At 42.7% G+C, this 1,032,045-nt stretch overlaps 10 protein-coding genes, 5 non-coding genes and 12 pseudogenes across 42 annotated transcripts; 9 read left to right on the top strand and 18 right to left on the bottom strand.

Annotated features, from left to right (window-relative positions):
• Nucleotides 1-17,945: 17,945 nt before the first annotated feature.
• On the bottom strand, nucleotides 17,946-20,683 carry LOC117976448 (transportin-1-like). The gene is given in 2 exon segments (XM_063599519.1): nucleotides 17,946-19,009; nucleotides 19,012-20,683. Coding segments are annotated over 2 exon segments (1,896 nt in total). The 5' UTR covers nucleotides 20,663-20,683; the 3' UTR covers nucleotides 17,946-18,764.
• A 13,148-nt stretch (nucleotides 20,684-33,831) lies between these two features.
• LOC117977971 (ribosomal protein S6 kinase beta-1-like) lies at nucleotides 33,832-54,580 on the top strand (annotated as a pseudogene).
• An 18,754-nt stretch (nucleotides 54,581-73,334) lies between these two features.
• LOC129394387 (ribonuclease H1-like) lies at nucleotides 73,335-97,996 on the top strand (annotated as a pseudogene).
• LOC117978079 (signal recognition particle subunit SRP68-like) lies at nucleotides 74,635-126,611 on the bottom strand. The gene is made up of 4 exons (XM_034950981.3): nucleotides 125,676-126,611; nucleotides 76,763-76,838; nucleotides 76,277-76,332; nucleotides 74,635-75,791 (listed from the first exon to the last, which is right to left on the bottom strand). The coding sequence occupies exons 1-4, from the start codon at nucleotides 125,961-125,963 to the stop codon at nucleotides 75,564-75,566; spliced, it is 648 nt and encodes a 215-aa protein (XP_034806872.3). The 5' UTR covers nucleotides 125,964-126,611; the 3' UTR covers nucleotides 74,635-75,563.
• Nucleotides 99,403-99,510, top strand: LOC117978082 (U6 spliceosomal RNA). The gene has a single exon (XR_004669101.1). It is a non-coding gene; the product is annotated as a U6 spliceosomal RNA (small nuclear RNA).
• Nucleotides 126,612-149,723: 23,112 nt separating the features above from the next.
• LOC117978077 (alpha/beta hydrolase domain-containing protein 17A-like) lies at nucleotides 149,724-153,572 on the bottom strand (annotated as a pseudogene).
• Nucleotides 153,573-206,081: 52,509 nt separating this feature from the next.
• Nucleotides 206,082-211,283, bottom strand: LOC103784964 (stearoyl-CoA desaturase-like; annotated as a pseudogene).
• Nucleotides 211,284-217,381: 6,098 nt separating this feature from the next.
• LOC129394390 (obg-like ATPase 1) lies at nucleotides 217,382-218,015 on the bottom strand (annotated as a pseudogene).
• On the bottom strand, nucleotides 217,860-222,575 carry LOC134729514 (obg-like ATPase 1; annotated as a pseudogene).
• Nucleotides 222,576-258,368: 35,793 nt separating this feature from the next.
• On the bottom strand, nucleotides 258,369-279,349 carry LOC117978076 (ribosomal protein S6 kinase beta-1-like; annotated as a pseudogene).
• An 11,962-nt stretch (nucleotides 279,350-291,311) lies between these two features.
• On the top strand, nucleotides 291,312-296,392 carry LOC129394383 (transportin-1-like). The gene has a single exon (XM_055101235.2). It carries the CDS (start codon nucleotides 292,315-292,317, stop codon nucleotides 293,728-293,730), a length of 1,416 nt encoding a protein of 471 aa, XP_054957210.1. The 5' UTR covers nucleotides 291,312-292,314; the 3' UTR covers nucleotides 293,731-296,392.
• A 19,267-nt stretch (nucleotides 296,393-315,659) lies between these two features.
• LOC117976679 (galectin-9B) lies at nucleotides 315,660-330,382 on the top strand. Its single transcript, XM_034943314.3, has 9 exons — nucleotides 315,660-319,040; nucleotides 320,556-320,666; nucleotides 321,852-321,947; nucleotides 323,643-323,678; nucleotides 324,183-324,233; nucleotides 324,855-324,899; nucleotides 325,367-325,455; nucleotides 325,607-325,769; nucleotides 327,127-330,382. Exons 1-9 carry the CDS (start codon nucleotides 318,699-318,701, stop codon nucleotides 327,271-327,273), a joined length of 1,080 nt encoding a protein of 359 aa, XP_034799205.2. The 5' UTR covers nucleotides 315,660-318,698; the 3' UTR covers nucleotides 327,274-330,382.
• A 94-nt stretch (nucleotides 330,383-330,476) lies between these two features.
• LOC129394388 (nitric oxide synthase, inducible-like) lies at nucleotides 330,477-345,499 on the bottom strand (annotated as a pseudogene).
• On the bottom strand, nucleotides 344,287-366,448 carry LOC129394384 (ubiquitin carboxyl-terminal hydrolase 6-like; annotated as a pseudogene).
• Nucleotides 356,996-360,649, bottom strand: LOC129394381 (protein FAM106C). The gene has a single exon (XM_055101226.3). The coding sequence runs from the start codon at nucleotides 359,904-359,906 to the stop codon at nucleotides 359,397-359,399; it is 510 nt and encodes a 169-aa protein (XP_054957201.1). The 5' UTR covers nucleotides 359,907-360,649; the 3' UTR covers nucleotides 356,996-359,396.
• A 1,873-nt stretch (nucleotides 366,449-368,321) lies between the features above and the next one.
• LOC100983898 (coiled-coil domain-containing protein 144A) lies at nucleotides 368,322-465,592 on the bottom strand. Of its 5 annotated transcripts, XM_063599210.1 has the most exons (19): nucleotides 464,009-465,592; nucleotides 461,705-461,775; nucleotides 444,406-444,654; nucleotides 442,255-442,328; nucleotides 440,164-441,000; nucleotides 437,994-438,130; nucleotides 429,524-429,557; nucleotides 429,097-429,238; nucleotides 420,923-421,136; nucleotides 416,527-416,710; nucleotides 415,844-415,972; nucleotides 412,867-413,820; nucleotides 411,155-411,292; nucleotides 387,067-387,360; nucleotides 386,251-386,471; nucleotides 384,606-384,816; nucleotides 376,765-376,807; nucleotides 376,075-376,184; nucleotides 368,322-375,294 (listed from the first exon to the last, which is right to left on the bottom strand). In XM_063599210.1, the coding sequence occupies exons 1-19, from the start codon at nucleotides 464,350-464,352 to the stop codon at nucleotides 375,262-375,264; spliced, it is 4,419 nt and encodes a 1,472-aa protein (XP_063455280.1). In that variant the 5' UTR covers nucleotides 464,353-465,592; the 3' UTR covers nucleotides 368,322-375,261. The 5 variants fall into 5 exon arrangements, with proteins under 5 accessions (XP_063455280.1, XP_054957190.2, XP_063455281.1 ...); XM_055101215.2 differs by lacking the exon at nucleotides 376,075-376,184; XM_063599211.1 differs by lacking the exon at nucleotides 411,155-411,292.
• On the top strand, nucleotides 405,101-406,184 carry LOC117976524 (small ribosomal subunit protein eS28). Its single transcript, XM_034942244.3, has one exon. The coding sequence runs from the start codon at nucleotides 405,838-405,840 to the stop codon at nucleotides 406,045-406,047; it is 210 nt and encodes a 69-aa protein (XP_034798135.1). The 5' UTR covers nucleotides 405,101-405,837; the 3' UTR covers nucleotides 406,048-406,184.
• On the bottom strand, nucleotides 462,849-462,957 carry LOC117976723 (U6 spliceosomal RNA). Its single transcript, XR_004667460.1, has one exon. It is a non-coding gene; the product is annotated as a U6 spliceosomal RNA (small nuclear RNA).
• A 1,045-nt stretch (nucleotides 465,593-466,637) lies between the features above and the next one.
• Nucleotides 466,638-779,988, bottom strand: SPECC1 (sperm antigen with calponin homology and coiled-coil domains 1). 18 transcript variants are annotated; one of them, XM_063599212.1, is made up of 16 exons: nucleotides 779,865-779,953; nucleotides 771,142-771,257; nucleotides 731,625-731,763; nucleotides 692,658-692,825; nucleotides 678,913-679,048; nucleotides 580,674-582,253; nucleotides 557,688-557,895; nucleotides 553,464-553,537; nucleotides 552,890-553,095; nucleotides 539,247-539,392; nucleotides 538,005-538,105; nucleotides 531,732-531,813; nucleotides 527,746-527,902; nucleotides 525,059-525,161; nucleotides 488,574-488,690; nucleotides 478,556-479,640 (listed from the first exon to the last, which is right to left on the bottom strand). In XM_063599212.1, exons 3-16 carry the CDS (start codon nucleotides 731,625-731,627, stop codon nucleotides 479,485-479,487), a joined length of 3,237 nt encoding a protein of 1,078 aa, XP_063455282.1. In that variant the 5' UTR covers nucleotides 731,628-731,763; nucleotides 771,142-771,257; nucleotides 779,865-779,953; the 3' UTR covers nucleotides 478,556-479,484. The 18 variants fall into 18 exon arrangements, with proteins under 18 accessions (XP_008957625.4, XP_057156219.2, XP_054957193.2 ...); XM_063599213.1 differs by lacking the exon at nucleotides 779,865-779,953 and adding an exon at nucleotides 771,640-773,391; XM_008959377.4 differs by lacking the exons at nucleotides 731,625-731,763; nucleotides 771,142-771,257; nucleotides 779,865-779,953 and adding exons at nucleotides 466,638-471,690; nucleotides 715,728-715,836 and having other exon boundaries at nucleotides 479,581-479,640.
• Nucleotides 495,350-495,451, bottom strand: LOC112437624 (U6 spliceosomal RNA). The gene has a single exon (XR_003026187.1). It is a non-coding gene; the product is annotated as a U6 spliceosomal RNA (small nuclear RNA).
• LOC112437616 (U6 spliceosomal RNA) lies at nucleotides 662,965-663,069 on the top strand. The gene has a single exon (XR_003026183.1). It is a non-coding gene; the product is annotated as a U6 spliceosomal RNA (small nuclear RNA).
• LOC100973332 (BTB/POZ domain-containing protein KCTD9-like) lies at nucleotides 676,357-677,653 on the bottom strand (annotated as a pseudogene).
• LOC103784201 (small ribosomal subunit protein mS37-like) lies at nucleotides 732,710-733,158 on the bottom strand (annotated as a pseudogene).
• Nucleotides 779,989-813,939: 33,951 nt separating the features above from the next.
• AKAP10 (A-kinase anchoring protein 10) lies at nucleotides 813,940-899,859 on the top strand. 4 transcript variants are annotated; one of them, XM_003807285.5, is made up of 15 exons: nucleotides 813,946-816,566; nucleotides 825,702-825,749; nucleotides 831,127-831,309; nucleotides 835,572-836,129; nucleotides 846,545-846,643; nucleotides 853,166-853,250; nucleotides 854,066-854,189; nucleotides 855,224-855,360; nucleotides 858,636-858,780; nucleotides 863,082-863,255; nucleotides 870,542-870,651; nucleotides 874,925-875,007; nucleotides 886,144-886,196; nucleotides 886,847-886,942; nucleotides 889,900-899,859. In XM_003807285.5, exons 1-15 carry the CDS (start codon nucleotides 816,479-816,481, stop codon nucleotides 889,903-889,905), a joined length of 1,989 nt encoding a protein of 662 aa, XP_003807333.1. In that variant the 5' UTR covers nucleotides 813,946-816,478; the 3' UTR covers nucleotides 889,906-899,859. The 4 variants fall into 4 exon arrangements, 3 of the variants coding, with proteins under 3 accessions (XP_003807333.1, XP_008957624.1, XP_054957189.1); XM_008959376.4 differs by having other exon boundaries at nucleotides 816,478-816,566; nucleotides 831,158-831,309; XM_055101214.2 differs by lacking the exon at nucleotides 813,946-816,566 and adding an exon at nucleotides 823,498-823,637.
• Nucleotides 899,860-928,555: 28,696 nt separating this feature from the next.
• Nucleotides 928,556-1,027,922, top strand: ULK2 (unc-51 like autophagy activating kinase 2). Of its 4 annotated transcripts, none has more exons than XM_055101213.2 (28): nucleotides 928,556-929,155; nucleotides 930,663-930,755; nucleotides 931,646-931,687; nucleotides 946,695-946,727; nucleotides 947,069-947,105; nucleotides 952,804-952,977; nucleotides 954,339-954,412; nucleotides 956,486-956,587; nucleotides 958,147-958,205; nucleotides 961,130-961,212; nucleotides 973,706-973,753; nucleotides 974,704-974,792; nucleotides 981,876-982,047; nucleotides 988,321-988,381; nucleotides 993,932-994,069; nucleotides 996,849-996,994; nucleotides 999,229-999,309; nucleotides 1,001,122-1,001,408; nucleotides 1,002,518-1,002,705; nucleotides 1,003,075-1,003,178; nucleotides 1,012,780-1,012,848; nucleotides 1,014,879-1,015,087; nucleotides 1,016,711-1,016,889; nucleotides 1,017,665-1,017,783; nucleotides 1,018,138-1,018,295; nucleotides 1,021,010-1,021,145; nucleotides 1,022,336-1,022,434; nucleotides 1,027,681-1,027,922. In XM_055101213.2, exons 1-27 carry the CDS (start codon nucleotides 929,066-929,068, stop codon nucleotides 1,022,392-1,022,394), a joined length of 3,030 nt encoding a protein of 1,009 aa, XP_054957188.1. In that variant the 5' UTR covers nucleotides 928,556-929,065; the 3' UTR covers nucleotides 1,022,395-1,022,434; nucleotides 1,027,681-1,027,922. The 4 variants fall into 4 exon arrangements, with proteins under 4 accessions (XP_054957188.1, XP_034798145.1, XP_034798144.1 ...); XM_034942253.3 differs by having other exon boundaries at nucleotides 928,557-929,155; nucleotides 1,012,699-1,012,848; XM_034942254.3 differs by lacking the exon at nucleotides 1,027,681-1,027,922 and having other exon boundaries at nucleotides 1,022,336-1,024,596.
• Nucleotides 935,549-935,619, bottom strand: TRNAG-CCC (transfer RNA glycine (anticodon CCC)). Its single transcript has one exon. It is a non-coding gene; the product is annotated as a tRNA-Gly (tRNA).
• LOC100971859 (NADH dehydrogenase [ubiquinone] 1 beta subcomplex subunit 4-like) lies at nucleotides 958,234-959,697 on the bottom strand (annotated as a pseudogene).
• Nucleotides 1,027,923-1,032,045: the final 4,123 nt, after the last annotated feature.

Genomic DNA, 1,032,045 nt, shown 5'->3' with positions numbered 1-1,032,045 from the left:
GCTTAATTCATATTAAGCCAGAAATATATCACCATTAATGTCTTTCAGTACTAAATACTGGGGAAAAAAAGCAATTATTTCTGTAGAAGATTCATCCTGACAGTGTTATCTTACCAGCAGGCTGACACCACTTGCATCACATCTCAAGCAAAACTGAAAATCAGATAACATGGGTAGCGTACAATCTTGTACACTACCAAAGAATCATAGCTGGATGGGTGCGGTGGCTTCCACCTGTATTCCCAGCACTTTGGGAGGCTGAGGCGGGAGGCTTCCGTGACAATTAAACTCTGCCTGTTGAAAAAAATAAACCGGGGATGGTGGCAAAGTCACGCCTGGGAGGTTGAGGCTGCAGTAAGCCAAGATCGAGCCATAGCCTGGGTGACAAAGCGAGACCCTGTCTCAAATAAATAAATAAATAAATAAATAAATAAATAAATAAATAAATAAGTCACAGCTTACTTTGGATTATGTTTAATTAAGAAAAGCAAAGTGCATACAGAGATTTATAACTTTAAAGACAAAAAAAAGTCTTATTATGTGATCCAAAGAATAAATGCAAAAGTCCATGATAAATAGAAGTTCTAAACAATTGCTTACAAACAAATTTAGGTATAATTACAGTAAAAGTCAAGTTCATCTGAAATCACCAAAAAAAAAGTTTCTGGTTGGGCACCGTGGCTCACCACCTGTAATCCCAGCATTTAGGGATTTCTTACAATAAAAGGCATGCAGGTTGATTATTATCAAACTGTTCCTATTTTAAATGACATGATTGCCCCTATATAAAATGTTAAGGAATCTGAAAACAAAAAACAGCTTCCGAAACTAGTGAGTTTAGAAGCGCACAGCATGCAACATAAATATATGAAAACCGATTGTATTTCTATATAGTAATAAAAAACAAGTAGACACTAAAATTAAAACTGCTATGCTGTTTATAATCACTCGAAAAATTAAATACTTAGCTATAAATCTCACAAAACATGGACAGAACTCATAAGCTGAAACCTACACAGTGCTGAGGAGAACAAGTTCCTGGATCATCCTGCAGCCTGGAGGGGACAGCCTTGGCGGCCTGGCTGACTCTCACGGCCCTGGGGCTTTCAGGGTGGAGCGTGAACAGGCCTCTGGGAAACATCTTCCATCAGCCAAACCCTCCTGCTGCCTTATTGAAGAAGTCCCTCTTCCAGCTCTTCTGCTCACGTCTCTGAATCTCTCCTTGGCAAAGGCTCACGTGGGCTCCAGCACCGGTGTCATGCAGAGGACAATGAAAGGCAGCCTGCGTCTGGGGGTGACTCCCAGAGCCCGCCTGCACCCAGACCCACCCTTCCTGCACAGTGGCCCTGCCTGAGGCTGCTTTCCACCAGCGGGAATCAAAACTGATCTAGATGAGAACATGTATGTGGAGGGAGGAGGCTTGGCTAGAGAGGAGAAAGAGCAAGAACACTTTTATGAGGCAGAGAAGGGGCAGTGATGCGGATTAGGGTTGAGGGCTGCAGGCGGCCCCCCAGCTGGTCCCCAAGCCCAGGCCCCTCCCCACCCCTCCCTCTAGCCGAACTCTCATCAGCAGGACCAAGCAGCACAGGGCTTGGCCCAAAAAGAACAAATTGAAGTTATTCAGAGAGCTCAGGAAACCCCTCTTACAGGCATCAGCTGGTTTCCAGGAAAAGAGAGAGGTTAATAGCTGACCCCACCACTGCAGTGACTCTCTTTTGAGCCCTAAAGCAAATAGAAAAATGACTGGGGTAGGGAAGAAACATTTAGCATAGTGGTGCGCAGACTTTGGTAAGACAAGAATCTTCCAAGATTTGGGTGCTTGGGAGTAGGGCTAGAAATGTGCATTCTCTTTTTCTTTCTTTGAGACAGGGTCTCAGTCTGTTGCCCAGGCTGGAGTGCGGTGGCTCAATCATGGCTCACTGCAGCCTCGACCTCCCAGGCTCAAGTGATCCTCCCACCTCGGCCTCCCAAGTAGCTTGGACCAGTGACATGCACCACGCCCGGCTAATTTTTTACTTTTTTGTAGAGACAGAGTCTTGCTATATTGCTCAGGCTGGTCTTAAACTCCTGGGATCAAGTGATCCTCCTACCTTGGCCTCTCAAAGTGCTGGGATTATAAGCGTGAGCCACCATGCCCAGCTGAAATCTGCATTTTCGACAACTTCTCACACAGATGTTGGTTTTGTGGGCCCTAAAGATTACAAATATAGGGGGCATCTTCAAGAAAAATAATTTTTCTTTTTTGTGTTTTTGTTTTTGTTTTTGAAACAGAGTCTCGCTCTGTCACCCAGGCTGGAGAGCAGTGGCATGATCTCTGCTTACTGCAGCCTCCACCTCCAGGACTCCCACCTCAGCCTCCGGAATAGCTGGTACTACAGGTGCATACCACCACGCCCAACTAATTTTTATATTTTTCGTAGAGACAGGGTTTCCTCTTGTTGTCCAGGCTGGTCTCGAACTTCTGGGCTCAAACGATCCTCCCACTTTGGCCTGCCAAAGGCTTGGATTACAGGCGTGAGCCACCGTGCCTGGCCAAAAAATACTATCTTACTTTACAAAACTAGATGAGCATCTGTGCGCATTGCTAGAGGGGCCCCACACAAGGGAAGGACCCTGCGGCCCAAGCCTCGTAGCCCTTCCCATGAGTCCACTTCTGAGCCAAGAGGATTTTAATGCAAGAAGAAAGAGCTTCCTTGAAGAAACACACACCAGTGCTTTAGTCACAGCATTTACCGAGCACCTGCTGGGTGCCAGGCCCTGAGCTTGGCTGTGGGGACCACAGACCAAGAGGGCATTGACCTTTCCCACCGTACATCATTAGAGTTGGTGGTTATGAAAATTATTAAATGCACTAACACGCTATGAAGGAAATGTAGTCAGTGTTCTGAGGGGAGAAAAGGGGGATGGCAGCTGAGTGAAACCAGGCAAGTTACTTTAAATCTCCAAGCCTCAGTTTCCTCATCTGTAAAATGGAGCTAATCACAGAACCTATTTCATAAGGTTGTTGTGAGGATTAAAAGAGCTAATGCTTGTGAGGCACGTAAGTCTATGCCCGGCACAGAGTGAGCACTTTACAAGTTATATCTGTGTTTTTGCATATCGGACCTGTGATTGGTGAGGCCAGGGTGGACTTCAGAGAGGGGGTGGGCCTTTGGTTTAGGACAGATGGTGCATTCCAAGGACCGCAGGGAGAAGGAGCAGAAGAGCACGCTCCTCTGTGTGTGTGCAGTTGTGTGTGCATGTGTGTGTGGTGTGTGTGTGTGTTTGTGCATGTGTGTGTGGTGTGTGTGTGTGTTTGTGCACATGTGTCCTCAGGGAGAGATGAGCAGCTCCTTGTGACTGAAGAGCAGACATCAAGAAGGAGGCACTTAGACACCAGGTGCTGGAGAAGCAGCAGGGTCCCAGTCTGGAGGCCTCGTGTTCCAGGCCAAAGAGCTTAGACACCGGGTGCTGGAGAAGCAGCAGGGGCCTGGTCTGGAGAAGCGGGCAGGGGACTGATCTGGAGGCCCTCGTGTTCCAGCAAAGGAGCTCAGACTTTCCCCTGAGCAGCGCAAAGTGTCACTGAAGGGCTGTAAGCAGAGGAATAAGAAAGCAGGTTTTGTGTGTCATAAAAATACTCAGGTGGTAAAGAGGAGGAGGAATTGGAGGAGGTAAGCCAAACCACAGGAGGCCGTCTGGGAGGCAGTGCAGACACCCAGCTGAGACTCGCACTCAGCTCTGAGCCTGGGCAGTGGCAGTGGGACAGACAGGCCAAGTAACTGGCCATTTGTGTTATGAAAAGTGCTGTTTCACATCTTCCTATTACCCACAGTAAAGAACTGCAGCAGGGCTGGATAAGGCCGTGGTACAATATTAACTTCACAGAGATAGCAGGTCATCTAATGTGAAACCACTTGCTGGCAGACACCTGGCCTCTCTGGCAACCATGTGTGCACCGTAATCCCATTTCGTTTTTTTTAAGACAGAGTTTCACTCTTGTTGCCCAGGCTGGGGTGCAATGGCCCAGTCTCAGCTCACTGCAATCTCTGCCTCCCGGGTTCAAGTAATTCTCCTGCCTCAGCCTCCCAAGTAACTGGGATTGCAGGTGCCTGCCACCGCAGCCGGCTAATTTTTGTGTTGTTAGTAGAGGCAAGGTTTCACCATGTTGGTCAGGCTGGTCTTGAACTCCTGTCCTCAGGCAATCCACTCGCCTTGGGCTCCCAGAGTGCTGGGATTACAGGTGTGAGCCACCGCACCCGGCCCATGATCCCATATTCTGAGCACATACAATCAATTCTCATAGTGTGGTCCCATCTGCCCATTTCTCTGTGGGCAAGAGGTTCTGAAATACCCAATATAAAACACTGTGATGGGGCCAGGCACAGTGGCTCATGCCTGTAATCCCAGCATTTTGGGAAGCCGAGGTGGGCGGATCAGTTGAGCTCAGGAGTTTGAGGCCAGCCTGGGCAACATGGCAAAACCCCATCTCTACAAAAAATACAAAAATAAAAAATAAAACACTGTGATGGGAGTGGGAGTGAGTGTGGGACAGTCTAGTTGGCACCCATGTGGAGTTAATCAGACCCCATGGAGCTACTCAGATCAAAGTGATTTAAGCATTTTTTGTCTTCATGAACAAAGACAAATTCCAGAGGTACAGCCTAAACTTCAGACCCTCAAGTTTTGGCTGGAGTGAGTGAACCAGAACAGTGAGTCCCAATCTTTTGAGGGAAGCATAATTTATATAAAGTAAGGCCCGTGACAAGGTCAACATTAGAATGGGCTCATAGTGAAATAAGAGCGCTGTGAAACTTCCTGTGGAGTTACACAAATTACAAATCCACCAGGACTTTCCCCAGTGTCCAACTTCCAAAAATACTGTGTATAAAACAGTAACATAATTCAGAGAAAGTCATCCAAATTGCTCATGTCAACATGTTGCTTACTGAAATGACCATAAAAAAACAAATCCCACTGGGCGCTTTGACTCACACCTGCGATCCCAGCACTTTAGGAGGCAAGAGGATCATTTGAGCCCAGGAGTTCGAGACCAGCCTGGGCAACATGGTGAAACCCTGTCTCTATAAAAAATAAAAAATAAGCTGGGCATGGTAGTGCATGCCTACAGGCCCAGCGAATCGGGAGCCTGAGATGGGAGGATTGCTTGAACGTGGAAAGTCGAGACTGCAGTGAGCTGAGATTGTGTAGCTTGGGCAGCAAGCAAGACCCTGTTTCAAACAAACAAACAAACAAACAAAGAACAAATCCCATGCCTCTTTGAAAAATAAATGTTATTTTTTAAAATCAAGATTTGAAGACATATCTTTGCAGAAATGTTAGAACAGCAATCTAGGGTTAGTCAAAAGTATTAATAAAAAATTTGAAGTACAGATCAATTTAAAGAAGAATATTAAATAAATAGTTAGTGTTGATGGCACATGGACACAGGAATATCCAGAAATGTGGCATGTGGTTGGCTGAAATATTAGAAGCACCAGTTTAGTCATTCAGCCTCATTTCAGTTTTTAGATGGCGATTCTGAGGCACAGAGAGGGGAAGTGACTTTCTCAAGGGATCATTGTACAGTTGAGGATTACTTTTGGGAGCATTGAACAGAAAACCCCCAAATGTAGAGGCTTGAACAAGATAGAAGGGTTTGTTTTTCTCTCATATGAAAAAGGCTGGTGGTCAGCCATTCAGGCCTGGGGTGGCAGCCCCACTGTTCCTGGAGACTCAGCTCCTTGTATTTTCTCCTGAATCACCCTTAGTTTGTTACTTCATGAGCTAAAATGGCTGCTGGAGCATCAGCCATTGCATCCGTATTCCAGGCAACATGAAGGAGAACAAGGGGAAGGGGCAAAGGGCACTCCTCCTCTCAGACAAGTTAGCTGGCTCCCTCTAAGAAGGCTTCCTGGAGGTCCCACGCAATTCAACTTCACCCCATTTCCAGATCTTATTCACGTGGCTACTCATAACTGCAAGGGAAACTGAAAAGCAGTCTTATTAGGGATATTGTCACCCTAAACAAAATTGGGGTTCTGTTAGGGGCATATCCAGGTTTCATGGGTCCGGAAGCCTTTGCAATTTCTCCTTAAGAAAATGTACAAAATTGGCCCGGCATGGTGGCTCACACCTGTAATCCCAGCACTTTGGGAGGCTGAGGCCGGCAGATCATGAGGTCAGGAGGTCGAGACCATCCTGGCCAACACCGTGAAACCCCGTCTCTACTAAAAAAAAATACAAAAAATTAGCTGGGCATGGTGGCGGGCACCTGTAGTCCCAGCTACTTGGGAGGCTGAGGCAGGAGAATGGCGTGAACCTGGGAGGCGGAGCTTGTAGTGAGCCGAGATCGCGCCACTGCACTCCAGCCTGGGCGACAGAGCAAGACACTGTCTCAAAAAAAAAAAGAAAAAGAAAATGTACAAACTTGTGAATATAAAGCCAGGTACTGAAAAGTAAATATTTGTTTAGAAGAAACAAAGAAATCAAAACAGATTACAGATTTTTAAAAACTTGACAAATACCTCAAACATCTTAAAATCCAGAAAGGTGGCCAGGCGTGCTGGCTCATGCCTGTAATCTCAGCATTTTGGGAGGCCAAGGCGGGTGGGTCACCTGAGGTCAGGAGTTTGAGACCAGCCTGGCCAACATGGTGAACCCCGTCTCTACTAAAAATACAAAAATTAGCTGGGCGTGGTGGCAGGTGCCTGTAATCCCAGCTACTTGGGAGGCTGAGGCAGGAGAATCACTTGAACCTGGGAGGCGGAGGTTGCAGTGAGCCAAGATTGCATCATTGCACTCCAGCCTGGGCAACAAGAGCAAAACTCCATCTCAAAAAAAAAAATTGCCTGATATTTTAATACTGTCCTACTTCTTCAGCATACTCTTTGATTGTTCCTTCAAATGATGAAGATTTAACTTTTTTTTTTTTTTGACAGAGTCTCACTTTGTCACCCAGGCAGTGGGCATGCAGTGGCATGATCTCGGCTCACTGCAACATCCGCCTCCCAGATTCAAGCAATTCACCCGCCTCAGCCTCCCAAATAGCTGGGGTTACAGGCACACACCACCATGCCTGGCTAATTTTTTTATTTTAATTTTATTAATTAATTTATTTATTTTGAGATGGAGTCTTGCTCTGTCCTGTCACCCAGACCAGAGTGCAGTGGTATGATCTTGGCTCACTGCAACATCTGCCTCCTGGGTGCAAGCAATTCTTCTGCCTCAGCCTCCCAAGTAGCTGGGACTACATGTGCCCACCATCATGGCCCGCTAATTTTTGTATTTTTAGTAGAGACGGGGTTTCACCATGTTGACCAGGCTGGTCTCAATCTCCTGACCTCAGGTGATCTGCTCCCCTCAGCCTCCCAAAGTGCTGGGATTATAGGAGTGAGCCACCGCACCTGGCCCTAATTTTTGTATTTTTAATAGAGACAGGCTTTTACCATGTTGGCCAGGGTGGTATTGAACTCCTGGCCTCAAGTGATCTGTGTGCCTCGGCCTCCCAAAGTGCTGGGATTACAGGCATGAGCCACCGCACCTGGCCAGGGTTTAACATATTTTCTATAAAGAAAATAGAATGACCATTCTGTCTTTCCATTGATCTGTTTATTCTCCATTGCCCACGTACTTTGGGTGCCAGGCACCACGGGACACGTTCCTTCATGATGCTCCTTGGACCCTCCGGCCCTGCATCTTTGCATCTGGATCCAGGTGGGTTGGCGCAATTGGCAGAGGAGTGTTCTAGAAGCCATTCCTAACAGCTGGGAATAACTGAGTCATTCATGGAAGTGGCTGTGAACCACATAGACATGTCCTGCTAAACCTACAATAAATGTTGCCCAACTCAACTCCTTAGCAAGATCCCCAAAATATACATGGCCTCTCCACCACCACCTGACTCAAGAGGAAGTGCGCTGGAGGGGAAGTTGGAGTGGAAGAAGACGGTAGCATCAGTCCATTTAAAACATTTTAACTTTTGCAAATAATAAAGAACTCTGTGAGCGTGTGAACATATTGCCCATGCAGAGAAGGGCCCTGAAGCTCAAGCTGTATTAGCTCCTCGATGAACCTGCCTCTGGGTTCAGCTCCTAGACCAGCTGGGAAGGACAAATGATGAGCTGGCAGGTAGCGATGTTTGCCTCATGCAGGTCGCACCTGGTCTGGTTGCAGCCTCTGGCCCCAGCCCACGTTATTCTTGTCGCTGGCCCACCCTGGTGCTCTTCTTTCATCCTTCACACTGTGCGTTCAGAGAACAAAGCCCCCTTCATTCACTGTAAACCCTCCCCAGGAAAGAAACCAGTGTTTACCAGACACCAGATCGCTCTCTGCCTGGCACCTCTGATCAAGCTCCCAACAGCCCTTGCTGGGTTGTATAATGGACACATCTAAGAATCAGAGACACGCCCAGGGCCATGCATGTGTGGAGCAGTGGAACCAGGCTAAGGGCGATAATAGCAGCCTGGCTCCCAAATTTGTCGGCTCCCCCATACCCAGCAGCCCCCTCCCTCTGTTTTGGACTTACTCAAAGTGATGGCTGAGGCAGTTGCCAGAGCAACCAGCCACCACAGTTAATCTGCTGAGCTGACACTCCCAGGGCTGATTATCTAGTTGGCGTTCTGGTTATTTACTGCTGCATAAACATTATTCTACAACTTAGTAGCTTAAAACAATGACAGGGTTTATTTGGCTTACAAATCTGCCAGTTGGGCAGGGCTAGGTGAAGAGAGCTCATCTCTGCTCTACTTGGCATGAGGTCAGGTGGCCCGGAGGCTGGGGCTGGAATATCTGAAGGCTTCTTAACTCACAGGTCTACCACTTAATATTGGCTCTTGGCTAAGATCTTAGCTGAGGCCATTGACTAGAACACCTGCAAGTGGCTTTTCCACATGGCTTGGGCTTCCCCACAATATGGTGGCTGGAGTCCATGGGTGAGCATTCCCAGCGAGAGCCAGGTGGAACTTACATCCCTTTTATAACCTAGCCTCAGAAGCCATCCAGTGCCATTTCCACCACATTCTATTTGTTGAGGCAATCACATGAGCACCACCCAGGCTCAAGGGGAGGGGAAAGAGACCTCACCTCTAGACAGGAGGCAGCAAGAGGTTGAAAGAGCACCTGGGACCAGGAATATTTGGAAAATTCAATGCCTGCCACAGACAATAAGTAAGTGCTGGACTCCTCTGGGCACTGGGGTACAGAGAGAATTGGACATAGTCCCAGCCTTAAGCATCTCATATTCCAAAGGGTAAGATGGATATACAGCTGGGCTACATGGCTTCAAGGAGGAAGTGCACAGAGATTTTTTTTTTTTTTTTTTTTTGAGACAGAGTCTGTCTCTGTCGCCCAGGCTGGAGTGCAATGGCGCCATCTCAGCTCACTGCAAGATCCCCCTCCAGGGTTCAAGGATTCTCCTGCCTCAGCCTCCTGAGTAGCTGGGATTACAGGCACCCACCACCACACCTGGCTAGTTTTTTGTATTTTTAGTACAGACAAGCTTTCACCATATTGGCCAGGTTGATCTCGAACTTCTGACCTCAGGTGATCCACCCACCTCGGCCTCCCAAAATGCTGGGATTACAGGTGTGAGCCACCGTGCCCGGCCAAGATTTTTTGTTAAAGTTAGTATAGTTGGTTATGTGCTGGACATCATTCTAGGTGCCTTACAATTAACTTTATGTCAGTTTTATGAAGCAGGTACAAATAATAATCCCCATTCTACCTGGAAAGAAACAAAGGCACAGAGAGGTGAAGCAACTTGCCCACAGTCACACAGCGGCAAAGTGCCAGAGCCGGGACTCAGCCCGGGCAGTCCCGCAATGGAGTCTGTGCTGCTCGCCACGGCACCACCCCACCTCTCTTCTCAGATGCCCCCTCATGGGAGGGACCTACTTTCACGGACCTCAACGTCTTTGCAGGGAACATGGGCCTGAGTGACTGCACTCTGTCCCTAGGGAGTGAGGAGGGTTCTGCCAAGTGGTTTCATTTTGATCACTGTTTTCTGTGCCTGGGGGGTGGGAAGCCCAGAATGGCACAGCTCAGCTCCTAGTCCTATCAACTCGCTCTCATCCAGGGCTGATTCCAGAGGGATGGCAGGGAATGAGGGGTGGGGGTTGCTCTGCTGAACAGGAAGGAACACTGAGTCCATTCTCTTTTGTATCTGGGGATCCCCAGAGAAGAATGCAACATGGTATGAAAGAGTGGAACACCAGCTTCTAGGGGAGCCCCAGTGTCCAACAAGGGCACACACTTTGGGAGTCAGCCAGGCCTGGCCCCAATTCCAAGCTCCTTCACTTCCAGGCGGGATGATCCTGTGCAGGCTACTTCACTGCAGTAACCCCCAGTTTTCCCTTCTGTACATGGGGGTGATATTTTCTCACATGACTTCCCTGATGTGAAATGAGAGAATACATGTAAAGCACATAGCATGATCCTGCCACGTGGTAGGCAGTCAGTGACCATCTCCCCCTTTGGCCAGGCTTCCTGGCATGTGCCCAGACCTAGACCCTGTCCCCCAAGGAATCTGACCAACACACTGCAGTGTGGGCTTTCACCTCCCTTGTTTCTACACACTCTACCACTAGTGATGTCACCTAAGATTATTTTATTATTTTGGCAGCCATATCCCTCAGTGGTTCTCATCAACTAAAATCCTACAGTCCTTTCCACAGGTAGCAGCTGCTTCTCAGTGTCCTCCCAGCGGCCATCATAAATGACCTGGCTGCAGTGATAGTTGTGCTGTTACAGAAATATGGAAAATCCCAGGCCACTTCCTCCACACCTCAGGACCTGTTTCCTTCCACACTAAAGGCTTGCTCAATACCCCAACGAAGGAGAGATGGGTAAGATTCAGAACCCAGGCCTCCCGCACCCTCCCTCTGATGAGCCCTATTCCTGAGGTGTATTGTCCAGCCATTTGCTCAAGGGAGAAAGATAGTAGATGCTCAGTTCCTACTTGGTGATGAGAAGGTGACTGAGAAGGATGTGTCTACTTCTTCACTGCGGCTCTGCCTCCCAGCCTAGAAACTGACTGAAATAACAACCAACAATTTTAAAGGTGGGATGTGGGCAGGAAGTGGAAATCTACATTCACACTGGAAACTAGAGTGTTGTCACGGGCCGTCCACATGCTGCGAGCATTGAACGTGATGCGTTGCCAGAGCTCATGTGGGCTGGAAAGAAGGCATCACCGGGTCACTGCAATCAATGCACAGCTTCCCTTCTGGGAATGGACTTAGTGATCCTGGAAGGGAGGTGCAGATCCTGGCTGGATGAGGGCAGCCATCAGGCTTTGAACATTCACTTTATGTGCTAAGTGCTTCACACACTTCATTGATTTGGTCATCACCACAAGCCTGCCAAGTAGCAAGATCCCACTTCCCTTATCAACAAGAAGACGGAGGTTCCAGGAGGTGCAGGAACCCGTAGCAGGGCTGAGGGCTGACTTGGTGTCCCCCATGGACTCAGGGGACTGGGGAAAGGGGAGTTAGTGTTTAATGGGAGTTCCATTTGGAGATGAAAAGGTTCTGGAGATGGATGGTGGTGATGGTTGCATAACAGCGTGAATGTACTTAATGCTAGTAATTTGTACATTTCCAAATGGTTTATATGATAACTTTTATATTCTGTACACCTTACCACATAAAAAAGGTGGGGGGAGGAAGGCAATCACTGCTAGGTTGCTGTGGTAACTCTGCAGGTGTATATAAAGGTATCAGGAAGAAAAAGCTAAAATACTCACTTACAGTCTCCCATTGTTTTGCTCCAGAATCCACACACCTGCTCTGTCTCTGCAATGTACATAATTAAAAGAATGCAGGTGCTTGGCCTGATTTAATTGAGCCTGCTTCCCCCTCAACTGCTATTATATTCCAGATGGGATAATGTGGTCAACCCAAAGTTCTGAGTCTGAAGCCTGCCCTCTTTGTGTTAAAAGTGAGATCAGACCCAGGCGTGGTGGTGTGCACTTGTAGTCCCAGCTGCTTGGGAGGCTGGGGCAGGAGGATCGCTTGAGCTTAGGAGTTCCACACAGTAGCATGCTATGATTATGTCTGTGAATAGCCACTGCAGTCCAGTCTGGGTGACAGAAACAGACCCGCATCTCTTAAAAAAAAAAAATGTGGCCAGACATGGTGGTTCACACCTGTAATCCCAGCACTTTGGGAGGCTGAGGCGGGTGGATCATGAGGTCGGGAGTTCAAGACCAACCTGGCCAACATAGTGAAACCCCGTCTCTACTAAAAATACAAAAATTAGCCAGACATGGTGGCAGGCACCTGTAATCCCATCTACTTGGGAGGCTGAGGTAGGAGAATCACTTGAACCCAGGAGGTGGAGGTTGCAGTGAGCCATTGCACTCCAGCCAGGGCAACAATGCGAGACTCTGTCTCAAAAAAAAAAACAAAAAACAATGCAATCAACACCGGTGGAGAGGAGGTACTGGCACCAACCTGAGCCTTTCTCTTTTAAAAAAATTATTTATTTATTTATTTAATTTATTTTACAGACAGGCTCACACTATGTTGCGCAGGCTGGTCTCAAACTCCTGGGCTCAAGCGATCCTCCAACCTCAGTGTCCCAAAGTGCTGAGATTACAGGCTTGAGTCACCGCACCTGACCTAGCCTTTCTTCTTGAGGTCATCAGAAGGGTTGAAAGACACTTGAAAATAACATCCTCACTGTGTGTTGCCAGGGTATTTAATCCTGCATCTGTGAAGGTAAAGTGTTCTAGCAGACTAGCAGACAGGGTCCGGTTCTCACTGGGCAGCCCTGTTGAGGAGAGCAGGAACTGCAGGGGCTGGGGCTGTCCAATGACCAAGAGAAGAACAATTAGGCAGAGCGGACAGAGCTCAGAGCCCTGCATGTGAGCATGTTGTTCCCCACGTCCCCACCCCAACTCTTGTTGCTTTTCGCTGCACTGTTGGGGGAGACCCCCTTTCTACTGAAGCTCACTGACACCATGTCACACTCCCATCATGGACTCTGGGCCTTGGGGAGAGCCACCGTGGTCTGTGGCGGGTCAGAGCATGTAACTAGAGCACACAGCGAGTGGCAGCCGAAAGCTGGAGGGTGAACATACAGTTGACACTTCCTGATGCTGGGCGTAGCAGCTTGGAATCAGCTCCAGATGCCTCCCAGTGACAGTGGAGCTGTCAGAACCTGCAACTTGGTGGCCTGCAGCCAATTCCAGTCTGCAAACTTGTTTTGTTTGTCCTATAAACTGTTTTAAAAATGTAAGCCAACTTCTGAAAATTGGGAGATTTCACATAAAATTCCACACTTCTAGCATCTCTTAAAAAAAAAAAAAAAAAAAAAAAAAAAAGCTGATGCGGTGGCTCACGCCTGTAATCCCAGCACTTTGGGAGGCCCAGGTGGGCAGATCACTTGAGGTCAGGAGTTTGAAACCAGCCTGGCCAACATGGTGAAACCTGGACTCTACTAAAAATACACAAATTAGCTGGGCTTGGTGGTGTACTCCGGTAATCCCAGCTATTTGGGAGGCTGAGGGAGGAGAATTGCTTGAACCCAGGAGGTGGAAGTTGCAGTGAGCTGAGACGACGCCATTGCATTCCAGCCTTGGCAACAAGAACAAAACTCCGTCTCAAAACAAAACAAACAAACAAACAAAAAAACAAACCAAAGACAGAAGAAGTACAATAGAACTTTTTAAATTTAATTTAATTTTCACAAAGACAGAATTGAATAATGCAACTTATAAAGAATTTTTTTAGAGAACCTCCCTTTTATTAATTTATTTCTGAGATGGGGTTTCACTGTGTTGCCAAGGCTGGAGTGCAGTGGCGTGATCTCAGCTCACTGCAACCTATGCCTCCTGGATTCAAGTGATTCTCTTGCCTCAGCCTCCCAAGTAGCTGGGATTACAGCCACCCACCACCATGCCTGGCTAATTATTTTTGTATTTTTAGTAGAGACGGGTTTTCACCATGTTGGCCAGGCTGGTCTCGAACTCCTGATCTCAGGTGATCTGCCCGCCTGGACCTCCCAAAGGGCTGGGATTACAGGCGTGAGCCACCGCACCTGGCCTACTTTTTCTGTCTTTGAATGTCATAGACATTCAAAGGTTGCCAATGAGAGGCTGATGTGAAGTGACTCAACAGGACATCTCAAGCCACAGTTCCCGAAGGGATAGCAATGGTGCCGTGAGGGAGGGGTTGTGGTGTCTTCGTTTCTGTCGATGGGGGGGAATCTGCTCTCAGCCCCACACCAGTGGGGGAGCTTCCATCTCTACAAAAGGGAGTGGAATAAAAGAATATGCACATCCCAGAATGGCAGTCCCAGGAGAATTCCTGAGGAGAAGGCAGAAAAGGCCCAATGAGCAGGAAACAGGGAGAAACAGGAAGCTGCAGGGCAACCTCCCCAGAGAGAGGGTCCCACTCCTCTCCTGTCCCCTCCCCACCCATCTGGGCAGACCTCATCCCATCTCAGCATAAAGCTCCAACAGCTCTGACCACTCCTGCTCACCGTGACCCATTCTCCACACTGTAGCCACAGCGGTCTCTCCACCCACGAATGTCTAGTGCCTCCCTCTTCAACCTTCCAGACTCTGTCCTCCTTCATCATTGTGGATGGAAACCAGGCAGGGCCAGACAGGGCCAGCTGCATGGGCCTACGACCTGTGCAGTCACAGAGGGCCCCGGTGCTAAGGGCCCCACACTTGGTTTAATGCTCTGCTATAACTGCCTTGACATCCCTCATGACACATGACCAAGAGATCCACATTTCCATTTTCAGTGGGCTCTGCAAATTATGTAGCCACTTCTGGTACCCAGCCTCACCCACTGGGGATTCATCTTTAAGTCCAGGCTTCGAGGCTCAGGAATGTAAATGAAGTCACATTTCTGTTTACTAGCAAAATTACCAGACTTGAAACTCTCACCTCCTTAATCACAGTCTTCAGCCAGGCCCTATTCCTGAGGGTGTCTGGGCCTTCTGGGCCTCCCTCTTGGGAGCCAAGTCTGTTGCACAAATCTGCTGGCTTGGCAGTGTGCCTCAGCCATCCCAATGGTGCCAGGCTCTGGGCAGCAGACTCAGTGCAGTGCCCAGTCCTCCCCTTGAGCAGCTGGCATCCTACTGTGCCCAGGCCACCTGGCCGAGGTGGACTCCAAGTTTCTCTGTAGATTTTCTCTCCTGATAGCTAAGGCCATCAGGCAAGGTCTGACAATTCTTTAGAAGGTTTAGAGAGAAGATTCTCATGTTTAGCTAACATGCGCTGAGCAGCTCCTACATGCAAGGCGCTGCTCTAAGCACTTTTAGCGCACATTCCAGGAACCTCACCATCACACTATGAGGGAAGTACTGTTCATGACTGCTGCCTAGTTATTACAAGGAAACTGACGTTCAGGAAGATTAACTGCACCTCACTGGCCACTCCTTCTCATCTTCCTGCTGGGTTTACCTCATTATCTAACCTCTAAGTGCAGAGGCCCTGGGCAGGCCTCGATTCTCTCCTCCTTTCAGTCCACCCTCTCACCCCTGTTGGTCTTCTGCAACCTCACTCAGCCACCTAATCTATGAAATGACTCTGAACTCCAGATTCCACCTGCCTCTCAGCATCTCTGCGTGGATTTCTAACAGACAAGCTCAAACTCCGTGCATCCAGAACAGAGCTCCTGATCCCCCATCCCCAACTTCCTGCTTCTGTAGGCTTCCCCCATCTTAGACACTTGCTTGACCAAAACCACTGGAATCATTCTTAATTCTTCTCTACCCAAAATCTAATTCATTACCAAATACTGTCAGCTAGACTTTAAAAATATATGCACACACACAAAATTATATGCAGATGCTCCTTGACTTATGATGGGGTTACATCCCGTCGTAGGCTGAAAATATCAGGTTAAAAATGCATCTAATACACAACCTATGAAACATCATAGCTTAGCCTAGCCTACTTTACACGTGCTCAGAACACATACATTAGCCTACAGTTGAGCAACATCATCTAACACGAAGCTTATTTTATAATAAAGTGGTGAATATCTTACATAATTTATGGAATACTGTACTGAAAGTGAAAAACAGAATGGTTTTATGGGTATTTGGCATGATTTCTGCTGCATGTATATGGCTTTCATACCACAGTAAAGTCAAAAATTGTAGGTTGAACCATCGTAAATCAGGAAATGTCTGTATGTATAGCTCTATAGATAGATAGATCACAATAAAGTTGATAAATTAGACTTCTTCGAAATTCAAAACTTTTGCACTTCCAAAGACATCATTAAGAGAGTGAAAATAGGCTGGGTGTGGTGGCTCACACCTGTAATCCCAGCACTTTGGGAGCCTGAGGTGGGCAGATCTCTTGAGGCCAGGAATTTGAGACCAGCCATGGCCAGCATGGCAAAACCCCATCTCTACTAAAAATTCAAAAATTAGCCAGGCGTAGTGGCACACGCCTATAATCCCAGTTACTCCAGACGGTGAGGCATGAGAATTGCTTGAACCCAGGAGGCTGAGGTTGCAGTGAGATGAGATTGTGCTACTGCACTCCAGCCTGGACGACAGAGCAATACTTTGTCTCAAATAAATAAATTAATTAAAAAAAGAAGACTCCTAGGTGTCTGGCCTGGGCAGCAGGGTGGATGGTAGCACTGTTTACTGAGATGAAGATTAAAACAGGAGCAGATTGGTGGGTGGCTATAAGCCAGAGTTGAGTTTTTGATGTGAGATGCCTATCAGATGAAAGTGCCAAGGAGGCAGTTATATTCCCAAGTCTGTGCTTAGAGGGAGACCAAGCAGGAGAGAGGACGTGGGAGGGGCACATGAAGATGCTTTACACAGCCAAGAACATGGATGGTGTCACAGGAGACAGTGTAGACAGAGAAGAGATGAGGAAGCAGGACCACCCTCATCAGGACTGAGCCTGTGGGATTCCAGTTTCTCTTTATGAATATTTTCTTTCTCCTCTCCTCTCCTTTCTCTTTCTTTCTCTTTCTTTCTTTCCTTCCTTCCTTCCTTCTCTCTCTCTTTCTTTCTCTTTCTTTCTTTCTTTCTTTCTTTCTTTCTTTCCTTCCTTCCTTCCTTCTCTCTCTCTTTCTTTCTTTCTTTCTTCTTTCCTTCCTTCTTTTTTTTTGACAAGGTCTTGCTTGTTGCCCAAATTGGAGTGCAGTGGCAAGATCTCGGCTCACTGAAACCTTGACTTCCCAGGCTCAAGCGATCCTCCCACCTCAGCCTCCCAAGTAGCTGGGACCACGGGTGCGTGGCACCAGGCCTGACTAATTTCTTATTTTTTGTAGAGATGGGGTCTTGCTATGTTGCCCCGGCTGCTCTCCAACTCCTAGATCCAAGTGATCTTCCCACCTTGGCCTCCAAAGTGCTAGGATTACAGGCGTGAGCCACTGTGCTGGGGCTTGTAAATGTTTATTGAGTGAATGAGACATTCTTCAGCCCTAAGTAAAGTTGATGGCCTCCTAAGGGATTAGATTAGAAGCTCCCACAGTCAGATGTGGGCAGAAGACAAGGAGGCAGCCTCATAGACTGAGAGGAGCTGCCAGTGAGGACAAAGAAAGCCTGCTGCACTGGGATGAACCCCACACTCCTTGGCAGAGCGTAGGCTACCCTGGGCCATCTGCCTGCCGCCTTCCTCTCCACTCTCATCTCTTCCTGCCATCCTTTTTTCCTTTTTGGGCCAATTTTAGTATTTTCCCTAATGCATTCTATTGCTTCAGACCTTCACACATGCTGTCCCCTCTCTAGGATTACAAAAGTCACGTGAACTCATTATCAGTAAGTCTAACACAATGGAAACACATGACAGAGTGGAAGCTGGCCAGCACCCCTCCTCTCCATTAGTAAGCATTTGCGCTATGCGTTCGCAGATGTGTTTTCTGCGCATATTCTAATGCACTCTCTCTCACACACATGCGTGCCAGATTTTCCTCCCTGCCTCCAAAATGGGAAATACCTCCTTTAATGCACGCTTTCTCCTCTTAATGCATTACGGACTCTTTCCACATATGTATGTGGACAGCACATACTTGCTTATGCTTATATTTCAGTACAAATGTACATACAGTACATTTCAGTACACAGAGAGGTGCCTTGTTCTTTAAGATACATCTTTAGAGTTTGGTTGTATGGATTAATCACAATATATTTAAACAACTGCATTAATGAAGCATTCCCCCCATCCCTTTCTTTCTTTCTTTCTTTCTTTTTTTTTTTTAAACAGGAGTCTTGCTCTGTTGCCCAGGCTGGAGTGCCATGGCATGATATCAACTCACTGTAACCTTCACCTCCCAGGTTCAAGTGATCCTCCCACCTAAGCCTCCCAAGTAGCTGGGATTACAGGTGCCCTCCACCATGCCTAGATTTTGTGTGTGTGCGCGTGTATTTTTTTAATAGAGATGTATTTTTTTCACCATGTTGGTCAGGCTGGTCTCAAACTCCTGACCTGAACTGATCCACCTGCCTTAGCCTCCCAAAGTGCTAGGATTACAGGTATGAGCCACTGTGCCCGGCCACACTTTCTTTCTTTTTCTTCTTTTTTTTTCCCCCTCTTCACATCCACTGTGGAGTTGTAGCTGGAGACATATTTCCACCCACAAAGCCTCCAGATGTTAAAACGTTTCCCAACGTCAACTTAATACAGTGATGGCAACACTTCCCTCCCACCCCTCCCAGTAGGGTTGAGATTATACTGTATTCCCTACTGGTTTACCCTTCCCCCCATGAAGGGTAGCATTTTCCCTGGGTGCAGAGGCTCCCTCATAGTCTCCAAGACTGAAGGACCCCTAATTTTGGGACTGCAGCTTAAGTGTATTACATTAAACACCATAAAAAGCTACAAGATGCTCTTTTAAGGGAAGAGGAAACTGGTCATAGAAATGCCTCCCATTTTCATTGCCAATTTGATTTTTAAATCCATGAAGGATCTTACAGAACATGTCTCTGAGATAATCTTTTGGGTTAATCCATGATGCAACAGCATCACAAAAAAATATAAAATCTTGGATTATGCCATTGGGATTCACACTGATCATGATGCAGATTCCACGGAATGTTGAATCCGTTTCTCATTGTCTCTTATGTTTCTCAGAGAGGTGCACCAGGGTCTCGTAAACTGCTGTAGCATGGGGGCCACCTCTTGAGGACAAACATAACCAAGACAACCAATTGTTACTGCTGTATTCTTTAACAACGTCTTTGGTGTGTTGGGTCTGTTAATGATTTCTACAAGCTGGTGCAACACCATAGGGATATAAGGCTGCATCTCTATACCCATTTGAATGGGGATTTCTCCAATTGCTCATGTGTCATTGTTGCAGACTGAAATGAATTCTGCAGTTAGGTTGGTTCCCAATATTGGCATAAAATCAGCTACACAAGGCTTAATATGCTGAAAGCAAGCTTTTGTGAGGTCAATTAACAGGGCAAAAGAACTCTGTCGAACTTCCGGCATTTTATCCTGCATGCACTGATATGTTAGTGTTAGGATGTTACTTCGGGCTACCAGTTGTTCAATATTGCCTCCAAGTCCTTCAGCCAGGCCACTCAGTAAATCAAGAGCCACTATCATAAAATCTTTATCTGGAGCTTCATATTGATCTGGTTGAGCATTGCTTAGCATGGCTTGTGCAAGAGTCTTCTGTACTAGGTTTACCCAATGCTGACACATAGGTTCACAGTATGGAAGGAAGCCAGACTGCAGCACTGTGGCAACTGAAAATGGACACTCAGGTAAAGGGAAAAGATCTTTATCTTCATCCTTTAACATGTTCCGTTTCTGGATCAGTGGAGGCATTCGCATTTGAATATATTCTGGTTTGTTTAAATGATGTCCTACTGAATCTGCTAATGTCCCTCTGGCATTGTAAAGAATGAGCAGGTTCTTATGCTGGTATTTACTAAATGCAAAGACCAGGGTATCAAGTATATAAGCAAGGTAAGCAACAAGTTCTGTACAAGCCTCCTCTTCTAGGGTAGCAAAGGCACTGCAGGCAGCTTCTGGTACTCTCTTGTTGCTATCCAGGATGCGTTTTAGCAACTCTGTCATTAATGACTTCAGGTACGTGTCTGGTGGCTGGCTGACTACCCAGTGTGCATAGCGGCTAAGAGTCCAGCATGTTATGGAACGGACAAGAGCCTTCTTATCAGAGAGGCACTGAATAAGGTGAGGAATAAGCTCAGGCAAGCAAGGAATCATGCCCTGCATGCAACCTTCAGCAACTGTTCCTAAACCCAAGATGGCTAATTCTTTAACAACCCATTCATGATGAAAAAGTAATTCTTTCAAAAGGGGCAATATATATGGCAGCAGTTCATCATGATGCACGTTTGCAAGAACATCTAGGGCAGCAACAGAACATTTCCTTAGATTCCAGTCAGAAATTGTATCATCATCATCAATTTCATTATCATCATCATCATCATCTTCCTCTTCAATTCCATCTTCATCATGCTGCTGAGCCACTGTCCTTGATCGGTGAAAACGTGGCCATATATCCTGTTCACTATCAGGAATCATTTCGTCTTCTTCAACATCACCCTTAGGTAGGATAATATCTATATCTGAGTACTTCATGCCATTCACTAACACAGGAATCAACCTGGGAAGATGCCTTACGAATACATCTTTGCACACTTGCTGTTCAGCTAAAGTTAGCCAAAATTCACAGGCTTCTAAAGCCACATTTTCTTCTTGATCTTGAGTCCTCTGTAGCATCTACTCAACTATATTACGCACGTGAGGGAGCAGGCGATCCACTCAAACTTCGAACAACATCACAAGTGCTCGGCACACATTTTTCCATACCTCTGGCTCATCAGCCAATGCAAAGAGATTTCTCAATAAAAGAATCAATGTGCAACATCAGAGCTTGAGTCCTGATGATAAATTGATTGACACATACAACAGCGTGAGACCTTATTTTTGGACTACTGTGCTTGAAGAACTGTAAAAATTTGGGAATCCTGATGTTGAGAGGACAATCTAAAACATCACTATCTAAAATCTCAACGGAATCTTCACAAATCTTCTGAAGGGTGCCAAATGCTCCCTCACAGGTGGTGTAATCTTCAGAATCCAACAGGCTACAGAGTTTTGGTAAGAGGTCAGGCCAATTCTGCAATTCTCTCTTGGAGGCTATAGTTGTGATCAAAATACCAGCAGTGGCTCTAATCAGAAGAGAGGAGTCACCAATATTATTTAAACATTCACTTTTAATGAAGTTTGTTGCACCATTTGGGAAGTTCTGAAAGTGTGCTTTCACATTATTCTTCAAGATGAGACCACACAATGATCTTGTGGGTTCATCTTCAGATTTTAATTTTGTAAGAACAAAAATCAAGTAGTTGCTAAAGTCTGGATCTTGATTAAGTTGTTCCAGTTTCTAGAATTGTTGCACAGTTCTCTGGATGGTGGTGTCTGGGGACTGGGACTCCTTCAATAGCTGCAGGATTTGCTGAAGCCCTTGCTTATCAGGTTTCCATTCATACTCCACCTTGGTTTGCTGGAGTGCCCCAAAGGAAGTCTCGGACAGTGAAACCCAGTGGAACTGCTCCTGGCAGCCCAGCCGCCGACGTCTGCTGCTGCTGCCACCACGGCTACAGAGCGCAAGGAGCCAGCCAGACTGAGTCCGATTTGATGTGTATCCTTGTTTGATGCCCAGGTTGGAAGCATGTCACAATGAGTCAACTAAGCAATAACTAGAATATTATTGATTCCAGAAAGCTTTCTCTTATTTTAACTCTGTATTTCAGAACTTCAAGGTCTATGAATAGTTACCCACCTATAAAATGAATTAAATTTAACTAAATCCTAGTATTGTGAAGAATTAGTTTTTCGCCATTTCTGTTTACTCTTATACTAACTGAAAGACTGTCTCACCACAATGCTTGATGTAAATTGTCTGATTGGTTAGTGACAACCTCATTAATTATTGCAGCTTGCAAAGGGATTGATTTTTAAATTTTTACTTATTAATTATATACGTGCTTATTTGTTTTCTCATTTACTTGCTTTCTTATTTATTTGGTTATTATTTACTTACTTTCCTGTTGTTTTAAAAGAGGATTCTAATTAGATATTATCTAAGTGATTTTGCCAAGTTCTTACATTTTGTTGGTTTAAATTGCTTTAAGATATATGCTTGAAATCACGTTTATTCTTGAAATGTGTGTCATTTGCAGTGTGTGTGTGAAGGGAAATGAGTTATTTTTTAAAAAGAGAATTATTTAGATATGGTTTTAGTGATTCCTCAGCATGATAACTGGTGATGAAATGTAGCTTATTGTTTTCAGCTAGTTTACATTGGTCTTGAGACAAACAGAATTTTGTTTCTTAATTACAGGCTCTAGATGACTTTATAGAACACCTCAGGGCTGTTATCAAGTACTTACATACGAAGGATAACTCCATGTGATTATATATTTTATACCCCAAAGGAAAATAAGTTTAAATTTAATTTTAACCAGATGATGCCATCGGTACGGAGTCACTCTGTCGTTGTGTCCACACTGGCCAGGATGCGTTTTAATGAATGGTGTTTGTTTATTCAGTCTTAGCCAAATGAGCAAGGACCTGGAGACCGGGCAATTTGAGAAGACGTTTAGGAACCACTGGCTTTTCTCTGTTGATGCCACTATGTAAACTAAGGCTGACAGTGGGTAGGGAATGTGTGTGGAATTCCTGTGTGATTCACTGTAACTGTGGTGTGCTGAATGCGTGCTTAAGCTAGTGTCAGCATTGTCTTCCTGTAAGTTAAAGATCCCTTCTGTGAGCAGGACTCCTGAGGACTCAGGAATGCTGTATTTTGAAATCTGCTTTAGAGGATATTTTAAGACTTTTAATAAAAGAAAGACGACTAATGTATAAGGGGACTTAAGGGGAAGAAAAACCCTTTCCTCTATAGGGTAGCATCTTTGGGATTATAATTTTTGTTTTCTTTAGGTTGGTTTCATTTTCAAGTGAATCCAGAAAACACTGTTTTCGTTGACAATATTGCTATAAAATTACCATAATATGAGGATATGTTGTCAGTCTCAAATATATAAAATGACCAATTTCAGTGAGCATTTATCCTTTTAAGAAAACCTATTCTATTAAAATCCAATTTTGTGCAAAAAGTGGGAAATAAATGGAGACATAAGTGTTTGCTTTATGAGACTATTTGATTCATGTAAATAGAAAATAGTTTTATTACATGTAAAATATGATTTAAATTGGTCAAAATGTCATTTCCAGAAAGCATACCTTTTAAGCCAGCACTCATTACATAGAACAAGGATTCTATCTGTGTGCCACAAACCACTTCAAATAATTTTCTTTATAAGTAATGACATATAAAGAAATATATGTAATGACATGTTCCTTAGAGTCCATCTCAACTCCAATTCCTCAGGAACATTGTCTTTGAGTACAAATTATAATGAGTTTATTTTCTAACTAAAGTATAGTAGTTAGACTAGTTTATTAGCTAGTTTGGTTCTGACCTCTGTGGTTGAGAACAGACACAAGACAAATGCTATTATATCTTCAGATCTTATAGAAAGCAGATAGTGGAAATGATGAAGTGTACCTGGCTGGCTTTCTGACGATTTGTGTGAAATGCTTGGCTTTGTAATTTTACATTTCTTTCTAGTCTGATGCCTTGAGTTTATTTAGACAGAAATGTATTTAAATTTGGTTATCTGATTTTTAAAATGCTGCTTCACAGTTGTATACTACTTAAAGTATGTAGCTTTATATTTAATCTAAGTTGGAATTGGGTTTTTTTTATTGTCATTTGGTACATTGGTCAACACTTAATAAATGTTTAACTTTTTGTTTTGAGTTAATTATAGATTTGCATGCAGTTGTAAGAAATAATACAGAGAGGCCGGGTGTGGTGGCTTATGCCTGTGATTCCAGTTACCTGGGAGGCTGAGGCGGGAGGATCCCTTGAAGCCCAGGAGTTCAAAGATGTAGTGAGCTGTGATGGTGCCACGGCACTCCAGCCTGGGTGACAGTGAGACCCCATCTCTACAAAGAAAAACAAAAAGAAATAATACAAAGAAATCTCACGTACGGGCCTACCAAATTTTATTGTGTTTGCTTTATTGCACTTTGTAGATATTATTTTTTTACAAACTGAAGGTTGGTGGCAACCCTGTGTCAAGCAAGTCTTGCGGTGCTGTTTTTCTAACAGCATATGCTCACTTTGTGTCTCTGTGTTCCATTTCGGTAACAGTATTTTAGATGTTTTCATTATTATCATATCTGTTATAGCGATCAGCGATCTTTGATGTTGCTATTGTAATTGTTTACAACCTCAGTGATATAAGAGGGTGAACTTAATCAATGTTGTCTATGTGTCTTTTTTTTTTTTTTTTTTTTAAGACAGGGTCTGTCTCTGTCACCCAGGCTGGAGTGCAGTGGCATAGTCACAGCTCACTGCAACCTCCACCTTCCGGTGGAAGATGCCATTTAAGACTTTGCTCCTAGAAACGAGAAGTCAGTGCCTGGCTTCAAAGCTTCAAAGGACAGCTGACTGTCTTCTTAGGGGCTAACATAGCTGGTGACTTTAAATTGAAGCCGTTGTTTGTTTACCATCCCAGAAATGCTACAGCCCTTAAGAATTATGTTCAATCTACTCTGCCTGTGCTCTGTACACTTAACAGCAAAGCCTGGAAGACATCTGTTTACAGCATGATTTGCTGAATATTTGAAGCCCACTGTGGAGACCTACTGCTCAGAAAAAAAAGAATTCTTTCAAAATATTATTTCTTTTTGACAACACACCTGGTTACTCAAGAGCTCTGATGGAGATGTACAAGGAGAGGAATGTTGTTTTCACGCCTGCCAACACAGCATGCATTGTGAAGCCCGTGGTTCAAGGAGTGATTTTGACTTTCAAGTCTTATTAGTTAAGAAATACATTTTGTAAGGCTAAAGCTGTCATAGATAGTGATTCTTCTGATGGATCTGTGCAAAGTAAATGGAAAGCGTTGTGGAAAGGAGTTACCATTCTAGATACCATTAAGAACATTCATGAGGAGGTCAGAATATCAACATTAACAGGAGTTTGGAAGAAATTGATTCCAACCACCCTGGATGACTTTGAGGGGTTCAAGCCTTCAGTGGAGAAAGTAACGGCAGATGTGGCAGAACTCGCAAGAAAACTAGAATTAGAAGTGCAGCCTGAAGATGTGACCGAATTGCAATAAGCTCATGAGAAAACGCGAACAGGTGAGGAGTTGATTTTAACAGACGAGCAAAGAAAGTGGTTTCTTGAGATGGATTCTACTGGTGAGGATGCTGTAAACATTGTTGAACTGACAACAAAGGATTCAGAAGAGGGTATAAACTTAGTTGATAAAGCAGCAAAGGGGTTTGAGAGGACTGACCCCAATTTTGAAAGAAACTACTGGGGGCAAAATGCTACCATACAGCATCATACGGCACAGAGAAATCTCCTCTCTAGGCCCCAGTTGTTTCTAAGTGAAGAGAGTTTTAGAATCCATCTCATATATTTGTTGCGAGGATGAAGTTAAAACAAGTAGGATATTTAGGATAGGACATGGCTCATAACAAGCTCTCCATGAATATTAGCTATCATTATTCTTAACAAAATTACCAGATTAATAGATTGTCTGCTCTGCTCCTTTGCACTAAATTTAGTAGTTTATTTCATTTATTTTATCTTCATTAAGGCAGTTGGCACAAAATTAGTTTGTTAATCTGGGCAATAGAATTCTTTTTTTTTTCTTTTTGAGATGGAGTGTCTCTCTGTTGCCCATGCTGGAGTGCAGTGGCACCATCTCACCTTACTGCAACCTCCACCTCCTGGGTTCGAGAGATTCTCCTGCCTCAGCCTCCTGAGTAGCTGGGACTACAGGCCCCCACCACCATGCCCAGCTAATTTTTCTATTTTTAGTAGAGACGTGGTTTCACCGTGTTGGCCAGGATGGTCTTGATCACTTGAACTCAGGTGATCCACCTGCCTCGGCCTCCCAAAGTGCTGGGATTACAGGGCAAGAGCCACCACACCGGGCCAATGGGCATGTTTTTAACAGTGATTCTCCTAGCACTCATCATTTTATGTTTTCTCTCTTAGCATAAACAAGTTTCAGTCTTACTGATGTGTGTTAAACTGTTCCCCCATTTATACTTCAGTTGGTTTATGGTTTTTAATAATGTAGATACACATGTAAGGAATATTTATATGTACATCACTTTTCACTTTTAAAACGTTGTGATAGGCCAGGCGCAGTGGCTCATGCCTATAATCCTAGCACTTTGGGAGACTGAGGCGGGTGCATTGCCTGAGCTAAGGAGTTCAAGACCAGCCTGGGCAACACAGTGAAACCCCGTCTCTACTAAAATATAAAAAAAATTAGCCATGCGTGGCAGCGTGCACATGTAGTCCAGCTACTCAGGAGGCTGAGGCAAAAGAATTGCTTGAACCCAGGAGGCAGAGGTTGCAGTGAGCCAAGATCGCGCCACCGCACTTCAGCCGGGGAGACAGAGTGAGACTCCGTCTCTTTTTTTTTTTTTTTTTTGAGACGGAGTCTTGCTCTGTGGCCCCGGCTGGAGTGCAGTGGCGTGATCTCGGCTCACTGCAAGCTCCGCCTCTCTAGTTCACGCCATTCTCCTGCCTCAGCCTCCCGAGTAGCTGGGACTACAGGCGCCCGCCACCACACCCGGCTAATTTTTTGTATTTTTAGTAGAGACGGGGTTTCACTGTGTTAGCCAGGATGGTCTCGATCTCCTGACCTCGTGATCCACCCGCCTCGCCTCCCAAAGTGCTGGGATTACAGGCGTGAGCCACCGCGCCCGGCCAACTCCGTCTCTTAAAAAAAAAAAAAAAAAAACTGTGATAAGGTCAGGCGTGGTGGCTCACGCCTGTAATCCTAGCACTTTGGGAGGCTGAGGCGGCCGGATCACCTGAGTTCAGGAGTTTGAAACCAGCCTGGCCAACACGGTGAAACTGTCTCTACTAAGAAAAATACAAAAATCAGGGGCTAGGCACGGTGGCTTACGCCTGTAATCCCAGCACTTTGGGAGGCCAAGGTGGGCGGATCACGAGGTCAGGAGATCGAGACCATCCTGGCTAACACGGTGAAACCCCGTCTCTACTAAAAATACAAAAAGTTAGCCGGGGATGGTTGCGGGCGCCTGTAGTCCCAGCTACTCGGGAGGCTGAGGCAGGAGAATGGCATGAACCCGGGAGGCGGAGCTTGCAGTAGGCGGAGATTGTGCCACTGCACTCCAGCCTGGGCGACCAGCGAGAGTCTGTCTCAAAAAAAAAAAAAAATTAAGAAAGAAAAATACAAAAATTAGCCAGGCGTGATGGCAAGTGCCCGTAATACCAGCTACTCCGCAGGCTGAGGCACCAGAATAGCTTGAATCCGGGAGGCGGAGGTTGCAGTGAGCCGAGATCGCACCACTGCACTCCAGACTGAGGGACAAAGTGAGACTCAGTCTCAAAAAAAAAAAAAAGAAAAGAAAAGAAAAAAAAGGAAGCAAGCTGGGTATGTGCGTTTAGAGGTGCTGTACATTTTCAGCATTACAAATGAATAGAGATGAGTGGCAATAGTTACTTTGGTCCATAGATTTTTGGTATCTTAACTAGTTTTGGATCTCTTCCACTAAAGGAACTGCCTGTTGAACGTTGTTAGGAATGTAAGTACTGAAGGCAAACTGCCTGGGTTTGAATTTTGTTCTGTCCCTTGCACCCTGCCTGGCTTCAAATCCTAGCTCTGCTTATTAAGTTCTTTTATGGTGATGACCTTTGAGCAAATGTCTTAGCTTCTGCTTTCCCAAGTAAATGGACACAATAGTTGCCACCTTGTGAAAGATTCATGTAATTGACCAGTGTTTACCAAGTAGCATCAGTGTTCAGTTTCAGTCATTGGTGATTCTGCAGTTGGACTGTGATGGGGTGTTGGGGTGGGGGTGGTGTGTGTGTGCAGCACTTAATTGCATGCGGAAAGGAAAAGATACTTTTTATAACCGAGAGGCAGCTTTTCTCTGCTTTTGTGTCAAAAGGGAAGAAGGGAGTTTGGAGAGGGAAACCAATTCTCTTTAATACTAAGCTCTGTTCTTCAAAATCAGAAGTAGATAGAATGTGTAATAATTTACAGAATTTCTAGACTGAAACAATCTGATTTTTAAAAATGTATTTTTATTTTTTCAGGTTGAGACTGAGCTACAGTTAATCTGTGGCGACGTGCTGGATGCACTGGACAAACACCTCATTCCAGTAGCTGACACTGGCAAGTCCAAGGTTTTCTATTAGGAAATGTAGGTTCTATACTAGAAAGGAAAATGTAAGATTAAAAGTTGGCCTTTTTAGAATCATGACTTTCTTCTATGTAGGTTTCCAACTTTTATTGAAAAATAATTGTTTAATGTTAGAAGGATAGTCAATGTTGGAATAAAAAGATGGTCAGGCTATTACAAAAAATGCATTAGCTTTTGCTTTGCCTATTTATATTCTTTTGCTTTCATGGGACCTATCTCATTCCCCTCCCCTAAACGGCCACACATTTCACAGTGCTGGCTGAAAGTTTCATGTAGAAATTTTATTTTATGATTAATACACTTGTGCCATTTCTTGGAACCACTTGCTTGTTTAATTCTAGTCTATCAAGTGATAATTTTGTTGATATTTAGAGGCTCCTCAGTTAATTTCTGTGGGATTTTTCATTATATTTAATAAGGAAAATAATAGGAAATAGCTAAGAAAAAAAGAAACAAAGCCAATTATTCCTGAGCGTGTTTAAAATTATTGAAGTACACTTGTTGATTTTTAGTATAGAACCTACATTTCATAATAGAAAACCTTGGACTTGCCAGTGTTAGCTGCTGGAATAAGGTGTTTGTCCAGTACATTCAGAATGTCACCACAGATTAACTTTAGCTCAGTCTCAACCTGAAAAAATAAAAATGAATTTAAAAAAATTCAGATTGTTGAAGTCTAGCAATTCTGTAAGTTATTACACATTCTATGTACCTCTGATTTTGAGGAAGAGAGCTTAGTACTGAACAGAATTAGTTTCCCTCTCCAAACTCCCTTCCTCCCTTTTGACACAAAAGCAGAGAAAAGCTGCCTCCCGGTCATCAAAAGTATCTTTTCCTTTCTGCGTGCAATTAAGTGCTACACACACACACCACCCCCACCCCAACACCCCATCACAGTCCAACTGCAGAATCACCAATGACTGAAACTGAACACTGATGCTACTTGGTCAATTACATGAATCTTTCACAAAGTAGCAACTATTGTGTCCATTTACTTGGGAAAGCAGAAGCTAAGACATTTGCTCAAAGATCATCCCCTTAAAAGAACTTAATAAGCAGAGCTAGGATTTGAAGCCAGGCAGGGTGCAAGGGACAGAACAAAATTCAAACCCAGGCAGTTTGCCTTCAGTACTTACATTCCTAACAACGTTCAACAGGCAGTCCCTTTAGTGGAAGAGATCCAAAAAGTTAAGATACCAAAAAACTATGGACCAAAGTAACTATTGCCACTCATCTCTATTCATTTATAATGCTGAAAACGTACAACACCTCTAAAGGCAGATACCCAGTTTACTTCCTTTTTTTTTTAATTTTGAGAGGGGGTTTTGCTTTGTTGCCCAGGCTGGAGTGCAGTGGCGTGATCTCAGCTCCCTGCAATCTCCACCTCCCGGGTTCATGCCATTCTCCTGCCTCAGCCTCCCGAGGAGCTGGGACCACAGGCGCCCCCCACCATGCCCAGCTAATTTTTTGTATTTTTAGTAGAGAGGGGGTTTCACCGTGTTAGCCAGGATGGTGTCGATCTCCTGACGTTGTGATCCAACTGCCTCGGCCTCCCAAAGTGCTGAGATTACAGGCATGAGCCACCACGCCTGGGCTCTTTTTTGGTTTTTAGACAGTCTTGCCCTGTCACCCAGGCTGGAGTGCAGTGGCCCTGTCTCGGCTCACTGCAGCCTCTGCCTTCCAGGTTCAAGCAGTTCTCATGCCTCAGCTCCCTGAGTAGCTGGGATTACAGGGGCGTGCCACTATATCTGGTTAATTTTTGTATTTTTAGTAGAGATGGGGTTTCACCACGTTGGCTAGGCTGGTCTTGAGTTCCTGGCCTCAAGAGATCCACCTACCTCGGCTTCCCAAACTGCTGGATATAGGTGTGGGCCACATGCCGTGGCCCAACTCTACTATTTCAATGAAGCTCCTGTACCCTAGGTCATCACTGACTTCCCAGTTGCTGAATCCAGTTGTCTTTACTGAGTTCATCCTTAATTTAACTTTCTTTTGCATTGAAGCTACTGACCACAGCATTCTGAAACTCTATTCCTTTCATTACTGTGATTCTACTTTCCTTGTTTTTCATCTTATCTCTTAGTCTGTGGCTTCTCAGACTTCCTCACAATTGATTGCTTATTTTAAAAATTCAAAAATTTAAACCTCCTGAGCAGTTCAAAAATAATATACTTTTGCAATTTTAAAAAACTTTTCAAAGAGTTCCAAGGATAGGTCGGTGATCACCAGTTGATACCATTTTGCCATATTTTCTTTGTCTGTGTGTCCCTCCCTTTCTACCTGCACCCACATATATGTATATCTATGAATATTCACTTTTTTAACTTTAATAAATTTTCTTGCTGTACAATTTGAGAGTTAACTGCAGATTTCATAGCACTTCACCCCTAATTTCTTCTATATATCTCCTAAGGGCTTTTTTTTTTTTTTTAGGAGGAGTCTCACTCTGTCACCCGGGCTGAAGTGCACTGGCGCAATCTTGGCTCACTGCAACCTCCATCTGCTGGGTTCAAGCAATTCTCCTGCCTCAGGCCCACAAGTAGCTGGGATTACAGATGCCTGCCTAATTTTTGTAATTGTAGTAGAGACGGGGTTTTGCCATGTTGACCAGGCTGGTCTCAAACTCCTGACCTAAGGTGATCCGCCCTCCTCGGCCTCCTAAAGCGTTGGGATTACAGACATGAGCCTCCATTCCCAACCTCCTTTTCCTTTTGTAATTAACAAGTGATCTATGGAATGATAGAAACTGTGTGAATATTCTGTCCCATAATAATCTTTACTTAATGGTTTTATCTGGATTGCTTCTTGCCAAATCAAATATTACTATGATTATAAAATGGAGACTTTTCTATTTTTTCTATATTGTCGTTCTTCTCTAAAGATTTTTTTATGCTCCTTTTTTTTTTTTTTTTTTTGATTTGAAGTCTCGCTTTGTCACCAGGCTGGAGTGCAGTGGTGTGATCTCAGCTCACTGCAACTTCTGCCTCCCGGGTTCAAGCAATCCTCCTGTCTCAGCCTCCAGAGTAGCTGGGACTACAGGCATGCGCCACCGCGCCCAACTAATTTTTTGTATTTTTAGTAGAGATGGGGTCTCACCATGTTGGCCAGGAAGGTCTCGATCTCTTGACCCCGTGATCCAGCCACCTCGGCCTCCCAAAGTGCTGGGATTACAGGCATGAGCCATCGCGCCTGGCCCTATACTCCCTTTTTAAATTTTTTTTTTTTTTTTTGAGATAGAGGTTCACTCTGTTGCCCAGGCTGGAGTGCAATGATGTAGTCTTAGCTCACTGTAACCTCCGCCTCCCAGGTTCAAGCAATTCTCCTGCCTCAACTTCCTGAGTAGCTGGGATTACAGGCGCATGCCACCACACCTGGCTGATTTTTGTATTTTTAGTAGAGATGGGGTTTCACTGTGTTGGCCAGGCTGGTCTTGAACTCCTGAGCTCATGATCTGTCTGCCTCAGCATCCCAAAGTGCTGGGATTACAGGTGTGAGCCACTGCACCTGGCCCCCCCTCCTTTTTTTTTTTTTTTTTTTTTTGGAGACAGGGTCTTCCTCTGTTGCCCAGGCTTCAGTGCAGTGGCATGATCGTGGCTCACCACAGCCTTGGACCCCAGGCTGCCTCAGCTCACTGCAACCTCTGCTTCCCAGGTTCCATGATTCTCGTGCCTCAGCCTCTGAAGTAACTGGGAGTACAGGTGCACACCACCACACCTGGCTAATTTTTGTATTTTTAGTAGAGATGAGGTTTCACCATGTTGGGTAGGCTGGTCTCAAACTCCTGGCCAACATGGTGACCCACCTGCCTTGGCTTCCCAAAGTGCTTCATATTGTTAGCCCTAATTCTAGTCGAATTCCATAGCGTTCTACTTCTTTATTTTTATTTTTTTATTTTTGAGGCGGAGTCTCGATCTGTACCCCAGGCTGGAGCGCAGTGGTGTGATCTCGGATCACTGCAGCCTCCACCTCCTGGGTTCAAGCAAGTCTCTGCCTCCACCTCCTGAGTAGCTGGGATTACAGGTGCCTGCCCCCACGCCTGGCTAATTTTTGTATTTTTAGTAGACATGGAGTTTCATCATCTTGGCCAGGCTGGTCTTGAACTCCTGACCTTGTGATCTACCCGCCTCGGCCTCCCAAAGTGCTGGGATTACAGGCGTGAGCCACCGCGCCCGGCCACATTCTTCTTTCAGGTCATATTTGGATCTCCATTTTTTCTACAGTGAGAACTCTGGTAACAACATAAATAAATGCATTCATTTGTTCAGTTGTACAATATATGCATAATGAAAATTATAATACCAATAGTATTTCCAGCTACAAACCTACTAAGTTTGATTTAACATTTCTTTGCAATTTTTTTGTGTGCTTACATATAGGCTACTAACGTTGTGCAGTCTAAAATTACTTAAGTATCTTTTTCTCGCCAGGAACAGTGGCTCATGCCTGTAATCCCAGCACTTTGGGAGGCCAAGGCAGGGGGATCACGAGGTCAGGAGTTCGAAACCAACCTGGCCAACATGGTGAAACCCTGTCTCTACTAAATATATAAAAATTAGCTGGGCGTGGTGGCGGGCACCTGTAGTCCCAGCTGCTTCGGAGGCTGAGGCAGGAGAATCACTTGAACCTGGGAGGTGGAGGTTGCAGTGAGCCAAGACCACGCCACTGTACTCCAGCCTGGGTGATAGAGTCAGACTCTGTCTTAAAAAAGAAAAATCTTTTCCTTTTATATCTTTTTTCTCTTTCTCTTTCTGTGGTAAAATTATTGGTGTAATAGTCAATTAAATTTATGTATTCTTATTGTATTCAGTTCTACTTCCCACCCCTCATCCTTGTTGATTTTATTTTATTTTTAGAATATATTAAACATTAATATGGTTCAAAAAGAAAAATCTACATTTTATAATTGCAGTAATATTTGATTTAGGAAAGAAAAAAATGGATGATAAACCCATTGAGGTTTTACTCAGAGAGTATACTCAAAAGTCTGAGTTCTTGTCCTTCCCTTCCATTATCATTAGCTTTTAGTTTGTCTTAGTTGCCTTCATTTTTGCAGGTATAAGCAGATACATATTATATATATAATATATTATATTATATATTACATACATTTCATATATTATATATATTATATATAATATATTATATATAATATATTATATGTATTATATATAATATATTATATATAATATATTATATGTATTATATATAATATATTATATATAATATATTATATGTATTATATATAATATATTATATATAATATGTTATATGTATTATATATAATATATTATATATATTATATATAATATATTATATGTTATATATATTATATATTATATATATTATATGTTATATATTATATATTATATATATTATATGTTATATATTACATATTATATATTATATGTTATATATTATATATTATATGTTATATATTATATATTATATATATTATGTTATATATTATATATTATATATATTATATGTTATATATTACATATTATATATATTATATGTTATATATTATATATTATATATATGTTATATATATTATATATAAAACATATATATTCTCATTTCCCCTTTCTTGTATAAAAGATAGCATAGTATCCATGCTGCTGTACTTTTAAATACTCTTTTGTATCTTGTTTTTATAGAGATGTTTCTTATTTTTATAGCTTTGTTACATGTTGTGTAGATTCCATAGGTTTTTGGCCAATATCCTATGTCTGAGCATTTAGGCTGTTTCCAGTGTGTCAGTTTCACAGATAATGTTGCAACCAGTAACCTGTGTATTTGCTTTCCATATTACTTATGGAGATGTACCATTGGGTTAACTTCCTGGAACTGATACCTGGCATGTCTAAAACAGGGCATAGTTTTCCCAAAACTTTTTCACTTTCATTTGCCAGTATTGAATGGCACCATTATCTATCCTATTACTTATGCAGAAATAAAGATATCTTCATTTCCTCTCATGTCTAGTTTGTCAGCAAATGCAAATTATGTATTCTTAGCCTTTCATTTTTTTCTACCTTCATTTTCTTACAGATCTTCTTAGTTGGTTTATTATACTAGCCTCCTAACTAGTCTCATTTGTCTCCTAATACTCCCTACTGCTACTAGACGTGTCTTTCATAAAGCCAAAGGTTTGTTCATTTCACCCAGACCTTCCTTTGTCCAGACCTTCCATTTCCTGGCCTCTACCTACTTCTGTAGCCTAATCTCTAACCACTTCTAACCATACTGAACTACTTGTAGATTCCCCAGACATATCCTGTCCTATCAAGCCTCTTTTGCACTGGAATGCCTTTTTTTTTTTTACCTTCTACATTTCTTTCTTTCTTTCTTTTTTAACCATTTTTGTGGAGAATGGGGTCACGCTTGTTACCAGGCAGATCTCAAACTCCTGGGCTCAAGTGATCCTCCTGCCTCTGCCCACCTAAGTGCGGGGATTACAGACATGAGCCACTGCATCCAGGCCACATTTCATTTTAATAACCTTCAAGCAAGACTTTTTGCTAGGTCAGATGTAGTTCCCCTGTTTACCCTTACCATCCTGCGCTTACCTACATTGACTTGTCTTTTTTTCCCTGAGACTTTGGGCTCCTGTGGACTTTTGGACTCCTATGGACAGGGCATTCCTTCAATTCTGCTTTCTTGGCACAGCCTGGAGCATGGTAGACACTCAATAGTTTGTGAATATGTGAATAAATGTGATCTGATTACCGATATCTTTTTTAAAAAGTCTCTTTAGGTATTCATTTACATGTTCACTGCAAAAAATCCAAACTGCACAGAGGCATATATAAAGTGAACGTTTTCCATTACCCCATCTCAGTGTCTAGTGGGAACTATGGTTAATAGTTCAATATTGGCAAGAAAAACACAAAATAGATTTTCCAGTTACTATAGAATAAAAATGTTCACTATTTTGTTCTTATAGATCATCTCTTTTCCCTTTAGGCAATGATAGTAAGAAATGCTAAAGATACAGTTCATACAAAAGCAGAATGGAATATTCTGGAAGAAGTAAAGCATCCCTTCATCGTGGATTTAATTTATGCCTTTCAGACTGGTGGAAAACTCTACCTCATCCTTGAGTATCTCAGTGGTCAGTACACAGAGTTTGGTGTAATTATTTGCATTTGCTCCAGAAACTGGGTCAAAATGTTATTTTTCAATGGAAAAATACTTTTTCCCATTATGATCAAATAGTGCTTAAAATTGATGAGTACGCTGAAGTGCAAAATTCAGATATGACCAAATGTTTCTTTTGGCAGACAAATATGGAGGAAACTGAAGATTTTTTTCCCTCATCTGTAAAATTTTATCTTAATTACTTTATAATCAGTCACTTAACAGAAAAACAAATACCTAAGTGATGTAGAGCCATCAAATTGTACTGGGGTAAGATACTGTAATTTAAATAATTGGGAGGATTATTTAACATACTGACTATTTTTGGAATTGGGTCTTTAAACAAGAGTTTTTAGTTTATTGTAGCCTTAATGATGGGGTGTGTAGCTTATAATGGAAATCATCCACATTTGCTAGGGCCTACCACCTCATAGGAACTTGTTCCTTCCATATCATTTCTAGATCACTGGTATCTATTTCTTTTTTCTTTTGAGATGGAGTTTCGCTCTTGTCGCATAGGCTGGAGTGCAATGGTGTGATCTTGGGTCACTGCAACCTCTGCTTCCTGTAGTTCAAGCGATTTTCCTGCCTCAGCCTCCCGAGTAGCTGGGATTACAGGCATGTGCCACCATGCCCGGCTAATTTTTGTATTTTTAGTAAAGATGGGGTTTCACCATGTTGGTCAGGCTGGTCTCGAACTCCTGACTTCAAGTGATCCACCTGACTCGGCCTACCAAAGTGCTGGGATTACAGGTGTGAGCCACTGCACCCGGCCACAGGTATCTATTTCTAGCAAACACAGTTCAGTTCTCTGAGAAGGATTTTGCAGTAACATGTAACATGGAACAGAAAGGTGCAGAATGTAGCAACTTTTTTGTGACTATTGCCATTGGAAAACCTTTTTTTTGTGTGTGAAGATGGAGTTTCACTCTTCTCGCCCAGGCTGGAGTGCAGAGGCGTGATCTCGGCTCACCACAACCTCTGCCTCCCAGGTTCAAGTGATTCTCCTGCCTCAGCCTCCCATTTAGCTGGGATTACAGGCATGCACCACCACACCAGGCTATTTTTTTGTATTTTTAGTAGAGCTGGGCTTTCACCATGTTGGCCAGGCTGGTCTTCAACTCCTGACCTCAGGTGATCTGCCCGCCTTGGCCTTCCAAAGTGCTGGGATTACAGGTGCGAGCCACCGTGCCCACCCAGAAAAACTTTATTTTGACATAATTTCATATTTAAAAAGTTTTAAGAGTAGTATAACGAATTCCTATGCTAGGCTCAGTGGCTCATGCCTGTAATCCCAGCACTTTGGGAGGCCAAGGTGGGTGGATCATGAGGTCAGGAGTTTGAGACCACTCTGGTCAACATAGTGAAACTCTGTCTCTACTAAAAGTAGAAAAGTTAGCTGGGCATGGCGGTGTGCTCCTGTAATCCCAGCTCTTTGGGAGGCTGAGGCAGGAGAATCGCTTGAACCTGGGAGGCGGAGGTTGTGGTGAGCTGAGATCGCACCACTACACTCCAACCTGGACAACAGAGCGAGACTCAGTCACACACACACACAAAAAGAATTCCTATATATCTCTCACCTGGATACCTGGGTTCCCCAAATGTTACCATTTCACCACATTTATTTTGTTTTATCCTTCTATGTATATGTATATATGTGTATACATATATACATGCATGCATGCATAATTTTTTGAACTGTTTGAGAGTGTTACAGACATGATTTCCCTTTACCCCTAAAATTTCAGTGTATGTTTTCTTTCTTTTCTTTTCTTTTCTTTTTTTTTTTTTTTGAGATGGAGTATCACTCTGTCGCCCAGACTGGAGTGCAGTGGCGCAATCTCAGGCTCACTACAACCTCTGCCTGCCGAGTTGGGATTACAGGCACCCACCACCACGCCCGGCTAATTTTTGCATTTTTAGTAGAGATGGGGTTTCACCATGTTGCCCAGGCTGGTCTCGAACTCCTGACCTTAGGTGATCCACCCGCCTCAGCCTCCCAAAGTGCTGGGATTACAGGTGTGAGCCACTGCGCCCAGCCTATTCAGTGTATATTTTCTAAAATCAAGGACAGTATCTTACATAACTATACTAAAATGATCAGAAATAGGAAATTAACTTTGATGCAATTATAACTCTCCTTAGTTTCCTTTAATCTGGAACATTTCCTCAGTCTTTCTTTGACTTTCATGATGTTGACATTTTTGATTAGTACAGGCCAGTTAGTTTGTAGAAATGCTTTGGGTTTAGCTGATGTTTTGTTAGTATTAGATTCAGGTTATGCAATGTTGGCAGGACCATTGAACTGACATTGTGTACTCCTTAATGCATCAGATCAAGAGGTACATGATTATTTATATCTTTGTCCCATTACTTGTGATGTTAACTTCAGTCACATGTATAAGGTGGTGTCTGCCGGTTTTTTCCCTGGTGACATTTTTGCCTTTGTATTTAATAAGTATCTTTTGAGGAGATACTTTGAGATTATTTAAATACCTTCCATCAAACTTTCATGTTCAGTTTTGTTCTTGTTGCTGTTGTTGTTTTTTGAGACGGAGTCTCACTCTGTCGCCCAGGCTGGAGTGCAGTGGCAGGATCTCAGCTCACTGCAACCTTCACCTCCCAGGTTCAAGTGATTCTCCTGCCTCAGCCTCCCGGGTAGCTGGGATTACAGGCAGGCACCACCACACCCAGCTGATTTTTTTAGTTTTAGTAGAGATGGGGTTTTGCCATGTTGGCCGGGCTGGTCTTGAACCCCTGACCTCAGGTGATCTGTCTGCCTTGCCTTCCCAAAGTGCTGGGATTACAGGCGTGAGCCACTGCGCCCAGCCCACATTCAGTTTTGACATCCATTGATTCTTGCCTGCAACAATTAATTGTGATGTTTGCCAAGTAATTTTTCTTATTCCGTCATGCCTTCTTCATTTATTACTTGGTATTCTACCGTAATAAAGAACTTTCTCTTCTTCCCCATTTAAAAAATTTATGTATTCATTTATTTATGTCATTGTGGGCTTAGGGATTCTAATACCATTCAATGTGATATAACCCTTTATTATCATTATTTATTTTGATACTCAAATTGTGCCATGTTTTTTACTAGGCCACTGCCAGGTTCATACTGTTTATTTAAGGGTTCTGAAAATACGAAATATGAGCATTCACTAAAATTAGTGAGGGTGATTTAATTGTAGACTATCATTTTTCTACTTATGGGTAAAATGTTAAAGAGTTTTTAATCAAGATTTTTTTTTTAACCTCAGGTCTGGAATCTACAAATATTTCAAAGTTTCTAGATATAAAACCTGGAATTCCAAGGCAGTTCTAGTTTTTAAACATATGTGTGTCACAGAAGAATAAGAATGCTACTAAAAATAGAATCCTGAGGACTTAGTTTTAAAACCTATAATTTTTAGGATCTGTTTTTCATGTTTAAGGGGCTGATGTCTTTTAATTATGGTTAGAAGGAAAGCACAAACTCTCTCATTAGAAGTGGGTTGGGAATAAATACTGTTTTATTTCTTTTTTTTTTTTTTTCCTTTTTTTTTGAGACGGAGTCTCGCTCTGTCGCCCAGGCTGGAGTGCAGTGGCGCCATCTCGGCTCACTGCAAGCTCTGCCTCCCGGGTTCACGCCATTCTCCTGCCTCAGCCTCCCGAGTAGCTGGGACTACAGGCGCCCGCCACCACGCCCGGCTAATCTTTTTTTTTTTTTAGTAGAGACGGGAGTTTCACCGTGTTAGCCAGGATGGTCTTGATCTCCTGACCTGGTGATCCGCCCGCCTCGGCCTCCCAAAGTGTTGGGATTACAGGCGTGAGCCACCGCGCCTGGCCATATTGTTTTATTTCTAATGTTTTTTCTTTTTCTTTACAGGAGGAGAACTATTTATGCAGTTAGAAAGAGAGGGAATATTTATGGAAGACACTGCATGGTAAGTGAACTTTGTGTGGTTGCAAAGATTCAGGTAATTACAAGCAAAGCCCCATTCCCACTATGGGCAGCCACATGATTCAGTAAATTGATCTGGAGCCAGTCACTCAGGATTTCACGGGCGAGAAGCAGTTTTGGGACTGGGCGGCTATGGAGGTCACATCACTTCTTTGCCCTTAGGCTTGAGTGGAGCGCTCTTCACACCAGTTGTTCCTAACAGAACCATTCTCATTGCTGCTTTCTTTCCTTGAATTGGTGAGCTGCCTGCCTTGACTGTGGGTGAGTGTGGTTTTCCAGTGAACCTTTATGTGTGGAACAATGGAAATTATCAGAAATCATCTCCTTTTTTTTTTTAGGCTTTCTATTTCTCAAGGTGCAGTCTTAGGGAGCTGATAAGCCTGGCATATCATCTGTGGTCTGATTATATAGTCAGGATGGGATTTACCCTCCTATTTCTAAACATGTCATCTGCTTCAAATGAAAAATATGCACATCATTTTGTGAAGCAACAATATTGGATCACAATAAATCAGTTTATCCTACACATTAATTTAATAGAAAACAACACTTAAATGTTTTTTCTACCTTAATTACCAAAACTGCATTCCATTGTTTAATTTCAGGCCTTTTCTAACACGGAAGCTGCATTTAAGAGCCTTAGGAATGAAGTGCCCTTTTGTGGAGGAGGCTCACTGAGCGGTGTTGGAGGCTGTGTTTGTGGTCGTGCTGGCTGTGAAACTGCCTCAGTCCTTCCTCTAGGACACATCCTCTCCATCCTGGAATAATCTGCAGGATTGCAACATTGTTAAGCAGCCAGTATTGCGGTGCCTTGTGCTTTTCACATCCAGACAGGGTTGATTCAGCCCTTTATTCTTTTGAGGTAGATAAATTTGGGTGTCACACAGTTTATCGTTGTGGGCTGGCTGGCTGGAGGGAGGGCAGATACTGTGGGCCTTAGCTGTCTATAAATATGTAGCTGTATTAAGTAAGGGATGAGTGGGCTTCTAAGGGTCAGGTTATAAGATACCTTTTGAAATCAAGATTTGATCTGTAGAATAACAACGTTCCTATTTCCTATGGGATTTTAAAGTTGAGTGTGGATGGGAGAAATTTGTTTTGAAATGAATGACTATTAGCTTAATTCCTACAGACAGAACAAAACATGACCAATGGCAGTTTAGCATATTCTGGACATCTTTGCAATTTTAGCAGTATGTTCTAATGGCAAAATACAGCACTTTATAGTTTCACTAAAATGAGTGAAACATAAATGTCCCCATGCCTTTTGGCAGCATCCTGTGCCATCTCTTCTTCCCATACATCCCTGTACCCCACTAATTTGGTCTTTGGTGCATATCTGTTTCTTTCAAGGAATTTTGTTCCATACATAAACTGTTTTGGATAGATTACACTCTTTTTAATTTTATTAAATCACTTTTGTTTCCAGCTTTTACTTGGCAGAAATCTCCATGGCTTTGGGGCATTTACATCAAAAGGGGATCATCTACAGAGACTTGAAGCTGGAGAATATCATGCTTAATCACCAAGGTGGAGACATACCGTAAACAATTCTATAGTAAATAATCATCTTAAAATCCTCCCACACAGGTCATGGCCATTTTCAAAGCCCCATAGTCATCTCTCTATTTTGTATATTTCCTCCCTCAGAATTTATGGCATCATAGTACTTGCTGATGTTTTAAGTCTTTAGGTAATTACACTTGGTGAGAGTAAAAGAAGTTGAGGATAATAGTTGCTCAATTGCCTTTTTTAGTTTAATCCTTACTCTATAGTTTTTCATGTTTTTGGAATCCTTACATAAAATGTTGTATAATGTTTTAGACTATAAAAGCCAGTCTAAACATTAATTTTGGCTTGTTACTTAAATTGAAAAGTGAATCTTAATTATATAAGTTGAGTTTTAGTAATGAAAATATGTAATTATTGGCTGGGTGCCGTGGCTCACACCTGTAATCCCAGCACTTTGGGAGGCTGAGGCGGGCAGATCACCTGAGGTCAGGAGTTCAAGACACCTGGCCAACATGGTGAAACCCCATCTCTACAAAAAAAAAAAAAAAAAATTGCCGGGCATGATGGTGGATGCCCGTAATCCCAGCTACTCAGGAAGGCTGAGGTGGGAGAATCGCCTGAACCCAGTAGGCGAAAGTTGCAGTGAGTCAATATCGTGACATTGCACTCCAGCCTGGGCAACAGAGCGAGACTCCATCTCAAAAAAAAGAGAAAAGAAAAAGAAAATATGTAAATATTAGAAGCTATGCTTCTTACAGTAGGTTTTATTAATGCTGGAAAAAGGATTGAAATTGAACCAAAGTATTTGATAAAACTTTGGGAATATGACGTTTAATAGGCATCAGGTTACTCTTTTTTTTTTTTTTTTTTTGAGATGGGGATCTCACTCTGTCACCCAGGCTGGGATACAGTGGCATGATTACAGCTCACTGCAACCTCCGCCTCCCAGGCTCAAGTGATCCTCCCACCCCAGCCCCTCAAGTAGCTGGGACTACTGTGGCACACCACCACGCCTGGCTAATTTTTGGTATTTTTTGTAGAAATGGGGTTTCATCATGTTGCCCAGGGTGGTCTCAAACTCCTGAGCTCAATTGATCTGCCTGCCTCGGCTTCCCAAATTGCTGGGATTACAGGCATAACCCACCTCCCCCACTGCCAGAATCAGTTTATTCTTGCTGTTTGTTTGCAACAACAAACATAAACATCAGAGAGACCGATAATCTATACAACTATAGATATAACACCGTGAGCCTTGACTACAACTGCATGCTGCTACAGACAGCTCAATTTATGCTAATCTGGGCTGTGGGTAGACTTGGCAATTCACTCATACCCCAAAGGAGCAACCAGATGACCCAGGGTATCTAGAAGGTGGTAGCAGCTGCTAATCCTTAGATGTCTACAGAATAATCCATGAGGTAGTTAATTGTTTCAAACTCTTAGAGAATGATGTATGAACAACTGAGGCTCATATAAACATTCCAGATTATACTCCTCCACCCACCTGTTTTTTTTTTTTTTAAGGAGAAATGATATACTTAACTGAATAGATCATGGGAATCAGCGTCTCTTCCTTCCTCTCATCAACACCTCCTCACTCCCCAAAACCTGGTTCTGATCTGAATTCTAAGTCACAGGATAGAATAGGGGAGTGATAGAATAGTTGACTTCTCCTTTCATTTATAAGGTTGAGTGTATCAGATGGTTCTGTGAAAATAAAGGCCATACTTCTGTATCAGAGTGTAGTATATGTTTACATTTGAATCAATAGGTCATTGTGCCTTTTCTGTGAAATGAACCTCAAATACTAGAGCCCCTGAGGTTGTTGAACCACTTGTTATGACAGTCCAGTAAAGAAAGCTAAAGTTGAACTGAAATGATCTTTGTATAAGGTGGTAAGTTTTTTACTTTCTGGATCAGCGATGATTGATTCATACTATCTAGCAATTTTCTTTCTTTCCCCTAATTGGTAGCATTGGGCAGAATGAGCTACCTTGTTATAGTGACTTTCTGAGACCATTTTAAGAACTCTTCACAGTTCACTGTGATAAAAGCTATATATTTGAAGTACTATCTCACACCTTTGTTTAAAAGGTACAGAATATGTTTATTAGGGTCCGTGTACTTAAACTAGACTTCATAAAACAGTTTTTCCAGGATTTTTCTTTTTCAGGATGGTAGAGGATTCTGTGTATACTTAAAGCTAGAGCCTTAAACAGGTTATTTCACTTTTTTCTCTATCTTTATTTTCTCTTTACCAGATAGATTGTATCTTTGGCAAATGTGACTTTGCCCTAGCCTTAAACAGTTAGCATCCCATTTTATGGATGGTACCTTGTTCTTGACATATGCAAGAAAAGTTTGAGGCAAGAAAAGTTAAATGGAAGGATAGATTAAGGTGTTATATGACATGTTCAAACACTGCACATACTTAGAATTCTGAGAATAATCATGCTGTAATCTTTCATTGCAGGTCATGTGAAACTAACAGACTTTGGACTATGCAAAGAATCATTCATGACGGAACAGTCACACACACATTTTGTGGAGCAATAGAATACATGTGAGCTGCATGTTAAACATAATTGGTTTGGAGGTAATAGCTAATTTTACCTGTTTTAAGGAATAGTATCTGTTTTCTGTACCCTCATTGACTCTGTATATTGTTTTTAAAATTCTAATTCACATGATATGCCAATGGGGGCATTTTTAAGCATATTATTTTCCTCATTGTACGGCCCCTGAAATCTTGATGAGAAGTGGCCACAATTGTGCTGTGGATTGGTGGAGTTTGGGAGCATTAATGTATGACATGCCAACTGGAGCAGTAGGTGCACAGTTAAAAGCTGCATGTATTATGGTCTATGCTGAGTCACTGTAGCAAGAGACCTGTCCTGTGCTTTCTGAAAATGTTACCAATGGAGTTTTCAAAGCCCAAAGATTTGTTATTAGCAGTTTAACACTAATAATGCTGTATGATTATATGGGATCCCATACTTTGAGAAACATTTTCGTTGAAATGATCTGTGTCATGGCAGGCCTGTGAAATAGATGTTGAACAGATAATGCTCTTATTTTTATAAATGGAGAAATTGAAGCATAAAATCACATAGCTCACTTATTATCACACAGCAAGTTAATGGTGGAAACACAGGCTTCCTTCCAGGACACTGCTACTTCCTCTGTCCTGTTGCTTAAAAACTGCACGTCTGCCAGGCACAGTGGTGCATGCCTGTAGCCCAAGCTACTCAGGAGGCTGAGGTGGGAGGATCATTTGGGCTAAGGATTATTAATAGAATCTAGCCTTGACAAGAGACCCTGTCTCTAAAACAAAATAAAGGTCTTTAGCAGTTAGCCCATTTCACAGCATACATTTCTGATCTCCATGCATAACTAATTCAGGAAATGGATATGGTTATTTAAAATTTGTTTCTTATATACTAATACTTTTCACTCCCTGCTAATATTTTTCACTTGTCTTCTACTCTTAGCCTCCATTTACTGGGGAGAATAGAAAGAAAACAATTGACAACATCCTCAAATGTAAACTAATTTGCCTCCCTACCTCACACAAGAAGCCAGAGATCTGCTTAAAAAGGTAAGGTTCTTAAATGGTCACTGACAGTATAAGATTCAATGACTAGGATTTAACTAGATAGAATTTAATGTATATTTTGAATAATATATAGTGAACAAAAAAAGTCTTCAATTTTTGAAGGCGAAGTACAGATTTGTTTAACGACTTTCTTTTCATATTCTTTTTTTTTTAATTCTTTTTTTTTTTGAGACAGAGTCTCGCACTGTCGCCCAGGCTGGAGTGCAGTGGTGCGATCTTGGCTCACTGCAGCCTCAGTCCCCCAGGTTCAAGCGATTCTCCTGCTTCAGCCTCTCGAATAACTGGGATTACAGGCGCCCGCCACCATGCCCCGCTATTTTTTGTATTTTTAATAGAGACAGGGTTTCACCATGTTGGTCAGGCTGGTCTGGAACACCTGACCTCAGGTGATCCACCTGCCTTGGCCTCTTAAAGTGCTGGGATTACAGACCCTTAAACAATTATTCAGTAGTAATTAGTAAACTATATCTTTTTTTCTTTTCTCTTTTTTCTGAGATGGAGTCTTGCTTTGTCCTCCAGGCTGGAGTGCAATGGCATGATCTTGGCTCACTGCAACCTCTGCCTCCCAGGTTCAAGTGATTCTCCTGCCTCAGTCTCCCTAGTAGCTGGGATTACAGGCGTGCGCCACCACGCCAGGCTACTTTTTGTATTTTTAGTAGAGACGGGGTTTCACCATGTTGGCCAGGCTGGTCTCGAATTCCCAACCTCAGGTGAACCACCTGCCTCAGCCTCCCGAAGTGCTGGGATTACAGGCATGAGCCACCATGCCCGGCCAATAAACTATATTTTCTCAAGGCAAAGTAGACAAGCAGAGTCTAAAAAGGAAAAAAATCAGTTTGACTAAGGTTCTTTATCCAGGCTTTTTTATCCTCTTTAAAGCTACTGAAAAGAAATGCTGCTTCTCATCTGGGAGCTGGTCCTGGGGATGCTGGAGATGTTCAAGTAGGTATTGGCATCTTTGGTGTTTTGTGGGGGAGATAATGCTAGTTTTATGTATTTCTGAGGGTTATATGTAGTTGCTTATAAGTTAGCTTATTTTGTGACTTGTAACTTCAAAAAGGTGATTAATTTATCAATCCAGCAAAGTCTATTCCCCTCAACTTTTCTTTCTGCTTTTTTTTCCTAGGCTCATCCATTCTTTAGACACATTAACTGGGAAGAACTTCTGGCTCGAAAGGTGGAGCCCCCATTTAAACCTCTGTTGGTAAGTATACATGAAAGCTTATAATTGGGTGCAGTGGCTCACGCCTGTAATCCCAAAACTGTAAAGGGCTGAGGTGGGAGGATTGTTTGAAGCCAGGAGTTCAAGACCAGCGTGGGCAACATAACAAGACTCCATCTCTACAAAACATTTAAAAGTCAGCTGGGTATGGTGGCATGTGCCTGTAAGTCCCAGCTACTTGCGAGGCTGAGGCAGGAAGATCGCTTGAGATTTTTTTAGAGTAAGAAAAATCTCAGAGCAGACAGAAATGTTATTTTTATTAGCAGTTCAAAGATCTCTGGTTTATCCTCTCTTCAGCATCTTTGTTTTTATTATTTATTTATTTTATTTTGAGACGGGCTCTCACTCTGTCACCCAGGATGGAGTGCAGTAGCACGATCACAGTTCAATGCAGCCTTGACCTCCCCAGGCTCAGGTGATTCTCCCACCTCAGCTTCCTGAACAGCTGCGACTACAGACACATGTCACCATGCCTGGCTAATTTTTTTGTATTTTTTTGTAGAAACGGTTTCACCATGTCGCCCAGGCTGGTCTCGAACTCCTGGGCTCAAGTGATCCACCCACCTCAGCCTCTCAAAGTGCTGGGATTACAGGTGTGAGCTTCTGCACCCAGCCAAGCATCTTTTATTTTTGTACTATCTTTTAAAGAACTAAAGCCAGTGGCAATTGACTGTATTAGCTATTTTTAAGTCAGTTACCTAAGACAATTAAATATTTCGGGTAGTTGGGACCTTTCTTTTTTTGGTTTGTTTTATTTTGCTTAATTTAACCATTTTAAATATGATTCTTTGGGAATTTTTTCTTCAAAATATAGAATATACGTGCATTAGTTTGCTAGGCTTGCTGCAACAAAGTACCACAAACCGGGTGGCTTAGACAACAGAAATTTATTATCTCATAGATTTGGAGACTAGAAGTTCTAGATCACGTTGTTAAAAGTTGGTTTCTTTGACAACCGTGAGAAACTGTATGTTCCATGCCTCTCCCCTGGCTTCTGGTGGTTTGCTGGTAATCGTTGCCATTCTTTGGCTTGTAGGTGCATCACCCGGATCTCTGCCTTCACGTTCACATGGTGTTCTACCTGTGTGCGTATCTGTGGCCAAATTTCCCCTTTTTCTAAGGATACCAGGCATATTGGATTAGGGTTCCTCTCTACTCCAGTAGGACCTCATCTTCACTCATTACATCTGCAATAACCCTTTCCAAATAAGGTCACATTCTGAGGAACTAGAGGTTAGAGTTTCAACATATGAAATTTTTTGGGGGGTGGGTAAGGCACACGATTCAATCCATAACAATATGTTTATAAGTAAATGAGTTAGTGTGTTAGTTATTGTCTTTCTCCCACTTCAGAATCTGAGAAAACAGTTTCTTTTTCCATTCCTTGGGATGTAGGTGGGGGAGGAGGAGGAGGATGATAGTGATTATTTTTTGGTCATGGAGCATAATGTGACCCACTTTAAAAAACAACAAACAATTGTAAGGAGGATGACTGTCATACACCTACTGCACAGCTTAAAAATGATTAGGTCATCTTGTTTAAACATAACTGCCATCCCACCATCACACCTAAGAAGTTGAGTTTCCCCAGTTTTTTTTTTTTTTTGAGATAGGGTCTTTCTGTGTTGCCCAGGCTGGAGTGCAGTGGCATGATAGTGGCTCATGGCAGCCTCAACCTCCCAGGCTCAAGGGATCCTCCCATATAGCTGGGACCACAGGGGTGCATCACCACACCCAGCTAATTTTTTGAATTTTTCTAGAGATGAGGTCTCCCTGTGTTGCCCCACCTAGTTTTTTTGTTGTTGTTGTTCCATTCTTTTTTTTTTCTCCTGTTTGTAAGGATTTAATCAAGGTCTGTATATAGTTTGATTACTATGTCTCTTAAGTCTCTTTTCATTTATAGATTCCCCTAATGATTTATTGAAGAAACTGGGTCATTTGTCCTGTAGAATTCTCAAATTTTGATTTTGCTGATATTATCCCCATAGGTGTCATTGCCCATGTTCATCTGTTCCCTGAATTTCCAAAAACTGGTAGTTAAATTTAGGTGGTTGATTTGATTCAGATTAAACTCTCGGTATTGCATATGCTTTGATCAGGAGGCATAATGTGTAGTTGTGTGTGTGTGTGTGTGTGTGTGTGTTTAGTGATGTTAGTGGTCACTGATCATTGCCTGTGTCAGCATTTCACTACCAGGGTAATTTGGCAATGTCTGGAGACACACTGATTGTCACAGCTTGGGGGAGGGAGTGCTATAGGTACCTTCAGGGGTAAGAGTCAGCACAGCACAGCCCCCTACAGCAAAGTATTAATAGGCCTAAAATGTCAGTAGCCCTGAGGTTGAGAAACTCTGGCCTACTTTTATAATTTCATCAGGTGTTTGTGAAATGGTTTTATTCTGTTATTTCTTCTTTCTTTGTTAGCTGGAATTCTTTCATAAAGAGAAACTCTTTGAACAGTTAGTTAACACAAGTTATAGTTCATACAGGAAAGGCAGGATGTATGTTTGATTCTTTCCTAGTTTTCAAAATAATGAATTAGTTCCCTAGCATCTTCCAAAATTGACCAATGAACTTTGTGTGTGTGTTTTTTCTTTTTTAGTATATTATGAACTTACACGTTTTAACATATTTGTGTTTCATTTGATTGCAGTTATTTTTATTTTTATTTATTCATTTATTGTTTTGAGGCAGGGTCTTACTCTGTCACCCAAGCTGTAGTGCAGTGGTATAATCTCTGCCCACTGCAGCCTTGACTTCCCGGCCTCCAGCAATCCTCCCACCTCACCCTCTTGAGTAGCTGGGACCACAGGTACACCACCACGCCCAGCTAATTTTTGTGTTTCTGGTAGAGACAGGGTTTTGCCATGTTCACCAGGCTGGTCTTCAAATCCTGAGCTCAAAAGCAATCCACCTGCCTCTGCCTCCCAAAGTGTTGGGATTATAGGCGTGAGCCACCGCACCTGGCCGTTATTTTTATTGATGCTCATCTTTTCCCTTCGTTGAATGCTGGGTGCGTCTTCATATTGGGTTCTGAGTCCTTTTGACGAGCACGTTGTCTGGTGTTGGACGAGAGAGCAAAATAAGGAAACTGCTGTTCTCTGCTTATCTTTTACATTTTCCCCACACTTGGAATCAGCCATTCCTCCAGGGAGTGCAAGTTCACAGTCTGGGCTCTAAGAGAATTATCAAGTCAATGTGGTCATCTTTTAGTATTAAGTCAGATATTCTAAATTATTATTTACTTCCTAGATTTGGCCCAAGAGTCTAACCAGATATTTTGGGAAAGAGACAAGGAATTACATAAATCAATCTCATGGTTAGAACTGAAGTGATAACTATACTTTCACAAGAGAATATAACTTATAACCCATGCAGAATAGAAAATTATTTTTGCTCCTTTAGATTTCTAAAGGAATGAAATAAGCTGTGGGAAGAAACTTTAACTGGAGCATCTTACCAGTATTATTCATGTTTTAACTCTGCTTCAGTAGTTTTTCAGGTTTATTACAAACCTGCAGTAGCCAACTGAACTAATGATCTCTAAACAGGGATTTAGCCAGTGGACTAAGCACACTGAAGCTTTGTGAGAGAGGAAATTGATATTCACATTTTTTCCAACTCGTTTTGAGCTCAATATATTCACTTTTTTGTTTTGTTTTGTTTTTTTGTTTTTTTTTATTCAGACAGACTCTTGCGCTGTCACCTGGGCTGGTGTGCAGTGGCACAATCTGTGTTTGCGGCAACCTCTTCCTCCCGGGTTCAAGCAATTCTCCTGCTTTAGCCTCCCAAGTAGTTAGGATTACAGGCGCCCACCACCACTCCCGGCTAATATTTTGTATTTTTAGTAGAGACGGGGTTTCACTATATTGACCAGGCTGGTCTCGAACTCCTGACCTCATGATCTGCCCGCGTCAGCCTCCCAAAGTGCTGGGATTACAGGCATGAGCCACCATGCCCAGTTGATATAGTCACATTTTTAATAGGAATAACAGTATACTAAAATCTATTTTAATGCATGTTTAAGATTTGAAGATGTAATTTGACTCAGTACTTTCCACCTGCATTTTTTTCTTCATTCTGTGCCTGCTAAGACTATTCTAATACTTTATTATAGTTAACCCCTGCGAAAAGAGCTCCCAGAGCTTACAGTGCATTTGATTGATGTAATATGGACTATTCATTATTTTCTAAATTATTTTGTTTGTATAAAGCAATCTGAAGAGGATGTAAGTCAGTTTGATTCCAAGTTTACACGTCAGACACCTGTCGACAGCCCAGATGACTCAACTCTCAGTGAAAGTGCCCATCAGCTCTTTCTGGTAAGTGAAAGAATTTCCATATAGTTGTGGGAAATTTTAAGTATGAGGATGGGCTCTTCGAGAAGAAAATTCAGTTTGCTTGCTTTGCAGTTCATGTAGGTAACCTCGCCCGCTTTTTTTTTTTTAATAAGCCATGCTCTTATAACTTACTGATACGTACAAAATTGATTTTCATAATCCAACATTTTATTTTAGCAATTAGAGTGGGAATGTACAATTCTTTGGAGAGTATGATTCCCTTTTTCAGTTGGGCCACAGAGTTAAAATGATGTTTGGCTTAGCATCTCAACCAAAAATTAAGTCATAGCAGTGGGGGAGAAAAACCTCACTAACTACATGTATTTTATTCCTGAAACAGCTATAGATTTTTGGTACCTTTTTTTTTTTTTTCTGAGACAGGGTCTCACCTTGCCCAGGCTGGGTGTAGGGTGCAGTGGTGCGATCACAGTTCACTGCAGCTTTGACCTCCCAGGCTCAAGTGATCCACCCATTTCAGCCTCATGAGTACCTGGACTACAGGTGTGTGCCACATCCAGCTAATTTTTAATTTTTTTGTAGAGACAGAGTCTGTTTTACTCCTGGACTCAAGCTGTCTTCCCACCTTGGCTTCCCAAAGTGCCAAAATTATAGGCCTGAGCCATCATTCCTGGCCCTATTTTTGGTACTCTTAACATAAGTAGGGTTTTTTTTTTTTTTTGAGTCAGAGTCTCGCTCTGTCGTCAGGCTGGAGTGCAGTGGTGCGATCTCAGCTCACTGCAAACTCTGCCTCCTGGGTTCAAGTGATTGTCCTGCCTCAGCCTACTACAGGCACGCACCACCACTCCCAGTTAATTTTTGTATTTTTAGTAGAGACAGGGTTTCACCATGTTGGCCAGGATGGTCTCGATTTCTTGACCTCGTGATCCACCCGCCTTGGCCTCCCAAAGTGCTGGGATTACAGGCATGAGCCACCGCGCCTGGCCAAGTAGGGGATTTTTTAACATTAATTGTGAATATTTGACATCAAAATATATTGAATCATATGTAATAGTGAATTCTCATTGTAGAAATATCTGTATAGATTTATAGCTTGTCTCTTCAGAAAAGTAAAGGTTTTAGATGTTGGCCAACAGAAATGATGGATTTATATCAGATGACCATCAATGCATATTATTTTGCTTAAATATCATATATGCTTATTTTATTACTGTACTTATATGTCACATGAACATGTATCTCATTTTGTATCCTTTTTTTTCTTTTGTCATTCCTTTTTGGACTACCTCTAGGGAGAATAGAATATGGGGAAAGCAATTGTTTCAGAGTGTTTTTTTCCCTCTTTTTGAGTACACTGGATTTGTCACTAACTTAATTCTCAAGCTTTTCTTCCCCACACTGCTCACTATGTAACACAAGTAGTGTTGTATCTTATGGGATGGGAAATAAGCTCTAATAATAAGCTCATGGGGCATGGTGGCTCACACCTACAACCCTGAGGTCAGGAGTTCGAGAGCAGCCTGGCCAACATGGTGAAACCCCCTCTCTACAAAAATACAAAAATCAGCCGGGTGTGGTGGCATGTACCTGTGGTACCAACTACTTGGGAGGCTGAGGCAGGAGAATGACTTGAACCCAGGAGGCAGAGGTTGCAGGAGCCAAGATCGTGCCACTGCACTCCAGCCTGGGTGATAGAGTGAAAACTGCTGTACCAAAACTGCCTCCTAGCATCATTCAAAGGTGTCACAGGAACTTTTCCTTTTAGATGGCAAAAGCAGAATCTCCCTCTGAGACTTAATCTGAGATGTCCCTTATCCATGTCCTTTCCTGTCCCCTGGCTGAATTCCCATGGGAACAAAATACCTCTGCCGTCCTGGGAATCACATTTGGATACACACCCTCCAGAATGATTAAGACCTGGAGTCCCTGACCTACTGATCAGGAATCCTGGCCTTCAGGACAACTTGTCCAGATCACTCACATCGTCTCCCCTGACACCATCATAGTGACTGGGAGTGGACACTCAGATCGGTTGGATAATGTATGGCCTGTCCCTGGAGCTGCAGCTGGCATTAGTCATATGCTAACCACGTGGCTGGGTGTTTTGTGGTCCTGACAGGAGAGGAAAAACAACAGGTTTGCCTAAGTGGCCCAGTATGTGTATCACTGTGGCCCACACCTGCCCCCTTAGCTCATGATGAGTGTTGTCCTGTGGATGCTGGGACGTGGGAAGGGACACAGGCCAGGCTGTTTCTATCACAGAAAGTTACAGTTCTGGCTTCACAACCTTTCCAATATTCCTTCAACAGCAACCAGGTCAAGGCACAGCCACTCCCATGTACAAAACATCAATCTGAAATTCAGGCAGTCTTGGGAAACAAGGGAAAAAATACCCTTGTCATGGCCTTCTCATCCCAGAGGGGAAAGAAAGGAAAAGAAGTTGAAGGAGTTACAGGAGTGGCCACTGTCCACCATCATCTGGGTACCTGCCCTCCACTTGCCCCTCCCTCAGGTGAAGACCAGGTTCACAGGCCAGCACCTGCACCTCTTCCTGTGTCCACATGCTCCACATGGGGGCTCTTCCTCCTCCCATCCTAAGACCACTGCTCCCCCAGGTCACCTCTGTGTCATTGCTGAGAGTCCTGGTCACAGGGATCTGGGTCAGTGTCAGCCTGACTCTGATTCAGCTGGGTGACTGCCCCTTCAGGACACAAAACCAATTACTGGAGCCCTGAGTGAACTCCCCTGGATTTCCCACACCCTGAACTCCCATTCTCAGTGTTCTCCTAGAATGTTCTGCCTGTACCCAGTAATGTCATGCTACGTTCTCAGACCTGCAGCCATTTATGTTCCCAGTTTCTACACTGTCTCATGTTCTCATCCCATTTCATGGCTCATTTTCTAGTAATCATCCAATGACTCCAAACATTCATCTACAGCTCACTGTCACATGAGCTGGGCAACATGGCAAAACCCCATCTCTACCAAAAAAATTAGCTGGGCTCAGTGTTACACCTGTGGTCCCAACTACTTGGGAGGCTGAGGTGGGAGGATCACTCAAGCCTGGGAGGTGGAGGTTGCAGTGAGCTGAGATTATACCACTGCACACCACTGCACTCCAGCCTGGGTGACAAAGTGAGACCCCATCTCAAGAAACAGACCAGGCGCAGTGGCTCACGCCTGTAATCCCAGCACTCAGGGAGGCCAAGATGGGTGGATTACTTGAGGTCAGGAGTTCGACATCAGCCTGGCCAACATGGTGAAACCCCGTCTCTACTAAAAATACAAAAATTAGTTGGGCATGGTGGTGTGCACCTGTAATCCCAGCTACTCCGGAGATTGAGGCAGGAGAATTACTTGAACCTGGGAGGCAGAAGTTGCAGTGAGCCGAGATAGCGCCACTGCACTCCAGCCTGGGTGATGCAGAGAGACTTTGTCTCAAGAAAATAAAAGAAACTAGTTTGGAAGGATAACCCAGACTGTGGCCCGGTGTGGGTTTCACTTTGAGCACTTTTGGGAGTGTTGAGTCCACGTGGCAGAGCTTGCTGTTCTTGGGTAAGGAGTTTACACAATGCTGCAACCTCCCCAGGAAGGCTCCCCCTTGCAGCCAGGGGACATTTCTTCCTAAGATTCTCCAGGCTTCCTTGGTATTTCAGGAGCTTCGCCAGAATACCTCCTGGAGTTGTTGACATTGGGCCCTACTGGAACCTTCCTGAATGATCAGGTGAGCTGGGCATTATTACATCTGCTTCAGGGATGAGGAAACCAAGGCCCAGAAAGTTATGTAGTCTAAGATCACAGAGCTGGTCAGTAGAGGAGCCAGGAGGGGAACCAGCTTGTCTGAGCCCGGGTCTGTCCACACCCTTCTCCGCCTCCGTCCCAGCCACTGCTCCTGCGCTTGCCTCACCTACCTCAAGTGTGAGCACCAGGGCCGGGCCGCTTCTCATCGCAGCCGCCTCTTTCCGCCGCTCACCCACCTCGTGGCTGTGGATGTGGCCCTCCAGGTCCTCCAGGGGCATGGTGCGGCTCAGCTGGGCCCGCGCCCAGGCCAGCACCTGCCTCTCTATCTATCCCAGGTCTCCATCCAGCCGGGTCATCTGTGTCAGGAGCTTCTGGGCCTGTGGGTTGGCCAGGGCCAAGCCAGATGCAGCTGGGGGCAGAGGTGCTGGTGAGGGCCCAGGGCCCATCTCCAGACTGGCAGATGGGTACCCCCACCAGGTGCCCACAGAGGGTCCTGTCGGGGTAGGGTGGAGGGGATGGGCAGGGCCACCCCAGAGATGAAATCCCCAGAGTGATGGTCCCTAACCCAAGGCGACCCCTGCCCATCACAGACCAGTCGGAAGTCAGAATCTACTCCTTCCAGCCCCACAGCCACCCCTCCCCGGGCCACCCTGGGTACCCTGCTGGCTGGGCTGAACAGACTCCACAGTGCTGGCCTTCAGGCGGCTCTGGACTGTGGCCCATTTCTGCTTCAGGGCCTGCAGCTCCGAGGCCAGCCTAGAACGAAGAGGTGATCGGAGAAAGAGGTCCTTACTCTGCCTCTCACCCTCCCCAGCCGCAGTAGACGCAGCTTCAGGTGAAGGCCGGCCTTTCAGCAGGGGTCTGCCGGGCCATGGGCTTGGACAGCACAGGGCCGGCCTGCTCTGCCCACAGCCTGCCCCTGAGTATCCCAACACAGACCTACCGGGAGGCACTGGCCACGGCATCAGGGTATGGTGCTGGGATGTAGAAGCAGGCGGCGGAAGCACACTTGTTCTCCCCACCAGGGCCCTGCACGACCCAGGTGTGCGGGTCAGTGTTATCTATCAGCTTATACCGCTCACCCTGCAGCAGCTGCACCTGCGGGCACAGAAAGGGAGCGGCTGCTGCGGGCTCAGGGGCAGGGGTCCAAGGCCAGGGCAGAGTAGGGGCTGGGGACAGAGACAGATGGGGACAGCAGCTGGAACAGGGACAAGAGTAGAGTGGGAGGTGCTGGGGTAGAAAAGAGGCAGGACAGGACTTGGAGAAAGGAGGGTCTGCGTCAAGGGAAGGAGTAGGGCAAAAGCGGGCGCAGGAGACAGCTGGGGATGGAGCAGGGATGGGCTTGGGCAGGGGCAGGGAATGGGCTAGGTGGGGCTGGATGGTGGCAGGGGTGAGGTGGGGGAGTTCGCACTTCTCCTGGGTCCCAGTCACAGATGCTGTCCACGTGCAGGGGCTGCTAAGGCAGGTTTCTTCGCTGTGGCAGGGGTCCACATCCCGGCTTCGCCGCTGCAGGTCCCCAGTGGCCCTCTCAGTGACGGCCAGCTGTTTCTCCTCTGCCTGCCAGGGGCCCAGGCAGAGGGGACTCAGGCCAGCCTGCACTGGAGGCTGGCCACACCATACCCGTCCTTCAAAAGGACTAGAGGCTGGCCTTCAAGAAGGCAGGGGTCTCTAAATCAGCAAAGTAAAAGGAGCCCCTCTCTGGGGGCCTAGGATCCTGGGATCTGCTAGTTGCAGGGAGGGGGATGGCACAGCATCACCCAGGCCTCCGAGCAGAAGCTAGACGGGCCTCAGAGCTCTCCCAGGCTGCCCTTGTCCCACTGCAAATGAGAAAACTGATGTCCAGAGGTGGGAGGAGCTTGCTGGTACCTGGCCAGCCTCCTGCTAAAGCAGACCCCCCGCCAGCACCCAGGCCAGGGCTTGGGACAGGACTAGGTACCGAGGCAGAAGGGCTGAGGCCCAGAAAGATGGACAGGACCAATTCCCAGAGGTGGGGTGCAGATGGCCTGGTGGGGCTGTCTCACCTCCAGCTGTTGCAGCAGCTCTGTGGGGGTGCCAGGGGGGCCCCTAGGTGCAGGGCTGGACTTGGCATCCAAGTTGGAGTTGAGCTTCTCCAGGGTCTGGCTGACTGAGTCGGCCTCTTCCTGGAACTAAGTTCACTGGGTGGTCAAGGGCAGAGCCTGGGGCAACCTGCTGCCCACTAACTCTACAAACCAGCTGAACTTAAGCCAGCTAAACCTAAACCACCTAAACACACAGCAGCTAAACCTAAACCAGAAAAACCTAAACCAGGTAAACCTAAACCAGCTAAACACACAACAGCTAAACCTAAACCAGAAAAACCTAAACCAGCTAAACCTAAACCAGCTAAACACAAACCAGATAAACCTAAACAAGATAAACCTAAGCCAGCTAAACTTAAACCAGCTAAACCTAAACTGTCACTCTCCCCTACTCTGGTCGGTCTTTCTTTTCCCTACCCAGGCGGCAGGACCTTTTATCACTGGTGTGCTCTTGCAAATGGGGTCTTATTCGTGCACTGAACTTAATTTTTTTAAGTGGGTCATAAAACACTTGGTCTTCATCCTTCCTGCACAAGTGAAGGGCACCATCACCTGCCTCCCTCCAGCACCTGAAGTCTTTCTTGCTGGGACAGAGGGTATTGGAGCTGCACTTGTCCCAGCCCCGGAGAAGAAGCTATGCTTTAAAGAAGCATTCCAAGTGTTTTTACGGAATTTTTGTCAGTGTGTGATCATAGTTTGTGGTTCTATAGGAAAATGTATGAAACATTATCTGCCCCCAAATCCCAGTTGTATATTATATCAGGGTTTCTCAACCGTTTTTTTTCATTATTATTCTCCTAAAGAGCCTTTTAAGAAATCTTTTCTTTATTTTCCCCCACCTCATCCCCATAAAATTTTATTTACTTATTTATTTTGATAGAGATTTATCTGTTTGTATAGAGACAGGGTCTCACTATGTTGCCCAGGCTGGTCTGGAACTACTGGGGTCAAGCAATTCTCCTGGCTCAGCCTCCCAAAGTGCTGGAATGACAGGTGTGAGCCACCACACCTGGCCCCCACGAAAGTTTTATACCACAGATATGCTGTATACAGCTTAGGTGCTGTATGTGGATCTGTACTTCATGCATAAGAAGAGTTATTTTTCTGCCATTAAGAACCAATTTTCACCCCCCTGGGAACCGCTTCACCCTGTTGAGAATGTGCCCATGCCTTTCCTTCCCTCTGGGACCGAGTGGCAACCACACAGCTCTATTTTATTTTATTTTTGAGGTGGAGTCTCTCTTTGTCACCCAGGCTAGAATGCAGTGGACCAATCTCGGCCCACTGCAACCTCCACATCCTGGGTTCAAGCGATTCTCCTGCCTCAGCCTCCTGAGCAGCTGGGATTACAGGCGTGCGCCACCACGTCTGGCTAATTTTGGTATTTTTAGTAGAGACAGGGTTTCACCATGTTGGCCAGGCTGATCTCGAACTCCTGACCTCAAGTGATCCGCCAGCCTCGGCCTCCCAAAGTGCTGGGATTACAGGTGTGAGCCACTGCGCCCTGCCAGCTCTGTCTAGTTGAGAGGTGCAGTGCCTCTCCTGTGGGCAGGAGTGCTGTGGGACCTCCCGCCCCTGCCGCCCCTGCCGCCCCTGCCGCCTGCCCGAGGGCTCACCGGCTGTAGTCCTCCACGTGCTGCAGCTGGGTCTCCTGGCAGATACACAGGTTCAGGAAGTTCTGCCACTCCATCTTCAGGGCCTCCTGGTGGGCCTGGGTACCGCAACACGCAGCCCTCGGACCACGCCCCGCCCCCCAACCCACGTCCACCCCACCTCCCCGCCTTCCCCGCCCACCATGTCCCTTCTCACTCTCGCCCTGCCCCCAGCGCTCCTGGATGGGCCCCACCGCGGGGTGCCGCAGCTCCACCATGTGCTCGCCGTCGTCCTCCAGCTGGTTTACGCTCTGCTCCTGGCTCAGCAGCTAGTGCTGCTTGAAGTCTGGGGGCGAGTCGGGTGAGAAGCGGCGGTGAGGACCAGGATGGCCCTGGTCGCCCCCACCTGGCCCCAACCTCTGCCAGCCGACCTCGTACTCCCGCCGCACGCCCGCAGGGTCGGCCATGAGGTCGCTCCAGTCCTGCTGCAGGATGCGGCACTGCTGCTCTGCCAGGGCGCTCAGCTGCCGCGTGCAGCCCTGCAGGTGCGTGTACAGGCTGACCAGGCTCTGCCCGCGCCACGACGCCGCCTTCTGTGCTCAGGACCCGCCGCCGGCAGCAGGGTGGGGAGAGAGACAGTGGGGGGCAAAAGGCGCCATTGGGCCGCGCTCAGGAACACTGGCCCCGGGCAGGGTCCAGGCGGCCACCCAGGCCCACCCGCAGCCACCCTGCCCGACCCTCCCTCCTGCTCACCAGTAGGTCTCGGTATTGGCTCCGGATGGTGGCTGCATCCTGCCTCGACCAAGGGGAGAAACAAGCCCGTGAGAGGTGGGGCGCGGGGAGACGGCCCCCTAAGATCTGGACCAGCCATACCCCACCCACCCCTATTCCCAGGGCCCAGCCGATCTAGCTCCGGCTCTGACTGGAAAAACAGGGGCTGGGGCTGGCCCCGGATGTGACATCCTCCCGGCTCACCCACCGGCCCCACGAGGCTCCCCAGCTGCTCTCCTTGGTCGTCGATCTCGTTCTGCAGGATGTTGAGCTCCGCGATCTGTTCCTCCAGCTCCGCCATGCCCGGCCCGTACTGGCCTGCGCAGACCTGCTTCTGCAGGAGAGCCGGCGGCTCAGTCACCGCAGGACCGCGGTGGGGAGCCAGAGAACCCCACACGTCTCCCACCCAGAGAAGTGGACTTGGTCATTTGGGCAGAGCGTGGACGAGCCTGGGAGCAGCCCGGGTGCACGCCCTGCAGCTCACCCAGGGGCGAGGCCATTCTGCAGTGGCCCCTGAGTCCCACTGGTTCCCAGACGCTGGGCTCAGCCTCTGAGAAGTCTCCAGCTCCATCCTGCCTTGTCTGTGACCCAGCCTCAGTGCTTCCTGTCTGGACACCTCCAGCCAAGCTCTAGGGCCCTCAGAACGCCCTGCTCCACCCGGGCCCTTCCCCACTGTTCCTCTATTGTCATGATGACACCCCTTCTGTGTGGCATCAAAGCACAACTCCTCACCCAGGGATCAGAATGCCCCATGACCTGGCTCTGCCCACCTGCCCAGAAATCCCCAAGTCCCATCGAACCGTAGGCTTCCTCCTGGCAGGTGCCTTTGCTCCTTCTTTCTGGAATTGTCCTCTCCTCACTACTTCACCCTGATCCAACCGAGCCCTCTCACCCCTCTGAGGTCTCTTCATGTGCCTCCTCCTGCAGGAAGTCTTCCCTGACTGCACTGTCTCCTCTGCTGTCTCCCTGCCCAGACCCCTGAGCCACCCCTACACCCTGACTGTTCAAGCCTACAGTCAGGCCCTGGGTTAAATGCAGTTCCGTATCGCTCTCTGATCACACTGGGGTGTGACTTTGAGCTCCTGACCTGTTTCTGCTCCAGCACGTGTGCCCAGTTGACCCTGGATCCCACGTCTGGGCGGCAGCACCATCTTCTCGTACAGGGCACGGTACTCGGCACACTCCTGGGTCACCTGCTCGTGCAGCTGCTCGATGCTGTCAAGAAGCCGACCCAGGCCGGCAGGTCAGGGCTGGGCCTGGGTCTTCCCCAGGGACCCCCAGCCCTGCCGCAGCCCCACTCACTCCTTCTCTGTCTCCTCAGCCTGCAGGTGCTTGAGCCGCCGGGCCTTGTCCTCGTCCAGGAGGAGGTCCTTGAGCAGCACCTCGGCCTCCTTCAGGTGCCGCCCGTCTCCTGCTGGTGCTGCAGGGCCTGGCTCTGCTCACTGTTCAGCTGGTCCTGGGGGCAGGGGATGGGCAGACTCGCCAGGGCCCAGAGCCCCCACACCCCTGCTGCCCATCACTGTGCGCCTGAGCCCCACCTTTGGGACCCCAGCTATGCTGGCCAACCTCGAGGCCCACGCCAGGCACAGGGTCAGGCCCAGGGCGTCCGTGGGGCAGGTGACAAGGACACAGGGGAGCCCAGCAAAGAAGGAAGCTGAGCCCTCTCTCCCACCGTGTGTGAGGGGACAGGCGGTGCAGGACAAATGTCATCTGTCCCATCTTCACCATCACCAGGGGGCACTCAGGGAGTGCCAGGCCTGATGATGAGCCTCCCATGTCACCCAGCCTGCCCACGCCCTGCCAACTGCTGCCATGCCCGGGGCCTCACCTGCTGCAGCCTCTTCTGCGTCTCCAGGATGTCCCGCTCCACCTGGTCGGGGTTGGCTTGCATGCGGGAGATGAGCAGGGCCAGCTCCTGGGTGGCAGCCCTGGTGGGTGGAGGGGACAGTGGGCAGCTCGGTGGAAGAGGCCCCTCTGTGCCCCATCCAGGTGGCATCCCCTGCCCTCCCTCCACCCCATACTGCCCCCAGAGCCTAGCTCACTGCCCTGACTTTGAGGTCTCTCTCTGAAGGAGGCTCTGTGAGCTAGTCCTGGTTGGGGGTGTTAGCACTGCCCCGCCACATGAGGGGTCAAAAGGTGAGGGTCTCAGGTCTGTGTGGTGCTGGGGGGGCAGGCGGCCTGGGTGTCCCAGCCTCAGCCAGCTGTGCTGGCAGTGAGTTCCCGACCCCACCCAGCTGCCTGCCACTTCCCCTCCGCGAGCCGGTGAATCACCGGCTCAGCCACTAGTACCTGAGCCAGCCTGGCTGGGCCCTGGGAGGGGCAGTTGGGCTGGCTGGGGCAGGGAGGCAGCAGCATGCCCCCCACCCCCACCTCCTCCCACTCCAGCCCTGTGTTCCCCTATACCTCCTCCACCCCGGGGAGCTTTGCCAGAGTGCTGGCTTCAGTAGCCGTCTACAGGAGCCTCACACTGTCAGAGCCGGGGAGGGGAGGCAGGCACAAGAGACTGCTGGGCACCCTAACATTCTCCAGAGTTGAGGGTTCAAAGCCCAGATTGGGCCCTGACTTGCTCTGAGTCACATGGTCAGGGATGGAGGGGAAACCTTGCTTCCACCCCAGGGCTTTTTCTGTGCATTCGCCCTGCAGCCTCCATAGAGCACCTGCTGTGTGCATGCAGTCACTCTGTGGAGGTCACAAGGTCAAGCAGACCTAAAAGAGGGCAGATTGGTCCAAGCCTCATGAGCACAGTGTCTTATAGGGGATCATTATCCTGGGGCAGGGGAAGCCTTGAACTGGGTCAAAGGATGGGCCGCCCCCCACCCCCCAGGCAAAGGGACAGTGCTGGTGAAGGCACAGCAGTCTGGAAGAACTCTGTGGCCAAGACAGCCTGGTTTCATCTTTCTCCATCATTAATGCTGTGTGACCTTGGGCAAGTTACTCAACCTCTCTGTGCCTGAGGTGCCTCACTCGTAAAGCGGGATTTTAATTAAAATATCTATGCCTTAGGGCTATTGTGAGCATTAACTGAATTTATCCATCTGAAACATCCAGTGCAGGCCTGGTGCAGGGTCAGCACCCAGCACGTGTTAGTTTTTATCCCACTAGAGGGCTAGTGCCTTGAAGGCAGGGGCCTGTTGGTTCTGTCTACATCGACATCTCCAGTGCCTAGAACAGTCCTGGCATGCAGTAAGTGCTCAGTAAGTTCATGTCAAACGAGTGGATCGCACGTGAGGTGATCCAGAGCCAACAGGGCCCTGAGGACCGAGCTGCCCCAGGCCAGGAGTGCACTGCTGGGGAGCCTGCCTGGACAGTGGGAGCTGTAGGTGCTGGGCCCCGGGCGCTCCTGCTCAGGTCCCGCCTCCTGGGATGGCTGCTCCCACCAGGAGCTGCACACTCCATCCTGGGTGGGGCTCAGGTGCCCCAGGGAGGACAGGTCACTCAGCGAGAGTGTTAGCTGAGAGTCTTAACCACTGTCTTTCCCATCCGCCCAGACGCCCGGCCTCGGTGTCTGTTGGTGCCTTGATCCCTATCGGGGTAATGGGCACCCCCACTCCCACACCAGCCTTTCATCCCCGAGCTTATCTCGACACCCTGGACCCAGGCGGGCTGCCGCCTCCTCTGCAGACGAGCTGAAGCCAGTGAGTGGGAAGAGCGCCACCCAATCCATCCACAGAGAGCTGGAGCTGGGCCCCAGAGAACCGGGTGGTCCAAGGGAGGCCCAGTGCCCCCTGCACCACACCCACTGGAAAAGGAAGCCCCAGCTCTATTTTGTTCTGTTTTAACAGACAGGGTCTTGCTGTGTCACCCAGGCTAGAGTGCAGTGGAGTGATCACGGCTCATTGCAGCCTCGACTTCCCGGGCTCAAGTGATCCTCTCACCTCAGCCTCCCAAGTAGCTCTGACTACAGGCATGCGCCACTACATCGAGATAATTTTTGTATATTTTTTGTAGAGACGGGATTTCATCATGTTGCCCAGCCTGGTCTCCAACTCGTGGGCTCAAGTCATCCACCCGCCTTGGCCTCCCAAACTGGTAGGATTGCAGGCATGAGGTATTGCACCAGGATTTTTTTTTTTTTTTAAAGACAGAGTCTCAGTCTGTCACCCAGGCGGGAGCGCAGTGGTGTGATCATGGCTCACTGCAGCCTCAAACTCCTGGGCTCAAGCAATAGGCACGAGCCACCATGCCTGGCTAGTTTTTACTTTTATTTTTTTATAGAAACAAGATCTCCCTATGTTGCCCAGGCTGGTCTCAAACTCCTGGGCCCAAGGAATCCTCCCACATTGGCCTCCTGAAGTTCAGGGATTATAGGCATGAGCTACCGCGCCCAGCCATGAACCCCTAACTCTTCAATACAACAAGGCCCTGGGTGAGAACTCTGGGGAGGGCTCTGGCTTAGGCAGAAGGCAGCACAGCCCCTGCGTCCCTACCCCAGGGATCCCACCCCGCCCGCTCAGTCCTCATGCCCTGCACCCAGGCTCCAGGGGTCATTCCAGCCAAGGAGAGCCTTGGGGCAGAGCTGCCGTCACACAGCCAGGCTCTCCTGTGTCCCAGCCTCTGGCAGAGGAGGGCATCGGTGCAGGCTCCTGTCCAGCACTTCTCCCACTGAGCGGCCTCAATCCGTGGCCCGCAGGCCCCCTTAGAGGATGTAGGGAGCCCCAGGCCATCCCCTGCCTCCTGCCAGGGCTGAAGTTCGGCCTGGGCCTGCGGCTCCCAAGGCAAGGAGAGAGTCCACCCCGGGCCCTTTAGCCTCAGGACACCAAATGCCAGCACGGGGCTGGTCCTGGGCTCTGGGCCACCACCAGGTGGCTCAAGGACCTGGGCTTGGCACCACCCCCACCCCAGCTCCCCGGCTCCCCATCCCCCAGTCCCACTCACCGGCTGTGCTTGCTGGGGGAGCCTTTGGGGGACCCCTTGGCTGGGGAGCCCTTGGGGGACCCCTTCCCCTGGGAGCCTTTGCTCAGCCCCTTGAACTTGGTCGTTAAAGGCAGGTGCTGGCTCAGGTTGGGCTTGGCTGGTGATGGAGGGCAGGAGGGCAGGTGGGAGGCAGCGGGCATCCTTGCTGGCTGGTCACCTAAGTCTGGCAAGGTGGGGCGGCTGGGCACTGGGGAAGGGAGTTTCTGGGAGGCCCCTCCTTGCAGACGAGGCAGCAGGCGGCCAGGCCCCAGGCCTGCCGCGCATGCACCCACAACGACCACACTCATGCCTGCTCTTGCATAACCAATCTGGGCGGAAAGGGCACAGACTTGAGGGTGGGGCCGAGCCTGCCCGACTCCCACAGAAGGTTTGAACTTGTTACATCCACATGCCCAGGGGAGTGCGGCGGTGATCACACCCAGATAGGCAAGGAGCTGGGCCAGGACAGACAGGGCTGGAGACAGACGTGCACATGCAGGCGCAGGCTCAGCGGAGAGGCCCCAGCCCTGGAGCTCAGGATTAATAAACACCTCCAGCCAGCTCAGAGGCCCTGCTGCCGGGCAGACCCCCACCCACAGCTCTCAATCCCCCAGGAGAGGAGGGGGTGTCCTGCCAGCCCAGGGCCTGGCTCTCTGTTCTCCACTGACATGATGGGGCAGCCAGGGGACGTTCACTCCAGACAACTGGCACAAGGTCCATTTTTTTTTCTTTAAGAGACAAAGTCTCGCTCAGTCACTGGAGTACAATGGCATGATCTCAGCTCACTGCAACCTCTGCCTGCCGGGTTCAAGCGATTCTCCTGCCTCAGCCTTCCGAGTAGCTGGGATTACAGGTGCCCGTCACCACGCCCAGAAAATTTTTGTATTTTTAGCAGAGAAGGGGTTTCATCTTGTTGGCCAGGCTGGTCTCGAACTCCTGACCTCAAGTGATCCACCTGCCTTGGCCTCCCAAAATGCTGGGATCACAGGCATGAGCCACCGCGCCCGGCCCCATTTTATAAAGTGTGCACAGTGCAGCAGCACCAGGGCTGGCTTCAGGTGCCACTAAGCCTAGGCTCTGGCTGAGGCCCGGGAGCCCGATGCACTTGGCTTTTCCTACCTGCCTCTTCCCCCACCCAGAAATGGCCCCTGGTGGCTTTTATGAAGTCAGATTGAGCGGCAGACAGTGATGCCAGCTTATTGGTCTTTTCCTCACACTGGGGACCAGGGCGGCTGCCTTTTCCTTCTGTGGTGGCCCTGAGCGTCTTCAAGAAAGGGGCGATGGCACCCCCCTTTCCAGGCGCTCATTTCACTGGCCCAGCGTAACAGGCCCCTCCTGCAGAGGTGGCATCGCTTTCCAGGTCATTCCTGAAATCCCCGTGGTTTTAGTGGAAGGAGGGCTTGAGGGGGAGCCAGGGGATGGAACAGGCGGACTGGGTGACATCACTTGGTCATCCTGGCAGGCCTCACTGAGGACAAAACACAGCCTGGCAGGAGAGAAAGGTCCCAGCAGACGGGGGAGACCAGGGACCCATGCCTGATACTGGCCTCAGGCCCCCATGGGATAGAAAAGGCCTGTGCCCTTTTTGGCTGAATCTCATGGGAAGCCCCTGAGCTTGGCCTTGGAGAGGGGATGCAGGAAACCCCCATTCCTAGAGGTGGAGGAGCTGACAGGGGCAGTGTGGGTGGGGAGGGCAGCAGTGGCCCCTGACAGCAATGAGGAAACAAAGTGGTCTCCAGTGTCCTCAGCTCCCAGCCCATGTCTTGAGTGAGATGCCACCAGAGATGACTGGCCACTCAGCCTCTGCCCCAGCCTGCTCCCACTTTATTCCTGGTGACATTGTTTTCTAACCACTCATTGTACGCCTGCAATCAACTGTCTTCAGAAAGGAGCCGTTTGTGTGAATGACTACGGGGGCCAACGCCAGCCTCACCCCTGGCCTCCCTGACTCACCTTTTCTTTTCTTTTTTTTTTTTTTTTGAGATGGAGTCTCACTCTGTCTCCCAGGCTGGAGTGCAGTGGCACCATCTCAGCTCACTGCAACCCCTGCCTCCCAGGTTCAAGCGATTCTCCTGTCTCAGCCTCCTGAGTAGCTGGGACTACAGGTACACGCCACCACACCCAGTTAATTTTTGTATTTTTAGTATAGATGGGGTTTCACCATGTTGGCCAGGCTGGTCTCAAACTCCTGACCTCAGGTGATTCGCCCACCTCAACCCCCCAAAGTGCTGGGATTACAGGCGTCAGCCACTGAGCCCGGCTGCTTCACCTTTGAGCTTGGCCCCTCCCTGGAGGTGGCAGTCATTGGAAGTGGGGCCCTGGGGAGAGGTGTCCAGACTCCAGACAGAGAGCAGCCAGGCGAGGCCCCTGAGCTGTGCAGGGGGAGGTGCCCTGGGCGGAGGGCAGTGAGTCTGAGGTCTGGAACACTGGAGCTTCGACCTCTCTGCAGAAGCCCTCCAGGAAGGAAATGAGCACTGCAGGGGGCCCCCACACGCCTGGGAGATTAAGGGCTAACTATTTACTGCAAGAAAAACAAGAGCTGACTTCCTGGCGTGATCTTCTCATGCCAGATCAAATCAGGCCCAGCTCCTCCGACAAGGGCTGCCAGGCGGCAGGCAGGAACACCCTGAGCCCCGAGGCAGTCTGTCACGTGGGATGCTCCTGTCCGATGGCAGCAACCCTGGCCCCAGAAGAAAACAGGAAAGGACAGGGACACAGAGTGGGGCATGGCTGTCTTTGCGCTTCACCTCTGGCCTCACACTTTGGAGAGAAAGGAGCCCTTTATCTAAAAGGTCAAGATGGGGCTGACTGCCTGGATCAAGACCCTCAGCGTCTGTTTCGGCAACCACAAGTCCTGCTGTGTGTGGCTGTAGTGCATTTGAAGGTGCCCGGACTGAAGTGAGATGTGTTATACGTGCAAAATTCGCACCAGATTTCAAAGACGTACTATGGAAAAAGAATGTAAAATGGCTGGCTGCGGTGGCTCATGCCTGTAATCCCAGCACTTTGGGAGGCTGAGGTGGGTGGATCATGAGGTCAGGAGTTCAAGACCAGCCTGACCAACATGGTGAAACCTCGTCTCTACTAAAAATAAAAAAATTAGCTGGGCATGGTGGCACATGCCTGTAGTCCCAGCTACTCGGGAGGCTGAGGCAGAAGAATCACTTGAATCTGGGAGGCGGAGGTTGCAGTGAGCTGAGATTGTGTCACTGCACTCCAGTCTAGGAGACAGAGCGAAACTCGGTCTCAAAAAAAAAAAGAATGTAAAGCATCTCATTAATTTTTTCTATTGATTACATATTGAAATATTTTGGATATGTTGAATTAAATGAAATGTATTTTTAGTTTTATTTATTTTTTTTTTTGAGACAGAGTCTTGCTCTGTTGCCCAGGCTGGAGTGCAGTGGCACAATCTCGGCTCACTGCAACCTCCACCTCCCGGGTTCAAGCGATTCTCCTACCTCAGCCTCCCGAGTAGCTGGGACTACAGTCTGGCGCCACCACGCCCGGCTAATTTTTGTGTTTTTAGTGGAGACGAGGTTTCACCATGTTGGTCAGGCTGGTCTTGAACTCCTGACCTCATGATCCGGGACTACAGGCATATTTTAAATTTTGACCTGTTGCTTTTTACTCTTTAAAATGTGGCTACCAATAAATCTAAAGTGACAAATGAGGCTTGCATTTGGGGCTTATCAGGATTCCTTCAGATAGCTCTGGCCTGGAAGTTAGATAGGATGCCCCGACCTTCAACCCTCCTAAACCCTGGCTTCTGCCATGTCTTTTTGCTTGCAGTTAAAAAAAATTTTTTTTGGCCAGATAGGCTGGCTCACGCCTGTAATCCCAGCACTTTGGGAGGCCAAGGCGGGCAGATCACCTGAGGTCAGGAGTTTGAGACCAGCCTGACCAACATGGAGAAACCCCGTCTCTACTAAAAATACAAAATAACAAAACCAGGCATGGGCGTGGTGGCGCATGCCTGTAATCCCAGCTACTTGGGAGGCTGAGGCAGGAAAATCACTTGAACTCAGGAGGTGGAGGTTGTGGTGAGCCGAGATCACGCCATTGCACTCCAGCCTGGGCAACAAGAGCGAAACTCCATCTCAAAAAAATTAAAAAAATATATATATATATATTTTTGGCCAGGCACAGTGGCTCACGCTTGTAATCCCAGCACTTCGGGAGGCCAAGGAGGGCGGATCACTTGAAGTCAGGAGTTTGAGACCAGCCTGGCCAACATGGTGAAACCCCATTTCTACTAAAAATACAAAAATTAGCCAGGCGTTGTGGTGGGTGCCTGTAATCCCAGCTACCTGGGAGGCTGAGGCAGTAGAATCACTTGAACCCAGTAGGTGGAGGTTGCAGTGAGTCAAAATTCTGCCACTACGCTCCAGCCTGGGTGACGTGGGTGACAGAGTGAGACTTCGTCTCAAAAAAAAAAAAAAAAAAAAAAGCAAAACCCCGTCTCTACTAAAAATACAAAAACAACAAAATTAGCCAGGCGTTGTGGTGGGTGCCTGTAGTCCCAGCTACTCGGGAGGCTGAGGCAGGAGGATCGCTTGAACCCAGGAGGTAGAGGGAGGTTGCAGTGAGCCGAGATTGAGTCACTGCACTCCAGCCTGGATGACAGAAGAGACTCCATCTCAAAAAAAAAAAAATTTTTTTTTGACCAGGCATGGTGGCTCATGCTTATAATCCCAGCACTTTGGGAGGCCAAGGTGGGTGGATCATGAGGTCAAGAGTTCAAGACCAGCCTGACCAACATGGTGAAACCTCGTCTCTACTGAAAATACAAAAATTAGCTGGGCTTGGTGGCACGCACCTGTAATCCCAGCTACTCAGGAGGCTGAGGCAGGAGAATCGCTTCAACCCGGGAGGTGGAAGTTGCAGTGAACCAAGATCTCATCACTGGACTCCAGCCTGGGTGACAGAGCGAGACTCTGGCTCAAAAAAAAAAAAAAAATGTTTTTTAAAGGCATGCATACAAAGATAGCCTCTGCCCACTTTGAAGGGCCTGGTGAGTCCTTCCCCTCGCCTGGCCCTGGCTTGTGCCTTGGTGGATTGAGAGGTTAGAGATGAAATGATCCCTGGGGCTGCTCAACCCTCTGCCAGCCATGACTTTGCGTGGCAGCTTACTCACTCCTTGTGCCTGGAGCTCCACGCTGATGTGGGCAGCTGGCAGCTCACCTGGCCTAGGACCTAAGCAAGAGGCCTGATCAGACCAAACACAGTGAGACTTTCGGCTCCGAGACTGCCAGACGCAGCTGGACACATGTGCAGCCCAGCCACAGGGTGGCCGCTTGGCAAGTATGCCAGCAGTTAAGCCCTCTGGTGCCCACTCTCTCCTCCAGCTCCGGGGCTCCTGTGGGGAGGCATTCTTCTCCCTGCTGAGGCTGATGGTAGTAATTGCCTCCTTTGCCCCAGGAGCCGTAAGCTACCAGGCGCCCATGTGTTCCTGATGAGATGAGGCTTTGCTGTCTCAGGAAATTGCCCTGTTTGTACAAAAGCTCCGCTGCCAGACCCTTTGACCGAAGTTGAGTGATGACCTCTTCCCTTCACTCCCTTGGCCCACTGAGCAAAGCAGAGGCACCCTCCTCCAGCTGGGCCTAGAGGAGCACAGTCAGGTGGACTGGGGGTCCAAGGGACCAGCCTCCTTCCATTGTCTGCAGGTATAGGGTTGAGGGTTAGAGGCTGTGGCCCAGGAATCTGCAGGGCCACCAGGAGGAGGCTCTTTTGGCTGTTTGGCTGTGAGTCTGCCTAGCAAGTCCGATAAAAAGAACTGAAATGCCAAGGTCAGCCTAGAGAGAAGCAAAAGGTGGCACAGCTTGCTTAACCAGACAAGAGTGGGGAGGAACAGGTGCTAGTGATTCCTTTTGGGACTTTTACGGGGAAGGTTTAGAGGAAGCAACTACAAAAACTCCAAAAAACAGAAAACAACCAAATCTTGTGTGTGTTAAGAGAGCAGGCAGGATTCCTCATACTAAATGGCAAGAAAGAGAACATAGAGGGAACCCCTGGAATCCTCAAAACCAAGGCTGCCTTAGGCTAACTGTCCCTCCCTCTGAACCATCCCCTTTCCCTGGAAGAAAGGGGACCCACAGCACCAGCCCCAGTTCAGCTGTAGGACTGGTGCTGGTGCAGCCCACTCCCCAGCCCCTGCAGCCACCTGGTGCATGAGCCATCCCTGCATTCCAGAAGTCTGCAGCCCAGCCAGTCTTACTCAGGAACTGGTAGGCCCAAGAGCCCTGGGCCTCTCTGCCACCTTGAAGATAATAGCTGTCCTTACTAGCTAGGTCTGGGGACGTGCAGCCCTATTTTGGAGAGGTGCAGATGTGACAGAGGCAGCCAGCTAACTGTGCACGCCAAGATAACGACCCGTGTGGCCGCTTGAGAAAATGTTCCACCAGCTGCGCCACAGCAGCAGGGGTCTGGTGGCATCTGGCACTGTTCACTGGTCAGAGGGAGAAAAAGGTTTATAAAACAGACAAATATGAAAACGAAGGAACAAGCAGTTCTTATAGCTGCCTGATTTGTCTCTATTGTCAGGAAGCTGGAAAGGGGAGGTTAAACCACCCAGCACAAACAGCAGCTCGTCAGACCCAAACTATTGTCTGAATGGCATTGCATAGACTTAGGAGGACTTCCTGGGAAGAGGAAGACAAGGACGCAGGCTGGCTGAGTGGAAGGCTCTGTCAGCTATGTGTGCCCATTGACTCAGGGTACAGCAGCCCACACTGTCTTGGGGTCTGGGCTCAGAACATTTTGGGGGAACCTCCTCACTGTCTCCTCCCAGCAACTTTGAGATGCAGCCGCCCCTGTTGTACAGGAGCTGGAGCGTGCTCAGAGGCAATGGACTAGTAAGTGTGGGGCAGGGATCCACCAGCTCGGAGGACCCTGGGCACCTGCTGTCTCTCTGCCTCACACCTCTTCTTAGGCAGCATGAGAGGCACTGCCTGGCGAGGCCTTTGCACTGCCACACCCGTCTCCATTCCACAGATGAGCCACAGCTAACGTTACTCAGCTTTCACTGGCCCAGGTACCTGCCCATCATAGCTGGATTGCTAGGTCAGAAGATCCCTGGGGAAGAACTTTGGGAGGCCGAGGCTGCGGATCACCTGAGGTCAGGAGTTCGAGACCAGCCTATCCAATATGGTGAAACCTCATCTCTACTAAAAATACAAAAATTAGCTGGGCTTGGTGGCGCATGCCTGTAATCCCAGCTACTCAGGAGGCTAAGGCAGGAGAATCACTTGAACCCAGGAGGCAGAGGTTGTGGTGAGCCGAGATTGTGCCATTGCACTCCAGCCTGGGCAACAAGAGTGAAACCTCATCTCGGAATAATAATAATAATACCTCTAGTGGACGCTTGTAGAGCCCCTCACTCTGTGCCAGATGCTGCTTAGAGCAGAGGGTGGACCCAGAGGCCAAGGCCTATCTAATGTGTGCAACCTGCACAGCCTGCCACCACAGCTGGTCCTGGGCGGTGCCCCCAGCCACGGCCCCTCCCAGGTCCTGCTCCCAAGTGTCTCTAACAGAATAACAGGTTGGATTCTTCCAGTTGGTGGTGTCAGGATGCAGACAATTTCCAATTAATTCTCTTTGCTTTGGAACATCGATAAATTTTACAGCTAAATCTGCTTTCCATCTCCTCTGTAGCAACAAGTGTCTTCAAACAAAAAATTAGAACCAACACGTATTTTTGCTATCTTTGGATACTTCCCTAGACCTCTAAATGTCCCAAGCTTTTCAAGGCTGCAGACAGAATTGTGCTGTTTAGAATTCTGTGATCAGTTAGCTGTTTTGTGTGTGACTAACGACACCTCGTACGTGAAAAATTAGCGCTGCCACAGCGATGACAGTGAACAGAGCACAGTCCCACCCTCAAAGCCCCTGGTGTCGGCCTTCCTCTCCTAGGGGGGTGAAGCCTCTGCCTCGGCTTTTGGGAGGAAAGTCCTGGCTCTGGCCCAGGGCTGCTATGGGTTGAGGGTGCCCTGTCATCACAGGCTGTCACCTTGTGGTCGTGGTGGCAGGCTCAGGTTGCCACCAGGGGAAGGGGTTGGCACAAAGCCCGGCACCGTTTCATTCCAAAGAAGGAATCTGAGAGTTCTCACTGATTTAATGTAAAACCAGAGAGGAGACAGCACATCCAAACAACATTTGGGAAGAGAGGAACAGGCCAGGAGACCCAGCAGCGAAGGCCAGTGCCATCCTCAGCCACCTCGAGCTCCTGACCCTCACCCAGCAGGCCTGGTGGGGCTTGCCTGGAACAGATAATAGAAACCATGATCACATAGGCCAGGCATGGTGGCTGACACCTGTAACCCCAGCACTTTGGGAGGCCGAGGCGGGTGGATCATGAAGTCAGGCATTTGAGACCAACCTGGCCAACATAGTAAAACCCCATCTCTACTAAAAATACAAAAAATCAGCTAGGCGTGGTGGCGCATGCCTGTAATCCCAGCTACTCGGAAGGCTGAGGCAGGAGAATCGCTTGAATGGGAGGCAGAGGTTGCAGTCAGCAGAGATCACGCCACTGCGCTCCAGCCTGGGTGACAGTGTCAGACTCCAACTCAAAAAAAAAAACAAAAAAAAAAGGCCAGGTGTGGTGGCTCATACCTGTAATCCCAGCACTTTGGGAGGCTGAGGCAGGTAGATCATGAGGTCAGGAGTTTGAGACCAGCCTGGCCAAGATGGTGAAACCCCCATCTCTACTAAAAATACAAAAATTAGCTGAGCGTGGTGGTGGCCACCTGTAATCCCAGCTACTCAGGAGGCTGAGGCAGGAGAATTGCTTGAACCTGGAAGGTGGAGTGAGCCGAGATTGTGTCACTGCACTCCAACCTGGGTGACAGAGCGAGACTCCGCTGAAAAAAAAAAAAAAAAAGGAAAGAAACCACGATCACAGCCACAACAGACCAACAGACCTCGGGCAGGCTTTAAAAGTATGAGACTGGGCCAGGCGTGGTGACTCACGCCTGTAATCCCAGCACTTTGGGAGGTCGAGGCAGGTGGATCACTTGAGGCCAGGAGTTTGAGACCACCCTGCCCAACACGGTGAAACTCCGCCACTACTAAAAATACAAATATTAGCTGGGCATGATGGCACGCACCTGTAGTCCCAGCTACTTGGGAGATTGAGGCAGGAGAATCGCTTGAACCTGGGAGGCAGAGGCTGCAGTGAGCTGAGATCATGCCACTGCACTCCAGCCTGGGTGACAGAGTGAGACTCTGTCTCTAAATAAATAAATAAACAAATAAAAGTATAAGGGACTGAATGGAGCTCTCTTCGTCCTCTCTTGATGTTGGAGACAGAAGCCTCCTCCAGGCTCAGAGCTTGCTGACAACACCAGAGTCCATTCTGGAGGAGGGACTAGAGCCAGCACAGCACGGGAACACCCACTTGGAACGACCCATTCGCGGCCCCCGGGGCCTCATCTGCAGGTCCTGCTCCTTGGGAAGGCAGGACTGTGTGGCCTCCGAAGTGTCTTTCTGTGAAAACCCCCAGCGAACAGCCTGCAGGGCCCAGGGGCAGTGAGGTCCTGACTTGAAACCTGCTCCCATCTGAGGCAGAGCCACTTCCCAGGAGGACAGGAGGGGGTCCTGCTTCTGGTGCTCTGTCCCCCACAACACAGCCTGCTTAATGTCCAGGAGTCCCACGTGAAGGGATGTGAGAGCTCGCCAGAGACTTTGGCCCTGCCAGATCTGTCTTCTTATGTAAACACCTGCTTTTAATACTAAACAGCATCACTGGCCGTTAACAGCCAATGCTGCTCAGAGCGCCTGGCAGGAGCACCGGGAGGAATGGAATTTGTAGTGTGGCTGCGAGACAAAGCATTAGGCAACCTGAGAAGGAAAAGGTGCAGTTGGGATTCGCCTCCATCTGTAGTTTAGAGGTCCTGGGTCCCCACTGAGGCCAGCACTCTAGAGTGGGAGGGGCTGGGAGGGCTGTGGGAAGGACAAAGGGACATCTTCCAGGAGGATGAGCGGTTCCCCATGCCCGTCCCCCTCACGATGCTGCAGGCAACGGCCTGAGGCAGGCCTGAGACTGCAGCACAGCAGGGCCTGCAATTGGATTCTTGGAGCTGGAGGACAGCGTGGCTGTCAGCACAGAGGCGAGACAAGGGAGGTGCAGAATCTTGGCCCATGGCCCTGGGAGGAGGATGAGGACATGGATGAAGACCCCCTAACTCCCAAACCGTGGTTCCTCAGCCTGCAGGGACACTGACCTGATCAAAACCCAGGACCTCAACCTGAGACCAGTCATCTGTGCTATATATATTTTTCTTTTAAAAAAGTTTTTTTTGGTAGAGACAAGGTCTTGCCACGTTGCCCAGGCTGGTCTCGAACTTCTGGCCTCAAGTGATCTGCCTGCCTCGGCCTCCCAAAGTGCTGAGATTACAGGCATGAGCCAGTGTGTCCAGCCTATCTGTGCTATATTTCCAGAAGGAGGGGTGAGGATAGTTCTAAATTTGTATGGCATAGATGATGAAACTTTCAATTAAAAAAAAAAACCCCAGCTTCCTGAGGCTCTCCAACCCAAAACAAACCCCAGGGGATCAGGGCCCCTCTGCGAGCATCTCAAGGTTCTAAGCCACCACACCATTCTAACAAGAAGTCTGATTCGTGTCTCACCATCTTTTCTAGCTCTTAGGCTTCCCTCCCTGCAACTTACTGGGAAAATGAAAGGCACAGCCAAGCCCACAGTGGCATTCTAAAACCACCTTTACAAAAATTCTAACGGTGAGATTATTAGAGTGAAAAAGGTCTAGCCTAACCCACTCCATCTTGCTTCTAACCTCCACGCTGTCCTTGTTCATTCCTGGGAATAAGCCGAACTCACTTTGGGAGAAGCTTACAGTTTACTGTTTAACTTTGAAACAAAGATGGTAACAGCACTTTCTGGAAATAAACCGCCTTCTTGCCTGGGGACCAGACTGCCTTTGTAGGACTAACAAATTAGCCGCAAGAATCGAAATTATGGTTTAGGAGTCATGCAGCCAGAGGCCCAAGATTCTGAACCTTCCCAGTTGCTCCTAGGGATGACACCGCTGTTGTAAAACCTAAGAATGGTGCTCAAGATATTTTTCAGACCCTGCACTTTATGGATCGGCTGGCACCATCCATCCAAACTGGCTCATCTGGTCTTGTGGCCCCCACCCAGGAAACCGACTCAGCACAAGAGGCCAGCTTCAACTCCCTATGACTTCATCTCCAACTCCCTATGACTTCATCTCCAACCTGACCAATCAGCACTCCCCACTTCCTGACCCCCTACCCACCAAATTATCCTTAAAATTCCCAGTCTCTGAATTTTCAGGGAGACCAATTTGAGTAATAAACTCCAGTCTCCTGTTTAGCCGGCTCTGTGTGAATTAAACTTTCTCTCTATTGCAATTCCTCTGTTTCGATGAATCAGCTCCATCTGGGCAGCGGGCAAGAACCCTCGGGGGTTACAATGCCATCCTGAAACAATGCTTTTGGATTTTTAACCAGTTGGCCTTTTCTTCAAGCCACCGGGTTTGCTCAAAAACTGAAAACATCTAAGCCAACATTTCTCGTGGCAAATTTTCTTTTCTATGTGACAGGTGAGTTTTGATTTCCAAAGGGAGTCATAAGTGTCAGGTACATGTTTAAATCACTTTTATTCCTTGCTTTCTTACATTGTTTCTGTGACTTCTTTTATTGATGTTATAATAGAAGTGAAAAGGGAAGTCTAAGAAAAAACGGGGGGTAACGAAGGGGATTAAAATGTAATAGCATCTAAAAATTACACATTGGGAAGTCCTGAAAAATAGTGCCTCTAACATGTGTATTCGGCATCAGTCTCACCTAGTTGCCAGTAAGTCAGGTTACACTTGACCTCACCGGCTTCACACAACCAGGCTCCCAAGGAGAGAACAGGGACTGGACATGAGGGAGGGCACATAAGAAATGGGCACATTCTCTGTCATCTTTGCCTTTTAATATAAGATTTGGTTTCATCATTTCTGAGTGTAACATATTTCTTCTAAAAATAGAGCTCTCTGCTTGTCTGAAACTTCTTAGCGTTCACTGGGAGGTGAAGGGGAATAAGGCTGACCATAATTCTGGGGTGACGTTGCCAGTTTCATAGTCATAAATAAACTTTTCAAGGGATCCTGGATGCTCACAGCAAGGATGAGTTCATTTCAAATCATGACATGACATGACATGACTTGAAGCATGACAAAGCGTTTCAAGGCCCCATCTGTGCCTGGTGTGGACTCCTGAACACATTACTGACCAAAGGCAATCAATCACAGCTCACAGGGCACCAGAGAGCAGCGGCCCCTCTCCCAGGAGGTACAGGAGACAGGATTACCCCGCACACATTTACCAGAAGACAACAGGCTGCTCTCCTAACTCACTGCTTAAGAATGTGTACAGACACAGGCTGTAGGAATGCAGGGCTGAAGATGTTAAACTCTTGCCCCAGGCCAATGCAGACCTGGATTTAATATCATGGAACTTGCTGGGATTTTCTCACAATACAGATTGTCAGTCAGAATCTCCCCTGCCCCCGAGGAAGAGCCTGGTTAGCTCCTGAATCCAAAGATGCCCTTGATGTATCCAGTGAGGCCACTCTTGGTCTTCTGTTCCAACTTGTCCTCAAGGGGTGGGAAAGCCACATGGTTGAGGGCCAAGTCAAAGAACAAAGGCTTGCAGGGGATGGGCTGGAAGCCTGGTGGGAAGTGCACGAGGTTGGCTTGCTTGGTGACAAGGGAAGGGTCCAGGCAGAATGTCTCAAACCGTTCAACCAGAGGCTGGAAGTCAAATCAAAGAGACGTATGTAGCATCGGTCACAGAACACCCTTGGTGAACATTCCTGAGTGCCGACTGCTTGGTTCAGAGCTTTACAGGGGCCATCTCCCTCAATCACTCAATCCCGACAGCCTCCTATGAGGAGGGGCTACCACATCCCTGCCTTGTAGTCAGAGTCACTGAAACCCAGAGAGGCTAAGAGAGGGCCAGGGTAAGACTGGGGTGCAGGTCTATTGGCCATGTTATGAGTTAGAGCTCTTACCCACGGGTGCTACTCTGCACAGCAACAGGTTCCTCAACCCTCTTCCCAGGGATGATCTGACATCTAGGAAGCTTTGTGCAGGAAGCTTTGAGGTTGGGTAAGAGAAGGGAGGGAGGTGGGGGGTTTCTTTAGAAATTTAGGGTTCACTGCTCTACAATGAGCATGCATTCCTACTTTGTTGCTAATCCTGCTTCATATTCCTCGAAAACCGTGGCCCAGACTTACCTTATTGTCCTTGACTTGGGAGGAGGAGGTCTCTGTTTGGTGAGCATCATTTGCATCTGAAAGTTTCACAGGGAATCAGTAAGAACAAGGATTTACAATAGCACACTAGTCACAAATGAGGCCTATCACACAGGTGGCCCCTACATCCCAAAAGCAAAAGGAGCCAGCCTGTGGGGAAGCCAGTCCTGTCTCCTGCTGAAAAGTGGTGGAGATAAAACAGATCAATCCCAGATCCAACGCCGTCGGCCCAGTGAAGCCAGCACAGTTGCATGAGGACAGTAACAGGGAGAAGGGCCAATGTAACAGCACATCTCGAAATGCTTCTACACGATCTGATGCCCAGCTGGCACAAGTAAAGGCCAGGAACATCTTACAGATGAACCGAGACAACCCTTTCAACCTTAAAACAGCAGTGTGGGGTGTGAGAGAGAAGGGGAGTGGCAGGAAGGGAAGTCTGGGGATACAAAGGCCAGGCAGGGGGCTCACCGAGGATGGCTGCGGCCTGCAGGGAGCACTTCTCTGACCACACTTGAGTGATGAGCTCTTGCATGTCAGGCAGGTCCTGTAAGATTCAGAAAACGTGTACTCCCGAGCCAGGGCCAGGTCAGAGAAGCATACCAAGCTAACCTGAGTTAAGCGAACCCACTGGTATTTTCACTGGACTTTAGACTTTCTAAATGGTTCTCCGTATTAGAACAAAACAAAACAAAACAAAACAAAACAAAACACTAGCCTATTTCAAATGGGAAAAGCTACGCCACGGCTTAAGTAATAATGCCTGGAAATAAAGATGATGTTGATAATATTAATAAATTTATCATACACAAAACAGTGTGCCAGGCATTGTTCTAAGCAGGTTACATAATCACTAGCTTAACTTTCTCAATAATCCTGAAGCAGTTTGCACTCCCATTTTACAGATGAGAAAATGGCAGCATGGAGAGGTTAAGCAATGTGCGGGCCATGCCCCCAAGCGGCAGCGGGCTGGGGTAAAGGGCTGGGCCATCTGGCTCAAGGGCATAAGCCCCTTGGTCATTACATCTCACTGCTTCATCGAGGGTGATGAATTTTCCTGGCCTCGGTCTCTTGCTTGGCATACGGGGAATGACCCGAGAAGGTCTGGATGCCACAGAATCCGTCATGCCTCCATTCTCTGACACTTCCTCCACAAAACAATTCAGCACATGAAATCAGGTCCACACTGATTTGCACCGCCTCCCAAGATGATATTCCACGGTGGTGATGCTGCCACGCCTGTCACCCCCACCCGCCCACATCCCTCTGCTCTTTCCTAGCTCTGCCTTTGCTTGGGGTCTCTTTTACTTCTTCTGCATCCGTAGGTGGGCTCCTGCATGCCAGTCTGTGGCTACAACAAAACTACAAGCTCTCTGAAGGCAGAGAGCTTCTTCTCTACCCCTCTGAGCTTGCACAGGATCCAGCAGCTCCTACGCTGGTGTGACTCCATCAACAAGAGGAACCTTTGCTTGCTTTTCTTTTTTTTCTTTTTTTTTTGAGATAGAGCCTTGCTCTGTCACCCAGGCTGGAGTGCAGTGGCACAATCTTGGCTCACTGCAAGCTCCGCCTCCCGGGTTCACGCCATTCTCCTGCCCCAGCCTCCCGAGTAGCTGGGACTACAGGTGCCTGCCACCACGCCCGGCTAATTTTTTGTATTTTAGTAGAGACGGGGTTTCACCGTGTTAGCCAGGATGGTCTCCATGTCCTGACCTCGTGATCTGCCCTCCTCGGCCTCCCAAAGTGCTGGGATTACAGGCGTGAGCCACTGCGCCTGGCCAAGAGTCACATTTTTATCACGACGTCTGTAATGTCACTGACTCGGTTCATTGCTGGGCTCCAAGGGTCACTCATTGTATGAGCTTGGGCAAGTTGTAATCTCCCTGAGCCTCATCTTTAAAATGGGGGAAATATTAATATCTCATGAGATTCTTGTGAGTTTTAAATAAGCCAATACACTTAACATACTGAGAATGTGGCCAGCATGTAATAAAACTTCCATAACTATGATTATTTTGTTAATAAAGACTTTTGCCATCTCTCCTTCCACTCACAAATTGCCTGATTTTTATTCTTTTCAATGCTGTTTTTACATACTTTACAAAAATGTATATATTTAGCGGTTTTACATGTGATCTTGGTTCTCCACAGATTCTAGTTTTTAAAATTTATCCTAAGAATAAAAGCACTTTCAAGCTCAATTATAGGAATGTATATTATCTGTATCTCTCAGGTTAGGCTTGGAATGGATACATTTTTCATGTTAAATAATTATAACCAAATGCGTATCTTCAACTCTCTTTAGAGAATAAGCTGTGGTTCCCAAGGGATGGCATTGTAAAGCAGAATTGGACTGATAAATTTGTCAATGAAATGTCAACTATTACATTTTATTCAAGAAGTTTTAAAAAAGTACAAGATGATACATATTACTTCTACTTATTCAACAAGAATTTTTAAAATTTAGAGTGGGGTTGGGCCAGTGGCTCACGCCTGTAATCCCAGCACTTTGGGAAGCTGAGTCGGGTGGATCCCTTGAGGTCAGGAGTTCAAGACCAGTCTGGCCAACATGGGTGAGACCCCATGTTGTGGTAGCGCACACCTGTAGTCACAGGTACTTGGGAAGCCGAGGCACGAGAATTGCTTGAGCCCAGGAGCCGGAGGTTGCAGTGAGCAGAGACTGTGCCACTGCACTCCAGCCTAGGCGACACAGAGCGAGACTCCGTCTCAATAAATAAATAAATAAAAATAAAAATTTAGATTAGGGTACAGAGGGCCGCAGAGGCATATCGAGAGATTCAGCTGCAGGAGATATATGGATGACCTTCAGGAAATAACCAGAAAGAAGCAAAAATTTTAAAGATAATTTTAAAAATTCTACGTATACATATATGTGTATTTTCAAATGAAATCATGTTTATTGCAGCAACTTGGATGGAACTGGAGGCCGTTACCTTAAATGAAACAACTCAGACACAGAAAGACAAACACCCCACATTCTCATAAGTGGGAGCTAAATAATGTGTACACATGGACGTAGAGTGTGAAAACATGGAGACTTGGAAGGGTTGGGGGTGCAAGATGCAAAATTACTAATGGGTACAATGCATGTTATTCCAGTGATGGATATTCAAAAAGCCCGGGCTTCACCCCATGCAGCAAAATATCCATGTAACAAAATTACAATTGTGCCCCATAACTTTATACAAAATTTAGAAAAACCAAATGTGTATAATATATATTTTCCCAGACAAAACTAAAAGTGGAACTAGGCCGGTCGCAGTGGCTCATGCCTATAATCCCAGCACTTTGGGAGGTCGAGGCAGGCGGCTCACCTGAGGTCAGGAGTTCAAGACCAGCCTGGCTAATGTGGTGAAACCTCGTCTCTACTGAAATACAAAAATTAGCCGGGCATGGTGGCATGCGCCTGTAATCCCAGCTACTTGGGAGGATGAGGCAGGAGAATCCCTTGAACCCGGGAGGCAGAGGTTAGTGAGCTGAGTTCGTGCCAGTGCTCTCCAGCCTGGGTGACAGAAAGAGACTCCGTCTCCAAAAAAAAAAAAAAAAAAAAAAAAAAGTGGAACTATTGATTGTATGGAAACAAATGGTTTATTAGTTTTATAAATAACACTAGAAAAATTATCAGTATAAAGACATTTGTTGAAATCAGGTTAATGAAATAATGGTTTTATAACTCTTAACTTTATGTGGTACTCATTGTTATTAAAATATTTTTTCTTTTGCAGATTCTTTTTCTCCAGTACTTTCCCCCTAATTTAACATTTTGTGTTTTCCCGAATTCTCATTGCTGGCTTCCAAATGCTACCAGACTGGTGGGCCATGTTGCGGGTTGCCATTCTCTGCTTCACGGCCTGGAAACAGTTTCCAGGGAGTAAACTGGTAATATTTTCACACTTAGCTTTCTTATTTCCTTTATGTCATAGATCACAGTCCTGCACAGTCCTATTTTGCAATGTTTATGAAAACTGTTTTAATGTAATTTTCTAGTTTTCTAGATTATAAGGTGTGAAGTAAATCTGTTTACTATTATTCCAGTTTATTCTGAAGTGAAAGAATGTATGTAATTCACTTTTTGTGTCATAATAATTGTAGCTGGATATTAATTTTTCAAGTAATTTCAGAATTTTGTTTTTAGTAATTGGTTTGTATAGCCTGTTTACAATTATTATGGTTACTGAAATGTTATGTTGCTATTTTGTGACTTTTCTTTAGTTTTATTTACTATGATTTCTATTAAATTGCTTTTCCCCAATTCTGTTCTTTATTTCAATTAAATATTTTATTTGCTTATTTTTTGAATTCTATTTCTGTCATTTTTTATACTTACATATTTCCTTTCTACATTTTTAGAATGTTTGTAAATTTTTGGCGTGCATAAATACTTTAACAAAACCTAACGTTAATAAATATCTTTTCCCCAATACGTGGTAAAACCAAATATTTCTTTGAATCTGCCTTACTACTTTTGTTTAAAATTTTAGGTCCAATTTGTATTGAATTGTTTTAAGAGCCAATATTCTCTTAGATATATTAATACATTTACTAGTATTAACTAATTACTTCGTTTTGCATTCCAGATCTTTCCTGAGATGAATTTCCTTCCTACCATAATTTCTCCTTTGATGTTTCTGTTAGTAGTGTTTTATTATTGATAAATTCATCAGACATTTATTGGATCTTTTTATTCCTTTATTTTTATTTTTAGACAGGGTCTTGCTCTGCCACCCAGGCTGCCATGCAGTGGTGAGATCACAACTCACTGCAGCCTCAAACTTCTGGGTTCAAATGATCCTCCCACCTTAGCCTCCTGAGTAGCTGGAACCACAGGTGCCACCATGCTTGGCTAATTTTTTGGTAGAGATAGGGTCCAGCCTTGTTGCCTAGGTTTGTCTCCAACCCCGAGCTCAAGTGATCCACCTGCCTCAGCCTCCCAAAATGCTGGGATTATAGGAGTGAGCCACCATGCCTGGCCTGGATCTTTTTTTATCATTTATTTACTTTAATATAATTTCCTGTTTTCCATCTATTTCTCTGTGCTCATTATGAAGTAATTTGTGTATTTTTTCCATTTTAGGTATATCTTCAGATTTATATCATTTACTTTTCTATTACATCACCTATTACTCTTTCTCATAGTCCTAATAATTGACAACTTTTTTCTAGTCTATTTTTATATTATACTGCTCATTTACCATTATTTTTTATCTGTCCATTTGCTCTTTACTTGAAAGTGATTTTTTAAAATATCTTTTGGATTGTTCTACTGCTTTAACTAGAGTTGCTAATGTGAACAATAGGTCTCTGAAAAGGAATTTGGAGAAAAGAAATTTTATTTCAGTGAACAGTTTGCAAACCAGGGAGACTATGTTTTGATGTGGTTGGTGTTATATATCTGTGCTATTTTCTTTTTCTTTTTCTTTTTTTTTTTTTTTTGAGATGGAGTCTTGCTCTTTCGCCCAGGCTGGACTGCAGTGGCGCTATCTTGGCTCACTGCAAGCTCCGCCTCCCGGGTTCATGCCATTCTCCTGCCTCAACCTCCCGAGTAGCTGGGACTACAGGCGCCCGCTACCACGCCCGGCTAATTTTTTTTTTGTATTTTTAGTAGAGACAGGGTTTCACCGCACTAGCCAGGATGGTCTCGACCTCCTGACCTCGTGATCCACCCGCCTCGGCCTCCCAAAGTGCTGGGATTACAGGCGTGAGCCACCGCGCCCGGCCATCTGTGCTATTTTCATATGATTAGAGTAGAAAGGGGTCTCATTTTATATTATTCTGTCATCATCGTTACAGTGTATTGTTCTCTCTCTCTAGCCTCATGCTTTTCCTAGTACATTGTCTCTGATATCTTTAAAATTTATTTAATTTAAAACATATTTATTCTGAATACTGCACATTTTAAGAATATTTTTGAAAGTTTATTAAAAATAAATCAAATGTGGAAATATTAACAAAAAGGCAATATTTCTATGCCGTTGCTATATATTAGGTTGAAATGATCTACTGAAATAATGGTGGTTATCTGTTGACTAAAGTTTATCTGACATTCCCTAACCTATATGATAGTAGGTTAAAATTTCAACTAATATGATGTAAAGCAAACACAAATCAAAAATTTGAATGCAGGGGCTGTCATCCTTGATGAATTGGAATATATGGTAAAGTGTACTTTGGTAATTAAATAACCAAGAGTTGAAGAATAATACTTAAACATGGAGAAACTGTCCTCCTCATGTATGTAATTGTTTGGGTTAGGGTCATCGGGAGACAAAAGATAAAAGCATAAGGAAGAGATATGGCGTGCATTTATGCACACTAGTTTTTACTTTTTTGGCATTAGAAATTGCTGATATAGTTTTACAATTTTTACAGAAAAAAATACTAGTAGAAAACAAAATAACCAGAAAAACATAACAGTCACCAAAAAATGTTTATATTACTTTAATAATTTTAAATATATTTAAATCTCATATATTTAAATATTTTATGTTTCTTGTAGTACTGAAGTTTCATAGGCAAACCCGTCATCTATATGTTTTTTGTAATCTAGGGAAGATTATGCACTTCATGCCCTCTGAGAGTCAGATGTTATGAAAATTCTGTGAATTCCGAGAATGGATCTATTTCGGACTGGTAAAATTTCCTTTTCTGCTTTAGTTTCTCAGCTTGCCCCCACTTTTTAGTTAAGAACTAGTACTTGTTGGTTGCCTTTTAAAAAATAATGTATTTCCTCACAGGCCAACTTCCATCCATATTTAATGTACAGTCACCTGTATTGGATGAGTAATCTTTAAAAGATTAATAAAGTTAGCATATTGAGACTATGAATGAAAACGGAGAGCAAGGAGCTCAAGTAGCCTGTGAGATTTAAACACAGGACTGATTTTGACCCCGAAGGTAGAGGACAAGTGTACCTGCTGCACCCTGTATCTGCAAAAATGCAACCCAAACTCCTGCCACGTAGGAGGCATGAGGAAAACTGGTAACCCTTAAAATAATTGTGCAATTAATCACTGCAAGAACTAGTTGGGACATGCATATTAATACCGAGCGAGGTCATCATGATTAATATTGTGACAATAAATACCTGAGGAAATCAATAATGATCAGCGATTGTTTTAAAGGGCTGCAACATAATTAAAACATTTTACCCTGAAATGCGAGCGCTTTTAGGGGACATGCCACATAAAATTTTCCTGGCGAGCGACCGCGAGCAGCAGCAGGAGGGCCTGGCAGTGGCCTGGGCTCTAGCGCTGAGAGGGAGGCGCCTGCATTGAGGAGGCCTCTGCGCGGGGTCATCAATGATGTCACAGCGCGGGGGAGCGCAGCGCGCCTGCGCATGGCGGCCTTGCTCCCTGGGCTCTTCCCGCCACCCGGGCTAACCCCTGCGACACCCTGCGCTGCGCTGGGGCTCAGGGGCCAGTGCTTTCCAGATCCCCTGCTCGGCAGCCGCTGTCCGCGCCGCATTCTGTGAGAAGCTTCCTTTCCAGGTCGTTTCTCTGGGCTCAGGTCCTGCGCCGCCTCGTGGCTCCCTGGCCTGTTCAAGCGCACCCTCCGGCTCCAGCCACCGCGGGCTGGAGGCTCCTTTTATGTTTTTATTTTTAAAAACCAACATATTTTTTGTTACACAGATACAAAAAATACATAGTTATATGCCCTGATCAAGCCAGAGACAAGTCTGGAAAACAAGTAAAACAGGCATCCGTAATTTTTGTTTTTTTGAGACAAGGTCTTGCTTTGTTGCCCAAGCTGGAGTGCAGAGGCATGATCTCGGTTCACTGCAACCTCCGTCTCCTGGGTTCAAGCGATTCTCGTGTCTCAGCCTCCCGAGTAGGTGGGATTACAGGCATGCACCACCATGCCCAGCTAATTTTTGTATTTTTAGTGGAGACGGGGTTTCACCATGTTGGCCAGACTGGTCACTAACTCCTGACCTCGTGATCTGCCGGCCCCGGCCTCCCAAAGTGCTGGGATTACAGACGTGAGCCACCGCGCAGGCCCATCCCTAATTTTTCAGATCACACTGGAGATAAGCAGCCTTCTTTCCCGCACCGTGAGGGCTGGCGGCTCCCCTGCAAAGAGGGCGAGCCGCGTTCCCTAGGAACGGGCAACCCCAGCTCAGAGGCAGCGCTCTGCGCCCCAAGGCCGGCTTAAACAAATACTCTCCCAGCACTTTGGGAGGCCGAGGTGGGCGGACCACCTGAGATCAGGAGTTGGAGACCAGCCTGGCTAACATGGTGAAACCCCGTCTCGACTAAAAATACAAAAATTAGCCTGGCGTGGTGACAGGCTCCTGTAACCCCAGCTACTCGGGAGGCTGAGGCAGGAGAATTGCTTGACCCCGGGAGGCGGAGGTTGCAGTGAGCCGAGATTGCACCACTGCACTCCAGCCTGGGTAACAGAGCAAGACTGCGTCTCAAAACAAAAACAAAAACAAAACAAAACAAAACAAAAAGCCCATACGCGCCAGATATGCAAAATTAAAATGTTCACGTCAAATATGTGTGTTTCATATGAATTAATCTTAGCACATCGTAATTATCTATTTTGGAAATTTCAGTTGCTGCATGTGGGTAGCTCACATTGGCTGTCTTAATCTGTCAATTCAATATCACATCACAATGCAAGATACCCACCGTTGTCTTCTCTTTCTCCTTGGTTATGTGAGTGACTGATACATTCCCACAGGTTCTGTGTATCGTCCTAACATTACGGTACCATAACATTAACCCATATTTAATGAACACATCTAAACTCAAACCAATAATTTACCATTGTAGTAAAATATACAACAGAAATGATGAGATGGCTTTCCCAGGGAAAAGCGCCGCGTGCACAATCATTCTCTAGGCGACTTCATATTTCTCTAGTCCAATTCTCTGGGAACAATGAATGCTCTTTCTTCACTCTTCCTCTAGTACCTGCTTTTCACATGCAAAGGTATAGACCCTAGTGGGAAATAATGCCTAAGACCACCAACCCCTTGATGGTTTGCTCACAATACTATAAATGAAAATGTTTCCAAATAATATTAACATCCATCTTTGTCTATCACCATTGCATCAATGTTTGTGTTATCCTATAAAATTTAGAAGGCTTAGAAGGATGTTTTTGCTTTTTGCAATATAAAAATGGCCTAACACAAACATAGATGATATAGATATGGATAGGTAGGGGGTGTATTTTGAAATGTTTCTCTAAGGGACTTATTTCACTTCAAATTTGAAATTATTCTGGTTTTAAATGTAACAGATGATAAACCTTATAGAATGACAACACAATTGTATACGTTATAAAGGCACAGGGTATATCAAATGATGAACCAATCATTTCGTGTTGAGGTTAGTAATTTTTTTTTTTCCCTGAGACCTCAATTCTCGGTAAATGAGGACAGCTTTTACACAGAGGGGCCTTAACACCACCACACACTGGACTTGTTCTCAGGCTGTGAGGTTCTGCCCACACCAAGCCAGGATGAGAATTTTATTCTTCACACTATTCTCAGTACTTGTTTATATCCCCCCAAAAGTTCATTTTTTATGCTGTTTGTTCTCTCACATTTAATACACGTAACAAAAAGTTATCATGGTTTTTAAAATAAAAAAGTATCTTTTAATCCATGTCCCTATAGAATTATCTTGATCCATGTACTTTTGTTGTTACAGGCAGATCAGGCTAAACTTCCTCTCTCTGGAATAAATGCCATGACCACTGCTCTTTGAGCATTATTTTTCTTAAATTATTTTTTAAACAAAAATTAATCTAACTTACATTAACCAAATTTCTTTTCAAAGTAATCACATTTCTTTAAAGTGAAAAATGTTTACCTTCTGTTATAAAGAATTCTCTGAATACAAAATGTTTATTTTTTTAAACTTTAGAAGAAATTGAAAATATCTACATATTACTAATCTAAAAATACAGGCTCTGGGTTTATATGGTGTTAACATGTCTTCCAAATTTTAAGGAATAAGTATTTAAATGCCATGCGCTTTGTTTTCCAATTTAGAAAATGTTCCAACCTTTTGGCTGGGCATGGTGGCTCATGCCTATAATCCCAGCGCTTTGGGAGGCCGAGGTGGGAGGATCACTTAAGTCCAGGCATTCGAGACCAGCCTGGGCAACATGGTGAACCCCATCTCTACAAAAAATTACAAAAATTGGCCAGGCATGGTGGCACTACCTGTAGTCCCACTTACTTGTAAGAGGCTGAGATGGGAGGATTGCTGGAGACAGAAAAACTGAGGCTGCAGAAGGTAAAGTATTGAGGCTAACAGATGGTAAAGATTTAATTTTTCACTTAAAAGAAATATCGGTTACACTGAAATTTGGTTAATGTAAGATAGATAAATTTCTGTTAAAAAAAATTTAAGTGAGTCTTGTTAACACCACTGCACTCCAGCCTGGGCAACAGAGCAAAACCTGAAGAGAGAGAGAGAGAGAGAAAGAAAGAAAGAGAGAAAGAGAGTGAGAGAAAGAAAAAGGAAGGAAGGAACGAGGGAAGGAAGGAAGAAAGGGAGGGAGGGAGTGGGGGGAGGGAGAGACAGAGAGAGAAAGAAGGAAGAAAAAAGGAAGGAAATAAAACAAAAAAGAAAATGTTTCAAGCTTTACAGTAGCAAAGCCACTCTGTAATGAACAAACAACAGAACCAAAACAAAAAAGGATTCTACCCACCAATCTAACCAATACAATTATGAAGTTGATTCAAATATCAAAAATCAATTTTTATAATAACTATATGGTATGAAAACCCCACAAAGATCAAGTAGGATGTATTATACTTGAATGAATTTATTAGTTGAGAGTAGGAAATCTATAAATTTAATCAAACAAGTCTAAGAATTATGAGGAAATTGTACTGCTAATGTATTATTTGACAAGCTATTCAGTGGAACAAAGATATTCTTAATGAAGTTGCATATGTATTTTAAAATGTTATCGAGGTAGATTTTTTAAAATGAGATGAATAACTTGAAAAAGTATTCAGGGATAAAAAGAAAAATAAATTTAGATAGTTTACATATATAAAATATATTTTAAAAGCTAGGCTTATCTTTATTCCTTAAATAAAAGGAATGGATATTCAAATCCCATGCCTTTCATTTTAAAATTTAGGAAATGCTTACAGCTTCCCACACTGAAATCTATACTAACACAGCTAATCTAATCAAAGGATAACAAAATCAAAACAAATGGAAATCTCTTGACCCATCTATTTTCTTGATTTTTGAAAGTCTAAATGTATACTCAAAGAAAGAAAACTATTAATAATTGATTCTGTTATTTGAAAACATTTATTGATCATTTACCTTACACTAAGTGATCTCCAGCTCATGGAGACAGATCAGTGGAAAAGTATATAAAGTTACCCAGGTTTGTTAAGCTTAAATTCTAATGAGGGAGAAAAGAATAGCGCAGGTACTTTAAAACAGGAGCTTTGGCCGGGCACTGTGGCTCACGCCTGTAATCCCAGCACTTTTGGGAGGCTGAAGCAGGTGGATCACCTGAAGTTGGGAGTTCGAGACCAGTCTGGCCAACATGGAGAAACCCCGTCTCTACTAAAAATACAAAAAATTAGCCGGGTGTGGTGGCGCATGCCTATAATCCAGCCACTCGGGAGGCTGAGGCAGGAGAATTGCTTGAACCTGGGATGCGGAGGTTGCGGTGAGCCCAGATTGCGCCACTGCACTCCAGCCTGGGTAACAAGAACCAAACTCCGTCTCAAAAAAAAAAAAAAGTTATGATACGGCTTGGAATTCTAAAAAATTGCATACTGTGGTTGCTGTGTAGAGACTGGAATGAAAAAAAGGGCAATGATAAAAGCTTAAATTCATATAGAATATGGCTAGCCTATAATTTTGAGGGTGCCTGAAATAAGAATTATAATAGTTCTCATTATTTCCCCCAAGAAATCTCTGCAGTAGAGCCCTGACCGTGTGAGGGAAGTAGTGTAGTTACCAAGTGGTGAGGGTGGGAAGGTGAATTTGAAAACACCATTTGGAATTACTGCACTTTAAAGGCAAAGCTGGCAGGTTTTCCATACACAACAGATCTGAAAGTGTGTGTGTGTGTGTGATGGAGAGATAGAGAATGAGAACCAGACAGATACAGAGAGAACTAAAAGGGATATCAAGAATATTGAGCTGAGAAACTATAAAATGGGAGTTGCCATTAAACAGATAGGGGAAGAGCAAGTCTGGGGAGTATTGGAGGCTCCATGTGGAACTTCATTTTGAAATTCTTGGCTGACACCCAAGTGAAGAAGTCAGACGGTGCTGGGTGTAGTCTAGTGTTGAGGTATAATATGAAATATCAGGAAATTAATGACACAAAAATTAGTAAGAAAGTAAATAAAAGATAAGTCCAGGTCCTGAGCCTAGTGCTTCTCTAACATTCAGAAAGTAGTAAAGGTGAGAAAAAAACAGCAAAAAAGGACTAGGGGTAATTATAAAAAATGTCGGGGGGAAAGTGGGTTAAGTGTTCTGGAATTCTATCAAAGAAAGTTTTGCAAAAAGGACAGATCACCTGTGTCAAATGCTGCTGATACATAAATTAAGACAAAGGCTGAGGAATTATGCTTTAATTCATAATTTAACAATATGACTATCGTTTGTGCTTTGAGAAGAGCAATTTTGTTGGAGTGAGTAGGTGAGAAACCATATTGGAGTCCTTTACTAAAAGGAATGTCTGACCTCTGGATTCTCGTTTTTTTTTTGTTTTTGTTTTTTGAGAGAGTCTTGCTCTGTCACACAGGCTGGAGTGCAGTGGCTCGATCTCAGCTCACTGCAACCTCTGCCTCCTGAGTTCAAGCAATTCTCCAGCCTCCTGCTTCTACTCACAGAAGCAGAGAGTAGAATGGAGGTTACCAGGGGTGGGAGGCAGGGGTTTGGGGAGACGGTGAAATCATTCAAAAGTGTAGTCAGACAGGAGGAATAAGTTTAAGAGATACATTGCACAACATGGTGACTGCAGTTCATGTATTGTATTCTTGAAAATCAAGAAGGGTTCTCACCACAAAAAGTAAGTATGCATATGTTCCTGAGCGCAATGTCATCATTCCACCATCTATGTATTTCTAAACAGGTTTTACACAACATATATACAATTTTGTCATTTAAAAAACGAATGAATTGTAAAAAGAATTAAGTACTGGAAAACTTGTCACAGTTTAGGACAACTCTCTTTGTAAAATTAGCGGTTCTTGGGAGTCGAAATGCTTCCTGGTGCCGGGAGTGAGCGATGAGCCGGCTTCTGTTCCTGGCCGCAGAGTCGCCTTGGCCGCCGTGCCCTGCCGCCGCTCTCGCAGGTTCGGGATGTTCTATGCCGTGAGGAGGGGCGGCAAGTCCGCGGTCTTTCTGACCGGGAATGAGTGCAAAGCACAGGTGGACCGGTTTCCTGCTGCCAGATTTAAGAAGTTTGCCACAGAGGATGAGGCCTGGGACTTTGTCAGGAAATCTGCAAGCCCGGAAGTTTCAGAAGGGCAGGAAAATCAACATGGACAAGAATCGGAGACGAACGCCAGCAAGCGACTCCGTGAGCCACTGGATGGAGATGGAGATGAAAGCGCAGAGCCATCTGCAAGCACATGAAGCCAAGCGTGAAGCCGAGTGTGAAGCCGGCACCTCCAGTTAGCAGAGACACGTTTTCCTACATGGGAGACTTCGTCGTCCTCTACGCTGATGGCTGCTGCTCCAGTAATGGGTGTAGAAGGCTACGAGCAGGAATCCGCGTTTACTGGGGGCCGGGCTAAATGTAGGCATTAGACTTCCTGGGTGGCAGACAAACCAAAGAGCGGAAATTCATGCAGCCTGCAAGGCCATTGAACAAGCAAAGACTCAGAACATCAATAAACTGGTTCTGTATACAGACAGTATGTTTACGATAAATGGTATAACTAACTGGGTTCAAGGTTGGAAGAAAAATGGATGGAAGACAAGTGCAGGGAAACAGGTGATCAACAAAGAGGACTTCGTGGCACTGGAGAGGCTGACCCAGGGGATGGACATTCAGTGGGCGAGTATCTTAAATGTTCATGTCCCATGGCTATTATGACCAAATAAGCTAAGTTTACTAAAGATTAATGGTTTACGTAAGTGGTTTAATGACATAACAATTTCCATGAAGTTAATATAATGTATATTAAAACATATTTGAGGCTGGGCGCGGTGGCTCATGCCTGTAGTCCCAGCACTTTGGGAGGCTGAGGTGGGTGGATCACGGGGTCAGGAGTTTAAGACCAGCCTGGCCAGTATGGTGAAACCCCATCTCTATTAAAGAGTACAAAAATTGGCCAGGCATGGTGGTGTGCGCCTGTGGTCCCAGCTACTCGGGAGGCTGAGGCAGGAGAATCACTTGACCTGGGAGGCTGAAGTTGCAGTGAGCTGAGATCACGCCACTGCACTCCAGCCTGAGCAACGATATGAGACTCCAAGACTCCATCTCAAAAAAAAAAAAAAAAAAAAATTTGAGACTGGCTCAGTGGTTCACATCTGTAACCCAGCAATTTAGGAGGCCCAAATGAGCTGACTACTTTAGCCGAGAAGTTTGAGACCAGCCTGGATAACATGGTGAGACTCTGTTTCTAGAAAAAATAAAAAATTAGCCAGGTGTAGTGGTGCATGCCTGTAGTCTAGTTACTCAGGACGCTGAGATGGGAGGATGACTTGAGCTGGGGAGGCCGAGGTTGCAGTGAGCCAAGATTGTACCACTGCACTCTAGCCTGGCCAACAGAGCGAGACCCTGTCACAACAAAACAAAACAAACCCACCCATGTACATGCATTTGATTCTTTTCCTTATCATACAAGTAATACATTTTTTTGGTTTGGTTTGGTTTGGTTTTTGAGACAGGTCTTACTCTGTCACCCCAGGCTATGGCATGATCTCATTGCAACCTCTGCCTTCTGGGTTCAAGTGATTCTCGTGCCTCAGCCTCCCAAGTATCTGGGATTGCAGGCATATGCCACCACACCTGGCTGGTTTTTGTGTTTTTGGTAGCGATGGGGTTTTGTCATGTTACCCAGGCTGGTCTTGAACTCTTGACCTCAAACAATCCACCTGCCTTGGCCTCTCAAAGTGCTGGGATTACATTTGTTTTATGTCATTTATTTCTTTCCCATGCCTTTTTGCACTAGCTAGAACTTCCAACACTTTTTTTGTTGTTGTTTTTGGTTTTGTTTTTGAGATAGAGTCTTGCTCTGTCACCCAGACTCGAGTGCAATGGCGTGGTCTCGGCTCACTGCAACCTCCACCTCCTGGGTTCAAGTGATTCTCCTGCCTCAGCCTCCTGAGTAACTGGGATTACAGGTACCTGCTACCACACCTGGCTAATTTTTTTTGTATTTTTAGCAGAGACGGAGTTTCAACATGTTTGCCAGGCCGGTCTTGAACTCCTGACCTCAGGTGATCCACCTGCCTCGGCCTCCCAAAGTGCTGGGATTACAGTCCAGTACAGTTTTAAATAGGATAAATGAAAAAGGGAATCCTTGCCTTGTTCCTGATTTTATGGGGGGAGTGGGAGTGTTTTCTGTGATTGGTTCTGTTTTTTGTTTTTATTTTTACTTATTTTGAGACGGAGTTTCATTCTTATTGCCCAGGCGGGAGTGGAATGGTGCCGTCTCAGCTCACTGCAACCGGTCCGCCTCCTTTGTTTAAGCGATTCTGCTGCCTCAGCCCCCCAAGTAGCTGGAATTACAGGCGCCCACCACATCTGGCTATTTTTTTTGTGTTTTTAGTAGAGAGAGAAGGTTTCATCATGTTGCTCCTGCTGGTCTCGAACTCCTGACCTCAGCTAATCCACCTGCCTCGGCCTCCCAATGTGCTGGGATTATGGGCATGAGCCACCGAGCCCGGCTTTTTGTTTTTTGAGACAGAGTTTTGCTCTGCTGCCCAGGCTGGAGTGCCAGTGGCGCGATTTCAGCTCCCTCAGGGGTGAGCCACCACACCTGGCCTGTGATTGGCTCTGTTTTTAGTAATTATGTGCAAACCATCTAGAAGCAGCTCTGGGCAATGGTGTTGCAACTTCCCTCCCTCCATGCTGGGGCCATACCAGCCCCTCTCCAATGGGAGCCCAAGTTGCCAATGACTGTGGTCAAACTCTCCATTTTTGTCTGTATCCTGCTCTTTAGGTTAAAAAGAAGGAAATAAATATTAAATGCCATATGCAATTTATTTTTATAACTCAAGGAGTTTCCCCGACTACCATTTTTTTTTGCCAGTGGGTGTGCATATAGAAGAGGAATGCTATGTCCTGTCCCTAGAAGTACACATGGTGGTCAGGCATGGTGGCTTCTGCCTGTAATCCCAGCACTTTGGGAGGCTGAGATGGAGGATTGCTTGAGCCCAGGAGTTCGGGACCAGCCTGGGCAACATGGCAAGACCTCTGACTCCACAAAAAAAAATTTTTTTTTTTTTTTTGAGAGAGCGTCTCACTCCGTCGCCCAGGCTGGAGTGGTATAATCTTGGCTCACTGCAACCTCTGCCTCTGTCACATACACACACACACACACAAAGAAAAGAAATACAGGCGGTGTTTCGGGGAAGGGAAGGTTCTGCTGGGGTCCTGGAACTGTGACTGATGGCCTCAGGGATGCAGGAATAGGCCTTCTAGCACAGCAGCTAGTAGGCTCCCCCAAGCCATCCGCTGGCGTGTGGAGGTGCAGGACCTGGGGGAGGCAGTCCTCACCCCAGCTAGGCCAAGAGGTAGGGTTTTTAGGTCTGTTTTTAACAGAACTCAGAGCACCAGGTGAAGGTGGAAAGTTGGTAAACTGGGAAAACAAGGTCAGCATCTTACATTTTCTTTTTTTTTTTTTTTTTTTTTTAATTGATCATTCTTGGGTGTTTCTCGCAGAGGGGGATTTGGCAGGGTCACAGGACAATAGTGGAGGGAAGGTCAGCAGATAAACAAGTGAACAAAGGTCTCTGGTTTTCCTAGGCAGAGGACCCCGCGGCCTTCCGCAGTGTTTGTGTCCCTGGGTGCTTGAGATTAGGGAGTGGTGATGACTCTTAAGGAGCACTCTTAAGGAGCGTGCTGCCTTCAAGCATCTGTTTAACAAAGCACATCTTGCACCACCCTTAATCCATTCAACCCTGAGTGGATACAGCACGTTTCAGAGAGCACAGGGTTGGGGGTAAGGTCACAGATCAACAGGATCCCAAGGCAGAAGAATTTTTCTTAGTACAGAACAAAATGAAAAGTCTCCCATGTCTACCTCTTTCTACACAGACACGGCAACCATCCGATTTCTCAGTCTTTTCCCCGCCTTGCCCCCCTTTCTATTCCACAAAACCGCCATTGTCATCATGGCCGGTTCTCAATGAGCTGTTGGGTACACCTCGCAGACGGGGTGGTGGCCGGGCAGAGAGGCTCCTCACTTCCCAGTAGGGGCGGCCGGGCAGAGGCGCCCCTCACCTCCCGGACGGGGCGGCTGGCCGGGCAGGGGGCTGACCCCCCCACCTCCCTCCCGGATGGGGCGGCTGGCCAGTCGGGGGGCTGAACCCCCCACCTCCCTCCTGGACAGGGCGGCTGGCCGGGCCTGGGGCTGAACCCCCCACCTCCCTTCCCGGAGGAGGTGGCTGCCGGGCGGAGACTCTCCTCACTTCCCAGACGGGGTGGCTGCTGGGCGGAGGGCCTCCTCACTTCTCGGACGGGGCGGTTGCCAGGCAGAGGGTCTCCTCACTTCTCAGACGGGGCGGCTGGGCGGAGACGCTCCTCACATCCCGGACGGGGCGGCAGGGCAGAGGTGCTCCCCACATCTCAGACGATGAGCGGCCGGGCAGAGACGCTCCTCACTTCCCAGATGTGATGGCGGCCAGGAAGAGGCGCTCCTCACTTCCTAGATGGGATGGCGGCCGGGCAGAGACGCTCCTCACTTTCCAGACTGGGCAGCCAGGCAGAGGGGCTCCTCACATCCCAGATGATGGGCGGTCAGGCAGAGACGCTCCTCACTTCCCAGACGGGGTGGTGGCCAGGCAGAGGCTGCAATCTCGGCACTTTGGGAGGCCAAGGCAGGCTGCTGGGAGGTGGAGGTTGTAGCGAGCCGAGATCACGCCACTGCACTCCAGCCTGCGCACCATTGATCACTGAGTGAACGAGACTCCGTCTGCAATCCCGGAACCTCGGGAGCCCGAGGCTGGCGGATCACTCGCGGTTAGGAGCTGGAGACCAGCCAACACAGTGAAACCCCGTCTCCACCAAAAAAATACGAAAACCAGTCAGGCGTGGCGGCACGCGCCTGCAATCGCAGGCACTCGGCAGGCTGAGGCAGGAGAATCAGGCAGGGAGGTTGCAGTGAGCCAAGATGGCAGCAGTACCATCCAGCTTCGGCTCGGCATCAGAGGGAGACCGTGGAAAGAGAGGGAGAGGGAGACCGTGGGAAGAGGGAGAGAGGGAGAGAGAGAGAGAGAGAGAGGGAGAGGGCTCTTAAGGGTCCATCATGTTTTGGAGTCTAAAAGTCAGCATCTTACATTTTCTATACTCAGCAGAGTGTGCCATTCCCAGTTTCTGTCCTGAGGCTTTCGGAGGCCACAACAGCCACGTTTCTTTCCATCTTCCCTCAGTCAGTATGTAGTCATTTAAAATTCTTTGGTTGTTCTGAAGATCTTTTTTATTTATAATTTTTACATGAAAGACAGCTGCAAAATGCAAGCCTCAGTAGAGTGGGGGAGTTTTTCAAGGTGAGAAGTCGCTGTTCTCTGCACTGAACATGGGTTGAATTTTCCTTGTCTGATGGTAGCCCATCCCCCTCCCCCCCCCCGCCCCCCGCAGGGATAACATTCTCAGGAATTTGTCTTGTCCTAGCCCTTTTCATTTCAAAAACAATATTAGTCTTTTGTTTTCCTTTTTCATTCTTTTTTTACAGCTTTTGTAGAGACCAACCCAAGTAGATGCCAGTAGGTATTAAACAAAAACACACATACCCAGGGGACAAGCCATCCAGCGGTGACGAATCTCTGTCATGTTCTCTACCCTGCTGCCCAGAAACATTACGGAGACTCCCTTAGTCTCCCCCTCCTCTTCCCCACTGAGGGGCGGCTTGTGGACATGGAGGACTCGGGCCTCTAGATGCAGACTCACTGTCAAATCCAGCAATAGTTCTCATTCTTCCAAAGCTCGAGTGCCATTTTGAGATGTCCTAACAATGACATGCAGTAAAGGACATAACCCCACAGCCTTTTTAGAAGCATTTTGAATATCTACAGTTGCCTCAATTCACGGGGCATTTCACTCCTCTGATCCAGGTTAGAGTTTTGCTAAATCTGTAACATCCTGAGTAGCACACTAATTTTTTTTAGCACACTAACTTTAACTACATTAGTTGAGTGTAGTTGATACATCTGTGGCCTCGTGTCTATAAAGAGCACACTAGATTGTACCCAGCACTTTTAGATATGACATGCTAGTTAGATGTATTTAACTATTCATAGGAAAGTGTATGATAAATGACTAATATTTCTAATAAATGTTTTGTTTCTAATTTTTTCTCACTGACATTTATCAATATTTTTTCAAAGTGCCACCCTTAAACTGAGTCTGTTTTCAGACCAGCATCTTCATGCATATATCCTTGTCAGGTCACAGTCTCCACTGCAGCTGCTCTTGCCGGTGGTGCTGGAATTTTCCACAGAGGACCGGGCTCCTGCTTGTTCCTCCGCTGCCCGTGTGCAGCTTTCTTGCTCAGGCCACAGGCTTAAGTGAAGATCACCCTTCAAGGCCTACCCAGGACACTGCTGAGCTGTGCAGATGTGCACACGATATGTGCAAGGTCATACGTGTGACTAAATGCCAACTGAGACCCCAGAAACCACTCGCAGGAGGAATTATGCCAAGATTGAGGAGGCAGGGTAAAGATACTTTTTTTCTTTTTCTGGTTTTTTTTTTTTGTTTGTTTTTTTTTTGAGATGGAGTCTAGCCCTGTCGCCAGGCTGGAGTACAGTGGCACGATCTTGACTCACTGCAACCGCTGCCTCCCGGGTTCAAGCGATTCTTTTGTCTCAGCCTCCCGAGTAGCTGGGACTACAGGCACGTGCCACCACGCCCAACTAATTTTTGTATTTTTAGTAGAGAACAAGGGGTCACCATGTTAGCCAGGATGGTCTTGATCTCTTGACCTCATGATCTACCTGCCTTTGCCTCCCAAAGTGCTGGGATTACAGGTGGGAGCCACTGCGCCCGGCCACAGATATTTTGTAAATGATTGCTTCCTTACCCCTTCCTAGTTCATGTTTTCTTATACATAGTTACATTTCTTCTTTGCTATACTAAAAATCCCTAATTTTAGTTGGTCAGACGGATTTGAGACTGAGCTCCCATCTCCTTGGCTGCAGCATCTGATTAAAGCCTTCTTCCTTTGCAATACTCATCTCAGTGGTTGGCTTTCTGTGGGTGAGCAGCGCAGGATCTAGGCTGAAGCCCTGTGGCTTCAGTGACAAAATCTGTTTTTCATAATGCGATCTGTCTTAATTGTCCTGAAGAATTAGCATTTGAGTGCTCTCTAGATTCTCCTTTGTCACCCTTCCTTCCTTCCTTTCTTCTTTCCTTCTCTTTCCTTCGTTCTCTCCTTCCCTCTTTTCTTTCTTTTTTTGAGACGGAGTCTTGCTCTGTCGCCCAGGCTGGAGTTTGGTGGCACGATATCAGCTCACTGCAACGCCCACCTCCTGGGTTCAAGCAATTCTCCTGTCTCAGCCTCTGGAGTACCTGGGACTACAGGCGAGCGCCACCACGCCCAACTAATTTTTGTATTTTTAGTAGAGACAGGGTTTCACCATGTTGGCCAGGCTGGCCTCAAACTCCTGACCTCAAGTGATCTGCCCGACTCAACCTCCCAAAGTGCTGGGATTACAGGTGTGAGCCACCGTGCCTGGCTGTCACTTTTCTTCAATCTCACTGGTGCTTGCGGGCTGAAGAGTCAAGACGGACTAGAGGCGAGCAATCCTGGTGGCACCAGGCATTCCCCGACCCGCCCGGATCACCAGCTGCAGGGACCCTGGGCAGATGTGCGCAGTGGCTGCGGCACAGGGCGGGGAGCGGCTGCTCAGCCCCATCCTAAGGCAGCAGAATGCCCAGAACTGGTCCCTGGCTCCAGGCGCAGGCCGAGTAGGAGCTGGGCGGGCAGCGGCGTCGGGCAGGCCCTTCCAGCCGGGCTGACAGGCCGCTCTGACCCAGCCATCGGACTCCACTTGCGTCTTGGCAGCGCGGACCCTAGGGCAACTTTGCTGCAGTGGCCAAGCCGGGGGCGGAACTGGCCCGTACCCCTGAACCGAGCAAGCCTAGGAGCAGGTGCGCTGGCGGCGCTGTGAAGCGGCACTCATGACAGGCAGGCTGGGCGCCGCCACCCCGAAACCTCCGAGGGAGGACCAGCCAGCCCAGGTTGGCGCTGGAGCTGCAGCGCCACCTGCAGGCCAAGGAGTCTTTTTCTGGGAGGCTGGAGCTGCAGCGCCACCTGCAGGCCAAGGAGTCTTTTTCTGGGAGGCTGGAGCTGCAGATGCAGTGAAGGCACAGGTTCAGTGACGTCACAGGTGCGCAGGCGCACTGGTGTGTAACGGATTGGCTTGGCCTTACCCGCCAGGCTTTGTGGTGGCTGCTTGGCTTGGCGGTGGTCGCTTGGCGTGGCAGTGATCGCTTGGCTTGGCATTTCTGGCTTGGCGGTCCTCCTTTCGCAGATTGGAAACCGCGGGCTATCCTGCTGGGAGGTTGTGGCCGAGGTAGTAGCTCGCTACTGATGGCCTCCTGGGGTGGAGAAAAGCGGGGAGGGGCTGAGGGGTCTCCGAAGCCAGCAGTCTACGCCACGAGGAAGACCCGTAGCGTCGGGAGCCAGGAGGACCAGTGGTACTTGGGCTTCTCCTACAGCTGGTGGAAAAACAGCGTTGGCAGCGAGAGCAAGCACGGTGAGGGCGCCTTAGACCAGCCCCAGCACGACGTCCGCCTGGAAGATCTTGGCGAGCTCCACAGAGCTGCCCGGTCGGGCGACGTCCCTGGGGTGGAGCACGTCTTGGTTCCTGGAGACACTGGCGTGGACAAGAGGGATAGGAAGAAGAGGTAATGGCCAGGCGAAGGATGCGGGCGCGCCGTCCTGTCAGGGACACTGGCTTTCTGGTGCCCGCAGGCCCCACGGCACCCGGGATGGGGAAACGTCAGAGGGGTCAGGGGCCCAGGCCTCTTAGTGAGACGGGATCAAATATAAATGATTATTACTATTGCAAAAGTGTTGGTCTACTTTACAGGAGTTTTCTTTAAAAATATTGCACTTCCCAACTGTGTTTATCCATTTTCTCAATGTATTCATCAAACATAAGCTGAATACCTATTATACAGCAGACATATTCTACTGTCGCTCAGGTTTCTTCCATCCTTAAGAACTTCATGTTGGCCAGGCTCGGTGGCTCATGCCTGTAATCCCAGCACTTTGGGAGGCCGAGGAGGGCAGATCATGAGGTCAGAAGTTCGAGGCCAGCCTGACCAACATGGTGAAACCCTGCCTGTTATGCTTTTGTCTCAGCCTAGACTTAGCTAAGACCTTCATGATAAATTATCCTTTAGGCCCTCGGGGTTCAGTTCAAATAATGTTGCAGAAAGAGATGAGTTTCCTTTTTTCATTGCTACCAGATCTGTATGCTGAGGACCCTTTTCTTAGATCGTGGAATGTCCCATATTATCCTTTCCCAGATTTGTGGCAGGAAGCCATCACCAGAATTCTGAGTCTCAAGTATGTTAGTTGGATTTAACACAGCTAAGTCTCATCCATGACTCATGAATATCCATGTACAAAATGAGAGCTTTGGCAGGGCGCAGTGGCTCATGCCTGTAATCCCAGCAATTTGGGAGGCTAAGGTGGGCGGATCACGAGGTCAGGTGATTGAGAGCATCCTGGCTAACACGGTGAAACCCCGTCACTACTAAAAAATACAAAAAAAAAATAGCCGGGCGTGGTGGTGGGCGCCTGTAGTCCCAGCTACTCAGGAGGCTAAGGCAGGAGAATGGCATGAACCCGAGAGGCGGAGCTTGCCGTGAGCCGAGATCGCGCCACTGCACTCCAGCCTGGGTGACAGAGCGAGACTCAGTCTAAAACAAACAAACAAACAAACAAACAAACAAAACTTGCTTCAGCAGCAAACATATACTAAAATTGGAACAAAATGGAGAGAAATTAGCATGGCCCCTGCCTGCATAAGGATGATGCACAGATTTTTGAAGTGGTCCATATTTTGCGCAGTCACTAGAAGTTCATTTGACTATTTGCTGACTAGTTCCAAAGACAGTGTGAGTCAAAGCAAACTGGGTATCACCTAATATTAAAATTGTGATTTTTCACTACAAAAATATGCAGTAAGGTGATCAATGGAGCTGAGTAACACGTGGGATGTTGTGTGCAAATATATTGTCAGTATGTATCTCAGAAATGAGAGAATGTCAACTTGCATGTCTTTCATGGAACTGAAAAAAAAAAGTAGAATTTTGTTTTCCATGTCAGTTGGAGATGAACATGGGGATTGAGCATCCTTCTAACAAAGATCTGCTGATTCAGAGTTTGAGTCTGTATGGAACAGTAGTCCAAGCTAGGTCTTGACATCTATTAGCTTTCTCCCCTTGGCGTGATTGATGAGCTCAGCAATAGTGGACAGTGTTGTTATCTAGTTTGATGAAATAATATATATATAAGTAAATTTAGTTACAAACTATGAACTAGCTGTGATGCCCCAAATTATAAGCCACAAAGAATAGAACTAATAAAGCTAGAACTTAATAACAGTTTTGGAAAACTGCAACATTTGAATATTAGAACCTCTGGAAAAAATACACATTGGGTTTTATTTGTGATTCCAAAACCATTTCCGCAATAAAGCTCAAGAACAAATTATTTCATTGCTTCACTGTTTCTCTGAGCATTTACAAAACGTTTTCTTGTTAAATCTTTAACAACCTAGTGAAATAAGGCAGTAAAATCCTTGCTTTTTAGAAGAATACATTGAGCCTAAGAGAAGCAACTTGTCAGAGAATAAATAGCTGCTGGTAATAGAGCTAGGACGCTTTCCATTATGCCAAGCTAATGTGAGTTAATTTACTGAGCTATACTCCCTTCAATTCATGAGTACTTCATCTTTTTTTCTTCTTCAGAAGCTTAAAGAGAAGTTGGTAGAACTCACAAATTGAAGTATATGGGATAATTAAAGTTCTGATATTAACTCTGATATTGTTTGAAATACTCTAAAAATTTAATATACTTGGTATTTTTCATTTGTTTTAAAATAGTAATTTCATTTATTACATTTTTATCCATAGCATTCAGCAACTAGTTCCTGAATATAAGGAAAAACAGACACCTGAAAGTCTTCCTCAAAATAACAATCCAGGTAAGACTTCTGATAGTGAATTATTTTTGGTGGTCCTACCATAGGTAAAAAAGAAGTAAGAGTAAGGAAGTTTTGATCATGAAAGAGCGGTTTTAAAAAATCTTTCTTTCTTTCTTGATAGGTTAGATTTCTTGGTAGGTTAGATGTCACAATTATTTAAAAAGTTAACTGTAGGTCATTTATTTTTTCAAACAATCTGGTCTGAAAAAAAATTAATTATGGTCCCTAAAATCCTATGTGATATTTTTGTATAAATAAGAAAGATTTTTTTTTTTTTTGAGACGGAGTCTCGCTGTCGCCCAGGCTGGAGTTCACTGGCGCGATCTCAGCTCACTGCAGGCTCCACCCCCTGGGGTTCATGCCATTCTCTTGCCTCAGCCTGCGGAGTAGCTGGGACTACAGGCGCCCGCCACCCCGCCTGGCTAATTTTTTGTATTTTTAGTAGAGACGGGGTTTCACCGTGTTAGCCAGGATGGTCTCGATCTCCTGACCTCGTGATCCATCCGCCTCGGCCTCCCAAAGTGCTGGGATTACAGGCGTGAGCCACCGCGCCCGGCCAAGAAAAAGATATTTTTGAATTAGTAACTTGTATATTTTCTTTATAGTCACATTATAATGCATTAGACTTGTTATGAAATTGGAACTTCTATTTAATTTTTAAAATAAATGACTTATGTTTAGTAAATGAATATCAATCACAATTGACCCTTAACAATGTGGAATTTAGGGATGCTTGATTCCCTCTGCAGTCAAACATCTGTGTATAACTTTTGACTCCCCCAAGAACGTAACTACTAATAGCTAACAGTTGACCAGCAGCCTTATTGATAACATAAACAGTCAATTAAGATATGTTTGGTATGGTATATGTATTAATATGCTGTATTCGTACAATAAAGGAAGCTAGGGAAATAAACTGTTAAGAAAATCATAAGGCAGAAAAAATACGCTTACTGTTCATTAAATGCAAGTGGATCATTCTATAACTCTTCATCATAGTCTTCAAGTTGAGCAGGCTGAGGAGGAGGAGGAAGAGGAAGATTGGTCTCCGCTGTCTCAGGTGGTAGAGGTGGGAGAAAATCTGCTCATAAGTAGACCCCTGCAGTTCAAATCCGTGTTGTTCAAAGGCTAACTATATTACATAGTGATTTGTGTCACTAAAAAAAAGAAATTAGTTTCAAAACTGGAAACTCAGCAATACCTTTCTGGCACCATAAACAAATGGCAATAAGAACTGTGAAATGGCCAGGTGTGCTGCCCATACCTGTAGTCCCAGCAAGTTGGGAGGCCTAGGTGGGAGGATCGCTTGTGTCCAGAAGTTCCAGACCAGCCTGGGTGACATAGTGAGACCACATCTCTACAAAAACAAATACAAAATTAGCTGGGTGTTTTGGTGCACACCTGTAATCCCAGCTACTTGGGAGACTGAGATGGGAGGATCGCTTGAGCCTGGGAGTCAAGGCTGTAGTGAGCTGTGATCATGATCACAACCTGGATGAAAGAGTGAGACCCTGTCTCAGAAAAAAACAAAAACAAAAACACAAAACCCTGCCAAACATACCCAATGTGCACTAATACTAATGGGAAATTATTTTTTAAAGATACCTTCTGAGTCCAGAAGTCAGAAAAGCAATTCCTTGTTGAGAAGAACAGGTCATGTTACATACTTATAAACCAACAAAGTGTCACTATTATTGACTTTCCCCCAATTTGAAATCGAATGAGGTATATTTACTTCATTAGAACAAGATGTGTTTTTCTACCTGCTGGTTAATTGCTATGTTAACAGTAATTTTGTTAGAACAAGATATGCTGTTACCATTAGCCAAAAGATTATCATAATAAATATTCAAATAGCCCAACTCTAGGCTCAACAAATTACAATGAAAGTATAAAAATGTTTCACAATAACAAAAAATGCTTCTGTGCTTCCAAGCTGTGATGCCTAATGCATTGGACAATCTGAACTGTAAGAGGACACCTTTAATTTAGTACATATTAATCAAAGAACTTCTCTAAGTTAGGTTTTGCACGTTATGGGAGACAAACATGAAATAGACATAGTTTTGGTCTTTGAGGTGCTCATAATAGAATAGAGCTTTCTCTAATTTGTTTTTTTCAACAGAATTTTCAAGGAAATCATTTATTCATTTGTCCACTTAACAAGTAATTATCAAATGTCTTTTAGTACTAAGCATTTTTTTTCTAATGTTACAGAATACAGACATTTAAAAATACTGTTGGGGCCAGCACAGTGGTGCATGCCTGTAATCTTACCACTTTGGGAGGCTGAGATGGGAGGATCACTTGAGCCCAGAAGTTCGAGACCAGCCCGGGCAACATGACAAGACCTCATCTCTACTAAATTTTTTAAAAAACAATAAAACATTAGCTGGGCATGGTGCCAGGTGCCTGTACTTCCAGCTACTTGGGAGGCTGAGGTGGGAGGATTGCTTGAGCCTGGCTGTTTGAGGCTACAGTGAGCTATGATCATGCCACTGCACTCGTGTCTGGGTAACAGAGTGAGACCCTGTCTCAAAAAAGAAAAAAAACAAACCAACAAAACCCAGGAGTTTGTTATTATCATTGTCACTTTAATTATTTGATGAATTATTTATTCAGTGCCTACTACTGTGTTAGATGCCCTCTGGAACCGTATAGTGATCATTTATTATGTTAAATATGTGCCAGACACTTTATGTGGTGAGGAATGAAAGCTGTAAAAAAGTGGGTAAGATTTAAGGTAACCATGCAGAGTGAGTAGAACTTTTCCAGGTAAAGAGGCAGAAGGATGACGTGGGCAGAAGATTGTGTGTTTGGCAGAAGGAGCAACAAGTGTGAAAATAAGATGCTTGAGTGAAATTTGCAGGGTTTATGAGCAGTTCAGTTTTGCTAGTGCAAAACATATGAGATGCGAATGTTGGGAATGAAGTGAATACCTAAGACAAGCTTATGACAGACTTTGTTTTTTGAGACAAAGTCTCACTCTGTCACCCAAGCTGGAGTGCAGTGGCATTCTCTTGGCTCACTGCAACCTCCACCTCCTGGGTTCAAGTGATTCTCATGCCTCAGCCTCCCAAGTAGCTGGGATTATAAGCGTGAGCCACCATTCCCAGCTATTTTTTGTATTTTTAGTAGACAGAGGGTTTCAGCATGTTTGACAGGTTGGTCTCGAACTCCTGACCTGAAGTGATCCACACGCCTCAGCCTCCCAAGTGCTGGGATTACAGGTGTGAGCCACCAGTCCCTGCTCAAACTTTTTAATACTATAGAAATGAGTAGATCTCAGTCTAGGTGCGGTGGGTCATGCCTGTAATCCCAGCACTTTGGGAGGCCAAGGCGGGTGGCTCATGAAGTCAGATCAAGACCATCCTGGCCAACATGGTGAGACCCATCTCTACTAAAAATAAAAAAACTAAAAAAAAAAAAAATTAGCCGTGCGTGGTGGCATATGCCTGTAGTCCCAGCTACTCAAGAGGTTGAGGCAGGAGAATCGCTTGAACCTGGGAGGCGGAGGCTGCAGTGAGCCGAGATTGCACCACTGCACTCCAGCCTGGGTGACAGAGTCTTGCTCAAAAAAAAAAAAAAAAAAAAAAGAAACAAGTAGATCTTTTCCTGTAGGCCATGGGAAATTTACCAGGTGGAATGCTTTGCGCTGAAAATACTACATGACCTAATTAACAGTGGCTAAAACAGTAGGGACCAGAGTTGTTTTGACCGTTCAATGATATCACAGTGTTTTGTTCATGTCAGTTTTCATGGCTAATTAGCAACGGCTCCAAACATCATGGTCTCACCGACAATATCTGAAGACTGAAAGGGTGGCTTTTCTTTTTAGTTAGGGAGAAGACTCAGAAGGGTGCAGTTGACTTCCTGTAACATTTTATTGGCTGGGTCCTACCACATGCTCATTCCTAAACCAGGCACTGGGGAAGCAAATGTAATTACTATGATGAGCTTAGAATAATCATTTCTTCTTTTGGAGTTGGGAGGGCTATTGGCATGATAAATATCCAAATAGACATGTGTTCCTCCAGCAAGACAGAGCAGGGAATCACTATTGGGTAGGGAGACAGCAATGTTTACTGTAGGGATTCACTGGAGTGGGGAGTCACATGATTAGATTTGAGTATTAGGGCATTCTGGTTATGGTATAAAGCAGGGATTGGCAAGCTTTTTCTGTACAGGGCTTTTTCATGTGGTCTGTCATTCCTACTCAACCCTGCCATTGAAGTATGAAAACAGTCATAGATAAGAGGTAAGCAAATATGCATGACTGAGCTCCAGTAAAACTTTACTTACAAAACTATAAGGCTGATTGGATTTGCCCCACAGTCTATCGTTTGCTGACCCCTCATATGGAGGGTAGCTGGAAGATAACCACATAAAGAGACAGGGAAACAAAGGAAACATTTGCAGTTATCAGAGCTATAGTTTCCTTGTCCTGTCCTCAGACTAGTGTCAGTCTGTTGTGAGGTTTTCACCCATCCATGGTGAAATCAGTAAGGTTAAGGAGCTCAGTTATTCCTTTAAAAATGTTCGTCCTTTTCTTGGCATGATGCCTTTTTCATTTATTTTACTTAACCTTTTTTTTAAGAAATAACATTAATAGTTGTTTTTTCCCTATAAAAGCCACTACTTAAAAGCCCATGTTTAACTAGGGAATATAAACATAAAATAAACGTGTGGCAGTGGAAATATAAAGCAGATGCAGAAAAGAGGTACAGTTAATATGATTTAGTGACTGTTGAATGTAAAAACATAGGGGATAGGGAGAAATCTCAGATGATTCTCAGGTTTCTGGCTTGTGCCCTAGCATTTAACCTGGACACGAGGGAGTAGGCAGTTTTCAGGTGTATAGAGGAGAGCGTGGGTCAGCAGCCACGACTAACAGTTTTCTCTGCATTGCTGAGTTTACTGAAATGTCCATTTGGGTATTTTCAGTAGGTAATTGGATAAAATTTTTATGGCTGGAGATGGAACTCGGAGGTTGGAGTTGCAGACTTGGAATAACGGAGGCAAAGTTGTAGATCTGAGTGAGCTTGTCCATGATGGGGAAGGTATAGAATGAGCAGAGGGCCAGTGACAGAACCCTGGGAATATCAGCATTTCCCAGAGGAATTAGGAAAGAAGCCTGAGCCATGGCTAAAGTAAAAGGAGAGGAATCATAAAGTGATGCTGCAAAAATTTACAAAGGTGAGAATTTCAGGGAGGGAGTATCAATTCTAACCAGTAAGATTACTAAAAAGTAAAGTGAGTTAACCTTTTAAAAGCCTTCAGTGGCACTGTCTTCTAAAGAACAATCATAGAGTTGTGGGGTTCGCTGTTAATGTGATCAGTACTTCTGGTGTTCAAATGTGGAAGAATACACCTACCAAGATCCTGCCTAACTTTTGTAACTGCAGCAGCTCCCTATACAGGATCAGGGAAAATGGTCAAGACTGGTGAGTTAATGTACCACCATTTTCCTAGAATTGTCTAAACCTAAGGTCATTTGTGAGGAAACGTGTCTTTCTTACCTGCTTTTTTGTGGAAATGCTTGTTTTGTACTCAAGTCCTTGATAGGCTCTTCTGAATGCATTCCCAAACATCTGACAGCAACAACTGGAAGCTACTACCAGATGCACGTATATATCCTTCCTCTGACATGGAATCGTAATACAGCCATGTTGTGACACAATTTCAGGTTTTGATTAGAAATAGTTTACAGGCCAGCAGTTTAGACAAACCGACATTGTAAAAATATTTTACTGCAGGAAACTAATATAATGTCCTGGAGAAGAATATAAAGTGAAATGCTGAATATAGTAGTTCTCAGTACTTGGGGAATACTGGTCACATCAGTAGAAAAATCAGTGCCTGACTCTTTTTATTAGTGCAGTTCCCTTTTCATTTTACCCCCTTGTCATATTTCTGCTCTTACTGCTTCCTTTTGCATTTCATCCCTAAAGAAAATACTATTAGAACACATTTCAAATGCACTTCTTTATATATGCACCACAATGATACAATGATGATGGTCTGCCAAGATTTTAAGTGTCTTCTGGGTTGTCAAATACAAATTGTTTTATCTGACATACGTTTAAATATGAAGTGCTTTTCTGGTATATTTCTTCAGAAATTGGTAATCTGTGATTTAACTAGAATATATGGTCAATTGGATTACCACAATTTTAACCATCTATATGTAAGATAGACTCTTCTCCCTGCCAGATAAGTTAAAACTCCTATTGATCCTTACTGATCAGTTCCACTATTTGCAGGGGTTTTTTTTGGACTTTTTTTTGAACAGGTGTGATTATAGCACACTGCAGCTTTAGTTCCTAGCCTCAAGCAATCGTTCTGCCTCAGCCTCCTGAGTAGGTGGAACAACAGATGTGTGCTACTGCACCTGGCCTGCTGCACAATTATTATAAAAATGAATTAAACTCTACCGAGTGGGAGAAAACTGACTGTGATCTTTTAATTTTTTGTTCCAGAAACTTTTATACTGTAGAACATATTGTCAATCATCAAGATTTTCTATTTTTTAATTGGGTTAAAATAGGATTGTTGATTTTTAAAATTACTTTCTGATATCATTGTTTCATGCATTTTTAATGCTGTTAGTCCAGTGGATATAGAAGTACAGGAATCTCCAAGGCAAACATCAAAAACTAAATAATAAGCAGATTAGGGAAAGATATTCTGTGAAATAACCTTCTGATTGTAGTCACATATAACACATCAACTTAAACAATAAAAAAAATTGTATAATGCAATTGTATCAGGGGTTCCCAAGACCATCCTAGGTTTGGTAATTCACTGAGAATGACTCACAGGACTCAGCGGAGTCATACTCTGGGCTTTCATTTATTATATTTAATACAGTGAAAAGACACAAAGTAAAATTCGAGAAGGGAAAAGGTGCATGTGTCAAAGTCTGGAGGAAGCCAGGCACAAGCTACAGGAGTCATCTCCTGTGTAATTAGCAGGATGCGCTTAATTCCCCAGCCTCAAATTTTGACGACACATGTGCAATGTTGTCTACCTTACCAGAGTTTCATTAGAGACTTAGCACCCATGTTTTCAATGGAGGCTAGTCACATAGGCCACCTCTTCTCTCCCTCACATGTAACAAAATTCTAGACTTCCAGGAGGAGATTAACTGTTCACAGTAAACCACATTTGCACAAACAATTTAGGCACAGTGAGCCATTCCCTTCTTCTAAGTTAGGGAATGGTGGGAACCCTCTCAAATTCAAGGTCCCAAACACCAGCCAAGGACTAGCCTTGCAAGCAAGCCTTTCTAAGGATGGATGTCTTGTGCCTGCTATATGAAATCTTTGCTGCCCAGCAGCTATGGCCCTGACTAAATTTTTGATGTTATCTTAAAATTTTATGTAATATAATAGCAAATATTATGATAGACCATAACATGGTACTTGTTTCAGTTGCATCATTCACGTTAAGCAGCAAGGCTGCTTACAGTTTTGACATTTGGTGAATACTTAACAGGTATTTATGCATAAGTTACTATGGCAATATTAAGTAATTATAATCTGTCCTTCTTACCTGATTAACTTTTCAGTAAAATTGTGGGATAAAATAGGCATAATTTCTGATTTAAAATTAGAATAAAAATTGTCTTTCATTTTATTTACATGGATATACCATTTTTGATTCATATTGTATTAAATCCCTGTTTATAATTATGAAATAAGATTAGATATTCAATTATTTTTATCAATTTTTTTTGCCTAAATATGCAATTAAAATTAATTGCTTTATGTGTTTTTATATGCTTCAATTTGGGAGATAGTACTCACATTCTGTTACCTTGATCTTTAGTGATTTGCAGTTTTCAAGGTGACTCTGTCTTTTTATAGTTTAGGGTAACAGCAAGTTCAGTTGAGTAATTTTTTAAAATTAATAACATTATTTTCCAAGCAGTCTTAGATTCACAGCAAAATTGAGAAGGTACAGAGATTTTTCATATTCCCCATGACCCCTGACATATGAATAGCCTCCCCCTCATTATCAGTACCCCCCACCAGAGTTCATCAGGGTTACAGTTGAGGAATCTACCTTGACAGACACATCACTCCCAAGGTCCACAGTTTACGTTAGGGTTCACTCTTGGTGTTGTATATTCCATGATGTTGGACAAATGTGTAATGGCATGTATATACCCTTGTAGTATCATAGACAAAATAGTTTCACTGCCCTAAATATCCTCTGTCTTCTGCCATTTTGTTTCTTCCTCTCCACTGGCTTCTGGCAACCACTGTTCTTTTTGGTGTCTCCATAGTTTTGCTTTTTCCAGACTAGTCATATAGTTGGAATAAAACAGTGGATATCTTTTTGAATATTTAAACAACAAATTTCCATAGTAATTGGATTCTGTCATTTTAGATGTTCTTTGTCCTTGCCTTTGTTTTCCTCGTGTTTTGTTCATCAGAATAGGATCTGATGACACTTGACGTGCTGAGAAAGTGTGATTTCTGTAGACATTTGCCATATAACGGGGAGGGTGGGGAAAAATGGCACCATGCAGTACTCCTCAGCACTAACTGGACCATCGTGCTCTAGGAGATGGGTCCAGATAGACTCTAGCGATGGGACAGGATAATCTCAAGAGCTGGACTTTATAAAACTGGAATCACAAAGTCTTGCGTATTTACCTTGCACTTAAAAAGAAGATCAGGCAGTGAACACTACAGGTGAATAAATGTTCCTCACTGGTTCTCTTCTTTATAGGGATGAGCTTGAAAACAAGTCTATATTATTATAACATGGCTCATCTGTAACTAGATGCTCCGTCATAAGAAATACCAGTGTTTTGCTTTACAAGAAGTGAAAAATAATTTTGTTTTCTTTTTTTTTTTTTTTTTTTTTTTTTTTTTTTGAGACGGAGTCTCGCTCTGTCGCCCAGGCTGGAGTGCAGTGGCGCGATCTCGGCTCACTGCAAGCTCCGCCTCCCGGGTTCACGCCATTCTCCTGCCTCAGCCTCCCAAGTAGCTGGGACTACAGGCGCCCGCTACCACGCCCGGCTAATTTTTTGTATTTTTAGTAGAGACGGGGTTTCACCGTGTTAGCCAGGATGGTCTCGATCTCCTGACCTCGTGATCCGCCCGCCTCGGCCTCCCAAAGTGCTGGGATTACAGGCGTGAGCCACCGCGCCCGGCCAATAATTTTGTTTTCACCGGAGAGAGTTAACAACTGTTGGCACATTCTGGCAGCTTGATTGAGTTGATATTTCTGTTCATATATATTTTTCATATCAGGTAGTTTTTCATGTATATTTTTCATACTCCCTGGCAACCTGCCACCACCGTGGCAGTGTTTCTTCTTAAGCTTCTCTATGAATGAATGGTGTGGCTCAGAATGAATAAGCTCTTTATGGGAGTGATCTTTCCAGTGGTTCTTTCCATGGGAGGTAAAATGGGAGGTGAATTTGAGCCTTGTTTGTGCTAGGGAAAATAGCTAGAACTCAGTAAACATTGCCAGCATCTGCCCTAGAAGAAGATTAGTGAGAGTGAGTACATTGATCTCCCTTGAGCTCTTCTCCACTGGCAGCTCAAAAGTCTTTGCAAAGATCCTTGTCCCTGGTCTCTTCCCTATGTTTTGCCATATAACACAGCACAGCACCCATAGACCTACACAACAAAATGTACAGTTTTCCCCCCTTATCCATGGGGATGTATTCCAAGACCCCCAGTGAATGCCTGAACTGTGGATAGTACTGAACCCTAGATACGCAGTGTCAGGATAGAAGGAAGAGGATAAGAGTAAAAGGAGGAATAAAGAATGTGGAAGGCAGAGAGTATAGGGAGTAAATGAAGGGAAAAGAAGCAGGTGGATATGATGGAGGGTGGTAAAATGAGATAATACTTCAGAAAAAGGAAGAGTGGGTATTAGGAAGGTGGAAATAAGGTCAACATGGAGCACAAAACTTATAAGACAAACTTTACTTGCCAACATGTGAGTAGTGCTTTAAGTTTAATTATTTCATCATAGTGTGGCTATACTGATGATTTAAAGCCAGTCAGATATTCTGGTTAGCAGATCATGTGTGTGTGTATTGTGGGGGTATCTTTGATTATCAAAAATGAGGAAAGCAATTAATCACTCCTTAATAACTGTATGGTGGACACAGTCTTTTAAAACACTGATTCTGAAACTTTTTGGCCTGGGGCTCCTTTTATATGATTAAATATTATTGCCTAGAGGTAACCAACACCCTGAATTAAGCATTTATCATGTCCATTCCCTTATAAAACATTTTATTACATATGTGTATGGTCATAAATAATAAGTAGAATTTGTTTTCATGTCCTAAAAGTGTATATAAATTGTTGTACACTCTACATATTTTGCAACTTTCTTTTGTCTGGACACACTACATTTTTGAGGTCAGTCCTTATTGACACAGGAAGCTCTGGTTTTCTATCAAATGACTGGATCTCATTTAAACTGTCTTCATAATGATAAATAAATAAATAAAAATGACTGCAGATTCCAAAGAGCTTTTGTTTAAGTCAGTTGTATCTATTGATATTTACTATTTTTTTTTTTATTATACTTTAAGTTCTAGGATACATGTGCACAATGTGCAGGTTTGTTACATATGTATACATGTGCCATGTTGGTGTGCTGCACCCATTAACTCGTCATTTACATTAGGTATATCTCCCTATGCTATCCCTCCCCCCTCCCCTCACCCCATGACAGGCCCCTGTGTGTGATGTTTCCCTTTCCTGTGTTCAAGTGTTCTCATTGTTCAATTCCCACCTATGAGTGAGAACATGCGGTGTTTGATTTTTTGTCCCTGCCATAGTTTGCTGAGAATGCTGGTTTCCAGCTTCATCCATGTCTCTACAAAGGACATGAACTTATCCTATTTATGGCTGCATAGTATTCCATGGTGTATATGTGACACATTTTCTTAATCCAGTCTATCATTGATGGACATTTGGGTTGGTTCCAAGTCTTTGCTATTGTGAATAGTGCCGCAATAAACATACGTGTGCATGTGTCTTTATAGTAGCATGATTTATAATCCTTTGGGTATATACCCAGTAATGGGATCTCTGGGTCAAATGGTATTTCTAGTTCTACATCCTTGAGGAATCGCCACACTTTCTTCCACCATGGTTGACCCAGTTTACAGTCCCACCAACAGCGTTAAAGTGTTCCTATTTCTCCACATCCTCTCCAGCACCTGCTGTTTCCTGACTATTTAATGATCACCATTCTAACTGGTGTGAGATGGTATCTCACTGTGGTTTTGATTTGCATTTCTCTGATGGCCAGTGATGATTAGCATTTTTTCATGTGTCTGTTGGCTGCATAAATGTCTTCTTTTGAGAAGTGTCTGTTCATATCCTTCGCTCACTTTTTGATAGGGTTTTTTCTTGTAAATTTGTTTGAGTTCTTCGTAGGTTCTGGATATTAGCCCTTTGTCAGATGAGTAGATTGCAAAAATTTTCTCCCATTCTGTAGGCTGCCTGTTCACTTTGATGGTAGTTTCTTTTGCTGTGCAGAAGCTCTTTAGTTTAATTAGATCCCATTTGTCAATTTTGGCTTTTGTTGCCATTGCTTTTTGTGTTTTAGACATGAAGTCGTTGCCCATGCCTATGCCCTGAATGGTATTCTAGGTTTTCTTCTAGGGTTATGGCTTTAGGTCTAACATTTAAGTCTTTAATCCATCTTGAATTAATTTTTGTCTAAGGTGTAAGGAAGGGATCCAGTTTCAGCTTTCTACATGTGGCTAACCAGTTTTCCCAGCACCATTTATTAAATAGGGAATCCTTTCTCCATTTCTTGTTTTTGTCAGGTTTGTCAAAGATCAGATGGTTGTAGATACGTGGTATTATTTCTGAGGGCTCTGTTCTGTTCCATTGGTCTGTATCTCTGTTTTGGTACCAGTACCATGCTGTTTTGGTTACTGTAGCCTTGTAGTATAGTTTGGAGTCAGGTAGCATGATGCCTCCAGCTTTATTCTTTTGGCTTAGGATTGTCTTGGCAATGCAGGCTTTGTTAATTAATGTTAATAAGGAAATTAAGTTAGTAAGGAGATTTAATGAGTGATTAGTGGACAATTATCTTAGTTCTTTTCACAAAATTAGAAGACCTACTTTTTAAAACAAATTCAAAATCTTTTTTATATTTTAATATCTTATCCACAGCTTGGATATGAAAACTTATGTTTTATATTTATACACTCTAGTTTTGAGTTACCTTTGTACCATAATCTATTATGGACAAAAAATAAAAATACTTATAGAACACAAAATTTGAGAAAGAATGAAACATAATCCTTACCCCTTCACCCTTTCTGAAAAAGATTATAATATCAAGAATGATTATAAAAATGCGTATGTAGCAAAAGAACTATTTTCAAATCCTGATTCTATTGCTGATAATAAGGATATGGCATCTCTTTGAAAAGAAGATAACTGTGGCATTTTTAAAATATAGCTACGAATACTTTGAATGTCCTCACATCAAAGGGTAGACATCATGTTTCTTCCCCCTGAAGTCAGACAGGCTGTGATTGCTTAAACCAACTCAGCATTAAAGTAATTCCATGTGACTTCTGAGGCAAGATTATTAAAGGCAATACAATGACCCATTAACTGAAACACTCAGGCAAGCTACCTGTATGATTCCATGCTGCGAGGAAGCTCAAGTTACATGAAGAAGCAATATTCAGACACTCTGGTTAAGAGATTATTTTGAGCCCAGCCTTTAAGTCATACCAATGCAGGAGCCAAACATGTAAAGAAGCTTTCAGAAGATTTCATTGTCCAACGTTTAATTCATTCATAGACATCTAGGACTTCTCAGAGGCCCCAAATACTGTAGACCACAGAAATGTCACCCCACTTTGCATTTTCAACCCCCCGACTCCAGAATATATGAGGATGACAAAATGGTTATTGCATCATGCCACTGAATTTGAGTAGTTTGTTTTGCAGAAATAACTAGCAGAAGCAATCACAAATAGAAATGTTTTCCTTTCTCCACAGTTTGGCATACCATCACAAAAAGGAAAGAACAGAAAATGTGGCATAGCACAAACCTGAGTCTTCCATTTGATAGCTGTAAATTTTGGCAATCGGTATTTAAATCTTGGATGATATTCTCATATTCTGGGCATTTATGAAAGGTTAAATTAGATAGCATAATTAAAGTATCAGACAACTGTGATTTCAACAAAAAATGCGTAGTTATTTTATCCCTCCCCTTATTATTAAATAAATTTTAATACGTCTTTTTATAGGTGAAACATTATTGCCAGAAAAGAATTTCAAACTATATAAATGAGAAAAAAATAATGTTTGGCTTTTTTGAAATTAAGGAAAATTTAATAGTGCAAAAGGTATTGGTAATGCAGTCTATAGACATAAACATTTCATTCATTTTAATAAATACATGACTGTCTCACAGAAAGAATGTTACAAAGTTTGAGATGCACAGGTAAATAAAAGAGTTGAATTTCCAGTCCTCATGGAATTTACAGTCTAGCAGGTAAATAAATGGGAACCACAAACAGTTTTTAGCCTGATGAGTTTTTAATACAGAGAAGACCACAATACTATGGGAATATAGAGCAGCAAAATTTGCCCTTGTCTCCTCGAAAATAAACCATTAAACTAATTCAAAATAATAGTAGCTAGTAAATATTAGAGAAGTATGCCTTGAAGCAGCAGCAATAGACATAAAAGCTGTGAGAAGAAAGAATGCAGAACGTCTTAGCGAAATCGAGAGACAACTAGTGTTTGGGTCACAGACACCAGTAACGGCACGTGACTGGAGAGAGAAGTCAGGGCTATATGAAAAGGACCTTTAGTAGATTACCGAATTTCTCTTAAAGGCAATAATATATTATTCAAAGGGGTTAAGCAAATGATTTCAGGTATCTGTTTTAAAATGTCAGCTGAAGAATGCACAATCTATATGACTTTCCAGAGTAAAACTCTTAGGGATTTTCATACTTTCTTTTCCCTTTTGATGCTCATGACATACCCTCACATTCAAAAAAGGTTTGGGCATTATTCTATAATTATACAATGGACATAAAAATACTTGATTTATGATTTGTACTGTCATACCCTGATTTAGGAATCAGAAATATAAAGCCTTTTTATCACATACATGATTCAACTGGCAAAACTATTTAAATTTATCACTATGTTGTTTCATGATTTTTTAAAAAAAAATCCAATGAAATGAGTTTACACTCTAAACTGTATAGCAGGAAATTTCATAAAAATATATTAAAGAGGATTGGTTAAGTTGTGAAAAACTAGTATGTAGCTTTATATAATTACTAAACTGAAGAACAAAATATTAAATTATATTATGATAAACCTCTCATATTATTTTTTGTCATAGTATCAAATGTCTATATGTACTTGCTTCACATTTAACTATTGACACTTGTAGTTTCAAAGCCTCTTAGTCTTTCATGCTGTCTAATGGATGTTTGCTTAATAGGCCTTGATACTATCGTAGGCTTGAATTTATACAAATCTTACCTCCAGAACACACAATATAATCACTAGCTATCCTATACAGAGGGTCCAGATATTCTACCTATGTCTCTCTGGTATCAGTCATGTAACTTTTTTCTACTACTAGTACACTCTCCTCATGAGAAAACAAACAAACAAAAAAAGTCAATTTCCTCTTCACTCTCTTGCTTCTGCTCCCTGTCTCGTGAATTCAATTTGCTGGTTCTTTGCTCATGGAAATGTTGCTTGGATCCAGAATGTGACTTTGCTTTCTGTGGTGCTGGCTCTTCTACTAGCTTCTTTCCTTTTATCCTTTCATTGAAAATTATTCTAACGTATTTTATTTTCAGCATATTTTCTACCAACATTCATCAGAATTAGTAAGGAATCTCTGATTAAAGTTAAGCATTATGGCTATGTAAGTTAAATGAAAGCATATTCAACATGTAAAAATATTGGCATACAGCATAGGATCCAAGGACATAGTCTTACAAGATAATTAAAACACTTAACTTTGATATGTGAGAGCTTGTTTTGAAAATGAAACTCTACACCCACACAAAAACGTAACGTTTACCAGAAAATTTACAAAGGAATGTCACCTACTATGATCACAAAAGTTGGATGTCAGGAGTAATTAATTATCTCATACTTTTAGCCACAATGCTTAGACAGTAGGAATTAAAGTTTTAAATTGGGACATAAATCTGGAAAAAAAGTTAAATTGGCTCCGTGGGATCTTATGTATAACTAAGAATGCTTATATTTTTCATCAAACTATTCTCTTTTAAAGGTTTGCTTTATAGCCAATTAATTTTGCTGTATTCCGAGTCATGTATTTAATAATGAGAAAGAAACATGTTTTCTATGTTGTTTTAGAAGAGATGGAAAAGCACTTCATAATTTTGTCAGAAAAAATATGTATCAAAGTAATTTTTCACTTCGTTACAAATTCGAGTGTGTCAACATCTACTCTATATATTAAAGTCTATTCAACACATGCATAAATAATGGAATTAATAATATAAAATATAAATGTGCAAGTAAGTTGACAAATTGTTGAAAGTTATTTGCTAGAACATGAAAGTCAAATAATAACAGTTGGGGAATACCAAAATATCATGTGCTTTTTTATCTGTCTAGGGAGATTGATTACTTAAATCCACTTCTTTTTAAAGCTTCATGAGCACTCAAATATATTGTAACTTTCTGAATGAAAAGATAATATTCATACAATGAATGTGAGGGTTTCATGTTGATCTTCCTATTGTCTTTTAACAACAAAACAACCTTTCAAACATAACAATATAAAACAAAAATTATTTGAGTATCTAGCAGACTTCTCTTGGAGAAAGAAATATACTGAGACCCAATTTGCTGTAGAGAGTTAGATTCCAAAGCATATTTTAGAAGAAAGAAGGGAAATTAAAGAAAACCTTAATTTCCTTGCATAAGAAATAAATGTAGAAGTTCCACCTCTAGAATGGCAACGTGAAGAGCGCCATGGATCTTTTATAAAATTGTTTAAAATTATAAAACAACCATCACCTATGTCACTTGAAAAGTCATAATGGTACATAGAAAATGATGAACTATTTATTCAAGAAAATCTACTGAAACTCACTAAGAACAGTGAGAGTTTTTTGCATTTGATCCACAACCCATTCTTACCTCTTTTTCTCACAGCCTTTCTTGATATAAACTCTACTCAATGCAATGTAGCCAAGAACACAGAACTTTTACTAGACCCCACTGGGGAGCTATAGTATCTTTCTGGGAGTAACAGTACATCCGAACTTTTCATTTCAACCCCCACCTGCTGCCACTACCTGTTCTTGAGATTAAGCTTTTGTGGAATGTGGCCAAGAAGTAGGATGTCACTTCTTCCTACCGGCTCTAATTCATGGAATGGGGACTGTTTGGGTGCAACACACTGAGAACACTGAGCCCCGATTGCCTTCTTTCTGGTTTGTCTGTAAGGCAAAGTTCTCATCCGGGAGTGGCAAGCTGAGATTACCAACGGCTACTTCCCATCCCAGTGACCCAGTCTCAAAGTAGGGCTGTCACTCTGAGAGGAGAATGCTGCTCTCTTTGCTGCAATCACCAGAGCCAAAGCTCAGAAGTTTTGCCCAAAGGAAGGGGCAGAACATACAGCAGAGAGTGTAAAGCTTTTCCCAAAAGAAGAGTTTGGGGAAATTCAACCATAAGCGTACTTTGAAAAACAATGAAGTGATGGTAAAAAGCAAATAAGAGAGACTGGCACTTTATTAGAGACATATGCTTTGAAACAAAGGTCAGCTATAGTTTACCAGGAATAACCCAGGAAAAAGACAGCTAAGAAGAGCCCTTGTGGTGTCAGGAAGAAGTTTCAAATGCTGAACAAATGAAAAGACCTGAAATAATAAGACTGCTAATATAACAAAAGCCGTAAATACATAGTACGTTTCTTTTTATCTTTTTAAGACATAAAATTATGTCAAGTGTGTTAGTCTGTTCATGCTGATACATATATATACCAGAGACTGAGAAATTTGTAAAGAAGAAATTTATTTCTCATAGTTCTGCAGGCTGGAAGTTTAAGATCAATTTGCTGGCAGGTTTGGTGTCTGCTGAGGTGCCTTGAATACTACTGCATCCTCCAGAGAGGATGAATGCTGTATTTTCATACGGTGAAAAGGATGAAAAGGCAAAGGGTCCTAATTCCCTCCAGCCCTTCTATAAGACACTCATACCATCCATGAGGACAGACCCCAATAGCCTAATCATATCCTCAAGGTTCCAGCTCTTAATGCTGTCACATTGAAATTAAGTTTCAACATGAACTTTGGAGAGGACAAAACAACAAACCATATCATCAAGTCAAACCATATCATCAAGTAACAGTTATAACAAATTATTGGGTATATAGCATATATAGATGTAATGTGTACAGCAATAATAGCACAAAAAGGAGAGCCACAGTACACAACAGTGAACAAAAGTAAAATTTGTATATACATATACGCCACTAGAATTGTTATGCACCTAAAATTGATTGTGATAAGATGTCTGCAGTAAACCCTAAAGTAACAATTAAGGGAAACATTGAAAAGATATAGATATTATTAAATATAGATTAAATGTTTTATAAAAAATACCTAATACAAAAGAAAGGAGGAGGAATAGAGGAATGAAAAGACATAAGGTATACAGAAAACTTAAGTAAAATGGATGTAAATCTATACTAGTAACCTCAAGTGAAAATGAATTTAAATATTCAAATAAAAGATTGTCAGACTGGAGAAAAATAAATAAGATCCATCTACATGTTGTCTGCAGGAGACATACTTTAGATCCAAACATGAAAATTCATAGGAAAAAAAGGATGGAAAAGTTATATGATGCAGGCAGTAACCACAAGAAAGCAGGAATTGTTATATTAATATCAGAAAAAATAGACTTTAAAACAAAAGGGGTTACAGAGGTAAAGAGAGCTTTCATAAAAATAAAAGGGCCAATATCTCAAAAATAAATAACAATTATAGGCATATATATGGGTGTGATGAAAAGACTTCAAAATCTATTGACACAGAAACCTCCAAAAATGAAGATTAATTAGACAACTTAACATACTTCTTGCAGCCTTTAATACTCACTTTCACAAATGGATAAAATGACTAGGCAGAAGATCAACAAAGAAATAGAACACTTGAACAATACTACAAAATAACTAGACTGATTAGATATTTAAGGAACACTTTAACAACAGTAGATTCTCAAGTGCACATGCAATATTACCCAGGAATACCATACCCCAAGCCATAAAACAGACCTCAATGAATTTAAACATTGGAATAATACAAAGTATATTTTCAGACAATAACTGAGTAAAATAATAAATCAGCAATAGGAAAATTTGGGAAACTCAGAATTATGTGGAAATTAAACATGCTATTAAATAACCAATGGGTCCAAGAAGAAATAATAAGATAAATTAGAAAATACTTTAAAAAAAAGATAAAACACTTTAAGAATGCATAGTATCTCTTACGTGATGCAATAAAAGTAGTTCTCATACTCAAAAATAACATTCTCTAACCTGCCACCATAAGGCACTGAAAAAAGAAGAGCAAATTAAAACTACAGCAACCACAAGGAAGTATTAGGGATATACAAATTAGTGAAATACAAAATAGAAAAACAATTGAGAACCTCAACAAAGCCAAAAATTGTTTCTTTGAACACATCAACAGTGGCCACAATTTACATAAACTGACCAACAAAAAAGAGAAACTATTCAAGTATCAATGAAATTTTTAAAAGGACACTAAAAGATATAAAAAATTATTAGAAAAGTACCTATGAACAATTATATCTAAAATTTAGATTTTTTAAAGAACAGGACAAATTCTAAGAAAAATTCAAATTAGCAAAAATGAGTCAAGGAGAAATATAAAATCTTATCAAGTAAAGAGATTTAGTAATCAAAACTACCACCTCAGGAAACAATGACAACAGCAACAAATCTTCTAGCCAAGAATGCCTCTACCAAACTTTCAAAGTTGAATTAATACTATTTACAAACTCTTGCCAAAAAAAAAAAAAGAGAATACGCTTCCCAGTTTATTCTATGAAGCTAGTATTACCCTAATAACAAAATCATACAATAGCATAAAAAAAAGAAAACAAAAACACAGAACAATATCTTTAACAAAAATAGATGGAAAAAATCCTCAGCAAAATGCTAATGATCAAAATCCAGCAATACATAAAACATGTAATATACTATAACCAGGCAGGACTTATCTCAGGAATGCAAGAAAAATCTAAAATAAATGCATCATTACATTAACTAGAGTCAATTATATAATGAGTTTCATTTTCCCTATTGATTACCTACTAAGTTGCTTCCAGTTTTACAGTATTTCATACTGCCATTCCCAGACTCATATCTGCACTGTTTCACGGTATTGACTTTAGAGAATATAGAGGGATAATCTTGGAAATAAAGAAACAATATTGTTCATTGATTTTAAAATTATATATATGTACAAATAGTCAAAAAGTCATTTTAGCCAAAATGAATTCCATGTCAATGAAAATGAAATAACGAAATGATACCATCAATCAAAAAGATGAGAAAATGGAGAAAATGAATATTGGAAAATAGAGTCACTGACTTAATTGTTGGATTTCTAGTGAAGCAGGTAAACAAATTCTCTTCTGTAGAGTTATCCTATCTAGGGCCACATGTCTTTAACCTGGCACCAACAAAGTACTAAAACCATATAACAAAACATTCTTTTATACATTTGGGTCCTCATGTAACTTTAGAAAGAACGCTTTTGTTAATTTAAAAGGAATATTTCAGTTCCTACAGCATTTCTTTACATTAACTGGTTTAAACACCAATCTCCGTTAGTTAGTTAGTATACCCCTAACAAAAACTGGATTAATAATCAGGTATCTGGGCAGGAAATGCTGTGCATCAGGGTCTACTAGCAGTGAGTGAGTAAGGAAATGATTCTTTGTGTCTTTCTGCAGTAAGGCATTCATGCTTCTGTTTTACAAAGCATATTTATAGCTACCAATATTTTGGAGCCATAGATCATCAGTAAAAGGCTATATTTGTGTGCAGAACATTTGATATAAAAAGTTAAGGCTTCCAGTCTTATTTTTGTTGTAACTTTTCTAATTATATGGTATTGTATTTTCAGATATGAGTACACACAATGAAAACAAAATTACCATTCACAGTTTGCCTTCTTTCCATCAAATTGGTCTCATGTCATATAAACGTAGTTTAAAGAGATGCAGTGTTCCTTTGTATTCATAGCATCATCACTCAAGATGGTAATTATTATGGTGAACATCTGGGTCATTACACTGGCTTATCCTTTAACAGATTGCTATGAAATTGGATCTTATCCTTAAGCTCCAATGTCTGTATGGCCCTGATAATGTTGAAAATGCAGTCCTCATTGTACCTAACCTTAGGAAATGAATAAATGGCTATTTGGAGTCCTGGCTCCCTTTGTGCTTTTATATTCCTCAGGGCATGGTTTTATAATACTTCACAGAATAAGACTAATTGTGAAATATTTGGATGTAAGTTGATTTGGATATCCCTGACTACACAATATCTGCATGTAAGACAACACACTATTTTCAATTATGATTTTGTCAAGTTCTCAAAATACAGGATTGACTTTTAACAAACTCTTCCTGTGTGCTGGCATAATACCATTTGTGCTATTTTCTTATATTTATTCCGTATATTAAAAAGGGATATTAATTAAAAGGGTTTTTGTGCTTATTTTAGACAATAAAGAAATTATGAAAGTTTACTCATAAATATGCTGGACAGTCATTTCATAATAAAGTATGACATTCTTTTATGTATGTCTCCCCAAGGGTAAAGATCATTCAAGCAAAACTATCTCCTGTATCGGTATTTATTCACCTAAATAGACTGTTTTGGTTAAAATTTTAATGAAAAGTCATGCTTATATTACTGTATAATTTTGTATATGCATGGATATTTATCTGTTCAAAGTAGAGATGTAGTTGACATGAAGGGATGTCTGCCTAGTTCACAAAAGTATGACCATGAAAATATCATTTCTATGATACTCCCTCGTTAGGGAGCTATCCCTTTCTCACTCCAACCTTGAAACTGTAATGTCAGAGATCATAGTATCTACTTCCCTGTGCAGTACTTTTTGATCCAAGTAATAGATCCATGATCTGAGAATAGTCAAAGTGCATCTCAGATTTTTCAAGAGTTGGGGAGAGTGAAGGTTTCACTTCTGATGGTATATGTTGTAAGAATGAGTCTGTATCTGTCAGTGCCAAATTAAGAAAGATGGAATAAGAATAAAGCTGATGCTCAGAGAAGGGGGAATGAGATTTAGAGGTAGTACTGACTATTTAAAATGCGTCCTGAGGTCAGTCCCACAAATGCATTTTATTTCAATACTGACAAAACCTTCTTTTTATGGTTATAGTTAGTTCAAATTACTTTTTTTCAATTTCAATTGAAATAACAGGTGTAAAAAACCACAAAAGTACCCCATTTCCCCTTGCAAATGTATTGTTCTGAAGCTAGACTGATGTTGAAATACTCGAGGTCAACCTAAAATGATACTGTTTTACTGATGCCTTCATTTTTAGTATATTTTCCTTAGATTTTACAAGAAGTAAAAACATCTACTATACATGTGTTACACCTTTTGAGGTTGCTTGTAGTCTTCGTATCTGGTGTGTGTGTGGCTGGGACAGTGGAACACGATGGAAAGACTGAAAATGATACAATTCCAAAAAGCTGTTTTTACAGTGTGAAGCCTAGCCTCCGAGTAAAATCCCAATACTATCACGCAAAAAATTACTAGGTTTGCACCAAGTATGAATAGGTTGGAAAACTAAAAAGGCCTATGAGGCCCTATAAGAACCACCTTATTAGTGTTTAATAAAGGTAAAGGTAAAGTACAACAGAAATAAAATGCAGGAAATCATTGAATGTCTGTCTTTCAGGAACAGAGCCTTTCTCCCTAAAGATCCTTTCTCAGTCTCACGGACACAGTTTATCTGTATATTATGAACTTTCAAGATTTGAGCTTACTATAATAATTAAAGGGAAGCACAGAAAAGTCTTTACAGCAGGCTCCCTCATACATTGTTGGTCATATACTTCTTAAGCCAAGTTGTGTAAACCATCAAACTAAACATTCTCAACGATGTAGACCAGTTGGCACTAAACTTAAAGCAACATTATGAATCACTAGCACATGCCATTTTCATCTTGCTCACGGGTCAGTGTTATGCTTCCGATGCATCTCTAGATATAAATATCAAGCTGTTCCAGTCCAACTGTTAAGAGAGCCCTCTCTTATGTAGCCATACATTAACATATATGAGAATATAAGATGTGTAGAGGAAAAAGTATCAAAGGATTGAGAAATCTACGTAAATTTTGAAAAGAATTAAGACCAGGCTATATTTAATGTCACCAAAGATAATTCCAGTGCATTGGCATTATTTTTTCACGTGCCTTTTCTTTCTTTTCCCCTTGACTGATTCTCTAACTAGTTTTAATCAATTTTATAGAAAAATCTGTGTATAAGGCACACATTTTAGTCCAGTTGTTTTACAAATTTATAAAGCTAACCACCTACACAATCAAATATAGAATATTCCCTTCACCTACACATTTATTGCACGACCTTTGCCAATGAATTCCCCACTTCAACCCCAGAAAAGTTCAATGCATTCTGTCTTTAAATAATTTCAAATTTTATTTACATGGAAGCATACAATATTTATTATTTAGTATCTGCCTTCTTTCCTCTAGTATATGATAAAAATTCACGTTTAATTTTTTTTTTTGCACAAAGGAATGACAATCCTTCAATTGTAAAAACTAAACAACATGCCACCCAACTAATCACATGCCTTAGGGTATATTTCTGAAATATAAGATACATTTTTTAAAAGCAACTTTATTAAAACTCAGGGCTATTAAAGTATATATACAAATACAACACTAAAAAGTAAAGTTACGTTTCCAGGCCGGGCTCAGTGGCTCACGCCTGTAATCCCAGCACTTTTTGAGGCCGAGGCGGGCGGATCACGAGTTCACGAGATTGAGACCATCCTGGCTAACACGGTGAAACCCCGTCTCCACTAAAAATACAAAAAGTTAGCCGGGCTTGGTAGCCTGCGCCTGCAGTCCCAGCTACTCGGGAGGCTGAGGCAGGAGAATGGCGTGAACCCGGCAGTCGGAGCTTGCAGTGAGCTGAGACCATGCCACTGCATTCCAGCCTGGGCGACAAAGCGAGACTCCATCTCAAAAAGAAAAAAAAAAGCCTCAGCAAAGCAGAGGAAGCAATCAGCAGAATGAAAAAACAGGCAGGGAGCAGTGGCTCACCCCTGTACACCCAGCACTTTGGGAAGCTGAGGGGTGCCGATCATGAGGCCAGGAGATCAAGACCATACTGGCTAACAACATGGTGAAACTCCGTCTCTGCTAAAAATACAAAAAAAGTGTTCGGGTGTGGTGGCAGGCGCCTGTAGTCCCAGCTACTCGGGAAGCCGAGGCAGGAAAATGGCGTGAACCCAGGAGGCAGAGCTTGGCAGTGAGCGGAGATCGTGCCACTGCACTCCAACCTGGGCGACAGACCGAGACTCCGTCTAAAAAAAATTAAATTGAATTAAAATTTAATAAAAATGAAACAACCCAGATAATGAAAGCAAGTATTTGCAAACCATGCATCAGGCAAGGGGTTCATACACAAAATGCATAAAGAACTCAAACTACTGAAAAGCAAACATACAAATGATCTTATTTAAAAAATCTACCCCAAACCTTTGTCCCCACCATTATTTCCCTACCTTCTTTTCCAAACGGCCTTTGGCCCCCTCCCTCTCACCACCCTTTTTCTTTCACCATCTGCCTCCAAGCTTCATCATTTTTGCCCACCCTCATTTCACAAAGCCGCCTCTACTCTCCTGCTCAACACCCTTTTCCCCATCCATCTACCCAAACCCTTTCCCCAGTTTCTTCCCACCGTCTTTTCCCGTTATCCCTGGCCACCCTCTTTTTCCCCGTCCCGCTCTCATCACCCTCTTTTGCTCATTTATCTAAGCAAAAACACTTTCCCCCGGCTTTTCCCAAAACTCTCTCCACTCCTGCTGCTCACTACCCTCTTTCCCTGATTCAACCAACCAAAAACTGTTTTCTTCATCGTCTTTCCCCGTTCCTCCTTGCCATTCTCTTTCGCTTCTCCATCTACCCAAAAACATTTCCCTCCGTCTTTTCACAAAGCCTTCTCCCCATGCCTATTCACCTCCCTCTTTCCCCCTCCATCTTTTCAAAGTCTCTCCCCTTTACCACTAGTGCTCTTTTTTCCCCTATCCTGCGTGCCACCCTTTTCCCCCTCCCTCTACCCCAAACTATTTTTCCGTTGTTTTCCCAACCCCCATCCCTGCTACCTGTCGCCACCCTCTTTCCTCCTCATTATCCTCTTCCCCCCTCCATCTATCAAAACACTTTTCACCCACCGTCTTTTCTTTCTTCACCGTCCTTCTTTTCTGCCACTGTCTTTTCACAAAACCTTGTCTTCCTCCTGCTGGCTACCCTCTTTTTCCTTCTCCCACTTGCTACCCTCTTTTGCTCAACCCAAAAACTTTTCCCCCTCACTGTATTTTCTCCCCACTGTCTTTTCACAAAACCTTCTCTCCCTTCCCCCTCCCTTTTCCCCCATCACCTCCCTCTCTTTCCTCCGCCCACTTGCCACCCTCTTTTCCCCCTCCATCTACCCTTAAACTTTTTACCCACCGTCTTTCTGCAAAACACCTTCCTTCCCTCCCGCTCCCCACCCTGTTTTTACACCTCCATCTACCCAAAAACTTTTTTCCCCACCATCTTTTCGCTGCCATCTTTTTGCAACGCCTTCTCCGGCTAAGCTATCCTTTTTTCCCTTTGGCCCTAACTACCCTCTTTACTCCCCTCTATCTATCCCAAAACTGTTTTCCTTCTCCTACCTGCTCCAGCCGCGCTGCTCTCTCTCCGTCACTGCCAACAACCGCAGCGAGGCGAGCCGCGCTCCCGTGGCTCCAGCCTCCAGCATACGGCCACCGACTCCTGATTCCTAGTCCTCTACGTTGGGCAGCAAGCAACTCCACATAAAGATACAGGAACTTGAAAAAACGTGTTTCCGCTTCAGCATCATTTATATACTGCGGTAATGCCCACGGAGGTTCCTGGACTGCATGTCTTGATTGGATGAGAAAAAAACCTCCAGGCTTACTCTGATTGGACTTTATGATCATATTCTGATTGGATGAGAGCAAGTCTTAACACAACCAATCACAGCATGAAAATAAAGTCCAATCAGAGTAGGCCTAGAGGTTTTTTTCTCATCCAATCAGAACATGTAGTCCAGGAACTGCATTTGCATAACCTCATATATAAAGTATGCTGAGGTGGCGTCAGGTCATTTCAGGCTCTTCTGGGTCCAGTGAAGGAGCAACTCTGTGTCCAGCTTAGAGGACTGGAAGAAGCCGCAACCTTCCACCTGCTGGAGGGTGGAGGATGGATGGAGCCTGGAGCCTGGGTCACTACCTCGCTGCGGTTGGTAGTGGCGATAGAGCAGTAGGAGAGCGGTCAGCAGCAGGAGCTTCTCCTGCCAGGCTGGAGGACTAGAAGGAAGAGGCACTGCCACATGCTGGAGGCTGGAACCTGTGCCACCATGGCTTGCCTCGCTGTGGTTGGTGGTGACGTCGGAGACTGCAGCTCAGCCACAGTGGTAGAAACGTGATGGGGTAGGTGAGTTTTCCTGGCCTGCCCTGTGTGCCTCTGGGGGCAAGTGTTGGGTGTCCTATTGGGGTTCACTACCCTGCCTGTGGCAGTGGTCTGGTTGGGGGCACTCTCCGGGGTTGCATTGCTGGTGGTGGGGCAGGTTGCTTGGCTATCTGGGGCTATACTGCCCGTGGTGGCAGGGGTGGTGGGGGGAGGCAGATTGTGTACACTAGCTTGTATTGCTGGTGGCTGGGGAAGGATTAGGGGCGTTATCTTCTGCTGCACTGCCAGCAGCAGGGAGTGGGTTGGGTGGAGTTATCTGGGGCTACATTGCTGGCAGTGGGGGTGGTTTAGGGGCGTTGTTGGGTGCTGCACTGTCTGTGACTGGGGGGTGCACCATTAGGAGCTGAACTGCCCGTGGCTGGGTCAGAATGTGGGCACTATTGGGTGGTATGCTCCCTGAGGTGTGGGGGGAGTGCTTTTGCGGGGGGATATTGGGGTTACATTGCCTGAAACTGTAGGGTGTGTTGGATGTGCTATCCGGGGGCTACACTGCTAGTGGCAGGGGGCAGATTAGGGGTGCCATGGGGGCTACACTGCCAGCGGCATTGACGAGCTGAGGAGGTGGCAGCGGCAGTGACAGCAGTGGCCTCCTTCTTCTCATAGCTTCCAAGTAAGGGATGGTTTTCCTCTTCTCGGACTCCAGACTCTAAAAGGCGATTTTCTCCGCTCGAGCTGGATTGCATGGTAGGGCCTCCACACCCACTGTGGTTTCCCGGCCTGCCCTCATGCTTTGTGTTGCGAAGGCCACCTGGGACTACCAGGCAGGGAGTAGTATGCACCATGGGGGAAGTGGGAGACAGGGCACTGTGGGTGGAGGTGTCAGGAATGGGAACCAGCCCTTGGGTGGGGAGCGCTGGCTGGGTCTGAGTTTCTCCTACTCAGGCTCCCGGAGGAGGGCAGCCTTGGTGGGCCCAGCAATTCCTGGCCAGCTGGACTTGGCCAGGGGCCGGTTTCAGTGAAGGCACTCACTCCCACCCCAGGCCCCAGTTCCTGGCCAGCTTTTGCCAGGAGGGGTTGGACTTTGGAAGGTGGGTGTGAGTGCCTTCAATGAAACTGATCCCTGACACCCAGTCACCAGCATAACGAGGTGAGGCTCTAATGGTTCCAATCCCTGAGTCCTGTTTTCGGCTTTTCTGGCTTTGCCTGCCCAGCTGCTCCAAGCCAGGCTGAAGGAGGAGAAGGAGGAGTCGCCTGTGGTACGGTGGAGCAGATGACGTGGCTCTGCAGCTTGCCTCACGCAGTTGGTGGTGGAGATGGAGACCGCAGCTCGACTGGAGCGGTAGGAGGGCACCCACGGGGGCCTGGAGGTAGGAGTCTGGTAGGGTGGGCTGGTACGTTGAGGGTGACTGGTTGTATTGGCATTGGTGCTAGTGGTGGTAGCAGTAGGAAGTCTGGGGGCCGGGAAGGGGGAGTAGGAGCACTGCAGGGCCCATCCTGTCTGGGGTGGGGAGGAACCTGTGGGTGCTGTAACGAAGGCCTCGGTGGCAGTGGTGGTGGTACACCTAGGACAAAGAGGAGTCCTCCCCCTTCTCCTGCAATCTGTGGAGTGTGCCCTCCTCCTGCTGGTGCCTGAGCTAGGCGTGAGTGGCAGCATTATCTCATTCTTAACAAAATTTAGGGGGTGACTATTTATGTATCCTTTTGCTTGTTTTTTGTTGTGATACTCTTGGAGTTACTCAAATTTTATGAATCGAGCAGGGGATAAAAAGTGTCATATGATAGGCCTTCTAATTCCCACACCTGTTCTTTTTCCTTTCTTCCATTGTGTATTTTCTTCTCATTTTCTTGTTCCTCTTCATTTTCTTTTGCTACTGCTTCTATTTCATGTTTGTATTCTTGTTTCTCCTCCTGTTTTTGTATTTTTATGCCAAGCGATGGCCTTAACAAACCAAAACTGAGTTAAAAATAAAATACTTGTCACTGTTGTGTTTTTTAAATAACTGATCCCTTACTATGTTTTAGAGATGAGGGAAAAAAAATCAGTTGTATAATTAGTTACTTGAATAGCCATGTTTTCATAATTGTGTTAACCCACTTATGCCTAGTGTTCCATGCTAAGCATGTGGAAATTACTTATATCTTACTGTTAAATGTCATCGGCAAGGTCTGATTTTTCACTTACGCAAAAATTCAAAAAATTGCAACCTCTGGCATAAATGGACTAATGTGTTATTCAAGGAATCAAAAAATGAAGCATCACAAAATATTGGTAGCAAACAGCCATTTCATCTCTCTCACATATTTTTTTCTGGAGCTATGCAAGAGTCACAGGGGTAATAAGTTCTAATTTATGAGATGATTAAGTGAACCATATTCCCTTCATTTTTTTTTCTGCCACCATTTTCAAGAATATTGTCATCTGCATGAGCAAAGGGTTCATCACCACATCTTTGCAAGAGGAAAAAGAAGGGGGAAGAATCATGTGTCTAATGTTGTAAGGCAAACATTCACAACCAAAAACAAGGTTTTATTAACTTTTGCCTTTAAGAACCTGCAGTGTTTAGCCCTCTTTGATTCCTAGTATTATTACCTTTGGTATGAACTCTTTTATTAAACTGATCACTCTAGAGGTTTATGCATTTTGAATCATTTTTCAAGCCAACAGAAATGTGTAATGCCTATAATTCTGACACTTTAGTTATTTTTAAGGCTATGAGCATGTAAGATACTGTTGGAAGAATATGTATAAATACCACTAGGTAGCTTATTTTGAAGAGATAGTATCTAAATTTTTGTCCAGAGTAGATTGGTTGCAGTTTCTTAGGTGTGTTTCTTAATACGTTGCCTCAATGTTTTAAAGCATGTAGAAATTTGAATACAGTTTAACTTCATATAGTCCTTTGTTTATAGATTTAATATTTCTAAAGACTAAAGACATCACAGCTCCCTTTAAGATTCAGTAATATTAATAAAATTTTAGAAATATAGGGTTAGAATCCAACAAATTCAGAGGAAAATTGTTCAATTATATAGCTGTAGAGCAGGAATGAAACCCAGGTTCTAAGCTCTAAGGGGGCCATGAGGTACCATACAGGTGCATCAGTGACTGGGCATAGATTCAGCAAAATTACAGGATGGTTAAGAGAGTGAGCTATGGAGCCAAACTCTATGTAACATGAATTTTTAAACTGCCTGGTGCCTCAGTTTATCCATCTTTACAGTGGGGACTGTAGTAAGTTTTTCTTTTTCTGCTCAGTTGTCTGTCTTGTTGCCACTGTTTCCTAGTCTGTCTTGTTGCCACTCAGTGCCCACATGAGAGGATCTAAGGTAATTTCTGACAGCCTGGGACTCCTTAAAGAAAAACAGAAGGTGCTACAAAACCCATTTTAGGAGAAACCTCTGTTGTCCTCATGGAACCCCAAGAACTTCAGGCAGACAGGTCTCTCTCAAAATCTAAGGCTCTCCTCTGTTTTGTTTTGCGTTATCTGACCTTTTAGGTTTGGGTGGGCATCAGAAATCAGTCGGGGAGAGAGATCTAAAGAAAGTTGTGGATATGAAGATGTATTTATGGTAAGAAAAGTTATGAAGGAAAGAAATGTTATATGAGAGAGGATCTTGTATGGCAAATTCTTGTCCTAAAGTAGAATGACTAATTATGAAAGAGGGAAATACAGGAAAAGTCAGAAAGTTCATGTCATAGATGGTCTGTGGAAGTTGTGCTAGGGTTCATAAAATGAGAAAGAAAAACTTACAACTGCTAGATCTTTTCCTGTCTAGAAGTGTTGTGTATGTGATGGATATGTAAAGGAGCCCTAATTACTTGGCTTAGAAGAAAAGGAAGGCTCTTAAATATTTTGTCAGAAAAATATAGAATCTCCAATGCCTTTTATTTCACATGACTTCAGTAATCTTTGGGAAATAAAAACAATGTTAAAATCGTTGGTAAAAAAAATCATCAAAATTTATCCATTTTGTCTAATTTAAGTCAGAGGTTAAATTTTAGAAGTGCTTTAACATCATAAATTGATTGACTTTGGAAAATTGTTCTGTTTACCTGGTTTGGAGCTGTTCAACTTCTAGGTAAGGCCTGGGGGACAGGTGGAGTTAGCCATGTCTCCTAGCTATGCTGGAAAGAGTCAGACTTTACCTACAGTTCTGTCTTGTATCCTATACACTGCACCTGGTACGTTATTAAAACTTCCTGCTGCTTCTAATCTCTGAGTTCCACTTAAAATTTTTCCATCACTTGAATACTATCCTCTGTACTAAATTTTTCCGCAATTAAATACTTAGAATCATTTTTGCCCACTTGACCGAAGCATTAGTGATATATCTTTAAAATACTTATAATGTGTCACAATATATTTAGCAAATGTAGCAAATGGCATTTTTACTTTTGTCAGCATTTACATAGCATTTATGTAGCAATGCTATCTCAAGTATTTTTAGTCATTTGAATGTTACATAATATGCTTTTCCTTTGTTTCTATGTAAATAAATAGGAGATATTCAATAAATAGTATCAATTAATGTTTCACTTCTAGAATATACTTATTAGGATTATTTTTAAACACTACATCATATTTACTTGTTGGCTTTATAATTTAGAAATAATATTTTGGATTAACTGTGTGACTCATAAGAGGGAGTTTGTGCAATTACAATCTTTACAAATTTTTACTTGATTTTCAAGACTTACACTACAACTGTTAGAACAAGGTAATAAATAAGCATATCTATTAATATCAACTCTTGGCTCGACCCAATGATAGTGTAGGAATTAACATAATTTTTCCTACTAAAGGTATTGGATTTGTTTTGAGAGACCGCAGTTTAAAATCATTGACATAGAAAGTTTAAAAATTGTTAAATTTTTTAAATGCCTTTGAAATTGTATTATAGAAAAATAAATATCCTAGTTTAGATTGGTAGGTTTTTTTTTTAAATAAGGACTAGACCAAGAGAAAGGGAGAGTAGTGATAAATGTCCAGGTTTTTAAGTTGAAAAGTGAAAATCAGTGTATTACAATGGATGGATTTGATGTCAAATTACAGATGCTGAAAACATTGTATGTAATCTACTAGCCAGGGTAATTATACAAGGCAAAGAAATGAAAGGCATCCAAATAGGAAAGGAAGGGGTGAGATTGTCTCTGTTTTCTGAAAATGTAATCCTAATGTAAAGAAAATCTTAGACTCCACCAAAAAAACCTGTTAAAGCTGATAAACACATTCAATAAAGTTGAGAGTTACAAAATTAACATACAAATAGTATTCTTGTTTCTAAACACCCATGACAAACTATCCGAAAAATAAATTAATAAAGTAATTACATTTATAGTAGCATCAAAACAAATATATAAGTAAATAAAATACTAAGGAGTAATTTTAATGAAGGGTGTGAAAGATGTGTATACTGAAAATTATAGCACATTGATGAAAGAATTTGGAAGTGACAAATAGAAAAATATCCTATATTTATGAATTCAAAAAATAATATTGTCAAAATCTCAATGCTACCCCAAACAATCTACAGATCTGATATTTGATAAAGCAAACAAAACATAAAGTGGGGAAAGGACACTCTTCAATATATGGTGCTGAGATAATTGGCAGGCAACATGCAGAAAAATGAAACAGTTCTTCAAAAGGTTAAGTATAGAATTACCACGTGACTCAGTAATTCACTCCTATGTGTACACTAAAAAAATTAAAACAAACGTCTACACAAAAAGTAGCATACAAGTATTTATAGCAACAAAAAGTAGGAAACAACAGAAATGTTCATCAATTGAGGAGTAGAGTAATGAAATGTGGCCTGTCCATAAAATATAATATTACTTGGCAATGAAAAAGAAAAAGGTATTAATACATGCTCCAAAAAGGATAAACATTGAAAACATGGTAAGTGAAAGTAGTGAGTCGCACGTAACTATATATTATTATGATTCCGCTTACATGAAATGTCCAGGATGGGCAAATCCTTCCAGAATAGGCAAATCCTTAGGAAGTAGATGGATGGTTGCCTAAGGCTGGGAGAGGTTTTAAGAAAGAGTGGGGAAAATGAGGAAAGATTGCTAATGGGTGCAAGATTTCTTTTAAGGAGCATAAAAATGTTCTAAAATTATATTGTGGTGATTGCATATTCACCCAGTTAATGCACTAAAAAACTGAATTTTATACTTTATATGAGTGAATTAAATAATATATAAATTATATCTCAATGAACCTGTGAAAAATTAAAAAATATGTGGTATGCATACACAAAATTTCTTCATTTTATTTTATTTCCATAGGTTTTTAGGGAACAGGTGGTGTTTGATTATAAGAGTAAGTCCTTTAGAGGTGATTAGTGAGATTTTGATGCACCCAACACCTCTGCAGTATACACTATCCAATTTGTAGTCTTTTATTCCTCACGCCCCATACCCTTTCTCCCAAGTCCCCAAAGTCCATTATAGTAGTCTAATGCCTTTGCATCCTCATAGCTTAGTTCCCGCATACGAGCGAGGGCATACGATGTTTGGTTTTCCATTCTGACGTTACTTCACTTAGAATAATAGTCTTTGATTCCATCCAGGTTGCTGTGAATCCCATTATTTTTTTCGTTTTATGGCTGACTAGTATTCCCATATATTTATGTATTTATTTATTTATATCACAATTTCTTAATCTACTTATTGATGGGCATGTGGGCTCATTACATGTTTTTGCAATTGTGAATTGTGCTGATATAAAATAAGACATGGACAGGATGCTGAGGAGGGCATCAACAAATTTCTACATACAAGTATTTTATTTTATTTTAAAACTTTATTTTATTTTATTTTTTATTATTATCATACTTTAAGTTTTAGGGTACATGTGCACAATGTGCAGGTTAGTTACATATGTATACATGTGCCATGCTGGTGTGCTGCACCCATTAACTTGTCATTTAGCATTAGGTATATCTCCTAATGCTATCCCTCCCCACTCCCCCCACCCCACGACAGTCCCCAGAGTGTGATGTTCCCCTTCCTGTGTCCACGTGTTCTATTGTTCAATTCCCATCTATGAGTGAGAACATGCAGTGTTTGGTTTTTTGTCCTTGCGATAGTTTACCGAGAATGATGATTTCCAATTTCATCCATGTCCCTACAAAGGACATGAACTCATCATTTTGTATGGCTGCATAGTATTCCATGGTGTATATGTGACACATTTTCTTAATCCAGTCTATCATTGTTGGACATTTGAGTTGATTCCAAGTCTTTGCTATTGTGAATAGTGCCGCAATAAACATACGTGTGCATGTGTCTTTATAGCAGCATGATTTATAGTCCTTTGGGTAAATACCCAGTAATGGGATTGCTGGGTCAAACAGTATTTCTAGTTCTAGATCCCTGAGGAATCACCACACTGTCTTCCACAATGGTCGAACTAGTTTACAGTCCCACCAACAGTGTAAAAGTGTTCCTATTTCTCCACATCCTCTCCAGCACCTGTTGTTTCCTGACTTTTTAATGATTGCCATTCTAACTGGTGTGAGATGGTATCTCATTGTGGTTTTGATTTGCATTTCTCTGATGGCCAGTGATGATGAGCATTTTTTCATGTGTCTTTTGGTTGCATAAATGTCCTCTTTTGAGAAGTGTCTGTTCATATCCTTTGCCCACTTTTTGATGGGGTTGTTTGTTTTTTTCTCGTAAGTTTGTTTGAGTTCATTGTAGATTGTGGATATTAGCCCTTTGTCAGATGAGTAGGTTGGGAAAACTTTCTCCCATTTTGTAGGTTGCCTGTTCACTCTGATGGTAGTTTCTTTTGCTGTGCAGAAGCTCTTTAGTTTAATTAGATCCCATTTGTCAATTTTGGCTTTTGTTGCCATTGCTTTTGGTGTTTTAGACATGAAGTCGTTGCCCATGCCTATAGTATTTTATAGCATTGCTTTGAAATATTTGATTCTCATATTTATTTTAATGGATGCAAAATTGTTGAGCAGAGCAGTGTTCAAAAATAGCTACTATAAAAAATAATTTTTGTCTTACATTCCAAGTTTTTCCTTTCTCATGTAATGATAAACAAGACAGAGACCTTCATCAAATTTTGTACTTTTTATCTCTACCGACTTCTGATAATATGTATTTTATTTATTTACTTTATCATATTTTTTCTTCAAGGTAGGTTGAGCTGATGACACACACAAAGACATACACTCATACTCATATGCACACACATCCCAAACACTGAAAAGAGATCTAATTAACCTATTGCCCAAATATTTTCAAATCTAAAATAAGTGTATGATTTTGTTTTGTATAAAATATAGTCAGTTCATTCACGGTCTTTATTATTTTGGTGTGAGTTACAGCTTGGAAGCATGTTTGGCTTATATAATCATATATATAATCTTGACAAGGTAAAGCCAGAACTGGCATAATTCACTGAAATGAAAGTGCTAATGGTTTGTATGAACACATCACAACTGGGAATAAAAAGGTTATTCACTTTTCATGGCAAACCTTGTCTTTATGGTTCATGGTCTAAGGCTTTGTTTTTTAGACACTTTGATATTTCTTCAATACTATTTGGAAAAACCTTTATTATTGATAAAGTATTGAGAATCAGCCTGCTTGTTTCATATAATTGAGTAGATATATTCTAGAGAGTTAAATCATATATTTTAGATTTAGATTTAACTTTTATGTTTTAGATCTTAAACTCAACCATACATATTATTAATTTCCATATTTCAAGTAATATCACTGCTGATTCTCTGCCCCAGATGGATGGTTCTTTCTTCTATTTTTGGTATTATCCAGGCCCTTTCTCTATAATCTCTTTTCACAATAATTATAAAATTTGACCCTTTGTCCTTCATTGTCACTGAAAATAGAGAATTTTAAATTGAAATAGAGACTTACTATGATAGCTTTCTAAATATAATGCGTTGATTAGTGGTAGTGGTAAAGTCTGGAAAGGCCTCTGGATTTGGACTGAGCCATGCTAACAACTTTCTTAGTTCTCCAGCTTGCACATGGCCTATTATGAGACTTCTTAGCCTCTGAAATCAGATAAGCCAATTCTCCTAATAAATGTCTTCTCTTCACTTCTTCTCTCGCTCTCTGTCTATACACACACACACACACACACACACACACACACACACACACCTTCTATCAGTTCTGTTTCTCTGGAGAACCCTGCCTAAATCAGAGTTCTTAACAGTTTTATTTCCTCTGGAGAATAATATATGTACATCTTATATGTGTAATTTAAATGACTACACATGCTACTTTTAATGTTATATTTATCAAAAAGCATGTAAAGTCTAAGATTATATGGGCCAGCATTTAATGTTTTCCAAAAGGGAATTTTGAATAAAGTGAAATTGATTTTTTAAGAATAAGCTGAAAAATTAAGGACACTTACAAAACTCTAAAAACACAATTAAAATGCTACATTTTGATTAGCAATGATTTTCTAAAAATTTAAATGATATCTTATTTGTATCTTTTTCTGTATTGAATTCGTACACTGAGTAAAGTAGACTTCCCCAATGATGTGGGTGGGTCCCATCAATCAGTGGAAGTCTTGAATAGAATAAAAGGGCTGACTTTCCTAGGAGTAAGAAGGAACTTCCTCCTACCTGAAAGCATTGAGATGGGACATTGGTTTCTTCCCACCTTTGGACTCAAACTGAAACTTTGGCTTTCATTGAGTGTCAAACCTGCCTGCCAGCTTTCACACTGGAGCTATGCCACCGTCTCTCCTGAGTCTCCAGATTGCTGACTGCAGATCTTGGGTCGTCTTTTCCCCCATAATCATGCTAAACAATGCCTTATTTCATCTCCCTGTCTCTTTCTCCTATTGGTTCTGTTTCTCTGGAAAACACTGACTAATATGATCACCATAACTGAACTCCAGATTAAAATTATGAGAGAAGTATGTAAAATGTATTTACTTTTAGTAAAACAGTAACATTTCTACTTAAATTTTTTTTTTGGAAGAAAGTAGCTAAGTCTTGTTTTCCTGTAAAAGAATGTAAATAGACATTTTGACTCATTGCTGGTTTTTTCTTGTCTCAACCTTATTACTTAGAAAATATTGTATTTGTTTTACTTCTGAAAACATAAATGTCTTGTTTTACTTCTGAAAACAAATGGACAAATAATGTTCTACCTTCTCTTACTAGCAAATACAATTATTTTTATTTTTTTCCAAAAGAAACTTAAGTAAATTCAATCAAGGGATGTACTTCAGAGCATATTTTTGGTTAATGCTAATTTGTAATTTTATGTTTGCCTTTTTATATAGGGCTATTTAGATGCCTATATTATTCTGTTTTTACATATATTTATTGCACATTTTTAATTTAAAATTTTTCCTGACTACAACTGCATGTTATAAACTCCTTGGTACATAACATTTTTGCAAACAATATTACTTCTTAGAGAAAAGCTAAAAATGAAATTATTAGGTCAAAAATATTTTACTAATTTCATATGTGAAGGCTCCATTTTGATATATTGGGAAATAAAGTATATTGTTAAAGCTTTCTTTTTTGGTATATTCCTATATTAGACTTTTTAAATTACAGAGTTAATTACCATAGAATTATAATATGCTTTGATATTTAATATTTGGATTTGTTTCTATTACTTCTGGACAAATTACCAAAAATGTAGTATACTATTTTAGTACATTATACCAGTATATTAGTATTAGTAAATCATTACAATTAATATAGTATTATTTTCTGTTCCTTTATTGTCCTGCCTCAGTGCCTCATAAGAACTTTGAGCCCAGAATTATTATCTCAGGATTCTTTGGCAAACTACTGTAATCAGCAGATTAACGTAGTTTCTAATAGTCTCCATCTCCTGGGATTCCAACCCTTGTCTAATACCCTCCCCATGGGTGTCAGCTGGATCCATAGGCTTGCTGCTGTTGCATAGAATACAGCAAACATGATGAGAGGTTGATTCTGTGATTAGTTGACAAAAGATGTGACTTCTGTCTTGGACTCTTTTCAATGGCTTTTTTTTTGGCTTCGCACATTTTGATGAAGAAACCTTCCCATACTGAAGAGGCTCACATTATATGGAATTCTGGACAACAGCTATCAAAGTACTGAATACACCATCAAGCATGTGAGTGAGATTGATTATAACTTGTGAGAGTCTCTGAATAGAAGACCCAGTTAAGCCATGCCCAGATTCCTGCACCACAGAAACTTCGAGATAATAAAGGTTTTTTGTTTTTTTTTTGTGGTGAAGAATATGTTTCTCATCTTTTTTTAAAATTTTATTATTATACTTTATTTTGGGATAATTTGTTATGGAGGAATTGACAAATAATATAAATACTTTTGAAATGTAACTTTTTTATCTTAATAAACATTTAACAAATCATTTGAAGATGGATAATCACAGATATCAATTTTTACCAACATAACCAGGACTTTTCTTGTAACTTTGACTAATAGATGATCGTTTGAACATTACCACTTTGTAACTGCATTTCAGACTATGATTTAGTTGAATCACCCAAAGTGTGTAATGTCTTTTAATGTGCACTATCAATTCTGTTCTGCCATAATGACCTCATTTTGGCTTCTTAACTATATTCATCTGAGTCTTGTGGGGTGACTCTCTGAAGAAGAATGACTGTTAATACCAAGAACTTCTGTTGTTTCGATAGATAACAGCCAGATTACAGCCAGAACCTCAAGGTTGAGCACAGCTGCTGATGTTTGGAATCCCAGCCCTTTGGGATTAATAGGCCTAGACAGGAGGATCACTTGAGGACAGGAGTTTGAGACCAGATTGGGCTTTAATGCAAGATTTTGTCTCTGAAAAAAATAAAATAAAATAAGCTGGGCATGGCGTCACATGCCTTTAATCTTAGCTACTCAGAGGCTGAGCCTGGAGGATTGCTTGAGCCCAGCAGTTGAAGATTACAGTAAGCTATGATAACACCACCACATCCCAGTCTGGGTGACAGAATGAGACCCTGCCAAAAAAAAAAAAAACAAGCCAGACTTCAGGATTTCCATACATTTTGCAAAATTCCATACAAACTGCATGCAAATTTTGGGCATATACAATTTTAAAAAAAATAAAATTCATGGGTCCTATCAGACATTCTCAAATATTAAGGACCAGAGCTTAAGAAGACTAAGATCAGAGCAAGGGGCCAGGCACGGTGACTCACACCTGCAATCCCAGCACTTTGAGAGGCCAAGGCAGGCGGATTACGAGGCCAGGAGTTTGAGACCAGCCTGGCCAACATGGTGAAACCCCATCTCTACTAAAAATATAAAAATTAGCTGGTGTGGTGGCATGCGCCTGTAATCTCAGCTACTTGGGAGGCTGAGGCAGGAGAATGCTTGAACACAGGAGACGGAGGTTGCAGTGAGCCAAGATTGTGACACTGCACTCCAGCCTGGGCGACAGAGGGACTCTGTCTCAAAATAAATAAATAAATAAAAATAAATAAGAAAGCAGAGCAATGTATATTTCATAAAGTCAGTGAGACCTTTTTATAAGCTTTTTATAAGATAGAAACCAAAGGTCCATGTTTTAAAAGTTGTTGATTTATTTATAGATACACTCAATACATATATACTTGTTGACTAGTATGTATGCTATGCTAGCAAATCAAGATACAGCTGGTATTGTAACCCAAACCCTAACTCTACCGACTTTAGTCTTTTTATCCTAACTCTCCCCTAACAGTTCTTACTGTGTAACAGGTTAGCTATGTTAGTAAGTGTGGCAACACATCGCAGTGGAGGAAGTGCTATAAGAGGAAATCAACGCCCAATGGGAATATCTAGGAAGTGCAGCCAATGTAAATTTCCACAAGAAAACTAAACCTTAGATGATCCAAGAAAGATAAAAAGATGCTAAGCCATAAAATGGAAGAAAGAAGGCAAATTATATGAACAGAAAATTGCAACGGCAAAGATGATGGAGTGTGTTACAATAAAAGCACAGAAGGCAAAGATTTAGTATGATTTCAACATATTTTGTATGGAGGGAGAAATTAGAAGTGACATGGAATGAGTAGGCAGAGAATACATTATGAAGGGTCCGTCATGTTTTTGAATTTAAATTTATTTTGTTTTACATTTCTAATAGAATCAGGGGAAAAGCTGAAAATCTGTAGTTTCTAATTGAATGTTTTAAGAATCCTGTTATTTCTTTTAATTAAAAAACAGTCATTCAAATGAAAATATATACATTCTACCTTTTATGCATTTTGCTTTTAAGATATTTGAATGATTTATTATAATTTTACAGGCATTTCTCTTTTTATTGACACATAATTATAATATGCCTTGTATTTGTTGTAATAACAGTTTTAAAATTATGAGTTAATATTTTGTCCACTTTTATTTCATATAAAAAATAAACATAATTGTTCCTGAAAATATAATCTCAATACAATTTAAGTGTTGAATAAATGAAAAATGTTCTCAAACTGGAAAGTTATAATAATTCAAACTGAAGCCCTGAGAGATTCAAGGCTTGAAATGGCTCTTCGAGAATGGTAAGAGAGGCTTCAATCTTAAAAATATAACTTTATTTACAAATCATAAAACATTAATTGCTGTTTACTATATTTGTTTTTAAATTTCTTTCCCAACATAGAAAAATAAATTACCAGCTACCTCAGTTTTACCATGGACCAATCTAATTACCACGTAAGATTTACAGTCTCTCTTTGCTTTGTTAATTACATGCAAAACCTGTATTTTAATGTTTTTGAGAGTTTAATTTGCACTTAAATCACAACACTTCAATTTATCTTATTCATTTTGAGTTGCAGCTCTTTAAATACTGAATCTGTTATAATATTGCAGAATAGCTCACCACACTAAGAAAATTGCATTCCCAGTCTCTTCCCCATTCAAAGCATTTGTATCTGCACAAGTTGTCAAGAAGGGGCCAACTCCTTGTTTCACCATATGCTTTCCTCTGTTGCAACAAAACTGAGATATGTATGAGGACAGGGATACAGAAGATGTCAATACATATTTTCAAAGAGTACATGAATAAGTGAATAAATAAGTTAGGATCATTTGATGAGGATAGCCATCAAATATGTTGAACACTGATACTCAGAATTATAAAAATAACAGTCATCAAAGTAAAACCCTAAGCCCGTAGGTCGTAGATCTCATGTTAATTAGTTTACCACACAGCAGGATCTGACCTTCCTTTTGGAAGATACCAGTGCTGCTTTTGTCAAATTTTGAGTGGCTGAATCATGCTTAAAACACACATAAAATGCAGTCTTATAGTATGATAAATAAATAAAATATAGAGAATAGTAATTGGTTGAAATCAGTAAATTGTCTCCCTCTGATTACTCTATATGAGAAGTCAAATTATAATCAGAAACAGGTTGAAAGTATAAAGGGGGAAGGTCAAGCTACTAAAGACAAGGAGCCAGCGTTACCTGATGGAAACTAGAACCATTTAGAGGACAGGCAATGGTGTAGATGTCACCCATAGCAGAGGCAAAGGAGGAGGAACAACCTAGCTGTTACCCTTTGGGCACCGGCCGATTTCCTACACTCCAGTTTTCATTGACTGAACCTGATCTGAAGCCAGCTGGCAAACAAACTTGAAAAAATATAATTTGCAGTTACTAAAGGGCGTCAAAGTATGCAAATCGTCTTAGAATGCAGGGTAATGGTCGTTTGAAGACACTTGAATACTTTCATCCATTGTGACTCTGAGTTAGGAAGTAGACAGTGGGGCTTAAGGAAAGATTAAGTATTATCTTGATTGGAATTTCAAGAACGGGAAAGTCTAATCCCTTTCTTGTAAAAGACATCTTGATGGATTTCAACTAACTTTGAGAAACGAATCAGAATACTGACTCAAACTAGAGCTAAAGAGAAAAGTGTTTTTTTCTAAAAACCAGGTGTTGATTTCCTTGGTAAGCCAATATTGGGTGCGCGCGCACAGAGTGGCCAGACCTCTCCACGCAGCTCTGGCAAGTGCACTCACAGCAGAACTGCCACCAGTATAACGTCTTGACGATGGGCTCCAGGGTTTGACACTCAGCAGCGCCACCGGCTCTGTTTTCTCCCCAAGTAAGCCACTTTCTACCTCGCGAGCAGCAGATCGCCCTGTGCGCGCTATCCTTGGGGCGGGGAGACCTGGCGCTCACCCAGCGAGCTCTACTGGTGCTGACGTCCGTTCAGGCCTTTAAATGTCTCTGTCCCTGCGCAGGAGGGAACAGACTTTGTAGCAGTCACTTTGCCCGAAGGGAGACGCGTCTCTGCTTTTGCAGACGGCAGCACCCCTGGCTCTTCCCAGCGTTGCGTTTGCCTCTCTTTGTCTCGAGTTTCCTGCAGGCTTTCCAGCGGGAGTTGCTTTTGGTATTCGCACCCGGGGCGTGAACCAACAGGACTCCCCATGCCTTGTGCTTTTTCAGTGGGTTCGAAGATCAGAGATTGCGAGGTGCGCTCGGTGATCGCTCAAGGAGCAGAAAGCTTCCTCCCCCTGATTTTGGTAGGGGATGATTTTTTTTTTTTTTTTTTTTTTTTTGAGCTGGCGAAAGCGTCCTCCCCGCTCCTGAAGCTACAACTTGTTTTGGTTTCTTCTCAGTCCTGTGTGTGGTTACAACATCAGTTTTTCTCCCTTACCCTTCCAAAAATCTATCCTTTTAATCCACCCTCCTCCCCCTGCGCTGTCTCCGCCAGGCCTTCTCGGTGTGCGGTGAGTGGATAGCGGGCGCGCAGTGTGGCAGTGGCGGCGAAGATTGGTGCTATAAAAGGGAAGGATCTGCTGCTGGGGGCTCCCTGGGTGACCCTTTGCCAGGCGAAAAGAGCTGGGTAAGGGCGCAGAAGAGGAGCTGGAACCTTCTGGGACCCTGGTGCCTGACACTGGATTTTGATCACCATCCTTGTGTGTCTCTGATCCTTTTTTTCTCAATTGATAACTAGTCGAGAGAGAAGCGCTTGGCAGGAGCTGTCGGCGGGACCTAAGCTCCCTGGCTACTCGGGATCCCTATGTCTGCTGCTGCGGAAGGAGCAGAGGGGAGGACGCCAGAGGTTGCTTACTGGAGCCTGGCGGTAGGCAAGGGGGTGGGATCCTGATTCTCAGCCTAGATTCCAAAAGGGTGTCTGGTTTCATGCAAACATTCTTCTCACCCTCATTTGTTATCGCACACCCCACCCCCGCTTTTTGGATTCAGGTTCAGGAATAACCAAATCCTTGGCACCCACACAATGTGGAAGTACCTTTCACAGCTCATCGCCTGAATGTCTCGCTCCTTACATATATGTGTGTGTCTTGGGGGAATGTGAGCTTCTCAGGGAAGTTGATGCCTTGCAGATTATGAGAATGTCAAACTTGATTTTATTCAGTTTCTTAAAGGATGTGTTTCCTGTGGGCAAGAATTATAGGAAATAAATGTCAGTGTCATATACAACTGCAGTAGCAGCTCGGAAATCACCTTCATTTCCCCCCAAAAGTTTTCCCCATGCAAGTTTTCTTACTGTCCACATGTAGTGAATGGAGACTTGGCTTGTTCCATTATATGTAAACGAGGGGGGGGGGTCACATCCTTCTCTTTTAAATTGGGGGATATCAAAGACATTAGAGTTTCTCTCTTTTATCTCTGTCATCCTTATCTCTAGCTCTAGCTCTCTTTCTGTCTCCCACTTTCCTACCATCCTGACTTCTTTCCTTCTTTATCTTTTCTTCTCTTCCTTCTCTCCTTCCTTCCTTCTTTCCTTCCTTCCTTCTTTCCTTCCTTCCTTCTCTTTCTCTTTCTCTCATTTTCTTTCTTTCCATGTGCTGCTCATTAATAAATATAATGTGAATTTCGAGAGAATGGAACACTTTTGCAATATACAGGGATGATAAAAGACTTCTTTCCTACCTTGCCTGAAGTTTTTATTTAAGTATCTGATCCTTTTTAGTTGTGAGGTAATTTGAAGGATGACTGAACTAATATCTTGGGTGCAATTCAGCATGGTAAGATTTTGTATACAGTATGTTTAATTGTTCCCTACTCTTACACATTAGCTAATAACGGGAATTACATGAATTGTTAGAAAAGGCCCTTGATTTTTTGCAAACAATATTTTTGAACTGTGGGGAAATGTTAAAAATCAATATTACAATTTTCGTGGCAAGCATATGGATTCAGGTGAAAAGAGAGAGCCAAGTTAAGAGAGTGGTTTAATGAAAAATCAGTGCCTGGAATTTCATATCTGCATACAGTAATCAGTGAAATAAATGAACCCGTTAGTATTCAGATCTTGTTTAGTGCCTGAAGACGCTTAACAGATTTAGAACTCCTAACACACAAGATACTGGTTCAAGAGGGTCCAATTAATTGCATTCTAACAGGATGAGTGATTCCAGTTCTCCTAGTTCAAGAAGTATTCTATGAAATTTACAGGCTTAGTGTTAATGAAGATTTTTGTGAGGGAGGGTATCATACTTGCATGTTAATCTAAAAACTTTCCCTAGTATTTATCTTCTTGAAATTTTCTTGTTTTCTTCTATCAATGCCATTATTATTGTCATGGCTGTCTTATTAGAAGATGGGTATTCTTAAATACCAAAATTTTATTATTTGTATATTTGCAGCCTTGGATGGTGGCCCTTTGAGATTTAAACAAGGAAGCACTAATACTGAGGTGACGGAAATGCTTCAGCATTATTAAAATCTCAAGTTAAAAAAAAATCAGTGTACTGATGGATTTGGTTAGATGATAGCTTTAACTAAACATTATGATTATCACTTTCTCACTGGAGAGATAAAAACTTTTTATTTATTCTCACCTTTTAATTTCATATATTTATCTTTTTCCCTACTAATGCTGCAAAGCAGTTCAGGTCACTTTCATGAAATTATACAAAGAGAAAGTAAATTTAACAGTGCCTACAATCATGTTTTTCTAGTAAATTTCTTCATTTCCATTAATAAAACTCCACAAAGGTAACATAAAAGTGAAAGAGATGATTGGTCACATTCTGAACCCAATGGTGAGTTTGGTGATTTTATTGAGTCTATTTTTGAAAATAACATCTCCGTGAAATTCTTAATTTTTCCCACTCTTTCCAGCCTAAAGATGTTGGTCATTCATTACTGTGATCTTCAATCTGTGTGATGTTCATTGACACTGTGGTGTCAGAGTTCTAATTTCCCCCTTTTGTACTATTTTCATACACAGTGCTATTTTACAGAACATGTTTTTGTCATCATAAGCATTAGAGTTTTCTGTTAATTAAAAAGTTTGCCCAATAACAGTACAGCATCACATATCAATAGACAAAAAGAATATTGTGTTTGCTTATTTTCTTCAAATAACCACCTTAGTCAACTGACATTTCCCAGTTGTCTTATGCTATATCAAAGTGTTGGCTGGCTTCTAGTTTAAACTATCTACATGTCGAAATTTTAAAAAAATGCAGCTTGCATGCTTTAATGAAATGTCCTCTCTAATAATGCATGTAATGGAATAATGTGAATTATAAACTTATTCTTTAATTTTATTTATTTTATTGAAACTCTAATAATCTCTTTTGATGTTTGGTTGGTGTTACACTAAGAATTTGGAAACCGGGGGAAAAAAGTTAGGAAACTAGTTTAAATCTCGGAAAATGTACTTAACATAAGAGAAGTTTGTTTTTGCTTCATATTAACCCCAAATCACACGCGTTGTGATTGATATATTGAGATTGACACAGTGACAGAGCATCCAGAATTTCTGCCATAGTTCAAGGGCTTCTTTGTAAAATAATTACATCACTGATAGCAAACACAATCAATTTCTATGTAAAAAAAATAAAGAATTTTGTTTTGCTGCTCTAGAAATTCATTTTCCTTTCACATAGGGTGAAATTCATTCACCCTTTCCCCATAGGGTGAGAGAGAGAGTAGTCCACAGGATGGCAGTATTGTGATGCATAGTATTTTGAATAATTTTACCCTTGAGCCATCTTTAGCCACATTAATACTAATGGAAACATTGACTTTTCTCCAATGATAAATTTTCTGACACTTTTTTTCTGCAAGCCAGTGGATATCTATTAGAAGGTGTTAGTGCCCATTTATTGCCAAAAACTGCCTTTTTAAAAATAATCCCCCAAGAGGATCTAGTAGCCACCACTCATATCTTTTCTCTTCTTTCTTCATCCTCTGTGCTCTGATGAAAATCATATATCTATAGAATATATATGTAATCTCTTAAATTGATTTCACATAAATCAGAAATATATATTTTTCATTAACTATAGGTTATATATATTCTCATCCCTGTCCTATGTTCATAGAATGAGAATGGCTCTTCTTCCACATGCTACATTTGCATTTACATTGAATTCATCCATGCTACCTAAAAAAGTCCATTCGCACTAATAGTAATTTAATGGATTCCTTAACAGGATTGATTTGTGTTTTAAAAGAAGATCACTAGAAGACAAATCTTAACACACGTCTCCCCTGAAGGTTTTCAAGTCCTTAGACAAAATGAAAAAACAGAACAACAACAACAAAAAAACCACTACAACCTAGTCTCACAAACCACAGCCACTTGTATGTAAGTCCAGTCCTATGACCTACTTAAGGCCTGCATGTGTTTGATATCCCATGTCTGGGAGTGCCAGAGCCTATTCAAAGTCTTTGGGTACAAATAAGAAACAACTTGTGTAGAAACTCACATTTTAACAATGAAACTGGACATTAACATTACAAAATATATAGAACAGGAGGTGGAATCCAGGGACTAGTGATACTTTGGAAAGGTCAAACACATGTTCGAGAACATGTTTGAAAATACGGAGAACAGGAGGTGGAATCCAGGGACTTGAGATGCTTCAGAAAGGTCAAACACATGTTAGATCCTCTGTCTTGGTATGCCATTTCTTGGTATGCCATTTGCTCAGCTTTATGAGTGGGATTAGACTAGAAGACAGCTTTGTGGTACAGAGAGCAAATCCAAGAGGTAGGAGAGATCATGGTGCCTCGGTTCAGCCCGTATTTTCTTTAGGAGTGGGAGTGGGGAGAGGACATTTGCCTGCAGGTTTCTGGAGGTTTTTCTTTTGCCAGTGTGAGAAATTATTTTATGCTATGCCAACTAAAAGTTTGATTCTTGGTGAAAAGTGATTACTTTTTCTTTAATTCTTAAAACTATTTCATGATTGTTTTGTAAGAATTGTACTTCTTTGGTTACTTTACAGTGGAATTCTTATGGTTGATCAGCCATTCAATTTAAATAAAATATCTTACATTTTATGAAAAAATACTCTTACACTAAGATGTTTCTGGACTGCATCCTACAGCTGAGTAAAGTTGGGTAAAGTAGAAATATTGGCCTATGTTTTAAAGATGAACAAATCATTGGAAATGATTTATGTAACTATGTTTTTTCACTTTTCTAAAGTTCTTATTTGTGAATGACTCAGTTAAGTCTCCACCTCTTTTTCAGTGTTGAATTCCTTTCAAGAATGAAGGGAGGAAGAGAAAGGAAGTAGAATGATCAGTTTTGACTTAAGATATTTAACTATGGGCCAGGCACAGTGGCTTATGCCCGTAATCCCAGCACTTTGGGAGGCCAAGACTGGATCACTTGAGCTAGAGTTTAAGACCAGCCTGGGCAACATAGTGAGACCCTGTCTATATAAAATGTATATATATAATTATATATAAAATATGTATTATATATTATATATACATATATGAATATATAATTATATATTATATATACATATATGAATATATAATTATATATAATATATACATATATAAATGTGTTATATGAAATATATATAATATATGTACATAAATATATAATATATACTTATATACTATATATTATATAGTATATATATAAAATATATACTATATTATATATGTATATAATAAATATATATACTATATATTATATATTATATATACATATAGAGAGAGCGAGAGTATATTTAACTATGAATGATCCTTAAAAAGGTTTTAAATGTCATTTTCTCATTTTTTATACATTCTTCAAATCAGAAAATCATGTATATGTAAGTATATATGTCCACATATACATATGATGTTAGAGTTTTTTCCTATATTTATTGTACTTTTTTTTTTACAATTACCACATGTACCCTTTTTCACCTTAACACAGCATTCCCCAAACTTTTTGGCACCAGGGACCAGTTTTGTGGAAGAAAATTTTTCACAGACCAGGGATGGCTGGGTGAGTGCGTTGTGGGGATGGGGCGTATGTGAAACTCTTCCACTTTACATCATCAGGCATTAGTTATTAGATTCTCATAAGGAGTGTGCAACCTATATTCCTCACATGCGCAGTTAACAGTAGGGTTCCTGGTCATATGAGAATCTAATGCCGCTCTGAGTTCTGACAGGAGGCGGAGCTCAGGTGGTAATGCCACCCAGCGTTACCTGTCCCGCAGGTCACCTCCTGCTGTGAGGCCCAGTTCCTAACAGGCCATGAGCAGGTAACTGGTCTGCAGCTCCTGGGGTGGGGGACCCCTGCTCTATGGTGTTTTCCACATTGCCAACAAGGACAGACTTTTTTGAATAACTAATAAGTTATTAAATAATCTGTGGGCTTCACTCAAAATGCTTCTATAAAGAAATTTTTAAAAGGACAACTAACAAATAGGCATGTTAGAAACCCATAATATTCCAGTTTTTATTTCTTTGCTAAAACATATAAGTTAAATTCTATTCAAATTATTATCTCTACTGTATATTCTCATAGATTCCAATATGTTTAGGAGAGTAAAAATTGAGTTTAGCAATGTTGTGATTTAGTAATTTGATGAATCAATAGAATCTAATTGCTGTTTAAAAATAGTTTTCTAACATAAACATATGTATACAGAACAGTTTTTACTAATGCATTATGTATTAAATTAACATTTGTATGACATGTTATGTTCTTTAAAATGGGTTCATAAATGTATGACAAAATTTTAAATTATTTTTAATTTTAAAAGACTTTAGCTGCAAAGATGTATACATGAATTTGAGCTGATATCATTTGAGTTGATTTTATATAGTATTATTTAAAAATTTTAGGAGCATTGAATTCTTACAACTTAATATAATTGAAAAAATATATTAATTATTGTACCACTGATAGATTATATATTATTTATGGCTTTGCAATATACTTGAAAACCTAGTACTTCATGTTTTTAATTGTCTTATTTCTCTAAGAAACATTCTACTAAATTATTGATAACAGAATTGGAAATTTTTAGGGTGCAAATATTCAAATTTCACACTCAAAATTATTGTTTTCCTCCTAAAATTCTAAAAGTTATAATCAGTAAATGTAATAATGTAATAACTAAAATGTGACATTATAATCAATGGGTATTATGATTTGCTCTCTTTAAGGTTCTGAAACGTTAACTAAAAAAAGTAAATACTTTAAACTTCTGTAGATGTGTATTCTTGCTATTTTGTACAGATGTGAGGGAATGTAATTATTTTTATAACTAGAGCTATAAAACATATAACCTATGCAAATGCTTGTAACACACATGCAAAAAAAAATAATAGTTTTCCAAGAATGCCTACAATCCCCAGGCTTCTCACAGTTGTTCACTCTGTGAAGTATGTTGTGTGTTCTTAGCTTTAAGAATGTTTTTCAATTGGTATTTAGAATACATCTGGACCACGATATACTGATGGCATTTGGCATGTATTAAGAAATAACAAACCCATTTTTAAACACCCTATTTCCAGAAATAACAGGTTAAATTTGGTGAAACAGTACAGTGAATCTGTATTTTTAACTGGGGGCATATGCTTAGGCAAGGGCATATTGGTTATTATAGTGAAAATAGAGAAAGGGATGGGCAAGAAAGGAATAGTACTCCCACTCATCTCCAAATGGGAAAAGAAAGACTATAGATTTGGGAATTAAGTCTTAGAAAAGGAGATTAACTGTGCTAGGCAAAAATTTAATTAATAAATAAAAAGTTGGCCAGTGCAGACTTACTTTAATGAGCTCCAAAATAATTTAAAATGATATCATTCCAGTTTAATAAATATTATTTGTGACTTCTACATTAGATACTATATTTTCATCTGGAAAACTATATTTTTCTACATGATAAGTAATCAAAAACACATTTTAGAAATTTTAATTGTATATATTTATCTGTTCAAAATAACTATAAGCTAGAGAATTTAGATATTAAAAAATAATAATGAATTGTTATAATTATTTTGTGCCAGTTATTACTTTACATTACATTTATTAACTCATTTGATTCTTGTAACTTTACAAACTCCTAGTATTTTCTAAAGTTATTGCTAGCTAGGCATTTTATGTTCAGGAAAGTTTAAAACTTTGTCCAAAATTTCCCAGTTAGAAAGACACTGATTGTGGATTCAAATCAAGGGTCCAGATATTGTGTTCTTGATTTCTTTTTTTTTTTAATTTTAAATCTTTAATTTCCGTTTTCACGTATTTTCTTCTTGCTTCCAAAAAGAAAGGAGTGGGTAGCTCTGTTGCCTGTACATCGTCCAGAGCCCCTGGGTCGGGGCGGGGTCCCCTGGGCCGCCCGGGGGGTCCACATGCAGCCCCTGGGGGGCCGGCGCGGGGTGAGGTCCGGGGGCCGCCTTATTGCTGAGGTCCGGCCGGTTGGGGCCGCCGCTAGGCGCGCTGGCTGGGCAGCTCCTGGGAGATGAAGCGACGCAGGCGCTCCAGGTACTGGCTGTAGAGCTCGATGTCGTTGTGCCCGGCGCCCTCCACCCACAGCGGCTCCACCGCCTTGGGGCAGCGCTCGTAGAGCGCCAGCCCGTGCGAGAAGTCGATCACCTCGTCCTCCGTGCCGTGGATGATGAGCACGGGCGACGTGATCTTGGACACCTTCTCGATGCTGCGGGAGGGGCGTGGAGCGGGTGAGACTTCGCGCCCGGCCCGGGCCCCGCCCCGCCCCCGTCCCCGCCCGGGCCGCTCACTTAGGGAAGGCGTCGAAGCAGTAGGTCGTCTTGGTGTCAGGGAAGGCGACGCGCATGCCCGAGGTGAGCGGCGAGTGCAGCACCACCGCGGCACACTCGTAGCGCGAGGCCAGGTCCACGGTGGGCACCGTGCCGATGCTCTGCCCTTACAGGATGATGCTGTCCGGGCTGATGCCGTACCTGGCGGCACCGGAGCAGGGTCAGCCGCGGCCTCCGACGCGCGCGCACCCTTCCCACCAGCGGGCGTCCCCGGGCCCAGCTCCGGATGCGACCCTCCAGTCTCCCCACTCAGCCAAGTCAGTGGGTCAGGCCCAGGCTCCACACCAGTCCCGAGGGCCACCCCCAGCCCCCAACACCGCGGCGGTGGGCGAAGCCAGCGGTCCCGCCCCGTTCCCTGCGCTGCCGTTCACTGGCGTTTCCTAGCTAGGATCTGCAGGGATCCCGCCTACGGAGTGCCCCTGGGGCGGGGGTAGGGGAGGCCCTGGCGCCTCTCCTCCTCCTGGTCACCCCTAGGTGCACACTGGGAACTGTGTGGCCCCCACATCCTGAATGCTTCACGCCTTCCTGCCCGGGTTAGAAAGCCCTTCCTGGTGCACTGGCCAGGACAGCGGACACTCTTCCTCCCTGCAGCCCTTGCCCACCCCCTTGGCCATGAGGAATTCAGGCAGCTGTGTCCCCAAATGTCTCCACCCAATTTTGGACTCTCGGAGTCCCCACGCCCAATGAGATGCCAGTGCAACCCAGGTCAGCATCGAGGGTGGTGGCTGCGGAGGTGGCACCCCCTCCCACCAGCACCTTCCCTTGGGAGTGGACAAGTCCTCGGCCACCTCAGCACCACCAGCTCCCACCCAGGGCCACCCCCACCCCCAGGTCATTGGTGTGTGGCCCCTGATCCAGCACCAGTTACAAGGCCTCCTCGTGCCCAGTCCCAACCACGCGGGACCCACCTGCCACCCTGCCCATGCCGGGACCCCACACCTCTCCTCCCACAGGCTCTAGGCTCTGATCCCAGGCAGATGCCCTCTTGCAAGGCAGGAGCATGGGCAGGTGTGCGTCCCCTCTGCCTGGCATTCGGACTCCACCAGCAGGGCTGTCCCCGTCCCTGGCCTGGAATCCCAGTCTCCTGGCAGCACTCCACAGCTCACCACTCACCCATGCCCCAAAGGATGCTGCCTGGCTTGTGCCTGTGGCCCCAGCTCTGCCTCAGCCTCCCTGGCCTGCTCCCTGGTAGCCATGGTCAGTAGTGTGCTGAGCCAGCCCAGCCCTGTCACCTGCTACAGGCAGGAGCCCCCAGCTGCCACCTGGATGTCACCACTCAAGCGAACAGGACACATCCCCAGTGGAGGCCCTGGGCATGCTCTGGCCTCCCCCTCACAGCTCTGGGCCTAGGTTCCTGCAGGACAAAGTGGCAGCAGGACAGATGGCCGAGCAGACAGAGCTCAGAGGTGGCCATGGCGGGTGTGACTCTGCCAGTGGCCCAGGCAGTAGAGACAGGAGGGGCCAAGGAAGTCGCATGAAGTGGTGATTGGTGTCAGCGTCCCACACTGCTGGGAGGCCCCCAGAGCCAGGGTGGTGCCAGGGGACCAGCTCCCAGGCCCACAGCAGGGACTGCCTGCATATCACCAAGGCAATGATGACCCCACCTCCCTAGGGCCTCTGACTTCTCAGAGCTGTGCCTGGTCCCTGCGGGAGCAGGTCAGACCAGTGGGCTGGGCAGGGCCAGGACGAGACAGCCCCAGTGGATGGCGAGCAGGAAAAGCCACCAGAGGCCCACCTGGGTCTCCTCGTCCAAAGCAGCACTGGCCCGGGCGGTGCTCAAACACCGGTGAAGGGCCCAGGCAAGCGCAGGGCTGGGGACGTGGATGACTAGGAGGGCTGGATCTGGAATCGAGGCTGGCCCAGACCTCGGATGTGTGCTGCGAGTCTGCACCTTACCCTGTAGGCCCTGCCCCAGGATGGCCAAGCTCCGCAGCCACAGGGCCTCATGGCGAGGCCTCCGGACCTGGATGCAGCAGCCTCGCCTCACTTGGCCCCAAGTGCTGCCTCGGCCGATGGGCTCCCAGCCACACGTGCACAGACCCCCAGACCACCACCCACTCCCTCCCGCCGGGTGGCATCCACGCCCCTGTGACAAGCTCAGCCCCTTCCCATCCTCAGGCCAGGGGTTCCCAGGGAGCCTGGCTCCACAGGCCAGGGTGTGGGAGGACGGCCTGGCCACACCTCAGCCATGTGGAGGCGGCACCTGCACACCCAAGCTCGCCTGTCCGGCTCTCTGGCCCTGTGCATCCACTGTGGCTCCCCTCCTGCAGGGCCGCCCACCTTCCTCCCAGGGAAGCCCGCCCCCCGGCCCCCGGCCTGGTCCCCTCTTGGGTGTGCCCAGGCTGAGCTGCCCCCAGGGTCGCCCTCACCTGGTGCGCAGGGCCTGCCAGGCGGCGTCGATGTCGGCATAGAGGTTCCTCTCGGAAGGCCTGCCCGAGCTGGCATCGTAGCCGGAGTAGTCGTAGGAGAAGATGTTGCAGTGGAGGCGGGAGCCCAGGCCAATGTAGAAGCTGGCACCAGGCACGCAGAGAACATACATGCAGGAGACGCGGTTGCCGCGGGCGCTCTTGGTGGGGAAGACCTCGATGGTGTCCAGCTCGCGCTGGCTGTACTGGAAGTCGGCACGCTCCGTCAGGTGCAGCTTCCTGCGCCCGGGTGCGCCCGAGGAGGCCCGCAGGGTCCCCAAGGGGGCGGTCCCGGCCCCACCAGGCCCCGGCTCGGGCTCAGGCACCAGGGAGTAGGTGGCCTCCGGCGGCAGGAAGGCGAGCTTGGGAGCGATGCGGCCGGGGCAGGGCGGGCAGCAGAAGAGGCAGCAGAGCTCACTCAGCGACAGCCCGTTCATGGCGGGCGCCGCCTGGGCCGGGCCTCCACCGGGGTCCCCGCCAACAACGCCGCCCGGCCTGGCCCGGCAGGGGAGGGGTGGGGGTGCTCCGAGTCGCGGGCAGGGGGGAGAGCGCCCCCCCAGCTACCGCCCCAGACAGCAGCCCCGTTAGGAGGCCAGGGCCCAGCCCCATCGCGGTCCAAGCCGAGCCCCAGGGAGCCTCGCAACCACAGGTCTCCATGTCGTGCCGTGGGAAGCCCACCCCGGCCCGCGCCCCCGGGCCCCAGGGCTGCGCTCCATGGCTCCCGGCCGCCCGCCCGTGCGTCCGTCGGTCCCTCCGCACCCCTGCCCGGCCTCCTGCACCGCCACCGCCGCAGCTCCTGTGTTCTTGATTTCTAAGAGCTCTTGAGAGTATTTTAAATGAATGCCACCTGTCATAATTTTAAGACTTTTGCTTGACGTTACTAAAGTTACCTCCAGCGGAATGTGACTGGTTATTGCCAGAACAAATTACGCTGTAGATTTTTTGTAAATTCTGATGCAGTTTTCACATGTATTATGTTAAAAAAAAAAAAAGAGCCTTAATTGGTGTTTCTATATTTTACATTCTAAGACATTAATTTTGTTACTCCTTGATGCCTGTGTTTTTTCTTCATTACAGGAAGGAATTCCTGTTTTTGGTATATAAGCCAAAAGAAACACTGGGTTTAGTACATCAACATATGTGGTTGCATTTTTTTACAAGTTATACAAGGTTTAGCTAATCCTAAAAAGAAAGTTTCACCTTCATAGTACAGTGTTGACACAGTTTATTTACGATCACTCTTTTGTTATGTGCACATGAACATATTTAATTTTCAACTTGGTTCCAAAGTCCCTTGTGTTCCTTTCTGTTTTGTAAAGTGCATTCACAGTTCTTTCTTATTTTTTTGTCATCATGCTTAAGCATATTCTCTTTATGTGCCTTCATCCAGATTGGGATATTGTAGGACCAACAATTTTCTTTAAGTCATGGATCTTAATGGGTTGATATCTCATAGGCCTTTTTAGGTCAGTTCACAATACTGGGCAATGGTACAAGGTCAGTAACTGGGCTTCCATACTCTACTGTTTAGTTGCTCTAAAACTGGACATTTTACTTGAAGCTTCTGTGCTTCAGTTTCTTCACTGCTAATACCACATGAGTATCACAAGAGTTTAATGAGTTAATTCAGGTAACATGCTGATGTCAGTGCTTGACACAGTTCAGACCCTTTAAAAGTAAACTTTTTGAACAAGTGTTTGGGGGAAGAGTAGTAGAAAAGCACAAAATCAGATATGACTTCTTGGAAGCCTGATGTATATACAAAAACCTTCTTATATAATCAAAGTGTTTGTTATGATCCTGAAAGGTAAACTATATGAATATTTATTTAAGTAAAAATACAGCTGAAATTGTTAATTTTTCTTTCTTATTAGGACACTCCTAGGAATGTTAAGTTTCTTAGCATTAATAGATTCATAGACAAAAGACTACAACAAATAACACTTGCGTTAAATGCTATGAAAGGATAATCAAAAAAGTTTACCTGAGTAAATTTTTTCTGGTGAATGACTAGTTGAATTAAAAATGAAACAAGAAAACAAAACATATTAACAAAAGAAGGGCAGTTTTACTGGTGTTCAATTTTTCAAAGCCTTCAAGTAGCTATAATTTAATAAAAAGCAATGCAATCTAAAAAAAATCCTGGATTCTTCTGGAATTGTATTTATTCTACATCACTAACTTGCTGAAAATTATTTGAAATGAAAGTACAGTTATTAGAAATAATTGTATTTCATTTTATAAACACTATATTTTATCTTGATTTCATTAGAATTACATTTACAGGATTTACATTCCTTTCTTTCTTCATTTTTCAAAACAAAGCAGTGTCCTTCAGGCTCCTTTGCTGCTCAGTAACATCAATTAAAAGTTAGAGTCAAATTAACTGAAAAGTTTAGATGGAAAATGAAGCCTTAGAATGTTCTGAAAGCTGATGACTATGAAAGAGTGATTTGTCTGCAGCCAAAATGTCTTTACCCAATGCTACTCTGAACTGAAGGATGTAAGGTAATCAAAGTTTTCCCAATTTAAAAGATCATTTTCAGACAGATAATTAGGATAAAAAATAAAGAAAGACTACTGAAGAAGTTATTAGGTGATTTCACTCTAAGATAATGTAGAATCAATATAGATTATCTGGATATGCTTGCACTAATTGTTAGAAAGAGAATGTAAATGCAGTTTATTGCCCTGCCATGGAATTATCTGGTTATGTCAGATCTTACATTCAAGCTCAGTGGAATGTTTGATGGTATAATTCTGCTGATACTAATTGATCTACTGTTCTAGTCATTTGCTTTTGTGTAGTTTTTCAACGGCAAAAATATAAGCATGTTATTGACCTTTCACAAACACACTGCATATTTTTTTACAGTATTGTTTGCAGCAATTACAGTGAAGAGTATATCTTTTTATAAGACAAGTATTACTAATATGAGTATTCTGTAGTGTTAAGTCTTAACCTGGGATCTGGTTATGCTCTCTTGATCTAAAACTTGTAAGTTAAATCTCTCTGCTCTCCCACACACTGAGTGTGTAATGTGATACAGGAACAGGAAAACTATAGTAAACACTCCTATTTGGAAAGAAAAAGAAAGTTCTGTTTTTCTTTCATATAGGCATTTACAAAAAATACCTGAAGTTTTGTTTATGTTTGCAAAGCAAGCAAGGTTGAGAGGCTGCTTATGAGGTCTAACTGGCTTTGCTCAGGGATTCGTCAAGCTTAGTTACCATTTTAATGTATTAAGTAATACTATACTAAGTGCTGTATTAATGTAATAATGTCTTTAATATATTATAATGTGTTACATTATAATACATGTAACATAATGTATTTAATGTATATTCTACAATACTATATTAAATAATACTTTAATAGGTTTTACTAGCTATCTAGGCAACCCTTAGTCCATTCAAGTTGACATCTAAAATTAACCACCATACTCACTATTGTAGAGACCAAATATCAACCAGTGCTAATACTCAGTGTTCTTACCTATGTTTTATGACACTGGAAATCGTTAGGTACACAAATACTTCTGAAGTCAGCTCAGTGCACAGTGTTAGCAATATGTCACTGCCACATATCACAGGTTCCCATTCTCCCCGACTGTGATAAAAATTTTCTTGTTACCTTCAAACTGACTCATAGGTGGGTTTGTTAGGGACACACCTTACTTCTCATTACAAATTTCTGTATCAGTCAGATAGTTACTCTTTTTTTTTTTTTTTTTTTTTTGCTAATTTCAGCATAATACATCACAATAATGAAAACAAAAAATAAAGAAAAATATATCGTTAATTCTAAACTTGAAAGGTATAAACTATTAATTTGTAGTTGTCTGCCATTCATTTAGCTCCTTTTTATTTAAATAAAACAGACTACTTTTTCAATTTATGAATTTGCTATGAACATTTTTATGCCAGTATTTTTCTACCATACAATTGCTTTACCAATATTATGCAGTTTCATTATATCTATTGGTACAGCCTGGTATCAGGCTGAATTAGATTTACTGTTATAGTGTGTTGTTACTGTTTACAATTATTTAAAAGTGATTTTTCCGTCAATACTTGTAACTTGATTTTTGTCTTAGAAACTGGATTTTCTGCTTTTCTTTAAGAATGTGGAAAATTCAGAAGTAATAGAGCAACTTTGCTGCATGGTAATGGTAGGCTGCAGCGAGAAACTGTTGTCACACTTAGATACAGCATTTCTGACTCCAGATTTTAATTGTCATTGGTGACTCTATCTTAATCTTGGTACCCCTGTCTCAATGTGGCATTGATTTTGCAGTATTACAAATGCAGCTTTCAGAAATATATTTATATATTTTTGTGCGCATTCTGAATTATTTTCTTTTTTGTGTGTGACAGGGTCTTGCTCTGTCACCCAGGCTGCAGCGATGGAATGATCATAGCTCACTGCAGACTTGACCTCCTGTGCTCAAATGATACTCCTGCTCAAATCAGCCTAGGTCCATATGAGTCTCCCAAGCAGCAAGGATTCAGGTACCAGCCACTATGACTAGCATTTTTTTTTTTTTTTTTTGGTAGAGACAGAATCCCGCTATGTTGCCCAGGCTGATCTGGAACTCCTAGGCTCAACTGACATTATTGCCTCAGCCTACCAGAGTGCTGGTATTATAGGTGTAAGCCACCATTATTTTCTTATGATAAATTTCCAGTGGTAGAAAGCTATTGGGTTAAACTATACATTGAAGAGAGGGTGCTAGTACACAATATATATATTTGCATTTTATTGCAGTAATATAAATTATCCCATTTATTGCTGTTTTACACTGCTTCTTAAAGGTGAGGTGAGACTGAATTGAAAACTATGATTATTTTTCATTAATGTACCTTCATTTCTGAAATGATTTCATGACATTTTGCAGTGTTTCCAATGAGTGAGTGATTTTTATTGTTTACTACTGTTTTTCACAATTTGAGAGCTTCAAGTTTTGATGGCTTATTTTCGTATATGTAAGTTATATTCTTTAAATGTTGATGTCAAATCTATTAAACTTCTTTATTATAGTCACTGTTCTTAATTATTTGCATACAGTTGTTACACTGTACAATCATTTGAATATTCACGTTATGATTTGTGTTTCCTTTTTTTTTTTTTTTTTTGAGACGGAGTCTCGCTCTGTCCCCCCAGGCTGGAGTGCAGTGGCGCGATCTTGGTTCACTGCAAGTTCCGCCTCCCGGGTTCATGCCATTCTCTGGCCTCAGCCTCCCAAGTAGCTGGGACTACAGGCACCTGCTACTGCTCCCGGCTAAGTTTTTTTGTATTTTTAGTAGAGACGGGGATTCACCGTGGTCTCGATCTCCTGACCTCGTGATCCGCCTGCCTCAGCCTCCCAAAATGCTGGGATTACAGGCATAAGCCACCACGCCCGGCCATTATGATTTGTATTTTTAAGTCTTGTTTAACTATTTCCAGCTGAGTTAATTATTTTAAAAGACATTGTCAGAAGTTTGATTTTTTGCAATTTTCCAAATAACCCAATATCTAATGACCATTTATTGAATTATTACATTATAAAATTAAAATGTGACTCCAAATTAATGTTGAGAGCTTCCTATAAAAGGAAAATTATGTTCTTAGAAATAAACAATTTGTTGTTATTTGTGTAGAACATCTTGTGTATTTTAATCAGGTGGTATTAAAGGGTAAACTGTCACCCTCCTACCAAGTAGACCTTGGTTGGCCAGTTATGACTATATATGAATGACTGGTATACTAGTTATTAATCAAACTAGACAAAAAGCTATAGAAATAAACCAAAGACTTTGGTTCATTTAAACACCTATGGTTTGAAGTCGATCATACCCAAATAGTGACCAAACCACTTTAACAAACTGTATATTATCAAACTTTTAACATCAATAGAAAATTTTATTTAAATTTAGATCATAGTAATGTTACAATTTTATGTGGAAATAACCTTCAGAAGTAAGGGTATTTTGAATTATTTTACTGTAGGTCATTTCTGTTATAATAGAAAATACTATTAAAATGAAATGGTCTAATAAAAATATTTCTAAGTCTTGCTTTATCCCTCATGCGCTTAAAACAGTAGAACAAATTCCTTCTCATCAACTACTTAGATAGCTACTTGGTTTTCTTTCCAATAAGATAGAACTTTCTATGTTTCACTGTGAAACCAAAATAACTGCTATAAGGTTAATGAATAGGTTTGAATTCATTACAATCTCCGAAAAAAGAAGCACTTTCTCTGTCTACCTCTGTTTTAGAGATGAGTATGAGAAAACGAACATCTCTGTTTTAGGTAACGTCAGTTCAGAGACTGAGTTTACTACACGCTTCCTGACTGTTAAGTGATATATATCTCACTTTTCAAACCTAAAATAAAATTTAAATCATAAAAAGGAGTAAGAGAGTTTTGTTACTTTTTTTTTTTTTTTCTGAGATGGAGTTTCGCTCTGTTGCCCAGGCTAGAGTGCAGTGACGCGATCTCGGCTCACCGCAAGCTCGGCCTCTCAGGTTCAAGCCATTCTCCTGCCTCAGCCTCCTGAGTAGCTGGGACTACAGGCGCCTGCTGCCACGCCCGGCTAATTTTTTGTATTTTTTTAGTAGAGATGGGGTTTCACCGTGTTAGCCAGGATGGTCTTGATCTCCTGACCTTGTGTTCTGCCTACCTCAGCATCTCAAAGTGCTGGGATTACAGACGTTACTTTTCTTTTAGTTTTAAATGGCTAAAAATATATTTAGTAATTGAAAGTTGCCTCAACACTTGTCCTATGAATGATTTGGATCTTTTCTATTTTGCTTTGAGCTACGTGGCTAGGACTTTCTAGAGAGTTAAAAAATAATAATACTAGGGACTTAGATGAACTTTCACAGACTCATTTAATACACTTTGTAGGACATTTGCAAATTCATAAGAGCAGGAAAAGAAATAGCGTTCGTTGTCAGCATTATCACAAATAATTATCCTTATGTGTGAACTTTGCATTGCATCTTTCTGTTTTCTCGATGTCCCTTGAGTGAAAGGGAAGGAGGATGTTGGTGTTTAATACAGAGCATACCTGTTTGAAAGTTGAATGTCTAGAAGTGAATAATCAGTTCACACATTATAAGGTGGGGCATGTATTCGAAAGTCTAAAAGTGGTGTATATCCCAATTATGTTTTTTGTTGGTGCTGCCTCTATGGAGTGCAGGTAACCTGATGTGAATATTCACAGATAACTAGGAAGCCTGGATCACAAGGTGGCACATAAAGAAAGGCTATAGTGTCACCAGCTACCTTCAAAGGATTTGGAGAATTGAGCCAAGAATAGTAACTTTTATTTGGGGCTTAAATAGAAGGTAAAGAGAAGGTGGTTAGGGCACATGAGGCAAAACTAATAATGGATTACTGACTGGACATGGTCTGGAGATTCCACAGTTAAGATCTGGGGAGTGCTTGCAGTGAGCCAAGATGGTGCCACTGCACTCCAGCCTGGGCGACAGAGAGAGACTCCGTCTCAAAAAAAAAAAAAGAAAAGATCTGGGGAGTAAATATGTATCGGAGAGTCTCAGATTTTCTGACAGGAAGATAGTATCCTTATAGGGTAGATGGAGAATATCATCCCATAGCTTATTTAATAATAAAGTTTGTATATTGTTTCAATTATAAAGTGTGAATATTTGAAGTTTATAAAATGTTATGGGAACCATGCAGATACATTAAACGCAGTGTTCAGAACTTGTAGGAATTACACTAGGTTGCTAAGACATAGATTAGTAGAGCTGGGATGAGACCTCAATAATTTTTATGTCTTTTGAAAGATTTTTTTGCCATTGGCACCATTCTGCTATTCTGCATAGTACAGTCTAAAACATATACTTATGTTTTGCTACTTTGAGAGATTTTGCTTTAATAATCTCAATAAAAACTTTGCGTATATATGATTCACTTTTTTAAAAACTCTGTATTTTGAAGGTTTTAGGTTTGCCATAAAATTTCAGTATTACAGGAGTTATAAGAATTTTCTTAAAATATCTGATTTTCTTCTCCTAATAATATGTTACACAACTGACTAAAAATATGAGATTATATGCAGCAATCCCCCCATTCCTGTCTTCTTATGACATATTCTTTTGGACATGCCATATTCAATTTTAATTTTCAGAAAACACTTTGGCATAATAGAAAATGAAAAATCTAAATTCAGAGTCTTGGATTCTTGGCTCAGCTCCATCTTAACTTTTTATTTGATAATTAAGTATTGTGTGTATTTATGGCATACAATATGATGTTTAGATACATGTATACATTGTGAAACATTTCTATCAGGTGAATTAACATATATCTTTCAACTCACATATTTATCACTACTTTATGGTGAGAGTGTTTAAAATATACTCCACAATTTTGAAATATATAATACATTATTATTAACTATAATTACCCTATTGCTCAAATAGATCACTAGGACTTATTTCTCCTATCTAGCTGAACCTCGTACCATTTAACAAATTAATCTTCTTTTTTCTGTCTATCCTTCCTCCTCCAGCCTCTGGTAACCATCATTCTACTCTTTACTTCTATGAGTCTGACATTTTTTACTTTTCACATGTAAGTGAGATCATGATGTATTTGTCTTTCTGTACCTGACTTATTTCACTTTACATAATATCCTCTAGATTTTTCTTTGTTTTCACAAATGACAGAATTTTATCCTTTTTAAAGGCTGAATAGTATTCCATTGTGTGTATACACTATAAATATGTGTATATAATTTTCTTTATCCATTCATCCCTTGATATGCACTTAGATTGTTTCCATATCTTGGCTATTGTGAATAATGCCGCAATGAATATGGAAGTGTTGATATCTAGTCAACATACTGATTTTAACTCGTTTGAGTATACACCCAGAAGTAGAATTTCTGGGCCATATAGTAATTATATATTTTTATTTTTGAGAAACCTCCCTTCTGTTTTCCATAATGGCTGCACTAATTTACATTCCCACCAACATTTTACAAGTGTTCTCTTTTCTTCAAATCCTCACCAACACTTGTCTTTCATTTTTTTGTAATAGCCATTCTAAAATGAGTAAGGTGAAATCTCATTTTAATTTGCATTTTCCTAATCAATGGTGATATTGAACACCTTTTAATATCTCTTCTGGCCATTTGTATGTCTTCTTTGGAGAAATATCTGTCCAGGTCTTTTGCCCATTTTTTAACAGGGTTATTTGTTTTATTGTTACTGAGTTGAATTTGTTGTATATTTTGTGTATTAGCTCTTTATCAGACATATGATTTGCAAATATTTTTTCTCAGTCCGTGAGTTGTCACTCTTCACTCTGTTGTTTTCTTTGCTGTATAGAAGCTCTTTAGTTTGATGTAATCTCATTTGTTGTATGTGCGTTTTTGGTCATATCTAAGAAATCATTGCCCAAACCAATATCATGGATCGGCTTTATCTTTTTATTAGCTGTTTAATCTCAGCTTCAGTTTCAAATTTAAGAAATGAAAAGCCTAACTGAAATGATCTCAAATATTTCTTACAACACTGAGATTCTTTGATTCAACAAATGTACTTTTTTATTAAAGAATATCTTCTCTTTTGGTAACTTGCATGAAGTGCTTAGGTATAAGTTCACTCTTCTTAGCTGAAATGTCATATTGAGTTTAGGTGTCTTAGACAACCACCCAATTGTTCCGTTTAGATGTTGTAGGACAGATTTCTGGCAAACTGTTTAGTATGGGGTTTGTTATTACCCCGTGAACACTCAGATCGTTAGACATTTTGATGACAGGCAAGTTTGACTCTGGGGGTATAATTGAATTTTCAGTGAGCAATGTCAAAATAAATGTCTAACCACACCCTACAATAGATTAACTGTTAAATTTTCAACAGTATCTTTTAAGCTTTTAAGTAAATAAAACAGAAAAGTCTTAGCCCTTTATTTAAATAGCTTTAAGATTTCAAATAGCTTGCTTTATTTAATGAAAGCTTCAACAACTTGAAATGACTCGTAGTTATCCTTTACCATCTACCAAAATGTTATTTCTTCCAGCTTTAACACTCTCTGTAACCGAGATTGGAAGTTAAAATGAGATAAAAACCAGTGAGTCAGAGCGAAGCTAAGTCATTAGAATAGCTTTTTCTCCTTTCTGTCAGCTGAACATGTGAATAATCACATGGAACCTAAGGGTATATAACCCGTATCACAGTGAATAATGAATGGTTTAGTTCCAATTAAGAAGTTTCCTTTTAAAAAAGAACAAATTTAATGGCCCTCATGCATAAATTAAAGTTAGTTTGAAAACATAGTGTGTTAAACAAATTTAAACTGCTTTTCCTTCACTTCTGAGGAGTTCCTGATATTGACTGGCCTTCCAGCTTTTAGAGCTTGCAGCTTCCTCTTGATGTAGTCAGCCATGAAATCTGCAACTGATGGATTCAAGATAGGATTTTGTTGTTGTTGTTGTGCTTGGTCTTATAATTACCTAAGATATATCTCTGGAAGTTTTCAGTATAAAATCCACAAGGTTTGAAGAACTCATTCTATTTTGCCTATTATTTTAAAATACCCTGGGTACCAAACATGCTCAAGTGACTGAATGGTGTCCAGGACAAAACCCAGCAGGTGTCCAGGCAATGGCCTCCTACCAGAGATCTTGTCAGCATGCCGCTCTGAGCACTGTGTGCCTTAGTGTCTTTCTGTCCTGATTTCAATGAAGTCGCCTATTTCTGTAAGAGTGAATCCATCATGTTTTATTTTTTTATTTTTTTGAGACAGGGTCTTGCTCTGTCGCCCAGGATGGAGTGCAGTGGCACGATCTTGGCTCACCTGCCACCTCTGCCTCCTGGGATCAAGCGATCCTCTCAGCTCAGCCTCCCAAATAGCTGGGACTACAGACATGCATGACCATGCCCAGATAATTTTTTTGAGAGATGAGGCCTCACTATATTTCTGAGGCTGGTCTTGAACTCCTGGGCTCAAGCAATCCTCCTGCCTCAGCCTCCCAAAGTGCTGGGAGTGAGGCCAGGTGTGAGACACCACATCCGGCCAAATCTATTGTTTTTACCCTCAGGGCTCTGAGGCCTCAGGAGACATGAGTTATTCAGGCCAGACAGTGAGTGAGGCTAGAATTCATAGTGGATTTTCAATACTTCACTAAGAAGCTTGGATTTCATTCAAGAGGTTGTGAAGAACAGCTGAAGAGAACTGTATTAACATTAATCTGAAGGTCTGTGCAAAGAAGTCAGAAAAGGAAAAGCTCCCAGAAAGAGAGACCAATTAAAAGATTATTACCATAGACTGTGGGAGAAAGCATAAGGAGCCAAAATAGGACAGTAGCATCGAGAATGGAAACGAAGGGACAGATGTGAAGGAGACACTTGGTGACAGAACTATCCCAGGATATATAAAGCATCTGCTTGCCCAAATCTTCAGTGTGTTCCAGTCCAGATCCTAGAGCTTTAGAAACTATGCAAACTAGCACCTTACCATATGCAATCCAACAAGCTCGTAGACTTTTAGTTGTTGTTTGCATTTACTGTTTTAAACAATTACATGATTTTTCCCAACTAAAGTTCTAATTACTTTACTGAACACTACATTGAATAATGATTCTCTAGCACAAATATCTTAGTTGATTTTTTATTCCCAGATCGTTTTACATTTGTAGATTTTAAACTATTTTACCATCTGCTGACCCATTATAAATCAAATGTTTTTTTTTTTTGAGACAAAGTTTCACTCTTGTTGCCCAGGCTGGAGTGCAATGGAACAATCTGGGTTCACCGCAACCTCTGCCTCCTGGGTTCAAGCGATTCTCCCGCTTCAGCCTCCCGAGTAGCTAGGATTACAGGCATGCATCACCATGCCTGGCTAATTTTGTATTTTTGGTAGAGACAAGGTTTCACTATGTTGGCCAGGCTGGTTTCCAACTCCTGACCTCAGGCAGTCCACCCGCCTCAGCCTCCCAAAGTGCTGGGATTACAGTCGTGTGCCACTGCGCCCAGCCTCAAATAAATAACTAATAAAGTAAATAATAGATGGCAAATATGATACTTAACAAAATGTCATGCTTTCTGTACTGTTGCTAACAATGTCCATTTCTCACATCAGTGCTTTATTTTCCTTTCATATTGGTTTAAAATATTTATTCTCACCGGGTGCAGTGGCTCACACCCGTAATCTCAGCACTTTGAGAGGCTGAAGTGGGAGGACTGCCTGACCTCAGGATTTCAAGACCAGCCTGGGAAACATAGAGAGACTTTGTAGTAAAAATTTAAAAAAATTAGCCAAGCATGGTGGTGCTGTACCTGTAGTCTCTGCTACATGGGAGGCTGAGACAAGAGGATTGATTAAGTCTGGGAAGTTGAGGCTGCAGTGAGCCATGATCACGCCACTGGGCTCCAGCCTGGGCAACGGAGCAAGACCTTGTCTCAAAAAAGAAAAAAAAATAAAAAAGTATCCTCTATATGAAAAGAAGAAAAAGAAAAGAAAAAAAATCAGGAGAAAAAGAAATATGACAAATCTATTAACAAATTACAACCAGATCACTAGGATTTAAGACAAATATACTAACATTAATGACTTGTTAATGCCATTATTTGCCACTATGTTCCTGATTTAAGAATTTGGGGCCTGGCACAGTGACTCACGCCTGTAATCCCAGCACTTAGGGAGGCCGAGGCCGATGGATCACCTGAGGTCAGGAGTTCGACATCAGCCTGACCAACATGGAGAAACCCCATCTCTACTAAAAATACAAAATTAGCGGGACGTGGTGGTGCATGCCTGTAATCCCAGCTACTTAGGAGGCTGAGGCGGGAGAATCACTTCAACCCAGGAGGCGGAGGTTGCGGTGAGCCGAGATCACACTACTGCATTCCAGCCGGGGCAACAAGAGCGAAACTCCATCTCGAAAAAAAAAAAAAAAAGAATTTGGATAGTAAACTGAGAACTAAGAATTAGGAACACTTAAAAATGGAGGTAGAAATGTGCAAACCTGGGTGATTTGTTCAGTTTTCCGGGAATGAAATTATTTAATACTATTATGTGATATCATGCTTGCTTTTTCCTCATTAATTAACTGAGGCTAATGACACCTACCTCCCAATGTTATTGTGAAGATTAAACCAAATAACTTTCTTTTTTTCTTTTTGAGATGGAGTTTTGCTCTTGTTGCCCAGGCTGGAGTACAATGGCGTAGTCTCGGCTCACTGCAACCTCCGCCTCCCAGGTTCAAGTGATTCTCCTGCCTCAGCCTCCTGAGTAGCTGGGATTACACGTGCCTGCCACAAAGCCCGGCTAATTTTTTGTATTTTTAGTAGAGACAGGGTTTCACCATGTTGGCCAGGCTGGTCTCGAACTCCTGGCCTCAGGTGATCCACCCACCTCCGCCTCCCCAAGTGCTGGGATTACAGGCATGAGCCACTGTACCTGGCCAATTATCTCTTAGAGTCTTTCACATAACTGCAACATGATGGTAGTTGGAAAAAGAGTCATCCAAAGCTCAACTAGAACGCACGTCCGAGGTGGCTTCTTCATTCATGTTGTCTTGTGTCTTAGTAGATGGAATAGCTACAAACTAGCCAGGAAACAATCTCTATCACTCTCCACGCAGCCTCTCTACAGGACTCACTTGGGCTTCCTCACACTATGATGCCTTCATGACACTTGGACCTCTGACACAGGGGGCTGCATTCCCCCAGAACACCCATTTCAAGAGCAAGTATTCCAAGAGGTTGGAAACAGAAGCTGTCAGTCCTTCTAAAGTCTGGAACTACCACAAGGTTACTTTTGCTGCATTCTATTGGGTAAGCAGACACTGGGCCACACAGATTCAAAGGGAGGGGAAATAAACTCTACGGGGAGAATGATAAAGGTTTTTGCAGCCATTTTAAATTCATTACAATGACTATGAAACATTTCCTAGGTATATTAAGTGGAAAAAAAAAGGAGGTGAAAGAATGTATGTTTAGCTGAGCACGGTGGCTCATGCCTGTAATACTAGCACTTTAGGAGGCCAAGGCAGGTGGATCGCTTGAGGTCAGGAGTTCAAGACCAGCCTGGCCAATATGGTGAAGCCCCGTCTCTACTGAAGATACAAAAATTAGCCAGCAGTGGCTCACACCTCTAATCCCAGCACTTGGGGAGGCCGAAGTGGGTGGATCACCTGAGGTCAGAAGTTCGAGACCAGCCTGGCCAACATGGTGAAACCCTGTCTCAACTAAAAATACAAAAATTAGCCAGGCGTGGTGGTAGGCGTCTGTAATTCCAGCTACTCAGGAGGCTGAGGCAGGAGAATCACTTGAATCCGGGAGGCAGAGGTTGCAGTGATCTAAGATTGCACCACTGCACTCCAGCCTGGGCAACAAGACCAAAACTCCATCTCAAAAAAAAAAAAAATTAGCTGGGCGTGATGGTGCACACTTATGATTCCAGCTACTGGGGAGGCTAAGGTGGGGGTATCGCTTGAACCCAGGAGGAGGAGGTTGCAGTGAGCTGAGATTGTACCACTGCACTCCAGCCTGGGCAACAGAGTGATACTCCATCTGAAAAAAAAAAATTGTATTTAGTATGGTATATTTTCATTAAAAAAAAAGAGAGAGATTTTTTTTTTTTTTAAGATACAGAATCTCTCTTTGTTGCCCAGGCTGGAATGCAGTGGTGTGATCAGAGCTCACTGCAGCCTTGAACTCCTGGGCTCAAATAATCTTCCCACTTCAGTCCCTCCAGTATCTGGGACTGCAGGCACAAGCCACCACACCCGTCTAATTTTTTAAAAATTTCTTGTAGAGGCAGGATCTCACTAGTTGCCTAGGCTGGTCTTGAACTCCTCGCCTCAAGGTCTTGAACTCCTCGCCTCAAGTGATCCTCCCGCCTCAGCCTCCCAAAGTGCTAGGATTACAAGCCTGAACCACACACCAGGCCAAAGGAGACTATTTTATTTAATTAATTTATTTTATTATTATTATTTTTTTTTCTTGAGACGGAGTCTTGCTCTCTTGCCAGGTTGGAGTGCAGTGGCATGATCTTGGTTCACTGCAACCTCTGCCTCCCAGGTTCAAGCCATTCTTCTGCCTCAGCTTCCCGAGTAGCTGGGACTGCAGGTGCACGCCACCACGCCAAGCTAATTTTTTTGTGTTTTAGTAGAGACGGGGTTTTCATCATGTTGGCCAGGATGGTCTCTATCTCCTGACCTCGTGATCTGCCCGCCTCGGCCTCCCAAAGTGCTGGGATTACAGGCATGAGCCACCACGCCTGGCCGATACTATCTTAAAATGTGTTAGTATATGCTCAGATAATATCAGCAATGATACATGTGAAGCTGGTGTTTTTAGGAAGGGGAATTAGATGACCGGGTGACAAAGATGGGAGGTGGAAACTTTCTATTGTATACTCTTTTTTATATGTCTTTCACTTTATATCATGTGCATCTATTACCTATTCAAATTCGACATCAATTTTTATAGAGACATAACATTTGCCACAATTTATGTCACAAATGAAATAAAAATATTGCTTGTGGTGGATAATCTGACAATGCTTAACATGGTCAATTAAAGAAATATCAGTTTGTTACCAGCTTTGTAGCTTCTTGATCTTCAGTGTGAAAAGCCTGTATAAAAGATCACTCTGTTAAAATGGAGCCAGTGGTCAGAGCGGCTACAATTGCATAATAGAACATAAAACACCAACAAACACCAGCTCTTCAGGGAGGAACCACAGGGCTAATTTCCACATTCTTTACATTTCTTCGTTAGCATAATAGACAAATATTTAAACAATTCTTGCTCTAACAGGCACATGATTTTTCATTAGAAATCGCTGCAAAATGGCTAGGCGCGGTGGCTTATATCCCAGCACTTTGGGAGGCCGAGGCGGGCAGATCACAAACTCAGGAGTTGGAGACCAGCCTGGCCAATATGGTGAAACCCTGTCTCTATCAAAAATACAAAAATTAGCCGGACCTGGTGGCAGGCACCTGTAGTCCCAGCTACTCGGGAGGCTGAGGCAGGAGAATCACTTGAACCCAGGGGGCAGAGGTTGCAGTGAGCCAAGATCGCACCACTGCACTGCAGCCTGGGTGACAGAGCAAGACTCTGTCTCAAAAAAAAAGAAAGAAAGAAAGAAAAAGGAAATGGTTGCAAAACTTCGTGTTTAACTATTAACTCAGATTTGATTAAGAGGAAAGAAAGGAAGAGAGAGGGAAGAAGAAAGTTTTGTTTCTATCTGTGAAGTATTTTAATGAAAATACTAGAGCTACAAACTAGATGTTTTACTTGGTGTGACTGTGAATGGTTTCTTAATTTTGAGCAACAGTAAGGCTTATTTGCAAATTATTGGCATCTCAGCTAGTATTACTAATTTTGGACACATTTAAAAAACAAGTATTAAGAGTCATTTTCCAGAAATTGTCAGATAACTACAACAGGACAGTAATGAGACTGAACTGATTACAAAAAATGCTCATTTTCAACAACTGCACTTTGGGCCCATCTGATAGTCTTCCTGTTAATGATGAATAGTTTAATTTCTTTTTCAAATAAATTGAGAGATCGAATTCTTTGTGACCTTTTTTTTTCTGAAATGCAATAAAAATGTCATGTTAAAATACAGGATTGCCAAGATTGAGACTAGCTTTTGAAAGGATACCAGTAACATTTTAGTTGCTAAGATTTCTTTTTATATATAGAAAATACTCCTGCTATTCTTAAGAAGTATTTTAAAGATCCCAGGACAGAATTTTGATTGTAGCTTTTATACAATGTTGCCAGTATTTTCCATGATTCTATTGCCAAAAAGGAAGGTATAGCATATGAGTACTATAAGCAGCCTGTGAATATCTTTGCTTGCAACAGAATTTAGAAGAAATGATAAATGTGTGCCACTTAAAGGGTACTGTGAAAGAAAATTGCAATGTTTTAAGGCAAAATGGGTCCACTGAAATAAGAAAGCTTTAAGTTAAATGGGAAAATAAATAATGAAAGCCTCTCTTAATTTGCCATGATTCAGTATGGATAAGAAGTTAAATGTAGTAGACATATGTTGTGTTTTTCTGGCTGTCCAGCATTCTCCCCTTCCCCCTTCCTATCAGCAGCTCAATCTTCCCTTGGAAAGAATTTCCTGTTGTATGTTTTGTTAATGCATGGGCTATCCCTGGAACACAACTCCCAATGCTCATGCCCAATACAGAAGCAGAGGGCTAGGTCCTTCCTCCAGCTGACCTTTGGTGCCCCTGAGGAGGAGACACATGACCCAATTTGAGCAATAAACTGCTCCCTACCAGGATTTTGCATCTTGAGTGAGTGAACCAGACTGGGGCCACCTGGGAGTCAGATTGCTCCCAGCGGCAGGAGCGTGGTAGTGAGGCTGGGCAGTCTCTGCTGCCTCATCTCCATGGCGCCCCTGTATCCAACTGTATTCAAAGCTCTCCAGCCTTCTGTCATTTTGGTTAGTCTCTGATGCCTACCTGTGTTATTGAGATACAGGTTCTGTTGCATGTAACAGAAACCAAAAATAATGGATACTTAAGGCACAAGTTTATTTCTCTTTCACATAAAAGTTTGAACATAGGCATTTTAGGATGCTGTGGTCGATCTGGAACCCAGAATACTCTGTCTGCTTTGCCATCCCCAAGGTATGGACTTCCTCATGGTCCAAGATGGAGCTGCAGCCATCACATAAGTAATGGGAAAAAGGAAGAAGTATATACCTTCACCCTTCAAGGATAAGTTTAGGCTGGGTGCAGTGGCTGTCGCCTATAATCTCAGCACTTTGGGAAGCCGAGGTAGGTGGATTACTTGAGCTCAGGAATTCAAGAGCAATCTGGGCAACATGGTGAAACCCCATCTCTACTAAAAATACAAAAATCATCCAGGTGTGGTGGCACACAACTGTAACCCAGCTACTTGGAAGGCTAAGGCAGGAGAATCACTTGAACCTGGGAGGCAGAGGTTGCAGTGAGCCAAGATCACACCATGGCACTCCAGCCTGGGCGACAGAATGAGACTCTTATCTCAAAAAAAAAAAAAAAATAGCCAGGCATGGTGGCACGCACTTGTAGTCCCAGCTACTTAGGAGGCTGAGGTGTGAGGATCGCTTGAGCTACAGGGTGGGGCAGAGGTTGCAGTCAGCTGAGACTGTGCCTCTGCACTCCAGCCTGGATGATGGAGTGAGACCCTGTCTCAAAAACAAAAAAAGGATAAGTGTGGGAAGTTGCACACATTACTTCTGTTTATATCCCACTGGCCAGAACTTAGTCACATGGCTAGACCTAGCTGCAAGGGAGGCTGGGGAAAGTGGTCTTATGTGCCAAGGGTTCTTACTGGAACATTTCTACTCTTTCCTGGGTAAAAAGGACAGAATAGAAATTAAATAACAGCTAGCACTCTCTCACAGACCTTTCATAAATACTTCTTAAGACAGCCAGAGATGGCTTCTGTTACTTCCAACCAAGAATCATGTCTGATTCAGTGAAAACACCCTAAATAGAATGACTCTTAGAGAGGCAGTATAATGGAGCAGTCTCTGGGATCACAATGCGCCCCAGAAACTGGGGCTGGGTGTGGTGGTTCACACCTGTAATCCCAACATTATTGGAGGCCAACGCAGGGGGATTCCCTTGAGCCCAGGAGCTCAAGGCTGCAGTGAACTATGATCGCCCCACTGCACTCACTCCAGCCTGGATAACAGAGCAAGACCTGGTCTCAAACAAAAAAAGAAAAAAAGAAAAAAAAGAAAAGAAAGAAAGAAAAGCAAAGAAACTGGAACTCATCCTTATCTTTTTTTTTCCTCCCATGTTCAATCAACGACCCAATCCTCTTTTTTTTTTTTTTTTTTTTTTTTTTGAGACGGAGTCTCTCTCTGTCTCCCAGGTTGGAGTGCAGTGGTGCAATCTTGGCTCACTGCAAGCTCCGCCTCCCGAGTTCACGCCATTCTCCTGCCTCAGCCTCCCAGGTAGCTGAGACCACAGGCGCCCGCCACCATGCTCGGCCAATTTTTTGTATTTTTAGTAGAGACGGGGTTTCCCCGTGTTAGCCAGGATGGTCTCGATCTCCTGACCTCATGATCCGCCCTCCCCAGCCTCCCAAAGTGCTGGGAAATCCTCTTTATTCTATCCTTTGATAATTCACATTTCCACCCCTTTCACTTCATTGTCTTAAATTAAGCCTTTGCCATTCATTCCTCCCCACCCCACCCCTCCCATTCCGCTACTCGCCTGTAGAGAGCTAAAATCTAAATCCTCACAATGCTTTTTTAGTCTCCCTTCATAATGCTTCCATTAATTCTTAAGGATTCAATCCGAACTCTCTTGTGTGAAATTCAAGGCCCTTCACTACGTGGCCCTTTTAGTCTCATCTCTCGACATTCCCGTTGCCCATACTTGTGTGCCTATCACCTGGCATATTTCCCCATCTCTCTGACAGGCCTGCTTTGATAAGAACCCATCCTTGCTAACATGAAATATTCAGGTTTTCTGGCACTACCAGTGGTTCAGTGTGGTAGGGAAGGAGAATGCAGGGTAGAATGATGTCCAGACAGATAAGAGACGAGACTGCCTCACTTTTAAGGCGTATTTTATTTATTTAATTTTTTAAATTTCTGTATTTTTTGAGACAGAGTGTCACTATCACCCAGGCTGGAGTGCAGTGATGCAATCTCAGCTCACTGCAACCTCCACCTTCCAGGTTCAAGTGGTTCTCCTGCCTCAGCCTCCCAAGTAGCTGGGATTACAGGCACCCACCACCACGCCCAGCTAATTTTTGTATTTTTAGTAGAGACAGGGTCTGGCCATATTGGCCAGGCTGGTCTCGAACTCCTGGCCTCAAGTGATCTGCCCACCTCGGCCTCCCAAAGTGCTAGGATTACAGGCGTGAGCCATCGTGCCCGCCCTTTAAGGGGCATTTTATGAATGAGAGATGCACAGTGACCAGAGTATTATTCATGCTCATTTCTACACTGAGTACTAAATACTGTGCCAGATACCAACAACAATTAAACACCAGGAAAATGACAGGTCACTTGAAATCATGGAGACAACCGTGCATTATCATGTGCTCTGGTCTACATACATTTCAACATTCTTTTCTTTTTTCAACTTTTATTTTGAATACCAGGGGAACATGTGCAGGTTTAGTTACCTTGGTATATTGTGTGATGCTGAGGTTTGGGGTATGATTGATCCCATCACCCATATAATGAACATAGTATCCTATAGGTAGTTTTTCAGCTCCTGCCCTGCTCCCTCCCACCACCCAACAGTCTCCAGTGTCTATTGTTTCCATTTATTTATTTATTTATTTATTTATTTATTTATTTAATGTATTTATTTATTTATTTAATGTATTTATTTATTTGAGACAGAGTCTCTCTCTTCACCCAGGCTAGAGTGCAGTGGTGCGATCTTGGCTCACTGCAACCTCCACCTCCCTGGTTCAAGCAATTCTCGTGCCTCAGCCACCCGAGTAGCTGGGGCTACAGGCACACATCACCACCCCTGGCTAATTTTTGTATTTTTTGTAGAGACGGTGTTTCACCATGTTGGCCAGGCTGGTCTTGAACTCCTGACCTCAGGTGATCTGACCACCTTGGCCTCCCAAAGTGTTGGGATTACAGGTGAGAGCCACTGCCTGGCCTATTGTTCTCATCTTTATGTCCATGTGTATCCAATGCTCAGTTTCCACTTACAAGTGAGAGCATGTGGTATTTGGTTTTTTGTTCCTGCCTTGATTTGCTTAGGATGATGACCTCCAGCTGCATCCATGCTGCTGGAAAGGACATGATTTCATTCTTTTTTATGGCTGTGTAGTAGTGAATGGAGTATACGTACCACATGTTCTTTACCTAATCCGTCATAGGTGGGCACCTAGGTTGATTCCATGTCTTTGATATTGTGAATAGTGCTGCAGTGAACATAGGAGCACATGTGTCTTTTTGGTGGAATGATTTATTTTCCTTTAGGTGTGTATCTAGCAATGGTATTGCTGAGTCAAATGGTAGCTCTGTTTTAAGTTCTTTGAGAAATCTTCAAACTGCTTTCCACAGAGGTTGAATTAATTTACGTTCCCACCAACAGTGTATAAGCATTCCCTTTTCTCTACAGCCTTGCCAGCATCTTTTTTTTTTCTTTTTTTTTTTTTTTTTTTTTTTTGAGACTGAGTCTCACTCTGTCACCCAGGCTGAAGTGCAGTGGTGCAATCTCAGCTTACTGCAACCTCTGCCACCGTGGTTCAAGCAATTCTCCTGCCTCAGCCTCCCGAGTAGCTGGGACTACAGGTGCACGCCACCATGCCTGGCTAATGTTTGGTATTTTAGTAGAGATGGCATTTCACCATGTTGTCCAGGCTGGTCTCAAACTCCTGAACTCAGGCAATCTGCCTACCCCAGTCTCCCAAAGTGCTGGGATTACAGGTGTGAGCCACTGCGCCCTGCCTGCCAGCATTTATTATTTTTTGACTTTTTTCGTAATAGCCATTCTGGGATAAGCATGGTGGCTCATGCCTGTAATCCCAGCACTTTGGGAGGCCGAGGTGGGTGGATGGCTTGAGCTCAGGGGTTCAAGACCAGCCTGGGCAACATGTCAAGATCCCATCTCTAAAAAATACAAAAATTAGCTGGGCATGGTGTCACATGCCTGTAAGTCCCAGCTACAAGCAGCTGACATGGGAGGATCGCTGGAGCCCAGGAGGTTGAGGTTGCAGTGAGCCATGTTCACACCACCATACTCCAGCCTGGGTGACAAAGCCTGGGAGACCCTGTCTCAAAAAAAAATTAATAATAATAATAATAATAGCCATTCTGACTGGTATGAGATGGTATCTCATTGTGTCTTTGATTTGCTTCTTTAATGATTAGTGACGTTGAACATTTTTTCATATGTTGGCTGCTACATTTCAACATTCTTTAATAATTTATCTCAACATAAGTCATCTATATGAGCTGAAATTACTATACCATCATATAGTCAGAGGTTATAGATAAATGCATGAAGATCATTTTTGCCTTGTCAAAATACTGTACCATATACAGTTATCAATAAAGTGAGCAATGTAATAGTAAATCATTATACTCTCATAACATAAAAGAAAGAAAATACAGTTAATATGTACAAATAATATTAATGCTGACTATGTAATGAAGCCATGTTTTCTTATCAGGATGATCATGAATAAAATGAAATGACAGTGCAAAGACATTTATTACATAATTTTCTACAGTAGAATAAATTCCTATATGTAACAGAAGGTCAGATGAAATTAAATTAAACTGAAAGGAAAATACTTGAATTAGACCAAATAAAGAAGTTTCTGATGAAAAATTGTTATAGGAATGGTTTACTGAGCTTGTTATAGACTCACTGGAATGGACAATTACCTGTCTAGCATAACTTAATTATGGTTCTGCCTAGAGGCATGAGGCTGAGTTGACAACTTCTGCACTAGGATTTTATAGTTTTATTGAAAAAAATATAAAACCTGCACAGTTTTTAATTTAACCTTTGTTTTTTTCTTTTTTGAGATGGAGGTATGCTCTTGTTTCCCAGGCTGGAGTGCAATGTCACAATCTTGGCTCACTGCAACCTCTGCCTCCCAGACTGAAGCAATTCTCCTGCCTCAGCCTCCTGAGTAGCTGGTATTACAGGTGCCCACCACCACACTTGGCTAATTTTTGTATTTTTAGTAGAGACGGGGTTTCACCATGTTGACCAGGCTGGTCTTGAACTCCTGACCTCAGGTGATCCATCCACCTCGGCCTCCCAAAATTCTGGGATTACAGGCATGAGCTACCTCACCCAGCCGATCTCAGTCTTTTTTTATGGCTGCATGGTATTCCAAGGCATATATGTACCACATATTCTTTATCCAGTCTATTACTGATGGGCATTTAGGTTGATTCCATGTCTTTGCTATGGTGAATAGTGCTGCAATGAACATATGCATGCATGTGTCTTTATAATGGAATGATTTATATTTTGGGGGGGTATACACCTAATAATAGGATTGCTGAGTCAAATAGTATTTCTGTTTTTAGGTCTTTGAGGAATCATCACACTGTCTTCCAACAATGGTTGATCTAATTTACACTCCTACATTTATTATTATTATTTTTTAGACAGGTCTCACTCTGCCCAGGCTGAAGTACAGTGGCATGATCTTGGTTCACTGCAGCCAAAACCTCCTGGCTCAAGTGATCCTCCTGTCTCAGCCTCCCAAAGTGCTGGGATTACAGGTGTGAGCCACCATGCCTGGCACATATCTTTCTTTCTCTTTCTTTCTTTCTTTCTTTCTTTCTTTCTTTCTTTCTTTCTTTCTTTCTTTCTTTCCTTTCCTTTCTTTTTTCCTTTCTTTCTTTTTTTTCTTTCTCTCTCTCTCTCTCTTTTTTTGGAGATGGAGTCTCACTCTGTACCCTGTCTGGAGTGCAGTGGTGTGATCTCGGCTCACTGCAACCTCCACTTCCCAGACTCAAGCAACACTCCTGCCTCAGCCTCTTGAGTAGCTAGGATTACAGGCGTGTGCCACCATGCCCGGCTAATTTTTGTAATTTTAGTAGAGGTGGCATTTCACCATATTGGCCAGGCTGATCTCGAACTCCTGGTCTCAGGTGATCTGCCTGCCTCAACCTCCCAAAGTGCTGGGATTACAGGTGTGAGCCATGGTGCCCGGCTCCACATATTTGCTTTCTTGAGTGAGTGACAAAGGATTAGATCCAAAACACACTTTAGGATTATACCTATCCTAGGTACAAACTTACATAAAAATCATTCTTTATGTATATTGTAGCAGGAAAAAAAGAGTCGAAAACTACTTTTGCAGAGACAGGACATAGACCTGATAAATAAATAAGAGTGGGGATCATAAATATTGTCTGAAGCCTTTTGGGAACAACTAGATAAGCAAATGTAGCCAGTCAGAATAGTGGACATTTGTAATTTGCCTCTAAAGCATTTATTATTCCCTTTCTGAGTCACACCAAGGGTTACTGCATATAGCTGCACAGGTTGTGCACTGCACAACTCCAAGGGATGCCAATCACATTGCAGACTATGTGAATGGTGACCTTGGACTTGTGCAGTGCACAGTCTGTACTACATTCCCAGTGATCTGGTCACAGCCCTAATTTTCCTTTGGGATCCACTGCTCACACTCTCACAGTCAACACAATCTGATAGGATACTACCACTGGCCCTTTATAACACATGACTAGGCCTAATGCATCCCATTCCTCTGGCCTCTGGGTTAGTGATGGTCACATGAACTAAACCTAAACTAATCCACTCAATTGAATCACAGAACTCTTAATGTGATTGTACAGCCTTATGACATAATATTCCAAATAAAGACTGATTTTTTTTTTTACACTAACAGTACCTAATGAAGACAGCAACTGTATTAGTCCATTTTCATACTGCTATAAAGAAATATCCAAGACTGGGTAATCTATAAAGGAAAGAGATTTAATTGACCCACAGTTCTGCATGGCTGGGGATGCCTCAGGAAACTTACAATCATGGCAGAAGGGAAAGCAGGCACATCTTACGTTGCGGCAGGAGAGAGGAAGCGAAGAGCAAAGAGTCCCTTATAAAACCATCAGTTCTTGGGAGAACTCACTCACTATCACGAGAACAGCATGGGGGAAACCACCCCCCTGATCCAATCACCTCCCACCAGGCCCTTCCCTCAACACCTGGGGATTACAATTCAAGATGAGATTTGGGTTGGGACACAGAGCCAAACCATATCAGCAACTATCAATTAAGTGTGTCAACATGAAGAACTTATGTTTTTCTCCAAGCAATGATAGTGGCATCTTAACCAACTTAGCCACTCTCTTATCTGGTCTCTGGTGCTCAGTTGATGCCATTGAGATGGAGCTGCAATGGGTCTAGTAAATATAGTCTTCGAAAAAAGGTTTTCTCTGACCAAAACAGAAACTGAACTACAAGAATCACCATAATCTCTAAGTAACTAGCCAAGGCTAGAACAGAATAGGCCACGATGTATTGGGAGGTGGTGCATTCCCATCACTGCAGGTGATCAAACTCATGCTGGGCAATCACTCATAAAACACATAGTCAAGGAGATACAAATGTCCACTGGGGGCCTAAACTATTGTATTGCCAAGATGATGCCTGCCATGTGGGCTTTTAAAATAGTAAAGATATTCAAACATATGCATATAAACAGAAACATGATATTCTAGGAATTAAATTGACTGTGTTGTATAGATTTGCCTCCAACATTTTTGGAAGCACAAGAGTGTGACGATGCTTTCCCTTGCAGGGAAACTGAATTGTGATACCAGTATGTCAAGATTATCAACCAGATTCCAGGATGGTTTTCTTCACAATTTTGTTGAGATAGTCTATTTCTTCGTGCATTACGTTATTTTTATGTCACTAATTTAAAATTTTAAGAAGCCTCTTCCCATATATTTTCCCCTTATAGCCATCGGAAAAGCACATACACAACACAGTGACTAATTTTTGTTGTCATTTATGCCTTTCACTTCACCAATTTGTTTACAGATTTATGGTTCATTGACTTTCACAGTTGGAAAATTAATGCTAAATCAATACTTTGTATAAATTTATTATGATTTTACTGTAAGTTATTTTGCAATAGATTGCTTAACTGACATGGTGTAAAATGCTATTGTATATAAATGAAAACATTAAGCAAGTTGAAGGCATAAAATCAGCTAGCACCCTAATATAGTAGCTTTTGAGTGTTAAATTGTATTTTTTAATGTTACAGATATCATAAGTGTACAGCTTAATGAATTTTCACAAACTGAACATATTCTCAGCCAGATCAAGACACAGAATGTCACTAGCTCCCCAAAAGCCAGCCTCATATTTGCTCTTAGTCACTAGCCACGCCCCCTAAGTCCATATCCTGACTTCTAATTGATAGGTTAGTTTTGCCTGCAGTAAACTTTATGTAAATGGGATAGTACATTAGGACCTTTGTGAATGACTTCTCCTACTCAATTTAGGTTTGTGAAATGTAGCCATGCTTTTGCATGTAGCTTGTTCCTTCTCATTGTTGTAGACTATTCCATTGCTTGATGTACCACAATTTATTTATCCACACTACTGTTAATTGAACATTTAGTTAGTTGGTTAGATTTTGACTATTACAAAAAGTGCTGCTGGCCGGGCGTGGTGGCTCATGCCTGTAATCCCAACACTTTGGGAGGTCGAGGCAGGTGGATCACTTGAGGTCAAAAGTTCAAGACCAGCCTGCCCAACATGGAGAAACCCTGTCTCTACTAAAAATACAAAAATTTGCCAGGCATGGTGGCACACACCTATAATCCCAAATACTGCGGAGGCTAAGACAGGAGAATCATTTGAACCCAGGAGGCAGAGGTTGCAGCGAGCCAAGATCTTGCCACTGCACTCCAGCCTGGGTGACAGAGCAAGACTCTGTCTCCAAAAAAAAAAAAAAAATAGTGCTACCATGAACATTCTAGAACATACCTTTTACTGAATATAAGTATGCATTTATGTTGGGCATATACCAAAGTACTGTTTTAATCCTCCAGCGGTATGGTTAAAATGTCTACCTGTTATCTAATGTGTGCTCAGCCTCATGAACAATGACATATTTTTTCTAGTCATGATGTTAAGAAGGCAGCTTACAGTTTTTCTGGTACAAGAAAGATATGATATTTCAAAACATCCTAGTAAAACATTTGGAATGTATTTAGATCTTCATATACTTAAAGCCTTAACTCAGAAGTGTAAAAGACTAACTTTTATTTTTATATCACCACACTTAATTTCTATTTTGAGTCCCCATTCTGCCCAATGGCAGAAACTTAATCTGAGTGAATGCAGAATGCCTCCTCCTGCCTTTCCTCACTGCACCTAAGTTCCAGAGGCCAACGTGATGCTGGGGCTACTAGTTGCCATTTATCTGGGCCACCATGTGCTGAGACCCCACCTGGCTCCTGGGGAGCCTTCCTGCTGGCTCCTGGGGAGTCCTCCCGGTCCTGGCTGCAGGGCCTCTTCAGATCTGCTGGTCCCTTTGCTGGGGCAGGGTGGGCAGGCAGCCTCTGCGCCCTCTCTCAGGGGTGTGGCCTGCACGCTGCATGTCCACGCTCGTGTACTCTCTTCCTTTGCGCCCACGTCTTGCTGGGTCCAGAGACACCCCTCAGTCCAGATCGGAGTAGGTAGCCTGGATCTCCATCTGTTCCTCCAAATCACTGTTGATGGCATGAACTTTATACCATGAATCTTCTAGGCCTTGGGTATGTGAAACTCAGAAGCCCAGGTTGGTTCTTATAACACAGAAGATTTTCACCTCTATCATCCTTTCCTTGAAGCTGTGAATGCTGATGGCTACAGGGGAATGGAGGTGTAGACGGAAGAGAATATCGTTCCATCACTTAAATATACCTTTTTCTTTTTCTTTTTTTTTTCTTAGATGGAGTCTTGCTCTGTCTCCCAGGCTGGAGTGCAGCGGCTTGATCTTGGCTATTGGCAACGTCCACCTCCCGGGTTCAAGTGATTCTCCTGCCTCAGCCTCCTGCGTAGCTGGGATTACAGGTGCCAGCCACCACGCCCCACTAATTTTTTTTGTATTTTTAGTAGAGATGGGGTTTTGCAATTTTGGCCAGTCTGGTCTCAAACTCCTGACCTAAGGTGATCGGCCCACCTTAGCCTCCCAAAGTGCTGGGATTACAGGAGTGACCCACCACACCCAGCCCTTTCATTCTGTGACTTCTTTGAACTCCTTTCATAATTGCTTAATTAATTTTTTTTTTTTTGAGACAGGGTTTCACTCTGCCACTCAGGCTGAAGTACAGTAGTGTGATCTCGGTTCACTGCAACTTCTGCCTCCCAGGCTCAAGCCATCCTCCCACCTTAGCCTCCCAAGTAGCTGGGACTACAGGTGTGCACCCTCGCGCCCAGCTAATTTTTGTATTTTCTGTAGAGATGGGATTTCACCATGTTGCCCAGGCTGGTCTTGAACTCTTTAGCTCAAGTGATCTGCCCGCCTTGGCCCCCAAAGTCCTGGGATTACATCAGTGAACCACTGCGCCTGGCCATAACCCTTAACTTAAAAAATAAACAAACAAAAACCTTTTCACAATACTACTTCAAGTTTGCCATGATTGCAACTTGATTTACCTCAGATTGAATTCAGTGTAGTCTTTGGTAAAATTCACAGCCCTTTGTTATTTCTAAAATAGTTTCAAAATTCTAGAGAAAAGAAAATTCAAGAATAACAAACTATGATTAGTTTCCATGTATTAAGCACAGTTTATGCCAGGTGCATTGCTATCAACCCTATATATATATTCTTATTTAATGCTTACAGCAACCCAGTGAAGGAAGGCATTAGCTCCTCGGTTTTTTTGCTTGTTTGTTTGTTTTTGAGATGGAGTCTCATTTTGTCGCCCAGGCTAGAGTGCAGCGGCATGATCTCGGCTCACTGCAACCTCTGCCTCCTGAGTTCAAGTGATTCTCCTGCCTCAGCTTCCCAAGTAACTGGGATTACACGTGTCTGCCACCACACCCGGCTAATTTTTTGTACTTTTAGTAGAGACGGGGTTTCACCATGTTGACCCAGCTGGTCTTGAAATCCTGAACTCAGATGGTCCACCTGCCTCGGCCTCCCAAAGTGCTGGGATTACAGGCGTGAGCCATGGTGCCCGGCCTATCTCCTCATTTTATATATGAGAAAACTGAGGCACAAATAGGTGAACTGGCTTGCCTGAGGTCACAGAACTACGCTGTGAACCCATGCAGCCAACAACTTGCTGTGAACCAAGAGTCAATGTGAATAACCACCATGTTACAGGACCTCAGTGCAGAGAAAGAACAGGATCTGGCAACTTTGTTATTACTTTCTCCTTTAAAACATTAAAATCCAAGAAGAAGAGCCCTTTCAGACAAAAAAACTGATAGCTCCTTCCTACTGCTTTCTGAATCTTGGTTCCCACAAATTAAATAAACTAGGCTCTATTGTGTAAATAGCAGAGTGAACTCATTTAATTATCTGTTACAATTTCTAAGGTCAATTTGCAACATCTAACATTATATACAAGCAGGCAGTCATTGAAAATGTTTGCAGAAGGCTTATGAACTAAAGTTGATAAAAAGTATTAAACAATTTGTGGACACACACACACATATATCCACCCTACATAGCAGACAATCCCAAGTGCTACAGTGCTTGAGCAAATATCTTTAATGAAACTTAAGTTGAGTTAATGCCTTCCAAAATAAAAGCAGCTGCTTGTTTTAATATTATCAATGAGAAAGCTGTGATCTAAACTCATCGGGTGGAATTAAAAGTCATTTTTATTTCACTACTTTAATCCCTAGTCCTGAAATAAGGGAACAAGCCCCACAGTGTTACATTTCATTTCCTAGTAACTAAAGGAATGTATACTCATAACAAAACTTTCTAACCTTACGGAAAGACACAATAGAGAAAATGAAAGTTCCCCAGAAAATTTTCTCTCCAGAGATTATCATTATCGACAATTTTTACTTCTTCAGATTTTTTTCTATTCATATATGAGGTCAGTCTCTATCTGCAGATATAGATTTTATAAAACACAATAACAACTCCAAAAGCCTTAGAGAGCAATGGAGAACTTCATTGCAGCTTTGAGAAAATGAATAACTGAAAATTACATTGCATGTCACAATAAAACTTCCAAAATGTCCACGTTAGCCATTTTCCCTCTATCTCACAAAACTGCCCTTTCTCTCTTTCTTCCTCCAGACTCATAGCTACATTGTCTCAAACCTACTTCCTCTTGTTTCTTTTCCTTTTATGTTTTCCTATTCATAAGTAAAGCAGTCTATAGGCATTTTCAGTTTTCAGCCTAAGTGACCTCATGGTTGGACAATTCGTCAAGTAAATGAAGACTGCTTCCCCCTGAGAAAGGTCCCCCAAGGGAGGACAGAAACAGCAACAGAAAACACTCATAATTTAATGTTATTGTCCTTTTCACACATATGTAGCTATGTCTATTATATTTTATTTTACTTTATTTTATTTTAATTTTTTGAGACAGAGTTTTGCTCTGTCACCCAGGCTGGAATGCAGTGGTGCGGTCTCAGCTCAGTGTGACCTCTGCATCCCAGGTTCAAGCAATTCTTCTGCCTCAGCCTCCCGAGTATCTGGGATTATAGACGTGCACCACCATGCCTAGCTAATTTTTGTATTTTTAGTACAGATGAGGTTTCACCATGTTGGCCAGGCTGGTCTTGAACTCCTGACCTCAGGTGATCCACCTGCCTCAACCTCCCAAAGTGCTGGGATTACAGTACTTTTACAGCATGAGCTGCCATGCCCAGCGTATTTTATTTTATTTTGTTTTATTTTATTTAGAGACAGTCTTGCTCTATCCCCAAGGCTGGAGTGCAGTGGCGTGATCGTAGCTCACTTGGCTAATTTTTAAACTTTTTGTAGATATGGGGTCTGGGTATGTTGCCCAGCCTGATCTTGAACTCCTAGGCTTAAGTGATCCTCCTGCCCTGACCTCCCAAAGTGCTGGGATTACAGGCGTGAGCCATCCTGCCCAGCCTGTATCTATTATATAAGTTGGTTTTTTTGATTACTTTAATGCAAATGAGATTATACCAAACTCTCTTCTTTGTCACTTCCTATTTTCATGTAATTTATGTTAGACATCTGTCGATGTCAGTATAAATAGATCTAGATCATTTTTTATAGTTGTATAGCTTTCATTACATGGATGTTTCACAGTGTATTTAGCTAACTACCTATTGTTGGACATTTGGTTATTTCCAAATTTTTGCTATTTTATATAATGCTGCACTTATATAAAATATAGTTCTATATAATTATGTTTAATTATATACTACCACTATATCTGACAATTGACTTGTATCAAGAATATACAGAGAATTGTTACAAGTTGCCAGGCAGAGTGGCTCATGTCTGTAATCCCAGCGCTTTGGGAGGCCAAGGTGGGCAGATCTCTTGAGCCCAGGAGTTGGAGACCAGCCTGGGCAACATGGGGAGACCCCGTCTCTACAAAAATACAAAAATTAGCCAGGCATAGGGGCACACATCTGTAGTTCCAGCTACTTAAGAGGCTGAGGTGGGAAGACTGCTTGAGCCCAGGAAGTAGAGGCTGCAGTGAGCCAAGATCACACCACGGCACTCCAGCCAGCGTGTCAAAGGCCCTGTCTTAAAAAAAAAAGGAAGAAGGGGGGGCGGCAAATAAGTAGAGTATAAGCCACCTCATCCAACCTTATTGGAATCAGTAGTTGACTGGTTGATCAGTTCAAGCAAGGAATCATAAAAATTGATGCATGTGCTGGGCATGGTGGCTCACGCCTGCAATCCCCGCACTTTGCAAGACTGAGGCGGGCCGATCACCTGAGGTTAGGAGTTCGAGACCAGCCTCGCCAACATGGTGAAACCCTGTCTCTACTACAAATACAAAAGTTAGCCATGCATGGTGGCACATGTCTGTAATCCCAGCTATTCAGGAGGCTGAGGCAAAAAAAAAGAAGAAATGCTATGTGAAGCCTTTTTATAAGGGCATTAATTTCATTCACGAGGGCAGAGCACTCATGACCTAATCACCACCTTGAAGGCCTCACTTCTTAACATCATCGCATTAGGTCTTAGGTTATAACATGAATTTTGGAGGACTCAAGGAAAAAAAAGGTGAAAGACAACCCACAGAATGGGAGAAAATACTTGCAAATCATATACAAAGTAGACCCACTTTATTTGTGGAAAATGTGTAGCTGGACACCGTGGCTCATGCCTGTAACCCCAGAACTTTGGAAGGCTGAGGTGGGAGGATCACTTGAGCTCAGGAGCTCAAGACTAACCTGGGCAACATAGAGAGACCCTATCTCTAAAATAAATAAATAAAATTACCCAGATGTGGTGACATGTGCCTGTGGTCTCAGCTACTTGGGAGGTTGAGGTGGGAGAATCACGTGAGCCCAGGAGGCTGAGGCTGCAGTGACCCAAGATCGCATTAATGTACCCAACCTGGGCAATAGACCGAGACCCTATCTCAAAAAATATATAGATAGATATAGATAGAGATATTTATCTATATCTATATATAGATATAGATATCCATAGATATCTATATCTATAGATAAATATCTATATATATAGATAAATATATAGATATCTATATCTATATATATAGATAAATATATCTAGATATCTATATCTAGATATATAGATATCGATATCTATATATTTATATCTATATATAGATAAATACATATATCTATATATAGATAAATATATTTATATATAGATATATATACCTATATCTATATATAGATATCTATATATAGATAAATATAGATATATAAACATATTTATAGATATAGATACATATATAGCTATACATAAATACATATTTATAAATATATAGATATATATACATAACAAAATATGTTCCAAGACCTCCAGTGTATACCTGAAACTGCAGGTAGTACCAAACTCTATATATACTGTTTTTTCCTATACATACATACATACCTATGATAAAGTTTAATTTATAAATTAGGCACTGTAATAGAATAACAACAAAAACTAATAATAAAATAGAACAATTAGAATATATATATTTTTTTGAGATGGAGTCTTGCTCTGTTGCCCAGGCTGGAGTACTGTGGCGCCATCTCGGCTCACAGCAACCTCTGCCTCTGGGGTTCAAGCGATTCTCCTGCCTCAGCCTCCCAAGTAGCTGGGACTACAGGTGCCTGCCACCATGCCCGGCTAATTTTGGTATTTTTAATAGAGACGGGGTTTCACCATATTGGCCAGACTGGTCTCAAACTCCTGACCTTGTGATCCACCCACCTCAGCCTCCCAAAGTGCTGGGATTACAGGTGTGAGCCGCCGTGCCCGGCTAGAATATACTTTAATATAAGTTACATGAATAGTTTTTTCTCTCTCTCAAAATACTGTAATATTTGGGATTGCAGCTACCTGCAGGTAACAGAAACTGCAGAAAGCATAAGGGGGACTACTGTATCTGACAATGGACTTGGATCTAGAATACATAAAGAACTCTTACAACTTGATAATAAAAAGGATATAACCCGATTTTAAAATGGAAAAAAGATCTGAACAGATATTTCTCCAAAGAAGACATACAAATGGCCAATAAGGGCCAGGTGCTGTGGCTTATGCCTATAATCCCAACACTTTGGGAGGCCAAGGCAGGTGGATCACTTGAGGCCAGGAGTTCGAGACCAGCCTGGCCAACATGGCGAAAACCCATCTCTACTAAAAATATAAAAATTAGCCAGGCGTGTGGTGCATGCCTGTAGTCCCAGGTACTCAGGCAGATGAGGCACAAGAATCACTTGAATCCGAGAGGCAGAGTTTGCAATGAGCTAAGATTGTACCACTGCACTCCAGCCTGGGCAACAGAGCAAAACCCCACCTAAAAATAAATAAATAAATAAATAAAAATAAAACAAAGAAAATAAATCACCAATAAGCACAAGAAAATACACTCAATTTCTGTCTTAGTCTGTTTGTGCTGCTATAACAAAATACCTGAGACTGAGTAATTTAGAAGCAAAAAATTTATTCCTCACAGTTCCGGTGGCTGGGAAATCCAAAATCAAGGTAATAGCATATTTGGCATTTGGTGAGGGCCTATTCCATTGTTCCTGTTCTCACAGTGGCATCTTCACATAGCAGGAAAAGAAAGGAAAAAAATAGAAGAAGAAATGCTATGTGAAGCCTTTTTATAAGGGCATTAATTTCATTCACGAGGGCAGAGCACTCATGACTTAATCACCACCTTGAAGGCCTCACTTCTTAACACCATCACATTAGGTCTTAGGTTATAACTTGAATTTTGGAGGACACAAACATTCCAACCATAGAAACATCATTAGCCATCAGGGAAGTGCAAATCCAAACCACATTAAGAAACCACTTCACACTCACAGGAATGGCTATAATAAAAAGACAGATAATAACAAGTGTTGGAGAGAATGTGGAAAAATTGAAACACTCATATGTTGCTGGAGGGAATGTAAAATGCTTTGCAGTGAAGTTGGAACTGCTTTGGAAATAGTCTGGCAGTTCCTCCAAAGTTTAAACATAGAGTCATCATATGACCTGGCAATGCCAGGCTTCATCATATTCCCAAGGGAAATGAAAACGTGTCCACACAAAAACTTATACGTGAATGTTCATAGCAGCATTATTCATAATAGTCAAAAAGTGGAGACAGCTGGGCATGATGGCTCCCAACACTCTGGGAGGCCAAGGCAGGAGGATCGCTTGAGGTCAGGAGTTTGAGACCAGCCTGGCCAACATAGTGAAATCCGATCTCTACTAAAAATACAAAAATTACCGGGACATGGTATACGTGCCTGTAATCCCAGCTACTCGGGAGGCTGAGACAGGTGAATGGCTTCAATCCAGGAGGTGGAGGCTGCAGTGAGCCAAGATCACACCACCGTACTACAGCCTGAGTGAAAGACTGAGACTCCATCTCAAAGAAAAAAAAAAGTGATAAACAGATAAATGAAATGTGTTGTATTCCTACAACAGAATATTATTGAGCCATAAAAAAAAAGGAAATAAGTACTGACACATGCTATAACATGAATGAACCTTGAAAAGATTAGGTTACTTGAAAGAAGCCAGTCACAAAAGACCACAAATTGTATGGTTCCATTTATATGAAATGTCAAGATAGGCAAATCCTATCCTAAAAGAAAGTAAATTAGTGGTTGCCTAGGACTGAGGGATGGAGGAAATGGGGAGTGACTGCGCATGGGTATGGGATTTCTTTTTGGGAGAAATGAAAATATTCTAAAGTTGATTGTGGTGGCCGGGCACGGGGGCTCATGCCTGTAATCCCAGCACTTTGGGAGGCCGAGGCGGGTGGATCACCTGAGGTCGGGAGTTCAAGACTAGCCTGACCAACATGGAGAAACCCCATCTCTACTAAAAATACAAAATTAGCCAGGCATGCTGGTGCATACCTGTAATCCCAGCTACTCGGGAGGCTGAGGCAGGAAAATCGCTTGAACCAGGGAGGTGGAGGTTGTGGTGAGCTGAGATCATGACATTGCACTCCAGCCTGGGCAACGAGGGAAACTCGGTCTCAAAAAAAAAAAAAAAATTGACTGTGGTGATGACTGCAAAACTCTGTGAATATATTAAAACCCATTGAATTATACACTTTTAATTGGTGAACTGCCTGGTTTGTGACTTAAACCTCAATAAAGTTGTTACAGTTTTTAAAATCGCTATATGTAAGGCAATGTTCTAGGTGTTGCAAATACAGAAATTGTCATATGTCTTCTGTTTACCCTTCTAGACCCACTCTTCCCCCATCTCCACTCTGCTCTCAGAGGCTGACCTTATAATCCACATCAAAAGGGTTCCCATGCCTTGGTTGGGTTTGGCCAACTGGTAGTCCAGGCAGGAAATTAGAGTGGAAATGAAGGTAGGCTCAGGATATTTATTGTTTCATCTCCCTCACTGAGAGGGGACCTTGGGCTGGCTGTGTCTCTCCAGTGAAGGCCACTGCTCTTCCAGGGCAGCCGATTTTACATGCTGACTCTTTTAGGTTCAACTGACCACTATTCCCCTTGCCATTTTGGGTCTAAAGATGGTAACATTGCAGCTGCTACTGGCTCCGGGATACTACACTCATTTTTATGATTCCTCTACCCTTTTACATTTGTAAATAACCCTTTACTAAATAAAATAAATACTGTGTCAATAAACTTTACAGTTGAGCAACAAAAAGGAATGAAATACTGACACATGCTAGCACATGAATGAGCCTTGAAAATGTTATGCTGAGTCAAAAAAGCCAGTCACAAAAAAACATGTCACATAGTGTATGATTCCATTTATATAAAATGTCCGGTAATTATTCTGACTGTTCCATCGTTTTTCTGTTGAGACCCTTACTAAACCAGACAAAGCCTTTGCTATCTTAGAGCTTTTGTTCAATGGTCAAAGAAAAGGGGAATAAGAATGTTGGCCAGGCACGGTGGCTCATGCCTGTATTCCCAGCACTTTGGGAGGCTGAGGCGGGTGGATCACAAGGTCAAAAGATCAAGACCATCCTGGCCAACACGGTGAAACCCCATCTCTACTAAAAATACAAACATTAGCTGGGCATGGTGGTACGCTCCTGTAATCCCAGCTACTCGGGAGGCTGAGGCAGGAGAATCGCTTGAACCCAGGAGGTGGAGTTTGCAGTGAGCTGAGATCGTGCCACTGCACTCCAGTCTGGTGAGAGAGTGAGACTCCATCTCATAAAAAAAAAAAAAAAAAAAAAAGAATGTTTCAGGCAAAGGGAAGAGAAGTGCCATGGTGCCATTTCAGGCAGAAGCTTGTCAGGTTTGCTGTGGTGTGGCCAATGTGGAAGGACTCAGTGGGAAGGAAAATAGATGAGGGCAGAGTAGTGGGCAGGGCCAAGATAAAGCCATATGCATACTGCTACATTTTTTACTTGTCTAATATATTTCATTAAATATAGACAAAACTTATTATAAATAAAGATATAACTTTTGATGTTTGTAAGGTCATCTGTTATTTGCACTCCTTTTTTTTTCTTTTTCTTTTTTTTTTTTTTTTTTTTGAGACAGGGTCTCACTCTGTCACCCAGGCTGGAGTGCAGTGGTGCCACCACAGCTCACAGCAGCCTTGACCTACTGGGCTCAAGCACTCCTCCCACCTTAGCCTCCTGAGTATCTGGGACTACAGACACATGCCACCGTGCCCCACTAATTTTTTATTTTTTTGTAAAGACAGGGTTTCTCCATGTTACCCAGGCTGGTCTCAAACTCCCGAGCTCAAACAATCTGCCCACCTCGGCCTCCCAAAAAGCTAAGATTACAGGCATGAGCCACTGTGCCTGGCTTGTTATTTGCGTTTGTGATTTTAAAATTCCATGTTTTTTATCATAAGATTGTCAGGTGCTTTCTGGACAGGAAATGACTTAATTTATGATTCAAAATACAAACAAATGTAGGTGATCAAATGCATATCTATGTCTTCAATGGAAATATATATACATATAAGTCATTAATGAAGACAAATGAGAACATGAAATTCATGATATATTTTCTTTTCCATCATCTAGCCCCCTAAAGGAGAGATCTGTTTCATTCAGAGCCCTGGGTTTTGTTTTGTTTCATGATTTGCTTTTTTTTTTTAAATAAGAGTTTATTTATTTATTTATTTATTTGAGACAGAGTTTCACTCCCATCAGCCAGTCTGGAGTGCAATGGTGTGATCTCAGTTCACTGCAACTTCTGCCTCCTGGACTCAAGTGATGCTCTTGCCTCAGCCTCCCGAGTAGCTGGGAGTACAGGCACGTGCCACTGCATCCAGCTAATTTTTTGTAGAGACAGGGTTTCACCATGTTGGCCAGGCTGGTCTTGAACTCCTGAGTTCAAGCGATCCGTCTGCCTCTGCCTCCCAAAGTGCTAGGGTTATAGGAATGAGCCACCGCGTGGCCAAAAGAGTTTATTTTTTAAAGAAAATTGACTTCTTTGAAAAAGTAGAAATGAGGCCGGGCGCGGTGGCTCACACCTGTAATTCCAGCACTTTGTGAGACCGAGGCGGGTAGATCGCTTGAACTCAAGAGTTCGAGGCAAACTTGGCCAACGTGGTGAAACCCCGTCTCTACTAAAAATACAAACATTAGCCGGGTGTGGTGGCAGGTGCCTGTAATCCCAGCTACTCGGGAGACTGAGGCAGGAGAATCGCTTGAACCCGGGAGGCGGAGGTTGCAGTGAGCCAAGATCGTGCCATTGCACTCCAGCCTGGGCAACGAGAGCAAAACTCCATCTCAAAAAGAAAAGAAAAAGTAGAAATGAGGAAGTGGCCAGCCTGTGTGGGGATCTAATCAAACAAATCTTCCCTTGATGAGGGTAGTGCTTAAGTTGAAAAAAATTTGCCTATATAATAAATATTGCAATACTTTATTTTATTATTTTTTTTGAGATGAGGGTCTTGCTGTGTTGCCCAGGCTAGTCTTAAACTCTTGGGCTCAAGGGCTTCTCCTGCCTCAGCCTCCCCATTGGCTGGGCTAATAGGCACACACCACCGTGCCCAGCTCTACATACTGCTTTTTTTTTTTTTTTTTTTTTTGAGACGGAGTCTCGCTCTGTCGCCCAGGCTGGAGTGCAGTGGCGCGATCTCCGCTCACTGCAAGCTCTGCCTCCGGGGTTCACGCCATTCTCCTGCCTCAGCCTCCGGAGTAGCTGGGACTACAGGCGCCGGCCACCGCCTCCGGCTAATTTTTTGTATTTTTTAGTAGAGACGGGGTTTCACCGTGTTAGCCAGAATGGTCTCGATCTGCTGACCTCGTGATCCGCCCGCCTCGGCCTCCCAAAGTGCTGGGATTGCAGGCATCAGCCACCGCGGCCGGCCCATCCTGATTTTTTTTTTTTTTTTTTTTTTTTGAGACTGAGTCTCGCTCTGTCGCCCAGGCTGGAGTGCAGAGTGGCGCGATCTCGGCTCACTGCAAGCTGCGCCCCCCGGGTTCACGCCGTTCTCCTGCCTCAGCCTCCCGAGTAGCTGGGACAACAGATGCACGCCACCACGCCCGGCTAATTTTTTGTATTTTTAGTAGAAGACGGGGTTTCACTGTGTTACCCAGGATGGTCTCGATCTCCTGGCCTCGTGATCCGCCTGCCTCAGCCTCCCAAAGTGCTGGGATTACAGGCTTCAGCCACTGCGCCCGGCCCATACTGATTTTTAAATTAAAAAAACTACATTCTATATTCCCATCATAGCTTCTCCCTAATAAAATCTTTATGAGTGTTTATGGGACTCCTTCCCTGGAAAATCTGCAAGCAGCCTGGTAGCTTTATATACATAGGAAAGCCAAAGGACAAACTAGGAATTACGTCAGAGATGGGGAAAGACTAAGGATCTTACCCAAATCAGTTGAAAATCAGCTTTAAGTATAAATGGGCCAGGTATTGGTGGCTCACACCGGTAATCCTAGCACTTTGGGAGGCCAAGGCGGGCAGATCCCTTGAGGTCAGGAGTTCGAGACCACTCTGGCCAACATGGAGAAACCCCGTCTCTACTAAAAATACAAAAATTAGCCAGGCGTGGTGGCGTGTGCCTGTAGTCCCAGCTACTTGGGAGGCTGAGGCAGGAGAATCGCTTGAACCCCGGAGGCAGAGGTTGCAGTGAGCCGAGATCACGCCACTGCACTCCAGCCTGGGCGACAGAGCGAGACTCCATCTCAAAAAAAAAAAAAAAAAAAAAGTATAAATGAAGTACAATTAACATTTTATAATTTTATAGAGCAAAAGTTCATAAAAATAAATATTCTAATTAAGTCTTTCTCCTACATCCTATAAACACTATTGCCGAACCCATTTAAGATTGTAGATAAATTATATCATGCCATGGGTAAAGATTTTCAATAAGGAGTTGCTGGGGTAAGAGTCAAAATTATCCAGCATAAATTCACTGACAGGGATTTCTGTTCAATCTTTTAAAAATTCTAATACCCAATTTATTTCCTCTAGAGAATAACTCATGTAGAATCATAACCTCTTTGGTGGACCTTGATTTTTCCATCTGTAAAAGTATAGAACTAGCTTGGTTTTTTGTTTGTTTGTTTGTTTGTTTTTGAGGCGGAGTCTCGCTCTGTCGCCCAGGCTGGAGTGCGGCTGCGCGATCTCGGCTCACCGCAAGCTCCGCCTCTCAGGTTCGCACCATTTCCTGCCTCAGCCTCCCAAGCAGCTGGGACTGCAGGCGCCAGCCACCACGCCTGGCTTTTTTTTTTTTTTTTTTTTTGTATTTTTAGTAGAGACGGGGTTTCACAGTGTTATCCAGGATGGTTTAGGATCTCCTGACCTCGTGATCCGCCCGCCTGGGCCTCCCAAAGTGCTGGGCTTACAGGCCTGAGCCACCCCGCCCGGCTACAACTAGTTTTGAATTTAACAGTCAACAAATGCCTACCCTCTCCATATCTGTCTGATTAGAGCGCCCTCATGTGTGCATTTGTTGTAATGTTTTAGAAATCTGAAAAAATATTAATCTCAGCAGTAATACAATAAACAATGTCTTCATTTGCACATTTATGATAGCTTTAAGTATTACTCAGTAAATGCTAAAGCAAATGCTGTAGTATGTTAATCTTACTGTCGTTGGCTATCAAACCTTTCATATGCCAATTTTATTCTAAAACAGTCAAGTGATTGTTTCGGTTTAAATTTTAATTTAATGACAAAGGATTTTTTCCCTTAAAACTTCCAAGTATTTCACTATAATATTATTTCCTCATTAGGCTTAAAGGAAAATATGTGGTCAATTGAGTTGTTATTTATTATACATGATAGCTTGACGTCATCTTTTTAGGGATGGAAAACAGCTCCAGGGACCAATTCTAACTCAGTTTTTTTATGTAAGAATTTATTTGTCGGCCAGGCGCAATGGCTCACACCTGTAATCCCAGCACTTTGAGAGGCCGAGGCGGGTGGATCACGAGGTTAGGAGTTCAAGACCAGCCTGGCCAAGATGGTGAAACCCCATCTGTACTAAAACTATAAAAATTAGCCAGGTGTGATGGCAGGCACCTGTAATCCCAGCTACTCGGGAGGCTGAGGCAGGAGAATCACTTGAACCCTGGCGGCAGAGGTTGCAGTGAGCCAAGATCACGCCACTGCACTCCAGGCTGGGCAATAAGAGTGAAACTCCATCTCAAAAAAAAATTTACTAGTCTAAATCATAACAATGTAATTTCTTCCTACTCAGAGTACATTGGAGGAACCCAAAAGAGAAGGTTATTTATTTATATACTTTATTTATTTATTTATTTATTTATTTTTGAGATGGAGTCTTGCTCTGTCACCCAGGCTGGAGTGCAGTGGTGTGATCTCGGCTCACTGCAACATCCGCCTCCCGGGTTCAAGCGATTCTCCTGCTTCAGCCTCCCTAGTAGCTGGAATTACAGGTGTGTGCCGCCACCACTAGCTAATTTTTGTATTTTTAGTAGAGATGGGTTTTCACCATGTTAGCCAGGCTGGTCTCAAACTCCTGACCTCAGGTGATCCACCCGCCTCAGCCTCCCAAACTGCTGGGATTACAGGCATGAGCCACCAAGCCCAGCCTAGAGAAGCTTATTTTTTAAAAGAAAATACACACAAAAAAATCAAAATCTCCTAAGTCCAATTGTAATTTTTTTTGGCTTTTAAAAAATGTTAATGCCCTTAAATATTCTCCCATCCAATCATTGTATTTTAAATGGCATTCCTCCAACAAATATTTGTTGAGCCCCCACTACGTGCCAGGATTGAAATGTCAAATTGAAGGAGGCAATAGCTACTGAAGTAAAGCAAAAAAAAGTACTGGTTGTTTTTCCTTCTATAAAATGACCTAGAAATAACCGCTTTACCCAGGAGAGTTGCTGTAATGATCTAACAACATGACATATATAACCACAATTTTAAAAGAATGAGGTGTTATTAAAATGTTTGCAAGAGAAACCCTAGTAATTCCAAGCACATATTTTAGGAATGGTTTCTTGTGTAGAAAATCCTTGAATGTGAGGCTCTGCTGAGTTTTTTTAATACATATTCTCTGCTTGTGCATGCAGTTTTTTTTGTTTTCTTTTTTTTGAGACAGTCTTGCTCTGTCACCCAGGCTGGAGTGCATTGGCACTATCTTGGCTCACTGCAACTGCCACCTCCTGGTTTCAAGTGATTCTCCTGCCTTAGCCTCCTGAGTAGATGGAATTACAGGCGTGTGCCACTACACTTGGCTAATTTTTGTAATTTTAGTAGAGATGAGGTTTCACCATGTTGGCCAGGTGGGTCTGAAACTCCTGACCTCAGGTGATCCTCCTGCCTTGGCCTCCCAAATTGCTGGGATTACAGGCATGAGCCACCATGCCCAGTTGAATGTGTATACTTTAATTAAAATTTTTCTTCAAATTTTTCATGACAGGACAGAAAGTGGAAAGACAGAATTATGTCACCTAAGAAAAGAAGTCTGAACGGTTCTTTTCTTCATTGCCTCTTATGGTCTTTCTCTTAGCAAGGCATGGCACGAATTGGTTGGAGATGATACCAGTTGAGCCAAGAGGTCAGACCGGCTATACCGGACTAGACAGAAGGGAGCAATGGAAAAAATTCCCTGAACCCAGACACCAGCAGTCCTTGATATTCAAATGAAGGCAGCATATAGATTATCTTAGTGGCTCTGTGGTCCTAGGGCCCTGAGGAAAATGGAACAGACCATGTTGGTTTCCTCCCATCATGGGTTGGAACCCACTTCCTATTCTCTGCCTCTTCTTTCCTGTCTCCCACATATCCACAGTCTCCCTTCCTGCTGTCCTCAACCCATTCAGAATCCTCCACTGTATTCCAGAAAAGTTTCATGCCCCACAATTCTGTCTTCTCCATAACCCAGTTTAAATTGTCATGTTTTCATATGGCCTATTGTCAATTATCCCCAACTTTTTAAAGTGTGATGACCCCCTCCCTGCCCTTTAAAACTTATTATGGAAATCATTTAATATACCAAAAGTAGATAAAAATCTAACAAATCCCTAGGTACCCATTATCTTGCTTTAACTACTAGCAACATATGAGACCAGGCCGGGCGCCATGACTCACGCCTGTAATCCCAGCACTTTGGGAAGCCGAGGTGGGTGGATCACCCGAACTCAGGAGTTCAAGACCAAGCTGGCCAACATGGTGAAACCACCATCTCTACTAAAAATACAAAAACTAGCTGGGCACAGTGGCACATGCCTATAATCCCAGCTACCCGGGAGGCTGAGGCAGGAGAATTGCTGGAACAATGAGCCAAGACTGTGCCACTGCACTCCAGCCTGGGCGACAGAGCATGACTCCAATTCAAAAAAAAAAAATGTTAGCCAGATGTGGTGGCACACGCCTGTAATCCCAGCTACTTGGGAGGCTGAGGCAGGAGAATAACTTGAATCCAGGAGGTGGAGGGTGCGGTGAGCCGAGATCATGCTATTGCACTCCAGCCTGGGTGACAGTGAGACTCTCTCAAAGACAAAAAACAAAACATATGAGACCAGCAGTTTGACTAGGTTAAAATACAGCATGAAAGTAGGTAGTGATTAGGGAATCAAACAACTTTTGAAATGAAAATTATTATAATAAGGTTGGGTGCAGTGGCTCATGCCTGTAATCCCAGCACTTTGGGAGGCTGAGGCGAGTGGATGACTTGAGGCCAGGAGTTCAGGAGCAGCCTGGCCAACATAGTGAAACCCTGCCTCCACTAAAAATACAAAAATTAGCCGGGCGTCATGGCGCAGGCCTGTGGTCCCAGTTACTCCGGAGGTTGAGGCACAAGAATTGCTTGACCCCAGGATGGGGAGGTTGCAGTGAACTGAGATCGCACTACTGCGCTCCTCCAGCCTGGGCGACAGAGTGAGACTCTGTCTCAAAATAATAATAATAACAATAATTTTTAAAAATAACACCTGATTTTGGGAGAGGCAAAAAATTTAAAAAAAGAAAATTATAATATTTGAAAGTAGAAAATCAATGGAAAGATTAAACAGATGAATAGTATGAATGAATAATTTGTGACCTAGAAGATAGCCCCAAAGAAGTTACCCAGAATGCACAGAGACAAAGAAATGGAAAGCGTGAAAGATCATGGGTCATGGACGATAAAGTGCAAAGATCCAATGTATACCTGGATTTCCAGAAGGAGGAAATAGAGAAAATGGGGCAGAGGCCATATTTGAAAGGTTATGACTGAGAATTTTCAAGAATTAATGAGACCCAAATTCTTAAAGAAACTCAGTGAACTGCAATCCAGAAAAAAAAAAAAAGAAATCCACATCAAGACACATCATAGTGAAACTACAGAAAACTGAAGAGAACGATCCTAAAACAGCTAGAGAGAAATATATCTTACCTACAAAGAAACAAATGAAAATGACAGCAGATTTCTCAACAGAAACAGAAGAAGCCAGAAGATAGCAGAATAACACTTCTAATGTCTGAAAGGAAAATCATTGTCAAACTGGAATTATATCCCAGTGAAACTATTTTTCAAAAGAGATCTTGAAACAATGATATGTTTTTCGATTATTGGGTGATGGAAGACACCAGCAGCCAGGAGTTCACAAACCCTATAGGCAATTCTTGAGGTTTCTAATGAGAAATTCTGAGGAACTGGGGTTCGTAGAAGTGGCAAACACTCATAGGCTGAGAACATAAAAACACTCAGGAAACAATGACTCTAACCATAACCACCATCAACCCCACCTCAATTTTTAATCTCTGTAGCCCTTTGTTTACACTAGAGATATATGGTTCAACTTTGCAGATCTTGGGAGAGAACACTTCTGCTCCATTTCCCCAGGACTATCGCCCCAAAAAGACTTTCCTAGGCCCCTCAGCTCCTAGGAGGAGTGGTTGGTTAATATGATTGGTCAGAGTCCAAGGCATTCCTTGGGCCTTATTTATTTCTCTTATAGAGGCCTCCTCTGCAGTCTGTGTCATGTTAGTTTCAGGGAGAAGAGAGAAAATATGGAACATAACAGAGCTGCATAGCGGGAGGTACTGGATTTCCATTCCTTGTGTATACCTCTCTGTAGCTTCCTCGATCTAGAACGCCAAAGAGAAGAGGGCGCCCAGGGACCTAGGCATTGCTTGGTCCCTAGATCAATACCATAATAATAACCTCAGAACCTCATCCATGTCTTCTAATGTGAATGCTCATCCCAACTCTGAAGTAATGAAGACTACGAGCTGCTCTCCCTGGGGAAAGTACAAGAGCCCACATCCGAACGCATGAGAAATAACTTACCTTCTCTCTCTCTCTCTTTTATTTTTTAATCTATTTTTTATTTTTTGAGACGGAGTTTCGCTCTGTTGCCCAAGCTGGAGTGCAGTGGTGCGATCTCAGCTCACTGCAAGCTCCGCCTCCCAGGTTCAGGCGGTTCTCCTGCCTCAGCCTCCTGAGTAGCTGAGATTACAGGTGTGCACCACCACACCCGGCTAATTTTTGCATTATTAGTAGAGATGAGGTTTCACCATGTTGGCCAGGCTGGTCTCAAACTCCTGGCCTCAGGTGATCTGCACGCCTTGGCCTCCCAAAGTGCTGGGATTACAGGTGTGAGCCACTGTGACTGGCCAATTAACTTACCTTCTCTAGGTTCACTTTTCTTATCTCAAAATGGAAGAAAAATATGGAATTCACAGGGAATTGAACATTAAATATTTTGATGAAATCACTTAGCACTCCAAAGATGCTAAATGTTTATTGTATTCATATAGAAACAGAACAAATTGCAAAAATGAAAACTGGATCCAAATACACACTGAATTCATGATTTGATAAAACTAGAATTCCAGATCAGTGGGAGAAAGGTGGCTTATGCAGTAAATGTAATGAGACAACTGGTTAGACTTAAAAAAAAAACCCTAAATCATCACTTTATGCCAAAATAAACTACATATGCATCAAAAATTAAAGATAAAATATGAAACCAGAAAAGTACTAAGGGAAACATGGATGAATATTTTTCTAATCTTGGAGTGGAAAAGGCCTTTTAAAGCACGTGTTACCAAATTCAGAAGCTATAAGGAAAATTTTTTCTATAAATTTGGCTACATAAAAATTCAAGACTTAGACCTTTTCAAAAGACCTAAAAATCATACCTTTAAATGAAGGAAAAATATTCTATGATTTTGAATAGGAAGAATTAATATCATAAAGGTGCTAATTCTTTTATTAAAATATAAATGTAACATATAAATCCAAATTAGCATATAAGTGAAATTAGAATCAGAATACATCAATTTTTTAAAAAACGAGACAGTAATTTTAACATTCATATAGAAGAATAAATGAGATGGTCAAGAATATTAGGAAAGGAAGACCAGCAAAGGAGACCTGTCTTATCATATATTAAACTTAAAATGAAGCTATGATAAATAAAACAGTATGCTATCGGCACAGGAATAGACATCTAGATCATTAGAGAAAATAGCACAGTGGCTCATGCCTGTAATTCCAGAACTTCGGGAGCCCAAGGCGGGAGGGTGGCTTGAGGCCAGAATTATTTATTTATTTATTTATTTACTGAGATGGGGTCTTTCTCTGTCACCCAAGCTGGAGTGCAGCGGCATGATCTTGGCTTACTGCAACCTCCACCTCCCAGATTCAAGTGATTCTCCGCCTCAGCCTCCCTAATAACTGGGACTACAGGCACCTGCCATCACGCCCAGGTAATTTTTGTATTTTTAGTAGAGGCAGGGTTTCGCCATGTTGGCCAGGCTGGTCTCGAACTCCTGGCCTCTGGCCCACCTCATCCTCCCAGAGTGCTGGGATTACAGGCCACCATGCCTGGCCTGAGGCCAGGAATTCAAAACCAGCCTTGACAACAAAGTGAGACCCCATGTCTATAAATATTTTTTAAATTAGGCCGGGTGTGATGGCTCATGCCTGTAATTCCAGCATTTTGGGAGGCCAAGAGGGTAGATCACGGATCACTTGAGGCCCAGAAGTTTGAGACCACCCTGGGCAACGTGGCAAAACCCCATTTCTACGAAAAATAAAAATAAAAAAGGTAGCCGGGTGTGCTGGCATGTGCCTGTAGTCCCAGCTACCCAGGAGGCTGAGGTGGGAGGATTGCTTGAGCCCAGAAGTTTAAGGCTGCAGTGAGTTATGATCATGCTTGTATACTTCCAGCCTGGGCAACAGAACGAGACTCCATCTCTATTTTCTAAAACAAGAAAAATAGAACCCCAAAATTGATCAAACTACATGGCAATCTAATAAACGACTGATATGGTTTGGCTGTGTCCCCACCCAAATCTCATCTTGAATTGTAGTTCCCATAATCCCCACATGTCGTGGAGGGACCCAGTGGGAGGTAATTAAATCATGGGGGCAGTTACCCCCACGCTGTTCTAGTGATAGTGAGTGAGTTCTCACAAGATCTGATGGTTCTATAAGGGGCTTTTCCCCCTTCGCTGGGCGCTTCTCCTTCCTACCACCAGGTGAAGAAGGATGTGTTTGCCTCCCCTTCTGCTATGATTGTAAGTTTCTTGAGGCTTCCCCAGCCCTGTGCAACTGTGAGTTGATTAAACCTCTTTCCTTTATAAATCACCCGGTCCCGGGCAGTACTTTATAGCAGCATGAGAACAGACTAATACAAGGACCAAGATGACTTTTTATTTATTTATTTTATTTTATTATTTTATTTTTTATTTTATTTATTTTACGGTTCTGGCATAATTGAGTATACAACTAGAAGAAAATAAAGCTAGCTCCTATGGCAGACACCGCTAGTTCCCTACCCAATTTTCATTCAGAATCTTGATTTTGTTTAGGGCAGCAATGTGCCCAGACAAATCTATTTACCACCCTAGACTCTCTTGAAAATAAGAGTGGCCATGTCCCACTTGGTGAGACACAATTAGAAGTCTAATGGGTACAGTTTCCAGGAAAGCTATTGTTTTCTTGATAAAAAGAAAAGAAGGGTGTCCTTCACCCTATATTCTTCCTGCCCGTAACATGTAAATATGACCCTTTTAGTAAAGAAACTGGCTTGCCTGAAAAAGAAAATAATAGGCTGGGCGTGGTGGCTCATGCCTGTAATCTCAGCACTTTGGGAGGCCGAGGTGGGCAGATCACTTGAGGTCAGGAACTCGAGACCAGCCTGACCAACATGGCAAAACTCCTCTACTAAAAATACAAAAATTAGCCGGGCAAGGTACAGGTGCCTGTAATCCCAGCTACTCGGGAGGCTGAAGCAGGAGAATCACCTGAACCCGGGAGGCAGAGGTTGCAGCGAGCCAAGATCGCACCACTGCACTCCAGCCTGGGCGACAGAGCGAGGCTCCATCTTAAAAAAAAAAAAAAAAAAAGAAAAGAAAAGAAAAAAGAAAAGAATGATCCCTGAGTTGTGGAACCGAAAGGGAGAAGATGCCTGGATCTTTGATGGCATGGTGGAGCCACCACACCTGTCCTGATCTTTTACTTCTATTCTTCTTGTTATATGAAAAAACAAACCAAAAAAAAACCTTTTTTTTTTTTTTTTTTTTTTTTGGAGACAGAGTTTCACTCTTGTTGCCTAGGCTGGAGTACAATGGCGCGATCTTGGCTCACTGCAACCTCCGTCTGCTGGGTTCAAGCGATTCTCCTGCTTCAGCCTCCCAAGTAGCTGGGATTACAGGCATGCACCACCATGCCCAGCTAATTTTGTATTTTTAGTAGAGTTGGGATTTCTCCATGTTGGTCAGGCTGGTCTCGAACCCCCGACCTCAGGTAATCTGCCCACCTCGGCCTCCCAAAGTGCTGGGATTACAGGCGTGAGCCACCATGCCTGACCCCTATTTGATTAAGGCATTGTAGTAGAGATTCTATTTTATAGAGTTGATTGCAAATTTGGGTCAATCAGCCACTATGTTATATCATGTAAGATAATATAACTTGAAATGCATTAGATATCTAAGTATAAAATAATAAAAATAAAAGTGAGGAGGTGTGTATAAAGAGAACTTGATTAAGAGGAATCATAAAGGAAAGTTAAGTTTTTTCCATGGTGAGAGCGTAAACGAAATTAAGAAAAAAACAATAGATTGGGGAAAATATTTGTAACACATATGAATGAAAGTCTGTAACATATAAATAGTTTCTACAAAGTAATTAGAAAGAAACTAATGACAAATAGAAAAATGGACAAAGGCTGCAAATAGGCAAATTGCAGAAGAGGAAATTCAAATGGTCAATAAAAATATAAAAAGATACTGTTCAGCCTCACTATTCAGGAAAAAGCAAATTAAAACAAGAAAGAGATGCCACTTTTCAGTGACTGACAAAAATTATAAAGAGTAACCATATCTGCATCAGGCATGGTGGCTCATGCCTGTAATCTCAGCACTTTGGGAGGCCAAGGGAGGCAGATAACTTTGAGCTCAGGAGTTCGAGACCAGCCTGGACAACATGGTGAAACACCGTCTCTACAAGAAATACAAAACTGGGCTGGCCATGGTGGCTCATGCCTTTGGTCCCAGCTACTTGGGAAGCTGAGGCTGGAGGATCACTTGAGCCAGGATTAGAGGTTGCAGTGAGCTGAGATCATGCCACTGCATTCCAGCCTGGGTAACAGAGCGAAAGAAACCCTGTCTCAAACAAACAAATAAAAATAGTAATCATACCTCATACTGAAAGCATGAGTAAAGGACACTCATACATGCTGGTGGGAATATAAATTGCTAAAGCCAATTTGGAAAATAACATTTGAGCTAGCAGTCTGTTTGGGAAATCTATCCTACAGAAATAAAAGCATCAATATGTAACCAAGTAGCTCAGCTTCAAAATGCGTTTTGAAACTTTTTTCCTTTCTTACATTTAGCCTTGAAACATACTTTAAAATTATTTGTTGGCTGGGCCTGGTGGCTCATGCCTGTAATCTCAGCACTTTGGGAGACCGAGGTAGGTGGATCACTTGCGGCCAGGAGTTAGAGACCAGCCTGGCCAACATGGTGAAACCTTATCTCTACTAAAAATACAAAAATTAGCTAGGCGTGGTGGTGCAAGCCTGTAATCCCAGCTACTCGGGAGGCTGAGGTAGGAGAATAGCTTGAACCCAGGAGACAGAGGTTGCAGTGAGCAGAGATCATGCTACTGCACTCCAGCCTGGGCAACAGAGTGAGACTCTGTCTCGAAAATAAATGAATAAATAAAGCTCTTTGTTTCTCTCCCTTCCCACCAGATAGATACTCTTGTGCACAGTGCTCGCTTATTTAATTATGCACGTATTTAGAAACTCCAGGGGCTAATTTTGAAATACATCAGGCATGAAGACCCAACTGCTAAATACCAGAGATCACCTCAAGGCAGTTAATCTACAACCTGGCCATTGTTGAGATGATGAGATGACAGCAGCCCACGTCAGGGGACCGTGACTCAAGATAGCCCTGGAACAAGATCCACAGGCCTCGCACCCAGCACCACTCCCGCATGGTCTCCATTCCAAGTTCCCCTTTTTATCTATCTATCTATCTATCTATCTATCTATTTATCTATTTATTTTTTGAGACGGAGTCTTGCTCTGTCACCCAGGCTGGAGTGCAGTGGCATGATCTCGGTTCCCTGCAATCTCCACCTCCCAGGTTCAAGCGATTTTCCTGCCTTAGCCTCCCAAGTAGCGGGGATTACAGGCATCCACTACCACCACCAGGCACGGCTAATAGTTTTGCATTTTTAGTAGAGATGGGGTTTCACCAGGTTGGCCAGGCTGGTTTCGAACTCCTGACCTCAAGTAATCTGCCTGCCTTGGCCTCCCAAAGTGCTGAGATTACAGGCGTGAGCAACAGTGCCCGGCCAAGTTCCCCTAAATTCCTGAGTTTACAGGCTTGAGCCACTGTGCCAGGCCATATTATGTAATTTATTTATTTATTTATTTTTGAGACAGAGTCTGGCTCTGTTGCCCATGCTGGAGTGCAGTGGCGTGATCTCTGCTCACTGCAAGCTCCACCTCCCGGGTTTGTGCCATTCTCCTGCCTCAGCCTCCTGAGTAGCCAGGACTACAGGCACCCACCACCACGCCCGGCTAATTTTTCTATTTTTTAGTACAGATGGGGTTTCACCATGTTAGCCAGGATGGTCTCAGTCTCCTAACCTTGTGATCTGCCCACCTTGGCCTCCCAAAGTGCTGGGATTACAGGCGTGAGCCACCGCGCCCAGCCCGTATTACGTAATGTTTAAAGCCAGTGTTATGGTCCTCATCTGTTAGTTCAGAGCAGCGAGGTCCAGTGGAAATATAACGTGAGCCATATGTGTAGTTTAAAATTTTTAGCAGTCACATTAAAAACAGTAAAAGGAAACGGGCTCACATCCCAGATAAACACCCAGGTCTTTTTAAAAACTCAAGCGTGGCCGGGCACGGGGCTCATGCCTGTAATTCCAGCACTTTGGGAGGCCAAGGCAGGCAGATCACGAGGTCAGGAGTTCGAGACGAGCCAGCCTGTCCAACATGGTGAAACCTCATCTCTACTAAAAATACAAAAATTAGCCAGGTGTGGTGGCACGTGTCTGTAATCCCAGTTACTGGAGATGCTGAGGCAGGAGAATTACTTGAACCTAGGAGGCGGAAGTTGCAGTGAGCCGAGATCGCGCCATTGCACTCCAGCCTGGGTGACAGAGTGAGACTCCATCTCAAAAAAAAAAAAAAAAAAAAAAAAAATCAGGTGTGCTAACAAGGGCTTGTAGTTCCACCTATTTGGGAGTCTGACGAGGAGGATCATTTGAGCCTAGGAGTTCCAGCCCATAGCGTGCCATGATTGTGCGTGTGAATACCGTAAATAGCTAGTACACTCCAGCCTGGGCAACATAGTTTTTTGTTTGTTTGTTTGTTTGTTTGTTTGTTTAAAGAGACAGGGTCTTGCTCTGTTGCCCAGGCTGGAGTACAGTTAGTGGCATGATGATAGCTCACTGCACCTTGAACTCCTGGGCTCTAGCAATCCTTAACATTCAGTTTGTTTGTTTGTTTGTTTGTTTAGATGGAGTTTCACTGATGTTGCCCAGGCTGGAGTGCAATGGTGCGATCTCGGCTCACTGCAACCTCCGCCTCCTGGGTTCAAGCGATTCTCCTGCCTCAGCCTCCTGAGTAGCTGGGATTACAGGCACGCGCCACCATGCCTGGATAATTTTTGTATTTTTAGTAGAGACGGGGTTTCACTACGTTGGTCAGGCTGGTCTCGAACTCCTGACCTCAGGTGATCTACCCTCCTCGGCCTCCCAAAGTGCTGGGATTATAGGCATGAGCCACTGCACCTGGCCAACACTCACTTTAAAAAATACCTCAGCCTTCCCAGCAGCTGGGACTACAGTCATGTGCCACAATGCCCAGCTAAAATTAATTTAATAACATGCTTTATTTAACCCAATATACCCCTAAACATTACCATTGCAACATGTGATCAATTAAAAAAATTACTGGTGAGATACTTTACATTCTCTTTTGTGTTCTAAGTCTTAGAAATCTGATGTGTATTTAACATTTACAGCATAATTCAATCCAGATTAGCCACATTTCAAGGTTTTGTTTTATGGTTTGTTTGTTTTTTGGATTACTTCACTTTTATTATAAACACAATCTCAGATTAGTACAATTAGCTTCAGAGTTGATGTTAATAGAAATTATTCCAAAATTATTCTTGGCACAAGTAACTACTATGTCCCACATAAAAAGGGAAAAAATCCCACCCAATCACAGAAAAGGCATCCTCTGTATGTTTCTGTGGCAATGTGTTTTTTATGCATTCTCAAATTTTGTCTGGCTAGTTAATCCACTGCTTCTCCAATGGATTCATTCAATTTTTTGGAGAACCATATAGACTAATGACAGCATCTGGGACACACGGCCATATCAAGTTCATGGTGGACATTGCTATTATAAAAAATACTCAGGTCTTGAGAATTCCTGTGCTGAAGGATCCCAAAATGCTTTCTAAAAAGCATTAGTCACGCCTCAAAACTGCCCTTTGAGGTAGGTCAGTATTATTATCCCCATTTTAACAGAAGGAAAACTGAGGCACCTTATAGTTAAGTGACTTGCCCAGGGTCACATAGCAAGTCAGTGGCACAGTGGTAGGAGAGGCCCTGGCCTTAACCACCAGCGTAACATGGCCACCTCACTTTTTTAACCTTTCATGATGACCTATTTGAGCTACACTTAGAGAGAATACACCCAAGATACTAGCAAACTGAGGAGAAAATTTTCCATTTTAAATGCTACAACCATCTTTTAACCTTAAAATATATATATATATATAAATCAAATACATTCAAATTACTTCCATCCTCCATCAAATGTGGGCACTTAAGAAAAGCAGCCCTAACAAAAGTTTCCAGAATGAAGCCCAGAAGGGAATCCTGCAAATCGCGATACTGATAATCCTCCACTCAGGCCCCTTTTTCTACCAGCCACTTCAGTAGGCTCTCAGGTGCAAAGGGATTCCACAGAGGGAGTGAGGGCAGGCTCATATGCAACACTATGATTAGAAAAGATGTAAGGCACCCGAGTTAAGTTGCCAGCACACCCCCGAAGCAAGGACTGTTAGAAATCCAGACTCTTGATCAGATCTGAGTTTATCATTAATGTGTCACTTGAATTGAGCTTTAGAATCTTGAGAATAGTGTTCCTTACTCAGCAGACACACCCACACCCACACCCACAGCCACACATACATTGGGGCCCTCAGCCTGAGGGTGCCATCCAGCCTTATGTAGGGTCATGGTACAGATCAGATCCATGGCACACGATTACAATAGGAAGAAGTGAAAGTTGTTTTTATCGTTCATATATTATCAAGAAGGCATCTGATGACCTGTGGAATTAGAAATAACAGCAGACATTTCCAAGGGGTAGGTGCACAGGTCAACAGAGCTAAACTACAGTGATCTTCCCTTAGATTCTTTTCTACTGAGGTGAATAGCTCAAAACACGAGGATGCCTTTAGTCCAGGCTAACCCCTGTAGCCTCTATGCAATTAACACAGGAAGAAAGGCCTTCCTTCCTTCCAGCACTGGGGCTCAACAGTGGACTGAGTGTTTGGTAGTGTACATTTCCAATCTTAATAGAGCAAAGCCAGGCTTCTGCTTTGATGACTGAGCTACAGGGACAGGAGTAGTCCAAGGTTCTCAAAACACTGATGTTCTGTTTTTGTTTTTGCCAGACTTCTATACTATTCCCTAGGCTATAGGGAATGCTGGTTAGTTTGCTGAACAGACACTCTGTTCAGCAGGGTTTGTGGTATCTCAAATCCCACGTCTCAGCCAAAGGTTTGCAGTTCACCCTGACTCCAGGGAACAGGGCCTCCTTTTGAGGTGAGGCACTTGGGTTCTTGCCCTTGCTTCTTCCCAGTGAGAACTGTTTCCTCCTACTTCTACAAGCATTGCACTGCCAGCTGAGAGCACTGATTCAGGTGGGGCACCCTTACCGAGCAAGCAGGGGGCATTCAGCATGCTCTCTGGTTCTGACCCAGAGGGAGGGGACTGAAAATAAACCCTCGTTTGCTCTGTGGCAGGCCCACTGGCTCATGAGCACTTGGCTTGGCTGTGCCTCATGAGAGAGGGAGGGAGAGAGAGGCTTTCTGGGCCAGAGACGTTTCTGGGAGGGTTTGCCAGCCTTGTCTTGAGCCATCAGTGTGGCGGGGGAGCACAGAGGTGTAGGTGGAGACACTCCGGAGGCCATGCGAAAGTGGCAGCTAGCTCTACTTTCGGAAGAGAAGCAGTGGTTCAGTGACCCTGAGCATTCTGTCTGCAGGAGGGAGCTGCCTGGACAGCAAGTCATCACTGCCTCTGAATACACCCAAAGGAGGCTGCCTGTCCAGGGAAAGAAGAAAACGTTCAGGGAAGAGAAAGATCTGGTAAAAGAAAAGGGACAGACAGGGTAGAACCAGGAATCAAGAATCAGGGTAGTGAAGAGATTCCTAACCCTGCCCCCCAGGCAGTTCTATACTTAGGCTAGATGTTAACAGAGCCCCCCACCCCGCCAATAAAAAATGAGTGAAGGGGCACAACACTGTGGGGAGAAGCCTTCTAGTTTTCACTCATTTCAAGGAGAAACTGGAACTAATTAGTGAATGGACCTAATATCTAGTTTATTTTATTAAGACTCCCAATAACTCACTCAGTAACCTTCTCAAGCCCCTGGCAATGTGTTCTCAGATCCCTTCCTGTGTGAAGTTTGCTCTTAGAAGCTGCCTATAGATCCTGTCCCTCAACCTCCCCATCTCATGTACAGCAGTGGAGAGGAAATTGACATCCCAACTAATTCCTCCTCTCCTTCAGAGTTTTTTCAAACATCCCTCTTTGGGAGGGAAATACTCTAATAGTTTAATGTTCTAAGCAATGTATATATGTATATATATATTTCTTGTTTGACCCGACTCCACCTCCTAAAATCCTTCCCTTTTTTTGGATGGTTGGAAATGCCACAGCCATCTTATTACTATGAGGGGAACAACCAATATCCTGAAGATGGCAGAGCAGAAAGAGGAAAGAACTGTGATGAGCAGCTCATGGAATACTCAAAATTCTGTGAGCTGCTGTTTTTACCAATTATGGAAACACCCAACTTCAAGACTTCTTGATACATGAACTAAGAAATCTCCTTGTTATTAAAGAAAAAAAGAAAAGAAAACCCTTCCCCAGCAGAGACCACTTTTACTACAAACTTAAAGTGTCTCTTCTTTATCCTCGGCCTAAACTATATGTTGCGGCATTGAATTAGCATTGCCAAACACCACAGCCACTTCTTACCCCAAGCCAGGAGAGAAAGGAAGCATGCTATGTGGTGGGGCTTGAAGCCCTCACTAGGTAGGCAGCTGCATGTCTGATCATGGCAAGAGGTTCCTCTTGCTTCGCTTCCCTCATCCTTACATTCATACATGCTAACTCTCTCCCCCGACAATTTACCTGCTTTAGAAGCTTTGTGTCAAATGAAGTTGCTTTTCCATTCCATCTAGCCAAAGCCTGGGCTGGAGATAATTAACAGGGGACTACCCAGAAGATTCTGTTTTATCTCTAGCTCAAGCCACCTACTTCAAAGCTCACAACAGCTCAAGGAAAGAGAGTTATCTGAAACAGAGACCATTCGTTTTAGGCTACAGAAAGGTTGTCTAGGCTTTGGAAGCTGGACACTGAACAAAGACTGACCAGCTGCTTGCCTGGGAGGCAATAAGAGAAAGGAGGATGATAGCAACAACGTGAAAAGGAGGACAATGGGCCTAGAAGAGAGAGAGGATAAGAGAAGAAATAATGTCAGCTTAGCATCATAAAGGCAGAGTTGTTGGCTTTCAATACTTTCGAATTTTAAAAGAATACTGTACTGGAATGGGTTATCATCATCATCTTTAGCATCCTGGTAGCATTATTCAGTACTTAATAAACAGACATTAAAACCTCTGCCTGGCTGGCTTTTGAAGAAGGAACCTGAGGGACCCCAAACTCCGCCACTCTTGTAGTTTCCCTCTCCGGTTCTTTTAATCCTGGCCAAGATGGCGGCCTTGGAGACCTTCTTCTGGTCGTAGGCCAGACCGAGGGCGGCCATGCAATCAATGAAGAATGTGGTGAAGTTGATGTGCCAGCGGTACTCACTGGCAGAGCAGTCATAGGGAAAGGAGTGACTTTCACCCACAGCTCCAAGTGAAACCAGGATATTCTCCCGGAGGCTAATGTTCTTGTCATAAGGACGATATCCGAAGAGGTGGGCAGCACTGTTCACCAGCCAGGTGGCATTAAGCACCACAGCATATCGCAAGAAAGTGGCAACGAACACGCTGTTTTGAAAAGTTTCACCCCAGAAACACCAGGGCACAAGCGTGGGCAGGATGAAGCACATCAACAGCAAGCCGGGTTTGTAGTACCTCCTCTGGAACATCACCAGTTTCTCGGCTTCTAGGTCAGACAAGTCTAGCGCACTGCCCTTCTCTTTGACCGTTGGGTGTTTGCGTACAAGCAGCCAACCCACGTGAGAGAAGAAAAAGCCACGTCAGGAATTATGAGGATCAGCATGTGTTTCTGAAAACTTGTGGTGGGCACGGTGGTCGCGAGCCCATTCATAGACATCATTCTGGAATGCCATTGTGTTGGCAATGATCAGAAAGAGCCACAGGGGCAGCCGAGCTTTGTCAGATCAGTGGCTCCACAGACGATGAGCTCCTGCTGTTATGCCCAGGGCACTGATAAAATAGTAGAATACCCCCCAAAGCCAGGTGTATAAGTTGCAGGTAGGAATCAAAGTGATCCCATTCAGGGCGCCCAAGTGTAGCAGAGACATAAGGATGATGTTTCTCCACACATATTCAACCTTGGGGCTTGGACCTTCCTTATCCTTGTAGGTGGGGTTGTATATATCATCTTTTATATCAGGGCGAATGTCTTCTTCCAAGTAGAGGGGCGTCGTCTCCAACTTATCTCCTCCATTCTGCGGGACCCTGGAAGGAGGCGCTGTAATGGTGGTGGTGGTGGTATAGGAGCTAGAGATATGGTCCTGCAGCAAGTGGGCCGGCATCTTGGCTCTCGGATGCCAGGATCACTTTCCAGGGGCTGAGGCTCCGGGGCGGAGTTCGGGGTCGCCGGAGAACTGCGATTTCGAAGCCCGCCGGTGCGCGCTGAGCCGCGGCGCCTTGCACGCTAGCTGGGTGTCGGCGCTAGCCGCGGTGCGTGGAGGTCCCCGATCCGGGAATTTAAAGGCTAGAGCTGGCAACGGGTGACCGTGTCCGGTATTTCCTCAGCCCCCTTTTATCGGCTGCCAAGCAGGGGCAACGTGCGCGGAGTTGACTGGCGCGGGCGGTCCCGCGTGGAGGTGAGGGCTGGAAGGGGAGGAGACAGAGGCCGAGGCTCGCGGCGACCGAAGCGGGGCGCCGGGGATGCTGCCGACACCGACCCCACACCACCCGGCCCCTGTTTGTTTTTTAAGACAGGGTCTCACTCTGTCACCCAGGCTGGAGTGCTGTGGTGCCATCATGGCTCACTGCAGCCTCGATCTTCCAGGCTGAGATGATCCTGCCGCCTCACCGTTCCAAGTAGCTGGAACTACAGGTGCATGCCACCACACTTGACTAATTTTAAAATTTTTTGCAGAGATGGGGTCTGGCTGTGTTGCCCAACCTGATCTTGAACTCCTGGGTTTAAGTTATCCTCCTGCCTTAGCCTCCCAAAGTGCTGAGATAATAGGCATTAGCCACCATGCCCAGCTTCAAGTTTTCAATAGCTACCTGTGGCTAGTGGCTACTGCACTGGACGACACTAGTCTAGTCTAGGGCAGAGTCCATGATACATGGACATTACAGATGCAAACGTATGATTTCCCTCCACTTTTTTTTTTTTTTTTTTTTTTTTTTTTGAGACCGAGTCTTGCTCTGTCACCCAGGCTGGAGTGCAGTGGCACGATCTCAGCTCACTGTAACCTCTGCCTCCCACTTTCAAGCAATTCTCCTGCCTCAGCCTCACGAGTAGCTGGGATTACAGGCACACGCCACCACACCAGGCTAATTTTTGCATTTTTAGTAGAGACGAGGTTCCACCATGTTGGCCAGGCCGGTCTCTTAACTCCTGGCCTCAAGTGATCCGCCTGCCTCGGCCTCCCAGAGTGCTGGGATTATAGGCGTGAACCACCGCGCTCGACCTCATCAATCTCTTAAAGAGAATCCAGCTTTATTACTGCCAGTACCTGACCAAACTGCTTCTATATTTGCCCTGGGAAAAATGGACAAAGGGAAATACTGTTAATTCATGAATAAAAACTTTGCAGAAAATTAGCCGGGTTTAATTTTCAAAAACTTCCCTCTTTGTTTGGTAGATACCAGCTACTGATGACTACATATACTAGGGAAAGTTTAAAATTAGGAAATGCTGATTTCTCACATTATGAATTTCTAAATCCTGTGAAGAAAAGCTTAAAGAGCTTCTGAATATACAGAAGTTCCATTTAAGGACTAGGTCGTCCTTGTAGATGCATCAAAATATTACAAATTCCAAACTGAGACTTAATTCTTAAGTGTGTTTTACTTGTTCTAAAACAATCTGTCCACAAACATAAAACTATAAGTAATAAATTGTTATTTTCCCACTGTGGGAATCTTTAGTGTGAAAAAGTATTCTATGAAAAGAATTTTTTAAAAAATAAATTATACAATAAAAAATATGTTCAAAATGGGTTACAGAGGACAGATTTGTATACGCATAGATAAACATATGGAAGGTAACACACAAAACTGTTAACAGGGCCAGGCATGGTGGCTCACGCCTGTAATCCCAACACTTTGGAAGGCCGAGGTGGGTGGACTGCTTGAGGCCAGGAGTTCAAGACCAGCCTAGCCAACATGGCAAAAACCTGTCTCTACAAAAAAATACAAACAAACAAAAAATTAGCCGGACATGGTGGCACATGCCTGTAGTCCCAGCTACTTGGGAGGCTGAGGTACAAGAATCTCTTGAACCCAGAAGGTGGAGGTTGCAGTGAGCCAAGACCGTGCCACTGCATTCCAGCTTGGGTGACAGAGTGAGACCCTGTCCCCTCCCCCCTCCCAAAAAGTGTTCACAATAGTTACTACTGAAAAATGGGATTTAAGATGAACAACATAATTTTACATTTTAAAAAATTCCCTACTAACTTGAATATTTTTATAATAAATATATATAACAAGAATAAAAGTAAAAAAAAGAGGTATCATATTCAGATAGAGTCTGAGTTTTCATTAAACTATTTAATACATGAGTTCAATATTTGTCTAAAAAAGCAATCTCTAAAATTATGCATCATAAGGTTGGATGCAGTGGCTAATGACTGTAATCCCAGCTCTTTGGGAGGCCAAGGCAGGCAGATCACTTGAGATCAGGAGTTCAAGACCAGCCTGGCCAACATGGTAAAACCCCATCTCTACTAAAAATGAAAAATTAGCCGGGCTTGGTGGCCCACACCTGTAATCCCAGCTATTCAGAAGGGTGAGACAGGAGAATCGGTTGAACCCAGGAGGCGAAGGTTGCAGTGAGCCAAGATGGCACCGCTGCACTCCAGCCTGAACAACAGAGCAAGACTCTGTCTCAAAATAAATAAATAAATAAATAAATAAATAAATAAATAAATAAAATGATGTATCATAAAAGTAACTTTAGGTGTATCAATTAAAGACTTCAGGCTGGGCACAGTGGCTCAGACCTATAATCCCAGCACTTTGGGAGGCCGAGGCAGGAGGCTTGTGTGAGCTCTTGAGAGTTCAAGACTAGCCTGGGCAACATAGCGAGACCCTGTCACTACTAAAAAAAATAAGCCTGGCGTGGCACTGCCTGCCTGTAGGCCCAGCTACTCTGGAGGCTGAGGTGGGAGGATTGCTTGGGCCTGGTGCTCAAGGCTGCAGTGAGCCATGGTTGCAACACTGCTCCCCAACCTGGGTGACAGAGCAAGACCCTGTCTCAAAAAAAAAAAAAAAAAGATTTCATAAACTTTGCTGGTTAGACAGTATTAAAATTATTTTGTCAAGCTTTTAAATAACTACTCTCCATCAGTCTAGGAATTTAAAAAATCTTTGACTTTAACAGATTAAAACATAAAAAAGAAATATAAGCAATAAAAATATTAAAATAAAAAAATAAAAAACAAAAAAATCCAAGCGTGCTTCCAAGTTTAGCTTGCCTTCCACTCAGGTGGGAGAAAGTTCAAATATTGCTGATCTACACAAAATATCAATAATTAGTATGTTTTCATAATTTGCTCATTTTAATTCATAACTCAATAAGCAAGAATAGGAGTTCATTTCCATTAATTGACTATGATTATTTAGCAGTCTGCGGTGCTAGAGAAAGTATGAAAATCCAAAGCATATATACATACACAGTTTTTGAGACAGTGTCTTGCTCTGTCACCCAGCTGGAGTTCAGTGGTGTGATCACAGATTACTGCAGCCTCAACCTCCCAGGCCCAAGCAGCCCTACCACCTCAGCCTCCCAAAGTGCTATGATTACAGGTGTGAGCTGCCATGCCTGGCCAAAAGCTTATTTATTTAAAATACCACTGCTAGGCCAAGTACAGTAGCTCATGCCTATACTCCCAACACTTTGGGAGGCCGAGGAGGGAGGATTGCCTGAGCCCAGGAGTTCCAGACCAGCCTGGGCAACATGGGAAAATTCCATCTCTACAAAACAACAACAACAACAACAACAAAAAGCCATAAAAAAACAAAAATTAGCCAGGCTTAACATAGAGATGATTTAAAAGTATTACAGGAGGGCTGGCCATAGTGGCTTATGCCTGTAATCCAGCCACTGGGGAGGCTGAGTGCAAGGATTCCTTGAGCCCAGGAATTTAGGACCAGCCAGGGCAACATAGCGAGACAGCTCCCCCACCCCCCAGAAATAAAAAACCTTACCTGGACATGGTGGCACACACACCTGTAGTCCTAACTACTTGGGAAGCTGAGGCAGAAGGAACCCTTGCACCCAGGAGTTCAAGGATGGTCCATGCACGCACTTCATCTGGGCCTGCAGTGAAATAGGCTGCTCCCTTCCTGCCTGACCGGAAGGGTTGGGGAGAATCCCAGCAGGGAGAAAGCAATCCCTTCACCCCAGTTGCCAAACAGAACCCCCCACCCCCTGGACTTTCCTTCTCCCTCCATCCCTGACGGTTCTGGCTTTCCCAAACTGCTTTTGATCTTCTGATTCCCCTTGGGTTGAAGTAGACCAGCATTTTTTTTAACAACAGCCCCACTCCCCACTTGTTCCTCCCCCTCCCCATGCTGCCAACTTCTTCTTCTTCCTTTTTTTTTTTTTTTTCCAGTAGAGACGGGGTTTCACTGTGTTGACCAGGCTGGTCTTTAACTCCTGACCTCAAGTGATCCACCTGCCTCGGCCTCCCAAAGTGCTAGGATTACAGGCGTGAGCCACTGCAGCCAGCCTCGGTGTGATGTTTTGATACATGTACTACATGGACTTTTTTGTTTTGTTTTGTTTTTGAGACAGAGTCTCACTCCATTGCCCAGGCTGGAGTGCAGTGGCGTGACCTTGGCTCACTGCAACCTCCACCTCCCAGGGTCAAGTGATTCTCATGCCTCAGCCTCCTGAGTAGCTGAGATTACAGACATGAGCCACCACGTCCGGCTAATTTTTTGTAGTTTTAGTAGAGACAGGGTTTCACCATGCTGGCCAGGCTGGTCTCAAACTCCTGGGCTTGTGCCACTGAGCCCAGCCACCATGCCCGGCCAGAAATATGATTGGTTTTCATTTATTGATCTTGTACCCTACAACATTGGTGTACTTGTTTATTAGTTCTTATATAATTTTTTATTTTGACACATAATAATTGCACTTACTTATGGGGTACAGTGTGATTTTTTTTTTTTCTTGAGATGGAGTCTCGCTCTGTCTCCCAGGCTGGAGTGCAGTGGCGCCATCTAGGCCCACTGCAACCTCCGCCTCCTGGGTTCAAGCGATTCTAGTGCCTTAGCCGCCCCAGTAGCTGGGATTACAGGTGTGTGCCACATCATCCAGCTAATTTTTGCATTTTTAGTAATGACGGAGTTTCACCATGTTGCCCAGGCTGGTCTCGAACTTCTGACCTCAGGTGATCCGCCCACCTCGCCCTCCAAAAGTGCTAGGATTACAGGCATAAGCCACCATGCCCAGCCTCAAGGCAATCCTATCAAAACCCCAGTTTTCTTTCTTGCAGAAGTTGTCAAGCTGATTCTAAAATTCAGATTAAAATACAAGAGTTGGCCAGGCATGGTGGCTCATGTCTGTAATCCCAACACTTTGGGAAACTGAGGCGGGAGAATTGCTTGAGGCCAGGAATTTGGGACCAGACTGGGCAACACGGTGAGACTCTCCACCAAAAACGACTACAACAAAATTAGAGTGGTGTGGTGGCTTGTGCCTGTAATCCCACCTATCTGGGAGGCTGAGGTGGGAGGATTGCTTGAGCCCAGGAGGTAGAGGCTGCAGTGAACCATGTTCACACCTCTGCACTCCAGCCTGGGTATCACAGTGAGACCATGTCTCTAAAAAATACAAAAAAAATAAAAAAAATAAAGGGAACCTAGAGCAACCACTGAAAAAAGTTGTTAAAAAGTAAAAAAAAGAAGTACAATGAATATGCTAAGAAAAAAATAGAAAAAATTAAAAGGAGAGAAAAAATGAAGTCATATAAAATGGTCAGTTAAAACTACAAGAGGAAGAAAAATAGTGAAAGAAATACAAGGGACACAAAATAGCCAAAACAACCTTGAGAAAGAACAAAGTTGAAGGACGGGCACTTCCTGATTTCAAAACAGCACTGTATTAGTCCGGTTTCATACTGCTATAAATAACTTTCTGAGACTAGGTAATTTATAAAGGAAAGAGGTTTAGTTGACTCACAGTTCAGCATGGCTGGGGAGGCCTCAGGAAACTTACAATCAAGGTGAAGGGGAAGCAAGGCACCTTCTTCACAAGGCAGCAAGAAGAAGCGCCAAGAGAAAGGGGAAAGAGCCCCTTACAAAACAATCAGATCTTATGAGAACTCACTGTCAACAGCATGGGGAACTGCCTCCACGATTCAATTACCTCCACCTGGTCTCTCCCTTGACACATGGGGATTATAGTGATTATGGGGATTACACTTCAAGATAAGATTTGGGTGGGGACACCAAACCTAACCATATCAAGCACAAAGCTACGGCAATCAAGACAGTGTGGTACTGGTATAAGAACATTCAACATTCATACAGATCAATGCAATAGAATTAGAGCCCAGAAATAAACCCTTACATTCATGGTCAACTGATTTTTGACAAAGATGCCGAGAAAATTCAGTGAGAAAGAGCCTTTCAATATATGGTGCTGGGACAAGTGAATTGCAAAAAAATTAATTTGGACTCCTATGTCACACCATACATAAAAAATTAGCTCAAAATGTAAGAATTGAAACTGTACAACTTATAGAAAAAATATATAAGTAAATTAAAAATTTTTATATATTTATGTATTTTTGGAGACAGGGCCCCACTCTGTCACCCAGGCTGGAGTACAGAGGTGTGAACATGGTTCACTATAGCCTCCACCTCCTGGGCTCGAGCAATCCTCCCATTTCAGCCTCCTGAGTAGCTGGGACCACAGAAATATGCCACCATGTCTGGCTACTTTTTAGTGTTTTTTTTTTTGAGACAGGGTCTCACTATTTTTCCCAAGCTAATCTTCAACTCCTGGTCTCAAGTCTCAACCTCCCAAAAGTGCTGAGATTACAGGTGTGAACCACCATGACCCCCCAAAGTAAATTTTCTTGGGTTACAGAATGGTTTCTTAGACACAACATTAAAAGCACAAGCAACCAAAGATAAACAGATAAACTGGAATTCATGAAAACTGAAAATTTTAGTGCTTCAAAAAATACCATCAAGAAAGCTCAAGTACCCACAGAATGAGAGAAAATATTTGCAAATCATATATCTGTTATGAGACTTATATTCAGAATATATTCTAAAAAACTTAAGACCCCATATTAAGATAAAACCCATAATTGTTTTTTTAAAAAAATGCATCTGAAAAGACATTTTTCCAAAGAAGATATGCAAATGGACAATGAGCACATGAAAAGATGCTCAATGTCATTAGCCATTAGAGAAATGCAAATCAAAATCAAAATGAGATACCACATCATTCCAGCTAGAATGGCTATAATCAAAAAGATAGATAACAAAGGTTAGAACGTGGAGAAATCGGTACTCTCATGCACTGCAACTGGGAATGCTAAATGGTGCAGCCACTTTGGAAAATAGTCTAGCAGTTCCTCAAAAGGTTATCATATGACCCAGCAACTTCATTCTTTGTACATATACTCATGAAAAATAAAAACATATATCCACATAAAAACTTGTACATAAATGTTAATAACAGCATTGTTCATAATAATCAACACAAGAACAACCTAAATGTCCATCATCTGGTGAATGATTAAACAAACTGTGGTATATCCATACAATGGAATATTATTTGACCATAAAAAGGAATGAAGTACTGATACATTCTGCAACATGAATAAACCTTGAAAGCATTAAGCTAAGTGAAAAAAGCTGGCTGGGCATGGCGGCTCATGCTTGTAATCCCAGCACTTTGGGAGGCCGAGGCAGGAGGATTGCTTGAGCCCAGGAGTTTGTTGTTGTTGTTGTTGTTGTTGTTTTTCCAAATGTTTTGTTGAGTGTAGACATCTGGAGTACTGTAAAACATGCATTATCTTTCTTCTTCGGTTGTTGAGGTGTGTTAAATTTGAAGAAGATAATATCTCCATCTTCAACAATATAATTTCTGCCTTGTTGTCTGTACTTTCCAGCAGCCTTGACTGCATTTCAGAACCTTCCCATTTAAAATCTTCGTATTTCATTACTTCAGCCGTAATGAATCTCTTTTCAAAATTTGTGTGAATCTTTCCTGCAGCCTGAGGATCCTTAGTCCCTTTCCTGATGGTCCCTGCACACACTTCATCTGGGCCTGCAGTGAAAACGTATTCTAGTTGGAGTGCTGCAGACCCAGCCTTAATGATCTTTGGCAAAGCACTTTGAGTCGTGTTTGCTTCCAGTTACTTCGGTCTCTCCTCAGCACTCAATTCTTGCCAAGGCCCCACTAAAAGGAACGACAAAGGCACCTAGGTCATACTTGTCCACCCACTATTTAATTTATTTTTATTTTTATCAACCATTTGTTTTTCTTTCTTTCTTTTTTTTTTTTTTTTTTTTTTTTTGAGACGGAGTCTTGCCCAGGCTGGAGTGCAGTGGCACAATCTCAGCTCACTGCCACCTCCGCCTCCCAGGTTCAAGCAATTCTCCTGCCTCAGCCTCCCGAGTAGCTGGGATTACAGGCGTGCACCACCATGCCCAGCTAATTTTTGTATTTTTAGTACAAATGGGGTTTCACCATATTGGCCAGGCTGGTCTTGAACTCCTGACCTGGTGATCTGCCCACCTGGGCCTCCCGAAGAGGTTTTAGTTTTTTATCTCCTCCTCTCACAGCCACCTTTTCTAGTTTATCTGTAATGGACCCAATCATTTCCTCCTCTTTAAGCTGAAGCTCTTCATGTATTATTTCTATATCTCCAATAAGATCTACACTTCCTTCAACATGCGTCATATCACCATCTTCAAAAGTACGTGTTAGATGAAAGATGCCATCACAGGCATTAATATGAGATTAAAAAGAAAAAAAGCATTCCCCAGGCCCTGCCCATTGTGAGCTCCTTTCACAAGGCCAGCAGTATCCACTATATTTAGAAAGGCAGGAATTTTGCTTGCTGGTTTGTGGTACTGGCAAAGAAAGTCAAACCTTTCATCTGGCGCAGGTACCCTGCTCTCATTAGGATCAATGGTGCCAAATGGGAAGTTTTCTGCTGAAGCCTGACTACTGGTTAATACATCGAAGAAAGTAGATTTTCCAACATTTAGCAATCCACCAATACCAATTTTCAGTGAAGTTCCAAATCTTCCAATGATTGGGGGTGGTTTAATTCCATCACCTCCCTCTTTTCAGGGCATCGTGCTCGGCCTTGGCGATGACACGGGGTCCCAGCGGCTGCGAGAGAAAGGTCCTACTGGCAGCCAGAGGCGGGGAGGAAGGAGGAGAGAATGCAGGCCTGGCACTCCGCCGGGCCCACGCACCTCGGCAGCGGTGGCCGCGGCGGAACTGGAGGGCCGGGCCTTGAACGGCACCTCGAGCCCAGGAGTTTGAAACTAGCCTGGGCAACATAGTGAGACCCTGTAGCTAAAAGAAAAGAAAAAAAAAAAAAAAGAGAGAGAGAGAAGAAGAAGCAGCAAAAGAAGCCAGTCACAAAGGTCACATAATTGTGATTCCACTTATATGAAATGTCTGGAATAGGCAAGTCCACGGAGACAGAATGTAGATTAGTGATTGCCAGGTCCTGGGGGAATGAAGGAATGGGGAATGAATGCTAAAGGGTATGGAGTTTTTGGGGGGTTTTTTGTGTGTTTTTTTTTTTTTTTGGAGAGAAAAAAATGTTCTAAATGGACAATGGTAATGATTATGCAACTCTGTGAAAATACTAAAACCCAGCGAACTGTGTACTTTAAAAGGGTGAAATCTACGCTATGTGAATAATGAAGTGTGTTATTTAAAAAACACACTTGGGGTTTGTTGTCTGGTACACAGAGGTGACTTTCAGATTTGTGCTGGTGGCAAGAGGGGAAAACAACTGCAAGGACAGCAACTGCTGCTAAAGAAACACCAGCAGTTTCTAATTTTACACTGTCCTATATTTTGCTGTGAGTTTCGTAGCTTTCGATAATGCTATACTAGAGGCCAAAACAGAAATGCCTTTTATATTTTATTATAACAGATAAACTGGGAAATAAACTCGCCCATTGCTTTTTTAAAAAGGAAATGAGCTAAAAACAACATAGATGTAAGTGGAGCTTAAATAAACCTTTGCTTAGTAAGATGGATATTTCACAAGAGAGGGAGAGTTTGGTAGTAAAAATAGTTTAAAGTGTTACATTATTTTAAAAAGCATTTTGTTTCATTTACTGTAGATGGCCAAACATCATTTTAAAACATGTGGTAAATCTGTTGGGTAGTAAAAAGAAATGACATCTTTTTCCATTTTCTTATTCTTTCCAGTTTATCTCTTTATTGTAAATCATTTTCCATTGTGGGAGGATATTAAATTTCAATCAAACTGAGGGGGAAAAAGCAGTACTTGTGTTCATAAATTCATGTTTTTCTTAGTATTGCTGCCTCTTACAGCCATTTTATGAAGAATACCATGGACTGAGTAGTTAATATTATTTAAGATTTTTCAAATTGGTCTATTCCTGGATCTAAACAAATTGGAAAATTGGAAGTTTCTTTTCTTTTCTCTTTTTTTTTTTTAGACAAGAGTCTCCCTCTGTCGCCCAGGATGGAGTGCAGTGGCACAACCTTGGCTCACTGCAACCTCCACCTCTCAGGTTCAAGCGATTCTCCTGCCTCAGCCTCCCAAGTAGCTGGGATTACAGGCACGCACCACCATGCCTAGCTAATTTTGTATTTTTAGTAGAGACAGGGTTTAGCCATATTGGCCAAGCTAGTCTCAAACTCCTGACCTCAGGTGATCTGCCTACCTTGGCCTCCCAAAATGCTGAGATTACAGGCATGAGCCACTGTGTCTGGCCGGAAGTTTCTTCTCTTGAGCAAACAGCTCTTTTTATAGGTCAAGAAACCTATTTACAAAAAGAAACAAAAAATTTATGTAATTATGAAATAAACATTTAAAATAAATTGTAATACTCTTTCATGATAAAAGATCCATGAACCAGAACTTGTAAGTATTTAAGGAATGATATTAAGGTTGATTTGTTTGTTTGTTTGTTTTTGAAATGAAGCCTCGTTCTGTCACCCAGGATGGAGTGCAGTGGAGCGATCTCGGCTCATTGCAACCTCTGCTTCCCAGGCAGAGGTTGATTCTCCTGTCTCAGCCTCCCAAGTAGCTGGGATTATAGGCACCCGCCACCAGGCCCAGCTAATTTTTGTATTTTTATTAGAGACAGGTTTTCACCATGTTGGCCAGGCTGGTCTCAAACTCCTGGCCGCAAGTGATCCACCCACCTCAGCCTCCCAAAGTGCTGGGATTACAGGCGTGAGTTACTGTGCCAGGACAATATTGAGGTTGATTTGTAAAGATAAGTCATAATTAACATGTATAGTGCTTACCATGTCCTTAGACTATTCTAAGTGCTCTGCATGAGAGTGTATGTGTTACCGAAACACCAGGGGTTCAGTCTACGTCCTGCTGCTCTCTGCACAGAAAGCCAATCACTGAAACCACAATTACTGCCAAGGAAGAAGGCTTTAATTGGGTGCTGCAGTAGAGGAATTGGGAGCTTAGTCTCAAATCCAACTCCCTGACTGACTGTAACTAGGGGTTTATGTAGCAGAAAAGAAATGTAACAATGTATAAGAAAATGAGAGGCTGGGCACGGTGGCTCATGCCTGTAATCTCAGCACTTTGGGAAGCCAAGGCAGGCCCATCACCTGAGGTCAGGAGTTCAAGACTAGCCTGGCCAACATAGTGAAACCCTGTCTTTACTAAAAATACAAAAATTAGCTGGGTGTGGTAGTGCCTGTAATCCCAGCTACTTGGGAGGCTGAGGCAGGAGAACTGCTTGAACCCAGGAGGTGGAGGTTGCAGTGAGCTGAGATCGCACCATTGCACCCTAGCCTGAGCAACAAGAGTTTTTTTCAGACTCCATCTGAAAAAAAAAAAAAGAAAAAAAAAGGAAAAAAAAAGAGAACAAGAACTAGGGAGGAGCAAGGCAGCAATCATGATGAATGAGGGGTCCCCGAATCTCATTGTCTGGATGTGGTGACCTGGTTAGTTTCAGTTCTTTGATAATGTTTTTGAGAGACCTAAAGGTAGTTTTTTGAGGAAAGAACTCAGATAAAACAAATGTGGCCAGGCATGGTGGCTCACACCTATAAACCCAACACCTTGGGAGGCTGAGGCAGGTGGATCTCCTGAGGTCAGGAGTTCAAGACCAGCCTGGCCAACATAGTGAAACCCTGTCTCTACTTAAAAAAAAGTACAAAAAAAAATTAGCTGGACGTGGTGATGCACACCTGTAGTCCCAGCTATTTGGGAGGCTGAGGCAGGAGAATCACTTGAACCTGGGAGCCAGAGGTTGCAGTCAGCCAAGGTGACACCACTGTACTCCAGCCTGGGCGACAGATGAGACTCCATCTCAAAAAAGTTAAATAGATAAATAAAATAAAATAAAACAAATGTAAGTTTCAAATTTAAGACCAGGTCAGTTTCTTTTTCTGTTGTTGTTCCAATTTTAGTATATGTGCTGACTAAGCCAGCACAAGAAGAGTCAATTTCTCTATTTATCCCAAAAAACTTCTATGGGACTATGGGGTCAGTTTCGTATATACATACATAAATACATGTATGTGCACATGAATGTGTACATTCCTCACAGTTATATAAGTAAATAAAAGGTCTTCACCACAACCCCATTAAGATGAGGACACTGAGACAGTGCAAGGTTAAATAGTCTCTCCAAGCTAAACTGAAGGATGTTTGGCATTGGAGTCCATGTTTTTAATAATTATGCTACATGAATATCAAGAGCTCTAAAGAGAACATTAAGCCAATAAATTCTGTCTCCTTATCCGTGTTTTGATACTACACTGTGTAAAACACCAAGTGCTTCCTTTGGACATAAGGTACATCTAAAGCTTATTATAAACTTCTTCTGCAAGAAAAGGGGTGACTAATTTGTTTTGGTACCCTCTTTGATCTGTGACAAAACTCTCTAGATTTAATGACTGATTCTGAGATTCCAAACAATTTGTCAATCTAAAGTACATTACTGGTTGGGCGCAGTGGCTCACGCCTGTAATCCCAGCACTTTGGGAGGCTGAGGCAGGTGGATCACCTGAGGTCAGGAATTTGAGACCAGCCTGGCCAATATGGTGAAACACCATCTCTACTAAAAATACAAAAATTAGCTGGGCGTGGTGGCGCATGCCTGTAGTCCCAGCTACGCGGGAGGCTGAGGCAGGAGAATCGCTTGAACCCAGGAGGCGGAGGTTGCAGTGAGTTGAGATGGCGCCACTCCACTCCAGCCTGGATGACAGACTGAGACTCCATCTCAAAAAAATAAAAAATAGCTTTCTGCCCATGGACACTGCCGAGGAAGCATCATTAAAGTCTCTCTTCTCCCTGCCATCATGTATAAGTCAGAGTCTCCTAAAGAGCCTGAACAACTGAGGAAGCTCTTCATTGGACGGTTGAGCTTTGAAACAACTGATGAGAGCCTGAGGAGCCACTCTGAGCAATGGGAACGCTCATGGACTGTGTGGTCATGAGACATCCAAACACCTAGTGCTCCAGGGGCTGTGGGTTTGTCACTATGCCACTGTGGGGGAGGTGGATGCAGCCATGAATGCAAGGCCACACAGGGTGGATGGAAGAGTTGTGGAAACAAAGAGACCTGTCTCAAGAGAAGATTCTCGAAGACCAGGTGCCCACTTAACTGTGAAAAAGATATTTGTTGGTGGCACTAAAGAAGACACTGAAGAACATCACCTAAGAGATTTTTTGTTTTGTTTTCAGATGGAGTCTTGCTCTGTTGCTAGGCTGGAGTACAGTGCTGCGATCTCGGCTCACTGCAACCTCTCCCTCCTGGGTTCAAGCGATTCTTCTGCCTCAGCCTACCAAGTAGCTGGGACTACAGAGGCACACCACCATGCCCAGCCAATTTTTGTATTTTTAGTAGAGATGGTGTTTCACCATATTGGCCAGGCTGCTCTTGAACTCCTGACCTGGTGATCCGCCTGCTTCGGCCTCCCAAAGTGCTGGGATTACAGGTGTGAGCCACCGCACCCAGCCATAAATGTCTTTTTAAAAAACAATAATAATAATAATTTCAAAAAAGTAAAGTACGTTACTTTAGGATCAAATGTGGATACATTCAAAACAATGTACTGAAAATGGGTCTTTATTTTCCAGAAGGCTAACCACTGGGTCACATGATGTAAATTAATTTTTATATAAGAAATGCATCTACCTTAATAATTTGCTTGGATTTGGGGGGAAAAAAAGAAAAAAAAAAGAGGCTGGACTCCCCTAATCCCATAACTTTGAGAGGCTGAGGTGGGAAGATCACTTGAGCCCAGGAGTTCAAGACCAACCTGGGCTGTCACCAATCAGCCTAGGCTGACTCCATCTCTATAAAAAATTTTAAAGTTAGCCAGGCGTGGTGGTGTGTGCCTGTGGACCCAGCTGCTAGGAAGGCTGAGATGGGAGATTGCTTGGGCCCAAGAGGCAGAAGTTGCAGTGAACCATGATTATGCCACTACACTCCAGCCTGCAAATGCAGGAAGACCCTGTCTAAAAAAAAAAAACAAAGGAAACATACTTCGTGAGATTATAATCAACCCCATACAACAAATTATTTTAGAACAATTCCCAAAAGACATTTTTATTTTGGGAGAGAGACCACAATTGTCTCCCTATACTCACATGTACATGAATGAGCCCATACAATAATTTTTGATTGATCTTACTTAAGCACCACTTTCTTTTTATACTTTTTATTTATTTATTTTTTCTTGAGACAGGATCTCTGTCACTCAGGCTGGAGCTCAGTGGTACGATCTCAACTCACTGCAGCCTCAACCTCCTGGGCTCAGGTGATCCTCCCACCTCAGCCTCCTGAGTAGCTGGAATGCAGGCACATGCCACCATGCCTGGCTAACTGTAAAATTTCTTGTAGAGACAGGATTTTGCCATGTTGCCCAGGCTGGTCTTGAACTCCTGGGCTCAAGCGATTCTCCTGCCTCAGCCTCCAAAGTGCTGGGATTACAGGTGGGAGCCACCACACCTGAGTGACGTACTTCTTTAAAACACTCAGTTTTTAATAAAACATGTTCATCTTGTGCCAACTTTAATTGACTGAGAGTGGGTGCCTGGAATTCTGTGTTGAGAAGGAATATGAAGCTGAGTCCAGGCTCATTCAGAGTGACTCTGGTATCAATTGTATCCACCATAGCTATGGGTAAGCACAGTGGTAGCATAAGTGCTATATACCATGGCTGAATTAGAGGATACACTTTCTATTTAAAAAAAAAAAAGAGTAATTGTATTTTGGGCTGGGCAAGGTGGCTCACGCCTATTATCCCAGCACTTTAAGAGGCTGAGGTGGGCAAATCACTTGAGGTCAGGAGTTTGAGACCAACCTGGCCAACATGGTGAAACCCCATCTCTACAAAAAATACAAAAATTAGCCAAGTGTGATGGCAGGCACCTGTAATCCCAGCTACACGGGAGGCTGGCGCAGGGAGAATTGCTTGAACCCAGAAGGCCGAGGTTGCAGTGAGCCAGGATTGCCTCACTGCACTCCAGCCTGGGCGACAAAAGTGAAAACTCCGTCTAAAAAAACCAAAAATTAATTTTCTCCCCTCATGGAAGTTAAAATGAAACTGGGAATATAACACAAGTATGCCAAACCATTTAAACCAAATGAGAACTGGGGGAAAAAAAATACAAACTAATGAAGGCCGTTTTTAATAAAAATAATACCATTTTATCATCTCCTAAATGAAAAATTAACACTCCAGGCCGGGCGCGGTGGCTCACACCTGTAATCCCACCACTTTGGGAGGCCGAGACGGGTGGATCACGAGGTCAGGAGTTGAAGACCAGGCTGGCCAACATGATGCAACCCCGTCTCTACCAAAAATACAAAAATTAGCCAGGCATAGTGCCAGGCGCCTGTAATCCCAGCTACTTGAGAGGCTGAGGCAGGAGAATCGCTTCAATCCGGGAGGGAGAGGTTGCAGTGAGCAGAGATCATGCCACTGTACTCCAGCCTGGGCAACAGAGCGAGACTCCATCTCAAAAAAAAAAAAAGAAAGAAAAAGAAAAGAAAATTAACACTCCAAATTACTCCTTGAATGTTTCAAGAATGAATACCTGGGCCATCAGCTGTTTCATGTAAGGATGAAAGAGGAAGGAAACAGAAATTTGTGTTAAAAGGAAGCAAGCTGGGGCCAGATGTAAAGAAAGTAAGGGACATACCTGGGCAGGAAGAGAGGAAAAAACATTCTATGAGGAAAGAGGGAGACCGGTACAAAGAAAAAGATAAAGTAAAATTTTTCTATCTGGGTGAAGCATATTATGAAAACTGGCCAGGTGCTGTGGCTCCTGCCTGTAGTCCTAGAACTTTGGGAGGCCGAGGCAGGAGGATCACTTGAGCCCAGGAGTTTGAGACCAGCCTGGGCAACACAAGGAGACCCCGAGCTACAAAAAAATAAAAAAATTAGCCAGGCATGGTGGTGCACGCCTGTGGTCCCAGCTACTTGGGAGGCTGAGGTGGGAGGATCACTTGAGCCCTGGAGGTTGAGTCTGCAGTAAGCCATGATCATGCCACTGCACTCCAGCCTGGGCAACAGAGTGAGACCCTGTCTCAAAGCAATAATAATAATGATAATAATAATAAAAGTTAAAAATAATATTAAGAAAATAATATCCAAAATTTGGAAATGAGCAGAAGAGATCACTGAGTCTTTTCCATGGAATGCAGGATGCTGTTTAGACCCTCTGGGAATTATCTGATTATGTAGGCGTGTGCATCATAATTTGATTTTTTTTTTTTTGAGAGGGAGTCTTGCTCTGTTGCCCAGGCTGAAGTGCAGTGGTGCGATCTTAGCTCACTGCAACCTCCGCCTCCCCAGTTCAAGTGATCCTCCTGCTTCAGCTTCCCAAGTAGCTGAGATTACAGGCGTGTACCACCATGCCCAGCTAATTTTTGTATTTTTAGTAGAGACAGGAGTTTAACCGTGTTGGCCAGGGTGGTCTCAAACTCCTGGACTCTACAGATCCTCTGGCCTTGGGCTCCCAAAGTGCTGGGATTACAGACGTGAGTCATCGCACCTGGGCTGACTTATTTTCTGTTTATATTTACTTAAGAGACAAGTTTTTAACTTATGAAAATTTTATCTTAACAAGAATTTGTGTAGGAATATAATGATTAGCTAAGAAGCAGGTAAAAAGAGGACCCAGAAGACTTTGGATTCAATAGTAATAGGCAACAGGAGAACAACAAAGAGAGCCACCATGCAGTTAACAAATAGCCCATTGGGGGTTTGGTTTTTTTTTTTTTTTTTTTGAGACAGAGTCTTGCTCTGTTGCCCAGGCTGGAGTGCAGTGGCACGACCTCGGCTCACTGCAACCTCCGCCTCCCTGGTTCAAGTGATTCTCCTGCCTCAGCCTCCTGAGTAACTGGGATTACAGGCACCTGCCACCATACCTAGCTAATTTTGGTTGTTTTTTTTTTTTTTTTTTTTAGTAGAGATGGGGTTTCGACATGTTGGCCAGGCTGGTCTCAAACTCCTAGGCTCAAGTGGTTCGCCTGCCTTGGCCTCCCAAAGTGTTGGGATTACAGGTGTGAGCCCCCATGCTCAGCCTGTTGGTGTTTTGTTTTGTTTGAGACAGGGTCTCACTCTGTTGCCCAGGCTGGAGTGCAGTGATGCACTCTTGGCTCACTGCAACCTCCACCTCCTGGATTCATGTGATTCTCATGCCTCAGCCTCCTGATTAGCTGGGACCACAGATGCATGCCACAATGCCCCGCTAATTTTTGTATTTTTAGTAGAGACGGGCTTTTACCATGTTGCCCAGACTACTCTCAAACTTCTAAGCTCAACTGATCCTCCCACCGTGGCTTCCCAAAGTGTTGGGATTACAGGTGTGAGCCACCGCACCTGGCCACAAATAGCCCTTTGTATCCATGGGTTCCACATCTGTGGTTTCTGCATCTGTGGATTCAGCCAACCAAGGACTGAAAATATTTAGGGGCAGGCTGGGCATGGTGGCTCACTTTGGGAGGCCAAGGTGGGCAGATCACTTGAGATCAGGAGTTCGAGACCAGCCTGGCCAATATAGTGAAACCCTGTCTCTACTAAAAATACAAAAATTAGCCGGGCATGGTGGCACACACCTGTAATCACAGCTACTCGGGAGGCTGAGGCAGGAGAATCCCCTGAACCCAGGAGGCAGAGGTCACACTCTGTGTGACAGAGTGAAAATCCACCTCAAAAAAAAAAAAAAAAAAAAATTGGGAGGGAAAAAAGGATGGGTGTGTCTGAACCAAACATGTATAGAATTTTTTTCCTTATTATTCCCTAAGTAATAATATATAATTACTATTTATATAGCAATTGCATTTTATTAAGTATTTTAAGTAATCTGATTTAAAGCATATGGATGTGCATAGATTATATGCAAATACTACATCATTGTGTATTAGGGACCTGAGCATCCATGGATTTTGGTGTCCACATGGGGTCCTGGAACCAATTCCCAGAGATACTAAGGGATGACTGTATCCACTCTCTTCTCAGATGAGGAAATGGTGACTGAGCATTTATTATTCTCTAAGTCTGTACTTGTGCCGATGTGGGTGACTATGTAGGTGTCCCCATTTTCACAGCAATATCTGAAGCTGTAAGATTCATAAAGAAGTAGCAGCTTGCCTGTAAAGAAAGCCTACAGAAGTGGGGAAATCAATAGAATATGAAAGTTTAGGGAAGAAAGATTCCAGGAGGTGGGAACAACCTATAGTGTAGAATGCTGCAAAAATGTCAAGCAGGATGAGGTTTAAAAAGTGTTCATTCATTTGTTTATTCCATAAGTATTTATTGGCCACTTAGTATATGCCAAAAATTGTATTAGGCATTAGGTACAGTAATAAACAAAGCCAGGCCAAGCACAGTGGCTCATGTCTGTAATCTTAGCACTTTGGGAGACTGAGGTGGGCAGATCACCTGACGTTAGGAGTTGAGACCAGCCTGACCAACATAGCAAAAGCCCGTCTCTACTAAAAATAGAAAACTTAGCCAGGAGTGGTGGCACATGCCCGTAATCCCAGCTACTTGGGAAGCTGAGACAGAAGAATCGCTTGAACCCAGGAGGCAGAGTTTGCAGTGAGCCAAAATCACGCCACTGCACTCCAGCCTGGGTGACAAAGTGAGACTCCGTCTCAAAAACATAAAAATAAAAGTAAAGCTGGGCTCGGTGGCTCATGCCTGTAATCCCAGCACTTTGGGAGGCTGAGGCAGGAGGATCACCTGAGGTCAGGAGTTCAAGACCAGCCTAGCCAACATGGTGAAACCCCGTCTCTACAAAAATAAAATTTGCAGGGCATGATGGTAGGTGCCTGTAATCCCAGCCACTAGGGAGGGTGAGGTGGGAGAATTGCTTGAACCCGGGAGGTGGAGGTTGCAGTGAGCTGAGATCACACCATTGCACTCCAGCCTGGGTGACAGAGCAAGACTCTTGTCTCAAAAAGATAAATAAATAAATAAAATATGTTTAAAAAATAAAATAAAATATGTTTAAAAAATAAAATAAAATAGGCCGAGCACAATGGCTCATGCCTGTAATCCCAGCACTTTTGGGAGGCCGAGGCAGGTGGATCACTTGAGGCCAGGAGTTTGAGACCAGCCTGGCCAACGTAGAGAAACCTCGTCTCTACTAAAAATACAAAAATTAGCTTGGCATGGTGGCACACACCTGTAACCCCAGCTATTCGGGAGGCTGAGGCAGGAGAATCACTTGAACCAAGGAGGCAGAGATTGCAGTGAGCCGAGATCACGCCACTGCACTCCAGCCAAGGCGACAGAGTGAGACACCGTATGCAATGCAATGCAATGCAACAAAACAAAATAAAACAAACAAAATCAAAATTGTCCCTGCTGACATTCAGTATAGTGAAAGAGACACACATTTAATCACTCATTTAAGAAATAAGCTGGATGTGGTGGCTCACACCTGTAATCCTAACATGTTGGGAGGCCAAGATGAGGGGATAGCTTTAGGCCAGGAGTTCAAGAGCAGCCTGGGCAACAAAGCAAGACCCCATCTCTATAAAAAATAAATTAGTGGGCCAGGCACAGTGGCTCACGCCTGTAATCCCAGCACTTTGGGAGGCTGAGGCTGATGGATCACTTGAGGTCAGGAGTTCAAGACCAGCCTGGCCAGCATGGTGAAACCCTGTCTGTACTAAAAATACAAAAAATTAGCCAGGCATGGTGGCAGGGGCCTGTAATCCCAGCTACTTGGGAGGCTGAGGCAGGAGAACGGCTTGAACCCAGGAGGCAGAGGTTTCAGTGAGCCAAGATCACAGCATTGCACTCTAACCTGGGCAACAAGAGCAAAATTCCATCTCAAAAAAAAAAGAACTAAAAATAAAAATAAATTAGTGGATGCAGTAGTGTGCACCTGTAGTCTCAGCTACTCAGGAGGCTGAAGCTAGAGGATCACTTGAGCCTGGGAGATTGAGGCTGCAGTGACAGTGCCACTGCATTGCAGCCTGGGCAAAAGAGTAGGACCCTGTCTCAAAAAAAGAAAAAAAAAAGAGAAAGAATTATTAACATTTTAAGACTCCAGTGCCAGTCAAGATGGAGTAGTCCACTATAGGTTATTTCTATTGCTGGTTATAACTAAACACTCTGGAATAAATACAAAAAGCAACTCCCTGTGCACTCTGAAAAGTAAACAAATGCAGAGTCAAACTTGTAGAAAGGGGCCCACATGGGAGTGAGTTTCCGTGTGTGTGTGTGTGTGTGTGTGTGTGTGATCTGAGGATAGGCTACAGTGAGCTGTGGCAGTGCAGTGTGGACAGCTAAAACTCCCAGAGAAGCCCTGTCTGTGTAGATCAAGGAACTCAGAAAATGAGTCCCTGGGTTTCAGAGCTGTAAGGGAGAAATGTCCATTTTTTCCCTGTCTCTCTTGCTGTGGCAGTGGCATGGGCAACTAACCCTCCTTGAGAAGCCCCATCATTCTGGCTCTAGGACAGAGGCAGAAAGTTGAGAAGAATCCCAGAGAGGAGACCTAGAGAAGGGTTTTCCTACTTCTGTGCACGAATAAGCATCTGTCCAGGGCTCATTCCTGAGGTGCATATACACAGAATACCACAAAGCAGCACAGCAAAAGCCTCGAAAACCGAACAACAACATAAGGCACAAGTCCAAGTCTAACCCCCAAAGGGCACAGATACATGTAGGATGATCTAAAGCAGCACAGGACAGGCTTTGAAAACTGTCTTGACATTGGAATCCACAGGGAGAAAAACGGGCAAGACAGACCTTGCAGTCTCAATCCAACCAGGATGACTGAATGCTGAAAACAGCAACTAAAATCAGCATTCTCTGGAGACTTTAATAGGACCCAGAGAGTCACAAAGGAATATTCAAACTGTTCAGGATACAAACTGGTATTATACAACATACAAAGAGTCATGAAAAAGTGACCATTCTCAAGCGAAAAAGATAATCAACAGATACAAATGCCAAGATGATGGAATTATCAAAGACTTTAAGAAAGCTATTATCATCATGCTCTATAAGATAAAAGTGAACATGGTAAGATATAAGTTCTCAACAGAAGAAAAAAACTATGAAAAAGAACCAAACAGAAAGTTTACAACTGAGAAAATATATCCGAAATAAAAAATTTCACTAGATGGTATCAATAATAGGATAAAGATTACCAATAGAGGAAAGAGTTAGTGAAGGTGGATCAAGAGAAATTGTCCAGGCCAGGCATGGTGGCTCATACCTGTAATTTGGGAGGCCAAGGTGGGTGGATCACCTGAGGTCAGGAGTTTGAGACCAGCCTGGCCAACATAGTGAAACCCCATCTCTACTAAAAATACAAAAATTAGCCAGGCATGGTGGTGGGTGCCTGTAATCCCAGCTACTCAGAGGCTGAGGCAGGAGAATCACTTGAACGTGGGAGGCGGAGGTTGCAATGAGCCAAGATTGCACCGTTGCACTCCAGCCTGGGCGACAAGAGTGAAACTCCATCTCAAAAAACAAACAAACAACAAAAAAAGACATAGAGAAATTGTCCAATCTGAAGAACAGAGAAAAACAGATTTAAAAGAAAATGAACAGAGAGCCTCAGGAACATGTGGGGCAATATTAGATGGTCTAATATTCACAAAATTGGAGCCCTAGAAGGAGAGGTGTATTCGTTTCCTGTAAATGCTGCACTAAATGATCACAAACTTAGTAGCTGAAAACAACAGAAATTTATTCTTTCACAGTTCTATAGGCCAGAAATCTAAAATTAAAGTGTTGGCAGGGCTGCATTGCCTCTGGAGGCTGTAGGGCATAATCCATTCCTTGCCTTCTTCCAGCTTCTGGCAGCTATCAGCATTCCTTGGCTTAAGGCCATATATCTCTCTGCTCCATCTTCGCATGGCTTTCTCCTCTGTGTCTCTATTGCCTCTCTCTTATAAGGACACTTGGGATGGTATTCAGGACCCACCTGAAAAATCCAAGGTAACTGACTCCTCTCAAAATCCTTAATTACATCAGCAAAGACTCTTTTTCCAAATAAAATAATATTTATGAGTTTCAGGAATTAAAACTTGACATCTTTGGGTGGCTATTTATTCAGCCTACTACAACAGAGAGATACCTGCAGAAAAAAATACATTACATAGGCCGAGCGCGGTGGCTCACGCCTGTGTAATCCCAGCACTTTGGGAGGACAAGGCAGGCGGATCACAAGGTCAGGAGTTTGAGACCAGCCTGGCCAATATGGTGAAACTCCATCTCTATTAAAAATACGAAAATTAGCCAGGCATGGTGGCACATGCCTGTGGTCCCAGCTGCTCAGGAGGCTGAGGCAGAGGAGTCACTTGAACCCAGGAGGCAGAGGTTGCGGTGAGCTGGGATTGCGCCATTGCACTCCAACCTGGGGAACAGAGCAAGACTCCGTCTCGGGAAAAAAAAAAAAAAAAAAAAAAGGCGGGGCACCGTGGCTTACACCTGTAATCCCAGCACTTTGGGAGGCCGACGTGGGTGGATCACGAGGTGATGAGACCGAGACCATCCTGGCTAACATGGTGAAACCCCGTCTCTACTAAAAATACAAAATATTAGCCAGGCGTGGTGGTGGGTGACTGTAGTCCCAGCTACTCGGGAGGCTGAGGCAGAAGAATTGCGTGAACCCGGGAAGCAGAGCTTTCAGTGAGCCGAGATCACCGCCACTGCACTCAAGCCTGGGCAACAGAGCAAGACTCCGTCTCAAAAAGAAAAAGAAAAAGAAAGAAAAAAATACATTACCTATAGGGGAACAATGATTTGACTGTGGATTTCTTATTAGAAACCTTGAAGAGTAGAAACAGTGGAATATCTTTTTTTTTTTTAATTGAGATGGAGTCTCGTTCTGTCATCCAGGCTGAAGTGCAGTGGCGTGATCCCGGCTTACTGCATCCTGGGTTCAAGCAATTCTCCCACCTCTGCCTCCAGAGTAGCTGAGATTACAGGCGCATGCCACCATGCCCGGCTAATTTTCTTATTTTTAGTAGAGATGGAGTTTCACCATGTTGGCCAGGCTGGTCTAGAATTCCTGACCTCAAGTGATCCACCCACCTCGGCCTCCCAAATTGCTGGGGTTACAGGCATGAGCCACTGCGCCCAGCCAGGAATATCTTTAATTTGCTAAAACAAACTGTCTACTCAGAATTAGATACCAATGAAAATATCCTTCATTAATGAAGGGAAAACTAAAGATATTCTCAAATGAAGGAAAACTAAGACAATTCATTGGCAGCAAACCTGCACTAACAGAAAATACTGAAGGTGCCAGGCACTGTAGCTCACATCTGTAATCCCAGCAGTATGGCACTTTGGCACTTTGAGAGGCCGAGGTGGGAGGATCATATATAAAATTATATACTTGGCTGAGTGTGGTGACTCATGCCTGTAATCCCGGCACTTTGGGAGATCAAGGCAGGAGGATTGCTTGAGCCCAAGAGCTCAAGATCAGCCTGGGCAACATAGTGACATCCCATCCCTACAGAAAATTTTAGAACTTAGCTGGGTGTGGCAGTGTGCACATGTAGTCCCAGAAACTTGGGAGGCTGAAGAGGGAGGATCACTTGAGCTTGGGAGTTCAAGGCTGCAGTGAGCCCCAGACTGCACCACTGCACTCCAGTGTGGGTGACAGAGCAAGAGTCTGTCTCAAAATAAATTAATCAAATTAAATTAAAGTAATGATATGCTTATATTAGAAAATAAATAAAACCAAATAAATGAAATGAAATTGTATTGAAAATACCAATAAAATGGATAAACTTTTAGCTATACTGACCAAGAAAAAAACAAAGATGACACAGATTACCAATACCAGCAATAAAAGTGCTAATGTCAATACAGAGCCTACAGATGTTAAAAGGCTAATAAGAGAATATTATGAACAACTTTATGCCAATTCCTTCAAGCTGACTTAAGAAGTATATAACCTGAATAATTCTATAGTGAATACAGAAACTGAAATTTGTAGTTTAAAACCTTTCCATAAAAAAAAATTCCAGGCCAGATGGCCTCACTGGCAAATTCTACCAAAATTTAAGTAAGAAATGATACCAATTCAACACAATTTCTTCTGCAAACAGGAAACATTTTCCAATTCAGGCCAGCATTATCCTGACATCAAGAACAGTTAAAGATATTGTAAGAAAACCAGTATCTCCCACAAACAGGGATGCAAAAATCCTCCACAAAATATTAGTAAAATGAATGCAATATATAAAAAGGGTAATACACTACAACTCAGTGGGGTTTATCCTTGAAATGCAAGGCTGGCTTAACATTTAAAAATCAGTTGATAGACTGGGTGCAGTGGCTCACGCCTGTAATCCCAGCATTTTGGGAGGCCGAGGTGGGTGGATTACCTGAGGTCAGAAGTTCGAGACCAGCCTGGCCAACATGGTGAAACCCCATCTCTACTAAAAATACAAAAATTAGCCAGGCGTGGTGGCACACGCCTGTAATCCCAGCTACTTGGGAGGCTGAGGCATGAGAATCGCTTGAACCTGGGAGGCAGAGATTGCAGTGAGCCAAGATCGCACCACTGCACTCCAGCCTGGGCCAACAGAGGGAGACTCTGTCTCCAAAAAAAAGAGAAAAGAAAATTTCACCATATCAACAGGCTAAATAAGAAAAATTGTATGATTTTTTAATAAAGGCAGAAAAAGATTTGTCAAAATTCAATACCTACTTATGATAAAAATTCTTAGCAGACTAGGAGAAGAAGGGAATTTATTTACTTGACCTGATAGATGACACATGCAAAAAAAACTAGAGGCTGGGCACGGTGGCTCACACTTGTAATTCCAGCACTTTGGGAGGCCAAGGCAGGCGAATCACCTGAGGTCAGGAGTTCCAGACCAGCCTGGCCAACATGGTGAAACCCCATCTCTACTAAAAATACAAAATTAGCCAAGTGTGGTTGCGGACACCTGTAATCCCAGCTACTGGGGAGGCTGCGGCAGGAGAATCGCTTGAACCTGGGAGATGGAAATTGCAGTGAGCTGAGATCACACCAATGCACTCTAGTCTGGGCGACAAAGTGAGACTCCATCTCAAAAAAAAGAAACAAATGGCCCAGGTGCGGTGGCTCACGCCTGTAATCCTAGCACTTTGGGAGGCCAAGGAGGGTGGATCCACTCCGTCAGGAGTTTGAGACCAGCCTGGCCAACATGGAGAAACCCCGTCTCTACTAAAAATACAAAAACATTAGCAGGGCGTGGTGGCAGCCGCCTATAATCCCAGCTACTCAGGAGGCTGAGGCAGGAGAATCGCTAGAACCCTGCGAGCGAAGGTTGCAGTGAGCTGAGAAGGCGCCACTGCACTCCAGCCTGGACGACAGAGTGAGACTCTGTCTCACAAAAAAAAAAAGGAAACAAACAAATGAGCAAAACTTACAGCTGACATACTTAATGGTAAAAAGACTGAATGTATTCCCCTTAAAATCAGGAGCATGGCACGGATGTCTACTGTCACCATTCCTATTTAATTTATTAATAACATCACATTGGCAGTTACAGTTAATACAATAAAGCAAGAAATAAAAGGAATAGGCATCAGAAAGGAAGAAGCTGTTTCTATTTGTAGACAACACTGTCTACAAAGAATCTACAAAAAAAAAAGGCTCTGAAAGCGCATAAATGAGAAATGGGCAAAGTTTTCACAGCCACAGCTTTTACTTCAAATTTTCCATCTCCAGATCCTTATATCACATTGCCAACTGGGTATCTTCACCTGTATGTTTCCCAGGAACTCCTAAGACTCAGTATTTCCAAGCCAAAATTACTGATATCTCTCCAAACTTGGTCTTTCAAAAAAATTCCCTATTCATCTGGTAATGCCACCAATTTACTTATTCTAATATAGCTTCCCAATATTGATGTATCCATCTATCCATGCTAAAAAATGAAGATTTGTCTTAGACTATTCCTCTTACCTGCCCCATATACTTGGTCAGTTAGGCTATCAGTTAATCTTGTTATGAAACCAACTGCCTAGAGGCTGAAAAGAAAATAATCTATAGGCTGGGTGCAGTGGCTCATGCCTGTAATCCCAGCACTTTGGGAGGCCAAGGCAGGCATATCACGAGGTCAGGAGTTGGAGACCAGCCTGGCTAATATGGTGAAACCCCGTCTCTACTAAAAACACAAAAATTAGCCAGGCATGGTGGCAGGCACCTGTAGTCCCAGCTACTTGGGAGGCTGAGGTAGGAGAATAGCTTGAATCCAGAAGGCAGAGGTTGCAGTGAGCCAAGATCATGCCACTGCACTCCAGCCTGGGTGACAGAACGAGATTCCATCTAATAAAAAAAGAAAGAAAGAAAGAAAGAAAAGAATCTATATTTCCTATAATTCTATGTATAGACTGGCTCATTCTAGGATGGCCTCACACATATGTTTGGGGCTTCAACTGAGAATGCTGAGACAACCAGGAAGGCTGGGAGAGCTAGGGACACTCTCAAAGTGGTCTCATCTTCTAGGAGGCTAGCTTGATTTAATCAAATTGTGGCAAAGGGTTACCAGCAGTAAGAGTGTGAATCCCAATGTGGAAGAATTTTTCAAGTCTCTGCTAACATTACAATTGCTGTTGTCCCAAGGGCCAAAGCAAATCACTTAAATCAGTCTGTGAGGAGACTACCCAAGGGTATGGACATGGGTAGGTGTGAAAAATTGGTGTGGGTAGTGGAGGGGCCACAGAGCTTAACTGCAACAATCTAGGACACTTAACCCTATTGATTCTATTTCATAACCTCTCCAATCTCCTTCTTCTTGAATCCCACTTCACTGACAAGTTCAAGACCTCATCTTGTACCTGAACTACTTATAATAGTCTCCTAATGGAACTTGCACTGCTACTATTAGCATATGAATTCTGAAAAACAGAAATCCAGTCACACAATTCTGTTGCTTAAAACTCAGTAGCTTCCCTTTGGCCATTAGAATAAACTACTAAGTGAGGCCCACAAAGTCATTTTCTAGCTCCTACTTATGTGACTTCTCTCTTACTACTCTATGCACCCTACTCTTCCAAATATGAAAAACAGTCCTTAAAGGACCATGGTATTTCAATACCACCATTTTCCATATAATGTTTCTATCTGCAATGCCCTATTACTGCTTGTGTCCTGGTAAATATCAACTTATTCTTAAGATTTCATCCAGGATGCTGAGGCACTAGAATCACTTGAACTCAGGAGGCAGAGGTTGCAGTGAGCCAAGATTGTGCCACTGTACTCCAGCCTGGGCAACAGAGCAAAATTCCATCTCAAAAAAAAAAAAATTAAGATTTCATTTTAAATATCACAAATTTAATACAAGATTTATTGCCTGACAAAGTTAAATGCTTCTACCTTTTGCTTCCATTGCATCTCACAGAACCTTCAATATAGTGTTTTCTCCAAAATACTGTAATTATTTGTTTGCAGGTCTAACCATTTCAGTCACCATGAGACGGAAACATTTTTTTTTTTTGAGATGGAGTCTGCTCTGTCACCCAGGATGGAGTGCAGTGGCATGATATCGGCTCACTGCAACATTTGCCTCTGGGGTTCAAGCAATTCTCCTGCCTCAGCCTCCTGAGTAGCTGGTTTACAGGCGTGCGCCACCATGCCTGGCTAATTTTTGTATTTTTAGTAGAGACGAGGTTCCACCATGTTGGCCAGGCCGGTCTTGAACTCCTGACTTCAGGTGATCCACCTGCCTCACCCTCCCTAAGTGCTGGGATAACAGGCGTGAGCCACCGTGCTTGGCCCTAATTTTTATATTTTTAGCAGAAATGGAGTTTCACCATGTTGGCCAGGCTGGTCTTCAACTGCTGACCTCAAGTGATCTACCCACTTTGGCCTCCCAAAGTGCTGAGATTACAGGTGTGAGCCATGGTGCCTGGCCCAAGACTCTTTATTGTGTCTGTCTCTCCAACATCTAGTACTATTCTTAACATTCAGTAAGTACGTGGCAAACGCTTTTTGAGTTAACCAATTAAAATTAAAATGTCTATTTCCAACAGTCCAGATGCCAGTGGAAAGAAAATTTATCACATAACAGCCTGTCACCAGGTCAAATCTTCTTATCAATTCAGTACTTTCTTTCTTCAAATATGTCACATTTCAGTTAAGTTACTTGGGTGAAATGCAGCTCCAGGTGCACTAATAAACTTCCAGTATGGACTAATATGCCTTCAGTGTTGAGTATGCTAAAAGGAGAATTTTTTTTTTTTTTTTTTTTGAGAAAGGGTCTCATTCTGTCGCCCAGACTGGAGCAATAATGGCTCCTTGCAGCCTTGACCTCCCTGGCTCAAGGGATCCTCCCACCTCAGCCTCCTGAGTAACTGGGACTACAGACCCTTGCCACCATACCCGGCTAATTTTAACATTTTTTTTCTAGAGACAGGGTCTCTGTATGTTGCCCAGGGTGCTCTGGACCTCCTGGGCTCAAGCGATCTTTTCACCTCGGCCTCCCAAAGTGCTAGGATTACAGGAATGAACCACAGTGTCTGGCCAAGATGAGAATTTAAACATTACATTTGGTATTCTAAATTTACAAATGTACCAAAAGTACCAAACGTACCAAAATTATCAGTGTACTAATACATACCGTGCTCCATTGTGGCTGTGGCTGAATTATGTGATATTCTTTTTCTTTTTCCTGTTTCCTAAGTTTTCACACATTTTTAAGTTTAAAAATATCCACGACTGCCGGGCGCGGTGGCTCACGCCTGTAATCCCAGCACTTTGGGAGGCCGAGGCGGGCGGATCACGAGGTCAGGAGATCGAGACCATCCTGGATAACAAGGTGAAACTTCGTCTCTACTAAAAAAATACAAAAAAATTAGCCGGGCGTGGTGGCAGGTGCCTGTAGTCCCATCTACTCGGGAGGCTGAGGCAGGAGAAGGGGGTGAACCCGGGAGGTGGAGCTTGCAGTGAGCCGAGATCGCACCACTGCACTCCAGCCTGGGCGACAGAGCAAGACTCCGTCTCAAAAAAAAAAAAAAAAAGAAAAGAAAAAAAAGAAAGAAATCCACGACATAGTTGAAATGTTAGAATACTTACACAAATCTCCTCGGAAAATTCACTATAGTCTGGAGCCTGGCTCTCACCCTTACTGACCCAGAAATCTGTCAGATTTAAATTAGTAAGCATAGAGAGACTTAAGTACGCCTTCCACCACCGCCGCCCACCCCCACCCCCACCAAAAAAGAAAGCCAATGCGTTTTTTTTGAGACGGGGGATCCCCCTCTGTCGCCCAGGCTGGAGTGCATAGGCACGATTTCAGCTCACTGCAACCTCCGCCTCCCAGGTTCAAGAGATTCTCCTGCCTCAGCCTCCCGAGTAGCTGGGATTACAGGCACCCGCCACCAAGCCCGGCTGATTTTTGTATTTTTGTATTTTCAGTAGAGACAGGGTTTCGCCATGTTGGCCAGGCTGGTCTCAAACTCCTGGCCGCTTTTTTTTTTTTTTTTTTTTTGGTAGCAGATGTTCCCTAAAAGATCATTTGTGTAGGGCAGCAGAGCCTTGGCAGTAAGAGAGAAGGGAGGAGTCCAGTGATAAATAACCTGAAAATTCATCTGCTGTGATTATTTGCTACTCCTTTGGTGAATAAAGGATACCCAGTGAGGAATATCCTGCCGGTATTTAACTGCCTGTTTACTTAGAATATTTTCTGCTATTTGATTTTTTAGGAGACAGAGCCCTGAAGCAAAGACATCTGGGTCAGAGAAAAAATATTTAAGGGCCATGCAAGCCAATCGTAGCCAACTGCACAGTCCTCCAGAAACTGGAAGCAGTGAGGATGCCTCAGCCCCTCACTGTGTCCACACAAGATTGACAGGAGAAGGTTCTTGTCTTCATTCTGGAGATGTTCATATCCAGATAAACACCATACCTAAAGAATGTGCAGAAAATACAAGCTCCAGAAATATAAGGTCAGGTGTCCATAGCTGTGCCCATGGATGGGTACACAGTCACTTACGGGGTCACTCCCACAGTGAAGCAAGGCTGCCTGATGATACTGCCGCAGAATCTGGAGATCATGGTAGTAGCTCTTTCTCAGAATTCCGCTATCTCTTCAAGTGGTTGCAAAAAAGTCTTCCATATATTTTGATTCTGAGTGTCAAACTTGTTATGCAGCATATAACAGGTAGGGCATAATAAAACATTGACTTGTTTTCATTCTGAAAATCAGTTAATTTTCTTTCGTTATTGGTAGTCTATTTAATGCATTCAGTTACTTATTTTTTGTTAGCTTTTATTATTGTATATGTTTATTTTTAATTTGTGTCATTGTTAGCTTATATAATCCTCTTTGATTTTTTTTTCTTTCAATTAACTGGAACTTATTTTCTAACAGGAATTTCTCTTGGAATTGGGCTGCTAACAACATTTATGTATGCAAACAAAAGCACTGTAAATCAGGTTTTTCTAAGTAAGTATAACAAGCAACTAAAAAATTATTAACTGTTTCTCTCCATAGATTTTAGACAAATAATTTTGAGAGAAATAGGAAATAACTTTTGAAAGAAATAGGAAGTAATGGGATATATTGTAACTTCCATGATATATTAAATTTGTTATCTAAATCCTGGAATAAATTATTTCTCCTAATGCTGAATTCCTTCACCTTACCTTCTTTGTAAGAAAAAAAAATTGGTTACTGTTAAAGAAAAAGTAGTAAAAAGGATTAAAAGAGTTAGAACACGCTATTTGATCTGATTTGGCAAGTCTCTTCATGTTGTATGAGTTACTTTGATGATACTAAGTAATATCATCATCATTAACAACTTTTAGTGGCCGGGCATAGTGGCTCACACCTGTAATCCCAGCACTTTGAGAGGCCGAGGCAGGCGGATCACAAGGTCAGGAGATCGAGACCATCCTGGCTAACACGGTGAAACCCCGTCTCTACTAAAAATACAAAAAATTACCCAGGCGTGGTGGCAGGTGCCTATATTCCCAGCTACTCAGGAGGCTGAGGCAGGAGAATTGCTTGAACCCGGGAGGCGGAGGTTGCAGTGAGCTGAGATCGCACCACTGCACTCCAGCCTGGGATACAGACTGAGACTCCGTCTCAAAAAAAAAAAAAAAAGAAAAAAGAAAAGAAAAGAAAAAAGAAAGACCTGGGCCAAGCCCAGTGGCTCATGCCTGTAATCCCAACACTTTGGGAGACCCAGGCGGGTGGATCACCTGAGGTCAGAAGTTTGAGACCAGCCTGGCCAATGTGGTGAAACCGTCTCTACTAAAAACACAAAAATTAGCTGCGCGTGGTGGCGCTTGCCTGTAGTCCCAGCTACTTGGGAGGCTGAGGCAGAAGAATTGCTTGAACCCAGGAGGCAGAGGTTGCAGTGAGCCAAGATCGTGCCATTGCACTCCAGCCTGGTGACAGAGTGAGACCTCATCTCAAAAAAAAAAAAGAAAAGAAAATTAAACCCAAGGAATTTTTCCATAACATAAGTTACACAAGCCCTAGTCATATAAATCATTGGGAAAAATAGGATGAGTTTCTAAAATTTCACCTTAAGGCAACTTTAAATGGCTATGTCTGTGTAAAGTATCATGCATTCTGACCTGGAAATCTATAGTTCAGCCTATCAAACTAGAAAAATCTTAATGATTTAAAATTAGTAAAACTTTTCATTTAACTTGACTTTAAAAGTGAGATTATAGGCAAGGCACAGTGTCTCATGCCTGTAATGCAGCACTTTGGGAGGCTGAGATGGGCAGATTGCTTGAGCCTAGGAATTGAAAACCAGCCTGGGCAACATGGCAAAACCCCATCTCTACAAAAAATCAAAAAATTAGCTGGGCGTGGTGGCACGTGCCTGTAATCTCTGCTATCTAGGAGGCTGAGGTGGGAGGATTGCCTGAGCCCAGGTGGTCAGGGCTGCAGTGAGTTGTGATCATGCCACTGCACTCCAGTCTGGGTGAAAGAGTGAGACCCTGTCTCACACACACACACACACACACACACACACACACACAAAAGGGAGATTACAACTACTTGGGAAGCTGAGTTGGGAAGAAGGCTTGAGCCTAGGAGTTCTGGGCAATGTGTCAAGAAGCCATATTAAAAAAAAAGTAAGATTAAAACAGATTAATTTATTAAATTGTTATAATCTGAGAATTTTAAAAATATAAACCTTGACAAGTGAGTCAAGGTTAAAATGCATTTTGAAATTTTCTTTTGTGGGTGGGTCCATTTTTTTTCTGAGATGGAGTTTCGCTCTGTCTCCCAGGCTGGAGTGCAGTGGCGTGATCTTGGCTCACTACAACCTCTGCCTCCTGCGTTCAAGCGATTCTCATGCCTCAGCCTCCTGGGTAGCTGGTATCATATGCGCGTGCCATGGCACCTGGCTAACTTTTGTATTTTTTTTTAGTAGAGATGGGTTTCACCATGTTGGGCAGGCTGGTCACAAACTCCTGACCTCAAGCGATCCGCCGACCTCGGCCTCCCAAAGTGCTGGGATTACAGGTGTGAGCCACTGCGCCCGTCCTGGGTGAGTCCTTTATGTCAGCTTGTAGAGGACCTGGCTTCTTTTTTTTTTTTTTTTAAATTTAATTTTCTTGTGTTTTTTTTTTTTTTTTTTGAGAGAAGATTTGGCTTCTTTGAAACATAGGTAATGTTTTTCATACGGTGAAGAAACTTGTGTTTTAAACATTTGCTTAATGTAATAGTTCTGTTTGGTCACTAAAGTTGTATAAAACAAAGTAACTGATGATTATGTACAGTTTAACAGATATTCTATATTAAGATTAATTTAGAAAAATGTTCTAAGTTAATAGTCATTAAAGTAAAACAGTTTAATAATATTTAAAATTCTGGCAAAATCAAAGTAACATTATAAAATTGTTTATCTTTCAGGAAAGGTCCTCAAAGATTCAGTGTGCTTGGTTACTGGTATTCTTAGCAGGATCTTCTGTTCTTTTATATTACACCTTTCATTCTCAGTCACTTTATTACAGGTAATTAGAGGTCCAAATACACAATTACATTTTTAATGTAATCATATATTTCATAGCACTTTGTACCTTACTTCACATAGTACTTATTGTATTCAATCAGTTCAGTTTTTAACTGTCTCCTTTCATAAGCGAGAGCTTTTTTTTTTTTTTTTGACATGGAGTCTCACTCTGTCGCCCAGCATGGAGTGCAGTGTCTCGATCTTGGCTGTCTGCAACCTCTGCCTCTTGGGTTCAAGCAATTCTCCCATCTAAGCCTCCTGAGTAGCTGGGATTACAGGTGCACACCTGGCAAATTTTTGTATTTTTAGTAGAAATGGGGTTTCACCATGTTGGTCAGACTGGTCTTGAAGTCCTGACCTCATGATCCACCTGCCTTGACCTCCCAAAGTTCTGGGATTACAGGTGTGAGCCACTGCACCCGGCCTCATAAGCAAGAGCTTTACGTAACTTATTCAGATTTTGTATCCCCAGTGCTTTGGCACATAGCAGATGCTCAATAAATATTTAATTTTTGATACCTGAGTTTTTGTTTATATATTCCATATTTTTTAAGTACCATTAGGTTGTTATTGTTGGTCTTTTTTTCTGAAAGTAAAAACACTTATTAAATGACAGTAGCTGATAAGTTTCCATGTCAAATGGGAGTATTCTGAATTTTCAGCTTTTACCAGAATATTAGAAGATGAGATTTCACTGGAGTTGGAGAGATGGGGAAATCTGGGATATAGTTTGGAGGTGGAGCCAGTATCCCTCAGATGGACTGGATTGGGTAGGTGGGTGGAGAGAAGCAAGAATGACCTCTGGGTTTTTAGTCTAAGCAACTGGCTGGACAGTGGTGTCATTTCATTGGGCTGAGGAAGGAACTGATTTTGAGGAGAAAAATCAATAATTTTGTTTTGAACATGTTAAGTTTAAGAGGCTAAGTAGAATTGGTAAGAAAGTGGTTCCAAATATATGTCATGAACTCAGGGTAGAGGTTAGGGCTATAAATTTTGGTATCAGGAGCATATGGTTGATATTTAAAAACCACAGGACTGGGGCCAGGCGCGGTGGCTCAAGCCTGTAATCCCAGCACTTTGGGAGGCCGAGTTGGGTGGATCACGAGGTCAGGTTATCGAGACCATCCTGGCTAACACGGTGAAACCCCGTCTCTACTAAAAATACAAAAAAATTAGCTGGGCGTGGTGGTGGGCGCCTGTAGTCCCAGCTACTCGGGAGGCTGAGGCAGGAGAATGGCATGAACCCGGGAGGCAGAGCTTGCAGTGAGGCGATACCGTGCCACTGCACTCCAGCCTGGGTGACAGAGCAGGACTCTGTCTCAAAAAAAAAAAAAAAAACAAAACAAACAAAAAAAAACACACAAAAAAAACACAGGACTGGACAAAACTAACCCAGGAAAGAGAGAGTGTAGATAGAGAGCCCAGTACGGGACATGACCACAATTAGAAGAGAAACAGCAAAGGAGACTAAGAAGAAATCAGCAGTGAAATATGAGAAATAGAAGAGTGTTGTGTTAAAAGTCTAGAAAGAAAATTATTCAGGGAGGGAAGACGGAAAAAGAGAAGTGACCTTGAAATTTAGCCATACAGAGGGAGTTGATGATCTTGACAAGCAATTCACTGAAAGGAAGAGATGGAATCCTGATTGGAATTGGTGAAGAAAAACATGGCAGATGTCTGGTATTGATGAGTTTTTTTTTGTTTACAGGCTAGAAAGGTGTCAACTATGACAAACTGTGAAGACTTTTTCCTTATTCTATGAAGGGAAGATCTAAATTCCAAACATTTTAAAAATCTCTTTAAAATAAGCAAAATGATCCTCCATTCCATTAATGTGAACTCTGACATCCTGCCAAACTCATATTTTTTACATATCAAAATAAAATATTTGTAGCAAATTAAAACTCTTTCTTAATACTTTACCTTTGTATGTTGCTCTGGTAAATTTTGATGATTTTCTTTTGGTGGCTGAATTTTTTTATATCCTATTTTGGACCATTTGAGCTTCTGGAAAGTACTTTGGATTATTGGAATTACAGACTTCATTCTGAAATTCTTTTTCATGAGCTTAAAATGCCTTATCTTATCGGTGCCTTCTTTCATCATGCCTTTTAAATCTAAGGTAAGAAACTAACTTATGCTTTATTGCAGTGATGTTAACTAATCACATTAATGCTATTTAGTCTTTGTTTAAATGAATCCTCCTTTTGCAATTTTTCAGTTTGCTAACTAGCTTTAATTATCTGTATTATTTCAGCCTGGCAACCATTTGTTCAAGCACTTGAACCTGAATATTAACCTATTTGGATAAAATCAGAATTATATTTGCTTCAGAATAATTTTAAAATCAGTCCCCACATCATATATGGGAAACTATTTAGATTGGTACTTCTGTTGTCCAGGGCATTATCAATTGACAGTTGACTATATACAATTATTCAGTGGTTTCCCATATGCAATAAAAACTTTAAAATTTTTATAACCAGCAAAAACATACATAGGTTTTACTTGCAGTATACATAAAACATTTTTACTATATCTTTTTTTTTTTTTTTTTTTGAGACCAAGTCTCGCTCTGTCGCCCAGGCTGGAGTGCAGTGGTGTGATCTTGGCTCATTGCAACCTCCACCTCCTGGGTTCAAGCTATTCTCCTGCCTCAGCCTCCCAAGTAGCTGGGATTACAGGTGCCCACCACCAAACCCAGCTAATTTTTGTATTTTTAGTAGAGACGGGGTTTCACCATGTTGGCCAGGCTGGTCTCAAACTCCTGACCTCAGGTGATCCACCCACCTCAACCTCCTAAAGTGCTGGGAGCCACCGCATCCAGCCTAGAAATTCTTTCAAAGCAGACCACTCAGTGACTGTAATATGTGAGAACCAGCTTGAGGTTCAGTCATAATCATTATGAAGACTAATTTTATAGTTATTTATATTATTGTATCATATACTCAGTGTTCTCAGTCTAGTATTGTTTGTGCTATGTAGTTAGGTGTTTGGGTAGCTCTATTTGTTTTCTTTTTTCTTATTTTTTAGGGTTACTGGTATATGCTTTTAGAAGAATTGTATCAATACTACCGAACTTTTGTTCCCATGCTAGTTTGGTTTCACTACCTTATAAGCTATGTGGAGTTTGGTAATGTAACTAGATGGAGTCTTAGGATATTGCTGGCTTTACTTTACCTCGTACTAAAAGTAGGTAACGTTACAAATCTTGTCACTGCATGATTCATATTAATGATTACTGATACATACTACTATTTTCCTCTTTCACAGTTTTATAGTTTGTCTTTGTATCACTAGTTTGAAGTAATAGCAGATTCTATATTTATTTAGAAATGGAGAAACAGAAATAGACTATCTTAATCCAGCGGTCTCAGTTTTCATTGGAGGGAAGGGGAGTAGACCTTCACATAGCATGGATTATCTAAGTAGGGAAAACAACTGGAATAGAACATACCCATCCTCAATAGTAACACTGTCATATACATAATTCTTAAACTAGTAGAGTATCTTGTCCTGTTCTCTCCATGCCTGCGCCCCTCAATCTAATAATCACTTTATGAAACTTTAAAATGTAAATGTTAAAAACGTGTGAATCAGATAAAATTGCTTTGACTTTGACATAGTTACATTTGTATTTGTCTTGATCAAATTGTTACTCTAGGCGTTTAAATGTACTTCAGCTTGATTGAGATGGCTCAAATCTATAAATTGAATAAAATATTCAGCACAAAATGATTAGTTGTGACATATAGTGAGCATTAAGTTAACAGAAGGATTTGATGTTATGGGATTTCAGCTTTGGTTTTTGGGTTTAGCAGATAGGACTGTTTGAATTAATAAATGATCTCTTATTTCCCTTTTCAGCTTTTGGAATTTTTTGGGCATCTGAGAACTTTCAGACAGGTTTTACGAATATTTTTTACATGACCAGTTAAGTACTTTTTATCAGGTAAGAAAAACACCTTCACCTTTCTTCATTGCAAAAAGTTTTTTACTTCAGCAGTTTTACAAGAATGGATTTCATAAATAGATGATCCTTTTCTTTTACTTTGACTGTTTTCTAGTACTTTGGCACTTGGGGCTATAATAATTTAGGAGTTTTATCTCTATGATCAGATTCTTGAATCACACATTGACAGCCACCTGCTAATTGTTGCAGTGCTTATATATTTGAACTTGTTTCTTGCCCCTTCAATCCATTTGACATTTTTAAGGACTTATAAACCCTTAAAAATCTTACGAACTTTTGTTCCTCTTTTTTAATTCACAAATGGGGCTTTGTGTATTCCTATTAACTCCTTATTCACCTGTGAAAATCCTTCCACTGTAATTTATTTTGTATGTTTAGAAAGCTCATTACCAAAAATCATGTCTCTTGAAGTTTTCTTACTGGAGCAAATTTCCCCATTGCTCAATTTTATGTGCACAAGTCAGTTCATGGCATGAAATTTAACAATTAATTGAGACTGTGGTGTCATTTATAACATTATTATGTGATTCTATTGATGTTGCAAATTGCAGTGAAAGGATGTCATAGAGAACCCTAATTTACTACTTAGTAGCCTGAAAGGTTCCCAGTACCTACGTGTGGTCACCAGATTTCGGGGTTTGATTCTCAACTTTGCAGTCATTTCATCAGGGCTCAAGGAGACTGACTTAAAAGAATGCCAACCAAATAATATAAAGTAAAAATAAAAAAAGGATTATGTCTACAAAGTAAACCAGACTAACTGGCCAGGGCATCTTTTCCCTAAGATAAGAGTTAGCAATGTAGAAACAAACTTTGCTACATCCTATGCAAGCTTCTTTCACTAGACAAGACATAATAAAATTCTGAGAGTTCAGCTTTGTCCAAGTCAATTCAACTGATGATTATGTGAGCATCAACCATTTTACTATAATTGGTCTTGTAAGATTTGTGCCAAAATACTCTCAAGAAAATACCCTGATATTCTTTCTCTGAGACAAACTATAGAGAGGATATCAGTCATCAATACTTTGACTTGTTCAAGTCTCCTTTACCAGGGAAATGGCAGTTACTCTCTGGAGAGGGAGTCTCCAAGATGCCAGATGAGTAATGTCTTAAAAGCTTGTCAGCATAATTATCTGCAAATGTACTTTGCTAAATGACACCTTACTGAAGGGAAATTGACACCAAGATCATCTAACAGTATCCTGACTTGTTTCTGAAATCTTTATCACCAGTCTCAAAAAACCTTAATTTTTAATATCTTTATCCTTTGAGTTTTACTTTGATTTTGATGTTGTTAGCCTGAGACGTTTTAGTACAAGAAGTTTAGATAACTCTTTACCCTCATGACCGTGACTGAACTTGAGTGTTCTTACATCTCTTTAGTTGCCTCTTCTCCATCATTTCTACAGAAAGAAGGTTTCATTTGTAACATTTTAATTTCTCCAAATTTCACTGAGGGTTATTAACATCACATCTAGTTAATGACTAAGTTCTGAATCTGGTGAGGAAGTTAAAATCTTAGAGACCAGAAACTTGTTATTAGGACATTCGAAGACAAGAAAATTCAAATAATTGCATTTTTATTCAGTTCGTTTTGACAGTAGTTATTCTACTCAAGCGATATTTACAGTTGCAGTTTCTCTGTAACACTTTATCATTCATTTTTAGCACTAAATGCTTTTTATAATTTGGAATAATAATTTTTAGACCTAGTGGCAGAACACTCTTCAGTGGTCCCTAAGTCTTCTTCATATTGCACTCACTTGGAGACCTTTCAAATAATAGATTACTGGGTCACATCCCAGTATGTCTGGTCCTACAGAATCAATATTGTGTGGAACAGAGAAATCTATTTTTAAAGCAAGCTTTCCACATGAGTTACATTCAGCCAGCCAAGCTCTGGCTGGATCGACTTTATGAACCACTGCTGTAGGTAATAAGTTAGCTCAATTTGGCAGTCCTGGGTCAAATAATACATGGCTATAGATTTTATAATAGTTACATTTCAGACTGCTTAGTCTCTTAAGCCAGTTATGTTGAATTTGAAGCACTATCATCCTTTGTAAAGCTAGTAGATCTAACAATCTTCCAAAATCCTGTGATGTATTATTTAATGATTTCATCTTGGTGCACTCGAGAGGTGGTTCTGTATATGTGGTTCAGCTTTGAAATGTTTGTATCCTTTGGGAAGGTTTTTAAATGCCTGGTTCCAGGGAGATTGGAGAAGTACGGTATCACTTATGTAATTAGAGGAATAGGAAAGAAAGAAATTTGTAGATTAACAGAACTTACTATCTTCATAGAGTTATGGAGTGGCTGCCAGCAAGAGACAGTGTTCAGATGCGGATGATACTTGTTCAGTATGTCAAGCTGAATTTCAGAAGCCAATTCTTCTCATCTGTCAGGTAATTATATTTTTAAATTTAAAAACCTAAATACAACACTTCTCTGTGACTTGCAAAAGTCACATTTATGTTTGTTGTAAGGCAAAAAAAAAAAAAAAAAAAGTCTAGTGTTTAGTGTAAGGTAGCATTCAGGGTACATACTAGTAATTTGTTCATGATCAGGGGATTGGTGGATTGGCTAAGTTTTGTCCCTTATGTTCTGATGATTTTTATGCAGAGGAGTATATGAATGGGGAAAAAATTATTCAACTGGCAGATTGAATACCAAAGTGATTAAAAAACAGGCAATTTTTATAATTGGATACTAGCCATTTAGAACAATACTGACATTTGTTACTGGATTGTGGCCCTTTCCTATACTTTATGGCAGTTACTAGTAACTCAAAAGACTTTAAGCTGTTATCATACTTCATCTTAAAGGTGTCACCTAAGGATCGCTTTTATGGTTAAATGGATGGTACAGCCAGAACACTAGTGGCTCTACCAATCATACTGCTCTTTGTCTTCTTGAATGTCTCATACGTTCTCCATTTTCACAATTGTAAAATGAGGGGATTAGTGCTCTTCAAAATCCCTTTCAGGCCGGATGCAGTGGCTCACGCCTGTAATCCCAGCACTTTGGGAGGCTGAGGTGGGTGGATCACCTGAGGTCGGTAGTTCAAGACCAGCCTGACCAACACGGTGAAACCCTGTCTCTACTAAAAATACAAAAACTAGCTGGGCATGGTAGTGGCAGTCACCTGTAACCCCGGCAACTTGGGAGGCTTAGGCAGGAGAATCGCTTGAACCCCGGGGGGCGGAGGTTGCAGTGAATCGAGATGGCGCCATTGCACTCCGGCCTGGGTGACAGAGCAAGTCTTCAGTCTCCATCTCAAAAAAAAAAAAAAAAAAAAAAATCCCTTTCATTCCCTACAGTGTGATGGATTTAAAATGATTATCAAGTATAAAATTTAATTCTTAATTCCATTACAGCATATATATAGCATATATATAATTATATGTGTATATATATATGTATATATATATATATATTTTTTTTTTTTTTTTGAGACGGAGTCTTGCTCTGTCGCCCAGGCTGGAGTGCAGTGGCACAATCTCGGCTCACTGCAAGCTCTGCCTCCCGGGTTCATGCCATTCTCCTGCCTCAGCCTCCCGAGTAGCTGGGACCACAGGCGCCCGCCACCATGCCCAGCTAATGTTTCTTTGCATTTTTAGTAGAGATGGGGTTTCACTGTGTTAGCCAGGATGGTCTCGATCTCCTGACCTCGTGATCCACCTGCCTCGGCCTCTCAAAGTGCTGGGATTACAGGCGTGAGCTACCGCACCCGGCTTTTTTTTTTTTTTTTTTTTTTTTTTTTTTTGAGATGGGGTCTTGCTCTGTGCCCAGGCTGGAGTGCAGTGGCTGTGCCCAGGCTGGAGTGCAGTGGCGTGATCTCAGCTCACTGCAAGCTCCGCCTCCTGGGTTCACGCCATTCTCCTACCTCAGCCTCCCGAGTAGCTTGGACTACAGGCGCCCACCACCATGCCCAGCTAATTTTTTTGTAATTTTAGTAGAGACGGGGTTTCACCACGTTAGCCAGGATGGTCTCGATTTCCTGACCTCGTGATCCGCCCGCCTCGGCCTCCCAAAGTGCTGGGATTACAGGCGTGAGCCACCGCGCCCAGCCCATTACAGCATATATTTTGTGAAGAGTGCATTACCTTATGGTTTAACAGAGAGAAAACATGTCCACTCTGCAGAGCTGTGATTTCAGACCATATAAACAAATGGAAAGATGGAGCCACTTCATCACACCTTCAAAATTATTAAGTTGTATAAACTATTAAGGCCACAAAATACTAATGTTATTTGGTCATAATGACTACTGATAAGGCATCAGAATGGATTTTCAGGGCTACAAGAAAAATGTTTCCAGATGGTTTTAGAATGTAAGACTTAACGGTCCAATTCACCAAAAGATTAAATGAAACAACCCTGTGTTTTAAAATATATATAATGTTCAACCTAATGTATATGCAACATTCTATTCTAATTATTTGACAGGTAACTGCAGTGTTAAATTGTAAATGTGTTTTCTTAATATTACCAAAACAGCAATTTGAAACTAGAACTAGTGGTTTTACAGAACTCAGGTATTCTTTCCAGCATTGTTTTCAGAATAAAGAATATTTTTCATAATATTTTAAGATACATACTATCTAAAAGTAGAATTCTGTTCAGCATTGACTTTTTAATTCCCATACTAAAAATCCTTAATATTTTCATAAAATTTGTATTTTTAAATGAAAGTTCTAAATGTTATATTTTATCAGTAACAGATTTTCTAAGTGAAGATTAATTTACTGAGGATGATACATTTTAATATTGTATTATTCTCTGTAGTATGACTAGTAATCAGTGAAAATAAATGATTTAAATTCATTTTGTCTGTGGACCTCATAAATTCTTCCTGCCATCAGCTTTAATGTTCATGATCATGCTTTTTGTATAGGACCATGGAGTATCTTGAAGTAACTATTAAAATAATTCATGTGGATTATAAACAGCTGGCTTACTTGATGATTTGAGTAGTACAGAAAACAAGACAAATGGCCAGGCATGGTAGCGCACGCCTGTAATCCCAGAACTTTGGGAGGCAGAGGCAGGAGGACTGCTTGAGCCCAGGAGGACTGCTTGAGCCCAGGAGTTCAAGACCAGCCTGGGCAACATCCCATCTCTATATAAAAAAAAATTAAAAAGTTTCAAGACAGATGCCCTAAAATCTTAGAAAAGAATTGCCCTTATAGTCTTCTCCATAAAAGTTTTGGAATGTTATGCTTGAATCACCATCAATTGGAAGATTAAAGCTTGCACTGAGAGGTGGTCATGAGGTTTTGATAGTGTGGTTTTTCGCCTCTAGGTATTTGTGCAGGGTGCTAGAAAAGGGAATGAAGCACTTTTCTCCCCATGTTACCTCTAAGGAGGAATCTGAAATCTAAAACATGTCTGAAGGGCTGCTACTGGTTATATCTAAGTTTAGAGTACATCTATCAGTTTGTAGTCGAGGAAAAGGTGGTAGAAAGGAGAACTTAGGAAGCAGAGGTAGAAAACAGATTTGCTGTACTGATAAGACAAAAGCTAAACCAGCACATGGATTAATAAGGATACTGACCAACTGGCTATAGAAGGCACTTTCATGACTGTATGGCCATCCAAATTGACAAACGACCATTAGGAAGCCTGTACCTTTTTTTCTCCAGGTAAATACTACCAGGTTGTAAGTACAATTATATTCAATTGCAGTATATTTCACTCTATTATCTACTTTGAGACCCACTACAAATATTATTTAAATGGCTTTGTGGTGATGCTAATAGTTGTATTATTTAGGTATACAGCAGAGGATGGGTGAGAAAAGCAGTTTGGGATTACAATTCGGCTGTGAAGGATAGCCAAGATGACTTCCTGTTCAAACACAAGAATAGCATTTTACTTCAGCCCTATTACAATACCTATTTAATACATTTGCTTACCCTGTAACTATTCAGACAGCACTGTTTCTTAATGTGATTAAAGAACCAAGGAGGTGCATGGTGGGGTTTTTTTGGAATGCAGTTTACCTATAAATTGAAAAGGGAGAAAATCTAATGGAGCTATGCCATCCAATAACAGTGCTGATGAACTGGAAGCATTTCTTCCATCCCGCTATTCCTTCACCTCAAAAAAAGGTAATATAGATTTAGAAACCCATTTACTCTGTGAATTCAGATCATGACTTCTAAAAGATTGTTTTACCTGTATTGATACGCTACTATGTTGTATAGCAAGGTAAAGTCAGTTTGAGAGCTTCTGTAGAGAAATCCCCTTGCCAAGTGTGATATAATTACCTCACAGGTAAGAAGTGGTTCATGCAAAATACCCAGCTCACACTAGATATATTGAGACATTAGTTAAAACAGATTAGTTCACTACGTTATTTTGTGCATACATACCAAATTATCAAATGTAGCTGACCAAGTGTGCCTGAACAAATTGTTGATTGTTAGCACAAGGTCTTCCTAGAGTTTTTTATGAGGCTAGTTTTCACATAGGTTGTTACATGTATTTTTTAAGTAAATAATTCATGTCTACTATGTGACATAAGTTGAAAAACAAAGATGTGTAACATCTAACATAAAAATCAATACTAAAACTTGTTATATACTTAAATAGCTTCAATTTCTCAGCAGAACAGCTTTTAACCCATTCCTTACACACATAGTTTATTTATATGACAACTTGAACACATCTGACATGTTAATGAAAATAAATTATTTAAACCATTTATACACCTGATATGTATACTAATTTCTTCCTATCAGGATAATAAAAAAAATCACTTCTATTTTATGTTCATTCAAATTTGCATTTAATTTCTATTTACATTCATTCAATCCAAAATCAAATAATACAGTAAACTAAATACAAGATGAAAAGCAGAAAAGCACAGCACTCCTGATAAGGCAGCTGAATAGTTTTATTTACTGATAGATGCAAAGCCAACTTGGGATAGGAGAAACAATAGTTTAAAGCGCAAACACAAACATACACGAACCCATCTTTCAGATGTTATTCCAGATAATCCACTGAGATAATACTTGTGCTATAATGTTAAGAATCACACAAGAAAAAGTACTGTATTAATCAACAACAGACCACAGGTTATGTGTGACAAATACTTTTATGATAGTTTGTCCAGCTTGCTAGTGTCTACTCCTATGAAAAAAGGTAGATGTTTGGACATTGATGATTTTGAGAAATTAACCATTTTCAAAGCCTCAAAATCTATTCTTCATAAATTCAACATTTCTCATGGGAATAATCTTAGATCTAGCTCTTCTTGTAAACTAGGAACCATATGATTAACTGAATATTCAAAACAGGTCCTATATCAAATATATAATCCAAGGCTCAGTATATTAATGCTATCTAAAATGCATCTTGTTTATAATCACTTATTACCTATAGTAAAGAATGTTCAATTTTTGGAGTATCATACATGCATCCTCCACCCCTCCCCTCAAATTATCTTCTATCTCAAAAAATAGTATGGAAAAATCCTTCTTGAAGGATTCAAATTAGTTAAGACCATAAAAGGGGAAAAAGAACATAATTTTCCTAAAAATCTGGTTCAAAGTTCAATAATTAATACTTTACATTGTTAATCACAGCTGGTTTATAAGTCCCAGTTTAGTTATTCTGTAATGCTACAAACCTTATAAAATCAAATTAGTAAACTTCAATTCAGTGATTATATTTTACTTAAAAAACAGCATGTATAAAATAAAAAAATCCTGTAATAGCTGATTTTAAAGAAAGTAAGTGATGAAAAAGAAAGCACTTAATCTCTTTTATACACTTAGTATAATCATAAAGAACCCTCTTAGAAACTGAAGACTGGTAATATTGACTTCATATTTTAAACTATGCTTGGATTTTTACAAATAAATATAGATAAGCCATATTGCATGGGTGTGTGCTTTCTGTGACACTAATGTGACACTTGACACGTTTTCACAGTCATAGTAGGGATATCCATTTATGAAACAAGTTCTCAATAAACTTTCCACAGCATGGGAAATTAATTTCACTTAATAAAAGTGAAGTCAGAAAAACTATGTATTTGTGTGGATGGTAGCTGTGCAATTAATGCTTTTTATGTAGAAAAGTTGCAGCGTTTGCCACTATTGCTGGCACTACTAATTATCAAAATGGTTTAACTGGGGTGGTTATAGCCAGCCAATCACAGTGCTCACGTTACTAGCAAATAGGACCTAGGAGGAATATTTTGGTGTATAAGTTTCACTGGAATTTGGTCAGGCAGTCAACACTACAGTTAGTTAACATATTTGAAAACAAGTATCAAGAGTATCACAAGCCATTTACAGTCTGAAATAATGCCTGTACACGTCACCATAGCTTTTCAGGTTCTGTTTTTTCAGACATCACAAATTGTCAGAGAACAAGGATCTACACTTTAAGTATAATTTCTGCCCTTAATTATTATTGTAGCTTCTAAGTTACCAGCAACAGTCATAAAGTTCTCAGTAGGCTGCTGCAATAAGGGAGGAGGGGGAAGAGGGAGTGATTTTTTTTAAAAGGCTTTCTGTCCAAAGATGAACTTTTATCGATTCTTTCAATTATTGCCACAATTGAAAAGGTATATTTCCAATCATTTTTCATGGTTCTGTTTTTGCTTACTGTCATAGGATTTCATCCCATCTCATTTGAGTTGCAATTTCAAAAAGCAAAGCCTTGCTCTTTTCTGACTGAATTCATCATGCATAAAGAATTTTATGGCTTGGATCCTATGGCTCAAAAAGGATCTATTTGAAAAAATCCTAGGGTTGCAAAATATTACAGATTGACTTTGCACACTCAGACTGAAGACATTATAAAAGACAAACAAAAAGAGGTGGTAAAACTCAACTGCAACTGCATGATCATCTGTTATACCAGTATGCACTGAAATATATTTTTACAAAGCTCTGCAGATATTAAACCCTTTCACTAGCTAAAGTCATGGAAATGCTCTCTTTAAGGCAGGAAATAGTTAAGGAAGGTAAAGTTACCTTTACTTTTATTCTTTGTACCTGTAAATCATTTATGTAGATTTTGTTACAATTTCAAAAACATAGTGTCCTGTTAACATGTTTCCTAAATGAAGCCACTAAGTTTTCTTATCTACTGTGGAAGACATTCATCAAAAGGCCATCAAATATTTTTACAATCAAAAAATGTAGCCCCAGTATAGGAGAAAAAACAATAGACCTTTTTTTCTTTTTAAAACTGTTGAGGAAAAAAATATAAGGAAGGTAGATAGTAGAAACAGTAGAAAGAATTAAAACTGAAAATCTTACCAATTTGCTGTGAAGAGATTAGACAGAGAGTGGGCCACAGCAACACCCTCTTCCCCTGGATATCCCTATCTCTCTCACCTTGCCGACCGCAGTATGTATTTTTTATCCTGACTCTCTTCTGTTGTTCTTCAGCCATGGGCTGAACACATTTGGCGTCTTGAACCAAATACTGGTGTAAGAACAGGTGGCGATTTTTTTTCCAGTGCAATGCAGGCCCGGGACAATGATGACATGTGGGACATACAACTTATGCCCATTCCAAGGCTTCCAATTAATCTTAGCACATAGCAGTACTGCAAGTAGAAATGATTAAATAGATTCTTTTTTTTTTTCTCATATTACAGACGAGTATTGCAGCTGGGTTACTGAAAATAAACCCCAGGTCCACCCCAATCCCTCAAACCAGCCACAGATGTGGTTAACAATGTTTCATTTGCATTTTATTATTTCACCAAGAGAAGAAACGGAAGTTGTTTGGCTTTCTTCACACCAACTAATAATTTTGCATTTTAAAGTTTGGGATGTTTTTCATAATGAGCTGAATCAAAAATCTACTTGAAAAATATATTTATATAAAAAAAGATTCAGGTTATGTGCACGTAAAACATCAATTGGTAAGTTTCTTTTGTCTTTGATTCCATGTTGCTGGAAAAAGTTTGACCAAGCTTGCATGCTAATTTGTCCTTAGTTGCAAGTATTATAGGCAATTTTGTACTTTGCCTAATGAAAGGATAATCCTTCTTCGACACAGTCAGAACTCAACAGTGATTCAGAAGCAACATCCTACCCTTAATACTGTCAGTTTCGAGTCATCAACATGAAAATCCTTGATAAGGTTGAGATGTCGCGAGGAACCAATTAATTGATGTGCCTGAGTGTTCAGCAGTACTATTTTGCTTTAAGTTTTTTTTTGCACGATTGATTTTTTTAAAATCCATGTTTATTTTTCCTCTGTCCAAAGTGTTCTATGTAATGACACTGACTCTCTGAAACTGTCATTTTGAGTCTTGTTTCACCTTGTAGGATGCTCACACATCGGCCTCTCCACCTTTTTTGCCTTAAATTCATTAAAAGCATTGCTGTGGCATAGATTCATACGCAGGTGCTCTGGCCGTTTGGAGATCATGGGAAAAGCTTGTTTTTTGTATGGCCCAGAGTTCGGCTGTCGTATTGGAAGTGGCGTCAATGCTTCCTCACTCGTTGTCACATCCATCTGCTCTGTGCCACTTGTTTCCATTGGGTATTCCACAGGTGTCTGAGGACTTCCTGTGCTGGCCGAAGCACCTCTTCCCCAGAAATCCCCAGGAGAAAATTTTGGCTTTAAGACAAGGAAGAGCTGTCATTCATTTGTTTAAGGGTCATCTCAACAGACATATTTCCTTTACATTTAAAGGGAGTGGGATAATATGACATTTATTTTCATTTAATTTTATTTTCATGTGGATTAGCACAAAGGCAAAAGTTGAACCATCTCTCCCCCGCCTAGATTAACTTCTAGAATTTCCTAACTGGTCTCTTTACCTCTACACCTGACCCCCAAAACCCTCAATGAGATATATATATATTTAAATACATATTATATATATCATTTTACTCTCCTCTGCTCAAAACAGCTTTCTATTGCATTTAAAATAAAATACTTTTCCAAACCTCTGCCCTTCTCTTCACTCACCACACACTCCAGGAACATTGATTTCCCTTTCATTTCCAGGAAAAGGCAACTTTTCTCCTCCCTCAGGGCTTTTGCATTTGCTGTTCTTCTGCCTGCAACATTCTTATACCTCCTATTTTTGTAGGGCTGGCTCTTTCTGTTCACTGCTAGATGTTACTACACCAGGGAGGCCTTTCTCTGACCACTGTGAGTAGAAGCCCCCTTGTTTTTCCTCTGCTCTCTACCACTACATTCTTTCTTTCCCCTTTTAAATCATAGCACTTAGCACTACTTGTAATTGTATTTTTGTATATCCTTTTGTCTATTGTGACTCTCCCCCTAAATTGTAAGCTTCATCAGGACAGGGACAATTCCTGTATTATAGTACTATATATATACACACTCATATATATACACACATACATAACATGCAGCATGTAGTGCTGGTGCTCTTGGTACACAATAAATGCTGAGTGAATGGATAAAGAAGACATTTGCCAGTGTGGCTGCTTACTTTCAGGAGGGAAGGTAAACCATATAACATCATAGATTAGTCAGACTAGTCCTTTGCAATGTAAGATATAGATGCTGTGCTTATGTCAACCAAAGAGAATATGACAGTCTTTCATTTATGTAACTTGGCATAAATTTCTTGTAGGTTGTAAAAAAAAAAAGTGAAAATAAGAGTGTGACATACCTGACAGATATTCGTGGGCTGCCAATAAATCTTCGAGGTGATCGGATTTTTGGTTCAAAGGAAAACTTTTCTTTCACACTTCAAGTACAGATGGAGCCACATAAGTAAAACCCTGAAAGAACAGTAACAGTGGACTACAGAATGGCATTTTGTCATATATCTCAAGAAAATGGGGTTGTTCAGTCTGACATACCTACACAGCGATGCACACCTAAAACCACCAATGTGTACAGTCTCCCACGTCCTCAACCTCATTTTTAGACCTGTTAACTTCTTTCCAGCCATTTCGTGAGGCACACACTTCAAGAAAGCAGAATTCTATTGAGCTTGATATGCTAGCAAACAAAATTCCACCCTACTGACAGGAATCGAAAAAAAGGAAAATTCAGCCTCCATATGAAGATGTTAAATATGGCCAGGCACGGTGGCTCACGCCTGTCATCCCAGCACTTTGAGAGGCCAAGGCAGGCAGACCACCTGAGGTCAGGAGTTCAAGACCAGCCTGGCCAATGTGGTGAAACACCATCTCTACTAAGAATACAAAAATTAGCCGTGCATGGTGGTGCACGCCTGTAATCCCAGCTACTCGGGAGGCTGAGGCAGGGGAATCACTTGAACCTGGGAGGCAGAGGTTGCAGTGAGCAGAGATCGCATCACTGCATTCTAGCCTGCACAACAGAGCAAGACTTCACCTCAAAAATTAAAAAAAAAAAAAGATGTTAAATACTAGGAGAAATGTAAAGAAACTTCTAGTGTTTCTAGCCACAGGCATATAAGCAATTAAGTTTATCACCCCAAAACAGTTTCTCATAATTAGGTCAAAGTAAAAACAATTTTTTGATTTGGCATCAAAGTCAGATCTTGTGATCTTTCTGGTTTATGGCAATGATTGGACAGAATTTGTTTTTTGTTTTAAGAGACGGGGTATCCCTATATTGCCCAGGCTGGAGTGCAGTGGTGATATCATAGCTCACCACAGCCTCAAAGTCCTGGAGCCAAGCTATTCTCCCGCCTCAGCCCCTCAAGTAGCTGGGACTATATAGGCATGTGTGATCTCTGCCCAGCTAGAATTTGGTATTTTCTTGATGAATAAGTATCAACATTTCAAAAACCTTCGTTTGTAATAGGCAAAAATGCAGTTTTGTTCATTTTAGTTCTCTCTTGGGCCTTACTATTAGGCTACCAGCTGTCATTTCTCTTACTGTCAATATTCATTCTTTTAACCATCTTCACCTATCCTCTCTTCTATTTATCAAAATCTATGAGTAAGCATTATGTGTTACAATAAATAAGACTCAACAAAGCTCTGGGTGAAGGCCCAAAGAGTGCAATTCTAAAGTGCATATGATTTCTGACAGTTATATGTGAACTTCAGACAATAATTTTACAAACATTCTAGTGGACTAAAGCCGTAACTACCAAGAGGTACAGGCTGTGCCTTAATCATCTTTGAATTTCCTCTAATTCTGTGATGGGGTCTTACAACAGGAATTGAAATATTTGTTGAAATGAGGTTGCTAGAACCACATTATCCAGATAAGTGGGATGTCACTATATATACATATACACACATATATATACGTACATATATATATATACACACACATATATACACGTACGTATATATACACACACATATATACACGTACGTATATATACACACACATACACGTACGTATATATACACACATACACGTACGTAATATATACACACATATATACACATACGTATATATACACACATACATATACATATGTATATATATACACATATACATATATACACACATATATATACATATACACACACATATATACACACATATATACATATATACACACACATATATACACATATATATATGTGTGTGTGTGTATATATATATATATATATATATTTTTTTTTTAGATGGAGTCTCGCTCTGTCGCCCAGGATGGAGTGCAGTGAATGGCACAATCTCGGCTCACTGCAATCTCCACCTCCGAGGTTCAAGTGATTCTCCTGCCTCAGCCTCCCGAGTAGCTGGGACTACAGCCATCACGCCTGGCTAATTTTTGTATTTCTAGTAGAGATGGGGTTTCACCATATTGGCCAGGCTGTTCTGGAACTCTTGACCTTGTGATCCACCCACTTCTGCCTCCCAAAGTGCTGGGATTACAGGCGTGAGCCACTGCACCCGGCCTATTTTTTTACTAATGTTTAAAGAGACCCACTTTATGTACAGAATTCTGGCTACAACCTAACAAAAGAATTGCTCTGTTCATCAGTTACAGCCAATTTAAGTAATTATGAAAAGCTCAACAATACTTTAACTGGCAATGAAAGCTTCAATATCTCACTTTTACCACCACAACTTTGGATTTCTTGGTAGCTAAATAAAATGCTTCTATTTTGTGGGGGGAAAACTGTCACATAAGTTGAAATTTTGCAATGTTCAGTTGACGAAGAGGTCTCTATGTTAAATCAAAGGTATAAATTCCACATCAGTAGCACGAGAGGAAAAAAAGCCAAAATTAAAGTGATTCATGCTCATTTCCTTAACTGAACCTAAGATTTTACTAACAGAGATGTCGTAACTTTGATCATGCACACATCAAACTTGAATTTAAAAACATGCATGCACTCACTCATCTTTTATCTCTTATGTAATTAATACTGTAAGATTATATTTTGCCTACATGCTCTATATTACTAATTTATAGGATTATTACTATTTGGTGTTGTTTACTCAAAACCATACTGTACTACACACTTTTGCATTCCATGCTAACTTTATTTTTTTAATTAATTTTTTTATTTGATACAGAGTCTCACTCACTCTATCGCCCAGGCTGGAGTGCAGTGGCACGATCTTGGCTCCTGCAACCTCTGCCTCCTGGGTTCAAGTCATTCACCTGCCTCAGCCTCCCAAGTAGTTGGTACCACAGGTACATGCCACCACACCCGGCTGATTTTTGTATTTTTAGTAGAGAGGGGGTGTCACCATGTTGGCCAGGCTGGTCTCGAACTCCTGACCTCAGGGTTATAGGTGTGAGCCACCATGCCCCATGAGCTTATTATTAGAGCTTATTTCCCATCCCATAAGATACAACACTACTTGTGTTACATAGTGAGCAGTGTGGGGAAGAAAAGCTTGAGAATTAAGTTAGTGACAAATCCAGTGTACTCAAAAAGAGGGAAAAAAACACTCTGAAACAATTGCTTTCCCCATATTCTATTCTCCCTAGAGGTAGTCCAAAAAGGAATGACAAAAGAAAAAAAAGGATACAAAATGAGATACATGTTCATGTGACATATAAGTACAGTAATAAAATAAGCATATATGATATTTAAGCAAAATAATATGCATTGATGGTCATCTGATATAAATCCATCATTTCTGTTGGCCAACATCTAAAACCTTTACTTTTCTGAAGAGACAAGCTATAAATCTATACAGATATTTCTACAATGAGAATTCACTATTACATATGATCCAATATATTTTGATGTCAAATATTCACAATTAATGTTAAAAAATCCCCTACTTGGCCAGGCGCGGTGGCTCATGCCTGTAATCCCAGCACTTTGGGATGCCAAGGCGGGTGGATCACGAGGTCAAGAAATCGAGACCATCCTGGCCAACATGGTGAAACCCTGTCTCTACTAAAAATACAAAAATTAACTGGGAGTGGTGGTGCGTGCCTGTAGTAGGCTGAGGCAGGACAATCACTTGAACCCAGGAGGCAGAGTTTGCAGTGAGCTGAGATCGCACCACTGCACTCCAGCCTGACGACAGAGCGAGACTCTGACTCAAAAAAAAAAAAAACCCTACTTATGTTAAGAGTACCAAAAATAGGGCCAGGAATGATGGCTCAGGCCTATAATTTTGGCACTTTGGGAAGCCAAGGTGGGAAGACAGCTTGAGTCCAGGAGTAAAACAGACTCTGTCTCTACAAAAAAATTAAAAATTAGCTGGATGTGGCACACACCTGTAGTCCAGGTACTCATGAGGCTGAAATGGGTGGATCACTTGAGCCTGGGAGGTCAAAGCTGCAGTGAACTGTGATCGCACCACTGCACCCTACACCCAGCCTGGGCAAGGTGAGACCCTGTCTCAGAAAAAAAAAAAAAAAGGTACCAAAAATCTATAGCTGTTTCAGGAATAAAATACATGTAGTTAGTGAGGTTTTTCTCCCCCACTGCTATGACTTAATTTTTGGTTGAGATGCTAAGCCAAACATCATTTTAACTCTGTGGCCCAACCGAAAAAGGGAATCATACTCTCCAAAGAATTGTACATTCCCACTCTAATTGCTAAAATGTTGGATTATGAAAATCAATTTTGTACATATCAGTAAGTTATAAGAGCATGGCTTATTAAAAAAAAAAAAGCGGGCGAGGTTACCTACATGAACTGCAAAGCAAGCAAACTGAATTTTCTTCTCGAAGAGCCCATCCTCATACTTAAAATTTCCCACAACTATATGGAAATTCTTTCACTTACCAGAAAGAGCTGATGGGCACTTTCACTGAGAGTTGAGTCATCTGGGCTGTCGACAGGTGTCTGACGTGTAAACTTGGAATCAAACTGACTTACATCCTCTTCAGATTGCTTTATACAAACAAAATAATTTAGAAAATAATGAATAGTCCATATTACATCAATCAAATGCACTGTAAGCTCTGGGAGCTCTTTTCGCAGGGGTTAACTATAATAAAGTATTAGAATAGTCTTAGCAGGCACAGAATGAAGAAAAAAATGCAGGTGGAAAGTACTGAGTCAAATTACATCTTCAAATCTTAAACATGCATTAAAATAGATTTTAGTATACTGTTATTCCTATTAAAAATGTGACTATATCAACTGGGCATGGTGGCTCATGCCTGTAATCCCAGCACTTTGGGAGGCTGACGCGGGCAGATCATGAGGTCAGGAGTTCGAGACCAGCCTGGTCAATATAGTGAAACCCCGTCTCTACTAAAAATACAAAATATTAGCCGGGAGTGGTGGTGGCGCCTGTAATCCTAACTACTTGGGAGGCTAAAGCAGGAGAATTGCTTGAACCCGGGAGGAAGAGGTTGCCGCAAACACAGATTGTGCCACTGCACACCAGCCCAGGTGACAGCGCAAGAGTCTGTCTGAATAAAAAAAAACAAAAAAACAAAACAAAACAAAAAAGTGAATATATTGAGCTCAAAACGAGTTGGAAAAAATGTGAATATCAATTTCCTCTCTCACAAAGCTTCAGTGTGCTTAGTCCACTGGCTAAATCCCTGTTTAGAGATCATTAGTTCAGTTGGCTACTGCAGGTTTGTAATAAACCTGAAAAACTACTGAAGCAGAGTTAAAACATGAATAATACTGGTAAGATGCTCCAGTTAAAGTTTCTTCCCACAGCTTATTTCATTCCTTTAGAAATCTAAAGGAGCAAAAATAATTTTCTATTCTGCATGGGTTATAAGTTATATTCCCTTGTGAAAGTATAGTTATCACTTCAGTTCTAACCATGAGATTGATTTATGTAATTCCTTGTCTCTTTCCCAAAATATCTGGTTAGACTCTTGGGCCAAATCTAGGAAGTAAATAATAATTTAGAATATCTGACTTAATACTAAAAGATGACCACATTGACTTGATAATTCTCTTAGAGCCCAGACTGTGAACTTGCACTCCCTGGAGGAATGGCTGATTCCAAGTGTAGGGAAAATGTAAAAGATAAGCAGAGAACAGCAGTTTCCTTATTTTGCTCTCTCGTCCAACACCAGACAACGTGCTCGTCAAAAGGACTCAGAACCCAATATGAAGACGCACCCAGCATTCAACGAAGGGAAAAAATGAGCATCAATAAAAATAACGGCCAGGTGCGGTGGCTCACGCCTATAATCCCAACACTTTGGGAGGCAGAGGCAGGTGGATTGCTTTTGAGCTCAGGATTTGAAGACCAGCCTGGTGAACATGGCAAAACCCTGTCTCTACCAGAAACACAAAAATTAGCTGGGCGTGGTGGTGTACCTGTGGTCCCAGCTACTCAAGAGGGTGAGGTGGGAGGATTGCTGGAGGCCGGGAAGTCAAGGCTGCAGTGGGCAGAGATTATACCACTGCACTACAGCTTGGGTGACAGAGTAAGACCCTGCCTCAAAACAATAAATGAATAAATAAAAATAAAAATAACTGCAATCAAACGAAACACAAATATGTTAAAACGTGTAAGTTCATAATATACTAAAAAAGAAAAAACACACACACAAAGTTCATTGGTCAATTTTGGAAGATGCTAGGGAACTAATTCATTATTTTGAAAACTAGGAAAGAATCAAACATACATCCTGCCTTTCCTGTATGAACTATACCTTGTGTAACTAACTGTTCAAAGAGTTTCTCTTTATGAAAGAATTCCAGCTAACAAAGAAAGAAGAAATAACAGAATAAAACCATTTCACAAACACCTGATGAAATTATAAAAGTAGGCCAGAGTTTCTCAACCTCAGGGCTACTGACATTTTAGGCCTATTAATACTTTGCTGTAGGGGGCTGTGCTGTGCTGACTCTTACCCCTGAAGGTACCTATAGCATTCCCTCCCCCAAGTTGTGACAATCAGTGTGTCTCCAGACATTGCCAAATTACCCTGGTAGTGAAATGCTGACACAGGCAATGATCAGTGACCACTAACATCACTAAACACACACACACACACAACTACACATTATGCCTCCTGATCAAAGCATATGCAATACCGAGAGTTTAATCTGAATCAAATCAACCACCTAAATTTAACTACCAGTTTTTGGAAATTCAGGGAACAGATGAACATGGGCAATGACACCTATGGGGATAATATCAGCAAAATCAAAATTTGAGAATTCTACAGGACAAATGACCCAGTTTCTTCAATAAATCATTAGGGGAATCTATAAATGAAAAGAGACTTAAGAGACATAGTAATCAAACTATATACAGACCTTGATTAAATCCTTACAAACAGGAGAAAAAAAAAAGAATGGAACAACAACAACAAAAAAACTAGGTGGGGCAACACAGGGAGACCTCATCTCTAGAAAAATTCAAAAAATTAGCTGGGTGTGGTGATGCACCCCTGTGGTCCCAGCTATATGGGAGGATCCCTTGAGCCTGGGAGGTTGAGGCTGCCATGAGCCACTATCATGCCACTGCACTCCAGCCTGGGCAACACAGAAAGACCCTATCTCAAAAAAAAAAAAACTGGGGAAACTCAACTTCTTAGGTGTGATGGTGGGATGGCAGTTATGTTTAAACAAGATGACCTAATCATTTTTAAGCTGTGCAGTAGGTGTATGACAGTCATCCTCCTTACAATTGTTTGTTGTTTTTTAAAGTGGGTCACATTATGCTCCATGACCAAAAAATAATCACTATCATCCTCCTCCTCCTCCTCCACCTACATCCCAAGGAATGGAAAAAGAAACTGTTTTCTCAGATTCTGAAGTGGGAGAAAGACAATAACTAACACACTAACTCATTTACTTATAAACATATTGTTATGGATTGAATCGTGTGCCTTACCCACCCCCCAAAAAATTTCATATGTTGAAACTCTAACCTCTAGTTCCTCAGAATGTGACCTTATTTGGAAAGGGTTATTGCAGATGTAATGAGCGAAGATGAGGTCCTACTGGAGTAGAGAGGAACCCTAATCCAATATGCCTGGTATCCTTAGAAAAAGGGGAAATTTGGCCACAGATACGCACACAGGTAGAACACCATGTGAACGTGAAGGCAGAGATCCGGGTGATGCACCTACAAGCCAAAGAATGACAACGATTACCAGCAAACCACCAGAAGCCAGGGGAGAGGCATGGAACATACAGTTTCTCACGGTTGTCAAAGAAACCAACTTTTAACAACGTGATCTAGAACTTCTAGTCTCCAAATCTATGAGATAATAAATTTCTGTTGTCTAAGCCACCCGGTTTGTGGTACTTTGTCGCAGCAAGCCTAGCAAACTAATGCACGTATATTCTATATTTTGAAGAAAAAATTCCCAAAGAATCATATTTAAAATGGTTAAATTAAGCAAAATAAAACAAACCAAAAAAAGAAAGGTCCCAACTACCCGAAATATTTAATTGTCTTAGGTAACTGACTTAAAAATAGCTAATACAGTCAATTGCCACTGGCTTTAGTTCTTTAAAAGATAGTACAAAAATAAAAGATGCTTGGCTGGGTGCAGAAGCTCACACCTGTAATCCCAGCACTTTGAGAGGCTGAGGTGGGTGGATCACTTGAGCCCAGGAGTTCGAGACCAGCCTGGGCGACATGGTGAAACCGTTTCTACAAAAAAATACAAAAAAATTAGCCAGGCATGGTGACATGTGTCTGTAGTCGCAGCTGTTCAGGAAGCTGAGGTGGGAGAATCACCTGAGCCTGGGGAGGTCAAGGCTGCATTGAACTGTGATCGTGCTACTGCACTCCATCCTGGGTGACAGAGTGAGAGCCCGTCTCAAAATAAAATAAATAAATAATAAAAACAAAGATGCTGAAGAGAGGATAAACCAGAGATCTTTGAACTGCTAATAAAAATAACGTTTCTGTCTGCTCTGAGATTTTTCTTACTCTAAAAAAATCTCAAGCGATCTTCCTGCCTCAGCCTCGCAAGTAGCTGGGACTTACAGGCACATGCCACCATACCCAGCTGACTTTTAAATGTTTTGTAGAGATGGAGTCTTGTTATGTTGCCCACGCTGGTCTTGAACTCCTGGCTTCAAACAATCCTCCCACCTCAGCCCTTTACAGTTTTGGGATTACAGGCGTGAGCCACTGCACCCAATTATAAGCTTTCATGTATACTTACCAACAGAGGTTTAAATGGGGGCTCCACCTTTCGAGCCAGAAGTTCTTCCCAGTTAATGTGTCTAAAGAATGGATGAGCCTAGGAAAAAAAAGCAGAAAGAAAAGTTGAGGGGAATAGACTTTGCTGGATTGATAAATTAATCACCTTTTTGAAGTTACAAGTCACAAAATAAGCTAACTTATAAGCAACTACATATAACCCTCAGAAATACATAAAACTAGCATTATCTCCCCCACAAAACACCAAAGATGCCAATACCTACTTGAACATCTCCAGCATCCCCAGGACCAGCTCCCAGATGAGAAGCAGCATTTCTTTTCAGTAGCTTTAAAGAGGATAAAAAAGCCTGGATAAAGAACCTTAGTCAAACTGATTTTTTTCCTTTTTAGACTCTGCTTGTCTACTTTGCCTTGAGAAAATATAGTTTATTGGCCGGGCATGGTGGCTCATGCCTGTAATCCCAGCACTTCGGGAGGCTGAGGCAGGTGGTTCACCTGAGGTTGGGAATTCGAGACCAGCCTGGCCAACATGGTGAAACCCCGTCTCTACTAAAAATACAAAAAGTAGCCTGGCGTGGTGGCGCACGCCTGTAATCCCAGCTACTAGGGAGACTGAGGCAGGAGAATCACTTGAACCTGGGAGGCAGAGGTTGCAGTGAGCCAAGATCATGCCATTGCACTCCAGCCTGGAGGACAAAGCAAGACTCCATCTCAGAAAAAAGAGAAAAGAAAAAAAGATATAGTTTACTAATTACTACTGAATAATTGTTTAAGGGTCTGTAATCCCAGCACTTTAAGAGGCCAAGGCAGGTGGATCACCTGAGGTCAGGTGTTCCAGACCAGCCTGACCAACATGGTGAAACCCTGTCTCTATTAAAAATACAAAAAATAGCGGGGCATGGTGGCGGGCGCCTGTAATCCCAGTTATTCGAGAGGCTGAAGCAGGAGAATCGCTTGAACCTGGGGGACTGAGGCTGCAGTGAGCCAAGATCGCACCACTGCACTCCAGCCTGGGTGACAGTGCGAGACTCTGTCTCAAAAAAAAAAAGAATTTAAAAAAAAAGAATATGAAAAGAAAGTCGTTAAACAAATCTGTACTTCGCCTTCAAAAATTGAAGACTTTTTTTGTTCACTATATATTATTCAAAATATACATTAAATTCTATCTAGTTAAATCCTAGTCATTGAATCTTATACTGTCAGTGACCATTTAAGAACCTTACCTTTTTAAGCAGATCTCTGGCTTCTTGTGTGAGGTAGGGAGGCAAATTAGTTTACATTTGAGGATGTTGTCAATTGTTTTCTTTCTATTCTCCCCAGTAAATGGAGGCTAAGAGTAGAAGACAAGTGAAAAATATTAGCAGGGAGTGAAAAGTATTAGTATATAAGAAACAAATTTTAAATAACCATATCCATTTCCTGAATTAGTTATGCATGGAGATCAGAAATGTATGCTGTGAAATGGGCTAACTGCTAAAGACCTTTATTTTGTTTTAGAGACAGGGTCTCTTGTCAAGGCTAGATTCTATTAATAATCCTTAGCCCAAATGATCCTCCCACCTCAGCCTCCTGAGTAGCTTGGGCTACAGGCATGCACCACTGTGCCTGGCAGACGTGCAGTTTTTAAGCAACAGGACAGAGGAAGTAGCAGTGTCCTGGAAGGAAGCCTGTGTTTCCACCATTAACTTGCTGTGTGATAATAAGTGAGCTATGTGATTTTATGCTTCAATTTCTCCATTTATAAAAATAAGAGCATTATCTGTTCAACATCTATTTCACAGGCCTGCCATGACACAGATCATTTCAACGAAAATGTTTCTCAAAGTATGGGATCCCATATAATCATACAGCATTATTAGTGTTAAACTGCTAATAACAAATCTTTGGGCTTTGAAAACTCCATTGGTAACATTTTCAGAAAGCACAGGACAGGTCTCTTGCTACAGTGACTCAGCATAGACCATAATACATGCAGCTTTTAACTGTGCACCTACTGCTCCAGTTGGCATGTCATACATTAATGCTCCCAAACTCCACCAATCCACAGCACAATTGTGGCCACTTCTCATCAAGATTTCAGGGGCCGTACAATGAGGAAAATAATATGCTTAAAAATGCCCCCATTGGCATATCATGTGAATTAGAATTTTAAAAACAATATACAGAGTCAATGAGGGTACAGAAAACAGATACTATTCCTTAAAACAGGTAAAATTAGCTATTACCTCCAAACCAATTATGTTTAACATGCAGCTCACATGTATTCTATTGCTCCACAAAATGTGTGTGTGACTGTTCCGTCATGAATGATTCTTTGCATAGTCCAAAGTCTGTTAGTTTCACATGACCTGCAATGAAAGATTACAGCATGATTATTCTCAGAATTCTAAGTATGTGCAGTGTTTGAACATGTCATATAACACCTTAATCTATCCTTCCATTTAACTTTTCTTGCCTCAAACTTTTCTTGCAGATGTCAAGAACAAGGTACCATCCATAAAATGGGATGCTAACTGTTTAAGGCTAGGGCAAAGTCACATTTGCCAAAGATACAATCTATCTGGTAAAGAGAAAATAAAGATAGAGAAAAAAGTGAAATAACCTGTTTAAGGCTCTAGCTTTAAGTATACACAGAATCCTCTACCATCCTGAAAAAGAAAAATCCTGGAAAAACTGTTTTATGAAGTCTAGTTTAAGTACACGGACCCTAATAAACATATTCTGTACCTTTTAAACAAAGGTGTGAGATAGTACTTCAAATATATAGCTTTTATCACAGTGAACTGTGAAGAGTTCTTAAAATGGTCTCAGAAAGTCACTATAACAAGGTAGCTCATTCTGCCCAATGCTACCAATTAGGGGAAAGAAAGAAAATTGCTAGATAGTATGAATCAATCATCGCTGATCCAGAAAGTAAAAAACTTACCACCTTATACAAAGATCATTTCAGTTCAACTTTAGCTTTCTTTACTGGACTGTCATAACAAGTGGTTCAACAACCTCAGGGGCTCTAGTATTTGAGGTTCATTTCACAGAAAAGGCACAATGACCTATTGATTCAAATGTAAACATATACTACACTCTGATACAGAAGTATGGCCTTTATTTTCACAGAACCATCTGATACACTCAACCTTATAAATGAAAGGAGAAGTCAACTATTCTATCACTCCCCTATTCTATCCTGTGACTTAGAATTCAGATCAGAACCAGGTTTTGGGGAGTGAGGAGGTGTTGATGAGAGGAAGGAAGAGACGCTGATTCCCATGATCTATTCAGTTAAGTATATCATTTCTCCTTAAAAAAAAAAAAAACAGGTGGGTGGAGGAGTATAATCTGGAATGTTTATATGAGCCTCAGTTGTTCATACATCATTCTCTAAGAGTTTGAAACAATTAACTACCTCATGGATTATTCTGTAGACATCTAAGGATTAGCAGCTGCTACCACCTTCTAGATACCCTGGGTCATCTGGTTGCTCCTTTGGGGTATGAGTGAATTGCCAAGTCTACCCACAGCCCAGATTAGCATAAATTGAGCTGTCTGTAGCAGCATGCAGTTGTAGTCAAGGCTCACGGTGTTATATCTATAGTTGTATAGATTATCGGTCTCTCTGATGTTTATGTTTGTTGTTGCAAACAAACAGCAAGAATAAACTGATTCTGGCAGTGGGGGAGGTGGGTTATGCCTGTAATCCCAGCAATTTGGGAAGCCGAGGCAGGCAGATCAATTGAGCTCAGGAGTTTGAGACCACCCTGGGCAACATGATGAAACCCCATTTCTACAAAAAATACCAAAAATTAGCCAGGCGTGGTGGTGTGCCACAGTAGCCCCAGCTACTTGAGGGGCTGGGGTGGGAGGATCACTTGAGCCTGGGAGGCGGAGGTTGCAGTGAGCTGTAATCATGCCACTGTATCCCAGCCTGGGTGACAGAGTGAGATCCCCATCTCAAAAAAAAAAAAAAAAAAAAAGAGTAACCTGATGCCTATTAAACGTCATATTCCCAAAGTTTTATCAAATACTTTGGTTCAATTTCAATCCTTTTTCCAGCATTAATAAAACCTACTGTAAGAAGCATAGCTTCTAATATTTACATATTTTCTTTTTCTTTTCTCTTTTTTTTGAGATGGAGTCTCGCTCTGTTGCCCAGGCTGGAGTGCAATGTCACGATATTGACTCACTGCAACTTTCGCCTACTGGGTTCAGGCGATTCTCCCACCTCAGCCTTCCTGAGTAGCTGGGATTACAGGCATCCACCATCATGCCCGGCAATTTTTTTTTTTTTTTTTTGTAGAGATGGGGTTTCACCATGTTGGCCAGGTGTCTTGAACTCCTGACCTCAGGTGATCTGCCCGCCTCAGCCTCCCAAAGTGCTGGGATTACAGGTGTGAGCCACGGCACCCAGCCAATAATTACATATTTTCATTACTAAAACTCAACTTATATAATTAAGATTCACTTTTCAATTTAAGTAACAAGCCAAAATTAATGTTTAGACTGGCTTTTATAGTCTAAAACATTATACAACATTTTATGTAAGGATTCCAAAAACATGAAAAACTATAGAGTAAGGATTAAACTAAAAAAGGCAATTGAGCAACTATTATCCTCAACTTCTTTTACTCTCACCAAGTGTAATTACCTAAAGACTTAAAACATCAGCAAGTACTATGATGCCATAAATTCTGAGGGAGGAAATATACAAAATAGAGAGATGACTATGGGGCTTTGAAAATGGCCATGACCTGTGTGGGAGGATTTTAAGATGATTATTTACTATAGAATTGTTTACGGTATGTCTCCACCTTGGTGATTAAGCATGATATTCTCCAGCTTCAAGTCTCTGTAGATGATCCCCTTTTGATGTAAATGCCCCAAAGCCATGGAGATTTCTGCCAAGTAAAAGCTGGAAACAAAAGTGATTTAACAAAATTAAAAAGAGTGTAATCTATCCAAAACAGTTTATGTATGGAACAAAATTCCTTGAAAGAAACAGATATGCACCAAAGACCAAATTAGTGGGGTACAGGGATGTATGGGAAGAAGAGATGGCACAGGATGCTGCCAAAAGGCATGGGGACATTTATGTTTCACTCATTTTAGTGAAACTATAAAGTGCTTTATTTTGCCATTAGAACATACTGCTAAAATTGCAAAGATGTCCAGAATATGCTAAACTGCCATTGGTCATGTTTTGTTCTGTCTGTAGGAATTAAGCTAATAGTCATTCATTTCAAAACAAATTTCTCCCATCCACACTCAACTTTAAAATCCCATAGGAAATAGGAACGTTGTTATTCTACAGATCAAATCTTGATTTCAAAAGGTATCTTATAACCTGACCCTTAGAAGCCCACTCATCCCTTACTTAATACAGCTACATATTTATAGACAGCTAAGGCCCACAGTATCTGCCCTCCCTCCAGCCAGCCAGCCCACAACGATAAACTGTGTGACACCCAAATTTATCTACCTCAAAAGAATAAAGGGCTGAATCAACCCTGTCTGGATGTGAAAAGCACAAGGCACCGCAATACTGGCTGCTTAACAATGTTGCAATCCTGCAGATTATTCCAGGATGGAGAGGATGTGTCCTAGAGGAAGGACTGAGGCAGTTTCACAGCCAGCACGACCACAAACACAGCCTCCAACACCGCTCAGTGAGCCTCCTCCACAAAAGGGCACTTCATCCCTAAGGCTCTTAAATGCAGCTTCCGTGTTAGAAAAGGCCTGAAATTAAACAATGGAATGCAGTTTTGGTAATTAAGGTAGAAAAAACATTTAAGTGTTGTTTTCTATTAAATTAATGTGTAGGATAAACTGATTTATTGTGATCCAATATTGTTGCTTCACAAAATGATGTGCATATTTTTCATTTGAAGCAGATGACATGTTTAGAAATAGGAGGGTAAATCCCATCCTGACTATATAATCAGACCACAGATGATATGCCAGGCTTATCAGCTCCCTAAGACTGCACCTTGAGAAATAGAAAGCCTAAAAAAAAAAAGGAGATGATTTCTGATAATTTCCATTGTTCCACACATAAAGGTTCACTGGAAAACCACACTCACCCACAGTCAAGGCAGGCAGCTCACCAATTCAAGGAAAGAAAGCAGCAATGAGAATGGTTCTGTTAGGAACAACTGGTGTGAAGAGCGCTCCACTCAAGCCTAAGGGCAAAGAAGTGATGTGACCTCCATAGCCGCCCAGTCCCAAAACTGCTTCTCGCCCGTGAAATCCTGAGTGAGTGACTGGCTCCAGATCAATTTACTGAATCATGTGGCTGCCCATAGTGGGAATGGGGCTTTGCTTGTAATTACCTGAATCTTTGCAACCACACAAAGTTCACTTACCATGCAGTGTCTTCCATAAATATTCCCTCTCTTTCTAACTGCATAAATAGTTCTCCTCCTGTAAAGAAAAAGAAAAAACATTAAAAATAAAACAATATGGCCAGGCGCGGTGGCTCACGCCTGTAATCCCAACACTTTGGGAGGCCGAGGCGGGCGGATCACCAGGTCAGGAGATCAAGACCATCCTGGCTAACACGGTGAAACTCCCGTCTCTACTAAAAAAAAAAAAATTAGCCGGGCGTGGTGGCGGGCGCCTGTAGTCCCAGCTACTCGGGAGGCTGAGGCAGGAGAATGGCGTGAACCCGGGAGGCAGAGCTTGCAGTGAGCCGAGATGGCGCCACTGCACTCCAGCCTGGGCGACAGAGCGAGACTCCGTCTCAAAAAAAAAAGGAAAAAAAAAAAAAAAGAAATAAAACAGTATTTATTCCCAACCCACTTCTAATGAGAGAGTTTGTGCTTTCCTTCTAACCATAATTAAAAGACATCAGCCCCTTAAACATGAAAAACAGATGCTAAAAATTATAGGTTTTAAAACTAAGTCCTCAGGATTCTATTTTTAGTAGCATTCTTATTCTTCTGTGACACACATATGTTTAAAAACTAGAACTGCCTTGGAATTCCTGGTTTTATATCTAGAAACTTTGAAATATTTGTAGATTCCAGACCTGAGGTTAAAAAAAAAATCTTGATTAAAAACTCTTTAACATTTTACCCATAAGTAGAAAAATGATAGTCTACAATTAAATCACCCTCACTAATTTTAGTGAATGCTCATATTTCGTATTTTCAGAACCCTTAAATAAACAGTATGAACCTGGCAGTGGCCTAGTAAAAAACATGGCACAATTTGAGTATCAAAATAAATAATGATAATAAAGGGTTATATCACATTGAATGGTATTAGAATCCCTAAGCCCACAATGACATAAATAAATGAATACATAAATTTTTTAAATGGGGAAGAAGAGAAAGTTCTTTATTACGGTAGAATGCCAAGTAATAAATGAAGAAGGCATGACGGAATAAGAAAAATTACTTGGCAAACATCACAATTAATTGTTGCAGGCAAGAATCAATGGATGTCAAAACTGAATGTGGGCTGGGCGCAGTGGCTCACGCCTGTAATCCCAGCACTTTGGGAAGGCAAGGCAGACAGATCACCTGAGGTCAGGGGTTCAAGACCAGCCCGGCCAACATGGCAAAACCCCATCTCTACTAAAACTAAAAAAATCAGCTGGGTGTGGTGGTGCCTGCCTGTAATCCCAGCTACCCGGGAGGCTGAGGCAGGAGAATCACTTGAACCTGGGAGGTGAAGGTTGCAGTGAGCTGAGATCCTGCCACTGCACTCCAGCCTGGGCGACAGAGTGAGACTCCGTCTCAAAAAACAACAACAGCAACAAGAACAAAACTGAACATGAAAGTTTGATGGAAGGTATTTAAATAATCTCAAAGTATCTCCTCAAAAGATACTTATTAAATACAAAGGCAAAAATGTCACCAGGGAAAAAACCGGCAGACACCACCTTATACATGTGACTGAAGTTAACATCACAAGTAATGGGACAAAGATATAAATAATCATGTACCTCTTGATCTGATGCATTAAGGAGTACACAATGTCAGTTCAATGGTCCTGCCAACATTGCATAACCTGAATCTAATACTAACAAAACATCAGCTAAACCCAAAGCATTTCTACAAACTAACTGGCCTGTACTAATCAAAAATGTCAACATCATGAAAGTCAAAGAAAGACTGAGGAAATGTTCCAGATTAAAGGAAACTAAGGAGAGTTATAATTGCATCAAAGTTAATTTCCTATTTCTGATCATTTTAGTATAGTTATGTAAGATACTGTCCTTGATTTTAGAAAATATACACTGAATAGGCTGGGCGCAGTGGCTCACACCTGTAATCCCAGCACTTTGGGAGGCTGAGGCGGGTGGATCACCTAAGGTCAGGAGTTCGAGACCAGCCTGGGCAACATGGTGAAACCCCATCTCTACTAAAAATGCAAAAATTAGCCGGGCGTGGTGGTGGGTGCCTGTAATCCCAACTCGGCAGGCAGAGGTTGTAGTGAGCCTGAGATTGCGCCACTGCACTCCAGTCTGGGCGACAGAGTGATACTCCATCTCAAAAAAAAAAAAAAAAAAAAGAAAAGAAAAGAAAGAAAACATACACTGAAATTTTAGGGGTAAAGGGAAATCATGTCTGTAACACTCTCAAACAGTTCAAAAAATTATGCATGCATGCATGTATATATGTATACACATATATACATATACATAGAAGGATAAAACAAAATAAATGTGGTGAAATGGTAACATTTGGGGAACCCAGGTATCCAGGTGAGAGATATATAGGAATTCTTTTTTTGTGTGTGTGTGACTGAGTCTCGCTCTGTTGTCCAGGTTGGAGTGTAGTGGTGCGATCTCAGCTCACCACAACCTCCGCCTCCCAGGTTCAAGCGATTCTCCTGCCTCAGCCTCCCAAAGAGCTGGGATTACAGGAGCACACCGCCATGCCCAGCTAACTTTTCTACTTTTAGTAGAGACAGAGTTTCACTATGTTGACCAGAGTGGTCTCAAACTCCTGACCTCATGATCCACCCACCTTGGCCTCCCAAAGTGCTGGGATTACAGGCATGAGCCACTGAGCCTAGCATAGGAATTCGTTATACTACTCTTAAAACTTTTTAAATATGAAATTATGTCAAAATAAAGTTTTTCTGGGTGGGCACGGTGGCTCGCACCTGTAATCCCAGCACTTTGGAAGGCCAAGGCGGGCAGATCACCTGAGGTCAGGAGTTGAAGACCAGCCTGGCCAACATGGTGAAAGCCCAGCTCTACTAAAAATACAAAAAAATAGCCTGGTGTGGTGGTGCATGCCTGTAATCCCAGCTAAATGGGAGGCTGAGGCAGGAGAATCACTTGAACCTGGGAGGCAGAGGTTGTGGTGAGCCGAGATCACGCCTCTGCACTCCAGCCTGGGCGAGAAGAGTGAAACTCCATCTTCACACACAAAAAAAAGGTTTTCCAGTGGCAATAGTCACAAAAAAGTTGCTACATTCTGCACCTTTCTGTTCCATGTTACATGTTACTGCAAAATCTTTCTCAGAGAACTGAACTGTGTTTGCTAGAAATAGATACCTGTGGCCGGGTGCAGTGGCTCACACCTGTAATCCCAGCACTTTGGTAGGCCGAGTCAGGTGGATCACTTGAAGTCAGGAGTTCGAGACCAGCCTGACCAACATGGTGAAACCCCATCTTTACTAAAAATACAAAAATTAGCCGGGCATGGTGGCACATGCCTGTAATCCCAGCTACTCGGGAGGCTGAGGCAGGAAAATCGCTTGAACTACAGGAAGCAGAGGTTGCAGTGACCCAAGATCACACCATTGCACTCCAGCCTATGCGACAAGAGCGAAACTCCATCTCAAAAGAAAAAAGAAATAGATACCAGTGATCTAGAAATGATATGGAAGCAACAAGTTCCTATGAGGTGGTAGGCCCTAGCAAATGTGGATGATTTCCATTATAAGCTACACACCCCATCATTAAGGCTACAATAAACTAAAAACTCTTGTTTAAAGACCCAATTCCAAAAATAGTCAGTATGTTAAATAATCCTCCCAATTATTTAAATTACAGTATCTTACCCCAGTACAATTTGATGGCTCTACATCACTTAGGTATTTGTTTTTCTGTTAAGTGACTGATTATAAAGGAATTAAGATAAAATTTTACAGATGAGGGAAAAAAATCTTCAGTTTCCTCCATATTTGTCTGCCAAAAGAAACATTTGGTCATATCTGAATTTTGCACTTCAGCGTACTCATCAATTTTAAGCACTATTTGATCATAATGGGAAAAAGTATTTTTCCATTGAAAAATAACATTTTGACCCAGTTTCTGGAGCAAATGCAAATAATTACTCCAAACTCTGTGTACTGACCACTGAGATACTCAAGGATGAGGTAGAGTTTTCCACCAGTCTGAAAGGCATAAATTAAATCCACGATGAAGGAATGCTTTACTTCTTCCAGAATATTCCATTCTGCTTTTGTATGAGCTGTATCTTTAGCATTTCTTACTATCATTGCCTAAAGGGAAAAGAGATGATCTATAAGAACAAAATAGTGAACATTTTTATTCTATAGTAACTGGAAAATCTATTTTGTGTTTTTCTTGCCAATATTGAACTATTAACCATAGTTCCCACTAGACACTGAGATGGGGTAATGGAAAACGTTCACTTTATATATGCCTCTGTGCAGTTTGGATTTTTTGCAGTGAACATGTAAATGAATACCTAAAGAGACTTTTTAAAAAAGATATCGGTAATCAGATCACATTTATTCACATATTCACAAACTACTGAGTGTCTACCATGCTCCAGGCTGTGCCAAGAAAGCAGAATTGAAGGAATGCCCTGTCCATAGGAGTCCAAAAGTCCACAGGAGCCCAAAGTCTCAGGGAAAAAAAGACAAGTCAATGTAGGTAAGCGCAGGATGGTAAGGGTAAACAGGGGAACTACATCTGACCTAGCAAAAAGTCTTGCTTGAAGGTTATTAAAATGAAATGTGGCCTGGATGCGGTGGCTCATGTCTGTAATCCCCGCACTTAGGTGGGCAGAGGCAGGAGGATCACTTGAGCCCAGGAGTTTGAGATCTGCCTGGTAACAAGCGTGACCCCATTCTCCACAAAAATGGTTAAAAAAGAAAGAAAGAAAGAAATGTAGAAGGTAAAAAAAAAAAGGCATTCCAGTGCAAAAGAGGCTTGATAGGACAGGATATGTCTGGGGAATCTACAAGTAGTTCAGTATGGTTAGAAGTGGTTAGAGATTAGGCTACAGAAGTAGGTAGAGGCCAGGAAATGGAAGGTCTGGACAAAGGAAGGTCTGGGTGAAATGAACAAACCTTTGGCTTTATGAAAGACACGTCTAGTAGCAGTAGGGAGTATTAGGAGACAAATGAGACTAGTTAGGAGGCTAGTATAATAAACCAACTAAGAAGATCTGTAAGAAAATGAAGGTAGAAAAAAATGAAAGGCTAAGAATACATAATTTGCATTTGCTGACAAACTAGACATGAGAGGAAATGAAGATATCTTTATTTCTGCATAAGTAATAGGATAGATAATGGTGCCATTCAATACTGGCAAATGAAAGTGAAAAAGTTTTGGGAAAACTATGCCCTGTTTTAGACATGCCAGGTATCAGTTCCAGGAAGTTAACCCAATGGTACATCTCCATAAGTAATATGGAAAGCAAATACACAGGTTACTGGTTGCAACATTATCTGTGAAACTGACACACTGGAAACAGCCTAAATGCTCAGACATAGGATATTGGCCAAAAACCTATGGAATCTACACAACATGTAACAAAGCTATAAAAATAAGAAACATCTCTATAAAAACAAGATACAAAAGAGTATTTAAAAGTACAGCAGCATGGATACTATGCTATCTTTTATACAAGAAAGGGGAAATGAGAATATATATGTTTTATATATAATATATATAACATATATAATATATAATATATATAACATATAATATATAATATGTAATATATAACATATAATATATAATATATATAATATATATAACATATATATAATATATAATATATATAACATATAATATATAATATATATAACATAATATAATATGTAATATATAACATATAATATATATAACATATTATATATAATATATTATATATAATATATATAATATATGAAATATATGTAATATATATAAAATATATATAATATATAATATATATATAATATGTATCTGCTTATACCTGCAAAAATGAAGACAACTAAGACAAACTAAAAGCTAATGATAATGGAAGGGAAGGACAAGAACTCAGACTTTTGAGTATACTCTCTGAGTAAAACCTCAATGGGTTTATCATCCATTTTTTTCTTTCCTAAATCAAATATTACTGCAATTATAAAATGTAGATTTTTCTTTTTGAACCATATTAATGTTTAATATATTCTAAAAATAAAATAAAATCAACAAGGATGAGGGGTGGGAAGTAGAACTGAATACAATAAGAATACATAAATTTAATTGACTATTACACCAATAATTTTACCACAGAAAGAGAAAGAGAAAAAAGATATAAAAGGAAAAGATTTTTCTTTTTTAAGACAGAGTCTGACTCTATCACCCAGGCTGGAGTACAGTGGCATGGTCTTGGCTCACTGCAACCTCCACCTCCCAGGTTCAAGTGATTCTCCTGCCTCAGCCTCCGAAGCAGCTGGGACTACAGGTGCCTGCCACCACGCCCAGCTAATTTTTATATATTTAGTAGAGACGGGGTTTCACCATGTTGGCCAGGTTGGTTTCGAACTCCTGACCTCGTGATCCCCCTGCCTTGGCCTCCCAAAGTGCTGGGATTACAGGCGTGAGCCACTGTTCCTGGCGAGAAAAAGATACTTAAGTAATTTTAGACTGCACAACGTTAGTAGCCTATATGTAAGCACACAAAAAAATTGCAAAGAAATGTTAAATCAAACTTAGTAGGTTTGTAGCTGGAAATACTATTGGTATTATAATTTTCATTATGCATATATTGTACAACTGAACAAATGAATGCATTTATTTATGTTGTTACCAGAGTTCTCACTGTAGAAAAAATGGAGATCCAAATATGACCTGAAAGAAGATTGTGGCCGGGCGCGGTGGCTCACGCCTGTAATCCCAGCACTTTGGGAGGCCGAGGCGGGTAGATCACAAGGTCAGGAGTTCAAGACCAGCCTGGCCAAGATGATGAAACTCCGTGTCTACTAAAAATACAAAAATTAGCCAGGCGTTGGGGCAGGCACCTGTAATCCCAGCTACTCAGGAGGCGGAGGCAGAGACTTGCTTGAACCCAGGAGGTGGAGGCTGCAGTGATCCGAGATCACACCACTGCGCTCCAGCCTGGGGTACAGATCGAGACTCCGCCTCAAAAATAAAAAAATAAAAATAAAGAAGTAGAACGCTATGGAATTCGACTAGAATTAGGGCTAACAATATGAAGCACTTTGGGAAGCCAAGGCAGGTGGGTCACCATGTTGGCCAGGAGTTTGAGACCAGCCTACCCAACATGGTGAAACCTCATCTCTACTAAAAATACAGAAATTAGCCAGGTGTGGTGGTGTGCACCTGTACTCCCAGTTACTTCAGAGGCTGAGGCACGAGAATCATGGAACCTGGGAAGCAGAGGTTGCAGTGAGCTGAGGCAGCCTGGGGTCCAAGGCTGTGGTGAGCCACGATCATGCCACTGCACTGAAGCCTGGGCAACAGAGGAAGACCCTGTCTCCAAAAAAAAAAAAAAAAAAAAAAGGAGGGGGGGCCAGGTGCAGTGGCTCACACCTGTAATCCCAGCACTTTGGGATGCTGAGGCAGACAGATCATGAGCTCAGGAGTTCAAGACCAGCCTGGCCAACACAGTGAAACCCCATCTCTACTAAAAATACAAAAATCAGCCAGGTGTGGTGGCATGCGCCTGTAATCCCAGCTACTCAGGAAGTTGAGGCAGGAGAATTGCTTGAACCTGGGAGGCGGAGGTTACAGTGAGCTAAGACTACATCATTGCACTCCAGCCTGGGCAACAGAGTGAACCTCTATCTCAAAAAAAAAAAAAAAATTTAAAAAGGGAGTATAGGGCCAGGCGCGATGGCTCATGCCTGTAATCCCAGCACTTTGGGAGGCCGAGGTGGCTGGATCACGGGGTCAAGAGATCGAGACCTTCCTGGCCAACATGGTGAGACCCCATCTCTACTAAAAATACAAAAAATTAGTTGGGCGCGGTGGCGCATGCCTGTAGTCCCAGCTACTCTGGAGGCTGAGACAGGAGGATTGCTTGAACCCGGGAGGCAGAAGTTGCAGTGAGCTGAGATCACACCACTGCACTCCAGCCTGGTGACAAAGCGAGACTTCAAATCAAAAAAAAAAAAAAAAAAGGAGCATAAAAAAATCTTTAGAGAAGAACGACAATATAGAAAAAATAGAAAAGTCTCCATTTTATAATCATAGTAATATTTGATTTGGCAAGAAGCAATCCAGATAAAACCATTAAGTAAAGATTATTATGGGACAGAATATTCACACAGTTTCTATCATTCCATAGATCACTTGTTAATTACAAAAGGAAAAGGAGGTTGGGAATGGAGGCTCATGTCTGTAATCCCAACGCTTTAGGAGGCCAAGGAGGGCGGATCACCTTAGGTCAGGAGTTTGAGACCAGCCTGGTCAACATGGCAAAACCCCGTCTCTACTACAATTACAAAAATTAGGCAGGCATCTGTAATCCCAGCTACTTGTGGGCCTGAGGCAGGAGAATTGCTTGAACCCAGCAGATGGAGGTTGCAGTGAGCCAAGATTGCGCCAGTGCACTTCAGCCCGGGTGACAGAGTGAGACTCCTCCTAAAAAAAAAAAAAAAGCCCTTAGGAGATATATAGAAGAAATTAGGGGTGAAGTGCTATGAAATCTGCAGTTAACTCTCAAATTGTACAGCAAGAAAATTTATTAAAGTTAAAAAAGTGAATATTCATAGATATACATATATGTGGGTGCAGGTAGAAAGGGAGGGACACACAGACAAAGAAAATATGGCAAAATGGTATCAACTGGTGATCACCGACCTATCCTTGGAACTCTTTGAAAAGTTTTTTAAAATTGCAAAAGTATATTATTTTTGAACTGCTCAGGAGGTTTAAATTTTTGAATTTTTAAAATAAGCAATCAATTGTGAGGAAGTCTGAGAAGCCACAGACTAAGAGATAAGATGAAAAACAAGGAAAGTAGAATCACAGTAATGAAAGGAATAGAGTTTCAGAATGCTGTGGTCAGTAGCTTCAATGCAAAAGAAAGTTAAATTAAGGATGAACTCAGTAAAGACAACTGGATTCAGCAACTGGGAAGTCAGTGATGACCTAGGGTACAGGAGCTTCATTGAAATAGTAGAGTTGGGCCACGGCATGTGGCCCACACCTATATCCAGCAGTTTGGGAAGCCGAGGTAGGTGGATCTCTTGAGGCCAGGAACTCAAGACCAGCCTAGCCAACGTGGTGAAACCCCATCTCTACTAAAAATACAAAAATTAACCAGATATAGTGGCACGCCCCTGTAATCCCAGCTACTCAGGGAGCTGAGGCATGAGAACTGCTTGAACCTGGAAGGCAGAGGCTGCAGTGAGCCGAGACAGGGCCACTGCACTCCAGCCTGGGTGACAGGGCAAGACTGTCTAAAAACCAAAAAAGAGCCCAGGCGTGGTGGCTCATGCCTGTAATCTCAGCACTTTGGGAGGCCGAGGCAGTTGGATCACAACGTCAGGAGATCGACACCATCCTGGCTAACACGGTGAAACCCCGTCTCTACTAAAAATACAAAAAATTAGCTGGGCATGGTGGGGGGCGCCTGTGGTCCCAGCTCCTCGGGAGGCTGAGGCAGGAGAATGGCATGAACCCGGGAGGTGGAGATTGCAGGGAGCTGAGATCACGCCACTGCACTCCAGCCTGGGCAACAAAGCAAAACCCCCTCTCAAAATAAAAAAAAAAGGAAGTAAACTGGGTATCTGCCTTTAGAGGTGTTGTACGTTTTCAGCATTATAAATGAATAGAGATGAGTGGCAATAGTTACTTTGGTCCATAGGTTTTTGGTATCTTAACTTTTTGGATCTCTTCCACTAAAGGGACTGCCTGTTGAACGTTGTTAGGAATGTAAGTACTGAAGGCAAACTGCCTGGGTTTGAATTTTGTTCTGTCCCTTGCACCCTGCCTGGCTTCAAATCCTAGCTCTGCTTATTAAGTTCTTTTAAGGGGATGATCTTTGAGCAAATGTCTTAGCTTCTGCTTTCCCAAGTAAATGGACACAATAGTTGCTACTTTGTGAAAGATTCATGTAATTGACCAAGTAGCATCAGTGTTCAGTTTCAGTCATTGGTGATTCTGCAGTTGGACTGTGATGGGGTGTTGGGGTGGGGGTGGTGTGTGTGTGTAGCACTTAATTGCACGCAGAAAGGAAAAGATACTTTTGATGACCGGGAGGCAGCTTTTCTCTGCTTTTGTGTCAAAAGGGAGGAAGGGAGTTTGGAGAGGGAAACTAATTCTGTTCAGTACTAAGCTCTCTTCCTCAAAATCAGAGGTACATAGAATGTGTAATAACTTACAGAATTGCTAGACTTCAACAATCTGAATTTTTTTAAATTCATTTTTATTTTTTCAGGTTGAGACTGAGCTAAAGTTAATCTGTGGTGACATTCTGAATGTACTGGACAAACACCTTATTCCAGCAGCTAACACTGGCAAGTCCAAGGTTTTCTATTATGAAATGTAGGTTCTATACTAAAAATCAACAAGTGTACTTCAATAATTTTAAACACGCTCAGGAATAATTGGCTTTGTTTCTTTTTTTCTTAGCTATTTCCTATTATTTTCCTTATTAAATATAATGAAAAATCCCACAGAAATTAACTGAGGAGCCTCTAAATATCAACAAAATTATCACTTGATAGACTAGAATTAAACAAGCAAGTGGTTCCAAGAAATGGCACAAGTGTATTAATCATAAAATAAAATTTCTACATGAAACTTTCAGCCAGCACTGTGAAATGTGTGGCCGTTTAGGGGAGGGGAATGAGATAGGTCCCATGAAAGCAAAAGAATATAAATAGGCAAAGCAAAAGCTAATGCATTTTTTGTAATAGCCTGACCATCTTTTTATTCCAACATTGACTATCCTTCTAACATTAAACAATTATTTTTCAATAAAAGTTGGAAACCTACATAGAAGAAAGTCATGATTCTAAAAAGGCCAACTTTTAATCTTACATTTTCCTTTCTAGTATAGAACCTACATTTCCTAATAGAAAACCTTGGACTTGCCAGTGTCAGCTACTGGAATGAGGTGTTTGTCCAGTGCATCCAGCACGTCGCCACAGATTAACTGTAGCTCAGTCTCAACCTGAAAAAATAAAAATACATTTTTAAAAATCAGATTGTTTCAGTCTAGAAATTCTGTAAATTATTACACATTCTATCTACTTCTGATTTTGAAGAACAGAGCTTAGTATTAAAGAGAATTGGTTTCCCTCTCCAAACTCCCTTCTTCCCTTTTGACACAAAAGCAGAGAAAAGCTGCCTCTCGGTTATAAAAAGTATCTTTTCCTTTCCGCATGCAATTAAGTGCTGCACACACACACCACCCCCACCCCAACACCCCATCACAGTCCAACTGCAGAATCACCAATGACTGAAACTGAACACTGATGCTACTTGGTAAACACTGGTCAATTACATGAATCTTTCACAAGGTGGCAACTATTGTGTCCATTTACTTGGGAAAGCAGAAGCTAAGACATTTGCTCAAAGGTCATCACCATAAAAGAACTTAATAAGCAGAGCTAGGATTTGAAGCCAGGCAGGGTGCAAGGGACAGAACAAAATTCAAACCCAGGCAGTTTGCCTTCAGTACTTACATTCCTAACAACGTTCAACAGGCAGTTCCTTTAGTGGAAGAGATCCAAAACTAGTTAAGATACCAAAAATCTATGGACCAAAGTAACTATTGCCACTCATCTCTATTCATTTGTAATGCTGAAAATGTACAGCACCTCTAAACGCACATACCCAGCTTGCTTCCTTTTTTTTCTTTTCTTTTCTTTTTTTTTTTTTTGAGACTGAGTCTCACTTTGTCCCTCAGTCTGGAGTGCAGTGGTGCGATCTCGGCTCACTGCAACCTCCGCCTCCCGGATTCAAGCTATTCTGGTGCCTCAGCCTGCGGAGTAGCTGGTATTACGGGCACTTGCCATCACGCCTGGCTAATTTTTGTATTTTTCTTTCTTAATTTTTTTTTTTTTTTGAGACAGACTCTCGCTGGTCGCCCAGGCTGGAGTGCAGTGGCACAATCTCCGCCTACTGCAAGCTCCGCCTCCCGGGTTCATGCCATTCTCCTGCCTCAGCCTCCCGAGTAGCTGGGACTACAGGCGCCCGCAACCATCCCCGGCTAACTTTTTGTATTTTTAGTAGAGACGGGGTTTCACCGTGTTAGCCAGGATGGTCTCGATCTCCTGACCTCGTGATCCGCCCACCTTGGCCTCCCAAAGTGCTGGGATTACAGGCGTAAGCCACCGTGCCTAGCCCCTGATTTTTGTATTTTTCTTAGTAGAGACAGTTTCACCGTGTTGGCCAGGCTGGTTTCAAACTCCTGAACTCAGGTGATCCGGCCGCCTCAGCCTCCCAAAGTGCTAGGATTACAGGCGTGAGCCACCACGCCTGACCTTATCACAGTTTTTTTTTTTTTTTTTTTAAGAGACGGAGTTGGCCGGGCGCGGTGGCTCACGCCTGTAATCCCAGCACTTTGGGAGGCGAGGCGGGTGGATCACGAGGTCAGGAGATCGAGACCATCCTGGCTAACACAGTGAAACCCCGTCTCTACTAAAAATACAAAAAATTAGCCGGGTGTGGTGGCGGGCGCCTGTAGTCCCAGCTACTCGGGAGGCTGAGGCAGGAGAATGGCGTGAACTAGAGAGGCGGAGCTTGCAGTGAGCCGAGATCACGCCACTGCACTCCAGCCGGGGCCACAGAGCAAGACTCCGTCTCAAAAAAAAAAAAAAAAAAAGAGACGGAGTCTCACTCTGTCTCCCCGGCTGAAGTGCGGTGGCGTGATCTTGGCTCACTGCAACCTCTGCCTCCTGGGTTCAAGCAATTCTTTTGCCTCAGCCTCCTGAGTAGCTGGACTACATGTGCACGCTGCCACGCATGGCTAATTTTTTTTATATTTTAGTAGAGACGGGGTTTCACTGTGTTGCCCAGGCTGGTCTTGAACTCCTTAGCTCAGGCAATGCACCCGCCTCAGTCTCCCAAAGTGCTAGGATTATAGGCATGAGCCACTGCGCCTGGCCTATCACAACGTTTTAAAAGTGAAAAGTGATGTACATATAAATATTCCTTACATGTGTATCTACATTATTAAAAACCATAAACCAACTGAAGTATAAATGGGGGAACAGTTTAACACACATCAGTAAGACTGAAACTTGTTTATGCTAAGAGAGAAAACATAAAATGATGAGTGCTAGGAGAATCACTGTTAAAAACATGCCCATTGGCCCGGTGTGGTGGCTCTTGCCCTGTAATCCCAGCACTTTGGGAGGCCGAGGCAGGTGGATCACCTGAGTTCAAGTGATCAAGACCATCCTGGCCAACACGGTGAAACCACGTCTCTACTAAAAATAGAAAAATTAGCTGGGCATGGTGGTGGGGGCCTGTAGTCCCAGCTACTCAGGAGGCTGAGGCAGGAGAATCTCTCGAACCCAGGAGGTGGAGGTTGCAGTAAGGTGAGATGGTGCCACTGCACTCCAGCATGGGCAACAGAGAGACACTCCATCTCAAAAAGAAAAAAAAAAGAATTCTATTGCCCAGATTAACAAACTAATTTTGTGCCAACTGCCTTAATGAAGATAAAATAAATGAAATAAACTACTAAATTTAGTGCAAAGGAGCAGAGCAGACAATCTATTAATCTGGTAATTTTGTTAAGAATAATGATAGCTAATATTCATGGAGAGCTTGTTATGAGCCATGTCCTATCCTAAATATCCTACTTGTTTTAACTTCATCCTCGCAACAAATATATGAGATGGATTCTAAAACTCTCTTCACTTAGAAACAACTGGGGCCTAGAGAGGAGATTTCTCTGTGCCGTATGATGCTGTATGGTAGCATTTTGCCCCCAGTAGTTTCTTTCAAAATTGGGGTCAGTCCTCTCAAACCCCTTTGCTGCTTTATCAACTAAGTTTATACCCTCTTCTGAATCCTTTGTTGTCATTTCAACAATGTTTACAGCATCCTCACCAGTAGAATCCATCTCAAGAAACCACTTTCTTTGCTCGTCTGTTAAAATCAACTCCTCACCTGTTCGCGTTTTCTCATGAGCTTATTGCAATTCGGTCACATCTTCAGGCTGCACTTCTAATTCTAGTTTTCTTGCGAGTTCTGCCACATCTGCCGTTACTTTCTCCACTGAAGGCTTGAACCCCTCAAAGTCATCCAGGGTGGTTGGAATCAATTTCTTCCAAACTCCTGTTAATGTTGATATTCTGACCTCCTCATGAATGTTCTTAATGGTATCTAGAATGGTAACTCCTTTCCACAACGCTTTCCATTTACTTTGCACAGATCCATCAGAAGAATCACTATCTATGACAGCTTTAGCCTTACAAAATGTATTTCTTAACTAATAAGACTTGAAAGTCAAAATCACTCCTTGAACCACGGGCTTCACAATGCATGCTGTGTTGGCAGGCGTGAAAACAACATTCCTCTCCTTGTACATCTCCATCAGAGCTCTTGAGTAACCAGGTGTGTTGTCAAAAAGAAATAATATTTTGAAAGCATTCTTTTTTTTCTGAGCAGTAGGTCTCCACAGTGGGCTTCAAATATTCAGCAAATCATGCTGTAAACAGATGTCTTCCAGGCTTTGCTGTTAAGTGTACAGAGCACAGGCAGAGTAGATTGAACATAATTCTTAAGGGCTGTAGCATTTCTGGGATGGTAAACAAACAACGGCTTCAATTTAAAGTCACCAGCTATGTTAGCCCCTAAGAAGACAGTCAGCTGTCCTTTGAAGCTTTGAAGCCAGGCACTGACTTCTCGTTTCTAGGAGCAAAGTCTTAAATGGCATCTTCCACCGGAAGGTGGAGGTTGCAGTGAGCTGTGACTATGCCACTGCACTCCAGCCTGGGTGACAGAGACAGACCCTGTCTTAAAAAAAAAAAAAAAAAAAAAGACACATACACAACATTGATTAAGTTCACCCTCTTATATCACTGAGGTTGTAAACAATTACAATAGCAACATCAAAGATCGCTGATCGCTATAACAGATATGATAATAATGAAAACATCTAAAATACTGTTACCGAAATGGAACACAGAGACACAAAGTGAGCATATGCTGTTAGAAAAACAGCACCGCAAGACTTGCTTGACACAGGGTTGCCACCAACCTTCAGTTTGTAAAAAAATAATATCTACAAAGTGCAATAAAGCAAACACAATAAAATTTGGTAGGCCCGTACGTGAGATTTCTTTGTATTATTTCTTTTTGTTTTTCTTTGTAGAGATGGGGTCTCACTGTCACCCAGGCTGGAGTGCCGTGGCACCATCACAGCTCACTACATCTTTGAACTCCTGGGCTTCAAGGGATCCTCCCGCCTCAGCCTCCCAGGTAACTGGAATCACAGGCATAAGCCACCACACCCGGCCTCTCTGTATTATTTCTTACAACTGCATGCAAATCTATAATTAACTCAAAACAAAAAGTTAAACATTTATTAAGTGTTGACCAATGTACCAAATGACAATAAAAAAAACCCAATTCCAACTTAGATTAAATATAAAGCTACATACTTTAAGTAGTATACAACTGTGAAGCAGCATTTTAAAAATCAGATAACCAAATTTAAATACATTTCTGTCTAAATAAACTCAAGGCATCAGACTAGAAAGAAATGTAAAATTACAAAGCCAAGCATTTCACACAAATCGTCAGAAAGCCAGCCAGGTACACTTCATCATTTCCACTATCTGCTTTCTATAAGATCTGAAGATATAATAGCATTTGTCTTGTGTCTGTTCTCAACCACAGAGGTCAGAACCAAACTAGCTAATAAACTAGTCTAACTACTATACTTTAGTTAGAAAATAAACTCATTATAATTTGTACTCAAAGACAATGTTCCTGAGGAATTGGAGTTGAGATGGACTCTAAGGAACATGTCATTACATATATTTCTTTATATGTCATTACTTATAAAGAAAATTATTTGAAGTGGTTTGTGGCACACAGATAGAATCCTTGTTCTATGTAATGAGTGCTGGCTTAAAAGGTATGCTTTCTGGAAATGACATTTTGACCAATTTAAATCATATTTTACATGTAATAAAACTATTTTCTATTTACATGAATCAAATAGTCTCATAAAGCAAACACTTATGTCTCCATTTATTTCCCACTTTTTGCACAAAATTGGATTTTAATAGAATAGGTTTTCTTAAAAGGATAAATGCTCACTGAAATTGGTCATTTTATATATTTGAGACTGACAACATATCCTCATATTATGGTAATTTTATAGCAATATTGTCAACGAAAACAGTGTTTTCTGGATTCACTTGAAAATGAAACCAACCTAAAGAAAACAAAAATTATAATCCCAAAGATGCTACCCTATAGAGGAAAGGGTTTTTCTTCCCCTTAAGTCCCCTTATACATTAGTCGTCTTTCTTTTATTAAAAGTCTTAAAATATCCTCTAAAGCAGATTTCAAAATACAGCATTCCTGAGTCCTCAGGAGTCCTGCTCACAGAAGGGATCTTTAACTTACAGGAAGACAATGCTGACACTAGCTTAAGCACGCATTCAGCACACCACAGTTACAGTGAATCACACAGGAATTCCACACACATTCCCTACCCACTGTCAGCCTTAGTTTACATAGTGGCATCAACAGAGAAAAGCCAGTGGTTCCTAAACGTCTTCTCAAATTGCCCGGTCTCCAGGTCCTTGCTCATTTGGCTAAGACTGAATAAACAAACACCATTCATTAAAACGCATCCTGGCCAGTGTGGACACAACGACAGAGTGACTCCGTACCGATGGCATCATCTGGTTAAAATTAAATTTAAACTTATTTTCCTTTGGGGTATAAAATATATAATCACATGGAGTTATCCTTCGTATGTAAGTACTTGATAACAGCCCTGAGGTGTTCTATAAAGTCATCTAGAGCCTGTAATTAAGAAACAAAATTCTGTTTGTCTCAAGACCAATGTAAACTAGCTGAAAACAATAAGCTACATTTCATCACCAGTTATCATGCTGAGGAATCACTAAAACCATATCTAAATAATTCTCTTTTTAAAAAATAACTCATTTCCCTTCACACACACACTGCAAATGACACACATTTCAAGAATAAACGTGATTTCAAGCATATATCTTAAAGCAATTTAAACCAACAAAATGTAAGAACTTGGCAAAATCACTTAGATAATATCTAATTAGAATCCTCTTTTAAAACAACAGGAAAGTAAGTAAATAATAACCAAATAAATAAGAAAGCAAGTAAATGAGAAAACAAATAAGCACGTATATAATTAATAAGTAAAAATTTAAAAATCAATCCCTTTGCAAGCTGCAATAATTAATGAGGTTGTCACTAACCAATCAGACAATTTACATCAAGCATTGTGGTGAGACAGTCTTTCAGTTAGTATAAGAGTAAACAGAAATGGCGAAAAACTAATTCTTCACAATACTAGGATTTAGTTAAATTTAATTCATTTTATAGGTGGGTAACTATTCATAGACCTTGAAGTTCTGAAATACAGAGTTAAAATAAGAGAAAGCTTTCTGGAATCAATAATATTCTAGTTATTGCTTAGTTGACTCATTGTGACATGCTTCCAACCTGGGCATCAAACAAGGATACACATCAAATCGGACTCAGTCTGGCTGGCTCCTTGCGCTCTGTAGCCGTGGTGGCAGCAGCAGCAGACGTCGGCGGCTGGGCTGCCAGGAGCAGTTCCACTGGGTTTCACTGTCCGAGACTTCCTTTGGGGCACTCCAGCAAACCAAGGTGGAGTATGAATGGAAACCTGATAAGCAAGGGCTTCAGCAAATCCTGCAGCTATTGAAGGAGTCCCAGTCCCCAGACACCACCATCCAGAGAACTGTGCAACAATTCTAGAAACTGGAACAACTTAATCAAGATCCAGACTTTAGCAACTACTTGATTTTTGTTCTTACAAAATTAAAATCTGAAGATGAACCCACAAGATCATTGTGTGGTCTCATCTTGAAGAATAATGTGAAAGCACACTTTCAGAACTTCCCAAATGGTGCAACAAACTTCATTAAAAGTGAATGTTTAAATAATATTGGTGACTCCTCTCTTCTGATTAGAGCCACTGCTGGTATTTTGATCACAACTATAGCCTCCAAGAGAGAATTGCAGAATTGGCCTGACCTCTTACCAAAACTCTGTAGCCTGTTGGATTCTGAAGATTACACCACCTGTGAGGGAGCATTTGGCACCCTTCAGAAGATTTGTGAAGATTCCGTTGAGATTTTAGATAGTGATGTTTTAGATTGTCCTCTCAACATCAGGATTCCCAAATTTTTACAGTTCTTCAAGCACAGTAGTCCAAAAATAAGGTCTCACGCTGTTGTATGTGTCAATCAATTTATCATCAGGACTCAAGCTCTGATGTTGCACATTGATTCTTTTATTGAGAAATCTCTTTGCATTGGCTGATGAGCCAGAGGTATGGAAAAATGTGTGCCGAGCACTTGTGATGTTGTTCGAAGTTTGAGTGGATCGCCTGCTCCCTCACGTGCGTAATATAGTTGAGTAGATGCTACAGAGGACTCAAGATCAAGAAGAAAATGTGGCTTTAGAAGCCTGTGAATTTTGGCTAACTTTAGCTGAACAGCAAGTGTGCAAAGATGTATTCGTAAGGCATCTTCCCAGGTTGATTCCTGTGTTAGTGAATGGCATGAAGTACTCAGATATAGATATTATCCTACCTAAGGGTGATGTTGAAGAAGACGAAATGATTCCTGATAGTGAACAGGATATATGGCCACGTTTTCACCGATCAAGGACAGTGGCTCAGCAGCATGATGAAGATGGAATTGAAGAGGAAGATGATGATGATGATGATAATGAAATTGATGATGATGATACAATTTCTGACTGGAATCTAAGGAAATGTTCTGTTGCTGCCCTAGATGTTCTTGCAAACGTGCATCATGATGAACTGCTGCCATATATATTGCCCCTTTTGAAAGAATTACTTTTTCATCATGAATGGGTTGTTAAAGAATTAGCCATCTTGGGTTTAGGAACAGTTGCTGAAGGTTGCATGCAGGGCATGATTCCTTGCTTGCCTGAGCTTATTCCTCACCTTATTCAGTGCCTCTCTGATAAGAAGGCTCTTGTCCGTTCCATAACATGCTGGACTCTTAGCCGCTATGCACACTGGGTAGTCAGCCAGCCACCAGACACGTACCTGAAGTCATTAATGACAGAGTTGCTAAAACGCATCCTGGATAGCAACAAGAGAGTACCAGAAGCTGCCTGCAGTGCCTTTGCTACCCTAGAAGAGGAGGCTTGTACAGAACTTGTTGCTTACCTTGCTTATATACTTGATACCCTGGTCTTTGCATTTAGTAAATACCAGCATAAGAACCTGCTCATTCTTTACAATGCCAGAGGGACATTAGCAGATTCAGTAGGACATCATTTAAACAAACCAGAATATATTCAAATGCGAATGCCTCCACTGATCCAGAAACGGAACATGTTAAAGGATGAAGATAAAGATCTTTTCCCTTTACCTGAGTGTCCATTTTCAGTTGCCACAGTGCTGCAGTCTGGCTTCCTTCCATACTGTGAACCTATGTGTCAGCATTGGGTAAACCTAGTACAGAAGACTCTTGCACAAGCCATGCTAAGCAATGCTCAACCAGATCAATATGAAGCTCCAGATAAAGATTTTATGATAGTGGCTCTTGATTTACTGAGTGGCCTGGCTGAAGGACTTGGAGGCAATATTGAACAACTGGTAGCCCGAAGTAACATCCTAACACTAACATATCAGTGCATGCAGGATAAAATGCCGGAAGTTCGACAGAGTTCTTTTGCCCTGTTAATTGACCTCACAAAAGCTTGCTTTCAGCATATTAAGCCTTGTGTAGCTGATTTTATGCCAATATTGGGAACCAACCTAACTGCAGAATTCATTTCAGTCTGCAACAATGACACATGAGCAATTGGAGAAATCCCCATTCAAATGGGTATAGAGATGCAGCCTTATATCCCTATGGTGTTGCACCAGCTTGTAGAAATCATTAACAGACCCAACACACCAAAGACGTTGTTAAAGAATACAGCAGTAACAATTGGTTGTCTTGGTTATGTTTGTCCTCAAGAGGTGGCCCCCATGCTACAGCAGTTTACGAGACCCTGGTGCACCTCTCTGAGAAACATAAGAGACAATGAGAAACGGATTCAACATTCCGTGGAATCTGCATCATGATCAGTGTGAATCCCAATGGCATAATCCAAGATTTTATATTTTTTTGTGATGCTGTTGCATCATGAATTAACCCAAAAGATTATCTCAGAGACATGTTCTGTAAGATCCTTCATGGATTTAAAAATCAAATTGGCAATGAAAATGGGAGGCATTTCTATGACCAGTTTCCTCTTCCCTTAAAAGAGCATCTTGTAGCTTTTTATGGTGTTTAATGTAATACACTTAAGCTGCAGTCCCAAAATTAGGGGTCCTTCAGTCTTGGAGACTATGAGGGAGCCTCTGCACCCAGGGAAAATGCTACCCTTCATGGGGGGAAGGGTAAACCAGTAGGGAATACAGTATAATCTCAACCCTACTGGGAGGGGTGGGAGGGAAGTGTTGCCATCACTGTATTAAGTTGACGTTGGGAAACGTTTTAACATCTGGAGGCTTTGTGGGTGGAAATATGTCTCCAGTTACAACTCCACAGTGGATGTGAAGAGGGGGAAAAAAAAAGAAGAAAAAGAAAGAAAGTGTGGCCGGGCACAGTGGCTCATACCTGTAATCCTAGCACTTTGGGAGGCTAAGGCAGGTGGATCAGTTCAGGTCAGGAGTTTGAGACCAGCCTGACCAACATGGTGAAAAAAATACATCTCTATTAAAAAAATACACGCGCACACACACAAAATCTAGGCATGGTGGAGGGCACCTGTAATCCCAGCTACTTGGGAGGCTTAGGTGGGAGGATCACTTGAACCTGGGAGGTGAAGGTTACAGTGAGTTGATATCATGCCATGGCACTCCAGCCTGGGCAACAGAGCAAGACTCCTGTTTAAAAAAAAAAAGAAAGAAAGAAAGAAAGGGATGGGGGGAATGCTTCATTAATGCAGTTGTTTAAATATATTGTGATTAATCCATACAACCAAACTCTAAAGATGTATCTTAAAGAACAAGGCACCTCTCTGTGTACTGAAATGTACTGTATGTACATTTGTACTGAAATATAAGCATAAGCAAGTATGTGCTGTCCACATACATATGTGGAAAGAGTCCGTAATGCATTAAGAGGAGAAAGCGTGCATTAAAGGAGGTATTTCCCATTTTGGAGGCAGGGAGGAAAATCTGGCATGCATGTGTGTGAGAGAGAGTGCATTAGAATATGCGCAGAAAACACATCTGCGAACGCATAGCGCAAATGCTTACTAATGGAGAGGAGGGGTGCTGGCCAGCTTCCACTCTGTCATGTGTTTCCATTGTGTTAGACTTACTGATAATGAGTTCACGTGACTTTTGTAATCCTAGAGAGGGGACAGCATGTGTGAAGGTCTGAAGCAATAGAATGCATTAGGGAAAATACTAAAATTGGCCCAAAAAGGAAAAAAGGATGGCAGGAAGAGATGAGAGTGGAGAGGAAGGCGGCAGGCAGATGGCCCAGGGTAGCCTACGCTCTGCCAAGGAGTGTGGGGTTCATCCCAGTGCAGCAGGCTTTCTTTGTCCTCACTGGCAGCTCCTCTCAGTCTATGAGGCTGCCTCCTTGTCTTCTGCCCACATCTGACTGTGGGAGCTTCTAATCTAATCCCTTAGGAGGCCATCAACTTTACTTAGGGCTGAAGAATGTCTCATTCACTCAATAAACATTTACAAGCCCCAGCACAGTGGCTCACGCCTGTAATCCTAGCACTTTGGAGGCCAAGGTGGGAAGATCACTTGGATCTAGGAGTTGGAGAGCAGCCGGGGCAACATAGCAAGACCCCATCTCTACAAAAAATAAGAAATTAGTCAGGCCTGGTGCCACGCACCCGTGGTCCCAGCTACTTGGGAGGCTGAGGTGGGAGGATCGCTTGAGCCTGGGAAGTCAAGGTTTCAGTGAGCCGAGATCTTGCCACTGCACTCCAATTTGGGCAACAAGCAAGACCTTGTCAAAAAAAAAGAAGGAAGGAAAGAAGAAAGAAAGAAAGAGAGAGAGAAGGAAGGAAGGAAGGAAAGAAAGAAAGAAAGAAAGAGAAAGAAAGAAAGAGAGAGAGAAGGAAGGAAGGAAGGAAAGAAAGAAAGAGAAAGAAAGAGAAAGGAGAGGAGAGGAGAAAGAAAATATTCATAAAGAGAAACTGGAATCCCACAGGCTCAGTCCTGATGAGGGTGGTCCTGCTTCCTCATCTCTTCTCTGTCTACACTGTCTCCTGTGACACCATCCATGTTCTTGGCTGTGTAAAGCATCTTCATGTGCCCCTCCCACGTCCTCTCTCCTGCTTGGTCTCCCTCTAAGCACAGACTTGGGAATATAACTGCCTCCTTGGCACTTTCATCTGATAGGCATCTCACATCAAAAACTCAACTCTGGCTTATAGCCACCCACCAATCTGCTCCTGTTTTAATCTTCATCTCAGTAAACAGTGCTACCATCCACCCTGCTGCCCAGGCCAGACACCTAGGAGTCTTCTTTTTTTAATTAATTTATTTATTTGAGACAAAGTATTGCTCTGTCGTCCAGGCTGGAGTGCAGTAGCACAATCTCATCTCACTGCAACCTCAGCCTCCTGGGTTCAAGCAATTCTCATGCCTCACCGTGGTCTGGAGTAACTGGGATTATAGGCGTGTGCCACTACGCCTGGCTAATTTTTGAATTTTTAGTAGAGATGGGGTTTTGCCATGCTGGCCATGGCTGGTCTCAAATTCCTGGCCTCAAGAGATCTGCCCACCTCAGGCTCCCAAAGTGCTGGGATTACAGGTGTGAGCCACCACACCCAGCCTATTTTCACTCTCTTAATGATGTCTTTGGAAGTGCAAAAGTTTTGAATTTCGAAGAAGTCTAATTTATCAACTTTATTGTGATCTATCTATCTATAGAGCTATACATACAGACATTTCCTGATTTACGATGGTTCAACCTACAATTTTTGACTTTACTGTGGTATGAAAGCCATATACATGCAGCAGAAATCATGCCAAGTACCCATAAAACCATTCTGTTTTTCACTTTCAGTACAGTATTCCATAAATTATGTAAGATATTCACCACTTTATTATAAAATAAGCTTCGTGTTAGATGATGTTGCTCAACTGTAGGCTAATGTATGTGTTCTGAGCACGTGTAAAGTAGGCTAGGCTAAGCTATGATGTTTCATAGGTTGTGTATTAGATGCATTTTTAACCTGATATTTTCAGCCTACGACGGGATGTAACCCCATCATAAGTCAAGGAGCATCTGCATATAATTTTGTGTGTGTGCATATATTTTTAAAGTCTAGCTGACAGTATTTGGTAATGAATTAGATTTTGGGTAGAGAAGAATTAAGAATGATTCCAGTGGTTTTGGTCAAGCAAGTGTCTAAGATGGGGGAAGCCTACAGAAGCAGGAAGTTGGGGATGGGGGATCAGGAGCTCTGTTCTGGATGCACGGAGTTTGAGCTTGTCTGTTAGAAATCCACGCAGAGATGCTGAGAGGCAGGTGGAATCTGGAGTTCAGAGTCATTTCATAGATTAGGTGGCTGAGTGAGGTTGCAGAAGACCAACAGGGGTGAGAGGGTGGACTGAAAGGAGGAGAGAATCGAGGCCTGCCCAGGGCCTCTGCACTTAGAGGTTAGATAATGAGGTAAACCCAGCAGGAAGATGAGAAGGAGTGGCCAGTGAGGTGCAGTTAATCTTCCTGAACGTCAGTTTCCTTGTAATAACTAGGCAGCAGTCATGAACAGTACTTCCCTCATAGTGTGATGGTGAGGTTCCTGGAATGTGCGCTAAAAGTGCTTAGAGCAGCGCCTTGCATGTAGGAGCTGCTCAGCGCATGTTAGCTAAACATGAGAATCTTCTCTCTAAACCTTCTAAAGAATTGTCAGACCTTGCCTGATGGCCTTAGCTATCAGGAGAGAAAATCTACAGAGAAACTTGGAGTCCACCTCGGCCAGGTGGCCTGGGCACAGTAGGATGCCAGCTGCTCAAGGGGAGGACTGGGCACTGCACTGAGTCTGCTGCCCAGAGCCTGGCACCATTGGGATGGCTGAGGCACACTGCCAAGCCAGCAGATTTGTGCAACAGACTTGGCTCCCAAGAGGGAGGCCCAGAAGGCCCAGACACCCTCAGGAATAGGGCCTGGCTGAAGACTGTGATTAAGGAGGTGAGAGTTTCAAGTCTGGTAATTTTGCTAGTAAACAGAAATGTGACTTCATTTACATTCCTGAGCCTCGAAGCCTGGACTTAAAGATGAATCCCCAGTGGGTGAGGCTGGGTACCAGAAGTGGCTACATAATTTGCAGAGCCCACTGAAAATGGAAATGTGGATCTCTTGGTCATGTGTCATGAGGGATGTCAAGGCAGTTATAGCAGAGCATTAAACCAAGTGTGGGGCCCTTAGCACCGGGGCCCTCTGTGACTGCACAGGTCGTAGGCCCATGCAGCTGGCCCTGTCTGGCCCTGCCTGGTTTCCATCCACAATGATGAAGGAGGACAGAGTCTGGAAGGTTGAAGAGGGAGGCACTAGACATTCGTGGGTGGAGAGACCGCTGTGGCTACAGTGTGGAGAATGGGTCACGGTGAGCAGGAGTGGTCAGAGCTGTTGGAGCTTTATGCTGAGATGGGATGAGGTCTGCCCAGATGGGTGGGGAGGGGACAGGAGAGGAGTGGGACCCTCTCTCTGGGGAGGTTGCCCTGCAGCTTCCTGTTTCTCCCTGTTTCCTGCTCATTGGGCCTTTTCTGCCTTCTCCTCAGGAATTCTCCTGGGACTGCCATTCTGGGATGTGCATATTCTTTTATTCCACTCCCTTTTGTAGAGATGGAAGCTCCCCCACTGGTGTGGGGCTGAGAGCAGATTCCCCCCCATCGACAGAAACGAAGACACCACAACCCCTCCCTCACGGCACCATTGCTATCCCTTCGGGAACTGTGGCTTGAGATGTCCTGTTGAGTCACTTCACATCAGCCTCTCATTGGCAACCTTTGAATGTCTATGACATTCAAAGACAGAAAAAGTAGGCCAGGTGCGGTGGCTCACGCCTGTAATCCCAGCCCTTTGGGAGGTCCAGGCGGGCAGATCACCTGAGATCAGGAGTTCGAGACCAGCCTGGCCAACATGGTGAAAACCCGTCTCTACTAAAAATACAAAAATAATTAGCCAGGCATGGTGGTGGGTGGCTGTAATCCCAGCTACTTGGGAGGCTGAGGCAAGAGAATCACTTGAATCCAGGAGGCATAGGTTGCAGTGAGCTGAGATCACGCCACTGCACTCCAGCCTTGGCAACACAGTGAAACCCCATCTCAGAAATAAATTAATAAAAGGGAGGTTCTCTAAAAAAATTCTTTATAAGTTGCATTATTCAATTCTGTCTTTGTGAAAATTAAATTAAATTTAAAAAGTTCTATTGTACTTCTTCTGTCTTTGGTTTGTTTTTTTGTTTGTTTGTTTGTTTTGTTTTGAGACGGAGTTTTGTTCTTGTTGCCAAGGCTGGAATGCAATGGCGTCGTCTCAGCTCACTGCAACTTCCACCTCCTGGGTTCAAGCAATTCTCCTCCCTCAGCCTCCCAAATAGCTGGGATTACCGGAGTACACCACCAAGCCCAGCTAATTTGTGTATTTTTAGTAGAGTCCAGGTTTCACCATGTTGGCCAGGCTGGTTTCAAACTCCTGACCTCAAGTGATCTGCCCACCTGGGCCTCCCAAAGTGCTGGGATTACAGGCGTGAGCCACCGCATCAGCTTTTTTTTTTTTTTTTTTTTTTTTTAAGAGATGCTAGAAGTGTGGAATTTTATGTGAAATCTCCCAATTTTCAGAAGTTGGCTTACATTTTTAAAACAGTTTATAGGACAAACAAAACAAGTTTGCAGACTGGAATTGGCTGCAGGCCACCAAGTTGCAGGTTCTGACAGCTCCACTGTCACTGGGAGGCATCTGGAGCTGATTCCAAGCTGCTACGCCCAGCATCAGGAAGTGTCAACTGTATGTTCACCCTCCAGCTTTCGGCTGCCACTCGCTGTGTGCTCTAGTTACATGCTCTGACCCGCCACAGACCACGGTGGCTCTCCCCAAGGCCCAGAGTCCATGATGGGAGTGTGACATGGTGTCAGTGAGCTTCAGTAGAAAGGGGGTCTCCCCCAACAGTGCAGCGAAAAGCAACAAGAGTTGGGGTGGGGACGTGGGGAACAACATGCTCACATGCAGGGCTCTGAGCTCTGTCCGCTCTGCCTAATTGTTCTTCTCTTGGTCATTGGACAGCCCCAGCCCCTGCAGTTCCTGCTCTCCTCAACAGGGCTGCCCAGTGAGAACCGGACCCTGTCTGCTAGTCTGCTAGAACACTTTACCTTCACAGATGCAGGATTAAATACCCTGGCAACACACAGTGAGGATGTTATTTTCAAGTGTCTTTCAACCCTTCTGATGACCTCAAGAAGTAAGGCTAGGTCAGGTGCGGTGACTCAAGCCTGTAATCTCAGCACTTTGGGACACTGAGGTTGGAGGATCGCTTGAGCCCAGGAGTTTGAGACCAGCCTGCGCAACATAGTGTGACCCTGTCTGTAAAATAAATTAAATAAATAAATAAATAATTTTTTTAAAAGAGAAAGGCTCAGGTTGGTGCCAGTACCTCCTCTCCACCGGTGTTGATTGCATTGTTTTTTTTTTTTTTTTTGAGACAGAGTCTCGCATTGTTGCCCTGGCTGGAGTGCAATGGCTCACTGCAACCTCCACCTCCTGGGTTCAAGTGATTCTCCTACCTCAGCCTCCCAAGTAGATGGGATTACAGGTGCCTGCCACCATGTCTGGCTAATTTTTGTATTTTTAGTAGAGACGGGGTTTCACTATGTTGGCCAGGTTGGTCTTGAACTCCCGACCTCATGATCCACCCGCCTCAGCCTCCCAAAGTGCTGGGATTACAGGTGTGAACCACCATGTCTGGCCACATTTTTTTTTTTTAAGAGATGCGGGTCTGTTTCTGTCACCCAGACTGGACTGCAGTTGCTATTCACAGACATAATCATAGCATGCTACTGTGTGGAACTCCTAAGCTCAAGCGATCCTCCTGCCCCAGCCTCCCAAGCAGCTGGGACTACAAGTGCACACCACCACGCCTGGGTCTGATCTCACTTTTAACACAAAGAGGGCAGGCTTCAGACTCAGAACTTTGGGTTGACCACATTATCCCATCTGGAATATAATAGCAGTTGAGGGGGAAGCAGGCTCAATTAAATCAGGCCAAGCACCTGCATTCTTTTAATTATGTACATTGCAGAGACAGAGCAGGTGTGTGGATTCTGGAGCAAAACAATGGGAGACTGTAAGTGAGTATTTTAGCTTTTTCTTCCTGATACCTTTATATACACCTGCAGAGTTACCACAGCAACCTAGCAGTGATTGCCTTCCTCCCCCCACCTTTTTTATGTGGTAAAGTGTACAGAATATAAAAGTTATCATTTAAACCATTTGGAAATGTACAAATTACTAGCATTAAGTACATTCACGCTGTTATGCAACCATCACCACCATCCATCTCCAGAACCTTTTCATCTCCAAATGGAACTCCCATTAAACACTAACTCCCCTTTCCCCAGTCCCCTGAGTCCATGGGGGACACCAAGTCAGCCCTCAGCCCTGCTACGGGTTCCTGCACCTCCTGGAACCTCCGTCTTCTTGTTGATAAGGGAAGTGGGATCTTGCTACTTGGCAGGCTTGTGGTGATGACCAAATCAATGAAGTGTGTGAAGCACTTAGCACATAAAGTGAATGTTCAAAGCCTGATGGCTGCCCTCATCCAGCCAGGATCTGCACCTCCCTTCCAGGATCACTAAGTCCATTCCCAGAAGGGAAGCTGTGCATTGATTGCAGTGACCCGGTGATGCCTTCTTTCCAGCCCACATGAGCTCTGGCAACGCATCACGTTCAATGCTCGCAGCATGTGGACGGCCCGTGACAACACTCTAGTTTCCAGTGTGAATGTAGATTTCCACTTCCTGCCCACATCCCACCTTTAAAATTGTTGGTTGTTATTTCAGTCAGTTTCTAGGCTGGGAGGCAGAGCCGCACTGAAGAAGTAGACACATCCTTCTCAGTCACCTTCTCATCACCAAGTAGGAACTGAGCATCTACTATCTTTCTCCCTTGAGCAAATGGCTGGACAATACACCTCAGGAATAGGGCTCATCAGAGGGAGGGTGCGGGAGGCCTGGGTTCTGAATCTTACCCATCTCTCCTTCGTTGGGGTATTGAGCAAGCCTTTAGTGTGGAAGGAAACAGGTCCTGAGGTGTGGAGGAAGTGGCCTGGGATTTTCCATATTTCTGTAACAGCACAACTATCACTGCAGCCAGGTCATTTATGATGGCCGCTGGGAGGACACTGAGAAGCAGCTGCTACCTGTGGAAAGGACTGTAGGATTTTAGTTGATGAGAACCACTGAGGGATATGGCTGCCAAAATAATAAAATAACCTTAGGTGACATCACTAGTGGTAGAGTGTGTAGAAACAAGGGAGGTGAAAGCCCACACTGCAGTGTGTTGGTCAGATTCCTTGGGGGACAGGGTCTAGGTCTGGGCACATGCCAGGAAGCCTGGCCAAAGGGGGAGATGGTCACTGACTGCCTACCACGTGGCAGGATCATGCTATGTGCTTTACATGTATTCTCTCATTTCACATCAGGGAAGTCATGTGAGAAAATATCACCCCCATGTACAGAAGGGAAAACTGGGGGTTACTGCAGTGAAGTAGCCTGCACAGGATCATCCCGCCTGGAAGTGAAGGAGCTTGGAATTGGGGCCAGGCCTGGCTGACTCCCAAAGTGTGTGCCCTTGTTGGACACTGGGGCTCCCCTAGAAGCTGGTGTTCCACTCTTTCATACCATGTTGCATTCTTCTCTGGGGATCCCCAGATACAAAAGAGAATGGACTCAGTGTTCCTTCCTGTTCAGCAGAGCAACCCCCACCCCTCATTCCCTGCCATCCCTCTGGAATCAGCCCTGGATGAGAGCGAGTTGATAGGACTAGGAGCTGAGCTGTGCCATTCTGGGCTTCCCACCCCCCAGGCACAGAAAACAGTGATCAAAATGAAACCACTTGGCAGAACCCTCCTCACTCCCTAGGGACAGAGTGCAGTCACTCAGGCCCATGTTCCCTGCAAAGACGTTGAGGTCCGTGAAAGTAGGTCCCTCCCATGAGGGGGCATCTGAGAAGAGAGGTGGGGTGGTGCCGTGGCGAGCAGCACAGACTCCATTGCGGGACTGCCCGGGCTGAGTCCCGGCTCTGGCACTTTGCCGCTGTGTGACTGTGGGCAAGTTGCTTCACCTCTCTGTGCCTTTGTTTCTTTCCAGGTAGAATGGGGATTATTATTTGTACCTGCTTCATAAAACTGACATAAAGTTAATTGTAAGGCACCTAGAATGATGTCCAGCACATAACCAACTATACTAACTTTAACAAAAAATCTTGGCCGGGCACGGTGGCTCACACCTGTAATCCCAGCATTTTGGGAGGCCGAGGTGGGTGGATCACCTGAGGTCAGAAGTTTGAGATCAACCTGGCCAATATGGTGAAAGCTTGCCTGTACTAAAAATACAAAAAACTAGCCAGGTGTGGTGGTGGGTGCCTGTAATCCCAGCTACTCAGGAGGCTGAGGCAGGAGAATCCTTGAACCCTGGAGGGGGATCTTGCAGTGAGCTGAGATGGCGCCATTGCACTCCAGCCTGGGCGACAGAGACAGACTCTGTCTCAAAAAAAAAAAAAAAAAAAAATCTCTGTGCACTTCCTCCTTGAAGCCATGTAGCCCAGCTGTATATCCATCTTACCCTTTGGAATATGAGATGCTTAAGGCTGGGACTATGTCCAATTCTCTCTGTACCCCAGTGCCCAGAGGAGTCCAGCACTTACTTATTGTCTGTGGCAGGCATTGAATTTTCCAAATATTCCTGGTCCCAGGTGCTCTTTCAACCTCTTGCTGCCTCCTGTCTAGAGGTGAGGTCTCTTTCCCCTCCCCTTGAGCCTGGGTGGTGCTCATGTGATTGCCTCAACAAATAGAATGTGGTGGAAATGGCACTGGATGGCTTCTGAGGCTAGGTTATAAAAGGGATGTAAGTTCCACCTGGCTCTCGCTGGGAATGCTCACCCATGGACTCCAGCCACCATATTGTGGGGAAGCCCAAGCCATGTGGAAAAGCCACTTGCAGGTGTTCTAGTCAATGGCCTCAGCTAAGATCTTAGCCAAGAGCCAATATTAAGTGGTAGACCTGTGAGTTAAGAAGCCTTCAGATATTCCAGCCCCAGCCTCCGGGCCACCTGACCTCATGCCAAGTAGAGCAGAGATGAGCTCTCTTCACCTAGCCCTGCCCAACTGGCAGATTTGTAAGCCAAATAAACCCTGTCATTGTTTTAAGCTACTAAGTTGTAGAATAATGTTTATGCAGCAGTAAATAACCAGAACGCCAACTAGATAATCAGCCCTGGGAGTGTCAGCTCAGCAGATTAACTGTGGTGGCTGGTTGCTCTGGCAACTGCCTCAGCCATCACTTTGAGTAAGTCCAAAACAGAGGGAGGGGGCTGCTGGGTATGGGGGAGCCGACAAATTTGGGAGCCAGGCTGCTATTATCGCCCTTAGCCTGGTTCCACTGCTCCACACATGCATGGCCCTGGGCGTGTCTCTGATTCTTAGATGTGTCCATTATACAACCCAGCAAGGGCTGTTGGGAGCTTGATCAGAGGTGCCAGGCAGAGAGCGATCTGGTGTCTGGTAAACACTGGTTTCTTTCCTGGGGAGGGTTTACAGTGAATGAAGGGGGCTTTGTTCTCTGAACGCACAGTGTGAAGGATGAAAGAAGAGCACCAGGGTGGGCCAGCGACAAGAATAACGTGGGCTGGGGCCAGAGGCTGCAACCAGACCAGGTGCGACCTGCATGAGGCAAACATCGCTACCTGCCAGCTCATCATTTGTCCTTCCCAGCTGGTCTAGGAGCTGAACCCAGAGGCAGGTTCATCGAGGAGCTAATACAGCTTGAGCTTCAGGGCCCTTCTCTGCGTGGGCAATGTGTTCACACGCTCACAGAGTTCTTTATTATTTGCAAAAGTTAAAATGTTTTAAATGGACTGATGCTACCGTCTTCTTCCACTCCAACTTCCCCTCCAGCGCACTTCCTCTTGAGTCAGGTGGTGGTGGAGAGGCCATGTATATTTTGGGGATCTTGCTAAGGAGTTGAGTTGGGCAACATTTATTGTAGGTTTAGCAGGACATGTCTATGTGGTTCACAGCCACTTCCATGAATGACTCAGTTATTCCCAGCTGTTAGGAATGGCTTCTAGAACACTCCTCTGCCAATTGCGCCAACCCACCTGGATCCAGATGCAAAGATGCAGGGCCGGAGGGTCCAAGGAGCATCATGAAGGAACGTGTCCCGTGGTGCCTGGCACCCAAAGTACGTGGGCAATGGAGAATAAACAGATCAATGGAAAGACAGAATGGTCATTCTATTTTCTTTATAGAAAATATGTTAAACCCTGGCCAGGTGCGGTGGCTCATGCCTGTAATCCCAGCACTTTGGGAGGCCGAGGCACACAGATCACTTGAGGCCAGGAGTTCAATACCACCCTGGCCAACATGGTAAAAGCCTGTCTCTATTAAAAATACAAAAATTAGGGCCAGGTGCGGTGGCTCACTCCTATAATCCCAGCACTTTGGGAGGCTGAGGGGAGCAGATCACCTGAGGTCAGGAGATTGAGACCAGCCTGGTCAACATGGTGAAACCCCGTCTCTACTAAAAATACAAAAATTAGCGGGCCATGATGGTGGGCACATGTAGTCCCAGCTACTTGGGAGGCTGAGGCAGAAGAATTGCTTGCACCCAGGAGGCAGATGTTGCAGTGAGCCAAGATCATACCACTGCACTCTGGTCTGGGTGACAGGACAGAGCAAGACTCTATCTCAAAATAAATGAATTAATTGATAAAATTAAAATAAAAAAATTAGCCAGGCATGGTGGTGTGTGCCTGTAACCCCAGCTATTTGGGAGGCTGAGGCGGGTGAATTGCTTGAATCTGGGAGGCGGATGTTGCAGTGAGCCGAGATCATGCCACTGCATGCCCACTGCCTGGGTGACAAAGTGAGACTCTGTCAAAAAAAAAAAAAAGTTAAATCTTCATCATTTGAAGGAACAATCAAAGAGTATGCTGAAGAAGTAGGACAGTATTAAAATATCAGGCAATTTTTTTTTTTGAGATGGAGTTTTGCTCTTGTTGCCCAGGCTGGAGTGCAATGATGCAATCTTGGCTCACTGCAACCTCCGCCTCCCAGGTTCAAGTGATTCTCCTGCCTCAGCCTCCCAAGTAGCTGGGATTACAGGCACCTGCCACCACGCCCAGCTAATTTTTGTATTTTTAGTAGAGACGGGGTTCACCATGTTGGCCAGGCTGGTCTCAAACTCCTGACCTCAGGTGACCCACCCGCCTTGGCCTCCCAAAATGCTGAGATTACAGGCATGAGCCAGCACGCCTGGCCACCTTTCTGGATTTTAAGATGTTTGAGGTATTTGTCAAGTTTTTAAAAATCTGTAATCTGTTTTGATTTCTTTGTTTCTTCTAAACAAATATTTACTTTTCAGTACCTGGCTTTATATTCACAAGTTTGTACATTTTCTTTTTCTTTTTTTTTTTGAGACAGTGTCTTGCTCTGTCGCCCAGGCTGGAGTGCAGTGGCGCGATCTCGGCTCACTACAAGCTCCGCCTCCCAGGTTCACGCCATTCTCCTGCCTCAGCCTCCCAAGTAGCTGGGACTACAGGTGCCCGCCACCATGCCCAGCTAATTTTTTGTATTTTTTTTTTAGTAGAGACGGGGTTTCACGGTGTTGGCCAGGATGGTCTCGACCTCCTGACCTCATGATCTGCCGGCCTCAGCCTCCCAAAGTGCTGGGATTACAGGTGTGAGCCACCATGCCGGGCCAATTTTGTACATTTTCTTAAGGAGAAATTGCAAAGGCTTCCGGACCCATGAAACCTGGATATGCCCCTAACAGAACCCCAATTTTGTTTAGGGTGACAATATCCCTAATAAGACTGCTTTTCAGTTTCCCTTGCAGTTATGAGTAGCCACGTGAATAAGATCTGGAAATGGGGTGAAGTTGAATTGCGTGGGACCTCCAGGAAGCCTTCTTAGAGGGAGCCAGCTAACTTGTCTGAGAGGAGGAGTGCCCTTTGCCCCTTCCCCTTGTTCTCCTTCATGTTGCCTGGAATACGGATGCAATGGCTGATGCTCCAGCAGCCATTTTAGCTCATGAAGTAACAAACTAAGGGTGATTCAGGAGAAAATACAAGGAGCTGAGTCTCCAGGAACAGTGGGGCTGCCACCCCAGGCCTGAATGGCTGACCACCAGCCTTTTTCATATGAGAGAAAAACAAACCCTTCTATCTTGTTCAAGCCTCTACATTTGGGGGTTTTCTGTTCAATGCTCCCAAAAGTAATCCTCAACTGTACAATGATCCCTTGAGAAAGTCACTTCCCCTCTCTGTGCCTCAGAATCGCCATCTAAAAACTGAAATGAGGCTGAATGACTAAACTGGTGCTTCTAATATTTCAGCCAACCACATGCCACATTTCTGGATATTCCTGTGTCCATGTGCCATCAACACTAACTATTTATTTAATATTCTTCTTTAAATTGATCTGTACTTCAAATTTTTTATTAATACTTTTGACTAACCCTAGATTGCTGTTCTAACATTTCTGCAAAGATATGTCTTCAAATCTTGATTTTAAAAAATAACATTTATTTTTCAAAGAGGCATGGGATTTGTTCTTTGTTTGTTTGTTTGTTTGTTTGAAACAGGGTCTTGCTTGCTGCCCAAGCTACACAATCTCAGCTCACTGCAGTCTCGACTTTCCACGTTCAAGCAATCCTCCCATCTCAGGCTCCCGATTCGCTGGGCCTGTAGGCATGCACTACCACGCCCAGCTTATTTTTTATTTTTTATAGAGACAGGGTTTCACCATGTTGCCCAGGCTGGTCTCGAACTCCTGGGCTCAAATGATCCTCTTGCCTCCTAAAGTGCTGGGATCGCAGGTGTGAGTCAAAGCGCCCAGTGGGATTTGTTTTTTTATGGTCATTTCAGTAAGCAACATGTTGACATGAGCAATTTGGATGACTTTCTCTGAATTATGTTACTGTTTTATACACAGTATTTTTGGAAGTTGGACACTGGGGAAAGTCCTGGTGGATTTGTAATTTGTGTAACTCCACAGGAAGTTTCACAGCGCTCTTATTTCACTATGAGCCCATTCTAATGTTGACCTTGTCACGGGCCTTACTTTATATAAATTATGCTTCCCTCAAAAGATTGGGACTCACTGTTCTGGTTCACTCACTCCAGCCAAAACTTGAGGGTCTGAAGTTTAGGCTGTACCTCTGGAATTTGTCTTTGTTCATGAAGACAAAAAATGCTTAAATCACTTTGATCTGAGTAGCTCCATGGGGTCTGATTAACTCCACATGGGTGCCAACTAGACTGTCCCACACTCACTCCCACTCCCATCACAGTGTTTTATTTTTTATTTTTGTATTTTTTGTAGAGATGGGGTTTTGCCATGTTGCCCAGGCTGGCCTCAAACTCCTGAGCTCAACTGATCCGCCCACCTCGGCTTCCCAAAATGCTGGGATTACAGGCATGAGCCACTGTGCCTGGCCCCATCACAGTGTTTTATATTGGGTATTTCAGAACCTCTTGCCCACAGAGAAATGGGCAGATGGGACCACACTATGAGAATTGATTGTATGTGCTCAGAATATGGGATCATGGGCCGGGTGCGGTGGCTCACACCTGTAATCCCAGCACTCTGGGAGCCCAAGGCGAATGGATTGCCTGAGGACAGGAGTTCAAGACCAGCCTGACCAACATGGTGAAACCTTGCCTCTACTAACAACACAAAAATTAGCCGGCTGCGGTGGCAGGCACCTGCAATCCCAGTTACTTGGGAGGCTGAGGCAGGAGAATTACTTGAACCCGGGAGGCAGAGATTGCAGTGAGCTGAGACTGGGCCATTGCACCCCAGCCTGGGCAACAAGAGTGAAACTCTGTCTTAAAAAAAACGAAATGGGATTACGGTGCACACATGGTTGCCAGAGAGGCCAGGTGTCTGCCAGCAAGTGGTTTCACATTAGATGACCTGCTATCTCTGTGAAGTTAATATTGTACCACGGCCTTATCCAGCCCTGCTGCAGTTCTTTACTGTGGGTAATAGGAAGATGTGAAACAGCACTTTTCATAACACAAATGGCCAGTTACTTGGCCTGTCTGTCCCACTGCCACTGCCCAGGCTCAGAGCTGAGTGCGAGTCTCAGCTGGGTGTCTGCACTGCCTCCCAGACGGCCTCCTGTGGTTTGGCTTACCTCCTCCAATTCCTCCTCCTCTTTACCACCTGAGTATTTTTATGACACACAAAACCTGCTTTCTTATTCCTCTGCTTACAGCCCTTCAGTGACACTTTGCGCTGCTCAGGGGAAAGTCTGAGCTCCTTTGCTGGAACACGAGGGCCTCCAGATCAGTCCCCTGCCCGCTTCTCCAGACCAGGCCCCTGCTGCTTCTCCAGCACCCGGTGTCTAAGCTCTTTGGCCTGGAACACGAGGCCTCCAGACTGGGACCCTGCTGCTTCTCCAGCACCTGGTGTCTAAGTGCCTCCTTCTTGATGTCTGCTCTTCAGTCACAAGGAGCTGCTCATCTCTCCCTGAGGACACATGTGCACAAACACACACACACACCACACACACATGCACAAACACACACACACACCACACACACATGCACACACAACTGCACACACACAGAGGAGCGTGCTCTTCTGCTCCTTCTCCCTGCGGTCCTTGGAATGCACCATCTGTCCTAAACCAAAGGCCCACCCCCTCTCTGAAGTCCACCCTGGCCTCACCAATCACAGGTCCGATATGCAAAAACACAGATATAACTTGTAAAGTGCTCACTCTGTGCCGGGCATAGACTTACGTGCCTCACAAGCATTAGCTCTTTTAATCCTCACAACAACCTTATGAAATAGGTTCTGTGATTAGCTCCATTTTACAGATGAGGAAACTGAGGCTTGGAGATTTAAAGTAACTTGCCTGGTTTCACTCAGCTGCCATCCCCCTTTTCTCCCCTCAGAACACTGACTACATTTCCTTCATAGCGTGTTAGTGCATTTAATAATTTTCATAACCACCAACTCTAATGATGTACGGTGGGAAAGGTCAATGCCCTCTTGGTCTGTGGTCCCCACAGCCAAGCTCAGGGCCTGGCACCCAGCAGGTGCTCGGTAAATGCTGTGACTAAAGCACTGGTCTGTGTTTCTTCAAGGAAGCTCTTTCTTCTTGCATTAAAATCCTCTTGGCTCAGAAGTGGACTCATGGGAAGGGCTACGAGGCTTGGGCCGCAGGGTCCTTCCCTTGTGTGGGGCCCCTCTAGCAATGCGCACAGATGCTCATCTAGTTTTGTAAAGTAAGATAGTATTTTTTGGCCAGGCACGGTGGCTCACGCCTGTAATCCAAGCCTTTGGCAGGCCAAAGTGGGAGGATCGTTTGAGCCCAGAAGTTCGAGACCAGCCTGGACAACAAGAGGAAACCCTGTCTCTACGAAAAATATAAAAATTAGTTGGGCGTGGTGGTATGCACCTGTAGTACCAGCTATTCCGGAGGCTGAGGTGGGAGTCCTGGAGGTGGAGGCTGCAGTAAGCAGAGATCATGTCACTGCTCTCCAGCCTGGGTGACAGAGCGAGACTCTGTTTCAAAAACAAAAACAAAAACACAAAAAAGAAAAATTATTTTTCTTGAAGATGCCCCCTATATTTGTAATCTTTAGGGCCCACAAAACCAACATCTGTGTGAGAAGTTGTCGAAAATGCGGATTTCAGCTGGGCATGGTGGCTCACGCTTATAATCCCAGCACTTTGAGAGGCCAAGGTAGGAGGATCACTTGATCCCAGGAGTTTAAGACCAGCCTGAGCAATATAGCAAGACTCTGTCTCTACAAAAAAGTAAAAAATTAGCCGGGCGTGGTGCATGTCACTGGTCCAAGCTACTTGGGAGGCCGAGGTGGGAGGATCACTTGAGCCTGGGAGGTCGAGGCTGCAGTGAGCCATGATTGAGCCACCGCACTCCAGCCTGGGCAACAGACTGAGACCCTGTCTCAAAGAAAGAAAAAGAGAATGCACATTTCTAGCCCTACTCCCAAGCACCCAAATCTTGGAAGATTCTTGTCTTACCAAAGTCTGCGCACCACTATGCTAAATGTTTCTTCCCTACCCCAGTCATTTTTCTATTTGCTTTAGGGCTCAAAAGAGAGTCACTGCAGTGGTGGGGTCAGCTATTAACCTCTCTCTTTTCCTGGAAACCAGCTGATGCCTGTAAGAGGGGTTTCCTGAGCTCTCTGAATAACTTCAATTTGTTCTTTTTGGGCCAAGCCCTGTGCTGCTTGGTCCTGCTGATGAGAGTTCGGCTAGAGGGAGGGGTGGGGAGGGGCCTGGGCTTGGGGACCAGCTGGGGGGCCGCCTGCAGCCCTCAACCCTAATCCGCATCACTGCCCCTTCTCTGCCTCATAAAAGTGTTCTTGCTCTTTCTCCTCTCTAGCCAAGCCTCCTCCCTCCACATACGTGTTCTCATCTAGATCAGTTTTGATTCCCGCTGGTGGAAAGCAGCCTCAGGCAGGGCCACTGTGCAGGAAGGGTGGGTCTGGGTGCAGGCGGGCTCTGGGAGTCACCCCCAGACGCAGGCTGCCTTTCATTGTCCTCTGCATGACGCCGGTGCTGGAGCCCACGTGAGCCTTTGCCAAGGAGAGATTCAGAGACGTGAGCAGAAGAGCTGGAAGAGGGACTTCTTCAATAAGGCAGCAGGAGGGTTTGGCTGATGGAAGATGTTTCCCAGAGGCCTGTTCACGCTCCACCCTGAGAGCCCCAGGGCCGTGAGAGTCAGCCAGGCCGCCAAGGCTGTCCCCTCCAGGCTGCAGGATGATCCAGGAACTTGTTCTCCTCAGCACTGTGTAGGTTTCAGCTTATGAGTTCTGTCCATGTTTTGTGAGATTTATAGCTAAGTATTTAATTTTTCGAGTGATTATAAACAGCATAGCAGTTTTAATTTTAGTGTCTACTTGTTTTTTATTACTATATAGAAATACAATCGGTTTTCATATATTTATGTTGCATGCTGTGCACTTCTAAACTCACTAGTTTCGGAAGCTGTTTTTTGTTTTCAGATTCCTTAACATTTTATATAGGGGCAATCATGTCATTTAAAATAGGAACAGTTTGATAATAATCAACCTGCATGCCTTTTATTGTAAGAAATCCCTAAATGCTGGGATTACAGGTGGTGAGCCACCGTGCCCAACCAGAAACTTTTTTTTTGGTGATTTCAGATGAACTTGACTTTTACTGTAATTATACCTAAATTTGTTTGTAAGCAATTGTTTAGAACTTCTATTTATCATGGACTTTTGCATTTATTCTTTGGATCACATAATAAGACTTTTTTTTTGTCTTTAAAGTTATAAATCTCTGTATGCACTTTGCTTTTCTTAATTAAACATAATCCAAAGTAAGCTGTGACTTATTTATTTATTTATTTATTTATTTATTTGAGACAGGGTCTCGCTTTGTCACCCAGGCTATGGCTCGATCTTGGCTTACTGCAGCCTCAACCTCCCAGGCGTGACTTTGCCACCATCCCCGGTTTATTTTTTTCAACAGGCAGAGTTTAATTGTCACGGAAGCCTCCCGCCTCAGCCTCCCAAAGTGCTGGGAATACAGGTGGAAGCCACCGCACCCATCCAGCTATGATTCTTTGGTAGTGTACAAGATTGTACGCTACCCATGTTATCTGATTTTCAGTTTTGCTTGAGATGTGATGCAAGTGGTGTCAGCCTGCTGGTAAGATAACACTGTCAGGATGAATCTTCTACAGAAATAATTGCTTTTTTTCCCCAGTATTTAGTACTGAAAGATATTAATGGTGATATATTTCTGGCTTAATATGAATTAAGCATGTTTTCTAGTTGTGCATGAATGCTGGCTGGCAACTTAGTAAGTTTTGACAGTTGTTTAAATACGTAATGTTAAGCTTAGGTTTTAAAAAAGTAAAACTTAAAAAGGAAAATAAAAAGAATCTCAGGATCCCCAAACTCCTTATGCCAAAGAGAAAGTTAAGCCTGGAGCTTGTGCCACACAACACTGCCATGCTTTTGCCAAGTGCAAAGCTGCTACTTCACAACCTTGTGTGAAAGCATGAAGCATTAGCCAGACCTCCACAGGATGCAAAAGGCCTCAGGCAGCTCCAGATGTTTGCCCCACAAATCAGTCACACTTAAATATTTTGCTGCCTCAAAAACTTTCAAGATGTATATCCGCCCATAAAATGAGGGCATGTTGATTGTAACTTTAGGTCTGCAATCTAAATCTAGCTCCTAAAACCAATGCTGTTCCTTTCTACACAGATAATGTTGATTCCAAGCTTATCTTTCCAGGTGCAGAACAAAGCGAAGATGAGATTAATCATTCTTCCACCTACCCGGAGACACCTGCACAATTAATTCTTCCTTTACTCCCTTTTTTTCCTTCAGAAGTTCACCTCATCTTATGTAAAATGCAGATCTACTGGGCACTAACTAAAGTCTCACAAGAATATAACTATTCCCTGTCTCACTACCTACCTGCCCCTCATCCTACATGCCTTCCCCACCCCCCCCCTTTTTTTTTGAGATAGAGTTTCGCTCTTGTTGGCCAGGCTGGAGTGCCATGCCGTGATCTTGCCTTACCGCAACTTCCGCCTCCTGGGTTCAAGCGATTCTCCTGCCTCAGCCTCCCGAGTAGCTGGGATTATAGGTATGCACCACGACGCCCGTCTAATTTTGTATTTTTAGTGGAGACGGGGTTTCTTCATGTTGGTCAGGCTGGTCTCCAACCCCCGACCTCAGGTGATCTGCCTGCCTCGGCCTCCCAAAATGCTGGGATTACAGGCTTGAGCCACGATGCCTGGCCATGCCTTCCCCTTTTTAAGGATATGTATAAACACTAAATCTCTATAAAACCTCTTCAGAGAATCCATGCCACAGGCTCTTTCTGTGCCTTGTGTATTTCCTGGGCACTTCCTCAAGCTTGGACTCAATAAACTTTGGGCTGATGGAGACTTACCTCAATCTGTCATTTTTTTTGTTTAACAAACCGATAAACTGCTGTTTATTATTTACTTTTAAAAAAATAAAATAAATATGAATGTGTTTGGCACATTCAAAAAAATTTAAGGACTGCTTTTGAAAGACACTGTTGAAAAAATGAAAAGATAGTCACAGGCTGAGAGAAAATTTTTGAAAATCAGATTTCTGATAAAGTGCTTGCATCTGTCAGGTCTTGTTAAATACTAACAAAAAAAGAAAAAAAGAAAAGTACTCTCATCCAAAATATGTAAATTACTCTCAAAACTAAATAATGAGAAAACTATCTAAGTTTATAAATGGGCAACATGTTGAAACAGACAATGCAAAAAAAAGAAGAGACACAGGCATAAATAACCAACTGAATAGATGTTCAACATCATCACTCTTTAAGGAAATGCAAATTAAAACCATTCATGAGACACCACTACACAACTATTAGAATGTCTAAAATGAAAACATTTCACTCAGGCTTGAGAGGCTGATAATGAGGTTCTGCCTGAGTCCTGTCACCCAGAGTTATCTGATATACCTTAGGAATGCACCCTGAGGCTGGGTAATTTACAAAGAAAAGAGATTTACTTTGGTTCACAGTTCTAGAGGCTGGGAAGTCCAAGATTGGGCAGCTCATCTGGTCAGCTTCTGGTGAGGGCCTTTGACCTGTGTCCTAACATGGCAGAGAAGCAGAAGGGCAAGCAAGCGTGTGCCAGAGAGAGAGAACAAAATAGGCTGACCTGCTTTATAACAACCTACTCTCAGGAGAGCTAATCCATTCTCTCGATAACTCACCCAGAGGAAGTCATTCATCCATCCTGATAACCCAGTCACCTCTTAAAGACCCTGCCTCCAAACATCATCATGTTGGCAAGTAAATTTCAACATGAGTTTTGGTTGGCACAAACCACATTCAAATCATAGCACCTGTCAAGCAGAGAGACCAGCCTGTCCTGAACACCCTGAAGGAAGTGCCTAGGGTAAGGCCCTGTGGGGGGACAGGGAGCAGAATAAACCTGGCAGTGGTAGATTCTCAGTCTAGAGACCATCATACTTACATTTAAAAAAAAAATTTTTTTTTTTTGAGACAAAGTCTCACTCTTGTTGCCCAGGCTGGAGTGCAATGGTGTGATCTCAGCTCACTGCAACCTCTGCCTCCTGGGTTCAAACTATTCTCTTGCCTCAGCCTCCCAAGTAGCTGGGATTACAGGCACCTACTACCACGCCCGGCTAATTTTTGTTCTTTTAGTAGAGACTGGGTTTCACCATGTTGGCCAGGCTGGTCTCGAACTCCTGACCTCAGGTGATCCTCCCACCTTGGCCTCCCAAAGTGCTGGAATTACAGGCATGAGCCACCGTGCCCGGCCACATTTTTAAAAATTTTAATTGCAGGCAGGTGCAGTGGTTCATGCCTGTAAATCCCAGCATTTTGGGATGCCAAGGTGGGCAGATTCACTTGAGCTCAGGAGTTTGAGACGAACCTGGGCAAGAGGGCGAAACCCTGTCTCTACCAAAAGTACAAAAAATTAGCTGAACATGGTGGCATGAGCCTGTGGTCACAGCTACTCAGGAGGCTGAGGTGGAAGGATGGTTTGAGTCCAAGGGTGGTGAGAAGGGGTGGGGGTGGCACGGAGGTTGCAGTGAGATGAGATCACACCACTAGACTCCGGCCTGGGTGACAGAGTTAGACCCCATCTAAAAAAAAATTTAATTGTGGTAAAACACATAATATAAAATGTACCATATTAACTAGTTTTAGGTATACAGTTCAGTGGTATTAAGAACATTCATGCTGTTATGCAATTATCACTACCATCCATCCGCAAAACTCTTTTCATCTTGTAAAACCAGAACTCTATGCCTATTAAATGATAAGTCTTCATTCCCCCTCCTACCAGCCCCTAACCACCATTCTACTTTCTTTTGTTGATTCTGGCCACTCTAGGTATCTCAGACAAGAGAAATCATACAGTGCTTTTTCTTTTTCTTTTCTTTTTTTTTTTTTTTTGAGACAGAGTCTCATTTTGTTGCCCAGGCTGGAGTGCAGTGGTGCGACCTCAGCTCACTGCAACCTCTGCCTCCCAGGTTCAAGTGCTTCTCCTGCTTCAGCCTCCCGAGTAGCTGGGACTACAGGCACTCATCACCACGCCTGGCTACTTTTTGTATTTTTAATAGAGACGGGATTTCATGTTGGCCAGGCTGGTCTTGAACTCCTGACCTTAGGTGATTTTCCCACCTTGGCCTCCCAAAGTGCTGGGATTACAGGTGTGAGCCACCGCACCCGGCCTACAGTGCTTGTTCTTTTATGGCTGTTTTATTTCACTTAATGTTCTCAAGGACCATCCATGTTGTGGCATGTGCCAGAATTTCCTTCCTTTTTAGGGCTGAATTGTATGTCTGGCCCACATTTTGTTGACCACTCATCCGTTGATGGACACGTGTTGCTTTCACCTCTTGGCTTTTTGTGAATGATGCTGCTACAAACATGGGTGTTCACATGTCTCTTTGAGTTCCTGCTTTTGGTTATTTGGGGGATATACCCAGAAGTGGAATTGCTGGATCATATAGTAATTCTATGATGAGGTTTTTGAGGAACAGCCACGCTGTTTTCACAGGGTTCCAGTTTACTCACATTCTAGCCAACAGTTGTTATTTTCTGGATTTTTTTTTAAATCATAGGCATCCTAATGAGTGTGAGGTGGCAGACTCCCTCAGTCTATAGGGCAGAGAACAGAGAGCCTCCGAGAAGGGTCTGTGACTTTGAACACTAGAGCTCTGAGCAGGAACATTCCCGAGGGCTGCTTCTAGTCTCCTGAAGACCAGAGCTAACCACTGGGAATGGATTGTGGTGACTGAAGGGTGCCGAAGTTAGAACTCTCAGTGGCCTGGCACTGTGCCTCGAAGTGCCTCCCTACTGTGTTGATTAGTCTAAAAACATGTCAGCCTTTGGGTATGACCTTACTGAGGCCGCTCCAGACAGGGCATGGAGCAGAGGGCCCTCCTTTATGGGCTGGACTCACTAGTGAAGCTGCTTACCTGTGACTCACCTCCAAGGCTCAAGGTGATGCTAAGGTGCTAAACTGCTGGAACTCTTAGCTGTGCCTGTATCTCCTTGGGCTCTGGGAGATTTTTTCTTTTAGCAGTATTTTATGGTGATATTGTCTAGGTAGAATAAAATGTACAGATCCTGGTTTTCTGTTTGAGTTTTGTTTTGTTTTGTTTTGAGACAGGGTCTTGCTCTGTCACTCAACCTGCAGTGCAGTGGTGTGATCATAGCTCACTGTGGCCTCAGCCTCCCAGGCTCAAACAATCCTCCTGCCTCAGCCTCCCTGTAGCTGGGACTACAGGCATGCACCACCATGCCTCACTAATTTTTTTGATTTTTAGTACACAGAAGGTCTTGCTATGCTGCCCAGGCTGGTCTCAAACTCCTGGACTCAAGCAATCCTCTTGCCTCAGTCTCCCAAAGTGCTGAATTACAGGTGTCAGCTGCTGCACCCAGCCTCAGCCTGTTGTTAATGGATGTAAACACCTGTGGGACCACCACCCAGAACCAGATCCAGAACATTTCCAGCCTCTCGAAGACTCCTTCGTGCCCCTCCCAGTCAGTGACTCCCCAGGGTAACGCCACTCTGGCCTGTTGTTCAACTTGACTCGAATGGAATTCTCACAGCATGTGTCTGTTTGGATCTGGCTTCTTCCGCTCAGTTGCAAGGCTCATTGACGTTTCCTGTGGCCTAGCTCCTTTTTATTGCTGAGGGCCACTCTGTAGTGTGAAAACCACAATTCATTTCTCCCTTCTTCTGTTGGTGACTATTTGCATTGTTACCAGCCTGGGGCTACGACGAGTAAAGCTTTTAAAAACAGACAAATATGTTTTCCTTTCTCTTGGGTAATTTTTTAGAAGTAGAAAAGCCAGCAACATAGAAGTAGATATTTGACTATATTACAACTCACCAAGCAGTTTTTCTTTCTTTTTATTTTTTTTATTTTTTGAGACAGAGTCTTGCTCTATTACCTAGGCTGGAGTGCAGTGGCGTGATGAGGGTTCACTGCAGCCTCGACTTCCTGGGCTCAAGGGATCCTCCCATCTCATCCCCCAGAGCAGCTGGGACTATAGACATGCATCATGATGTCTAGCTAATTAAATATATATATATATATATCTTTTTTTTTTTTTTTAAGTAGAGATGAGATCTCGCTCTGTTGCTCAGGCTGGTCTTCAACTCCTGGGCTCAAGTGATCCACCCACCTTGGCGTCCCAAAGTGCTGTGATTACAGGCGTGAGGCACTGCGCCCGGCCCCGATTTCACATGCTCTTTACATTTGTTCTCTTCTTTCGCACTTAATCAGGCATGTGCTGGCCTCCAACAAGTGTCCACTGGCACAGAAGGCTCTCTCTTCTAGGTGTGCTTAACAACTTCCATCTTTGTTACCAACTGGTAATCACTTTCCAGGACCTATGCTTCTTGTTTGCTAATGCCAGCACTTTCCCTTAGCCATTTTCTACTTATGTTTAGAAAATTGTGCTGTAAAGGCAAAATGCAATAATTGCACAAAAACACATTGGATCCAAATTAGAGAAACAAAGAGGATGCCAACCAAGCAGTCTCTGCCACGCAGGTTGTATGCAAGATCCCAGACAAACACAGGGCAGAGGCACCGAGGCCCTCCTGTGCCTGTCACTGGCAATAATCCATGCCACAGAAGACTATTTGCTTTTCCTGGGCCTAGGTTTGCTGTGGACTTTCAGACGGGCTTCAGTGGAAACGACATTGCCTTCCACTTCAACCCTCGGTTTGAAGACGGAGGGTATGTGGTGTGCAACACGAGGCAGAAAGGAAGATGGGGGCCCGAGGAGAGGAAGATGCACATGCCCTTCCAGAAGGGGATGCCCTTTGACCTCTGCTTCCTGGTGCAGAGCTCAGATTTCAAGGTGAGCAGGAATCCCCTCCCCACCTCTCGCCCACAGGACTCCCAGCCCTATCAGGTGAATGTGAATGGCCTTTTAAGTAACCACTGTAATTGACATTCAGCCAGAGTGACACCACCATACAGATAACATGACCATTTCCTTGTAAGGGTGTTACCCATGGCTGTGTAGTCTCCTTACGCACCTTCACCTGAATCTACAGGTGCGCCTCCTGCTTCTTTTACTCTGAAAATAAGAACTAGAGGAGTCATCACGTTGCTGTTAGGTGTTGTGTGTCTTTGAATTCCAAGCTCATTCCATTCCTCTGCTATCACCATACCTCCTCTCCAGGTCCCTGGTAACATTTATTTTTCAGCGACATTGTTCCAGCCTTTATCCAGAGTCTATTACGGTTATAGTTCTGTAAGCACATTGCAAATTACCTTTGCAAGCACAGTAGGTCTCTGGGCTTGAGAAGCCGGTGGGTAAGTCAGTCTGAATATGCTTATCTGAGATAAGGATGTTCCCATCCATTCAGTATGCAACACGATGTCACCTCTCCTCTGCTCCCCGTGAGCATTTTATGCATATTTAAATAATACCCCTGCAGTCCTAAAAAGGAATGAGATCATGTCCTTTACAGGAACATGGATGGAGCTGGAAGCCGTTGCAGGAGCAGAAAACCAAACACCGCATATTCTCACTTATAAGTAGGAGCTGAACGATGAGAACACATGGACACAAGGGGGGAAACAACACACACTGGGGCCTGGTCAGGGACGGAGAGCATCAGGAAGATTAGCTAATGGATGCTGGGCTTGATACCAAGGTGAAGGGTTGATCTGTGCAGCAAAACACCGTGGCACACATTTACCTAGTTAACAAACCTGCAGATCCTATACTCATACCCTGGAACTTAAAATAAAAGTTGAAGGGGCTGGGCACGGCGGCTCACCCTTATAATCCAAGCACTTTGGGAGGGTGAGGAGGACAGATCGCTTGAGGTCAGGAGTTCAAGACCTGCCTGGCCAACATGGTGAAATCCCGTCTCTACTAAAAATACAAACATTAGCTTGGTGTGGTGGTGGATGCCTGTAATCCCAGCTACTCGGGAGGCTGAGGCAGGAGAATCGCTTGAACCACTGCACTGCAGCCTGGCTGACAGAGTGACACTCTATCTCAAAAAAAAAAAAAAAAAGTTGAAGGAAAAATAAATAATAAATAAACGAAACCCCAGGAAATTCAGTTCGCTTCCTGAGCATGGGCTCTTTCTGGAACAATATGGCCTCCTAACCAGGCTGGAAATCGAGGAGTGAGAAGAAAGGGGCAGGAAACAACCAGAAGAATGGAAAGCCCGACTGGAGCCCAGTAGATACTCCGGTTGATGCACTTCGGGCCACACACACGTCCCTGTAACTGGCCCCACACTGAAGACCAGACTCAGGTCTTCATTTTCTAGAAGGAGGGACCAGGAGCTCAGGGGTGGTCCCCATCCCGGCCTGGGGCGCCTCCCCCAGAACACGTGCTCTCCTCTGGCAGGTGATGGTGAACGGGAGCCTCTTCGTGCAGTACTTCCACCGCGTGCCCTTCCACCGTGTGGACACCATCTCCGTCAATGGCTCTGTGCAGCTGTCCTACATCAGCTTCCAGGTCAGACTGTCCACCTGGCACCGGTCCCAGGGGCTGGGATGCAGGGCCCCGTGTAGCTGTGCCTAGGCCCAGCTGGGTGGACCCGAGCCAGTCTCCTACCCAGGTCACTCTGGGGACAACCTCTGCTTCCCTGTCCCAGTACCTGCCCGCCCCTTCTCCTCTGTCACTCTGTCCCTCCTTTCTGTGTCACTGTCTCTGTCTGGAACACCTGCCTTGGTCTCCCAGACTCCTCAGCTGCCCCTTTCTCTTCATCCGTCAATTTCCATCCTGGTAAGGAGGGCATATTGTTCCAGAAAGAGCCCAGGCTCAAGAACCAAACTGAATCCAGTTCAAATTCCCAGCTCTGCCATTCGTCATCTGTGGGATCTTAGACAAGCAACTTTGCCTCTCTCAGCCTCAGTTTCGTCATCTGTAGAATGAGCATGGTCATTGCCTGCCCCCCATGGGTGGTTGTGTGATTCATTGAGGAGATAGATAATCAGAGGTCACACAATGGCACCCCTGGGCCCACACCAGGGTCTGTTTGACCTCTGTGTTTTAAAAACTTTGAATGCGTTGCCAACATCTAAAAGGTCAGGAGACCCAGGTATGGTGGTGGAGGTCTGCAATCCTGGTTACTCAAGAGGCTGAGGCAGGAGAATCGCTTGAGCCCAGGAATTAGAGTTCTACCTGAGCAACAAAGCAAGACCCCATCTCTAAAATCTTTTTGTTTGAATAATAAAATAAAATAAATAAAACTAAAGAAGGTCAGGAGATACCAATACCACGTGAAAAATGGGAAGATTAGGGTATGCTGGGCCCACATTCCCACAGGGCACCGGCAGCTGGATGGGAGCTGCTGTTACCCTTTTGGCATTCGAGGGAGCTCCCTGAGATGAGCGAAGTGCACAGTAGGCCCTCAGCAAATCTGGGCTCCTCACCCTTTGGTCCTCATCTCTCATTCCCTCCTTCCCTGACTCTCTCCCCTGCGGGTGGAAGGGGAGGGAAGAGCTGGAGGGAGACTGTCCCCCTGCGCTGCTCACCGAAGCCTGGCCCTTTCCGCTCCCGCCTCCGTGTGGCCCTAACCCCCTTGCTGCATCCCCCTGCCTGCCTGTTCTCTGCCTCCTGCCCCTGCATCTGCCTTTCGGCTTCTCCTTGGCTCTATTAATGCTTCTCCTCACCGGCCGGTGCCTTTTGTTTTAACAGAATCCCCGCGCAGTCCCCGTTCAGCCTGCCTTCTCCATGGTGCCGTTCTCCCAGCCTGTCTGTTTCCCACCCAGGCCCAGGGGGCGCAGACAAAAAGTGAGTTCAACACAGAGGCCCTGGGTGGCTGAGCAGACAGCAGGAAGGACCGAGGGTTTAAGAGGCTGGCCCCAGCCAGCCGGCCACCAGGGCCTGTAGGCCACATCTTGCCCACTCAAGAGTTCCCTGTCTCTGTCTGCTGGGCACCCAGATCCGGGGACCTGGGTGTTGCCCTGGATTCTTCACTCCCCCTTCTTTATGTCTCTCCAAGGCACCAACACATCTCCCTCCCAAAGCCACCGATGTGGCCCAGGCCTCTGGGATTCCTCACCATCACTACAGGGGTCCAGTTCCCCACCCCCCACACCCAACCGCTGCCACGGTGACCTTCTTATAAGCAAATCTGATCACACTCTCTCCCTGCTTAAAAATCTTAAAAGTCCCCAGCCCTTCAAACAAAGCCCAAATGCCCCAGCAGGGCATACGAATTCCTCCCCAGTCTGGCCCCAGTCCACCTCCTTGCCTCACCCCTAACCCACGAAGCTCATGCAACCTCCACGGCTCACTCAAGGCCCTCTCGGGCCACCATGCTTTTGCATATGCTGTCCCTGGTCCCGGAAGCACCCTCTGCCAGCCTGCCCCCAGCACACGGCTAATCGCCCTTCCATGCTCTGCCAAAGTGTCGCTCCTCTGGGAGTCCTCCCTGCCCAGAATATTGTTGGATGCTCCCCCCATGCCCCCACGGAGTCTGTACATATCTGTGCCATGCCAGTTCACAGCACCCCATTGTAACTGTTTGTGTGTCTGTCCCTGTCACTCCACCCCCATCTCCCTATGCCCATTAGGCCCCAGAGGGCTGGGACTGTGGGTTGTTCATTTGCACAGTGCCTGGCACTCACTAGGGACTCGAAGAAGGAATGAATGTGGAATGTGGTTTTCGCAGCCAGGGAGAATGGGATACCAGCCAGGACAAGAACAGTCTACTGGGTGGGGCAGGATCCACGACAAGGAGGTGAGCAGCCCTTCCTCTGGCCACTCAAGCAGTGGGGACTGGGAGGAGGGGCGCTTTGTCTATGTAGCCTTTTTATGGCCCATGATGGTACAGACAGTGCACCTGCCTCCTGCCACGCTGACTTCAGGACTGGTGGAGCCCCAGGGAACATTTGCAGGGCAGCCAAACTTTGGCCCTGGCCCTGGCGCTGGCCCTGGCCCTAGGGATGACAGAAAGTGTGCTGGATACAGTCAGACAGAACTGGCTGCCATTTTGGATTTGATCCCTTCCACCTGGGCAAGCTTGGGCAAGTTGCTTAATCTTTCTGAGCCTCATTGCCTCACCAGGGACACAGGAGCTGAGGCTGCTTCCCTCTTTGGAAAGCACTGAAGCCCAGGACTCGGCCCACAATAGGCCTTCAACAAATACCACTTCTCACCTTACGGGTGAAATATGGCACCGGAAGTAATGCTCTTGGCTGTGGGAGCTACAGAAGGCAATGAGGTCTCTATCAAACCCAGCCTCCTCTCTCTCGAGAGGAACCAGTGGGGATACCCTACCCCTCAGCCCCAAAGCCCTGTGCACCTGAGGGTAAAAATCTGGGTGCCACGGGCTCAGGAAGGCTTGCTTGGGAGCAAGAGGGAGGTGGATGTGTCTGGGGAGGCATTTCTGAGCACAAGAGCCTCCCTGGAGTTCTGCCATCGTCTCTCCCCATTCTGTGGTGCCCGCAATAACCACCGTTCTGACTCTCCTCACCCCTCCAGCCTCCCAGCGTGCGGCCTGCCAACCCTGCTCCCATTGTAAGTCTCTTGCTTTCTTTTTGGATCCTCTTGATTTTGGCTCTTCTTCTGGGCTAATGGAGGATGCAGGGCCAGGCATTGGGCCTCTCCCATCGGGAGTGGGGAGGGCAGAGGCCAGGCCCTTGACCATCTACCCGGCCTGGCGAGGTTGGTGGGTGAATGTGGTTGGCTGGCCGTGATGGAACAACCTGAGTTGCCGCTCCATGGGCAGCCACGGAAGACCATGCCCCACATTCACTTCTCTCACCTGCAAAGGGAGGCTAGGCTGAGAGACGTTTCCCCGAGAGGAAAGACGGGCCAGAGCCACCAGCGTCCCCATCTGTCTTCTCCAGGGTTCTAACCTTTGCCCCTCCCTCATCCCCTGGACCCACCCTCCGTGGGGTCTGTGGGGCCACTGGGCTGGTTATGCCCCTGGAGGGTGCCTGCCGTGTGGCACCCTCTGGTGGGAGCTGGGGTGGTCTTTACTCAGGAGAGCCTGGGTGAGACCTGGTTTCTTTCTTCCAGACCCAGACAGTCATCCACACGGTGCAGAGTGCCTCTGGACAGATGTTCTCTGTAAGTCTTCAAGTTCTGATCAGTTCACAGCTGCACAGTGCCCTCCTTCCCCAAGAACTAAACTCCCTAGAGCCCTAGAGTTGGGAAGAAAGCGGTTTAGCAAGGAGGGTGGGGACATCTGGGGCTGAGTCCTTGGCTCAGGTGACATGTGGTTAAAACTATCCTTGGGACAGCAGAGATTCTGGATTTATCCAGTGGTGGAAGAGGCAGGTTCCCTAGAGACTAGGAGGGAAACTGGTCCTTCTGTCACCAAGTGGGGAGTGCAGTGGCCCCAGCACCCGGATGTGAGGTTCCTGGCCCTGCCTTCTGGGTCCCCGGGATGTCACTACAGATCACAGGCTTAAGCTCTTCTCCTGCTGGTGCAAATCAGGCCGGGAACTTAGCATTAGTGGGGCTGCCTGCGGAGGGGCTGAGGGGCAGGTGACCGTGGTGGGGTCTGGGAACACGGCAGGAAGTTCCAGGAAGGCTAACATGAAAACGGAGGTTTACGGGAGAGTCCAAGGGCCAAAGGCTCATGAGGTCAGCCTCACAGTGGAGCCCCCTCTAGAATGCGTGGGTGCGCGTGGGTGAGTGCTCGCCCACACATGCGCTCTCCCATTGAATTTCCTGGTTTCTTTTCAGCAGACTCCCGCCATCCTACCTATGATGTACCCCCACCCTGCCTATGTAAGTGGTTTCTCAGGGAGGGCAGAGGTTCTGTTTGTGGTGGGCAGGCTAGGGATGAAGGGCCGCTGCGGAGGGATCCGCTGGCCTTGAAAAATTAAAAGCGAAGGGCTTTCAAAATGGTAAGCTGAAGGGCTTCAAAGCGTCCCAGTGAATTAGAAGACTGTGGAGAGGAGCTTTCAACCTTAAAACTGTCGTGTCAACGTGAGCACATTGCATGGCCCTCCCTTTTCACCCCACGAGTCTTTCTTTCTGTGTTTGGCCAAATTTCCTTTCATGACACTAATCTAAGCCCATTAATTTGAGGAGCACCGGAAAGTTTTCCTTTGGCTTTTATGGAACCAAGTAAAGATATCGTGGGCTTCTTCTCAGCTGACAGCCTAAATTCATGGGAACTGGTACAATCTTCCCCTTCCATGTGGCGGCTGCCCTGGCTGCCACTGGCTGACCTGTCCCCCTCCTTCTGACAGCCGATGCCTTTCATCACCACCATTCCGGGAGGGCTGTACCCATCCAAGTCCATCATCCTGTCAGGCACTGTCCTGCCCAGTGCTCAGAGGTAAGCCAAAGGCTCCAGTGACCTCTGGGAAGAGAGAGCCCTTCAAGGTCATTCCAGCCATTCCCCTGGCTTTTGGCAGGCTGGGGATGATGCGGAGGAAATGGGGCTCAGAACTCAGTGGACAAAGATCCAAGTAGGCTGCCCACCCCAGGTTCCACATCAACCTGTGCTCTGGGAGCCACATCGCCTTCCACATGAACCCCCGTTTTGATGAGAATGCTGTGGTCCGTAACACCCAGATCAACAACTCTTGGGGGTCTGAGGAGCGAAGTCTGCCCCGAAAAATGCCCTTCGTCCGAGGCCAGAGCTTCTCGGTAAGGCGCCGCAGCCTGGAGCTTGAAGAGGCTCCTATGGGTACACAGGGGGAGGGGGTAAAGGAGGTCTGGGGTACCTTGAACAGGATGGGAGCTGATGCCTCTGGGATGAGGGCCCAGAAGAAAAGGTGGCTAAAATTTATTGTCATTATTATTAATAATTATTACTGTCCTGCATGAAGGAAGTGTTGGGATCTGCTTTTTCAGATGAGGAAAGAAACTCACAAGTGCAGGTTACTTGCTTGCGGTCACACAGTCAGTAAGTGTCAAATCAGACCAAAGAAGGAGGTGTTATTCATTTCTTCACTGACTCATTCAACGATTTCACTGTCGCCCGCTTTGTGCAGGAAGCACTCCACATGCTGGGAGCGCAGTCATGAAGCAGACAGATAGGGTCCTTCCTCCAGAGAGTTTACAATTTAGCTGGGGGAAGGAACAAGGAAACTAAAGCATGAACAGATTGTTGCAGATAACAACAGTGCCACGCAGAACGCAAAACAGAGCGATGAGATAGAGCGAGCCTGGGAGGGGCAGCTAGGGCCAACATGCAGAGGTGCGGGTGCGGCCTCTCCAGGAACAGCAGCAGGCGTGCTCCGCCCTGACTACACATTCAAATCACCCAGAGAGCTTACAAAGAAAACATAGGTGCTGGGACCCCAGCCCAGGCCAATGAGGCGGTCAGCCTGGGCATTTGTATTTTTAAAATATGCCTGATTACACTCTGCAGTCAGAGTTGAAAATGACTGATGTAGGGCTTTGCAGCCATGGAGCCAGGGAGCAACATTCTTTGATTTGTGGACAGCTGTGTGACCTCGGGCAAGTGACTTAGCTACTCTGTGCTTCAGTTTCCTCATCTACAAAATGGAGCTAATAATCATATGAATCTCCTAGAGCTGTAAGAATGGAATGAGGCAGTATCTGTAGCACGCTTAGGACAGTGCCTTACACATGGCATGTGTGATAGGAGTGTCAGCTATTGCAAAGGGCAGGAGGTTTTAACATTTGTACTCTGCCTCATGGAGAAGGCATTGGGGTGGAAAAGACAAGTTAGGAGGCTGATGCTGCAGGAGCCCAGGCCCAGAGCACTCCTGTGTGCTGGGTCCGAGGGATACAGATGGCACAGGCCAGTGCTCCTGTCCCTGATGTGGTGGGAACAGTATTCTAGGCCAGGGAACAGTACAGGGGAAGGAGCACGCACAGCCTGTTTAGTGAAGAGCCGGTCGCTCAGTGGGGATAGAGTGCAGGTGAGGGGCTTATTAACAACTGAGGAGGGAGGGAGGGAGGGAGGGAGAGAGGAGGCTGCAGTGAGGGTGGAGGACTTCCCAAGTGTAGTGCAAACGGCATGATCTCTGCACAGGTGTGGATCTTGTGTGAAGCTCACTGCCTCAAGGTGGCCGTGGATGGTCAGCACGTGTTTGAATACTACCATCGCCTGAGGAACCTGCCCACCATCAACAAACTGGAAGTGGGTGGCGACATCCAGCTGACCCACGTGCAGACATAGGCGGCTCCCTGGCCCTGGGGCCGGGGGCTGGGGTGTGGGGCAGTCTGGGTCCTCTCATCATCCCCACTTCCCAGGCCCAGCCTTTCCAACCGTGCCTAGGATCTGGGCTTTAATGCAGAGGCCATGTCCTTATCTGGTCCTGCTTCTGGCTACAGCCACCCTGGAATCGAGAAGGCAGCTGACTGGGATTGCCTTCCTCAGCCGCAGCAGCACCTGGGGTGCCAGCTGCTGGAATCCTACAATCCCAGAAGGCGGGCACAGCCAGGGAGAGGGGAGGAGTGGGCAGTGAAGATGAAGCCCCATGCTCAGTCCCCTCCCATCCCCCACGCAGCTCCACCCCAGTCTCAAGCCACCAGCTGTCTGCTCCTGGTGGGAGATGGCCTCCTCAGCCCCTCCTCTCTGACCTTTAACCTCACTCTCACCTTGCACCCTGCACCAACCCTTCACCCCTCCTGGAAAGCAGGTCTGATGGCTTCCCACTGGCCTCCACCAACTGACCAGAGTGTTCTCTTCAGGGGACTGGCTCCTTTCCCAGTGTCCTTAAAATAAAGAAATGAAAATGCTTGTTGGCACATTCATGTGGGTTGACTGTGGCTTCTTTAATTCATTTGGAGACATTTTGGAATCTGTGGAATCAGGCGGAGGGGCTGCTGAGAGGAGTGGGATGGGAGAGCATGGACTCCCTTTGGGCAGGGGGTCCTGACCTCACACCTCCTAATTAAAAAAGGATTAATGGCCGGGTATGCTGGCTCACGCCTGTAATCCCAGCACTTTGGGAGGCTGAGGCAGGTGGATCACCTGAGGTTGGGAGCTCGTGACTCGCCTGTCCAACATGAAGAAACCCCATCTCTACTAAAAATACAAAATTAGCCAGGCGTGGTGGTGCACACCTGTAATTCCGTCTACCTGGGAGGCTGAGGCAGGAGAATGGCTTGAACCTGGGAGGTGGAGGTTGCAGTGAGCCACGACTGCACCATTGCACTCCAGCCTGGGCAACAAGAGTGAAACTCTATCTCAAAAACAAACAAACAAACAAACAAAAAAATGAAAAACGAGCTGGGCATGGTGGTGGTGGCGGTGGGTATCTGTAGTCCCAGTTACTTGGGAGGCTGAGACACAAGAATCACTTTAACCCGGGAGGCAGAGGTTGCAGTGAGCCGAGACTGCACCACTGCACTCCAGCCTGGGTGACAGAGCAAGGCTCTGTCAAAAAAACAAAAACAAAAAAGGAAGCCAATGCATGGGCTCCTCTGGTGGCCACAGGGTCTAGAATTATCAGGTCTCAGGGATGACTTCACCAGGGCAGTGTGGAAGGGAAATGTGGGGTTGAAGCCCCCACACAGAGCCCCCACTGGGCCAGTGTCTAGGGGAGCTATGAGAAGAGAGCCACCGTCCCATGAGGGTGTTGGAGAAAGCAGGCTGGGGCTCTGGTCTTTTGGGCAGGAGTCTCGGACACAGGAAAGGTGGTAATGGGGGACCCCAGGAAACAGCCCCATGCCTCCGAGATGGGAGACGGGCTGGGGCAGAGCCTGTGAGGGCCACAGCAGGGCCAGAGCTGGCTCCTCGGACCTGGCATCCCAGTGGGAGGAGGTGGCTTGGGGAAGGGGTGTCAGGAGAAGCCGACCCGAAGCACCATATGGGTGTGTGTTCCATTGTGGGTCTCCCTGGCAATAGGGTTAGGACTCGCATGAGAAAAGTGGCTCAGTGTCCATGTGTGGGGTTCTGCCAGCCACTGAGCCACTGCCAGACAGCCCAGCTCCGCGTCAACGTGATGCCAACACATCCTGCTTGGCCCAGCAAGAATCCAGTTCCTCAGGCCCCCGTGTAGTCCTCAGGGTGGCGGCAGCAGCAGCGACTGAGAGCTTGTTGGAAACGCAGCGTCCCGCACCCCACCCCACCTGCGAGATCAGAGTCTCTCTTTTCACGGGACACCAGATGAGGCCCGCACATGAAAGCGGGGAAGCCCTGGTCCGGAGCGGACTCCTGGCCGTGTTGCTGAGATGCATGGCTGTCACGCAGGGCAGGGCACGTCTGGAGCCTGAAGTTGGCACTGCACCTTCTCCTGCCACCTGAGACGCTGCTGCTGGAAGGAGGACGGGAGGGGGAGGGTCCTGGGCCTGGCCCAGGAGGCACAGGCCAAACCCCAGCTGGGAGCCACGTGTTGCCAGGACCCCAGAGGCCGCCACTGAGCTCCTTTCTTGGTTCTGACCAGGAGAAGGAAATGGGCCTAGTCTCTTAAAAAGCCTTCCCTGGCTGTCTCCAAACCCAGGAGGGTCTTCAGTCCCTTGGGCGAGGATGCTGTGGCCCACACTCGCTTTGACACCCTGCATTCCCAGAGGCCACATCTGTACTGGCCAAACTCACGTGAGACAGGTGGCCCCAGAGCAAAACCTTTCTAAGACAGTGTCCAAGAAGAAGCTCAAGACCTTCCCTGAAGCTCTGGCCTCATATGAGAATCCCACTCTTGCCAGACCCCGCGTCAGATCCTTTGTGTGGGAGGCAGGCCTGTGCCGTCCACCCTACCGCAGGTCTTTGGACCAGCACGAAGCTCCATCTGCTGCTGTCACATCTGGCAGCCATTTCAGAGGAGCCGTGGCCTGCCTGGGGTGTCCCTCTGTGGGGCATCTGTCCAGGCTACGACACCCACCAGCTCCCCACTCTATAACTGAGGGCCACATTCCCTACAAAACATCCCCCACCAGCCCCCCCAACAAACACACATAAAGTGTGATTAAAGTAAAATTCAATTCATGTCAATATCTCCATCAGGGAATCATACAGAGAAGACCCAAGGGGCCATTAGGAACAGACTAGGGTGTTCGTTTTTTAAACAGAGGCATGAATAATTTCACCCGTGGCAGTTAAATACACAGTGGTGTGACAGCACTTCCTGGTGGTCACTTGAAGTGGTGCACTCACCAGCGGGTTCCATCTTTCACCCACTTGCCAGGCCTGGCATTGAAGATTTCGTCTCCAAGGGACCAGGGAGGCCCCAGCTTGAGAGAGGAGGCTCCGATCAATCCAGGGTGCTACTTGGTAGGAGGTCAAGTAAAGGGCTTGATGGGGAACGAGGTGAGAAATAAGACGTGAGACTGGGGGATATCACTTTCCTCCATCTCCCCAGGCCCTGTGACCTCGGATAATGCAGAGCTGGCTCCATCGTTAAGTTCTGTGCTGGCAGCTTTAACCCCTCCTGTGGGCCCTCAGAGCGCTGACATCTCCAGGCTGCTGGGCTGCACTACCGCCCTGTCCTTCTTTGCCTCGTAGGGAAATACAGCACCAAAGATATCGTCATGGAAGTGCTTCTGGCTCTTTTAGGTAAAAACAGAGACCAATGTGTCAAGTCCAAGCTGGAATGAGCCCCTGGGGTTGCCCAGCTTCCCTATCACATGGACCTTCATGAGCCATCTGTCTTCCCAACTGTTATACTTTGATTGGGCTTGAATCTGGTTTAGACCCTAAACCCGCTCAGCACCTGCTCTGGAGCAGGCCCTCTAACCATTTCCAAAGCTTTACTTGGCATTCCCATTTCCTGCCCTGTGCTCATCCCCCACCCAAGATGCTCCAGGAAGTGTGAGCTTTCAGATTAACACATCTGGGAAATGCTACATCCTTTCTTTCCTCCCAGCCTTGAAGGGTCCCGATGCACAGCAGCACGTTGAAGGCCCCCAGAAGTCTTGTAGTAAAGCAACGTGCTTGCCTTGGCTTAACTAAGCATGTCCTAGGCTATTCGACCTTGTAACCTTTTGGATGCCAAACATCTACCGACTCATTTAACACATTTGGGGAAATGCCTGTTATCTCCTCACTGTTCTTCAAACACGCCAGCTTAACTCCCACCCCCGGGCCTTTGTATCTGCTGCCCTCTCCAGAACAGCCCAGAGTGTTTCCTTCAGTATCCACGGGGCTCCTCCTCACCATCTCAGGTTTATTCTCAGACACCGCCTTCCAGCTCCGCCTTCCCTGGCCACCCTATTTAAAATTACACTCCCCAGCGTCCCCTGGGCTATTTCCTGCTGTTTTTCTCCGAAGCACTACACCTCTTCCTTGTTTGGGTTTGTCAGCCCCAGTGGAATGTAAATAATTTTTGCCTGATTCATTTACTGCTCTATCCCTAGCACACAGTAGGTGCTCCATAAATATTCAGTTGAATGTATGAATGTGTCTTAGGGAGAGTATGCAAGTCACAGTCACAGGCTTTGGAATCAGAGAGACGCAGACTGAACTCTAGGCTCTCACTGCTGTAGACCCCATAGGCCCCCTTCCCTCTGTAAAACAGGGTGCTTCCCTCATAAAGTCCTCGGCAGGACGGAAAGAAATGTCACATGAGAATCCTTGGCAAGCACTTGGCCCAGTGTAAGCCCTTGATAAATATCACTATTATCTTCATCAATAAAATGCAAGCCCTTCCTGCTGGGAGGATGAGGGTGAGCAGACGCCAGCCTGTGTGTAAATAAGAAGTGTGAGGTTCACACGAGGCTGACGGGGGGCAGCCTTGCTCTCCCCTGAGTTCACAGCCTTGCTTTGGCCACACAGATACTTTCTGAAAGGGGGGTTTGGGGAGAGGGCAAGTAGACTCTCTTGCTCCCATTCCACAGATGGAAAAATGGAACACATTCACCTGACTTCTCAAAGCTGCCAACCAGTCCAGGATGTGCAGTGGGGCCTTCTGACAGCCCACCCAGCTCAGATCCCAGCCACTGCTAAGATTCCCTTGGGGTCCAGAACTTTTCTGGGCCTGACTCCCCTGGGTCTACCTGCCACCCCTGGTCCTGGCTCCAATAGCCTGTGCCCTTGGCCAGGACCCTCAGCCCATACACCCACTATTATACCTTGAGCTGAAAGAAATAGTCCTCGACCTGCTCCTCATTCAAGTTCAGCTTGGCAACCACCAGCTGCTAGGGTGCGGGCCACATCCCAGGCCATGCACACAGCCCTGCAAACATAGAGGTGGCCTGGCTCCTTGTGGAGCACACGGAGCACCTCGCTGGCCAGCTGCTGCTGCAGGATGTCCTGAACACAGACCTAAAACCAGAGGAAACGGTGGGTCCAGTTCCCGGCCACTGGAGACAAGGATTGCAGGCAGGACTGCTGGCCTCAGGGAGGTGGGGAGAGGGCACTAAGGGCTGTGGAGTGAGTCCCCTCCCAGCCAGGACCTTGCACAGGTCCAGGCTCAGGATGAGGAGGAGCACAGATGCTCTGGGGGCTGGGCTGGGAGTAGAGAGATAAATGCTGGACACAGGCCTGCCCTCAAGGGGCTGATTGTCCAGTGGGGCTCCCAGACTGTCTCTGAATTTGCCATGCTTCAAAGAGGCATCAATGAAGGCAGTCCCCCTGCCCAGGGCTCTGCCTACACCCCTGAAAAGTACCCTCTCAATGCAGACTGTCCATCGGGTCCCTGCAGGGTACGGATCCCGGGCTTCCCAGTTAGAAGGTCCAGGAGGCAGTCGGGGACTCTCTGCTCCTGCTCCACACAGGATGCCCAGTGGCCCCAGCACTGGGCACAGAGCACTGGGCCCGAGAGGTGCCCTGATGGCAACAAATGTGTGAGAGCCGAGAGTCTATTCTGACACCTCAGGCTCAGAGGGCAACGCGGCCCTGGGGGCAGCTGAGCCCGTCTGAGGGCCATGGTGGAAGCATCAGCCGCCCTCCAGCCTTGCTGGGTTTGAACGTAGCCAGCCTGGACCACCTCTCCCAGGGGAGTCGCCTGTCCCGGGGGCCTACTGACGACCTTCAGCAGGCTGGGCTCTGGGCTCAACCCGCCTGTGACCTAGGTTAGTCCTGAACCTCTCCGGTCCTGTCACTTCTCTTGGAAGAGAGGGCGTAACAGTCTTCACAGCCCCACTCTGATGGTTGTGAATTACCTGCATTTTAGAGCTCAGGAGCTGCAGGCTCAGGGAGGCGAGGGGCCTGTGGGGACCCCGGGCTCACACTGGAGCCTGCGTTGTGTACTGCTTCACCTGCTTTGAGGCTGCATTTACCTTGGGCTTGCCAGGCAGGCAGGAATAGGCTGTGGGCACCGCAGGCAGCACCCCCTTCCGGGCCATCTCCAGCATCTCCTCCTGGTAGACGTGGTCCTCATTTGGGCTGCGGCACTCGAACACCGGGGTCATGCGGCCTCCCTGCACTCCTGCAGGAGTCCCGGGCTGTTGTTACCATGTTGGCCAGCAGGGCGCTATGGCTCAAAGCCGAACTGGAATTCTCACTTCACTCCCACAAGTATCCTAGCTAGTTAATAGCATTATCCCCACTTACAGATGAAGAAACTGAGGCCCAGGGCATTCCAATCACTCATACATAGTCGCACAACTGAAAGTGCAGATGCAGGATTCCCTCAGCCCATCGGCGGTCAAAAGCAGGGACTTTCCCGTTACCTCCACTCCCGGGAGAGGGAGCCCCGGTTCCAATGCCGGAGACAGGAAGGCGGCCGTTCCCACCCACATAGGCCCCACACAGGGAGACAAACTTGGGAGGCCTTCCCTCCAGAGAGGTCCAGGAACCGTTTGTGGGGCTACGGTTCTGCTCTTAGGCAGGCGCTGGCCTCTGGTACCCTCCCACCTGGGAAGCCTCCAGCTACACCCTTTTGCTGGGAGTCATGGAGCCGCTGCTGCCAGAAACTGAGGAAGGGAGCGATGCCTGTGCCAGGCCCGATGAGGACACAAGGATGGGAGGGGTCCTCGGGGAGCCGGAAGCCGCTGGCACTGAAGAGGACAGGAGAAGAGGGGGCCAGTCCTCAGACACCCCGGGCCCACGCACACACAGGATGGCTGGGGAGCTGGGCCTGTGGGGAGCGGTCGTAGGGGGTGGAGAGCAGCTCCTATTTGATTTCCCACGTCCTGCAGGCGGCTTCACTTCTGTCCAGCCACCAGCACCTCCCCCAGGTCCTTCTGAAAAAGGGCCAAGGTCACTGGACTCTGGGCCCTTCCAGCTCTGCTGTCATCGCTGTCTCTGCTAGAGACAGCCACACCAGTGTGACCCCAGTGTCTTCTTTGTGGGCCAAGGGGCCCTGAGCGGCACCTAAACCCCAGATCCCTCCCTTTCCTCCCCGAACCTCCAGGGGTCGGCGGTCCCACAGGGGACAGAGTGGAAGGGGTGCTTACTTCCGCACAAAGCAGGACACTTGGTCTTGGGGCTTCGGTTGTTGAGCCATGTGCTGCAGACGCCGTGGTGCAGGGGACCCTGGCCATCTGCAACGATACCACAAAGTGACCAACGTCCCCCCACTGCCCATGCGCAAACCGTACCAGCTGCTCCACCCACACCACGGCCTCCTTGGACGCCCCCACTCAGGCACTCTCAGGACTCAATGAGCAGCTCTTTGTCCTCCTGGTTCTGAGATCTACCCGCTGTGAGCCCAGAGCTGAGGAAGGTTGAAAGGGACTTAGAGAGGTTGCAAGTTGCTCCATCTTCCAATGCAGAAAGTGAGTCCCGGAGAGGAAAAGTGACTTGGACAAGGTCACTTAGGTCATGGTGAAATCAGGACAGCTCAGCTTCCCTGACTCCTACTCCAGTGCTCCTTCCAAAGAGTTTCTCCAGGAACGCTCCCAGCTCACCACTGAGCTCCACTGACAGCAGCATGAAGTGGCCCCTCGGGGTGGCTACTGCTGTGGGTGCTCATGAGCGTGGCCCTTGCTGGTTGCAACCCTGGGTGGTGGATGAGCTCTGCGCATTTCAGCCTGCTCTGACACCTCGCTTTCCTCCTCAGTTGCCCCTCCTGGGCTTGTAGAAACCCAGGAGGTTTCTCTGGGTTGCATTTCTTTTACAATGGCCCAGCACTTGCAGGAGGCCTCCAACCAACTGCAGAGGTCCCCCTGGTTTTCCTCGGGATTAAATTTTGCTCTCACAGGACATGTCTGCCTCTCCTCTCCTGGTCTGGGTGGGTGTTCTCTAGCAGGACAAACAGAGTCTCTGGCCAGTTTTTAGAAACTGTGTTTTTGTTTCCTAGAGGACAGAGGGCTCAGAAGTGTAGGCAGCTCCCAGCTTTGCCAAACCAAGCAACACTCAGTTACAGAGGGCAGGGCAGGGGGCAGAGGCCAGTGGTGGAGCCAAGACCACCTGAAAGAGATGTTGGCCTACCACTCTATGGCAGCGTCACCCCCTCTTCACTGTCCTCAGTGACCCTGACCTTTCCTTCTTGGCTTCTGCACAATGAGAATCATCTAATTATTTCTACACTCATCTCTCCACTGCTGCCTCTAGATGCTCCCTGAGGGCAGGGCTGATGTCTGTTGTATTTCCACACCTGCCCCAGTGCTGAGCACGGAGAGATGTGAAATAGACCATCACTGAATGAGCTCAGTGAGTGAGTGAACAGCCAGTGCAGAATCTCCCCTGCGTTCAGGCTGCACAATCAGGAAGACTAAGGACCACTGGGCTCTCACCAAGGGTTGGGTGCTCTCCAAGTCTGATCTCATTAAATTGTCTCAAGAGTAGTGGGACAGTGGAGTGGTGGAAGACTTGGACTCAGCAGTTAGACCACCCAGGTCCAAATCTCAGCTCTCCACTTACTCACAGTGTGACTTTCTGGGCCACCTGAAAAATGCACACAGTACCTACCCTACATGGTAACTGATCATATACATACAGAAGGCTTGGTTTACTGCCTGGTTCATAGAGCTCTCTCCCACATGCCTCCTATTACCATTAACAACTCTGGGCTGTAGGTGTTCCCTCCCTCCTTGAACTGATGAGGGAACTGAAGGGGCGGAGCGTGACTGCTCCACAGCCTCTGCCCCAGGCTCACCTCGAGTGTGGTACATGAGCACGGCCACAGTCAGGTGGATCGCTGTGGGCGTGTGATCCTGGGAGGAGCTGATGGAGTAAAACCTGGGCTTCAGAATGGGGAGCAGGGAGAGCAGGAAGCCAGCAGACACCCGCAGGGATGGGAACTCCTCCAGCAACTCCAGGAACGTGGGGCTGTTGGTGAACTTCCACTTGCTGTACTCTGAGGACTGAAAGCCAAGGGTGATGTGAGCGACTCAGGGCGCCTGCCCCGCTTTGGGGAAAAGGCTGTCACAACCCAGTATTCATTCATTTCTTCACTCACTCAACAAACAAGTCCATGCGCCAGGCACTGTCCAGGGTGCTGAGACTACCAAGCTTGAGAAGAAATAGTTCCTGTCCTGGAGGAACTCAGTCCAGTACACTTATCTAACTTATGTGACCTCCACTGTCAGCAGCTCATGGGCTGGGGTCAAATCTTTGTTGAATGGCACTTTCCCCAGCTGTCGTATCCTAGGCAGTTTGGGTGGTAGGTGGGCAAATAATTAAAAACAAATCAAAATCTCTAGTGAGAAAATCTTTTTCATTGTCTTTCAATCTTCCCGAATCCTTTGAGGGGTCTGTTGCTAGGCTAGGCTTACTCTCAAACCCTTGTAAATCCGTCCCTCCTGCCTGAAAACACTCTCCCTCAGCCCCTGCTTTTATCAAACAGAGCAAAAGCAGCTCTCAAGCTCAGAAGGTTTACCACTGTAGAATTTAATGATATTGTTTTGTTTTATTGCATTTATTTTTGTGATTACTTTCCATTAATGGCAAGTGGCATTATTTTTCCATTTAGAGTGATTTAAAATTTTTCTTAAAACACAGGTAATCAAATTTTAAAAACTGAGTTGATTTCTATAAAAATATTAAGTAATGGTGTAGGTTCTACACAGATATGACACTATGGAACAGATGGTTCCTGGAATTTGGGAAATGTTGATGGGCGGCGTTCCCTAACCTGACACTGCTTAGAACGTTGATGGGCGGCATTCCCTAACCTGACACTGCTTAGAACGTTGATGGGCGGCATTCCCTAACCTGGCACTGCTTAGAACGTTGATGGGCGGCGTTCCCTAACCTGGCACTGCTTAGATAGGGGAGACACCTCTGAACACAATAGTGTTTGTAGTGCCATTTAGATCTACTGGGTTCTGATTACTCATGGGTCTTCTTTTTTCTTTTTAAATAAGTAATTACCTTTTCTTGATCACTATTGTATAAAACTTGGAAATACAGAAAAACATGTAGAATAAAAGAAAATATAGAAAAATATATAGAATAGAATGAAAAATCACTCATCATCTCGCCACTCAGAAATAACCACTCCTAATATATTGGTAAATGTTTTTCTCTCTGTGCACCAACATAGCTGTTATTATAGTACATATATTTTATTTTTGTAGCCTGTTTTATTTCCTTAACCTCATAGTATAAGCATGTTCCATATCATTCAAAATTCTTTATAAACATGGTTATAAATGGCTGTAAGATATTTAATGTAGAGAAGCCTCATAATGGATTTAATCATTCCCTAGCTGTTGGACATTTAACTATTCTCCAAATGTTGGGTTGTTTCTGGTTCTGCCTATTATCATGTTGTGATGAATATATTTTTGTTTGTTTGTTTGTTTGTTTGTTTGTTTAATAGACAAGTCTCACTCTGTTGCCCGGGCTGGAATGCAATCATGTGATCATAGCTCACTGTAGCCTCAAATTCCTGGGCTCAAGCAATCTTCTTCCCGCATCCTCCCAAAACACTGGAATTACAAGTGTGAGCCACGGCACCTGGCCTGAATATTTTTATGCACAGCTCTTTGTCTTTATTTTAGATGGTTTCCTTATAGTAATTTCAGAAGTGGCATTCCCAAATGGGAAGATTTTGTAAGGCTTTTAGGATACGTATTGCTGGACTTTTTTTTAGAAGGATGAAACCTGAAGGTATTCAGATCCCCTGGACCTACATGATGGGACATACCCTAATTTGTGTGTGGGGTGGTGTTGTCACTAGAAAGAGCTCAGACTCTGCTACATTGGGCAAGTTACCCAACTTCACCAACTCCTGTTGGTGCAGGTCTGAGTAGTCACTTCCCAGAAATCCAAGAGTGACTGTTCTTCACAGCTAGGCTCATGAGTGCTCATATTTTAGCTTTAAAAGTACAGATGTGGGCTGGGCATGGTGGCTCATGACTGTAATCCCCGCACTTTGGGAGGCCGAGGTGGGTGGATCACTTGAGGTAAGGAGTTCAAGACCAGCCTGGCCAACATGATAAAAACCCATCTCTACTAAGAAAACATAAAAGTTAACTGGGCATGGTGATGTGTGCCTGCAGCCTCAGCTACTTGGGAGGCTGAATCCAGAGAATCTCTTGAACCCGGGAGGCAGTGCTTTCAGTGAGCCGAGATCGTGCCACTGCACTCCAGCCTGGGCGACAGAGCGAGGCTCCAAAATACAGATGTCATTAACTTCAGTTTGTGTTATTTCCCTTTCACGAGAAGGGCTCAACAAAAATATTTGGGAAAACTACTTGTCTCAACAGCCTAAAATGCTTTTTTTGTAGCAGAAGCAGGAAAGGTTTGACCAAATATACCTGACATTAGGAAGAAATGCAACAGGGGCTCATGCTTCCTGGTGTCCACGATGCATGTGCCAGGAGCCGAGCAGAGGGCCTGGTGTTGAGCATTTCTAATCTTCCCAAGCAGCTTTCCCCACCACGGATTACACAAAACATTGGTTCTGCAGGATGCTAACAGGTATTTCTTGCAAAAAGGAATTTTGTTGTTCAGAAAAACTGAGTTAATGAAAGTGGAACCCATTCTTTTGTTATTTGAGAATTCCCAAGATGAGGATAGATATTGAGCATTTGCCAAACTCACTTGATAATAAAAACCTTTTCCATCTCACAGGATTGATGTTCCAAAGACCAAACTTTGAGAATCACTGCTGACAACAAGCTTACAATATAATATTTCTCTTTGTATCTCACAAATAGGAAAGCTGAGGTCAGGTAAATTGACCAAGATAGCAAAACCTAGTGATTCAAGGACTCAGGGTCAGAACCCAGAGCCACCTGACCTCAAACCCATGTTCTGTTCCACTCTCTCCCCGAAAGGGGCTCAGACTGTAGGGTGCCCCTGACCCAAGTGAGTGCCTGAAGCCAGAGGGCGAATATGAAATCAATATCAGAGCTTGAATAGAGAATCCCAAACTGACTGTGTTGATCCTGGAGACTGGGCCACACTAGAAACTGATGCAGGGTAAATAAGCCAAGGAAATGAGCAGACTGGAAGCTGAGCATGAGGAAGGCAGTTGGGATAAATTTTGGGGACTGCATGGACTGCTGTGTCATGGAATCAGCTGGCTTATGGGGGAACAGGATTCATCTCTTGTACCTGGGGTAAGGTGGAGAGAGGAGGAGGAATAATATTCTATTTGAGGGCTGCCCAAGAGTCTCCTCTTATTGCCTCGCAGCTCTTGACTACCTTAATTCTCCATGCCTCCCACTATGAAATCATCAAGTATTCTTCTGTCTCCTGTTGTCCCCAAAGTCTCAGCCTGGGCTGTTTTCTTCTAGGGCTCTGCTTTTCCACAGCTTTAAAACCTCTCCACGTGCATTATTCTGGCTTCAGAGGTGTGGAAGAAATGGATTCTGATAACGCAATAGCATAATATCTAAAGCACTGCTGGTCCATGCACTCGACAAAGATTCATGTCCCAGGCGCTGGTCTAGGCACCACAGATACATTAGTGAGCCATCCGGACACAAATTCCCGGCCTCATGGCATAGCCCTTCACTGAGGGAGAGACGATAAGCCAGATAAAGAAGTCAAATGTTAGACAGTGATCCGCAATAAAGAGAAAAGGGGGAGGGGCCTGACATTTCAGATTGGGTGTCCAGAGGGCCTTACTGAGAAGGGGCTTTTGAATTTCCATCACAGCCTTTTGAGCAGAGAAGGGATTTAACATTTGCTGCACTTCTGGCAGCTGACAGGCATTGCACACTTATATATCCCATATTTTCTTTTCCTCTGTAACTTAACAGATGAAGACAGTGAGGCTCCAAGAAGGCAAGTCATTTTTCCTCATTAGAAACTTGTTCTGACACCAGAAAGCCCACGCTCTCTCTGCAATCTCACACTCTCTTCTTGAAATAACCATGTCAGCCACTATGTTACCCCATTTTATAGGAAAGGAAACAGAGGCCAGAGAGCCTCGGGGGCCTGCAGAGCTGGGACTGGGGTTCATGTCACCTAACGCCCAGTCCAGTTTTCTTTCTGCTTTAGTAGACTGGGAGCAATGAGTATAGGATTGGTTTTTTGTTTTTTGGTTTTTTTTGGTTTTGGTTGTCTTTTGTTGTTGTTGTTGTTGAGATGGAGTCTCGCTCTGTCACCTAGACTGGAGTGCAGTGGCACGATCTCGGCTCACTGCACCTCCACCTCCTGGGTTCAAGCGATTCTCCCACCTCAGTCTCCCGAGTAGCTGGGATTACAGGTGTGTCCAGCTAATTTTTTGTCTTTTTAGTAGAGACGGGGTTTCACTGTGTTAGCCAGGATGGTCTCGATCTCCTGACCTCGTGGTCTGCCTGCCTCAGCCTCCCAAAGTGCTGGGATTACAGGCATGAGCCACCTGGCTTGTTCTTTCTTTTTTACTGGTGTACAGAAAGAAACAAAAGACTCAAGGGCTTGTCAAAACTTCTATGCATGTGAAATGATAGAAGTTGACTTAACAAGAAGCGGCAGTGACCAAACGACTCAGCACCCGATTGCACCGCACCGGTCTCTTGAACAGCTGCGAGGAGACTAAAGCCTTCTAAACGCTTCCGGTGGAAGGATGGGCCACAGGCCAGCAACATGGGCAGGACCTGGGAGCGTGTTAGATGTGCAGAATCTCAGGCCTCATCCCAGACCTACTGGATCAGAATCCACATGCTAACCAGGTGATCGTATGCATGTTAAAGTGTAAGAAGCCCTGCTCTGACTGCCCCATCCTGTGGTGCAATGAGGCTGGGTGTCCCCACAGAGCAGTCAGGAAGCCTAGGTATAGTTATAGGAAGACTCATGCCAGGTAGGACTGCAGAGCTGGGGTGACATGGGCAGAGGCCTCTGCAGAAGCTTAGCTCTGGTTCTCCCAGCAGCGGCAGCTCATTTTAGAGGGACTGAAGGGGAGGGTATGGGATGGTGGTGTTTCTGTTTCATTTACTGTCCCATTGAGACTAGGACTGGTGGAAGAGATGTTCTCTATGACCTGCTGAAACCTGAGAAGGAATCTGCAGGAATAAACAAAGCCTTTAGAGCTTACTAATTCTGATATTTGGAGGCCTTTGCAAGGTTTAATTCAATTTATTATTTACTGATGACCTACCGTGTACCAGACATTGCACTAGGTACTGGGGATACAAAGGGAATCAAATGTCCTAGTGTTGTATTGGGAAGGGAGGGTCACATTCTTGCATGTGTCTGTGTTTGGGGATGAGATGAGTGAGGGGCAGGCCTGCAGGGATAGAGCAATTGCATACTCGGTGTCACCTGGGTCCCGAGGGGCAGGACGAAGGACAGATTAAGGAAGGCTTCCTGGAGGAGGTGCCTCCTAAGCTGTCAAGTAGGCTAAGAAATGCTCTATGCATGGGCTACCCACTTCCATACACTCGCCACACACACTCACTCAGATGCACTCACACACAAACTCCCACCCACACTCACACATCCGCATCCACACACACACTCACAGCATGTATACCTATTCCATCCACACACACACTCACATGCATCCACACACAATCTCCCACCCACACTCACACATCCGCATCCACACACACACTCACAGCATGTATACCTATTCCATCCACACACACACTCACATGCATCCACACACAATCTCCCACCCACACTCACACATCCGCATCCACACACACATTCACAGGCATGTATACCTACTCCATCCACACACACACTCACATGCACTCACGATCTCCCACCCACACTCACAATGCACATCCACACACACACTCACAGCATGTATACCTACTACATCCACACACACATAGGCAAATTCACACACACCCACACATATGCACAGGCACCTACACACACACACACACCACATATTGTAGTATTTTTCTGGGGAAACAGAGAAACAGTCATTCTTTTGAAGAACCTCAGAAACTGCACAAGAAGAGCTCTTCATTTATCATCAAAATTCAGATAAAGTTGAAGGTCTAACTTCCAAGAAGATCTAGACTGTTTTCCAGATTGTTATAAATGCATCTTCGGACATGAAGGAGCACCTCACGGTTGCATTCAGATACCTCCTGGGATGTGATTTAGTCTTGATGATTATCATTACATGTCAGTGAATATAGTTTGATGGAAACTTTTAGGGAAACAAAAATTTTCAGAAACTGTGTCCAGATTTACTGTAGTAGTAGTCAACTCTGAGGATGCATTTTTTGACCAGGCAACTATTGTTGGGGGCCCTATACCTGACTTGGAGAGGTGTGTTTGTGCCTTTTAGGTAAGATGAGGAATAGAGGGCCCTCAGACTTAAGAGCTACATGTGATATTTGAGATAAATTGATCCTTAACATTTTTCCCAAGTCAGAGTTCTCATTACTTGTCTCCTTGATGCCAATAGAGTAAAATGCAAAATGGCTCACCACAAATGCAAAATGGCTCAAAGCCCCTCCCTTTCAACTGGCCACATCCTGGCTTTCCTGGGCTCTTTCTACTGAACCAAGCTCTGTGTTCCAAGAAATCATCCTGTCCTCAAATCTCTGTACCTCGTTCTCTGCTGAAGCCATGCCCAAGCAGTTCCCTTTGCCTGGTATGTTTCCCTCTCCCATTTTCCTGCAACACTGCCCCTCAACGTCTTCAATGCGAAGTTCCAGCCCCTCCTTCTAGAAGCTTCCAGAAGCCAGTATTGGGCTTTGGCATTAAACAGCCTGTGTTCAAACTCCACGTCTGTCATTGACAGGGTGACTCTGAGTATGTGGGTCCTTTTGAGCCTCTGTTTTCTAATCTTTAAAAAAAAGGGAGGGGAAAATATTTACTTCACACTTTTATTTAGTTTGTCAAAGATTAAATGAGACAATGTGAGTGAAACTGAGCAGCATACAGGAGATAGTCAAGAAATAGTTCAGTGGATAATGGCATTTCTCTCCTGATGAAGTTGGATTAACCCTCTCTTCTACAGTCCGGAACGATCTGTACCTTATACAGCTGCCTTGGATCTGAGGTTTCTGGGTTTGTGAGGTGGGCTCATCTTGGTCTCTTGCCTGGTGACTTTAGCATAATCCTTGCTCAAAAAATTAAATTAAATGAAATAGACTCTTTGGGTATCGCTTTCTTTTTTTCTGCCACATTCCTTCTAACAGCCACCGAGCCTGAAGACAGCAAAGCTGCCCAGACTCTTCTCCTGGGCTCCAGCCCCTCCTGTCTGACTGCTCAAAAGAATCTCAGCAAGCAGGTCTCACAGGCACCTCAAATCCAGCCTGTGTAAACCTGAGCTGCCTGTGTCCACACTCCTATATCCTAGAACCATGGTTCTCAAATGTGGGTGTTTTTGCCCCCCCAGGTTACATTTGGCAGGGTCTGGGGATGTTTTTCTTTGTCACGACTCAGACAGAGGGTCCTTCCTGGCGTCTTGTAGGCAGAGGTCAGGGGTGCTGCTGAACATCCCACACTGCATAGGACAGTCTCCGTAACAAGGAATGATCCTGCCCCAAGTGTCACTAGTGCCGGGTTGAGAAATCCTGATCGAGAGGGAGCCTTTACCTGGTAGGTCAGGCCATTGCACCGCTCTGCTCACCATCCCCCGGGACTGGTGTTGTGGAAGACAATTTTCCACGGACTGGGGGGATGGGGGGAATGGTTTCAGGATCAAACTGTTCCACCTCAAATCATCAGGCATTAGATTCTCATAAGGAGGGCACAACCTAGATTGCTAGCGTGCGCAGTTCACAATAGGGTTCATTCTCCTGCGAGAATGGCATGCCGCTGCTGATCTAACAGGAGGCAGAGCTCAGGCGGTAATGGGAGCAAGGGGGAGTGGCTATAAATACAGCTCACCGCTCACCTGCTGCTGTGCAGCCCGGTTCCTAACAGGCCATGGATGGTGCTGGTCTGTAGCCCAGGAATTGGGGAATCCTGCTCTACAGAGTTTCCAACCTCAGAGATGAAGCATCCCCTCTGTAAGTCAGAAAGAAATTATTCAAGTAGGAGAATTAAAACAGGATCACAGAGAGGGAGGCTGAAGAATTTGACTTTCTGTGTTTACTTGTATGAGGAAAAACAGTACATAGAGGCATCCACAGTATTTAATTTGTTTGGATAATAGTTACAGATAAATAGGTACGCCCCATATACAATTACCAATACTTTTTATACAGTTCATATTTCAGTACATCAACACTATTTTATTTACACTCTATTTATGCACATTAACATCTTTCTAAAGTCAGTGCATTGTCAACAAGTTTTATACAGTCATTTACAAGGTGAATGTGGTTAATAGTTAATTTAATAAATTTTCCGCTAGTTCATGAATTAAAAAAATTAATTACAACCAGTATAACAAACACAGATCAAACAACATTAGTAGTTTGTGCTACCTGCTTAAATAAAACATCTGTAAAGAAATTATTTAAAATCTTCCACTTTTTAATGGGACATGTCCAGGTAGGAAAGGACAGATTTTATATACTGAAAATCTTGAAACTATAAAGTATGCATTTTGTCTGACTTTATTACATTAGATAATTTAGGCCACTCCTACCTATTTGCAATTATATTTTTTCTGAAAAGGATTTCAATTTAGGTAGCCATTTAAGATAACCTTTCCAAATGCTCTGAGAACTAGATATTAATAGTTACTGGCCTCAGATATCAGAACACAAATGTTTAGTTACACTGGTAATTACTACCTATGAGGAAGAAAGTGTAGTGGAATCTGACAATTAATGAGAATCAACTTGCAGGGTCTAAATGAATCAACAAAGACCAAAAATAAGGTGAAACATTTCCTTCAAGTATATATTAAAAAACTACACGAAAAAAATTCTACCTGAAATAAATAATATTTATACTTTTGTCCCAGTCTTGAATAATTAGAGGAAAAAATGAAGTAAACAAAGAAACATAACTTTCAATGACTACTTTAAAATTTTTTTAAAAAGACTAATATCAAAATAAAAAAATTAGTGGACATGCAAACAAAGCAAAACTAAAGTTGACTTCCTAAAACCACCAATTTCATTAAATATACTTATGAACTCCTAATGTCTGGGATGTGTTTTGTTTGTAATTTATAGCCCTTAGAGCCATCAAATACACACAAGCAAGTTCATTTGCATGTGTTCTCTCTTTTTTAAAGTGCAAAATAAACACGGAAAAGAACAACCACTAATTGTGAAACGTGACCTAGCTCCGATGCCGCTTACCTTCCCAGAAGCTCTTGTTGCAACATGTGCATGTGACGATGGTGCAAATATTGGCAACTGCTCCCCTTCCCTCAGCATGGGCGGGGCCGGGGGTGCAGAATACATTTCTGAGGATACTTGAAGTATCCTAACTGTAAGATGCCTCCACTGGGAGGGCCATGGTAGCTGGATTTCCCAGGATGTTTTTCTTTCTACTGGGTCTCCCTCTGGGTGGAAGGCACATAGCTCTTAAGAGAGCCTCCCTTTCAGACTGACCACTCTATGCCCCTGCCACCAATGACTGGTTGTATCTCAAACATAAACACAACGGCAAAAACAAAAAGCAAGAAAGACAAAGAAAGGGTATGGAAACTTTAAAAAATAAATGGAAAAATCCTCGCCCATGCCGTAAGAATCATTTGCACACCTTCATGATCTTGCTTTCTCCATCTTGTCAACAGAATGGAATAAAACTTCAGGAAAAAGGAGGTAGCATATCATGTCATCCCTAGACAACATTACAATTTTTTGTTTTTTACTTTGACTCCAAGGAAATCTTTAATATTTGTTATGATTATTGATAAACTCTATACTCACTACATATTTGTTCATATCTGGACAAGCACAATTGAATTCTTATTTGGTCCCAGGTGGCTGGTGCCAAACCTTTTGTTTACAGGCTAATGGTGGGATCTGCCTGAAAGTTCTCTATCAGACAACTTGCATGAGACTTCAAAATAAAATTACTACTACTCTTAAAGTTAACTATTTTAATTAGAATTTGTATTCTAACAGGATAAAATAACTACATTTAGCTTGCCTCTCAGTGACACTTTTGCCAAGTATCAGCTACAAGGAGTCATCTCCCTCCCCACCAAGCTGTCTAGCAGCCAGAGTGGTAGCTTTGCTGTAACACACAGTACTTTTTGTAATCACACTCAAAGTCTTCATCCATACTGCTTGTGTCTGCCATCTTTTTGCCATCAATCTTTGGCAGAAATTGTGCATAGTCTATCCTCTGCTGCTCATAGAAAAGAATGTAGGCAGAGTCGGTGTCAATTTCATCAGGGTGACGTTCCTGAAAGGGCAAGAAAAACCTTTAACAAAAAGCCATCACTATTATGGCTCTAAATCCTTGCCAGGAAAGGGAAGACCAACCCTCTGTAATTACTAAACCTGATTGCTTCCAATAAGCTCACTAGTTTGGCTGTCTCACACCTGCCCCTTTAAAATGAGCCCCATTATTTCCAATGTTTGCTTTGGAGAAAATATTTTGACCATAGACAAGTCAAAACAGAATGACCTAAAACCCCATCAAATTCTATTTATTTATTTTGTATTTATTTATTTTTTTGAGATGGAGTCTTGCTCTGTCACCAGGCTGGTGTGCACTGGCACAATCTCAGCTCACTGCAACCTCTGCCTCCTGGGTTCAAGTGATTCTCCTGCCTCAGCCTCCTGAGTAGCTGGGACTACAGGCATGTGCCACCACGCCTGGCTAATTTTTTTGTATTTTTAGTAGAGACGGGCTTTCACCATATTAGCCAGGATGGTCTCGATCTCCTGACTTCATCATCTGCCCACCTTGGCCTCCCAAAGTGCTGGGATTACAGGCGTGAGCCACTGCACTTGGTCCAACCCCATCAAATTCTAACAGTCTAGAAGATAGGAGTTTTTTGCATTAACTAACTCCTTTTTTTTTTTTTTTTTTTTTTTTTGAGACAGAGTCTTGCTTTGTTGCCCAGGCTGGAGTGCAATGGTGCAGTCTTGGCTCACTGCAACCTCCACCTCCCAGGTTCAAGCCATTCTCCTGCCTCAGCCTCCTGAGTAGCTGGGATTACAGGCATGTGCCAACATGCCCAACTAATTTTTGTATTTTTAGCAGAGATGGGGTTTCACCATGTTGGCCAGTCTGGTCTTGAACTCCTGACATCAAGTGATCCACCTCCTAAGCCTGCGTCAGCCTCCCAAAGTGCTGGGATTACAGGCATGAGCCACTGCGCCCGGTCAACTAACTCTTTATTTTTCCTCACTACTCATGTTTTCATTCCCTACTCTGCATATCACTTTTGTTTCTTTAATACTGACAGCATCTATATATTGATTCTAACAGAAATATCTATTTCCTATTCAAGAGATAGTCCATTATTTCAACAAATGTTCCCCAGTTCTGTTGATATTCTGTTTCTAACTTTCATTCAAAGATTGAGAATGTTTACCTCACAGATGCTGCCATTGTAGCAGTACCACTTGCAGTTTGGGTTTTTGGCATAAGTGACGTAATGGCCCCCACTCAGAATTCCTGAATGGCACTGTAAGAGATAAGAGAGTGGATGTATGTTAGTAGTTAACTGTACTATGGCCAGGGTATAGCACTAGGATCTGAGCAGGAGAACAGTGATCATGTAAATGATCAGTAGGTGAGAAAATATTTTAGAACCCTCTAACTTTCTCTAAAACCAAAATAAGCAAAAAGCAAAATACAAAAGTCATAAGCTCCAAGTCTTGTGTGGATAAACAATCATTTTATAATGTAATTACTATTATTATTATTATTTTGAGACAGGGGCTTGCTCTATCACCCAGGCTGGGGTGCAGTCGAGTGATCACAACTCTCTAAAGACTTGGCCTCCTGGCCTCAGGTGATCCTTCTGCCTCAGCCTTCCAAGTAGCTGGGACCACAGGCAATGCCACCATACCTTGCTCCATTTTAAAATTATTTGTAGGGATGGGGCCCAGGCTGGTCTCAAACTCCTGGGCTCAAGCGATCCTTCTGCTTCAGCCTTCTAAAGTGCTGGGATTACAGGTGTGAGCCACCACACCTGGGCAGGCCCAGATTTCTATGCTAACTTTCTCTATCACTAAGCTCAATGCTAGGAAATAAGCAGGACCTGAAAAATACTTGCTGATGAATACATGAAGACAAGTGAACAAAACACAGACCACTCTCCGAAAACCATACAATAAACCACTTACTGAAATTGCATATAGATTATAAATAGGCTTAATATGAGTGTCTTCTCTTTGGTCATCAGTGCTGTCTTCTTCACTGTGGTTTCCAAGCTGACCACTGCTGTAGCCATTGCCATATGCTTCATGCTCATAAAGGAATCCATTGGCCAAAGCTACCTCGTGGTCCTGAGGAGTGACCAGCTCTGGTTGGCTGCCCCGCCCCCCGCATATGCCCTCGGCTCAAGGTGTCAGCCAGCTCACAGATCTGCCCAGCCCCATTCTCTTTGCTGGCATCCAAGTTCTTCTTACTACTTGACAGTTTATTTTTGCTGCCAATCTGGGGCAGCCGGAGCCTCCCTTTGCTCCTCCCCAAAGTCTGTGGGCTGCTATTAGGGCTGCTGTTTTTGCTGGAGGGACAGCTGGTTCCACTTTTTCTTGATGAAGAAGGAGAACCTGTGAACAGGACAGAAGAAAAGATTCACAAATCCAAATGCCACAAAGTAAGCCAGCCCCAAATGCTAACTCTGAGGTTAGCTTCACAAATGTACACACAAAGGTAAAGACAGGGGAGTCGTGACTGGCTACCCTTTAGTTCCTATTATGTAGCAGGTAAGTTACATTTTTGTCTTCTTCAATGCCGAGTCCCTATAAGCAACAATGTCCTAAAAATGTAAAGTAGGTTATAGGGACTCAGAAAATAGCAGAAAGATGATTTATGTCAGATTCAGTTGAAAAAAATCTAATTATTAAGAGTAAGGAGTTTTCCAAATACATATTCCTCTCCTTTGTAAAATTAGACAAAAAATGCGACCACCATTTACTGAGTACTTCCTATTGTTAGGCATGGTACTGGGAATTTCTTGCTGTCCATTGTTACCTCTATGTCTCACAAAAATCCTGTAAGGCTTTAAACTTTTTGGTTATAGCCTCTTACCCCTACCCCCTTTTATACCTTTAAAAATTATTGAGAACCTTTAGAACTTTTATGTGAATTTTATCTATCAATATTTCCTGTATTAGAAACTAAAACTGAGGCATGAAAAAGTACAATACATTAGCACAGATCTTCACTGTCAAAGTGACGATATTATTCCACGTCATGTTGTCTCTTACACCATTGTACATCTGTGAGAGAATAAAAGTGAAAAGGCACATATTGTCTTAGTATTTTTATGAAAATAGTTTTGGGCCAGGCACAGTGGCTCACACCTGTAATCCCAGCAGTTTAGGAGGCCGAAGCAGGAGGTTCACTTGGGTGCAGGAGTTCGAGCCCAGCCTGGGAAACACGGCGAAGCACCATCTCTACAAAAAATACAAAAATTAGCTAGGTGCAGTGGTGCGTGCCTGTAGTCCCAGCTACTCAGGAGGCTGAGGTGGGAGGATTGATTGACCCCAGGAGGTCGAGGCTGCAATGAGCTGTGATCTGTGTTGCACCACTGCACTCCAGCCTGGGTGACAGAGTGAGAACCTGTCTCAAAAAAATAAAAAATAAAATAAATAAATAAATAAAGAGTTTTGATCCTCTAGACCCCCTGAAAGATAGGGAACCTCAGAACTTTCACTATAAGGAGACAAGACAGCAGCTACCATTCCTGTTTACCATACATCAGGCACTGTGTGAAGTGCTTTACTCTCCATGTGTCAAACTCTCAACTCTGTAAACCTGGCATTATCTCCATTTTACAGATGAGAAAATAGATTCAGGGAGGCTGAATCTCTTGATAAAACTTACATAGCTCAAATACAGATAGGTCTGATTCCAGATAGGTTCCTTCCACCCAACCAACCTGATGTTCCAGAACAGAAGACAGAGAAACATATGTAGCCTACAGGAGTCCCAAGAAAGCAACTGCATAAGGCCCCCAGGCCTCACCTTTTGGGCTGCTGCTGATGTTAGCGCTGAGTGAGGATGGGCTTTTGCTCAGGAGCATGTCCTCTTCCCCAGCCAAACTCTGCACATCCACTTTCTTCACCTCTCTTGCCAGAATCCTGGGCTTGGAGAGCTCATCCCCGTGGGGTGTGAGTGGTTGATGCTGGCAGAGAGCCGGGTCTCGTGGTACCAAAAAAGCACTCGGATCAAAACTTTCCCAAGGAAATTTGATAACTTTCTGTGATTTTATCCACTGATCATTTACAAACTGAAATTGCTTAAGGTGAATAATCTGGAGAAGTAAAGGTAGAAAATATCGCATTAAAGTGTTCTGAAGATACAAAATTTACATGGAAAAAACAAGTCAAATACATGTGAATGTTTGGGAATATATAACAGAACATTTACTCTTCATTATTTTTTAAAGACTTCAAAAATATGGTTTCCTAAAGGCCTCTACACAGGCCCCAGTGCACTGGTGTGCTTGTGCACACACTCAACTCAGCAGCGTGGCACAGCCACGTGACTGCGCAGTGGGTACTGCCTCCAGGCTCAGTTGCTCTTCTAGAGTCCACAAAGGGCTAGCCTGAGCTTCCACTCTCCACAGAGCCAGAAGTTCACCCTCTCCTGAAGTTCAAATTCACCACGTTGTACCCCTTGTGGCAGTTCTCACATCACACTGAATTGCAGTTACTGGGCTACATGACCGCTCTGCTTGTTTTATTTGATGATTATATGAAAATATATACTTGTTAAAATTCATCAAACTGGATATTAAAAATTTATGCTTTTAATTGTATGTTAATTATACCTCAATTTTTTAAAAAATGTCTCCCCCTTGGCCAGGCATGGTGGCTCACACCTGTAATCCCCACACTTTGGGAGGCCGAGGTAGGTGGATCACGAGGTCAGGAGATCGACACCATCCTGGCTAACACAGTGAATCCTCGTCTCTACTAAAAAAAACAAATAAAAAACACACAAAAAATTAGTCAGGCATGGTGGTAGGCGCCTGTAGTCCCAGCTACTCGGGAGGCTAAGGCAGGAGAATGGTGTGAACCTGGGAGGTGGGGCTTGCAGTGAACTGAGATCTTGCCACTGTACTCTAGCCTGGGCGACAGAGCAAGATTCCATCTCAAAAAAAAAAAAAAAAGGTCTCCCCCTCCTCCCCCCCCACCTTGTCCCCAAGCCTGCCCCTTCCCTCTAGTTCTTATCTGTGGAGCTAGCTGACAACCAGTGTTATTAATTTCTTGTGCATCATTCCCTGGGAAGCTGTTCTGGTCTAAGAAAAACCTACATTCAGCTTCACAGAGTAGTGTGACAGAGACATGATTAGAATAAGAAAATACGGCTGGGCATGGTGGCTCATGCCTGTAATTCCAGCACTTTGGGAGGCCAAGGTGGGTGGATCACCTGAGGTCAGGAATTCGACACCAGCCTGGCCAACATGGTGAAACCCCATCTCTACTAAAAGTACAAAAATTAGCCAGGTGGTAGTGGTGCATGCCTGTAATCTCAGCTACTCAGGAGACTGAGGCAAGAGAATCACTTGAGCCCAAGAGGTGGATGTTGTGGTGAGCTGAGATTACAACACTGCACTACAGCCTGGGTGACACAGTGAGACCCTGTCTCCAAAAAAAAAAAAAAAAAAAGAAAAAAGAAAGAAAATACATATAAATATCTGATTAAAATAGGCCAGTACCTTACAGTTACACTGATCTTAATGAATAGGAAGATTTGTCACTTCAAACTCTCCTGACAAACAAAAGGACAGTCTCCTAATCCATGAAGGGAGAAGGCAGAAGTAAATTAAATCTAAAAGAACACACAGGCCCTAGTGCACTGGTGTGCTTGTGCACACACTCAACTCAGCAGCGTGCCACAGCCACATGACTATGTGCAGTGGGTGTTGGGGGCTCCGGGCTCAGTTGCTCTTCTAGAGTCCACAAAGGGCTAGCCTGAGCTTCCTCTCTCCACAGAGCCAGAAGTTCACCCTCTCCTGAAGTTCAAATTCACCACGTTGTACCCCTTGTGGCAGTTCTCACATCACACTGAATTGCAGTTACTGGTCTACATGATTGATCTCTTCTTCTAGGTTGTAAGCTCTTTAGGAAAAGGAACTACCAAATATTTGTAGAAAGATTCATCTCTGTATTCAACATAAAAACCTTGTACAGAAAGTGTTTTAAACACTGCTGCAGGAAAAGTCTTATTCTCAAAAATAACAAAACCTCCTGTTTGTTCATGTCTTCTTTCTTTTATGCTAGATTCCTGCTCTCTCAGAGGCAGGACTGTAACATACCAGGAAGGGTGGAAGCCTCCAGAGATCCAGCTTCTTTGTTGCTAAGCAGTGGGTCTTACACTTGGAACAGTAGTACATCTCATCTTCCCCTAGCTCTTCCTCACTGGGGAAAGCACGGAGACGGCTGTCCAGGATGATGGGCTCGACTTGCGCTCGCCGACTCTGCTCCACACTCTCATGCTCATCTACAACCTGTAGGTAGAGGGAACAGGAGGAAAGGGGTGTGTGGGAAGGCATTTAAACTGGTGATCTAGCTATGCATCAACCTCTCGGTCACTCACCCTTATTTTACTCTATATAAGGAAAAAGAAAATATAACTGGCTGGGTATGGTGGCTCAGGCCTGTAATCCCAGCACTTTAGGAGGCTGAGGTGGGGGGAATTGCTTGAGTCCAGGAGTTCGAAACCAGCCTGGCCAACAGAGTGAGACCCTGTCTATGTGAAAGAAAAACCTAAAAATTAGCTGGGCGTTGTGGCGCATGTCTCTAGTCCCAGCTACTCAGGAGGATTGCTTGAGCCTGGGAGTAGAGGTTGCAGTGAGCTGTGATTACGCCAGTGCACTGCAGCCCAGATGACAGAGAGAGACCTTGTCTCAAAAAAAAAAAAAAAAAAGGGAAAAGAAAACACAACCCAAACTAGAGTCTGAGCAAATACGGCACCTACACATTTATTCACAAATGTTACATTGTAACATTCTGGATAAAATTTCTATTTATATGATCATAGCTTTTCTTGAAAAATTTTTGAATGCTTCAAAATGACAAAAAGAACTGCATTTATTTAACAACTTTGGAATCCTATAAGGGATTACATGTGAGCTGGCCCTCAAGCCAGGGGTGGTGATAGTAAGCCATTTATCTTTAATCAGAAAGCCAGAGCATTATTAGTATGCTGCAGAGTTTACAGAGGCTAGGAGAAATAACATGAAACACAGAAACCAGAGCTGGATGAAATAAGGGCACAGAAAAGCTCACCATGAGAAGACAACACAGTAGAGCATGAAACACCACAGGGTACAACTCATTTACATCTGATCCCATGTAACACAGAGTTATCAGAATACCAAGTCTATACTTATCTGTCTCCTCCCTCATGGGGCCTTTTTATCTGAGATGGCAACAAAAGGAAGAACAAGCTCAAGAGTGTGCTGCTTTTGTTGAGAAAGCCCCTAATACCCACCCAAACCTTTGGGGTCCTGTTAATCAGCATGTTAGGCTGTGGAGCAAGAAGGAGTTAAGTGTAAGAAAGGAGAGAGAGCAAAGAATGGGCGGGGTGCAGGGATATGTGTTGGGGGTGGTGTAGAATGAAGAAGGAGGAGAGAAGGAAGGATCTAGAGTGCAGCAGAAAAGAAAGAATTTTTCCCTCTCCATGCCTGGCTGCTACCTGACAAACAATCAAGAACCATAGAGCTGGGATCCTTCTGTTTGTCCCTCTAATGTATGGGAAGGTGGGTGAAGCATCAGGGTTATGAATGCTACCATAAGACTTCACACAGTTTATATTTGTGTCCCAAAGCAGAGCCCGGACCACAAGGCCCATACTGACTGCCTCTCTGTGGCAAACGTCACATATGTCCATCACCCACCCTATTTATTGCTCCTCACCCTTCCAGAGGTGAACTTCCTCCATGAATTTCCCTTCCTGAAACTCACGATGGGAACCTTAGGCTGCCTGGAATACAAATTGGCACAGCTCAAGACATGCAGCTTAGCATGGGTTTTCAGGCGAGACTTTTTCCCTATGTGAGAGTCACGAGGCTGTCAAATGCTGTTATAAACAAGCAAGGTTGGGTTTGATCATGCAGTTAAGGTTCTAGCACTGCATAATTATCCAGGCTAAAGAGCTCATTTAAAAAGGGGAACTTAGAGGAAAATTCTTTTTTTAGAAAAGGAAATCTGGCTTGGACTTGGGTTATAGACTTCTTTTTTGAGTACAAATTCTGTAGTAACAAGATATTAACTGTCATCATCTTTTGAAATGGTCACTCAAGGAAAAAACTGATGTGCTTCAAAAGGAAACATGCTGTATCATAGTTGTTGGAATGAGTAGAAAAAGGGGTGTATCATATACGATAGTGTTTCCTTTCTCATAGCCAGTTAAATATTATCTCTACCAGGAATACTTTATGGCCAACCACAAATTAGAGTAAGCTAGTAAAGAATGTTGAATTTTATTGACTATATTTTCTGTGGAACACAGGCTACAGTGCTAGATGAAGACAGGGAGGAAAGAAGGCTGATAAAAAACATATTTGTGGACTGTACTGACAATAATTTCTATTTATCAGTAAAATTTCCCAAAGTGATAAAGATTCCCTTTACCTCTTGGGATCTATGCTTAGATCCTCTACTATTGTTTAAACAGTCTATGAATTACTTATAGGCACCCTCTTCTTTTTCAGAGTTGCTTTAAAGCTCATCTTAACACAAAACACAGGAAATGAAGTAATAGTCTTCATATAAGACTATTAAAAAAAAAAGAGAAAGGCCTAAGAATTTGTCTAGTTTAATTTTCTTTTTTTCTTTTTTTTTTTTTTTTTTGAGACAGGGTCTTGCTTTGTTACCCAGGCTGGAGTGCAGTGGCGAGATCACAGCTCACTGCAGCCTTGATCTCTTGGGCTCAAGCAATCCTCCAACCTCAGCCTCCCAAGCAGCTGGGACTATAGGTGCACAACACCACACCTGGCTAATTTGTGCATTTTTTGTAAAGACAGGGTGACATCATATTGCCCAGGCTGGCATCTAGTTTAATTTTCTACTGAGGAATCTGAGGTCCAAACAGGAGAGAAATGTAAAGGATAAGAGTGAGTGTCCCTGTATTTTTTTCTGATTACTAGGTATAATATTCATGTGGAAATTTTGGAAAGCAGAGAAAAATGTAAAAAGGCAGGGAATCCTTTTATATTCTTAATACAAAGGCAACCACTGTCAAAATTTTGGCAGATTTTCTTCTGTCCTTTTTCCTAAATAGTATTTTTTTCAATATTGAAGGTATTCTTTCCAGTATATGCAACTTTATGTCTTGTTTTTAAAAAAATGTTCACATATCATAAGCATGTTCCCATAAATGTTAGCAAAAACTCCTGGTAATCATTTTCAACAACTGCATTATAGTTTATCCAATGAATACCCCATGCTTTATTTAACCATTCCTCTAATGTGAGACAAATATAAGTTGTTAATAACTTTTTACTCTCCTAAAAAATGCTATGATGATATTTGCCTGCAAATTATGGAGTAATTACAGAGTATTCTCCCCTCAGATAAATTCCTAAAAGGGAAATCACTGGAATAAAAAATATAAAGCATATGGACAATAATCCAAATTTAAAAAGATGTATATAAATAGAGTGTAAATAAAATAGTGTTGATGTACTGAAATATGAACTGTATAAAAAGTATTGGTAATTGTATATGGGGTGTACCTGTTTATCTGTAACTGTTATCCAAACAAATTAAATACTGTGGATGCCTCTATGTGCTGTTTTTCCTCATACAAGTAAACAAAGAATGTCAGATTCTTCAGCCTCCCTCTCTGTGATCCTGTTTTAATTCTCCTACTTGAATAATTTCTTTCTGACTTACAGAGGGGATGCTTCATCTCTGAGGTTGGAAACTCTGTAGAGCAGGATTCCCCAACTCCTGGGCTACAGACCAGTACCGTCCATGGCCTGTTAGGAACCGGGCTGCACAGCAGCAGGTGAGCGGTGAGCTGTATTTATAGCCGCTCCCCCTTGCTCCCATTACCACCTGAGCTCTGCCTCCTGTTAGATCAGCAGCGGCATGCCATTCTCGCAGGAGAATGAACCCTGTTGTGAACTGCGCATGCTAGCAATCTAGGTTGTGCCCTCCTTATGAGAATCTAATGCCTGATGATCTGAGGTGGAACAGTTTGATCCTGAAACCATTCCCCCCAGCCCCCCAGTCCGTGGAAAATTGTCTTCCACAACACCAGTCCCTGGTGCCAAAAAGGTTGGCAACCACTGATGTAGAACAAGATCCCTACAGTGGGTACTACCCTACAGAGGTACTACTACAGGGGGGAGAACAAGATCCCTCCAGTGATCAGGTGACTTTAAACATGGCTCACATCCCTTTTAGAAAGTTATGGCAGGGAAGCAAGTAGAGAGCAGGTGGTAAACTGAGGATTGGTGCCTACATCGGTACCTACACTGGGTCCTACAGTCACTTTTGTGCAGATCAGGAGATGAGGTGAAGAGAAGGGAAGCTTCTCATTTGCATAATGCCTTGAAATGACCCGAGGTTTCTAGGGGGCACCGAGAAACCACAGATGTCCCTTGTTGTCTGTCTGGGAGATCCAAGGGGACAGGTGGCAGTGTTGAGAAGAGATGAAGGTGACAGCTGTAGGTCCTTCACCCTCAGCTTCTATTTGTCCACCTATAAAATTAAAATACCAAACACTCAGGCTTGTAAGAATTAAATGAAGGACACAAATGCCTGGCACAGTTGCTTGGTAAGTGCTCAATCCAATGATACTCAATCCTATTTTACAAAAAGGGTTTTTTTTGTTTGTTTTGTTGTTTGTTTTTTTACCTCCTTGCTATACTGATGCTAAAAGAGTTTAATAGTCCTCTGGTCACATTTTCCAAAAGCAAGAATACACATTAAAAATGTATAAAATGGGCCAGGCCCAGTGGCTTATTCCTGTAATCCCAGCACTTTGGAAGGCCAAGGCAGGCAGATCACCTAAGGTTGAGAGTTCCAGACCAGCCTGACCAACATGGAGAAACCCCGTCTCTACTAAAAATACAAAATAGCCAGGTGTGGTGGTGCATGCCTGTAAACCCAGCTACTTGGGAGGCTGAGGCAGGAGAATTGCTTGAACCCGGGAGGCAGAGGTTGCACTGAGCCGAGATCACACCATTGCACTGCAGCCTGGGCAACAAGAGCGAAACTCTGTCTCAAAAAAAAAAAAAAAAAAAAAAGTATAAAATGAAACATGTTGAATCAGCAGCAGTGGCAGCTTGTTTAAGGAAAGGAACAAACAAAATTAATACAGAAAGTCAAAAAATGAAGCACAACTCTTTTAAGTGCCAGTCTGTTTTTAGGTTTCTTTTTCTTTTTTTTTTTTTTTTAATAGAGACAGGGTCTCTGTTGCCCAGGCCGGAATGCAGTGAGGTAATCACAGCTCACTGCAGCCTCGACCTCCCAGGCTCAAGCAATCCTCCCACCTCAGCCTCCCCAGTAGCTGGGACCACAGATGTGCACCATCACACCCAGCTAATTTTTGTATTTTTTGTAGAGATGGGGTTTCACCATGTTGCCCAGGCTGGTCTTGAACTCCTCAGCTCAAGCTATCTGCCCACCTCAGCTTCCTAAAGTGCAGTGATTACAAGTGTGAGCTGCCATGGCTGGCTAAGGCTGTCTTTTAAAAAGCTAAAAATGTGTTGGTTCAAGACCAGTCTGAACAATATGGCGAGACCTCATTTCTACTAAAAAGAAAAAAAAAAAAAAAATCAGCTGGGTGTGGTGGCCCATGCTTGTAGTCACCCCAGCTACTCGAAAGGCTGAAGTGGGAGGATCGCTTGAAACCAGAAGGTTGAGGTTGCAGTGAGCCTTGATTGTGCCACTGCACTCCGGCCTGGGTGACAGTGAGATCTTGTCTCAAAAAGCCTCGGAAGGAGTGGCCTAGGGAGATGAGCAAGCATTTTGTTTGTAGTTTCTGAATGGCCCTGTGCATTGAGAGAGGTCTTCGGCCTCCCAGCCTCTCTGGCTGAAGGTGGCGATTCTGCATGGAGTCTCTCCACCACTTGGTGGCATTGCTCACAGTGACTTCTTACTTCTAAACACCATTGAATTGGAGCAAGTAGATGATTTGCCACATTTTTCCCAGCTAGTTTGGAGGCTGAATATAGAATTTTACTGGGGCACACCAGAATGTGTACGTTGGGGAGCAGCGATCCCCGTTTTCCTTGATAATGTGCCGACAGCTTCCTTAGTATTGAAATCACAAAGTCAGAAATGCACACACCTCTATGATGAGAGATCCATACAGGAGAGAGCAACAAAAAGAGGCCTTTTAAGTTTGCCAGACTTCCTGACCAGTGGGAAGCAAGAGAGTAGATAAGTGTGCAACAGGCACAAACCCAGGCCTATAAGAACCTAGTTGGGAACAGAATGTAAGAGAATGGGGAGCGATGGGGACTCTAGTGTGTTCTGGGCACGTGCCCATCTAAAGTCTCCATGTGACTGTTGCCCTGCAGGAATGTGGGCCCCAGTGTTCACCAAACCTTTTTGTTTGTTTGTTTTTTTCCCATGAAGAGAAGCCAGAAACCCAGATATTGATACAAAGTATCCAGTTTAGAAGTGTTGGTAGTTTTTTTAATTTTGAACATTGTGCTGCCCAAAGAAGGTATCTGCAAGCCAGGTACAAACCAGCAGTTCATGCCCTCTGGTGAGCAGAAATGTCGGAGGTCGAATTCTAGTTCTGCTGTTGCAACAGCTGTAAACGAAAGTCTTCAGATTTCCAATGCCCAATGGAAATGCCACTTTATCTCCAAAGGTTATTAAAAGGAATAGTTCATGTATGTAAGTAGGCACAGAGCTTGCCACCTATTAGGTACTCAAAAGCATTCTTCCTTCACTTAAGGAAACAATACAGGCATAATGCAACAATAATGTTACGATCAAGTTCATTATCAGGAGGCATACATCCAAACAATAGGGGAGTGAGCACCTACCACGTACAGAGCTCTCTGCTAGGTTCTCTGGGGGCAGCAGTTCCCAACCTGGCAATTCATCGGCATCGTCGGAATCAGCCAGCAGCTTGTTGGATATGCTGAGTCCAGAGTCCCGCCCATATTACACCTAACGTTCTGTGCCTATTACACCCAGATTTATGAGATCCTCCTCTCCCATGCAGTCAAAGAATCTGCATTCTAATAAGTTCCTCAGAGGAAGCTCTTTTGCAGCCAGTTTGCACTGGTCTGTGGGTTGGTCATTTATGGAAACCACTGCTCCAGGGAATGAATCATGATTTCCAGTCTCATTAGGGAAAGATGATATGCATATGCACACATGTAAAGAGGAGTGACAGTAATTAGCCAAAAGCTCTGTGGACATAATTGCCTCTGATGAAGTGCTGACTGATGACATCAGACAGTAGGCTACTGACAGTGTACCCCGGGGAAAGCTAAATGCAAAAGAGAAGCGAACTGCCTCATGAAGTGAGATCAGGATTACAGGGTCAGAAGTGTGGAGAGGGTGATTCAGATGGACAAAGGAGCAGAGGCAGGATTCAAGTGATGTGTTTTGGAGGCAGTGCAGCCTGTTTGTGCTGAGTGGAAGGTGCACGAGGAACATAGTAGACGGTAACATGAAGGCAGGAGCTGTGAAGGCCTTTGAAGGTCAGGCCAGTTGTAATAAAACTATTTCACATTGTCAGGTATCTTGCGATGGTTGCCAAACATTTTTGTATGGTTTGCATAAATACATATCTATTTTATTTATGTATTTATTTACGTATTTATTTTATGTATTTATTTATTTTTTGAGACGGAGGTTCGCTCTTGTTGCCCAGGCTGGAGTGCAATGGAGCAATCCCAGCTCACTACAACCTCCGCCTCTCAGGTTCAAGCAATTCTCCTGCCTCAGCCTCCTGAGTAGCTGGGATTACAGGCATGAGCCACCACGCCTAGCTAATTCTGTATTTTTAGTGGAGATGGGGTTTCTCCATGTTGGTCAGGCTGGTCTTGAACTCCCAGCCTCAGGTGATCCACCCATCTCGGCCTCCCAAAGTGCTGGGATTACAGGCGTGAGTCACTGCACCCAGCCTATTTTAGTTTTCTTTGACACGGAGTTTCACTCTTGTCGCCCAGGCTGCAGTGAAGTAGCACTATCTCGGCTCACTGAAACCTCCACCTCCTGGATTCAAGTGATTCTCCTGCCTCAGCCTGCCAAGTAGTTGGGATTACAGGGTCCCTTGAAGCCCAGGACAAATGGCCCTGCTGTGGCCTTGCCCCAACGCACCCCCCCACTTCCTCTGGGTCAGCCCCAACTCGTAGTCCAGTCCTCCCAGTTCCTCTGCTTCTCTGAGTATAACTTGAGCTGACGTGTGGTGCATTCCACCTACCTGACTTACATCAAGCTGTCAATGGCAATCAAGCGTAATGAGAGCATGGCCAAAGGTCTGCAGAGGGCTCTGCTGCAGCAGCAGCCAGAGGATGACAGCAAGTGCTTCCCCCGGCCCCAGGACCTGATCCGGCTTTATGACATCATCTTACAGCTGACCCTTGAGGACCAGGAAGGCAAGGGCCTGTCGTTTTCCTTTGCCTGTGTCAGACACAAAATGACTTAACTTTGTATCATGGAAGGGCTGTGACAAGCAGGACCTGTTAGTAGCCGGGAAAAGACAAAGGTCTTACACCAGTTCCACAGGCTGTGAGCCCCTACCTCTCAGACATGCTGATCTGCAGAGAATAGTGACCCCAGATCATCACTGAGCACTTCACCTGTGTAAGATGCTCCCAGGTGCCATAGAGCATCTGAGACCTGAATCCATGCCATCTCGGCCCCCAGGGAGTTTGTCAGTCAGTAGGACTGTGAGACACACACAGTCAAGGCATCTGAGTAGATGCTAAGCAAAATAAAAGCTCAGCGCTGGAACAGATCCCTTCCAGCTAAGATGGGCCAAGAAGTCTCTGAAGGCGGGTGAGCTATGAGTTGAGTTGTAAAGGGCAAATCTGTTTCCAAGATGAGAGGGGAATGGAGGTGACAGCAGGTGTGGCTGCTGCCAGGTCACTTCACAGGCTTTTCCCCATTGTATTGACCTCGGGCTTTTTTTTTCTCACCATTGTCTGCTCTTACAAGGTCTTCTGTGAAAAATTCAACCTAAGATCTACTCTTCATGAATTTTCTTGTTGCATCTGTTGTACAGAATCTGGTGGAATTGCTCCAGCTTCCTGGTTTAGAGGAAGACAAAGCCTTCCAGAAAGAGATGGGCCTCAAGATTCTGGTGTTCAAAGCTTACAGGTAACGTCCCATGGGATGGGCAGAGTTTTCCTCTGCCTCCCAGGTTCTGTAAGCATTGGGAGCATGACCCAGCCCACAGCAGATGGGATCATTGGCCTTGAGTGTATGGTTACCTTGCCTGTGATCAGAGGAAGGTCAGCCCAGCACGTTCAAGGGGAGTTTCTAAAGGCTGTGGTCAGTAGTGGCCAGTGATGATGACTGCCCTTTGGCCAGGTTGGAGGAGTGGAGCACACACGTTAAACTTGGCTTCCTCGCTGGGTGTGGTAGCTCACGCTTGTAATCCCAGCACTTTGGGAGGCAAAGGCAGGATTAAAAACTTAAATCTAAAATGAAAACATATTAAAACCTTGGACGATAACCTAGGAAATACCATTGCGGACATAGGACCTGGAAATGATCTTCATGACAAAGATGCCAAAAGTAGTTGCAAGAAAAACAAAAATTGGCAAATGGGACCTAATTAAACTAAAGAGCTTCTTTACGGCAAAAGAAACTATCAACAGAGTAAACAGCTCACAGAAAGGGAGAAAATATTTGCAACCTAGCCATCTGACAAAGGTCTAATATCCAGCATCTGCAAGGAACTTAAATTTACAAGAAAAAAAACAAACAACCCCATCAAAAGTGGGCAAAGGACATGAACAGATACTTTTCAAAAGAAGACATAACGTGGCCAACAAGGCTATGAAAAAAATGCTCAAACTCACTAATCATTAGAGAAATGCAAATCAAAACCACAGTGAGACGCCATCTCACACCAGTCAGAATGACTATTATTAAAAGGTCAAAAACTAACAGAAGCTGGCAAGGTTGTGGAGAAAAGGGGACGTTTATGCACTTCTGGTGGGAATTTAAACTTGTTTAGTCATTGCGGAAAGCAGTTTGGCGATTTCTCAAAGAACTTAGAATTGCCATTTGACCCAGCAGTCCCATTGCTTTCCCCATCGCTTTTCTTAAGTGGAGTTGTTGAAGGTTGGATGGTTGTGGGTGTGCTGCATTATTTCTTAGCTCTCTATTCTGTTCCATTGGTATATGTGTCTGCTGTTGTAACAGTACCATGCTATTTCTGTTACTGCAGGTTTGTAGTATAGTTTGAAGTCAGCTACCAAACTACCAATGACATTCTTCACAGAATTAGGATAAACTATTTTAAAATTTATATCGAACCCCAAAACAGCTGGAATAGCTAAGGCAATTCTAGCTTACTTTTATAAGAATATAGTGTATAATACATAGAATATACAGCATATATATTAATCAACTTTGTTATGGGTAAGGTTTCTGGTCAACAGTAGTTAATCAGGTCAGTCAGCAGTTACATTACAGGGAAGTCAAAATTTAGGCAAATTTTCGGCTGTGTGGGGTTCAGCCCCTCTAACTTCCACATTGTTCAAAGGTCAAGAGTACTGAAAGGGGAAAAAAAACTAAAATGAGCCATGTGTGATTCAACTGGAATTAGAATCACCAGGAAGAACTCATGGTTTTCAGTATATTCTAATGTAGAAATATCGATGAATATAAGCATGTATGTTTGTATATTTATCCATCTAGCTGTATTTTTCTGCTCTGTTCACTGAGGAAGCCTATGAGCAATGACAACTCCAATAGCCATACGTATCTACCACAATTACTGCCCAGATATTGGTTTCTAATTACCATCCCCTAAAGAAAGTCAGGGCTTCTGGAAAAAAATGAAAATGGCTGATTCAAGGGCTGGGGCAGAGAAAATACAAAGTATGGTTGAAACAGCTTATGCCTGAAAGTAAGGAAGTATTCAAAGAACAATAAGGACAGTTCAAAAAGACATGAACTCAGCTTGAAATGGCTACCACTGGTCAAAGCGGAGGGAACCTGAACAGCAAAACAATAAATTTTCCCTTCTCCCCTATTTGTTGGTTGGTTTTGTTTTGTTTTACTTATCCACGTAGAAGGAATGAAAGATGAAGACAATCATGATTTGGCAACCACCATAATAATAATTGACCCAACAAAAATAATCAATGAAATGCTAAATCTAGTGGGTGAGATGTTGAGAGTAACCAGATATTTACAGAGCCTCAAACTATGTTCACATAAGACATTGGTGAAAAACAAAGGGTAGATAGTCACTTTATCACGGACAGACCTGGCAGATTCTCAACCAAAGTCAACATTGGCCAGTAATGGAGCCAAGTAACAGCATATGCCTCCAGATATGCTGCATTGGGAAGAACTCAGCCTCACTTGTGTGACCTTCCTGCCTGAATGGTATAACCTGAACTGAATCATGAAGAAACATCCTATGAACCCAAACTGAGAGAAAATCCACAAAAAACTGACCCATACTCTTCAAACACATAAATGCCATGAAAATCAAGGAAAGACTCAGCAATCATCCTGGACTAAAAGAGACTAAAAAGACAGAATAATTTGACACAGATCGACCTCCTCCAAAGGTCAGCAACCTCAAACATCAAAGGTAGATAGGCCCACAGAGATGAGAAAGAATCAACGTAAAAATGCTGAAACCTCTCAACATCATGGATTATGAAAGTCAACATCATGGATTGTAAAATCACCCATCTTAAATTATTTGGCTATAAAAAATATTATTGAGACAACTGAAAAAAGTAAAATAAGGTTTATGGATGAGATATTAACAGTAAAACATTTTTAATTTCCTGATTTTGATAGTTATACTATAATTATGCAAGATAATGCCTTGTTTTTAGGAGACACACATAAAATTATTTAGAAGTAAAGAGGCATCATACCTGCAACTTATAAACCATTCAGAAAAAGTCTATATTATGCACCCACATTTATATTTACCTAGAAAGAGAAGAGGAAAAGGGGGAGAAAGGATAAAGCAAATACAGTAAAATGTTCACATTTGGGGAATAGTATCCAAGAATGTTTTGTAGTTTTCTTACTATTTTTCTATAAGTCTAAAATTGTCAAAATAAAACATTTCTAAAAAGAAAAAAATTGTTAAAAAATTGTCAAATTATAACCTATTAAATGAAATAAACCACAAGTAAATATCAAATCAAGTAAATGAATAAATTGAGTTTGATGAAGAACAGAGATATCTACATAGTCTCAAATTACCTCCCCACAAAATATTAATACTAATTAATTACAAGGTGAAAAAGTAACATTACAGAGGAGAAAGCTAGCAGACACCATTGTTTGTGATCAATGCCAACATCACCAGTAAAAGGGCAAATCAAAATTATAGGTCACTCATGTTCTATGGGGCTAACAGAGCTCTAATTTCTTCCCGGGATGGAGTGCCTGAGGGGTGGGGCAGGCTGCCACCTAGGCCTTTCAAGCTTCTCAGCCAGTTCAGCCTGTGGGCCTTTGGACAGCCCAAACTGAATGGGAACTGAAGGGATCCCCAACACAGCACAGCTGGTCTACCAAAAAGTAGCCAGAATCATTCTTTAAGCAGGTCCCTTATCCCATTTCTCCTGACTGGAGGAGACCTCCCAACTGGGGTCTCCAGCCACCTCCTACAGGCACTTTCGAGCCAGCAATAGGTCAGTACCCTGCTGGGCTGGAGCTTCCAGAGGAAGTGGCAGGCAGCCATCTTTGCTGTTTCACAGACTTCACTGATGATACCTCCAGCTATGGGAAAAACCGAGGCAACTAGGGTATAGTGCGAACCCCCAGCAAACTGCAGCAGCCCTGCAGAAGAGTGGCCAGACTGTTAAAAGAAAAACAAGCAGGAAACAACAACAATAACAATTTAAAAAGCCACAAAAACCCCATCCTCAAGGTCAAAGTTTAAGATAGACCCACAGAGATGAGAAATAACCCCAAAATCCTGAGGACTCAAAAAGCCAGAGTATCCCTGCAACACCTCTCCAGCAAGGGCTCAGAACTGGGTTGAGCCTGAGATGGCTGAAATGACAGAGTAGGCTTCAGAATGTGAATAACAGTGAACTTCAATGACCTAAAGGAGCATCTTGTAACCCAATGCAAAGAAACTAAGAATCATGACAAAACAATACAGGAGCGGACAGCCAAAATAGCCGGTCTAGAGAAAAACATAACTCACCTGTTAGAGCTGAAAAACACCCTACAAGAACTTCACAATGAAATCACAATTATTAACAGCAGAATAGGCCAAGAAAAGAATCTCAGAGCTTGAAGACAATCTTTCTGAAATAAGACAGGCAGACAAGAATAGAGATAAAAGAATGAAAAGGAACGAACGATACCATCAAAAAATATGGGATTACATAAAGAGAACGAATCTATGATGGATTGGGGTACCTGAAAAAGACAAGGAGAATGGAACCAAGTTGGAAAACATACTTCAGCATAGGATTCAAGAGAACTAACTTCCCCAAGTTAGTTCTAGCAAGACAGGCCAACACTCAAATTCAAGAAATCCAGAGAACTCCAGTGAGATACTCCACGAGGAGATCATCCCCGAGACACATGATCATCAGATTCTCCAAACTCTAAATGAAAGAAAAAATGTTAAGGGCAGTCAGACAGAAAGGCCAGGTCACCTCCAAAGGGAACCCCATCAGATGAACAGCCGACCTCTCACTGGAAACCCTACAAGTCAGAAGATACTGGGAACCAATATTCAACATTCTTAAAGAAAAGAATTTCCAACCCAGAATTTCACATCTGGCCAAACCAAGCTTCATAAGCAAAGGATAAATAAGATGCTTTTCAGACAAGCAAATGCTGAGGGAACTTGTTACTACCAGACCTGTCTTGCAAGAGCTCCTGAAGGAAGCAGTAAATATGAAAAGGAAAAACCATTACCAGGCACCAGAAAAACACACTAAAGTACAAAGAACAGTGACACTGTGAAGCAACCACATGAACAAGTTAGCAAAATAACCAGCTAGCATCATGATGATGAGATCAAATCCACATATAATACTACTAACCTTAAATCTCAATGTGTTCTCCAATGAAAGACACAGAATGGCAAGCTAGATAAAGAACCAAGACCCATCAGTATGCTGTATTCAAGAGACCCATCTCACACACAAAGAAACACATAGGCTAAAAATAAAGGGATGGAGGAAAATTTACCAAACAGAAAGCAGAAAAAAACAGAGCTTGCAATCCTAGTTTCTAACAAAACAGACTTTAAATTAACAAAGATCAAAAAAGACAAAGAAGAGCACTACCTGTTGGTAAAGGGTTCAATTCAACCAGAAGAGCTAACTATCCTAAATATATATGTACCCTATACAAGAGCACCCAGGTTCATAAAGCAAGTTATTGGAGACCTTCAAAGAGACTTAGACTCCCACACAATAATAGTGGGAGACTTTAACACCACAATGACAATATTAGACACATCATGGAGACAGAAAATTAACAAAGATATTCAGGACCTGAACTCAGCTGTGGATCAAGTAGACATGATAGATATCTACAGAACTCTCCAACAAAAAACAAGCGAATATACATTGTTCTCATAGCCACATGACACTTACCCTAAAACTAATCATAAATTAGGAAGAAAAACACTCCTCAGCAAATGAAAAATAACTGAAATCATAACAAAGAGTCTCTCAGACCACAGCATAATCAAATTAGATCTCAAGATTAAGAAATTCACTTAAAACCACACAACTATACGGAAATTGAACAATCTGCTCCTGAATGACTTTGGGGTAAATAATAAAATTATGGCAGAGATCAAGAAGTGTTTTAAAACTAATTAGAACAAAGAGACAACATAACAGAATCTCCAGGACTCAGCTAAAGCAGTGTTAAGAGGAAAATTTATAGCACTAAATGCCCACATCAAAAAGAGAGAAAGATCTCAAGTTAACAACCTAATATTACAACTAAAAGGACTAGAGAACCAAGAGGAAACAAACTCCCAAGCTAGCAGAAGACAAGAAATAACCAAGATCAGAGCTGAACTGAAATAGACACACAAAAAAACCTTCAAAAAAATCAATGAATCCAGGAGGTTTTTTTAAATTTACTTTTTATTTCAATAGGTTTTTAAGGAACAGGTGGTGTTTGGTTATATAAATAAGTTCTTTAGTGGTGATTTTTGAGATTTTGGTGCATCCCTCACCCAAGCAGTGTACACTGTACTCAATGTGTAGTCTTTTATTTCTCACTCCCTTCCCACCATTTCCCCTGAGTCCCCAAAGTCCACTGTATCATTCTTATGCCTTTACATTCTCATAGCTTAGTTCCCACATATGAGAACATATGATGTTTGGTTTTCCATTCTTGAGCTACTTCACTTAGAAGAATGGTCTCCAATTCCATCCAGGTTGCTGCAATTAGAAGAATGGTCTCCAATTCCATCCAGTTTGCTCCTTTTTATGGCTGAGTAGTATTCCATGGGGTGTGTGTGTACATATCACATTTTCTTTATCCACTCATTGATTGATGGGCATTTGGGCTGGTTCCATATTTTCACAATTATGAATTTTGCTGCTATAAACGTGTGTACAAGTATCTTTTTTGTATAATGACTTCTTTTCCTCTGGGTAGATACTGAGGAATGGGGTTGTTGGATCAAATGGTAGATCTACTTTTAGTTCTTTAAGCAATCTCCACACCGTTTTCCATAGTGGTTGTACTAGTTTACATTAGCATCAACACTATAAAAGTGTTCCCTTTCCACCACATCCATGCCGACATCTATTATTTTTTAATTTTTTTAATATTGCCATTCTTACAGGAATGAGGTGATATCACGTTGTGGTTTTGATTTGCATATCCCTGATCATTAGTGATGTTGAGCATTTTTCCATATGCTTGTTGGCCATTTGTATATTTTCTTTTGAGAATCGTCTATTCGTGTCCTTAGCCCACTTTTTTATGGGATTGGTTTCTTTCTTACTGATTTGAGTTCTTTGTAGATTCTGAATATTAGTCCTTTGTTGGATGTGTAGGTTGTGAAGATTTTCTCCCACTCTGTGTGTTGTCTGTTAACTCTGCTAATTATTTCTTTTGCTGTGCAAAAGCTTTTTAGTTTAGTTAAGTCCCATCTATTTATCTTTTGTTTTTGTTGCATTTGTTTTGAGCTTCTTGGTCATGAAGTCTTTGCCTAAGCCAATGTCTAGAAGGGTTTTTCCAATGTTATCTTCTAGAATTTTTAAGGCTTCAGGTCTTAAGTTCTTGATCCATCTTGAGTTGATTTTTGTATAAGGTGAGAGATAAGGATCCAGTTTCATTCTCCTAAATGTGGCTAGCCAATTATCCCAGCACTATTTGTTGAATAGGGTGTCCTTTCCTCACTTTGTTGAAGATCAGCTGGCTGTAAGTATTTGGCTTTAATTCTGGGTTCTCTATTCTGTTCCATTGGTCTATGTGCCTATTTTTATACCAGTATCATGCTGTTTTAGTGACTATGGTGTTACAGAATAGTTTGAAGTTAGGTAATGTGATGTCACCAGATTTATTCTTTTTGGTTAGTCTTCCTTTGGCTATGTAGGCTCTTTTTTGGTTCCATATGAATTTTGGGATTATTTTTCATCATTTTCTAAAGAATGATGGTGGTATTTTGATGGGAATTGGATTAACTTTGTAGATTGCTTTTGGCAGTATGGTCATTTTCACAATATTGATTCTACCCATCCATGAGCATGGGATGTGCTGCCATTTGTTTGTCTCATCTGTGATTTCTTTCAGTAGTGTTTTGTAGTTTTCCACGCAGAGATCTTTCACCTCCTTGGTTAGGAATATTCCTAAGTATTTTATTGTTATTATTATTATTTGTAGCTATTGTAAAAAGGGTTGAGTTATTGATTTGATTCTTGGCTTGGTCACTGAAGGTGTATAGCACAGCTACGGATTTGTGCACACTTGTGTGTAACTCTGTATCCTGAAACTTTGCTGAATGCATTTACCAGTTCTAGAAGCTTTTTGGATGAGTCTTTAGGGTTTTCTAGGTATACAATCATATCATTGGGAAACAGCAATAGGCAGACTTCTTCTTTACCACTTTGGATGCCCTTGATTTCTTTCTCTTGTCTGATTGCTCTGGCTAGAACTTCCAGTACCATGTTGAATAGAAGTGGAGAAAGTGGACAATCTTGTCTTCTTCCAGTTTTCAGGAGGAATGCTTTCAACTTTTCCCTGTTCAGTATAATGCTGGCTATGGGTTTGTCACACATGGCTTTTATTACCTTAATGTATGTCCCTTCTATGCTGATTTTGCTGAGGGTCTTAATAAAATCAGGATGCTGGATTTTCTCAAATGGTTTTTCTGCATCTATTGAGATGATCATGTGACTTTTGTTTTTTAATTCTGTTTATGTAGTGTATTGCATTTATTGACTTGTAGATGTTAAACCATCCCTGCATCCCTGGTATGAAACCCACTTGATCATGATGGATTATCTTTTTGATATGTTGTTAGATTCAGCTAGCTAGTATTTTTTTGAGGATTACTGCATCTCTGTTCATCAGGGATGTTGGTCTGTAGCTTTCTTTTCTCATTATGTCCTTCCTTGCTTTTGGTATTAGGGTGTCTATTAGTCTGTTTCAGTATTAGGGTGTGTTTTAGTCCATTTTCACAATGCTGATAAAGACATACCTGAGACTGGGCAATTTACAAAAGAAAGAGGTTTATTTGACTTACAGTTCCACATATTTGGGGAGGCCTCAAAGTCATGGTGGAGTCAAGGAAGAGCAAGTCACATCCTACGTGGATGGCAGCAGGCAAAAAGAAAGAGCTTGTGTAGAGAAAGTCCTGTTTTTAAAACCATCAGATCTTGTGACACTCACTCACTGTCATGAGAACAGCATGGAAAAGACCCGCCCTCATGATTCAATCATCTCCTACTGGGTCCTTCTCACAACATGTGGGAATTATGGGAGCTAAAAGATGAGATTTGGGTGGGGACACAGAGCCAAACCATATCATGGTGATTTTGGTTTCATCAAATGATTTAGGGAAGATTTCTCTTTCTCTATCCTGTGAAATAGTGTTAATAGGATGGGTACCAATTCTTTGAATGTCTGATAGAATTCAGGTGTGAATCCATCTGGTCCTGGACTTTTTTGTTGTTGGCAATTTTTAAATTACCATTTTCAATCTTGCTGCTTCTGATTGGTCTGTTCAGAGTTTCTATATCTTCCTAATTTAATCCAGGAGGGTTGTATATTTCCAGGAATTTATCAATCTCCTGTAGGTTTTCTAGTTTATGGATGTGAAGATGTTCATAGTAGTCTTGAATAATCTTTTGTATTTCTGTGGTATCAGTGGTAATATCTCCCATTTCATTTCTAATAGAGCTTATTTGGATCTTCTCTCTTCTTTTCTTGATTAATCTTGCTAATGCTTATCAATTTTATTTATCTTTTCAAAGAACCAGCTTTTTGTTTCATTTATCTGTTGTATTTTTTTGTTTCAATTTCATTTAGTTTTGTTCTGATTTTGTTATTTCTTTTCTTCTGCTGGGTTTGGATTTGGACTGTTCTAGTTTCTCCAATTCTGTGAGGTGTGACCTTAGATTGTTTATTTGTGCTCTTTCAGATTTTTTGATACAGGCATTTAATGCTATGAATTTTCTTCTTAGCTCCACTTTTGCTGTATCCCAGAGTTTTTGATAGGTTGTGTCACTATTCTTGTTCAGTTCAAAGAATTTTTAAATTTCCCTCTTGATATCATTGTTGACCCAACAATCATTCAGGAGTAGGTTATTTAATTACCATGTATTTGCATGCTTTTGAGTGTTCCTTTTGGAATTAATTTCCAATTTTATTCCACTGTGGTCTGAGAGAGTACTTGATATAATTCTGATTTTCTTAAATTTACTGAGACTTGTTTTGTGCCCTATCATATGGTCTATTTTGGAGAATGTCCCGTGTTCTGATGTATACAATGTATATTCTATGCTTGTTGGGTAGAATGTTCTGTAAGCATCTGTTAAATCCATTTGTTCTAGGGTATAGTTTAAGTCCATTGTTTCTTTGTTGACTTTCTGTCTTGGTGATCTGCCTAGTGCTGCCAGCGGAGTATTAACATCCCCCACTATTATTGTGTTGCCAACTACCTCATTTCTTATGTCTAGTAGTAATTGTTTTATAAATTTGGGATCTCCAGTATTAGGTGCATATATATTTAGGACTGTGATATTTTCCTGTTGAACTAGTCCTTTTATCATTATATAATGTCCCTCTTTGTCTTTTTAAAACTGCTGTTGTCTTAAAGTCCGTTTTGTCTGATATAAGAACAACTACTCCTGCTCGCTTTTGATGTGTCCATTTAGATGAAGTGTCTTTTTCCAACCCTTTGCCTTAAGTTTATGTGAGTCCGTATGTGTTAGGTGAGTCTCCTGAAGACAGCAGCAACTTGGTTGGTGAATTCTTACCCATTCTGCCATTCTATATCTTTTAAGTGGAGCATTTAGGCCATTTACGTTCAACATTAGCATTGAGATGTGAGGTACTATTCTATTCGTAACGCTATTTGTTGCCTGAGTACCTGAAAACCTGGAAGCGTTCCCTTGAAAACTGACACAAGACAAAGATGTCCTCTCTCACCACTCCTATTCAACACAGTATTAGAAATTCTCACCAAGGCAATCAGGCAAGAGAAAGAAAGAAAAGCTATTCAAATAGGAAGACAGGAAGTCAAACTATCTTTGTTTGCAGATGATATGATCCTATATCTAGAAAACTCCATCATCTCAGCTCAAAAACTTCTTAGCTCATAAGCAACTTCAACAAAGTCTCAGGATACAAAATCAATGTGCAAAAGTCACTAGCATTCCTATACACCAACAACAGGCAAGCCGAGAGAAAAATCATGAATTAACTCCCATTCACAATTGCCACAAGAAGAGTATAATACCTAGGAATACAGCTAACAAGAAAAGTGAAGGACCTTTTCAAGGATAACTATAAACCATTATTCAAAGAAATCAGAGATGACACAAACAAATGGAAAAACATATGCTCACAGACAGGAAGGATCAATATCGTGAAAATGACCACACTGCCCAAGGCAATCTGTAAATTAAATGCTAGGCCCATTAAACTACTATTGACATTCTTTACAGACCTAGAAAAAGCTATTTTAAAATTCATATGGAACCAAAAAAGAGCCCAAATAGCCAAGACAATCCTAAGCAAGAAGAGCAAAGCTAGAAGCATCATGCTACCCAGCTTCAAAATATACTACAAGACTACAGTAACCAAAACAGCATGGTGCTGGTACAAGAACTGACACATAGACGAATGGAACAGAATAGAGAACCCAGAAATAAGACCACACACCTACAACCATGTGATCTTTGACAAACCTGATAAAAGGAAGCAATGGGGAAAAGATTCCCTATTTAATAAATGGTGCTGGGAGAACTGGCTAGCCATATGCAGCAAATTGAAACTGGACCCCTTCCTTAACCCATATACAAAAGTTAACTCAAGATGGATTAAAGACTTAAATCTACAACCCAAAACTATAAAAATCCTGGAAGAAAACCTAGGCAATGCCATTCAGGACACAGGCAAGGGCAAAGATTTCATGACGAAGATGCCAAAAGCAATTGCAACAAAAGCCAAAATTGACAAATGGGATCTAATTAAACTAAAGAGCTTCTGCACAGCATTAAGAACCTATCAACAGAGTAAACCGACAACCTACAGAATGGGAGAAAATTTTTGCACTCTATCCATCTGACAAAGGTCTAATATCCAGCATCTACAAGGAACTTAAACAAATTTACAAGAAAAAAAAAACTCAACCCCATTAGAAAGTGGTCAAAGGACACAAACAGACACTTTTCAAAAGAAGGCATACATGCAGCCAACAAACAAAAAACCCTCAACATCACTGATCATCTGAGAAATGCAAATCAAAACCACAATGAGACACCATCTCACAACAGTCAGAATGGCTATAATTCAAAAAAATGAAAAGATGCTGGCAAGATTATGGAGAAACAGGAATGCTTTTACACCGTTGATAGGAGTGTAAATTAGTTCAACCAGTGTGGAAGACAGTGTGGTGATTCCTCAAAGATCTAGAACCTGAAATACCATTTAACCCAGCAATCCCATTACTTGGTATATACCCAAAGGAATATAACTAATTCTAGTATAAAGATACATGCACACGTATGTTCATTGCAGCACTATTCACAATAGCAAAGACAAAGAATCAACCTAAAAGCCCATCAATGATAAACTGGATAAAGAAAATGTGGTACATATACACCATGGAATACTATGCAGCCATGAAAAGGAATGAGACATGTCCTTTGCAGGGACATGGGTGGAGCTGCAGAACATTATCCTCAGCAAACCAACGCAGAAATAGAAAATGAAATACCGCATGCTCTCACTTACAAGTGGGAGCTGAATAATGAGAACACATGGACACATGGCGGGGAACAACACACACAGGGGCATGTGGGATGGTGGCGGGTGAGAGAAGGGAGAGCATCGTGAAGAACAGCTAATGGATGCTGGGCTATTATTAATACCTAGGTGATGGGATGATCTGTGCAGCAAACCACCATGGCACATATTTACCTATGTAACAAACCTGGACATCCTGCACATCCTGCACATGTACCCCTGAACTTAAAAGATGAAAATAAAAAATAATAATAATTGCAGGTCACCTGATAGAATGCAGTGAGAAGATCATGGGATAACTTCTGTGATACTCTTGCCAAAAAAAAAATTATCATCTAAATCTTATCATAAAAAAAATTCAGAGAAATCCAATGGAGGGACATTCTGTATTATTGGACTTTACTCTTCAAAAGATTTAAGGTCATAAAGGTCAAAGAAAAACTGAGGAACTGTTCCAGACTGAAAGAGTCATGACAACTAAATGAAATTCATGGACCTGAATGGGATCCTTCTGCTACAAAGAACATTATAGACAATTAAGAAAACTTGAAAAGAAACTGAGAATGAAATGATCAAATGTATTGATGTTAACTTTGTGATTATGAAGTAGTTATATAAAATGTCCTGACTTGTGGGAATACCCACATACCAGATGTGATGGCATAATGTCAGCAATTTACTCTCAAATGGCCCACAGGGGGAAAGTTGTTTTTCCTAAAATGTGGAAATTTTCTCCAATTTTAAGACTGTTTCCCAAAAGTTAATCTAATAAAGAAATGAAACAATAAATAAAAAAGCAAAAAGCCTTAGGCAAACCTTATTTTTCCACAAGGAAAGATCTAAATAAATCAGTGCTTAAAATTAAAATTATCTAAGTTTGATTGCACTATAACAATTGTAATACATCCAAACATTGACAATGACCACAGTACCAGTATACCAAAATGATGTCTATCTAAACTTAAATCTATCACTATGTATAAAGATAAAATTATAAAATACAAACAAGCCATCAATTGGCTCCACTAAATTATTAATGGCAACTTGATTATTTGGCTGTTTAAACAGCTAACATTTGGGCAGTTCGAGTATGTAAAACTCAGTAATACTGGTTTTCATTTGCAAAATCCACTTAAAAGTTAGCTGAAGAGGCCAAGAAACAGTATTTAAAATACTATATAAATTTTCATCAGACATGTACAATATAGAATATTTCCCTTTAGTAAAAATGTTCACATCATATATTTAATGGGAAACAAAATATCATGTGAATAGCCCAAATAAAATTGCCTTATCTTTCAGAGTATGTATTTTCTTCTTAAAATCTGTGCATATTCTTTTGTTACTTCCAAAACTGGATCTTGATTCAGATTTTCCTTGTGTGTAAATCCTAGAGGAGAAGCTATATAGGATCCAGGTTCATATTTAGTAGCAGCTGAAAACAAAAGCAAGAATTATATTATTATTATTATTATTATTTTAAGATAGGGGCTCACTCTTTCACCTATGCTGGAGTGCCGTGGTGTGATCACAGGTCACTGCAGTCTCGTCCTCCCAGGCTTAAGCAATTCTCCTGCCTCAGCCCCAAGTACTTGGAACTGCAGGCATGAGCCACTGTGCCTGGCAAGCTTTTGTATTTTTTATAGGGGCAGGGTTTCGTCATGTTGGCACAGGCTGCTCTCAAACTCCTGGGCTCCAGTGATCTGCCTGCCTCAGGCTCCCAAAGTGCTGGGACTACAAACGTGAGCCAACATGCCTGGCCAAAGAATTATATTCTATATATTTCATAGTTAACTAAGTGCAAATCAGTAAAAAAGAGTTGAGAGCTTTTTCAGTGTTAACAAGAATGAAAAGTATGTATGACTACAATGCTAACTTATTATTAGATAAGAATCTGCCCATAGTTGCACACTAAATGATCATTGTGGTTGTGTATCACAGCTTCTGGTTTTCTCATTCTTCATTCATTTATTCAACAACCACATGCTAAGGTACTAGACTATGCCCTGGAGTTACAAGATGAAGATGATACGGTCCACCCCTCAGCAATCATATGCTATAACCTGAAAAAGCAGACAAATAGGCAATTTCCATACCAAGTCATAGATACCCTGACAGGTATAAAACAGGGCACTATTGGAATGCAAGAGGGACACCTATCCCAGTTTTGTCTCGATATTGTAGGCTTTTCGGTGGAGGCATGGTTAGTGGATACCTGAAGGATGAGAAAAAAAGGTTGGCAGATAGAGCAAAGAAGCAAGTGCAAAGAGCTGGAGGAGAAGGATGAGCACTGTGGAATTCTGTGCAGTCCAGTTTGGCTGGATCCTAGAGCAAAGGGGCAGAGTAAAGTAAGTGGTGAGAGATAAGCCTGAGTAACTTGACAAGAACCAAATGAATGTGGGTGTTTATATTACATGTTAAGGAATTTGGAACTTTTTCTGAGGGCAAAAGTAAACCAATGACACTGTAAATGACTGGAGATTTAAAGTGTTACCTCTCAAGCGACTGCTTATAAACTGTAACTGCTTGAATAGGTTACTAGATGAGACTGGGATGTTTTGGCCTTAAAAATCACTACCATAACCCTGAGAAGTTGATGATGCTTCTGTTTTCTGAGAACCGTTTCTGTGTGCTGGCTGACAATTCCATAGGGATGGCAGAAGTGAAGAGTAGAGCCAGACTTCTTGAGCTATTTTTTTCAAGCTATGGAACGTGATGAATTCATGAGGCATACGTATGCTCTTCATTATACATGTTCAAGTTTTCACATCTTTCATTAGATGTATATGAAAGAATATTTAATGTAGTATCTACTAGCCCAAGAACGGAAAGGGATGTTGTTTGCAGTTTATTTCAGATATATATTACTTAATCTAAATTTAATTCATAAATTTTGGTAACATACCTGCTACTTCTGCAGTTAGATCATTTTGCAACTTCTGCTGCATCTGAAATAAGTCAAATATTATTTATAACGTTTAAGAAGAGACATTATCATGGTAAGGAGCATTAATTACAAAATGCGGCCTTTAAATAATACTTTTACAGACTAGACCTAACTTGAAGATTGCTTAAATTAAAAATATCATATAAATTCCTACGTATTTTAAGTTTAGATAATGGAGAACATATATGTGTTATGCTGTTTAGATTAATCTCACAAAAGTACAATTAATATTGGTCTGTTGGATCTATGTTGTTTCAAAAATGTGATGTTTTCCCTTATTAGTACAGAGGTTACACAATTCAAGTCATATTCTGCAATGAATGCATTACTTTCCCATTCTTATCAAAACTCTGCCCTTTATCAAGGTCTAACCAGTTTTTCACTTTAATGAATAGTTCCTTAAAATGAACTCCCCATTCTCCACTTTTAGAAAATAATAATTTCAAAGTATGTTCTTTGCTATTAATTCAGCACAGAATCTTTAATACATACTTGAAGAAAGCAGTATTGTTGTGATGCCATGTGAAAGTTCCACTGGCAAAAGATTAAAAATATTATGCTATTATGATTAACATTTCTTCATTCATACGGACACAAAGATTTCAGAAAATTGACATAAAAACAAGGATAAATACAGGTTAGAGCCAGTTTTCAATCTTAGTTTCTTTGATTCATGAGTGTCTAGAATTAAAAACTAGGAAAACAATTTAGAGTTATTTAACTGCAACTTTGATTTCTTTTCAGAAATTAGTACCCATTTTTTAGGCATCTGACAAGTTATAGTTATCTACTTAATTATGAAAGGTGTGGGAATATTTCAAACTTATTACCAGTGTCCCTATCTAGAGTGCTCTTATTTAGTTTTTTTTTAGAATAGGTATTCTCTCACTAAATGCTTAGAACAGGGTCTGAGATAGTTTGTGGTGATAAAGATAATGATATCTAATGCCTTTACAAATTTTAGGTGTCAAGTCAATTTTTTTGTTTTACTAACAGGTTTACCAATATTTTGAGACTCCTTTCCATAACATTTCTGTGACAAAAACATTATAGATAGGCTTTATAGAGTAGGTAGCATGACAACAGCATTACCATCCAGGCCTTATAAAAGTAATAATTCAAGAAATGATCCTTTTCAAGCTATGTCCCACAGAAATCTAAGGTTCCACAGAGGATGCTGAAGGATTAAGGGATAAGAAAGTCACAGCTTCAGAGCACTGATCCTTCCTTTAGTCAGGCAGCACTACTTCTGTTTTCTATAATGTGGTTTTATGCAATTTAAAAAAGTTCCATTCTTAAAAAAAAAAGAGATTTACTTAAACTATGAATGTCACTGATTTAGTCAAAGTCCTTAATTTTACATAAGAAACAAAACAGGCTCAGAGAGACTGCAGCTTGCCTGAGGTTACAAAACCAATTAGTTACAAGGTAGGAGTGGGCTTCAGATCTTTCACTGAGCCTGGAGTTATTCTATGCCAGCACCTTCCTTCATATTCAGAAAAGAAATACAGGTTTTTAGAAATAGGCTGGGCGCGGTGGCTCACACCTGTAATCCCAGCACTTTGGGAGGCCGAGGCGGGAGGATCACAAGGTCAGAAGATCAAGACCATCCTGGCTAACACAATGAAACCCCGTCTCTACTAAAAATACACAAAATTAGCCGGGCATGGTGGCGGGCGCCTGTAGTCCCAGCTCCCCAGGAGGCTGAGGCAGGAGAATGGCGTGAACCCAGGAGGCGGAGCTTGCAGTGAGCCGAGATGGTGCCACTGCACTCCAGCCTGGGTGACAGAGTCAGACTCCACATCAAAAAAAAATAATAATAATAAAAATAAAAAAATAACTCAGACAGTCCAGGTGTGGTGGCTCACGCCTGTCATCTCAGCACTTTGGGAGGCCGAATTGGGTGGATCACAAGGTTAGGAGTTCAAGACCAGCCTGGACAATATGGTGAAACCCCGTCTCTACTAAAAATATAAAAATTAGCCAGGCGTGGTGGTGTGCACCTGTAGTCCCAGCTACTCAGGAGGCTGAGGCAGGAGAATCGCTTGAACCTGGCAGGCAGAGGTTGCAGTGAGCAGAGATCACGCCACTGCACTCCAGCCTGGGAGACAGAGTGAGTCTCTGTCTCAAAAACAACAACAACAACAAAAAAGAGAAAATGCATCTATAAACTGTCATGATGCTCTGTAATGTTTAAGCATGAGACAAAAAATAGTAGCTCTCCAAATTTGTAAGTTATGAATCAAATTTAAAGAACAATTAATATCATAACTTCTGGCTAGTACCAGTCAAGACACTCAATTTATAAAGAACCCATTTTTCAAACCACAGAACAGAAAACTTGAAGGAGGAAATCTTTAGTTGAACCAAGCAAGCAGAAATTAAGAAAACTGTTCCTTAAAAGAACTATTCATTCTCCTCCAAATAAGACGTGGTTTAGGAAAATCAATCAAGTCAATTATCCATGTTGTGAGTTATTTATAGAAAAACTGAAAACACAAAACAGATTTCTCTTTACCGTCTACCATACGCCTGTCCAACTTCTCATCATTAATTTGTACATACAAAGACATGGGATTAATTTCAATTATCACTTAAATCCAGCCATAAATGATAGGAGAACCTTCATTTTCCTGGCCTCAGGTTTCAAATGAGGACTTGGACTCTCTCTACCTATAGCTTCCTCTTGAGAGGATATCAGATCTACCTAATGGGTGAATTTGGGCAAAGCACACAGTGTGCTTGCTTGGCTCAGGGTCTCTTTCAAAAGATGTGTCTGCCCACAGTGACATGAGTTCAGGTCTGCTGTCATCTCTGCAGTAAGCAGCACGCACCTGCGATGGGTGTCAAGCATTTGTTTTCTCCACTTAAAACTCTGTGGGTTAGTGCCTAATCTGGCATAAAATACTGTGGCTGCACATCTGAGCCACATCCTCCCATTAGTTATCATGAGTCTGCAATAGAGCTACTGTGTTGATGTCCATGTATCTGACTCCTGTGTTCTGAACTCAGAAGGGAAGGAGGAGCACCATTTGCTGCCTATCCACCACAGCCTGAACAAGAAAGATGACTGTATAACACTTACAGAAATAGTTTCTTCTTCCTTGACTTTTCTAATCTTACCATACATTCTTCACAACTACCTCCACTTTAAAGAGGGGAGGAGTTAGAAAATTTTTTAAAAGAAATATAGTGAAATCAGTACCAAAGGCAAAGTCCAATAAATACAAAGTTCACTCTTCAGCAATAACTTATTGACAGGCTACTGCTAAATTATACTTGAGATTACAGGCTGGAAAATAAGGAGCCAATAAAACTATAAAAAGTACTTCTGATATATAGGACAAAGGATCCCAGGGTTAATCTAGAATGTGAAACCTATAAGTAAAAATCAGTAAAACATAGGCATAGCAATCTATTATCACTACAATGGTGTTAAGTGGCAAGGCTATGTGGCAGGCCAGGTCTCACTAACGCAGGCCTCCATAACAACTGCTTTGGCACTGACTGAGTAGTTAAGTTAAACATTAAAAGCTGAAAGAGCCAGTGCCTTTATACAGGCTGGAATGTAACAAAAGCCCACCAAGAATCTTGCCTAGGCCTTCCCTGGGCCTTAAAGTATGACAAAGTAATGAAGGAATTCTTAATAGGACCTGTTTGGTATTAAACAAGTTTTATTGGGGATCTCAAGAAACTCCCCAGGCCTCCACAAATAAGTTTATTGGGGGTCTAATGGAACTCCCAAACCTCTATGATTTAGCAGGAGACAAGATAAGGGTAATCGCCCCAGCACCTGGACCCATTTAGATTAAATAAATTTACTGAAGCTCCAGAGGAAGGTCTGCAGGACTTAGATCTTAGTTATAGATTAAAAGAAGTTAATCACTTATGTCTATAGACGAATGCACACTTACATGTAGATATATAGCTTAGAAGGTATATAAGCTCTGGAAAACTTTGTAATTTTGAATTGGTGTGGTAATAATTTCCAGGCCTTCCTTGTAACCCTGTAACCGGCTGCAGAAAATAAAACCTCTCTTCCCAGTTCATCTGCATCTCATTACTGGACCATGATAAATAGCAGCCCGACTCTCAGTTTGGTCTGGGAACAGTCAGACTCTAGACTTCATATAATGGGGTGAGAGATGCAATAAATGCTAACTGTCATGAATGTAGAGAAAACTTGTTTCAACAACCAGTTATAATATATTATTTCTCTGGTGTGTGATTTCATACAAAATTATAACCATTTTTCTTGAGGTTAGAGAAAATGCTGAGTATGATAGCACTTCACAGTAGGAATAGTCCAAAGTGTTAAAATCTTGCAAATAAAGGAGATGTATAAACAGATCCAATATTAGTGCTATTTTTAACATTTTGCTTTTGAAAATCGTAGCTAAAAATTTCTAAATATCCCGTTTTGTAATGCCCCACCCAGAAACCCGCCCCACCCAGAAACCCACCCCACCCCCTACCTTTTTTTGTAAATCTCAGTTTAGATGGTATGTTACCTCCTCCTCCTTGTATTAGCTGATGTTTTCCTATAGGAAATACTGAAGTTCCTAGCAACTCTAGAAGGCACCTTCTTTCTGTAACTCTAAAAATTCTGTAGACAACAGCTGTATAAGAACTCTTCCAAGGTGTGATTATGGAGACATGCCTTTGTATCTTTTTTTTTTTTTGAGATGGTGTCTTGCTCTGTCACCTGGGCTGCAGTGCAGTGGCACAATCTCGGCTCACTACAACCTCTGCCTCCTGGGTTCAAGCGATTCTCCTGCCTCAGCCTCCCGAGTAGCTAGGATTATAGGCGCCCGCCACCACGCCAGGTTAATTTTTGTATTTTTAGCAGAGACAGGGTTTCACCATGTTGTCCAGGCTGGTCTCGAATTCCTGACCTCAAGTGACCCACTCGCCTCGGCCTCCCAAAGTGCTGGGATTACAGGTGTGAGCCTCTGCACCCAGCACTCATATCTTGATATAATCATGCTTTTAAATCTCTTTTAGTAAATCTAACATGATTGGGCAAAAAATGCCCCACAAGGAAACTAGGTATGCTTTGGAACTACTACATTAACATTAACTTTAAAACAAACAAATTTTCTACTTATCTAGAAATACTAAAAAATGAACACCCCCTTCCCCACAAAACAGAAATTAAAAAAAAAGTTCCTCAAAAATCTTCCCTTGCATCACATCTGCTTTTATTTATTTTATTTATTTTTTTTCCCCCACCCATGAGATGGAGTCTTGCTCTGTCGCCCAGGTTGGAGTGCAGCAGCGCAATCTCAGCTCACTGCAACCTTTGCCTCCCAGGTTCAAGCAATTCTCCTACCTCAGCCTCCCAAGTAACTGGGACTGCAGGCGCACACCATCATGCCCAGCTAATTTTTGTATTTTTATTAGGGACGGGGTTTCACCATGTTGGAGGTTGGTCTCGAACTCCTGACCTCAGGTGGTCCACCCACCTTGGCCTCCCAAAGTGCTGGGATTATAGGTTTGAGCTACAGTGCCCAGCCTACATCTGCTTTTTATACTCTCTCAGCACCATCTTGTAAAATGATACATTACCTTGTTTTTCTGGTAAGTATTGTGAAAGGAAAATATCTTGGGCCTCCAAAATCACTAAGCTAAAAGGAGAATTCAGGCTGGAAACTGCTTAGGGCAAACCTGCCTCCCATTCTATTCAAAGTTACCTCTCTGCTCACTAAGATAAATGCAGATCTGACTGTCTCCTTTGGAAAGGCTAATCAGAAACTCAAAAGAGTGCAACTGTTTGTCTCTCACCTATCTGTGACCTGGAAGCCCTCTCCCCGCTACCAGTCTTCCTCCCTTTGCTTCAAATTGTCCTGCCTTTCCAGAGTGAACCAATGTACTTCTTAAATATATTGATTGATGTCTCATGTCTCCCTAAAATGTATAAAACCAAGCTGTGCCCCAACCACCTTGGACACATGTCATCAGGACTTCCTGAGGCTGTGTCACGGATGTGTGTCCTCAACCTCGGCAAAATAAACTTTCTAAATTAATTGAGACTCGTCTCAAATTTTGGGGGTTCATAATACTAATGAGAACATTATATTTGCATCTTGCTTAACCATTGGCAGACGTATTTAACATTCATTTCCCATTAGTACCCAGTGGTACAATTTCGTGACTGAGGCATTTGGACGCTGATCATCTCATTTTTTTCAGAAAAATAAAACCTAAGCGAACAATATGATTAAAAATATCAGCTAGCTGGGCTCTTGTAATCTATGTATTAAAACAATCATTTAATGCAATCCCTTTTAAGCTATTTGGCCACAATGCTATCTAAGAAACCTTAGAGTTGCTCTTCTATGATTTGTTAGGACACGAAATAGCCAGGTAAACACAACAAGGTTGAGGTTCATTCCATGTGGGCCTGCGCTACTTTTCTGTGCGCTAAGGAGATCATAAAAACATCAAAACTATAAGCCAATGTGCATCGATTGAAAATTTTAAAAACAACAATATACACAAAGAAAACTATTTATTTATTGTTGTTCAAATAAATGTTTTATGGATTTTGTAATTTTTTTAAGAGACAGAATCTTGCTATGTTGCCCAGATTGGAATGCTGCAGTGCCGTAGCTACTCACAGGAATAATCATTGCGCACTGCAGATTTGAACTCCTGGGTTCAAGTGATCTTCCTGCCTCAGCCTCAGGAGCAGCTGGGACTACAGGTGTGTGCCACTGTGCCCAGTTTTTGTAATTTTCCCTCAGTTGAAAAATGGACGAATGTTAGACAAATACCTTAATCTGGGTCAAGCATAGTTGAACTACGTTTTGTTTTTTTTTTCCTTACCAACTCTATAGTTGATACAGCTCGTCATTTTTGGATCCATTTTGAAATCCCCAGAAATAGACTCTTACTCTGAGGGAAACCACACGGTTGAACTAAAAGGTTCCTGTTACATGTCCAGGGGAGATGCCCATGTGCAGCTTTACATGGAATTTGGGGTATTAAGAATAGAACTGATTCTGTTTGGTCACATTTGCTATTGAAGGACTCTAGATACCATTGCCATCTTAGTCATCAATTACTAATTATGGCCAGGCAGACAGACAAAACTTATGTGAGCTTTACTTTAAAAATTCAAATATTTATTTGATTTAACTATTTCAAAACCACTGTGCTATTGCATAGCAATAGACACATTTTACTAAAATTGGGATTAAAACACTATTAAGTGCAATAGCAATTACAGATGTACTCATGTAAGAAAATCACAAAACTTTTAACTTAAAGAACAGATTAATCAAGTGTTGCAGGTTTATATAACATATAAAAGTATTCACCTTGGGTCCTTTTAAATAATAAACATCCATGGGTGGTTAGTGTTTGGACACCAATCATTCACATATGATGACGGGTAGAAAACTGAGATGATGCAGAAAAACTTTAAAAGTGACCCCAGGCACACTAAACCCATTAAAAGTGAACCCCAGACAAACTAAAATCAATTAGTAAGACAAAGCACATCAAAGTAAACCTTTGGTTAAAATCTAACTTAAATGCAGTTTTTAAAAAAATTTAAAATGTGTCAGTTTGGTTACATTTATTAAATAAAGTTAACAAAGGAGTAATCTCTTATGAATGAGAGCTCCAGAGACTTAAAAACAACTGTAAAATTTCTGTCTCCTCTCTTTATTAACACAGGTAATTATTACTTTTACTTACCATACACAAGACAATTAAGTAACTGAGTATTTTACCAAATAACATACAAGAATTATATCAGAAATCTGAACGCCAAAGGAAAAAAGATAGCTAACCTTCAACAAGTAGCTCTCCATGTCCTTAAGAGCAGACTTCTTTTTTCTTGGAATATGTTTTCTGTTGAGACCTTCACTATCATTAAGATTTCCAACGCAAGGTGACTCTAGGACTGGCCTTGTAGCATAAGCAGTGAATAGAGATCTGGATCTGGTCTGCTCTTTCTCCACAGTAAGTTGCGTACTGACCTCTGCTATCATCTCATTAGTTCTATGAAGATTGCAAAAGACAAATGCTTAGTATTTCATTTTTTCCTAAATGATTTCTAAATGACTTCGATTGTTCTAAAAGTTGCCATTAAGAGTAAATGGAATATACCATAAGCTGTGTTTTAACTCTGAAAATGTGTTAGAGCATGCCTACTGTATCCAATTGTAGTTTTAACATTGTTCTAAAGAAGTACATCTATTTCTAGAGGGATTTCTAACAAACAAGTAGTTCAAAGAGAGGGAGGGGACAGAAAAGACTATCAATGATGTATGGCTTCATAGTTAACACTTGTTGCCCATCTGGAATGACTCTACTTAAACGATTCTTAAGGATGCCATTAGAATTACTTGTATTCCAAGGGTAACTATGTGAAATGATGAAGATATTAATTTGCTTGACAAAATAACCATTTCACTGCGTATAAATATATCAAAACATCAAGTTGTACTCCTTAAATATATACAAGAAAAAAACTAAAAGTAAAAATAAAAGCTAGAAATACTTGTATTCAGTAAACAATACATGTTGTTAGAGATTGTCTAAAAAACTCTCTCTCAAAGACATTTTCAAACAATTGTTTTCACCACCCTTGTATATTTCACCCATTATCTGGAAAAAATTGAGCATTTGGCACTGAGGAATCATTCAAGGCGACTTTTCCTTGGGGAGAATAAGACTGCTGAAATCAAAGAGAACTAAAGCAGCATCGAGGACAATCAGCTCCTAACACTGCGGCCCATGTATCAGAGGTGGGGCCTGCCCTTTCTGTCTTCCATATACCCCCTCAGGCTGACCAAGGTGTTATTTTTTATCACTTAGTAAGTTATACTTCCCTTCAACCCTAGTTGATCACTCTCTGCTTCACAAGTGTGCCTTTATGTGGACTGGAAAAACTATACAGGACACTTCTTCTCAAGGCACCCTCTAATGATCACAATCAAGCAAAGTGAATTTACTGAATGCCAGAATGTGTCCAGAGTAGTCGTACTTGACCCTTTCGGTTTTCAGCTGTCTTCCAGAAATTAATTAAATTCATTAATATTTTGAATTAAGGGAATACTGACAGGCAATTTTTATAATGGTATCACTGTCTAAATTATGAAGCTTCATAAATATTTAGCTGAAACCCTAATAGATCAGGTTAACTATATAAGAATATTAAGGGGTGGGGGGAAGCCACATAAAACCAAAAAACAGGAGAGACAGGAGCTGTCCTGGACTAAAGATTTTAAAGGTTACGTTCATTTACTATTTTCAATTTTACTTAAAGGTTAAGTTCATTTACTATTTATAATTTACAATTTTCCAAAATTGTATGATCTAGTTAGCTTTCACTTCCCACAAATCTCATGAACCTGTCTCACTAAAAGTCATGCTTTTGAAGGCAAATTAATGAGCTTAACTTATTTTCTATGATTCTGCATATTGACTTACCTACTGAGTTCATTTGACAAGGATTCTCTAACTTTTACTTCTTCTAGGTAGAGTTCCTTGTATCTTTCCAATTCGGTTTTATTAAAGTCGGCTTGCGAAGTTTTTATTCTGGAGATTTCAGATTCCAGATCTTTGATTGTGAGTTCCATCTGAGTTTTTATTGAAGTAGTATTATCCTCCCTTAACTGTGCTAACTGTTCATGAGATACTGCTGCTTGTTTCTAAAATAAATTAAAAGGGAACATTTTAAAAGTAATTATAACCTGAATAATTACTGCATATTTGTTTCCTTTTGTTTGGAGTCAGTGATTCAGAGAACAATTTTAAGTATGTGATTCAGAGAACAATTTTAAGAAATATGTGAAGAAAGAAAGAAGCTCAAGCTTAACATATTTATCACCAGTACCAACTGAATTAATAACTGAATCTGAATTGTTGAACAATTCTCCAAAGAATGACAGAACCAAGTTAAAATTTTAAAAGTGGAACAACGTAACTTAAAAGCAGTTCAAGAGTATGGTATAATTTCTAAATCACAATTTTTTTCTTTACTTTTTCTATTAGTCTTGTTTTATGCCAACTGGCTTTAGTAATTAAATGATTCTCTAGTGAGAATTATTCTTATGGAAGATCAATTTAGTTATAAGAATGATGGAAACAAAAATATTTAAATGGAGAAACAAATACCACCTTCCTTCTAGAAGTCTACCAAACAAATTGCTGTAAGGAAAGTAGAGAAAACATGTACAATGTATATATCCAAAATAAAATTTGCAGCGAAATGAATGAAAGCACATTACAGATAAATAAACCAACCTGCAAGGTGAGAATGGCTTCGTTTAATTTTTCTTGTATCTCCTTCCTTGCTCTTTCTTCAATCAACAGTTTATGCCATTCAGCTTCACCACGTTCTAACATATTTCTTTCCATATAACTTTTGAGGTTTACTACGTCTTGTTTCAGCTGCTTCTTATTCTTCTGTAGTGTTTCACATTGCTTTTGTATTGCTTTCATAGAGAATAATGTCTGTTGAAGTTGAAGAACTTCATTCTCTGCATCCAGATGTAGACATCGTGAAGGAACAGTTTCCTGTGCTTCTGTAAGGTCAATCTGCATGAGTAAAACAATATAGTTTGGTAATGAAGAAGGTAGACTGAGAATGGTCTAACAAAAAACTAATAATTTTTTCTTTTTTTTTTTTTTTTTTGAGATGGAGTCTCGCTCTGTCGCCCAGGCTGGAGTACAGTGACGGGATCTCGGCTCACTACAAGCTCTGCCTCCCGGGTTCAGGCCATTCTCCTGCGTAGCTGGAGTAGCTGGGACTACAGGCGCCCACCACCACCCCTGGCTAAATTTTTTTTAATTTATTTTTTATTTTTAGTAGATGGGGTTTCACCGTGTTAGCCAGGATGGTCTCGATCTCCTGACCTCATGATCCACTCGCCTCGGCCTCCCAAAGTGCTGAGATTACAGACGTGAGCCACTGCGCCCAGCCAAAACTAATAATTTTTGAAATAAATTCAGTTGCAATAAAATGTTACCTATACTGTTGTAGATTCATAAAATACAGACCCTTGGATTACTCAGAAAATTAAAAACAAAGTTAAAACCATCAGAATTCACAAAAATACATCCTTTACTTTCATCATCTTTGCCACACAACATTTGGACTTGATCTTAGACTTCTGTTTTCCTATGACTGTTTCATGGCTTTCCTCCTTAAAATGGCTCTAAGTTACCCCTTTAGCACAAAGTCTCTTATTCCTTTAACCCACTATCATTCTCCATAATTTGCAGAGAAGTTTTAGGGGCATCATATTGAATTATTTGGGCCTGAGTCAATAAATGGCTCCCATAATAAGACTCTGAAAATAAGACTCTAATTAATACATTTTGAAAAAAAAAAAAAGGATTCCAATACCATAAGCCTTTTGCTGAACTGCAAATGTCTTAACGCTAATTTGAGTTACATTTCAAAGAGTAATGATACTTGGAGTTAAGAAGCAATCACATCTCCCAGTATAAAAGTTCAGTGGCATGATCCATACCATTTTTCTGAAGAAAAATGCCTTAATTCAGTAGCACAATCTTGTAATTCATTGTTACTTTACACAAAATAAGGGAGCACATTAAAGAATGACAACAAAAAATTGCACTGAAATTTCAGTGGTGCTGAGTTGGAAATAACTGCTTTCCTTTAGAGGAAATAATTATGATTGTTTTTTATTTTATAAAGGTAAGTGAAGTGGTGGTTTTAAAACATCTACAAATTGCTTGCCACTTCTCCCATGACATTCCCTCTCCTGAATACAAGCTGGCATTGACAACCGGTTTCTCCGGAACACAATGTGGCAGAACTGCTGTGTGACTTCTAAAGTTGGTTACAAAAAGTCACACAGCTTCTACCTGACTCTCTCTCTCTAGGGACGCTTGTCCTTAAAATGCAGCCAACATGCCGTGAGAAAGCCCAAACCACACCGTGAATCCTCATGTAGGTAGGTGTTCGAGCTGACTTCCCTACCTAACGTCCCAGCCAAAAGCCAGCTTCGAATGCCGCACAGGTAAATAAACAAGCCTTTAGATGATTCTAGTCCCCAGCTTTAAGTCACCTCAGCTGATGCCAAGTAAAGAAAAAGTGAGTTGGCCCCACTGAGCCTTGCCTAAAACTGCAGATTGTGAACAAAATAGATGTTGTTTTGAGACACTGCATTTTCTTATATACCAAGAAATAACTGATACAGATATTGACACTACATATAGATTGCACAACAACAACACAACAAAAACTACTAAAACATGTAGGATTACCATTGGACCAGGAGCTAATCAGAAGCTGAAAGGACCTACAGAAGAATAAGCACAAAAACAAGAAGAGTTTTAAAGAGACTGTTAGTGGAAGCCTGATGGTCCTCGAAGAAGCTGGTAGGAAGGGCTTCAAGGATAGTGAAGAAAACGATACGGGAACCTGAAGGAAAGGGCACTGTTACTACACAGCCGCTGAAAGTAAAACCAATGCAAGAGATAAGCTAAAGAAAGACTACTACATATAAAAGAACCAGGACTTTCTAGGTTCAGTATCCTTTTTATAGCCTCTCCACATGTCAGATTCCCAAATATAGACAGTCCTTGACTTAGCATGGTTCGACTCACCATTTTCTGACTTTTTATAATACTGTGAAAATGATATGTGTTGAGTAATGAAATGATATGTGTAAGCCTTTTGGCTTACAGGGGTGGTTACATCAGGATAAAGTCACTGTAAATGGAAATTATCGTAAATGGAAAACCCACCCATAACTTCTGATATTTGCAATTTATGATGGCCTATAAATTGCAAATATCAGACATAACAAATGCAAATGCCATCCAGACATAAACCCATCCTAATCTGAGGAGCATCTGTATTGCTGAGATAAATGGCCTCTGAGATAAGATCAAATCCAGGGTGCTGCCAGGAGAAAGTCTGAAGGTGAAGCCAAGACTGTCAGTGTAAGGCCCTATTTTAAGACCTTAGAAAGATTTAAGGTGGTGCCTCAAACTCCCTTAAAGATCTTAAGGGTATAAGCATCTGAAGGCACTGTCCTACTACACAAGGTGAAGTGCTTATCTCAAAGAGATTGGGACAAGTGGTTTTTCCAATGACAAGAACTCAAGTAAAATTCACAAGAGACTCTAAGAGAATTATAGTAACAATAGCACTGCTTGCTAGCTTGGCTTAAAAGACAACAAGACAGTAAAAATGAAAAGAGGCCTTAGGACCTTAGAGGTTCTACAGGGAGGAAGCTGGCTGAAGAAACTACTTAGCTGAAAACACAGGTCATTGCTTATGAAAAGGATACAACAAAGAGCCAAGAAGGTACCACAAAAAGCCACAGAGGATGGTTCCCATGAAGTCCAAATCAAGTAAGTGGAAGCACACATCAGGCTGTATTTCAGAATTTCTATGGTCTAATATTCCCTTTGTGACTCCCATTTTCTCTCTGTTCAATAGGAGGGTCTCTGGCAGTTTAGGAGAATGCTGGGTGGGTGAGTGGTAGACAAGTTGTCCCTTTAGTTCTTACGTCTTTGTGTTGACAAGAAATGCACTCAAGGGGTTATACCGCAGAAACCACAACCCAGGGTGCATCCCTACCGGCTGTGATAAAGATGGTAGGATGTTGCACTTCAAGCCTGAGCTTGCTGCCATATTAAATGAAACTTGTGTGTGTGTGGTGGGAGGTTAGGATCTTGCACTTTAAGCCCGAGTCTGCTGCCATATTAAATAAAACCTGTGTGTGGGGTGAGAGGTAATAATTAGAAATTAGTGTGTTTTTCAAGTGGTAGAAATCTTTTAAATTATAGTTATAGGGTCAATTGTGCAGGCTTTAAAACATGTCTATACATTCCTTAATATGCACAGCATAGACAGAGACATCATCGAGATGGCTGACTGGGAATACCCAGCACTCACCTCTTTCAAAAAGAAAAACCAAAACAGCAAGTAGGTAACCACACCTTGAGGAAAACATCAAAGAGAGTATACTGGAATTCAGCAGGAGATTGATAGGGATCCTCTGATGACAGAAGGAAAGGGAACTGAGGTAGCCAGCCCAGCCAGGATCATCTCAAAACCAGGACCGATTCCCCCAAATCCCTAGCCCCACAGCACCATATACCTGTGGAAATAGGTGGTCACCTAATAGCCCACCAGGGAAACTACTCTAGGTCAAAGGGATCCTAAGTGTGTGCTGTCTAGAGCCTAGGAGCCACCTGACTGACACCACTGCCACCAGCAGCAGCCCTATCCCCTTCAGGGGCAGTGCTGTGCATACCTGTACATACCTTTAGGAGGCCGGAGGACTGGCCCACTCAAGTGTACCATGCAGGAGCCTGAGAACAAGCCTGTCAAACCCACCAGGGGTGGCGCCCATGTGAGCCATATGAGAGCCTGAAGACAAGGCCACTTTGCTTGCTGCTGCTATTGTTGCTATCAGTGCTCACATACACTGTCCAGGACCCTGAGGAGCAGCCCACCCCACCCAGGCCTCTGTGCCTTTACCCAGGCCCCGTCTACCACTAATACCAAGGAGAGTCCTACTGCCCCACCGGCACCTGCACGTGGCATCCAGGAGCATAAAGACAGGGCTGCCTCACCAGCCACTGGCAAAGGCTCCTGCACGTGTCTTCAGTTAACCTGTGGACAAGCCTGCTCCACACACTGCCTTAGGTACCCACCTAAATGTTCCTCATAGGGGGCCAGAGAAATGCCCACGCAGCCTGCTTTCACCACCACCAGTGCCCATGCATGCTACCAAGGGATCGAAGGTCCAGCCCCCAGCTGCTACTGTCATCTCCAGTGCCACAAGTGTCACCAAGGTCCTTTGGCCTGGCCTGCTATTGCCACCTCTGATCCCAGCACACACCACCTGGAGGCCCAAGGGCCAGCCTACTCAGGTAACCCACTGCCACCAAAAACTGGGAAGCATGGCCTGGTGCTGCCAATCACACATACATCCTTGTGTATGCCATCAATGTGCCTGAGGACTGGCCTGCTGTCCTCCCCATCACCATCAAGGCCTCACCACAGCATCCCCTGCTACTAACAACCACACCGTAAGCCACTGAGGAACTTACAGACGCTGATGTTGATTACAGCAGAAGAAAGCATAAGTATATGGAGACCACACCAATGCACCCACCCATCATCAATGCCAGAGCACCATATTCAACCAACAACATAGATACATCTACAGAAAAAAGTCAACCCCTAAAACTAGATGAAGTGACTGTTACACCAGCTGCACAGTTATCAACATTAAGGACACAAGAAGTATGAAAAATCAAAGAAACATGACACCTCCAAAGGAACAGAGTAATTCTCCAGTAACAGATCCCAAAGATAACAAAACCTATAAAATCAAAATAATGATCTTAAGGAAACATAGTGAGATACACAATAATACAAAGGAATCAGGAAAGATTCCTGATAGGAAAGATAGGTAATACAAATGAATCAGGAAAACAATTTATGATCTAAATAAGAAATTCAACAATGAAAAAGATAGCATTAAAAGGAACCAAACAGAAATCCTGGAACTGAGAATTCAATACATAAAATAAAAACAACTGAGAATGTTGGCAATAGACTGGATCAAGGAGAAGAATGAATTTCTGAACTTGAAGAGAGGTCTTTATATGAGGCCAGGCAAACAAAAAGCAAAAAGAAAAAAAAGAAAATAAAAAGAATGAAGACAGTGTATGTGATATATGGGCCATCATGAGCCAAAAGTTTTTCGGATATTGGGAGTTGCAGAAATAGAAGAGATGGGAAAAGGCACAGAAAACCTATCTAATGAAATAATAGCTGAAAAACTACCAAGTCTTGTGAGAGATGTAAATATCTGGATACAGATGTCTCAAAGATCCCCAAAGAAATACAATAAAAAATGTCTTCTCTGTGGCACATCAGAGTCAAATGTCAAAAGTCAAAGACAAAGAGCAAGAGAAAAACACCAAGTCACATACAAGGGAATCCATATCAAATAGCATATTTGTCAGCAGAAACCTTAGAGGATAGGAGAGAATGACATGATATATTTAATATGCGGGAAGAAAAAGACTGCCTGTCAAGAATATTATACCTAGCAAAGCTATCCTTTAAAACTGAAAAAGAGGGGCCAGGTGCAGTGGTTCATCCCTGTAATCCTAGCACTTTGGGAGGCCAAGGTGGGGGGATTGCTTGAGCTCAGGAGTTCAAGACCAGCCTGGGCAATTTGGCAAAACCCTGTCTCTACAAAAAATATACAAAACTAGCCAGGCATGGTGGCTCATGCCTGTAGTCCCAGCTACTCAGGAGGCTGAGGCACAAGAATTGCTTGAACCTGGGAGGCAGAGGTTGCAGTAAGCTGAGATCATGCCACTGAACTCCAGCCAGGGCAACAGAGTGAGACTCTGTCTCCAATAAATAAATAAATAAAACTGAAAAAGAAATAACGTCTCAGACAAGCAAAACCTGAAGGAATGCATCACCACTAGACTGATCCTACAAGAAATGCTTACAGGAGTCCTCAATCTGGAAGCAAAAACACAATGTCTACCACCATGAAAATCAAAAAACTGTAAGACTCACTGGTAGAGCAGGTACAGAACTGAAAAACAGACAGGAATCAAACATTATCACTACAGAAAACCAGCAAATTGTAGAGGTAAACAATAAAAGAGGAAGATAGGAACAAATGATAGACAAAACAATCACTAAACAATTAATAAAATGAAAGGAGTAAGTCCTCACCTATCATAAAAACTTTGAATATACATGATTTAAATTCCCCAATTAAAGATATAGATAGAATGAATGGATTACAAAAAAAGACCAAATAATATGCTGCCTACAAGAAACTCACTTTACTTGTAAAGACACATAGACTGCAAATGAAAGGATGGAAGGATATTCCATGCAAATGGAAACCAAAAGCACACAGGAGTAGCTATATTTATATCAGACAAAATAGATCTTAAGTAAAAAATAAATAAATAAAAGAGAAAAAGAAGGTCATTATATAATAATAACAGGATCAATTCAGCAAGAGGATACAACAGTCATAAAGGTACATATACTCAATACCTGAGCACACAGATATATAAGGCAAACATCACTGAAACTAAAGAGACAGATAGCCTCCAGTACAATAATAGATGGGGACTCCATAGTCTGACTTTCAGCATTGAAGGGATCATCTAAACGGAAAATCAACAAAGAAACATCGAAATGAACCTGCACTATAGACCACATGGACCTAGCAGACACTTACAGAACATTGTATTAAGAAGCTGCAGAATACACATTCTTCTCATTAGCACATAGAACATTCTCCAGAACAGACCATATATTGAGTTTAAAAGCTCATATCAAATATCTTCTCAAACCACAATGGAATAAAAATGGAAATCAGTAACGACAAAAACTTTGTAAACTGAACAAATGCATGGAAATTAAACAGCATGCTCCTGAATGAACAACTGGGCCAATCAATAAATTAAGAAAAAAAATTTTTAATATCTTGAAACAAATGAAAATGGGGAAAAAAATCAATCCCTATAGAAAGTGACAAAAGAAGCACTAAGAGGGCAATTTATAGCAATTAACAGCTACATCCAAAAAAGAGAAAGACTTCAAATAAACAACCTAACAATACACCTGAAGAAACCAAAAAAGCAAGAACAGACCCAAAACTCAAATGTAGTAGAAGGAAAGAAATGATAAAGGCAGGGCAGAACTGAATGAGGTAGACTAATAAAGCAAAACTGCAAACTATATTAAACAAGAAAAAAGAGAAAACTCAAGTAAATAAAGAGGGAAACATAAAAGGAGATAGCAAAGAAATACATGGAGTCACGAGAGACTATTATGAACAACTATATGCCAACAAACTGGAAATGTATGGAAAATGGATACATTCCTGGAAGTGCATAACCAGCAAGAATGAACCAAGAAGAAAAGGAAACCTGGACAGACCAATAACGGTAATGTAATTGAATCAGTAATAAAGTTTACCAACAAAGAAAGGTCTAAAACTGGGTAAGTTACTCTGAATTCTACTAAACTTTTAAGGAAAAACTAACACCAATTTTTCATAAATTATTCCAAAATCTTCCTAGTTTATTCTAAAGGTCAGTATTACTCTAAGGCCAAACCCAGACAAAGACACAACAACAAAAGAAAACTACATGCCAGTATCCCTGAAGGATGCAGATACAAAAATTGTCAGAGAAATAAAGGGGATCCAGATTGGAAAACAGAAAGTCAAATTGTCTCCCTGTGCACATGACCTGATCTCATATACAGAAAAACATAAACACGCCACCAAAAAAGCCTGTTAGAACTAAAGAATTCAGCAAAGGTGCAGGCCACAAAATCAGCATACAAAAATAATGCCAATAGCATGTGTAACATTTCTATACACTAATAATCAACTAGCATAGAAAGACATCAAGAAGGCCGTCCCACTATTCTAGCTACAAAATAATAAAATGGCTCAGAATAAAGTTAACCAGAGAGATTTTGTAAAGAGCTTTATAAAAAAAAAACAAACAAACTACAAAACACCGACAAAAGAAATTGTAGAGGACACAAACATGGAAAGATATTGCATGCTCATGGACTGGAAGAATATTGGTTAAATGACCTTATTACTGAAAGCAGTCTACAGATTGAACGCAAGCTCTATTAAATACCAATTTTGATGTTTTTAGGGGAAGACAAGATGGTCACCACATGCAGCCAGGAAATGCCTCTCTGCAAGAGAGAAACCAAACTATCAAGTAAATTATCACACTTGGAGTAGGTCTTTGGAGAGAAAACACTGAAATTTGATAGGTAATGCAGGCATCAAGGCTGAAGAGGAATAAATCTGGGAAGCCTGCACAGAGTCACCAAGCACTAGGATTACCTCCCAATCCAGAAACAAAGGAAGGGGTGGGTGAAGGAACTGTGCAGCACCACACTCCCACCAACGAACTCTGGGATACTAGCTCCCAGAGATCCCTGGACCCACACAGACATCTGAACTGGCAAGAGGAACTGGCTGGCGAATAGGCAGAGGCAGAGCTCAAACCCGCATACAGCTCAGAAGGTTTTGCACCTGGTACAGCTGCAGCAAAACATGACCATAGGCACCCATCCCCCAAGGCTGTCCATCTTGCTCTGAGTGACGCTAGCTCCTGCTTACTGCCAGGCCAGAAGACAGCAGGGCTGCATTTACCATGGGACTGCAGCATATCTGCTCTGTGTACCTTCTTGTCCACCAGCCCCTCCCAAGGCCCCTGCCTAGCTACTCACGCAAGGGTAAGCACACAGCACAGCCTCCACTGCCCCATCTGAGTGCTTTGCCGGAGGCCTGGGAGCAGTTCAGCCCCCCACCCTCAGCACAGCCAAAGCTCAACCCCATGAGACCAGAAGACAAAGTCATGAACCTGGTCTCAATACCCCCAGGATTCAAGCACACTGCTCAAGTATACTGAGCTGGTGTCTGTGGCCTGAGCTCAAGAAGAGGAGTAGCTTTCTCTCTCACAATGCCGAGAAGAGAGGGCCCAAGTTCATATGCCAGTGTGGGAGCCGGGTGTGCTCCCTCTGCAACAGCAGTCCCCAACCTTTTTGGCACCAGGTGCTGGCATTGTGGAAAACAATTTTTCCACAGACGGTGGGGTGGGGATGGTTTCGCGATGGAACTGTTCCACCTCAGATCGTCAGGCATTAGATTCTCATAAGGAGCACGCAACCTAGATCCCTCACGTGCACAGTTCACAATAGGGCTCGCGCTCCTATAAGAATCTAATGCTGCTGCTGATGTGACAAGAGGCGAAGCTCACGTGGTAATGCTCACTCACCAGCCCTCCCCTCACCTCCTGCTGTGCGGCCCAGTTCCTAACAGGCCACAGACCAGTACTGGTCTGCCACCTGGAGGTTGGGGACCCTGTTCTACAAGATCTGTCCAGGAAGGGTGTAACCTGTCTGTCCACAGCCTCTGCCTGAGGGAGCACCACTGCCTGAAACAGCTAACAGTCCAGTTGATCTGGGCACGGAAGGCTGGGGGACAAAACTACCTAGTTGGGCCTGCCCTGGGGGCAGACACTGGAGGGAGGCCTGGTTGGGTGAGTGCGAGCTAAGTGCTCCCCACAGCCATCTGCTGGGCAAAAAACCCTGGGCTGCAGGCACCACACCAGGTGCACACCCACAGAACCACAGCCCTGCCCGGGGATCCTCCCCCCTTGACCCACATTATATCAACAGACGACCCGCAGATCCGCAGACATACTCTACAACCTGCTCTGACTCTACCAAGCCCAGACAACCAGCACGTCCCCAGAGAGTTGTAGGTCTCTCGGCAACCTAACTTTTGGCTTGGGCCGCTGCCCTAAGGGTGGGAGGTGTGCAGCCCTCAAAATTCAGGTGTGGCACCAGTGATTGGAAGGGGCTCTCCCAAGTTCCAGGAACTGATTTGGTGAGGGGGTTATCTCTCGCCTTCCCAATCCTACTTCTCCCCCTTCCCCAGAGCACTGCTGCCAACACGCTGAAATAGAAAAGAGGCATGCCAGCCCGTACTCTAGAGCACCGTCTCCTGGATTGCAGGCTGAATTACACCACCAAACAAAAATCATTATATACCTTCAACACACATCTGTGAAACCCAATGCAGGAAAGTAGCCACAAGGAAGGAACCTGTGTAGAGTCCTGGCCATCTGAAACCACCCAGAAAAAAAGGCCAATCAACTATACACAATACACACCACAAATCCTCAAGAGAAAAAAAAGAACATAAAAACAAAAATCCCCATCCAAATGACAGGAATTTCAAAACGATAAAGAAACATCAGCATTTTCAGAGGAGGAATAATCAGCACAAGAACTCTAGCAATTCAACAAATCAGAGCATTTCATTACCTCCAAAAAATCACACTAGCTCCCCAGCTATAAATTCTCACCAGATTAAAGTGTAATGACATGCTTTATCACAGACATGTGATTCAGAATCTCAATGGCAACAAAGCTCAATGAGATTAAAAAGAAAGTTGAAATCCACTCCAAGGAAGCCAGTATAACCATCCAAAAGTTGAAACACGACAGAGCCATTTTTAAAAAGAATCAAACTGAACCTCTGGAGCTGCAAAATTCAACACAGGAGGGACCTTCAAAACCAGATGAGACCAAGCAGAGGGAAGGATTACAGAGCTCAAAGACCAGTCTTTTGAGTCAGCCCAGTCAGACAAAAATAAAGAAAAAACCATTTTAAAAATGAACAAAACATCTGAGGAATGTGGGATTTTGTAAAGACACTAATCTATGACTCATTGGCATGGCTGAAAGAGAAGGAGAGAGAGGAAGCAACATGGAAAACATATCTGAGGATATAGTCCATGAAATTTCCCCAATCTCATTACAGAGGTTGATGGAAAAATTCAAGAAATTCAGAGAACCTCTACAACCATCCCCAAGATACACAGCCCATCAGACTTTCCAAGGTCAACACGAAAGGAAAAATCTCACAGGCAGCTATAACAGCTGCATCAGGTGAAAAGCTGACCTCTTTCCGGCAAAAACCTTATAAGCCAGAAAGTGGGGCCTGTTGTCAGCATCCTTAAAGAAATTTCAGCCAAGAACTTCATACCACTCCAATCTAAGCCTCATCAGTGACAGAGAAATACAATCTTTTCCAGACAAACACTAAAGAAATTCATTACCGCTAGACCAGACTTACAAGAGATTCTTAAGGAGTTCTAAATATGGAAAAGAAAGAACAATACCCACTACCACAAAAACACACTTAAGTACATAGCCCACAGACCCTATTACACAACTACACAATCGAGAGTACAAAGCAAACAGCTAAAAACATCATGGCGGAATCAAAATCTCACATATAAATATTAATACTGAATTCAATGGTCTAAATGCCTCACTTAAAAGGCACAGAGTGGCAAGTTGAATTAAAATAAAACAAACCAATAAGAATCAACAGTCTGCTATATTCAAAAGACACATCTCACATGTAATGGCACCCACAGGTTCTGAGTAAAGAGATGGACAAAGATCTGTCATGCAAATAAAATGCAAAAAGCAAGGGGTTGCTATTCTTAGATAAAACAGACTTTAAACCAACAACAGCCAAAAAAGGATGAAGAAGGGCATTACACAATGATAAAGGACTCACTTCGCCAAGAAGACATCCCTAACCTAAATACATACCCACCCAACACTGGAGCACCCACATTCAAAAACAACCAAGTACTTCCAGACCTACCAAAAGACTCAGTCACACAATAACAGTGGGGATCTTCCATATCTCATTGATAGTGTTAAGGAAAATCATTGAGACAAAAAACTAACAAAGAAATTCTGGGCTTAAATTTAACACTTGACTAATTGGACCTAACAGACATCTACAGAATACTCCACCAAACAACTACAGAATACACTTTTTTCTCATCTGCACAAAGAACATACTCCAAGATCAACAACATGTTTGACCATAAAGCAAGTCATGATAAATTTTTAAAAAATGAAATCACACAACACCATTCTCTTGGACCACAGTGCAATAAAAATAGAAATGAACACCAAGAAGATCTCTGAAAACCACACAATTACATGGAAATCAAACAACTGGCTCCTAAATGACTTTGGGAAAAGAAAGAATTTAAGGCAGAAATCAAACAATGATTTGTAATAAGCAAAAAGAAACATCATACCAAAACTTCTGGGATACAGCAAAAGCAGCATAAGAGGAAAGCTTATAGTGCAAAACAAATATGTTGAAAAGTCAGACAGATCTGTAATTAACAATCTGACACTGCGCCGAGAGGAACTAAAAAACAAGGACAAAATAACCCCAAAGCTGGCAACAGAAAAGAAATAAATAAAATTAGAGCATAACTGAGAAAACTTGAGGCCCAAAAATCCATACAAAGATCAGTGAAACCAAAAGTTGGCTTTTTGAAGGGATAAAAATACTGACAGGCTACTAGCTAGAAAATAAATAAATAAATAAATAAATAAATAAATAAATAAGAACATCTAAATAAGCACAATCAGAAACAACAAAGATGACATTACAACCAATCCCACAGTAATACAAAAGATCCTCAGAGACTACAATGAACACCACTGTATACACACAAACTAGAATATCTAGGAGAAATGGATAAATCCTTGGAAACCAACAAAGATTGAACCACGAGGAAATTGAAACCATGAACAGACAAATAACAAGCTCTGAAATTGAATCAGTAATAAAAAACCTACTAGCCAAAAACAGATTCAGATCAGACTGACTCATAGCCAATTTCTACCAGACATACAAAGAAGAGCTGTTAACAAACCTAATGAAACTATTCCAAAATATTGAGGAGATACTTCTCCCTAACTCATTGTATGATGCCAGCATCATCTTGATACTAAAAGCCAGCAAAGACACAATGAATAAAGAAAACTACAGCCCAATATTCCCAATGAATGTAGACACCAAAGTCCTCAATAAAATATCAGCAAACAAAATCCAGCAACACATCAAAAACTTACTTCACCACAATCAAGTCAGCTTTATTTTTGTGATGCAATTGGTTCAAAGTACACAAATCAATAAATGTGTTTCACCACATAAACAGAATGAAAACGAAAAACCATATGATCAACTCAAAAGATGCAAAAAAGCTTTCAATAACGTCCATCATCCCTTCATGAAAAAAACACCCAACAAATTAGGCATCAAAGAAACAGACCTCAAAATAATAAAGGCCACTCTATGACAAACCCACAGCTGAAACCATACAGAATGGGCAAAAGCTGGAAGTGGGGGCTAAGTGCAGTGGCTCATGCTTGTAACCCCAGCATGTTGGGAGGCGAAGACAGGAGAATCACTTGAGGCCAGGAGTCTGAGACCAGGCTGGGCAACACAGTGAGACCTTGTCTCTATAAAATAGTAAAGAAAAAAATTAAAGAAAAAAGAACAAAAACAGTTGGAAGCATTCCCCTTGCCAACTGGAACAAGACAAAGATGCCCACTCTCACCGTATGTATTCAACATAGTACTGGAACTCCTAGCCAGAGCAATCAGGAAAAAGAAAGAAAGAAAAGGCATCCAAAAAGGAAAAGAAGCCAAACTATCTCTCTTTGCTGATGATATGATTCTGTACCTAAAAAACTCTAAAGAGTTTGCCAATTTATCCTGGAACTGATAAATGACTTCAGTCAGGACACAAAAATCAATGTAAAAATATCCATAGCATTTCTATATACCAATAAAGTTCAAGCTGAGAGACAAATCAAGAATGTAATCCAATTTATAATAGCCACACACAAAAAAGCAAAATACTTAGGAATGCATCTAACTACAGAGATGAAAGGTGGTTACAAGGAGAACTACAAAACACCGCTGAAAAAAAATCATGACACCAAATAGATGACACCAAAAAAAATGGCAAAACATTCCATGCTCATGAATTGGAAAAATCAATAGCATTAAAATGGCCATACTCCAGAGTTTGCCACATATGGGTGGTCCGTCTGTTCCTGTCCCCTGTGAGATCCAGCACTGAGGCACAAAGGACAGGAGAGGGTGGGGAGGGGTGGCAGCGTGAGTCTCACCGGGTGTGAGCTGGCCAGCCCCCTGGCTCAGTGCTCCCTCCTCCACCTCCTTTGAACGGGGGACATACCATGTGGCTAAGAAGGGCATCTCAGCATCTGCCGCTCAGGCTAGGTGGACAGTGAGGAAGGGGACAGGGGAGGTCTGAGGCTTCAAGGCTAGTGTCTCCACAGGCGCTGGCAGTGATTTCTTTTTTAAGCTGCTCTCCCTCCCTTCCCTCCGCCTGCCTCCATCCTAATTGAAGCCATCGCCTCTTCAGTTACACTGCTTCCTAAAATAGTGTTCTGATCACGCCCTGGGTACTCACTGAAAATGCTTCAGGGGCTCCCTGCCATCTACTGGAAAAAGGCAGAAATCCTTAGGCTGGCGTGCCAGGGTCCAATCAGAAAAGCGAAACCCACCTGGGATGTTTCCGCAGAGGGAACTTCGTGTAGGGCATTGTTATGGGCATGGGAAGACTGAAAGGGCAAAGAGAGACCGCTGGGACAGAGAGTGGCAGAAGCAGCTTCCACCCCTGCAGCCAGAGGGACAGAAGGAAGGCAGGTTTGGAGGAGGGCCCGGGACTCTGATGGGGAAGAAGGGCCGCTGCTGGTAAGTGGTGGGAGAAACAGCCTTGGGGATGGCAGGTAAACCTGTCTCCTGCCTCCCACCTTCCCTTCTCCATCTAGTGTCTCCTTGTGGGGAAATTTAACAGGGAACCCAGAGACGAAAGAGATGGGGTTTGCAGAATCCCTGCACCAGAGAGCAAAGTGGTTTGAAGCTGAGCGACATTTGCTTCCTAATGGGCACAGGTGGCACTCTAGGTTTCCGTGTCTGGCCCCAAACTCCTGGCTACACTCTGACCAGCCAGCATGTCGCCTCCTGCCAAGCTCAGTTGTTCTGGAGGTCCCTGTCGTCAGATCTTTGCCCTTCATCACCCGTCAAATTCAGGACCTCGTTGAAATGCTACTTCCCTGATACCTTCTCGTACTTCCATTCTTAAACCTTTGTTGCTGTTAAGTGTTGAGATGAAACATGTTTGCTTTGTATTCTAGAAGTTTCTGTGATTGACCATACCTGAGCACAGAGATTAACTGGGGTTTGTTCCAGAAACAGCATTAATCACAGTGCCCGGCACATAGAAGGGTCCAGAACTTGGAGCAAGTAACTGAACTCAGGCGGTTCCCACGCAGGCCACAGAGTTGGACAAAAACAGCTTGACCCTGGGGCTTGCACTCAAAATGAGCCTTACCCCTTTAAGAGAGGGCAGGTCTTTTCCCTCTCCGGCTCACCCCACCCCTCCTACACAGTAACTGAAACCTGATCTAATCCCTTTGCACGCGGGTAATTTATTGGTCTGTTGAGCTTTTCTTGGTGGCAAATTGCATTGTCTTTATTCCTGGGTTCAGGCTCTGCAGCGGCTCACTGCATTCCTAGCACTCCTTTCTCAGGGTCGATCCTTCACACCCCCTCGTGCACTGCAAAGTAAGTCTTACTGGGCTTCTTTGTTATGCAAACAGGGCGGTAATAATCAGGCTATTATTCTGAAAGATTGGGCTTGATGAACAGTTCAAAGGAGGTCTCTGAAAGCAGCTAGTGCCTCATTGGTGCATAAATATTTTCATCCTGCCAGCGTTGGTGCAGCTGGTGCTCCAAGCGCCCTCCCCTATCTTTCTGATTCTCAGAGGTGCTAGGTTGCTATTAAAAGGAAAAGAACTAAGTCAAAAAAAAAAAAAAAAAAAAAAAAAAAAAAAAAGGCCATACTGCCCAAAGCAATCTACAGATTCAATACCATTCCTATCAAACTACTAACGTCATTTTTCACAGCATTAGAAAAAACTATTCTAAAATTTCATATGGAACCAGAAAAGAGCCCAAACCCCCAGAGCCATCCTAAGCAAAGAGAACCAAGCCTGATGCATCACATTACCCAACTTCAAACTATACTACAGTAAACAAATGCTACACTAAACAAATCAGCACGGTACTGGCACAAAAACAGACACATAGACCAAAAGAACAGAACAGAGAGCCCAGAAATAAAGCCACATGCCTACAACCATTGGGTCTTTGACAAAGCCGACACAAATATGCAATGGGGAAAGGACTCCCTATTCAATAAATGGTGCTGGGATGACGGGTTATCCATACACAGAAGAATGAAACTTGACCCCTAGCTATCACCACATACAAAAATTAATGAAAGCTGAATTACATTCTTAAAAGTAAGACCTCTAACTATAAAAATCCTACAAGAAAACCTAAGAAATGCACTATTAGAAATCAGTCTCTGAAAGTAATTTATGAATAAGCCCTCAAAAGCAATTGCAACAAAAGTCAAAATGAAAAATTGGGACCTAGTTAAACAAAGGAGCTTCTGCATAGGAAAAGGAACCATTCAAGAGACTAAATAGGCAACCTAAACAATGAAAGAATGTATTTACAAGCTATGCATTGAACAAAGTTCTAATATCCAGAACCTATAAGGAACTTAAATCAACAAACAAGAATTTAAAAAAATATATAAAAGCGGGCAAAATACATTAACAGACACTTCTCAAAAAAAGACATAAAAGTGGAGAGCAAACATATGAAAAAATGCTCATCATCACTGATCATCAGAGAAAAGCAAATCAAAGCCACAATGACATACCATCTCACACCAGACATAATGGCTATTACTAGAAAGTCAAAAAATAAGCAACAACAACCCAGATTTTGGCAGAGTTGCTACAGCGAAAAGGGAATTCTAATACACTATTGGAGAAAATGGTAAATTCGTTCAGCCACTGTGGAAAGCAGTTTGGAGGTTTCTCTCACAGAACTAAAAGTAGAACTGCCATTCAACCCAGCAATCCCATTAGTTGGTTAAATATCCACTTCCCACCACTAAAAAATCATTCTACCAAAAAGACACATGCACCCAATGTTCACTGCAGCACTATTCACAATAGCAAAGATATGGAATAAAACCAGAAGCTCATCAATGATGCACTGGATTAAGAAAATGTAGCACATATACAATATGGAATACTATGCAACTATAAAAAGAACAAAATACTGCCCTTTGCAGCAACATCGATGCAGCTGGAGGCCATTATCCTAAGCAAACTGATGCAGAAACAGAAAACCAAATACTACATGTTCTCACTTATAAGTGGGAGCTAAACATTGGGTACACATGGACATAAAGATGGGAGCAATAGACAGTGGGGACTATAAGAAGGGGGACTGGGTTGGACAATGGTTGAAAAATGACATGCCAGGTACTATGCTCATTACCTGGGTGATAGGTTCAACTGCACCCTAAACCTAAGCATTATGCAATATACCTGTGTAACAAACCTGCACATGTACTCCCTGAATCTGAAAGTTAAGAAAGAGAAAGAATAAGATGAAAATAAAATGCCCTTTATAACTTGCAATAAAAAAACACCAATAACATTCTTCACAGAAATGGAAAACACAATCCTAAAATTCATATGGAACTGCAAAGAAGCTAGACTATACAAGCCAAGCCTGAGGGAAAAGAACAGAGCTGGAGGCATCACTCCACCTGACTTCAAAATATATTACAAGGTTACAGTAACCAAAAGAGCAAGGTCTTGGTATAAAAATAGAAAATTAAACCAATGGAACAGAATAGAGAATGCAGAAATAAATCCACATATTTACAGACACCTGATTTTCAACAAAAGTATCAAAAACATACATTGGGGAAAGAACCCTCTCTTCAACAAATGGGGCTGGGAAAAGTGGGTATCTGTAAAAAGAAGAATGAAACCAGGTCCCTATCTTTCACCATATACAAAAATCAACTCAAAATAGATTAAAGACTTAAACATGAGATCCAAAATTATAACACTACTACAAGAAAATATATGGAAAATGCTTCAGGACATTGGTCAAGGCAAAGATTTTATAGCTAAGTTATCACGGGCATATGCAAAAAAAAGCACAGGTATAAAAACAAAAATACATAAGTAAAGCTATATTAAAATTAGGTTTCTTCACAGCAAAGGAAACAATCAACAAAGTGAAGGAAACAACCAACAATTGTAGACTGGGAGAAAATATTTACAAATCTATTCATCTGAGAAAGGTCTAATATCTAGAATATGCCAGGAACTCAAACAACTCAACAGTAAAAATTGTTAATAATCCCCCCTGAAATGTGGACAAAGAATTTAAATAGACATTTCTAAAAAGAAGACATACGAATGTCCACAAATGTATGGAAAAGTACTCAACGTCACTAACAGGAAAATGAAAACAAAATCCCAAATAAGATATCGTCTCACCACAGAATGGCTACTATCAAAAAAATCAAAAAACAAAAAACAAAAAAACCAGAAGTAAAAAATCCTGGCGAGGTTGGAGAGAAAAAGAAAACTCTTATGCACTCGTGGAGGGAATGTAAACTAGTAAAACCATGGAAGTTTCTTAAAAAGCTAAAAACAGCTCTCCGCCAGACCGTCGCCGCGCCGCCATCATGGACACCAGCCGTGTGCAGCCTATCAAGCTGGCCAGGGTCACCAAGGTCCTGGGCAGGACCGGCTCTCAGGGACAGTGCACGCAGGTGCGCGTGGAATTCATGGACGACACGAGCCGATCCATCATCCGCAATGTAAAAGGCCCCGTGCGCGAGGGCGACGTGCTCACCCTTTTGGAGTCAGAGCGAGAAGCCCGGAGGTTGCGCTGAGCTTGGCTGCTCGCTGGGTCTTGGATGTCGGGTTCGACCACTTGGCCGATGGGAATGGTCTGTCACAGTCTGCTCCTTTTTTTTTGTCCGCCACACGGAATTGAGATGCTCCTTTAAATAAAGCGTTTGTGTTTCAAGTTAAAAAAAAAAAAAAAAAAGCTAAAAATAGAAGTGTCATATGATCCAACAATCCCACTACTAAGTATTTATCCAAAAGAAAGAAAATCAGCATATCAAAGGGATACCAGTATTCCCATGTTGATTGCAGCACTATTCACAACAACCAAGATACAGAATCAACCTAAATGTTCATCAACAGATCAATGTGGTTGATGAGTAAAGAAAATGTGGTATATGTCCATAGTGGAATACTATTCAGCCATAAAAAAGAATAAAATCATGTCATTTACAGCATGGATGAGGACATTAAGTGACACTAAGTGAAATAATTCAAGCACAGAAAAATAACTACTGTATGTTTTCACTCATGTGGGAGCTAAAATTTTAAAAAAAGTTCACGGAAGTAGAGAGTAGAACTGTGGGTATTAGAGGCTGAGAAAGGTAAAGGGGAGTAGAAGATGGGGAGAGGCTGGTTAATGGATACAAGATTACAGTTACATAGGAGGAATGAATTCTAGTGTTCTGTTGCATTGTAGGGTGAATATGGTTAACTAATATATATTTTTTTTGAGACGGAGTCTTGCTCTGTCACCCAGGCTTGGCGTGCAGTGGTGCAATCTCAGCTCACTGCAATCTCCGCCTCCGGGGTTCAAGCCATTCTCCTGCCTCAGCCTCCCAAACAGCTGGGATTACAGGTGTGTGCCACTACACCTGGCTTGGCTAGCTAATATTTAAAAAGCTAGAGGAGAGGATTTTGAAAGTTCACAACACAAAGAAATGGTAAATGTTTGAGGTGATGGAATATATTAATTAGCCTGATTTGACCATTATGCATTGTTTACACATATCAAAATATCACTGTGTATACTATAAATATGTACAATTATACAGGTCCACAAAAAATCAAAAGAAGCCAGGTGTGGTGTCACATTCCTGTGGTCTCAGCTACTTGGGAGGCAGAGGCAGGAAGAATTCTTGAGCCATGGAGGTCAAGGCTGGCCTGGGTAACATAATAAGACACCATGTCTAAAAAAAAAATACATCAATAAAAATAAAAGCAAAATCATTCATCCTATATACAGACTATGGGTGAAACTTAGTGACTTGCTTCTAATGAACAGAAAGTGTTAAAAGTGATAACCATGTGGCTTCCAACATTAAGTTAGAAGAGGCTCTCTACCGCAGACTGCTCACCCTTGGACCCCAGCCCCCATGCTGTGAGGAAGCTTAGGCCACAAAGAGAGCCTAGGAGTTCCAATGTAGGTATTTGGGCAACCTGCCCCAGCTAAAGTTCCAACCAACAGCCACCATCAGCAACAGACATCTTAGTGAACAAACCTTCAGATGATTCCAGTCCCTCAGCCTTTGATTTATCCCAAGTGAAGCTGAAGGGAGCAGAGGCAAGCTGTCCCGGCCAAGGTTTTCCCAAGCCACAGATTGGTGAACTAAACGAATGTTGTTCTTAGCCACTCAACTTTGGGTTATTTGTTAGGAAAAAATAACCAGAAAAATAAATTTAAACAAGGAGACAACAAGAAATAGAATAACATACCCAGTAGAAATTAGTCTCCTTTAAAGTAAGATCTAAAAAATGTTGAGGTTAATTTATTAATGACAAACAACTCTAATGGGAAGCAGCATACAACCAGGAGAAGGATGTAAGAACTACTGCAGAGGAAGTTTAGAAAAAGTTCCTTTCGATTACAAATTCTGATGACTAAGCCAGTGAGGCTTTTAGAATTTGTCCCCCGAGTTATGAAATAAGGAAGATGAAGAAGGAAGGAGATATATAATTTGAAGTATAAAGTTGAAAAAAACAGAAATATTTGATTAATAACCAAAAATCAGACATTGTACCTGATTTCAATGAACTGAAATTCTAAAAGTGATAAGCAGCTTTGGATATTTATTAATCAATCTAGGATTCAATCTTCATTTCCATTTCCTCAGTGAGAAAATTAACAAAATATTATGGAATCAGTTTTAACAATCTCAGAAGTAAAAATGTAGTGTCCTTTGAGTGTTAAGCTATTAAATGCAATTTCCCCTTTACCTTACTTCAAGCTTATTTGTATGGAGAAGGGAAGAGCATCTCATCTTTATGTTGTATCAAAATGCTTCTCCATATCATACAAATTGGCTCTGAAATTTTGAAATTTATACAACTAATTCAACCATTTGTTTCGATAAATGCCTGGACATGACCTGATTTCCAGTTGCTGCACTCCTGGAAGTTGTTCTTTGAATGGGTTGAAGTATTTATTCAATGAATTATGTATTGAACTATAAAAGCATAGCTATGCATCTCTATTTAAGCAAAAGGAGGTAAATGCAGGGAACTCTGGTTTCTGAGAATGTAGTATCTGTGCCAAGAAGAGGATTCAGCTCCGGGAGTGTACAAGAGAACCAGGTGCTGGGTCAAAAGAGTATCTAACTGTAAACTGCAACATGATGAATTAGCTCAATTTCCAATGAGGAAAGATGACAGCCTAGACTTAATCTTGCCCTTCATAGATAGTTAAAATCTACACATGACTCTATGACTTACAATGAGTTAATAAAAACATAATGCAGTAAATAGGAGACGGAGTCAGCATATCCTGTGACCAAGATTTGATGGAAATGGGAATGAAGAGAGAGGCACTGGGTGAGAGACAAAAGGTATGACTGGAGAAAAAAAATTAATGGGATCTGTCTTCGTAAGCCTGACTCTCATCATGTCATGGAGTCAGCAAGGCATAAGCTGGCCATACACTCCTTCAAGAAGCAAAAAGTGAAATTAAAGACATTCTACTACTTGAATTTCTATTCTTACATAAGACAACTGGTAATAAGCAACAGGACTGAAAATGAATTTTCCTAAAATGTGATTTGCTACTGGCATAAGGATAGACATAGCTCAATATATTAGAACTGAGAATCCAAAAACAAACACACACTTTTATGGTCAAGTGATTTTCAACAAGGGTGTAAAAAAAATTAAATGAGAAATGAATAGATGTTTCAACAAATGGTTCTGGGAAAACGGTATATCCACATGCAAAAGAATAAAGGTGGACTTCACCAAATGTCATACCTAAAAGTAACAAAATAGAACCGCTAAATGTAAGAACTAAAACTATAAAATTCCTAGAAGAAAACATAGCCATAAATCTTTGTGACTGCAAAACAAACAAACAAAAATTAACTGGACTTCATCAAAATGTGAAACTTCTGTGCTTGAACAGAGACCATCAAGAAAGTGAAAAGGAGGCTGGGCATGGTGGCTTATACCTATAATCCCAACACTTGGGAGGCCGAGGTGGGAGGATTGCTTGAGCTCAGGAGTTCAAAACCAGCCTGGACAACATAGTGAGACCTTCTCTCTACAATTTAAAATTATATAAATTTTAAAAACATAATAAATCATAAAAAAGAAAATAAAAAGGAAAGCCATTGAAAATATTTGGAAACATATCTGATAAGGGACTTACACCTAGGGTATATAAAGAACTCTTAAAATTCAGAAATTTAGGACAACCCAATTTTAATGTGGGCAAAAGATTTGAACAGATATTTCTCCAAAGAAGATATACAAGTGGCTCATAAGCACATAAAAAGAGGCTTAAAGTCATTCATCATTAGGGAAATGTGAATCAAAACCACAATGAGGTACCACTTCATACCTCTAGGTTGGAATCCTTTTTCAATCAAAAATATGAAAAATGTTGGCAAGGATGTGGAGAAATTAGAACCCTCATACAATGCTGATGGGAACATAAAATGGTGCAACCACTTTGGAAAGCAGACTGGCAGCTCCTCAAAAGGTTAAGTATAGTGTTACCATATGACCCAGAAATTCAACTCATATGTATATACCCAAGAGAAAGGAATACATATACAAACACAAAAACTTGTAAATAAAAGTTCACAGCAGCATGATTAATAATAGCCAAAACATGGAAACAACCCAAAGGTCCATCAACTGATGAATGGCTAAATAAATTAGTGGTATGTCCATACAGTGGAAAATTACTCAGCAATAAGATGAAATTAAATACTGATACATGTTACAACACAATGAACCTTAAAAATGTTATGCTAAGTAGAAGAAGCCAGTCACAAAAGACCACCACACATTGTGTGATCCAATTGATACGTGGTGCCCAGAATGGGCTAATCTATGGAAACAAAATAGATTGCTGATTCTTTTCAGGGTCATGAAAATGTCCTACAATTGATGATGTTGACGGTTATGCAACTCTGTGAATATATTAAGAGACCATGAATTGTACACGTTCAATGGGTAAACTGTATGGTATGAGAATTCTCTCTCAGTAAACTTGTTTTTAAAAATTCAGTGGTAGAATCTAGATATATCTCTTAATTCTCTACTTTGGATGTACATACTATACATGATTTGTTAAAAAGCACAATATATTTAAAATGAAAGGAAAATAAAGGAAGTACCTAACATTTCAAGTAGTTTGTAAATTAAAACATTTGCATTTGGGAGAACAGTACTATGGCCTTTCTGTACCAGTTATCCTGAAATTCATGAAATAAATATACACAGATTCTGTACCCATTCACAAAAGTAAAGATAAGAAATAAGACAATTTTCTGGAACATTCTATTAAACATTATCCTATAATTTAATCTGGCTTGCCTCACCATGGCAATAGAGAAATCACTAAAAAAATACTACTTCACAGGAAAAAAAAAAGCCTCTCAACTTCTGTGAGGAATACTGAATAATTCCCAATTTTCCTAAGGATCTTTGGAAATGATCCTTATTTTTAAAATGTATGTACTTATGAGGAGAAAAGGACAGAATGAAAGCCAGAGGTTAAGAAACAAGTGTATTATAAAGATAATTAAATTGTAATAAAATGAATTATAATAAAAATACAAAAGAAAGCTATCCACTGCAATCAGTATCCTAAAACATCTGACATTATTTCACCACCTATAGATTAACTGTTGACATGTTATGTTTCATACATACTTCACTTCTGATTTGACCCAATTTCTTCTTTGAATCCTGTGTCTCATCTAAATTAATGTGACAACGTGAGGTAGCCTCTGACGTAGGTTGTTGTTTTAGGAGATCGGTCCATTCTTGTTGGAATTCTCTCATAACTACCTGTGAAGGTATTTTTTGTTACTGATTTATAAATCACCTTATTATTAAATTATGGTAGTAAGATTTAACTCTAACTTATATACTTTGAAAAACATCAACACATACATGATTCGCCTTCTTTTCCTCATGTGCACACATTCTTGTTTATTACTGAATTTAGTTCCGGACAAAGAAGGTGTTATCTTCCTGCCAAATCGGTTTTCTGTTAACTTAGGCAATAGATTCAGCCCACTACTCACTCTTCCCTGAAACATCTGCAGTGCTTAACAACCTACTGAAGTCTCAAAAAGAATTTGATACGTGGGTGGGGCTGCTGGTGGTACATCCCACACTGGTAAAATGTTTTCCCTGTTTTTTATTAGAAGCTCAAATCAACCTCAGAGTTCCTTCCATATTCAATTGCCTGCTCAGATCTTCTAAAAGATTCCTATCTCACAATACAAGTAAAATTCCAATGGCCTTTGAGGCCCTAGGTAACCTGGCCTCTACCTCCCTCCTGATCTCAGCTCCTACAACTGTCTCACCGATTCAGTCCATTCCTGCTATATGTGAATCCTGCCACTTCTGATTAGTTTGAAAATGGGACTCAATGCCAAACAAATAAATCACAGATAGCCACAGTTACCTTTGTACTATCAAAGTTATATCCGAATGATAGGCAGTGAGCCTTGAAATGAAAATTATGAGCAAATTCTTTGTAAAAACATTCAAAGTAAATTATAAATACCAGTGGTAAGATTAAATGTAACATGGCTTTGCTGAAATTCACATCTGTCCCAAATTATGATTTAATAAAAAGTAAATGCTTTTAGGCCGGGCACAGTGGCTCACGCCTCTAATCCCAGCACTTTGGGAGGCCAAGGCGGGCGGATCACCTGAGGTCAGGAGTTCGAGACCAGCCTTGCCAACATGGCAAAACTCCGTCTCTACTAAAAATACAAAACTTACAGATCAAAATTCCATCTCAAAAAAAAAAAAAAAAGTAAATGCCTTTAAAGAATTGAGAGGTCATAACAAGTAATTTGAGACTGAAATCGTCTCAGATTTAAGTCAAATTGATATGAATAAAAATAAAATTATACCAACTTAAATACATTACAAAATTACTGAAGGAAAAGTATTATGAGATACAGCAGTATACTTCAGTTCACCTAGGAAATGTGGAATTAACGGTCAAAGCAACCCTCCCCACTGAATCTTAATTTCAAAATACTCATGTCAGGTATGAGCATTTCTGTTTATCTGCTTCATCATGGTATTAAAACATGGCCACATAAAGGCATTGCAATGATCATTTCAGCAGCATAAGACTACATCATGAGTATTAGTCTGTACCTATTAACACTGTAACTGAACTTGAAATTTCATAGGTGACACAATTTCTTTATGCAAAGTAAAGCATCTTTCAGGTTTAACTTCTTTTTCACTGGTACATTTCTAGGCTGATACAGCAAATACATTTATGATCTATACATTTTATATTCAACTAGATACAACATTTAGCCATAACCAAATATTACTTTACATTTTCTTTCAGGAAGGTTGAAAAATATTTTATCTTTCTTAATACTTACTTTTCTTCCTGCTTTCTCTTTCTCACATTGATCCATTCTTTCTTTTAAATGATTATATTCATCCATCAGCTCCTTGTTCTTCTCTTGTAGTGAAAGAATCTGCTTTTCACTCTCAGCTTGAAGATTTTTGGCAGCAGAATGAAACTGGTCTTGGATAGTACTGATTGTCTTTTCTTGACTGTTAGCTTTCTTGTGAGCATCATCCAGTTGCTGTCGAAGCAACATATTTTCACTTTGTAGTTGAGATAATCTCTCCTCTACAGATTCCTGCTTGGCAATGTATTTCTTCAGTTTGCTTTGTTCAATTTGGTACATTTGTTCAGTTTCTTTCTTCTGACACTGTGTTTGGCTGAGGTCTCTTTGCACACGTTCCAAAATCAAACTCTCTCTTCCAAGAGCATCTCTTGTGTTATGGAGCTGAATTTGTAGCCTGTTAATTTTACTTTCAGCATTAGAAAGTTTTTCAGAAAGAATCTCATTCTTAGCTTGTAGGCCAGACATATCAACCTTCATTTTGTCATGTAAACGAACCCACTCTTGTCTTGTTCTCTGGAAATCAAGTTTTAGGTCTCTTGCTGTCTGACTTTGATCACAGTCACGTACAGCAGCAGCCAGTCTACAACGGTATGATTCCATTTCTATTTCTAGTCTTTCTTGGTTCTGTTTCCCATTCTCCAGTTCAGAATTGAGTATTTTGTTCTCAGCTGTCAGATTGTTCAGCTGTCCACTGTACTGGAGTATTGTTTCTGTTAATGTTTCCTCATTTAGTTTTATAATTTTTTGAAGGTTATCATTCTTTTCTTTCACAGCCTCAATGTCCTCAAAATATTTCTTTTCCTTTTGCTTGTTCTGATTTTTTATTGTATCTATTTCCAGTCTCAGCAAGGCAATTTCTTCCTGCAACATGCAATTTTCATGAAAGAGATCCTTTTCTTTCTGATGCCTATGAGAAATCTAAGTAAGAAAGGAAACATTCAGTAGCACTCAATAAAATGACAGATTATGATTTTCTCTGAAATTAAATAACCTATACATGTATACAATGAAAAGATTGCCATAAGTGGATATCCAACTGGAAAAAAATATTCTATCGAAACTTCAAACCTCATAGAGCATAAATTCCCAAAACTTCATAAGTTTATTTGAAGACAATGAATCCATGAATGTAGAACATAAATAACTACAGAATTTTTAAGCATCTCAGAATTGGAAAAGACGGTCTCCAAATTACAGCAAACTCAAAGGCATTAAAGATTAATAAATTTGACTACATTAAAAAATTGGCTTTACACTCTGACATCTAACCTATACACCACCCTATAGTAAAAGCTGTAGCTTTGCATATATCTGGACAGAGGAAATGTTCCAACGTTCTTTAAGTTCTTTTTTTCCTGAGAATATTCTATAGCTATTAATTTTTCTAACATTTTTCTCATCAGTTATATAAGAATTACATTTATTCATAAATGCTAAATCTAAGCATTATATTAAGCTATTTTTTTTTTTCGAGATAGGGTCTCCACTCCATCACTCAGGTTAGAGGGCAGTGACGCAATCAAGACTCACTGTAGCCTTGGCCTCCCGGGCTCAGGTGATCCTCCCACTTCAGCCTCCTGGGTAGCTGAACTAGAGGCACACACCCCCACACGCAGCTAAATTTATTTGTACTTTTTGTAGAGATGGGGTTTCGCCATGCTGCCCAGGCTGGTCTGGAACTCCTGGGCTCAAGTGATCCACCCACCTCGGCCTCCCAAAGTGCTGGGATTACAGGCGTCAGCCGCTGCACCTGGCCTTGTACCAAGCACTTATACATGTATCACTGAACTCATTTATATCACAATTCTGAAAGGAGAGGTCAAAAAATATGCAAGTTGCAGGATTTTCCCTAGGTCCCCTTACTTTACTTCTAGTGCTCTTCCACCAAACCACAATTACTTCTGTGTTGTGTATATATAAATATAAAAGAGGCTTATTTCAAAACACGTGGTAAAAAAAGAAGTTACAGAGCTTTTCTTAGAAAATCATGAGATTATCTGTTATTACAATAACTTACGTTTCCTCTTTATAATGCCTGAAACAGAAATAAGCATGAAACAGGGTGAAATACACTGAACTATTTTTCTTTTCTTTCTTTTTTTTTTTTTTGAGACGGAGTCTCGCACTGTTACCCAGGCTGGAGGGCAGTGGCCCAATTTTGGCTGACTGCAAGCTCCACCACCCAGGGTTCACGCCATTCTCCTGCCTCAGCCTCCCGAGTAGCTGGGACTACAGGTTCCCGCCACCACGCCTGGCTAATTTTTTTTGTATTTTTAGTAGAGATGGGGTTTCACCGCGTTAGCCAGGATGGTCTTGATCTCCTGACCTCGTGATCCACCCGCCTCAGTCTCCCACACACTGAACTATTTTTCTAAGAAAAAACACTTACCAATAAATTATCACCAAGTTTATATTATGGCATATCATTGTTTTCAAAGCTCTTTGCACTGAAATGAGACGCTACTTGGAGCAAACTGTTACTCTCCTCAAAAGTAAGGGAAACGGCATCTGAAGTACGGCCTCTGAACTGGCTATACATTTCATCCTTATTGCAAGTGGAAATAATAATCTAACCTCTCCATTAATATATTAGGAAGATGAAATAATGTCTGAAAACTAGAACGTCTGTTGTTAGTAGCAAGGATTTTGAGATTGTGGAAAGATCATTAATTCTATGAAAAATAACAAATGTTTCTCCTTTGGATAAGGCCACTGAGAATGTCACTACTTGACTCTTGCAAACAAATGGAGTTGAATTAAGAACATGACTTTATTCAATGAGCCAAAAATGCCAGAACCACCATCACCACCCCCAAATGTGTGTGTGTGTGTGTGTGTGTGTGTAGTTCAAAAATCCATTGTACTTTCCAAGTTGCACAGAGTTGTTTTTTAAAAATATATTCACATACAAAAAATATTTGAAAATGACTAAAGAAAATACCTCAGAATTCATTTTCTTTCGAGCCATTTCTAGTTCCTTTTGTTTACTCGTCAGAATCTGATCTTGTAATATTCTGGCATCCTGTTCTTCAGAAAGTTGCTTCTGGGCATCGTTTCTCTCCTGCACAACCTAGAGATAACATGGAGGTTTTGGTCTAATAGCACTGAAAAAGAAAATCTAAAAGGTTAAGAGCAGAGCCTCTCTTATAAAACGGTTAAAAAGAAGTAGCCTGTTAAAACACAAGAACTTTTATCCCTCAAGAATCACTCAAATCTTAATTGCATACATGACAGCTAAATCTGTCAAAGAGGAAAAACAGTTCTTAACTACGGGAAGATACAGCATTATGAAATAAAATTTCTTTCAAAACATTTAACTAGTGTCCTTATAGTTTCAAAGGTATTTAGCCTGTATTTTAACATAAAAAATGTGTAAATGAACAGCTATATTAGTGATTAAACTCAACTTATCCTCCAGTCTAAAAACACAGACTGAGCATCTATTAGATGACAAGGTTTACAGTAAATAATTTTATCTATAAATGTCATAGTTCGTTCTTAAGAGGAAATAACAGTTTTGGTTTATTTTAAACCTAAATGATATACATGAAGCCAAAAAATTATAAGTAATACCGATGAAACATAAAGTTAGAAAAATGAAGTTTACACCAAAGATTAATTTACCAGATCCAAGTTATTTCTTACTGTCCTCAATTCCTTAACAAGTCTTCTCAGATTCCATTTAAGTTGTTGCTTTGTTTCAACCACTTTCCCACACTCCTCTTCTTTTATTCTTAACTGTTCACTATCTTTATTATACAACATATCGGCATTTCTTTTCTCCTCATTTTCTTGTTTTAAGGCAAGTCTGCAGTTAAACATGGATTACATTAAAATGTGTTTTGTTAAAAAATAAAAAAGTTTATTCTGTGATCTGGCTCTTCCCATGTGGGTTTATTATCCTCATAAAAACTCCTATGCTCTTGTTTCCTTTCTAGTTCTCATGTTTTTAATTTCTCACTTTGATCTCTTCCAAGGGACATATATATTTGAGAGGTAGTGAGGAAAGAAATATTGCATTAACTGGTAAGTTTCTGTTACTAGTAACCCTGGTAAATATTATGGAAAAGCATATTTGAAATTTTTCAGTAAAGTTACAAGTTGAAAATTACTTCTTTTTCACGTTATGCAAGTTGAAAATTAATTAGAACAGATCATTTAGAGTTAGCTAATTTAAAAGAAGTTACTGTTTACAAACAAGTTTAGAAATTCACTAGAAATGCATTTTCATCTTCATGAAATAGTGTATGTGTAGTCATAAAAATGATTTACAGTGTAAGATAACACCTTCAGATGTCATTCACACAACATGTATCTGCAGATTACTATAATCCAAGACTAGCCTAAGCTGTCTATAACTGTTACCCCATCCTTTTTATGTTTCTCTTTTGGGTAACACTTTCAACTTATCTTCTTGATTCTTAAGTATTTCATCACCAATTTTAAAATCCCTTTTTGGAACAAGACAGGATCTAATATTTAATTTAAAAGTAAAGGATAATATGTGTTTCAACAATGAATTTGGAATTAATTTTATCTGCATATGAGAGATATGGAATAAAATAATCATCAATTACTGTCCATTTTACTTATTTTGTGCATATTTAGAATAAAACTGGGAAGTCCTAGCCAGAGCAATCAGGTAAGAGAAATAAATAAAGGGCATCCAAATTGGAAAAGACAAAGTCAAACTATCTCTGTTTTAGCTTAGAAAACCCTAAAGACTCCTAGATTTAATCAATGAAATCAGTAAAAGTCTCATGTTACAAAATCAATGTACACAAATCAGAAGCACTAGTAAACATCAAGAATGACCAAGGTGAGAATCTAATCAAGAACCTAATCCCTTTTACAACAGCTGCAACAACAACAACAACAACAACAACAACAACAACCTAGGAATATACTTAACAAGGAGGTGAAAGATCTCTAAAAGGAGAATTAGAAAGCACTGCTGAAGGAAATCATAGATGACACAAACAAATGGAAATATGCCCTATGTTCATAGATTAGAAGAATCAATATAGTGAAAATGATCATATTAACCAAAGCAATCTACAGATTCCATGCAATTCCTATTAACATACCACTGTCATTCTTCACAGAATTAGAGAAAGTACCCCTAAAATTCACAGGGAATCAAAAACAAGCCTGAATAGCCAAAGCAATCCCAAGCAAAAAGAACGAAGCCAGAGACATCACATTACCAGATCTAAAACCATATGACAAGGCTAAAGTAACCAAAACAGCATGGTACTTGTATAAAAGTACATACGTAGACCAATGGAACAGAATAGAGAACCTAGAAATAAAGCCAAATATGTATAACCAACGGACCTTTCACAAAGCGTACAAAGACATAAACTGGGCAAAGAACACCCTATTCAATAAATGGTGTTGGGAAAATTGAATAGCCACATGTAGAAGAATGAAACTGGATCCCTATCTCTCACCATATATAAAAATTAACTCAAGAAGGATTAGGCCTAACATGTGGCTCACATCTGTAATCCCGGTACTTTGGGAGGCCAAGGCAGGAGAATGACTTGAGCGCAGAAGTTTGAGACCAGCCTGGGCAACATAATGAGACCTCATCTCTACCAAAAAAAAAAAAAATATATATATATATAAAATATGTATTATATATAATATGTATGTGTGTATGTATATGTGTGTGTGTGTGTGTATATATATATATATATATATATATGAGAAACTACCTACTGAGGTACAATGTGTACTACTCAGGTGATGGGCGCACTAAAATCCCAGATTTCACCACCATACAATTCATCCATTTAACCAAAAACCAAAATATATATATGTGTATGTGTGTGTGTATATATATATATATATACACACACACATACACATATATATATTTTTTTTGAGACAGAGTCTCGCTCTGTCACCCAGGCTGGAGTGCAGTGACACGGAGGCCAAGGTGGGAGAATCATCTGAGGTCGGGAGTTCAAGACCAGCCTGACCAACATGGAGAAACCTTGTCTTACTAAAAATACAAAATTAGCCAGGCGTGGTGGCAATGCCTTTAATCACAGCTACTCAGGAGGCTGAGGCAGGAGAATAGCTTGAACCCAGGAGGCAGAGGTAGCCATGAGCCGAGATCACGCCATTATACTCCAGCCTGGGCAACAAGAGTGAAACTCTGCCTCAAAAAAAAAGAAAAGAAAAGAAAAGAAAAGCCTTCTGCACAGCAAAAGAAATAATCATCAGAGTAAGAGAACCTACAGAATAGGAGAAAATATTTGCAAACTATGCATCTGACAAAGGACAAACAAATCAGCAAGAAAATGCAAATAATCCCATCAAAAAGTACACAAATGACATGAACAGACATTTTTCAAAAGAAGATGCACAAATGGCCAACAAACATATTTAAAAATGCTCAACAGCACTAATATTCATGGAAATACAAACTAAAACAACAAGGAGATATCACCTTACTCCAACCAGAATGCTCATTATTAAAAAGTCAAAAAACAATAGATGTTGGTGCAGCTGTGGTGAAAAGGAAATGCTTATACACTGCTGGTGGAAATGTAAATTAGTACAACCTCTATGAAAAACAGTAGACAGATTTCTCAAACAACTAAAATAGAGCTACCATTCAATCCAACAATCCCCTACTGGGTATCTACCCAAAGGAAAAGAAATCATTATATCAAAAAAAAAAAAACACCTGCAAACATATGTCTATTGCAGCACATTTCACAATTGCGAAGATACGGAATCAACCTAAGTGTCCATCAACCAATGAATGGAATAAATAATATGTGGTATATATATGTCATGGAGTAATTCTCAGCCATAAGAAAAATGAAATAATGTCTTTTGCAGCAACTTGGAAGGGACTGGAGGCCATTATTCTAAATGAACTAACTCAGGAATGGAAAGCCAAATAAAACCACATTCTCACTCATAATAGGGAGTTAAGCTATGGGTGCACAAATGCAGACAGAGTAGTATAATGGACATTGGAGAATCAGAAGTGGGAGAGTGTGGGAGGAGGATGAGGGATGAGAAACTACCTACTGAGGTACAATGTGTACTACTCGGGTGATAGGCACACTAAAATCCCAGACTTCACCACCATACAATTCATCCATTTAACCGAAAACCACTTGTATACCTAAAGCTATGAAATTAAAAAAAAGTTTTCAAAAAGAATAAAACTGTATAAATTTTTTGAAAATTACTTTGGGTTTAGAAAAGTGACCAGTTCATGCTCTGCTGCTTGAACTATAAATTAACACAAACATTCTTGTGAAAAATTAAGAAATATTGATCAAAGGTCTTTTTAAAAAGTTCCTATATTTCAACCAATAATTCTATATTGGAGAATTTATTCAAAGCAAACAGTTTAGGAATGTAGAAAAACATTTATATAAAAAATGTTCTGGGCTGGGCATGATGGCTCATGTCTGTCATACTAATGATTTGGGAGGCCAATTTTACAGAAGGAATGCTTGAGGTTGGGAATTGGAGATCATCCTGAGCAACACAGTGATACCCCGTCTCTACAAAACACTTAAAAAAGTTAGCCAAGCATGACAATGTGCACCTGGAGTCCCAACTACTTAGGACGCCGAGGCAGGAGGATGGAGTTCAAGGCTGCAGGGAGGTATGATCACACCAGTGAACTCCAGTCCCAGGCACAGAGACCCTGTGTCTACAAATAATAGTAACGATAAAAGATGTTGCTTACATCATTAATTATAAATACAAGATAATTTTAAAACCAAAATTACAATTTGTTAAATGAATAACAAGATTTTATATGGTGGACTTCTATATGGCCATTTAGATTGCAAAGAATATATATTTATTTATTAGAAGAGTTCACAGTTAATAATTTGTTTTATTATTTCCAAGAATTTCATATTCCACAAGACCAAAAAGGTTTCTCCCCCATTAATCTGCAGAAGGTAAGTCAGCAATTACAAAAATTCTGATATATTGTCTTTAGTATAAATATTTCTTTAGAACTAGAACATCATACCTCAAATCGCACAGCTCTTTCTCCCATTCAATTTTTTGAAGTTCTAACTGTAATTTTGTCTTTTTTGTTTCAGATAGCTCATTTTGTAGTACACTGACCATATTTTCCATTTGTTTAAGTTTTACTGTAAGTTGGTCACAGTGATTATTCTTAAGTTTCAGTAAGTGTTCACACAAACAAAATGTGTCTTGGATTCTTGATAGGCTAGCAGAATCTGTGTCAGGGAGAAAAGGTAGAAATAAAATATATGAGTACTTTTAGGTGTTAAAAAACTGTGCATTTTTAACATTGTCTCCTTCATACATTGAACAAATATGCACTGAGTGCCTACAAAGTGGGAGACATTCTACTAAGCTCTGCAGATAAAACAGATAAGACCTCTACTCTCATTTAGCCTTAAGTGAAGTGAGGAACAAACACAACAAAAATGACAATTATAAATTCAGATATATGGTGTAAGAAAACAGAGTTCTATGATCACACAGAAGAATTTGATCTATAATGGGCCCAGGGAAGATTTCCCTGAGGAAGAGATGGCTACACTGAGAAATGAAGGGTGAGAAGGAAGCAGTTAAGCAAAGGGGTAGAAAAGCATTCTTGCCAGTCGACAGCAGGTGCTGAAGCTCTGCTGGAATCTGCTTCTGGCCACAATGGACAGCAAGTACTGATTTACCTTCTTGCCTGAAACAACCAAAAAGAAAACAGACAAAATATATTATACAATGATTTACCAGGCAGTGGACTTCAGGTAATGAAGACAATGATCCCCGTAAGACAGGAAACAAAGGAAATTCATCCAACACTCCAGCTCCCTGCCTTCACGGAGTTTCCAGGCTACCGCATGGAGAGAAAAAACTGACATAGAGTCCACCAGATTCCCTGAGATGAGATGATGAAGCTGAGAGTCTGGTAAAGCCAAGGCAGACAGAGATCACGAAACAGAACACCGGAAAGGAGACAGAGTACAGGGAAAGAACACTGAAGATTTGCAAAAATACCTCCTGGGTATCTAGCAGAGTAACAAACAGCACATGTGTGCCAGAAAACCGCCCCAGATCAAGGGGAAAAAAACATCTAAAAAACACTGGAAAGAAACATGTCTGGTGTTCACGATGTGCCAAAAAGAGTGTCCATTCCCATGAGTGATGCTGGGAAAACTCAGACTTCGCATGGCAATGAATAGAATCATCACAAAGATCTTGCCCCAGGAGCAGGAAATTAGACCAAATCATAAAAGCAAGATCAGAAAGATCAAGCTGTTCATATGGAACTCAACTGTATATTAAAATTAAGCTCAAGCAGACAGGCAGAGGCATGGAAGATTTTTTTTTTTTTTTTTTTTTTTTTTTTTTTTTGAGACAGAGTCTCGCTCTGTCGCCCAGGCTGGACTGCAGTGGCTTGATCTTGGCTCACTGCAAGCTCCGCCTCCCGGGTTCACGCCATTCTCCTGCCTCAGGCTCCCGAATAGCTGGGACTACAGGCGCCTGCCACCGAGACCGGCTAATTTTTTTTGTATTTTTAGTAGAGATGGTGTTTCACCGTGTTAGCCAGGATGGTCTCGATCTCCTGACCTCGTGATCCGCCCACCTCGGCCTCCCAAAGTGCTGGGATTACAGGCTTGAGCCACCGCGCCCGGCCGGAAGATTTTTCTTTAAAGCAAACTGCACTTGTAGAGATTCAAATTACAATGTCAGGAATGAAAGCTAAAATGGATGGAAGTGAACACAGATTAGACATCACCAAAGAGAAGGTTCATAAATTTGAGACATCAGTGAACTATGAGAAAACTTCAAGCAGGAATAAGTCCCCAAAGAGGGAAAAAGAGAGACAGAAAAATAAAAAAAGAATGGCCAAAACTTTCTAAATGTAAAGAAAACTATAATCCTACAAATCCAGAAGTATCTGGCTGGGAGAGAGGAAATGAAAGTATACTATTCCAATTTTCTTTTTTAAAAAATTTCAATAGCTTTTGGGTTAACAGGTGGTCCTTGGTTACATGAATAAGTTCTTTAGTGGTGGTTTCTGAGATTTTGGTGCACCCATCACCCAAGCAGCATACACTGGATCCAATCCGTAGTCTTTTATCCCTCACCCGCCTCCCACTCTTTCCCCACAAGTCCCCAACCTCCATTGTATCATTTTTATGCCCCTGCATCCTCATAGCATAGCTCCCACTTACAAGTGAGAACATACAATGTTTGGGTTTTCATTCATAATTTTCTTATGCCATATATGATATGCCATAATATTTTTTGAAGATGGACTGTGATGTTAAAATCGTATACTATAAATTGTAGTGCAACTGCTAAGATAGAAAAAAATAGTTATCGCTAATAAGCCATAAAAGGGAGACAAAAATAAATCATAAAAATTCCTGGACTAATTGATAAGAAAGCAGAAAAAGAAGAGAACAAAGAACTGGGGGGACCAATGGAAATCAAACAGCTTGATGACAGACAAATTTCACTGTATCAATAAGCACATTATAAATGGAACTGGCCTAAAAATCTCAATTAAAAGGCAGATTGTCAGACTGGATAAAAAGGCAAGAACCTACTCCATGCTTCCTAATAAAAAAAGCACTTTAAATGTAAAAACATAAATTGTTCAAAAGAATGGAAAAAGATATACCAGGCTAAGAGTTGACAAAAGAAGCCTGAGAAGAAATGGCTATGTTAATACCAAAGTAGATTTCACACCAAAAAAAAAAAAAAAAAAAAAAAATTACCAGCTATAAACAGTCATTTCCTAATGACTTTTAAAAGTTCAGTTAATCGGCTGGGCGCGGTGGCTCATGCCTGTAATCCTAGCACTTTGGGAGGCCGAGGCAGGTGGATCACGAGGTCAGGAGATTGAGACCATCCTGGCTAACATGGTGAAACCCCGTCTCTACTAAAAATACCAAAAAAAAAAAAAAAAAAAAATTCAGTTAATCAAGAACGTGTAATCTCAAATGTTTGTGCACCTAATAACAGCTTCAAAATATATGAGGCAAAAATCAATAGACGAAATAGACAAATTCACAAGTACATCTGAGATTTGAATATCACTTACTCAATAAGTGATAAAACAAGGGAGCAGCAAATCAGCAAGAATGGAGCACACTTGAACAACACCATGCTTCTCAAGTACCCAGTGAGCACTTACCAAACAGACCACATTCTAGGTTCTGCAATCAATCTTTTTTTTTTTTTTTTTTTTTTGAGACGGAGTCTCGCTCTGTCACCCAGGCTGGAGTGCAGTGGCGGGATCTCGGCTCACTGCAAGCTCCGCCTCCTGGGTTCACGCCATTCTCCTGCCTCAGCCTGCCACCACACCCTGCTAATTTTTTGTATTTTTAGTAGAGACAGAGTTTCACCGTATTGGTCAGGATGGTCTCGATCTCCTGACCTCGTGATCCATCCGCCTCAGCCTCCCAAAGTGCTGGGATTACAGGCGTGAGCCACTGCACCCGGCCTGCAATCAATCTTAATGAAAGAATTAAGTCAGAAAGATTTAAGTCATACAAAGTATGTTCCCTGACCACATGGCAATCAAGTCACAAATTAGTAATAAAATATCTCATCAAAATATTCAAATATTTTAAAACAAAGTAATACACATCTAATAACCCTAAGTCAAAAACACGATGCAAAGAGAAATTAGAGAGTATTTTGAACTGAATGAAAATGAAAATACTACATATCAGGATTTGTGGAACACAGCTACAACAGTACTTAAAATTTTTTAGCACTTAATGTCTATATTAGAAGACTCTCAAGTCAATGGTCTTGACTTTTATCTTAAGAAACTAAAATAAGAGAAGAAACTGAAAAAGAAGAAGAACAAATTAAACTCAAAGCAAGCAGAGGAAATGATACAATAAGCATCTGGTATGGTCTGACATTTGCATCCTCCCAGAACTCATATGCTGAAACTTAATCACAGAGGTGATGTTATCAGAAGGTGGGGCTTTGTGGAGGTAATTAGCTCATGGGAGCCAAGCCCTCATTAGTGGGATTAGTGCCCTTATATATATAGACCCCAGAGGGCTCATTCACCTGTTCTGCCATGTGAGGACACAGGGGGAAATAAGAGATCTATGAACCAGGAATTGGTCCCTCACCAGACACCAAATCTGCCAGCACCTAGATCTTGGACTTCTGTGAGAAATCTATTTCTGTTGTTTATAAGCTACCCAGTCTATGGTATTTTGTTATAGCAGGCCGAACAGACCAAAACATCAAAGATGAAACCAATAAAATGGAAAAACAATAGGAAAAAAATCAATAAAACCACACACTTTGAGGAGGTCAATAAAAGTGATAAAACTCTAGACAGGTTGATCATAAAAAAGAAGATGCAAATTACTAATTTCAGAAACATAGTAATATGACATTTTTATAGATTCTACAGATACTGTTCAGAGACCGCTGAGACACTGGGGAAATGCGGTGGTAGAACCTACGCCGACCTAGCGGCTGTAAAGCTCAGGCTCTGCCTTGGAGCTGGAGTGCTTCTGGCGGATCTTACTGCTGGCACAGCTCCAAGGCTCGTCTTGACTCCCTTCTGGCCTGAGAGAGTCCTATTTCTGAATAGACTTTTGCTGGTAATTGATGCAAAAATGACTGGAGTTGCTGGACGTGGTGGCTCACGCTTGTAATCCCAGCACTTTGGGAGGCTGAGGCGGAGGATCGCTTGAGGCTAGGAGTTCGAGACCAGCCTGAGCGACATAGCGAGACCCTGTCCTTACAAAAAATGAAAATTTAAAAAAAAATCGCCCGAGATTTTCTACATTATTAGCAGATGTCAGCTGCGAATTTGGAGTTTGTTTGGAGGTTCTTGCCCACCTGAGTATTCACCTCTATCACATGTATGTTTATGACAAGTTAACTTTTTCTCCCTTAAGTACACTTTGAACTACACTTGAACGTTTTCTCTTAAAATGAGATAAAAAAGAGCTTCCTGTATATCTTAGTTCTGGTCCTTGGAATCACGGAATAAATCTAAATGCTCATCGTTCATGATTGAAGATAGCTCCCGAGTGCAATGTGTTCATGGTGAGGCCTGTGTGTTGGAAAACCCTGGAATGAAGTTTTCTGCTCTCCTGACCGTAGTCTGGCTACTTACTAGTGGTAGCAGGTTAATTTACTGTTGGGAAACCTTAGTCAACTATTTATAAGAGAAGTGGAACGTTCCGGCCGGGCGTCGTGGCTCACGGCTGTAATCCCAGCACTTTGGGAGGCCAAGGCGTGCGGATCACAAGGTCAAGAAATCGAGACCATCCTGGCCAACATGGTGAAACCCCGTCTCTCTACTAATACAAAAAAAAAAAAAAAGTTAGCTGGGCATGGTAGCGCCTGCGGGTAGTCCCAGCTACTCGGGGCACTAAGGCAGGAGAATCGCTTGAACCTGGGAGGCTGAGGTTGCAGTGAGCTGAGATCGCGCCACTGCACTCCAGCCTGGCAACAGAGCGACTGCGTCTAAAAAATAAATTTAAAAAAAAAAAAAAAAAAAAAAGATTCTACACATACTAAAAGAATAGAAATATAATAAGGTAAGCTTTATGTGACTAAACATGACACCTTTGATAAAATGGACACTTTCCTTGAAAAACAAAAATTACCAAGGTCCAATTTAAGAAGGAATAACATGAACTGTCCTATATCTCTAAAAGAAAGCATAAGTAAAGCCTTCCTAGAAAGAAAACTCCAGGACCAGATAGCTATGCTGGTGAATTCTACCAAATATTTAAGAAGCAATTTAACAATTTTACATGACCTCTCCCCCGCCCTCAAAAAAAAAAAATAGAGGAGAAATACAACTCATTCTGTCACTCTAGCATTACCCTGAACCAAAATCTGACAATGATATTACAAAAAGAGAAAACTCCCTCATGAACATGGACGTAAAAACGTAACCAGTTTCTCAAGAAACCAAGATATCCTCCTTTAGGTGAGTGAACGACTTCTGGTACAGCCATGCGATAATGAGCTATCATGCCATGAGAAGACATGAAGGAACCACAAAGGCATATTACCAAGTGAAAGATGCCAGTCTAAAGGCTACACGCTGTCTGATACCAACTAAATGACATTTTGGAAAAGGCAAAACTATAGACACAGTAAAAAAAGTCAGTGGTTGCCAAGAGTTGGGGAGGGAAGGTGGGAAAAGATGAACAGATGAAGCACAAAGGAGTTTTAAAGCTCTGAAATTACTTTGGATAATACTACAATGATAAATACACGTCCTTATACTTTTGTCCAAATTCACAGAATATAAGACACCGAGAATGAACCCTAATATAAACTATGGACTTTCGGTGATTAGGATTATCAATTCAGGAACATCAATGAGATCAAGTGTAGCACTCTGGTGAGGATATTGATAATTGTGGAGGCTATGCACGTGTGGGGGCAGGGAGTACAGGGATAATCTCTGTGCCTTACTTTCAATTTTGCTGTGAAGCTAAAACTACTCTAAAAAATAGTCTTTTAAAACGCTCTAAATAAAGCTTTGGCAAATCAAATCCAATGATACATTAGAAGGATAATACATCATAAACAAGTGGGGTTTATCCCTAAATACACGGTTTGTTTGACATTAAAATATAAATATTCACCACATTAAAAAACTAAAAGAGAAGAACCATATGATCATCTCAGTAGATAGAGGCATTTGATAAAATACAACATTCATTCCTGATTAAAAAAAAAAAAAATCCCTCTCAGTAACCAAATACAAGGGAACGCCATCAGCATGATAAAGAGCATCTCTGATAAACCTACAACTAACATGTGTCATGATGAAAAACTGAATGCTTTCCCTGTAAGATCAGGAACAATACAGGAATGTCTCCTTTCACTATTTTAGTCAGCATTGCACTGAAGCCAGTGCAGTTAGGAAAGAAAAGGAAATAAAAGCTACCTGAGTTGAAAAGAAGAAGTAAAACTGTCTTTATTCACAATCATGATCACATAATAGGGATGGGTAAAATCCAACCTGCGGGGCAGCTTCTTATTTTTGCAAATAAAGTTTTAATGGAATGCAGCTGTGTTTTTTAACATATGTATTGTCTATGGCTGGTCTCATACTACAATGGCAGAGTTGATTGTCTGTGACAGAGACCATTTTGTCACAAGTTTAAAATATTTACTATGTTTAGTAAGATAACAGTTTGAAAATGAAAAGGTTTGACTATCTTTGGTGTATGTAAAAAAGCTGATTGAATCGAATCTCAATTTTAAATGTTCATAAGCTACCCAGATTGGAAAAGACAGTTCACAGGTGGCAAATAAGCATATACAAGATGCTCAACATTATTAGTCCTTAGGGTAATGCACATTAAAACCATAATGATATGCATAATACACATCCATCAGAATGGCTAAAATTTCAAAATTTAAAAACAGCAATAATAAGAGCTTGTGATGATACAGAACAACAAGAAATGTCGTATACCTCTGGCTGGAATGCAAAATCAATACAAATACTTTGGAAAACAATTTAGCAGTTTCTTAATAAAGAAAGACAAAGGGACAAGAAGAGACTTTTATGGATGATGAACATGTTAACTCTCTTGATTATGGTGGTTTCAAATGTGCACACGATTGTATATTTTATATACGTGCAGTCTATCATATATCAGTTATACCTCACTGAAGCTATCAGTGCTGGAACAAACATATAAGACACAGAGTGGGACACAGGGAAAGAGAAGAGTAAAAACGATGCAGGATAAAGCTAGAGGATTCAGATCTCTAACCTTATAGCAATAAGAAGTAGTAGCTGAGTTATAAGCAAAGGAGTAACATGATCAGATCCAAATTTTTAAAAATTTATCATTATGATTGCAGAGTAGACCATGGTTTTAGGAGGTGGGGTATTTGGGAAAACAGTTTTAAGATTCCTAAGATTCTCGCAGCATTCCAGGTGGAGAAAAAAATGGTAACCTGACACTGGGGGAAGGAATAGGAGAGAAAGAGTCAACAAAAAGACTGGGAATGCCACTCACACTGAGAAAAGTACAGTGGAGTTATCATAGCTCTTTGGTGTAGAGGATAAGTTAGTTCTCTATTTTAACACTGAGCGTATTTCTGAGATGAGCTTCACTATCACACGTCAGTTCTCAGCAATGTATACACACATTACTGCAGGATACATCAAAAGGCCTTGCATTTATGCAGTCGTCCTACCTTTATACTCCATTCTAAGTTGTTCAATCAGCAACATAAAATTCTCATAAACAGAGTGAGACAATTCACAATCCTCTGAGGCTATTTCAGATGGCTCCATTGAGTCAGCAAAGTCAGCCTCAGGATATATTTGGTTTTTGACCTATAAGATAAATAATAATGTTTCAAAATGTCCTCGAAAGACTTATAGCATATACTAAAGGTACAGAAGCGGTATTTCTCCATTTTTTTTGTATGAGCAAAAATACAGGTACTTCTTAAAGCAACAGATTGTTCTTAAAAGGTACCATTATCAACGGTTACTGTTTCTTCATCACTTTTTCTAAGCAAACAGCCTTACAACAAAACATCTTGTTTTTTTCATTTTTACCTTTTAGAACTTGTTTTTTAAAAACAATATTTTAGATCATTTCCTTTTTTACAGTACCTCGTTCTTTTCATTAGATGTTTTATCTGCAGGCCTGAAAAAAAAAACAATTCCTTTTAGAAAAATAGCAAAGATGTAAAATACAAAGAATATCTAACACAACTGTTTTATCATATAAAATGTCTGCATTTGTGTTACTTCTATTCATCAAGTGTATAGGTAATTTTTTTACAGGTAATGTAAAATGCAGTAATTTTCTACAACGGACATTAAACTATAAACAGAAACAGCAACATTAAGGGATAAAGAAATTTACTACTACTAATATAATTACAAAGAATTAAATTTAGGTCAAGATTTCTCATAGTAAAACCAAAAGAAAAAAACATGTTACCTGCATTATGTGATAAAAATAAATATACCAGGGTCTTCTCATTGTTGTTCTTTTCAATAAAAACAAGCTTTTACGGGCACTAAAACCTATTTGGAAAATATTACTCACATTCTTATATAAGGGAAACCCTTTTTTAATGATGATATTAGTAAGCTTTTTCTGGACTTACTATGCAGGTACTGTGCATCATTCTGAGCACTGTCCACGTGTCAAACTCATATAATCCTCATAACAATTCTGTGAGGTCAGTAACATATTAAGAATTTTATAAAGAAAGAAAATAGGCACAGAAGGGCCAAGTGACTGTCCTCAGCCCATACAGCTGGTCAGTAGCAGACCCAGAACTCAAACCCAAGAATTCTGCCTCAAAAACATGTGCTTCATGATATGCTGTGAAGGTAACATTTATTTTCAAGTGTTTTAAAGAGAGATGATAGCAGATGAACCCACATTGTCATTCCATTTCTGACTACAACTATAAATAATGTCAGAATCTTGCAATTTTTTTCTAATAAAAAAACTTTATACAGAGGCAAGTTTAGAAACCTACTTTCAAAAAACTAAAAAGTATTTTTAATGAAATCCATCAACAGGTATTCATTCATGTATTCACCCATTCATTCACACGTTCAACAAATAAATACTCATTGAGCACACAATACATGCTGATGGCAATGTTGGTCCAGGGAAACATGGTTTTGATACTTCAGAACTTTATAATCCATTGTAGGTCAACTTGATTAAATATTTTTTAAAAAAACTTTATAGGCCAGGTGCAGTGGCTCACGCCTGTAATCTCAGCACTTTGGGAGGCCGAGGTGGATGGATCACGAGGTCAGGAGTTCAGGACCAGCTTTCCCAAGATGATGAAACCCCGTCTCTACTAAAAATACAAAAATTAGCTGGGCACGGTGGTGGGCGCCTGTAATCCCAGCTACTCAGGAGGCTGAGACAGGAGAATCGCTTGAACCTGGGAAGTGGAGGTTGCAGTGAGCTAAGATTGTGCCACTGCACTCTAGCCTGGGTGAAAGAGCAAGACTCTGTCTCAAAAAAAAAAAAAAAAAAAAAAAAAAACACTTTATAATCCAGAAGTAATAATCTGATAGATTGTCAACAGTTAGCTTTTCTAAAGTACTTAAACAAAACCCTCCCCTTCTCCCCAGAATCTAAACAACTATAAAGTTGATACTCCTGACATTTTAGAGTACCTCAGCAGATCATACCTATTCATCAGGGATGTTTAAATTCTATTCAGTATGGCCTAAGTGTTTGCATGTTTATTATTTCACAATTAAAAACAATCTGCATATGATAATTTAAATTTTAGGTCACCATTCACAGGTTCAGTTATGCTAATATGTTACATTTCTGAACCAATGCTGAAGGAACAAACTCTTACCATAAAACTCTACATGAATAAACACTTTAAGGACAATTAGTTTGCTAAAAACCTACAAAAGATAATGAATCGAGCTTTCAAACACTTAGACATACAAAATTAAATCTCATAAACATGTTATCCTTGTCCCTATCATTCCCAGCAGCATACAAACACACTCTAAAAGCTTCTATTTTGAAATAAAAAAGAAAGAAAATTCCCTTGAATCCCACATTCTTCTTCAGTTATCACTCATTTCTCTGTTGCCTTTCCCAATAACGGTTCCCTCAAGGGGTATCTATGCTTATCCACTACAGTCAGGATTCCACAGCAATTATTTATTGAAACTGCTCCTTGTCAAAGTTACCAGCCCTCATCATAATCAGTCTTTCAGCATTGATATAGTTGAGTATTCTCTAGCTTTGGCAGACTACACTATTTTCTATTTCCAGAAAAAGTAACCACTGGGAATATTCCTTCTCAGAGAAATAAAGAACTTATACATTTTAACTTCTTTCAACCTCATCTATTTCACTTAAACTGCTGTCATCATCTCCTTGTAGCAGACCACAAGTTACTAAATTAGCCTTCTCAAACACTGGCGTAATCAGAGATTATTTTGAGGTACATTTTTTATTTTCATTTTTCTTTACTTCCTTCACATGTAATGCAGAACCACAACTTTAAAAAATCTACAAAAAGCCAATGTTTTATAATAATTCTACTGATAACAAATAAAAAAATTTTGTAAAATTCCAACTCTTCCCCATCTCAATTCATTAATTCAAAAAACACAGTTATGAATTATCAACAACATATAAAGAAATATATATTTCCTGCCTCAAAAACCAGGTAATATGCAATTATGATACAATGTGTAGTTTCAGAGTTGATATATGGAAAGTTATATTTTAGCACAAGGAAGGTGTTACAGAAGAGGCAAAATATAAGAGGAGCTCACCAGGGAAAAAACAGAGAAAACTACTCCACTTGGAGAATGGAATGACAGCACAAAGATTAGTCCCATGGAGTCTGGGTGTTTCCTAGGAACTTGAAAGGAAAAGTGTAAAACACAAAGAAAGTAAGAATGGAAGATGAATGCCACACTAAAAAGCTGGAGTCAGCTGGGTGCGGTGGCTCACACCTGTAATCCCAGCACTTTGGGAGGCTGAGGCGGGCGGATCATGAGGTCAATAGATCGAGACCATCCTGGCCAACATGGTGAAACCCATCTCTACTAAAAATACAAAAATTAGCTGGGCATGGTGGCGCACCTGTAGTCCCAGCTATTCGGGAGGCTGAGGCAGAAGAATCGCTTGAACCCAGGAGCTGGAGGTTGCAGTGAGCTGAGATTGCCACTGCACTCCAGCCTGGTGACAGAGTGAGACTCTGTCACAAAGAAAAAAGAAAAGAAAAAAAAAAAACAGCTGGCCGGGCGCGGTGGCTCACGCCTGTAATCCCAGCACTTTGGGAGGCCGAGGCGGGCGGATCATGAGGTCAGGAGATCGAGACCACGGTGAAACCCCGTCTCTACTAAAAATACAAAAAATTAGCCGGGTGCGGTGGCGGGTGCCTGTAGTCCCAGCTACTCGGGAGGCTGGGGCAGGAGAATGACGGGAACCCAGGAGGCGGAGCTTGCAGTGAGCTGAGATGGCGCCACTGCACTCCAGCCTGGGCGACAGAGCGAGCCTGCGTCTCAAAAAAAAAAAAACAAAACAAAAAAAAACAGCTGGAGTCCACTGCACACAGGCAATGACTCTCACACATGAAACTCATATTTAGATCTGTGCTATGTTTTGGGTTTTGTTTTTAAATATAATAATGTTTAAACAGATTAAACCAAGTTTTAAAAATAACAGGCACATATTACATGAAAGAAATCAAGGAAATGTCTCGGGAAGAAAAAAATCTTAGTGTTAAAATTCCTAAATGTCATTATAGTCATTATATATTGTTCAAAAATAGCAATATTCTGATTAGTTATATGTTTGTTTGAAAATAAAATAATTTGGTAAATTTCCCACATATTTAGTCTAGTACTTAGTCTTAATATAAAAAGGTGGATTTGCCAGCAGAAAACTGTAATTACTTTTTTATGAAGTAAACACACATTATATCACTATCATTGCATGGAAGAGAAAGTGAACAAAAAAAGATTAAAGAATAAAAAAAAGAATATCACTATCATATAACTACATACATTAACAAAGAGACAAACATTTCCCACTGGAGATTAGGAGTTTAGCAGAAGTCTCTGAAAATACTAAAAACTGAAACAAAATTAATAATTGCTTTTTGTTTGTTTGTTTGTTTGCTTGTTTTTTAACTATGTAGCGGATTCTTCTGGTTAAGACTAAGCATCAAAAAAAGAGATCTTCCTGAGAGCAATTATTAAACAATTCCTCTTGACCCACACTTCCAAATTAAGTCTATAGTTCTGGAATATGAAATCATTTTCATTTTAAACATAGTTGATGGAAGGCAACTTTTAAACAGAAAACTGCAGTTTAAAGTTGTCTCAAACTTAGTAGCTACATTTGTAACAAGCAACCACCCACAGCCAGTTGTAAATACAGTCAATCATCAGTGACCATTGGCCTCTCTCACCAACCAATATCAATGTGGGCCACTTGCTTCGGAAAGACAGCCAATTAAACACAAACTCACTCCAATCCACAAGCCTGGGAGTGTTAACCAACCCACAGCAGCCTCACTCAGATAGCCATGTTTCTCCAGATGATGTTAACCCTCTTATGCCGCTGAGAGTCTGCCAATGCTTCAAGTCCGCTCCTCCCGCAACCCTATGTAAGATCAACAGCTGCTCTGTCAGAATACAGAGTGCCTGATGAGCATAGCTCTCTTATAGAAAGCAACACATGCCAACTTGGTCTTTTAACTTCAAATACTGAAGGTTCATAATCAATTGGAAACAATTTTAAGTCCATTAAATTTACCACCCTTAAATTTTAATTTTCTTTATAAATTACCAATGAACTATGTAATTCCTTTGATCCATTTTATCATAAGTAAAACTATCATGATTATTAGTAAAAGAATAAATAGTGAGTAACCACAATATTGAGCTTTTCTCTCTAAATGGAAAACTATTAATACAAAGAATGTCGCTTATTACAAAGAGCCAAAAAATCCAAAAACACATATAATTTCCAGGCAAAAGCATTAGAATGAACCCATGTGAAACCTTTCTTTTTCTTTCTTTTTTTTTTTTTTTTTACCTGAGAATCAATCTAATGTTTAAAACAATACACCGAAGGGTAAACTTCAGTTGCTCATTTAATAAATATTTATTGAGTAGCTACTTATTGCAAGCTAGGCCCTTTTCTAGGCACACAAACATCCTACTCACGGGAGTGAAATAAACACAATAACCATAGATAGATTAGGCAAAATATACAGTGTTAAAGGAGAAAAACTAAAGCAGGAAAATGAAATGTTTACAGGTTTGAGAGGAGGGATAGTGGGAATTCTAGGATGGCCAGAAAAGTCCTTATTGAGAAAGGGGCTTTTAAGTAAAGAACTGAAGGAATGGAAAAAGAAAGCCAGGAGGCTATCTGAGGAAAAGGCATCCCAGACACAGGGAACTGCCCAGTACAGAGGTGTGCCTGGGGTGTTTAAGCAACTGTGATAGATAACGAAGAGCAAGAAGTTTAGTGTAGCTGAAGCACAGCAAAGGGAATAAGAAACAGAAGTTTAAGTGAGACAGAGAACAGGGCATATTGTGTGTTGCCTTCTAGGTATGAGGAGGAACCCTGACACATACTCAGAGTGAAATGGGAGGCAATCAGATGGATCTGAGCAGAAGAATGACATCATCTGACTTATGTTTTAAGTATGGTCACTGAGTTAAGGATTAATGAAAAGAGGTTTCTTTAAAAAAACAGACCAATTAACAGTCTATTACATGCATCTAGAGAGCAGATGGTGGTGGCTTGGAAATGGAAAATATGACTGGCTTCTGGATATATTCTTCAGGTACTCCTGACAAGATCTGCTGACAGATTAGATGTGAGGTGTCAGAGAGAGAGGGGAGTCAATGACGACACCTTAGTTTCTAGCAGAGCAACTGCAAGAGTTGCCATTAATGCAAGTAGGAAAGACCATGTGAGGGGTAGGTATGAGAAAGAATATCGGTACCCCAATCTTGGACCTGGTAAGTTTGTGATACCCAACAGTTCGTGACCAATCAAACAGAGATGTCAAGTAGGCAGGTTGGTATAGAAGTCTGGAATTAAGGAGAGAGATCTAGGCTGGAGACACGCATTTGGAAATCATTAGCACACACAAGGTAGTAAAAGCCATGAGAAAGAAGATTGAGGACTGAGTCCTGGGACATATCAGTCCTGGGACATATCAATGTGTAAAAGGTGGGATATGAGAAGAAAGCAAAACAGACTATGACAGATGGACTGGAAAGGCAGGAAGAAAAGCCAGGTGAGTGAGTGAGATCCTGAAAGCCAAGTGAAGACACTGTTATGGAGGAGAGAGTTTTCCATTGGGTCCAATATTGCTGACAGGTTAAATAAAATGAGGTCTAAGAAACAATGTCTAGATTTACAAATCAATGGTAAACTTGAGAACAACAATCTTGGAAGAGTGGTGGGAGTGAAAATTACTGGTATCAGCTCAAGAGTGAATGGACAAGAAATCTGAATCCATGAGTATAAACCATTCTTTCAAGGCCAGCATACCTAGGGGCATGACTGTAGATGATCTAATTTTCTTCTTGTTTAGCTGTATTTTTCAATTCTTATATAACTATATGCTATATTTTTACCCTTTAAAAGTTTTTTTAAAATCATATCTATATGGCATTTTTGAAATGCCAGATGAAGGTATTAAATAAAAATTCATTAACTTATAAAACCAAAAGACCTCTTGAACATTTCTAGATTATATAAGCTGATTATCATTTTGCTCATGCTTATACATAAAGACCAAGGAAGACTAAAAGTTTCAGGAGAAGTATTTCTTGCTTGATAAAAATCATCTAACTCTAGAATATTTTATACTCATCAAATATACAAAGTAATAGTAAAAATATGGAATTCTATAACAAGAATAAAAGGGGACAAGTGCAGAAAATAATCTTATTTTGTAAATCAAATTTGTCTAAATTATATGAAGCTACTGTTGAAAAATATGGTGTGTTTCCTACTGAAATACATTATCTTTTAAAAGAAAGGATAATGGCATGCATGTAGGGTACCTTTAAAAAGAGGATTCACTGCATAACAGCACCTTGGTTTTAGCACAAGGATCAACAAATTGGTGCTTGTGGAGCAAATCCAGCCCACTGCCTGTTTTCATAAGGAAATTTCCTTGAAATGCAGCCACACTTATGCCCTTTATAATTCACAAGGCCTAAAATATTTACTAACTGGCTCTTTACAAAAAGAGCTGTCCAATTCTTGGTTCAGTAGAGCTAAGATCCTCTGTTGTATTTTAGTAAGTTTTACCCAGTATATTGAAAAGCTGACACGGAACATGAATCCCCATGTGCAATCCCTTGGCAATATTCAGATTAATTTGAGGATCTGGTATTTCAGCACTCACACATTGACAGCAAAAAACAAAAATTTAATAACTAGAATTCTGTTGCTAACAAGGTACAGTGTCAATGTAGCATGTAGCTTCCTTCCTTTTGTAACTCAGCAGATATTATGAGAATTCCAACAAAACTGGCTTAAGATGTGTCATCAAACTAAAGGCTTTAAATAGACTTTAATTGTGAAATAATCAGTACACTCCTGGTCTAACAACTTCTTTTATTAAAATGAGTGCATGCTACATTATTTTCTGGGTAGGACAATTGTACTATTTCCTTATTGCTAAGGATTTAGACTATCTCCAACTTCTTGATATTACAATGCTATAATAAATATCCTTATACATAAGTATATATGTAACATATATAAATATCCTTAACATAAATATATCATATATACTTAACATTATATATATTTAACCTATTAGCCTATTGTATGTTCCATACTACATGTAATAAATGTCCTTAACACATATGTGTATGTGTTTACACAAGTCATACTTTCCTGTAGGATCTTGTCCCAAAAGTGAAGTTGTTAGGTTAAAGAAGTGACATATTTGAAATTTTGATACATGCTACTAAATTACCCTGCAAAAAGGATTCATCAATTTCATTTAACAAGTGTATGAAAACGCCTTTTTCTTCACATTTGCCAATACTTCCTATTTTTTAAATAAAATATCAATATGATTGGAAAACATGGTGTCTCATTGTTAGTTTGCATTTTTCTGATAACCAAGGAAGGCTGAATATCCTAGTAAAAGTATAAAATCTGTTCATCATGAATATTAGCCCAAATTAGGATTCATTTCATAGCACATAATTGTCTCCTGTTTTTTGTTTTTGTTTCTGTTTTTGCTTTTTTTTTTTTTTTTTTGAAATGGAGTTTTACTCTTGTTGCCCGGGCTCAAGTGCAATGGCATGAAAATGGCTCACCACAACCCCCGCTTCCCAGGCTCAAACGATTCTCTTGCCTCAGCCTCCTGAGTAACTGGGATTACAGGCATGCACCACTACACCTGGCTAATTTTGTATTTTTAGTAGAGACGGGGTTTATCCATGTTGGTCAGGCTGGTCTTGAACTCCTGACCTCAGGTGATTCACCCACCTTGGCCTCCCAAATTGCTGGATTACAGGCGTGAGCCACCACGCTTGACCAATTGTCTCCTGTTAAACACTGCTATAGGCTTACCTGTCATGCTCTCCATTTTCCTTCCTAGGAATCTGCTGATTTAGTCCATCATCATCATTGCCAAAAGTAGTACCATCAGTTAGGGTTCCTGATAATTCTGTGCTATTACTTCTGTGCTTCTCCATTTCTTCTTCAACCTTGAGTGAGAGTTTGATGTTCACGATGATTATTATTGCTTTATTCAATACAAAGAACTTTTTTCTGTTTTCATTGATTTCATCATCACTTGACTCAGTTTAATTATAATTTTAGTCATTAAAATATTTGGTGCTTACTTTAATTTTATCACATCTGGAACTATCATCATATAATTATAATTATCATAATTTTATCATCAACATTTTTGTAAAGTCAGCTTCATTTCTGTTTCAATGAATGAGACAGAATTTTCCAAAATTTCAACCAGGGCCCTTCTTAATTTTGTGCTTTTATTCCCAACCACCCTTCACTATGTATTATGAATTTTTACCTCATTTGACTGGCACAAACATGAATAAGAAGATAAAGACACAAAGCATGTCTTCTTCTGTCTTTGTCACTTGACTTTCATATTAAACAGCCAGATTGAGAGGATACAACACTGTGGGGTTTCAGGAAAAGAAAGGAAGCTTTCCCTTTTCTGCACTAAGCTATTCTTTTCCCCCACTAACTTTTGTCTTTTTTTTTTTTTTTTCATTTGAATCCTGGGATATCAAAAAGGTGAAGGTGCTTACTGAAATACAAGTCTGCCACAACACAAAAAGCAGAGTGAAACTGCTGAGCTAGGGTGGAATTCTGGAAATGAGATGCTTCCCAAATTTCACATTCAATAGCCATAAAAGTTTATAGCTGGAGGATATACAGTATAAGAATCTACTTTAGCTCACTCTCTATTGATAACTGGGCTAAAGCCAAAAAAGATTAAAATGATTGATCCAAAGCCCCTAAAGTGCCATTACCTAGCATTTTGTGGCACCAAAAGAGACAGTACAATTCCATAATGCTGAATCAGACAAATTCAGCAAATTAATCAGATAGGTTAAAAGTGTGACTTGGGTAAAATAATTTAATGCCTTAGCAGAGGGTGGGAGGCCTGCCCTAATCAATGTAGAAGACTCAGCTTTCTACTTTGGCATCATATACTAAGTGTTTGGCTGAGCATTTATGCTACTTACATGGAAAAAATATATATGCCAAAACTTACTGTACTTTATTAAGCAACATAACATAAAGGTCTGATTCAACAGAAACAGTGGAGAGTAGTTATATTAACAAATATATTAAAGTGTATATACTTGTTGTTGAAAAATATTTAAAGTGGTCATGATGCAATTCTAAGTTCCAACAGTTTGAGTTAAACAGATAAACCTGAAAAGCACAATAAACAGATTCATTGGCCAGGAATATTTGCTGCAGCTCTCAGGGCTGGATACTTTTTTTTTTCTTTTCTTTTTTTTTTTTAGTAAGAGATGAGGTCTCACTATGTTGCCCAGGCTGGAATGCAGTAGCTATTCACAGGCACGATCCCACTACTGATCAGCACAGGAGTTACTTATGACCTGCTCCATTTCCGACCTGGGCTGGTTCACCCTTCCTTAGCAAATCTGGTGGTGCCCCGCTCCCAGGAGGTCACCATATTGATGCCGAACTTAGTGTGAACACCTGATCGGCATAGCACACTACGGCCCAGAATGCCTGGCCTCAAATGATCCTCCTGCCTTAGGCTCCCTAGTAGCTGAGACTACAGGTGTTTGCCACCACGCCTGCTAGATACATTTTTATATCTCTTCTTAGTCATTGCTTCCTTTCTACTGTATTCCCATCTTATTGTTAGACACAACTCATCTTTAAGTCGGTAAAAGGAAAAAGCCCTCAAGCTCATCACATTTCCTTTAGCGATTTTCTTGACGCCTCTCCTGGTTCTGAAGGTCACATGATATATGGCTACATGAGTTTCACAATCCATACGCCACTTGGAAGACTGACAGAGAGACTTAGGTCAATTAAGAAACAAAGATTATGAGAAAGTTTTCCTAAACTCCTATTACTTAGAAATCATCTGTTTCTACACACAATTACAGATTTAGACAACCAAACTGTATGCTTTTCATATGCTTTTCCTAAGTGGAAAATCAGAATGGACCAGATAATTGAGAGAAAAAACAAAGAGTGGCAACAAGTAAAACCCTACCTCTTTATGAAGTTGAACATTTTCTTTCTTCAAAGCCAGGAACTCTTCTAATGTGTTGACCTCATTCTTAAACTTTTGCATGTCTTGCTGTAATTCTTCATGTAGATATACTTCTGATGTTCTGTCAGAATCTGGTGGTAAAGAACTCAGATTTTCTAATTTAGGTTTCAGGCCTTTATAGTTATTTGTACTGCCACTGTCACTATTTTGGTTCATATTTTTTGTCATTTGCAAATCAAACTCTTGGTCTTCTTTCATTTCAACCATAACCACTTCTGGGTTCCTTGCTTTCTTAGTGCTTGCATCATTATGAAAGTTCTTATCTGTACTAAAAATATGTCCAATGCCTGGTTTGTTATCATTGTCGCAGTCTAATTTATTTTCATGTAAATGAAGCTTAGAAGATGACTGGCAAACATGTTCCTGGGACCCAGGGTATGGATGATAGTATGGATGGATGATATTTTTGAGACTGGGTTCTTTTTGTTCAGGAAATGTCTCGAATACCACTGAGACAGATATTTCAGATGCATCTTCTTCCTCACAACCAGGTATGTTATTTGTCAAATTAAAGGGAATATCCTTTACATCTGTTCCTCTTGTAGAGTTATCAAGTAGTGGCTCTTCCTCAGGACAAGCCGGAATTTTGTATTTTTCATAAATTTCACCAAACCTCTGCTTTAACTCATTTATGACGAGTTTTAATTGGTTTTTCCACTCTAATTTGTCTTGTTCAATCCGCATTTCCTCAGATTTTTGCACATGAGGAAGTACTGGATATATAGGTATATCCTCTCTATCACAATCCTTAGCCATTTCTGGTTCTTGAGACGTTTTCTGCAGATGCAAAAGTGGAAGATTAATTTGCTTGTTTTGTTTCTTGGGTGTCTTCTCTGTTGGGCTACATGTTTTAAAAATAGCTTTGTCCTTAAATAACAGGTATGAACAAAGAAAAATTCACAAACAATTAAAATGAAAATTTAACGGTTAAACTTCTTCATCTAGGTTTAGCTACTCCCAAATCACTGGCTTGTAACTAAGAAGTTAAAAAAAATTGTCTTAGCTGAAAGGAGGAGAAAAATATGAACCAGCAAACTTAACTTTGTCACTGTTTGTTTGGAATAAACTTAATTCATTATGTGTTAAATCTACCAAAAATGAATTAGCAGATGATTTCTAGTGTTACAAAGGCTTCCTCACTTGAAAAGTGAGCCCCTACAGTACATGTAAGTACTACATATTACTACATGTAAGTACTATATATTACTACATGTAAGTTCTATAGATTACTAACTGGAGGGTAGGCAATCTTCAAATTATTAGGAGCCTGAATCAACACCAATCAGAAACAAAAGCAAATTCTTAAGTTTTAATTCAAATTATATACTGTAACATCATAGGGTTATATATCTAGACTATCTTCTTCAGTTCAGTTCTAATATATACTATGGTCCCCTAATAACACTAACTAAAACTTTAAAGATAATTCTTACTAAGTTTCTGCATCTAAAAAGTTAGAAAGTTATTGTTTGTACCCTAACACCAAAGATCCCATTCTGCAAGGTATGAGTCCCTTAATAGGCAGTTGGGTTGATTTCATAACCCCACTCTCACTGAATGTAGACCGTGAAGTCAATGAAAGGCCACATCTTTAACCTAGGCATTAGTAACTGGCAATATAAAACTGCAAAATTTGAGCCACTGGCCATGATTACTCTTATACCATGAATCCAACTCAGTGGCCATCACTGTTAAATTGTTCATAATTTCTGTTGCTTAATAATATAAGTCAATAATTGACATTACCTTCTTTATCCCGTAAGGATATTGTAAGAATGGAAGAGCAAACAAAATTCTGGAATGTTTGCCTCTACTCCAAGGGTAAAGATTAACTATAAGTTATGATAGATTCTAACAATATTGTGTTTTATAACTAGTTTAAATGTATTTAAAATTAAATATTAAGTAAGGATCTACTGATTCTCAAAGGCTAGTCTGAGAGGTAATTTCATTTGGGCTAGCTTATATTATTAAAGCAAAGCAAAGAGTATTAAACCAGAAATTTAGATTTTAGTTTAAATGTTTCCACACCTGTGGCTGCTTATTTTCGCATCCTTTAAGTCTTTCTTGCTCTTCCTCTGATGTCAGCTCCAAGTCTTGTTCTGCTGCAAAATCCAAACGTTCAGTTAAACTACTTAGAACAGTTAGATAAAAGACATAGTCTTTATAAAAATAGATTTTAAATTACATTTCATTTTATTTCATAAATTGAGAGTTTAAATGAAGCTTGATCTTTAGTGGAATACTTACTTCTTTAAGAAATACTTCTAATTCTCCAAAACTTCAACAAACCACTTTCTGGGAGACACTAGATGCCACCAGGTTAAAGAAATATAATCATGTTGAAGATTCACTCACAGATTCATCCACCCAACATCAATGAACAAAGCCATCACAAACAAAACAAAATTTTGGAATGCAGTAGCAATATTATCAGGCAATGCTGCATACTGTTCTCCACTTCATAATAGTACCTTATTAATGATTTCCAAAATGACTGTGGACACCTTTATTGGTGTACAACCTCTTCCTAACATCTGAAATGGTTCCCTGTATTATTCTGACAAATGTATTAATATTTTCATCTTTTAAAACAGACTGCTAAAAATAAATAAATAAAATACATAAAATAAAAAACAGACTGCTAGGTGAAGTTGACCCTCATCCTCATCTTTCCCCAGGTAAATAGGTATCTAGGTATCTCCTTCCTTAGGGCTGCCCTAGAACTTTACTGATTTTTCTACTGCATCTCCACCACCCGAACTGTCAATTATTGCTTTACATGTCTATTCCCTTTGCTCCTTGACTGTAGGGAACAATCTTGAAAATCATCTTTGTACAAAGAGTCATTATCTATTTTACTCAGCAATTATGTATTGAGTCTTGCTATGTGCTAGGCACTAGGATTTAAAGAGTGAAAAGAAAGCATGTCAGAGATGACTTTTCTAGAGATCCTGCCCGAGCTGAGGCTTAAAGAGTGAGGCTAGCCTAATTAGAAGGGGTAGGGGACAGGAAAGAGTGAGAGCATGACAGGCAGCAACAAAAGGCAGAAAGAGGCCTGAAAGAGTATATGTGTTTGCCTGCAATCGAAGGATGGGTCAGCAGGACAGGACCAGCAGTTCAGTAAGGCCAGAGAAAGGGCACACGGGGGAAAGGGCTAAAGATGGAGAGCTGAGCAGAAGTCACATTATGAAAGCCTTACGTATAATTTTAAGATGCTTGGACATTAATGTTCTCAAGAGTGGTCCCTGGTCTTATTTGCATTGGTGATAGAACACTGTCAATGCCAAAACCAACATCCCTAGCGAACACATTTATTAACGCAAGGTGGTAGCTCATGTGGACACAGCCAAGGAGATACTATGCAGCAAATTCTCAATAAGTCTCATTAATTACTGACTTGGAAAGTCAATTCTATAATACACAAAGTCATAGAAACGATAGGAAGTCACTTAATATTTGCTTTTGGAAGGTGTTTTTTTGTTTTTGTTTTTGTTTTTTGAGACAGAGTCTTCCTCTATTGCCCAGGTTGGAGTGCAGTGGCGCAATCTCGGCTCACTGCAACCTCCACCTTCTGGGTTCCAGCGATTCTCCTGCTTCAGCCTCCTGAGTAGCTGGGACTACAGGCGTTCACCACCATGCCCGGCTAGTTTTTTTTGTATTTTTAGTAGAGATGGGGTTTCACCATATTGGCCAGGCTGGTCTCGAACTACTGACCTCGTGATCCACCCACCTCGGCCTCCTAAAGTGCTGAGATTACAGGTGTGGGAAGGTGTCTTTTAAATTATAGTGCATATAGTTATAACTAACAGCTGTGAATTCAGAGCTGTAAAAATAAAGCAAAGAAACCACATTGTGTTTGAGTCAGCAATCTTTAGGTCTCTACTAAGTTATCCTAAATATAATCCTATGTTAGTCCCTAAACATACTTAGTCCCTATATTCTAAATATAATCCTACTTCCTAAAGAAAATCATGCTTTCCCCTAATTCTCTGTTATCTAGATGTTGCTTTGGTTAAAGGAAGAACACAAATATCCTGCCAAAAGGTATTCTGTTCAGTGCAAAAGGTGAGTAAACACAAAGCACATTTTACCAGAAAAAGTTTTTTTAAGTCAGAACTATAGCTCTATGCAGCCAAGCAGAGGCACTCTAGGACTGAATTCTCTATGCTTCTTTGTTACCTTCTTTGCTCTCTTTGTTTTCTGGTAGCTGTGATTGGCACAGGTCATGGAGAGTATCATTCCCTGAGAGAAGTACAACTCCAGTGTCCATCTTTTCTCGTTCTGTTAAGTTCATCTGTCCCAGTTCTTTGGTTGCTGACTGATTTTCAGGCATTGATGGTGATACAGATGGACATTTATCATCAACTTTCAGATTCTTGGATCTCTGACAAGTCTCATCACTAAGGGTCAAATTAGTAGGATGCCAATCTGAAAAATCCGAAAATGAAGTTTTCATTTTTAGGATGTAAATAACACAATAATTTGACTAACTTGTATACATGCTTTCTTCACAGAAACAGTCCCACATCCTGCTCTCTCCCACAACACACTATGCATTCAGGCTTATTATATTTTACATGTCCTATGCTTACAATTCATTCAGGTAAGTTTAATTAACTATCATCTCTCACTTTTCTACATTTTTACTGTTTACTATTACTTACTTTTATTCACTCAGCAGTCTCTATTACATATTTTGCTTTCCATTAAGATTCTTCGTGGATATACATTTTTTTTTTTTTATTATACTTTAAGTTTTAGGGTACATGTGCACATTGTGCAGGTTAGTTACATATGTATACATGTGCCATGCTGGTGCGCTGCACCCACTAACTCGTCATCTAGCATTAGGTATATCTCCCAATGCTATCCCTCCCCCCTCCCCACCACAGTCCCCAGAGTATGATATTCCCCTTCCTGTGTCCATGTGATCTCATTGTTCAATTCCCACCTATGAGTGAGAATATGCGGTGTTTGGTTTTTTGTTCTTGCGATAGTTTACTGAGAATGATGGTTTCCAATTTCATCCATGTCCCTACAAAGGATATGAACTCATCATTTTTTATGGCTGCATAGTATTCCATGGTGTATATGTGCCACATTTTCTTAATCCAGTCTATCATTGTTGGACGTTTGGGTTGGTTCCAAGTCTTTGCTATTGTGAATAATGCCGCAATAAACATACGTGTGCATGTGTCTTTATAGCAGCATGATTTATAGTCATTTGGGTATATACCCAGTAATGGGATGGCTGGGTCAAATGGTATTTCTAGTTCTAGATCCCTGAGGAATCGCCACACTGACTTCCACAATGGTTGAACTAGTTTACAGTCCCACCAACAGTGTAAAAGTGTTCCTATTTCTCCACATCCTCTCCAGCACCTGTTGTTTCCTGACTTTTGAATGATTGCCATTCTAACTGGTGTGAGATGATATCTCATAGTGGTTTTGATTTGCATTTCTCTGATGGCCAGTGATGATGAGCATTTTTTCATGTGTTTTTTGGCTGCATAAATGTCTTCTTTTGGGAAGTGCCTGTTCATGTCCTTCGCCCACTTTTTGATGGGGTTGTTTGTTTTTTTCTTGTAAATTTGTTTGAGTTCACTGTAGATTCTGGATATTAGCCCTTTGTCAGATGAGTAGGTTGCGAAAATTTTCTCCCATGTTGTAGGTTGTCTATTCACTCTGATGGTAGTTTCTTTTGCTGTGCAGAAGCTCTTTAGTTTAATTAGATCCCATTTGTCAATTTTGGCTTTTGTTGCCATTGCTTTTGGTGTTTTGGACATGAAGTCCTTGCCCACGCCTATGTCCTGAATGGTAATGCCTAGGTTTTCTTCTAGGGTTTTTATGGTTTTAGGTCTAATGTTTAAATCTTTAATCCATCTTGAATTGATTTTTGTATAAGGTGTAAGGAAGGGATCCAGTTTCAGCTTTCTACATATGGCTAGCCAGTTTTCCCAGCACCATTTATTAAATAGGGAATCCTTTCCCCATTGCTTGTTTTTCTCAGGTTTGTCAAAGATCAGATAGTTGTAGGTAAGCGGCGTTATTTCTGAGGGCTCTGTTCTGTTCCATTGATCTATATTTCTGTTTTGGTACCAGTACCATGCTGTTTTGGTTACTGTAGCCTTGTAGTATAGTTTGAAGTCAGGTAGTGTGATGCCTCCAGCTTTGTTCTTTTGGCTTAGGATTGACTTGGCGATGCGGGCTCTCTTTTGGTTCCATATGAACTTTAAAGTAGTTTTTTCCAATTCTGTGAAGAAAGTCATTGGTATCTTGATGGGGATGGCATTGAATCTGTAAATTACCTTGGGCAGTATGGCCATTTTCACGATATTGATTCTTCCTACCCATGAGCAAGGAATGTTCTTCCATTTGTTTGTATCCTCTTTTAGTTCCTTGAGCAGTGGTTTGTAGTTCTCCTTGAAGAGGTGCTTCACATCCCTTGTAAGTTGGATTCCTAGGTATTTTATTCTCTTTGAAGCAATTGTGAATGGGAGTTCACTCATGATTTGGCTCTCTGTTTGTCTGTTGTTGGTGTATAAGAATGCTTGTGATTTTTGTACATTGATTTTGTATCCTGAGACTTTGCTGAAGTTGCTTATCAGCTTAAGGAGATTTTGGGCTGAGACGATGGGGTTTTCTAGATAAACAATCATGTCGTCTGCAAACAGGGACAATTTGACTTCCTCTTTTCCTAATTGAATACCCTTTATTTCCTTCTCCTGCCTGATTGCCCTGGCCAGAACTTCCAACACTATGTTGAATAGGAGCGGTGAGAGAGGGCATCCCTGTCTTGTGCCAGTTTTCAAAGGGAATGCTTCCAGTTTTTGCCCATTCAGTATGATATTGGCTGTGGGTTTGTCATAGATAGCTCTTATTATTTTGAAATATGTCCCATCAATACCTAATTTATTGAGAATTTTTAGCATGAAGGGTTGTTGAATTTTGTCAAAGGCTTTTTCTGCATCTATTGAGATAATCATGTGGTTTTTGTCTTTGGCTCTGTTTATATGCTGGATTACATTTATTGATTTGCGTATGTTGAACCAGCCTTGCATCCCAGGGATGAAGCCCACTTGATCATGGTGGATAAGCTTTTTGATGTGCTGCTGGATTCGGTTTGCCAGTATTTTATTGAGGATTTTTGCATCAATGTTCATCAAGGATATTGGTCTAAAATTCTCTTTTTTGGTTGTGTCTCTGCCAGGCTTTGGTATCAGAATGATGCTGGCCTCATAAAATGAGTTAGGGAGGATTCCCTCTTTTTCTATTGATTGGAATAGTTTCAGAAGGAATGGTACCAGTTCCTCCTTGTACCTCTGGTAGAATTCGGCTGTGAATCCATCTGGTCCTGGACTCTTTTTGGTTGGTAAACTATTGATTATTGCCACAATTTCAGCTCCTGTTATTGGTCTATTCAGAGATTCAACTTCTTCCTGGTTTAGTCTTGGGAGAGTATATGTGTCGAGGAATGTATCCATTTCTTCTAGATTTTCTAGTTTATTTGCGTAGAGGTGTTTGTAGTATTCTCTGATGGTAGTTTGTATTTCTGTGGGATCGGTGGTGATATCCCCTTTATCATTTTTTATTGCGTCTATTTGATTCTTCTCTCTTTTTTTCTTTATTAGTCTTGCTAGCGGTCTATCAATTTTGTTGATCCTTTCAAAAAACCAGCTCCTGGATTCATTAATTTTTTGAAGGGTTTTTTGTGTCTCTATTTCCTTCAGTTCTGCTCTGATTTTAGTTATTTCTTGCCTTCTGCTAGCTTTTGAATGTGTTTGCTCTTGCTTTTCTAGTTCTTTTAATTGTGATGTTAGGGTGTCAATTTTGGATCTTTCCTGCTTTCTCTTGTGGGCATTTAGTGCTATAAATTTCCCTCTGCACACTGCTTTGAATGCGTCCCAGAGATTCTGGTATGTTGTGTCTTTGTTCTCGTTGGTTTCAAAGAACATCTTTATTTCTGCCTTCATTTCGTTATGTACCCAGCAGTCATTCAGGAGCAGGTTGTTCAGTTTCCATGTAGTTGAGCGGCTTTGAGTGAGATTCTTAATCCTGAGTTCTAGTTTGATTGCACTGTGGTCTGAGAGATAGTTTGTTATAATTTCTGTTCTTTTACATTTGCTGAGGAGAGCTTTACTTCCAACTATGTGGTCAATTTTGGAATAGGTGTGGTGTGGTGCTGAAAAAAATGTATATTCTGTTGATTTGGGGTGGAGAGTTCTGTAGATGTCTATTAGGTCCGCTTGGTGCAGAGCTGAGTTCAATTCCTGGGTATCCTTGTTGACTTTCTGTCTCGTTGATCTGTCTAATGTTGACAGTGGGGTGTTAAAGTCTCCCATTATTAATGTGTGGGAGTCTAAGTCTCTTTGTAGGTCACTCAGGACTTGCTTTATGAATCTGGGTGCTCCTGTATTGGGTGCATAAATATTTAGGATAGTTAGCTCCTCTTGTTGAATTGATCCCTTTACCATTATGTAATGGCCTTGTCTCTTTTGATCTTTGTTGGTTTAAAGTCTGTTTTATCAGAGACTAGGATTGCAACCCCTGCCTTTTTTTGTTTTCCATTTGCTTGGTAGATCTTCCTCCATCCTTTTATTTTAAGCCTATGTGTGTCTCTGCACGTGAGATGGGTTTCCTGAATACAGCACACTGATGGGTCTTGACTCTTTATCCAACTTGCCAGACTGTGTCTTTTAATTGGAGAATTTAGTCCATTTACATTTAAAGTTAATATTGTTATGTGTGAATTTGATCCTGTCATTATGATGTTAGCTGGTGATTTTGCTCGTTAGTTGATGCAGTTTCTTCCTAGTCTTGATGGTCTTTACATTTTGGCATGATTTTGCAGCGGCTGGTACCGGTTGTTCCTTTCCATGTTTAGCGCTTCCTTCAGGAGCTCTTTTAGGGCAGGCCTGGTGGTGACAAAATCGGTCAGCATTTGCTTGTCTGTAAAGTATTTTATTTCTCCTTCACTTATGAAGCTTAGTTTGGCTGGATATGAAATTCTGGGTTGAAAATTATTTTCTTTAAGAATGTTGAATATTGGCCCCCACTCTCTTCTGGCTTGTAGGGTTTCTGCCGAGAGATCCGCTGTTAGTCTGATGGGCTTCCCTTTGAGGGTAACCCGACCTTTCTGTCTGGCTGCCCTTAACATTTTTTCCTTCATTTCAACTTTGGTGAATCTGACAATTATGTGTCTTGGAGTTGCTCTTCTCGAGGAGTATCTTTGTGGCGTTCTCTGTATTTCCTGAATCTGAATGTTGGCCTGCCTTGCTAGATTGGGGAAGTTCTCCTGGATAATATCCTGCAGAGTGTTTTCCAACTTGGTTTCATTCTCCCCATCACTTTCAGGTACACCAATCAGACGTAGATTTGGTCTTTTCACATAGTCCCATATTTCTTGGAGGCTTTGCTCATTTCTTTTTATTCTTTTTTCTCTAGACTTCCCTTCTCGCTTCGTTTCATTCATTTCATCTTCCATTGCTGATACCCTTTCTTCCAGTTGATTGCATCGGCTCCTGAGGCTTCTGCATTCTTCACGTAGTTCTCGAGCCTTGGTTTTCAGCTCCATCAGCTCCTTTAAGCACTTCTCTGTATTGGTTATTCTAGTTATACATTCTTCTAAATTTTTTTCAAAGTTTTCAACTTCTTTGCCTTTGGTTTGAATGTCCTCCCATAGCTCAGAGTAATTTGATCGTCTGAAGCCTTCTTCTCTCAGCTCGTCAAAATCATTCTCCATCCAGCTTTGTTCCGTTGCTGGTGAGGAACTGCGTTCCTTTGGAGGAGGAGAGGCGCTCTGCATTTTAGAGTTTCCTGTTTTTCTGTTCTGTTTTTTCCCCATCTTTGTGGTTTTATCTACTTTTGGTCTTTGATGATGGTGATGTACAGATGGGTTTTCGGTGTGGATGTCCTTTCTGTTTGTTAGTTTTCCTTCTAACAGACAGGACCCTCAGCTGCAGGTCTGTTGGAATACCCTGCCGTGTGAGGTGTCAGTGTGCCCCTGCTGGGGGGTGCCTCCCAGTTAGGCTGCTCGGGGGTCAGGGGTCAGGGACCCACTTGAGGAGGCAGTCTGCCCATTCTCAGATCTCCAGCTGCGTGCTGGGAGAACCACTGCTCTCTTCAAAGCTGTCAGACAGGGACATTTAAGTCTGCAGAGGTTACTGCTGTCTTTTTGTTTGCTTGGCTCCTCCACAACCGATATACATTTTTTAAAACAGAATTTATGTCTAACCATTTTAAGCTTAAATATACATGACAGCATTGTATGTATGTATTGTAGAGACACAGGATTTACAAAAACTCATAATAAATATACTTTTAAAACTATTTTAATTATAATGAGATGGTCTTTCCTCAATGCACCATCTTCAGAATTTCCTTTCAAATACTTGGATAAACTTCATACATTTATTTGCAAAATAAGAGCTGTTAAGGGCTCTAACTGTTCCCATGTGAGAACAGGATTAGTCTAGGACCACACCAGATCCAAATAGCACACAGTGCCACGAGACAGGAAAGGAATACATAACAAAAATATTTTCCTTTTTACTATATAAACAAAGTTGTTGGGATTTAAATTTTTTTTTTTTATTTTTTGAGATGGAGTCTTGCTTGGTCGCCCAGGCTGGAGTGCAGTGGCGCAATCTCGGCTCACTGCAAGCTCCGCCTCCCGGGTTCACGCCATTCTCCTGCCTCAGCCTCCTGAGTAGCTGGGGCTACAGGCGCCTGCCACTACACCCAGCTAATTTTTTTTTATTTTTAGTAGAGACGGGGTTTCACCGTGTTAGCCAGGATGGTCTCGATCTCCTGACCTCGTGATCCGCCCACCTCGGCCTCCCAAAGTGCTGGCATTACAGGCGTGAGCCACCACGCCCGGCCGCATGCTTGTTTTTAAAATATTTTAGTTTTTATTTCTAAAATAGTAAATATCAAAAGACACAACCGACTTAAATAAAAGCTCTTCGGAATTTGCAATAATTTTTCTTTATTTTAATTATTTATTTATCATTATGAAGAGAGTTTGAGATCCAGTCATTTGATAGAAAACCAGAGCTTCCTGTGTCAATAAGGACTGACCTCAAAAATGTAATGTGACCAGACAAAAGAAAGTTGCAAAATATGTAGAGTGTAAAACAATTTATATACAATTTTAGGACATGAAAACAAATTCTACATATTATTTATGACCATACACATATGTAATAAAATGTTTTAAAAGGGAATGGACATAATAAATTCTTAATTCAGGGTGTTGGTTACCTCTAGGCAATAATATTTAATCATATAAAACGAACCCCAGGCCAAAAAGTTTCAGAATCAATGTTTTAAAAGACTGTGTCCACCATATAGTTATTAAGGGTAATTAATTGCTTTCTTCATTTTTGATAATCAAAACACACACACACATGATTTGCTGACCAGAATATCTGACTGGCTTAAAATCATCAGTATAGCCACACTATGATGAAATAATTAAACTTAAAGCACAACATATTGGCAAGTAAAGTTTGTCTTATCTGATAAGTTTTGGTGCTGCACGTTCACCTTATATTCTTCCCACCTTTCTAATACCCCACTCTTCTTTTGAAGTATTATCTCATTTTACCACCCTCCATCATATCCACTTGCTTCTTTTCCCTTCATTTACTCTCTATACTCTCTGCCTTCAACATTCTTTATTCCCCCTTTTACTCTTATCCTCTTCCTTCTATCCTGACATTGCATATCTAGGGTTCAGTACTATCCACATTTCCAGGCATTCACTGGGGGTCTTGGAACATAACCCCCATGGATAAGGGGGGAAAACTGTACATTTTGTTGTGTAGGTCTATGGGTGCTGTGCTGTGTTATGTGGCAAAACATAGGGAAGAGACCAGGGACAAGGATCTTTGCAAAGACTTTTCAGCTGCCAGTGGAGAAGAGCTCAAGGGAGATCAATGTACTCACTCTCACTAATCCTCTTCTGGGGCAGATGCTGGCAATGTCTACTGAGTTCTAGCTATTTTCCCTAGCACAAACAAGGCTCAAATTCACCTCCCATTTTACCTCCTATGGACAGAACCACTGGAAAGATCACTCCCTTAAAGAGCTTATTCACTCTGAGCCACACCATTCATTCAGTGAGAAGCTTAAGAAGAAACACTGCCACAGTGGTGGCAGGTTGCCAGGGAGTACTACCTGGTATGAAAAATATATATGAACAGAACTATCAGCTCACTCAACCTGCCAGAATGTGCCAACAGTTGTTACTCTCTCTGGTGAAAACAACATTATTTTTCATTTATTGTAAAGGAAAACACTGGCATTTCCTATGACAGAGCATTTAGTTGTAGATGAGCCATATTCTAATAATATAGACTGTTTTCAAGCTCATCCCTAAAAGGAAGAGAACCAGAGAGGAACATATTTATTCACCTGTAGTGTTCACTGCCTGATCTTCTTTTTAAGTGCAAGGTAAGTATGCAAGACTTTGTGATTCTAGTTTTATAAAGTCCAGCTCTTGAGATTATCCTGTCCCATCGCTAGAGTCTATCTGGACCCATCTCCTAGAGCACCATGGTCCAGTTAGTGCTGTGGAATACTGCATGATGCCATTTTTCCCCACCCTCCCCATTACGTGGCAAACGTCTACAGAAATCACGCTTTCTCAGCACGTCAAATCATATGCCATCAGATCCTGTTCTGATGAACAAAACATGAGGAAAACAAACGCAAGGACAAAGAACATCTAAAATGACAGAATCAAATTACCATGGAACTTTATTGTTTAAATATTCAAAAAGATATCCACCACTGTTTTATTCCAACTATATGACTAGTCTGGAAAAAGCAAAACTACTGAGACACCAAAAAGACCAATGGTTGCCAGAAACCAGTGGAGAGGAAGAGACGAAACAGTGGAGGACAGAGGATATTTAGGGCAGTGAAACTATTTTGTCTGTGATACTACAAGGGTATATACATGCCATCACACATTTGTCCAACACCATAGAATGTACAACACCAAGAGTGAACCCTAACGTAGACTGTGGACCTTGGGGGTGATGTGTCTGTCAAGGTAGATTCCTCAACTGTAACTCTGATGAACTCTGATGGGGGTTACTGATAATGAGGGAGGCTATTCATATGTCAGGGGTCATGGGGAATATGGAAAATCTCTGTACCTTCTCAATTTTGCTGTGAATCTAAAACTGCTCAGAAAATATTATTATTAATTTTAAAGCACATACTCACTGAACTTGCTATTACCCTAAATTATAAAAAGACAGAGTCACCTTGAAAATTGCAAATCACTAAAGATCAAGGTAACAGAATATGAGTACTATCTCCCAAATTGAAGCATATAAAAACACATAAAGCAATTAATTTTAATTGTATACTTAGGCAAAAAAAATTCACAAAAATGATTGAATATCTGATCTTATTTCATAATTGTAAACAGGGATTTAGTACAATATGAATCAAAACTGGTCCATCCATGAAAATAAAATGAAAGACAATTTTTATTCTAATTTTAAATCAGAACTTATTATGCCTACTTTATCCCACAATTTTACTGAAAGGTTAATCAGATAAGAAGGACAGATTATAATTACTTAATATTGCCATAGTAACTTATGTACCAATACCTGTTAAGTATTCACCAAATGTCAAAACTGTAAGCAGCCTTGCTATTTAATATTAATGATGCAACTGAAACCAGTACCATGTTATGGTCTATCATATTATTTGCTATTGTATTATATAAAATGTTAAGATAACACCAAAAATTTACTCAGGGGCATAGCTGCTGGGCAGCAAAGATTTCATATAGCAGGCATGAGACACCCATCCTTAGAAAGGCTTGCTTGCAAGGCTAGTCCTTGGCTGGTGTTTGGGACCTTGAATTTGGGAGGGTTCCCAGCATTCCCTAACTTAGAAGAAGGGAGTGGCTCACTGTGCCTAAACTGTTTGTGCAAATGTGGTTTACTATGAACAATTAATTTCCTCCTGGGAGTCTAGAGTTTTGTTACATGTGAGGGAGAGGAGAGGTGGCCTATGTGACTAGCCTCCATCGAAAACATGGGTGCTGAGCCTCTAATGAAACTCTGGTAAGGTAGACAACATTGCACATGTGTCGTCAAAATTTGAGGCTGGGGGAATTAAGCATATCCTGCTAGCTACACAGGAGATGACTCCTGTAGCTTGTGCCTGGCTTCCTCCAGACTTTGACACATGCACCTTTTCCTTTCTCAAATGTTGCTTTGTGTCTTTTTGCTGTATTAAATGTAATAAATCAAAGCCCCAAGTATGACTATCTGCTGAGTCCTGTGAGTCCTTCTCAGTGAATTACCAAACCTCAGTGAAGGGGGTCTTGGGAACCCCTGATACAATTGCATTATACAATTTTTTATTGTTTAAGTTGATGTGTTTCATGTGACTACAATCAGAAGGTAATTTCACAGAATACCTTTCCCTAATCTGCTTATTTTTTTTTTTGACATTTGCCTTGGAGATTCCTGTACTTGTATATCCACTGGACTAAAGGCATTAAAAATGCATGAAACAATGATGTCAGAAAGTAATTTTAAAAAGCAACAATCCTATTTTAACTCAATTAAAAATAGAAAATCTTAATGACTGACAATATATTCTACAGTATAAAAGTTTCTGGAACAAAAAATTATAAGATCACAGTCAATTTTCTCCCACTAGGTAGGATTTAATTCATTTTTATAGTAATTGTGCAGCAGGCCAGGTGCAGTAGCACACATCTGTTGTTCCACCTACTCAGGAGGCTGAGGCAGAACGATTGTTTGAGGCTAGGAACTAAAGCTGCAGTGTGCTATAATCACACCCGTTCAAAAAAAAAGTCCAGGCCGGACGCGGCGGCTCACGCCTGTAATCCCAGCACTCTGGGCGGCCGAGGTGGCTGGATCACGAGGTCAGGAGATCGAGACCATCCTGGCTAACACGGTGAAACCCCGTCCCTACTAAAAATACAAAAATTTAGCCGGGCGCAGTGGCGGGCGCCTGTAATCCCAGCTACTCAGGAGGCTGAGGCAGGAGAATGGCGTGAACCCGGGAGGCGGAGCTTGCAGTGAGCCGAGATAGCGCCACTGCAGTCCCGCCTGGGTGGAAGAGCGAGACTCCGTCTCAACAACAACAACAACAAAAGTCCAAAAAAACCCTGCAAATAGTGGAACTGATCAGTAAGGATCAACAGGACTTTTAACTTATCTGGCCGGGAGAAGAGACATCTTATGTATAGATGGTTAAAAGTGTGGTAATCCAATTGACCACATATTCTAGTTAAATCACAGATTACCAATTTCTGAAGAAATGTAATACCAGAAAAGCACTTCACATTTAAACTATGTCAGATAAAACAATTTGTATTTGACAACCCAGAAGACACTTAAAATCTTGGCAGACCATCATCATTGTGTCATTGTGGTGCAGATATAAAGAAGTGCATTTGAAATGTGTTCTAATAGTATTTTCTTTAGGAATGGAATTCAAAAGGAAGCAGTAAGAGCAGAAATATCACAAGAGGGTAAATGAAAAGGGAACTGCACTAACCAAAGGAGTCAGGCACTGACTTTTCTCCTGATGTGACCAAAACCCCAAGTACTGAGAACTGCTATATTCAGCATTTCACTTTATATTTTTCTCCAGGACATTATATTAGTTTCCTGCAATAAAATATTTTTAAAATGTCAGTTTGTCTAAACTGCTGGCCTGTAAACTATTTCTAATCAAAACCCGAAATTGTGTCACAACATGGCTGTATTATGATTCCATGTCAGAGGAAGGATATATACGTGCATCTGGTGGTGGCTTCCAGTTGTTGCTGTCAGATGTTTGTTTGGGAATGCATTCAGAAGAGCCTATCAAGGACTTGAGTACCAAACAAGCATTTCCACAAAAAAGCAGGTAAGAAAGACTACACTTTTCCTCACATATGACCTTAGGTTTAGACAATTCTAGGAAAATGGTGGTACATTAACTCACCAGTCTTGACCATTTTCCCTGATCCTGTACAGGGAGCTGCTGCAGTTACAAAAGTTAGGTAGGATCTTGGTAGGTGTATTCTTCCACATTTGAACATCAGAAGTACTGATCACATAAGCAGCGAACCCCACAACTCTATGATTGTTCTTTAGAAGACAGTGCCACTGAAGGCTTTTAAAAGGTTAACTCACTTTACTTTTTAGTAATCTTACTGGTTAGAATTGATACTCCCTCCTTGAAATTCTCACCTTTGTAAATTTTTGCAACAACACTTTATGATTCCTCTCCTCTTTTTCTTTAGCCACAGCTCAGGCTTCTTTCCTAATTCCTCTGGGAAATGCTGATATTCCCAGGGTTCTGTCACTGGCCCTCTGCTCATTCTATACCTTTCCCATCATGGACAAGCTCACTCAGATCTACAACTTTGCCTCAATTATTCCAAGTCTGCAACTCCAACCTCAGAGTTACATCTCCAGCCATAAAAATTTATCCAATTACCTACTGAAAATACCCAAATGGACATTTCAGTAAACTCAGCAATGCAGAGAAAACTGTTAGTCGTGACTGCTGACCTGCTGCTCTCCTCTATACACCTGAAAACTGCCTACTCCCTCATGTCCAGGTTAAATGCTAGGGCACAAGCCAGAAACCTGAGAATCATCTGAGATTTCTCCCTATCCCCTATCTTTTTACATTCAACAATCACTAAATCATATTAACTGTACCTCTTTTCTGCACCTGCTTTATATTTCCACTGCCACACGTTTATTTTATGTTTATATTTCCTAGTTAAACATGGGCTCTTAAGTAGTGGCTTTTATAGGGAAAAAACAACTATTAATGTTATTTTTTAAATGAAAAAAAAGTTTAAGTAAAATAAATGAAAAAGGCATCATGCCAAGAAAAAGACCAACATTTTTAAATGAATAACTGAGCTCCTTAACCTTACTGATTTCACCATGGATGGGTGAAAACCTTACAACAGACTGACACTAGTCTGAGGACAGCACAAGGAAACTATAGCTCTGATAAATGCAAATGTTTCTTTTGTTTCCCTGTCTCTTTATGTGGTTATCTTCCAGCTGCTCTCCATATGAGGGGTCAGCAAACTACAGGCCATGGAGCAAATCCAGTCTGCCTTATAGTTTTGTAAATAAAGTTTTACCGGAGCTCAGTCATGTATATTTGCTTGCCTTTTTATGACTGTTTTCATACTTCAATGGTAGGGTTGAGTAGGAATGACAGACCACATGAAAAAGCCCTGTACAGAAAATGCTTGCCAATCCCTGCTTTATACCATAACCAGATTGCGCTAATACTCAAATCTAATCATGTGACTCCCCACTCCAATGTGTCCCTACAGTAAACATTGCTGTCTCCCTACCCAATAGCGATTCCCTGTTCTGTCTTGCTGGAGAAACATGCATCTATTTGGATATTTATCATGCCAATAGCCCTCCCCACTCCAAAAGAAGAAATGATTATTCTAAGCTCATCATAGTAATTACATTTGCTTCCCCAGTGCCTGGTTTAGGAATGAGCATGTGGTAGGACCCAGCCAATAAAATGTTACAGGAAGTCAACTGCACCCTTCTGAGTCTTCTCCCTAACTAAAAGAAACATGTAAAGAAAAGCCACCCTTTCAGTCTTCAGATATTGTCGGTGAGACCATGATGTTTGGAGCTGTTGCTAATTAGTCAGCCATGAAAACAGACATGAACAAAACACCGTGTTATCACTGAACCATCAAAACAACTCTGGTCCCTACTGTTTTAGCCACTGTTAGTTAGGTCATCTAGTATTTACAGCCCAAAGCATTCCACCTGGTAAATTTCCCATGGCCTGCAGGAAAAGTTCTACTCATTTCTTTCTTTTTTCTTTTCTTTTCTTTTTTTTTGAGACAGAGTCTTGCTCTGTCACCCAGGCTGCAGTGCAGTGGTGCGATCTTGGCTCACTGCAGCCTCTGCCTCCAAGGTTCAAGTGATTCTCCTGCCTCAGCCTCCTGAGTAGCTGGGACCATAGGCATGCTCCACCACGTCCGGCTAATTTTTCATGTGTATTTTTAGTAGAGACAGGTTTCACCATGTTGGCCAGGATGGTCTCGATCTCCTGACCTTGTGATCTGCCCTCCTTGGCCTCCCAAAATGCTGGGATTATAGGCATAAGCCACCATGCCCGGCCTGAGATCTACTCATTTCTATAGTATTAAAAAGTCTGGGCAGGGAGTGGTGGCTCACGTCTGTAATCCCAGCACTTGAGAGGCCGAGGTGGGTGGATCACTTGAGGTCAGGAGTTTGAGACCAGCCTGTCAAACATGCCGAAACCCTGTCTCTACTGAAAATACAAAAATCAGCTGGGCATGGTGGCTCGCGCCTGTAATCCCAGCTACCTGGGAGGCTGAGGCACGAGAATCACTTGAACTCGGGAGGCGGAGGTTGCAGTGAGCCAAGAGAACGCCACTGCACTCCAGCTTGGGTGACAGAGTGAGACTTTGTCTCAAAAAAAAGTCTGTCATGAGCTTGCCTTAGGTATTCACTTCATTCCCAACCATTCACATCTCATATGTTTTGCACTGGCAAAACTGAACTGCTCATAAACCCTGCAAAGTTCACTCAAGCATCTTACTTTTGCACTCGCTGCTCCTTCTGCCAAACACACAATCTTCTGCCCACATCATCCTTCTGCCTCTTTACCTAGAAAAGTTCTACTCACTCTTCATGCTTACCTTAAATCTTACTCACTTTGTTACAGCTTTCATTCCTCACCACATAAAGTGTCTGGCACATATTTAACACAATAAATGGTCACTATACGGTTCCAGAGGGCATCTAACACAGTAGTAGGCACTGAATAAATAATTCATCAAATAATTAAAGTGACAATGATAATAACAAGCTCCTGGGTTTTGTTGGTTTGTTTTTTTTCTTTTTTGAGATAGGGTCTCACTCTGTTACCCAGACATGAGTGCAGTGGCATGATCATAGCTCACTGTAGCCTCAAACACCCAGGCTCAAGCAATCCTCCCACCTCAGCCTCCCAAGTAGCTGGAAGTACAGGCACCTGGCACCATGCCCAGCTAATGTTTTATTGTTTTTTAAAAAATTTAGTAGAGATGAGGTCTTGTCATGTTGCCCGGGCTGGTCTCGAACTTCTGGCCTCAAGTGATCCTCCCATCTCAGCCCCCCAAAGTGGTGAGATTACAGGCATGCACCACTGTGCTGGCCCCAACAGTATTTTTAAATGTCTGTATTCTGTAACATTAGAAAAAAAATGCTTAGTACTAAAAGACATTTGATAATTATTTGTGAAGTGGACAAATGAATAAATGATTTCCTTGAAAATTCGGTTGAAAAAAACACAGAAATTAAATAGAGAAAGCTCTATTCTATCATGAGCACCTCAAAGACCAAAACTATGTCTATTTCATGTTTGTCTCCCATAACGTGCAAAACCTAACTTAGAGAAGTTCTTTGATTAATATGTACTAAATTAAAGGTGTCCTCTTACAGTTCAGATTGTCCAATGCATTAGGCATCACATCTTGGAAGCACAGAAGCATTTTTTGTTATTGTGAAACATTTTTATACTTTCATTATAATTTGTTGAGCCTAGAGTTGGGCTATTTGAATATTTATTATGATAATCTTTTGGCTAATGGTAACTGCATATCTTGTTCTAACAAAATTACTGTTAACATAGCAATTAACCAGCAGGTAGAAAAACACATCTTGTTCTAATGAAGTAAATATACCTCATTCGATTTCAAATTGGGGGAAAGTCAATAATAGTGACACCTTGTTGGTTTATAAGTATGTAACACGACCTGTTCTTCTCAACAAGGAATTGCTTTTCTGACTTCTGCACTCAGAAGGTATCTTTAAAAAATAATTTCCCATTAGTATTAGTGCACATTGGGTATGTTTGGCAGGGTTTTGTGTTTTTGTTTTTGTTTTTTTCTGAGACAGGGTCTCACTCTGTCATCCAGGTTGTGATCATGATCACAGCTCACTACAGCCTTGACTCCCAGGCTCAAGCGATCCTCCCATCTCAGTCTCCCAAGTAGCTGGGATTACAGGTGTGCACCAAAACACCCAGCTAATTTTGTATTTGTTTTTGTAGAGATGTGGTCTCACTATGTCACCCAGGCTGGTCTGGAACTTCTGGACACAAGCAATCCTCCCACCTAGGCCTCCCAACTTGCTGGGACTACAGGTATGGGCAGCACACCTGGCCATTTCACAGTTCTTATTGCCATTTGTTCATGGAGCCAGAAAGGTATTGCTGAGTTTCCAGTTTTGAAACTAATTTCTTTTTTTCAGTAACACAAATCACTATGTAATATAGTTAGCCTTTGAACAACACGGATTTGAACTGCAGGGGTCTACTTATGAGCAGATTTTCTCCCACCTCTGCCACCTGAGACAGTGGAGACCAATCTTCCTCTTCCTCCTTCTCCTTAGCCTGCTCAACTTGAAGACTATGATGAAGAGTTATAGAATGATCCACTTGCATTTAATGAAGAGTAAGCGTATTTTTTCTGCCTTATGATTTTCTTAACAGTTTATTTCCCTACCTTCCTTTATTGTACGAATACAGCATATTAATACATATACCATACCAAACATATCTTAATTGACTGTTTATGTTATCAATAAGGCTGCTGGTCAACAGTTAGCTATTAGTAGTTACGTTCTTGGGGGAGTCAAAAGTTATACACAGATGTTTGACTGCAGAGGGAATCAAGCATCCCTAAATTCCACATTGTTAAGGGTCAATTGTGATTGATATTCATTTACTAAACATAAGTCATTTATTTTAAAAATTAAATAGAAGTTCCAATTTCATAACAAGTCTAATGCATTATAATGTGACTATAAAGAAAACATACAACTTACTAACTCAAAAATATCTTTTTCTTGGCCGGGCGCGGTGGCTCACGCCTGTAATCCCAGCACTTTGGGAGGCCGAGGCGGATGGATCACGAGGTCAGGAGATCGAGACCATCCTGGCTAACACGGTGAAACCCTGTCTCTACTAAAAATACAAAAAATTAGCCAGGCAGGGTGGCGGGCGCCTGTAGTCCCAGCTACTCCGCAGGCTGAGGCAAGAGAATGGCATGAACCCCAGGGGGTGGAGCCTGCAGTGAGCCGAGATCGCGCCACTGCACTCCAGCCTGGGCGACAGCGAGACTCCGTCTCAAAAAAAAAAAAAAAACAAAAAACTTTTTCTTATTTATACAAAAATATCACATAGGATTTTAGGGACCATAATTAATTTTTTTTCAGACCAGATTGTTTGAAAAAATAAATGACCTACAATTAACTTTTTAAATAATTGTGACATCTAACCTACCAAGAAATCTAACCTATCAAGAAAGAAAGATTTTTTAAAACCGCTCTTTCATGATCAAAACTTCCTTACTTTTACTTCTTTTTTACCTATGGTAGGACCACCAAAAATAATTCACTATCAGAAGTCTTACCTGGATTGTTATTTTGAGGAAGACTTTCAGGTGTCTGTTTTTCCTTATATTCAGGAACTAGTTGCTGAATGCTATGGATAAAAATGTAATAAATGAAATTACTATTTTAAAACAAATGAAAAATACCAAATATATTAAATTTTTGGAGTATTTCAAACAATATCAGAGTTAATATCAGAGCTTTTAATTATCCCATATACTTCAATTTGTGAGTTCTACCAACTTCTCTTTAAGCTTCTGAAGAAGAAAAAAAGATGAAGTACTCATGAATTGAAGGGAGTATAGCTCAGTAAATTAACTCACATTAGCTTGGCATAATGGAAAGCGTCCTAGCTCTATTACCAGCAGCTATTTATCCTCTGACAAGTTGCTTCTCTTAGGCTCAATGTATTCTTCTAAAAAGCAAGGATTTTACTGCCTTATTTCACTAGGTTGTTAAAGATTTAACAAGAAAACGTTTTGTAAATGCTCAGAGAAACAGTGAAGCAATGAAATAATTTGTTCTTGAGCTTTATTGCGGAAATGGTTTTGGAATCACAAATAAAACCCAATGTGTATTTTTTCCAGAGGTTCTAATATTCAAATGTTGCAGTTTTCCAAAACTGTTATTAAGTTCTAGTTTTATTAGTTCTATTCTTTGTGGCTTATAATTTGGGGCATCACAGCTAGTTCATAGTTTGTAACTAAATTTACTTATAAATATATTATTTCATCAAACTAGATAGCAACACTGTCCACTATTACTGAGCTCATCAATCACGCCAAGGGGAGAAAGCTAATAGATGTCAAGACCTAGCTTGGACTACTGTTCCATACAGACTCAAACTCTGAATCGGCAGATCTTTGTTAGAAGGATGCTCAATCCCCATGTTCATCTCCAACTGACATGGAAAACAAAATTCTACTTTTTTTTTTCAGTTCCATGAAAGACATGCAAGTTGACATTCTCTCATTTCTGAGATACATACTGACAATATATTTGCACACAACATCCCACGTGCTACTCAGCTCCATTGATCACCTTACTGCATATTTTTGTAGTGAAAAATCACAATTTTAATATTAGGTGATACCCAGTTTGTCTTGACTCACACTGTCTTTGGAACTAGTCAGCAAATAGTCAAATGAACTTCTAGTGACTGCGCAAAATATGGACCACTTCAAAAAATCTGTGCATCATCCTTATGCAGGCAGGGGCCATGCTAATTTCTCTCCATTTTGTTCCAATTTTAGTATATGTTTGCTGCTGAAGCAAGTTTTGTTTGTTTGTTTGTTTGTTTTAGACTGAGTCTCGCTCTGTCACCCAGGCTGGAGTGCAGTGGCGCGATCTCGGCTCACGGCAAGCTCCGCCTCCCGGGTTCATGCCATTCTCCTGCCTTAGCCTCCTGAGTAGCTGGGACTACAGGCGCCCACCACCACGCCCGGCTATTTTTTTTGTATTTTTTAGTAGTGACGGGGTTTCACCGTGTTAGCCAGGATGCTCTCAATCACCTGACCTCGTGATCCGCCCACCTTAGCCTCCCAAATTGCTGGGATTACAGGCATGAGCCACTGCACCCTGCCAAAGCTCTCATTTTATACATGGATATTCATGAGTCATGGATGAGACTTAGCTCTGTTAAATCCAACTAACATACTTGAGACTCAGAATTCTGGTGATGGCTTCCTGCCACAAATCTGGGAAAGGATAATATGGGACATTCCACGATCTAAGAAAAGGGTCCTCAGCATACAGATCTGGTAGCAATGAAAAAAGGAAACTCATCTCTTTCTGCAACATTATTTGAACTGAACCCCGAGGGCCTAAAGGATAATTTATCATGAAGGTCTTAGCTAAGTCTAGGCTGAGACAAAAGCATAACAGGCGGGGTTTCACCATGTTGGTCAGGCTGGTCTCGAACTTCTGACCTCGTGATCTGCCCTCCTCGGCCTCCCAAAGTGCTGGGATTACAGGCATGAGCCACCGAGCCCGGCCAACATGAAGTTCTTAAGGATGGAAGGAACCTGAGCGACAGTAGAATATGTCTGCTGTATAATAGGTATTCAGCTTATGTTTGATGAATACATTGAGAAAATGGATAAACACATTTGGGAAGTGCAATATTTTTAAAGAAAACTCCTGTAAAGTAGACCAACACTTTTGCAATAGTAATAATCATTTATATTTGATCCCGTCTCACTAAGAGGCCTGGGCCCCTGACCCCTCTGACGTTTCCCCATCCCGGGTGCCGTGGGGCCTGCGGGCACCAGAAAGCCAGTGTCCCCGACAGGACGGCGCGCCCGCATCCTTCGCCTGGCCATTACCTCTTCTTCCTATCCCTCTTGTCCACGCCAGTGTCTCCAGGAACCAAGACGTGCTCCACCCCAGGGACGTCGCCCAACCGGGCAGCTCTGTGGAGCTCGCCAAGATCTTCCAGGTGGACGTCGTGCTGGGGCTGGTCTAAGGCGCCCTCACCGTGCTTGCTCTCGCTGCCGACGCTGTTTTTCCACCAGCTGTAGGAGAAGCCCGAGGACCACTGGTCCCCCGGGTAGCCCAAGTACCACTGGTCCTCCTGGCTTCTGACGCTACGGGTCTTCCTCGTGGCGTAGACTGCCGGCTTCGGAGACCCCTCAGCCCCTCCCCGCTTTTCTCCACCCCAGGAGGCCATCAGTAGCGAGCTACTGCCTCAGCCACAACCTCCCAGCAGGATAGCCCGCGGTTTCCAATCTGCGAAAGGAGGACCGCTAAGCCAGAAATGTCAAGCCAAGCGATCACTGCCACGCCAAGCCAAGCGACCACCGCAAAGCCTCGCGGGTAAGGCCAAGCCAATCCGTTACAGACCAGTGCGCCTGCCCACCTGTGACGTCACGGAACCTGTGACTTCACTGCAACTGCCGCTCCAGCCTCCCAGAAAAAGACTCCTTGGCCTGCAGGTGGCGCTGCAGCTCCAGCCTCCCAGAAAAAGACTCCTTGGCCTGCAGGTGGCGCTGCAGCTCCAGCCTCCCAGAAAAAGACTCCTTGGCCTGCAGGTGGCGCTGCAGCTCCAGCGCCAACCTGGGCTGGCTGGTCCTCCCTTGGAGGTTTCGGGGTGGCGGCGCCCAGCCTGCCTGAGTGCGGCTTCACAGCGCCGCCAGCGCACCTGCTCCTTGCTCGGTTCAGGGGTACGGGCCAGTTCCGCCCCCGGCTTGGCCACTGCAGCAAAGTTGCCCTAGGGTCCGCGCTGCCAGGACGCAAGCGGAGTCTGATGGCTGGGTCAGAGCGGCCTGTCAGCCCGGCTGGAAAGGGCCTGCCCGACGCCGCTGCCCGCCCAGCTCCTACTCGGCCTGCGCCCGGAGCCAGGGACCAGCTCTGGGCATTCTACTGCCTTAGGATGGGGCCGAGCAGCCGCTCCCCGCCCTGTGCTGCAGCCGCTGCGCGCATCTGCCCAGGGTCCGTGCAGCTGGCGACCCGGGCGGGTCGGGGAATGCCTGGTGCCACCGGGATTGCTCGCCTCTAGTCCGTCCTGACCCTTCAGCCCGCGAGCACCAGTGAGATTGAAGAAAAGTGACGGCTGGGCGAGGTGGCTCACACCTGTAATCCCAGCACTTTGGGAGGTTGAGGCGGGCAGATCACTTGAGGTCAGGAGTTTGAGGCCAGCCTCGCCAACATGGTGAAACCCTGTCTCTACTAAAAATACAAAAATTAGTTGGGCGTGGTGGCGCGCGCCTGTAGTCCCAGGTACTCCAGAGGCTGAGACAGGAGAATCGCTTGAACCCGGGAGGTGGATGTTGCAGTGAGCTGATATCGTGCCACCAAACTCCAGCCTGGGCGACAGAGCAAGACTCCGTCTCAAAAAAAGAAAGAAAAGAAGAAAGGAGAGAACGAAGGAAAGAGAAGGAAAGAAGGAAGAAAGGAAGGAAGGAAGGAAGGAAGGGTGACAAAGGAGAATCTAGAGAGCACTCAAATACTAATTCTTGAGGACAATTAAGACAGATCGCATTATGAAAAACAGATTTTGTCACTGAAGCCTCAGGGCTTCAGCCTAGATCCTGCGCTGCTCACCCACAGAAAGCCAACCACTGAGATGAGTATTGCAAAGGAAGAAGGCTTTAATCAGATGCTGCAGCCGAGGAGATGGGAGCTCAGTCTCAAATCCCTCTCTCTGACCAACTAAAGTTAGGGATTTTTAGTATAGCAAAGAAGAAATGTAACTATGTATAAGAAAACATGAACTAGGAAGGGGTAAGGAAGCAATCATTTACAAAATATCTGTGGCCGGGCGCAGTGGCTCCCACCTGTAATCCCAGCACTTTGGGAGGCAGAGGCGGGTAGATCATGAGGTCAAGAGATCAAGACCATCCTGGCTAACATGGTGACCCCTTGTTCTCTACTAAAAATACAAAAATTAGTTGGGTGTGGTGGCACATGCCTGTAGTCCCAGCTACTCGGGAGGCTGAGACAAAAGAATCGCTTGAACCCGGGAGGCGGAGGTTGCAGTGAGTCAAGATCGTGCCACTGTACTCCAGCCTGGCGACAGGGCTAGACTCCATCTCAAAAAAAAAAAAAAAAAAAAAAAAAAACCAGAAAAAGAAAAAAAGTATCTTCACCCTGCCTCCTCAATCTTGGCATAATTCCCCCTGCGAGTGGTTTCTGGGGTCTCAGTTGGCATTTAGTCACACGTATGACATTGCACATATCATGTGCACATCTGCACAGCTCAGCTGTGTCCTGGGTAGGCCTTGAAGGGTGATCTTCACGTAAGCCTGTGGCCTGAGCAAGAAAGCTGCATCAGGCAGCGGAGGAACCAGCAGGAGCCCAGTCCTCTGTGGAAAATTCCAGCACCACCCGCAAGAGCAGCTGCAGTGGAGACTGTGACCTGACAAGGATATATGCATGAAGATGCTGGTCTGAAAACAGACTCAGTTTAAGGGTGGCACTTTGAAAAAATATTGATAAATGTCAGTGAGAAAAAAATTAGAAACAAAATATATTTATTAGAAATATTACAGTCATTTATCATACACTTTCTTATGAATAGTTAAATACATCTAATTAGCATGTCATATCCAAAAGTGCTGGGTACAATCTAGTGTGCTCTTTATAGACACGAGGCCACAGATGTATCAACTACACTCAACTAATGTAGTTAAAGTTAGTGTGCTAAAAAAAAAAATTAGTGTGCTATTCAGGATGCTACAGATTTAGCAAAATTCTAACCTGGATCAGAGGAGTGAAATGCCCCGTGAATTGAGGCAACTGTAGATATTCGAAATGCTTCTAAAAAGGCTGTGAGGTTATGTCCTTTACTGCATGTCATTGGTAGGTCATCTCAAAATGGCACTCGAGCTTTGGAAGGGTGAGAACTATTGCTAGATTTGGTAGGGGGTCTACATCTATGGGCCCGAGTCCTCCATGTCCACAAGCCGCCCCTCAGTGGGGAAGAGGAGGGGGAGGCTAAGGGAGTCTCCGTAACGTTTGTGGACAGCAAGGAAGAGAACATGGCAGAGATTCCTCACCGCTGGATGGCTTGTCCCCTGGGGATGTGTGTTTTTATCTAACACCCACCTGCATCTACTTGGGTTGGTCTCTACAAAAGCTGTAAAACAAAAACTGAATGAAAAAGGAAAATAAAAGACTAATATTTTTGAAATGAGAAGGGGCTAGGACAAGAGAAGCTCCTGAGAATGTTATCCCCGCAGGACGGGGGCCATGGGTTACCATCAGACAAGGAAAATTCAATCCATGTTCAATGCAGAGAACAGCGACTTCTCACCTTGAAAAACTCTCCAACTCTACTGGGACTTGCATTTTGCAGCTGTCTTTCATGTAAAAATGATACATTAAAAAAAGGATCTTCAGAACAACTGAAGAATTTTAAATGACTACATACTGGCTGAGGGAAGATGGAAAGAAATGTGGCTGTTGTGGCCTTTGAAAGCCTCAGGACAGAAACTGGGAATGGCACACTCTGCTGAGTACAGAAAAAGTAAGATGCTGACCTTGTTTTCCTGCCAACTTTCCACCTTCACCTGGTGCTCTGAGCTCTGTTAAAAACAGACCTAAAAACCCTACCCCTTGGCCTAGCTGGGTTGGGGACTGCCTCCCCCAGGTCCTGCACCTCCACACGCCAGCGGATGGCTTGGGGGAGCCCTACTAGCTGCTGTGCTAGAAGGCCTATTCCTGGACTCCTGAGGCCATCAGTCACAGTTCCAGGACCCCAGCAGAACCTTCCCTTCCCCAAAACACCACCTGTATTTCTTTTGTGTGTGTGTGTGTGTGTGACAGGGTCTTGCTCTTTTGCCCAGGCCAGAGTGCAGTGGCACAAACACAGCTTACTGCAGCCTCAAACTCCTGGGCTCAAGTGATGCTCCCACCTCAGCCTCCCAAGCAGCTGAGATTACAGTTGCCTATCATTGTACCCAGCTAATTAAAAAACAAAATTTTGGGCCAGGCGCAGTGGCTCACCCCTGTAGTCTCAGCACTTTGGGAGGTTGAGGCAGGCTTATCACTTGAGGTCAGGAGTTCAAGACCAGCCTGGCCAACATGGTGAAACTGTTTCTACTAAAAATACAAAAATATGCCAGGCATGGTGGCATGTGCCTATAATCCCAGCTACTCAGGAGGCTAAGGCAGGAGAATCTCTTGAACCTGGGAGGCGGAAGTTGTAATGAGCCAAGATCACACTACTCTAGCCTGGGTGACAGAGAAGTGAGACGTTCTCTCAAAAAAAAAAAAAAAAAATTTTTTTTTTTTATAGAGTCAGAGGTCTTGCCATGTTGCCCAGGCTGGTCTCAAACTCCTGGGCTCAAGCAATCCTCCCACCTCAGCCTCCCAAAGTGCTGGGATTATAGGCATGAGCCACCATGCCTGACCACCATGTGTATTTCTATGAACAGGACATGGCATTCCTCTTCTACATGCACACCACTGGCAAAAAAAAAAAAAAAAAAAAAGGTAGTCGGGGAAACTCCTGGAGTTGTAAAAATAAATTGTACATGGCCTTTCATGTTTCTTTCCTTCTTTTTAACCTGAAGAGAGCAGGATACAGACAAAAATGGGGGAGTTTGGCCACAGTCATTGGCAACTTGGGCTCCCAGTGGAGAGGGGCTGGTATGGCCCCAGCGGGGAGGGAGGGACACCGCAACGCCATTGCTCAGAGCTGGTTCTAGATGGTTTACACGTAATCACTCAAAATAGAGCCAATCACAGGCCAGGTGTGGTGGCTCACCCGAGTGAGCTGAAATCGCGCCACTGGCACTCCAGCCTGGGCGACAGAGCAAGACTCTGTCTCAAAAAAAAAAAAAAAAAAAAAAAAACCCCACAAAAAAACAGCCGGGCTCAGTGGCTCATGCCTGTAATCCCAGCACTTTGGGAGGCTGAGGCAGGCAGATCACCTTGACATCAGGAGTTCGAGACCAGCTGGGCCAACATGGTGAAACCCCCTCTCTACTAAAAATACAAAAACATTAGCTGGGTGTGGTGATGGGCACCTGTAATCCCAGCCACATGGGAGGCTGAGGCAGGAGAATCGCTTAAACACGGGAGGCGGAGGTTGCAGTGAGCTGAGACGGTGCTATTGCCCTCCAGCCTGGGCAATAAGGATGAAACTCCATCTCAAAATAAATAAGTAAAAATAAAAAACAGAACCAATCACAGAAAACACCCACTCCCACTCCGGGTATCCCAAGACAGCAACTGCCTCCCCACATAAAACCCTGGACTGATTCCAGCTTAAATCTAACAACCAACAGCTCAACTCAACTACTTGGGATATTACTTTCCCCCACTTTAATGGTGGGCAAAGTAGAAGTACAGGGTTAAAAAAAAAAAAAGCTTCAAACAAGTGCCTGAATCAGCAGAAGTAATAACTTTCAGGTTGAATTGGTTCTATGTGTCGAGTTTCATTTAAATACAAAGGCATGGGTGATGTAATGACCATCGCCAAACAGCTGCTCAGGAGCTCCCGCAGGCTGCCTGCCTTGTGGCTGCCAGGGGAAGGTGTCCACCCCTCAGTGGTTCTCCAAGCAGCTGTGCTTCAGTCGCCTAAAGAACTTACAAAACATGTGAACTGCATCTCTGGTCCCATTCCAGACATTCTGAAGTTAACCAACTAGGGCAGCCAAGAGTGTTTTCAAAAGGGTCCACTGTAGGTTCTGATGCAGAGCCGCAGCTGGGATGCACTAACAGGGGGGCGGAGTTCTTGTCTCAAGGTGGCTTGAGAATCAGGGATCCGCTGACCCGTGCAGCCCAGTTGCCACCTCTGCAAAGGTCTGGCTTGGAGGAAGGGACTGAGCTCCTACCTCTCCAGGAATGGTAAGGGGCTGGACCTGCAGCCTCTAGAACCTGGCTCTGAACCAGTGGCTCAGATCAGCAATCAGAGATGTACTTTGAATAGTAATGGCAGTCACTGTCATTCTCGGTGACTCACTGGAAGGATGATCCTTTGTTGGAGGGGCGCTAACACGCTATTTGGCACTTAAAACAGCAAGGGATGGGCATTACCCATTTCCCTCAAACACCTGTGTGAGCCACGCCCTCACTCGCTGTGTAGTGCACACAGATCCGCCCAGAAGAACACGGCAGAGCCACCAGATGGGCACTCGGGCCGGACTGAGCACTTCTGAGGGACTGGGGCACCGCTGAGGAGGGCTCTGCTGCCACTTAAGGTGACCAGTAGGATGCTGGGGCAACTGCATTCTTCTTTGTTAATTATAAATGTGCCCTCACCGCCCACCCCTTAAGGGCTTTTCCCATGCCGATGAAAGAGGCCTGGGTAAGCACTAAAGGCCAAATCAGTCCAGAGCCGAAATACTGTTGGGATTTGCTGTCAGCCCAGCATCCCCAGAGGCACACACCCTCAGCCTGCTCAACCCTGTAAAGCAGACACAGGCCATTCACACATGTGACCTCCTGTCAAGTTCTGTGGGGTACAAGCCTGTGTGGATGTGAACGGGAGGGTAAACGAATGGGAGGACAAAGGCGCAGGTGACGAGGGCTGCGGTTTCCCTAGTGTGAAAGCCGCGAGCTGCTCAGGAGCACACAGACTTCGGTGGCAGAGGTGTGGGGCACCTCCCAGGGACTCCAGCAAAGCAGCCAGGGGCTCCCTTGCATTCTCACAGGCTTTCCTTTTGCTACAATAAATCAAATAAGGGATGGTGAGAGCTAAAAGTGAATCAAGTTCCAGGTGTTAACATTGTTACCTAGAACTCCCATTTTTCCCCAAAAGGCTGAGTGCGCATGCACGTTTCCAGGTTGCCCTGGAACAAATGTTTATTTTTTGTGTTTTGTTGTTTTTTTTTTTTGGGGGGGGGGGGAGGGGGGAAGGGAGGGTTCACAAGGGCAAAGTTTTGGGTTTTATCATTTTTTTGAGACAGGGTCTGGCTCTTTCACACAGGCTGGAGTGCAGTGGTATGCTCATAGCTCACTGCAGCCTCGAACTCCTGGGCTCAAACAATCCTACTGCCTTGGCTTCCTAAAGTGCTGGGATTACAGCCACGACCTACCACACCCAGCCAAGGGCAAAGGTTTCATAAAGGCAAAGCCAGGATATTTTTAACAACAGCAACCAAAAGACTGATTTGGAGATGTTCTTTGTCTGAATTTCTGCAGATAATGTGTTCAGCCACCCAATATAATCAGCAAAACAAGCCTGGGTGTGGGGTCTTGGTCTGGAAGGAGGGAGGCTGCCCTCTTTAGAAGCATCCCACAAGAGATCAAAGAGTCCCCAATTTACAGTCCAGCTGCGTTTGCATTTGAGACAGGTACATCGTGGGACCCACTCTGTTTCTTATTTGGGTGTTGGTCCACTTGGATTGAGCCTGTCTTTGAAGTCTAGGCAGCTGGGTGGTGGGCAGAGCAGGGTCAGTGGACAGTAATCGGGCGCTTCCAGGAAAAGCTGCAGTAGGTGGCAATGGTGGCTGCCCCAGGCCCTCCAGGGTTATGTCTCAAAGTACTTGTAGATTTGGGCCACGTACTGCATCACACTCTGCCAGTCGGGCCGGTCCGTGTACAGCATCTCGCTGAGTTCCTGCAGGGGAAGGGAATGGGGGACAGATCACAAGGCAGGACATCACAGACCCCTTCCCCTCAAGGACTTCAATCCAGGTTAGGGCTTACACTGCCTGGAAACCCTCCACTTACACAGACAGAACGTGAAGGCCAGCACAGGTGGTGCTGAAAGCGATGAGTTAAAGGCCTTTTCCTCCCACTTATTCAGGAGATACTGTCCCTTTCCAAAAATGGAAAACATGACCTCCCACTGCTTTTATCTTTTAACCATATGACAGCATTTAAACAAGTTTTAAAAAGTAAAAATCACCCATAATTTCACTATTAAAATGATTTCTAAGTTTCTAAATTACATTTGAATCCACCTCTAATTCCCCAGGCTCCCAGCACACTGCACGCACTATTACGTGGGCTGCGCCATTACGTGGGCTGAGCATTTCACACCCGGGTCCCCGTGCTGCTGTGCCACTGTGCGGGCTGCCATTCTAGTGAATGTGCACTGACCAGGGAAACTGCTGTCCACAAGGGACATGGCATCCAGTGTACGCTCACCTCGTGACCACCACAGACTCTGCAATCAGCATCTTTGTGCAGTATTGTTTCCTTCTGTCGAACTAGTCCCTCAAGATAAATTACTGAGTGGGATTATCACAAAAGCCTTGAACCAATTTCAAATGCAACCATTTATTTTACCAGCATTGTTACTACTTAACGTGTTTTTTTGTTTGTTTGTTATTTAATATAGTTTGGTGATTTTTTGGCTTATTTTTATTTTACTTTTGCTAATTTGCTGGTTTTTACTGACTGATTTATTTTTGTTCATTTTGCAAGTAAGCTTGTAATGAGCATGCATAACATCCAGGCCAGAAAGGGAGGGGCAAGACGGTGGGCATCCTGTCAGGCACTCAAACTTTTCTGAAATTTGTGCCACTGGACATATTTAATAATTAACTTTGAGGTTGAATTTGGATTCTGTGTGGTTACAAGAGAATAGTAGGAAAGGACCCTGATGTAAAGCCAGAAGCAGAGATGCCATGGAAAAGTAAGGCTGAACTTAGCACATCAGTTCCTGGGGGTTAACAGAGTTGGCTGAGGCTGTTAATGAGCCATTCATCCCCTGATTCAAAATCTGAACAGACTTCACTTATTCTGCTCCCTGGTGATGCTAAAAAATTATCAGCCTATCATTAGTCATGGGAAAGGAGTGGAGAGGAGTTGGTAGAACATTCCGTGCAGGTACACCTAGAACAATTTTAAAAGAAAAACAAACTTTCACAGAATACAAGGATAGAATGTCTCCTTCTACCTACACTGCTGTAGTCATGACTGCACACAGACTGAGGCCTGGCAAGCTAAAATCCGTACCAAGGAGTGTTGCTAACATGACTTACAGAAAGGAAGTGATGAAGAATTGGGCATGCAATTTGGACATAGATGAGCTCTGGGAAAAGAAGGGATACCTACAAACACAAGAGAGATGGCACACTGCACACTTTCCTCTGTATTATGGAAAGGGTGTGTCTTTAATCTCAGAGAGGACTCCGAAGTCCAATCAATATTCAGTTTTGAGCAGACAATCTTACATGCCTGAACTTCATAACTGAACTAAAAATATTTAGTACATTGTTAACATCATATTTGAGAATTTGTGAAAAGATGTTATACATTTCAGAAGACAGAGTATGCTGCATTAGTAACAATCTTATAGTGCATGACATTTGTTTGAATTAGTAGTTAAGACCCTCCAAAAGATACCAGACCCAGATGATTTCACTTGTGAATTCTATCAAATACTTAAGGAAGAAATAATACCAATTCTACACAATCTCTTCAAAAAATGGAAGAGGAGAGAATAATTCCCAACTCATTCTAGGATCCCAACATTATCCTGATACCAAAACTAGACATAAACATTACAGGAAATCTACATGCCAATTTCTCATGAGTACACAATCTATTAACCTATAAAAGTATAATACATCATGATCAAGTGAGGTTCATCCCAGGAACACAAGGCTGGTTCAACATTTGTAAACTGATGTAATTCATCACATTAACTAACTGAACAAGAAAAACCATATGATCAAATCAACAGATGAAGAAAAAGCATTACACAAAATTCCACAATCAAGATAATTTTTATAGGTGGTAACTCTCAACAAACTAGGAAGAGAAGGGAACCTCTTTTACCTAGCAAAGGATATGTATAAAAAACCAACAGCTGACATCATACTTAATGGTGAAAGACTTGAACATTCCCCCCATAAAATCATGAACAAGGCAAGGATGCCCTTTCTCATCTGTCCTATTTAAAACTGTACTGGACTGTAATCCCAGCACTTTGGGAGGCCGAGGCGGGCGGATCACCTGAGGTCAGGAGTTCAAGGCGGGCCTGGCAAACATGTTGAAACTCCGTCTCTACTAAAAATACAAAAAAATTAGCCAGGCATGGTGACAGGTGCCTATAATCCCAGTTACTCAGGAGGCTGAGACAGGAGAATCACTTGAACCCAGGAGGCAGAGGTTGCAGTGAGCCGAGATCATGCCATTGCACCCCAGGCCTGGGTGACAGAGCAAGACTCCATCTCAAAAACAAAAACAAAAACAAAAAAAAATGTACTGGAAGTTCTAGCTAGTGCTAAACGGCATGAAAAAGAAACAAATGGCACGCAGATTGGAAAGGGAGACATAAAACTGCCTTCATTTGCAGATGATATGATTGTTTAGAAAATCCCAAAGCATTTACATGCAGGTTTAGCTAAGTCTCAGGATACAAGGTCAGCATACAAAAGTCCATTGCTGTCCTATATACCAATTGAACAACTGGATTTTGTAATAAGAAAAACAATATCATTTACAATAGCACCAAAAAAAAAAAAAAAAAAAACCCCACTAAGGTCTAAATCTAACAAGGTATGTGCAGAAGGCAGACACAGCTGTCAGGGTGGTTGACGCCATGCGCTCTGGAGCTGCCTGCCTCGCCTTGCCTCTTGCCTTTCCCTCTCATAAGCCATGTGCCTCAGTTTCCTCTTGTAGAGTGCATCCACCTTGCAGGACCTCCGTGAGGGTCCAACAAGTCCTTGCATGAAAAATGCCCAAAATGGTAAATACATACAGTAAATATGAAAAAAAAAAATGCTTGTCACACAATCAAGCACAAATTAGCTATTTAAGCACAGCTCATTAAGTTTACACTTGCAGAGTAGGCCCAGCCATGCCTCAGGAATTGCTGCGTGGTGACCTCCCTCCACGGGGGCATGCCAGCACCCAGTCCTGCAGCGGCTGTCCTGGTGGGCATGCTGGCACTCAGTGAGCAACAGCCCTCATGGACTACATGGCCTGGTAAAGACACAGCAGCCCTGGGGACACATGTTTTGGCCGTTTTTATGACAGTGACATCACATATCGTCCCTCGCCTAATTCCTTTTCTGGGGAGTTGCTCGCATCTGTAATTGGGCTGGCTAAGATGCTCTCCTTACACAGTGGCTGAGAAAGAACACTTTCTAATATCTGGGGAACACTATAGAGCTTCATTTTTAAAGATCTCATCATCTCACACCAGTCAGAATGGCTATTGATAGAACGTCAAAAAGTAACAGATGCTGACAAGGCTGTGGAGAAAAGGGAATACACTCTTGGTGGAAATGTAAATTAGTTCAGTTACTGTGGAAGGCACTTTGGAGATTTCTCAAAGAACTTAAAACAGAACTACCATTTGACTCAGCAATACCATTACTGGGTATATATCCAGAAGAAAAGAAACCGTTCTATCAAAAACACATGCACACTTATGTTCATCACAGTGCTAGTCACAATAGCAAAGACATGAAATCAACCTAGGTGTCCATCAACAGTAGACTGGATAAAGGGCCGGGCACAGTGGCTCATGCCTGTAATCCCAGCCCTTTGGGAGGCTGAGGTGGGTGGATCACCTGAGATCAGGAGTTCGAGACCAGCCTGGCTAACATCATGAAACCCCATTTCTACTAAAAAAATACAAAAAATTAGCTGGGCATGGTGGTGCGTGCCTATAATCCCAGCTACTCAGGAGACTGAGGCAGGAAAATTGCTTGAACCCAGAAGTCGGAGGTTGCAGTGAGCCAAGATTGCACCATTGCACTCTATCTTGGGCAACAAGGTGAAATTCCATCTCAAAAAAAAAAAAAGAAAAGAAAAAAGAAAACCAGTAGACTGGATAAAGAAAATGTGGTACATATATACCATGGAATACCATGCAGCCATAAAAAGAACAAAATCATGTCCTTTGCAGCAGCGTGGATTCAGCTAGGGGCCATTATCCTCAGCAAACTAATGCACAAACAGAAAACCAAATAAGACATGTTCTCACTTATAAATGGGAGCTCAACATTGGGTAGTCATGGACATAAAGATGGGGACAGTAGACACTGGGGACTACGAGAGGGAGAAGGGAGGGAGGGAGGCAAGGGCTGAAAAACTATCGGCTACTATGTGCACTATCTGGGTGACAGGATCACTTATATCCCAAACCTCAGCATCATCCAGTGTACCCATGTAACAAACCTGTACATGTACTCCTTGAATCTAAAATAAAAGTTGAAATTATAAAAATAAAGATCTCATCCTAATATGTTATACCCCAGAAACTTATATTTACTTGAATATAAACATATAAGACAATTTTCCTGGCATAATCTAACAACAGAATTTGACTGAAGATTTGGGGATTACTGCTGTCACTTCTGACTGGGTGTAGTTTTAAAGTGTCATGTGTAATTCAACATACTGGATTTTCCAATCCACATCAAGGTACTGAAAGGCAAATTTAAGAATGTAGGAAATTTCTATTTTGTTGGTGGAATAAGACGGGAAAGTGCTCACAAACACTCCTAAGTGCCTTTGAGATTAATTATCATGTGTGTCAGCAGCTCCTCACAGACCATCCACACAAATGAAACCCCTGGCTCTGACAATTAGGACAACAAAATGACCTCATTCACTTCCCAGCTCACTAACTTCTATAGCACATTAGATGAAAATTGAGAAAAAGATATTATATTTAAACAGAAGTAAATATTAATTACAACACTACAAAGAAAAATGTATTCTGTATAAAATATAATCTTCCAACAAGGTCTCATTGTATCTTTATCCTTACCTGATCTCTCTGTTGGTACTCCTTAGTTTTGTTGTTTCTGAAGGGAGATCCCTGCTACTCCACCCTGGTCAGCTGTGTAAGTTTCCTCACACCTTTTTAAATTTCCCAGACTTGTAAATACACAATAGGGATATCTGCGTCTTAAAGATTTAGCAAAATCTGGGCTGATGGGGATATTTTTTCTTTGTGTGTGTGACTACATTTTAAAGCATAAATTCAACCTCTTCAATGGTTAAAGTTTTATGTCTTCTTAAGTTTCATAGGAATATTTACATTTAATATTTGAAGAAACATACTTGTATTTTTCTAGAAAACTGTCCATTCTGTTTCAAAATTACACTGGCATAGCACTGTTCATGGTGGTAAGATTTCACAATAGATGTACATTCACTTTTTCATTTCTCAGATTCCCCACATGCTTTGAGGGTTATGGAATTTTTTTTTTTTTTTTTTTTTTGAGATGGAGTTTCGCTCTTGTCACCCAGGCTGGAGTGCAATGGTGCAATCTTGGCTCACTGCAACCTCTGCCTCCTGGGTTCAAGCAATTCTCCTGCCTCAGCCTCCCGAGTAGCTGGGATTACAGGTGCCTGCCACCACACCTGGCCAATTTTGTGTATCTTTAGTAGGTACGGGCTTTCACAATGTTGGCCAGGCTGGTCTCAAACTCCTGACCTCAGGTGATCCACCCACCTCAGCCTCCCAAAGTGCTGGGATTGCAGGTGTGGGCCACTGCACCCAGCTGGAATTGTTATCTCATTTTTATTTCAACTTAGATTTTCCCAATCCCTAATGAGATTGAACATCTTTAAAAATCCTCATTGACCATTCATCATCATCTTCTGTGAATTTTCTCTTCTAGTCTTTGATAATTTCCTACTAGGTTGTATTTTTATTACTGGTGAGCAGAAATTTTTAATAGATTATCTGTCTTTGTTTTTTCTGTAGTTTCATTACAATATGTCTAGATGGATATTTTGTTTTATTCATCCTGCTTGAGATAAATAAAGAATCTGTGGACTCTTTCATTATCCTTTCATCATTCTGGAAAATTTTCAGGCATCATATCTTCAAATACTGTCTCCATTCCATTCTTTCTATCCTTTTCATCTGGAATTCCCTCTGGGCATGGGACATGGCCATTGTCTGATTTTTTTTGTCCATGTCTCTTAAACTCTGAGACAGACACTATTATTTAGATAGCCCAACAGTCATTCCCAAGCTCTCTCCCTCGCAGGCTTCCCACTAAAGAAACTGAAAACTGTTCATATGCTCACTTCCTCAAATGCCCTTGCAGCTGGGGACCATGTAACAGAGTACTGCCAATGAGCTGGAGAAACCCAGGGAGTCTTTTACTTTCATTCTTTAAAGGGAAAGATAGGAGGCACTTGCTCTCTCTCTTCCCCTTCTTCCTGCCCTGTAGGTGGAAGTGATGTCTGAAGTTTGGCAGCCACCTTCAACCACAAAGAACAAGCATGGGGACAAAAGGAACAGATTAAAGATGGTGAGAATGGAGAGGAGACACTCTGGGGCTTTGATTACAATACTGAGTGGTGAACCAGTTCTAAAACTACTATTGTTAAGAAAATTAACATTTTTATGGTTTAAGCAACTGCTGGTTGGGTTTTCCATTTCTTGAAGCTGAACACATACTAATTCAACCTTACCCATTATATTTTATATTTTTTAATGTCTCTTTTATATTTTGGGTGATTTCCCTGTATTTATTTTCCAATTTAGTATTTCTCTCTTCTGCTGTATCTAATGAGTTTGGCAACACATACTGTGGTCTTAATTCCAATTTTTCATTTCTAGAAGTGTTAGATTCTTTTTACAAATTTCTTTTTTAAATAGAATCATTCTTTCCTTGTGGTTTCTATTCCTCCTTTTATCTCTTTCATATGTTTAAATAGTCTTTTGGTAGTCTCTTATTTATCATCTCAAGTTCTGGTAGATAATCCTTTTGTTTGCTATATCTGCTGACTAGCTCAAGTAGATCATTTTCTCAAGTGTTCTGTTACTTTTTAGCAGCCATTGTAGTATCAGCCCAGGGGCTTCCTGCATCTAAGAGTATACTAAGGGCTTCATGCAGCACAGATATTATAAATTTGGACTCTAAACCTCATCTGGCCCTGTTTCCTTTCCTTGCAAGAGACTCTCTCTCTTTTCTCTCTCTCCTTTTCCTCTCTCTGCGCGCACGTGCGCACACAAGCCCAGGTGGAGACCAGCTTCCTTATCACCTCCCTGGGCTGGCTGGTGGAGTTTTAGAGATTTCTGCTTTCACTAAGAAGATCAGCATGTTGTGAGCCTTGGCTTTATGCAGGCTTGCTGCTTGCTTGGCCCACCATCCCCCACCCACCCCTGCCGAGTTTTGCAGGCTCAGTTGTGCCTGGTTTCTGCTTTGTTTTACATTTCTGGCATCTGGGTATTTCCCATTCTTTATTGAGAGCTTAGCTATGTGTTGATATTTTTTAACATAGCATTTTATTCAGATTTCTAGGTGTTCTGAACAAGAGGGCTCTAATAATAATTCAGTCCACTGTGTTTCCAGAACTGAAATTTGTCCATATGAAATCTTATGCGATTGAAAATCTCTAAATCATATGTTGATATGTGATTATATCAACTGGATAACTCTATATTAGGTATTGAGAGCAACAGACTTTCGGCAAGCAGATGTCAATGTTCTACAAGAAACTGTTTATCAGATGGCATAAAGTCATTTCTCATACAATTACAATAAAGTATCACAAGGATACAAAATAGGATACTTACCAGGCTGGGTTTGATGCCTACACTTTCAGCTGCTTCAAATGCCAACAAGAGATTCCTCTTCTAAGTTAAAAAGACAAAGAGACTGGAATCAGTAATTTAAAATATATAGCTTTTGCCAGGAAAGAATATCAACTGATATTCCCATATAGATTATTCACTATTATAAAACAAAGAATAGTAAGTCAAGTGTACAATATTTGGTCTCAGTTTAAGAAAAAAAAAAATCAACAGGTTGCAACTGCACCAAAACTAACATTACTGATTGACACCTATCAAAGATAAATTTTTGTTTACCTTTGTCAAGATTTAGGTAATTCATACTTTGCAAGATTTATGGCATAAACATTCTGTTGCATAACAAAGTTGCTTAATCATGATGCTATATCAAAAAAATTATCAAAGTAATAAATGCATATATTATAGTATATATAGATTGCATTTAAATCAAATGAAAACCTGTTCCTTCCTTCAATCCTGGTCCTTCAGAGAACTACCTTTCAATTTCTGTTTAGTTATGGATTATTTCCGTATCTCTGTAATATGCTAACACGACTACTACTTGATTTCTAAAATGAAGGCATTTTCTACTGACTTCCTCCAGGACAAATGAGGACTCAGGCACCATGCATCTGCCTCCTCCTTACACTATAGACACATAGCTAATTTTAGTGCCCGTATTAATATTAGCTATGTTTGTGACCTTAAATAATATCCTTGAACTTCTAGTTTTTGTCCCACTGGGTATGGACAACACTTCCTGACTCTACTTTGTATGTCAGAAGTAAATTACCCTTTCTTCCCTCCACCTGGTCAAGTTGTACATTGTCACAGCTGAGAACCTTTGCTTCCTTCCCTGGAAGCACATTTAAGTCCTCGGTGCTCTCTGACTAGAATGATTCTGGAAGCTGAAAACCACAAGCGGCATCACAGAAGCCAGCTGTGGGCACGTGTCCTCTACAGCTCCACCATCATGACCTGAGCCACTCAAAGCATCATTTAAAGGAGTTCCTCTGTTACTCTACCAGTCGTCCAAAATCACCCCACATTTTAGTGTGCCCCAGATTTGGACCCTGCCTTTCTTCAAAAGTTTGGTTTTTTCCTACAGTTTCTGCTTGTTTGGGGTTTTCCTTACTGGGAGGGGGGCTTTGTGCCTCCTTCTCATCTGGCCTCTTGCCCATTCTGACTGTTGCTTTTAAGTCCTAACATTCTCCTTGTGGCTGCCGCCATTCTATTCTGACACAGAGGGCCTGCCTCATAGTTGGACCCTGGCTTCCTCGCACAGTTTCTCATCTCCTTTATCACAGCCTCAAGCTCTTAATCATCTCATCATTCTATGAAACCCTACAGCCCCAAGCCCTCCAGAACCTCACTGATTTTTGGATTTTACCCCCATTCTATTGCCTAGGTTCCTTCTTAAGAAAGAATATGGGGAGATACATTTTCTGGATGTATGAAAATTTCTCCTTTCTACCATCACGTTCAGTTAACAGGCTGGCTGGACAGGGAATTTGAGGCTGAAAATAATTTCCCCTTAGAATGTTAATGGTAGTGCTCCACAATCATTCAGCCCTAGTGTGTGGCTTCTTTTGGGGACTCTTCCTGGCTATTCTCTGATGTTTGTTCATCTAGATGAACTTAAGAATCATTTGTTCATGCTTCTCCCATTCCAAAGTTCATTTCAAAATTATTAGGATTATATTAAAATTAAATTGTTATATTAAGTATAATTGAGAGATAAATGTTTCTCTACATATTCAGTTTTAAGTTCCTCAGTGAAATTTCCTTTTTTTGAGATGGAATCTCGCCCTGTCACCCAGGCTGGAGTGTAGTGGCTTGAGCTCAGCTCACTGCAACCTCTGCCTCCCAGGTTCAAGTGATTCTCGTTTCTCAGTTACCTCAGTAGCTGAGATTATAGACATGCACCACCACACCTGGCTTTTTTTTTTTTTTTTTTTTTGTATTTTTAGTAGAGAAGGGGTTTCGTCATGTTGACCAGGCTAGTCTCAAACTCCTGGGCTCAAGCGACCTGCCTACCTCAGCCTCCCAAAGTGCTGGGATTACAGGTGTGAGCTATGGCACCTGGCCATTATGTTCTTCAGTAGAATTTCTTAATTTTTTTTTTGAGATGGAGTCTCGCTGTGTCACCCAGGCTGGAGTGCAGTGGCACGATCTCGGCTCACTGCAACCTCTGCCTCTTGGGTTCAACCAGTTCCCTTGCCTCAGCCTCCCTAGTAGCTGGGACTACACGCGCCCACTACCACGCCTGGCTAATTTTTGTATTTTTAGTAGAGACAGGGTTTCACCACATTGGCCAGGCTGGTCTTGAACTCCTGACCTCAGGTGATCCGCCTGTCAAAGTCTTCCGAACTGCTGGGATTACAGACGTGAGCCACAGCACCTGTCCAAATTTCTTAATTTTATATGTTTAGATTTTATACATAATTATGTATTTTAGATTTCATACATCATTTTATACCCTTTTCCATTTCCCCCATGGCTCTCACTCTCTACCCTTGCTTGAACATCTAGAGCCTGAAGTGACGGGTTTTCCCTGACACTGAAGCAAACTCTAGGCACCAGGTCACCAAAAAACAGAAAGATGTAGCCACCACATTTTCTTCCAGTCTGTGGCCCATGCCTTGGAAAGCTGTTGATCTGTGGTGATCCTGCCCAAGCTGCCATGCCCCTTCCTTGAAATTAAAGGAAAGGAGCGGGCATGGGCTGGAAACTGCACACTTGTTTCCCTAACACTACTCTGTTCTGCTGAGAGGGGAGCTGTGAACTCCTGGCTTCCTTCCATTTAGCCCAAATTAATGGCAGCAATCTCCTATTTTGGTGCTATTGAGGTCTTTGTGTTTACTTCAGTCCTTTTGGTTTTTAGCCAGTTTTTAGGCCACCATTATTCCAGAAGTCAAATATTTTATGGCTTTTAATATGTAATGCCAAACATTGCTTTCTAGAGCGTTACCCCAATTTTTGGTTCCAGCAATAGTGTATAAGTGGCTATTTTCCTGTACTGTCTCTGCCAAATGTATCAGGCTAAAAATATTTTATTCTTTTAATTTGTATTGATTACTAGTAAGGTCTAACGAGAAAGCATTTTTAAACTCAACGTTTTATGCAAAAACCTTCTAGTTTGATTCTAATGAAACCACTTGTTTTCTTTCCTCTTTTTTTTTTTTTTTTTTTTTTTTATAGATGGGCTCACTACTGCAGCCTCAAAATCCTGGGCTCAAGGGATCCCCCGGCCTCAGGCTCTGGAGTAGCTGGGATTACAGGCATGTTGCCACAACGCCTGGCACCGCCTGTGTTTTCACAGTGTGCTGCATGCTGTTTCTTCTATGTTCAGTATCTGTTGTGAAAACACAAGCGGAGCAAGGCATGGTGGCAACATGCCTGTAATCCCAGCTACTCTGAAGCCTGAGGTGGGAGGACCCCTTGATGAAAAACTGTCTCAAAATACCCTGAAATAGTATACAGGGTGACACAGAATACAGAGAGGGGATGGTTTTTTATTCACAACAGTAACTTTTATTCATTTTTGCAGCAGCAGAACATCTGTGACCAAGTGTTACTATCCCAATGCTCTTTCATTTGATCACTGTCACCACCACTGTGCAGAGGCCACCTGGGAGGCAGAAGCCACAGACAAGCAGCAGCTCCGAAGGGCCTCACTTCCCCCACGGGCTGTAAGCTTCAGATGCAGCTCAGCCCACAGGGGCCGGGCAGGGTGACGCCATCACTGCTTCAGTCTGCCCTGGTCGGGGGATGATGGTGCAGGCCTGGGACCTTCCAGTTCCAGGACAGCCTAAGTGCCCAACCTGTGGCAAAACTCTTAGTCACCAGCAGGGATTGAGGGGTTAGGCTCGTTGGGCCTCACACTCAAAACCGACGGGAGAAAGATGCCAATCCTAGAGTTCCCCCTCTCAGGGTCACACTTCATTCATTTCAGACACTGACATAAGCAAGGTCCAGTCCACTACCTGAGTCCGTCTGGACTAAGCAGAGAGTTGCAAAGGCGGACAAGTGAATGCCCTATCTTTTTACTGAAAACAATAAAAACAAAAATGGCTGGGCACAGTGATTCACCACTGTAATCCCAGAACTATTGGGAGGCCCAAGCGGGTGGATCACCTAAAGTCAGGAGTTTGAGACCAGCCTGACCAACATGATGAAACCCCATCTCTACTAAAAATATAAAAACTAGCCAGGTGTAGTGCCGTGTGCCTGTAGTCACAGCTACTCAAGAGGTTGAGGCAGGAGAATCGCTTGAACTCGGGAGGCGGAGGTTGCAGTGAGCTGAGATGGTACCACTGCGCTCCAGCCTGGGTGACAGAGTGAGGCTCTGTCTCAAAACAGCAACAACAACAAAATGACAAAATCTTTCATGGACTGTAAATCGCACCCTGTGATCATATATCTCTTTACTATCATAGAAGACATGCTTGTTAGTTTTTATCAGAAATTCCCTACTTAATACCAATGTCAGACATAGTTTAATTGCTTCCATCCAGGTGGGGACACCTCATAATTTCTATACATTCTGGGCTATCAACAACTCTATCACATACTTTTTAGATTTTGATTTTAATAGTTTTACAAACATTAAAGGCTTCTCTTGGTGCCCTTTCTGATGTAAGTGTAAATTAAAAAAAAAAAATGCCCTGGCACTGAGCACATAGGGGAACACAGCTCCAGGCTGGGGCTGGACACATGTGCCTCTCATCCTGATGACCCAAGGTATGTGCTGTATTCACATCCACTTGCTCCCTGTGAATCCCAGCTTCTAACACACTTTTAGGAAATCTTCCCTGCTCTTTCCCCTCTCTGCTCTAGTAAGATTCCCTCCGTGTGCTCAGTTTTATACGGTACGAGTCTGCCTGTTGGGATACGTTACTTTGAAAACCCACACCCGTAACTGTGATAGATATGGCCTCTCTCACCAAAAAGAACGCCAGCATCCCCCAGGGCAAGCCACACACCAAGAAGTGGCGAAATGTCACTGCAGCCACTGTGGCTCCTCCAGAGTGTGGCCAGGATGGGGCATTTAGGAAACAGGAGGCTGGTTGTTCCTTCAGAGAGTGGCAAACGGGCTATAATTAGCAAATAAAATCCTAGGCTCTGGGACACAACCCAATTCAAGATTACTGTGAGGCCAAACAGATCCTAAAATGAAAAATTCCAGACATCCAGGGCTGACTCGGACTCTCATCACAGACCCACAGTCTTCCACACGCTGCCTTACACACTCCCTGGTGGTCGGGTGATTGGTCTGGGGAAGAAATTCAACCCTGCATGTAGGGAGCAGGGGCCTATACCATGGCCTCAGCCTGCCCCCACTGCATGCTGCCACGGCTGCAGGAGGCCTGGGCAGCTGGCGGAGCCTCTGCGCTCAGAATCGCAGAGACTAGTGCCAGACACAGGGGCTCTGGCCCAGGAGGCAAGGCTCACAATTTGGAGCCTGAGAACAAACACTTTTAGGTCCATAATTTTCCAATACAGCCATGCTGATTCAAGGACAAAGCAGCCAGTCTGTCTGGATGACTGCAGGGAGTGACGCACACACACTGTCAGGAGGACGTAGGTGTGTGCATGTGTGGGCTTCAGCCAGCACAGTGTTAGAAAGGCCTTCTGACTATTTTCAGTGCTTTTATGCCCACTATTTCCTCAGTTATCTCTCCAAAATCGTATCAGAAAAGCAGACACTAAGACATCAAGAGGGCAGGGAGGAAATAAATGCATAGATCACATCTGTGACCCGTGAGGCCGCTGAAGCCTGTGGCCCCAGCTCAGGCCACCTCTCTGGCTGCTCCTTCCTGGTCCCCTTTGCTGTGTCCTCCTCCTCTACCTCCACAACAAACACTGGGGTTCCCAGGTGTGTTCCTCGGTCCTCCCTCTGTATGCTTCCCTAAGACCAAGGGACTGGGTGCTCTCCTCCACTCTAATGGCTTTAAATTCCATTTGTGCCCATGCTGTCCAACATGGCAGCCACACATGATGTGGCTATTTAAATTAACATGAAAATTGAAATTGAAAATTCAGTCTTCAGTCACATCTGCCACATTTCAAGTGCTCAAAAGCAGGTGTGGTTGGTGGTTGCCCTGTGGGCAGTGCAGATACACAACATTCCCATCATCTCAGGAACCTGCATTAGACAGCATGGATCTCTTCATAGACGACCCCCAGATCTGTGTTTCAAGCTCTGCTCTCCCAACCAGCTCCGGATTTGCTGTGCAATCGCCTGCCTGCCATCACCACCTGCATATTTCACAGCCCCTCAGACTTCACATGATTTAAATACAATCTTTCCCCCAGAATGTTTAATAATCCTGTACAGCCTGCTTCACAAACAAAGCACCCCACAGAAAAGTAATTTAAAGATTTTAATATATTCTGTGACGGTTAATTGCATGTGTTAACTTGGATAGGCATGGCACCCAGATACTTGGCCAAATATTATTCTAGATGTTTCTGTGAAGGTTTTTTTTTTTCTTTTTTTTTTGAGACAGGGTCTCTGTCACCCAGGCTGGAGAGCAGTGGTACAATCATGGCTTGCTACAGCCTCAAACTCCTAGAGTCAAGTGATTCTCCCACCTCAGCCTCCTGAATAGCTGGGATCTCAGATGTGCGCCACCAAGCTCAGCTAATTGAAAAAAAATTTTTTTTGTAGAAATGGGGGTCTCCCTATGTTGCCTAGGCTGGTCTTAAACTCCTGGGCTCAAGTGATCCTCCTGTCTCAGCCGCCCAAAGTGCTGGGATTACAAGTATGAGCCCCCACACATGGCCCAAGTTTAACATTTAAAGCAGGAGACTTTGGGCAAAGCAAATGACCCCAGTTAGTGTGGGTGGGCCTCATCTAATCAGGTGAAGGCCTTAAAAGAAAAGGCTAACCTCACCAAAGAAGAGGGAATTCCACCAGCAAATGGCCTTCACATTGGGACTGTAGTATCAGCTCTTCCCTGAGTCTCCAGCCTGCTGGCTTACCCTGCAGATGCTGGACTTGCTAGCTTCTATAATCTCGAGCTAGTTCCTTAGAATAAATCTCTCTCCCCAGCCCCCACCTCTTTCTCTCTCTCTCTCTCTCTCCACACACACACACACACACACACACACACACACACTCTCTCTCTCTCTCTCTCTCTCTCTCGGTTCTGCTTTTTTGGAGAATTCTAACACCTTAAAAATTAAATTACTTTGCTCAGTTTTTGTCATTGCTATGATCCTTCTTTGTACTTTATTTAAATCCTGATGTGGGATAATCGAAACAGAGCTTTTAAACATATCTATGCCCTCCCCATCTCAGAAAATGGCCCTTTCAAACTAGACACCAGGGCGTCATCTTTGACTCCTTCCTCTCTTCCTCCCCTACAACCAATCTGTCACTAAATCCAGTTGATTCTGTCTGAGACATATTTCGAATCCTTCTATGTCTTTCCGTCTGCGTTGCTACCACCCTCACGGTTAGTGGGTGAGGCCAAACCAGAGCTGTGGGGAAGCTCTGTCGCCTCTCCCGCCCCAGACTCCCCAGATCAGCCCAGCTATGGGGGTCTGCCCCCTCCACTTCCCTGGATCAGCACAGCCTCTCTGGCCCCACTAACTGCATCCAGCCAACCAGCCTTCTTCCACGGCCTGGACAACACCAAGGTGTTCCCCAGCTGCTGCTGCTCCATAGCCCTGGCTCTGCACTGCTGCCTCCTCTACCTTCCAATGCCAGTTTGTTTTTCTTTTCTTTTTTTGAGAAGGAGTCTTGCTCTGTTGCCCAGGCTGAAGTGCAGTGGTGCGATCTGCCTCCCAGGTTCAAGCAATTCTCCTGCCTCAGCCTCCCAAGTAGCTGGGATTACAGGTGTGTACCACCATGCCCAGCTAATTTTTGTATTTTTAATAGAGATGAAGTTTCACCATGTTGGGCAGGCTGGTCTTGAACTCCTGAACTCAAGTGATCCACCCGCTTCGGCCTCCCAAAGTACTGGGATTACAGGCGGGAGCCACTATGCCCAGCCCCAACACCAGTTTTGACATCACCGCTGCAGTCTCCCTGGTCTAAATGTGATCCCCGTCACTCAGTCTCACAGCACTGAGTTTCTCTCTGGGCTCTTAGACCACTTATCCTTGCTAATTTATAATTTTACTTGTTATAAGTCTACTCGCTTGCTTATTATCTGTCTAGCTCATGAGGGCATAGAACGTCTCTATTGTTGACTGTTTTCTTATGATAGTGCCCAATGCTTGACAAGAAATTCTTGAGTGACCAACAGCGGGACCCAGCACAGTATTTTCCAAAGTATGCTCTGTGGGACATTTTGTAGGAGGTTCTAGGTCAGGGGGTTGGCAAACTGCTGTCCCAAATCTGGCTCATAGCCTGTTTTTGTAAATAAAGGTTTGTTGCGACACAGCCATGCACATTCATTTACAAAGTGATCAATGGCCTCTTTAGCCCGATGGTAGAGTTGAACAGTTGTGACTGGACCACCTGACCCACTGAGTCTATTACGTGGCCCTTAACAGGGAAAATTTGCCAACCCTTGTTGTGTGATTGTAGTAAAACAAACAAATATAAGTAAAGAGGTTAAGTGGATCTGATCTATGCTGTGTTAAACAGTCACATAGATTTCTTAATGTAGGACTTCTTGAAGTCTTTAATGTGTTAACAGGCACCATGCTCTCTGAAAATGTGATGCAATATACAGTGTCCAAGACTTATTTGAACAGGGAATTCTTTTTGTTGGTGCTTGCTGGTTCTTTGGAATAGGCTTTGAAAAATGCTGGCCAAGGTCTTGAAACCATGAAGGTGAGATTCCTGAGAAGGGAAACTCAGGAAGATTTGCTGAGGATGGGATTCCACGGTGCAGTCAAACATTCAGGAGTTATCTGTACCTGGTATCAATATCCCAACTTCTACTTCAGGCCTGTAAGCCCCCTCCCACAGTGGGGTTTATCAATTAGGACTCCTGCATTTCTTAGAGGATAACCAAGGTGACAGGGCCATGACTTACTTTCTCCTGACTATTCAGCTCCTGGTAGGGGATGTGGGCAGGTAGGTAGGTGTGGAGCAGAGCACAGAAGGCCAGGCCATCGCTCCAGCTGCTGCTGAAATTGGTGATGTCAATGTTCTGCAGGAGAGAAAAGTAGTAATAAACAAGTACTATTGCAAACTGTGCAGTATCACAGATGAGGAAGATTGTGATAAGATGGGAATCTACACAAAATCAATGTGCAAAAATCACAAGCATTCCTATACACCAATAACAGACAGAGAGCCGAAATCACGAGTGAACTCTCATTCACAAATGCTACAAAGAGAGTAAAATACCTAGGAATCCAACTTATAAGGGATGTGAAGGACCTCTTCAAGGAGAACTACAAACAACTGCTCAACGAAATAAAAGAGGGCACAAACAAATGGAAGAACATTCCATGCTCATGGATAGGAAGAATCAATATCATGAAAATGGCCATACTACCCAAGGTAATTTATAGATTCAATGCCATCCCCATCAAGCTACCAATGACTTTCTTCACAGAATTGGAAAAAACTACTTTAAAGTTCATATGGAACCAAAAATGAGCCTGCATTGCCAAGACAATCCTAAGCAAAAAGCACAAAGCTGGAGGCATCACGCTACCTGACTTCAAACTATACTCCAAGGCTACAGCAACTAAAACAGCATGGTACTGGTACCAAAACAGAGATGTAGACCAATGGAACAGAATAGAGCCCTCGGAAATAATACCACACATCTACAACCATCTGATCTTTGACAAACCTGACAAAAACAAGCAATGGGGAAAGGATTCCCTATTTAATAAATGGTGCTGGGAAAACTGGCTAGCCATATGTAGAAAGCTGAAACTGGATCCCTTCCTTATACCTTAGACAAAAATTAATTCAAGATGGATTAAAGACTTAAATGTTAGACCTAAAACCATAAAAACCCTAGAAGAAAACCTAGGCAATACCATTCAGGACATAGGCATGGGCAAGGACTTCATGTCTAAAACACCAAAAGCAATGACAACAAAAGCCAAAATAGACAAATGGGATCTAATTAAACTAAAGAGTTTCTCCACAGCAAAAGAAACTACCATCAGAGTGAACAGGCAACCTACAGAATGGGAGAAAATTTTTATAATCTACCCATCTGACAAAGGGCTAATATCCAGAATCTACAAAGAACTTAAACAAATTTACAAGAAAAAATCAAACAACCCCATCAAAAAGTGGGCAAAGGATATGAACAGAAACTGCTCAAAAGAAGACATTTATGCAGCCAACAGACACATGAAACAATGCTCGTCATCACTGGCCATCAGAGAAATGCAAATCAAAACCTCAATGAGATACCATCTCACACCAGTTAGAATGGTGATCATTAAAAAGTCAGGAAATAACAGGTGCTGGAGAAGCTGTTGAGAAATAGGAACACTTTTACACTGTTGGTGGGACTGTAAACTAGTTCAGCCATTGTGGAAGACAGTGTGGTGATTCCTCAAGCATCTAGAACTAGAAATACCATTTGACCCAGCCATCCCATTACTGGACATATATCCAAAAGATTATAAATCACGCTGCTATAAAGACACATGCACACATATGTTTATTGCGGCACTAATCACTATAGCAAAGACTTGGAACCAACCCAAATGTCCATCAATGATAGACTGGATTAAGAAAATGTGGCACATGTACACCATGGAATACTATACAGCCATAAAAAGGATGAGTTCATGTCCTTTGTAGGGACATGGATGAAGCTGGAAACCATCATACTGAGTAAACTATCACAAGGACAGAAAACCAAACACTGCATGTTCTCACTCATAGGTGGGAATTGAACAATGAGAACACTTGGACACAGGGTGGGGAACAACACACACCGGGGCCTGTCATGGGGTGGGGGGAGGGGGGAGGGATAGCATTAGGAGATATACCTAATGTAAATGATGAGTTAACGGGTGCAGGACACCAACATGGCACATGTATACATATGTAACAAACCTGCACATTGTGCACATGTACCCTAGAACTTAAAGTATAATAATAATAATAATAATAATAATAATAGATGGGAATCTACCTTTGGATTTTTCAGTAAGGCAACATAAGAATAAACTTCCCAAATTTGCTCAGAGTACATTTTGTTTTGGTACCAGGAATGGCCTGGTGTTGCCCAAATCCATTCACAGAATAGTATTGAGGAAAAGCCTTCAGTGCTCAAAACAGTAGAGGATTTCTGTCCATCCCTCAGGAGAGTCATTAAAGGCTCAAAGATATCTTATTCTCAAATTAACCCACCTGATTAGTTTTGTACATGCCAGCATTTCCCAGACTTATTTGGTCAAGGAGGAATCACTACCACCACCACCATCATCAGTACCTTCATAACCATGACCATCATCCCCACCACCATCATCATTACCTTCATAACCATGACCATCATCCCCACCACCGTCATCACTACCACCATCACCATCTCTGTATAACCCCAATTCGCAACAAGCAGACCAAGATGAGAAGGTCTTAAAGACCTACAAGACTGTCTCTGGATTGCTCTTCCTACCACACTCTTCTCCCCACAATGTAGGAGGCTTCTCAGGGGGAAAAGAAAACCCGTCCTGTTCAGCAGCCCCGTCAGCACACCAAACAAGCAGGGAGCATGAGGCTGCATGGGGAGAAAGAAGCTCCTCCATCGGGATGGGTGCAGCCCCCAGCAGCTGCTTGGTACACAGTGATAAGGAAACTAAAATCCAACTCTAGCTGGGCATGGTGGCTCACGCCTCTATTCCCAACACTTTGGAAGGCCGAGGCAAGTGGATCACCTGAGGTCAAGAGTTTGAGACCAGCTTAGCCAACATGGTTAAACCCCGTCTCTACTAAAAATACAAAAATAAGCCAGGTGTGGTGGCGGGCACCTGTAATCCCAGCTACTTGGGAGGCTGAGGCAGGCAAATGCCTTGAACCTGGAAGGTAGAGGTTGCAGTGAGCTGAGATTGCACCACTGCACTCCAGCCTAGGTGACATTCTGTCTCAAAAAAAAACAAAAACAAAAAAAATTCAATTCTAAGTCCCTGCCCATCGAGATGGTGGCTTCTGAAGACTCCTGTACCGGTTCCCTAGGCCAGCTAGGGACTCCAGTGCATCCCCACCTCTTAGATCCTCAGTCCTGTCGGCCACCTGCTCACCCCAACAAGGTTTTCTTCCCTGGATCCACAAAGTTTGTCCCAAATGAAGCATCAAGTTCCCAAGCCTGCTAAAGCTGGGAGCTCAGGTTGTTTAAGCAGGGGCCTTGCAAGAGATTGCAGAAGCGGGGCATAGCTTGGGCTTGGCTGAGTTTTAGGTCTGTGTTGGGTTTTGGGACAAGAAGAAATGGGCAAGTCTAGGGCTCCTTCCTGCACTCTCCCCACAGCCACTGAGGAGCTCTTCCTCTTCTTGCCCTGTCCTGGGAAATGTGAAGCCAGCAAAGTTGGAAAGCTGTGGTGGGTGCTGCCTCCCTCCCACAGGGTGGACACTGACCACTGTTTCCTCCCTCTGCCCAGATGGCCAAATGCAACCCTACAACAAGTTAACTCTCTGACTGCCCTGGGAAGGTCATTTAGGGTGTTTCTATCAGAATCAATTTGTAACTGAAAAGGAGAGGCAGGATGAAGAGAAATAATGCATGACATTAAGATGGAATAAGAGAAGGAGGTTTGATGGAACTCTCCTCAAAGTCTGTGTAAAGAGGTTCTGGAGAACATGCATAGGATGGAGATGTATACTAAAATATGGTACCATGTTTCCTGTGAAGTTTCCTTAGGGTTCTGGAAGCAAATAATCTTAGGCAAAAAAAAAAAAAAAAGCCTATAATCTCATTTAGGTTTTTATCTAGATTTCTTGAGGGTTATTTCAAGCTAGCCTGACCCTTAGCAATAAGGTTGGTCAAATATCTCATTTGAAACTGAGGTCAAAAGAGATGGTGTCACATGTCACATGTAGGGTTTACCTGAATGACATAGATACAAAGAATCTGTCCCTATCTTCCCAGGAAACCTCTTCTCAGTTCCAGTCAGCATCCAGGATGACCCTGGTGGGCCCCAGAATGTCCCCCAAAAGCAACGGCTTTCAGGAAGACAGTGTTCTGGAGTCTGCTTTGCAGTTACATTTCCCCAGCGAGGAGTATCTAGCTGAAAGCAACACACAACCATAATAACGTCTCTTCATCTTGGCTTTCACGACTCAAGCACAATCAACTTTCAGCAGTTGCTAAGCACATCAGCATTACGTAAAAGCCTGAGGATGCCTTTTGTTGGGAGGGCCCCATCTTGTAACTTCTGGGGCCACTGGGAAGCTGATCCTGTGGACTCTTGGCTTCAAAGTCTCTTTGGGTTCGACAGCTACCTGATGAAACCTGGACACTGCTTTAGAAATGGGGAATGCTTTCATTTTACACTTTCTGAAGAGGTTTGTAGGTTACAGAGGCTGAGGTGAATGGATCACCTGAGGTCAGGAGTTCGAGACCAGCCTGGCCAATGTAGTGAAACCTCAACTCTACTAAAAATACAAAATTAGCTGGGCGTGGTGGCTGGTACCTGTAATCCCCGCTACTCAGGAGGCTGAGGCAGGAGAATTGCTTGAACCTGGGAGGTGGAGGTTGCAGTCAGCTGAGATAGCACCACTGCACTCCAGCTGGAGTGACAGAGATTAACTCCGTCTCAAAAAAAAAAAAAAAAAAAAGATGAAAAAACAACAGGCGGTGGTGGGGCAGTGGGGTGCCCCATCCAGTTCACTGGAATCATTCAAACCAGATGTTATGGACATCAAACCCTGGGAAGGTGAAAACAAGGAGGGCCTCTAACAGAGGGTCTGGTTTCTGCTTTCCTCTTGGGAAGGGCAGAGAGCACTGTGGCCCCTGCCAGTACTCAGCTCCCCCTTCCTTCCTCTGCCACGCACAGGCTGGCTGCGACCCTATCTCCAAACCCATCTCTTGCAGTGCTGACCTGGAAGAAAGCAAGCCAGGCTTTAGATCCAGAAACCCGTTTTGACGTTTACATTATGCTGATCTCAAGGCATCTGTGTACACAAGGCAAGTGCTTGCCCTGCCTGGAAGTGTTCTTTCCCAAGAGCAATGATGACGGATACTAGATCGTTTCCAACAGAAAGGTCACATTTTAAATAGAAAACCAAATGCTCAATGAGCAAGACCAAAGTCCTTTAAGTATGAGTCCCTTGGCTGGGTGCGGTAGCTCACGCTGTAACCCCAGGACTTTGGGAGGCCAACGCAGGCAGATCACTTGAGCTCAGGAGTTTGAGACCGGACTGGCCAACATGGTGAAATCCCATCTCTACTAAAAATACAAAAATTAGCTGGGTGTGGTGGCACATGCCTGTAGTCCCAGCTACTTGGGAGGCTGAAGCAGGAAGATCGTTTGAGCCCAGGATGCGGAGCTTGCAGTGAGCCAAGATCATGCCACTGCACTCCCGCCTGCATGACAGAGCGAAACCGTCTTTTAAAAAAAAAATGGTGGGCTGGGAAGGGCAGTGGCATTTGCTGAGTGCCTGTGATGAGCCTGTCACTGTGCATTTTCTCATTTACAGCCATGCACGGTGACTAGTGTTATACCCATTTTACAGATAAGAAAGCCAGAACAAAAAGAAATATTTCTAGCGCCAGAGTCAGGGCCAGAACGCCAGCTCCATTTGCCTCTGAAGCACATGTCCCACTTGCAGTGGACACTGCCAGCAGAGAAGGGTGAGGAGAGGAGAGGACACCAGGCAGGGTGGCTGTGGCATGGATGTCAGCACTGTTGGCAGCACTGAAAGCAGACCCTGCTGAAAGAGGCCCTGCAGCTTGCTCAATTCATGTCTTCGACAAGAGTGAAAGGAAAGGCTGAGGGTGGGAGAGGGCAGATTCTAGAGGAGTGAGTGGTGAAACTTTGATTCCTTCTTGTCAGTTAAAGAAACTAGAACCCCATTTTCTGAGGCCAGGCCAGGCCCACCAGGAACAGACTCTGGGGTGGATGGCACTGCTCTCTGCACTGGTGAATGCTACCGCCCCAAGGAACTTGTGCATCCAAACGGGCCAGGTTCTCCTTCTCACCCTTCCTCGCTCCCTTCCCAAATTCACTTTAACACTTGCTAAATCCTTCTTTTCCAAAAACATGAGAACATTATATACACACTTACATCTTCTATCATTTCTGATACAAAACAGCATTTTTCTTCATCTGCAAAATCTTCAGAAGCATTTGAGAGGTCAGATGGATCCGGAAGCTCAACAATGCCACCATCTCCCACAACTAAGAAGGCACCCATATGCTAGTTCATTGAACACTGTCAAGAATAGTTTCTGGGCTCAGAGTGGTGGCCCAGAACTTTGGGAGGCCAAGGTGGGCAGATCACTTGAGGTTAGGAGTTCGAGACCAGCCTGGGCAACATGGTGAAACCTCACGTCTACCAAAAAAATTTAAAAATTAGCCAGGCATGGTGGTGTGTGCCTGTAATCCCAGCTATTCAGGAGGCTGAAGGGGGAGAATTGCTTGAACTCAGGAGGCAGAGGTTTCAGTGAGCAGAGATCATGCCACTACACTCCAGCCAGGGCAACAGAGTGAAACCCTGTCTCAAAAAAATAAATATAAAATACATAAAAATAAAAATCAGGCAAGTGTGGTGGTGCATGTCTGTAGTTGCAGCTACTTGGGAAGCTGAGGTGGGAGACTCACTGGAGCCCAGGAATTCAAGGTGGCAGTGAGCCATGATCACACCAGCCTGGGTAACAGAGTGAGACTCTGTTTAAAAAAAAAAAAAAAGTTATTTTTTTGTTTTCCTTGTGTAGGGTCCCTGCCAGTCTTCTCTGTATCATTTCCATGTTGGTATGTATGTTGCCAAAGTGACCACTAGTTCTTGATCTGTAACTATAAATGGGTCACAGGTTGAGACTAAAGTCTGGCAAGATCAAAGCCATGGTTGAAAAACCAAACAAAATGACTGAAACCCGCAGGAGAGCTCTGAGAGTCCAGTGCCTCAGGACAGACTGCACTGGTGGTGCTCTGGGGGCTCGGCCGTATTTGAATGCAGATCCTGGCACTGCAGCAGTGAGACCACACAGAAACAACACAGGAAAAAGGAGAATGTGTACCACCTTAAAAAAGAATTATTATAAAAGTCCAAATCTAGTCAGGTAGACAAGCCCAAGCCCATGATCAGGAAACACTCTTCTTCCCTCTAAAAAGTTTCCCTGCCTCAGACTTTTTATTGCTGACGTTGGCAGAGGTAGAGGCCACCCAACTATGGTTTGTGACATAACACTCGCTCCAAGAACATTATACTCCTAAATAAAGACGTTCCCTTTCATCTCAGAGTGGAACAACCCCAACCGAGTCCCCTAGTTGCCATCTGAAATTATCTCTAATTCTAGCTGAGCATCAGGAGTGCCAGCAACTCCCAGTCCAGTGCAGCTGGGGGACAATTCAAAGCCGTGTGCACTGTCATCCACAATGGCTGAACTAATTTACATTCCCATCAACAGTATAAAAGTGCTCCCTTTTTGGCCAGGCACAGTAGCTCACGCTTGTTAATCCCAGCACTTTTTGGGAGGCCTAGGCGGATGGATCACTTGAGGCCAGGAGTTTGAGACCAGCCTGGCCAACATGGTGAAACCCCATCTCTACTAAAAATACAAAAAATTAGCCAGGCATGGTGGTGTGCACCTATAGTACCAGCTACTTGGGAGGCTGAGGCAGGAGAATCACTTGAACCCAGGAGGCAGAGGTTGCACTGAGCCTAGATGGCGCCCCTGCACTCTAGCCTGGACATCAGAGCAAGACTCCATCTGATATGGTCTGGCTGTGTCCCCACCAAAATCTCAACTTGAATTGTATTTCCCAGAATTCTCAAGTGTTGTGGGAGGGACCCAGGGGGAGGTAACTGAATCATGGGGGCCAGTCTTTCCCATGCTATTCTCGTGATAGTGAATAAGTCTCACAACATCTCATGAGTTTATCAGGGGTTTCCACTTTTGCTTCTGTCCTCTTTTTCTCTTGCCACCACCACCATGTAAGAAGTGCCTTTCAGCCAGGCACGGCGGCTCATGCCTGTAATCCCAGCACTTTGGGAGGCTGAGATGGGTGGATCACGAGGTCAGGAGTTCAAGACTAGCCTGGCCAAGATGGTGAAATCCCATCTCTACTAAAAATACAAAAATTAGCCGGGCACGGTGGCAGGCACCTGTAATCCCAGCTACTCAGGAGGCTGAGGCAGGAGAATCACTTGAACCCGGGGGGGCAGAGGTTGCAGTTAGCTGAGATCGCACCACTGCACTCCAGCCTGGGCAACAGAGTGAGACTCCGTCTTGGGGGAAAAAAAAAAAAAAGGAAGTGCCCTTCACCTCCTGCCATGATTCTGAGGCCTCCCCAGCAATGTGAAACTGTAAGTCCAATTAATCCTCTTTTTCTTCCCAGTCTCAGGTATGTCTTTATCAACAGCATGAAAATGGACTAATATACTGTCTCAAAAAAGAAAAAAAAGTGTTCCATTTTTCTCTGCAACCTCGCCAGCATCTGTTGTTTCTTGACTTTTTAATAATTGCCATTCTGGCTGGTGTGACATGGTATCTCACTGTGATTTTGCTTTACATTTCTCTAATGATCAGTGATGTTGAGGTTTTTTTCATATATTTGTTGGCTACATAAATGTCTTCTTTTGAGAAGTGTCTGTTCATGTCCTTTGCCCACTTTTTAATGGGGATGTTGTTTTTTTTCTTCTAAATTTGTTTAAGTTCCTTGTAGTCCTCAAAGATCTAGAAGAAAAACCATTTGACCCAGCAATCCTATTAGTGGTTATATACCCAAATGAATATAAATCCTTCTATTATAAAGATACATGCACACGTTATGTCCACTGCAGCACCATTCACAATAGCACAGTCAAGGAATCAACCCAAATGCCCATCAGTGATAGACTGAATAAAGAAAATGTGGTACATATACACCATACTATGCAACCATAAAAAAACAAGATCATGTCCTTTGCAGGGACATGGATGGAGCTGGAAGCCCCTTTCCTCAGCAAACTAGTGCAGAAACAGAAAACCAAACAAAGTATGTTCTCATTTATAAGTGGAAGGTGAACAAATGAGAACACATGGACACATATACAGAAACAACATACACTGAGGCCTATTGGGGGTGGGGGAGGGAGAGCATCAGGAAGAATCACTAATGTATGTTGAGCTTAATACCTAGGTGATGGGTTGATCTATGCAGCAAACCACCATGGCACACCTATGTAACAAACCTGCACATCCTGCACATGTACCCTGAAACTTTAAAATAAAAGTTGATTTAAAAAAAGAACTAAAATAATTAAATTTCTCAGAAATAAAACAAACAAACAAAAAGCTATGTGTACTTAGGCCTTACTCAGAAATAAGGCCGAGCAGCAACCTGCAGAGCCCTGTGCACCTCAGAGGCTGCTCTGCTGCTGTTCTTACAACAAAAGTGGCTTCCTTTCCAGTAACTGGGGTGTGCTTTCATGAGCTCTAAGGTGTATTTTCAGGAACGAGGGGGTCAATATCAGTGTGGCACAACTGATATCATTCACACTTTCCACATGGATGGAAGATGACTTGCAGAAAAGAGATGAATTGAGTTACGCTTTATCAGAGCTCTCAGTTCATTCAAAGCCATGTCATTTAAATTACTGTTCCCTTGCAGACCACGTACAGAGGCTATGAGCTATGCAGTGTGTTGCACCCTCATCAGCAGAGCCCAGGGGAGGCAGGGGAGGCTGCGGACGGCAGCCGATGGCCTAAGGAGTGCAAGGGGATCAGTCCTCCAGGAGCCAGGACTTTCTTGGGGCTAGCACAGTTTCCAGGAGCTCCTGCAGCCTGGGCCCTGGGGGCCAGTTCGTGGGGGTTGGAGGGAAGAGGCAGGCAGCAGCGATGGGATCATGCCATCATTCACCAGTCTCTTGGGGGCTGGTTTCCTGGACTGGAAAAGCATCCAGCCCTGGGCAGCCAGGAGCTAGGCAAGGTCTGTGGGGTCCCAGGTAGGTGGGTTAAGATCCAGTCTCACTGCAGTGACCAGAGAGGTCAAGGAAACCATGGCAGCAAGGTACTCGTGTGGGCAGGGCCAATATACTGGGCACCAGGCAGAAAAACAGCAGTTTGTGGGACATGGGTGGCCGGGCAAGTCCTAGGCACCCCAGGAAGCAAGCTGAGAACTCACTCCAGGACCTACCCCTGGATGGAGGTGAAAAGTCTCATTTTTGGCGAGGAGATGACTAGAGCTGGCACAGGCCTTAAAGTAGAGAGAGGTGAAATCTGGCTGAGCTGCTGCGCGACAGTCCTCAATGCTCACAGAAGCAGCCAAAACTAAGAAGAAACACAGACCACCCCAGGGATGTTGGTATGGTAAGGTCTTTTCCCAAGGACCACTCATCTGAGACTCAGAGGTTCATCAAAAGAACAATGAGAAGAAAATGAAAAGCAGCCCAGCAGGCATTCTGTAGGCTGTATCTTCTGGTATTTTCCTTGATATTCATCCCTGAATAAAACGGACTAGGATCATTGTTATCCTTGAGTGGAAGCTGGTAACCAGGGGAACATGAAGAGGATTCTGAGGGGCTGAATGCTGTGCTTTCTAGACCTGGGTCACCTCGTGAGCATCCCCCATGCACATGTGCATGTTATACCTCAATTAAAAAGGAGGTCATGTGCGATGGCTCACAAATCCCAGCACTTTGGGAGGCCGAGGCAGGAGGTGCTTAAGCCCAAGAGCTCAAGACTAGCCTGGGCAACATGGCGGGACCCTGTCTCTACAAAAAATGTAAAAATTAGGCAGGCATGATAGTGCATGCCTATAATCCCAGCTACTGGGAAGGCTGAGGCAGGAGAATCACTTGAGCCTGGGGAGATTGGGGCTGCAGTGAGCCATGATCAAATCACTTCACTCCAACCTGGGTGGTAGAGCGAGACCCTATCAAAAAAAAAAAAAAGGAAGGAAGGAAGAAAGAAAGGGAGGGAGGGAAGGGGAGAGAGAAGGAGGGAGGACAGGGAGGGGGAGGGAGGAAGGAAACAAGGAGGGAAGGACCCTGATTGTCTTAAGGGGCTAGAGTGTGGTGTCCACTCTGAACACTAACATTTGGAATTTATGTACAAGATTTTTGGGGAGGAAAAAGTGGAGCAAAAACAGAAAGAAACTTGCTGATTATTTTTACCCAGGGAAATGCTAGTTACTAATTACAAATTAACTTTTCCCAGGATATAAATACTTTAGCAATATTTCTGAGTGGAATATGGAACTTTTTGAGGAAAGTCTTAGATGTTTAATAAAAGGGTAACAGTCCAACCATCTCCAAAACTGGTTATAGGTCTCTGGGAGGGTTTAGGAAAAAAAAAAAAAAGTAAGATACAGAATTTTGTCCACCTCAATGAAGCAAAAGTCATTTGAGAAAAATGAAGACATTGAATTACACACGGGAAGGTAAAATTCTAATTTTAGTGCATATCCAAGAATATCTTCCCAGAGTGTTGAGGTTGTACTAAAGTTCCAGACAGGGGAATGTAGAGACAGCACTCATGAATAACGCAGCAGGACAGGGCAAAGCAAATCCACACAGCCTGCGCATTTGCTTCTAGAAGATGCTTTCGCTTGCCTTGGTTGCCTGGTTACTTGCCTTGCCTTGGTTATTAACATTTGGTAAAAACATCAATCACTGGGGGGACAAGCTGCAGGGTACACACTGAATTGTGTACTGTGCTAAATTCAACCGAGGACACAGCTGGATTCCGTGGCTGCATTCCCAGTACTTCTTTACCTTCACCAAGGACCTCCAGGTGCCTCCATGAGGTGTCTGTGAATGAACTGACTCTGTGTACACTAACTGCAAAAGTCAAAAAGAAAAAAGCAAAGCTTCTTGGGAAAAAGGCAGGAGACTGATTAGAAAATGCTGTACGTTCATTCTTGCAGGAACCAGCTGTCTCAGGCTCATGGTGATCTAAACAGTCTCACTCCCTGAATCTCTCTGGGGTTTTCCCAATCGGTCTTTATTATCACAGCTGTGGAATCAGATTGAGTTTTTACTTTTTGGAAAGTTTAACAGTTTACAGATCACAGAGGATAAAAGCAGCTCATTCCTCACTGGAGCTCAGCATGTGCAATAAAAGCCCAGGGAGGATCACACTTACTTTGAAGGTCTGGTGAGAGAGGATACAAAGCAAATGCACACATAAGATTTCATGTGAAATCTCAGCAAATGCAGGCTGTGCTCCTTCCCTGCCGTGCATTCAGTGTTCGGTCCTTGCCTGGGACAAGTGTATACACACATCCAGTTTTAGTACCTCTGTTCTGATCTCAGACTATCTGGTAAACCTCGAGTGGCCTCGTCCTGCACACGGACAGCACAACCCTTGGCCATGACTTGTGGAGACCTGCACATAGACTCCTGGGCCCCCTATCTTCACAGCATCCTCCTTTCTGATGCCCCATTCCATAAAATGTGCAGCTTTGGCTGCCCCTCTCTGATCACCGCCTCCTCAGCCAGTGGGGCTGCTGTGCTCTGCTCAGAGGCCAGCTCCCTGCACTGGGAAGTGGATATTGTTCCCAGGCAGAGAGCTGGTGAGCTGGCCATCACTGCAGGAGTTTCCCTTCTCCCAGGGATTAGTCTCGCATCGCTTGTTTCCTAGAGATGAGTTCCAGATGGCTAAGCTTAAAAACCAAAATTATAACATTATAAAAAGAAAAATATAGAAGAATAGGCTTATAATCCTGGGGAAAGAAAGCCATCTAAGGCACAAAATGCAAAAAGTATAAAGGAAAGGATTGAGAAATCTGACTTAAAGAAAGTTTCTATATGACAAAATTAAAACCAATATATGTATAGCAAATGACTAATACTCAAAATATATTCCTGTAATCAATAAGAAAGAGGACAGACATGGTAGCTCATGCCTATAATCCTAGCACTTTGAGAGGCTGAGGCAAGTGGATCGCTCGAGGCCAGGAGTTTGAGAACAGTCTGGGAAACATGGCGAAACCTCATCTCTACCAAAAAAATACAAAAATTAGCCAAATGTGGTGGCATGCAGCTGTAGTCCCAGCTACTTGGGAGGCTGAGGTGGGAGGACTGCTTGAGCTCAGGAGGCAGAGGTTGAGGTGAGCCAAGATCGCGCCACTACACTCCAGCCAGGGTGACAGAGCAAGACTCTGTCTCAAAGAAAAAGACAAACAACTCAAGTAAAAATTGGCAGAGAAATGAACCTGTAATGTACTGAAGAGGAAATACAAATAGTCTGAAATGTATGAAAAGATGTTCAGTCTCACCAGAAAATAAAAACGGTAAAATATCATTTTCACTCATCAAACTGGCAAAAATTAAAGACACTTAATTCATAAGGTTAATGAAGATGTTATTGTAATCCACTGTTTCGGGGTGGTTTGCTCTACAGCTACAGACAATCAGAACACCTGAAGTGACTTCTTTTATATTTGCTGCAAAGGGCAAGTCACATCTCTGGCAGCGGAAAGCTACCTTTTGTCCCTCATGGAATAACTCTGGGATTCCTTGGAATGCCTTTCCATTTCTGCTCCTGTTCATATTATTGCTTTAATCTTTTTTGTTTGTTTGTTTTTCTAAGATAGGGTCTGGCTCTGCTGCCCAGGTTGGAGTGCAATAGTGTGATCAGGGCTCACTGTAGCCTCAATCTCCTGAGCTCAAGTGATCCTCCCACCTCAGCCTCCAGAGTAGCTGGGACTACAGGTGGAAGCCACCATGCCTGGCTAATTTTCTTTTTCATCTTTTCTTAGAGATGGGGTCTCACTATGTTGCCCAGGCTGGTCTTGAACTCCCGAGGTCAAGTCATCCTCCTGCCTCAGCCTCTGAAAGTGCTGGGATTACAGGCGTGAGCCACTGCACGCACCCAGCCAATTATTTATTTTTCTACTTTAGATTTTATATGGCTCATTATCTCCCAAATCAAATCTGACAACTTCTACTTATCTTTTAAGATTTAAAAAAATGCAGACCTCCTCAACCCGTTCAATTCAGTGTCATTACTATTCTGAACCATGAGCTGCAGGGGCCATGCTCATGGCTGTTTCCACTGTGTCTTTGCTTCTGCAATGCTACGGTGGGCAGAATGACGTGTCAAGGGGGTCTCCTCTGCCGTGGCTTCATTGCACCTTTCCAGTCAGGCAGGGCAACCCACTTTCATCAGCACTCTTTCTCTAAACTTTTTTGGCTCTTCTTAGTTGCTTATTCTTCCAGGTGAATTTTTAATTATTTTGTTAAGTTCAAGAATAAAGAAAGTCTGTTGGGATTTTAATCGGAATTGCATTAAATTTAGAGACTAATTTGGAATAATTCGCTTTTTAATGTTCCTCCCACTCTTTTATCCACACTGAAAGCACTGAGGGTTTGAGACTGCGAAAATGGAGACAGCGGCCACGGTGAGCTGGTGCAGGAAGCAGCGCCCTTCCCTTTACTCCTCTGTGGGCAAGAGCCTTCCTATGGCGAGAGGACGGCTGTGTCCCGGAGATGTTCAGGCAGATGCTGCACAGTCCCTCCCTGGAGACAGAATCACAGAAGATACACATCTCAGGAGCAGCTGGGGCCCTGTCTTTCTTGCTTCCTCCATTTTCACTTGACAAACACTCAGAAGTCCCCACCCACAGCGTTTCTTCCCGGAGGTTAACTGGCTTTGGCATTGTGACACAGGGTCTGGTTGCCTTGCAAGCATGGGCCTGCGGCCAACACCTCCTGCCCCCTGGCTGGGTCTACTTCCTCCAGCCCAACAGCAGTTCCACTGGCAGTGCTAGCCTCACACAGCACCCCAACGCAGGCGAAGCCCCGCGGCTCAGCAGGGGCCTCCCAGTTCTTCCTCGGCATCCTGAGAACAGGTCTTCTCTGTGCCCTCACCTCGGATCCCAGATGATTCCCTGCCATCTTCTGTCCCCTAGGACCATGCTCAGGCCTCTGGGGAAACACTTCCCTGGAATTTTCTTTCCTCTTCTGCCTTTCTGTTAAGTTGGCTACCTCATTTTCATTAATTCCACTCTTCCTCCTTGCTTGCTGCTTCTAAAAAAGGTCATGGTTATGCACAGCTCTGCTGGCTCCTCTCCTCCTGGAATCACCCAGGCTCAGTGGACTAGCAGCCCCCTGAAGCCCCATCCTGCTCCTTGCTGAGTGTTTACCTGTGTCCAGCAGCTCCCTCAAGGAAATGTTGGAGAAATCTCCTCATGAGCCATCTGCACAACTCACTAGCGGTTCAGCCCTCGAGGCTGGGAGTAGAGTCCACACAAACATTTCCAAAGCCCTCCATGTGTGAGGCGCTGAGGAGTACACTGCAGGGAAGCATGGTCCTACCATGGTTCACCCATGCTGTGGTGCAGGCAGGCAGGACAGCCTGAGCCTGGGGTGTGCAGGAGGCAGGATGAACTCTGGGGCTTCAGGAAAGGGCGAGCCACTGCAAGATTCCTCATGGAGTTCTGGGAGCCCAGGAGACAAAAGTCTGGTTCTTTCTTTCTTTTATAGTAAGTCCTCACTTAATGTTGGGAGGTTCTTGGACACTGTAACATTAAGTGAAATGGTGACACGCTGTGTAACAAAACCAGTTTCACCGTAGGCTAATTGACATGGGCCAGAGTTGAGTTCCCATGGCTTACAGCACATGGTTTCACCCAAAGCCGCCATTTCCAGGAACCGACCGGCCATGCTAAGAACTGAGCTGACATCAGATTGAATGAAGCCCCTGGCAAACTAGAATGTCTGATGCTCTAAAGAGGAACAAACCAAACCAAACTGTGACCCGCTCCTTCCTCCTCACACTAACGCAGCTGAATATGACTTTAGGAAAGTGACTCAACTTTTCTGCCTTAAGTTTCCTCATCTCTCAAATGAAGTGGCTAGATTAAATTAGTGGTTCTGAAATAAATAGTTATGAAACCCGTTCTTCCAATGATGCTTCTGCAGAAGGTTTTTTAAAAGTAGGGATTGCAAACCACAAAATCCGGTGATCTTTTCTTTAACATCCATCTGTCTATATTCTACCTTGCATTGCCCCATACGACAGCCACCAGCCACATGTGGCTGTTTAAATTAGTTAAAATTAAATAATATCAAAATTCCATTTCTCAGTCACATTAGGCATCTTTTAAGTGCTCAGCAGCCACCTGTGGCTACAGGATTGGCCAGCACAGATACAGAACATTCCCATCATCACAGAGGGTTCTACAGGACAGTGCTGTCTTGCACTTATGCAAACATGCATGTGTATTTCCCCCTTTTATGCAGATGGTGGCATGTTCTGCACCCTTACCAAGATATATAGAGCTAGGTCCTTCACGACATCTGGAGGAACAGTTTCAGTGTAGAGACCAAGGGACTGGATGCTGGGCCCAACAGCAGGAGTTCAGTCCCAGCTCTATCCCTTACTAGGGTGTGACTCTGAGCAGTCATGGAGCCTGTTGCTGCCTTAGTTTTGTATTTGTAAAATGGATACAAAATGCCTAACTCATGAGATTGTGGTCAAGATTAGATGCACTTAGACAATGTCGGTCACGTGGTAAATATTTTGTCACTGCTAGCTTTACTTCCATCACCATTTGCTACTTCATTCTCTGATGACACATGCAGGTCCATCACATGGATGGAGACAGCAGCCCGTTTAGGTTGTTTCCAGTTTTCTGTTATCACAAACAGTACTGCGATAATTGTCCTCCCATGCACCTCTCTGCACACAGGTGGAATCCATTTTGATGGATTCTGCCAAATTGCCCTCAAAGAGGTTCTTCCACCTTAAACTCCACCTTCCAACAACACACATGCGACTATGTTCCTCCACCACACAGCACGTGCCCTTTGGTGATGGGCTGATTTCACTCAGTGCAGCATCCTCAGACCCATCTGTGTTGCAGCGTGTGTCAGCCACTCTGCTTCTGCATCCATCTATCCACCTTCTCCTCTCCATATCCCAACCCCCATCCTAGTTCAGGAGTTGTGGTCTTCCTCACGTCTTCCAAAACCACAGCTCTGGCTGGGAGACCACCTGTTACCATGGTTTTTAAACCCTTTCTGACTCTGTAGTCAGCAGAATTAGAATTGTACTAAGAAAATAATATGCAATAACTGAAAAATTGATTATAAGGAATTTTGTTCCAAGATCAAGTTTAGTTTATACTAGAAAAGTAACCTTCAAGGCTGGGCGCAGTGGCTCATACCTGTAATCCCAACACTTTGGGAGGCCGAGGCAGGCGGATCACCTGAGGTCGGGAGTTCAAGATCAGACTGACCAACATGGAGAAACCCTTTCTCTACTAAAAATACAAAATTAGCCGGGCATGGTGGCGCATGCCTGCAATCCCAGCTACTTGGGAGGCTGAGGCAGGAGAATTGCTTGAACCCAGGGGGCAGAGGTTGCAGTGAGCTGAGATCGCACCATTGCACTCCAGCCTGGGCAACAAGGGAGAAACTCCATCTCAGAAAAAAAAAGAAAGAAAGAAAAGTAACCTTCAACTCCGTTAACCTCCTACCCTCAGAAAGACTGAATTCAGCCTGTGAAATCATAAGTGTCTTGCCATGAAATTACTTCTTTTTCCCAAATGAACATTTCACGAGTAAGAGAATGGAAAAAATGCTCAATGCAGATTCACCTGGGACTGTGATTATCTAAATAGACTCACATGCTGTCCTGGGGGGATGGAGAAGGAACAGCAGCAAAAATCAAGGCCTCCTTTTTCTGAATGGTGACAAGATGATGGCTTTGGTGTTGGGCAGTGTTATGCTGCAGCAGCAGCTGCTGGCATACTTGACCCATGGAGGCCCTCAGCTGGGGACAAACAGCCCATGGGAGGAAAGAAGACCAAGGGACTTAAATCACCCTCAGTCCCCAGGAGGATGACACATTCTTATAACATTTTATTTTGAAAATCCTGTTTTTCCTTCCTGAAGCTGGCAAAACATCTAACATTTATATAAAAATTTTTAAAGTGTAAATTGGCAGTTTTGATGCACATGCTTCCTTCAAATGACCCTGGAAAGTCAGGAGACGAGGCTAACTCATGGTAAGAACCTTTAAAAAAAAAAAAAGAGAGAGAGAGAGAGAGACAGGGTCTCACTCTGTCACCCAGGCTGGAATGCAGTGACACAATCATAGCTCACTGCAGCCTCAAACTTCTAGCCTCAAGTGATCTTCCTGCATCAACCTTCCAAAGTGTTGACATTACAGGTGTGAGCTACTGTGCCCAGCCAAGAACCTTTAACCAGATTAATAAGCTCACCTTATTAGTTCCCTCACTTTCTCCTGCATGTTGTAGGAATTTGGCAGGTCAGAAGAGGGAGGATGTGGGCCCTTAGCCTGCAGGGTGGCTGAGTTTCCAGTCTTCCCAGTTCCACCTCTCAGCCCCCGGCCACCACATCCAAGGGCGCTGGCCTCTGCTCTCCCTCAACCTAAGCCTCTGCTCTTATCCTCTGCCTCTGTTACCCTCTTGCTTCTAATTCTCCAACATGGACCTTGATGACTTACAGAAGCCTGGAGCCCAAATTGTTGGCAACCAAAACACTCTCTTCTTTTCCTTAAGGACATGGAGGATCTAATCTTCCCGTTTTTCAGGTAGGTGTGGTGAGGGTGGGGAGGGGAGCTATGTTCCATACCTCTGAGAAAAGGGAGGACAAATAATACAGCTAAATAGTCCCATTAAAAAAAGCCGGTCTTTCCACACAGGCCAGGAATATGGGTCCAACTCTGCTGGCTGCAGAGTCGTTAAGGGTTTTCAGGCCATGGTAGCAGGCGATCTCCCAGCTTTGGTTCTGGAAGACACAAGGAAAAATCACAACTCCTGACCCAGGATGGGGTGGGGACTATGGAGAGGAGAAGGTGGACAGATGGATGCAGAAGCAGCGTGGCTGACGCACGCCACAACATAAGTGGGCCTGAGGACGCTGTGCTGAGTGAAATCAGCCCCTCATCAAAGGGCACATTCTGTGTGAGTCCACGTCTACAAGGTGGCTAGAATGGGTAAATTCAGAGACGAAGCAGAACAGTGGTTAGGCGCTGAGGGCGGGGAATATGGAGTCCCCTACCCCGTGTTTAAAGCATACAGAGCTCAGTTTGGGATGATGAAAACATTTTGGAAATAGAAAGCAGTGATGGCGGCACAACCATGTGAACGTGCTTCATGCCCCTGAACTGTACACTTAAAATAGTTAAAATGATAAATTTCATGTTATGTGTATTTTACAATAAAAAAGAAAAAAAGAAAAACCAGATCAAGAACTATAAGGCTAAAGGGACAGACCACACCCCCTCTTCCCCAAAGCACCAATAAAAGGAGCTAAGTGAACTTCATTTGGCAAAAACAGATCCTCCCTGTGAAATTAAACATACTTTCATTTAGCAGCATCATTTAAAAAAAAAAGTTTAAAAAGTACTTTAAGCATATGCCCTACTTAGCAAATTGGTAAGCCATCTTACCCAATTAGGTTGGAGAGTTTCCAGTTATCCTTTTAAACGGCTGCTAAGGAGTTCTGCTTGGTCATGTGGTTGTTTCTGTCCAGGGGCACCCTGCTACCGTGAGGCTCAGTCGTGCAGAAGCATCAGCCCAAGTGTCCAGGCATGTCCCCATGCATGCTGGTGACTAGACATCAGATGCCATGAGACACTGGTCTGGATCCCTGAATGGGCCACATCTGTCCCTCTCTGTCCATCTTGCTTTCTCAGCACCCTCACCCTTGCAGGCTGCTATCCGAGCCCGACTCCTCCAGCTCACAGTGCTCCAGATCTGCTCCAGGTCTTTGGAGTCCTTCTTGCTCCCAGGTACGGCCCTGACTTCGGGCTGCTCCCCTGGTGACAGTGGCCAGTGGACTTGGCCCTTGCCCATGGCTCTTCCTCCATTCTACCCCAGAAAGCAGCCCTGGCAAGAGCAACTGGGCCCAGGCCCTGCCTCCAATTCTGACTTCTGACCCCAAAGGGGCCGACGGGGCTGTTTCTCACTAATGCAGCCGGCTCTGTAGCTCTGCATTTTTAAAAATGTGTTTGATTTATGATTCTGCTCCAGTTTAACAAAAACAGACTCTAGCTTTAAACTTTATGATTATTCCACTGTGATTACCCCTCAGAGTCTCAGGCCTGGGTTTTTCCACCTCTTCAACTCACACACCTTACCACGCTGCTAGGTGCCTGGGAATCAGTAAGAAGGAAGCCAGCAAGAGAAGTCTACTAAAAATAGAAAGTGAGACAGAGGAAGGAGATAAAACACATACAGCCACAAGAAAATGTGAACAGGCTAAGCTGCCCTGTTAGAGGAATTTTCAGATTACATGTAAAGCCAAACTATTTATAAGACATAACCCTGAAACAACCAACTAAGAAAGGCTGAAAATAAAGGAGCTGGGCAAAGTGGCTCCACACTTCTAATCCCAGCTAAGTGGGGAGACTAATGTGGGAGGATCTCTTCAGCCCAGGAGTTCAAAACCAGCCTGGGCAACATAGCAAGACCCTGTCTCTAAAAAAAATTTTTAAAGAATTAGCCAGGTGTGGTGTCATGTACCTGTAGACCCAGCTACTTAGGAGGCTAAGAAAAGAGGATTGCTTGAGCCCAGGAGGTGGAGACTGCAGTGAGCTATAATTGTGCCACTACACTCTAGCCTGGGCAACAGAGCAAGACTCCAACTCTGGGGGAAAAAAAGAGAAGAAAGGAAAGAAAGTACAAAGATATATCATGCAAATAACATAAATGCAAAACATAAAATGCACAGAAAACATAAATGGAAATAGCAATATTGGTATATAAAATGTAAGCTTCTAGATCAAAAGGATTAACTGAAGTAAAAGGTAAAAACCACCAAGAAGATAGAACAAGGAACCTTTACGTATGGTTCAAAATATCTGGAACATAATCTCTCAGCAATCAAAGCTTTTGACACAAACCACAGTCAGAGTAAGAGATTTCAACACACCTGACTCAGAATCCAGCAGATCAAGTGGCCACATGGGGACAGGGGACACTTGAGCTCCCACTGAGGTAACTGGGACCACTGATGGGCCTTCGGCTGCTCAGGCCTTGAGCCCTGAGAATAGGCAGGGGCCTAGCCTTACCTCTATGCAACTAACAAGTCCTTTCAGAGGACTTTCATCAAAACAAAAGAGCATCAGTTCCAGGAAAAATGTTAAGTCTTCACTTTTATACTTTTCACAAAAATTGTCTGAAGCTTAAATGAAAGGTTTCCCAACTTCTACCCAACAACATTTTTGGGGTTTTCAGGTTTTCATTTGTCAGACTGGACATAATTTTGCAACTAGAGTATAAAACATTCTCTTTGGCTAAGAATTAATTCTGTCATTAATCCTACTACAGAAGGTGGTAAAATAAATACCTATTGCACTTTTTACTATATACAGATGATACAGGGTTTTAGAGCTCACTAACATCATAACGAAAACAAAAACAGGCCTTACTGAGACAAAACTTCATTTATACCAAAGCAACCAACAAGAAGCCAAATGTCTCATCAATAACTGAGTATAAAAAATCGTATATTTCACATTAAAGAATAACCACAATCAAATAGAGTTTCCTTCAGGAATAATATACCATGACCAAGTTGGAATTTTGCCCCCAGATATGTACAAATGTTCCCCTACTAGTAAATGTATTTATGTTATTAATTACATAAATGGGTCAAAAGAGAAGAAACCATATGGATAGCTCATTAAAAGCTAAAAAGGAATTTGATATAATTCTTACCTATTTCTGGACTTAAAACATCCCCCAGTAAGCTCAAAACAGATGCAAGCTTCCTTTAGTTGATAGAGTATTTATCACAAAACAATACAAGAATCTCATTTAGGTGATTATTAAATTATTATTAAATTATTTAATAATATTATTAAATCTTATTTCTGTTATTACGAACAGAAAATAAAACAAGAATATCCACCATCAATAGCATTATTCAACAGTGACCTGGACTTTCATGAATGCAATAAACCAAAAAAAGTACAAGAGGTATAAATATTAGAAGAAACAAGGCTGGGCACAGTGGCTCATGTGTGTAATCCTAGCACTTTGGGAAGCCAAGGCAGGTGGATCACAAGGTCAGGAGATCAAGACCATCTTGGCTAATGTGGTGAAACCTTGCCTCTACTAAAAACACAAAAAATTAGCCACGTGTGGTGGCACGCGCTTGTAATCCCAGCTACTAGGGAGGCTGAGGCAGGAGAATCACTTGAACCCGGGAGGCGGAGATTGCAGTGAGCCGAGACTTTTTTGAGACTACCTCTCAAAAAAAAAAAAAAAAAAAGAAAAAAGAAAAAAAGGAAACAAAACTATTGTTATGTGTAATAGTTTACCTAGAAAACCAACAAGTATAATCAAATAATGAAAAATGCCAGGGCATTAAATTCATCAAAACAACGCATGCCACAGCACTGACTGACACTCACAGGACCCTGGCTGAGGCCCAGGGCGCTGTGCCGCACTCAGGTCCTGCTCTCATTTCTCTGCTCGGCAGCAACCTGTGGCAGAGGCCAGACCCACAGAGGCACAGAAGGGAGCAGCAAGTCCAGACACCACTCAGTTCCCATTCATACCTAGGCCTATCAGTTAGTTCAAGAGAGATGATGAAATAAGTGATGCTGAAATAAATAGCCATCCATCTGGGGGAAAAATAAAACTTGACCTAACAAACACAAATGCACTCCAGAAGGAACAAAAGGGTGTGTGTATTTGTATATAATATAGTATATATGTAAAGGGTACCTGGAACCTCTATGACAGATAATGGTTAATATCCTTAAGGAGAAAGGAATAAAGCTCTCTGAGGCCTCCAGGCTGATGGCAATGAAACGCATGCACTCACAATCTCACCCCCTCGTGAAGCCCCAGAAAACCACAGAAAGGAATTTTTCCTCCAAAGGCATTAACAGACAAGGAAAAAGGGAACATGAAAGAAAGCAAAAAGACAAAACATTGGCAGCTGAAAAGTCAATGGACAAGAGATAACTAACATAACAGACCTAAGCAAACTAAATCCCAGGCCAGCAGTGGCGAAGGGCAAAGACCCAACCTGATTTATGGTGCAAAATCCCTCAAAGACACAGGAAATTGGTGGCAAGAGGTGCTTCAGGTGGGGGAATGAAGGAGGTTAAAAACAGGAAGAATGGGTTGGAGATCTGTTTATAGAGCAGCCAAAGCTCCAAACGTTCTCTCTTCTGTGCACACCCAGAGGACAATGAGCAGTTGAGGCATGAGTGATGCAGTGAAAACAAGGGAATTAAGTGAATTTACATGGTGAGGGCTGAGGTAGTCACTCTCCACCCCCAGGCCTCTTCTTTTTTTTTTTTTGACAGAGTCTCGCTGTGTCACCCAGGCTGGAATGCAGTGGCACGATCTCGCCTCCGCCTCCCAGGTTCAAGAGATTCTCATGCCTCAGCCTCCCAAGCAGTTGGGACTACAGGCGTGCACCACCATGCCCCACTAATGTTTTTAGTAGAGATGAGGTTTCACCATGTTGGCCAGCCTGGTCTTGAACTCCTGGCCTCAAGCAATCCACCCACCTCGGCCTCCCAAAGTGCTGGGACTACAGGGGTGAGCCACTGTGCCTGGCCCACAGGCCTCTTTTCTGATTAGGTCCCACAATTCTGGTTGCCAGGTTGATGTCCTCCAGCAGGAGACTAGAAGGCCCTTCTCTGGAGAATGGATGTGCCCAAGAGGAAGGACCACCTAAAGACACTGACATCAGAAGTTCGTCATGGATATGCCACAGGAACAGTTCTCTACTATGAAGACCATAGTCGCAGGCCTCATACGCAGGCCAGGGAAGGGGTCAGCTTTGCAGAGCCTCCACCTAAACATGAGCAGTCAAACCTCCAGCATAAAGATAGAGACCTAAAGATACCAATGGAACAAAGGGACTGTAGGAAACAATCTGCATAGAGAGATTTGGTGATAAAATCAACCTACAATCCTCAGTGAAATTCATATGTAACATTGTATCTGTGAAACAAGAACAGGATGCTATAAAAAATTTCAGGGAATAAAAAAGAAATCCTAGAAGTTAAAAATATGATAGCAAATATAATCAACGGAATTTTATTCAGTCTTAAAAAGGAAGGAAATTTTGACACATGCTATAACATGGATGAACCTTGAGGACATCATGCTAAGTGAAATATGCCAGACACAAAAGGACAAATACTGTATGATTCCGTTTATATGGGGTACCTAAAGTGGTTAAATTCATAGTGATACAAAGTAGAATGGCTGCTGCCAGAGGCTGGGGGAAGAGGGGAATGTCAGATTAGTGTTTAATGGGTATAGAATTTAAGTTTTGCAAAATGAAAACATTCTAGAGATTGGTTACACAATAATGAGAACATACTCAACGATACTGAACTGTACATTTAAAAATAGTTAAGATGGTAAATTTTATCCTATGTACATTTCACAATTAAAAAACAATTGAAATGATGCAAAAGCAAAAAAAAAAAAAAAGCAAAATTAAGCATTTAATAGAATTTGGAAGATTAAAGTTAGGGAAGCCTCCCAGAAAACAAAACTGTAATGCAAAGAGATAGAAATAGGGGGAAAAAGAATATGATAATTAGAGGGCCAGGCCAGGGGGATTTCCAGAAAAAGAAAACAGAGTAGAAGAAATTACCAATGAAATAATTCCAGAAAATAAAGTCATGAATTACATATTGAAAGGGTGCAGTGAGTGCCTAGCATGATAGAAAACACAAAACTTAAGCTATAGAGCAAGGCACATCGCCCTGAAATTTTAGAATCCTGGAGACAACCAGAACCTCCTATGAGCTTTTGCAGAGGAAAAAAAAAATCACAAACGACTGTAATCATTCTGTTCTTGCTGCAACACTGGCAAATAGAAGACAATGGAGCAATGCCCACAAAATTATGAATGAAAATAGTTTCTGACCTAAAATCTTATACCTAAAGAAACCATCAAGCATCAGGGTAAAACAAAGATGCGAGGTCATAAAATTTTACCATCTATGAACTCATTCTCAGGGAGATACTGAAGGGAAAAAAAAACAAAGGGAAAAAAAAGAATAGGATGTAGGATACAGAAGATCAAAAAAGAGAGAGGCAAAGAACTAACAGGGGCTCTGTGCACCAGGCATAGAGGGCAGCCATGATGGAAGAGGTCAGAGGCTCCAGAGAGATCTCCTCAGGATAACACAGCTGCAACCCCTGACCCTTGTGATGTGTGGGGATATCTCACGAAGAGTTGCGGTTGAATGAGTGTCATTTACATATAAAACTAAGCAAACAGACAAAAACAAGACAATTTTAAGTGTAAGGCAAGCAACAGGTTGTGTAAAAGAAAAAGCTGCAGCAGTGTATACTACTACATGGCTAATCTATGAATGACACTCACAGCATCTTAATGTGAACTCCAGATATGTACAACCATGAGAGAATGCAAAGACAGGAAGCATGGGGGGGTGGGAGTGAAAAAGAAAGAAACCCTCATCTTTCACAGTAGGAGATCAAAATACAACATCTAAAATGAAAAACTAGAAATAGCAGTTGATAAATGTGCTAGTCAGCAACGTAGAGGTAAATGACAAAAAAAAAAAAAAAAATCAGCAAGGTGACTTGAAAATGCTTGACTCTGGGGAGCAGGAAGCAGAGCTCTCAGGCCGGGCTGACTGCTTTGCTCATCAGGATCTCTGCATACCTGATTGTGGGCATGCAGAGCTTTGATAAAAATAAAAACCAAAAGAAAACCAAAAAGAGCTATCACAAATTTTGAGGAAAAAAGATGAACATACAAATAGAAAAGCAAGCAAAGCAACTGTACTAGTAATTCACAGAAGAAAGATATAAATAACTAACAAGTTGATAAAAAGTGCTTCACCTTCATCTGCAATGAAAAATTAAAAGAAATGCCATTTTCTCCTCTTAGGCTGAAAAAGATCAAAAGAGTAGGTGTATCCAGTATTGGGAATGTATAATCTTGTACACTGTATAGAGAAGTGTAAACTAAATAACCTTAATGAAGGCAATTTGAGAATATATATTTAAATGGAAAGTGTAACACACCCTTTTGCAAAAACAAATTCACTTCTAGGAACTTACTTTACAAAAATTTGGCACTATTTCACAACTATTTAGCATAAGCATAAAAATGCATGGTAAGTGATATTCATCATCATGGCACACTTTTTTTTTTTTTCCCCAGAGACAGGGTCTCTCTCTGTTGCCCAGGCTGGAGTGCAGTGGTGTGATCATAGCTCACGGAGGCCTTGAACTTCTGGGCTCAAGTAAGTCTCTGTCTTCAGCCTCCTGAATAGCTGGAATCACAGGTGTACACCATCATAGCCGGCTAATTTTTTTTTTTTTTTTTGGGTAAAGACAGGGCCTTGCTATGTTGCCCAGGCTGGTGTTGAACTCCTGGTCTCAGCAGTCCTCCTGCCTTGGCCCCTCAAAGTGTTTGGATTACAGGCATGAGCTATCGTGTCTGTTCATAACACTGTTTTTTTTAAAAAAAATTAAGGTAAAATTAATGTATCACTTTCACCATTTTAAACCAGTTTAAAGTGTACAGTTCAGTGGCTTTTAGCACATTCCCAATGTTGTGCAAGAATCACCACTACCTAGTTCCAGAACATTTTCATCACCCAACAGAAAACCCTGTACCCACTAAGCAGCCACTCCAGTCCCTATTCCCCTCTCTCCTCAGCCTCTGGCAACCGCTCATCTGCTTTCTGTTTCTGTGAATTTGCCTATTCTGGATATTTCTCATAAATGGACTCATACAAGATGTAGATTTTGCACCCAGCTCTTTCACCTGGCAACACGTCTTCAGGGAACATTCATACTGCAGCCTGTGTCAGTGCCTTACTCCTTTTTAAGGCTCAATAAAAAGCCCGTGTTCAATGATCAGGGGAAGGACCCACAGGACACAGCATGGAGTCATGGCCACGGCTATTCACAGATTTATTACTGCGAAAGGACACAAAGCCAGATCAGCAAAGGGAAAAGGCACAGGGCAGGAAGTCCCGAGGAAACCAGGCACGTGCTTCCAAGAATTCTCTCCGGCAGTCACGGACACGTTTAATTCCCCTGGCAACAAGCCATGACAACACGTGTGAAATGCTGCCAACCGGCCAGGCGCAGGGGCTCACGCCTGTAATCCCAGCACTTTGGGAGGCCGAGGCAGGCAGATCACCTGAGGTCGGGAGTTTGAGACCAGCTGGGTGTGGTGGCACATGCCTGTAATCCCAGCTACTCGGGAGACTGAGGCAGGAGAATCTTGAACCCGGGAGCGGAGGTTGTGGTGAGCCGAGATGGTGCCATTGCACTCCAGCCTGGGCAACAAGACTGAAACCCCATCTCAAAAAAAAATGCTGCCAACCAGGGAAGCTCACTAGGGACTCAGCATCCAGCCCCTTCTGCCCAGCACATACTACATTCCAGACTCCCCAAAGGAAAGCTGCTGTTCAGCACATACCATGTGTTTGCACAAACAGTTTCAGCACCGTGAGCACCTCTCATCAGTTCTGGAAACAATGGGAACCCTCCTGTAATCCCAGTTCCCAGACGCCAGCCAAGGGCCAGCCTTGCAAGCAGCCTTGCTAAAGAGAGCCGTCCCAGGCCTACTGGGTTAAGTCTTTTTTGCACAGAGGCAAAAACATGGCTGCCAATAGCATCTGGGCTTTATATTTTAGAGTAATCTTTCTCAGTTTTATTTCCAAAATTCCCAAGGAATTGGGGATGTGCCCAGCTTAGACTTGTCAGGGCTGCTTCTTCGGTGTTTGTGCAGACTAAGGTGGGAGAATGTGTCCCTCCCCATCTGCTGTGCGAACAGTCTGACAGGTCTCTACACACTTTGATATTTTTGTTCAGAAAGCCACTTTTATTCCTTGAAGTTTCATACCTCTGGGCATGCACACACCACTGAGAGTGGGAGTGGGAGCGGGTGCCCCACAGCACACTGGCTCGTGAGAGAAAACCAACCAGAAACATGGCCACCGGGAGAGGACTGTGTCCCCCACAACATGGGAAAGCCTTGCATCTTTATTTTGCAAACAAACTCCACTGTTGTCACAGGTTGTAGGACAACACCTGTGCCACTGAAAATGTCTTCACAGACCACTGTGTCAGAAGCAGTACAGAAGCAGAGAAAGTGGGTAGAAAAGGCCACAATAGAGTGGAAGCCCACAGTGCCGCGCATCTGCTGTTGAGACGCTATCATCCAAGTCAGGGAAAGGACCACTCTGATGGCAGTAAATAAATCAAAGGCTTTATGTTCTTTGAATTGTGCGTGTAGCCTTCAAGAGATCTGTCTCAAAAAAGAAAATAAGAAACAGAGCCCCAAGTGACCTGATATTTTAGAGGCTGCTTGCTATTGGCTAAGCAGATTTTAGTGCTTGTTTGTGGGAACTCAGAGACAGAACAACAGAAGTTGCCTGCAACATGGGTGTTCTTTCCAGATTCAAAGCAAAATTCAGTGTGGACACACAAAGACTGATTTTTTTTCTCCAAAAGAGAAGAAGATATAGGTCTGAGCTAACAGGTTAAAACCTGGTTCAAAGACGTCATCTGTCCCTTAACGATAGTGTAGGTATCGCTTGCTATCTGAATTCTTGCCATACAATTTCAAAAGTGGAACAGATACAGATACATTTCCAAGTAAATCCCTATCTAAACTCTTCTTTCTTTTGATCTGAAATGCAAGAACCAAACAGGAATTCAAGTAACAGTAAATACCGGTATATATTTTCGTCTAAAAGATACTTGCAAGTATCTTCATGCCACCCATGGAGGTGAAGGGTAGCTGTGCCTCATCATGCCTCCTGGGAGGTAACAGAGGACTCAGGAGAGACTTAGAGCTGAATTCCACATGTTCATCAGAGTGACTTCCAGCCCAAGATCCCCCAGCTGAGGGAAAGCAGAAGGCAAAGCAAACTGAGCATCCCTGGCCTGGCTGAGGTCTGAGGGCATCAGGACAGAGGAGGAGACAAAGGACCCGGTGGCACCACACACAACTTGCAGTTGTCAACCTCAAAACTCCAGAGCACCCACATGGCAATTTCTGGGCACGGCCAGGACCTCAGCACTAATGCTTTAGTGCTAGAAAGTCCCTGTTTCCTGCTGGCTGTCAGCCAGGGGGCCCTTCTCGGCTCCTTCTCACGTGCCCCCTCCCTCTTCAAACCACCAAGAACAATCAGAGTCCTTCTCATGCTTTGAATTTCCCCAACTTCTGCCACAAGCCAGAGCCATCACTTGGCTTCTACAGGGCTTTGTGATCAGTGGGCATATCCAGACCATCTCCCTGTGTCATATAAAGAGGAGGACATTCTACCATGGAGAGTCATGGGGGTTATCTTTAGAATTCTTCCTGTCACACCTACCCTCCCGACTTTCTGTCCCTTCAGAATTCTTACTGGAAATTACAAATGGAAATCTCTCCATCGTAACAGAAAACTAGGAGCTTAAACTAGACTTTCAGATGAAAGAAAGGGAGGGGTAGGAGTTATCTGAGTCAGGCCTGCCCTTGGCTTGGAAAACAGCCAACACACATCAGGAGTATGAAATTTGAGGACTGAGAGTAATTTAGAGGGCCTTTCCAGGAGTGACTTATTCCAAAAAGACACCAGTGTGTATGAGTTGAGCAGAATGTGTGGAAGGGCCTCCCAGGAGCACCATTTTGAGCTTAGTGAACTGGGCCTCACTTCGTAGCGAGGGCAAACTCACATCCTTTCACTGGGTCTCAATCCTGGGCCACTCAAGATGTCAGGCAGTTGGCCCGGAGCTCGGCAGGTGGATCTGGCTGCGATGCTCACTTCCCAGTGCTGCTGACCTGGGTCGACCACCGTGTGTCACTTCAGCTTCTATTGGCACAGTAACGACAGTAATGACCTCCTTACTCTGACCCTCCACACCTAGGCCTTGGTGGGAAATAAAGCTTCATGCAGACACCAAAGCCCTTCAAAAGAGGGGAGCAAGTGCTCAAATGTCATCTCCCTGACCACTGTGTATAAATTGTACCATTCACCCAATATTCCCAACCCTCCTTCCCTGCTTTATTTCTCTCCACAGCAATACAACCTTCAAATACCGTACATATGTTACCTTTTATTTCAGTTAACTGCCAGACCCCATGAGGATGTAAGTTCCATGAGAGCAGGGACTGTTGCCTGTTTCATTCACTGTGGAATCCCCAGGACCTACAATATTTTTTTTTTTTTGAGACGGAGTCTTGCTCTGTCGCCCAGGCTGGAGTGCACTGGCATGATCTCAGCTCACTGCAAGCTCCGCCTCCCGGGTTCACGCCATTCCCCTACCTCAGCCTCCCGAGCAGCTGGGACCACAGGTGCGTGCCACCACGCCCGGCTAATTTTTTGTATTTTTTAGTAGAGACGGGGTTTCACCATGTTAGCCAGGATGGTGTTGATCTCCCGACCTCGTGATCCACCCGCCTCGGCCTCCCAAAGTGCTGGGATTACAGGCGTGAGTCACCGCACCCGGCCCCCAGCACCTACAATTTTACCCGGAGCTGAACAATATATGGAAGGAGGCTGAAAGAAACCAGCTATGACACAAATAAATGGAGAAACATTCCATGCTCATGGATTGGAAAAATCAGTATCATTCAAATGGCCATACTGCCCAAAGCACTTTACAGATTCAATGGTATTCCTATCAAACTACAAATGTCATTTTTCAAAGAATTAGAAAAAACTATTCTAAAATTCATGTGGAACCAAAACAGAGTCTGAATAGCCAAAGCAATCTTAAGTAAGAAGATCAAAGCTGGAGACTCGCATTGCCTGAGTTCATGTTATATTCTAAGGCTACAGTAACCAAAACAGCATGGTACTGGTATAAAAACAGACACATACACCAATGGAACAAGTTAGAGTATCCAGAAATAGAGCTGCAAACCTATAATCATCTGATCTTTGACAAAAACAAGCAATGGGAAGAGAATTCCCTATTCAGCAAATGCTGCTGGGATGACTGGCTGACCATACGCAGAAGATAGAAACTAGACCTCTACCTGTCACTACATATAAAAATTAACTTAAAATGGATTACAGATTTAAATATAAGACTTCGAACTATAAAAATCCTAGAAGAAAACCTAGGAAATAACTTTTTCAACATTGGCCTTAGCAAAGAATTTTTGGCTAAGTCCCCAAAAGCAAGTGCAGCAAAATAAAAAATTGACAAGTGGAATCTAACTAAACTAAAGAGTTCCTTCACAGCAAAAGAAACTATCAACAGAGTTAACAGACAACCTATAGAATGGGAAGAAATATTCACAAACTATGCATCTAATATCCAGAATCTATAAGAACTTAAATCCACAAGCAAAAACCAAATAACCCCATTAAAAAATAGGCAAAGGAAATGAACAGTCACCTCTCAAAAGAAGACATATACACATTCAATAAACATGAAAACACGCTCAACATCCCTAATCTTCAAAGAAATACGAATCAAAACCACAATGAGATACCATCTAACACTAGCCAGGAGGCTATTATTAAAAAGCCAAAAAATAGCAGATGCTAGCGAGGCCACGGAGAAAAAGAAATGCTTATACACTGCTGGTGGGAATAAAATTAGTTCAGCCCCTGTGGAAAGCAGTTTGGAGATTTCTCAAAGTACTAAAAATAGAACATTTGACCCAGCAATCCCATGACTAGGTATATACCCAAAGAAAAATAAATCGTTCTACCACTCATATGTTCATTGCAGCACTGTTCACAGTAGAAAAAACATAAAATCAACCTAAGTACCCACCAACAGTGGGTTGGATAAAGAAAATGTGGTAAATATACACCATGGAAATATACAGCCATAAAAAAGAACAAAAATCATGTCCATATAAAAGAACAAAAACATGGATGCAGCTGGAGGCCACTATTCTAAGCAAACTAACGCAGGAACAGAAAACCAAATACCACATCTCACTTATAAGTGGGAGCTAAACGTTGAGTACATATGGATATAAAGGGCCAGGTGCAGTGGCCCTTTTTATGTATATGTATCCAGTGGCCCTTTATGTATATTACAGGTGTGAACCTGTAATCCCAGCACTTTGGGAGGTCGAGGTGGGCAGATCACCTGAGGTCAGGAGTTCGAGACCAGCCTAGCCAACATGGCGAAACCCTGTCTCTACTAAAAATACAAAAATTAGCCAGGTGTGGTGGGGTGCGCCTGTAGTCCCAGCTACTTGGGAGGCTAAGGCAGGAGAATTGCTAGAACCCTGGAGGTGGAGGTTGCAGTGACCTGAGATTGTGCCACTGCACTCCAGACTGGGTGACAGAGTGAGACTCTGTCTCAAAAAAAAATAAAAAATAAAAAAAAATTCCGTCTCCAAAAAAAGCCACATGGATGGCAACAATAGATACTGGGGACTACTAGACAAGGGAGGAAGGGAAGAAGGCGTGAGTTGAAAACCTACCTACAGAGTACTATGCTTACTACCTGGGTGACAGGACCCATAACTCAAGCCTCAGCATCGAGCAATATACCCTTGTAACAAACCTGCCCACTCACCCCCTGAATCTATAACTAAAGCTGAAATAAAAATATATATATATGGAGGGATGTAACATAACCTTTCACACTGTATTTTGATGAAATAAAAGGAAAGTTATTTTAAGTCAAGTACACATGGTTCCCGGTTTTCAAAAAGTTTTCACCAGTTATTTTTGGCTTCCTAATTCTGAGAGAACAAGACTATGAGGTGTCTCAGACAAACAGGTCTAGACATATTTTGTGAAGGGTAAATAAAGCAGACACATGGTCGTATTTCTAATTTTACAGAGATTTCATGATGAATGAAAAGTACTACAGGCAAAATGAGTTTTGGGTTTCATCAAACGTAAAATGTTTTGAAAACGAATCCAAAATGTTCACACACACACACACAAAAATCACTCCAGCAGGAAATAGTGTTCTTGTGATCTTGACTGGAAACATCTTATTGTCTGTCTCTTCCCTGCATTACAACAAGGTTACATCACAGAAGGCCACTCCTTCTGAAAACGTGAATTGTCTTTTCATATGCACTCTGGCAGCTGCCTTGGTCCATTTCTGTCAGGTGGGGGACAGCACAGGCGGCATCAGTGGAGTCATTCTTGAATCACAGCTCTTTTTAAATGTTTTCTTCAATTTCCCATTACCATTCCTATTTTCTTTACGCTAAACCTCCTGCAGGCAGCCGCCTCCCTCTGACTTCTTATTCTTTTTTTTTCTTTCTGCTTCTTGATATTTATTTATTTTCTTTTAATATATTTTTATTATACTTTAAGTTCTATGGTACATGTGCACAATGTGCAGGTTTGTTACATATGTATATATGTGCCATGTTGGTGTGCTGCACCCATTAACTCATCATTTACATTAGGTATATCTCCTAACGCTATCCTTCCCCCCTCCCCCCACCCCACAACAGGCCCCCGTGTGTGATGTTCCCCTTCCTGTGTCCAAGTGTTCACATTGTTCAACTGCCATGAAGGAAGGCCCCTTGGTTACAGCCTCCCCAGCCCATCAGCCACGCTGCCAAGGACACAGGAAAGAAGAAGAAGCCATAGCTATTGGTTCTTATGGCTTCTTATTCTTTCCCGTGTCCTCGGCAGCGTGGCTGATGGGCTGGGGGAGGCTGTAACCAAGAGGCCTTCCTTCATGGCATGGTCCATCCTTGAAACAGGGCAGAGGCAGAGTGGACAGGGTAGCAGGAAGAACAAACAAGGGTCTGAGGCGAGTTTATACTTTGGGAGCCTCTATTATTGGTCAGTAGCATGACAGGTTTTTCTTTTCTTTTTTCTTTTTTCTGACCCACACTGCACTACAGTGGTGCTATCTCAGCTCACTGCAGCCTCAAACTCCTGGGCGCAAACAATCCTGCCCCCTCGGCCTCTCAAAGTGCTGCGATTCTTTTTCTTTTTTAACATAAAGTGAAAAGAAGGTAATGGCAAAGATACAGGATACACATACTCTGGGTAGATTCTGGTTTTAAGACATCTGACTGCTGACATGACAGAGACTCCCAGCCCTGCTAATTTACTATCTGGGATGGATCTTGGTTGAGGCTGGGTTTTTCTTGCTAGCTTCTTTCATTTTCCATCCCCACCTCCCTCAAAAGCTTCAGCCTGGGAAGGGAGTATTATGGTGCTGGAATCTTCCGAAATTTTAGCAAAATATTGTAAGAATGCAGTAGGAACTGCCAATTTTAAAGAGGGTATCTATTTGCATATGAAAAGGTGTTCAGCCTCCCCAGCCAACAGGAAAATGCAAACCAAAACCACAGTGAGACAGTACTACACATTACCCACATGACCTTGAGTAAAAAGACTGACAATACCAAGTGTTGATGAGAATGCAGAGAAATAAATCTCTCATAAATTGCTGGAGAGACATAAATTATACAATTACTTCAGTCATCTGTTTGGCACTATCCACTAGATTGTATGCATACCCTATGGCCCAGGAATTCCATTCTTAAGCATGTATCCAGCAGGAATGAGCACATATGTTTTTCAGGAAATACGCACAAGAACATAACAGCGCTATTCATAATAGCTCCAAACTAGAAATGACTCAACTCTCCATCAATAATCGAATGGATAAATAATGGTATAATCCTACAATGGGTTACTAAATGGTGAAGAAAATGAACAAATTACAGCTATATGCAACAATGAGGATAAATCTCACTGACTCAATACCGTGTAAAAAAAGCTAGCTGCAAATATTACATAGTTTTTTATTCCATTTGTAATAAAATTCAAATGCAAGCAATACTAACATAGTACTTAGGAATGCATACTTTTGTAAAAATCTGGAAGGAGAATTGAGGACAATGGTTATCTTAGGGAGTACTGAGGGCTATGATGGGAAAGTCATAGGAAGGGTCTGTGGGAGCTGGTGATGCTCCTCTTCTGGATGGGAGTGGTGACTGCATGACTTTTCACTTCCTCACAGTTCAAGAAATTATGATTTATATTTTGTGCATTTTATCTTTGTGTATTTCACAAGAAAAAAACTTAAACTTACATCAGGTATTACGTCCCTTTTCTGATTTTCACAGAAAACGATACTGTCCTAGAAAACAAAAACTCTTAAACTAAACGCAAACAATTCTCAAAGCAATAGAAACAAAATGTTTGGAGAAGTTTTGGAGGCCCAACTACATAGGACCTTTATGCGAATTAGGCAAAGCACTCTTCTTCAGGAGGGTAATTCAGCAAAAGCTGTCTTCTTGGGTGGAGGCATCACTGCTCGGGGAGCTTGTGTCTGCTTTTTTTTTTTTTTTTTTTTGAGACAGAGTCTTGCTCTGTCGCCCAGCCTGGAGTGCAGTGGCGCGATCTTGGCTCACTGCAAGCTTCGCCTCCCGGGTTCACGCCATTCTCCTGCCTCAGCCTCCCAAGTAGCTGTGACTACAGGCGCCCGCCACCACGCCCGGCTAATTTTTTGTATTTTTAGTAGAGATGGGGTTTCACTGTGTTAGCCAGGATGGTCTCGATCTCCTGACCTCGTGATCTGCCCACCTCGGCCTCCCAAAGTGCTAGGATTACAGGCGTGAGCCACTGGAGCTTGTGTCTTCTTCTGAGACAGCAGGGACAGGACTTGGCTTCAGCTCATCCCCACTATAGCATTCTTTCATGCATTCCCACTGATCACAAAACCCACACCACTACTTCACTGACATACCTGCTTAACAGTCATGCAAAGAAAATAGCCATACTGTTTTTCCGCACTCTCATAATGTTTAAAAGAATAAAAGAATGTTTAATTCTTTTACTTAAATAATTCCAGAAACTGGCCCTAGGAAATCCAACATATCCAACCAAAGTTGCGAATGTCCTCATCTCAGGGAGGAATGCTAAACAACTGATTTACAGCCTTGCTGCCACCAACCAGAACACTAGGTGGCCCATGACTCAAGACAACCGTCGCCAGCAGGTAAACTGACCCACATCCCCTACCCCTCATATGCTCTACCCAGCCCAGCCCACATTCTCTATGTTGATATCAATTCCTGCACTTTGCTTAATAAAAAAATCCCTACCAGCTCATTTCAAGGAGTCAGCCAGAGAATCCTCGCTCTCCCGTGCTTCCTCCCTCATGCCTGAGGGATAAGGGCATAAGCTCCAATAAAGCCTTGTTGAGAAAACTCTTTTGGCCTCACGACAATTTCTATCGCGTTGACAGCCCAAGAACCTGTGGCCAGTAACACTCTGACCAAAGAAAAAGGTCCCCTTCCCTCAGGAGGTGCAGCTCTGCGTGCAGCCATACATTTGGTGGGTGGAGTGCAGACTGTTTTTCAGTTGCATTTGCCTCTGTCACGGTGCCTTTGGGCAGTGCACAAATATCAAACACTCCCTGGCAGCCCTGCCTAGGAGAATAGAAAGATGATAATTACATGCATATTGGCCCACCAAGCACAGGCACACAAGGAACATGTATTGGCACAGGACTACTACTGCCCAGGGGCAGCTGGAAGTTGGCTGATGTTGTCCCTTACCGCATAACCTTGTGTCTTCTTCTGGCACCATTTCAGTAGAGCATTGCGCTTGGAACCACCATATTCCCGGGCCAAGGCCGCCAGAGGGTCTTTTCTTTCCACACTGGTTAGAAAGAAGAGCACATGGTAAGGAGAAGATGCTAATACTTAGAATTCTCAAATACACAAGAAATAAATACCTACTTTAGAAAAGCAAAAGTCTAGTTTATCCAGCAAGACTCTAAAGAAACAGCCGAATTAGTCACATTACTGTTTTGTGATATCTCACAGTATAAAATAAAAATTAAATTGTGCTTCCTGACTATCATAAATTTGGGGAGAGTTTTGTTACATTTTGTTTTCAAATCCATTTGTTGCTCATCCATCTAGTCTTTCATTTGTTTACTTAAGTACAGTATCATTTGAATTAAAGATATGTAAACAAAACACACCCTACATGTTTCAAGACTAAACCAGTACCTAAATAACATGTAAAAGGTAGATTGGCTGGGTGCAGTGGCCCACATCTATAATCCCAGAACTTTACGAGCCAAGGCAAGAAGATCTCTTGAGCCCAAGAGTTCAAGACCAGCCTGGGCAACATAGCGAGACCCCATCTTTAAAAAAATAAAAAATAAAAAAATTAGCTGGGCATGGTGGTGTGCATCTGTAATCCCAGCTACTCAGGAGGCTGAGAAGGGAGGATTGCTTGAGGCCAGGAGTTCAGGGTTGTAGTGCACTATGACTGTGCCACTTCACTACAGCCCGGGCAACAGAGCAAGACCCCATCTCCAAAAAATAAAATAAAATAAATTTTAAAGGTGCATTGGAAGGGCATATTAAAAACACCAAATATCTTGCCATTGTTTATCTCAATAACATAAGTGTAAAATTGAAATAAGAATTTTACTAATTTAACTTTTCATTAAAAAAGGTAAAATATCAATAGCATATTCATATACATATAGCCTTTTTGTATGCATTTCTGGCATAAAGAAAACGGCAACTTCAGAACAGCACTAATTCTGGTCCTTAAAACCTCTTTTGATTATTTAAATCTCTTGCACATAAACAGGACAATATGTAGTATCTGGGGCTTCACATTAAACTTCTGAAACACATGACTTCATCTATTTGGGTCCAAATATATGCTATACCCAAAGGTGTAACAAGACCTGAATTTATTCAGACTTTTATAAATCCTTCTATAATACCCATATTTGTGATTATAAGATTTATTAAAAAGCTATTACTCCTAAACTAGCCAATTTTGTATATTAATCCATCTACTCACTCGTAAGTTTTACTAAGTGAAATGCTATGTGTGTTGCACAATGCAAGGGGCTGGAAGAGATACCAAAATGTAAGTTGAACTTTTACTGTCAACTAAATTATAGCATAAATGGAGACAATGGCATGTACTGTGTAACAGTGTTCCACACTACAAAGCAGTACAAAAACTAAACACCCAAAAAAGTGTAAGACGCCAAAGTCAGAGAAGGGATATGTCAATGTGCCAGGTGTTAGGTACAACTTCATGAAAGGTTTGACCTTGAAGGAGAAGCAGTATTTGGAGTATGAAAGGAGAAAAGAAAATCGATTCAGGCTAGAACCTTATACATAAAGACTTGCAATCAGACATGGTCATGTTCTATTACAAAGGCAGAAACTAAAACAGGCTCAGGTGGAGGGAGGAACAGGGCCATTCTGGCAGGTGGGTGGGGTGGTGCTAAGTCGTGGGGTATCTAGAAGACCAGGATGAGTAGTGCAGATGACAGAGTCATGTGAGATTTCTGCAAGGTCTGCAGCAGGATGTGCTCAGTGCATCAGAAAATTAACCAACACAGAGAAGCAGGGAAGTCACAAGGGGAGAGGAAGCAGCTGAAAGAGGTTTGCTGTGGCCTGGGCGACCAGGGGCACTGGAAAGGGAGGAGGTGACAGAGGTGTGGGAACAAAGACAAGCTCTTAGTGACCACCCTGCTGGTCTTGCCATCCTCTCCCTCTGCCAACCCCTCCTTTACATCCCTGTGACAGTCCTTCTTAAACACTGATTTCAAAATGCCTCTCCAATCCTTATATACCACTGTTTTCTGATGAATCCTCCTTAAAATGCAGGTCCAATCTCACTGTACAACCTCAAAATCCGAAACAAAATCCCACAAACTTGGTGGTACTCCAGCGCTTTACCAAAATAATGCACAAACCTCTTCCTTAGCAATGAAGACTACTTACAATATGCCCTCCAGATGGAATGTCCTAGTCACTTATCCATCCACCCAACAAATACTGACAGAGAGCTTGTTATGCATATGTACAGCAGAGTCCCGGCTCTCAGGAAGCCCACAGACTAGTTCAGACACATGACACCACCCACATTCCCTGATCACTATTCCACAGCGTGCTTGTAATGGTACCTTTAGAGCCCTTGGCAGAAATACCACTTCTCTCTAGACTTCTTGATCCAACTAACAACCTCTCAAGACTTTGCTTATGCAGTATTGTTTTTTACAGCCCTTAATTCCATTTTGTGCACTACTACTATCCACTGTCCTCCTTTTAGACTCACCAAGGGCAGGCACAGTGTCTTAGTCATTTTCATGCAGGAAATATTTGTAGAAGTAAATTGGCCACGGGGACAAAACGGAAGGAAGAATAAAAGGTGATTAGCCCGATGTTTTTCTGATTTCTTATTGTTTGAAACACGATACCTGAGTTTGCTTTGTGGTTTCCATGCCCGGGTGGAAGCACTCAGCAGTCTTGTGTCCCCAAAGCCCAGAGACGGGGGTCTGCTCAGTGACTCTAGTGAGGGACTCTTGCGGAGGTGGGGGTCCGGCTTCAGGGTCTCAGTCCTTCCCTTTAGAATATCTGTGGGAACAACCACATAATCACTCATTCCCAAAGAAGCAGCTCTTGACTGCCATCATACTTCATTCTCAAATACAATACAGTTCTCATTTTATCCTCAAGTGCAAACATATATATAGTTTCTGAAGTAATAAAAATGCAATAGGGATGTGGATTCTACAGGCAGGACCACTACATCATTTATAGCATCTAGCACCAAATCAACCTCCTGTTCAAAAATCACTGTGAATTTCAAGATGATGTCATCAGAGCATTACACCAAGCATGTGTCCTTCTAAGGGCCTTGTGCAAGTGCCAACGAAGCCAGCCCTGTCCCCAGGTAGTATCTTTTGTTTTAACTGACAGACATCTGAGAGAGAGTGGCAGGAAAATGCCTCAAGTGATGATCAGATCACAGGCAGCAATAAACAAGAAGCTGGGAACCAAGAAGAACTACTTGACAAGAGAAAAGGCCATTCTAGCCATAGGGCCTGGCTTGCTAAACAAGAAGTAGAAATCACTCTTTCAAGGCTCCTTTCTGCTGTCATATTAGTCTGAGTCAAAAAACAGGTAATGAAATGAACTGAATCCTCCAGATGATACTTGTTTTTCTTTTTCTCTTCTAGAGACAGGGTCTTGCTGTGTTGCCCAGGCAGGATTTGGACTTGACCTCCTAATGATCCTCTGTCTCAGCCTCCCAAGTAGCTGGGACTACAGGAAAGTGCACCACCATGTCTAGCCAGACTATATTTCTCAAAGGACCATAAAAGTGAGGAACAGGAGACATCTTTCGAGATTGTCTAGTTTATATTTATAGAGGAAACTGGAGCTCAGAGAACTAAGTGCCTTGTTCAAAGCTACAGAGCAGACCAGGGACCAGGATGAGCCCACAGTTGCCGCCCATGACCTGTGAATAGTCACAGAAGAAAATAATCCTTCTACAGCTCACTGCTGTAGAGGCTAGTCAGCTCTAAATAGCAGAGAAAAATAGTATTTACATCCAAGGGAACAACAAGAACAGCACATTAATCTTTGGTTTCTGCAGCTTCCAATGACCTCAGTGTTGACAAGCAATTCCTGGGGATTGCTAGAAGCAAGTAATTGTCACTGTAATCCTTTGCTGTAATAACAGTAAATATAATCATCCAAGCAGACAGGTGCCTGGTGGGGGCTAAGTAGGGAGGGCTGTCAATGAGGTATTAACTGCAGAGCAATAAGCTATTGTGGTCTCAAGTTCAGTATGTACCGTGTCAACTAAAAGAATGGTTTTGGCCGGGTGCAGTGGCTCATGCCTGTAATCCCAGCACTTTGGGAGGCCGAGGTGGGTGGATTACGAGGTCAGGAGATCGAGACCATCCTGGCTAACACGGTGAAACTCCATCTCTACTAAAAATACAAAAAATTAGCCGGGCATGGTGGCAGGCGCCTGTAGTCCCAGCTACTCGGGAGGCTGAGGCAGGAGAATGGTGTGAACCTGGGAGGCAGAGATTGCAGTGAGCCGAGCTCACGCCACTGCACTCCAGCCTGGGTGACAGAGCGAGACTGCATCTCAAAAAAAAAAAAAAGGTTTCTTGGCCAGGCATGATGGCTCATAACTGTAATCCCAGCGCTTTGGGAGGCCACGGCAAGAGGATTGCTTGAGGCCAGGAGTTCAAGACCAGCCTGGGCAACTTAGTGAGACCCTGTCTCTATGCCCCCACAAAATTTTTTTAATTAGCCAGGCATGGTGACATGCACCTCTAGTCCCAGCCACTTGAAGGCTGAAGCAGGAGGATCATTTGAGGCCAGATGTTTGAGGCTGTAGTGAGCTATGATAATGCCACTGCACTCCTGCCTGTGTGACAGCAAGACTCTCTCAAAGAAAACCAGAAAGAATGGTGTCTCTACACAATAGAAAACTTTAAGGCTAGTGGAACAGAGAGAAGAACAAATATTATCTACCAAAGGCTTACCTAGTACACTTAAAAACGGTTGATATGGTAAATTTTATATTATATGTCTTTTACCACAATTTTTCAAAAACCCCACACCTAGCACTATGCGTGTCATCAAATTATTCCCTCTTTTGTGCTACACAGCAAGAACGGAGACGGTGAGCCAAGTGGGCTTCCTGCTGTGCTCTGGTCTCCTCCACTCCCCTCCTAGTATGGGACACTCAGGCCTGGTCTCCTGGAGCATGTACTCTCTCATTTCTCTACCTCCACTGAACTCTGTCTGTTTGTTCTTACACTCTTGACTTTACACTGGCCTTTGGTCTTCATTTCCTTCTGCTGGGAAGTCACTATCATGACTTGCAGTCCCACGTAAACTTTCACCACTTTAGAAAGCTATTACTCGAGCAATCACCAGCCTCAGCACCAAGAGGCACATGGTAGAAAGAATCAGGAGACTTCCTGGCCCCACAGCCATCCAAAATCGCTGTAGCCTTTATAAGTCACTCAATTTCTGTAGGGCTTGAATCTCTCCCATGTAAAATTCGAGGAATGGGCTCAGATCATCTTCAAATTCTCAATTGTCAGTGTTTACCCAACTCTAAAATCCTTATTTAATTCCATGAAAAAGCAAAGAAGATTCAGAGGGGAAAGTTCCCTCATAGAAACAACTATTTTAAGAACAAGCCTGATTGTGTTTGACCAAGATCTAAAGGAAGTACAGCTGTAGAAATTTTATTTTATGCTTAGAAACAAAAGGATTTCTGTCCATGTGACCCAGACTTTTGGCTTTCTATCCTTTCTACAGGGACCAGTAAACAGTCCATTCAGTGTTCTTTTTGCCTTTTTAATTTCCTAACAGTCACCACATAGACACATACATAGGTTCTAAGCCCCATATTCTGGACAACCTTAACTTCCCACTAGACTCGAGCACTGTTGTCCTTTTAGTTCTGGGCAGGCGAACTGGGTCAGCAGGGAACAGCAGGTGAGATGTGCACAGTAAACACTTCCACAGTGCTTGCCACACACCCAGCATGTTCAAGGCGCTTTAATGTGCTAACTCAATCCTTGATACAATCCTAGGAAGTGGACCGGATTATTTCCGTTTTAGAGATGAGGAGACTAAAGCACAGAGAAGTGGGGTGATGGGGCCAAAGCCAGGCTGAGCAGCAGTACTGAGACTCAAGCCCACGTGTCCCTTCTTGAGGGCTGCTTCACATCAGCCTGTGACACAGGAAATATGGCGCAACGCAAATGTGATGGATGGGGACTGCTGAATGCAACCTCCACTTTACAACCAGGACTGGAGTTAAAACAAAACAAAACAAATACATACACACACACACACACACACACACACACACACACGGTGTAACAACAGGAAGAGGACTGCACCAAAAGACAAACACCTTTAAAGGGGCAAATTTTAAGAATTGCAGAAGTAGCAGACAAATTCAAAATCAAGTAAGATTTTTTCCCTTAGTTACTTTTTAAAGATTAGAAAATATGCTCTTGAGATTCAGTTAAAAAACAATATGCCAGGCACAGTGGCTCACACCTATAATCCCAGTACTGTGGGAGGCCAAGGCAGGAGGATCACTTGAGACCAGGAGTTTGAGACCAGCCTGGGAAACAAAGCAAGACCATGTCTCTAAAAAAAGGAAAAGACAAAAAAAATTGGGCCTGTCTCCCCAGCACAAGGGCACTGAGAAGTGCAGCTGGCAGGAGACACTTTTTCCTTTTGTCAGCTGCACTGTTGCATCTAACATTCATGATATGTACATTATTCGGGGTTGAAATCACTTGCAAGAAATGCCACTGATTATTTTTCTAAGCTCAGTTTCATGCAGAGAAATGAAGAAAAGTTAACTGCACGGAAAGATAAGTCAAAAGTTCTTTATGTTGACATAATTTACCTGAGAGGGGAAGGTCAGGAAGGTCCAAGCGTTGAGTCACCCCTCTGCTGGCTGGCCGCACACTGCTGTAAGTCGAATGCCTCTGTAAAAACCAGGGGGACACCAGCACGGTGAGCTCATAACATCAAGAATAGCACAAACACAGATGTGTGTGTGCATGCGTGTGTGTGCAACAGTTCTTAAACACAGTGGAATAACCAGGGGAGTTTTTAATTAACTCATTTATTTGAATAGGTAATACATGCAATAGACACTATCCTCAAAAGCAATGAAAAGGGCAAATAATGAAGAGAAAGTCTCCTTTTCCTTCCCATCTCCCAGTTCTTCTCTCCAAGGGCAATCATTATTAATTGGCTTTGTGAATATCTTTCCTGGAATGTTCTATGTATATTCAAGGATGTGTGTATAAGTATTCTATTTTTAATGGTTAATAGGTATATGAAAAGATGCTCAACATCACTAATCATCAGGGAAATGCAAACCAAAACCACAGTGACACGCCACCTCACATTTATTAGGAAGACCATCATCAAAAAAAAAAAACTGAAAAAGAACAAGTATTGGTGAGGAGGTAGAGAAAATGAAACTCCTGTGTACTGTTAGTAGGAATGTACAATGGTGCAGCCATTACGGAGAACAGTATGGAGGTTCCTCAAAAAATTAGAAATAGTACTACCAAATGATCCAGCAACACCACTTCTAGGTATTTATCCAAGAAAATTGAAAACAGGATCTCAAAGAGATACTTGCACTCTCTTGCTCATTGCAGCATAATTCACAACAGCCAAGACGTGGAAGCAACCCCAGTGTCCACCATCAGATGAATGGACGAAGAAAATGTGGTATAGAATATACAATGGAATATTATTCAGCCTTAAAAAAGAAGGAAATCCTGTCCCATGCTACAACATAAATGAGTCTTGGAGACATTATGCTAAGTCAAATACACCAGTCACTGAAGGACAAGAGCGGCATAACTCTATGTACGTGAGGAATCTAAAGTAGTCAAAATCACAGAAGCAGACAGTGGAGTGGTGGCTCCCAGAGGCCTCAGGGAGGGGAAGTGGGGAATTGTTCCGTGGATACAGAGTTTCAGTCAGGCAAGATAAAAAAGTTCTAGAGGACAGAAAGATGGCAACAAGAGACACTGGGGAGTGCTAGAGGAGGGGGAAGCAAGCACTGAAAACCTGTTGGGTACTATGCTCACTACTTGGGTGATGGGATCAATCATACCCCAAACCTCGGCATCCCACAATATATCCATGTAACAAATCTGTACACGTACACCCTGAATGTGAAATAAAATTAAAAATTAAAAAAAAATTTTTCTAGAGACCTGCCATACAATATTGTGCTTCTAGTTAACAATACTTAAATAGAGTAGATTTCATGGTGTATTTTTTTTACTGCCATTTAAAAAAGCATTTCAGAATGCAAGTAAGCATGATATTATTCAAGGAAAAACCTTGAAAAACACCCTCTGTTTTTCTAAAAACACAACTGTTATCATAGCATTACATTGTTTTGTACACCATTTTGCTTCTTTCACTTACTGTATCTTAGAAGTCATTCTATACCCACCATCACCCACCATCTTGGCAGCTTCCTCTGAGAAGTGCCACAAGAGGCCAAGTAAGTGGCTCTGGGGACAGATGGCACCACCCACCTGTGAGACTCTGGGTTACTTAATTTTCTGTGCCTTATTTTCTTTATTTATAAAATGGCAACAATACTAAAGGTACTTACCTCAAAGGGTTATGGGAGGATTAAATGAGTTAAATCCAGTTAGAACAATCAAAACACAGCCCAGCAGATAGTAAGCATTCAGTAGATCTTAGCTATTTTCATTACCATAATTTATTTTACTGATTCTCTATTGATATTGATGTTGATATTGATATTAGGAACAATGCTGCAATGAACAACCTGGTACATCTGCCTGTGCAGGGCCATTCTGAGGCTTTCCAGAACATTATTTTCTCTTAGAGGCTCTACTTCATAGCATATTAAACACAATTCCATGTATCCACATCCCACAAAAATATAATGGTCGTGGTATACAGTTTTCAAAAGTAGTTTTAAATCTTGCTTTTGAAGTTGGCTGAACAAAAGTGACAATATGGGGCATTCCTATCCCATTCACAATCCTGTGGGAAAGCATCCGATATTTCACCATTAAGTATGATGTTTGCTGTAGATATATAATACAGACCCTTTATCAGATTAAAGACTTTCCCTTCTATTCCTAGTTTTCTAAGAATTTCCATCAAGAAAGATATTAATCTTTATCGACTACATTTTCCTGCCACCACCTACTAAGATGACCATATGCTTTTTTTTTTTTTTTTTTTTTTTTTTTTTTTTTTTTTTGAGATAGAGTCTTACTCTGTCGCCCAGGAGTGGAATGGCAATAATCTCAGTGACTGCAACCTCCGCCTCCTGGATTTAAGCCATTCTTGTGCCTCAGCCTCCCAAGTAGCTGGGGGTTACAGGCGTGCACCACCACGCCCAGCTGATTTTTGTATTTTTAGTAGAGATGGGGTTTCGCCATGGTGACCAGAGTGGTCTTGAACTCCTGGCCTCCAGTGATCCACCTACCTTGGCCTCCCAAAGTGCTGGGATTACAGGCATAAGCCATTGTACCCGGCCGACCATATTCTTTTTATACCTTTGTTAATGTGGTGAATTACTCTGGTTGGCTTCAATAGTTAAAACCACCTTCCATTCCTGGAATAAACCCAACATGACATGATCTTTTTCATGTGTCTCTGAATAAGGTTTTCCAAGATTTTGTTCAGGATTTTTGCAAAGAGGTTCGTGAGAAAGACCTTTTAATTTTCTTGTCTATTAATGTTCTTGCAACTATTAGGGATCAAAGCTATGCTGACCTCTTTCCTAGTCTCTGAATTTACGTAAGATTGACATTATTTCTTCCTTAAATGTTTGGGAGGTTTCATGGTGAAGCCATAAGGCCCTGGCATTTCTTTTAAGGAAAAGATATAAATTATAGGTGATTGAGATTTTCTACTACCCTCTCCTATGTAAGTTTAGCACGTTACATTTTTCTAAGATTTTGACCATTTCATCAATATTTTCTAATTTATAGCACAAAGTAGTAATATATAATATTCTCTTACTATTGCTTTAATAATTATGAAATCTTTAGTGATGTACCCATTTACAAATTCCTGATACAGGTAATTTTGCATTAGCTTTTCTTGTCAGATGTTTTGAATTTTAATAGTCTTTTAAAAGAACAAACTCCATGCAGAACTCCTTTAAATAGTCTTCACTGCAAGTATCCTAGGAAAAAACATCTGGTTTTGTTGGACTGAAAGCATCTTTCTTTTGTGTTCACCTTTGAAGGGTATTTTCACCAGGTACAGCACTTTGAAGCATATTTTCATGAGGTAAAAGAAAGCAGGTGTTTTCTTTCAGCATTTTGCAGATGCCATTGCATTGTCTTCAGGGCTTCCATCATTCTTCTTGAGAAGAAAGATGTCAGTTTTGCTCTTGCTCCTTGGACATTAAGGTGTCTTTTTTCTTTTGGGTGCTTTTAGGATGCTTTCTCTTTCATTTCCAGCAGTTTTAACCTCATGTGTCTGGGTGGTTTTCTTTGTACTTATCTCACTTGGGGTTCTTATTGTTTCTTGAATCTGGGCTTGACATCTTTTATCAGTTTTGGAAATTCTTGAACATTATCCCTTCCAATATCGCTTCTGCTCTTTTTCTCCCCTTTTGGGGACTCCAATTACACATGAGATTTTTTTATCCCATCCCATATGTTTCTTATGTCCTTTTCTCTATTTCCTATCCTTTTTCTCTGTGCTTCAGTTCAGATATTTATACTGACTTGTCTTCAGTTCTTTAAGCCTCTCTTAAACTGTTTAAGCTACAGCTAAACTTTATTGAGTCTTTAATTCAGGTATTTTATTTTTAAGTCATAAAATCTCTAACAGATTCTTTTTTATACATTGTGGTTTTCTGCTGAAATTCTCTACCTTGTCACTTATTTTGTTGACAGCATTAATCTCAGTTGTTTTAGGGTCTATGTCTAATAATATCAATATCTGAATCTTCTGTGTCTGTTTCTATTGTCTATTTTTTCTCTTGGCTTTTCATCATTTGGTATTATCTATTTGTATGCCTGGTTTTTTGTTTTATTTTATTTTATTTTAAGATGGAGTCTTGCTCTGTTGCCCAGGCTGGAATGCAGTGGCGCGATCTCAGCTTACCACAACCTCTGCCTCCTGGGTTCAAGTGATTCTCCTGCCTCAGCCTCCTGAGTGGCTGGGACAACAGGCACACACCACCATGCCCAGTTGATTTTTGTATTTTTAGTAGAGATGGGGTTTCACTATGTTGGCCACCCTGGTCTCGAACTCCTGACCTCGTGATCTGCCTGCTTCAGCCTCCCAAAATGCTAGGATTACAGGCATGAGCCACTGCACCTGGCCATGGCTGGTATTGTTTAAAGTTACTATATAACATTGTATTTTTTAAAATGTGGCTATAATTTAAGGATCTAGATGGTGTAATTGTCCTCCAGAGAGTATTTACTTCTGCTTCCAGAAGGCAGTTAAGATAGGGGAAGAATATCTAAATCCAAACCCATGTTTCTATGGGTTTTAAGACTGAACAAATAAAAGACTTCCTTAAGATATTTAGGGAAAATATTTTAATCATCTAATAGCTAGAAAAGACATTTTAAGGCAGAAAACAAAACAAAATCTTAAAACACAACACAAAAATGTAAAATTTCTCTTCAGTAAAAGATAACTATTAATATGACATTAAAAGATAAAAAAGGTAATACAATTACATATGAAAAATGTTAAAAAGCACAATATATCAATACTTCTTACAAAACATAAACAGACTAACACTTCAAAAGAAAAGCAGGCAAAGTATGTAAGTTTCCACACCGACACACAAAAGATAATGGCCTATAATCATACGAAGAAGTGCTCCACCTTACTGATAAAGTAAAACAAGATATTATTGTTCATCTACTTGATCTTCAAAAATTATAGACAGTGTCAAAATTCTTGGAAAATAGTACTGTAAGCGGGAGGGCAAACTGAAGGGCAATGTCTCTATCAAGTTTTTCGACATGCTGGAACAGGTCAAATACATTTCCTTTTCTAGGACTACATTTTCCTTTACTAGGAATCAATTTGTAGAAGATCTCAAGACGGGCTCACTCAACTCCATCCTCATCTCCTTGTAGGGTGACTTATTGAACTATAAGGGACTGGGAAGCTAAAGGGTGTATTTGGCAAACTCCTTTAAAGCTTGGCTCATCAAGTGGCCTAGCTTCTGTCAAACAGGCCCCCTCTCAGAGGATCTGGAAGGTGCAAGGGAGTGTAAGGCTTCCCTTCTGCAGCTTCTCCTGGTAAACATGGCTGGGAGGGCATTCGCTGTTCTGTGGCAGGGGAGCAGAGGTTCTGGGGTCTGTTCCATCGTTTTCTGGTCAGTATGGGGCAGGCACAGAGTGTGCTTTTCTGGCATGGACTGCACCTGTGGCAGTGTAGTCACGAGGCTGATCCTAGATCTTGGTAGCAGTGGCAGTCCTGGGTAAGCACCTAGAGAAAGACTTCCCGATTCTGGCAGAAACAGAAGTTCCTTTAATGGGCCAACTTTCAGATGCTCTGGGAACCTTTCCTGGAAGCTCAGTGCAGCCTAGACCTTTCTCCAGCCCTCAGTACCAAAATCCCTGTATTAAATTCCTTTCTGCTTAACTACAGTCATCTCTGATATTTACAAATGAATCTTGATATACCCTTATTTAAAAAGCAGCCCCTTAAGTGGTCAAAAATTTGTATCAGTATCTTCACTGTATTATTTTTTGTAATAAGTTAAATCCAAGAAAACCTAACTTCTATCAGTAGAACAGTGGCTAAATAAATCACCACATATTATGTAATCTTTTATAAAAAGAATCATTTCTGCAAATATTAAAATTTGAAAACATATTCCTTCATTCATTTAATATTTATTGAACTTCTACTATAATGTGACCATGTGCCAACCAGTGTTACAGACAAGAGATAAAACAGCAAGCAAAATGAACAAAAATATCTGACCTCATGAAGCTTACCTTCCGATGATAAAGTGAAATAAGTATTGGAATAATGCATAGTGTAATCCAATTTACAAAACACATACTCTACACACACACATACACACACGGACACTAATATGTGTAAAGAAAAACATCTAGAGGGATACACAGCAAACCATAAGCAGTGGTTATTTCTGGGGCTCATTTACCTGCATTGGAGAGACAGCAGCTGCTGGAGCAGTCCTCACTGGTATCCCACTTAGGGGACTTCTGGGGGTCTTATGGACAGAAATATTCTGTCCAGCTCCACCTGCCAAGAAAAAACATGGGAACATTTATATGTTGTTCCACTTCAAAATAGCATATAGTTGTTCCTGATTTCTTGTTACTTTTTTTGGTGGCTTAAGGAGTATCCGTGTTAGTGTAATATTTACTCTATTATCCTTTTCTTCTCCGGACTAGAGCTGCATTGGGGAAACAAGAAGGGAAGATTTAGCTGAGTGGAGGTCAGTCTTAGATGAAGGATAGCTGAGCAAAAAGAAACTGTATAAATAATGAGATGCCTAGAGAAGGAAGGAACAGAAAAGTTCTTGTACAAATTGTTAATTCATTTCCTGTCTTCACAGACATGAAAGGCTTTCATGTCTTTGAATATGTAGAGTCTTAATCTAATTTAGGTGCAAACAATTTTAGCAGAGACAACCAGGTACATCCTAGGATTAACTTTTACTACAGTCTCCCAATACAATGGCATGTTTGTTGCACTCTGGAGAAGAAAGATATTGTTACTGTAGACAGATGCACATTCTGTTTCTTCTATTTGCTATGTTTATGTGTACAGTATATGTATGAAGTATAGCTACGCATCTTTCTCATATAGGAAGATAAGCATGACTAAAGGGGAATTGTGAGACCATCGGACAACACCAGGAAAAGCTGGGAACACACCTAGATCAGGAGTGACAGATTAGCACAGGTGCTCACGTACAAGACCAGGTAGAAAAACGTCTAGCAGGTTGCAAGATGGGGATGGCCAGGGGTGCCTACAAGAGGGCCAGGTGCACAGATGTGATGTCTCGTTTCCTAGGAGATGAAGTCTCCAGCTGACCCTCATAATTCTCATGAGATGACAAAAAGGCAAATAGTAGTGACCTGAATTTAATGGCTATGAGAGGCAGAAAAGAAAGGTAGCAAGGCAGGAACTGGATGGAAGGAAGCGGTAGAGAGGAAGAGGCTGCATTTGTGTTATTCATGAGCCAGGCTCTCCATCAGTGCCTCCCTGGAGCCTCAGCCAGGCTCCTGCATGCAGTGGCTGCACGTGGTAGGACCTGGAAAGCGCCCTTGTGGTTGTAACAACATAGGGCCAGGGTGGAGTAGAGATAGTAGACATATCAAATGTCGGGCCAAAGTTTGAATTTGGAGCTTTGCTTATAGAAAAAATGATTAAATACCTGGGCGTCCCAAGTCAAATGACTTGATAAGTGACTTAACGGTGGTTGCCGACTCTGGGGGTGTTGGAGATGTTCTGCTAACACAGACACCAGGCCACCGACCAGCAGCATCGACCTCAGAGGACTCTGGCTCTTCATCCACAGGTCTGCATGGCAAAGAGCAAATCAGATTGAAAAGGTGGAGGACATCCCCATGGGAGAAAAAGACACAGAGGAAAACAGAACTGATGTGGAGAAAATAAATGAAGCTGGAAGGGAAATTCTGAATTTAACATCCTGTTTTCTCTACCAGTTTGCATCTTTAGGAAATAATGTAGGCATTGCTCTCAATTTTTAGAAGAGCTGTTTTCTTGGGAAATGGTCAGAAATAATTATTTTTATATGTAGAGTGACTTGATATTAGCTCTAAATAAAAAGTGTGTATGGCTACTCTGCAAATTGTGCATTTTTTGTGAAAAAATGCAAATGTTATTGACCATAAATATTTCACCTACTGTCAATGGTGAATGCAGTGGACCGGCTGCCGACATGTGCTCCAAGCCCCATGCAGTACACAGAGTTTGGAAAGATGAAATCTCACAGCTCTCCTACAGCTGGGATTTTGGGTGTGATTTAAGTTCCACCAATCAGAAAGACTTGGGCAAGACCTGGAGTGGGACCTGAATCAGAGGAAGAGAGGCAGGGCACCGGGCATTCACTATGTAGACAGAGACTGTAGCAGAGACAAGATGCTATGGTGCTGGCAACTGTGGTGGCAGCTTTCCAACTGGGTGGGCAGCTTTCTGAAGTTAAGGCTCCTGTCCTGGTGGAGGGAGCAGGTTCCCTGGTGGTCCAGTTGTGTGTGGAGACTTTGGGAGCTGCTCCTGGAAGCTCAGCCCTCCCAACAGTTCTGCAAACCATTTAACACCTTTCTGCCTAAGCCAACGAGAGTGCAATCCATTATACACAACAGAATCCTGATTCAGACACTCTGACTTCTAAGCATAAGAATGGTAACAGCACTCTAAAATCACACTGCAATTCTGCATGAGGTGAAGCTCCTGCTCTCACCCAAGTTTCCTGGTGTGTTCTTCATGAGGCTTCTAGACTCATAGAAAGCATTCTATGATAGATCATTGACCCAATCCTCAATCCTCTCAATGCATGGCTTCCTCATCTAGGGGACTTTGGCATGTCATGTGATCTACCTGTGAAGGAGCCAAGACAAGAACTCCCAACCTTCTCATTGCTAAATCACTGCTCTCTTCATTGTATCATATTGCCACAGCTGTTTTGCAAGATGACTAATTTATGATAATAGTTCAAACAGAATGTTTCTGGAAGTATATTTCAATAAGGTCAGTGGAAGTTTAAAATAAATCAGTAAATAAAAGTTATTTACTGATCATTTTCAAATTAATCTAGCTACTACTCATAAGCTTCTCCAGTTGAATTTATTTGTCTTTAATTCTCTAAGCTTTCTTCTGTTGCTCTGTAAATAACATGAATAGAATAAATTTAAGAGAAACAGAACTTAAAACAGTTAAACCACACTGCCTTACAATCTTCACTCCACAGTCCCTTCTTATGAGTGAAAGAAAAAATCAGTAAACTGAAAACTTCATTGGAAGAAACTATCAGGCACTTCAGAAATTGTAGGAGGTTGGGTTTTTAAAATAATTTTTAAATAATTTTATTGAGAGGAACTGGTTTTCATACTTTCCCATACAATAAAATCAGGTGGCAAAAATGCAGAAAGAAAAAGAAATCAAGTTAGGTTTGAGCAGAAAATAATTTCCTCTGTCTGTGCTAGCCATTCTCATGAAGGTCATCAACAAACAAAATGGGCCACCTTTTTTTTTTTCTGAGACAGAGTCTCGCTCTGTCGCCCAGGCTGGAGTGCAGTGGTGTAATCTTGGCTCACTGCAACCTCTACCTCCCAGGTTCAAGCGATTCTAATGCCTCAGCCTCCTGAGTAGCTAGCTGGGACTACAGGCAAGCACCAGCACACTTCGCTAATCTTTCGTATTTTTTTTTTTAGTAGAGATGGGGTTTCGCCATGTTGCCCAGGCTGGTCTCAACCTCCTGAGCTCAGACAATCTGCCTGCCTTGGCCTCCCAAAGTGCCAGGATTACAGGCATGAGCCACTGCGCCTGGCCACCTTCTTACCAGTCCATTTAAATGACTCAGTACCAAAGGCCTCCAAGGACAATCATTTTAAATAATTCATTTTACATTTCATTCTTTGATAATTTAATAAGAACAAAATGGAGACGCCTACATTCTGCTGAGGTTATTCCTTTCAGTTATCTAAATTTATCTGCAATTCAAAATATCAAATGATAAATTTAAAAAGCAAGGCCACAAGAATCAATTACCTCAGGCTTCAGGTATCCAAAGATGGTATTTCAAACACTAAGTCTACTTGGCCAGAACAATAAGAGTCAGTATGAGAAAACCCTGTATAATTTGAGAAGAGAAATACCCACTGTGTTATACAACAGTGGTATGTGTGTGTGTGTCTGTGTGTCTCTGTGTGTGTGTGTGAGGGATTCACAAAACATAGCCTGAATTGAATAACCAAAGAAAATGGTTATTAAGAATGCTATTGGCTTATTAGTATGTACTTAAATCATAAATGAGGTTGAAAATCCTTACACCAGCCTATTTTAGAATTGGCTGGGATCAATTAGTAACAGCCTCAGCCATAAATGAAGTCTTACATTTCCTCTGTTCCAAGGAAGAATAAAAACTCTGTATTCTATAATGAATATTAAGAAATATGTAAGTATACAGCCAGGTATGTCTTAGCATTAAATAAAAGAAAAACTGCAAGGTACCACTACTGGAGAAACACTTGTTCAAGGCTTGCTACTGCCTCTAAGGCTGATGTTAGGTTCTAAAGTCTACCTGCAAAGTAACAATCACACATGTAGTCAAATAAACCATAAGAATAACTTGAGTCACTCAAAAGTACATGCTTTTGTAAACATGACTGTTTACAAACACACCAACTCTCCAGAAGTCTCACATACTTGCATTCCCTCCAGCATTTCATGATTGGCTCTTTCTTCAGTTACATCACAGATTAAATAGCTGCTTAGTGTTTAGGGGCCATGCTTAAAACAACAAAAATGAAGCACGTATTCTACCTGCTCCCAGCATATAAAACTAGGATAATAATCGATAATTTCAGCAAAACAAATATGAATGTGTATAACTCTACTGTATATGCCAAGCACAGTACCATGTGTCTTAAAAGCATTATCTAATTTAATTTTCAACAAAACTAGATATCATTATCCCTTATTTTAGAGGAAAATTTGACCATGGTCACATGATTCATGAATGGTGAAACTGGGGTGCAAATCCAGCTCTGGCCACGCATTTCTCAAATTTTCTATAATGCATAAATGTTCTGTGAGAGATATACAAGGTTCTAGAAATAATACTGATGGTATTTCTTCCTAAATTTTAAGTACATTTAAAAAATACTACCAAGTTATTTCAGTGTTCCTATCTTTATACAATAATCTGCTCTTAAAAGGCGGCAACCCATACTAGAGAACAACAGTTGCAGGCCAGATACTAGAGAACAACAGTTGCAGGCCAGACCGCCTGATGCTGTGTCACACACAGCAGGTGATGCACACTCCATAAGCAGACAGTGTCTCCATGGAGCACAGCAAGGCGCATGGCCCTCCTCACTGAATGTCGGTCTGCCTTCCATGCCTCACCTTGTCATTTAAGCACATATACATATATGTCTCTAATTATTTCCCTTTAAAACTTTTATTTAACCTCTCTAATTTGCTGCTTTCCTTGTTATGTTAGAGAACAGAGTTTTCAAATGTCAGTCATGGTCTACAGCATTTACTTCCTAAAAACAGCACTTTATGTCATTGTTCATTCTGATCCAGGAACAGGTGAGCTCCTGTACATGATGATTTTTAAAGTATTCAAAGGTTAACTCCATTTGGGTAGTGTTGTATGGCACCACTGCTACCTTCACAATTGGCAGATTAATATTTGTGAAGAGGGCAGGTCGCATGTCAACCACATGCTCACGCCTGCCGGTCTCTTTACTGAACACCTGAACAAAGCCCAACCCCAGGTCTTTCAGTTAATCTCCCAAGACTCCCCTCTGCCCATCTAGTTTTGGACTATTCACCTGAAGTTTTTTACTTTTATGCCCTGCCTCTGTGCCTTTGCTCATTCTATGCCCTTGCCTGGAATGTAATTTTTTCTAAATACTTATTTTGCATAAAACAAATCTAACAGAAGTTTTTCACTCTATTTGAAGACAGAAATTACGAAGTACTTTGTCTCTTAAGTGTCAAACAATATCTTCTAAATTTCACTTTCAAATTTCAGTAAAAGCATATATAACAATAAAAACAAACAGGATAAGAAAGTAATTTGAACACCAGCATCATAATCTACAAATTCCAACAATAAGAATCAAATAGTAAAAGTCCTGTAGTCGAGTATCATTGACGTGGCTTAGATTTTGAAGAATTTCTGCAAATAGAGAGTACACGGTCGGGGGAATGAAAATACAATACCAAGGGCTTTCCCCCAATTCCCTTCCAAAGAAAATGGAGATACGGGAAAACCCCAACTAATGTCCCCCACCCTAGAGGGCCAAGGCTGGAGAGGAGCATGAGAAGCCCAGAGACATGCACGGCATTTTGGCAAAGGATCAGGAACAAGAAGAATTTACATCCGAGAAGGCCAAGGTTGGTTTACCCTAGGCATAAAGGGCAGTAGTGACAAGGGGCAGGACAGGAAGAGCCACAGTGTGCACCTAAAATGGATGAGGGGCACACAAAGAGATCCAGAGAGCTGGCTCTGCGTTCCAGGCTCACCAGGCAGAGAAGAAACTGGGTACAGGTGAATTTCCCAACTAGGCACTCACCCTTCTCTACTCTACCTGGGCTTCTGTACCTCCAAGTATGTAATATAAATGTACCTTCAAGAGCCTCCCAACACATTTAAGTCATGAGAAGAAGATCAGAAGCACTGTCAGGCAAAGGCAGTGGATCTGAGCAGAATCCAGACACGGACCTGGGGCAAACGTCAGGCCCTGCCACACCTGGATCTGCTTCAGCAAGAGAAGGTGACAGGCAAAATCATGCCCTGCTCGATGCAAACAGTTCATAATACAAAGTGAAGGGGAAACTGCACTCAAGAGAGGACTGGCGTTTGTAAATTCATGACTGGAAACAGAGTTCAACACTGATACTGTCTGCCTTAAAATTCAATAAAATAAAAATTTTAAATGAAAGGATGAGTTAAAAGTAATATAAGCAATCTAATAATCTATGAGTATTTTAAAGCAGAGCTAACTCAAAAGAGAAAGAAATGGGAGCACATCTAGGGCAGGTCTCTCTGAATGTGGATGACATAAACCATGTAAAGGTGGGATTTCAATTCAGTGGACAAAGGATGACTCTGGTAATAAACAGTGCTACCCAGTGGGAGAAAAAGAACCACACCTCACATCAGATTAAATAAAGAGAGGTGGATCAAATGGCCTGCATGTGTGTGCATCAAGTAGATGAAGACATTTAATAGCACATTTGTATAATACTGGGGAGAAGGAATCTTAAAAAAAAGAATAAAGGAAAACACTAACAGTTTACATAAAAATATAAAATTTTCTATGATAAAGATAAAGCCATATCACATGAAAAATATGATAAAGGCTCATAATATAGGGGATACAACCACATCCCTAATAAAATACTGACTTATAAGCTGATGAGAAAAAAACAATCAGCTCAGTGAAAAAGCAGGGAAAAGTTGCAAAACTAGTAATTCTTAGAAGAGAAAATGCAGTGGTTAGTAAACATACAAAGATGTACTTAGAAAGGGCTGGGCATGGTGGCTCATGGCTGTAATCCCTGCACTTTGGGAGGCTGAGTTGGGAGGATCACTTGAGCCCAGGAGTTCGATACCAGTCTCTCTGCGCAACACAGTGAGACCTCGTGTCTACAAAAAAAAAAAAAAAAAAAAAATTAGCTGGACATGGTGGTGTGCCCCTGTAGTCCCAGCTACTCAGGAGGCTGGGGTGGGAGGACTGCTCAAGTCCAGGAGGTTGAGGCTGCAGTGAGCCATGACTGTACCACTGCACTGCAGCCTAGGTGACAGAGTGAGGCCCTGTCTTTAAAAAAAAAAAAAAACAAAAAAAAACTCAGCGAAATGCAAATTAAAGTGCTAATAAGATAGTATTTTTTTATTATCCTATTGGCAAAAATATGATCAAGGCTCTCCACCACTGCTCAGGATGTATACAGATGGGCATGTTCAAGAGTGAAATGTCACAGCACTCAGGTGAGTAATTGGAGACATCTATTAAAATAAAAATGTGCATATACTTTAGAGCAGCAATAGTATTTTGAAAAACCCATTCTATAAAAATAAAACCACAACTACATAGGACTATATGAATAAGGACTGCTATTATAGCATTACTCATAAAAAAAAATTATAACTTTGTTGTGCATTAGTAAGACAATATTTTAATATTCCAGGACATATCCTTCCTATGGAAGGTCATGTTGCTCTTAAAATAAGATAGATTTCTATGTATTGACCTGGAAGGATGCCTATGATATGATAAAATAAAAAGTAAAGGTGCAGAGTACTGAAAATAATATAATCCAATTTTTATTAAAAATATAAAAATGAACCCTATACATATTCATGAGTAAAGAAAAATGTACACACTGTTAACACTGATTTCCTCACAGATGGTACTGAGGGAGAAGAAAGATTAATATTTTTCTTCACATGTCTCCATTTTGTTATTAGTATACCTAAATAATACTTCATAATTAAGAAAAAATCCAATACATTAAATCATCAATCTATTCATATTTAAATGTCAACAAAACACATCTAGACTTTAAGTCCATGCTATATTTTCTGAGACCCTAGAGTTTTAAAAATTTATGCAAAATTAGCATTTTTACTCCATGCCCTTTTGTTCTACTAATGAAATTGTTCATATTCCATGTCAACCTCCTATTTACAACTTACATCCAGCTTTTTTCTACCTCAAATTCTAGTTACTTGATGTGACTTTGAAGTTCTGAAACTGTTTTCAGAAAAAAATGTAGAACAAAACGACATAAAGGCCCTGCAGAAACGTAGCTAAAACTAAGCAGCAGACGCTTCTATATAATAACATGTTTATTTTGCACTTCATAAATGCTTACAGATAAAAATATTCAACAGTACCTAACGACAGGTCAAAATATAGGGTGCAAACACAGCAGCAGTGCCTTTTAAGTTGAAGTTGCAGTTTTCTTATTGTTTATATTTGAAAACATCCAGCAAATGAATTTTAAATAATCCTAAGAACTCTGAATCTGAGGTAAAGAGTGCCCAAAATATAAATTTCAGTCCTATTCACAAGTATCTAAGTTATTTTTACAGAGAAGACCCCAATGTCTCTTCTCACGCCAAGCTAATTTTTCTAATGATTCTGTGCTGTCCAGTTTGACACCCCAAAAGATCTTCCTGAGTTTAAAGAGCATTCCTGTTCCTAATTTTCCTTTTATTAGACAGTAACTTTTGTCTTGTCTCATCCTTTGGATAACGTCACTAATGGCTCCATGCTGTGTACACTGTGAACCAGTTCCTCATGTGAGGATTGCAGAAGGTTTCTGCCTGATGGAGGTTGCTGAACTGGATTTGGCTCTTCACAAACACACATATTTCCAGAAGTTTAAAATCACATTTTGAATTGTGTATCACTCTGATTTGAACACTAAGTTTCTGGGGTGAGTTTCATCCATGAAACTTTGGTGTAGTTGTCATTCAATCGTTTTCCATTAGATTTCTATTGCCATTGTCACCGTGCTTACCTATCCGGCTTAATAACATCCTTTATGATCAAACTTCTACTTATGTTTAACCCAACAAGATTCTGGAAATCAACCCAAAGCTTGGAGGCACCTTGTTTCAGACGAGGTAATGAAGTCAAGACTCCGAGTGAAGGGGCTCAATCAAGACCCCACAGAAGGGGCCGGACATGGGGTCTCAAGCCTGTAATCCCAGCACTTTGGGAGGCTGAGGCGGCCAGATCACTTGAGGTCAAGAGTTCAAGACCAGCCTGACCAACATGGTGAAATTGCATCTCTACTAAAAATACAAAATTAGCCAGGCGTGACGGCACGTGCCTGTAATCCCAGCTACTTGGGAGGCCAAGGCAGGAGAATAGCTTAAACCCAGGAAGCGGAGCTTGCAATGAGCCAAGATCGCACCACTGCACTCTAGCCTGGGCAACAAGAGTAAAGTTCCAACTCGCCGAACCTTCTGACTTCTTCGGAATGTGACATCACACAGATGGCTTCCTATTTTGCCTTGAATAATGTGAATTCCAAGATGATCAGACACCACGATCAAAAGGAAGCAGAGAAATGAACACCAAAAAGTAGAACTTGGGCCTTAGGTTCTGGGTGCGGTGGCTCATGTCTGTAATCCCAGCACTTTGGGAGGCTGAGGTGGGGATCACCTGAGGTCAGGAGTTCGAGACCAGCCTGGTCAACATGGTGAAACCCCATCTCTACTAACAATACAAAAATTAGCTGGGCGTGGTGGCAGGTGCCTGTAATTCCAGCTACTTGGAAGGCTGAGGCAAGAGAATCATTTGAACCCAGGAGGCAGAGGTTGCAGTGAGCCGAGATCACACCATTGCACTCCAGCCTGGGCAACAAGAGTGAAACTCTGTCTCAAAAAACAACAACAACAACAACAACAACAAAAAAAAAACAAAAAAAAAACAAAAGAACTCGGGCCTGCGCTGTACTCAGCTCTGCATCTGCTCTGCCATTGCGCCCTTTTCAGCACTCCAGCTGCAAATAACTTTTCATAAGACTTGTACTTTGTTTTTTTCAGAACTTCATTTTATTCTCCAAATAAAAGACAGCTCAATCTTCTGAGGAAAAGTAAAAAGAGGGAAACATCATCTTTGATCATGCAGTGAGCTGATCCCAAAATGTGGACAAAAAGCAGAGACTCGACGGCAATGACTCTGAGAAACAGAGAATGTCACAAGGAGACAACTAGGCTCTTTATAAAGAGGCAATTTCTCCTCTACACATTCCCCCTTTCATCTAGAGATGGCTGCGGCTCCCAATCATGGCAAGAGCTGGGCTGTCTTTCTTCCACCAAATGCTCTGCTAGCTGACAGAGCCCAGGGAGCTGTGAAAATAGAAACGGGAGGGAGAGGCTGTAAAGGAGTTACCTAAGGCAATACAGTCTTAGTTCACAAATGCAAGAATGTCCAGCTTACACTGTCCCACAGGGAAAAGCTAATGTCCAGGATAGGCCAACAGATTTTAAGTCCCACTGTTCCCATTTTTTGGAAGCCAAAGGTTTTCAGACATAAAAAAAAAAAAAAAGCCAGACTGCAAATGCCTGTGCTAGGCTCCTTCCACCAGAACTTCTCCAGCAAAGAACTGTGTGGTGAAGCAGAGATGTCCAGGATGAACACCATAGGCCCCTCCAGAATTTACAGAGGCTCATGCTTCTCTCTACTGTCAAGGCCAAAAACCTTCTTGCTTTTATAACTGCAACCTAAAAATCTTAAAGGCCTAAGGGAAGCTTATGTCCACATTGTTGAAATCTGTAAAATCAGGGGTCAGAGAACAGGGAGGCAGACACAGCTCTTTAGAATTACAGACTGTGTGTCTAATGTCATAAATGTACATTTAAACTATGAAAAAAAGAGTAGTAGGTGAGTGAACAGATAATGCTAGCTGGAATAAGAGCACATTGAGAGGACCAGGTTCTGCATCACGGGCCAAATTAAATGCTGGAGACCCCTGTCCATCATGCCGTCATGGGTGCTAAGGTGAGGTCTGTTCAGAAACTGCTTAAGAATCCTCAGGAGAACAGCCCCCCTCCACCTGGGAGAGGGGCTCAGTATCAGAGCATCTGTGGCAAGACAGCTGGAAAAGGGACCTTAAAGAATCTCTACCTCCAACTTCCGCCCCTCCCCTCTCCATGGTAGCTGGAGAACACATGCTGAGCGGCTGTGACCCATTAGAGCCATCAGAGCAACACAGAGGGCAGCACAGGCACACACAGTGACACTTAGGCTGACACGGATGTGCACACATGGAGTTAAGCCAATTCCAGTGGAGTCTGCACGTGCTGTGCTGCCACACTGCTCACCTCCAAGAGGGGACAATGCAAGAATTTGTGGTACAGGCAAAATGAAACACATTTGAATCACAGACATTCTATTTAGAAACCAACAGCATTAATTAGGCACAGATGTTAAGTGTGTTTAATTATCTCTTTTAAAGACGTTTTCCATGGATGTTTATTGGTGTTATATGACAAACACAGTAAGAATCAGATAAGTCACCCTAAAAGTAATGGCATTTGCTGTTTCAGAACAAGAGAAACAAATGCCACAAACACAGAGGTCTTTCCCTGATGCTGCTTGAGAAGCCTGTGCCATGCGCTGCTCACGAACCATGTCTTTCATTAGAAAGCTTGTATGCGGCACAATATATCATTACATTGAGCTGCCTGTGTTTTTTCTGTTTTTGCCAGGTCCCAGGACTCAACTTTTCAGCAAAAAGATGTGACGGGTTCATTTCAGTGAGAGTTTTCATTTCAAAGCCTTTTTCTCAATTGGTAGTTTTCAAAACAGGGAGGAGCCAGAGCTGAAAAAGTTATTATCTTTTCATCTATTACATTATATGTGTCCAATGAAACAGATCACTTTTAGGTCCCTAAAAACACACTGGCTTGTTCACATTTCTGGAAGAGAAAGAGCAGGCTCCCAAGCCACAACTAAGATATGGAGACGCCACTGTGTCAAAGAGGTTCAAGGTATTGCACCAGAATAACTCTAAAGCTGGCACTGGAGTTTCTTACTCTCCCACCAGGGAAAGGTCAGCTAACCAACCAGTCCAGAGAACAGCAGAGCTTAAAGAGACCTCAAAAACGATCCCCTCTTCCCACCTCTTTTAACAGAGGCAAGAGGCAGGGCTGAGAATGAGATGTTACTGGTTGGCTGCAAACATGACACTGGGAATGAGATATTGCTGGTTGACTGCAAAGATGAGGCTACCGCCTTCCTTCCCCACATACCTTAACATCAGTTATTCTGACTCTGAAATAAAAATATCTGTGAAAGTGTAACAGGACTGAAGATCATGGATGAGTTAGATAATATCCCACTGTTTAGTTACTGAGTTCCAGCAATGAATGCTGGTTTGCGTTTCTGCCCAGGTGCTTCATCTTGTGCTTATCAGCCTGGCTGCAACCAACCCTGTGAGTGCCCACGGACACAAACAGAGCTTAAGAACCAGGTAATCTCATGTCTGGATCCAGGTGCTTTTTGGGTGATCTTACCTTCTCTCAGTTGTCCTTGAGGACCTCGTCAGAGAATGCTCTGCAAGTTCTTTGGCTGTGGCTGAACCAAGAATGACTTTTGAGTTCTCACTAATGACTGTCAAAGTCAAATTGAGTTTCAATCAAGAACTCATTCAGTCAAGATGGAAACACTAGGTGGCTTCCAGAGCTTTGAGGGTGTGAGTTGGTTTCAAGTCTTGCTCATGGGGTAGGTGCTGGAAGTGGCTGAACCACCAGCGACTAACTGCCATATAGTCAACTCTTTAGAAGGGGCAGCTTGCCAGAGAAGTGCAAAATCAGACAAGAAACCAGCATCTCCAGCACTTGTCTGACTTCCTGCCAAATGCATTGACAGACAGAAACGTTCTGATGCCTGATTTCAGTACCATGACATGTTCTCATTGGTGTCCATTCTAAAATTTTGAAATGTTTTTTGATAAGGGATTAAACTGTTAGATTGGGAGGTAGGTTTGCAAATCACTGGAAAATCAAAAAAGAAACATTCTGTGCTTAAAAAAAAAAGGTGACGTTAAGATTGAAGATGCAGGATGCAGCATAGGGAGTCCTAAACTGGCAGGACGTATGCGGAGATTTCCTAGAATATCAGGGTTCACGCTGCACGGTCTGGCCTGTGTCTCAGAATATACATAAGAAACATGGCATCTCATAGAAGAACCTGGCCTGTGTCTCAGAGTATACGTAAGAAACACAGCATCTCATACAAGAACCTATTCAGGGCCACCATAGAAACTCAGGACTTGTCTTTTACCATTTATCATTAAAATAACGTACATGTGAAGCAACACAAGTTCTGACTCGGATTTTCTTCCAATGACAGACAATAGGGAAGCAAGACAGAGGCAAACAAAACAAAAGCAGACACAGAGGCCACCCAGAACGGCCTCACTACTGTTTCAGTAGGGAACACTGTGAAACCTAGTTTTCCTATTCTCCCTCTACCTCCACTTAAAATTCACATCCTTTGGTGTCCAGAGGGAGAGCTCTGTCTATAAAGTAATGACCTTGTCTGGCGCATGTGTAGTCCCAGTTAGTCAGAAGGCTGAGGCAGAAGAATCTCCTGGGCTCAGTAGTTCGAGTCCAGCCTGGGCAACATAGTGAGACCCCCATCTCTAAAAATAAATAACTAAATAAAATAATGATCTCGATATTGATTTTTCAACAGTGAATTGTGGAGCTAGCTACATCTGATCTTCATCCTTCCCCAAAGGCCATTTTATGTAAAAGTTATAAACAAAGAAATAAGGAATTACTTGGAGCAGAATTGACAGGAGAATCACAGCTGAATTCTGAAAAATCTCCTCTTTCCAATGTCATGAAATTCATGATAACCAAACATCAGATCAAAAGGCTCAGGAGCTAGCCACTGATCTTGGAAACATGTAAACACTAGGGCCACCTGATCAACATTCAAAACCCAGGAAATCTGATCTAAAAAGACTATGTTTGATATTTGAGAGACACCTAAAAATTCAAAATCATTTCCTAATATCCAAGAATCTCAAAGTTAAGGACACTGATTCCTCATTGGGTAAATATAATATTAGCTAAAGCAAAAAATGCTGTTTATAAATTTGTCTGTAAACCATCTAAATTTCAGATAATAATTAACATTGCATTCACTTTGGGAATACCTTCCTCTTAAATGTCACTGTTAGTAGAGCTCCCTGGGCTGATACACTGTGTGCTTCTCCCCATCAAGAGCAGAAGGGAATGTCACACATCAGCCAAATGCATGTTTTCTACTCTCACCCTTTTTTAATAAAGTAGGTTATGTCAAGGCCTTCTGACGTAGCTCATGGGTGTTCTCAATAAGCAGGCACATCCTTGGGCCCAGAGGAATGTGTCCTTCTCCGGCGGCTCCTCCCCTTGGGAGTGATTCCAGCTTCTCCCACTGCATGGGAGTGACCTGTACAAGGTGGTGGATTCGTATTTATTAGTGTGCACTCCCCTGCATTAATAAATACTAAGATTCAAGGAGCATTCTAGACAGGACTTCTATTCTTTAAGCCTAGCAGGATACTTGGCTAGAACTGGCCCTTCATATGTAAGTGAGGAGCTTAGCAGCCTCTTATGCTGCAGCATGGCAGGGACTGGGTACTGTACAGAATGTTCCTAGTGGTAAGGTGGTGCTAGTAATTCAGGGTGATCTCAGAAAGGAAATAGCAGAACCTGGCACAGACATGAAGAGTCCCATCCCCACCAGGGAGCCCCATACATAGTGATTGAGAAGCAAGCACGGCCCTGGTGCCCACCAGACTCACGGAGGGGCGGCTCTGCTGGTGACCACCCTGCCGTGGCCCTGCACATCCCCCAGCTCCTTCTGCAACCGGGCATTCTTCTCCTCCTCCTCCAGCAGTTTCCTCTTCACGGTGCGCAGCTCCTGCTGGGCCTCACACTTGATGTCATTGGCCACCACCACTGCGGTCTGCAGATCCGCCTGGAACCGCCTCCATTCCTCAGTCTCCTCCTGAAAATGTCAGAGCCCATCCCTATGTCAGACACCTGCCAGGGCCAGTGCCTGGGCAGGGACCCCAGAGTCCCCGTGTTGGTCACCAAGAAAAAAATGCCAGCAGTGCTTGGTGAGGCCCTGCTTACACGGTGGCTCACTGCTAGGAAAAGGCACTGGTGGAATTACACCTTCAGGTTATGAGAATTCTCCATCCTGACACCAAATGACTCCTTTGATTTTACTTCCTGCCAACAAGAATTTACAGTTCCAGGGCCCACCATGCCGTGGAAACGTTCCAAGAGAAAGCAGGATAGAGTGATCGATCCACACCTTGGAGGGGGTAATTTATAGGAAGATGGTGGTGAAGGCTCCCACCCACATCTCACCTTCATCTGCTTGGTCAGAGTCTTCAGCTGCCTCTCCAGGTCTGACTTCTGTTCCTCCAGCTTGATCACATTACCTAGAAATAAATAATTCAGACAGGGCTTAGAAAAGCTGTGAGACTCTTAAGAGAAGATACGCTAGGTAGCAAAGAAAGGGGCAGCTCCAGATGCCACAACAGGCATCCAAATCCATCCATTCTACTCTAAATGCAACTTTTAGCAATTTCAATTTACCCTGTAAACCAGGGAATGGACACAAGAGCCTCCTCTGAGATAGAGAACAGGATGATCTGGAAAATATGTGATGTGTATTGAGGTTACAGTCTCAGCAGACAGAATGCACAACCAAATAGCAGCACTACGGGAAGAGGCCTCCATGGCCATGCACACTTGCACACCGAGTCCGGCCTCCCTCGCACTCACACACAATCGTCCTAAGTGTCCTTTATTGCTGTGAGATAGAGGCTTTCACATAACAGAGCACATGAATGCTTATTCCTCCTGTGATTTGTAAAGCACTTTCTAGAGTCGTGGGTCTCAATCACAGTTAAGCCTCTAAATCACTGGTGAAGCTTTTCAAAAGCACCGATGTTCTAGTCCCACACTCCAGACACCTGGAGGCAGAATCTCCAAGGGCAGACAGAACCCGGGGATGTGTGCATTTAACATCTTCCCAGGTGGCTTGCCTGCCTCTCCCTACTTAAGGACACCTGCAGCCCCTTGTTCTCCTCGCCTCCAATTCTCTCCATATGGCTATCAGAGTCATTCGAGTTTAAATCTGATGGTGTCAGTCACCAAGCTGAAATTCCTCAATAGGTCCTCATGCTCTAACCTAGAGCATTAGCTTTCTATGAAGGATGCAAATCAGAATCACCAGAGTAGGCTAAAAAGATGCTGTGGGCAGGTCCTACCCCAGCAGTTCTAGTTCTAGTGGGACTGAGAGTTTGTGTCTGGAATCAATGCTGCACAGTAGAAAACACTCCCTAATTTCCTTTTATTTTCCAGTCCATTCCTTTCCCATCAGGATCTTATAGGAAGAAGTGATTGGTCTAGGCTGGATTTATGTGTCCCTAGGTCTCTGTGCAAAAACATATCTTAACAATACCTCAATATCCTTTTAAAAAGTTTAAAAGTTTTTCAGAAGATGGCTTGCATTGTTGTCAGTCTTGGATATATGATGATATAACCACAGGCATGTGTCTAAATTTTGCTGTGGACATTAATTATACACTGGTTTTCTTAGTGTGTCTGTGCTGACTTTTAAGGATTTAGGGACAATACAACCCTATTTTCAACAGCAAAATATCACAAAAACAAAAACAAAACAAAACAGAACTTGTCTTGACTTTTCTTCTCAATCATGGTGCTGGGTTTGGAAGGATACACTGATGATGATGGCGTCCAGGTTTTCAGTTGTATCCTGAGAACAGCCTGGATGGCACTGACACTGAACGCTGAGGTTCCACAGTTCTACTGCGTGTCATGTTCAAGGAGAAATGGGGCAGGTGCTGTCAACTGTCACTCTAACCAACTAGTCAATGTCTGAAATACATAGTCAATTCTAATAATCATGGTAGTTGCAGAGAGTTGCCATGCACACCAAATCAGCAAACACTGAACTATTGTCTCTAGGAAAAATACAGGTTAGGTTCCTGCAAGCCTCTGGTCACAACATTCTCATCAACTAAAATGCCATTTGCATTATATAGACGTATCTGCCAATGTCTCTATAAACAAGCCAGGCTCATCAACCATGGAAACCCACTCTTTCCTTTTTTCCTCTTCCTGAATAACACTTAGCAAGTATTTTTAAATTCTTCTTCAGCCTCCTGAGCTGAAGAACCTGCCCTGCCTGCAACGTTAACCTTTCTCACACTTTATGGCCTTTTGAAACTTGGGAGCCAACCAGCACTAGCCAAGAAGGGGTTAACATTTTCCTGACCCTGGGTGATGTGAACAAATATTGCTTTGGTTTTCAGCCACACAACAATATTGCCCACAGCTTTTTAAAACTGGCTGTCATCTCACAAATCCATGAATTTGGCTGCTTTAGCACATCGCTTTAGCATGTCTCAGGGCAGCCTTATATACATATTGTCAAACTTCTTCTCCCTTTCTCTGATGCACCGTATTGGGCTTTTTTGTTTGGTTTTTTTATTTTTTAGAGATGCAGTCTTGCTCTATTGCCCAGGCTGGAGTGCAGTGGCACAATCTTGGTTCACTGCAGTCTCAGCCTTTCAGGCTCAAGGGATCCTCCCGCCTCAGCCTCCAGAGAAGCTGGGACTAAAGGCATGCGCCACCACACGTGGCTAGTTTTTATTTTATTTTATTTTTTTGTCAAGACAGGGTCTCACTATGTTGCCCAGGCTGGTCTCGAACTCCTGGGCTCAATCGATCCTCCTGCCTCAGTCTCCCAAAGTGCTGAGATTACAGGGATGAGGTCACTGCACTTAGCCTGATGCGCTTTGTTGTTGATTCAATAACACCGAACTCACGCACAACGGGACAAGAGCTTGCGTCTGCATGAAGCTTCCCTAATACACGTGTTTTCTCTGTAGGTGCATCTCAACCTCACTGTGCTTGGGGACAGTGGACAGCACTGCAGCACTGCACTCAGGGCCATTTTAAACAGCAAAGTCACCAAAAACAAAAGCACAAAAATGTTAAAAGCATGGTATTAAGCAGACTGTAAAAAAGACACATGTACAGTATGAGAAGGCCAAGTGTCTCTGTCTGACCTGAGTTGGGAACATAAGCACTGGATGACACAACCTTTTCACTTCTCTGTGCATGTCTGAAAATGACTGTGGAAGTGCTCTGTGTATTGGTTTTGGGGTTAAAATACGTTTTATCAAGCAGATGAATTCACCAATGTGAAATCTGTGAATAAGGAGGATCGACTGCATGGGGTAAGGAACTTCTCAGGCAACTGACCAAGCTATTCTTAGTAATGGCTGGTGTGACTAAATGCTTTGTGCATTAAATCTTTTGTTACAAAAGAAAACACATTAGATGTGATAATTTGGTAAGGCTTATTTGGACAAAGAAGGTAATGTTTAATCTCTTTTAAAAATTTCTTTCCCAATTCAAAGCAAACTATGAGTTCATAAATAAGCCATATGCTGATGTCTCTTCAGCAACTAAGTGGCAAACATCTAGAAGTTACTTGATATCCTACCACCAATGGGACACATGCGGGAATTGTTTTCTCCCTTAGACCAAGAGCACACATTGTTCATCCACTCTGACACCTATCATCCATCTCTGTCAGATACAAGAGATAACACAGTGTCAGTACTTGATGACTGGCAAGCAATTTCTTCTGAATAACCTTCTCCTACCCTGCAGAATATCCTTAGGAAGGGTCCCTGTGAACTCTCACAGTCACAGCTAAAGTATCCTAACATGTGGCCTTCAAGCTGATCAGGCTGCCTGGAGACAGCAGCAGTAGCATGGCTCACACAAAACACATACAGCACAGCCAAAAAAACATTTGCAGCTGAATACGGTGGCTCACACCTGTAATCCCAGTGCTTTGAGAGGCCAGGAGGATCACCTGAGCCCAGGAGTTTGAGGCTGCAGTGAGCTACAACTGCACCACTGCACTCCAGCCAGGGTGATAGAGCAAGACCTCTAAAAAAAACAAAATGAAAAGCATTTCTATTTTTCGCAATCACCTACACACTGCTGACTCATGTTCAACAGTCTTTTCTTCTGTCATCCCAGTTTTCAACTGCTGTAATCATTGATCTCTTAATCTCTAGTTTTTAAACTAGAGACTAATGATTGTTTCTTAGGTGACGTTCTTCCTAGGAGATTACAGCACACTCAAATGAGAGACTTCATAAACCCCAGCCAACATACAGTCAAACCCACCCCCCCAGTCACCCACTGCTGCTGGTTTCTTTAGTGTCCTACTCAGCTTCATTTCACATTTCTCCTGGGCTTGACCTCATTTACTTTCTTTTGCAGTGGCGCAATCTCGGCTCACTGCAACCTCTGCCTCCTGCGTTCAAGTGATTCTCCTGCCTCAGCCTCCTGAGTAGCTGGGATTACCGGCGCCCACCACCATGCCCGGCTAATTTTGTATTTTTAGTAGAGACAGGGTTTCACCATGTTGGTCAGGCTGGGTCTCGAACTTCTGACCTCGGGTGATCCTCCTGCCTCAGCCTCCCAAAGTGCTGGGATTATAGGTGTGAGCCACCATGCCTGGCAGACCCCACTTACTTTCTAGCTCACTGATGAGTTGATTATTGTGTAACTTGACAGCCCGGTGCTGTTCCACCTGATCTTCCAATTCAAATATGGTTTCTTTCATGTCTTTGATCTCTGCATCACTCTCTGATGCTTTTTCTTGCAGCTTTAGGCTGGTTCTGCTCAGCTGTTCGGCTTGGTGATCACATATCTCCTTCAGGTATGAATAATCCTTTTCCACCTAAAATAAAAGGAGGGTTCCTTGGTCAGTTAACAACAAAAAAATTCCCACAGTGATCTGTACACTAGAAGGCCAAGCCCCACCATGATGCAATATAGCCATGTAACAAACCTGAACATGAACCTCTTCAATCTAAAATAAAACATTACGAAAAGCTCCCCACAAGCCAGCAGCAGGCTCACGGACATAGCAGCAAAGACGCCCTTGGCATGTGCTGTTTCTTGCATTCTTAGCCTCAGAAACAGCCAAGGCTGTGAATAGTCAGAGAAACACGATGTATGCTTCCAAATGGCTGGATTCTGTGCCCCCTCCTACAAGCAGGAGGGAATCTGCACGTACTTAAATATTCCTCTTACCCACAGCTGGGGAGAGCAGTGCTTCCCTGGGAGGCACTGGCCCTGCACCAAGAGAGCTGCCTGGTGTGGCCACCCCCACTGCACATCTGCTATGGAGCAGCGCCCTCTGCTGCTGAGCTGTGAACAACACCCCTGAAGCCAGGCTAATCTGCACACCCCCAGGTTCCCTTAGAGATAAGATACTTGGGGCTGCAATGCTTCTTTAGAGGAAACTCTAAAGATTCTCTATCACATTCATGCTCTATCACAGCAAAAATGTGATAGAGAATGTTGGCAGAAGGCACACAAAAACGTACATACACAGAAGCAGAAAAGTGGCAAGGCACAATCACTTCATCTGTTCAATTTTTTAATTGTTAAACATTTTAAATACACAGAAAAGCACCAAAAATAATAATCATGCACCAAACAGACTTAACAATGGTTAAATGTTGTCACATTTGCAAAATCTTTTTACTTTAATAAGAATTTTTTAAAGCCTCAATCTCCCCTCCTACCTCAGAGAGTAATAAGCATTATCCTAAAATTGGTATGTGGTCAATCCTTGAATGGTTTTTCACTTTTACTATATATGCATGTGTCCATGACAATACATAGTATTGTCCTTTTACACAGTGCTACACTATATTGTGCTTTTGCAGTGGATTATACTGTATCTGTATTATTCTGCATTTATAACATGGTAATATGCTTTGTCCTCTACAATACTATGCTTATATGCTCCTGCATTTTAACTGTGTTTTTGAAATGTATCCACACTGATACACATCATGCTAAGTCATTACTTTAATTGGTGCACAGTATTCCACTGTTTGACTATATTATTTTATTATTACAAAAATGCTGCAATAAACATCATTGTCCCTTTTCTACAGTCCTTTAATTAACATTACTAAATAGCTGTATATTTACCAGGTAATCTGGTGTTGGGGGTGGGGTTTCTTTGTATGAAATGAAATTTTTTCCAATTACATTTCATGTGCAAAACCTTCTGGCTATAAGCTCTATGGGAATAGGGACCTTGTCTGTTTAATTCACCACTGCACCCCTAGTATCTACACAGCATCACACACAGGAGGCATTTAATGAATATTTGATGAATGATTGAATGAACACTGGGAGGCAGCAATGCAGGATCATTCACTGGGAAATTGTGACAAAGGATAAGGAAAGGAGGAGAGACCTGGAGACAGAACAACATGGCCAAAAAGGATCCTCCAGCAATGGCTTCCCTGCAGGAACACCAAATGGAACTGCTATCCACGTAAGAAAGCATCTTCATAAGAACCAAAAATCAGATGAACGATCACAGTGCCTGGTTTTAACACATCATATCAAGGAAAGATGCACCGGAGAGGGGAGGAAAGACCGTCTTGACTCTCCAACATCCCCTCTCCCTCATCCCTTGGCAGCAACCACATGGTACAGAGACAGCATCTGTGCACCCAGGGGGAGGGAAAGCACAATGATTGTGAGATTGCATTGGAATTTGGTGCTGTCCCATCACAGCAGAAAGCAACACAGGACAGAATTCAGCCAGCACCCATAAAAGGAGCATTTAGACCAGCCCTAGCCAGAGGGGAATCTTCCATTCCAGTGAGAATCTGAGTTCTGGCAAGCCCTACCTCTGTGGGCTAAAGCACTTTGGAGTCCTAAGTAAATCTGAAAGATTCTAGGCCACAAGGGCTGCAATTTCTGGGCAAGTCCTGGTGCTGTGCTGGGCTCAGACAGTGGACTTGGAGTGCACATGACCCAGTGAGACACCACCTGGAGCAGCCAAGGGAGTGCTTGCACCACTCTTCCCCCAACCCCAGGCAGCACAGCTCACAGCTCTGGGCAGAGAGGGAAGAGTAAAGAGGACTTTGTCTTGCAACTTGGATACCAGCTCAGCCACAGTAAAATAAAGCACCAAGCAGATTCCTGAAGCCCCCATTCCGGGTCCTAGCTCCCAGATAACATTTCTAGACACAGCCTGGACCAGAAGGAAACCCACTGTCTTGAAAGGAAGGACCCAGTCCTGGCAGCATTCATCACCTGCTGACCAAAGAGTCCTTGGGCTTTGATTAAACATCAGTGGTACCCACACAGTACTCATCATGGGCCACACACTGTACTGGCTTCAGGTGTGACCCAGTGCATTCCCAGCTGTGGTGGCCACAGGGAGAGATCCCTTCTGCTTGAGGAAAGCAGAGGAAAGAGTAAAGGGGACTTCATCTTGCAACTTGGGCACAGCTCAGCCACAGTAAAATAAAGCACCAAGCAGGCTCCTAAAGTCCCCCATCTAGGCCTTAGTTCCTGGACAGCATTTCTAGACCCACCCTGGACCTGAAGGGAGCCCGCTGCCCTGAAGGGAGAGATCCAGACCTGCTGACTAAAGAGAACTTGGGCCCTGAATAAACATCAGTGGTGCTGCCACAGGCCTGGGGTGGCGGTGGCCACTGGCAGAGATCCCTTTGGCTTGAGAAAAGGAGAGGGAAGGGTAAAGGGCTTTGTCTTCCAACCTGGATACCAGCTCAGCCACAATAAAATAAAGCACCAAGCAGACTGCTAAAGCTGCCGACTCCAGGCCCCAGCTCCCAAGTAGCATTTCTAGACCCACTCTGGGCTAGAAGGGAACCCATCACCCTGAAGGGAAAGATACAAGCCTGGCTAGATTCCCCATCTGCTAATTAAACGGCCCTTGGGCCTTGAATAAACATCAGCAGTAGCCAGGCAATAGTCACCACAAGTTTTGACTGAGACCCAGTGCTGGGCTGGCTTCAGGTCTGACCCAGCACAGTCCCAGTAGTGGTAGCCACAGAAGTGCATCACCCCTGCTCCAACTCCAGGCAGCTCAGCATGAAGAGAGAGACTCTGTGTGTTTAGGGGAAAGTAAGGAAAAGGAACAAGAGACTCTGCCTCATAAACCGGGAAATTCTCCTAGATCTTATCTAGGATCACCAAGGTGATACCTCAATGAGTCTGCAAGAATCACAGCATTACTGGGCTTGTGGTGCCCCCTAATGCGGACACAGCTGCAGTGACCAAAGGCTTAGATCCTAACACTCAATTCCCTTTGAATATCTGGAAAGTCTTCTCAAGAAAGACAAGTACAAGCAAGCCCAGACTGTGAAGATTGAATAAATACCGGACTCTTCCATGCCCAGACATCTATGAACATCCACAAGCATCAAGACCATCCAGTAAAACATGACCTCATCAAATGAAGTAAATAAGACACCAGTGACCAATCCCAGAGTGACAGAGATGTGATCTTTCAGACAGAAAATTCAAAATAGCTGTTTTGAGGAAGCTCAATGAAATTCAAGATAACACAGAAAAAGAATTTAGAATCCTTTCGATATATTTAATAAAGAGATTGAAATAATTTTTTTTTTTTTTTTTTTGAGACAAAGTCTTGCTCTGTCGCCCAGGCTGGAGTGCAGTGGTACTTTCTTGGCTCACTGCAACCTCTGCCTCCCAGGTTCAAGCGATTCTCCTGCCTCAGCCTCCTGAGTAGCTGGGATTACAGGCAGGCACTACCACGCCCGGCTAATTTTTGTATTTTTAGTAGAGACGGGGTTTCACCATGTTGGTCAGGCTGGTCTCAAACTCCTGACCTCGTGATCTGCCCACTCCGGCCTCCCAAAGTGCTGGGATTACAGGCATGAGCCACCGCACCCGGCCGAGATTGAAATAATTTTTTAAAAATAAAGCAGAAATTATGGAGCTAAAAATTTATGACATACTGAAGAATGCATCAGAGTCTCAACAGCAGAACTGACCAAACAGAAGAAAAATTAGTGAGCTTGAAGACAGGCTAATTGAAAATATACAGAGGAGACAAAATTTAAAAAAAATAAAGCACACACACAAGATCTACAAAACAGTCTAAAAAAAGCGCAAATCTAATAAGTTATTGGCTTTAAAGAGGAGGTAGACAGAGAGATTGGGGTAGAAAGTTTATTCAAAGGGATAATAACAGAGAACTTCCCAAATCTAGAGAAAAATATTAATACTCAAGTACAATAGGTTATAGAACACCAAGCAGATTTTGCCGAAGTAAGACATTTTAATAAACAAATTCCCAAAAGGCAAAGATAATGAAAAGATCCTAGAAGCAGCAAGAAAAAAGAAACAAAGGAGCAGACTTCTCAGTGGAAACCTTACAGGCCAGGGAGAGAGAGGCATGCCATATTTAAAGTACTGAAGGAAAAAATGTCAAACATGACAGAGAAATAGAGACTTTCCCAGACAAACAAAACCTGAGAAATTTCATCAACAGCAGACAAGAAATGCAAATGGAAGTTCTTTGATCTGAAAGAAAAGGACATTAACAAACAAAAAGAAATCATCTGAACATACAAAACTCATTGGTAACAGCAAGTACACAGACAAATACAGAATATTTTAACACTAATTGTGATGTGTCAACTACTCGTATCTTAAACAGAAAGACTAAAAGATGAATCTATCAAGAGAAATAACTACAACTTTTCAAGACATGGTATAATAAGCTGTAAATAGAAACAACAGACAACAACAAAAAGTTAGTAAGACAGAAAATCAACAAAGAAATATCAGGCTTAATCTGCACTATAAAACAAAACAAATGGAACTAACAGACCTTTACAGAACATTTCATCTAATGGCTGCAGAATACACACTCTTTTCCTCAGCACATGATTCTTCTCAAGGAGAGACCACATGTTAGGCCACAAAATAATTCCTAAAACTTTTTTTTTTCGAGACACAATCTCGCTCTGTCTCCCAGGCTGGAGTGTGGTGGTGCGATCTCGCTTCACTTGCAACCTCCGCCTCCTGGGTTCAAGCAATTTTCCTGTCTCAGTCTCCCAAGTAGCTGGGACTACAGGTGCATGCCACCACACCCAGCTAATTTTGTATTTTTAGTAGAGACAGGGTTTCTCCATGTTGGCCAAGCTGGTCTCAAACTCCTGACCTCAGGTGATGTGCCCGCCTCGGCCTCCCAAAGTGCTGGGATTACAGGCTTGAACCACCACGCCTGGCCCTGTAACTCCTAAAACTTAAAAAAAAAAAAAAAAAAAAAAAAAACTGAAATCATATCAGGTATCTTCTCTGACCACCATGGAATAAAACTAGAAATCACAAAGAGGAACTTTGGAAATTATACAAATACATGGAAATTAAGTAATACACTCCTGAATGACCAGTGGGTCAATGAAGGAATTAAGAAGAAAAAATTAAAATGTCTTAAAACAAATGAAAATGGAAACACAACATACCAAAGCCTATGAGATACAGCAAAAGCAGTACTAAGAGGAAATCTTACAGCAATCAGCGCCTACATCAAAAACAGAGAAAAACTTCAAATAAACAAACAATGCATCTTAAATAACCAGAAAAGCAAGAGCAAATGAAACCCAAAATTAGAAGAAACAATAAAGATCAAAGCAGAAATAAATGAAATTTTAATGAAAAAATACAAAAGATCAACAAACAAAAAGTTGGTTTTTGAAAAGATAAACAAAATCGACAAAACTTTGGCCAGACTATGAAAAAGAGAAGACCCAATTAAATAAAATCAAAGATAAAAAAGGAGATATTGCAACCAATACTACCGAAATTCAAAGGATCATTAGAGACTACTATGAGCAACTATATGCCAATAAATTGGAAAACCTAGAAGAAATGGATAAATTCCTAGACACATACAACCTAACAAGATTGAATCATGAAGAAATCCAAAACCTGAACAGACCAGTAACAAGTAACGAGATAAAAGCCAGAATAAAAAGTCCCCCAGCAAAGAAATGCCCAGGACCCAATGGTTTCACTGCTGAAATTTACCAAACATTTAAAGAAAAATACCAATCCTATTCAAACTATTCCAAGAAATAGAAGAGAAGGGAATGTTTCCAAACCAATTCTGAAAGCAGTATTATCCTGATAACAAAACCAGACAAAGAAAGATACATGAAAAAAAGAAAACTATAGGCCAATATCCCTGGTGAACATTGATGCAAAAATCCTCAACAAAATCCTAGCAAACCAAATTCAACAAAATATTTAAAAGATTATTCATCATGACCAAGTGGGATTTATCCTAGGGATGCAAAGGTGGTTTGACATATGCAATGTGGTATCAACTAAATGAAAGGCAAAAACCATATGGTCATTTCAACTGATGCTGAAAAAACATTTGATAAAATTCAACATCCCTTCATGATAAAAACTGTCAATAAACTGGGTACAGAAGGAACATATCTCAACATAATAAAAGCCATATACAACATACCCACACCTAGTATCATATGAATGGAGAAAAACTGAAAGCTTTTCCTCTAAGATCTGGAACAGGATAAGGATGCCCACTGTCACCACTGTTATTCAACACAGTACTGGAAGTCCCAGCTAAAGCAATCAGACAAGGGAAAGAAATAAAGGGCATCCAAATTGGAAAGGAAGAAGTCAAATTATCCTGGTTTGCAGATGATATGACTTGATATCTGGAAAAAACTAGCCTCCACACACACACACACACAAAAAAAAAACTATTAAGAACTGATAAATTCAGTGAAGTTGCAGGATACAAAATCAACATGCAAAAATCAGTAGCATTTTTATATGCCAACAGTGAACAATCTGAAAAAGGAATCAAGAAAGTAATCCCATTTATAGTAGCTGTGAGTAGAATAAAGTAGGAATACACTTAATCAAAGAAGTGAAAGATCTCTACAATGAAAACTATAAAATATTGACACCAGAAATGGAAGAAAACACACACACAAAAATAAAGACACTCTATGTGTAGAGACTGGATAAGTCAATATGTTAAAATGTCCACACTACCCAAAGCAATCTAAACAGTCAATGCAATCCCTATCAAAATACCAATGACATTCTTTATAATTTTTTTTAAATCCTAAAAGTCATATGGAACCACAAAAGACCCAGAATAGCCAAAGCCATCCTGAGCAAAAAGAACAAAACTGAAAGAATCACATTATCTGACTTCAAATTATACTACAGAGCCATAGTAACCCAAACAGCATGGTACTGGCATAAAAACAGACACATAGAATAATGAAATAGAATAGAGAATCCAGGAATAAATCCATACATCTACATGAACTCATTTTCGACAAAGGTGCCAAGAACATATATTGAGGAAAAGACAGTCTTCAGTAAATGGTGCTAGGAAAACTGGATATCCATGAGCAGAAGAATGAAACTAGACACCCCCCCATATACAAAAATCATATCAAAAGGATTAAAGACTTACATCTAAGACCTCAAACTATGAAAACTACTAAAAAACCAACAACATTGGGGAAACTCTCCAGGACATTGATCTGGGCAATGATTTCTTGAGTAATAGCCCAAAAGCACAGAATACCAAAACAAAAATGAACCTATGAGATCACATCAAGTTAAAAAGCTTCTGCACAGCAAAGGAAACAATCAACAAAGTGAAGAGACAGCCCACAGAATGGGAGAAAATACTTGCAAACTACCCATCCGATAAGGAATTAATAACCAGAATATATAAGGAGCTTAAACAATTCAATGGGGGAAAAAAATCTAGTAGTCTGATTAAAAAATGGGCAAAAGATCTTACTAGACATTCCTTAAAGACATACAAATGGCAAACAGAAACATGAAAACATACTGAATGTCGCTGATCATCAGAGAAATGCAAATGCAAGTCAAAACTACAATGAGATACCATCTCACCCCAATTAAAATGGCTTTTATCCAAAAGTCATGACTTTTATTCAAAAGTCATGAATGACAAATGCTGGGGAAGATGTAGAGAAAAGCAGACCCTTGTACACTGTTGGCGGGAAAGTAAATTAGTACAGCCACTATGGAAAACAGTACAGAAGTCCCTCAAAAAAACTAAAAATAGAACTACCATATGATCCAGCAATCACACTGTTGGGTATACACCCAAAAGAAAGGAAATTAGTCTATCAAAGAGATATCTGCACTCACCAAGTTTATTGCAGCACTATTTACAACAGCCAAGACTTGGAATCAACCTAAGTATCCATCAACAGACAAATGGATAAAGAAAATATAGTCCACCCCGTCCGGGAGGGAGGTGGGGGGGTCAGCCCCCCGCCCGGCCAGCCGCCCCGTCCGGGAGGGAGGTGGGGGGGTCAGCCCCCCGCCCGGCCAGCCGCCCCGTCCGGGAGGGAGGTGGGGGGGTCAGCCCCCCGCCCGGCCAGCCGCCCCGTCCGGGAGGGAGGTGGGGGGGTCAGCCCCCCGCCTGGCCAGCTGCCCCGTCCGGGAGGGAGGTGGGGGGATCAGCCCCCCGCCCGGCCAGCCGCCCTGTCCGGGAGGTGAGGGGCGCCTCTGCCCGGCCGCCCCTACCGGGAAGTGAGGAGCCCCTCTGCCCGGCCAGCTGCCCCGTCCGGGAGGGAGGTGGGGGGGGTCAGCCCCCCGCCGGGCCAGCCGCCCCGTCGGGGAAGTGAGGGGCGCCTCTGCCCGGCCGCCCCTACTGGGAAGTGAGGAGCCCCTCTGCCCGGCCAGCCGCCCTGTCCGGGAGGGAGGTGGGGGGTCAGCCCCCCGCCCGGCCAGCCGCCCAGTCCGGGAGGGAGGTGGGGGGGGGTCAGCCCCCCGCCCGGCCAGCCGCCCCGTCCGGGAGGTGAGGGGCACTTCTGCCCGGCCGCCCCTACTGGGAAGTGAGGAGCTCCTCTGCCCGGCCACCACCCTATCTGGGAGGTGTACCCAACAGCTCATTGAGAACGGGCCATGAAGACAATGGCGGTTTTGTGGAATAGAAAGGGGGGAAAGGTGGGGAAAAGATTGAGAAATCGGATGGTTGCCGTGTCTGTGTAGAAAGAGGTAGACATGGGAGACTTTTCATTTTGTTCTGTACTAAGAAAAATTCTTCTGCCTTGGGATCCTGTTGATCTGTGACCTTACCCCCAACCCTGTGCTCTCTGAAACATGTGCAGTATCCACTCAGGGTTGAATGGATTAAGGGCGGTGCAAGATGTGCTTTGTTAAACAGATGCTTGAAGGCAGCATGTTCGTTAAGAGTCATCACCACTCCCTAATCTCAAGTACCCAGGGACACAAACACTGCGGAAGGCCGCAGGGTCCTCTGCCTAGGAAAACCAGAGAACTTTGTTCACTTGTTTATCTGCTGACCTTCCCTCCACTATTGTCCTGTGACCCTGCCAAATCCCCCTCTGCGAGAAACACCCAAGAATGATCAATAAAAAAGAAAAAAAAAAAAAAAAAGAAAATATAGTCCATATACACAACAGAGTATTCAGCCATAAAAAAGAATGAGATCCTGCCATTTGCAACAACATGGATGGAACTGGAAATCATTATGTTAAGTGAAATAAGCCAGACATAGAAAGATAAATTCATATATTCTCACTCATTTGTGGGAGTTAAAAATTAAAACAATTGAACTCATGAAGATAGAGAATAGAATGATTACCAGAGGCTGGGAAGGGTGGTGGGGCAGGGGTGGAAACAGGGATGGTTAATGGATACAATATAGTTAATAAAACCTATTATTTGACAGCACAACAGGGTGACTACAGCATTGCATACCTGTGTCAAAATATCTCAGGTACCCCATAAATATATATACCTACTATGTACCCATAACAATTAAAAATTAGAAAAAAAGAATAAGGGAGGGGGGAGGAAGGGACGGAGGGAAAGGACAGGAGAAGAGAGAGAGAAACAGCCTGGGAAAGAGCCAGAGAGCCCTGCCTGTGCTCAGGGGTCAGCACTGCTCTGCGAAGCTTATGTTTTAATTATAAAGGCGGGAGACTCTGGATTGTAACATAAAAGATCATTGCAGGTTGTGCTCCAAAGCTTGAAAGCTGCTTAAATGCATCAAGATGACTAAGAACATACATTCTGGAGCCAGACCGCCAGGGTTTAAACCCCAATTCTAGTGAATCAAGCCTTGTATTCCTTAATCCCTCTGCCTCTGTTTCATAATCTAACAGTGCAGGGTTGGGGGGTGGGCAGTTAAGTGAAATAATGACTTGGAGAGTTTATCATAGTGCCTGGAACATATAACAGTAAAAGTCAATAAAAGTCATTCTTTCTCTCACAATTGCCTTATATATTACATATACAATACTAGGTAGTAATATAATACAGGTCAGTTTGACCAAGAAAAATCACAATACATGAAAGACCAATATATACTTAGCAATAGCTACTTTATTAAACAGAAGCTGACTTTACTATTTTTTAGTTTTTTTGGAGTCAAGGGACAAGGTCTTGCTCTGTTGCCCAGGCTGGAGCACAGTGGCACGATCACGGGTCATTGCAGCCTCTATCTCCTGGCTCAACCATTCTCCCCACTTCGGCCTCCCTCAGAGCCAGGACTATAGGTGTGCATCACAATGCCCAGTTAATTTTTTTTTTATAGGTGGGGTCTTGCTATGTTGCCCAGGCTCCTGGGCTTAAGTGATCCTCCCATCTTGGCCTCCCAAGTGCTGGGATTACAGGCATGAGCTGCTGTGCCTGGCCAGAAGATGAATTTAAGGAGAAAAGAGGTAATGCATTTTAGTTCCTGGAAGGCTGATGTCTGAAATCATTTGAAAAGCAGCAATAGAAAGGTGGCTTTTGAGTCTTGCATCCTGGGGCAGACTGTGGCCTTCTGCGTAACTAGCTGGCTGCATGTTGTAGAGTCCTCAGGCTAAGGGCCTGTCACCTGGAGTCTAGAAACATGCATGTGGTTTGGCTGGAACAACTGTGGGCCAGGAATTAAACTGAGGATGTAACGAGGCAGCCTAGAGGTCGAGCACCCTGAGCAAGGCCTCTGCTTGCAGGTGAGGCTGCTGTCCCTCAAAGAAAGGCTCTGCGCCGAGTTACAAGCTAGGTAAAACTCGGCATGGGGGAGGGGACCTGCAAATCAGCAGTTGTTTCACATGCACACATCACTACATCCTTCTTGGATGTTGGAATAATTATCTCAAGTTTAACAATATATTCCAGAAAGCTATTTACAAAAAAAAAAAAAAAAAAAAACCACACACACACAATAAAAAAACTGAAACCCTTAAGTCATTTCACAACTTCTTCTCACAAGCGCTTGCTACATAATAACAGGCAGATATTTTTATATTCATTTTACAGATTAACATACGAAGAGAGGGAGAAATTAAATCACTTGAAAAGAGTAATCCAGCATGTATCAAGTGGCTGAGACCAAAGCCTACCCTTCCACGACTGCAGGGGATCCAGGCCCTATTCACATTGCTGGTCTCTCTGCTGGCCAGCTCCTTTGCATTTCCCTTGAGATTTTTTTTTCTTTTTTTTAAGACATGGGGTCTCGCTATGTTGCTTAGGCTGAACTCCGGGGCTCAAGTGATCCTCCTGCCTCAGCCCTCTGAAGCTGGAACTACAGGGAGACCACCCAACATGTCTGACTGGCCAGCTCCTTAGAGTTTAACTTCTCTAGGTCAAGAATCACACTCTTAGACACCCAGCAATGTGATTTTCAACGTTTCCCTTGAAAAAAGGAATCACTCTCATGCATCTCTCAATTTCAAAGATCAACTTTCTGTAGATATGGAGCCAGTGGAATTGCACTATAAATAGAGTCAAACAAACTTCCCAAGAAGGGTTCCTGCAGAGAGGACAGTGAAAGCCACTCCTTTCCATCAGGTGCCCAAGGCATATGGCAGCAGAGGTTCCTACGCAGGGCCCAGAGGATAGGCAGGCAGCTCTGAAGTCAGACCCCTCTAGAATCCTATCAAGGGTCACCTCCTCCACCCACCCCACCCCCACACCATGCTTGTCAGACACATGTAAAGGAAAATAAAGTCTCAGGACCCCCAAACTCCTTACTCGGAAGATAAAGTTAAGCCTGGAGGCTGAGTCATGCTACTTGCCATCCTCTCCCCAAAAGAATCACTGTCACTTCACAAGCTTGGATCAAAGCATTAGATTAGACATTAACCAGCACCCTAAGGAAAGGCGATGGGCCTCAGGCATCTCCAGATGAGTGCTCCTGCAAAGAGGAAGTGCTTGGGGGTGGGGGGGATGCTCTCCCCGACTGCAGATATTAAGAGCACTCCTATGCTGGTGGCAACACACACATCTAGATTCTCCTCTCTCGGAGGGGTAAACAACTGTTTGTGATGGTTTGACCAAGGGTAGGGTTTGGTCTCAGCCACTTGATACATGCTGGATTGTTCTTTTCAAGTGATTTAATTTCTCCCTCTCTTCATATGTTAATCTGTAAAGTGAATATAAAAATATCTGCCTGTTATTATGCAGCAAGCCCTTGTGAGAAGCTGCGAAGTTACTTAAGGGTTTCTGTTTTTTGATACCAGATAATTTGACAATACTGAAAAAAGATCTCTATCAGGGCATCTATATAGCTTTCTTTAGTGTGATGAACAAAAGCAGAAAGGAAATCAAGCTAGAGATATCTAAGAACCAAGCTCTTCTCCTACACAAAGCAGCCATAAGAATAGAGACTGTAGACTAACGAGAATAAGGAATTAGGTTTATAGATTACCCAACATTATCAATATATAAAGAACAAAGAAAACAGTACATTCAAGTAAAAGCATTCTGTGAGACAAAATGCGGCTCAAACATTTCAGTGTTAGTTATTTTTTGTAAACTTTTATAGTAAAGACAGTATCTTGAAGAATTATGCCCTGGCTATGAGAAATCATTTAATCTTTCATTCAAATAGTTACATGCCAAAAACATGGTACTACAGAGACATGGACAGAATGAGATTATAATAAGTTCTGAGTAAATTCCAGTAACATTAAAGTTGTACAGATAGTTTTATTAGAAAACAGAACAAGTGGAGAAGATAGATACCTGACTCGTAAACCCCCCATAACTGCCTCTTGTGTAAGTCTGTCATTTCACTTGGCTTTTGACTTAATCTATTATATAGTGATTATATAGTCCATTCAATCAAGTTTTCTCGAGTGCTTAAAAAGAGATCATCTACCAGGGCAGAGAATGGTCAAGAATTCAGAATCGCACCTGCTCATCTTCAGAGTCGCAACCTCCTCTGACACTGTGGAGGCTCCTCACAAACCTCAGCATATGTGAAATGCATTCATGGAACATCCTGTCTAGACATGTTTCTACAGCTTCTAAAGGTACTGGAGGGGCAAAGAGAGACCTCAGGCACGAGGCCCCAGCCTTGGAGGACTCTTGGCCTGGAAGGGCAGAGGCTCCCGGATCTCCTCTGTGGCTGCATCGGCAGTTGCTGACAGCAGCCTGGGCTTGCAGGCCTGGGTATCCTTGTTAGCTCCAGCAGATAACGCTCCCTTCTCAAGCCTGCCCCACATTCTGTGTTTCCTCTCCCAGGAAGCAGCACAACCGCACATTCAATCCTACAAGCTGGAGATCTATGAATAGGCTGAAATGCCTTCCTCCTGCCCGTCCCTGACATCAAATCAGTCACCTGACCCTACTGAGCCTCCCTTCTACACATCTAACATCTAAATGTCTTTCCAGGCCAGGTGCAGTGGCTCACGCCTGTAATCCCAGCACTTTGGGAGGTTGAGGTGGGTGGATCACTTAAGGTCAGGGGTTTGAGACCAGCCTGGCCAACATGGTGAAACCCCGCCTCTACTAAAAATAGGAAAGTTAGCTGGGCGTGGTGGCAGGTGCCTGTAATCCCAGCTACTCAGGAGGCTGAGGCAGGAGAATCGCTTGAACCCAGGAGGCGGAGGCTGCAGTGCGTGAAGAGATGCACCACTGCACTCAGCCTGGATAACAGAGCAAGACTCCGTCTCAAAAATAAATAAGTAAATAAAATGAATGTCTTTCCAGCCCTCATCTTCCCACCCAACTCACTCCCTGTTCTGTCCTTCATTCTTTCTCACCTAACTGTGGCCCAAGTCATCTTTCTCAACAGTAAATGTGATTCCATAACTCTCTTAAAATTCCTCCAACCAAAAGCACAAACCACCAAAGAAAAATAACTAAATTCGACTTCATAAAAATAAAAAGTAAACAATTTTGTGCCATAAAGGGCATTATCAAGACAATGAAAAGATAACCCACAGAATGAGAGGAAATATTTGCAAATCATTTATCTGGTAAAGGATTTGTATCCAAAGAATAGAAAGAACTCTTCAGCACCCTGGGAGGCTAAAGTGGGAGGGCTGCTTGAGGCCGCAGGGCGTGGGTTCCATGATAAAACATCCAGAAGACCCAAGTCCACAGAGCCAAAACATAGATTTGTGGTTGCCAGGGGCTGGGAGGGAGGCGGTCTTGGAGGGTGACTGCTGTGGGTTAAGATTGCTTTACGGGGTGATAAAAATGTTCTAAAATTGATTGTAGGGATGGTTGCACAATTGTGTGAATATACTAAAACCCACAGACTTACATGATTTAAATGGATATCTCAATAAAAGTTGCTATTTAAAAAAAAAAATTCTTCAGAGACTCCCACTGTCTTGAGGATAAAATCCTAACTGCTTGGCCGGTGTCTCCACCAGGCCACTTCCACTGACCACCCTGTTCACTCCAACAAGGACAAACTACCTGCATCACTTCCTTGGTGGCCAGGCTTTCTGGCCTTAGGACCTGCTGTTCTCTTCTGGCAGCATTCCCAGAGTCCCCACCCCATACACTCAGGGGTCAACTCACCCCCTCTCCCCTCAAGACTCAGGTAGAGGTCAAACAAAATAACATTTCTTGATGACTCAGGTTTTCACTGTGAATTTCTCCATTGTATTACAATCAGGTAAAAATCTCCTAGTTCAACAAGGCTTTCAAAGGTGGTTTTCTTCAAAGGGCTTTGGCCTTAAGATGACAGTGACAACTATTAGAGTCTTAGGTCTGCTTTAAGTGTTTTTCTGTCTCTTCTTTGCTTTCAGGTAACTGGGCAGCAGTCTAAATCAGTGATTATAATAAGAGCTCTAGGAACGTTGGCTCACCCCTGCAATCCCAGCACTTTGGGAGGCACTGAGGTGTGGGAGGATCATCATAAGTTTGAGATCAGCCTTGTCAACAGAGCAAGATCCTGTCTCTATGAAAATAAAAATAAAAAACTGGGCGTGGTGTTGCACACCTGTAATTCCAGCTACTTGGGAAGCTGAGGTGGGAGGATCACTTGAGCCCAGGAATTTGAGACTGCAGAGAGCTATGATCGCACCACTGTACTCCAGCCTGGGCAACAGAGCAAGACTATGTCTCAAAAAAAAAAAAAAAAAAGAAAAAGAAAAAAAGAAAAAAAAGAATAAGAGCTCTAAGGTCAGACCCAACTTTGAATCCTGGCTTCATTTCATCAATCCATTAGACTAATAACTTAAATCATTCTGTTTGCTCAAATGAAAAAATATTAGACAACAGAATCAACAGCATAAAATTAAGATAAATAAGATTAAACGATGGAAAAGCTCTGAGACTGCTTAGCACATACAAATAGCCCAAAATATTAGTTGCTGTTATTAAAATATAATAAACTTTACTTTTTAAACATATTAATATAATTATAGCAGCCCCTCAATTCTGCTGCAAGTTTCTCTGACATTCATTCATTCGTCTGAAAAGTATTTACTGAACACCTAATAGATGGAAGGAATTGCAATGCTAAAATTACATATAGTTTAAAAGGAAATAAACTTAGAATGACAGCTTGAGTAAATTTACCATGAGTGATACAGACTGGCTGCCTCCCCACCTAAATCTCATCTTGTATTCCCACATGTTGTGGGAGGGACCCCAGTGGGAGGTAATTGAATCAGGGAGGCAGGTCTTTCCTGTGCTGTTCTCCTGATAGTATAAGTCTCACGAGATCTGATGATTATATAAGGGGGAGTTTCCGTGCACAAGCTCTCTTATTTTGTCTGCCGCCATGTGGGATGTGCCTTTCACCTTCCACCATGATTGTGAGGCATCCCCAGCCAAGTGGAACTGTTAAGTTCATTAATCCTTTTTTTCTTTCCAGTCTCAGGTATGTCTTTATCAGCAGCATGAAAACGGGCTAATTCAATGAGTAAGAAAGTGGGGTGTTTCTGTTCTGGCATCTAGCTTGGGTACTGCAAAACTCCCTCTGCTCGGTTCTTAGCCCTGTTGTGAATAGACACTGCTGATAATCATCCATAGTTCATTCTTATTGGCCTAAAGTTGAATTATTATTATTTTGGCCAATGCTGCTCCACCAAGGGAGAGGAGGAAATGTTAGTTTATTTACACTTCAGGTATAGTGGAGAAAGGCTCTTAGAAAACTCAAAGATGAGGGTAAACATCTGTATTTCACCTTTAGGAACTCAGAGGCAAGCTTCAGAAGCAGTGGCTGTACCCTGGTAGGGACCTTTCGAAGCAGCAAGGCCCCACGCAGGTACTACCCAAGAACTCGCACTGGAGAGAGAAATGCTGGGCAACAGGTACTTCCCAAGAACTCGCACTGGAGAGAGAAGTGCTGGGCAACACCAGGTTCGCAGATGAGTCCTGAGGTCATGTGAAAGGAAGAGACTGCTTAGGCCTCACCTCACAAAAGGCATTAACGTGTCCAGGAGAAAACAAGTCCATCGCAGGGAAGCAGGGTCAGGCAGGGTTGGGAAGCAGCCCCCTGTGGAGTCACAGGTAAGAGCAAGGGGTCGGAGCCACAGGTTCTGTGGATCTGCCCAACTGGCAAGACCACCCTTCCTCAAACTATCTGACTGTCTCCACCAAACTTCTGCCCCTTTTCAAGGGGCTTCAAGAACAGAGACCTGGGGGTGTCGGGAGAGGACCTGGCAGACATGCCATGAGTTCTGGGCCACATGCCTATCACATACCACAAAATAAAAGGCTGCACGGGCATTCCGGCTTTGTAGTTTAATCTCTAGAAGATTCTGCTCCTAATGCTAAACTGGCTCTGCACAGCCAGGCTGAGGCCTGTGGCAATTTTCCCCAGGCCACAGCCCCTTGAGCAGAGGCTTACTGGTGCAACATCTGTGGGGCTCTCCCCAACAGCCTCCACAGGCCTCCTCGACTTCCACATCCTCATGGCTTGCCCAGGGGAGCTGGAGAACAGGCCCTGTTGACAGGAGCTGCTGACAGGCCTCCTTCCCAGCATGAAGCCACAGGCCTCTGCTCACCAGAGTCGATATTTGGTGCCAGAGAGTGGGATGCCTTATGTGTGAGCCGAAGATGACTGAAATCTCCATCATGTTTTCAGCTCAGTAACCTTCCCACCTCTCCAGCAGCAGCCAGTGGCTACTCAGGCAGCAGGTTCCCTCAGCTTCCCTGCAGGGCCCCAAAGAGTTTTGCCTGCACATCTGAATCCTCTGACGGCCAGGGTGGGTCAGGCCGTTCCCATGAGTGACCTTGGCTGAGTGACAATAATGTCATTTACTGAGATGAGTCTGAAGTTCCATGGGACAGGGCCCCGCAGAGCTGAATGCCTCGCTGAAGACCCCATAACTGAGGCGGAAAGCTTCAGGAGGGACCAGGTAATGGTGAATGGGGTGGGGTCTCTTCAGGCCGAGAAAGCCCCCTGAGCAAACATGACTGCCAGACAGTCACTGGCCCGGCCAGGCCTGGCATGGAGGGAGGGGTGGGAATATGGCTGGATGTGGGGTGGGACTGCAAGTGGAGGTGTGGTGGGAGCTGGGCACTGGGCGAAGCCATGTGGTGCCCCAGGCAGCACCGGAAGGCGCTACATGATCAGATCACTGTGAGTACTTTGTGGGGAAAGTTGAGGGAGTGGAGGCCTGGTGGGGCAAGTATCCATTCCCCACCAAAAGCCACCCCCACCTTGTTTCTTCCTAACAGAATCCCAATTTTGTTCAAGAATCAGGCTGCAACTGTGATTTCAAGAGAGGTGGCCTGGGGGCACTGTGTGACGCAGTTCTCACCAATCAGATGTAAAGGTAAAGCTCTGGGAAACCCTCTCCCCATAGGACCCAGATGTCCAGGTGACATGCCTGCCCCAAGTCGCCAACAGGTGGACCAAGATGCTTGGCAATGCTGAGCTGTCCTGCACCCCTGGCAGGAGGTCCAGAACCACAGCACTGCCAGCCACAGCCTGGGCCTGCATCATGGGCAGCCACAGCCAATCTCCCACCCTTGGGGCCGGGGTGGAGGGAGTGTCCCCTGGCTCAAGCCGCTGACAGGAGTGCAGTTTCTCATATACCAATATATCACCTGGATACACTTCCAACCCACCTGACTGTTTAAACCAGGTTTCCAGATCTCTTAAGTCCTTTAAGGCGTCCTATTCCAATGTCACAGCTACAGGATCATCTATTTGCCACATATTTCCCTCAAATTCTGGTTCTGCCATCTCTGACCAGTGGCCACTCTAAATCAGTTTGGCTCTAGGACCCACACAAGCAGAACACTAGTCATTTCACCTCTGCTGACTCCCCCAGACCATTCATGCCAAGGGGTTATTTATAATCTCCTTACTCTTCTGGGAGCGGACTGAAGTTTCTGCAGAAAGAACTAAGATTCTAAGGATACCACCTATAAGCTTCAACCTCACCGGAATAAATAGATAATTTTCTTTTAAAACTTCTAGGTTTCAAGCCTAGAAAAGATATTCTAACTTGAAACCAAGATCCCAAACAACTGAAAAGGTAAAAAAGTAAATTAAAGCTGGGTCACGTTATTGTCTGGAAAAACAACAATCCCATACAACTCCATGCTGCTTGCTAGCTAGGGCAAGGATAGGAGTGGTGGCTTTGGGTTCTGTGGAAATCAGACCCGTCCTCAAAGTTGTACAGAAGTATGTCATGTGACTACAGATTAAGCGGCCATCAAGATGCATATGGGGTATATCAGAGAAGTTGAAAAAAATAAAGAGATCAGCAAACCAATGAAGAAAAAGAAATGAGAAGAAAAAAAGCCTACAAGATAGTGTAGAAATCCTACCAATTTTCCATTTATTGTTTGAGGAAGAAACCTACCTCCTATTTTTAAAAAAGTACTTTTCAAGGCTTTTTATAGGTTCTTTTGACAGTATCTGGGTTGCTTGAGTAATCTTAACTTGAAACTTACATAGATTTACGGAATCTATTAGATCATAGGATGGTTTGGCACTACTTTCCCCTTTTGTAAATAGCTTATTGTATCCTTTTTAATAATATTCACCTTTTGCCAAGCATTAGAGTGGATGAATGCACTGCTCATGGGGTACACGTTGTTGCTTGGTGCTTAACAGGACAGTTACTCCGATACCTGCTGAAGGCAGCTATATTTGGCAGTTCTCAGCAAAAAGTCAAGTGAAACCACTGAAAACTGAAGAATTAGGATTTACCCCAGGAATGCAAGCATGATTTTACACTAGAGCACCTTAGAAAATCTGTTGTTATAACTTGCCTCACTAACAAGTTAGAGGAGAAAAAAACTTGATTACATAAAAACTATCAGATCACGTCATTAGCTGTAGAAAAAATTCAATCCTCATCCTTTAAAAACAAGCCAAGTAGTCAGGCATGGTGGTGCCTGGCTGCAGTCCCAGCTACCCAGAAAGGCTGAGGTGGGAGGATCGCTTGAGCCCAGGAGTTCAAGGCTGCAGTGAGCTATAATCGCCACTACACTCCAGCCTAAGTGACAAAACGAGAAACTGTCTCTAAAAATAAACCACCAAACAAAACACCTCTTAGCAAATACTTGCATAACATAATAAAAGGTATGTACCAAATGCCTACAAAAAACATACATCATGATTAAATGTTAAATGCTTCCCTTGGAATTAGATACGAGACCAGGATCCATCCACCGTCACGCTTCTATTCGACACTGCACAATGTAAAGGGGCCTGCCCAAGGTCACATCATTGCTCACTGGGTAAGTCAAGAGGATCCAGTCCAGCATGTTAGACCCTTCATCATAGTTTTGTGCTAAAACTTCTCCTGTTACCCTTTGGACATGAGTCTCTTAAGTATTATCATTTAAATTCATGGTTGTTGGCAGATTAGTTGATAGTCTGTGGTAGAGATACAATAAGTATTAGTTCATTTAGGAGGTCTGTGTTTTGCTTTTTCTACAGTAATGTAAAAGGGTAGGAAGATTAGTATGTTACAAGTCCACTGCAATTACAAATCACCCTCTGTGCACATAAGACACAAAATCACAAACCTAGGGTCTTGATAGATATACAAGAAACCCTATGTGATAGCACGCCCCCATCTTTACCTCAAACTCTCACCTAAAAATACTAGCTAGGACCTTTCCCTTCTTACTATCAGTATTTGATACTTCTAGTTAGCATGCAGTAAGATGTAGGATACATGAATAATAACAGTTTGATTTTAAACATATATGTTGTGTCTTGCACTCTACAGAAAATGCACACACTTTCCTTTAAATTACATTTAGTTTATTCCAGAAGATTCCAGATTTTATTGCCTCTATTTACCAAAGCTATAACTTTAAATGCTTTCATTATCAACCAAGGATTAAAAAAAGTTAAATGAACAAAGAATTTTAGTCAAGAAACCAAAATGTACAAAAAATAAGACAAAAAATTAATAAAGATAAAAGTAGAAACAAGTTAATCAGAAACAGATTAACGGTGGAATAGATAAACTAATCCAACTGATTCTTTGTAATGGAATGTGGACAGACATACTCTACTCTTCTGGATAGGAAGACAAAATATCATAATCATATCAATGCAAGTTTTTATGCATGCTCAAACATGTATAAACTGAGAAAAGGCCTGAAAGGACATACAGCAAAAGGTTAGCAGTTTTTCTCCAAGTGGTGAAATTAAAGGTAATACTTTTCTTTTTTATACTTTTCTGTACTTTTTAAATCCTCTGTAATAAAAATATTTTATGATCAGAAAAAAATAAGCTATTTTTAAGATGTCAAATTATTTCTCACTGATATACACATTTAATGTAATGCCAAACTACCAAAAATACAGAGGGACTGATAAAGAACTTCAAGAAGGTGCACATGGGAGATAAAACATTTTGCCAGAGAGTAGTGAGTAATCTTAAAGTAAAAAAAGAATAATCTTACTCCACAAGATATTAAAACCCAATGCAAAGCCTGACTAGTAACCTCTAATGGAATTACTTCCGTACTTTCAATAAAATACCTACAAATTTAGAATACAGACAAAGAGAGAAACTCCTTAACATGACCCACCACTAAGCTCATCAGATGGCCAAATTGCAGAATCAGGCTGCAACAGACTCATCTTAAGACAGATGAAGCAGTGGAGAAAAATCTCCCTGAGAGCTCATGGCATAATTTGCTCCCTGAAACAATGACAACCCCTAAACTAAGGTAGGAAGATGTTTTGAATCCCTCTTGCCAGTAGATCCCTAAATCAGACCCAGAACTTGGAGGGAACAAGAAATAGGAGGCCATCTCTCTGCACCTCTCCAGCACTGCTCTGGGAGGTGGGCAGAATATCATAAAATCACCACAATTCTTGCATCAAAAAACAAAATTACAGGCTGATTAAAGTGTTGTTTTTAAAAATGAGAAAAGTTATTTGCTCTTGGGCTATGGAAGATCTTCCCAAGCAAAAAAGGTTAAAAAAATGAAATGATTAACAGATTTAAATGATATAACAATGTAATACCAAGTGCTGGCAAAGGCTCAGGAAAGCTCATGATCTCATGACCGCTAGGATGAATAAACTGGCATAATATTTCTGAAGGGCAATCTGGCTGAATGTGTTGAAAGTCTTTAAAATGTTTATACTCTTTGACTTGGTAAGTCATCGTCTAGGAATTTTTCCTAAATAAGCAGTAAGATAGATATAAAAAAGTATTTATAATATTGAAAGACTGGAAAGACCACAAATGTTTGACAATACATGTATGTTCAACAACAGGGTAAATATGAAATATTTATATTAAAATAGTATCTGGCCTTTAAAATAATGTTTAAATGAATATTTAATGATAGGAATATGCTGAGAAAACTTTTAATATTTCTAAAATGTTAAATGCAAAAAGAAAGTTAATAACATGTACAGGATGATTATAAATTTGTGTAACTTGTATGATACACATAAACACACATATATCTGGAAGAAAACACCAAAATAGTGGTAATATTTTAGTTGAAAATTGGGAGTGATTTCATTGTCTGTTACTGGCAGCTAAAAGCATGCTGACAGACTGGCAAACTCCCACTCAATCTTCAGAACTCAGTTCAGTTGCTATTTCTTCCAGGAAGTCCTTCTGTGCTACCCCCAACCCCCACGTTATACCAGATGCTCCTCCTTTGCACTAGACTAGAGCCTGGGCATAGGCTGTATGATATTCTTTTATCACTGCATCATACTCTGATTTGACTCTACATCCCCACTACATTTTGAACCGCCCATAATCAGAAATTTGGGTGTTTCCTTTTTGTATCCCCCAATCCCAACCTGTGTGCAATCTAACAGGCCTTCAAGCTGGAATGCTGGCTTCGTGAATGAAATAGACTAAGCAAATGCTTCTCTGTGCTCTGTGAATTTAGAGGTTAAGGGCAGAAATGTGAACAAGGATGAGCAAATACCAGTAAAGAGCTGTCTCTTCTCACCTTGGCCAGCAGACTGGAAACATGTTTAATTTCACCGTTTGCCTTTAGTAATTCTTGTCTGAGCTCATTGCAAGACAGTTCCAGTAGATCTTTCTCTGCTCGGGCTACTTTCAACATTTCTTGAACTTCGCAGCTCTCTGCCGTCTGCTCCACGGCACTGGCCTCTGTGGCTTTCTGCTTCTCACCCTGCAAATGAGACTTCAAAGATCCATTCTCCATTTTTAGCCCTTCCAAGGTAACTCTACACTCTTCCAAAGTTTTGGCCATCATGTTATTATTATGCCGTTCCAGTTCTAGAAACTCATTCAGTTTTTCATTTTCTTCCTTCAGATGTTTAATCATTTCTAAAGCTCCTTGGTTTTCTTCCTCAACCTTCCGCAAGCTACAGGTCAACTGCTGCTGAATGTTGAGTAGCTTCTCTCTTTCAAAGCGGCCCTGTTCAAGAATACCTGTGCACTTCTGCTCCAGTTCAAGAATTTTTCCTTCCTGAGTGGTGGGCTCTTCATTCTTTACTCGCTCTTGTAAAAGATTCATCAGCTTCTCATTTTCTTGACTTAGCTGCTCTGCCCTCTCTCGATGCTGATGAAAGGATGTCTCTAAAATCGTCTTTTCATCCACCAGCTTCTCATTTTCAGCTGTCAATTCCTGTACCATTTGTTGCTGGTCTGATAATTCTTGTAGAGTAGCCTGTAGTTCTTCTGCAGTGCTATGGTGGTTTTCTTCCATCTTTTGTATCTTCTCTGTGAGGGAAGCCAGGGACAATTCACTTACGTTGTTTGGGGAACTCCCAGCAGTAGAACACTTTGAACTCTTAAAGGGGTTACTGGTGGAGGACAGGGGCCTTGAGGGTGTCTCTGCTGTAATGTGCTCGAAGTCGGAAGCATCTGGCGACAAAGAAGCTTTGGTAACATCGCTACTTGAGGAGCCTGATGTCCGTAATGCATTTCCATGTATGTTTTTTTTATACTCGTCAATGTCACTGGACAACTGATTTCCAGTTGGGCTTCCGAAGCTTGACTCTTGAGTTATGGATGTTGGGCAGCTGCTGTCGCCAGTGTGACTTGCTGCCCCTTCTGAATTTGGGGAGTGCTCAAGACAGATCAGTTTCTCCTTCAGGACCCGGTTTTCTTCCTCTAGATCGGAAAGCTCTTTCTGAAAGTTCTTGTTCTTCTCCTCAAGAGCTCTTATCATAGGTTCCGTGTCACCTGGGGAGACTGATGTTCCATCGACATTTGGGCCCAAAGCATCAGTCCCCTCAGCGTTCAGAGTCCTTTTCTCTTTGCATTTCTTTAGTTCACTTCGAAGCCTGTTAATTTCACTATCTTTTGCTTTGGCTTCTGCCAAAAGTTCCCGAACTTGGGACTCAAGCGCAGCCTTTTCTCCACCTTCATTCTCTTGCTTGGGCTTTGTGGAAGGGGTCCTCAGGTGTTTCGTAGGAGTGGGAGTGTTGGAAGAAGTTGGACTGGACACTGATTTCCTGGGGTTGGAGGGACCACGTGGCACAGACCTCTCTCTTGAGACAGTTACTGAAAATTCCCGTGGCGCTGGAATGCCTGTCCGTTTGGTTGTTGTAAAGGCCCCTTAAAGACAGAAGAAGAAAAAAAATGAAAAAATAAAGTAAGCATTCTTATAAACAAAACCCAAATGACTGTAAATCACATGGCACAGTGGACAGTGGCTGTCGCTCTTCATCCATTTCTTCCTCCTCTAGCTAATTACCCAGTTCTGACTGGTTTCTGTGCTTCCTCCCCACAGCCCTATACTTTGGGTGAGGCTGACTCCAAGCCTGAGCTACTCAGGATGACCCCATCCCCAGCCAGTTGCTGGTTCACGCATGGGCACACAACTCAATTAAGATCAATGTGACAAAGGGAAGGTTTTCTGGGCAAGCTATTAAACACCACGGGACCAGAGTGAGAAAATGTGTAGGTGTGGGAATGGCTGGCAACCACCCTGCCCTTTCAAGAGGAAGGTGGGAATGCAGATGGCATAGAAGGAAGAAGGAAACTAAACTCTCAATAGCATTGTTGAGTTGCTAAATCAAATCAACCCTGAAGTTTGGCCTATAGCTGGCCTTTCAGTTAGGCAAGCCAGTAAATACCCTTCCTATAAGTCACCTTGAGCTGGGTTTTCTGTAACTTGCAATTTAGTACATCTGCACTGATAATGTTGGCAACAAAAACAATGGCCTTTTGACAAAATACAAGTTCTTTGTGAATTTCTCAATAAACACTTTAAAAAACATCATTAACATATTTTGACAGCATAAATTTGATTAAGAAATCAGAAGATACAGATAATACTGAGAGATGGATCTGATACAATGACATATCACTTTTGCCGTAAGTGGAAATGATGTACTCATTTGTGTACATGGAGAAACAAGAATAAATAAGAACATACCTATGGTACTTGACATGATATAGACATAATACAGAATACTTATAACAGGAAATGTAAGGTGTAAATAATTCTCTTTTATTTTCATCTGTACTATATCACAGACAATGTAAAAACAATTCTTGGGGTGAAACCCAGACATCAGTCTCCATTGTGCTCTAGAATTGAAACCCACCTCAAATGTTACAGTGTAAAATAAAATCCTGGACTTTTTTTTTTTTTTTTTTTTTTACAAACTGAAAGACTATTTGATGAGTCAAGGCTGGCTGCTGTCACTTACACAACTCTACATGCTTTCAGTGAGAGGTGTAATGAAGGGTCCCAGAAGTGGTCATCAACCTGTAGGCCTCTACAGTGTAGGAAGGGCACGGGAGGGAATGTTCCCATAGACTGGCAGCAGCCCCAGCGCTAAAGCAGGTTCCACACCTAACAAGATGGGCAGCTGTAAACCCACCACCAAGACTATTTCTGAGCCCTGAGCAAACACACACCTAAACATCCTGGATCCTGATGACATAAAGGCTGATGGCATTCATTACTAAACATCCAACAGCTGAGCTCTTTTGAAACTTTGACCTAATAAAGGCTGAACTGTCAAATTAATATATAGAAAACTATGGTTTTTAAATTAACTTCTTCAAATTAAGTTTCTGGAAAGCCAAGAGTATATCATAGACTTTTAATATAGTTGACCCCTGAACAACTTGGAGGTTAGGGGTGCCAACCTTTCATGCAGTCAAAACTCTGTGTATAACTTTTGGCTCCCCAGAAACTTAACTACTAATAGCCTATTGCTGACCGGAAGCCTGACTGATAACATAAACAGTTAACACATACTTTGTGTTATATGTATTATATACTGTATTCTTAAGATAAAATGAGATAAAAAAAAGAAAATGTTATTCAGAAAACCATAAGGAAGAGGAAATACATTTGCAGTACCATACTGTATTTATCAATACCATAAGTTTACATGGTCTGTTTGCAAAATGAATCATCTGTCTGAAGCGACAGGCAACCATTGCTCAATCTAGCAAGCAATTCAATGCTGTCAGGGCTTTTATTGGCTTCTAGGGAGCACTGCCAGCATCACTAGTGGCACTTCGTATGGGTCCCATAGTGGTATTCAAGGTTTGTGGTACTGCACTAAACACAATAAAACATACTCAAGAACCTCAAGAGGTCACTTTTTACTGCGATCTGAGGTGTACTGGAGAGAGGAACTGCTCCCACAGAGATGATTAGCATCACAGTACCTTCCAAGCAGCTACCCCCAATGCTTGAGCGCACTGCAACAACATCAGGAAGTGGCTATAGAATTGTTACAGGAGTACTGTATGTACTACAGTTAATTGTATGCAGTTATAATACTGCATCTTTATATTTGTTTACATTTCTCTCAACTATGAATAGCACCATGTACAGTCTGTGGTGCATAAGTTTAGACAAATTTTAACTTTTTATAATAGATTTGTGTATATTTTATGGTAGTAAATGATAAAACTGATTATTAGTATCTACATGTATTTTATGCATTCATGACATATGTAACTTTTTCTCAATTTTTTTCATATTTCTAGACTACCCAGTTCATCTGAATTTTTTTCAAACTGTTGCAACTCTCCAAATAATTTTCCAATGTATTTATTTTTTTAAGTCTCCATATAAATGGACCCACACAGTTCAAGCTAGTGTTGTTCATGGGTCAGCCTTACTTATAGGTGTCAGATACCTAACCTGCATCATACTACACACTCAATGAGGAAAAGACTTATTTAATTATTCTGGTGAAATAAGTATTAAAAACCACTAAGCACTAAAATGTTTTAGTAATGCTAGTTCTCTAGAATAAAGTCATTGCAGCAAGGACCGTATTAAAAACTGGAAGATAACTAAAGTTTCACCATAACTCTAGTCAGAACAGGCAAACCTGAGAGTCCAGCACTGATCATCACACAGGCATTTGTTATTCTTAATAACATCACTAAATTAAGGCTGCCTTTTTCTTTCTTTTTTTATTTTTTTGAGATGGAGTTTTGCTCTTGTTGCCCAGGCTGGAATGCAATGTGTGACCTCAGCTCACTGCAACCTCTGCCTCCCAAGTTTAAGTGATTCTCCTGCCTCAGCCTCCCGAATAGCTGGAACTACAGGCGCGAGCCACCATGCTCGGCTAATTTACTGTATTTCGTTTTTTTTTTTTTTTTTTTTTTTAGTAGAGATGGGGATTCACCATGTTGGCCAGGCTGGTCTCGATCTCCTGACCTCAGGTGATCTCCCCGCCTTGGCCTCCCAAGTGCTAGGATGACAGGCGTGAGCCACCGTGCCCAGCCACTTTCTTTTTTTTAAACCTTCAATTGTTTGTTGGTTTTGAAGCTGGAAGAACTAATATAGAACAGATCAAGTCTGCTGTTATTTCCAGCTACAGTTTAACACCTTCCTTTTGCTGCCAAATTGCAGTCTGTTCTCCCCATAAGTGTTACTTCTGCCTTATCTATACTACTAGGAATTTTTTAAAAACCATGAAACTAAAGTATATTTATGAATGGATGTGTATTATGAAATGTACAATCCAGCCATATTTTTGTTATATCTACTTTTTTTTTCTTTCTTTTTTTTTACTATGTCTGTCTCTGTTTTCCAAAAGATTCTTCCCATCTCTGTACACCTCATTTCAGAAACTGTTACAGAGCACAGGTTAGGTTCAGAGTTGCTAAAAATTCATCATCAGACCAATGATGATGGTCTTGGTTGTGCACCCACCATGTGAGCCCAGGCCTCCAGCCCAAACACACCTCCTCGTGGGTACTGACAGGGAAAAGTAAAGAGCAACAGCCCTACAGCTTACGATACCTCCTTGAAGCAGTGGGAGTCAGACCTCACTGCTAACCAAAGCACTCTGAAGTCCTGAGACTGGCCATGCTTCCTTACACAGCACCACATCAGGGACAGCGGAGAGAAGGGCCAGTGGAACAGGGATTGGCTCAGCCAGCACCATTGGATCTTTTGTGCTGCTCCCACCCCGTCATCACTTATGTGTACCATCCTCCTGAGGCTGGCTGACTCCAAGAAGTTAACATAAAAAGCAAGCTCCATCTCATAATTATGAAGATTAACACAATCATAAAGAAGAAACATGTTTGAAGTGTGACATTTTTTAAATGCCAATGAAAAATTATACTGTGGTCAATCACGAGTACATCAAATTAAGCATTCATAGAATTCATATAAAATAAGCATTCACAAACTATAACAGAACACATGATATTGAGAACAGCTGAGTATTAAGCTGGTTGGTCTGTGAGTAATGTTCCTGTTTCTCTTTTATGATTACATTTGTGCAATAAATTAGAAAACAGGAGTTAGCCAAACTGTATATGAAAAAAATGCACTAATCATCAGGGAAATGCAAATTAAAACCACAATGAGATATCACTTCTGTTAGAATGGGTACTACATTTGGGAGGTCAAGGCGGGCGGATCACAAGGTCAGGAGATCGAGACCATCCTGGCCAACGTGGTGAAACGCCATCTCTACTAAAAATGCAAAAATTAGCCGGGCGGTGGTGCCATAAACGTCTGTAGTCCCAGCTACTCAGGAGGCTGAGGCAAGAGAATCACTTAAAGCCGGGAGGCGGAGGTTGCAGTGAGCCAAGATCACGCCACCGCACGCCAGCCTGGGCAACAGAGCGAGACTCTGTCTCAAAAAATAAAATAAAATAAAATAAGACACAAGATAACAAGTATTGGTGAGGATATGGAGAAAAGGGAACCCCTGTACACTGTTGGTGAGAATGTCAATCAGTACAACCATTATGGAGAACAGCATGGAGTTTCCTCAAAAAGTTAAAAATAAGGCCACGGCAGTAGGATCACTAGAGACTAGGAGTTCAAGAACAGCCTGGGCAACATAGTGAGACCCTATCTCTACACAAAAATATTTAAACATTAGCCTGGGAATGGGGGCATGCACCTGTGGTCCCAGCCACTTGGAAGGATGAGGTAGGAGGATCACTTGAGCCCAGGAGTTTGAGGCTGCAGTGAGCTGAGATTACACCACTGTACTCCAGCCTGGGTGACCAGAGAAAGACCCTGTCTCTATTTAAAAAAAAAAAAAAAACCCAGCATGGTGGCTCACGCCTGTAATTCCAGCACTTTGGGAGGCCGAGGCAGGTGGATCACCTGAGGTCAGGAGTTCAAGACCAGCCTGGCCAACATGGCAAAACCCTGTCTCTACTAAAAATACAAAAATTAGCTGGGCGCCACAGCACATGCCTGTAACTCCAGCTACTTGGGAGGCTGAGGCAGGAGAATTGCTTGAACCCAGGAGACGAAGGGTGCAGTGAGCCGAAATCAGACTACTGCACTCCAGCCTGGGCAACAGAGTAAGACTCTGTTTCAAAAAAAAAAAAAAAAGAGCTGCCATAAGATCCTGCAATCCCATTAGCACATATGTAGCCCAGAAGGCAACAAAGCAGACGCCTTCAAAGTTCGGAGGGAAAATGACTTTCAACCTAGATTTCTCTACCCAGATGAACTATAAATCAATCACAGAGGTAGAATACATTTTAAAGCATGCAAAAACTGAGAAAATTAAACTGTTAATACCCTTTCTAAGGAAGTTATTTGAGGATGTGTTCCAGAAAAACAAGGGAGGAAACCAAAGAGGAAGAGGAAGCAGTGGCTCTATTACAGGAAACCAGTCAAGAGAAGTCTCAAAATGATATCCATGAAACAAGTCTGAAAAATTAGTCTCTGATTCAAGAGGACAAAGTGCCCCTCTTAATAAAAGGCAAGGGTTAGAGGTCCAACTTATAAGGGATAGAGTCCCTTCTAAGATTTAGGGGGTTAGAGGCCCGTCTCAGTAAAGGCCTTCTTGGGTAAGAACAGGTTTGGCACTATGGGATGTTAACTGCTATTCTCTTTGGATTAATCTGCCTTGCACTCTTTGCTAATGGCTGTGGGAGACAGAGTCAGGTATGTACAGGACTATGGGACATGGGGAACTTTTTCTTCCCTAAAAGGGGAAACTTAAGAGCTGATGGGATGGCTGGAAAAGATCCCTTTGCTACTGAGAAGCAGCCACCTGAACTTTTCAATGTCACTGCAATGGGTGGGTCTTTCTCTGACCTCCCTGATCATTTCGCTTTCCCCACCCTGCTACAGGCAATGCTTTTCTCTCTCTACTTTTCCTTTCCTATCTTTTCTGTTACTCAGGGCAACCATCTTGCCCAGAGGCCACGTAAGTCCGAGGCTGGATTAAAGATGGCAGGGCCCATTTGGGGGCATATTTAAGCCTCACCAGTTTGATATTGGGTGTTAAGCAGAGTGGCTAATGTCTATGTTTTATCACATGTATTTTGCTCTGGCCAGAACAAAAAAAAGTAATTTTCCTTTATGATGAGGCTTGGCCCCCAGGGCAATGGTGCTGCAAGCCAGATCACTAGTGCCACTCAGGGAAAGGGAACCCAGAAGCCTGGCATGCTGGCCAAAGGGTAAGAATTTCTTGCCAGTCAGATTTCTAGCTTCTCACTCTCTATGCAAACAGTTGAATGAATGGGGGGGAAAATCAGTATTTATCTCCTCTGTAATGTTTTGATTAATGCAAAAAAAAATTCTAAGGCTAGTCTTAAGCTGGTGTATTTTGTGCTATGAATTTCTTTTTCCGTGTCAAGGGGTGCTTTAGGATAAAACACGGGCTTAGAATACCTGCAGGCCCACTTTTCAAGATGAGCCAGCAAGCTGGTCAGTAACAAACTTGGCTACAGGTCCCTGAAACAAACAAAAAAAGTGGATGAAGTCTCCACCTTGTTTATGTCCTTGGGAGCTTGACCTTGTAACCATGTGGCAGTACTTTTGGTCTCTGCCTTCCAGGGAACAGGAATTTTAGGGTTCATGTCATAGTTAGATCTAAAAATCATATTAGTTAAAGGCCTTTGCAAGCTCAAAATTAACTACTCTAAATTCCTTCTAGGAAAGGAAACAGAGACTGTCCCGTGCTGTAGCTCAGAAGCCAGGGTTTTGCACTTTCACAGTGGCAGTTTGGGTTTGATTCCTTCCCTAGGAAGTCGTTTCTGGTTTAATATCTGTGTGACCTTGTCTATTCTCTTCTCCTCCATGGACTGTCTTAAATTTTCCTTTCTCTAAGCACCTTGGACGTTACCTTAGGTAAAGTTCAAAAGCCAGAAATATTGGCTGTTTGGCATAAGAAATTCTAAAAAGACTTTATTAAAGAGTGCTATGGTTAAAATCAGTTCAATTAAAAGCAGATATTCAAGCTCTAACAGCCTGAACTCCCTGGGAAAAACAGGAGGCACCAGAGACCCCCTTTCCTGGCCCTGTTCTTCCAACAGCTCCACCTTAAAGCCAGTAATCCAATTAAGAAACTTAAAAACTGGCAAATGAAAAATCTTACAACTACTGTAGTAATATTCTTCTTTCTGTGTAGCTATATACATATTATGTGTAATGTTTATATAAAAGAAGTCTAATTGGCTGAAACAAAAATAAGTGCTTAAATCAAATATTTTGAAAGCAAAATAAAAACTGTAATGCCTTTTAGTTCATGTAATCTTAGTAATCTTTGGGAAATACAAGCAGCTTTAAAAATTACTGATAAAATAAAAACATTCAGTCTAAATTATGCAGGTCAGATATTAAGTTTGTTAAATGCTTTAAGGTCATAAACTGTTTAACTTTTAAAAATTGTTCAATTTACCTGCCTTAAAGCCATTAGATTCTAGATAAGGCCTGGGGACATGTGGAATTGGCCATGCCCCCTAGCTATACAAAGATGATTATAAAGAAAGATTTTATATAAGAAAAGATCTTGGTATAGTAAATTCTTCTCCTAAAATAAAATGGTTGTTTAAAAGGAGGGATGTTTAGGGCAAGTCAGAAAGTCCAAGAATGTCTCAGATGGTCTGTGTAAGTCGTGAAAGGATTTTTGAAAGAAAATTTATGCAAGAAATGTTGCACAATTCAAAGGTTGTTAGGCCTCCTAAATGCGTCATAAAATGCCACTATGACTCTTACTGTATAACTTGCCTGCTTAAGTAAGGTAAGGCCTGGGGACATGTGGAGTTAGCCATGCCCCCTAGCTATGCTGGAGAGTCAGCCCTTATCTGCACTTCTGCCTGGCGTGTCCTAGGCTAGGCTCCACACCTAATACACAATTAAAATTGCTTACTAACCAGGGTTTTCACCAAAAGTAAAAGTCGCTAAAAGTTAACATTGTAACATGTAATTGAGACTATTGAAGAAATAGTTTTACCTGTAAGGTGTGTAAGGAAAGTAGAATATATTTTTGGTAAAAGATTATAAGAAGGCATGGGAATATGGGTTTTTTGCCTAAAGGGTTAAAGAATTGCTTTAAGTTAGAATAAAGCTAAAGGTTTGAACAGTTGTGGAAGGTTTGTAAAAAATTAATTGTAAAAGAGATTCTGTGTGTGGACATTGGCTAAATTAAAGGGGTATTATTCAGTTTTTCTATAAATTAAAATTGGTTTCTTAGAGCAAAAACCTGCTTATGACCTGCTCTTTAACAAAAACTTGTAAAGGGTTATAAAAAGTTTATGAGAATCTTACCTTATGGTCAAACTGATTAAGATTGGAAAGATTTATTTATTTATAAGGTTTTATTAAGAATTGGCAAAACTCTATCTCTACTAAAAATACTAAAAATTAGCCGGGTGTGGTGGCTGGTGCCTGTAGTCTCAGCTACTCAGGAGGTTGAGGCAGGAGAACTGTTTGAACCCGGGAGGCAGAGGTTGCAGTGAGCCAAGATAGCGTCACTACACTCCAGACTGGGTGACAGAGCAAGACTCCGTCTCAAAAAAAAAAAAATTGGGTTTTATATCTATAATGCACTAATACAACAGTGACATTTGGCTTATTTGATATAAAAATCATACAGGAAGCATAATCGAATGTGAAATGGTGTTTTGCTTTCTTTGGACTATATTTACATAAATGTGTTATTGGTATATTCTAAAGTTATGGGAAACTCCTATAATTCGAATATTATTGTGTTATTAATAATTATAATTGTTATGTAAAATTCTGTGTATCACAGAAGTAACAAAATTTCCTTATCAATTGTGGCTTTAATAGTGGCTGTCCTAAAGCTTTTTATCATCCAGAGATGACTGTCTTGTTTTAATCTTCTTTAGAAGGTGGTTTATAATCAATTATAGAACTCTAACAGGTGTTCTTCAATGCATGTTTTCTTGTAACTTTGGAGAGCGTAACAACAGAATAGAGGAAAAACTTTCAGGACTCTCATGGAGAGATGAAATGTTCATGAATATCAAGCAAAACAGGAGTTACCTAAATTCACTGAACCAATAAAAAACGGAAGTAATATTTCAAACTTTGCATAAAACACTACTGATCCTTTGTTTTTCAGAGTCAAGGAAACTTTCCTTTTGAGCTATTTATATTATAGCTCTTAACAGCTTATATACTCCTATGCACAAAATTCTGAGCATATTTGTTTCTCTCTAACTGATTTCTCCAGAATTTGGCAACTAGTTGTGAGTATTCTTAACTTACAGCAAAATAGTTATTTGCAAAGGTGCAATAAGAATCTGTTTTCTTGGCTGGGCACGGTGGCTCACACCTGTAATCCCAGCACTTTGGGAGGCCGAGGCAGGTGGGTCTCGTGGTCAGGAGATCGAGACCATCCTAGCCAACATGGTGAAACCCCATCTCTACTAAAATACAAAAAAGTAGCTAGGCGTGGTGGCACCGCCTGTAGTCCCAGCTACTCAGGGGGCTGAGGCAGGGGAATCGCTTGAACCTGGGAGGCAGAGGTTGCAGTGAGCCAAGATCATGTCACTGCACTCCAGCCTGGTGACAGAGCAAGACTCTGTCTCAAAAAAAAAAAAAAAAAAAAAAAATCCGTTCTCTTTTCTAACAGAACACAATTGGAGAAATTGGTTATGTTACCAAGGTTTTGATTGGAATGGTGTGTTTTCCTTTAAGGAATTAAACTTGACTTATAGAGCCAATAAAAGCCTGTGTGGAACTGGCCTCACACCTTGTCTACAACAGTCCCTGTTCAAGGTTTCTGACTTGGGGTAAGTAAAGAATGTCACTTTCTCACAGGTCGAAGAGCCCCAAGTTATCCTGGGACCTCAAAAAGAAAGGAATTTACCCAACTCATAGGTATTTGAGGGTACAAACCCATGATGGGGCTCAGCTTTTAAAAAGTCTTATCTGAGATCCCTTACAAAACAGAGTTCACTAAAGCCAATTAAAAAGCCTATGTGAAAAATAATTATTCTTGCTGCACTTTATACAAATAATCAGGCCAAGTATAATAAAACAAATCAGTCTTACCATAATTTGTCTTTCGTAAAAATGGAAAACTGGAGAGAGAAATATGTTTCAAGAACTATGGTACACCTGTTATTAAATTCTAGTCTCATCTGTTTTTCAGTTTGTTTCTGCAATTTAGTCTACACCTGCTTATTCCTGTGAACCTACCAGTGATCTCTGACTGCTGCTCAGAAGAAACAAGAGGGATGGATAATGTAAAAATCTGGATTAGTATTCTAATTCTGGGCACATTACAATCAGCTAACAACCCTATATCAGCTTAATTCCAACAGTTGCCCAGTTCATGGAAAGTCTTCTAATTTAGTTTACTTGGAATAACTTTACTTATTTTGCTTTACTCTTGTGGAATATATTGCTGTTATACTTTTTGTGTAGGAATACAGGACAAGCTTACTGAATGTTTTCTTAAACTCTTAATTCATCTTCCAGATACCACCCTCTGTCGAAACTCAAGAGTTATGAATGGACCTTACCATACTGATGCTTTCTGACTATGTTCCTCTCTACTCTGAATGTAAGAGACCCTAATAGTTAGGCAGGAATATCATCACCTCTATTCAGCCTGAAGGAGTTACAGAAGATGAATCTTCATCCCTCCGCAACTCTTAGGATTAAGAGTTCTCTTATAAAAGGGAGGGGGGAAATGTCAGAGGCATGTGAACCATAACAACTCCATCTTGAATAGGAGCTGGGTAAAATGAGGCTGAAACCTACTAGGCTGTATTCCCAGTTAAGGCATTCTAAGTTACAGGATGAGGTAACAGGTTGGCACAAGATACAGGTCATAAAGACCTTGCTGATATAACAGGCTGCAGTAAAGAAGCTGGCTAAATCCTACCAAAACCAACATGGCCACAAGAGTGACCTCTGGTCGTCCTCACTACTACACTCCTGCCAGCGCCATGACAGTTTACAAATGTCATAGCAACTTCAGGAAATTACCCTATATGGTCTAAAAAGGGGAGGCATGAATAATCCACCCCTTGTTTAGCATATCATTAAAAAATAACCATAAAAATGGGCAACCAGCAGCCCTCAGGGCTGCTCTATGGAGCAGCCATTCTTTTATTCCTTTACTTTCTTACTGAACTTGCTTTCACTTTGCACTGTGGACTTGCCCTGAATTCTTTCCTGTGCGAGATCCAAGAATCCTCTCTTAAGGTCTGGATCGGGCCCCCTTTCCTGTAACAAAAATAGTAACAAAACAAGAAACTTCATAAAAATAAGCTGTATAAGACAGATAACAAAATCACAGCACATAACTTCACTCTGCAGGGCACAATATATATGTAGTCACAATAATATCCATACTACACACAGAACATGCAAGACTATTTTCTAGAACATATGAATACTGTCATCCTTGCTAGTGAAAAAGGTAAAGTACAGATGAAAGAAACTGGGAGGTAGAAGAGAAAGCAGAGAGAGTAGGCAAAAAGGATGGCAGCAATAATATCCACCCTCACCTTACAAATAGGGTGTCAAAGATACTATATACAGTTGACAAGACAAGAAATAAAGATGAAATACATTACTAAAAGCAATAACCAAGAAAGAAACTAAAAACAGTGATATTATGACACTAGGAGGGGGTTGCAGGGACATGTGTTAAATCCTCATCTATCATAAGAGGAATCAACAAAATTGGGAAAAAAAATAGCAACATCAAAAGAATGAGAACACAAGCCACAGGCTGGGAGAAAATATGTGCAAAAGACATATCCGATAAAGGACTGTTATCCAAAATATACAAAGAATTCTCAAAACTCAACAATAAGATAATGAGGGCTCGGTGTAATGGCTCACACCTGTAATCCCAGCACAGCACTTTGGGAGGCCAGGGCGGGAGGATCACCTGTGTCCAGGAGTTCAAGACCAGTCTGGGCAGCCTTGAGACCCCTGTCTCAAGGGGTCTCCCTGCATAGTGAGACTCGTCTCATCAAAAAAATCAAAAATTAGCTGGGCATGGTGGCTTACACTTGTAGTCCCAGCTACTCAGGAGACTGAAGAAGAAGGATCACTTGAGCCCAGGAGGTGAAGGCTGCAGTGAGTCGTAATTGTACCACTGCACTCCAGCCTGCACAACAGAGTGAGACACTGTCTCAATAAAGAAAAAAATGGAAAATGAAACACCTGACTAAAAATGGAAAAACATCTGAATAGACAACTCACCGAAGAAGAAATACAGATGGAAAATGAGCTATGAAAAGCTGCTCCACATCAGACAGTGTGGCAATTCCTCATGGATCTAGAACTAGAAATACCATTTGACCCAGCAATCCCATTAAGGGGTATATACAGAAAACCAAACATGGCATGTTCTCTCTCCTTAAGTAGGAGCTGAACAATGAGAACACATGGACACAGGGAGGGGAACATCACACACCAGGGCTTGTCAGTGGGTGGGGGGCTAGGGAAGGGATAGCATTAGGAGAAATACCTAATGTAGATGACAGGTTGATGATGGGTGCAACAAACCATCATGGTATGTGCATACCTATGTAACAAACCTGCACATTCTGCACATGTACCCCAGAACTTAAAGTATAATTAAAAAAAAAAAAAAAAGATGCTCCACATCATACATCCCTAGGGAATTTCAAATTAACACAAAAGTGAGATATCACTACACAACTATTAGAATGGCTAAAATCCAAAACAATAAGAACACCAAATACTGGTGAGGATGTGAAGCAACAGGGACTCATTGCTGGTAGGAATGCAAAATAATTCAGCCACGTTGGAAGACAGTTTGGTGGTTTCTTAGAAAAGTAAACATACTTGTTCTCTATGATCCAGCAATAGCACTCCTTGGTATTTAGCCAAATGAGTCAAAAACATATGTCCACACAAAAACTTGCACATGGATCTTTACAGCAGCTTTACTCATAACTGCCAAAACTTGGAAGCAACCAACTGTGGTACACCCAGATAACGGAATATTAGTATCATCCACCCCTTAAAATGAAATAACTATTAAGCCATGAAAAGACATGGAGGAACCTTAAATGAAGCATTTACTAAGTTAAAGAAGCAGTCTGAAAAAGCTACACACAGTATGATTCCAACTATGACATTCTGCAAAAGACAAAACTACAGAGACCGTAGTTTTGTAAAACTATGGTCCTTTTGCTTGCTAAAGCAAAAAGATCAATGGTTGCCAGGGGTTGGGGGGAGGGAGGAATGAATAAGTAGAGCCAGGCACAGGTGAGCCACTGTGCCTGCCCATTCATCCCCCACCCCCAAGGGAGGGAGGCAAGGTGGGAGAATTGCTTGAAGCCAGGAGTTCCAGACCAGCCTGGGCAAGACAGCAAGGCCCTGTCTCTACAAAAAACTTGGATACATGGCAGTATACATTTATCCAAACCTACAGAATGCACAATGCCAAGAGTGAACCTCAATGTAAACCACGGACTCTGAGCAATGTTACATCGGTGTGGGTTCACTGATTGGAAGATGTTGATAATGAGGAGGCTGAGTGTGTTTGGGAACAGGAGTACACTATAGGAAAACTTGTACTTTTCACTCAATTTTGCTGTGCCTAAAACTGCTCTTTAAAAAAGAGTGTTTATTTTTTTAGAAGGCAGTAAAAGCATAATAAAGTGGTTACCTTTGAGAAGAGGGACAAGAAATGGGAAGGGGTAGGGCAGCAGGGCAGCAGCAGTCTTGCTTTTCATAATAAGCTCCTTGTCCTGGTTCATTATTTTAACCCCTGTATATACTACTTTGATAATGAAAATTAGGAAAAAGAAATATGAATGTTTATGAGTACAGTGTGGAAACAGGCAATTAGCAATCCGTCAGTTTTATAGGCAGCACTGATCCTTTGGACTTAGAACAAATGAGATAACAGAAGTTTGAGGCAATTCAGCAAGCAGATGCACAGCCATAAGGAACTAAGTCTGTTATCAAATCTTGGGGCCCCACCTTGACTATGACAGAAAAGTAGTTTTTTCCACAGCTGGACTGTCTTTTGGGTCGTCTCAGTGGTGTGCTTTCTAGAGATTCATACCTAACTTGTACTAAAAGTCAATAGAAATTGTCTTTGCAAATCAAATGGAGGGAAAAAAACACAAAAGAGTCCTACACTCATGCAAATGAACCAAATTACTCACCCATTTTACTTCCTTTGTTAAAAGCAAACAGCAGTGTCAATGTGTAAAGATGATTTTTGTAAAGGGATAAACATTTTCTATCTCATCTCCATTTTACTTTTTTTGGGAAGAATGCAAAATTAATTTTCCTCACACTCCACTTGCTCAGCAAATTGGATTAGAATTCAAAATGCTTGTAAATCTACTCCTCCTGTTTCCCAAATACTCATGCTGTACCACGGCCACTATGAACAGCACTCCAGAAAGAGGGGGACAATAAAGCTTCTGAACAAAAGCCCCCTAACACTAAGAAGGGGCTCAGGCCTGGAGAGGACACAGTGACCGCTCTGTGTCAGGATGCAGGGGAGATAGGGCAGCAGACAAAGCCTCAGTGTTTCTGAGGAGAGATAATGGTATGGTCTGACTAGCTTCTAGCAGGCGGCCCACACAACCAGCTGCCATTAGTCATCTCCAGGAGAAGCCAGAATGCCAAGCAGCTCTGGGAGGGCAACTCCTGACAGGCCATTTGAAAAGTGCAAAGCAGGCAGGGACATCAAATTTCCATTGAAACTGAAGTGGCTGGAGGAGCGCTTCGTCCCAGAATTCTCTCTGCATACTGCGCCTTAGCTTCCTTGCCCATTGTGTGGGCCAAATGAAATCCTCATTGCCTAACTAGAGAGCTTGGCACCTCTGAACAGAAATCTCCCAGCAGCACTGTGGGAAAATAAAGCCCACAGTCTCCAGGCACCAAACACTGAGAATGAGGAGGAGCTGAGGGTGCAGGCTTTACTGAACTAAAAGATCTGCCATATTCACGTGCAGCCTTACTTTCAGGACAGATGGGAAAAGCTAACCTCCAGGTTAGTGAGGCTCGATGCAAGTGAGAACCACCTAGTCTAGTCTAGATCATAATCAGGCCCTGACTTCCTACAGTTATGGCTCAGGTGTACCTCAGTTATACCTCACAGAGATCACTGAGAAACTTCCAAGTTCCACCAGGAAAACATAATAAATTCACCTGAATTTGTAACTGGAGAAATTAGAGAATTAGATGGACTGGGCACGCAAAATCCTATTTATTTCTATTAATATCACTTTGGGGGTGGGAGTTGTTTTTTCAAACCACCCATGGGTCAAAACACACAAAGAACTTTAAGGAATCGTCCGTATCCTTTGAATCGGAGTTTACTATGTAGGAAGGATAACAGCACTTTACCTTTGTGTAGCACTTTGGTTTTGTAAGCACTTTCACATACATTAACTTGAGGCTCACAAAACTCAGTTCATAAAAGTATTATTATTGTTATTTTACAGATAAAGAAACAAAGTCTGAGAGACTTCATAATTTGCCCAATGGTCACATCATAAGTATGTCTTCTAATACAAGCCGGGCACGGTGGCTCACGCCTGTAATCTCAGCACTTTGGGAGGCCAAGGCAGGCAGATCACCTGAGGTCAGGAATATCACCTGAGGTCAGGAATTCGAGATCAGCCTAACCAACATGGTGAAATCCCGTCTCTACTAAAAATACAAAAATTAGCCAGGCGTGGTGGTGCGCACCTGTATCCCAGCTACTCCGGAGGCTTAGACAGGAGAATCACTTGAATCCAGGAGGCAGAGGCTGCAGTGAGCCGAGATCACACCACTGCACTCCAGCCTGGGTGACAAAGTGAGACTCTGTCCCAAAAAAAAGAAAAAAAAAAGAAAAAAAAAAAAGGATGTCTTTTGACACCTAAGGAAATACAAAATCACGTTATTTCAGAACTGGAAGAAACAGAAATCATATAACCTAATTTTTCATTCAAAGTGGCATCAATAGCATCCAACTTCTGTTGCCATCTACTAAACTCTCATGTTCCAGTTACCATTGAATATCTTCAGTAAAAGGAAACCCACCACTAGACAGCCCCTTCCACTGTTGAGCAGCTCAAATAGTTGGATAATCCTTCCTTATATGAGGCTGAATTCTATATCTTCATTAACATGGCACACACCGGTTCCAGTTCTGAAACACTCTGGAACCACATAGAACAAATTTATTGCCTCTTCCACGTGACATTTGAATGTCTGCAGGCAGCTTTGTTTCCCCATTGGTCTTCTAAATCTTCACTCAAAACATTCCTAATTCTTCCCACCAGGCCTCATAGGTCCTGGGGTCCATTCATTGGATAAACTGCCTAGAGAGCTTCTGATTTACCAAGGTCCCTCTGAAATATTATCCAGAATCTCAGAAACACTGCAGATGTGGGTTTCTGTGAGTTAAAAATCTCTTGGTTGCAAGAGAAAACCCAACTCAAGCTTACAACAATAAAAAGAGGTTTTGACTCACATAACTGAAAGTCTAGGATCAAGTCCAACTTCAGGTCTGGCTCAATTGAAAGATGTTCTCTCAGGGTCAATTTCTCTCCATCTTCTGCTCCTCCCTTCCTCCACAGGTCACCTTCATCAATAAGCTGCCTGCCCTCATGGCTATGTGATGGTACTGGCAGCTCCAGGGCTCACATCTGCACACCATCAAATCCAGCAAAGAGCGGGGACTCTCTCCCAGGCACCCCAAAAAACATCTACTCAACACTCATTCTGATTGAGTCTCTGCCATCCTTGACTCACTGAGACCAGGGTGATATGCTGACTCACTTTAAAGTGGGAATTAGCTAAAGAGAATTCCTGGGAGAAGACGGGGTTAAATGCTGGGAAGTCAACCAAAAAGTGTTCAAAATGTGGTCTGACCAATGCCGAGTCAGTTCCCTGATGTAGTATACTGGTACGGGTTGAGCATCCCTAATTCAGAAAAAAATACAAAACCCTAAACATTCTAAGTGCTGACATGACCATAAAAGGAAACACTCATTGGAGTATTTCAGATTTCCAGATTAGGGATGCTCAATTGCTAAGTATAATGCAAGTATTCCAAAATACAAAAAAAAAATATCCAAAGTCCAAAACACATCTGGTCCCAAGCATTTCAGATAAGGGATACTCAAACCTGTATAATTAATACAGCACATAGAACTGGTGTAGTGTGCCAGTTGAAAACAAACCAACCCAAAAGACTTCAGGACCCAGCAGGGGACATCAGGCAACAATTAAAAACAAAAATTGGCCAGGCTCAGTGGCTCACACCTATAATCTATAATCCCAGCACTTTGGGAAGCCAAGGCAGGAGCACTGCTTGAGCCCAGGAGTTTGAAACCAGCCTGGGCAACATAGTGAGACACCCATCTCTACTGAAAATACAAAAAAAACCCAGGTGTGGTGGTGTCTGCCTGCAGCTCTAGCTACTCAGGAGAGGCTGAGGTGGGAGGATCACCTGAGCCTGGGAAGTCAAGGCTGCAGTAAGCTGTGATTGTACCACTGCACTTCAGCCTGAGCGATGGGAGTGAGACCCTGTCTCATAAGCAGATACATACATACAAAAATCACGTAAACCATTTGGCATACTTTTAGTATACATGAGACACAATACAAGCACTTGCTTTATTGAGCTTTGCTTTGGTGTGCTTTGCAGATAATACATTTCTTACAAATTGAAGGCTTGTGGCAACCCTGCATCAAGCAAGTCTATCAGTGTCATTTCTCCAACAGAATGGGCTTACTTCGTTAGCATTTTTTAGCAATATTTTTTAAATTAAGGCATGTACATTGCTTTTTTTAAGATGTAATGCTATTGTGCACACTTAACAGACTACAATACAGTGTAAACATAATTTTTGTATGCACCAGGAAACCAAAAACCTCATGTAATTCATTTTATTGTGGTGGTCTGAAACTGAATTCACAACATCACCAAGATGTGTCTGTAGTTAAAGTGCAACGTGAAATAAAAAATACAAAACACAAGCTGGGTGCAGTGGCTCATGCCTGTAATCCCAGCACTTTGGGAGGCCGAGGAGGGTGGATCACCTGAGGTCAGGAGTTCGAGACCAGCCTGACCAACACGGTGAAACCCCGCCTCTACTAAAAATACCAAAATTAGCTGGGTGTGGTGGCACACGCCTGTAGTCCCAGCTACTCAGGAGGCTGAGGCAGAAGAATCGCTTGAACCCGGGAGGCAGAGGTTGCAGTGAGCCAAGATCGTGCCATTGCACTCCAGCCTGGGCAACACAGAGAGACTCTGCCTCAAAAAAAATAAATAAATAAAAATACAAAACAGGACACCACACTTGAAGACTCCTGTGATTATCACTAGACAAATGCTTCTGGTTCATGGGACCATCAATCTGGGTGCAAGGAGTAGTGGAGGTTGGCTCTGCAAAGGTCTTTCCAACATGAACGAATTAATTCCTTCATCACAGAGTCGCTGCTGTTTACTAACCCTTACATTACTGCCACCACTGTTTCAGAGCAAATTTCCCCATAACCTCATCACTTAACACAACCGTTTTATTTTCTGATCATTTTGCGGGTCAAGAATTTGGGAAGAGCTTGGCTAGGCCATTCTTACATAGACACTAGGAGGTGGCTCCTGCCATCCGAAACCCTGGCTGAGATGACAGCTCCACGGACTGTGGGCTGGAGCACCATGTGGTAGTCTCCCCAGCATGGTAGCCTCACAGTGGTTGGACTTATTACAGAACGGCTCACGGCTCCAAGCACAAGTGACCCCGCAAACAAGAGGGGCTTGCACAGCCTTTTATAATTTAGCCTCAGCAGTCAGAGGAGCACTTCCACCCTCTTCTACCAGCTGAAGCAGTTCTAGGCCTGCCCAAATTCAAGATGTAGATCCCTTGACAGAGGAAGTGGCAGAGTCACACTGTAGGAGGGCATGTGGGACAAGGGAGAGTCACAGCCTCAGCTGGAAAATGCAATCTGCTCCACCTCAGGAGGATGACAAGACAGATTTTTATTTCAAAACCCATTCATTCAAGTGTCTCTATTTCCCAAACTGATTTTTGCATCACTGAAGTGTTTAGACATCAAACCAGTGTGAATTCTGTGGACAATCAGCCAATTCCAAAAACACAGTGAAGACAGCTATAAAGCCCACTCGCTGTTAAATACAAAACTCTGTGCTTCGCACTTTCTCAGGCCAGCTGATCCTGTTTCTTCACTCCACTGAAATCGAGGCAAAGGCATAATTAAGAAATATTTTGCTGCATCACCATGTTCTTCAAAATCAAGCTCTAGGACTGATGAAAATATGTTCAGCACTTTACCACGGAAAGAATACAATGACCTTTCCTCTACCCTTGACTTACTTTAATAATAATACTTAAAATGTTTAAAAATAATAAAGCCGGCCCTCTCTTATCTAGAACTCTCATGTAGAACTTCTACGGTACCAAATACTTTACATATACTGACTTGTTTGAAACTACATACAGTAGGTCCTGTTTCTACAAATATTTTACCAAGGAGGAAACTGAGGCACAGTAGAGATAACTTGCCCAAGATCACACAGCTTCAGCTGGAATTCAAACTCAGGAAATGCGGGCTCCAAAGTTCATACTTTTAATCACTAAACTCCCCTAAGCCCTCACATATAAAAACAATACATGCTCTTTCTAAGAGCAAAATAATCAAAATCCCCTACTTGCCTGGGATAATCATTATGAACAGCCTGGAAAGAATGTATTCTTCCAAGAATACATTCTCTCTGTGTTGACACAAACATGCTTAGCCTTTCGTTTGGGATCACAGCATAGGCACTATGACATAAAGGCGTAAACACTCTCTTGTGAGTTATATTTGTCACCTGATAATACATCCTGGTCATAGCTTCAGGAAATAGCTCTCACTTGTCCTTTTTAATAATATTTCTTACCTCTACATCTTTTTTTTTTTTTTTTTTTGAGACAAGAGTCTTGCTCTGTCACCCAGGCCGGAGTGCAGTGGCACAATCTCAGCTCACTGCAACCTCCATTTCCCGGGTTCAAGCGATTCTCATGCCTCAGCCTCCCGAGTAGCTGGGACGATAGGCACGTGCCACCACACCTGGCTAATTTTTTGTCTTTTTTTTTTTTTTTAAGTAGAGATGGGGTTTTGCCGTGTTGCCCAGGCTGGTCTCAAACTCCTGAGCTCAGACAATCCGCCTGCCTTGGCCTCCCAAAGTACTAGGATTATAAGCGTGAGCCACCACGCCCGGTTGACATCATTCTTATTTAATAAAATTTCATAAGAATGATAGAGTCGGCCTTCCATATTTGTGGGTTCCCGACCCAGAATTCTACCAACCACAGATAGAACATATTTGGGGAAAAAAGGGATGGGTACATCTGAATGTATATAGACATGTTTTTCTTGTCATTATTCCCTAAACAATACAGTATAACAACAAATGACACGGCATTTACATTGTATTAGGTAGTATAAGTAATCTGGAGATCATTTAAACTATATGGGAGAATGTGCGTAGTTTAAATGCAAATACTATGCCATTTTATAGCATTTTATATCAGGGACTTGAGTTATCTGTGGATGTTAGTATCCATAAGAGATTCTGGAATGAATCTCCCAAGGATACTGAGGATGACTGTACTATAATTTATTTAACCAATTCCTACTGAGGGACATTCAGTATTCCTAGATTCGGGCCAGAACAAAAAAAGTACTGCAATTAGCAAACTTTTCCTACATTTGCAACGTTAAGTATGTACTTGTGCTTTTATGTCTACAAGACAGAATTCCTGGATTCCTCAAGAGAAACATATTTTCAATCTCAAAACTATTGCCGGATTGCTTTATAAAAAAGATTGCAATCATTCACACACCACAGGGGTAGACATATAGGAGTAATTGTTTCTCTGTATACTTACCACCACTGGAAGTTATTATTTTTGAAGGTTGAAAAGTGATTTCTTTTGATGTGCATTTCTCTGATTACTACTGATGTTGAACACCTTTGTTTTTCTTTTTTGCCACTTGATTGCTCATCACCCTATACCTACTGACCTCTACCACCACCTCTTTTGGCATTTACTTTTATTTGTTTACAAGCATACTAATATTTCAGCATATTTTATAATGTTTTCCCCCAGAGTACTACCTATGTCCAAGTAGAGGCTAGTTGTACCTCATTATTTGTTCTCTTTTCCTCCTCAGTAACTCAACTTTTTGTTGGGCACTTGGTGGTTCCAGAACACTTCCAACCTCTTTTGCAGCTGGGTGTGGCCAGATGGCGAGGTTCTGGCCAAGCGGATGAAGCATTTTCTGGAAGCTCTCTTTAACAGGCAGTGCAGGTATCATGCATCACCTTGGTTCTCTCTTTCCTCACCCCTTTCCTCTATCCTCTAAGCTACTTGAGACTCAGTACTTTCTGAATCCAATGATGGTATTATGCTGTCATTGAAAATGTTATACTAAGTCACAAATACGTACTTATATGACATTAGGTCAGTTTTTTTAAAAACATTCTTCCTGTAGGTATACATTTGTGATCTCTACAACCTAACCAATTATTGCATTGTTATACAGTCTTTCAAAGCCTCAATTCAACAATACTTGTAACTATGAGATCATACCCAATGGAATAAGTACTAAATAAAACAAAATTGTCTATCTTTTTTTAAACCGATTCTGTCAGGTGGCCTCTATAAAACTCAATTTAAAATAAATTGAAGAGGTTGGGCGTGGTGGGTCATGCCTGTAATCCTAGCACTTTGGGAGGCCAATGAAGGCAGATTACTTGAGTCCAAGAGTTTGCTGCTAGCCTAAGCAACACGGCAAAACCTTGTCTCTACTAAAAATACAAAAAGTTTAGCGGGACATGGTGGTGTGCACCTGTAGTTCTAGCTACTTGGGAGGCTGAGGTGAGAGAATCACCTGGGCCCTGGAGGATGAGGCTCCAGTGAACCAAGGTCATGCCACTGCACTCCAGCCTGGGAAAGTGGAGTGAGGCCCTATCTCCAAAAAAAAAAAAAGAAAGAAAGAAAGAAAGAAAGAAAGAAAAAGAAAAAATTGAGGTTTGTCTGAAGTATTACTTCGTTATTCAAAAATAAAGTTATTAAGAACATGCCAAGTTTAAAAAGACACTTTCTAAGACTTAAATGTAAGGAGCTTCCTTTTTTCCTAATGAAAAATTCTGGGGAGAATTAGTCTCTTAAGCAGGCTACTTGGGAAGGATAATTTTATAACATTATATCTACCCATCCTGGAACATACTGCAGTTTCTCCATTATTTCAGGTCTTGTTTTATGAACCACAGTAAGATTTAATATTTATTCACTTTATGTCCTATAATTTTCTAGTTTAAATTACTCCTAGATATTTTATGGTATTTGTGAATTGAAGTTTTTTTCACGTTCCAATGCTAACCAGTTATTGATGGCATAGAAAAAAGGTATTTTGTTTTTATATTTATCTTATATATAATCACAAATTCTCTTATTCTTAGGTCAAGTTTATTTTCCTCTTTTTCAGTATTTAAAACAAAAAATGTTTTTGCCTTATTGCATCAATACCAAAACAATGTTAAATACTAGCAATAATACTTCAGGTTTTATATTTTTTCTAGAAAACAATTTGTGAGTTTATATTTTGAGGGGAAATTGCCCACTTCCTCCAGAGTTTCACAAGTATTGCTGCAGATTTAATTTTTCATTTATTCCATACCTATAACAATGGATTCTTCTTTGCTAATACTTTTTCCTTTTTCCTTTAATCAAGAATAATTTCCATTATTTGCCTTTTCAAAGAACTAGTGTTGTTCTTATTTATCTTCTCTACCATTTTATTTTCTATTTCATTCATTTCAGCTTTTACCTTTCTCTTTATTTTGTACTTTTTTCTAGTTTCATAAGTTGAATATTTCGCTCTTATATTTTCAGTCTTTCTTTTCTTATACTAATAAAAGCATCTAAGATTATACTTTTTCCTGACTATAGATTCAGTTCTATTCTACAAATTTTGATATCAAAATTCTTCTATTTCTTTTATTTCTAGATGGTTTATAATTTGTCTAGATTTTCTTTTGGTGCAGAGATTATTTTACAACAGTGGCTCTTAACTCCAAGGTAGTTTTTGTTGTTGTTGTTATAATCATCTCTTTTTTTTACCACTAATTTCACTGGACTGACAGGACAGGTTATTGCATACAAAACTCAAAATTTTCATATTTCACTTTTTGTTTTCTGTGATAAAGGACATGATCAACTTCTGTAAATACTCCCTAGACCTAGGGGAAAATGTACATTCCCTGTACATTTTCACAATAAATATGTTTGCAACATATGCAATAAATTTGTTGCATATGTTGTTTCTAACCTCTATACTTTTGCTTTTTTGTTTCAAAGGTTGAAAAGTGGCAAGCTGCAAGCAAGCTACAAATATATTTTGTTTGGCTGGCAAAGTGCTTTAAAATGTATGAATTTCAATGCCTTTAGGCAAGACATGCATTATCCAGTTCGCTGTGCAATTCCCACCATCCCTGGTCTCTCACCATATAATTCACATATTCATGCTACCCACCCGGCCCCTGTGAGCATCCAAGTTGGCAATTTAGCTTAGCTGACCCGTCAAATTAGAAAAGACACATAATTAGCATCTCTTAGTATAATATGTTTCTTACCAAATTCTTTTGTTCCTGGTGTTTGTTCTATGCATTTTGCTGCTTAAAGGCAGTTATACTTTATATTTTTGGTTTCTACCAATATGTAGTACCTCTTAGTCCTGTTCAATGCTTTTGTTCTTGCATCTTGCTCTGACACTAATATTCTGGACCTTTGTTTTTTAATAGGTGAGTTTAGCTGATGAGTATCTACTGTGGGGCTGCTCATTTGGCTTTACTGTTTCCACTTGATTTTGTTTACTATTTGTTACTCATTTCATCTTTTTCCTCTCCTCGCTTTTGCTAATTTGATATTACTTCTCTTTATTCCTTCCTGGCCTGCTTACTTCTGTGCTCACTATCATCCTTGATCCCTGTTATTTTGGGAATACTATGTTTTACTACTTGGTTAGTAGTTACCTGCCATTTCTAACACTCTTAATTAAACCTTCATCCAAACTAAATAACCATGCCCCCCAGTCCCTCACCAACAAAGATGAAATTTTTAGAGGAATTTTATATCTGAATGCCTGCAATCCTAGTTCAGGATTTTGCTGAGATGGTCTAGAATTTTTAGTTCCATGCTATTTCCTAGATGTTCCAAGGCAGTACGATCCTTCCTTTCAAGAATTCTTACTTTACACTTACATTCTGAATCTTCAGCCGTGTTAATATCTTCCATTTATGTATGCAATGTTTCCTGCTGCAACATTCACTGCTCTCTATTGTTTCTTATATTATTCATTTTCTTCTATCTTCGTATTTCTATTCTGAGCCAATTACCAGCATCCAATTGGACATTTGAATATTTGTTCAAATGAGATGGATGAATCCCTCATGGCTAAAAATATTCTTCTTTTGCCCTGGTTCGCTGAATTATATCTGGGCAAGAGTACTTGATCTCTGACATTCTTTCTGACTACCTAGCTTTTGAACCCTTCTTTCCTAAGCCTGGGGACTTTCCCACCTTATTAGTCTCAGTTAAAGGTAGGGTCTACCTCCCATTAAATAAGCTAAAAATGCCAGCTGCCTGCCTTCTCAGTGCCCCCTTGCAGCTAGGAGGCCCCTTGACCCTGCCATTATTTACACCTGTCCCAGACTTTGATTCAGGAACTAATGCTGCAAAGCAAGGACTATGATGGAAAATGCTCGCTGCAACAATGGCAGCTGCAGCAAGATCAAGATCCCGGAAAGCAGTGGCCAAGGCACTCACTGTAGACTTTAGTGCCTGCAGCATCTGGTGCAAGCTACACTGTCTACGCCCAGGAACACAGCAGCAGCATCTGGCCTGGGCCAATTCTGTGTAAGATTTGATGCGCTGTCCCTGGCTGCAGTGCCTGCAGGCATCTCTCTCTAGCCCTTCTAACAATTTCACAGCAACTCAACATCTTTAAAAATTTATTTTTCTTCCTAAGCCAACCAAAATCAGCTTCTGTGGCATGCAAGTAAAAACCCAGGCTGATATGGCTGAATACAGAAGATTTATATTAGTTCCTTAGAGTCAATAATCCATACAGACTCTATTCTAGCTTCTTTGTGAAGTGGGTAAGAATTCCTATGGCATCCCAATTTCCCTCAAAACTGACCTATCTTCCTGCCTAGAAGTTGACAGGATTTCTATCTTTATTGCTGCAGTCCAGCAATTGTCTTTTAAAAAAGAATTCCATGAGTCCTTTCAATCTAAAGTCTAAAATTTTATTCAGCTAAGATGGGTTTCTTCTTTTATAATATGATGTATTTTCCATCTGTTACTTTGTCCCCTTCTAAGAATCCTATCATTCAATTATTAGGTCTCCTACATAGATCCCTTAAGCATCTTACATTTTTCACCTCACAATATCTGTGTTTTACAAGACACTCCTTCCAGAAAATTAATTCAGTTCTCAACACAGTCTGTTACCCTTTGTATTTCATCTAGTAAAAGTTTTAAATCAGGAGTAATCACTCTTTAAAAGTTAGTACTTATTTTTCTGGTTAATGCTTTCTTCTGCCTCTCTGATTTAGTTATGCTTGTTGTGAATGTTCAGCTTGATATCTCCATCTCAAGTTATTAAACCCCCTTTTAAGTGGATCACACTATTTCTTTGCTAAATATGGGTTTGGCCCTTGGCACCCACACAAACCATCACACAGAGAAAAACACAGAAGTTTCCACTCTAGAGCCCAGGAGTGAATGAAAGGGCACACTGGGGTCTCCTCCACCTAGACACGGGAACATTTCTACCTGATCTCACGTCTCAAGAGAATAAACAGAGGAGAAGCACTCCTGCCCTGAGGAAACATTCAAAAACTTAAACACAGATCTATGTGTTAGTATTATTTAAAATAGAGAGGAGTCGGGAGTGGTGGCTCATGTCTGCAGTCCCAGCTACTAGGGAGGCTGAGGTGGGAGGATTGCTTGAGCCTGAGAAGTCAAGGCTGCAGTGAGCAGTGATCGTACCACTGCACCCCAGCCTGGGTGACAGGGCAAGACAGACCCTGCCTCAAAAATAAATAAATAAAATAAAATATGGCTGGGTGAGGTGGCTCATGCCTGTTAATCCCAGCACTTTGGGAGGCCGAGGCAGGCAGATCACGAGGTCAGGAGTTCAAGACCATTCTGGCCAACATGGTGAAACCCCGTCTCTAGTAAAAATACAAAAATTAGCCGGGTGTGGTGGCACATGCCTGTGGGCCCAGCTACTCGGGAGGCTGAGGCAGAAGAATTGCTTAAACCCAGGAGGCGGAGGTTGCGGTGAGCCGAGATCGCGCCACTGCACTCCAGCCTGGGCGACAGAGAAAGATTCTGTCTCAAAAAATAATAATAAATAAAATAAAATACAAAAATATTGAATCTAACAATGAAGGATTAAATAAATTATGGTAATATATACCATAGGATATTATGGAGATGTTAAGGATAGTTGAGAGTATTTAATTACATGAAGAAATGTTGATATGCCATTAACTAAAGAATTCAAGATATGAAATTTAATATACAGTGAGGTTTCAACTGGGTAAACAGACACACAAATGGCTCAATAATGACACTACACAGAAATGTCAACAGTCATTATCTCTGAGTAGCAGGGCTTTGAATGATTTTATTTTCTTGATATATTTATTTGGTTTCTTCATTTTCTAGAAGAAGAAAACTACTTACACAATCAGACAAAAATTTATAATTGAAAAGCCACCAAAACAACTCCACTGGCTCCCCTCTCTTTACAGGATACATTAGAAGCTCATTATCACAGCACATTCTAGTTTTAACCTACAATTTTCTTTGCCTACCACTCTCCTCAATATACCCTGTGTCTTAGCAACATCAAAGATTTCACTATTCCTCAAAATTGCTGGATTTTTTTTACAAGTCTATTTCTTAGCAAGTGTTGTTTCCTCAGCCTAAAAGCCTTCCAAACTTCCCTGGCCTCTTCATCCTTTAAGACTCAGCTCAAACATCTCTCTTCTATCAAACTTTTCCCAATGTCCTCAGAAATAACTGCTTCCTTGTCTGAGGTCCACACCTTTGGCTCAGGGTACCGCTGTGCAGGTCCCACCTGCACTATGCTATGATAAAAGGTTTACACATCTACCTTCCTGCAGCACACTGAATAACAAGCCCCCAAATATGTCCACATCCTAATCCCTAGAACCTGTGAGTTTGTCACACAACAAAGGGATTTTGCAGATGTGCTTAAGGATATTGAGATAAAGAGATTATCCTGAATTCTCTGCTGGGCTCAATATAATCACCAGGGTTTTACAACAGGGATGCAAGACAATCAGGGACGGAAAAAGGAGATGTGATGCCAGCCCAAGAGGCTGAAGCAATATACTCTGAAGAGGGAAGAAGGGGCCACAAGCTGAGGAATGCTTGTGGTCTCTAGAAGCTGGGAAGGCAAGGAAACTGATATTCCCCTAAAGCCTCCAGAAGGAACACAGCCCTGCCAGTACCTTGACTTTAGACTTCTAACCTCTAGAACTGCCAGGAAATAATTCTGCATTGTTTTTGAATCCACTAAATTTGTAGTTATTTGTTATAGCAGCAACAGGAACCAATACACTCCCTGACTACATAAATAATACCTTAGAGAAGGCAAGAAGGGTAGTGGGAGAAGGAGAGGGACACGGAAGTAGGGAGAAGCACCTGTCTGCATTTGGTGAGAAATGAAACGTTGCCTACCCTCAAGGAAAATGACTGAAAAGTAGGAAAACGAGGCGGAGAAGACAAAAGAAAAAGAGAAGGGGTTAAGATTTTTTGAAACTAACATTTTCTGATAATTTATTTAACATTTATTAACATTCATTGAGAACTTATTAACTTCTGGGCTTTGTTCAAAGAACTCCCTAAGGAAATACTAACAGCCCCATTTTACACAGGAGAGGAATGAAGCAAGCAAGCAAGAAACTAGCCTGCGATCCTACAGGTAGTAAATAAAGGAAGCCAGGATAAGAATTTTCGCTCCAGAAAGCATGAAGAAAAAAACTTCTACGCAGAGAATCTGCAGAAATTTGTGCATTTACATAAGCCAAGGGGGCTGAATATAGTTTAAATCAGGCCAAATTCATTTAAAAAATACTCAATGTGCCATAGGTCAGTATGGTTCTCTTTTCTGAGTAGTTGAATTCACACCTGGATTCAAATCCCTTGGCATGACACAGGAGAAGTTCACAGACTAGGAATGCTGCACTAAAGCCTACCCTACATGTGCATCCAGCCCACTGTCCCACCCAGCAGAGGCCCAGGCCCCCTAGGGACCTGAGCTACAGAAGTCCCAGTACTTAATCTCCAGGAGCAGAACAGTCATGGGTACCCACATACCCAGCAAGGCCAGTGTAGTAATAGTTCTTCAGAAAGTCAACCAATTTTCAGTAAGATTTTTAAAGAAAAACATCTTTGTTAAAAGGGAAAATGTCACATCAGAAAAGATTGCTGTCACTTGCAAAATAATGATCACTAGCAATACTGAACACTACAGAAAATCCAATCAATGAATGAGAAGACCGACTAAGAATACTGAAATGAATAGAAGTTTTAAAAATTTAAGAGACATAGAGGACTGAAAAGATCCAATACAAGTATAACAGGAAAGCCAGAGAGCCAGGAGAGGGCACACACAGAAGAAAAAGTAATGGAAGAAAACTTGCAGTAAACAAAAGCATTGAAAGATTTTAAAGGGAGTGCCAATTTCTAGGCAAAAATTAATAAAATGGTATTCACACTTAGATGATGATCAACTGTCTGAATTCGAAGTGCTATGCTGGCTTAGGGCAAATGACTTATGAGTGGAGGTGGTGGTGAGGGGTTCTAACGGGATGATGATGGCATCAGGAGCTTTGGCATGACTACATCCCCTCTGGGGGCTGCAGGCTGCAGGTCCTGGGCCCACAGCATTACCCCGGAAACAGAGGCGCACTTTCTTGACAACTGGCCAGGGCTCTCCCGCCAAAACTGAGCTGCGGAGCACAGAGGCGGCCCCAGGCTGTCCAGGGGCCTCTGACCCCACCCTCCACACTGCAGGGTGAGCCTGACCTGGCCTGCCCACCCACCACAGGCAAAGAGGAGGTTAACATTTTTTTGAAACATTTCAAAAAATTTTGACCAAGGCAGAGGGCTTGGTCAAATGAGGTGCCAGGAAGCAGGCCCTGGTGAGGTCGGCAAGGAGCGGAAGAAAATGAGTCAGGTCTAGGCGCTGACCTCCTGAGTCAGCCAGGCTGAATGCCGGCGGGACCTGTGGTCAGCCAGGGAGCCACCTCCCCGAGAATAAACTTTTGAAAGAAAAAAATACTCGGTGAGTGTTTGAGATGTATAAAGGAAATGAAGGGCAAGACTGCTGGAAAAGGCAAAGAAACAGATTCTCTGCAGACTCCCCTCCAAGACTGATGGAGGGGAGAGAGTGATGTGACCACCTGGTCTCCATTTGGGACACGGTGAAGGCCCATTCCAGCTCAATCCCCTGGGACTGAAGAGGCAGCTATCGCAGCTGCATCCATCTTAGCTTCTCCCTCTGCCCAACCGGCTTCCCTCACCCCCTCATTGGTACTGTTTCCAGAAGCAACCCCCATAAACTCTGCACACAAATCTGGGTCTTGAGTCCTGCTTCCCTGGGAAGTAACCAGGAAGATCAATTATCTCCTAACTGCATATTTACAGTATCATCAATTTAATTTTTAAAATTTTATTTAAAAATCACCTTTATTGTAATTTAAATTCCAGTATTATAATAGTCTTTTCTTTTTTTAAACAGGGGTCAAAACTTCAACTGCCAGCCAGGTGTAGTGGCTTAGGCGTGTAAACACAGCACTTTTGGAGGCTGAGGCAGGTGGATCAATTGAGGTCAGGAGTTCAAAACCAGCCTGACCAACGTGGTGAAACCCTGTCTCTACTAAAAATACCAAATTAGCCAAATGTGGTGGCACATGCCTGTAATTCCAGCTACTTGGGAGGTTGAGCAGGAGGATCGCTTGAACCTGGGAGGTGGAGATTGCAGTGAGCCAAGATTGCACCACTGCACTCCAGCATGGGCAACAAAAGCAAAACTCCGTCTCCACACACACACACAAAAAAAAAAACACCAAAAACTTCAACTGTCTATAGAGCTAAATAGGTAAATAAATGTCTGCAAGAGCCAAGTAAAGAACAAAGGGGCTGGCAGAAACTGCAGCAAGTGGAGAACTCAGGCCCGAAGTGTTATAATTCAAAAAACTTTAAACACTGTAAGGCAAATGAATTTTGCCAACTTGTGTCCTGTGGACTGTACTTTCACAAAGACTGAATCAGCATTCACACAACTTTGCACTTAGCTTTGTTTACGTACCTTTATGCCCAACATTTCACCACGGTTGAGGTCTAATCCTGACAATTACAGTTTAAAACGGCAGTCTACACACTCTCCAATAAGGCAAGTTGCCATCATTACTTCGCCATTCCTTTATGGTTGAGATGGCCATTCCTTTATGGTTGAGATGGCTAAACTGCTGGGAGGCGACCTAGCAATGTTATAGTGATAGTGTCATTGGGGGTATACTGAATGTCGCCATAATCATTTGTGAGCCCAGGTTTATTTCTCTAAATTTAGCTTTCCAGCACTGCTCCTGATACATATACAATAAACATGGCACTTTGATAAATAAAAGTGACCACAGCTGTCTCACAGATAATAAAACCATCTTAATGTTGCACAAATATCTTAAAGTCTGGAGAGAAACTTCTTTGGGAGTAATGGTCAAAGCTGACCATTTCACCTAAACATGAAATAAAACAGAAACCTTTAGGTCAGCTAACAGTCTGCATTCTTTTCATGCCAGGGCAAAGGCTAGACTTGTATTCCAGTTATTGTTTCCCTGTGTTTCCCAGAGTGGACTGTGCATCCTTATTTGGAAATTTTCCTTTCTGGCCCACAATTAGGGGAAAAGAAATAGTAAAATTCAAAATGCTTTATAGTCTGGACTCACTAGAGCGTACAACAGAATTATATACTTCTAAAAATTGGAAGGGATTTCATAGATGTAGCCCAAGTCTTCATTTGACCAACATGAAAATCCATCAAGGTAAAGAAAGGAGGCAAAATGCACCTAGAGTGCCTTTTCTCTGAATCCAAAGTTTTGTCTAACAGTCCAACCTATCACCTAGGAAAAATGAAGCTTGTCATCCACTTATAATCAGGCCTCACCAAAGATCTCTCCTGTATCAGTTCTCTTCAAGTTAATCGCACACACCGTCTCATTTTCAAAACACTCAGATCTGACTCTTACAGCCTTGAGGGGTAAAGCAGATTAAAACTCATCAAGGGCTAGTGGGCACAGAGCTTACAGCACACTTCCATGTTTCTTCCCCCTGGCTTCAGTCCTCACTCTTCCTCCCCATGTCTCTCCCAACCCTCCCAGCACCTGGCTGCCCCTCCCATCTCACGTCCTCCCACGCTGGCCTGCCATGGGCCCTCACATAGAAAGAAGCCTGAATTTGTCTGCTGGCAAACCCTGGCTCAGCCCAACCAAGCCCTGGGGTTTATTCTGCAGTCACAGCAAACCAGGAGACTTGCCCCCTGAGAGAGAAAGGGAAAGGTCTACCTGAAGAGGTGACACTGGACTGAGACCTGAAATGGTTAAGTAGGAGACAGTATATTTTATCTTCCAAATTGGGGCACTTTTTGAGAGTAAAAATAACAGGAGTAAACTGATCCACAATCAGGTGTTAACTGGAAGTATCCTGTGCAAACTGGGCCTTGCAGTCAACCCATGGAGGATCAGCTGTAACATGCTGAGAGAGGAGCATCCAGGCACAGGGAAGCCCATGCAGGAGCCCTGAGGCCAGAAGGGGTGTGGTGTGGTACAAGAAAGCAACAGAAAGCAGGCCCACACACCTTCCACAGGTGCCAGGGCAGGGGAACAGCACCTGACCACATGCTTGTGCAGTGACACTTTATCTAAGACTCAGTTCTATGGCCACTCAGCTACCTGAGATAATGTCATCAGCGGGAAAAGGAAGAGAGCTCCAGAGAAGCTCAAAATGACTGTGCCCTAAACTCCACACCTACATACTACTAGGAGTAGCACTTCTGGTCTGTATACAGTTCTGGCAGGTTTGGCTACCAGTCTCCAGGCACACAGGAACAGATTAGAGGCAGCAGATAAGAGAGGAATGACCAGAATGCTGGCAAGCACATGACCATGGTGTGGGCTGACCACAGCCATCAAGAAGCCCCAGAGCATCTCCAGAGTCAAAGCTGGTACCAGAATTCACATTAATAGGGATGAGACCAGCCTGAGCAACACAGCAAGACCCCACCTCTACTAAAAATTTTAAAAAATTAGCCAAGCGAGGTGGCACACGTCTGCGGTCCTAGCTACCCGAGAGGTTGAGGCAGGAGGATCACTTGAGCCTGGGAGGTCGAGGCTGCAGTGAGCCATGATTGCACCACTGCTCTCCAGCCTGGGTGACAACGCCAAGACTCTGTCTCAAAAAAAAATAGGAATAACTTAAGTAATGAAAAAAACAGTAAATGAAAAAGGCATGCTTGTGATACTTCAAGCCCTGTTTTCTATCTGAAAGGGTGAGCATAAGGTTCTGGATACCAAAATTTACAGAAGAAGTCATTTTAATGTATAGTTTACACTAAAATTTCATCATTGATCTGATTACTGGTATCTCTTGATTTGCAATCTTTCTTCTTTCCCTTATGATTCAAAATCCCTATGAAAGCATAAAGCACAGGCTGTCAGGGAAGTTGTGCAGGAGGAACACAGAAACACAAATACGAACAGGCAAACAAAAGCACTCAGAGCCACATACCCCTCTCACTCATACTTTGTTAACCTGCAAATACAGGCTGTTATATGACATTTTTGGTCCAGTTTGGAAGTATATTAATTCCATGTATCTTTGGCATACTATAACGTACGACTGAGGGGAGAGCAAAAGAGGCCAAAATATAACTATAAACAGATAATTTTCATAACAGTTTTTTACCACTATGAATAGACTCTTTGTTTATCTGCTTACAGATCAAAAGGTTAGACTGCTTATAATGTAACCCTCCAAGATTTTTTTAAAATTTGGCTGCTTGTGCTAGAGAGAAAAGCAGGACCAATTAGAGAAAGAGATGAATTCTCTGGCAGATAAAACAAAGGGGATTTTGAAGGGCTTTGGAGGTGGTTGGTACCAGTTCTTTACTAGATATAGTTTCACATAAAAATGTATTACTTTATCTTTCTAGGTTTATCATAAACCCTAATCTTAACACTCAACCATAATTAGGCTTAATTTGGAACAGGAAGTTGGAAATGAGGGGAGCATAAAAGAAAAAAGAAAATTTTTCTGAAGTAAAAGAGCAACGGTTAAAAAGGAAAAATAACAGAGAAAGAATGATATTGGTAAAAGAGTATTTACAAATACTTATGAAAGACTGAGGGAAAGGAGACCATGGTGATGTTAGGTCTCTGGGACAGGGATGAAAGGAGACAGTAGGGTGGGCAAGGTCCCGGTGATACCTGCACCCCCCTGGGAGTTCCACTGGCTCAGGATTTCTGGGTCACTTTTGTAGTGGTGTGGGGTGAGGAAAAACTCTTATGGACAAGCTTTCTGGAAGTTTGTGGTACTAAAATAATTTCTTTAATCCCAATATAAAACATTTGGCCAACCACATTCGTTTTGAAATATCAAACCTACTTTCTCCTGAGAATTCAAAACTTTCCTGGAAATACAAGGGACAGCTGCCATCAATTCATTAAAACCATATATTTTGCTAAGGACTCTGCAGAGTGTTGGAGACCATGGAGATGGCAAAGATAAACATGGATCCTCAGACAGTTCTTACTTACCTGGAGAAGCAACCAACTGCAGCACAATGTCCATGTGAAGGCAGATGCCAAACAACACACACCCTGGCTAAGCAAGAAGGTAGCGGACAAACTGGACAGAGGAGGGTAGCAAGGGCAATGGAACAGCAGAAGCTGGGTCTGGTGGAAGGACAGCCCTAGAAGTGTTTTTGTCCTGTGACGGTAAAGTCTTCAGGATACCTAGAACCCTTCAAAATTCTCAATATTTTAATGTTACTTCTATGATACTACATAGGCTGGTTTGATCTGATTGGAGCCATATAAAAAATTTTTTTAAGTAAAATAGAATTCAACAAACTAGAAAACCCGTACCTAAAGCAAATTGGCGCAACACATTCAAGAGGTAAAATCCAAACACTTCTCTGAGTTAGAAATGTTTAAAAGTCTGGCCATGAGCGGTGGCTCTTGCCTGTTACACCAGCATTTTGGGAGGCCAGGGCAGGAGGATCCCTTGAGGCCAGGAGTTCGAGACCAGCCTGAACAACAGAGCAAGCCCCTGTCTCTTGGGAAAAAATGTCTAAAACCATAAGATCACAGAATGTTAAAATTATCAGGAACTTTAGAACTAACCATGCACACATACCCTTATTTTATATATAACGCAATAAGGGACCAGGAAAATTAATGCTGTTAATTCACCTTTCATGTAAAAAAAAAAAAAAAAAATTCCAAAAGGAAGATTTAGAAAAACCTGACACAGTTTATTATAAGGTGAAGATATTTAAATCCATCAAATCATTATATCTAAAAAGAAAAATAGTAAGATCTGTGTGAATGCCCAAAAGGCATTTTAGAAAATTCAGCAGCTATTTCTGATTTTCAGAACTATAATATATAATGATAATTCCTCCACTTAATGGAGGACACCTACCACATCAACACTAGTGCCTCTGAGGAGATAGTTTATATCTATGCCCCTGAGTAGATAGTTTATAGCTCCCACAGAGGCCTTGCACACTTCTTATTTCTTCCTCAGGTTTTATACATTTTGTTCATAGTGTGAATGAAACCTTTTAACAAACCATTGTGGCCAGAGTGGCTCACGCCTATATTCTCAGTATTTTGAGAGGCTGAGGTGGGTGGCTCACTTGAGCTCAGGAGTTCAAGACCAGCCTGGGCAACATAGTGAAACCCCATCTCTACAAAAAATACAAAAATTAGCTGGGTGTGGTAGCGCATGCCTGTAGTCCCAGTTACTCAGGAAGCTGAGGTGGAAGGATTGCCTGGGCCTGGAAGGCACAGGTTGCAGTGAGCCCAGATAGCACCACTGTACTCCAGCCTGGATGACAGAGCAAGACCCTGCCTCAAAAAAATAAAATACACCATCGTTTCTGATTACTAACATAAAACTACTGTTACATATACATCTACATCATATAAGCATACACATACATATCTGAATCATTCAAGCATACACATACATATCTGAATCATACAATCATACAAGCACACACATATATATCTGAATTTATATACTCATTTCCAAGCTGGTTACCTTACTAAATTGCCATAAGTTCTCATGCTTTTTCAGTTGATCTCCTTGGTTATTCTAACAAGAGAATTCTAGTATCTACAAATAATGCTAATTTTTTCTCATTTTTTAATAACCATTTTTTTAAAATCTTACTGTTTTGGCTAGTATATTTGAAAACAGTGTCATACAGTCTTGTATGGGCACCACTGTTTTGTCCCTGACCTTTATGGGGATGTTTTTAGTTTCCTGTTAAGCATGGTATGTGCTGCTTTTAGAGCATTTTATTTATCTTCAGAAAAGATCCAGACTATTCCAACAGGAATTAAATGTTTATGAGGGAGATGTTAAATTTTATTAAATGCATTATTGACATACAGTATGATGGTAATTTTTATCTTTAAATGTACTGATATTTCCAATTCTATTTATATAATAATATTTTTGCATTCTTAGAATAAGCCACTTTTTAGCCAATGGTGTAATATTTTTTTAAATGCATGGTTGGATTAAATGTGGCTGATATTTCAGTTAAGGAGAGCATCTACATTAGTAAGAATATACTGTGGCTTTCTTTGTTCATACCATCTTTGAAAAGCTTTGGTAACAGAAACAGTATTAACAGTATTAGTACTACTTTTATCAAAACAAATCGGAATGCTTTCCATCTTTTCTGTACTTTGGAATATTTTTCAAGTTTCTATTATTTGAATATCACCTTCATAATTTTGGCTATATTTGCATTCAGCTGTCTTATGTGTTTAATATTTTTCTGCATAAACTTAATATTGACTAATTTCTTCTTTGACTTAACCTGATCCTAAGCAACAGACATAGATTAAATGTACAAGTTATAGTTTTTCTAGCATATGTTAATTATTAAATTAAGAAATAATCATCTGTACATATCTTATTATATCCTCTGTAATATGTAATATCCCGTATCTTTGGGAAACATACCACATTAACTTTAAATAGCACAGAAATTACATTTTTCTCATATATGAAAAACTTTACCTATAACACCATCTGGATTCAGGATTATTTGAGGAGGTATTTTCTTTTTGTTTTTGAGACGTAGTTTCACTCACGTTGCCCAGGCTGGAGTGCAATGGCACAATCTCAGCTCACTGCAACCTCCACCTCCTGGGTTCAAGTGATTCTCCTGCCTCAGCCTCCCGAGTAATTGGGATTACAGGCATGCACCACTATGCCCGTCTAATTTTGTGTTTTTAGTAGAGACAGGGTTTCTCCATGTTGGTCAGGCTGGTCTCGAACTCCTGACTTTGGTGATCCGCCCATCTCGGCCTCCCAAAGTGCTAGGATTACAGGCGTGAGCCACTGCGCCCAGCTGAGAGCTATTTTCTTAAGTCACTTTGTGACATCTTCCAAGAATATTTTTCTGTCCAAGTGTTTCGTTTCTTTATGAATTGATTTTGGTAATTTTGTTTTCCTAATTTCATCAAGATTTTCTATTTTTTATTCTAGTTTTTAAAAAATATCTAACATCCCTGATTATATACATTATATATATAGTATATATACACACACATATATGTAGCTAACATATCTATTATATACACTATATATAATATAAATTATATATAATATATATACACACATTATATATATATATAGCTAATTTGAGGTATTTGTGTTATCCTATTTCTTGATGAGTCTAACTAAAACTTTACTTCATTTGTTTAACAAAGAACATACTCTTAGGCTTTTTCTGCCCCAGCCTCCTGAGTAGCTGGGACTACAAGCAGTGCCACCATGCCCAGCTAATTAAAAAAATTTTTTTTTGTACAGATGGTGTCTCACTGTGTTGCCCAGGCTAGTCTCCAACTCCTGGCCTCAAGCGGTCCTCTCACCTCAGCCTCCCAAAGTGTTGACATTTGCCACCATGCCTGGTCCCATATAATTTTTGGGGTTGTCTTCTCAGTTTGCTGAGGTTTTTTTAATAAACAGAGATCTCTGACAGGGACAAGGCTGGGCTAGGTACTGAGGAAAGAGAAGAGTGAAACAGACACAGTCGTAACTTACTTCATTAATGTCTGCCGTTTTTAAAAACTCCCTCCGGTTATCCCAGATTTCTTTTGTTGTTTCTTTTCTTTTGAATGTCCTTTGTATAGAACTTACTTTATTTTCATTCTTTATTTTTTGATAATAAAAGTTTTCAGAGGAATAAATTTGCCTATTATTTGTAACTTTATTAGTATTTCATAATTATTTTTCTAAATGATCTATAATTGTAGTTTTCAATTCCTATTTGACTCAAAATTTCCAAATAGAATAAGTTTTTAAAATGTCAACTTTCATTATTTACAGTTTTATTGCATTACGATCACAGAGTGACCAGTAAAATTTCCCTTGAACGACAGTAATGAGGTTTTCTTTCTGGCCTTAGAATAGATCAATATATTAACCATTCCATGATAATTTTGAAAAAATGGTTTGTGTAAGACAGTTAAATTCTCCCACTTTACTTGTGAGTTTTTCCATGTGTTTCAAATAGGTTTTGCTTTAGTTATTTCCAGTGTTTTGCTATTTAGTGAGTGGACTTTGTAACTGCTACTTTTTATTATTGAATTGTACTTTTATCAATATAAAAGGTCCTATCTCACTTAAGACACTTTGTGGTGTATTGTGTTTTTAACTGATACTATTGTTTCAGTAGAATTATCTTGTAAGATAGACAAAGCCAAGAAAGATATCCACAATTAAATCACATTTTGTTTTAACTGTCAAGAAAGATACTGCTACCTACAGAATGGGAGAACATTTTTGCAAGCTATCCATCTGACAAAGGTCTAATATCCAGAATCTACAAAGAACTTAAACAAATTTACAAGAAAAAAAAAACCCATTAAGAAGTGGGCAAAGGACATGAACAGATACTTTTCTAAAGAAAACATTTATGCAGCCAACAAACATATGAAAAAAGTTCAACATCACTGATTATTAGAAAAATGCACATCAAAACCACAATGACATACCATCTCATGCCAGTCAGAATGACGATTATCAAAAAGTCAAGAAACAACAGATGCTGGTGAGGCTGTGGAGAAATACACTGTTGGTGGGAATGCAAATTAGTTCAACCATTGTGGAAGACAGTGCAGTGATTCCTCAAAGACCTAGAACCAGAAATGCCATTTGACTCAGCAATTCCATTACTGAATATACACCCAAAGGAATATAAATCATTCTGTTATAAAGATACATGTACCTGTATGTTCACTGCAGCACTTTTCACAATAGCAAAGACATGGAATCAATCCAAATGTCCATCAATGACAGAGTGGATAAAGAAAATGTGGTACATATACACCATGGAACAGAATGCAGCCATAAAAAGGAACAAGATCATGTCCTCTGCAGGGACACGGACGGAGCTGGAAGCCATTATCCTCAGCAAACTAACACAGGAACAGAAAACCAAACACTGCATGTTCTTGCTTATAAATGGGAGCTTAACAATGAGAACACATGGAAACGGCACAGGGGGTGGGGGGAACAACACACACTGGGGCCTGTCAGGGCGGGGGCAGTAGGAGGGACAGCATCAGGATAAACAGCTAATGCATGTGGGGCTTTAATACCTAGGTGACGGGTTGATCTGTGCAGCAAACCACCATGGCACACGTTTACTTATGTAACAAACCTGCATGTCATGCACATGTATCCTTAAAATAAAATAAATTTAACTTTTTAAAATAAATTTAACTTAAAATAAAATTAATTTTTTTAAAAAAGATACTGCTTTAAGAGACAGAAAGTATAAAAAAAACAGGCAGTATTCTATCAAGTCAAAGTTCTTTGGAGTTAAATGGGAAAATATTTATATATTTTAAGTGCTAAAGAAGTGTAAACTCTAATCAAGTGATATTGCCGTTCGAATGGGGGTCTCAGGCTATTAGAAGCTACACAAATTAAATGTAATTTGAATCTAAGGCACATGAGTATTATGACACCTCTTTCTTCAAGTTTTGAAGTCCATGCTACAGAAAGATTACAAAGGTGGTGAACAAGAATTCTATACCCGGGCAAAGTATATGAAGGGTAAGGGCAAAACATTATCCTCAGATGAAGGTTGAGAAAACTAACAAGCACAGAATATCCCTGAATATGCTCAAACCAAATATGTTCAAGAATATGTTCCAACCAAAGCAAAAGTTGCTCAAGCTGATATCTGAAGTCTGGGTAGGGTAAGAATCTCCATCTTGTCCCTGTCAGAGATCTCTGTTTATTAAAAAAAACCTCAGCAAACTGAGAAGACAACCCCAAAAATTATACGGGGCCAGGCATGGTGGCAAATGTCAACACTTTGGGAGGCTGAGGTGAGAGGACCGCTTGAGGCCAGGAGCTGGAGACTAGCCTGGGCAACACAGTGAGACCCCGTCTGCACCAAAAAAAATTTTTTTAATTAGCTGGGCATGGTGGCACTGCTTGTAGTCCCAGCTACTTCAGGAGGCTGGGGCAGAGAGGAAGGTCAAGGCTGCAGTGAGCCAGCATCGCACCACTGCACTACAGCCTGGCCAACAGAGCAAGACTTTGTCTCTTTAAAAAAAAAAAAAAAAATTACATGGGAAGAAATCCCAATATTATTTGGAATAAAACACTTATGTAAACATCTTTTAATCCTAGAAAGATTTAGAACAAGTGGGGAAATAATCAAAAGAATCAGACAAGTAGTAATAGAATTCCATATTAAGAAATATCTGCATTATAGAATTATACTTTTAATGTTTATGAGAATTGGATCTATTAAAGAGTTACAGGGTCAACCTTGCGATTCCAATTCAAAATATGTAACTGAGTAATTAATTTGTAATTTTAAATTGGAAAGCGTGCATCTACATATACACACATATAAAGAGAGAATACAGGCTGGGCACTGTGGCTCACACCTATAAAATCTCAGCACTTTGGGAGGCCAAGGTGGGAGGATAGCTTGAGCCCAGGAGTTCAAGACCAGCCAGGGCAATATAGCAAGACCCCGTCTCTATAAAAAACAAAAAAATTAGCCAGGTGTGGTGACATGCTCCTGTAGTCGTAGCTACTCGGGAGGCTGAGGTGAGAGGACCGCCTGCACCCAGGAGGTCCAGGCTGCAGTAAGCTCTGACCCTGCCACTGCACTCCAGGCTGTGTGACAGAGACAGAAACTGTCTCAAAAAAAAAAGAGAGAGAGAGAGAATATAAATGTTTTGGAATATATAAGAGGACTTAAGAATCACTAAGTTTATTAGAATAATTATTAAATTTATAAGACTTTAAAAACTGGATTTTTTTGTCAGACTTTAACAAGAACCTAAATATACTAAATAAACACAAATTAAAATGTTAACTTTATTAGCAAAGTTTGTAAACAGAACTCAATTTAACCAGATGCTCTTAGAGAGTGCTTATTAAATTTTACTGCATTTATAAATAGAACATATGGAATAACAAGACGTTGAACTTGAAAATTTCAAGAGCTACTTTTTTATTATCCACAACTTTAAATGACTTAATTTTAAAAATCAAAGTAACGTATAAACAAGCTTTTCTGCAGTATATATATTTGATTTTCTGTCTTAATTAGGGGAAACTCTTTAATGGGAAGCTTAACCCACTGACATTTATTACAGTAACATATATTTGACCTTACTTCTTAGATTTTTTACTATGTATTACCATTGATATTTGATGTATGCATCTTCACTTTGTTTTTTGTTTTTGAGATGGAGTTTTGCTCTTGTTGCCCAAGCTGGAGTGCAATGGTGCAATCTTGGCTCACCGCAACCTCCGCCTCCCAGGTTCAAGCGACTCTCCTGCCTCAGCCTCCCAAGTAGCTGGGATTACAGGCATGTGCCACCATGCCTGGCTAATTTTGTATTTTTCAGTAGAGACAAGGTTTCTCCATGTTGGTCAGGCTGGTCTCAAACTCCCAACTTCGGGTGATCCGCCCACCTTGGCCTCCCAAAGTGCTGCGACTACAGGCGTGAGCCACTGCACCCAGCCACGTCTTCACTTTTACAAAAGCAAAGAGAATCCAAAAAAGAGAAAAAGGATCCAAGAAATAATGAACTAACCTGAGAATGAGATAGGACTAGAAAGCAACCAGTCCAAACCAAAGTATTATGTTGGAGGGTTAAGAAGAATTAACAGCTAAAGCTTATCAGGTGCTTTCTATGTGTGTCTATTTTAAGCCTTCATATGTTTTAACCTATGAATCACCACAACAATCCTACAATGTAGGTTATATTACTCTTCCCTTTCCTAGATAAAGAATTTGAAGCTCGAGGAAAAATTATTTGCCTGGGCCGGGCGCGGTGGCTCACGTCTGTAATCCCAGCACTTTGGGAGTCCAAGGTGGGCGGATCACAATGTCAGGAGAAGGAGACCAGCCTGGCTAACGCAGTGAAACCCTGTCTCTACTAAAAAATAGAAAAAATTAGCCGGGCGCAGTGGCAGGTGCCTGTAGTCCCAGCTACTTGGGAGGCTGAGGCAGGAGAATGGCGTGAACCCGGGAGGTGGAGCTTGCAGTGAGGCGAGATCGTGCCACTGCACTCCAGCCTGGACGACAGAGAGAGACTCTGTCTAAAAAATATATATATAAAAAAATAAAAAATTATTTGCCCGAAGTCTGAGGGCAGAAGTGACAGAAATGAGAGCAGGGCACGGTAGCTCATGCCTGTAATCCCAGCAATTTGGGAGGCCCAGGTGGGCGGATCACCTGAGGTCAGGAATTGGAGACCAGCCTGGCCAACATGGCGAAACCCCGTCTCTACTAAAAATACAAAAATTAGCCAGGCATGGTGGCACGCACCTGTAGTCCCAGGTACTCGGGAGGCTGAGGCAGGAGAATCTCTTGAACCTGGGAGGCAGAAGTTGCAGTGAGCTGAGATCACTCCACTGCACTCCAGCCTAGGCAACAGAATGAGACTCTGTCTCAAAAAAAAAAAAAAAGAAAAAAAGAAGTGACAGAACTGAGTATGAAAAGGCAGACTAGCTTCTTGTTTTTAAGAAAAAAGAAATTCCCTCTTACAGTCTGCAAAAGTAAGAAACTGAGTAACAGGATAAAAGCATATTAATTTTTTTTTTTTTTTTTTTTTTTTTTTTTTTTTTTTGAGACGGAGTCTCGCTCTGTCGCCCAGGCTGGAGTGCAGTGGCGCGATCTCGGCTCACTGCAAGCTCCGCCTCCCGGGTTCACGCCATTCTCCTGCCTCAGCCTCCCGAGTAGCTGGGACTACAGGCGCCCGCTACCACGCCCGGCTAATTTTTTGTATTTTTAGTAGAGACGGGGTTTCACCGTGTTAGCCAGGATGGTCTCGATCTCCTGACCTCGTGATCCGCCCGCCTCGGCCTCCCAAAGTGCTGGGATTACAGGCGTGAGCCACCGCGCGCCCGGCCTTAATTTTAAAAGTAAAGAGCATATTCATACCAACTCCTTTCCATTCTCCTTACTCCTTCCTCCTGTCTTCACAGATCACGCGTTATGCAATGTAAGATGCCATTGTCTTCTCTATAAATCTAAACATACTACCTGGTTCTCCATTAAATAATACATGAGATCCTGATATTTTAAATGCTGATAGGCCTTCCATTTTTAGAATTAACCTATAAATGATGCACAGAAGACTTACTAATACTAATTATGGAACAGAATGAAAATGTCCTAGCCATGTGAAAGGTCCAGAGGCAGACTGGGAATAAGTGCAGGAGGGGGACTCTTGAGAATAAGGCAGAAGACATTTAGGGGCACTACATCCTCATTTACCTGTGACAAAGCCTAGGACACTATTTAAAGCTGGTGAGTCAAGAAATAGAAGTGGAAAACAATAGATTACCTTAGAATTTTAAAGTTTTTTCTTTTTTGAGACACTCTTACTCTGTCACACAGGTTGGAATGCAGTAGCGCCATCTCAGCTCACTGCAACCTCCGCCTCCCGGGCTCAAGCGATTCTCCTGCCTCAGCCTCCCAAGTAGCTCGGATTACAGGTGCCCACCACTGCACTCGACTAACTTTTGTATTTTTAGTAGAGACGGGGTTTCACCATGTCGGCCAGGCTGGTCTCAAAATGAAATTTTCATATAACAAAGTGGAAGGACTTTTACAGTAAACTTCTGTATACCACTACTTGTATTCTACCATTAGCATTTTTATACTAACAATGGATTTGGAAAATTTAAGTATGACTTGCAGAAATGGGGAGTGAGGAGTATATATAGTAGGGAAGATGTGCTTAATTCCTCAACTTTCATAGTGCAGGTTAGTAGTAGAGAGGCTTGAAAACTAACAAATCAAGAAACAATAAGGGTATAGTATATCATGTAGAATTATAGAGGTAACTACCATTTCATAGAAATGCATCAAAAAATAAGACAGACTAATGGGTGGGTAGAGGAATGAATATAGAGATGTACAAATAAAGCAAATACAGCAAAATATTAATTTAGAATCTAGGTGGTTGGTACATGGGTGTTTACTATGTAAGTCAATTTTTCTGATTAAAATTTTTGTAATAAAATACTGATGCAAATGTGGTTGAGAATGGTCATGTCTACAAAGAGACACTAATGTTTACCAATATGCATGCTGCTCTCTGCTTGATGCAGTCCCCTGGCATGTCAGTGGGGCTCTGTGACTGAGTCTGGCCAGTGGAACGTAAGTAGAAATACTGTGCACCACTTCTAGGCCTGGCCCCTAAAACCTCGGGCAGGGTCCTCCACACACCTTCTCCTCTCCCGACTGCTGGCAGATTCAGGGCAATTTGGGAGCCATATGCTGAAGAGGAGCATCCACCAGCCTGAGTCTCTAACAACCACCTGCTGATGGTCCCCAACTCACACCAGATGCGACATGAGGCAGCAATCAACTTTAACTGTCTTAAGTGGCTATTTTGTAATTTATCTGTAACCACAGTTAGCATTAACTATAACTAATACAGAGTGCACCTGAGGAGCTTTTATTTCATGTAGTTTGCATTAACTTTTTAATTTCATATATGCAAATTTAAAACAAATAATAAGCTGGTACTGGGACTAGGGAAAACCTTCTAAACTCACTTTCTAAGACTTCTTTAACACTTTGGGCACCTTTGTGTGAATATAAAAAGGCAAAATTGCAAAATGGCACCCCTTCCTCTGGGTTGCTACAACCCTGCCGGGCCCACTCAACTCTCTAAGCAGATGCATTTGAACAGTACACAAATTGCACAACCATGCCCAGCAGCCCTGACAATGAGGTGATGACAACCCAACCTGGTTGGAAACTGAAGGACTGTTAACTAGGACCTTTTAGGAAGCATGAGATGTGGTCACCAACTTTCTCTGCCCAGGCTGAAAATTTCAGACATGAAATTTTCATATCTTTTACTGGATCTATTTATCTTATCCATTCTGCAATACCATGTTAAGTCATGATGTCCCAACTCAGAGGACTGCAGATACCACAACAGAGGAATCCTGCTGCCACTACAGCCAATTCCAGGGCTAGAAAAGCAGCAGCAGCTGAGAAGCTGCCTTCTGCCTTAGAAACACCCCAGAGGGGATGAGGAGCTTCCATCTGGAAAAGATGGTGCAATCTCAACGCCTACAGCAGGTCTCAGATGGGGATTTTACCTCTTTACTCTTTAAAGAGACTCTCCCTGCCACTGTCCTGTGGCAGTCAACCATGGAGGTGTTCCACTGGGATCCCTTTTTCAAGAAAGAACTTGACCAGGTACAGTGGCTTACACCTGTAATCCCAGCACTTTGGGAGGCTGAAGCAAGAGGATCACCTGAGCCCAGGAGTTTGGGACCAGCCTGGGCAACATGGCAAGATCCCATCTCTACGCCAGGCATGGTGGCTCACACCTGTGATCCCAGCACTGTGGGAGGCTGAGTCAGGCGGATCACTTGAGGTCAGGAGTTCAAGACCAGCCTGGCCAACATGGTGAAATCCCACCTCTACTAAAAATACAAAAATTAGGCGGGCATAGTGGTGCACACCCGCAGTCTCAGCTACTCGGGAGGATCGCTTTAACCCAGGAGGCAGAGGTTGCAGTGAGCCAAGATCACACCACTGCACTCTAGCCTGGGTGGCAGAACAAGCCTCCATCTCAAAAAAAAAAACAAAAACAAAAACAAAATCCCATCTCTACAAAGAAAACAAAACAAAAACAAAACAGCCGGGCCTGTTGTCCTAGCTACTTGGGTGGCTGAAGTGGAAGGATTGCCTGAGCTTGGAAGGTCAAGGCTGCAGTGAGCCATGATCACAGCACTGCACTCCACCCCAGGTGACAGAGTCAGACCTTGTCTCAAAAAACAAAACAGAACAAAAAAAACCGAACTTGCCATTCATCTGCAAGGACTGCAGAGGGCTGACAGCCTCCAGCTGTTGGCACCACGAGGATCCTAGGACTTGTGTTAGCTTCTGAGCTGAAGGCACGTTCTTCCAAAGTAGCCTCTGGCCAATGACTGACCCACAGAAAGACTAGGGACTGTCCTTTCTGCCCAACCTGAGACCCCTCTAATGGGTGGGCTTTGCTAAGGAGCTCCCCCATCAAGTGGCCAAGACTTCAGGTCTGCATCATTATCTGAGGCTCTCCCTGCCCAAACCTGCTGCCTCCCGCTTCCCTTTCATAGGTGTTGGGTCTGCATCATGATCAAAACCTTTCCTTGCCCAGGCTGGTCTCCAGCTCCTCTAATTCTGCTTCCTATCCCTATTGTCTGTCTTGGATACATTCTTAATTCTAAATGTCTGTTCTCCATGGACAAAACTGACACAATATGGGAACCATGCGACACTCAGGCTTGTGTGCTGCTATCACTCATCCAGCCTCCCTTCTGCTTCCCCCTTATATCCTTTTGGTCCCCTTGCTCTGATGACCCTCGGAAGCACTTGTTGAGATTCTAGTCCAATGTACCACAACTGCCAGTTGGGGCCATGCGACCTCATCCCAGTTCCTGTGGTAAAGCCGACTGAAAACCCACGCATCTTTAACAAAGCTCTAATTTCCAGGATCTCAGTGATGAACTCTACAGCATTTCATCACAGCATTAGAAGGCCAGTTAAAATTACACTTTCAGACAGTAATCCAGCATTTAAAGTTTTTACCACGAATTTCTAGCCAGGCAAGGTGGCATGTGTCTGTAGTCTCAGCTACTTGGGAGGCTGACGGAGGAGAGTTGCTGGAGCCCAGGAGTTCAAGGCCAGTCTGGGCAACATAGTGAGACACCATCTCTTAAAAATGCCCTAAATCCAGTATCTTCATTTGCAGCAAATCAGAGTTCCCATTCTGAAATGATATGCATTCTTTGAAAAATACAATAAAATAAGTCACTGGCATAAACATATTCTTTTTATGTCCTATCCATCACAGTGCTTTAAAAAGGTCACTAAAAAAATTGGAACACAGGCATCCAAATCACTCTTAAAAGCTGTAACAAGAGTAAGTCTTTTCACAATTTTAACACAAAGGAAATAATACACAGGGGTTTTCACAATACCTGGACAAGCATGTAACTAATGAGAAGTGTTTTTAAAATGTTACCAATCCTTTACCGAACCAATCCTTTACCAACAGGGTTATTTATAACAAGTATATTATTTTTATTTTATGCATATTTCATTTTATGAATATGCTTATTATTGGTTATTCTGCCCAAAAAATAGTCTGAACAAGTGCTGTGTAATTAAAGTCACCTCTAGGCAGTAAGCTGGCCCCTGAAATTTTTCTTCATAGTATTCCTGTGAAGAAACTTGGACAGCCCGTCCAAGTTTTCCATCCTGGCTGTGGTACCAGTCCAATGTACCCCAAGTGTCAGGGAGGCACCCGCCTCCACCCCACCCCGAGGATAGGGCCAAGGTGGGGCGGCTGGGGCGCTGGGAGGTGAAGGAGAAGCAATGCGCAGAGGCCAGGACGACCCAGCGTCCTACAGCACGGCACCCAGCTCCGGGAAAGGTCACTCGGACAAGTCGCTTCACCTCTCAGAGCCTCAAAGTCCTCATTCAAATTAAAATTCAAATATTACGCCTTTGGAAAATATTTACAGTTCTGACTCTCCCACAGAAACACATACCTGTCACCTGCCCCCCACCCCCACAAGGACTCCAGAGTCAGGTCAACCACCTCTTTCCTATCAGCCAAGATGCCATTTTTCAGGCAAAACTAAATCCCTTTTGCTTCACGTGACAGTCCAGAAATGTTTCGTTTTGTTTTTAAAAGCAACCCTGCTTATCGGCATCTAACTGTGCTGGGGGCCGGCATGAGCTACCAGAGGACGAAAACTACGGCCCAACTGACTCCACGAAGCTCACTCAGGACTGAGGAAGTAAAAACGGGATAACCAGAGGCGCGCCCGACACCCCAGAACAAGCACGGACTATTCTGGGTTAGGAACAGTCGCGGGGCAGCCCTGGCGTGAGAGTGAGGGGCAGAGCCGCGGGCGCCACAAACTGCGGGGCCGGCGGCCGACAGGGAGAGGCCGCGGGGCACGCCCTCCCCGCAAACGCCCGGAAAGTCCGCGGGCGGCCTGCGCGCTCAGGAGACCTGGTCTAGGCGCAGGCCAGGCGCGCAGTGGGGAACCCCGCGACAGGGACCCAGCGGTGCCTGCCCGGCGGCCCCGGCGCCCAGGTGCGCGTTCAGGACGAGCAGCGTTTTCTGGTCGCGGCGCCGGCAAAGGTAATTTCACAATCCCAAGCGGCGCATTCCAACGACAAGAATCACACCCCAGGACCTTAGCCTTTCGCTCGCCCCAGTCGGCGCCGCGGGCCGGAGGCGGTGGGGGAAGGGCGCCTGGCGGGGGTGGTGGGGTTGCGGCTGCGGCGCGACCCCCGCCAGCCGCACAGACCTGGTTCCGGATCCTCGGGCCGTCCTGAGTGGTTGCCCATGCTTGGCCGACTCGGGCACCAGCCGGCTTGCCGGCCTCGGACCGGGTGTCCACCGTGCCGAGCTCGCGCCGGCTCCGGCTTGCGAGGCGGTGGCGTCCGGCGGGTCCGCTCCAGTCAAAGAAAGGGCCGGGCGCCTTCCAGTTCCCAGCAGCTGCCGGCGGAGCCGCTGCTCTCCCGCGCCCGTGGGCCCCGCCCCCTCATCTGCATCAAGCCCGCCCGCGCGGCCCGCCCCCTTCATCTGCATCCTGCCGGACCACCTCAACTGCACACCGCCCGCCAGGCGCGGCCCGCCCCCGTCATCTGCATACTGTCCGCCCATCTCATCTATATTTCCTTCTTGGCTGCCAGAAGGCCCCGCGCCGTGGGCGGGACGCACGGGCTGACCGGCTGCAGGCCTCCGCCCGCGGATGCTGAGAACCGCAGCTGCACAAGGTAGGCTGGAAAAACCCCACTGCGGTGAGGCGGGAGCCTAGTGCCGCCGGAAAGGCAAAATCCTGCTCGTGTGAAGCTAGACCTATCAGGACAAGAGAAACCTAGGACTAGCGCAGGACAGGCGCTTAATAAGCATTTTTTTGGGTGAATGAATGAATGGATGAACAACTCGAGGAGGTGGTGAAGAAAAATAACGCCAACAAAGACGTACTCACCCAAAATGAATACTATGGCTAATAATAAAAATGCATACCAATCGTAAGTAGAAACTGTTCTGCCGCTGTCGGAAATTACTAAAATGGAAATTACCCTGAACGACTTTCATCCTTCATCTGACAGTGAAAACACTTAGAACAACGAAATCTTGCAGTAAAAATATTTAGGACTAATAAAACCATTAGTGGTATGACTGGTTCTATCTCGTGCATCACTTGAACACTACGGTCCATTCTCAGGTGTCACGCATCAACATCGTAGGACACCACTGATTACTCCTAACGTCTCCAAACAGTGTGTTCACTTGGTTCCAGGATGCTACCCTCTCCTAGTTTTCTGCTCACTCCCCTAGAAGCCTCTTCCCAGTCCCCTTTGTTGGTTCCTCCTCATCTTGACCCACCCTGGGCACTAAAGCTCAGCCAACAGACCTCTTTCCTATATACTCTCTTGGTCTTTGATTTACCAACTTGTGGCTTTTAAATACCATCTACATATCTCCAGGCTGGTTCCCTCTTCTAACTCCAGACTCATTTGTCCAACTACCTTCTTGACACCTTCTCTTGACACCTCCACTTAGGTTTTTTAATAGTCCTCTCCATCTCCATAAGTGGCAGTTCCGTTCTTCCAGTGACTCAGGCCAGAAACCTCGACTCCTTTCACATGCCACATCTCGTCCCTCAACAACGCCTGTCAGTATGTATATCATAAATAGCCCTACATCTCAGCACTTCTCACCTCCTCCACTGCTACCCCCGATCCAAGTCGCTGTCATCTCCTGCCAGGATTACTGCAACTGCCTCCTAACCAGTCTCACTTCTCCTGCCCTTGCCTCTTTATATAGTCCATTCTGCACATACAGTGAGAGTGATGCTTCTAAAGCCTAGGTCAAATCATGTCACACCCCCACTTGCAACGCTCCAGTGTCTTTCTGTCTCACTTGGAGGAAAAGTCAAAGCCCTTACAATGGCCTCCAAGGCCCTGAATAATCCTCCTCTCCCCCCATCAGTGAACTCACCTTCCCCTTCTCACATTGCTGTTGCTACACCGGCCTCCTCACTGTTCCTCAAATAAGCGGGGCATGTTCCCATCCCAGGGCCTTTGCACTTGGTGTTCCCTCTGCCTGCAACATTCTTCCCCCCGACACCTACACTGCATAGACCTTATGTCTCACCCTCTCTCACTCCCTGGGCCTTTGCTCAAATGTCACCCTACTAAGGGGGCTTCTCTCATCACACCACATTAAATAGTAAGCCAGACCCTCAGCACACACCCTCTCCTACTTTGCTGGCCTCTGTGACACTGATCACCATTCCATATACCACATGTTTACTAATTATTGTTCCTCCACTAGAGTGTAAACTTTATAAACACAGAGACTCGGAACAAATGAATGAAAACGAATGAACCAATGTATAGGCTGCAGGCAGCAGACACAAATTAGCCCTTAAATACACATTACTTCTTTTTAGTGGTAGTATAGTACCATGAGTTGGTTTCTGCCACAAAACTAGCGTGTCAAAGACAAGAGTCACAGTTTTATTTCTGTAATCTATAAAACACAGCACAATACTGAGCATGTACAAAGCAAATATACTAAGGAAAATAAATAGCAGGAAACAATGTTAGAGCAGAAATGCATATGACACCAAGTGCAACTCCCTCCCCTTTTAAAAAGGTAACTAGCCCAGAAAAGATGGTCGACTTCCCCAAATAGTTCCAAAATGATAGGCAGAGCCTGAGTTTGTGATCATGGTAAGAGTGACACAACTTCAATTTACAGAACAGTTACATACTTATTCAAAGAGTTTTGGAAATCAATGAGTCAATTTGCTAATTCTGTAAAATGTCAAGTAATTAACATGTCTCTTTATGGAAACTGGACAAGTAAGACCCCAACCCAACCTGGACTCCTATGGCTCTCTCACCTCCCACATTTAAAATATCTAGTCACGTCCTGCACATTTCATCACCTTAACATTTTCCAGACTTTGCCTCTCTCTTGTCTTTGCTGCATCTTTGCTTCACAAGGGCTACTGCATTAGCTTCCCAACTAACTTACTACTTCCACTTTCGCTGCTGCTTAAATTGCTCCTCCACCTGAATTATCAAAAATGCAAATCTGACTGCGCCATGCCTCTGCCTAGAAGTTCCTGTGGCTCCCCTCTACCCTTAAGATGAAGTCCTTCTAAGCTTAGTATACCAAGGTCCTTCATAATCATGTGCTCCACCTCCACCCCTATTGTTCTAGCCTCAGCTTTCAGAAGTTCTCCCTCCCAACTTATATTACAGCAATGTTGAGCCAGCTGTAGCTCCCTGAACACACCCTATTGTTTCAGGCCTCTATGCTTTCATATCTGCTATATTCCGTCGGTTTCAACACCTCTTCCATAACTGAGCTGCCTGGCAAATGCTTATTCATCTGCTGTGAACTGAGTTGTGTCCTTCCTAAATTCATGTTGAAGCCCTACCCCACAATGTGATAGTATTTGGAGACAGGGCCTTTAGGAGGTAATTAAGGTTAAATGAGGTCATAAGGGTGGGGCCCTAATCTAGCAGGATAGGTGGCCTTATAAGAAGAGGAACAGGCTGGCGCGGAGGCTCACGCCTGTAATCCCAACACTTTGGGAGGCTGAGGCAGGCAGATCACGAGGTCAAGAGATCAAGACCATCTGGCCAACATGGTGAAACCCCATCTCTACCAAAAATACAAAAATTAGCTAGGCATGGTGGCACGTGCCTCTAGTCCCACCTTCTCAGCTGAGGCAGGAGAATCGCTTGAACCCGGGAGGCAGAGGTTGCAGTGAGCCGAGATCGCACCATTGTACTCCAGCCTGGCAACAGAGCAAGACTCCATCTCAAAAAATAAAACAAATAAAAATAAAAAAAGAAGAGGAAGAGATCTTTCTCTCTCTCTCTCTTTCTATTATGTGAGGTCACAGTGAGATGGTGGCATGTATAAGCCAAGAAGACTCCTCACCAGAACCCAGCCATGCTGGCACTCTGAACTCAGGCTTCCAGCCTCCAACACTCCGAGAAATAAATTTCTGCTGTTTAAGCCATCCAGTCTGTGCTATTTGGTTATGGCAGCCGAAGCAGAGTAATATATATCATCTTTTAAATTCTTGCTCTGTTATCACCCCCCTTTGGTGGGCCTGCACATCTCAGACAGAATTCAATGCTGTCTCCCTCATGGTACTTCTGTACCTGTCAATGCTTGTATTATTTTATTTTATTTTATTTTTTGAGACAGTTTTGCTCTCTTGCCCAGGCTGGAGTGCAATAGCGCGATCTCAGCTCACTGCAATCTCCGCCTCCTGGGTTTAAGTGATTCTCGTGCCTCAGCCTCCCAAGTAGCTGGGATTACAGGTGCATGCTACCATGCCTGGCTAATTTTTGTATTTTTGTAGAGATGGGGTTTCACCATGTTGGTCAGGCTGGTCTCAAACTCCTGACCTCAAGTGATCCACCTCCCTCTGCCTCCCAAGTAGCTGGGATTACAGGCATGAGCCACCAGGCCCAGCTGGGGTTTCTCCCACAAAACTAGCATGTCAAAGACAAGAGCCTCCCGGGTTCAAGCGATTCTCCTGCCTCAGCCTCCCAAGTAGCTGGGATTACAGGCGCCTGCCACCATGCCCAGCTAATTTTTCTATTTTTAGTAGAGACGGGGTTTCACCATGTTGGTCAGGCTGGTCTCGAACTCCTGACCTCAGGTGATCCACCTGAGTTGGCCTCCCAAAGTGCTGGGATTACAGGCATGAGCCACCATGCCCAGCCATGGTTAATTTTAAAAAGCAGTTCAGGGATTAGTCAGGTTGTGGCAGTCACACATCCTGGGCAAATGAAAAACCAACTGCCTGAATGTTATATGAATAGGATAAAATTTCCTGTGGAATCAAAGAGTCCAGTGGAATCAAGCAACACGTGGAAGTGAAGCTGATGTGCTGTGTATCTGGTGTAAACCTTAAAAGTGGCTCTGATGATCATGGTGACAGGGTGACATGTCAAAGACGTCTGTGATGACTATAAAAAAAGCAACAGTGTACAGACACTCCTCAACTTATGATGGGTTACATCCCAATAACCCATTGTAAACTGAAAATATTCTAAGTCGAGATGGGCTTTGTAGACAGGATGGATGCAAAAATGCTGGCAAACAATATTCAAAAAAATGCTGACAACGCAGTACTGTTGAAGGTTTACCCCCATGATTGCAGGGCTGACTAGGAGCTGCGGCTCACAACCACTGCCCAGCATCACAAAAAAGTGTAGCTCCACATATCACTAGCCTGGTAAAAGATCAAAATTCAAAATTTGAAGTACAGTATAGCTTTTGTACCATCACAAAGTCAAAAAATCCTAAGTCAAACCATCATAAGTCAGGGACTGTCTGTAATTTCTAAATTACTGTATTTCTATAATGTGTAATTTCAAATGTAAAGGTATAACTAAGTTGACAACTTGGACATTATAATTACATATTTTTTACTTCACCTATAATCTAAGCGTTTTAAGGAAGACAAAAAGGTTTTTATGGAACTTCACTGAATATAAAGATCCCTTATATACAGGCATAAACAATAAAATAATATATATGTGGTCCCATTTTTATTAAAAATTTCTATATTCTACTGTCCATATTAATATGTGTAGAAATATTTTGACTAGTATATAGCAAATTATTAGAAATAACTATATCTGAAATATAGAATTAGGAAAGACTTTTTTTCTATACCAAATATCTGTCTTAATAAATATATTTTACTACTATGACCAGAACACATTTTAAAAAGTACATATCTAAGGAGTTATTCTTACAGAAATTTATTTGAAAGAAATAGTTACAGGCCAGTCACGGTGGCTCAAACCTGTAATCCCAGCACTTTTTTTTTTTTTTTTGAGACAGAGTTTCACTCTTGTTGCCCAGGCTGGAGTGCAGTGGCGCGATCTCGGCTCACTGCAACCTCCGCCTCCCGAGTTCAAGCGATTCTCCTGCCTCAGCCTCCCGAGTAGCTGGGATTACAGGCATGCACCACCACACCTGGCTAATTTCGTATTTTTAGTAGAGACGGGATTTCTCCATGTTGGTCAGGCTAGTCTCGAACTCCCGACCTCAGGTGATCTGCCCGCCTCGGCCTCCCAAAGTGCAGGGATGATCCCAGCTACTTGGGAGGCTGAGGCAGAAAAAATCACTTGAACCTGTGAGGCAAAGGTTGTGATGAGCCGAGACTCTGTCTCAAAAAAAAAGAAAAAAGAAAAAAGGCCGGGCACGGTGGCTCACGCCTGTAATCCCAGCACTTTAGGAGGCTGAGGCGGGCAGATCACCAGGTCAGGAGATCAAGACCATCCGGACTAAAACGGTGAAACCCTGTCTCTACTATACTAAAAAAAAAAAATACAAAAAAATTAGCCGGGCGTGGTGGCGGGCGCCTGTAGTCCCAGCTACTCGGGAGGCTGAGGCAGGATAATGGTGTGAACCCGGGAGGCGGAACTTGCAGTGAGCCGAGATCGCACCTCTGCACTCCAGCCTGGGAGACAGAGTGAGACTCCATCTCAAAAAAAAAAAGAAGAAAAGAAATAGTTACAAATATACACAAACATCTAGCTTGCAAGATAATCCTTAACATTTGTTGAGAAACAATTACATGCCAGGCACTATTCTAAGTACATTATGTATTTCGATTTATAAAACAAAATTGTTTTTTTAACTCCAATTAAAGATTAGAAAATGACTGAGAGGGTGAGTAACTTGCCTAAGTTTACTCCGCTAGAAAGCAGCAGAGCCAGGATTTAAACCTGTGTCCCCAAGTCCACCCCAAGGTTTGGTGATTCACTGAAAGGACTCACAAGACTCAGCACACAGTTGCACTCAGAGCTATGATATATTACAGCAAAAGGATACAAAGAAAAGGGAAAAGGTCTACAAGACCAAGTCCAGAGGAAACTAGGTGCAAGCTTCCATGAATTTCCCCCCAGTGTAGTCACATTCAGGGTGTGCTTAATTCTTCCAGCAATGAGCTGTGACAACACGTGTGAAATGTCTGCCAGGGAAATTCACTAGAGACTTAGCATCCAGGGTTTTTACCAGGGGATCACGTAGGCTCCTGGAAGGAAAACAGGAGTTCAGCATAAACTACAGTGTTTGCACAGTTTATGCAGTGAGCCGCTCTTACCAATTAGGGTGGTAGGAACCCTTCCGAAATCCAAGTTCCCTGACACGAGCCAAGTGCCAACCTTGGAAGCAGCCTTTCTAAGGACAGCAGTCCCAGACCTGCTACATTCACCCTTTTCTGCAGAGAAACCATGCCATTTAACTCCAGAGTTTGTGTTCTTAACAACTGCACATTGCCTCCTTTCTGTTTGTAATAGCAAAAAGCTGGAAAAACCTACAATGTTCAACACAAATGTCCAAGTTTAATAAAATATAATACAGCTATATGATGGCTTCCTATGCAGTCTCTAAAGCTATGTGTCAGATACTAAGTTACAAAGCAAAACAGTACATATGTTAAGAATGTAATTCGCTGGGCGAAGGGTGGTGGCCTACCCCTGTAATCCCAGCACTTTGGGAGGCTGAGGCAGGCGGGATTGCCTGAGGTCAGGAGTTTGAGAACAGCCTGGCCAACATGGTGAAACCCCGTCTCTACTAAAAATACAAAACAATAGCTGGGCGCGGTGGCAGGCGCCTGTAATCTCAGCTACTCGGGAGCCTGAGGCAGGAGAATCGCTTGAACCCGGGAGGCAGAGGCTGCAGTGAGCCGAGAACGCGCCACTGCACTCCTGCCTGGGCAACAAGAGCAAAACTCTGTCTCAAAAAAAAAAAAAAAAAGAATACAATTCTAAATTTTTGTACATAAACAAAAACTATATAGACACAGATACCTGGATAAGATGGAAAGGGTTTCAACAATTCTACCTCAAGGCACTGATTGAGAGTGGCCCTCTCTGAGTAGGCAAGATTATGATGTCCTTTATATAAGTTCTTTTATTGCTTGTCCATTTTTTTTTATTTTTTTCTAGTGCACATGTACTGCTTTTTGCTTTTGAGTTAAAAATACATTTATTTGGAAAAATACATAAATGTTAAAATAATTTAAAGTAAAATTCAGCCTGGGAAACAGCACAAGACCCTATCTCTAGAAAAAATAAAAAATTAGCCAAGTGTGGTAGTGTGCACCTGTAGTCCCAGTTACTCGGGAGGCTGAGGTGGGAGAACCACTTGAGCCCAGGAGTTCAAGGTTGCAGTGAGCTATGATTGCACTACTGCACTCCAGCCTGGGCCACAGAGTGAGACCCTATCTCTAAAAATAATAATTTCAAGTAAAGTTTATCATATTACCAAAAATCTTCAGTTTCTAGGAAGATTCCTTGAATAATAAACTCTAATACATATATATTCAACAAATATTCATTTATTCCTCAGAATACTGTTAAGAACTAAACTTAAGCAAAGGTAGGACCAGAAGACAGTTCCTAATTTTTACTAAACACCAAAGTGTCATCGTTTTTCTTATTTTGAGACAGAGTCTTGCTCTATTGCCCAGGCTTGAATACAGTGGCCCAATTATAGCTCACTGAAGTCTCGAACTCCTGGGCTCAAATGATCCTCCCACCTCAGCCTCCCTCCCAAGTAGCTGGGATTATAGCCTCATGTCATCACACCCAGCTAACTTTTTAAAATGTTTTATAGATATGGGATCTCACTATGTTGCCCAGACTGGCCTTGAACTCCAGGCCTCCAGCAATTTTCCCTACTTGGCCTCCTGAAGTGTTGGGATTATAGCATGAGCCATTGCACCCTGTCTCTATCATTTTTAAATAATACATGATTAAACTTTAATTAGTAAAAACCTTTTATGAAAAGCCGCAACATATACAAAACTAAAGAGAACTAATATAATGGCCCTCCATATGCCTCTCAACTCAGTTTCAATAGTTTCCAACTCAGAGCCAATTTTTTTCATCTATCACCCACTTCTTCCTCTAGCTTCAATTATTTTGAAGCAAATCCAAGACATCCTATTTCATTGGTAAATATTTCAGCATGGATTTCTAAAGATAAGAACTCTTTAAAAAACACACACACAATTCCATTATCTCAACTAAAAAATATTAACAATAATTTTTTACCAAATAGCCAGAGTTCAAATTTCCTTGTGCCAGTATTTTTTTTAAATCATGATCCATGGCCAGGCATGGTGGCTCACACCTGTAATCTCAGCACTTTGGGAGGCCGAGGCAGGCAGATCACCTGAGGTTGTGAGATCGAGACCAGCCTGACCAACATGGAGAAACCCTGTCTTTACTAAAAATACAAAATTAGCCGGGCATGGTGGTGCATATCTGTAATCCCAGCTACTCAGGAGGCTGAGGCAGGAGAATCACTTGAACCTGGGAGGCGGAGCCTGCGGTGAGCCAAGCACTCCAGCCTGGGAAACAAGAGCGAAACTCCGTCTCAAAAAAAAAAAAAAAAAAAAAAATCACGATCCATACTGTTATGCACCTATTAGAATGGTGAAAATCCAAAAGACTGACAACACCAAATGCTGGCAAGGATGTAGAACAACAGAAACTCTCATTCATTGCTAGTGGAAATGCAAAATGGTACAACCATTTTGAAAGACAGTTTGTCAGTTTTGTTTTGTTTTGTTTTGTTTTTTGAGACAGAGTTTTGCTCTTATTGCCCAGGCTGGAGTGCAGTGGTGCAATCTCAGCTCACTGCAACTTCCACCTCCTGGGTTGAAGCAATTCTCCTGCCTCAGCCTCCCAAGTAGCTGGGATTACAGGCACCCGCCACCATGCCCAGCTAATTTTTTGTATTTTTAGTAGAGATGGGGTTTTGCCATGTTGACCAGGCTGGTCTTGAACTCCTGACCTCATGTTCCACCCGCCTCAGCCTCCCAAAGTTCCAGGATTACAGGCGTGAACCACCACGCCCAGAGTCAGTTTCTTACAAAACTAAACATATTCTTATCATAAGATCCAGGAGTTGAGCTTCTTGATATCTACCCAAATGAGCTGAAAACTTAGGTCTACACAAAAACCTGCACATGAATGTTTATAGCAGTTTTATTCATAATTGCCAAAACTTGGAAGCAACAAAAATATCCTTCAATAGTTGAATGATAAACTGTGGTACATCCATATAATGGAATATTATTCAGCACTAAAAAGAAATGATCAAGACACAAAAAGACATGGAGGAACCTTAAATGCATACTGCTAAGTGAAAGAAGCCGGTCTGAAAAGGCCACTTCTTTTCAGCTACACTACATCATTCCAGCTATCTGACAAAAAAGGCAAACCTGTAGAGACAGTAAGATCAGTGGTTGCCAGGTACTTAGGAGGAAGGATGAACGGGTGGAGCACAGGCGATTTTTAGGGCAGGGAAACTACTCTGTATGACTCTGTAATGGTGGATACGTGTCAAAACCCATAGAATGTACACCACCAAAAGTGAACCCTAACATAAACTATGGACTTCAGTTAATAACAATGTACTTACACTGGCTCATCAATTCCAAGAAATGTACTACCCTAATGCAAGAAGTTAGTAACTTGGGAGTCTGGAGGTGATGGTGAGGGGGTATATATGGAAACTTTCTATACTTTCCACTAACTTTTCTATAAACCTACAATACCTCTAAAAGATAAAGCCCATTAATTTTTTAAACATTCCTGATCCAAATAATAAACTTGAGCTTAAATTAACACCATAAAACAAGTGTGGCAGTCTCTGTGGACTACCTACCTATCAGCCATTTCCCACATCCTCCTTCCTTCCTTCCTGCCAGGGAGCTGGCCCTGAGAGAAGGTGGCCTGTTCTTAGCTGAGTAGTAGATCCTTCATGCACAGCCTACGTTAATCCTGGTGATTCCATTTTCCTTGCTAGTGACTAGGTCAAGGATGCTATGAGACCCAGTTCTGACCAAAAACATTTGAAGGGAGGTCTGCTGGGAGGAAGGCTGGGGAAAGTTCTCTTATTCTTAAAGAGATACTGAAACCTTCTTCTTCCATGGGACTCTGTCCTCGATTTGAGGTTGCCAGAACTCCAGTAGTTATCTCGTGATGACGAGGGGAGCTGGCCAGAGGGCCAAGCCAGTACACTCAGGGTGGTCGACCAAAAAGATGGAAAGAACCTGCACCCTTTTTGGCATGCCAAACCCCTGAATTAAACACCCTCTGAGTTACCTACTTTCCATTCTGTTATGCACATGGCACACTTCCTCAGTGTTACAATCCAGCGAATCAGGTGTGGTCTGACCCAGTAGCCATTCTTTTTCTCTACTTACAAGCAAGAGACCGAGGTTCAGGGAGATTACGCTATCTTGCCCAAGGTCATATAGATTAAAAGTAGGGAGCTGAAATTTAATGCAGGCCTGTTGCCACTGAAGCACTCGTTCTTCCTACACTAAACCACTTTGTCTCCAGTAGAAGCTGGACACAGAATCTTCAAAGAGAAATCAACATTTCAGGATTCAGAGAAAACAAATAGTTTCTTAAAACAGGAAACTATAAAATATGGAATATCTTTAAGGAGAGAATCTTGAACATCCTTTTTGAATTAGAATGTTTTTAGCCTTAATAGGGCTTAACTTAAATATGAATAACCTTGCTATAATCTAAATGAAAGAAGACTGATATCAATCACTATAAAACTATACACACAAAAAAAACCTCTGTACTTGTCTCAGCCACTGATTCATTAGGTGATCCATCCTCCTAGCCTGTGACATCTCTATTATCTGCCCACTGCCTTCTTTGAGACCTTGGTACAAATATAAAAAATCTTCATTGAGCCAGGCATAGTAATGCATGCCAGTAGCCCCAGCTATTTGGGAGGCTGAGGCAGGAGGATTGCCTGAGCCCAGAAGCTCCAGTCTAATCTAAGCAACATAGCAAGACCCTATTGCTAAAACAGAAAAATCAAAGTCATCATTGGCCTTCAAGATTTTGAAGTTCACTTATATATAAAGGAAAAGTATAGGCTGAACACCTTCCTATGTATTTTGTGTGTCTCATGTTTCCCTAGACCAACAAGTCTAGGGGTACAAATGGGGTCATGTTAACAGTACTGGCTGGGCACAGAGGCTCACACCTGCAATCCCAGCACTTTGGGAGGCCAAGGCAAGAGGATCACTTGAGCTCAGTAGTTCGAGACCAGCCTGGGCAACACAGGGAGACCACATCTCTACAAAAAGTAAAAAAATTAGCCGAGCATGATGGTATGCACCTGTAGTCCCAGCTACTTGGGAGGCTGAGACAGGAGAATCACTTGAGCTTGAGCCCAGGAGGTCAAGGCAGCAGTGAGCTGTGATCGCACCACTGCACTCCAGCCTCGGTGACAGACAGAGACTCTGCCTCAAAAAAAAAAAAAAAGAAAAGAAAAAAGAAAAAGAAAAAAACAGTATTAAATAATATTTTTCTGGCCCTAGTCATTTACTTATCGTCCCAACTGCAAAGTTCCCCCAGTATTTCTGGGAGTCCCAGGAGTGTGTCACCTTTTCTCAAAGCGAGGACTCTCAGTGAACTCACATCGTGTGCTCTTTATTCTCTCCTCTACAGAACTCCCTTGGGAAGCTCAACCTCAGCAGCCTAGGCCCCTCCCTCCACTCAATGGCAGAAGGAGGCTCCCTGTTGCCTGGGCTCCCCCACGCCCTGTGGTGGGCACTGAAGCCGCCCCACAGGCCTATCAGGCACTCACTGCTGCAGGTACGGACAACTTTCCTGCCTTGCGTGATCAGCCCCCCATCCCTGCTGCAGGCCTCCTCTCAAGGACTCTGAATGGATTCCCCCTACTCTGAACCTGTACTGGTATTTGTCGTTACGAAGGTACCACCGCTGAAAGAGATGCTTAGAAAACCATCCCCATAGTTTAACACTGGTTGTTTTTTTGTTTTCTTTTTTTTGAGACAGAGTCTTACTCTGTTGCACAGGCTGGAGTGCAGTGGCTCAACCTCCGCCTCCCAGGTTCAAGCCATTCTCGTGCCTCAGCCTCCCAAGTAGCTGGGATTACAGGCACGTGCCACCATGCCCAGCTAAATTTTGTATTTTTAGTAGAGACAGGGTTTCCCCATGTTGGCCAGGCTGGTTTCAAACCCCTGACCTCAAGTGATCTGCCCGCCTCGGCCTGCCAAAGTGCTGGGATTACAGGCATGAGCCACCACGCTCGGACTTTTTTTTTTTTTTTTTTTTGAAACTTGATCTTGCTCTGTCACCCAGGCTGGCATGCAGTAGTGCCATCACAGCTCACTACAGCCTTGACTTCCTGGGCTCAAGCAATCCTCCTGCCTCAGCCTCCTGAGTAGCTGGGACCACAGGCACGTACCACCACGGTTGGCTAAAGTTTTGTATTTTTGGTAGAGATGGGGTTTTGCCACGTTGCCCAGGGTTTTTTTTTTTTTTTTCCTATAAAGAATATTCTTGTGGCAAACACTGGTTGTTTCTAAGACGTGGTGTTTCAGATAGTACTTTAACTTTCTTCTCTGTTCTTCTTCTGTTATTCCCTTTATTATTTTTATTTTTTAATTGTGGTAAAATATATGTAACATAAAACTCACCATCTCAATTATTATTATTTTTTGAGACAGGGTCTCAACTCTGTCAACCAAGGCTAGAGTACAGTGGCGCGATCTCAGCTCACTGAAACCTCCACCTCCCAGGTTCAAGTGATTCTGCTGCCTTAGCCTCCCGAGTAGCTGTGACTACAGGCACGCACCACCATGCCTGGCTAATTTTTGTTGGTTTTTTTTTTTTGGTAAAGATAGGCTTTCACTGTGTCAGCCAGGCTGGCATCTCAACTATTTTTAGTGTACAGTCCAGAGGTGTTAAGTACATTGTTGTACAACCATCACCACCCCCATGTCCAGAACTCTTCATCTTGCACAACCAAAACTTGGTAGCTATAAAAGAATAACTCTCTACTCCCTCCTCCCGCAGCCGCTGGCAATCACCATTCAACTTTCTGTCTCTATGGTTTTGGTGACTTTAGGTCCCTCATAGGAATGATCACACAGTCCTTTTACTCAGCATAGTGTCTTTGAGGTAGCACATGCTGTAGCACGTGTCAGAAATTCTTTCTTTTTAAGGCTGGCCTGACATTCTGTTGTATGTATATACCACATTTTTGTTGATCCACGCATCTGTTGATGGACACTTGGGTTGCTTCCACCTTTTAGTTATTGCAAACAATGCTGCTAAGAACATGGGCGCACAAATATCTTTTCAAGTCCCTGCTTTCAATTATTTTGGGTATATAACCAGAAGTGGAAATACTGGATCATATTATACTTTTCTTTTTAAGGTATTACTTTGTTTGTACTCTTTAAGCTATCAAGCATGAATCATCTTAATAAAAACAATGTAATTTTCCTTACCAAAAAATAAAAAGTATTTATTAACCAAAATAATAATTTAGTGACTTTACACGCACTATGCTGAATATAACAGAAGACAAGATTTCCCATGCCTTAGCAGGGCTCAGATTCCTTCATTCGGTAGATAACGTTCAGCATCTGGTTTGTACATGACACTACAACATTTGTACATGACACTATTCAAGTTTTCCATATTCTGAAGGAGGGGAAAAAGCTCAGTTTTCTTAATAAGCCAAAGGCCAACTCGGTGAACAGAGACTAGGTTCACACAACAAAGAAAACCAAGAGAAACTTGAACATGGGGAGAATGAGTGAAAGAGAAGATCACAAAGTTACGTAACTGAATCGGAAGAAAAGCTCCTTAGGCAAATAGCACACACATTAGTCCAGAAAACACTCCAATTCTGAGGAAGTGGCAGGGAGAGTCAAGGGAGGAGCCATACAGATAAAAAACAGATTAGTGGTTGCCTGGTGCTGGTGGTGGAAACAGATATTGACTGGAAACAGCAGCATGGGGTATTTCTGGAGTGACAGGAATATCTTAAAGCTCATCTGCGGTGATGGTTGTAACTCAGTCAATTCACTAAAATTCACTGGATTGCACACTGTAAATGTGTGAATTTTATGGTATGTAAATTATTATCAATAAAGCTGTTTCTTGAAAAAGTCAAGGGAGACAAGCAGATAAGCCTTCAAGACTTGATGTATTATTTACAACCTCAAAAGAGCCATGTCCTCGCTCTGAATCAGTTAGCATGACTGAAGCCTGGGGGAGCCTGGTGAGCTCGCATTCAAAGACACACAGTCTTTGAAGAAGAAGAGATAAAGGGGACAGCATCGCCCATACTCAGGAGTTGCCTGCTTGCTGAATGAGCAGCGAGCAGGTCCAGTGAGCTGGGTTCAACTCACGGCAACAGAGAATTATTAGGCAGGAGAAGCAGTATAGGTGGGATATGGGAGTGACTTAACAAATACACATGGGGTGCTGCAGAAGGGTTTTTAAAGGAAAAAGCACGCCCCGTTGAAAGGAGCTCAAGAAACGCTTTTTGAAGGAGGTGCTACTATGAGCGGGTCCTTTCCAGGTGAACAGCATATCCATCAAGGTCTGCAGTGGCAGGAGGAGGGGAGGGGGCAGCAGGGAGGGAGGGGCTTGGCTTGGACATGCACAGCCTAGACAAGCAAGGCCCCGGCAGCAGGCCCCGTCGTTGTTCACCAGAGTGATTGTGAAAAGGTCACAGTCAAGGCACCAACGGGGGAGGGAGGTAAGACAGCCATAGATCACACTGAATCACAAGGCAAGACGTTGCCCTTGGCCCCTCAACCAGTGAGGAGTGCTTGAAGGTTTTCGAGCAGAGAAGTGATCTCATGACAGCTGTGGCTTAGGAAGATTACTCTGGTAATACAGAAGTTGCTCTCTTATGCACTCTCTACTGAACATTTTACAGATAATCAATTCACCAAAATAACCAATGCACCCCATGTTTACAGGACACACTGACTGACACCCTTGGCAAGATGAACACTTTTGGCTGGTAGTCTCCTCTCTGGGACACCTGGGCACTTCTGCTCCCATCATGTGGGTTGTCTTCGTAGTAAGAGTCAGGCATATTTGTTCCCAAACCTATTTATGCTAGTTGTACTTGCAAATTTATTTCCATAACTTTGTACATAAACTAGTGAAATATGAGTACAAAGAGGGAGAGATATCGCTTCCTCAAAAGACATGCTGAATGGTTTGAAAAGACTCAGTGAAGATGAGTCACTAAAAATGGCTGAAACAATTACAAAAGATTAGAGGAATATTTGCAAACATGTGAAAGGATTCAGTATCCAATCTTCCTCTTAAGTATTTTTGTTCTTTCTCATGTTTAAAAAAACTAAAACTGGAAATCATAGGAGATATAAGAATGGAAAGATGTTTAAAAAAACTTCAATCAACAAGACCACTGTAAGACAATGTCTTGGCTCTATAACTAAAGATGAGTGAACAAATGTGCAGTTATATGTTTTGGGTGAAAATAAAATGTTTAAAAGTATAGTTTAGTTTTTTTAGGTTTCCCTGGTTTAGCCAACTTTTTCAATTGATTGGCCGAAAATGATCCTACTCACATAGGACGAGAGAGTAAGCATTAACCACCAGCAGCAACTCAAGTCAGGAAGCTACTGTGCTTTGGGTAAGAGACGCTGTGTTGGGTGAAGTCAGGGGAATGCAAAAGAAATAAAAAGAAGTGGGCTGGGTGCGGTGGCTCACGCCTATAATCCCAGCACTTTGGGAGGCTGAGACAGGCAGATCACAATGTCAGGAGTTCAAGACCAGCCTGGCCAACATAGTGAAACCCCGTCTCTACTAAAAATACAAAAAATTAGCCAGGCGTGGTGATGGGCACCTGTCATCCCAGCTACTCAGTAGGCTGAGGCAGGAGAATTGCTTGAACCGGGGAGGCGGAGGTTGCAGTGAGCCGAGATTGCGCAATTGCACCCCAGCCTGGGAGACAAGAGCGAGATTTCGTCTCAATAAATAAATAAATAAATAAGTGTAAGATGCAACTGTAGATGACAATTACATGTTGAGAGAAAGGAAGTTAATAAAGATAACACTAGAATGTATCTGGAGGACTGAGAAATGCCACTTCAGTTAGGACAAATCCAGATGCTAGAGAAAGCAGTTAAACAACTCTATAATGAAATGAGGATGATGGGTTTGGTTAAGACATGTTGAGAATGAAATGTAAGATCCATGAGAGCAGGGACTTTTTTTGTTGTCGTTAACTGCTGCATCCCTAGCACCCAGAAAGATGCCTGGAACATAGTAGACACTAAATATGTATTGAAGGAATGAATGAATACACATGCAGAATATTCCCCAGACATTTTCAACAAACAGTGGCAGGAGTGTTTCTGGAGTACGACGGGCAAGTTGGGATCCGAGATGCAGGTTTGGGAATCATCAAGGACTTCTGTCTATCTTGTAACCCAAAGGCTTGGAACAGAGCTTCCCACATGGGAGGATACAAGAAAATGTACCCAAGAACAGGTCTTTGACCTTAATAGCAGCCCCTTCAGGGTTGGAAAGGACTTTGATGAAAGTCTTCCAATCCTGTCACTCCATAGCTCCTCCACTTGTAGAGAATGAGTACCTCTCTAGCAAGCACATGGAGTTCCTTACTTCCTGGAGCAACATGCTTGTCTCTGAATTTCTGCAGCTAACCAGAATATTCTTTCATCTATTAGTCAAAATCTGGCCCTATTTTTACTAGTTGGAGCCAAAAATGGAAAAATTTAGTATTGACCAAAAAAGAACTGGTTGATAAGTGATGGTAACTTGGGGAGAAAAAAACATGTCATCTTAAAGCAAAGCTTCACGAATATTTATAGAAGCTTTATTCATAATTGCCAACACTTGGAAGCAACCAGGATGTCCTTCAGTAGGAGAATGGATAAACTGTTGTACATCCAGAAAATGGAATATTATTCAGTGCTAAAAAGAAATGAACTATCAAGCCATGAAAAGACATGGAGGAACCTTAAATGTGTATTACTAAGTGAAAGAAGCCAATATAAAAGGTGACATACTGTATGATTCCAACTATATGACATTCTAGGAAAGGCAAAACTATGGGACAGTAAAAAGATCAGTGGTTTCCAGGGACTAGGGATGAGGGAGGGATGAACGGGCAGAGCACAGAGGATTTTGGGGGCAGTGAAACTACTCTGTGTGATATTACAATTTCCGATATGTGGCATTATACATTCATTCAAACCCACAGAATGTACACCACCAAAAGTGAACCCAAACTTAAACTATGGACTTTGGGTGATAATGATCTGTCATGTCAATGTACCACGCTGGTGGGGGATGTTGATAATGGGAGAGGCTGTACATGTGTCGGGGCAGGGGGTGTATGGAAACTCCAAAAAAAAATTAAGACTCAAGCTAGGCCTGGTGGCTCATGCCTGTAATCCCAGCACTTTGGGAGGCTACAGCAGGAAGATTGACTGAACATGAGTTCAAGACCACCCTGGGCAACATAGTGACACCCCATCTCTACAAACAAAATTTAGCTGGGCATGAAGGTGCCCACCTGTAGTCCCAGCTACTCAGGAGGCTGGGGTGGGAGGGCTGCTTGAGCCCAGGAGTTCAAGGCTGCAGTGAGCCATGATTGCACCACTGCACTCCAGCCTGGGCAACAAGAGTGAGACCCCATTGCATAAAAATAAAATAAAATACAGGGCTGGGTACGGTGGCTCACGCCTGTAATCCTAGTACTTTGGGAGGTGGAAGGGCAGATTATTTGAGGTCAGGAGTTCGAGACCAGCCTGGTCAACATGCCGAAAACCCATCTCTAGTAAAAAATACAAAAATTAGCTGGGCTTGGTGGCATGGACCTGTAATCCCAGCTACTCAGGAGGCTGAGGTATGAGAATCACTTGAACCCGGGAGGCAGAGGTTGCAGTGAGCCAAAATTGTGCCACTGCACTCCAGCCTGGGCAATGGAGTGAGACTCTGTCTCAAAAAACAAAATAATGAATAAATAAAATAAAGATTTAATTTTAAAAAAACCTTTTAAAGGAAATAAAAAAAGAAAGCAAAACTTGAAGAATCTTAAAAGATGACCAAGAGTCTAAGGCAGGTGGATTTTTTTAAGTTTGTTTTTGTTTTGCCATAATTCCTAAGTAGGATATTCTGTTAAAGAAGATGATTTGAGGGAAAAATCACATTTTATAAAAATATCTATATTTCAGTTTCTGCTCTTAGTTCTACAGATGTGTCATTTCATTTGCTTGTCACAATTCTCTGTAATGGGCACGATTAACTCCATCTTATGGATGAGGAAACCAGCTGAGAGACACTAAGCAGCTTGTCCAACATCACACACAATGCTCCTCCAAGAGGCTAAGACATTCGCAGAATTGTGAGTCTGACCTCAAATGAGTAACTGACAGACTGAAGAAGAAAGGGGACGGTTCCTAAATAAACCAGTGTAACTGTGCAGGCGTTCTTGATGTGCTCAGGAAAACATGAGGGCATATATAGAAACTGAAAATAGGGCACACGGCCGTGGCCAAACAGGAGTGGGCAGAAATCTCGGAAAGCAGTCTGAAAAGCTAGCCCTGAAAAGGAGCTGAGTGGTTTCCGATGATGAAGGCAAACCCTCTGGATGCTCTTTCAGCTTTGTTTTTCTGTCTTCCCTCAGGCATATACACCCAAAAATGGTCTTTGCCCATTTGCAAAGTGTAGCTCAAACCTTAGTGGGAGGAAACTAAAGTCCAAGGAAACCATCTCATGAATGTAAATATCCTGGCCCAGGGAAATTAAACCCCAAACACTGAGATAACTTGGGAATGAGGCTGTGAACTGCTATCAGTAACCACTGAGAAATCATAAAACAAGTGCCAGAGAGATGGGGACCAGAACGAGGAGGTTCTTTATGGAATGATAGGAATGATCTCCAAAATACACTGAAAAGAGAAAATGCACACGTGCAGAATGGTGTGTCCATTTACGTTACTATTCGCGTACAGAAAGGTAAGAGGATATCCTTTTGCTTCCAGACACACTGAATAGTTCTAGAAAGATACCACATTCCCCACCACTGGTGGGTGAACTTGGTGGCTGGGCAAAGGGGCAGGAGCAAAACTTTTCACTGTAACCCTTTACATTTTGAGTAAGTAAACTGTCTTACTTGTTCCAAAAAAAAATGAATAAAACTTAGAAAATGTTTACCTGATAAAAGACTAGAGTTTAAAAAGACAGATTTTTTTTTTTTTTTTTTTTTTTTAAATAGATGGAGTCTAGCTCTGCCACCCAGACTGGAGTGCAGTGGCGTGATCTTGGCTCACTGCAACCTCCGCCTCCCGTGTTCAAGCAATTCTCCTGCCTCAGCCTCCTGAGTAGCTGGGATTAACAGACGTGCGCCACTATGCCTGGCTAATTTTTGTATTTTCAGTAGAGACGGGGTTTCACTATGTTGGTCAGGATGGTCTTGAACTCCTGACCTCGTGATCTGCCTGCCTTGGCCTCCCAAAGTGCTGGGATTACAAGTGTGAGAAGTGTGAGCCACCGCGCCCAGCGCAATGGTTTGCAAGGAGACATAGTGATCCCCAGTACACAAAATAACCCAAACTCTAGGACCCTTTCTACAGCAGGGTGTGTAGGCCCTTTCTACAGCAGCATCCTAGAGTTTGGCTTCTTCTCAGTGATTTTTCCACTCCCACAGATTTGGCTCCTCCCAACAGAAGGAATGGTTGTAGTTGGTAGGTTAATTTGCTTAAGGTCACACAGCCAGGATGTGGCCAAGAGGACAGAACAAAGTCATGCCTATGCCCTCTCTTATACAGACTTTTCTTATGGTCTTCTCATTACTGCATTGACTACGTGCAAGTCTTATCTTCTGGTCCCCCACACATGGTTCCTAATGTAATTCCCTGCAATGTAGATTATTAAATGTATGTTGGGATCAGGCACAGTGGCTCACACCTGTAGTCCCAGCACTGTAGGAGGTCAAGGCAGGAGGATCACTTGAGCCCAGGAGTTCAAGACCAGCCTAAGCAACATAGTAAGACTCTGTCTCTACAAAAATAAGAAATTATCCAGGCATGGTGGTGCATGCCTGTGGTCCATCCAGACTATTCCAGAGACTGAGGCGGGAGGATCACTTGGGACCAGGAGGTCAAGGCTGCAGTGGGCCATGATCATACCACTGCACTGCATCCTGGGTGACACAGCAAGACCCTGTCTCAAATGAATACATAAACAAATTTGATTTTATTGTAAACTTCTTGGCTTAATGTTCCAAAACTAATTTTCACAGCATAAAACTACCACAAAGGGGCTGCCTTTTGGGATTGATCAAATAAGGATAAACGTCCCATCTAAACAGCACTGACAAAATCCCAGCAAGATTCCACTGTTGAGGGGGAAGAGGGAAGTATCAAGAGTACACACTTCTACTCTGACCATCTGTACTGTAATTTGCTTAGGAACAGTACTTTCACAGTATTAAACTACTTTTTGAAGTGGAAATCAATATGCAAACAAAGACAATTCAATGGCAAACTCAGTAACATGCACAAACTTTCAGGAAAAGAGAACACACAACACTGAGAATCTACTGTGTGTCAGCAGCCAGGAAAAGCAGCATAAGAGATCTGATCATGTTTTCCACTGACAAACTTGAACATTTCAGAAGGTCACACCCAAGTTCAAGGACTGGAACTTTAATATTCCATGAATTCAGTGGAAAGACCTCCAGCTTCCCTTCCATCCAATGTGATGATTACACAGAACCAGAAAAGCAGAACTTTCTTCTGGAACATAAAACTTGTTATATGGTGGGATCCTACAATTCCTTCCCTTTTCTCCTCTTCCATAAGGGAGTATGGGATACTGGAACCTGACCAAGTTACCTGCAGGGACAGCATTTCTCATTCACCCCCATTTCAGCATTTCTAGGCAACATGTCAGGTGCAGTGGCTCACACCTATATTCCCAGCTACTCTGGAGGCTGAGGCAGGAGGATGGCTTGAACCCAGGAGTTGGAGACTAGCCTGGGCAACATAGTGAGACCCTGTCTCAAAAAAATAAAACAAAACTTTCCTAAGCAATAAGAAGTACCTTTCTCAACAAAGAAAGCAGGAAATCCTGCTTTTTGATAACGCAAACAACTAGAAGTACGAACCACATTTAATTGGCTTTATAATATACCATTTTAAAAAAGCTCCTGTGCCCAATTTTTTTTCCCTTCCCAGGGCAAGGGGTCAGCATGGTAGCTGAGTATGGGGCAGTGAAAGGATGTTATGGAGTCATGCAGAGGGGTGGGTTGGTCAGTGAGGCTGGAGGGTGGGGAATGGGGAGTTGGGCGCAGGTGGCAGGTGGGAGAAGGATTTGAGACTGGTTATATTGAGCAAATAGGTACATAAACTGAGGATACTGGCAGCCATGTTTCTCACTACTACCAGAGATGATGGTTACAAGCAGAGAAAGGGGCAAGGCTAGAAAGAACCCTGAGTGGTTGGATTGAAATTGGAGGTGTGGCTTTATTATATATACATAGGGAATATATAATATATATTTTATAATATATTGTTATATTTATATTACATAAATATATACATGTTTGTAACGTTTATATTTAAACATATATAAACATTATATGAAGTAATACTTACATAATGTGTGAATATTCTATATGGGAATATATAATCTTGTAACCCTAACCATCAACTGTTATGAATAACACCATCTGGGCCCCAAGAAACACTTCACATCTCTTTTCCTTGTCCTTGAAACAAAAAAGAGTGCATCTGAATGCTGTGAGGGTTTGTGAGTTGTACCACTGCCCACAGTGGAGACTGGTCTGGTTGGGAATACGGAGTGCAAAGCCGGGAGGGGCTTTGACAACAGATCACACAAAAGATTCAGTCTGTTAAACTGGTTTCAGATAGGATGAATACAATACATTCTTACACTTTGCCAGAGGTGCCAAGTTCCATTTTCCATTTTCTTTTTCTTTCCATCCCAACAGGTGGTTCTGGAATATTCATGAATCCCTGCAGTGTTTGCAACAGGAGCCATGGTGGCCGAGGAGTACTTTGCAATACTAAACTATTCTTATTCCTCTCAAATTTATGTATATGTAAATCTAGACATAACATGAGTCAAGTGTGATTTTGAAAAAAAAAAGAAAAATCTTAAGAAAGCAAAGCCTGCCCCCTCCCCCCTCCCCCCTCTCCCCTCTCCCCTCTCCCCTCTCCCCTCTTTCCACGGTCTCCCTCTGATGCCGAGCCGAAGCTGGACGGTACTGCTGCCATCTCAGCTCACTGCAACCTCCCTGCCCGATTCTCCTGCCTCAGCCTGCCGAGTGCCTGCGATTGCAGGCGTGCGCCGCCACGCCTGACTGGTTTTCGTATTTTTTTGGTGGAGACGGGGTTTCGATGTGTCGGCTGGGCTGGTCTCCAGCTCCTAACCGCGAGTGATCTGCCAGCCTCGGCCTCCCGAGGTGCCGGGATTGCAGACGGAGTCTCGTTAACTCAGTGCTCAATGGCGCCCAGGCTGGAGTGCAGTGGCGTGATCTCGGCTCGCTACAACCACCTCCCAGCCGCCTGCCTTGGCCTCCCTAAGTGCCGAGATTGCAGCCTCTGCCTGGCAGCCACCCCGTCTGGGAAGTGAGGAGCGTCTCCGCCTGACTGCCCATCGTCTGGGATGTGAGGAGCCCCTCTGCCTGGCTGCCCAGTCTGGAAAGTGAGGAGCGTCTCTGCCCGGCCGCCATCCCATCTAGGAAGTGAGGAGCGCCTCTTCCCGGCCGCCATCACATCTGGGAAGTGAGGAGTGTCTCTGCCCGGCCGCCCATCATCTGAGATGTGGGGAGCACCTCTGCCCTGCCGCCCCGTCCGGGATGTGAGGAGTGTCTCTGCCCGGCCGCCCTGTCTGAGAAGTGAGGAGACCCTCTGCCTGGCAACCGCCCCGTCTGAGAAGTGAGGAGCCCCTCCGCCCGGCAGCCACCCCGTCTGAGAAGTGAGGAGCGTCCTCCCTCCTCGTCTGGGAGGGAGGTGGGGGGGTCAGCCCCCCGCCTGGCCAGCCGCCCCGTCCGGGAGGTGAGGGGCACCTCTGCCCGGCCGCCCCTACCGGGAAGTGAGGAGCCCCTCTGCCCGGCCAGCCGCCTCGTCCGGGAGGGAGGTGGGGGGGTCAGCCCCCCGCCTGGCCAGCCGCCCCGTCCGGGAGGCGAGGGGTGCCTCTGCCCGGCCGCCCCTACTGGGAAGTGAGGAGCCCCTCTGCCCGGCCAGCCGCCCCGTCCGGGAGGGAGGTGGGGGGGTCAGCCCCCCTCCCGGCCAGCCGCCCCATCCGGGAGGGAGGTGGGGGGGGTCAGCCCCCCGCCCGGCCAGCCACCCCGTCCGGGAGGGAGGTGGGGGGATCAGCCCCCTGCCTGGCCAGCCGCCCCGTCCAGGAGGGAGGTGGGGGGATCAGCCCCCTGCCCGGCCAGCCGCCCTGTCCAGGAGGTGGGGGGGGCGCCTCTGCCCGGCCGCCCCTACTGGGAAGTGAGGAGCCCCTCTGCCCGGCCAGCCGCTCTGTCCGGGAGGGAGGTGGGGGCGTCAGCCCCCCGCCCGGCCAGCCGCCCCGTCCGGGAGGGAGGTGGGGGGTCAGCCCCCCGCCCGGCCAGCCGCCCCGTCCGGGAGGGAGGTGGGGGGGTCAGCCCCCCGCCCGGCCAGCCGCCCCGTCCGGGAGGGAGGTGGGGGGTCAGCCCCCCGCCCGGCCAGCCGCCCCGTCCGGGAGGGAGGTGGGGGGGTCAGCCCCCCGCCCGGCCAGCCGCCCCGTCCGGGAGGGAGGTGGGGGGTCAGCCCCCCGCCCGGCCAGCCGCCCCGTCCGGGAGGGAGGTGGGGGGGTCAGCCCCCCGCCCGGCCAGCCGCCCCGTCCGGGAGGGAGGTGGGGGGATCAGCCCCCCGCCCGGCCAGCCGCCCTGTCCGGGAGGTGAGGGGCGCCTCTGCCCGGCCGCCCCTACCGGGAAGTGAGGAGCCCCTCTGCCCGGCCAGCCGCCCCCTCCGGGAGGGAGGTGGGGGGGTCAGCCCCCTGCCGGGCCAGCCGCCCCGTCGGGGAAGTGAGGGGCGCCTCTGCCCGGCCGCCCCTACTGGGAAGTGAGGAGCCCCTCTGCCCGGCCAGCCGCCCTGTCCGGGAGGGAGGTGGGGGGGTCAGCCCCCCGCCCGGCCAGCCGCCCCGTCCGGGAGGTGAGGGGCACTTCTGCCCGGCCGCCCCTACTGGGAAGTGAGGAGCTCCTCTGCCCGGCCACCACCCCATCTGGGAGGTGTACTCAACAGCTCATTGAGAACGGGCCATGAAGACAATGGCGGTTTTGTGGAATAGAAAGGGGGGAAAGGTGGGGAAAAGATTGAGAAATCGGATGGTTGCTGTGTCTGTGTAGAAGGAGGTAGACATGGGAGACTTTTCATTTTGTTCTGTACTAAGAAAAATTCTTCTGCCTTGGGATCCTGTTGATCTGTGACCTTACCCCCAACCCTGTGCTCTCTGAAACATGTGCTGTATCCACTCAGGGTTGAATGGATTAAGGGCGGTGCAAGATGTGCTTTGTTAAACAGATGCTTGAAGGCAGCATGTTCGTTAAGAGTCATCACCACTCCTTAATCTCAAGTACCCAGGGACACAAACACTGCGGAAGGCCGCAGGGTCCTCTGCCTAGGAAAACCAGAGAACTTTGTTCACTTGTTTATCTGCTGACCTTCCCTCCACTATTGTCCTGTGACCCTGCCAAATCCCCCTCTGCGAGAAACACCCAAGAATGATCAATAAAAAAGAAAAAAAAAAAAAAGAAAGCAAAGCCTGAAACACTGGGCAAGGTACTCTACACTGAGGCAGGTAGATTCTTTTTTTTTAACTGCCATGATTCCTAAGTAGGAGATTCTATTAAGGGAGCTAGTTCAAGGGGGAAAAAAATCACATTTTACAAAATAATCTACACTTCTGCTTCTGTCCTAGGTACGTGTATTTGTCATTTCACTTAATTCTCACACTGTAGGAGATGGGTAAGACTAGCTCTGTTTTTCAGATAAGGAAATAATAAAGAAGAGCAGAACTCGGTGAAATGGGAAAAAAAACAATAGAGAAAAACGAGTGAGACAAATAGCTGGTTCTGAAAAAAAATTATAAAATTGACAAACTTCTGACAAAAAAAAAGAAAGAATATACAGATTACCAATGGCAGGGATGAAACTGGGGATATCACTACAGACTCCACAGACTCAAAAAGGATTAAGGGGAATATAATATGAATAACTATACACACGGCCAGGCACGGTGGCTCACACCTGTAATCCCAGAACTTCGGGAGGCCGAGGCGGGTGGATCATGAGGTCAGGAGATCGAGACCATCCTGCCTAACACAGTGAAACCCCATCTCTACTAAAAATATAAAAAATTAGCTGGGCATGGTGGCGGGCGCCTGTAGTCCCAGCTATTCGGGAGGCTGAGGCAGGAGAATGGCTTGAACCCAGGAGGTGGAGCTTGCAGTGAGCCGAGATCACGCCACTGCACTCCAGCCTGGGTGACAGAGCGAGACTCCATCTCAAAAATAAATAAATAAATAAATAAATAAATAACTATACACACATAAAATTTGACAGTTTAGAAGACATGGACCAACTGCTTGAAAAATACAACTCACTCAATATTAAGCAGGTAATATGAGTAGCCCTATAACAATTAGGGAAATTTGAATTTGAAATTTTTTTAAACTCACCCTTTCACACCAAAAAAAAGCCAAAAAAAAAGAAAAAAAAAAAAACAAACAAACTTCTAAGTAGAGAATATTTCACTCAGAATTCTACCAACTATTTAACGAAGAATTAACACAAACTTTACCTAATTTCTTCCAGAAAAAAAGAAAAGTTAGGAATACTTCCCAATTTACTTTATGAAGTAGTATTATCCTGATACCAAAACCAGAAAATGTCAGTACAAAAAATGCAAACTACAGACCCTCATGAATACAGATTTTTAAATTCTTAACAAAATACTAGCAAATAGAATTCAGTAATATATAAAAATAATCATATACCATGACCAAGTGGACTTTAGAGGGTACAAGGCAGGTTCAAGATCTGAAAAATCAATCAATGTAATCTACCATATTAACAGGCTAAGAAAAGTCACATAATCACATCTATCAACGCAGAGAAAACATTAGACAAATTCAAAATCCACTCATGGTAAAGACTGGAATAGAGGGACATTTCTCAGAAAAAAAAAAATCTTAGAAAAACTGGAATAGAGGAGAAATTTCTCAACTTGCTAAAGAGCATCTGCAAAAACTCCCGAAAGCTAACATTATATAATTAATGGTTAAAGGCTGAATGCTTGGCCAGGCGCAGTGGCTCACGCCTGTAATCCCAGCACTTTGGGAGGCCAAGGCGGGCGGATTGCCTGAGCTCAGGAGTTCAAGACCAGCCAGGGCAACACAGTGAAACCCCGTCTCTACTAAAATACAAAAAATTAGCCAGGCGTGGTGGTGCGCACCTGTAATCCCAGCTACTTGGGAGGCTGAGGCAGGAGAATTGCTTGAACTCGGGAGGCAGAGGTTGCAGTGAGCCGAAATTGTGCCACTGCACTCCAGCCTGGGTGACAGAGTGAGACTCCATTTTCAAAAAAGCAAAAAAAAAAAAAAAAAAACTGAATGCTTTCCACCTAGATCAGGAACAAGACAAAGATGTCTACTGTTAGCACTTTTATTCAATATAGTGTTAAAATTTCTAGCCAGTGTGATAAGACATGAAAAGGAAATAAAAGGCATACAGATCAGAAATGAAGAAATAAAACTGTCCCGGCTGGACACAGTGGCTCACGCCTGTAATCCTGGCACTCTGGGAGGTCAAGGTGGGTGGATCACTTGAAGTCAGGTGTTCAAAACCAGCCTCGCCAACATGGTGAAACCCCATCTCTACTAAAAATACAAAAAAATTAGCATGCCTGTAATCCCACCTACTCAGGAGGCTAAGGCAGGAGAATCGCTTGAATCTGGGAGGCAGAGGTTGCAGTGAGCCGAGATCATGCCACTGCACTCCAGCCTGGGCAACAGAGGAAGACAACGACTCAAAAGAAAAAGGAAGAAATAAAACTGTACCTGTTTGTAGATGACATGATTGTTTACATTGAAAAATCCCAAGGAATCTAAAACAAACAAAAAATCCTCCTAGAACTAATAAGCAAGTTTAGCAAAGTTGCAAGGTATAAGGCAAACATATAAATATCAATTGCATTTCAATATACTAGCAATGAACACACAAACACCAAAATTAAAAATACAGTATCATTTATAATTCCTCAAAAATAAAAAATAAATACTTAGGTGTAAATCTAACAAAACAGGTATAGGATTTGTATGCCGCAAACTACAAAATGCTGATGAAAGAAATCAAAGATCTAAATAAATGGAGAGCCATACCATGTTTATGGATTAGAAGATTCAACATAGTAAAAACATGTGAATTCTCCCCAAATTGATTTACAGGTTTAACACAATTACTATCAAATCTCAGAAGATTTCTTTGTAGGTGTATTTATATGGGAAGTCAAAGGAACTAGACTAGCTAAAACAATTTTGGAAAATAATAAAGTAGGAAGAATCAGTCTACCTGATTTCAAGACATTACAAAGCTACCATAATCAACAGTATGAGGCATTGTCAGAGGGACAGACATATAGATCAACAACACAAAATGGAGAACCCAGAATACAAGTATGCCCAACTGATGTTTTCTTTTTTAATAGAGACAGGGTCTCACTCTGTCACCTAGGCTGGAGTGCAATGGCGTTATTATAGATCACTGCAGACTTGACCTCCCAGGCTCAAACAATCCTCCCACCTCAGCATCTCAAGTAGCTGGGACCACAAGTGTGCACCACCATACTCAGCTAATTTTTTTATTTCTTGTAGAGACGGGATCTTGCCGTGTTGTCCAGGCTGCCATCCTCTGGCCTCAGCCTCCCAAAGTGTTGGGCTTACAGGTGTGAGCCACCACGCCCAGCTCCAACTGATTTTCACAAAAGTAGAAAAGCGATTCAATAGAGAAAGGATACCCTTTCCAACAATGGAGCAACTGGACATCCACAACAAAAGTAACCTTGACCCAAGTCTCACAACTTTTGCAAAAATTAACTAAAAATGAATCACACACTTAAATGTAAATGTAAAACTATAAGACTTTCGGGAAAAATATAAGAGAAAATCTTAAAGTGGCTCTAGGCAGCTGGGCGCAGTGGCTCACACCTGTATTCCCGTACTTTGAGAGGCCGAGGCAGGTGGATCACCTGAGGTCAGGAGTTCAAAACCAGCCTGAGCAACATAGTGAAACCCAGTTTCTACTAAAAATACAAAAATTAGCTGGGCGCAGTGGCACGTGCCTATAATCCCAGCTTCTTGGGAGGCTGAGGCAGGAGAATCACTTGAGCCCAGGAGGCAGAGGTAGCAGAGAGCCAAGATTGCGCCATTGCACTCCAGCCTGGGCAACAGAGTTAGACTCCGTCTCAAAACAACCAAACAAACAAACGAAACAACAACAACAACAACAAAACTGGCTCTAGGCAAAGAATTTTGACATCAAAAGCACAATCTATAGAAGGGAAAATTAATAAGTTGGACTTCATCAAAATTTAAAATTTTTGGTCTGTGAAAGACCCTGTTATAAGGTTGAAAAGACAAAAGAGAGACTGGAAGAACATATTTGCAGACCACATATCCAATAAAGAACTAGTTTCTAGTACATATAAAGAACTCACAAAATTCAACAGCTAAAAAAAAAGAAATCTGGCTGGGCGTGGTGGCTCACACCTGTAATCCCAGCACTTTGGGAGGCCGAGGTGCGTAGATCACGAGGTCAGGAGATTGAGACCATCCTGGCTAACACGGGGTAAAACCCCGTCTCTACTAAAAATACAAAAAAACTAGCTGGGCGTGGTGGCAGGCGCCTGTAGTCCCAGCTACTCGGGAGGCTGAGGCAGGAGAATGGCTTGAACCCGGGAGGCGGAGCTTGCAGTGAGCCGAGATGGTGCCACTGCACTCCAGCCTGGTGACAGAGTGAGACTCCGTCTCAAAAAAAAAAAAAAAAACAAAACAGGCCAGGCACAGTGGCTCACACCCATAATCCCAGCACTTTGGGAGGCCAGGATGGAAGGATGGCTTCAGCCCAGGAACATAGTGAGCACCTGTCTCTACAAAAAAATTTAAAAAATTAACCAGGCATGGTGGCGCACGGCTGTAGTCCCAGCAACTTTGGAGGCTGAGGCAGGAGGATCGTTTGAGGCCAGGAGTTTGAGGCTGCACTGAGCCATGATCATGCCATTGCACTCCAGCCTGTGTTACAGAGTGTGACGCTGTCTCTAAAAATAAAAAATTAAATTGAAAAATTTAAAAATATGAAATATATTTCACCCTTTATATTGACTTTAATTTATATTTTGAAGAAAAATTATTTTAAAATTATATTTGAATATCATTAATTTTTTAACCTTTGAGAAGAATTACAAATTTCAAAGTGATAAAAATGAGAAAATACTAAAGTAGAACTTGGGGGAAGCTGGGAAGAAAAAATAAAATTCACCACACAAAATTCACCCATTACTGATTAAAAAAAAGATGAAAATGAGTAAGAAAATTATTGTCATTAGATCGACAAGCTACCAGGTCATCTGAAATCCCTGACACTTGATCTCCTTTACTAGAATATTTAATTATATCAGAATATTGTGAATAAACAGATGGCCCCCGCTGCACTCTTGCCCCAAGCCTTGCAAATATGAGGGGCACGCCTGCTTCCTGCTTCCCGCTCCTTCCTTGTGATCTGACAGCACTCCTGAATAGGAGAACACAGATATAAATACCTACATCCAGAATCTAACTCTGTTTTACAGAGAAACACAAAACAGTTTCACACAGCATTGCTATTATACACTGAATTTTCTAGGAATGCAACTATCATGTAACTTAAGGAAAGACAGTACTTTGCTTTATTCAAAATGTTTACCCTGAGCTGTCAACATTTCAAAGTCACTGATGTCAACACGCCTGGTATTTGAATTCTCAACACTGCACCCATGAGTCAGTCTCATTTGTAGCATTCAAGCTTAAGGCAGCAATCTCCACTAATGTACAAGCATCTGTCTTCTAGTGGAGTCAGGCTCCAGCACTTACACACTGATATGTCACTTCATTAGAAATTATTTGCCTTTTATTTCTTCTCTACATTATAGGTACAGCATTATATTGATTTTTTTCAGTAATGTATATGGATTGGTGAATTTCATTTTAGGATATTAAAGGGCACATTACAGAATCATCATCATTTAAAAGGGTAACTGGACTACTAAGTTGAGGCCTCTGCCATGAGCAGCTTCAGAAGGCCTGCTAGTGTACCCTTCTCCTTGCCTGCATGCACAGAAGGCCACACAAGGGAAACAGCCATGGCCAGCTGATAAGAACAGGGGCCATCATGCAAGGAGAAGGGGAGGACAAGGCCACCTTCCAACAGGCACTAAAGTAACAATGAGAACAACAAAAACAAAATACATAGAAAAGAAAAAAATGGCAAAATTGCACTTCAGGCTTTAATGCCCCTCCTTACTTTCACCCCAGATAATGCAAAATTTTTTCCTCTTCCTTCGACAGAGCGTAAATGATATGACCTGGCTGGGCGCTGTGGCTTACGCCTATAATCCCATCACTTTGAGAGCTTGAGGCAAGAGGACTGCTGGAGCCCAGGAGCTCGAGGCTACAGTGAGCTATGGTCACGCCACTACACTTCAGCCTGGCCAAAAAAATGAGAGCCTGTCTCAAAAAAAAAAAAAAAAAAAAAAAAGATGACCTGATAACCACACATTCTCCAGTAGAATCCCTCTCAATTTCTGATTTTTGGACAAACACTAGCTTCCCTCTGTAAAGACAGGTGATCACAGAAAACTCTCCAGATCTATCTGGAAAGCTCTGGCAGATCATAAAAGGGGGACCAGCTGAGGATTCCAAGTAAATATGCATCTATGAAACAAAGTTACTGGTAGAAATGGGAGATTTCAAAAAAATCTGCAATTTGCATTCTCATTTGAAATTCAAGATTTGATAGCTATGAAAGTTGAGCAAGAAGTCATGAAGAAATAATTTGAAAGCACAGAAATCAGACTAAAGATTAAAAACATAATAGTTGAAGAAAAGAAACATACAAAGCAAAGCACATTAGATGATAAACTTTGAAAAATCAGAGCATGAATGAAAGTGATCACAAGAATCAGAGATAACATATGTGACATGGAAGAAATACCCAGGAGACCAAATACACACATACTTTAATTTCCTGGAGGAGACTCCAGGGTAAAAAGAGAAGCAATAATCAAAGTAATAACAGCATGCCTAGAAGGCATTTAATAAAACCCATCATCAAATCCTAATAACTCAAAGGAATATAGGAGGAGAAGACTTAACATGTAAAACAAAGCCCCAAGCCAACTTTCTGCATCATATTTAATCAGAAAACACCAAAATCACCCACAGTAAAGTAAGAGCAAGTCAAGATGTCACTAGCATTTAACACAACTGGGGTCACACATGCACAAAACAGTAAGAACCAGAAATAAAAGAATAACTCCTGGAATGGAAGAGACAAAAGGCATTGTTATCTGCAGCTGATATGACTGTCTGCTTGGAAGACACCTGAGAATCAACTGAAAACCATTAGTGCTAAGAAGAGAGGATGGTAAGGGAGCGAGCCAGTTCCAAACTAAATATTTTTAAAGTATCTAATTAGAAAATATAGTCAGTGACAGTGCTAATACCAAAACTGGAATGATGCAGAGAAGATTACCATGGTTCCTGTGTAAGGATGACATTCAAAGTCGTGAAATAGTCCATATGTTAAAAAAATAAGAAAAAAGTACAATGAATAAAGAATCCCATTCACAATAGGAATAAAAGTATAAAACAAAGGCAGAAACTCAACAAAAAGGAAGGAAGGAATGAAGGGAGGGAAGAAGAGAGGGAGGGAGGGAAGGCATAAACAAAGGTATAAACTCAACAAAAAGGAAAGGAGGAGAGGAGAGCAGGGAAGGGAGGAGAGGAGAGCAGGGAAGGAGGGAGAAAGGAAATAGCAAACTTCAGGGGAAGAGCCCAAATAAAAGGAAGAGAGGACATGGAGAACTGGAGAGACAGCCAGGACCTGGATGGAAAGAGTTGGCAAAGATGTCAGTATTCTTCGGGGAGGTGCAGGGAGACCTCCCCACTGTCTATACCACAGGCACCCAGGGAGGACCCAGGAGAGCTGCCATCCCCAAACCAGCACTGCACCTTGTGCCAACACAGAAAGTCACAGAAAACCCTTGGCCCCACTCCAAAGCCCTGACTAAATCATGTACTCCCGGGAAATGCAGGGCCACGACACCACCACATGTGTCCTCAAGCTTAGAATTCAGTACCTTAACTAGTGTAGAATTCATAACATCCTCACAACTGGGTTTACCTCAGACACCACCAGAAGCTGAAAGCCATTCTGGTCCATCCATTATGATGGATAAACAAAGTGTGGCTATCCAGACGATCGAATATTATTCAGCCTTTAAAAGGAAGGAAACTCTGACACATGTCCCACTGTGGATGAACCTGAAGGATACTATGCTAAGGGAAATAAGCCAGTCACAAAAGGATACTGTATGATCTCACTTGGATGCAGAATCTCAAACAGTCAAACTCACAGAAACAGAAAGTTGAGTGGTGGCTGCCAAGGGCTGCAGACAGGGCGACAGGGAGTTGTTCAGTGGGTACAGATGCGTAAGCTTGAGGGACCTGCTATGCAGCATTGCCCCTGAATTACATGCTTAAAAATGTGTTCAGAGGGTAGATCTCCTACTACAATGTGAAAATGAATTAAATGTAGAATAAAATAGAAGAAAATGAAAATAGACAGTTCCAAACTTATGATGGTGTGACTTACCCTTTTTGACCTTAAGGTGATGCAAACATGACGCGCATTCAGTAGAAGCTGTACTTCAAGTGCCCAGACAACCATTCTGCTTTTCACTTCCAGTAAATTAGGTTGGTGGAAAAGTAATTGCAATGTTTTTGTTTGTTTTGTTTTGCTTTTGTTTTTGTTTTTTGAGATGGAGTCTCGCTCTGTCGCCCAGGCTGGAGTGCAGTGGCGCGATCTCGGCTCACTGCAAGCTCCGCCTCCCGGGTTCACGCCATTCTCCTGCCTCAGCCTCCCGAGTAGCTGGGACTACAGGCGCCCACCACCACGCCCGGCTGATTTTTTGTATTTTTAGTAGAGACGGGGTTTTACCGTGTTAGTCAGGATGGTCTCGATCTCCTGACCTCGTGATCCGCCCACCTCGGCCTCCCAAAGTGGCGGGATTACAGGCATGAGCCACCGCGCCTGGCCTGCAATTTTTAAAATGGCAAAAATCACAATTACTTTTTTGCACCAATCTAATACAATAAATCATATAAGATATTCAACACTTTATTATAAAATAGGCTCTGTGTTAGATGATTTTGCCCAAATGTAGGCTCATATGAGTGTTCTGAGCCTGTTTAAAGCAGGCTGGGCTCAGCTATGATGTTCGGAAGGTTAAGTGCATTAAATGTGTTTTCAACTTAGCATATTTTCAGCTTATGATGAGTTTATCTGGAAGTAACCTATGAAGTAAGTAGAGGAGCATCTATACCGAATCTGAAATTTTTTTTATCACAAAATATATTCATTGATAAATGACCTCTCTAAAATTATGAAAACAAGAACAAACTCATTCCTGGCATTCTGTGATTTTGCAGGTTCTCATCTCCAAAGAGATTCAGCCCCACCTGTCCCAGGCCCCTCCCTTGAGTCCCCAACACTTCTTCAGGGCCCTTCAGAACTCACAGTGAAATCAACACTTCCCATAGGCTGAGCTCTCTGAATGTCCCCTCACTTCCACAGCTGGATGAATCCCACCACTGCCTTCCCAAGGCCAGTCTGTTCATTTTCTCACATTTCCCAAACTGAAGGTCTCGCTGTACCTCATACCTATGACTGTTGCTTCCCCCCGTCTGTTCCCCTCCCCACTGTAAACAGACACCTTCCATTTCTGCAGTTCACACAGCAGGACCTGGCATCCTCTTCCCCTCCCTGTTGCCATCTACACACCCCCACCCCATTCTCCCCATTCCCTGACATCCCTGGCTCATGGCCCTCCTCCTTCTGTGGCATCCAAGAAACTGACCCACCCACCTTCCGGCCTCTCAACTCCAAAACTCCCAACATCCCCTTCCCTCCACTCTCACCCCAGCAAGCCAACCCATCCATGGTTTTCTTTCAGCCCCTGTTTCCTAATCTGCAAGTCCTGGTACCAATATTTATCTCCCATGGACTTGGACAGTCTACTTAATCTCTTTATGCCTCAGTCTCCTGACCTATAAAATGGGAATGATAATAAGGATACTATTTCATAGGGCTGTAGTAAAGACTAAAGGAGACTATATTCATTGCACACTGAGAACAGTGGTTAGCACATAGTGAGCAAAGAATGCTAGTCACCGGTAATAGTAATTCTACAGCAGGTAAAGATGATGAGGGAAGAAAACAAGTCTCCCTACCTGAGACAAACAGAGTAGCAGAAAAAAGAACTCTGGAGTCGGACCTGGGTTTGAATTTGGGAACACTACCTATCCTGGAGCCTTCGCTTCTTCACATGTCAGATGGGGATAAGAATACTTACCTTCCATGTTAGACGAGTTCCCCTGATAGGAGCCCAGAGTTATTCCCTCCCCATGTCAGAGAGGACAGGTGTCTCAGGTTGGAGCCTCAGGCATTACCTGGTTGTGATGCAGGTAAGTGGGAGCATGCAGGGGTCCAGGTATCAGCGAGGACACGGACACGGACAGTTTCTTGGCAGTGAGCCAATCACGACTGCTTGCCCTTACTGATCACCATCTGAGATGTCTGAGATTCTGCAAGCATCAGAGTTTGGCCACAGTAAAACTAGCCCTTCACATTTATTTTGCCTTTTAGAAAACACTGATATCAGTTTAAAATAGTGACATGTCTTTGGATCCCACGTGTGCTATATAAAGAAACATCTAAATGGGCACTTCCATGTCTCGTGGTTTTAAAAATGTTTTAAATGTGGCTACGTGAACCTCCTTCTAGCTGACTGCTGTCTCCAGAAGAGATCCACGTTCACTCCTCATCCCTTGGGAAGGCCCATCAGATTTCATCTCACTCATCCCACTGCTAACATGAGCAGAAATCTTACCCTACACCAACTTTACAATCCATCAGGAGAATCCAGCAATCCCACTTCCAGGTATATACCCTCAAAAAGTCAAAGCAGTGTCTCAAGGAGATATTTGTACACCTGTGTACAGAGCAGCATTATTCGCAATAGCCAAAAGGTAGAAATAGGCCAAGGGTCCTTCAACAGGTGAATGGATAAAGAAGATATGGTATATCCATACAAAGAAATATTATTTAGCCTCAAAAACGAAGGAAATTCTGACACATGCTACAGTGTGGATGTACCTTGAGGATATTATGATGAGTGAAATAAGCCGGTTGCAAAAGGACAAACACTGTGTGATGCCACTCCGATGAGGAACTGAGAGCAGTCAGATTCAGAGACAAAGAACAGAATGGTGCTTGCCAGGAGCTGAGGGAAGGGGAATGGGAAGCGAGTGTTTAATGGGGACAGAGTTTCACTTTGAGAAGATGAAACAGTTCTGGAAATGGAAGGTAGTGATGGTTGTACAACAATGTGAATGAACTTAATGCCACTGAACTGTACACTTAAAAATGATTATGTGTATTTTTCCACAATTCAAAAACCAGGGAAGTTGAGAGCCAGCTGGCTCTCCCCTTCAGAATATATCCAGACGCAGCTGCTGTTCCCCGGTGCCACGGCTGCCAGCCCAGCCCAGGTCACTTCTTTCCTAGACCACAGCCCTAGCCTCCAAGCTGGTCTGCTTACCCCATCTGTCCACTCTCAACAAGCAGCCCAAAGCAGTCCTTTTAAAATGAGGTTGGGTCATATCACTGCTCTGTGCAAAACCTTGCAAAAGTTCCCCAGTGGAGTCAAGAGTAAAAAATCCAAAGTCCTGACAGTGACTCGCAAGCTCCCCCATCTTTCTATCCTCCTCCCCAACTGCTTGTTCACTCTGCTGCGGCCCCACTGGTCTTCCTACCACTCCCTTGACGTGGGGGACATGGGCCAGCCGTCATCTCTGCCTGGAATGTCCACCACTCCAGCTGTTCACCTGGTTTCTCATCTCTCCCACGTCTTGCTCATGTACCTTTATGAAGGCAGGGATGTTTGTCCTGCTCACTCATATAGTCCTTTTGCCTAGAACAGTGCCAGGCACATGGTAGCCACTCAAAGATATTTGTTGAATTAATCAATAAATACAAGCATTGTTTCTAAAGTCAGAAACATTTGTCAGAACCAGAACTTGTAGCAGAGGAGCAGAGGTGGGTGCTTTTGACAAGGCTGCCACCTAGTGGCTGGATTCCTTGACAGCCTTCTGGGGGTTCCACAACCTTTCACTTGACCCTGGGGCAGGCAGGGAGGACCCTGCACACAAGGAACCTCCTCATTCTCTAAAAGCCACACCACTGTGTAACATGAGATATACACAAAGGACACCTCAGGGAGAAAAAGAATAGTAAGAACTGGAATCCAGGCCAGGCACAGTGGCTCATGTCTGTAATCCCAGCACTTTGGGAGGCCAAGGCAGGAGGAACCCAGGAGTTCAAGACCAGCCTGGGCAACATGGCGAGACCCCGGTGGTGTGCACCTGTAGTCCCAGCTACTCGAGAGCTGGGGCAGGAGGATTGCTTGAGCCCAGAAGTTGGAGGCTGCAATGAGCTATGATTGCACCACTGCACTCCAGCCTGGACAACAGAGCAAAACTCCGTCTATAGAAAAAAAAAAAAAAAGAATTCAGAATTCTTTTTTGGAATTCAGATAAGTGAATAATATTAATGAAATAAAACCAATTAGAAAAAGTGGATGTTCCATATGGAAACCTGGGGTGGGCACGGGAGAGAAAAAGTCAAATTGGTTTGACCTTTCCAAAGCCAAGGTTCCTGGTCTAGATAAAATAACCATGCTCTTCCTATGGCTATTGTGAGCATGAATAGAGACAGCAGCTCAGAGAAGCCAGCACAGTGCAGGCAGGTGGCAGGGCTCAAAAACAGAAGCCCCTTTTGTGATTTTTGCTGTGTTCTTGCTATTGTTGGAGCAAACTTTGGCATAGCCCCAGAGAACAGCATAAGGCCTGGAAACCAGAAACTGGAAATAGTCTTGAAAAGAATGAGGAAGCTCATGCCTCCCCATTCAAGCAGTTCCAATACCACCCATGACAGATGGCAAGTTGGCGCCCTAGGCAAGGCTGAGACAATAATAAAATTATTACGACCAAAAGATTACATGATTTCTCCTGGAGTAGATTTCAGGGATTCTCCCTGAGGACAGATCAGCTCCCAGGAAAGGGTGCAATAAAATATAGGCTGACTATAGATTTAATTCTTGTAAGTTCAAAAATCACAACACTGTATTAAAATTTCATGACAAAAATCTTTCTCAAAATTAATACAATTGAAATAAAATATAGATAATACCATGCTATGCATCGTAGAAAACTTGTCCCCAAGTCAGAAGTACAAAAACTAAGTCTTGCATGGCATAAAAAGAATTCTGCCCCCTACAAGTCTATTATATAGTTGATTTCCTCTGAACAGAAATTTCCTCTGAAAGGAAATCAACTATATATTGCCAGAAGTCCCCCAATTTCCTTTAATTTTATTCTTTTCCTTCACAGCTAAGCCTATAGAAAATTGGTTTAAGTCCAGTGAACATCTCATTTCTAACACACTAAATAATTTCCATCTTTGTATCAACTGTATTTTTTTTTTTTTGAGACTGAGTCTCACTGTGTTGCCCAGGCTCGAGTGCAGTGGCACGATCTCGGCTCACTGCAGCCTCCACCTCCCAGGTTCAAGAGATTCTCCTGCCTCAGCCTCCCAAGTAGCTGGGATTACAGGCACCCGCCACCACACTTGGCTAATTTTTTTGTATTTTTAGTAAAGAAGGGGTTTCGCCATGTTGGCCAGGCTGGTCTCCAAATATCTCAGGTGATCCGCCTGCCTTGGCCTCCCAGAGTGCTGGGATTACAGGCGTAAGCCACCCCACCTGGCAGTACTGAGATTTTAAAACCCAAGCTTATTACTACAGGGTGAGTATCCCTTATCCAAAATGCTCAGGACCATAAGTGTTCTGGATTTCTGATTTTTTATTTTGGAATATTTGCATTATACTTACCAGTTTAGCATCTCTAATCCGAAAATTCAAAATCCAAAATGCCCCAGTGAGCATTTCCTTTGAGCATCATGTCAGTGCTCAAAAAACATTTCAGATTTTGAAGCATTTGGGATTTTGAATTTTTGGATTTGGGATGTTCAGCCTGTACAACTAGTTGCTGTAGTCCCAACCAGCATTTTCATTTTCCTGGTTTTCACGCATGTAAAATAGACAAAATGCAATCAAATACTGAAATGATTACCGAAACAATACTATACAACTGCAGAGGTGGTAACACCTGCAACAGAGAGGCACTGCATACCACTGCTCCTAACGGTCTGTCCTAATAGACTGGTATTCACCTATTCCAAATGAGGCAGTCTGGGGACAGCATGACAACGTACAAAAGTATCAGCTGTCCAAAGGTGCTACAAAAATGTTGAGGACTACTGACATTTAAAAATAAAAGCTCTCAGCTGGGTGTGGTGGCTCACGCCTGTAATCCCAGCACTTTGGGAGGCTGAGGCAGGTGGATCACCTGAGGTTGGGAGTTCAAGACCAGCCTGACCAACATGGAGAAACCCGATCTCTACTAAAAGTACAACATTAGCTGGGCGTGGTGGCGCAAGCCTGTAATCCCAGCTACTCAGGAGGCTGAGGCAGGAGAATCACTTGAACTCAGGAGGCGGAGGTTGTAGAGCGCCATTGCACTCCAGCCTGGGCAACAAGAGTGAAACTCCGTCTCAAAAAATAAAATAAATTTAAAAAAATAAAAGCTTCATAAACAAAATGTAATTTTCAAATTCAACCCTATTAAGTCAAATAATTTAATTTCACTTAAATGAAGTAACTGACAAACAATTTGTATAACTAGAAGAATAATAACTGTCACTTACTTTTCATTACAGTCTATATAAATTATTCACAGACCTTTTTCCCAACATCACTGTATAGTAGATATGTAGCTATTTCCTTCCTTTGACAAATAAAGGATGCCAATGCCCCTTGGGGCATGGGAACTTGTCTACTTTAGGAGCCAATATGAAACCAAGGTCTTTTCCTAGAATCCTGTGCAAAGGAGCAGATGCTATAAGCAAACAATAAAAAAAAATCCACCAACAAATGGCTAAAGAACACTACAAAAGGCAAGTAGAAGAGGAAGGATTTTGTGAAGGCAAAAAAAAGTTTAGTTTATATTTATATTATCTAAATTTATGTTGTATTTACCTTGTTTTTAATTTTGTATAGCAATGTATGCATATGTTTAAAATGTTCAAACAGCACAGGAAAATCTAAAATGAAAAAATTTTCCTCTGCCACTATCAATTCTGCTAACTCTCCTCAAAGATAATCATTCTGACATCCTTCCAGGAAAAAAAAGTTGATTTTAATAATTAATATATACTTATAAAACCAAAACCAAATTAAGGTTATACCATATGCACCATATTATTTTCCCCACTTAGTAATGTATATTGGAAATCTTTCCCTATCAGTACACACAAATCTACTGTATTCATTTTCATGCCTGTATACTATTCTACTGCACCAAAATCACATTGTTCAACCAGCCCTGTATGAATACATACTTAGGTTGTTTCCCATATTATACTATTATAAATAATCATGCAACTGAACTTGCTCATACATGTTGGCATCCTTTTCCAAGAATATCAGTAACCGTTAAGTGCTAAATAATAGAAATGCTTGGTGAAAGATTAAATTAATATTTAGATAGATATTACCAAATTGTCCTTGTGCATCAACCATATGTGGCTTCCTTACACCCTTAATGACACCAGAAATGATAAACTGTTTTAATTTTTGCTAATGTATTAGCGGAAATTATATATCTAATTGTTGTTTTGCTTTATTTATTTATTTATTATTTATTTATTGTGAGACAGGGTCTCACTGTTGCCCAGGCCGGAGTGCAGTGGCATGATTCCAGTTCACTGCAACCTTCACTTCCCAGGTTCAAGTGATCCTCCCACCTCTGTCTCCCAACTAGCTGGGACTACAGGCGCACGCTTCCATGCTTGGCTAATTTTTGTATTTTTTGTACAGATGGGGTTTCACCATTTTGCCCAGATTGGTCTCGAACTCCTGGGCTCAAGCAATCTGCCCGCCTCAGCCTCCCAAAGTGCTAGGATTACAGGCATGAGCCACCGCACCCAGCCTTGCTTTACATTTCTTAAGTAAGGCTTAGTATCTTTCCACTAGCCATCTGTATTTTTCATGGGTGCTATATATATTTCTATTATATTATTTTTCCTTTTCTTTTTTTTTTTTTTGAGACAATCATCCCACCTCAGCCTCCCAAGCAGCTGGGACTACAGGCACGCACCCAGCTAATTTTTATTTATTTATTTTTGTAGAGATGAGGTCTCACTATGTTGCCCAGGCTGGTCTTCAACTCCTGGGCTCAAGCAATCCTCCCACTTTGGCCTCCCAAATTGCTGGGATTATAGGCATGAGCCACCACATCTGGCCTATTTTTCTTTTTCTTATTGATTTGTATAAACTGTTTGTAAATAAGCATTTTGTTACATGTATTGCAAATAATTTCTTCTTTTTGCAAAGAAGTTTCTTATATTTATGTAAGTACATTTTTCATCTTTTCCTTTATGGCTTCTGTGTCTGTTCCTACTTAGAAAGGTTCTTCCAAGGCCAAGACTACAAATTAATTCTCTGATGCTTTCTCTTTGTAGTTTTGCAGTTTCATTTTTTAATATTTAAATCTTTAATCCTCCTAGAATTTATTTTGATGGGAGGAATGAGATAGGGATCCAGCTTTATTCCTTCCTAAATACTTACTCGGTCACATTTTTGAGTGAATTATCCACCGTGATATGAAATGCCACCTTTCCCCTGTACTAAATCTTCCAGTGTATTCTGCACTTTGTCCACTGTTCCACTGAGCTGCCTAGCACCTCTTCAGTTCCAGAATGCCTAAGGTTAATCCCCTGATTACTATTGTCAGAATTTTCCTGGTTACTCTAGAATATTTATTCTGCTAGGTCAGGATTTCTCAGCAGCAGTACTGTTGACATTTTTGGGCAGGACACTCTCCACTGCAGGGACAGTCCTGCGCATCCTAGGATGTTTAGTATCTCTGGCTTCTACCCACTAGATGGCAGTAGCAGCCCCGAGTCATGACAGCCAAAAAAAAAAAAAAAAAAAAAAAAAAATGTCTCCAGACACTGCCAATTGTTCCCTGGGTTGGAACTCGGGGACAAAATCGTCCCCCATTGAGAACAACGGGTTTTAGATAAATTCCAGTTATTTTATTCATGTTTCCACTCCCAAATTCCCACTGAATCAAGATGAAAAGGAATTCTTAGAATAATTCAGACATCCTTATTACATTTTATATGTTGTACTAAGTTTAATCTTAATTCTATTTAATCTTCCTAGCTAAGAATCACATATATGCTTTCACTTATTTATGTCTTCTTTGAAGGACGTAAGACTTCTCCTTCAAAAGAGTTTTAAGATTTTATTTATAGATGCTCACACTATTTATTTCTAAATATTTTGCCCTTTCATTCCTTTATAAATAGAACTGTTTCTTACATTATCTTTTCTAGTCACTGGTAAGAAAGCTATTGATGGCCGGGCGTGGTGGCTCATGCCTGTAATCCCAGCACTTTGGGAGGCCAAGGTGGGTGGATCATGAGGTCAGGAGATTGAGACCATCCTGGCTAACATGGTGAAACCCCATCTCTACTAAAAATACAAAAAATTAGCTGGGCATGGTGGCGGGCACCTGTAGTCCCAGCTACTCGGGAGGCTGAGGCAGGAGAATGGCGTGAAACTGGGAGGCAGAGCTTGCAGTGAGCCAAGATCGCGCCACTGCACTCCAGCCTGGGCAACAGACCGAGACTCCATCTCAAAAAAATAAATAAATAAAATAAATAAAAAAGAAAGCTATTGATATATTATAGTCTACAACTAGCCACATACAGAACTCTTATTGTCTCTAATAGAATTTCAGAAAATTCTAAGACAATTTTTAGGAAATTCAAAGCATACAATGTTATTATCTGATTACAATCATCATTTTGTTCCCTCATTTCCAATATTTATGTACTTCTACATCTCTCTTATCTTACTGCCTTGGTTAGTATCTACCGAAAATTTTAGATGACTGGTGACAGTAAGCAACCTTGAATTATCTTTGACTTTAATGGGAATCGCTGGCTTTTGTTTGTGACACATACACATCATTAAAGAAGTCTCTGCACATGTATAGTCTATCAAGAGTTTGTTGTTAGAAAGATTGTTAATTGTGTCAAATGTATGTTCTGTATCTATAGAGATAACTGTACAGTTTTTCTTCTTTGGCCTGTTAATATGGTATGATAGATTATATTCCAAAATTTCTTAATATTCATCCATTCTTGGGTGGCATAAATTCACTTAGTTGTGATGTACACTACTGTTCTTTTAATTTATTGTTGAATCCCATGTGCTAATATTTTGATCTCAAATTTTTTTTATTTTTATTTATTTATTTATTTATTTGAGACAGAGTCTTGCTTTGTCACTCAGGCTGGAGTGTAGTTGCACGATCTCGGCTCACTGCAACCTCCACCTCCCGGGTTCAAGTGATTCTCCTGCCTCAGCCTCCTGAGTAGCTGGGATTACAGGCACCCGCCACCGCGCCCAGCTAATGTTTGTATTTTTAGTAGAGATGGGTTTTCACCATGTTGGCCAGGCTAGTCTTGATCTCCTGACCTCATGATCCACCCACCTTGGCCTCCCAAAGTGCTGGGATTACAGGTGTGAGCCACCGCGCCCGGCTGATCTCAAATTTTTATATTAATATTTGATCATGGGATCAGTCTTTTTTTTTCCTTTTCCACACTTTATATCATTTATTAATGCAGTATACATTAGATCTAAAATCTGCAGTTTCTAAACACACCATGTTATATCTTTCAGATCCTTCTGCAGTTTTAGGTTATTTCTACAGAGGTACCTTTAAGTGAGTGAATAACACATTCTATAATTCCTGAAAATATAGTACAGAGTGAAATGATTTAAATATAATTTAGGCAAATGTTGATTATGAAAATAGATAATCTCTCAATACAATACTTCTCTGTCTTGGTAAAAATAATAAAGCAAAGAAAATAATTCATTTCTGAAGTTGCTTTCCTTCACTTGTAAAGGTCTGATCTCCTCCCACTATGCAGCATATGTGCCCTTTACTGTCAAAGAAAGCTTTGCATATGTAGATATAGAAGAATAGACTACATAAATACTAAAGATGAGTCATTCTCCCAAAGGAGACAAAAGTGGTTTTCAATGATTCCTTGCCTCATGTTGATGAGTCTGTAGAATTCAGAACCCTGTGGACACAGCTAACATCCCTGCTCTTGGGGTAGATGTAAGGACACCAAGGTCATTGGTAGGGAGGTACAGGTCCTTCCTCTACTGTTGCAGAGAGAAAATGACTCAAGAAAAACGGGCTAAATTTCATTAAAAAACAAAAACAAAAACAAAAAAACAGGCTGGGCGCCATGACTCACGCCTGTAATCTCAGCACTTTGGGAGGCCAAGGCAGGTGGATCCCGAGGTCAGTAGATCAAGACCATCCTGGCTAACATGGTGAAACCCTGTCTCTACTAAAAATACAAAAATTAGCTGGGCATGGTGGTGTGCACCTGTAGTCCCAGCTACTCGGGAGGCTGAGGCAGGAGAATCGCTTGAACCCAGGAGGCGGAGGTTGCAGTGAGCCAAGATTGCGCCACTGCGCTCCAGCCTGGTGACAGACTGATACTCTGTCTCAAAAAAACAAAAACAAAAACAAAAAGTAAAAAATGTAAGTAAAAGAATCATAGGTGCTGACTGATTGGTGTTACATCTTGGATCAGCCAAATGCCTTTATTTTTACTTTCTTTATATATACTTTTTTGGTGGCTGTAATCAAATATATGTTTAAAATTCCTCATTCCCCACTGTAGGGTTCTAGCAGCAATTATATTACATTGCCTTTTAATAGGCAACTCTACCATATTCATTCATATTGTGTAAGCTTTGATTGCAGTAGATCTGGATTTAATATCTATTTCTAAGATGGCCCTATGTAAAACTATTTGGTATTTGAATTAAATGAATATTAATGACGCACCTTGGTTTTTTGGTTTTGAAGTATCTTCCCATGCTTGTGCTGATTGTATGAGAAAACTAGGCTAATAGTGTGAATAGACAGAATTGCTTGGTCTGGTGTTGAGTGGAACTTGCCTAGAATGACATTCTGAGAAATGCTCATTTGTAAGTGTTGTAGTGATAGGTAAGTTCTTCCTCCATCCGTAGTTCCACTGTACCTTTGGAATGACAGTGATGTACAACGATGTCTTTCTTTCCACTCTGTCTCAATCAGTAAGAACTGGATATTACTGTAATTTAGCTACTGTTTTGTTCTAAAAAGTAAACATCATAAAAATGAACCTGAAGAGTCTTAGGGAGTCTGATCTTACCATATTCATATGCTGTGACAAGTATTTAAAGGAGGAGGCATCACTAAAGCTATTTATAAACAACCTTTTCCAAGTTTTCATAAAGTTTTTACAATTTAAATATCCATACTGCATCTAGTATTCAATAAATATAAATTGCATATGTTGTGCTTTCCATAAATTAAAATCCTCAAATGCATCTCAAACCAAGATGGTATTTCCACATCATGCCTATTTAAAAGCAAATGTAATAGATACTACTCCTGGTCATACAACCAGGTAAACCCCCCTACCCTGTTCAAAAGGCAGCAATATCTAGTTTTCCTATATCTATTAAATGAGTGCTTTTCTGTTAAAAATCAGAACATGGAAAAAAAAAGTCAATTTTTTCCCTTATGCACCACTGAGAACAAGCATAATCCTCTAAGTTTTTTTTTTTAACTTCCTTACAGTGTTATTTCTTCTAGACAACTGAGCGGGTGGAGAAAGAAAAGTGATAAGGAAAACATTTTCATCTTGTACATCTTCCTCCAGCCCCTAAAATTCTCATCTAACACTTTGTGACATGTGTAGTGGTGTTAGCATCTCTTCAAATCTAGCTCCCTTCATGTTGGACCCTCTCAGGTTGGCTTCTTGAAGATCACACCCAGACAGATCACAGTTCTCTAAATCAGTTCCTGCTAGAGTTGCTCCTCTGAGGTTACAGTTCTTCAACTTTGCATTTTTTAAGGTAGTCACTCTCAGGTTAATTCCTGTTATCTGACTTCCTTCCATATCCACACCTTTCAGGTTAGCACCTTCTAAATTGGCTTTAAGACCAGAAGGATCCTCAAAATTACACAGTTTCAGGGATGCTCCTTCTACATTTGAACAGAGTGTCTTGACTCCCTGGAGATTTGCACAGTCAAGCACTGATCCAGAGAGATCAGCTTGTTTAAGATTTGCACAGCAAAGATTTGCATGTGCAAGACTGCAGTGGCTTAAACTGGCCATTTTGAAGTTAATGTTTCAAAGGTCCAAATGAGAAAGATCAGCACCACTGAAGTTCAAACCTTGGCATCGCAGTTCTGACTTGATTGAAGTTGCCAGCAAAAATCAGACAAATTCCTTTCAGGATATTGGTGAATGATCCTCCGGTGGTTTAGAATTCTTTATTGCCATTTCTAGGTGTTCAATCAATGAGTCAATACCAAAAAATCTTGCTTCTTCTAACATATCCAATAAATTAAAGCCATCATGTACAATTAGCTGTCCATGATGCAAGTAGTTCAAAATGGGTTCAAAGTACTCAGGACTTCGGTCAATTAAGAAAGCTCCTCTGTGATCTTGCTTATTTCCCAGACATCTTTGTCCTTAAACATGTGGGCCAGCATACTATCAGGTTCTTTATTCACTAAAGTGCTCTGTGTGGTTGTAAAGTACCGCCCTCCAGCATTTAATGTTAGCCAGTCTATGTGGAATCCTGACAATCCCTCAGGTGGTTTAGAATCTGTCAGGATCAATAAATGGCTCTCCTTCACACACAAACAAAACATCATCATCCCTGATCAAAGCAATATCATCAATCAGTCCACCTTTGCCATTATACACACTGGTGGCTTTTATGCCAAGTTTACCACTGGCCACAGAAAGCAAATCAGATAAAGTTCCACATACAGCAACCACCTTTCCGTTCTTGGGGCTGCCGTTCAGGAACAGGGCCACCCACCTCATCGCGCTGCCCCCCACTGGGTCCTGAGTGAGCCACCACCCTCCCACCCGATCCTCCTCCCACCTTTTTCTCCTTCCGCCCTTCCCCTCCCTCCACCCACTGGGATTCGCCTCCTTTCGCCACCTTCCTGCTTTTGGGGACACACCACACACATGCAATTTGTCCCACACCCGGGACTCAGCTGGTCCTCATTCCCACCCTGCCCCTAGGCTCCTCCCAGTCTGTCTTTTTTTGAGTGGGGCTTTATTAACTTTTGGAATCACTGTTAGGCTGGCTTGATAAAAATAAATGGTACTTTTGTTTATTGTATTTTAAAAACCAAGTGTGTGTGTATGTTTAATACAATATCAGTATTTACAATGGTAAAGCCATGATATAGAAAAACCAGGTCACTCCCCTTATATCCAAGAAAAGAATACCTTGTATGGTTTTCACAGATTCAACTTTTTAAAAACCGATAAATTAAAATATACCTTTTGAGATCTAGCCTGAATGTGACTTTTACGAAAAGAGCACAAAAATTGTAAGTGCCCCTTCAACACATTAAAAATTAATAACGATGTATTTCCGTTATTTTTCCCGTCTTAGACAATTTAGCAATACACTGAGGGCTGCACTGTAAGAGTTAGGCCATGAAAGCTTAGAGTTATTATCTATACACACAAAGAGAAAATTAAATAAATTCTTTGATATTTCATGTTTCACATGCTCTGAACTCAAATATAATGATTGAAAAACCCTTTTCTGATTCTTAAAAAATGAGTAACACTGAGAAGGTTCACAGCTTCCTGTTGCCATTGCCGTCCAAGCCACTCTGAGCAGCCTTCCACAGCTGCTGGGCGAGGCTCTTCCCAGCTTTCCATAGGGTTCAGTACAAATATTAGACACCCACCTTCGCAAGGGATCGACAGGGTTCATTCATTCCTCTAATGCATTCTGTATCAAGACAGCCCCAGAACATATGCCACCCTGCTTGGATGTCAGAAGGATTTCACACGTGCATGGTGACAAATGGACCTCCAAAGGGACCAAAGAAACCACAGCATGCCCAGTTACCTTTTGCTTCTCATCGGTCTCCCCACTCTATAGATGTAAACTCCCTGTGGGCAGCGACATCGTCTGCCTAAAACAGTTCCGGCCCAGGGTAAGTGGTCAAGAAATATTTCACGAGGGAAGGAATGGATGGGTCATGGGTCACTGAAGTGCTTCCATGCGGCCAGGACTGATGGCCTGCCGAGCCCACCTGCCCGGTCCCTCCTACCTGTGCCGCTCCTCAGGCGGCTCTCCGTGAGCTCCGAGATGGCTCCGGCAGTGGCAGTCTTCTTCAGGCGAACCACCCCTGATGCAGCGGTACTTCCTGGCTTGTTGAGCGTGTCCTCACTGCTGGCTCTCTTGAGCTGAGAGAGTTGGAGGGAAAGAGAGAGGATGAAGAGGTGGTTTTCAGGAAGGAGCGCTATAAACAAGCAGAGCATGGGAGCTGGGCTATGTGCCCAGCAGTCAAGATACAATAACAGCACTTTGAGTAGCATGATAGAGTGAAGTGAAAAAATGCAAAGCTACACAAACCTGTTTCTGTCATAACAGATCCGAGTATGATCTCCCATGACTGTTTCAAAGAGCAGTGTCTAAGACTGTGCGTGAAGAATACCATCAGGTCACACTTCAAGTAATGAGCCTAAAAAAATGTGGCTGGGCACAGTGACTCACGACTGTAGTCCCAGAACTTTGGGAGGCTGAGGTGGGAGGACTGCTGGAGCTCAGGAGTTCAAGACCAGCCTGGGCAACAGTGAGACTCTGTCTCACTAATATTTTTTTTTAATTAGCTGGGCATGGTGACACCCAGGAGGCTGAGGTGAGAGGATTGCTTGAGCCCAGAAGTTCAAGGTTGCAGTAAGCTATGATTGTGCCATTGTACTCCAGCCTGGGTGACAAAGTGAAACCTCGTCTCTAAACAAAAATTTTAAATAAAAAATAAATCTGCTCTCCTGGTGGGGGAAAAAAAGAATGGGAACCAATGAAAAAAGAACTGGGAGATGCACAAAAGGCAGGGTAGGGCAATGCAAAAGAAATTCCAGGACAACAAAAAAGGCTCATGACATAGGCCAGGAGGAGGTGGAGGGAGAGAAACAATCTGAGTATCTGCTGTGGCCTCACCACCAAGCATTCTGTAGATGATCTCACACAGAAAATGTGTTCAAAGGTGAGAAAGGAAATCTTGGAGGCTGGAAGACAGAAAAAAGCAGCGCCCTCTGTTCTGGCTTTGCTTTCTTCCCTGTCATGGGACAAACATTTGCTAAAAGGTGCTGAAGTCTAAGAAAGGAGACTCTTAAGTGATCCACACTTCAGGCCCAGATAGATTACATTCAACGTTAATGAGAAAAACCACAACTAAATTCTCTCAACCACTGTTGGGTCTTCATGAAAGAAGGCTCTGTAGAGGAACGGTGCCGGAAGACTGGAGAAGGCAGCTGCCCAAAGCCGTCTAATGTATCTGACATCCAGAGCACACAGTAAGGAAAAGCCCTTAAATCAATGTCGACATGCAGTGGGCGAGCCCCGCCCATCACACAGGCTGAAGGGAAAAGCCCTGCTCCATCCTACTCCACTGGCTTTGGGGTCATTTACTGAGAGTTAGAAGTTTAAATATTTGCATAATTTTTTAAAGTTTCCATCTTTGCATCATTTAAATTTCAGGGTGTAACCATCCTCACCCCACCATAGTTTGAAAGTGAATAAACACCAATACCAAGTGTTGGTGAGGCTGTGAAGCAACTGGAACACTCATGCCCTGTGAGTGGAAGTGTAAACTGGCATAACTGCTTTGGAAAGTGGCAGTATCTACTAACGCTAAGGCTGGAAAATAGAAGAAAGCAACACCCTCTGCTCTTGCTTTGCTTTCTTCCCTGTCATGAAAGGGGTAGGACAAACATTTGCTGAAAGGCAGTAAGTCGAAGAAGGGAGACTCCTAAGTGAGCACAGCACAGTTCCCTGTGACTCAGCAATCCCATTCCTAGATCCGCACCCAAGAGAAGCAAGTACATAGGTCCCTCAAAAGAATGTTCATAGCACCTTTTTTTATAGCAGCCCAAAACTAGGACAACCCAAATGTCCTTCAACAGAAAGGATAAATGCAATGAGAACTACACAGCAAATAGGAAAAAAATGAATTACTGATATACTAATAAATGGGTGGCTGTCCCAGGTATTATGCTAAGTGAAAGAAGCAGACACAAAAGAGTATATACTGCCTGATTCCACTTGTATTAAGTTTAAAAGCTGCACAATCAAATGATGGTAATATAAGTCAGAATAGTGGTTACCTCTCGGGGAGTTACAACCAAAAAGAAACCTTCTGGGGTGCTGGAACGTTCAACATATTGACAGGGTGGTGGTTACACAAGTGTAAACAAATATAAACATGCAATGAGCTTTATAGCTAAGATTAAGATTAGTGTACTTTGTGGATTTTATGGTAAATATGCTGTGCTTCATTAAAACAGAAAAAGAAAATTGGAGTGAAGGAAGTTTGCAATTTAGGCAAAGTCCTAGTTCCACTCCTGCAAATACTAGCCTTCTGGGGTTTTTTTTTCCTTTTTTTGGTAATTTTTAAAACTTTACCGTGCTAAAATAAGCATAATATAAAATTCACCATTTTAAGTGCACAATTCAGTGGTATTAAATACATTCACCATGTTGTACAACCATCACCACCATCCATCTCCAGAAATTTTTACCATCACAAATAAAGTCTACTCATTAAACAGTAACTCGCCATTGCCTTTTAACAAGAGGGATGACGGTAGAAGTCTTTTTATTTTTTCAGAGACAAGGTCTTGCTCTGTTACACAGGCAGGAGTGTAGTAGTTCAAACATGGCTCATTGCAGCCTTGAATTCCTGGGCTTTCCTGCCTCAGCCTCCCAAGTAGCTAGGACTACAGGTGCACAACACTACGCCTGGCTAATTTTTTAAAAATATTTTTGTAGAGGTGGGATCACATGGTCGAGCGCAGTGGCTCATGCCTATAATCCTAGCACTTTGGGAGGCCAAGACGGGCAGATCACCTGAGGTCAGGAGTTTGAGACAAGCCTTGTCAACATGGTGAAACCCCATCTCTACTAAAAATACAAAAATTAGCCAGGTGAGTTCGAGATGAGCCTGGTCAACATGGTGAAACCCCATCTCTGCTAAGAATACAAAAATTAGCCAGGTGTGGTGACACATGCCTGTAATCCCAGGTACTCGGGAGGCTGAGGCAGGAGAATCGCTTGAACCCAGGAGGTGGAGGTTACAGTGAGCCGAGATCGCGCCACTGCACTCTAGACTGGCAAACAGTCTATCCATCTCAAAAAAAAAAAAAAAAAAGAAAAAAGAAAAGAAAAGAAGAGACAGGATCTCACTATGTTGCCCAGGCTGGTCTTGAACTCCTGGCCTCAAGCAATCCTCCATCTCAGCCTCCCAAATGCTGGTATTATCGGTATGAGCCACCACTCCCAGCCTGATGGTGGATGTCTTCATATTAGCCATGCAATCTTGGTCAAGATTTCAAAACAAATTATTAACTTTAAAAACAAATAATTCACATTAAAAGGATGATTTGTGTGCAACTCCAGTTACTAGATGTCAGCATAATCACATTTTCTTTTGTTTTTCTTTTCTTTTTTTTTTTTTTTCTTTTTTTTTTTTGAGACACGAGTCTCACTCTGTCGCCCAGGCTGGAGTGCCGTGATGCAATCTCGGCTCACTGCAACCTCTGCCTTCCTGATTCTCATCCTCCCAAGTAGTAGTTGGGGCTACAGGCGTGTGCCTCCACACCTGGCTGATTTTTGTATTTTTAGTAGAGACGGGGTTTCATCATGTTGCCCAGGCTGGTCTCAAACTCCTGATCTCGGGTGATCCACCTGCCTCAGCCTCCCAAAGTGCTAGGATTACAGGCGTGGGCCACCACGCCCGGCCCACGACCACATTTTCTGAACAACAGCACAGTCCCCTAATTTAGCAACTGGACTGTATTAGTCTGTTCTCATGCTGCTAATAAAGACATACCCAAGACTGGGTAATTTACAAAGGAAAGAGGTTTAGTTGACTCACAGTTCCACATGGCTAGGGAGGCCTCACAATCATGGTGGAAAGCAAAGGAGGAGCAAAGTCACATCTCACTATGCTCTTGGTAGGCAAGAGAGAGCATGTGCAGGGGAACTCCCCTTTATAAAACCATCAGACCTCCTGAGACTTATTCACTATCATGAGAACAGCAGGATTCAATTACCTCCCACCAGATCCCTCCTGTGACATGTGGGGATTATGGGAGCTAAAATTCAACATGAATTTTGGTTGGGGACACAGCCAAACCATATCATGGACCAAACATGACACTTGAGTTAATCCAGAAGTTACACTACTGCCCTTCTTAGAGGAACTCTGTAATGGTCTTTCCACTTCCCATCTCAGAGTAAAAAGCAACCCTTCACTCAAGCTCTCCAACCTCTCAAACCATCCATCAGGTCACCTGTATAATACATGTTTAATATTAAATGACCATAGTCTATAATGTTGGCAGCTTTTTCTCAATAGAGAAAAACTATTACTCACTCTTCCAAGAAGCACACTCAGGTGCCTCCCTGGTCCCCAAATGAAAATCAATTCTGGTTTGAAACTTTGAAAACTCCCTAGATGACTTCTCAAATGAAAAAGGGAAATCACAGTGGTTAAGGGAATTCTTAACGCAATAACGCAAGCCATACACGGTGGATTCTGCTTTTCCCCTATCTGATTCTCTGACATTTCTAAAATCTGCAAGTCTGACTCAAAGTACAGAATTTTCAAACTCTACAGCAAAGGCCAAGAGAGGAAGGGCTCTCTGAAACCCAGAATAAACCAGGAAATCCAACAAATGAGAGCACTCCTACTGGGAACAGAAGTGAAACCCCCTCGGAGATCCCACCACAGCCTCCATCCCCAGCCACCACCCCAGAGCAGCAGAGGTAGAGCTTGCCCTGACCCCTTCCATAAGGGGTTGGTTCCTGGGACTCAAGGTCTTGGTGAGATGACAGCTGGAGGCAACACAAGACAGCAGTGGGCAAGCAGTGGGAGTTTTGCCTTTGAGGCACTGCAAGAGGACCTGGCATGGTAACATAGGTGGCGCCAGTCATGATAAGAACAGGGGTGAAGCAGTAGCAGTGACCAGGGGGAAAGCACAGGTAGCTGCAGCACCACGCTCAGGGCTGGAGGGTCTCTGGTGGGGAGTCAGCAGTAAGTGCTGCATCGCAGAGTTTGTTTTTGTTTTCAAGGGTGGGGAGGGAGTGGGACATGCAAAAGAAGACTTGGGATCTGGGATCTCTATATAGGAGGTTCCCCGCAATCACACAGGAAGGAGGCAGCCCAGGGAGTGGTGAAGGGAGCAGCGCTCCTTCTTCTTACCTATATGACCCAGGTACTGATGCTGCAGTTCCTCAATTCTAAAATGGAGAAAACATTTGAAGGCTAAGGCAAGACAATCACTTGAGGTCAGGAGTTCAAGACCAGCCTGAGCAACATAGTAAGACTCCATTTCTACAAATAATCTTTTTTAAAAATTAGTGGGGTGTGGCACTGCGTGCCTGTAGTCCTAGCTACTCAGGAGGCTGAGGTGGGAGGATCGCTGGAGTTCGAGGCTGCAGGGAGCCATGATTGCACCACTGCACTCCAGTATGGGCAACAGAGCAAAACCCTGTCTCCCGCCCCCCTACCAAAAAAAAAGAGAAAGCAATTGGTGTATCTCTAGAGTTGTGCCCTTAGTTAAAAATTTAAAGCATTTTATTAAGAACATAAATGTTGGAGGCTCTCATCATCTTCAACATCATCATTGCAGCTGTTTTCCTAGTGGCTCTCCATGGTGGTTCTCCAGGCTGGCAGCAACAGAAGCATCTTTAGATTTACAAACAAAATCTAAATCCTCCTTTGGAAGGAGGGCATGAAGTACCATGCTGTATTAGGAATCGGGCAACCTGTGAGCCATGGAGCCCTGGGAAAGTTTGGATCTGGTGGCTCAGTCTCCTCACCTCCAAAAGAGAATTTTTTTTTCTTTTTTTTTTTTTTTTTTTTTGAGACAGTCTCACTCTTTCACCCAAGCTGGAGTGCAGTGGCGCAATCTAGGCTCACTGCAACCTCCACCTCCCAGATTTCAACGATTCTCCTGTCTCAGCCTCCCAAGAAGCTGGGATTACAGGCACGTGCCCCCACACCCAGCTAATTTTTGTATTTTTAGTAGAGATGGGATTTCACCATGTTGGCCAGGCTGGTCTCAAACTCCTGACCTCAGGTGATCCACCTGCCTCGGCCTCCCAAAGTGGCAGGATTACAGGCATGAGCCACCGTGCCTGGCCACAAAAGAGAAGAATTTGAATCACCTAAGATCCTTCTCCCTGTTTATGTCCTCATTGCTATGAGACTGCATATGCTTATTAGGCTTAAAGAATTTATTGATCAGTGTCACTGCATTTTGTGCACATGTACTCAGAGCACAAATAGCAGAGAATACAAAAATACCCCACACTGTCTGGGCTGATTAGTTGAAGAAGGAATGTGCTGATGCCTTCATGATCCTGCACCGACTGTACTCATCACGCCTTCTGTTTAGTACACGTAGTGGCTGCTTTTTCACCCTCCTTACATCAGAAAAACTGCACCATTAAGGGCCCGGGGTAAATGTCAAATATCGTACTAACCAACTGATTGTAACCTCCACTTCAAACATGCTGATTTTTGACCACTGATCCTAAAACAGACTTTATATTCATTCCACAAACATGGAAATGCCACCACTCATAGCCTAGGGCCTGGCTGCGGCAACATTTCACACGGAAAAGAATGTGAACAATGGGTCCTGAGCAGAGGGTGGGGCTCCCTTTCTCGTCCCCCTTCTCCTCTCCCCTTCTCCTCCAGCCAGCTCAACCACAGTAAAAGAGCCCTTAGAATATGGGGCCACCTAGTATGTTAGCTGTAAAGGCTGAAGGGGATTCCAGCCATCCAACAGCCTTTCAGTGAATCCTACAGTGAGATAAAGTCCAGATTTCAGTGCCAGGAGGAAGTGGACGGGGGATGCGGATGTCCTGGGGAGAGAGGGGGGCACTCCTCCTGGGATGCCATGCTCCTAGGGAGACTGCAGCAGCCCTCCACATGTATGTGGGAGAGGGAAGGGAAGATCGGCAGGAGAAACAGCTCCAAACCCCTCCCTCCCTTCTTGTCACTTTGCCAGGGCTGCTTCTGTCGGGCTTGTGGCTTCTCCATTCCTGTCCCTCCCATTCTGAACACTGTAATTCAGCTAAGCTTTACCAAAAACCCACTAGAGGCTGGACGTACATCTTTAGCCTACGTCCACTTAGAAGATCTGTATGCTGTGCATATGGCATGAATGTCAAAGCGAATCAGGAGGCCCTGCCGATCAGAGTTAACCACCTAAAGAGGAGGTTCCCATATAACCACACAGAACACACTTGAGGACAGCACTAAGCTGCAGAGAAACGAATGTGGAGAAAGCCCAGGAGGGGCTGGGGGAGTCCCAAGACCTCACAGAAGAGGCCATGATTCGGTTTTTCTCAGGCAGAGAGGGCAGGGAGGCATTCTGGAGGGGTGGGTGTTTTCCACAGCAACACCAGGCTGAAGACCAACAGGAGCCAGGAGGCCCCCATCTCACGTCACAGAGGTTGGGACAAAAGCTATGTCACGTGGCAGCACAGTTTAGTGGCCAAGGGCTGAAAATACAGACCACCTGGGTCTGAATCCTGGCTCTGCCAGTGCTTAGCTGTGTGACCTTGGGCAAATCACGTCCTCTCTGTGCTTTGGTTTCTTCACCTAAAAAGTAAGTATAATCATGGTACCCACTTCAGAGTGTTGCTCTGAGGATTAAACAAGTTAGCCATGCAGTGTGCTTAGGATAACAGTGTCTGACACAGTATGCATTGAACAGACACCAACTATAACGATAACAAATGAAAACCATCATTATTGTTTTTACTATTGTTATCCTGTAAAAACTAAATTCAAATTAAGGCAAGGAGGGAGGAGGGGAGTGTTTTTAGGAAAAATGAACGCAATGCAAAGGGGATTCCAGAGAGTACAATAGAACATCAAGCAAGTCATCAACCTCTCTGAACCTCAAGCTCTTCTTCGGTAAATCCATCCAAGAACAATATTCAGTAAAAATGCATAGTGTGCCTGCCTGTGATGCACCAGGCACAGCTAGAGATAAATAACACACATCAGCTATTGTGTTCCATTTTGTGAGCCAGCCACACTCAGCTGACTCTGTCTCCTCTTGGACTAGGGGATTTTATGCTGCACTGTGGGTAGATGTGGTCCTGTCCTTCCCTGGCAACAGGATAAGTATGATGTGCTGCAGGCCAGTGCTGTGCCACCTCCCTCCCATAGGGCATGGAGTTTGGGTAGCAGCAAAGCTTTCAAGGGGAGCACTTCATTTCCCCTGCACCTTCCACAAGGAATTCCATTTGAAAAAGACTGGTAGCTTAAAAGGTTTCCTGGGGGTAGGACATAAAGACAAAAAACTGATCCCACGTGTCCTTCAAAACAAACAGCTGAAGGTAGCTACTCTTACTTTGTCACTGCTTTTTGGATACAACATCAAAGGGAAAGCTACCAGTCTCAGTTACTAATTCTTGCTCCTTCTCTATTCACCACTGCATTTTTTGCTTTGTTTCCTGGCCACAGCACCACTTGAGATTTCTGGCTTGCTCCAGAAGATCCTATGAAGGTGTGCACTTCGGTGCTGCTTTGCTATTTAGTAAGTATCTTCACTAACAGCTTCACTGATATTTAAGCTGCCAACCACCTGTATAAGAAAGTATATAAAAGGAAAAAGTTCAAATGCCTCACAGATTAAAGTAACTAAGAAATTCCTCTCAATTCCACAAAGATGTAGAAAAGAATTCACAGCCCTAAAATCATCAGACATAACATAATCTGGTCATTACTGGTGGATAACATGTTATGGTTGGACACTGCTTCTCAAACTTGAGCAGACATCAGAGTCACAGGAAGGGTTTGTTAAAATGCACCTTTGTCCCGCTCATAGTGACATGGGAGCCTTAGGATCTGCTCAGTACATTCCTTTTCTGCTGAAGCAAGCTTAAGCCAATGTTTCATCATTTGCAACCAAGAGGACCCCAATTAATAGACCTGGGCCTCGCAAATGGCACTGCAGGTTCTTTCTGGGCTGTGCTCAGATACCACAAGGAGGATTTACAGGAGTGTATGCACCCTCCCTGGGTGTCCACGTCCCCAGCCTCTGCACCCTGCTTTCTTTCACTGCTCCTTCAGTTCAGGCCAATGTTGAAAGTCAGGTATTTAGACACTTCTCAAAAGAAGACATTTATGCAGCCAACAAACATGAAAAAAAGCTCATCATCACTGGTCATTAGAGAAATGCAAATCAAAACCATAATGAGATACCATCTCACGCCAGTTAGAATGGTGATCATTAAAAAGTCAGGAAACAACAGATGCTGGTGAGGCTGTGGAGAAATAGGAATGCTTTTACACTGTTGGGAGTGTAAATTAGTTCAACCATTGTGGAAGACAGTGTGGTGATTCCTCAAGGATCTAGAACCAGAAATACCATTTGACCCAGCAATCTCATTATTGGGTATATACCCAACAGAATATAAATCATTCCACTAAAAAGACACATGCACATGTATGTTTATTGCAGCACTATTTTCAATAGCAAAAACTTGGAACCAACCTAAACATCCATCAATGATAGACTGGATAAAGAAAATGCGTCACATATACACCATGGAATACTATGCAGCCATAAAAAAGAATGAGTTCATGTCCTTTGCAGGGACATGGATGAAGCTGGAAGCCATCATTCTCAGCAAACTAACACAGGAACAGAAAACCAGACACTGCATGTTCTCACTCATAAGTGGGAGTTGAACAATGAGAACACATGGACACAGGGAGGGGAACATCACACACCCGGGTCTGTTGGTGGGTAGGGGGCAAGGGGAGGGAGAACATTAGGACAAATACCTAATGCATGCGGGGCTTAAAATCTAGATGACTGGTTGATAGGCACAGCAAACCACCATGGCACATTTATACCTATGTAACAAACCTGCATGTTCTGCACATGTATCCCAGAACTTAAAGTAAAATTTTAAAAAAATAATAATTCGAATTAAAATTTAAAAAAAGAAAGTCAGGTATTCAGTTCTACTTTCGGTGGATTTGTCTCAGTGTTCCTGTTTTGACCAGTGAAACCCTATCTATCCATTTACTATAAAGCAAATATAGTGAGATGCTAACTGTAGGACCTAGGTGGTGGTCTATGGTGTCTGCTGTGGGATCCCCTGTACTACTGTAGAACCTCCCCGTGTGCTTACAAATTGTCACAGTAAAATATTGGGAGGGAAAATTACTTGCTTTTTTGTCCACCACCATTTCCTCTTTTTCTCTTCTGCTCTCTGACTTCCTTTTTAGTATTTTTCTTCTTCCCATACCATAGGTGGAAAGATTAAGGTCAAATCAGAGGAACAGAACCAGGGCTGGAAAGGTCAGGCGGGCTACATTTCTTTCTGCTGCTCCTTCCCTCAAGCCCTATCATTTTCCTGCACAGAATCAGGCCTGGAGAGGACAGGAATCGGGAAGGAGAGCAGAAGGCCCCTAATATGCGCATGGTACCAAGTGCAGAAAAAGTTATTCAAAACATTAATTTTAAAAATTAACAATACAACAATAAAAAAATTTAAAATGATACAGTATAACAACTAGTATGCGGCAGTTACATTGCATGAGGTATCATAAGTAATCTAGAGATCACTTAAAGTATATGGGAGGATGTGTGTAGGTTATATGCAAACACCCTTTATATCAGGGACTTGAGCATCCATGGATTTTGGTATCCACAGTGGGTCCTGGAACCAATCCCCCAAGGATACCAAAGAATGACTGTATTTGCTTTTCCCTGACATTTTCTCTTTGGAACAAGTTTCCAAAACATGAACCTATCAATGGGAGAAGTGTCCAGCATCTCATTCATTGTCCTTTAGAAACATTCCTATGCTTCTTCCGGCCTTATTTTATATATATATATATATGTATTTTTTTTTTTTTTTGAGATAGAGTGTCACTCTGTCACCCAGGCTGGAGTGCAGTGGTGCGATCTTGGCTGACTGCAACCTCCGCCTCCCAGGTTCAAGCAATTCTCCTGTCTCAGCCTCCCAAGTAGCTGGGACTGCAGGACTATGCCACCACGCCCGGCTAAGGCTAATTTTTTTTTTTTTTTTTTTTTTTTGGTAAAGACAGGATTTCACCATGTTGGTCAGGCTGGTCTTGAACTCCTGACCTCAGGTGATCCATCCACCTCAGCCTCCCAAAGTGGCATAAGCCACCCTGCCCGGCCGAGGCCTTATTTTAAACACTGCTTTTAAAAATATTTCCATATTCCAGCAGCTCTAATGGTCTGTTATTGTGGAATGTATGTATTCATTTAAAAATCTAAGTTTATATGTTGCTTATTGGATATAGAAAAAATAATAATAAACATAAAAATCTAAGTTTAAAGTGTGCTGTTGGGTTGAAAATAATAAAAACAAAAATAATGGAAATGATGTTTGAATCCAGGATAATAGAATAATAAACAAAATTACACATAGGATGCTTTACCCACATTTACTCCTTATGACAAAGAAGGTGTTACCTTCATCTGAAAGACAAGGAAGCACAAGCTCAGGGCAGCTACACAGCTTGCCTGCAGCTTCACAGTGGGGAAGTGGCAGAGCCAGGATTCCAACTCAGGCCAGCCCCACGCCCCCAAGCTCCTCTTGTTCCATCAGACCGCCAGAAAACAGGTGTGCTCATCATTCAATAAATACTGAGTGCCTACCAGGTAGCAGGTGCTCTTCTAAGCACTAGGGACAGAGCTGAGGACAAAAAAGAAGCATACAGTCCCTGCCTGCACGGGGCTTACTTTCCAGCCATGAGAAGACAGACCGTAAACAAGCAGGTGTGTGCAATGGCATCAAGAGCAGAGAAGGAAAACAAGGCAGCAGGAGGAGGAGGATGGAGGTCAAGGGCACTTCCTATAGAGGCACCAGGTGCTTTCCAGGCAGAGGGAGCAGCAAACACAAACACACTGCCGCAGGAGTGCACCTGGCAATCCGAGGGACAGCTGTCACCAAACACCAGCAGAACATGTGGCTGGAGCTCCAGGAGCCAGGGCACAGAGGAGCAAGACCACACCTGAGAGGCAGGGGACAGGGTTGGGCCCTGAGGGCATCGCTGGCCATGTCAAGGACTCTGCTTTTCACTCTGAGTGAATGGGGAAAGCCACTAGAGGGTTGACGCAGAGAAGTGACATGACTCAGGTGTTCCAAGGACCCTTCCTAGGGCACAGAAGGGTGGGGGCATGACCCAACTGGTCACAAGGGAGGCAGTGGGAATTGGTTGGAGTTGACACATATTTTTAAGGTAGAAGTGATGGCATTTCACTGATGGGACTGTGAGACATGAGAAAAGGAGGGTTTAAGGGTGATGCCACTGGCTGTGGCCTGAGCAACCAAAAAGATGGAGTTGCTATTTACACAAATGGGAAGATTTGGGGGAGCAGGTTAGGGGGTGGTGAGAGAGATGGAGAGGAAGGCATTGAGATTCAGTTTTGGACATGATACACTTTTGGACATCCAAGGGTGATGTCACAAAGGCAGTTAGAGGGGTCACAGCTGGAGATGCAAATTTGGACGTTATCCACTTAGAGTGTTAAAAGCCATGAGAATGGACCCGTCACCTAGAACAATAGTTCTCGATGGGGACAGGGCTGTCCCTCAGGGGATGTGTTGAAAATCTGAGGGCACATTTTTGGTTGTCACCATGACTGGATGTGTTACTAATATTTAACGGGTAGGAGGACAGGAAATTCAGATGTCCTAAAATGCTCATGACAATCTTACACAAAGAACTGCTCCACGACCCACACACTTTCCACATATTCCGCAGGCACTGACACAGGTGGAACACCTTTTATTATTATCTGAGCCTAGAGCCTCCCTCCATTTGACTCATAAAAACAATGTGCCCCTTGCCTAGCTCTAAGAGTGTCTTCACCAAGAGTGTCTGCTCTAAGTCCAAAAATACTAAAACAAAGGGAGCCGGCACCATGCTTGGTTCAGAACTTCACCAAGAGTGTCTGCTATTTCAAAACAATCCCGTCACTCCTTCTGCAGCAGCCTTCACCGTAGTTGAGTCATCAACACAACTCAAATCAGTCTGCATCTCAAATCCAACTGCACTGTAGCTGTCACGCCCATGGTGCTTTAAGGAGCATCTCAAGGCCTTTAGCACAGCTGTGCAGATGGAAATGCATGCTAATATAGAAGATCATATTGATTTTTCTAAAGTATTGCATGAGGTAGGTGCTACTGTCTATGAATTCATCTCAGGGCAGCTAAGGAGGCACTAAGCATTGCACGGTGAGAGCCTCTCATGTAAAGAAATGAATGCAGCTAGAAAAGAGATGAGTCTAGGAATGTGGCATGGGCCCACCCAACCTTAGAGACCAAAGGGATGGGGGGAGGAGAAAACCAGAGGAGAACGCACTCCCTGATGAAGGGCGTAATCAACAGCGTCCATGCTGCTGTGGGGTCCAGTAAGAGGGGCTTGAAGAACTACAACTGGATTGTGGGGGGCTGCAAAGATCGTGCATGACCTCGACCCCTATCCAGGGCGGTGCTTGGGGCAAAACTGCCGGGATGTCCATGCAACCCAGGGCAGAGGACCTTAATTACTGTGTTAAACACTTTGCAGACCTCCTTTCTGGACCCCAGAGGGCCCCCACTCCCACCCGCTAGCTCTATTCCTTCATGTCCAGGCATGCTGGTCCTCCTGCGACCCCTCCTTGGGAGTCTCCTTCCCTGCCCCGAGAGGCCACTGGTTTGCTTACTGCCCTCTTCAATCCTCCCAACCCAGGGTATCCAGGCGCTCTGCCTGACCCTGTGCATTTTGATCCATACCCTGCTGAGTCGGGACTCAAAAGCCAAGGAAGTTGAAGACTTAGAACTCTTCATGCCGGAAGAGGCTGCAGGCAGAGGCCGCACCCGGTCTGGGCCGTGGCCCCCTGCTCTGATGGCTGGATTCCAGGGCTTGGCTGCACTCCGCATGCTTGACTTTGTGGGTCTGTCCTGCAAAAGAGCAGAAAAGAAAAACATGTCTCCATCACTTGAACCTGCTGCATGACATCATCACACTTTACCCCACATACCACGTCACCATGAACTATTACAGGGTAGGAGCACCTATGATTTGGCTGGAAATACAATATTCCTAAGATGGGTTTATAGGCTTTATACTAGGCTAATTTTTACAACTCCATAACAGCTTTTACCAAACTACTGAAACATATCCACATTACTGATGTCCTGACATCATTTTTCAGCAGAATGACCTGACACAGCATTCCACCAAATACCCATACACTATGTATCTGTATCTCACACCCAGATAAAACAGGTCAGCCAGAGTCAACCAATAAAATGCCCATAAGCTTTGTGGCTTTAGGGTTGACAAAGGAACAATATACTTATTTTTAAAATAAACATAAATGAATTACTTGAAGGAATTCACAGAAGCACAAAATGACTTTTTTCTTCTTTTGGATAAAAATGGGTATCATAAAAAATTAATGAAGCATATTTTAATTGGTCAGACCCAACACTGTTGGGCAGAGTGACTGCCCTAACTACAATATTTTATGAAAGGAAAATTGTTCAAACCAGCAAGATACAGCTGAAGACATCAGGGGAAAATCCACACAGAGATGTGGAAGGCAGCCCGAGACTGGCCAGCAGGGACCGGCACTGTGATTCCCGAGCGAGGAGTGGCCTGGTCCATCCCTCACCCTCTCAGAGCCTCTGTTTCTTCTGTCAATAACATAACAGGACTGGATTAAATGCCCTCTCAGTTCTCTTCCAGCCCCAACCCTGACTCCGCCTGTCCCCATGGACTCAGGGTGTGACACAGGGCACCAAACCCATGATGTTCTGTCCTTTCAAAGAACATCAGAAATGCGCTTTACAAAACACCCACAAGTGACAACCAATTCTAACTGCCACTCTCACAGTGCACAGGGTGGGGGCAGGGTGGGTCTCACTAACTGCCCCCGGGGGATGGCGGCCAGTGCTAGCGTCCCTGGCTGCCTCTCCCCTCACAGCCCGTTAGCCAGCCACGAGAAGAACCACAGGCAGCATCCTGCTCGGTCTGCGACCTCGCTTCTCCTGACAATGTCTCTCTAGTTCCCGACCATCTAGTTCCCGACCCTATTGAAACAGTGACCAGCTGGTGGCGTGTGTCCAGGCATGCACCTGACTGAGCTCACGCTGCAGAGCTGATGGCAGCGGCTCTGTGAATGCTGCTACCAGTGGAAACACTCCTTTAAAGGCGGCGTAATTTGTTTTCCATAGTGTTTCCAAGGAAAACTATTAATGATTCAGTTACATAATTAGTTCAGAACCTTATGAGTCTCAGCTTTGTTCCAAGTATGATGATTTTTTAAAAATTCTGGATTACAGAAAGCAACTTAATTATCATGTATTTTACAGATGTTCAGCACCGATTATTTTTCTTCTTCAACCCACGATTTTTATTGCTTGTTTCCACAGCAACAATGAAAGAATGCATAGGTTGAGACCTACACAGTAACTAATTTCATGAGGACCTCCTCCCAATATAAAATGAATGAACAGAGCCAGAGTGACTCTTGAAGAGAATTACTGATGAATTTTACCAATTACTGCAGAATCAACCAGCAACCTGTCAGTCTGACTGACTCATGGAGATGACTTAATAAAGTGTTTAATCAAGACACCCTTTTATGTTATGATTAGAATTACTTAGAAATGACTATTACAGGCCAGGCACAGTGGCTCATGCCTGTAATTCCAATATTTTGGGAGGCCAAAGTGGGAGGATCACTTGAGTCTAGGAGTTTGAGACCAGCCTGGGCAACATAGCAAGACTCTGTCTCTACAAAAAATACAAAAATTAGCCAGGCATGGTGGTGCACACCTGTAGTCCCAGCTACTTGGGACAGTGACAGAGTGAAACCCTCTCTCTAAATAAAAAAAATAAATAAAGGACTGGATATTACAGGGCTTACTTTATGAAAACATAGGATGATTTTGCAATCTGTCTACATTTTCCAAAATCTGCCCAGGTTGCCCCTGAAATGAAATGCCTTTTATTTATTGCCCACCACCACACCACCACAAAAGAGAAAAATATAGAGATGAAAAACAGCAGGAAGAGGGTGGATGTTTTCCCTGTCAACCTTTTCCCCAACATTTCAGGAGTCTAAGTCCTTGGTTAAAGAAAAGAAGGAAAAGCCACCTCAGTCAAAATTCAAAGATCTAAACTTCTCTCTTAATCTCTGGCAACAAATGCGTCGATCCTGTGGATGGTGCCCCTGACGAACACGCAGCCTCCTTTCCAGGGTTGGCAGGTGGCCCGCTCTGAGGCAGCACTGTCCAGGCCCATGTTTGTTGCATCAGGCCTTTCCCTATTCTCTTGGACCCTCTGAATTCAACCCAACTACTCCCACATGACTGCACCCAGAAAATGCTCCTCATCCATCCCCCTCCTGCTGCCCACACTCCCTTTCCTGAGCATCTTCGGCTTCATTCCCATCATTGTTTTCCTGGGCGAGGCCTTCCATTTTGTACCCACCCATCAGTCATACACTGCTCCTCAAATCCCATCTTCTTCTCAAATTTAAAATATACAATATAGGCTGGGAGTGGCTCACACCTGTAATCCCAGCACTTTAGGAGGCCAAGGTGGATGGATTGCCTGTGCTCAGGAGTTCGAGACCAGCCTGGGCAACATGGTGAGACCCTGTCTCACTAAAAATACAAAAAATTAGCCGGACGTGGTGACACACACCTGTAGCCCCAGCTACTTGGGGAGATGAGGCATGAAAATCACTTGAACCCGGGAGGCAGAGGTTGTAGTGAACCAAGATTGAGCTACTGCACTCCAGCCTGGGTGACAGAGGGAGACTCCATCTCCGAAAAAAAAAAAAAAAAACAAAAAACCCACAATATGGTGCCCTCTGTCCACTTGCAGGAAGGACTCCTACTAGAAGGGGAGCAGGTGCACCCCTAGGCCCACTCCAAGTTTCTTCAGGTTTCCTCCCAATCCACTTCCCACCACTTCTACATCCCTCCCGTCATCCCAGCCCCTCAGCCTGGCTCTCTGAAGCCAGTTCATTTACATAAATGCTGTCATGAGCTGAGAGCAGCTATCCTATTTCATTCTGAGCCTGGCAAAGCACTGCTAAATGCTCTATGTAAATAGCTCAGTAACCCTACGAGGTAAGGGTCACCTCCTGCTATGATCTGAATGTTCTCCCAGAATGTACATGTTGGAACCTAACCCCCATTGTGGTATTAGGAGGTAGGGCATCTGGGAGGCAGAGCCCTCATCAATGTAATTAGTGCCTGAGGGAGCTTGTTTGCCCCTTCCACCAAGTGAGGGCACTGCAAGAGGACTCCATCTATGAACCAGACAGCAGGCCCTTGCCAGACACCAAATCTAGTGGCACCTTGATCTTAGACTATGCAGCCTCCAGAACTGTGAGCAATAAATTTCTGTTGCTTGTAAGTCACCCAGTTTATGGTATTTCTCTTATAGCAGCCTGAACAGACTAAGACATATCCATTTCACAGGTGGGGAAACTTCATTTCCCCAAGGGAGGTTAAGCAACTTGCCCAAATCTTAGAGTTTATCTTGGAGCCAAGATTCAGATCCAGTTTAAATTGGTTCCAAAACCTACACACCTAAACACCAGGGACGGATGGCCTCTCTGAATAATCTTTGCTCCCTGGAGAGCGCCAAGGCTATAGATCAAATGCACCTGGTCCAAATTCAGCTCCACTGTTGACATTGTGAACTCAGCCATGCTTTCTGAACATGATTCTCTACATCTTCACCCAATAAGATGGAGTTATCAGTGCCAACTTCATAAAACTGTAAAGATGAAAGGAGAACAAGTCCATCAGGTGCCAGGCACACAGAAGGCTGTTGACAACTATGAGCTGCCCTCTCGACAAAAACTGCTGATGGTGTTCAACGGAGCGCTGCTCTGCCTTCTGACTCAGCAGCACAAAGTGATGGGTCAATTAAATGTGTGTTCAGGGCAGGAGGCAGACAGACATATCAGATCCAAGGAACACACTCTTCTACACAGAGAAGACTATTTTCACTCGGAAATGTGAAAGAGAGGAAGGAAGCGAGGGAAACACACCTGCAGGGAAGACACTTCACAGCAATTAAAATTGCCCAGGGCTTAACAAATCCTGGCTGCTGAAAGATAAACACAGGTGGGAATGCTAGCTGAGTAATCGTTTTCTTATGGATATGAATTAGCCATACAAAATAAACAGGCTCCAGCCAAGTACAAGACAGTGAAAAGAAGGTTTCTATTATTAATCTCATGATTTCCTAAAATCCTCATGAACACCACAAAGGATCACATCGATCAAGGAATTACAGTTAAATCTAGGACCCCACACCCATGGTGGGGTGGGGGATGTCGTTCCAGGGGTGTTTTCTTTAAATTTGTCAAACATTTTATTTTCTTACCAAGTTTCTCTCCTCTCCAGAATAGTGTAGGACTTAAACTGCAACTCTTAAATTTCACAGTGTAAAGTAGAAGAGAAAGGAGGGAGGGAGAAAAGGAGGAGAGAGGGAACCCCTATTTAAGGAATACAATTAGGCGCTGGGCAACAGTTAAAGTCAGAGTCCACACATGTCTCCTGCTCCCTGAAAACACGCTGTTCCGCCACTAAATTGCTGCCTTCGGAGCCTGCGTTGGAGAGGTTATCTCGGGCCTCAGCTTCATTATCCTTTTAAGGCAAGAAATAGAAAGGCAACTGGGAAACCATTCTGGACAATCAGAAAATAATGACGAGTCTCCGGGAGTGGGAGAGGGCATTCAGGGCTCGACTACAAGCACAATAAGCACTGGGAAGCGGAAGAGGCCAAACCATTCAAGTCTGAGAACCAACAAAATAAGAATGTGCACATAGCTCAATTGCCAGGGGACTCAGCAGGAAATAGAACGTAAGTGAACAACACGTTGAAAATACTGAGCTGGAGCTTTTTGGAACATGGGTCGAATTTGCTCCTGACCTCTTCTACAGTAGTAGTTCTAAGCCCAATGGGCACATGGCAATGTGCAGAGGCATTTACGGTGTCACAACTTGGGGTGCTACTGGACAGAGCCCAGAGATGCTGCTAGACATCGGTAACCCAAAGGGGAGCCCTACAACAAGGAAGCATCTGGCCTACAATGTCAGCAGTGCCACGGTGGAGAGACGTCCAGAGGAAGAATGAGAGCCCTGGGACACTGGCTCCTAGACCAGCCGGCACATGACATATCTGGTTAGCCTCACCACCTAACATGGAAACATTAACACTGAAAATCTGGTTGGGGCGCAGCTGACGGAATCCCAGACTTCAGCAAATGGCCACAGGAAATGCTTCAAAGCTGATTGTTTCCCACAGTCTTGAGATGAAAAATCATCCCAATAGCCTCAGATTCCTTCCCAGTAAATAAGGAAAAGAACAGATTTCCATACAGCATCAGAAGAAAAATTCCAAACTAAAATTCATTGATCCCATCAGCAGAAGTCACTGGAAAAAAAGAAGTGATAAAAACAAAAACTAAATGGAAAAGAACATTTGTACACCGCTAACCACACCACCTCAAACCTGAAAACAAACTTTGATAGTGGAGTAAGAAACTATGGACTCCTGCCAGAAGGTGGAGACCCATAAAGAATAGGGTGTAATCTGGAGACCCATAAGGAATAGGGTATAATATGGAGACCCATAAGGAATAGGGTGTAATCTGGAATAAGAAACAGAGGCCGAGGCAAGTCCCAAATATGAAATGCAGACCCAAGAGAGAGGCTATAATCTGGCAGCTATATTGAGACCAAGAGCTCACAATCACTGGTCTGTGACGTCCTTCTGTCTCCAAAGCTGCCTCAAGCAACCAGCATCCCAAAGAGCTAAATGACCACTAATAAGTAGTTATTCCCTTACCTATAACATGGCTTCCATCAAAGGATTAAAGTGAATGAGCCAAGGCAGTAGGAAAAGGAGATGGAAATAAAATAAGAGCCCTTTTTTTTTTTTTGGAATAGTGTAAAATGGTCTAGTGCAAAGTAAACAGAATAAAAACTACAGTATAGGAGGGAACCAGAGACTTTCATATCTATCTAGGCTGCAGCATCTTGAGCCATATTTATCAAGTCCTGGCTCCGGGCCTTTGCACATGCAACTGCCTCTGCCTGGGACGCCAGCTGGGGAACTGAGGTGAGCTGAGAAAGGAAGTGTTTACAAAGGTGTGGGCAGGGCTTGTAATGAAAGGGAGAAGCAAAACGGAAAGTGCAGCACCCCAGAGCTAGGAAACACCTCATACGCATCCTCTCCCTCCCTCCAACCTGACAGCCAGTGCTGCCCACAGGCTCAGGGAAGGCATGGGACACAGGCACAGTGTCTACGGTCGCCTGCGCTGGTGCAGAGCTGGAGGAAGAAGACAGAGATGTGGTGTGGCAAACAGGAGGCCCAGGAAACCTGCCCAGCTCCCATGGCCCGGCTAACTTCAACACCACCTTCCAAAGTGTGCTCAAGTCTCTCCGCTCCAGAAAATCTTCTCCTGGTCTGAGAGGGTCTCATACGTATGCCTCTCCTTGTTGGTAAGCCCTTCCCAGGGGCAGCCTCCTGGCATCTGCCTGTGTACGGCCAGCCTCAGCCTGGGGCACAGAACAAACCCTGAATAACCAGCTTCAGCCCTGACTTCCCGATTTCTGTCATCGGCACAGCCTTTCTCTTGCTCTTCCAGACTCAAAACCTCAGTCATCTTGGACTCCTCTCTAGGGTGCCCATTTCTCAAATTCACGGCTGTCCAGGCCAGCAGATCAGATGCCTGCAACATTTCCTGTAGGAGCCCTGCCTTTTTCTCCAGCACAGATTGGCATTAAGGCCCTCCTGGGCTCATCCGTTCCACATATTCAAGACAGATTTCTGAAAATTCAGCTGGAGTCAGTCATTTTCTGCTCAAAATCCTGCATTTTATCTTATTTACTCATTTATTTTTTTAGAGATGGGGTCTTACTCCATTGCCCAAGCTGGAGTGCTGTGGCATGATCACAATTCACTACAGCCTCGACCCCCTGGGCTTAAGGGATCCTCCTGCCTCAGCCTCCCAAGTAGCTGGGACAACAGACGTGTCACCACGCCTGGCTAATTTTTTTTTTTTTTTAATAGAGGCGAAATCTCACCTTGTTGCCTAGGCTGGTCTCAAACTTGTGGGCTCAAGTGATCCTCCCGCGTCAAGCCTCCCAAAATGCTGGGATTACTGGCATGAGCCACTGCACTCAGCCCATTTTACTGTATTTTTAAGCTAACATTTAGCAACACCAACTAAGAGACCGGCACCATGTTCATCATTTTCCTTCGTCTTCTTTCATGTTTCTGACTACCCTGTGAGGTAGCTGCTGTCATCCACATTTTATAGTTCAGCAACAAGGGAATGTCAAGGAGTTTGCTAACTCCCCCAACGGGACCCTCAGCAATGCCACTTCAGGCTGTGTGCCTAACCCTGGCCTACTGCTCCCCTTACACACCGTCTGAGTCCATTTGGGTTCCTACAACAAAAAACTGTAGACTGGGTAATTTATAAACAAGGCAAACTCATTGCTTACAGTTTTGGAGGCTGGGAAGTCCAAGGCAAGGCACCAGCAGATTCAGTGTCTGGTGAGGGCTCACTCTGCTGCACAGATGGTGCCTTCTTGCTGCGCCTCACATGGCAGAAGGGGCAAGGGAGCTCCTCAAGCCTGTTTTGCACAAGCACAATCCCATTCATGAGGGTGAAGCCCTCATGGTCTACTTCCCAAAGGCCCCACCTCTTAATCCTATCACATGGGGTTTTAGGTTCCAACAGATAAATTTTGGGGGGTACATCAACATTCAGACAACAGCATCCACCAAATTAAATGACAGCTTGCCTGAGCTCGGCTGAGCCACGCTGACCCCTTACCCTGCAGCGTAGCCAAACAGGACTCTTCTCTGCACTTCCAATGAAACTTGCGGTTCTCATCTTGGGGTATTCACCAATCTGAGGGCCTCCCTGTATGAATGTTTTATCCCCTCCTTTTAGGCTTATGCCAATCAAGACTTTCTTGCAAAAACCTTTCTGATACTCCCAGCTCTAAACCTCCAGAAAATCGTCTCTCTTCTGGAACTCCTAGGTCTGTGACCACTGCCCACCCCTTGGGCCAGCCCTGCCTCTCACCCGGGTGCTGCAGCCTCCCCTCACTGGCTCTTGGCTTCTGCTCCTGCCCCTTCTTGCCTACCACTTAATGCCCATTCAGCAGCCACAGGAGTCTTTTCAAAACACAAATCATGAACTGTCCACTTAAAAATGGTTAAGATGGTAAATTTCATGTTATGTGACTTTTTTTCACTAAAATTAAAGTTTCAAAATTAAGACACGTACACAAAAATCAGATCACATCACTCCCTACACAGAACCCCCCAGTGGCTTCTCACTGCATTGGGAGTGAAAGCCCAAGGTCTTTGTCCCAGCCCCAAGCTCCTAGGCTTCCTGGCCCTGACCACCTCCTCGCCTAGCTCTGATCACTCTCCCCTGCTCACTGTGCTTCATGTGGGCCGCTCCCAGCTCCCTGAGCATGTGCAGCTAGTTCCCAAGGAAGAGCTCTGCCCCTGCTGTTCCCTCTGTCCAGAATGTTCCCCAGCTCCTCACACAGTGGGCTCCTTTCTCCTAGGTCAGTCTCTGCTCCAAGGTGCTTCCTCTAGGAGGCGTCTTTCTTATACTCTCTAGAGTAGCTCTCCCACCCCACCAAACACCCCCTGGTTTATTTCTTCAGAGCCTTTATCACCAAATGAAGACTCTCACTGCCATCGATTATCTGCCATTGATTATCTGTCATGGGTTATCTGCCTTCCTGTGCTACTAGGGAAGGTCCGTGATAGCAGGGCCTTTACCTCCCTTGTTCACCATTGTGTTCCTGGCACATAATAGGTGCTCAACAAATATTAGTTAATGAATACTTAGATTCTGGCTTTCACTGAAAACATGCATATGGGTGCCTCCCTGGCCCTGCCCCACCAGCCAGGGAGCTTCTACAAAGGTACACAGGTCCCAGCAGGCAGGAGCCACTCACTAAATAGGTGCTGAATTAACGGGCAAGCACAAAAGAGAACTGGAAGGCAATGACAATCCTTCTCCCATAATACTTATAAATATCTCTAAATGGTTGAAAAAAAATAATAAAGTCCCCAGACTGCTTTCAGGATGAGAGCCCCATGGATATGAATATAGAGCCTTCCAGCACTACTACCTTGAAAACATTCATGCTGATGTGTAAGCATCAGTGTTATAAAACTTAATATTGTTAACTCACAGTCATGCTTGAGAAATAATTCCTAAATTTATTCCTGAGGGATGGCTTTTAAAACTTTTGGTTTACACCCTAGTTTCACAGAAATAGTAAACAACACTTTACATTTCTATGGTTTCAGATTTAACCAGGCATCTTCACAGAAACATAATAAATGAATTTATGTTAGTAAATGCTTTGTAAAGTATGAACTGATGGTAACCATAGACTTAGGAACTTGATAATTTAAAGTATCAAGTCTGAGTACCTTATCTTTTATCCAACCTTTTCTGCTTCTTTGTTCCTAACTTAGGGGCCCCTAAGCCAAGCGGGGATATGGGCACAGCCCTGTGATGTCAGGGGAACAGCTTCCCAGGCCACAGGCAGGCCAGTTCTGTTGCATTCTGTTCTATTTCCTCTAGAAACAATGCAAGAACTGCAGGGCATGCTGCCCCACCCACCCAGCAAAACCTCTGTGTGCTCTACCAACATGCTTCCGTGAATTTGAACGATGAGGACCTGGGAGGAAGGGGACAAACCCTCTTCCCCAGCACTGCTGAGCACAGATGCAAAAAAGGGACCCTCCATAACGAGAGCCCCCACCCATGGATGGAGAGATCTGGCCCCTCACCACGTCCACTGCCCCTCCCTCTGCTCACTATACTTCAGCCACTCTGGTCTTCTGACCAGAGGAAGATAAAATCAAGGAGGAGCCAGCCCAGCTCTGCAAACTCAGGAGAGGCAGGCTACACATGCCACATGCCCCTGGTGACACATACTGGCTGTATGGGACCCAACAAGAGAAGCCAGAGGGTGATCTCATAAGTCCCCTAGTGGCTTAATTCAATGCACAGAAGTCTTAAGTCATGAGCAGCAGGGTCTCAACTGGACCCAACCACACTGAGTGCTGTGGCCTCGGCATGTGAAGAGGCTGGCTGAGGAGGGTCCCTGGCAGTCTGTCTGTCTGTCTGTCTGTCTGTGGAAGTGAAGGGTCTCCTGGGATAACACTTGGCCTAGGGGGAGAGACAGGAGGTGGGAACAGGGCCATCAAGGCAACATGGAAAGAGCTACTTCCCCAGGAAATTCTGAGGCCTCCACCATACTCATCATGGCTTCTGGGGCGTGCTGAAGACTTGGCACTATGGCACCTCACAGCCACAGGGCAATATGGCAGCAGTGGTGCCCAGGGTGGCGGAAGCAGCAGTGGGACTGCAGGCAGCAGAGGCCTTCAGTGTCATGGACATGATGGCAGCAGCCATCCCAGAAAGTGCCTGGCCAGGTAGAGAAGGGAGAGAGAGATGGCACATTAGCTAGGCCTATTCATTTGCTTCACTCCTTGGGGACATCAGGAAGAAAAGAGGGGAACACAGAACTTTGCTGGAGCTTCTCTAGTTGCAGAGGATGCAGGAACAAAACCTGGATCATCACTGCATGGCCCTAACTCACATCTGCATCCCGCCGTGCATACCCAGAGTCGTGGTAGATATCCCCTCCACTGAATAGGGAACGTCCATCCACTCTCACATGCAGCAGGAGTCCCGCCATTGCTCAGAGCACCGTGAGTTCTGGATTTCCTTATTGTTGCCAGATTAAGTTAAATCACTGAATGTGGCTGATTTCTTTTTTGTTCTCGCATTCCTGAGATTTTCTTTTCTAACCCACAGGCTTTAGCAATATTCCTGCAGTGCCAGCTGGCTAATGAAAGCAACTGCTGTGCTTTGCAGGGTTAATTTATTCAGTGCCTGGAATATGCCCTATCCTTCGTCAGCATCAATCGCTTCTAGCATTGTGTTTTAAATATACACAGGAACCACAAATACGACGGATAATTTTGCAGGCTGCTCCTGGGATTACCTTGTCATTACATGTTCCTTGCACAGGAGTAAGTCTACAAGGAACAGCAAGTACAGCAACTGCTGTGCGATCTGTTTCCAGCGTGAGGGACAGAAACGGTTATGTAACAGCACTTCCGCTGCCCCCTATGGATGTGCCCTTTATGACACAGACACATCTGACTTTCAAAATAAAGAGGGACAGTTACCCCCGACCCTCAAAGAGCACAGCCTGAGCCATGCCATGAAGCCACCTCCACCTCCTCTTTGTTTGAGGATAAGGCACACCAAGTGCTCAGGCCCCTGCTCCCTTCTGCCCACTCCTGCCAGCTGTCTTGCACTTTGACCCCAGGCACAGCAAATGACCAGCAGCTGCAGGGATGCTGAGTTCTATCATCCAGCCTCCAGGCCTGCCCAAGGCCACTCTAAGCCCAGAACAGGCTTCCCAGCCTGAACTCCTGCTTTTCACTTACCCTCTACTGTCTGGTAAACCTCAGTTCACAGCCCCTTGTCTGGGCACAGACCTGCTTCCACACCACAGTGTGTCCACAGCACCCTGGACCCAGGCTTATCAGCAGGCCTTACACCAGACAAAGACTGTTTCCCTGTGTGACTCCCACCCCCACCTCCCTTGCCCAGATGGTCCCTGAGTGAAGGGCTCTGTCTCATTCCTCTGTGGTTCCACACCTGTGGGCCCAGTGTCTGGTCCACATTAAAGATAGCTCATTGACCTAAAGGTGAAACCTGAAACTAGAAAACCTCTAGAAGAAAACAGGAGAAAACTGTTGTGACCTCGAGTAAGGCAAAGATTTCTTAGTTACAACACCAAAAATATGAGCAATAAAATAACTAAGATAAAAAAACAAAAAAACCCACCTGATTAATGGGATATTGTCAAAATTTAAAACTTATGGTCTTCAAAAGACATTGTCAACAAAATGAAAAAACAAGCCATCAACTGGAAGGGAAATATCTGCAAAACACAAAACTGATAAAGGACTTGAATCTTGAATTCTTGAATAATAACCATTTTTGTTATTATTTGTTACTTTTATTTTTTATTTATTGAGACGGAGTCTTCCCCTTGTCGCCCAGGCTGGAGTGCAATGGCAACGGCACAGTCTCGGCTCACTGCAACCTCTGCCTCCCAGGTTCAAGCAATTCTCCTGCCTCAGCCTCCCGAGTAGCTGGAATTACAAGTGCCCGCCACTGTGCCCGACTAATTTTTATATTTTTAGTAGAGACAGGGTTTCACCATGTTGGTCAGGTTGGTCTCAAACTCCTGACCTCAGGTGATCTGCCCGCCTCGCCTCCCAAAGTGCTGGGATTACAGGCATGAGTCACAGTCCCCAGCCTCTTTGTTATTTTTGTTAAAAATAACAAATGATGTCCATATTCATAACAAATAATAATAAACTGCACAAGGCAATAAAAAATGACCAAATATTTAAATAAAAACTTCACCACACAAGATATTTGGATGGCAAATAAGCACATGAAAAAATGCTTGACATCATTAGTCATTAAGAAAATGCAAATTGAAACCATAAGAGCTATCACTACACACCTACTAGAATGGCTAAAAATTTAAAAACAAAACAAAACAGTATCAAGTGCTGGCAAGGATATGGAGCAACTGGAACTCTAACACATTGCTGGCGGAAATGCAAAATGGTACAGCCACTTTGCAGTGCTGAAGTTTCTTAAAAATTAAACATATACAATCCATTAATCCCACTCTTCAGTATTTATCCAAGAGAAATAAAATTTGTATTCACACAAACATCTGTAATGCTAATGTTCATGGCAGCTTGATTCGTAACAGCAAAAGTCAAGCAACCTAACTCTCCCTCAACAGTGAGTGGATACATAAACTGATGCATCCCCACATTAGACTAGTACTCAGCAATAGAAAGAATGAACTCAGCAATAAAAGTGAATGAATAGCACACACACAAAAAGGACGTATTTCAAATGCACTATGCTAAGTGAAAAAAGCCTAAACTCAAAAGGCTACCTATCTACACAAATCTTACCCATCTTTAAGTCCCAGATCAAATGTCAGTTCACCCTTGTAGTCTTATCTGCCATCTCCCCACACCTACAAAAAGACAAATGTGATTTGGTGTTGCTCTAAATTCCAAGCATTTTGTCTATGTCCTCTCTTGTATGACTGTATATGCCAGTTATGTCTCTCCAACTAACTGGAAGCGCCAACTCTGATTCGCCTTTGCCATTTAAAAGCAAAGGCAAATCAGTGGCCCCACCAGCAGCTGGCTGGCATTCAGACCCCTTCTGCTGTGCCTGCTGCCTAGCATCTGGATCAATGCCTTACATATGAGAAGTGTTCAGAAATTTTGTTTGATGAATTAACAAAAAATTAAATGTCCCAGGTGACCTGTGTCAGATATAGTTGGTGTGGTCAGGACTCAAAAAGAATAATACAGTCCAGGAGTCTGGACTAGATGTCTCTTAGTACTATTTTTAGATGGATGAATGAATGAATGAATGAACGAACGAACGAACGAACGAACACCAAAGGACACAGCAACCAGTGCTAGAAAGAAGCCCACTAACAGGCTATGGTGTGTGAGCACAGTGGGTGCTGGAGGGGAAAGTGGCATCTGACTGAGACTCTAGTCATGCGCTGAACTGTGTCCCTCCCCGCCACTCCCTTCCTATGTTGAAGCCCTAACCCCTAATGTCTCAGAATGTAACTGTATTTGGAGAGAGGGTCTTTAAAGTGGTAATTAAGGTGCAATGAGGTCATATGGTTGAGCCCTAATCCACCAGTATGACTGATGTCCATATAAGAAAAGATTAGGACACAGGCACACACAGAGGGATAACCATGTGAAGATACAAGGTGAATAAATAAATATATATATATATATATAGTTTGAGACAGGGTCTTGCTCTGTTGCCAAGGCTGGAGAGCACTGGCATGATCATACCTCACTGAAGCCTCAAACTCAACACTCAAGCAACCCTCTCACCCCAGCCTCTTCAGTAGCTGGGACAAGGTGCACACCACCACGCCTGGCTAATTTTTTTCTTTTTTGAGAAATGGGGTCTCACTGTGTTGCCCAGGCTGGTCTCAAACTCCTGGGATGAAGCAATTCTCCTGCCTCAACCTCCCAAAATAACACCTTGATTTTGACTCCAATGTCTGCTTCCAGTACTTTGAGAAAATTAATGTCTTTTGTTTAAGACCTACAGTCTGTGTTACTTTGTTGTGAGCGACCAAGCAGACTAATACAACTCTGAAGGATGGGTAGGAGGTTGACATGTGAAAACTGGAGGAGAGGGCATTCCAGGTGAGAAGAAGAGCACCCCCAAAAGCAGGCAAGGAGCAGTGCTGTTTGGCCACAGCGCGCGAGCACGGTGGAAGTTGTGCAAAATGGCGCGGGAAAACAGAGTGGCGGTGGATGGCGGAGGCCCAGAACGGCAGGTTGAAGAGCTGAGGCTTTGAGGGTGCCTTTTCCCTGTCTTGACTGGTAACAACTCAGTATCATCTGTGATGGAAGGAGGCAGCGGGAGCAGCAGCAGGAGTCTGAACGGCCAGCCAGCTGCAGGTGGGGCCACTGTGGCCTAAACTGGCACACATGGGCCCCAGGGGCTCCTGGGGTGGCTTTGGGGGCAGCAAACGTTTGTTGATTGAAAAGTTGTGTGTGTTGTAATGTGGGAAACTCAGGGCCACAGCATAGCTCACCTGTGAAAAGTTACAGCACGGATCAGAGCAACAAACACATCACGGGATCCTGACGCCCAGAACGCTGCACCCGTGGGCTCTACATTCCGGACAGATCCCAGTCCACCCCAATCTTCCAGATGCCACCACCCCTCTAATTCACCTCCATCCTCTCCTCAGCCCTCTCCCTCCACCTGGCTAATCTTTCCACACTAGCCACAATGATCCTTTAGCAATGTAGGTCAGATCCCATCACTCCTCTGCTCAAAGCCCTCCAGTCGGTCCCTGTGTCCCTTGGAATAAAACCCAGGCTTCCTCCCATGGTTCACACGCACACCCTACATCCCCGCTCCCCAGGCCCTCCTCTCTCCTTCATTCCCTGTGCTCTGCTGCACTGGGAAAAAAAACCAGGCCCAAAACGAGTCGTGGGAATTCACTCGTTTACACAAACAGCTGGGGACTGTCTCATTCATTTGTTTGCTCAAGAATCATTCTGGAAGCACCTCCTGTATCTAGGCACTGCAGTAGGCACCAGGACACAGGATGGACAAAACCAAACACCACCCCTCCCCACCTGGGGCTCACCATCCAGTGTAGGGAACTATCAAATGGCCTTGAAAATACCAGATATCAATTGGGAAAATGCTACTAAAAAGTCACACAGTGACAGAGAGCTTATTCAAGGGGCACATGACCCAGCAGGAAGGAAAAGACCCTTTGGTGACCCTTCCAGGATAATAAGCATAAACTAGATGACAAGAGGGAGAGAAACTCACAGGCACAGGGAACAGCAAAGCAAGGAGGAGGCATACTGGGGCAGGAAGGAGAATGCAAGTCTGAGGCAGGGGTTTCAAGTTCCTGCAGCTACAGGGGTGACGCTGGCAAGAAGGACCACAGGAGGGCCTCAGTGACCACCCCCACCTGCACTGATCCCATCATGTGGGCCTGGCCCTCCTCAGGATGGCCAAGGGATGCCCAAATCTCTCAGCATCCCAAGCCAGTTCACAAAAGCTGCTGTACCACCTTCTTGTCCTGGGGCTCCTCCCATGCAGTAAGGGCTCGCAGGCAGCACAGCTGAAGCCAGGAGGACTTCCTTTCCCTACGTTCGACCTCATCAGTAAGACCCGGAGAGGCCCTCAAGCTCCTAGACTCAAGACAACCCGAGACCCTCCCCCCGAGAGTCTCATTCTTTACCCACTGCGAAACCTCCCCGAGACTGCCTTCCCCAAGAGGCAGCAAGGTAGGCCGCTTGTTGCTCCTCTGCCCCAAGCCATTTATGTTGGGCACTTGTGGCTCTTCTCGTTATAAGGAGGCCCGTTACTGTAGCAACCAGATGTGGCTCCCGCAGTCTGTCTCAGAGGGACCCTCTGATCCCCCGGGTTGTAATGTGTTGCTGGCTTATCTCACGCTTGTAATTAAACAAAATAAATAAATGCTCTGCAGTCTCTCCCTCTTGCTGTCATCTCTTTCCTACAGTGTCCTCCCTGAGTTCACTGACAAGAGAGTCCCCCTGCCAGCTAAATATCTAATCCTAATACATTCCCTTTCTCCCATATAAATAGCATCCCTTTGTGATCAGAGCAACCCCATGCATGCCTTCTAGACCACATTCAAGAGTTCTGCCTTCATTACTTATCATCCTAACTTTTAAATTTAGCATCATTTCATTTTCATTGTTTCTCACTTGCGGTTAAGTCCTTTCAAGATACATTAATAATGTTAAGTCAGTTTTAGGAACTGTAATAAGTAATGGTAGTTGACAATGGCAACAACTGTGAAAAGAGGCATTAAAGAACTAAAATCTGGGAAACAGTGGTCCCAGTGAAAGGAATGAAGACATGGCGGTAGGGGTGCGGAGAAAGGGATGGAATGGGAGAGACTGCAGCGATGCAGGCTCTCCTCAGAGGACCCTAGTTTCCTTGCGCCTCCTGCCCACCCAGGGAAAGGATCCCTCCCTCTGTGACTCTCCACCACAGCCCCCAATGGCAGCTTCGCAGCCACCATCACAGTGATATAATTCGTCAGTGTTTACTGTCCCTCCTCCCCAACCCATGCGTAGGTCCCTGGAGGCTGGCACGTTCTCTTTTGCTCACCCTTGTCTCCCTAGGGCCTAGCACACTGCCAGCTCAGACTGGGTGCTGGATGTCTGCTGGGTGGATAATGGATGAAGGGCTTATTTTGAACCTCAGATGACAATCTTTTAAACTAGAGAGGCCAGGCACAGTGGTTCACGCTTGTAATCCCAGCACTTTGAGAGGCCAAGGTGGGAGGATCACTTGAACCCACAAGTTCAAGAACAGCCTGTAGTAAGCCTCTATACCTACAAATAAATTACCCAGGCATGGTGGTGCACACCTGTAGTCCCAGCTACTCAGGAGGCTGAAGTGGGAAGATCTCTTGAGCACAGGAGGTTGAGGCTGCAGTGAACTATAATCTCATCACTGCACTCCAGCCTGGGTGACAGAAGAGACCCTGTCTCTAAAAATACATACATAAATAATAAATCAATAAACCAGAGATAAGGACCACATGTTGGAAAAGAAAGTGAGGAGCACAGTGCCTCGGGGGCGTCTACGAGCCGTGTGTGGGGACGCAACTGCACAAAGCCTGAAAACAGGCACAGGAGATGGAAGAGGTCGGCGCCCATCAATAAAGCAACTTTTCCTCCATGCCTCTTGGGTTGCTTCCTTTTTTAAAACATAAGTTAAGACCTTTAAGCATCTTTAAATACTGCCACCAAATGCTTGTTCTTCCCAAAATCTGTCACTCACTTTCCCAACCTTGAGCTTCTACAGCTAGCATCCTGCTCCCAAGAATCTCCTTGCCTGTGGGCCTGGAAAAATGCCTGTTTATTTACTTTATACAAATACACAAATTCAGACTCATGAAATATTCAAACACAGAAGTATATCTAGCAAGAGGAAAAAGGAACCTGGCCCTTAGTCTACTTCTCTCTCCAGAGGTGACACAGGAAACAACAGTTTGATATCACACATCCAGTGCTTTTTATTAAATGAATTTTTATGTACATACAAATAAAAATATATAACTTATATTTTTAACATACAATTTTTAACATAAATATGTTTGTATTGTTTATGCTTACTTAAAAACATGTACAGTGTTTTTCTAAGACAAATCAAAGGTATGCATATTTTACCTTTTGATAGATTTTATAAATTTGCCATACAAAAAAGCTTTACTAATTTTTGTTCCCATTGGTTATGATTGCCAGTTCCCATCTTCCTATGTTCTCTCTACACTGGAACATTATTCATATTTTCCATTTTTGCCAATATGTTGCATGGGAAATGACACGTCATGAGTATTTGAATTTGCATTTCTATGACTATTATTGAGGTTGAACATTGCATGTTTATTGGCCTTCTATATTCCTTTTTCTAGGAATTGCTTTTTTATAACCTTTGCCCATTTTTCTTTGGTGTCTGTTTTTTCTAGTTGATTGCTGGGATCATTTATTATGAGTAGTACTCTTTGTGGTATGTGTGCTGCATGTATTTCTCTCGGCCACATGCTTGTCTTTCAATGTACCAAGTTTTTAGCATATGCAACTCAAACGTGTCATTCTTTCCCTCTGTGGCTAAGACAACCTTTCCTGTCTCCCAAGATTACATGAAAGGTTGTCTTAAGCCATAGAGGGAAATAATGACATGTTTGACTCTATAAAAATACATGTCTTTTTATGTATATATGTAATATAATCCATACTCATGTACATAGAGTCATCTATATATGCTTCAAATACTTTCTCTACACATCTACCTACATCAAATACTTTTTCAGTGTGTGTGTGTTTTAATTTAGCTTTTGTTTCCTCACTCCAACAACCCTATGGAATAGAAACTATTATTAATTTTATCCCCATTTTACAGATAATAAGACTGAGGAACAGAGAAGTTAAGGCTGAGCAATCTGCCTCCAGTGCCCATGGGCTTAACCAGAATCTTATGTTGACTCAGTATTACTCCACACAACTCATTCTCTCTACATATCACAAAAGCAACAGGCTAGGTGCAGTGGCTCACGCTTGTAACCCCAGCACTTTGGGAGGCCAAAACAGGTGCATCACCTGAGGTCAGGAGTCTGAGACCAGCCTGGCCAACATTGCAAAACCCCACCTCTACTAAAAATACAAAACCTAGCCAGGCGTGGTGGCGGGTGCCTATAATCCCAACTACTCGAGAGGCTGAGGCAGGAGAATCGCTTGAACCTGGGAGGCAGAGGTTGTGGTGAGACGAGATTGTACCACTGCACTTCAGCCTGGGCCACAGAGCAAAACTCCATCTCAAAAACAAAAAAAACAAACAAAACAAAACAAAAAAAAGCCACAAAAGCTATCACAGTGCGATAATGGCATAGAAACAGATTGTTCCTATAAATAATCAAATAATCCAGAAAAATCATATAATAGAAAAGCTGGAGGTATAAAAAGAGAAAATCATAAAATATTAGAAAACATAAGAGTTGCTCATAAATGATATTGGAAAAACTGGTTAGCATTTTTTAAAGCCAGTTTAAATTTACTTTCACATCATCCATGAAAGAAAATACTAGAAGAACATAAATGCCTTAAAAGCAGAGAACTTAGATCTCTAACATAGAAGACTTACGAAAAAAATGAAACCGATTTGACTACATAAAAATGTTAAATGACTGCATGTTTTTTAAAAATTTTAAAGAGGTAAACAATAGACTGGGGAAAATAACTGACAAAAATATGGCAAATAAATCTTACCTATATAAATTGGCCCCAAAAAGCCAGCATTATGATCCCATAAAATGATCAAAAGAGAAAGTACAACTTGTAAACAAGCATGTAAAAAATGTTCAGCCTAGCTGTATTAAAAGAAATGCAAAATACCATAAAGAGGTTCTGTTTTTCTTACTCTTTTTTCCCTGTGATACTGTCGGCTGGTTCTGTTTTTCTTACTCTTTTTTCCCCATGATACTGTCGGCTGGTGGAATGGATGAAATTAAACAAGTGCTCCCCCACACTGTGTTGATATAAAGTAATTTAGCAACACACACCAAGCACCATTAAAATGGCCATGCCCTTTTACCCAGTAATCCCACATCTGAAAATCTACCCTACAGATACAACCCAAAAACATAAGGAAAGTTCCATGGACAAAGACAGTTACTAATCTATTACTTATAATAGCAAAACACAAAAAAAGAAAAGCAACCTAATTTTAAAAAACAGGGAATAGTTAAATAACTTATGGACCAATCACTTAATAAAATATTTTATGCCATTAAATAATTGTCAAACCAGGCTGGGTGCAGTGGCTCATCCCTGTAATCCCAGCACTTTAGGAGGCCAAGGCAGGCAGATCACTTCAGCTCAGGAGTTCAAGACCAGCCTGGGAACCATAGTGAAACTCCATCTCTACCAAAAATACAAAAATTAGCTGGGCATGTTGGCACACGCCTGTAATCCCAGCTACCTGGGAGGCTGAGGTGGGAGGATAGTTTGAGGCTGGGAGGCAGAAGTCACAGTGAGCTGAGATCACGCTACTGCACTCCAGCCTAGGCGACAGAGCGAGACTCTGTCTCAAAAGAATAATATAGTAATAATTGTGAAACTATATAACATTTTTAAAGCCTTATGCTATAATATCTAGTTGTACAGGTAGAAAGAAATATATAATTTTTTTAGAACAGGGTCATACTCTGTCACTCAGAATGAAATGCAGTAGTGAGATCATAGTTCATTGTAACCTTGAATTCCTAGGCACGAGTGATCCTCTGGAGTAGCTGGGACTACAGGCATGCAACACCACACCTGGCTAATTATTTATTTACTTATTTTAATTTTTATTTTTTTGAGACAGGGTCTTGCTATGTTGCCCAAGGTGAAATGTAGTGGCATGATCACAGCTCACTGTAGCCTCAACCTCCTGATTTCAAGCGATCTTCTTACATCAGCCTCCTGAGTAGCTGGTGCTACAGGTGCACATCGCCACACTTAGCTTGTGTTTTGATTTTTTTGTAAAGATGAGGTATCACTATGCTGCCCAGGCTGGTCTTGAACTCCTGAGCTCAAGCGATCCACCTGTTTCAGCCTCCCAAAATGCTGGGATTAGAGGCATGACCTACCACGCCCAGACCTGGCTAAGTTTTTTTACAAAATTTTGGAGACAGTGGCCTTGCTATGTTTCCCAGGCTGTTCTCAAACTCCTGGTCTCAAGCAATCCTCCTTCTTCTCCTCCTGAGTAGCTGGGATTTCAGGTGCAAGCCACTGCACCCAGCAAAAAATCCAGAAATTTTAACAGTTGCTTTAAAGTGTGGGATTAAGTCACTATTTTCTCCAATTTCTGAATTTACTGAAATGCCGTATCAGAGCATGAACTCTGGATTGAGACAGACTTGAGTTCCCATCCTGGCTGCACCACTCACCTACCTGTCCACCCATCTCTCTGACCTCTCTAGGCCTCCACATCCTCAGCTATTAAGTGAAGACCAAAAAGGTAGCTACCTCATGGGGCTGCTGGGAGAATCAAATGAGATGATGTTGTACAGTGAGAGCTCAAAATTACTTTGATCATTTAAAAAAATGTTAATGTATTGGGGCCAGGTGTGGGGGCTCACGCCTATAATCCCAGCACTTTGGGAGGCCAAGGCAGGTGGATCGCCTAAGGTCAGGAGTTTGAGGCCAGCCTGGACAACATGCTGAAACGTTGTCTTTACTAAAAATACAAAAATTAGCTGGGTGTGATGGCATGCGCCTGTAGTCTCAGCTACTCAGGAGGCTATGACAGGAGAATCACTTGAACCTGGGAGGCAGAGGTTGCAGTAAGCCGAGATCAAGACACTGCACTCCAGCCTGGGTGACAACAGCAAGGCTCCGTCTAAAAAAAAAAATAACATATTGGAAAAATAAAATTGGAATGAGGAATGATACTTCACAGGTGGTGGTTTATTTCAAATTCCAGGTTTTCAAATGAAAGTTTAGTATTGCTTATTTTGCACCCCCTCTCCTGCCTTGGGGGCTCCTCTGTTTAGACAGGCTTCCATGTTAATTCACTTGGTAAAGGAAAGGTTAAAGGAAGTGAAACACGGCTACTCTAAAACAGAACCACAGAGACACAGAGTCCATGGAGCTGAGCTACAAAGGAGCAGAAGCAGCCACACCAGTGAGTTCTGCAGTTAGAGCAGCACCTTAGCATTCTATCAAGAAGGGGTGGAAGCCACATTTCCCAAGAAAACTTAGTGTGGACCTTCTGCACCGCTGAGCTAAACATTTTATTCCTATAGGAAATTAGAGTCAGTGGGACAAGGAAATAAAAAGCAAAAACTTAATTTCTAGAAAATAGAGTGGGTAAGAGAGATTTTAAGGTATCTTCAGCCCTGTGATGGGGTGTGGGGGAAAAACAATCTCAAGTAACCATATAATAAATAACTTCCCAGAAAAGCCACCAACTTTATCATATTATTGCTTGAAACTCTGCCATCTGGGCTTCACAAACATCTCATTTCAGACCCTAACACAATGTATGTATTGCCCAGATGTTGAGCATTGCAACATTATCAGACCCTCTGCCAGACGACAGGGCACACTACAGTGCTGATCTCCTCCAAGGGGAGATGACTTGAGAACGTTCCAGGGGCTAAGCACTAGTCGAGTGGGCGGTTCTCTCCACAGGACCTTAGACATCCCACACTTGGCAAAAAGAAGGCACAGAAGCAGCCCTATTCACCCTGGATGGGAAAATAATCTCCACGCTGCTACTAATTAGTACCCACAGGGCTTCTTTTCTAAAGAACTTCATATATTAACTTGAAGTTGGCATTAATCATCCTTTCCTTGCAAGATGAAACAAGTGAGAAAAGATCATTTTCTTTCAACACGTCAAAAGATGGGTTTCAAATCCTTTTTCAGCCCCCCAAAATCATGCATGTGGCATTAACTTATCCAGTCCATGCACCACGGGAGAATGTATTCACACTGCCTTAGTCACACCAAGATCCACTGGGTCTGTAAGACATTGTACCTAAAGCAGAAGCACCTCTTCCCCAGCTATCCTAAGATTTTCCATCTCTGTCTTAAATAATAACCAACGATGTACTTACTGCAAAACTCTGCTTCTCCTGCTTCTCGGGAGCTGCCGACCTCAATCAGCAAGTCAGCCACTCTATTCTGGGTTTGGTGCTGGCCTGGGAGGAAAACCACACTCGGAGGGGGCCGGGCAGAGAGCGCTTGAGCAATGCTTCACTCAGGAAGCAGGCGGGCTCTGCTCTCCCCAAGTTCTGATGACCTCTCCCCACTCTCTCCTGCTTCTCACAATCTCTCTCTCTCTTCTCTTTCTTACATGCATACATGCACAAAGTGCAAAATCATATTTCCATCCTACTTGGTCCTCAATGCTTAATTTGTACCTCTCCAAAATGTAAGGGTTTCAAGATGTAGGCTGGCTAGCTGCTGACTGCTCCCTGAGATATCAAACAGATTTAAAAACAAAAACAAAAACTCAGTCTGCTCTTCACAAATGGATTTACCCTGAAGCTTCAGCCACGCCCCACCACCTTGCCATGACCCTGTGAGCACTGTGAGTTCTAGGTGGGAAGGGGAAGTCGGGCTACAACCAGGAAGCATATCACAGCAGGGGCTTCTGGTGAGCCAACTAAAGGGATCTCAAAGGTAGGCATCGGAAACTCCTAGGCTCCAATAATTTGTTGCAATTTTTTTTCATTCTAAATAAATCTTTTCATACTTAATTTTGAATTCAGGGAGCTCCAAAATGATATGGGCAACCTCACAAAGCCTGAGGTCCACGTTCCCTGCTACTACGGATGGCCTAGAGTAAGCCCCAGTGACAATGGGATCTACTGCAACAGGGACCAAATACACTGCCCAGAAAAAAACACCGAAGAAATGTTGTGAAGGTAAACAAGCAACATGTGTTATATCCACAGGCACCAAGAACTCTATCAGCGGGCCTGGGCTAAGCTTAGTCATTGCCACAAGCTGCATTTTAATTGCTATTTTACTAGATAATAGGTGTGGAAGGCAGCCAGTCTGCTCTTGCATGGCAGAGAGCTCTTATATAGCAGGTGGCATGGGTTTGCAGAGCCTCTGTGACATAGAATCCCCCATGTTCACTATAATTCTAACCTCCATACTCAGACTCTGTCATTCTAATGGACAGAGTGCAGTAAGGAGTTCAGAGCCGGCCTGGCCTGGCACGGCAGCCCCATGCCCCACCTGGCCAAGGCTGCTGCCTCTCATGGCCATCCAGCTTTGCCTTGAAGGAGACAATAGGCACAATGCACTGAACCTGCTCTTACTGAGGAACACCCACCCTCCTGGGGGGCAAGGGGCATACAGGGTCCTAACTCATCTGGGTGACTCCCCATGTGGCACCATGGCACAGACACAGGAGGTGGTAGTGGTTGGGACTCTGCAAATGACAGACACCTAACTCAATTTTGCTTAAGCAAAATGGTGAGTTTGTTGGCTTTACTGATTTAGGAAAGTCTAGGATGAATTCAGGCTGGCTTTAAGCCAGCTAGACCATGAGGTCCAATGATGTCATCAGGAATGGTTTTGAATCACCTTTGTAGCTTCACTCTCCTAAGCTGGTATCATTCAAACACGGGTGCTCTGAGGATAGGAAGGCCTTGCCCAGCAGCACTGCAGGACTAGAGGTCTTTAGCATTTGAGATTCCAGATTAGAGAGTCTTTCCCAGAAAAGAGCCTGAGGTGATACACTGTCCAACCCATTGGCCGTGGAGAGGGACCTGGATGATTGGCAGCTCCACTAGTTATGGGAAAAGCAGTTTCCAAAAGGAGAAAAAAGGCTAGGCAGAAAAAAAGTACAAGCTAGTCACTCAATAGTGTCTCAGATTATTAAGCCTTTCATGTGATCATGTCTTACTTCCCTCATTAGACTGTAAATCTATTAACAGAAAGATACACACAAAATGTTAACAGTGCTTATCTCTCAGACTGAGCGTCATTTACTTTTTAAATTCACATTGTAGCTTCTAAATTTTCTAAAATAAGTATGTATTAAACTGTATAATAAAATAATATACCTAAATAAGTTATCACGTTAAAAAAAATCCTACTTACAATAGCATCTATAAATAAACCTGGTAAGAAAGTTACAGTCGCCTCCCAAATTCATGCTTTACTGAATGACAAAAAAGAAGACTGGATGAAAAGCATACCATGCTCTCCCAACGGATATTCATTCTCTGCAAACAATTTTATAAATGTGTTGTAATTCCAATAAAAATTCTAATCAGATTAGAAATATGAAGAAAATTATTTATAAAATTGTCCTAAAATTCATCTGGTAGAATTGATTATTCTCTACAGAAGCTATCAAATAACTTGATTCTTCTCTAAAGGAGAAAATTACACACACACACACAAACACACACAAACACAAACCACTTGTACTACCAGATAGTAACATACATCAGAAAAATAAAAAATTACAATGGCATGGTTCAGGAATAGAAAGACGAGCACTGGATCATGGCAAAGCCCAGAAATAAGAATTTAGATTATGACAAAGATGGCATGACTAATCTAGGATAAAGAATGGATTGTTTTAGCTGAGCACAGTAGTTGGTGTGAGCTTGTAGTCTCAGCTACTTGGGAGGCTGAGGAGGGAGGATTGCTTGAGCCCGGGAGATCAAGGCTGTAGCGCACTATGATTGTGCTTGCAAATAGCCACCGAACTCCAGCCTGGGCAACACAGTGAGACCCTGTCTCAAAAAACTGAAAAAGAAGAAAGACCACACTTCAACCTGGGCAACGTAGTGAAATTTTGTCTTGAAAAGTTAAAAGAGAAAAAAGAAAGAAAATATAGGAGATTATCCTGAATAAGGTAGGAGAGGCCTCTCTGAGCCTATAGGCAAAGGCAGAATACATAAAGAAAAAACAGATGTGACTTACTTGAAAATTAAAAACCTCTGGAAAAAAAACCCCACTATAAACAACTTGAAAATGTCAATGACAAGATGAGACAAACATCTGTGCATAACCTTTGGTTCCGTTATTCCATTTGTAGGAATGTATCCTACAAAAATAATCATGAATGAATACAAAGCTATCTGAGCAAGAGTGATGAGCTTATCCTTGATTATAACAACAACAATGGCAAGAAAAGAAATAATTTAAAGTCTAATTGGTTAGATTATGGTATATCCACATAATTAAGCCTTATGCAGCCATTAAAAGTGATAATAGATGTCATATAGATAAAATATATAGATAAGATATAGAAAAATCCTCAACAAAATACTAGCAAACCAAACCTAAAAACATATATAAAGGATTATATACCATGACCAAATGGAATTTCTCCCAGAAATTCAAAGTTGGTCAAAATCAATCAGTATAATTTGCCCTAGTAATAGAATAAAGGACAAAACCACATGATCATCTCAATAGATGCAGAAAAAGCAGTAGACAAAATCCAACAGATTTTCATAATATAAACACTGAACAACTAGACATAAAAGGGAACTTCCTCAACTTGATAAAGGGCAAGTTCAAAACACTCACAAACTAACATTGTACTTAACGTGAAAATCTGATAGCTTTCTCCTAAGATCAGAAACTAGACAAGGGTGTCTCTCTGCTCTCACCACTTCTTGTCAACATTATACCAGAGGTTTTAGTCTGGACAATTAGGCAAGAAAAAGAAAGAAAATGCATCCAGATTGGTAAGAAAGTAAAACTATCTCTAATCACAGATGACATGCTCTTATATGTATAAAATCATAAGGAATTTACAACAAAAAAACCTCTTAGGGCTAATAAAGGAGTTCAGGAAGGCTGCAGAATACAAGATCTTACAAAAATCAATTGTATTGCTATATACTTGCAGTGAATAATCCAAATATACTCAGAAACCAATTACATTTATAGTAGTATCAAAAAGAATAAAATATTTATGTTTAACTATAAAATATTTATAAATGTTAATTATAAAATATTTATCAATATGTATGAATAAGTGGAAAATCTACACACTGAAAACTACAAAATGTCATTGAAAAAACTAAAGAAGTCAAGTAAATAAACAGACATCCCATGTCCATGTCCATGTAAGACAGTCATATAGACCAATGGAATAGACAGTCCAGAAATGAACCCATAAATTTATGGGCAGTTGATTTTCAACAAGGATGCTAGGACAATTCAATGGGAGACAGTCTTTTCAACAAATTATGCTGGAATAACTGGATATCCACATATAAAAGAACAAAGTTAGACTCCTACCTCATACTATACACAAAAATCACCTCAAAGTACAAGAGCTAAAACTTTATAATTCTTGGAAGAAAACATAGCTGTAAAACTTCATGACTATATTAGACAGTATTTTCTTAGAGATGACATCAAAAGCAGAAGTAAGCAAAGACAAACTAGATAAAGTGGACTTCATAAAAATTAAAAACCTTTTGCTTCAAAAAGATACTATCAAGAAAATGAAAGGACATGCAGCCATAAAAAAGAACAAGATCACGTCCTTTATAGGGACATGGATGGAGCTGGAGGCCATTATCCTCAGCCTCCAGCTAATGCAGGAACAGAAAACCGAATACTGCATGTTCTCACTTATTAGCGAGAGCTAAATGATGAGAACTCATAAACACAGAGGAGGAAACAACAGACACTTGAGGGTGGAGGCTTGGAGGAGGGAGCAGAAAAGGTAACTATTGAGTACTGGGCTTACTTCCTGGGTGATGAAATAATCTGTATAACAAACCCCTGTGACATGAGTTTACCTATGTGATAAACCTTCACATGTACCCCTGAACCTAAAATAAGTTAAAAAAAAGAAAATGAAAAGATAACCCACAGAATGGGAGAAATCATTTGCAAATCCTATATATGATAAGTGTCTAGTATCTAGAATGTGTAAAGATCTCTGAAAACTCAATAATAAAAAGACAAATAACCCAACTGAAAAGTGGGTAAAGGATCTGAACAGGTATTTCTCCAAATAGACTACACAATACAAGTGGCCAACAAGCACGTGAAAAGAAGCTCCACATTAGAAAAATCAATCATTAGGCATTATGCAAACCAAAGCCACTGGGAGATGCCACTCCACATCGACTGGGATGGCTCTAGCCAAAAGAACAGACATTAACAAGTGCTGGTGAGGATGTGGTGACACTGGAACCCTCATACATTGCTTATGTAAATGTGAAAAAGTACAGCCACTGTGAAAAACAGTTTGGGGAGTCCCTCAAAAAGTTACATCCAGTTACCATTATGACCCAGTAACTCCAGTCCTTGGTATATATCCAAAAGAATTGAAAACAGAAGTTCAAACAAGAACTTGCAGACAAATGTTCACAATAGCACTAATCACAGTAGCCATAAAGTAGAAAAAACCCAGTGGCCATCAGCTGTTGAATGGATAAATATAAAGTGTACATCCACACAGTGAAATATTATCCATCAGTAAAAAGGAATAATGTACCGATACATGGATGAACCCTGAAAACCTTATGTTGAACAAAAGAAGCCACACAGGCTGGGCACGGTAGCTCATGCCTATAATCCCAGCACTTTGGGAGGCTGAAGCAGGCAGATCACTTGAGCCCAGAAGTTTGAAACCAGCCTGGGCCAACATGGCGAAATCTTGTCTCTACCAAAAATACAAACCAGGTGTGGTGGTGTACATCTGTGGTCCCAGCTACTTGGGAGGCTGAGGTGGGAGGATGGCAGAGGTTGCAGTGAGCTGAGATTGCAGCACTGCACTCCAGCCTGGGTGACAGAGCAAGAACCTGTCTCAAAAAAAAAAAGAGAAGCCACACACAGAAGACCATCTATTGTATAATTCCACTTCTACGCAATGTCCAGAAGAGGGGAATTCACACAAACAGAAAGTACTTGAGTGGCTGCCACAGGATGAGGGAAGGAGCGATGGAAGGGTGGTAACTGCCCTGGGTTTTTGGGGCGGGGGGTTAATGTTCTAGAATTTGACAGTGCTAACTATTGTATAACTTTGTGAAGATACAAACAAATCACCATATTGTTCACTTTTAAAAGTATGAATTTTATGGCAGTGAATATAACTGAATACATGTTATCTCTATAGAAATATGATATATACTATAAATGTTAAAAATATTATATATATGTAAACATTTATATAAATGTAAATATATGTGAATTTATGGCATCTCAATAGAGAAAGTGATACTACAAAATATCCAGTGATACGGAACAATGACGACAATATATTCTGGTGGAAAATACAAATTGTAAAGTGTATGCAGTAGGAGCTCATATTTACATTTAGGCATATAAAAAGACTGAAAAAAAAATCTATATATTAAGAATGGTTAGGTTGGGCGTGGTAGTTCACGCCTGAAATCCCAGCACTTTGGGAGGCCGAGGCGCATGGATCACCTTAGATCAGGAGTTCAAGACCAGTCTGGCTAACATGGTGAAATCCTGTCTCTACTAAATACAAAAATCAGCTGGGCGTGGTGGTGTGCACCTGTAGTCCCAGCTACTTGGGAGGCTGAGGCAGGAGGATCACTTGAACCTGGGAGGCAGAGGTTTCAGTGAGATGACATCATTGTACTCCAGCCTGGGTGACAAAGCGAGATTCCATCTCCAAAAAAAAGAAAAAAGAAAGAATGGTTATCTAGGTGGTGGAATGATAGGCAATTTTAATTTTCTTTATGCTTTTTACATTTTTCTACACTGTCTACTATGAACATGTAACAGTTTTGTAATTTTTTAAAATCTATTTAAGGCTGGGCATAGTGGCTCACACCTAGAATCTCAGCACTTTGGGAGGCCAAGGCGGGAAGATTACTTGCATCCAAGAGTTCAAGACCCGCCTGGGCAACATAAAAGCCCTTATCTCTACCAAAAAAAAAAAAAAAAAAAAAATTTGATTAGCCAGGTGTGGTGGTATGGCACCTATAGACCCAGCTACTTGGGAGGCTGAGATGGGAGAACTGCTTGAGCCCAGGAGGTTGAAGGTACAGTGAGCAGTGACTGTGCCACTGCATTCCAGCCTGGGCAAAACTCTATCTCAAGAAAAAAAAAATCTACTTAAGCATAACAACAATTATGTATCCTGACAGTATCAGACTCTATTTGTAAATTCATGGCTTATATTGCAGAAAGTAAATACAATTCCACCTGAGGAAAGCTTTCTTATTCGTAGAAATAATTAAACCCTGCCCAAGACATCCTTTGCAGGAACTCTCCTCCTGGATTCTGTAAAAACAGAGTAAGATGACCAACTATAATGGCATGTTGAGGTGTTCATTTGCAGGGAGACCGGGAAGTATCAGGGTAGCCAAGCTCCAGGAGCCGGATGGATGACTCCAGACCAATGCTCTTCCACTGAAGGAATCTCCGTGCAGGCTAAGTTCCTAAGTGGGCATCCAGCCAGCTCTGCACAGAACAAGAATTCCTAAATGCTAGCCAAAAATCAAAGCTTAAAAATGCTCTGTTTGCTCTCAAATTTATCAACCCTAAAAATAACTAGGAGAAAGGCAAAGATGAAAATGACTCTGAGTGAGTTTCAAACAGATGTTTGGCTAATTTTTGCAAAGGCTGTTAGAATAAGAGTCCTCAGAGAGGGGTACCTAGGAGACTGTAATGATTCAGGATGAAAGGGCACACTCCCAGGGGTAAAAAAGATAAAAAGCTTCATGAGTTTCCGAGTTTCACCTAGCCAGCAACAGATCCAGTTTTTATTACCAGAAAATGGGTATGGATAGAAATTGTTTATCTGATGGTATGTTGTTATGATTGACTGATAGATATAGATACAGATATAGATATACATATAGATATATAGATATAGATAACAAATTATAACAAGGACTATGGGCATTAGAACCGGTTCCTGGATCCTGATGCCTATAGTCCTTCTTATAATTTCAGGGCACTTTAGGCCTCAGGAAACAGAATCTCTGTCTCTCTCTGAACTTCTCCTGTCCTTTCATGTGCCCAAGACAGGGCCCTTCTCTAATTATGGGTCAGGAGTCCCTCAGACTAAAGAGAGTCCTAACCATACCCTAAAGGAAGGAATGCTACACAGAGAGACCAAGAAAAGTCTTGAAGAGACAGGCACGCTGGGTTTAGATCATGTACTTTTTGTCCAATCACATTTCTACATGGTTGTGGTGCCTATGCAATGAAGCCTCCATAAAAACCCAAAAGGTCACAGTTCCGAGAGCGTCTGGACAGCTGAACACCTGGAAGTTTCTGGAGGGTAGTGCACCCAGGGAAGGCGTGGAAGCTCTATGCCCTTCCCCATCCTTTGTCCTACACTTCTCTTCATCTGTATCCTTTGCGATATCCTTTATAATAAGCTGATCAATGTAAGTTAGTGTTGCCCTGAGTTTTGTGAGCTGCTCCAGCAAATTAGTTGAACCCAGAGAAGGAGTCATGGGAACCCCAACTTGAAGCCAGTTGGTCAGAAGTTCCAGAGGCCCAGACTTGAGACTGGTGACTGGAGAAGGAGGCAGCCTTGGGGCCTGAGTTTTGCCCTGTAGGATCTGATGCTCTCTCCAGGTAGACAACATCAGAGTTGAACTGGAGAACACCTAGCTGGTGTCCACTGCTTCTATAGAGAAACCCCCATACATTTGGTCACAGAAGTCTTTTTCCGTGTTGATGACTGTTGTTGTGGTGTGAGAGCAGAGGAAAAACCCAGTTTGAAAGGGTTCTTCCAAAACAACAGGTGGGTTAGATCATAATTAATATACAAATTGTTAAACAAAATCTGAAATTTGACACAAGCATGTAGTTTAGAAATACATTGCTCTTCTTTGTAATATCTATAAAGTCTGACTATAACTGCTCATTTCTACTAAGAGGAAGTTGACTTCCATGATAACCAAACCATCTCTTTAGATGACTTTTAAATTTTGTTCTGAAGCATGAAATTTTACCAGAAGAAAGTACACAGGGAGAAGTAATTACAGAGGGAAACATACCACACCCGGCAAGGAGTGGTTAGTGAAGTTGGCCTTCTCATGAGCTATAAGACAAGGTTCATCATGCCCTCCCTGTGAAAACATAAAGGCAAGGGCTTTCTGTAAGTACATGGCTAGAAACAAGAAGTTTGTGGGCTTACAAGTTACAATACGCTGGTACATTTTCAGTTTTAAGAACAATACTGTGGTGCCAGGTGAATTCATATGCCGAAGGTCATGTAGCATGACCTTGAGAGGTCCCGTAGGGATGGAAGATGTCTGGCGCTGGGACAGATCCTCCTGCTGTCCTCCCACCCCAGCACTAAACACCCTCTGCTTCTAGCGTCATGTACCTGCCACCCACACTGTGCTTCCCTCCCAGGCTGTGTGAGGATACAGTAAGGCTATGCATACATTTGCATTTGTTTAATTAGCCAGAAAGAGAAAAGCAGTTACCCTTTTGATTCCAAAGCAGATGTTAAACTAATTTGGGGAAAGAACAAGAGTCCCAGAGAGTCTGAAGAATGACTCATCGTCAGTCCCCCACAAGTTTCATCACACTTGGTGGTGTGCCCGTTCTCTGACTCTCCTGCCATCAGGGTTCTGGATGTGCAATGCCCTTCTCTGGCCCCCAGCTGCTCCTCTTTTGGCTGTCCCAGCATCACACTCCCTCCGAGCTGGGTTTGCATGCTCACAAGAAGCTGAAGCCCCGACTCCTGTCTCTTCGTGGTTTTTTCCATGCCCCTGCTGGTCTCACTTACCTCACTGACTAGTCTGAAACCCCAAGATCACCTCCTTCTGCCAACTCTGGCCCTGCTTACTCAGCCACCAGCCAGAGACTGCCAACTCATTTTTCTTTGTTCCTGATCTAGGTCTCCAAACAGAACTGAAAAACTGAACTGCCCTGAGGCCATTTGGCCCTCAGCACCTCTAAGTGATTGTTTTATTCATTTCCAACTGTCTTCTTTTCAAACCTCTCAAAGCGTTTATTCTAAATGCCTTATTCTGTTGGTTAAGTTTAACTCAGAGGGAAGGGTTACTAGCCTGACTGTGATCTTAGGTCAAGCACTACTCTCTACTTCAGCCTTATTAACAAAGCTGATAGTCTGATTCAGTCTGCCTGATTCCTGACTCATTTCTTGATGGATTCTGAACTGCCTGTGTTTGTGATGGCAGTTGGGAGTGAGGAGGTGAAGGAGAATGATGCCAACAATTGTTTTCCTGACCCTCGACAACTATCTTTGAACCTTTGTTCCCACCTTCCTCTACATGAACGGGTACGGGTCTTCTCTGAGTCCACAGAAAGCAGGATGAAGAATGAATAAAGATAAAAACGGCAATTAATTAAACAGAAAACATTTTTTAAATGACCTTGAAGATTAATAAAATGAAAAGCTGATGCTTTAAAAGGACTAACAAGATAGAACCTCTGGCAAATCTAATCAAGAAAGAAAAAAGGAAGGTACCCAAATTAGGAACAAGAAAGAGGACATAATTACATATAAGGATTTGTAAACTAGGCAAAGCAGATCATTTTCTAGGAAAACATAGAATACCAAAATTAACTCAAGAAGAAACAAACAGTCCAACAGAAAAAAGGCAAAGGATATGAAAAGGCAATTCACAAAAATACAAATGACTGCTAAACATAAGAAAAGATGCTTAACCCATCTAATAGCAACCAATATGAGCTAAAGCAATGAGGTATTTTTAAACCCATCTTGCAGACTAACATTTTAAAAAGAGATAAGACTATTAGCAAAAATATAGAAAATAGTCTCTTTCATGGCTCTTGAGAGGCAGTTGGGATGGGAATTATGAGGAGTGACTTCATATTTACTCTATATCTATATATTTGGCTTTTTATAAGAATGCGTTTCTTGGCTGGGCACGGTGGCTTATGCCTGTAATTCCAGCACTTTAGGAGGCTGAGGTGGGCAGATCACTTGAGGTCAGGAGTTCGAGACCAGCCTGGCCAACATGACGAAACCCTGTCTCCACTAAAAATACAAAAATTAGCCGAGATGGTAGCGTACACCTGTAATCCTTGCTACTCGGGAGGCTGAGGCAGGAGACTCACTTGAACCCAGGTGGCGGAGGTTGCAGTGAGCCGAGATCCCACCACTGCACTCCAGCCTGGGTGACAGAGTGAGACTACATCTCAAAAAAAAAAAAAAAAGTATTTCTTGTGTTATACGTGAAATTTTGACCTGGTATGGTGGCTCATGCCAGTGGGGAAGCACTTTGGGAAGCTGAGGCAGGAGGATCACTTGAGCTCAGGAGTTTGAAACTAGCCTGGGCATCATAGCAAGGCCCCATCTCTACAAAAAATTTTTAAAAATTAGCCAGGCACAGTGGCACATGCCTGTAGTCCCAACTACTTGGGAGGCTGAGGTGGGAGGATCACGTGAGCACAGGAGTTCAAGGCTGTGGTGAGCCGTGATCACACCACTGCACTTCAGCCTGGATGAAAGAGGGAGACCCTGTTTAATTTTAAAATAAAAATACCTGAAATTTTTTGGATGGAAATGTTAAGCGTTTTAATGCACAAAGGTTAATGCTACGACTGTTACGGTATGTTTAGACTGGAGAACAAAATTTTTTTTTTTTTTTTTTGACAACAGAGTCTCGCTCTGTCACCCAGGCTGGAGTGCAGTGGCGTGATCTCGGCTCACTGCAAGCTCCGCCTCCTGGGTTCACACCATTCTCCTGCCTCAGCCTCCTGAGTAGCTGGGACTACAGGTGCCCACCGCCATGCCCGGCTAATTTTTTGTATTTTTTTAGTAGAGACGGGGTTTCACCGTGCTAGCCAGGATGGTCTTGATCTCCTGATCCACCCGCCTCGGCCTCCCAAACTGCTGGGATTACAGACGTGAGCCACCGTGCCCGGCCACAAAATAATTTGAAATAAAGACATAGACAAAATAGTTTATGGATCTGAAACATAATAGGTAAGAAAAAGGAAAAATAGAAAAGTAAGTAGCAAAGTATAAACTGGATATGATACAGGAGAAAATAATATATACAAAGCATCAGTTCCAAGAGGGCAAAAATGCTGTCTTGTCTTTCAGAGTGCCTAGCACACAGCAAGCCCTTAATACATATTTGTTGAATAAATGAAAGAAAAATGGGACTGAAGTCAGTAAGTTATAGAAAACATTAAAAAATTTATGTGATTGGTAAGGAGAATAACTTAAAGACCTTCCAAATGTATCTGTCAAGAAATCAATTTCCTCATAGGCCTTGCTTAGCCAAGATTCCTGAGTGATGATCAACTAGGGGATTTACTTGTTTATAGCAATCAAAGGTTCAAGGTTCCCAAAGGTTGCATCTTTAAGGATCTACCAGGTGCACTCTCAGACTGGCCTCTACCATGGTCCTTGCCACCAAATGGCTACAGCCCAATGCACACACAACCTGCAGATGGAGGACATGTAGAGGCCCATGGAAGTTCAACAAAAGCTACACTGGGAATTCCTATTTCAAAAGAAACAAATGGGCCAAGCGTGGTGGCTCATGCCTGTAATCCCAGCACTTTGGGAGGCCGAGGTGAGTGGGTCACTTGAGGTCAGGAGTTCCAGGCCAGTCTGGCCAACATGGTGAAACACTGTCTCTATTAAAAATACAAAAATTAGCCGGGCGTGGTGGCGGGCACCTGTAATCTCAGCTACTCAGGAGGCTGAGGCAGGAGAATTGCTTGAACCTCGGAGGTGGAGGTTGCAGTGAGCCGAGATCGCGCCACTGCTCTCCAACCTGGGTGGCAGAGTGAGACTCTGTCTCAAAAAGAAACAAAGAATAAATGAAACAATTTTGTCCACATATATTTCACAAATTTGAAATGTTAAAGTATTATGGTCACTGATATCCTGTTTCATTCTTTATATAATCATTAAGTTTGAAATGTATACTTGCACTACTAACACAGTAGTTAATCTTAGTCCTACAAGTTACTGCTTTTACACAATATATTTTCATAATATGTATGCACTGGTGTTTATGTACGTGTTTATGTTTATATCTGTTAAAATTAGCAGTTTCCATCTTTTTCTATTTTGTACCATCACATCAGTTCAGAAGGATTGACAGAGCAAAATGATTTGATGAAGTATAAAAGTCACATGGTGAGTGGCATAAATACAACTCTGAACAATTAGGAGGCTCACTATTGACTGGAACTAAACTGCAAGCCAGAAAGACACATATCCTATATGTCAAGAGATGTACCACCCAGGCAGTTAAAGAAGGGAAGTACACATAGAAAGCACAATGGTGAATAATAAAAAAATTGGAATTTATCAGACACTGGATTCATTTGCTCCTAAAGTCAGAGTCCTTTGTTTTTTTGTTTTTGTGGGTTTCTTTTTAAATTTTTTTATTTTTTGTAGAGTCGGAGTCTCACTGTGTTACCCAGGCTGGTCTAGAACTCCTGGCCTCAAACAAACCTCCTGCCTCAGCTTCCCAAAGCATTGGGATTACAGACATGAGCCACTGCACCCAGCCCAGATGCTTTAGCATTTATGAAGCTTCTGAAATGGTTGTAGAAACCGCATAAGCTTTCCATGTCACTTTCAAAGTTTGATGGTCTCTTTAGTAAACCAACCAAGTTATTCCTCAAGGGCAAAATAACATTTCTCAGTGCAAAACTGATGCACTTCATTACCAAAAGGAAAAGACCACAACTATAGAGGCATCATTGAAAGCTGCACTCTTCAGAGGCCAAAAAAAAAAGGTCCAAACACATACTAATGGAACATTCTTTAGAAGAGCCCCAAAGTTAATGATAAACATTTTCATCAAAGAGAAAAGAGAACAAGGTGTTAGCAAATTCCTCTATCAAATAACACTAAACATCAAGGAACATCAATGGCATGCCATGTGGAAGAGGAAGTGCTAGCTCATGTGCAAACCAGTAGATAATTTCAACTTGCTGCCGAATGAAACCTCTTTGCAGAGTATGAATCAGCACTTCTCATGTTTGTTTTGCTTTGTTTTGTTTTGTTTTTAGAGACAGGCCCTTGCTCTGTCACACAGGCTGGAGTGCAGTGGCACGATCAGAGTTCACTGCAACCTGAAACTCCTGGGCTCAAGGGATCCTCCTGCCTTCGCCTCCCAAGTAGCTGGGACTACAGGCCCACCATGCCCAGCTAATTTTTTAAATTTTCTATAGAGATGGGATCTCACTAGCACCTTTCATGTTTGATGTTCATATACAACGACCAAGGTACAATGTGGAAAAGGGTCTCAGGGATCTAAAGTGAAGGAGGACCAGAAAGAAAAGGGGTTGCTACATAGAGTAGAAGAAGTTGCACTTCATGCCAGTCTACAACACTGCTGTTTTCCTCAGAGCAGAGTTGATGATCTAAATCAGGGGTCCCCAACCCCCAGTTCCTAGCCTGTTAGGAACCGGGCCACACAGCAGGAGGTGAGCAATAGGCAAGCGAGCATTACCACCTGAGCTTCACCTCCCGTCAGATCAGTGGTGTCATTAGATTCTCATAGGACCATGAACCCTATTGTGAACTGAGCATGCAAGGGATGTAGGTTTTCTGCTCTTTATGAGACTCTAAATGCCGGAAGATCTGTCACTGTCTTCCATCACCCTGAGATGGGAACATCTAGTTGCAGGAAAACAACCTCAGGGCTCCCATTGATTCTATATTACAGTGAGTTGTATCATTATTTCATTCTATATTACAATGTAATAATAATAGAAATAAAGGCACAATAGGCCAGGCGTGGTGGCTCACACCTGTAATCCCAGCACTTCGGGAGGCCAAGGAAGGCGGATCACGAGGTCAGGAGATCGAGACCATCCTGGCTAAAACGGTGAAACCCCGTCTCTACTAAAAATTCAAAAAAAAATTAGCCAGGCGTGGTGGCGGGCACCTGTAGTCCCAGCTACTCGAGAGGCTGAGGCAGGAGAATGGCGTGAACCTGGGAGGCAGAGCTTGAGGTAAGCCGAAATCACGCCACTGCACTCCAGCCTGGGCGACAGAGCGATACTCTGTCTCAAAAAAAAAAAAAAAGAAATAAAGTGAACAATAAATGTAATGTGGCTGAATCATTCCAAAACAATCCCCCCACCCCAGTTCACGGAAAAATTCTCCCACAAAACCAGTCCCTGGTGCCAAAAAGGTTGGGGACCGCTAATCTAAATAATCTAATCTTCATTCAATGCTAAAAAATGAATAAACTTTTTTTTAAATACACGGTCTCACTTTGTTGCCCAGGCTGGAGTATGGTGGCATGATCACAGCTCACCGTAGCCTCAATCACCCAGGCCCCAGCGATCCTCCCACCTAAACTTCCTGAGTAGCTGGGACTACAGGCACGCACCACCATGCCCAGCTAATTTTTAAATTTTTTATAGAGATGGGGGTCTCACCATGTTGCCCAGACTGGTCTCAAACCCTGGGCTCAAGTGATCCTCCCTCAAACTCCTGGACTCAAGTGATCCTCCCTCCTTGGCCTCCCAAAGTGCTGGGATTACAAGCATGAGCCACTGTACCCAGCTGGATAAACATTTTAAGTCGCACTACAGTCATGGACAATCAGCCTTTTCAACATGCAGTATGGACAGTGAGTCCCAGGGTCTGCTTTTCCATACTGAAATACATGTGATACTAAGGAGAAAGGTGCTCGCAAGGATATTTAAAATGAGGAATATTTAAAATGAGGAAAAAACTGTTTCTTCATGACTTTGATAAGGCTGATAAAGACCATTTCTGTGATCTCAGGTGATTCACTCAAGTAGTATATTTCAGTAATCATTATCTAGAACAGCCTGAATCTTAATCAAAATACCATGATTTTTTAACGCTGTTATGATATCTTGATGATATGACCAAACTGCAATGTAGGCAGCTAAATCTCCACGAGTTTGACTTCCCCGAGAGTTGACAGTTTTCTTCACAAATTAAAGAAATATATTTTTTGATACATGATTGGCATATTTAAAAACTACACTGAAATGCTGCAAAATGATATAAAGAAACATTTTCCAGAATCAAATGCAATCAAAGAGTGGATTAGGAATCTACTCACCATTATCAACTAAATAGAAACACTTGGACTGGGTGTGGTGGCTCACATCTGTAATCTCAGCACTTTGGGAGGCCAAGGCAGGTGGATCACTTGAGGCCAGGAGCTCAAGACCAGCCTGAGCAACATAGCAAAACTGTCTCTACCAAAAAAAAAAAAAAAAAAAATTAATTAACCAGGCATGGTGGCAAATGCTTGTAATCCCAGCTACTCTGGAAGTTGAAGTAGGAGGATTGCTTGAGCCCAGGAGATCAAGGCTGCAGTGAGCCGTGGTCATGCTGCACCACAGCCTGAGTGACAGAGAGAGACCCTGTCTCAAAAACAAAAACAAACAAAAAACACTTAACCTTCCTGTTTTTTTTGTTGTTGTTGCTGTTTGTTTGTTTTGAGATGGAGTCTCACTCTGTTGCCCAGGCTGGAGTGCAGTGGCGTGATCTCGGCTCACTGCAAGCTCTGCCTCCCGGGTTCACGCCATTCTCCTGCCTCAGCCTCCCGAGTAGCTGGGACTATAGGCGCCCGCCACCACGCCCGGCTACTTTTTTGCATTTTTAGTAGAGATGGGGTTTCACCGTGTTAGCCAGGATGGTCTCGATCTCCTGACCTCGTGATCCACCTGCCTCGGCCTCCCAAAGTGCTGGGATTACAGGCATGAGCCACCGCACCCAGCCAACCTTTCTGTTTTTTAGTTTGATATGCTTGTTAACTCAGCAGCTGAAAGAATGCTGAAAGTGGCCTTCAGTAAAAAAATTTCACTATAATCTCTACATCCATATTTAATCTGAATGCATATCCAGATTGATCAGTTAGAGCAAAAACACTCATCATCATTCCTGATGACCTCTAATTCTGGTTTCGGCTTTCTATTTCAATGGAAACAGAATAAGAAAAGAAATGGAAGGGCTCTGGAAATTTGTCCTGGGCTATAGATACTATCGAAGATCACAAACAATGTGATCTCTCCTATAAATATAAAACAAGTATAATTAATTTTTTATTTTTTTCTCTTCAGAGGATTTTATTTCAAGATAAAACATAACTTCTACCCATAGTATTGATTCCAAAGGTTAGAAAAAGTGTTTTTCCTCATCTTATCCTTCAAAGAGGTCACAGCAATGCAAACGTCTATAAAATGCCTCTGCATAATTGTCAGAAGCTATAGTCCAGAAATCATTGAAAATGCTTTTCCATTTTAAGCTTAGGTGAGGTATCTTAGGAAACCTCTGTGACAACTTACTCAATTTATTGGGAGGTAAACTCCCAGACTCTCCCAGGGTCTCCTGTATTGATCTCATTTTTTAGGCTTCCTAAGCCCTTGAAGCACAATCGAAAAAGCCCTGGATCTCTTTTCTGCACATATCATTGCGGAATTCATTCGGCTTCCAGCAAGCTGACACTCCATGATACAAGCGGCCTCGCCCTTCTCCGGACGCCAGTCCTTGCTGCAGTTAGCTAGGATGAGGGGTTTGCTGGGCTTCAGTGCAGGCTTCTGCGGGCTCCCAAGCCGCACCAGGTGGCCTCACAGGCTGGATGTCACCATTGCACACTGAGCTCCTGGCAGGCTGTACCAATTTTGTAATTATTTAATATTTATTTTTTAAATTATGGTGAATATTTTGGTATTCTGCTCTAAAATAGGCCCATAAATGCACAGCAGATATCTCTTGGAACCCACAGCTTTCCTACTGGAAGAACTAAGTATTTTTCTTTTAAAGATGCTACTAAGTCTCTGAAAAGTCCAGATCCTCTACCTCTTTCCATCCCAAACTAAGACTTGGAATTTATGAGAGATCTAGCTAACAGAAATCCCAGACACATCATTGGTTCTTCCCAGAGTGCAGTCCTCCTAAAGAGGCTCAGCCCTAAGCAGGCCCCTGCACCAGGAGGGTGGGTCTGAGACCCACATAGCACTTCCCAGGGTGCATGCCCCAGAGAGGCACTGAAACAGCTGAGCACAAGCCTGCAAGCCTGGAGAACTCTCACAGTCAGAAAGGAGGGGGCCCAGTGGACTAACATAAAGAGAGAAGGGAACACAGAGGAATGGATGGCACCAACAACCAGCAAAGCCTTCATGGCCAATGAAAGTATCAGTGACGGCGCCAGAACCCTCATCCCCAAAGACTCTTCACTGCCTTTAGCGAAAAACAATGGCTAGAGAGTGAAGTTATGATCATGTATAGAGAGATAAAGTTACATTTTTATATTCTGACTCTGCTAATGTGAAATTCCCTATCTGCTAGACTAAAAGTTTCAGACACCCTGTTCAAATATCCCATTAGTTGCTAGAGACTTAAAATGAACAGAATGCACATTGTCAGGATGACTATTACCAAAAAATCAAAAGACAGCAAGTATTGGTGAGGATGTAGAGAAACTGGAACTTTTGTGCACTGTTTATGAGAATGTAAAATGGAGCAGCTGCTGTGGAAAAGAGTATGCAGGTTCCTCAAAGAGTAAAACCAAGATGTGGAAACAACTAAATGCCCATCAGTGGATGAAGGGGTAGACAATATGTGGTATATACATACCATGGAGTACTATTCAGCCTCTAAAAAGAAAGGAAATTCTATAACATGCAACAGCATGGATGAATCTTGAGGACATTTTGCTAATGAAATAAGGCAGTCATAGAAAGACAAATACTGCACGACTCCACTTATATGAGATACCAAAAATAGACAAATTCATAGAATCAAAGAGTACAATGGAGGTTACCTGGAGCTGCAGGGCGGGAAATGGGGAGTTACTAATCAACGAACATAACGTTGCAGTTAAGTAAGATGAATAAGCTCTCAAGATCAGCTGTACAACACTGTACCTAGAGTCAACAATAATGTATTATACACTTAAAAATTTGTTGAGGGTAGATTAACAAATGTAGTAGAGCCACAAATGTGGTTAAGTGTTCTTACCACAGTAAAATAAAAAAAGAATATCAAGCCCAGGAGTTCGAGACTAATCTGGGTAACATGGTGAAACCCTGTCTCTACAGAAAATACAAAAATTAGCCAGCTGTGGAGGTGCACTCCTAGGGAGGCTGAGGTGGGAGGCTTGCTTGACCCCAGGAGGTCAAGGCTGCAGTGAGCCGTGATTGCGCCACTGTACTCCAGCCCAGATGACAGAGCAAGACACCACCCCCCGCAAAAAAGAAAAAGAATATCAAACACTTTAAAAGATCGGATACGCAAGAACAACAACAAAAAAGAGATGAACAGAGCATCGACCCTCATCTAGTGGGATTCTTGGTCTAACTGAAAAACAGACATTGAGAGACAAACAATGACAGTGATGTGATCACAGCAATTACACAGGTATCCACTGGGGACTGCAGAAGAAAGGAGGAATGCCTAACTTTCAGAAAATAGAGAAAGCGTCAAATAGTTGGTGAAAGCCTTCCAAAACTAGAGAGAACTGCACACACCAAATCACAGAAAGAAGAAAAGCCATGGGAGATTCTGGGACCCACCAGCTATTTTTGATGGCTGAACACCCTGCTGCAGGAGAGACAGGAGCTGGAAAGCATGGTGGGATGAAACCTCAAACAGCTTTGCCTGCATTGCTTAAGATGACTGGGCTTGATTAACTCTAGTCAATGGGGACAATTCAATCAAAGAAGAAAGATGCTCAAATTCACATTTTAGAATGATTTTTTATGGCAGTATGGGGAATAGATTAAAAGGGAGTGAAGCTGGAGGCAAGAAACTTGTTAAGAGGCAACTGAAACAGTCTAGATGATAAATAATAAACTGACAGAGTGACTAGGAAAATCAGAACAGGCTGAATCAAGAGATACCTAGATGAAAATAACAGGACCTGATCACCAGTTATATCTTGGAGAGGAAGGAGTTGTTTCCTTGCTTTCCCTACGACTGGGAATACGGAAGGTTTGCCATGTGTATTGGTTATATACTGATGTGTAGCAAATCACTGACAACCATTTAGCAGCTTAAAACACAAAGGCTTATCTCTCAGTTTCTGTGGGCCAGGAATCTAAGATAGGCTTAGCTGGCTGGTTCTGGTTCAGAGTTTCTCAAGAGGTTGCAATCAAGATGTCAGCTGGGGGTGCATCATCTGAAGGCTCAACTGGGGCCGGAGGGTCCACTTCCAAGGAGTTCACTCACCTGCCTGACAAGGCAGTGCTGGTTGTTGGCAGGAGATCTCAATTCATTGCCAAGTGAGCCTCTCTATAGCATTGCTGGAACATCCTCCCCATCTGGCAGTTGGCTTCTCTCAGCACGAGTGATCTGAGAGAGAGAGCAAGGAGGAAGCCACAGTGTTCTTCCTACTCCTACTCCTAACACTCTCACTTCTGCCTTATTCCATTAGTTAGAAAGGGAACTAAGCTCCACCTCTTGAAATAAGAAGTGTCAAAGAATTTGTGGATATATTTAAAAATCATCACACTGTGGAAGTGGATAGTGGGTTCAATTAATGCTGAACTTGAAATGCCTGAGACATTCAAATGTCCAACAGGCAATGAACATACCCGTAGATGGTCATGACTTTAGCAAGAATAGAGGAAGATCACAGAATTAAGGAGGAATTGAAAGGTAAAAGAAGTGGAGTCAGATTCCCCCTGAAAAGTGAGCCATGAAAGGAACTTTAACTATTGAGTTAGAGGTCAGAGTAGGAAATTTCGGTGGAATTCTTTTTTAAAGAAAGGAAGCATATAAGCATGTTTTGAGGTAGAGGGAGAATAAATCAGTAGGCAGGGAGAAGTAAAAAACATAAATGATAGGGGATAGTTGACAAAGGTCTTGGCAGAATCCCTTACCCACTGACTTGGGGCCAAGAGAGGGACCCTTCTTTGTTTGAGGGATAAGAAAAATAAGAAAGAATGGGTGCTATTTAGTGTGGCCCTGTCTCTAGGGCAAACGGATAGGTAACAAACTGTGTGTGTTAGGAATATAGATGTGACCTCACATTGAGATTCTCATCTCAAATCCATTTTGCTGTTACCTGTACCTTCCTACCTTCTCTTTTTGCTATATGCAGACTGCTGTTTTGTCTTCCTGGCCTGTTCCAGGTTTCAGCATTCTGGCATATCTGCTACCCTGTTCCCAAACCTCTGTAGAGTCCATGCTCCTTCCTTGGATAGTGTTTGATTGGGCCACGTATCTAAGAAGTGATGCCTTCAGTTAGGCCTGAGAACCTCCTCTAGGGAAATCTCCATCAGTGACCCTGACAGACTTGGTATCTTGGAGATGTCACTGCTCCCAGCCTGTGGTCTAGGAGAATCTCAGCCTGGGCCTCTAGTAGTATGGATAAAGCGTTAAGGTATCTTTGAACCAGAGTCTGTCATATTCCTCAATGTGGGACAGATAAAACAGTGGTAGTGCTGGTGTTTCTGAGCTAGAACTCTGGTTTTTGGTCTAGATTCTTTGATGTATGACCTTTGAGAGGTATTAAAATTTGTTCTAATACAATGTTCAATACAAATGTAGTTCCTTTTCTGTTATGACCTCAACAAAACATGACCAACTGTAGATGAACATTAAACTATGACAATTCATGGAAATGAATACAGTAATACCAGCAGTTCCCCCATTTTGGCAGTTACCATGGTGACATTTGGCACAAATGGCTATTTAAGGGTGCTTTTGTTAAAACCTACCATCTTATTAGGCACATGATATTAAAACTAATGAAATAATGGAGAAACTTCTTAAAAACTTTTAATGAATAAAGTGATGAAGTGATAATATTTTAGCTGCTATTTATAAAGTGACTATTACAGGTCAAACATTCTTCTAGGGTTTTTTTGTTGAAGTTGTCACATTTAATCCTTAATAAACCCACTATGAGTCAGGTATTCTTTTCTCCCCTTTGGACAGTTGGGGAAATGGCGGTCAGAGAGGTTAGGTAATTTGCTCAGGGCCACACAACCTGCATGTAGAAAATCTGAGATTTGTACAGGAGCGTATCAAACTCTGAAGTCCATGCTTCTATTTTCCCATGCTGCCTTTCTAATAAAAGGTAACTAATGCTACTGGATGCTGCCCCTAAAGTGAGTCACTTTCACCCCACCCTACTTGATTTTCTCCATAAAACTAATCACATCCTGACAACTTCTTATTTATTGCTGATCTCCCCCACTAGATTATAAACTCAATAAAAGCAAGATCCTTGTCTACTGAATATCAGTACCTAAAACGCTGTCTAGCACAGAGCAAGTAATTAATAAATATTTGCTGAATGAACAAATAAAGGAAAAAAATTCAAAGGAAGAAAAAGCCCTAAAACAGATGTTTACCTAAACATACATTTTAAAAGAAAGCATATAACAAATTCAGGACAGAATTTAAATATGATTTTTTAAAGAAATAACCAAGTGCTAGCTGGGCACAGTGGCTCACACCTATAATCCTAGCACTCTGGGAGGCCGAGGCGGGCAGATCACTTGAGGTCAAGAGTTCAAGACCAGCCTGGCCAACATGGTGAAACCTGTCTCTACTAAAAATACAGAAATTATCCAGGCATGGTGGCAGGTCCCTGTAACCCCAGCTACTCAGGAGGCTGAGGCAGGAGAATTGCTTGAACCCAGGAGGCAGAGGTTGCAGTGGGCCAAGATTGCACCACTGCACTCCAGCCTGAGTAACAAAGCAAGACTCTGTCTGAAGGAAAAAAAAAAAAAAGAAAGAAAGAACCAAGTGCTTATTTGGGACCTACTATGCTATGTTTTTCCATGCACGCTATTTTCAATAAAGCAGTTAGCAAACTTGCAAGATCATAACAACAAATATATGCTTCTATAACTCTAAAATTGTGCTTTAAGAAGTTCCTCTTTACCAGCTCATGTATGCATTAGTTTTCTAAGAATTAGTAGTAACTTTTTCCCTGGAGAATATCCACAGCCAGTTTATTTAACCAAAGGAGGATGCTTACTAAGATGAAGTTATCAAATGTGAGCCTAAGTGGGGCCAGTTCATGTTAATATACTCCAGAACAAAAACCATCCTACTGTCCTCTGACAATTTTACCTGAAAATTCATTTTCCACATTACCAAGGAGCCAGGGTAGGAGAATATAGAAAGACCACCCAAGAATCCTTACTTCTTTCAGCAAAATCAATTCAAAGTAGGTAACTAAACACATGCCCTAACAATGAATAGCAGATTGTGCTCAGAAGAATGATCTACAAGAAGGAACTACTGAAATATTCCAGTAAGACTTCTCTCCAAAATGATTTTATTGAATTTGCATTTTAAAAAATATTTTAAGCCTAAATTTTAAAAGGTTTGATATTGGTACATGAATAGACAAACAGACATGGACTAGACCAAGAATTAGGTTCAAACATATACAGGAATTTAATATACGATAAAGCTAGTATTCCAAAGGAACCAACAAATGGTGTTCAGACAGCAGGATAGGCATCTGGAAAAACACAGTTGGGCACCCTACCTTACTCCTAACACCAGGAGTAACTGAAGGAGCACCAAATATTTATTTATTTTAATTATACTTTTAAGTTCTAGGGTACGTGTGCACAACATGCAGGTTTATTACATAGGTATACATGCGCCATGTTGGTGAGGAGCACCAAATATTTAAAAGAAAAAAATTGGCCAGGGGCGGTGGCTCACACCTGTAATCCCAGCACTTTGGGAGGCCAAGGTGGGCAGATCACCTGAGATCGGGAGTTCGAGACCAGCCTGAGCAACATGGAGAAACCCCATCTCTACTAAAAATACAAAATTAGCCAGGCATGGTGGCACATGCCTGTAATCCCAGCTACTTGGGAGGCTGAGGCAGGAGAATAGCTTTAATCTGGGAGGCACAGGTTGCGGTGAGCTGAGATATTGCACTCCAGCCTGGGCAACAAGAGCAAAACTTCAACTCAAAAAAATAAATAAATAAATAAAAATAAAAAAAGAAAAGAAAAAAATGAAAATAGTATAATTAGCAGAAGAAAACACCGTAGAATCCTCGGACTCTTAGGATGGGGAATGCCTATAATATAAAAACCCTGAAGTTATAAAAGAGAAAATCACCTACATACAAACCAAATCTTTCTACATGCCTAAAACATAGCACAAACACAGCTAAATAATCATAGCTGAATGAACTGGGAAAACAAAACTTGACTCATATCCAGACAGAGTTAATTTTCCTACACATAAAGAGTACCTATATAAACCCAACAAAAAAACCACCACTAACCCAAAATAAAAATGTGACAGGTAATGAACAGGTAGTTCACAGAGAATACAAATGGCTCTTCGGCACATAAGATGCTCAGACTGACTTTTACTTATTTATTTTTTGAGAGACAGGGTCTCACGATGTTGCCCAGGTTAGGCTCAAACTCCTGGGCTCAAATGATAGTACCAGGACTACAGGTGTGCCCCACCGCACCTGGCTCCTCAACCACCTGTATTAACAGGAAATGCAAAATAAAACTTTCAAATCTATTTTACCTATTAGAATGGCAAAAATTTGAAAAGCTCCGAACGTCATCATGTTGGTGAGAATGTGAGGAGACTGGCACTCTCATTTTTTGCTGATAGCATATATATACGGATGGCTTCTATGGAAAGCAATTTGGCAGCGTCTATCAAATGTACAAATGCATATATCCTTTGACAAAGCAATTCCACTCTAGGAATGTGTTCTATATGGTTGTGCTTCCTGGGGCTGGGAACTGGGAGCTAAGGGACAGGGGCAGAAGATAATCTTCTTTTCCCTCCTTCCCCCTGTTAAACATGTTGAATTTTATATACTGTAATATATTATTTTTCACAAAAGACAATTTTTAAGCGGTATGTCTGGGAATTTTTTTTTTTTCTTTTCTGAGACAGGGTCTCACTCTGTCACCCAGGCTGGAATGCCATGGTATGATCTCAGCTGACTGCAGCCTCGACATCCTGGGTTCAAGCAATTCTCCCACCTCAGCCTCCTGAGTAGCTGGGACTACAGGCACGTGCCATCATGCTAATTGTTGTATTTTTGTATATACAGGGTCTCACTATGTTGCCCAGGCTAATGTCAAACTCCTGGGCTCAAGGAATCCACCCACCTCAGGCTCCAAAGTGCTGGGATTACAGGCGTGAGCCACCACGCCCGGCCCTGGGAATTCTTACAAAAGAAAAAATATCTACTCTCCCCTTCTGTTAAAATCAAAACACAGAAGGAAATTCAACCTATAATGAAAGTAGAGAATGGCCTCAACCCTGAGCAACAAACACAAGGGCTATTTCTGAGACAGGAATTTGCTGAACAAAATCGAGGGAAGATGACAAGAATCAAGACTCACTTCTCGGCTGGGCGCAGTGGCTCACGCCTGTAATCTCAGCACTTTGGGAGGCCAAGGCGGACAGATCACGAGGTCAGGAGATTGAGACCATCCTGGCTAACACAGTGAAACCCAGTCTCTACTAAAAATACAAAAAATTAGCCGGGCGTGGTGGCAGGTGCCTGTAGTCCCAGCTACTTGGGAAGCTGAGGCAGGAGAATGGCATGAACCCAGGAAGCGGAGCTTGCAGTGAGCCGAGATCACACCACTGCACTCCAGCCTGGGTGACAGAGCAAGACTCTGTCTCAAAAAAAAAAAAAAAGACTCACTTCTCTAGATCTTGAGCCGTATTCAAATTTATCTCAGCTTAGTGAGAGGTTAAAGCAAGGAATATCCTTCCCTGAGGGCCCTGCTCCTTACTGAAGGAAGGTAACGGATGAGTCAAGGACACCAATGGAGAAAAGCACTAACACCATTATCTGATGAACATTATGTGAAGAAGGGTAAGAAGTGAAGTGGAATTGCTGAAGAAGTCAGTGAAAGCGGAGATTCATTTGGGGAAATGGAATATAGGAAATCCATAAAAGTGATTAAAAAGATGTTAGAGGCTGAGGCGGGGGGACCACAGGGTCAGGAGATCGAGACCATCCTGGCTAACACGGTGAAACCCCATCTCTACTAAAAATACAAAAAATTAGCCAGGCATGGTGGCGGGCACCTGTAGTCCCAACTACTCGGGAGACTGAGGCAGGAGAATGGCGTGAACCTGGGAGACGGAGCTTGCAGTGAGCCGAGATCACGCCACTGCACTCCAGCCTGGGTGACAGAGTGAGGCTCCATCTCAAAAAAAAAAGTTAGATACGAGAGATAAAGATCCAACAGACACACAACTGCTAATTTTGAACAGAACAAAACAAATGGCACAGAAAAAGAAAATTTAAGATATAATACCGGAAAACTTTCCTGAAATTGAGTAACTGAATCTATAGCTTGAAAGGGTTTAGCATATGCCGAGAAAAATCAGTAGAGTCCAACCAGCACAAGACACATCTAGCAAGGCTGGTGATTCTACCAACACAGAGAAAGAAGTGGGTGGCCCATAATGCGGAAAAAGGCAGACCATCTGCAGTCTTCTCCAGAACACTGGAGTCTGAAGACAAAAGAATGCTGCCTACTGAGCCAGAAGGGAGAGAAGTGACCCAACACATCTTTACCAAGTTAGAATGTCACACATTATTTAAAGGCTGCAAAACCCATGAAAGACATGAAAGAACACAAGCATTTACAACATGAAAGAACACAAGCATTCTCACACTCAAGAATCCTCAAGAAAAATGTAGTCCTAATCCAGCCCACTGAAAGTTAAATGTACTTAATGTGCTCATTAATGGGAACTTCATAGCTTCAAATCAGCCTGGTCCCATCTACCAACATCTCTCGCCTGGCTTTCCTGCAATAGTCAGCACCTTTCCCTCCTCCCAGTCTTGTCCCCTGGAGTCTGCTCTCAGCATAGCAGAGTGACCACATCAACACCCAAGTCAGAGCCCTCCAGCACGCACTGGTCTACAAAGCCCTTCCCAACCCCCACCCCACGTGCCCTCTGGGTCCTTGTGACGTGTCTCCTGCATACCCTAGCAGCCCTGGCCTCCTCACTGCCCCTCCTATACATCAGGAAGGCGACTCCTTGAGTCTTGGCTCTGGCCGCCTCCTCCACCTGCAGTGAGTTAACTCCCTTACCTACTCTAGGTCATTGCTCAAATGTCAGCATCTCAATGGGGCCCTCCCTGACTACCCTATTTAAATTCTACGTACTCCCCTTGACCCCACGGACCTCACTCACCCTATTCCACTTTTATTCTTACAATTTAGCACTTGTTCTCTTCTAACGTATTGTAAGACTTACTCATTTATTACATTGTTTGCCACCCCCTCTAGTACGTAAACTCCAGAGGGGCAGGGATTTCTGTCTATTTATTCATTTCTTTATCCCTAGGACATAGAACAGGGCATAGTTCAGAGTATTCAATGTTATCAATGAATGAACTAGCAGTAGTACCAGTTCCAGTTAGGCACAGAATTAAATCTAAATAGAATTAAATCTCATGGTCTGGGTTAACTATGGATAGAAAATTAAATATAATTTTAAGAAGCCGAGAAAGAAAAAATTAACAATGTAAAAATAATATTAATTTGATAATAATAACAGAAACTCTGCCAGGCACTGTGGCTCAAATCTGCAATCCCAGCTACTCAGGAGGCTGAGGTGGGAGGATCACTTGAGACCAGAGTTCAAGACTCAGCCTAGGCAACACGGCAAGAAACTGTCTCTAAAAAAATTAAAACTTAAATTTTTAAAAAAGAATTCTCAAAGCATCACAAAAACTGGAGATTAAGGTACAGGAAGTGTGAAGTAATATTACTATGCTAATGGTTTTTTTTTTTAGAAAGGTATAACCAAAAGATTTCTTTCTCAAGTCGAAAAACTGAGAAAGATAAGCATATCTTCCAATTAACGGAGGGGAGGAAAAGCCAGATACAACAAAATAAGATATAAATTAGTTTCCAGTTGAAAATAAGAGTAGGAGTTATTTTGCATCACCTCACCTGTGACCCCCCCCCCCAGTCCAAAAAACACTACTGATAAACAGGGTAGAAAAGCATCATCTCAGATAAAGCAGGAAAAACTGCCACAGTCTCAAACCACAAACTATGAGCACACACCTGGCCAACCCTGCCAAGTCTGGGCTCAGTAGGAGGAATGTGCTGAGAGCTAGGATGTACCAACTTAGACATTCTGTGGGATACAGATGTCCCTGGAAGGGTCACACCATCTCAAAGGCACCTGTAATGCCCACTGATTACAGCCACCATATGTGAGAGAGAAACTCAGGGCACTTAGAGAGTATAACAAGAACCTTATGTCATCTGAGATGAGGAATCCTCAGCCCTGCAAATTAACCAACTCTTTAGAACAACTGGCAAAACATAAATATCCACAACTTTTGTTTCAGTAATTCCACTCCTAGATATCAATCCAAAGTACATGAGACAGCAGATATACACACAAAATGGTATTTACTGCAGCATTGTTTATAATAGCAAAAAACAAGAAATAATCCATATGTCTCTCAATAGGATACTGGTTACATGAGGGTACATACAAGGAATTCAACCATCAAAAAGAGTGATATGGATGTCCACAGATGGACATAAAAAGCTGTGTGTTACGTGAAAACAAACTCAAGCAGCAGCAGGATGGGCTTATGATAGTCAGTATGAGCTAATTTCTGGAAAAAAAAAATCTAGTGTATGCACAGAAAACACCTGAAAGAACAGAAACAAAACTATCAGCAGAATATTGAGATGTTTTACTAAGTTGTATATCTATACTGCTTGTAATTTTTACCCCAAGCAAGAATTACTTTTTGGAAAAAGAAAATTCAGGAAATAAAGCATTTCTTTAAACTTCATGTTTAAACAAATGGTGATGGAATAAAAGAGTTCTTATTCATCATAAACACACACAGCACACATGCACGCATGTGCGTGAGCACACCCTTTACTTGATAAATACCATGTTCAATATTTTAGTCTTTCCTTTTAGGTTCTATCCCTTCACTCAAAATGCGGTTATAAATAAATGTACTTTTCATGTGCCTTCTGCCTAAACCCACTTTAGTATAACTTTACAGTCCCATTATCATTATAGTCTCAAAGCTAGACTCAGCCTGAAACTACCCTTTCATTTGGAACTCTTATTAAAATGCCACATACAGCTCCTTCAAATAAAAACAAACCCTAGGACCTGACGCTAGGCTTCCTTTGTTGCTACTCATAATGGCCAAGTTCTGTGCTTATAATACATCTTCTTTCATTTTATTGCTACATATCAAAGGGTTTTATATGTTTTTCTTATTATGTCTTAATTCAAAACACCATCACGCTCTTTTCCAGATGAAAATAAGGAAAAGAAATTGAGCAACTGACTGACTTAAAGGTCATAAAACTATATAGTAGCAGAGTCAGCAAAGAAGAAACACACATCTCCCAAGTAGAGGCTGAAAACTAGTACCATTCACCTCTAGGGTGAGCTATATACAGCTTAGAAAGTCACCTTCTCTAAATGTTCAAACTGAATCCCATACCCATACTTTACCACTACCTTGTAAGAACAGCCTCAGATCTTGTTATGGCCTTTTTTTTTAGCATGCTGAAGCCAATAAAATGCTTCCCATTCAGCAAGAGAAACAAGTTCTGAAACACTGAATAATCTGCCCGGGGCCTATGAACATTTCCACTGTGAGAAATGTTCTCCACTGTGTGGAGAAGATCCTTACTCTTCTCCACACAGGCAGAACATTAGAAAAATTCTTGGATTCTATGATGCACAGCTTAGGAGTCTGTTTAGCACAATTTAAGTCCAAATAGTTATTAAATCCTCCTCTGTTCCAGAAACAGTGCTAAATACTGTGAATATAAAAATGGAAAAGATACTCTCCTGGCTCCCAAGAAAGTCAGCCAGGTAGAGGAGACACAGGCACACAAATCACTGTCACATGAAGCTCTACCCCCCTAACTTCAAACGAGGGCCTAAGTCACCAAGAATACAGTAGCACTTGTGACTACGATTAACTACTATAATTCAATACTTTATCTTCCCTTAGAAAACTCTTCTCCCTTGGAAATTTATTTACATTTCTAAATACCATTCCTTACTAAAAGGAAGCAGGGCTCCTTGGGGAAACAGCTGATTCTAGGTGTGGACTATGAAATGAACATGGTGAGTCTGGGACATCCCATGTTGCCCAGAAATCAAGGAACTGCCCAAAGATTAACAGAGTCATGTTAAATGGACCTAAGAGTGAACCAGAAGGAGCTCACTTTGCCCTACGTGGAACAATTTCAAGAAAAACATGACAGTAATGAATTATAAAACATGAATTAAAATACATATTGGTACTAAAAAGAGAACAAAAGGATGTGGCTTTGGATAAAGCTCTTCTTCATGGAAGAATACCAGCTAATAAATGTAAAGGAAATGAGAGAATTAGAAAAATTATCATTTTGTAAACCTTAATATATTCACCTAGACATGCTAAAACCACTGAGTAAAAGGCTGCTTCGGAAGAGGATGCTCACATGATCTCAGAGTTTCACACCACAGATAATTTATTAGATACAGGAAGGAAGATGTGATCAAGCTTCCTGTGACCCCCAGCCAGACCCCACGACACTATGTGCCTCCTTGTGATAGGGGAGCTACACAGCATCGCCCACACAGCTTCTCGCCAAAACTGTTTGAAGCTAATCACAAGGGAAGAACTGGACAGCTTCTGACCATGAGACGCTCCACCAGACAACTTGCTTGGCCTCTCCAAAGAAACTTGCTTGGCCTCTCCAAAGAAAACTCAGTTTCATTTAAAAACAAAACTAATTATTTAAAAACAAACGAAAAGCAAGTTGTGGACTTGAGCTCCAGGGACAGAGCAGACATACTTTTCCCTGTTCTTCCCAGTAAGTGGTAATAAAAACCCTCAACACTAGATATAAAACAAATATAAGAAGGTTCTGGAAGGGGAAGAGGAGGCAGACTATCCAGGTGCCTTGAGGCCCACAGAACAACCCAGTGATGGGTTCACTGGGTCTTCTTTTTGCTTCATTATCTCAGACTTGGAGCTGAAGAAGCAGGCAACTTCAAAACACCAAGGGGCACAGATTGAAAAGCCCCAAGAAAAGCCTGCCCTCTCTAGCCAAAGGACCAGGAAGGAGACAGTCTAATGAGATGGAACACATTTAGACAGTAACTGCCCATTTACCAGCAATAACTGAGCAGGGAGCCTAGACTTCCAGTCTTGTGAGGACGTACCAAGGTACCCAACACCCCCACCAAGGCTGAGTAAGGACTGCGACTTTTATCCCTGCATGGCAGTAATAAGGAGCCCATCCCTCACCCCCCAGCAGTGTCAGGGGAACCTGGACTTCCACTCCCACCCAGGAGTGATGAGGCCCTCCCTGCTGGGGTCATGTCAGAGGAGGCCTAGTGGAGATTCAGTGACTTAACCTTTTCCCAGAGATAATGAGGCCACCTTTCCTCCCTCTTCCCCCATGGTGACAGTGAAAGCACTGTGGCAAGCAGTCACAAGGCACTCCTACCCCTCCCAGCCAGGGAGGTATCAGGGAGGCCAAGTAGGGAACCAGAATACCCACAACCACCCAGCAGCAACAGGGGTCCCCCACCCCATTGGGGGTCAATGGAAGCAGAGCGGAAAGCCTGGATATTTACCCCCATCTAGAAGTAACAAGCTGATGTCCCCCTTCTTCTACTACAATGGTGTTCAAAACAGGTTTAAATAAGGTCTAGAGTCTGATAACATAACACCCAAATCGTTGAAGTTTTCATTGAGGATCATTTATACCAAGAGCCAGGAAGATCCCAAACTGAAAGAGAAAAGACAATTGACAGACACTAGCACTAAGAGAGCACAGATATTAGAACTACCTGAAAGGATGTTAAAGCACATATCATAAGCCTCAACAGGCTGGGCGCGGTGGCTCACGCCTGTAACCCAAGCACTTTGGGAGGCCGAGGCAGGCGGATCACAAGATCAGGAGATCGAGACCATCCTGGCTAACATGGTGAAACCCTGTCTCTACTAAAAATACAAAAAAAAATAGCAAGGCATGGTGGTGGGCACCTGTAGTCCCAGCTATTCGGGACCCTGAGGCAGGAGAATGGCATGAACCTGGGAAGAGGAGCAGTGAGCCGAGATCGCACCACCGCACTCCAGCCTGGGCGACAGAGCGAGACTTCGTCCCCCCGCAAAAAAAGAAAAAAGCCTCAACAAACAACTACAAATGTGCTTGAAACAAATGAAAAAAAAATCTTGGCAAAGAAATAAAAGATATATATTTTGGCCAAGTGCAGTGGCTCACAGCCTGTATTCCCTGCACTTTGGGAGGCTGAGGCAGGCGGATCACCTGAGGTCAGGAGTTTGAGACCAGCCTGACCAACATGGAGAAACCCCGTCTCTACTAAAAATACAAAATTAGCCAGTCATGGTGGCACATGCCTGTAATCCTAGCTACTCAGGAGGCCGAGGCAGGAGAATCGCTTGAACTCAGGAGGCGGAGGCTGCGGTGAGCCGAGATCCCGCCATTGCACATTGCACTCCAGCCTGGGCAACAAGAGCAAAACTCCATCTCAAAAAAATAGATACATATTTTAATGGAAATTTTAGAATTGAAAAATACAGTAACCAAATTGAATGGACAGACAACATAGAATGGAGGGGGCAGACAAAATAATCAGTGAACTTCAACAGAAAATAATAGAAATTACCCAATATGAAGAACAGAAAGAAAATAGACTGGCCAAAAAATAAAGAAGAAAAAAGAGGAGCAGCAGGAGGAATGATGGAAAAAGAGAAAGGAAGGAAGGAAGGGAAGGAGGGAGGGAAGGAGTGAGGGAGAAAGTCTCAAAGACCTCTGAGACTAAAATAAAAGATCTAACACTCTTGTCATCAGGGTCCAGGAAAGAGACAAAGATGGCACAGCTGGAAAAGTATTCAAAAAATAATAGCTGAAAACTTCCCAAATTTGGCAAGAGACATAAACCTATAGATTCGAAATGCTGAACCCCAAATAAAAAGCCCAATAAAATCCACACCAAAATACATCACAGTCAAACTTCTGAAAAGACGAAAAGAGAAAAAGTCTTGAAAGCAGTGAGTGAAACACTTCATGTACGAGGGAAAAACAATTCAAGTAACAGATTTCTTACAGAAATTAAGGAAGCCAGAAGGAAATGACACAATGGTTTTCAAGTGCTGAAAGAAAAGAAGTGTCGACACAAAATTCTAGATTCAGTAAAAATATCCTTCAAGAATCAATGGGAAATCAAGACATTCTCAGATAAAGGAAAATAAGAGAATATGTTGCCAGCAGATCTCCCCAAAAGGAATGGCAAAAGGAAGATCATGCAACAGACCAAAAAATGATGAAAGGAATCCAGAAACATCAAGAAGAAAGAAATAACATAGTAAGCAAAAATACATGTAATTACAATAAAATTTCTATCTCCTCTTAAGACTTCTAAATTATATTGATGGTTGAAGCAAAAATTATAACCCTGTCTGAAGTGCTTCTACTAAATGTATGCAGAGAATTATAAATGGGGAAAGTATAGGTTTCTATACTTCATTGAAGTGGTAAAATGACAACACCGTGAAGTTACATACACACACACACATAAGTATAATAAATATATGTGTATATATGTGTGTGTGTGTATATATATACATATAATGTAATACAGCAACCACTAACAACACTATGCAAAGAGATAATAACCAAAAACAATTTAGATAAATCGAAATGGAATTCTAAAAAATATTCAAATACTCTATAGGAAGACAAGAAAAAAAGAGAAAAAAAGGGGAGGACAAACTAAATTTTTTAAAAACATAAATAAAATGGTAGACTTAAGCCCTAACTTATCAATAATTACATAAATGTAAATGATCTAATTATATCAATTAAAAGACAGAGATAGCAGAGTTAATTTAAAAACATAGCTATAAGAAACCTGCTTTGGGCTGAGTGCAGTGACTCACACTTGTAATCCCAGCACTTCGGGAGGCCGAGGCGGGTGGATCACCCGAGGCCAGGAGTTCCAGACCAGCCTGGACAACATGGTAATACCCCATCTCTACTAAAAATACAAAAAAATTAGCCAGGCATGGTGGCACACGCCTGTAGTCCCAACTACTCAGGAGGCTGCGACACAAGAACTGCTTGAACCCGGGCAGCAGAGGTAGCAGTGGGCCAAGATTGCGCCACTCCAGCCTGAACGACAGAGTGAGAACTCCACCTCAGTTGAAAAACAAAAAAGAAACCTGCTTTAAATATACCAATATATGTTGGTTGCAATTAAAAGAATAAAATATATCATGAAAACATTAATCAAAAGAAAGGAGTGGCTATATTAATAACATAAAATAGACTTCAGAGAAAAGAAAATTTCAAGAGACAGGAATAAAAGGATCAAGAAAAGATCCTGAAAGAAAAGCAGGCAAATCAATCATTCTGCTTGGAGATTCAACACCCTCTCTTAACAACTGATAGAACAACTAGACAAAAAAATCAGCATGGAGTTGAGAAGAACTTAACACCACTGAACAACAGGATCTAATAGACATTTACGGAACACTCTACCCAACAATAGCAAAATAAACATTCTTTTCAAGTATTCACTGAACATATCCTTAGACCCTACCCTGGGCCATAAAACAAAGCTCATTAGTGATTGCCGAAGGCTTGGATGGACAGTGGAAGAGCTGCATGGGGAGGGAGAAGGTGACGGCTAAAGAGTGTAGGATTTCTTTTTGGGATAATGAAAATGTTCCAAAATTGATTGTGGTGATGTTTGCGCAACTCTACAAATATAAAAAAGGCCATTGAATTGTACGTTTTAAGTGGGTGAAACATATGGTATGTGGATTATATCTAACACTTTTTAAAAACTTAACACATTTCAAAGAATAGAAGTCATACAGAGTGTGCTCTACTGGAATCAAACTAGAAAGAAGTAACTGGAGGATAACGAGAAAAGCCTCCAAATACTTGAAAACTGGACAGCACATTTCTAAAATCATCCATGGGTCAAAGATATTCATTTCTGATATTCATTTTTACTGTTTAATGTATTTTTAAAATTTTCTTAAGGGAGATAAACTGACTAAAAATGAATATGGCTGGGTGCGGTGGCTCACGCCTGTGATCCCAGCACTTTGGGGGGCCGAGGCTGGTGGATCACGAGGTCAGGAGTTCGAGACCAGCCTGGCCAAGATGGTGAAACCCTGTCTCAACTAAAAAACTACAAAAATTAGCCAAGCGCAGTGGCGGGAGCCTGTGGTCCCAGCTACCTGGGAGGCTGAGGTAGGAGAATCGCTTGAACACAGGCAGCAGAGGTTGCAGTGAGCCAAGATTGTGCCACTGCACGCCAGCCTGGGCGACAGAGACTGCCTCAAAAAAAAAAAAAGACTATCAAAATTTGTGGGACATAGTTTAAAGCAATGCTGAGAGGGAAATTTATAACACTATATGTTTACATTAGAAAAGAGAAAAAGTTTCAAATCAATAGTCTCCACGCCCATCTCAAGAACACAGAAGATGAAGAGCAAAATAAACCCAAAGCAAGCAAAAGAAAGAAAATATAAAAATAAATCAGTAAAATTGAAAACAGAAACACAATAAAGAAAATCAGTGAAACAAAGTACTGATTCTTCGAAAGATTAATAAAATTGACAAACCTCTAGCAAGGCTAACAAACAAAAAAGAAAGAAGACACGGATTACCAGTTATTAGAATGAAAGCATAATTACAAACAACTCTACACATTATAAATTTGACAATGTAGATGAAATGGACTAATTACTGAAAAAACACAAATTACCACAACTCACCCAATATGAAATAGATAATTGGGATAGCCTGATAACTACTGAGAAAATTGAATTTGTAATTTTAACACTCTTAAAACAGAAACACTAAACTTAAAATTTTATAAATATTAGATAAGGTAATTATACCCTTCCTTAACAAATAAAAACAACGACAAATTATTTTGCAGCTAAAGAGATGTATGTACTGTGAAAAATATCTTCAGAAAAATAGAACTTTGTTTGAAAAATAAGGATTTAAAAAATGTTTTTAACTCTCAAGAAGCAAGTATCTGGGCCCAGATGGTTTCACTGAAGAATTCTACCAAATGTTTAATGAAGAATTACCACCAACTCTACATAGCATCTTTGAGAAAACTGAAGAGAAGGGAACATCTCCCAGTTCATTTTATGAAGTGGGTGTTACTCTGATACTAGAACTGTATAAGGACAGCTACTCTTGACACACTGTCTATGGGTAGCTCTGCTCTGCAGGAACAGTCAGAAAAAAAAAAAAAAAGCAGCACTGGACAAGGGCAGTATAAAAAAAGAAAACTGGGCCAGGTGCAGTGGCTCACACCTGTAATCTCAGCACTTTGGGAGGCTGATGTTGGTGGATCACCTGAGGTCAGGAGTTTGAGACTAGCCTGGCCAACATGGCAAAACCCTGTCTCTACTAAAATACAAAAATTAGCCAGGCAGGGTGGTGGAGAAAATGAAAAGAAAAAAAAAAAATAAAAATAAACTGCAGACCAATATCCTTCATGAGTATAGACACAAAACTCCTTAAACTCCTTAACAAAATATTAGCAAGTAGAAGCAACATATAAAAATAATTATACACCATGATCAAGTGGGACTTATTCCAGAAACGCAAGGCTGGTTCAACATTTGAAAACAAGGTAACCCACTATATGAACGTACTAAAGAGGAAAACTACATAATCACATCAATCAATGCAGAAAAAAGCATTTGCCAAAATCCAATATCCATTCATGATACTCTAATAAGAAAAATAAGAATAAAGGGGAAATTCCTTGACTTGATGAAGCTTACAAAAGACTACAAAAGCTTACAGCTAACCTATACTTAATGGTGAAAAACTAAATGCTTTCCCCTAAGATCAGGAACAAAGCAAGGATGTTCACTCTCATTGCTCTTATTTAACATAGCCCTGAAGTTCTAACTTGTGCAAAATGATAAGAAAGGGAAATGAAAGACGTGCAGATTGGCAAAGAAGAAATAAAACTGTTCCTGTTTGCAGATGACATGATTGTCTCATAGAAAATGTAAAGCAACTAGGGGTAGGGGGGCAGTGGAGAGACGCTGGTCAAAGGATACCAAATTTCAGTTAGGAGGAATAAGTTCAAGATACCTATTGCACAACATGGTAACTATACTTAATATATTGTATTCTTGAAAATGCTAAAAGAGTGGATGTTAAGCGTTCTCACCACAAAAATGATAACTATGTGAAGTAATGCATACGTTAATTAGCACAATGTATATTACTCCAAAACATCATGTTGTACATGATAAATACACACAATTTTATCTGTCAGTTTAAAAACGCATGGTTTTGGCCAGGCACAGTGGCTCATACCTGTAATCCCAGCATTTTAGGAGGCTGAGGCGAGCAGAAAACTTGAGGTCAGGAGTTTGAGACCAGCATGGTCAACATAGTGAAACCCTGTCTCCACTAATACAAAAATTAGCAGGATGTGGTGGCGTGCACCTGTAGACCCAGCTACTTGGGAGGCTGAGGCATGAGAATTGCTTGAACAAGGGAGGCAGAGGTTGCAGTGAGCTGGGTGCCACTGCATTCCAGCCTGGTGACAGAGTGAGACTCCATCTCAAAAAAAAATAAACAAAATAAAGCATGACTTTTCTTAAATGCAAAGCAGCCAAGCGCAGTGGCTCATGCCTGTAATCCCACCACTTTGGGAGGCCGAGGCAGGCAGATCACGAGGTCAGGAGTTTGAGACCAGCCTGACCAACATGGTGAAACCCCATCTCTACTAAAAAATATAAAAATTAGCCGGGCATGGTGGTGCACACCTGTAGTCCCAGCTACTCAGGAGGCTGAGGCAGGAGAATCGCTTGAACCCGGAGGCAGAGGTTGCAGTGTTGAGCCACCGCACTCCAGCCTGGGTGAGAGAGCGAGACTCCGTCTCAAAAAAAAAAAAGCAAAATAACCTAATTTTAAAAACACTAAAACTACTAAGTGAATTCAGTAAGTCTTTAGGATTCAGGATATATGATGAACATACAAAAATCAATTGAGCTGGACAAAGGAGGATTGTTTTAGGTCAGTAGTTTGAGGCTGTAATGCACGATGACTGTGCCTGTGAATAGCTGCTGTGCTCCAGCCTGAGCAACATAATGAGACCACATCTCTATTTAAAAAAAAAAAAATTGTATCTCTATGTACTAGCAATAAGCACATGGGTACTAAAATTAAAAACATAATAAATACTGTTTTTAATTGCCTGAAAAAAATGAAATACTTAGATATAAATCTAACAAAATGTGCAGGACTTGTGTGCTGAAAACTACAAAACGCTGATAAAAGAAATCAAAGAAGACTTAAATAGCGTGAAATATACCATGCTTATAGGTTGGAAAACTTAATGTAGTAAAGATGCCAATTTTATCCAAATTATTACACAGGATAACATGATTACTACCAAAATCCCAGAAAAATTTTACATAGATATAGACAAGATCATACAAAAATGTATACGGAAATATGCAAAGGAACTAGAGTAGCTAAAACAAATTTGAAAAAGAAAAAGTGGGAAGAATCAGTCTATCCAGTTTCAAGACTTACGTAGCTACAGTAATCAAGACTGTGATATTGACAGAGGGGCAGCTATAGATCAATGCAACCAAATAGAGAACTAAGAAAGAAGCACACACAAATATGCCCAAATGATTTCTGACAAAGGTGTTAAAACACTTCAACGGGGGAAGATATGTCTCTCATTAAAGGGTGTAGAGTCATTGCACATCTATAGGCAAAAAGATGAACCTGAACCTCACACCCTACAGAAAAATTAACTCAAAATGACTCAAGGACTAAACATAAGATATACATCTATAAAACATTTAGAAAAAGGCCACGCACGGTGGCTCACAGTCGTAATCCCAGCACTTTGGGAGGCCAAGGCAGGCAGATCACCTAAGGTCAGGAGTTTGAGACCAGCCGGACCAACATGGAGAAGCCCCATCTCTACTAAAAATACAAAATTAGCTGGACGTGGTGGCACATGCCTGTAATCCCAGCTACTTGGGAGGCTGAGGCATGAGAATCGCTTGAACCCGGGGGGCAGAGGTTGCGGTGAGCCAAGATCACACCATTGCACTCCAGCCTGGGCAACAAGAGCAAAACTCCAACTCAAAAAAAAAAAAAAGGAAAAATAGGAGAAAATCTTTGGGATGTAAGGCGACGTAAAGAATTCTTACACTTGATGCCAAACTAAGATCTATAAGGCCAGTCGTGGTGGCTCATGCCTGTAATTCCAGCACTTTGGTCAATCTAGATGAAAGGTATATGGGAATTCACTGTATTATTCTTTCAACTTTTCTGTAGGTTTGACTTTTTCTTAGTAAAAAATTGGGGGAAAGACCTGACGCAGTGGCTCACACCTGTAATCCCAGCACTTTGGGAGGCCGGGGCAGGTGGATCACACGGTCAGGAGTTCAAGACCAGCCTGGCCAACATGGTGAAACCCCGTCTCTACCAAAAATATAAAAAATTAGCCGGGTGTCATGGTGCATGCCTGTAATCCCAGCTACTGAGGAGGCTGAGGCAGGAGAATCACTTGAACCTGGGAGGTGGAAGTTGCAGTGAGCCGAGATTGTGCCAGTGCACTCCAGCCTTGGGTGACAGAGCGAGACTCCGTCTCAAAAGAAAAAAAAAAAAAAAGAATATCAAATGCTTACTTTAGAAACTATTTAAAGGAGCCAGAATTTAATTGTATTAGTTTTTAGAGCAATTTTTATGCTCCATGGCATTGTTAAATAGAGCAATCAGCTAACAGTGGAGTTCAACAGCTGTTAAATTTGCTAACTGTTTAGGAAGAGAGCCCTATCAATATCACTATCATTTGAGGCTGACAATAAGCACACCCAAAGCTGTACCTCCTTGAGGAGCAACATAAGGGGTTTAACCCTGTTAGGGTGTTAATGGTTTTGACGTGGTTTGTTTGGCCCCACCAAGTCTCATGTTGAAATTTGTTCCCCAGTACTGGAGGTGGGGCCTTATTGGAAGGTGTCTGAGTCATGGGGGTGGCATATCCCTCCTGAATGGTTTGGTGCCATTCTTGCAGGAATGAGTGAGTTCTTACTCTTAGTTCCCACAACAACTGGTTATTAAAAAGAGCCTGGCACTTTCCCCCATCTCTCGCTTCCTCTCTCACCATGTGATCTCACTGGTTCCCCCTTCCCTTTATGCAATGAGTGGAAGCAGCCTGAAGACCTCGCCAGAAGCAGATAGTGATGCCATGCTTCTTGTACAGCCTGCAAAACCATGAGCCCAATAAACCTTTTTTCTTTATAAATTATCCAGCCTCAGGTATTCCTTTATAGCAAGACAAATGAACCAAGACAAGGGGAAATCAACTTCATTAAAATAATCTATGCAGTCACTAAACAAATAAGAACAAGAGGCTCCAGAGGTGGGAAGCCAATACCCAGAGTTCCTACAATACAGTATCTGAAAAGTCCAGTTTCCAACCAAAAAATATATATATACAGGCTGGACATGGTAGCTTATGTCTGTAATCCCAGCACTTTGGGATGCTGAGGCGGGCAGATCACCTGAGGTCAGGAGTTCGAGACCAGCCTGGCCAATATGGCAAAACCCCGTCTCTACTAAAAATACAAAAATTAGCCAGGCATGGTGGTGGATGCCTGTAATCCCAGCTACTCGGGAGGCTGAGGCACGGAATCACTTGAACCCAGGAGGCAGAGGTTGCAGTGAGCCGAGATCACGCCACTGAACTCCAGCCTGGGCAACAAAGTGAGACTCTACCTCAAAAAAAAAAAATATATATATATATATGTGTGTGTGTGTGTGTGCGTGCGTGCGCACGTGTGTATATACACATACACATATATACATATATACAGACACACATATATATATGAAGCATGAAAAGAAAAAAGGAAGTATGAACCATACTTTCTGTGGTTATGATAGGATGGGGTATGACGGGGGACGTAGACAAGGGAAACTGCAAGTGAGAGCAAACAGTTATCAGATTTAACAGAAGAAGACTTTGGAGTAACCATTATAAATATGTCCACAGAATTAAAGAAAAGCGTGATTAAAAAAGGAAAGGAAAGTATCGTAACAATATTACTCCAAATAGAGAATATCAATAAAGGCATAGAAATTATAAAATATAATACAATGGAAATTCCGGAGTTGAAAGGTAGAATAACTAAAGTTTAAAATTCACTAGAGAAGGTTCAACACTATATTTGAACTGGCAGAAGAAAAATTTAGTGAGACAAATATACTTCAATAGACATTATTCAAATGAAAAAGAAAAAGAAAAAAGAATGAAGAAAAATAAACAGAATCTCAGCAAAATGTGGCACACCATTAATCACATTAACATATGCATACTGAGAGTACTGGAAGCAGATGAGAAAGAGGAAGAAAAAATATTCAAATGATGGCCAGTAACTTCCTAGATTTTTTTTTTTAAAGCAATAACCTATACAATCAAGAAACTCAATGAATTCCAAGTAGGATAAACACAAAAAGAACCACAAACAGATACACCATGGTAAAAATGCTGTAAGTCAAAAACAGAGAAAATATTGAAAGCAGCTAGAGGAAAACTTATAAGAGAACCTCATTTACAAAAGAACATCACTTATAAAAGAACCACAATAACAGAAACAGTTGACCTCTCATCAGAAACAATGAATGATAACATATTTGAAGCGCTCAAAGAAAAAAAATAAAGATTCCTATATATGACAAAGCTGTCTTTCAAAAATATACATCCAAAAGGATTGAAACCAGGGTCTTGAAGAGTTATTTGTACATCCACGTTCATAGCAGCATTATTCACAATAGCCAAAAGGTAGAAGCAACCCAAGGGTCCATCAACAAATAAATAAAATGTGGTATATGTATACACAATGGAATTTATTCAGTATTAAAAAGGAATGAAATTCTGACACATGCTACAACATGGCTAAACCTTGAGAACACTATGCTAAGTGAAATAAGCCAGCCACAAAAGGACAAATACCATATTACTTCACTTGTATGAAATACCTAGGGTAGTCAAATTCAGAGATAGAAAGTAAAACAGTGGTTGCCAAGGGCTGAGGGAGGGAGTAACGTGGAGTTATTGTTGAATGGGTACAGAATTTCAGTTTTGCAAGATAAAAAGTTCTGGAGACAGATGGTGGTGAGGGTGGTACAACAATACAAATATACTTTATACTACTGAACAGTATACTTAAAAATGATTAGCATGGTGAAACCCCGTCTCTACTAAAAATACAAAAAAATTAGCTGGGTGTGGTGGCGGGCACCTGTAATCCCAGCTACTTGGGAGGCTGAGGCAGCAGAATCGCTTGAAACCAGAAGGCGGAGGTTGTAGTGAGCTGAGATTGCGCCGCCGCACTCTAGCCTGGGCAATAAGAGCAAAACTCCATCTCAAAAAATAAAAAATAAAAAAAATTTAAAAATGATTAAGCAGGAGGCCAGGCACAGTGGCTCACACCTATAATGCCAGCACTTTGGGAGGCTGAGGCAGGCAGATCACTTGAGACCAGGAGTTTGAGACCAGCCTGGCCAACATGGCAAAACCCTGTCTCTGCTAAAAATACAAAAACTAGCCAGGCATGGTGGCATATACTTATAATCCCAGCTACTGGTGAGACTGAGACACGAGAATTGCTTGAACCCAGGAGGCAGAGATTGCAGTGAGTCGAGATCGCGCCACTGAATTCCAGCCTGGGCGACAGAGCAAGATTCTGTCTCAAAAAAACAAAAACAAAAAGCAAAACCAAAAAATAATTAAGCAGGAAACAAGAGATTGCTGCTGAGGAGGAGAAAGATGTGCAGGACCAAGGCTCATGAGAGCACAAAACTTTTTAAAAATGTTTAATGATTAAAATGGTAAATTTTATATGTATCTTATCACAAAAAAAAGGGCTGGGGGGCAGGAAATGAAGGTGAAATAAAGACATCCCAGAGAAACAAAAGTAGAGAATTTGTTGCCTTAGAAGAAACACCACAGAAGTTCTTCAGGCTGAAAACAAGTGACCCCAGAGGGTAATCTGAATTCTCACAGAAAATCAAAGCATAGCAGTAAAGGTTATTCTGTAACTATGACACTAACAATGCATATTTTTTCCTTTCTTCTCTGAAATGATTTAAAAAGCAATTGTATAAAATATTATATATAAAGCCTATTGTTGAACCTATAACATATATAGAAATATACTTGTAATATATTTGCAAATAACTGCACAAAAGAGAGTTGGAACAAAGCTGTTACTAGGCTAAAGAAATTACTATAGATAGTAAAGTAATATAACGACAGGGAACTTAAAAATAAAATTTTTAAAAATTTAAAAATAATAATTACAACAATAATATGGTTGGGTTTGTAATATTAATAGACATAATACAAAAATACCACAAAAAGGGAAGAAGACAATAGAACTACATAGGAATAACATTTTGGTATCTAACTAGAATTAAATTATAAATATGAAGTATATTCTGGTAAGTTAAGACACACATGTTAAACCCTAGATACTAAAAAGTAACTCACATAAATACAGTAAAAAAATAAATAAAATAATTAAAATGTTTGTATTAGTTTCCTCAGGCTACAGTAACAAACTACCACAAATTGAGTGGCTTAACACAACTTAAATGTATTTTCTCCCAGTTCTGGAGGCTAAACACCTGCAATCAAGGTGAGTACAGGGCCATGCTCCCTGTGAAGGCTCTAGGAAAGAATCCTCCCTTGTCTCTTCCAGCTTCCAGTGGTTCTCAGTAACCCTAAGTGCTCCTTGGCTTGCAGCTGTATCATTCCTAGCAACCAGAAAGAAGAAAATAATAAAGATTATGGCAAAAAATAATGAAATCAAAAGGAGAAAAATAGAAAAAAATAAATAAAACCAAAAGCTTTGAAAAGATCAACCAAGTTAACAAACCTTTTAACTAGACTGACAAAAAGGAGGTAAGACTCAAATTACTAGAATCAGAAATAAAAGAGGGGACATTACTAATGAGGGATTAGAAAAGAATACTACGAACAAATGCGTGCCAACAAATTAGAAAACTTAGATGAAATGGACAGGTTCCTAGGACAACATCAACTACCAAAATTTACTCAAGAAGAAAGAGACTATTTGAATGAGCTATATAACAAGGGAAGAGACTGAATTGACAACCAAGAAACTATCCACAAAGAAAATCCCAGGCCCAGAACATTTCACTGTGAAATTCTTTCAAACTTATAAATATAAATTAACATCAGTTCTTCACAAAGTCCTCCAAAAAAAAGAACAGATCTCTATTTACAGGTGATACGATCTTCAGAAAATCCTAAGGAAACTACTAAGACACTATGATAACTGATAAACAAGTTCAGCAAGGCTGCAGGATAGAAAACGAATACACAAAAATCTATTATATTTCTATACACTTGCAGTGAACAACCCAAAAATGAGATTAAGAAAATAATTCCATTTACAACATCAAAAAGAATAAAAACACTCAAAAATAAATTTATTCAAGTAAGTGCAAAACTTATACTCTAGAAACTACAAAACACTGTTAAAAGAAATCAAAGGTTTAAATAAATGAAAAACTATCCCATGTTCATGGATCAAAAGACTTATCACTGGCAATGCTCTCCAAATTGATCTATAAATTCAACAAAATCCTTATCAAAATCCCAGATGAGGCTGGGGGTGGCGGTTCATGCCTGTAATCCCAGCACTTTGGGAGGCTGAGGCACGCAGATTACCTGAGGTCGGGAGCTCGAGATCAGCCTGACCAACATGGAGAAACCCTATCTCTTCTAAAAATACAAAATTAGTCAGGCGTGGTGGCACATGCCTATAATCCCAGCTACTCGGGAAGCTGAGGCAGGAGAATCGCTTGAACCCAGGAGGCAGAGGTTGCAGTGAGCCAAGATCATGCCATTGCACTCCAGCCTGGGCAACAAGAGCAAAATTCCATCTCAAAAAAAAAAAAAAAATCCCAGATGACTTCACTGTTGAAATTGAAAAGATTATTCTAAAATTCACATGGAATTGCAAGACCTTGAGAATAGCCAAAACAAACTTGAAAAACACGAACAAAATATAGGATGACTCACTTGCCAATTGCAAATGTTACGAGACAGCAACAGTAATCAAGACTGTGTGGTACTGGCACAAAGACATACATACATATCAATGGAATATAATTGAGAGTACAGAAACAAGCCTAAACATCTATGGTAAGTGCTTTTCTATTTTTTTCTTTTTTTTTTTTTTCTTTTTTGTGGAGAGAGAATCTCACCATGTTGCCCAGGCTGGTCTTCAACTTCTGGGCTCAAGCAATCCTCCCACTGTGGCCTCCCAAAGTGCTGGGATAACTGGCATGAGCCACCACATCCAGCCCAGATGATTTTCAAAAAAGTCAACAAGACCATTCTTTTCAACAAATAGGTCTGGGATGATCAGATAGTCACATTAAAAAAAATGAAGTTGGACCCTCCATCACACTGAAGTGCTGCGATTATAGGCATCAGCCACCACATCCAGCCCAAATGATTTTCAAAAAGGTCAACAAGACCATTCTTTTCAACAAGTAGGTCTGGGATAATCAGATAGTCACATGAAAAAAAAAATGAAGTTGGACCCTCCATCACACCATATGCAAAAATTAATTCAAAAATGAATTGATGACTTAAACGTAAGAGTTACGACTGTAAAACTCTTAGAGGTAAACATACGGGTAAATCTTAAAGACGTTAGGTTTGACAAAGAATTCTTAGACATAACACCAAAAGCATGACCAACTAAGGTAAAATAGGGTAAATTGTACCTACCAAAATGAAAAACCTTTGTGCTGGAAAGGACACCATCAAGAAATGGAAAGCCAAAATAGCCAAGGCAATATTAAGCAAAAAGAACAAAGCTGGAGGCATCATACTACCTGACTTCAAAGCAACAGTAACCAAAACAGCATGGTACTAGTAGAAAAACAGACACATAGACCAATGGAACAGAATAAAGAACCCAAAAATAAATCCACATATTTATAGTCAACTGATTTTTGACAAAGACATCAAGAACATGCTTTGGGGAAATGACACCCCTTCAATAAATGATAGTAGGAAAACTGGATATCAATATGCAGAAGAATAAAACTAGACCCCTATCTCTCACCATATAGAAAAATCAACTCAGACTGAATTAAGACTTGAATGTAAGACCCAAAACTATAAAACTACTGGAAGAAAACATAAGGAAAAATGCTTCAGGACATTGGTCCAGGCAAAGATCTTATGGCTAAAACCTCAAAAACACAGGCAACAAAAACAAAAATGGAAAAATAGCACTTTATCAAACTAAAAAGCTCCTGCACAGCAAAGGAAACAATCAACAGAATGAAAAGACAACCTGTAGAATGGGAGAAAATATTTGCAAACTATCCATCCATCAAGGGACTAGTATCCAGAATACACAAGTGACTAAAACAACTCAACAGCAAAAAAGCAAATAATCTGGTTTTTATATGGGCAAAAGATCTGAATAAACATTCTCAAAGGAAGACATACAAATGTCACTATCATTTTGCCAGTACCACACTATCTTGATTACTTGTTAGTGTATAAATTTTTAAATTGGGAAGTGTGAGTCATCCTACACTTTGTTCTTGTTTTTCAAGTTTGTTTTGGCTATTCTGGGAGCCTTGCAAGTATAAAATAGCCAACAAGTATGAAAAAATGCTCACCATCACTAATCATCAGAGAAATAAAAATCAAGACCACTATGAGATATCCTCTCACTCCAGTTAGAATGGCTACTATCAAAAAGACAAAATATAACGGATGCTGGCAAAGATTTGGAGAAAGGGGAACTCCTATACACTGTGGGTAGGGATGCAAATTGGTAATGGCCATTATGGAAAATAATACTGAGGTTTTTCAAATAACTGAAAATAGAACTACCATATGATCCAGCAACCCTACTACTAGGTATTTATCCAAAGGAAAGAAGTCAGTATACTGAAGAAATATATGCACTCTCATGTTAATTGCAACACTGTTCACAACAGCCAAGACAGGGAATAAATCTAAATGTGCATCAACAGATGAATGGATAAAGAAAATGTGGCATATACACTCAATAGAATACTATTCAGCCATTAAAAAAGAATGAAATCCTGTCATCCCAGCAACATGGATGAACCTGGAGGACATTATATTTAATGAAATAAGTAAAGCACAAAAAGATAAACAGTACGTGTTCTCACTCAGACATGGGTGCTAAAAAGAAAATGGGGTCACAGAATTAGAAGGGGAGGCTTGGGAAAAGTTAATGGATAAAAATTTGCAGCTATATAAGAAGAATAAGTTTTAGTGTTCTATAGAACTGTAGGGCGAGTACAGTTACCAATAATTTATTGTACATGTTCAAAAAGCTAGAAGAGATTTTGGATGTTCCCAGCACAAAGGAATGATAAATGTTTGTGATGATGGATATCCTAATTACCCTGATTCAATCATTACACATTGCATACATGTATCAAATTATCACTCTGTACCTCATAAATATGTATAATTATTACATGTCAACAAAAAAAGGAAAAAAAAGAAAATTAAGACAACCCACATAATGGAAGAAATAAAATATCTGCAAATTATATATATCTGATAAATATTTAATATTTATAATATATAAAGAACTCCAACTCAAGAACAACAACAAAACAACCCAATTCAAAAATGCGTAAAAGCCTTGAATATACACTTATCTAAAGACGATATACAATTGGCCAATAAAGACACGAAAAGATGCTCAACATCACTAGTCATCAGGGAAATATAAATCAAAACCACAATGTAGACACCACTTCATATGCACTAGGATGGCTAGAATAAAAAGGTAATAACAAATGTTGGTAAGGATGTGAAAAAATCAGAAACCTCATTCGCTGCTGTTGGGAATGTAAAGTGATGCAGCCACTTTGGAAAACAGTCTGGCAGCTCCTCAAATTATTAAATACAGAGTTACCGTATGACCCAGGAATATTCCTCCTGGGTCTATAACCAAAAAAATGAAAACATATATCCACATAAAAACTTGTACATGGGCATTTATAGCAACATTATTCATAACAGCAAAGGTGGTAAGAACCCATATGCCCATCATCTGATGAACAGGTAAACAACATGCAGTATATCCATACACTAGAATATTATCTGCCCATGCAAGGAGTGACATCCAGCTACATGCTACAAGGATGAATCTCGGAAACCTTATGCTAAGTGAAAGAAGCCAGTCACAAATGACCACAGATTATGATTCCATGCATCGGAAATGACCAGAATAGGGAAATCTATAGAGACAGAAAGTAGATTAGTGGTTGGGTGGGGCTGGGAGGACAGGTAGTACACTACTTTCCCAGAACTACTGGAACAAAGTACCACAAGCTGGGGAGCTTAAACATAGAAATTGATTTCCTCACAGTTCTGGAGACTAGGACTCTGAGATCAAGGTGTCAGCAGAGTTGGTTCTTTCTGAGGGCCCTGAGGCAAGGCTCTGTCCCAGGCCTCTCTCCTTGGCTGGCAGGTGGCCATCTTCTCCCTGCGTCTTCACATCATCTTTTCTCGGTGTGTGCCCATGTCCAAATTTTGATTGGCTCATTCTGGGTCATGGCCAATTGCTATGCACAAAGTGAAGTCTACTTCCAAAAGAAGGGAAGAGGGAACACTGACTAGGCTAAACTTACAGTCATTTTAATGTCCGCTTTTCCTATGAGATTGTGAACACACAGAAGTAGGGTTTTTATCTACATTGTGCAAAGTTTAATAAGAAAAATAGAATTCAAGAGAAGCAATTCAATAGCAGGAATTCAATATGGGAACTAATTACAAGGTTTAGGGCAGGACTAAAAAGCCAGTTGGGATGGTGAGCCAACCCAGAGATTAGCAACAGTGGGACCCCATCTACCACCCATGAAGCTGGAAGGATAAAGGAGGGGCTATTATCAGAGTCCACAAGCCAGTGTCAGAGTCCTTGGCTGGAGCTGGGACCACCCTAGAGACACTGTGCAAAGCAGAAAACAAGGGGGAAAAACCCTGGCTTCTCCCTTCCTCCCACCTTTCAATCTCCCACTAGTGCTTCCTACTAGCCATACTTGGCCAGAGACAGTTGACAAGGAACACTGCAAAATGAAGTTTGTAGGAATCATCTCCCTCTGAGACAGAGAAATATGGAAAGGTAGAAAATGAATCAGAGGATAAAGAGAAAAAACCCTGAGTACTGTCTTATTTATCTTTATCTCCAGTGCCTAATCTGTCTCTCAAAAAAGGAAATCAATTGAGAGAAACTGAAAACTCCAATTGAAATGAAAGAATGGAGAATTACTGAACTAGAAGAGAAGAGAAAAATTTATTCCGCATAGAGTAAACAAGAATGGATTCACAAAGGACGTGATGAATGAAAAGTTATAATCAGCAAAGATTTGCCAGAGAAATTAAAAAGTGGTAAACTCAGCCACGCTGTACAACCTGAAGGCACAATGCATGAAAACGTTTCAAGAAATGACAAGATTTGAAGTCAAATTCTAAGTGCTTTTCCAGAATCTCTCAAGACGATTATATAGCTACCCCATTTTATTAAACTAATAAAATGGAAACTTACTAAACTTTCCCCTTGTATTAAACTACATATGTCCTAATAGCAAACGATTCTGGAATTCCTAGAGTAAAATATATTTCGTCAAAGTGTATTGCTCTTTTAATATTCTGCTGACCTCCTTTTGCTATTTAGGATATTTGTATATACATCACACGTAAATTTGGTCTATAGTTTACATCTACGGGCTTATACTGTTCTTTTTTTCATTTTTTTTAAATTTCCAACCCCCAGTATCCATATACTGCTCTCTATCAGGGTTATTTTAACTTTGTAAATTAGTTGAGATGCTTTCCATGTTTTTTTTTTTATTTTCTGACACATTTGAATAGCATAGGAGTTACCACCATCAACCTTGGATTATTTAAGCATTCACGATTCCACGTGTGGATTTTTTATTCAGTCTCTTGTCATTCCTGCTATCAGCACAGAACCCAATCTCAGCTTTCCAGCTATACTGAGCTAAACTCTCACCCCATGGAATTTGCAGATGAAGTTCAAAAGGACCTTTGCATTATCCTGCCTCGCCCTCTTCCCCCTTCATTTAGACATCACCTTCTTCTAGAACGTCTTACCTGACATGCCCTGCTCCCAACCCCTGCTGCCCAATTGTGTGCTCTCCCGTGTCCTGGCCTGCCATCCTCTTTAGTAATTGCCTGCTCCCTCATCTGTCTCCCCACCCAGACATTAAGCTGAATAGACTGGATTTGTGTCTTGTCCATCACTATAATCTCAGCACTTAGTACCTAGTAGGTACTTACCATGTATTCGTTAGCAAAATGTTAAGTATAACCTTGCACCTTAAAAACAAGAGAAGGAAGACAAAATTAAGTCTTAAGACTATGGTTTAGAACATGGATGAGAAACTATAGTCTGCAGCCCAAATCCAGACCACAGAGACCATGTTCATTTACATACAACCTATAGCAGCTTTCACACTACAGGAGCAGAGCTAAGTAGTTCCAAGGGAACACACGGCCCTGCAAAGCCTAAAATATTTACTCTATAGCTCTTCACAGAAAAAGTTTTCAGATCCCTCGTTTAGAACTCTTGTTCATATGCAATTTCACTAAACCATAGTTTTTTGGGTTTGTTTGGTTTTTTTTTTTGGCAAAAAGGAATGAGCCGATCCAGAAAAGGTTGAAAAGAATGAATCATTACTGCTGAAAGAATGTGCACACTGTCCGTCAGTATTCTGCTGCCATGCTGACACCCATCCAATAGTGTCATGAGATGCAGCAGCTACTACTGTGTTCTCAACGCCGAGTCCACCCACTCCATAACCATGTCCAAGCAATCTTGGGAACATCATCACCATGCTTGTTTATCCTTAAGGTATTGCCTCACATACAGCAGTGGCTGGTCATAAAGTCAAGTGACACTAGTGGCCAGGAGGTCAAGAGAATGAGCGAGGACAGGTGGGTAGGCAGCCCAGGCCCTAGCAACAGCAGGAACTCACCCCTCAGTCACTCTAGCCAGGACTGAAATACTTTTCACCCTTTCAAGAGAGACTAGGAATCTGGATTTTTATGTGAAATATCTTGATTACTAAATGTTGTCAAGAGACATGTCAAAAGGTAAAACTAAGTAAGTTCATGGGGCAGATTGACTATTCAGGTTATAGAATTAAGGATTCTTATCCAACACAGATACCAACCAAAAAGTTGACATATAACATATTAGGAGAAACTATGTGCACTGTCGAAACATCAACAAGGGGCTAATGTCTAAAATAGTCTATATTGGATTCCAGTTGAAACAGGGGGTAAGGACATGAACAGGCAACTTATGTCAATGGAAACTCAAAAAGATAACAAGCATATATAAAAGCATTCTCAAATTCAGTAGTAAACAGACAGATGCAAATAAAAAGAGGGAAACTGCTGCTGGGCACAGTGGCTCACACCTGTAATCCCAGCACTTTGGGAGGCCGAGGCGGGCGGATCATGAAGTCAGGAGATCGAGACCATCCTGGCTAACATGGTGAAACCCCGTCTCTACTGAAAACACAAAAAATTAGCCAGGCACCTGGTGGTGGGCACCAGTAGTCCCAGCTACTCAGGAGGTTGAGGCAGGAGAATGGCATGAACCCGGGAGGCGGAGATTGCAGTGAGCCGAGACCATGCCACTGCACTCCAGCCTGGGCGACTGAGTGAAACTCCATCTCAAAAAATATAATAATTATTATAATTATAATAATAATAATAAATAGTAAATAAATAAAAAGAGGGAGACTGCTAAAGTCTAGAAAGTTGAATGATGCCAAGTGCATGCAAAGATCAGGGCCTTGGGATGGCCGGGTGCAGTGGCTCACGCCTGTAATCCCACCACTTTGGGAGGCCAAGGCGGGCGGATCATGAGGTCAAGAGATCAAGACCATCCTGGCCAACAGAGTGAAACCCGGTCTCTACTAAAAGTACAAAAAATATATATATATATCAGGGCCTTGGGAATCCTTGTGTGCTGCTGGGGAAGGTAGTGGTGCAGCCACCCTTGACAGCAATCTGGCAATACTTGGTTATATTAAGTATAGGCACACACCACGACCAGGCAGTCCTACTCCTGGGTCTAAATCCCAAAGAATTCTCACACAAGTCCATAAGGAGACATGTACGAGAGGCTCATTCAGCATTACTGGGAGTGGGAATCAACCTGGGTGTCCATCTACAGGAGACGAGATGGACAAAATGTGGGGGATATTAAGACCAGAATCACCAAGTAACAGAGATGGGTGGTGAGTGACAATCCTAAGATACAGAATAAAGGCTAGAACATGATGCCATTCATGTAAATTAAAAATAGATGCACACAAAGCAGTATACGCGTGACCCTTGAATAGCACAGGTTTGAACTGCCTGTGTCCACTTACATGTGGATTTTCTTCCACTTCTGCTACCCCCGAGACAGCAAGACCAACCCCTCTTCCTCCTCCTCCCCCTCAGCCTACTCAACATGAAGATGACAAGGATGAAGACTTTTATGATAATCCAATTCCAAGGAACTAATGAAAAGTATATTTTCTCTTATGATTTTCTTTATCTCTAGCTTACATTATTCTAAGAATATGGTACATAATACACATCACACACAAAATAAATGTTAATTGACTGTTTATATTATGGGTAAGGCATCCACTCAACAGTAGGCTGTCAGTAGCTAAGTTTTGGGAGACTCAAAAGTTATACACAGATTTTCAACTGTGCAGGCAATCAGTTCCCCTGACCCTCTCATTGTTCACAGGTCAACTGTATATACACAAAAGTATTATATGAACCTCATTAGAATAGCTGTCTATAGGGAGAAGAGAATCAGAGTGGGATAAAACGGAATGAACAAATAAACCAACAAATGCATGAACAAGCAAAACAACAGAGGGGCTTGCATAGGCCAGTGATGATAAAGGGCTAAGAATGAGAATATAATTAATTCAATTCCTCACACCTGAGGTCTAAAACCAAGGAAAGGGAGGGCCAGGCGTGGTGGCTCACGCCTGTAATCCCAGCACTTTGGGAGGCTGAGGCGGGCGGATCACAAGATTAGGAGTTCGAGATCAGCCTGGCCAACACAGTGAAACCCCATCTCTACAAAAAATACAAGAATTACCCAGGTGTGGTGGCACATGCCTGTAGTTAGCTACTCCGGAGGCTGAGGCAGGAGAATCACTTGAACCCAGGAGGCGGAGGTTGCAGGGAGCCGAGATCACACCATTGCACTCCAGCCTGGGTGACAGAGTAAGACTCTGTCTCAAAAAAATAAAAAAAATAAAAAAACAGAGAAAGGGAGGAAACTAGATCCAGGCTGACTAGATACAGCCTTTAGAGTTAGAAAAGATGATTTGACAATCTAAGCCCACACTCAGGCTGAATGAAATTGAAAAGCCTTTCAAACTAAAACATTTAATTACACCATCTGCTGCAGACAGAACGCAGACAACTCAAACAGGTAATGTCAGCTTGGTGTTTTATATCACCACCCTCAACACAGAATAAAAATCAGCTGCATGTGAAGCAGCGACTAGAATGAAGAAAAGGCTGCTTCTTACTTCCTTCTAGTGGTTCTTTCCAAAAACATTAATAGGCACCAGCTCTATGCATGTCACCCTGCAGGGAGACATGGGGTATATAACTATGACTTACTGTTCATTCCTCAAGGAATTCCCAATCTTGTGGAAGATTATACACAATGAGGCAACAAAAACTATCCAATAAAACCACGGAAGAGAAGCCAGTGATGAAAGGCCCTGTGAGCAGAGCTGATGGCGATTTGGGGAAGAAAGACCAACATGGATGGGGGTGATCAGGGTGGCTCCCTGGGAAAGCTGGAAGAGAAGTGGCAGATCTCTGAGCTAGATGATGGGCCACTACCATCTGTAAATGGCTAATTAAAGACCATGTGTGGATTTTTTATTCAGCTCTTTCGTGTCATTCCTGCTATCAGCACAGAACCCAATCTCAACTTTCCAGCTATATTGAGCTAAACTCTCACCTCATGGAATTTGCAGATAAAGTTCAAAAGGACCCTTGCCTTTTCAAAATAATTTTGAATGGTTGAGTAGTCCCCTCTGTGCTCTCTCACTGACACCCTCTCAAGGCTGCTGAGCACATGCCATGCTATGGCTTTCTCCAACATCAGGAAATGTTCTCCACTCACAGTTTCACCTTAATACAAATGTGTTCTCTCTTCAGAGAAGGCAAAAAAATTCATGACCATCTGACTGGGAAAAGTCATTTCTAGGTAAAGTGTCCATCTTTTTCTGAGGAACACAGGAGGAAAATCTTACAGAAAAGAGTTAACATAGCAGGCCTAAGACTGCTTTTTAAAATAAATAAATAAAGAAAGATAGGGTCTTGCTGTATTGGCCAGGCTGGTCTCAAATTCCTGGCTTCAAGAGATCCTCCCACCTTGGCCTCCCACAGTGTTGGGATTATAGACATGAGCCATTGTGCTTGGCCCAAGACTGTTATTCTTAAAAAGTCTCATAAAAAGCATGGTTAACCCTTGGCTGGCACCTGGGAACTTAGATTTCAGAAGGGTTCCCACCATCCAAGCTGGAAAGAGGGACTCACTGTGCCTAAATTATTGTGTGGTTTATGCTGAACTCCTGCTTTTCTTCAGGTAGCGTGAAATGTGGTATGTGCTGGGCAGAGGGGGCCTGCATGACCAGCCCCCAATAAAAACCCTGGGTGTTGGGTCTCTAGTGAGTTTCCCTGGTAGACAGCATTTCACATGCGTTGTCACAGCTCCATCCTCAGGGAGTTAAGCACATACATCCTGTGTGACTGCACTAGGAGAGGATGCTTGGAAGCTTGTGCCTGGCTTCCTTTGGACTTGGCCCCATGCACCTTTCCCTTTGCTGATTGTGCTTTGTATCCTTTCACTGTAATAAATTACAGCCATGAGTACACCACATGCTGAGTCTTCCAAGTGAACCACCAGATCTGAGCATGGTCCTGGGGGCCCCCAACACAGAAATAAATTATAAAAAACCAAGGACTGGGCATGGTGGCCCATGCCGGTAATCTCAGCGCTTTGGGAGGCCGAGGCAGGAGGACCAGTTAAGCCCAAAAGTTCGAAGTTACAGTGACCTATGACTGCGCCAATGCACTCTAACCTGGGAGACAGAGCAAGACCCTGTCCCCAAAACAATAAACTAAACACATACTTCTGCCTTCCAAGTGTCTTAAAATTCAATGGAATGGTAGAAATATTTTTAAAACACTAAATCAAAAGAAACCTGGAAAACAAGAGTGCCGATGGCCAACTAAAATGTCTAGGAAATTTCTGAAAAGTAAAAAGTACTCAGAACCAGATTACCTGAGCAAACCATAGCCCAATACAAGCTTGGGAGGAGGCTGTTATGCAGAGGGAAATGGTAACAGGTTTCCAGGAACAGGCTTCTAACAGCAGATAGAAGAGCAGAGGTAGAACCTGACAAGGTGATTACCTGGGGAACTGCAGTCGGAATGACCAGGACTGTTGGACCCTTCCCCTCACATGGAATACACACGCCACTCAGCAGCACACCACAGCTCTTCAACAATCACAGGAGGCACGCTACGCCTAGTAAGACAGGAAAAAAAGGAATTCTCAAACTTCGAAGATGAACACATAAATAATCACCAAGTTTTTATTCAGTATAATGAAACAGGGACACTCAATCAACAGAACACAAACCCAGGCAAAGATAATTACTAGAGCACATAGAAGAAATTATTAGATATTCTTGGGAAGACCTAAGGGGACATTATAAAGAGCAAGCAGTTGGTATGTGACGATCTTTATGATATACCGTAAAATAAAAACACAGGATGAAGGCCAGATAGAGAATAATGCTACTATTTGTGCAAAAAAGGAGAAATGGAGAATCTGATTCATATTTGCTTGTATTTGCATGAAGAAACTTTGGAAGGTACATAAGTAACTAACAACAATGGTTACCTACTTGTAAGGCGAGAGAAGTAAGAGGACAGGAATGGTGGGGACACTTTTTGTGTCTGGAATTGGTGGGTTCCTGGTCTGACTTGGAGAATGAAGCCGTGGACCCTCGCGGTGAGCGTAACAGTTCTTAAAGGCGGTGTGTCCGGAGTTTGTTCCTTCTGATGTTTGGATGTGTTCGGAGTTTCTTCCTTCTGGTGGGTTCGTGGTCTCGCTGACTCAGGAGTGAAGCTGCAGACCTTCGCGGTGAGTGTTACAGCTCTTAAGGGGGCACATCTGGAGTTGTTCGTTCCTCCTGGTGAGTTCGTGGTCTCGCTAGCTTCAGGAGTGAAGCTGCAGACCTTCGAGGTGTATGTTGCAGCTCATAAAGACAGTGCGGACCCAAAGAGTGAGCAGTAGCAAAAACGTATTCCAAACATCAACAACACAAACCTTCAGCAGCGTGGAGGCCGACCACAGCGCGTTACCACTGTTGGCTCGGGCAGCCTGCTTTTATTCTCTTATCTGGCCACACCCATATCCTGCTGATTGGTCCATTTTACAGAGAGCCGATTGGTCCATTTTACAGAGAGCCGACTGGTCCATTTTACAGAGAACCAATTGGTCCATTTTTCAGAGAGCTGATTGGTCCATTTTGACAGAGTGCTGATTGGTGCGTTTACAATCCCTGAGCTAGACACAGGGTGCTGACTGGTGTATTTACAATCCCTTAGCTAGACATAAAGGTTCTCAAGTCCGCACCAGACTCAGGAGCCCAGCTGGCTTCACCCAGTGGATCCGGCACCAGTGACGCAGGTGGAGCTGCCTGCCAGTCCCGCGCCCTGCGCCCGCACTCCTCAGCCCTCTGGTGGTCGATGGGACTGGGCGCCGTGGAGCAGGGGGTGGTGCTGTCAGAGAGGCTCGGGCCGCACAGGAGCCCAGGAGGTGGGGGTGGCTCAGGCATGGCGGGCCGCAGGTCATGAGCCCTGCCGCGCGGGGAGGCAGCTAAGGCCCGGCGAGAAATCGGGCACAGCAGCTGCTGGCCCAGGTGCTAAGCCCCTCACTGCCCGGGGCCGTTGGGGCCGGCCGGCCGGCCGCTCCCAGTGCAGGGCCCGCCAAGCCCACGCCCACCGGGAACTCACGCTGGCCCGCAAGCACCGCGTACAACCCCGGTTCCCGCTCACGCCTCTCCCTCCACACCTCCCTGCAAAGCTGAGGGAGCCGGCTCCAGCCTTGGCCAGCCCAGAAAGGGGCTCCCACAGTGCAGCGGTGGGCTGAAGTGCTCCTCAAGCGCGGCCAGAGTGGGCACTAAGGCTGAGGAGGCACCGAGAGCGAGCGAGGACTGCCAGCACGCTGTCACCTCTCACTTTCATTTATGGTTTTTTAATACAGTCTGGTTTTGAACACTGATTATCTTACCTATTTTTTTCTTTTTTTTTTTTTTTTTTTGAGACGGAGTCGCGCTCTGTCGCCCAGACTGGAGTGCAGTGGTGCCATCTTGGCTCACTGCAAGCTCCGCCTCCCGGGTTCACACCATTCTCCTGCCTCAACCTCCTGAGTAACTGGGACTACAGGCAATCGCCACCACGCCCAGCTAATTTTTGTTTGTTTGTTTGTTTGTTTGTTTGTTTAGTAGAGACGGAGTTTCACCATGTTAGCCAGATGGTCTCAATCTCCTGACCTCGTGATCCATCCGCCTCGGCCTCCCAAAGTGCTGGGATTACAGACGTGAGCCACTGCGCCCTACCTATCTTACCTATTTCAAAAGTTAAACTTTAAGAAGTAGAGACCCGAGGCCAGGCATGGTGGCTCACGCCTGTAACCCCAGCACTTTGGGAGGCCGAGGCGGGAGGATCACGAGGTCAGGAGATCGAGATCATCCTGGTTAACACAGTGAAACCCCGTCGCTACTAAAAATACAAAAAATTAGCCGGGCGTGGTGGTGGGCACCTGCAGTCCTCGCTACTGGGGAGGCTGAGGCAGGAGAATGGCGTGAACCTGGGAGGCAGAGCTTGCAGTGAGCCGAGATAGCGCCATTGCCTTCCAGCCTGGGTGACAGAGCGAGACTCCACCTCAAAAAAAAAAAAAAAAAAGAGTAGAGACCCGGAAAGTTAAAAATATGATAATCAATATTTAAAAACACTCAAGAGATGGGCTAAAGAGTTGACGGAACAAATCTAAATATTAGATTGGTGACCTGCAAAACCAGCCCAAGGAACATCCCAGAATGCAGCCCATAAAGATAAAGATAAAGAGACACAGCATTTCCGCTGGGCACAGTGGTATGGCAGGGGAATCGCCTGAGTCCAAGAGTTGCAGGTCACATTGAACCACACCATTGCACTCCAGGCCTGGGCAACACAGCAATACTCTGTCTCAAAAAAAAAAAAAAATTAAATTAAAAAAGACAGAATATTTGAGATAAAAAAATGCTTATTTCAAGAAACATGAAAGATAAATCAAGATATTCTAATTCCCAAGTAAGAATAATTCCAGAAGCAGAAAATAGAATAGAGGCAAGGAAACACTCAAAACTTCTCCAGTGCCATAGAAATGTGTATTAATCTTTAGAATGAAACGGACTACCAAATGCTGAGCAGGAAGAACAAAAGAGATCCACTCTTAAGCCAGTGTGGTGCCCAGGCGCAGTGGCTCACGCCTGTAATCCCAGCACTTTGGGAGGCTGAGGCAGGCGGATCACCTGAGGTCAGGAGTTTGAGATCAGTCAGGCCAACATGGTGAAACCCTGTCTGTACTAAAAATACAAACATTAGCTGGGTATGGTGGTGCACACCTGTAATCCCAACTACTTGGGAGGCTGAGGCAGGAGAATCACTTGAAACCAGGTGGAGGTTGTAGTGAGCCGAGATCATGCCACACTCCCAGCCTGGGTGACAGAGCAAGATTCCATCTCAAAAAAAAAATCCACTCCTAGACAAATAATAGTTAAATTTTAGAACACCAAGGAGAAAGAAAAAAAATTGTAAAGCTTCAGAGAAAATAAACATTAACTACAAAGAAACGAGAGTCAGACGCGTGCACTTCTTCCTAGATACCAGCAGATAAAGCAATATCTCCAAAATTCAGAAGGTTTTAATGTAGAATCCTATACCCAGTCAAGAATATTCACATGGAAAAGTGAAATAAAAAACATTGTTTAAACATGCAAGGGTTCAGAAAGTTTACCACTCACAGAATCCCTGAAAACAAAACCAAATAATCACTTAAGGACTCATTAAGCAAAACAAATGAAATAAAAGCACCAATGATGAGTAAATAATCAGAAAAATTTACAGTTTACCTAAATAACTGTTTATGCATAATGTATGAAAACCCAAAAATTTAATATGGGACAGAATTAAAATCATGATAAGATTATTTTTTGCTTTACTCATGGAGAGTTCACATAAACAGATTATCTTTTAACAGCAAGAGAAAAAAATGTTTAGATATGTGTGAAAAACTAAGGGTACCAAAACAGTGCAAATTCATTTATCATCAGGAAAATCCAAATTAAAACCACAGTATCCACCAGAATAACTAAAAGGTAAAAGACAGAAATTACCAAGAGTTGGCAAGAATGTGGAGCAACCACATATACTTCTGGGGTAAATAAGTTGGTGCAACCAGTACTGAAAACTGTTTGCTAGTATCTACTAAAACTGAGCATATGCACAGACTACAACCAAGCAATTCCACTCCCAGATACACACTCAACAGAAATGCACACACTCACTCAACAAAAGACGTGTACTAGAGTGTTCATGTACTTACTATTCATAATAGTCCAAAAATGCAAACAACCAACTGCCAATCAAAGTCAAATGTATATCTATATTAGGGATATATACAATGGCATATACACAGCAATGAGAATGAAATGAACCAGCTCGGCACAGTGGTTCATGCCTGTAATCTCAGCACTTTGGGCGGATAAGGCAGGCAGATCACTTGAGGTCAGAAATTTGAGACTAGCCTGGCCAACACGGTTAAACCCTGTCCCCACTAAAAACACAAAAATTAGCCGGGCATAGTGGTTGCAGGCCTGTAATTCCAGCTACTCGGGAGGCTGGGTTGGGAGAATCGTTTGAACCCGAAAGCCGGAGGTCGCAGTGAGTGGAGATCGTGCCACTGCACTCCAGCCTGGACGATAGAGCAAGACTCCGTCTCAAAAAAGGAAATCAAAAATATAAAATAAGATGACAGGAATAATCCGCAAAAGATCAGTAATCAAAATAAATATAAATGGGCTAAAGCTACCTATTAAAAGACAAAGATTTCACACCCATAAGGATAGCTACTATCAAAAAAAGAGAGAGAATAACAGATGTTAGCAAGGATGTATGGAAACTGAAATTCTCACGCATTGCTGGTGAGAATATAAAATGGTTCAGCCTCTGTGGAAAACAGTATGCTGGGTCATCAAAAAATTAAAAATAGAAGTACTACTTGATCCAACAATTCTACTTCTGGGTATATACCCAAATAACTGAAAGCAGGGTCTTGAAGAGATATTTGTACACCCATGATCATGGCAGCATTATTCATAATAGCTATGATGTGGAACCAACATAAATATCCTTTGATAAATATATGGATAAGCAAAATGTGGTGTATACATTCAATGGAATATTAATTAGCAATAAAAATGAAGAAAATTCTGACACATGCTACAACATGGATGAACCTTGAGGGCATTACGTTAAATGAAATAAGCCAGTCATAAAAAGACAAATACTATATGAAGTACTATATTAGATACTCATGCAAGGTACCTAAAATAGGCAAATTCATAGAGACAAAAAGCAGAATGGTGGTTGCCAGGGGCTGCGGTAATGGATACAGAGCTTCAATTTTGTAAGATGAAAAAATTCTGGAGATTGGTTGCATAACAATGTGCACACACTTAACACTGGGGAACTGTAAACTTAAAAGTAGTAAATGGTAAAAATAAAAATAATAAATAATAAATTTTATGTTATTTTACCACAATATTTATTAAAAGACAAAGATTAACTAATTAAACAAAATCCAGCTATAAGCTAAAGGTAAGAGTAACAATTAAAGAAGACACAGAAAATTGAAAATCAGTGACTAGAAAAAGATATTCCATATAAATGCTAACAAAAAGCAAGTACAGCAATATAAAGAGAATGAACAAAAAAAAAAATTAAATAAGATGGCTCATTTATTCCCAAAAGGTACAATTCACCAAGAAGATACAAGAATTGTGAACCTTTAAGCACATAAAACAGCTTCAAAAATACAACATTTAAAGAAAAATATATATTAAACATAGAAATAGTACAAAAACCCCTACAAGAATCATAATGGGAGTCTTCAATACAACTCTCCATATCAACAGGTCAAACAGAGAAAAAAAATAAGTTAAGGATGCAGAAAACCTGAATTATCATCAATAAACTTGAGATTAATATAGAACTGTATACCCAATATACTAAGAGTTCAGGGAACAGTCGTGACTGACAGTGGACTGCAAATTAATCCGTTCTTAATCTTTGTTTTTCTTTCAGCACTGTGGCAGAATAGAGATCCTAAAAACCTTCCAGCTACAAAACATCTTTTTAAAAATATTAAAAAATACAAAAATAACTCTGAAATCAATAGAAGACACATGGTGAAACCAAAATTCTAGAATACAGGGAGAATACAGGCATTTTCAGATATTACAAAAACAGAAAATTGATCATCGCTGAAGTAATTTCTAAAGAATGTACTTGAGGGAGAAGAAAAATGTTCCAAAGAAAAGTATCTGTGATACAAGAAGGAATGGAAAGTGAAGAAATGGTAAACAGGTAGATAAAGCTAATAAATGTTGACCTAGAAAATAACAAAAACAATAGCAATAATGTCTCGTTGGAAGGGTTAAAGTAAAAATACAATTAAGGCCAAATGTGAGGTAAGTGGAATGAAAGAATTAGAAGTCCTTGCCTTGTTCACAGGACTAACTGATTAAATAAATGAGCCAGGTTTTCCATTCAAACAGTTAAAACTTGAACAAAATAAATTAAGTAGAAAGATAAAAAACAGAAATTAATGTCATAGAAAAATAAAAAAACAATAGAATTAATCAATAAATCCTGGTTAATAAAAGCTGGTTCTTTGAAAGGATTAATAAAATAATCATTAAGCAAGTCTGATCAAAAAAAAAGAGAAAAGGTACCAAAAAAAGTACTGTATCAGAAAGAGAACATACAGATACATACAGATATGTAAGAGTCTGTTTTCTTACACCAGAATACTATATACAACATTATGCTAGCATATATTAAGTTTCAATAATGTTAATGATTTTCTAGGAAAATAGAAAATATTAAATTTACTTTGAAGAAACAGAAAAACTGAGAAAAATAAATGATCATGAAAAAAATGAAAAGGTAATTAAATACTGATATTAACTGCCTAAACAACACCAGCAGCAGCCCAGGCAGTCTGTAGTCAAGTTCTGCCAAACTTGAGGGAACAGATAATTCTATTCCAGAGCATAGAAAATGATGGAAAGTTTCCCAATTTAATCAGAGAGGACAGCCTGATCCTTATTATGAACACAGATAAAAATGGGGTAAACTATATGCCAATCTCAGATACCAAAACCCTAAATAAGATGCTAGCTTATTGATGTGAACAATCCAAAAGTGCATTTTAAATTAGCCCAGGGTTTTAGAGAAAGAAAATCTAGCAATGTGACCACCACTTATGTTAACAATTTTAAGACGAAAATCTACATGATCATATCAATGCATGCTACACAAAAGCATTTGGGCAAAAAACCCAACACCCACCCTTGACTTTTTAAACTCTTAGTAATTAGGCATAAACAGAAATGTACTTAATGTGATAGAATACACTCGGTGAAGATACAGAGGGAATCCTCCCTAAAACCAAGCCCAAGACAAAGATTCGTATTTAACCTCAATAGTCAACACTGCAGCGAGAGTAATCTACGGAAGACAAGGAAAAAAGTAAAAACATGAGAGACATCTGTTGTTTAACAGACAATAAGATCACCTACTTGGAAGAGGCAAACGAATCAACCGAAAAACTATTAAAACTGAGACAGGCTTTAGTATGGAGGCTCAGCTTCAGCTGTAGTTTGGGCTACCAAATTCAACTCGCTTGCTTGGAGAGTTAATCCTGCAAAGCTAATTTCTGTTGAGGTATTAGGATTGACAAGCCTTTGCTCCTCCCTCCTCCCCCATCTTCAACACTGAAATAACACGGTGTTTGGAACTGGATAACAGAATCTTCCAAAAACAAAAATTGTCCTGAAGGGCTGACTTGTGCCCCTACTCAAAAAACACTTTATCTGCTGCCTGCAGCTCCTACAGTTGCTGGTGGATAAGCCTGCCAACCAGCTCGGCGTAATTCTTCCTGCAGAGGGCAAGGAAGAGCACCTTCACAGGAAAATTTTTTTCCGAACTGTATGCCGCTTATTACATAAACTTACGTGCTGGCAAATGGAGCTCCAGCAAAATAAGATATTCAGACTCAAACTTCCTTAGAAAAAAAAAAGCAAGCACATAACACTAATTTCCTTGCACGGGCACTGGGGAAGGAGGTCGTTACTTCCGCACGCCCGCAGGTCCGCACCACCGGGAAACCCACGGGCACCGCGCGCTGCCCCCGGGCCTTCCAGGTGCACTGCGCCGCGGCGCCCCAGCTGACCCGGGATGCGCAGCCCTAGCCCTTCCCCTGTCACCCCGGCCAGGAAGGGGCGGGAGCGCGGCGGACGCCGAGGGCGAAGGGCTTCTCGGTCCTCTGCACCACGCAGCACCCCCAAGGCACAACAGGGAGGGTGCGGGAGGCTCCCGAGACCCAGGAGCCGGGGCCGGGCGTGCCCGCGCACCTGTCCCACCGCGGCGAGGGCTGGGGTCGCCTCCAGGGCCGCAGCTGTCGGGAGCCACCTGGCTCTCAGTCCCGGGTCCCTGCGACAACCCTCGGGCCCGGAGGGGAGGAGGCGGCCACCTGCCGCTGCCACCTGCGGCACCGGTCCCACCGCTCCGGGCCGGGCAGGACAGGCCAGGACGTCCCTCCTGGGCTGGGGACAGGACACGCGACGAGGGGACCGGGGCCCCCGCGGCGAAGACGCAGCACGCCTTCCCAGAAAGGCAGTCCCGTGCCCCCACGACGGACTGCCGGACCCCCGCGCTCGCCCGCCCATCCCTTCAGACCACGCGGCTGAGGCGCAGAGAGCCGGCCGGCGGGCGGGCTGGCGGCGCGGCTAGTACTCACCGGCCCCGCTGGCTCAGCGCCGCCGCAGCCCGCAGCGGCCACGGCTCCCGGCGCTCACTGATGCTCAGGAGAGGGACCCGCGCTCCGCCGGCGCCTCCAGCCATCGCCGCTAGGGGGCGAGCGCGAGCCGCGCGGGGCTCGCTGGGAGATGTAGTGCCCGGACCGCCACCTGCGCCGTCCTCCTTCAGCCGGCGGCCGGGGGCCCCCTCTCTCCCGGCTCTCAGTGTCTCATCTCCCTATCTGCTCATCCTCTGGTCGCACATAATCGATGTTTGGGCGTCCCAAGCCAGATGTGGACCCCATTTCCGCACTCTACACTGGAGGTTTTCTAAGGGTGGTGCCCGGACCAGCAGCTTCAGCCTCATCTGGGAACTTGAGAAAATGCAGATTCTCCGTCCCACCCAGCCTATTCGGTTTTTCCTGCACTAAAACCATGAAGGTGGGGCCCAGCAGTCCACATTCTCGCAAGCCCGTCAAGTGATTCTGAGGCGCCCTCCAGTTTGAGAGCTATGCTCACGGCCTCACCTCCGCCCCGCAAGGGGCCCGGTCTTGCCTGTGGCGCTAGCCGCACACTGACACCTCATCCTGCGGGACCCGCCCCCCCGCTGCACCCTCACCGCCCAACGCCTCCTCCGGGATGCAGCGGAGGCGCCTGGAAGTCGGCAAGGTCAACATCCCACTCAGCATCTTCCGTACCCTCACGGCTCCTCCTCCAGGGGTGCCTCATGGCCAGGGGTTAGAAAGAGCCACTGTGTTTCTTGACATGGAAGTGGCCTAAGACCTTAATGAAAACTGCAGGAGTGGAATGACAGAACCTTTGGTCATACTTGAGGGCGTGAAGCTCAAATGAGGAGGAAGGAAAGGATCCAGGGAGAATAACCAACCCTGGCAAGTTGTGGCGCCCAGGTAGAGGGGCGAGCCTAGACTAGCGGTTCTCGACCAGGGCCGGTGTTGCCCCTCCTCGCCGCCCCGCGTACATTTGGGGAGGTCTGGAGACATTTTTGGTTGTCATGATGCGGGAGTTGCTACTGTTGCCTAAGTGGGTAGACACGAGGGTGCTCCTCAACATCCTACCTGAAGGACAGGACTGCCCCACAAGGAAGAATGATCCGGCCCCAAATAAGAAACCCTGGGCTGGTCAGCAACAACCGCTTTGTTCTGAGAAGAGAGGAGGAAAGAATAAAAGAAGTGGGGTGAAGTTTTGGTTTGGTAGAGGAAACTTGAAGACATTTTCACTGGAAAGGAAGAGAGGAAGAGGAGGGAGATGTCTGTAAGGACGAGCAAACCGGGTGACAGCTGATTTCCTCATATTGAAGTAATGAGTCCTAGTTATAATAAATTCCTAATAAAAACCCAGTTTATCCCTGCAATAAACTTGTCTTTTTTTTTTTTAAATATACTGCTTGATTCTGTTTGCTAATATTTTATTTGCAGGCTTTGCATTGATACGCAAAAATGAGATGGGCAATAATTTTCTTTTTGAATGTCTAATGTTGTTTGGTTTCAGAATCAATGTTATGCTCACATCATAAAAAATTTGGAACCGAGGCAGGAGGAGTGCTTGAGGCCAGAAGTTCGAGACCAGTCTAGGAAACACAGTGAGACCCCCATCTCTACAAAAAAAGAAAAAAGAAAAAAAATTGGGCGTGTTTGCTTTTTCCTTTTACTCTGAACAATTTAAGGAGCATTAAAATTATCTATTCTTTGGGATTTGATCATTTCCCAGTTAAAAATGTTCCTCCCAGCCTGATGCTTTCTTTGGGGAGGGTAAATCTTTTAAGGCTGGAAAAGTTTCTTCTGTGGCAATTTTATTATTTACATTTTAAAAATTATTCTAGAGTTAATTTTGATAAAGCATGTATTTCTTAAAACAAATTATCCTTTTTTTCCAGATGTTCAAGTGTATTTGCATAAAGTTGAGGAAAGTAGTCCTTTGTGAATCTTTTAACTTCTCCCAAATATCTTATTTTGTGTATTTTTGCTTCTTTATTTTGTTAACTTTTAAAAGTGTATTTTTTTTCAAAGAATCAGCTCTTAGGTTTATGTTTTTGGTTATACTGGAGCTTTTTCCTTATTCTTTTTAAAATATTTTTTCTCCTTTATTTTTTAGACGTATTTTGATCTAACATAATTGGAAGAAGGTAAATTAGAATTTTTTGCTACTATTGTGTTTTTATTTCTCCTTATTTCTCTGAAGTCCTGCTTTATAAATAGTACCATGTTACTTGTGCATAAATATTCATTTGTCTTATATTCTTGGGAATTTTCCCATTTCATCATAAAATGACCTTCCTTGTCTCATTTAATGTGTTCAAACTTTGCCCTGAATTTAACTTTGTCTGATATTTTAACAACCCTGCTGAATTTTGTTTGTTACCCCAAACAACCTTTGCTGTTTTCATCTTTTCTGAACCCTTTATTTTAGGTAATCCCTTGAATTAGAGCACTAAGTTTTGCTTTGTGATTGAATCTGAAAATCTTTATCTTGCCATAGATGAGTTGAGCCCTATTCATGTGACAGCTATATTATGCTGTTTCATAGCCCTTTTGGTCCTTTTTTCACTCTTGCATTGCATATTTTGTGTTTATTGTGTTTTGTGTTTCTTCTGATAATTTGGAAGGTTTGTATTTTTATTCAGGGAGTTGCCTTATAATCATACTCCGCAATACACATCGTCCTCAGTTTCTTCAGACTGTCTGTTAACTCCCTATTCTGAATAAAAATGACATTGTAATTTCCCTCTTTTTTCTTTACCCCTTTTCTTCTCCTCACCTAATGTAAATGATTTTATCCTTCTTTAGTATTTGCTTTTTTAATTAACTACATTTATAAATATCTTTATCACTTGATTTTTAAATCAGCTTTGAATGAGATATTTGGATTCCTAGATATAAAAGATGTTAATTATACCATTTCCACGTTAGTAGGTTTATAAAATCATACATTCTGCTGTGTAACCATAATCCCACGTTTATTTTAGTTCCACTCCTACAGTTAAAAGATTCAGAAGTATTATTAACAGTTATTTTGCCATAGTTTTTTCCCCAACCCATTTTGTGGTAAGTTATGATCCTGCTTTAGTTTCTTCAAGAATAATTTATAGAGCAGAGTGTGGTGGCTCACGTTTGTAATCCCAGCACTTTGGGAGACAAGAGGTAGAAGGATCGCTTGAAGCCAGCAGTTCAAGACCACCCTGAGCAACATAGTGAGACCTTGTCTCTACAAAAAATTTTAAAATTTAGCCAGACGTAGTGGCGTGTGCCTATAGTCCCAGCTACTCAGGAGGCTGAGGCAAGAGGATTGCTAGAGCCCAGAAGTTTGAGGCTGCAGTGACCTGTGATTGTGCCACTGCACTCCAGTCTGGGCAAGAAAGTGAGACCCTATCTCTTTAAAATAACAATAATAACTTATGAAAATTATATTCCCTGAGTTTTTCATGTTTAAAAATATTTGTTGCCTTTATCCTGTAAAAGTTTGAGTATAAACTCTTGGGTTATACTTTATTTATTGAAGAATGTATAAGTATTGTCTTCTAGAATTGAGTGTTGCTGTAATGAAACCAGAAGTCAGCCTGGTTTATTTTTCCTCAGAAATGAAGTAATTGCCGGCCGGACACCGTGGCTCATGCCTGTAATCCCAACACTTTGGGAGGCCGAGACAGGTGGATCACGAGGTCAGGAGATCGAGATCATCCTGGCTAACATGGTGAAACCCCGGCTCTACTAAAAGTACAAAAAGTTAGCCGGGCATGGTGGCGGACGCCTGTAATCCCAGCTACCCGGGAGGCTGAGGCAGGAGAATGGCGTGAACCTGGGAGGAGGAGCTTGCAGAGAGCTGAGATCGCGCCACTGCACTCCAGCCTGGGCGACAGAGCGAGACTCCGTCTCAAAAAAACAAACAAAAAAAAAAACAAAGAAGTGAAGTAATTGCCATGATACTCCAAGAATTATCTCTTTGTCTATGAAATCCAGAAATCTCACTGTTATACATTTTGGAATTATTATTCTGGGCCAATATTTCCTGGGACACAATAGATTGACTCTATAGATTTAATTCTTTTTTTTTTTTTTTTTTGAGACAGAGTCTCACTGCAATCTCAGCTTACTGCAACCTCTGCCTCATGGGTTCAAGCAATTCTCCTGCCTCAGCCTCCCAAGTAGCTGGGACTACAGGCGCGTGGCACCATGCCTGGCTAATTTTTGTCTTTTTAGTAGAGACAGGGTTTCACCATGTTGGCCAGGCTGGTCTTGAACGCCTAACCTCAAGTGATCCACCTGCCTCAGCCTCCCAAAGTGCTGGGATTACAGGCGTGAGCCACCATGCCCAGCCTCAATTCCTCTTTCTATCTGGTAATTTTTCTTAAGTTGAAAACATTTGTTCTAATACGTTATTTCAGTGTTCTTCTAAGATGTGTAAAGCACCCTATTCCCAGGTCAGCCCCCATCTTGCTAGTGAGCTCGGCTGGCTCTTCACAAGAGCTCTGGTTTTCTCCTGCTTAATCTCAAGTACCTCTGTCAGCCTCCACCTGGTTTATGATTTGGAGTTTTTTGGTTTTTGTTTTTTGTTTTTGACAGAGTCTCACTCTGTCACCCAGGCTGGAGAGCAGTGGCATAATCTCGGCTCACTGCAACCTCTGTCTCCCAGGTTCGAGCGATTCTCCTGCCTCAGCCTACTGAGTAGCTGGGATTACAGGCGCGTGCCACCACACCCGGCTAATTTTTGTATTTTTAGTAGAGATGGGGTTTCACCATGTTGGCCAGGGTGGTCTTGAACTCCTGACCTCAGGTAATCCACCTGCCTCAGCCTCCCAAAGTGCTGGGATTACAGGCGTGAGCCACCGCGCCTGGCATGGTTTGGAGTTTTAATCTGTAGTTTTAATAAAGATAGTGCTTATGTTTGTGTTTCTTATATTTCTTGGTACTCTTGGGTAATTTGTAAGATCCCCATATCTACACAAGAAGTCCATTTTCAATTCTTTTCTTCAGACTGTTTATTTTATTTTATTTTATTTTATTTTATTTTATTTTATTTTATTTTTATGTTTGAGATGGAGTCTCGCTGTGTCACTTCTGGAGGCTGGAGTGCAGTGGCACGATCTCAGGTCACTGCAACCTCCGTCTCCTAGGTTCAAGCAATTCTCCTGCCTCAGCCTCCCGAGTAGCTGGGATTACAGGCACCTGCCACTTTTTAATTTTTTTAGAGACAGAGTCTCGCTTTGTTGACCAGGCTGGAGTGCGGTGGTGCAATCATGGCTGACTATAACCTCCAAATCCTGGGCTCAAGTGATCCTCCTGCCTCAGCCTCCTGAGTAGCTGGGACTACAGGCACATGCCACCATGCCCAGTTAATTTTAACTTTTTTGTAGAGACAGGGTCTCCATATGTTGCCCAGGCTGGCCTCCTACTCCTGGCCTCAAGTAATCCTCCTACCTCAGCCTCCCAAATTACTAGGATTATAAGCATGAGCCACCATGCCCAGCCTTGTTCTACTACTTTAATTTCATATGTTAGGTGACCATGTAATTGATCATCCAAACCAGGATACTGTAAGAATGAAAGAGGCTGACAGTAGTATGATGCTGGGACTAGCATTGTGCACTGAGATTATTTCTGGGAAAGCAGGAGATACGGTCACCCTACTTATAGTGTGCTTGTCTTTGGATTGTTGAATTTGGAGTTTCTATTTGCAGGCTTATTTCAACTGGGCAGCCTTGATCCGCCCTGCCCAGCAATGCTACCGTTCTCTCCACCGGGTCTCTGGGACCCCTTCAGTCACTATACTTAGCTCAGTTCCCCACCCTCCCACTCCCTAAAAGCGTAACCAGGAATCCTGCCTCAGGTCTACTGCCGTCTTCCGTGGGCTGTTTCAGTTCCTATTACCCAGAGTCAAACTCCCAGCATTCCCTACCTGATTCCAGACTTGGAGTCCAGAGCTTTAACCTCTTCAGGCCAACTCCCCACTTTGCATTTCTGTCCCTATATCTTAGTCCATGGAGATACATTTCATGTCTTTGAGTCTACTTACAAAGTAAATTTTGCTGTTTTTTAATTTTTTTTAATTTTTTTTTTTTGAGATGGAGTCTTGCCCTGTCACCCAGGCTGTGGTACAATGACGCCATCTCGGCTCACTGCAACCTCCGCCTCCTGGGTTCAAGCGATTCATCTGCCTCAGCCTCCCAAGTAGCTGGGATTACAGACAGGCACCACCACGCCCAGCTAATTTTTTTTATCTTTTAGTAGAGACAGGGTTTCACCATGTTGGCCAGGCTGGTCTTGAACTCCTGACCTCGTGATCTGCCCACCTCGGCCTCCCAAAGTGCTGAGATTACAGGCGTGAGCCACTGTGCCCAGCCAATTTTGCTTTTTTTATATTTCATTGCTATATGTTTAGAGGATAAGTTTACAGTGCTATATGCATTCCCAAATATTAGACCAAAAAAATCTCCAAAAAATTAGAAAGAAAATCCAAAAAATCTCAAAAAATACCAAAAAGCAACAATCTCACAGACCATACTCACTGACCCCCAATAAAATAAAATTAGAAATTAACCACAACTTAACAAAATAAAGTACTCAAGTCAGAGAGGAAAGAGGAAATAAACATCAAAATTACAAAGTCTAGGCGATGGCTCACGCCTGTAATCCCAGCACTTTGGGAGGCCAAGGCGGGCAGATCACAAGATCAGGAGTTCGAGACCAGCCTGGCCAATATGGTGAAACCCCGTTTCCACTAAAAATACAAAAATTAGCCAGGCATAGTGATGTGTGCCTGTAATCCAGCCACTTGGGAGGCTGAGGCAGGAGAATCACTGAACCCAGGGAGACGAAGATTGCAGTGAGCCAAAATCGTGCCACTGCACTTCGGCCTGGGTGACAAAGCGAGACTCCATCTCAAAAAAAAAAAAAATACAAACTCTTTAGATAGAAATTTTGGTGTTTTTTTTTTGAAACGGAGTCTCACTCTGTCGTCGAGGCTGGAGTGCAGTGGGACTATGTCAGCTCACCGCAACCTCCATCTCCTGGATTCAAGCAATTCTCCTGTCTCAGCCTCCCAAGTAGCTAGGATTACAGGCGCCCACCACCAGACCCAGCTAGTTTTTATATTTTTAGTAGAGATGGTGTTTCACCATGTTGGCCAGGCTGGTCTCAAACTCCTGACCTCAAGTGATCCACCTGCCTCAGCCTCCCAAAGTGCTCAGATTACAGGCGTGAGCCACCGCACCCCACCTAGATAGAAATTTCAACATGAGGCCGGGCACAATGGCTCACACCTGTAATCTCAGCACTTCAGGAGGCTGAGGCGTGGGAGGATCACTTGGGCCCAGGAGTTCAGGACCAGCATGGGTGACAGAGACAGACCCTGTCTCTATTTATTTAAAAAAAAAAGAAAGAGAGAAAGAAATTTCAACATGAAAAGTATCTCTCAAACCCTTCGAGATGTTGGCAAAAAGCGACTCAAACGAAAATGTATTACTGTATGTGAATTTACTTGAAAATAAGAAAGAGGCCGGGTGTGGTGGCTAACACCTGTAATCCCAACACTTTGGGAGTCCGAAGCAAGTGGATCATGAGGTCAGGAGATCGAGACCATCCTGGCTAACATGGTGAAACCCTGTCTCTACTAAAAATACAAAAAATTAGCTAGGCACGGTGGCTCATGCCTGTAATCTCAGCACTTTGGGAGGCTGAGGCAGGTGGATCACCTGAGGTCAGGGGTTTGAGACCAGCCTGGCCTACATGGTGAAACCTCGTCTCTTCTACAAATACAAAAATTAGCTGGGCGTGGTGGTGGGCGCCTGTAATCCCAGCTACTCAGAGGCTGAGGCAGGAGAATCGCTTGAACCCGGGAGGCGGAGGTTGCGGTGAGCCGAGATCATGCCACTGCACTCCAGCCTGGGCAACAGCCTAGGTGACACAGTGAGACTCCATCTCAAAAAAAAAAAAAAAAAAAAAACCACAAAAAATTAGCTGGGTGTGGTGGCCTGCGCCTGTAGTCCCAGCTACCCGGGAGGCTGAGGCAGGAGAATGGAGTGAACCTGGGAGGAGGAGCTTGCAGTGAGCCGAGATCCCACCATTGCACTCCAGCCTGGGCGACAGAGCAAGACTCTGTCTCAAAAAAAAGAAAAAAAAAGGAAAAAAAGAACCCTGATAATAAAGAAACCAAATGTTCAACTCTCAAAGCTGGGAGACTTTAAAGAAATAATTAATAAAGGCAGAAGTTAAAGGGAGGATGTTTTACCTGGTCAATAAAGCAATTTTTTTTGTTGGTTTTTTTGAGATGGAGTCTTGCTCTGTCGCCCAGGCTGGAGTGCAGTGATGCGATCTTGGCTCACTGCAACCTCTGCCTCCCAGGTTCAAGCAATTCTCCTGCCTCAGCCTCCTGAGTAGCTGGTACTACAGGTGCGCGCCACCTGGCCCAGCTAATTTTTGTATTTTTATTAGAGACAGGGTTTCACCATATTTGTTAGGCTGGTCTCAAACTCCTGATCTCAGGTGATCCGCCCACCTCGGCCTCTCAAAGTGCTGGGATTACAGGCAGGCGCCACCACGCCTGGCCTAAAGCAAAATATTGGTTCTGTGCAAAAGGTCAATAAAAAGAGCAAACGTTTACAAACTGGAGCCAGCACCCATTCAGCTCAGTGTGTCTGGAGAAAAAACAATCTCGCTTCAAAATTCATGATTACGCAGCCCTTTTTGCTTCCTAAAAATCCTACTATGTTGCTGTTGACCATTCTCTCTCTTTCTCTCTCTCTCGCTTTCTCTCCAGAAAAGCTATTCAGACATTCTCCTCTTTCCTCAAACCTCCAACACTTCCTCCTCCATCCTTAGCCTCAGCTGCTGACCTCACTTCTAATCATTGAGAAACCAGGAGAAGCATTTAAGAGTGAACCTCCGCCTCCCCGCACGGGCAAAACCACCCACCCACAGAATTGTGCCCCAATTCTGTGTCCTCTCCTCTCACCATGGATGGACGGTCCAGGCTCCGAGCCAAAGCCAGGTCTCCCCTGGAGCTCTGGATCCACCACCTGCAGCTTCTCAGGCAGGGCCCCAGCAGCTCCCCTGCTCCCTTGCACCATCAGTCCCTCCCCTCACTGGGTCACTCCCAACAATATATATATTTAGTGACGTTTCTCCCATGTGGTAAAGTCACTTAGCCTCTCTCCTCCCCCAGCTACTATCCTATTTGTTTCTTTCCATTCTCTGCAAAACTTCTCAAAGCATTGTGTCCATGTGCTGACTCCATTTATCTTCTCCCGTTCTCTGCTGAGTCCTTCCCACAGACTCTCACCCCAGTTACTCCATGAAATGACCTCTGCACTGCCACATCCAATGGTGAATGTTCAGTTCTTAATTTTATTCAGTCTTTCAGCAGCATTTGACCTGGCCGATCACTCCCTCTTCTTAAAAATACTTTTCTCAGCCAGGCGTGGTGGCTCACACCTGTAATCCCAACACTTTGGGAGGCCAAGGCGGGAGGATCATGAGAGCCCAGGAGTTCAAGATCAGCCTGGGCAACATGGCAAGACCCTATCTCTACAAAAACTAAAAAGTAGCCGGTGTGATGGCATGCACCTGTAGTCCCATCTACTTAGGAGGCTGAGGCAGTAGGATGACTTGAGCCTGGGAAATCAAGGCTGCAGTGAGCCATGATTGCACCACTGCACTCCAGCCTGAGTGACAGCGAGACCCTGTCTCAAAAAGACAAAATAGAAAACTTTTCTCAGCATATTCCTCTGATTCTCCTGCTGCTTCTGGCTGCACAGATTCAGTCTCCTTTGCCGGTTCTTCCTCATCCTCCTGATCTCTTGACCTTGAAGTGCCCCAGAGTACAGTCTTTTTTTTTTTTTTTTTTTGAGACGCAGTCTCGTCTGTCACCCAAGCTGGAGTGCAATGGCGAGGTCTCAGCTCATGCAACCTCTGCCTCCTGGGTTCAAGCGATTCTCCTGCCTCAGCCTCCCAAGTAGCCGGGACTACAGGCACATGCCACCATGCCCAGCAAATTGTTGTATTTTTAGTAGAGACAGGGTTTTACTATATTGGCCACGCTGGTCTCAAACTCCTGAACTCGTGAACCGCCCGCCTCGGCCTCCCAAAGTGCTGAGATTACAGGCATGAGCCACCGCACCCGGCCCAGAGTACAGTCTTAAGACGGCCTCTCTACCTATACTTGCTCCCCTCATAAACTCCTCCTGCCTCATGGCTTTAAATACCATCGGTAGACTGATGACTCCCATATTTCTCTTTTTTTTTTTGGAGACGGAGTCTCGCTCAGTCCCACAGGCTGGAGTGCAGTGGCGCGATCTCGGCTCACTGCAAGCTCCACCTGCCAAGTTCACACCATTCTCCTGCCTCAGCCTCTCCAGTAGCTGGGACTACAGGCACCCACCACCACGCCTGGCTAATTTTTTTGTATTTTTAGTAGAGATGGGGTTTCACCATGTTAGCCAGGATGGTCTCGATCTCCTGACCTCGTGATCCGCCCATCTCGGCCTCCCAAAGTGCTGGGATTATAGGTGTGAGCCACCGTGCCCAGCCGATGACTCCCATGTTTCTATCTCTTGCTGTGTGGGAGTTCTCCTCAGAACTCCATACTCATAAATCCAGCTCTCATAAATAGTATCTCAAATGGGCAATATGCTCAAAAGTCAATTCCTACTTTTCTCCCTAAACTTGCTTTCCTGCAGTCTCCACCATCTTAATGTCCAATCTAACATTAGGAGGCAAAAACTTTGAAGTCATTCTTGACTCTTCTCTATTACACACCCTATCCAATCTTTCTGCAGATCCAGTCGACCCCCAAATCCAGTTAGCTCTCATCATCTCCCCTGTTACCCCCTGGTCCAGGCCATCTTCCTCTCTCACCTGAATCACTGCAGCATTCTCCTCACTGGTCTCTTTGGTTCTGTTTTCACTCCACCTTAGCATAGTCTCCACAGAGCAGTCAGAGGGATCCTTTTAAAGTGTAATTCCCATCCTGTCCCTGCTCTGCTCAAAACCCTGTCATGATTCCCGTTTTAATCTGTCAGATTAAAAGCCAGAGTCTTTCCAGTGACCTACATGATCTGCCTATTATCACCTCCCACTTCTTTCCCCTTGCTCACTCCACTCCAGCTCTGCAGCTGTCCTTTCTGTTTCCTGAACAGCCCAGATTTTGCTTCTTTAGAACCTTTGTATTTGCTGTCCCCTCTGTCTGGAATGTTTTTCCAGGAAATCACCTGGCTCTCTCCTGCACTTCCTTCCTGACCACCATGTTTAAAAATCACTCAAACACACTTCAGGCCGGACATGGTGGCTCACACCTGTAATCCCAGCACTTTGGGAGGCCAAGGTGGGTGGATCACCTGAGGTCAGGAGTTCGAGACCAGCCTGGCCAACATGGTGAAACTTCGTCTCTACTACAAATACAAATAGTAGCCAGGTGTAGTGGCACACACCTGTAATCTCAGCTACTCAGGAGGCTGAGGCAGGAGAATCGCTTGAACCCAGAAGGCAGAGGAGGTGCAGTGAGCCAAGATCACGCCACAACACCCCAGCCTGGGTGACAGAGCAAGACCCCATCTCAAAAAAAAAAAAAAGAAAAAAAAATCACACAAACACACTTCTCTTCATATTCCCTTTCCAAGTTTTATTTTTCTCCAGAATACTTTACATTGTTTTAACGAAAGTTCTCCGTTTCCCCCCAACTAGAATGGATACTTCCTGCAGGTAGGCACTCTAGTCCTCCCATCCAAGTACTAACCAGGCTCAACCCTGCTTAGCTTCTGAGAGCAGGGGAGATCAGGCCTGTTCAGGGTGGTATGGCCCAGGAATTTTGATTCTGTTTTATTCATTGCTGTTCTGTTGATTCTCTTTTGTTCCTCCTCCTAGTGCTGAGAACACTACTTGTACATAATAAGCATTCAATAAATATTTGTTGAATGAATGACTTGTTGAATGAATTAATCTCAGAAATGCAGGACTGGTTCTACATTAGAAAATTTTTCAAGGTCATTCTCTGTTGTCATAACACATTAAGAGAGGAAAATTTTGTACTCTAAATCATTTGATAAAATACATACTGATTTCTGTTTTCAAAAACTCTTAGTGGCCGGGCGAGGTGGTGGCCGGGCGAGGTGGCTGACATCTATAATCCCAGCATTTTGGGAGGACGAGGTGGGCGGATCACTTGAGGTCAGGAGTTCGAGACCAGCCTGGCCATCATGGTGAAACCCTATCTCTACTGAAAATACAAAAATTAGCCGGGTGTGGTGGTGCATGCCTGTAGTCCCAGCTACCTGGGAGGCTGAGGCAGGAGAATGGCTTGAACCCAGGAGGCGGAGGTTGCAGTGAGCCAAGATCATGCCATTGCACTCCAGCCTGGGTAACAGAGTGAGACTCCATCTCAAAAGAAAACTCTTAGTGAGTTTAGGAATCCAAGGAAGACCCTCAAACTAAATAGATAATCTACCAGAAGCCTTCAGTAAACCTTAACACTCCATGGTGAAACATTAGAAACATTCCTACTAAAAGACAGGCCAAGAATGCCTGCAATCTTCATGACTAGTCCAAGAAGTCAAAAAGAAGAAATGAGCGCTGATTTAAAAAAACAAACAAACAAACAAAAAACTACCGATGCAGAGGCTGGCAGCAAGGACTGAAGGACTGTACAGTACTTGCCCGGAGCAGGCGGATGGCCACACCCCTGTGAAGCCTGCTCAGCTGGCTGGGGGACGCTCCAGTGTGTGAGTGGCAGGATGCAGGGTACTTCCTCTGCCAGGGAGTTGCATTGGGGAGATCCTCCCCCACTCACACTTTGGCAGCTGGGGCTTTGGAATGTGACTTAGCTTCTGTCAAAGGGTCAATCCACCCTTTGATATATGATGCAAAGGCAAACATATGATGCAAAGGTGAGAGAACAGCCCAAATTAGGACTTTTACCACAGCTGTGGAGGTGGACAGCGACAGTGGTGGGCCCTGGCCAGACTTTTCATGCTCAAAGGTGGTGGTTGTTCTTCCTACTTCTTGTCCCTCCAGGGCTTCCTTTGCCTGTGTGCTGAACCTGCTTCTTTTCATTTTTTTTAACTTTTTTAAATTTTTAATTGTTTTAATTAAAACAAATTTTGAAAACTGTCTGAACCCGCTTTTGAACCCTGCTATGATTTGAATGTTTGTCCCCTGCCAAACTGATTTTGAAACTTAATCTCCAAAGTGGCAATATTGAGATGGGGCTTTAAGCAGTGACTGGATCATGAGAGCTCTGACCTCATGAGTGGATTAATGGATTAATGAGTTGTCATGGGAGTGGCATCAGTGGCTTTATAAGAGGAAGAATTAAGACCTGAGCTAGCATGGTCACCCCTTCACCATGTGATATCTTACACTGCCTATGGGCTCTGCAGAGAGTCCCCACCAACAAGAAGGCTCTCACCAGATACAGCTCCTCAACCTTGTACTTCTCAGCCTCTGTAACTGTAAGAAATAAATGCCTTTTCTTTATGAATTACCCAGTTTCAGATATTCTGTTATAAACAATAGAAAACGAACTAAGACAAACTCTCATGATTCTACTGCGATGCCATTCCAATAAACTCCCTTTATGCTTAAGAGAGCCAGAGTTGGCCAGGCGTGGTGACTCACACCTGTAATTCCAGCACTTTGGGAGGCCGAGGCAGGTGGATCACAAGGTCAGGAGATCGAGACCATCCTGGCTAACACGGTGAAACCCCGTCTCTACTAAAAATACAAAAAAATTAGCTGGGCGTGGTAGTGGGTGCCTGTAGTCCCAGCTACTCGGGAGGCTGAGGCAGGAGGAGAATGGCGTGGACCCAGGAGGCGGAGCTTGCAGTGAGTCGAGATCGTGCCACTGCACTCCAGCCTGGGTGACAGAATGAGACTCCGTCTCAAAAAAAAAAGAGAGCTAGAGTTTATTTCTGTTGCTTGCAACCAAGAAATCTGGCTGGTGCACTGAAGTTTCCATAAATAATAGCAATTTAAAGACTCTTTCCAAGCCAGGCAATGCCTAGCCTTGTGTAGTCCTTGTGGTAATACATTCATTCATTCATTTGTTCAACCAACTGTGCTCCAGAGACTAAGAATACAAAAATGGGGGCCGGGTGTGGTGGCTCACACCTATAATCCTAGCACTTTGGGAGGCCGAGGCAGGTAGATCACCTGAGGTCAGGAGTTCGAGACCAACCTGGCCAACATGGTGAAACCCCGTCTCTACTAAAAATACAAAAAATTAGCTGGGGGTGGTGGCGGATACCTGTAATCCCAGCTACTCGTGAGACTGAGGCAGGAGAATCACTTGAACCCGGGAGGCAGAGGTTGCAGTGAGCCGAGAACGCACCACTGCACTCCAGCCTGGGCAACAAGAGCGAAACTCCACCTCGAAAAAAAAGAAAAAAAAAGAGGGCCAGGGCTGGGCGCGGTGGTTCACGCCTGTAATCCCAGCACTTTGGGAGGCCAAGGCAGGAGAATTACGAGGTCAGCAGATCGAGACCAGCCTGACCAACATGGTGAAACCCCGTCTCTACTAAAAATACAAAAATTATCCGGGCGTGGTGGCACACACCTCTAGTCCCAGCTACTTGGGAGGCTGAGGCAGGAGAATCGCTTGAACCCGGGAGGCAGAGGTTGCAGTGAGCCGAAATCATGCCACTGCACTCCAGCCTGGGTGACAGAGTGAGACTCCATCTCAAAAAAAAAATTTAAAAAAAAAGAATTCAAAAATTGTAGAGTTATAGTGTGCTTCTAGTTTAGTTGAGAGGACATCTGTCCTTCAAGGAAGGCTAGAATCTATACCCTGAGTCCTTACTGAAATCAATCCAGCAGTCAAAACATGGGACCAACGATCACAGCAGTAAGATAGGAAGAGCACCTTTGTACACTTAGCTCATGTTGAGATAAGCCACTGACAGAGCTGAAGGAAGCTCACAGTTCTGGGTTCCATCCTTTGGCATTTAAAAAGAAAAGTGCTAAGAAAATTCGGTTGGTCGCGGTGGCTCACGCCTGTAATCCCAACACTTCGAGAGGCCGAGGCAGGCAGATCATGAGGTCAGGAGTTCGAAACCAGCCTGGCCAACATGGTGAAACCCCGTCTCTACTAAAAACACAAAAATTAGCCGGGCATGGTGGCGCATGCCTATAATCCCAGCTACTCAGGAGGCTGAGGCAGGAGAATTGCTTGAATCCGGGAGGGGGAGGTTGCAGCGAGTGAGAGCAGGCCACTGCACTCCAGCCTGGGAGACAGAGCAAGACTCTGTCTCAAAAAAAAAAGAAAGAAAAGAAAAAAAGAAAGAAAAAAAAAGAAAAAAGAAAATTCAGGCCAGGCCAGGCCTGGTGGCTCACATCTGTAATCCCAACACTTTGGGAGGCTGAAGCGAGAGGGTGCCTTAGCCCAGGAGTTTGAGACCAGCCTGAGCAACATAGCGAGACCCTGTCTCTATAAAAAAAAAATTTTTTTTGGCCAGACGCAGTGGCTCACGCCTGTAATCCCAGCACTTTGGGAGGCCGAGGCAGGTGGATCACGAAGTCAGGAGATGGAGACCATCCTGGCTAACACGGTGAAACCCCATCTCTACTAAAAAATACAAAAAATTAACCGGGCGTGGTGGTGGGCGCCTGTAGTCCCAGCTACTCGGGAGGCTGAGGCCGGAGAATGGCGTGAACCCGGGAGGCGGAGCTTGCAGTGAGCCGAGATTGCGCCACTGCACTCCAGACTGGGAGAGAGCGAGACTCCGTCTCAAAAAAAAAAAAAAAAAAAAAAAAAATTAATTGTCAGGTGTGCTGGCATGCAGCTGTAGTCCTAGCTACTCGGGAGGCTGAGGTAAGAAGATCGCTTGAGCCCAGGAGTTCAAGGCTGCAGTAATAGTGCCTCTCACTCTACCCTGGGTGACAATGAGACCCTCTCTCAAAAAGAAGGAAAAAAGGGAAAGAAGAAAAGAAAAGAAAGAAAGAAGGAAAGAGAAGGAAGAAAGAAAGAAAGAAAAAGAAAAGGAAGGAAGGAAGAAGAAAAAAGAAAGAAAGAAAAGAGAGAGAAGTTCAAAGACCAAAGGGTCAGGATCCCAAAATAGTTTTTATGTTTTATTTATTTATTTACTTATTTATTTTTGAGATAGTATGGCTCTGTTGCCCAGGCTGGAGTGCAGTGATGCGATTGCGGCTCACTGCAGCCTCCAAACTGGGCTCAGGTGGCCCTCCCACCTCAGCCTCCCGAGTAGCTGGGACCACAGGCGCGTGCCACCATGCCCAGCTAATTTTTTAATTCTTTGTAGAGATGAGGTCTCTATATGCTGCCCAGGCTGGTCTCGAGCTCCTGGGCTTAAGCCATCCACCCGCCTGGGCCTCCCAAAGTGCTGGGATTACAGAAGTGAGCCACCGCGCCTAATCGGGTGGTTTGTTTGTTTATTGACGGGGTCTCGCTGCTGCCCAGGCTGGAGTGCCAGTGGCTGTTCACAGGTGCAGTCCTGGCGCATTGCATCAGCTCTTGGGCTCTAGCGATCCTCCAGAGTAGCTGCAGCTGGGATTCCAGGCGCGCCACCGCGCGGGGCTCAGAATGGGTTTTTATATTGAGGGTTATGCTGCCACCTAGAGGATATATGTAGTACCGAACTGTGTGCGCAGAAATTGAGCCTCAAACTGGAGGCTGCTTTTAACAGAATAAAGCAGAATTCCTTGGAGTTTTGAACAAAAACATTTAGATGTTTTATGCTAGCAATTAATACTTTGGGTCATGGACTCATTTTAAGATGTGATGAAACAACAGACACTCTAAGAAATGCACATGCCACACGTTTCCAGGGATCCTGAGACCGCCAAAGACCACACTAAAGCCTAATCCCAGTTAAAACCTGTTTTACATGGGAATTAATAACTAAAAGATCAGAATACAAATTCAAGGATAGGTTTAACATGGATCTATTTACAAACTAGAGCCTACATTTTCCACTTGACAGTCAAGTGTTGGCCAGACACGGGAAAGTGGAGGGGCTTTCCGCACCTAGCCAGCAGGGGGTGCCCTGGGACCGGAAGGACCGGCGCCGGGAGCCGGGGGTCGGGATGTCTGCGGCCTGTGGATCCCGCCGCCCAGGGCTCCGCCCTCACTAGCCGGCTTCGCCACTGCCCGCTCCAGTCGAAGAGGCTCTTTCCGGGTCCCGCCAAGCCCCGTCCCTTTCCCGCGTCGTCTGGAAGATGAAGCTCCTTGGCTGGGAAAACAAAACAGCCATGGCTATGGGGCCCAGGACGGGTGGCATGGAGGGGCCACAGCTGCGTGCGGCGTCCGGGCGAGGTCCCCGCCTTCCGCGGATGTCCTGGCCTCCCCCACGCCATGGCCCCCGTCCAGGTCTTGGGTCCTCGCCAGGGCCAGAGGTGGACCCGCTTTTCCCCCAGGCCTGGGGAAGCCCGCACAGCCACTAAGCCCTGTGTCTCCCCCGAGGGCTGGGAGTTTGAGAGCCCCAGAGGCCAAAGGGCCAGCGCGGCTGCAAAAGCTAGGCCCGATCCTACCCTCTTACTAAAGAGACTTTGGGCCGGGTGCAGGGCTCACGCCTGTAGTCCCAACTATTCCGGAGGCCGAGGCGGTGGATCGCTTGAGACCAGGAGTTCGAGACCAGCCTGGGCAATATGGCAAGACCCCTGTCTCTACCAAAGCATACAGAAATTAGCCAGTCTCATAACTTGGTCTCAAAATAAATTTTAAAACATGGGTGCTGTGGGGGGGGGGGAAAAAAAAGAAAAAGAAAGTGGAGAGGAATCCAGAGTAGAGCGTCAGTCAGGCCAAACCAAGTCATCCTTAATGCCCAGCACAATGTTGGAGGTCCTTTCTGCTTATTCTGGAGCAGGGCCAGCCCTGGAGTTGGATAGGCTCTGCTGGAACACAGGCTACAGTGCTCACCAGGCATTCAGCCTTGGATCTCAGCCATAGTTTCCCCACGTACAAAATGGGTAAAAGGTACTTACCTCATGGGTTTGCGGTGAGGGTTAAACGAGATCATGAATGTAAACGACAAGTTCGGAGCCTGTTACACAATAAACATTTAATGAATGTCAACTGTGCGTTTCTTTTAAATAGGTTTCTTGGTCAGGAGTTGATAGAACTTACACAGAAACCTTGGCTTTGCAGTGTTTCTATTAAAATTGAGCGAGAGGGTCGGGCGCGATGGCTCATGCCTGTAATCCTGGCACTATGGGAGGCCAACGCGGCGGAACACTTGAGGTCAGGAGTTTGAGACCAGCCTGGCCAACGTGGTGAAACCCCGTCTTTACTAAAAATATAAAAAGTAGCCGGGTGTGGTGGCACCGCCTGTAATCCCAGCTACTCAAGAGGCTGAGGCGGGAGAATCGCTTGAACCCGGGAGGTCGGGGCTGCAGTGAGCCGAGATTGTGCCACTGCACTCCAGCCCAGGTGAGTGGAGTTTTTGTTTTGTTTTTGTTTGTTTATTTGAGACAGAGAGGCTCTGTTTCCAAAAAAAAAAAAAAAAAAAAGGAAGATAAAGCAGGGCCCAAAATCTTCCTCATCTGAAATGTACTAAAGTTACCAAAATATAGGAGGAAATGGCTAAAAATTCTGTGGCAACCAAAGAAGGGGATATAATCTTATGCAATAAACTTCAAAGATTGGTAGCCAAGGAAGAAACGAGATTCTGGTAAGGATTAACATGGCTCTGCTTCAGGGTCCCAACTCCAGCCCAACCCCCAGATGAGGCTGGAGAAAGAGGTGACAGGAAGTGTGTAGGCAGATGTGAGCTCATTAGAGCTGTCCAGGAACACACTTTCTTAGTTTTCCAGGCTCGGGGTAGGATGACATTTCCCTGCTTCCTTTAAGTTTCACCTTTGAAGTTACTTTGAAGTTAGCATAGCTGTGTGGCTTGTTTTGGTAACTGGCAGTGAGCTCTGAGACCTAGTGCATGCTGTGACATGTCCCCTTCCCAGTGATGTGGTAGCAGGGGAAGCACATGTGGTGGATATGTAGTCACTGTCAACCTGTTACCTGGAACGCCACAATGAGAAAGACCCTTTGTAGACTTGTTAGTGAGAAATACACTTTGTTGTCTTAAGTGACTAAGATAGCAGAGTTTTTCATTACTGCAGGATAACCTAGCCTATCACTACTGATATAGCAGCCCTGGAGAAAGGACAAACTCAGCTCTTAAGAGTAACAGCCTTAGCAAAGGACTTTAATAGACAATTCTCCAAAGATTATAAATGGCCAATAAATGCATGAAAAGATGCTCAACATCACCAACAATGAAGAAAAAGCAAATTAAAATGACAATGAGATACCCCTTCTAATATTCATTAGGATGCTATTATTTAAAAAAAAAACAAAAACAAGTAACAAATGTTGGTGAGAAAATAAGTGGTGGAAAAATCAGAACCCTTGTGCATCATTGGTGGGAATACACTGTTGGTGCAACCACTATGGAAAACAGTTTGGCAGTTTCTCAAAAACCTAAACATAGAATTACCATATGATCCAGCAATTCCACTTCTGGCTATATAAAAGCAGGAATTAAAAGCAGAGGGCTGAGCATCATAGCTCACGCCTGTAATTCCAGCACTTTGAGAGGCCAAAGTGGGAGGATCACTTGAGGCCAAGAGGTCAAGACCACCCTGGGCAATATAGGGAGACCCCATCTCTACAAAAAATAAAAGATAGCTGGGCATGGCTGAGGTATTGCTCCTCATATTTGAGGGCATTAGCTGCAGGGGTCTGTCCGCAGACCATGACCCAAACGATGGATGAATAAAACGTACACTGACACACAGATATTCTGTTTTGCCAATCCAGCTGAGTGTCCGACCGCCTGCATACCAAGAGAGGTTTGTCACTGCAGCCTGCCCTGAGCAGCTCGCACTCCAGGCATTTATTTGATATACAATTAACAACAGAAGCTTTAAGTAAACACACTTGGGGATAATTAACACAGTTAAGAGAGTCGTTCTAGGAATGATTAAAGCTCAGGTACTGAGGTCTAAGGTAAATACCATTAGGGGGCAATATCCCTAGTCGACCTCCCCACAAGAGGGCCATCTGGCTCAAAGGTTAATTAATGGCAGTAGGGTAAACAGACTTAACTGGGGAAGCATCTATTGTCCCTATTATTTACCCTGTGACCTAATGCTCTAAGATAAGAACCAGCTGCCTTCAGCCTGTTCAATTATTACAAGTTATGTAACCTTTCGGCCTTTCAAAAGGTTTGTGACTATTCCCCGTAACTTTCCCTAATATTTCCCTTTAATATTTCTGCCACCATCCTGAGTGAATCCCAACACATGGCAGTGTGCTTGTAGTCCCAGCTACTCAGGAGGCTGAAGTGGGAAGACCCTTGAGCCCAGAAGTTTGAGATTACAGTGAGTTATGATCTCACCACTGTACTCCAGCTTGAGTGAGACTCTGTCTCTAAAAAACAAAACAAAGTCCGGGCGTGGTGGCTCACGCCTGCAATCCCAGCACTTTGGGAGGCCAAGGGTGGATCACAAGGTCAGGAGTTCAAGACCAGCCTGGCCAAGATGGTGAAACCCCATCTCTACTAAAAATGCAAAAATTAGCTGGGCGCGGTGTGGCAGGCACCTGTAACCCCAACTACTCGGGAGGCTGAGGCAGGAGAATCGCTTGAACTCAGGGGGCGGAGGTTGCAGTGAGCCAAGATCACGCCACCGCACTCCAGCCTGGGTGGCAAAGTGAGACTCCATCTCAAAGAAGAAAAAAAGAATTAAAAAACGTTTTTTAATTAATTAAAAAATATATAGACACCAGGCACAGTGGATCATGCTTGTAAATCCCAGCACTTTGGGAGGCTGAGGTGGGAGGATTATTGCCTGAGTCCAGGAATTTGAGATCAGCCTGGGCAGCATAGTGAGATCCCATCTCTACAAAAAAGAAGAAGAAGAAGAAGAAAGAAGAAAGAAGAAGGCCAGGTGTGGTAGCTCATGCCTGTAATCCCAGCACTTTGGGAGGCCAAGGCAGGTGGATCACCTGAGGTCAGGCATTCAGGACCAGCCTGGACAACATGGTGAAACTCTGTCTCTACTAAAAATACAAAAATTAGCAAGGTGTGGTGGTGGGTGCCTGTAATCCCAGCTACTTGGGAGACTGAAGCAGGAGAATCGCTTGAAGCTGGGAGACAGAGGTTGTAGTGAGCCGAGATTGTGCCAGGGTGATGGAGTGAGACTCTGTCTCAAAAAAAAAAAAAAAAAAAAAAAAGGCCGGGCGCGGTGGCTCACGCCCATAATCCCAGCACTTTGGGAGGCTGAGACGGGCAGATCACTTGAGGTCAGGAGCTCGAGACCAACCTGGCCAACATGGTGAAACCTCTTCTCTACTAAGAATACAAAAAAATCAGCCGGGTGTGGTGGTGTGCACCTGTAATCCCAGCTACTTGGGAGGCTGAGGCAGGAGATCGCTTGAACCAGGGAGGCTGAGGTTGCAGTGAGCCAAGATGATGCCACTGCACTCCAGCGTGGGTGACAGAGCAAGACTTCATCTCAAAAAAAAAAAAAAAAAAAAAAGAATTGAAAGTAAGGTCTTGAAGAGATATTTGTGCCTGTATGGTCATAGCAGTATTAACTTTGACCCACTAGCTAAAACACAAAAGCAACATGTGTCTGTCAGCAGGTGAATGGATAAACAAAATGTGGTATATATGTACAATTGAATATTATTCAGCCTTAAAAAAGGAATAAAAGGCTGGGTGCAGGGGCTCACGCCTGTAATCCTAACACTTTGGGAGACTGAGGTGGGTAGATCACCGGAGGTTAGGAGTTTGAGAACAGCCTGGCCAACATGGTGAAACTTCATCTCTACTAAAAATACTAAAATTAGCCGGGCATGGTGGCACTTGCCTGTAATCCAAGCTACTGGGGAGGCTAAGGCAGGAGAATTGCTTGAACTCAGGAGCCGGAGGTTGCAGTGAGCTAAGATGGCACCACTGCACTCCAGCCTGGGCAACAGAGTGAGACTCCATCTCAAAACAAACAAACAAAAAATTATTATTTCCAAAGAAACAAGACCCTGGGTCCATTTCCCAGCCCACACCTGATGTTGACTCACAATACACAGCCTGGTTTGCTATAAGCCTGCTTCATTTAATTGTCACCTTAACTTCACACCACCCTCAAGTCCTGGAATAACTCTTTGCTGACCTTTGTGTGCTGAGCCATCTCCATGTCGCTCAATGTGCAGTCCCTCTCACTGCACTGAGTCAATAGCCAGACGTGGTCTGACTGCAGGGTCATCCTTGGTGGCTTAGGCTGACTCGGGCATAGCTGTGTGCTCTGAGACCTCACCGCATATAGGCTTTGCCCCCAATAAACTCTATATCATATTCATATTATGTGGTCTGGGTGTGTGTAGCTTTGCACTGTCTTCTCATGACAGTGCCCTCAACCTCTTTCCCAGGATTTCCTCCTCTACCTCCTCAAGTCCCACTGCTCTGCAAAGACCAAAAGCTGCAGAGTCCCAGCTCCCTCCTTCACACCCCACGACGCAGCCTCCTCTCTCAGAACCCTTTAAACAGAGTCTTTTACTGCAGATCCCAAGAACAGCCACACCCCTCTCTCCCACCCACTCCAGACACACCCAGGTAATTATAGCACCCAGGGTAACTCTATGTAGATGGAGTCCCTGGAACATGTGGATAGTGCCCCCTGGGAGTATGCAAAAGCAACATTGCTGGCACCTGCAGAGAACAGGGTGACATCCAGGAATCAGAGCATGGGCCTCTGGGAGGTAGGGATGTGGCCAGGCAGGCTGCCAAAAATTGGTAGAGCAAGGCCACAGGATCTTTCTGATCTTCCTTCCAAACAGAGGCTCCTGTACTGGTGATCCCTGTGTTGATTGACCACTCCCTTCCTGGGGGTCATGGTCTCTGTCCCAGTTGCCCGGACTTCTGTGAGTGTCCTACTGAGGTCCTTTTCATGAGAAGCATGCTGTCCTTCCACCTGCTGGGAGCAAGAGTGACAACTGCAATACTATAATAGCAGTGGCATACAGAGAAGAAGAAAGATGAAGTGGCAAGAAAAACAGGCTTCCAAGCAGGAGTTTTTCTATAAAAACAAAAACATTTACAAGCAAACTTTTTATAAAGGGCTAGATAGTAAATATTTTAGGCTTTGAGAGCCGCATAGACTTATTTGCAGGGACTCAATGTTGCTATTGTAGTTTGAAAGCAGCCATCAGGGTTATGTAAATGAGTGAGTCTGATTTTGTTTCAGCAAAATTTTATTTACCAAAACAGACAATGAGTGGGCTGGATTTGGCCCATGATCCTTAGTTTGCCAACTCCTGCTTTGGGCTCACCCAGATCTGATTTTGAATTCTGGCTCTGCTACTGGTTAGCTGCAGGAGCTTGGAAGGCTCTCTGAGCCTGTTTCCTCGTCTGTAAAATTAAAGCAATAATTTCTAACACTCAAGAGTGTTACCTCACGCCTGTAATCCCAGCACTTTGGAGGCTGAGGCAGGCGGATCACTTGAGGTCAGAAGTTCAAGACCAGCCTGGCCAACGTGGCAAAACCCTGTCTCTACTAAAAAATACAAAAAGTAGCCGGGCATGGTGGCGCGCATCTGTAATCCCAGCTACTTGGGAGGCTGAGGCAGGGATACTGCTAGAACCTGGGAGGTGGAGTGTGCAGTGAGCGGAGATCACACCGCTGCACTCCAGCCTGGCCAACAGAGCGAGACTCCATCTCAAAAAAAAAAAAAAAAAAAAGAGTGTTAGAAGGTTTTGAGATAATGAATAAAAGATGCCTTGTGTATACTAAGTATTCAACAACTGATAGCTGCATTGGTCTAATTATAACAGTTTAGAAGCGATTGAGTCAACAAATGCTGGATTTGTCAGGGAGGACTTCCTATCAGGAGGTAGATCTTGGGCTGAGTCCTGAAGCAAAGATAGGCATTGGATAGAGGAGTTGAGAGAACACCCTAGGACTGTTATTATTATTATTCGACACGGAGTCTCTTGCTCTGTCACCCAGGCTGGAGTGCAGTGGCGCGATCTCGGCTCACTGCAACCTCTGCCTCCCAGGTTCAAGCGATTCTCCTGCCTCCTAAGTAGCTGAGACTACAGGCGTGTGCCACCACACCCGGCTAATTTTTATATTTTTAGTAGAGACAGAGTTTCACCATGTTGGCCATGCTGGTCTCGAACTCCTGACTTCAGGTGATCCACCCGCCTCAGCCTCCCAAAGTGCTGGAATAACAGATGTGAGCCACCGCGCCCAGCCCAGAACCATTTTTCAATCCTTGGCTCTGCCTTTTATTAGCTGCAAGATCTCAGACAATTTATTTAACCTCTCCAAAGACTCATTTTCTCATTCACAAAATGAGGCAAATAATAATATCTACTATCCCAGGTTCTCATGAGAATTAAATGCAACATGACATTTAATGAAATGAGAAGTCCCTTGGACATTATCTGGCTAAAGTATGTGCTCGACAAGGATACCATTTTATGTGGATACTTAGCATCTCAGAACTGATGCTCACAATGGAATATCATTGAAACGCATTAAAATTCATTTTAAATGATTGTAGGTAGTGAGGCAATTGAAAGAAGAAGACAAGAGGACTGATTATAATGCTTCAGGCTCACTAGCTTCCTTTTAGGAGGGAAAAACAATTTTAAGTTAAATTTTAGGCTCTAGATTTTTACCCCTGCTGCTCATTAGAATCACCCAGATTGATGAAATCAGAGCCCATCTGAGGCTGTGTTTTTCATCTCCAAAATGAGAGCTGTTGTGGGGATTAAGTTTTTGAAAAAGTACATCTAACAGGTGATCAAAAATGATAGTGATATTATTGCAGTGATGGTCATTGTTGTTGTTATTACTATACTGAAAGAGGCTTCAGTTTTCTGATCCATAGAGTGAGGGAATTGCATGAGACCATTGCTAAGATTCCTTCTAGCTCTGTTTTTTTTGTTTTTGTTTTTTTAGACAGAGTCTCTGTCGCCCAGGCTGGAGTGCAATGGCATGATCTTGGCTCACTGCAACCTCCGCCTCCCGGGTTCAAATGATCCTCCTGTCTCAGCCTCCGAAGTAGCTGGGACTACAGGCACACACCACCATGCCCAGCTAACTTTTATATTTTTAATAGAGGTGGGGTTTCACCATATTGGTCAGGCTGGTCTCAAACTCCTGACCTCAGGTGATCCACCCGCCTCGGCCTCCCAAAATGCTGGGATTACAGGCATGAGCCACTGTGCCCAACCCCTTCTAGCTTTCTTGATCACTGATTCTAGGGTTCTCTGCTGAAATATATTTGAGACATCCTGGATAAAAGATCATGCAAGAGCTCCAAATATGGTATTAATAATTGATTCTGGAGGCTTAGCTACTCCTGATGGATTAGACATGACTCAACTGCCTCTCTTATGTGTACAACACAACAACACAACCAAGAAAGGTTATTCTGGCATTCCATTTATTCAGTTTATTTACAGCCCTTACTTCCAGCAGCACGTTAAAGATATGGCCAGGGCCGGGTGCAGTGGCTCAAGTCTGTAATCCCAGGACTTTGGGAGGCCAAGGTGAGCGGATCACAAGGTCAGGAGTTTGAGAATCTGGCAATTCTTCAGACTTAGAAGCAGCCAGCTCGATAACACAGTCTTGTGTGGGCTCTCCCTCTGTCCCTCCCTCGCTTCCCTCATTTCTCATCCCTGCCCCTGAGACTGTGCACCTTCACATAGCCCTGCCATGAGACCTTCATCTCAGGCTTTGCTTTCTGGGGTAACTGAGGCTAAACACTGAGTGGCCCTAAAAGAGGATTGGGATTTGGAAGTTAGATTATTCACCAGAGAACAGACTTTGCTGATGATCAGGCCCAGGTTGTAATTGTTGAAAAAAAGAGAGGATGCATAGTCTTATCTCATCTCCTAGTCAAAGTCAACACCATGATAAATAAGAGTCAAATCCTGAGATGTGAATTGGGGACATTTGAGTGGTTAACCCTGAGAAGCTTGCACCTTCAGACCCCTCAATACCCCTGCTCCCCAGAGAAGGCTGGACATCGACCTCAGCACAGGCAGGAGCCCTGCAAGATGCCACTTGTCCTACTAAAGATGGACCCCTCCACTCTGTTTCTAGGTAAATAACCAAAGTCAAGTCTCCACACAGCCTGAGCAAGAAAGTCAGAGCCTGCTACAGGAGAAAATACCACACTGGCCAAAGGATTCACTAGCCCTGGCTACTGTGTGTGGGAGGAACCAGGGAATCATGTGTGGGAGTCAATGTTGAAGCTGTTGGACTGGGGGTGGGGTGGAATATAAGCCTGGCCCTGGGGAGTTTTTCCCGTTTGAGGGCCTTTACCCACAACTCAAGATCCAGTGCTATAGCAAGAGATCCCAGAGCTAGTCCTAACAGATGGTCAGGATTGAACTTGGCCTAGAGTAAAATGAGGAGGATAGTCCCAGAACTTTCTCAACATAGTATTGAGGAAGAGGTCAGAAGGCTGAAGGAGGTAGTGTAACTGGAAAGGGGTCCTGATCCAGACCCCAGGAGAGGGTTCTTGGACCTTGCATAAGAAAGAGTTCGAGACGAGTCCACCCAGTAAAGTGAAAGCAATTTTATTAAAGAAGAAACAGAAAAATGGCTACTCCATAGAGCAGTGACATGGGCTGCTTAACTGAGTATTCTTATGGTTATTTCTTGATTCTATGCTAAACAAAGGGTGGATTATTTGTGAGGTTTCCAGGAAAGGGGCAGGGATTTCCCAGAACTCATGGATCCCCCCACTTTTAGACCATATAGAGTAACTTCCTGACGTTGCCATGGCGTTTGTAAACTGTCATGGCTCTGGAGGGAATGTCTTTTAGCATGTTAATGTATTATAATGTGTATAATGAGCAGTGAGGACGGCCGGAGGTCGCTTTCATCACCATCTTGGTTTTGGTGGGTTTTGGCCGGCTTCTTTATCACATCCTGTTTTATGAGCAGGGTCTTTATGACCTATAACTTCTCCTGCTGACCTCCTATCTCCTCCTGTGACTAAGAATGCAGCCTAGCAGGTCTCAGCCTCATTTTACCATGGAGTCGCTCTGATTCCAATGCCTCTGACAGCAGGAATGTTGGAATTGAATTACTATGCAAGACCTGAGAAGCCATTGGAGGACACAGCCTTCATTAGGACACTGGCATCTGTGACAGGCTGGGTGGTGGTAATTGTCTGTTGGCCAGTGCGGACTGTGGGAGATGCTACTACTGTAAGATATGACAAGGTTTCTCTTCAAACAGGCTGATCTGCTTCTTATTCTCTAATTCCAAGTACCACCCCCCGCCTTTCTTCTCCTTTTCCTTCTTTCTGATTTTACTACATGCCCAGGCATGCTACAGCCCCAGCTCACATTCCTTTCCTTATTTAAAAATGGACTGGGGCTGGGCGCGGGGCTCACGCCTGTAATCCCAGCACTTTGGGAGGCCGAGGCGGGCGGATCATGAGGTCAGGAGATCAAGACCATCCTGGCTAACACGGTGAAACCCCGTCTCTACTAAAAATGCAAAAAAATTAGCCAGGCGTGGTTGCAGGTGCCTGCAGTCCCAGCGGCTCAGGAGGCAGAGGCAGGAGAATGGTGTGAACCTGGGAGGTGGAGGTTGCAATGAGCCGAGATCGTGCCACTGCACTCCAGCCTGGGTGACAGAGCGAGACTCCGTCTCAAAAAAAAAAAAAAAAAAAAATAGCTGGGCATGGTGGCGCGTGCCTGTAATACCAGCTACTCGGGAGGCTGAGGCAAGAGAATCGCTTGAACCCAGTAGGCGGAAGTTGCAGTGAGCCGAGATCTTGACACTGCACTCCAGCCTGGTGACAGAGTGAGACTCTGTCTCAAAAAAAAAAAGAAAAAAAAAGACAGAAAGAAAGAGCACAGACACAGTCACAGGTATTTGCAGTAGGAAGCTGTCAGGTTAGAGTGCACGGAAATAGAAAGTATATTTTACACTTGCAGCACATCTTCGTTTGATTAGCCACATTTAAAATACTGAATAGCAACGTGTGGCTATTTAGTATTCACTAAAATCTTGGACAGTGCAAGTCTAAAGAATCCTTGATCCGTCCGGCATGGTGGCTCACGCCTTTAATCCCAGCACTTTGGAAGGCCAAGGTGGAAGGATCACTTAAGGTCAGGAGTTCGAGACCAGCCTGGCCAACATGGTGAAACCTCGTCTCTACTAATAATACAAAAAAAATTAGCCGGGCATGGTGGTGCATGCCTGTAATCCCAGGTACTTGGGAGGCTGAGGCAGGAGAATAGCTTGAATCCAGGAGGCGCTGCAGTGAGCTGAGATCATGCCATGCCACTACTGCACTCCAGCCTGGGCAACAGAGTGAGACTGTCTCAAAAAAAAAAAAAAAAAAAAAAAATGCTGGGCGTGGTGGCTCACGCCTGTAATCCCAGCACTTTGGGAGGCTGAGGGGGGTGGATCACCTGGGTTCTGGAGTTCGAGACCAGCCTGGCCAACATGGTGAAACCCCATCTCTACTAAAAATACAAAAATTAGCTGGGTGTGGTGGTGGGCACCTGAAATCTCAGCTACTCAGGAGGCTGAGGCAGGAGAATTGCTTGAACCCAGGAGGCAGAGGTTGCAGTGAGCCAAGATCGCGCCTCTGCACTCCAGCCTGGGTGGCAGAGCAAGACTACGTCTCAAAAAAAAAAAAAAAAAACTTGATTGTCTGGACATTCTGCAGAACATCATATGGAGACACTATGTTGACGACATCATGCTGATTGTAAGCAAGAAATGGCAAGTGTTCCAGAAACACAGGCAAGACACATACATGCCAGAAGGTGAGATATAAACTCTACTAAGATTCAGTGGCCTGCCACACTGGTGACATTTTTAAACCTGCTAGATGTTTGTGTAGAAAAGGATTTAACCTTGCCCAAAGAGGGGTCTGGCCTTTGTCCCCAGCTACTGGAGGTAATCTCTTTAAACTCTTGAAATATCATTCCTGATAGAAGTATTTTGTTTTGACTAGGGGCCTTGGGCCAGCCAGATAGCAACAATGTGATCTGGGTTGGGGGCTTTGGATCAGGTGGCATCAGTGTGACCTCCTGAGTGGCTAGAGACTGGAATCAACCACATGGGCAGACAACCCAGCTTACATGATGGAATTCCAATAAAGACTTTGGACACAAGGGCTTGGGTAAGCTTTCCTGGTTGGCAATGCTCTATACTGGGAAACCCATTCTGACTCCATAGGGAGAGGACAACTGGATATTCTCATTTGGTACCTCCCTGGGCTTTGCCCTATGCATTTTTCCCTTGGCTGATTATTATTATTATTATGAGATGGAATCTCGCTCTGTCGCCCAGGCTGGAGTGCAGTGGAATGATCTCAACTCACTGCAACCTCTGCCTCCCCGGTTCAAGCGATTTTCCTGTCTCGGCCTCCCGAGTAGCTGGGACTACAGACGCATACCACCACACCCGGCTAATTTTTTTGTATTTTTAGTAGAGACGGGGTTTCATGTTAGCCAGGATGGTCTCGATCTCCTGACCTCATGTTCTGCCTGCCTCGGCCTCTCAAAGTGCTAGGAATACATGTGTGAGCCACCGCGCCCAGCCCCCTTGGCTGATTATTAAAGTGTATCCTTGAGCTGTAGTAAATTATAACCGTGAATATTACAGCTTTTAGTGAGTTTTGTGAGCACTTCTAGCAAATTATCAAACCTAAGGATAGCCTTGGGGACCCCTGAACTTGCAGTTGGTGTCAGAAGTAAGGGTGCTCATGTGTGTACCATGCCCTCTAATTTTGTAGTTAATTAACTTTCACAACTTTATTATTACTGCTTACACTCAATGTTTATTCACATTTATCCACATACCACTTATTCTAGTGCCTTGCATCAAAGACTTTCTATCTCATGTACTTTATTCTGCTTGAAGTAAATCCTTTAGGATATTCTTTTTTTTTTTTAAACTTTGCACATACATACTTTTATTTTTTATTTATTTTTAATTTTGTTATTTTTGTGGGTACGTAGTAGATATATGTATTTATGGAGTACATGAGATGTTTTGATACAGGCATGCAATGTGAAATAAGCACATCATGGAGAATGGGGTATCCATCCTCTCAAGCAATTTATCCTTCAAGTTACAAACAATCCAATTACACTCTTTAAGTTATTTTAAAATGTACATTTAATTTTGTATTGACTAGAGTCACTCTGTTGTGCTATCAAATATAATTTTTTTTTTTTTTGAGACAGAGTCTCACTCAGTGGCCCAGACTGAAAGTGCAGTGGCACAAGCTCGGCTCACTTCAATCTCTGCCTCCCTGGTTCAAGCGAATCTCCTGCCTCAGCCTCCCACATAGCTGGGATTACAGGCACACACCACCATGCCCAGCTAATTTTTATATTTTTTTAGTAGAGACGGGTTTTCGCCATGTTGGCCAGGCTGGTCTTGAACTCCTGGCCTCAAATGATCTGACCACCTCAGCCTCCCAAAGTGCTAGGATTACAGGCATGAGCCACCACACCTGGCCAAAATAGAATATTCTTTAGTGAGGTCTGCTGGTGACAATTTTTTTCTTTTTTTTGAGACTGAGTCTCACTGCCGTCAGCTTGGGCTGGAGTGCAATAGCACGATCTCAGCTCACTGCAACCTCCACCTCCCAGATTCCAGCAATTCTCCTGCCTCAGCCTCCCAAGTAGCTGAGAGATTACAGGCACCCACCATCACACCCGGCTAATTTTTGTATTTTTAGTAGAGATGGGGGTTCACCGTGTTGGCCAGGCTGGTCTCGAACTCCTGACCTCAGGTGATCCACCCACCTTGGCCTCCCAAAGTGCTGGGATTACAAGCATGAGCCACCACGCACAGCCAATTTTTTCCATTTTTGTCTGAAATCTTATTTTGTGTCATCTTTGAAATATATTTTTGATGGATATAAAATTGTTGGTTGATAGTTATTATCATTATTATTATTATTTTGAGACAGGGTCTCACTCTGTTGCCTATGCTGGGGTGTAGTAATGTGATCTCAGTTCACTGCAGACTTGACCTCCTAGGGCTCAGGTGATCTTCCCACCTCAGCCTCCCTAGTAGCTGGGACTACAGATGCATGCCACCATACCCAACTAATTTTTCTATTTTTTGTAGAGATGAGGCTTTGCCACGTTTCCCAGGCTGGTCTCTAACTCCTGAGCTCTAGCAATCCACCCACCTTGGCCTTACGAAGTGCTGGGCCATGACTAGCCAGCAGTTACTTTTTATAGCATATTGAATATTTAATATGAATCTTCTGGCATCCACTGTAACTGTTTAAAAAATCAGCTGTTTACTTGGCACTCTTTTTTTGTTTTTTTTTGAGACAGAGTCTTGCCCTGTCGCCCAGGCTGGAGTGCAGTGGCGTGATCTTGGCTCACTGCAAGCTCCGCCTCCTGGGTTCACGCCATTCTCCTGCCTCAGCCTCCCGAGTAGCTGGGACTAAAGGCGCCCGCCACCATGCCCGGCTGATTTTTTTGTATTTTTCGTAGAGTTGGGGTTTCACCGTGTTAGCCAGGATGGTCTCGATCTCCTGACCTCGTGATCTGTCCGCCTCGGCCTCCCAAAGTGCTGGGATTATAGGGGTGAGCCACCACGCCCAGCCTCTTTTTTTTTTTTTTAGACGGAGTCTTACTCTGTCATCTAGGCTGGTGTACAGTGGCGTGATCTCAGCTCAGTGCAACCTCCACCTCCTGCCTCAGCCTGCCAAGTAGCTGGGATTACAGGTGCGTACCATCACGCCCGGCTAATTTTTGTATTTTCAGCAGAGATGGGGTTTCACCATGTTAGACAGGCTGGTCTCGAACTCCTGGCCTCAAGTGATCTGCCTGCCCCAGCCTCCCAAAGATTACAGGCATGAGCCACCTCACCCGGCCAAGTAGCACTCCTTTGAAGGTAATCTGCTTCCCCTATCCCTAGCAATTTTTAACAATTTTTCTTCATTTTTATTTCCTGAAGTTTTGTTATTAATAATCTGTGTGCAGATTTCTTTGTATTTCTTTTGTTTGCAGTTCATAGTGATTCTTGAATTAGTGTGTTGGTTTCTGTTATCACCACAGGAAAATTGTCAGCCATTAGCTTTTCAAATATTTCCTTGCTAAATTCTCTCTTCTCCCCTTTCGGTACAATTGATTTGATTGAAACTAAAACCAGGGCTGGGTGCAGTGACTCATGCCTGTAATCCCAACACTTTGAGAGGCTGAGGCAGTTGGATCACCTAAGCTCAGGAGTTCAAGACCAGCCTGGCCAATATGGTGAAACCCCGTCTCTACTAAAAATACAAAAATTACCAGGCATGGTGGCACACATTTGTAGTCCCAGCTACTCAGGAGGCTGAGGCAGGAGAATTACTTGAATCCAGGAGGTGGAGGTTGCAGTGAGCTGAGATCCCACCACTGCAGTCTGGCCTGGGCAACAGAGTGAGATGAGAATCTGTCTCGAAAAAAAAAGTTATGAATGTTTGATAAACTATATTTGTTAGAATGTTTGTTGTAGAATACTATTCATTGATTTTTAAACAATGTTAGATTAAACCATTCACTGGATTTGTGATAATTAACTTACTGATTTTACCTCACTGATTTGTTGTAATTAATACAACTGGTATAAAAAGACTGTGACGAGGCCGGGCACGGTGGCTCACGCCTATAATCCCAGCACTTTGGGAGGCTGAGGCAGGCGGATCACCTGAGGTCAGGAGTTCAAGACCAGCCTGACCAACATGGTGAAACCCCATCTTTACTAAAAATACAAAATTAGCCGGTCGTGGTGGTGCATGCCTGTAATCCCAGCTCTTCGGGAGGCTGTGGCAGGAGAATCACTTGAACCCGGGAGGTGGAGGTTGCAGTGAGCCGAGATCGCGCCATTGCACTCCAGCCTGGGCAACAAGAGCGAAACTCCGTCTAAAAAAAAAAGAAAAAAAACACATAAAACAAAACAACACTGTGACGGTTCCCAAAAATTAGGAGCATAATTAAAGGAACTCCTGATAAAAATTAATTTTATCTTACATGTAAACTAAAATGACTTTATGAAGTTAATTCAGAAATACAATGCAGGGTATTAGTTTGCCACAGCTGCGTATTCAGCCTAATGTAATATTCTTGTTATTTTTAAATTCTTCTTTTAACTTTACTCATATGTGGATCATCAAATTTCAAAAGATTAAATGACAATACTCTTAGCAGCAAGCTTCCCTAAGCATATAAACATTTTAATGGGTGATGATTCAGAAGGTACCTGAAGAATATGTACTGCCAGATATCATTCACCCCCATATACCTGCCCGACAGACATCCCATTTTGGGACACTGGATAAATGTGTGGGTGGAGAGAAAGATAGGAGAAAGTGGTATAAGCAAATGGCTTTGGAGTCTGATTGACAGCGATTGAAATCCTGTCTCTACCTCTTAACAGCCTCATGATCCCACATAAGTTACCCCGATCCTCAGGGCCACATCTGTAAATTGGGGGTTGCGATGGCAGCCATCTCACAGGGTCTCTTTTCGGGGAAGGGCAGGAATTATGGATTAAGTGAGCTAGTAATTGTAAAGCACTTAATACAAGGAGGGCGCATAATAAGTACTTCATAAATAATGACGGCCATTATCATGACTGAGGTGTATGCAGCTGTCGGGGATTACGGCGACTTCAGAATTTCTGGTGGGCAGGGCTCAAAGGCAGCAAATCACACTGGAAGTCGAGGCGAGGCACTGCTTCTGCACAGACTGCTTAGCTGGAGAGAATGAGGAAGGCTTAGAGGAGATTTAGAGGAACTTAGAGTCCTCCGCCTCCAACTCTGTGGGATCTGCTCCCGTGCCAGAGACATTCAGGGGATTTCTCGCACTCTCCCCTCCCCTACGTCCCTCCCGCCCCATCCAACTAACCACACAACACATACAAAATAGCCCCTGCGAGGTTCTGCACGCTGGAAGGGAACAAGAGAAGGGCGCTGCGCTTTCTTGCTGATGCCCTGTACTTGGGCCCCTGGTAGACACAGCCACTTGTCCCCTCAGCCTGCAGAGAAATCCCACGTAGACCGCGCCCGGGTCCTTGGCTTCAGCCAATCTCCCTTTGGTGGGGGTGGGATGCACGATCCAAGGTTTTATTGGCTACAGACAGCGGGGTGTGGTCCGCCAAGAACACAGATTGGCTTCCGAGGGCATCTCGGATCCCTGGTGGGGCGCAGCTCAGCCTCCCGGTGCAGGCCCGGCCGAGGCCAGGAGGAAGCGGCCAGACCGCGTCCATTCGGCGCCAGCTCACTCCGGACGTCCGGAGCCTCTGCCAGCGCTGCTTCCGTCCAGTGCGCCTGGACGCGCTGTCCTTACCTGGAGAGAGGCTTCACCTTGAAATCCAGGCTTCATCCCTAGTTAGCGTGTGACCTTGAGCAGTTGACTTTATTTTTCAGTGCCTAGTTTTCCAGATACCAGGACTGACTCCAAGGACTATTACTCATCTGGAGGGTTTAGCACAGTACCGGCACATAGTAAATTTCCATGTCAGTTTTGGTTACCTTTCATGCACTTGCAAACATGCCATGCTCTGAAACGAAATAGGCACATCTTTTTTTTTTTTTTTTTAGGAGTCTTCCTCTCGCCCAGGCTGGAGTGCAGTGGCGCGATCTTGGCTCACTGCAACCTCCACCTCCCGTGTTCGAGATTCTCCTGCCTCAGCCTCCTGATTAGCTGGGACTACAGGCATGCCACGACGCCCAGTTAATTTTTGTATTTTTAGTAGAGACGGGGTTTCGCCATCTTGGCCAGGCTGGTCTAACTCCTGACCTCAGGTGATCTGACTGCCTCAGCCTCTCAAAGTGTTGGGATTACAGGCATGAGCCACTGCATCTGGCCAGAAATGAAATAAGTAAATCTTTTAACCTGCTCTAACAATATAGTGAAAAGACCATATTATTATTAGAGCAGGTTAAGGGATTTGCCTATTTCGGGTTCTAGTTATAGTCTTAAACTTGGACATTCTTGTAGAAAGTAAAAAGTTTCCTCTTCAAAGTTCCCCTTCTTGTTAAAGAATACATCATAAGTGTTAGAAGTAATAGTTTCTTTTAAAGACTAACTTTCTTCAAGCCTCCTTGCTTTGTGCTAATAACTCTTTGTTAAGCCCTATCCTATGTAACTGTTGGACATGCTCACAGGCACTTTCCAGTTCACAGCCTATGCCCCTTCCTTATTTGGAAATGTTATTGCTTCCTTAAACCTTTCGGTAAGCAACTTCCTCTCCTTCTTCGTTCTTCCTTGCACTTACCTATTTAGAAAGTTTTAGGCTATTAGCAAATCGGCTATCAGTTTAAGAGTGTGAGGTCCCGCTCCAGCCAATGGATGCAGGACATAGCAGTGAGGACGACCCAAATGCATAAGGGATAAATATGTCTGCTTTTCCTTTGTTCAGGTGTGCTCTCGACATTGTTCCATCTGCGATTGAGCACCCTTTCTGCAGAAAGTAAAGATGGCCTTGCTGAGAGATCTTTTGTCTCCGTGCTGACTTTTCTTCGTGGCACCGATTATCTATTTCTAACAATTTTGGTATTTCTAACATTCTGAACAATCTTGGGCTAGTTGTCTCTTCTGGGCCTGTTTCCCCATCCGTCACATGATAAACTTCATTGGTTTAAAAACCCCAGCGAACATTTATTGAGTTACTATTACCTTCCTGCCCTCCCCAACCCCAACCCCAGGGAGCGGTTACAACCTCAGCCGCTGAGCGCACTCGCCGGGTGTTAAGAAGCACCAAAGACAGGGAGGCTTGATTGATTTTGCTTTGGGAGTAGAGGGTCAGAAGATTCACAGGAAAATGGCATTTGAGCAAGGATGAATCACTGGAGCTAGCTTTTAAATACTGGCGAGGCTTTTATGTTGCAGTCCCTTACAAAGTTGAGCATTCGCAGGGACTGCACTCCGAAATAAGCCCGCTTCCCCTTTTCATTCGCTAATGATCCAGGGAGCTGCTGGTTCCGCATGCAGCAGGTTGTGCCTTTTCCTAATCAGGGTTCTGCATCGCCTCGAACCCGCAGGCCGTGGCGGGTTCTCCTGAGGAAGCAGGGGCTGGGGTGCAGGGTGAAGCTGCTCGTGCCAGCCAGCGCCTGTGAGCAAAACTCAAACGGAGGAGCAGGAGGGGTCGAGCTGGAGCGTGGCAGGGTTGACCCTGCCTTTTAGAAGGGCACAATTTGAAGGGTGCCCAGGGGCCGGAAGCCGGGGACCTAAGGCCCGCCCCGTTCCAGCTGCTGGGAGGGCTCCCGCCCCAGGGAGTTAGTTTTGCAGAGACTGGGTCTGCAGCGCTCCACCGGGGGCCGGCGACAGACGCCACAAAACAGCTGCAGGAACGGTGGCTCGCTCCAGGCACCCAAGGCCCGGGAAAGAGGCGCGGGTAGCACGCGCGGGTCACGTGGGCGATGCGGGCGTGCGCCCCTGCACCCGCGGGAGGGGGATGGGGAAAAGGGGCGGGGCCGGCGCTTGACCTCCCGTGAAGCCTAGCGCGGGGAAGGACCGGAACTCCGGGCGGGCGGCTTGTTGATAATATGGCGGCTGGAGCTGCCTGGGCATCCCGAGGAGGCGGTGGGGCCCACTCCCGGAAGAAGGGTCCTTTTTCGCGCTAGTGCAGCGGCCCCTCTGGACCCGGAAGTCCGGGCCGGTTGCTGAATGAGGGGAGCCGGGCCCTCCCCGCGCCAGTCCCCCCGCACCCTCCGCCCCGACCCGGGCCCCGCCATGTCCTTCTTCCGGCGGAAAGGTAGCTGAGGGGGCGCCGGCGGGGAGTCAGGCCGGGCCTCGGGGGCGGCGGTGGGGCAGGTGGGCCTGCGAGGGCTTTCCCCAAGGCGGCAGCAAGGCCTTCAGCGAGCCTCGACCTCGGCGCAGATGCCCCCTGAGTGCCTTGCTCTGCTCCGGGACTCTTCTGGGAGGGAGAAGGTGGCCTTCTTGCGCGAGGTCAGAGGAGTATTGTCGCGCTGGTTCAGAAGCGATTGCTAAAGCCCATAGAAGTTCCTGCCTGTTTGGTTAAGAACAGTTCTTAGGTGGGGGTTAGTTTTTTTGTGTTTCTTTGAGGACCGTGGATCAAGATCAAGGAAATCTCTTTAGAACCTTATTATGGAAGTCTGAAGTTTCCAAATATTCAGGGTTTTATGTCTAAAAGCAACACGTGAAAAAATTGTTTTCTTCACCCAGTGCTGTCTTCCAATTTCCTCTTTGGGGGGAGGGGTAGTTACTGCTGTTACTAAAATAAAATTACTTATTGCTAAAGTTCCCCAACAGGAAGACCACTACTTTTGATGACTTTGCAAGTTTGCTAACTACTGGAACCCTAACTTACAAGCGAACTACTTACATTTTTGATTTTCAGTTGTATTACCTGCCCAATGTTTACGTAGAAACAGCTTGATTTTGATTCTGGGTAACGTTGTTGCACTTCATTAAAAATACATACCCGAAGTGAGCAAGTGTGGGTCTGTGGACAGCAGTGATTTTTCCTGTCAATTCCTGTTGCTTCAGATAAAATGTACCAGACAGAGGCCGGGCGCGGTGGCTCACGCCTGTAATCCCAGCACTTTGGGAGGCTTGGCGGGTAGATCACCTGAGATCGGGAGTTCAAGACCAGCCTGACCAACATGGAGAAACCCCGTGTCTACTAAAAATACAAAATTAGCCAGGGTGGTGGCGCATGCCTGTAATGCCAGCTACTTGGGAGGCTGAAGCAGGAGAATCGCTTGAACCTGGGAGGCGGAGGTTGCGGTGAGCCGAGATAGCACCATTGCACTCCAGCCTGGGCAACAAGAGCGAAACTCCGTCTCAAAAAAAAAAGTACCAGACAGAAATGGGTTTTGTTTTCTTTTTTTGTTTTGAGACCGAGTTTCGCTCTTGTTGCCCAGGCTGGAGTGCAATGGCGCGATCTCAATCTCGGCTCACTGCAACCTCTGTCTCCCAGGTTTAATCGATTCTCCTGCCTCAGCCTCCCAAGTAGCTGGGATTACCCATGCCCCACCATGCCCGGCTAATTTTTGTATTTTTAGTAGAAACGGGGCTTCACCATGTTAGGCTGGTCTTGAACCCCTGACCTCAAGTGGGCCTCCTACCTCGGCCTCCCAAAGTGCCAGGATTACAGGCATGAGCCACCACGGCCAGCCAGAAATCGGTTTTGGAAAAAGCACTAAACAAAATCGAACTTGGTTTCATATGACAGCTCTGCTGCTAACTGTAACAGGGGCAGACCAGTTAACCTACTTTTCTGTCTTCTATCAGCTGAGAATTAGATGATTCCCAAAGGCCCATTGAACTCTGAATGACTTTAAATACTTCTTAAGTGGGTACACGGTTTTGGTAACTGATGCCAGGTGATGAATGCATGAAAGTGCTTAATGAATGAAACCGGTAAAATAGTAGGAGGAAGCTTTATTGGTAAGGCAGGGGTATACCTAATAGCTCTCTAATTTATTGGTATTGAAGTGGTTAACTTTTGTTTTTTTAAGGGGGGAAAGCATTCTAAGAATAATGAGGCAAACTGCATATTGCACAAGAGACTGTTGTCTCTATTCAGCAAATATCTTTTGAGTGTCCAGAGTCTGCCAGATGCTGTGCTAGGCCCTCACGATTGAGTAGTGAACCAGAGAATGTCCCTGCACCCATGGAGCTTATTGTCTACTGGGGTAGACAGATAATAAATAAGCAAACAAATCTTCTCTCTTCTCCCTCTCGCTCCATGTAAGTGTGTGTGTATAGGTGTATACTTACAAGTTGAGTAAAGTGTTATGAAAGATTAAGAGGAGAAATGCATTTTGGTTAGATGTTAGAGAGAGGACTCAGCAGGTGACCTTGAAACTTAGAGCTGAAGGATCAGTAGGAGGTAACTAGAGAGGCCAGGGAATCGCATGTTCAAAGGTCAGGAGGCAAGAAAGAGCATGGTGCCCTTCAAGAGAGGAAAGAAGGCTACTGTGACTGGAGCATAGATGTAGGCAAGTGTCGGGTGATTGAGAGCTCTACGGGCCATGGTTAGGTTTTATTCCTAATGCCGAGATGCCAAACATGGTGGTTCATATCTGTAATCCCAGTATTTTAGGAGGCCGAGGCAGGAATATAGCTTGAACCCAGGAGTTCAAGACCAGCCTGAGCAACATGAGACCTGTACAAAACATTTAAAAAATTGCTGGGTATGATGGTGCACACCTGTGGTCCCAGCTACTCAGGAGGCTGAGGCAGAAGGATCACTTGAGCCTAGGAGGTGGGGGCTACAATGAGCCATATTTGAGTCACTACACTCCAGCCTGGATGACAAAGTGAGACCGTGTGTCAAACAAAATACAGAAAGAATATTAATTTAAAATTTTGAAAGAGGAGTGATCTGAACTTATATCTTAAAAAGATCATTCTAGGGCACGGTGGCTCATGCCTGTAATCAAGGGCTTTGGGAGGCTGAGACAGGAGGATCACCTGAGGCCAGTTCGAGATCAACCTGTACAATATAGAGAGACTCCATCTCTACAAAAAGAAAAAATAAATAGCTGGGTGTTGTGAGTTATTCAGGAGGCTGAAGCAGAAAGATCACTTGAGCCCAGGAGTTTGAGGCTGCAGTAAGCTATGATCCCACCACTGCAACACAGTGAGATCTTGTCTCAAAAAAAAAAAAAAAAATCATTCTAGGTGCTTTTTGGAGGCTGGATGTGGTAAGAGTAGAAGCTGGAGATGGTCCTGTTAGGGATTCGATTCAGACTTTAAATACCATCAATGCATTGAGTCCCAAATTTACATCACTACGTTGGATCCTTGCCCCTGAATCCAGACTGGTATATCCAACTTTAGGTTCACTTTGTATCTCTACCTGACCAATATAGAGGTGTCCAGTCTTTTGGCTTCCCTAGGCCACATTGGAAGAAGAATTGTCTTGAGCCACACATAGAGTACACTAACGCTAACAATAGCAGATGAGCTAAAAAAAAAAATCGCAAAACTTATAATGTTTTAAGAAAGTTTACGAATTTGTGTTGGGCACATTCAGAGCCATCCTGGGCCGCGGGATGGACAAGCTTAATCCAGTAGATACCTTCAACTTACAATATCTAAAATTTTATGCCAGATTTAGTCATTTTAAACCTGCTCATCAGTTTTTCTCAAGAAGTAGTATTTTGGCTTTTTTTCTTTTCTTTTTTTTGAGATGGAGTTTCGCTCTTATTGTTCAAGCTGGAGTGCAGTGGCGGATCTTGGCTCACTGCAACCTCCGCCTCTTGGGTTCAAGTGATTCTCCTGCCTCAGCCTCGCAAGTAGCTGGAATTACAGGCATGCGCCACCATGACCAGCTAATTTTTGGAGACAGGGTTTCACCATGTTGGTCAGGCTGGTTTTGTACTCCTGACCTCAGGTGATCTGCCCGCCTCGGCCTCCCAAAGGCTGGGATTACAGGCATGAGCCACCGCTCCCGGCTGCATTTTTGGATTTTTAGTTGCTCAGCCCAAAACTTTAGTACATCTTTGAACCTCTTCTTTCCTCCTACTCTATATCTGATCCATCAGCAAATCTGTTAGGTCTACCTCACACATATCGAAATCCTACCACGTCTCACCATCTGTGACAATTAACACCCTGGTCTAGGCAGTCATCTCTGTTAAGATTGAGTGGTTAAGGACGTCCTCTAAGGAGATGACATTCAAATCTTAGCTTAAATTTCAAGAGGGAGCTGGTTTTATAAAGATTGAGGAGGCAGCATTATTTTGCCATAGGCTTCCATTTGGTTTCCATTCCATTCTTGATACTTATGGTATATATTCAAAACAAATGCACAGAAACAGACCCAGGTATATATGGGAATTTCGGATATAGAGTTCCTAGTTGGGAAAAGATAGACTGATCTGTAAATGATGCTAGTTATCCATCATCTGGCAAAAAATAATTTCCTGCCTCCTCTCATATATATCAGATCAACAGACTTTTTCTGTTAAGGGCCAAATCATAAATATTTTAGGCTTTCCAGACCATATGGTTTCTGTCACACTCTCCTCTATCCTTGAAGCCATAGACAATATGTAAACAAATGGGCATGGCTGTGCTACGATAAAACTTTACTTACAAAAACTGGTAGTGGGCCAGTTTAGGCATGGCCAGCACTTTGGGAGGCTAAGGCAGATGGATCACTTGGGGTCAGGAGTTTGAGACCAGCCTGGCCAACATGGTGAAACCCCGTCTCTACTAAAAATACAAAAAATAGCTGGGCATGATGGTGGGTGTCTATAATTCCAGCTACTCTGGAGGCTAAGACACAAGAATCACTTGAACCCAGGAGGCAGAGGTTGCAGTGAGCCGAGATAGCACCACTGCACTCCAGCCAGGGTGACGGAGTCTTAAAGCAAAACAAAACAAAAGGTAGTGGGTTGTATTTGGCCCATGGGCTGTAGTTTGCCAATCCCTGATGCAGAAACAAATTCCAGGTAGATAAGAGCCCAGAATGTTAAAAAAACAAAACTTGAAGTCATGTAGAAGAACAGGTAGGGGGAAAAATCCTGATCTCAGGATAGGAAGGGATATTGCTTAAAATAAGACACAGGAAAATATAATCCATGTTGTGTAAATTTGACTACGTTAAAACTTAAAACTTTCGCCAAGCACGGTGGCTCATGCCTGTAATACCAGTACTTTGGGAGGCCGAGGTGAGCAGATCACCAGGTCAGGAGATTGAAACCATCCTGGCTAACACAGTGAAACCCCGTCTCTACTAAAAATACAAAAAATTAGCCGGGCGTGGTGGCGGGCGCCTGTAGTCCCAGCTACTTGGGAGGCTGAGGCAGGAGAATGGCCTGAACCCGGGAGGCGAAGCTTGCAGTGAGCTGAGATCGTGCCACTGCACTCCAGCCTGGGCGACAGAGTGAGATTCCGTCTCAAAAAAACAAAACAAAACAAAGCAAAAAACCTAAAACTTTCATACAATAAAGTATACCTAAGATACTTCTAGAAGAGAAGATTTACATCCAGGACGTGTATGGAATTTCTGCAAGTAATAAGTAAAAGACAAGGGACGTGAAGAGGCAGTTCACAAAAGAGGAAACCAAAATGACCAATAAACATGAAAGGATGTTTAACCTCAAAGGAAACAAGGAAATGAATTAAAAACATCAAATGCCATTTCAAAACTAGTAAGTTGGCAAAATTAAAAATACCAAGGATGAGAATATGAAGCATGGCTATATGAGTGCATGGAACTGGTACAGTCACTTTCATTAAAAATGCACATAATTTGTTTTTTATTTATTTTTTTGAGACAGTCTATGTTGCCCAGGCTAGAATGCAGTGGCATGATCTCGGCTCACCACAATCTCTGCCTCCTGGGTTCAAGCAATTCTCCTGCCTCAGCCTCCTGAGTAGCTGGGATTACAGGCGTGTGCCACAACGCCCGGTTAAGTTTTGTATTTTTAGTAGAGACAGGGTTTTGCCATGTTGGCCAGGCTGGTCTCGAACTTCTGACCTCAGGTGAGCTGCTTCCCAAAGTGCTGGGATTAGAGGCGTGAGCCAATGCTCCTGGCTGAAAAAAATGCACATAATTTGTTACCTAGCAATTCCATGTCTAGAGGCTTATCCTAGAGAAATTCTTGCTTATATGCATAGGAAGACGTGTACTAGAATGTTCACTAGTTGAATGTTTAAGTGAAAATTAGGAAATAAAGTAAATGTTCATTAACAGGAAGATGAGTAAAGGTATATTTATAAAACAATTAAGTAGCTAAAATGAATAAACTAGAGCTGCGTGAATGAACTAGAACTGGTTCAATAGTCATGTCAGATTATTGAATGAATACAGGTCAGATATGTATAGAGTGTCATTTGTGTAATTAATTTTTTTTTTTTTTTTTGAGATGGAGTCTCACTCTGTTGCCCAGGCTGGAGTGCAGTGGCGTGATCTCAGCTCACTGCAACCTCCACCTCCTGGGTTAAAGTGATTCTCCTGCCTCAGCCTCCCGAGTAGTTGGGATTACAGGCATGCACCACCATGCCCAGCTCATTTTCCTATTTTTAGTGGCCACAGGGTTTCACCATGTTGGCCAGGCTGGTCTTGAACTCCTGACCTCAAGTGTTCCACCCAACTTGGCCTCCCAAAGTGCTAGGATTACAGGCGTGAGCCACCGTGCTCAGCCATTTGCGTGATTTTTAAAGATGTGCAGAATAATGCCATTAAAAAAATATACATACATGTATATATATACACGTTTGGCTGGGTGTGGTGGCTCACACCTGTAATCCCAGTACTTTGGGAGGCTGAGGCAGGAGGATCACTTGAGCCCAGGTGTACAAGACTAGCCTGGGCGAGATAGCAAGACCCCATCTCAACAACAGAAAGGATAATTAGGCATGGTGGCATGAGAGGATCACTTGAGCCCAGGAGTTCGAGTGTTATCAGACCACTACACTCTAGCCTGGACAACAAAGCAAGACCGTGTCTCAAAAAAATAAAAATAAAAAGTATTTGTATGTGGTCATAGTCAAAAAACGTACATGGAAGGAAAATGTCTTTATTTATTTATTTATTTATTTTTAAGACAGAGTTTTGCTCTGTCACCCAGGCTGGGGTACAGTGGTGTAATCTCAGCTCACCGCAATCTCAGCCTCCCGGGTTCAAGCGATTCTTCTGCCTCAGCCTTCTAAGTAGCTGGGACTACAGGTACCCGCCACCACACCCTGCTAATTCTTGTGTTTTCATTAGAGACAGGGTTTCACCATGTTGGCAAGGCTGGTCTCGAACTCCTGACCTTAAGTGAGCCACCCGCCTTGGCCTCCCAAAGTCCTGGGATTACAGGCGTGAGCCACTGCGCTCGGCCAGAAAATATCTAATTTAGTAAGTATTTATATCTGGGAAAGGAAGGGTCAGGTGGTGATTCATAGGAACTCTAAAGTCTATGTATAATACTTAGGGGGACAGAAGGAAATAAAGCAAAATGCTGATATTTGATTGTTGAGTTGTGTATATGTTAGAAGTATAACATAGGAGATCTGATTGATAGTAGGAGAATGTTTTTAGGTGGTAAAAGTGGAACCGTGGTGGTTTATTTTGGCAGTAGAATCAGTTGGTCATAGTTTGTATGTGGAAGGTAATAAACAGACCATGTTAAGGATGACTTCCGGAATTTTGGTCTGAGTAGTGGGTGGATGACAGTGTCATTCATGAGGGAAGATGAAGACTGAGGTAGGAACAGGTTTGGGAGAAGATGACATGTTCCCTTTTAGACAAGTGGAATTATGGAAGAGGGCAGGTAGGTGGTTAGCTATATGAATTTGAGATAAAAGATTTAGGATGGAGATATAAATTTAGGAGTAACAGCGTATCTATGGTATTGTAAGCCTTAAGAATGGGTAGGATCAGCCAGGAAATACAGATGTATATGCAGAAGAGAGGAGTCAAGGAAGCCAAGACAAGTTAATGTTTAAAGTGAGTGATGTAGTCCATGGGCAGATGCTGCTGAGAGGGCTGCAAACACCAGTGACCCTACAACATTTTTAAATGTCATCTTCCTGACAGCAGTGATCAGTACCTGCAACGATCTTATTTATTTTTTTCATGTTAGTCTCCACACACTTGAATGTAGACTTTTTGAAGGCAAAATCATTGCCTTTTCTGAGCTGGGAGCATGTCTGGCACATACCAGGCACTCAACAGTTGATGTATTGACTTCATCCAGATACTCTGAGGGCGAGTTATTTCCTGCTACTAGCCTTTCACCTTTCAATGTTTAAGAGCACAAATACAGAGATGGGCACGTTTTGGCATTTCTTATTTTGATAACCTTTTCCTGGTAAGATTTTTTAATGTTGAAAAAAAAAAAAACAAGAAAAGAGGGTTAAAAATAGTCTTATGTCAGATCCTGTAATAGAATTCACACTTGGCTTAAGCTGCTGGGCACCTTCCTATCTTGGATGTCATATTAGCTTATCTACAGCAGAATTTTTACTGTTTTATGTAATAAGGAAGCAATTATATGATTATTTTACAGACAAATTATTCTTTATCTTTTATTTTTTTAGACGGAGTCTCTCTTTGTCTCCCAGGCTGGAGTACAGTGTCGCGATCACGGCTCACTGCAACCTCCGCCTCCTGGGTTCAAGCAATTATCTGCCTCAGCCTCCCAAGTAGCTGGGCTTACAGGTGTCCACCACCACACCCAGCTCATTGTTTTGTATTTTTAGTAGAGATGGGGTTTCACCATGTTGGCCAGGCTGGTCTTGAGCTACTGACCTCAGGTGATCCACCCGCCTTGGCATCCCAAAGTGCTGGAATTACAGGCGTGAGCCACCGTGCCTGGCCCAGACAAATTATTATACTCTGAGTGTTAGAGGCTTAGGATGTTTTCACTTGATGCTATGGGAGGAATAAGTAATAAGATATGATACACAACCAAAGACCTTTCTTCACTATGCTTCTAGTAGCTAGTACTATGGATGACACACGGTAATAATATTGGTTAGCATTTGTCCTCAATTTACTGTGCTAGTTACTCTTCTAAGCCCCTTACAGGTATATATTTTTTTTCATCAATAACCCTCTAAGGTAGTTTTTATTATTGACCTAATTTTATAAATCAAGAAAATTAAGACCCAGAGAAGTAAGTAACTTGTCCAAGATCACATGGCTTATAAGTGGTAGAGCCAGAATTTGACCCCAGATGTTGTGACTACATTGTCTCTCCATAAGCAGGTTCAACTCTTTTGACTGGATGCTATTCCAAGGTCACTTCCTTAGAGAAGCCTTTGCTGACAACTACCCTCCTGTGCCCTCCTCCAAGGCTGTCCATTGTTCTAGAACTTTGAATACTCATCTTAGAATAAAGCTGGTCTAATTTTTACAGTGTTATAGAATGGATCTCTGACTGCAAAAGTTGGTCATAATTATCTTTTTGTGTTCTAGTGAAAGGCAAAGAACAAGAGAAGACCTCAGATGTCAAGTCCATTAAAGGTAAGTTCTGCCCTTGGCAGTCCACTGCATTAAAAAGTGATGTGCTTTGCATTTGTGAGCTCTTTAATCCTGTTATACTCTCTCTTTTGGCATTAATCGTTTCTGCCTTATTTTATAATTACTTATGATTTTGATTTATTTCCCTCTTTAACCTGTATAATGCTTTAACATCTAGCATATAATAAGTAGGCTTTTTTTTTTTTTTTTTTTTTTGGAGACAGAGTCTTGCTCTGTCACCCAGGCTGGAGTGCAGTGGCGCGATCTTGGCTCACTGCAAGCTCTGTCTCCCGGGTTCACACCGTTCTCCTGCCTCAGCCTCCCCAGCAGCTGGGACTACAGGTGCACGGCGCCACGCCTGGCTAATTTTTTGTATTTTTTAGTAGAGACAGGGTTTCACCATGTTAGCCAGTATGGTCTCGATCTCCTGACCTTGTGATCCGCCCGCCTCGGCCTCCCAAAGTGCTGGGATTACAAGCGTGAGCCACCGCGCCCGGCCATAAGTAGGCTTTTTTTACCTTAATTTTATTTTTTTGAGATGGAGTCTTGCTCTTATCCCCAGGCTGGAGTGCAGTGGTGCCATCTCGGCTCACTGCAACATCCACCTCCCGGGTTCAAGCGATTCTCCTGCCTCAGCCTCCCGAGTAGCTGGGATTACAGGTGGCCGCCACCATGCCCAGCTAATTTTTGTATTTTTAGTAGAGACAGGGTTTCACCGTGTTGGCCAGGCCAGTCTCAAACTCCTGACCTCAAGTGATCCACTTGTTTTGGCCTCCCAAAGTCCTGGGATTACAGGCGTGAGCCACCATGCCTGGCCATAAGTAGGCTTTTACTGAGCCTTGTGTGTATTGGCCATCCTAGTGATTACTGTGAACCAGTGCCCTTCTTATTAATCACACATTTAATTGTTCCCTAAAAGTGAATAGTTCACTTTATTTATTTAGTAAGACAAAAAATGAAGAATACTCTTAACTGAGCAGTCTGTTAACTGTAGGAAAGCACTGACACTTATAAGGCTTAGTTTTCTGTCATTTATCCAGAAGTATGGTTGATTACAGTTTTTGCTTTTTTATTTGAATGAACAACCTTAATTTAAAATATATTTTGTTTATTTTTTGTTGGGATTGATACATTGTCCTTGTTTATAGATTAGAGCATGCTTTTTAAAGATGCTGTATTACTCACTGATTTTATTTGTCCAGTGTACAGAGATTGAAGTGGGAAAATTATAATGGAAATTGTTTCCATAGTCATTACATATTAATTTCATCAATTTATTTCCATAAAATCTGTAGATTGCTACTTATTTAGATTTTTCCTTCAAATGTTTTTATGTTGTATTGCTTGCACTGAGTATTTATTCTATATGCTCAATTTGCTGGAGAAGACTAATTATAACTTAGGCAAGTTGTAAAATTAGGGAAAAAAGTAAGGTACCTTACAGCCTAGTTTACTTATTTCTTATGTAAAGCCAGTTAGATTCCACATTAGTTCAAACTGCCTTCTTTGAGCAAAACTTGATTGGCAGTGATAAAGGCTTAAAGCCCTTCTCAAGCAGAGACCTGTAAAGACTAGATCTGACTGTAGTAGAAGGAAGGAACTTAGATGTTTCAGGCAGTGAGAACACCAGTCTTCCACTCTAAACTTTGCCACTAACAGTATGACCTTGGGAAGTTGTAACTTTCTTCAGAGTCTTCATTTGTTGAATGGGGGGATTGGCCTAGCTAATTTCTAAATCTCTACTGGGCTAAAAAATTCTGTGTTTATACTCTGATTATGAGGTACATAATCTGTGCTTAACATTCACTGACTTATCCTTAGGATAATACAGAAGCAGTACAAGAAACAGCCCCTCAAGACGTTTGCAGTCTGGTTAGAAAGACAAACTTATACACAGAACAGTAGCAAATAGACCAAAATAATAATAGCTGCCATTTATAGAACACTTCTTCTGTTCTGGGCATTAGACAAAAACTGACTATAACGGTGAACAAAAAAGACTTAGGTCCTGCCCTCATTGAACTTACAGATTAGTAGGGGAGAGGAACATTAATCAAGTAATTCCACAGATGGCTTAGCCTAGATTGGTAGTGATGGAAGTAAAGAGATGTGAACGGACTTGAAAAAAAATTAGGAGGCAAAATGGATAGAAGTTTATTATTGATTAAATATGAGGTGTGAGAGAGAGGGATATTTAAGATTGATACCTACCTTCTGGCTTGCCTAACAGAACCAAACCAGGAAATTATATGTTCAGTTTTGTTATGTTGGGTGGGAGGTGCTTTTGAGTCATTCATTTATATATGTTACATATGTTATTTTATATGCACAGTAATTTTAAGGTCTGAGTTTTAAACCAAAGGTTAGAGAGTGATATTTAGAGTCTAGCAAACCTAAGTTGAAATCCTGCCTGTTGAAATGGCTGTTTACTAGCTCATTAATCTAGGGCAAAGTATTCAACTTGTTTTCATTTTTGTCTTCATCTCTAAAATGAGGAAAATATGGTCTTACAAGACTGTCCTGAGAGATAGATGAAATAATATCCAAAAAAAAAAAAAGATACATAGAGAAACTCATATAGTGCCTGGTATATAGTAGGTCCTCCATTGGTAGCTATCATTATCTAGTTTTAACATAGCCTTCAGTTTGTTGAGTGAAGCACTGCAAGGAGTTCAGAGGAATTTGAGATCAACAAATGATTTCTGAAGTTTAGGGAAGACTTCATGGCAATGACACTTACCTTGTATAAAAGTTGAAGAATAAGAAAGATTTGAATGAGAGATTCTTTCTCTTCTCCCTACCAGCCCAGCTTCTTATTTGAGGATATATTGGGCAAAGGGGCCTTCAGACAAGTAGAGGGAGATTTTTACAGAAAGATTGAGATGAAGGTATAGAAGGCTGTAAAGACCAGAAAAGAGAATTGAGACAGAGGAAGCAGGAAGCCACTGTAGGTTTTTGAGCAAGATATTGATGCTGTAAGTATGGTGTTTATGAAAGGTTAGTCTGGAAGAGATTTGCAGGATGGAGACCCCGGAAGTTTTTATGTTATAATACAGAAAGACTTGCACTGAGGGTGAGGTGTTAAAAATAAACAGGTAAGTAAATGTTTAAACATCTTGAAGGAAAAGTCAACAAATCTTGGCAAGTAAACAGATAACAGTGAAAAAGAATGGGACCAAGATTTTGAGTTTTGGAGACTGGCGGATTGAACAGACAGGGAAATTGAGAGGAGAATCAGATGATGATGTTTTAAGTTGATATTTAGACAGATTGTGCTTGAGATGGTAAAGTCAATGTGGGTGGGAATGCTTAGTAGCGAGTAATCAGTGATACAAGACCAAAGCCCAGGTCAAAGACAAGTCACAGATACAGATCAGGGCTTTTTCATCTGCTCTGCAGAGGTGTACCCCAGGAGCTGTTGCAAAGAGTCCATGAGGAGGGTGTGAGTAAGATGTTTCCCTTGAATTTGCCAGAATTACTTTTTTGTTGTTGTTGTTGTTTTTTCTGAGACAGATTCTCGCTCTGTTGCCCAGGCTGGAGGGCAGTGGCGAGATCGCGCAGCTCACTGCAACCTCTGCCTCTCGGGTTCGAGTGATTCTCCTGCCTCAGCCTCCCAAGTAGCTGGGATTACAGGCTCGCGCCACCAAGCCCAGCTAATTTTTTTTGTATTTTTAGTAGAGATGGGGTTTCACCATGTTGGCCAGACTGGTCTCGAACTCCTGGCCTCGTGATCTGCCTGCCTCAGCCTCCAAAAGTTCTGGGATTACAGGCGTGAACCACTGCACCCGGTCCCTTGTTAAGTTTATTTTGGTGGGAAGCAAAGGAGGTTTCAGCTTTTAAAAAGTTTGAAAATTATTGCTCTGGTAATAATTAAAGATTTGAGAGTAAATATGCTTTCTAGCAGAAAGAATAAAAGAAGAACAGATAGCCTCAAGAAGGGGAGCCAAAGAAGCAGGCTATATCTGACACACTGGGTGTTGATAAATGGGTATTAAAAGAATGAGAGGAATGAGCAGATAGAAGAGGAAATTAGGAGAGTATAATACCATGGAGACCAAGAAAGATAGACTATCAGGAAGGAGTGGTAAAAATAAGTTACTAGTTCTAAGAGAGATGTTAAGAGGGACCGGGGAAAGCCTTGTACAAATGAGTTAGTAGCATTTTACATTATATACATCTAATTAAGAAACAATGCGAGAGTCTCACCATTCCTATAGACTCTTACTTGTACTTGTCTGAACACGAAAACTGGCTTTTGTTTATAAATAAGCTAAAAATTATTTTGCTCCAATTTCTCATGAAAATAAAAATAAACCTTCTTTTAACATTGAAAAAATAGTTTGAAGACAGTCACTCTTCATTTTGTAATTCCCACAACTATTATTGAATGACTGAAATTATCTTTATTCTGAAGCCAAAGGGGTGATACTGATATTTCTTCAGACTACTAAAAATATATTTTATGAATTTTTAGTGTGCTTTATCTTTTTTTGTTTTTTTTTTTTGAGATGGAGTTTCACTCCCATTGCTCAGGCTGGAGGGCAGTGGTGCAATCTCAGCTCACTGCAACCTTCGCCTCCCAGGTTCAAGCAATTCTCCTGCCTCGGTCTCCCAAGTAGCTGGGATTACAGGCACCTGCCCCCACACCCAGCTAATTTTTTGTATTTTTAGTAGAGACAGGGTTTCACCATGTTGGTCAGGCTGGTCTTGAACTCCTGACCTCAGGTGATCCACCCACCTTGGCCTCCCAAAGTACTGCGATTGCAGGCATGAGCCACCATGCCTGGCCTGAGGAATATTTTTCTAGGTTTCCCCCCACCCCAAGCATTTATTCTGCAATTTTAGTTTTGTTCCTAAAGCAAGCAAGGTTTAAGGATTTAAAAATAATCCGTATTTTAGAATGCTTTCTGGCTTTGTTACTTTTTATCCACAGTAGAAGTTCTCAGAGAATGATCTACCTCTTTTTATTTAACTTTTTGGCACAGTATTTTGAGAATTATAAATAATATTAGAATGTTTTCTGGCTGGGTGTGGTGGCTCATGCCTGTAATCCTGGCTACTTGGGAGGCTGAGGCAGGAGAATCACTTGAACATGGGAGGCAGAGGTTGCAGTGAGCCGAGGTCATGCCACTGCACTCCAGCCTGGGTGACAGAGCAAGACTGTGTCTGGGGAAAAAAAAAAAAAAAAAATAGAATTTTTTTTTCCTATTTTCCACCACTTGATTAAGTTACTTTTCCTCTTAAGTATTTTTTGCTGAGTATGCTGACTTAAGAGTAATGTTACAAAATTTAATTTTTAAAGTTCTCTGAAAGCCCCCTTATGAGAGTTTTAGGCTATCAAATTGTGTTTAATTCTTAACAATTTTTTGAAAAATTATAGCTTCAATATCCGTACATTCCCCACAAAAAAGCACTAAAAATCATGCCTTGCTGGAGGCTGCAGGACCAAGTCATGTTGCAATCAATGCCATTTCTGCCAACATGGACTCCTTTTCAAGTAGCAGGACAGCCACACTTAAGAAGCAGCCAAGCCACATGGAGGCCGCTCATTTTGGTGACCTGGGTAAGTAACTATCATTTTTTATTAACTTGTATTAGAAGGATTTGAGTACAATATGTGAAACTTCTGTCATAGGATACAGAACTATATAATTGGAAAGTGCTTTGGAAAAAATGTATTTAAAATAACAGCTACAAGTATAATGGGTAGCTGTGTTGTGTTCCTGTAAATATAGAATATAAAGCATGCCCAGTAGAAAAACAAGCATTTCCAGAAGAAATATATCTGATCACTAAATATAAATATATGAAAAAGATGTCTCACTTTATTACTGAGGGAAGTGCAAATTAAAATAATCAGTTAATGTTCCCCTAACACATTAGCATATATTTAAAGTTTGACAATTTGAATGTCAGTGAAGATGCAGGGAAATACCCCTCCTATTTAGTGATAATATAATCTGGTGAAGACTCTTTGGAAAGCAATTTGGAAATCAGTATAAAATATGCATGTCATTTAGGCCACTCTTTCTAAGACCTAGCCCTCAGATATGCTCATTCATATGTGCAGGTGTGTGTGTGTGTGTGTGTGTGTGTATGTGTATATATATGTATGTATGTATGTATGTATGTTGAAGGCTATTCATTATAGTATTGTTTGTGATAGCAAAAAATTATGGACAACATATAAGTATCTGTTATAGGGAAATAACCAAATTGTGGTATACGCATGCTCTGGAGTATAATATAGCCATTTGTTTCTGTTTATTTATTTTCTTGAGACAGGGTCTTACTCTGTTGCCCAGGCTGGAGTGCAGTGGTACGTACGATCATGGTTCACTGCAGCCTTCACCTCCTGGGCGCAAGCCATTCTCTCGCCTCAGCCTCCAGAGTTACTAGGACTGCAGGCATGTGTCACCACACCCAGATAATTTTTTAATTTTTTGTAGAGACAGAGTCTCACTATGTTGCCTAAGCTGGTCTCAAACTCCTGGCCTCAAGCAATTCTCCCACGCAGGCCTCCCAAAGTGCTGGGATTACCAACGTGAACCACCACACCTGGTTCAGTGTAGCCATTTAGAAATCTAAAAAAGACGTGGGAAAATGTCTAAGGCATGTTTAAATGTGAGAAAAGCAAGTCACAGTATGCATGGTAAAATCCGTTATATTAAAATAAGTTCTTCCAAAACAAAAACATATGCAGGAGACCTTTATTTTGTCAGTATTTCTTACCCAAATTTCTGCACTTAGAAAATTGCGTGTCATGTTGTCATAAGTTGAAAAAAAGATCCATGAACCAATAGACTTCTAATAAAATCAGTCCTGCTTTTGACATCTCTCTCTACTTTTGTGTATATTCAAACCAGAGTGTCAATGTGTTTGTGGGGCACACTTAGCAATAATACATAGCAGACAAAATGCATATAGCTCAGAGAGTAAAATTGTAAGTTTTGCTAGATCACTCATAAATTGCTGATGAGAATTTAAAATGGTGCAGATGCTCTGGAAAACAGGCAATTTCTTTCTTTTTTTTTTTTCTTTTTGAGACAGGGTCTCACTCTGTTGCGCAGGCTGGAGTACAGTGGCGTGATTACAACTCACTGCAGCCTCACCCTCCTCAGGTTCAGGTGATCCTCCCTCCTCAGTCTCCTGAGTAGCTGGGACTATAGGCATGCACCACCACGCCTGGCTAATTTTTGTATTTTTTTTTTTTTTTGTAGAGACGGGGTTTCGCCATGTTTCCCAGGCTGGTCTCAAACTCCTGGAATCAAGCGATCCACTCGCGTAGGCCTCCCAAAGTGCTGGGATTACGGGCGTGAGCTACTGTGCCTGGCCTAGGCAGTTTGTTTGTTTGTTTGTTTATTTGTTTATTTATTTGTAGACGGAGTCTCACAGGCTGGAGTGCAGTGGCCCAATTTTTGGCTCACTGCAACCTCCGCCTCCCAGGTTCAAGCTATTCTCCTGCCTCAGCCTCCTGAGTAGCTGGGATGACAGGTGCCTGCCATAATGCCTGGCTGATTTTTGTATTTTTAGTAGATACGGGGTTTCACCATGTTGGTCAGGCTGGTTTTGAACTCCTGACCTCAGGTGATCAGCCCGCCTCGGCCTCCCAAAGTGCTGGGATTACAGGCATGAGCCATCATGCTTGGCTGGTGGTTTCTTATGACGTGAAACATGCAATTACCATATGACCTAGCAGTTGCACTCTGTATTTATCCCAGATAAATGAAAACTTACCTTCCAATAAAAACCTGTGCACAAATGTTCATAGCAGCTTAATATTGAAAAACTGGATGTTCTTCAGCAGGTGAATGAACTGGTTCATTCATACCATGGAATACCATTCAGCAATAAAAAGGAACAAACTGTTGATACATTTAACCACCTGGATGAATATCAAGGGAATTATGCTGTCAGACAAAAACCAATCCCTAAAGACTACATATAGTATGATTCCGTTTGGATACTATTCTTGAAATAGAGAAATTAGAGAAATGAAAAGATTAGTGTTTGCCAGATGTTAGAGACAGGGAGGTGAGAGGGGTAAGTGGGTGTAGTTATAAAAGTGCAACATGAGGGATCTTTGTGATGTTGAAGTTGTATCTTGGCAGTGGATGCAGAAATCTCAATGTGATAAAATTACAAAGAACTAAAAACAAGAATGAGTACAGATAAAACTGGGGAAATCTGAACAAGTTAGAGTGTTGTATCACTGTCAGTATCTTAGAGTGATATTGTACTATAGCTTTGCAAGATGTTACCATGGGAGAAACTAAAGTGTACAAGGGATCTCTAGGTATTATTATTTTTTTAGAGATGGGGTTTCACTATGTTCCCCAGGCCGGTCTTGAACTCCTGGGCTCAAGTGATCCGCCTGCCCCAGCCTCCCAAAGTACTGGAATTACAGGCGTGAGCGACCATGCCTGGCCCTTTCAGTATTGTATCTTACAACTTCATGTGAATCTAGCATTATCTCCTAGAATTTAATTAAAAGAAATTGTAAACCTCACAGAAGATCAGAATTTCCTCAAGTTTGTGATGTTGACAAAGATGAACTAGTTGACACTGACAGTAAGACTGAGGATGATGACACGACGTGCTTCAAAAAAATGATTTGAATATCAATGGATTAAGAAGAACTCTTTTGACAAATTGATGAAACCCTCAGTCAGTTTTATAAGAATGCCCATCTTTATGATCATGCTATGAAAGCCAATTTTTAAAAAAATGTTTTGTTTTTCCTAACAATTAGCTTGTGGTTATAATTATAATTTAAATTTAGTTAAATATAAGATAAATGATTTTTTATTAAGTTTAGTTTCATTTTTCAAGGTACGATCTCAAAGCTACTCTTTAACCTACTATGAATGAATAATGCTGAGTTCATAACATCTTTGTAGATATATCCACAATTTTCCCTCAGGATAAGTGCCTACAAGTGGAATTACTGGACTGAAAATAATGCAGTTTGCTAAGACTTTGCTATCTGTTCCTGAATGCTCCTCCAAAAAGGTTTTGCCAGTTTACATCCTCATGACCAGTGAATGAGAGTGTTGCCTATTTTCCTGTGCCCTTGTTACTGCTTAATAATTTTTGAAAAAAATCTAATTTGACAGACAAAAATGCATTTTATGTTAATTTGCTTTTCTGGGATTTTTAATGAGGTTGAGTATAGTTTTTAATATTTTTATTGGCCCCTTTGGAGCTAGTATCATAAGTTTTTTTTTCTTAAGAATTTATGTGGTCTGGGCTGGGTGCAGTGGCTCACGCCTGCAATCCCAGCACTTTGGGAGGCCGAGGTGGGTGGATTGCCGAAGGTCAGGAGTTTGAGACCATCCTGACCAACATGGTGAAACCGAATCTCTACTAAAAGTACAAAAACTAGCTCAGCGTGGTGGCGGGTGCCTGTAATCCCAGCTACTTAGGAGGCTGAGTCAAGAGAATCGCTTGAACCCGGGAGGCGGAGGTTGGTTGCATTGAGCCGAGATCGCGCCATTGCTCTCCAGCCTAGGCAACAAGAGTGAAAAGTCTCAAAAAAAAAAAAAAAAAAAAAAGAATTTACATGGTCTGAATTGCCATTAAAAGAGATATGAGAATTATTGAGTAACAAATAACTTTTTAATAATTTAGGCAAGTTTTGGACGATTGTACTTTGTTTAGAAACCAAAAGCATAGTATTTGTAGTTTTTTAATTTATTTTAGTTGGTAGGAAGTAAACTTTATTCAAGGTCTCTGGTACCAGTTATTGCTAAAAGTGATCAACTAATCTGTCAATCTGAAATTATTTGTTGCTGAACTGCTAATTCTTTTGCTTCTATCTTTTAGGCAGATCTTGTCTGGACTACCAGACTCAAGAGACCAAATCAAGCCTTTCTAAGACCCTTGAACAAGTCTTGCATGACACTATTGTCCTCCCTTACTTCATTCAATTCATGGAACTTCGGCGAATGGAGCATTTGGTGAAATTTTGGTTAGAGGCTGAAAGTTTTCATTCAACAACTTGGTCGCGAATAAGAGCACACAGTCTAAACACAGTGAAGCAGAGCTCACTGGCTGAGCCTGTCTCTCCATCTAAAAAGCATGAAACTACAGCGTCTTTTTTAACTGATTCTCTTGACAAGAGATTGGAGGATTCCGGCTCAGCACAGTTGTTTATGACTCATTCAGAAGGAATTGACCTGAATAATAGAACTAACAGCACTCAGAATCACTTGCTGCTTTCCCAGGAATGTGACAGTGCCCATTCTCTCCATCTTGAAATGGCCAGAGCAGGAACTCATCAAGTTTCCATGGAAACCCAAGAATCTTCCTCTACACTTACAGTAGCCAGTAGAAATAGTCCCGCTTCTCCACTAAAAGAATTGTCAGGAAAACTAATGAAAAGTGAGTATGTGATTTTCTTGTGTGTACATATGTGTCTTTCTTTTTTTAATTTACTAAGCAGAACTTCAGATGAGGAATAAAATGATTGGAATATTTTTTTTCTCCTCTAACTACTTGTAAATTTGGGAGAATTTGGAGAATGTAGTAGAGTCAGATCAGTGTATGGAAAAGGAGCAGGAGGGATATCTGGAGTGACTGGACCTTCTAAGAAGTGTGTTATCAGAATTAGTAAATGAAGAAGGGTCAAATGTCCTACTTTTCCCCTCCACTGATTTTGACATCAAACCATTATCCACATAGCCTTATTTCCTCCCTCGGTCTTAATTTTATTAATATTTTACTGCACTTTGCAGATAAAATTTTTAAAAAATTTTTAAAAATTGCCAATAAGTGACATTTATTAAGTTCAGTGCTTAGTGTATATTTGGATTTTATTTATTAGTCACAAGACCTTTGTGCAGGTAGTAGGCATGATTATCTTTTTTTTTTGAGATGGAGTCTCGCTCTATCGCCCAGGCTGGAGTGCAATGGCGCGATCTCGGCTCACTGCAACCTCCGGGTTCATGCCATTCTCCTGCCTCAGCCTCCCAAATAGCTGGGACTACAGGCGCCTGCCACCACACCCGGCTAATTTTTTTGTATTTTTAGTAGAGACGGGGTTTCACCATGTTCGCCAGGATGGTCTCGATCTCCTGACTTTCTGATCTGCCTGCCTCGGCCTCCCAAAGTGCTGGGATTACAGGCATGAGCCACCGCGCCCGGACTGATTATCTTATTTACACATGAGAAAACCAGGGCTTAGAAAGGTTAGGTAACTTCCTCTAGGTTGTACAGTAAATGTGGACCTAGAAGCATTTTGACAAGAGCACCTGTTTTTTTTTCTTCTCTATTAGTTTAGAAATTATATACTCTTAATTATCACCTGGGATTTTGATTAGACAGCCTTCATGTTCTTTTTCATCTTAAATGTTCTTTGTGTCTTAAAGGGCTAAGTGATTTCTTCAGATCTTTTAGTTCACTCATTCTCAGTGAACTAAAATGAGGTCTAATCTACTACTGAATCAAGTTTTCAGCATGTTATTTCCTTCCTCCCTCCCTCCCTCCTTCCTTCCCTCAACCAGGCTCCCGAGGAGCTGGGATTACAGGCGCCCGCCACCACTCCTGGCTAATTTTTATATTTTAGTAGAGACGGGGTTTCACCATGTTGGTCAGGCTGATCTTGAACTCCTGACCTCAAGTGACCCACCTGCCTCGGCCTCCCAAAGTGCTGGGATTACAGGCATGAATCACCACACCTGACGGCATGTTATTTTCATCACTAAGTTACTGTAAGCTGGGAGAAGTGGCACACACTTGTACTCCCAGCTACTCAGGAAGCTTAAGGTGAGAAGATTGCTTGAGCCCAGGAGTTTTGAGACCAACCTGGGCAACACAGCAAGACCCCAGCTCAAACAAAGAAAAAAAGTTATTGAATTTTTTATTTCTATGGATCATTTTTTGTAGTTTCTTATTCCTTTCACCCTTCATTCCCACTTTTGATCCCATCTTTTATTTCTTTAGTTTTATTAAATGTATATTTGTCTGATAATTCTGCTATCTACAGTTTTTTGTGGACCTGACTCAGCATTTCTTTGTTTCTTCGGATTCAGACTGTTGGTGGCTTGTGATTTTAGTGATTTTTGGCCGTGAACATGTTTCTTGGACTTTTGTCTGTGGGAATTCTCTGTGTACTCTGTATAAATTAAGTTATTTCAGGTGTTTTACATTTTCTTTTGCCATGCACCTGGGGTCTGGGTCACTACCCTTCTGGTACCACTTAAAACTGAATTTTTGTCTTGGGTGCTCGTACTAATCCTGTATGAGTACAGGTTTATACTTACTGTAGAAATATGGTGTTTGATTATGGGGTATTGTCCCAGATGGTGCTGGAGTATTAATATGCTCTCTGTTAAACTTAATGTGTTGTCCCTGTAAAACTCCAAAATTCTGAATTCCAGAATACTACTGGCCCCAAATGTTTAAGATAAGGGAACTGCCTGTATTTGTTTCTGCCTCCCACTATTTTCCTTAGTTTAACACAAACTCACCTTTTTAAAAAACATTTTGAGAGAATTCAGTATTGGGAAGAGTTTCTAACCTGTTTCTGGAAATGGAAGTCCAAAGTCTGTTTCTGTAATTGTTTTTTTTTTGAGATGGAGTCTCACTCTGTCACCCAGGCTGGAGTGCAATGATGTACTCTCAGCTCACTGCAACCTCCACCTCCTGGGTTCAAGCGATTCTCTTGCCTCAGCCCCCTGAGTAGCTGGGATTACAGGTGCCCACCACCATGCCTGGCTGATTTTTGTATTTTTAGAAGAGATGGGGTTTCGCCATGTTGGCCAGGCTGGTCTTGAACTCCTGACTTTGTGATCTGCCCACCTCGGCCTCCCAAAATGCTAGGATTATGTTTCTGTAATTGTAATACATTTATTGTTTTTAGAAACTGTCTTTGCTTTGGTGGTAATTTTCAATAAAAATAGAAATAGCAGTGGAGTTATTAAAAGAGCATTAGTTACATTTTTCCCTTTTTCGTTATCTTCAAATATTATATATAGTAAGTTTGACCTTTTTAAAATGCATACTTGTATCAGTTTTAACACATACATAGATTCCTGTAACTGTCACCACTATAAGGGTAAAGAACAGTTAGTTCCTTCACCTTTGAAGTCAAACCCCACCTCTATCCCAACACTTGGCAACCGCTGATCTTTCTCCGTCTCAATAGCTTTGCCTTTTCTCTTTTTTTTCTTATTTTTTTTTGAGACAGCGTCTTGCTCTGTCGCCTGAGCTGGAGTGCAGTGAGGCAATCTCGGCTCACTGCAACCTCCGCCTCCTGGGTTCAAGCAGTTCTGCTGCCTTAGCCTCTCTAGTAGCTGGGATTATAGGCATGCACCACCACACCCGGCTAATTTTTTTGTATTTTTAGTAGAAATGGGGTTTCACCATGTTGGCCAGGCTGGTCTCAAACTCTTGACCTCAAGTGATCCACCTGCCTCGGCCTCCCAAAGTGCTGGGATTACAGGCGTGAGCCACTGTGCCCAATCAGGACTTTTTTTTTTTAATTTACATTCAACTTGTCATTTTTTTCTTGTATGGATTGTGCCTTCAGAGTCACACCTAAGAGCCCTTTGCCTAAGCAAAGGTCATGAAGATTTTCTCATATGTTTCCTTTTAAAAGTATTGTGGTTGGCCAGGCGCCGTGGCTTATGCCTGTAATCTCAGCACTTTGAGAAGCTGAGGTGGGCAGATTACGAGGTCAGGAGATCGAGACCATCCTGGCTAATGCGGTGAAACCCCATCTCTACTAAAAATACAAAAAAAAAAAAAAAAATTAGCCGGGCGTGGTGGCGGGCGCCTGTAGTCCCAGCTACTTGAGAGGCTGAGGCAGGAGAATGGTGTGAACCCGGGAGGTGGAGCTTGCAGTGAGCCGAGATCGCACCACTGCACTCCAGCCTGGGCAACACAGTGAGACTCCATCTCAAAAAAAAAAAAAAAAAAGTATTATGGTTTTACACTTTACATTTAGATATATATCTTTTTTGAGTTAATGTCGTATAAGTATGAGGGTTAGGTCAGGTTTTTTGTTTTTTGTTTATTTTTACATATGGATGTCTAGTTGTTCTAATACCATTTGTTGAAAAGACAACCTTTACTCCGTTGAATTGCCTTTGTACTTTTGCCATATTTGTCTAGGCCTGTTTTTGGACTCCTTTTTCTGTTTCATGATGTGTGTGTCTATTCCTTTGTTAATACCACATGGTCTTAATTACTGTATAGTAAGTCTTAAAATTGGGTAGTGCTGGCCTTATAAAACGAATTGGGAAGTTTTTATTTTTACTCTTATTTCCATTTTCTAGAAGAGATTGTGTAGAATTGGTGTCATTTCTTCTTTAGATATTTGGTTGAATTGGGAAGTGATGCCATCTGGGCCTAGGGTTTTATTTTTTGTGTGTGAGACAGAGTCTCACTTCTGTCACCCAGGTTGGAGTGCAGTGGTGAGATCTTGGCTTACTGCAACCTCTGCCTCCCAGGTTCAAGTTATCCTCCTGCCTCAGCCTCCCAAATAGCTGGGATTACAAGCGTGTGCCACCATGCCCGACTAATTTTTGTATTTTTAATGCAGACAGGGTTTCACCATGTTAGCCAAGCTGGTCTTGAACTTGTGACCTCAAGTGATTCGCCCACCTTGGCCTCCCAAAGTGTTAGGATTATAGATGTGAGCCACCGTGCCTGGCAGGGGCCTAGGGTTTTCTTTTTCAGAGTATTTTAAACTATGAATTCAGATTATTTAATAGATATAGGACTATTTAAGTTATCTATTTCTTCTTGAGTGAATTTTTACTGTAGTTTATGGCCTTTGAGTAATTAATTGTATTGAATTGTCAAATTTATGAGCATGTAATTATTTATAGCATTTCGGGTTTGTAGTGGTATCCCTCTTTTATTCCTGGTGTTGGCAATTGTGTCTTGTTTTTCTTTGTCAGATTGTATAGGGATTTATTAGTCTTTTCAAAGAACTAGCTTTTGTTTTGATTTTTCTGTTGTTTTGTTTCCAATTTTATTGATTTTCTGCTCTTTATTATTTCTTTTCTATTATTTCTGCTTGCTTTGGGTTTATTTTACTCTTTTTTTTTTCTCCAAGTTGCTTAAAGTAGAAACTTAGATTTCTGGTTTGAGACCTTTCTTTTCTAAGATAAGCATTTAATACTGTAAATTTCCTTCTAACCACTGCTTTAGCTACACCCCCACAAATTCTGGTATTTTGAACTGAGCACAAATGAAATGTTCTAATTTCCCTTGAGTCTTATTCTTTTACCAATGAATTATTTAGAAATCTGTTATTTAGTTTGCAAGCAATTGGAGACTTTTTTCCTGTTATTTTTCTACCATTTATTTCTCATTTCATTGTATTATGGTCAGAGAATATATTTTGAATGATTTCATTTATTAATTTTTAAAAATAACATTAAAAAATTTTTTTAAATGTGAATATACCACATACAGTGTAAAGATTGTACATTCTGTTTTTGGACAGTTTTCTATAAATGTCAAGTTGATTTAGTTGGTTAATGATGGTGTTCAGTTTTTCTTTATTCTTGCTGATACTTTGTATGCAGTTATATCACTTTATTACTCAGAAGAGTGTTGAACTTTCCAACTACAATTTTTTTTTCCAATTTTACTTTCAGCTCTATCTGGTTTTGCTTCATGTATTTTGAGGCTCTGTTGTTAGGTGTGTACACATTTAGGATGATATCTTCTGGGTGAATTGCCTGTTTTATCATTATGTAATTCCCTCTTTATGGTAATTTTCCTTGTTCTAAGATCAGAAATATCTGTTGTCCAATTTATATAGACACTGCAGCTTTCATTTGATTAGTGCTTGCATGGCGTATCTTTTTCCATTTTTTTACTTTTGATCTACCTTTATAATTCTATTTAAAGGGGGCTTCTTGTAGGCAGCATATAGTTGGGTCGTGTTCTTTATTTATTTATTTATTTATTGAGACAGAGTTTTGCTCTTGTTGCCCAAGCTGGAGTGCAGTGGTGCAATCCTGGCTTACCACAACCTCCACCTCCTGGGTTGCAGCGATTCTCCTGCCTCAGCCTCCCGAGTAGCTGGGATTACAGGCATGCGCACCATGCCTGGCTGATTTTTTGTATTTTTAGTAGAAACGGGTTTTCACCATGTTAGCCAGGCTCGTCTTGAACTCCTGACCTCAGGTGATCCACCTGCTTTGGCCTCCCAAAGTGCTGGGATTACAGGCGTGAGCCACTGCACCCAGCTGAGTCATGTTATTTTTAATCTTTTCTCACAATACAGGGTTTTTGTTGGTAAATTTAATTATTTTAATATAAATTTTAGTATAATTATTTACATTAAATGTAACTGTTGCACTGGCGTATTTATAATGTGTAAATATAATTATTGGTATTAATATAATTATATTACTCATAATAATATTAATATCTTTGGATTTAGATTACCAGTTTAGTATATGTTTTTCTGTTTCTCCCTCTTTGATTTCCCCTTTTTTGCTTTTTTTTTTTTTAATTCTTATTTTTTTTTTAGTATTTGTTGATCATTCTTGGGTGTTTCTTGGAGAGGGGGATTTGGCAGGGTCATAGGACAATAGTTGAGGGAAGGTCAGCAGATAAACATGTGAACAAGGGTCTCTGGTTTTCCTAGACAGAGGACCCTGCGGCCTTCTGCAGTGTTTGTGTCCCTGGGTACTTGAGATTAGGGAGTGGTGATGACTCTTAACGAGCATGCTGCCTTCAAGCATCTGTTTAACAAAGCACATCTTGCACCGCCCTTAATCCATTTAACGCTGAGTGGTAACAGCACATGTTTCAGAGAGCACGGGGTTGGGGGTAAGGTTATAGATTAACAGCATCCCAAGGCAGAAGAATTTTTCTTAGTACAGAACAAAATGGAGTCTCCCATGTCTACTTCTTTCTACACAGACACAGTAACAATCTGATCTCTCTTTCTTTTCCCCACATTTCTCCCTTTTCTATTCGACAAAACTGCCATCGTCATCATGGCCCGTTCTCAATGAGCTGTTGGGTACACCTCCCAGACGGGGTGGCAGCTGGGCAGAGGGGCTCCTCACTTCCCAGTAGGGGCAGCCGGGCAGAGGCGCCCCCCACCTCCCAGACGGGGCAGTGGCCAGGTGGAGGCGCCCCCCCCACCTCCCTCCCAGACGGGGCGGCTGGCCAGGCGGGGGCTGACCCCCCACCTCCCTCCCGGATGGGGCTGCTGGCGGCTGGCCGGGCCGGGGCTGATCCCCCACCTCCCTCCCGGATGGGGCGGCTGGCCGGGCAGGGGCTGCCCCCCACCTCCTTCCCGGACGGGGCGGCTGCCGGGCCGAGGGGCTCCTCACTTCTCAGACGGGGCGGCCAGGCAGAGATGCTCCTCACCTCCCAGATGGGGTGGCGGTCGGGCAGAGACACTCCTCAAGAGGTGCTCCCCACATCTCAGACGATGGGCTGCTGGGCAGAGACACTCCTCACTTCCTAGACGGGATGGCAGCCGGGAAGAGGTGCTCCTCACTTCCCAGATTGGGCAGCCGGTCAGAGGGGCTCCTCACATCCCACACGATGGGTGGCTAGGCAGAGACGCTCCTCATTTCCCGGACGGGGTGGCGGCCGGGCAGAGGCTGCAATCTCGGCACTTTGGGAGGCCAAGGCAGGCGGCTGGGAAGTGGAGGTTGTAGGGAGCTGAGATCACGCCACTGCACTCCAGCCTGGGCAACATTGAGCACTGAGTGAGCGAGACTCCGTCTGCAATCCCGGCACCTCGGGAGGCCGAGGCAGGCAGATCACTCGCGATCAGGAGCTGGAGACCAGCCCGGCCAACACGGCGAAACCCCGTCTCCACCAAAAAATGCAAAAACCAGTCAGGTGTGGCGGCGTGCGCCTGCAATCCCAGGCACTCTGCAGGCTGAGGCAGGAGAATCAGGCAGGGAGGTTGCAGTGAGCCGAGATGGCAGCAGTACAGTCCAGCCTCCGCTTTCACAACTTTGGTGGCATCAGAGGGAGACCGGGGAGAGGGAGAGGGAGACGAGGGAGAGCCCCCTTTTTGCTTTCTTTTGGATTATTTGAATTTTTCCTTAAATTTATTTATCTTACTTATTTATTTATTTTTTTGAGTGATTCTCCTGCCACAGCTCCCAAGTAGCTGGGACTGCAGGCATGTGCCACTACACCCAGCTAATTTTTTTGTATTTTTAGTAGAGACAGGGTTTCACCATATTGGCCAGGCTGGTCTTGAACTCTTGACCTCAAGTGATCCACCTGCCTCGGCCTCCCAAAGTGCTGGGATTACAGGCGTGAGCCACCATGCCCTGCCTTTTTCTAGAATTTATATATTGAGTTCTTGATTGTATCTTTTTATGTAGGCTTTTTAGTGGCTTCTCTAGGAATTACAATATACATACTTTTCAGTGTACTCACATTTAATATTTTGTAACTTCAAGTGGAATGTAGAAAACTTAACCACCATAAAAATAGAACTAGGGATGAGGTTAAAAAAGAGAGAGAAAAGAAATGTAATAAAGATTTAATAACACCGGTTTTTTTTTTTCTCTTTTTTTTTTTGAGACAGAGTCTCTCTTTCTGTTACCAGGCTGGAGTGCAGTGGCGTGATCTTGGCTCACTGCAACCTCCGCCTCCTGGGTTCAAGTGTTTCTCCTGCCTCAGCCTACTGAGTAGCTGGGATTACAGGTGCGCGCCACCATGCCCAGCTAATTTTTGTATTTTTAGTAGAGACAGGGTTTCACTGTGTTGGCCAGGATGGTCTCGATTTCTTGACCTTGTGATCCACCCTCCTCGGCCTCCCAAAGTGCTGGGATTACAGGCGTGAGCCACCGCGCCCGGCTAAGTCTTTAAATATTTTTTTGACATTGCACTTTTTCTCTTTTCCTTCTAGGATTTTAGTAACCCAAGTGTTAGTTTTGTTATTGTTTGGCAGGTTCCTGAGGCTTTATTTACTTCTTTAAATTTTTTTTTCCTGTTCTTCAGCTTCGAAAATTTCTATTCATCTGTCTTCAAATTCACTGGTTCTTTCCCCTGTTATTTCCATTCTGTTATTGAGTCTTTGTAGTGAATTTTAAATTTTGTTTATTATGTTTTTTAGTTCTAAAATTTTCTTTTTTTGTGTATGTCTTATACTTTGCTCCTGAAACTCTTATTCGTTTCAGGAGTGACCTTATTTCTTAGAGCATGGTTTTAGTAGCTACTTAAAATTTGTTTTATCATCCCAGCATATGTGTCCTCTTGATTGTCTTTTGTGAGATAATGGGATTTTCTGGTTCTTTATATGACAATTAATTTTGGATTGTATCTTGGACAGTTTGACTTACATTATATGATTCTGAATCTTGTTTAAATCCTGTGGAAAATATTGAAGTTTTTGCTTTAACAAGCAGTTGACCTAGTTAGGTTCAGTCCACAAATTCTAAGCAGCATTCTGTCGGCTCTGGTTCCATCATCAGTTCAGTTTTGTATCTTATCTGCTTATGTGCCTTTCTGTGTCCAGTCTGGGACCTGGCCAATGGTCAGGTCCCAAAGCCTTTGTACACTTTTAGAAGCAGGGCCATGCACACCCAGCTCACGAGTGGCCCCGGGAGTGCACATACAACTCGACGTTTTCATGGGCTCCTTCTTTTCTGTGATGTCCCTGACACGTTCTGCCTTCTAAGAACCTCCCTTTATCCCTTTCCTGTTGTCTGGCTAGAAAGTCAGGGCTTTAGATTCCCTATACTTCAGCACACTTCCTGTAGCTATGTCAGCCTCTGTGGCCAAGACTTCTCTTCTTCCTCTTGGGACTGCAGTTTCTCGTGTCAGAAAGTAGGATTCTTGGAGCTGCTGTCATTGCTGCTGTGGCTGCTCTGATGCTGCCTGGGAGTCGAAGGAGAGAAAGGAACAAAACAAAACAACCCAGGGGATTTCCTCCACTCTCTTTGATCCGTGAGAGCCCCCTTTCCTGTTCCTCAGACCAGAAATAGAGGGCCTGTCTTGGAACTTCTTCTTTGTGCATCTGGTGTGCAGTTTCAGCTTTTGAGTCCAGGCCAGGAGGTGCTGGACAAACCTGTCAGGAGTACGGAGGTACTGCGAGTTCTGGTTACTTTTCTCAGTCCGCCTGCTTCCAAGTCCTTGGATGCATTTGTCCATTGTTTTGAGTTGCATTCCATGGGAGAGACAGAAGAGTGTGCTTATTTCATCTTGACATACTTATTAGTATTTCATATCAAATCAAAGGATGATATTCTCTATTAATTTGCTGTTTTCCCTTTAGCAAGCACATTAGGAAAATAACAGTTTAACACCCGCCTTTGGTGGTTTCTGTCATAATTATTAATACTTGACTTTTTTTTTTTTTTTTTTTTTTTGAGACGGAGTCTCACTCTGTCCTTTGAGGCATTGTCCCCATAAACTTTTGGTAAAGCATCAATAATTTTATCTTTCATCCACACAAGCTTCACCATAAATTTGATGTTTATTCTTCCATTTTAGCAGAGTTCATGTTGCTCCAATAGGGGCTGTCTTCAAACTGATGTTTTCTCCTTCTTAGTGCCTCAGAGTAGATCCTGTTCAGATACGTTATAACAGGTTAATATGAGTTTATTTTGGTGTAAAAGTACTTTGAAATTCATGCATAGTTTTTTCATCATATGCATTTTCCATAGCTTTGAACACCCCCATGTAACTCTCCTCTTCCACAAACCAAACAATGAAAAAGCACCTTTGTGATGGAAGTTTATTTTGCAATAGGAACTCACAGTGATCTAAGCCCTGCTATTCATGAATATAATTCATTACTGGAGTCCAAGTTGCTTTTTGATTTTTGAAGTTCTCTTCTTCCCTTGCAGGTATAGAACAAGATGCAGTGAATACTTTTACCAAATATATATCTCCAGATGCTGCTAAACCAATACCAATTACAGAAGCAATGAGAAATGACATCATAGGTAAGCAGTGCTTGAAACTATGGCAAAAAAAAAAAATGACAAAAAATGCACAGAACTGACAATTTTGGTTACTGACTAAGATAATTTTTTCTTAACATGGAATTTAGCAGTTCCCTTCCTAATTTGTTTTCTGAGTATTTTTTATATCAGATTATAGCTCACTTTAAAAGTTTCTCGGCTGCATTCGGTGCCAGGGTCTTTGCCTGGGCCAGGTGGGCTGCAGTGTAGCGGGTGCTCAGGCCTGCCCGCTGCTGAGCAGCCGGGCCGGCGGGCGGCTACGCTAACCAGCACAGACCACCGGATGGACTGGCCGGCAGCCCCGCGCCAGTGCACGAAGTGGGCGGGACAGAAACTTCTGGGGTTGGAAGTCCAGTGAGGCTAAAAGCCGGTACCAAAGTCTCTAGGCATCAGGGCTGCAGCCCAAGAGTCTCACGACCAGTGGGCAACTGGATGGCCAGACAGGTGTCTCAGTGGTGGCCTCTCCGTCTCAGGGCTTCATCCCACTTCTCAGTGGGCCTGACGTCCCTGGGCACCCTGGATGTCTACCTGCATTAGCCAGAGCCATCACATGGCCTGTGACTTGCCGTTTTTTGCCAGTTGATTGTGCCACACACAGTGTCATTTCTGTGTCATTTGGCACAGCTGGAGGTGCAAGGAGGAGGGCAGCCTCATGTCCAGTCCCAGTTTCACGTAACTTTATTCTTCTGAATAAAGACAATTTGCTAACCTTAAAAAAAAAAAAAAGAAAAAAAGTTTTTCTTATATGTTGGACCCAAATTCTTAGGCTTTGACCTGAATAACAATGACAGCAAGATCAATAAATAGTACACATTTATTAAACACTCACTGTGTCCCAGACAATATTCCAAGCACTTTTTATGGATAGACTCATTTTAACTTCTAAAGAACTTTGTGGGATAAATACAGTTATTTTATAGATGAAGAAACTGAAGCCCAGAGAAGTTAAGTGCTTTGTCCAAGGTAACAGCTCAGATATGGCAGAGTCAGGATTTGAAACTAGACCCTCACATACCTTAACTGCTGTGCTGTGGCAGTGTTTTTCATACTGTAGGTTGGGACCAGCCTTCTCTTATGCCCTCACCCCCTGCCAAAAAAAAAAAAAAAAAAATATATATATATATAAAATATATATATATTAGTATATAAGCGTATATAGTATATATAGTATTATAGTATATAGTATATATATAGTATATATACTATATATACTAGTATATATAGTATATATATACTAGTATATATATACTATATATACTATAAATATAGTATATATATATAGTATATATATTAGTGTGTGTATATATATATACTAGAATAAAAAAATCAAAGTATCTCAGAGTAGTAAGGACAAACATTTCAGAAAAATGTTTTCATTATATATACATGTATGTATGTGTATGCTGATTCAACAAATATATTTCTTATAGGTTATAGCAAAATAGTTTGAAAGCTTTTACTGTGTTTTATCAGGAAGACCTTAGGTGAACGTATATTCACAGATAAAAGAGGTTATTTATTCATTCAATAAATATTACATTCTCATAAGTCCTAATATTATGTATTTTTATTCTTCAAAAAAGTTAGTATTTGTGATTTATGAAATAAGACATGTTCTTGCACTTTTAGCAGATCTGTCCCGATGTTGGGCTTCTTTAATCCTTAGTGTGGGTGCTTTGCACTCACTCACTGCTGGAGACAGCAAGACCCCTGTTAGTCTCAGCTGTGTTTCTTAAATTGGCCCACTGTACCTTCCAGTTAGCTATTCTGGGGTCCATGTCATGTTGGCTCCATTTTCCTTTTCTTTCTCCCACACAGATACCTATAACGGCTATAACATAGGCCTGGTGGCTGTTGGTGGCTTATCCCTATCTGCTTGTATTTAAGGGGTACTGTTTCACTGAGTTTTGCTGACAGATGTTATGAGATTTGAGGTTTTCTGTGTTGTTGCTCTATTTTTATGTGGGAATTTGCTACTATCATCATCCCTAGACCAGCTTTTCCTAGTAATACAACAGGGATGTTCTGACTGATTAGAGTTTGCCTGTTTGAAGAATTGGTTGGCTAGTGATTTTTTTTTGAGGGGAGTCTGTACCAGTTAATAGCCTGACTGGTGTGTGGATAAAAAGGAAGGAGTTTCAAGTCAAATAAAACACTTAAAATGAAACCACACTGCAACTCTCTTTCTTTTACTTAAGCTTAATCAAATTAATGATGATGTAATCCCATGAAGGAAAAGTCTTCTGAAGGATCAAGTTGATAACATTTTGTGATCAAGGAATTTGAGAAAACCTCTATCCCAGTGTCTATCATTATATATTTTAGGATGTTAATTACCTGTGTGGCTTTAGGCAAGTCATTTTTCCTCCTTGAGCCCCATTCTTAATCCTGTCCAAATTATTTGTCTCCTCTTGCAGTTGGACTATTTTAATATAGCTGTCCTTCAAGTGAGTTTTGTTCAAAGGAGCCTTCACTTTAGCTCTTACTGTGTACCCACTTTGCATAGTCTTGTTTTAAATGTAATCCTTGGATTTTTGGTGTTGCTAACTAATTACTGTTTTTATGTGAGGATTTAGAGTGATCCAGAATCTATACTTGCACTACCTCCTTCATCTTCCACAAATGTTTGAAGTGGTAGAATTTTTAAAAACTTTGAAGGTACAGCTGACAGAATTTGCTGATGGTTTGGAAGTGAGTGGTATGAGAGGGAAAAAAAGGAATAAAGCATGACTGCATTTTTTGTTTGTTTGTTTTTGAGACGGAGTCTCACTCTCGCCAGGCTGGAGTGCAGTGGCGTGATCTTGGCTCACAGCAACCTCCGCCTCCTGGGTTCAAGCGATTCCCCTGCCTCAGCCTCCCAAGTAGCTGGGACTACAGGCGCTCGCCACCACGCCTGGCTAATTTTTTTTTTGTATTTTAGTAGAAACAGGGTTTCACCGTGTTGGCCAGGATGGTCTCCATCTCCTGACCTCATGATCTACCCACCTTGGCCTCCCAAAGTGCTGAGGTTACAGGCGTGAGCCACCCCACCCGCCTGCATGACTCCATTTTTTAAAAAACTGAATACCTGGAATTGTAGTGTTGTCATTTATAAGATGAGAAAGACTGTGGGGGTAATGGCTTATGAGGAAAATCAGGAGTTTGGTTTTAGACATCCAAATGGTGAATGTCAAGTAGGTAATTGGACACCTACATTAGGATTTTATGGCAGAGGTCCGGGTTGGAGACACGTGTTTGGAAGTCATTAGCATATAGATGGATTTAGAGCCACAAGACTGGATAACATTACCATAGGAGTGAGTGTAATAAGGGAAGATGAGGTCTAAGGACTGAGTCCTGGGGCATGCCCTGACATTCTGGCAGATGAGGAAGAACTAGCAAAGGACACTTAGGCCGTCTTATGACAATGGTATATCAAGAAGTAGTTTTCTTCAGAAAGCCAAGTAAGACAAATGTTTTTGTGAGGAAATGAAGCTGAGGTAAGTAAGATGAATACTAGGAATTGAATGGATTTGACAACCTATTGTACACTGGTTATCTTAATTACAGTGGGCCATTTTAGACAAAACTTAATTGGAGGAGTCTTAAGAGAGAATAGGAGGAGTGGAACCAGCGAGTATTGACAACTTTTATGAGGCATGTTGCTCTAAAGATGATCTGGAAGGTGATGTTAATCAAGGTAGCCTGGGGGCAGTGGTGCACACCTGTAATCTCAGCACTTTGGCAGGCCAGGCAGGTGGATCACTTGAGCCCAGGAGTTTGAGACTAGCCTAGGCAACATAGCGAAACCCCATCTCTACCAAAAAATAATAATAATACAAAAATTCTTCAGGCATGGTGGTGCACACCTGTAGTCTCAGCTATTAGGAAGGCTGAGGTGGCAGGATCGCTTGAGCCCCAGGAGGTCACGGCCTCAGTGAGCCAAGATCATGCCACTGCACTCCAGCTTGGGTGACAGAGCCAGACACTGTCTCAAAAAAAAAAGGGGGGGAACAATGGTTTTTAATTTTGTTTTTTAGGTGAGATGTATTATAAGCATATAAAGTGTGTTATAGCATACAAACAGGTATATATATAACATGCAGTCCACACAGCTGATAGGAATGAGGCAGTAGTGAAGGAGAAGTTGATGTAGGAGAGGGGACAGTTGTTACAGGAAAGAAGTCTGGAGGCAGAAGGGATGAATTCCAGTGCTCACATAGAAGATTGCTTAGATGGGAGCAAGGACAATTTATCTAGAGTCACAGGAAAGAATGCAGTACATGGGTAGAGATGCAGGTGAGTTGAAAGATGTGAGAGATGGTGGAAATAATTTTCTGATTGCTTCTATATTCTCAAGGAAGCAGGAAGCAAAGTCCTCAGCAAAGAGAATAGAAGACGTGTTAAATATTTGAGAAAGGAGATGTACTGTAGAAAAAAAAAAACAACTCAGTTTCTCCTTCTGAACTCTCACAAAACAGAACCCTTCCATGACCCTAGTTGTGTGGGGTTTTTTCCCTGTCAGCTACCAATTCTGCAGATGATTGTTCAGTGAACACCAACTGGGTGTCCTCTAAGTCAGTTCAGTTCTCACACTGTTTACCTGGAGATAGCATCAGATCCCACAGATTGAGGACTCTGTCCCACAAGACTGCCTCCACTTCAGATGCCAGTCTCAAGTACAAGTTGTGGCCTGTGCTTCTGACTGACCTTCTATAAATTGGAGTTCCCACAGTCCCCTCCTTGGGTTCAATAAATTTGCTAGAGCAGCTCTCAGAACTCAGGGAAATGCTTTACTTATACTTACCCATTTATTATAAAGGATATTACAAAGGATACAGATTGAACAGGCAGATGGAAGAGATGCATGGGCAAGGTATGGGAGAGGGGCACAGAGCTTCCATGCCCTCTCCAGGTCATGCCACCCTCCAAAAACCTCTACAGATTTAGCTATTCAGAAGCCCCCCTCCCCATTCTGTCCTTTTGGGTTTTTTGTGGAGACTTCATTATATAGGCATGATTGATCATTGGCTATTGGTGATCAGCTCAACCTTCAGCCCCCTCATCCCGGGAGGTTGGTGGGTAGGGCTGAAAGTCCCAAACGTGTAATTCTGCCTTGGTCTTTCTGGTGATTAGCCCTCATCCTAAAGCTCTTTAGAGGCCACAGCCACAAGTCATCTCATTAGCATTCAAAAGAATCCAGAGATTCCATGAATTTTAGGCGCTGTATGCTAAGAAACTGGCTAAAGGCCAGTTGCAATGGCTCAGGCCTGTAATCCCAGCACTTTGGGAGGCTGAGGCAGGAGGATCGTTTCAGGCCATGAGATCAAAACCAGCCTGGTCAACATAGTGAGACCCCCTTACAAAAAATTTAAAAATTGGCCAGGCGTAATAGCTCTTGTCTGTAGTCCCAGCTACTCAGAAGGCTGAGGATCACTGAGCCCTGGAGTTGAAGGCAGCAGTGAGCCATGATCGTGCCACTGACTCCGGCTTGGGTGACAGAGTGAGACCTTGTCTCAGAAGAAAAAGGAAAAAAAAAAACTGGGCAAAGACTAAATAACATATTTCACAGTATCACAGATTTGTATTGTCTAGGAAAGTGAATGTAAACAGACCAGGACACTAGTATGATCCCTGGGTTTCATGAAGGTCCCACTAAAGTCATGAACACAAAGTGAGACTAGGCATCATGTTATATGGTTTTTCCAGCCATGTTTAACAGCTAGCTAAATAGCTAATTGTTTCACTGCAGTTTATTTTAGCAGTTCCTTATTTTAGCACATTTCATGTTTTAAAATTTCTACCAATAACATTTTAATAAACTTTTTTACAGATAACTTCACAAATCCATAATTTTTTAAGTTACAATCCCAGAAATAGAATTGCTCATTGAAAGGGTATGTTCATTTTTAAAGTTATGCTAGAAACTGCCAAATTGCCTTCAGAAAAAGGTGTTTGTATCCCCACTAACACTAGTGTCAGTTTTCTTGTGCCCTTGCTCAAGTATACATATTATTAAAAACAATGTTGGGCCAGTTTACTAGATAAAAGGTGTAGTGCCTCCTTATTCTAATCTATTTGATTACTAGTGAGTATGTATGTCTTTTCACGTTGGTCATTTTATGTTTGTTCCTTTGTGGATTGTCATGTCCTTTGCTCATTTTTCTTTTGGGACATTTCTTAGTAGTTTATAAGAGCTCTTGGTATTTTAATGATAGTAATCTTTTAACTGTCATGCATGCTGCAAATCTTTTTTCTGTTTGTTTGCCTTTGTATTTTGTTTTTGGAGGGTTTCTGTGTATAGGAATTAAATTTTATGTTGTTAAATCTTTTGATTTCTGCTTTTGCATATGTACTTCAAAAGACTTTCTACTTTAAGATCAAGTGTTACCTGTATTTTCTTTTAGTTCTATTTAAAACCTCTTAATTTATATGCCTATGCTGTTAACTCCCAAGTTGATTCACAAGTGTGTATACATAGTTTGAATTTAGTGGCAATTTAATTATTTACAACTTCTTTTGCAGCAAGGATTTGTGGAGAAGATGGACAGGTGGATCCCAACTGTTTCGTTTTGGCACAGTCCATAGTCTTTAGTGCAATGGAGCAAGAGTAAGTTAGTTCATATTTTCACATTGTGCATCCTAGGGAATTTGGGTTCATTGTTAGGAATGGGCTTCACTCAGCTAAAAACAAAGTATTTTTGAGAATTTAAATATTTTGGATATTTACAAGATCATATAAAGCATACTCTATCTTGGTTAACAGTTTCTTTTAAATATAAATTATGTGAACTCTTAAAATTTTCATTTTCATTTTCAATGTTAATATTTCCTAAGTTAAAATAATTTGTTTTTAGTTCTGAAATCATTTGGGGAGTGATTGAGTCTGTAGTGATTATGACTATTAGAATTGGTTTATTTATTTAAATAATGCATGTCTTCAGATGGCTCTCCTAATTTGTTAGTTAGGCTTTAAGCTAAATGGATGCTATATAACTAAATCCACATAGATTTGTTGAAATGGCTCCAGAGGTTTTTTAGATTTATTACTGCTATGTGCCCTTAAAAAAAATCTATTCATTCTTTCACTTAACATTTATCAGAAGAGTGCTCTGTGTAAGACGTGTTTAGGCATAGTGCCAGTCTTGAAGGAAGTTACAGCCTAATAAAAGACATAGGGCATGTTGTTTGGTTACTGTAATATGAAGTGGCATGTGTTAAATGTCAAGGGAGAACTACAAAGTCATAAAAAGGTGGGAGAGATTACATACAGGTAAAGGAATCAGGAATGACACCATGCGGAGTAAGGTAGTGTTGACCTAGGCCTTTAAGATACAATAGGGACAGTATGGAAAGAGTATATTTTTCCCACTTAAACTCTTTCCTTGGTCGTTCCCTCAAATTTTCCCTTTTGTCCATGTGCAGGCACTTTAGTGAGTTTCTGCGAAGTCACCATTTCTGTAAATACCAGATTGAAGTGCTGACCAGTGGAACTGTTTACCTGGCTGACATTCTCTTCTGTGAGTCAGCCCTCTTTTATTTCTCTGAGGTAAAGTCTGCATTTCTTTTCACACTCTATTCGAGCATTCCAGCCTCTAACTATCAATGCTGGGGCCCTGTCTATAGGAATTAACACAGAAGAGCCAAGTCATTTCCAAAAAGATGTATCATTGTTTCAAGTTGTTTCTGATGGCAAGAGTAATTTAATAATATATTAGAGAGAACATGAAAATTCAATGTATTAAATAACTCTAATTTTGAGAAACCCAATTAAACTACTGCATGTAAGAGAGGGCATGTTTTTAATTATTTGGAGCTATTTTAAAACCACAGAATTTGAAACTTGCTTCCAGTGCATAAATTGCAGACCAGACTTCAGAAGAGAAAAAAAGTAGTAAATTTTTTCTTATGCTCATCATTTTTACTTTAGTCACTTGATAGGATTGCCCAGTGAAGAAGCATTTGCAACAGACAATGAGTATATTAATCTTTTTGAGGCATACAGTTTAGTATAATGCTCTTTGTTAGGCTTCAACAAGTGAAATTATTTTGTTGGAAAGCAAATGACTATTAAGTAGAAAGAGGATTCCCAGTCTCACAAAGCAGTAATTTAGACACTCGATTCTGCCTCTTTACAAGAATACAGGTACTCAGTTGATTTGTTTTCTCACTCCCTTTCTTTGCTATAAGTTTATATCAACAATTTGTTTAGGATAACATGTCCTCATGGAATGGTGGAAATGATCAGATATAAAATATTTGGTTTGGTTAGTTTACTCTTTATATGTTTGCTGGCGAGGAACCACAAATCCAGTTTAGTATAATTTTTACTCTAGTTCACTAAAAATTTGCATCCAGCTGTGTAGTGTTTGTTTCTTGTTAACTTTTTTTTTCGTCTAAAAGAATACTTTAAAACTTTTCAATCTCAAATGACTGTAACTTGCTGACAGGTGTTAACAGGAGAAGTAGATCTTTTTGTTTTTTGCTTATGACCTGTATTTTAATATTTGAGCTTATAGATTAGAGATTGTGAGAGAAATCTGTTTATAGTCTTATTTTCCCTTGTGTATTTTTTCTTCCTAGTACATGGAAAAAGAGGATGCAGTGAATATCTTACAATTCTGGTTGGCAGCAGATAACTTCCAGTCTCAGCTTGCTGCCAAAAAGGGCCAATATGATGGACAGGAGGCACAGAATGATGCCATGATTTTATATGACAAGTGAGTTATATTGATAGATGCATTCAGCAGATACTTACTGAACATTTGATATGTTTTGTGGAAATAAAGATGAATAAACTCAGTCTCTGTTGTTAAGGAGCTCACAGGAGGCAGCATAAAAGCTGCTTTTATATGGTGTTTGTAAAGCTTTGGGGGTTCTTAGAACAAAAGTTTCTGCTGGGAAAGGGGAGGTGTATGTGGGGTAAACAGGATGGCAATGGTGGTGTTCAAGGAGTGTTTCCCAGAAGAGAGATTTTGTTTGGATCCCAAAGAAAGAAGGGAATTTTGCTACCCAGGGAAGGCAGAAAACAACATTCTAGGCAAAGGCATTGGCACAAAAGCCATGGAAACGTAGGGGAAAGTGGCACTTTCAAGAAACTTGAGTTTAGATAATCAAAGGGGTGGGGAATAAATATGAGGATGCTGGTACTAATTGGAATAGATTGTAAGGGACCTTGAATGCCTATTTATGGGTATATTATACTTTCTGTATAAATCTGCTCAGCCACGTTGTTAATTAGTTTTTTATTAGTTTTCACTGAAAATGAGAGGATGGAAACATCATACAGTAAACAAAATTGAAAATATCTGGTCAGGCAGATGATGAGCTTGTGGCCAGCTCTGTAACGTATGGTATTCTTTTCATTTAACTTTTCTTACTCTGTAAAAAAAGTAATTCGTGGTCGGGCACGGTGGCTCACTCCTGTAATCGCAACACTTTGAGAGGCAGAGGCAGGTGAATCGCTTGAGCCCAGGAATTTGAGACCAGCCTGGGCAACATGGCAAAACCCGCCTTTACTAAAAATACAAAAATTAGCTGAGCGTGATGGCATGCGCCTGTTGTCCTAGCTACTTAGGGGCCTGAGGCAGAAGGATCACCTGAGCCTTGGGAGGTTGAGGCTGCAGTGAGCTGTGATCCACTGAACTCCACCCTGGGCAGGGCAGTAGAGTGAGACCCTGTCTCCAAAAAAAAAAAAAAAAACAACAAAGGTAATTTGTTATTTGTATCCTTAAGCAAATGCTAAAGGGGTAACTTGGGGATAGAGAAAAGTCCACAGATGTTAGGGTTTGAAGACACTAATAGTATCTAGGCCAGTGGTTCCTGAACATTAGTCTGTGGGCTCTTGCTGGGCTGTCTGCATAGGAATCACCTGAGAGCTTATTAAAAATAGGTTTTCAGGCTGGTTGCGGTGTCTCACGCCTATAATCCCAGCACTTTGGGAGGCTGAGGCAGGCGGATTACTTGAGGTCAGGCGTTCAAGACCAGCCTGGCCAACATGGTAAAACCCCGTCTCTACTAAAAATACAAGAATTAGCCAGGCATGATGGCACACACCTGTAATCCCAGCTACTCAGGAGGCTGAGGAAGGAGAATTGCTCGAGCCCGGGAGGTGGAGGTTGCAGTGAGCGGAGATCATGCCACTGCACTCCAGCCTGGCTGACAGAGGGAGACTCTGTCTCAGAAAAAAAAAAAAAAATAGGTTTTCAGTCTGGGTACCAGTGGCTCACACCTGTAATCCCAGCACTTTGGGAGGCCAAGGCAGGCAGATCACTTGAGGTCAGGAGTTTGAGAACTGCCTGGCCAACATAGTGAAACCTTGTCTCTACTAGAAACTACAAAAAATTAACTGGGCGTTTTGACGGGTACCTATAATCCCAGCTACTAGGGAGGCTGAGGCAGGAGAATTGCTTGAACCCGGGAGGCAGAGGACTGTACCTCAAAAAAAAAAAAAAGGTTTCCAGTCCCCCTGTCTCAGAAATTCTGATTCTGCAGGTTTGAGGTGTGACCAGGAATCTTTATTTTTAGAAGACATACCAGATAATTCTGATAAATAGCCAGTTTAGGGATGTAGTCTAATTTTCCTATTTTGGTAAGGAAAATAAGGCCCAGAGAGGTAATGATTTTCTCAAAGTCACAGAACAAGTTAGTGGCAGAATTTGGACTGGAATGCAGTTCTTAATGTTCTGTCCAGTGTTTATTCTGGTATAGTATGTTTGTAGAAGGTATTACGTAAGAAACATTGTTATATAGATGTTGAGATAGGAAGAGTTTACATTTAGAAATTTGGTCTAAAATGCCTGAACATTCAAGTTGTGGAGGAGTATTGACCAACTTACTCAATACAACATAGGAGATTCACATTTTGTTATAAAAATGCTGATTTAAAAGGAGAGTTTTCTTTTTTTTCTTCTTTTTTATTTTTTGAGATGGAGTCTTGCTCTGTCACCCCGGCTAGAGTGCAGTGACACGATCTCAGCTCACTGCAACCTCCACCTCCTGGGTTCAAGCGGTTCTCCTGCCTCAGCCTCCTGAGTAGCTGGGATTACAGGTGGGGGCCACCACGCCCAGCTAATTTTTGTATTTTTAGTAGAGACAGGGTTTCACCATGTTGGCCAGGCCGGTCTTGAACTCCTGACCTCAAGTGATCCACCCACCTCTGCCTCCCAAAGTGCTGGGATTATAGGCGTGAGCCACTGTGCCCAGCCTACTTGTTTTTGTATCATATATATGCATCATCATAATCATGCATTATCAACCTTTGTATTTCTGTCAGGACATAGAAACCATTAGAGTGCTTGGAAGAGAGCCTTTTTTTTTTCTCGCATTTAATGCTTTTTTTGGTATTCATTTCATAATCAGCTTACCAAAACATTACCTGCATTATACCCCATCAAGGTAGAAATCTTTGTGTTATCAATATTGGTTACTCCCTTTCCACACCGAGTCATCAGTAAGTCCTGTTCTATCCAAATAGATCATATGCATCTAGCTCACCCCTCAGTGCTGTTTTGTTTTGAATTTGTACATGTTTACTCCTGATGCCTTGTAGTTATGATGATGTGTTCTTATTTTATTCTGTGCATACAAGTTCTCAGCTCGCTTTTTAGGGAAAATGACCATGTCTTCCTTTCCTATAAATTCCTTTCTATCTATCAAGTCCTCAACAGAGAATAGGTACCCATAAATATGTGATTGTTAGTTTCTTTGCCTCAGTTGTAGTCTGATCCTTACAGCTTTTAAACAACAGTAGAGTTCACCGTCAAGAACTAAGGATGGTTGGCAGGCAGATAGAAAGGTAGCAAGTTGACCCAACTATCTCTGGGGAAGTGGGAACAAAGAAAGCTTACATCAGCACTGTCATCACATAGCTCTATAGTTCTAGGCCTGCAGGCTCAATCAAGTAGCCTTGTATAAGATTCTCTGGAGGAGGTGCCGAAAGTTGCTTATACTTGCTATGGAATTTGATTTTACTTCGGATATCTTTTTACCATAGGTACTTCTCCCTCCAAGCCACACATCCTCTTGGATTTGATGATGTTGTACGATTAGAAATTGAATCCAATATCTGCAGGGAAGGTGGGCCACTTCCCAACTGTTTCACAACTCCATTACGTCAGGCCTGGACAACCATGGAGAAGGTAACCCAGAACTTCAAACGTATTAAACTACAAGAAGTTTTATTGGTAGAACTCATAAAATATAAGGTGGGAAAACCAAGCAGAATAGCACAGTGGAAATTGAAGCAGTCCAGCAAAGTGATTAAGAGCAGAGGCCTTGAGTCTGGCCTGGTATGTACAGTCACATGCCACATAACATTTTAGTCAACAGTGGACTGCATGTACGATGGTCCTGTACGATTATAATGGATCAAAGCTGGCAGTGCAATAATAACAAAAGTTAGAAAAAATAAATTTTCATAAGTAAAAAAGAAAAAAGAAAAACTAAAAAGATAAAAGAATAACCAAGAACAAAACAAAAAAAATTATAATGGAGCTGAAAAATCTCTGTTGCCTCATATTTACTGTACTATACTTTTAATCATTATTTTAGAGTGCTCCTTCTACTTACTAAGAAAACAGTTAACTGTAAAACAGCTTCAGACAGGTCCTTCAGGAGGTTTCCAGAAGGAGGCATTGTTATCAAAGGAGATGACAGCTCCATGCGTGTTACTGCCCCTGAAGACCTTCCAGTGGTACAAGATGTGGAGGTGAAGGAAAGTGTTATTGATGATCCTGACCCTGCGTAGGCTTAGGCTAATGTGGGTGTTTGTCTTAGTTTTTAACAAATTTAAAAAGAAAAAAAAAAATTAAAAATAGAAAAAAAGCTTATAAAATAAGGATATAATGAAAATATTTTTGTACAGCTGTATATGTTTGTGTTTTAAGCTGTTATGACAACAGAGTCAAAAAGCTAAAAAAAGTAAAACAGTTAAAAAGTTACAGTAAGCTAATTTATTATTAAAGAAAAAAATTTTAAATAAATTTAGTGTAGCCTAAGTGTACAGTGTAAGTCTACAGTAGTGTACAATAATGTGCTAGGCCTTCACATTCACTTACCACTCACTCGCTGACTCACCCAGAGCAACTTCCAGTCTTGCAAGCTCCATTCATGGTAAGTGCCCTATACAGATGTACCATTTTTTATCTTTTATACTGTATTTTTACTGTGCCTTTTCTGTATTTGTGTTTAAATACACAAATTCTTACCATTGGAATAGTAGCCTACGATATTCATTATAGTAACATGTGATACAGGTTTGTAGCCCAAAAGCAATAGGTTGTACCATATAGCCAAGGGGTGTAGTAGGCCATACCATCTAGGTTTGTATAAGTACACTCTGTGATGTTAGCACAATGGCAAGCAGCCTAACGGAAATTCTGTTTATTGATTGATTGATTGATTGATTGAGACAGAGTTTCACTCCATTGTCCAGGCTGGAGTGCAGTTGCACAGTCTTGGCACACTGCAACTTCTGCCTCCCAGGTTCAACCAATTATCCTGCCTCATCCTCCCAAGTAGCTGGGATTACAGGCAGGCACCACCATACCTGGCTAATTTTTGTATTTTAGTAGAGACAGGGTTTCACCATTTTGGCCAGGCTGTTCTCGAACTCCTGACCTTAAGTGATCTGCCTGCTTTGGCCTCCGAAAGTGCTGGGATTACAGGCATGAGCTACCATGCCTGGGCAGTAACTGAAATTCTCTAATGCCATTTTCCTTATCTGTAAAGTGACAATAATATGCATGTTTACCTCAAAGTTACTTTGATGATTAAAGTAAGGTAATGTATATAAAATACATATTAACATAGTACCTGACACATGGTAAGCATCAAAAAATGTTAACTACTTTTATTACTATTATTATTACGTATTTTTAAATAATTAGAGAGCAGTATCAAAAATTAGCTGGGCGTAGTGGCATGCACCTATAGTTCCAGCTACTCAGGAGGCTGAAGCTGGAGGATTGCATGAGCCTGGGAATTAAAGGCTGCAGTGAGCCGTGTTCATGCCCCTGCACTCCAGCCTTGGTGACAGAGCAAGACCCTGTCTCGAACAATTAAAGAAGGCATTATGCCACAACGTTAGCTTAGAAATGATCCAAATATATCACCAGTAACTGTCAACAGGATTGGAACCCTAGTTTTGGGTATTATGATCACTAGGTATTATTAATAGCTTATTAATAATAAAGCGTTGGCTAGGCACGGCGACTCACATCTGTAATCCCAGCACTTTGGGAGGCCGAGGTGGGTGGATCACCTGAGGTCAGGAGTTTGAGACCAGCCTGACCAACATGGAGAAACCCCATCTCTACTAAAAATACAAAATTAGCCAGGCGTGGTGGTGCATGCCTGTAATCCCAGCTACTTAGGAGGCTGAGGCAGGAAAATCGCTTGAACCCGGGAGGCAGAGGTTGCAGTGAGCTGAGATCGCACCATTGCACTCCAGCTTGGGCAACAAGAGCAAAACTCCGTCTCAAAAATATAATTATAATAAATAAATAAAAGTAAAGTGTTGATGTTTGTGAATGATTTATTCTTCTAATGAACTAGAGGAGATTTTTCCAGGAATTTCAGAGCCAGTGAGGTTATGTTGCTTATATGTGTCATGTGTATCCAGGTGAAAAAACTTAATTAAATGCTATTATATAATACCATACATAAAAACTGAATTTTAGGAATACTGAAGAATGACATATAGAAGTCAAATCATTAAATAGCTAGTAGTAAACAGAATAGAGTGTCAGCTGTTACCCAATGATGATAATATTTTCACGATTAAAATTAAACCTTTTCTGATTTTAAAGGAAAAGTTCAGATCTGTATCATATAAAGAATGTAAATTTTCAGGGTAATAAAATTAAAATGCAGAGAGAAAATGCAAAAATAGTTCTTACTAGATGTGTGTATGTAAGGAACTTAGACTAATTTTAAGAACACTGTCAAGACCCTGGTAGTTACGTAGGAAAAAAGACATGAATGATTCATTCAACAAAAACTTTGAGTATTTCTGTGCTAGATGGTAGTGTTACAGTGGTAAACAAAATAAATGTGTTTCTGCTATCCTGGAGCTTAGTCTACAAAAAAGGTACATATTGGCCGGGCACGGTGGCTCACGCCTGTAATCCTGGCACTTTGGAAGATTGAGGCGGGTGGATCACCTGAGGTCAGGAGTTCAAGACCAGCTTGGCCAACATGGCGAAACCCCGTCTCTACTAAAAATACAAAAATTAACTGGGTGTGGTGGCGGACACCTGTAATCCCAGCTACTCAGGAGGCTGAGGCAGGAGAATCACTTGAACCTGGGAGGCAGAGGTTCCAGTGAGTCGAGATCATGCCACTGCATTCTAGCCCGGGGGACAAAAGCGAAAATACGTCTCAAAAAACCAAAACCAAACAACAAAGGCACGTATTAAATACGAACATAAATATTTACAAATTATACTGAATAAGTTCTCATGTTTATTATTTGCTTGTCCAGTTACAAACTTTTCCTTCGTAGAATTAGAAATATAAATAATAAACATGAGAACTCATTCAGTATAATTAATAATTATTAAATGTAAATAAAAACATCTATGTACAATTAGGCATTTAAGAATTATTTGAAAAAAAACACAATGTGGAAACAGATATTTTGATATATTGCTAGTGATTGAAATTGATAATGTTCTTTTGAAGAGTAAAGTGACCATATATATTAAAGTTAAAATTTAACTCAGCAATCACACGCCTGGTGAGTTATCTTAAGGAAATCAGTTTGAAAGTAAAATCAATATATGCACAAAGACTTTAACATTTATCATAAACCAGAAAAATCGAGTTTCAAATTATATCCTATGGACTATTTTCTGCTAAAAAGTATTAATATCAACTTTATGTAATACTTTCGTGACAAATATTTTGGGGGAGAAAACCCAACAAAATTACATGCATTGTAATTTTTTTTTTTTTTTTTTTTTTGAGACAGTCTTGCTCCAGCGTCCAGGCTGGAGTGCAGTGGTGCAATCTCGGCTCACTGCAACCTCCATCTCCCAGGTTCAAGCAATTCTCCTGCCTCAGGCCTCCCGAGTAGCTGGGATTACAGGCGCTCACCACCATGCCTAGCTAATTTTTATAGTTTTTAGTAGAGATGGGGTTTCATCATGTTGGCCAGGCTGGTCTTGAACTCCTGGTCTCAAGTGATCATCCGTCTGCCTCGGCCTCCTAGAGTGCTGAGATTACAGGTGTAAGCCACTGCACCCAGCCTTATGCATTATAATTTTAATTTGTAAACTGTACAAAGGGATAATACTTGTAGTACAACAAGAAGTAAAAACATTTGTTATAGGTAGTTAACATTTGTAACCAGTAGAATTATAGGTAAAATTTATTTATTTAAAACAGTTTTAGTTGGATTTGATTTCAACTTTAAAATAATGCTTTTCATCTCTATCAGGTCTTTTTGCCTGGCTTTTTGTCCAGCAATCTTTATTATAAATATTTGAATGATCTCATCCATTCGGTTCGAGGAGATGAATTTCTGGGCGGGAACGTGTCGCTGACTGCTCCTGGCTCTGTTGGCCCTCCTGATGAGTCTCACCCAGGGAGTTCTGACAGCTCTGCGTCTCAGGTATTGACTGATTGCATCTGCCATTAGGGAGAAAAGCATACACATCCTTTCCTTCACATCCCAGTAACAGATCCTATTATTTGTAAATTTTAAGTTGTAGAATAAAAAGATAAATAAAAGCCAGGCACAGTGGCTTGTGCCTGTAATCCCAGCACTTTGGGAGGCTGTGGTGGGCGGATCACACGAGGTCAGGAATTCGAGACCAGCCTGGCCGACATGGTGAAACCCCATCTCTACTAAAAATACAAAAATTAGCCGGGCATGGTGGCAGGCACCTGTAATCCTAGCTACTTGGAAGACTGAGGCAGGAGAATCGCTTGAACCCAGGAGGCAGAGGTTGCAATGAACCAAAATCACGCCACTGCACTCCAGCCTGGGTGACAAAGTGAGACTGTGTCTCAAAAAAAAAAAAAAAAAGAAAGAGAAATAAAATTAGCCTACTTACTATCTTCTAATCAAAGCATTTGTGGTAACTTAAAATATACTGTATTGTAAAGTATCATGCTGTTTCATTTAGGCCATTATTCTATTTGAATCTGTGGCTGTTTCTCTTAATAAATCAAGTAATATGGAATATATTCATAGCCTCTGAAGAGCTCTTTATGTAAGTATTTATTTAGGATACTTTTTGTAAAATAAGTGAATGAATTCTTAGGTCTCCTTTTTTTTTCTTTTCTTGAGACAGGGTCTCCTCGCTGCAACCTGGAAATTCTGGGCTCAAATAATCCACCCACCACAGCCTCCTGAATAGCTGGGACTAGAGGCATGCACCACCACGCCTGGCTAATTTGAAAATTGTTTTTGGCCAGGCATGGTGGTTCACGCCTGTAATCCCAGCACTTTGGGAGACCGAGGCAGGCAGATCACGAGGTCGGGAGATGGAGACCAGCCTGGCCAACGTGGTGAAACCCCGTCTCTACTAAAAATACAAAAATTAGCTGGGTATGGTGGCTCATGCCTGTAATCCCAGCTACTTGGGAGGCTGAGGCAGGAGAATGGCTTCAACCAGGGAGTCGGAGGTTGCAGTGAGCCGAGATCACGCCACTGCACTCCTGCATGGCGACAGAGTGAGACTGCATCTCAAAAAAAAATTTTTTTTTAAATGATGGAGTCTTGCTGTGTTGCTCAGGCTGGTCTTGAACCCCTGACCTCAAATGCCGCCTGCTTCAGCCTAAGTTTCTTTTTTTTTTTGTAAAGAGACAGGGTCTTGCTATGTTGGCCAGGGTAGTCTCAAACTCCTGGCTTCAAGCAGTCCTCCCACCTTTGCCTCTCAAAGTGCTGGGATTACAGGCGTGAACCACTACCTATAATGTTGTGTTTCACTCAAGGCCTTTTGATTTCGTTTTGCATTACCGTGCCACATTGTGCATTTCCTTGACCTTTTTTGGAGTGCTTTCACATGTTAAACCATATCTGATTCTCCTCAAAATCACACAAAGTAGAATATCCTAAGACAAGAAATCTAAGGAGGCATAAAGAAGTTAACTGGTTTTATTAAACTCACACAGTAAATGATAGAGCCAGAAATATTCCCCTTCTAGTGTTCTTCACCATCAGCTTAATGTAGCATAATAATTTTCTAATTACTGTTGACAAATAAATAACCCTTTGAATTTTCAATACTGGGCCTTGGATAAATTTTCCTAATTTGTAAGAGAGTATTATCGTATTGCCATTTACAAAGCTCTCCTGAGTATCTTTTTCTTCTGTTAAGTTTACCTAGGAGATAAACTGCTGAGTATGGTTGCCATTTTGGTTTTTTGATATAGGTTAGAATGTCTTGGTTTTTTTTTTTTTTTTTTGGTTTTTGTTGTTGTCATTGTTTGAGACAGCATCTTGCTCTGTCGCCCAGGCTGGAGTGCAATGGCACGATCGTGGCTCACTGCAACCTCCACCTCCCGGGTTCAAGCAATTCTCCTGCCTCAGCTTCCTGAGTAGCTGGGATTACAGGCATGTGCAACCACACCTGGCTAATTTTTGTGTTTTTAGTAGAGAAGGGGTTTCACCATGTTGGTCAGGCTGGTCTTGAACTGCTGACCTCATGATCCACCTGCCTCGGCCTCCCAAAGTGCTGAGATTGCAGGCATGAGCCACTGCACCTGGCTGAATGTCTTGTTTTTGATTAGGCACTTAAAAAAGGCCTAGGTACTAACCATAAAATATATTTTTATACCTTTTGTTGATACTATATATATAGAAAACTGCACTTATCATAACCTTAGACACCTCGAAGAATTTTCACAAGCAGAACTAACCCATGTGACCCAGCATCCAGATCAAAAACAGCATTATCAGCCCCTCTAGAAGCCCTCTTGGGCCCCTTCCATTCACTGTCCTTCTTGTCACCAGGGTAGCTACTATCCTGACTTTTGATGGCATAGATTAGCATTACCTGTTCTTGTCATTTTATAAATAAAACCATACTGTGTATTCTTTTCTTGTACAGCTTTATTGTGCTAATTCACATTTACATCATACAATTCGGTGGTTTTTATATGGTCACAGAGTTAGGTAACCATTACCACATCGATTTTAGAACATTTTTTTCACTCCAGATAGAAACCCCCTTTACTTAAACTCCAAATCCCCCACTCCACCAGCCCTAGGCAGCCACTAGTCTACTTTTTATCTTTATAGAGACAATAGATTTGCTTATTCTGGACATTTCATAAACATGGAACCGTATATTATGTGGTCTTTTGTTGCCAACTGTCTTTCACTTAGCATCATGTGTTCAAAATAGCGTCATGTTATCCATGTTTGGCATGTATCAGAACTTTATTCCTCATTATGGCCAAATATCCCATTGCAAGGATTTATGACATTTTATTTGAATTGTACCCTCCTTTCTGCCATTTATCAATAATGCTACTGTGACCATTTGTGTACAAGTTTTTGTGTGGATATAGGTTTTCTTTTTGTTTTTAAATTTGAGGTGCAGTCTTGCTGTGTCGCCCAGGCTGGAGTGCAGTGGCACAATCTCGGCTCACTGCAACCTCTGTCTACTGGGTTCAAGCAGTTCTCCTGCCTCAGCCTCCCGAGTATCTGGGACTACAGGCACGCACCACCACGCCCAGCTAATTTTTTAGTAGAGATGGGGTTTCACCATGTTGGCCAGTCTGCTCTCGAACTCCTGACCTCAAGTGATCCACCCACCTCGGCCTCCCAAAGTGCTGGGATTACAGGGGTGAGCCACTATGCCCGGCTGTGGTTTTCATTTCTTTTGTTGTATATACATAGGAGTAGAATTGCTGAGTCAAGAGGTAACTCTTAAACTTATTGAAAAACTGCCAGAGTGTTTTCCGAAAAGGCTGCACCATTTTGCAATCCCACCAGCAGTGTATGAGTTTTACAGCTTCTCCACATTTCATTGGAACTTATTATCTGTTTGGCTGTTTTTAAAAATGATAGTCATTCCAATAAGTTCTACTTCACTGTGGTTTTTGCACTTCTCTGATGAGTAATGATGTTGAGCATCTTTTCATTTGCTTATTGGCCTTTGTTCTAGCTTTGGAAAAATGTTTATTCAAATCCTTTGGCCATTTTTATTTTTATTTTTATTTATTTATTTATTTATTTATTTTTGAGACCAAGTCTCACTCTGTCAGCCAGGCTGGAGTACAATGGTGTGGTCTCAGCTCACTGCAACCTCCGCCTCCTGTGTTCAAGTGATTCTCCTGCCTCAGCCTCTCGAGTAGCTGGGATTACATTTCAGGCACCTGCCAGCATGCCCGGCTGATTTTTGTATTTTTACTAGTGACAGGGTTTCACCATGTTAGCCAGGCTGGTCACAAACTCCTGACCTCAGGTGATCTGCCCGCCTAGGCTTCCCAAAGTGCTGGGATTACAGGCGTGAGCCATTGGGCCCAGCCTAGATTTTCTTTTTTCTTTTTTTTTTTTGAGAAGGAGTCTTGCTCTTGTTGCCCAGGCTGGAGTGCAGTGGCACAATCTCGGCTCACTGCAACCTCTGCCTCCTGGGTTCAAGCGATTTTCCTGCCTCAGCCTCCCCAGTAGCTGGGATTACAGGTGCCCACCACCACACCCAGCTAACCTTTGTATTTTTTTTAGAGACAGGGTTTCACCATGTTGGCCAGGCTGGTCTCAACTCCTGACCTCAGGTGATCCACCTGCCTTGGCCTCCCAAAGTGCTGGGATTACTGGCATGAGCTACCAGGCCCAGCCAATTTTCTCATTATATTGCCCAGGCTGGTCTCAAACTCCTGGGTTCAAGTGATCCTCCTGCCTTGGCCTCCCAAAGTGTGGGGAGTACAGGTGTGAGCCACCTTGCTCAGCCCCTTTGCCCATTTTTAAATTAGATTGCCTTTTTATATTGAGTTTCAGGAGTCCTTTATATATTCTAGATAAATGTCCCTTATCAAATTATATTATTTCCAGGTATTTTCTTCATTCTGTGAGTTGTCTTTCCTCTACCTTTTAAAAAAGGTGGGTTTTTGTTTGTTTTTTTAAGATAAGGTCTCATTCTGCTGCCCAGGCTGGAGTGCAGTGGCACAATCACAGCTCACTGCCACCTCAACTTCCTGGGCCGAAGTGATCCTCTTACTTCAGCCTCCTGAATAGCTAGGGCCATAGATACACACTATCACACCCAGCTATTTTTTTCTGTTTGTAGAGACAGATCCTACTGTGTTGCCCAAGTTGGTCTCAAACTCTAGGCTCAAAGTGATTCTCCCACCTCTGCCTCCCAGAGTGCTGGGATTACAGGTGTGAGCCACACGCAACCTGTCTTTTCACTATTAATAGTGTCTTCCTGCTTTAGCCTCCCGAGTAGCTGGGATTACAGGCACCCACCACCATGCCTGGCTAATTTTTTTGCATTTTTAGTAGAGACAGTGTTTCACCATGTTCACCCGGCTGGTCTTGAACTCCTGACCTCAGGTGATTCACCTGCCATGGCCTCCCAAAGTGCTGGGATTACAGGTGTGAGCCACTGCACCCAGCCAAAATATTGCCTTCTTAACAGTATTGTCTTCTAATTTGTGAACATGGATGTATCTTCATGTATTTATGTGTTCTTTCATTTCAGCAGAATTTTGTAGTTTTCAGAGTAGAAGCCTTTCACCTACCTCCTTGGGTCATTTATTCCTATGTTTTAAGTTCTTTTCGATTCCATTATAAATAGAATTGTTTTCTTAATTTCATTTTCAGATTGTTTGATGAGAGAGCATAGAAATACAAGTGATTTTTACATGTTGATCTTGCAACTTCAACTTTGATAAATCTGATTGTTAGCTCTAATAGTTTTCTTGTGGATTCTTCAGGATTTTCAGTATATAAGATCATGTCATTTATGGATAGAGATAGTTTTTTTTCTGGCTAGAACTTACAGAGCAATGATGAGTAGAAGTGGCAAAAGCAAAAATCTTTGTCTTGTTTCCTATCTGACAGGGAAAGCTTTCAGTTTCATCATTTAATATGATGTTAGATGTGGGTTTTCAATAAATGCCTTTTTTCAGATTCAGGAATTTCCCTATCATTCCTGATTTTTTAAGGCTTTTTTTTTTTTTTTAAATCATGAAAGGGTGTTGAATATTGTCATGTTCTTTCTGTATCAGTATAAATGATCCTATGGGTTTTGGGTTTTATTCTGTTGATGTGAAATATTAATTGATTTTCAGATGTTAAACCAACCTTGCATACCTGAGATGAATCTCACTTGGTCATGGCGTATAATCTTTTCAATATGCTGCTGGATTCCATTTACTGGTATTTTGTTGAAGATTTTGTATCTGAATGCTTAAGATAACATTTACACTCTATCAGAAATCAATTGACCATAAATGTGAGGGTGTATTTGTGGGTTCTTGATTCTCTTCCATTCCAAAGATAGACATACATCCGTCTGTATGTCTGTCTTTATGCCAGTACCATACTCTCTTGATTACTATTGCTTTGTAATAAGTTTTGAAATCAGAAAGTATAAATGAGATTTTGGTATCTGAGTAACAGTCCTCATAGAATTAGTTGGGAAATATTCCCTCTTTATTCTGGTCCCTCTTTCTTTTTTATTTAACTGTGTATCTTGGAGATTGTTCCTTCTCAACACATGAGAGCCGCTTTCCCTACCCTCCCACCCCTGCTATAGAGAGGTCTGTAAGTGTCTGTTCAATTATTTTATTTACTTAACCTATTACTTAGTCGGGGACATTAAGCTTGTTTATGTCTTTTATTTTAAACAATGCTGCAATGAATAGTCTTGTATATAAGTCATTTTCCATCAATATAAGTCTCTCTGTAACTGAATTTTTAGAAGTGGAATTTCTAGGTCAACCTATGGCTCTGTATTTCACAAAAATACCAATTCTGGTTTTTCTTGTGGAGGTGGGGAGTAGGAGGTAGAATGCTGGAGGAGAACTTGCTGTACTCAGCTAGCTAGTCATTTTAGAAAGGTTTCCTTAGCTTCTTTTTGTCATATGGCCTCACCAAGAATCAAAAACACTCCTATTTACCCTGTAAACATGGGGCTTTACTACCCAAGATACATATTTCTGGATGTATGACAGCTTTTCATATTGAAGAAATAATGCTGTGAGTACAGCACATTTGTTGGAACTTAGGTCATTAAGAATGTCTTATAAATTCATATGTTATACATTTTATTTTATTTTATTTTTTAGTTTTTGATACAGAGTCTTCCTCTGTCGCCCAGGCCAGCGTGCAGTGGTGCAATCTTGGCTCACTGCGACCTCCATCTCCTGGGCTCAAGTGATTCTCATGTCTCAGCCTCCAGAGTAGCTATGGTTACAGGCATGCACCACCATGCCCGGCTAATTTTTTTATTTTTAGTAGAAACGGGGTTTCACCATATTGACCATGCTGTCCTCGAACTCTTGGCCTCAAGTGATCGGCCTGCCTCAGCCTCCCAAAGTGCTGGGATCCTTGTATTGGGTAAAAGATGAATATTGAGGGCTGCATGGTGGCTCATACCTGTAATCCCAGCACTTTCTGAGACTGAGGTGGGAGGAGTCCTGGAGCCCAGGAGGGTGAGGCTGCAGTGAGTTGTGATCGCGCCATTGCACTTCAACCTAGGGATTATAGGCTTCAGTCACTGTGCCTGGCCTGTACATTTTAATATTGTGCTTTCCTCTTTTAGCTATAGTATGAGGTTACATTTCAGAGTCATTGTTGTTAAGCATCTTAATAGTGATGAGGTTGAGTGAAAGTTACTTCTATTTCAAACACTGAAGACAATTTTGTACAAATCTGTCACATTCCAAGCCCAGGACTGATTGTTTCATATACTTCTAATTTTACAATTTCTATTGTAGTCCAGTGTGAAAAAAGCCAGTATTAAAATACTGAAAAATTTTGATGAAGCGATAATTGTGGATGCGGCAAGTCTGGATCCAGAATCTTTATATCAACGGACATATGCCGGGTAAGCTTAGCTCATGCCTAGAATTTTTACAAGTGTAAATAACTTTGCATCTTTTAAATTTTTTAATTAAATTTTACATTTTTTTCTAATCTATTATTATATGCCCAGAACTTTCACTTAGAGTGTGCAGTATAATGTGGTGGTTAAGTATAAAGGCTCTGGAGTGACTTCCTGGGTTTTAATCTTGGCTCTGCCATTTATTGGCAGCCGCTAACCTCTTGGTATCTCAGTTTTTTCATCTGTAAAATGAGAATAATAAAGTGAAAAGATGCCAACATCATTTATTCTGGGCTGCATAACTGATACTTGGAAAAAAGTATTCCTTTGAGTTTAAGAATTAAGTTGGTTATTCATTTTAGCTTGTAATAAAAAGATAGTGATTCATAGGATATGCCACTTACTGAAATTTACCACAGATCCAATCATAAAATCACTTTCTCTTCCCTAAAGATGGCTTGATTAACATGTAAAGGTGTGTAAAGGCTTGATTACCCTACCCTGATCCGTACCCCAGTTCCCAGCAGCACCATGAAAAAGGGATTTCAACATATTTAATTACTTTCAGTAGAAAGTAACAGTGGTAGGCCAGGCGCAGTGGCTCACACCTTTAATCCCAGCACTTTGGGAGGCCGAGGTGGGCGGATCACGAGGTCAGGAGATTGAGACCATCCTGGCTAACACGATGAAACCCCGTCTCTACTAAAAATACAAAAAATTAGCCGGGCGTGGTGGCAGGCACCTGTAGTCCCAGCTACTTGGGAGGCTGAGACAGGAGAATGGCGTGAACCTGGGAGGCGGAGCTTGCAGTGAGCTTAGATTGTGCCACTGCACTCCAGCCTGGGCAATGGAGCGAGACTCTGTCTCAAAAAAAAAGAAAGTAACAGTGATATTGGGAGACTGAGGAGCCTAGAAAGTACTTGAAGGAAGTAAAAGGTTTGTTTGACCACATTGTATTTGGAAAGCCAGCTTTTTCAGCTGTGTCAGCTTTGTGTAGTGATTTTTAGTTCTTCTTTTAGAAAATAATGGACAAGGCCGGGCACGGTGGCTCACGCCTGTAATCCCACAACTTTGGGAGGCCGAGACGGGCGGATTACCTGATCTCAGGAGTTCGAGACCAGCCTGGGCAACATGGTGAAACCCCGTCTCTACTAAAATACAAAAAGTTAGCCGGGCGTGGTGGCGTGTGCCTGTAGTCCCAGCTACTCCGGAGGCTGAGGCAGGAGAATTGCTTGAACCCGGGAGGCGGAGGTTGCAGTGAGCCAAGATCACACCATTGCACTGCAGCCTGCGCGACAGAGTAAGACTCTGTCTCAAAAAATAAAAATAAAATAAAAAAGAATGGACAGTAAACCTAAATGAGTTCATTCCCAAAGATGATGTTATTCTTAAGGGATGGTTCATTTATTTAAGACCTTACATAAAGTCTATCAATTGCGTGATTTTTCACTTCTGTAATTGTGTGTATGTATAATGTAAATATATATATTTTTGTTTTGGTTTGGTTTTTTGAGACGGAGTCTCGCTCTGTTGCCCAGGCTGGAATGCAGTGGTGCAATCTCAGCTCTCTGCAACCTCTGTCTCCCAGGTTCAAGCGTTTCTTCTGCCTCATCCTCCCAAGTAGCTGGGACTACAGGCACGTGCCACCACGCCCGGCTAATTTTTTGTATTTTTAGTAGAGATGGGGTTTCACCGTGTTAGCCAGGATGGTCTCAATCTCCTGACCTCGTGATCCACCCGCCTTGGCTTCCCAAAGTGTTGCTATTACAGGCATGAGCCACCACACCCAGCATGTATTTTTTAAATGTATAAAATGAAGCAGAAAAGAGAAATGATAATTTTTCTTCATCTTGAAAGATTATCTTCACCAGGCGCAGTGGCTCACACTTGTAATCCCAGCACTTTGGGAGGCCTCGGCAGGCGGCTCACTTGAGTTCGAAACCAGCCTGGCCGACATGGTGAAACTCCGTCTCTACTAAAAATAAATAAATAAAGATGGTTTTAATATATGTTTTAGTTTTATGATTTTAGCATCTTTCTGAAATTTTTCTCAAGGCAAGTAAATTTGTATCAGTTGGTATATTGGCACCCATCTATGAAATAACTTATTAGGAAGGTATCTCTAAAATAAGATCACTTTGCCTGAAATAAACTGATATATTGATGTTCACAGAATTTTTCTTTTAACCGACTCGATAAATGCATTATTCTTGACCTCAAGTGATCCACCTTCCTCAGCCTCCCAAAGTGCTGGGATTACACGCATGAGCCACCGCACCTGGCATTATTCTTATAAAAGGTTAAATTTCTAGTTAAGTTTAATGTCCTCTTTGTTCATGTACCATTGCTTATTTTCTTCCCTTCCTACTCACAGTAATCATTCTTATGGTATGCATTTTTGTTTGCTTATTTTTATGTAATTGATATTATGCTCCATTCTGTACATTGTACTTTCATTCACAGTGAGTTTTGGACATTCCTATGTTCATCTATACAGACTTACCTCATTTTAACTACACTGTAGTATTCCGTATGTAATATTTACTATAACTCATCACTGTAGCAGAGCATCTCATAGTGTATGTATTACTGTTTTGCCATTTTGGTATCAATGAGTATTTAAGTCATTTGCAGTTTTTCCCTCTTATACCCAGTATTACAAAGGATCTCCTTTTATATGCTTCTTTGTACCAAGAGGCAGATTAAAAATTTTTTTTTGAAAAAATTTTTGAAAAAATGAAATGAAGTCTCACTATGTTGCCCAGGCTGGTCTCAAACCCCTAGGCTCAAGCAGTCCTTCCATCTTGGCCTCCCAAAGTGCTGGGGTTACAGGCATGAGCCACCATGCCTGGCCTAGATTTTAAATTTTGATAGCTCTTACAATTTACTTTGTAAAGTATCTGCATCATTTTATGTTCTCACCAGTCATTAATAAGAATACTTCATACTTTTGGCTGGACACAGTGGCTCACGCCTGTAATCCCAGCACTTTGGGAGGCCGAGGCGAGCAGATCAAGAGATCGAGACCACCCTGGCCAATATGGTGAAACCCTGTCTCTACTAAAAATACAAAAATTAGCTGGGCGTGGTGGCGCACTCATAGTCCCAGCTACTCGGGAGGCTGAGACAGGAGAATCACTTGAACCCGGGAGGTGGAGGTTGCAGTGAACTGAGATCACACCACTGCACTCCAGCCTAGCAACAGAGTGAGACTCCGTCTCAAAAAAAAAAAGAATACTTCAGACTTAATTTTTTTTCCAGTCTTAAGTTTTTGCTAATGAGATTGAGTTTCTTTTGGTATGTCTCTTGATTGTTCAGGTTTTTTCTTTTATGAATTGACTATTCATCTCTTTTTCACATTATTTCTGTTGGGTGATTTTATTAGTGACTTGTTAAAATTCTGTATATTTTTTCAGCATGACACTTCATTATTAAAAAAAAAAAAGATTCTCTATGTTTCTTGATACTAATCATTGGTTGGTAATACCTTAAAAATAAGACCCTTACTGTATTTTTTGCTTTTTTTTTTTTTTTTTTTTGAGATAGAGTCTTGCTCTGTTGCCCAGGCTGGAGTGCAATGGTATGATCTCGGCTCTCAGCTCACTGCAACTGCAACCTCCACCTCCCTGTTTCAAGCGATTCTCCTGCCTTAGCCTCCCAAGTCGCTGGGATTACAGGCATCCACCACCACACCCGGCTAATTTTTGTATTTTTAGTAGAGACAGGGTTTCACCATGTTGGCCAGGCTGGTCTCAAACTACCGGCCTCAAGTGATCCGCCTGCCTCGGCATCCCAAAGTACTGGGATTACAGGCATGAGCCACAGTGCCTAGCCACTTTTTGCTTTTTAACTTTGTTTTATAGTACTATAGTTTTAGTATAAACAGACATATGTATACACACAACTATGGCTTTATAATATATTTCAGTCATTGTTAGAGCAAGGCCTACCTTTTGGGTGCTTCTTTTACAAAATTGTCTTGGCTATTCTTGTGCCTTTTTTCTTATTTGTGAATTTTAGAATTGTGAATTACCTGTTGACTCACCATGTTTTGTAAACTGAGGATTTTGAATGGAATTGCACTCAATTAAAGATTATCTTGCTTTCTGTGCAGCAATGTTTTATTTCAAATAATCCCTACTTTAAATTACTTAGGATAGCTATAAATTGTGTTTCTGGCTTTCTAGATTTAGATGAAACGCTTTAAACTGATTTTTTTCTCCTAAATTTAAAACTGATTGTTAGAACTTAAAGTCTTCTGTTCATCCTTATTTAGGAAGATGACATTTGGAAGAGTCAGTGACTTGGGGCAATTCATCCGAGAATCTGAGCCTGAACCTGATGTAAGGAAATCAAAAGGTTTGTGGTGTTTTTATACTTCATATTAAGCCTTTACTCACATTAGTGATTGACTGTAAGTCAAAGACCACTTAAGGTTTAAACTGTTTATTTTGTAAAGTAACCACTGTATCTTTCACCTTGTGTTTATAGTCACAAGTAAGTACAAGGGCTTCCTGTAGTCACATCTTTATGCAATCTCCTCTGAATCAAGTTAGTGAACTTGCTTTGCCACTCCAGAAGGCACATGAATATGAAAAAGCATTGTCTATTTTCTTATTTAATGGCAAAATACCCAACCTAAGTTGGACTTAATGTTTGAGACCGTTTATTTTATTAAATTATATTTTTTCTCTTTTCTTTTTTTTTTTGAGACAGTTCTTGCTCTGTCACCCAGACCGGAGTGCAGTGGTCTGACCTCACCTCACTGCAACCTCTGCTTCCTAGGTTCAAGCGATTTTCCTGCCTCAGCCTCCTGAGTAGCTGGGACTACAAGTGCGCACCACCACACCTGGCTAATTTTTGTATTTTTAGCAGAGATGAGGTTTCACCACATTGGCTAGGCTGGTCTCATACTCCTGACCTCAAGCAATCCATCCGCCTTGGCTTCCCAAAGTGCTGGGATTACAGGTGTGAGCCACCATGCCTGGCCTTATTAAATTATTTTTATTAAATTTCCTCAAGATTGATGAAAGTAATGAAATATAAAAGTAATGAAATATATGTGGAAAATAGACTGGATTAAGAAAATGTGGCACATATACACCATGGATACTATGCAGCCATAAAAAAGGATGAGTTCATGTCCTTTGTAGGGACATGGATGAAGCTGGAAACCATCATTCTGAGCAAACTGTCTCAAGGACAGAAAACCAAACACCACATGTTCTCACTCATAGGTGGGAATTGAACAATGAGAACACTTGGACACAGGGTGGGGAACATCACACGCTGGGGCCTGTCGTGGGGTGGGGGGCTGGGGGAGGAATAGCATTAGGAGATATACTTAATATAAATGACGAGTTAATGGGTGCAGCACACCAACATGGTACATGTATACATATGTAACAAAGCTGCACGTTGTGCACATGTACCCTAGAACTTAAAGTATAATAAATTAAAAAAAAAATAAATATATGTGGAAAATATTAATAGGTCAAAATTCAAATTGTTCATTTAATCAGAAGAGTAGTTTAGTCAAATCCAAGGGTTAGACAACAGAAATCTTTTTTGTCAAGTGCATTCTTTGTGACTGATTTCATTTTCTTCCTGGTTTACACAGGAAGATTTCAGAAACAAATGTGGATCCGTGACAGATGGTATCTAGAAGTTTTTAGTTTGGTTGAATTGACAGTATTTTATTGAGTAAAAGATACTAATTTTTGTAAGAAGAAAAATTCAATTTTGATAAGTATGTTTAAGATTAAGAGCTATTGGCCAGGCGCTGTGGCTCATGCCTGTAATCCTAGCACTTTGGGAAGCTGGAGCAGGTGGGTCACGAGGTCAAGAGATTGAGACCATCCTGGCCAACATGGTGAAACCCCGTCTCTACTAAATTAGCCAGGCGTGGTGGCACATGCCTGTGCACCTGCCTCCAGGTTTAAGCGATCCTACTGCCTCAGGCTCCTGAGTAGCTGGGATTACAGGCGCCATGGCTAATTTTTGCATTTTTAGTAGAGACAGGGTTTCACTACATTGGCCAGGCTGGTCTGGTCTCAAACTCCTGACCTCAGGTGATCTGCCCGCCTTAGCCTCCCAAAGTGCTGGGATTACAGGCATGATTCACCATGTCTGGCCATTTATCTTATTTTCTTCTTTTTTTGTTTTTGTCTGAGACAGAGTCTTGCTGTGTCGCCCAGAGCTGGAGTGCAGTGGTGCGATCTCAGCTCACTGCAACCTCTGCCTCCTGGGTTCAAGCAATTCTCCTGCCTCAGTCTTCCAAGTAGCTGGTATTACAGGCGCGTGCCACCACATCTAGCTAATTTTTGTATTTTTAGTAGAGACAGGGTTTCACCATGTTGGCCAGGCTGGTCTCGGAACTCCTGACCTCGTAATCTGCCCACCTCGGCCTCCCAAAGTGCTGAGATTACAAGCGTGAGCCACTGTGCCCAGCCATCTTATTTTCTTTCTTTTTTTTTGTCGGGTGGGAGGGGGACAGAGTCTAGCTCTGTCGCCAGGCTGGAGGGCAGTGGCATGATCTTGGCTCACTGCAACCTCCGCCTCCTGGGTTCAAGTGATTCTCCTGTAATCTCAGCTTCCCGAGTAGCTGGGATTACAGGCATGTACCGCCACACCCAGCTAATGTTTGTATTTTTAGTAGATATGGGGTTTCACCATGTTGGCCAGGATGGTCTCCATCTCCTGACCTCGTGATCCACCCACCTTGGCCTCCCAAAGTGCTGGGATTATAAGCGTGAGCCACCACGCCTGGCCCATTTTATTTTCTTAATGCAACTATTGTTTAGGTAATTAATTGCATCTCTTCATTTTGATGAATTATCTACTTTTTGGTCAGATATACATTTGACAGAGAAAGCAAAAAATGCAACAATTATTGAAGTAATTTAAACCAAAAAAGGGCCTATTGCCTGGTTGACCTTATTTATCCAAATAATTACTTTTATTTCCTGTTTTGTCAGAGAAGTCTTAGGTACACAGTTGGGAAGAATCTTAAGACTGAAGGAAAATCTACACAGTTCCTTCAGTAAATAATGTTTTGCTTTTCCTGAGTTAAGGAAAGGGAAAAAAAATGTGTGTGTGTATGTTTTAAGTAAATGATTTTTGAGTGCCTCTTTGTGTACTTGTATTCACACGGCAGGTTAGAAGATTCAGATCTTGCTTTCAAAAATTTGACAGTCTAGTAGTTATGTGCCTTTTTTTTTCTTTTCTTTTCTTTTTTTTTTTTTTGGAGACAGTCTTGCTCTGTCGCCCAGGCTGGAGTGCAATGGCGCGATCACGGCTCACTGCAACCTCTGCCCCCCAGGTTCTAGCAATTATTCTGCCTCAGCCTCCCAAGTAGTTGGGATTATAGGCACCTGCCACCACGCCTGGCTAATTTTTTATTTTTAGTAGAGATGGGGTTTTGCCATGTTGACCATGCTGGCCTCAAGTGATCCGCCCTCCTTCTCCCAAAGTACCGGGCTTACAGGCGTGAGCTTGTATTGGGTAAAAGAACAATATTGGGGGCTGCATGGTGGTTCATACCTGTAATCTGAGCACTTTGTGAGACTGAGATGGGAGGAGTGTTGGAGCCCAGGAGGGTGAGGCTGCGGCTGCAGTGAATTGTGATCACGCCATTGCACTTCCACCTAGGTAATGGAGCAAGACCATGTCTCTAAAAAACAAAACACAATTTTTTTAAGGAATACTGGGAAGAGGTCAGTGGTGGTTTTAGAACAGAGGAAGTGCCAGATGACCTTTGTGAGGCATTGGCCAGGAAGAACTCTACAGTGTCTTTAGGTAGCTTCTGTCCATAAGGATAATGGGGTCTCCTCCCCAGTATTAATAGAAAATCTCTGAGCTGTTTTTTTTTGTTTGTTTGTTTTGTTTTTTTTTCCTGAGGTGGAGTCTCTCTCTGTCGGCCAGGCTGGAGTGCTGTGGCGCGATCTTGGCTCACTGCAAGCTCCGCCTCCCAAGTTCACACCATTCTCCTGCCTCAGCCTCCCAAGTAGCTGGGACTACAGGTGTCCACCACCACGCCCAGCTAATTTTTTGTTATTTTTAGTAGAGACGGGGTTTCACCATGTCAGCCAGGATGGTCTCGATCTCCTGACCTCGTGATCCGCCCGCCTCTGCCTTGCAAAGTGCTGGAGTTACAGGCGTGAGCCACCATGCCTGGCCTGGTTTTGTTGTTGTTGTTATTTATTTATTTATTTTTTTTTGAGACAGACTCTCGCTCTGTCGCCCAGGCTGGAGTGCAGTGGCACGATGTCGGCTCACTGCAAGCTCTGCCTGCCAGGTTCAAGCCATTCTCCTGCCTCAGCCTCCTGAGTAGCAGGGACCACAGGTGCCCGCCACCACGCCCGGCTAATTTTTTGTATTTTTAGAAGAGATGGGGTTTCACCACATTAGCCAGGATGGTCTCGATCTCCTGATGTCGTGATCCGCCCACCTCGGCCTCCCAAAGTGCTGGGATTACAGGTGTGAGCCACCGCGCCTGGCCTGATTTTTTTTTTTTTTTTTAATCTGGTCTCATACCTCTGACAGCTCATGAAGAAGTGCTCCTGCTTCATATGTATATGTGTTAGCATAGTGTTAACATAGCATAGGTGTTCGGTGTTTGCAGTTTGTTTCTGTTTGTTTTATATGAATTAAGGTGTATTATGAGCAGTTGAAGATATATAGGAAATTTTTTCCCAAACCACTATCTCTGCTCGTTCTATTCATTCAGTCTGTTTATGTTATTCCTTCATTCATTCATTTGATAGAACAGTGGAGTGCCTACTGTATGCATCTATTGTTCTGGGTCCTGGGGAAGAAAACAAAGTTCCTGCTTTCATGGAACTTACATTATATTGGCGGAGACAGTAACAGACAAACAAATGTAGCCTGTGTACATGTGTTACATGAAAAGCAGGGTAGGGGGCTGGGAGAGAGTAGTAGGGAGTGCTATTTTCGAGGTGGTTGTCAGGAAAGGCCTCACTGAGGAGGTGGCATTTTGAGTAGACCTGAGCGCAGCGGGGGCGTAAGCCCAGGCAGCATGTGGAGGAAGAGTGTTCTTGGTGAAAGGAACAAGGATAGAGGCCCGAAGCTAGAGAGCTCAGCATGATCAAGGAACAGCAAGCCCCGTGTGGCTGGAATGGAGTGAGCAAAGGAATGAGCAGTAGAAGGTGAGTGAGTTGGGAGGTCACCAGAGACCATGGCAAGGACTTGAAAGTGTCAGGGACACATTGGAAGTTGGAGCAGGGAAATGATGGGATTTATGTTTTGTTTTTGTTTTATGTTTAGTGTTTTTAAGGGATTGCTCTATCAGCTATTTGGAAATTTTAGTGTAGGGTTTCAAGAAGAGAAGTAGAGAAACAACATTCTTGCCATAGTCATAGTCTAAGTAAGGGATGATGGTGGTGTGGATTAGGCTGGTAGTGGAAGACCAGTCCAGTTCGGGTTGTATTTGAAGGTAGAGGCAAAAAGATTATATTTCTACCAGCAAGCCCATCTATGAAGTTACTTGTATTATTAATTTAATTGAGACATGCCCACATAAACTAATAAATAGGAATTTCTGCAGTTTGGTTAAACACTCCTGTATATCCTGGTTCTTCTTTTAGTTGTCCAGATGTCTCTTTAAGTCAAGTATTTTTTGTGGTGTAGGAGCCTAGAGATTGAATTTATTCACCCAAAAGGCATTTGAGTGATTACTATGTGCCAGGCACTATGCTGAATGCCAAGGATGTAAATAAGAGGGCATAGTCTCAGTCTGTTTTACTCCAGCTTGGTTCCTTTTTAATGACCCTGACTTGTTAAGCATATCAGTTATCCTACAGAATGTTTAATCTTCTGTACTTTCCTGGTTGTGTCATTTAGCTTATTTCTCTCTCCTTGACATTTCTTGTAAACTGGAAGTTACACCTATAGTCTTGATGATTCGTGTTACACATTTTAGATTAGAACACATCATGTGTTGTATATGGTGTTTTTGAAAGGCTCTCTGTATATTGGTCTGTACATTAAAATGTTGCCTGAATGGATACACATAAGATTTAACAGTGATTACATTAGAGATGAGAAGAAAGAGGTGCCTTTTACTTTTCAATATACCTTTTCCTCTGCTTTTTGAACTTTCTTGCCCTATGCATAGTTTATTGCTTAATCATCCACCTCATCTCTTCCCCTGTGGCTTTCTGTTGCATTTGGAATGAAATCTAGCCTCTTTGCTGTTACCTGTGTATGTCCCTTGCTGGCCTCTATCACCTTACTTTGAACCACTCCTTTCATGGACTGAGCTCTCATTGGACTATCTTTTATTCTTTTGCTGAAGTTTCTTCACTTTGAGGGCCTCTGCAGTTGCTATTTCATGGCTGTGGCAAGCCCTGCCATGGCTTTCATGCAAGGATGGTTCCTCCTTCTCATCTCAATATTATCTCTTCAGAGAGGGACCTTCCCAACTCCGATGATCTAAAATCCTTTGTATATACCACTCACTACCACTTCTTTCTTTTCTTTTTCTTTTCCTTTTATCTTTTTTTTTTTTTTTTTTTTTGAGATAGGGTCTTGCTCTGTTGCCCAGGCTGGAATCACGACTCACTGCAGCCTCAACTTCTTGGGCTCAAATGATCCTCTCACCTCAGCCTCTTGAGTAGCTGGAACTGCAGGCACACACCACCATACTTGGCTTATTATTTTACTTTTTGTAGAGACAGGGTTTCACCAAGGCTGGTCTCAAACTCCTGCCGCAAGCAATCCACATCTCTCAGCCTCCCAAAGTATTGGGATTATAGGAGTGAGCCACCACTCCCGGCCTATTTTCTTATTCACTGTCTAAAATTATCTTGTTCATTTATTTACATACTTGTTTATAGCTTATTTCTCAGCTGGACATGGTGCCTCACACCTGTAATCTCAATACTTTGGGAGGCTGGGTTGGAGAATTGGTTGAGCCCAGGACTTCAAGACCAGCCTGGGCAACAAAGTGAGACCCTGTCTATAAAAAATTGTTTAAAAATTAGCTGGGCATGGTGGCACATGCCTGTGGTCCCAGCTACTTGGGAGGCAGAGGTGGGAGAATCGTTTGGGCCCAGGAGGTTGAGGCGACGGTGAGCCATGATTGTGCCACTGCACTCTAGCCTAGTGACAGAGTGAGACCATGTGTCTAAAAAGTAAATAAAAATAGTTTCTCTTTCATGACTAGAATATTACCTCTATGTGGGCAGGGAGTTTGTCTATACTATTTGGCACTATATTTCCTGATTCTGAAATTATGCCTAGCACATGGTAAGTACTCCTTAAATATTTATTGACCGAATTATTTAATACTTAAGAATTTCATTTGGGATTATCTGAGTGGTAAGATTACGGATTATATTTATGTAAGAAAAAAATCATTTTTTAAACTTGGTTGCCCTTTGCCACACTGACATAGACACTAAGTTTTCTTAGCCAGATTACTTCCGAGGATACTCACAGAGGCCATTCTCTTCTCAATCCCCAAATAATTGATATTTCTTAGCACTTTCAAGCTAATGCAATTCTTAGATGATGTATCTGTGTATATCATATCCTCATTCTACAAATGTAGAAATTGAAGGCTGGGCACAGTGGCTGTCACCTGTAATCTCAGCAGTTTGGGAGGCCAAGGCGAGCAGATCACTGAGGACAAGAGTTAAGACCAGCCTGGCCAACATGGTAAAGCCTTGCCTCTGTTAAAAATACAACAATTAGGGCCGGGTGTGGTGGCTCACGCCTATAATCCCAGCACTTTGGGAGGCCAAGGCAGGCAGATCACGAGGTCAGGAGTTCGAGACCATCCTGGCTAACACAGTGAAACCCCATCTCTACTAAAAATACAAAAAATTAGCCAGGCATGGTGGCATGCGCTTGTAGTCCCAGCTATCGGGAGGCTGAGGCAGGTGAATCCCTTGAACCCGGGAGGCGGAGGTTGCAATGAGCTGAGATTGCACCGCTGAACTCCAGCCTGGTCAACAGAGGGAGACTCTGTCTCAAAAAAAAACAAACAAAAAAAAAAAACAATTAGCCAGGCGTGGTGGCGGGTACGAGTACCTGTAATCCCAGCTACTAGGGAGGCTGAGGGAGGAGAATCACTTAAACCCAGGAGGTAGAGTTTGCAGTGGGCTGATAATGCACCACTACATTCCAGCCTGGGCAACAGAGTGAGACTCCGTCTTAAAAAAAAAAAAAAGAAAGAAAGAAATTGAGGAATGTGGAGATTGTGGTCTGTGATTTGTTAGGAATCACACAGCAGGTTAGTAGCAACTACAGGGCTTTGGTTCAGAATACCACCTTGACAATGATTTGTTTACAGTTTGGCTCCCCTTCCTCTGCCTTTCTCTCCTTCCTTATTGAGGGCAGCTGGAAAGAATTTTCATCATTTACTAGCCTATAGTTTTAATTTGAGTTTTGAAACCTTGATAATAGAGCACAGAGGAAAAGACTGAGTTTTCTTTTTTTGAGACAGTCTTGCTCTATGGCCCAGGCTGGAGTGCAGTGACACCATCTCAGCTGGTTGCAACCTCTGCCTCCCAGGTTCAAGCAATTCTGCCTCAGCCTCTCGAGTAGCTGAGATTACAGGCACGTGTCACCACGCCCAGCTAATTTTCTGTTTTTGTTTCGTTTTTTTTTTTTTCTGAGATGGAGTCTTGCTCTGTCACCCAGGCTGGAGTGCAGTGGTGCGATCTTGGCTCACTCAAACCTCTGTCTCCTGGGTTCAAGCAATTCTTCTGCCTCAGCCTCCCCAGTAGCTGGGACTACAGGTACATGCCACCATCCTAGTTCATTTTTGTATGTTTAGTAGAGATGGGGTTTCACTATGTTGACCAGGCTGGTCTCGAACTCCTGATCTCAGGTGATCTACCCGTCTCAGTTTCCCAAAGTGCTGGGATTATTGGCACACGCCTATTTTTGTATTTTTAGTAGAGACGGGGTTTCACCATGTTGGTTAGACTGGTCTCAAACTTCTGACCTCAAGTGATTTGCCCGCCCCAGCCTCCCAAAGTGCTGGGATTACAGGCGTGAGCCACCGTGCCCAGCCAAGATTGAGTTTTGAAAGCCTTCTGAGATTATGAGAAGGGCAAGCAAGATAACTTAAGAAGTTACATTAAAATCATCTAAGAGACAGTGTAATAAGAAGGAATTGTAAAATGATGTTATGAGCACGTGCCCATGTAGTGGCAATCCCTTGTGCTTGGATACAGTGGTGGGAGACAAAACTGTACTTAAATTGATAAATCCCTTACATGTCATTTTAAGGAGCTTAGACTGACTCCCATCATGTAGACATCAGAGATTTCTTTTTTTTTTTTTTTTTTTTGTGACAGAGTTTTGCTCTTGTTGCCGAGGCTGGAGTGCAATGGCGTGATCTTGGCTCACCACAACCTCCACCTCCCAGGTTCAAGCAATTCTCCTGCCTCAGCCTCCCGAGTAGCTGGGATTACAACCATGCACCACCACGCCTGGCTAATTTTGTATTTTTAGTAGAGACGGGGTTTCTCCATGTTGTGGCTGGTCTCGAACTCCTGACCTCAGGTGATCCTCCCGCCTCAGCCTCCCAAAGTTCTGGGATTACAGGCGTGAGCCACCGTGCCCAGCCCAGAGATTTCTAAACAGAGTTCTAACCAGATGCTTTTCCCTGTCAGTAGAATGAGAATGAATTGGAGGTGGGAGAGACTGGCATGAGGGACACCAGTCAGCCAGTGGAATTAGCTGGTAATGTTGATAGGAGAAGAAAAAGATTCAAAGTTAGGTAGTGGTAGCAAGAATTAGAGGGAAGGTCGGATTTATGATATGTCCAAGGTTGAATTCTAAGGTGAAATTTGGTGGCAGATTTCATGTGTAAATTGGGAAGGTAGATTGAGTTTTTTTAACATGGGTTTTCTAACATGTCAATAGAGTGACTCTGCAGGGGGGCCTGACGAGAGAACAGTGCATGGGGTGATTCAACAGCCAGTTGAGCCTTCATGCAGAGCATTTAACACTGTGACTCTGTAGACTCTGGTTGGCAGTAAAATTTCATTAAACCAATATTTAAACCCTTAGGTAATAATAAAAATTGAGAGAAAAGGATCCAGGTTTTGTATTTTTTATGAATTCAGTTATTGAATTAAACAGGACCTTGCCTCAAGAAATAATCTACCAACAATTAACTTGTTTTAAAGCAAAGTTAGGAAGTGAGCATGTTCAAATTATTAAATAAAAAAGTAAGCTGTGTATTTCATTCATAGAAATAGAGGCTGGCCTACTTCGGATGATTCTCAGCATGTGATTACAGATGTGGGCTTATACATCCTAGGGAGTTAAGGCGTACTCTGGCTTGGATAGAGTAGAGCTCTTTGAAACTCTTCTCTCACCCAGCTAGTTTATATAGACTAGAGAACTAGAATGTAGCAGCATACTCTGTCTTAGAAGCCCTTTTATATAGGAGCTGGTCTGGAAGGTTTGAAAACATAACAAATGTGTTGGTGTCTCCCAATGTATTGCTAGATTCTTACCCAAGAGCATTATCCTGGTTAGGGTTTTGTTTTGTTTTGTTTTGTTTTTTAATGTTTTCCACAAACTAACACTAGATGTTAGTTCTTTCATCAAGTGAGGAGAGTAGAAGAAAAGTCCAGAACTCTGAAACACCTTTTCAAAAGTTTTTCAAGCCATGATGTTTGCAAGTTAAATGCTCTGTTATGTAAGCAATATAATCAGTTTTTATTAATGTAACATTCCTTAGTGTTTTGAGGTATCACACAAAAAAGAATATCCCTATCTGGAAGCAACAGCTTTTAAATAAGAGCATTGTGGTGGTGGTGGTGATAGTGGTTTTTGTTTGTTTGTTTGTTTTTTTGAGACAGAGTCTTGCTCTGTCGCCCAGACTGTAGTGCAATGGTGCGATCTAGACTTACTGCAACCTCCGCCTCCTGGGTTCCAGCGATTCTCCTGCCTCAGCCTCCCAAGTAGCTGGGATTACAGGTGCCTGCTACCCAGCTAATTTTTTTTATTATTTATATTTTTAGTAGAGACATGGTTTCGTCATGTTGGCCAGGCTGGTCTCAAACTCCTGACCTCAGGTGATCCACCTACCTCAGCCTCCCAAAGTGCTAGGATTACAGGCGTGAGCCACCGTGCCCGGCCTTTTTTTTCTTTTTTTTTTTTTGAGTTGGAGTCTCGCTCTGTTGCCCAGGTTGGAGTGCAGTGGCATGATCTCAGCTTGCTTCAACCTCTGCTCCCAGGTTCAAGCAATTCTTCTGCCTCAGCCTCCTGAGTAGCTGGGATTATAGGCACCTGCTACCATGCCTGGCTGATTTTTATTATTTTAGTAGAGACGGGTTTCACCATGTTGGCCAGGCTGGTCTTGAACTCTTAACCTCAGGTGAATCACCCACCTCGGCATCCCAAAGTGCTGGAATTACAGGCATGAACCACCATGGCCAGCCAAATAAGAGCATTTTTAATGTAAAATTATGCATGAAATGTACATTCAATTTTGTCTTTGTTTACTAGGATCCATGTTCTCACAAGCTATGAAGAAATGGGTGCAAGGAAATACTGATGAGGTAAATCCTACCTTTAGGATAAAAAGATTTCTGTTTATAAGTGCCACCCTCATGTAAGTGAGGTTTAAAATTTTCCTTTTCTTTAGGTCCCATGTTTAAGCAGCATGGCACATTTATGTTCTCTTACCCAGAATGTACCAAGAAAGGATGGTCCCTTCTTAACATCTAACAATTGCCTGGTAGTAGCAGTGAAGGTATCTTCAGTCCAGAGGCTAGGACCACTGAAGGATATACATGCATTCAAGTTTCCATCAGCCAGCAGGCATCAGTAATCAGTGTGTAGATCAAAAGCTCAAATGTTTCCTTCCCCACCGGCAGTTTTACTTCAAGTAGTGGAGGCTTGCTTTTTTAATAGTTAATTAAGTACATTGAGAGATGGGAGGTAAAAAAAGGAAAATGTTTTATTTTGACCATCTAATATGAAAGTAGTTCGGTGTTAGGTATCCAGTAGTTGACACTGGAAGACAGGGAATGACATGTTAATATTCATAGCCAGAGGGTGGCCCAGGTTTTTTCGTACATGGGAATGAAATTCTTATCCAAATAAGTAGAAATTATGTGCATAAGCCATTTGTTAAGAGCACTGAGTATGTGCATCTCGATCCATCTAATGAATAACCATTATCACCAGTTTAAATTATTTTCTTTAGGCCCAGGAAGAGCTGGCTTGGAAGATTGCTAAAATGATAGTCAGTGACGTTATGCAGCAGGCACAGTATGATCAACCATTAGAGAAATCTACAAAGGTAAGGATGACTTCGTTTTGTGTAAACTAAAAAGTATTATTTTCCAGGTGTAAAAATAAAAAAGAACATAAGGGGTTTCTTTGCCTTTGAAGGATTAACTGCTGTGGGGATTACCTTCTTATCATAAGCAACTAGAAAATTGACAAACTAAATGAAACAACTGTTTGCATATATTGGACAATGGGCAATACAGGGAAACCATGGAAACCAAACAGAGCCCAGTAGTCTTGCTGAACGAAAGAGTTAAATATCAAAGTTCAGGCCAGGTGCAGTGGCTCACGCCTGTAATCCCAGCACTTTGGGAGGCCAAGGTGGGTGAATCACTTGAGGTCAGGAGTTCAAGACCAGCCTGGCCAACATGGTGAAACCCTGTCTTAGCTGGGTGTGGTGGCAGGGGCCTGTAATCCCAACTATTTGGGAGGCTGAGGCAGGAGAATCGCTTGAACCAGGGAGGCGGAGATTGCAGTGAGCCGAGATCACACCACTGCACTCCAGCCTGGGCGATGAGCGAAACCCCATCTCAAAAAAACAGTCAAAGTTCAGAGAGCTCAATTTGAGTAGAAGTTGTAGGATAAGGTAGCAGAAAAGAGGAAGCTGCCCAGAAAGAAAGCCGTAGAGATATTTAGAGAGATTCCCATGGATCCTTGGCCTAGGAGTGATCTGTATATGTGTGGGGTGAAAACGCATGTGTCCAGGTAGAGAACCCCCCAGAAATTAGTAGGCTGAATGATTGCTGGAACATAGGGCTAAGAAAAGTTCACGGCCAGAAGGATCTGGCCAGAGTAGAGAGACTTTGTAATACACAAGGCATTGGGTAGTGTCTTCACAAAGGTTATGCCTTACTACTGAAGATAAATTAGTCCTAGAGTACAAGCACCTGAACCAAGTTTCAAAGCAAATTTTTAAAGGGTCAAATTACCTAACAACTGCATGCCAAAACAAAGGCCTAACCCTCTTTACAGTAACACAACAAAATTCAGCACTTCACAGTGTAAAGTTAGAATGTCTGACGTCCAGGCTGGGCGCAGTGGCTCATGCCTGTAATCCCAGCACTTTGGGAGGCCGAGGCAGGTAGATCACCTGAGGTCAGGAGTTCAAGACCAGCCTGGCTAACATGGTGCAACCCCGTCTCTATTAAAAATACAAAAACTTAGCCAGGCATGGTGGCTGGCACCTGTGATCCCGGCTACTTGGGAGGCTGAGGCAGGAGAATTGCTTGAACCCAGGAGGTGGAGGTTGCAGTGAGCCGAGATCGCACCACTGCACTCTGGTCTGGGCAAAAAGAGCAAAACTCAGGCTCAAAAAAAAAAAAGAATGTCTGACGTCAATCACAAATTACCAAGCATGACATGAAGTTGACCTATAACCAGGAGAAAACTCAATCTATAGAAACAGACCCAGATGTGAGAAAGATGATGAATTTAGCAGACAAAGACCATCAAGTGGCTCTTTTAAATATTAAAAATATGTTCAAGTGGCCAGGCGCGGTGGCTCATGTCTGTAATCCCAGCACTTTGGGAGGCCAAGGTGAGTAGGAGTTCAAGACCAGCTTGGCCAATATGGTGAAACCCCTTCTCTACTAAAAATACAAAAAAATTAGCTGGGCATGGTGGCAGGTGCCTATAGTCCCAGCTATATGGGAGGCTGAGGCACAAGAATCACTTGAACCCGGGAGGTGGAGGTTGAGGTTGCAGTAAGCCGAGATTGTGCCACTGTACTCCAGCCTGGACAACAGAGTGAGACTCTGTCTCAAAAAAAAAAAAAAAAAGTTCAAGAAAACAAGAGTATAATGAGAAATATGCAAAATAGTTTTAAAAGAACCAAATGGAATTTCTTAAAATAAAAAATACCAGAAATGGGGGCCGGGCGTGGTGGCTCACGTCTATAATCCCAGCACTTTGTGGGGGCTGAGGCAGGCAGATCACCTGAGATCGGTAGTTCAAGGCCAGCCTGACCAACATGGAGAAACCTCATCTCTACTAAAAATACAAAATTAGCTGGTCGTGGTGGCGCATGCCTGTAATCCCAGCTACTTGGGAGGCTGAGGCAGGAGAATTGCTTGAACCCGGGAGGCAGAGGTTGCGGTGAGCTGAGATTGCACCAGTGCACTCCAGCTTGGGCCACAAGAGTGAAACTCCGTCTCAAAAAAAAAACAAAAAAAACAAAAAAAAAAAACAGTAGACTCGAAGAACTAGCTGAGTTTTTCTTTACTTTAGGCAGTAAGTGTGACCTTTTGCAGGTGACTACTTTAGTTCCTCATGTCCTCATTAGTAGATCAGAGAAATTCGACACCAAAACCCCAAAAGAAAAACCCCTTCTAATCCTCATTCCATGATTTTATGAATACATGAAGTCCTAGGCCTGCGAAGGAATACTCATTCTCTTTATCCTGTGTTGATACCTCTCTGCTTCAACCTCCAACTCGACATTTGCCTATAGGATGTACTTGGACATTCAGCATAAACTACCTCACACCATTACTGAATTGCTTCATGTGCACATGTCCCATGCCACAATACCGGGGACCTTGTCTTCCGTGATATTTGTCCCCAGTGCTGTGACTACAGGAGGGAGTCAGTGAATGTCTGCATGTGTGTCTTTACCATCCTTCTTGAATATGCTGTAGGGTTAATTCCTAGAAGTAGAATTACTCTATTGAAAATTGGCAATATTTTTCATTCTAATATCTATTGCCAACATGGGAAAGCAAGTCTGGATGCCAGTCCTTGTTATATGCCCCTTGGGTAAGTTACGTAACCTCTTTAAGCTTCTGTTCACTCATATTTTAACAAGGAAAATTACAATATTTTACCTCACAAAATTGTAGTCAGCTTCTGGCTGTCTTAAACTCTGGTATATAGTAAACACTAAGTGTTGGTGTCCATCCTTAATTTGTAATAATAGGTCACTTGTTAGAGAAATGCACCTTACCATTTTCTTTTCTTTTCTTTTTTCAGTTATGACTCAAAACTTGAGATAAAGGAAATCTGCTTGTGAAAAATAAGAGAACTTTTTTCCCTTGGTTGGATTCTTCAACACAGACAATGAAAACAGCACTATATTTCTGATCTGTCACTGTTGTTTCCAGGAGAGAATGGGAGACAATCCTAGACTTCCACCATAATGCAGTTACCTGTAGGCATAATTGATGCACATGACGTTCACACAGTGAGAGTCTTAAAGATACAAAATGGTATTGTTTACATTACTAGAAAATTATTAGTTTTCCAATGGCAATAACCCATTTATGAGAGTGTTTTAGCCTACTGGAATAGACAGGAACCACATCCTCTGGGAAGCAGATAAGCATAGAACTGATACTTGATGCACACTTGTAGTGGTAACTCATCCCTAACAGCATCGTAAAGCAGGTGCCAGAGGTGCTTTGCTTTGTCCTTCCAAAGCAGGTGAGTCAGCCCCACCGAGAGCCAGGCAGCTTTGAGTGGCAGCGTGGTGCTAGCAGCTTCAGTGGAACAGGGTGAGAGTTAATTATGCAGTCTTCTTGACAGCGGCATTAATTTGGAAGGAAACTGACAAGTCATGGGTCAAGTTTCAGTGACTTCTTCCTTCCTCTGATGGCAGTATATAGTTTTCACATTTTAATTCCTCCTCCTGAGATGCACTATACTTAAAACCATTCTCTCCCCTGCTAACAGAAGGGTGTGAATCTGGTTTACTTTGAGCATTAGGATTTGCCCCTTTGGAATTCTGCACTCCAGTTACTTAACTTTCCCTTCAGAATACATGTGGAAAGAAAGAAAGAAATAGCGATGACTCCACTTTTGCCCCTGTGGCACCTTTAACAAAGCAGTTCTTCCCAAATTATACTTTTTTTTTTTTTAAATAAGTTGAGCAGGATGACTGGGGAGAGAGAAACATTTGACTTTGACTGCCTCCCCCATTCTTTGCTGTGAGCTGGAAAGTGTGCAGTTGGTCGTCTTTCTTCTCCTTTCTTTAGGATAGTAAGAGACTCACTCACTGCACTTCTGCTCAGTTGGCTTCTGCATCGGGATCGCACAGCCATCAGCAGGACTGCCCAGTTGGTGAGCACACTCCATTGACCACGTGGCGCCAGCGCTTCCTCAATGCACATGATTGAGAGGAAAGAAAGTTCTCTTAGATGTTACTGCTTTTGCTCAGACTTTGCAAAAAAAATATATATATATGTATAAATATATAATTATTAATCACTTTTGTCCTTGAGAAAGTCTTGAATGAACAGAGAATTTATTCCATTGCAATATTTGATTGTATAGAGGCACACTGTTTCATCGACAGAAGAAGCAAAAAGGCTTTGTGTAAGTTTTTGGTACTATGTACCACCTCTGTTATTCTTTTAAAGCTGAAGTATTCATGTACTTAAACCATATTATATTTAATTGTGTTTGATTTTAAAATATATATATATGAATTCTATTTAAAATTGTGTCAACTTTCTGCTTTCAGGGCATTTATGGCTCTTCTGTTGAAATATATTGATCTTTCCAAATATTTTCATTTGCTTTCTAAAAACCCAGAACATGAGCCACTACTGGACTTTGCCTTGTGTTTGGAGTGTATGGCATAAACCCAAGGTTTTTATTAGTCATCTATGCTGTGATTAATTCATTTTGTTCTTTTAACAAAATATTTCCATCCACTTCACATTGCTTCAATCTTTAACAGAAAAGCAATATAAAGGTTATAGAATAAAATGTGGTTTTGGGCAACTCTTGCTGCCTCTGCATGTTTTGGAATAACAATTTCTACAAGACTCTAGGCTGTTTAAACTAGTGCTTTCAGTTAAGATAAATTCTAATCATTTCTTTGTATATACATTTTGTGCTTCTGAGCTAGAGATGCCAAGTGGTTGTAAACTGCTTATAAAGAGAATAGCAGCAAATTTGAGACTCGGCTACTTTTTTCTGCCCCACCTGCTTTGAGACACAGAAGCGGAGTGTGGCCCGAAATTATTAGCCAGATTTAATATTTGATCTAAAGTAGATCCTTGTACTCATTTTAAAGTTGGAATTTGATTCCTCCAACATTGAGCACCCACCATGTTCCAGGCTCTGTGCATTGTGCCCACAAAATAAGATTCCCTGGTGGAGTTTTTATGGGTTCAAATAATCAGTTGAACACCCTTCATCTTTATCATGTTGTTGACATTGACACAAATTGTTTAAAAAGAAAAGATATTAGAGAGAAAGTGATACCTTTGTAACTTGATGTGTCTTCATCATTCGGTAAGATTTGATGAAAGTAAAAAGCAAATGTCAGCCAAATCCAGTAAACAGCAATAAAACAGGGAGTAACTTTTTATAACTTTTTCTACTTGGATTTCAACATTCAGTAGAGCTTAGGCCGGGTGCGGTGGCTCACGCCTGTAATCCCAGCACTTTGGGAGGCAGAGGCGGGCGGATCACGAGGTCAGGAGATCGAGACCACGGTGAAACCCCGTCTCTACTAAAAATACAAAAAATTAGCTGGGCGCAGTGGCGGGCACCTGTAGTCCCAGCTACTCGGGAGGGTGAGGCAGGAGAATGGCGTGAACCCGGAAGGCGGAGCTTGCAGTGAGCCCAGATCATTCCACTGCACTCCAGCCTGGGCGACAGAGCGAGACTCGGTCTCCAAAAAAAAAAAAAAGAAAAAAAAAAAAAAAACATTCAGTAGAGCTTTTCGAAATGTAAGTAGTTTACAGTACTGGAGGTTTGACTAGTTCAGTAGGAATTTGGAGGGGAAGGTCATTCTGAATTGTAACAAAGTACAAACTTCTTTGCTGTTTTATTTAAGTACTGAGAGCTAAGCATCTGATGAAGTGACTGACCTCTCTCCAGTGACAGTGTTTGGGTACCTGCCTGACTTCAGGAGTGGGGTTTATGTCTCTACACAGTGACCTTTTCTCTCGCCCTCTCCTCCCTCTTGCCCACACACCAGTTGATTGGACCTGGGTTGAACTCCTGATCCAGACAGGCCCAAGACAGTTCTTAATGTTAAGAATTTTGGGGCCGGGCACGGTGGCTCATGCCTGTAATTGCAACACTTTGGGAGGCCGAGACAGGCGGATCACTTGAGGTCAGGGGTTCGAGGCCAGCCTGGCCAACATGGTGAAACCCTGTCTTTACTAAAAATACAAAAATTAGCTGGGCATGGTGGCGCACGCCTGTAATCCCAGCTACGTGGGTGGCTGAGACAGGAGAATCGCTTGAACCTGGAGGCGGAGGTTGTGCAATGAGCCGAGACCGCGTCACTGCATTCCAGCCTGGGTGACAGAGGGAGACTCTGTCTCCAAAAATAAAAATAAGAAAAAGAATTTTGGGCTAGGTGCGGTGGCTCACGCCTGTAATTACAGCATTTTGGAAGGCCCAAGATGGGCAGATCACTTGAGGACAGGAGTTCGAGACCAGCCTGGACAACATGGTGAAACTCCGTCTCTACTAAAAAGACAAAAGTTAGCCAGATGTGGTGATGGGCACCTATAATCCTAGCTCCTCGGGAGGCTGGGGCAGGAGAATCACTTGAACCCAGGAAGCAGAGATTGCAGTGAGCCAAGATCACATCTCTGCACTCCAGCCTGGGCAACAGAGCAAGACTCTGTCTCAAAAAAAAAAGAATTTGGCCAGGCGCGGTGGCTCACGCCTGTAATCCCAGCACTTTGGGAGGCCAAGGCAGGCAGATCACGAGGTCAGGAGATCGAGATCGTCCTGGCTAACATGGTGAAACCCTGTCTCTACTAAAAATACAAAACATTAGCCGGGTGTGGTGGTGGGCACCTGTAGTCCCAGCTACTAGGGAGGCTGAGGCAGAGGAAGGATGTGAACCCAGGAGGCGGAGCTTGCAGTAAGCCAAGATCGTGCCACTGCACTACAGTCTGGGCGACAGAGTGAGACTCCGTCTCAAAAAAAAAAGAATTTTGGCCGGGTGCGGTGGCACATGCCTGTAGTCCCAGCACTTTGGGAGACCAAAGTGGGTGGATTACCTGAGGTCAGGAGTTCAAGACCAGTCTGGCCAATATGGCGAAACCCTGTCTCTTACTAAAACAATACAAAAATTAGCCAGGTGTGGTGGCGGGCACCTGGGGAGGCTGAGGCAGGGAGAAATGCTTGAACTGGGGAGGCAGAGGTTGCAGTAAGCCAAGATCGTGCCACTGCACTCCAGAGCAAGACTCTTTCTCAAAAAAAAAAAAAAAAGAATTTTGCGTGGGGAAGGAGAGATACTGATCACCATCTGGAATGGTGCTTGGATGTGGCACTTACAAAATCAGGAGCCAGCACTGCATGGACAAACAGAAGCATGTGGGCCTGAGATAGCAGGTACCTTGATAACCCTGAAGACATCCTTGGTTTCTGCATCTATTCCTGCATCCTTGTGTTGGACTACATTAATCTGTCAGTTATCCTTATAATGATTTTTGATTTTTTTTTTTTTTTGAGATGGAGTTTCGCTCTTGTTGCCCAGGCTGGAGTGCAATGGCACGATCTCGGCTCACCACAACCTCCACCTCCCAGGTTCAAGTGATTCTGCTGCCTCAGCCTCCTGAGTAACTGGGATTACAGGCATGCGCCACCACACCTGGCTAATTTTGTATTTTTAGTAGAGACGGGGTTTCTCCATGTTGGTCAGGCTGGTCTCGAACTCCCAACCTCAGGTGATCACCCTGTCTCGGCCTCCCAAAGTGCTGGGATTACAGGCGTAAGCCATGGTACCCGGTCTGTTTTTTGATTTTTTGAAACCAGTCTGAAGTGAGTTTTTTTAATTACGTGAAAGGAGTTTGGCTAAAATACTGCCATACTGCCCTAATGCCTAATGATTATGTATTCTCAGCATGTCTGCAAAGTACTGCTGATTTCTGGAGAATAATTTTTCTTTAGTAAACTTCACTTAAGTCATCATGTGTATTCTCTCAAAATGGTATCCTAACCTAATGGAGCTAAAAGACACCCCTTGTTTTTATAACAAGCAGTTACTGAGGCCCAGGAAGGGGAGAAGTCCCTGGCTTGTGAGATGATCACCATTAGAACTCAGGCCTGGGCCAGTGCCTTTTCATGCTTCTCAGATCCTTCCAAAGAATAATGAAGATTATAACCGCTTTTAGCAATTGTAGTAAACCCAGAAATAGAAAGCTTTTTGGTTAGAGTACTGGTAGAAGTTTGGCGGGAGAGAGAATTTTTACAAAATTTGTAAATACCTGCCAATTCTATATACTAGGCAAGGTCTCTGGCCTTGTAAAACCCCTCAAGGTTACAACTTTGGTGGCCCACACTAATAGTTACCCACTGAGGCCCTCTCCGGGTGAACATTGAGCACTAGAGGAAGCCCCTCTGCTTGGGCAGGACTGGGCGTGGTGCAGAGTAGGAGCGGTGATACTGTGGATTCTGGGCAGGTGGAGATGGCCAGTGATGTCCAATAAAGGACACTGGAGGGAGCAGTGTGAGTAAAGGCCCTGAGGGCATTCATGTTCAGGGAGGGTTGCTGCCCACTGGCTTGCTTGGCACACAGGAGAGTGGGTATTCCTGCCTTAGTAACTTTATGTAAACAAGTATTTCCTCAGTCTGTTCCTCTCAAACTGCCTGCTCTGGCACATTCAGGATGTCACAGAACTCACCTGGATGCATTCAGCCCCTTGCCTAAAGGTGACAGTGCATCTCCTTCCCCACCCCACCCCTCATACCATTGAAGCACCTGTCAGACTGGCCCAGTCTGTGGGCAAGGAGCCTAGAGAGGGCTTAGTTTCAGCTTGAAAGGAGCTGGTATTTACCAAGAAGCAAATGAGAGACGAGGATTGCAACAACTGTGCCATTTCCCCAGCTTCAGCTGACTCCTGTATATTACTGTGCCTTCAGACTCATCCGTAAGTGACCCCAGGCTGGCCTCTCGCACATCACAGTAAGAATTCCACACACCATACAACTTGGAAAGAGGCTCCAGCTGAAGGAAGCCCCACACTTCTTTCAAGTTTTTCTTAGTTTTCTCTTCTTGGCAAAGAGTACTTTTTGTTTCTTCTAATTATGTAACTATTGGTTTAGTAAATATTCACCCATTCAGTCACCCTGTAAGTGCCAGGCACTGTTTACAGGGACACAGGAAGGAATAAAAACTTGCAGGCACCTTGGAGCTTGCATTCTATTGAAGAGGTAATGGAAGTTGGGATAGCAGCTAAACTATGCTGGTATTGGCCAGGTGCAGTGGCTCACACCTGTAATCCCAGCACTTTGGAGGCCGAGGTGGGCAGATCATGAAGTCAGGAGATCGAGACCATCCTGGCTAACGCAGTGAAACCCCGTCTCTACTAAAAATAAAAAAAAAAATTAGCCAGGTGTGGTGGCGGGAGCCTGTAGTCCCAGCTACTTGGGAGGCTGAGGCAGGAGAATGGTGTGAACCCGGGAGGCGAAGATTGCAGTGAGCCGAGATGGCACCACTGCACTCCAGCCTGGGTGACAGAGCGAGACTCTGTCTCAGAAAAAAAAAAATGTGCTGGTAGTTTTGATTCAAGATGGCCTTTGGAGCCCATGATTTAGGTCTCGTACCCACCAAGGTCTACTGGAAATCATCAGGCTCTCCTGCTATAGAGCCATAGGGAGAGCTGCAGCCGAGAGGGGGAGCCTGAAGAGAGGTGCCCCTTCTGTGTCCTGTCAGCCTCATCTTTCCGCAAGGACCAGTTGCTGTGCCACTCCATTCACTTGCTGCAAGACTGGAGGTTTTTCCTCAGGTGTTGAGCACCTGGTTGACAAGATGTCAGCATCTTGATGCCTGAGACCATCAAGGCAAGTCTCTGAACAGGGCTTACCTTAGAGTAAGGCTTAGAAGAGGCCGTAAAGTCAGTCTCAGCTCCGTGGCTCTGCAGAGCTTTGGGACATGTGAATTCTTAAAAACAAGACTATTGTACAGTTACTATATGCATGCAGTATAAAATTATAACCTTGGAAAATCCTAGCTAGCTGTTGAGCTAATTCCATAAAGTAATCAGCTCCTGAGTTCTGCAGTGGTAATAATAATCAGCATAATGAGTAAACACTGTGTGTGCCAGGCAGCGTCTCATTTGATCCTTGTGATAATCTTGTAAGTACTGATTTTCTCCCTTCTTTAAACAAAGTTTTTTTTTTTTTTGAGAGAGGGTCTCACTATGTTGCCCAGGCTAGTCTTGAATTCCTGGCTTCAAGCACTCTTCCCATCTCAGCCTCCCAAAGTGCTGGGATTATAGGTGTGAGCCACCATGCATGGCCATTTTTTCCCTTCTTATAAAGAAGACAAGCTTAAGAGGTAAAGGAGGCCGGGCGTGGTGGCTCATGCCTGTAATCCCAGCACTTTGGGAGGCCAAGACAGGCAGATCACGAGGTTGGGAGATCGAGACCATCCTGGCCAACATGGTGAAACCCCATCTCTACTAAAATACAAAAAATTAGCTGGACATGGTGGCGCAAGCCTGTAATCCCAGCTACTTGGGAGGCTGAGGCAGGGGAATCATTTGAACCTGGGAGGCAGAGGTGGCAGTGAGCCGAGATCGCGCCACTGCACTCCAGCCTGGCGACAGAGCAAGACTCCATCTCAAAAAAAAAAAAAAAAGAGGTAAAGGAATTTCACCAGGGTCTCGGCCAGGGGAAACTGCCCTCTTACTCACAACTGTGCTATCCTGCAAATGTTCTCTTCTCTCATTTTCCTGCTTATTGGTACTCACCACAGACAAGTATAGAAGATAGCAAAAACTTCAGAAAAAAATTAGAGGGATTCACTTTAAAATGGAAAACATCCCATCTATCTACCTTAAAGCAGTGGTTCTTAAATTTTCACATGCATCAGGATCCCCTGGAGGACTTGTGAAAATGTGCATCATTGGGCCTAATCCCCAAAGTTTCTAATTTAGTAGGTCTGGGGTGGTGCAAGAATTTGCCTTTGTTTTTGTTTTTGTTTTTTCTCTGAGACAGAGTCTCATTCTGTCCCCCAGGCTGGAGTGCAGTGGCACGATCTCGGCTCACTGCAACCTCCGTCTCCCGGGTTCAAGCAGTTCTCTGCCTCAGCCTCCTGAGTAGCTGGGACTACAGGCGCCCGCCACCATGCCCGGCTAATTTTTGTATTTTTAGTAGAGACGGGGTTTCACCATCTTGGCCAGGCTGGTCTGAACTCCTGACCTCGTGATCCACCCACCTCGGCCTCCCAAAGTGCTGGGATTACAGGCAGGAATTTGCATCCTTAACAAATTCCCAGATGCTGCTGCTCTGGAGACCATACTTTTCAAGAATCCCTGCCTTAAAATCTTTCCTGTGAGTTGGGAAATGAATATTTTCATTCCCTTTTATTGGGAATGACCATGCTATACAGAAATGTAATTTGAGACCTATTATTTATGACTCACCCAAACAAGCACATAAATCCTTTACTATTATTCAGATGTTTATCAAAGCTGAGAACACCCAAACACCACTGTAGTTTCTCAGTCTCTGGTTGCCTAGGCAGATCTGAGGCCATCAAAGCAAGTCTCTTGCTGGGATGAGACTTTAGAAGAGGCCACAGACCAGTTTCAGCCCCATAGTCATCCACTCCCCAGCCCCTTTGCTGGGAACAGTACCCTTGACAGTCCAGGCTGAGACTTGCGGCTGTTGGGATCATACCCAAGGTTCCAGTGGAATCTCACACAAATCCTGTCTGGTTCATTTTCTTTCTGTTTGCACCTCAGGTCCTCAGTTCCCTCTGAGGTCCCGACCATGCCTTTCCTGGCCTGTCTCTCCTTCGCTGACCTCCTTTTCAAGTCCCTCCCAGAGAATGCTCATACCTTAGTCTTTTCTTTCCTTCTTCCTTCGTCTCTCTATTTCTTCATCAGGTATGTATTTCCTGAGGGCCTATTATATGCCTGTTGTAGTTGCTGGGGATACAGCAGTATCCAAGACAAACACTGCCTGCCCTCCTTGCAGTCCAGAAAGCAAGCAATGACCACTCAATGGGATGAGTGCTACTAGACAGTAAGGGACCTGCGGGGGGCAGTTTAGGTGCCCTCCCTCAACCCTGCAGTTTACAGACTTTGTGACCATCTCACTCCTTCTGTAGGACTTGCCCATTCTGCAAGTCTCAAGACACCATTTCTTCCCAGTCCTGACTCCCTACCCCACACCCCATCATCATTGTCCGTAGCACCCACTCCCAGCCAGTGCTGCTTCCACAGCCTTGCCATCTGAAACTGCCCTTTCACTTTTGCCATCTGCTCAGCTCCAAGCCGCTCCTGCCTGTTTCTCCAAGTCTTCCATCTACCACTCCCAGGTTTCGTCACTTCATTCCCACCCCAGGAACATCACTGTCCATGATGGCAGTCTGCCCGGCAATCCGGCCTGTTCCCAAGACTGGCGTTTCACTCCTCGATTGCACCTGTAACCAAACTTGGTGATTTCCTGCAACTGCTCTACCTCTGGTTTCTCCTAACATACTACCCACAGCAACCTCAAACAATGAAGTTTTGTACCATTATAGAGTCCTCTTATTGGAATGGATTAGAGGGGAAGGAAGAAACTTAAGTCATTATACCAGGAAAATCATTCCCTCACTATTGCTAGAGTTAGGTTTCATAATCTGCCTTTCAAAGAGCAATTACAAAAGCAATAAGTGATTTTGTTGTAAGGATTACAAATACACCTACATGATAAATTGGGGGCCGGGGAGGATGGTCCTAATGTGGTAACTTGGGTCAAACTTGCCAGTGAGTCAGACATGTATTTGAGAAGTGCTGCATCTCAGACAGCTTAGATGCAAGTGAAGGAGATACACTTTGAGAAATGGACTGTAGATACCATGAAGACGTTGATGTCCAAGATGCATGTAGAGAGTGAATAAAATTGTTACTTGAAATGTGAGAATGGGAAAAAAGCAATATTTTGTATTAATGTATTATATGTATAATGTTATTTTAAATATGCATGTGTAACTAAAGTAATAAATTAGATATTATAACTAGACGTGTGCCTATTTCATCAACATTCCTAGAAGTTTAAGTACTCTGGGTACTTTAAATGATTTTTTTATTAAATGTAGAAATCAACTGTATGTTTCATGAAGTTCCTATTGTCCGCTGAATAAAGTCCGGAGTCTCACTCTGTCACCAGGCTGGAGTGCAGTGGTGCAATCTCAGCTCACTGCAACCTCCGCCTCCTGGGTTCAAGCGATTCTCCTGCCTCAGCCTCCCGAGTAGCTGGGATTACAGGAGCATCCAGCTAATTTTTGTAGCTGGGATTACACCACACCCAGCTAATTTTTGTATTTTTAGTAGAGATGGAGTTTCACCATGTTGGCCAGGCTGGTTTCGAACTCCTGACCTCAGGTGATCCACCTGCCTCAGCCTACCAAAGTGCTGGAATTACAGGCATGAGCCGCTGCACCCAGCCAGAACACTACTACTTGAACTGCACATCTCTCTCCTCGGTGGGTTTCACACTTCAGAACTGGTACCTTTCCTCAAGCAATGCCCACAATTTAAAATGTCTTCCCCCACATTCTGTCCAAAGAAGTCCTCATCTCTGAAGACTGACCATTTTCTCCTCCACATCCTCCCAAAGCCTTTCCCAATGCCCAGCCTGTCCTCACATAGCATCCAGTTTGGCATCACTGACAGTTCGGTTCTGGGCCTCTATGCCACCAGATGTGAGTGAGCTCTTCCTGGGAAAGACTGGGGTTTGTCCCCAGGAAGCATGACCCAGGAGATGCAGGGGAAAATAAGTTTGCTGTAAATGGACCAGGCCCAGCTAATGGCCCTGTTCGGCCCATCTGCCCAGAATCTGAACTAAGCCTTCCTTTGCTTTAGCGCCTGAAAAACACCCTATCTGCTCCTACAAAGAGGCTGACATTAAGATGTCTCTCTCTAGTGCTAGTCCAGCAGTTCACCAGACATCATCCCACAGGTGCCCAAGGGTCCCTGAGACCCTTTCTGGAGGTCTGCGAGGTCAAAACTTCATAATCAGACTAAGATGTGGGGTGTCACTATGTGAATATTTGTACTGATGATGCAAAAGCAAGGATGGGTGAAATGCATCTCAGTGGAAATCTGGACAGTGACACTGACCTGTGTCATCATTATTGAAATCTTCACCACCATGCACTCAACACAAAAAAGAAAAAGCCTGCCAGGCACAGTGGGTCATACCTGTAATCCCAACACTTTGGGAGGCTGAGGTGGGTGGATCATCTGAGGTCAGGAGTTCAAGACCAGCCTGGCCAACACGGCAAAACCTTGTCTCTACTAAAAAATACAAAAATTAGCCGGGCTTGGTGGTGGTCGCCTGTAATCCCAGTACCCAGGAGACTGAGGCAGGGGAATTGCTTGAACCTGGGAGATGGAGGTTGCAGTGAGCCGAGAGAGTGCCACTGCACTCCAGCCTGGGTGACAGAGCAAGACTCCATCTCAAAAAAAAAAAAAAAAAAAAAAAAAAAAAAAAAAAAAAAAAAAGTTTCCCATAGGAATGTTCTTGGTGAAGGAGTAACAATTGGTAATTTCATTAAATATCAACCCTCGAGTACATGTATTTTAATATGCGTGACAAATGGGAAGTCTGCGTAAAGCACTTCTGCACAGTGAAGTATGATGGCTGTCCCTAGGAAAAGCACTGGTGCAGTTGTCTGGATAGTCAGCCAACTTAGCCACCATTTTCATGGAATACCATTTTTGCTTGAAATAACAACTGACCAACTGGCTATTTATTGGGTTTTTAAAAGACATTTTCTTTTTTCTTTTCTTCATTTTTAAGATAGGGTCTCACTCTGTCACCCAAGCAGTGCAGTGGTCTGATCATGGCTCACTGCAGCCTCAAACTCCCGTGCTCAAGCGATCCTGTCACCTCAGCCTCCCTCGTAGCTGGGACTACGAGTGTGTGCCACCATGATTTTTTTGTGGAGAAGAGGTCTCACTATGTTGCCCAGGCTGGTCTCCAACTCCTGGGCTCAACTGATCCACCTTGGCCTCCCAAAGTGCTGGTATTACAGCTGTGAGCCACCACACGAGTGAACAAATGTGATTTGTAAAATGCTGTGTAATAAAATGTGTCAATATTTGGAGGATCTGCATAATCCAGTACAATTTTTTTTTTGTTTTGTTTTTTGAAACACAGTCTTGCTCTGTCACCCAGGCTGGAGTGCAGGGGTGCAATCTTGGCTCACTGCAACTTCCACCTCCCAGGTTCAAGCAATTCTCCTGCCTCAGCCTCCCAAGTAGCTGAGATTACAGGTGTGCACCATCACACTGACTAATTTGTGTGTGTGTGTGTGTGTGTGTGTGTTTAGTAGAGACGGCGTTTCACCGTGTTGTTAATTCCTGACCTCGGGTGATCCACCCACCTCGGCCTTCCAAAGTGCTGGGATTACAGACATGAGCCACCACGCCTAGCCCAGTCCAATTGTTTTTTGAGATGGAGGTCTTACTGTGTTGCCCAGGCTGGTCTCAAACTCCTAGCCTCAAGTGATGCTCCCACCTCAGCCTCTCAAAGCATTGGTATTATAGGCATGAGCCACCAAACCTGGCCAAGCCAGTATTTTCCAAATGACCAGTGCATGATATAAGAAATCATGTTTAGGTAATAGATCAAAGTGCAAGAACCAGCAATAGATTTCAATATAACAGTATCAACAGTTCGTTGATATGGTTCAGATTCTACATTGTAACTAACCTTTAAGAAAAAAACACAAGGCTGGGCGTGGTGGCTCACGCCTGTAATCCCAACACTTTGGGAGGCTGAGGCGGGTGGATCACCTGAGGTCGGGAGTTCAAGACCAGCCTGACTAACATGGAGAAACCCCGTCTCTACTAAAAATATAAAATTAGCCAGGTGTGGTGGTACATGCCTGTAATCCCAGCTACTCGGGAGGCTGAGGCAGGAGAATGGCTTAAACCCAGGAGACAGAGGTTGCAGTGAGCCAAAATTGTGCCATTGCACCCCAGCCTGGGCGACAAGAGCAAGACTCTGTCAAAAAAAAAAAGAAAAAGAAAAAAAAGGCTGACTCCTTTTTCGGACTCAGCCCACCTGCACCCAGGTGAAATAAACAGCTTTGTTGCTCACACAAAGCCTGTTTAGTGGTCTCTTCACACGGCTGCACGTGACATGTGGTGCTGAAGACCCGGGACAGGAGGACTCCTTCAGGAGACCAGTCCCCTGTCCTTGCCCTCACTCCGTGAGGAGATCCACCTACAACCTCGGGTCCTCAGACCAACCAACCCAAGGAACATCTCACCAATTTCAAATCGGATAAGTGGTCTTTTCACTCCTCACCAGCCTCTCTTGCTACCCTTCAATCTTCCTCTCTCACTACCCTTCACAATCTTCCTCTCTCGCTACCCTTTAATCTCCCTGTCCTTCCAATTCCAGTTCTTTTTCCTCTCTAGTAGAGACGAGGAGACACATTTTATCCATGGACCCAAAACTCCAGTGCCGGTCACGGACTCGGGAGGACAGTCTTCCCTTGGTGTTTAATCACTGCAGGGACGCCTGCCTGATTATTCACCGACACTCCATTGGTGTCTGATCACTGCGGGAATGCCTGCCTTGGTCATTCACCCACATTCCCTTGGTGGCAAGTCAATTGCGGGAACACCTGTTTTGACTACTCACCGCCCCTCTTCTCTGTGTCTCTACTTTTCTCTTTAAACTTACCTCCTTCACTTAGGGCAAACTTCCGCCCTCCATTCCCCCTTCTCCTCCCTTAGCCTGTGTTCTCAAGAACTTAAAAGCTCTTCAACTCACACCTGACCTAAAACTTAAATGCCTTATTTTCTTCTGCAATACTGCTTGACCCCAATACAAACTCGATAACAGTTCTAAATAGCCAGAAAACGGCACTTTTGATTTCTCCATTTTATAAGATCTCGATAATTTTTGTCAAAAAATGGGCAAATGGTCTGAGGTGCCTGACGTCCAGCCATTCTTTTACACATTGGCCCCTCCCTAGTCTCTGCTCCCAATGCGACTCGTCCCAAATCTTTCTTCTTTCTCTCTTGTCTATTCCTTCAGTCTCCACCCCAAGCTCTAAGTCCTGTGAATCCTCCTTTTCTACAGATCCATGTGACCCCTTCCCTCCTCCCCAGGCTGCTCCTCACCAGTCCCAACTCTTCTTCAGCCTCCGCTCCCCCACCGTATAACCCTTCTATTACCTCCCCTCCTCACACCCGATCTGGCTTACAGTTTCGTTCTGCGACTAGCCCTCCCCAACCTGCCCAACAATTTCCTCTTAGAGAGGTGGCTGGAGCTGAAGGCATAGCCAAGGTTAATGCTCCTTTTTCTTTATCCGACCTCTCCCAAATCAGTTAGCGTTTAGGCTCTTTTTCATCAAATATGAAAACCCAGCCCAGTCCATGGCCTGTTTGGCAACAACTCTTAGATGCTTTACCACCCTAGACCCAGAGGGGCCAGAAGGCTGTCTTATTCTCAATATGCATTTTATTACCAAACCCACTCCCGACATTAGAAAAAGCTCCAAAAATTAGATTCTGGCCCTCAACCCACAACAGGACTTAATTGACCTCGCCTTCAAGGTGTACAATAATAGAGAAGAGTTGCAATTACTTGCCTCCGCTGTGAGAGAAACCCCAGCCACATCTCCAGCACACAAGAACTTCCAAACGCCTAAACCGCAGGGGCCAGGCATTCCTCCAGGACTGCCTCTCCCAGGATCTTGCTTCAAGTGCCGGAAATCTGGCCACTGGGCCAAGGAATGCCCACAGCCCGGGATTCCTCCTAAGCCACGTCCCATCTGTGTGAGACCCCACTGGAAATCGGACTGTCCAACTCGCCCGGCAGCCACTCCCAGCGCACCTGGAACTCTGGCCCAAGGCTCTCTGACTGACTTCTTCCCAGATCTTCTCAGCTTAGTGGCTGAAGACTGACACTGTCCGATCACCTTGGAAGCCTACAGGACCATCACAGAAGCTTTGGGTGACTTACAGTGGAGGGTAAGTCCATCCCCTTCTTAATCAATATGGAGGCTACCCACTCCACATTACCTTCTTTTCAAGGGCGTGTTTCCCTTGCCTCCATAACTGTTGTGGGTATTGATGGCCAGGCTTCTAAACCTCTTAAAACTCCCCAACTCTGGTGCCAACTTGGACAGCATTCTTTTATGCACTCTGTTTTAGTTATCCCCACCTGCCCAGCTCCCTTATTAGGTGAAGACACGTTAACCAAATTATCTGCTTCCCTGACTATCTCTGGGCTACAGCCACACCTCATTGCTGCCCTTTTCCCCAGTTCAAAGCCTTCTTTGCATCCTCCCCTTGTATCTCCCCACCTTAATCCACAAGTATGGGACACCTCTACTCCCTCCTTGGTGACCGATCATGCACGCCTTACCATCCCATTAAAACCTAATCACCCTTACTCCAATCAATGCCAATATCCCATCCCATGGCATGCTTTAAAAGGATTAAAGCCTGTTATCACTCGCCTGCTACAGCACGGTCTTCTAAAGCCTATAAACTCTCCTTACGATTCCCCCATTTTACCTGTCCAAAAACCAGACAAGTCTTACAGGTTAGTTCAGGATCTGCACCTTATCAACTAAATTGTCTTGCCTATCTACCCTGTGGTGCCAAACCCATATACTCTTCTATCCTCAACACCTCCCTCCACAACCCATTATTCTGTTCTAGATAAACCTAGCTGACCCCATTAATCCTAAATCCTTTCCCCACTCCCCTTTCCATTCCTTAAAAAACAGCCCTAAAAGCTGCTCCCAAACTAGCTCTCCCTAACTCATCCCAACCCTTTTCATTACACAACCCTGAAGTACAGGGCTATGCGGTCAGAATTCTTACACAAGAGCCAGGACCGTGCCCTGTAGCCTTTCTGTCCAAACAACTTGACCTTACTGTTTTAGCCTAACCCTCATGTTTGTGTGTGGCGGCTCCCGCTGCTTTAATAGAGGCCCTCAAAATCACAAGCTATGCTCCACTTACTGTCTACAGTTCCCATAACTTTCAAAATCTATTTTCCTCCTCACACTTGACACATATACTTTCTGCCCCCCAGCTCCTTCAGCTATGCTCAGTCTTTGTTGAGTCTCCCACAATTACAATTGTTCCTGGCCCAGACTTCAATCCGAACTCCCACATTATTATAGATATCAGAACTGACCCCCATGACTGTATCTCTCTGATCCACCTGATAGTCACCACATTTCCCCATATTTCCGTCTTTCCTGTTTCTCACCATGATCACACTTGGTTTATTGATGGCAGTTCCACCAGGCCTAATCACCACTCACCAGCAAAGGCAGGCTATGCTATAGTATCTTCCACATCTATCATTGAGGCTACTGCTCTGCCCCCCTCCACTACCTCTCAGCAAGCCAAACTCATTGCCTTAACTCGGGCCCTCACTCTTGCAAAGGGACTACGCGTCAATATTTATACTGACTCTAAATATGCCTTCCGTATCCTGCACCACCATGCTGTTACATGGGCAGAAAGAAATTTCCTCACTACACAAGAGTCCTCCATCATTAATGCCTCCTTAATGAAAACTCTTCTTAAAGTCACTTTACTTCCAAAGGAAGCTGGAGTCATTCACTGCAAGGGCCATCAAAAGGCATCAGATGTCATCGCTCAGGGCAACGCTTATGCTGATAAGGTAGCTAAAGAAGCAGCTAGCGTTCCAACTTCTGTCCCTCATGGCCAGCTTTTCTCTTTCTCACTGGTCACTCCTATTTACTCTCCAAATGAAGTTTCCACCTATCAATTCCTCTCCACTCAAGGCAGATGGTTCTTAGACCCAAAAAAAAAAAAAAAAAAAAAAAAAAAAAACTCCTTCCAGCCTCACAGGCCCATTCTATTCTGTCATCATTTCATAACCTCTTCCATGTAGGTTACAAGCCTATAGCCTGCCTCTTAAAACCTCTCATTTCCTTTTCATCATGAAAATCTATCCCCAGTCCACCACTCTTGACTCCCTCTTGGAGTGGATCTTTGCTGACAGGACACATGCCAACACTTTCACCCTGATGAAGTCCTATTCTTTACTTTTATACTCACTCTTATTCTCATTCTCGTTCTTATGCCACCCTCTAACTCTCCCCAGCTATCTCCACCACACTATCAATCTCTCTCACTCTCTGCTAGCCGTTTCTAATCCTTTTTAAACAAACAGTTGCTGGCTTTGCATTTCTCTTTCCTCCAAAATCGCCAAGGCCTCGATTTACTCACTGCTGAAAAAGGAGGACTCTGTATATTTTTAAATGAAGAGTGTTGTTTTTACCTAAATCAGTCTGGCCTGGTATATGACAACATAAAACAACTCAAGGATAGAGCCCAAAAACTCGCCAACCAAACAAATAATTACGTTGAACCCCCTTGGACACTGTCTAATTGGATGTCCTGGGCACTCCCAATTCTTAGTCCTTTAATACCAATTTTTCTCCTTCTTTTACTCGGACCTTGTGTCTTCCGTTTAGTTTCTCAATTCATACAAAACCGCATCAGGCCATCACCAATGATTCTATACGACAAATGCTCCTTCTAACAACCCCACAATATCACCCCTTACCCCAAAATCTTTCTTCAGCTTAATCTCTCCCACTGTAGGTTCCCATGCTGCCCCTAATCCCGCTGGAAGCAGCCCTGAGAAACATCGCCCATTATCTCTCCATACCATCCCCCAAAATTTTCACCGCCCCAACACTTGACCACTATTTTGTTTTGTTTTTCTTATTAATATAAGAAGACAGGAATGTCAGGCCTCTGAGCCCAAGCTAAGTCATCATATCCCCTGTGACCTGCACGTATACATCCAGATGGCCTGAAGCAACTGAGGATTCACAAAAGAAGTGAAAATGGCCTTAATTGATGACATTCCACCATTGTGATTTGTTCCTGCCTCACCCTAACTGATAAGATATAGTCTCCCCACGCCCTTAAAAACGTACTTTGTAATATTCTCCCCCACCCTTAAGAACATACTTTGTATGCCTACCCCAACCCTATAAGAACTAATGATAATCCTACCACCCTTTGATGACTCCTTTTTCAGACTCAGCCCGCCTGCACCCAGGTGAAATAAACAGCCTTGTTGCACACACACACACACACACACACACACACACACACACTTACACACACAAAGGCCAGACATGGTGGCTCACGCCTGTAATCCCAGCACTTTGGGACGCCAAGGCAGGTGAATCACGAGGTCAGGAGATCGAGACCATCCTGGCTAACACAGGGAAACCCCATCTCTACTAAAAAAATACAAAAAAATTAGCCGAGTGTGGTGGCAGGCCCCTGTAGTCCCAGCTACTTGGGAGACTGAGGCAGGAGAATGGCATGAACCCGGGAGGTGGAGCTTGCAGTGAGCCGAGATCCCACCACTGCACTCCAGCCTGGGCGACACAGCGAGACTCCATCTCAAAAAAAAAAAAAAAAAAAGAAGAAGAAGAAGAAAGAAAGAAAGAAATACTCGGCCAGGTGCAGTGGCTCACACCTGTAATCCCAGCACTTTGGAGGCCATGCTGGGCAGATCATGAGGTCAGGTGTTCGAGACCAGCTTGGCCAACATGGTGAAACCCCATCTCTACAAAAAACAAAAAAATTAGCTGGGCGTGGTGGTGCACACCTGCAATCCCAGCATTTAGGAGGCTGAGGCAGGAGAATCACTTGAACCCGAGAGGCAGAGGTTGTGGTGAGCCGAGATTGTGCCATTGCACTCCAGCCTGGGCGACAGAACTAGACCCTGTCTCAAACAAACAAAACAAAACAAAAAACACTTGTCAAATTTTGATCTGAATAGGTTTTGAGTTAGTCCACCTCTTCAACTACATATCTATGAGGCCAGATTTTCCTTAACCAAAACAGTGTATTACAACAGATTGAATGTAAAAAATATATGAGAATCCAGTTTTCTTCTATTAAGCCAGACACTAAAAAAATTTGTTAAAACATAAAACAATGCCACTTTTATCACTACATGTGTTTTGGAAAACATAGATTTTTAATGATACATTTTTGTGTTAATTTATAATGAGCCTATTATTTTTAAATAAAATATATCCTAAGTTTCTTAGTTTTAATTTTCAATACAGTAAATATGTCAGGAATCTTGAAAGTAAAAAGCTTAAGAAGGCCAGGCGTGGTGGCTCACGCCTGTAATCCCAGCACTTTGGGAGGCTGAGGTGGGTGGAGCTCTTGAAGCCAGGAGTTCAAGACCAGCCTGGCCAACATGGCAAAACCCTGTCTCTACTAAAAATACAAAAACCAGCCAGGCATGGTGGCACATACCTGTAATCCTAGCTATTTGGGAGGCTCAGACACAAGAATCGCTTGAACCTGGGAGGCAGAGGTTACAGTGAGCTGAGATAGTGCAACTGCACTCCAACCTGGGTGACAGAGCGAGACTCGGTCTAAAAAAAGAAAAATGCTTAAGAACTGCTGGATTAACTAGGCAAATGACAAATGTGATTGAACACATAAAACTAGGGGAAACTATGAAAAGGTAGTTGAAGGAAGAGAATTGAACAGACATGCTATTCAAAATAAAGCCAGGCAGCTGGGCACGATGGCCCACGCCTGTAATCCCAGCACTTTGAGAGGCCAAGGCGGGCGGATCATGAGGTCAGGAGTTCAAGACCAGCCTGGCCAACATGGTGAAACCCCGTCTCTACCAAAAATACAAAAAAAAAACTAGCCAGATGTGGTGGCAGGTGCCTGTAATCCCAGCTACTGAGGAGGCTGAGGCAGGAGAATGGCTTGAACCTGAGAGGTGGAGGTTGCAGTTAGCCGAGATAGCGCCATTGCACTCCAGTCTGGGCAACAAGAGCAAAACTCCGTCTCAAAAAAAAAAAAAAAAAAAAAAAGAAGAAGAAGAAATAAAGCCAGGCCAGGCCTGGTGCCTCGTGCCTGTAATCCCAGTACTTTTGGAGGCTGAAGCAGGCAGATCTCTTGGAGCCCAGGAGTTTGAGACCACCCTGGGCAATATAGGGAAACCCTGACCTGTCTCTACAAAAAATACAAAAAAATTAGCTGGGCATGGTGGCACATGCTTGTAGTCCCAGCTACTCCAGAGGCTGAGGTAGAAGGATCAGCTGAGGCCAGGAGGTCAAGGCTGCAGTGCAGTGAACTGTGATTGTGCCAGTGCGCTCCAGCCTGGGTCACAGAGTAAGATGAAAGAAAGAAAGAAAAGTAAAGAAAAAGAAAGAAAGAAAGAAAGAAAGAAGGAAGGAAGGAAAGAAAGAAAAAGAAGGGAGGAAAGGAGGAAAGAAAGAAGGAAGGAAGGAAAGAAGGAAGGAGAAGGGAAGGGAAGGGAGGAAGAAAAGGAAGGGAGAGAAAGAAGAGAAAGAGAGAGAAGAAAGAAAGAAAGAAAAAGAGAAAAGAAAAAGAAGGAAAGGAAAGGAAGAAAGGAAGGAAAGGGAAGGAAGGAAGGAAGGAAGAAAAAAAAAAGTATCCAGCCTGACCAGCATGGTGAGACCCTATTGCTACCAAAACAACAAAAAAGTTACCAGGACATTGTGGTGTGCGCCTCTGGTCCCAGCTACTCAGGAGGCTGAGGCAAGAAGACATCCTTGAGCTTAGGAAGTCAAGTTTGGGTGAGCCGTGTTCATGCCCCTGCGCTCCAACCTGGATGACAGAGCAAGACACTGTCTTAAAAAATAAAATGAAAAGGAAAAAGAAAACCAAGTATCAATTTCAACAGAAAATTTTAGGTTGTCTAATGATATGAAAATTAATTTGTGGTCCAGGTGCGGTGGCTCATGCCTGGAATCCCACCATTTTGGGAGGCCAGGGTGGGAGGATCACTTGAGCCCAGGAGTTCAAGACCAGCCTGGGCAACATAGTGAGACCTCATCTCTACTAAAAATTTAAAAAGTTACCGAGGTGTGGCAGCATGTGCCCATAGTCCCAGCTACTCAGGAGGCTGAGGTAGGAGGATCGCTTGAATCCAGGAGTTCAAGGCTGTAGTATGCTGCACTTGAGGCTGGGTGACAGTGAGACCCTGTCTCTTAAAAAAATTAAAAAATAGGCCAGGTGCAGTGGCTCACACCTGTAATCCCAGCACTTTGGGAGGCTGAAGCAGGTGGATCACCTGAGGTCGGGAGTTTGAGACCAGCCTGACCAACATGGAGAAATCCTGTCTCTACTAAAAATACAAAATTAGCCAGGCGTGGTGGCACAGCTACTCAAGAGGCTGAGGCAGGAGAATCGTTTGAACCCGGGAGGCAGAGGTTGCGATGAGCCGAGATTGGGCCATTGCACTCTAGCCTGGGCAATAAGAGCAAAACTCTGTCTCAAAAAAAATTAAAAATAAAATAAAAATTAAACATAAATAAGATATTCATTCTAATAAATTATTTTATATGTATTTCATAATAAAGCTGTTGGATATATTTTTTAAATCTCTGACATTATTACAAGGATGAAGAAGATTCCGAGACATGAACAATATTGTTAATATTGAAACATTCTCTAGGTATTAAGAATACAGGCCAGGCCAGGCATGGTGGCTCACGCCTGTAATCCCAGCACTTTGGGAGGCCAAGGCAGGCGGATCATGAGGTCAGGAGATCGAGACCATCCTGGCTAACATGGTGAAACCCCATCTCTACTAAAAATACAAAAAATTAGCCAGGTGAGGTGGCAGGTGCCTGTAGTCCCAGCTACTCGGGAAGCTGAGGCAGGAGAATGGCGTGAACCTGGGAGACAGAGCTTGCAGCGAGCAGAGATTGTGCCACTGCACTCCAGCCTGGGTGACAGAGCAAGACTCTGTCTCAAAAAAAAAAAAAAAGAAATCCTCAAAGTAATTTAATTAATAATGTGTGCTCCATCTTCAGTGAGTTGATAGGAAACTTTATGTCATGTGTTATTTGGTTTATTCAAAAAATAGAATGTTAAATTTTATATGTGAGTATATAATATTGTTAAAAGTTGCCTATACTGTTTATATTAAATATTGTTAAATATGTTTAACACCCCAAATACAAGAAAGATTTGGTTCCTGTTCTCAGTAGCCCCTCAAGGATGAATACTGTTTCAGTAATCTACTGCTGTTTTGCAAAACTTAGTCACTTAAACCAAAAAACTTCTTTTTTTTTTTTGAGATGGCATCTTGCTCTGTCACCCAGGCTGGAGTGCAATGGTGTGATATCGGCCCACTGCAACCTCCGCCTCCCGGGGTCAAGCAATTCTCCTGCCTCAGCCTCCCAAGTAGCTGGGATTACAGACACCCACCATCATGCCCAGCTAATTTTTGTATTTTTGTAGAGACAAGGTTTCACCATGTTGGCCAGGCTGGTCTTGAACTCCTGACCTCAGGTGATCCTCCGCCTCAGCCTCCCAAAGTGCTGGGATTACAGGTGTGAGCCGCCGTGCCTGGCCAACATTTTTAAAAAACTGTTCATAGGCTAGGCATGATGGCTCACGCCTGTAATCCCAGCACTTTCAGAGGCCAAGGTGGGAGGATTATTTGATCCCAGGAGTTTGAGACCAGCCTGGGCAATCAAACAAGACCCTATCTCTTAAGAAGTAATTAACTAATTAATTAATTAAGGGTTCACAATTGAGTAGGTCAGGAATTCTGGTAGGGCCATCAGGGATGGTTCATCTCTGCCCCACATGGTTTTGCCTGTGGTGACTCAACTGGGGCTGTAGGATCTGGGTCACTGGAGCTGGCCAAGAGTGCTGGGTCTCTTTGTATAGGATGAGCTGGATTCACTCATTTTTCTGGAAACCAAGTTCCCCCGTCACAGACCCCCTCCTCCTCCCATCCCGCCACTGTACTCCAAAAGGTAACACTATCGCAACCTCTAGATTTAGTTTTGTCTGGTTTGTATCTGGTTTCTTTCACTCCGCGTCATGCATGTGAGAGTCATTCTCATTGCTATTCAGTATCACATGGTACGCATAAACCACGACTGCCAAGTTTATGTCTCCTGCAAATAGTGCTGTTACAAACACTCTAGGTTGTGAATTTCGGTGAACATTTGTCGACATTTCTGTTTGTATACCTAGCTATGGAACTGATGGATCATAGGCAATGCATGTATTCAACATTGACAGATACTAATGAAGTGTTTTCCAAAGAGTTTGTACTGTTAACTTTTTTTTTTTTTTTGAGACGGAGTCTCGCTCTTTCTCCCAGGTCGGACTGCAGTGGCGCTATCTGGGCTCACTGCAAGCTCCGCCTCGTGGTTTCACGCAATTCTCCTGCCTCAGCCTCGGAGTACCTGGGACTATAGGCGCTCGCCACCGCGCCCGGCTTTTTTTTTTTTTTTTTTTTTTTTTTTTTTTTTTTTTGAGACGGAGTCTCGCTCTGTCACCCAGGCTGGAGTGCAGTGGCGTGGTCTCGGCTCACTGCCAGCTCCGCCTCCCGGGTTCACGCCATTCTCCTGCCTCAGCCTCCCAAGTAGCTGGGACTACAGGCGCCCGCCACCACGCCCAGCTAATTTTTTGTATTTTTAGTAGAGACGAGGATTCACCGTGTTAGCCAGGATTGTCTCGATCTCTTGACCTCGTGATCCGCCCGCCTCGGCCTCCCACAGTGCTGGGATTACAGGCGTGAGCCATCACGCCCGGCCTTGTGCTGTTAACTGTTTAAAAACTGCAATGTATAAACTTAGAAAAAGGGAAGATACTTGATTTTTTTTTCTTTTCTTTTTTTTTTTTTTTGAGTCGGAGTCTCGCTCTGTTGCCCAGGCTGGAGTGCAGTGGCGCCATCTTGGCTCACTGCAAGCTCCGCCTCCCGGGTTCATGCCATTCTCCTGCCTCAGCCTCCCGAGTAGCTGGGACTACAGGCGCCCGCCACTACGCCCGGCTACTTTTTTTGTATTTTTTTAGTAGAGACAGGGTTAGCCAGGATGGACTCCATCTCCTGACCTCGTGATCCGCCTGCCTCGGCCTCCCAAAGTGCTGGGATTACAGGCGTGAGCCACCGCGCCCGGCCGAGACTTGATTCTTTATAAAAGGGTTACAGCCCCCAAGGTGACCATCCCACAGGCTGGAAAGCGTGCCTCTGACCAAGACTAGAGATAGGCACTTCAGAGGAGGAGGGGTTAGGGTAGGAAGTTATGCTGGACATGTTGGCTAAGCATACATATTCAACATGTTATAGGAGGAGCTATGCTATGAATATTCATGAAGGCAGTCCTGATGTGTATTGAGCAAACATACATGTAACATATAACCCATGTTCACTTCTGGGTAGAGATTTAACATTTAAATGTATTACAGTTAGGCCCTATATGTCAAAAGATCTTTTCAGGACCCGAAGTCATGAAAATACGAAACCTCTGTAAACCCACAAGAGCCAGTCCATAATCAGTGGTCTTTTTTTTTTTTGAGATGGAGTCTCACTCTGCCGCCTAGGCTGGAATGCAGTGGCGCTATCCCTGCTCACTGCAATCTCCACCTCCCAGGTTCAAGCGATACTGCTGCCTCAGCCTCCTGAGTAGCTGGGATTACAGGCGCTTGCCACCACGCCCGGCTAATTTTTGTATTTTTTAATTTTATTTTTTGTTTTTTTGTATTTTTTGTTTTTAGACGGAGTCTTGCTCTGTCACCCAGGCTAGAGTGCAGTGGTGCGATCTTGGCTCACTGCAAGCTCTGCCTCCGGGGTTCACGCCATTCTCCTGCCTCAGCCTCCTGAGTAGTGGGGACTACAGGCACCTGCCACCACGCCTGGCTAATTTTTTTTTTTTTTTTTTTGTATTTTTAGTAGAGACGGGGTTTCACCGTGTTAGCCAGGATGGTCTCGATCTCCTGACCTCATGATCCGCCAGTTTTTGTATTTTTTTAGTAGAGACAGGGTTTTACCATATTGATCAGGCTGGTCTCGAACTCCTGACCTCAAGTGATCCGCCCACCTTGGCCTCCCAAATGTGGTCTTCTTATCAGGAGAAAGTTACTTAAATCAGTCTCTTGACCAATCAAAGCTGTAGCTATGGCTAGCAGAGCAAGGGTTCAGTTAGTCAGCATCTGTGAGCTGGATGAGTTGTCACTGTTTTAATATTGCTTATTTGAGGCCACAGCTTGTTTAGTTGCCAGAGTTGCTCTCAGCATTTTGGGAAGCTGAGATGGCAGGATCACTTGAGCCCAGTAGCTCAAGGATGCAATAAGCTATGATCGCGTCAGTGTACTTCAGCCTGGGTGACAGAGCAAGACCCTGTCTCTAAAAAAAAATTTTTTTTAGTTGGAGTTTTGCTCTTGTTGCCCAGGCTGGAGTGCAATGGCATGATCTCGGCTCACTACAACCTCCGCCTCCTAGGTTCAAGCAGTTCTCCTGCCTCAGCCTCCCAAGTAGCTGGGATTTCAGGCACCTGCCACCATACCTAGCTAATTTTTTTTTTTTTTTTTGAGACAGAGTCTTACACTGTTGCCCAAGCTGGAGTGCAGTGGCACGATCTCAGCTCACTGCAAGCTCCGCCTCCTGGGTTCCAATGATTCTCCTGCCTCAGCTTCCCGAGTATCTGGGATTACAAGCACCCGCCACCATGGCCAGCCAATTTTTGTATTTTTAGTAGAGACAGGGTTTCACCATGTTGGTCAGGCTGGTCTGGAACTCCTGACCTTATGTGATCCAACTGCCTCGCTCTCCCAAAGTGCTGGGATTACAGGCGTGAGCCACCGCGCCTGGCCAAAATTTTTTTTTTTTTTTCCGAGATGGAGTTTTGCTCTTATTGTCCAGGCTGGACAATCTTGGCTCACTGCAACCTCCACCTCCCGGGTTCAAGAGATTCTTCTGCCTCAGCCTCCCAAGTAGCTGGTATTACAGGCATGCATCACCACTCCCAGCTAATTTTTTGTATTTAGTAGAGACAGGGTTTCACCATGTTGGTCAAGCTGGTCTCGAACTCCTGACCTCACCGGTGATCCACCCACTTCAGCCTCCCAAAGTGCTGGGATTACAGCTGTGAGCCATTAAATTTTTTTAATGGTGCTAGGTCAGACACTAAGATTATCATGATGGAGGCATGGATAATAGATGTTTCCCAGGAGAGCTACGTGGATAGGAGGTTGGCTCTGACAGTCAGAGTTCAAGATCAGCAAAAAATAACTCACAGCAGAGGTTATGTGAGATGTCTTAGAGAAATAATATTAATGCCAAGTCAGCAAGAGCTTTTTTTTTTTTCTTTTTTGTTGAGGCAGAGTCTTGCTCTGTCACTCAGGCTGGAGTGCAGTGGTGTGATCACAGCTCACTGCAATCTCTGCCTCCCAGATTCAAGCTATTCTCATGCCTCAGCCTCCCGAGTAGCTGAGATTACAGATGTGCACCACCATGCTCAGCTAATTTTTTGTATTTTTACTAGAGATGGGGTTTCACCATGTTGGCCAGGCTGGTTTTGAACTCCTGGCCTCAAGCAATCCACCCACCTCAGCCTCCCAAAGTGCTGGGATTACAGGCGTGAGCCACTGTGCCTAGCAGCAAGATTTTTAAATTGAGCATATCTTAATAAAGAGTGTGGCCCAGGCACGGTGGCTCACGCCTATAATCTTAGCACCTTGGGAGCCCGAGGCAGGTGGTCAGGGGTTCAAGACCAGCCTGGCCAACATGGCAAAACCCCGTCTCTGCTAAAAATACAAAAATTAGCTGGGTGTGGTGGCACATGCCTGTAATCCTAGTTACTCGGGAGGCTGAGGCGGGAGAATCGCTTGAACCCAGGAGGCAGAGGTTGCAGTGAGCCAATATCATGCCAGCGCACTCCAGCCTGGGCAAGACAGTGAGACTCTGTATCAAAAAAAAAAAAAGAAAGAAAGAGTGTGCTGGTCAGATGCGGTGTCGCACACCTGTCATTCCAGTGTTTTGGGAGGCTGAGGTGGGAGGATTGCTTGAGCCTAGCAGTTGGAGGCTGCAGTGAGCTATGATCACACCACTGTACTCTAGCCTGGGCAACAGAGTGAGACCCTTTCGAAAGAAAGGAAGAAAAAAATGAAAGGAAGCAAGGGGGAAAAGAGGGAGGTGGGGGAGTAAAGAGTGTACTAATCAGAAAGGGGCTGAGAGCCCTGGAAGAATGAAAAGGCAGAGTCAAGGAGACAATATGGGGAGAGAGAGTATTGCCTTGCCAAGGGTGATGCCTTCAACGGCATTGCCCGAGGTCAGCAGACACCCTGGGCTCAGATTCCAGCTTACTCAGTACCCCTGAATCTATGGCTTCCCAGGTGGCTTTGCAGAGCTGAGGGTATGTGAGGAGCTACTTACTGTTACCAGCATTTTAGCCCACCAGACAGTTCATCTATTCATTCATTCAACAAGTATTTAGGAGTGAACAAAATTGACAAAGTAGCCAGGTGCAGTGGCTTGAGCCTGTAATCCTGGCACCCTTTGGGAGGAGAAGGCAGTAGGATCACTTGAGTTCAGAGCCTGGGCAACAGAGTGAGACCCTCTCTGAAATACATATACATATATATAATATACGTATTTTATATTCATATTTACAATTTTAATATATATATTAAAATAATAATAGAAATAACTGACAAAACCCCTGTTCTCAAGAAATGTATTCTCTAGTGGAGGAAGCTGACCATCAAACAAACAAACTAGGTAGGATGTTAGCTGGTGATGGGTACGAAGGAGAAAATGAAACCTGGAAAGGGAGATAGGAATTGTAGAGGGAGGAATACAACTTGACAAAAGGAGGCCAGGGATAGCCTCACTGAGCAGGTGACATCTCAGTAAAGACCTGAAGGAAGTGAGGGCGTGATCCTTGCAGATAGAGTGAGAGCATTCCCAGAGGAAGAAACAGCATGTTTAGGAGCCCTGAAGCAGGAGGCCAGGCAAACTGGGGGAAGGTGACATGAGATGTGGACACATGGGAAACAGGCCAGATGGTGAAGGGTCTTGCAGGTTATTGTTAAGGACTTTCCCTTGATTGGATGAGAGGACTTTGTAGGGTTTTTAACAAAGAAGAACGTAATCTGGGTTACTCTTTTCCTTTTAAAGACTTTATTTTTATCTTTTTAGTTACTTTTATTTCGATTTGTACAAATGTATTGGGTACACGTGCAATTTTGTTGCATGCATAGATTCCCCAGTGGTCAAGTCAGGGCTTTTAGTGCACCCATCAGGTACATTGTACCCTTTAACTAATTTCTCATCATCCACCCCTCCCCCTCGCAGCTCCTCACCCTTCTGAGTCTCCATTGTCTAGCATTCTACTCTACGTCCATGTGCACACATTTCTTAGTACCCACTTATGAGTGAGAACATGCAATATTTTATTTTCTGTACCTGTCTTGTTTCACTTAAGATAATGACTGACCTCCATTTCTACCCATGATGCTGTCAAAAACATAATTTCATTTTTTTTTTTTTTTTGAGACGGAGTCTCCCTCTGTCACCCAAGCTGGAGTGCAGTGGCTTGATCTTTGCTCACGGCAACCTCTGCCTCCTGGGTTCAAGTGATTCTCCTGCCTCAGTCTCCTGAGTAGCTGGGATTACTGGCACGCACCACCATGCCTGGTGAATTGTTCTTGTATTTTTAGTAAAGATGAGGTTTCACCATGTTGGTCAGGCTGGTCTCGAACTCCTGACCTCATGATCCGCCCTCCTCAGCCTCCCAAAGTGTTGGGATTACAGGCGTGAGCCACCGCACCCGGCCAATAATTTCATTCTTCTAATGGCTGAATGATATTCCATTGTGTATATGCACCACACTTTCTTTATTCATTCACCTGGTGATGGACACTTAGGTTGATTTTGTATCTTTGCTATTGTGAATAATGCTGCGATAAACATACAAGTGCAAGTATCCCTTTGATACACTAATTTCTTTTCGTTTGGGTAGATACCCATAGAGGGATTGCTGGATTGAATGACATTATGGTTCTATTTTCAGTTTGTGAGAGATCTTCACATTGTTTTCCACAGAGGCTGTACTAATTTACATTCCTACCAACGGCATATAAGAGTTCCCTTCTCTCTGCAGCCTCACCAACATCTGTTATTTTTTGTCCGTTTAATAATAGCCATTCTGACTGGTGTGAGATGATATCTCATTGTGGTTTTAATGTGCATTTTGCTGATAATTAGTGGTGCTGAGCATTTTTTAGGACTTTACTTTTTAAAGCAGTTTTAGGTTCACAGCAAAATTGAGCAGAAAGTACAGCAAGTTCCCACACACTCCCTGCCCCCACTGCATGCACAGTCTTCCCCACTGTCAACATCCCCCATCAGAATGCTGCATTGGTCACAATCCATCAGGCTACACTGGCACACTCTAATCACCTGAAGTCCACCGTTTACAGGAGGGTTTTTACATTAGTGTTTTCTCTTGGTGATAGATGTACTATGGGTTTGGACAGATGTCAAAGTTGGGAGAAGTTCACCTTTAATCAGAAATGAATGTTGGATTTTGTCAAATGCTTTTTCTGGTTTGGTTTTTAACAGCTGAAACTTTCCCTCACAAATCAATACATTCGGCTTCTGGGATATATGTCACAGCCTCTAGGATTGTGATTCATGTGAACTCCTCTTGAGAGAGACTCTCACCCTGATCTCTGGGTGCTCATGAAATCAGGTTCATGGACCTGCCAGGCCAAGTTCTGCATCCCAACTGAGGTGGTTTCTCTAGAGCAGGCATCCCGTTGTGAAGCCTTAGGGAGGACATGGGCTGCAGCTTCTCAGGATGACCCCCTCGCTATCAAGGCACAGCGCTGTGGGCTGTGGGTTCTACTGGCTCAGGGTTCTACTGATGTCTCTGCTATGTCTGCACTGAGATCACACACACAGTTTTAGTTCTTGTTGCTGGTGGGTTTTGCTTCTTCCTTCCTTTGAAGAAGGCTGGCAGCCTCCAAGAGCTTCGTCCCCGAGAGGCGTGGCATGTGGGCATGTGTGTGCCGTGTGGTTGACCTCGGGCAAGATCCCTACCACATCCCCGAGAGGCAGAGGAGATGGCTTCGGGCCCCCTGTGCAGGGCAGGGCGTTCACTTCCTCTTGAGTTGGGGGAAGATATCAGCTCAGCAATTCTCACCACAGTGGGGAGAAAAAGGGAAATATTAGTTTCCCAGTGTTAGCAATTACACAACAGCCAGAAATCAGTCCTCCTGATTATAGACTCCTCTAAGGAGGAACTGAGAGCTGCAGGGGCTGCACGGAAAGAATAGCCTTGGGAGTAATATCAAGAGATAGGTCTGTCTTTGTAATAAATCAGAAAAATCAATGCTTTATTTTTATCTATTTATTTATTTTTGAGACAGAGTTTCCCTTTTGTTGCCCAGACTGGAGTGCAATGGCACGGTCTCAGCTCCTGCAACCTCTGCCTCCCGGGTTCAACCGATTCTCCTGCCTCAGTCTCCTAAGTAGCTGGGATTACAGGCGCGTGCCACCACGCCCAGGTAATTGTTGTATTTTTAGTAGAGATGGGGTTTCACCATGTTGGCCAGGCTGATCTTGAACTCCTGACCTCAGGTGATGCATCCGCCTTGGCCTCCCAAAGTGCTGGGATTACAGGTGTGAGCCACTGCCGCTGGCCACCAACTCTTTACTCTCATCTTCATAATACATCATCAGGACCTCCTGACTGTCCCACCAATGTTTCACAAGTCAGTGAACTTGTCTCTATCTCTGTCTGCCACCAGCAGTCACTAAACATCATCATCTTCATTTCTACAGATGGCACAGAGGCCCAGAGAGGTGAAGGAAAGCCTAAGGTCCTACAGCCAGGATGTGGCACAATTTGGAACTGAACCTACTTTACTGCAAACAGCATAGTGTAGATGAAGCCTGGCCTCTTACGGCACTAGCTTGAGCTTGGACTAGTGGAGCAGTTCTCAAACCTTTCATCTCAGAAACCCTTCACACCCTGAAAATGTTTTGAGAATCCCAAAGAGCTTTGGTTTATGTAGGCTAGACCTATTGACATATGCATAATGTATCAGAAATTAAAAACAGAAATTGGCCAGGTGTGGTGGCCCACACCTGTAAGCTCAGCAATTTGGGAGGCTGAGGCAGGAGTATCCCTTGAGCCCAGAAGTTTGAGACCAGCCTGGGCAACAAGTGAGACCCCATCTCTAAAAAAATTTTTTAAAGTAGCCCAGCACAGTGGCTCATGTCTGTGCTTCCAGCTACCCAAGGTGGGAGGATTGCTTGAGCTCAGGAGGTCAAGACTGCAGTGAGCTGTGATTGTACCACTCACTGCCCTCCGGCCTGGGTAACAGAGTGAGAACCTGATTTAAAAAAAAGAGGGAGAAATTTTTGGCCGGGCACAGTGCCTCATGCCTGTAATCCCAGTACTGTGGGAGGCCAAGGTGGGTGGATCACCTGAGGTCAGAAGTTTGAGACCAGCCTGGCCAACATGGCGAAACTGCCGTCTCTACTAGAAAGACAAAAAAAAAAAATTAGCTGGGCCTGGTGGCCCTCTGTCTCCTGGGTTCAAACGATTCTCATGCCTCAGCCTCCTGGAAAAAAAAAAGAGAGAAAAGATTGAATTTTCTATTATAAATCATTTATTAAAACCAGACCCTTAAAAAGTTTCATTTATTTATTATTTAGCCACTCCCATGTTACAGTTTTTATGTTTTTATTAAACTTTCTAAATGAGGATGGATTGCTTTTTTTTTTTTTTTTTTTTTTTTTGAGACTGAGTCTTGCTCTTTCTCCCAGGCTGAAGTGCAGTGGGGTGATTTCGGCTGACTGTAACCTCCGCCTCCGGGGTTCAAGTGATTCTCCCACCTCAGCCTCCCAAGTAGATGGGATTACAGGCATTCGCTACCACACCCAGCTAATTTTTGTATTTTTAGTACAGATAGGGCTTCACTATGTTGGTCAGGCTGGTCTTGAACTCCTGGTCTCAGGTGATCCACCCACCTCAGCCTCCCAAGTGCTATGATTACACGCCGGGCCGAGTCACAGGAAAAAAAAAATTTAATAGATGCTTTCAGATATTTTTTCTGCCAGTTCCACATAATTCACAGGACACACTAAATAATCTTTAAAGTCTTAAAATTTGCATTTAAGTACATTATTAAAATATTTTAATATGAAATAATAGATGTGGCATTGATAATGGTAGAAAATTACGGCTTGACTTCCAAGTGTTCCCGAAAGTTGTTGCAGTAGCCTTGGGGACATGCTGCCCAGACCTTCCCTGGAGGACGGACATCCTGCAAGGCTGTGGTAGCACAGTAAACGTCCAGCAGTCAACTCCTCCTGGCCTCAGCAGCAGAGCAGCCTCACCGCCCTGTCAGGGGGCCTGGGTGGCCCCACCAGGTTGCTGAGTGAGGCGTGACATTTTGGCTCAATGCGGGACAACTCTGATGTTCTGCTCCAGAGCTTTCTGCTGAGGAGGTTAGGCATGGTCGAGCCTGCATCACAGTTCTTCCTCTTCTGTCCCGTTCTGCTTCCAGCCCCCATTTTTTTCCCCCTGGTGTTAATCCCTAATAATCATCTGTACCTCAAGTCCAGGTCAGCATCTCTTCGCAGAGAACGCAACCAAGGACAGTTGTTTTGTCATTTCAGTGGGTCTTTGCTTCGTAAGAGGGAGCTCAAATCTAGATTGCAATGGCACATCTACATTGGTCTCATTCCTTTTTTCTTTCTTTTTTTTTTTTTCTGAGACCAAGTCTCGCTGTGTCGCCCAGGCTGGAGTGCAATGGTGCCATCTTGGCTCACTGCAACCTCTGCCTCCTGAGTTCAAGTGAGTCTCCCCCCTCAGCCTCCTGAGTAGCTGAGATTATAGGTGTGTGCCACCACACCTGGCTAATTTTTGTATTTTCAGCAGAGACAGGGTTTCATCATGTTGGCCAGGCTGGTCTCAAACTCCCGATCTCAAGTGATCCACCCACCTCGGCCTCCCAAAGTGCTGGGATTACAGGCATGAGCCACTGTGCCTGGCCAGTCTTATTGTTTTTTGAAGTTCTAGTAAATCCATCATGGCTGAAAATGCTCTATTCTTTCTAAACCATACAGTAGATTCTGTTGACATTTTTGAAGTGCTTCCAGATAGCGGAACAGGGGAGGTTCCTGGAGGGTGCTGTGCCTGGAGAGGACATAGAAGCTCCATGCCCCTTCCCACATGCCTTGACCTGTGCATCTGTTCACCTAAGACACATGCTCACCAGTGCCCAGATGAGGAAGTAAGAGCTATGGACAACAGTGTGCTGAACAGAATTGGGGAACCCAGCTTCTTCTCGATCCCCTTTCATAGTCCTTTTGGACATGACCTTATCAGACAGGCTGGAAGTAGGAGTTGGCGGGGCCTCTAGCACCTTCCTGGATAAGGTCCCAACCTAACTTCCCAGCCCCATCTCCCACTATTCTATCCAACCCATCCAACCATGTACCTTACATTCTTGCTATGCCAAACAGCCCACTGGTTCCCACAATACCACATTTTGAACACGCTCCTTTCACTCACCTTTCCTACTTGGCAGGCTCTGATACATCTTTCAAGACTTTTCTCCAACATGACTTTCTTCCAGAAAACTTTGCAATCCCAAGCAATGTTAGAGTCGTCTTCTTCTGGTTTCACCATGTTGGCAAGGCTGATCTCAAACTCCTGACCTCAAGTGATCATGTGGGAAGGGACATGGAGTTTCTATGTCCTCTCCAGGCGCAGCACCCTCCAGGAACCTCCACCTGTTCAGCTATCTGGAAGCACTTCAAAATGTCAACAGAATCTACTGTATGGTTTAGAAAGAATAGAGCATTTTCAGCCATGATCCCAAAATGCCTTTAATCCCAAAATGCTGGGATTACAGGTGTGAGCCACCGTGCCCGGCCTGGTCAATTGTTTTATTTTTTGTAGAGATGAGGTTTTCCTATGTTGCCCAGACTGGTCTTGAACTCCTGAGCTCAAGCAATCTGCCTGCCTCATTCTCCCAAAGTGCTGGAGTTACAGTCTTGGGCCACTGTGTCTGGCCTGAAATGCAAATTTTTTTTTTTTTTTTTTTTTTTTTTGAGATGGAGTCTCACTCTGTCGCTCAGGCTGGAGTACAGTGGCGCGATCTTGGCTCACTGCAAGCTCCGCCTCCCAGGTTCACGCCATTCTCCTGCCTCAGCCTCCCTAGCAGCTGGGACTGCAGGTGCCCGCCACCACGCCCAGCTAATTTTTTGTATTTTTAGTAAAGACAGGGTTTCACCGTGCTAGCCAGGATGGTTTCGATCTCCTGACCTCATGATCTGCCTGCCTCAGCCTCTCAAAGTGCTGGGATTACAGGCATGAGCCACTGAGCCCGACCTGAGATGCAAATTTTATACTGATTTTTTTTTTTTGAGACAGAGTCTTGCTGTGTTGCCCAGGCTGGAGTGCAGTGGCACGATCTCAGCTCACTGCAAGCTCTGCCTCCCGGGTCCACGCTATTCTCCTACCTCAGCCTCCGGAGTAGCTGAGACTACAGGCGCCCGCCACCATGCCCAGCTAATTTTTTGTATTTTTAGTAGAGATGGGGTTTCACCATGTTAGCCAGGATGGTCTTGATCTCCTGACCTTGTGATCTGCCCGCCTCGGCCTCTCAAAGTGCTGGGATTGCAGGCGTGAGCCACCGCACCCGGCCAAATTTTATACTGATTTTTGCACAATATAAAAAGATGCTCCCTGCTGTTTTTGTTTGTTTGTTTGTTTTTTGCATTGCATCAAAATATTCCTAGGCTGAACTTTGTTACTGATATCGTTTCAGAAAACTTACATTTATTATTCAGAAGATTTGTCATTATGGTATTTTTTAAAACTTTAAAAAACATACTCAAAATTTGTTATTGCTTCCTTTTATGTGCTTATTTTTCATATTTTATTGTAAATTCTTGCATTTATAAATATCAAAGCACTGCACCCTAACTATTCACAAGAATTTCAAAGCATCAGCAATGTCATCAAAGTAGAAACAATAGAACCAAAATAGAAGGAATAGCAATGATGTAATTTGAAGATAATAATAAACTGGCTATTCTCCTGCATCTTGGAATGCCTCCCTGCCCAGCAGAATATTTCCCACATTTATTTTCACAGGATACCTTTTATCATCAGAACATTTCTATAGCACTGGATGATAAACTAAACAGTTTATATTAGAATTTATATTAGTAATTAATTTTTTTTAAGACAGTGTCTCATTTGTCACCTAGGCTGGAGTGCAGTGGTGCGATCCCGGTTCATCACAACCTCTGCCTCCCCGGTTCAAGCAACTTTCCTGCCTCAGCCTCCCAAGTAGCTAGGATTACAGGTGAATGTCACCACACCTGGCTAGTGTGTGTGTGTGTGTGTGCGCGCACATGTGTGTGAGATGGAGTTTTGCTCCTCTCATCCAAGCTGGAGTGCAATGGTACAATCTTGGTTCACTGCAACCTCCGCCTCCTAGGTTCAAGTGATTCTCCTGCCTTAGCCTCCCTAGTAGCTGGGATTACAGGCACACTCCACCACGCCCGGCTACTTTTTGTACTTTTAGTAGAGATGGGGTTTCACCATGTTGGCCAGGCTGGTCTGGAACTCCTGACCTCAGGTGATCCACCCACCTCAGTCTCCCAAAGTGCTGGGATTATAGGCGTGAGCCCCTGTGCCTGGCCTATATTAGTAATTAATTTTACCTCTCATTGCAGTTACTGTTATTCTATTTACTAACTGGTATTGAAACATTTCAACAGTTAAGCATGTTTAGACACACATGCATATGCACACACAGGACAAATTAAGAACAATGAACATGAATCAAATTGGCAATTTCCAGTGATTTTAGAGGTAAACTAGAAATCTGCCCTGGCCTCCATTCTCAAATGAAGCCTAAATTTGACCTAGGGTGAACACTTCCTGGGGTGCCTATGTGGCCCCTGCTTCTGGGGACTCAGAACACCCATAGGCTTGTGTTGGGGGCAGCCATAGTTACATGATCCTGCCTTCCTCAGTCCCACTCCTGGCTTCCGATGATTGTTCAGGGCCCAGCACCCAGCTGAAGTTAGGTTGATCAGAATCCCCTCCTTAAGAATTTGGTGGCTGGGCACAGTGGCTCACGCCTGTAATCCTAGCACTTTGGGAGGCCGAGGCAGGCGGGTTACCTAAGGTCAGGGGTTCAAGATCAGCCTGGCCAACATGGTGAAACCCCGCCTCTACTAAAAATGCAAAAAAAATTTTAGCCAGGTGCAGTGGCACACAACTGTAATCCCAGCTACTTGGGAGGCTGAGGCAGGAGAATCGCTTGAACCCAGAAGGCGGAGGTTGCGGTGAGCCGAGATCGTACCACTGTACTCCACCCTGGGCGACAGAGCAAGACTTCGTCTCAAAAAAAAAAAAAAAAAATTGGTTTGGAGACTGTGGCTGCCATTGCCACCATGTAGGAGATCTCAGACAAGAGAACAAAGCAGGGGCACAGACGGAAGGCAGTTCTCTTTGAGATCCTGGTTCTGCGGGTAGTTTGCTTTTGAAGCCCAACTTTGAACTCTGAGAAGCACACCTGTATCTTTATCTACATTCTTTATTTTTCACTTTATCACATTTGACGTTTGCTATTTGCTACCAACATAGTCCTAACTAAACATTTTTTAGCAAAGCACCCCCTGCCTCCTGCCCCCACTTCTTTTCTGACCCTTGAGGTCAGAAATCCTGCACATTTTGCTTTTCAAATGGATATGTCCATGGGGCCCATGTTTGGCCTGTGAATACAGGACACGCATGTCCAAACGAAGGGCCTATTGGAGGTTTCTTAAAAATACCTTCATGTGGCCGGGCGCGGTGGCTCACGCCTGTAATCCCAGCACTTTGGTAGGCCGAGGTGGGCGGATCACGAGGTCAGGAGATGGAGACCATCCTGGCTAACACGGTGAAACCCCGTCTCTACTAAAAATACAAAAAATTAGCTGGGCATGGTGGCGGGCGCCTGTAGTCCCAGTTACTCCGGAGGCTGAGGCAGGAGAATGGCGTGAACCCGGGAGGCAGAGCTTGCAGTGAGCTGAGATCGTGCCACTGCACTCCAGTCTGGGCGACAGAGCAAGACTCCGTCTCAAAACAAACAAACAAACAAACAAAAAACCTTCATGTGGCTAGGTGAGGTGGCTCACACCTATAATCCCAGCACTTTGGGAGGCCGAAGTGGGCAGATCGCTTGAAGTTGGGAGTTTTGAGACCAGCCTAGCCAACATGGTGAAACCCCACCTCTACTAAAAATAAAAAAAATTAGCCGGGCATGGTGGTGCAGGTCTGCAATCCCAGATACTCGGGAGGCTGAGGCAGGAGAATCACTTGAACCCAGGAGGCGGAGGCTGCAGTGGGCCGAGATCGTGCCATTGCACTCCAGCCTGGGCAACAGAGCAAGACTGTCTCAAAACAAAAAACAGGCTGGGCGTGGTGGCTCACGCCTGTAATCCCAGCACTTTGAGAGGCCGAGACTGGCTGATCCCTTGAAGTCGGGAGTTTGAGACCAGCCTGGCCAACATGGTGAAACCCCATCTCTACTAAGATACAATAATTAGCTGGGCGTGGTGGTGCGTGCCTGTAGTTCTAGCTGCTTGGGAGGCTCAGGCAGCAGAATCACTTGCACTTGGGAGGCAGAGGTTGCAATGAGCCAAGATTGTGCTACTGCACTCCAGCCTGGGTGACAGAGTAAGATTCTGTCTCAAAAAAAAAAAAAAAAAAAAAGTAAACAAAAAAATAGACTGTAGAGAATCTTTCAGTGAGGTAAGGAATCATCTCCATCCATTTTTGGGTGTATGTGCAAACTTGCTTAAGTTGCTGTCAACTTTTGAAGGCTCCAGATTTTCAGTGTCTAACACAACCACCTGGGCCAGATGTAAGTAAGGACAGGATAACGTAAGCGTGCACAGTAGCAGAAGCAGAAACTCAAGGCCCTACGTTTTGAGCGTGTGAGGAAGGAGCGTTCTCTCAGAATCCTGGAGCTGACTCTGTCATGGTTCAGAGATCAGCTTGCAGGGACATGCAGTGGCAGTCGAGGTGGTGACAGACCCCAAAAGCACATACCCTATATAACCGAACACACACTCAAGTGTGGAGCCTGCGTTTTCCATAATAGTTTCAAGCATATTGTTTATTAAATGGTTTCATAAGACACTTCTTTGCGGGAAACCTGACAATCTGTTGCTTGTCACTTGGACAGCTTTAACAATCAGGTAGAAAAGAAAGCTCCCTTCGCCCATGCGAAGTAAGCCCGAGGTCAAACTAGCCTGACACTAGGAGCTCCCAGGAGAACCTTGAAAACGTGTGCGATCCTGAGTCGGTGTGCAGAAACGATTCTCTGCAAAGAGCGCCCTGAGCTGTCACCAGCTTCTCGCAGTCAAGGGACCCCCAAAAGGTGCAGAATCCCGCCTGTCACCGTCCCTCTAGGGATCCTAAGCGAGTAAACCCCGAGAGGCGTCCGAAGGCTGGCAGTTTGGCAGCGTGAACTCTGGTTTTCCAGAGCGCGGGCAAAGCCTGGAGTAGCAGTTGCTCCTTTGCTCTGGCAGGAATCTGGGGGTCTACACTGCACAGATAATCCCGTCCTGCCCGCAGCTGGGGTTCAAGACCCGCTTCTCTGAAGTCCGCCTCCCAGCGGCCTGGAGCCCGGGGCGTGGTCGGCTCGAATCTGCTCCCCAGGCCCAGAACGGAGCCCGCAGCCCGTAACCCGCTGTGGCCGCAGCGGGTCGCGCCCTTCGTCCCCGCCTCAGGAGCGGCCGAGGATCTGCCCAGCTGCGGGCGCCAAGCCCTGGCCGCACTCCTTTCCCCGGCGGAGGGAGCCGGCTGGCGCTGCGGCCTTCAAGGCGCGCGGACGTCGCGGAGGGCAGCCAGTCGCGCGGGAGTGGGTAGCGCGCGTGAGGGCGTTGGGCGCCGCCGCGAGGCGGGGAAGCGCGGGGCCGCGGCGGTGCGGGTTTTAGGGCGGCGGCCGTCGCCGTCGCAGCAGCGCCCCGAGCGGGGAGGGCCGAGGAGACCGGACGAGCTGGGGATGGAGAGTACCGGGCCCCTCACTGCCTCAGAGCGCGTGTGCGGCTCTGGGCGCGCACAGTGACGGTGACGGCACCCCTGGCCCGGCAGCGCCGAGGCCGCTTCGCCAGACAGCCAGCGGCCGGCGGCAGGCCGGGCCATGAGCGGCAGGGGCCGGGCGGGGCCTCGCTGACCCTGGCTCCGCGCGGCAGCTTCCCCAGTTTCCGCTCCGGTCTCTCGGCATGAGAGTCTGCCCGGGCCCGGGGCTGCGGCTGCCCCAGACCCGCCGCACGCTGGCGCGCTCCGGGCCCGCGGAGCCGCGGTGCTGATACCTGCGCCGCCCGCCCGTCCGCTGTGTGCCCCGGGGGCGCGGCCATGGAGGTCGTGGGCGACTTCGAGTACAGCAAGAGGGATCTCGTGGGACACGGGGCCTTCGCCGTGGTCTTCCGGGGGCGGCACCGCCAGGTGAGCGCCGGCCGGGGCGAGGCCGGGCCCCGGGCGGCAGGCACGGGGCTAGGTGGTTCTGAAACTTGGCGCAGCCGCGAGCCGAGACCCCCCGACTCGGCTAGCCGCCCTGGTGTGCTATTGTGCGCGCAGCCCGTCTCGCCGTTTGTTTTGGTCCTGTGAGGGTTGTTGTGAGGCCCAAGCCTCTGGCAGCGCTCCGCCTACCGACCGGCTGCTGCTGATCCTCCTGTGTGCCCGGGACCCACCCCGCGGTCCGCCCGCAGGAGCCTTTGCACCCAGGTTACCCTGGACCCAAAATAGACGGTACTGCACCGTGCAGACTCGAGGGTTGGGCGTGAATGGACCTTTGGTTTTTTTCCCCGTGCCCAGGGCTGGTCACTTTTGAGGTTGATAATTACAGACTCAGCGGAAAATGGGCGGATGTCCCGTTAGCCTCAGGCTTTCGCAGCCTGGGAGATATCACCTTTCCCAGCACTGGTCCCCTGCACCCCGAAGAGCCCCCGTACCGTTTCCCCCCCCCCCCCCCGGAGTCAGATAGACGAGCTCCGGGTGAGAAAGGTGGTTGGACAATTCATTTTCAATCATCTTGAACATGAAATCATGTTTAAGCCTTAAAAAATTTTTTTTAAGTCTGCTGTTTCGCAAGTACAGTTACACGAGGTTTTAGAATCTAAAGAATTTGGAAAGGCATATCGGGAGTGGAAATAATCTTAAAGGGTGTGGCAGTTCTGATTGTTGCCCAAGGGGCGTGTTAAAAGTGGGCTGACTTTGTTGCTTATCGGATAAAGTAATGCTACTTTTCTTATTTTTTTATTTATTTATTTTTGAGACAGAGTCTCGCTTTGTCGCCCAGGCTGGAGTGCCGTGGCGAGATCTCCGCTCACTGCAACCGCTGCCTCCCGGGCTCAAGCGATTCTCCTGCCTCAGCCTCCTGAGTAGCTGGGATTACAGGTGCCCGCCACCACGCCCGCCTAATTTTTTTGTATTTTTAGTAGAGATGGGGTTTCACCACGTTGGCCAGTGTGGTCTTGAACTCCTGACCTCAGGTGATCCGATCCGCCCGCCTCAGCCTCCCAAAGTGCTGGGATTACAGGTGTGAGCCACGGCTCCCGGCCTACTTTTCATTTATTAGGAAAATAATTTAGAACTCAAGCACGGTGTAATCCTTCCAAGCTAACAAATAACTTTTCAATTAACTGTATCACCTTCCAAGTTTATTTCTACATTTGTCCATAACTTTGAAGTGGTTGTGAACTGTTCTTTTTTCATTTAATGTTAGTTACTATGTGGACTTCATATTTGTTATTTTTAGAAGTTGTGTTGTAGGACCTTGGCATATTACACTATAATTTATGAAATCACTTTCCAATTATTGAAAATACAGGTTCTTTTCCATTTTTCCCCAATGCCGTACATTTATTTGCCAAAAACACCTTCGCGCTTGTAAATTTTTTTCTGTTATTTATGTGGAATGGTATCTAGGAGTAACACTGTTTTTCCTTTTCAGAAAACTGATTGGGAGGTAGCTATTAAAAGTATTAATAAAAAGAACTTGTCAAAATCACAAATACTGCTTGGAAAGGAAATTAAAATCTTAAAGGTATGTTACTTTATGTAGTAGTATTCATATAAGGTTAAAACTTAATTTAAATGAATACATGCTGCCATCCTTTTCAATTTTGGTAGTTGGGTCCAAGTTTGAGAATTTTCAACTGTTGCTCTCCTTTTTGCATGCTCACTTTTTTAAAACATTGAGTACTCGGAAGCTATTTTTAAGAACCAAAGCTCAGAGGGATTCTGTGAAGACTGAGTTTAGCTTCTCATCATTTCTCTTTTTCCTAGTGACTGTGTTGTTGTTTGAGAAGAGGGCCAGGCAGACCCATCTTGTACATTGTTTTTACCTCTCCTGTTGTCCCCTTTCATGTTAACTACTAAGTTTTTTGGGGGGAGTAGGGGTGCTTGGGGTCTTTCTTTAAATTGAAGAAAGTTATATTCCTTGGAGGTGGCCTTTTTAGATCACTCACAACCAGTGTTATCTAAGTGGGATGGTTTGAGAAGATGGTTGAGTACGTTTGGAAAACCCCATTTACTAAATACTTCTTGGAGAGTCACAAAGCCTATGGCTCATTAAAGAAAGTCTGAAAAATTCTACAATGAAGAAACTTGTTTCAAAGTACTTAACCTGGTGTTTTCCAAACTAATACAAGCGTGGAACCCTCATTTAACACCCGATTTCCTCAAAACTGCTTCCTGTGGAGAGCTCTTTTTTAAGAATTGTAGCTCTTTGAGCTAAAAATCATATTTTCTTTCAGTGAGATAATGTGCTTTTTGTTTGATCAGGCACATTTCTTATTCTTTAATTGAATTTTTATAGTCAATATAAGTATAATACTAGAAGTGTATGTGTATACTTTAAGTTTATTTACATATTAAAATATAGTAAAGTCATTAGAATACTTACATATTTTTCATTCTCAATTTTCTTAATAGGAACTTCAGCATGAAAATATTGTAGCACTCTATGATGTTCAGGTACCTTATTTTGAAAATTTTTAAAAATTAAAATAAATTTTTTTTTATTTCATACAGATTTAAGTGACTCTTAATAGAAATAAAAATGACCTTAATTCTTGTTGAAAAGATGCATAGCTTGAGTTACATGTTTCTGAATTAAGAAATTGTTTAAAACAGAACAGAGTAATAGGCTGAAAGAATTTGCTGCATGAGTAAGTTTATTAACAATTGATAATATACTATAGGTGTAGCATTGTTTTAGGTGAAGTAGAGGACTATTGATACCAGATCTAGCATTCTCTGATGAATGTTGAAAGGACAATTAAAAATAGAGCTTTTTTTTTTTGATGGAGTCTCACTCTGTCTCTTGGGCTGCAGTGCAGTGGCTTGATCTCGGCTCACTGCAACCGCTACCTCCCGGGTTTAAGCGATTCTCCTGCCTCAGCCTCCCGAGTAGCTAGGACTATAGGTGTGCACCACCATGCCCGGCTAATTTTGTGTGTGTGTGTTTTTCATAGAGATGGAGTTTCACCATGTTGGCCAGGCTTGTCTCGAACTCCTGACCTCAAGTCATCCTCCCACCTTGGCCTCCCAAAGTGCTGGGATTACAGGCGTGAGCCACTGCGCCCCGCCTAAGTAGAAGTTCTTTTTTTAAAAAAACATTTTTTTTTATTTTGTAGAGATAGGGTCTCTCTGTGTTGCTCAGGCTAGTCTTGAACTCCTGGGCTCAAGGGATCCTTCTGCCTCAGCCTCTCAAAGTGCTGGGATTACAGATGTGAGCCACCACACATGGCCTACATAGAGCTTTTTCTTCTTATGAAAGCAATATTTGTAAATTGAAAAAATATTAGAAAATAAATTAAAAACAAGGACACTATGCATGTTCATCAACCAGTTATATCTATGATTATAGGTTATAGATATATTTGTGTATGCTATGGCATGCAGTAGAGTTGCATTTTATTTGGAATGGGAAGTAGGTTCTAAAGTCAATCACTAAGGCAAAATTTCTGTATAGTCAAAATTACTCTTGGAAATCCTTTTCAGATCTCAGCATTGGAGAAAATTGCTGTTTTCTGGGTGTAGCACCAGATGAAGTAGCTGGCTTATATTTAGGGCCATATTATGTTAAAAAATCCTTTAAATGCAAGAATCAGGCTGGGTGTGGTGGCTTGAGCCTGTAATTCTTGCTACTCAGGAGGCTGAGGCAGGAAGATCACTTGAGCACAGGAGTTCAAGGCTGCAGTGAGCTGTGATCCTGCCACTGAAGTCCTGCCTGGACAACAGAGCAAGATCGTCTCTTAAAAAAAAACAAAACAAAAACTAGAATCACATGTAGCTAGTGTGATACCATGTGAGAGCTGTGGGGACCTGAGACTCCCAGAGGGAACAGCAGATTCTGGTTTTTTCTCCATTGTCACTGCAGGGCAGGTCAGCATGATGATTTACATAATTTCTTTCTTTTGCTTAGTCTGGACAGTTGAATTCGGGTAAGGTAAATGTATATGTTATGTGATCCTATTACATATATATTTCTAGCTAAAACCTCTTTTGTATTCACTTGCATTACTCAAATTCATTCATTTGACAACCTTTTTTTTTTTGGAGACAGTCTCACTCTTGTCGCCCAGGCTGGAGTGAAGTGGTGTGAGCTTGGCTCACTGCAACCTCTGCCCCCCCGGGTTAAAGCGATTCTTGTGCCTCAGTCTCCCAAGTAGCTGGGATTATAGGCGCCTGCCACCAAGTCCAGCTAATTTTTGTATTTTTAGTAGAGACAGAGTTTCACCATGTTAGCCATGCTGGTCTCGAACTCCTGACCTCAGGTGATCCTCCTGCCTCTGCCTCCCAAAATGCTGGGATTACAGATGTAAGCCACCACTCCCGGCCTGCTTTGCAAGTTTTTGAGTGACTATTATGTGCCAGGCATTGTTCTGAGTGCTAGGAATGAGGCAGTGAATAAAACAAAGTCTTTGCTTTCAATATGTTTAGTTTTAGTGGGGTGAGACAAATGGGCTGTTGTATATTTACTTTTTAAAAAATACTGTCATTTTTCAGCTGGGCACGGTGGCTTATACCTGTAATCCCAGGACTTTGGAAGGCTGAGGTAGGCGGGTCACCTGAGGTTGGGAGTTCGAGACCAGCCTAACCAACATGGAGAAACCCCATTTCTACTAAAAATACAAAAATTAGCCAGGCATGGTGGTGGGTGCCTGTAATCCCAGCTACTCAGGAGCCTGAGGCAGGAGAATTGCTTGAGCCCAGGAGGCAGAGGTTACATTGAGCTGAGATTGCGCCATTGCACTCCAGCCTGGGTAACAAGAGCGAAACTCCGTCTCAAAAAAAAAAAAAAAGTTGTCATTTTTCATGTGGTCATATCATAACACAAAGTAACTAAACTCATGTTATAAGATGTTTAACTTTTTTTGCCTGGTTGCGATGGCTCACGCCTGTAATCCACACTTTGGGAGGCTGAGGCAAGTGGATCACCTGAGGTCAGGAGTTCAAGACCAGCCTGGCCAACATGGCGAAACTCTGTCTCTGCTAAAAATACAAAAATCAGCTGGGTGTGGTGGCAGGTGCCTGTAATCCCAGTTACTCAGGAGGCTGAGGCAGGAGAATCACTTGAACCCGGGAGGCGGAGGTTGCAGTGAGCTGAGATCGTGCCACTGCACTCCAGCCTAGGTGACAGAGCCAGACTCCATCTCGGGGGGAAAAAAAAAAAGAAAAAGGATGTTTAAGTTTTTCCTAATAGAAAAATGCTGTAAGAATTATGTATATCTTCTGAACATATTTTTGATTATTTAACTTCAATTTCTAGAATTGGAAAGACCAAGTCAAATAGCATGCACAGTGTTAAAATTTTTGATTGTAGAGTAATGATTGCTTTCCAAAAAATTTACAATTTAAACTTCCATCCATGGAATATGTGAATGCAGTGGGTATATTTTATTACCTGTTCAGATAGCTGTTAATTCGTTTCTTCATTTGAGAAATTCAAAGCAGCATGAAAAGGGGAGAAACCTTTTAAGTCAAAACTAAACTCATCTTTCAGTCCCTAGTTGAAATGTTGGTTCTCCTCACTGCTGTTTGTGTAGTTTGTCTTAGTCTCTGTAGATAGAGGGCACCAAGTGGTACAACTCAGTGCCTAGTACCAAAACTGTTAAATAATGTTAACTCTTTAGTTTCCCAATCTTGGAGAGGTACAGAAAACCCTGGCAATTGCAGAGTAGGTTTTGTTTTGAAAGTATACTTAGATGATTTTCTTTTTTTTTTTTGAGACGGAGTCTTGTTCTGTTGGCCAGGCTGGAGCGCAGTGGCGCGATCTTGGCTCACTGCAAGCTTCGCCTCCTGGGTTCACGCCATTCTCCTGCCTCAGCCTCCAGAGTAGCTGGGACTACAGGCGCCCGCCATCATACCTGGCTAATTTTTGTATTTTTAATAGAGACGGGGTTTCACCTTGTTAACCAGGATGGTCTCGATCTCCTGACCTCGTGATCCGCCCACCTCGGCCTCCCAAAGTGCTGGGATAACAGGCATGAGCCACCGCGCCCGGCCTTGCTTAGATTATTTTCTATCAGAATGAAAAGTATTTTTTAGTACCAGCTTTGATTATAGAATGAGGTATCCTTAGGGAGAACATACTAAAAAATGTGAATTGTTAATCAGGAATTTCAGGGTGACTGCATTCAAATGTTATAGTATTTTGTACATGGTATACTGTTAGAACTAATTTTTCTTTTTTTTTTTGAGAAGAAGTCTTGCTTTTGTCGCCCAGGGTGGAGTGCAATGGCACAATCTCAGCTCATTGCACCTCTGCCTCCTGAGTTCAAGGGATTCTCCTGCCTCAGCCTCCTGAATAGCTGGGATTAAGGTGGGAGCTGCATTGGCCAGGAATCGAACCTGGGTCTCCTGCGTGGGAGGCGAGAATTCTACCATTGAACCACCAATGCTTTGTAACTAATTTATAAAAACAAATTTAAGAAGTGTCAGGCCAAGCGCGGTGGCTCATGCCTGTAATACCAGCACTTTGGGAGGCCGAGGCAGGCAGATCACCTGAGGTCAGGAGTTTGAGACCAGCGTGACCAACATGGAGAAACCCTGTCTCCACTAAAAATACAAAATTAGCTGGGCATGGTGGCACATGCATGTAATCCCAGCTACTCGGGAGGCTGAGGTAGGAGAATCTCTTGAACTGAAGAGGCGGAGATTGCAGTGAGCCGAGATCGCGCCATTGCACTCCAGCCTGGGCAACAAGAGGGAAACTCCATCTCAAAAAAAAAAAAAAAAAGGAGGTATTAATCAAATGTCTTAAGTATTTGGCTATTAAATAGAGTTTTGACCTAATACTTTATGTTTGTTTTATTGATTGAAATTGTTCATCAAGGGGTACAGTATGTTTAGGAATTAATACGGTAACTATCAACTTGAAGTGAATGTCATTTTTACTGACCATTAGTTTTGGTTATCTGTCCGAAGTTTATAAATTGGGAACTTTTGCTATTGTAAAAATCAGCTTTCAGTTTAGATGACACTTAAAAAGAAATGCATTTTCCCACTAATTCCAAAAATAATATATGCCCACAGTTAATCAAATACTGTGTGAATGGTAAATTAGAAAAGAGATGGCAATTCCCAGGGATAACCACTCTTTGGTATGTTTTAGAATTTTCTAAATACATACATCAATCTATAACCATTTATACTTAGTTTTTAAAGCTTTTCATTTTGAGAGAATTAGTAGTGTTTGTACAGAAATGCAACTTGTTTTATTAAGCTTAATGTATCTTAGATACCTTTTCATAATCAGTATAGTATTGTAGGGCTAAATGATAATTTACTTAAAACCCAATTATGAGCCAGGCATGGTGGCTCACACCATAAACTCAGTGCTTTGGGAAGCTGAAGCTGGAGGATTGCTTGAGGCCAGAAGTTCAAGACCAGCCTGTGCAACATAGTGAGACCCTGTTTCTACAAAAAATAAAGTTAGCCAGATGTGGTGGCGCATACCTGTGATCCCAGCTACTTGGGAGGCTAAAATGGAAGGAAGGCTTGAGCCCAGGAACTTGAAGTTACAGTGAGCTGTGATTGCACCACTGGCCACTGTACTCCAGCTTGGGTGACAGAGTGAGTCCTGTAGCTTAAGAAACCACCGAATTATGGCTATTTGGAGTGTTTCCTATTTTTTCCCTATTGGAAACAGTATTGCAGAGAAAGATGTGTGCATATATCTTTGTGTGTTTTTATAGTGTTCCTGTAGAATAAATTCCTTGAAGGGGAATTGCTTGGTCAAAGATATTAGCTATCTTTTAAAAGATTATACCAATTCTTTCTGTTACCCAGGCTGGGGTGCAGTGACAGTCTCAGCTCACTGCAACCTCTGCCTCCTGAGTTCAAGTGATTCTCTTGCCTCAGCCTCCCAAGTAGCTGGGATTACAGGTGCCTGCCACCACGCCTGGATAATTTTGTTTTTGTATTTTTAGTAGAGATGGAGCTTCACCTTGTTGCCCAGGCTGGTCTTGAACTTCTGACCTCAGGTGACCCGCCTGCCTCAGCCTCCCAAAGTGCTGGGATTACAGGCCTGAGCCACCGCACTCAGCCTATACTAGTTCTTTTTAACCAGTAGTGACCTTTTTAAAAAAAATTTTTATAATCTCACACTAGGAAAATATCTTTAAAAAAATTTTTAAATTATATTTACTTAATTAATAGAGATGAGGTCACTATGTTGCCCAGGCTGGTCTCGAACTGCTGGACTAAAGTGATCCTCCTGCCTTGGCTTCCTAAAGTGCTGGGATTATAGGCGTGAGCCACCATGCCCAGCCTAATTTTATTACTTTTCTTTCTTTCTTTCTTTTTTTTTTTTTGAGACGGAGTTTCACCCTGTTGCCCAGGTTGGAGTGCAGTGGCACGATCCTGGCTCACTGCAACCTCTGCCTTCTGGGCTCAAGCAGTTCTCCTGCCTCAGCCTCCCAAGTGGCTGGGATTACAGGCGCCCACCACCACAACTGGCTAATTTTTGTATTTTTAGTAGAAATGGGGTTTCACCATGTTGGCTAGGCTGGCCTCGAACTCCTGACTTCAAGTGGTCCACCTGCTTCGGCCTCCCAAAGTTCTGGGATTACAGATGTGAGCCACTGTGCCCAGCTGGTATTTTTTTTTTCTTAAACCATTAGGGTATCAGTCATCTTTTTGCTGTATTTGTCTTTTTACATTTCTTCTGTGACGTTCCCATTGCTGTCCTATGATGCATAGGTTGTGTTCATTTTTCTTACTGGTTTATTTGTGACTAGTATTTCTTGAGCTGGTTAATGAGATGTACAGGCGTATAGTGGTGAACAAAGTAGAAATGGTCCTTGTCATTGTGGAACTCTTACAGGATATTAGGGAAGATGACATTAAGCAAATAGTTACTATTTCTTTTTTTTTTCTTTTTTGAGACAGGGTCTGGCTCTCTTGCCCAGGCTGGAGTGTGGTGGCATGACCACACCTCACTGCAGCCTCCACCCTCTGGGCTTAAGCCATCCTCCCACCTCAGCCTTCGAAGTATCTGGGACTACAGGCAGGCACCACCATGCCTGGCTAATTTTTCTATTTTTTGTAGAGATGGAGTTTCACCATGTTGCTCAGCCTGGTCTCAAACTTCTGAGCTTAAGCGACCTGCCCAGCTTGGCTTTCCAAAGTGCTGGGATTACAGATGTGAGCCACCACACCCGGGCCAATAGTTACTATTTCCAAGTGTGCCAAGTGCTGTAAGGGAGAGCTGTTGGCGAGGTTTGAACAATATGGGGCCTAGGAAAATGGGACAAGGGAAGGCTTCCTGGGGAAATGATATCTGTAGAGACTGAGGGATGGGTGGGAGAAGGCTAGGTGGGGGTTAATGGGAGAAAATAAAGTAAGTTTCCCAAGGAGATGAAGCCTTCTGTAAAGACCACTGACAGGAGAGATCACTGAGTTTGAGGAACTGGAAGAAGGCTAGTGTGTCTGGAGTACAGTAATGAGAGCGAGAGCATAGTGTTAGATGATGCTGGAGAGGTTAGCAGGAGCCAGATCTGATCTTTATCTTAAGGACAGTACAAAGCTATTGAAGAGTTTTAAAAGCAGGAGAGTGATACCGTTTTTGTTTTTCAAAAGATAAATCTCCTAGAGCACTCTGAGCATGAGATAAGTACTTTCACTTAGGAATACATAACTGTGTGATTGTCAGTGGCCTGGTTAAATATCTACCTCTTGGTAATTTTTAGTATCGCAAGAAAAAGATGATTAATTTAATAGGTGGTGCTCATAAAACTGAGACATCTGACAAAAAATAGAATTGGAACACCATTCTCATCATTTTCCAAAATCATTTCCAAATGAATTAAAAGCTTAAATATATAAAGTAAACAATAACAGTCTCAGAATAATATTTAAATGACTGTACAATCCAAGGGATGGAAAGACATTTTAAATCAAGATAAGAAACTCAGAAGCTATAGTATCAGAAGCTCTAGTAGGGACATGTAAAACATTTTTTTTTTTTTTTTTTGAGACAGAGTCTCACTCTGTCACCCAGGCTGGAGTGCAATGCCGTGATCTTGGCCCACTGCAACCTCCACCTCCCAGGTTCAAGCGATTCTCCCTGCCTTAGCCTCCTGAGTAGCTGGGATTACAGGCGCCCCGCCACCACACCTGGCTAATGTCTGTATTTTTGGTAGAGACGAGGTTTTGCCGTATTGGCCAGCCTGGTCTCGAACTCCCGACCTCAGGTGATCTGCCTGTCTTGGCCTCCCAAAGTGTCGGGATTACAGGTGTGAGCCACTGTGCCCGGCTATAAAAAATTTTAAAACTCTTTTTTTTTTTTTTTTGAGATGGAGTCTCGCTTTGTCACCAAGGCTGGAGTGCCGTGGTGCAATCTCGGCTCACTGCAAGCTCCACCTCCTGGGTTGACACTATTCTCCCACCTCAGCCTCCCGAGTAGCTGGGACTACAGGCGCCTACCACCATGCCCGGCTAATTTTGTTTTTGTATTTTTTAGTAGAGACGGGGTTTCACCGTGTTAGCCAGGATGGTCTCGATCTCCTGACCTTGTGATCTGCCCGCCTCGGCCACCCAAAGTGCTGGGATTACAGGCGTGAGCCACTGCACCCGGCCGTAAAACTTGTTTTATAGCAAATAATACAATGAACAAATTGACATATATAAAAAGGAACAAACGATACATGTCATAACGTGAATTTCAAACTTTTTTTTTTTTTTTTTGTGACAGAGTCTCGCTCTGTCGCCCAGGCTAGAGTGCAGTGGCGCGATCTCGGCTCACTGCAAGCTCTGCCTCCCGGGTTCCCCCCATTCTCCTGCCTTAGCCTCCCGAGTAGCTGGGACTACAGGCACCTGCCACCATGCCCGGCTAATTTTTTGTATTTTTAGTAGAGACGGGGTTTCACCGTGTTAGCCAGGATGGTCTTGATCTCCTGACCTCGTGATCCGCCCGCCTCGGCCTCCCAAAGTGCTGGGATTGCAGGCGTGAGCCACCGCGCCTGGCCTCAAACATTATTTTGAGAAAAATAAGCATGCCATATACTGCTACAGTATAATTCTGTTTTTGTGAATTTTGGGAAGAGTCAGAAGTAAGCTAGGGTGATAGAAATCAGAACAGAGGTTGCCTCTTGGTCCCAGGGAGTGATGGGAAAGGGGCATGAGAGAACTTCTTGGGGTGATGGAATTGTTATGTATTTTGATTGGCAGGGTAGATACATAGGTGTAAACATTTGTCACAACACATTGAACTGTACATTTATTTTTATTTTTAAATACTTATTTAGAAATGAGGTCTTACTCTGTTACTCAGGCTGGAGTGCATTTCTTCTGTGGTGCCATCATATCTCACTGCAGCCTCTAACTCCTGGGCTCAAGCGATCTTCCTGCCTTTGCCTCCTGAGTAGCTGTGATTACAGGCCTGTGCCACCATGCTCAGTGTATACCGTTATTAAAAAGAAAGAGCTATTTATATCTGGGTAAGAAAGAATGTTGGTATCAATGGAGACAGAGGCCTGGACAGATTAGTGAGATGTTTAGGAGATAGAATTGGTAGGACTTGGGCACTTGGACTGTAGGAGGTAAACAAGAAGGAATCAGAGTTGATAGCTCTTTGTCATGTTTTGAGATATTTTTCCCATTTTGTTTGGTATTTTTGTGGGGGGTCTTACTTTAGACTTTTTTTCCTTTTTTTTTTTTTTTTTTTTGAGATGGAGTCTTGCTCTGTTGCCCAGGCTGGAGTGCAATGGCACAGTCTCGGCTCACTACAACCTCCGCCTCTCGGATTCAAGTGATTCTCCTGCCTTAGCTTACCCGGTAGCTGGGATTACAGGCACCTGCTACCACACCCGGCTAATTATTGTATTTTTGGTAGAGATAGGGTTTCTTTTCTTTTTTTTTTTTTGAGATGGAGTTTCGCTCTGTCGCCCAGGCTGGAGTGCAGTGGCACGATCTCGGCTCACTGCAAGCTCTGCCTCCCGGGTTCATGCCATTCTCCTGCCTCAGCCTCCCGCGTAGCTGGGACTACAGGCTCCTGCTACCATGCCTGGCTAATTTTTTGTATTTTTAGTAGAGACGGGGTTTCACAGTGTTAGCCAGGATGGTCTCGATCTCCTGACCTCGTGATCCACCTGCCTCGGCCTCCCAAAGTGCTGGGATTACAGGCGTGAGCCACCACGCCTGGCCTAGCCTCTTTTTTTTTTTTTTGAGATGGAATCTTGTTCTTTTGCCAAGTCTGGAGTACTGTGGCACGCTCTCAGCTCACTGCAACCTCTGCTTCCTGGGTTCAAGCAATTCTACTGCCTCAGCCTCCTGAGTAGCTGGGGTTATAGGCACCTGCCACCAAGCCCAGCTAATTTTTTGTATTTTTAGTAGAGAAGGGGTTTCACCATCTTGGCCAGGCTGGTCTTGAACTCCTGACCTCGTGATCCACTCGCCTCTGCCTCCCAAAGTGCTGGGATTAGTCTTAAGCCACCATGCCCCCACCTGTGTCTTTAATATATGAAAGTTCCTACATGGTAGAATTTATCCAACCTGTTATTTAATGACCTCTAGGTTTCATATTATAGAAGATTTCTTTACCCTGAGCTTATGAAAATGATTCCCCATGTTTTCATCTAGTACTTAGGGTTTCATTTTTTCATATTTATATTTTTGATCTCTGGAACTTAGTTATGTACAAAGGGATAATGTAGGGACTCAACTTATTTTCCAGAAAGCCCAACCAGCTATCCCAGACTCTTACCTGTTTTTGAGGATATCTACAGAAGAAGTCTTCTGTAAGACTGTTAAAAAGAGTTAGGACTTAGGGAATTTGAAGAATTACAGCAAATCAGGGTCAGATTAGGTGAGAATCAATTTATAAATTTATTAATTAGTATTATATATTCTGAATATTTTTGCAGCCTTTGGTATAATTAGTATTAATGAGATACACATTGAAGGAGAGTTTTTCCACAAACCTATGTTGGGTTTGTGTTAGATCAGGAAGCTAGAAATGCCTTTTTTTGTGTGTGCTTTTTTTTTTTTTGAGATGGAATCTCACTCTGTTGCCCAGGCTGGAGTGCAGTGGCGCGATCTTGGCTCTCTGCAACCTTCGTCTTCTGGGTTCAAGCAGTTCTCCTCCTTCAGCCTTCCGAGTAGCTGGGGTTACAGGCATGCACCACCACACCCAGCTAATTTTTGTGTTTTTAGTAGAGATGGGTTTCACCGTCTTGGCCGGGCTGGTCTCAAACTCCTGACCTCAGGTGATTGGCCCAGGGATTGCAGGTGTGAGCCACTGTGCCCGGCCAGAATTGGCTTTCATATGTTGTATTTTGCATCTCTAAGTTTTGTAGAACTTGATTTGCTATGGTGTCAATCAATGTTCATGTCCCTCCAAAATTCATATGTTGAAATCCTATCATTCATGGTGATGGTATTAGAAGGTGGGGCCTTGGCCGGGCGTGGTGGCTCCCGCCTGTAATCCCAGCACTTTGGGAGGCCGAGGCGGGCAGATCACGAGGTCAGGAGATCAAGACCATCCTGGCTAACAAGGTGAAACCCCATCTCTACTAAAAATACAAAAATTAGCCGGGCGTGGTGGCAGGCGCCTGTAGTCCCAGCTACTCGGGAGGCTGAGGCAGGAGAATGGCGTGAACCCGGGAGGTGGAGGTTGCAGTGAGCTGAGATTGTGCCACTGCACTCCCGCCTGGGCAATAGAGTGAGACTCTTGTCTCAAAAAAAAAAAAGAAGGTGGAGCCGAATTGTAGGAATGTTTCTTTTCTCTTTTCCTGTGAGATAAACCATAGAAATTGCCTGAGGGGTGGAGAATGAATTAAGAATATAGCAGAGAGATGTGAGGATTTGGGTTTAGAAACCAGGAATTAGGCCAGGTGCGGTGGCTCATGCTTGTAATCCCAGCACTTTGGAAGGGCAAGCTGGGCAGATCGCTTGAGTCCAAGAGTTTGGGACCAGCCTGGGCAACGTGGCAAAACCCCGTCTCTAGAAAAAATACATAAAAATTAGCTGGGCGTGGTGGTGCACACCTGTGGTCCTAGCTACTCGGGGGTGCTGAGGCAGGAGACTCGCTTGAACCCTGGAGGTGGAGGTTACAGTGAGCCAACATCACACCACTGAATTTCAGCCTGGGTAATAGAGCGGGGCCTTGTCTCAAAAAAAAAAAAAAATTAAAAAAATTTAAAAAAATGTCACTTTAAAATAAAAAAGAAACCAGGAAGTTTTCTTTGAATTGTCTGGCTTGTCATTTACTTTTCTATTGCTTTGTATCATGCTGCCGTTTTCTCTACTTCTGCTTCTAGGCATCTGAATTTACTGGAGAGAACCACCTACTCATGTTATTTTGACTTCTAAAAATTGGCCGTGCACGGTGGCTCACGCCTGTAATCCCAGCACTTTGGGAGGCCGAGGTGGGCGGATCACGAGGTCAGGAGATCGAGACCATCCTGGCTAACACAGTGAAACCCTGTCTCTACTAAAAATACAAAACAACAACAACAACAACAACAAAAAACTAGCCAGGTGTGGTGGCGGGTGCCTGTAGTCCCAGCTACTCGGGAGACTGAGGCAGGAGAATGGCGTGGACCCTGGAGGTGGAGCTTGCAGTGAGCTGAGATTGCGCCACTGCACTCCAGCCTGGGCCACAGAGCGAGAATCTGTCTCAAAAAAAAAAAAAATTTACTTTATTGTTTTTTTAAATTACAAAAGTAAATGACCTTCAGTATAAAAACACTTCAAATAGTCTAGCAGTATATGAAGTAAAGAGATGCCCTCTTTTTTTTTTTTTTGAGATGGAGTCTCGCTCTGTCACCCAGGCTAGAGTGCAGTGGTGATCTCGGCTCACTGCAAGCTCTGCCTCCTGGGTTCACGCTATTCTCCTGCCTCAGCCTCCCAAGTAGCTGGGGCTGTAGGCGCCGGCCACCATGCCCAGCTAACTTTTTGTATTTTTAGTAGAGATGGGGTTTCACCGTGTTAGCCACGATGGTCTTGATCTCCTGACCTTGTGATCCGCCTGCCTCGGCCTCCCAAAGTGCTGGGATTACAGGCGTGAGCCACTGCGCCCAGTGCTTTTTTGTTTGTTTGAGATGGAGTCTTGCTCTGTTGCTCAAGCTGGAGTGCAGTGGCGCGATCTCAGCTCACTGCAAATTCCGCCTCCTGGGTTCAAGCCATTCTCCTGCCTCAGCCTCCCAAGCAGCTGGGACTACAGGTGCGTGCCACGCTGCCCAGCTAATTTTTGTATTTTGTTTTTGTTTTTGTTTTTTTTGAGATGGAGTCTCATTCTGTTGCCAGGCTGGAATGCAGTGGCGCAATCTCGGCTCACTGCAACCTCTGTCTCCCGGGTTCAAGCGATTCTCCTGCTTCAGCCTCCTGAGTAGTTGGGACTACAGGCATGTGCCACCATGCCCAGCTAATTTTTGTATTGCTAGTGGGGGTGGGGTTTCACCGTATTGGCCAGGCTAGTCTCGAACTCCTGACATCGAGGTCTTGAACTCCTGACGTCGTAATCCGACCTGCCTTGGCCTCCTAAAATGATGGGATTACAGTCGTGAACCACCACACCCGGCCGAGATGCCCTCTTCTTATACCTCTCTATTTCCTTTTTCCAGAAGAAGAAACTGTTTTGTGTCCTTCAAGACTTTTTTATTTTTATTATTTATTTATTTATTTTGTGATGGGGTCTTATTCTGTTGCCTAGGCTGGAGTGCAGTGGCGCGGTCTCAGCTCACTGCAACCTCCACCTCCCAGGCTCAAGCGATTCTCGTGCCTCAGCCTCTGGAGTAGCTGGGATTGCAGGCGTGCATCACCACGCCCGGCTAATTTCTTTGTATTTTTAGTAGAGATGGGGTTTTACCATGTTGGCCACGCGGGTCTTGAACTCCAGACCTCAGGTGATCTGCCCACCTTGGCCTCCCAAAATGCTGGGATTACAGGTGTGAGCCACTGTGCCCGGCTTAATTTTTTTTTTTTTTTTTTTTTTTGAGGGGAAGTCTCACTCTGTTGCCCAGGCTGGAGTGCAGTGGTACGATCTTGGCTCACTGCAACCTCTGCCTCCTGGGTTCAAGTGATTCTTCTACCTCAGCCTCCCAAGTAGCTGGGATTACAGGTGCCCGCCACCATGCCTGGCTAATTTTTTTTTTTTTGGTATTTTTATTAGAGACGGGGTTTCACCATGTTGGCCAAGCTGGTCTCGAACTCCTTAGCTCAGGTAATCCACCCGCCTCAGCCTCCCAAAGTGTTGGGATTACAGGCATGAGCCACTGTACCCGGCTATTTTTTAATTGTTAGTAGAGATGAATTCTCCGTGTGTTGCCTAGGCTAGTCTTGAACTCTTGGGCTCAAGTGATCCTCCCACCTTGGCCTTCCAAAGTGTTGGGATTACAAGTGTTAGCCACTGGGCCCAGCCCAAAAGCTATATATCTAGATATAGATAGGTCTAGATCGATCTAGACCTATCTATATATATTTTTTGAGACAGAGTCTGGCTCTCTTGCAGGCTGGAGTGCAATGGCATGATCTCGGCTCACTGCAAGCTCCGCCTCCCAGGTTCATGCCATTCTCCTGCCTCAGCCTCCCAAGTAGCTGGGACTACAGGTGCCCGCCACCACGCCTGGCTAATTTTTGTATTTTTGGTAGAGATGGGGTTTCACCGTATTAGCCAGGATGGTCTCGATCTCCTGGCCTCGTGATCCGCCTGCCTCGGCCTCCCAAAGTGCTGGGATTACAGACGTGAGCCACCGCGCCTGGCCAAAAGCTATATTTTGAATTACATTTGCACACTGGCTCAAGTTAAGCCACAGGGAAGTTCAATCTAAATTTTAGTTATCGTTATAAAAATTGCCATTGAAGAGCCAGCTAATCAGTCTTTGAGTTACTTAATCAACAGCAGACCTGGAGCTATATGGATTTGAGAGACTTTTTAAGAGCCCTCAATTCATTTCCTCAACATTGTGGAACATGTGTTGATAATGTGATAAAACATTTCCCTTTGCCACCAATTGCTGATAATGCGATTGCCCCAAATAAACATAAAAAACAGAAAAACAAAAAACCAGGCATCCTGAGTCATATATTCCAGAAATCAGATTGTGCATATAGTGTTGCTAGGGAGGATTATGCTGTTTTGCTGCTCCAAATCATAAACTTTTCAAAGTGGAAGTGTTTCCCCAAGGACCAAAGAATCCTTCCTTTTTCCCCATTGTAAATTTACCATGCTTTTTGTCCTAGATCTGTTGTTTTAGGTCAATCATAACCAAAAGATGAATCTTTCTCTAGTTATTTCTGTAAACAAAATTTTACTTCTTGATGACTACATTAGTGTTACCAAAACTTGATTTGGCTTTGTAGAGGAGATAATTACATCATTGTGTTGGGAATTTTAATTTCACTTTCTAATAGATTTTGTGATTTCATTTTACCAGTTTTAATAATGAACAAGTATGGTATTTTTAACTATCATTATCTTTAAATTTTGTGTTTAATTTTTCTCTAAATGATATTTAATATGTTTACTTTTCAGGAATTACCCAACTCTGTCTTTTTGGTGATGGAGGTAGGTAGTATACAAACTTCTGTTTAATTTATTTCAAATTTTTTTTTTTTTTTTTTTTTAGATTCTAGCATAAATCTGCATATTTCAAATCCTTTTTGATTAATATGAACTTTAAAATTGGTGGTAGATTATTTGAATTTTTGTATTAATAAAGTTGATTCAGTGATCTAGATTCTACTCAAGGAATATAAAATTTAAAAAATTTTGAATCTATAATAATGTTTTTAGGCTATATTTACATGACATTATATACAAATGATTTTTTAATCACAATTGAGAATGGATTGAATTAATCTTGAATCACTGTCCTTATTTTCATTACTTTCTCTTTTCTATGTCAGTATTGCAATGGTGGAGACCTCGCAGATTATTTGCAAGGTAACTGTGTATGTGTGTCAGTGTTCAGTAAAGACAGTACTGCAGCCTGTTTAATCCTAAGAGGTACTTGTGAAATACACTACCCATTTTCTGCTCTTGTATAGAAACATTCAATAAATATTTGTGTATTTGTTTGACTTGTGGTCACTTTGCAGACCAGTTGTTGTTGTTTGTGGTTTTGTTTCTAAGCTTTACTTGTATATAAGTATTTACCTTTTTGTGTGTCTCTCTCTGACAGTGTTTGAGAGATGGTCCTATCCCCAGGAGAGGAGAAACCCGATAGAATTCCTCTCCTTCAAAAGGCTTGACTGAGTTTTAGTCCGTTTCGTTTCTTTCAAAATTAAAAAATTATAGTGGAAAAATATATCCAAGAAGGTATTTATGTGAATATTTCTTGTAATTAAAAAAAGGCAACAAAAATTATAAGGCATTAAAGGTAGCATTTAAATTATTTTGTGGTTCAGAAGTAAGATTTTAATATTAGATGGTGCTTTAAATTCTGAACCCAAAATGCATACATGTAGGATATGAAGCATTCAGATCAAATTGTGTGCCTCCAGAGTATTTTCTTTTTCCTTTTTTTTTTCTGGAGATGAAGTCTCACTCTGTCACCCAGGCTGCAGTGCAGTGGTGCATTCTTGGCTCACTGCAACCTCCGCCTCCAGAGTTCAAGTGATTCTCCTGCCTCAGCCTCCCGAGTAGCTGGGATTACAGGTGCATACCTCCACACACAGCTAATTTTTGTATTTTTAGTAGAGACAGGGTTTCACCATGTTGATCAGGCTGGTCTCGAACTCCTGACCTCGTGATCGGCCCACCTCAGCCTCCCAAAGTGCTGGGATTACAGGCGTGAGCCACCGCACCTGGCCAGTGAAGCCAGTATGTACTTGTTCACCCCTTACAAGATGCAAGGGGAATATGCAAAAAGACAGTAAAAGGTTAACACATTCAACCTATAAATAGGTTACGACGCCGGACGCGGTGGCTCACGCCTATAATCCCAGCACTTTGGGAGGCTGAGGTGGACGGATCACCTGAGGTGGGGAGTTTGAGACCAGCCTGATCAACATGGAGAAACCTCATCTCTACTAAGAATACAAAATTAGCCAGGTGTGGTCTCACATGCCTGTAATCCCAGCTACTTGGGAGGCTGAGGCAGGAGAATCACTTGAACCCAGGAGGCGGAGGTTGCAGTGAGCCAAGATCATGCCATTGCACTCCAGCCTGGTCAACAAGATAGAAACTCCCATCTCAGAAAAAAAAAAGAAAATAGGTTATGGCAGTTGATGGTAAAAGCACTGTGGACAGTTTACAAAAGATAACATAGATATATAGAATAATATAGAATATTGCTAACATTCAGAAGCTGTGTGGAGAAAAATGTAAAGAATACTGGTACGTGTACCCCCCACCACCATTTACAAGGGAATTATAGGCTGGGTGTGGTGGCTCACGCCTGTAATCCCAGCACTTTGGGAGGCTGAGGTGGGCAGATCACTTGAGGCCAGGAGTTCGAGACCAGCCTGTCCAACATGGTGAAACCCTGTCTGTACTAAAAATACAAAAAGTAGCTGGGCATGGTGGTGCACGCCTGTAGTCCTAGCTGCTTGGGAGGCTGGGGCAGGAGAATCTCTTGGACCTGGGTAGCAGAGGTTGCAGTGATCTGAGGTCACACCATTTTATTCCAGCCTGGGCTACAGAGCAAGTCTCTGTCTCAAAAAAAAAAAAAGAAATTATAAATACAGTTGAAGCTCCCTGTAAGCCCTTCTGCAGCCCCATTCCTGTCCTTTCCCTAGAGGCAGCCATTGTCCTGAATTTGGTAGTTTAAAAAAATATAAATTGTCAATTTAGTAAACAGATTTCAAAATGTTAATCATAGATAGAATGCAGTGAGACAGACACTTTCATTCACTGCTGTTGGAAAGGAGTCGAAGCTGGAAAGCACACTGCTCTGCCTTTCTTGACATCCTTAGTGTTCCTGATGAAGCACTTTTCTACTTGGGTCAGACTGAGTGACACCAGCTTACAGCCCTCATTAGAGTATCAGTTGACACCACCCTCCTTAGAATATCAGTTTTTTCTTTTCTAGAGAGCATGTTTAAAAAAAAAAAAGAGAGAGAGAGAATATCAGTCTCATTAACAAAACTATTATTCACCCATAGAAGCACTATTAGAACAGTTTTGTTGAACTCTTGTGTTTGATATTCTAAAGCAATATTGTTAGGAGACTGAATAGTGAAGAGCTTAATTAGCTTGAATGTTGGAGTCAGCCAGGCAAGCATGGTTCTAGCACCAGTGTTTACTTATACTGCTGTATGATTTTGGTTTTTTAACTTCTCCCTGATCTTTCTCTGCCACAGTCCTTAAGGGAATCCTTTGTAGTATAAAAGTACTTTAAAGACATATGAAAGAAATTCTGGTCCTTAGAGGAGTTATTGAGAGCTGCACTGCCCAGTATAGTAGCCACTGACCACATTGAGCTGTTGAAGTGTGGCTAGTCAGAATCCAGATGTGCTGTAAGTGTAAAATGCACAACGGATTTTGAATACTTCATCAGAAGGAAAGAATGATTAAATCTCATTAATTTAAAAATATTTATTACAAGTTGAAATGGTAATATTTTGGATATATTGGGTTAAATATATTAATTATATCTCTTTCTTTTCACTTTTTAAAATCTGGCCACTAGAAAATGGAAAGTTTGATGTGTGGCCACCTTATATTCCTGTTGGAGAGCACTGGTCTAGAAGGTCTGGAATGTCTAGAAGGTCTGGAATGTCTAGAAGGTTGAATGTCATTGTGTCACAATAGGGTCATTTAGTCCTTTAATTTGCTCTTTGAAACAAACACCTTTTACATTTTCTTTCTTTTTTTTTTTTTCTTTTTGAGATGGAGTCTCACTCTGTCGCCCAGGCTGGAGTGCAGTGGTGCGATCTTGGCTCACTGCAACCTCTGCCACCCGGGTTCAAGCCATTCTCCTGCCTCAGCCTCCCGAGTATGTTACAGGCACCTGCCACTGTGCCTGGCTAATTTCATATTTTTAGTAGAGACGGGGTTTCGCCATGTTGGCCAGGTTGGTTTTGAACTCCTGACCTCAGGTGATCCACCCTCCTCGGCCTCCCAAAGTGTTGGGATTACAGGCGTGAGCCACCGCGCCCAGTCAAAATAAATTTTAAATATACCATCCATTTCAATAGTCACAATGTAATTTAAGTAAAACATTATAAAAATAAAGTTTTAGTTGTTGATTTGACCTCCCCACTAATATGCGATAATATATATATTAGCATCTGCGAGAAAGTAGAGCTGGAAAAATGCACATCAAATTTTTAACAGTGTTCATCTCCGGAGGATGACTTTTTTTTTTTTGAGATGGATTCTCGCTCTGTTGCCCAGGCTGGAGTGCAGTGGCAGGATCTCAGCTCACTGCAACTTCCACCTCCTGGGTTCAGACTATTCTGCCTCAGCCTCCCGAGTAGCTGGGACTGCAGGTGTGCACCACCATGCTGGGCTAATTTTTGTGTTTTTAGTAGAGACAGCATTTCACCATGCTGGCCATGCTGGTTTCAAACTCCTGACCTCATGATCCACCCACCTTGGCCTCCCAAAGTGCTGGGATTACAGGCGTGAGCCACCGCGCCCAGCCCCCAAAAATTTCTTTTAATTGTAATTTTAAATTGTATTTATTTATTTATTTTTTGAGATGGCATCTCTGTAGTCCAAGCTGGAGTGCAATGGCGTGATCTCGGCTCACTGCAACCTTTGCCACCCAGGCTCAAGTGATTCTCGTGCCTCAGCCTGTCAAGTAGCTGGACTATAGACGTGTGCCACCATGCCTGGCTAATTTTTTGTATTTTAGTAGAGATGGGGTTTCATCATGTTACCCAGGGTGGTCTCAGACTCCTGAGCTCAGGTGATGCACCCACCTTGGCCTCCCAAAGGGCTGGGATTACAGGTGTGAGTCACCATAGATGGCCTTAATTTTTTATTTTTTTGCAGAGACAGAGTCTTACCATGTTGTCTAGGCTGGTCTCAAACTCCTGGGCTCAAGCAATCCGTCCACCATGGCCTCCCAAAGTGCTGGGATTACAGGCATGAGCCACACACTGGGCCATATTTGATAATTTTTAAACCATAAAGATTTATTTTATTTGAAGATGTTAAGGACGTGTAAAACTTGACAGGTCATTAAAATGATTTTAAAACCACAGTATTTCACTTGTTCCAAATACTGTTATTTCTCTCTTATTTACAAATGGAAAGGTTATATAGAACATATTCTAAGAATTATATGGACAGACATGCATCATGAATAATTTAAATAGGTACATGGATACTAAATCCTCAGTGTAGGTAAGGAATTACACTTGTGACTTTTAGACTCATTGTAATAAGTATTTGCATACCTGCTACATTGAAATATGTGCAAAGCCTTTTTCTAAAGTTTTCATAATTTTTTTCTTTTTTAATATAAATATTTTTTGCTAATCTTCTCTGTATTGTTCCAATTTTGGTATATGTGCTGCTGAAATGAGCACAAGTTTTCATTATTAAATGGGTTTTATTTAATCATCATGTCAACTCGTAGTTATTCTCATCAACTTTTATACATGAGGAAGGTGGGCACAGAGGGATTGTCTTTTCAAAGGGGTCACACATTAAGTGGAAGAACTAGGAGTTGAACAAAGGCAGCTAGACTTCAAATCAAGCTGTTAACCACAACATGCTCTGGCATACAGAGAAATAGAATTTACTGAATAGGCTGGTCACGATGTCTCTCAGTGTAATCCCAGCACTGTGGGCGGCTGAGGCAAGTGGATCACTTAGGTCAGGAGTTCAAGACCAGCCTGGCCGACATGGCAAAACCCTGTCTCTACAAAAATAGAAAAATTAGCTGGGCATGGTGATACATGCCTGTAGTCCCAGCTACTTGGGAGGCTGAAGCAGGAGAATCTCTTGAACCCAGGAGGCGGAGGTTGCAGTGAGCTGAGATTGTGCCACTGCACTCCAGCCTGAGGGACAGAGTGAAACTCTTGTCTCAAAAAAAAAAATATTTACGGAATAATGACTCACTACTTCCAAATAATGTTCATATCACCTCTTTATAGTGGTGAAATAGGTTAAAACATTTATTCTTAAGGTATTTTTAGTTATGAAAGATAGTGGGACGGGGGTGTGGGAGATAAAAGGACAGAGTAGATGCAGGAACACAGATGCCTCACAGGTACAGGTAGCAGTAGTATCTGGTCCCTCTGGTCAAAGATTTTGCTTGTTTTTAATTTGTGCTCACATAATGGTTGGAATTAAATATGGACACTTATTCCAGATATTTGACTAATATGAAGGGAACTTAGCTTTTGGCTTGTAAAGGACGTTCATATTTATTGAGTACATATGGTGTTCAGAGTCATGTGGGCACCTTCAGCAGTAAAAACATGAAGGGAAAAGCAAAAAACACAGGTGAAACAAAAGATGAAAGTGCCAATCAGTTCTCTTTACAACAGATTGACTACAGGTTTTGAGAAATCTGATATCTCTTCATAGTCTTCAATTATTAAAGTTAAAAAAATGAATAAATGTGAATCCAAATTCCTCATTCCCTTCATGCTCTCCTTCACAACCCAATCCTGTTGATGGAATATGCAGATGGTATTTGATTTTGTGTGCTTAAATATTTACGTGACTCCTTTTGTACCAGCGAAAGGGACTCTCAGTGAAGACACTATCAGAGTGTTTCTGCATCAGATTGCTGCTGCCATGCGAATCCTGCACAGCAAAGGAATCATCCACAGAGATCTCAAACCACAGAACATCTTGCTGTCCTATGCCAATCGCAGAAAATCAAGTGTCAGTGGTATTCGCATCAAAATAGGTAAATGGCCATGTATTGTGTCATGGAAAGGACATTTTTTGAAACTATTTTTAGACAACTTTAGCTTTGTTGAATGATGGATTTTTTTTTTTTTTTTTTTTTTTGAGATAGAGTCTCGCTCTGTTGCTCAGGCTGGCGTGTAGTGGCGCGATCTTGGCTCACTGCAACCTACGCCTCCTGGGTTCAAGCGATTCTCCTGCTTCAGCCTCCTGAGTAGTTGGGATTACAGGCATGCACCACTATGCCCAGCTAAATTTTATAGTTTTAGTAGAGACAGGGTTTCACCATGTTGGCCAGGCTGGTCTTGAACTCCTGACCTCAGGTGATCTGCCCGCCTCAGCCTCCGCAAGTGCTGGAATTACAGGTTTGAGCCTCCACACCTGGCCAAATGATGGATTTTATTGATGCAATTTGATATTTTTATTGAGATCGTGGAGTTCTCTTAGATAGGTGAATCCTTTACATTATTGACAGTTTCTGCCAAGTCTCAGGCAGTGCTAACAGGCCCACATCAGGAGCTCTAAATATGAATACCTGCATCTCTCGAGAGGAAAATTGATGTGGTGTGCTTACTGGCAGCAAATTAATAACCCTGATTCTTTTTTTGTTTGTTTGAGATGGAGTCTCGCTCTGTCACCCAGGCTGGAGTGCTGTGGCACGATCTCGGCTCACTACAACCTCTGCCTCCCAGGTTCAAGAGATTCTCCTGCCTCAGCCTCCCAAGTAGCTGGGATGCCCAAGTAGCTGGCATGTGCCACCACACCCAGCTAATTTTTTTTGTATTTTTTTTTTAATAGAGACAGGGTTTCACCGTGTTGGCCAGGCTGGTCTCGAGCTCCTGACTTTAGGTGATCCGCCCACCTCAGCCTCCCAAAGTGCTGGGATTATAGGTGTGAGCCACCACGCCTGGCCATAACCCTGATTCTTTACAGTTCCTAGGCTTTTGACGATGGGATCTCAGAGACCATCTAGTTTAGCCCTTGGCAGTTTTTTTTAGTAGTACCTCAAAATTATTTGAAACAATAAAAGCATAATTGTTCACATTCTACATCTGGCATTGATATTTAATGAAAACTGTATTAATGAGCTACTTATTATAATTAGCATTTTCACTTGCAAAGTTTTGTACACCTTGGTTACAAATCTGGCAGAGCAGTGACTTGTACAGTTGACGATTACTACTATTTTTAGCTTGTTGAAATCAAGGTAGCTACTTTTTTCTTTGGTGGACAGTCTTATTCAATAAGCTGTTTATTTTTCACAGTCCTTTGTGCCTTCTTGTGTCTCGAAGAATCATATGATATATGTTAGGTATGAGCGAAGACGTAATTTGCTTTTCTACTTTCTGTTTTGTGAAATAGCGGATTTTGGTTTTGCTCGTTACCTACATAGTAACATGATGGCTGCAACACTGTGTGGATCCCCGATGTACATGGTGAGTGAGTGTTTGCATCCTTGTGTGTTTAAAGCGTGGCTCCATAATCATTGGAATTTAAATATAATGCTTGCTTCTAAATAAGATGTGATTTTACATATAGTCCAAGTTGTTATTACTAATGTTAATTATATTACTGATAATGCTATAATACAGACATCTTTTGCCTTAGCATAGTGGAATGTAAAAGTAAGTCATTTTTGCCCATTTGTTTTTATTTTTTAAAAAAGATTAGTTATGAGACAAATCTATTAAGTTGAAAATAAAAATTAATCAAGGGTAGTCATGCTGTACATAATGTATAATATTAGGAGTGCTTTAAAAAACATCTTCTGGGAGCACTTCTTCAGCTGTAGGATGTGCTCATCTTTTGCATGTTAACTCTCGTGACAGGATCCCTGTGTTGTAGATGTTTTTTCCATTAGCCTCACACAGCTGAAATATCTCAGCTTTCCCCTTTATCCTCTCATATAGATAACATCATGTATTATAGGGTTAGGCTATGAAACTTCTAATGTAATGTGCAGTATTAAGTCTGGAAATACCTTAATTCTAGAGATTCAGAATTATGTAAAATAAATGTACCTATTTCAGTTCTAAATTTAAAATGGGTTTGTATTAAATTCGAAATTTCTCTAAACTAAAATCAACTTTGAACTGGTAATCAAATTTCAAAAAAATTTTATTAGATTTACAGTCTTGATCATAATTTTACTGCTTATATATAATTTTATATAAAATTTAAAATTACTTTGTACTTCTTGAGTATAAAATTAGTTTAGCCTTGAGGTTAGAGTGCTTTGGCTGATTATTAAAGGATATTGACTTAATAAGAAATTTACTAGGGAAAACAAATAAAAATGTTATGCCTGATCTGGGTGCAGTGATGCATGCCTTTAGTCCCAGCTACTTGGGAGGCTGAGGCAGGAGGACTTCTCAGGCGTTCATGGCCAGCCTGTGAACACAGCAAGATCCCATTTCCACAGAGAATTAAAGTTAAAAGGAAATGTTACATCTGAGAAATAAAACTATCTTTAAGTATATTTTCCATTTCTGTTTAATATTTGTCCTGATTAATGGTATATTTAAAATGCAAAATTTGATGAGAGGTGGGAAAATACCCGTAACAAAGCAGCAGAGAAATGGTTTTGCTTTTAGGACAATTTTTAGTATTGTGTGGGGTTTTGCATCATAGTTTTTCTATTACTATAAAAGTATTCAGATTACAAAAAACATAGGGAATAATATAGCAAACACCTATGTACCCACCATCCATATTTCACAAAGTTAACATTTTGCCATGTTTGTCTTGATCTTGTTTTTGAAAGAAATAAAATAGGCCAGGCGCAGGGGCTCATGCCTGTAATCCCAGCACTTTGGGAGGCTGAGGTGGGAGGATCACGAGGTCAGGAGTTCGAGACCAGCCTGGCCAACATGGTGAAACCTCGTCTGTACTAAAAATACAAAAAATTAGCTGGGCATGGTTGCAGGCGCGTGTAATCCTAGCTACTCGGGAGGCTGAGACAGGAGAATCACTTGAACCCAGGAGGTGGAGGTTGCAGTGAGCCGAGATCACGCCACTGCACTCCAGCCTGGGTGACACAGTGAGACTCAGTCTCAGAAAAAAAAGAAAAAAGAAAAATATTTTGGAGACAGCCCAAGTTCCTTTTGTACCTCTCCCTGATTGCATTTCCTCCTCTGCTCCTCTCACACACCTGAGGGAACCTCTGTCCTATGGTATGTATTTTATACACCATGTCCTATGGTGTGTATTTTTCTTTACTCTTTCGGCCCTCTTACTGTACTTTATGTGTCCATTATAATCAGTTGAAACATTTGTTTCTATAACTTGCCTTTTTTCATGCAACATTGATTTTGAGATTTACTAGTAAATCTCAATATATAATAATATGTTGTAAGTTCATTGCCTTATTATTTGATTAGAGAACTATCACAGGGTGTTGTTTTATTCTGGTAGTTTGTTAGGAGTGTCACCTTTACCAGTTAATTAATATGTGCATATTAATTATGCAAATAACGTACCGCATGCCCCTTAAATTTCTCTGTTCCCAGGCTCCTGAGGTTATTATGTCTCAACATTATGATGCTAAGGCTGACTTGTGGAGCATAGGAACAGTGATATACCAATGCCTAGTTGGAAAACCACCTTTTCAGGTAGGCTGACTTTTTTCTTATGTCCTCAGTTTTGGGATCTTGTCATTTTATAGTTGCGTTTGATTTGTAAAATGAAGAATACTTTGAAAGCAGTGTTTTTGGCTCCTCTGTGACTTACTTTGATTCTGTTATAGGCAAAAACTGCTTTAGTGAATCAGAACATCTTTTGGTTTTCCCCTTTTATCTGCCTGCCCTTTGTAGTTGGACTGGGCATGAAGTCTGTTGTATGTTGGGTTCGGGGCTAACAGCCTGGTGGGAAATGGGTGTGAATGGTGACACCAGAGCTTCCTAGTTAGCCTGGTTTTGGGATCCCGGAATCCACATGAGGGCTGGGGCTGGTCTGGGGAGATCTCTGGAAACCATCTCTAGCTCTCTATTTCTGACACTGCTAGGTGAGAGGGAGGTAATTATATACACTTTATGGAAATTATTATGGGTCTGTCTTCTCCTCCTCTCCCACAACATCCTGCCAAAAAGTGACCCTGTAGAGTATAATCACGATGATTTCTCTTGAGTTCATATTGCCATGTTATAATTTCTTATGTTTCAAAGAAGATCTTTGAATTTGAAAACTGAAACAAAGTGAAAATATTTGCCCAAGATAGTATTAAGAAAATTAATGATGGCCGGGCGCGGTGGCTCACACCTGTAATCCCAGCACTTTGGGAGGCCGAGGCAGGCAGATCACCTGAGGTCGGGAGTTCGAGACCAGCCTGAGCAACATGGAGAAACCCCATCTCTACTAAAAATACAAAATTAGCCGGGTGTGGTGGCACATGCCTGTAATCCCAGCTACTAGGGAGGCTGAGGCAGGAGAATCGCTTGAACCTGGGAGGCGGAGGTTGCGGTGAGCCGAGATCACACCATTGCACTCCAGCCTGGGCAACAAGATCGAAACTCTGTCTCAAAAAAAAAAAAAAAGAAAAGAAAATTAGTGACACAGCCAGGTTAAACACTTTTAATTTCTTAGTCTAGTTTGCATGTAGAGGAGGCTTCACTAATTCAGCAGCTGTTGTTATCAGCTATTTGTTGTTGTGGAGAGACTGAATAGTAGCAGTATACATAGTTCTTTTCTTTGAATTCCTTTAGGGTCCTAAGGTAAAGTACACCTGAATTTTACCCAACAATAATGTACCTATTGGGCAGGCCGTGTAACCTTCAGAATAGTGGTCCTTAAACTATTCTAAGTTTCAGGCTCCTCTCAGAGTCTGACCTCAGAAAAGGTACTTCAGAAAAGGTACCTCAGAAAAGGTACGTTATACTCAGATGTACAGAATTTTCACACAATGTCATAGGTTTTATGAGTTCCTAATGACCAGTTATGGGTCCTTCAGCAATCCATGGCTTTCAAGTTGATAATCTATGTTCTGTAGCAAGAATATGAGCATCATCTCTCTTTCCTTTCCTCCTCCCTCATACTTTCCCTCCTTTCCTGTCAGTCCCTTCCTTGAAACTCCCACTCCCTCAATCCCTTAAAAAAAAAGCATATGAGTGTCAATCATATGATTTGAAAGTTTTGACCCCGTTGTTTAGGAAATTAAACCTTTTTTTTTTAATAGGCCAATAGTCCTCAAGACTTAAGGATGTTTTATGAAAAAAACAGGAGCTTAATGCCTAGGTATGTGTTTAGATTACACTGGGTTTTACTGTTTGTGAATACAGTGTTGTTTATTTGAACTGTTTGTGTTTTATGTATTCTCATTTTTTAATTCTTTTTCAGTTGATAATGTGAAAGCATTTGTTACAACAAATTAGAAAATTGCTGGCACATCATAGGTGTCTGTGTAGTGCTGTACTCTTTTCTTTCTTTTTTAAAATGTAAATTTAAAAGAAAACGATACAGAAGTTACATGTGTTCCTTGTGGGGAGGGTAATGTGGACAGAATAGAATAGATACGCGTGAAGTAGGAAGTGAATTCCCCCCAGCTTTGCTCTCTTTAGGGGTAACAAGAGTTTGCTGTGTCTCTGTCTTCATAGTTTTTGGGCGTTCTTTATACATGTTTGAATGCTTGTTTTCCTTTTTTTTTCTCTCGAACTTGTATCTTAAGATGAGTGCTTGTTTATGTATGTATTTATACACACACATAGTTTAAGACAAATTACATCATATTTTGTGAGTTGTTTGCAGCGTCCTTTTGTTTTTTACTTTGTAGCACATCACAGATGATGTTCCGCAGCAGGATGTGGAGAGGCACTGTATGCTTTTTTTTGTTTTTGAGACAGAGTCTTGCTCTGTCACCCAGGCTGGAGTTCAGTGGCACGATCTCGGCTCACTGCAGCCTCCCCCTCCCGAGTTCAAGTGATTCTCATGCTTCAGCCTTCCTAGTAGCTGGGACTGTAGGCACCCACCACCACGCCCAGCTAATTTATATATATATATATATTTTTTTTTTTTTAGTGGACACGGAGTTTCACCATGTTGGCCAGGCTGGTCTTGAACTCCTGACCTCAAGTGATCCCCCCGCCTCATCCTCCCAAAGTGCTGGGATTACAGGCATGAGCCACCATACCTGGCCAACTGTATGCTTTTTTTTTTTTGTTTTTTTTTTAATGATTAATAGACTATTTAGGCAGGAGTACGTATAGTCATCATTGACAGACTTAATATGAGAGGTTAAATGTTTGATCCAATTTTCCTTCCCGGATAAGTTTTTCTTTTCTATCCATGTCAGTTTTGAAAACACAATACCAGAAGAAGAGGGGCCCAAATCCACACAGAGCGCCCAAGAGTGAGTTTTTAGGAGTGGGTCTGAAATTAGGATAGACATTTGCTGATCTTGCATAGGTCCAACGAATCAAGGCAGGATCTTCGATGAGCCCTCTGCGGTTGGGGTTGTTGTACTGAAGCAGGTACTCTCATTTCAGCCGGGCTCTTATGGCCAGCTGCTTGACTTGCGCCCATCGGGTGTCCGGAGATATGTCGTATTCGGCTGGGTTGAGGGTCGGGGGCACAGTGGCCAGGCGTGATAGAGTATACTTTGGGAACGACATCTTGGTGACCCAGAGCTCAACTGCACCTGCCACTGTATGCTTTTAAATGCCACAGAGAGTCCCATAGATGTACATTATTTTATTTAATCAGATCCCTGTTTTCATTTTTTTGGTTACTGCAGACAGGCTCTAGTGAAGTGTGTGTGTGTGTGTGTGTGTGTGTGTATGTATGTGTGTGTACTCCTTTGTGTATGTGTGCATTTTGTTAGGGTGGACTCCTAGAAATGGAATTGTCAGACCAAAAGATACACTTTCCGAATAGGCTGTCCCAGTGAATACAGCAAGATAGAAGACTGCTCCTTTTCCCTCATTTTTACCAACATGGAATGTTAGCAGTTTTGATGCTGCACAAATGCATGAGGACCAGTTAGCTATTAATTTAATTTGCATTATTCTCTTTATTAGTGAGTTTGGCTCCTTTGTATTTGTTTAATTTTCTTGTCTTTTCTTTCTTTTTTTTTTTTTTTTTGAGACAGAGTCTTGTTCTGTTGCCAGGCTGGAGTGCAATGGCACGATCTTGGCTCACTGCAACATCCACCTCCCAGTTTCAAGCCATTCTCCTGCCTCAGCCTCCCAGGTAGCTAGGACTACAGGCAGGCTACCACACCCGGCCAATTTTTGTATTTTTAGTGGAGACGGGATTTCACCATGTTGTTCAGGCTGGTCTTGAACTCCTGACCTCAAGTGATCCACCTGCCTTGGCCTCCCAAAGTGCTGGGATTACAGGTGTGAGACACCGTGCCCAGCCTGTTTAATATCTTTTTGTAATTCTTATTCTTTGAATTGTGTACTGCTATTAATTCATTTTCCTGTTGCTTGTTGTTTTCATATCGGATGTTAGGAAGTTGCATTAGTTCTCACTTGTATTTAAGTGCTGCCCTTTTCCAGACAGAAATAGAGGTGGCTATTTTGTAATAGAGAACATTATAGCAACTATTAGTGCAAGATTGAAGCTATGCTAAAAGTCAACATTGGGCTTTTGAGGTGCCTTACTCCTGCAGATACTCAAAACAACAGCAAGCACAATACAGGAATCTTCTCAATTTGATGCTGTTTCTCAAAGGCAATTTAGTGCCTTTTTTCCTTCTTTTTTTTTTTTTTGAGATGGAGTCTCGCTCTGTCGCCCAGCCTGGAGTGCAGTGGCATGATCTCGGCTCACTGCAAGCTCCACCTCCCGGGTTCATGCCATTCTCCTGCCTCAGCCTCCCAAGTAGCTGGGACTACAGGCACCCGCCACCATGCCCAGCTAATTTTTTTTTTTTTCTATTTTTAGTAGAGATGGGGTTTCACCGTGTTAGTCAGGATGGTCTCGATCTCCTGACCTCATGATCCACCTGTCTTGGCCTCCCAAAATGCTGGGATTACAGGCGTGAGCCACAGCACCCGGCTTTTTTCCCTTCTTTAGATGACTCTTACATGGTCTTCTTGGTATAAATGTATTGGTATTTGTGAAACCGCATATACGTTTTAGTTTACTATATGGAAGGCAAAAGTTAATGTTTATGTATATAAACTTATCACTTAGGTGGTTGTGTTTTTCCTTTCCCCCAGTATTCCCAGAGAAACATCACCTTATTTGGCTAATCTCCTTTTGGGTTTGCTTCAGAGAAACCAAAAAGATAGAATGGACTTTGGTAAGAAATAGTTTTAACTTTTGCATGTTTTCTAATTTTATTGTTATATGTGCCAAAAGATTTAAAAACTAGAGATTTCAGAAAATTAAAGTCAGTTTCACTTTTCTTTTTGTTTATTTCCTTCACTGGTTTCGTAAATATTTATTGAGTGCTTATTACTATGTTCTAGGTACGAGAGATAGAGTAATAAAATCACTCTCCTCATGTAACATATATTCTAGTGGTAGAGACAATAAACAAATTAAAAACCATAATTACATATTATATTAGAAGTTGCTAAGTATTATGGGAATAAAGAAGTGGGGGTGGGGTGGGGGTGGGGATTGAAATTTTAAATAAGGTAGTCAGTGAAGACCTTACTGAGAAAGTGACATTTGAACAAAGACTTGACTTGAAATGAGAGTGAGCCATGTGGATATCTGTGGGAAGAGCTTTTTAAGCAGAGTGAACAGCCAATATAAATGATCAGGGCTGGGAGCATGCCTGTAAGCTTGAGGAACAACTAGAAGGCCAGTTGAAGACTTGGGCTTTTCCACAAAGTGTGATGGGAGCCATTTAGAGGGTTTTGAGTGGAAGAAAAGTGATGTGACTAATGTTTTTAAAAAGGATCAAGCTGGCTGCTGCTTGAGAATAGACTGTGTGCATGTAAGGGGAAGAGCAGAAGCTGGGAGACTAATCAGGAGACTCTTGTCGTTACCCAGGTGAGAGATGAGTGTAGCTTTGACTAGGGTAATAGTAGTGGAGGTGGTAAGAAGTCTTTCTGGTGGTAGAGGCAACAGCATTCACTGATGGATTGAATGTGAGGGTGTGAGAGAGAAGACTCAAGGATGACTCCAAGGTTTTTGGCCTGAGCAGCTGAAAGGATGTTGTCGATTACAGTGATGGGAAAGACTATATGGATAGAGCAGGCTATGGGGACAAGATGAGGAGTTTCTGTTGGACATGTTAAATTTAAGATAACCATTGGATATCTAAGTGTCGATGTCAGAAGTGCACTTGAATTTCAGAAAAGTCTAGACTGGGGACAGATTGGGGAGTTGTCAGCCTGGATTTATTTATTTATTTATTTTTATATTTTTTGAGACAGGGTTTTACTCTGTCACCCAGGCTGGAGTGCAGTGGTACTATCCTGGCTCACTGCAGCCTTGAGTTCCCCAGGCTCAGGTGATCCTCCCACCTCAGCCTCCCCAGTACCTGGGACTGCAGGTGTACAACACCACCTCTGGCTAGTTTTTCTATTTTTTTTGTAGAGACAGGGTTTCGTCATGTTGCCCAGGCTGGTCTCAAACTCCTGGGCTCAAGCGATCTACCCACCTTGGCCTGCCAAAATGCTGAGATTACAGATGTGAGCCACAGTGCCCAGCAATATTTATTAAATAGATTCTTTTGTTTTTTTGTTTTTTCCTTTATTTGAGAAAAGGCCTCACTCTGTTACCCAGGCTGGACTGGAATGCAGTGGTGTGATCGTAGCTCACCGCAACCTTGAACTCCTGGGTGCAAGTGATTCTCCCACCTCAGCTTCGTTAGTAGCTGGGACTACAAGCCTGCACCACCACAGTTGGCTAATTTTTTGTTTTGTTTTATTTTGTTTTGTTTTTGAGACGGAGTCTCGCTCTGTCGCCCAGGCTGGAGTGCAGTGGCATGATCTTGGCCCACTACAACTTCCGCCTCCTGGGTTCAGGCAGTTCTCTGCCTCAGCCTCCTGAGTAGCTGGGATTACAGGCGCCTGCCACCATGCCCAGCTAATTTTTTATATTTTTAGTAGAGACAGGGTTTCACCATCTTGTCCAGGCTGGTCTTGAACTCCTGACCTTGTGATCCGCCCACCTCAGCCTCCCAAAGTGCTGGGATTACAGGCATGAGCCACCATGCCCGGCCTGTTTTGTTTTGTTTTTTCGAGACGAAGTTTTGCTCTTGTTGCCCAGCCTGGAGTGCAGTGGCATGATCTCGGCTCACTGCAACTTCCCAGGTTCAAGCTCCCAGGTTGCAGCCTCCCAGGTTCAAGCTATTCTCCTGCCTCAGCCTCCCAAGTAGCTGGGATTACAAGTGCCCATCACCATGCCCGGCTAATTTTTTTTGCTTGTTTGTGTTTTTGAGACGGAGTCTTGCTCTGTTGCCCAGGCTGGAGTGCAGTGGCGCGATCTCGGCTCACTGCAACCTCTGTCTCCCGGGTTCAAGCGATTCTCCTGCCTTAGCCTTCTGAGTAACTGGGATTACAGGCACATGCCACCATGCCTGGCTAATTTTTGTATTTTTAGTAGAGATGGGGTTTCACCATGTTGGTCAGGCTGATCTTGAACTCCTGACCTCATAATCTACCTGCCTCAGTCTCCCAAAGTGGTGGGATTACAAGCGTGAGCCACCACGCCCGGCCTAATTTTTGTATTTTTTTTTTTTAGTAGAGATGGGTTTTTGCCATGTTGGTCAGGCTTGTCTCAAACTCCTGGCCTCAGGTGATCCACCTGCCTTGGCCTCCCAAAGTGCTGAGATTACAGGTGTGAGCCACCGGGCGCGGCCCAGTCGGCTAATTTAGGGTCTCACAATATTGCCAGGGCTGTTCTCGAATTCCTGGCTTCAAGAAATCTTCCTGCCTTAGCCTCCCAGAGTGCTGGGATTACAGGTATGAGCCATTGTTCCTAGTCAAAATAGATTATTTTCTAGTGTGCCATTTAAATTCTTTCATTGAGCGTTCTGGCTTTTTTGTACTATGTATTTTTTTTTAATGATTGCTCTAGGGATTACAGTATGCATCTTTTTTTTTTTTTTGAGACGGAGTCTTGCTCTGTCACCCAGGCTGGAGTGCAGTGGCGGGATCTTGGCTCACTGCAAGCTCCACCTCCTGGGTTCATGCCATTCTCCTGCCTCAGCCTCCCGAGTAGCTGGGGCTACAGGCGCCTGCCACCACGCCCGGCTAATTTTTTTGTATTTTTAGTAGAGATGGGGTTTCACCGTGTTAGCCAGGATGGTTTTGATCTCCTGACCTCGTGATCCGCCCACCTCGGCCTCCCAAAGTGCTGGGATTACAGGCGTGAGCCACCGTGCCCGGCCTCTACAGTATGCATCTTAATTTATCACAGTCTACTTTATATAAAAACTAGTTGAGGCCGGGTGTGGTGGCTCACGCCTGTTAAGCCCAGCACTTTGGGAGGCTGAAGTGGGCAGATCATGAGGTCAGGAGACCAAGACCATCCTGTAGTCCCAGCTACTCGAGAGGCTGAGGCAGGAGAATGGTGTGAACCCGGGAGGCGGAGCTTGCAGTGAGCCAAGATCGCGCCACTACACTCCTCCAGCCTGGGTGACAGAGCGAGACTCCATCTCCAAAAAAAAAGAAACAAAAACCAAAAAACTAGTTGAATTCCATTAAAATATAGAAGCTTTGTTCCCTTAATATGGCTCCATTTGCTCTTCCCTTTGTGCTGTTGTCTTACATATTATGTCTATGTTGTAATCTCAGCAGTGGAGTGTTACGACGATTGCTTTATACAGTCTTACCTCTTTTTTTTTTTTTTTTTTTTTTGAGACGGAGTCTCGCTCTGTCGCCCACGCCCGGCTAATTTTTTGTATTTTTAGTAGAGACGGGGTTTCACCGTGTTAGCCAGGATGGTCTCGATCTCCTGACCTCGTGATCCGCCCGCCTCGGCCTCCCAAAGTGCTGGGATTACAGGCGTGAGCCACCGCGCCCGGCCTTACCTCTTTTTAAGAAGTGAGGAGAAGAAAGGTGAAAAACATGTATAGCATCTTTTTGTGTGTTTCTTTTTTTTTTTTCTGAGACAGAGTCTCACTCTGCACCCAGGCCTAAGTACGGTGGTGAAAACAAGCCTCACTGCAGCCTTGACCTCCTGGGCTCAAGTGATCCTCTTGCCTGAAACTTCTGTATAGTTGGGATTACAAGTGCACACCACCATGCCCAGCTAATTTTTAAATTTTTTGTAGAGAGGTTTTTGCCATGTTGCCCAGGCTGGTTGCCAACTCCTGGGTTCAAGCGCACATCCTGCCTCGGCCTCCCAGAGTGCTGGAATTATAGGTGTGAGCCATCATGCCCAGCCTTAGAGTACTATTTTAGCCTATACATTTATCATTTCTGACACTCTTCATTTGTTCTTATGGACTCAAGTTACTGTTTGGTGTCATTTTTTTCTTCTTTTTGTATTTTTTGTATCTCTTTTTTGTTTGGTGTCTTTTTTTAGTTCTAATATAATTCCATTCCTTTCCTCCTCTTTTGTGTTGTCATATATATTAATCTTTGTATGTTACAAAGCCCAGTAGTACAATTTTATAATTATTTTATACAGTTGTCCTTTAAATCGGCTAAGAGAAAAATACATAATGTACTGTCTTCCATAATTATCTACATAATTACCAATGCTCTTTATACAAATTCTCAGAATCTTCATTTATCTGGGAATGTCATTATTTCCCTTTATTTCCCTTCACTTTGGAAAAGTGTTTTTTTTTTTGGTAGATACTGAATTCTTGGTTGTTAGGATTTTCTCCAGCCCGTACTTTGACTATGTCATCTTACTGCTTTCTGGCCTCCATTGTTTCTGATGAGAAGTCACCTGTTAATCTTACTAGGTTTCCCTAGTAGGTGATGAGTCATTTTTCTCTTAGTGCTTTTGAGATTTTTCTCTGTCTTTGATTTTCAACAGTTTTAACTGTGATGTGTCTAGATGTGTATCTCTGTGTTTATCCTGCCTGGAGTTTATTGATCTTTTTGGATATATAAATAAATGTTTTTCACCAAATTTGGGGAGTTGTCAACCATCATTTCTTAAAATATTCATTCTGTCCCTTTCTCTTTCTTTTCTCTGAGACTCCCATTGTGTGCACTAAATGGTCTATGCTTGATGATGTCTCACAGCTGAGTCTGTTCATTTTTCCATATTGTTTTTTCCTTTGAGTTTTTTAGATTGGAAATATCTGTTAATCTGTTCTCAGCCTTGCTGATTGTTTTATTCAGTTATTGTACTTTTTAAGTCCGGATTTTCTGTTTGGTTCTTTTTTATAATTTCTGTCTTTTTCTTGATATTCTCTATTTGATGAGTCGCTGTCTCCTGCCTCAGCCTCCTGCATAGCTGGGACTACAGGCGCCCACCACCATGCCCAGCTAATTTTTTGTGTTTTTAATAGAGTCGGGGTTTCACCATGTGGGCCAGGCTGGTCTTGAACTCCTGGGCTCACATGATCCACCCACCTCGGCCTCCTAAAGTGCTGGGATTACAAGCGTGAGCCACTGTGCCCGGCTGGCTTTCTCTACTTTTAAAAATGGGCGACAGAGTGAGACTCTGTCTCAAAAAAGAAAATTTGTTTATAATAACTGCTTTAAAGTCTTTGTTAAGTCCAACATTTGGCCCCCTCACGACAGTTTCTATTGACTGCTTCGTTCCCCTGTGTATGGGCCATACTTCTTTGTTGCTTTGCATGCCTTGCGGTTTTTTGTCGAAAATCAAACATTTTGTTCAATACAGATAGCAACTTTAGATTTGAACCCTCCCCCTCTCCCAATTGGGGGTTGTTCTGTTTTTTTTTTTTTTTTTTTTCCTTTGAGACAAAGTCTTACTGTGTCGCCCAGGCTGGAGTGCAATGGCATGATCTCAGCTCACTGCAAGCTCCGCCGCCCGAGTTCAAACAATTCTCCTGCCTCAGCCTCCCGAGTAGCTGGGATTACAGGCGCACACCACTATGCCTGGTGAATTTTTGTATTTTTAGTAGAGACAGGGTTTCACCACGTTGGCCAGGCTAGTCACGAACTCCTGATCTTAAGTGATCCACCTGCCTCAGCCTCCCAAAGTGCTAGGATTACAGGCATGAGCCACGATGCCTGGTCGGATTGTTCTATTTGTTTAATAACTTGCGTGGACGAAATCTGTGGAATATTGTTTTCCTTGCAGTTTTTGAACATTGATTTATCTCCAAAATTGTTTTTGTATTTTTTTCAGTTAAAAAAATTGTAAAGCCCAGTTTCCTAGGGGTCACCCCTTTGTCTACAGTTTTTTAGTGGTCAGCCAGTTATTGGTCAAAGGTGGTGCTTTGAGACGGTAAGTTACCATCCTTTGTCCATAGATCTGTGTGTGGCTTGGGGAATGCACTAAAAGTTCAAGCACAGCTGAGCATTGTGGCTCACATCTGTAATCCCAGTGCTTTGGGAGGCCGAGGTGGGCAGATCAGTTGAACTCAGGTGTTTGAGACCAGCCTGGGCAACATGGTGAAAGCCTTCTACTAAAAATACAAAAATTAGCTGGTGTTGTGGTGTGGGCCTGTAGTCCCAGCCACTCAGGAGGCTGAGCTGGGAGGATTGCTTGAGCCCTGGAGGTCAAGGCTACAGTGAGCTGTGATCATGCCACTGCACCCAGCCTGGGTGACAGAATGAGACCCTGTATAAAAAGAAAAAAAAAAGAAAGAAAATGTTTCATTTATCTTGACTCCAATCTTTATTATTTCTTTCCTTCTACTAGTTTTGGGCTTAGTTTGCTGTTTTTCTAGTTCCATAAGCATGAAGTTAGCTTATTGATTAGATGTTTCTTTTTCTTTTTTTTTTTTTTGAGACGGAGTTTTGCTCTGTCACCAAGGCTGGAGTGCAGTGGCGTCATCTTGGCTCACTGCAACCTCCATCCAGCTCCTGGGTTCAGGCGATACTCCTGCTTCAGCCTCCAGAGTAGCTGGGACTACAGGCTCAAGTCACCACACCTGGCTATTTTGTATTTTTAGTAGAGACAGGGTTTCATCATGTTGGCCAGGCTGGTCTTAAACTCCTGATCTCAGGTGATCCACTTGCCTCGGCCTCCCAAAATACTGGGATTACAAGTGTGAGCCACCATGCCTGGCCTATTTCTTCTTTTTTTTTGAGACAGAGTCTTGCTCTGTCGCCCAGGCTGGAGTGCAGTGGCACAGTCTTGGCTCACTACAACCCCTGCCTCCTGGGCTAAAGTGATTCTTCTGCCTCAGCCTCCTGAGCAGCTGGGATTACAGGTGCCCACCACCACGCCCGGCTAATTTTTTTGTGTTTTTGGTAGAGACGGGGCTTCACCATGTTGGCCAGGCTGGTCTTGAACCCCCAACCTCAAGTAATCTGCCTGCCTTGGCCGCCCAAAGTGTTGGGATTATAGGCGTGGGGCACGGCACCTGGCCTTATTTCTTCTTTTTTAAAGGAGGTGTTTACAGGTATATTTTTCCCTCTTACTACTGCTTTTGCTACATCCCATAAGTTTTAGTATGTTGTGTTTTCATTTTCATTTGTCTCAAGATATTTTCTAATTTGCCTTTATGACTTCTTTGACTCATGGTTGCTTAAGAGTTGGTAACCTTTGGCTCTGTGTCCCACCCAGATCTCATCTTGAATGAGATGAGACGGGGAAGGGCTTGGTGGGAGGTGAGTGAATGGGGAGGGGCTTGGTGGGAGGTGAGTGAATCATGGGGGCGGATTTCCTCTATGCTGTTCTCATGATAGTGAATTCTCACAAGATCTGATGGTTTGAAAGTGTGGTACATCCCCTTCCTGCTCTGCAATGGTAAGACATGCTTGCTTCTCCTTCGCCTTCTGCCATGATTGTAAGTTTTTTGAAACCTCCCCAGCCATGGAGAACTAAATTAAACCTCTTTTCTTCATAAAATGGCCAGTCTCAGGTAGTTTTTTTTTTTTTTTTTTTTTTTTTAGGGACGGAGTCTTGCTCTGTCACCCAGGCTGGAGTGCAGTGGAGCAATCGTGGCTCACTGTAACCTCCACTTCCGGGGTTCAAGCGATTCTCCTGTCTCAGGCTCCTGAGTAGCTGGAATTACAGCTGCGTGCCACCACGCCTGGCTAATTTTTGTATTTTTAGTAGAGATGGGGTTTCACCATGTTGGCCAGCTGGTCTTGAACTTCTGTTCTCAAGCGATCAGGCTGCCTGGGCCTCCCAAAGTGCTGGGATTATAGGCGTGAGCCACTGCGCCCAGCCTCAAGTAGTTCTTTATAGTGTGCGAAAACAGAGTAATACAAGAGTGTTTTGTTTAATTTCCACATATTGTGGATTTTCCCGTTATTTCCTCTGTTACTGATTTCTAGTTTTTTTTTTTTTTTTTTTTTTAAACAATCTCAAAGGACAGGCATGAACCACTGCGCCCGGCCCTTGATTTCCACTTTTATTCCATTGTGATTGGAAAAGATAATCAGTCACCGTGATTACAGTCTTTTAAAATTTATGGGCCAGGCATGGTGGCTCATATCTGTAACCTTAGTGCTTTGAGAGGCTGAGGAAGGAAGACTGCATGAGGCCAGGAGTTTGAGATTAGCCAGGGCAACATAGTGAGAACCTGTCTCTACAAAAAATATTAAAAATTAGCTGGGTGTAGTGGTATGCACCTTTAGTTCCAGCTTCTTGGGAGTCTGAGGTAAGAGGGATTACTTCAGCCCAGGAGTTTGATGCTGCAATGAGCTAATTGCACCACTGCATTCCAGCCTGAAAAAACAGAGCGCAACATTGTCTCTGATTTTAAAAAAAAAATTATTAAGACTTGTTTTGTGGCCTAAGGTGTGGTCTGTTTTGGAGAATGTCCCATGTGTACTTGAGAAAAATATATGCTCTGCTCTCAGAGACTAGAGTACTCTGTGTGTGTCTGTTAGGTCCAGTTAGTTTATAGCACTGTTTAGTGCCTCCCTTTCCTTATTGATGCTGTATCTGGTTATCCTATCCATTACTGAAGGTGGGATATTGAAGTCTCCAACTATTATTGTACAAATCTCTTTCTTCAGTTGTCAATGTTTGCTTCATGTATTTTGGGGCTCTGATGTTTATAAATCTTAAATTTTCTTCGTTAATTGACCCTTCTATCATTATTTAATACCTTTTTTTTTTTTTTTTTTTTGAAATGGAGTCTCGCTCTGTCACCCAGGCTGGAGTGCAGTGGCGCGATCTCGGTTTACTGCAACAACCTCCGCCTCCTAGGTTCAAGAGATTCTTCTGCCTCAGCCTCCCAAGTAGCTGGGACTACAGGTGCCTGCCACCATGCCCAGCTAATTTTTATATTTTTAGTAGAGACAGGGTTTCACCATGTTGGTCAGGCTGGTCTCAAACTCCTGACCTTGTGATCCGCCCTCCTCAGCCTCCTAAAGTGCTGGGATTACAGGCGTGAGCTACCGTGCCCAGCCCCCCCCTTTTTTTTTTCCTTGACAGGGTCTCATCCTGTCACCTAGTCTGGAGTGCGGTGGTGCAGTCTTGGCTCACTGAAACCTCTGCCTCCTGGGCTCAAGTGATCCTCTCACCTCTGCCCCTCAAGTAGCTGGGACTACAGGTGCAAAGCTACCACACCTGGCTAATTTTTGTATTTTTTGTGGAGACAGGGTTTCACCATTTTTTCCAGGCTGATCTAGAACTCTTGAGCTCAAACGATCCACCCACCTCGGGCCTCCCAAGTGCTAGGATTACAGGCTTAAGCCAGTGTACTTGGCCTTATTTAATGTACTTTTTGTCTTTTATAACAGTTTTCGATTCAAATTCTATTTTGTCTGATAGTCAACTTTGCCCTTCTCTTTTGCTTAGTATTTGCCTGGGAATAGCTTTTTCCATTATTTTGCTTTCAAATATTTGTGTCTTTAGATTTAAAGCGAGTCTCTTTTTCTTTTTTCTTTTCTTTTTGAGATGGAGTCTTAAACTTTCACCCAGGCTGGAGTGCAGTGGCACAATCTCAGCTCACTGCAACCTCTGTGTCCCGAGTTCAGGCGATCCTCTCACTTCAACTGGGACCACAGATGTGCAGCACCATGCCTAGCTAATTTTTTTGTATTTTTGGTTTCACCATGTTGCCCAGGCTGGTCTTGAATTCCTGAGCTTAAGAGATCTGCCTGGGATTAGAGGCGTGAGCCACCTCACATGGCCTAAAGGGAGTCTCTGTTCTGTTTACAGATTATAGTTGGATTATTTCCTTTTAATCTACTTTGCCAGTCTCTGCCTAAGGAGATCTATTTACATTTAAAGTAATTACTGATGAGGAAAGATTTTCACCATTTCACTATTTTTATGTCTTACAGCTTTTTTGTCCCACATTTCTCCCATTACTGCTCTCTTTAGTGTTGTTTGATTTTTATGGTAATGTGTTTTGATTCCTTTCTCATTTCCTTCTGTGTATATTTTTCCTTGTGGTTACCTGTGGATTACATATAACATCTAAAGTTACTGAATTCATATTAACTTTTGTTGCACACAAAAACTCTACTTCTGTATTGCTTTATCCCCCCTTTATGTTGATATCACAAATTATATCTTTATGATAATTTTAATGCGTTTGTCTTTTAAACTCTGTAGAAAGTGAAAAAGTGAAGTTACAAACCAAAATTACAGTACTATTGGATTTTAAATTGCCAGTGTATTTATCTTTTCCGGAGATCTTCATGTCTTCATGTGGCTTTTTACTGTCTAGCTCTTTTCATTTCAACCTGAAGTACTCTCTTTAGCATTTCTTATAGGGGAGGTCTTGTGGTAATGAATTCCCTCAGCTTTTGTTTTTCTGGGGATATCTTAATTTCTTCCTGAGTTTTGAAGGACAGTTTTGTGGAATGTAGAATTCTCAGTTAACTTTTTTTTCTTTCAGCACTTTAGATAATATCCCACTGCCTTCTGGCCTCAAGATTTTTGATGGGAAATTGGCTGATATTCTTATTAAGGATCCCTGTATATTACAAGTTGCTTCTCTCTTGCTTCCAAGATTCTCTCTGTCTTTTGAAAGTTTGATTCTGTAACTCTGTGTGGGTCTCATCAGTTTATCTTAAAGTTTTTGAAAGTTGCTTTTTTTTTTTTTTTGAGACAGAGTTTCGCCCTTGGTGCCTAGGCTGGAGCGCAATGGCAGGTTCTCAGCTCACCACAACCTCCACCTCCCGGGTTCAAGCAATTCCCCTGCCTCAGCCTCCTGAGTAGCTGGGATTACAGGCATGTGCCACCATGCCTGTTAATTTTGTATTTTTAGTAGAGACGGGGTTTCTCCATGTTGGTCAGGCTGGTCTCAAATTCCCGACCTCAGGTGATCTACCTACCTCTGCCTCCCAAAGTGCTGGGATTATAGGCATGAGCTGCCACGCCCGGTCCAACCTAATTCTTATCTTAGGTAGAAACAGCTGCTTGAAAATGTCAGACCAGAGAAATCATTAAGACATGTTTAATGAAAATACTTAGCAAATTAACCCTGATCTTGTAGTTTTTAGGGAAAAAAGTGTTTGACTTTTCCTGTAGTAATAGTTGTAATACTAACAGAGATTTGTGGAAATATACTCCAGGATTTTGGTTTGCTAATGTATAGTATAATATGGAAACCCACATTGGTATTTAAATAAGATGGACTGGAATTTGAATTCTAGTCCCTCACCTTACTAACTCTTTGACATTGGACAAGAAACATGGCCTTTGTGTGCTTTTAATTTTATTACCCATCATAGGAGGACATACTTCCTCAGATAAGGTTTGTGAAGCACCCAGTTCATTGTCTTAGTGAATGTTGAATACTCAGTAGAGGATAGCTGTAATTGTTTCCATGTCGGGGAAAAGATGAAATGGTCTGAATACCTATTGTCTTAATGTTTTGTAAAGTTGGACTAAAATTAAGTTCATGTAGTTGGAAATATTTATACCTATTAGGGAGAAGTTAAGCTGAGAGTTGCTCTGAACCATGAGAATTATGGTCAATAGTGAAACAACTATTATGGAGAATGGTTTTAAAATTATTGAATGTATTGTTTTTGTAGTTTCTTTTTTTTTTTTGAGACGGAGTCTCGCTCTGTCACCCAGGCTGGAGTGCAGTGGCGCGATCTCGGCTCACTGCAAGCTCCGCCTCCCGGGTTCACGCCATTCTCCTGCCTCAGCCTTCCGAGTAGCTGGGACTACAGGCGCCGGCCGCCATGCCCAGCTAATTTTTTGTATTTTTAGTAGAGACAGGGTTTCACCGTGTTAGCCAGGATGGTCTCCATCTCCTGACCTTAGGTGATCTGCCTGCCTCGGCCTCCCAAAGTGCTGGGCTTACGGGCGTGAGCCACCACACCCGGCCAGTTTTTTCTCTTTTTAATGTGAAACCAGCATCAGGAATACTTGTAGGGGCGAAGGATAGTTTGTTGTATAAATCAGCTGCATCAATTTCCTCTTAGGACAATTAACAGCTGTAGTTCACATGGGTGCTTAACAAGGGCCTGGTGATCACAGTTCTCCTGTGGGGCTGTCCACTGGAGGGTGGCATACGTTAGAGAACATGTCTGTGTAAGTAGCATCAGAGTATGTTGTGCTGGTGATAAATGTTTTGAGAATTCATAATTATTTAAAATTTGTTATTGATTCATTATTTTGTATGATTATAAAAATAATTATTTTATAGAGGATTTATAAAAAATATGCTTTTACATTTAAAGGAAATGGAGCCTATATAAAGAAGTTAAATTCTGATCTCAAAGTCATTATATTGAATACGTTGAGAAAAAATAACCTGGTTGATAGTTTAGTCAATGTCTCTTTAAAGGTTGCATTCTCATTTCTTGTTACAGAAGCATTTTTTAGCCATCCTTTTCTTGAGCAAGGTCCAGTAAAAAAATGTGAGTATCCATTTTTTGTATTTTCACTTAAAGAATGAATGCAAGCTTTAGGAAAAATTGATGATTTTTACTACAAAATTCATCTTTTATTGTGACTCCTAAAATTTCATTGAATTTATTTATTTATTTATTTATTTATTTTTTTGAGATGGAGTTTCGTTCTTGTTGCCCAGGCTGGAGTGCAGTGGCGTGATCTCGGCTCACAGCAACCTCCACCTCCCGGGTTCAAGCCATTCTCCTGCCTCAGCCTCTGGAGTAGCTGGGATTACAGGCATGCGCCACCATGCCCGGCTAATTTTGTATTTTTAGTAGAGATGGGGTTTCTCCATGTTGGTCAGGCTGGTCTCGAACTCCGGACCTCAGGTGATCCACCCGCCTCAGCCCCCCAAAGTGCTGGAATTACAGGTGTGAGCCACCACACCCAGCCACTTTTTTTTTTTAAACGGAGTCTTGCTCTGTCACTCAGGCTGGAGTGCAGTGGTACAACCTCTGCTTCCTGGTTTCAAGTGATTCTCCTGCCTCAGCCTCTGGAGTAGCTGGGATTACAGGCAGGCACTACCACACCTGGCTAATTTTTGTATTTTTAGTAGAGATGAGGTTTCACCATGTTGGTCAAGCTGGTCTCAAACTCCTGACCTCAAGTGATCCTCCTGCCTCAGCCTCCCAAAGTGTTGGGATTATAGGAGTGAGCCTCTGCGCCCAGCCTGATTTTCTTAGATACCTACGATTGTGTTTATTTAATAACTGTTCTATTTTTCCTTCTGAAACGAAGTTGAAATAGTTTTAGTAATTGCTGCATTTTTAGTTTCATCAGCAGATGTGGTAATAAATAGGTAAATGCAGATTTTGGGGGAACACAAATGTGTAGTAGTTTTGGCAAGTGTTTCTGTTATACAGGTCATGTGACTGCACTACAAAATGATGTAGTTCATTTGTGTTTCTTCCCCTAGCTTGCCCAGTTCCAGTGCCCATGTATTCTGGTTCTGTCTCTGGAAGCTCCTGTGGCAGCTCTCCATCTTGTCGTTTTGCTTCTCCACCAGTAAGTTATAGTTTATTAAAAATAATTTCAGAGTTAGTGCTATTACATCTGTTCTCAAATGGAGCATGCACATACACTGTGGATATTCTTTTTATGTGTAATGTTTACTAATGCAGCTGAGGTTTGGGAGAAAGAACATGATAGTTGGGTCAAATGGACCTGCATTCGGGCCTCTGTCCGTATGTTACTGTGTAAGCTCCAGAAAGAAATGTCACCTCTCTGGGCCATTTGCCTCTGAACAGTGAGTATAGCACTATCACCTTTTTATACCCTATGGTGTTTTGGTGATGATACTTGCAAACAGAGTACCCATTACAGGTGGATAGGCAATAAATATTTATTTGATCTGAATGCCGTAGACATGAGCTTGGATTTTTTTTGTATGTGGAATTTCTACTGAGGGAGGAGTCACCTCTGAGCCAGATTTCACTGACTTAGATTCTCTTAATCATGATTTCTGGCGCTTTAAGGTGGCTTCTACTCAAACCTCTTCCTTTCCCTGAAGCTCCCAAGCCATTTTCTTCATGGCTGTGTTCCCTCCCATCTCAGTACTTCTTCCTAATCCTGAGGCCTTCTGGTCACTCTAGTCACTTCTTCCTACTCCACTCTCCTCTTAGGCTTTTGTTTTTTGTTTTTTGTTTTTTTGAGATGGAGTCTCGCTCTGTCGCCCAGGCTGGAGTTTAGTGGCTCCATCTTGGCTCACTGCAACCTCCGCCTCCTGGGTTTAAGCGATTCTCCCAGCCTCAGCCTCCCAAGTAGCTGGGACTGTAGGCGCACACCACCACACCCAGCTAATTTTTTGTATCTTTTGTAGAGACGGGGTTTCACTATGTTGGCCAGGCTGGTCTGAAACTCCTGAACTCAAGTGATCTGCCCGCCTTGGCCTCCCAAAGTGTGAGCCATGGCACCCCGCCCCAGACATCAGTTTCTTGAATGCCGCTGGCAGAAAGGTAGGGGAGCCATAAAAGTGAGACAACTCAGAGGTGTAAGTGGATGGGGCTTGCAGCCTCCATGTACCTTACCTGTCATATTAACTAGGACACCTTTTTTTTGTATGTCAAGTGAGTGTAATTTACCTACCTCGTAGGGTTCTTCAGGGATAAGTGAGTGTAAGCACTTATTGCATGCAGGGTCTGACACATAGTATATAACGCAAGAGGTGGCAACTGTTAGGTAAAGCAGATGCAGATGTAGCCTGTTGCAAACAGACAAGTCTCAAAACTGGCAGCAAACCTTTCTTACACAGCCCCGCAAATTCATACCAAATAGATAAAGCAGATTATGTTAATAAGACTTATGTTATGTTCTGGTGAACTAAAAAAATTAAGAGCCAGACATGCTGGCACCAATCCTAGCCCTGCTGCTTGCCCACTCAGTGACTTTGGGCCGGTCAGTTAGAGAGGTGGGCCATGGTGTCCTCATCTGGACCATAGGCTTGTTTAACCTTTGCTTGCAGGGTCCTGGTAGTAAGATGTGGGAAGTGCCTAGCCATGGCAAAGTCTCAATAAATTGTGGCTATTATTATGAACCATATATTTGACACAATGTAATATGAAAAGCAAAGCTTGTGCTAGAGAAAAGAACAACAGGGAAGAATCTAATTTTGGGAGAGCAAACATAAAGGAGCCTGTGGGGTGATAGTGTGACTGAGGGATGAGAGAGGCCAGCAGGGAGGATGTTGAACTGGAAATTTTCTTTGACTGGAGAGAGCATTTTGGGGTTTTTGTTGGTTGAAAGAGGAGGACAAAATAGGAGCCAGGCTAGGGCTGCCAAGGAGTAGCTGAATGTAGAACTAACTGGAGGAGTGAAGAGAGGCAGGAGAAAGAGAAAGTCTTTTTAGATGTTAAAAACTCTGGTGGACAAACCTATTTTTTCTGAGGCAGGAATATTGTTTGATTCCAGGAGTTCAAGACCAGCGTGGGCAACATATCAAGACCACCCATCTCTACTAAAAAAAAAAAAAAAAAAAAAAAATAGCCAGGCGTGCCTGGGCATGACTGTAGACTCAGCTGTAAGGGAGGCTGAAATGGGAGGATTGCTTGATCCCAGGAGTTCAAGGCCACACTGGGCAACATAGTAAGAACCTGCCTCTATTAAAAAAAAAAAAAATCCAGCTGGGTGTGGTGACTCATGCCTGTAATCCTAACACTTTGGGAGGCTGAGGTGGCCAGATCATGAGACCGGGAGATCAAGACCATCCTGGCTAACACGGTGAAACCCCATCTCTACTGAAAATACAAAAAATTAGCTGGGCATGGTGGCACGTGCCTGTAGTCCCACCTACTCAGGAGGCTGAGGCAGGAGAATCACTTGAACCCGGGAGGCGGAGGTTGCAGTGAGCCAAGATCGCGCAACTGCACTCCAGCCTGAGCAACAGAGCGAGACTCCATCTCAATAAAAAAAAAACAAACCAAACAAAAAAACAGTAAAATGGCCGGGTGTGGTGGTTCATACCTATAATCCCAGCACTTTGGAAGTCTGAGGCGGGTGGACCACTTGAGGTCAGGAGTTTGAGACCAGCTTGGCCAACATGCCAAAACCCTGTCTTGGTGTTTTTTCAAATAACAAAAATTAGCTGGGCCTGGCGGGGTGCACCTGTAATCCCAGATACTCAGGAGGCTGAGGCAGTAGAATCACTTGAACCCAGGAGGCAGAGGCTGCAGTGAGCCAAGATCATGCCACTGCACTCCAGCCTGGGTAACAGAGCGAGACTCTATCTCAAAAAAAAAAAAAAAAAAAAAAAAGAAATAAGTCACTGGCATAAACATATCCTTTTTATGTCTTATTCATTAGAGTTCTTTAAAAAGTAAGGTTGGGCCAGGCTCAGTGGCTCACACCTGTAATCCAGCACCTTGGGAGGCCAAGGTGGGTGGATCGCTTGAGATCAGGAGTTTGAGACCTGCCTGGCCAACATGGTGAAAACCTGTCTCTACTAAAAATACAAAAATTAGCCAGGTGTGGTGGCGTGCACCTGTAATCCCAGCTACTTGGGAGGCTGAGGTGGGAGAATCGCTTGAACCCAGGAGGTGGAGATTGCAGTGAGCTGAGATTGTGCCACTGCAGAGCAAGACTTTGTGACTTTGTCTCAAAAAAAAAAAAAAAAAAAGATAAGGTCAGCTGGGTGTGCTTGCTCATGCCTGTAATCCCAGCACTTTGGAAGGCCAAGGTGGGAGGATTGCTTGAGCCCAGGAGTTTGAGACCAACTTGGGCAACATGGTGAAATCCCGTCTCTACAAAAAAATTAAAAATTAGCTGGGTGCTTGAGCCCCTGACTTCGAGGTTACAGTGAGCTATGATTGCTCCACTGCACTTCACCCTGGATACAGAGAGACCCTGTCTCAAAAACCAACCAACCAACCAACCAATAAACATCATTTTAGGAAGCCTTTAAAAAAAATGGAAATAAAGTGGAAAGCAGGGGAAAAAAGGAAAGTACGAACATTTGTATATAGTTTCCAGTTAGTGGGATTAGAAAATGGTATGGTTTGATAGACCTTACATTTAACATCATCTGCCAAAAATAAGATGATTTCATACGTGCTTCCCCTTCTTTCTAGGACTGGTGTAGACTCATACAGAGGCTTGAGATACACAGGCATGTGATATAACGTTGTCGTTTTTACATTCTCATGTAAATATCTAGCTGCTATTTTATTCCAGAAAAATTCTAGGCCCCCCCAAAACAAAAAATTATAAACAATAAAGAAACTCCAAATCACTCTTTTAATTATGATACTGACTAGAGATTAAATGCTATTTAGATGGTAAATCTTGAATATTTATTTATTTAGTTATTTTTTTGAGACAGAGTCTCACTCTGTCACCTAGGCTGGAGTGCAGTGGCACGATCTCGGCTCACTGCAACCTCCGCCTCCCGCGTTCAAGTGATTCTCCTGCCTCAGCCTCCCGAGTAGCTGGGATTACAGGCGTGTGCCACCACTTCTGGGTAATTTTTGTATTTTTAGTAGAGATGGGGTTTCGCCATGTTGGCCAGGCTGGTCTCGAACTCCTGATCTCAGGTTATCCACCTGCCTTGGCCTCCCAAAGTGCTAGGATTATAGGTGTGAGCCTCCTCGCCTGGCCTATTTATTCGTTTTATAATATTTATCGAATACCTACTTTGTGTAATGTTCTGGTTTATACTAATGAATGAGATGACCAGGTCCCTGACATTAAGGAGGTTTTAATTTAATTGTATGGAGAAGAGGTAGGTAACTCAATCATTGCCAGAAGCATATGTCTATGTATCTTCATTGCCTATGGGAATGTGATTGGGGAACATCAAAATTAGACTAAGGATTTAGGAAGGCTGCTAAAAAGAGGGGATTGTTTGAGCTGAGTTTTGAAGAAAGATTGCAAGAATTAGTGAAAGAATGATATTGTAAGCAGAAGAATTTCCGTACATGAAGTCATAGAAGCATGAGCCACTGAAGGAACTCTCTAGCTCTCCATGGCCATTTACATTTAAATTTGTTAAAATTAAGTGAATTTTAAAATTCACTTTCTTATTCACACCAGCCACATTTCAAGTGCTTAGTAGCCTTAGCTAGCTGGTAGCTCCCATAGTGGATAGCTCAAATATAGGCCTTTTCCATCATTGCAGAAAGAACAAGGCTGCACTCAGTAGTTCAGTTTGGTGGATGTAGAGAGCATTGGTGATGGGTGAAGGGAAAAGAAAGCTAGAGAGGTAGACAGAGGCCTGACAGTATTTGGAGGTCAAGCAAAGGAATTTCAGCTGCATTCTTAAAAGTTGTAGTGAGCTAGGCCGGACACCTTGGCTCACGCCTGTAATCCCAGCACTTTGGGAGGCCTGGGCGGGTGGATCACGAGGTCAAGAGACTGAGACCATCCTGGCCAACATGGTGAAACCCTTTTTCTACTAAAAATACAAAAATTAGCTGGGCGTGGTGGGGCACGCCTGTAGTTCCAGCTACTTGGGAGGCTGCAGCAGGAGAATCGCTTGAACCCGGGAGGCGGAGGTTGCAGTGAGCCGAGATCACGCCACTGCACTCCAGCCTGGTGATAGAGCGAGACTCCATCTCAAAAAAAAAAAAAGTTGCAGTGAGCCATTGGAATGATTTTAGAGTGAGTGATATGATCCACTGTGTTTTTTAGCTAGATTCTCCCAAAAGCAGGGTGGAGGACTAGGTTGGAGTGAGAGAGGAAATACAGAGGTCTCCATTAGAGGAGAGAGGACACCTTGAGACCCTTGCACCTTTTATTTTATCATCATTGTTGTTGTCGTCATTACTGTTTTGAGAACGAAGCCTGAACTAAGGCGGCAGTAAGAAAGGAGAAGAGCCAGGTAAGAGAAAGGCAAAGAGCGCACAGATCTTGAAGATTGCTTGAACTTGGGACCTGAGGAAGAGTGAGACCTTGCTGGTGACAATGGCCGGCTGGCAAGGTCACTCTGAGGGAACTTGGGGAGCAGTGCTTTGGAATATAAAGGTGATGAGTTAACGTACAGGCATGAATGTGTTGTATAGGCAAGTGAACAAAGGGATCTAGAGCTCATCAGAGAGAATTTTGGCTGAAGATCAAAAAGTAGGAACCATCATTCTGTGAGTGGTAGTTAAAGGTAGGAGGGACAGTGAGCATGGTCACTCGGGTAAGTACAACAAGTGAAGCGTGAAGAGCCCAGGGTGGGTCATGGGGAACTCTATACTCTTCTCCTTCTCCTTTTTGAGGGGCAAATGAGAAGTATGTACTCACAAAAGAGACTCAGAAGGAGTCCCCAAGAAGTAGGAAAAACAAGAGATTGCAGGGTCACTGAATGAAGGGGCAGAGTGTTGAGAAGAATGGTCCACAGTACAGATGGAGCAGAAAGTTTATGTACCTTAAGGAGTATGGGAAATACTTGCTGGACTTGACAATAGAAATTATTGATAATCTTAGTAAAGGCATTTTTATTCAAGGGTTGAAGACAGAGTGGGTTATGTTGAATTAAGGGATATATAGGATGTGACAAATTTGAGTCAGTGAAGATGATAATTTCAAGATATGTTGTTTATAGGCTCACGCCTGTAATCCCAGCACTTTGGGAGGCTGAGGCGGGTGGATCATGAGGTCAGGAGTTCAAGGCCAGCCTGGCCAAGATGGTGAAACCCCGTCTCTACTAAAACTACAAAAATTAGCCAGGCATGGTGGCAGACGCCTGTAATCCCAGCTACTCGAGAGGCTGAGGCAGGAGAATCGCTTGAACCTGGGTGGCAGAGGTTGCAGTGAGCCAAGATCATGCCACTATACTCCAGCCTGGGTGACACAGTGAGACTCCATCTCAAAAAAAAAAAAAAAAAAAAGAAAAAAGAAAAGAAATGAAGAAGAGATGATAATTTGAGAGGGTTTTAGGGATTTGAGATGTGAGAAAGTTAAACATGGTTATCTACAGAGGGAAAAAAATGCCATAGCTAGTTAGCTCTTAAGTATTTGTTTAAATATATTTACATGCTTTTCTTTCCTTCCTATCCTATCTCTTACTAACAAATCAACTACTACCCCTGATAAAACAAAAACAAGAGGAACACAAGGATACCTGTAAGGTTTTCCAAATCTATAAATACATTTCTGGTCTTAAGTGCAGGCACCCTTCCTGATTTGTCTATTTTTTTACATAATGTGGTCTCTTGGTTTCCTGCTTGTAATTTTTCTTCATTATATATTTCAAACGTGTGTGTGTAAGATGTCGTTAATTTAAAGTCTCTGGACATTTTGTGTTTAGTCATTAAGTGGAGAGTTATTAAGTATCTGCTTTGTTAGGCCATGAGCTAGAACCGGGGATGTTGTGATGATAAAAATTTACTTTCTCAAAAACTTCAGGAGAGGGAGGCAAGTACATGCGGATAAGTGGTACGATATATTTTTAAGTATCATTTTTGGAAAACATTTTAGAAGTCTTTATGCAAACACTTTTAAAAGAAAGGTTTTCTAAAGGAAAGCTTTTCCAGAGAAATTTTTTTGAAACCTTAGATGGAATTGGACTTCATGCCCACTTTTGTGGGGGGAAAAAAAATTCCTTAGTCTAGTCACTATTCTGACTTGCATTTGATTATTAGACCAGTTTTAATTTTATGTTGTTAATTTTAGTCCCTTCCAGATATGCAGAATATTCAGGAAGAAAACTTATCTTCCTCACCATTGGGTCCTCCCAACTATCTACAAGTTTCCAAAGATTCTGCCAGTACTAGTAGCAAGAACTCTTCTTGTGACACGGATGACTTTGTTTTGGTGCCACACAACATCTCGTCAGACCACTCATGTGAGAATCTTTTCTACTTGTACACATTGTATTTCTTAATCTACTAAACTAGCATCTTTTTTTAACCCATATATTACACTTTCTTGTGTAGGGCACCTTTTCAAATGAGCATTTTATTTAGTTGTTTGAATTCTCAGAATTATATTCCTACCTTTTTAAAATTTGCTCAATCATCTTCTAGTAAACAATAATTTTGGATTCTGAAGGTACATAAAAACTTTATAGGAAATGATCTCAAATTCTGTTTGTATCCAAACAGAAAGAAATAGAGAAACCAGCAGAATGAGTGAAACTAAGGAAAGAAAGGAACAACTCATTTGGGGAAAAAACCTGAGTCAAAAGAGTGTTATAAACAATCTGAACGTCCTTCAGAAAATACTTATGTAAGTTAAGGAATGAACTTCATAAATATATGGGAAGAATTTTCATAAAGGAACTAGAAGCCAAGTGACTAAATAGAGCCAGTGTACTTTGGAATAGTGAAGGGTACCAGAAAACCTACAAAAAAGAGAGATTAGGTAAAACTATTAAAAAGAAGGAACCATGGTTTGATCATGAAGGAATAGTATCAGAAAAGCTAGAGATTTGATTACTTTAATAATTGAATAATATCAAGTGCTGATTATGTGCAGCAGTTTGTATCAGGTCTTTTTAGTTGTTCGTCTAGTGCTTATTTAGTAGATGCTCATTCTAGGCACTGTGCTAGTTTTGAAGACCATAATCCCTAAACTGAATGTAATTAAGTATTAGCTGGGTGTGGAAGGGAAAACATGGACCACAGCAGCAGTGCCATGGCAGTTTATAACCAGCATTATGAGAACTGAGAGTTACCTTTAAAAGTAATCTAGTACAGTGGTTTTCTTTTTTTTCTTTTTTCTTTTTTTAAAATTTTGTTATTATATTTTAAGTTTTAGGGTACATGTACACAACGTGCAGGTTTGTTACAAATGTATACATGTGCCATGTTGGTGTGCTGCACCCATTAACTAGTCAAGTGGTTTTATTTATTTACCAAAAGTAATTAAAACTTTTAAAATCATGAAACATTTTAAACAAAATAATAGAGCAGATACTCAAGGTACCCACTAGGCTGCGTTACTTTTATATAGGTCAATATTTTGCCATATTTGTCTTAGATGTGTTTTTAAAATATATATAATGCCCTAAGTTGCTTGGCACAGTGGCTTACGCCTGTAATCCCACCACTTTGGGAGGCCGAGGCGGGCAGATCATGAGGTCAGGAGTTTGAGACCAGCCTGACCAACATGGTGAAACCCCGTCTCTACTAAAAATACAAAAATTAGCCAGGTATGGTGGCGCGCACCTGTAATCCCAGCTACTCGGGAGGCTGAGGCTGGAGAATCACTTGAACCCCCTCCAGGAGCACTGGGGTCCCTGGGAGGGGGAGGTTGCAGTGAGCTGAGATCGTGCCATTGTACTCCAGCCTGGGTGACAGAGAGTGACTCTGTCTCAAAAAACAAACAAAAAAACAAAAAAAATGCTGTAAGTACAGCTAAAGTGCCTTTTCTCTTTCTGCTCTTGCTAGGGGTATATTCTTCCTGTAGATTTCATATTTCTGCATACAGTTGTATCCATACTTAACATAGGGTTTTTGTGTTTTTATAGTTACAGGTTGAGCCTGCCAAATTAGAAAATCTGAAATGCCCCCAAATCTGAAACTTTTAGAGTGCCAGCATGATGCCCAATGGAAATGCTTACTGAAGCATTTCAGATTTTAGATTTTTGCATTTGGAATGCTCAGTATAATGTGAATGTTCTAAAATTCAAAATTCATTCCAATACCTGAATTGTATAATATAACTAAAACACAGTTTATCCATTTCCCTACTGATTTATAGTTGGGTTACTTCTACCTTTTCACTGTCCAAAATGTAATGAGCCAGGCATTGTGGTTCACAACCTGTAATCCCAGTAGTTTGGGAGGCTGAGGAGGAAGGATTGCTTGTACCCAGAAATTTGGAACCAGTCTGGGCAACATAGTGAGATTCTTTCTCTACAGAAACTAAAAAGTTAGCCAGGCGTGGTGGTGCACACCTGTAGTCAGAGCTTCTCTGGGGGCTGAAGTGGGAGGATCGCATGAACCCCCAAGTTCAAGACCAGCCAGGGCATCATGGCAAGACCCCACCTTTACCAAAAATAGAAAAAGTAGCTGGGTATGGTGGTGCATGCCTGTAGTCTCAGCTTGGGAGTTTGAGGCTGCAGTGAGCCATGATTGTGCCACTGCACTCCAGCCTGGGCAACAGAGCAAGACCCTGTCTCCAAAAAAAAAAAATTATATACATATATATATGTATATAATAACAGACATTCTTGTGTACATGTCCCAGAATTTCTTCTAACTAAAAACTTCTAACTACAACTTTATAATATATTGGTACAAACAACTTGTACTAATATTCTCTGTCATGCTGCCCTAGTGTTATAATGGTGTTCTATATTTTCTTCTAAAGATTTTTTTTCCACATTTAATTTTACCTGTAACTCATTTTTGTAGATGGAGCAAGGTAGAGATCAGTCACATGTCCTATTTATTAAATATTTGTCTTTTCTCCACTGATATGCAGTGTCACGTTTGTCATGTCAGCTTGAAATACAAGATGGGGTTTCTTTTTTTGTCTATATTATAAGAATTTTTAAATTTGTGTCAGTATGTATGTGTGGTCAGGGAGGGAAGGAGAGGCAGAGAGCATTTCAGTATTCTTCAGAATCACTCTGGCTATTCTTGGCCCTTTCCCCCCACATATAGTTTAATTTCAGCTCGATAAGTTTATGAAAACCATTTTGGGATTTTGATGGGAATTGCATTGACTGTATAGTATGACCTATTCAAGGACAGGCAGGTTCTTTACAATATTAAGTCACCTAATTATGAATGTGTATTTCTCCACTTATTTAGGTTTCTTTAATGTGTTTTGATACATTTTTATACTTTTCTATATAAAGAGCATTCACATCTTTTGCTTTCTTCTAGTTATCTTTTTTCTTGTGTGTGCTGGTGTAAATGTTTCAAAACTGCTCCTGTCAAGATCTTTGTGCTGCCAAATCCTAGGGGTCAGTTCTCAGTCCTCATTGTCCTGATATATCCACATTTGTTACAGTTGATCATGCCCTTCTTTTTAATGATTAAAAATGTGCTATTGTGAAATGTATCATACATACAAGATATTTAAAACAGTTATACAGTTTAAAAGTAATATATAACATAACAAGTACCTGAGTGCCCTGCTGATTTTTATCTTTTTTTGGTCAGATTTTCCATCTTTTTGTCTTATTGCTCTAATTTATTAATGTTTCTTCTTACCCTTTTAGTGAGTTTTTCTTTTATGCTCTCATATTTTAAATTTTCAGAAGTTCTTTTTCTCTGAGTATTGTTCTTATTTCAACATGCGGTATATTGTATGCTTCTTGATGATGGAGAATTTGAAAGTTGTTTGAGAGCTCTGTATGTGGGAGTGTCTCATTGACAGCAAGCAAGCCTCTTTGATGAATGATATGGCGGGGGCAATTCTTGGGACTATTTCCCTTTTGGAGGGCTACTCAGATCCCCCAAAAGACTCATCCAATCTTTTGCCTAAAGAGTATAAACCTGATATTATCTGGAGTAGCAAAATGGGGGAAGAAGTATGGAGTTCTCAATAGTCAGTGTAAAATTTCGTTTAATAACTCTTTTCCACTAATCTTTTTATCAGTGTAGTACCCTTGCTTTTAATTTTTCCTGTTGTTCTGCAGTTCAGAGACCCTCTGTTTTACTCTGTCCCAAGTATGAATTTACAGTTTTTTGCTATAGTGGGAGATGGGCATTGCCTACCTGCATAAGGTTGGGGAAAGGATATAAAATTCTAACTGCTTCTTTTAAAAAGAATTCTATATAAAAAATACGTTGTATTATGTATATTTAAGGTATGCAGCATGATATTATGAGATATACAAATGGTCACTGGCTTACAATTTTTTGACTTTATGATGGTGGGAGAATGATATGCATTCAGTAGAAGCCATCCCTCAAATTTTGAATTTTGATCTTTTTCTGTATTAGCAATATGCAGTACAGAACTCTCTTGTGATGCTGGGTGGCAGCAGCGAGCTGCAGCTCCTAGTCAGCCTGCGATCACCAGAGTGAACAGCTGATGCTGGAGATATTCAACACTTCATAAAATAGGCTTTGTGTGCCCAATTGTAGGCCAGTGTAAGTATTCTGAGTATGTTTAAGGTAGCTGGGCTTAGCCATGATATTTGGTAGGTTAGGTGTATTAAATGCATTTTGACCCAGGACAATTTCAGCCTACAATGGGTTTATTCAGAAGTGACACCATCTTAGGTTGAGGGGCATCTATATATAGTTACTACGGTGAAATAAATTAATGTATTCATCAACTCACATAGTTACCCCTCCCTCCATGAGCAGTTGTAATCTATTCACTTACCAAAAATCCTGAATACGATACACTATGATGAACTATATTCTAACTGCTTCTAAATAGACTTTCAATCAATCCTGCTTTTAGTCCTACCTTCAGTGCTACTCTGAAAGGTATCTGGTACTGCTGATTACTGAGCATTTTGGAGTTCTGTGATGTAAATTGGTTTACTTCTGGGCTTTCCAGCTGGCTAAGGTTCTATCTTCTTGGGTCAACTAAGTCAAATACTACTCGTCCATCAACTTTATACCTTCCAAATTTTGGTGGCTGTGAACTTTCCTGTTCTTTTTGTCCTTGTGAGTTTAGGCTCTTCTCTTTTCTGTCCCGTTGCCTCTATAGTTTCAAAATTACAACATGGTATCAAAAGAACTCTGTGAATATTACTTAAAATATGATTATTTATTGGTCCTATCTGACTTAAAATTTTTTAAAATGTGGTCATTGAAAGCCATTTAAGATCTTTTTTGTCCTTAGGATAATCCCATTGGGTATATGCAATCAAATTATTGAGTTTCAAAGTTAACTTGAGGCCAGGTTCAGTGGCTCATGTCTGTAATCTCAGCACTTTGGGAGGCCGAGGTGGGCAGATCACTTGAGGTCAGGAGTTCGAGACCAGCCTGGCCAACATGGGGAAACCCTGTCTCTACTAAAAATACAAAAATTAGCTGGGTGTGGTGGCACACACCTGTAATCCCAGCTACCTTGGAGGCTGAGGCAGGAGAATTGCTTGAACCTTAGAGGCAGAGGTTGCAGTGAGCCGAGATCATGCTGCTGCACTTCAGCCTGGGCGACAGAGTGAGACTCTGTCTCAAAAATACATAAATTAAAAAAAAAAAGTTACTTGAAATAATTTCCTTCTCATGATTAAACTATCAGGTTGATACATGATTAGGTTCCTTTACATTTGATTTTTAGGGATTTTATTTTCTTTTGATTTAATTTCGTTTGAAAATTATGTATGGTTTCAAACTCAAAGCTACGAAAGGAAGTACACTTAGTAAAATCTAGATTTTATCCCTGCCTCTTCTCCCTGTTTTCTCAATTCTCCTATAGACAAGTATTCATTGTCTTTAAATAAAAATGGACTTCCCCTTTGCCCTGCTACTCTTTTTTCCCTTACCCTGATTTATTTTCCTTTATAATGCTTATTGCTACCTGACATTATTATGTGTTTTTTTTTTTTGAGAATGGGATCTTGCTATGTTGCCCAGGCAGGTCTCAAACTCCTGGGCTCAAGCTATTCTCCCGCCTCTGCCTCCCTAAATGATGGGATTCCAGGCATGAGCTACCACACCTGGCCTTCCATGACATCTTGTTCAACAACTCCTGCAAGACCTGAGAGAGTGTTATGCAGGAGGATGGGGTAATCCGACATTTTACGGAACTAGACTTTGTTATATGGTCAGTTCTTCTATTATGTTATATACATGTTCTTTGCAAAATTTTGCAATAAAGTTATGTGCAAATGGTATTAAAGGGCACAACTCTCAGAACTTTTGTCTTTGACACAGAAAAAGCAACCTGATAAAAACAGCACAGTTTTTGCATGTTTAATGGGGAAGAAATATGTAAACACTGCAATAAATATGGCATTTTATTTTGAAGAAGACCTCAAATTTGCTTATAGAAGTGAGCATCCAAAGAGTTGCAGCCTATGTCTTCAGCTAGGTATAGTTTTCTGAGGTCATCTATTATTTCTTATACATGAAATCATAACATAAGCCAATGGTAATTTTGCATTGTGCATGAAATCCTAATAATCATGTTGGAACAAATTTGTGTTTTTTTAAGCAGATGGTATAACAGGAACTGATTGTTCTTTTCTCTCCTTTAGATGATATGCCAATGGGGACTGCTGGCAGACGTGCTTCAAATGAATTCTTGGTGTGTGGAGGGTATGTATATTTACATTATCTTATTAAAATTTGTTTTATATTTTATTTTTGTGAGTAAGGTTATAGAACTTAGTGTTCTTGATTTAAGATTTATTTTGTTTTACAGTCCATTATTTCTGGTTTTTTTTTTTTTTTTTTTTTTTTGAGATGGAGTCTGGCTCTGTCACCCAGACTGGAGTGCAATGGTGTGATCTCAGCTCACTGCAAGCTCTGCCTCTGGGTTCATGCCATTCTCCTGCCTCAGCCTCCCGAGTAGCTGGGACTATAGGTGCCGGCCACCATGCCTGGCTAATTTTTTGTATTTTTAATAGAGACAAGGTTTCACTGTGTTAGCCAGGATGGTCTTGATCTCCTGACCTCATGATCCGCCCGCCTTGGCCTCCCAGAGTGCTGGGATTATAGGTGTGAGCCACCGCGCCTGGCCTCATTATTTCTTTTCTTGAAATTTTATTTAGTTATTTTTTTCTTTGAGATGGAGTCTTGCTCTGTGGCCCAGGCTGGAGTGCATTGGTGGGATGTTGGCTCACTGCAACCACCGCCTCCTGGGTTCAAGCCATTCTCCTGTCTCAGCCTTCCAAGTAGCTGGGATTACAGGCGTGTGCCACCATACCTGGCTAATTTTTTTTTTTTTTTTTTTTTTGAGACGGAGTCTTGTCCTGTCACCCAGGCTGGAGTGCAATGGCGTGATGTCGGCTCACTGCAGCCTCTACCTGCTGGGTTCAAGTGATTCTCCTGCCTCAGCCTCCTGAGTAGATGGGATTACAGGTACGCACCACCATGCCCAGCTAATTTTTTGTATCTTTAGTAGAGATGGGGTTTCACCATGTTGGCCAGGCTGGTCTCAAACTCCTGACCTCAGGTGATTGCCTGCCTCGGCCTCCCAAAGTGCTGGGATTACAGTTGTGAGCCGCTGTGCCCAGCCTGAAATTTTAATTGTGATAAAAAACACATAAAATCTACTATTTCAGCCATTTTAATGTTTATAGTTCATTATTGTTAAATATGTTCACATTGTTATGCAACCAATTTCTAGGACTTTTTCATTTTGCAAATCTGAAACTTTATACTCATTAAATATTACCTCCCCGTTTCCCCTTCCCCTCAAGGCCCTGATAATAACCACATTCTGCTCTCTGTTTCTATGAATTTGACTACTTTAGATACCTCATGTAAGTGAAATCATATAGCATTTGTCTGTTTTGTGACTTGACTTACTTCACTTAGCATAATGACTGTAAGGTTCATCCATGTTGTGGCATGTGACAGGCTTTTTCCCTTTTTACAGCTGAATTATATTCCATGGTATGTATATGCTACATTTTGTTTATCCATTAATCCATTGGTGAACATTTGGGGTTGCTTCAACCTCTTGGCTATTGTGCATGCTGTTATGAACATGAGTGTGTAAATATCCCCTTAAGATCCTGCTTTCAGTACCTTTGGATATGTACCAAGAAGGGAGATTGCTGGATCATATGGTAATTTTGTGTTTACTTTTTTCAGGAATTGGCTAAATTTTCCATAGCAGTTATACCATTTTACAGTCCAACCAACAGTGCACAGGGGTTCCAGTTTCTCCACATTCTCACCAGCATTTGTTATTTTCTAAAATAACAGCCATCCTAATTAATGAGTGTGAGGTGATACCTCATTGTGATTTTGATTTGCACTTCTCTAATGATTAGTGATATTGAGCATCTTTTCTTATACTTCTTAGCCATTTGTATATCATCTTTGGAGAAATGTCCAGTCAAGATCTTTGCCCATTTTTAAATTGAGTTATTTGGGTTTTTGTTGTTGGGTTGTAAGAGTTCTCTGTATATTTTGGATATTAGCCTCTTGTCAGGTATGATTTGCAAATATTTCTTCCCATTCTCTTGGTTGTCTTTTGACTCTTTGTGTCCTTTGATACATGAACATTTTTTAAGTTTGAGGAGGTCATATTTGTGTATTTTTTGTTTTGTTGCCTGTGCTTTTGGCATCATATTCAAGAAATCATTGCCTACTCTTATGTCATTAAGTTTTCCCTCTGTGTTTTTGTCTAGGAGTTTTATAGTTTTGGGTATAATGTTCAGGCCTTTAATCCCCTTTGAGTTAATTTTTGTGTATGGTGTATGATAAGATTCCAACTTTACTCTTTTGCATGTGGATATCCAATTTTCCCAGCACCATTTGCTGAAGAGACTGTCCCTGTCCCATTGTGTGGTCTTAGCATTCTTGTCTGAGATCATTTCACTGTATATGCAAGAGTATCTTTTATTTTTGAGATGGAGTTTCGCTCTTGTTGCCCAGGCTGGAGTGCAATGGTGCGATTTCGGCTTGCTGCAGCCTCCGCCTCCCAGGTTCAAGCAATTCTCCTGCCTCAGCCTCCAGGGTAGCTGGGATTACAGGTACTCGCCACCACGCCTGGCTAATTTTTTGTATTTTTAGTAGAGACGGGGTTTTGCCATGTTGGTCAGGCTGGTCTTGAACTCCTGACCTCATGATCCACCTGCTTCAGCCTCCCAAACCTTAAACAATTTGATGTACTCTAAGGCGCCCCTTGAGTAGCACTGGTACCTTGGGGGCCCTCAGTGCACAGTTTGGGAACCATGGGGATAAGCAAATCTTGTACAATCTTGTTTCTTTCCTCTCTTTGAGGATATGGGAATTCAATTATGGGAATTGTATATTGCCAGATTTTCACTTCTTTTGATGTGCTGCCTTTTTTTCTTCTTGAGTCATCTTTGGCTCCTTTTTGGCTTCTCTTCCTATGGTCTAATTCTTGAACTTTCCTTTACCAGTGAATATGCATTTTTCTCTAAAGCAGCACTTCTTAGTAATAGTGCCTTCATTAGCTACATGGCAGTTTTCAGTACATGTAGGGAATATAATATCTATTCCTTGTGCATCCAGACAAAAAATAGGCATAGGCATGGGAGTTAGGATATCAGAATTCTAAGACTGGTTGTTGCCAGACATTGATGGAGGCCAGCTGCATACACAGCCCATGGTGCATTAGAGTGCACCATCTGAGTGGATTTCTACCTTTCTGATTGCTTCCCTTTACATGCAGTAACCCCTTTCTCACTAGAACCTTGCAAGCTGTGTGCCTGTGTGCCTGTGTGCCAGACTAGGCCCTTTTCTGATGCTGCTTGGGTCTCTGGGTGATGAGCAGGTTATCTCCACTTGGCTCCCCATCACTTACAGAGCCTCATGAGCATGAGCTCACAACTGTGGCTTAGCATTAGTCTGCTAGATTGCGTTTCACAGGAGCTCTTATGCATAGATCCTTCCTTCTTCTCTCCGTCTGTCCCTTGGCATTACTTCCAGCTGAACCCTTGCTTTCCTGATTACTTGTCACCCTTTCAGGATTTACTCATGGAGTCTTCTAAAACAAAGAGGCAACTGGGGATCTCCTGGTGTAAAGATTGTGAATTTGAAGAAGTTGTCATGCTATCACCTAGTCTTTATTTGTCCATTTGCATTTGTGCTTTCCTCTCAGCACAAGTAGATAGAATAACATGTGATTGTGCTTTTGTGTGGCCAGGCTGCCTAATCTTTCAAGTATTTCATATGGGTCCAAGATGACGGTCCACGCAGAGAATGTTGTGAGTTGTAGGCCCTAGTGGAGGTGAGGAAGATGTGCTGGAGACTCAGGACATACATAGACTTTCCCTCTCCTTAACTTGGACTCAGGGAGTTGATGATGGTTAAATATTGGTGTTAATATTAAGTTGTACAGGAAAATGGCTGCAGTTGTCTTAGCTAGCTAGAGATCTGGAATTTGTCCAGGGAAGACTTTCTAGACCCTGAGCAAGTCTGCTTGCAGGTCCTGTCCGGAGACTATCTGAGATAACATTTGCAGAACACCATCCATGGCTGTTCATGTCCTCATGCTGGTAGGGGGAGGAACCAGAGGTGTTAGAGAAGCCAGCTGAGATTACCTGAGAGAGGTGCTTAGAATTATGAGGTTGCTAAGTTTACTTCTTTGGGTACCTTTATTTAGCTTCTTCCCTTTGGAGATTAACCAGTACAGGAAAAATTTTAGAGCTTGATAATGTGTATTTACAAAAAATTCCCTGATGTACTTTAGCAGGGAATGAATGCTTCAAAAACTCTGTTTACTTACTAAATTGAAACAATAAAAAAATGGCATTTATTCATTCACATTCTGATAATTGATGACTGTGTTGGTTATTCTGTTGTTAAGGAACTTGGGTTGTCAGACCTATGAGTGCACTGGCTTGCAGACACCAGAGCTGATTAGTGAAGTACTGTTAAGCTGTTTTAGTGGTAGTAGAGGGTTTGTGTTTTTGGGATTTTGTTTGTTTGTTTTTAGGATGTAGATAAACTGAAGAATCAGATGTATAGATATTAAAAGCATTCATTATTGTATTTAAAGATACTAACTGGAAATACCTAAATAAAAATGTATAGAGAGAGCTCATAGAAGCACACTAAATGGCGTATCATTAGGAATTCCACTTGGCTGTAAACCACAGGGTCCTAACTATAGTGTGGTTGAACACTTAAAGGTTTTCTCTCATGAAGAAAAGTCACGATAAACAGTTGTTTCCTTAGTTTCTGTGGCTCAAGGAAGTTACGTGTCTTCAGGTCTTTTGGCCTTTTTTTTGTGGTTCAAAGGTATCTGCTGAAGCTCCAGCAAGCATGCTCACATTTTGAACAGGAAGAATGAGTAGAAGACTTCTGCTTATATCTCACTGACCAAGAAAGACATATGGTTATGCCTGGCTGCAAGGGAGTCTGGGATATGCTGCAATTAATTGGGCATATTATTGCCACTAATAAAATTTAAGTTATTTTTTAGTAAGACATAAAGGCTGAATGGATATTGGGAAAGCAGCTAACATCTCCACTACAAAAGTGTTTTATATTTCTTTTTACTTTGAAATAAGTCATCTCTCTTAGGGCCCAGTGTTATCTCTGATATGTTTTTAGGATATGTTGTAAAGTGAATTAAAAGTGGTATAAGGACATTCTATTTGTGAATTTATGAAAAGTGAGGAAAGAGGCTATTACAGAAACCAAATACTGACACTACAAAATGTGGACGTCAGATGAGTTGCATGCTTGAGAGTTTGTGCAAGATGTTCTCCTTCTTCATAAAGTCAGAGCTCTTTGAGAATGCTTACAGCATTCATGACTTTTGCAAACATTCCAGTCATCTTTGTTGTTGAACTTCCCGTTCTTTTACCCAGCATATTTTCCTGGATATTTTTTCTCTCACATAGTAATGAATAGCAGAATGTGAGTGGATGAAACAGTTTTGCTGACCTGTGGACTTTTCCTGTTGTTGTAAAGGAACTTTTTTCCAGGTTATTATAATTCTTAGTCCTCAATATGCATATGAATGCCAGGAGTTTTTTAGATAATAAATGTGATTTTTTTTGGCTTTATATATTTTTTAACAAGATCATTTCTTATTAAGGTAGTGGAGTGACCATTTGGCTCTTTCTGGAATTTTCTCTAAATATAACTAATGGGTCAAATGAAAGAAAAACAATCCTACCACTGTTTCTTTCCTTTTTCAATAAATTACGATTGCAGGCAGTGTCAGCCTACTGTGTCACCTCACAGCGAAACAGCACCAATTCCAGTTCCTACTCAAATAAGGAATTATCAGCGCATAGAACAGAATCTTACATCTACTGCCAGCTCAGGCACAAATGTACATGGTTCTCCAAGGTAAGTTAGTAGCTTTTTTCTTGCTTAATTCTTTTTCATCTCCTTTAAAAAAAATTTATTGCTATTGGAAGATATGTTACTTTCTGTGGCATAGTTAGTGTCTTACATGTGTGTATAATGGGAACGCACAAAATTGAATAATAAAGTTTTATAATTGATGAATTTAAATGCTATTTAAGCTTAGCTTGATAATATAGTATGATATGTATATATTTGTATATATTTTATATGTGTTAAGTATACATGTGTATAGACATATATACTTAAAAAGTATAATTACTTTTAAGAATTGAGGAAGAACTTATTAAAAAATGAAATCCCACCAGTTGTAGCAGATTATTTACATATTGTTTACTTTTTCCCCCATCCTGAGACCTTACTAAGATCATATTAAAGGAATAACAAAGGTACAAGTCCACAAAAACAAGTGAAATAAGAATAGATTATTCTTTTTTTTTTTTCTTTTTCTTTTCCTTTTTTTTTTTGTGCTTTAGAGACGGGGTCTCACTACATTGACCAGGCTGATCTTGAACTCCTGGCCTCAAGCGATCCTCCCGTCTCAGCCTCTCAAAGTGCTGGGATTACAGGCATGAGCCACCACGCCTGGCCAAGCATAGATTATTCTTACTCTATTCAGTGAGAGAGAGAGTTCAGTAAATTTCTGGAAAACAGAAGGGGATGGAAGAATGGTACTTGATTTAGCATGGCAGACATAAGTATGCATGTAATCAGGGATTCTGACATAAGGAGAATCACTGTGCCCCACAGTACCCTCAGAGAGACCTAAATCTCAGAGCACCCAATAGAGTGGAGGGAGGAAATAGCACTTTGACTTCTCGTAACTAATTCTACATATATGTATGTCATGGACATACTCTACATATACAGGCCTCTCCTGTGTATGAAATTGCATTTACACAAAGTTGTTAACTGTTATGATACCAAAGGATGAAAAATAAGCCAAGTGGCCACCTGTAATGAACTAATTTATTAGGATCCATCTCTGATAATGGAATATTACACACCTTCCATTCCACAAAGAGTGAAGGAGTTCCCTCTGTGCCAAGATAGAAAGATTTCCAAGTTATATTATAAAATGAAAAAAGTAAAGTGATTAACAGTATATTGTACAGTGGTTCTCAAAGTTTAGTCTGTGGATCCCTTCAGAGGGTCCATGAGGTCAAAACTATTTTCATAATAAAAATTAGACGTTATTTTCTTTTTTCATTACATTGATACATGCACTGATAGTACAAAATGCAAAGATGGATAAAGCTATTGGTACCTTTGCCTGAATCAGGGTGGTGGTACCCAAACAGTACTATTAGTCTTTGTATTCTTCTCCACTACAGTACAAAAGAATGTCCTTAATGAGGCAGTAAAAATTAATATTTTTCTTTGAAAAAATCTTTGAGTGAGATGTACACATAAAGCACTTTTGCCACATATTAGAGTAGTTATCTTAGGAAAAGCATTGTATGATTGTTCTAGTTCCAAGTTGAGCTAGCTGCTTTGTCATAGAGTACCCTTTTTACCTTAAAAAATGGCTGATAAACTATGGTTATGGGTATCAAGCAGCTGTTTTGTCAAAAATGGTAAGTCTTTCCACTTTGAAGAAAACAAGTGATGATAAAACTTGAGCTTTTAAGCAAAAATTGGAATGTTGGAAAAATTCAGTGGTGAATACAAGTTTGACAGCTTCTGTTATACCTTGACAGGTGTTTCTTTTAAAATTGAGGGTGATATTTTGTTATGAATATGACTTTTTGATATTGTTTAATGTATCAGCATTGGAATATCTGCATAACTCAGTGAACCAATGTTTTCCAGATTACTGAATGGTTAAAAAAAATCATGCACAGGTAAAAATTTCATTCAAAGTGCAAGATTCTTTGCAAAAGAATGGAGTCTCACATAATGGAGTATGAGTTCATTAATCTGGTTTCAGATCCACATTGCAGCCAACCTTTTAGCAACGACCACTTGCTGAGTTTTGGTGTAGTATCAAAGAAACGTGTCACAGTTAACCTGAAAAGGCTACCAAAATATTCCTTCCTTTCACAGTTACACATCTGTGGAAGGCTGGATCCTCTTCATATTCTTCACTCAAAATAACGTATCTTACAACAGATTGAATGCAGAAGCAATTATGAGAATCCAAATGTCTTCTGTGAGCCATTAGAAATTTATAAAAATATATAAAATAATGCCATGCTTCTTACTAATTTATTTTGTTTTGGAAAATATGCTTATTTTTCATAATCTTATATTACATGGAATAAGCTTATTAATGAGTTAATAATTCTTAAAAATTCTCAGCTTAATTTTGAATACAGTAAATATCAATAGATATGAATTATATAAACAGAACTCTCTGGGGTCTTCAGTAATTTTTAAGAGTATAAACAGGACCTGAGACCAAAAGGATTCAAAATGATTGGTATGTAATATATCACCTTTGGTGTTAAAACATGGTGAAAAGGAGTATATATTTAGTTTGTTTTGTATATGCATTAAGGAACTCTGGAAGGATACACTAGAAACTAAGAATCATGGTAACCTTTTGAACAGAATTGGGGAAGTGTTGGGAATTAGGCAGATAGAATAGAAAAATGAGAGGGAGACCTCACTCTTTTTATGCATCTTATAATTGTTCCATGTGACTGTATTACATATTTTTGAAAACTACTCCGTGGCATATTGTTAGGAAGTTTCAGAAAATGCAGGAATAAAAAGAGAGTTCTAGAACCTTTTATAGAAGGAATAATTTACTTTTCAGATCTGCAGTGGTACGAAGGTCCAACACCAGCCCCATGGGCTTCCTCCGGCCGGGATCATGCTCCCCAGTACCAGCAGACACAGCACAGACAGTTGGACGAAGGCTCTCCACTGGGTCTTCTAGGCCTTACTCACCTTCCCCTTTGGGTAAGTAGAGTTTAAAAACAGTTGTTTTCAACCTTTTTTTCACTGTAATAAATCTGACATGACACATTTTCTTTAGGAACTTCGGCTCATGATGGCAGTGATTCTCAGCTGATTGGAGGCCATATCCTGTCCCTCCATCTTTACCCCAATCCCAACTCCCTCTTTTCTTTTCTTTTTCTTTTTCTTTCTCTATTTGAGACAAGGTCTCACTCTGTCGCCCAGGCTGGAGTGCAGGGGGCATGATCTCGGCTCACTGCAGCCTCCGCTTCCCGGGTTCAAAGGATCTTTTCACCTCAGTCTCCCACGTAGCTGGAACTACAGGTGCATGCCACCACACCCAGCTAATTTTTTTTATTTTTTTATTTTTATAGAGACAAAGTTTCACTATGTTACCCAGGCTGGTCTCGAGCACCTGGGCTCAAGCATCCACTCGCCTTGGCCTTCCAAAGTGCTGGGATTATAGGTGTGAGCCACCGCGCCCGGCCCCAACTTCTTTTTGAGAATCTCTGTATAAATTTATTAGGATCTCTACTGGAAATACAATAATATAAATGTAATTTATGTATAAAAAGCATCTCCTTTGGGATTGGGCTCTAAATGCAAAGTCAGAAACCCTAGGTTGAAGTGCATAAAATGCCTTTTCTACTTATCACTCATACTTATAAGGATTACTGTATAGCAGCTCTGGGTCACAATTACCAGAAACCTTCCAGTTCTGGTAGGCATGTGGTGGCAGCTTTGTTACAGATCTTCCCACTTCTCCTGGTACCATAATAAGGAGAATGCCAATACAAACAAAACACCAGAAACAACAAAAACCCTACCAAAAGGAAAAACAAACCATGTTACCATATCTTCAGTGAAACCAAGAGACAGAAATAAAAGCTCAAACTGCAGAAATATGTGTGAGACAGAAATATGTGTGAGAGAGCCAAAGCCATTGAGACTACGGCAGCTGTATGAGAGGCAGCACTGAGGTGGTGGGAAGAACAGGTGGTGCACGCAGGGCCTAGGGGTGGCAAATCTCAAAACTGCAAAAAAAATACTTCCGGGAGAGGGCCCCACCTTCAGTCAGAACTGCTGAAGTAACACTAAGATGGAACAGGAAGAAGTCTCCAGAGACAAAGAGAAGGGCTTTCCTCAGGAGCCCTGTTTAAAACAAGACAAAACATACAATGATAGTGTTAAGAAAAAGAAAAAAGTTTAAATTGCCACATTACCTGTTGCAATGGTTTCAAAGCTGTTTTTAGATGAAAAATCTTTAAATAAAATTTTGGCCCTTTCTCACCCCTGTAGCAGCCCCTGAGGTACTTCAAGGTCTCCAAAGACAAGGTCCAAATCTCATCCTTGCACACAAGGATAAAGCCCTTCCCTAAGGATCTGATCTCTGCCCACTACCTGATCCCTTGGAATGAGCCCTCTTGATATAGACATGTTTCTCATCTGCTTAAACTGCCTGAAGCCTTCCCTAACTCTCTCTCTCTGTGTTAGTTTTAATTCTCAGAGAAATGGATGCATAGAACATATTAGATATACAAGAGAGTGACTTGGGGAAACTTCTGTGAAGAATGAAGGGGAGGAGCAGGAGGAAGCAGGGAGGGCCCTCAGACCAAGACATAGGTCCAACACCTGGAAAAGGAGGGCAGGAAGGAGGAAGAGCTGGCCAGGAAGAGTCTCAGACTGTGGTGTAGGTCTAAGAAGGTTTCAGCCGGACTGAAGAAGTAGCCCCAAGCACTGGATTGTCTTGTTAGAGGAATTCCCTGACCCGCTTCAACAAGCCTGAATTAGTGCCCCACCATATGCAGTCATTGGCTGGGAACAGCCCTGGGGGAAGCCTAGCCTTGGCACCAGTGTGGTAGATCCAGAGGGACTGCAGCTGGGGCTGTCTGTTAGCTGTGCCCTGCAGCTCCACAAGCCCGGACACTTTGTACAAACTCTTTGTACTTACCTGTCTTATGGACATACCTGTTAGGAGCATTTATTTGTTTATGTGGTTTTTCTTCCCCTAATGTTCTTATTTCAAGGCAGATTATATGATACTTTTTATCTTAGTGTGCAGCACCCAGCGGATTGGTTGTCCAGTAAATGTTAGTTGAACTAAACGTTTGTTACTTAAAATTTTCTAACCAGTAGTTTACTGTGCAATTTGTGCATGTGTTGCCTGTTGCCATCTTTTATTGGTTTTTGATCATTTTTCTTCCTTTCCCCATCTTTTTTTTTTTTTTTTTTTGTAGTTGGTACCATTCCTGAGCAATTCAGTCAGTGCTGCTGTGGGCATCCTCAGGGCCATGACTCCAGGAGTAGAAACTCCTCAGGTAGGAGAATGTATTTGGTTTATTAATAATTTGAATTGTATTATAAATGGATTTGAGTTGTGTTTTTCTAGTCTTATCAAAGAACAGAATTGATATGAAATATCTCCTCTGCCATCCTGATTTTTAGAATCTTGGTCTAATGTGGTTTAATATGTCATAAAGCTAATCTAATACCTCCTTTTGGATATGAGATTCCTTAATAAAAATAAGTCTTAGGAATTAAATAACTTGGCTAAGTTTTGGTTATTTTCACATAGATAATGAAAATTATTTATGGAGTGAAATTTTATTACTTTAATACTATTGATTAATAATACTTTTTTTTTTTTTTTTTGTAATGGAGTCTCGCTCTATTGCCCAGGCTGGAGTGTAGTGGCATGATCTTGGCTCACTGCAACCTCCACCTCCTGGGCTCAAGCAATTCTTCTGCCTCAGCCACCCAAGTAGCTGGGACTACAGGTGAGCAACACCATGCCCGGCTAATTTTTGTATTTTTAGTAGAGACGGGGTTTCACCATATTGGCCAGGCTAGTCTCGAACTCCTGACCCTGTGATACACCCGCCTCGGCCTCCCAAAGTGCTGGGATTACAGGTGTGAGCCACCATGCCCGGCTGATTAATACCATTTTTGGTAAGAGCCATGAGTCAGCATCAGATAAAATAATATGGATTTTAAAAATTGTATGTATTTGCCTGAAAAGATATGTGTGAATCATGTCTTTATAAGTTAAAGACACTTTATAAGTTAAATTCTGTTGTATGGATATTTAAGGAGTTGGCCAGTTAAAGGAATCCTGTGTTACTTAGAAAAGCACTGTTTAACAAAGCTTAAATAACTTTATTCAGACCATAAGATTTTAACACAAATTTATTTTTATAAAGGGCAGTAAAATTAAATATCAGGTTTGGAAAGAGATGAAGCCAGAAGTGGTCAATAGCAAAGCTTCTGTTGGTTTCTGTTTTTAGAAGAATGATGGTTAGGTCACTAAGAATATTTGCATGCCCTTTATATTATTCTTGCTAGTTTGGCTTCTAAGAAACTCCAAAGAGTGTGTAACTGGAGTCAAGGATTAGTGGGCCTTGGGTTGGAAACAACAAGGTTTGTAGGGGGGAAACAGGGACCCCCTAGGCTCTTGATTTGGTGTCCCCTGAAGAGGCAAGGATATCTGCAGGCAAGTGTTATCTTTGTGAGAATATGGATGCTTTCGGTTTTAAGTGTGTAATTTAATGGACAAAGTACAGAAAATCCACATGCTTGTTATTTTTACACAAAGTAAAATCTCGGAAAGGTCTGTTATCTTATGATCTTCTTTCCTACACGTTATATATATTTGTTTATTTTGTTTTTTTGAATAAGGAGTTATTTTGAGTTAGTTCGAGTTTTCTTTTAGTTGCTGTGTGAGAAAAGAGAATAATTACATAGATTTATCCAGGTATGTATTCATATAGAGTAAAAATCATCCTGTTCAATGTAGGTTTTTGTTGTATTCATTAACTTTAATCATTAACGATATTGTTCTCTTTGGTGCTAATCAGACCTTGCATTAATCTGAGTTATTTGCTAGCTACTGATTAAAAACAGCTAATAACCCGTAATCATTAAATTCTGTCTCCTGAGAATATGAACAATGGACTTGTTTTGCAAAGGATGACAGAAAAATAGTCTCTTGCCAAGTAAATAACTTTTAGAATGTCTTATGAAAAATAAGATATTTATCAGAATTCTCATTTTAAAAATTGTCTTCTTAATTTTTACATTTTTGCACTGCACTTCTTCACTTCAGGTTAATGTTACATTTGTTTTCTTGTTAGGTTCTCCAGTGCCACAAGCTCAGTCCCCACAGTCTCTCTTATCGGGTGCTAGACTGCAGAGCGCCCCCACCCTCACTGACATCTATCAGAACAAGCAGAAGCTCAGAAAACAGCACTCTGACCCCGTGTGCCCATCCCATACTGGGGCTGGGTACAGCTACTCGCCTCAGCCCAGTCGGCCTGGCAGCCTTGGAACTTCTCCCACCAAGCACTTGGGGTCCTCTCCACGGAGTTCTGACTGGTTCTTTAAAACTCCTTTGCCAACAATCATTGGCTCTCCTACTAAGGTTTGTTTATTAAACCCTTTTGTAGGTCAGGAACTGGTATAGTACTTTATGGAAAGGATTCATTATGAGAATAGCTATAATTTATTTATTTTATTGTTTGAGACAGAGTCTTGCTTTGTCGCCCAGGCTGGAGTGCAGTGGCACAACCTCAGCTCATCACAACCTCCACCTCCCAGGTTCAAACAAGTCTGGTACCTCAGCCTCCCGAGTAGCTGGGATTACAGGCATGTGCCACCATGCCCAGCTAATTTTTTTTGTATTTTTAGTAGAGATGGGATTTCACCATGTTGGCCAGGCTGGTCTTTAACTCCTGGCCTCAAGTGATCCGCCTGCCTCAGTCTCCCAAAATGCTAGAATTACAGGTATGAGCCACTGCTCCTGGACAATAATAGCTATAATATAATGAGCACTTTCTATGTACCAAATGCAGCGTAAGTACTTTACTTGCAGAATGCTTTTTGTGTATGATCCCATTTAATCCTGAAAAAAGGAAATTGAGGCTTAGAGAGTTTAAATTAATTGTGCAAGGTCACACAAGCTGTAAATAGAGCTGCCAGTGGGTTTGACTGACTCCAGAGTCTATACTTCTGCCAGGTCTCACCCACAGACCCTGACCAAGTAATGGATGAAAAAATGCACTCCAACACAGACATCCAGTGAAGGAGCGGGCTAGGGGACCGGGCCGTTCACAGAAAGAGTTGTAGCAGCCACAGCCCTGACATGCTGGTGCTGCAGGCATTTATTTAGTACAGATTTAATGACAAAGGCCTTGAGTCAACATACTTGTAAGTAATTGTGCATGGATGATTAAAGGCCAGGTTCCAAGGCCTAAGTAAACTAACTTATCTAGATCAGTTTTTTTACATCCCCTTGTTATCTAACCTAAGCTTTCAGGAACCAGATAAGAGAATCTGGTTGCCTTCAGCCAAATCCTAACTTTTGTAAAACCTCCCGGCCTTCCAAGAAGGTTTGCATCTTTCTACAATTTTTCCCACCACCCGACCTATCTCCTACATGCTCCTGACTACTGGGTCACACAAGCCTGCCAGTACTGAATAGTTCATGCATCGTATTAACTAGTTTACATATATATATATATGTCTCTTTAGACCACAGCTCCTTTCAAAATCCCTAAAACTCAAGCATCTTCCAACCTGTTAGCCTTGGTTACTCGTCATGGGCCTGCTGAAGAACAGTCCAAAGATGGGAATGAGCCACGGGAATGTGCCCATTGCCTCTTAGTGCAAGGAAGTGAGAGGCAGCGGGCCGAGCAGCAGAGCAAGGCAGTGTTTGGCAGGTAAAAGACTGTTTCCATTCTAGCATTAAACATGAAAACTGTAATAGTAAAACATAGATTTCTGTTATAAAAGCAGCAAGACTACATTAGTGTAGTGGGTGATTTATGCCATATGGTTATTGATATGTGCCGCGTACATTTAGAATCTCTGAAAACCACAGATGATTCCTGTAACTATGTAAGTACATAGTTCTTCCTGAACTTTTTGAATATTCTATTTCTGTCCTTTATTTGTATTATTGAAGTTTATCTCTACCCTGAATTGTTTGGTATCTATTTCTTGTTTCCTCATTCTCTAACTTCCTATTAACCCTTCTAGTTTTAAAAAGTATACTTTTCCTTTATTAAAAACATCACTATTCTTTTTAGATCTGTCAGTACCGGGAAGTTATCAGATCAACAAGGAAAGACTCCTATATGTCGACATCAGGGCAGCACAGACAGTTTAAATACAGAACGACCAATGGATATAGGTAAGAAAAATGTAGTTTCTTTTTAGGCAGGTAATTTGCTAGCATATGCATTCATTTCTTACTGCTGTTGTAACAAATCATCACATGCTTGGTGGCATAAAACAACACAAATGTATTATTTCATAGTTCTGGATGCCATCCCTATCCTCTCATCTTCCTTCTCAGTAGCCCATTCAGAATAGGACCTTATTCAGTATCTTGATGAGCAGCAGCCTGTGCATTACTAATGGAAGGAGTTCTGACGAAGATTTTTTTTTTTTTTTTTTTATCAGTAGGATAATACTGGTCGAAGTTGGCCTAAACCTACATGTACTCCTGAGCATTTACTTTACAGCAACTGGATTTTATAAAGACCGATAGGTCACTGAGACCCCTGAACCTTTCGGAGTTGCTCCAGAGACTGTATGTTCATGACCACCCATATATATCTAGATTACTTGGCCTGTGTGTCAAAAAACAAAAACAAAATGCGGATTCTAGACTGTAATTCCATATTCCAGACTTGCTTGCTTAAATTTTCTAGGTTTTTTTTTTTTGGGAGATGAAGTCTCGCTCAGTCGCCCAGGTTGGAGGGCAGTGGCGCAATCTTGGCTCACTGCAAGCTCCGCCTCCCGGGTTCACACCATTCTCCTGCCTCAGCCTCCCAAGTAGTTGGGACTATAGGCGCCCGCCACTACGCCTGGCTAATTTTTTTGTATTTTTAGTAGAGACAGGGTTTCACCGTGTTAGCCAGGATGGTCTCTATCTCCTGACCTCGTGATCCACCCATCTCAGCCTCCCAAAGTGTTCTGGGGGTTTTTAGGAATCAACATGTGTAATACACTCCCAGGTGATTATTGTGGACACCCAGATTTGAGAATCACTATTGTAATCTCCTTGTTTTTTTTTTCTCTATGACTTTTTAATTTTCCCCATGAGCATCCAAAGGAGGAAATATTTGAGCCAGCATGGTTTCTTTCTAATCCAAAGAGAATACTGTAGGATTTAATATTTCACTGTACTATCTTCTTCCCTGCATAGTTTCTAAAGAGAAGTCTGATGTAATTCTTACCCTTGTTCTCTATAGGTGAGGTGTGTTTTTGTCCTTGGCTTCTTTCAAAATTTTCTCTGTCTTTGATTCTCTGAAGTTTGAATATGATATGCTTAGGTGCAGATTTTTTCATATTCATTCTGCTTGGTGTTTTCTGTTTCCTAGATCCGTGGTTTTGTTCTGTCATTAATTTTGGAAGTTTTTCAGCCATTACTACTTTGAATGTTTCTTCTGCTTCTCTCTCTCATTCTTCTGGTATTCCCGTTAAGTATATATTCCACTCTTACAGTTGGCCCATTGTTCTTAAAAGTCTCATGCTCTACTGACTGAGCTAGCTGGGCACTGGCTCCATTGTTCTTAGTCTGTTCTTTTTTTCTTCTTCTTCTTCTTTTCATTCTTATTTCTCTTTGCTTTTTAGTTCAGGAAGTTTCAGGAAGATATTGACATATCTTCAATCTCACTGATTCTTTCCTTGGCAAAGTCCAGTGTTCTGATGAGTCCATCAAAGGCATTGTTTGTTTCTGTTACTGTGATTTTGATTTTTAGCATTTCTTTTTGACTCTGAGTTTCCATCTCTCTGTCTGTATTACCTATCTGTTCTTGCATGTTGTCCACTTTTTCCATTAGAGCCCTTAGTATATTAATTATCGTTACTTTAAATTCCCAGTGTGGTATTAAACAATTCCAGTATCTCTGCCATATGTGAGTCTGGTTCTGATGTTTGATTTTCTCTCTCTTTTCAAACTGTACTTTTGCCTTTTTAGCATGCCTTTTAATTAAGGCTGGGTATGATGTACTTTGTTTAAAAACTGAGTTAAATAGGCCTTTAGTGTGAGGTTTTTTGTTTATCTGGCCAGGAGTTAAGCTTTATTTAGTGTTTGCTGTAGCTGTAGGTATCAGAGGCTAAAATTTTCTCTGGTATCCTTGTTTTTGTCTCTCCGGTTGTCTTTGGGTTTCCCTATACACTCCTTCTTAAATTGCATCTGGACCTTGCCTAACTCTGTATTTTCTTCCAAGAGTTTTATAATTCTAATTTTAAAAGTGTAAGATGTAGCTCTTACGCTTATGTCTGTGGTCCAGTTTGACTTAATTCATATGGATGATGTGAAGGGATCCAGCTTTATTCTTTTGGATGGGCTATTCAGTGGTCGCAGCAGCATTGAAGACTATTCTTTCCCTGTTGTGTTGTTTTGCTAGCCTTGTCAAAACTCGGTTGACCATTGATAGGGTTAGGTTTTGTGTCCCCACCCAAATCTCATCTTGAATTGTAATTCCCATAATTTCCATGTGTCAGGGGAGAGACCAGGTGGAGGTAATTGAATCATGGGGGCAGTTTCCCCCATGATGTTCTCATGATAGTGAGTTCTCACGAGATATGATGGTTTTATAAGGGGCTCTTCCCCCCTTTGCTTGGCATTTCTCCTTCCTGCTGCCTTGTCAAGAAAGTGCCTTGCTTCCCCTTTGCCTTCCACTGTAATTGTAAGTTTCCTGAGGCCTCCCCAGCCATTCTTAACTGTGAGTCAATTAAACCTCTTTCCTTTATAAAGTTCCCAGTCTCAGGCAGTTATTTATAGCAGTATGAAAATGAACTAATACAACTATAAATATGTTTATTTCTGGACTCTTAACTATTTCACTGATCTATATGTCAATTTATGCTGGTACCATACTGCCTTGATTACTGTAGCTTTGTCTTAAGTTTTGAAATCAGGAAATACGAGTTTTTCTTTTTTGTTCTTTTTCAAGATTGTTTTGGTTATTAGGGGTGCCTTGAGTTTCCATATGAATTTTTGCATCATCTTGTCAGTTTCTGTAGAGAGACTGGCTGGGTTTTTTTTTGTTTGTTTTTTTGTGTTTTTTTGAGACGGAGTCTCGCTCTGTCACCCAGGCTAGAGTGCAGTGGTGTCATCTTGGCTCACTGCAAGCTCTGAGAGACTGGCCGGGTTTTTGGTGGAGATTGCATTATTAGATCACTTTAGTGAATATTGAAATCTGTCTTAGTCCATTTTGTGCTGCTATAACAGAACATCTGAGACTGCATAATTTATGATGAACAGAAATTTACTTTCTTACCCTTCTGGAGGCTGAAAGTCCAAGATCAAGGCACTTGATCTGGTGACAGTCTTGCTGCATTATCACATAATGGAAGGCAGAAGGGCAGAAGAGGGCTTGTCCTTTGACCTCAAGCCCTTTTATAATGGCATTAATCCATTCATGAGGGCTTTTGGGTCTTGTTTCCTCTTTTCTTAGTCTGGTCTAAGGTTTGTCAATTTTATTTATCTTTTCAATAAACTAGCTTTCATTTCCTTGATCTTTTGTATTGTTTTCTTAGTTTCAATTTCATTTATTTGTTCCCTGATTTTTTATTATTTCTTTTCTTCTAGTAATTTTAGGTTTGGTTTGCTCTTGCTTTTGTAGTTCTTTAAGATGCATTGTTAGATTATTTGAAGATTTCTTCTTTTTTGATGTGTAGGCACTTTTAGCTATAAATTTCCCTCTTAGTACTGCTTTCACTGTAATCCCATAGGTTTAGTATGTTGTGCTTCCATTATTATTTGTTTCAAGAAATTTTTCAATTTCCTTTCTCCATTGACCCACTGGTCATTCAGGAGCATATTGTTTAATTTCCATGTATTTATATAGTTTCCAAAATACCTCTTATTAATTTGTAGTTTTATTTCATGGTAGTCAGAGAAGATGCTTGATATTATTTCTTTTTCTTTTTTTTTTGTAAACAGGGTGTTGCGGAGTGCAGTGGCACGATCTTGGTGCACTGCAATCTCCACCTCCCAGGTTCAAGCAATTCTTGTGCCTCAGCCTCCCTCGTTGCTGGGATTACAGGTGTGTACCACCATGCCTGGCTAATTTTTATAATTTTTTTTTTCTTTTTAGACAGAGTTTCGCTCTGTTGCCCAGGCTGGAGTACATTAGTGCAATCTTGGCTCACTGCAACCTCCTCCTCCTGGGTTCAAGTGATTCTCCTGCCTCAGCCTCTTGAGTAGCTGGAACCACAGGTGTGTGCCACCATACCCAGCTAATTTTTGTATTTTTAATAGAGACGGGGTTTCACCATGTTGGCCAGGCTGGTCTGGAACTCCTGGCCTCATGTGATTTGCCTGCCTCGGCCTCCCAGAGTCCTGGGATTATAGGCATGAGCCACTGCACCCACCTAATTTTTGTAATTTTAGTAGAGACAGGGTTTTGCCATGTTGGCTAGGCTGGTCTCGAACTCCTGGCCTCAAGTGATCTGCCCGCCTCAGCCTCCCAAAGTGCTGCAGCTACGGGTGTGAGCCGCTACTCCTGGTTGTTGTTGTTGTTTAATGTTTTATGACTTGTTTTGTGACATAACATATGAGAATGATCCATATGCTGAGAGAAATGTATATTCTGCAGCCATTGGGTGAAATGTTCTGTAAATATCAGTTAGGTCCTATAGTGCAGATTAAGTCTGATGTTTCTGTGTTGATTTTCTGTCTGGATGATCTATCCAAGGGTGAAAGTGGAGCATTGAAGTTTCCAGCTATTGTATTGGGGTCCATCTCTGTCTTTAGCTCTAACAATATTTGCTTTATATATCTGTATGCTCGTGTAGGGTGCGTATAGATCTACAGTTGTCATATCCTCTTGCCGAATTGACCCCTTCGCCATTATATAATGACCTTTGTCTCTTTTTATGGTTTTTGTCTTGAAATCTATCTTGTCTGATGTAAGTATAGCTACTCCTGCTCTTTTTTAGTTTCCATTGCGTGGAGTATCTTTTTCCATCCCTTTATTATCAGTCTACGTGTGTCTCTATCGGTGAAGTGTGTTTCTTATAGGCACCAGATAGGTGGGGCTTATTTTTTTAATCCATTCAGCCACTCAGTGTCTTTTAACTCATGGCTGAAGAGTTTAGTTCATTTATATTCAATGTTTGTATTGGTAAGTAAGGACTTAATCCTGCCATTTTGTTATTTGTTTTCTGATCTTCTTTTTCCTTCCTTCCTTCCCTTCCTCTTTCTTGCTTTTAGTGAAGGTGATTTTCTCTGGTGGTATCACTGATTTTCTTGCTTTCTATTTTTTGTGTATCCAGTGTATGTTTTTTTATTTGAGGTTACCATGAGGCTTATAAATACTATCCATTAATTCAATTTAATTTAATTTTTTTATTTTTGAGATGGAGTTTCGCTCTTGTCACCCAGGCTGGAGTGCAAGGGCACGATCTTGGCTCACTGCAACCTCTGCTTCCTGGGTTCAAGCGATTATCCTACCTCAGCCTCCCAAGTAGCTGGGATTACAGGCACCTGCCACCACACCTGGCAAATTTTTGTATTTTTAGTAGAGACAGAATTTCACCATGTTGGCCAGGATAGTCTCGAACTCCTGTCCTCAGGTGATTCACCTGTCTTGGCCTCTCAAATTACTAGGATTACAGGCTTGAGCCACCACTCCCGGCCCTATCCATTATTTTAAAGTGATGACAACACTGATTGCATAAACAAGCAATAAGAAAACTAAAAATACTCTATCTCCTTGCTTCTTAACTTTTTGTTGTTTCTCTTTATATGTTACTGTACTGTCTATGTCTTGAAAAGTTGTAGTTATTATTTTTGATCGGGTTGTTGTTTAGTCTTTTCTACTTAAGGCCAATAACCCTTAGTTTTTTTTTTTTGTTTTTTTTTTTTTTTTTTTGCAGCTATTTTTTAGATTTGTAGGCTTGCTTCATTCTTTTTCATTTTTTTCTTCTGTTTCCTCTGTATTTTCAAATAGCCTATTTTCAAAGCTCACTAATTCTTTCTTCTGCTTGATCAATTCTGCTATTAAGAGACTCCATTGCATTCTTCAGTGTGTCAATTGCATTTTTCACCCCTGGAATTTTTACTTGATTCTTTTAATTATTTCAGTCTGTGTTAGATTTATCTGATAGAATTCTGAATTTCTTCTCTATATTATCTTGAATTTCCTTGAGTTTCCTCAAAACAGCTATTTTGAATTCTCTGTCTGAAAGGTTATGTATCTGTTTCTCCATGATTGGTCCCTGGTGCCTTATTTAGTTCACTTGGTAAGTTCATGTTTTCCTGGCTGGTCTTGATGTAGATTTTTGTCCGTGTCTGGGCATTGACATGTTAGGTATTTATTGTTGTCTTCACAATCTGGGCTTTGCAATCTGTACCTGTCCTTCTTGGGGAGACTTTCCAGGTATTTGACAGGACTTGGGCTCCAAGCCCAATAATGCTGTAGTTCTTGCAGACTCATTGACTCGGATAAGATCCAGAAGAATTTTATGGATTACCAGCTAGAGACTTTTGTTCTCTTCCCTAACTTTTTATCAAAAGGTGAACAACTAATGGCGTGTCTCTCTTTCTATGCTGAGCTACTTGGAGGTGGGGGTGGGGTGATGCAAACACCCCTGTGGCCACCACCACTGGAACTGTCTGGGTTAGACCTGAAGCCAGCACAGCCCTGGGTCTTGCCCAAGGCCCTCTTTAATCATTGCTTGGCTACTACCTATGTTCGCTCAAGCCCCAGGACTTACAATCAGCAGGTGGTGAAACCAGCCAGGTTTGTGTCCTTCCTTTCAGGGCAACAAGTACCCCAGGCACCAGGCATGTCCAGAGATGCTATCTAGGAGTCAGGGGTTGGAATAAAAAACCTTAGAAATCTACCTGGTATTGTATCCTACTGCAGCTAAGCTGCCACTCAAACCGCAAGACAAAGTCCTTCCCAGTCTTTCCTGCCCCTTCCACAGGCAGAGGAACGTATCCCTGTGGCTGTAACCACCACTGGCCCACAAGGAGTTCTGCCAGGCTACACTGATGTTAACTTAAGGCCCAAGGGCTCTTCAGTCAGCATGTGCTGAGTGCTGCTAGACCTAAGACCCACCCTTCAGGGCAGGTCCAGAAATGTCCAAGAGCCTAGGCCTAGACTTGGGAACCCCAAGAGCCTGCTTGGTGCTCTATCCCACTGTAATCAAGCTGCTACCTGAAGCCAGCATGTCTCAGAGTCTCACCCAAGGCCCAAGCATGCTCCCTGGGTAGTGTTACTGGTTATTCAGGGCCCGAGGACTCTTCAGTCAGCAGGTGATGAATCTTGCCAGGACTGGGTCTTTTTTTTCAAGGCCAGTGAGTTCACTTCTGGCTCAGGGTGTGTTTAGAAATGTCAACAGGAACTAGGGCCTGGGATGGGGGTCTCACGACTCTGCCCGGGGCTCGTCCTACTGTGGCTGAGCCTAGTATCCAAGACATAAGAGAAAGCCCTTTTTACCTTTCTCTCTTGTCCTCAAGCAGAAGGAAGGAGTCACTTTTGTTGCTGTGAGCTGCGCTGCCTGGGTTTGGGAGGAGGAGTGGCACAAACACTCCCTTAGAAGCCCTGTCTGATGTCTCTCTAAGTCATGCCCCAATCCACTGGCTTTAAGCCCAGCACGGCACCAGGATTTGGCTAGGAATTGCAGTCCTTGTGTCCTAGACTGCCTTTCAAGTTCACTTGGACCCAGAGCACTTTAGCTTGTGGTGGTGAGGCTTGCAGAAACTCACATTCTGGCCACTCAGACAGGCACTTTCCCTCTAGCTACAGCTGGTCCAAATGCTCCTTCCGTGGGCGGACACCAGCTGAGTTCAGCATGGTTTTCCTTTGCACTGTGACAGGGCAGCACTGAGTTCAATGTGCAATCCCCAAATTGCTGCACTCTCCCTCCCCCAAGTACACAGATTATTTCCTTGCCACACACAGCTGCTGCCAGGGGAGGGGCGGAGGGTGGTGCTGGTGATTCAAGACTGCCTTTCCTGCCCTCTTCAGTGCCTCTTTCAGTGATATGAAGTTAAAACCAGGTACTGTGATTACTCACCTGATTTTTGGTTCTTATGAAGGTGCTTTATTGTGTGCAAATTTTTGGGAGGTGGGTTGTACAATTGGTGGAGCCTTCTATTTTGCCATCTTACTCTGGTTTGTAATTTTATGTCTTTGAAAAGAAGCTGAGATAAGAAAGCAAGTATGTATTTATAGTTTGTTATATTAACTTTCTTATTTATCATTTCTGGTTATCTTGGTGTGTTTTTGTGGATTTGAGTTACCATCTGGTGTCACTTCCTTACTCTAATACAGTTTTACTCCCATCTGACTCCTTTATGTTCTTATTATCAAATATATTTCTGGCTGGGTGCAGTGGCTCACGCCTGTAATCCCAACACTATGGAAGGCCGAGGCACGAGGATCACTTGAGCTCAGGAGTTCCAGGCTGCAGTGAGCTATGGTCACACCAGTGCCCTTCAGCCTGGGTGACAGGTGGAGACCCTGTCTCTAAAAAAATAAAAACTAAGGCTGGGCGCAGTGGCTCACGCCTGTAATCCCAGCAGTTTGAGAGGCCAAGGCGGGCGGATCACAAGGTCAAGAGATCGAGACCATCCTGGCCAACATGGTGAAACCCTGTCTCTACTAAAAATACAAAAATTAGCTGGGCGTGGTGGCACGCACCTGTAATCCCAGCTACTCGAGAGGCTGAGGCAGGAGAATCAGGAGGCAGAGGTTGCAGTGAGCTGAGATCGTGCCAATGCATTCCAGCCTGGCGACAGAGTGAGAGTCCGTCTCCAAAAAAAAAAAAAAGTAAATAAATGAACATTACATTTCTATATGCTATAGACCTGACAATGCAACTGTATACATGTTTTATACAGTTGCTTTTTAAAATCAGTTAACAGAAGAAATATACAGTTTGTGTTTTATAATTATCTTTACAGATTGGGATTACTATTTGGAGTTAGTTACTTTTGGTCTGAAGAGCTATGCTTTGTATTTCTTGTAAGACAGGTCTGCTGGCAGTAAATTCTCTCAGCTTCTGTTTATTTGGGAATGTCTTTATTTTGATTTCTTTTCTTTTTTTTTTTTTTGAGATGGAGCCTCACTCTGTCACCCAGGCTGGAGTGCAATGGCATGATCTCAGCTCACTGCAACCTCTGCCTCCTGGGTTCAAGAGATTCTCCTGACTCAGGCTCTTGAGTAGCTGGGATTACAGGCATGCATCACCATGCTCGGCGAAGTTTTGTATTTTTAGTAGAAACAGGGTTTCACCACGTTGGCCAGGCTGGTCTCGAACTCCTGACCTCAGGTGATCCACCCGCCTTGGCCTCCCAAAGTGCTGGGATTACAGGCATGAGCCACCACACCCACCCTAGTTTAACCTGTTTTTATTCCCAGTTCTTGGCGTTCATTTTTTTAGTACTGTCTCCAACATGTATAACTTACAGTTCATGTATTTTAGAAGTATACAAACATAACTCTGAATGCTAGATTTTGGTGTGAATAAGATTCACACTTGAGATTACTGTAAGTTATTTTAATGAAAATATTGTATTACATTTTCTAATTTTAAGAGCAATAAGTACTTTTTGTAAGAAGAGGAAAAAAAAAAAAAACCACTAGACTCCTGATATAAAAGTCAGTATCCCCCTGCAATCCCATCTCCCGGATATAAACACTATCAGGGTAATATGACCTTCTATAAACTTTTTGTTGTAGCTCCGGCAGGAGCCTGTGGTGGTGTTCTGGCACCTCCTGCAGGTACAGCAGCAAGTTCCAAGGCTGTCCTCTTCACTGTAGGGTCTCCTCCACACAGTGCGGCGGCCCCCACTTGTACCCACATGTTCCTTCGAACAAGAACAACCTCAGGTAAGGAGCATTTGTTATATTACAGTTTTTGGCTAGTATTTGGAATGTAGTGTTTTGACAAATGACTCAGTGTTGTAACTTGGACAAGTCACTTAATTCTCTGGGCTTCAGTTTCTTTACCAGTGAAATGGAGATTACTATTTTCTTTATCTTAATGGGTTATAAGAAGTAAATGAGGCATCATTTGTGGGGGAAAAAACTTTGTGAAGTGCTATATTATATATTAAAATATAAATATATGTTGTATATAATGTTTTACAAAATGACATATAGTATAAATATGACTTCTTCGTGAAGAAGCAAATCATATATGGTTCTTCTCAGCTTATATATTAAAGGGTTACTTTAGTAGATCCAATAAATTATTTGAAAATTATAGGGTTTTTTTTTTTGGTTTTTTTTTTTTTAAAGAAACTTGTTTTGGCTAGGTGAGGTGGCTCATGCCTGTAATCCCAGCACTTACTTTGGGAGGCTGAGGCAGGCAGATCACTTGAGGCCAGGAACTCGAGACCAGCCTGGCCAACATGGTGAAACCCTGTCTCTACTAAAAATACAAAAATTTAGCCAGGTGTGGTGGCAGGTACCTGTAATCCCAGCTACTCAGGAGGCTGAGGCAGGAGAATCACTTGAACCTGGGAAGTGGAGGTTGCAGTGAGCCGAGATTGCACCATTGCACTCCAGCCTGGGTAACGAGCGAAACTCTGTTTCAGAAAAAAAAGAAAGAAACTTGTTTTATTTATTTTTTTTAATTTTTTGTACTTTTGGTCTCAGTCTTTGCACTTAATCCTGTATACAGTTAGAAGGCTAATAGATTTATCATTTATAATCTGTAAATAGGTTAATACCAAAAATTAAGAAAGTATTTAGATTGGACTTGAAATCAATAATTTGTTGTCTTATCTGTTGTATCATGGGTCAAGTTATCTTATTCTAAATAAGTTGCTGATCAAGAGACCAGGTTAATAAGCAAAGGATAGAAATAGATAAGAGAAAATAGATCTAAAATTATGTTTTTAAGACGATTAAAAACCTTGAATAATAAGAAAATACCATTTTAAGAAAGTAACATTTTATATCTGTTAACTATACCTATATCTTAAAAAGTACAATGCCCAAGACTGGGCATGATGGTTCATGCCTGTAATGCCAGCACTTTGGGAGGCCGAGGCAGGAGGATCACTTGAGGTCAGGAGTTTGAGACCAGCCTGGGCAACATGGTGAAACCCCATCTCTACAAAAAAAAAAAACCAGAAATTAGCCAGACATGGTGGCATACGCCTATAGTCCCAGCTACTTGTGAGGCTGAGGTGAAAGAATTACCTGAGCCCAGAAAATCAAGGCTGCAGTGAGCTGTGATCACGCCACTGCAATTCAGCCTGGGCAACAGCAAGACCCTGACTCAAAAAAAAAAAAAAAAAAAAAGTATCATGTCCAGTGTTATTGAGGTTTAGTAGGATCTATGTGCTTACTCAGGGCTGCATTAGAGAGTACTATAACAGTTCTTAGGAAGAACTGTAAAAATATTTATTGATCTATGCTAATTCCATTCCTTCTTATACCACTTCAGAGTATTTATCACAAAGAAGTTATTCAAAAGAAGTAACAACTGTCTGCATTTCATTACAGTGCTATTTGTAATATGAATAAAATCAGAAATAGTATAAATGACTCCAGATAAACATTATATAATATATATAAATTTAATGAATCAGTGCATCCATTGAGTTTTATAATTATGAGGCCCTGTGGAGCAGCAAGGAGAAATGAATATGATCTAAATTTGTTTAAAACAGAGTATAAAAAAACTAGCTCTGATGATGTCTAATATAAAATATATAGACAAGGAATAACAATGAACATGGGTAAGTAAAAACTATTAATATCCTCAAATAGTACATAGGGGGTCAGTGAGTTTCTTTTAACGAAACTTTCCTTTATCACCTCAGCAGGTTTGTTCAGTAAATAAGAGTAGGAGTGGGTGTGAAAGCCCTAACTTTGGACACTGCCATGTATCCTCTGTTTCCTTGTAGTGGGGCCCAGCAACTCCGGGGGCTCTCTTTGTGCCATGAGTGGCCGCGTGTGCGTGGGGTCCCCGCCTGGCCCAGGCTTCGGCTCTTCCCCTCCAGGAGCAGAGGCAGCTCCCAGCCTGAGATACGTGCCTTACGGTGCTTCACCCCCCAGCCTAGAGGGGCTCATCACCTTTGAAGCCCCTGAACTGCCGGAGGAGACACTGATGGAGGTAGAAAAGAGACTATGGTGGTGTGAATGTAATGTTGATTTGATATGAGAACATTCTAGTGATGACAAGAACAAAATACATTAAATAGTTAGGAAGTTATGTTCTCTTTAACGTGCCTTTTCTGTTTGAAAAGTATTGCTGATGTCTTTTTAAATTAACGTTGACAGTGACACTCATCCATAATAAGCTTTGGTTTATAGGAAGAAACACATAGATTCTGTGTTTTTCTTTCTTTTTTTTTTTGAGACAGAGTCTTGCTCTGTCACCCAGGCTGGAGTGCAGTGGCGCAATCTCGGCTCACTCCAACCTCCGCCTCCTGGGTTCAAGCAGTTCTCCTGCCTCAGCACCCCCGAGTAGCTGGGATTACAGGCACACGCCACCATGCCCGGCTAATTTTTGTATTTTTAGTAGAGACGGGGTTTCACCATGTTGGCCAGGCTGGTCTCGAACTCCTGACCTTGTGATCTGCCCACCTCTGCCTCCCAAAGTGCTAGGATTACAGGCATGAGCATTCTAGTACATTCTATTGCATGTTCCAGTGTATTGAAACATACAGTGCAATATGCTGTCACAGAGCAGAGAGACTTTTAGAAGTCAATTGGCTTATTCTCCTGTCACTAGGAAAATGATTCTCATCTTTATTTAAGCATAAAAGAGTGGGAAACTTTTAGGCTTATTTGAGATTTCAGAATGCATTTATAACTAAAAACAAATCTCAAAACAACAATCTAGAATACCCATTTATTTATTTATTTGTTTGTTTGTTTATTTATTTGAGACAGAGTCTCGCTCTGTCACCCAGGTTGGAATGCAGTTGTGCGATCTCAGCTCACTCTAACCTCCACCTCCTGGGTTCAAGCCACTCTCCTGCCTCAGCTTCCTGAGGAGCTGGGACTACAGGCACATGCCACCATGCCCAGCTAATTTTTGTACTTTTAGTAGAGACGGGATTTCGCCATGTTGGCCAGGCTGGTCTCAAACTCCTGACCTCAGGTGATCCACCCGCCTCGACCTCCCAAAGTGCTTGGATTACAGGCATGAGCCACCATGCCTGGCCTAGAATGCCCATTTTTAAATGACAGCCCTCTGAATGCTGTTATGTCTACCCACACTCCCCTCTTTAACTAACTGAAAAGATCACAGAAAGTTAGAGCTTTGGTATTAGTAATCACTGTTAACTGAAAAACGACCAGAAATTAAATAAAGCAACTCTGAAATTATAAGAAGTCAGCAGAATTCAATACAGTATCAAGAAGTGTGATTTAGCACCTATAGTATCCTTATAATCTTGGTGTCTACCTTGTCACGTTTTTGTCTCATGTATATTGATTTAATCGTTCAGCTTTCTTTTCTTTTTCTGGTAAAAGCACAGCGACCCATCCTGAGTTTACTTATGTGGGTACTCTGATACACATACACAAACACATGCATATACCTATATTTGGTTTCATTTGTGTTCATTTTCTTACCAGCTTTCTGAAATTTAAAAATTTCAATCTCCTTTTGTCATTCTGATACTCATAAGTATAGAAAACATGATCAGTGGCCATGGTTTATGTACAGAAATGAGTATGTACGTATTTTTAATCTGAAATTTTCTAAGACAAATTGACTTTGCTGCAGCGGGAACACACAGACACCTTACGCCATCTGAATGTGATGCTGATGTTCACTGAGTGTGTGCTGGACCTGACAGCCATGAGGGGAGGAAACCCTGAGCTGTGCACATCTGCTGTGTCCTTGTACCAGATCCAGGAGAGTGTGGTGGTGGACCAGATCAGTCAGCTGAGCAAAGACTGGGGGTGGGTGCCCCCTTGTCATTCATTTCCAGACTTTTCATGCTTTGTCTAAACTTGTGTCTAAGTTGTAGGTATTGTCATCCACTGAAGATCATATCTCATTATTAAAAGCTAGGAGTCTCAATTATTTCTTTGTACTACATTTCACTATATGAGCCAAGACCTGGAGATTATGCAGCCTCAGTGTTGCCTTTCCTTGTAAATTATACTGTTGAAGATCTTTTGTGTAAATAGATTGTATTGATTTTTATCTGAGTGTATCCGTTATTTTCACAGTACACACATCTTTAACTATGCCTTGTCCCTCGAGAGTTTACTTGTGCATTAAGAAATTAAGGAGGGCTGGTCGCAGTAGCTTATGCCTATATGTAATTCCAGCACTTTGGGAGGATGGGGCAGAAGGATTGCTTGAGCCCATGGGTTCGAGACCAGCCTGGGCAATATGATGAATCCCTGTCTCTACAAAAAATACAAAAATTAGCCGGGCATGGTGGTGCGTCCCTGTGGTCCCAACTATTAATATTCGGGAGGCTGAGGTGGGAGGATCCCTTGAGCCCAGGAAGTAGAGGCTGCAGTAAGCCAAGATCAAGCCACTATACTTCGGCCTGGGGGACAGAGCAAGACTCTGTCAAAAAAAAAAGAAAAGAAAGAAGAAAAGAAATCAAAGAGGATGCTATTCCTTTATAGAAAGGCAATTTTAATGGTGACCTGTTGTGTAGAGTGCCACATCTTACATTAGTTCACAAGATAACCCTCTGCTACTGTCTTTTGGGTGCAGGCGGGTGGAGCAGCTGGTGTTGTACATGAAAGCAGCACAGCTGCTTGCGGCTTCTCTGCATCTTGCCAAAGCCCAGATCAAGTCCGGGAAACTGAGCCCATCCACAGCTGTGAAACAAGGTATGGGAGAAGGCAGCGTGTGACTCCAGGGGTCGGTCCTTAAGTTGCTCTTTCCCATCACACTGTGAGAGCGTCTGATGAGTACTCACTGTTGTTTTTATTTTTCAATATTCTTAAAGGGAAAAGATGCTGGGTTCTTAGCTTTTTGCAGTTCAATTGATAGAAGTCTGAAGTGCATTATTCTCAATCTTTTCATATTGAAAGAGAGAACATGAAAAAATCCTATTTCTGGTCCTTTTTTTGAATGATCACATAGTGACACCTTCCCTATATATCAGCAGGAAAGATACATATAACTGTGTCTTTATTTCTGGAGGAAAATTAAAATTAGTTCCCATCTCAATTTTTTTTCAGTTGTCAAGAATCTGAACGAACGATATAAATTCTGCATCACCATGTGCAAGAAACTTACAGAAAAGCTGAATCGATTCTTCTCTGACAAACAGAGGTTTATTGATGAAATCAACAGTGTGACTGCAGAGAAACTCATCTATAATTGTGCTGTAGAAATGGTAACCCTTTCTAAGGTTTAATATTGTATAGTACTACTTATTTTTAAGTGTCTTTTTAATTGAATATCTATATGACAGCTATCCTTTTAAAAGATAATGTCTCAAGTCCCAAGTATTGTGGATTGCCTTCTACTAAAGAAGTAATTGGATTTAAGCAACTGTTAATGTCATTTACTGGATGTATTTTAAGTAATTACAAATCCGTTTACCACATTTGCTAAAAGTTTATTACAGCTCTTATTAAACATTGCTGGCATTAGGCATGATCTAATCTTTTTTTTTTTTTTTTTTCTTGAGACGGAGTTACTCTGTCGCCCAGGCTGGAGTACAGTGGCACGATCTCAGCTCACTGCAACCTCTGCTTCCCAGATTCAAGTGATTCTCCTGCCTCAGCTTCCTGAGTAGCTGGGATTACAGGCACCTGCCACCATGCCCAGCTAATTTTTGTATTTTTAGTAGAGATGGGGTTTTGCCATGTTGGCCAGGGTGGTTTCCAACTCCTGGCCTCAGGTGTTCCACCCTCCTCAGCCTCCCAAAGTGCTGGGATTACAGGTGTGAGCCACCGTGCCCAGCCGATCTAATCTTTTTATAGTGTGCATCTAAAAGCATTAGCAGGATCTGTTTCTGCATTTTCTGTTGTTTAAGAAAGTTAGGCTTGATAAAACTCTTAGGAAAAACACTGCTTTATTAATCAATCCACACAAATTTATGTGTTCAGGTCCCACTTACTGATATTGTAGTATAGACACAAAGTAAAACCTCCTTTTCCTATTTTCTGGTTTTAATATTGGAAATAATTTTTTTTCTGCCTCTCGGGGAAAAATTACTCTAAAGTATAAATAAAAATAGAGGCTGTTGAAAAAGTAGTTAAGTGGGGGAAAATTCATTAGTTAGCCAATCATATGTTTTTCTTTTTTTTTTTTTTTTTTTGAGATGGAGTTTTGTTCTGTCGTCCAGGCTGACGTGCAGCAGCATGATCTTGGCTCACTGCAACCTCTGCTTCCCAGGTTCAAGCGATTCTGCTGCGTTAGCCTCCCATGTAGCTGGGATTACAGGCACCTGCCACCACACCCAGCTAATTTTTGTGTTTTTAGTAGAGACAGGATTTTACCATGTTGGCCAGGCTTGGTCTTGAACTCTTGACCTCAGGTGATCCACCCACCTCGGCCTCCCAAAGTGCTGGGATTATAGGTGTGAGCCACTGTGCCCGGCATGCCAATTGTATTTCTAACACATTAACATAATAGATCCCCCTTTCCATTTTCTATTTGTCTACTGTGAACTGTGCTGTTATATTACATCCGTGGCCTTATTTTGAAATTTATTAAAATAACCATAGGAAAATAACTTTGGAATATAAATTCTTGACAAAAATAGTATATATCATATTGCTGTAAACTATTGAGATGAATAATATGCACTGCATCACTGTATGCTGAGTTGAGACTTCATATGATAAATTATTTTTAGAATTTTGCACCAGAAAAATGTCCTCCCTATGGAATTATAATGCTGTTTTTCCTTCTCAGAATAAAGAGCCCTATAACTTATAAATTCCTCCTTTCGTCCTGGCTGCTTAGTGAGCTTAGAGGCATTAACACTTAGTTATTTTTTTCTTTTTCCTTGTCCTGGCTCTGATCTTCTGTATCCATTTTATTTGCTTTATTGTTAGCTGCTTGAAATTATTTTTTTGAAGGAGAGAGAATAGCTAGGTGCAGTGGCATGCACCTGTAGTCGCAGCTACTCAGGAGGCTGAGGCGAGAGGATTGCTTGAGCTCAGGAGTTCAAGATTTGTCTAGGCAACAGAGCGAGACCCCATCTATATAAGAATGCATAAATACATTTTAAAAATTAAAAACAAAAACAAGATATAGCATATTAACAAGTAAATTCGGATACTGGATTACTGAGAGTTATGGTGCTTAATGATCAAAGAGAAAATCAGAATGTCGATGGGGAAACCCCTGTGAATAATGCTACCATCCCCTCTTTCTGGAGAGCCCCTTCCCACATTTTTCCTCACCTGATTCACTTCTGCTGTTGTTGCTTTATGATTCAGCACAAACAGCACCTCCTGGAAGCTTCCCCTAATCATCTTCTCCTTCCGTAATATAGGTTAGAGGCATCCCCTATGTATTCCGTATCATCCAGTGCTTCCTCCTGTAATACCGTGTGTGCCTTGGCATTAGAATTGCATTTTTTGCAGGACTGTATCTCCCTCCAGACTGCAAGCTCTCCTTCATTGTAGGCGCAGTGCCTGGCACTTTGTAGGTGCTCAATAAGTATCTTTGAATGAATGAATGACTACACCCAAAAATTATTTGGCTAGAAAAAGAAGCCAGTAAAGCCAGCAAGTGACTATTAGCATCATTTAATTATATTATTGAAACAAAATCTACTTTAATGAAATTTCAGGTTACCCTTGTATAGAAGTGTGTGTTTAAAATCAATTTATAATGAAGTCATAAAAGAGCCAGTTTCATACCTCTGAATACCAGAAGGCTGTGTTTGAAAGCAGAGCGACTTTTTATGAAGTTGCTCTTATATATTGCTCATCCCAAAGAATCTTTGAGTTTTATGTAGTTTTGCAGACTGTATCACTTTACCAAAATGTGTTAATTTTAGGTGGATTCCATTTAAAGGTTCATTGCCCAAATGGATTTGTATTTTCTTGGAAAAATTGAGAGAATTGTGTTTTTGTTGACTGGTTCCAGGTTCAGTCTGCAGCCCTGGATGAGATGTTTCAGCAGACCGAAGATATTGTTTATCGCTATCATAAGGCAGCCCTTCTTTTGGAAGGCCTAAGTAAGATTCTACAGGACCCTGCAGATATTGAAAATGTACATAAATGTAAGTTGACTTACAAAGTAGTGTATTTTTTGACTTCATTTTAGTTGTCTATCACAGGCATAGTACAAAGAGCTTGGAGTTTGGAATTCTGCCTTAGTTTGAATCGTGGCTTTCCAGCCTTGTGCAAATCACAGCCTTTGTGTGGCCTCAGCTTCTTTTTCATAAAATAGGAGTAGGGCCAGGCACAGTGTCTCACGCCTGTAATCCCAGCACTTTGGGAGGCCAAGGTGGGCGGATCACCTGAGCTCAGGAGTGCAAGACCAGCCCGGCCAACATAGCGAAACCCCGTCTTTATTAAAAATACAAAAATTAGCTGGGCATCATGGCGCATACCTGTAAGCTCCACTGCTCGGGAGGCTGAGACAGGAGAATCGCTTGAACCCAGGAGGTGGAGGTTGCAGTGAGCTGAGATTGTGCCACTGCACTCCAGCCTGGGCGACAAAGCAAGACTCCATTCTACGTAGTTAGGTAGGTATGTAGGTAGGTAGGTAGGTAGGTAGATAGGTAGGTAGGTAGGTAGATACATACATAGATACATAGATAGATATATAGATAAATAGATGCATAACTAGATAGATACATAGATACAGCAGTGCCTGCCTTGCAGGGTTGTTGTGAGGATTACAGGTGATGCATGAAAAGCACTGGTGACTGCGTAATTCATCTTTAGATTTCTACACGGTGTTACTTTGTTGGCAAGTGTTCGTATATGTAGGAGGACTTTAGTTTTATTAAATGTAACTGTTTTAAGCCTCATGGGCTTAGTGACTGAAGAGTCCTGTGAAACTTCTGTGTACTGCAGACTTGGTATAGATAGCAGAGTGGAGATTGATGGGATACCAGGATGCTATTACTTATCACATACAAGCCCAATAATCTGGTTTTTTAGGCAGAGGTGGTGGACTGGTTGGAGTGTATGTGGTCCTGCTACATTTTGAGTAGCCACAAGAGGATGGCAGTTCTAAGATTATTTGCAGTTATGAGCAAGCTAGTTATGTAGCAAGCTAGCCGATGTGCTTACCTAAATTTTACCACTTTGCAGCACTAAGGTAGAAGTCATATCTAAACTATTACCAAGCAGAAAGAAGAAAACATATTCAGAACTGTTAACTTTGGGGCAAAGATAGAATAAAGATGACAATATAGTGATTTTTTTCATTAGTTCTTCATTTTTGTTATTTTATTTCTAGATAAATGTAGTATTGAGAGAAGACTGTCGGCACTCTGCCATAGCACCGCAACCGTGTGAGCAGCAGGCTCATCCCGTGGACCGGTGGTGGGAACGTGAGGTGATGCCTTTGGGATTACAGCTTGAGTTCTGTCACCCCATCCCCAGGAAACTGTAGCTTCTTAACTGGTGACTACCAAAGAACAAGCAGTGATTTGAAAAAGGAAAAACAATCCAAAAACTACATATTTGTAGGAAATCTGCCTTATTGGAGAAAATCACCCTTTCCCTTTTTCTTTGTAGAAGCAGGAGCAAGAGTGTTTGGCTCCCAGTTTGGACTTGGTGAATAAACGTACCTTAGAACTAGGATAATCGGTACAGTTATTCTTAAAGATAATTAAAAATGAAACAAAGTGAGTGCTTGTCACTGGGTTCATCAGAGCAGTGTGTGAAATTCCATGTGTTTGCTGAGGTGTAAAGGTAAATGTATTCACCCCTCATCCAGGCAGTTTGATATTTGGAGTAAGTTTGTTTAAATCTGAGCATGCATCTTTAAACAGCTCAGGAAGAAATAGCTTAAGAAGAAGTGAAACATGGATCTTGGAAGAAATTTTGAAATCTTCAATTTGATCCTAATATGGACACATGTTAATCTTCCAAAATCTTTCATATTGCACTAATTTATTAAAACAACTGTGTATTGGATTTTGTAATTTAACTAAGGCACAATGGACTTGTTTAAAATATTTTACTTGATTGTATACATAGACCCTTTCCAGAATTCACATGTAATCTCCAGTGAACTTTTAAGTGGTTAAAACTTGTATTCATGTGAACCTTTGCACATTTTTTTTTTTTACTTCTTCATCTACACCTACAGATTTTCTCAGTAATGTTTTTGTTAGCTTTTGGTTCCATTTTTTATTGTGCATGCAGAATGTACATTGATGCCTGTGACCTTAGGTTTATTAAAGGCTAGGTTTATTTGGGCAGTATTAGAAACAAAATCATGGATCAAGAGATACTCTTGATAATTTGAATAGGGCCAAAACAAAGTTGGTGACCTAAAGGCTTGTTAGTGATGTGGAGTTCCTACATGCAGTGAGTGGAAAATGAAGTTCGTTTTCTCTTAGGAAAATGGGCAGCTGTCTTCTGCCTAATGTGTATTTTTCATGTTAATCCTGACAGTTCACCAAATAGCTAGTCATGGAGAATGCAGGCAGTTAACTTAATATCCCTCCAGGAATGGTTCCTACGTTGTGTATTATTTGGTTTCTTTTACTTACCTGCTTGAATACTTGAATAAACCATTCACCAATTTTAATCCTTTTATTTTAATCCTTTTACATAAAATAATCTGAACTCTTTGACAAATTTCACAGAGCTCTTTGGCATTAATCTAATTTTAATGTACTGATAAAAACAAACATGGTTTTCCTTTACTTTGACAAAGTAATGTAATTTTTACCTTATTTATCTGTATGAAATTCCAGTAGTTAATTTGAACATTTATTTATATGACGTTTGTATTTTTAGGTCTTTAATACAGTGTTTCTACCTCTCATTTGTAACTGCATGCATTATTCTTGAAACTAGGTAAAACTCACTGAATTGTTGTGTAATAGCCTTTTTATTATTGCCTGTACAAATGTATATTAAGGTAAAATAAAACTGACAAAGTGTTTCTAGGGTGTAGCTGGGTACATATTAAGTGGCTTGTTGAGCCAGGTACTTCCTTAGTGAGTTTAGAGACTTGGCCATGAATATCCTTTGTCCTGCCCCAGGATTTAGATCTTGGCTACTGTCATGCAGGCTTCCAGGAACATAGACTGTTTTACCTCCACAACCCTATTTGTTATTAGTGATACTTTTATTTTATAAATATTTTTTATTCACAGTGAAATTTCATTCATGTTCTTTCAGTTATCACCTGTGTTATCTCAGTTGTAGGTTTATTCTATCCTCTCCTCTTCCTCTCCCATTTCTTTTTTAACACAGGATGAAACAGGTTCAGAGAGGGGAAGTGATTGGCCTAAAGTCAGGAACTAGGCAAGTGGTCAAGCCATGCTTTGTGACTTTCAAGTTAATTCTTCTTGTTCTTGTATATTAAAGGTCTTGGGGTAGATGGTGTGTGTGAAACAGTGAAGTCTCAACAGCAGAAAAGAACAAAATGTAAATTCATGAATAATGGTTCTGGTTATACTTCCATTATCAAGGCTAATTGTTTTAAGAGATTTTGCCTTGAGTATAGCAATAATAAACAAATGCTTTATGTTTCCCTGAGTATTTTTAAATTTCATATCGTGTTTCATAGAGTGGAAATGTACCAGTTCATACATTCATGGGTTGACACCTGTATTCAAGCCATAACCTGGAAAATTGCTGACCAGCTATTCCTACTCTAAGGGTTTGCTTTAACTATACCCTCCACTGAACTATATATAGAGAGAGAGCCTGTGCTGTATATAGTTGGTTTCCCACAGTCCCTGTCCCCTCCTTCCATTGAGAGAAGTAACTAGAGCAACAGTTGTTCTCCCTCGCTGGAGTGGTGAATAGGAGCCGGGAGGAGGGGACTGTTAGGGTCGGGCTGCCTCAGTCTCCACAGTAATTAAGAGGAAATTGAGTTGGATACAGCGGACATGAGGCCTGGAATGGGTACCCCAAACCCATGCATCTTAAGTGTCTTGAGTCCCCACGCCCCCTTCTGCCTGCCAGGAGTACTCTGTGCAGCCATCCTGTAACTGCTTCAGTCCAGAGAAGGATAGCATCCATCCCTCCCTCCAGCTCGCCTCTCTGCTGAGGCTTTCTCCTCTCCACTCAGCTAGCTATTTGCAACAGCTTCTCTCCTGGCACTTGTCTGGGAATATCAAGTTAAAAATTATAACACCCAATTTTGATAACTTTAGTTGAGAGAAACAACCTCTAGTGAAGACTGATAAGTAACTTATTGCCCGTAGTCCCATGTTCCTTTGTCTCCACCAAGAGGAATTACCAGCCCAGCAGTTCTGCCCTCACTAGAGTCCCATCCAGGAGCTTGAGAGGAGAGGATTTTCAGGGCTGGACTGCCTCAGTCTGCACAGTAATAAGTTGAGTTGTACACAGTGGACATGAGGACCTGGACTCAGATATCTGAAGAATCCTTATTATTTTTTTGTTGGCTTGTTTTGAGACGGAGTCACCCTGTTGCCCAGGCTGGAGTGCATTGGCGCAATCTTGGCTCACTGCAGCCTCTGCCTCCCAGGTTCAAGTGATTCTTCTGCCTCAGCCTCCCAGGTAGCTAGGATTACAGACATGCGCCACCACGCTCAGCTATTTTTCGTATTTTTAGTGGAGATGGGGTTTCACCATGTTGGTCAGGCTGGTCTTGAACACCAGCCTCAGCCTCCCAAAGTGCTGGGATTACAGGCATGAGCCACCGTGCCCGGCCAAAATCCTTAATGTTTTTGTTTTTTTTTTTTTGAGACAGTCTCGCTCTGTCACCCAGGCTGGAGTGCAGTGGCACAATCTTGGCTCACTGCAAGCTCCGCCTCCGGGGTTCATGCCATTCTCCCGCCTCAGCCTCCCGAGTAGCTGGGACTACAGGCGCCTGCCACCACGCCCGGCTGATTTTTTGTATTTTTTAGTAGAGGCAGGGTTTCACCGTGTTAGGATGGTCTCGATCTCCTGACCTCGTGATCCGCCCGCCTCGGCCTCCCAAAGTGCTGGGATTACAGGTGTGAGCCACCGCGCCTGGGCTACCCTTAATGTTGATATTAGTGGTTAGCACATGTTTTGGAGGAGGACTTCACACTTTTTAAACTATGCTCCCTCGTATTTTCTATAAGCAGTCTTAAATTCTTTCTGGAATAAAGCAAGATTGATCAGTATTTCTCAAGGAGGATTGTTTGGCAGGCAGTAGCTACTGCTCAGAGAACTTGGTATTGTTACATGCATCCTGGAAGCATCTGTGCCTATTTCTAGACAGCCTCAGACCACTTTCTTCTGAGTCCTGGACCCTTGAATCTGCAGCCAAGCAAGCTCTTGGGTCCCTCCCAAGTCTCATGTTTAGTAAAGCCCTGTGAGAATAATTTTATTGGTGGAGGAGTCAAGATGATACTTCCCTCACCTGCATCAGAGGAAACCACATCAGAAACAATCCACCTAGAAAAACACTGCATACAGGAAAGCTGACAACTTGCCCTGAGAAATCACAGCTTTGGTGCAAGAGGTGAAGCCGAACTGGTAAAATATCAAAGTGAATTCAGAGATCAAACTGTACTAGGGAAAGGAGGAGAGGCTGAGATACTGCTGCCAGTGTGACCTCTCACAGAGTGGCCCAGCAGAGGCTGTGCAGAGATGGCCAGAGCCAGGTCCCAGCCCTGTGGAGCCCCTGGGCACATGTGGTCCCGAGTGAAGCCGTGCCTGTTGCTCTGAACAGGTGGGATCAATCTGTAGGTTTTTCCACTTTTCACAGAGTGTGGCTCTCCTTAGGTCTGCACTCCCTCTCTGCGCAGGGCGGACCTCCCTGGGCTCTGCAGCATGATCTCCTGTCCCAAGACAGTCGTGCTCTTGGACAGTTAGCTTCTGTCATTACGAAGTGCCCACATGAGCTGTTGTTTATTGGAAACCATGTTCTATGCCTCCTTTGGGGTTTCTGCAACTCAATTTGGCAGGTAGCTTAGTGGTCCACTTGGTCTCAAATTCCAGCTCCACCATGTGCAGTGGTGTGTTCTTTGGCAAGTTCCTCCCCTCCTCCGAATCTGTCAGTGGGGGAAGAGTGCATGTCTCACAGAGTTGAGGTGAGAAATAAGTTAATGAATATGAAATTCTTTGCCCAGCCCCTGGCACGTGGAAGGGCTCAGCAATCCTGTATCCGTTGTAGTGGTCATCACTCTGTGGCTCTTCACTGCTTTTGTTTTGTTTTGGGAGGGGGTGGAGAACAATTTGTTCTGTGTTTGTGTGGGGCAAGGCCTGTCTTCAGGGCTCTCTCGAACCACGTACGCTCTGGCTGGAGCTTCTGAAAGGACACAGTTCTTGGATAGAAGTTGCTTTCTCCAGCTTGCCCACCAGGCAGTCTGGCTTCAGACATCTGTGTTGCCCTTTTAAGTCAATTTGGCTGTTTAAGTGGAATGTTTGTGTCAGTCTGAGAATTGTTAATTCATTTGATCCTCATAGCAACCCTTACTTGCCTCCTTTTACAGATGGAAAAATCAAACTTGGACAGTAATTTCCACAAGGAAAAGCCCCACAGCTGGAAAGCGGTGGGAGCAGGAGGCCACACTGGGTACAGGAGTACCCATCTCCCCACAGGAGCCCCACACTGTCTCACCCTTAGGAAGCCCAAATGCTCACTCCTTGTCTTTCTAATGCATTCTTTCTGATGTACAGGAAGAGGGGAAAGAAGGAAGAGCTTTTCCATTTGGTGCTCCAATGTCTCCTGCTGGACCCATCTTCTGCCTAGTGGAAGGCAGCAAAATTTCAAGAAACAGGTGAGGTTGAGCAGCTTGGTGCAACCCCATGGGGCCTGGAGTTGGAGCTCAACAGCAATGGATTTCAGAGACCACCCTGAAACTCCCAGTAAAAAAGACTTCGGAGACATGTTAATAAACTCAAGCATTTGATCGACCCACTTTTAAGTGTTCCTGTTTGCTTGTTTTTGCATATGGCAGTGAGATTGAGCAGCAGGGAATCGTTTCAGTGGGAAGTGGGAGGACCCTCAAGTCTAGATGTGCCCAGAGGACCCTCCCCTGCCATAGGCCCTGCCGCCTGCTGGGGCCAGTTCCTTCACTGATGGCAGTAGACATAGCCCCTTTCTCCAGGAAAGCCCTTTAGAGGCTGCCCTGCTGAGGCTGCGTGCACTCCCATTCTCACCTCGGCCTGCCCAGCCTAGCGTTCAATGCCAGTCCCCTTTGGCTTACGCAGGAGGAGGATGGCATGTAGAACCCCATCTCCAGCCACCAAGTCCACCCAGTTGCTGCCTTCTCCTACCTTCTGTCCTATTGTTCCCATCTCAGCCCACATGGGGGCCCTTGTTTACACTGGCACCCCCACCCGCTACTACAGGGAGAGGCTGGGGAAGAAGATAGTGGCTGAGCCTGGCCAGATCTCTGGAAGGCCTCTCCCAAGTCTCACGGGCAATAAAGTGACTTCCTGACTAGCACATGGATTCCCTTCAGGAAGTAATGATGGGAAACCTACAGCCAGGGCTTCTGAGGGGCCCTGGGTGGCTAGAGGTTATTGCTCCACTTCCTTTGGAAAATTTCAGTGAAGATGAAGATGAGTTGATAAACTTTGGAGCTAAACCAAAGATGACTGATTTAGGTAGGAATTCTCATAAAGAGCAGGAAGAGTGCAGGCTGCTGGTTTGATATGGAATGCCTTGTGGTTGGAAAATGGATTTAGTTTCTAGTAGAAACCCAGAATATTTTGAGCATGAACAGTTTTGTTTCCATAAATCCCTTTTACATTCTCAGAAAGAAAACAGCACCCCCATACACCTGTCTCTTTGGGAGAACTTTCCTACAATATGATGAAAGTATGCACAAAAGGTTTGAATACATTTTAAGTGTTTATAAGATGATAAAGATATATCTGTGGGTGTCCAATGGAATAAGTTTTCCTTCCCTATCTGTAGTGTCTGATGGACTTGGAAAATGGGAATTATTTTAGAGGGTGGGTGAGACTTGTTTGTTTGTTCGAGGCGGAGTCTTGTTCAGTCACCCAGGCTGGAGTGCAGTGGTGCGATCTCAGTTCACTGTGACGTCCGCCTCCCAGGTTCAAGTGATTCTCCTGCCTCAGCCTCCCAAGTAGCTGGGATTACAGGTGCCCGCCACCAGGCCTGGCTAATTTTTTGTGTTTTTAGTAGGGATGGGGTTTCAGCATGTTGGCCAGGCTGGTCTCAAACTTCTGGCCTTCAATGAACCACCGCCTCAGCCTCCCAAAGTGCTAGGATTACAGGAGACATTTAATTTTATATTCCATAATGCTGATATTTTTCACCATGAGCTTATATAATTAAAAAAAAAATTTTTTTTTTTTTGAGACAGAGTGTCACTCTGTTACCCAGGCTGCAGGCTGGAGTGCAGTGGCACGATCGCAGCTCACGCAACCTCTGCTTCATGGGTTCCAGCTATTCTCCCACCTAAGCCTCCCAACTAACTGGGATTACAGGTGTGTGCCACCACGGCTGGCTAACTTTTTTTTTTTTTTTATGTATTTTTTTGAGATGGAGTCTCACTCTGTCGCCTTGGCTAGAGTGCAATGGCGTGATCTCGTCTCACTGCAACCTCTGCCTCCTGGGTTCAAGTGATTCTCCTGCCTCAGCCTCCTGAGTAGCTGGAATTACAAGCATGTGCCACCATGCCCAGCTAATTTTTGTATTTTTAGTAGAGACGGTTTCACCATGTTGGCCAGGCTGGTCTCGAACTCCTGACCTCAGGTGATCCGCCCACCTCAGCCTCCCAAAGTGCTGGGATTATAGGCATGAGCCACTGTGCCTGGCCTAATTATGTAATTTTTAAAAACAAGGTTTTTTTAAGTATAGGAAAACTAAAAGACTAGGAAAGATTTGCAGTAAATTCAACAGATGAAGGGAGGTTAAAGTAGGGGAAAATGTTAGGAGAAAATCCAGAAATTTTCTTTGCTCCTGACAGCCCCACCTCACCAATGGTGAGCAGCAGAGGGGCCTGAAAGGGTAGTGGGTTTGAGAGGCCCTGGTGTCCTGTGGGGCCCTGCCACATGCCCTGGTTGCCTCCTGTGTGCGCCGACACTGACCTGGGTGAGACGCCTCACTCCCTGGGCTTCCCTGTCCTTGTCAGTAAAGCAGAGACAGAAACACAACATGCCTCTCGGGTTTCCTGCGAGAGTTAAATGAGCTGCCGTGGAAAGTGCACATGGCAGTCCCTCCCTGAGGCTGGTGTGGCCAGCAGTGGGAGTAGCAGAGGGAGGCTGAAAGGACACGGGAGGCCTCAGGATCCACTCTGTTGTTTCTCCTCATTGGCCATCAGATGTGCTTCCTCTTTGTCACATCTGTATTTTGGAAACATAAACCCTCCTTTCCATGGAACATGTGCTAAAATAACATTTCTTAGAAAAATTGGTCTCAAGAATATATCGTTCACTCAGTAACAAAGGAGTCAGCAGTGTGACAAATGTCAATTCAAAACGGACCTGAAAACTGAGGTCTGTTTTGGAAACAGGATGCTTATTACATAAGTAATTTGTGAAAAATAAGTTGCTTATTTTGGTAAAGGTCACAGTTTCCTTTTACGTCTATGGTCATAGAAACATTATATGGGTTGTTACAGAGGAAGTCTGGGGCAGGATGGTCCAAGATACCAGGTGTGTAGACCAGGGGTTGACAAGCTTTTCCTGTACTGAAAAATACAAATATTTTAGGTTTTGAAGACCGTCTGGTCTCTGTCGCAACTGCAGGAGTCCCACCTTATTCATGAGGTTATGTTCCAAGACCCCCCAGTGGATGTCTGAAACCTTGGAAACTGCCAAACCATATACGTATGCTGTTTTTCTCTATACAATCACATAGTATAGGGTGGATCACATATGCGGCGTGGACATGACAGACAAAGGGAATGATTTGTGTCCCAAGTGGGATGGCAGAAGACTACATCACGCTGCTCAGAATGGTGTGCAACTTAGAACTTAGGAATTGTTTATTTCTGGAATTTTCCATTGTTTTCTTTCTTTTCTTTTCTTTTTTTTTTTTTTTTTTTGAGACAGAGTCTCTGTCGCCCAGGCTGGAGTGCAGTGGCATGATCTTGACTCACTGCAACCTCTGCCTCCTGGGTTCAAGTGATTCTCCTGCCTCAGCCTCCCCATTAGCTGGGATTACAGGCCTTGTGCCATCACGCCCAGCTAATTTTTACATTTTTAGTAGAGACGGAGTTTCGCCATGTTGGCCAGTCTGGTCTTGAACTCCTGACCTCCGGTGATCTGCCAGTCTCAGCCTCCTGAAGTGCTGGGATTACCGGCGTGAGCCACTGCATCCAGCCTTAAACAGAATTTAATGAACTGTTAGTTTACAGCATGCAAATTTTTCTCCATTGGTAGTTTTGGAACATACTTGTTTTTCTGCTTCTTTGAGAAATGAGGTGTTCTACTTTTAATCTTCCTGTGTGTTATTTGGACAAGTTACCTTCCCATCCTGAGCCTCAGTTTTTCCATCCATTAGAGAAGATAAGAGGACTACTACTTTCTAATCCTACCTGTGTGGGGAAAATGCTCTTTGCACAGTGCCTGGCATTTAGCAAGTGCTCAACAAATGGTGGCAGTAAGCAAAGTGAAGCTCTCCCTGCCATGCTGGGATCTGATGCCCCTGTTCCTAGAAACAGCTGCCTACAGTGCCGGGGAGCCAGGCCTTGGGCTGTTGCCCTGTCTCTCAGCAGGGCTATGTAAGCATATTGATTTTTGAAAAACCAAGTTCTGGTTCCTTGCTGTGGGGCTGACAAAAAACCATGGGGCCGATCCTCTATAAATATTTTAGCTCTGTCCTCTGTTTTTAAAATACAAAATGTGTACTCTAGCCCTTGCCTGTCTGAATTGAAACAAACTCATTTGAGGTCATGTGCCTCTGGACCCCCACAGCCACACACTGTCAGCGGCAGGCCCCACCCCTGGGACTCATGTCCCACCTCAGTGCCTTCTCTGCCCTTGGAGAAGGAGCTTAGGTCAGGCCCCACACACCTGTCCAGCCCCATGTGTCTCCCCGACCAGCCCTACTGCCAGCAGCGCCCC

Source organism: Pan paniscus, chromosome 19, assembly GCF_029289425.2.
Source record: "Pan paniscus chromosome 19, NHGRI_mPanPan1-v2.0_pri, whole genome shotgun sequence".
Lineage (NCBI taxonomy): Eukaryota > Metazoa > Chordata > Mammalia > Primates > Hominidae > Pan > Pan paniscus.
Note: the sequence above shows the minus strand (reverse complement) of the source record. Positions and strands in the feature narration are given on the sequence as shown.

What these genes read in the sequence shown, in the direction of transcription:
- LOC117976679 (XM_034943314.3), top strand. Translation starts at nt 318,699, where the DNA reads ATGCCAACCAAGCAGTCTCTGCCACGCAGGTTGTATGCAAGATCCCAG. An exon ending in TGCAGAGCTCAGATTTCAAG is followed by an intron (nt 319,041 to 320,555) that starts GTGAGCAGGAAT and finishes CTCCTCTGGCAG; the next exon opens with GTGATGGTGAACGGGAGCCT. An exon ending in TGTCCTACATCAGCTTCCAG is followed by an intron (nt 320,667 to 321,851) that starts GTCAGACTGTCC and finishes TTGTTTTAACAG; the next exon opens with AATCCCCGCGCAGTCCCCGT.
- LOC129394383 (XM_055101235.2), top strand. Translation starts at nt 292,315, where the DNA reads ATGCTACAGAGGACTCAAGATCAAGAAGAAAATGTGGCTTTAGAAGCC.
- LOC129394381 (XM_055101226.3), bottom strand. Translation starts at nt 359,906, where the DNA reads ATGTTACCGTCTACTATGTTCCTCGTGCACCTTCCACTCAGCACAAAC.
- ULK2 (XM_034942253.3), top strand. Translation starts at nt 929,066, where the DNA reads ATGGAGGTCGTGGGCGACTTCGAGTACAGCAAGAGGGATCTCGTGGGA. An exon ending in AATGTACATGGTTCTCCAAG is followed by an intron (nt 994,070 to 996,848) that starts GTAAGTTAGTAG and finishes TTTACTTTTCAG; the next exon opens with ATCTGCAGTGGTACGAAGGT. An exon ending in CAGCTGAGCAAAGACTGGGG is followed by an intron (nt 1,016,890 to 1,017,664) that starts GTGGGTGCCCCC and finishes TTTTGGGTGCAG; the next exon opens with GCGGGTGGAGCAGCTGGTGT.
- SPECC1 (XM_055101218.2), bottom strand. Translation starts at nt 693,643, where the DNA reads ATGGGGACAGGCGGAGTCAGGGTTGGGGCTGGAAGAGAACTGAGAGGG. An exon ending in ACCAGCAGAGCCGCCCCTCC is followed by an intron (nt 539,393 to 552,889) that starts GTGAGTCTGGTG and finishes TTTGCCATGCAG; the next exon opens with ACCTGTGGATGAAGAGCCAG. An exon ending in ATTTGACTTGGGACGCCCAG is followed by an intron (nt 538,106 to 539,246) that starts GTATTTAATCAT and finishes TTTTCTTGGCAG; the next exon opens with GTGGAGCTGGACAGAATATT.
- AKAP10 (XM_003807285.5), top strand. Translation starts at nt 816,479, where the DNA reads ATGAGGGGAGCCGGGCCCTCCCCGCGCCAGTCCCCCCGCACCCTCCGC. An exon ending in GTCAGGAAAACTAATGAAAA is followed by an intron (nt 836,130 to 846,544) that starts GTGAGTATGTGA and finishes CTTCCCTTGCAG; the next exon opens with GTATAGAACAAGATGCAGTG. An exon ending in CCCTCTTTTATTTCTCTGAG is followed by an intron (nt 854,190 to 855,223) that starts GTAAAGTCTGCA and finishes TTTTCTTCCTAG; the next exon opens with TACATGGAAAAAGAGGATGC.
- LOC117976524 (XM_034942244.3), top strand. Translation starts at nt 405,838, where the DNA reads ATGGACACCAGCCGTGTGCAGCCTATCAAGCTGGCCAGGGTCACCAAG.
- LOC100983898 (XM_063599210.1), bottom strand. Translation starts at nt 464,352, where the DNA reads ATGGCCTCCTGGGGTGGAGAAAAGCGGGGAGGGGCTGAGGGGTCTCCG. An exon ending in GAAAGAAAATGAATTCTGAG is followed by an intron (nt 413,821 to 415,843) that starts GTATTTTCTTTA and finishes TTTCTTACTTAG; the next exon opens with ATTTCTCATAGGCATCAGAA. An exon ending in TGGGTCAAATCAGAAGTGAA is followed by an intron (nt 387,361 to 411,154) that starts GTATGTATGAAA and finishes TTACTCATGCAG; the next exon opens with ATTGACCTTACAGAAGCACA.
- LOC117978079 (XM_034950981.3), bottom strand. Translation starts at nt 125,963, where the DNA reads ATGATCATAAAGTCCAATCAGAGTAAGCCTGGAGGTTTTTTTCTCATC. An exon ending in GAGCAGCGCGGCTGGAGCAG is followed by an intron (nt 76,839 to 125,675) that starts GTAGGAGAAGGA and finishes TGAATCTTACAG; the next exon opens with GACCTGCCTGACATGCAAGA. An exon ending in CCCAAGTCAAGGACAATAAG is followed by an intron (nt 75,792 to 76,276) that starts GTAAGTCTGGGC and finishes TTTGACTTCCAG; the next exon opens with CCTCTGGTTGAACGGTTTGA.